General features: G+C 46.3%; 5 protein-coding genes, 2 long non-coding RNA genes and 3 pseudogenes across 14 annotated transcripts; 8 read left to right on the top strand and 2 right to left on the bottom strand.

Annotated features, from left to right (window-relative positions):
• Positions 1–63,616: 63,616 nt before the first annotated feature.
• Positions 63,617–87,903, top strand: LOC141072987 (uncharacterized). The gene is made up of 10 exons (XM_073560254.1): positions 63,617–63,987; positions 64,117–64,290; positions 64,373–64,496; positions 64,580–64,677; positions 74,125–74,274; positions 74,404–74,583; positions 74,658–74,781; positions 74,865–74,959; positions 75,158–75,248; positions 86,037–87,903. Exons 1-10 carry the CDS (start codon positions 63,907–63,909, stop codon positions 87,308–87,310), a joined length of 2,391 nt encoding a protein of 796 aa, XP_073416355.1. The 5' UTR covers positions 63,617–63,906; the 3' UTR covers positions 87,311–87,903.
• Positions 87,904–111,009: 23,106 nt separating this feature from the next.
• Positions 111,010–592,262, top strand: LOC141072991 (uncharacterized). Its single transcript, XM_073560260.1, has 7 exons — positions 111,010–111,071; positions 492,696–492,845; positions 492,975–493,154; positions 493,239–493,362; positions 572,171–572,268; positions 572,467–572,557; positions 590,133–592,262. The coding sequence occupies exons 1-7, from the start codon at positions 111,045–111,047 to the stop codon at positions 591,491–591,493; spliced, it is 2,031 nt and encodes a 676-aa protein (XP_073416361.1). The 5' UTR covers positions 111,010–111,044; the 3' UTR covers positions 591,494–592,262.
• Positions 111,030–158,566, top strand: LOC141073008 (uncharacterized; annotated as a pseudogene).
• LOC141073010 (uncharacterized) lies at positions 139,185–141,389 on the top strand. Its single transcript, XR_012226929.1, has 5 exons — positions 139,185–139,287; positions 139,387–139,457; positions 139,538–139,613; positions 139,708–139,898; positions 140,224–141,389. It is a non-coding gene; the product is annotated as an uncharacterized lncRNA (long non-coding RNA).
• Positions 231,060–256,502, bottom strand: LOC141072999 (uncharacterized). Of its 7 annotated transcripts, none has more exons than XM_073560273.1 (7): positions 256,361–256,502; positions 252,298–252,447; positions 251,737–251,916; positions 251,531–251,654; positions 251,350–251,447; positions 251,061–251,151; positions 231,060–232,305 (listed from the first exon to the last, which is right to left on the bottom strand). In XM_073560273.1, the coding sequence occupies exons 2-7, from the start codon at positions 252,376–252,378 to the stop codon at positions 231,281–231,283; spliced, it is 1,599 nt and encodes a 532-aa protein (XP_073416374.1). In that variant the 5' UTR covers positions 252,379–252,447; positions 256,361–256,502; the 3' UTR covers positions 231,060–231,280. The 7 variants fall into 7 exon arrangements, with proteins under 7 accessions (XP_073416374.1, XP_073416375.1, XP_073416378.1 ...); XM_073560274.1 differs by having other exon boundaries at positions 256,379–256,470; XM_073560277.1 differs by having other exon boundaries at positions 256,259–256,432.
• LOC141072989 (uncharacterized) lies at positions 318,252–422,314 on the bottom strand. Its single transcript, XM_073560256.1, has 9 exons — positions 422,281–422,314; positions 358,564–358,714; positions 358,261–358,434; positions 358,055–358,178; positions 357,874–357,971; positions 339,269–339,418; positions 337,610–337,789; positions 337,404–337,527; positions 318,252–322,169 (listed from the first exon to the last, which is right to left on the bottom strand). The coding sequence occupies exons 2-9, from the start codon at positions 358,642–358,644 to the stop codon at positions 320,962–320,964; spliced, it is 2,139 nt and encodes a 712-aa protein (XP_073416357.1). The 5' UTR covers positions 358,645–358,714; positions 422,281–422,314; the 3' UTR covers positions 318,252–320,961.
• A 51,555-nt stretch (positions 592,263–643,817) lies between the features above and the next one.
• On the top strand, positions 643,818–729,478 carry LOC141072974 (uncharacterized; annotated as a pseudogene).
• A 29,414-nt stretch (positions 729,479–758,892) lies between these two features.
• LOC141072976 (uncharacterized) lies at positions 758,893–843,233 on the top strand (annotated as a pseudogene).
• LOC141073014 (uncharacterized) lies at positions 813,388–831,553 on the top strand. Its single transcript, XR_012226933.1, has 3 exons — positions 813,388–813,487; positions 831,163–831,296; positions 831,426–831,553. It is a non-coding gene; the product is annotated as an uncharacterized lncRNA (long non-coding RNA).
• Positions 843,234–860,290: 17,057 nt separating the features above from the next.
• On the top strand, positions 860,291–898,862 carry LOC141073002 (uncharacterized). 2 transcript variants are annotated; one of them, XM_073560284.1, is made up of 7 exons: positions 860,291–860,410; positions 888,645–888,794; positions 888,924–889,103; positions 889,189–889,312; positions 889,392–889,489; positions 889,688–889,778; positions 897,361–898,862. In XM_073560284.1, the coding sequence occupies exons 2-7, from the start codon at positions 888,717–888,719 to the stop codon at positions 898,215–898,217; spliced, it is 1,428 nt and encodes a 475-aa protein (XP_073416385.1). In that variant the 5' UTR covers positions 860,291–860,410; positions 888,645–888,716; the 3' UTR covers positions 898,218–898,862. The 2 variants fall into 2 exon arrangements, with proteins under 2 accessions (XP_073416385.1, XP_073416386.1); XM_073560285.1 differs by having other exon boundaries at positions 897,364–898,862.
• The last annotated feature ends 15,699 nt before the right edge of the window (positions 898,863–914,561 follow it).

The following is a 914,561-nucleotide window of genomic DNA, read 5'->3' on the forward strand; positions in this document are numbered from 1 at the left end:
GGTTTTACAAAACATTTGCCGGATCCGGCGTTCCGGCACGACGCCAGATCGCGCCTGACGCCGAAAACCTGATGTGTGAAAGTAAATGGGCCTTATACATAAGTTTTGGAGACACGCTCCTGTAAACTGGGATAACATTTTTCAGAGTTTATACTCCACGTCTCTTCAGATGAGACCACTAGAACACGAGGGTGAACGTGTTCCGTGATGCAACAGCCACTATACTTTTTGGCCAAGGTGTTTATGATGGCTGTAAAAAAAATATTGCACAGAAGGTTGATGTGTACTCCCCAGGGGGGAATGTTTGTCAGCCCATACACTTAGTGTATGGGCATTACAAGTATACGAGACCCGCTCCTGTAAACTGGGAAACCCCCCCCCACGACTTTTCAGACACCACTACTAGAACACGAGGGTGAACGTGTTCCGTGATGCAACAGCCACTATACATTTTTCAAGGATGTTTACGATGGACGTGAAAAAAATATCTACATAATAGATTGATGTGTACCCACCAAGGGGAAATGTTTGTTAGCCCATACGCTTAGTGTATGGGCATTACAAGTACTGTATATGAGACCTGCTCCTGTAAGGCTAAGTGCACACGTACCGGAACTCTCGCGGAAATTACCGCAAGAATTCCGGAATTCCAGTCCGCGGGAAAATCGCATTTTAAATTCCTGCGATTTTCTCGCGGAAAAACTAGCATTTTGGAAGCGTAATTAGCTTGCAGAATGCTAGCGATTTCCAAGCGATCTGTAGCATCGCTTGGAGAACTGATTGACAGGTTGGTCACACTCGTCTAACATAGTGTTTGACGAGTGTGACCAACTTTTTACTACTGAGGCTGCTTATGCGGCATCAGTAGTAAAAGATAGAATGTAAAAAAAAAAAAAAAAATGGTATTATGCTTACCTTCTGACGTCCCGCGCAGGCGTTCCCAGTAGTCCTTTGCGAAAATGCCCGTGATGACGTCAGTTCTCGCGGGAACGCGACGTCTCGCGGTAATTCGCGATGACGTCGCGCGAATTACCGCGAGACTTCGCGATCCCGCGAGATCGGACGCCATTGCGGGCATTTTCGCAAAGGACTACTGGGAACGGGAGAGTGGAGAGAGGCGGGAAGACTGCGAGGGACGTCGGAGCGTAAGAATAACAATATTTTTTATTTTAAGTTCTATTTTTTACAGGGATATGGTACCCAAAGCCCAGAGGACAGTCTCCTCTCCTCCGGACCGTGGGTACCATCCGCAATTGTTCTGCTTACTTTCCGCATGGTGTGCACAGCCACATGCGGGAAATAAGCGGAACAATGCATTCCTATGGGTGCGGGATCGCCGCGATTCCGCAAAATAATGAGCATGCTGCAGTTTTTACCGCGAAGCGATTCCGCCGCGGTAAAAACCGCAGCATTAGCACAGCATTGCGGAATCCCATAGGAATGCATGGGATGCTTATTTTTCGCGTTTTCGCGGCAAAATCGCGCGGTTAAAACCGCCGCGGAAACGCGAAAAAAAGCCACGTGTGAACTCAGCCTTAACTAATAAAACATCCTCCACGTTTCTTTCTTGGGGGGATTGGTGTGTTCAAATTTTGGGCAGACCTTGTATTCACTTCATGAGAAAACTTTAGGTGACTTAAAAAAAATCAGAATAATGTAAACTTTGGTTTCATGTTGCCATCCAGTGTTAGGAACGCACTAAATAAATAAATAAATAATAAAGTGCTTTCGCCGCTCGGGGTCCACCATGCAGTAGGTGTTAAAACCGCTGCTAAACAATGCTAAATAATGCGCTCGGGCTCAACGTCACCCGATGAGCAAGGAGCGGACTCTGTTAAACTCACAGGGGCGCTGTAACAAAAACATACAAGTATACACTGAGCCAGTTAGACTTCACCAGACTCAGTGAAATTGCACACACGGTATCAGGTCACAGGACACGGGTCCAAGACAGGAAGCGGTGTCCGTCTAGACCTACCTTGCTCGCGGCGCCGCTGCTGCGGATGCCGGTAAGTGCTGCTACATGCAGCGCGGCGGCAGACACTGCCGCTAAGCGATGGTGCCTTGAGAGACGTGACACCACCGGACGCTAGTGTAGAGGTGCGGTGTGCACAGTGGCCTATGGCTTGCCACTGACTGGCGCGGACTCTAACTATAGTTCCCTATCCTCATGCGTAATATCAGAGGGAGGGGAATCTTAATGAGTCAGTCACCAGAATCATACATCCATCACCATTCACACATCTAGCAAGAATAGCCTATACTAGCGCATGGCCGAACCGCCATGCGGCCCTTTTATAGCCGTGCTCTGTCGGGGCCTTCCAGATCTCTGAGATGGACCAATCAGATCAGGAAAAGGACCTGAGACTCCCGACCTTCAATGGGAGATCGTCTCATGAGCATGCTCAGAGGAGCGGCAGAGGGACTTAGCCTCAGGAGTAACTTGCTGCGAAGCAGTATGTGAGGCTCTGGACTCCTGCTGTGTAGCCGCAGGAATCCGACGCCTAACATCCAGTATGTGTGTTCAAAGGCTTATTGGGGTGCGTGTAACTCTGGTGCAGGGCAGGCCTTGCATTCAATGCATAAGCAAACAGTATGGCAATACCAAATGAATACTTGGAACTTTGGTTGCATGTGGCCATCCAGTATGTGGCTTCAAAGGCTTATTGGGGTGCATGCAACTTTGGTGAGGGGCAGGCCATGCATTCAATGCATAAGCAAACAGTATGGGAGTACCAAATGAATACTGGGAACAATGGTTGCATGAGGTCATCCATGACGTCTGTTCAATGGGTTGTTGGGGTGCGTCAAAATTTTGGGCAGCCATGCCACTCACTGCATGCGCAATAACAGTATAAGAGACCCATTGTTTAATAAAGGGAACAACAAAGGATAGTCGGCTGATGGCTCTCTAAGAATAGTGAGGGCCTACTGCTGGCCCTCAAAAAATAGACTTTGCAACTTTCAGAGTCCCTCCTTCATAAATGAAACAGGATGTGTCACACACCACATGGCCAAAGAAGGTTGTAAACTGTTAAAGTGACATCTCCCAGTGAATGCATTTGTCTTGATGTCTGGATTGAAAGTATTGCTAAAGTTGAAAAGCGCATCAAAAACGCTACATGTGAACATAGCCCAAGTGGTGGAGGAACATTTTTGTTTTGGGTTAATTATTTTGCCTTTTATAAAAGTCATTACCCTGGAAAGGATATACCTTAACATATTTCCCAGGAAAATCCATTTTGGTTTCGTTTTTGTATGTTTTTTGGTGCGCCTATAAAAGTGATTTTAGACTCTGACAACATTGTTCACAGCTGTGACATGGGAGTCATAAATGCTTCCAGGGGCATCCCCTATGATGTTGGCATATCATTTGAGCACTTTTTCCAAGTGTATGGAGCTGAGCCATGTGTGTACGGAGCAGAGCAGAGCCATGCGTGTACGAGGTTTACGGATTGGAGCCATGTGTGTACTGAGTGGAGCCGTGTGTGTGCGAGGTGTACGAAGCGGAGCCGTGTGTGTATGAGGTTTACGGAGTGGAGCCATGTGTATACTGAGTAGAGCCGTGTGTGTGTGCGAGGTTTATGGAGCAGAGCCATGTGTGTACGAGGCACACAAACCGGAACCGTGTGTGTATGAGGTGTACGGAGCCATGAGTGTACAAGGTGTATGGTGGGGAGCATTCATACCTCCCAACCGTCCCGCATCCAGTGGGACAGTCCCAATTTTGAGAGTCTGTCCAGCTGTTCTGGCCGGGAGCTTACTTTTCCAGCGGACACAGAAGTATACGGTGGAGCCCAGCCCCGAGGCACACTTTAAAACTCGCATGTGACGTTCCACCGGAAGTGATGTGCTGGAAGCTGACTGGAAATGAGGTAATTTCGCAAGGAGATTGTGACGGAACCATGGAGGCACTTCAGGGAATGTTTCAGATTCATCACTGTGTCCTCCTGCGACAGCATGGACAGCGGGATCGCCTTGGAATCGGGGATGCAGACATGTGAGTGGATCACGATATGTCCTGCACTGGGAGGCTCAAATGGGCACTACAATGGGAGCTGGGCTTCTATAGTATCTTTATAGAATATTTCTTGCTCTCTCTGTTTCTTTCTCTCTCTGTTCTTTCTTTCCCTCTCTAATCTTTCTTTCTTCCCCTCTCTAATCTTTCATTCTCTCTCTCTGTTCTTTTTTTCTCTCTGTTCTTTCTTTCCCCTCTTTCTTTCTCTCTCTGTTGTCTTTCTTTCTTTCTCTCTCTGTTGTTTCTCTGTCTCTCTGTTCTATCTTTCCCTTCTTTCTTTCTATCTTTCTCTCTCTGTTCTTTCTTTCTTTCCCCTCTTTCTTTCTTTCTCTGTTCTTTTTTCTGTCCCCTCTTTCTTTCTCTCTGTTCTTTCTTTCCCCCTTCTTTCTCTCTATTTTCTTTCTTTCCTTCTCTTTTCTTTCTTTCCACTCTTTCTTTCATGCTCTCTGTTCTTTCTTTATTTCCCCTCTTTCTTTCTCTCTGTCTGTTCTTCCTTTCTCACTGTTCTTTTTCTTTCTCTCTGTTCTTTCTTTCTCTCTGTTCTTTCTTTGTCTGTTCTTTCTTTCCCCTCTTTCTTTCTCTCTTTCTGTTCTTTCTATGCTTCTTTCTTTCTCTCTATTCTTTCTTTCCCCTCTTTCCTTTTCTCGCTCTGTTATTTTTTATCTCTCTGTTATCAACTGTGGGTAAAATCCTGGAGGGTTGTGTAGGTGGGTTAAGACCTGGCTCAGGGATAGGAAACAAAGGGTGGTTATTAATGGAGCACACTCAGACTGGGTCACGATTAGCAGTTGGGTCTGTTGTGAGTTCATTTTCCCCTTCACCGTCGATGTCTGATGAACTCCCTCTTCTGGTGAAGGAAGGTAGTGAGGCTGATTACCAAACAACTGATCTTGTAGATGATGACTGGGTAACAGGAACTTCTGACTGGATATAAGGCAGCCGATGCCCTTCTGAGTCGCTGGTGATTTCTCTGCTGGATTCTTGGAGACCAGTCTGATTCCTGCTTCCCAAAGATAAGTTTTTGCTCTGCTATTGAACTTATTAGTTTTCTTTTGTTTACCTTGTTTTTTGGAGTTCAGCTATCCCCGGTCGGGGGTGTGCTGAGTTCCATTTTTGTCTCTGATCGGTTTGTCCTTTGCTCTGTCTTCAGAATTTACCTGAGTGCTGATATAGTCATTTTGAAGTCCTAGCGACTTCAGGGCCTGTTTTTCCTATCAGACGGTTGGGACATTTTTTGGTAGGGTTTTTTGCGGATTGCAGACAGCAGCTTTTCTATCCTGTCCTTTTTAGTTAGCTTGGGCCCCATCGTTTGCTCAATCTATCTTTCTTTCTGTGTTAGTGTTTTCATCTTGCTTCACCATCATTATATGTTGGGGCTGCCTACTGCTTTGGGGTCTGCTCTGGGGCAGTTTAGATTTCCCCTTTCTTTCTTTAGGCCTATTTAGTTCTCCGGCTGTGATCGAGGTGTCTAGGGCATCGTAGGAACCCACCACGGCTACTGTTAGTTGTTGTGGATAGGATCAGGGGTCTGCAATCCGATAGCTACCAACCTCTCCGGTTTTCTGGACTTAGCTTGTATTTTTGTTTTTTACTCCTTCGGTGACTCATTCATAACAGGGGTCAGTATTGGGCCCGCTTCTTTTTAACATATTTATTAATGACCTTGTAGGGGGCATAGAGAGTAGAATTTCAATATTTGCAGATGACACTAAACTCTGCAGGGTAATCACTACAGAGGAGGACAATTTTATATTACAGGAGGATTTATGTAAATTAGAAGCTTGGGCTGATAAATGGCAAATGAGCTTTAATGGGGATAAATGTAAGGTCATGCACTTGGGTAGAACGAACAAGATGTATAATTATGTGCTTAATTGTAAAACACTGGGCAAAACTTCACTGAAAAAGACCTGGGTGTATGGGTGGACGACAAACTCACATTTAGTGGCCAATGTCAGGCAGCTGCTGCAAAGGCAAATAAAATAATGGGATGCATTAAAAGAGGCATAGATGCTCATGAGGAGAACATAATTTTACCTCTATATAAGTCACTAGTGCGACCACACTTAGAATCCTGTGTACAGTTCTGGTCTCGGGTGTATAAGAAAGACATAGCTGGACTGGAGCGGGTGCAGAGAAGAGCGACCAAGGTTATTAGGGAACTAGGGGGTCTGCAATACCAAGACAGGTTATTACACTTGGGGTTATTTAGTTTGGAGAATCGAAGGCTTAGGGGTGATCCTATTACAATGTATAAATATATGCGGGGACAGTACGAAGACCTTTCTAATGATCTTTTTACTCTTAGACCTGTGACAGGGACAAGGGGGCATCCTCTACGTCTGGAGGAAAGAAGGTTTAAGCATACTCACAGATGCGGATTGTTTACTGTAAGAACAGTGAGACTAGGGAACTCTCTGCCATATGATGTTGTAATGAGTGATTCCCTACTAAAATTTAAGAATGGACTGGATGCCTTTCTTGAAAAGTATAATATTACAGGGTATATACACTAGTTTGTTTAATATTGCGTTGATCCAGGGAGCTAGTCTGATTGCCGTATGTGGAGTCGGGAAGGAATTTTTTTCCCCAATGTGAAGCTTACTGTTTGCCACATGGTTTTTTTTTGCCTTCCTCTGGATCAACATGTTAGGGCAGGTTAGGATAGGATATGGGTTGAACTAGATGGACTTAAAGTCTCCCTTCAACCTTAATAACTATGTTACTATTTCTTTGTTTCTTTCTTTCTGTTCTTTCCTCTCCTTCTTTCTCTGTTCTTTCTTTCTCTCTCTGTTCATACTTTATCTCTGTTCTTTCTTTCTCTCTCTGTTCGTACTTTCTCTCTGTTCTTTCTTTCTCTCTCTGTTCGTACTTTCTCTCTGTTTTCTTTTTATCTCTCTGTTCTTTCTTTCTCTCTACTTTCTTTCTGTTTTCTTTTTCTCTCTCTGTGTTCTTTCTTTTCCTCAGTACCAGTCAGTGTGCCCACAGTACCAGCCACTGTTCCCATAATGCCAGCCACTGTGCCCTCAGTACCAGTCAGTGTGAGCAGCAGTGCTAAATGGGTGCAGTTGGGGCGTGGACATGGGTGTGACTAATTCTGAAATGGGTGTGGTTGGGGGCATGGCCTAAAATTTGCCATGGCGCACGCGCCACAGCCTTTGTCCCTCTTTCCCTTCTTCAAAAGTTGGGAGGTATTCATGCGAGGAATACGGCCCAGTCTCTCATGTTAATACCCGGCACTGCCACCGGCAATCGGAGCAGAGCATTCAGCTGCATATAAATACATGGAGCTGCATGCTCCGCTCCTGAGTGCTGGCGGCAGTGCCGGGTATTAACATGAGAGACTGGGCCGTATTCCTCGCATGTGTGATCCTGGCCTTAGACGAACTCTAAAAGTGGTTAAGTAAACGAGATTTCGGCATTTTAAATCCTGGTAGGAAGTCGACAGCACAAACATATGTCGCCATATAGTAGACGTCCGGTAACTGGTGATAATTCCCTCATGTGTGGGGTCTATTTGCCTCCAAGCAGAGAAATCACACGTTACATTCCACACATAACACTGTGTAGAAAAGGCGGCGCGGGGTAATTGTGCCAGTAGTGAGGGGAAATAATGGCGGGAATGTCACTGACTGAGGAGAAGTCTCCATATCATGTGACCCCTGACTCCTCCCCTCCTGTGACCTCATCACAGGTCCTGTGCGCACAGAGCAGCCATATATGTGGAGTGCGGCTCTGCGGGTGGAGGTAGGTGCTGGAAATTCCCCATTACTGGGCGAGGGGGACATTAACCTCTTCAGCACTGAGGCTCTTTTGGGGTCTTTGTTGCCACTTTATAAGAATCATTGCGTTTCTGTGCTGTTTCCTGTAATAGATACATACGACCCAACTATAGAAGACAGGAAGGGAGGAAACGGAGTGTTCTCATAGTACAGGGCCCCTTTCTTGGCCCCTCACATTGTTAAACCCCCAATATGCCCCTTATGCAGTATATATGCTGCCCCCACACTGTGTAATGCCCCCATTATGCCCCTTATGCAGTATATATGCTGCCCCCACACTGTGTAATGCCCCCATTATGCCCCTGTAAGCAGGTGACCGGATCCAACACACATACAAATACAAGGCAGAAGTAACCAATATAATTATTTATTTCCCTGATAATGGGAATTGTGGTCACTATGGCAACAGTGAGTAATGCAAAACAGGGTGATTATGAGGTGAAATCTACAATATCAGATATACAATGAATTCTCCGGCTCACTCTCACTGTAATAGCAGCCTCTAACCCAATGTTACTTTACCTACTGACAAGGGTGATTTTTCTGACACATATAGTCGACAACACTGTCTCTTCTGTGAACACAGGCCATAGTGGGGTCTCCGCTTTTTCACATTAGTCGGTAAGTCCGCCTAAAAAAGTCTATCAAGGCTCCCTGGGCCGCCTTCACTTCAACCAGCTTTCACCTTGTCTGTTGTACTACCCTGGACCAATACCTGTACTGACGTCAGTGCTGGAAGCAATAGTCCGGCTCACTTGCGCCTCCTGCTCTTCACTGCAGGCGTATACTACTGAGCGGAATCTCCTCACTGATCTTTGGTGCTTGACCAATGGCGGATGTCTCTTGTACCAGAAGTAATAAGAGCTGGGACTCTGATCTTGTCTGACGTAGGCTGGACTCTTGAGTCTTGGCCGGTGCAGGTCTGATTCTCGGGCCTTGGCTGGCATAGTTTGGACTCTGGGACTCGTCTGTTGCCGCCTGGGTTCTGCTGACACAACCAGCTGCCTCGGGCACTTTACCATGGCCTGGTTCCTCAGATTCTTCACTGGCACCCTTTTTTTTTCTTGGCGTCAAAGCTGTTCTGGCTTTGAGGCTATGGCTTTAATAATAACAGTAAACTGTGTCATGAAGGTCACCTGACCTGTGTACCATCTAGACTCTTTCTTCCTGAAACTCTCTCTCTTCCCATTGATTCTGTAGGGTCCCATCTGGACAGCATATGGCAGTCTTTTTGTAGAAATGCCGCACAGCTCTGTGGATTCGTCCTTATGACACATCTTTGTACACTCCTTATGCAGCATATATGATGCTCCTCACACAGTATAAAGTTTCCACAGTACTGGCATCTCTCACTCAAAAGATATCTCCACAGTATCACTAATTCCCCACACATAGTATAATCTCACAATACCAACATCTCAACACACAGTATAATGTTTCCATAGTATCATCAGCCCACCACACACAGTGTAATGTTCCCACAGGACCACCATTCCCCTACATAGTATAATGTTCCTGCAATAGCAGGTTCCCATACACACAGTATAATGTTCCCATAGTACTGCCTTCCCCCCACTTTCTAATGTTCCCACAGTACTGGCCCCTACATCCACAATATGGCACCATCCACCCCACCGACAACCTCACAGATAATTAAGAAACACTCACTTAGCCTCATTCTTGGTACAGATACTAATGACCCCAGGATCTATGAGATATTTACCATACGATAGTTGGATAGGCAGAAGTGTATCATCCATAACGGTAGCCCACTCGGTCGCTATGATGCCCATGACTTGAGAGGGCTCGTGGGGTTTGGTATTGATCACCCTCTCCTTCCCATCATAATAAGATATCTACACTCCCATGACGGTGAAACCATTGAATAGAGTAGTGAATCAGGGAGTCAAAAGCTTCTGATCCACCATTCAGCCTTCCCATGTGAGTCTGAAACTCCGTGCACTGCAGCCACTATATAACACCTGTAGTATGGAGCCTCAGTACTCACACTGCACAGACTAAATTATTCTATCAAAAAAGCTTGGAGAACTTCTTAATAAAATCAACAAATCTTTACTAAACACAATAATTAATGAAACACATAAATTGTAAGTAGTACATGATTAGACAGAGAGGCAGGAGAGGAGGCGTCCTGGCACGCCTTCGGAGGAGAGGGTTCAGAACAGCTCTTCCTTCACTCCACTTGACTAATGTCATAGAATCGTAGAGTTGGAAAGGACCTCCTGGGCCATCTGGTCCAACCCCCTGCTCAAAGCAGGATTCGCTAAATTATCCCAGTCAGATGTCTGTCCAGCCTCTGTTTGAAGACTTCCATTGAAGGAGAACTCACCAATTCTCATGGCAGCTTGTTCCACTCATTGATCACTCTAACTGTCAAAAAGTTTTTTCTAATATCTAATCTGTGTCTCCTCCCATTCAGTTTCATCTCATTGCTTCTAGTCTTTCCTTGTGCAAATGAGAATAAAGTTGATCCTTCTACAATGTGACAGCCCTTTAGATATTTGTAGACAGCTATTAAGTCTCCTCTCAGTCTTCTCTTTTTCAAACTAAACATTCCCAAATCCTGCAACCTTTCCTCATAAGACAGGGTTTGCAGACCGGTCACCATTCTGGTCGCTCTTTTCTGAACTTGCTCCAGTTTGTTGATGTCTTTTTTAAAATGTGGTGCCCAAAACTGGACACAATATTCCAGATGAGGTCTGACCAAAGAGGAGTAGAGGGAAATAATGACTTCACGTGATCTAGACTGTATGCTTCTGTTAATACATCCTAGAATTGCATTTGCCTTTTTTGCTGCTGCATCACACTGTTGACTCATATTCAGTCTGTGATCTATTAGTATACCCAAGTCTTTTTCACATGTGCTGTTGCTTAGCCCTATTCCTCCCATTCTGTATATGCTTTTTTTCATTTTTATTGCCCAGATGTAGTACTTTTGCATTTTTCCCTGTTAAAAACCATTCTGTTAGTTGCTGCCCACTTCTCCAGTTTATTTATATCTTTTTGAATCCTCTCTCTCTCTTCTCTAGTATTAGCTATCCCTCCTAGCTTTGTGTCATCAGCAAATTTAATCAGTTTACCCTCAATTCCTTCATCTAAATCGTTGATAAAGATGTTGAACAATACAGGGCCCAGGACAGAGCCCTGTGGTACCCCACTTGAGACATTCTTCCAACTGGATGTGCAGCCATTTACGACCACTCTTTGGGTGCGATCACTAAGCCAGTTATGAATCCACCTAACAGTTGCCTTGTCCATTCCATACTTAGTCATTTTTTCAATAAGGATTGTGTGAGATACTTTGTCAAATGCTTTGCTGAAGTCAAGATATACTATATCTACAGCATTTGCTTGATCCACCCAATCAGTGATTCCGTCATAGAAGGAAATTAAGTTAGTCTGACATTACTTATTAGTTACAAACCCATGTCCGTTCCTTATCTAACAAAATGGAGGATCTGAGCTTACTTTGTAACATGAGATCTGATATGGCCAATTCAGCTGCTCTTTGTTTTACTGAGACCTGGTTGAATGAGACCATCCCTGATTGCAGACTGGATCTACCTGGTTTTGTTATCTACAGAGCTGACCATGATTGTGTAGCTTCAGGTAAACAAAGGGGGAGAGGGGTATGTCTCTACATCAACACTAGTTGGTGCTGTGATGTTAACATACTGGGAAAAGGTTGCTCTCAAGATCTAGAGTACCTTGCACTCAATTGTAGACCATTTTACTCTCCAAGAGAGTTTTCATCTATGATTCTGGTTGCAGTATATATTCCCCCTCAAGCATCTGTTAAAGCTGCTATTGGTGAATTAGCTTGCAAAATATCAGAATGGGAGAAAGGATCTCCAGAAGCATTTGTGATCGTAATGGGGGACTTTAACAAAGGAAAACTCAACCTGGATCTCCCCAAATTTACTCAACATATAAACTGCTTCACGAGAGAGAACAATACGCTTGATCACTGCTATACAGTCATAAAAGGGGCCTACAGGGCAGTGAGGAGAGCAGCAGTGGGCTTTTCAGATCATTGTCTAATTCATTTAATTCCAGCCTACAGGCAAAGGTTGAAAACATCCAAACCTACAGTTTATACAAAGAAGACATGGTCTGAGGAGGCAAAATTGCAACTACACGCATGCTTTGAATGCACGGACTGGAAGGTATTCCAGGAAACATGCTCGGGTCTGGATGAATGGGTTGATGCAGTGTCCTCATATATCCGTTTTTGTGAAGGCACGTTTATTCCATCCAAATCTGTCCACTTTCGGGGAAACAACAAGCCGTGGTTTACAATTAAAGTCAGGTTGATCCGTAAGAGAAAAGAGGAGGCTTATAAAGCAGGCGATATTACTGCATTCAAGAAACTTAGGAACTCACTATCTAAAGAGATCAAGTTAGCCAAACACAAGTATGCAAAGATTCTGGAGGAAAGGTTCTCATCAAAAGATACTAGATCTGCATGGAGAGGATTAAGAGAGGTCACCAATTATAAAAGCCACCCCACTATAGTGAACCCCAGCAGAAGTCTGGCAGCAGAGTTAAATGAATTCTACTGCAGATTTGAGGCAAGCTCTACACACAGTGGCTATTCATCTCTAAGCTCCTCAGTCTGTTCATATAAAGAACCTTTATTGTGCAACACCCAAGTAGTGATCTCCGAGGCAGAGGTGATACGCATCCTGAAGGGACTTAAGGTCAAAAAGGCACCTGGCCCTGATGGTGTATCTCCAATGTGTCTGAAAGTATGTGCTACCCAGCTTGCCGCTATACTGACAAATATATACAATGTGTCACTGAAAGAGTGCGTTGTACCTCAGTGTTGGAAAAATTCCACAATTATCCCTGTCCCCAAGAAAGTTTGATCCTCTGAGTTGAACGACTATAGACCAGTAGCACTCACATCTGTAGCTATGAAAGTCTTCGAAAGAATTATGATGTCCCACCTGATAAAATTCACGCAGAAGCTATGGGACCCGCTTCAGCTTGCCTATAAGGAGAATCGTTCGGCAAACGACACTGTCAATCTGGCACTGAAGTACATTTTGGATCATACAGATGAACTGCACTCATATGTCCGGATTCTTTTCATGGACTTTAGCTCAGCGTTCAATACCATTGATCCGAATTTACTTCATAAGAAAATGGTAGCTCTTGGAGTCCCTCTCAACTTATGCTTGTGGATTTATAACTTCCTGACAGCCAGGATACAGAGTGTAAAAGTTGGACCATTCACTTCGGACACCTTGGTCACAAACATCGGGGCACCTCAGGGGTGTGTTTTGTCCCCGTTACTGTTTTCTCTCTATACGAATGATTGCATCTCTTCAGCAGACTCAGTAAAAATCTTGAAATTTGCCGATGATATGACACTGATTGGTCTCATCAGGGGAAATGCTGAAGACTTGTATCGGAGTGAGGTGAAAAGAATATGTGACTGGTGTAAAGCCAATAATCTTGTACTCAACACTAAAAAAACTGCTGAGATGGTTGTGGATTTTAGGAAAGATCAACATGAGATACTTCCAATCTACATCCATGACGAAGTGGTTCTTAGGGTCACAGAGACCAAATTCCATGGTGTTATCATCTCTCATGATCTTAAATGGGGTAAAAATGTGGATGCTGTTATAAGAAAAGCACAACAGAGGATGTTCTTCCTGCGTCAGCTGAAAAGATATGGTTTGTCTAAGAATCTGCTGATCTTATTCTTTAATGCTGTCATCAGATCTGTGATTTGTTCCTCTCTGATAGTCTGGTATGGGTGAGCCACTGCGCATGACAAACTCCGCTTACAAAGGACTTTCAGAACAGCAGAGAGAATTATAGGTTCCCCCCTGCCTAAAATCCAGGATCTTTATGATAAGAGTATTCGATCCCACGCATTGAAAATTTCATCCGATCCCTCTCGCCCGGGACACTCCTCATTCCAACTACTCCCTTCAGCACGTCGCTTCAGAGTCCCCAAATGCAGCACCAACTGCCATATGAACAGCTTCTATCCACTCTCTGTTCAACAATTAAATCGTCATGTGTAGACTATATACTGTATCTGTCTTGTTAGATGTTACTTGTTGTATCTGTTGTTATATATTATGTTGCCTCTTTGCCACAAAGAATTCCTTGTATATATGTAATATGTACTTGGCGATAATAAATTTGATTGATTGATTGATTGATACTTTCAAATAAGAAGTGGTACAAATATTAGATAGTTCTTTAAAAATACATGATTATTCTCACAGAAGCACTGTCCTCATTATATTGTACTATGGAACTATATTCACCATAACATTCTCAAGAATTGCAGTCACAGATCTCCACAATTTATTCACACAAAATCAATACAGAAATTTTATATATACAGTCATATGTTAAAGTTTGGGCACCCCTATTAATGTTAACCCTTTTTCTTTATAACAATTTTGGTTTTTGCAACAGCTATTTCAGTTTCATATATCTAATAACTGATGGACTCAGTTATATTTCTGGATTCAAATGAGGTTTATTGCACTAACAGAAAATGTGCAATCTGCATTTAAACAAAATTTGACCGGTGCAAAAGTATGGGCACCTCAACATAAAAGTGACATTAATATTTCGTAGATCCTCCTTTTGCAAAAATAACAGCCTCTAGTTGCTTCCTGTAACTATTAATGAGTTCCTGGATCCTGGATGAAGGTATTTGTGACCATTCCTGTTTACCAAACAATTCCAGTTCAGTTAAGTTTGATGGTCGCCGAGCATGGACAGCCCGCTTTAAATAATCCCACAGATGTTCAATGATATTCAGGTCTGGGGACTGGGATGGCCATTCCAGAACATTGTAATTGTTCCTCTGCATGAATGCCTGAGTAGATTTGGAGCGGTGTTTTGGATCATTGTCTTGCTGAAATATCCATCCCCTGCGTAACTTCAACTTCGCCACTGATTCTTGCACATTATTGTCAAGAATCTGCTGATACTGAGTTGAATCCATGCGACCCTCAACTTTAACAAGATTCCCGGTGCCGGCATTGGCCACACAGCCCCAAAGCATGATGGAACCTCCACCAAATTTTACTGTGGGTAGCAAGTGTTTTTCTTGGAATGCGGTGTTTTTTAGCCTCCATGCATAACGCCTTTTTGTATGACCAAACAACTCAATCTTTGTTTCATCAGTCCACAGAACCTTCTTCCAAAATGTAACTGGCTTGTCCAAATGTGCTTTTGCATACCTCAGGTGACTCTGTTTGTGGTGTGCTTGCAGAAACGGCTTCTTTCACATCACTCTCCCATACAGCTTCTCCTTGTGCAAAGTGCGCTGTATTGTTGACCGATGCACAGTGATACCATCTGCAGCAAGATGATGCTGCAGGTCTTTGGAGGTGGTCTGTGGATTGTCCTTGACTGTTCTCACCATTCTTCTCTGCCTTTCTGATATTTTTCTTGGCCTGCCACTTCTGGGCTTAACAAGAACTGTACCTGTGTTCTTCCATTTCCTTACTATGTTCCTCACAGTGGAAACTGACAGGTTAAATCTCTGAGACAACTTTTTGCATCCTTCCCCTGAAAAGCTATGTTGAATAATATTTGTTTTCAGATCATTTGAGAGTTGTTTTGAGGAGCCCATGATGCCACTCTTCATAGGAGAATCAAATAGGAGAACTACTTGCAAGTGGCCACTTTAAATACCTTTTCTCATGATTTGATACACCTGGCTATGAAGTTCAAAGCTCAATGAGGTTACAAAACCAATTTACTGCTTCAGGAAGTCAGTAAAAAGTAGTTAGGAGTGTTCAAATCAAGAAAATTATAAGGGTGCCCATACTTTTGCACCGTTCAAATTTTGTTCAAATGCAGATTGCACATTTTCTGTTAGTACAATAAACCTCATTTGAATCCAGAAATATAACTGAGTCCATCAGTTATTAGATATATGAAACTGAAATAGCTGTTGCAAAAACCAAAATTGTTATAAAGAAAAAAGGTTAAAATTAATAGGGGTGCCCAAACTTTAACATATGACTGTATAGGATGATTCTATTACACTGCCCTCTAGTGGGATAGAAGTGCAATATAGTTGTATTACATTGGTGCAAAGCAAACCACATAGCAAAAAGATGCATATAACCCTTAGGGTAACATACCACTGAATCAGACTGAAGAACCACATATGGGAACCCCCTAAGGCGTGTTTCACGATCTTGCTTCTTCCACACTCCCATGACGGTGATACCATATATTTATATAATTGCCTTGTAATGTTTTAATTACCTGTTCTGTCCAGATGTTACCGTATACCAGAATTCCAAGCGGAGAAAGTTGACCGACCGCCATATTGGGACACCCAAGTGATGGGTTTCTCAATATGGAAAGTGCTGCTTGAACCAACCTATTGCGCGGTACCACCAGCGGAACACCGTCGCACCACACACACACTTTATATGCCGTACGCGCCTCACACACATACACACACGCACACTCACACACACTCTATACACCGTACGCACCACACACTCACACACACTTACATACTCACACACTCACACTCACAGTCACACTCACAGTCACACTCACAGTCACATACTCACAGTCACTCTCACACTCACTTTCATCCTCACTCTCACACTCACTCACTCAATCACACTCACACACACTCATGCAGCCTCTTGCGCGGTACCACCACTGTCGCATTGCACAGTGAATCATTCTGCTGATCCTGGCGGCAGGTGCACAGCGTGTCTACACGTAGAGGAAGCCGGTCACATTAAAGGGGTTTTCCCACGAACAAAAGTTCATTTTAAAAATTGTCTGTGTCTGACCGTGTACAATGTATACCACATCTCCTGGGCAGGGGTGGAAGCAAAAGACAATACTGACATTACAGCAGGGGATCACAGAGGATTTGTTTTGTGAGGTAAAATATTTCACTGACTGTTTTTAAACAATATTTTACCTCACAAAATGTATCCTCTGCGATCTCCTGCTGTATTGTCAGTATTGTCTTTTGCTTCCTCCCCTGCCCAGGAGCTGTGGTATGTTCTGTACATGGTCAGACACAGGGGTGAGAGAGACAGAGCACAGGGGGAGACAGCTCAAACAGGACAGCACAGGAAGGAGAGAGACAGCAGACAAGGGGATAACACATGGGGTAGACAGGTCAATGAAGAGAGCACAGATAGGAGAAGTCAGCACATGGGGAAAGAGAGAGTGGATAGGTGGGTGAGCACATGGGGGAGATTCTTAACGCTGCAAAGCCTGCCCCCATCGTGACATTATCACCCTCCTGATGTGATCACATTGGGCCTCCATCTAGTTGAATAGAATAGTGAATCAGGGAATCGAAAGCTCCTGATCCACCATTCAGCCTTCACTTGTAAGTCTGTAACTCCGTGCACTGCAGGTACAATGACGTCACTACATCACACTTGTAGTATGGAGCCTCATTACTAACACTGCACAGACTGGAGCATTTCACCTCAGGAACAGGGTTGGGTGAGTAGTGTGTGTGTGTGTGTTTTTAAAATATCAGGAAATGTAACCGGAAAGTTCCTGACTCTGCATAATGCAGGAGAAGCATTCATAAAGTGTTGTGCCTGCTATCTGATGTACAGTGGGTACGGAAAGTAACCAGACCCCTTTAAATTTTTCACTATTTGTTTCATTGCAGCCATTTGGTAAATTCAAAAAAGTTCTTTTTTTTCTCATTAATGTACACTCTGCATCCCATCTTGACTGAAAAAAAACAGAAATGTAGAAATTTTTGCAAAATTATTAAAAAAGAAAAACTGAAATATCACATAGTCAAAAGTATTCAGACCCTTTGCTCAGTATTGAGTAGAAGCACCCTTTTGAGCTAGTACAGCCATGTACTTCTTGGGAATGATGCAAGAAGTTTTACACACCTGGATTTGGGGATCCTTTGCCATTCTTCCTTGAAGATCCTCTCCTGTTCCGTCAGGTTGGATGGTGATCGTTGGTGGACAGCCATTATCGGCTCACTCCAGAGATGCTCAATTGGGTTTAGGTCAGGGCTCTGGCTTTGCAAGTCAAGAATGGTCACAGAGTTGTTCTGAAGCCACTCCTTTGTTATCTTAGCTGTATGCTTAGGGTCATTGTCTTGTTGGAAGGTGAACCTTTTGCCAAGTCTGAGATCCAAAGCACTCTGGAAGAGGTTATCATCCAGGATCAGTCTGTACTTGGCCGCATTCATGTTTGCTTCAATGGCAACCAGTCGTCCTGTCCCTGTTGCTGAAAACACCCCCATAGCATGATGCTGCTGCCACCATGTTTCACTGTTGGGATTGTATTGGGCATTTGATGAGCAGTGCCTGGTTTTCTCCACACATACCGCTTAGAATTATCATCAAAAAGATCTATCTTCGTCTCATCAGGCCAGAGAATCTTATTTCTCATAGTCTGGGAGTCCTTCATGTGTTTTTTAGCAAACTCTAAGTGGGTTTTTATTATGGCTTGCACTGAGGAGAGGCTCCCATCAGGCCACTCTGCCATAAAGGCCCAAATGATGGAGGGCTGCAGTGATAGATGACTTTGTGGAACATTCTCCCATCTCCCTACAGCATCTCTGGAGCTCAGCCACAGTGATCTTGGGGTTCTTCTTTACATTCTTCTTTATCTCTCTCACCAAGGCACTTCTCCCACGATTGCTCAGTTTAGCTGGACGGCCAGGTCTAGGAAGACTTCTGGTGGTCCCAAACTTCTTCCATTTAAGGATTATGGAGGCCACTGTGCTTTTAGGAACCTTGAGTACTGCATAAATGTTTTTTTACTTAGGCCAGATCTGTGCCTTGCCACAATTCTGTCTCTGAGCTCCTTGGCCAGTTCCTTTGACCTCATGATTCTCATTTGGCGTGACATGCACTGTGAGCTGTGAGGTCTTATATAAATAGGTGTGTGCTGTTCCAAATCAAGTCCTATCAGTTTAATTAAACACAGCTGGACTCCAGTGAAGGAGTAGAACCATCTCAAGGAGGATCACAAGGAAATGGACAGCATATGACTTAAATATGAGTGTCTGTGCAAAGGGTCTGAATACTTATGACCATGTGATAAACCTTGGGGATCCTTGTTAATGATAAACTTACCTGGAACAGCCAGTGCCTGGCAGTGGTTGCCAAGGCAAACAGGATCATGGGGTGCATTAAAAGAGGTCTGGATACACATGATGAGAGCATTATACTGCCTCTGTACAAATCCCTGGTTAGACTACACATATTGTACTGTGTACAGTTTTGGGCACCGATGCTCAGGAAGGATATAATGGAACTAGGGTGAGTGCAAAGGAGGGCAACAAAATTAACAAAGGTGATGGAGGAACTATAATACCAAGAGATATTAGCAAAATTTGGATTATTTAGTCTAGAAAAAAGATAACTGAGGGGCGATCTAATAACAATGTATAGGTATATGAGGACAATACAAATATCTCTCTTAGGATCTGTTTATACCAAGGACGGTGACTGTCACAAGAGGGCATTCTCTGCGTCTGGAGGGGAGAAGGATTCTATACTGTTAGGGCAGTGAGAATCTGGAATTCGTTGCCTGAGGAGGTGGTGATGGCGAACTCAGTCGAGGGGTTGAAGAGAGGCTTGGATGTCTTCCAGAAGCGTAACAATATTGTATCTTACAGTTATTAGGTTCTTTAGAAGGACGTAGATCTGGGGATTTATTCTGACGGAATATAGGCTGAACTGGATGGACAAATGTCTTTTTTTCAGCCTTGATAATTACAGGTGCATCTCACAAAATTAGAATATCATCAAAAAATTAATTTATTTCAGTTCTTCAATTCAAAAACTGAAACTCATATATTATGCAGGTCATTACAAACAGAGTGATCTATTTCATTTGTTTATTTCTGTTAATGTTGATGATTATGGCTTACTGCCAATGAAAACCCAAAAGTCATTGTCTCAGTAAATTAGAATACTTTATAACACCAGCTTGAATAAATGATTTTAAAATCTAAAATGCTGGCCTACTGAAATGTATGTTCAGTAAATGCACTCAATACTTGGTTGGGGCTCCTTTTGCATCAATTACTGCATCAATGTGGTGTGTCATGGAGGCGATCAGCCTTTGGGACTGCAGAGATGTTATGGAAGCCCAGGTTTCTTTGATAGCAGCCTTCAGCTCATCCTTATTGTTGTGTCTGGTGTTTCTCATCTTCCTCTTTACAATAATCCAAATATTCCATAGATTCTCTTTGGGGTCAAGGTCAGGTGAGTTTGCTGGCCAATCAAACACAGTGATACTGTTGTTTTTCAACCAGGAATTGGTACTTTTGGCAGTGTGGACAGGTGTCAAGTCCTGCTAGAGAATGAAATTTCCAACTCCAAAAAGCTTGTCGGCAGAGGGAAGCATGAAGCGCTCTAAAATTTCCTGTTAGACGGCCACGCTAACTTTGGTCTTGATAAATCAAAGTGCACCTATACCAGTAGATGACATGGCTCCCCAAACCATCATTGATTGTGGAAACTTCATACTAGACCTTAAGCATCGTGGATCGTCTGTCTCTCCACTCTTTCTTCAGAATGTGGGACCTTGATTTCCAAGGTCTACTATGAAGTCACAGTCAAGGGCTAAGTAAAATAGCTCTTCTTCACTTATAACGGTGTGTTGCTCCTGTTCTTTAGGACTCCTGCATTTAAAGGTTTGGTATTTTCCTGTGGGAGCTTTTTACACCAGGACTCTTTATCTATTTTTTGTGCTGCCCTAATCTACTTTTTGTATGTATGCGTGTATATTTTGTCTGATTTTTCTCTTTATAGGTATATTTTTGTGTAAAATGTAAATTCTTCATTTTATAAACTGCTGACAACATGCTTTGAATTTCCAAGCACTAAATTTTGTATCTATTTTCAAAAAATGAGAAATGGTCAAGATAACAAAAAATGCAGTGCTTGCAGACGTCAAATAATGCTAAGAAAACAAGTTCCTAATCATTTAGAAACAACAATACTAATGTTTTAACTCAGGAAGAGTTCAGAAATCAATATTTCCTATAACTTTCTTTCTAATCTCCTGAGACAACTCTTTCCTTTGCTTCCTCTGGTCCATGTTGAGTGTGATACACACCCTGTCACCAAACAGCACAGTGAGTATCTGTAGCCATATATACAGGCCCACTCACTGATTCCAAGATTGTAGACACCTGTGATTCTAATTAGTGGACACACCTTGATTTAACATGTCCCTTTTGTCATATTAATTTCAGGGGTACCATCATTTCTATCCAGGCCTATTTCATTAGTTTTTTGGGCAGCCCTGCAGTGAGTGGCTAGGCTGCCCAAAATTTGGACACATCCCAATACCCCTTTGAAGAGGCTTACAGGAGGGCCTCCTGAAAACATTGTTCCCATTATTAGGAAGTGGGTCTCCTATAGTGTTTGCCTGTGCAGTGAATGCAAGGATTTGCAGGCACTCCAGTGCCCCTTGGAAGAGATGTGGATGATGGCCTCATAAAAAAATGTTCCCATTAGAAAGGAGCAGGTCTCCTATACTTGTAATGCCCATGCACTAAGTGTGTCAGCTGACAAACATTTAACCCTGGGGGATATACATGAATATACTGTATAACAATTTTTTTTTACGGGCATCATAAACACCCTTTTAAAAAATTGTGGGTGTTGTATCATGGACCACGGTCACCCTGGTGATATGGTGGTGGAGAATGAGGAGAAGGAGGAGGACAACAGCAATTAGCCAAAATCAGAAAGCATATACCCATGTGTGGGTGTGAAGAGATGCATGGGAATAGATTTCACCAAAAAAAGATACTGGATTTGAGTTTGTTACGCTGCTATCATTCGGTGGTTTTGAGAAATCTGGCCCAATCCAGCCCTTGTTCATTTTTATGAGTCTTGTTGTCAGCATTTTCAGTTGACAAGTGGATGCGCTTATCAGTTATAATTCCACCAGCGGTACTAAAAACCCGCTCTGACAACACACTAGCAGCAGGGCGGGCCAGGACCTCCAAAGCTTAGATACCCAATAATTGTAAGGCACAGAGTAATCACAGACGACATTGGTACGGTCAGCAAGGTACTCCCTCAGCATCTTCCCAAACTTTGCACTCCTTGTGAGAGTACCTCTCGCCTCAGGGCCAGTGCGATGGTAGGGTCTGAGAAAACTCTCCCAGAACTTTGCCAGTGTTTCCCTGCCTCTGCTGGATTGGAGTTGTGTCTATCTTGCCTGTACTCCTTGGTTGTCCAACGAAGTGTGACTTTTGTTTTCAGATATTAATTTTTTTAATAATTCTGCAACAAGGGCCTTCTGGTACTGCCCTATTTTAGGAGACCTGTCCGCCCCAGGAATAAGAGATAGAAATTCCTCCTTATAGTGTGGGTCTAGAAGTGTCACCAACCAGCAATGACTGTCACCCAAAATTTTGAGAACGTGAGGGTCATAGGAAAGGCAACGTCACATAAACCCAGCCATGCGTGCCAGACTGCTAACAGGCAAGACTTCCATGTCCTCACCACAAAGTTGAGTGCCGAGTTATCTGATATTATTATTATTCTCACCAAGAAGATGACTGACCATGCTCTCCTCCTCCTCCTCCTCCCTGTCCTCAGGCCATCCACGCTGAACAGACAGTATGACAGTTGTGCAGGTAGTACCATCTATAGTGCATGAAATTAGCTACTGTTCTTCCTTCTCTTCATCTTTGTCACCCAATCCACGTTGGGCTGAGATGAGGCTGTGCTGTGTGTCATCATCCTGTATGGTTCCTTGCTCCATCTCATTGTGCACAAACTGCAATGAATCCTCTTTGATTGTGAGCAGAGAGCATTTCAGAACACAGAGAAGCGGGATGGTGACGCTAATTATGGCATCATCGCCGCTCACCATCTTGGTGGAGTCCTCAAAGTTTTGGAGGATGGTACATATGGCTGACATCTATGTCCACTCCTGAGGTCTTATGTGTGGAGTCTGAATTGAATACAGATGGCCTTGTTGATGCTGGCACTCGACAAGTGAGTACCAATGCGTGGGGACATCACACACCAGTCGGTGAGCCGGAAGCTGCAAACGCCGCTGAAGCACGGCAAGGGCAGGAGAAGCTGTAGCTGTTGGTATGGCTGGATTTGTGTATTCAGTAATAGTATACCCACACAGACTTAAAAACCACCTATACTGTCTCTATTTCTGATATAGACCTGATGATGCTCTGTGGCCAGCCAATCACTGTAATACCACAACCAACATGGCTGCGTGTAACGCTCGTGCCCTGACTGGATGGCGTGAGTGAGGATTGTGGCCCCACTGTGCCACAAACCAGACTTCCCTGGAGGGGCCTGACTAAGCAGCTACCTTGGTGTTCACTGGAGCCTCTAGTGGTGAGGTCAGACTTGTGCGGCAGGTAGCTTCCAGATACGACTCCTGGGCGGTGTCTGGCTGTAGCAGCTGATCCCACTGGGGGACGGAACTCTAATGACTGGTGCGGACAAATACAGACTGGTACAACTGGCAATCTGGCAGGCAGGTGGGTATGGCGGCTGGCACTGTGGAAGACAGGCGTGGACCGCTGGCAGTGTGGTAGACAGACCGGCATGGCTGGCTCTCTGGCATGGCTCAGACTGGAGGAATCGGAACCATAACGGGTAGGGCAGGAACACAGGCAGGTAAGAGTAGGATAAGAGGACAGGTAGGAACCAGTTCATACTGGAGGGACAGGAACCGTTAGGAACCAGTTCAGACTGGAGGAACAGGAACTGTTAGGAACCAGTTCAGACTGGAGGAACAGGAACTGTTAGGAACCAGTTAAGACTAGAAGGAAAAAAGACCTGCAGGACGCAGAACGAGAGCAGAGCAGAACCGCAAGGTGCGGAACGGGAGAAGAGCAGAACTGCAGGGTGCGGAACGGAAGCTGAGCAAAACCGCAAGGAACATAAAGGAAGCAGAGCAGAACCACAGGGTGTGGAGCAAAGAGCAGAGCTGCAGGGTGCGGAGCGAAGAGCAGAGCCGCAGGAGTAGACACAAGGCTACACACAGCTGAGTAGGGAAGGAAACAGACAAGGACAGGAACAGGTACAAGAAACGGACAAGAAAGGCATGCAGCCCCCGGGGAGGCGGAACACAAGACACACAGCGAGCACCGAGCATGCTTGCTCATCACTACTGTTCACTTTTCCATTTATTGATTCTGGCCTCGCGCCCAGTCCACTTGAAGGGGGGCAAGAGGAGATTGCATGTAGCGATGCCCAAATATTTGAGCAGCCACGGTCACACAATGGCGACAGCGGCAAAGTGTCACAAGAGGTGGACGATGATGAGACACAATTGCCAGAAAGTCAGGAGGAGGACCAGGGTGCGGAAGTAGAGGAGGAGGTAGTGGATGATATAGTAACTGATCCAGCAGCACACAGGAGGAGGGAGGCATAGCACCCCAACAGGCAGGAAAAAGCAGTGTGGTGGCCGCAGACAGAAAGAGGGAAACCGTTCCTTGTAACACCAACATAACGGAAGTTGCCAGTCCAACCGTTAGGTCTTCCTGAGTCTGGTTGTTTTTTAAAGACTCTGCCGATAACCCCAAAAAGGCCATTTGCACACACTGCCATGCCAGCATCAGCAGGGGCAGCAAAACTACCAGCCTCACCGCCACCAGCATGATCAGGCACATGGCAGCAAAGCACCCGACTTTGTGGGCTGAACCACAGGGTCCACGAACAGTGTCTGAGGGTGACACCACTGCTTCCGCTGTTGTGCGTGCAAGCCAATTCCCTGTACTTGCTGTATACGAAAATGCCTCCTGCCCTGCACCTGTCTTTGCACAAACTCAACTAGCACCATTATTAAGCACGTCCACATACTTGTCCCAGCACTGCGTTCAGTTGTCCATACCCCAGTCCTTGGAACACAAGCACAAATACGCAGCCAACGCCCCACAGGCCACACTACTAAATTTACACATTTCTCAGCTGCTTGCGCTCAAAATGTTGCCTTTTAGGCCCATGGAGATGGAAGCTTTCTGAAACCTGATAGCGGTGGCCTTTCCTCGGTACTTAGTCCCCAGCCTCCACTATTTCTCCCGATGTGCCATCCCAGCATTACACAAGCATGTATCCCACAGCATTAGACGTGCACTAAACAATGCAGTTACTAGGAAAGTTCACCTAACCACGGACACGTGGACAAGTGCTTGTGGGTAGGGATGGTATACTAGGTTAACATAGTGGAAGTCGGGACCCAGTTGGACCTCAGGATGGAACACATCCTCCCGATGCTGGGGATTGCGGGCCCTGTTGTGAACTGTCTCAATTTGACTTCTGAGTCAGGGCTCCCTCTGGTGGTTACTGTGGGTTGTGGAGCTGGTCGAAGTCTGCCACCTGATGACGATGATTGGAAATTAGGGGTTACTGACTGGAGTATTTAATCCTTTGCATCTGATGTGGTTTTGCCTCTTTCTGCTTTGCTGTGAGGGTTCAGTGTGCTCCCTGCTGGGGCAGTGCTGGACCCCGCTCCATGTGTTACAGCTTGTGTCAGTTTGTTCAGTCCCCTGTTATATTAGTCTCTTTTGGTTTGCTGCCAGTTCATACCAGAATGCCGATATATTGGGGGAGAGGTCGTGAGACCTCAGTGTTTTTTTTGTACATCAGACATGTTGGATTTTTAGGGTTTTTGCGTGATTGCAAACAGTGTCTTTCCATTCCTATCCTATCTAGTCAGTTTGGGCCCCATCATTTGCTCAGTCTATTTTCTGCCTGCGTTTGTGTCTCATCTTGTCTCACCAAAAATATATGTTTGGAGGCTATCTATTCCTTTGGGGTTCTACTCCAGGGCAGTTTAGATTTCACCTTTCTTGCTTTAGGCTTAGTTAGCTCTCCGGCTGTGCCGAGGCATCTAGGGCATCGTAGGTACGCCCCATGGCTACTGCTAGTTGTGTTGTTAGGATTAGGGGTCTACAATCCGCTAAGTTACCAACCTTTTTGGTTTCCTGGTGGCCTAGCCTATTCCTGCCATCCTCCTTGGTGACCAGTTCATAACAGAATCACCAGCCTAAACTGTAGACTCTAGGGTACTCTAAAGAAGGAAAGAATAGTACAAAAAAACAAAGTGTCAGAATTTTTTAATATAATTTTTTCCTCTTTTTCTCTGGGGCCATAGGAGGATTTTTTCTTTAATGGAGACTAAGCAATTGTCCGATCATGTTGAGCAGCTCGCTGCTGAAGTGCAGGAAATTTCTGCCTATCTCGCTCAATCATCTGCTGTAGAACCAAAGATCCCTACTCCTGATGTGTTTCCTGGGGATCGGTCAAAATTTTTGAATTTTAAGAATAATTGTAAATTATTTCTTGCTTTGAAACCTAACAAATCGGGGAGCTCGGTGCAGCAGGTTAAAATTGTCATCTCCCTGCTGCGCGGCGATCCCCAGGACTGGGATTTTTCTCTGACACCTGGAGATCCTATTCTGGCTAATGTGGATGCGTTTTTTCAAGCCCTGGGCTTGTTGTATGATGAACCTAATGCTATTGATCAAGCTGAGAAAACCTTATTGGCATTGAACTAGGGTCAGAATGCTGCAGAGTTATATTGTCAAAAATTCCAAAAGTGGGCGGTCGTTACTAAATGGAATAATGATGCCCTAGCAGCTCTCTTTCGGAAAGGTCTGGCAGAAACCGTAAAAGATGTTATGGTGAGATTTCCTGTCCCCTCTGGTCTTAGCCATTCAAACTGATCGACGTTTACGTGAACGTAAAACTACGCGAGAGGCGGTGGTCTCTTTCGAACAAACTTCTGAACCCATGCAATGTGATAGGGTTTTGTCTAGGGCGCAATGTCAAGAGTTCAGATGGCATAATAAGTTGTGCTTCTTTTGTGAGGACGCCTCTCATACTATTTCTGTCTGCCCTAAACGAGAAAAACGTTTTGCTCACTCATTTGCCATGGGCAGTGTACAGCCTAAGTTCCTTTTGGCGGTTACCTTGATCTGCTCCCTGTCTACATTTTCTGCTAAGGCTTTTGTTGATTCAGGAGCAGCTTTGAATCTGATGGATTTTGACTTTGCCAAACGTTGTGGTTTTCCCATGGTGCCCCTGCGGACCCCTATTCCTTTGAGGGGTATTGATGCTACCCCTTTCGCGGAGATTAAACCCCAGTTTTGGACCCAGGTGATAATGCGGGTCGCCCCGGACCACCAAGAGAATTGTAAATTTTTGGTGTTGCACATTTTACATGATATTATTGTACTGGGTTTTCCTTGGTTGCAACCCATAATCCTGTTTTGAAATGGAAATCTGTGTCTGTGGTGAGTTGGGGTTGTCAGTGTGTTCTTAGTGATACTCCTGTTTTCTCCACCTCTCCTCAGTCTCATGATGTTCCTGACTATTTGGCTGATTTTTCTGATGTATTTAGTGAGAGTAAGTCCGCGTCTTTGCCTCCTCATAGGAGTTATGACTGCGCAGTTGAGTTAATGCTCGGTTGTAAATTTCCCAAGGGTCGGCTTTTCAGCTAATCGGTACCCGAGCATGATGCTATGCGATCTTATATCAAGGAGTCATTGGAGAAGGTTCATATCAGACCATCCTCTTCACCTTTAGGTGCTGTTTTTTTTTTTGAGGCCAAGAAAGATGGCTCATTAAGGCCGTGTATTGACTATCATTCCCTTAACAAAATCACTGTTAAATATCAGTACCCGTTACCCCTGATTTCTGATTTATTTTCCAGAGTTACAAGTGCTTATTGGTTTAGCAAACTTGACCTCAGGGGGGCATATAATCTTATTCGCATCAAGCACGGAAGACGGCGTTTAATACTCCAGAGGACATTTTGAGTACCTGGTGATGCCTTTTGGGCTCACAAATGCCTCTTCCGTTTTCCAATCTTTTATGAACGATATTTTCTGGGACTTTGTGGATAAGTTTTTGATCATTTATCTGTTGTGAGTTCATTTTTCCCTTCACCATTGAGGTCTGATGAACTCCCTCCTCTGGTGAAGGAAGGTAGTGAGGCTGATTACCAAACACATGGGCAGCTAGATGATGACTGGGTGCCTGGAATTGAGGACTGGATATAAGGCTGCCGACGCCCTTCTTCCTGGCTGGTGATTTTCCTGCTGGATTCTTGGAGACCAGTCTGATTCCTGCATCTCAAAGCTAAGTTTTTCTGCTCTGCTTTGTACTCTTCAGTTTTGTTTTTGTTTTGCCTTGTTTTTTGGGAGTTCTGCCATCCCCGGCCGGGGGTGAGCTGAACTCCCTTTTTGTCTCTGATCTGTTGATATTTTGCTCTGTCTTCAGAATATACCTGAGTGCTGATATAGTCTTTTGAAGCCTAGCGACTTCAGGGCCTGTTTTTCCTATCAGTCGGTTGGCTCATTTTGATAGGGTTTTTGCGGATGGCAGACAGCAGCTTTCCTATCCTGTCCTATGTAGTTAGCTTGGGCCCCATCATTTGCTCAACCTATCTTTCTATCTGTGTTAGTGTTTTCATCTTGCTTCACCGTCATTATATGTTGGGGGCTGCCTATTGCTTTGGGGTCTGCTCTGGGGCAGTTTAGTTTTTCCCCTTTCTGTCTTTAGGCTATATAGTTCTCTGGCTGTGATCGAGGGGTCTAGGGCACCGTAGGAACCCCCCACGGCTACTGCTAGTTGTTGTGGATAGGTTCAGGGGTCTGCAATCCGATAGCTGCCAACCTCTCTGGTTTTTCTGGACTTAGCTGGTATTTTGTTTTTTCCTCCTTCGGTAACTCATCATAATAGAATCACCAGCCATACCGCAGATCCTAGGGTACTCAATAGCAGGAGAGAATTGTAAAAAAAAAAGTGTGTCAGAATTTTTTTTTTTTTTGTGTGCATATTTTTTTCCTCTATATCTCTGAGGCCGTAGGAGGAATTTTTCTCTCAATGGAGATGAAGCAATTGTCTGATCGTGTGGAGCAGCTCGCTGCTGAAGTGCGGGGAATTTCCGCCTATCTTGCTCATTCACATGCTACTGAACCAAAGATTCCTACTCCTGATGTATTTTTGGGGGATCGGTCTAAATTCTTGAATTTCAAGAATAATTGTAAATTATTTTTTGCCTTGAAGCCTAACTCGTAGGGGAACTCCGCGCAGCAGGTTAAAATTGTCATCTCTTTGCTGCGCGGCGATCCCCAGGATTGGGCGTTTTCTTTGAAACCTGATGATCCTATTCTGAATAATGTGAACGCATTTTTTCAAGCCTTGGGGTTGTTGTATGATGAACCTAATGCTATTGATCAGGCTGAAAAGACCCTGCTGGCATTAAGCCATGGTCGGGATTCGGCAGAGTTGTACTGTCAAAAATTCCGAAAGTGGGCGGTCCTTACTACCTGGAATGATGGTGCCTTGGCAGCCCTCTTTCGGAAGGGTTTGTCAGAAACTGTAGAAGATACTATGGTGGGATTTCCTGTTCCCTCTGGTCTTGACGATTCTATGTCATTAGCCATTCAGGTGGATCGGCGTTTACGTGAACGCAAAACTACACGAGAGATGTTGCCACCTGTTGAACAAATGTCTGAACCTATGCAATGTGATAGAGTTTTGTCTAGGGCGCAACGTCAGGAGTTCAGAAGGCGTAATAAGCGGTGTTTTTTTTGTGGAGATGCCTCGCATATTATTTCTGTCTGCCCTAAACGAGAGAAACGTTGTGCACACACGTTTTCTGTGGGTAGTGTTCAACCCAAGTTTCTTCTGGCAATTACTCTGATCTGCTCCCTGTCCACATTTTCCACCAAGGCTTTTGTGGATTCAGGAGCAGCTCTTAACCTGATGGACTTGGATTTTGCTAAACGTTGTGGATTTCCTATGACACCTCTGCGGACGCCTATCCCTTTGAGGGGTATTGATGCTACTCCATTGGCGAAGAATAAACCTCAGTTTTGGACCCAGGTGGTAATGCGGGTCGCCCCAGATCATCAAGAAAATTGCAGATTTTTGGTGTTACATAAATTGCATGATACCATTGTTCTGGGGTTTCCCTGGTTGCAAATTCATAATCCAGTTCTGGATTGGAAATCTTTGTCTGTGGTGAGTTGGGGTTGTCGGTGTGCCCTTAGTGATGCTCCTGTTTTCTCCACCTCTCCCCAGTCGCATGATGTTCCTGACTATTTGGCTGACTTTTATGATGTATTTAGTGAGAATGAGTCTGCGTCTTTGCCTCCTCATAGGAGTTATGACTGTGCAATTGAGCAGAACACGGGGTGTAAATTCCCCAAGGGTCGGCTTTTCAATTTATCTGTACCCGAGCACGAGGCTATGCGATCCTTTATTAAGGAGGCATTGGAGAAGGGTCATATTAGACCATCCTCTTCACCCTTAGGTGTTGTTTTTTTTTTCGTGGCTAAAAAGGATGGTTCATTAAGGCCTTGTATTGACTATCGTGCCCTCAACAAAATTACTGTTAAATATCAGTATCCGTTACCCCTGATTTCTGATCTATTCTCCAGAGTTAAAGGTGCTTGCTGGTTTACCAAGCTTGACCTCAGGGGGGCGTATAATCTTATTCGCATTAAGCATGGGGATGAATGGAAGACGGCGTTTAATACTCCGGAGGGACATTTTGAGTACCTGGTGATGCCTTTTGGGCTCACTATTGCCCCTTCTGTCTTCCAGTGCTTCATGAACGATATATTCCGAGACTTTGTGGATAAATTTTTGATTATCTATCTGGATGATATTTTGATCTTCTCCAAGAATTGGGACTCTCATGTGGAACATGTTCGGACTGTGTTCCGGATTTTGAGGGAGAATTCCCTGTATGTCAAGGGATCGAAATGCCTTTTTGGGGTACAGAGGATTTCATTTTTGGGATTTATTTTGTCTCCGTTAACTATTGAAATGGACCCGGCCAAGGTACAGGCCATTTATGATTGGGTTCAGCCCACTTCTTTGAAGGCCCTCCAGAAGTTTTTGGGTTTTGCTAATTTTTATCAGAAATGTATAGCTAATTTTTCTGGTATTGCCAAGCCTTTGACGGATTTGACTAGGAAGGGTGCTGATGTGCTGAATTGGTCTCCGGAGGCTGTTTCTTCCTTTCAGGAGGTGAAGCGAAGATTCACTTCTGCTCCGGTTTTGCGGAAACCTGATGTCTCACTCCCGTTTCAGGTGGAGGTGGACGCTTCTGAGATTGGTGCAGGAGCGGTGTTGTCCCAAAAAGATCCTGTGACATCTAAAATGAATCCTTGTGCTTTCTTTTCCCGAAAGTTCTCCCCATCCGAACGTAACTATGATGTGGGGAATCGGGAACTGTTGGCCATGAAATGGGCATTTGAGGAGTGGAGACATTGGTTGGAGGGAGCAAAACACCAAGTCGTGGTCCTTACTGACCACAAGAATTTGATTTACCTAGAGTCGGCCAAGCGCTTGAATCCTAGACAGGCTAGGTGGGCCTTGTTTTTCACACGTTTTGATTTTGTGGTCTCTTTTCTTCTGGGCACTAAGAATGTCAAGGCAGACGCCCTCTCTAGGAGTTTCCTTGCTGATTCTCCTGTTGTGACTAAGCCTGCTACCATCTTAGGCGAGGGGGTAGTTCTTTCTGCCATCTCGCCCGATTTGAGACGTGCTCTGGAAGAGTTTCAGGAGGACAAACCTGAGCGTTGTCCCAGTGGAAAGTTGTATGTTCCTGACCAGTGGAGGAAGAGAGTGATGTCTGAAGTTCATTGCTCTGCATTGGCTGGTCATCCAGGTATTTTTGGTACTAGAGATCTGGTGAGTCGGTCTTTTTGGTGGCCCGCCTTGTCTCGTGATGTCAGGAATTTTGTGCAGTCCTGTGGGACTTGCTCCCGGTCTAAACCTTGTTCTCGCTCTAGTGGCTTGTTGATGCCTTTGCCGGTGCCCAGGAGGCCATGGACCCATATTTCAATGGATTTTATCTCTGACATGCCTGTCTCTCAGAGAATGACTGTTATTTGGGTGATTTGTGATAGATTCTCTAAGATGGTCCATCTTGTACCACTCCCTAAGTTGCCATCTTCCTCTGAGTTGGTGCCCTTGTTTTTGCAACAGGTGGTTCGCTTGCACGGGATTCCTGAGAACATTGTATCTGACAGAGGAGTTCAGTTTGTGTCTAGATTTTGGAGGACTTTCTGTTCCAAGCTGGGAATTCAGTTGTCCTTCTCCTCTGCGTTTCACCCTCAGACCAATGGGCAGATGGAGAGAACAAACCAGACTTTGGAGTCATATTTGAGATGGTTTATTTCTGCCGATCAGGATGATTGGGTTTCATTTTTGCCCTTTTTTTTGCCGAATTTGCTTTAAATAATAGAGCTAGTTCTGCCACTTTGATGTCACCTTTTTTTTGTAACTTTGGTTTTCACCCTCGATTTTCTTCAGGGCAGGTGGAGCCTTCTGCCTGCCCAGGTGTTGACACTGTGGTGGAGAGAATGCACCAGATCTGGGGCCAAGTAGTGGATAAGTTGTCTCTCTCCCAGGAAAAGGCCCAGCGGTTTTCCAACCGGCGTAGGACCGTTGGCCCCCAGTTTAAGGTGGGTGATATGGTTTGGTTGTCATAAAAAAATATCGCTATGAAGGTGGCTTCTCCTAAGTTTAAGCCTAGATTTATTGGACCTTACAAGATTTTGGAGATTATTAATCCGGTCTCTTTTCGATTGGCTCTTCCTGTCACATTTAAAATTCATAATGTGTTTCATAAGTCCTTGTTGAAGAGGTTTGTTGAACCAGTAGTTCCTGTGGTGGCACCTCCTGACTCTATATTGGTTGAAGGTAAAATGGAATATGAGGTAGAGAAGATACTGATTCCCGTCTGGCTAGACGGAGACTCCAGTATTTGGTTAAGTGGAAGGGTTATGGTCAGGAGGATAATTCCTGGGTCTCTGCCTCTGATATTCATGCCGAAAGATTGGTGCGTGCCTTTCATCGGGCTCACCCGGATTGCCCTGGTGGCATGGATGAGGGTTCGGTGACCCCTCCTCAAGGGGGAGGTACTGTTGTGAGTTCATTTTTCCCTTCACCATTGAGGTCTGATGAACTCCCTCCTCTGGTGAAGGAAGGTAGTGAGGCTGATTACCAAACACATGGGCAGCTAGATGATGACTGGGTGGCTGGAATTGAGGACTGGATATAAGGCTGCCGACGCCCTTCTTCCTGGCTGGTGATTTTCCTGCTGGATTCTTGGAGACCAGTCTGATTCCTGCATCTCAAAGCTAAGTTTTTCTGCTCTGCTTTGTACTCTTCAGTTTTGTTTTTGTTTTGCCTTGTTTTTTGGAAGTTCTGCCATCCCCGGCCGGGGGTGAGCTGAACTCCCTTTTTGTCTCTGATCTGTTGATATTTTGCTCTGTCTTCAGAATATACCTGAGTGCTGATATAGTCTTTTGAAGCCTAGCGACTTCAGGGCCTGTTTTTCCTATCAGTCGGTTGGCTCATTTTGATAGGGTTTTTGCGGATGGCAGACAGCAGCTTTCCTATCCTGTCCTATGTAGTTAGCTTGGGCCCCATCATTTGCTCAACCTATCTTTCTATCTGTGTTAGTGTTTTCATCTTGCTTCACCGTCATTATATGTTGGGGGCTGCCTATTGCTTTGGGGTCTGCTCTGGGGCAGTTTAGTTTTTCCCCTTTCTGTCTTTAGGCTATATAGTTCTCTGGCTGTGATCGAGGGGTCTAGGGCACCGTAGGAACCCCCCACAGCTACTGCTAGTTGTTGTGGATAGGTTCAGGGGTCTGCAATCCGATAGCTGCCAACCTCTCTGGTTTTTCTGGACTTAGCTGGTATTTTGTTTTTTCCTCCTTCGGTAACTCATCATAACAGAATCACCAGCCATACCGCAGATCCTAGGGTACTCAATAGCAGGAGAGAATTGTAAAAAAAAAAAAAAAAAGTGTCAGAATTTTTTTTTTTGTGTGTGCATATTTTTTCCTCTATATCTCTGAGGCCGTAGGAGGAATTTTTCTCTCAATGGAGATGAAGCAATTGTCTGATCGTGTGGAGCAGCTCGCTGCTGAAGTGCGGGGAATTTCCGCCTATCTTGCTCATTCACATGCTGCTGAACCAAAGATTCCTATTCCTGATGTATTTTTGGGGGATCGGTCTAAATACTTGAATTTCAAGAATAATTGTAAATTATTTTTTGCCTTGAAGCCTAACTCGTAGGGGAACTCCGCGCAGCAGGTTAAAATTGTCATCTCTTTGCTGCGCGGCGATCCCCAGGATTGGGCGTTTTCTTTGAAACCTGATGATCCTATTCTGAATAATGTGAATGCATTTTTTCAAGCCTTGGGGTTGTTGTATGATGAACCTAATGCTATTGATCAGGCTGAAAAGACCCTGTTGGCATTAAGCCAGGGTCGGGATTCGGCAGAGTTGTACTGTCAAAAATTCCGAAAGTGGGCGGTCCTTACTACCTGGAATGATGGTGCCTTGGCAGCCCTCTTTCAGAAGGGTTTGTCAGAAACTGTAGAAGATACTATGGTGGGATTTCCTGTTCCCTCTGGTCTTGACGATTCTATGTCATTAGCCATTCAGGTGGATCGGCGTTTACGTGAACGCAAAACTACACGAGAGATGTTGCCACCTGTTGAACAAATGTCTGAACCTATGCAATGTGATAGCGTTTTGTCTAGGGCGCAACGTCAGGAGTTCAGAAGGCGTAATAAGCGGTGTTTTTTTTTGTGGAGATGCCTCGCATATTATTTCTGTCTGCCCTAAACGAGAGAAACGTTGTGCACACACGTTTTCTGTGGGTAGTGTTCAACCCAAGTTTCTTCTGGCAATTACTCTGATCTGCTCCCTGTCCACATTTTCCACCAAGGCTTTTGTGGATTCAGGAGCAGCTCTTAACCTGATGGACTTGGATTTTGCTAAACGTTGTGGATTTCCTATGACACCTCTGCGGACGCCTATCCCTTTGAGGGGTATTGATGCTACTCCATTGGCGAAGAATAAACCTCAGTTTTGGACCCAGGTGGTAATGCGGGTCGCCCCAGACCATCAAGAAAATTGCAGATTTTTGGTGTTGCATAATTTGCATGATACCATTGTTCTGGGCTTTCCCTGGTTGCAAATTCATAATCCAGTTCTGGATTGGAAATCTTTGTCTGTGGTGAGTTGGGGTTGTCGGTGTGCCCTTAGTGATGCTCCTGTTTTCTCCACCTCTCCCCAGTCGCATGATGTTCCTGACTATTTGGCTGACTTTTCTGATGTATTTAGTGAGAATGAGTCTGCGTCTTTGCCTCCTCATAGGAGTTATGACTGTGCAATTGAGCTGAACCCGGGGTGTAAATTCCCCAAGGGTCGGCTTTTCAATTTATCTGTACCCGAGCACGAGGCTATGCGATCCTTTATTAAGGAGGCATTGGAGAAGGGTCATATTAGACCATCCTCTTCACCCTTAGGTGCTGTTTTTTTTTTCGTGGCTAAAAAGGATGGTTCATTAAGGCCTTGTATTGACTATCGTGCCCTCAACAAAATTACTGTTAAATATCAGTATCCGTTACCCCTGATTTCTGATCTATTCTCCAGAGTTAAAGGTGCTTGCTGGTTTACCAAGCTTGACCTCAGGGGGGCGTATAATCTTATTCGCATTAAGCATGGGGATGAATGGAAGACGGCGTTTAATACTCCGGAGGGACATTTTGAGTACCTGGTGATGCCTTTTGGGCTCACTATTGCCCCTTCTGTCTTCCAGTGCTTCATGAACGATATATTCCGAGACTTTGTGGATAAAATTTTGATTATCTATCTGGATGATATTTTGATCTTCTCCAAGAATTGGGACTCTCATGTGGAACATGTTCGGACTGTGTTCCGGATTTTGAGGGAGAATTCCCTGTATGTCAAGGGATCGAAATGCCTTTTTGGGGTACAGAGGATTTCATTTTTGGGATTTATTTTGTCTCCGTTAACTATTGAAATGGACCCGGCCAAGGTACAGGCCATTTATGATTGGGTTCAGCCCACTTCTTTGAAGGCCCTCCAGAAGTTTTTGGGGTTTGCTAATTTTTATCGAAATTTATAGCTAATTTTTCTGGTATTGCCAAGCCTTTGACGGATTTGACTAGGAAGGGTGCTGATGTGCTGAATTGGTCTCCGGAGGCTGTTTCTTCCTTTCAGGAGGTGAAGCGAAGATTCACTTCTGCTCCGGTTTTGCGGAAAACTGATGTCTCACTCCCGTTTCAGGTGGAGGTGGACGCTTCTGAGATTGGTGCAGGAGCGATGTTGTCCCAAAAAGATCCTGTGACATCTAAAATGAATCCTTGTGCTTTCTTTTCCCGAAAGTTCTCCCCATCCGAACGTAACTATGATGTGGGGAATCGGGAACTGTTGGCCATGAAATGGGCATTTGAGGAGTGGAGACATTGGTTGGAGGGAGCAAAACACCAAGTCGTGGTCCTTACTGACCACAAGAATTTGATTTACCTAGAGTCGGCCAAGCGCTTGAATCCTAGACAGGCTAGGTGGGCCTTGTTTTTCACACGTTTTGATTTTGTGGTCTCTTTTCTTCTGGGCACTAAGAATGTCAAGGCAGACGCCCTCTCTAGGAGTTTCCTTGTTGATTCTCCTGTTGTGACTAAGCCTGCTACCATCTTAGGCAAGGGGGTAGTTCTTTCTGCCATCTCGCCCGATTTGAGACGTGCTCTGGAAGAGTTTCAGGAGGACAAACCTGAGCGTTGTCCCAGTGGAAAGTTGTATGTTCCTGACCAGTGGAGGAAGAGAGTGATGTCTGAAGTTCATTGCTCTGCATTGGCTGGTCATCCAGGTATTTTTGGTACTAGAGATCTGGTGAGTCGGTCTTTTTGGTGGCCCGCCTTGTCTCGTGATGTCAGGAATTTTGTACAGTCCTGTGGGACTTGCTCCCGGTCTAAACCTTGTTCTCGCTCTAGTGGCTTGTTGATGCCTTTGCCGGTGCCCAGGAGGCCATGGACCCATATTTCAATGGATTTTATCTCTGACATGCCTGTCTCTCAGAGAATGACTGTTATTTGGGTGATTTGTGATAGATTCTCTAAGATGGTCCATCTTGTACCACTCCCTAAGTTGCCATCTTCCTCTGAGTTGGTGCCCTTGTTTTTGCAACAGGTGGTTCGCTTGCACGGGATTTCTGAGAACATTGTATCTGACAGAGGAGTTCAGTTTGTGTCTAGATTTTGGAGGACTTTCTGTTCCAAGCTGGGAATTCAGTTGTCCTTCTCCTCTGCGTTTCACCCTCAGACCAATGGGCAGATGGAGAGAACAAACCAGACTTTGGAGTCGTATTTGAGATGTTTTATTTCTGCCGATCAGGATGATTGGGTTTCATTTTTGCCCTTTTTTTTTTGCCGAATTTGCTTTAAATAATAGAGCTAGTTCTGCCACTTTGATGTCACCTTTTTTTTGTAACTTTGGTTTTCACCCTCGATTTTCTTCAGGGCAGGTGGAGCCTTCTGCCTGCCCAGGTGTTGACACTGTGGTGGAGAGAATGCACCAGATCTGGGACCAAGTAGTGGATAAGTTGTCTCTCTCCCAGGAAAAGGCCCAGCGGTTTTCCAACCGGCGTAGGACCGTTGGTCCCCAGTTTGAGGTGGGTGATATGGTTTGGTTGTCATCAAAAAATATCGCTATGAAGGTGTCTTCTCCTAAGTTTAAGCCTAGATTTATTGGACCTTACAAGATTTTGGAGATTATTAATCCGGTCTCTTTTCGGTTGGCTCTTCCTGTCACATTTAAAATTCATAATGTGTTTCATAAGTCCTTGTTGAAGAGGTTTGTTGAACCAGTAGTTCCTGTGGTGGCACCTCCTGACTCTATATTGGTTGAAGGTAACATGGAATATGAGGTAGAGAAGATACTGATTCCCGTCTGGCTAGACGGAGACTCCAGTATTTGGTTAAGTGGAAGGGTTATGGTCAGGAGGATAATTCCTGGGTCTCTGCCTCTGATATTCATGCCGAAAGATTGGTGCGTGCCTTTCATCGGGCTCACCCGGATTGCCCTGGTGGCATGGATGAGGGTTCGGTGACCCCTCCTCAAGGGGGAGGTACTGTTGTGAGTTCATTTTTCCCTTCACCATTGAGGTCTGATGAACTCCCTCCTCTGGTGAAGGAAGGTAGTGAGGCTGATTACCAAACACATGGGCAGCTAGATGATGACTGGGTGGCTGGAATTGAGGACTGGATATAAGGCTGCCGACGCCCTTCTTCCTGGCTGGTGATTTTCCTGCTGGATTCTTGGAGACCAGTCTGATTCCTGCATCTCAAAGCTAAGTTTTTCTGCTCTGCTTTGTACTCTTCAGTTTTGTTTTTGTTTTGCCTTGTTTTTTGGAAGTTCTGCCATCCCCGGCCGGGGGTGAGCTGAACTCCCTTTTTGTCTCTGATCTGTTGATATTTTGCTCTGTCTTCAGAATATACCTGAGTGCTGATATAGTCTTTTGAAGCCTAGCGACTTCAGGGCCTGTTTTTCCTATCAGTCGGTTGGCTCATTTTGATAGTGTTTTTGCGGATGGCAGACAGCAGCTTTCCTATCCTGTCCTATGTAGTTAGCTTGGGCCCCATCATTTGCTCAACCTATCTTTCTATCTGTGTTAGTGTTTTCATCTTGCTTCACCGTCATTATATGTTGGGGGCTGCCTATTGCTTTGGGGTCTGCTCTGGGGCAGTTTAGTTTTTCCCCTTTCTGTCTTTAGGCTATATAGTTCTCCGGCTGTGATCGAGGGGTCTAGGGCACCGTAGGAACCCCCCACGGCTACTGCTAGTTGTTGTGGATAGGTTCAGGGGTCTGCAATCCGATAGCTGCCAACCTCTCTGGTTTTTATGGACTTAGCTGGTATTTTGTTTTTTCCTCCTTCGGTGACTCATCATAACATTTATCTGGATGATATTTTGATCTTTTCCAGTGATTGGGATTCTCATGTGGAACATGTCTGGACTATATTCCGGATTTTGAGGGAAAATACTCTGTATGTTAAAGGATCAAAATGTCTCTTTGGTGTACAGAGGATTTCGTTTTTGGGATTCATTTTGTCTCCGTCTGCTATTGAAATGGACCCGGCCAAGGTACAGGCCATTCATGATTGGGTTCAGCCCACTTCGCTAAAGGCTCTCCAGAAGTTTTTGGGTTTTGCTAATTTCTACCGTAAATTTATAAGTAATTTTTCTGGTATTGTTAAACCACTGATGGATTTGACCAAAAACGGCGCTGATGTGGTGAATTGGTCTCCAGAGGCAGTCTCGGCATTTCAGGAGCTTAAGCGGAGATTAACTTCTTCTCCGATTCTACGGCAATCTGATGTTTCACTCATATTTCAGGTGGAGATAGATGCTTCTGAGATTGGTGCAGGAGCCGTTTTGTCTCAAAGAGATCCGGTAACCTCTAAGATGAATCCCTGTGCCTTCTTTTCTCGAAAATTTTCCTCATCTGAACGTAACTATGACATGGGGAATCGAGAATTGTTGGCCATGAAGTGGGCAGTTGAAGAGTGGAGACATTGGTTGGAGGGAGCTAGAGATCAAGTTTTGGTCCTCACCGACCACAAGAATTTGATTTATCTTGAAACATCCAAGCGCTTGAATCCTAGACAGGCTAGGTGGGCCTTGTTTTTCACGTGTTTTAATTTTGTGGTCTCCTTTCTTTCGGGCACTAACAATGTTAAGGCAGATGCCCTTTCTAGGAGTTTCTTTGCGGATTCTCTTGATGTAATCGAGCCTACTACCATTCTACATGAGGGTGTAGTTCTTTCCGCCATATCACCCGATTTGAGACGTGCACTGGAGGAATTTCAGGAAGACAAACCTGAATGATGCCCTATGGGAAAATTGTATGTTCCTGACCAGTGGAGGAGAAGAGAAATGTCTGAAATTCATTGCTCCACGTTAGCTGGTCATCCAGGTATTTTTGGTACCAGAGATTTGGTGAGTCGGTCTTTTTGGTGGCCTGCCTTATCTTGTGGTGTCAGGAATTTTGTGCAGTCCTGTGGGACTTGTTCTCTGTCCAAGCTCTGTTCTCATTCTAGTGATTTGTTGATGCCCCTGCCAGTGCCCAGGAGGCCATGGACCCATATCTCAATGGATTTTATTTCTGATCTCCCTGTCTCTCAGAGAATGACTGTTATCTGGGTGATCTGTGATAGATTTTCTAAGATGGTCCATCTTGTACCACTCCCAAAGTTGCCATCTTCTTCTGAGTTGGTGCCCTTGTTTTTACAACAGGTGGTTCATTTGCACGGGATTCCTGAGAACATTGTGTCGGACAGAGGAGTGCAGTTTGTTTCCAGATTTTGGAGAGCTTTTTGTTCCAAACTGGGAATTCAGTTATCTTTCTCCTGTGGATTTCATCCTCAGACCAATGGGCAGACTGAGAGATCAAACCAGACTTTGGAATCCTATTTGAGATGTTTCATATCTGCTGATCAAGATAGCTGGGTCTCATTTTTGCCCTTGGCCGAATTCGCACTAAACAATAGGGCTAGTTCTGCCACTTTGATGTCTCCTTTTTTCTGTAACTTTGGGTTTCATCCTCGATTTTCTTCGGGGCAGGTGGAAGCTTCGGCCTGCCCAAGTGTAGATTCTGTGGTAGAGAAAATGCAGCAGATTTGGGACCAAGTAGTGGATAAGTTGTCCCACTCTCAGGAAAAGGCCCAACGGTTTTCCAACCGGCATAGGACCATTGGTCCCCGGTTTAAAGTGGGTGATATGGTTTGGTTGTCCTCAAAAAATATTCCTATGAAGGTTGCGTCTCCAAAATTCAAGCCAAGGTTCATTGGACCTTATAAAATTTTTGAAATCCTTAACCCCATTTCTTTCCGTTTGGCTCCAGTTACGTTTAAGATTCATAACGTTTTTCATAAATCTTTGTTGAAAAGGTTTGTGGAGCCAGTAGTTCCCATGGCGGCGCCCCCTGACCCTGTATTGGTTAAGGGTAATTTGGAGTATGAGGTAGAGAAGATATTGGATTCTCGTCTGGTTAGTTGGAGACTCCAGTACTTGGTCAAGTGGAAAGGTTATGGCCAGGAGGATAATTCTTGGGTCTCTGCTTCTGACATTCATGCCGACAGATTGGTTCGTGCTTTTCTCCGGGCCCATCCTGATCGGCCTGGTGGCGTGGATGAGGGTTCGGTGACCCCTCTTCTTTTCTTTTCAATGATCTTTTTATTAATAGATTCAAAGTATGACAACGTCAATCATAAGTGATTAAATTTTCACAATAAAGTATACAGACGGTGTAATACCAGTAACAAAGATATTATTTTCCCTTTTTTTTTTTTGTGATTCAAACACATAAGAAAATAGATGGAGAGAGATAAATAAAAGAGTAGAGTGGAAGCAGTAGAGGTACTAAGAGAAGGTATAAGAGGGGGGATGGGGTCTGACGATATCACAAGATAGGCTTCAAGTGGTTCATGGATAGAAGGATGGTCTGTATCTGATCCATAAGCGCCAATTTTCTTCGAAAGAACGCTGTGTATGGTTCACTGAGGCAACAACTTCGGCCATATGGAACAATTGGTCTACCTTTGACTGCAGCTGTTGAAGAGTAGGGATCTGGCTTGAACCCCAACAAGTGGGGATTAAAAGTTTGGCTGCAGCAATAATATTGAGAACTAAAACGGAGGACCTGTTCTGCTTAGAACCCATAGGTAGGTTTAATAGAGCTGTTTCCGGCGATAGCAACACTGAGGCCCCTGTAACGTCTCTAGCAAGCTTTTCTGTTAGTGCCCAGAAGGGTCAAAGGACAGGACATGTCCACCAAATATGAAAGAAATCTCCCCCACCCCCTCCACAGCGCCAGCAATTGTCCTGCGACCCAGTCCGCCAAACACAAGTCTGTGCTGGTTTAGTGTACCATCGTGATACTATTTTGAAAGCATTCTCTTGTATTTTCACGCAGCTCGTTGGGCCATGTGAATGAGTATATATGTAATCAATTTGTGATTGTGAAAGTTTCTAACCTAGATCCTACTCCCAATGGGCTATGTATGCTCTCCTCGTGGACAGATCTTTACTCAGAAGCATCATGTAAATTGTAGAAAGGACCTTGGTCGGCCTTAACGATTTAGAGCAGAGAATTTCATATGGTGTGAGTTTGCGTGAGGAGTCTGGGCAATAACGCATATATTTCAAAAACTCTCTTAGAGAGTTATATTGGAGAAAATTAAGGCTCGAGGGTGTCAAGAGGTCGTTCAGTTCCGACAGCGGGAGGAGTGCCCCACCAGACATTATCCGATCAATAGAGATTTGGCCCAGTCTCTGCGCCAGTTCCCCTCCCTCCTTTAGTACATCCAACGGAGGTGATAAGGCATCTGAGAGTCTCAGTAGTGGAGACGAGGGAGGTATCAAGAAGGCGTGAAGATTCGACCAGACTTTAAGCAGGGCCCGAGATAGAGGGTTGGAGAAGGAGGAGAATTTCCTTCCCTTAGTATATGTTAGTAAGAGGGATCTGAGAGCACAGGCGAGATAATATTTTCTATATTGACCCAATATTTGTCATTAGTGTTTCTTATCAAGTCTACTGATCGAGATAGCACAGCTGCATAATAGTAGTTTTTAATATCAGGGGCTCCCATTCCCCCTCTGCGTTTTGGCTACGACAATGTGCGTGAGTTTATATGGGGCCTCGCTTCCTTCCAAATGTATTTGAAAAATATGGAATTAACTCTAGAAAGGAAAGAATTTGAGACATGGATGGGTAGAGTTGAAAATAAGTATGTACATTTGGGGAGTATCAGACTCTTTATAAGGTTCTTCCTCCCCATCCATGACAGGAAAGGATCCCTCCATGACTTAATAGTGGACTGGACTCTGTCCAATAGAGGGTAATAATTAAGTTGGAAAAGATCTTTATCCGATCTGGCTTTTTTAATACCCAAGTAGGTAATACTTCTGCTAGGCCAAGTAAACGGGTATAATTATTTTAACCTTTCCAGCGTGTGAACAGGTATATTTAGGTCTAAAGCTTCGGATTTTGACGCGCTTGTTTTAAAGTTGGTAAGGCTGCCATATTCCTCAAGGATTCCCAACAAAACAGGGAAGCCTCGAAGAGGGTTAGTCATCAAGACCAACAGGTCATTGGCAAAGGCCGCGGTCTTGTGGTGAATTTTTCCTATTTTGATGCCGTCAATTTCCGGGCTCTGCTGTATTGCACATAATAGCGGTTCCATAGTTAAGATGAAGAGGATTGGGGAGAGAGGGCAGCCCTGTCTTGTGCCATTTTGGATAGTAAATGCGTTAGTCAAGGAGCCATTGACTCCAATACGTGCTGTGGGGTTTCTATACATTTTCATTGTGGCCGAAATAAGTTGGGGGGAAGCCAAAACAGGCCAATGTCTCACCTAGATAGGTCCAGTCCACCCTGTCGAAAGCTTTTTCTGCATCTGTCCCAAGGAACACTAATGGAAGGTCTCTTTGTTTCACAAAATGCATAAGATGCAGAATTGTTTGTGTATTATCTCTCCCCTCTCTTCCCCCAACAAAGCCCGTTTGGTTTAACGAGATTAATTCTGGCAAAAATGTAGCAATTCTTCGTGCAACCATACTAGCGAACATCTTTAGGTCAACATTCAGCAAGGAGATTGGACGGTAGCTGCTACACACTTCGACGTCCTTGCCTTCTTTGTAGATTAACGATATTCTGGTTTCTAGAGCCTGAGTAGGGAAAGAGCTGTCCCCCATAATAGAATTGCACATGTTTAATAGGCGAGGGAGGAGAATCGAGGGGAAAGTTTTGTAGTAGATGGAGGAGAGACCGTCTGGACCCGCGCCTTACCTGACGGGCAGTTCGATAGGGTGGACCGGAGCTCGTCCAGTCGAAAAGGCTCAGCCAGCCATTGCCGTTGCGAGTCCGAGAGCTTTGGCAGATTTAAGCGGGTCAGGAAAGACTTAATGAGCTGTCTTTTCCTGGTCCTCTCCTGGGAGGATTCAAATGAGTGTAGGTTGTAAAGTTGTTTATAATAGTTTAAGAACTCCGATTTTATCTGATCATAATCAAGAGTGTGGGTGCCTTTTGAACTTTTAATCGAGTGGATATAGGTACGACATTGGCGCTGCCGAATTTTTGAGATCATGAGCTTAGAAGCTTTGTCTCCGTGTACAAACATTCTAGTTCGCCAAGAAGCGTACCATTTTGCAGACTGTAAGTTTAAAATGTCCTTTACCTGTTGTCTTTTTAGAGACAGTTGGGCCAGGGTCCTGGAATCAGTTTGTTTTTTATGTTGAATCTCGAGTGTAGCTATTTCAGCGTATAATGTGTTCACTTGCTGTTGTTTTTGTTTATTCAGATAGGAGGAGATTGAGATCAGTTCTCCTCTAATAACTGATTTATGGGCTTCCCATAAAATTGGGGCGGAAACCACACCATTGTCATTTTGATCAAAATATTGGTTAAGTGTTTTAGTAATTCGGTCACGTGTTGAGGAAGTATTCAGGATTGATTCATTGAGCTGCCAAGTTCTACATGAGGGAAAAGGTTTAGCTAGGGACATTTCTAGCGTTACTATTGAATGATCGGAGAATATATTGGGTAGAATATTGGATCTTTTTGCATTGGGGAGAAATCTTTTGGGAATAAAGATATAGTCAAGCCTGTGGTAAGACCCGTGAGGATGGGAATAGAAAGTGAAGTCTAAAGCCTCCGTTACTCTAAGAGATATCGCTAGCAATATCGCTGTAATGTCACTGGTTTTGTGACGTAGCAGCAATATTGCTAGCGATAACGCTACATCTGATACTTACCTCCGACTGGCTCCCCCGCTGCTCATCGCTGATTGCGCGAGAAGGTCCTGGACCATTTCTCGTCGGGCGCTTCCTGCTGGGCTTCCTGTGGCGCCGATGAGCAGCGCGTGGACGCGGGCGGGAGGACGTCAGGATCGTCGTGTCTGACAGGTAAGTAGCGACCCCCGACCGCTGCTATGTCGCTGGTGAGATCTGCCTGTGTGGCAGCTCACTAGCGTCCACTTAGCAATGCACCAGCGATCCATATCGTTGTCGGGATCGCTGGTGCATCGCTAAGTGTAACGGTACCCTAAGTCATTTGGGTGCAGGTATCTCCAGATATCTATTATTTGTGAGGATTGGATCCGTTGTTTTATTCTGCTCAGATCTCTGAGGGATATCGCACTTTTCTTTTTCGCTGTATCTATTAATGGCTCTAACGCGACATTCAAGTCACCTCCCATGATAAGTATACCTTCTTTAAAGTCTTCAACTTTTTTCAATGTCGCTAATAGCCACTTCAACAGTTTCTTGTTAGGAGCATACAGGCTGCAGATAGTGACCAAGTTCCCGGCTAATAGGCCTTTAATCATTAAATACCTCCCCATAGGGTCAGACAGCATTTTGTGTAACTGAAAGGGCACCCCCCTCGCTATTGCCACCGAGACACCCCTCGAGCCCACCTGCGTGGTGGTTGCATGAAACCATGTGTCGTAGTGTGATCTCTCAAAGTTGGGAATTTTGTCTGGTTTAAAATGAGTTTCTTGTATTAATAGAACATCTGCTCCTTGTTTCTTAAGTAGGGTCAATGTATGTCGCCTAGTGGACGGTGAGTTCATGCCATGGGCATTGAATGTTGCAAAGGTAAATACCTTATCACGAGAATCCATGGGTAATGTGGTAGGAGATGATCGGGCTACGCTTAGTAGATTTCCACTGTTGCCTCAGTTGTGCCGTGAGGTCAGAGCTAGTCAGACGCAAAAGGAAAAGAGGAGATGAGAAAAGAAGAAAGGAAGAGCAAAGAAAAGGAGTAGAAAATGAACATCATTAGCTTCAAATTTGAAACAATTCTTAACGAACTACTGTAAAACATAACTATCGAACTGTTAGACATATTTGTCGGCCAATAGGGGAGAAACTAAAGCTCCAGTGTGTAGAAAACACCCATAGCCTAGATGAACATACACTCTGTGGCAAGATAGAGTGAGGAGGGAGGGGAAGGGGGCATGAGTACCAGGGGGGGGATTATATTAGAACATCAAGTGAGTTAACTCAATAAGAAAATATATGCTAACGCTATAGACACATGAGAGTAATAGGAGATTACTTGGGTCAAAGGAAGGTAGGATGGGGAGAGACGGGATAAAATAATAAAAAGGCAAGTCATGTTAGGACATTAGATGGTATAACTCAGTATTGAAGGTCATTCAAGTTATATAACCATTTAATAATAGTAAGAGAGCACTTAGGTCGAATGAAAAAAAAAAAAAAGAAAGAAAGTCACATGTTCATGTTGCCTCTGTGTCTCCTTTTGATGATGGCGTCTTCATCGCCTTCCTTTTTGGCCTCTGCGCTTTGGGAGAGCTCGCGGTAAGCCATGGAGAAGGGGGTTAAAGAGGGCGAAGACGAGAAGCCGTATGAAAAGCTTCCAAGTCGGGGTAGGTCTCGAGGACGATATCCAACGTTTTGCAAACATCTCTGATGTTGGCGGATGTCTGACCTGGAGTCTTTTTTCATCTGCAGAGATAGATATTCCAAAAGGAAATAGCCAGCGGAAGCGGTAGCCTTTCTGGATCAGAGCCTCTGTAAATGGTTTAACATGCCATCGCTTCTTGAGGGTGGTGGTTGAGAGGTCTTGGAACAGTCTCAAGTTTGCGCCTTCATAGACAATCTCCTCCAATTCCCGAGATCTGCGCATAATCAAATCTTTTCTACGGAAGTCTAGAAAGCGGCACAAAACATCCCTTGGGGGGTCGCCCTGTTTTCGTTTAGGGCGTAAAGACCTATGGACTCGAATAAGCTCAATGTCCTTGGGGTCCCCCTCAATCAATAGCTTTCCAAAGATCTCTTTGGCCGTTTTAGCCAGAGCATCAAATGCGACCGATTCTGGGAGGCCTTTGATTCGGACGTTGTTTCTACGCTCACGGTTCTCGTTGTCTTCCAGCGTGGACTGTATATCATGTAATTGATTTTCGTGAGCTTTTAAGCTGTCTAGAAGGCAGTTAGAATGCTGTGCAAGGGCCGTTTTGGTTTTGTTCCATGTCTTCCAGCCCCTGTTGCGATAGGTCCTGTTTAATTTCAGCAAGCTCTTTTCCAATAGGTTTAAGGGCCTTGGACAGGATCCGCTTAATGAAGGAGCATGTGACCAAATTATCTCTTGAGTCTCCTCCTGTATCGGTGTCGCTTTCAAGATCAGAATCTGATTCTGCTTCTGAATCATGGTCCGCATGTCCTTGGGTTCTGGTGGGGTCTGGTGGGGTAGTTTGTTTTTTCAAAAATTTGTCGATATCTGCTTGTGTAATAGATTTCAAGGATTTGGATGTGGTACGTTGTGTTTTGAGTCCGGTTTTCCTCATAGTTGCACACAGAGAGCTATAGGTTTTATACACAGAAAGGAAAAATATATGTGTTAAGCATGTATTCCCCCTTGGCCGACACTAGATAGCAGTCTAGGTATTCATATCAAGAGCCAGCATGGTCTTGGGGAAGGAAAGGGAGAGCCTGTATTAGGAGAGGGTATTAGGGCTTTTTTCTGTCTTCTGGGTTCAAAAGATACTGTGTGTAGTAAGGCCTCCCTGAAGCAGGACAGGAGCACTAATCGTCTTCACGCGCCAGACCAGCTCCTTCAACGTAGCAGACAGGCCAGGGGTCCCTTTAGTGTGTATAGATGAGATCCAATAGCTGTGGTCTGCCAGCATCAGAACGATAGGGGGGGGAAGGGGGAGGGAGGCGGGTGAAGCAAAAAAAACAGTCCGGATGGGAATCCCGATGAACGGAGGTATTCACCCCGATAATCAAGTGTCTTCCCCTCTGGTATAAATCTCTCCTCCCCACTCACACTGCCCCAGTCACCTGACATGAAGCAGGAATCTCACCCCAGTTCAGCCACTGCACCGTGACCGGTCCACGCTGCCGCAGTTCAAGCTCCTCACTCTCCTCTCAGTCGTGGATCCTCCGGTCAGCTCACTCTGTTCGGGCCCCCACTCTCCTTCACTCTCCTCGCCGCCGGTCGGAGGACACCGGTTTAGGGGCGAATCCCACAGCCGCTGCCCGCAGGCTCCGTGCAGAGAGCGGGTCACGGAGGGGAGGCGGTCTCAGGACGAACACGCGACCAGGAGGTAGGCCCCGTCAGGGGAGGTAGCTTAGGCTGCGGTCCCACAGATCCGTTCAGGAGCGGGTAAAATCGGCAATGCTCTTGCCAGTGCAGGTCCAGTCCCAATGTGAGGCAACAAGTGGGACAAATCGGCAGCACAGCGGGTCGGATGGGGCTGAATAAGCCGGGTCTGGTCCTGGACGGTCAGAGCTCACTCACGCACGTCCTTCTCCACCAGCGGCCATCTTCGATCCTCCTAGAGATATACCTTTTAATTTGCATATAGAAAACCAAATAAAAATGATGAACAAATCAACACTATAAGAGGCAGATCATACAAATGTCTCTCTCTTCAAAATGGACATCCGGGAGAAGTCCGTGTCCGGAGTTCAGCATCAGAAGCTGGGTGTCTGGTACGAACCCCGAACTTTACAGTTTGGGTTTGCTTATCTCTAGCGTTGAGCCCAAAAATTTGGCTGCATTTCTTATTTAAGTAAGTGTTGAAAATATATGCCAGACCCCCTCCTGGTCAAGACCTAAAACTAAGGGTGTAATGATGTTACTCTAGAGTTATAAAAAAGGAGATGAGTAAGGCAAACAAGTCCAAGTCATCATGTCCCAGGTGGTATTTTGGGTGACCCCTCATCAAGGGGGGGTACTGTTGTGAACTATCTCAATTTGACTTCAGAGTCGGGGCTCCCTCTGGTGGTTACTGTGGGTAGTGGAGTTGACCGAAGTTTGCCACCTGATAACGATGATTGGAAATCAGGGTTTACTGACTGGAGTATTTAAGCGAGCAGGCTTCCTTCAGTGGCTGCTGGTGATTAGTTTTCTTCCTGTGCATTCTGAGGTCTGCTGTCTCCTGCCTGATCCTGCATTTTTCAGTTAAGTTGTTCATTTGCTAACCCTTTGTATCTGATCTGGTTTTGTCTCTTTCTGCTTTGCTGTGAGGGTTCAGCGTTCTCCCTGCTGGGGCAGTGCTGGATGCCGCTCCATATGTTACAGCTTGTGTTAGTTTGTTCAGTCCCCTGTTATATTAGTCTCTTTTGCTTTGCTGCCAGTTCTTACCAGAATGCTGATATAGTGGGGGAGAGGTCGTGAGACCTCAGTGTTTTTTTTATACATCAGACGTGTTGGATTTTTAGGGTTTTTGCGTGATTGCAGACAGTGTCTTTCCTTTCCTATCCTATCTAGTCAGTTTGGGCCCCATCATTTGCTCAGTCTATTTTCTGCCTGCGTTTGTGTCTCATCTTGTCTCACCAAAAATATATGTTTGGGGCTATCTATTCCTTTGGGGTTCTACTCCAGGGCAGTTTAGATTTCACCTTTCTTGCTTTAGGCTTAGTTAGCAGCTCCTGCATCTCTTCCTCCTCCTCTTCAGCCTCCGTCTCCAAAATGACCATATCAGTCACAAGCTGAAAGCACTGCCTCAGTAAAGTGGCAAGAGGCTGAGCTGAAGCTAATATACTTAGGTGACAAACCGCACAATACTGAAAAGTTGTGGACAGCTCTGAAAGAACAGGCAGATCTGTGGCTGACACTGCTGAACCTACAGACAGGCATGGTCGTGTGTGACAATGGCCGGAGCCTGGTGACGGCACTGAGGCGAGGCGAGCTCACACACGTACCATGCCTGGCCAAATGTGCTTAACCTCATTCAATGGTTTCTCAAAAGCTACCCGGAGCTGCTGGATCTGCTTGTGAAAGTACGCCGCCTGTGAGCCCATTTTAGAAAGTCAGCTACAGCCGCCCTTGCCATGCTTCAGCAGCATTTGCAGCTTCCGGCTCAGCGAATGTTGTGTGATGTCCCCAGGCATTGGAACTCTACATCGCAGATGTTGGAAAGGATTTTTGAGCAGAAGAGGGCAATTGTTGACTACCTGCATCAACAAGGCCATTGGTATTCAATTCAGACTCCAGAGGAGGAGGAGGAAGAACAGTAGCTAGTTTCATGTGCTATAGACGGTACTACCTGCACAACTGTCATACCGTCTGTTCTGCGTGGATGGCCTGAGGACAGGGTGGAGGAGGAAGAGGAGGAGAGTATGGTCACTTACTGTATGGGCATTACAATTATAGGAGACCCACTCCTTTGTAATGGGAACAGATTTTTAGGAGGCCCTCTTATACTTCGGTTCAAAGGTGTTATTGGGGTGTGTCCAAATTTGGAGCAGGCCTTGCATTCACTTCATGGGCAAACATTATTGGTACTACCAAATGAATAATGGGAACTTTGGTTTCATGTGGCCATCCAGTACGTCTGTTCAAAGGGTTATTGGGGGTGTCCAAATTTTGGAGAAGGCCTTGTAATCACTTCGTGGGCAAACATTATGGGAGTACCAAATGAATAATGGGAACTTTGGTTTCATGTAGCCATCCAGTATGTTGGTTCAAAGGGTTATTGGGGCGCGTCCAAATTTTTGAGCAGGCCTTGCTTTCACTTCTTGGGGAAACATTATGGGAGTACCAAATGAATAATGGGAACTTTGGTTTCATGTGGCCATCCACGACGTCGGTACAAAGGGTTATTGGGGTGCGTGTAACCTTGGGGTAGGGCAGGCCTTGCATTTAATGCATAGGCAAACAGTATGGGAGTACAAAATGAATAATGGAAACTTTGGTTTCATGTGGCCATCCAGTACTTCTGTTCAAAGGGTTATTGGGGTGCGTCCAAATTTGGAGCAGGCCATGCATTCACTTCATGGGCAAACATTATGGGAGTAATAAATGAATAATACGAACTTTGTTTTCATGTGGCCATCCAGTATATTGGTTCAAGGGGTTATGGGGATGCATCTAACTTTGGAGCGGGCCTTGTTTTCACTTCATGGGCAAACATTATGAGAGTAGCAAATGAATAATGGGAACTTTGGTTTCATGTGTCAATCCAGGACGTCGGTGCAAAGGGTTATTGGGGTGTGTGTAATTTTGGGACAGAGCAGGCCTTGCATTCAATGTATAGGCAAACAGAATGGGAGTACCAAATGAATAATAGGAACTTTGTTTTCATGTGGCCATCCAGTACGTCGGTTCAAAGGGTTATTGGGGTGCATCCAAATTTGATTTGGAGCAGGCCTTGCATTCACTTCATGGGCAAACAGTATGGAAGTACCACATGAATAATGGGAACTTTGGTTTGATATGGCCATCCAGTACGTCGGTTCAAAGTGTTATTGGGGTGCGTCCAAATTTTTGAGCAGGTCTTGCATTCACTTTTGGGGAAGCATTATGGGAGTACCAAATGAATAATGGGTACTTTGGCTTCATGTGGCCATCCAGGAAGTAAGTTCAAAGGGTTATTGGGGTGCATCCAAGTTTTGGGGAAGCCCTGCCAATCACTGCATAAGGAATAACAGTATAAGAGACCCCGTTTAATAATGTGAACAACAAAGCGTAGCCGGTTAATGGCTCTCTAAGAATAGTGAGGGCCGACTGCTGGCCCGTTAAAAATAGTAAAGGCCACCTGATGCCCTTATAAAAAATAGGCTTTGTGACTTTCAGAGTCCCTTCTTCATAAATTAAATAGAATGTGTTTGATGATGTGTCACACACCACATGGCCAGCTAAAGTTGTAAAATATTAAAATGATATTTCGCAGTGAATGCTTTTGTCTTGGTTGAAAGCAATGCTAAAGTTGAAAAACGCATCAAAAATGCTACATTTGAACATAGCCCAACTGGTACAGGAACATTTTTGTTTTGGGTTATTTATTTTGCCTTACATACAAATCATTACCCTGGAAAGGATATTCCTTAACATATTTCCCAGGAAAATCCAATTTGGTTTAGTTTCTGTATGTTTTATTGTGCATCTGTAAAAGTGGCTTAAAGGGAAGGTGCCATCCAAAAATTTTTTTTTCAGCAATTGAAAAAATGTGAAGAATTAATGTTTACATTTTCTTAAAAAATATTATCATTTGTTTTTAATTTTGTAAAATATGAAAAATATTGTTAAAAAGTTTGGCATTTCCACTTGTTAACACTAGGGGGAGCAGCTACTGAAATTTGGCACAAAAACCTAGTGTAGAACTAGCTCACATTACTGCCCTGCAGTAATTATGGGCGGAGTCTGCTGACATGATTGTGATGTCACTCCTCTCCTCCCCTTTTTGGTGTTTACTAAGGGAAATGAGAGGATGACATCTAGGAACACAGTGAGCAGCCATTTTGATGGGGCCTGCAAAGTTACAGAACAGGCCATCAATCAGCAGACATGTTTCCTGGATTTCTGTGGAGCAGACGGTCCATCCATGTGTATAAAACAGCGCTCTATGTACAATCCCTGGCACCGAACAGGGCGACCCCATAGACCGGCACACTGCTCTCCTGAAATAGTCTGTGCTGTTGTCACCCTGCTCCTTCCACCATACATCAGGCCTCTGTCGCCTCGCTTTCACACATCGCCAGGACAGGATCTGAGGAGAGGAATGGGGTCTTCAGTCACCGAGGATGGCAGGCATCAAGGATTCTGGGAGCAGGGTGACAGCAGCACAGAGTATTTCAGGAGAGCAGTGTGCTGGTCTATGGGGGGGCACAGAGGGAGATATATGGTGGAGGGAGCAGGGTGACAGCAGCACAGAGTATTTCAGGAGAGCAGTGTACTGGTCTATGGGGGGCACAGAGGGAGATATATGGGGGAGGAGCAGGGTGACAGCAGCACAGAGTATTTCAGGAGAGCAGTATCACACGGGATAGGATTAGATACACGGCTCAGTCAGTATCACACAGGATAGGATTAGATACACGGCTCAGCAGTCAGTATCACACAGGATAGGATTAGATACACGGCTCAGCAGTCAGTATCACACTGAGAGGATTAGATACATGGCTCAGTCAGTATCACACAGGACAGGATTAGATACACGGCTCAGCAGTCAGTATCACACAGGAGAGGATTAGATACACAGCTCAGCAGTCAGTATCACACAGGAGAGGATTAGATACACTGCTCAGCTCACAGTATCACACAGGAGAGGATTAGATACAGGGCTCAGCAGTCAGTATCACACAGGAGAGGATTAGATACACGGCTCAGCAGTCAGTATCACACAGGAGAGGATTAGATATAGGGCTCAGTCAGTATCACACAGGAGAGGATTAGATACACAGCTCAGCAGTCAGTATCACACAGGAGAGGATTAGATACAGGGCTCAGTCAGTATCACACAGGACAGGATTAGATACACGGCTCAGCAGTCAGTACCACACAGGAGAGGATTAGATACACAGCTCAGCAGTCAGTATCACACAGGATAGGATTAGATACATGGCTCAGCAGTCAGTATCACACATGAGAGGATTAGATACACTGCTCAGCTCACAGTATCACACAGGAGAGGATTAGATACAGGGCTCAGCAGTCAGTATCACACAGGAGAGGATTAGATACACGGCTCAGCTCACAGTATCACACAGGAGAGGATTAGATACACGGCTCAGCAGTCAGTATCACACAGGATAGGATTAGATACACGGCTCAGCAGTCAGTATCACACAGGAGAGGATTAGATACACGGCTCAGCAGTTAGTGTCACACAGGAGAGGATTAGATACACGGCTCAGCAGTCAGAATCACACAGGATAGGATTAGATACACGGCTCAGCAGTCAGTATCACACAGGATAGGATTAGATGTCCAGCAGATTGCCAGGTGTTTTGAAACAGCAGGGAGCAGCTCCTCCTATGTTTTGCAGGGGCTGCAGCTGGTCAGGTGTTTTGGAAAGAGCAGCTCGGTCTCCAGGAGCTCCTCCTGGTTCCTCTCCTGCAGCTGGTATGTGCAGAGTGAACATTCAAGCCGTTATGCTGGAACAGTACAGCATCCAGGGCTTGCAATAGAGTGTAAATGAAGCTAAAAGAAAAGCACTGGGCTCTAATAAGATGGCGCCTGGCCACACCTACAGCTGTGAATTGAGCTGCCCACAGAGGCATGGCCAGTTCACTCCTGATGCAGCTGCAATGATAGAGATAGGGTGGGGAGCCGACTATTGTCTCTTATGCCCATGGACTGCCGTAAATGAGCATGGAAAGTGTCATTCAGCAGCCAGAGAGGTAAGATGGCAGCCCCCAGTGGCTGCATTAATACAGTAAAAAAAACAAACAATACACAGCACTGAGTCAAGCTTAGGGGACAATATCTTTTTATACTATTTTCTTTTTTACATTAAATTATGAAAAAACACGGCACCTTCCCTTTAAGACTCTGACAACATTGTTCACAGGTGTGACCGCAGCACAGAGTATTTCAGGAGAGCAGTATCACACGGGATAGGATTAGATACATGGCTCAGTCAGTATCACACAGGATAGGATTAGATACACGGCTCAGCAGTCAGTATCACACTGAGGATTAGATACACGGCTCAGTCAGTATCATACAGGACAGGATTAGATACACGGCTCAGCAGTCAGTATCACACAGGAGAGGATTAGATACAGGGCTCAGTCAGTATCACACAGGACAGGATTAGATACACGGCTCAGCAGTCCGTATCACCCAGGAGATTAGATACACAGCTCAGCAGTCAGTATCACACAGGAGAGGATTAGATACAGGGCTCAGTCAGTATCACACAGGACAGGATTAGATACATGGCTCAGCAGTCAGTATCACACAGGAGAGGATTAGATACACAGCTCAGCAGTCAGTATCACACAGGAGAGGATTAGATACACTGCTCAGCTCACAGTATCACACAGGAGAGGATTAGATACACGGCTCAGCAGTCAGTATCACACAGGAGAGGATTAGATACAGGGCTCAGTCAGTAACACACAGGACAGGATTAGATACACGGCTCAGCAGTCCGTATCACCCAGGAGATTAGATACACAGCTCAGCAGTCAGTATCACACAGGAGAGGATTAGATACAGGGCTCAGTCAGTATCACACAGGACAGGATTAGATACATGGCTCAGCAGTCAGTATCACACAGGAGAGGATTAGATACACAGCTCAGCAGTCAGTATCACACAGGAGAGGATTAGATACACGGCTCAGCAATCAGTATCAGACAGGAGAGGATTAGATACACTGCTCAGCTCACAGTATCACACAGGAGAGGATTAGATACAGGGCTCAGCAGTCAGTATCACACAGGAGAGGATTAGATACACGGCTCAGCTCACAGTATCACACAGGAGAGGATTAGATACACGGCTCAGCAGTCAGTATCACACAGGATAGGATTAGATACACGGCTCAGCAGTCAGTATCACACAGGAGAGGATTAGATACACGGCTCAGCAGTCAGTATCACACAGGAGAGGATTAGATACACAGCTCAGCAGTCAGTATCACACAGGAGAGGATTAGATACAGGACTCAGCAGTCAGTATCACACAGGAGAGGATTAGATGTCCAGCAGATTGCCAAGTGTTTTGAAACAGCAGGGAGCAGCTCCTCCTATGTTTTGCAGGGGCTGCAGCTGGTCAGGTGTTTTGGAAAGAGCAGCTCGGTCTCCAGGAGCTCCTCCTGGTTCCTCTCCTGCAGCTGGTATGTGCAGAGTGAACATCCAAGCCGTTATGCTGGAACAGTACAGCATCCAGGGCTTGCAATAGAGTGTAAATGAAGCTAAAAGAAAAGCACTGGGCTCTAATAAGATGGCGCCTGGCCACACCTACAGCTGTGAATTAAGCTGCCCACAGAGGCGTGGCCAGTTCACTCCTGATGCAGCTGCAATGAAAGAGATAGGGTCGGGAGCCGACCGTTATGTCTTATGCCCAGGGACTGCCGTAAATTAGCATGGAAAGTGTCGTTCAGCAGCCAGAGAGGTAAGATGGCAGCCCCCAGTGGCTGCATTAATACAGTAAAAAAAACAAACCATACACACCACTGAGTCAAGCTTAGGAGACAATATCTTTTTATACTATTTTCTTTTTTACATTAAATTATGAAAAAACACGGCACCTTCCCTTTAAGACTCTGACAACATTGTTCACAGGTGTGACCTGTGAGTCAGAAATGCTTCCAGGGGTCATCCCCATGATGTTCCCATGCCATTTTGAGCACTGTACCATCGATTTCTGATGTATTTGACCCTAAAAAGACCCCTGGGGGGTCATGGAAACAATGCTCGGGTTTCCCATAGACTTACATTTGGCCCGTTGCTCGGGTCGGGCACCCGAGTATTTAAATATGCTCGACCCGAGCAACAAGCACCTGCCCATCACTAGTTAACAGCTGTTTGGAGTGTCCAAGTGTGGAATCAGTTTCCTCTGAGCACAGACTGACGGGAAGCATTATCTACTATCCAACCAATGACCTTTTGACACTGCTCTGTGTTCAATAGTGGTGTACCGCAGTCCCCTAGTAATTGGGACAGGAAGGTTGGGCTAGAAGATGTTGGTGTTTGTTGTGGCACAATTTCAGCTTGCCCAAGACCTCGGCCTCTGCATGCACCATCACCCTCACGTCCAATTTCCCGTCCCTTGCCACGCGCCTTGCCCATTTTTAATGGAGGACAATATTTTCCATGATCGCTACAAATGGCTGAATTTGGAGTGAACTTATATGTGCTCCATGTGATGGAAAACCACAGTTTTAAATAGCTGGCCTGTAGGTAGCTATTTTTAACAGCAAAGTGGTGTCAAAAACTTCACTAACACACTGCAACTAAATTTAAATGGAGGCCAAAAATGGCAAATTTTGAGCACACTTACTTGTGATCCGTGTGACGGACAAACCAGTTTTAAACACCATATTTTTCATATTATAAGACGCTCCGTTGCAGCGGGGATGTCCAACGCTTCTGGGATGTCCGGTGGTGCTGCCCAGTGCTGCTGTGGGTGTCTCCAGTGCTGCGGGTGCCCGGCGGTGCTATGGGGGTGTCTGGAACTGAAGGGGTGTCCGGCAGTGCTGCCCGGTGCTGCTGAGATCTTGGTACCAAGATCTCCATCTGCGCATGTGCTACCCCCGGTACAGGAAACCATGGAACTGCGGGGGCTCTGGCCTTTCACAAAATGTCAGCAGAGCCCCCACAGCACCAGAGACACCCGCAGCAGCAATGCCGGACACCCCGTAGCACAGTCGGGCACCCGCAGCCCCGCCGGACACCCCTTCATCCCAGCCTGCAACCTGCAGCAATGGTACCGGTAAGGTATATACGCATTATAAGACGCACCCCCATTTTTCCCCAAAATTCTGGGGAAAAAAGTGCGTCTTATAATCCAAAAATACGGTAGATGGATTTTTAGCGCTGTAATATGGAAATGATCTGGCTGTATTCTGCAGTGTCAATAAGCAAATGGATCAGAAAAACAGTGTTCTCTGGATTACTTTTTAAGGAAATAATCAGGATTAAGATCCCAAAAAAATATTCCTGGCCCTTTATACCTGGGGCTATGTCTAGAAATATTAGTATACGCAGCAGCAGACAGAACTGAAATGGACCCTCTTGCTATATGCACTGCCACATACACTGCCTGCCTAGCACTTATATCTATGCTGCTGGATTAGTCCTCAGAAGGACTGTTAGTTTAGATCGATATGTGTATAATATATAGTGGTATACCTACACCAAGAAACAAGCAAATCTCTCCATAGCTCAGTAGCAACTCTCCCTACACTGCCTGATTCCGGAGTAGACTGTGATGAGCATGGCGGTGCAAGGTCTGTGTCAGGGGGTCCTTCTCTGGTATCACACAATCAACAGAGCAAGCGAAGAGTGAACAATTCCAAGACCTTTATTCAGGCAAAAATACGAAAAGGTCCATATTCAGTCCACCACACAAAGGATAAGATATTCCAGAATGCAGTCCAGTATCAGGATAAAATGTCCAGGGAAACGAGATTCCAAAACACTCTAGCACCAGAGGATAAAATGGGTCCTTCTCTCTGAAATGCAGCCTTTTCACCATCTTGTCTCTACCTGAACTGACTTGTCCAGCTGCCGTTCTTCCCCCCACCCCCTTCCTTGTCCAGGGGTAGTCAAACAAGTTGCCTCCCAGAGGAGAGGAGAACAAAAGGCCTAAGGGATTAATGCACTACAGGGGGTCATCAAGAGACAGATACAGTGAGGCTGTAGACTTACAATGTAATAAGAAAAACACTATGAAAATAACTGGAATTGTTAAAAATAGGAATATACAAAAAATGACATCCACATAACATATCATAGAATCATAGAATCGTAGAGTTGGAAGGGACCTCCTGGGCCATCTGGTCCAACCCCCTGCTCAAAGCAGGATTCGCTAAATCATCCCAGTCAGATGTCTGTCCAGCCTCTGTTTGAAGACTTCCATTGAAGGAGAACTCACCACTTCTCGTGGCAGCCTGTTCCACTCATTGATCACTCTAACTGTCAAAAAGTTTTTTCTAATATCTAATCTGTGTCTCTTCCCATTCAGTTTCATCCCATTGCTTCTAGTCTTTCCTTGTGCAAATGAGAATAAAGTTGATCCTTCTACAATGTGACAGCCCTTTAGATATTTGTAGACAGCTATTAAGTCTCCTCTCAGTCTTCTCTTTTGCAAACTAAACATTCCCAAATCCTGCAACCTTTCCTCATAAGACAGGGTTTGCAGACCGGTCACCATTCTGGTCGCTCTTTTCTGAACTTGCTCCAGTTTGTTGATGTCTTTTTTAAAATGTGGTGCCCAAAACTGGACACAATATTCCAGATGAGGTCTGACCAAAGAGGAGTAGAGGGAAATAATGACTTCACGTGATCTAGACTGTATGCTTCTGTTAATACATCCTAGAAATGCATTTGCCTTTTTTGCTGCTGCATCACACTGTTGACTCATATTCAGTCTGTGATCTATTAGTATACCCAAGTCTTTTTCACATGTGCTGTCACTTAGCCCTATTCCTCCCATTCTATATATGCTTTTTTCATTTTTATTGCCCAGATGTAGTACTTTGCATTTCTCCCTGTTAAAAACCATTCTGTTAGTTGCTGCCCACTTCTCCAGTTTATTTAAATCTTTTTGAATCCTCTCTCTCTCTTCTCTAGTATTAGCTATCCCTCCTAGCTTTGTGTCATCAGCAAATTTAATCAGTTTACCCTCAATTCCTTCATCTAAATCGTTGATAAAGATGTTGAACAATACAGGGCCCAGGACAGAGCCCTGTGGTACCCCACTTGAGACATTCTTCCAACTGGATGTACAGCCATTTACGACCACTCTTTGGGTCCGATCACTAAGCCAGTTATGAATCCACCTAACAGTTGCCTTGTCCATTCCATACTTAGTCATTTTTTCAATAAGGATTGTATGAGAGACTTTGTCAAATGCTTTGCTGAAGTCAAGATATACTATATCTACAGCATTTCCTTGATCCACCCAATCAGTGATACCGTCATAGAAGGAAATTAAGTTAGTCTGACATGACTTATTAGTTAGAAACCCATGCTGACTCTGTTTAATCACTTCATTCTTATCCAGGTATTGACATACATGTTGTTTAATAATTTGTTCAAAGATCTTTCCTGGTATAGAAGTCAGACTCACCGGTCTATAGTTGCCTGGGTCCACCTTCTTCCCCTTTTTGAAGATAGGAACAACATTTGCTCTTCTCCAGTCTTCTGGCACTTCTCCTGTTCTCCAAGAATTTTCAAAGATTATGGAGAGGGGTTCAAAAATTTCTTCTGCTATCTCCTTCAGTACTCTGGGGTGTAATTCATCTGGACCTGGAGACTTGAATTCATTTAGGTTAGCTAAGTGTTTCCTCACTATCTTTCTGTTTATAGATATCCTGGATTCTTCTATTCCCTTAATAGGACAGTGAATAACAGTTGATGTTGCATTTCCTTTCTGAGAGAAAATAGATGCAAAATAGGAATTTAAAAGTTCAGCCTTCTCAACATCCTGTCTTACCATTTCATCATTTTCATCCTGTAAAAATCCTATAGCATCTTTGACTTTTCTTTTACTTTTGACATATCCCCAAAATCCTTTATTATTGCTTTTGACATCTCTTGCAAGCCTCAGTTCATTTTCAGCTTTAGCTAATCTGATTTGTGCCCTGCAGGTTCTGCAGACAGCATTATATTCTTCTTTAGATATGCCTCCCTCTTTCCATTTTATAAACATTTTTTTCTTCCTTTTTAGCATGTGCTTAAGTTCTGTGTTCATCCATCCTGGTTTCCTTAAATGCTTCCTATTCTTCCCTTTTTTCGGAATTGTTAACAACTGTGCTTTGAGAATTTCATTTTTCAAGATTTCCCATCCTTCCTGGACATTTTTGTCTTTAAGGATATCCAGCCATTGGATCCCTCCAATTCTCTTTCTGAATCCCTTAAAATCTGCCTTTCTGAAATCTAACCTTGACGTCTGAGTCTTCACAGGTCTTCCACCTCTAGTAATCCAAAATTCTAAAATAGCATGGTCGCTACCTCCTAGGGTCCCAGCCACTTTTACCTCCTCAACCATTTCCTCCCTGTTTATAAGGATTAGATCCAAGGTAGCAGTTCCCCTTGTTTTCTCCCTTACCTTTTGGAAGATAAAGTTGTCAGCAAGAGAGGATAAGAATTTCCTTGACCTGTTAGTTTTGCCTGAGAGAGATTCCCAACAAATGTCTGGATAGTTGAAATCTCCCATGACAACTATGTCATATTTTTTGGAGAACTTGGCCATCTGATGCATAAAGAGTTCATCTATATATTCGGCTTGCACAGGCGGCCTGTAGTAAATGCCTACAATGGTGTCCTTTCCATTGTTCTGTCCTTGTATTCTTACCCAAACAGTTTCCACAGAACTCCCAGTCTCTGAAGCTTCAATCTCTGTGCAGATATACGCATTTCGAACATACAATGCGACACCCCCTCCTCGTTTATCAAGTCTGTTTCTTGCAAATAAGTTGTATCCTTCTAGTCTTGTATTCCAATCATGTGTATTGTCCCACCAAGTTTCAGTGATTCCAATTACATCATATTTCTCTTCCTGTGTTAGTAGTTCCAATTCTCCTTGTTTGTTGCCCATGCTTTGTGCATTAGTATAGAAACATTTTAGTTTGTGATTGGTTTCTCTTTCTCCAATATTTTTATTAATTAGATTCTTTCGTCTTTGCTCTTCCTTTCCACTTCTAATAGCAGAGTTCTCAATAGCATTTGTCAGGTGTATGGCTTTTTCTGGTCTTTTGCTTCCCTTCCCATGTTGTTCTAGTTTAAAGCTCTCCTTACAAGTGTAGCAAGGCGACTTCCAAATACATGCTTTCCAGTCTTCGTAAGGTGCACCCCATCTCTAGCAAGTAGTCCATCGTATACGTAGTTCACTCCGTGATCCAGAAATCCAAATCCTTGCTGACGGCACCATCGACGTAGCCAGTTGTTCACCTGCAGAATCTTATTCCACCTCCTTGTTCCATGGCCATCCACTGGGAGGATGGAAGAGAAGACCACCTGCGCTCCCAGTTCTTTCACTTTCTTGCCTAAGTCTTCAAAGTCTCTGCAGATGATTTCCAGGTCGTTTCTTGCGGTGTCATTTGTCCCCACATGTAGTAGCAGGAATGGGTAGTCATCTGTAGGTCTGAAGAGTCCTGATATCCTGTCAGACACATCTTTAATTTTTGCACCTGGAAGACAGCACATTTCTCTTGTAGTTATATCCGGTCTGCAGATAGCGGCCTCTGTTCCTCTCAGCAGGGAATCCCCCATGACCACCACTCTCCGTTTCTTCTTCACAACATTTTTCTTTCTCCATCCAGGAGGACTCTGAAGGCGTACAAGGTTGCTGTTTGTTGGCAAAGTCTTATCCTGATGTATTTCTTCATCGTTTTCCTGCGTGAGAGCCTGGTACTGGTTTCTGAGCAGTATGGGTGCTGACTGCCTCCTGATCCTCCTGCTTCTCTGGGTCACATGTCTCCATTCCTCTGTTTCTTCAGGTGTACTTCGAATTTCTTCTCTTTCTGTAACATGAAGAGATAATTCTGCTCTGTCCAAGAACTCTTCACCTTCCTTAATGATCTTCAACGTAGCTAACCTCTCTTCGAGATTTTGCAACTTTTCCTCCAACAGGGACACAAGCTTGCATTTGTGGCATGTGAAGTTTGGCTTTTCCACTGGTAAATCTGTGAACATGTAGCAAGAAATGCAGCTCACCAAATGGCTCCTGGCCTCTTCCATCTTGAGATTTCTTAAAAACGATGAAAGATGAGCCAAATATCGGCGCGCGGTTTTTCCGATTTCCTCTTTTCAGCTGCAACCGCCAAAACCCAGTGATCGTTGAGCTCGCGGAGACTCTTCACTTATCCCAGAAGGCACTGGGAATATGCAAATGATCTCCTCAAGACTCTTCCCCTGGTTTTCCGATTTCCTCTTTTCAGCTGCAACCGCCAAAACCCAGTGATCGTTGAGCTCGCAGAGACTCTTCACTTATCCCAGAAGGCACTGGGAATATGCAAATGATCTCCTCAAGACTCTTCCCCTGGTTTTTTATCACACCATCACAACCTGATATAGACCTGATGATGCTGTGCGGCCAGCCAATCACTGTAATGCCACAACCAACATGGCTGCGGCATTACAGTATGTGGCAGACAATCCCTTCATGTTTATTGGCTCTCTAAAGAGCGCCATACATGCAAGGAGGGGAGTCGAGCAATCCCGGAAATACTCGGCAAGCTCGGGAAGCATAAAGTGCTCTAAAATTTCCTGGTAGATGGCTGCGCTGACTTTGGTCTTGATAAAACACAGTGGACCTACACCAGCAGATGACATGGCTCCCAAAACCATCATTGATTGCGGATACTTCACACCAGACCTTGGAAGTCAAGGTCCCAGAATCTGGAGGAAGAGTGGAGAGGCCACAATCCAAGCTGCTTAAGGTCTAGTGTGAAGTTTCCACAATCAGTGATGGTTTCGGGAGCCATGTCATCTGCTGGTGTAGGTCCACTGTGTTTTAGGAAGACCAAAGTCAGGACAGCCGTCTACCAGGAAATTTTAGAGCACTTCATGCTTCCCTCTGTCGACAAGCTTATTGCAGATGGAAATTCCATTCTCCAGCAGGACTTGCCACCTGTCCACACTGCCAAAAGTACCAATTCCTGGTTTAAAAACAACAGTATCACTGTGATTGATTGGCGAGCAAACTCACCTGACTTTAACCTGATAGTCTATTGGGTATTGTCAACAAGAAGATGAGACACGAGACCCAACAATGCTGTCGAGCTATCAAAGCAACCTGGGCTTCCATAACACCTCAGCAGTGCCACAGGCTGATCACCACCATGCCATACCGCATTGATGCAGTAATTGATGCTAAAGGAGCGCCAACCAAGTATTGAGTGCATTTACTGAACATACATTTCAGTAGGCCAAAATTTCGGATTTTAAAATCCGTTTTTCAAGCTGGTGTTATAAAATATTCTAATTTACTGAGATACTGACTTTTGGGTTTTCATTGGCTGTAAGAGATAATCATCAACATTAACAAAAACAAACACTTGAAATAGATCACTCTGTGTGTAATGACTCTATATATGAGTTTCACTTTTTGTATTGAAGAACTGAAATAAATAAAGTTTTTGATAATATCTGCTTTTTTTCAGGTGTTTTCCTTGTAATATAGGAAAGCCTAAGGGAAGAAATAAACCCCATAAAACACTGTACATGGAGACTTTGGTATCAGATAACTTCTGTCTGCGGTGTTTGTGGAAGCAAAAAAGCTTTTCTAAAAGCCTCAAACTTCTGTGTGTGAATCAGACCTGAGATCTAACGTGATAGAAGATTACAGTGCGGGAAAGACGGGAAACCTTCATATAGACGGCCGGTGGGGATGGAGTCAGTGACGGACTCTGGCCAAATATGTTTCTAGAGCCGTAGTAGAAGATGAAGATGTCGTCCTCATCATGAAGTAGTTATTCCTCCTGTCCTGTGTAATGAATATCTCCTGCAGTATTGCTAATGCCGATTCCAGTGTCGGGAAATGAGACGAGAATTAGCATTATGGAAGATGAGTCTATGAGAAACGTATTCAGCTGCCGACTCCGAGGGAGAAACTGCTTGTTGTCTGTGGCCTAAATATATAGGTTTTATTAGTAGATGTAATGAAGAAAACTAAATACTGTAAAATAATAAATCTCCTCGTATGTTTCCCTTATTATCTCCAGTAATTGTATAATTACACAGGATTTTTATGATGTTACATTGGCTCATCTTCTCATTCAGGTCTCTACAATATCGGATCCTCTCAGTGAAGATCTTCTATATAAGAGAATTTTCCTGATTTACCCATCAATGATGGATATGGACAGAGACAAGATGGCGGAGAGGATATTACACCTCACCCTAGAGATCCTCTTCCGGCTTACTGGAGAGGTGAGAGATTCTGATGACGTCACATTACATCATTCTTATCTATGGGAATAACAGATGGACAGAACTGGAGAGGTGAGGACTCTGGAAATGTCTGTAGTGAGATTTATTAATGTGTCTCTCCATAACCAGGATTACACAGTAGTGAAGAAGACCTCTAGTGAGCGCAGTCAGGACCCTGTGTCTGAGGGAAGATCTCTGAGTCCAATCACGGGGCCTCCTCCTCACCCCTTAATACATGAGAAGATCAATGACCAGAAGATCCTAGAACTCATCTACAAGATGATTGAGCTGCTGACTGGAGAGGTGACACTGCTGGGAATGCTGGGACATTATACAGTATTGCTATGAAGGGATCGGGGGATGACGGTATCATTGTATGTGTCAGGTTCCTATAAGGTGTCAGGATGTCGCTGTCTATTTCTCCATGGAGGAGTGGGAGTATTTAGAAGAACACAAAGATCTGTACAAGGACGTCATGATGGAGGTTCTCCAGCCCCTCACATCACCAGGTAATAGACAGGACGAAATACACATGGCCTATAATTATCTGTATGTAAAGAATGAATTCAGTCCTTGTATGTGTTTCCTCCAGATCTATCCAGTAAGAGGACAACACCAGACAGATGTCCCCGTCCTCTTCTTCCACAGGACTGTAAACAAGAAGATCCCAATGTTCCTCAGGATCATCAGGTAGATGGAGAGAAGGTGTCATGAGATCTCCCCTATGATGTGTAGACGGCTGTGAAGATCTTGTGCTCAGTCTTGTTTTATCCACCAGTATTATATGTTTTATACTTGTGTAATGAGAACGGTGGAGATGGCAGGATTAGAGCTGATCATAGATGTGACTTCTCCATCTGTCTGCAACTTTTACAATATTTGTTTCAGGGAGAATATCTGACCCATGTTATCTGACCAATATAAATTACCAAAAAACGTAAAAGGCGCGGCGGCCACAAGCACAGAGAATGTTTCTGGCATCACAACACGCCGCAAGAAAAACTTCATGATGGAATAATTTCTAATAATATCTTAAATTTATCAGCAAAAGAGTTTTCCAAAGATCAACTGGAGGTGTTATCACATGGATTAAATTTTGTTCCAGATCAAGAATTTTTTTTACCACAATTCTGGATGCTAACAAATTTATAGCAACTTGACAGTCAGAAAACATTTTTGGACGGAGCAATCTTCAGTTTCTATACAGATTTCTGAGCCTAAGGTGAATGAATTCCACAAACTGGATTATGAGGAACAATTTTTATTAGTGACATTGCATGAATTAAATTCTGAAGATATTTGATCGGGGGATTTAATTAATCAATCAGAAAATCTAAAAGTGAAAAATCCTTTTTTTTTTACCCGATCCACACCAGATCTGTGTGTATGATTAAGTTCCAGGAAATTGTGGAAAGGGAATTGAAAATATTGAAGGACAATGTTAGTAGTGATCCCAAGAGCGGTAATTTTTAAAAAAAAACCAAGATGAGGCATTACAAGAACTTAAAAATATGACAGACAAAACTAAAAAAAAATGTCAGACAAAGGTGGTGTCATGGTAATCATGAACTCTGAAGATTTATAAAAATAAAATTGAGGAAATGCTTTTTGGATGTTTCCATATATAAAAAACTATCCGTCAATCCTACACTAAAGTTTACATTGGAAGTGGAACAAATAAAAGACAGGTTGAATCTTGGAGTACTATCAAAAAAACAAGCGGAATTCATAGAAGTATCACATCCTGTTTTACCTATATTAGGCTGGTTTCACATTCGCGCTTTTTAAGCGCACGCACGGCCGGGGGTAGCTCCGCCCCCGAGCCGGCTCTCTGCCCGGCGTGCCCGCCCCTTCCTTGTAGCGCCGCCTCCTAGCGGACAGCGGCGCCTGCGATCGGCGCACCCTATCTTTAGCATAGGGTGCGCAGATCGTGCGCAGGCCGTGCGCTAGTTGCGCTTTGACCTGCGCTGCGCACTTTTGACGGTGCGCCGTGCGCGCCAAAATCCGAAAAGTTTGATTTTGGCGCGCACGGCGCACCGTCAAAAGTGCGCAGCGCAGGTCAAAGCGCAACTAGCGCACGGCCTGCGCACGATCTGCACACCCTATGCTAAAGATAGGGTGCGCCGATCGCAGGCGCCGCTGTGCGCTAGGAGGCGGCGCTACAAGGAAGGGGCGGGCACGCCGGGCAGAGAGCCGGCTCGGGGGCGGAGCTACCCCCGGCCGTGCGTGCGCTTAAAAAGCGCGAATGTGAAACCAGCCTTACATGGATTACCCAAGATTCATAAACGGGAATGTTTTCCACCTATGAAACCAATAGTGTCTGGGATAGGCTCTGTCAATGAACATTTATGCGAATGGTTGGATTCGCTATTACAGCCAGTAATAAATCAGAAGAAAACCAATTGTATATATAAAAAGTCTCGCACTAAACAAATAATGAATCCTCCTAAAAAAAACAGTGCAACAAAGACTATGGTAATAATAAATAAATTTTATTAATTTGAATAATACATTGATAATAAGTAAAGAAAATAGCTGAAATAGGGGCACATATAGTACGAAACCCAATAAAAAGAAATGTGCAAAATACTCTGCTCATAGATAAAAAAAACAGTCCAGTAGATATCAAATATATAATAAATATCATATGCACATAGAGGACAAATCTAATAAGACAGCCAAATAATAAATGCGATATATTAATAACACATCAAATATCATCCAAAACTTGTGCAAAATTTAGCAAAAAATATGTATTAAAGTGCTGAAAAGACATAAAAAAGTGCTAATGTGCTATAACAATATATGGGCTATTCACATATAGAACTGTGCAAATATACAAAATAAGGTGCGTGGCTCTTTAAGAAAAAGTAGTGCAAAGTGCAGCAATAAAAACCTAACTAACGGTTCTGCTGCCAGATCAGAAGAAGTCAAAATCTATGGTTTATCATAGCAAATGCTAAAAAAATCCCCAGTATATGTTTAACAGAGCAATAATACAAAGCGCTGCAGTGCTTATAAAAGTGCTAGTAGTGCTGAAAGTGCTAGTGCCAGCTCAATTAAGTCACAGTGATGGCTTGTAATGCAGTAAAGCACAAATGCTGCAGCGCTGTGACCAGTGTTAAGAGTTTTTAAAGATAATGCCACAGTACTAAAAACGAGCAGGTAAATAAATATAGCAATCTAGAGGGTTTTTACATACCAAAAACTATATGTGCCCGGGTCCCTACGTGCGTTTCAGCGCTTGCCTTCTTCCGGGGGGCGTGTACACAGATACAGGTGCTTGTCACAAAATTGGAATATCATCAGAAAGTTAATTTATTTCAGTTCTTCAATTCAAAAAGTGAATCTCATATATTATATAGAGTCATTACAGACAGAGTGATCTATTTCAAGTGTTTATTTCTGCTAATGTTGATGATTATGGCTTACCGCCAATAAAAACCAAAAAGTCATTATCTCAGTAAATTAAAATACTTTATAACACCAGCTTGAAAAATGATTTTAAAATCTGAAATGTTGGCCTACTGAAATGTATATTCTGTAAATGCGCTCAATACTTGGTCGGGGCTCCTTTGGCATCAATTACAGCTTCAATGCGGCGTGGCGTGGAGGCGATCAGCCTGTGGCACTGCTGAGCTGTTATGGAAGCCCAGGTTGCTTTTGATAGCAGCCTTCAGCTCATCTGCATTGATTTTCTATGGGGTTAAGGTCAGGTGAGTTTTCTGGCCAATCAAGCACAGTGATACTGTTGTTTTTAAACCAGGAATTGGTACTTTTTGCAGTGTGGACAGGTGACAAGTCCTGCTGGAGAATGACATTTCCATCTCCAAAAATCTTGTCGGCAGAGGGAAGCATGACTCTAATATATGAGTTTCACTTTTTGTATTGAAGAACTGAAATAAACTTTTTGATGATATTCTAATTTTGTGAGATGCACCTGTATACTTAATGCTCTATCTTGCAGAGTTTGGCAGTACCTTGAGTACTGCAGTAATTCTTTTGTAACCTTGGCCACATCTGTGCTTTGCCACAATATTGTGTCTGAGCTCCTTGGCCAGTTCCTTTGACCTCATGATTCTCATTTGGTCTGATATGCATGTGATATTTCAGTTTTGTTTTGTTTTTTTTAATAAATTTGCAAAAATTTCTACATTTCTGTTTTTTTCAGTCAAGATGGTGTACAATGTGTACATTGAGCCCTTTACCCCCAAGGGTCGTTTGCATGTTAAAGACCAGGCCAATTTTTACAATTCTTACCACTGTCCCTTTATAGGGTAATAACTCTGGATTGCTTCCATGGATCCCGGTGATTCTGACACTTTTCTTGTGACATATTGTACTTCATGTTAGTGGTAAAATTTATTTGATATGACTTGCGTTTATTTGTGAAAAAAAAATGGAAATTTGGCTAAAAATTTTGAAAATTTCACCATTTTCCAACTTTGAATTTTCACAGAGATATGTCACAGAAAATACTTAATAAGTAATATTTCCCACATGTTTACTTTACATCAGCACAATTTTGGATCCAAAATTTTTTTTCGTTAGGAATCTTTAATGGTTAAAAGTTGACCAGCGATTTCTCACTTTTACAACATCATTTTTTCTTTAGGGACCACATCACATTTGAAGTCACTTAGAGGGGTCTATATGATAGGAAATACCCAAAAGTGACACAATTTTTTCACAAAAAGTTTATTTAAGATCCAATTTGTTATATTTTCCCAAGGGTAACGGGAGAAATTGGACCCCAAAAGTTGTTGTGCAATTTGTCCTGAGTATGCTGATACCCCATATGTGGGAGTAAACCACTGTTTGGATGCATGGCAGAGCTCAGAAGGGAAGGAGCTCCGTTTGACTTTTCAATGCAAAATTGGCTGGAATTGAGATCAGACGCCATGTCGCGTTTGGAGAGCCCCTGATGTGCCTAAACAGTGGAAACCCCCCAATTCTAACTCCAACCCTAACCCCAACACACCCCTAAGCCTAATCACAACCCTAACCACAAACCTAACCCTAATCACAACCCTAATCCCAATCGTAACCGTAATCCTAACTTTAGCCCCAACCCTAACCCTAACTTTAGCCTCAACCCTAATCCTAACTTTATAACTTTATTCCCTACCCTAACTTTATCCCAAACCCTATCCCTAACTTTAGCCCCTACCCTAACTTTAGCCCTAACCCTAACCCCAACTCTAAGCCTAACCCTAATGGAAAAATGGAAATAATTTTCTTAGTATTATTTTTCCCTAACTAAGGGGATGATGAAGGGGGATTTGTTTTACTATTTATAGCGGGTTTTTATGTTTGGCAGCTGTCACACACTAAAAGACGCCTTTATTGCAAAAATAGTTTTTGCATCATCACATTTTGAGAGCTATAATATTTCATATTTTGGCCCACAGAATCATGTGAGGTCTTGTTTTTTGTGGGACGAGTTGACGTTTTTATTGGTACCATTTTCGGGCACGTGACATTTTTTGATCGCTTTTTATTCCGATTTTTGGGAGGCAGAATGAACAAAAAACAGCAATTTATTAATTTCTTTTTTTTGGGGGGGTGTTTATACCTTTCTGCATGTGGTAAAATTGATAAAGCAGTTTTAATCTTTGGGTCAGTACGATTACAACGATACCTCATTTTTTATCTTGTTTTATGTTTTGGCTCTTTTATACAATAAAAGCTATTTTATATAAAATATAATTAATTTTGCATTAGTTTATTCTGAGAGCTATAACTTTATTTTTCTGGTGGTAGAACTATTTTGTGGCTTGTTTGTGGGAAAAGATGAAGTTTTTAGCGGTATCATGTTTATTTATATCCGTCTTTTTGATCGCGTGTTATTCCACTTTTTGCTCAGCTGTATAATGATAAAGCAAAGTATTTAGACCCCTTTACATTTTTCACACTTTGTTTCTTTGCAGCCATATGGTAAATTCAAAAAAGTTCATTTTTTTCTCATTAATGTACACTCTGCACCCCATCTTGACTGATAAAAAATAGAAATGTAGAAATTTTTGCAAATTTATTAAAAAAGAAAAACTAAAATATCACATGGTCATAAGTATTTAGACCCTTTGCTCAGACACTCATGTTTAAGTCACATGCTGTCCATTTCCTTGTGATCCTCCTTGAGATGGTTCTACTCCTTCACTGAAGCCCAGCTGTGTTTAATTAAATTGATAGGACTTGATTTGTAAATGCACACAGCTGTCTATATAAGACCTCACAGCTCACAGTGAATGTCAGACTAAATGAGAATCATGAGGTCAAAGGAACTGGCCAAGGAGCTGAGAGACAGAATTGTGGCAAGGCACATATCTGGCAAAGGTTACAAAAGAATTTCTGCAGTACTCAAGGATCCTAAGAGCACAGTGGCCTCCATAATCCTTAGATGGAAGAAATTTGGAACCACCAGAAGTCTTCCTAGACCTGGCTGTCCAGCCAAACTGAGCAATCGTGGGAGAAGAGCCTTGGTGAGGATAGGTAAAGAAGAACCGCATGATCACTGTTGCTGAGCTTCACAGATGCAGTAGGGAGATGGGAGAAAGTACCACAAAGTCAACTATCACTGCAGCCCTCCAGCACTCCGACCTTTATGGCAGAGTGGCTCGACGGAAGCCTCTCCTCAGTGCCAGCCATATGAAAACCCGCATAGAGTTTGCTAAAAAACACATGAAGGACTCCCAGACTATGAGAAATAAGATTCTCTGGTCTGATAAGAGAAAGATAGAACTTTTTGGTGATAATTCTAAGTGGTATGTGTGGAGAAAACCAGGCACTGCTCATCACCTGCCCAATACAATCCCAACAGTGAAACATGGTGGTGGCAGCATCATGCTATGGGGGTGTTTTTCAGCTGCAGGGACAGGACGACTGGTTGCAATTGAAGGAAACATGAATGCGACCAAGTACAGAGAGATCCTGGATGAAAACCTCTTCAAGAGTGCTCTGGACTTCAGACTTGGCCGAAGACAAGACAATAACCCTAAGCACACAGCTAAAATAACAAAGGAGTGGCTTCAGTACAACTCTGTGACCATTCTTGACTGGCCCAGCCAGTGCCCTGACCTTAAACCAAATTGAGTATTTTTAGAGAGACCTGAAAATGGCTGTCCACCAACCTTCACTATCCAACCTGATGGAACTGGAGAGGATCTGCAAGGAAGAATGGCAGAGGATCCACATATTCAGGTGTGAAAAACTTGTTGCATCATTCCCAAGAAGACTCATGGCTGTACTAGCTCAAAAGGGTGCTTCTACTCAATACTGAGCAAAGGGTCTGAATACTTATAACCATGTGATATTACAGTTTTTCTTTTTTAATAAATTTGCAAAAATTTCCACATTTCTGGGTTTTTTTCAGCCAAGATGGGGTGCAGAGTGTACATTAATGAGAAAAAAAAAGAACTTTTTTGAATTTACCAAATGGCTGCAATGAAACAAAGCGAAAAATTTAAAAGGGTCTGAATACTTTCTGTACCCACTGTATGTATTGGTGATGTGATATCAGTGGCCCAAAGTCCTTTAACTCCTGTAGAACACTAAAGAAGTTGTCCACTACCTGGACAACTTCTCATACCAATCGCTGAGCTCCAATAAAAAAATATAGCCTATATTCGCCTCCCGTGCCAGCACCGCTCTCGGATTGTCGGCAGTACTTTTCCCGGGACTCTCATGCTGTTTTTGTGACACATCCCCAATCAGTGGTGGCACTGCTGTCTCTGCTTTCGGAGAAATCGAGCAAGAACCGGACTTTTTCTCCATGTTTGATTTGTTTCAAGGAGGAGACAAGTGACGCCACTGCTGACTGGATGCCGGGCATCATGTGTCATAACACCGCATGAGAGACCCGAGGAGAGCGAGTGCAGACACCACGAGAACGGTGCCAGCATGAGAGGAGAGTATAGGCTTTATTATTATAATCGGGGCCAAACTTATTAATCAAGAAGGGGTTGTCCTACTGGACATATTGGACGCTGGCTCTGGCACAGCCTAATAGACCATCGTACATTGCAGGCCCAGACACCATTATTAGGTATCTAAGTATCGTAATAACTAGGCCACCCCATACTATCGAGTACTTGGGGAGGAGGGCATTCAGCTGAACTCTGTCACACCTTCTTAGATGCTATGTTTGCTTTTCACAGCAGGGTTTTTGTTGCAGCCGCCCATGTGCCGTCCCTGCGGTGTACATCTATGTTCTGGGGCCCAAAAGAGGTTTTTTTTCAACAAATGTTAATATTAAAAAATAACAAACTGTGTCTTCTGCTTTTCGGATGTTTCTTTCCTTTTTACAAGGATTGTTGGTGCCAATTTTCTTTTTGAAACCTTTCAGCCCCTTAATCCCCGGGACATTTTCCATTTTTCCATTTCTGTTTTTGCTCACCTTCTTCCCAGAGCCATAACTTTTTTATTTTTCCATCAATATGGTCATGTGAGGGCTCGTTTTTTGTGTGACGAGTTGTACTTTTGAACATCCTGGAAAACAGGAAAAAAAAATCCAAGTGTGGTGACACAGCAAAAAAAGTGCAATTCACAATTGTTTTTTTATGTTGTTCACCAAATGCTAAAATTGACGTGCCATTATGATTCTCCAGATCATTACGGCTTTGTAGATACCAAACATGAAGAGGTTCTTTTTTATTTAAGTGGTGAAAAAAAATTCAACATTTGTAAAAAAAAAAATTTCATTTTCCGAGACCCGTAGCATCTCCATTTTTTCGGGATCTGGGGCTGGGTGATGGCTTATTGTTTGCATGCCGAGCTGATGTTTCTATTGATACAATTTTTATGTAGATACAATGTTTTGATTGATTGTTATTGCATTTTAATGCAATGTTGCGGCGACCAAAAAAAAATTACTTTATTTCTTGTTACGCCGTTTACAGATCAGATGAATTCTTTTTATATATTGATATATTAGGCGATAACGAACGAAGCGATACCAAATATATGTATTTTTTGTTTTTGAATGGAGTGGTGATTTAAACTTTTATATATATTTTTAAAAAACAGTTTTGCATTTTACTTTACACTTGCTTCAATAGTCTCCATGGGAGACTAGAAGCTGCGATCATCTGATTGCTTGTGCTACACAGAACAGAGCCTCAGCCCTGCTCTATGTAGCAGAAATGTTCACTTGCTGTGAGCACTGATGGCTGGTCTGGTGCTCATAGCTATCCGGCAATGACAACCACAGAGGTTTCATGCAGACCCCTGGTTGTCATGCCAACCCATCGATGTCCCGCAATCATGTTAGTGACGCGCTTCCGGCGCTATCGTTTTAAATGCTGCTGTCAGAGATTGACAGCATCATTTAACAGGCTAACAGCCAGGGGTGGATCACGATTCTACTCGCGGCTGTTAGGGGCACAAGTCAGCTGTTGAAATCAGCTGACATGTGCCTGAAAAGATGTGGACTCAGTGCCTGAGCTCACATCAAACTTGGAGACCCGACATGCACCATACATGTACGGCGCATGTCATGAAGGGGATAATATCTGTTTTATTTTCTGGTGTTTTCCTTGTAATATAGGAAAGCCTAAGTGGAGAAATAAACCCCATAAACCACTGTACATGGAGACTTTGGTATCAGATAACTTCTGTCCGTGGTGTATGTGCAAACAAAAAAGCTTTTATACAAGCCTCAAATGTCTGTGTGTGACATGAGATCTAACGTGATAGAAGATTACAGTGCGGGGAAGACGGGAAACCTTCATATAGACGGCCGGTGGGGATGGAGTCAGTGACCGACTCTGGCCAAATATGTTTCTAGAGCCGTAGTAGAAGATGAAGATGTCGTCCTCATCATGAAGTAGTTATTTCTCCTGTCCCGTGTAATGAATATCTCCTGCAGTATTGCTAATGCCGATTCCAGTGTCGGTAAATGAGACGAGAATTAGCGTTATGGAAGATGAGTCTGTGAGAAACGTATTCAGCTGCCGACTCCGAGGAAGAAACTGCTTGTTGTCTGTGGCCTAAATATATAGGTTTTATTAGTAGATGTAAAGAACAGAACTGAATAACATATTAAAACTACTCTTTTATGCTTTCTTTAGTGTCTCCAGTAATTATATTATTATACAGGATTTTTATGATGTTACATCGGCTCATCTTCTTCTCATTCAGATCTCTACAATATCGGATCCTCTCAGTGAAGATCTTCTGTATAAGAGAATTTTTCTGAATAATCCATCAAAGATGGATATGAACAGAGACAAGATGGCGGAGAGGATATTACACCTCACCCTAGAGATCCTCTTCAGGCTTACTGGAGAGGTGAGAGATTTTGATGACATCACATTACATCACTCTTATCTATGGGAATTACAGATGGACAGAACTGGAGAGGTGAGGACTCTGGAAAAGTCTGTAGTGAGATTTATTAATGTGACTCTCCATAACCAGGATTACACAGTAGTGAAGAAGACCTCTAGTGAGCGCTGTCAGGACCCTGTGTCTGAGGGATGGGGAAGAACCCTGAGCCCAATCACGGGACCTCCACCTCACCCCCTGATACATGAGGACATCAATGACCAAAAGATCCTAGAACTCTCCTACAAGATGATTGAGCTGCTGACTGGAGAGGTGACACTGCTGGGACATTATACAGTAACACTTTGAAGTGATCGGGGGGATGACGGTATCATTGTATTTGTCAGGTTTCTATAAGGTGTCAGGATGTCGCCGTCTATTTCTCCATGGAGGAGTGGGAGTATTTAGAAGGACACAAAGATTTATACAAGGACGTCATAATGAAGGTTCCCCAGCCCCTCACATCACCAGGTAATAGACAGGACTAAATACACACGGCCTATAATTATCTGTATGTAAAGAATGAATTCAGTCCCTGTATGTGTTTCCTGCAGATCTATCCAGTAAGAGGACAACACCAGAGAGATGTCCCCGTCCTCTTCCACAAGACTGTAAACAAGAAGATCCCAGTGTTCCTCAGGATCATCAGGTAGATGGAGAGAAGGTGTCATGAGATCTTCCCTATGATGTGTAGATTGCAGTGAAGGTCTTGTGCTCAGTCTTGTTTTATCCACCAGTATTATATGTTTTATACTTGTGTAATGAGAACGGTGGAGATGGCAGGATTAGAGCTGATCATAGATGTGACTTCTCCATCTGTCTGTGACTTTTACAATATTTGTTTCAGGGTGAAGATCTGACCCATATTAATACTACAGAGACATATGTGAGGGATGATGAGCGGTGTAAAGAGGAGATTCCTACATATGACTACCCACGTGAGTAGTAACCACTAAATGCAGAGAAGTCACAGATTCTTCTCAGTCACCGGCTGTGGCTGCTTTATCTGTTGTAGTCCGACTATATTACAATCGTGCTATCACCATTTTGCCTGTAGACCACAACATTCTCATCCTCCCAAAACTGATCTAATCACATTGGGTATTGAAAGCCCTTTTCTATAGAACTTGCAACCTGGAGGATCCACCTACCCCCTTGAGGTTAGAAGACGTTGACCGTTACCTGCCCAGATGGGCTTCTTAGAGAAAGCGGAAGGTAATGATGCTGTTGGCTTCCAAGATCCCTTATATGGGAAAAAGGAAAAAATCAGGGCTTTGAAAAGCGCTGTCAAGTGCTGAGCCATAAAGTTGGGTATCAAAGCAAATGAGCCGAAAAAATTGTTTTCATTTTAACCCCTTAATGATCACCAATACGCCTTTTTACTGACCTGAGATATAAGAGAATAGCATCCCAATATAGGTGACAATCCAGCAGCTGCCGGCTGTTCACTATAGCTGACAACTTGCTACATTAACCATGATCAGTGTTGACACCGTCCATATTTGTTTAACCCCTTAGATGCTGCTGTCAATAGAGACTACATCATATAAATAGGTAGCAGTCTTCCTTTTTATCCCCATCGGCACCCTGAGATCATGATTTTGTGGTCCTAGTGTTTATGACAATTCACGACCGAATAGTGGCCTTAAAGTCTGCCGACTACAGTGACCTGTTCATAAGTTAGCGACGTTTAGTTGGTAAAAATACACTTGTTCATTTCTGTTATGTCACTCTGCACTAATTCCTGAAAATCACCTGAAAGGTTAATAAACAGAAGGTTTCAATATGTCGAGGGGGTGCTGTTTTTAAAATGGTATCACTTTTAGGGGGTTTCCAATATACAAGACCCCAAAGTCACTTCAAACCTGGGCAGGTCCCTAAAAAAATTATTTTGCAAATTTCCTTGGAAAAAGGAAAAATTGCTGCTACATTTTTAAACCTCATAAAATGCTAACAAAATAAAATAGCATTTTACAAATGGTGCTGATGTAAAGCAGACACGTGGGAAATGTTATTTATTAATGTTTTTCTGGGGTATGACTATCTGAATTAAAGGGATAATCATTTAAAGTTTGAAAATTGCTAATTTTTCTACATTTTTGACAAATTTCTGATTTTTTTTTATAAATAAACACAAAACATCTCGACCTAAAGTTACCTTTATCATAAAGTACAAAGTGTCACGAAAAAACAATCTCATAATCAATGGGATATGTTGAAGCGTTCCAGAGTTATTACCACATAAAGTGACACTGGTGAGATTTTAAAAAAATTGGCTCTGTCACTAAGAGGTAAATGCTACACATTTCCAATGTGAACCAGCTCCTTCCTCTGGCATATATTGTACAAATTATACATTGTGGATCTTTCATATCCTCCAAAACAGCGTCACTAATCCAATAGATTAACTTACTAATTACGGTAAATAGAGCTTATGGTGCACAGTTTTTTGTATTGAAACCTTTCTTTTTATACAAAATAATACAAATAGATGTAAAATGCCTATTGGATGCACAATAAAATACATATAAAGAAAAATAAACCTACATGAGAGCAACCAAACTACCTAAGGATTATTAAAAAAAAATACACCTATTATGTTATGTCGTAATTTCAAGGCTGTCATTCAGGCCCTCCGGTTTAAGCATGGATAGTTTAAAAATCCAATAAGATTCTCTATTCACAAGTCTTTGGACCCTATTAGATACGTTCTGATATTTGTTCTAATATAATGAGTCTTAACAGGGGCGGACACAGACTGTAGTGGGCCCCTGTGCAAGAAATTTTTCGGCCCCCCCCCAGTCCTTCATAAGAAAACAAAGTTATGTAAACATATAGATAGGTAATATATATAGGCACCCCCATTTCCCTTTGTTTCATAATGCTCTCCCCCATATGCGGTCTACTTTTGGCATAGTGCTTCTCGCCCTATGTGGCCCCCCAGTTTATGCTGCTTCTCCCCCTATGTGGGCCGCCCGATTCATGTTTCTTCTCCCCCCCATGAGCCGTCCCATTCATGAGCAGCCAAGCATCTCCCCCAGGGGCCCCCCCCATTCATGAGCAGTCATACTTCTCCCCAGGGCCCCCCCCATTCATGAGCAGCCATGCTTCTCCCCAGGGGCTCCCCCATTCATAAGCAGCCAAGGCCATGCTTCCCTTCTCCCCAGACCAGGGGCCCCCCTTCATGAGCAGCCAGGCCATCATGCTTCAGTTCTCCCCCAGGACGGAGCCCCCCCAAAATCATGCCTGCCATTTTCAGTTCTCCCCCACCCCAGGAGCCCCCCAAAATCATGCTTGCGCCTCTGTCCCATTCCCTCAGTCCTGCTCAACTCTGGTAGTACTCTTACCTGGAGCAGGCAGGGCAGGCCAGACCAAGAGGATCCATCCATTCCACACTATCCAGTGTTCGCACTCCGCACATTCCTGAACTGCTGCAGCATATGGGCAGGGGCAGGGCTGCCACTAAGAATTTCGGGGCCCCATACTGGGAAAATTTTCGGGGCCCCCGCAATACTCCGCCCAGGGTCCACCCCAGCCCCGCCTCCACCCTTCAAACTGTCCACAGTCCCACCGCCCTCTCTTGGAAAACTCCACTTCTCACCAATCACACATTAACAGTTCCCATCACCAGATCACACGTAAGGGATGGGGGCAGTGCTCTAGAATCACTGCGTTGAGAAACACGTGATGGTGTCTCCGCAGTGTTCGATGTTGATGTCCATGAGGTCAATCATCATCCTTTTTCACAGTCTTCTACTAGGCATTGCTCCTACTAGCCAGTTTCCTACTCCACACTGATGAGGGGCAAATACCCCGAAACAGCTGTCTGTGGATGGATACCATGTTTTGGCATAGGTGGTTTCCTTCATTGGAGACTGCCCTTCCCGTGGTTGTTCCTTCCCGGTGAAAGACCTGGCTAGTCATTGCTTGCGTTGAGAAACATGTGATGGTGTCTCCGCGGCTTCTGTTTTGCATGTTTTACATATTTCCCATAAGGGATGGGGGCAGTGCTCTAGAATCACTGCGTTGAGAAACACGTGATGGTGTCTCCGCAGTGTTCGATGTTGATCTCCATGAGGTCAATCATCATCCTTTTTCACAGTCTTCTACTAGGCATTGCTCCTACTAGCCAGTTTCCTACTCCACACTGATGAGGGGCAAATACCCCGAAACAGCTGTCTGTGGATGGATACCATGTTTTGGCATAGGTGGTTTCCTTCATTGGAGACTGCCCTTCCCGTGGTTGTTCCTTCCAGGTGAAAGACCTGGCTAGTCATTGCTTGCGTTGAGAAACATGTGATTGTGTCTCCGCGGCTTCTGTTTTGCATGTTTTACATATTTCCCATAAGGGATGGGGGCAGTGCTCTAGAATCACTGCGTTGAGAAACACGTGATGGTGTCTCCGCAGTGTTCGATGTTGATCTCCATGAGGTCAATCATTATCCTTTTTCACAGTCTTCTACAAGGCATTGCTCCTACTAGCCAGTTTCCTACTCCACACTGATGAGGGGCAAATACCCCGAAACAGCTGTCTGTGGATGGATACCATGTTTTGGCATAGGTGGTTTCCTTCATTGGAGACTGCCCTTCCCGTGGTTGTTCCTTCCCTGTGAAAGACCTGGCTAGTCATTGCTTGCGTTGAGAAACATGTGATGGTGTCTCCGCGGCTTCTGTTTTGCATGTTTTACATATTTCCCATAAGGGATGGGGGCAGTGCTCTAGAATCACTGCGTTGAGAAACACGTGATGGTGTCTCCGCAGTGTTCGATGTTGATCTCCATGAGGTCAATCATCATCCTTTTTCACAGTCTTCTACTAGGCATTGCTCCTACTAGCCAGTTTCCTACTCCACACTGATGAGGGGCAAATACCCCGAAACAGCTGTCTGTGGATGGATACCATGTTTTGGCATAGGTGGTTTCCTTCATTGGAGACTGCCCTTCCCGTGGTTGTTCCTTCCCTGTGAAAGACCTGGCTAGTCATTGCTTGCGTTGAGAAACATGTAATGGTGTCTCCGCGGCTTCTGTTTTGCATGTTTTACATATTTCCCATAAGGGATGGGGGCAGTGCTCTAGAATCACTGCGTTGAGAAACACGTGATGGTGTCTCCGCAGTGTTCGATGTTGATCTCCATGAGGTCAATCATCATCCTTTTTCACAGTCTTCTACTAGGCATTGCTCCTACTAGCCAGTTTCCTACTCCACACTGATGAGGGGCAAATACCCCGAAACAGCTGTCTGTGGATGGATACCATGTTTTGGCATAGGTGGTTTCCTTCACTGGAGACTGCCCTTCCCGTGGTTGTTCCTTCCCGGTGAAAGACCTGGCTAGTCATTGCTTGCGTTGAGAAACATGTGATGGTGTCTCCGCGGCTTCTGTTTTGCATGTTTTACATATTTCCCATAAGGGATGGGGCAGTGCTCTAGAATCACTGCGTTGAGAAACACGTGATGGTGTCTCCGCAGTGTTCGATGTTGATCTCCATGAGGTCAATCATCATCCTTTTTCACAGATCACACATATAGCCGGCAGATTTTTTTTTTCCACCAAAACATTTTTTAAGCTGCCATCACAACACTGTAGACACTTTTGGCCGAGCTCTACTCTACTGTAACCTATTAAATATTTGTTAAAATATGCAATACAATATAGGTACATTTGTATTTATTTTTCAATTTTTAAAATGACCATTAATATCACATACAGTGGAAAAATACCACCGCACCATGACCAGACACAATATTAGCACCACATAGTGACCTATAATTAATAACACATACAAGGAACAAATACCGCCACACTAGGACCAGGCTATATATTACTACCACAGTGACCGAATAATATCACATACAAGGAACAAATACCACCGCACCATGTCCAGACCACATATTACCACCACATAGTGACTGAATACTACAATACTGATCAGTAATAAAAAAAACAATACTATCGCCATAAGTGCCATTATACACAGGGGATCTGTACTTACTATCCAGTGTCTGTGTACTGGTAATACAGTGATCAATGACATTATACACAGGAGCTCTGTATATAGTATACAGTGTATAGTGTCAGTGTATAGGTAACACACTAACTCACCAGTGACGTCTCTAGGTAAAGTCCTTCATCTTTGCTTTTCATCTTTCATTCAGCACAGATCGCCATCACGTCTTCCAGCCAGGGCTTGTCTCTGCAGGAAATAACACAGTTATCTAGAGCTCCACTTGCAGAACACATTACTTATTTTTTTCCCAACTTCTACATTACATCACATGATGAAAATAAGGCAACATAGTATCACTCTACACAGTAACAGGACTGCCTCCCCATTTAAAACAGTATACTCAAAAACTAAAATAAATACATCACTACAGTAATAATATCCTTTAATTATAGTAGAAAAAGACAGCAGGATGGCACTCACCGTTCTCTTGAAATGATTCACTTTATTTCATATTAATAAAGCATAGGCAATGGCACAGGAGAAAGGCAAAAAGACGGCCGACAGCCGCTTCATGCACAATGCACTTCAACAGGTCCCACACATGGTCCATGTGTCTCCATCCTGCAGGACAACATAATTAAATTAAAAAAAACCTTTCTTCTTACCTGGCCCACTCCTGCTGGAAGATGCCGCTCCTGTGTGAGCTGAAGGACCTGTGGTGATGTCATCGTCATGTGATCAGGGGGCAGAGCTGATCAATGGTGAAGGCCTGTGATCAGCTCCGCCCCCTGATCACATGATGGTGACATCACCACAGGTCCTCCAATGCTTCAGCACTGCTCTGCTCTCCTCCTGCGCTCCACATTGCTAAATTGAATAATTAGCCATGCGGTGCAGGAGACTGGAGGTGCCCCCTCTCCCCCCCCCCCTCTCCCCCCCCCCCCCCCCCCCCCCCCCGTTCAATGAAGCGGCTGCATGGGCGGTAGGTCCGCCCCTGAGTCTTAAACTGGTGCGATCTCCTTTATGTTCTAAATCGAAATGCCTAAACAGACTGTGGCATATTACACCTTTCCTAATATTATGTCTATAGCTGTTCATCCTACTATGGATCGCTTGGGTCATTTTTAGATCCCTGATATTGGATGAATCTCCCTTCTCTCCCTTCTGTGCTGCTGAATGTGCTCATATGGTCCCAACAAGACCAGGTCCAGTCTTTCTGGCCAAACTTCACTTTTATAATCTACAACATTAAATGTGCAGTGAGGCCAAGTGTGAATTTCTGGACAATAACAACAGAGTTTCCCTTTATCCTGACTTTTCTTTTAAAACTGACTAAAAGGATTGTGATAAACTAAATAAAAACATTACACCTGTGTCATGATATATCTCCAAGCTGTGCATGGTTCACGGCTGTAATATACATTTACTTATACCTGCAGGAGATGTGTTGGCGTGGCTCGAGCCCTGGTGTCATGGATTCACTCCTCATCATAAATTCCATTATGTTTTCAATCCTGAGGAATTCAGATTACTGCACAATCTCTCCTGAAATGGGGGCGCTAATACTTTCTCTATTCCTCTGGTCAGGACTCAAAATAGCTCCAATGATCCACCATAAATGAGTGTGACTCTGGTTTAGTGTTGGAGCTCTCTCCTCGTACATACCTTGTTGTTGGGGACGTAAAGTGTTTGTTTTATTCTGTGTATTTTTTTAACAGGTTCATTCTTTATATAGTTTAATTGTGGTGGGATCGGCCTGCCTCACTTATGTGAGTCTACAACACTCTGGTAGTCTTTAAAGAAAGATCTCCATTACGTCTTCCAAATGCCCAAGGTCTACATTTAAGACACCTCAGCTCTGTAGTATTATAAAAAGTTCTCTTTAATTGTATAATATTTCTTCTAGAACTCATCTGATAAAAATTATTGGCCCTTACAATAGTTTAGATTGCCAAGAGCCACTAAGCAACATACTCCATTTACCCCAGAGAGGTTTCACCACTAGCTACTCATTTTTTACTGATGAAGATTGTTGAGTTTGATCATTTCAATAGATGTATTATTGTTTGTAGTCACAGTTTTTGACTACATTAGTCAGTGCCCAAAATCCTCTGATCTAATCAGTTCCCATTTTTCAAATCTGATGTATCTCTTTATGTGGTGATAACTTTGAAATTCTTCACAAAGGATAATAGGAAACAGACCTTACAAAGTATATTCCACCTTCTCATGAATATGACAATACTCTGTATACGGTTGTACACTCCTGTCTGGGCATGTGGCCGGTAAAGAAAGGAAGGAGCGCTATTTCGCTATTTGAATACAGATCTTGCTGGAATAGTTTGCAGGCACAGTGTATTGTGAGTACTGTTCATGGTCATCTGACAGCTCAAAGATGGCCACCACAAACAAACTTGGCTTTACCTACTTCCATTTTCCAGATCCCAGGGATTGCCTTGCTCATCATCCTGCCCCATGCACATGGATGTGAACTTGCACAGAGACCTCTAGGCTTGGGCCACAGTGTTAAATTATGTTTGGTAGTGTAAGATAGCAAGAAAAATACTCAGGTAGCTGGGTCAGAACTAGGAGGGCAGGGAAAATGCAAAATCAAAAGATGCAGGATCAGACAATAAACAGGCTGTGGTCACAAACGGAAACAAACATACAAGCCGGGAGCTGAGCACAGAGGACTGAACCAGAGGAGAACAAGGCTGTACGTGGCAGCTTCCGGCTATATGCTGCAAGCTTTAGTAGGGTGTGGTGCTTTACAAATGGCTGAAGCAGGGAGCAGATTACTTAAGCTGGACAACACACACTCATACTGCCAGACTGGATGGTACTACTGGTCCCAAGCACCCTAATATTAGTGACTAGGTGGAGCCCCTGTCTCCTCCATTACCAGTGCTGCCTGCAGAATGAATAAAGCCACGTTTCATTGAAAAAGAAAAACCCATAACACATCTCCACTGAGATGTCCCCCTCCCCTCACAAATTAACATGTGAAGAGGGAGAATTACATATAGCTAGGAAGTCATCAGTACTAATTAAGACATAGGAAGAGCTGACAATTTAAACTCCTTTTGTTAGCAAGACCTCACAATGGAACATATGGAAAGTGAGAGAGAACACTTTAACTTCTTTTGAAGCAGAGGACTCCTGTAGTGTACAGGTAATTAAACAGGAAATGTCTTCTCTGGGAAAAGAGATACCAAAAGGAGAGGTGTTTACTTGAGGAGAAGTGTGCTTTCCCAGGCACAGGACTACTATTCACACATCACAGATTGTAGCCAGCACGGCTCCGGGGTTCAGATGGGAATATTGGGGTTGGTATCAATCCAATATGTATGAGATATAGATTATCATAATGACGATAATAACATGATGCATTAATTCACATTGCCGGGGGGCCATTAGAATCCCTCCAATTGAATAACGTTCTGATAGATGTGTGGCCCAGGTCATATTTGGTCTCTATGTACTGTATATGTAAAATCATGATAATGATATGTTGTCGATATCTGGCGCCTGTGATCTTTAGAGGCTAAAATATCTTGTAAGTTGGGGATATCCTAAAATCCTGACGCCGAAAACATTTCACAAACAACCCCACATGAGGTAATCAAGGTGAAGTGTATGGGTGAAACTTAGGAGCTGATAAAAAGCAGATCCTTGGTCTGGGTTATTATCAGAAGACGTAGTTGGCTGTGCCGGTTCTGTCCAATTTCCAATCAGAGTACTTCCGTTCGCTAAGCTCTGAGCCATTTCTGTGACTACATTTAGTAATTTTCTGCTGTTTTCCCTTTTATGTAATTTTATATATTGTATTGTTTTGTTGCCATTTTGTATATTTGCTGTAAACACTGCCTATCTTTCTGGATTAAATAAAACATTTTATAGGTCTGTTGATTTTGCTCTGTAAGGCCTCTTTCACACATCAGTTTTTTGCCGTCAGGCGCGATCCGGCTTTTTTTTGTAAAACCGGATCCGGCAAAATGCAATGCCGGATCCAGTTTTTCCCCATTGACTTGCATTAGCGCCGGATCGCGCCGGATGGCATTGCGTTTCATCCGTTTTTTGCCGGATCCGGCTACTTGTCTCATTCCGGCGTCTGGAAAAAACGGCTACTGTAACGTTTTTTGTCTCCGGCGAAAAAGCCGGAAGCGCCGGATCCGGCGCCTCCAGCTTTTTGCTACAATGAAAGTCTATGGGCGCCGGATCCAGAAAAAGACGGATCCAGCCACCGGATCCATTTTTTTAAGTCTGCGCATGCTCAGATCCAATTGGCCCGCCCCCAGGAAACAGACATAACCTGCTAGATGGATCCAGCAAAAAAACGGATCCGTTTCTACAGTTCTCCAAAATTTATGCCGGATCCGTTTTTTCTAAAAATAGCCGGATCCTGCCTGACGGCAAAAAACTGATGTGTGAAAGTAGCCTAAACCGCTCCCCTAAGGCTGGTTTCACACTTGTGTTTTTTTTGCGCTGCTTTTTAGCGCAAAAAAACGCATGCGTTTTTTCCCCTATACTTTAACATGGGTGCACATATGTGCGCATACATATGCGTACGTACGCGTTTGTATGCGCATGCGTTTTTTTGCAGTGTGCGCTCGGGCGCACAAAATGCATCCTGTTGCATTTTTTGTGCGTCCGACTTGCCCCAAAAAAACGCATGCGCACGCAGTGCGTTTTTTTTACAGCAAAACACCCATTAAAGTCTATGGGTGCGTATACGTGCGCATTGTAATGCGCACGTATGCGCAAAAAAATGCATGCTTTTTTAAAAAAAATGCACCAAAACCCGCAAAAAAATGCACACAAACGCATGATGCGTTTGTTTCATGCGTTTGTGTGCGCAAAAAAAAAACGCAAGTGTGAAAGTAGCCTAAGCCATACTCTATCTGCAGTGGGTGTCCAATCGGCCTGTATAAACGATTGGTGGTGGCAGTGAGTCGTTTCTGTGTTATAGTGAAGTTGGAAGTGACCGTACTGGGTATATACATATAATTCATGCTTTGGAATCGGGAGTGTAGACACCACATGCTGCCTGATAGATACCTAATAATTGGCCTCGTAGTGGAAGCGGCTGCAGTCTCATCCATCAATCATTGGTCAATTTCATATTGTTCTGACGATTGGAGGCAGCGGAGTTGCATTTCCTTAATGAAGTGATAACAGCGGGTGGATCTGCGTGACCCCCCGGCTACGTATCTTTGGCACCGCGTCTAGTGACAGAAGCAGGTGTCTAAAGAGCAGATTCCAGAGAAGATGTTACACACCATTTACAGAAGCTCTAATATGACAAAATAGCAGAAAATCAGAGCAGTAGAAATATCCATAAAGTGACTCCATTTTTGAAAATAAAGCCTTCAGTGAATTAATCTATAGGAGTAGCGACTATTTTGACTCCACAGCCACTTTTCGGAAATTAGCAGTTGAAGAGTGGAAATTGCACATTTGCTATTTATTCCCTACGCATAGTGGGGACTTGTTTTTTGCGGGATGAGTAGAAGTTTTTATTAGTATTATTTTCACCTACATAACATTGGTGGCTTTTTATTCTATATTTGTTAGGTAGAATGAACAAACAGTTGAACACCACGCTCTACTGGTTCATGCTAAAGTATGAGGTTTTTAATTAGACTGTGAACTGTCTTGTGAATTCAGTATGTTCTTTACATAACTTGCCATTTTTACAGATGGTTTAAGTGCAAATGGTCAAAAAAAATAAAATTCAAGGATATTTCATTAAAAAATAATAATTTGTTTTATTCTTGGCAGATGACTGTACCAGGAGATCAGAGGGACAGCTGACATCTTCAGTTTTTAAATCAGATGATTTTGAGATCAAACAGGATTCTATTGAAGTGAATGCCATTACTCCAGATATGCTGTCATCCCTTCACAGCAAAGATCAGTCATCTGATCCTTTGAAACAGGTTCTGTCTTCTGATGCATTACCGACTGCTAAGGAAAATCAAACTCACAAAATAAGAATTAAAAAACTAACTTCTCCTAAAGCAAAAAAGCCATTTTCACATTCAGAACATGGAAATAGTTTTCCCCCCAAAAAGTGTTTTCTTAAACATCAAAATATTCACACAACGGTGAATAGATTTTCTTGTTCCATTTGTAGGAAAAGTTTTAACCGGAAATCTAAACTTGTTAGTCACAAGAGAAGTCACACAGGGGAGAAACCATTTTCATGTTCACAATGTGGAAAATGTTTTACAGAGAAATCAGGTTTTAACAGACATCAGAAAATTCACACAGGGGAGAAGCTTTTCTCATGTTTAGAATGTGGGAAATGTTTTAGCCGGAAAGAGCGTCTCGATAGCCACCAGAGAACCCACACAGGGGAGAAGCCTTTTTCATGTTCAGAATGTGGGAAATGTTTTAGCTGGAAATCAGATGTTATTATACACCAAAGAAACCACACCGGGGAGAAGCCTTTTTCATGTTCAGAATGTGGGAAATGTTTTAACCGGAAAAAGCTTCTTGATCGCCACCAGAGAACCCACACAGGGGAGAAGCCTTTTTCATGTTCAGAATGTGGAAAATGTTTTAACTGGAAATCAGATGTTATTAAACACCAAAGAACCCACACCAGGGAGAAGCCTTTTTCATGTTCAGAATGTGGGAAATGTTTTAACCTGAAAGCATATCTTGATGGCCACCAGAGAACCCACACAGGAGAAAAGCCTTTTTTATGTTCAGAATGTGGGAAATGTTTTAACCGGAAAGCTCATCTTGATAGACACCAGAGAACCCACACAGGGGAGAAGCCATTCTTATGTTCGGAATGTGGGAAATGTTTTAACGAGAAATCAGATTTTGTTAAGCACCAGAGAATTCATACTGGGGAGAAGCCTTTTTCCTGTTCAGAATGTGGAAATTGTTTTACCCGGAAAGCGTATCTTGATAGACACCAGAGAACCCACACAGGGGAGAAGCCATTCTTCTGTTCAGAATGTGGGAACTCTTTTAACCAGAGATCAAGTTTTATTAAGCACCAGAGCAGTCACACAGGGGAAAAGCCTTTTTCAAGTTCTTAATGTTGGAAATGTTTTGCTTGGAAATCAACTCTTATAAGGGAACCTGTCACCAGCAAAAAGGCTGTTAACTTCCAGATAGGGGCATAATCTGCAGGTTGGGTTGATTGCATTATTAACTTGCTTAGTGCCTGCAGATAGCCAAATGCTGCTGGGAGAAAATTAACTTGTATTTTTTTTTTTTTTTATTAAGTACTTTTTATTAAAGCATATATCAAATATGTAATACAGTCTGACACAAACTTCAGACAGATACCAAATTTACAAAGCAGATTGAAACATTTTCATTTAACATGAACTAACCTCTATACCCAGTATCCCTCCTCCCCCAAACCCCATCCCAATATCCTTTATTATCAAACTGGTACATCTCCTCTTGATAAATTTATACACCACTTCATAAAAGCTCAGCCGCACAAGTACAATTGCTTCAGAGGTAATTAACCGACTCCCGACCTACTCTGCAACAACTCAACAGACGCCACACACGGATAATCCATCCATCTGCCCTACACATTTTCAAATTTTGTATGTTGACCTCTCTTAATGTAAATAGTCCTTTCCATGAGGGCAATAAAGTTTATTTTATTCACAAACTCTTTTGACTGGTGGTTTTTCATCTAACCAATGCATCGCAATAAGCTTCCTAGCAGCATATAGCAATCTTGCAATAGCCAGTTTCCCACATTCATCCGTAGCAATATCATCCATACATCCCAGGAGGCAAGTCAGCGGGTTCCGCACAATATTTACCCCCATCACTTCTTCAGTCAGATCGAGCACTTTCACCCAAAAGGGCTGAAGGCAAGGACACGACTACACTACATCATGTGTAGAAGGCCGGCTCCTTCCTCAGAACACCTTGGACATTTTGAGTCTCTTCTCAGACCAGCCTTCATCATCCATAAAGGGGTCCTGTAAACTCTATGAGAAAATGAACTTTAATCTTCTTGGCAGCATTCGGTTTTAGTCAAAGCGACATCGCTGGCGCGGTTTCATTTACCGCTCTGAGGCTGTAACCGTGCCCCCGGCCTGACTGACACTGGCTCTGCATTGGGGCCGGCAGCCAGTCAGTGACACTGCGGGGTTATAGTCACTGCTCTGTGTACTCAGAGCGGTGACTGAACCAGCACTGGCACCGCCCCTCTGACTGAAGCCGAATGCTGCCGGTGAGTAAAGTAATTTTTTTCCCAGAAGTGTTCAGCTTTGTGCAGGCACCGGGCAGGTTAGTAATGAGGCTTGAGAAAGGGAAAGGTCCCCCAAAACGTCGCCGCAGGTGTATTTCCCTCATAATCGGTCAGTATCTCTTCTTCCGTGCTCAAACTATGGAAGTGCAATTCTGCAAATAGATCACCCACACCTAGGATCTGTCTGCAAGTCGGAAGCTTACTTACCTTTTGCAGAAAAGCACTCCTTAAAGTATGATATTTCCGACACCATGCTTAACGCTTGGGACAGTGTTTTGAGGGTTGTACTAATCCTCCTTCTTTCTCCAAACTCAGCAAGTGGAGTTGATGTCAAAAAGTTCTATTTTGGTCTCATCTGACCACATGACCTTCTCCCATACCTCTTCTGGATCATCCAGATGGTCATTGGTGAACTTCCAATGGGCCTGGACATGTGCTGGTGTGAGCAGGTGGACTTAACTGTAATGTTTGAGACTGTGGTCTCACCTTTCTTCAGGTCATTGACAAGGTCCTCCCGTTTATTTCTGGACAGATTACTGATCTTTCTCAGAATTATTCTTACCCCACAAGGTGAGATCTTGCATAGAGCCCCAGACCGAGGAAGATTGACAGTCATCTTGTGCTTCTCCCATTTTCTAATAATTGTGCCAATAGGCCAATAGTTGTTGCCTTCTCACCAAGGTAATGCGTGCAGAGTAGGAGAGCTTCTTAAAGAAAAACTAACAGGTCTGAGGGAGCCAGAATTCTTGCTGGTAGGTATGAAAATCAAATACTTATTTCATGCAATAAAATACAATTTAACTATTTAAAAATCATACAGTGTGATTTTCTGTTTGTTTATTTTTCTTTTTCAGATTGTGTCTCTCACAGTTAAAGTGTAATAAAAATTACAGACCTCTCTATTCTTAGTATGTGGGAAAACTTGCAAAATCAGCAGTGTATCAAATACTTATTTTCCCTACTGTATATATTGGATTTTTGGATAAATTACGTAGAAAAACAACTTGCGTTTTTTTTTGTTTTGTATGGACTATAGCCATTTGGTAGGAGCAACTGCTATGCGGCTATTATAGGTTTGAGATTTTGATATTAAATACCGTATATACTCGTGTATAAGCTGAGATTTTCAGCACATTTTTTTGTGCTGAAAATGCCCCCCTCGGCTCATACACGAGTCATTGTGTAGAAAGCCGGCGGGGGAGGGGGAGCGGCAAGAGCTAGCGGCTGTGACATCATACTCACTCTCCTCGTGCCATCGCTGAACATCCCTGCATCTCTCCATTGTCCCGACAGGGCAGCTCTTCCTGTGTTGCGCGATCACATGGTACCGCTCATTAAGGTAATGAATATGCACACGTATCCACTCCCATAAGCATAGAGCGCATATTCATTACCTTAATGAGCGGTACCAAGTGACCGCTCAGCACAGGAGAGCTGCAGGAAGCTGGGACAACTGAGATGCAGGGACGTGCAGCGACGGGAGTGAGTATGACAGGGGAGGATGGGGGAGCATGGAGGAGGATGGGGGAGCACTGAGGAGGACGGGGAAGAACGAAGGAGGACGGAGAAGGACAGGGGAGAACAGGGGAACACAGAGGAGGATGGGGGAAGCACAGAGGAGGATGGGGGGAGCACGGAGCAGGACAGGGGAGCACGGAGCAGGACGGGGGAGCACGGAGCAGGACAGAGGAGCACAGCCATACATAGAAGGTAGGGACTGGGGGTAGCCGAGCAATGTATAGAAGGATGGGACGGGGGGGAGCTGAGTCATACATGGAATGATGGGACAGGGGAGCCACACAGAGCAGGACAGGGATGAGGGGATAATGTATACCCAGCTTATACTCAAGTCAAAAAGCTTACCCAGTTTTCCGTGGCAAAATTAGGTGCCTCGGCTTATACTCGGATCGGCTTATACTCAAGTATACTGCATATGGTAAGCCACTTTTTCAGTTTTGGATTTTTGGATTAGTAACACTATTGAACTGAAGATTATGCCCATATCTGCTGGTTAATAGCATTATTGCTGGTGAAAAGTTCCCTTTAACCCCTTTCTGACATCAGACGTACTATCCCATCCATGGGACCCGGGCCCCTATGCCCATGGACGGGATAGTACATCTAGTGCGATCAGCGGCGTCCACGTGGTGAACGCCGCTGATCGCGGCCGGGTATCAGCTGATTATCACAGCGGTCACGGACCGCCCCGACACGTTAACCCCTTGCACACTGCGATCAAACACGATCGCGGTGTACCGGGGGTTAAAGGGAAGCATCGGCAGGGAGGGGGCTCCCGCCGTGCTTCCCTGAGCCCCCCACAGCAGCGCAATGTGCATAAAAGCACCAAAACTTAAAAAAATGACAAATGAGGTATCGCTATAACCGTACTGACCCGAAGAATAAAACCGCTTTATCAATTTTACCGCACGCGGAACGGTGTAAACGCACCCCCCCTAAAAGAAATTTATGAAACGCTGGTTTTTGTTCATTCTGCGTCCCAAAAATCGGAATAAAAAGCGATCAAAAAATGTCACGTGCCCGAACATGATAACAATAAAAACGTCAACTCGTCCCGCAAAAAAATTAGACCTCACATGACTCAGTGGGTCAAAATACGGAAAAATTATAGCTCTCAATATGTGGTGATGCAAAAACTACTTTTACAATAAAAAGCGTCTTTTAGCATGTGACAGCTGCCAAAAATAAAAACCGCCATAAATAGTAAATCAACCCCCCCCCCGTTATCACCCCCTTAGTTAGGGAAAAATAATAAAATTTAAAAAATGTATTTATTTCCATTTTCCCATTAGGGTTTGGGTTAGGGCTGAGATTAGGGTTAGGGGTGTGTTGGGGTTAGGGTTGGAGTTAGAATTGTGGGGTTTCCACTGTTTGGGCACATCAGGTGCTCTCCAAACGCAACATGGCGTCTGATCTCAATTCCAGCCAATTCTGCATTGAAAAAGTCAAATGGTTCTCCTTCCCTTCCAAGCGCTGCCATGCGCCCAAACAGTGTTTTACCCCCACATATGGGGTATCAGCCTACTCAGGACAAATTGCAAAACAACTTTTGGGGTCCTATTTCTCCTGTTGCCCTTAGGAAAATAAAAAATTGGGGGCAAAAATGTTTTTGTGGGAAAAAAATATGATTTTTTTATTTTCACGCCGGGCGTTATAAACTTCTGTGAAGCCCTTCGGGGTTCAAAATGCTCACCGCACATCTAGATAAGTTCGGTGGGGGTCTAGTTTCCAAAATGATGTCACTTGTGGGGAGTTTCCACTGTTTAGGTACATTAGGGGCTCTCCAAAGGCAACAGAGCATTCCATCAAAGTCTGCATTCCAAAACGTCACTACTTCCCTTCCGAGCCCCGACGTGTGCCCATACAGTAGTTTTCTCCCACATATGGGGTATCAGGGTACTCAGGACAAATTGGACAACAACTTTTGGGGTCCATTTTCTCCTGGTACCCTTGGGAAAATAAAAAAAGACTAAATTATCATGTTTGTGGAAAAAATACGATTTTTTTTATTTTCACGCCCGGGCGTTAGAAACTTCTGTGAAGCACTGGGGGAGTTCAAAGTGCTCACCACACATCTAGATAAGTTCCTTAGGAGGTCTAGTTTCCAAAATGGGGTCACTTGTGGGGGATTCCACTGTTTAGGTACATCAGGGGCTTTCCAAATGCGACATGGTGTCCGATCTCAATTTCAGCTAAAAAAGTCAAATTGCGCTGTTTCCATTCTGAGCTCTGCCATGCGCCCAAATAGTGGTTTACCCCCACATGTGGGGTATCGGCGTACTCAGGACAAATTGCACAAAGCTTTTAGGGTCCTATTAGCCTTGGGAAAATAAAAATTGGGGGTGAAAAGATCATTTTTGTGGAAAAAATATGATTTTATAATTGTACCGCTGTACGTTATAAACTTCTGTGAAGCCCTTGTGGGTTCAAAGTTCTCACCACATATCTAGATAAGTTCCTTGGGGGGTCTAGCTTCCAAAATGGGGTCACTTGTGGGGGGATTCCACTGTTTAGGTACATCAGGGGCTCTCCAAACGTGACATGGCGTCTGATCAGAATTCCAGCCAATTTTGCATTGAAAAAGTCAAACGGCGCTCCTTCCCTTCTGAGCTCTGCCATGCGCCGAAACAGTGGTTCCCCCCCACATATCAGGTATCAGCGTACTCAGGACAAATTGCACAATAACTTTTGCATCCAAGTTCTCCTTTTACCCTTGGTAAAATAAAAAAAATTGAACCTGGATTTTTTTTTTGTGAAAAAAAGTTAAATGTTCATTTTTAAAAAAAAATTCCTGTGAAGCACCTGAAGGGTTAATAAACTTCTTGAATGTGGTTTCGAGCACCTTGAGGGGTGCAGTTTTTAGAATGGTGTCACTTTTGGGTATTTTCTATCATATAGACCCCTCAAAGTGGCTTCAAATGTGATGTGGTCCGTAAAAATAAAATGGTGTTGTAAAAATGAGAAATCGCTGGTCAACTTTTAAACCTTATAACTTCCTAACAATAAAAAAATTTGGTTCCAAAATTGTGCTGATGTAAAGTAAACATGTGGGAAATGTTACTTATTAAGTTTTTTTGTGTGCCGTATCTCTGTGATTTAAGGGCATAAAAATTCAAAGTTGGAAAATTGCGAAATTTTCAAAATTTTCGCCAAATTTCCGTTTTTTTCACAAATAAACGTAAGTTGTATGAATGAAATTTTACCACTAGCATGAAGTACAATATGTTACGAGAAAACAATGTCACAATCACCGGGATCCATGGAAGCATTTCAGAGTTATTACCTCATAAAGGGACAGTGGTCAGAATGGTAAAAATTGGCCCGGTCATGAACGTGCAGGGGTTAATAAGCATCAGAGAAGCCATACAAGCCTTTTTATGTTCAGAATGTTAGAAATGTTTTAACGTAAAGTTGTATCTTCTTAAAGGGGTTGTTCACTACTAAGACTACCCCTTGTCAATTCCTCATGTTTGGCTTCATTAAAATAAAAACATTCACGCTAAGATCCCGTGTCGGCGTTGTTTCAGTGGTGCCTGGACTTGTATTCTCGGTGCTCACGTGAGGTTGTTACATCACACGAACTCTGTGCCCAATCAGCCCCAGCTTCACTGTCCCCACCTTTGGACATAATGAACATCAACAGGAAGCCAGGGAGGCGGCTGCTCACTGACTTCCTGGTATTGTTCGATTTGTCTGAAGGTGGGGACAGTGACGCGCGCTCAGATTGGGCACACTGTGTGAAAGGGAATTTACTTTAGAACTTACCATATTTTCTGGCCTGTAAGGCACCCTTTTAGCAAGAAAAAATCTTGCTCATAAGTGTCTTGTCGACTGCAGAAACCTAAGACAGAGTCTTTCTTGGTCAGAGAGAAAATATTAAATATTGTGTTAAATATTAATTTTTGGTTATTGATTTATTCTTAGTCTCAGTTCTGTACTGAGAACATTGCCTCGTGGAAGGTTTAGCTGACATTACATGTGTTATTCCTGTATTTAGCTCAGGGTAGATGTTAACGCCATATAGAGAGCACACGTGCTATGTGGGACATGTATATCCACGTGACCCACAGGAAAGGGAGCGCACTTTACAAAGACACCAGATGGACGGGAGGTTGTACAACGCTGGACAGCTGATATCCATGCTATTGACACAGGCAGACCATTCAGGATCCCAGGAAAGATAAAGATGGGGAACAAACTTTGATATGGACAATCGGACAATGTATTCATAACTATTTCACCGATTTTATGTTTTGCTGCAATGAGGCTTTTTAGTGGACAATCCAATAAACTACATCATGACTAGTGATGAGCGACCATGCTCGCCACTATTCAGTGCTCGCCCTAGCATTGGAGTGCTTGCGATGCTCGGAGCTCGCCGAGTATCAACCCCTTCATGACCCAGCCTATTTTGACCTTAATGACCAGGCCATTTTTTAGCAATTCTGACCGGTGTCCCTTTATGAGGTAATAACTCAGGAACGCTTCAACACATCCTAGGGATTCTGAGATTGTTTTTTCGTGACATATTGGGCTTCATGTTAGTGGTAAATTTAGGTCGATAATTTTTGCGAAAATCAGAAGTTTGGCGAAAATTTACGAAATTTTGCAATTTTCAAATTTTGAATTTTTATTCTGTTAAACTAGAGAGCTATGTGACACAAAATAGTTACTAAATAACATTTCCCACATGTCTACTTTACATCAGCACAATTTTGGAAACAAAATTTTTTTTTGTTAGGAAGTAATAAGGGTTAAAAGTTGACCAGTGATTTCTCATTTTTACAACAAAATTTACAAAACCATTTTTTTTAGGGACCACTTCACATTTGAAGTCACTTTCAGGGCACTATATGACAGAAAATACCCAAAAGTGACATCATTCTAAAAACTGCACCTCTCATGCTACTCAAAAATACATTCTAGAAGATTATTAACCCTTTAGGTGTTTCACAGGAACTAAAGCAACGTGGAAAGAAAAAAAGGACATTTTAATTTTTCCAACAAAAATTTTCTTTTAGCATCAATTTTTTTAATTTTCACATGGGCAACAGGATAAAATGGATCCTAAAATTTGTTGAGCAATTTCTTCTGAGTACACCGATATCTCATATGTGGTCATAAACCACTGTTTGGGTGCACGGCAGGGCTCAGAAGGGAAGGAGCGCCATTTGACTTTTTGAATTGAAAATATGCTGGAATATTTAGCGGTTGCCATGTCGCGTTTGGAGAGCCCCTGTGTGCCTAAACATTGGAGCTCCCCCACAAGTGACCCAATTTTGGAAACTAGACCCCCCAAGGAACTTATCTAGATGCATAATGATCACTTTGAACCCCCAGGTGCTTCACAAATTGATCTGTAAAAAAAAGGACTTTTTTTCACAAAAAATTTCTTATAGCCTCAGTTTTTTCATTTTCACATGGGCAACAGGATAAAATGGATTATAAATTTTGTTAGGCAATTTCTCCTGAGTACACCGATACCTCATATGTGGTCATAAACCACTGTTTGGGAGCAAGGCAGGGTCCAGAAGGGAGGAGCGCCATTTGACTTTTTGAATGGAAAATTAGCTCCAATCGTTATCGGACACCATGTCGCGTTTGGAGAGACCCTGTGTGCCTAAACAGTGAAAACCCCCCACAAGTGACACCATTTTGGAAACTAGACACCTTATGTAACTTATCTAGATGTGTAGTGAGCACTTTGAACCCCCATGTGCTTCACAAAAGTTTATAACACAGAGTAGTGAAAATAAAAAAATTTTCTTCCTCAAAAAATGATTTTTTAGCCCGTTATTTTTTATTATCACATGGCTAACAGGAGAAATTGGATCCCAAAAGTTGTTGTCCAGTTTGTCCTGAGTACACTGGTACCCCTTATGTAGGGGGAACCACTGTTTGGGCGCACGGCAGGGCTCAGAAGGGAAGGAGCGCCATTTTACTTTTTGAAATTAAAATTACCTCTAATCGTTAGCGGACACCATGTTATGCTTGGAGAGCCCTTGTGTGCGTAAACATTGGAGCTCCCCCCACAAATGACCCCATTTTGGAAACTAGACCCCCTAAGGAACTTATCTAGATGCATAGTGAGGACTTTGAACCCCCAAGTGTTTCACAAAAGTTTATAACGCAGAGCCGTGAAAATAAAAAAAATTTTGTTCCTCAAAAAATTATTTTTTAGTGCGCAAGGGTACCAGGAGAGATTGGACCCCAAAAGTTGTTCTCCAGTTTGTCCTGAGTACGTTGGAACCCCATATGTGGGGGAACCACTGTTTGGGCACACGTCTGGGCTCGGAAGGGAAGTAGTGACATTTTGAAATGCTGACTTTGATGGAATGGTCTGCGGGCATCATGTTACATTTGCAGAGCCCCTGATGTACCTAAAATGTGGAAAGCCCCCACAAGTGACCCCAATTTTGGAAACTAGACCCACCAAGGAACTTATCTAAATGTGTGGTGAGCACCTTGAACCCCCAAGTGCTTCACAGAAGTTTATAACGCAGAGCCGTGAAAATAAAAAATCATTTTTTTCCTAAAAAAAAATGATTTTTAGCCCATAATTTTTTTTTCACAAGGTAAATTGCTAAGTTGCTAAAGGACACCGGGTGCGATTTTATCGCAAGTCACACATCTAGTCCGTTTTTAGTCCCATTTTTTCTCGCCCCCATAGACTTGCATTGTCGAATCCGATCCGAAAATCGGTGACAATCGCAGCATGCTGCGATTGTCTCGGTCAGAGGATCGGATCCGATCAAAAATCACATGATGGGAGATGCCCCATAGAATAACATTGGGACGAATGAAATGCAATTTCTTATCGCATTGCATTTGTCCGATTTAATCGCTAGTGTGACTCCGGCCTAAGAAGTCGAAACCGGTTGTGTTCTAGTTTGAATTAAAAATAGAAATCATTCTTGAATTTGAATATCAAATTCCATCATCATCCCTCAGGAGCGCGCATGGCTGGGAAAAACAGTCACCAAGTGTTATAGCCTATGAAAGCGCTGTCCAGTGCTCTCACTAGTTCCCAGATCCTTGCAGCAAACTGATTGGAAAGAGGAATGGAGTGATCCAGAGATTGGATCTAAATGCAGTAGACACCAAATAGGTGAGTGCATTCACACTGAGTCTATACCTTTGGAAACTAACTACTACACTTAGAAGCTTGCGCTTCCCATTTTTCTCCCTATAATCTTGTTTCATATATAATGGCCTCGTAATGTTTTCATATCTTGTTCTGTCCAGATGTTACCGTATCCCAGAATTCCAAGTGGAGGAAGTTCACCGACCTCCATATTGGGACACCCAAGTGATGGGTGTCCCAATATGGAAACTGCTGCTGGTACCAACCTACTGCACGGTACCACCAGCGGAACACCGTCACACCACACACAAACACTCCTAGTGTATCCTCACCCATCCCTGTAGACTGTGAGCCCTCGTGGGCAGGGTCCTCTCTCCTGTACTTGTGTGTCCCTTGTCTTGGACATGTTTATTGTACTTGTCTATATTTCCCCTTTTCACATGTAAAGCGCCATGGAATAAATGGCACTATATAAGTGTATAATAATAATAACACACACTCTATACGATGTATGCACGACACACACACACAATCACACGCAGCCTCTTACGCGGTACCACCAATGAAACACTGTTGCACTGTGCCTGCGCAAATTCCGCGCAGGCGCAGTGAATCATTTGGCTGATCCTGGCGGCAGATGCTCAACATGTCTACAGGCAGAGGAAAGCCGGTCACATTAAAGGGGTTTTCCCATGAATGAAAGTTCATTTTAAACATTGTGTCTGACCGTGTACGAAGCATACCACAGCTCCTGGGCAGGGGAGGAAGCAAAAGTCAATACTGACATTACAGCAGGGGATCACAGAGGATTCATTTTGTGAGGTAAAATATTTCACTGACTTTTTTTAAACAATATTTTACCTCACAAAATGAATCCTCTGTGATCCCCTGCTGTGATGTCAGTATTGACTTTTGCTTCCTCCCCTGCCCAGGAGCTGTGGTATGTTCTGTACACAGTCAGACACAGGGGTGAGAGAGACAGAGCACAGGGGGAGACAGCTCAAAAGGGACAGCACAGGAAGGAGAGAGACAGCAGACAAGGGGGATAGCACATGGGGTAGACAGGTCAAAGAAGAGAGCACAGACAGGAGAAGTCAGCACATGGGGAACGAGAGAGTGGATAGGTGGCAGGGCTGTGGAGTCGGTAAGCCACAGTTGCGACTCCGACTCCTGGATTTTATCAGGCTCCGACTCCGACTCCGATTCCTTCATAAATGGCCAATTCATAACAACAAATTTACTGTTGTAAAATATTAAACATCGTGCTTATTCAGTTTCTCACATCATATAAGTAATCAGACCACTTAGAGCAAAAACTACATTTATTAGAATACAATTAGAATATAGCAAATAACTTTTATAAACTTTTCTAAACTGTAAGTAAATATGCAATAAACACTTTTATGCAGTTAATAAGAAGAAATCTATAAATTTGTCCTCAGAAAAAGTATTGCCTCTGTCAGATCCTCCTTCATGGATGCCCTCAAATCTGATCTAATTATTTTGAGAGCAGAGAACAACCTCTCTACACTAACTTGTGTTGGTGGCAAAGCAGTAACCACTCGGGCAACATCTCTGACAATGTCAGGATACAGAGGAATCGCTTGTTGCACTGTTATTTTTGATGAACGGTCAAATTTCTCAATTTCTTTTAGTGCACATGAAAAATTCTGCTGAAATGTACTGGCTGTGTTCCTTGATGGGGATGACTCTTCTATGCGGGAACGCTTTGCACGGTCCTTGTGATCCAAATATTTTTCGAAATTAACTTCTTCATCAGTTGATGAGGAGGGTGAAGATGTGGCAGGACGACCAAATTCTTCTTGTTCCTCCTGACTGTTCTGCAACCCTTTCATCCTTACTCCTATTTCAAACAGAGCTTCTTTTCCTTTACTTAGCTGTTGATCATCTAGAAGAATCCGATGCATTGGGTCTACATAAACAGCTGCCAAAAGAATGTTATTTTGTAATAGTAGCTCCTCTCTCCGTTTCATTGATGTAGCAATGCCACTTGCAATTAACCCTCCTCTTTGGGACAGGCGAAACATCAGGTTCTTCCACTCCTTTAAGAAAATACCTGGAGTTAAGTCCTCTGCTTGTAATTTTTTAGTCACTGTAAATGGGTGCTCTAGCAATTTTTCCAGCTCAGTCACCTGATTCCACTGACTTTCATTTAGCGTCAGTTGAGGGTTAGCCATGTCTACAAGAAAGGTTTTCAGTTCAACCAAGCGCTGAATCATTAAGTAAGTACTGCCCCATCGTGTGGCTTGATCAATAATTGCCCCTTTTCCAGCACGTCTCTTCAAAATTGAGTCAACTTTAGGGGTTCTGGCAACAGTAGCCAATTTTCTCACCTTGCCAATCAGTGCAGCAGCATGTCCTTCTTGCAGACTGTCTCTTATAGCCAGCTGTAGCGTATGCACAACACAGCGCATGTGATGAATGAAAGAACATATTGACACAGTTTCAACAAGATCATCTAAACTATCATGTTGCTGTTCATCTGAAGCAACTTCAGTTTGCTCCTCAGTTACAATACTGTGTTCCTCTATTTCAAACATTTCTGTGTCTGTGGACCCAGAATGTTCTTCTAGCTGCTGGTCACCATCATTACTCTCATTTATTAGCTTAATAGTACTTATCATATTTGAAGCATTGTCAGTTACGACAGAAAGAACTTGCTCTTTTTTAAGTTCATAGTCTTGCAGAACCTTTTCCACCAAGACCTGGAGAAACTCACTGGTGTGATGAGCTTTGGTGTCTTTTACTGCCAATGTCTTGGTAACTATTTCATTTTTGTCACAAACAAATCGGACATTGATGGCAAAATAGTTCACTCTGTGACGTGTGCAGGCATCCATTTTAAGAAACAGAAAGCGTCCCTTGAGAGATTTTTTAAGTTCTCCCTTTTGTTTAAAAGCTTCTTCGATTACTAATTTTCTAATACTCTCTCTCCAGAGAAACACCAAGCTTGCGGGCCATTTCCCCATTCAGACACATAAAAGCTGGTCGTGAAAATAATGAAATAGGCACACTATCCTTTACAACAAGCTCTATGATCTGTTTTTTAAATGTATCTACTGTCATTGTCACAGTAACTTTGTCACTGACAAAATATCTTGCAACTGATGGCTGCAAAGTTCTCTGCTCCTTTGTTTGGCTGGAAGAGCTGGGCACTGGTTCATTGGTTTGGATGCAGCCTTTCTCATCCACTGCTTTCAGTACTTCTGGATGAAAGCGCTGTAAATGTCTCTTTAGATTAGAAGCTCTGGTAGGAGCATTTTTATCTTTGCCTGAATATGCACTCATCTTGGCTTCACAGCATTTGTTTTCATCTGGATCATTTGTCATACACTGACAGACATAATGTTTTCTATCTTGAGTGATGGTGAAATGTTCAAATACAGCTGATTTAATGTGATGCTTCTTTGACATTCTCAGGTTTTTAATTCTGCATTCACAATCCAAATGACAATTGTTTTTCCTAAAAACAATTGTACAAAATTATTGCCAGGTCGTACAACTGATATAGTGGTCAGTAATACTGTTATTATTCCTCATGTACTCACAGTTAACTGATGCAAAGTTTGTTGAAAGGATAATACTTCTTACAGTCTTCCTCTTCTGAGTAGCAGGCACCTGTGAGATGCTTGGAAGACGCACACCTAGTATGATCTAGTCTAGAGGAGGAGCTTTACTACTAAGAATTTGCAACACATTTTCACTTTCAGTTTCATACATTGTAAGTAGGGGGGTTGGGGCAGCATGAGGTTAACCAAGTATAAGATTAGATAAGGGCAGTGGAGAACAGTGACACACAAGAAGTAAGAAATGTCTCTATCTCCAGCAGAACTGCTTATCACTGTTGTTCATAGTTTGATAGAACATATATATTTGAGTAACATTTATAAAATTCATATGAAAGTTCAATTATGAAATATGAATACATTTTTTTTAAAAGCTGGAGTCGGTACATTTCTACCGACTCCGACTCCTACCAAAACTAACTCCGACTCCACCCAAAACTAACTCCGACTCCACAGCCCTGATAGGTGGGTGAACACATGGGGGGTGAGATTCTCAACACTGCAAAGCCTGCCCCCATTGTGACATTACCGCCCTCCTGATGCAATAGGTCCCTGAACTGCAAGTGAACTCACTAAGCTCAACGCTGCACCATGAGACTTTTTCTCACAGTATTAACGGTGATCTCACCAAGGTCCTGGTTATAGAGAGACACATTAATAAATCTCACTACAGACATTCCCAGAGTCCTCACCTCTCCAGTTCTGTCCTTCTGTTATTCCCACAGATAAGAATGATGGAATGTGACGTCATCAGAATCTCTCACCTCTCCAGTCTCGTACACAAGTGGCTCTGCTACATCCTCCCTGTAAACCCCTCCTGACCCCACACATAAACTTCCCCTCATCCAGCACCATGACAACCAGCACAGCAGAGTCCTGCATCCACTGAGGCCCCTGATCATGTGACCCCTGACTCCTCCCCTCCTGTGACCTCATCACAGGTCCTGTGCGCACAGAGCAGCCATATATGTGGAGTGCGGCTCTGCGGGTGGAGGTCGGTGCTGGAGGCTCCATTATTCTCTGTGGAGTGCGGCTCTGCGGGTGGAGGTAGGTGCTGGAGGCTCCATTATTCTCTATGTGGAGTGCGGCTCTGCGGGTGGAGGTCGGTGCCGGAGGCTCCATTATTCTCTATGTGGAGTGCGGCTCTGCGGGTGGAGGTCGGTGCCGGAGGCTCCATTATCCTCTATGTGGAGTGCGGCTCTGCGGGTGGAGGACGGTGCTGAAGGCTCCATTATTCTCTATGTGGAGTGCGGCTCTGCGGGTGGAGGTCGGTGCTGGAGGCTCCATTATTCTCTATGTGGAGTGCGGCTCTGCGGGTGGAGGTCGGTGCTGAAGGCTCCATTATTCTCTATGTGGAGTGCGGCTCTGCGGGTGGAGGTCGGTGCTGGAGGCTCCATTATTCTCTATGTGGAGTGTGGCTCTGCAGGTGGAGGTCGGTGCTGGAGGCTCCATTATTCTCTATGTGGAGTGCGGCTCTGCGGGTGGAGGTCGGTGCCGAAGGCTCCATTATTCTCTATGTGGAGTGCGGCTCTGCGGGAGGAGGTCGGTGCCGGAGGCTCCATTATTCTCTGTGGAGTGCGGCTCTGCGGGTGGAGGTCGGTGCTGGAGGCTCCATTATTCTCTATGTGGAGTGCGGCTCTGCGGGTGGAGGTCGGTGCTGGAGGCCCCATTATTCTCTGTGGAGTGCGGCTCTGCGGGTGGAGGTCGGTGCTGGAGGCTCCATTATTCTCTGTGGAGTGCGGCTCTGCGGAGTGGAGGTCAGTGCCGGAGGCTCCATTATTCTCTATGTGGAGTGCAGCTCTGCGGGTGGAGGACGGTGCTGAAGGCCCCATTATTCTCTGTGGAGTGCGGCTCTGCGGGTGGAGGTCGGTGCTGGAGGCTCCATTATTCTCTATGTGGAGTGCGGCTCTGCGGGTGGAGGTCGGTGCTGGAGGCTCTATTATTCTCTATGTGGAGTGCGGCTCTGCGGGTGGAGGTCGGTGCCGGAGGCTCCATTATTCTCTCTGTGGAGTGCGGGTGGAGGTCGGTGCTGGAGGCTCCATTATTCTCTATGTGGAGTGCGGCTCTGCGGGTGGAGGTCGGTGCCGGAGGCTCCATTATTCTCTATGTGGAGTGCGGCTCTGCGGGTGGAGGTCGGTGCCGGAGGCTCTATTATTCTCTATGTGGAGTGCGGCTCTGCGGGTGGAGGTCGGTGCTGGAGGCTCTATTATTCTCTATGTGGAGTGCGGCTCTGCAGGTGGAGGTCGGTGCTGGAGGCTCCATTATTCTCTATGTGGAGTGCGGCTCTGCGGGTGGAGGTCGGTGCTGGAGGCTCCATTATTCTCTATGTGGAGTGCGGCTCTGCGGGTGGAGGTCGGTGCTGGAGGCTCTATTATTCTCTATGTGGAGTGCGGCTCTGCGGGTGGAGGTCGGTGCTGGAGGCTCTATTATTCTCTATGTGGAGTGCGGCTCTGCGGGTGGAGGTCGGTGCTGGAGGCTCCATTATTCTCTATGTGGAGTGCGGCTCTGCGGGTGGAGGTCGGTGCTGGAGGCTCCATTATTCTCTATGTGGAGTGCGGCTCTGCGGGTGGAGGTCGGTGCTGGAGGCTCCATTATTCTCTATGTGGAGTGCGGCTCTGCGGGTGGAGGTCGGTGCTGGAGGCTCTATTATTCTCTATGTGGAGTGCGGCTCTGCGGGTGGAGGTCGGTGCTGGAGGCTCTATTATTCTCTATGTGGAGTGCGGCTCTGCGGGTGGAGGTCGGTGCTGGAGGCTCCATTATTCTCTGTGGAGTGCGGCTCTGCGGGTGGAGGTCGGTGCTGGAGGCTCTATTATTCTCTATGTGGAGTGCGGCTCTGCGGGTGGAGGTCGGTGCTGGAGGCTCTATTATTCTCTATGTGGAGTGCGGCTCTGCGGGTGGAGGTCGGTGCTGGAGGCTCCATTATTCTCTCTGTGGAGTGCGGCTCTGCGGGTGGAGGTCGGTGCCGGAGGCTCCATTATCCTCTATGTGGAGTGCGGCTCTGCGGGTGGAGGTCGGTGCTGGAGGCTCCATTATTCTCTATGTGGAGTGCGGCTCTGCGGGTGGAGGTCGGTGCTGGAGGCTCCATTATTCTCTATGTGGAGTGCGGCTCTGCGGGTGGAGGTCGGTGCTGGAGGCTCTATTATTCTCTATGTGGAGTGCGGCTCTGCGGGTGGAGGTCGGTGCCGGAGGCTCCATTATTCTCTCTGTGGAGTGCGGGTGGAGGTCGGTGCTGGAGGCTCCATTATTCTCTATGTGGAGTGCGGCTCTGCGGGTGGAGGTCGGTGCCGGAGGCTCCATTATTCTCTGTGGAGTGCGGGTGGAGGTCGGTGCCAGAGGCTCCATTATTCTCTGTGGAGGTCGGTGCTGGAGGCTCCATTATTCTCTATGTGGAGTGCGGGTGGAGGTCGGTGCTGGAGGCTCCATTATTCTCTATGTGGAGTGCGGCCCATTATCCTCTATGTGGAGTGTGGCTCTGCGGGTGGAGGTCGGTGCTGGAGGCTCCATTATTCTCTATGTGGAGTGCGGCTCTGCGGGTGGAGGTCGGTGCTGGAGGCTCTATTATTCTCTATGTGGAGTGCGGCTCTGCGGGTGGAGGTCGGTGCTGGAGGCTCCATTATTCTCTGTGGAGTGCGGGTGGAGGTAGGTTCTGGAGGCTCCATTATTCTCTATGTGGAGGTCGGTTCTGGAGGCTCCATTATTCTCTATGTCGAGTGCGGCTCTGCGGGTGGAGGTCGGTGCTGGAGGCTCCATTATTCTCTATGTGGAGTGCGGCTCTGCGGGTGGAGGTCGGTGCTGGAGGCTCCATTATTCTCTATGTGGAGTGCGGCTCTGCGGGTGGAGGTCGGTGCCGGAGGCTCCATTATTCTCTATGTGGAGTGCGGCTCTGCGGGTGGAGGTCGGTGCTGGAGGCTCCATTATTCTCTATGTGGAGTGCGGCTCTGCGGGTGGAGTGCGGCTCTGCGGGGGAGGGGGAGGTCGGTGCCGAAGGCTCCATTATTCTCTGTGGAGTGCGGCTCTGTGGGTGGAGGTCGGTGCCGGAGGCTCCATTATTCTCTATGTAGAGTGCGGCTCTGTGGATGGAGGTCGGTGCCAGAGGCTCCATTATTCTTTTTGTGGAGTGCGGCTCTGCGGGTGGAGGTAGGTGCTGGAGGCTCCATTATCCTCTATGTGGAGTGCGGCTCTGCGGGTGGAGGTCGGTGCCGGAGGCTCCATTATTCTCTGTGGAGTGCGGCTCTGCGGGTGGAGGTTGGTGCTGGAGGCTCCATTATCCTCTATGTGGAGTGCGGCTCTGCGGGTGGAGGTCGGTGCTGGAGGCTCCATTATTCTCTATGTGGAGTGCGGCTCTGCGGGTGGAGGTCGGTGCTGGAGGCTCCATTATTCTCTGTGGAGTGCGGCTCTGCGGGTGGAGGTCGGTGCCGGAGGCTCCATTATTCTCTATGTGGAGTGCGGCTCTGCTGGTGGAGGTCGGTGCTGGAGGCTCCATTATTCTCTATGTGGAGTGCGGCTCTGCTGGTGGAGGTCGGTGCCGGAGACTCCATTATTCTCTATGTGGAGTGTGGCTCTGCGGGTGGAGTGCGGCTCTGAGGGGGGAGGTCGGTGCCGGAGGCTCCATTATTCTCTATGTGGATTGCGGCTCTGCGGGTGGAGGTCGGTGCCGGAGGCTCCATTATTCTCTATGTGGAGTGCGGCTCTGCGAGTGGAGGTCGGTGCTGGAGGCTCCATTATTCTCTATGTGGAGTGCGGCTCTGCGGGGGGAGGTCGGTACTCGAGGCTCCATTATTCTCTATGTTGAGTGTGGCTCTGCGGGTGGAGGTCGGTGCTGGAGGCTCCATTATTCTCTATGTGGAGTGTGGCTCTGTGGGTTGAGGTCGGTGCTGGAGGCTCCATTATTCTCTGTGGAGTGCGGCTCTGCGGGTGGAGGTCGGTGCTGGAGGCTCCATTATTCTCTATGTGGAGTGCGGCTCTGCGGGTGGAGGTCGGTGCTGGAGGCCCCATTATTCTCTGTGGAGTGCGGCTCTGCGGGTGGAGGTCGGTGCTGGAGGCTCCATTATTCTCTGTGGAGTGCGGCTCTGCGGAGTGGAGGTCAGTGCCGGAGGCTCCATTATTCTCTATGTGGAGTGCAGCTCTGCGGGTGGAGGACGGTGCTGAAGGCCCCATTATTCTCTGTGGAGTGCGGCTCTGCGGGTGGAGGTCGGTGCTGGAGGCTCCATTATTCTCTATGTGGAGTGCGGCTCTGCGGGTGGAGGTCGGTGCTGGAGGCTCTATTATTCTCTATGTGGAGTGCGGCTCTGCGGGTGGAGGTCGGTGCCGGAGGCTCCATTATTCTCTCTGTGGAGTGCGGGTGGAGGTCGGTGCTGGAGGCTCCATTATTCTCTATGTGGAGTGCGGCTCTGCGGGTGGAGGTCGGTGCCGGAGGCTCCATTATTCTCTATGTGGAGTGCGGCTCTGCGGGTGGAGGTCGGTGCCGGAGGCTCTATTATTCTCTATGTGGAGTGCGGCTCTGCGGGTGGAGGTCGGTGCTGGAGGCTCTATTATTCTCTATGTGGAGTGCGGCTCTGCAGGTGGAGGTCGGTGCTGGAGGCTCCATTATTCTCTATGTGGAGTGCGGCTCTGCGGGTGGAGGTCGGTGCTGGAGGCTCCATTATTCTCTATGTGGAGTGCGGCTCTGCGGGTGGAGGTCGGTGCTGGAGGCTCTATTATTCTCTATGTGGAGTGCGGCTCTGCGGGTGGAGGTCGGTGCTGGAGGCTCTATTATTCTCTATGTGGAGTGCGGCTCTGCGGGTGGAGGTCGGTGCTGGAGGCTCCATTATTCTCTATGTGGAGTGCGGCTCTGCGGGTGGAGGTCGGTGCTGGAGGCTCCATTATTCTCTATGTGGAGTGCGGCTCTGCGGGTGGAGGTCGGTGCTGGAGGCTCCATTATTCTCTATGTGGAGTGCGGCTCTGCGGGTGGAGGTCGGTGCTGGAGGCTCTATTATTCTCTATGTGGAGTGCGGCTCTGCGGGTGGAGGTCGGTGCTGGAGGCTCTATTATTCTCTATGTGGAGTGCGGCTCTGCGGGTGGAGGTCGGTGCTGGAGGCTCCATTATTCTCTGTGGAGTGCGGCTCTGCGGGTGGAGGTCGGTGCTGGAGGCTCTATTATTCTCTATGTGGAGTGCGGCTCTGCGGGTGGAGGTCGGTGCTGGAGGCTCTATTATTCTCTATGTGGAGTGCGGCTCTGCGGGTGGAGGTCGGTGCTGGAGGCTCCATTATTCTCTCTGTGGAGTGCGGCTCTGCGGGTGGAGGTCGGTGCCGGAGGCTCCATTATCCTCTATGTGGAGTGCGGCTCTGCGGGTGGAGGTCGGTGCTGGAGGCTCCATTATTCTCTATGTGGAGTGCGGCTCTGCGGGTGGAGGTCGGTGCTGGAGGCTTCCTTATTCTCTATGTGGAGTGCGGCTCTGCGGGTGGAGGTCGGTGCTGGAGGCTCTATTATTCTCTATGTGGAGTGCGGCTCTGCGGGTGGAGGTCGGTGCCGGAGGCTCCATTATTCTCTCTGTGGAGTGCGGGTGGAGGTCGGTGCTGGAGGCTCCATTATTCTCTATGTGGAGTGCGGCTCTGCGGGTGGAGGTCGGTGCCGGAGGCTCCATTATTCTCTGTGGAGTGCGGGTGGAGGTCGGTGCCAGAGGCTCCATTATTCTCTGTGGAGGTCGGTGCTGGAGGCTCCATTATTCTCTATGTGGAGTGCGGGTGGAGGTCGGTGCTGGAGGCTCCATTATTCTCTATGTGGAGTGCGGCCCATTATCCTCTATGTGGAGTGTGGCTCTGCGGGTGGAGGTCGGTGCTGGAGGCTCCATTATTCTCTATGTGGAGTGCGGCTCTGCGGGTGGAGGTCGGTGCTGGAGGCTCTATTATTCTCTATGTGGAGTGCGGCTCTGCGGGTGGAGGTCGGTGCTGGAGGCTCCATTATTCTCTGTGGAGTGCGGGTGGAGGTAGGTTCTGGAGGCTCCATTATTCTCTATGTGGAGGTCGGTTCTGGAGGCTCCATTATTCTCTATGTCGAGTGCGGCTCTGCGGGTGGAGGTCGGTGCTGGAGGCTCCATTATTCTCTATGTGGAGTGCGGCTCTGCGGGTGGAGGTCGGTGCTGGAGGCTCCATTATTCTCTATGTGGAGTGCGGCTCTGCGGGTGGAGGTCGGTGCCGGAGGCTCCATTATTCTCTATGTGGAGTGCGGCTCTGCGGGTGGAGGTCGGTGCTGGAGGCTCCATTATTCTCTATGTGGAGTGCGGCTCTGCGGGTGGAGTGCGGCTCTGCGGGGGAGGGGGAGGTCGGTGCCGAAGGCTCCATTATTCTCTGTGGAGTGCGGCTCTGTGGGTGGAGGTCGGTGCCGGAGGCTCCATTATTCTCTATGTAGAGTGCGGCTCTGTGGATGGAGGTCGGTGCCGGAGGCTCCATTATTCTTTTTGTGGAGTGCGGCTCTGCGGGTGGAGGTAGGTGCTGGAGGCTCCATTATCCTCTATGTGGAGTGCGGCTCTGCGGGTGGAGGTCGGTGCCGGAGGCTCCATTATTCTCTGTGGAGTGCGGCTCTGCGGGTGGAGGTTGGTGCTGGAGGCTCCATTATCCTCTATGTGGAGTGCGGCTCTGCGGGTGGAGGTCGGTGCTGGAGGCTCCATTATTCTCTATGTGGAGTGCGGCTCTGCGGGTGGAGGTCGGTGCTGGAGGCTCCATTATTCTCTGTGGAGTGCGGCTCTGCGGGTGGAGGTCGGTGCCGGAGGCTCCATTATTCTCTATGTGGAGTGCGGCTCTGCTGGTGGAGGTCGGTGCTGGAGGCTCCATTATTCTCTATGTGGAGTGCGGCTCTGCTGGTGGAGGTCGGTGCCGGAGACTCCATTATTCTCTATGTGGAGTGTGGCTCTGCGGGTGGAGTGCGGCTCTGAGGGGGGAGGTCGGTGCCGGAGGCTCCATTATTCTCTATGTGGATTGCGGCTCTGCGGGTGGAGGTCGGTGCCGGAGGCTCCATTATTCTCTATGTGGAGTGCGGCTCTGCGAGTGGAGGTCGGTGCTGGAGGCTCCATTATTCTCTATGTTGAGTGCGGCTCTGCGGGGGGAGGTCGGTACTCGAGGCTCCATTATTCTCTATGTGGAGTGTGGCTCTGCGGGTGGAGGTCGGTGCTGGAGGCTCCATTATTCTCTATGTGGAGTGTGGCTCTGTGGGTTGAGGTCGGTGCTGGAGGCTCCATTATTCTCTATGTGGAGTGCGGCTCTGCGGGTGGAGGTCGGTGCTGGAGGCTCCATTATTCTCTATGTGGAGTGCGGCTCTGCGGGTGGAGGTCGGTGCTGGAGGCTCTATTATTCTCTATGTGGAGTGCGGCTCTGCGGGTGGAGGTCGGTGCCGGAGGCTCCATTATTCTCTCTGTGGAGTGCGGCTCTGCGGGTGGAGGTCGGTGCCGGAGGCTCCATTATCCTCTATGTGAAGTGCGGCTCTGTGGGTGGAGGTCGGTGCTGGAGGCCCCATTATTCTCTATGTGGAGTGCGGCTCTGCAGGTGGAGGTCGTTGCTGGAGGCTCCATTGTTCTCTATGTGGAGTGCGGCTCTGCGGGTGGAGGTCGGTGCTGGAGGCTCCATTATTCTCTATGTGGAGTGCGGCTCTGCGGGTGGAGGTCGGTGCTGGAGGCTCTATTATTCTCTATGTGGAGTGCGGCTCTGCGGGTGGAGGTCGGTGCCGGAGGCTCCATTATTCTCTATGTGGAGTGCGGCTCTGCGGGTGGAGGTCGGTGCCGGAGGCTCCATTATTCTCTGTGGAGTGCGGGTGGAGGTCGGTGCCGGAGGCTCCATTATTCTCTGTGGAGTGCGGGTGGAGGTCGGTGCCGGAGGCTCCATTATTCTCTGTGGAGGTCGGTGCTGGAGGCTCCATTATTCTCTATGTGGAGTGCGGGTGGAGGTCGGTGCTGGAGGCTCCATTATTCTCTATGTGGAGTGCGGCTCTGCGGGTGGAGGTCGGTGCCGGAGGCTCCATTATTCTCTATGTGGAGTGCGGCTCTGCGGGTGGAGGTCGGTGCTGGAGGCTCTATTATTCTCTATGTGGAGTGCGGCTCTGCGGGTGGAGGTCGGTGCCGGATGTTCCATTATTCTCTGTGGAGTGCTGGTGGAGGTAGGTGCTGGAGGCTCCATTATTCTCTATGTGGAGTGCGGCTCTGCGGGTGGAGGTCGGTGCTGGAGGCTCCATTATTCTCTATGTGGAGTGCGGCTCTGCGGGTGGAGGTCGGTGCCGGAGGCTCCATTATTCTCTATGTGGAGTGCGGCTCTGCGGGTGGAGGTCGGTGCTGGAGGCTCCATTATTCTCTATGTGGAGGTCGGTGCTGGAGGCTCCATTATTCTCTATGTGGAGTGCGGCTCTGCGGGTGGAGGTCGGTGCTGGAGGCTCCATTATTCTCTATGTGGAGTGCGGCTCTGCTGGTGGAGGTCGGTGCCGGAGACTCCATTATTCTCTATGTGGAGTGCGGCTCTGCGTGTGGAGTGCGGCTCTGCGGGTGGAGGTCGGTGCCGGAGGCTCCATTATTCTCTATGTAGAGTGCGGCTCTGCGGGTGGAGGTCGGTGCCGGAGGCTCCATTATTCTCTATGTGGAGTGCGGCTCTGCGGGTGGAGGTCGGTGCCGGAGGCTCCATTATTCTCTATGTAGAGTGCGGCTCTGCGGGTGGAGGTCGGTGCCGGAGGCTCCATTATTCTCTATGTGGAGTGCGGCTCTGCGGGTGGAGTGCGGCTCTGCGGGTGGAGGTCGGTGCTGGAGGCTCCATTATTCTCTATGTGGAGTGCGGCTCTGCGGGTGGAGTGCGGCTCTGCGGGGGGGGGGAGGTCGGTGCCGAAGGCTCCATTATTCTCTGTGGAGTGCGGCTCTGTGGATGGAGGTCGGTGCCGGAGGCTCCATTATTCTTTTTGTGGAGTGCGGCTCTGCGGGTGGAGGTAGGTGCTGGAGGCTCCATTATCCTCTATGTGGAGTGCGGCTCTGCGGGTGGAGGTCGGTGCCGGAGGCTCCATTATTCTCTGTGGAGTGCAGCTCTGCGGGTGGAGGTTGGTGCTGGAGGCTCCATTATCCTCTATGTGGAGTGCGGCTCTGCGGGTGGAGGTCGGTGCTGGAGGCTCCATTATTCTCTATGTGGAGTGCGGCTCTGCGGGTGGAGGTCGGTGCTGGAGGCTCCATTATTCTCTGTGGAGTGCGGCTCTGCGGGTGGAGGTCGGTGCCGGAGGCTCCATTATTCTCTATGTGGAGTGTGGCTCTGCGGGTGGAGTGCGGCTCTGAGGGGGGAGGTCGGTGCCGGAGGCTCCATTATTCTCTATGTGGATTGCGGCTCTGCGGGTGGAGGTCGGTGCCGGAGGCTCCATTATTCTCTATGTGGAGTGCGGCTCTGCGGGTGGAGGTCGGTGCTGGAGGCTCCATTATTCTCTGTGGAGTGCGGCTCTGCGGGTGGAGGTCGGTGCCGGAGGCTCCATTATTCTCTATGTGGAGTGTGGCTCTGCGGGTGGAGTGCGGCTCTGAGGGGGGAGGTCGGTGCCGGAGGCTCCATTATTCTCTATGTGGATTGCGGCTCTGCGGGTGGAGGTCGGTGCCGGAGGCTCCATTATTCTCTATGTGGAGTGCGGCTCTGCGGGTGGAGGACGGTGCTGAAGGCACCATTATTCTCTATGTGGAGTGCGGCTCTGCGAGTGGAGGTCGGTGCTGGAGGCTCCATTATTCTCTATGTGGAGTGCGGCTCTGCGGGGGGAGGTCGGTACTCGAGGCTCCATTATTCTCTATGTGGAGTGCGGCTCTGTGGGTGGAGGTCGGTGCCGGAGGCTCCATTATTCTTTATGTGGAGTGCTGCTCTGCGGGTGGAGGCTCCACACCAGCACTGTAGCAGGTAAAGACCCCAATACCCACAGGTGTCACTTCTAATTGGGGGGAAACTATCCCCTCTAATAATCCTCGGACAGTTCTGACAAACACGGGAAAGTGCCCCTTTATGGAGGGGACAGAAAGTCTGTTTAATCACTTTAGCTTCATAGTATTAGCTCTAATACAATGGTGAAAGAGCGATTTACCCCGAAGAGTCACAGATTGGGGGGTTGGTAGAAAATGTTATATTTAGGGTTTTTTGTGTTGCTGCCTTATAAGAATCACAATGGTTTTGTTCCTTTTCCTCTGATAGAAAGAACCGACCCAACTATGAAAGACGGGAACCAAGGAAGCATGTATTACACTCACAGTACAGTACTCCTTTCTTGTCCCCCACACACAATGTTCCCTCAGTACCTCCTTTCCCCCACACATTCTGATAGTACAAGATGCCCCACACAATATGCTTCCACCCAAGCCACTAGGTAATAAATCGTCACTTATCCCCATTCTTGATACCGTACAGTGCCACTTTCTTGGTTCCCACACACAGTGTAATTTTTCCACAGTACCTCTGCCCCAATTTTTGGATTGTGTTTTTCATTTAATATATGGAAGCCTACAAGAAAATGGTATAAAAAAGAACCAAAACAATATAATAGAGAAAATAAAACACTGTACACGGAGACAGTTATCAAATATCTCCTGTCTCGTTGTTCTTACAAAAAAGCTTTTATAAAAGCCTCAAACCTCTGTGTGTAAATCAGACATAAGATCTAACGTGATAGAAGATTACAGTGCGGGGAAGATGGGAAACCTTCATATAGACGGCCGGTGAGGATGGAGTCAGTGACGGACTCTGGACAAATATGTTTCTAGAGCCGCAGTAGAAGATCAAGATGTCGTCCTCATCATGAAGTAGTTATTTCTCTAGTAACCCCCCCACGACAGCACACCTGGAGGATGTTACCCCTTTCCTAATAGGGACAGGATATGACAAAGAGGTTAAGCAACCCCTCCCACACTCTCTCCCCCCTCAGTGTTCTTTCCTGTCCCTACTAGGGATGAAGCGGTCATCCTAGGTATATTGCGGCGGCAGCGATCACCAGGGAAATCTGAAAGCTGGGAAGCAGACTTGCCTCTCTTCCCCGAGCGCTGCTCCCGTCTCCATTAGCACTTGGGACCCCCTCCTCCAGTCCGCACCTTCGGGCAAAGTCTGGGGGGGAATTCTTTGGCTGGCAGCCTCTTGAAGCTCTCCAGCTTCTCTCTCCCTCCTGAGTTGTGGAGCAGAGTTAAGACTTCTGGGTCTGAAGCCGGCGGCCGGATATGACGTCAGACCCCGGACGGCTTCAAGATACAGGAAGGACTTTTTGTGTTCCACGCTGGAACGCATGATCATATTGCATGATCATATTACAGCGTGGATGGTGTTGGTGGGCCTCCCAACCCCACACCTCGACATCGGAGGGAGGAGGTCCTCTAATCGGAGGACAGGTGCGTCAGTCCAGTCGCCTATATAAGAGCCCCGGACAGGAAGATATCCAAGGTAGGACCACTGTGTGGTAAAAACAACATGGAGATGTCGACTTCCACTCGCTCTGCACCTGCAGATCCCAGCACCATCCCTGTCCCAGTAAGTACCCTATCACTGGGTGTCCATTCCTTGGTGCAGGTTAGAATCTTATGATGCCTTCTCCCCTTTATTTTTAGGGGGACAAGGAACCTGCATGAGGAAGCAAGTCCAAGACTTCACGGAGATGTGCAGTCTGTACAAAAAAATTTACCTCTTTGTATAAGAAAACATTATACAAAGCGTGGATGGAGAAAGTCATCAGGGAAGAGCAGTCATCCATGATGGAAGAGATTAAGGGCCTAATTCAACAGTAGATTAAAACCTCCCTGGTGCCCTTTCCCAACCCACACCCTCTCCTAAGGTCCCTCCAGAAATTAAAAGGAGAAAGCTTAATTTAGAGGAAGAAGGGAATGATGACTCTCAGGATGAAGCGTCGATCCCAGGTGAGCCTCTGGAAGAGGGCGAATTATTCCTAGACCCAGAGGCTTCCCAACAGGAGAGATATTACTTCTAGAGGAACTCCTCACGCAGTAAGGAGGACCATGGAGATCGAGGAGGAGAAGACGGCCCAGACGGTACATGAAGGCATATTTGCGGCACTTCATTCTAAGAAGAAGCAGGTGTTTCCCATTCATAAGAATGTCCAGTACCTGGTCCTAGAAGAGTGGGAATCCCCAGAGAAGAAGCTGACCACCCCAGCAGAGATGGACAGGTTCCCTGTAGACGACGAGACGGCTTCCTGCTGGTCGTAAATTCCAAGGGTAGACGTCCAGATTGCTAGGGTAGCTAAGAAGACTACACTACCATTTGAGGATTCCTCCAGTTGAAGGATCCTCTGCAACGCAAAATGGATGGGCTACTAAGAAAATCATGGGAAACTTCGGCATCTTTATTAAACACCAATGCAGTATCTACTTGTGTGGCTCGATCAATGTATGGTTGGCTGGAGCAACTGGAGGAACACCTGTCTACTGGTACCCCCATAGAAGACATCCTAGCTTCCTTACCTCTCCTCCAGAAAGCAACAGTTTTTCTAGTAGATGCCTCTGCAGAATCAGTAAGAGTAGCAGCAAGATCGTCAGGATTATCAAACTCGGTAAGACAAGTACTCTGGCTGAAATCTTGGAATGGGGATATGACCTCAAAAATGAAGTTGTGCTCTATCCCCTTCAAAGGGAAATACATGTTTGGTCCTGCCCTAGACGAGCTGCTAGAAAAGGCTTCAGACAAGAAGACCTTACCAGAACCAATAAATACTAGGAAAAGACCCTTCTGCTCCAAACAGGAATAGACATCTCAGTACAGAGGGAAGGGCAAGTCAGGGAGCTGGAGCTACCCAGAAGTGGGGGAATGACAAAAATCTTTTCTTCCCCACTTCCAGAGGCAAAAGAAACAATGACACCATCATGGTTAGTGTTGAGCATTCCGATACCGCAAGTATCGGGTATCGGCCGATACTTGCTGTATCGGAATTCCGATACCGACTTCCGATATTTTTTCAATATCGGAATTCGGCATCGGAATCGGAAGTTCAGTTGATTGACGGCCTGACGTCATCATGATGCGCGGTGTGTGCGCATCATGATGCGCCGTCATTTCGGGCCTGCCGGGGGTCTCTGCCGGCCTGCCGGGGGGCTGTGCCGGCCTGCCGGGGGGCTGTGTGGACTGCCCGGGGTCTGTACCGGCCTGCCGGGGGGCTGTGCCGGCCTGCCGGTGGTCTGTGCACCCTGTGGAGGTCTGTACCGGCCTGCCGGGGGGCTGTGCCGGCCTGCCGGGGGGCTGTGCTGATGTCCGGGGGTCTGTGCAAGCATCGTCCGATGGGACTACAAGTCCCATCGGGCGATGCCTGCTACCATGACAGTGATTGACACATTAGCCAATGATGGGACAGTAGTAGTCCCATCATCCGGCTAATGTGTTAAATGTTAAAAAAAAAAAAAATAAAAAATAAAAATACTACATACATGCTACATACATACTACATACATACTACATGCATGCTACATACATACTACATGCTACATACATGCTACATACATGCTACATACATGCTACATACATGCTACATACATGCTACATACATGCTACATACATGCTACATACATGCTACATACATGCTACATACATGCTACATACATGCTACATACATGCTACATACATGCTACATACATGCTACATACATGCTACATACATGCTACATACATGCTACATACATGCTACATACATGCTACATACATACTGCATGCTACATACATACTACATACATACTACATGCATGCTACATACATACTACATATATACTACATGCATGCTACATACATACTACATATATACTACATACATACTACATACATGCTACATACATACTGCATGCTACATACATACTACATACATACTACATACATACTACATGCATGCTACATACATACTACATGCATGCTACATACATACTACATGCATGCTACATGCATACTACATGCATGCTACATACATACCACATACATACTACATACATACTACATATATACTACATGCATGCTACATACATACTACATGCTACATACATACTACATACATACTACATACATACTACATGCATACTACATGCTACATACATACTACATGCATGCTACATGCCACATACATACCACATACATACCACATACATACTACATACATACTACATACATACTACATGCTACATACATACTACATATATACTACATGCATGCTACATACATACTACATGCATGCTACATACATACTACATGCATGCTACATACATACTACATGCATGCTACATGCATACTACATGCATGCTACATACATACCACATACATACTACATACATACTACATATATACTACATGCATGCTACATACATACTACATGCTACATACATACTACATACATACTACATACATACTACATGCATACTACATGCTACATACATACTACATGCATGCTACATGCCACATACATACCACATACATACCACATACATACTACATACATACTACATACATACTACATGCTACATACATACTACATATATACTACATGCATGCTACATACATACTACATGCTACATACATACCACATACATACTACATACATGCTACATATATACTACATGCATGCTACATACATACTACATATATACTACATGCATGCTACATACATACTACATGCTACATGCATGCTACATACATACTACATACATACTACATGCTACATACATACCACATATATACTACATACATACAATACATACATAGACATACAGTACATATAACATAGAGTAACATACTTACCAATACTTGTCACATTGTTCCCCGAAGCCATTGTCTTTTCCGGAATAAATATTAACATAACAAACCACAAAAATACTCACCCACGATCCGAAGCAGTCCACGAGTGTGTCCCACGACGATCTTGGGTAGAGAACGGCAGCATCAGATGCTGCTGCCGTTCTCTACGGGCTGCAGGAATCCAATGACGGAAGGTAGGTATCCTTCCGCACTGTATTCCTCCGCCACTTAAAAAAAAAAAGAAGTACCTAGTCTCACTTTATGCCATTGCTGTGTGGGAATTTCCCACACAGCAATGGCATAAAGTGAGACTAGGTACTTCTTTTTTTTTTAAGTGGCGGAGGAATACAGTGCGGAAGGATACCTACCTTCCGTCATTGGATTCCTGCAGCCCGTAGAGAACGGCAGCAACAGCTGATGCTGCAGTTCTCTACCCAAGATCGTCGTGGGACACACTCGTGGACTGCTTCGGATCGTGGGTGAGTATTTTTGTGGTTTGTTATGTTAATATTTATTCCGGAAAAGACAATGGCTTCGGGGAACAATGTGACAAGTATTGGTAAGTATGTTACTCTATGTTATATGTACGGTATGTCTATGTATGTATTGTATGAATGTATTGTATGTATGTAGTATATATGTGGTATGTATGTAGCATGTAGTATGTATGTAGTATGTATGTAGCATGCATGTAGCATGTAGTATGTATGTAGCATGTAGTATGTAGCATGCATGTAGTATATATGTAGTATGTATGTATGTAGCATGCATGTAGTATATATGTAGTATGTATGTAGCATGTAGTATGTATGTAGCATGCATGTAGTATGTATATGGTATGTATGTAGCATGTAGTATGTATGTAGCATGCATGTAGTATGTATATGGTATGTATGTAGCATGTAGTATGTATGTAGCATGCATGTAGTATATATGTGTTATGTATGTGGTATGTATGTAGCATGCATGTAGTATGTATGTAGTATGTATGTAGTATATATGTAGTATGTATGTAGCATGTAGTATGTATGTAGTATGTATGTAGCATGCATGTAGCATGCAGTATGTATGTAGCATGCATGCAGTATATATGTAGTATGTATGTAGCATGTAGTATGTAGCATGCATGTAGTATATATGTAGTATGTAGCATGTAGCATGCATGTAGTATATATGTGTTATGTAGCATGCATGTAGCATGCATGTAGTATGTATGTAGTATATATGTGGTATGTATGTAGCATGCAGTATGTATGTAGCATGCATGTAGTATATATGTAGTATGTATGTTGCATGTAGTATTTATGTAGTATGAATGTAGCATGTATGTAGTATGAATGTAGCATGTATGTAGTATGCATGTTGTATGTATGTAGCATGTAATTTTTTTTTTTTTTTTTTTTTTTACATTTAACACATTAGCCGGATGATGGGACTACTACTGTCCCATCATTGGCTAATGTGTCAATCACTGTCATGGTAGCAGGCATCGCCCGATGGGACTTGTAGTCCCATCGGACGATGCCTGCACAGCCCCCCGGCAGGCCGGCACAGCCCCCCGGCAGGCCGGCACAGCCCCCCGGCAGGGGGCTGTGGGCACAGCCCCCCGGCAGGCCGGCACAGCCCCCCGGAGCCTGCACAGACCACCGGCAGGCCGGCACAGACCACCGGAGCCTGCACAGACCCCCTGGCAGGCCGGCACAGCCCCCCGAAAGGCCCGTACAGACCCCAGAGAGGCTGTACAAGGGCAGGAAAGGGTTTTTCTTATTCCGATACCGGAAGTCCCATAGACTTGAATGGGACTTCCGGTATCGGAATCGGCGATACCGATACTTTTTTTAAAGATCGGCCGATACCATCCGATACGATACTTTGAAGTATCGGACGGTATCGCTCAACTCTAATCATGGTGGGAGGTGGCATCTCAGACTTCTTTCCACAGTGGCAAAAAATCTGCTCAGATCAATGGACTCTAAAATCAGTCGGGGAAGGAATAAAGATGGTTTGTCTCATAACCTCAAAGATAATAACAACACGTCTCTCCTCTCCATAGCTGCAGTCGACCCTGATAGCGGGAGTAGAAGACCTATTAGCCGCAAGGATAGTCTCCATAGTCCCGGAAAGAGAGAGGAACAGGGGACATTACTCCAACCTATTCCTCATAAAAAAAAGAAACGGATCTCATCGGGTTATAATCAACCTGAAACCCCTGAATCGCTATGTAGCATACAGAAGATTCAAAATGGAATCCGTCAGGTCAACAGTACCTCTGATTGGACAGGATTTCATCATGACGACTATAGACCTACAGGATGCGTATTATCACATCCCGATCCATTCAACTTATTAGAGATTCCTGAGGTTCGCAATTGCCAGGGGAGAGCACATAGACCATTACCAGTTCAACGTCTTCCCCTTTGTGCTATCCTCAGCCCCACGGATCTTCACATAGATCATGTCAGAGGTCATGGCTTGCGTCAGAGGTTAGCATATATGTATAGTCCCATACCTCAATGCCCTCTTGTTAGTGGCTCCTTCGGTACCCATGCTACAGGAACATAATACAGATGACAACCCAGATCTTGTCATCCCTAGGCTAGATAGTGAACCACAAGAAATTAGATATGATACTGGCAACAGCAAAAACATTCTTAGGAGTCCAACTAGACTCACACAGCCAAATGTCTTTCTTGCCCAGACAAAAACAAATCTTACTAAGGGTGAAGATTAAGATGCTGCAGAGCAGGGAGATAATATTAAGATGCGCCATGTCAGTTCTCGGATCCATGATATCCTGCATCCAGATGTTAGCATGGGCACAAGCTCACAACAGGACACTACAGACTCACATCCTGACAAATTGGGATGGATCCCCAGAATCAATAGACAAAATCCAAATACCACCTTGTGTAAAACTTCATTAACATGGTGGCTACAAAAAGATAACTTAAGCAAAGAGGTTCCCTGGACGCAAGACCCAGTGGTCACTATAGAGGTAGATGCCATGGGGACAGAATGGGGAGCCATGGTATCCCAACACATACTACAAGGATGCTGGTCAGACGACATAAGCCAACGGTCCTCAAACTTCAGGGAACTGAAAGCGGTGGAGGAGGTCCTCAGGGCAGCAGTAACCCTTGGCCAGGACACCCTCATCAAAATATACTCAGACAACATGACAACAGTTTCCCATCTTCCCCATCAGGGAAGTACAAGGCACGAGGATCTGAAATCAATATCGGTCAGAATATTTTTTTTTGGGGCAGAACAACACCTTTTCTCCCTGTCCGCTCTACATATAAGGGGTGCGGTAAACTTACAGGATGAATTTTTTTTATTTTAACAGAATAAGGATCCATCCAGGGGAATGGGGTCTAGACCGCGAGGTCTTTCAGATACTGAACAGAAGGTGGGGCCATCCAGAGGTGGACCTATTCGCAAGTGGTCAGAACGCAAAGGTGGATCAATATTATTCACTAAATCCAACGATCCCTGCTTAGGTGTAGACTCTTTAGCCCACCCATGGACATTCAGACTGGCTTATGCCTTCCCTCCTTTACCAGTTCTACCGAGAGTTCTGCAAAAGATAAGGAGTGAAAGGGTCAAGGTAAACTTGGTATCTTGATAGCTCCATTCTGGACCAAGAGAAGCTGGTTCGGGACCCTTACCAACCTAAGGGTAGAAGGACCGATGGAACTACTTTTTCTACCGGGGACCATCTGGATCCTGAGAGGTTACACCTGAAGGCCTGGCTTCTGAATTCTCAATCTTGAAGACCAGGGGATTATCAGGAAAAGGTCATTAGGACACTACAAAGAAGCCGAAAGGCAGTGACCAACTCCATTTACCAAAAAACATGGAAAACCTTTATTACATGTAGTGCTTTGTCCCAGGGGGTGAGGACACATTGGTATTACATAGCGCTTCGTTGGCGCAGGACTTTTTTTTGCGCCGTCTGTGACTATACTTCACTTGTATCTGCCACTATGTTAACTACAAATGTTGACACTTTATTATACTACTAGATGAAGAGCCTGGCGCTGCCTGGGCATAGTAACTAACTGTGGTTAGTTATAGCAAATTATAATTATCCTCCATCCCATAGGCCCGTGCCCATATACCCGTCATACATATCCTCCATCCCATAGTCCAGTGCTCATATACCCATCACACATTTTCCATCCCATAGTCAACCATTATGACATCATAATGAGCGGCGGCAGGGCTTGCAACCTATGATGACATCAGCGTCGCCATGGCAACCATTGTGACATCATAATGAGGGGCGGGGCTTGATACGCACACACTTTTTCCCCATTACGTAGATGGGGCAAAATTGTTTGGTGAATTGGAACGCGCGGGGTTAAAATTTTGCCTCACAACATAGCTTAGGACACTCTTGGGGTCCAGACGTGTGACTGTGCCAAATTTTGTGGCTGTAGCTGCGACGGTGCGGATGCCTATCCCATACATACATACATGCATGCATGCATACATACATACATACATACATACATACATACACACTTTGAGCTTTCTATATTAGATGTGCAAACTCTATAGTGGTTACTTATTTATACTGTGTTCTGGGTGTATCATTGTATACTATTTGGTACTGTATCATCATTACCATTATTATTGTATTACCCTTATGATATATCCGCTAGGGTATGTGCACTTATACTTTATCTTGTGGCAGGGTATATTCACGGTGTTCCAAATTATTATGCAAAAAATATTTCCTCATATTTTCTCTAAATTACCTATATGAATTGCAGTCATTGTTATTTTCCAGTCATCTAATATTCTAGTATAATTGCAATGTTTTTGAACAAACTGCCTATGAAAACAGTATATTTTTTAAAATAAAACACTCAAAATGCATGTTCCAAATTATTATGCACAGCAGAGTTTTCAACCTTTTTTATTTTGAACAAAAAAATGGTCAATTGTGAAATTATAAGCATTATCAGCTTATTACAAAATGAAATCAAACAATTTTCAAGTCAAAACTTTCTTCTAGGTGATGTTACATTTGCACATAGGACCCCTTGTTGGAAAGAAGCGTCTGAACTCTCTCGTCCATTGAATTTGTCAGTTTTTGGATGGTTTGTGCTTCAATTGTTTTGCATGTGGACAGAATACCCTCCCAGAGCTGTTGCTTAGATGTGAACTGCCTTCCGCCATCATAGACATTCCTTTTGATGATGCTCCAGAGGTTCTCAATGGGGTTGAGGTCAGGGGAAGATGGTGGCCACACCATAAGTTTGTCCTCCCATAGCAGCCAGAGATGCAGATGTGTTATTTGCAGCATGAGACGGTGCATTATCATGCATGAAAATGATCTTGCTGCGGAAAGCACAGTTCTTCCTCTTGAACCATGGCAGGAAGTGCTGTTTTAGAAACTCCACATAGATTATGGAGTTCATCTTTACCCCTTCAGGGATCCTAAAGGGGCCGACAATCTCTCTGCCCATGATTCCAGCCCAAAACATTACTCCACCTCCTCCTTGTTGGCACCTTAGCCGTGTTTTTATGGGGTGTCCATCAACCAGCCATCCTCCACTCCATCCATCTGGACCATCGAGCGTTGCACGGCACTCATCAGCGAACAAAACAGTTTGGAAGTCAGTCTTCATGTATCGTTTGGCCCACTGGAGCCATTTCTGCTTGTGTGCAGTGGATAGAGGTGGTCGACAGGATGGCTTACGCACAGCTGCAAACCTCTGAAGACCCTGCATCTTGTTGTTCGGGGGACGTTGGAGGCACCAGCAGCTTCAAAAACTTGTCTGCTGCTATGAGAAGGCATTTTTGCAGCTGCTCTTTTAACCTGACGCAATTGCCTGTTGGTAAGAGTCCTCAACTTTTCCTTATCAGCACGCACACGTGTGTGCTGGGAATCAGCTACATACTTCTTGATTGTGCGATGATCACGATGAAGTGTCTTGGCAATGTTGATTGTAGTCATGCCTTGACCTAAATACTCCACAATTTGTTGCTTCTCAGCAGCCGACACATCTTTTTCTTTCCCATTTTGGCAAAAAATGTAGGCTGCTTAATAATGTGGAACAGCCTTCTTAAGTAGTCTTGCCTTTATTTGGACACACCTGCCAAACTAATTTGCACAGGTATCTGCAATTGCTTTCTGTGATATAAAGAGCCCTGACACACATCACCATCAATGAGTTTAAATGACAAACAAAAAAATTCTAACCTTATCACTCTTAAACTCTTTTTGCATAATAATTTGGAACACAGTTTATGCAGATTGTATATAGTAAATTGTATAGGAGCTACATATCATCTTTGTGCTAGCCATCATTTGATATACTTGATATCTGGCTATATATATATATATATATATATATATATATATATATAATCGTCTTATGTCTGTCTGTAACTGAAATACCGCGTCGCTGATTGGTCGCGGCAGCCGGGCTCAACCAATCAGCGACGCAGAATTTCCGTGACCCAGACAGGTACTGTATGATAATGGGTATGGCGCCGGAGATCGCCATCTCCGGCGCCATACTTACCTCACCGGGAGGAGCATTGCTGCGGCGCTTCTTCTCTTACGGTGACCGGGGCAGGAGGCTGGGGGAGGAGTGTGGCACTGACGCCGGAGTAAGCGCTATGCGCATGCGCGATCTGGCGCTATTTTCCAGAAGACACATTTGCAGTGTCTCTTCAGGAAAATGGCGCCGGACAGCACGGTGTGGGCATGCGCGTACTCCGGCGCCAGTGCCACACTCCTCCCCCCTGCCTCCGGCAGAACAGGACAGCGTTGGACCACAGGAAAGATGGGTGAGTATAAATGGTGTTTTTGTTTTTTTTTTTTTGTATGTGTGCAGTTTCCTAGGGGTGAGGGGTACCATGCATACCATGAAAGGGGGGTGAGGGGTACCATGTATACCACGAAAGGAGGGTGAGGGGACCAGGCATACCAGGAAAGGGGAGGTGAGGGGGACCATGCATACCAGGAAAGGGGGGTGATGGGACCATGCATACCAGGAAAGGGGGGGTGAGGGGGACCATGCATACCAGGAAAGGGGGGGGTGAGAGGACCATGCATACCAGGATTGGGGGGTGCATTATTACATTATTATTAAATGTTCATAAAGAAGCTACATACATATTCTAGAATACCCGATGCGTTAGAATCGGGCCACCATCTAGTGTCATATATTTGTCTATGATGAATACTTTCAATATGGCTACATGTATATATTTACCTTGTGAGGCATATTGGACATGTGTCTCTTTTTTAGTGTTTTTATTCTGTTTGCCATTGTGCAGTAATAAAGGCTGAATATTGTTATGGCTTAACTTCATGTGTCGTGTTTGATTTACCGGTAATTCAATTTCTAGTAACCCACCACGACAGCAGGAGTAATCCCTCCCTTTGCTTAATTTATGTTCTTAAGAGAATAAATATGATTTAATGCATTCCTTCTCCTGTGGTCCTTTTATAATAACACTGAAGGGGAGGATGTGAGAGGGGTTATTTAACCTCTTTGTCATTTCCTGTCCCTATTAGGAAAGGGGTAACCTCCTCCACGTGTGCTGTCGTGGTGGGTTACTAGAAACTGAATTATCGGAAAGTCTAATTCTATTTTCTCACGTCATGTGTAATGAATATCTCCTGCAGTATTGCTAATGCCGATTCCAGTGTTGGTAAATGAGACGAGAATTAGCGTTATGGAAGATGAGTCTATGAGGAACGTATTCAGCTGCCGACTCCGAGGAAGAAACTGCTTGTTGTCTGTGGCCTAAATATATAGGTTTTATTAGTAGATGTCAGGGAAAAGCGCAGTAATAAAAATATCATTGTTGCCCAGTCTCTGTATTTCCTAGTCATTCCCAACGAACTTGTGATTCCTACAGCCAATCAGTTGCTGAAACCGTGAGTAACATAGCCAGTGATTGGGAGCATGGAGGAGATGTGTTAGTCAGCATTACAACTTATGTTCCAGTCCATAAAAGACTAGAGAATACAACATGTACACGTTCTATCTCCTCATATATTTCCTTTTAATATCTCCAATAATTGTAAAATTACACAGGATTTTTATGATGTTACATCGGCTCATCTTCTCATTCAGGTCTCTACAATATCGGATCCTCTCAGTGAAGATCTTCTATAGAAGAGAATTTTCGTGATTTACCGATCAAGAATGGATATGGACAGAGACAAGATGGCGGAGAGGATATTACACCTCACCCTAAAGATCCTCTTCCGGCTTACTGGAGAGGTGAGAGATTCTGATGACGTCACATTACATCATTCTTATCTATGGGAATAACAGATGGACAGAACTGGAGAGGTGAGGACTCTGGAAATGTCTGTAGTGAGATTTATTAATGTGTCTCTCCATAACCAGGATTACACAGTAGTGAAGAAGACCTCTAGTGAGCGCTGTCAGGATCCTGTGTCTGACAGATGGGGAAGACCCCTGAGTCCAATCCCAAGGCCTCCATGTAACCCCATGGTATATGAAAACATCAATGACCAGAAGATCCTAGAACTGACCTACAAGATGATTGAGCTGCTGACTGGAGAGGTGACACTGCTGTGAATGTTGGGACATTATACAGTAATGCTATGAAGAGATTGGGGGATGACGGTATCATTGTATGTGTCAGGTTCCTATAAGGTGTCAGAATATTGCCGTCTATTTCTCCATGGAGGAGTGGGAGTATTTAGAAGGACACAAAGATGTATACAAGGACGTCATGATGGAGGTTCCCCAGCCCCTCACATCACCAGGTAGTGGACAGGACTAAATACACACGGCCTATAATTATCTGTATGTAATGAATGAATTCAGTCCCTGTATGTGTTTCCTCCAGATCTATCCAGTAAGAGGACAACACCAGAGAGATGTCCCCGTCCTCTTCTTCCACAGGACTGTAAACAAGAAGATCGCAGTGTTCCTCAGGATCATCAGGTAGATGGAGAGAAGGTGTCATGAGATCTCCCCTATGATGTGTAGATGGCTGTGAAGGTCTTGTGCTCAGTCTTGTTTTATCCACCAGTATTATATGTTTTATACTTGTGTAATGAGAGCGGTGGAGATGGCAGGATTAGAGCTGATCATAGATGTGACTTCTCCATCTGTCTGTGACTTGTACAATATTTGTCTCAGGGTGAAGATCTGACCCATATTAATACTACAGAGACATATGTGAGGGGTGATGAGTGGTGTAAAGAGGAGATTCCTACATATGACTACCCAGGTGAGTAGTAACAACTAAATGCAGAGAAGTCACAGATTCTTCTCAGTCACCGGCTGTGGCTGCTTTATCGATTGTCTAGTCCAGTCGTATCACAATTGTGTGATCACCATTTTGCCTCTAGACCACAACATTCTGCTCCATTTGGAAATGTTGAAATTACTTTGTGAAATTAAACTAATAGCCACACCACAGAACAGGAATATAAATCCTCCAAAAATTCAAAAATACAGCTTAAAAAGGGGCAGCAACACTTACCTGCCCAGGTCTAAGAAGAAATGCACTACAGGATGCAGCCAGCCCATATAGCAAGATGTTGGCATCAGAGGTGCAAAATACTAAATAAACAGCCACTCACAGCCTACCAGTTAATGGAGGGGGTGACTGATTAGTATATGTTTGCACAATAGGGGCCTGTGTAGGGCACTGTTCACATGAAGGTAATGCATAGTGTCTGGTTCACAGCCTATTAGTCACGCCCATACTTCTTGAGTAGGCGGGCTGGCCAGCACTCTCTAAATGCATCCCAATGTGAGCACCCCTGTATACAAGACCAAACGTGCTGCGCTTGGCTGCACCCTGAAAAACAGAGTGCACAAAATACATATAAATAGTGAGGCATTGGTTGATATTTTGGCCAAAATATGCAAGCTCGCAACCCAACGTCAAGGGTCCCCTCGCTTGCAAGTCTTATCACTAAACTAATAGCAATGCGGGGGGTGTGGCCTAGCGCTGATGTGAGCAGACGCTAGGCAGAGGAGCTCTGCCATCAGCTTTATGAAAAATCCTTCAGCAGGCCACTTTAGCACTGATCTGGGCACATCTATCGGCACAGTGAGTGCATAAGAGTCGGGGGAGACGCCGGGAGTACAGAGGAGCGCTGAGATGGGAAGGAGGAGGCAGAAAGACATCGGGGAGGACGGCAGCGTGACTGCACAAGATGGCGCCGGGAAAGTGGAGGAGGCGCGGAGACAGTCTGAAAGCTATGGTAAACGGTCACAGATCCTCCAGAAGCTGCAGCGCTTTGCAAGGGAGGAGGAGGGGGACACCGGAGAAGGTATTGTGCTGGAGGGAGAAGGAGTGAGCGATGCAGCCACAGGAGATGCTGATAACAGGAGGAGAGGGGGAGGGGAAGTCGCTGGCCCTGAGTGTATGTCTGAGGAGGAAGACAGTGGAGCTGATGATGAGACCCCTGAGAGAGAGCCGACCCTGAAAGATGTCTTTATGGTGGTGTCGTTTTGCAAAAGGACACTGACTAGATTGAATAGTCGGGTTGATAAGATTAAAGAAGAAATCACTGGCATTAAGGAGGCACTGAACAAAGCAGATACCAGGATGGGTGCTGTGGAAGAGAGGGTGAGCACCACTGAGGACTCTGTAAACAAAATGCAGAAAACTCAGTCCCAGCATGCTCAAAAGATATCAGAAGTGCACTTAAAACAGGACGACTTAGAAAATAGATCAAGGAGGAACAACCTTAGATTTGTGGGCTTTCCGGAAAAAGCAGAGGGCAGCGACCCCACCGACTTTATTGAGCAATGGATTTTATCCAAGATCGGCAGAGACACGCTCTCCAGGGTGTTCGCAGTGGAGAGAGCGCACCGTGTCCCCCTACGACCCCTCCCACCGGGTAGTGCTCCCCGTACTATGCTGGCTAGGATACTAAATTGCAGGGACAGAGAGACTATCCTCCGGGAAGCCAGGAAGCTGCAGGACCTCACGTTTAATGGAAGCCGTATAGAAATATATCCGGACTATTCAGCAGAGGTCCAGAAAATGCGGATGAAATTCGGCGAGGTCAAGAGAGGAATGAGAGCGCTGGGAGTGAAGTATTCTATGATGTATCCTGCCAAACTGAGAGTTGCAGCGTTGGGGTCTGTTCAGTTCTTCCCGACCCCAGAAGAAGCCGTCAAATGGATGGAGAACAATCGCTCCAAGCTGGGAGCAGAGAGAGACGGAGAAGGATGAAGTAGAGACTCTCGGACATATATCCTTTTCTCTTTTTGATGTGGTGCCCCGAGGTACCTGGTTTTTTCAGAACTATTTTTTAGGGGTATTGATCCCCGGACGTTTTTGATTATTATTGCAATATCCTTGTTTGAAAATGTTATGCGGCCTGATGAGTACTGTTGAGCATTCTTGTTTTTGATGGTGGGAGCGATGGACGCCAAAGGAGCGGAGGAGATTCAGTGGCTTTGTATGGGTTTGCAATAACTGGGTGCTGGCTGTACCCTCTCTCGTTGGAAAGAGAGAATCAGCTAGATTGGGACAGAGGGGAGGGGGGGGAGTGGAGGGAGGCAGGGGGGGCCTTGATATGGGGTAGTTCATATACTGCAATATAATATAGTGACCATAGGAGCTCGGTTACATTTTATATCTTTAGGACATAATGAGTGGTGATGCAAAAATCCTAAGTTGGAACATACGGGGAGTGTCTGATCCAAATAAAAGAGCGGCAGTTATGGCAGAAATTAGGAGGCATAGTCCAGCTATCACATGTTTATTGGAAACCCACTTGATTAAAGGAAAGGAAAACTGGTTGGGGGGGAAAAAATGGATCGCTCGGGCCTATCACTCTATGTACTCGGCTTACGCAAGGGGAGTATCTGTACTGATACACTCTAGTACTCATTATGAAGAAATTGATTCTTGCATAGATAAAGACGGACAGTTTGTCTCTTTGCACTGTCGAATTTCTGGAATATGCATAATTGTGGTGGCCCTCTATATTCCACCCCCATATTCGAAAAAGAAACTGCAGGAGATTTTTGAGTGGATTGGGGGGAGAGGGGATTGTCCAGTGCTAATATTAGGAGACGTTAATAATGTTATGAATGAGTTTTGGGACCGGGCGGGTACTGCGGGAAATTGCTCTAGGAAAGACAAGATGACTCCATTTGGGATATATGTTAGCGAAATGGATATGATAGACTTATGGAGAGTACGTAATGAGGGGAAAAAATGCTTTTCGTGTTATTCGACCTCGTATCACACTTTATCACGAATAGACTTAGCACTGGGCATGGACAGAATGGTTGGGACGGTGGAATACTTACAGAGACTTATCTCCGATCACAGGGCAGTTGTGGTTAGTCTGAGAGTGGGAATAGGGAAAGGGAAGAGAGCAGGGGGGACAATCCACCCGGAATGGCTCAAATGTTTAAACATGGGAACTATTAAAAATGATATTGTTGAGTTTTTTCAGTTAAACGAAGGTACTGCGGATCCACTTATAGTATGGGATACCATAAAAGCTTACTTGCGGGGATTATTCATACGAGATATTTCGAGACAGAAGACACGAAAGAGGCAAGTGAATCAGGAGGCAGCAGATAGGCTCAGCAGAGCAGAGGAGGAAATGATAGTTAGACCTAATACCGACACCCAAAACGCATTAAAAGAAGCACAAGAGGAAGTAAATAAGTTGTACCTACAGGGGATAGATAAGAAAAGGGCATTCCAAAAAGCATTGTTCTATGAAGAGGGGGAAAAGGTGGGACACTTATTATCAGTGATTACTACAGCGCAGAAACAACCCTCACAAATATACAAAATTGTCACTAGAGATGGGGCAGCCCATAAGGATACTACCGAGATTTTGGATTGTTTTAAGGAATACTATGTAGAACTGTATACTTCGGAATTGAGGGCCTCGGATCTGGAGATGGATAGATATTTACAAGAGATAGAATTACCTAAGTTAGATGATATTGATAAACAAAACTTGGAAGAATTATTTACTGTGGAAGAGGTAGAGAAGGCTATCCTATCATTAACAAATGACAGATCACCTGGATCTGACGGGATCCCAGGAGAAGTGTACAAAGAGTTAATAGGAATTGTAGCACCCAAACTTAAGCATGTATTTGAGGTAGCAGTGGAGAAAGGGGTATTGCCAGGATCTATGAGGGAGGCTGTAATCGTGGTGATTCCTAAGGAAGGGAAGGATGCCTCATCCGTAGAATCCTATAGACCAATCTCATTATTGACATCAGATGTTAAAATACTAGCCAAAATGTTGGCGATAAGAATGTCTAGAGTTGTCCCAAAATTGATACATCCAGACCAATCAGGGTTCTTACAAAATAGATCCACCGCCATTAACCTGCGAAGACTTTTTTTAAATATTCAAATCCCAGCAGATAACAGGGGGGAAAGGGTGGTGGTCTCATTGGATGCACGAAAGGCATTTGATAGGGTAGAGTGGAAGTATTTATGGGCAGTACTGAAATGCATGGGATTTGGGCATAGATTTATCTCCTGGGTTAAGTTACTGTATGTAGACCCCAAAGGATTTATTAGGATTAATGGGGAGACTTCGGAGGCATTTGGGTTGTTCAGAGGAACTCGCCAGGGATGTCCATTGTCGCCGTTATTGTTTGCTGTAGCGATGGAACCGTTGGCGGTTAAAATTCGTAATTCCAAGGAAATACAAGGCTTTAGATATGGGGAATTGGAGGAAAAGATCGCCCTATACGCGGACGATATACTCCTGTTCTTGAAAGACGGCGGAAAAGCACTGACTGAGGTCATGGACCTTATAGGGAAATTTGGACACTTTTCCGGATTGAGAATTAATTGGGACAAGTCATGTATCATGGGGGTTGATAGAGAGCTGGGAGTTCGAGATGAGGGGGGGATAGCTGGACACTTGAAAGTAGTTAAGGAATTTAAATACCTCGGAATATGGGTATCTATGCCTGTGTCTAGATTTCTCGAACTAAACTTGGACCCATTACTAGTTAAATTTAAAGTTAAGATGACAGCATGGTGTAAGCTAGTACTATCAATAGTGGGGAGGACAAATTTAATTAAAATGATTATGATGCCTCAGTTGATGTACGTCCTTCATAATGCCCCGGTTTGGATCCCAAAGAAAAAATTTTACAAAATTAACACCATTTTTAGGGAATTGATTTGGGGGAAAAAGCAAGCAAAAATTAAATTGGAATTACTGCAAAGGGGGAAGGAAGAGGGTGGGTTGGCGGCGCCAAATCCATGGATATACTTTGTAGCAACACAGGAGCAGCACTTTAGGGGCTGGAGAGAAGAGGGGAATTTGAGCGTTATGGGGAGAGTTTTGGCCCAAATGACCAACAAGAGAACACTGGTACAGAGTCTAGAAGCAGGAAACTTCGGGAGATTAGGGAAGGACATGCCCACATTTGGACTAATGCACAAAATATGGCAGCATATCAAAATTCTTAGAAGAGTTGAGGAATTGACGACATACACACCTATCTGGGATAATGTGAACCTTTCTGAACTATACAAACTGCGGGACTTTATTGATTGGGAGAGGAGAGGTTTGCAATATGTGTGGCAACTATTGGAAGGGTCTGAGATCAAGTCTTTTACTGTTTTAAAAGAAGAGTTTGGACTCCCATGTAGTGGGGAATTTCGATATTTTGGTCTCAGGCATGCATTTCAAGCGCAGAAACAGATAATGAATATGACGGTACAGAGGGATGTGGTATTGGATTTTGTGTGTGCGTCCGGGGGTACGAGAGGTGTTATTTCTACCATCTATAGAGACTTATTATATTCTTACTTGGCTGGGTCTCCCTTAACAGTAAAATCTAAATGGGAGAGAGAAGTGGGGGAAATAGTAGATGACACATGGGAGTCTATTTTAGAGTATATACCTAAACTCTCTTTGAGTGAGCCAGGTAGGATATCGCAACTATATATTGTACATAGAACATATAAGACTCCAGAACTTATGAGGAAAATGGGCTTGAGGGATAACGCGGAATGTCCAAGATGTGGATTTGAACCTGCGGGAATGCTTCATATGCTTTGGCCTTGTCCACGACTATCATCATACTGGGAGGAGGTTATAGGGCTTGTTGAGAAGATATACCGATGTGTTATAGGAAGGGACCCAGTAACGTGTGTGTTGGGGTATGTGGAGGAGGTGTCGGTGGGGAATGCCTATAAGTCCATCATAGCAAAACTCTTATATATTGCCCGTAAGCTGATAGCTCAAAAATGGATCGATGCTGAACCCCCAACGGTTGGGGAGTTTGTTACTCGTGTGAATAATGTAATTAGATTGGAGGAGAGAATTTATAGAAGGCGACATACGGAAGTTCACTTTGAGAAACTCTGGGCCATGTGGTTACAGTGGAGACAATCACATTGAGAAAGTCTGTATTGCAGCTGGGAAGGGGGGGAGGGAGGAGGGAGGTGGTTGGGTTAGTTTATCTTCTTGACGGGGAGGAAATTGAATGTCGTGTAAATCTCTATATGCAATGGAAATGATTTGTAAGATGTGCTTGAATGTAATTATAACGACATTTGAATATAATAAAAATCTTTGGTTTAAAAAAAAAAAAAACTAATAGCAATGCCACAAAAGAGCACTGTAAATCCTCCAAAAATTAAAAAATACAGCTGAAAAAAAGGCAGCAACACTTACCTGCCCATGTCTCTGAACAAGTGCACTGCAGGATGCATCCAGCCCATATAGCAAGATGTTGGCAACACAAATGCAAAATACTAAATAAATCATTTTTCTGACAGGTTGTTTATCTCCAAATGTCTTTGGTACCCATACGGAGCTCCTACTGCCCCACCCCATTTTGCTTGTGTGGTGTAACACAGAGCTTCACTAGTGTTGTTTCCCCCCCCCCCCCACTCTCTGCTCTGTGAAACACTATCCACTCTCCCCCCTCCCTTCAGCAGTATGGTCACTTTTATTACCCATTGCCCGTTAAATGCAGTACTTCCTGCTTTCAGATTTCCTTTATCCGTTCCAGGCCGAATTTAATAACACACACAATCATGGAGACAGGAAAAATATATTTCCAGAATCTGTAGAATTAGGGCTACGCACGGCAGCGTTTTACAGCCGGTACGGCTATCCTGAGCCAAGGAAACAGTTTCTGCCCTCCAGTAACAAACAGACATGTCATATTTAGTCTCAAAAGAATGGTCACGACACAGGGGAAAATATAATAAATAACCCTACCTTCACCCTGTGAGCTCCCTAGCCAAAAGATATGGAAAGATAGGAGTTTTAATAACTTTTCAAAAATGGGCGTTCTCTATCACAGCCCAACAAGTGAGGTCAGCAAGGGAAGAGTCCCTTGGTTTTGGGGGGAAAAGCATAAATCTGAGACTCTCTCAATTGGAGAGTTCTCAGTCTCAGATGCCAGGAGAGCCAGCTAAGACGCTGTGCTGATGAACCATTTTCCTTGGGAAGGCTCTCCTCCCCTTTATTGACACGTCATACCTGTCACTGAGAGAGAGTAAGTTTCTTATTTTAGTCCCTTTTTATTTGTCTGTACATACCGCATTTTGTCTCCTTTTGCAATATATTTTGTATTTTTCTAAGCGCTGCCTATAGTTTCTGAAGTAAACGTATAAATTTATAAATAATTTAGTGTCGTTGGTGTATGTCGGGTTTTAACTGCTGCGAAACGGGACAATAACCACAGGGTTGTCAAAAAGGGGTTAAAATCTGAATAGATTTGCGCTGATGACACTACTAGTTCTATAGGATAGAGATGCAGAGGGGGTTAGTTACGCCACAAGGTTAATGAGATGAATATACAGACACAATTAGTGTTATCAAATATAGCAGTTAGCCCAGTAATGAAAATATATAAAAAAAATAAAGCTGCAAATTAGTAAAGCTGCGGTAGTTAATACCAATATGCTGTTAGCCCAATAGATGAAGCTGGTTTGACATTAGCGTATCTGTGCGCAGCGTATAATCCGCATGCTTCATGCGTACATATCTTTAACATGTTGCATTTTTTGAGGCATTAATTATGCACAGCCATGCGCATGCAGATGAGTGCGTCAAAACAACACATTACTGTCTATGGAAACGCATTGTTACGCAAGGACATGCATACGTATGCGTTTGATACGCATGCGTACTTCAGACTGAACATGTCCAGGAACTGTTTCCAGCCACTCCTAAAACAAAGGGATATAAAAGGGGGTGAGGACACAGCAAGTTCATTATTCTCAAGACTCTGGATGCAAGCACAAGACTTTGGATGTAAGTATAGAAGCTTTGAAAATGTCTGTCTGTATATGCAGCCTGTATTAACGTTTTTTTTTCCCGTCTCCCATGACGGCACACATGAGAGAGGAGATCCGCCCAGTCAGGACAGGAACCCTACTGAAGATAAAAGGGCGGTACATCTCCCTCTCTTCAGTTGGGTTTCCTGTCCTGACAGGGACCCGTGTACTGAAGGAACACGTACCTGCCCCTCTCTCGTGCCAGCGTGGAAGAACAGGCAGGGTCCTGGGCGCCATGCATCGGGGGAGGGAAGCGCCGTCCGCGGGTCCCCCGGGGGCTCAGCGTCCGAGCGGGCGCAGAAGCAGCACGGCCTGGGGTCCTGGGGTTCTGCCGTGGCTGCCGCGCCGCCCTCTCCCCCTCTGCCGCATCCAGGAGCAGCCAGCGTCAGGGAACGGCCACTTCCGGGTCGCGCTTCCCTGACGTCACACACAGGGCACGCTGGGAGGGGGCGTGACGTCGGGAGGCGGCGCCGGCAACCCAAAATGGCGGCGCCCATAGCAAATAACGCTGGCCGGCGAAAGGAGATCCCGGCGGCATGGCAGGTGGGGGGAGGGGCTGTGGGGTAACCGGAGGAGGCGGAGAGTGCAGTGGATCCCCCTTACAAAAGGGGGATGACCACAGAAGACGCACTCATGCCCAAGGCTTCATGATGGAAGTGGGGCAAGACGAGCAGCGTCAGCAGCAAGACCTCTCGCCAGATGCCAGGCCGAGCCGCCAACATACCAGGAGCAGTCGCTCGAGTGGTGGGAGCGGCAGTCATAAACGCAATCGGCATGACTCTGAGACGTCCAGGAGAAATGTCACTAGTGCATCTGAGGAGCCTCCGAGATCGTTACCTCTGATTGACAGCGGTGGTGAGTGATCTACGTGAATGTCACCCTTATGGTAACGGGGTTCCATTTTCTCTGTTTGATCACTAGGGGTCGAGGAAGGCCAGCAGCAAAACCAAAAATGGAGAATGCGCCCTATGTAAACACCCGCTGGCAGATCAGTGGCAGAAAGACCTCTGCGCTGACTGTATAAATAAAACTATACAGGAGGAGACCCCTGATTTGGTGACTAGCCTTAAATAGTTAATTCAACAGGAGGTTGGAGGAGGAGGAGGGCAGCCCTTAAAAAGAAAAAGAAATCGTAGAAGAAGCTCCGATTCAGAGGCCTCGCCAAGGCAGAAGGGGCGGGATAGATCCTTGTCCCCCTCCACCTCCTCTTCCTCTACTCAGTCCTCAGAATCCTCCTCGGACAGCGATGTAGGTGGCCGTCCATGTTTCCCAACAGAGGATGTGGAAAAACTGGTCAGAGCGATTAGGGCTACAATGGGCCTTAAAGAGGAAAAAACTCCCAAATCATTAGAGGATGTAATGTTTGGAGGACTGGAGGAAAAACGAAAACGTACCTTCCCTGTAAATGATAAAATAAAAGCACTAATTGACAGGGAATGGAAAAAAACGGAGAGGTCAGGGGGCTTACCTTCCACATCAAAGAGGAGGTACCCTTTTGAGCAGAAGGATTCAGAAGCCTGGGAAAAAGTCCCAAAAATTGATGGGGCCGTAGCCAGATCCTCAAAAAAGGTATCCTTACCATTAGAGGACTCTGGCGTGTTGAAAGACCCGCTTGACAAAAAAGCAGACGGTTTCCTAAAGCATATCTGGGAAGCTTCAGCAGGTGGATTGAAACCAGCGATAGCTGGTACCTGTACCGCTCGTTTCCTCATGGTCTGGCTACAACAAATAGAGGGCCAGATCAAGGATAGAGTTCCTAGGGACGAAATTCTGTCTAATTTGACACTGGTGCACGGAGCAGCGGCTTTCCTAGCAGATTCCTCTGCAGACTCCGCAAGATTGACAGCTAGAGCAGCAAGCCTGTCAAACGCGTCAAGACGAGCCTTGTGGCTTAAAGGGTGTCCCGGAGATTTACCATCAAAGCATAGGTTATGTTCCATTCCATGCGATGGCCAATTCCTCTTTGGGAAAAAACTAGAAGAGATTTTGGAACATGCGGGGGATAGGAAGAAAAGCTTTCCCCGATTTCCGGGAGAACCTAAATAGCAGCCCTTTTGGAGGAGGAGATTTAACAGGGGTCGTCCCCCGGGAGATAGAAAAAGCTGGGACTTTAAAGAAAGAAGAGGATCAGGCTATATGTTTAAAGGGCCCTCCACTTCCTCCAAAAAATCTCCCCAATGACATTGGGCCGGAGGCAGGGGGAAGGCTTTCTCTCTTCCTTTCCGCCTGGGCAAATATCTCCCCCAGAACATGGGTCCTAAATATAATCAAGGACGGCTTAAAAATAAAATTCATCTGTCCGCCCAGGCATACCTTCATAATGACACCCAGAAGGAAAGCCCAAGAGCAACAGCTGGCCCTGGAGACGGAAGTCTTGGGACTAGTGAAAAAACAAGTCCTACAGGAAGTCCCAGTGCAAGAAAAAGGAAGGGGGTTCTACTCCCCCCTCTTCTTAATACAAAAACCAGACGGCTCTTGGAGAACCATTGTCAACCTGAGGAGACTCAATCAGTGGGTAGACAGTTGCTCCTTCAAAATGGAGTCAATCAACACGGCCACAAAGATCCTGTTCCAGCATTGCCTCATGGCAGTGATAGACTTAAAAGATGCCTACTATCACATCCCAATTCATCAGGAGTATCAAAAATATTTGAGAGTAGCGCTCTGTCCAGGGGCAGGGGAAACACTACCAGTACGCAGCTCTTCCATTTGGCCTTTCTACAGCCCCCAGAGTATTCACCAAAGTGATGGCCGAAGTAATGTCTTTTCTGCGTTCCAGGGACATAGTGATCATCCCATACCTAGACGACTTTCTGGTAATGGGGAGGTCGGAGTCCCACTGCACACATCAAGTGAAGGAAGTGATAGCAATTCTAGTAGAACTAGGATGGATAGTAAACATCCCCAAGTCAAGGATAACCCCAGTAAAAGAGCAATCCTTCCTGGGGTTGATATTGGACTCCGAGCAACAACGCTGCCTCCTACCAGAGAGCAAAGTGACCAAAATAAGAGGCCTAGCTCGCACAGCAATACAAAGGCAAAATATGACACTGAGGAATGCAATGTCCCTTTTAGGCTCACTGACGACATGCATACCCGCAGTAGCATGGGCGCTGTACCACTTAAGACAACTACAGTGGGAAATTCTGTCAGCACAGAAACAATTAAAAGGGCATTTAGAAGGCAAACTATGTCTCTCAGTGGCTGTAAGAGATTCCCTGCTCTGGTGGACTGTAGAAAAGAATCTAACAGCCGGTGTCCCGTGGCAAAAACCAGTCAAGGACATCATTACAACAGACGCGAGTGCCAACGGATGGGGAGCACACCTGAGATCCCACTCAATACCAGGGGACTTGGTCCTCGCTAGAAAGGGATCACGGTTCAAATGTAAAAGAACTATGGGCAGTGGAGAAAGCCGTGAAACATTTCCTTCCCTTACTTCGGGGCCGCCACACCCGGGTCATGACGGACAATCAGGCAGTAGTAGCCTACATCAATCACCAGGGGGAAACGATATCTCGGGGCCTCATGCAAATATCAGATCTACTCTTCCAGCTAGCAGAACAACATCTGTTATCCATCACAGCACTGCACATAAAGGGGGCAGAAAATATACAGGCAGACTTCCTGAGTCGCAGGCATCTGAGACAAGGGGAATGGTCCCTAAACCCCCAAGTCTTCCAACAAATAGTTCAGGCCTGGGGAAAACCAGAAATAGACCTGTTCGCTACCGCACACAACTGGATGGTCAGGAAGTTCTGCTCACTAAACCCAAGGGAAAACCCCTTCGCAGTAGATGTCCTACAAATACCCTGGAAGTTCATCCTGGCCTATGCATTTCCCCTGATAACAATGATCCCAGTGGTGGTCAGGAAAATCAGTGAGAATAATTCTTATAGCTCCGTTTTGGCCGAGAAGGCCTTGGTTCTCCCTTCTGAGGCTCATGTCAGTGACAGATCCATGGATACTACCGGAGATTCCCGACCTGCTCTCCCAGGGACCAGTGGTCCACTCTCAGGTGAAGGGCTTCCATCTAGCAGCCTGGAATTTGAGGGGGCGCTACGGAGTCGCCAGGGATTCTCTCCAGGGTTAGTCTCCACCCTGTTGAAAAGTAGGAAACCTATAACATCCCAAATCTACGGTAGAATGTGGAAAAAGTTCCTAGACTTCCTGTGTAGTGTAGTGATGTAGTGCCAGTGGGACCTATCCTAGCGTTCTTACAGTCGGGGCTACAACTGGGGTTAGCCACTAACACACTCAAAGTTCAAGTCTCAGCTTTGGGGGGCCCTATATAACTGCAACTTAGCAGCCAATAGGTGGGTGTCCCGATTCATAAAGTCCTGTGGCAGGTCAAGGCCGGTCATTATCCCAAAGATACCACCCTGGGACCTCAACCTAGTCTTAGAGGCCTTAACCAAAGACCCCATTGAACCACTACTAGAACTGTCACCAAAGCTACTTACACTTAAAACTGTCTTACTGGTAGCCTTAACATCAGCCTGAAGAGTCAGCGACCTTCAAGCTCTGTCTACAGTATATGTCCTCCATATACACAGATCTTGGATGACCGAGTGGTTCTAAGACCAGACCCGGCCTATCTCCCCAAGGTAGTCCAAAAGTTTCATAGGACTCAGGAGATCTCCTTGCCATCGTTCTGTAACAATCCTAGAAACCCTGGGGAGCAAAAGTTCCATACATTAGATGTAAGAAGAGCCATAGTACAATATATGTCAGTAACTAGTCAGTGGAGGAAAGATCAGTCCCTTTTTGTAGCCTTTCAGGGTAGTAGAAAAGGGCACGGGGTAGCTAAGAGTACCATTGCCAGATGGATCAGGGAGGCCATTATGTTATCCTACTCCGCAAGTGGCGCTCCGGTTCCAGAAGGCATCAAGGCTCACTCCACCAGAGCCGTGGCTACCTCCTGGGCAGAGAAGGCTGAGGTATCAATTGAACAAATTTGTAAAGCCGCTACTTGGTCCTCACCTTCCACCTTTTTTAAGCACTACCGACTTGATCTGTCTTCCTCTACTGACCTAACCTTTGGTAGAAGGGTGCTGCAAGCGGTGGTCCCTCCCTAAGGTGTCTTATTCTACAAAAGTCTCTCATGTGTGCCGTCATGGGAGACGGGAAAACACCAAGGTTACTTACTGGTAGCCGTTTTTTTCCAGAGCCCATGACGGCTCCTGTATATTCCTCCCCCCCCCCCCCCCCCCCTTTTTCACTCCTTTTGGTGTGCACTATAGTTTGTGTGTTTTTTTTAGTTAGGTATAATGTGGTGATAGTTTTACCATGTGTACTAACCCGGGGGGCGGCCTCTTATGCTCTGTAAACCAACTGAAGCGAGGGAGAGGTACCGCCCTTTTGTCTTCAGTAGGCTTCCTGTCCTGACTCAGCGGATCCCCTCTCTCATGTGTGCCGTCATGGGCTCCGGAAAAACTGGCTACCGGTAAGCAACCTTGGTGTTTTCTGTTCCTTGTAGACTGTTTGCTGCTCCGGTCCTAGTGCTGCCGTTCTGGTGCTGCGCTGCTATCCATTGCGGTGCTGTGCTGCTTTCCCTGATCTCTGCTGCCTGACTGCTGTGCTGTTGGACTACTGCCTGTAATGTAAGTATTGGTGTCCTTCTTTTTTTTTTTTTTTTTTTTTTTCTTCATTGTGTCTGGCTCTTAACAAGTTTAATTTTTCTTCTCTGTTCTTTTCTGTAGTGCTTCACTTGACTGCTGCCTGCTGTTCCAACATGTCCTCCAGTGAAGAGAGTGGACATGACACCGATTATGTAATCACATTTGATATACTAATTGGAATGTATTGACTGGAAATACTATACATGTGGTAAATCATGTATTTTCTTTACAGGTACCTTCCAGTGCAGAAGAGCAGGAGCAGTCGAGTGCAGGGTCGTTGGCCTCAAGTTTCTGAGTAAAGACTGGGTGTAAGTAGTCTTTTCTTTATTAGAGTTGTAATTGCATTTGTTTTCAGATTTACTTACAATTTTTTTTTTTTTTTTTTTTTTACTTCATCTATAGGTTCCACAACGTGTTGTCAGATGTTGACAACGACCATCTAATTCAATCTGTGCAAGAGCGAGCAGCGTTGTGGGACCCCCATGATCGTAATCATTCTGACTCCGCATTGATTCAACGACTCTGGGAAGAAGTGGCAAGATCGCTGCTGGCTGATTGGGCCCGTGCCACACCACATGCCAGAAAGGAATTTCGTAAGTATTGCATCTGGTCTGATGCAGCAGTGGACCTGTTTAATGTAGGTGCATTGTTTTACATTTATTAAAAGGAAAAAAAAAAAAAAAAAAAAAGAATAAAAGTCTGTTGGTGTTCGATGAAGGATTGCTTCAATAAGGACATGAGAGAGGAGAGTCTGGTTCGAAGTGGTGCTGCTCCAACAATCCGAAAACATAAGTACCATCGTCAGCTTTTGTTTCTGAGGCCTGCGGTTGCTTAGCGAACATGAGTATCTTTTGTGTTGTCTTATTATTTAAATTTTTATTTCTTTTTACTAATGTTTTTCACTTATCTTCCACACAGAACCTGGATCGTCTCCTGTTGGAGCGTCCCCTCATCGACCAGCCAACAAACAGGCCCAGTCCCAATCGTTCATCAGCGATGGAGCAACCAGGCAGGCTTCACAGGCTGGGGAACAGGCAGCCGGTCCAACTGGCTTTCCTCTGCCACTACTTTACTTGGGTCTGCTTGCCAGCGGCAGAGGGCCTGGGAGAGGTCAGTCATGCCAGAGTCTGTTCACTTAGGCTCGATCTTCCAGGATGGGATTAAGGTGGTTGTAGAAAGACTGGATAGTGGGTTCACTCAGGTGAACACACTTTTCCTGTAAGTCCACAGACGCGTTGACTGCCTGTAAGCCGACCTTAATAGACTGGCACGACATTATTTTTCCGCCATAGAACGGGGCGTATCAGAAAACCTTAGTCCTGAACTCCAATCTGTATGTGATGAAGGCCTGTCAGGATGCTTACACCGAGGCCATGCAGCGGTCCCATTATAAGCAGCAGGCACAAAGTTCTTTCCCTACAGGTCGACAAGCTCCAGCACAGCATCAGTGGCAGAATCCGCCAGGACTTGGATACCAGTCTGCTCAACAAGTGACCTATCTACTACCACCGCTGGATATTAGGACTGTTCCTATAGTACCCAGCTACACCATGCAGCCGAGTTCAGAAGCCCAGCCTTCAACTTACACCACGCAGCCGAGTTCAGCAGCCCAGCCTACAACTTACACCATGCAGCCCAGGTCAGCACCCTATTACCAGGAAAATAAGCGCAGAGAAACCAGCAAAATGAAGGCCAGGAAAAGAAAAGTAGCAAAGAAACATTACCCACCCCCTCCACCCTCACCTCAGAATGTGTCTGTTTCGAAGTATATCCCCCACCTTCCTTTGGTTCTCTCCCATCCAATGTGTCAATCCCTTGCAACTTGTATTCCACTCCTAATGTGTCTTGTTCCCACAATGTGTCCTCTACCAATATTTTCTGACCCAATCTTCCAGTTGACTGCCACTTCCCCTGTAACAACTTCTCCAACCCCTCCTAGCCTACCATCACAGCCCGACACCCCCAGGTCCACAATGTCACTTCCTCCCACGGACCCCAAAAGTAAATCTCATTATTTATCTTTTCTTTTTTTTTTTAAATTTCAAATTATTTTTGTTATTATAAATTATTTGTTTCACAATACCTGTCCCCCTGTGTTTTCTTTATCTCTTTATTTAAACGTGTGTATTGTTGAGTGAAGTATTAACGGGTGTTACTGTCAAGGTGTTCATTAAAGTTAGTCAGCAAACAGTACAGGTACATAACATTACAGGTACAGTTTACTTAGCGGTTTAAACCATTTCATCTTGGCATGCCACACGTCCAATATCTGAAACAAAGTGGGCAGCAAATTTATCCCTCATTTGGACAACTTGCACTGTAGTCCTCAGAGAGTGATCTTGGTAATCCTACAATGTGGTATTAACAGGTTCCTCAAGTTCTAAGTTGGGTCGCTCTTTTGCCAGGATGTAATTGCATAACAACACATGCTTTCACAACCTCATCAATTGTCTCAATTTTAAGATTGATGGCTGTACCCAAAATGCGCCATTTAGATACCAGCAATCCAAAGGCACGCTCCACAGTTCTTCGTGCCCTTGTCAATCGATAGCTGTAAATCCTTTTGGTGTGATTCATGTCCTGATTTGAGTATGGTTTTATTAAGTTGGCACACATTTGAAAGGCCTCATCCCCAACCACAACAAACAACATTGACTATCCTTCAGTGTTCAGAAGAGGTTGTGGCTGTGGAAAATTGAAATCATTACCATATAAACGTTGGCACATGACTGAGTTTTTAAAGGTCTGGGAGTCATTTCCTCTTCCAAAAAAGCCAATGTCCACGGCGGCAAATCGACAGTCAGCATCTTAAATCGCCATGAGAACAATAGAAAAGTATTTTTTGTAATTGAAATACTCGGATCCGCTTCCAGCTGGTTTCATAATCCGAATGTGTTTGCTGTCTACAGCCCACAAACAGTTTGGAAAATTGCAAATGTCCAGAAATTTTGCAGCATTTTCCTGCCAGAGTTCAGTTGTGGAGTGGGGGAGGAATTCTTCATGCAGAAGGTCACATAAAGCATGGCAGGTGTCTCCAACAATCGCAGAAAGGGTGGGCACTCCAATGCGGAATTGAAAATGTAGAGATGATGAGGTCTCTCTCCGGTAGCCAGGAATCTGTGGAATAAAAAATGTGAAAAAAAAACCATTACATGGCTATTGGAACAATAATATTAATGACAGGTTTTTCTTTTTCATCATTATGTACCTTAGAGTCACAAACAGACGTTCCTCCAGCAGGTATTGCTCGACGTAGTGGGGTGTCCTGCCTGGTGATGGATACTCAGACACGTTGCAGCAAGTCATCGAAGCTCTGTTCCGAAATTCTCGTGTACTCGAAAAATTTCCGGGTTTTCATGCAGCTCAGTGTACAAGGAGTGGTGGGCTCCACGGCTCTCTCGCACTTCAACAATGGGGTGTTGCCAATAGCAACAACGACCTCTTCTCCGTCTTTCTCTTCTTTATTCTTCACAAGCCACAGCAAAGGCAACAGCCAATTTCAATTGCAAATCGAGATTAATACAGAAGCTCTCCATGCTAAGATCCATCTTGCAGCTGGATACAGCAGCAAAAGCTGAGGATTTCATCTGTGCAGTATGTGTGTGTGTGTGTGTGTATATATATATATATATATATATATATATATATATATATATATATATATAAATCCCATGAGACATGCCCATTGGGTGTCTGGTATCAAGGAAACTGTACTGGAAAAGCATTGGCAATATCGAACGCATGTGCAGAAACCATGCAAACGCATGAAAAAGCGCATGCAGAGGCAGCGTGTTTTTGCCGTCATGCGTAAGATGATGCGGATAAAAAAAGCTGCGTAAACACGCATTTGCATGCGTTTTTACATAAGTTTGTGCATACAGATGATATGCTACGCACAAATGCTAATGTGAACCTAGCCTAAGATAGACAAATGAGTCTCAAGTAAACAGAGCTGCAAAAAGTTCAGAGGTTCAATGCCAGTAACAAATGTAGTAAAATTACCATATGGAGGTAAATATGATGTCTTGGCACTTATAGTCCTGGTTACCCTGATATTCTTGACCCGGTGTTTTAAGGGAAGAAATTAAGCCATGGTGTGGCTTTTAGATTAATTGCCCAAGAAAGTGAGGAGAGCTATCCCGGCCAGTGGCAGCTACTTTGGGTAATTCCTACAGCGGCAGGCGAGGATCCAGTCACTTGGTATAGGTTCTGCGTGCCAGGTGCTGGCAGCTGAGGCGGGACCTGTGTGACTGTGTGCATCACCAGTAATCCACAGCACTGCTTGCAACGATCCTTCCAGCGGTCAGCGGAGGGCCTGTCGCTCTAAGCAGGTACTGCATCCCGGCGCTGAGTGTAGGACCTGTGTGACGTGGCGGATCACGTGTTACCACGTGACCAAGAATGGGTATAGATAGTAGAGAGGACCACAAAGCATCCAATGCGTTTCAGAAACACTGTTTCCTTCCTTTGGGATAGGCATCCTCACAATAAGAGTCCTTTTATATGTCCGATATGTCAGCTGGTATTAATAAAAAAACTAACAGTTCTATTTCGCTATTTAGTCCCCTAGGCATCAGAGTATCCAAGGTAAAAATCCATTTACTTTCTGCACGGGACATCAAAGTAATATAATTACCTTTCCTCCATGGTTGGTATACAATTTCAAGACCCATAATTTCCATGGACTGTACCACTGCTCTGTGGTGTTTAATTTGGTTAAGAAATTGCGGTTCCCCGGAGTAGATAAATATGACGTCCTCTATAAAACGCTGCCAGAGGACTAGGTCCGCACGTAATGCACCACCAGGGTAGATGGCATCTTCTTCCTATCAACCCACATACAAAATAGCATAACTTGGTGCGAACCTGGTTCCCATGGCAGTGCCCCATTGGTGGATGTAGTAGTGTGCCTCAAATTTAAAATAGTTGTGCGTTAAAATGAATATCATACATTCAATTAGGAAGTCAATTTGTTCCCTGGGTAGTAGGGAAAATTTATTTAAAAAATAGGATGCAGAATCGCATGTCCTATAACTGTGTAAAGTGAAGTATTTTCTAAGGTGCCAAGAATATAGTGGTCCTGCGACTGTTTTTTCTGCAGAAGTTTAAGTACATGTTAGCTGTAAGGCATTGGATTCCCGATATTATGGGACGTCCCGGTGGATCTGTCAGACTCTTTATGTATCTTGTCACGTTTTTGTAAAAATTTATGACACAGCCACTCACAGCCTACCAATTAATGGAGGGGGTGACTGCTTAGTATATGTTTGCACGATACAGGCCTGTATAGAGTGCTGTTCACATGAAGGGGATGCATAGTGTCTGGTTCTCAGCCTATTAGTCACGCCCATACTTTTTGAGTAGGCGGGTTGGCCAGCACTCTCTCAATGCATCCCAATGTGAACACCCCTGTATACAAGACCAAAGGTGCTGTGCTTGACTGCACCCTGAAAAACATAGTGCACAAAATACATATAAATAATGAGGAATAATAATAATCTTTATATAGCGGCAACATATTCCGCAGCGCTTTACAGTTGAACAGTTTCAAAACACAAGTCATAAGTAACAACTTTAACAATACAATAATTAAAGCAAAATAAGACGACCCTGCTCGTGAGAGCTTACAATCTACAATGTGGTGGGGGAGATACAAAATACAGGTGTGTATTTACAATAATGGTCCAGCCATCTTGAGGGAGTGAGGGATGGAATGAGGTATGGGTCGATATTTTGGCCAAAATATGCAAGCATGCAACACAACGTCAAGGGTCCTCACGCTTGCGAATCTTATCACTAAACTAATTGCAATGCCACAAAAGAGCACTGTAAATCCTTCAAACATACAGCTGAAAAAAGGGCAGCAACGCTTATCTGCCCAGATCTTTGAACAAATGCACTACATGATGCATCTAGCCTATCCTGTGGCTGTAAGGAGATTCCTACATAGGACTACCCAGTTGAGTAGTAACCACTGGTAATTAGCGAGTATAGTAGGTAATGCTCAGTACTCACCCGAGCATCGCTGTACATTTCCGGGATTGTTCGGCGAGAGTTCCGGTCCCTGCCCGGCATGTTTGATGCCAATCAACATGCAGGGATTGTGTGCCACGAACTGTAATGTCGCAGCCATTTTGTGGCATTACAGCGACTGGCTGTCCACAGAGCGTCATCAGGTCTATATCAGACATGGTGCCGCCCTCTCGTCACATTCTGTTCCGGAATCAGCTAGTGTAGGGAGAGTTGCTGCTGTGATAGGGTCAGATTTGGGGGTTTAAAAGATAGTGTAGGTATACCTTAATTGAATACACAAATCCAGCTAAATCATCAGTTCTTCTAAGGACTAATTATGGGGTATATAGATTGCAGTGCTAGGTAGGCAGGGAGTGTATGTGGATATATAGTTATCAGTAACAGGCAGGCATTGTTTGTGGCATACTTCACTGCATACATCAAGAGGGTCCATTCCAATACTGTCTGCTGCTGCTGCTGCCTATTACATATATTGACCAAATATACATAGCCCCAGGTATCATTGGCCAGGAATAATTTTTTTGCATCTTAATCTTGATTATTTAATTCAAAAGCAATCCAGACCCCATGTTTTTTTCTCCATTTGCTTGTTGGACTGCAGAATATAGCCAGATCCTTTTCATAGTACATTGTGAAAATCCAGCTATTTTAAACAGGTTTGCCCGTCCCAGCTATCACATCTGAGTGCTCATAAAATTCTGCCATTTTTGCGGTACTGTTAAAAAAAAAAATTTTGGTGTGTCTTATACAATTTCTTGACACTATTATGCTGCCAAAAAAAATTTAACTGTCCAAAAAATATTTAGCTACAGGGCAGATATTTTGCACTGGGATTTGTCCACCACACGAATCGCATATCATTGCACTCAAAATTGTGCCATTTCAGGCCGCCATAGAATTGTTTTTGTTGTGTCTTAACCTACTTATTGACACAATCTTGCTGGCAAAAAAAAAATATAGGCCAGATATTTGAAAGTGGGCTATCTCTGTCAGACGCCTCATCTGTCTGTGGGCTACAAATTGTGGCAATTGAGGCCTCCATTCAACTGTTTTTGCTGTGTGTAACCCTAGTTCTTGACACTATTTTCCTAAAAAAAAAAAAAAAAAAAATAGGCCACATTTTACAGTGTGGTATCTCCGTTACACACCTCTTCTATCTGTGGGCATTGAGGCCTCCATTCAACTGTTTTTCCTGTGTCTTAGTCTAATTATTGACACCAGTTTGTTGAAAAAAAAAATTGTTACCTACAGGCCAGATATTTTAAACTATAGTTTTCCCGCACACGGATCACATGTAAGTTTGCTCCAAATTACGCCAGTTGTAGTGAATGTGGAAAATATTGTAGTCCATTTAAAATGGGCAAGGCGCGTGGCAAGGGACGGGGAAGTGGACGTGATGGTGATGGTGCATGCCGAGGCCGAGCTGAAATTAGGCCACAACAAGCACCCACATCTTCTCGCTCGACCTTCCTGTCCCAATTACTAGGGGACTGTAGCAGCACCCCACTATTGAACCCAGAGCAGTGGCAAAAGGCTGTTGGTTGGAAAGTCGATAATGCTTCCAGTCACTTTGCCACCACCACCACCCTGTCTTCCACATGGTCAAGTCTGAGTAGCCGTGAGTCTGGACCGTATATTCCTCACCCTGATCCTCCTTCCTCCCACCATGCTGAGTGCCCAGAGACAACTGATCTTACACTTGGACACTCCGAAGAGCTGTTCACTTTTCCATTTATAGACCTGGTCCACTCGAAGCGGGGCAAGATGAGTTCGCATGTAGCGATGCCCAAATATTTGAGCGGCCATGGTCACATGAAGGCGACGGTGGGAACGTGTCACAAGAGGTTCACGATGATGAGACACAATTGCCAGAAAGTCGGGAGGCAGACAAGGGTGCGGAAGTGGAAGACGAGGTGGTGGATGACATAGCAACTGACCCAACCTGGCAGGAGGACATGCAGAGCAAGGCGTAGCATCCCAAAAGGCAGGAAGAAGCAGTGTGTTGGCCGCAGACAAGGCGGGCAACCGTTTCTCCTAACACCACCATGATGGAAGTTGGCAGTAGAACTGTTAGGCCTTCCCGAGTCTGGTTGTTTTTTAAAGAGTCCACTGATAACCCCAGACAGGCCATTTGCACCACCTGCCATGCCCGCATCAGCAGGGGTAGCAAAACTACCAGCCTGACCACCACCAGCATGATCAGGCACATGACAGCAAAGCACCCCACTTTGTGGGCTGAACCCCAGGCTCCAGGCATAGTGTCTGCGGGTGACACCACTGCTTCTTGCACTGTTGTGCATGCAAGCAAATCGCCTGTCCACTGTGCATGCGAAGATGCCTCCTGTCCTGCACCTGTTGTTGCCCAAAATCAACTAGCACCATCATCAAGCACATACACATCCTTGTCCCAGGGCAGCCTTCAGTTGTCCATACCCCAGTCATTGGAACGCAAGAGGAAATACGCAGCCAGCACTGCACAGGCCACAGTACTAAATTCACACATTTCTCTTCTGCGTCCGCTCTAAATCTTGCCTTTAAGGCTTGTGGAGATGGAAGCTTTCTGCAACCTGATGGCGGCGTACGTTCCAAAGTACTCTGTCCCCAGCCACCACTATTTCTCCCGGTGTGCCTTCCAGGCATTACACATGCACGTGTCTCACAACATTACCAGTGCCCTCAACAACGCTGTTACTGGGAAAGTCCATCTAACCACAGATATGTGGACAAGTACTTGTGGGCAGAGACGGTACATCTCGTTGATGGCACACTGGGTTAACATAGTGGAAGCCGGGATCCAGTCTGACCTTGGGATGGAACACGTCCTCCCGACATTGAGGATTGTGGGCCCTACGTCAATCAGGGATGCCCCCACAGTCTACAGCTCCTGCACCATCTCCTCCTCCAGCCTCATCTCCGAAATGACCACATCTGTCGCAATCTGGAAGCACTGCCTCAGCCAAGCGACAACAGGCTGTTCTGAAGCTAATATGCTTACGTGACAAATCGCACAATGCTGAAGAGTTGTGGACAGATCTGAAAGAGCAGGCAGAACTGTGGCTGACACTGCTGAACCTACAGCCAGGCATGGTCGTGCGTGACATTTGCTGGAACCTGGTGGCAGCTCTGAGGCGAGCTCACACACGTACCACGCCTGACCCATGTGCCTAACCTCGTTCAATAGTTTCTCAAAGGCTACCCGGAGCTGCCGGACCTGCTTGTGAAAGTACGCCACTTGTGTGCCCATTTTAGAAAGTAAGCTACAGCTTCTGCCGCCCTTGCTGTGCTTCAGCAGCGTTTGCAGCTTCCGGCTCACAGACTGATGTGTGTTGGAAAGGATTTGTGAGCAGAAGAGGGCAGTTGTTGAATACCAGCATCTACAAGTCAGTTGGTATTCAGTTCAGAATGAAATATTTTTACAGGGAGAAATGTTTATCATCCCATATACTTTGTGTATGGGCATTACAACCATAGGAGAGTCGCTCCTTTAAATTGGGAACTCCTCCACGTCTCTTCCAAGGCGTAGTGGGGTGCTTCCAAATTTGGAGCAGGTGTTGCATTCACTTTATGGGCAAACATTATGGGAGTAGCTAATTAAGTAAAATGTGAACTTTGCTTTCATGTGACCAACCAGTATGTTGGTTCAAAGGGTTATTGGGGTGTGTGTGTAACTTTGGGGCAGGGCAGGCCTTGCATTCAATGCATAGGGTAACAGTATGTCAGTACCAAATAAATAAGAATGTGAACTTTGGTTTCATGTGGCCATCCAACACGTTTGTTCAATGGGTTATTGGGGTGTGTCCATATTTGGGGCAGGCCTTGCATTCAATGCATAGGCAATAACAGTATAGGATACCCACTGTTTAATAATGGGAACAACAAAGTATAGCTGGCTGATGGCTCTCTAAGAATAGTGAGGACAAACTGCTGTCCCTTTAAGAAGATTAAAGTCCGCCTGATGGCCCTCCTCCTTTAACAGTCCCTCCTTCATAAATGAAACAGGATGAGTCTGATGATGTGTCGCACACCACATGGCCAGCTACGGTTGTAAAATGTTAAAATGACATTTCCCAGTGAATGCATTTGGCTTGGTTGAAAGCCATGCTAAAGTTGAAAAACGCATCAAAAACGCTACGTGTGAACATAGCCCAAGTGGTGGAGCAACATTTTTGTTTTAGGTTATTTGGCCTTAAATACAAATCCTTACCCTGGAAAGAATATTCCTTAACATATTTCCCAGGAAAATCAATTTTCGATTAGTTTTTGTCACGCTGTATTACTGAGGGTTACTGCAGAGTAACACAAACTCCACTAGATGACCGCAGAGTGGAAGATGATCTGAATATCCTGCAATGAAGCAGACCAGCAAAAATACAGCGAAGCAGCCACTAGGTGGCAGCATAATAGTCAGAGCCAAGTCGATACCAGAGAATAGCGCAGTACAAAGCGGAAATCCAAGACACAGATACAGAAGAGCGCTGGTCAATAGCTGAGCTAACAGATGGGCGAGACATGATCAGGTCATGGGCTAGCTAAAGTCAAATACCAAACAAACTGGGAGATAAAAAGCAGGTTCGGGTCAACAGACAAGGGTAGGGTCAGATGAACGCAGCAGGACAGATCAGTAATCTCACCAGAGCCAGCTAAACATGCCAAAGGTAAGCAGTATAACTGGCACTGCACACAGATAGCAGCACAGACATAGCAGACCGGACACAGGAACGAGGTAGGGAAAATTAATCCCTGGTCTGGTTATAAACCAGGAAAGGAGAGCCAAGACAAAAACCTGGCCTGGATCATGACCGTTTTTGTATGTTTTATTGTGCGCCTGGAAAAGTGGCGTTAAGCTGGTTTCACACTTGCGGTTTTTTTGCGCTGTTTTTTAGCGCAAAAAAGGCATGCGTTTTTTTCCCTATCTTTTACATGGGTGCACATAGGTGCGTTTGTATGCGCATGCGTTTTTTTGTAGTGTGCGCTCGGGCGCACAAAATGCGTCCTGTTGCATTTTATGTGCGTCCGACTTGCCCCCAAAAAACGCATGCGCACGCAATGCGTTTTTTTATAGCCAAACACCCATTATAGTCTATGGGTGTGCATATGTGCGCATGGTAATGCGCACGTATGTGCAAAAACATGCTTTTTTTTAAAAAAAAATGCACCCAAACCCACAAAAAAAGCACAAACGCATGATGCGTTTATGTGCGTTTACACTGCGCACGGTGCGCAGCGCAAAAAAACGCAAGTGTGAAAGTAGCCGACTCTGACAACATTCTTCACAGCAGTGACCTGGGAGTCAGAAATGCTTCAAGGGGTCTTACCCATGATGTTCCCATTTCATTTGAGCACTGTTCCCATCTATTTCAGACCCTAAAAAGACTTAATAATAATAATAATAATTTTTATTTATATAGCGCCAACATATTCCGCAGCACTTTACAATTAAGCGGGGACATGTACAGACAATAAATTCAATACAAGTTAAGACAATTCAAATAGTGACATTAGGAGTGAGGTCCCTGCTCGCAAGCTTACAATCTACAAGGAAATGGGGGGAATACAATAGACTTACATTGGGCTTGTTGCTCGGGTCGAGCAACTGAGCATTCCAATTTGCTCGACCCAAGCAACGAGCACCCGAGCATTTTAGTTCTCGCCTATCACTAGTAACTACTAAATGCAGAGAAGTCACAGATTCTGCGGCTGCTTTATTGGTGGTGTAGTCCGGCTGTATCAATCGTGTGATCACCATTTCGCCGCTAGACCACAACATTCTGCTCCATTTAGAAATGTTGAAATTACTTTGTGAAATTGTTAAATCCTTTTCTATAGAACTTACAACCTGAAGTATCCACCTACTCCTTGGGATTAGAAGACGCTGCCCGTTACCTGCCGAGATCTGTAAACTAGAAAGCCAAATGACGTAGAATGTGCAGACAAGTTAAAAAATCACTTGAATAAAAATATTATAATGGGCCTGTAAGAGAAAGCGGAGGGTAATGATGCTGTTGTCTTCCTAGATCCCTGATATCTTATTGGATGAATCTACCTTCTCTCCCTTCTGTGCTAATGAATGTTCTCATATGGTCCCTACAAGACCAGGTCCAGTCTTTCTGGCCAAACTTCGCTTTTATGGTTGACCACATTAACCCCTTAGTGACAGAGCCAACTTGGTACTTAATGACCAAGCCAACTTTTACATTTCTGACCACTGTCAGTTTATGAGGTTACAGCTATGGAACGCTTCAACGTATCCCACTGATTCTGAGGCTGTTTTTCGTTACATATCATACTTCATGTTGGTAACATTTATTTGATATGACTTGTGTTTATTTATGAAACAAAGGAAATTTGGCAAAAATTTTGAAAATGTTGAAGTTTTCAAACTTTTAATTTTTGTACTCTTAAATCAGAGAGTGATGTCACACACACGAGTTAATAACATTTCCCACATGTCTACTTTACATCAGCACAATTTTGGAAATATTATTTTTTTTTGTTAGGACGTTACAAGGGTTAAAAGTTGACCAGTGATTTTTTTTCTTTCCAACAAAATTTACAAAACCATTTTTTTAGGGACAACTTCACATTTAAAGTGAGTTTGGGGGGTCAATATAACATAAAATACCCAAAAGTGACACCATTTTAAAAACTGCACCCCTCAAGGTGAGCAAAACCACATTCATGAAGTTTATTAACCCTTCAGGTGCTTCACGATAACTAAAGCAATGTGGAAGGAAAAAATGAACAGTTGAACACATTACTTTTTTCACAAAAAAATTACTTTGAAACCAATTTTGTTCTATTTTCACAAGGGTATCATGAGAAACTGGACCACGAAAGTTGTTGTGCAATTTCTCCTGAGTACGCCGATATCCTATATTTGGGGAAAAGCCACTGGGTGTATGGCAGGGCTCCGAAGGGATTGAGCACCCTTTGACCTTTTGAACACAAATTTGCCTGGAATCAATGGTGGTGCCATGTTGCATTTGGAGACCCCCTGATGTTCCTAAATAGTGGAAACCCCCAATTCTAACTCCATCCATAACCCCAACACACCCTTAACTCTAATCCCAACCTTAACCATAACCCTAACCCCAACACACCCCTAACCGTAATTCCAACCATAACCACAACCCTAACCCTAGCCCAATCCTAACTTTAGCCCCAATCCTAACTTTATTCCTAAACCTAACTTTTGCCCAATTCACTGTAGCTTAACTCTATTCCTAATGGAAAAATGAAAATAAATACTTTTTTTATTTTATTATTTTTACCTAACTAAGGGGATGATAAAGGGGGGTTTGATTTACATTTTTCTTATTTTGATCACTGTGATAGATCCTATCACAGTGATCAAAATTAACCAATAGGAAAATTTGCTATTGGTGCCAGCCGGCAAATCTCGGCGGGCACGCTGCACATGTGCCTGCCATTTTCTCCTGGAAGATGATGTCGGCGGCTAAGGGGACTTCATGGGGGGGGGGGTTGCAGGGACAACGGAGAGATCGGGGGACCCTATTTCTCTCTCCTCTGATGTTCGATCACATCAGAGGAGAGAGAGAAATTAAATGGAAATTCTGATTTTTTTTTTTTTTCTTTTGCGGTCGCCGTTATACTGTTAATGGAGATCGCAACAATGGGGTTGGTAAAACAACCTGAATCATGTTCTCTGGGGTCTCGGCTACCCCTGGTAGCCGAGACCCCAGAGAAATTCCGACTGTGGGGGCGTTATACCCTTATTCCTCAGCGCCGTTAAAAGCGGCGCTGTGGTTTAAGTACCCTTAACTGCCACCGTTAAAAGGCGTATCAGCGGTCGTTAAGGGGATAAATGTGCAGTCGGGGCCAAGTGTGAATTTCTGTACAATAACAGAGTTTCCCTTTATCCTGACTTTTCAGTTTCTTTTAAAACCAACTAACTTCAAGGAGGATTGTTAGAAAAACGACATAAAAAACATTAAACTTGTCCCATGATATATCTCTAAGCTGTGTGTGGCTGATGGCTGTAATATACATTAATCTATGCCTGCAGAAGATGTTGGTATGGGTCAAGCCCTGGATTCATGGAATCACTCCAAGTCATAAATTCCATTATGTTTTAATCCTAAGGAATTCAGATTACTGCACAGTCTCTCCTTAAATGGTGAACACTAATACATTCTCTACCCTTAGTCAAAGATATCTAATATTTCTTCTTGAAACTCATCTGATTGAGAATATTGGTCCTTACGATAGTTTAGATTGCCAAGAAACAACAAGCCCCATACTGTAATTACTCCAGAGAGGTTTCACCACTAGTTACTCATTTATTACTGATGAAGATTGTTGAGTTTGATCATTTCATTAGATATGTTATTGTCTAGTCACAGTTTTTGACTGCAGTAGTTAGTTCCCAAAATACTCTGATAACCAGTTCCTGCAGCCAGTTTTGTGTTCCTAATCGGGGCCCAATTTTCAAATCTGACGTGTCACTTTATGTGGTGATAATTTTAGATTTCTTCACAAAATATAAGTCCCAATTTTTTTCGCTTTGACAAAGGGTAATAGCAAACAGTTGCACCTTACATATTATTTTACAACTTCTCTTGTGTCCAACAACACCCTATATAAGGTTATACATTACTGTCTGGGCACATTTCAGGGTTGAGAGAGGAAGGAGCGCCATTTAGCTATTTGAATCCAGATCTTACTGGAATAGCTTGCAGACACAATGTAATAGGAGCAGTGTTTGTGGCCACCTGGCAGCTCAAAAGATGGCCACCACCAACAGACTTGGCGCTATCTATTCTATTTTCCTGATCCCAGGGATTATCTTGCTCATCACCCTTCAACACCTCTACATGGATCTAGGCTTACATAGAGACCCCCTGGCTTTGGCCACAGTGTTGCCTGCTGTTCGATGGTGTGAAATGGGAACAACAATAGTAGGTAACTGGGTCAGAACCAGTAAGGCAGAGAAAATACAAAATCATAAGACATAAGAGTAGTCAGTAATAAGGCCCGGGATCACAACAGGAAACAAATACACAAGCTGTATGTATTGGTTAATCTCTTGGCAGATAACTGTACCAGGAGATCAGAGAAACTGCTGACATCTTCAATTTTTAAATCTGATGATTTTGAGATCCCCCTGGATACAATTGAAGTTATTGCTATTACTCCAGATATGCCATCATCCCTTCACAGCAAAGATCTCTCATCTGATCCTTTGAAACAGGTCCTGTCTTCTGATTCATTAGCGACAACTAAGGAAAATCAGAGTCACAAAAAAAGCATTAAAAACGGAAACAATCCTAAATCTAAGAAGCCATTTTCATGTTCAGAACATGGAAACAGTTTTCACATCGAAAAGTCTCTTCTTAAACATCCCAAAATTCACACAGTGTTCCAAGTGTGGGAAATGTTTTAATCATAAATCACATCTTGTTAGACACCAAAGAAGTCACACAGGGGAGAAATCGTTTTCATGTTCAGAATGTGGAAAATGTTATACACAGAAATCAGTTTTGGTTATGTACCAGAGAAACCACACATGGGAGAAGCCTTTTTCATGTTTAGAATGTGAGAAATGTTTTACACAGAAATCAGATTTGGTTAAGCACCAGAGAACTCACACAGGAGAGAAGCCATTTTCATGTTCAGAATGTGGGAAGCGTTTAAGCCAGAATCCAATCTTGTTATACACCAAAGAACCCACACATTGAAGATGAAATGTGGATAGGTCTTTCGGCATAATGATCTCAAGCACATCACCAGGGCAATGAAGGAGTGGCTTCGTAAGTAGCATATGAAGGTCCTGGAGTGGCCTTGCCAGTCTCCAGATGTCAATCTCATAGAAAACCTTTGGATGGATTTGAAAGTCTGTTGCCCAGTGACAGGCCCAAAACATCACTACTCTAGAGGAGATCTGCATGGATGAATCGGCCAACATACCAACAGTGTGTGCCAACCTTGTGAAGACTTACAGAACACATTTGACCTCTGTCATTGCCAAGGAAGGATATATAACAAAATATTGAGATGAACTTTAGTTAATGACCAAATACTTATTTTCCACCATAATTTGAAATATGAATTTTGCCAAATCAGACAAGGTGATTTTCTGGATTTGTTTTCTCATTTTGACTCTCATAATGGTGGTCTACCTATCATGTCAATTACAGACCTCTCATCTTTTTAAGTGGGAAAATTTGCACAATTGGTGGCTGACTAAATACTTTTTTCTCCACTGCACACCCATACTGCCAGACTGGATGGTACTACTTGTCCCAGGCACTCTAATCTTAGTGGGTGAATCAAGCCTATGTTGTCCAGAGCTTCTGGTTCTAATGTCTACTCCATTACCGTCCCCACCTGCCATATGATTAAGGACTCGCCTGGTGACGTCATAGGAGCAGAACCAGAAGAGATGTGACACATCATCTGCAGAAGCCCTAATATTAAAGGATTATCTTATGACAAAAAATCAGAGCTGTAGAAATCCCCATAAAATGACTCCATTTTGGAAATTATAACCCTCAGAGAACTAATCTATTAGAATAGTGACTATTTTTGATTCCACAGGCACTTTCCAGAAATTAGCACACAGTGGATGTGGGAGAAAAAAAATTTCAAATATGCCATTTTATTACCCAACACATAGTGCCCTGATTGTGCTCCAGGAGACACACACCGTAAATTAAGTGGGTTTGTCTCACTATAGTAATGCAAAATACATGTGGTTTGGGCACACTGAAATGCTCAGAAGCGAGGGGGAAATTTGACTTTGGGAGTGTGGTTATTGCTGGATTGGTTAATGAAAGCCACTGTTATACCGTGATGATACCGGAGTGGACCCTCTGGGTCGTGGCACCCACCTTACCTGGGCGAGCTGGCCTAGTGAGGACCACCCCCTATACAGGGAGTGTTAGGGGCAAGCCAAAGGGGGTAAGAAACCACGACTGCTGGAAACTGGTGGCTGGCTCACAGGAGACACGAATGAGTGTGTTTGCAGGATACAATGGAGAGTGCAAAGCGTGGTCTCAGGAGTACGCAGGGTATAGGGCCGTACAGAGCATGTACACGGGAGTGCGCTAGATACTGAACCATACAAGGTGGGTGTACGAGAGCACGTGTGGTGCGTACGGGCGAGCACAGCAGGATGCGTGCAAGGAAGCACACCATAGTAAGGGAGAGACAGGGCAAAGAGTAGAGCGTAGGTATGGCGCAGGTGCCAGGAGGCACGGCAGAGCAAAGCACAGAGACGGCAAAAGGCAGAGAACCCGAGTGTAGAGCGCAGCCAAGCAAGGACTGAAGCGACCAAGCCAGGAAGCACAACAATAGTCAGGCACCTCCCACAGTGGGAGGTAGACTGATGTAGCACATGATCACCTTGACTTCCGGGTCAGGTCCTCCAGGACATAGAGAGGACGAGACCAGAGCTGAGAAGAGCGTGTGTGCGCACAGGAGAGCAGCGCAACCATGGGACTAGGTGCAAGAGGTGCGCGTGCGCACCCGACGAGACCCTCGGAGTGGGCGCGGCACTGGAAGTGGTGACGTCGGACCCGAGGCCCCGCCCCAGGTGAGAGCGGCGTGACAGCCTCTTTTCAAGTGCCTTGAAGCCACTAATAATGTGGAAACCTCTGTTTTTCCACTGAGATGATGGACCTGAGTGCGGACTTGTTTTTTGTTAGATGAATAGAAATTTTTATTAGTATTATGTTCATAACATAACATTTTTCTGTGGCTTTTTATTCCATATTTGGGAGGCAGAATGATCAAACAGTTGAAAACCACGCTCCACTGGGTCATCCTATGAGAGTTTCTATTTGACTGTAAACTGTCATTGTCTTGGTGAAGAATTCAATATTTTTACATAAACTATGTAAAAACGGCAAGTTAAGTAGAAATGTTAAATGACATTCAAAGATATTTTATTCAAAAATAATAATTGGTTTATCTCTTGGCAGAAGACTGTACCCTGGTACCCTGGAGATCAGAGGAACTGCTGCCATCTTCAATTTTTAAATCTGATGATTTTGCGATCCCCCTGGATACAACTGAAGTTATTGCCATTACTCCAGATATACCATCATCCCTTCACAGCAAAGATCTCTCATCTGATCCTTTGAAACAGGTCCGGTCTTCTGATTCATTAGCGACAACTAAGAAAAATCAGAGTCACAAAAAATCTAAAAAGCCTAAATCTAAGAAGCCATTTTCATGTTCAGAACATGGAAACAGTTTTCACATCGAAAAGTCTGTTCTTAAACATCCCAAAATTCACACAGTGGAGAAAAGATTTTCTTGTTCCAAGTGTGGGAAATGTTTTAATCATAAATCACATCTTGTTAGACACCAAAGAAGTCACACAGGGGAGAAATCTTTTTCATGTTCAGAATGTGGAAAATGGTATACACAGAAATCAGCTTTGGTTAAGCACCAGAGAAACCACACAGGGGAGAAGCCTTTTTCATGTTCAGAATGTGAGAAATGTTTTACACAGAAATCAGATTTGGTTAAGCACCAGAGAACTCATACAGGAGAGAAGCCATTTTCATGTTCAGAATGTGGGAAATGTTTAAGCCAGAAATCCAATCTTGTTATACACCAAAGAACCCACACAGGGGAGAAATCTTTTTCATGTTCAGAATGTGGAAAATGTTTTAGCGAGAAATCAGTTTTGGTTAAGCACCAGAAAACTCACACAGGGGAAAAGCCTTTTTCATGTTCAGAATGTGGGAAATGTTTTAACCGGAAAGCGAATCTTGATCGCCACCTGAGAACCCACACAGGGGAGAAGCCTTTTCCATGTTCAAAATGTGGGAAATGTTTTACACAGAAATCAGATTTGGTTAAGCACCATAGAACTCACACAGGGGAGAAGCCGTTTTCATGTCCAGAATGTAGGAAATGTTTTAACCAGAAAGCTTATCTTGATCGCCACCTGAGAAGCCTTTTCCATGTTCAGAATGTATGAAATGTTTTAATCAGAAATCAGATTTGAATAGGCACCAGAGAATCCACACAGGGGAGAAACATTTTTCTTGTCCAGAATGTAGGAAGCATTTTAACCAGAAATCAGATATCATTATACACAAGAGAACCCAACCAAGTGTGAAGCCTTTTTCATGTTCAGAATGTTGGAAATGTTTTATCCAAAAAATGTATTTCTTAAAGGGGTTGTCCATTACTAGGACAACCCCTTGTCTTTCCTCATGTTTGGCCTATTTCAAATAAAGATATTCATACTTTCCATGCCAGTGTCGTTCCAGTGGTCTTGGCACTCACGTTCCCGGGGCTCATGTGAGGCTGTTACAATATCAGCGCTGGCTTCACTGTTCCTGCCTTCGGATGTATTGAACATCAACAAGAAGCTAGGACCACCGTTGCTCTCCCTATTTAGTCTTATTGTTTGATATGTCCAAAAGTGGAGACAGTGAACCAAGTTTAAGAACGAATTTGCTTTCCAAACTATGATTCTTAAATATATTTTTCCTACATGTTTCAACCAAGAAAGAAAAAAAGACTTTTTGACATGACTATTAGTGATGGGCGAGTAGCATCGTTGCTCGGGTGTCCTCCAAGTATTTTGGCGTGCTCGGAGATTTAGTTTTCGTCGTGTCAACTGCAGGATTTGTGACTTGTAGACAGGCTAAATACATGTGGGAATTCCCTAACAAACAGGCATTCCACACATATATTCAAGCCGTATAGCAATCTCAAATCATACAGCTGAGGCAACGAAAACTAAATCTCCGAGCACACCAAAATACTCGGAGACCACCAGAGCATGCTCGGGGAAACCTGAGCAGCGAGTATACTCGCTCATCACTAATGAATATAGATTAACTTTGAAATGATAAAGAATTCTTCATTTTAAACATGTCTTGAATTTCTAGAATAGAAGCTAGATCAATCTTTCCTTTTCCAGTGAGAAGGGTTTGCCCATGTAGTGGACATCCCCTTTAAACATCAAAAATCCCACACAGAGAGAAACCATTATCATAACTACAGTTGAGATGTGAAAAATAAATTACTAGAAAATCGTATTTTGTTGACCATCAAAAATAAACCAGACTGTTAACATATGTAGTGTCTATTATTAAACAGCAAAACCACAAAAAGAGGACTTAAAAATTCTCCAAAAAATTGAAAAAACAGCAGAAAAAAGGCAGAGATGTTTACCTACCCAGGACTCCAAACAAATGCACTAACAGGATGCAGTGGACCCATTTAACACATGTGCAAGAATGCCGATGAGACAACCACGCTCAAACTGCCAATCCATGGAGAGGGTGGTTGCTTGGCATATTAATGCACAAAAAAAGGTCTGTATGCGGCGCTGTTCACATTCAGGTGATACAGAACATCTGGCTTACCAATAGGCTGTAAGCCAGATGCTGTGCATCACCTGTATTTGAACAGCGCCACATACAGACCATATCAGATAGTCATACAATTAAATGAGAAAGGATAATTACTAGGGATGAGTGAACGTGCTCGGTGATACTCTGATATCACTTGAGTATCTGGATGCTTGGAAATACTTAGTGAACATTAGCCGTTGTTCGGATTTGAAGTTCAAATCCCCACTCCACATGTTTGTGTCTGTTACACAGCCAATAAACATGCAGGGAGTTGCTTGCCTGTCACTGTAATGCCGTTGCCATCTTGGTAGTGGCATTACGGTGATTGGCTTGCCATATTATATAATCGGGGGTTATAGAAGAACAGGTGCATAGCTCAGGGACAGTTCTTATTGGAGGAAGAGAGTGGTTGTACAAGCCTGTGTGTGCACAGCATAACAAATCAGAGTCCTGTAGTGTTGATACTGGTGCTGAAGCTGAACCATCATATTAACAGTCCTTGTAAGGGCCAATCTTGTGCTTTATTGGTTGTATCAGATATATTCTACGTCCGCTACTAAAATTAAAAAGAAACACAAAAACAAACAAGTTAAAGTAATTAAAATATTCCAGAGACAATTTTTAGATGAACAACACTGAAATGAGCATAGGGCCAAAAATGCAATAAGTGTCATAAGAACGATTAAAACTTAATTTATCACTAAGACCCAAAGGTGTCATAGTATCCAGTCTGATAATCCACCGACATTCGAGCTGCGCCAACCTGCATCTCAGATCACCTACCCTGATTCCAGCTTGCACCCGATCGATGCCTGGTATCTTGAGGAGATCCGGATCGCAGGCATGAAACAACCTGAAATGGTGGGGAATAGTCTTCAGGGACGCCATGTTAACCATTTGGGCTCCTTTAATATCCCTCATTCTGACACGCAGTTCTCTAGATGTTAACCCTACATATGTCAGACCACAGGGACATGTAGCACAATATCTCCTCATACCTCTCCAACCGCACATTCAGCGTCTCCCACTCCCACACTACCTCCTCATCCCACCCTCTCTCTGTTTGAGTCCCCCAAGGCTCTGTTTTAGGACCCCTACTCTTCTCAATCTATACACTTGGCCTGGGGCAACTCATAAAGTCCAACAGATTCCAGTATCACCATTATGCCGATGATACTCAGATTTACCTCTCTGACCCAGATGTCACTTCTCTGCTCTACAGAATCCCAGAGTGTCTATCAGCCATATCCTCCTCCTTCTCCTCCTCCCACTTCCTCAAACTGAATGTGGACAAATCTGAACTGATCATCTTTCCCCCATCTCAAAGATCTTTCATATCTGACCTATCTATAACAATTGACGACATCACACTTTCCCTCTGTCCTTCAAACCACACATCCAAGCTCTCTCCACCTCCTGTCGCCTCCAGCTCAAAAATATTTCCATAATCTGTCCATTCCTCAACACTCACTCTACTAAAATGCTTGTGCATGCCCTCATCATCTCCCGTCTCGACTACTGCAACATCCTTTTCTGTGGCCTCCCTGCTAACACCCTCGCACCTCTCCAGTCCATCCTTAATTCTGCTGCCCGACTAACTTATCTCTCTCCTTGCTACTCCTCCGCTTCTCCCCTCTGCAAATCTCTTCACTGGCTCCCACTCCCTCAGTGTATCCAATTCAAAATACTAATACTGACCTACAAGGCCATCTATAACCTGTCTCCTCCATATATCTCTGAACTAATCTCCCAATATCTTCCCTCACGTAATCTCCAATCCTATCAAGAACTCCATCTCTCCTCCACACTTATTCTCTCCTCACCCAATCGCCTCCAAGACTTCTCCCGAATAGCCCCCATCCTCTGGAATTCCTTGCCCCAACACGTCTGACTATCAAAGACATTTGGATCTTTCAGACGGAACCTGAAAACCCACGTCTTCAGGAAAGCCTACAGCCTCCGATTGTCCCCGCTACCTCCTCACCACTACTGGAGCTACCGCCTCACCATCACTGGAGCTGCTGCAACCCCCCCAACCTACTGTCTCCTTCCCCACCATCCTGTAGAATGTAAGCCGCAAGGGCAGGGTCCTCTCTCCCTCTATATCAGTCTGTGATTGTTAGTTTGTTTACTGGAAGTGATATCTGTAATTTGTATGTAACCCCTTGTCATGCACAGCACCATGGAACCAATGGTGCTTTATAAATAATAATAATTTACGACAAAGTCACTGCTACATGAAATATAGTCTCTAATTGAAAAGACTGTTTTACCATCAGACGAGCAAAAGCTCATAACTCGCTCCACGATGCGACACGCCAGACAAGACCCACATGGAAAACAACCCAGAAGTGGTCTCCCAGTATTAAAGGGAAAAGAAGGTTTTGCCACATAGTGGCTCTTAACCAGAATATCTCTCAAACTACTACTTTTTGCTGTCATCAATGGTCTCTCGGGGAGTAATTCAACCAAAACTGGTTCCGTCTTGAGAATAGGCCAATGTTTATTAAGGATATTGTGAATAATATTATTCCACCTATTATTATAAGTGAAAATGAATCTAATCTGATATGATTCATCCTTAGGCCTCACTCAGCCAGACAAGTGCTGGTCATGGCTAGACACCTTGGCCCTTAAGTAACCATGCTTAACACAGCGTTTACTGTAACCTCGCGTGTAAAATCTATCCCGAAGTTCCAGGGCCTACCTCTCAAAATGCTCATCGGTGGAACAAAGGCAACTGATCCGCAAGAACTGGCCTGTCGGGATAGCTTTCACCATAGAGTGTGGGTGGACGAGGCATGTAGGAGTGCATTCACCGACGTCTCCTTATGAAAGACGTCAGTTTGTACCCTATCGTTACCAACAAGAATCTGGATGACCAAAAAATCAATTTGTTGTTTATGAAATGTATGTATAAGTTTAATGTTATAGTTATTAGTATTGAGATGAAACATAAAATTACAGAGATCATCACTAGAACCTTGCCAAATGATCAAAAGATCATCGGTATAGCAGTACCAAGCTTGTACCGGGGCCGAGAACCTCACTCCCAAAACCCGAGAAAGAGGTTGGAGTATGACGGCGCACATGCCGCACCCATTGCGGTACCGCATTTCTTCAGAAAAAAACGGTCTTTGAAAGTTAAAAAAAATTGTGTGTTAAAATAAAACTCATTAATTCAAGAACCAAAGATTGAAGTAACATCCAGATTACTTGTTCCCAAATAGAATTCGACCGCCCTCAGACCATTTTGATGTGTGATGCAAGTGTACTAGGATTCGACGTCCGCCTTGACCAGCCACAAGTCATGCTCCAAAACCAGACCATCCAATCTCCGAAGGACGTCAGTAGTGTCTTTGACATAGGAGGGGAGCGTCTCAACCAAGGGATGTAAGTAATATTCAACAAATTTACAAATGGGATCGCATAACCCTCCCATGCCAGAGACAATAGGGCGTCCAGGGGGAACCCGTGGATCCTTATGAATTTTCGGTAAGAGATATAGAGTTTGTATCACTGGAGATTGGGTAAACAAGCCTTCAAAATCTTTTTTAGTGATCACTCCCCGAGAGAGTGCCCCATCAAGAATTTGAAATGATTATATCTGAAAAGAAGAAGTAGAATTATAAGAGAGCATTTCATAAGCCTCTTTATTCCTCAACTGAGCAAATGCCTCACGCTCATACATCCTGGTAGGCCACACCAACACGTTCTCCCCCCTTGTCTACAGGTTTAAAGACAACATCAGTATGTAGCCTTAATTCAGACAAAGCCCTTCTCTGGGCTGCTTTCTTAGCAATGTATATAAGATTGCTTTCTTAGTTCGGTATATAAGATTGCTTTCCTAGTCCTGTATATAAGATTGCTTTCCTAGTCCTCTATATAAGATTGCTTTCTTAGTTCTATATATAAGATTGCTTTCTTAGTCCTGTATATAAAGTTGCTTTCTTTGTTTGGTATATAAGCTTGATTTCTTAGTTCTGTATATAAGATTGCTTTCTTAGCACTGTATATAAGATTGCTTTCTTAGCTCTGTATATTAGATTGCTTTCTTAGTTCGGTATATAAGATTGCTTTCCTAGTCCTGTATATAAGATTGCTTTCTTACTTCTATATATAAGATTGCTTTCTTAGTCCTGTACATAAAGTTGCTTTCTTTGTTTGGTATATAAGATTGCTTTCTTAGTTCTGTATATAAGATTGCTTTCTTAGTCCTGTATATAAGATTGCTTTCTTAGTTTTGGATATAAGATTGCTTTCTTAGTTCTGTATAGAAGATTGCTTTCTTAGTTCTGTATATAAGATTGCTTTCTTAGTTCTGTATAGAAGATTGCTTTCTTAGTTCTGTATAGAAGATTGCTTTCTGAGTTCTGTATATAAGATTGCTTTCTTAGTCCTGCATATAAGATTGCTTTCTTAGTACTGTATTTAATATCACTTTCTCAGTTCTGTATATAGGATTGCTTTCTTAGCAGATAGCTTTCTTAGTTCTGTATATAAGATTGCTTTCTTAGTCCTGTATATAAGATTGCTTTCTTAGTTCTGTATATAAGATTGCTTTCTTAGTTCTGTATATCAGATTGCTTTCTTAAGGGGGCTTTACACATAGCGATATCGCTAGCAATATCGCTAAAGCGTCATCGATTTTGTGATGCAGCAGCGATATTACTAGCGATATCGCTACATGTGATACTTACCTCCGACCGGCTCCCCGGCTGGTTATCGCTGATTGCGCGAGAATGTCCTGGGCCGTTTCTCGTTGGCATCTTCCTTCTGGGCTTCCTGATGGCGCCGACGAGCGATGCGTGGATCGCGGGCGGAGGACGTCATCATCACCGCGTCTGACAGGTAACTAACGACCGCTGCTGCGTCGCTGGTGAGATCTGCCTGTTTGGCAGCTCACTAGCGACCATTTAGCGATGCACCAGCGATCCTGACCGGATCATATCGTGGTCGGGATCGCTGGTGCATCGCTAAATGTAACGGGACCCTAAGTTCTGTATATCAGATTGCTTTCTTAGTTCTGTATATAAGATTACTTTCTCAGTTCTGTATATCAGACTGCTTTCTTAGTTCTGTATATCAGATTGCTTTCTTAGTTCTGTATATAATATTGCTTTCTTAGTTCTGTATATCTGATTGCTTTCTTAGTTCTGTATATAAGATTGCTTTCTTAGTTCTGTATATCAGATTGCTTTCTTAGTTCTGTATATAAGATTACTTTCTCAGTTCTGTATATCAGACTGCTTTCTTAGTTCTGTATATCAGATTGCTTTCTTAGTTCTGTATATAATATTGCTTTCTTAGTTCTGTATATGAGATTGCTTTCTTAGTTCTGTATATAAGATTGCTTTCTTAGTTCTGTATATAAGATTGCTTTCTTAGTTCTGTATATCAGATTGCTTTCTTAGTTCTGTATATAAGATTGCTTTCTTAGTTCTGTATATTATTATTATTTATTTATTTATAAAACACCATTGGTTCCATGGTGCTGTACATAAGGTGTTTAATACAAATTACAGATATCACTTACAGTAAACAAACTAACAATCACAGACTGATATAGAGGGGAGAGAGGACCCTGCCCTTTCGGGCTTACATGCAGGATGGTGGGGAAGGAGACAGTAGGTTGGGGGGTTGCAGCAGCTCCAGTGATGGTGAGGTGGTAGCTCCAATACTGGTGAGGAGGTAGCGGGGATCATTGCAGGCTGTAGGCTTTCCTGAAGAGGTGGGTCTTCAGGTTACGTCTGAAGGATCCGAGTGTGGTTGATAGCCAGACGTGTTGGGGCAGGGAATTCCAGAGTTTGGGGGCTATTCGGGAGAAGTCTTGGAGGCGGTTGGGTGAGGAGCGAATAAGTGTGGAGGAGAGGAGGTCTTGGGAGGACCGGAGATTATCTGAGGGAAGGTATCAGGATATTAGTTCAGAGATGTATGGAGGAGACAGGTTGTAGATGGCCTTGTAGGTCAGAATTAGTAATTTCAATTGGGTACGCTGAGGGAATGGGAGCCAGTGAAAAGATTTCCAGAGGGGAGAGATGAATTAGTCGGGCGGCAGAATTGAGGATGGACTGGAGAGGTGCAAGGGTGTTAGCAGGGAGGCCACAGAAAAGGATGTTGCAATAGTCGAGGCGGGAGATGATGAGGGCATGCACAAGTAGTTTATTGAGAGTTGAGGAAGGGACGGATTTTGGAAATATTTTTGAGCTGGAGGCGACAGGAGGTGGAGAGAGCTTGGATGTGTGGTTTGAAGGACAGGGCAGATTCAAGGGTTACTCCGAGGCAGCAGACCTCTGGTACGGGGGAAAAGCATGATGTCATCTATTGTTATAGAAAGGTCGGGTAAAGTAGATCTGTGAGATGGGAGAAAGATGGGAAGCGAGAGGAGAAGAAGGAGGATATGGCTGATAGACACTCCGGGATTCTGGAGAGTAGGGAGGTGACGTCTGGGCCAGAGAGGTAGATCTGAGTATCATCAGCATAAAGGTGGTACTGGAATCCGTGGGACTTTATGAGTTACCCCGGTCCAAGTGTGTAGATTGAGAAGAGTAGGGGTCCTAGAACAGAGCCTTGGGGGACTCCAACTGAGAGAGGGTGGGATGAGGAAGTAGTGTGGGAGATGCTGAATGTGCGGTTGGAAAGGCATGAGGAAATCCAGGATAGGGTGAGGTCTTTGATGCCAAAGGAGGACAGGATCTGTAGTAGGAGGCAGTGGTCAACTGTGTCGAAAGCAGAGGACAGGTCTAGAAGGAGGAGTATAGAGTATTGTCTGTTAGCTTTGGCTGTAAGTAGGTCCTTGGTAATTTTGGTCAGGGCTGTCTCAGTGGAATGATAGGGGCGGAAGCGAGATTGTAGATTGTCAAAGAGCAAGTTAGATGAGAGGTGGGAGGAAAGTTCAGCGTGGATGTGCTGCTCCAGGAGTTTAGAAGCGAATGGGAGCAGCGATATTGGGCGATAGCTGGACATGGCTGTTGGATCCAGGGTTGGCTTTTTAAGGATAGGCGTGATTGTGGCATGTTTCAAAGCAGAAGGGAAGGTACCAGAAGTTAGTGATAGATTGAAGAGGTGGGTTAGGGATGGGATAAGAGTGGTGGTGATGTTGGGGAGGAGGTGGAATGGGATAGGGTCAAGTGCACAAGTGATGAGGTGTGATTTGGAGAGAAGATGAGCAAGTGATGTTAGATAAGGAAATTATGAGGTTTGGGCATTGGTCTGGTATGCAAAGGGGTTGTGGTGATTGAGCAATAAAAACTTGCCGTGTTTGGTCTATCTTGTTTTTGAAGTGTGCGGCAAAGTCCTCGGCAGATATTAGGGAAGTCGGAGGGGGCAGTGGTGGGCGGAGGAGGGAGTTAAAAGTATTGAACAACTGTTTGGGGTTGTGGGATAAGGAACATACAAGGGATGTAAAATAGGCCTGTTTAGCAGAGGTGAGGGCAGATTTGAATGCAAGTGTTGCTTGTTTGAGTGCAGTGAAGTCGTCTTGCGAATGCATTTTCTTCCAGTGCCGTTCTGCAATTCTGGATGCTTGCCAAAGCTTTTAAGTGGTGCTATTGTGCCAAGGTTGTCTATTGATTTGTCACACTCTGTTATGCATGACAGGGGCGACCGAGTCGTTGGCTGATGCAAGAGTGGCATTGTACAAACTAGTGTCAGTGTCGTGGAATGAAGATATGGAGGACAGTGGTAGAATAGAGTTAGAGGAAGGGAGAAGATCCCCTGAGTGGGATGGAAGAAGGAAGTGCTGCAGCCGACCTCAGTGACCTGGGTCCGCTTGCACAGGAAAGGGACATTGATAGAAAGCCTGATTCTCTCCATAAGAAGGAAAGGATTTGTACAGAACGTGAGGTGAAGAAGGGAACTAAGGACTAGGGTTAGAGCAGAACCCTTCCCAAGTTCACAGCGCAAGGCCGGGGTCCGGTCCCTGAGGTTGTATGGATACTAATGGTCCTACAGCAGACACCGGAGGAATAGAAGTTGTCACCACTTTATTCCCACACCAGACTTGGGGGCACAACAGCATCGTGAGTGAGCCGGGACTAGGTAGTAAGGAGTCCCCGAAGCAGGCTACAGCTGTCTGCCGTACAAGTACAGTTCATAGGAACATCTGACAGGAGGAACTCCAGTGTAACTCAGTACTGTGAGTACATCACTTTAGGTGCTAAGAGGGAGACGTTCAGAAAAGGCACATGTTGGCGGAGTGTTGGAAAGGAAGGCTTCATCTTGCCTGGAAGTTGGCTGAGCTCCTGCCCTGGATGACACGGCACCGAGGCGGGCACCTGTATGCACAACAGACTGTGAGAAAAGCTTTGGAACTACATGCCCTGGTGTCCTCCACTTATTCCTGCGTCAACCCACTCGGCACTGCTACGTCCCCCGCGCCTGACACTGCACCATCTACGTGTCACTTCACCTTCACTGCCCTGGGACTACAGCCCTGCCTGTGGAGGGCTATAACATCCTTGCTGCACCACACCATCTGTCCCAGAGGATCTGTCTGCAGCGTCGGCTTAACATCTTCATTGCCGAACACTACAGGTGGCGTCACGAATCATTCATAAACTTTCCCCTTTTACAATGGGTGCCCAGGGCCACGGGCCGGGTCCCAGCTACTTTGACATCTCCCATTGAACCTCATCGGGCCCGGTACCGAGTAACCCCCACCAGCCCTGGGAGGCCGACCCAACTTTGGCATCACGAACAGGATGACGAAGCCCGGTGCCACCGGGTTCTGTGTGCCTAAGATTTATTGGACTTAAAGATTGCTGACAATGTGCAGAATAACCAAATTGATAGACTGTAAAATGGACTCTAAAAATGGCCGCCGACGTGGAGAAGAAGGGCGTGACGACATTGGTGGTCCTAAGAAAAGACCGCGAACTGTCCTGGGCCTCCCCTTCCTGAACTTCTATGCAACTGCAACATGGCCCACCCCCTGAGGGGTTCCTATACTGGCTTGGTATGGAGGAGCAGGAAGAAGACGCTGCCCTCAGAAGGAGGAGTGAGAGCCGGTGGCAGGAAAAGAGTCCAGACAGGAAGAAGAAGGAGAGAACGCCATGATGGAAGAAGGAGGGAGGCCCGAAGAGCGCAAGGAGATTGAGCTGAACCTCCCCGGCGCATTGGCTGAAGGCTCCGATCCGACTTCCAAGATGGACCGCCAGCAGCTGGAGGCCGAGATCACCCAGCTGACACACCGTCTACGGCTGAGGCGCTCTGGATAATGAACTGGCAGCACGCCCGGGAGGGGCCTACCCCATCGGTACCTCCATGCCCGGTGCCCTCGCCATTGGTACCCGCTGTCGCTGCTGCCGCACCAGTACCTTCACCCACGGTACCTGCCGCCGCTGCACAAAACTTCTCCCAGGCAGCACCTGTGGAACCTACGGCCGCTGCTATGACACCGGCAGCACCTGTCTCCACCTGCACGCTACCATCACCGCAGAGCACGGCCTGTCGGGAGATCTCTGAGGACCTGGGAGCCGGAGCGGAGGAAGTTGCGCTCCTGCCCGGACCTGACGTGGCTGCGCCGGTCCCACCGGCGACCCCTGCGGACCCGTAGCCGCCATCTGCTCCACGGCCGCCTCCGACAGCTAACTGGACTATTCCGGTGGATGTTCCTGCCATTGATTGCCGTTCCAAACCTGCACCGGAGCCGGAGCATCGCCAGAGGGCCCCAGGTACGTCTACTGCCCCTGCACCTGGGAAGGCCTCGGGGTGTACAGCTGCTGCAGCGTCCGGACAGGTCGTGTTGGACCTTGTCTGGGACCGGGACTCTGAGCCCTGGAGGGAAACACCTGAAACCCTAGCAGTAGTACCCTTGTCCACGGTGGGTAAAAGCAGATCCCGGGAGGAGGAAGAGGAGACGGAGTCCTTTTGTCAGCAGACCCTCCGCCAGCTGGCAGCCGAGCAGAGAGAGCGGGAACAGCGGAGGCTGGCTGTGCTGGGCCCTGATCTGGACCAGAAGGAAAAGGTCCGTGCCAGTCACTACGGTCCCCGGGACTCAGCAGGATGGGTCAGGTCCTGAATGTTAATCATGAGCAGGGGTTTGGTTTCATCGCCGACCCCAAGCGGATCTCAGACCTATTCTTCAGCAGGAGGGATGTGGAGTCTCACCTCAGGAAGGGATACCCTGCCAGAGACCTACAACCGGGAGAATACGTTACCTTTACCCGCAATGAGGGGTTGCGTGGCTGGTACGCTGTGAATGTGCGCCGCATACCAGAAGATTTTATTGCGGCCTACAAAAAGGAGCACGCCTACGTTCCCCCAGCAGGAATACATCCCACCGTAGTGATCACACCTGCCAAGGTCAGGCAGGCTACATCCACTCCTGTTAACCACCCCATGGTACAAGTAGTTACACCTGCTGTACCTCAGGCAGCAATTCCACCGGCTGCCACCACCATTTCTTCTATGAACCCCCAAGTAGGAAGAGGATGTCCACAAGTTCTTCCCTGGTAGCAGCCCAAGTCATCAGCTTTCAACACCCCAGGAGGGGACCACCAACACTGACAATGCTTAATAACTAACTCTGTTACCCAGGAGTGTATTTGCACCGTTGTGCCTCAAAGTTTTTTTGTTTTTTTTGGTTCATCATGTTTTTTCCAGTTGCCCAGTTTTATTGGCAACATTTTCATAGAACTGTGGAGATCATGGACACTGAATGATCCAGAACTGTAATGTATATAGTTGCACCTCTTTAGGTGCCCTTTCTTGGTTTTACATAGGCCTTTTGGGAATAAGGACTACCTCAATAATTGGCGTTTTTGCTCTTAGAATAAGGACATTTCAAGGCAACTTGGCTGGACCAGTGTCTAACTTAAATAATTGCACTTAAAAATAATGTTTAGTATTTTTGATAGAACAGATTTTATAGTTGGTAGTGAGATTTAGAAATCTGATTAATAGTGAATGTTTTACTTATGCTAATATTTGAATAAAGATTTAAAAATTTGCAGGTGACGAACCAGGCATCAGCGGTTGTCACTTAAGGTTCCAAAGTAATAGTAAAATGTGAAGGAAAAGAAGGAAGTGATGAAGAAATGTGTTAATGATAATACTTGAATTGGTAGTGAGTTTACTGATAATAGCACTTTGAATTATGTACTGTATTAAGACATAGATAGTTAGTTAAAATTGTTTGCAACGATCAAGAGTCAGTGCATCACACATTGGGAAGTTTAGATAAGAATTGTTCGTTAAGCATTACAAAAATTTTTGTACGTTCCTGTATATTTTTTCCATCTTTGTTTCTTTTGCAGCCCGCGGACGTGCTGTCTTTAACGGGGGGTATGTGGCGCCCCTGAGGGTTCAGTCGCCACAGAGGTACTGCACCTCCTCCTGAGGTGTGGTGCCCCACCATCCAGGTAAGGTGGAGACACCTGACCGCACTCCAACACCTGCATCCCACACAACACAGTAGTGTAGCAAAGCACCCTTTGGTGGCTCACAGCTTGGAACACGAAGCGTGCTGGGAGGCGGGTGGAGTTTAGTTTGCACCAAAAGAGCGGGAAGAGTTTAGGATTAGTTCAGTCAAGTCTGGGAGTCTGACAGAGTCAGAGGAAGGGAGAAGATCCCCTGAGTGGGATGGATGAAGGAAGTGCTGCAGCTGACCTCAGTGACCTGGGTCCATTGGCACAGGAAAGGGACATTGATAGAAAGCCTGATTCTCTCCATAAGAAGGAAAGGATTTGTACGGAACGTGAGGAGAAGGGAACTAAGGACTAGGGTTAGAGCAGAACCCTTCCCAAGTTCACAGCGCAAGGCCAGGGTCTGGTCCCCGAGGTTGTATGGATACTAATGGTCCTGCAGCAGACACCGGAGGAATAGAAGTTGTCACCACTTTATTCCCACACCAGACTTGGGGGCACAACAGCATCGTGAGTGAGCCGGGACTAGGTAGTAAGGAGTCCGCGAAGCAGGCTACAGCTGTCTGCCGTACAAGTACAGTTCATAGGAACATCTGACAGGAGGAACTCCAGTGTAACTCAGTACTGTGAGTACTTCACTTTAGGCGCTAAGAGGGAGACGATCAGAAAAGGCACATGTTGGCGGAGTGTTGGAAAGGAAAACTTCATCTTGCCTGGAAGTTGACTGAGCTCCTGACCCAGAGGACACGCACCGAGGCGGGCACCTGTATGCACAACAGACTGTGAGTAAAGCTTTGGAACTACATGCCCTGGTGTCCTCCACATATTCCTGCGTCAACCCACTCGGCACTGCTACGTCCCCCGCGCCTGACACTGCACCATCTACGTGTCACTTCACCTACACTGCCCTGGGACTACAGCCCTGCCTGTGGAGGGCTATAACATCCTTGCTGCACCACACCATCTGTCCCAGAGAATCTGTCTGCAGCGTCGGCTTAACATCTTCATTGCCGAACACCACAGGTGGCGTCACGAATCATTCATAAACTTTCCCCTTTTACAATGGGCGCCCAGGGCCACGGACCGGGTCCCAGCTACCGTGACATCTCCCATTGAACCTCATCGGGCCCGGTACCGAGTAAACCCTGCCAGCCCTGGGAGGGCGACCCAAAGTAAGGGACAGGAGTTTGGAGGCAGCTAACTGGTGAGTGTCAATGGGGATGTTAAAGTCACCCATGATGATGGTGGGAATGTCAGCAGAGAGAAAGTGAAGGAGCCAGGTAGAGAATTGGTCAATGAAGGCAGTGGTCGGGCCTGGAGGACTGCATTACTGCTCATCCACTTCTCTTATTTCTGTTGAGAAAATATATACTACCAATAATTTGAAGAAAAAGAAAAACACTGAACTGCACCAGTGGGGTATTTATCTCACTTTTTTTAAATAAACGGTCCTGACAATTACTGAAATATAACCCCTTTACCCCCAAGGGTGGTTTGCACATTAATGACCGGGCCAATTTTTACAATTCTGACCACTGTCCCTTTATGAGGTAATAACTCTGGAACGCTTCCATGGATCCCGGTGATTCTGACTTTGTTTTCTCGTGACATATTGTACTTAATGTTAGTGGTAATCTTTCTTCGATATGACTTGTGTTTATTTGTGAAAAAAATGGAAATTTGGCAAATTTTGATAATTTTGCAATTTTCCAACTTTGAATTTTTATGCCCTTAAATCACAGAGATATGGCACACAAAAAACTTAATAAGTAACATTTCCCACATGTTTACTTTACATCAGCACAATTTTGGAACCAAAATTTTTTTGTTAGGAAGTTATAAGGGTTAAAAGTTGACCAGCTATTTCTCATTTTTATAACACCATTTTTTTAAGGGACCACATCACTTTGAGGGGGTCTATATGATAGAAAATACCCAAAAGTGACACCATTCTAAAAACTGCACCCCTCAAGGTGCTCAAAACCACATTCAAGAAGTTTATTAACCCTTCAGGTGCTTCACAGGAATTTTTTGAATGTTTAAAAAAATGAATATTTAACTTTTTTTCATTAAAAAATTACTTCAGGTCCAATTTTTTTTATTTTACCAAGCATAACAGGAGAAATTGGACTGCAAAAGTTGTTGTCCAATTTGTCCTGAGTACGCTGATACCTGATATGTGGGAGAAAACTACTGTATGGACACATGTCGGGGCTCGGAACGGAAGTAGTGACGTTTTGGAATGCAGACTTTGATGGAATGGTGTGCTGGTGTCATGTCACTTTTGGAGAGCCCCCGATGTGCCTATACTGTGGAAACGCCCCACATGTGACCCTATTTTGGAAACTAGACCCCCAAGAAACTTATCTAGATGTGTGGTGAGCACTTTGAACCCCAAAGTGCTTTACAGAAGTTTATAACGTAGAGCCAAGTAGTGTGAATATTAAAATGGCTATATTGAGTCCATATTGAAATATACAGAATGCATTCAGACCATTACATGGCTATATTTCTGGACAAACATTTACAGATGTGACAGACAATGCTCACAGTGACACAATCTTGAGAACTGTTTATTCACTTCACAAATAGTTCTAAATTTCTAAATGTTTGTTATTGTAAAATCTTAAGGTTTACTTAAGCTCTGTCTGTGGTGGTTTGATCTAAATCCTTTTGGCTTTTATATTCTAAGGGTTTATGCCCCATTGTCTGATGATACCATGGTATCTCAGTTTCATCCAACCTTGAAAGCTGGCCACTTGAAGGACAGGGTGAAACTAGAGTTACACATAGTGTAAATTACTATATAAGATCAGAGAAACATGACTAAGACAGAAGCAAAAAACTGGGGTACCTGTATATGTACAGTGTGGTGATACCTGCATAATTGGTGATGCCCATGCAGTGTTGTGAGTTTCCCAGGGATTCTTTGTCTTGGTGTTGCTTCTCTGATATTCCAGACGGATGATGTTTTAAAGCCTCTTGGTGATGATGTGAGTATACTGTATGTAGTTAATATTTATATGTACTTAATCATTATATGTATTAAATGATTATTGTCATGGTCACGCGTGTTATGAGTGGCGGAAGGCACTAAAAAAAATAAATAATTAAAGTGCCTTCGCCACTCGGGGTCCACCATGCGGCAGATGGCAAAACCGCTGCTAAGGGAGGCAGTGCACTACAGCGGTAGTGTGCACAGGGTTCTAAATCACCCAAGTGCAAAAGAGGCAGTCTCTGTTATGGGACACAGAGCTGCACAGAAAAATAATAAAGAAAAGGTAACACTGAGCCTGTTAAACGCACAGGGACACAGCGGCACACGTACGATAGCCGAGCACAGGAGTAGTTAAAGTGGCAGTACAACCAAACGGACTTAACGTGAATGAGCGTGTGCACGGCATCGCAACTGCGAACACAACAGAAGTCTGCAACCGCAATAACGCAAGCGCGATGCAGGACGCTTTGCTGCTGAGATGGCTGAAGCTTGAGCGCGCTGGCGCTAGCGCTGCTACTGGCTGACCCAATCACTCACACACTCGTAATAACCGAGGGAAGGAGTTTCATAATAAGTCATACACCAGACCAAGCATCCATCAACAAACATACAGCAGCAAGTATCAGAAAATACTAGCACATGGCATAACGGCCATGCGCACTTTTTATAGTGACCGGGACCTTCCGGAAATCTCCAGAGACCTGAGCTGAACCAATGGAATCAGGAGCAGGACCTGAGCACCTGACTCCTGAACTCCAATGGGAGCTCATTCCAGGAGCATGCTCACAAGCTGGCAGAAAGGACTTAGCCTCTGGAGATGAATGTGAGGATCTGGATCTCTGCATTAGTATGGCAGGACACAGATTCCTAACATTACCCCCCTCCTAAGGCCCCCTCCTCCCCGAGCCCTGGTAGGAGTTACAGTAACCCGAGACACCTGGAAGACATCAGAGGAACCGAGGTCACCAGGTTTCAAGAGGGACACTTGGGAGATAGTAGGAGCGGGAGTGACAGAGGCACGATGCCGCGTGTCGGCAGATGTCGCCACCCTCTGTCTAGGAGGGTTAGGCTGAGCACACAAGGTGCAAGCCTGAATAAATCTTTATGTCCCGAGCTCTATGGGGCCACCAATACGCACCAGCCAAGAGTTTTGAGACCTGCATATAGCCCCGATGGTGGTGCGTGTTAGGCGCATTCGCCCAGACGAGCACCTGAGCCCTAAGATGAGGAGGAACAAAGGTCTCGATAACCGGTTCAGACTCCAACCTTTGCGGGGAGTCGGCTTCCGGAGAAACCGCACAGACATGATGACAACCGCAGATGGACTCCTGGTCGGAGTCTGAATTAAGGTAGGTACGAGATATCTCCATGGGCTCAGGAGGTAGAACCTCTGGCTCCGCCAGCTCAAGGGGTTCAAAAAATTTGGGAGCTGAAACGGATTTGCGCTTAGAGTGCGCCCGCTCCATACCGCGCTCCGAAAAACGGAGGTCAATCCGTGAGGAGACGGAGATTAGCTCCTCTAAGCTGGTGGGGATCTCTAGTAGAGAGAGCATCCTTCGCATGCTCCGCTAGACCTCGCCAAAAAACGGGGATTAGGGCCTTGTCAGACCATTCCAACTCGGACGCCAGTGTCCGAAAACAGACGGCATACTGGCTAACCGAGAGTGACCCCTGAGTAAGGGCGAGTAGCTGCAGGGACGTATCATGCGTGACCCGAGGACCGAGAAAAACTTGCCTGATGGCAGTCAGCAAGTTAGCCGCGGACCGAATCTCGGGGTCACCATGCTCCCACAGAGGCGTAGCCCATTCCAGCGCCTTGCCCGACAGTAGGGAGATGACAAAAGCCACCTTAGCCCGCTCCTTAGGGAATTGCGCAGCCAGCAGCTCTAGGTGTATCGAGCACTGGCTGCTAAAACCCCTACAGGAGGTGCCATCCCCAGCATATTTATCGGGCAACGGGAGGCGAGTAACTGTCGGCGCAAGGGCGGACATGGACATACGCCCTACCGCGTCCGTAAGTGCCTGGACGGCAGCATCTGTAGCCTGGGCAGCTGCGAGAGACCTCTCAAGGGTAGCAAGACGAGCCTCGAGCTCACGCACAAGCTGTAACAGCTGCTGCTGATCCGCCATCTCTAGCCAGACCCTGGCGCTAGTATTGTGTTATGAGTGGCAGAAGGCACTAAAAAAAATAAATAATTAAAGTGCCTTCGCCACTCGGGGTCCACCGTGCGGCAGATGGCAAAACTGCTGCTAAGGGAGGCAGTGCACTACAGCGGTAGTGTGCACAGGGTTCTAAATCACCCAAGTGCAAAAGAGGCAGTCTCTGTTATGGGACACAGAGCTGCACAGAAAAATAATAAAGAAAAGGTAACGCTGAGCCTGTTAAACGCACAGGGACACAGCAGCACACGTACGGTAGCCGAGCACAGGAGTAGTTAAAGTGGCAGTACAACCAAACGGACTTACTGTGAATGAGCATGTGCACGGCATCGCAACTGCGAACGCCACAGAAGTCTGCAACCGCAATAACGCAAGCGCGATGCAGGACGTTTTGCTGCTGAGATGGCTGAAGCTTGAGCGCGCTGGCGCTAGCGCTGCTACTGGCTGACCCAATCACTCACACACTCGTAATAACCGAGGGAAGGGGTTTCATAATAAGTCATACACCAGACCAAGCATCCATCAACAAACATACAGCAGCAAGTATCAGAAAATACTAGCGCATGGCATAACGGCCATGCGCACTTTTTATAGTGACCGGGACCTTCCGGAAATCTCCAGAGACCTGAGCTGAACCAATGGAATCAGGAGCAGGATCTGAGCACCTGACTCCTGAACTCCAATGGGAGCTCATTCCAGGAGCATGCTCACAAGCTGGCAGAAAGGACTTAGCCTCTGGAGATGAATGTGAGGATCTGGATCTCTGCATTAGTATGGCAGGACACAGATTCCTAACCACGTGGCTGGACACAGCGCCTCCAGCAGGGCGGATTTAGATGACACGCGTGACCCTGGGTACACCGCCTCCAGTAGGGCAAATTTAAATAATAAAACGTGCAGCTGGATACGCCGCCTCCAACAGGCGAATTTCAGAAATACACGTATGTCGAAACCCCGCCTCCAGTAAGGCGAATTTAAACAATAAAAGGGAAAACCTGGGTAACAATAGCAATGGTGGCCCTGTGATAGGGACAGGGGACGTGGAGATCTCCTGCACTCCCCTGAGTCAGGGTCTCTACACTCCTAACATTCCCTAGGCCGGTTCCGCACCGGGCGCTGATCAGGAACCTAAAAACCCTGACTCGCCCTGCACCTAAACCCTCACTAGTGAAGTGGACGGTGCGGAAACTAATCCCACCACTGCACTAAAACACATAAGGAAAAGAGACAAAACAGGGAAACACCACTTAGTTTTGCTCTGTTGCTTTCGCTCCCAGCAACAGAGCCCACCACCTGCATGCATCTTTATCTCCGACTGGATCCAACACCATAATGCAGCCTTGGAGCAAACAGAGTCCACCACCTGCATGCAGCTGTCCAGAAACAGAGTCCAGCTTTCCAGCAAAAGAGTCCAGCATCATGAGTGCAGCTCTACACATAGCTGCCACTCCACCAAGCCATGCAAGAACTCCTTGCTGACACCATAGCTGCAACTCCACCAAGCCATGCCAGCCCTCTTCGCAGACAACATAGCTGCCACTCCAGGACTGTCACTGAGCTGCCCGGGACTCTCCTTCAGCTCCATCCTTCACCCAGGCTTGCTTGTAACTGACGACTATCACCAACAGTGATTACCACACCTGACACTCTTTTATAGAGCAGTCACACCTGTTTTATAATTACGTGCACAAAACGAAAGTAACCAAAGTGCAATGACCCTAATGGCCACCGGGGGGAAACTAGAACTGAAACCACCACCATGCAATGACCCTAATGGCCACGGGGACAAAAACCAAACATTAGCACACAGCTAAAAGAAAAAAATGGTGACTTGTGCATTTTCTCTGTCATATCCAACCTGGATCATGACATTTATATGCACTTAACCTTTGTATCTTAAAATATACAAAAGTGTATGCAACCATACTTTTCAATCATACTATTCCTTTAATCATAGAGAAAGATTGCCTGGTCATCGAATGGACAATTGACACACTGAGGTATTACCTGTGAAGTCAGATGTTCAGATTAGTGTCAGATCATGTGACCGTGAGATGGATGAGGGAAAGGAAAGAGAAACAAGCCCTGGTGACTATCTGGTTTCTGGCACCTCAGGGCTTCAGCTTCCACATAAAGCATAGGGCAGGGAAACTATATGGTAACGCAGATGCCCTGTCCAGACTTCCCTGTTTGGGAGTAAAGGTGCCAAAACTCCCAGCTTAGGGAAAAAGGGTGGAATATGTGGCAGCATCACTGGCAGAGAGCTAAAGGGGAAAAATATTTCACTGAGGCTATTAGCTTCAGTGATTTGTAATCAAGAAGTTGGCTCCAGCACACTATGTGTTGAGAGGGGTTAAGCAGCTGAGTCTTTGGACTACCACAGAGCAAGTTGGAGGTGGTCCACCTCATCTCCACCGCAGGGTGTGGTCTGGGGTTTAAATAGTCGGCCTCCTGAGGCACTCAATGTTCAGTGTGTCTGGAGAGGCTACCTCCAGAGAAGTGTTTGTGCTTATGCTAATCTGAACTGTGTGTTTTTGCTAAATCCAAAGCAGGCGTATCTCGCTACCACATGGACTCTTCTCTGTGTTTGCACTTTGATGTGTGTTGCTGTTTTTGTTCAAAAGGGCCTTGTTTATAGTGAGTTCACTATGGTTTATGCTGCATATATAATAAACCAATGAAGATCTTCTAGAGACAGTGTTCCTAGTTTACCTCTGTGTACAGCTGAGTGAGCCAATCTACCACAGAGCGTAGGTGGATTCATCGCTTCAGTCATGCTACCCTTTGGGTATCAATAAATTTCTGTCCTTTACGTCATTTATTGATGAATAATTTGTGCTTGATTTTTCAAGTTAATATAAAATATTGGTTTATTGATTTGAATTGTTTTTTTATGGTCTTTTTAACCAAACTTTTATCTAAATGTTTCTATTCCTGCTCTGTGAGCTATTAGGATCCTTGTATGTATAATATGAACCTGTCCCTGTTTTTGATAAATACAGTGCCTTGTGAAAGTATTCGGCTCCCTGGAACTTTTCAACCTTTTCCCACATATCATGCTTCAAACATAAAGATACCAAATGTAAATTTTTGGTGAAGAATCAACAACAAGTGGGACACAATTGTTGAACGAAATTTACTGGTTATTTTAAATTTTTGTGGAAATACAAAAACTGAAAAGTGGGGTGTGCAATATTATTCGGCCTCTTTAACTTAATACTTGGTTGTGCCACCTTTTTCTGTGATTACAGCTGCAAGTCACTTGGGGTATGTGTCTATCAGTTTTGTACATCGAGAGACTGAAATTCTTGCCCATTTTTCCTTGGCAACCTCTCAAGCTCAGTGAGGTTGGATGGAGATCATTTGTGAACAGCAGTTTTCAGCTCTTTCCACAGATTCTCGATTGGATTTAGGTCTGGACTTTGACTTGGCCATTCTAACACCTGGATACGTTTATTTGTGAACCATTCCATTGTAGATTTTGCTTTATGTTTGGGATCATTGTCTTGTTGGAAGACAAATCTTCGTCCCAGTCTCAGGTCTTTTGCAGACTCCAACAGGTTTTCCTCAAGAATGGCCCTGTATTTGGCTCCATTCATCTTCCATCAATTTTAACAATCTTCTCTACACTGCAGAAGAAAAGCAGGCTCAAACCATGATGCTGCTACCGCCATGTTTGATAGTGAGGATGGTGTGTTCAGGGTGATGAGCTGTGTTGCCTTTACGCCAAACATATCATTTGGCATTGTTGCCAAAAAGTTCGATTTTGGTTTCATCTGACCAGAGCACCACTGACACTTCCCTCTCAGCTGCCACTAAGCTTCTATCTCTCACTTCCTTCTTCGGCCTCACTCAATGGTCTTCTGCAGCCACTCACAAAGATGGCCACTCACTGGACCTCATCTTCACCCGCCTCTGCTCCGTATCTAACCTCTCTAACTCACCTCTTCCTCTTTCTGACCACAACCTACTTACATTCTCCCCCTCCTGCTCAGGTCCACAGTCCCCATTCCACAAACTTGCACACTCGCAGAAATCTTAAACACCTCGATCTACACTCACTGTCTGAATCCCTTCTCTTACAGACATAAGTTCCCTACACAATGCGGATGCCTCTGCCACTCTATGTAACACCACAACAGCTGTAGCTTTCGAATCAGTTGCCCCTCTCACAGATACCAAAGCTCGTAAAAACAACAGACAGCCTGGAACACCAGTCTGACCAAAGAACTGAGACGGGCTTACAGGGCTGCTGAGTGGAGATGGAAAAGATCCCACTCCAATGAGGACTTCATCGCATTCAAACAGTCCCTCACTACTTTCAAGGCCAAACTCACTACAGCTAAGCAAACCTACTTCTCATCTCTCATATGCTCCCTGTCTCACAACCCTAAACAGTTATTCAACACCTTCAATTCTTTCCTCTGTCCCCCAGCACCTCCTCCCTCTCCACTCATCTCAGCTGAAGAATTTGTCTCATTTTACAAGTAGAAGATTGATAACATCAGAGACAGTTTTGGTCGACAACTCCCAGAGCCATTTGTCACGAGGCGACTGGCCCTGCATGACGCGACCCGGCAATCGGTCGGTCAACAACCAAGACAAAACAAGGGGATACAGGGGACTCAATTAAAACGGTGGGCCCTATAATAGGGAATGGGGAAGTGGACACCTCCTGCACTCTCCTAAGGAAGAGCCCTGACTCTCCTATACGTTCCCTATACAGGTTCTTGCAACCTGTTGCCGACCAAGATACCTCAGTCCCTCACTTGCCCTGCACCTATCCCTTACTAGGGAACTGGCAAGTGCGGACTCTGGTCCTCACCGCTGTACTAGTAAAACACCAGGGAAAACAACAGACAGGGAAAAACAAACAACACTTAGCTTGCTCTGCAGTCATGCACAGGACCGCAGAGTAAGGCACCCGGACACAGCTTCCAGCAGAAACACAAAGGCTCCAGATAAGCTGCAACAGCACTGCTCCAGATAGCTCCTCTCTTCAGAAAGGTTGGTTTGTGAATGACCAACATTACCAACAGGGAGCTGCAGCAGCTGATGACTGATGACCTTTCATAGGAAGGAGGGGGTCACCACCTGCTGACTAAGTAAAACTGTAGTAACACCAGTGGCCACCGGAGGGGGGGAAAACCCAGCAGCCGACCAACTACAGTTGTAGTTACACCGGGGGCAAAAAACTCATTAACCCCCGAGGCCTGAAAGGAAAAAAGGTTTATAAAAGAGAATCCAGACTCTGCCACAGATCCAAGAATGGATTGTGACACCCTTCCTAATAAATGTCCAGCCCTCCTCCAAAACCAACTTATCCACCATTACAGAAGATCGACTCTCCACTCTACTCTCAAGATCCCATCTCACCACCTGTGAACTTGACCCAATCCCATCCCACTTCATCCCAAACCTCACCACAGTCTTCATCCCAAACCTAACCCATCTCTTCAACCTATCACTAACAACTGGTGTCTTCCCCTCAAGCTTTAAACATGCCTCAATCACACCTATCCTCAAAAAGCCCTCTCTTGACCTATCCTTTGTATCTAACTATCGCCCCATATCACTTTGCCCCTATGCCTCAAAACTACTGGAACAACAAACATCCATCTTGAACTGTCCTCTCACCTCTCTTCTTGCTCCCTCTTCGACCGCTTACAATCTGGCTTCCGGCTACACCACTTCACTGAAACTGCTCTAACTAAGGTCACCAATGACCTATTAACTGCCAAGGCCAAGCGACACTACTCTGTCCTCCTCCTGGACCTGTCCTCTGCCTTTGACACAGTGAACCATTCCCTATTACTACAGACCCTCTCTCTTGGCATCACGGACTTGGCCCTATCTTGGATCGCGCTATACCTAACAGACTGGACATTCAGCATCTCCCACTCGCATACCACCTCCTCTCCGCGCCCGCTATCTGTCGGAGTCCAGCAAGGTTCAGTCCTAGAGCCCCTGCTCTTCTCCGTTTACACCTAGGCCTGGGACAGCTCAGAATATCATGGCTTTCAGTATCACCTCTATGCAGATGACACACAGATCTACATCTCTGGACCAGATATCACCACCCTACTAATCAGAATCCCTAATGTCTGTCTGCTATTTCATCCTCCGCTAGATTTCTAAAACTTAATTTAATATGGACAAAAAAGAGCTCATCATCTTTCCCCCATCTTACTTGACCCCCATCGGACCTAAACATTAAAGTAAATGGCTACCCACTCTACCCAGTCCAAGCTAGCTGCCTCGAGGTTATCCTTGACACTGATGTCTCTTTCAAACCACATATACAGGCCCATTCAACTACTTGCCAACTTCAATTCAAAAATATTTCCTGGATCCATACATTCCTCAGCCAAGAATCTGCAAAAACCCTAGTCTATGCCCTCATCATCTCCCGCCTTGACTTCTGTAACCTCCTGCTCTGTGGCCTCCCTCTAACACTGTCACACCCCTCCAATCTATTCTAAACACTGCTGCCTGACTAATCCACTTGTCCCCCGGCTATTCCCCGACCTCTCCCCTCTGTCAATCTCTGCACTGGCTCCCCATTACCCAAAGACTCCAGTTCAAAACCCTAACCATGACATACAAAGCCATCCACAATGTCAGTGGAGTTTTAGTCTTCCAATTAGAAATCGTCCAGACCCGAATAAGTAAGATGATTTGTTCTTTATTGATCATGCCGGCATGGAGAGAGAATGACAGCTGCACAAGATGTGAGCAGTCACCTATCTGACCCAATACAGATTCTTAGAGTTTAAGTAGAAGAACAGAAGGGCGTTCAAAATACAAAGTTTGCAAAATAGTACATATGTTGGAATATGCTTATCTGTCAGCAATGCTTATCTACGTTTCCAGAGAAGTAAAAGGGATGACAGCTTATTTTGTACGTAAGACAAGGAAAGCAAACTAAGCATTACACCCATGTCTTCACAATACGCCAACTGAAAAGAGTTTCTAAGTCTAGGCATAGAAATGGCATATATGCAATCGTGTGTGTATTAGTGTTGAGCGATACCGTTCGATACCCAAAAATATCGTATCGGATGGTATCGCCCGATACGAAAAAAATATCAGTTATCGCCGATTCTGATACTTGAAGTCCCATTCAAGTCAATGGGACTTCCGGTATCGGAATTTAGAAAAGCCCTTTATTTCCTTGTTGGCTAATTCTACATAATTGAAAACAAATAAGAATCATGTAGAATGTATTGTGGGAGGTGGAGGAGACATTAAAGGCATAGTGGTTTATTCAAATCACATGGCATAGCATTAATTCCAATTTTTTTTTCAAGACGTTCGGAGTTAAAAAGATATTGACTATGTTAACTAAAAGTATTTTGTCAGATATGTATGTTTCACAACTTCCATGCTCTTCACCTTCTTTTGTACTTCTCCCACACTTTCTCCTTCATGATCCGCAGCAGTAGCATTTTTTTCATCAACTTTTTCTTCACCTTATTCATATTCTTCTTCTTCATCTTCTTCCCATTATTTTTTTTTTCCATTCTTCATATTCTTCTTATTCAGCTATTATTAATTTTAATATGCTATTTCTTCATCTTCTTCCTATTCTTCTTTGTCTTTATTTTCTTATGGTGACAGGCATTCCTGTAGTACTTATCTATAAAAGTTATAAGATTACACCTTACGTTCTGCCTGTCACTAAAGATTTACAACAGGATTTGTCCGCGTTCAGTTTGGCTTGCAGCAGCAGGCATTTTCCAGGGGCACCACGAGGAGGAACGGACTCACCCCCATTTACTGCTTAGTCTTCTTCTGCTTATAATTTTGATTTCTTCTATGCTGATTTTTAGTCTTATGCTTAATGTTCTTCTGCTTTCTGTTCTTCTGCTTTTGCTTCTTCTGCTTCTTGTTCTTCTGTCTTTTGTTCTGTATCTTGGTGGTTGTCTTCATGTTCTTTGTCCTCTTGGTCTTATTATTTAGGGTCATATTTCTGGTCTTCTTTGGTGTGGTCTTCAGGGTCGCCATCATGGAGATCAATAAGGATTACCAAAGACAATTTCAAAAAGCTTGATCTTGGAAATGTAGCAGAAGGTACAAGAAGGCTGAGAAACTGGCGAGAACCAGCAGACAGTGCTGGCACCCGGATGGGTAGCAGAATGAACAAGAGCCAATGGCACTACCGAGGACCAACTGACGGTGCTGGACCACGGTTACTAAGCAGAAGGTACCTGTGCTAAAAAGCACTACCAAGGACCAGCTGATGGTGCTGGACCTCGGATACCGAGATGGAGGCACCTAGGCCAAAGGCTGTGGTGAGAACCAGCAGACAGTGCTGGCACCCGGATGGGTAGCAGAATGAACAAGAGCCAATGGCACTACCGAGGACCAACTGACGGTGCTGGACCACGGTTACTAAGCAGAAGGTACCTGTGCTAAAAAGCACTACCAAGGACCAGCTGACGGTGCTGGACCTCGGATACCGAGATGGAGGCACCTAGGCCAAAGGCTCTGGCGAGAACCAGCAGACAGTGCTGGCACCCGGATGGGTAGCAGAAGGAACAAGAGCCAATGGCACTACCGAGGACCAACTGACGGTGCTGGACCACGGTTACTAAGCAGAAGGTACCTGTGCTAAAAAGCACTACCAAGGACCAGCTGACGGTGCTGGACCTCGGATACCGAGATGGAGGCACCTAGGCCAAAGGCTCTGGCGAGAACCAGCAGACAGTGCTGGCACCTGGATGGGTAGCAGAATGAACAAGAGCCAATGGCACTACCGAGGACCAACTGACGGTGCTGGACCACGGTTACGAAGCAGAAGGTACCTGTGCTAAAAAGCACTACCAAGGACCAGCTGACGGTGCTGGACTTCGGATACCGAGATGGAGGCACCTAGGCCAAAGGCTCTGGCGAGAACCAGCAGACAGTGCTGGAACCCGGATGGGTAGCAGAAGGAACAAGAGCCAATGGCACTACCGAGGACCAACTGATGGTGCAGTACCATGGTTACTAAGCAGAAGGTACCTGTGCTAAAAAGCACTACCAAGGACCAGCTGACGGTGCTGGACTTCGGATACCGAGATGGAGGCACCTAGGCCAAAGGCTCTGGCGAGAACCAGCAGACAGTGCTTGAACCCGGATGGGTAGCAGAAGGAACAAGAGCCAATGGCACTACCGAGGACCACCTGATGGTGCTGGACCACGGTTACTAAGCAGAAGGTACCTGTGCTAAAAAGCACTACCAAGGACCAGCTGACGGTGCTGGACTTCGGATACCGAGATGGAGGCACCTAGGCCAAAGGCTCTGGCGAGAACCAGCAGACAGTGCTGGAACCCGGATGGGTAGCAGAAGGAACAAGAGCCAATGGCACTACCGAGGACCCACTGATGGTGCTGGACCACGGTTACTAAGCAGAAGGTACCTTTGCTAAAAAGCACTACCAAGGACCAGCTGACGGTGCTGGACTTCGGATACCGAGATGGAGGCACCTAGGCCAAAGGCTCTGGCGAGAACCAGCTGACAATGCCGGAACCCGGGTGGGTAGCAGAAGGTACCCATTCAAAGCAAAGTAGCCAGGCCGCAAGCTGGCCGCAGTTACCGAAACCCACAGTCCTACAGGGGGTCCATGTCCCATTGGCACTACGGTTCCAGCCTTCAGTGCCAGTTCCCGCAGCCCACATAGGAGTCACCTAAAGTGCAGGCACCGTAGAGTCGGCTAAGGCCTCTTTCACACTTCAGTTTTTTGCATCAGTTCAAATCCGCCAAAAAGGCAGACAAGCGGATCCGTTGAGAGAGAGAGAGAGAGAGAATTTTTTTTGTCCGGCACCCAGAAAGAATTTCGGGTTAAATGAGTGTCTGGAGGATCCGCCAGAAAAAAAAACATTGCAAGCTCCGTTTTGAAATCTTTGAGGATGGTGACGGACAGCAACTTTTGATCCGCAAAAAAAACGGATGCAACGGACGGCAATCCGTCACAATCCGCCAGTAATGGAAGTCAATGGGGAAAAAAACGGATCCTCAAAAGAAAATTGAGGATCCGTTTTTTTCAAAACCTGGTGGATTGTGACTGTAAAAAACTGAAGTGTGAAAGAGGCCTAACCCGGCCGCAAGACGACAGGACAACGGATTGGTGGCATAGTGACCTTGACACTACCCGGAAACAGCTGGCGTGCTGGAACCAGGCTGGGCAACAGGGAGTACCCGTGCCAAAGACACTGCCGAGCACCAACTAGCGTTGGAGCCCAGGGACAATCATGGTGCAGGCCGAGGCCTACTTGGTGGCAGTTTAGATTGTTTGTAGGCTACAACAGACTGTCAACGTGCTCCAATTAGGCATCTGTCTCCACTCTGTTTCCAGGATTTCACGTGACCACCAACACTGCTAGTTTATGCGTACAGCAGCCGTCTGCCCAATCCACACGTGTTCCTGTGTTACTGGGGTTCTGCAATGTCAGCAGATCCCCTGATGTGTGTCTGCCACTGTCTCCTGCTCTGTCCACTTTCCCACCGCTTGCAGTGGGAAGGTGGACAGCGCAGGAGACAGTGCCGGACACACATTGGGGGATCTGCTCACGTAACAGAACACCAGGAACACGTGTGGAATGCGTGGACGGCAACTGTGAGCAGGAACTGGTGGTGTTGGAGGTCAGGGGAAATACTAGAGACAGAGTGGAGACAGAGGCCAAATCAGAGAATGTTTAAATCTGAAATAGTTACAATTTGGAGGCAGCAGCAGTTTGCCCTCCACACAGCAGGGGATCAGCTGACGTTACTGACCCTTACTTTCAGATGAACGAGTGTTTTTTTCTGTGTGGACAGCACTTCCGAGCACCAACTGGCGTTGTTGGAGCCCAGGGACAATCATGGTGCAGGCCGAGGCCTACTTGGTGGCAGTTTTAGATTGTTTGTAGGCTACAACAGACTGTCAACGTGCTCCAATTAGGCATCTGTCTCCACTCTGTTTCCAGGATTTCACGTGACCACCAACACCGCCAGTTTATGCGTACAGCAGCCGTCTGACCAATCCACACGTATTCCTGTGTTACTGGGGTTCTGTAATGTCGGCAGAGCCCCTGATGTGTGTCTGCCACTGTCTCCTGCTCTGTCCACATTTCCACTGCTTGCAGTGGGAAGGTGGACAGCGCTGGAGACAGTGGCGGACACACATTGGGGGATCTGCTGACGTTACAGAACCCCAGTAACACAGGAACACATGTGGAATGCGTGGACGGCAACTGTGAGCAGGAACTGGCGGTGTTGGAGGTCAGGGGAAATACTAGAGACAGAGTGGAGACAGAGGCCAAATCAGAGAATGTTTAAATCTGAAGTAGTTACAATTTGGAGGCAGCAGCACTTTGCCCTCCACACAGCAGGGGATCAGCTGACGTTACCGAACCCCACTTTCACATGAACGAGTGTGTTTTTCTGTGTGGACAGCACTTCCGAGCACCAACTGGCGTTGTTGGAGCCCAGGGACAATCATGGTGCAGGCCGAGGCCTACTAGGAGCCAGGTGTAAATCGGAGTTATTTTGACTTTGGAGGCAGCAGGAGAGTTTGCCGTACACAGCAGGGGATCAGCCGACGTTACCGAACCCCACTTTCACATGAACGAGTGTGTTTTTCTGTGTGGACAGCACTTCCGAGCACCAACTGGCGTTGTTGGAGCCCAGGGACAATCATGGTGCAGGCCGAGGCCTACTAGGAGCCAGGTGTAAATCGGAGTTATTTTGACTTTGGAGGCAGCAGGAGAGTTTGCCGTACACACAGCAGGGGATCAGCCGACGTTACCGAACCCCTCTTTCACATGAACAAGTGTGTTTTTCTGTGTGGACAGCACTTCCGAGCACCAACTGGCGTTGTTGGAGCCCAGGGACAATCATGGTGCAGGCCGAGGCCTACTAGGAGCCAGGTGTAAATCGGAGTTATTTTGACTTTGGAGGCAGCAGGAGAGTTTGCCGTACACACAGCAGGGGATCAGCCGACGTTACCGAACCCCTCTTTCACATGAACGAGTGTGTTTTTCTGTGTGGACAGCACTTCCGAGCACCAACTGGCGTTGTTGGAGCCCAGGGACAATCATGGTGCAGGCCGAAGCCTACTAGGAGCTAGGTGTAAATCGGAATTATTTTGACTTTGGAGGCAGCAGGAGAGTTTGCCGTACACACAGCAGGGGATCAGCCAACGTTACCGAACCCCACTTTCACATGAACGAGTGTGTTTTTCTGTGTGGACAGCACTTCCGAGCACCAACTAGCGTTGTTGGAGCCCAGGGAGAACCAGGGTGCAGGCCGAGGCCTACTTGGTGGCAGTTTTAGATTGTTTGTAGGCTACAACAGACTGTCAACGTGCTCCAATTAGGCATCTGTCTCCACTCTGTTTCCAGGATTTCACGTGACCACCAACACCGCCAGTTTATGCGTACAGCAGCCGTCTGCCCAATCCACACGTGTTCCTGTGTTACTGGGGTTCTGTAATGTCAGCAGAGCCCCTGATGTGTGTCTGCCACTGTCTCCTGCTCTGTCCACATTCCCACCGCTTGCAGTGGGAAGGTGGACAGCGCAGGAGACAGTGCCGGACACACATTGGGGGATCTGCTCACGTAACAGAACACCAGGAACACAGGAACACGTGTGGAATGCATGGACGGCAACTGTGAGCAGGAACTGGCGGTGTTGGAGGTCAGGGGAAATACTAGAGACAGAATGGAGACAGAGGCCAAATCAGAAAATGTTTAAATCTGAAGTAGTTACAATTTGGAGGCAGCAGCACTTTGCCCTCCACACAGCAGGGGATCAGCTGTCGTTACTGACCCCCACTTTCACATGAACAAGTGTTTTTTTCTGTGTGGACAGCACTTCCGAGCACCAACTAGCGTTGTTGGAGCCCAGGGACAATCAGGGTGCAGGCCGAGGCCTACTAGGAGCCAGGTGTAAAGCTGAGGTATTTTGACTTTAGAGAGAGCAGGATACTGCCCTCCACACAGCAGGGGATCAGCTGACGTTACTGACCCCCACTTTCACATGAACAAGTGTTTTTTTCTGTGTGGACAGCACTTTTGAGCACCAACTAGCGTTGTTGGAGCCCAGGGACAATCAGGGTGCAGGCCGAGGCTTACTAGGAGCCAGGTGTAAAGCTGAGGTATTTTGACTTTGGAGGGAGCAGGACACTTTGCCCTCCACACAGCAGGGGATCAGCTGACGTTACTGACCCCCACTTTCACATGAACAACTGTTTTTTTCTGTGTGGACAGCACTTCCGAGCACCAACTAGCATTGGTGGAGCCCAGGGACAATCAGGGTGCAGGCCGAGGCCTACTAGGAGCCAGGTGTAAAGCTGAGGTATTTTGACTTTGGAGGGAGCAGGACACTTTGCCCTCCACACAGCAGGGGATCAGCTGACGTTACTGACCCCCACTTTCACATGAACAAGTGTTTTTTTCTGTGTGGACAGCACTTCCGAGCACCAACTAGCATTATTGGAGCCCAGGGAGAACCAGGGTGCAGGCCGAGGCCTACTGGGTGGCAGTTTTTGATTGTTTGTAGGCTACAACAGACTGTCAACGTGCTCCAATTAGGCATCTGTCTCCACTCTGTTTCCAGGATTTCACGTGACCACCAACACCGCCAGTTTATGCGTACAGCAGCCGTCTGCCCAATCCACACGTGTTCCTGTGTTACTGGGGTTCTGTAATGTCAGCAGAGCCCCTGATGTGTGTCTGTCACTGTCTCCTGCTCTGTCCACTTTCCCACCGCTTGCAGTGGGAAGGTGGACAGCGCAGGAGACAGTGCCGGACACACATTGGGGGATCTGCTCACGTAACAGAACACCAGGAACACAGGAACACGTGTGGAATGCATGGACGGCAACTGTGAGCAGGAACTGGTGGTGTTGGAGGTCAGGGGAAATACTAGAGACAGAGTGGAGACAGAGGCCAAATCAGAGAATGTTTAAATCTGAAGGAGTTACAATTTGGAGGCAGCAGCACTTTGCCCTCCACACAGAAGGGGATCAGCTGTCATTACTGACCCCCACTTTCACATGAACAAGTGTTTTTTTCTGTGTGGACAGCACTTCCGAGCACCAACTAGCGTTGTTGGAGCCCAGGGACAATCAGGGTGCAGGCCGAGGCCTACTAGGAGCCAGGTGTAAAACTGAGGTATTTTGACTTTGGAGGGAGCAGGACACTTTGCCCTCCACACAGCAGGGGATCAGCTGATGTTACTGACCCCCACTTTCACATGAACAAGTGTTTTTTTCTGTGTGGACAGCACTTCCGAGCACCAACTAGCATTGTTGGAGCCCAGGGAGAACCAGGGTGCAGGCCGAGGCCTACTAGGAGCCAGGTGTAAATCGGAGTTATTTTGACTTTGGAGGCAGCAGGAGAGTTTGCCGTACACACAGCAGGGGATCAGCCGACGTTACCGAACCCCACTTTCACATGAACGAGTGTGTTTTTCTGTGTGGACAGCACTTCCGAGCACCAACTGGCGTTGTTGGAGCCCAGGGACAATCATGGTGCAGGCCGAGGCCTACTAGGAGCCAGGTGTAAATCGGAGTTATTTTGACTTTGGAGGCAGCAGGAGAGTTTGCCGTACACACAGCAGTGGATCAGCCGACGTTACCGAACCCCTCTTTCACATGAACGAGTGTGTTTTTCTGTGTGGACAGTACTTCCGAGCACCAACTGGCGTTGTTGGAGCCCAGGGACAATCAGGGTGCAGGCCGAGGCCAACTAGGAGCCAGGTGTAAATCGGAGTTATTTTGACTTTGGAGGCAGCAGGAGAGTTTGCCGTACACACAGCAGGGGATCAGCCGACGTTACCGAACCCCTCTTTCACATGAACGAGTGTGTTTTTCTGTGTGGACAGCACTTCCGAGCACCAACTGGCGTTGTTGGAGCCCAGGGACAATCAGGGTGCAGGCCGAAGCCTACTAGGAGCTAGGTGTAAATCGGAATTGTTTTGACTTTGGAGGCAGCAGGAGAGTTTGCCGTACACACAGCAGGGGATCAGCCGATGTTACCGAACCCCACTTACACATGAACGAGTGTGTTTTTCTGTGTGGACAGCACTTCCGAGCACCAACTGGCGTTGTTGGAGCCCAGGGACAATCATGGTGCAGGCCGAGGCCTACTAGGAGCCAGGTGTAAATCGGAGTTATTTTGACTTTGGAGGCAGCAGGAGAGTTTGCCGTACACACAGCAGGGGATCAGCCAACGTTACCAAACCCCACTTTCACATGAACGAGTGTGTTTTTCTGTGTGGACAGCACTTCCGAGCACCAACTAGCGTTGTTGGAGCCCAGGGAGAACCAGGGTGCAGGCCGAGGCCTACTTTGTGGCAGTTTTAGATTGTTTGTAGGCTACAACAGACTGTCAACGTGCTCCAATTAGGCATCTGTCTCCACTCTGTTTCCAGGATTTCACGTGACCACCAACACCGCCAGTTTATGCGTACAGCAGCCGTCTGCCCAATCCACATGTGTTCCTGTGTTACTGGGGTTCTGTAATGTCAGCAGAGCCCCTGATGTGTGTCTGCCACTGTCTCCTGCTCTGTCCACTTTCCCACCGCTTGCAGTGGGAAGGTGGACAGCGCAGGAGACAGTGCCGGACACACATTGGGGGATCTGCTCACGTAACAGAACACCAGGAACACGTGTGGAATGCATGGACGGCAACTGTGAGCAGGAACTGGTGGTGTTGGAGGTCAGGGGAAATACTAGAGACAGAGTGGAGACAGAGGCCAAATCAGAGAATGTTTAAATCTGAAGGAGTTACAATTTGGAGGCAGCAGCACTTTGCCCTCCACACAGCAGGGGATCAGCTGTCATTACTGACCCCCACTTTCACATGAACAAGTGTTTTTTTCTGTGTGGACAGCACTTCCGAGCACCAACTAGCGTTGTTGGAGCCCAGGGACAATCAGGGTGCAGGCCGAGGCCTACTAGGAGCCAGGTGTAAAGCTGAGGTATTTTGACTTTGGAGGGAGCAGGACACTTTGCCCTCCACACAGCAGGGGATCAGCTGACGTTACTGACCCCCACTTTCACATGAACAAGTGTTTTTTTCTGTGTGGACAGCACTTCCGAGCACCAACTAGCGTTGTTGGAGCCCAGGGACAATCGGTGCAGGCCGAGGCCTACTAGGAGCCAGGTGTAAAGCTGAGGTATTTTGACTTTGGAGAGAGCAGAAGCAGTTTGCCCTCCACACAGCAGGGGATCAGCTGTCGTTACTGACCCCCACTTTCACATGAACAAGTGTTTTTTTCTGTGTGGACAGCACTTCCGAGCACCAACTAGCGTTGTTGGAGCCCAGGGAGAATCAGGGTGCAGGCCGAGGCCTACTTGGTGGCAGTTTTAGATTGTTTGTAGGCTACAACAGACTGTCAACGTGCTCCAATTAGGCATCAGTCTCCACTCTGTTTCCAGGATTTCACGTGACCACCAACACCGCCAGTTTATGCGTACAGCAGCCGTCTGCCCAATCCACACGTGTTCCTGTGTTACTGGGGTTCTGTAATGTCGGCAGAGCCCCTGATGTGTGTCTGCCACTGTCTCCTGCTCTGTCCACATTTCCATCGCTTGCAGTGGGAAGGTGGACAGCGCAGGAGACAGTGGCGGACACACATTGGGCGATCTGCTGACGTTACAGAACCCCAGTAACACAGGAACACGTGTGGAATGCGCGGACGGCAACTGTGAGCAGGAACTGGCGGTGCTGGAGGTCAGGGGAAATACTAGAGACAGAGTGGAGACAGAGGCCAAATCAAAGAATGTTTAAATCTGAAGTAGTTACAATTTGGAGACAGCAGCACTTTGCCCTCCACACAGCAGGGGATCAGCTGACGTTACCGAACCCCACTTACACATGAGCGAGTGTTTTGTCTGTGCGGACAGCACTTCTGAGCAACAACTGGCGGTGTCGGAGCCCAGGAAAATCGGGTAGTAGGCCGAGGCCTACTTGGAGCCAGGTGTAAATCTGAGGTTGTTTGACTGTGGAGGGAGCAGGACACTTTGCGATACACACAGCAGGGGATCAGCTGACGTTAACGAACCCCACTTACACATGAGCGAGTGTTTTGTCTGTGTGGACAGCACTTCTGAGCAACAACGGGCGTTGCTGTAGCCCAGGAAATAAAGTTCAGGTCATAGAAACATGAACACAACAGGAGACCTGGATCCTGTTGCCAGCCAATTATTTATTCTGGAAGAGGACTGGCAAATTCAGGTGAGATCCAGGCCTTGTTCATTTTCAGAAAAGTAAGCCGGTCAACATTATCGGCCGATAGTCGCGTGCGACGGTCTGTTACCACACCACCTGCAGCACTAAAGACACGTTCCGATAATATACTGGCAGCAGGGTAAGCCAGCAACTCCAATGCACACTGGCTAAGCTCTGGCCATGTATCCAGCTTAGAGACCCAATACTTGAACGGGGAAGAGCCGTCTGGGAGTACACTAACAGGGCAAGACAAGTAGTCTGTCACCATCTGACGGAAACGTTGCCTCCTGCTGACTGGAGCCGTCTGTGATGGTGTAGCCATTTGTGGCGGTCCCACAAAACTTTTCCACATTTGGGCCATACTGGCCTTGCCTTGTCCTGCGGCACTGTCTCTGCTACCTCTTTGTGCAGAGCTTCCTCCACTGCCTCTACCCACATGGCTGCTTTGAAAAGCACTACCAGCAACACTTGCGGGGGGAATGGAGAACATGATGGCCTGCACAAGTGTTTCTTGGTACTCCCGCATTTTTCGCTCCCGGTTCAACTGTGGTATGAGGCTTTGTAAGTTGTCCCGGTAGCGAGGATCTAGGAGGGTGTACACCCAATAATCAGCCGTGTGGAGAATGTTGGCGATGCGGCGGTCATTTAACAAGCACTGCAGCATGAAATCAACCATGTGCTGCAGACTGCCAACTGGACCGGAAACGCTGTCCCCAGCTTGAGGCAGCATCTCTGCTTGCTCAGCATCACCCCACCCTCGCTGTACACACTGACTACTACAGCCTTGTGTACCTCCCTCCTCTGGAGAGATGTGTTCCTCCTCCTCCATTGACTCCTCGTCATCCTCCTCACTAAGTATCCCCTGCCTGGGCCTTTGTGTGGAAGCACGTTGCGCAGACTTGCCAGAAGCAGATGGCATTTCTGACTGCTCATCCTCGACCTCTTCAAAAACCTCACTTAGTGCTTGTAAGGTTTTTTGAAGCAGACAGATGAGGGGGACAGTCATGCTGATTAGTGCATCATCTGCACTGGCCATCCGCCTGGAGTCATCGAAGGCACGCAAAACTTGGCAGATGTCCCTCATAGTGGCCCACTCAGTGGTGGTGAAGTGTGTCCGGCGCACAGTGCGACTTGTTTGCCCCTGATGCAGCTGGTACTCTATTACTGCTGCCTGCTGCTCACACAACCGCTCCAACATATGTAACGTTGAATTCCACCTGGTGGGGAGGTCACATATGATGCGATGTTCTGGCAGGCGGAATCGGCGTTGCAGAGATGCAATGCGCGATCTTGCCATGCTGGAACGCCGCAAGTGAGCACACTCTAGGCGAACCTTGTGCAGCAGTGTATCAAGATCCGGATAGTTCCTCAGAAAGCTCTGCACGACCAAATTGAGCACGTGTGCCAGATATGGTATGTGAGTGAGGTTGCCTAGGCCCAGAGCTGCCACTAGATTTCGGCCATTGTCACTCACTACAAAACCTGGCTGGAGATTCGCTGGCACAAACCACACATCGCTCTCCTGCTTGATGGCATTCCAGAGCTCCTGTGCTGTGTGGCTCCGATTCCCCAAAGAAATTAATTTAAGGATGGCCTGTTGACGTTTGGCCACACCTGTGCTCATATCTGGCCTAACAGGCTCATGCAGTGCTGATTCCGAGGAACTAGAGTAGGAGGAGGACTCAATATGTACTGACTGCATTCCTGCAATCCTTGGAGTTGGCAGAATACGTACAGAGCCACTCTCCAGATCTGTACCCGGCTCCACAACATTGACCCAATGGGCAGTGAGGGAAAGGTATCGTCCCTGTCCATGGCTACTGGTCCACGCATCGGTGGTCAGGTGGACCTTGCTACTGACGGCGTTTAGTAGCGCATTTTTAATTTTTCCCTCCACATGCTTTTGCAGAGCAGGGACGGCTTGCCTGCTGAAATAAAAGCGTCTGGGCACATTGTATTGTGGAACTGCCAATGACATAAAGTTCCGGAAGGTGTCAGTCTCCACCAGCCTGAATGACAGCATCTCAAGGGCCAGTAGTTTGGCAATGCCGGCATTCAGAGCCAGTGCTCGGGGATGGTTTGCCGAGTATGGCCGCTTTTTTTCCCATGCCTGTGCTACCGATTGCTGGTGAGTGGCCTGGGAGTGTGCTGATGACTGCGAACGTGGTTCAGTGGGTGGAATTTCTCTGGGTCTCTGGACAACAGTGGCAGTGGTTCTTCCATGGCGTTCCAGTGAGGAAGCCGAACCAGCTGTGTGTGAGCTGGAGGAAGAGGCCCCAACACGAGATGAAGAGGTGGTAGGTGCTGCTGAAGGTTGGCCTACATCTTCAGTGTGTCTGTGTAACTCCACCTCGTGCTTGGTACGCACATGTTTCCACATATTTGTGGTATTGAGGTTGCTCACATTTTTCCCTCGTTTCACTTTCTGATGACAGCTTGCATTTGACAAAGCAAATGTCATCTGCAACTGTGTCAAAAAAAGACCACGCACTGCAAGTCCTGGGAGCGCCCGTTTTGTGTTTTGGAAGAGGATTGCTCCTCACGGGTGCCAAAGTGGAGGCTACAGGCAACCAAGTCTGCCCCCGCCCTCTCCCTCCTCTTTTGGCCGTTCGGGGAATCTCTTCCTCAGAGCTGCTCCCACCACCTTCCTGTGGCTGACGCCATGATGGGTCAAGGACCTCATCATCTCCACTCCCCTCTTCAAGCACCGGCTGGTCCTGGGTTGTCTCGCCAGCACCATACGCACCAGAAATTGGCAACTGAGTCTCATCATCATCAGATGAGCACTGAGGTGTGCTGACAATAGGCACTGGCCCACCCGCCTCTTCAGATTCAGAGGGACAAAGCAGTTGCGCATCACTGCATACTCCCTCTTCTTCACGCTCTAGAATGCTGCTTGGCTGGCCACCTCTTCCAAGCCAACAGATTCTGAGAACAGAAGTAAAGATTGAGATGGCTCCTGTCCAGGGCTCTCAGACTGCCTGGGCAATTTGGCAGGTGGTGAAGAGACAGATGGTTGCTCTTCAGTGCTCTGGCCTTGGGAGGATGCGGAAGTCATTGAAGTGGATGCGTTAGCTGCCATCCATCCGACAACGGCTTCAGTTTGTTTGTCACGCAGCAGTGGGGTACGGCGAGGTCCTACAAAGCTGCGCATGAAGGACTGTTGCCTGGTAAAAGTGGGGGATGCCGGGTCACTGGTGGCCGCAGCAGACACCGAATCCCCACGTCCTCTCCCTGCTGGATACGTATGGAAGCACACTATAGAGGAGAAAAAAAAGCAGCAATAAAAGAAAAATGTGTATGAGGCAGAGACACACGCTGGGCGGCCTACAAGCAGACGTGCCTGCAGGACACACTACACAGCATGGGTCTGCACTCACACAGCCCTTGCAGACAGCTATTAAAACAGCGCTGCTGGGCTACAAAAATGCTACAGTGGTGGATTATGTAGCCTGGTTAGAGCAATAGATATTTTTGATGATCGCTATTTCTAACTGTCCCTCACAGTCTTCACCAGCAGCCTGTCCCTAACTTAATTCACAGCACAGTGACCAGAAATGGCGGCTGCAGCGGTTTTTATAGTGCATCATGACATCATTTCAGCAGCCAATCACAGCCATGCCAGTAGTTAACATGCCTAACAGGATGTGCCCACACTTCTGAGGATCCCCATTGGCTGAATCAAATCGAGCGGGCTCCTAGCATTATGGGAACTTCCGATTCCGGTATTCGATATGAAAAAAGTATCGGAACTAAGTATCGGAATTCCGATACAGCGAATATCGGCCGATACCCGATACTTGCGGTATCGGAATGCTCAACACTAGTGTGTGTATATATATATATATATATATTTACATATACACATACATACACAAAAGAAAGGACTTTATTACAATTATTATAACATTCCTTCATCTTGTAATAAAATCATTTATCTGTACACATTGGGGATAGATTTCTTTTTGACAGATTTCACAGATCTTCATGTAATCTAGAGGGATAGTAATATGTTCAGTATATTTATCATTACCGGTAAGTCCCCAAATTTTCATTCTTTTGTTGGATTCCAAAGTGTCCATTCCTTGATACATAGTTTTTGCTATGGCAGAGTCAATCAGTCTTTGAACAAGTCCTCTAATGCCTAGAATAGCACAGCATCCACAAACAATCAGCACACTGGCCTCGATGATAGGAGATATCAATGCAGAAGTAAATAATCCGGACCATTTCCCAAACCATTCTTCAGTCCAGGAAGTGAATGTGTCATCATATCCAGAGTTTCCAGCTAATTCATTAGACAGGGCAGTCAGTCCATCAAGAGCTTTGGAGATACTTCCATCAGGATCTGTATTAGGGATAAAGGTGCAACAAAATCCTCCAAACATTTTATATACACCTCCCTTTTCTGCTAAGAACTTGTCTAATGCCATCCTATTCAACCAAGCCATGAGAGAAGTTGGTCCTAATTACATAACTATCCCTTTAACTACATCTCGGGTATAATTAACAAATCTCTGCTGGTTATAGTATAAGTAGTTTATCCAATCTACATTCTTTTTTATAATCACCCACCAAATTACTGATTCCCACCCAGCTGCTACCTGGTTCCTAGCCTTGTACTCATTGGGTACTCCCTTGGGAACTCCAATGTCATCTATGTAGATACAAGAATTGAAGGATTCTTGCAGAGTTTCATGCTTCTGTCTCTTCCCACTACATACCTTTGGCCATATCCCTGTTGAGAACAGGTGGAACGGCATGATTAGCTGGACCACTGCACAATCCCCTCAGGAACCATGTGGTTGTCTGGCTCTTATCCTTTTATCACCGCATAACCACCATATATCTGCTCTCAGGGTAGTCTGGTTTGACCATATGGGAGACAATGATCCATTCTCTACAAGAGTCGCCTTGGAGCCCTCCGAAGTCATGTCCATGCCCTGGAAAACTGAAACAAATATGGTTACCAGGATTAGCAATCACCTGTGGTGGGATATCCGGTTTCTCAAGTGGGGGAAATAAAAATGATAATATTTTACATTTTCCTTCCCTTTCTGAGGAGACATAAGTTTTACTACACTGCTCAAAAAATAAAGGGAACACTAAGATACCACATCGTAGATATTACTGAATGAAATATCGCAGCTGCAACTCTATTCATTACATAGTGGCATGCGTTGAGAACAAGAGAACATAAAAATGATCAATGTAAATCAAAAGTAATATCCCATGGAGGTCTGGATTTGGAAGAATACTCAAAATCAAAGTGGAAAATCAAATTACAGGCTGATCCAACTTCAATGGAAATGCCTCAAGACAAGGAAATTATGCTCAGTAGTGTGTGTGGCCTCCACGTGCCTGTTTGACCTCCCTACAACACCTGGCATGCTCCTGATAAATCGGCAGATGTTGTCATGAGGGATCTTCTCCCAGACGTGGACTAAAGCATCCGCCAACTCCTGGACAGTCTGTGGTGCAACGTGACGTTGGTGGATGGAGTGAGACATGATGTCCCAGATGTGTTCAATCGGATTCAGTTCTCTGGAACGGGCCAGTCCATAGCTTCAATGCTTTCATCTTGCAGGAACTGCTGACACACTCCAGCCACATGAGGTCTGGCTTTGTCCTGCATTGGGAGGAACCCAGGGCCAATTGCATTAGCATATGGTCTCACAAGAGGTGTGAGGATCTCATCTCGGTACCTAACAGCAGTCAGGCTACCTCTGGCGAGTACATGGAGGGCTGTGCGGCACTCCAAAGAAATGCCACCACACACTATTACTGACCCACTGCCAAACCGGTAATGCTGGAGGATGTTTCAGGCAGCAGATCACTCTCCACAGCATCTCCAGACTCTGTCACATCTGTCACATGTGCTCAGTGTGAACCTGCTTTAATCTGTGAAGAGCACAGAGCACCAGTGGTAAATTTGCCAATCCTGGTGTTCTGTGGCAAGTACCAAGCATCCTGCATGGTGTTGGGCTGTGAGCACAACCCCATCTGTGGACGTCGGGTAATCAGACCATCCTCATGGAGTCGGTTTCTAACCATTTGTGCAGATACATGCACATTTGTGGCCTGCTGGAGGTAATTTTGCAGGGCTCTGGCAGTGCTCCTCCTGTTCCTCCTTGCATAAAGGCTAAGGTAGCGGTCCTGCTGCTGGGTTGTTACCCTCCTACGGCCCCTTCCACACCTCCTGGTGTACTGGCCTGTCTCCTGGTAGCGCCTCCAGCCTCTGGACACTATGCTGACAGACACAGCAAGCCTTCTTGCCACAGCTCGCATTGATGTGCCATCCTGGATGAGCTGCACTACCTGAGCCACTTGTGAGGGTTGTAGAGTCCATCTCATGCTACCACGAGTGTGAAAGCACAACCAACATTCAAAAGTGACCAAAACATCAACCAGAAAGCATTGGCACTGAGATGTGGTCTGTGGTCCCCACCTGCAGAACCACTCCTTTATTGAGTGTGTCTTGATAATTGCCAATAATTTCCATCTGTTGTCTATTCCATTTGCACAACAACATGTGACATTGATTGTCAATCAGTGTTGCTTCCTAAGTGGACAGTTTGATTTCACAGAAGTTTGAATTACTTGGAGTTATATTCTGTTGTTTAAGTGTTCCCTCTATTTTTTTTGAGTAGTATATATACAGTGGGGCAAAAAAGTATTTAGTCAGTCAGCAATAGTGCAAGTTCCACCACTTAAAAAGATGAGAGGCGTCTGTAATTTACATCATAGGTAGACCTCAACTATGGGAGACAAACTGAGAAAAAAAAATCAAGAAAATCACATTGTCTGTTTTTTTTTCATTTTATTTGCATATTATGGTGGAAAATAAGTATTTGGTCAGAAACAAAATTTAATCTCAATACTTTGTGATATATCCTTTGTTGGCAATGACAGAGGTCAAACGTTTTCTGTAAGTCTTCACAAGGTTGCCACACACTGTTGTTGGTATGTTGGCCCATTCCTCCATGCAGATCTCCTCTAGAGCAGTGATGTTTTTGGCTTTTCGCTTGGCAACACGGACTTTCAACTCCCTCCAAAGGTTTTCTATAGGGTTGAGATCTGGAGACTGGCTAGGCCACTCCAGGACCTTGAAATGCTTCTTACGAAGCCACTCCTTCGTTGCCCTGGCGGTGTGCTTTGGATCATTGTCATGTTGAAAGACCCAGCCACGTTTCATCTTCAATGCCCTTGCTGATGGAAGGAGGTTTGCACTCAAAATCTCACGATACATGGCCCCATTCATTCTTTCATGTACCCGGATCAGTCGTCCTGGCCCCTTTGCAGAGAAACAGCCCCAAAGCATGATGTTTCCACCACCATGCTTTACAGTAGGTATGGTGTTTGATGGATGCAACTCAGTATTCTTTTTCCTCCAAACACGACAAGTTGTGTTTCTACCAAACAGTTCCAGTTTGGTTTCATCAGACCATAGGACATTCTCCCAAAACTCCTCTGGATCATCCAAATGCTCTCTAGCAAACTTCAGACGGGCCCGGACATGTACAGGCTTAAGCAGTGGGACACGTCTGGCACTGCAGGATCTGAGTCCATGGTGGCGTAGTGTGTTACTTATGGTAGGCCTTGTTACATTGGTCCCAGCTCTCTGCAGTTCATTCACTAGGTCCCCCCGCGTGGTTCTGGGATTTTTGCTCACCGTTCTTGTGATCATTCTGACCCCACGGGGTGGGATTTTGCGTGGAGCACCAGATCGAGGGAGATTATCAGTGGTCTTGTATGTCTTCCATTTTCTAATTATTGCTCCCACAGTTGATTTCTTCACTCCAAGCTGGTTGGCTATTGCAGATTCAGTCTTCCCAGCCTGGTGCAGGGCTACAATTTTGTTTCTGGTGTCCTTTGACAGCTCTTTGGTCTTCACCATAGTGGAGTTTGGAGTCAGACTGTTTGAGGGTGTGCACAGGTGTCTTTTTATACTGATAACAAGTTTAAACAGGTGCCATTACTACAGGTAATGAGTGGAGGAAAGAGGAGACTCTTAAAGAAGAAGTTACAGGTATGTGAGAGCCAGAAATCTTGATTGCTTGTTTCTGACCAAATACTTATTTTCCACCATAATATGCAAATAAAATGAAAAAAAAACAGACAATGTGATTTTCTGGATTTTTTTTTCTCAGTTTGTCTCCCATAGTTGAGGTCTACCTATGATGTAAATTACAGACGCCTCTCATCTTTTTAAGTGGTGGAACTTGCACTATTGCTGACTGACTAAATACTTTTTTGCCCCACTGTAACTTTAATTTTTTAAGCTTTCTGCAGTATATTTCAGACAATCTAACCATTCATTCTTCTCCTCACAGCCTCTCTCTAGAGCTAGTTCATCTTCATAAGTTAGGTTAGACAATCTAACTATGGACTCTATTATGTTTTTATTCTGGCATACCTTCCTTGGGTCTTTTTTTGGTATTATCCTGAACTTCTATGTAGAAATGTCCTATTGGGTCTTTTCCTGATATATCAGCTCCTTTGATCCCTCATCTTAGGGTTTCTTAAAGTTATCAGTAGCTGATTACAATTATCCTTAAAGTATTTGTGTAAGGGGATCTCCTTTTTCCTAATGGAGAGCCTGGCTTTTAAATTTGTGTAGTCATAAGGCTTAAGGCCCCGTCTCACATAACGAGATCATTAGTGAGATCGCTGAAACATCACACATTTTGTAATGCAACAGCGATCTCGCCAGCGATCTCGCTACATGTGACACATAGCGGCAACCGGCCTCCCTGCTGGATATCGCTGATTGTGCTCGAATGTCCTGGGCCATTTTTCATCACTGGCCAGCATGCATCTCTGTGTTTGACGCTGAAGAGCGACCTCGTTGACGCAGAACTCAAGGACGCAGGCGTGAGTCGTCAGAAAAGCTGCTGTGTCACAAGGTCCCAACGACCGCTGAGGTCATTATACCGATCGTCATATCGTTGCTGCGTCATTGAAGAGATCTGCCTGTTTGGCAGCTTACTAGCGACCATGTAGCGACGCACCAGCGATCCTTACTAGGTCGTATCGTTGTCGGGATTGCTGGTGCGTCGCTATGTGAAACAGGACCCTTATACCTATAGTCTCAGGCCGCAGTTGTCCATGCTGCTTTACGCCAGCCTCTGGTATTAGAGCTTATAACACAAACAAACTTATCAGACTCTGCTAGTTTGATAACTTGTTCCCTATCTCTGCATCCTTTATACAACAGACAGAAATCCACTATCATGGCAGCCTCCTGCCCGATTTCAAAAGTAAGATTTAAAGTCTTAAATCTGAAACCATTCTACCACTCTGGACTTTCCTCTCCTACTGGGTCTATTACCCTCCAATCTCCCATCACCGTAGTTTTGAAGACCATACATGTCACTAACCTAACACATCCTAGATCTGACCGTCCTGCCTGGGAGGGGGATGAATGGAGACTTCACCAGTTTGAGACAAGCTTTCCCTTGTGGAAAACCTCCCTTTGTAGCTGGACTTTGACAATCAAGTCAGATCCTACTCTGTCCCTACCTGTCTAACAAGTTTACAGTGTGAGAAATGGATCCAGGAATCTTGACCGCAGTAGGAGTAGTCAACAGGACTTGGTAAGGACCTTCCCACATAGGATAGTGCTGGTGTGTCTTCTTTATCACCGTCACAAGGACCCAGTCTTCAGGTTTCACGATCTGATTTTGTTAATGTTTCTTGGAACAAAACTACGAGTAGAAACTTCTTTGTGAGTTAATATATTAGCCACATATTCTGCTAATGTACAATCGACTTCCTCATCTATCCATCTAAAGGGTTTTAGCTGAGGTAACAGAAAGATCTGATTTCAAAGGCTGTCAGCCCTACAGATATCCGTGTGACATGCATGTTTAGTACAACCAATTTTTCCTTATTTCCTGCATGGTTTTTCTCATCTTATTTTTCAAGATCCCATTGTGTCTCTCTCAACCAGTCTGGCGGACTGAGGATGATAGGCATAGTGGTTTTTAACTCAATTGACAATGTTTTAGGTAATAATGATATTACTTAGTGTACTATATATTTTCTGGAACCTCAAATCTGGGTATGATTTCCTTTAGAAGGGCCTTCGCTACCATGAATGCATAAGGGTGGACAGCTGGAAAAACTTCAATCCACCTTCTAAAAGCATCTATAATAACAAGGCAGTACTTTTTTCCCCTCACACTTGTTCAGTTCAATAAAATGCATACAAATGTGTTGGAATAAGTATTCAGGGTGAAGAAAGTTGTCCTCTGTTTTGGTCTCATATTCCCTTAGGAATTATTTTTTGCACAAGTAATGTAGATTATACAAAAAAATTGTAATAGTTAGTAAAGCCATACATCATAAATACCTTAGATACGATCTCTACCATCTCTCCTGTTGAGACATGGCTTATGTGGTGACTTAATACTGTGACATATCTTAGGAGGTTATTGGGCAGTTTATACATATAGATAACCCCTTTTGTTACTGATTTATTTTATTTTTTTAACTTTTAATGCCAATACCATGTCATCCACATATAAGAGTATCTGGCTACATTCTGGTGACTCACATTGAGCTAGGTTAGCCGGCATTACCTGGAGAAAAAATAGTAGGTGATTCACAGTACCCTTGTGGGAGTCTGGTGAATGTATACCTTTTCCCCTTATATGTGAATACAAACCAAAACTGGCTATCTGAATATACCAGAATGCTGAAGAAGACATTACTGATATCTATCACTGTAAAGACCTTAATTTCTGGCCTCCAGACATTCAGCAGAATATGGGGGTCTGGCACTGTGGGGGCTCTTGGAATCACAGCCTTGTTTACAGCCTGAAGGTCCTGCACCAAGTGCCATCCAACAGATGGGGCACCTTCCTGACTAGAAACAAAGTTGTGTTACAAAGTGAGCTGGACAGAGTATAATCTCCCCTTTTATCAATCCCACATCTGCAGGTCATGTAGACCACAAAGGTTCTGGGTAAGTGGTCAATTCTTCCTCTAATTCTAGGAAAGAATCAGCATTTCTCACTTGTTCCCCTGCCTCACTGCAGGTGGACACTGGGTTTAGAAATGGTGTTCCACTTTAGTACTTGTGAACATGCCTGCAGTCTGGCATTGTAAAATGAGCCATCACCCAAATCCTCCCATTGTTACTTTCCTTACATTCTTCAACAAAATCACCAAGGAATTTCCATGATCTACTTTACATCTGGTGAGGGAAACAAGTGGCACGTACCTCTAAAAAGCAAAAAAAACAATTTAATTTGTTCTGACAGTTTACAACTGACAACACAGTTCCCTTTATGATTCCAGTATAGAGTGTCCAAGAACAATCTAGAGCATAAATATTTTCATATTTTACATCAGGACACCTAAAATACATATAGTACATGGTGCAGTGTTGTTCTTCTGGTGTGTGAAAATCTACATTTGTGTACCTTTACCTCTTGCTTCATTGATTATTAAGGACTCAGTAACTGAGGATGGTCCTGCAGTTATTAGATCTAGACTGTAATAATGTCAGGAACACCGCACTGCACTTGCTCACTGAGCCAGTGCGCGTGTCGTGAGTAAGACAACCTGTGCTCAGAGATACCTGTGGAGCGGGCAGCAGCAGAGAAGATGTGTGCTTCAGACCCACAGGACCTGAAGCATGTGACTGCTGGGGACTTGGCCTAAACTCCCGAGAGTTAGGAGCTGCAGGAAAACTCCTAGAATGGTAACTACGGAACAAAGTTACTAATAGGCATAGACAGGGAAATAAACCAGATCAGGCCGGGGTCAAAGCTCGAGATAGCACGACAATTACCAAAGGGCAAGACACATTGGATAGTCAAGACGTAGCCAAGAAGTCAGAAACCAGAGAAGCAGATATACAGTACAAAATCAACAGGCAAACTCACAACGGGGGACAGAACCGGATCAGAACCATATAAGCAAGCTATAGGACAACGAACAGGCACACAGGGGTCGCAACACTCGGCCAAAGGCAAAAGTATAACTGACAGGGATTGGAGTATCTCAGGGCAATAAAAAGCTCTGCCTGAACCAAAGAGAGGTCACAATAATTAATCCCAGGTGTGCAGGTCAAAGCCTGCACTGAGCTCAAGACAATAACCCCTGACGTGCAGGTCAAAACCTGCACTGGGATCATGACAGTACCCCCCTCTCAACAGGGGGCCTCTGGACCCCCAGGCTTCCCCGGGTACTTGGCATGGAAAGCCGGAACCAGGCGATCTGCATGAACAGAGCGAGCAGGGACCCACGAGCGATCCTCCGGTCCATATCCCTTCCAGTGGACCATGTACTGCAAAGAGCGGCGCACCCGCCGAGAGTCCACAATATGTCCAACCTCATACTCCAAGTGACCCTCCACCAACACTGGAGGAACAACAGACTCGGAGTCCTCCTTGACAGACCCCACGGGTTTCAACAGAGATTTATGGAACACATTGGATATCTTTAAGGAGTCGGGGAGATGCAACCTATATGCCACCGGGTTGACTATCTCCACAATCTTGTACGGACCAATGAACTTTGGTCCCAATTTAGCTGACGGTACTGTTGTGAGTTCATTCTCCCCTTCACCTTTGATGTCTGATGAACTGCCTCTGCTGGTGAAGAGAGGTAGTGAAATTGATTGGGATGGGAAGAACCTGTCATCTGAACAGGCGGAGTGTGATTGGACATCTGGAATTTCTGAGTGGATATAAGGCAGCCGACGCCCTGCAGGGCTGCTGGTGATCCTTTCTGCTCTGAGCTCTTGCATCCAGTTTAGTTCCTGTCTACTAAAAGCTAAGTTTTTGCCCTGCTATTATTCCGTGAGATTTTGTCTGGTTTCCTTAGTGTTTGTATTCAGCCAGTCCTGGTTGGGACTGGCTGAATTCCATTTTTGTCTCTGATCAGTTGATCTCTTTGCTCTGTTTTCAGAATATACCTTGAGTGCTGATATAGTGATTTTCAGGGCCTTTTTCCCTATCAGACGGTTGGGACATTTTTGGTAGGGTTTTTTGCGGATTGCAGCCAGCATCTTTTCTGTCCTGTCCTATCTAGTTAGTTGGGCCCCATCGTTTGCTCAGCCTGTCTTTCTGTCTGTGTTTGTGTTTTCATCTGTTTTTCACTGACAATAGATGTTGGGGGCTGTCTATTGCTTTGGGGTCTGCTCTGGGGCAGTTTAGATTTCCCCTTTCCTTCTTTAGGCTTATGTAGTTCTCCGGCTGTGACGAGGGGTCTAGAGCACCGTAGGAACCCCCCACGGCTACTGTTAGTTGTGGTGTATAGGATCAGGGGTCTGCAATCCGATAGCTACCAACCTCTCTGGTTTTCTGGACTTAGCTTATATTTTTGTTTTCTCCTCCGGTGACTCATTCATAACACGGTACCTTCAAGTTGATGTTACGTGTGGAAACCAAACCTTCTCCCCCACCTGAAACATGTGTCCCGGGGCCCTCTTTTTGTCAGCAAAATATTTGTACTTCCCCTGGGCCTGAGATATTATGCTGGACTTCAGCCCAGAGGTTTTTTAACCGTTGGACGGACCCCTCTGCCCCTGGACAACCGGAATCCACCCGTGAAAACTCCCCAAAATGAGGATTAGACCCATAATTGATTAGGAATGGGGACATGTTGGTGGACTGACTCACCCGGTTGTTAAAAGCGAATTCTGCCAACGGTAACGCATCACACCAATCCTCCTGTCTGGCGGAGGTCAGACACCTGAGAATTTGTTCCAGGGATTGATTGGTGCGTTCCATCTGACCATTACTCTCCGGATGATATGCCGACAAGAAGGAGAGTGAGAAGCCCAATTTCATACAGAATGCCCTCCAAATTTGGCCACAAACTGCACACCTCTGTCAGACACCACATTCAGGGGTACCCCATGCAATCGGACCACATGCTGCACGAACAACCTTGACAATGTTTCTGCTGAGGGTAGTGCTGCCAAGGGAATGAAATGGGCCTGTTTTGAAAACCTATCCACCACCACCCAGATCACAGTATTGCCCCTGGAAGGTGGAAGACCTGTAATAAAATACTGAATAGTGCCTACTTATGACAGCGGTTCTTTAATAATAATATATGGAATTTTCCATTACAGTTCCTCTCAGTTAAAACCAACTGTGAAAAAATTCTGTTTCTGATGAAGGTCAATTGTATGACCGAAAACGTTTAAAGAAGTAAAAAAAGTATATTTAACTGGATGCCTTTTACAATAAAGGAACTGTCAAATCAATTTTTCTTTTGAGTGCCAAGTTTTTGTACTACATAGGGTAACCTTGATGACGTCTCTGCCGGTCACTGACGCTGCGCTCACAGGAGCTAAATCACCAGTGGTCTTTATTTTTGTTTTATTACAGGAGACCATGGGCTTCGGTTGAATGGTCTTTAGGCGAGTATAACTGTTTGTTATTTTTAAAAATAAAAAGGGAAAAGTGTGTTTATTTTTAGGCTGGGGGGGGTCAATATCCATGGCCCCTTACCAGCCTGAGAGTACCAGCTACCAGCTGTGAGCTTTAGCAAGGCTGGTTGTCAAAAATGGGGGGGACCCCACGCTGGTTTTTTTAAACTATTTAAATAATTAACAAAACAGCATGGGAACCACTCTATTATTGATAACCAACCTTGCTGAAGCTGGCAGCTGAGGGTTGCAACCCCCAGCTGTGAGTTTTGCCTGGCTGGTTATAGAAAATACAGGGTAATCCATGCCATTTTATTTATTTATAGTGCAGGCAGCGGCTGATAATACCCCCATCAGCTGCTCCTGTTGTCACTGTTATTAGCAGCAGCAGGGGTAGGCTGATGGGAATAATAGTCCCATCAGCCGCCACCTGCTGTCTCTTATATCACTTAAATATAACTCTCATCATTCTCCCCTGATCAAGCTGATCGCCGGCAGAGCAGGGGAGAATGATGAGAGCCGGGTCAGCACCTGGCACTTTGAAACAGCCCTTACTGTAAAGCTTCTACCTCGGCGCTGATGTGTGTCACATGGATGACATCCATGTGCTATGCGTATGCATGTGTGCGGGATGTTTTGTGTCCCATGCTGACATTAAAAAACGAACATGTTATCGTGTTTTGCCCACAAACACACGGTCTGTGGAAACACACTGACATGTTCATAGACCCAGTCACTTGAATAGGCAAATAGTGCTCCGTTCCTCCCGAGTCTCTCCGTATGGCTAAGTAGTACTGTTCAGCCACATATGGGGTAATGCCACGTTCATTAGAAATTGTGGGACAAATTTTGGTGTCATTTTTACTCACTTCTTGTGTGAAAATGTAAAATCTGACTAAAACAAAATTTTGGTGGTAAAAATGTAGCTATTTTGTCTTCACTGCCCAATGGTTTAAAATTCTGTGACACACCCATGGTGTCAATATGATCACTGCACCCTAGATGAATTCATTGAAAGGTGTAGTTCATAAAATGGCGTCACTTATTGGGGGTTCTGCTGTTCTGGCACCTCACGGGCTCTCCCAGTGGGTCATGGCTCCTGCAAGCCATAACAATAAAATCTGGCGTTCCTTCCCTTCTGAGCTCTGCCATGCGCCCAAACAGTGGTTTACACCCCACATATGGGGTGTCAGTGTACTCAGGACAAATTGGACAACAACTTTTAGTGTCCAATTTCTTCTGTTACCCTTGGGAAAATAAGAAATTGGTGGCAAAAAAATAATTTTTGTGGAAAAGATGATTTTTTAAGCTCTATGTTATAAACTTCTGTGAGAAGCAACAAAAAGAGCGGTCTGTAGGAGCGCTAAAGGAGAGGCAGAAACCAGAAAAAGGGTAAAAAAAACTCAGCTTTTATTCTTCCTCCAATACCCACAATGCGTTTCTACAGTCACAGCCGTCTTCCTCAGGTGGAATGCACCCTGTTGATTCAGTTAGGGAATTTAATTTCAACATAGGTACACTCACTGCGCCTCTCTTTGCATTTTATTTTTCATAAACTTCTGTGAAGCACTTGGGGATTCAAAGTGCACAAAACACATCTAGATAAGTTCCTTCGTGGGTCTAAGTTTCCAAAATGGTGTCACTTGTGGGGGGTTTCCACTGTTTAGGCACATCAGGGGCCCTCCAAATGCGACATGGCGTCCAATCTCAATTTCAGCTAATTTTGAACAGAATATGTAAAACAGTGCTCCTTCCCTTCCGAGCTCTGCCATGCTCCCAAACAGTGGTTTACCCCCACAGATGGGGTATCAGCGTACTCAGGACAAATTGAACAACAGCTTTTGGGTCCAGTTTCTCTTGTTACCCTTGGTAAAATAAAATTTGGATTTGAAGTAAATTTTGTGAAAAAAGTTGTTGGTTTTTTTTTTTAAATATTCCAAAAATTACTGTGAAGCACCTGAAGGGGTAATAAACATCCTGAATGTGGTTTTGAGCACCTTGAGGGGTGCAGTTTTTAGAATGGTTTCACTTTTGGGTATTTTCTATCATATAGACCCCTCAAAATGACTTCAAATGTGATGTGATGCCTAAAAAAATGGTGTTGTAAAAAATGAGAAATTGCTGTTTAATTTTTAACCCTTATAACTTCCTAACAAAAAAAATATTTTAGTTCCAAAATTGTGCTTGTGTAAAGTAGACATGTGGTAAATGTTACTTATTAAGTATTTTGTGTGACATATCTCTGTGATTTAAAGGCATGAAAATTCAAAGTTGGAAAATTGCAAAATCTTCCACATTTTCACCAAATTTCCATTTTTTTCACAAATAACTGCAAGTCATATCAGAGAAATTTTACCACTATCATGAAGTACAATATATGTCAAGAAAATCATCTGAGAATCACCAGGATCCATAGAAGCGTTCCAGAGTTATGACCTCATAAATGGACAGTGGTCAGAATTGTAAAAATTTGCCTAGTCGATAAAGTGCAAACCACCCTCGGGGGTAAAGGGGTCAAAGATATACATTTTAAGGATAGTTTATTCATATGATTTTACCAGGAGATCAGAGGGACAGCTGACATCTTCAATTTTTAAATTCAATGATCTTGGGACCCCACAGGATACAATTGAAGTGACTGCCATTACTCCAGCTATAACATCATCCCTTCACAGCAAAGATGTGTCATCTGATCCTTTGAAACAGGTCCTGTCTACTGATTCATTACCAACTGCTAAGAAAAATCAAAGTCACAAAATAAGCATTAAAAAATGAATTGCTGCTATAGTAAAGAAGCCATTTTTATGTTCAGACTATAGAAATAGGTTTCCCCTCGAAAAGTATTTTCTTAAAGGGAACCTGTCACCAGTTTTGGCCAATATAAGTTACCGCCATCACCTCTCTGCCTCCAACCCAACCTGTAAGAGAAGGAAAATAAGTTTTATTGTACTCACCTGTGGGGCGGTCCAGTACGAGGGGTGTCGCTGGTCCTAGTCTGGCGCTTCACATCTTCATGCGATGCCGTCCTCTTACTTGCTTCGTGTCACGCTCCTGCGCAGGCGTACTTTTCTGCGCTGTTGAAGGCAGAGCAAAGTACAGCAGTGTGCAGGCATCAGGGCTCTTTGACAGTTGGATCGCCCACCAGGGCAGTGTGGATACTCGATACTGGGCCAATATTTAATAGGGATGTGTCACGGCAGCAGTGACCCGGTTCGTGGCCCTGGACGTCCAATTAAAGGGATATTTACAGGGAAATAAAGTTTATAATAAAGTTTATGATAAATGGTTTGTGACGCCACCTGTGGTATTCGGTCAATAGGACCGACGCTGCTATTCAGATCCTCTGGGATGATGACAGGGCAGCAGAGATGGTTTAGCTCTCCACAAGTAGAGCTGTATCCCAGAGCAGCTTGGATGTAGATGTTAAAGGTAAGGATGTTGAATGTGGTGCAGGGCAGGTGACACAGGAATGATTCAGAGGACACAGCTGGGTGCAGTTTCCAAGGCTTTACTCACAGTTCTGATGCATGCAGATGCCCGCTTGATGCCATGTCCTCCAGGTGAGGGATGCAACAAACTCCCAGGTAGATTGGGAAACACCTTTCCTGGCCGTCTCACTGTGCTGGCTTTCCTCCCTTCCTGCCCAACACCTCACAGTCAGTGTCCCAAGCCAGCAGCCGCGGACTTGTTGGGTGATGTCCTCTCTGCGTCCCCTTGCTCCTATATGGCTGCCTTTTTGAAGAAGATAACTGTGGGAGTAGCACCTAAAGGTGCCTCTGCCTCCGGATTGCTAGCTGAGTCAGATTTTTCCACTAGGCTCTGGCCAGTACCCCACTGCAACCTAATCCCTCCAATACTGTATCGGGCCCCACAGATGGAATGTTTACTATCTGTGCCCCTAGGACCCCTTCCCTCTTCTGGGAGCTTCCTTCAATCTTGTTTCCTTTCTGCAGCTCCTTCTGACAGGGAGCTACTCCACAATACATCTCTTCACTTTCCTTCCACTCTCTGAACTGTACTGTCCCACTCTCTAAGCTCCTCCCCTTTTCCTACCTTCCCCACCCACTCTCCCAACACCCTTTACTACCCAATCTGGGATGAGACCATCCTCCCGTAGGGTACGTTCAGGGTGCCCTGCTGCTATAGTGTGTGTTGGGTGCAGGTGTTAGAGTCCAGGGTGGTGCTCCCTCTTTACCGGAGAGTGGGGTACCACACCTCTGGGTGAGATGCAGTACCTCTGTGGCGATTGAACCCTCAGGGGTGCCACACCTTTCTCGGTAAATGCGCACTGCAGTACTTTGCTCTGCTGATTCATTGTAAAAGTATTCTGGGATTGGAAAGTACACAAACTATACTCCTTTATGACACAACTATAACTTACCAGAGCTACAGCAACTAAAAGGAGGATAGGCGTATATGTTTGGTATCACAACTCTTGAGGGATGGATTATTCAAGAGCTTTGAACAAATAAAGGCAGATTTTAACCTTCCTCATAGGGTGTTTTATCAATATCTGCAAATACATCATGTGTATAGTACGCAAGTTAGAATAAACGCCATACTGATTGATGGCATCCCACAATGCTACAGTGGTGGATACAGAAAGTCTAATATCCCGTATTTCTAGGCAGTTTGTAACAAATGGAAACAGAGGCAATGATGGTGAAGTTCACATTAGTTTTTTATTTTTAAAGTGGAACCTCAGGACCACAGTCCGGGGGGGCTCCGAAGGGGGCGTAACTAGTGAATCCCGGGTACCCGTAGTAAAGCCCCTCGGAAAGGACCAGAATGGAATACCTGGAGGACTCAGGTGCTACCTTCAGTTAGACCCCAGACACCTGGCAGCTGTCCCAGCAGAACAAAAAGGGCTAACAGATATAATGGAAGATACTGTAGAAAAGTAGGCACTGGTGAGAAAGTATGCCTTTTCATACGTTGGGAGGCTCTCTTCAAGGCAGTTTTGGTGTCCTTCCAAACCTTCAAGAAATCTTCGGAAAAAGTATCGGCAGCCGGAATGCCAGATGATCCGGAGATGGGAAGAAGTATTCCGGCATGCAGTCCAAAGACAATCTGAAAGGGAGACTTTCCAGAAGATTCACTTGGTTGTTGTAGGAAAATTCTGCCCAGTACAGTAAGTCTACCCAGTCATCATGATGCGCATTGACAAAGTGACGCAGGAATCCAGCCAGAAGTTGATTAGTCCTCTCCACTTATCCATTGGTTTGGGGATGGTATGATGAGGAAAAATCCAGTTCTATCTTTACCAGTTTACAAACTGCTCTCCAGAATTTTGAGGTGAACTGGACTGCTCTGTCGGACACGATGTGGAGAGGGAAACCATGGAGATGGAAGATGTGCCAAATGAATACATCCGCCAGTTCTGAAGCAGTCGGAAGACCGGTTAGCGAATGAAGTGAGCCATCTTAGAGAAGCGGTCCACCACTACCCAAACCACTGAATAGCCAGACGAGATTGGAAGATCCGTGATGAAGTCCATAGTGATGTGCTGCCAGGGCGAGGACGAAATTGGAAGAGGCTGAAGCCTACCAGTGGGTAGGCGTTTAACAGTCTTTTATGGGCACAGGAAGGGCAGGCTGCGACATACTCCTGGATATCCTTAGCCATAGTAGGTCACCAGTAGTAACGGGTGATGAGTTGCAGAGTCTTCCTCTGACCGGCGTGACCAGCCAACTTGGACGAGTGACCCCACCGAAGGACACGATTACGTTCAGAGGCAGACACGAGAGTTTTCCAAGGGGGAAACCGGGTAAGATCAGCAAAAGCAACAGTGACTAACCTTGAGGATTCAATGATGTGCTGAGGTTATTCTTCTTGATCAGGAAGCAAAAAGGCTCTGGAAAGTGCATCTGCCTTGACGTTTTTGTCAGCTGGATGAAAATGAAGAACAAAATTAAATCGAGCAAAAAACAAAGCCCAGCAGTCCTGGCGGGGATTCAGCCTATGTGCGGTTTGGAGGTAAGCAAGGTTTTTGTGATCGGTGAATGACTACCTGGTGAAGAGCTCCCTCAAGAAGATGCTTCCATTCCTGCAGGGCTAATTTGATAGCCAACAATTCCCGATCTCCATCGGGAATAATGCCTTTCTGCGGAAGAAAAAACCTTGGAAAAAAACACATGAGTTCATTCGGCCAGTAGACGATTTCTGGATAAGTACTGCTCCTGCACCTACAGAGGAAGCATCGACCTCAAGAAAAAATTGTTCATTAGAATTTGGACGATGGAGGACAGGTGCAGCAGCAAAGGCTTTTTTGAGAGAAACAAAGGTCTCCTCTGCCTCGGGGGGACAATTCTTGGGATTTGTACCTTTCCAGGTCAAAGCAGAGATGGGTGCCACTCGGGTGGAAAAGTTAGGAATGAATTGCCTGTAGTAGTTGGTGAAGCTTAGGAATCGCTGTATGGCTTTCAGCTCAGGATTTGACACCTAAACTTTCCTTCTTGGGGTCACAAAGATTCTTGCAAATTCTTCTCATTTACATGGGATATAGACCCCCAAATATTTTATTTAAAATTGGAACACGAATGGACGACACATGCCCTAGATGTGGTCACTATGACGCCCACCTGATGCATATGACTTGGGAATGTGTGAATATTGGTGGTTTCTGAGGAAGAACTGCCGAAACGTGCATTAAAGGGACACACTGGAGCTCTCTGGAATCTAAGTAATTTTGCATGAGCACCTGTCAGACAGCAAAGAATACATGACCAGGGCATGGCAGGAGACCTTTATGATACAATCTAAAATAATTTGTCTGATCGTATACATTATACTGTATGTTAATTGTAGTGTTATCTCTGGATCCTCCTGCGGGATATTCATTTTTTGATCGTGGCATCACCCATTATTGATGACTAATCACACATCTCCACAGGAGACACCAGAGAAAAACCCCAGCACCTTCCAGCATCGTATCTTCTGTGTCTGGTCATACAGCCCATGAGCTGTCTGTCTGCACTTTACTCAGTATAGCAACAAAACCCAGTTGCATACTAATGCAAGGGAAAGGAACACCCAGTGATGTGCCTCCCTATAATGAGCTTCACCAACTCCAAAATACATGAGGAACCAGAGAAAAAAGGAGCGAGAGGTGATAAGAAGTTATGAAAATAGTATAAATTTTTATTCAACAAGTTCGCTAAAAAACATCACACACAAAGCACGAATCTTGGTGCTCTCTTTCTGTTGCTTGCCTTGTGTGTGATGTTTTTTAGCAAACTTGTTGAATAAAAATTTATACTATTTTCATAACTTCTTATCACCTCTCGCTCCTTTTTTTTCTCTGCTTCCTCACTTTACTCAGTATGAATTATTAATGACGTTATTTCAGCTCTGTGTATACATTGATTTTCTGACAAAAACTTGATCTGTATTTTTAGTCATTACTCCTCACATTGTTCAATTTCACACACAGTATATATAGAAATGATGTTGGTCCACATTTGCTCAATGTCAGTCTTTTTTCTTTTCTTGTATGGTTTGTCAACATCTCCGCAATTTGAATAGTTTTTTTATTAATTTCTTCAGTGTCGATTAAATTGGATTATTATATTATATGTTGTTGTCTGGTGGACCTTTTTCATTGTAGGTTTTTTTCCTGTATGGCAATAGCTCAAGAATATTATTCTACCCGGAAAGTTGTTGGCTTTACATTGGATAATCAATTCTCCCCCAACGATAACAGAACTAAAATCCAGGATAAATATCACTCTATACTTGGAAAGGGAAGCTTATATTAAAGGAACGCGCTCAAGAAATCCATCCACATGTGGGAACAATGGGTAATTACCCCAGGTCTTGCTTCAGAAAACCTCAGAAATACTATACTGGACCAATCCTCCATTTCTTGTGGTAACACGTTATTGGATAACTGCTACTGCGCAGATGCCGGTGGCGCCATCTTTTTTTCTTCAGTATGGACAGGTATTCATTTTGTAAACTAGGGAAGCAGACCAGTGAGAGAGCAGTGACCTGTCAGCAGTCTGCATTATGAATAGCTAAGCAGAGCACCACATGAAGTCCCCCCACAGGCTTACCCGGGGCATGAGCATATCATTAACTACAAACTGAAAATAGAGATTAAGCAACAAGCACAAGACGGATTTCATCACCAGGTATCACTGTAATCAGTAAAATGGTACCAACCTGACACTGTCTGTAGGTTACTGTGCACAATCCTGCTGACAGGGGCACTTTAAAGTGAACAGTGAGGAGGACATATACTATAGGAGGCTTATATAGGTAAAAAAGAAAAGTAGGGGGGGAAGCTCACCAACATTTCTAATAGAAATATCCACTAAAATGATCCAGCTCGGCGGGTGACGTATTCAGCAATAATATGTAATATATGTATAATTTATTGTATGTGCCTTCACTTATCCCCTATTTGAATTCCAGTGATCTCAATCTGAGATTCACAGTCTCTCCGAGTAACGTCACTCCTTTTCTTGATCTAGATTTCCAAAGTGGTCCTGTGGCTGGTATAGTGCATATGTCATTATACATAAAGGATATTTTGGGGAACACCATTCTCTTGGCATCTATCTGGCACCCTGTTCATACTACTAAGTCGATCCCATATGGTGAGTTAGTGCGTATGCAACAGATTTGCTCCAATGACCAAATCTTTAATATGCAAAAAAGAAATAGTATGCAATAGATTGAGAAACAGAGGACACAAAACGTCTACCATTAACTCAGCACTTAATAAAGTAATAAAAGATACCCATATAGGAATTAGACTCTGGGCGAAAAAAACCTCACATAATATATATAGAAGAAAGAGAGGGCTAGCAAATAACCATAGAGTAGATGCAAAAAAAAAAGATTTTATTTAAAAAAATTAAAATAAATAAATAAGTAAATAGGATAATAACATAGAGGCTGCTGAAGAAACGAGTCAGGAGATGCTGTTGCATACAGGCTGCATGGAGTCATTTGTATTACACAGACAGTCTGGACATCAATCCTGAGGTAATAAAATACTAAGGGTTAAACATCCCCAACAAGTTGAGACCAGAGAGACTTTGGTATGAGAACATGTACTTACATATGTGTAAAGCTGCTTGCTATAGTGTCCCAACCGCCCCAACGCACGTTCCCTTTAGAACTTGATCAGGAGGTGTGTTTTGGGGAGGAGTAGATGCCATCATAGAGTACTAGTCAGCCAATCATATTTTTCAGCAGCTCACAGGGTGTGAAAGACATACATGTGATTTAGAAAGTGGTGAATAATACTAACCGATCAATGGTAATACTTGATTAAGGGGGCGTATGAGTCATGTGGCTGATCACATGATGAACATGTGATCTAATACGTGACGTGCCAGCCCGATCTTTGGCGCATGTGTTGTTATCCACGATCACCATGGTGATGCTCTGACTCGCAGCCTCATGGAACAAGAGTGCCGGGCAATTGTGGTAGAGACAGCGCATGCGCAAGTGTGCATATTGGCCTCTTGTCAGAGTACCTGTGTTGAGAAAAAAATGAGCATGTGCTTAGGGGCAAGAATGGAATCACATAGATGTATGTTAACTCCTGTGCACCAGTGACACCATCTGCAGCAAGATGATGCTGCAGGTCTTTGGAGGTGGTCTGTGGATTGTCCTTGACTGTTCTCACCATTCTTCTTCTCTGCCTTTCTGATATTTTTCTTGGCCTGCCACTTCTGGGCTTAACAAGAACTGTACCAGTGTTCTTCCATTTCCGTACTATGTTCCTCACAGTGGAAACTGACTGGTTAAATCTCTGAGACAACTTTTTGTATCCTTCCCCTGAAAAGCTATGTTGAATAATCTTTGTTTTCAGATCATTTGAGAGTTGTTTTGAGGAGCCCATGATGCCACTCTTCATAGGAGAATCAAATAGGAGAACTACTTGCAAGTGGCCACTTTAAATACCTTTTCTCATGATTTGATACACCTGGCTATGAAGTTCAAAGCTCGATGAGGTTACAAAACCAATTTAGTGCTTCAGGAAGTCAGTAAAAAGTAGTTAGGAGTGTTCAAATCAAGAAAATGATAAGGGTGCCCATACTTTTGCACCGGTCAAATTTTGTTTAAATGCAGATTGCACATTTTCTGTTAGTACAATAAACCTCATTTGAATCCAGAAATATAACTGAGTCCATCAGTTATTAGATATATGAAACTGAAATACCTGTTGCAGAAACCAAAATTGTTATAAAGAAAAAAGGTTAACATTAATAGGGGTGCCCAAACTTTTACATATGACTGTATATATAAAGCTGAGTGTGTGTATATCAAGCCACGTGCACTCCACATAGTCCCACCCACTCTGCATAGCCACATTCACTCCACACACAGGTTACATAACAGCACATCTCCAGGAACTCCCTGCTCAGCGCCAAGCTCAGGACTGTGGGATGGAGGATGTGTGATGGGTATATGGGCACTGGACTATGGGATGGAGGATATGTGTGATGGTTATATGGGCACGGGACTATGGGATGGAGGATATGTATGATGGGTATATGGGCACAACTATGGGATGGAGGATGTGTGATGGGTATATGGGCACAACTATGGGATGGAGGATGTGTGATGGGTATATGGACACGGGACTATGGGATGAAGGATATGTATTTATTTATTTTACTCACTTATATAACGCCATTAATTCAACAGTGCTTTACATACATTATTGTATGATGGGCACTGGACTATGGGATAGAGGATGTATGATGGGTATATGGGCACAGGACTATGGGATGGAGGATATGTATGATAGGTATATGGGCACAGGACTATGGGATGGAGGATATGTATGATGGGTATATGGACATGGGACTATGGGATGGAGGATATGTATGATGGGTGGTCAAGGGACTTTGGGATGAAGGGTGTGTGAAGGGTATATGAGCACTGGACTATGGGATAGAGGATACTGTATGATGGGTATATGGGCACGGGACTATGGCATGGAGGATATGTATGATGGGTTTATGGACACGGGATTATGGGATAGAGGATATGTATGATGGGTATATGTGCACTGGACTATGGGATGGAGGATAATCATTACAATTTGCTATAACTAACCACTGTTAGTTTCTATGCTCGGGTAACACCGGGCTCTTCAGCTAGTAAGATATAATTTCACAGGCATAGTTATATCATGTTGTGTACTATGGTGTATTAAAGAAAATGAACTTGGTACACAAGTATAAAGTAGAGAAAAACTGTAAGGTGCATCATTTAAAGAGCAGCAAAGTGTATCTATGTGTTTTCATTAAACCGGATCTCACACTTTGCACTGACGAGAGGCAGCACAACGAAAAACAATGTGCGACACTAGTCACTTCTCACAGCCAAGCCATGAGTCAGAGTGGTCAAGGAGTCCAAGGTCAGAAGCCAAGAGGGTACGTCATAAACAGAAGGAAGAGACAAAAGCATAGTCAGGTAAGGTTCCGAGGTCAGAGTACTGGGAGGATAACGGATCAGAGCTGAAGGAGTTAAACAGGCAGATAGAACAAAGTCCAAGGTCGGGCACCAGATCAAGTATATATAACTCAAGGCACAGGGAGCACAAAGCACAAACCTCACAAGATGAATGTACGTATGGCAGTGGTCTGGGAGAAGCTGCTCAGTTAACCCCTTAAGGACCGTCGATATGCCTTTTAACGGCGGTAGTTTAGGGTACTTAAACCACAGTGCCGTTAATTCATGGCGCTGTGGAGAAAGTAAATAGCGCCCCCAGCATCGGATTTTCTCCGGGGTTATTAACCCTAAAACGTTGATCGAAAAAAAAAAAGCCGCAATTTTGCAGTTAATTTCTCTCTCCTCTGATGTGATCAAACATCAGAGGAGAGAGAAATAGGGTCCCCGATTACCCCCCGGTACCACCCAATGGTCCTCGTGGTCCCCGGGCCCTCTTGCCTCCTCCGGTGGGCGCCATCTTGGAACCAGAAGAAAATGGCAGGCGCATGCGCAGTGTGCCTGCCGGAATCTGCCGGCCGGCAGATTCCATTCATTCATTTTGATCACTGTGATAAACCATCACAGTGATCAAAATTTAAAAAATAGTAAAAAAAAAAAACCTGTTTATCACCCCCTTAGTTAAGCAAATATAATAAAATACAGAAAATATATTTTCAATTTTCCATTAGGGTTAGGGTTAGAATTAAGATTAGGGTTAGAATTAGGGTTAGAGTTTGAATTAGGGTTAGGGTTGGAATTAGGGTTAGGAATTAGCATTAGGGTTAGGGTTGGGATTGGGGTTAGGGTTTGGATAAGGGTTAGGGTTGGAGCAAGAACTGAGGGGTTTCCACTATTTACCAACTTTGGGGGTCTAATTTCTCGTTACCCTTGGGAAAATAAAAAAATTTGGGGCTAAAAAATCACTTTTGTGGAAAAAAAAATTGAGAGTCCTCAGTGGTTGATACCTTTTAATGGCTAACTGAAAAGATGGTAAGAAAGTGCATGCTTTCGAGACTACTCAGTTCTCTTCATCAGGCAATGACTAATTCAGCATCTGAAGAATCACTGTTATGAATGAGTCACCGGAGGAGAAAACAAAAATACAAGCTAAGTCCAGAAAACCGGAGAGGTTGGTAGCTATCGGATTGCAGACCCCTGATCCTATACACCACAACTAACAGTAGCCGTGGGGGGTTCCTACGGTGCCCTAGACCCCTCGTCACAGCCGGAGAACTACATAAGCCTAAAGAAGGAAAGGGGAAATCTAAACTGCCCCACAGCAGACCCCAAAGCAATAGACAGCCCCCAACATGTATTGTCGGTGAAAAACAGATGAAAACACAAACACAGACAGAAAGACAGGCTGAGCAAATTATGGGGCCCAACTAACTAGATAGGACAGGACAGAAAAGATGCTGGCTGCAATCCGCAAAAAACCCTTCCAAAAATGTCCCAACCGTCTGATAGGGAAAAAGGCCCTGAAGTCGCTAGACTTCAAAATCACTATATCAGCACTCAGGTATATTCTGAAAACAGAGCAAAGAGATCAACTGATCAGAGACAAAAATGGAATTCAGCCAGTCCCAACCAGGACTGGCTGAATACAAACACTAAGGAAACCAGACAAAATCTCATGGAATAATAGCAGGGCAAAATACTTAGCTTTAAGTAGACAGGAACTATACTGGATGCAAGAGTTCAGAGCAGAAAGGATCACCAGCAGCCCTGCAGGGCGTTGGCTGCCTTATATCCACTCAGAAATTCCAGATGTCCAATCACACTCTGCCTGTTCAGATGACAGGTTCTTCCCATCCCAATCAATTTCACTACCTCTCTTCACCAGCAGAGGGAGTTCATCAGACATCAAAGGTGAAGGGGAGAATGAACTCACAACAAATCACATATTTATACACAGCACAGCACAGAAAAAATGCAATAGATAAGACAAGTGACATGAAGCAGAACTATCATTATGGGGGAGTGATAGACAGTTATGGCCATAAACATTGGAACAGTTCATAGATAAGTGAAAGTTTTATTGTCCTCTCATTGGGGTCTGGTAATGTGTTGTGATGCCCCCACAAGGTTTTAGGAGCAAATTCCTTAATTGATGTAAAAAGACATAAATCCATGCAACACAATCATTCCTGCATTGAGTGTGTCAAAGGTCGTCATGAGTTTGTACTCCCAGACTTTTCTGTCTTTCTGAGATGTGAAGTTACCTTTCAGTACCAGTAATTTCATGTGTATGGTGCTGTGATCAGGCAAACAAAAATGTTTTGCCACTGGTAGAACCATTCTTTTTTCTCTTATTGTGTGGTGATGAGAATTCATCCTTGTTCTAAGCTTTTGCCCGGTCTCCCCCCACATACAGACCCCCAGTTGGACATTTAGTACAAATAATTAAGTACACCACATTAGATGTGATACAGCTGAAAGTTCCTGGGATCTTGTATTCCTGATGTGAATTGGGGATCTTTATCTTGTCCGTGGTCATTATAATTGGACAAGTTTTACATTTTTTCTGGTTGCAAGGAATGGTTCCTGCAGCTGTTGGAGAGGACAGGGAGCTTCTGACAATGATGCTTCTTAGATTTGGGGGCCGCCTAAAACACAGTAGTGGGGGTTCTGGAAAAATGGATTGTAATCGGGCATCTTTTTGTAGTAAAGGTTGTAATATCCGTGCAGCTCCCCTTAGCACTTCCAGATTTGGATTGTAGGTGACTACTAGAGGCACCTGGTTATTTTCTTCTTTAGCTTTGTAATGTAGCAGTTGATTCCTGGACATTCTGGTGGCTCTTGTAATTGGTTTTGAATTGTTCTTGGATGGTAGCCCTGATTCAAAAAAGTCTTTTTGAAGCGACCAAGGTGTTCATTTATATCCATGGGGTTGTAACATATACGATTGCATCTGATGGCTTGGCTGCATATAAAGAACTCTTAAGTGTTTTGGTTGGAAACTGTCCCATTTAAAGTATGTTGGACGGACGATTGGCTTCTGATACAGGGATGTCTCTATTTCATTGTTCTTTAGCTTAATGATGGTGTCAAAAAATTTAATTTCAGTGTTGGAGTAGTTGAGTGTTAAGTTGATGGTGAGATGAAATTGATTAAACTGTTCATGGAATGTCTTTAGCTGTGGCTCCGACTGCGTCCAGGTGATTAAAATATCATCAATGTAGCAGTAGTAGGCCAGAGGCCTGATGGAACATGAGGACAAAAAGTTTCTTTCAAGCTTGGCCATGAAAAGATTTGCATATTGTGGAGCCATTTTACTTCCCATAGCTGTGCCAGTCTCCTGTAGATATATCTTGTTGTCAAATTCAAAGTAATTGTGGGTAAGGATGAATTTTATAAGTTTCACCACAGAATCCGCATTAGTCCCTGTGTTCTCCTTATCTATGAACTGTTCCAATGTTTATGGCCATAACTGTCTATCACTCCCCCATAATAATAGTTCTGCTTCATGTCACTTGTCTTATCTATTGCATTTTTTCTGTGCTGTGTTGTGAATAAATATGTGATTCTTCAGATTTTTTATTAGTCTTTGCCTGATGAAGAGACCTGAGTAGTCTCGAAGCTTGCAATTTGTTACCATCTTTTCAGTTAGGCCTCTTTCACACATCAGGTTTTCGCCGTCAGGCGCGATCCGGCACTTTTGACAAAAAACGGATCCGGCGAAATGCAATGCCGGATCCGGTTTCCCCCCCATTGAATTGCATTAGCGCCGGATCGGGGCGGATGGCCATGCGTTTCATCCGGTTTTCGCCGGATCCGGCAATGTGTCGCAATCCGGCGTCTGGAAAAAACGGCTACTGTAACGTTTTTTGTCTCCGGCGAAAAAGCCGGACACGACGGATCCGGCGTATCCGGCTTTTTCACACAATGAAAGCCTATGAGCGCCGCAATGCGCCGGATCCGGCATCCGGTGGCCGGATCCGTTTTTTTGGGTCTGAGCATGCTCAGTAGCTCTGCCCACAAGCCACATATATAAAAGCATGACAGTGGGACCCTCAGCCACACCCAACATGCCACCCAAGACAGCAACCAGGCGCAGGAGAAGGCAGGAGACCACTGCAGCACCATCAGCACCACCACCACCCCAAATGGAGCAGCATGCTGAACAACGGGAGGGGAGTCCAGCAGCAGATGAGAGAAGGTAATTATCAAATCCCCCATTCCTCAAAACTAGGGCTATGGAATATCAAGATATTCATTGGCCCTTTGTTTCTCTTTATTCAACAGCCGCCCAAGAGATTCAGCAGCAGCAGCAGTGGCAGCACTGGCAGCAGCAACAGCACCACCCACAGCCATGGAGTCTGGCCAGCAAGAGGACAGCACATCTTCTTCTGGGAGCCCTCCCTCGCATCGTCAGCGTTTGACGGTAAGTTTTTATTTCCAAAATCCATCATCTCTGGAATATATGTCTATTCATTGCCTTTTATTTCAAAACAGGATTCACAAGCTGAAGAGGAGCTCCCAGAAGAAGAAGGAAGGGGTGGACAGACACCTGTAGTGGGCTCACAATTGGTAAGTTTTTTGCATCAAACGCAGAAACACAACATCACACTACACACAACACATAGAAAACAATGTTCTGCAGACCACACACAGCAAACAAATGCCTACATCCAAACACATAAATTTTTTTCTTTTCTTCTCTAGTCTTCCCAAACTGGTGCTCGGCCAAGAGGTCCTCGCAGTGCCTCCCAGGGTCGTCGGCGACAGCAACGCGGCTGTCACCAGCGTGTAAGTATAATATTTAAGTGAAATTTTGGTACACTTTTTATTTCATGTCTTAAGTGTGGTGACTAATTTTGCTATTTTTCTCTTTTACTTTAACAGCCTTCACCCGACTCAGACGGTGAGGATGGAGGAATAGATGTGGACCACCTCATCGATCTCGTCAGAGAAAGGGAGCCGCTATGGAATATGGCTGACCGCCGCCATGCTGACCTGATCGTTACCCGACGACTCTGGGAGGAAATCTGTTCGCTCCTTGTGGCCCGCTGGGAGGACCTCGATGCTCGGGCCCAGATTAAAGAGCGTAAGTATATACAGTACCGGTTGCTTGATGTAAACCAGTGTTTCCCGAACTCCAGTCCTCGTGGTCCCCACGGATCATGTGTTCAGGATTTCTATTTACTATGGAAATCCTGAAAACATGACCCCTGGGGACCATGAGGACTGGAGTTTGGGATACACTGATGTATACTAACCACTTTGTCCTTTCTCGTTTCAGGGGACAGAATTGTGAAGCGGTGGTGGTCTGTGAGGGATCGCTTCAAGAAGGAGTTCAATAAAGAGATGCGGGCCCCGAGTGGATCTGGAGGACGCAGGAGCAAGTACAAGTACGCACGAGCCCTGTCGTTCCTCTGGGATACAATGGTCACCAGAAGGTAAATATTACACACCACATGTGAAAAAAAAATGTTTAGATGTAACAATTTTTTTTCAGCCAGGGCCATGCCATGTCACTATTTTAATTGGTTTTTTTTTCTCTTTATTCCACAGCACGGTGAGCAGCACTCGGGAGCCTGCACGATTGGACCCTTCTGAGGCGATCCCTGAGGAGACCGGCACCGAGGGACACTTCGACCGCCCCGGTACATCTGCACCTTCCCAGCCTTCCCACACATTCGACCCATCTGTCCCATCCACCAGCACAGGAGCATCGTGGCCGCCTACATTACATGAAGCTGCTGGTGAGGAGATCGCTTTCCCTTTACCCCACCCTTCTGCCCCTGCCACCTCTAGTACACCTGCGGGTACTGGGCGGCAGCGGCAGAGGGGTCAGAAAAAGACTTATGCGCCTGAGTTCTTGCATCTGAATGCATCTTTCCAGAACTGTCTAAAAGTCTTGTCAGAGCAAATCTCCGCAGGCTTTCAGCAGATCAACTCCAGCATTCTGGAGGTGAAGACACTTCTGCAAACCATGCATTCAGAAGCAAGATCATCGCCAAACCACACCTTTTTTAGGTTTGTTGTGGAGCGCATGGCAACGCTCTCTCCTACCCAGCAGATGCATGTAATGCATTCGTGCCACGGTGCTCTACAACACGTTACCTCCCAACCTCCTCCTCCCACCCCAGTAGTTCCGCCACCTGCACCCCCTCCAGCCACTTTCCATCCTCCCCCTCCTATTACATACCAGCCACCTCCCCAGTACCAGCAACCTCCCCAGTACCAGCAACCTCCACAGTACCAGCAACCTCCACAGTACCAGCAACCTGCCCCGTACCAAACTCCTTCCCCATACAACTTTCCATCAACATCATCTGCTCCTACAGTCCCTGCCCAACCCTCCACTCCACCGCCCACCACCTCTTCTGCCTCCCACATGTCCACCCATTCTGTAACTTTTTCCACACCTTCACCTCTAACTGTTCCTTCCCCACCACGATCCCAGTCCTCTCTCCACACACCCAGTGTCGAAGTGTCCCGCAGCCCCTCCAGCAGTATTTCCACCCCACACTACACAGATTTGTAATGTGTGTTTTTTAATAAAAATGCCCATTGGGTTTAAAACCTTTATTAAAAAAGTTTTTTGCACTTTAAAAATATTTTACAAAAAAACATATTTTAAATAAAAGTTAAATTATCGTTTCACAATGGTTGTCTGTCATTTCTTTCTGCGGCGAACTATGTTTAAAAAAAAGGTTAAATACAGGGTATTTCAAAGGTAAAAAGGTATTCAAAACCAGGTATATAACTGTGGGTAAATTTTAGCTTTTTGCCACAGTTGTTTTCCTGGTTGTGTTTGAAGCAAAGTTTTTCACCTAAAAAGTTGTGTTTATTGTTGGTGATTTCCTAACAATGTACACAACTTTTGTTAAAAGGTGAAATACTTTGCATAAAACACAACCAGGTACACACCTGTGGCCTAAAGGTAAAAATAGTAAGACCATGACAAGATAGCCAACTTTGGTTGGCAAAGGTATATACTGTTGGTACAGAAGGTACACAAGTTTGGTTAAGGGCACAAATCTTTCACACTCTGTCATCCTGCCAGTGTACTCTGCCTTGAGGTGACAAAGTATAGTGCAAAATTGTCCCTCATTACTGAAACCGTCACAGAACTTCTAGTGGTAATGTCATGGTAATCTTGCAAGGTGGTTTCTTCAGAGGTGTCCTCAATGGAAATGGGTTCCTTGCAGATAACAAAATTGTGGAGTACCACGCAAGCTTTGATCACCTCGTCCACAGTTTCTGTCTTGAGGTTGATCGCAGTCAATAGGACCCGCCATTTGGCTGTCAGAATACCAAAGGTACATTCAACCATTCTTCTTGCTCTTGTGAGGCGGTAATTAAAAATGCGTTTTGTTCTTGACAATCCTCTGCTACCGTACGGTTTCAAAAGGTGTTCTGACAGCTGGAAGGCTTCATCCCCTACACAGACAAATGGCATAGGTGGGCCAGATGTTTGCGGCAGCGGTCTAGGGGGTGGGAACTGGAAGGTGTTTCCATACAGTTTACGCCCCATGGCAGACAGTTTGAAAACTTGAGAGTCATTGGAGCGGCCATAGGCCCCAATATCAACAGCAATAAATTTGTATTCCGCGTCAGCGATGGCCATGAGGACAATTGAAAAATATTTCTTGTAACTGAAATATTCCGATCCCGATCCGGCTGGCTTTACAATGCGGATATGTTTCCCGTCCACAGCGCCCAAGTAGTTCGGAAACTGACATATCTGTTGAAACTTTTCTGAAATTTCAATCCACCTCTCTGTTGTGGGCTCTGGTAAAAACTTTTCAGCAAAGGAGTCCCACAGTGCACGGCATGTGTACTTCACTATTCCAGATATGGTGGAAATCCCGAGTCTGTACTGGAAATGCAGTGACGAAAGGGATTCTCCAGTTGCAAGAAATCTGTGGGGAATTAAAAAACAATCAATTAGTTTAAAATCACAGCATTACATACCAAAACTCAGCTATAACACTTGGAGCTTCAAACTACCACCAACAAGATTGCAGTGAAAGTGTGCTCTGATGCGAGCATATCCAATAAATGTGGCTTACCTTAAAGTCACCATCAGACGCTCTGCGGGTGAAACAGAGAAGCGGCAATAGGTGTCCGATTTTCTTATGAGGTGTGTAATGCGCTCCACCAAGTAATCAAAATTCTCTATTTTCATCCGAACATATCCAAAAAATTTATCCGGGTTTCGTCTAAGGTCCATGCAGAGTGTAGAATAGACCCCACGCATCATTCTCTTGGCTGTGATGGGGTGGATCCACAAACGTCGTCTACGATGCCTGATGCGCTGCTGTCTCGCTCTCTCCTTCTCCAGAACAATCACCCTCAAACAATTCGCCTCCGCTGTAAAATCTGCAAAATTCTTCAAAATATTTCCAATCACAACATCCATCTTCGCCAGTAACTTGCTCTTCTCTCCAACCTGCACTTTCTCCTCTACAACCTGTCAAAGAAGGGCCGTAGGAACACGCTATATATAGTTTTTCAGTAGCCAATCCCTTTCGGAAGGCCACAAGGGGCGATTTTAAAAACCGGATCCGGCGTAATCCGTCGAAAAACGGATCGAAAACCGGATGAACCGGATGAGACGGATCCGGTTTTGGCTGTCAAGCGCAAGACGGATCCGGCAGAAAACCGGATCCGTCACATCCGGTTTTACTAAACATTTGCCGGATCCGGCGCTCCGGCACGACTAAAAGGTATCAAACACTGAGGACTCTCAAATCTGAATATTTTTCTATGGCTGTAGTGACTATTTTGTAACATCCATGCCAGGCTTTTTTTCTGTAGAATTGCAAGTCTGCCAGTCTAGTACCTATACATTGTAGTGCCCCCCATACATTGTGCCCAGCTTATGCTTCTGGCGATCTGCTTCCATAAATTAACTGCCTTCTTTCCATTAGAATAAGGCCAAACATGTGACCGCTTACTGCAGTTTAGACACAGTGAGGCTAGGAAGGAGTGGGGCATTTGTATTTGGGAGCACAGAATTCACTTGATTTTATTTGAGTGGGCGGGAGCCATGTCTCTTTTCCAAAGTCTTTGTTCAACGAGTAATGTGGGAACCCCCTAAAGTTCCAGTGGCAGATTACAGACCTGAGTGGGGGATAGTTTTGTGCGGGATAAATTAAGGATTTTATTAGTAACATTTTGAGGTACATAATAATTTACGACAACTTACAGTATAAGGATGGATCACATTCTTGTATTCTACACTGAGCACTTATCTTGTGGTTTCCATGTAAATTCTACAAAAATGCGATTCAGACAAAACCCGCAACATAATCACCCACCATGAGGCAGATAGAGACATTTCGTACTCCTTTTGGTGTCTGCTCTGGTGGTATCCATTTATTTAGGAATGCACAGATCTGTAATTGCTCAAACTTCTGTGCTAAAAAGATGCCTAAAATGATGGGATACAACCAGAACACAGACCACTACAAAGTGACACCATCTGCCTCATAAGTGAGTCGTTCAGTCCGGCATTTTATCTGAATCGCGGTTTTGAGAAAACTACATGGAAACACTAACATAAGTGCTCAGCAGTTAGCGCAGGATAAATGTTAACCAAGCCTTATTGATTTTTGGGAGGTAGAATGAACAAATAGACAGCAGTACAAGAATAGTTCTTGCTTTTATTTTTGTGTGGTTCACCGTGCGGTTTAAGTGATAAGGCGGATTTATTCTTGGGGTCAGTGCAAGTACAGCAATATCAGATTTATATCGTTTATATTTAGGTTTTGCTGCTATCTCACAGTAAAAATGCTTTTTTATAAAAAGTTTTTTGTCACCATAATCTGAGAGCTATAACTTTTTTAGTTTTTGGCGAGCAGAGCTGTATGAGGGCTTATTTTTAGTGGGACAAGTTGCAGATTATTTTGGTACCATTTTGGGGGACATAATATTTTTTTATCACTTTTTATTCCGATTTTTCAAATACAGAATTAACAAAAAACAGGAATTACGTTATTGAATTTTTTTGTGCCATTCACCGTGCAGTAAAACTGAGAAGACTGATTTGTTCTGATGGTCGGTATGATTACAACGATACCAGATTTATATAGTTTTTTTTATGTTTTGTTGTTTTATTACAGACTAAAAACAGTATCTTACAAAAAATGAATTTGCTTTTGCATCGTCATTCTGAGAGCTGTAACTTTTTTATTGATTTGCTGAATGAGCTATATTAGGGCTTCTTGTTTAAAATGGCAATGAGGGAATAAACACCCTCATCAACTGCCGTTTTAATGCATATCGTCAGTCGTTAAGGTGTTAAACTGACATTTCCTATTTTTTGCTAAAAAAAAAAAAAATCAATTTTGGTTTACTTAAAATTATAATTTTATTAAATATTTCCAAAAGTTTGCCATATATACAAATGATTATACAGGAAAAAATGTTACCTAACATTTTTTTCCTGTAAAATGCAATTTCTCATGGGTTTGGAATATTTTATGGTCAGTCAATAAAGTGGAGTAAAAGTGTGATACCTCTGTTCTCAGCACCGAAATGGGAGTCATCGATGCTTCCAGGGGTCTTCCCCTTGCTGTTTTCTTTCCATTCAGCATTGTTCTCATTGATTTCAACATTTTCACTGCCCCAGACATCTCTGTGGGGTCTGCTGGAAAAAACTCACATTTCCCATTGACTCCCATTATACTAGTTACTCGAAATGAGCAATTTAGCAATATTAGAAGTTCGGTTCAATAGACGAGCACACAAACATCTAACTGCTCACACATCTCTACTGAACAACTCTCCAACTGCCTACCCCAAACATTGAATTTCTCCTACAACACCTAACCAGGAAGAAAGAACTATCACTGGCAATTCCCAAGTGCCAGTGGCGAGCTTATATACCAGTGGACAGTGGCTAACACAGAACAGCTGAGACAATTCAGAATGGAGAGTTCCAGGAGATCAACTGAACTGATTAATCCTTGCAATGACAGAGCAAGGAAATCCTGCCAGGATGGTGAAGAAGGTCTAATCAGTGTGACCAGTTGTTGCAATCTTCTGGCCACTGTTGTTTTTTCCCATGACAATATGCATATTTACTTACACACAGCTCTGCTACATATGCACATTTGCATACACGTACACTATATATACACATTACCCCATTTTGCAGTTCCTTCCAGGTGATGCGATTGATTGCATGATCGGAAAGGTCCTTGAGATTGTTGACTGGAAGGTTCTTCAGCTGCTCATTCAGGACATGCAGCCGATGTGCAGGTTCTGGTACCATCCTCTCCTGCTCTGCACCAATCAGTTAGACAAATCTGGGGCTGTTAGAGAGAGCAGTTCTCTCAGTGATTAGGAAGGACACTGTCTCAGCATTCTCCCCTGCCACAGGAAGCTGCCTCCAGGCTATAAGATGTACTTAATTATTAGCAAGAGTTTTTCTTACTAATTGTGTTTCTTATAATCTAAAAATACAGTTAGTTTTACAGTAATTTCCCTTTGCCAAATCAGCGCTGGCATCACTATCCCCAACATAGGACAAATCGAACATCAAGAGGAAGTCAAAGAGCAGCCACAGCCCTGGCTTCTTTTTGTTGTTCAATACATCCAAAAGGCAGGGAAAGTGAAGCCTGCGCTGATTGGGCGCAGGGTTCATGTGATGCAAAATGCTCATGAACCCTGAGTCCTTACACCACTGTAGCAGTGTTGACACTGGAGGTGAGCATGAGTGTTTGTATTTTAACGAGATCCAACCCAAGGAGTGTCAAAAGGTTGTCCTAGCATAGGACAACCCTTTTATGAAGATTTGGGGTTAAAACATTTCCAACATTCTGAACAAGAAAAATACTTCTCCACTGTTTGATTTCTCTGATGTTTATTAAGCATCGATTTCAATGTAAAACATTTCACACATTAAGAACATGATAAAGGCTTCTCCCCTGTGTGAAGGTCTTTTGTGACTAAGATATGATTTCTTCACAACAGATTTTCCACATTCTCAGCAGGAAAAAGGCCCCTCTCCTGTGTGGATTCCCTGGTGGCTTTTAAGCTGCGCTTACGATTAAAATATTTCCCAACATTATGAATATGAAAATGGTTTCTGCCCTGTGTGTGTTCTCTGGTGCCTAACCAAATCTGATTTCTGGTTAAAACGTTTCCCACATTCTGAACATGAAAAAGGCTTCTCCCCTGTGTGAGTTCTCTGGTGTCTATCAAGATGAGCCTTCAGATTAAAACATTTCCCACATTCTGAACATGAAAAAGGTTTCTCCCCTGTGTGAGATCTCTGGTGTATAACCAAATCTGATTTCTGGTTAAAACGTTTCCCACATTCTGAACATGAAAAAGGCTTTTCACCTGTGTGAGTTCTTTGGTGTACATCAAGATTCCATTTCTGGTTAAAATATTTCCCACATTCTGAACAGGAAAAAGGCTTTTCCCCAGTGTGGGTTCTCTGGTGTCTATCAAGATGAGCCTTCATATTAAAACATTTCCCACATTCTGAACATGAAAAAGGTTTCTCCCCTATGTGAGTTCTCTGGTGGTTAACCAAATCTGATTTCTGGTTAAAATGTTTCCCACATTCTGAACATGAAAAAGGCTTTTCCCCTGTGTGAGTTCTTTGGTGTACATCAAGATTCCATTTCTGGTTAAAATATTTCCCACATTCTGAACAGGAAAAAGGCTTCTCCCCTGTGTGAATTATCTGGTGCTTAACAAAATTTGATTTCTGTGTAAAATATTTCCCACATTCTGAACAGGAAAAAGGCTTCTCCCCTGTGTGAATTCTCCAATGCACAACAAAATTTGATTTCAGTGTAAAATATTTCCCACATTCTGAACAGGAAAATGACCTCTTTGCTTTAGAAGCAGTTTGTTTTTTAATGCTTATTTTGTGACTTTGATTTTTCTCATTAGTTGGTAATGAATCAGAAGACAGGACCGGTTTCAAAGGATCAGATGATAGATCTTTGCTGTGAAGGGATGATGATATATCTGGAGTTATGGCATTCACTTGAATTGTATTCTGTGGGATCTCAAGATCATCTGATGTAAAAATTGAAGATGTCAGCTGTCCCCCTGAACTCTTGGTACAGACATCTGCTAAGAATAAAACAATTATTTTTTTCGTAATATTATCCTTGAAATTTACATATTTGAACATTTTTACTTAAAACGAACCTGTCAGCAGATTTTACTAATGTTCCCCGTTATACTGATTTAAGGGTAGTTTCACATTTGCGTTTCAGGGCGCAGCGACTGCCTGCGCATGGCCGCCGCTAAGCCCCGCCCCTGCCGCACCTCCTCTGGTAGCTCCGCCTACCGGCGCATGACGCTGCATGCGTCCTGCGTCTCCTATCTTTATCACTGGGGACGCAGGCCGTGCGCAGTATGTGTTTGGCAGTGCATGCGTCCTTTTGACGGTGTGCCGAGCGCAACCAAATTGCAACAGGTTGCGTTTGGCGCTGGTCGGCGCACCGTCAAAAGGACGCATGCGCCGCCAAACGCATACTGCACACGGCCTGCGTCCCCAGTGATAAAGGTAGGGGACACAGGACGCATGCAGCGTCATGCGCCGGTAGGTGAAGCTACCGGAGGAGGCGCGGCAGGGGGCGGGGCTTAGCGGCGGCCATGTGCAGGCCGTCGCTGCGCCCTGAAACGCAAATGTGAAACTAGCCTAAATGATACCTGGAGTGTAGAAATCTATCTTGTGGTTCTTGTGTAATCAGTGTTAGAAATTTTCAGCTGAGATGCTCGTGCGCCGAGGCGAGACCGTAGGCAGTCTTATCTTCCTGCCCTAAGCTAGAGAAAACAAGGAAGACCTGCCCACAGGCTGCCCCAAAGCACAAACAGTCTGTCTCTCTCTGTCTTTATCATGAGGAACATGTTTGTGCTTTGGGGAGGCCTGGGGGCAGATCTTTACTTGGTTTCTTTGGCTTAGAGCAGGAAGATAAGATATATTTCTACACCCCAGGCAGGGATGGTGTTATGGGCAGGCAAACCAGGCAACTGCCTAGGGCCCCCAAGTCTCCAAGAGTTCTCAGCTGGTGGATGCTATGGGGCATGTAAGAGGGGCTCGGCACCGCCGCTCACACCTTGCATTGTGCATTCAACTTACTGGCATCATAGATGCCGATACAGTTGAAAGCAGTGATGGAGGAGAGAGTGCCAGATGACTCGCCCTCTTCCATTACTTCCCTTCTGCCTCTGACTTAGCAGCGTGTGCCAGCAGTGGAGCTGATAAAATGCTCTGCAGAAGCCAAAGCAGCGGGGGAATGAGAGGTAAGGTGTGTGTAATAAGGAGTGTGTGTCTGCACTATACGGTGTATGGGGGGTTGCACTACACTGTGTGTGTGCATACTAAACTGTGTGGGGGCTGCACTATACTGTGTGGGGGCTGCATTATACTGTGTGGGGGTTGCACTATACTGTGATTGGGGGCTGCATTATACGGTGTGTGGGGGGCTGTATTAAACTGTAGAGGCTGCACTATACTGTTTGTGGGGGATGCATTATACTGTGTGTGGGGAGACCATTATACTGTGAGCGGGGGGCTGTATTATACTTTGTGTGTGGGGGGCTGCATTGTATTGTGTGTGTGGGGAGGATGCATTATACTGTGGGTGGAGGCTGCACTATACTTTTTGTGGGGGGCTGCATTATACTGTGTGTGTATGAAAGGGGGGCAACATAATCTGTGTATGTGGAGGCTGCATTATACTGTGTGGGGGCTGCATTATACTGTGTTTGTGGGGGGCTGCATTATACTGTGTGTGGGGGAGTCTGCATTATACTGTGTGGGGGGTTGCACTATACTGTGCTTGTGGGAACTGGATTATACTGTGAGTGGGGGCTGCATCATACTGTGTGTGGGGGGCTGCACTATACTATGTGTGTATTTGTGTGGGGGCTGAATTATACTGTGTGGGGGGCTGCATTCTACTCTGATGGGACTACATTAAACTGCTTGTGTGTGGGGCTGCATTATACTCTATGAGGGGACTACATTATACTCTGTGTGTGTAGGGTTGCATTATACTCTATCAAGGACCATGGGGAGTGCATTAAACTATATGTACTATATGGGACCTGCATTATACTGTATCAAGGACTATATGTACCCATCATTCTTCCTCAGCTGGAGTAAAGAGGCCGAGAAACAAGTGATGAAAGATTTCATTATTGTCGATCACGCTCGTTTAATGGCTTGAACTCAGCGCATGTAAATACAACAGAAATGTTTCTCTGTTATGGTGCACTATGTGAGCATTTGGGGCCCCACTTTAAACTTTTGCCTGAAGCCCCACTTTGTCTAAAACCAGCCCTGACCCCAGGTATCATTTTAATCACTATAACAGTGGCAACATGACAATGTCTAGTTTACTTAGCAAAATCCTGCTGACAAGTTCATTTTAAACTGTCAGTAAAAATGGCAAGTTATGTTAAAAATTTGAATTACTCACCAAGACAATGACAGTTCACAGTCTACTAGAAAACCTCATAGAATGAATCAGTGGAGCATGGTGTCGAATTGTTTGCTTATTCTGTCTCCCAAATATGGAAAAACAGCCACCAATGCCATGTAGGTGAAAAGAATTCCAAAAACTATGGATCAAAACGCAACCAAACAACGTATGTAGGTGAAAATTATACTATTAAAAAGTTTGACTCATCTCACAAAAAACAAGTCCCCACTCAGGTCCATTACCTGTCAATGGAAAGCAGAGGTTTCCACATCATTTGTGGCTCAAAGGCTCTTGAAAAGCTACATGGCTTCAATAAACCAAATCAGTAATATCCGCTCTCCCAAAGTCAAATTTCCCCCTCGTTTCTGAGCCTTGCAGTGAACCCAAACCACATTTAGCATCTATGTATTTGGCATTACTTTAGTGAGAAGAACCCATGTAATTTATGATGCTCGTGTGTGTCTCCTGGAGCACAATCTGGGCGCTATTTGTTGGGTAATAAAATGGTATATTTGCAATTTTCACTCTCCAACATCCACTGTGTGCTAATTTCCATAAAGTGCCTGTGGAGTCAAAATAGTCACTACACCTATAGATTTAGGGTATAGATTTATAGAGGGTAATAGTGTCCAAAATTGAGTCATTTTGTGAGCATTTCTACTGCTCTGATTTTCTGCCATTTTGTCATATTAGGGCTTCTGCAAATCGTATGTCCCATCTCCTCTGGAACCTGCCCCTGCGACATCTGCCTTATTCATTCTGCAGGCGGTATTGGTGATGGAGGAGACATTGGAACCATAAGCTCTGGGTGGCACAGGCTCTGTCCAACCACTAAGATTAGGGTGCCTGGGACCTGTAATACCATCCAGTCTGGCAGTATGGGTTTGTGTGCTGTCCAGCTGGAGTAATCTGCTCCCTACTTCAGCCAATTGGATAGCACCACACACTACTAAAGCTCAAATATTGCCGGAAGCTGCCTTGTTCTCCTCTGGTTCAGTCCTCTGTGCTCAGCTCCCGGCTTGTATATTTGTTTTCTGTTGTGACCCCGGCACGTTTACTGACTACTCTTGTGATTTCTGATTTTGTATTTTCTCTGCCCTCCTGGATCTGAACCAACTATCTGACTAGCCTTCACATCTCACACCACAGAACAGCAGGTAACACTGTGGCCCAAGTCTAGGGGTCTCTGTAAGTCCATATCCATGTAGAAGGGTTAATCGATGGTTAGGGAAAGTGTGATTATTAAAAACAGATTGAAAAATAGAGGGTATAGAAATACTGACAATTCATATAAAAACATAATGGGAAAAAAAATGAATATAACTGTTGGAAAAACTCTAAAAAAAAAGCAATAAGGATAAATTTGTACCCACATTAGTACGCAATATAATTTACAATATAAATAATATTTTTAATTAATTTAAACATATGGAGATATATTATATCAAGGCAACACATTAAATAAAATCTTAAATTATCTTACGGCCATAGTAAATAACACATTGGAGCATCACAGGTTATTGTGGACTCTATGGGATATGCATTGCTCCAAAAAATAAAGGGAACACTAAAATCTCACATCCTAGATATCACTGAATGAAATATTCCAGTTGCAAATCTTTATTCATTAGATAGTGGAATGCGCTAAAACAATAAAACATAAAGATCAACCTTAATCAAAATGAATATTAAATAGAGGTCTGGATTTGGAATGATACTCAAAATCAAAGTGGAAAATCAAATTACAGGCTGATGCAACTTCAATGGAAATGCCTCAAGACAAGGAAATTATGCTCAGTAGTATGTGTGGCCTCTATGTGCCTGTATGATCTCCCTACAATGCCTAAGCATGCTCCTGAAGAGGCGACGAATGTTCTGAGGGATCTCCTCCCAGTCCTGGATTAAAGCACGAGTAAACTCCTTGACAGTCTGTGGTGCAACATGTTGTTGGTGGATGGAGCGAGACAAATGTCCCAAATGTGCTCGACTGAATTCAGATCTGGGGAACAGGCAGGCCAGTCCATAGCATCAATGCCTTCATCATGCAGGAACTGCTGACACACTTCAACCACATGAGGCCTAGCAATGTCATGCATCAGACGGAAACCAGTGCCAAGTGCACCTGCATATGGTCTCACAACGGGTCTGAGGATTTTATCTTGGTACCTAATGGCAGCCAAGGTACCTCTGGCTAGCAAATTGCTGGAGGTCATCTTGCAAGGCTCTGTCACTGCTTCTCCCTGCACAAAGGAGCGGTCCAGCTGCTGAGTTGTTGCCTTCCTATGGCCCCCCCTCCACGTTTCCTGATGTACTAGCCTGTCTCCTGGTATCTGCTCCATGCTCTGGACACTGTACTATCAGACACAGCTACCCTCCTTGCATTGATGTGCCATCCTGGATGAGCTGCACTACCTGAGCAAATGCTGTGGGTTTTACTGTAGACACTACCTCATGCTACTGTACATCTAGAAGGGGTTTTACACATAGCGATATCGCTATAACGTCACCGATTTTGTGACGTTATAGCGATATCGCTATGTGTGATACTTACCTCCGACCGGCTCCCCCGCTGTCCATCGCTGATCGCGCGAGAATTTCCGGCTCCATTTCTCGTCGTCAGCTTCCTGCTGTGGCTTCCTGCTGTGACGACGAGCGACGCGTGGAGGCGGGCGAAAGGACATCAGGATCGCTGTGTGTGAAAGGTGAGCATCATGCGCTGGGTCGCTGCTGCATTGCTGTGAGGTCTGCCTGTGTGACAGCTCACTAGCGACCATTTAGCGATGCACCAGCGATCCTGACCGGGTCGGATCGCTGGTTGGATCGCTAAATGTAAAGGGGCCTTAGGGCTGAGAGCAATGACAAAATGCAAAAGTGACTAAAACAACAGCTAAAAAGGATGAGAACAGAGAAATGGCCTGTGGTTACCCCCTGCAGAACCAATCCATTATAGGGGATTTCTTTGCTTATCATTTCTACCTGTTGTCTGTTTCATTTGAAAAACAGCAGGAGAAATTGATTCACAATCAGTGTTGCTTCATAACTGGACAGGCTGATTTCACAAAAGTGTGATTGACTTGAAGTTACTTTGTGTTGTATAAGTGTTCCCTTTATTTTTTTGAGCAGTGTATATTGAGCCAGAAAGACTCTTAAAGTCCATGGTAGCAGGTGGTGATAATGGCCAGATATCTGGGATAACCGTGGTTCTCCATCTGCCTTTTCCTCCCGATCCCGGAGTTTCTTCCTGTTTAAGCACCATTATAAGAATGGGATGTGATAAATAGATTTCATCTCTTTTTAATTTTAAATTTCCATATTTGATAGGAATGGTCCGTGCTATAATTATCTTGTCGTCATTGGTAGGTTTTTGCTCTTGTATGTAATGTTATATGGAAAAATTTAATAAAAATTCAGTTCTAAAAAAAATAAGATCTTAAAAAAGGATATAGAATTGTAATAAAAAGAGGAAACAAGTTAAAAAAAAAACTACAAGGTTTATCTGAAAAAGGTTTTTGTAACTCCTTAACCCCCGGAGGTATTTTTTTTTTTTGCTCCCCTTCTTCCCTGAGCCAGAACTTTTTTCCTTTTTGGTAAAAATGGCTATGTGAGTGCTTGTTTTTTGTGGAATAAGTTGTACTTTTGAACGACACATTGGATTTAACATATCATGTACTGTAAAAAGGGAAAGAAAATCCAAGTGCGATGAAATTGCAAAAAAGTGCAATCCCACAGTTGTATTTTAGTTTTTTTTTTATTTACTATGTTAGCTAAATGCTAAAATTGACCTGCCATTATGATTCTTTTCTATCTATCTTTTTTTCGGACAATAAGATGCACAGGACCATAAGACGCACCCCAAACTTTCAGAAGGAATATAGGGGGAAAAAATAATGTGTCAAATGGGGGTTCGAGGGCAGCATGGTAGCCTTGCAGCGCTGGAGTCCTGGGTTCGAATCCCACCAAGGACAACATCTGCAAGGAGTTTGTATGTTCTCCCCTTGTTTGCGTGGGTTTCTTCCGGATACCCCGGAAGTATTTTGCTGTGTTCCGGGGCCTAGTTAACCGGCGCATGCGCAGTCAGGCTTCTCGGCTTTGCCCGCAGTTGGGCAAAGCATACTGCGCGTGCGGGAGCCAAGAAAGCTTAGCGCACGTGTGAAAAATGGCGGACACCTACACCTATTAATGAAAAAACTGCGGACGGCGGCCAAGGATGGGGAGGCGGCAAAGATCGCAAACACCGCCCATCGGACCGGACCGACCTCATTTAAATTGCCCACCAAAAATAGGTGACAGATTCCCTTTAAGAGAAATGTATTGGATTCTTACTGTGAACACAACACAAAAAATGGTTTCAATTTTCAAAATTACCTGATGTTACTATATTAATATGGAGAAAATATATGTATATATGTAAGACATGCACGTGGCTATTTGTAATGTGTTTAACGTATTCTGATTGGTGAGGAGGAATTATAAATACGTGTTACTGAATATGGACCGCTTCTCTAAGGGCTCAGGCTCACTTGCGAGAGACTCGCACGATTCTCGCATGAAAACCCTAACACTGCCACCGGCACTCAGACCACAGCGTGCGGCTACATGTATTTCTATGCAGCCGCATGCTCCAATCCGAGTGCCGGCGGCAGTGCCGAGTTTTCATGCGAGAGACTCGTGCGAGTCTCTCGCAAGTGTGTATGAGCCCTAAGGGTGATGTCAGCGCCGAAAACGCAACAGGAAGGTCTAATGGACCAGCAGAACATGTTTTAATGGATTGGAAATAAAGGATTTGTTTTTATAAGTGGACGAACCGTTTATCTCCAAAGCAATAGAGAAAGTGTTAGCGCTCCCCATTTCAGGAGAGATTGCGCGGTAATCGTATATTACAGCCATCAGGCACGCACAGCTTAGAGATATATCATGGCACAGGTGTATTTTTTATGTAGTTTATCACAATTCTCCTTCAAGTTAGTCGGTTTTAAAAGAAATTGAAAAGTCAGGATAAAGGGAAACTCTGTTGTTAGGCTGGAGTCAGACACAATGTATAAAAATACGGACCGTATTTTTCGGTCGTAATACGCAGAAATGTTCCCTGAACAGTGCTCCGTATGTCATCCATTGTCAAGGTGTGGCTTTGTTTTTTGTGCATGTAAACATCCGTATGCCGAGATTTTCTCGCCGGCTTGCAAAATGGACATATAATGGAGCCCAATGACAGGTTGCAACACAAACGAAAGAATATATATATATATATATATATATATATTTCATAGAGTTCTACATAGCAGAATAGCCGCAAAATCAATTGCAGGCTTCTGTAAAATCATTCCAAAACCCGACCTGAAATGACACATGGTTTACATACATTAAACCATTTCATTTCGTTTATTTTTTTATGTCTTTAACTAATAATTAGATTAGGTTATGTGTGTAAAATTTGGGACATGTAGGTGTTAAATAAAGGGGTTAATTCGTTAATGCGGTAAGTTCGCAACCAGAGAGGGAAAGCCGGTGAGTGAGGGCAGATATTAATAGCCTTGAGAGGGACTATTGTTTTTGCCCCCCCCCATTGGCTACAAAAATCTGCCCCGACACCTCAGAAAAGGCGCATCTATAAGATGCGCCTTTTCTGGCACTTAGCCTCTCAGATGCGCCTTTTCTGGAACTTAGCCTCTCTATTCCCATTGCCCTGTAGCGGTGGCTAATGGGTTAATAAGAATGGGTTAATGTCACCTTGCTATTGGATGATGACATTAAGCCAATTAATGATGGAGAGGTGTCAATAAGACACCTATCCATTATTATCCCTAGACTATTAAAGGGTTAAAAAACACACAGGCATTAATTAAAAATTCTTTTAATGAAATAAAGACACCACGTTTTTGACCAAATTTGTTCCTCTGCTAATCCATAATAAACCATGGTTCTGTAACAAAAATAAAACAAAAAAGCAACAATATCCTTACCTCTCCACTGGTCAGACAGTTCCCCGGCCGCAATCAGAAGGGGTTAACAGGTTTACAACGGGACCGGTGCTATTGCAACTAGCCAGCTGTAAACCACTGCCATAATGAATTGGTTTATCTCTGCGCAGCCTCCCCAGCTTACCGGAGATGAACTAATGAGCGTGGGAAACTTTCTGCATTTTTTTCCCATGCTCATAAGTTCACCTCTGGATTAGCAGAGGAATAAATTTGGTCAAAAACTTGGTGTCTTTATTTCATTAAAAGAATTATAATTAATGTCTGTTTTTTAACCCTTTACTAGTCTAGGGTTAATAATGGATAGGTGTCTTATTGACACTTCTCCATTATTAATCGGCATAATGTCACCTTCCAGTAGCAAGGTGACATTAACCCATTCTTATTAACCCATTGGACACCGCTACAGGGCATTGAGAATAGAGAGGCTAAGTGCCAGAAAAGGCGTATCTATAAGATGCGCCTTTTCTGGGGTGTCGGGGCAGATTTTTGTAGCCAAGGGGGGCCAAAAACAATGGTCCCTCTCAAGGCTATTAATATCTGCCTTTACTCACTGGCTTTCCCTCTCTGGTTGCGATTTTGCCGCGGTAGCCCATGCATTTTTTTCCAACGAATTAACCCCTTAATTTAACACCTAGACGTCCCAAATTTTACACACAAACCCTAATTTAATTATTAGTCAGGGACATATAGAAAATACATGAAATGAAATGGTTTACTGTATGTAAACCATGTGTCATTTCATCTCGGGTTTTGTATTGATTTTACAGAAGCCGGCAATTGATTTAGCAGGCTATTCTGCTGTGTAAAACTCTACGAAATATAAATATATACAGTATATATATATATACATATACATGTGTGTCTCAATGACATGTGTGTGTATGTATGTATGTATGTATATATACACTCACTGGCCACTTTATTAGGTACACCTGTCCAACTGTGTGTTAAGACTTAATTTCTAATCAGCCAATCACATGGCGGCAACTCAGTGCATTTAGGCATGTAGACATGGTCAAGACAATCTCCTGCAGTTCAAACCGAGCATCAGTATGGGGAAGAAAGGTGATTTGAGTGCCTTTGAACGTGGCATGATTGTTGGTGCCAGAAGGGCTGGTCTGAGAATTTCAGAAACTGCTGATCTACTGGGATTTTCACGCACAACCATCTCTAGGGTTTACAGAGAATGGTCCGAAAAAGAAAAAAAATCCAGTGAGCGGCAGATCTGTGGCCGGAAATGCCATGTTGATGCCAGAGGTCAGAGGAGAATGGGCAGACTGGTTCGAGCTGATAGAAAGGCAACAGTGACTCAAATTGCCACCCGTTACAACCAAGGTAGGCAGAAGAGCATCTCTGAACGCACAGTGCGTCGAACTTTGAGGCAGATGGGCTACAGCAGCAGAAGACCACACTGGGTACCACTCCTCTCAGCTAAGAACAGGAAACTGAGGCTACAATTTGCACAAGCTCATCGAAATTGGACAGTAGAAGATTGGAAAAACGTTGCCTGGTCTGATGAGTCTCGATTTCTGCTGCGACATTCGGATGGTAGGGTCAGAATTTGGCGTAAACAACATGAAAGCATGGATCCATCCTGCCTTGTATCAACGGTTCAGGCTGGTGGTGGTGGTGTCATGGTGTGGGGAATTTTTTCTGGGCACTCTTTGGGCCCCTTGGTACCAATTGAGCATCGTTGCAACGCCACAGCCTACCTGAGTATTGTTGCTGACCATGTCCATCCCTTTATGACCACAATGTACCCAACATCTGATGGCTACTTTCAGCAGGATAATGCGCCATGTCATAAAGCTCGAATCATCTCAGATTGGTTTCTTGAACATGACAATGAGTTTACTGTACTCAAATGGCCTCCTCAGTCACCAGATCTCAATCCAATAGAGCATCTTTGGGATGTGGTGGAACGGGAGATTCGCATCAGGGATGTGCAGCCGACAAATCTGCGCCAACTGTGTGATGCCATCATGTCAATATGGTCCAAAATCTCTGAGGAATGCTTCCAGCACCTTGTTGAATCTCTGCCACGAAGAATTGAGGCAGTTCTGAAGGCAAAAGGGGGTCCAACCCCTTACTAGCATGGTGTACCTAATAAAGTGGCCAGTGAGTGTATATCCTCATGTTTGACTCCATTAAAATAAAAACACTCATCTCCGCTTCCGTGTCGGCACCATTCCAGTGGTTTCGGGACTCACATTCCCGAGGCTCACGTGTGGTTGTTGCATCACACGAGCCGTGCTCCCAATCAGTGCCAGCTTTACTGGCCCCCTCTTTGGATGTATTGAATATCAACTGGAAGCCAGGGCTGCGGCTGTTCTCCGACTTTGTGATGTTTGATTTGTCCAAAAGTGGGGATGGTGACACCAATGCTGATTGGGGGCAGGTTTCACATGATGTAGCAACCTCACACGAATCCTGGGAATACAAGTGCCAACACGGCTGGAAAATGCCATACAGAGAGAATCCATGATCATACCTAGAGCATGAAAAATGATTTACTGGAAAACCATATATTATACACCATCAAAAATAGCTTAGACGGGGTGAAACAATATATGTTATTGAGGAATAGGGCTAAGCAACAGCACATGTGAAAAAGACTTGGGTACACTAATAGATCACAGACTGAATATGAGTCAACAGTGTGATGCTGCAGCAAAAAATGCAAATGCAATTCTAGAATGTTTTAACAGAAGCATACAGTCTAGATCACGTGAAGTCATTATTGCCCTCTACTCCTCTTTGGTCAGACCTCATCTGGAATACTGTGTCCAGTTTTGGGTGCCACACTTTAAAAAAGACATCAATAAACTGGAGCAAGTTCAGAAAAGAGCGACCAGAATGGTGATCGGTCTGCAAACCCTGTCTTATGAGGAAAGGTAGCAGGATTTGGGAAATGTTTAGCTTGCAGAAGAGAAGACTGAGAGGAGACTTAATAGCTGTCTACAAATATCTCAAGGGCTGTCACATTGTAGAAGGATCATCTCTATTCTCATTTGCACAAGGAAAGACTAGAAGCAATGGGATGAAACTGAATGGGAGGAGACACAGATTAGATATTAGAAAAAACTTTTTGACAGTTAGAGTGATCAATGAGTGGAACAGGCTGCCACGAGAGGTGGTGAGTTCTCCTTCAATAGAAGTCTTCAAACAGAAGCTGGACAGACATCTGTCTGGGATGATTTAGCGAATCCAGCTTTGAGCAGGGGGTTGGACCAGATAGCCCAGGAGGTCCCTTCCAACTCTACGATTCTATGAAATATATATAATGTAGTCTATGTGTCTATAGCTATTCTTTCATTTCTTTATTAAACATGTCAGTGTGATTTTACTGTATTGCGCACTGAGTTGCCAGCTTTTGTTAAAAGGACACCGGTGTGTATATCTCACAAGTCACACGTCTGGTCCATGTGTAATCCGTAGTTTTCTCGCCCCAATAGACTTGCATTGGCGTATTTTGCCCATAATGCGCTGACAATACGGACGAGAAATCTACGGATGATGGGAGTTGCTGTCATGGTTTACTGAGGCTCCAGGTTAAGCGGTGCAGAGGTTAATCTGGGAAGTCTCTCTATGGATCTGGGGAGGGTTCTTATAGCCTCATGGAGGAGCCGTCCCCTGTCGTTTATACTCCTAGCTGAGTGTGCCTGACCCTGTTCTGTCTGTGCATCATGCCTGTCTTCGTATGCTTGCTTAGTGTTTGATTCGGTCCTGTTACAGTTAATGTCTCTTGTATTCTGACCCTGTACCTCTATGCCCGCACTGTGTATGACCCCTGGCTACGTATTGACCTCTCTGTGATATCCCTCCTGTACCTCGCTGCCCGCTCTGTGTATGACCCCGGGCTACGTATTGACCTTTCTGTGATTATCCCTCCTGTACCTCGCTGCCCGCTCTGTGTATGACCTCCTGGCTTCCCTGACCTGAGTTCCCCTCTCCTCTACTTCAGTTTTCCTGTAGTGAGTATACTACATCATCTGCAGCAGTAGGACGCTAAGCTCCGCCCCTTGCGGTCACATGATCGTAGTTCCTGTGCGCACCTAGCTCTTCATCGTTGCTCCACCTCCCACAGGCCCTCAAGCTACTCTGCTCCTACCCACGTTAGACGCCAGGATTCCCGTGGCTACGGGTAAGAGTCCTTCACGTGCACTCTGTGTCCTTGTTACTTGAGGTGGCGGTGCTGCTGAAGCACCCCTGACATTATAAACGACCTGTACAGTTTTTTTTTATGTTGTGCTGCAAGGGAAGGAGATTGTCTGCGGTATTTTCAGATTAGTGTCATGGATCCCAAATGTTCCAAAAAATGAATGTGGAACAGCGCTCTATGGCCCATACCGAGCAGCAGCTAGTAGACACTGTGCAGGGGGTTGTCGCTGCAGGGGCCCGCGGTCCTGAGATTAAAGATGTGTCCCTTATGTCCCCTGAATCTCCTGTCAAACTCCCTGACCCCTTCTCTGGGGATAAAAAAGAATTCAGGGCTTTCAGGGAAGGATGTAAATTGTTTTTTTCCCTGAGACCCCGGTCTTCCGGGGATGAATTTCAGAGGGTGGGAGTCATTATTTCCTTACTTCGGGGTGCCCCACAAGCCTGGGCATTCGCTCTTGCCTCCACGGCCCCGGAATGAATGACTGTGAATGCTTTCTTTGAGGCCCTGGGTCTTATTTACGACGAACCAGACAGGGTTCGAATGGCTGAGGATATGGTGATGAATGCACGTCAGGGTCGGCACTCAGCAGAGTGGTTCTGCTCAGAGTTCCGCCGGTGGGCGGCAGAGGTCTCCTGGGATGATGCCGCTCTTCGGGGGCTATTCCGTAGAGGCCTGTCAAGAACGCCTCCAGGATGCTTTAGCCCTGCATCCACCACCTGACACTCTGGAGGATGCCATGACCCAAGCAGCGCGGATGGATCGCCGATTAAGGACCAGAGAAGTTATGTGCTCGGAAACTTCACTATTTTCTGGCAGTAAGGAAGCCGGTGCCAGCCCTGTGCCCATGGAGATTGGCGTCACCTCATTTAAAGAGAAAGAGAGAAAATGCCGTCGGGAAAAGCAGCTTTGTTTCTACTGTGGTGAATCGGGACATTGGAGAAGGGATTGTCCTTCATCCTCTCAGGCGACGGGAAACTACTAGGTCTGGGTAGTGGTCGAGGATGCTGCCCAGACCTTCAGGTACTTCTTTCCTCATGTACAAAAATCTTGCTTAAGGTTGAACTATTCGTAGACAATTGTCAATTTGTTTCCACAGCATTGGTGGACTGTGGTTCATCCCTCAATTTGGTCAGCTCCTGTATCTCCCAATTCAAGATAGGGACAGTCAGGTTGGAGACCCCCTTGAAAATTGTGGCCATTGACTCTTCCCCCCCTCACTCGTTCGGGGATTCTTTATGTTTCTGAAAGTTTTGTTCTACAAATTGGTCCGTCTCATCGGGAAGAAATAAAATGTTTTGTGATGGACAAACTACCAGCAGGGCTGGTATTGGGCATGCCGTAGCTTCAACGGCAGAATCCAGTAATTGATTGGGAAAAAAGGGAAATTGTCAATTGGGGGTGCAATTGTATTGATTGCTGCCATAAATCTGTTCTTTGTGTGACATCCGCAAAACCTGTCTGCGAGTCTTCTGTCAGTCTGGAAGGTATTCCGGAGTACCTTAAGGACTTTGAGGACGTGTTTTCTTAAAGGGAGGCCGAGGCATTGCCACCGCATAGGCCATTTGATTGCACTATTGATCTGATTCCTGGGGCCAAATTGCCCAAAGCCCTTTTGTTTAATTTGTCAGGCCCTGAGCACCTGGCTATGAAAGAATACATAGCTGAAAGTCTCCGTAAAGGGCATATAAGACCTTCAGTGCCCCCAGTTGCAGCGGGGTTCTTGTTTGTTAAAAAGAAGGATGGTGGCCTGCGTCCCTCCCTCGACTTTCGAGAACTTAACAAAATTACCATCAGGAACACTTACCCATTACCCCTGATTCCAGATTTGTGTAACCAGCTCTCAGGGGCTAAGTGGTTTTCCAAATTCGACCTCAGAGGAGCTTATAACCTGAGAAGAATAAGGGAAGGAGACGAATGGAAGACAGCTTTTCTTACGACAGAGGGATTGTTTGAAAATTTAGTAATGCCGTTTGGGCTTACTAATGCACCAGCTGTCTTCCAGAACCTCATTAATGTGGTGTTTGCGGATCTCATTGGCCGCTTTATTGTTGTCTATTTAGATGATATTATGATATATTCTGCCGACAAGGACTCTCACTTATTGCATGTCAGAACTGTTTTGCAAAGGCTCAGAGAAAACCAGCTGTTCGTCAAGCTTGAAAAATGTACATTTTTTGTCCAGGAACTAACATTTTTAGGGCTCATAATCTCACCACAGGGGTTTTGAATGGATCCCAAGAAGGTGCAGCCCATCATGGAGTGGGTCCGACCTCAGGACCTTAAAGGACTCCAACGCTTCTTGGGATTCGTGAATTATTATCATAGGTTCATCAAAGGCTTCTCGCAGATAGTTAAGCCCCTTACTGATCTCACGTGTAAAGGGGCTGATATTAGGAATTGGTCTTCTGCAGCTAAACAATCTTTTCTTATTCTAAAAAACCATTTCATGTCTGCTCCAGTATTGATTCAACCAGACCCATCTATGCCATTTATTGTGGAGGTTGATGCTTCAGAGGTGGGGGCTGTGTTGTCTCAGGGGCCTGCCACTCTGACTAACCTCAGGCCTTGTGCCTATTTCTCAAAAAAAATTTCTCCAGCAGAGAGAAATTACGATGTGGGGAATAGAGAGCTCCTGGCGATCAAATTGGCGTTTGAAGAATGGAGGCATTTTTTTGGAAGGGGCAGCTCACCCTATCACGGTCATCACTGACCACAAAAATTTGGCGTATATTAAAACTGCTAAAAGACTAACGCCCAGGCAGGCCTTCTGGTCACTTTTTTTCTCCAGATTCCAATTTTCTATTACTTTCCGTCCAGGGTCTAAAAACGTGAAAGCAGATGCATTATCACGTAGTTTTGAGCCGCTGTTCGTCCCTGACCCACCCTCCTCCATTATTCAACTTGGGGTGGTGATTGCAGAACTGTCATCGGAGTTGCAGCGGGAGATTGTGGGGGCTCAATCTTTAGCTCCAAACTCCAAACTTGTACATAAATTGTTTGTTCCACAGCATCTGCGCACCAAACTCCTGTGGGAGTTCCATGACTCGAAATTGGGTGCTCACCCAGGTATTACAGCCACATGCGAAGCAGTAAAGAGAGTTTTTTGATGGCCATTAATGTCTGCAGAGATCAAGAAATATGTCGCAGCATGTGGGGTATGTGCCCGTTCCAAGAGCTCTCATTGCCAGCCGGCCGGGGAATTGGTACCTTCACCAATTCCGAGAAGACCGTGGACTCATTTGTCCATGGACTTCTTTACTAACCTTCCTCCATCCCGGGGTAACACTGTAGTTTGGGTAATTGTAGACAGATTCTCCAAGCTAGCACACTTTGTACCTATGGCTATGCTACCATCAGCAGAAATCCTGTCTAGACACTTCCTGTCCCAGATTGTTCGTCTTCATGGAGTGCCCATGCTAAGTTTTGGCAGGCCTTTTGCAAAAAGCTGGGGATATCTCTGTCTTTTTCCTCAGCTTATCACCCAGAGAGCAATGGACAGACGGAGAGCACCAACCAGTCGCTTGAGCAGATTCTCCGATGTTTGACTTCCACTTTACAGGATGACTGGTGCGATGCCTTACCGTTGGCGGAGTTCGCCTTCAACAATCGAATTAATCAATCTACTGGTAGGTCACCGTTTTTTTTATTAATTACGGATTAAACCCTCATTTCGGGGAATTTTCACGTCTGGATTCCAACTGTCCAGGGGCCGAGGATTGTATCAATCGGATTAGTGATGTGTGGTCTAAGGTTCGTTCAAATATTTCCAGAGCGCAAGGGAAATATAAATATTTCGCAGATAATAAGAGAGACTCTGGTCAGACGTTACAGTGCGGAGATAAGGTGTGGCTTTCCACACGACACATAAGCCTAAGGTTACCCTCCGCCAAACTAGGGCCAAAATTCATTGGCCCGTATGAGATAACCGAAGTGGTTAACCCGGTAGCGTATCGTTTACGTCTTCCTTCATCATTAAAACTCCATGATATCTTCCATAGGTCCCTGCTTAAACCTTTAGGTTCAGTGGTGGAGGATCCAGGTTCCCTTCCAACCACGGTACTGGTGGACGGACATATGGAATTTGAAGTGCAACACATTGTACATTCCTGATGGGTTCGCGGGTCTTTACAATACTTGGTGCACTGGAAGGGGTACGGTCTGGAGGACCGGTCGTGGGAACCAGCCAGATTGGTGCACGCTGATCGCCTGGTTAGGGCATACCATGCTCGATATCCTGAGAGACCTGGGGGTCCAGAGGCCCCCCGTTGAAGGGGGGGGGGGGTACTGTCATGGTTTACTGAGGCTCCAGATTAAGCGGTGCAGAGGTTAATCTGGGAAGCCTCTCTATGGATCTGGGGAGGGTTCTTATAGCCTCATGGAGGAGCAGTCCCCTGTCGTTTATACTCCTAGCTGAGTGTGCCTGACCGTGTTCTGTCTGTGCTTCATGCCTGTCTTCGTATGCTTGCTTGGTGTTTGATTCGGTCCTGTCACGGTTAACGTCTCTTGTATTCTGACTCTGCACCTCTATGCCCGCCCTGTGTATGACCCCTGGCTACGTATTGACCTTTCTGTGATTATCCCTCCTGTACCTCGCTGCCCGCTCTGTGTATGACCCCTGGCTACATATTGACCTTTTGTCATGATCTCAGTGCGGGTTTGACTCGCACACGTGGGGTTAATGTCTGGAACCAGTGCTGATGACTGGCATTTCTGGGGTTAAAGGTTGTGATCCCAGTGCAGGCTTACCTGCACACCTGGGGCTATGATTGTGGCCTCTCCCTGGTTCTGGGAGAGGCTTCTTATAGCCTCAGGAAGCTCACATCCCCCGTCAGTTATACTTTCGCCCTTGGCATTGTGTGGTGACCCCTGAGTGTGTTTGTGCTGTGTTCTGGTTGCTTGATTCTCTGTGTACGACTCGGTCTGTTCTCTGGATTCTGCTTTGGATTCTGCTTGGTACCTTCTATGTCTGTTTGGTTTTGACTTCTGCTTGGCCCTGACTATCCGTTCTGTCTCATCCCTGGTACTTTACTGATATCTCTGTGTATGACCTCCGTTTTGCCTGACTGAGTATTTCTGTATAGTGTCCTGCCATCTCTGAAAGCAGGATGCTAAGCCCCGCCCTCTTGCAGTCACATGACCGTAGGTCCTGTGACTGCTTGCTAAACTTCAGCGTCCACAGTTCCTGTGTATCTGTACTTTCCGGCTGCATCTGACCCAGGGCCCTCCTACAGTGCGGGTGAGTCCCTGCTCAGCGGAGGCTGCACGCCGGCGCTGACAGGATCCTGACACCTTTCTGTGATTATCCCTCCTGTACTTCGCTGCCCGCTCTGTGTATGACCTCCTGGCTTGCCTGACCTGAGTTCCCCTCTCCTCTACTTCAGTATTCCTGTAGCGAGTATACTACATCATCTGCAGCAGTAGGACGCTAAGCTCCGCCCCCTGCGACATGATCGTAGGTCCTGTGCGCACCTAGCTCTTCATCGTTGCTCCACCTCCCACAGGTCCTCAAGCTACTCTGCTCCTACCCACGTTAGACGCCAGGATTCCCGAGTCCTTCACGTGCACTCTGTGTTCTTGTTACTTGAGGTGGCGGTGCTGCTGAAGCACCCCTGACAGCTGCCCCATAGAGAATCATTGGTCCGTGTGCAATGCGTGGTTTTTACGCCTCTCACTCGTCCGTGTTTCTCTCTAGTGTGACCCCGGCCTTATTGTTCAGAAATTCACACTTGGCCTCACTGCAAATTTAATGTTGTCGATTATAAAAGTGAAGTTTGGCCAGAAAGACTGGACCTGGTCTTGTAGGGACCATATGAGCACATTCAGCAGCACAGAAGGGAGAGAAGGAAGATTCATCCAATAAGGTATCAGGGATCTAGGAAGACAACAGCATCATTACCCTCAGGTTTCTCCTACAGGACCATAATTTTTCCTCAAGTTATTTTCTAACCTGTCAGCACATTCTATATACGCTGTCATTAGGGTTTGTAGTTTACAGATCTGGGCAGGTAACGGTCAGCGTCTTCAAATCTCAGGGGAGTAGGTGGATCCTCCAGGTTATAAGTTCTAAAGAAAAGGGCTTTCAATGCCCAAAGTCATTTGAACAGTTTTAGATGGAGGAGAATATTGTGGTCTAGAGGCAAAATGGTGATCACACGATTGTGATACGGCCGGACTACACCACCAATAAAGCAGCCACAGTTGGCGACTGAGAAGAATCCTGTGACTTCTCTGTATTTAGTGGTTACTACTCACCTGGATAGTCATATGTAGGAATCACCTCTTCACACCGCTCATCATCCCTCACATATGTCTCTGTAGTATTAATATGGGTCAGATCTTCACCCTGAAACAAATATTGTAAAAGTCACAGACAGATGGAGAAGTCACATCTATGATCAGCTCTAATCCTGCCATCTCCACCGCTCTCATTACACAAGTATAAAACATATAATACTGGTGGATAAAACAAGACTGAGCACAAGATCTTCACAGCCATCTACACATCATAGGGGAGATCTCATGACACCTTCTCTCCACCTACCTGATGATCCTGAGGAACATTGGGATCTTCTTGTTTACAGTCCTGTGGAAGAAGAGGATGGGAACATCTCTCTGGTGTTGTCCTCTTACTGGATAGATCTGGAGGAAACACATACAGGGACTGAATTCATTCTTTACATACAGATAATTATAGGCCGTGTGTATTTAGTCCTGTCTATTACCTGGTGATGTGAGGGGCTGGGGAACCTCCATCATGACGTCCTTGTACAGATCTTTGTGTCCATCTAAATACTCCCACTCCTCCATGGAGAAATAGACAGCGACATCCTGACACCTTATAGGAACCTGACACATACAATGATACCGTCATCCCCCGATCTCTTCATAGCGTTACTGTATAATGTCCCAGCATTCCCAGCAGTGTCACCTCTCCAGTCAGCAGCTCAATCATCTTGTAGGTGAGTTCTAGGATCTTCTGGTCATTGATCTTCTCATGTATTAAGGGGTGAGGTGGAGGCCCCATGACTGGGCTCAGGGGTCGTCCCCATCCCTCAGACACAGGGTCCTGACAGCGCTCACTAGAGGTCTTCTTCACTACTGTGTAATCCTGGTTATGGAGAGACACATTAATAAATCTCACTACAGACATTTCCAGAGTCCTCACCTCTCCAGTTCTGTCCATCTGTTATTCCCATAAAAATAAATAAATCTTTATTTTTATATAGCTCCAACATATTCCGCAGCGCTTTACAGTTTTGCACATATTTTCATCACTGTCCCTGATGGGGCTCACAATCTAAATTCCCTATCAATATGTCTTTGGAGTGCCCGGAGGAAACCCATGCATACACGGGGAGAACATACAAACTCCTTGCAGATGTTGTCCTTGGTGGGATTCGAACCCAGGACTCAGCTAACCACTGAGCCACCGTGCTGCCCTTTCCCATAGATAAGAATGATGTAATGTGACGTCATCAGAATCTCTCACCTCTCCAGTAAGCCGGAAGAGGATCTCTAGGGTGAGGTGTAATATCCTCTCCGCCATCTTGTCTCTGTCCATATCCATCATTGATGGGTAAATCAGGAAAATTATCTTCTATAGAATATCTTCACTGAGAGGATCCGATATTGTAGAGACCTGAATGAGAAGAAGATGAGCCGATGTAACATCATAAAAATCCTGTGTAATAATACAATTACTGGAGATAATAAGGGAAACATATGAGGAGATTTATTATTTTACAGTATTTAGTTTCCTTCTTTAAATCTATATATATAAAAATGAGTGTATGTATGTGTGTCTATCAGCCATGCCCACTCCACACAGCCACACCTAATCACTGAGCAACTTTAATTTCACCAGAGCTGTTTAAAAGATGAAAGCTGAGCTGTGATAGCAACCAATCACTAAACATCTTTCACACAGGATAGGGTTAGATACACAGCTCAGCAGTCAATCACACAGGAGAGGATTAGATACACAGCTCAGCACAGTATCACACAGGATAGGATTAGATACACAGCTCAGCACAGTATCACACAGGATAGGATTAGATACACGGCTCAGCACACAGAATCACACAGGATAGGATTAGATACACGGCTCAGCAGTCAGTATCACACAGGAGAGGATTAGATACACAGCTCAGCAGTCAGAATCACACAGGATAAGATTAGATACACGGCTCAGCAGTCAGTATCACACAGGATAGTATTACATACACAGCTCAGCAGACGGTATCACACAGGAGAGGATTAGATACACGGCTCAGCAGTCAGTATCACACAGGATAGGATTAGATACACAGCTCAGCAGTCAGTATCACACAGGATAGGATTAGATACACAGCTCAGCAGACAGTATCACACAGGAAAGGATTAGATACACGGCTCAGCAGGCAGTATCACACAGGATAGGATTAGATACACGGCTCAGCAGGCAGTATCACACAGGATAGGATTAGATACACGGCTCAGCAGGCATTATCACACAGGACAGGATTAGATACACGGCTCAGCAGTCAGTATCACACAGGATAGCATTAGATACACAGCTCAGCAGTCAGTATCACACAGGAGAGGATTAGATACACAGCTCAGCAGTCAGTATCACACAGGATAGGATTAGATACACAGCTCAGCAGTCAGTATCACACAGGATAGGATTAGATACACAGCTCAGCAGACAGTATCACACAGGAAAGGATTAGATACACGGCTCAGCAGGCAGTATCACACAGGATAGGATTAGATACACGGCTCAGCAGGCAGTATCACACAGGATAGGATTAGATACACGGCTCAGCAGGCATTATCACACAGGACAGGATTAGATACACGGCTCAGCAGTCAGTATCACACAGGATAGGATTAGATACACAGCTCAGCAGTCAGTATCACACAGGAGAGGATTAGATACACAGCTCAGCAGTCAGTATCACACAGGATAGGATTAGATACACGGCTCAGCAGTCAGTATCACACAGGATAGGATTAGATACACAGCTCAGCAGTCAGTATCACACAGGATAGGATTAGATACACGGCTCAGCAGACAGTATCACACAGGATAGGATTAGATACACGGCTCAGCAGACAGTATCACACAGGATAGGATTAGATACACGGCTCAGCAGTCAGTATCACACAGGATAGGATTAGATACACAGCTCAGCAGTCAGTATCACACAGGATAGGATTAGATACACGGCTCAGCAGACAGTATCACACAGGATAGGATTAGATACATAGCTCAGCAGTCAGTATCACACAGGATATGATTAGATACACAGCTCAGCAGACAGTATCACACAGGATAGGATTAGATACACGGCTCAGCAGGCAGTATCACACAGGATAGGATTAGATACACGGCTCAGCAGTCAGTATCACACAGGATAGGATTAGATACACAGTTCAGCAGAGTATCACACAGGATAGGATTAGGTACACAGCTCAGCAGTCAGTATCACACAGGATAGGATTAGATACACGGCTCAGCAGATGATATCACACAGGATAGGATTAGATACACGGCTCAGCAGGCAGTATCACACAGGATAGGATTAGATACACGGCTCAGCAGTCAGTATCACACAGGATAGGATTAGATACACAGTTCAGCAGAGTATCACACAGGATAGGATTAGGTACACAGCTCAGCAGTCAGTATCACACAGGATAGGATTAGATACACGGCTCAGCAGATGATATCACACAGGATAGGATTAGATACATGGCTCAGCAGTCAGTATCACACAGGATAGGATTTGATACAAGCAGGGCCAGGGTCAGCACCCGGTGCACCTGGGCAAGTGCGGGGGGCCCTGGCGAGGCGGGGGGCCCACTCACGCTGTCTGGGATAACATACGTAGCTCCCAAGGACGCCTACGGCTGTTCTCTTGTGTGCGGCACAGGACCTGTGATGAGGTCACAGGAGGGGAGGAGTCAGGGGTCACATGATCAGGGGCCTCAGTGTATGCAGGACTCTGCTGTGCTGGTTGAGGGGAAGTTTCTGTGTGGGGTCAGGAGGGGTTTACAGGGTGGATGTAGCAGAGCCGCGTGTGTGCGAGGTGTACGGAGCGGAGCCGTGTGTGTACGAGGTGTACGGAGCAGAGCCGTGTGTGTACGAGGTGTACGGAGCGGAGCCGCGTGTGTACGAGGTGTACGGAGCGGAGCCGCGTGTGTACGAGGTGTACGGAGCGGAGTCGCGTGTGTACGAGGTGTACGGAGTGGAGCCGCGTGTGTACGAGGTGCGCGGTGCGGAGCCGCGTGTGTACGAGGTGCGCGGAGCCGCGTGTGTACGAGGTGCGCGGAGCCGCGTGTGTACGAGGTGTACGGAGCGGAGCCGTGTGTGCGAGGTGTACGGAGCGGAGCCGTGTGTGTACGAGGTGTACGGAGCAGAGCCGTGTGTGTACGAGGTGTACGGAGCGGAGTCGCGTGTGTACGAGGTGTACGGAGTGGAGCCGCGTGTGTACGAGGTGCGCGGTGCGGAGCCGCGTGTGTACGAGGTGCGCGGAGCCGCGTGTGTACGAGGTGCGCGGAGCCGCGTGTGTACGAGGTGCGCGGAGCCGCGTGTGTACGAGGTGCGCGGAGCCGCGTGTGTACGAGGTGCGCGGAGCCGTGTGTGTACGAGGTGAACAGAGCGGAGCCATGTGTGTACAAGGTGTACAGAGCGGAGCCATGTGTGTACGAGGTGAACAGAGCGGAGCCATGTGTGTACGAGGTGAACAGAGCGGAGCCATGTGTGTACGAGGTGAACAGAGCGGAGCCATGTGTGTACAAGGTGTATGATGCGGAGCCCAGAGCCACGTATGTACGAGGTGTATGGAGTGGAGCCACATGTATACGAGGTGTACCGGAGCGTAGCCGTGTGTGTACGATGTGTACGGTGTGGAGCCCGGAGCCGTGTGTGTACGAAGTGTGCTGAGCGGAGCCACATGTGTACGATGTGTACGGAGCCGGATGTATACGAGGTGTACTGGACGGAGCCCTGTGTGTACGGAGCTGAGCCGGGTGTGTACGGGGTGTACGGAAAGAAGCCACATGTGTATGGAGCAGAGCCACGTGTGCACAAGGTGTAAGGTGGGGAGCATTCATACCTCCCAACCGTCCCAGATTCAGCGGGACAGTCCCGATTTTGAGAGAGACTGCCCCAGCCGGGAGCTTACTTTCCCAGCGGACACCGGAGTACAAGGTGGAGCCCCAAGGAGCACTTTAAAACTCGCATGTGACGTTCTACCGGAAGTGATGTGCTAGAAGCTGACCAGAAATTAGGTAATTTAGGGAGGAGATTGTGACGGCCCCATGGAGGCACTTCAGGGAATGCTTCAGATCCATCACCGGATCGTCCATCTGGGTAATCGGTACTCGGACGCATCCGCTCTTCGCCAGTCCTTACATTGGCTGCCCATTCATTATAGGATCCAATTCAAAGTACTTGTTCTCACCCACAAAGCTCTCCACAGTGCGGCACCCCCTTACATCTCTTCTCTCATTTCTGTCTATCGGCCTAGCCGATCGCTGCGCTCTGCAAACGACTTTCGACTAACCTCTGCACTAATCCGTACCTCCCACTCCCGACTCCAAGACTTCTCCCGTGCTGCTCCTATCCTCTGGAATGCTCTACCCCAAGAAATCAGGACTATCCACAATTTGCATAGTTTTAGGCGCTCCCTCAAAACACACCTGTTCAGAGCGGCCTATCACATTCAGTAATCAAAGTAATTCTCTGTGTAAGTGTGCGTGTGTAGCCCATTCACTATCTCCATCCATCCTTCACTCCCGCAAGATGGCTGGACCTTCATTGTAAATACACCATTGTAAATACACACCTGTACTCTGTATCTCCCTCACCTCATTGTAGATTGTAAGCTCTCACGAGCAGGGTCGTCTTATTTCGTCTTATTTTGCTTTAATTATTGCATTGTTAGCGTTGTTACTTATGACTTGTGTTTTGAAACTGTTAAACTGTAAAGCGCTGTGGAATATGTTGGCGCTATATAAATAAAGATTATTATTATTATTATCACCGTGTCCTCCTCTGACAGCGAGGACAGCAGGATCGCCTTGAAATCGGGGATGCCGGCCATGTGAGCGGATCATGATATGTCCTGCACCAGGAGGCTCAGGTGGGCATTACAATAGGAGCCGGGCTGCTATGGTATCTTTATAGAACATTTTTCTCTCTCTGTTTCTCTCTAATCTTTTTTTTTTTTTTTCTCTCTCTCTGTTCTTTCTTTCCTCTCTTTCTTTCTCTCTCTGTTCTTTTTTCCTGTTCACTCTTTTTCTCTCTCTGGTCTTTCTTTCTCCCTCTCTGTTCCCCTCTTTCTCTCTCTGTTCTTTCTATCTTTCCCCTCTTTCTCTCTGTTCGTTCTCTTTCTCTCTTTCTTTTACTCTGTTCTTTCTCTCTTTCTCACGTGCACTACTAATCAATAGCCTCCTTCACATGAACGTGTTTTGCCACAGAGCGAGAGTCCATGTGATCCACAAGGAGACAAGTCTGTTTTTGGCCAGCACCACGGATTTCACACGGCATGAATCATGGTACGTGTTAAAGGGGGGGCCACCGAGACTCTTTCGCCCGGGGCCCTCAAAAACCTGGAGCCGGCCTTGGATACACAGTTCAGCAGACAGTATCACACAGGATAGGATTAGATACACGGCTCAGCAGATGATATCACACAGGATAGGATTAGATACACGGCTCAGCAGTCAGTATCACGCAGGATAGGATTAGATACATGGCTCAAAACACAGTATTACACAGGATAGGATTAGATACACAGCTCATCAGTAAGTATCATACAGGATAGGATTAGATACACGGCTCAGCAGACAGTATCACACAGGAGAGGATTAGATACACAGCTCAGCAGACAGCATCACACAGGAGAGGGTTAGATACACAGCTCAGCAGACAGTATTACACAGTATAGGATTAGATACATGGCTCAGCAGTCAGTATTACACAGGATAGGATTAGATACATAGTTCAGCAGAGTATCACACAGGATAGGATTAGATACACAGCTCAGCAGACAGTAAAACACAGGATAGTATTAGATACACATCTCAGCAGACAGTATCACACAGGAGAGGGTTAGATACACAGCTCAGCAGACAGTATCACACAGGATAGGATTAGATACACAGCTCAGTTGACAGTATCACACAAGAGAGGATTAGATACACAGCTCAGCAGTCAGTATCACACAGGACAGGATTATATACACGGCTCAGCAGCCAGTATCACACAGGATAGGATTAGATACAAGGCTCAGCAGTCAGTATCACACAGGATAGGATTAGATACACGGCTCAGCAGACAGTATCACACAGGATAGGATTAGATACATGGCTCAGCAGACAGTTTCACACAGGATAGGGTTAGCTACAAAGCTCAGCAGAGAGTATCACACAGGATAGGATGAGATACAGAGCTCAGCAGTCAGCATCACACAGGATAGGATTAGATACACAGCTCAGCAGTCAGTATTACACAGGACAGGATTAGATACACGGCTCAGCAGACAGTATCACACAGGATTAGATACATGGCTCAGCAGAAACGTATCACACAGGATAGGATTAGATACACGGCTCAGCAGACAGTATCACACAGGATAGGATTAGATACATGGCTCAGCAGACAGTATCACACAGGATAGGGTTAGATAGAAAGCTCAGCAGAGAGTATCACACAGGATAGGATGAGATACAGAGCTCAGCAGTCAGCATCACACAGGATAGGATTAGATACACAGCTCAGCAGTCAGTATTACACAGGACAGGATTAGATACACGGCTCAGCAGACAGTATCACACAGGATTAGATACATGGCTCAGCAGACAGTATCACACAGGATAGGATTAGATACAAAGCTCAGCAGACAGTATCACACAGGATAGGATTAGATACATGGCTCAGCAGACAGTATCACACAGGATAGGATTAGATACACGGCTCAGCACACAGTATCACACAGGATAGGATTAGATACACGGCTCAGCAGTCAGTATCACACAGGATGGGATTAGATACAAAGCTCAGCAGAGAGTATCACACAGGATAGGATTAGATACACAGCTCAGCAATCAGAATCACACAGGATAGGATTAGATACACGGCTCAGCAGTCAGTATCACACAGGAGAGGATTAGATACACAGCTCAGCAGAGAGTATCACACAGGATAGGATGAGATACAGAGCTCAGCAGTCAGTATCACACAGGAGAGGATTAGATACACAGTTCAGCAGTGAGTATTACACGGGATAGGATTAGATACACGGCTCAGCAGTGAGTATTACACAGGATAGGATTAGATACATGGCTCAGCAGTCAGTATCACACAGGATAGGATTAGATACACAGTTCAGCAGAGTATCACATTGATAGGATTAGATACACAACTCAGCAGACAGTAACACACAGGATAATATACATGGCTCAGCAGACAGTATCACACAGGAGAGGATTACTGTAGATACACAGCTCAGCAGTCAGTATCACACAGGATAGGATTAGATACATAGCTCAGCAGACAGTATCACACAGGAAAGGATTAGATACATGGCTCAGCAGACAGTATCACACAGGATAGGATTAGATACACGGCTCAGCAGTCAGTATCACACAGGATAGGATTAGATACACGGCTCAGCAGTCAGTATCACACAGGATAGGATTAGATACACAGCTCAGCAGTCAGTATCACACAGGATAGGATTAGAGACATGGCTCAGCAGACAGTATTACACAGGAGAGGATTAGATACACAGCTCAGCAGACAGTATCACACAGGAGAGGATTAGATACACAGCTCAGCAGACAGTATCACACAGGATAGGATTAGATTCACAGCTCAGCAGGCTGTATCACACAGGATAGGATTAGATGCACAGCTCAGCAGAGAGTATCACACAGGATAGGATTAGATACACAGCTCAGCAGTCAGTATCACACAGGATAGGATTAGATACACGGCTCAGCAGACTGTATCACACAAGAGAGGATCAGATACATGGCTCAGCAGACAGTATCACACAGGATAGGATTAGATACATGGCTCAGCAGAGAGTATCACACAGGATAGGATTAGATACACAGCTCAGCAGTCAGTATCACACAGGATAGGATTAGATACATGGCTCAGCAGAGAGTATCACACAGGATAGGATTAGATGCACAGCTCAGGAGTCAGTATCACACAGGATAGGATTAGATACACGGCTCAGCAGTCAGTATCACACAGGATAGGATTAGATACAAAGCTCAGAAGAGAGTATGACACAGGATAGGATTAGATACAAAGCTCAGCAATCAGTATCACACAGGATAGGATTAGATACACGGTTCAGTAGTCAGTATCACACAGGAGAGGATTAGATACACAGCTCAGCAGACAGTATCACACAGGATAGGATTAGATACACTGCTCAGCAGTCAGTATCACACAGGAGAGGATTAGATACACAGCTCAGTCAGCAGAGTATCACACAGGATAGGATTAGATACACAGCTCAGCAGACAGCATCACACAGGATAGGATTAGATACACGGCTCAGCAGACTGTATCACACAGGATAGGATTAGATACACGGCTCAGCAGTCAGTATTACACAGGATAGGATTAGATACACGGCTCAGCAGCCAGTATCACACAGGAGAGGATTAGATACATGGCTCAGCAGTGAGTATTACACAGGATAGGATTAGATACACGGCTCAGCAATCAGTATCACACAGGATAGGATTAGATACACAGTTTAGCAGAGTATCACACAGAATATGATTAGATACACAGCTCAGCAGACAGTATCACACAGGAGAGGATTAGATACACAGCTCAGCAGACAGTAACACACAGGACAGGATTAGATACATGGCTCAGCAGACTATCACACAGGAGAGGATTAGATACAAAGCTCAGTAGAGAGTATTACACAGGAGAGGATTAGATTCAAAGCTCAGCAGTCAGTATCAAACAGGATAGAATTAGATACACAGCTCAGCAGACAGCATCACACAGGATAGAATTAGATACACAGCTCAGCAGACAGTATCACACAGGACAGGATTAGATACAAAGCTCAGCAGACGGCATCACACAGGATAGGATTAGATACACAGCTCAGCAGTCAGTATCAAAGAGGCTAGGATTAGATACACGGCTCAGCAGTCAGTATCACACAGGATAGGATTAGATACACGGCTCAGCAGACGGTATCACACAGGATCGGATTAGATACACAGCTCAGCAACAGGATGTGTCAAAGGAGAGGACATTTTCATTCCAAAAATTCCACTCATTCCATCTGATTTGCCTTTTGATTTTAAACGCCTCCAGTTTCCAGTTCAACTGCTATTTGCAATGTCCATTAACAATGCTCAGGGACAGTCCTTGAAAGTAGTAGGGATTGATTTGCAATCTCCATTCTTTTCTCATGGTCAACTTTACGTGGCCTGTTCAAGAGTTGGAACTGCCAAAAATCTGTTCATCTTTGCCCCGAAAGGAAAAACCATAAATGTTGTTTATCAAAAGGCTCTTGAATGAGTTGAAAATAAAATACTATCAATACTTGGGTAATCGTTTCGTTCATTTGTGTTGCAAATCTGTCGTGTTGAATATATGATGAGAAATGTTTTTATGTGCAATATAATCATTATAATTTGTTATAACTAACCACAGTTGGTTACTATGCCCAGGCAACGCCGGGCTCTTCAGCTAGTCTATATATATAAAGCAGAAAATTTGGGTGTGGTAGCCTGTTGACTACAAAACCACATTTTTCACCCAGTTTGAGTGAAATTTTGCACGGCCATTTTTAACACGAGACTAAAAATACTGTGAACATTAAAGCTCAAAATATGCCCCCGTCATGAGATTTGTCCCCCCCGAATTTAGGCTCTCTAAAAATAAAAGGAGAAAATGGGTGTCTGTGTGTTGAATGCAAAACCACAGTTGTTGCCCAAAAGTTCCTAAAGATTTAGAGGGACAGCGCCCAAAGAGTCACTCTCAAAGGGGCAGCAACCATATAGTCGCTAAGGTGGGGCAACCTGATAAGTCGCTCCAAAGTCTGTAATTATAGCAACGGCTGTGACAGAAGTAACTGAGGCCTCATTTATGAAAATTGCCTCACAGTAAGATTGTTCTGGTTACCTACAGCAACCAGAGTGCAGCTTTCAGCATTGAAGCTGCTGAGGTAAAGTGAAAGCTGGGCTCTGATTGGTTACTTTGGACAACTAGGACATTCTGATTGTGAGGCAGTCACACATTTTCTGCTTTATATATATATATATATATATATGTATAGATTAACCTATTATGTCTCTGACCAGTGTGATGTGATTACTGAGGGTCATAACGCAAAGAACTGGTTTTTAAAATGCCATCCAAAAAAACAACCATCTATTGGGTAAGCTAATCCAAACGTTTAAGAAAGTAAACCTTCTCAAACAGCCGAGACAAGTGAACAGTGTCCTGGCTTGAAAGGAAACTGATGAGACAGGATCAATCGAGGGAAGCTGAAACATCTGAACAAAAGGATGAAATGTTGTCAAAATGACGTAGTCGGGCTGACCTGAGTTTGGGAGCGTTTCATTACGACCCAATTCAGGACTATAGGTCACATCTGAAAAAGTCATAATAAGCAAAATGGATGTATTATGAGAACACTTTCAAGCAAAAAAGTTTAACTTTAAATCTCCTGTTATGTGGTGGTCAATGGTAAAGTCAGTTTGCCATCTTTAACTCTACCGCCCGAACCACTTTTTCATACATGTCAGTAACAACTCCTGAGTCTAAGCGTTTACTACAAATTATTAGGAGATACAATCCATCTTTCCAGATGACCTCCTCTGGTATGACAGCTGGACTTAAGGAAGCAGAATTTATGGCAAGTTTTAAAGTCCAGGGACAAATATATTACAAAATAGGTCTGATTCTTCTGTAGCAAATCAAGACCCCGAATTTTTAAAAATTTACTGTTTGGGAGATGAACAGATACAAGCTGATCAACATTGTGAAGCTATACCTGAGACAAAAAGACATTGTTTTGCACCATGGGTCTGCTCCAGACGTAGTCGGCTCCATCTACTTCAAAATCCATATTTCAAAGTATATATTTCTAAGTACTCTGAATTAGACTAGAATTCTAGAATGCATTTGGCCACTCATGACCCCTACAGTATTGTCATCATCACCATCTGACCGAGATGTTCTTCTGTTCCCACAGGTATGCATTGCTGAATTCCACCCCTCACTCCCATGCTCCTGAATGCCCCATGTGAACTGCATTGTATTTTTTATATGGTATGCATTGCTTACCCATCTTCTTGTATCCATAATTGTACTTCATTCTTGTTATCTTTGCCACACATCTAAGTGGTCTGTATAGCCCCTTCCCCTTTTATGACCTTTGCTTAACTCTGTGCATTTGGCCTGGGCAGTCAGACCCCAATTTCACTCACAGATGATTGTGTTTACCTGCACATATATTCAGCACCATGGGTCTGCTCCAGACGTAGTCGGCTCCATCTACTTCACAATCCATATTTCAAAGTACATGTTTCTAAGTACTCTGAATTAGACTAGAATTCTAGAATGCATTTGGCCACTCATGACCCCTACAGTATTGTCATCATCACCATCTGACCGAGATGTTTTTCTGTTCCCACAGGTATGCATTGCTGAATTCCACCCCTCTCTCCCATGCTCCTGAATGCCCCATGTGAACTGCATTGTATTTTTTATATGGTATGCATTGCTGAATTCCACCCCTCTCTCCCATGCTCCTGAATGCCCCATGTGAACTGCATTGTATTTTTTATTTGGTATGCATTGCTGAATTCCACCCCTCTCTCCCATGCTCCTGAATGCCCCATGTGAACTGCATTGTATTTTTTATTTGGTATGCATTGCTGAATTCCACCCCTCTCTCCCATGCTCCTGAATGCCCCATGTGAACTGCATTGTATTTTTTATATGGTATGCATTGCTGAATTCCACCCCTCTCTCCCATGCTCCTGAATGCCCCATGTGAACTACATTGTATTTTTTATTTGGTATGCATTGCTGAATTCCACCCCTCTCTCCCATGCTCCTGAATGCCCCATGTGAACTGCATTGTATTTTTTATTTGGTATGCATTGCTGAATTCCACCCCTCTCTCCCATGCTCCTGAATGCCCCATGTGAACTGCATTGTATTTTTTATATGGTATGCATTGCTTACCCATCTTCTTGTATCCATAATTGTACTCCATTCTTGTTATCTTTGCCACACATCTAAGTGGTCTGTATAACCCCTTCCCCCTTTTATGACCTTTGCTTAACTCTGTGCATTTGGCCTGGGCAGTCACACCCCACTTTCACTCACAGTTGATTGTGTTTAGCTGCACATAAATTCAGCACCATGGGTCTGCTTCAGACGTAGTCAGCTCCATCTACTTCAAAATCCATATTTCAAAGTACATATTTCTAAGTACTCTGAATTAGACTAGAATTCTAGAATGCATTTGGCCACTCATGACTCCTACAGTATTGTCATCATCATCATCTGACTGAGATGTGCTTCTGTTCCCACAGGTATGCATTGCTGAATTCCACCCCTCTCTCCCATGCTCCTGAATGCCCCATGTGAACTGCATTGTATTTTTATATGGTATGCATTGCTGAATTCCACCCCTCACTCCCATGCTCCTGAATGTCCCATGTGAACTGCATTGTATTTTTTATATGGTATGCATTGCTGAATTCCACCCCTCTCTCCCATGCTCCTGAATGCCCCATGTGAACTGCATTGTGTTTTTTATATGGTATGCATTGCTGAATTTCGCCCCTCACTCCCATGCTCCTGAATGCCCCATGTGAACTGCATTGTATTTTTTATATGGTATGCATTGCTTACCCATCTTCTTGTATCCATGATTGTTGTCATGATACCAGTGCTGGGTGACCGGCACTTCTGGGGTTAATGTTTTGATCTCAGTGCAGACTCTTACCTGCACACCTGGGACCTATTATGGTGGCCTCTCATTGGTTCTGGGAAAGCTTCTTATAGCCTCAGGAAGCTCCCATCCCCTGTCAGTTATACTTTCGCCCTTGGCATTGTGTGGTGACCCCTGAGTGTGTTTGTGCTGTGTTCTGGTTGCTTCTCTGTGTACGACTCGGTCTGTTCTCTGGATTCTGCTTTGGATTCTGCTTGGTACCTTCTGTCTGTTTGGTTTTGACTTCTGCTTGGCCCTGACTATCCGTTCTGTCTCATCCCTGGTACTTTACTGATATCTCTGTGTATGACCTCCGTTTTGCCTGACTCTGAGTATTTCTGTATAGTGTCCTGCCATCTCTGAAAGCAGGACGCTAAACCCCGCCCCCTTACAGTCACATGACCGTAGGTCCTGTGACTGCTTGCTAAACTTCAGCGTCCACAGGTCCTGTGTATCTGTACTTTCCGACTGTACCTGACCCCGGGCCCCCCTACAGTGCGGGTGAGTCCCTGCTCAGCGGAGGCTGCACGCCGGCGCTGACAGGATCCTGACAATTGTACTCCATTCTTGTTATCTCTGCCAAACATCTAAGTGGTCTGTATAACCCCTATCCCCTTTTATGACCTTTGCTTAACTCTGTGCATTTAGCCTGGACAGTCACACCCCACTTTCACTCACAGATGATTGTGTTTAGCTGCACATATATTCAGCACCATGGGTCTGCTCCAGATGTAGTCAGCTCCATCTACTTCAAAATCCATATTTCACAGTACATATTTCTAAGTACTCTGAATTAGACTAGAATTCTAGAATGCATTTGGCCACTCATGACTCCTACAGTATTGTCATCATCACCATCTGACCGAGATGTTCTTCTGTTCCCACAGGTATGCATTGCTGAATTCCACCCCTCTCTCCCATGCTCCTGAATGCCCCATGTGAACTGCATTGTATTTTTATATGGTATGCATTGCTGAATTCCACCCCTCACTCCCATGCTCCTGAATGCCCCATGTGAACTGCATTGTATTTTTTATATGGTATGCATTGCTAAATTCCACCCCTCTCTCCCATGCTCCTGAATGCCCCATGTGAACTGCATTGTATTTTTTATATGGTATGCATTGCTGAATTCCACCCCTCCCATGCTCCTGAATGCCCCATGTGAACTGCATTGTATTTTTTATATGGTATGCACTGCTGAATTCCACCCCTCCCATGCTCCTGAATGCCCCATGTGAACTACATTGTATTTTTTATATGGTATGCATTGATTACCCATCTTCTTGTATGCATAATTGTACTCCATTCTTGTTATCTCTGCCACACATCTAAGTGATCTGTATAACCCCTTCCCCCTTTTATGACCTTTGCTTAACTCTGTGCATTTGGCCTGGGCAGTCACACCCCACTTTCACTCACAGCTGATTGTGTTTAGCTGCACATATATTCAGCACCATGGGTGTTATGATGAGTCACCGAAGGAGGAAAAAACAAAATACCAGCTAAGTCCAGAAAAACCAGAGAGGTTGGCAGCTATCGGATTGCAGACCCCTGAACCTATCCACAACAACTAGCAGTAGCCGTGGGGGGTTCCTACGGTGCCCTAGACCCCTCGATCACAGCCGGAGAACTATATAGCCTAAAGACAGAAAGGGGAAAAACTAAACTGCCCCAGAGCAGACCCCAAAGCAAAAGGCAGCCCCCAACACATAATGACGGTGATGCAAGATGAAAACACTAACACAGATAGAAAGATAGGCTGAGCAAATGATGGGGCCCAAGCTAACTACATAGGACAGGATAGGAAAGCTGCTGTCTGCCATCCGCAAAAACCCTATCAAAATGAGCCAACCGACTGATAGGAAAAACAGGCCCTGAAGTCGCTAGGCTTCAAAAGACTATATCAGCACTCAGGTATATTCTGAAGACAGAGCAAAATATCAACAGATCAGAGACAAAAAGGGAGTTCAGCTCACCCCCGGCCGGGGATGGCAGAACTCCCAAAAAACAAGGCAAAACAAAAAACAAAACTGAAGAGTACAAAGCAGAGCAGAAAAACTTAGCTTTGAGATGCAGGATTCAGACTGGTCTCCAAGAATCCAGCAGGAAAATCACCAGCCAGGAAGAAGGGCGTCGGCAGCCTTTTATCCAGTCCTCAATTCCAGCCACCCAGTCATCATCTAGCTGCCCAGGTGTTTGGTAATCAGTCTCACTACCTTCCTTCAGTAGAGGAGGGAGTTCATCAGACCTCAATGGTGAAGGGAAAAATGAACTCACAACACATGGGTCTGCGCCAGACGTAGTCGGCTCCATCTACTTCAAAATCCTTATTTGAAAGTACATATTTCTAAGTACTCTGAATTTCACTAGAATTGGACAGGAATTGACTGTAAGGTAACGGCCTATAACACCACAACAATGTTTCACCTTTTTGCTATCACCCCCATACTACTCTATTTCTCCGTAACTCCTGCAATCCCTCCACCCAGTAAGGAACTAGTCATCTCCCCCTCTATCCTTCCCAGCCATCTCACCTCTTTGTCACAACTGTTCCTCCACATCCAATCCTTTTTCCTTTTTCTCCAGACACACACGACAACATCATGTCCTATCCTGCTCCCACCTTCTAATGCTCTGTCTACTACTCCTCATTGCTGGCGATGTATCCCCAAATCCTGGCCCTCCTCAACACACCCCCACTCTCATTTCTAACATCCTGCCACGATCCTCTACACTTTTTTGCAACCATGACAACCTCATACCTATTCATCCAGCCCCCACTCCCCCGGTCCCCCTACCTGGAGCACTATGGAACGCACGCTGTTATGATTGAGTCACCGAGGAGGAAAAAACAAAACACAAGCTCAGCCCAGAAAAACAGAGAGGTTGGAAATTAGCGGATTGCAGACCCCTAATCCTATCACACAACTAGCAGTAGCCGTGGAGTGTTCCTACTGTGATCCTAGACACCTCGTCACAGCCGGAGATCTACATAAGCCTAAAGAGAGAAAATGGAAAAACTGACTGCCCCAGAGCAGACCCCAAAGCAATAGGCAGCCCCCAACATATAATGACGGTGAAGCAAGATGAAAATACTAACACAGATAGAAAGATAGGTTGAGCAAACGAGAACACTGATCAAGAAAAAAGAATCCAGCACACCCGAAATCGAAAAATCGAGGGTGAAAACCAAAGTTACAAAAAAAAGGTGACATCAAAGTGTCAGAACTAGCTCTATTATTTAAAGCAAATTCGGCCAAGGGCAAAAATGAAACCCAATCATCCTGATCGGCAGAAATAAAACATCTCAAATACGACTCCAAAGTCTGGTTTTTTCTCTCCGTCTGCCCATTGGTCTGAGGGTGAAATGCAGAGGAGAAGGCCAACTGAATTCCCAACTTGGAACAAAAGGTCCTCCAGAATCTAGAGACAAACTGAACTCCTCTGTCCGATACAATGTTCTCAGGAATCCCGTGCAAATGAACCACCTGTTGCAAAAGCAAGAGCACCAACTCTGAGGAGGATGGCAACTTAGGGAGTGGTACAAGATGGACCATCTTAGAGAATCTATCACAAATCACCCAGATAACAGTCATCCTCTGAGAGACAGGCAGATCAGAAATAAAATCCATTGAAATATGGGTCCATGGCCTCCTGGGCACCGGCAAAGGCATCAACAACCCACTAGAACGAGAACAAGGCTTAGATTGGGAGCAAGTCCCACAGGACTGCACAAAATTTCTGACATCACGAGACAAGGCAGGCCACCAAAAAGACCGACTCACCAAATCTCTAGTACCAAAAATACCTGGATGACCAGCCAACGCGGAGCAATGAACCTCCGACATCACTTTCCTCCTCCACTGGTCAGGAACATACAACCTACCACTGGGACAACGCTCAGCAGGCTTATCCTCCTGAAACTTCTCCAGAGCACGTCTCAAATCAGGCGAGATGGCAGAAAGAACCACCCCCTCACCTAAGATGGTAGCAGGCTTGGTCACACTAGGAGAATCGGCCAAAAAACTCCTAGAGAGGGCATCAGTCTTAACGTTCTTAGTGCCCGGGAGAAATGAGACCACAAAATCAAAACGTGTGAAAAACAAGGCCCACCTGGCCTGTCTCGGATTCAAGCGTTTAGCCGACTCAAGGTAGATCAAATTCTTGTGGTCAGTGAGGACCACAACTTGATGTCTAGCTCCCTCCAACCAATGTCTCCACTCCTCAAATGCCCACTTGATGGCCGACAGTTCTCGATTCCCCACATCATAGTTGCGTTCCGAAGGAGAGAACTTTCGGGAAAAGAAGGCACAGGGGTTCATTTTAGATGTTACAGGATCTTTTTGGGACAAAACAGCTCCTGCACCAGTCTCTGAAGCATCCACCTCCACCTGAAATGGAAGTGAGACATCGGGTTGTCGCAAAACCGGAGAAGAAGTGAACCTCCGCTTCAGCTCCTGAAAAGAAGAAACAGCCTCTGGAGACCAATTCAGCAAATCAGCGCCCTTCTTAGTCAAATCAGTCAATGGTTTGGCAATAACAGAAAAATTGGCTATAAACTTTCGATAAAAATTAGCAAAACCCAAAAACTTCTGGAGAGCCTTCAAAGAAGTGGGCTGCACCCAATCATAAATGGCCTGTACCTTGGCCGGGTCCAATTCAATAGTTGACGGAGACAAAATAAATCCCAAAAATGAAATCCTCTGTACACCAAAAAGACATTTCGATCCCTTAACATACAGGGAGTTTTCCCCCAAAATCCGGAACACAGTCCGAACATGTTCCACATGAGAATCCCAATCCCTGGAAAAGATCAAAATATCATCCAAATAGATGATCAGAAACTTATCCACAAAGTCCCGGAAAATATCATTCATGAAGCACTGGAAGACAGAAGGGGCATTAGTGAGCCCAAAAGGCATCACCAGGTACTCAAAATATCCCTCCGGAGTATTAAACGCTGTCTTCCATTCATCCCCATGCTTAATGCGAATACGATTATACGCCCCCTGAGGTCAAGCTTGGTAAACCAGCAAGCACCTTCAACTCTAGAAAATAGGTTAGAAATCAGAGGTAACGGATACTGATATTTAACAGTAATTTTGTTAAGGGAGCGATAGTCAATACAGGGCCTTAATGAACCATCCTTCTTGGCCACAAAAAAAAACCCAGCACCCAAGGGTGAAGAGGATGGTCTAATATGACCCTTCTTCAACGACTCCTTAATATAAGAACGCATAGCCTCATGTTCGGGTACAGATAAATTAAAAAGTCGACCCTTGGGAAATTTACACCCCGGACTCAGCTCAATTGCACAGTCTTAACTCCTATGAGGAGGCAAAGATGCAGACTTACTCTCGCTAAACACATCATAAAAATCAGCCAAATAGTCAGGAACCTCATGCGACTGGGGAGAGGTGGAGAAAACAGGAGTGTCACTAAGAGCACACCGACAACCCCAACTCACCACAGACCCAGATTTCCAATCCAAAACTGGATTATAGATTTGCAACCAGGGGAACCCCAGCACGATGGCATCATGCAAATTATGCAACACCAAAAATCTGCAATTTTCTTGATGGTCTGGGGCGACCCGCATTACCACCTGGGTCCAAAACTGAGGTTTATTCTTCGCCAAAGGAGTAGCATCAATACCCTTCAAAGGAATAGGCGTCCGCAGGGGTGTCATAGGGAAACCACAACGTTTAGCAAAATCTAAATCCATTAGGTTCAAGGCTGCTCCTGAATCCACAAAGGCTTTAGCAGAAAATGTGGACAGGGAGCAGATCAGAGTAATTGCCAGAAGAAACTTAGATTGTACACCACCTACAGCAAATGTGTGTGCAAAACATTTCTCTCATTTAGGGCAGACAGAAATAATATGAGAGGCATCTCCACAGAAAAAACACAGCTTATTACGCCTTCTGAACTCCTGACGTTGCGCCCTAGACAAAACTCTATCACATTGCATAGGTTCAGACATTTGTTCAACAGGTGGCAGCATTTCCCGTATAATTTTACGTTCACGTAAACGCCAATCAACCTGAATGGCTAATGACATAGAATCGTCAAGACCAGAGGGAACAGGAAATCCCACCATAGTATCTTTTACGGTTTCTGATAAACCCTTCCGAAAGAGAGCTGCCAAGGCACCATCATTCCAAGTGGTGCGGACCGCCCACTTTCGGAATTTTTGACAGTACAGTTCTGCAAAATCTTGACCCTGGCTCAATGCCAACAGGGTCTTTTCAGCCTGATCAATCGCATTAGGTTCATCATACAACAACCCCAAGGCCTGAAAAAATGCGTCCACATTAGTTAGAATAGGATCATCTGGTACTAAAGAAAACGCCCAATCCTGGGGATCGCCGTGCAGCAAGGAGATGACAATCTTAACCTGCTGCGTAGAGCTCCCCGATGAGTTAGGCTTCAAGGCAAGAAATAATTTACAATTATTCTTAAAATTCAAAAATTTAGACCGATCCCCAAAAAACACATCAGGAGTGGGGATTTTTGGTTCAGCAGCGTGTGAACGAGCAAGATAGGCGGAAATTCCCCGCACTCAGCAGCAAGCTGCTCCACACGATCAGACAATTGCTTAAACTCCATCAGAAAAAAAAATATTCCTCCTACGACCTCAGATAAAAAGAGGAAAAAATATACACACCAAAAAAAATTCTGACACCTTTTTTTTTTTTCTTAAACAATTCCTTCCTGCTTTTGAGTACCCTAGAATCTGCGGAATGGCTGGTGATTCTGTTACGATTGAGTCACCGAGAAGGAAAAAACAAAACACAAGCTCAGCCCAGAAAAACAGAGAGGTTGGAAACTAGTGGATTGCAGACCCATAATCCTATCACACAACTAGCAGTAGCTGTGGAGTGTTCCCACGGTGACCCTAGACACCTCATCACAGCCGGAGATCTACATAAGCCTAAAGAGAGAAAAGGGAAAAACTGACTGCCCCAGAGCAGACCCCAAAGCAATAGGCAGCCCCCAACATATAATGACGGTGAAGCAAGATGAAAACACTAACACAGATAGAAAGATAGGTTGAGCAAACGAGAACACTGATCAAGGAAAAAGAATCCAGCACACCCCCGGCCGGGGATGGCTGAACTCCAAAAAACAAGGTAAACAAAATCAAAACTAATAAGTTCAATAGCAGAGCAAAAACTTATCTTTGGGAAGCAGGAATCAGACTGGTCTCCAAGAATCCAGCAGAGGAATCACCAGCAACTCAGAAGGGCATCGGCTGCCTTATATCCAGTCAGAAGTTCCCGTTACCCAGTCACCCTCCACCTGATCAGGTGTTTGGTAATCAGCCTCACTACCTTCCTTCACCAGAAGAGGGAGATCCTCGGACACAAAAGATGAATGAACAGATGAGCTCACAACAGCACGCTCTGTCTGCAACAAGCTATCATTTATCCATGACCTCTTTATCCCCAACAAACTCTCCTTCCTTGCCATCACTGAAACCTGGCTCACTCCCTTTGACACAGCCTCTCCAGCTGCGCTTTCCTATGGCGGATTCCATCTCTCTCACACCCCTCGCCCCAGCAACAAACGTGGTGGAGCTGTCTTGCTCCTCTCCAATACCTGCTCCTTTACCCCAATTCCTTTGCCACCCTCCGCTACTCTTCCCTCGTTCGAGGTGCACTCCGTCCGCATCTATTCCCCCTCCAACCTCCAGATGGCTGTCATCTACAGCCCCCCAGAACTAGCCATCTCCACCTTTCTTGACCACTTCACCACCAGGCTACTCCATTTCTTTTCTGCTGGCATCCCCACCATCATCATGGGCGACTTCAACATCCCCTTTGAAACTTCCACCCCAGCTGCCTCTAAACTTCTATCGCTCACGGCTTCCCTTGGCCTCACTCAATGGTCCTCTGCGGCCACTCACAAAGATGGTCACACGCTGGACCTTATCTTCACCAGTCTCTGTTCCCTCACTAATCTCAATAACTCACCCCTCCCTCTGTCTGACCACAACCTACTGACATTTTCTTCCCTCTCCTCTCCTACTGCGCAACCCCCGCTCCATAAACTCGCTCACCCTCGCAGGAATCTCAAACACCTCAATTTACAATCACAGAGTCCCTTCTCCCTCTTACAGACATAGCTTCCCTTCGTGACACAGATGCTGCTGCCACTTTTTATAACATCACAATAACAGCAACACTTGATTCGGCTGCCCCCCTCACGCAGAGCAAAACTCGTACAATCAACAGGCAACCCTGGCTGACCAGCCTGACCAAAGAACTGAGACGGTTTTCCAGGGCCACTGAGCGGAGATGGAAGAGAACCCATTCTACTGAGCACTTCAGTGCATACAAGCAGTCCCTTTCCAGCTTTAAGTCCACGCTCTCTGCCGTTAAACAAACTTACTTCGCATCTCTCATATCCTCTCTGTCTCACAACCCTAAACAACTCTCCAACACTTTCAATTCTCTACTCCATCCCACAGCACCTCCTCCCTCTCCTCTCATTTCTGCTGAAGACTTTGCCTCCTTCTCTAAGCAGAAGATCGACAAGATCAGACAAAACTTTGGCCCGCAGCCCCCAATGCCCCTCTTAGCCGCTCAGCCCTGTTCTGCAAAAGCCAGCTTCTCCACCATGACAGAAGATCAGCTCTCCACCCTTCTGTCAAGACCACACCTCACCACTTGTGCCCTCGACCCACTCCTGTCTGACCTCATCCCTAACTTGGCCACAGTCTTCATCCCATCTCTAACACACCTCTTCAACCTTTCACTTACAAATGGTGTCTTTCCCTCATCCTTCAAACATGCCTCAATCACACCCATCCTCAAAAAGCCCTCCCTTGATCCATCCTCTGTGTCTAACTATTGCCCGATATCTCTTCTCCCTTACACCTCAAAACTACTGGAACAACATGTATATCTTGAACTGTCCTCCCACCTCCCTGCCTGATCCTTCTTTAACCAGTTACAATCTGGCTCCCGACCGCATTACTCAACTGAAACTGCCCTAACTAAAGTCACTAACGACTTACTAACCGCCAAGAGCAAGCGACACTACTCTGTCCTCCTCCTGGACCTGTCCTCTGCCTTCGACACCGTAGACCTTTCCCTCCTGCTACAGACTCTCTCATCTCTTGGCATCACAGACTTGGCCATATCCTGGATCTCATCATACCTAACAGACCGAACATTTAGTGTCTCCCTCTCACACACCACCTCCTCACCTCGCCCCGTCTGTTGGTGTTCCTCAAGGATCTGTCCTAGGACCCCTACTATTCTCCATCTACACCTTTGGCTTGGGACAGCTCATAGAATCCTACAGTTTGCAGTATCACCTCTATGCCGATGATACGCAGATCTACCTATCTGGACCGAACCTCGCCTCCTTACTGACTGAAATCCCACAATGTCTGTCTGCTATATCAGCCTTCTTCTCTGCTCACTTTCTCAAACTGAACATGGACAAAACATAATTCATCATCTTTCCCCCATCTCACTCTACCCCTCCACCAGACCTATCCATCAATGACAATGGCTGCTTTCTTTCCCCAGTCCCGCACGCTCGGTGCCTTGGGGTGATCCTCGACTCTGCGCTCTCTTTCAAACCACATATCCAAGCCCTCGCCTCCTCCGCCGCATCAAACTCAAAAATATTTCCCGGATCCGCTCATTCCTCAACCACGAAACCACAAAAACACTAGTGCATGCTCTTATCATCTCCCGCCTCGACTACTGCATCCTCCTACTCTCTGGCCTCCCTCTAGCACTCTGGCTCCGCTCCAGTCCATCCTACACTCTGCTGCCCAACTAATCCACCTGTCTCCCCGCTATTCCCCAGCCTCCCCCCTATGCCAGGCACTTCACTGGCTTCCTATTGCCCAGAGGCTCCAATTCAAAACCCTAACCATGACATACAAAGCCATCCACAACCTGTCTCCTCCATACATCTGTGACATGGTCTATAGGTACCTACCTGCACGCCACCTTCGATCATCTCAAGATCTCCTTCTCTACTCCCCCCTTATCTCTTCTTCCCACAACCGCATACAAGACTTCTCCCATGCTTCCCCCATACTCTGGAATTCTCTGCCGTAACACATCAGACTCTCACCATCAACGGAAACCTTCAAGAAGAACCTGAAGACCCACCTGTTCTGACAAGCCTACAGCCTGCAATGATCCTTGGTCTACTGAACCACCGCACAACCTGCTCTACCCTCTCCTACTGTATCCTCACCCATCCCTGTAGACTGTGAGCCCTCGCTGGCAGGGTCCCCTCTCCTTATGTACTTGTGTGTCCCTTGTCTTTCACATGTTTATTATACTTGTCTATATTTCCCCTTTTCACATGTAAAGCGCCATGGAATAAATGGCGCTATATAATTGCATAATAATAATAATTGTTTTGAATTTGCAAAGACTTTTCCATCTACACAATCAGTTAGTAAACCTTATTAATACAGCCTTAGAAAGAATGCCAAGTGCGGAATATCTGGCTGTAATAAGAGCAGACAAGACACCGGTTGGTGAGCACAAAATGAGATTTAATTCTCCCGGTGTTAATGAAGTAGCTATTGTAATGGTTGGACGGGACTTTCTAAGCTGAGATATAATTATTCAGCGACAAAGGGAAAATCTTTAACGTATTCCAGAAACACATAGATCATATGATGCTCTGCAATATCCTATAATATTGTGGAATGGCAAAGACGGCGATCACTATAATCTAACGCAGACTGATTCCAACACTGCTAGGCCAACCAATAACAAATACCATCTATAGACTTCTACGCATACCAAAAAATGATCAGACAACAATGTAGACAACTTTTTCATAAATGTATAGTAGATATGTATGCCAAGGTGGAAGGTCAGGGTCTTTTGTACATACAACTGAACTAACAAAAACTTACAGGAAGCCATGCCAAAAGCGTGGTCTGATGGAGGGATGGTCCACACTGTGACATGACATTGCAGGAGGCGTCCCTCACTCACTTTCCACCTCAACTCCGAAGCCTGTTTCCTATAAAAACTACAACCTGTGCACCTTCCAATCCCCGGGCTCTTTGGGACAAATACAGAGAATATCTTAGCGAATATATTCATAGAGAGCACAGGAGAGGTAATCCGGACTTAGGCTACGTTCACATTTGTGGTTGAGTCCGCAGTGTATCGCCCGCAACCACTAACGCATGCAAAAACGCTTGCAAATGCATGCAATCGCAGCATTTTATACCTGCATCAGCTTATGCGTGACAAAAAAAAATGCTGCATTTTTACGCGTTTTTGCATTTTTTTTGCGCATGCGTTCCATAGGGAAAAAAAATTCCAAGAAATTTTTCTTGACACAAGCCTCGCCCAATGGGCGTGTCTCATGGGATTTCTGTATATAGACCCTTGTACAGAAGAGAACTTCAGATTTTGCTCCTGTGTCCTGTGTCAAGATGGATCTTCGCATGGAGAGTTTCTATCGGAATCTGGATTTGGATATCAACTTGTTTCTTGCCTTTGCTTGTGAGCAAGAACGGAAAAAACAAAGATGGAGAAGACTTCATCGGCACTTTTGGCAACACCCCATTGTTGAAGTCCGGGAGAGCCGTGGAGCCTACCACTCCTTATTCAGTGAGCTCCGTGAAAACCCGGATAAATATTTTGAGTACATGAGGAGGTCTCAAGAGAGCTTCCGGGATTTTCTGGGTCGTGTACAAGGAGCCATCAGCAGGCAGGACACCCAGCTCCGTGTAGCGATTCCAGCTGAGGAACGTCTGCTGGTGACACTAAGGTGCGTGATATTTAAAAATAAATGCCTGTCATAAATATTATTGTTCCGCAATATACCGTATATACTTGTGTATAAGCCGTCCTGAGTATAAGCCGAGGCACCTAATTTTGCCACAGAAAGCTGGGTAAGCTTATTGACTCGAGTATAAGCCGGGTATACATTGTCCCCTCATCCCTGTCCTGGTATCACAGACTATCATGTAATAATGGTATAATCACCGGTGACACTGAGAAAGCTCCAAGTGTCAGAGCGCCCCCATAAACAGTCAGGGAGTACACATAATATCATAGCGCCCCCATAAACAGTCAAGGAGTACATATAACAATGCCAGAGTGCCCCTTAAGAAGTCAGGGAGTACACACAAACAATGCCAAAGAGTACATAACAGTACCAGAGTGCCCCCATAAACAGTGCCACATTTTCCCCAGTGTCATATTGTCCCCATAGACCAGGGTTTCCCAACTCCAGTCCTCAAGGCCCACCAACAGATCATGTTTTCAGGATTTCCTTAGTATTGCTCAGGTGATAATTGCTTCACCTGTGCAATACAAAGGAAATCCTGAAAACATGATCTGTTGGTGGGCCTTGAGGACTGGAGTTGGGAAACCCTGCCATAGACAGTGTCAGACAGTACACATAAACTACCAGAGTGCCCCATAAGCAGTGCCAAACAGTACACATAACCCCCTCCCCTCCTACTCGCCCTCCTGGCTTCCCTGGATCTCCATCTTCCCTGCATCTCTCTGTTATCCTGGGGCCGGCAGCTCTTCCTGTTCCTTTGCAGAGCAGTCATGTGACCCGGCTCATTAAGTTAATGAATGGGAGTGGCTATGCGTCCATAATCATGATCGTAATGAGCGGGGTCACCTGACCGCTCTGCAAAGGAACAGGAAGAGCTGCCAGCCCCAGGATAACAGAGATGCAGGGAAGATGGAGATCCAGCGGCGGAGGGTGAGTATTGATGTATGACTCATGTATAAGCCGAGAGGGGGGTGTTTTCAGCACAAAAAAATGTGCTGAAAATCTCGGCTTATACACGAGTATATACAGTACTTAATTTAAGTATTATTGTTCTGAATATTTTTTTATTTCACTGTTCGGCAGATTCCTGGCTACCGGACAGAGCCTATCATCGCTCCATTTCCAGTTCCAGATTGGCGTTTCCACCCTTTCTGGGATTGTTGCAGACACCTGCCAGGCTTTGTGGGACGTTCTGCGTGTGGAATTTATCCCCCTACTCACCACGGAAATCTGGCAGGAAACTGCAGAAAAATTCTGTGAAATGTGTAATTTCCCCAACTGTTTGGGAACAGTGGGTGGAAAACATATTCGGATTACCAAACCTGCTCTAAGTGGATCCGAGTACTTTAACTATAAAAAAAACACTTCTCTATAGTGCTCATGGAGATTGCAGCTGCAGACTGTAGATTTCTCGCCGTGGACATTGGTTCTTTTGGCCGTGGTAATGACTCGCAGACCTTTAAAAACTCTGACATGGGCCAACGGTTGTATGGTAATAATTTTAGTTTCCCCCTCCCACGACCTCTTCCCAACACTGAAGCCCCACCAAGGCCATTTGTTGTGGTTGGTGATGAGGCCTCTCAGATGTGTGGAAACCTACTGAAACCATACTCCAGTTGGGACTTGAACCACACAAAAAGGATTTTTAATTACTGACTGACCAGGGCACGAAGAACTGCTGAGTGTGCCTATGGTATGCTTGTCTCGAAATGGAGCATTTTAGGGACAGCCATTAATCTCAAAATTGAGACAGTCGATGAGGTGGTCAAGGCTTGTGTGGTTCTCCACAACTACATAATGGCTAAAGAGCGACCAACCTTCGAAATTCATGAACCTGTTTGTAACCCATTGTCAGATTACCATCATCACCCTCTGAGGACAACAAGGGAAGTTGCTCAAATGAGGGATACATTTGCCGACTACTTTGTTTCTTACAGTTGTGGCGAAAAGTATTGACACCCCTGCAATTTTGTCAGATAATACTAAGTTTCTTCCTGAAAATGATTCAAACACAAATTCTTTGGTATTATTATCTTCATTTAATTTGTCTTAAATGAAAAACACAAAAAGAATTGTCCTAAAGCCAAATTGGATATAATTCCACACCAAACATAAAAAAGAGGATGGACAAAAGTATTGGCACCCCTGCAATTCTGTCAGATAATACTCAGTTTCTTCCTGAAAATGATTGCAAACACAAATTCTTTGGTATTATCTTCATTTAATTTGTCTTAAATGAAAAAACACAAAAAGAATTGTCCTAAAGCTAAATTGGATATAATTCCACACCAAACATAAAAAGAGGATGGACAAAAGTATTGGCACTGTTTGAAAAATCATGTGATGCTTCTCTAATTTGTGTAATTAACAGCACCTGTAACTTACCTGTGGCACCTAACAGGTGTTGGCAATAACTAAATCACACTTGCAGCCAGTTGACATGGATTAAAGTTGACTCACCCTCTGTCCTGTGTCCTTGTGTGTACCACATTGAGCATGGAGAAAAGAAAGAAGACCAAAGAACTCTCTGAGGACTTGAGAAACCAAATTGTGAGGAAGCATGAGCAATCTCAAGGCTACAAGTCCATCTCCAAAGACCTGAATGTTCCTGTGTCTACCATGCGCAGTGTCATGGCACTGTGGCTAACCTCCCTAGATGTGGACGGAAAAGAAAAATTGACAAGAGATTTCAACGCAAGATTGTGCGGATGTTGGATAAAGAACCTCGACTAACATCCAAACAAGTTCAAGCTGCCCTGCAGTCCGAGGGTACAACAGTGTCAACTCGTACTATTCGTCGGCATCTGAATGAAAAGGGACTGTATGTTAGGAGACCCAGGAAGACCCCACTTCTTACCCCGAGACATAAAAAAGCCAGGCTGGAGTTTGCCAAAACTCACCTGAAAAAGCCTAAAACGTTTTGGAAGAAAGTTCTCTGGTCAGATGAGACAAAAGTAGAGCTTTTTGGGCAAAGGCATCAACATAGAGTTTACAGGAGAAAAAAAGAGGCATTCAAAGAAAAGAACACGGTCCCTACAGTCAAACATGGCGGAGGTTCCCTGATGTTTTGGGGTTGCTTTGCTGCCTCTGGCACTGGACTGCTTGACCGTGTGCATGGCATTATGAAGTCTGAAGACTACCAACAAATTTTGCAGCATAATGTAGGGCCCAGTGTGAGAAAGCTGGGTCTCCCTCAGAGGTCATGGGTCTTCCAGCAGGACAATGACCCAAAACACACTTCAAAAAGCACTAGAAAATGGTTTGAGAGAAAGCACTGGAGACTTCTAAGGTGGCCAGCAATAAGTCCAGACCTGAATCCCATAGAACACCTGTGGAGAGATCTAAAAATGGCAGTTTGGAGAAGGCACCCTTCAAATATCAGGGACCTGGAGCAGTTTGCCAAAGAATGGGCTAAAATTCCAGCAGAGCATTGTAAGAAACTCATTGATGGTTACCGGAAGCGGTTGGTCGCAGTTATTTTGGCTAAAGGTTGTGCAACCAAGTATTAGGCTGAGGGTGCCAATACTTTTGCCTGGCCCATTTTTGGCGTTTTGTGTGAAATGATCAATGTTTTGCTTTTTGCTTCATTCTCTTTTTGTTTTTTTCATTTAAGACAAAATAAATGAAGATAATAATACCAAAGAATTTGTGTTTGCAATCATTTTCAGGAAGAAACTGAGTATTATCTGACAAAATTGCACGGGTGTCAATACTTTTGGCCACAACTGTTTGTTGTATGAATGTAGTATATATGTAGTATGTATGTTGCATGAATGTAGTATATACAGTCATATGTTAAAGTTTGGGCACCCCTATTAATGTTAACCTTTTTTCTTTATAACAATTTTGGTTTTTGCAACAGCTATTTCAGTTTCATATATCTAATAACTGATGGACTCAGTTATATTTCTGGATTCAAATGAGGTTTATTGTACTAACAGAAAATGTGCAATCTGCATTTAAACAAAATTTGACCTGTGCAAAAGTATGGGCACCCTTATCATTTTCTTGATTTGAACACTCCTAACTACTTTTTACTGACTTCCTGAAGCACTAAATTGGTTTTGTAACCTCATTGAGCTTTGAATTTCATAGCCAGGTGTATCAAATCATGAGAAAGGGTATTTAAGGTGACCACTTGCAAGTAGTTCTATTTGATTCTCCTATGAAGAGTGGCATCATGGGCTCCTCAAAACAACTCTCAAATGATCTGAAAACAAAGATTATTCAACATAGCTTTTCAGGGGAAGGATACAAAAAGTCGTCTCAGAGATTTAACCTGTCAGTTTCCACTGTGAGGAACATAGTAAGGAAATGGAAGAACACAGGTACAGTTCTTGCTAAGCCCAGAAGTGGCAGGCCAAGAAAAATATCAGAAAGGCAGAGAAGAAGAATGGTGAGAACAGTGAAGGACAATCCACAGACCACCTCCAAAGACCTGCAGCATCATCTTGCTGCAGATGGTGTCACTGTGCATCGGTCAACAATACAGTGCACTTTGCACAAGGAGAAGCTGTATGGGAGAGTGATGCGAAAGAAGCCGTTTCTGCAAGCACGCCACAAACAGAGTCGCCTGAGGTATGCAAAAGCACATTTGGACAAGCCAGATACATTTTGGAAGAAGGTCCTGTGGACTGATAAAACAAAGATTGAGTTGTTTGGTCATAGAAAAAGGCGTTATGCATGGAGGCTAAAAAACACAGCATTCCAAGAAAAACACTTGCTACCCACAGTAAAATTTGGTGGAGGTTCCATCATGCTTTGAGGCTGTGTGGCCAATGCCGGCAGCGGGAATCTTGTTAAAGTTGAGGGTCGCATGGATTCAACTCAGTATCAGTAGATTCTTGACAATAATGTGCAAGAATCAGTGACGAAGTTGAAGTTACGCAGGGGATGGATATTTCAGCAAGACAATGATCCAAAACATCGCTCCAAATCTACTCAGGCATTCATGCAGAGGAACAATTACAATGTTCTAGAATGGCCATCCCAGTCCCCAGACCTGAATATCATTGAACATCTGTGGGATGATTTGAAGCGGGCTGTCCATGCTCGGCGACCATCAAACTTAACTGAACTGGAATTGTTTTGTAAACAGGAATGGTCACAAATACCTTCATCCAGGATCCAGGAACTCATTAATAGCTACAGGAAGCGACTAGAGGCTGTTTTTTTTGCAAAAGGAGGATCTACGAAATATTAATGTCACTTTTATGTTGAGGTGCCCATACTTTTGCACCAGTCAAATTTTGTTTAAATGCAGATTACACATTTTCTGTTAGTACAATAAACCTCATTTGAATCCAGAAATATAACTGAGTCCATCAGTTATTAGATATATGAAACTGAAATAGCTGTTGCAAAAACCAAAATTGTTATAAAGAAAAAAGGTTAACATTAATAGGGGTGCCCAAACTTTAACATATGACTGTATGTAGTATGTATGTAGTATGTATGTATGTTGTATGAATGTAGTATATATGAAGTATGTATGTAGTATGTATGTATGTTTTTTTTTTTTTTACATTCAACACATTAGCCGGCCGGATGATGGGACTACTACTGTCCCATCATTGGCTAATGTGTCAATCACTGTCATTGTAGCAGGCATAGCCCGATGGGACTTGTAGTCCCATTGGACGATGTCTGCACACACACACAACCCCCAGCAGGCCCGCACAGACCCCCGGCAGGCCCGCACAGACCCCGCCCACACACACACGCACAGTCTACACCCACGCACTGCCCACACTCCCCCCCTCCCGAACTGGATGTGCAAGGAAAGAAAGGGTTTATTTTCTTTCCGATATTTGTGCCCCATTGACTTGCATGGGTTTCCGGTATCGGAATCGGCGATACCCGATATTTTTGGGGTATCCGTCCGATCCAATCTGATCTGATATTTCCTGATATCGGAAGGTATCGCTCAACACTAGAGTTGAGCGATACCGTCCGATACTTCAAAGTATCGTATCGGATGGTATCGGCCGATCTTTAAAAAAAGTATCGGTATCGCCGATTCCGATACCGGAAGTCCCATTCAAGTCTATGGGACTTCCGGTATCGGAATAAGAAAAACCCTTTCCTGCCCTTGTACAGCCTCTCTGGGGTCTGTACGGGCCTTTCGGGGGGCTGTGCCGGCCTGCCAGGGGGTCTGTGCAGGCTCCGGTGGTCTGTGCCGGCCTGCCGGTGGTCTGTGCAGGCTCCGGGGGGCTGTGCCGGCCTGCCGGGGGGCTGTGCAGGCTCCGGGGGGCTGTGCCGGCCTGCCGGGGGGCTGTGCCGGCCTGCCGGGGGGCTGTGCAGGCTCCGGGGGTCTGTGCAGGCATCGTCCGATGGGACTACAAGTCCCATCGGGCGATGCCTGCTACCATGACAGTGATTGACACATTAGCCAATGATGGGACAGTAGTAGTCCCATCATCTGGCTAATGTGTTAAATGTAAAAAAAAAAAAAAAAAATTACATGCTACATACATACAACATGCATACTACATACATGCTACATTCATACTACATACTACATACATGCTACATACATACTACATATATACTACATGCAACATACATACTACATATATACTACATGCATGCTACATACATACTACATGCTACATACATACTACATGCTACATACATGCTACATACATACTACATATATACTACATGCAACATACATACTACATATATACTACATGCATGCTACATACATACTACATGCTACATACATACTACATGCTACATACATACCACATACATGCTACATATATACTACATGCATGCTACATACATACTACATATATACTACATGCATGCTACATACATACTGCATGCTACATGCATGCTACATACATACTACATACATACTACATGCTACATACATACCACATATATACTACATACATACAATACATTCATACAATACATACATAGACATACAGTACATATAACATAGAGTAACATACTTACCAATACTTGTCACATTGTTCCCCGAAGCCATTGTCGTCTACGGAATAAATATTAACATAACAAACCACAAAAATACTCACCCACGATCCGAAGCAGTCCACGAGTGTGTCCCACGACGATCTTGGGTAGAGAACGGCAGCATCAGATGATGCTGCCGTTCTCTACGGGCTGCAGGAATCCAATGACGGAAGATAGGTATCCTTCCGCACTGTATTCCTCCGCCACTTAAAAAAAAAAAGTCCCTAGTCTCACTTTATGCCATTGCTGCGTGGGAATTTCCCACACAGCAATGGCATAAAGTGAGACTAGGGACTTTTTTTTTTTAAGTGGCGGAGGAATACAGTGCGGAAGGATACCTACCTTCCGTCATTGGATTCCTGCAGCCCGTAGAGAACGGCAGCATCATCTGATGCTGCCGTTCTCTACCCAAGATCGTCGTGGGACACACTCGTGGACTGCTTCGGATCGTGGGTGAGTATTTTTGTGGTTTGTTATGTTAATATTTATTCCGTAGACGACAATGGCTTCGGGGAACAATGTGACAAGTATTGGTAAGTATGTTACTCTATGTTATATGTACTGTATGTCTATGTATGTATTGTATGAATGTATTGTATGTATGTAGTATATATGTGGTATGTATGTAGCATGCATGTAGTATATATGTAGTATGTATGTAGCATGTATGTAGTATATATGTAGTATGTAGCATGTAGCATGTATGTAGTATGTATGTGGTATGTATGTAGCATGTAGTATGTATGTAGCATGCATGTAGTATATATGTAGTATGTATGTAGTATGTATGTAGTATGTATGTAGCATGCAGTATGTATGTAGTATGTATGTAGTATATATGTAATGTATGTAGCATGCATGTAGTATGTATGTAGTATGTAGTATGTATGTAGCATGCAGTATGTATGTAGTATGTATGTAGTATATATGTAGTATGTATGTAGCATGCATGTAGTATATATGTAGCATGTATGTAGTATGTATGTGGTATGTATGTAGCATGTAGTATGTATGTAGCATGCATGTAGTATATATGTAGTATGTATGTAGTATGTATGTAGTATGTATGTAGTATGTATGTAGCATGCAGTATGTATGTAGTATGTATGTAGTATATATGTAGTATGTATGTAGCATGCATGTAGTATATATGTAGTATGTATGTAGCATGTAGTATGTATGTAGCATGCATGTAGTATATATGTAGTATGTATGTAGTATGTATGTAGTATGTATGTAGTATGTATGTAGCATGTAGTATATATGTAGTATGTATGTAGTATATATGTAGTATGTATGTAGCATGCATGTAGTATATATGTAGTATGTATGTAGCATGTAGTATGTATGTAGCATGCATGTAGTATGTATGTAGTATTTTTTTTTTTTTTTTAACATTTAACACATTAGCCGGATGATGGGACTACTACTGTCCCATCATTGGCTAATGTGTCAATCACTGTCATGGTAGCAGGCATCGCCAGATGGGACTTGTAGTCCCATCGGACGATGCTTGCACAGACCCCCGGACATCAGCACAGCCCCCCGGCAGGCCGGCACAGCCCCCCGGCAGGCCGGTACAGACCCCCACAGGGTGCACAGACCACCGGCAGGCCGGCACAGCCCCCCGGCAGGCCGGTACAGACCCCGGGCAGTCCACACAGCCCCCCGGCAGGCCGGCACAGCCCCCCGGCAGGCCGGCAGAGACCCCCGGAAGGCCCGAAATGACGGCGCATCATGATGCGCACACACCGCGCATCATGATGACGTCAGGCCGTCAATCAACTGAACTTCCGATTCCGATGCCGAATTCCGATATTGAAAAAATATCGGAAGTCGGTATCGGAATTCCGATACAGCAAGTATCGGCCGATACCCGATACTTGCGGTATCGGAATGCTCAACACTACTCAACACTAATTATTATTATTAGCAGGATAGCTGCTAATTCAATTGCCGGCTTCTGTAAAATCATTCTAAAACCCTACATGAAATGACACATAGTTTACATATAGTAAACCATTTCATTTATTTTTTTAGATGCTTTTGACTAATAATTAGATTAGGGTTTTTGTGTAAAATTTGGGACATGTAGGTGTTAAATAAAGGGGTTAATTCGTTGTAAAAAATTGTGTGGGCTCCCTCGGTAAATGCGCAACCAAAGAGGGAAAGCCAGTGAGTGAGGGCAGATATTAATAGCCTTGAGAGGGACCATTGTTTTTGGCCCCCCCTTGCTACAAAAATCTGCCCCCAGACACCCCAGAAAAGGTGCATCTATTGGAAGGTGACATTAAACCGATTAATAATGGAGAGGTGTCAATAAGACACCTCTCCATTATTAACCCTAGTCTATTAAAGGGTTAAAAAAAATACACACAGACATTAATTAAAAATTCTTTTAATTAAATAAAGACACCAGGTTTTGACCATATTTATTCCTCTGCTAATCCACAAATAAACCGTAGACCTCTAAAAAAAAATAAATAAAGCAAAAAAGCAACAATATCCTTGAATTCAGATTGTGAGCCCCCATTGGGGACAGTGATGAAAATGTGTGCAAAACTGTAAAGCGCTGCGGAATATGTTAGCGCTATATAAAAATAAAGATTATTATTATTATTATTATTACCTCTCTGCTGGTCAGTCACGTCCCCTGCTGCAATTTATCAGAAGGGGTTAAGTGGTTTAGAGCGGGACCGGTGCTAATGTGACCGGTCTGCTCTAAACCACTGCCAGAATGACTTAGTTCATCTCTGCGCAGCCTCCCCCGCTGACCGGAGATGAGCTAATGAGCGCGGGAAAGTTTCTGCATTTTTTCCCTTGCTCACCAGTTCACCTCAGGTCAGCCAGGGGACTCCGCTCAGCCTCACTGATGTCCCTGTATTCTATGTGTATACGGTATATCTATTCTTTCTTTTCTATTTTAACCTGTCATTGGGATCCATTATATGTCCATTTTGCAAGCCGGCAAGAAAATCTCACCATACGGATGTCACATGGATGCTTAGATGCGACAAAATCGCATCCCCGCATGACAATTGGATGACATATGGATCACTGTTCATGAAACATTTGTGCGATTCTGGTCCGTCAAAAACAGACCGATTTTTTTTTTTTTTTATATATATATATACGTTGTGTGTGACTCCAGCCTAAGAGTTAAACCTGTTACATTCAATACTACCTCGATAATCATTACTATAACGTCACTAAAACTAGAGTTTATTATGTAACCAGTGCTGCAGCCAGATACTGTTTGATTGCTGGGAATTGTAGTGCTCTGCACAACCAGCAGGAGAAGTTGGTAGCTTTTAGCCATTTTTGTTCCAGGCTGAAATAAACTCATTTTCCTATTTCATCTGCTTTGCTTCCATCCTGTAATCTGCATGTGTGTGGTGCAGAGATCAGAGTTAGGCTGGAGTCACACTTAATGTATAAAAATACGGACCGTATTTTACGGTGGTAATACGCAGAAATGTTCCCTGAAAAGTGATCCGTATGGCATCCGTTGTCAAGGTGTGGCCATGTATTTTGCGCATGTAAGCATCCGTATGTAATCCGTATTTGATCCGTATAGCTTTTTTTTTATCGCAACCTTGCAAAATGGTCATTTAACGGTTTTGAGGCCTGAACATAATTTAAATTATCATCAGCAACCCTATTTATTGCCTCTACAAGAGGTGCCAGCCTCCAATCTGGCCATTTTGGTGCTCTGCTTATGTTGGTGTATTGGTGGTTGGTTGCAAACATGTCACACACTTCAGTTCACCCCAACTGACCGTGTTCTGTACAACTAGGTTTTGTCCCGCCACTTTGGCCAGCCATACCCAGTGATTGTGGATCCGAGGAGGAGGACACGAATGTGGGTGCATCCGCATTTGAGACAACGCCTCAATAAAGGCCATTTTCACAGGCTTTATGCATCTCTTCGGACACATCCCGACAAGTTTTTCCTATATTGTTGTATGAGCATTGTCACCTTTGATATTTTGTTGGAGACAGTGCGCTCAGGGATCACCTTCCAGGACACCAGGATGCACCAATGTATCTCTGCGGAGGAGTGCCTTCTCCTTACGTTACGGTATGTATTCCTCAGCTACATAATGTATGTAGATGATTAGTTTTCAAAAGAATTCTTTAAGTCAGTGACCCCTTTTTTGCTGAGTTACCTTCTTAATATATCCTAAATCTACTGTATTGTCTAAGTAAGAATACTATGATGTTTGAGTACAAATTTCATAGCCATGTGACTTGTGTATATGTAGTGTAAGCCTTGCTTGTTAGTTACACACTGTACGGGTGATCTATATGTAATGTGTGCTACCTTTTGCATGTTGTAATGTATATTTTGTCTACATTTGTTTAATTGTAGGTTCCTCACAACTGGTCTTTCTTATGCCGCACTCCATCTGGAGTTTTTGATTGTGAGATCTACCATATCTGGCATAGTCTGGTATACATGTTCTCAAATCTGGAACAGACTTCATCAAGTGGTCATGCCTGAGCCCAAGATGGGAGACTGGTTGAGGATTGTCAGGGTATTTGAGGCGCACTGCCAATTTCCCAATTGTATTGGAGCCGTAGATGGCAAGCACATCCGTGTGCGTAAGCCGCAGAACTCAGGGTCCCAATTCTATAATTATAAGCAATATTTTTCTGTAGTTTTGTTGGCTCTGCTTGACAGTAACTACAGGTTTACAATTGTAGACATTGGGGCTTATGGAAGAACTGGAGACTCTAGAGTCTTCAATTCTTCCATTATGGGTCGGCGGCTGCGCACTAACCAGTTGGACCTACCACCACCACCACCACCACGTCAGCTTCCAGGCTCCAATCAAGAAGCGGTGCCTTATGTCCTAGTGGGGGATGAGGCCTTTCAACTGTCCAGGCATGTAATGAGGCCATACCCGCACAGAAATCTTGACCACCGGCGCAGGATCTTTAACTTGTGCCTATCACATGCACGACGACTGGTGGAGTGCGCCATCGACATTCTTTGTGCCAAATGGCGGGTCCTCCAGTCAGCCATTCAGCTGAGTGAAGCCAACGTCAATGAGGTCATCAAAGCTTGTGGGTCCTCCATAACTTCACTAGACTGCATGATTGTTCCTCATCTGATGGTGCTGAAGGTGTGATGGACAATGGGTCTAGGCCTAGCCCACATGTGCTCCCTTTACGTTGTCCACTCTAAGGACTCAAAGTCCGTGATGTGTTCACACAATATTTTGTTTCACCTCAGGGTGCTACTGCCTGGCAAGATCAGGCTGTATCTATGTTGTGAGGTTCTTATGTGTGTATATATAAATATTATTTTTGCCTTGAATTCGGTTTGTGTTCTGTTAATTTGGCTTAAAGATGTGTAAATTATTTGAGTTTTTTAAATAATGAAAGAAGTCAAAACTTTGTATTTTCAAATTTTTTATAAATGCAAAAGGTAACTTGGGATACTGGTTACCATATTTTTTCATATGGCATATATTGCCCTTAAAATGTGGGCATTTCTGTATGAAACATTATTTGGACAACCAAATAGATAAACAAAAACAAACATTTGCTAACGCAAACGCATAAAAATCTTCTACTTTTTACAATTGCTGGTATGTTGGTGCAGGTGAGGGCGGGAGTGCATCATCTTTGTTGGTGGGTGGGGTTCCCAGCTTGACCATCACCCTGTTGGTGTGGATAATCTTGTCCCTTTGGTAATTTGTGGCCAGGGTCAGGTTGCTGTGCGCCGAAAAGGCTATAAGGAAAATGGAGGTTATAATCCTGATTGTAGGCCCGTCCGTCATACCCTCAATATGACCATGTCCAGCAAATCCAGGTTGGGGCCAACTTCCAACACCGGGTCTGTACAAGCTGCCATATTGGGCAGTTTGGTTGTAGGCTGCAATTTCGGCCTGTTTTGGTCAAGGTTGGCTTGGGGGGAATGGGTTGAGGTGTAGGTGCATGTGCAGGAGGAACTTCTGATCCTAATTGAGCATGCACATCTGGATGTGGGGTAGGGCAGAGATGGTTATGGGGTGAGAGCTGCTACTGCTCAAGAAATTCAAATACCTCATATGTGGTATTGGGGTGTGTGTATGCATCAATGAGGATCTGAATGGATCCTCGCACACATAGCCTCACCTCATGGGGTAGGCTAGGCTTCGGGAATATGCCTCTTGACCCTCATCCAGGGCAGCCCTGGACAGGTAATTGAGGACACCTGTGTCAACATGCCTCCAGGTATCAGAGGCAGGGTTCTCTCACCTATGTCTCCCACGACAGGATATGGCTGCAGCCTGGGGGGAGCCCTCAAGACGGACAGTAGGGCTGCTTCTGTTGCCGGGATCATCAAGGATGCCGGGTGCTGGTGCAGCTGCTGGTTCTGGACCAGGTAAAGGAACAAATGCTGGTCCTGGTCCCAAGTGGAGCTTGGGAGTTGCAGCTGGAAGGCTCAGAAGATGGGCCAGCCACCTCTTCACCTCCCCCGACTGGGTCTATAATGGACTCAGAATCCAACCCTGTCTCTCTCTCTGTGAGGTTGGACTGAGGTCTGTTTGGAAATGTAAGCAAAATAAAAAAAGGTTGGAGATCTGACCCTAGACACGATGTGTGTAATGTGGTGTGATATCTGTACTTACGATCTGAGATCCATAACAGGAGCCAAAAAGCAAGCCAGTCAAAATAGATGTATTTTCTTTTGGTCGGTGCTGCAGCCCCACTCCTGACACTCTGCTATCATTCCCGCCGGTACTAGTCGCGGATGCTGCGCCAGCGTCTCATCACATCCTCAACTGCAATGTGACAGAACATTACATTGGTGAAATGTGAAAAGTAACTTTCAAAACATTTCACCTAGTCACATGGCCTAGTAGGGTGTGATTTAATGAACAGATTTGCGCTTACAAACAATGATAACTACATACACAGTATATGATTTTAGGTGCTAATTTGAAAAATGCTTAGTTCTGGCATTTAAGATGATTGGTAAAAAAGGTGCAAACTTACTCATTTGTTGCTACTCCTCACGTGGACGTTCCACAAACTGTGGAAACATCTGCCCACAGATGTGCCTCTATGCCGCCTCTTTTCTGGCCCGGTCGGAATAATGTGCACCCGTTGGTCTCAAATTTCGGGCCTTTCCTGGAACAAAGCGATTAGCATCTCCACATTGATGTGTGTAGACATGCTGCAGGACTCTGTGGAGGCATTCTTCCGGGATATCTGGAGCACTTTTTGAGCTAATTAGCATGTCTAAGCTTCCTGATAATGGATTGGCCCATTTCCTGTCACCTGGAGAAGTCTTGTGTATTTCTCGCAAGTTACATGTGTGGTCCGTGGGTAATGCGTATTTTTTGTGCACCCATAGACTTGCATTGGCGCATTGCGACCGTAAAATACGGCCAAGAAATATACAGCTGTTGGGAGCTGCCCCAAAGAGAATCATTGGTCCGTGTGCAATGCGTGGTTTTAGCGCCTCTCATTTGTCCGTATTTCTCTCTAGTGTGACGCCGGCCTTACTCTCGCATATAGAGAGTAATAGAAATAGTAATAGAAATACATGTTGCCGCACGCTCCGGTCCGAGTGCTGGCGGCAGTGCCGGGTTTTCATGCGAGTCTCTCGCAAGTGAGTATTAGCCCTAAGAGCCTGGAACATGTCCCCAAGGATTTACTGATAAGAATCTTCTCCAGCGCCGGTATAATGTCACCGCACTGTCTAATGTAGAAACCACATGGACAAATATCAGATATTGGAGGATAACACAAGTCACAATACAGACAGGAGTGAGGGCCTGATCCCAGGAGCTACAGTCTGAGGAAAGGGCTAAAAAGCCTTCAGTAGACACCTGTACAGCCGTATAATGAGGCCCAGGCTTTATAGTGAAGGGACGGGAGTGAGGGCCTGTTCCCAGGAGCTACAGTCTGAGGAAAGGGCCAAAAAGCCTTCACTAGACACCTGTACAGCCGTATAATGAGGCCCAGGCTTTATAGTGAAGGGACAGGAGTGAGGGCCTTTTCCCAGGAGCTACAGTCTGAGGAAAGGGCCAAAAAGCCTTCACTAGACCCCTGTACAGCTGTATAATGAGGCCCAGGCTTTATAGTGAAGGGACAGGAGTGGGGGCCTGATCCCAGGAGCTACAGTCTGAGGAAAGGGCTAAAAAGCCTTCAGTAGACACCTGTACAGCCGTATAATGAGGCCCAGGCTTTATAGTGAAGGGACGGGAGTGAGGGCCTGTTCCCAGGAGCTACAGTCTGAGGAAAGGGCCAAAAAGCCTTCACTAGACACCTGTACAGCCGTATAATGAGGCCAAGGTTTTATGGTGAAGGGACTGGAGAAATAAGTGGGAAAATTTTTTTGAGCAGTGTATGTATAGGTAGCAGCAGCAATAGAATGGACCCTCTTTTGATGTATGCAATGATATCTATATACCCACAAACAGTGCCTGCATGCCTTGCACTGATATGTATAGAGCCACATACACTCCACTGCCTACCTAGCACTGCAATCTATGTACCCCGTAATTAGACCTTAGAAGAACTGTTGGTTTAGCTGGATTTGTGGATTCTATTATACTAGACATACACTAACTGATAAACCCCAAATCTGACCCTATCTTGGCACAACTCTCCCTACACTATATGAGAGCTGACACCCTGCAGCAAAGCCCACTATCCAGGACCGCTATCAGGTTATTACTGCCCTGACTGGCATATGGGGCCCGGTGGGCAGAGGGGGCCCGCATCGGGTCCCATCTCATCTGCTCACCGGGCCCTACTGGCAGGTTAAACCGGGCCCTAGCAGCAGTTCAACATATGGCTGGAGGCATGAATGCGACACACGGGGGGCCAGATGGGGGATATTATTACCATAAGGGGGCTAAATTAAGGGATATTATTACTGCAGTGATGTATTTATTTTATTTTTTTGAGGATACTGTTTTAAATGGGGGGAGGTCCTGTTACTGTACAGAGCGACACTATGTCACCTTTTTTTCTTCATCTGGTGTAGTGTAGAAGTTGGGAAAAAATTAAGTAATGTGTTCTGCAACTGGAGCTCTAGATATCTGTGTTATTTCCTACAGAGACGAGCCCTGGCTGGAAGACATGATGGTGGTCTGTGATGGATGAAAGATGAAAAGTGAAGCTGAAGGACTTCACCTAGAGACATCACTGGTGAGTCAGTGTGTTACCTGTACACTGACACTATACACTATATACAGAGTTCCTGTGTGCAATGTCACCAGTGATCAATGTATTAGGCTGGTTCACATTTGCATATGGAGGAGCTGCGGACGTCTGCAGACTTCCTCTGTGAAGCTCCGCTCACGGCCGCACCTCCTCCGGTCAGCTCTGCCTACGGCCGCATACTTCTACATGCGGCCTGCATACCCTATCTTTAACATTGGGTACGCAGGTCGTGAGGATGTATGCGGATGCCTCCGCATGTGTCGTTTTGACGATGCGGCACCCGCATAGAATTCCAACATGAGTTCGACGCGGGTCGCCGCATCGTCAAAACGACGCATGCAGAGACATTCGCATACATCCGCATGACCTGTGTACCCAATGTTAAAGATAGGGTATGCAGGTCGCATGCAGAAGTATGCGGCCATAGGCGGAGCTAACCGGAGGAGGTGCGGCCGTGGGCGGAGCTACATGGAGGAAGTCTGCAGACGTCCGCAGCGCCTCCATACGCAAATGTGAAGCCAGCCTTACCTGTACACTGACACTATAGACTATATACAGAGTTCCTGTGTACAAGTGATCACTGTATTACCTGTACACTGACACTGCATACTAAGTACAGATCTCCTGTGTATAATGGCATTTATGGTGATAGTATTATGTTTTTTATTAATGATCAGTATTGTAGTACTCATTCACCATGTGGTGGTAATATGTGGTCTGAGCATGGTGCGGTGGTAATTGTCCCTTGTATGTGCTATTATTCTGTCACTGTGGTGGTAATATGTGGTCTGGTCATGGTGTGGCTGTATTTGCTCCTTGTATGTGATATTATAGGTCACCATGTGGTGGTAATATGTGGTCTGGACATGGTGTGGTGGTATTTGTTCATTGTTTGTGGTATTATTGGTCACCATGTGGTGGTAATATGGTGACTGGTCATGGTGCGGTGATATTTGTCCCTTTTGGATGTGATATTATTGGTCATTTTAAAAATTGAAAATTAAATAAAAAATATACCTAAATTGTATTAGATATTTTAACAAATGTTTAATAGGTTAGAGTAGAGTAGGGCCTGGCCAAGAGTCTACCTTGTCATGGTGGCAGATTTAAAAAAATCTTTTGGCCAAAACAAGAGCTGCTGGCTATATGTGTGATCTGGTGATGGGAACTGTTAATGTGTGATTGGCAGGGTTGCCATTAGGAATTTCGTTGCCCCATACTGGCAAAATTTTGGGGGCCCCCTTGAGACTCCGCCCAGGCTCCACCCCAGCCCCGCCCTCAACCCCTCGAGCTGTCCACAGTCCCACCGCTGTCTCTTGAAAAAACTCCACTTCTCACCAATCGCATTTCGCTTTCAACCCGTACTTCTGTAGCTGACTCAGAACCTGCTCCAGTCTCTGCAGATGTTCATCAAAGGTGGGGCAAAGACAATGATATCGTCAAGGTAAATCAAAGTGGCTTCAAAGTTCAGGTCTCCTAGACAGCTCTCCATGAGGTGTTAAAATGTTCCCAGGGCATTGGCTAGACTGAAGGTCATGAGGTCGAAGTCATATAATCCCATTGGAAGGATGAAAGCTGTCTTGGCTCGATCTTGTTCGGACATTGGCACTTGCCAGTAACCGCTGGCCAGATCTAGCATGGAAAAGTACCAGGCATTTCCTAGCGCTGACAGGGACTCCTCTGTCCTCGGCAATGGATACGAGTCTGGCACCATGCAAACGCTGAGCTGGTGGTAGTCCACACAGAAGCGTAAGGACCCGTCCTTCTTCCGCACCAAGATGACGGGGCAGCCCACAGGCTCTGACTCACTAATCACTCCCTTCTTCATCATCTGTGACAGCATCCCATTTACCTCCTGATACTTCTGTGGGGGTATCTGTTGATACTGTTACCGGATTGGTGCCGCAACGCCAGTGGGTATTTCGTGAGTGATGGCCGTGGTGCATCCAAAGTCGTCTTCCTTTTTGGTAAACACTTCCTGGTATTTTCCTAACAAGGCTTCCACCTGGGGAACCTTCTGAAGGGTCAGTTCTGAGAGCTCTGCCCACATGTGTTCCAGTATCTGTCTCCCTTTCTGCAGCAATTTGGGGTCTAGGGCTGCTTCCACCTTGATAGTCACCGGCCACGGATTTTCTGGCTTTGCAATCAGCTGTACTGTCTCAGATGGAACCAGCTTGTCTGGCATGCCCATAATGTGGGCAACTTCACTCCTGGGGGGCAAAGTTACATTGGTCTCCCCCAAATTCACAGAGTGTATGAGGACAGTGCCAATCCACACAGTAGCCAAGGTCCGTGCGACCAATATTCTCGACTGCAGCTGGTCGGTTTTGCTGGGTTCAACTTGTACCTCCACCCTCTCCAGGGGAATACCAGCTCGGACAGGCAGAGGGAGCTTGGTCTGTCCAGGGGCAACACTTGATTGATGGAGGAGGGAGCGATGATTTTGCATAGTTCCTTCCCATCGCTGTATGTTTCCCCGGCCTGGGCTGTCCATATCAGCTGCTGGAAGACCCTTCTCTGAGGGGTTTGGTCACTCCATTGTTGTAAGCACTGTTCTGGGGACTTGTTGAAAAGAAGGCTCCCGAGATCTTTAAGCACATTCATGCCCAGGGTTACGGTATGGTCCTAAGCTGCTTCTCCATCCACCGGCACTACTCCTCTTTTCCCCACATCTTTACCACAGACCTCTATGTTCATCCATACCATATTTACCGCAGACCTCTATGTTCATCCATACCACCCCTGCGACCGGGATGGGTAAGTGGTTGGCTGTCGTAAGTGTGATCACTGGGCCCCATTCTGGCCATAGTGCCTCCGAAGTGTCGGCGGGAATAAACTTCAGGCATGGTGGTCACTTGTGAGCTGGTGTCTATCAGGCACCTCACTGCTTTTCCATTGATTTCGGCCCAAACCAGGGGGCACGTGGAAACACGATTGGTGGGACTTCTGCTACTCCTCCAATTTTCACGCTCCGGGTGACATCCCTCGGGCTCGGAGCCACCTAGTTTAACGGATGGCATGGGGGATGGTCTGCTCCACCGGGGACACCACCGGGCAATGTGGCCGGGTTCTCGGCAGGTATAACATGTAGGTGAGCTTCTCCTCTGGGTAGCACCAGTCTCATGTCGGGGGGCAACTTCTCTGTCTCGTACCAAAAAGCCGGACTCTACCGCCAGAGTACTTTTTGATGCCGCCATTTCTTCATGGACCTGCCTAATTTCCTTCTTCAGGTCTTCCACCCATTGAGGGACAGTGTCCATGGTGGCAGTTACCTCCCCTCTTCGTACCTTCTCCACTGGCAGTGTCACTCCCTGCTCCTGCTCTCACATGCGCGCCTCACTGCCGACTTCAGAGATAGTCATATCTGGCTTTACCCGCATGCGCTCTCGCAGGGCCTGCTTCATCAACATGTCACGCAACCCGACACCAGCTGATCTCGGAGCACAACATCAATTGACCCTACACCTACGCCGTCCTTCCATATGATTGCGGTATGGAGCTCTTGCAGGGCGTTCATAAATTGCATCACGGTCTCCCCCTCTCTTTGCATCCGGTGAAACAGTCGCATGGGCAGTTCTCCTACGTCAGTGGAATCCCCATGAGTCTCCTCAAGTATACGTAGAACTTTGTCCAGGGTATCTCTCGCCTGGGGTAGCCTAAGCATAACAGAGTCCCGTGCCTCTCCCTCCAGGGCCATCACTGCAATCTCTGCCTCCAGGGCTGGTGTCATGGGATGCATCCGCATGATTCCCCAGATGCTCTCCATCCAACTCCACAACATCACATTGCTCCCAGAAAACTTTGGCAAATTATTTAACATGGCTTCTAGAGAAATGGTAGACCTGGCGCCTCCAACTGCTTGGTCTGCCCCCTTCCACGCTACCGTGTGACATCCTGCCGACTACGCCAAATGTAATAACGTGCAAGTGCTGAGTATGTCAGACAGAGACAGACCAAAAGTTAAAGGGTTATTTACAGGGGTCAGAATCTTCTCGCAGGGAAAAAACAGTGTGGGATAAACTGACCAGGCAATAGTTATTTAACAGTATATGAAAACTAGACAAAGTTATCAAACAGACAAGCAGAATTACAGTAATTAATGGGTATTCTTGCAACTTATCAGTCTGATGAAATCTTGATTGTAGGGTCATCTTCTCCAACATAGGCACCGTCAACAGCGGCACTTGTAGTCTGCAGTCTCTGTAGTAGGTAACCGGGGCTTCAGGGGTTAAAGCAGGAGGCAAAGGGGACACGGGGCAACTGGGTCTCCCCTGCTCTTAGTCTTTGCTTTCAAACTAACAGTCTCTCTGCAGGAACGATGTACCGTCCCTTGTTAAGACTCTCAGCCAGAATCAGGGAATCAGCTGCTCTTACTCGCGCTCTTTTTCATTCCCTGTCTTGTGACAGCTCACCAGCGATCAGCCTAACGATGTCCCAGCGATCCCATCATGTCAGATCGTTGGTGGGATCGCTGGGACATCGTTATGTGTAACGGGGCTTTATTTCTGCAGTGTGTTTTTTCCCTTTTTTGTTTAAACACTCTGTCAGTGTATTATCACACAGCCATTACTCTGCTTTATGCTTTTTTATGCTCATTTTGGTCCACAGAATGATTCTACCTTGAGCGGTTTCTTTTGTACCCAGCACTATATTTATGTGCACAAATATAACCACATTTAATCATACCACAAAAATAGATGCATTCTCTTCATTTCAGCTATGTGGTTGTATAACACTATTTAGTCACTAAATACAGTGAATCGCAGTACAATCCTTTCATTCTTTTTCAGGTAACTTGCTGTCACTGGGTCTTCTATCCTGCTGAGGTTTTTCGACCCCACCTCTGACAAGCCTTTCCCACTTCTGTATCCTCTCCTTTCTCTCTGGTCGGTGCTGTGTAGCGAGCCGCTGCCCCACGGACCCACTTTCCGTGCTAATGAACCTGCGCAGAGTTCATGGGGATCTTATCTGAACAGGTTTTTCCCAGCCCTGAACACTACTTTGCTCACTCTGGAACTTACAGTTTTGAATACACCATTCTGGTCTGTCTGGGAATTGATTCTCTGCTAAAATATAAACATACTTTTTTTTCTTCCTCTCTTTTTTCATATTCTTTTTTTCTTATCTTTATCTTCCCATTGTTTTACTTACTGGTCTTTGCTTTACTTTTCTCCCACCACATATTTTCCATTTTGTTCACCTCTATTTTCTTCCTTTTTCTTTTCTCCTTTTAATAAATCTTTCCGTTGCTAACACTTTTTCTGTCATTCCATTTCATATTTTCTCCAGTGGTTTACACCACTAGTGCCCTAAATACCATACCGTAATGAAAAAGTTCTATTCCTTTTGAATATACAACCCTCCTTTCCCAATTTTTCTTTTTTTAATTCTAACAAATATTTTATTTTTGCCGTTTTTTATAAAACAAGAGGAGATTATAGGGAGATAAATTGTAAGCACAGGCTTCTAGGTGAAGTAGCTGGTTTCCAAGGGTATATACTCAATGTGAATCCACTCTCCTTTTTGGTGTCTTGAGATACTGTGTATAGATCCAATCCCTGGATCACTCCATTCCTCTTTCCGTTCAGTTTGTTGGAAAGATCTGGGAACTAGTGAGAGCACTGGACAGTGCTTTCATAGGCTAATCTGGTGAATATTTTTCCCCACAAAATGCGCTCCTGAAGGATGATGATGGAACTTGACTTTCCGATTCAAGGATCATTTTTATTTCAAACTAGATCACAACCGATTTGGACTTCTTAGGGCTCATACTCACATGCGAGAAACGAGGACGAGTCTCACACATCAATACCCGGCACTGCCGCCGGCACTGGATTGGAGCGTTCAGCTGCATAGAAATACATGCAGCTGAACGCTCCGATCCGAGTGCCGGCGGCAGTGCTGGGTATTGACGTGCGAGACTCGTCCGAGTTTCTCAGATGCGAGTATGAGCCCTAAGAGTCTTCCTCAGGTATGTCATGCATATAAACAGATCTATCTGAAAACATTTTATAGCAGATCTCCCGGCATGTCACTTTGGGTGGGGCCTGAAAGATCTGTTTTTCAGACGCACCCAGATATTCAGATATGCAGGATTTTGCACTCTGAGGAATCTAACAAAACCCATATAGCAAATGAATCTTATACAAACAAAAATTTTCACAAAAAAATTTTTTCACACAAAAAAAGACAATAAAAAATATTTCGAAGAAATTTTTCACACTAAGGTTTTTTTCTTTCTAAAAGCACTATAAATATAATTATACTATATGTAAAATTTCTTTAAAATGTTATTAAACATACTGAAGTGTGATTTCATACAAAAATGTAAAATATAAAATCCTACAAACATATACACTATAAAAAAAATGTAAAACTCTTCCTTGTTTAAAAGAATTACAATATTTCCAAAGACCATATAGAATTTTTCGATATTTCATTTATGTATGTAAAAAACTAGTATGCGATTTTACACGTGTTATTTATTTTATACATCATATACCCTCTACAACATCATTTAATCTATCCCGGTATAATGTACCCAGATGGAAGATCCAATATGATTCTTTCCGGTTTAACTTTTAGACCTTATTACTACAATACTCAGGTATTTGCTCCAGCGGGGTCATGGAAATATTGATTGTTTTATTAAGCTTCAAACATGAGTGCCGAGATAAGCTCTATTATAAAAAGCCATTTTTAGTATTGTGTCTGTGGCCATTCACACAGGATTATAAAGACTGAGTGGTCTGACCCACGTATTGCAGGCCACAGGCACAGGTGACAACATGTATCACAAAATCACTATCACACATTAATTTTTGCGTGATTGCTATGGTTTCACCTGTACTATACGACGTAATGTACCGAGTCATATGGCTGATGATTTTAAAGGTACAACATTTTCGGGAACAACATCGATAGATACCCAGTTTGAAAGCATCCGTTTTATTTATCCTAATTTTTTATTTTTTCTTTGTACATTCCCGTTCCCAATCTTTGGTCATGCTGAAATTACTAGTCGCAATTATACCCTTCACCGTTTGGCCCCTATGAAAGGTAATATTGGGTCTATCTGGTAAAAAAATTTTCAACAATGTATCCTTTTTCAATAGGTACCAATATTTATTTAAAATGTTTCTGATCTCCGTATTACTACGATTAAAAGCGGTAGTAAAATTATACTGCCACCCATCTTTTTTTTTCCCTTATTCTTGTTTTTATCAATTATCTACTCAGGTTTTTCTCATCCTTCTTTAGTTATCCCCTGTTACACTTCCTTGTTTTTATGTTTTTATTGTTCTCGCTAGATAAACACTCCTGCTGAGTTCTTTCAGGATTGGTTCTGTATGCCGCCATGATTAATCGTTTTGGATATTTCTTATCCATAAACCTGTCAATGAGAATTTTTGATTGTTCCACATAATCTTTCTTATTTGTATTGGTTATAAGGAATGTTTTGCTTCCATTTTTTATGGTGTGCGCTCCGATAATCGAGGAAACAATGGCTGTCAGTTTTCTTGAAGTACATTTTAGTGCTAATTTTTTTTATTTCTATGGGATATTTGTAAATCAAGAAAATTTATTTTTTCCGTTATTAACCTCTGCAGAAAAATTAATACCTCAGTCATTCCTGTTTAATGCCACAATCAATTCTTGAGCTTCATCTTCAGTACCTTTCCAAAATACAATTAAATTGTCAATGAAACGATGATAATATAACATGTTGTTGCAGTAAGGGTGCTGACAACAAAGGTGATGAGGACTCGAAGCACCCCTTGAAAAGATTTGCGAAACTTGGGGCTACCCGAGTCCCCATCGTGGTGCCAAGCTGCTGTATATACAATTGCCCCTGGAAAGTGAAAAGATTATGTTCCAATATGAATTTTAGACCCATTATTAAAAATTGTCTGATGTTCTGGCCTATCTACTATCCCTTTCACATAATGTGAAACTGAATTGATTCCCAATATAAAATCAATATTGGAGTAAAGAGCGTGTAGGTATAAAGTTATAAACATGTAATCTTCTTCCCAAACAAAATTTTCACATTCTTTTATTAATTGACTGTAGTCTAGGAGAAAAGTAGGTAATTTTCTAAGTAGATCCTGTAGGTACAGGTCAATGTAATGCGACAGCTGACTAGCTAATCACCCGATATCCGAAATGATTGGTCGTCCGGGAGGTTTCAAAGGATTTTTATGCACCTTGGGCAGGTGATAAAAGAGGGCTGCATTGGCATTTTTGTTAGTCAGGAAATGTTTTTCCCTTTTATTTAGAATGTTTTGGCTAAAGGCAGTGTACACTCACTGGCCACTTTATTAGGTACACCTGTCCAACTGTGTGTTAAGACTTAATTTCTAATCAGCCAATCACATGGCGGCAACTCAGTGCATTTAGGCATGTAGACATGGTCAAGACAATCTCCTGCAGTTCAAACCGAGCATCAGTATGGGGAAGAAAGGTGATTTGAGTGCCTTTGAACGTGGCATGATTGTTGGTGCCAGAAGGGCTGGTCTGAGTATTTCAGAAACTGCTGATCTACTGGGATTTTCACGCACAACCATCTCTAGGGTTTACAGAGAATGGTCCGAAAAAGAAAAAAAATCCAGTGAGCGGCAGTTCTGTGGCCGGAAATGCCTTGTTGATGCCAGAGGTCAGAGGAGAATGGGCATACTGGTTCGAGCTGATAGAAAGGCAACAGTGACTCAAATTGCCACCCGTTACAACCAAGGTAGGCAGAAGAGCATCTCTGAACGCACAGTGCGTCGAACTTTGAGGCAGATGGGCTACAGCAGCAGAAGACCACACTGGGTACCACTCCTCTCAGCTAAGAACAGGAAACTGAGGCTACAATTTGCACAAGCTCATCGAAATTGGACAGTAGAAGATTGGAAAAACGTTGCCTGGTCTGATGAGTCTCGATTTCTGCTGCGACATTCGGATGGTAGGGTCAGAATTTGGCGTAAACAACATGAAAGCATGGATCCATCCTGCCTTGTATCAACGATTCAGGCTGGTGGTGGTGGTGTCATGGTGTGGGGAATTTTTTCTTGGCACTCTTTGGGCCCCTTGGTACCAATTGAGCATCGTTGCAACTCCACAGCCTACCTGAGTATTGTTGCTGACCATGTCCATCCCTTTATGACCACAATGTACCCAACATCTGATGGCTACTTTCAGCAGGATAATGCGCCATGTCATAAAGCTCGAATCATCTCAGATTGGTTTCTTGAACATGACAATGAGTTCACTGTACTCAAATGGCCTCCTCAGTCACCAGATCTCAATCCAATAGAGCATCTTTGGGATGTGGTGGAACGGGAGATTCGCATCAGGGATGTGCAGCTGACAAATCTGCGCCAACTGTGTGATGCCATCATGTCAATATGGTCCAAAATCTCTGAGGAATGCTTCCAGCACCTTGTTGAATCTCTGCCACGAAGAATTGAGGCAGTTCTGAAGGCAAAAGGGGGTCCAACCCCTTACTAGCATGGTGTACCTAATAAAGTGGCCAGTGAGTGTATATCAACCTATGATATTCTTCAATATTTTTTTTTTGGAAGTGTGAAAATCTAATTTTTTGTAGTATTTTGCATCCGATAATATATTTATATGCTTCCTCCAAATAGTCATCTCGATCCTGAATGACAATATTCCCTCCTTTGTCTGCCCCTCTAATCACAATTTTATCATTGTCCTTTAGTTTTTTTAAAGCTTCTTTTTCTTTCTTTGAAATATTCGTTTTTTTGAAAGGGTCTTTTATTCCTTATTAGTCCGTTTCTTATTAAAGAGCTAGTATTTTCTGTTTTCCCTTTTTGCCTAGTTTTTTCTCTAGTCTTATTTATTCCCCCAAAATTCCTCAGATGCTAAAGCATAAAAAGTATCCAAATGGCTACTTCGATGGTGGGTGGGGTTAAAATTAGATTTGGGACAGACATTTTTATGTACTTTTGCTGGGTTGTATGGTATCCGCTTTTTTTTTTACTTCATTTTACTTCATCCTTGTCTTTACACCCTGCTGTTTGAGCCATAATAGCAAAATGTCTAATAAGTGTTAATTTGCGGACATATTTATTTAGGTCTAGAAATAAATCAAAAGGCCTGGCTTTTTGTGTGGGACAGAAGCCCAGACCTTTAGATAGAATTGCTTCTTCAGCCTTAGAAAGTTGATGTTTTGATAAATAATTTTATTGTGCTATTCCCTTTATTCCGTTCAGTATAGTTCTTTTTTATATACCTCCTTCTTTTGGAAAGACCAGAGTTTTTTCTTTTCTTCCTCCTCTAGAACCTCTGGTCCTCCTTTTCTTTTTGAAGATGGCAACGGTGTTGGCGGAAAATAATTTGTAATCAGAATCTTCTTTGGTACCTGTATCGGGGACGCTACCGGTGAGCCGGTCTCCGGACTGGGTAAAATTACCTCCGTGGGTGGTAGTGTTGTTCTTGGCACAATCTCTAAAAAAGATATATTAGAATTTGCTGGAGGAGATGGTGCTTGCACTACTGTATTGTAAAGATTAGGTGATTCAGTGTTGTCATGTATTGTGAAAAAACTAGAGCATAGTTCAGATATATGATTCAGAGGTCGTATTGTTTCCTGGGGCTTTATATTAGACTCTACTGGATTGGAGAAAAAAGGATAAGAGTGAATTATTAGATTCCGCTTCCTCCCTAATTGACATATCCCCCTCAGAATTATGTGAACTAGCCTCCTCACTAGCTACCCCATAGGTTCCTTTTTTATGTATCTGTAGAGGAATTGCACCGGGAGTGGAAGATATGACCCTAGCAATCTGCTTCACTGCTTCCCAATTTTTATTTTTATTCATGTTATTTTTAATATTCTTTTTGGAATAGCCCCTGCTTCCAAAGCAGTAAAGGTCCTTCGGGGTTTAAATGAACCCTCCATAAGGGCAAAATTTCTCTTGGAATTGTTAAAAGTACATAAACCATCTACTAGTTCATTTTGTTTTTTCAAAAACCTATTGTTATCCACCCCTGAGGTGGTTCCTATTGAGTTAACCTGACCAGGGATTTTTGGTTTTGTGGGAACTTCATTGCTTTTAGTCCCTCTCCACCCCGGCTGTGGTCTCTCTGCATGTTTTTTTACCTGTTTTTTTGGATTAAAAAAAAATCTCGGCTGACCTTTTTGGTCTTCATCTCGATTAATTTGTCCTGGCACTTATGTTTGAAACATAATAAAACATTCAATATTTCCATGACCCCGCTGAAGCAAATACCTGAAAATTGTACTAATAGGGTACAAAATATAAAGCGGAAAGAATCATATTGGATCTTCCGTTTGGGTATATTATATAATATGATGTCCCCATGGAACTCATTCAGTTGGTGTATAATAAAAAGAAAAAAAATTCCTCTCTTCTGTCTGGATGGTGCACTGAACTGATGTTAAGCTGTTGGTGAGAGGGACAAGGAATCGATATCAGTGGGGGCACATTGAAATATCAGCTCAAGAATGCAGATTTATTACCTGCTTTGGGAAATGAAGGGAGGTCCAAACTACTTACTTTTGGGCTTATCCAAAATTTGTAGTAAACATTAAAAAAAAGGTGCGTTGAAGGCCTCACATTGTATATATCTGTGTGGAACAACCTTACCCTACCTGAACTCCTACATCTAGATATGTTTGAAAATTGGATTTCATTGGATATTATGAGACTTAGCTGTCCATCGTCCAATAATGCTTTCTATTCATCTCACCAATTAGAGGAGGAATTTAACTTCTCGCATATATGATTTTATCATTATGATCAGTAACCACAGCTTCGATACACAAAACAAGATTAAAAAAACTTGAAGTGCAGTCAGACATTAGGCTGAGTACAAGAGAGAGTTCAGGGAGAACGTTTCATATGACACTGGACAAATAAGGTAAAACTGCGGTCGGACGTTCTTGTTTCTTCCACATAAGTTGATAACATTAAGATGGATTCAGGCAAGTCATACAATAAAATCTGTAAGTCATTACTATAGGACTGTACAATAAAGGGATTTTTTCTACAAGATACACTGGAGCCACAAATGAGAGAATCTGGGCCCTGTGGCTGGATACGCCAGGCCTGGCCTCCAGCGAGTTAGGACCAGACGGAGTATATGTCCCTTGATTCTTGGCATTTTGATTTGGGAAATGTAGGAAAAGGGATTGGGGAAATTTTATTGTAATTATTATAATTTCAATTTTAACCCCTTAACCCCCAAGGGTGGTTTGCACGTTCATGACCGGGCCAATTTTTACAATTCTGACCACTGTCCATTTATGAGGTAATAACTCTGAAACGCTTCCATGGATCCTGGTGATTCTGACACTATTTTCTCATGACATATTTTACTTCATGTTAGTGGTAAAATGTCATTCAAATAACTTGCGTTTATTTGTGAAAAAAAATGGAAATTTGGCAAAAATTTTGAAAATTTCGCAATTTTTCAACTTTGAATTTTTATGCCCTTAAATCACAGAGATATGGCACAAAAAAAACTTAATAAGTGATATTTCCCACATGTTTACTTTACATCAGCACAATTTAGAACCAAAATTTTTTTTTGTTAGGAAGTTATAAGGGTTAAAAGTTGACCAGCGATTTCTCATTTTTGCAACACCATTTTATTTTTAGGGACCACATCACATTTGAAGTCACTTTGAGGGGTCTACATGATAGAAAATACCCAAAAGTGACACCATTCTAAAAACTGCACCCCTTAAGGTGCTCAAAACCACTTTCAAGAAGTTTATTAACCCTTCAGGTGCTTCACAGGAATTGTTTGAATATTTAAAAAAAAAAAATGAACATTTAACTTTTTTTCACAAAAAAATACTTCAGGTTTAATTTTTTTTATTTTACCAAGGGTAACAGGAGAAATTGGACTGCAAAAGTTATTGTGCAATTTGTCCTGATTACGCTGATATGTGGGGGTAACCACTGTTTCGGCGCATGGCAGAGCTCAGAAGGGAAGGAGCCCCGTTTGACTTTTTCAATGCAAAATTGGCTGGAATTCAGATTGGACGCCATGTCACGTTTGGAGAGCCCCTGATGTACCTAAACAGTGGAAACCCCCCACAAGTGACCCCATTTTGGAAACTAGACCCCCCAAGGAACTTATCTAGATATGTGGTGAGAATTTTGAACCCACAAGGGCTTCACAGAAGTTTATAACGTACAGCCGTACAATTAAAAAATCATATTTTTTCCACAAAAATGATCTTTTCACCCTCAATTCTTATTTTTCCAAGGGTAACAGGAGCCTAAAAGTTATTGTGCAATTTGTCCTGAGTATGCTGATACCCCATATGTGGGGGTAAACCACTATTTGGGCGCATGGCAGTACCATTTGACGTTTTTGGCTGGAATTGAGATCGGACACCATGTCGCGTTTGGAAAGCCCCTGATGTACCAAAACAGTGGAAACCCCCCATAAATGACACCATTTTGGAAACTAGACCCCCCAAGGAACTTATCTAGATGTGTGGTGAGCAGTTTGAACCCCCACAGTGCTTCACAGAAGTTTATAATGCCTGGGCGTGAAAATAAAAAAATCATATTTTTTCCTCAAACATGATCATTTAGTCCCCAATTTTTTTATTTTCCCAAGGATACCAGGAGAAATTGGACCCCAAAAGTTGTTGTCCAATTTGTCCTGAGTACGCTGATACCCCATATGTGGGAGAAAACTACTGTATGGGCACACGTCGGGGCTCGGAAGGGAAGTAGTGACGTTTTGGAATGCAGACTTTGATGGAATGGTCTGCAGGTGTCATGTGCGTTTGGAGAGCCCCTGATGTGCCTAAACTATTGAAACTCCCCACAAGTGACCCCATTTTGGAAACTAGACCCCCCACGGAACTTATCTAGATGTGTGGTGAGCACTTTGAACCCCCAAGTGCTTCACAGAAGTTTATAACGCACGGGCGTGAAAATAAAAAAATCATTTTTTTTCCACAAAAATGATATTTTTGCCCCCAATTTTTTATTTTCCTAAGGGTAACAGGAGAAATTGGACCCCATAAGTTGTTTTTCAATTTGTCCTGAGTAGGCAGATACCCCATATGTGGGGGTAAAACACTGTTTGGGCGCATGGCAGAGCTTGGAAGGGAAGGAGCACCATTTGACGTTTTCAACGCAGAATTGGCTGGAATTGAGATCCGACGCCATGTTGCGTTTGGAGAGCACCTGATGTGCCCAAACAGTGGAAACCCCCCAATTATAACTCCAACCCTAACCCCAACACACCCCTAACTCTAATCTCAGCCCTAACTCTAGCCCTAGCCCTAACTCTAGCCCTAACCCTAATGGGAAAATGGAAATAAATAAATTTTTTTAATTTTATTATTTTTTCTTAACTAAGGGGGTGATAACGGGGGGGGTTGATTTACTATTTATGGCAGGTTTTTATTTTTGGCAGCTGTCACACGCTAAAAGATGCTTTTTATTGTAAAAATAGTTTTTGCATCACCACATATTGAGAGCTATAATTTTTCTTTTCCGTATTTTGATCCACCGAGTTGACGTTTTTATTGGTACCATTTTCAGGCATGTGACATTTTTTGATCGCTTTTTATTCCAATTTTTGGGACGCAGAATGAACAAAAACCAGCGTGTCATGGTCCAGTCTGGAGTTTATCTTCTGCTGTCTTCACTACGGACTGGTTATGCGGGGGTTAATCTCTTCAGCATCGTTCTGGAGCTAGCTGGGCTATTTCAATCCCTCACAGCCTGCTGACCAGTGTTAGGCCGGAGTCACACTGGCGAGGAATACGGGAGAGTGAGAGGCGCAAAAAGCACGCATTAGACACGGACAAATGATTTCCTATGGGGTCACTCGCACCAGGCATATATTTCTCCTCAGTATCCTACACTCCGTGCCACTCGCAGCATGCTGCGATTGTCAGCGTACTACGCCCGTAGTACGCCAATGCAAGTCTATGGGTGCGCAAAAAATACGGATTACACACGGAATACACGTGTGACCTGCGAGCAATACGCAGGTATTTTGGCTGGTGAACAGGAAATGGGCCAATCCATCATCAGGAAGCCTAGACATGCAAATGAGCTCAAAAACCGCTCCAGACATCCAGGAAGTCAGCCTCCACGGAGTACAGCAGCAGCATGGCGTCCACATACATTAATGTAGAGCTCCTCATTGTGCTGGTGCAGGAGCGTCCAGAAATATGGGACCCACGCGACGCAAACTATGCGAACCGTACAAGAAAGGAGGCGTCATGGAGGCGCATCTGTCGCCAGATGTACCATGACTTTGGTGACAGACCACGTGATGAGCAGCATAAAATTCGTAAGTGCAACCATAAAAATATAATTAACCTTAGCGCGCGCTATAAAATGTAAATCTAGAATCAGCACCCCCCTTCCTGTGCATGTACTTTTTTTAGCCTCATGAGGCCGTTACATTAGGATGTGACATGTGGCTTCACACAGCCATAATTAGGGGTTAGGCCACAAGCTCCTCATCCTCCTAGCCCCTAAAATTTTTTTCTGTGGAGCTAATGAGACCCTGTGTATCGGCCCAATTACATATGCCACCATGGGTATAACGCACACCCCAGAAGGCTCCATGCCTAGCCTACTGGTAGAAAATGTGACATCTCAAATATGTTATTTTGACAATCTTTCCTGTCACATTGCAGTGGAAGATGTGATGAAACGGTGGAGAAGAATCAGGGACCAGTTCCGCCGGGAACGCCAGCAGCGGTCCAGGAGTGGGGATGCTGGACATGTAAAGTGCAAATATATCTATTATGACCGGCTGAACTTCCTCGCCCCAATTCTGGCTCTGAGACCGTAAGTACATACCTCACACCACATGACACAAAAACATTACACAAATACTTTACAGGGACAAAAATATTGATGTATTTTTGCCTCTGTTCTATTTCATAACAGAACTCAATCCAACCTTACGGATCGAGGAACGGCCTCAGAGGCAGAGCCCATTATAGATCCTGTAGGGGATGAGGTGGCTGGCCCATCTTCTCCCCCTACAAGAAGGATGGCTGAAGAAGAGGCATCACAAGAACACACAATGCCTGCCCTACATACCACACCACCTGGACGGTCTGCTGCTGCCACCTCACCCATCCTGGAAGAGCCGGGCAACTTGAGCAGCAGCCCAACTGCCCAGATCAGGCCCTCCCCACAGGCTGCTCTAGCCTCACGGCGAATAAAAAGAAGGCACCACGTCACCATTCAAGAGAGCAGGACCAATGTGGACACAGGGGTGCTGAATTATTTGTCCCGAGTCACTACAGATGATGGTGAGGAGGCCTATGCACGTAGCCTCACCCTTTATCTCCGTGCCCTTACCCGTGAGGTCAGGCTCCGTATTAGGGGATGTATTCAGATCCTGCTTGATGCAAGCACCCCCCCCAATACCCCATATGAGGTGTTTGAATTTCTGGAGAGGTGGCAGCTGTCACCACGAAATTTAATGCGCATGAGACCATCCACACAGATGCTTGCTCAAGCAGGGTCTGAACAGCCCTTAATACGTGGGCCAACACCTCAAGCCCTTCCTCCCCCTACCCATCCTTCTATTCCGCAGCCCCAAATGTCTTCCTCAAGCCAACCCCACCAATATGGCCACTTGTACCCACCCAGTGTTGGAGGCTGGTCCCAACCTGGTTGAGGACGATCTGGCTATCTTGGTGGGTATAAGCCACGGGCCTACCAGAGCCAACAAGAAGCCCCTCACCATCATCATTACTCTGGCCAGTATCCCCAACAGGCCCAGGAGGCTGGACTACTACAGCATCATGGGCAACAGTATGGCCCCACACAGGGCGATGTTGGCCACAATGTCCAGCAGCAACAACAGGCTGCTCATCCACGTTCCCCTTCCCCTACATATGAGGATTTATGATTCTTATGTTTGTAGATGTCCAGTGACATCTAACTGGTGCTCCTAATCTAGACCAAAAAACAGGTGTTCTCCTTCACCAACATTAAACATAATTTAACACTCACATTTTTAAACAATGTTTTCCAAACATATGAAACAATCCATCATGACAGGCAACGCTACCTCACGCCTTTCACACAGATATTACATGTGTGTAGAAAAGAGAATATTTAAATGCGCTATACTGTTAAATGAAAGGATGAAAATACACTACTCACTTGCTAACGCCTAGGAAAGGCGTGCTCGCCTTAGTTAAGTAGTCACCTTTTTTGTTAGCAATCTCTATTAAAAAATTTTGAGGCGTATTTTGCGCAGGTTAGTGTGACTCCAGCCTTAGTGATAGCTCAAGCTTGCAGTTTGGAGCCGCTGACCCTTGTACCCTGGTGATCCTCCTGCCTTTGACTGATATTCACGTGTATGACCCGGACTGATTTCTGACCCCGTCTCTTGGTATTCGTCTCTGCTGTTACGTTCCCTCTCTGGCATCTGACTCCCTGGCTTGTACCCCGACCACGTATTTCGTCTCACGTTTTGGACCCCGTGCTCATGTTCTGGCTTTCTGACTATCGGCTTTGGTATTTTGACTACGTGTATTGCTGCTCCTTCTGGTACGTCTGCTCCTGCTAGTTTCTGACTCGGTTCGTCTGACTATTCTCTCTCGTTACCTGTGGCACCTGTGCTGTTACTCAGGGTTGCTGCTCTTAGTGTATAACCTCTCTTCCCTCACCAGCTCCCCCTGGTGGAGGTTTCACTACATTATCACTAACCGCACATTCAAACGGGATTTTGCATTTTTTTTTCTTTGGCCATGGATCTGCTGCATAACTTGGCAGATCAAGTGTCCAATTTGACGCAGATGGCGCAGGACTTTTCTGTGAATCATCAGTCCCTTGTCATGTCTCAGACCCACTTACAGAGAGAACTGACTGAGACTATTAAGACCATGCAGGGAAACACCTCTCATATTGTTTGTCCGCCAGGTGACTCTGTAGATGTTATTTTGCACTCTCCTGAACCCTCAGTTAAACTTCCTGACACATTTTCTGGCGAAAAAGATAAATTTCATATATTCAAGGAGAGTTGTAAATTATGGTTTTCACTTAGACCCCGATCTTCTGGGGATGAGACTCAGCGGGTGGGGATTGTTATCTCCTTACTTAGGGAGGGTCCCCAATCCTGGGCTTTTTCGTTGCCCCCTACTGCCCCTGAACGGATGTCGGTAGATAGGTTCTTTGAGGCCCTAGGACTTATCTATGATGAACCGGACCGTGTTAAGGTGGCAGAGGACACTATTTTGGGTCTGGGGCAAGGGAAGCACTCAGCCGAATGGTACAGCTCCGAATTCCGTCGATGGTCCACTGAGGTGTCCTGGGACGACTCTGCACTGAGATGTCTGTTCAGGAAGGGACTGTCGGATTGCTTGAAGGACGCTCTGGCTCTCCATCCACCTCCCAGTTCATTGGAGGAGGCTATGACTCAGGCTATCCATATGGATCGGAGACTGCGGGAAAGAGGCCTTACTCAGCGAGGGTTTCCGTTTTTTCCTGCTAACCCTGATGTTTTGCTTCCATCTGAACCTATGGAGGAGGGAGCCACCAACCCCCAGGAGAAGGAGAGGAGATGACGACGTGATGGAAAATTGTGTTTTTACTGCGGAGATCCCGGACATTGGAAAAAAGACTGCCCCTCCTGTCCTCCAACTAACAAGCGGCTGAGTCTGGGTGATAATCGTGGAGGTCACCCAGACACTCAGGTACCTTTTTCTTCCTTTTCAAGAGTACTGCTAAAGGTGGAACTTGGTGTTGAGAACGGCTTTTTCCATACTTCGGCTCTTGTAGACTGTGGGTCATCCCTGAACCTGATTGACTCTAAGCTGGTGGCTCGCTGTAGATTAGGGACAGTTAGGTTGGGGACTCCCTTAAAAATTGTGGCTATTTATTCTACACCTCTCACTAAGGATGGTCTCCATTTCAGTTCTAAAGAATTTACCCTCAGGGTGGGGGCCCTACACCAGGAGCGCATGTCATGCTTTGTTTTGGATAACCTCCCTGCTGGCCTGGTGTTAGGGTTTCCCTGGTTGCAACGGCATAACCCAGTTATTGACTGGTGGTCCCGGTATATTGTTAAATGGGGACCTGGGTGTTCTGAAAATTGTCTTGCTACTGTGTCTATGTCATCCGTCAACCTGGAGGGTATTCCGGAGTACCGAAAGGGTTTTAAGGATGTGTTCTCCGAAAAGGAGGCTGAGGTTCTACCACCACACCGCCCATTCGATTGTGCCGTGGATCTTATTCCTGGTGCCAAATTGCCCAAAGCCCGGCTGTACAATCTCTCCGGCCCTGAGCGAGCTGCTATGAAGGAGTATATCTCTGAGAGCCTCCGTAAAGGGCATATACGGCCGTCGGTCTCTCCTGTGGCAGCGGGGTTCTTTTTTGTAAAAAAGAAGGATGGTGGTTTACGCCCATGCCTCGATTTTCGAGAACTGAATAAAATAACCATAAGAAACGCTTACCCTCTCCCACTGATACCTGATTTGTAGAATCAATTGTCGGGGGCCAGGTGGTTCTCTAAGTTGGACCTCAGGGGAGCATACAATCTCATCCGTATGCGGGAGGGGGATGAATGGAAAACTGCGTTCTCACCTCTGAGGGTCTGTTTGAAAATTTGGTTATGCCCTTCGGTTTGACTACCGCACCAGCGGTATTCCAGAATTTCATTAACCATGTTTTTTCTGATCTTATTGGACGTTTTGTAGTTGTTTATCTTGACGATATACTTATATATTCTTCTGATAGACAAAGTCATATGGGTCATCTTCATGTGGTTCTCCAGAGGCTCAGGGAGAACTCACTCTTTGCCAAATTGGAGAAGTGTTCATTTTTTACTCAAGAAGTGTCCTTTCTAGGGGTCATCCTGTCCGCTGAGGGGTTTCGTATGGACCCTAGGAAGGTACAGGCCATTGTGGATTGGGTGCAACCCAGAGATCTCAAGGGTCTTCAGCGATTTCTGGGTTTCGCCAATTATTACAGAAAATTCATCAAGGGGTTCTCTCAAGTGGTCAAACCCCTCACTGATCTCACCCAAAAGGGAGCGGATCTTAAAAACTGGTCAGCTCCAGCTGTGGCGGCGTTTTCTTTGTTAAAAGAATGTTTCATGACTGCTTCGGTACTGGTGCAACCTGACTTGTCTAAACCATTCATCGTAGAAGTGGATGCCTCTGAGGTGGGAGTGGGGGCTGTGTTGTCCCAGGGGCCCACCACATTAACAAACTTAAGACCCTGTGCCTTCTTTTCTAAAAAATTTTCCTCTGCTGAAAGGAATTATGATGTGGGTAACCGAGAGTTGTTGGCCATTAAATTGGCTTTTGAAGAATGGAGGCATTTTTTGGAGGGGGCTGTCCATCGTATCACCGTCATTACAGATCACAAGAATCTGTCTTACATCGAATCCGCCAAACGTCTGACTCCGAGACAGGCAAGGTGGTCACGTTTTTTTTCCCGATTTCAGTTTTCCATCACTTTCAGACCAGGTTCCAAGAATGTGAAGGTGGATGCCTTGTCTCGCAGCCTAGATCCGGTATCGCCTCCAGAGCCTCCTTCCTCCATTCTTCAGCGCGGGGTGGTGGTAGCTTTGGTGTCCCAGAGATTGGAGCAGGAGATTCGTGAGGCCCAATCTCTTGCTCCCCCATCCATACCTGAAAATAAGCTCTTTGTGCCTGTCCAGTATCTGTTAAGGGTGCTTCGGGAGTTCCACGACTCAGCGCTGAGTGGGCATCCAGGAATCTTGGCCACTCGTAAAGCCATCACTAGGCTGTTCTGGTGGCCCTCGTTGACTTCTGACGTCACTGGTTTTGTGTCCTCCTGTGAAACTTGTGCCCGCGCTAAAGCCTCCCACAACCGGCCGGCCGGGGAATTGGTGCCACTGCCAATTCCGGATAGACCGTGGACTCACCTGTCCATGGATTTTATCACCGATCTCCCACCCTCTAATGGCAAAACCGTGATCTGGGTAGTTGTAGATAGGTTCAGTAAACAAGCACATTTTGTACCCTTAACGGGCCTTCCTAATGCTGAGACTCTATCTAAGCTATTCATTGAGCATGTGATTCGGTTGCATGGTGTGCCTGTCAGTGTGGTGTCTGATAGAGGGGTGCAATTCGTGTCAAAATTCTGGAGAGCTTTTTGTAAGAGGCTGGGCATCAGTCTGACTTTTTCATCGGCCTACCATCCCGAGACCAATGGTCAGACTGAAAGGACCAATCAGTCTTTAGAGCAGATCCTGCGGTGTCTTGTCACATCCAGACAGGATGATTGGTGCTCTGTGATACCGATGGCGGAATTCGCCTTCAATAATCGTGTCAATCAGTCTACTGGTACTTCTCCTTTCTTCTGCAACTATGGGTTTCACCCTCATTTTGGTGAATTCTCCAGACTAGATTCGGAGTGTCCAGGGGCTGATTAAGCCTTTTTGCGGTTGGAGGAGGTTTGGAGGGAGGTTCAGAGAAACATTGGGGAGGCTCAGGGCAAATAGAAGTTTTTTGCGGATAAACGACGCTCGGTGGGGCCGACTTATCAGGTGGGGGATAAGGTATGGTTATCCACCAAAAACATAAGGCTGAGAATTCCCTCTGCTAAGTTGGGTCCCAAGTTTATTGGTCCGTATGAGATCCTAGAGGTGATTAATCCTGTGGTTTTTCGCCTGCGGTTGCCTCCGTCATTACGGATTCCTAATGTGTTCCATAAAGCGCTTCTGAAACCGTCAGTGCCTTCCTCTGACGAGTCTCCCTCACACCCGCCGCCTGTTATGGTAGATGGGCAGACCGAGTACGAGGTGGAACAGGTGGTGGATTCTCGCATGCTCCGTCGTTCACTTCATTACTTGGTCCATTGGAAAGGATACGGTCCTGAGGATCGGTCATGGGGGCCGGCGCGTTCGGTCCATGCGGATCGGTTGGTCCGGGCCTTTCACGCTCGTCATCCAGGGAAGCCTGGGGGTCCAGTGGCCCCCCATTGAGAGGGGGGTACTGTCATGGTCCAGTCCGGAGTTTATCTTCTGCTGTCTTCACTCCGGACTGGTCATGCGGGGGTTAATCTCCTCAGCCTCGTTCTGGAGCTAGCTGGGCTATTTCAATCCCTCACAGCCTGCTGACCAGTGTTAGTGATAGCTCAAGCTTGCAGTTTGGAGCCGCTGACCCTTGTACCCTGGTGATCCTCCTGCCTTTGACTGATATTCACGTGTATGACCTGGACTGATTTCTGACCCCGTCTCTTGGTATTCGTCTCTGCTGTTACGTTCCCTCTCTGGCATCTGACTCCCTGGCTTGTACCCCGACCACGTATTTCGTCTCACGTTTTGGACCCCGTGCTCATGTTCTGGCTTTCTGACTATCGGCTTTGGTATTTTGACTACGTGTATTGCTGCTCCTTCTGGTACGTCTGCTCCTGCTAGTTTCTGACTCGGTTCGTCTGACTATTCTCTCTCGTTACCTGTGGCACCTGTGCTGTTACTCAGGGTTGCTGCTCTTAGTGTGTAACCTCTCTTCCCTCACCAGCTCCCCCTGGTGGAGGTTTCACTACACAGCGTTTCATGAATTTCTTTTGGGGGGTGCGTTTACACCGTTCCGCGTGCGGTAAAATTGATAAAGCGCTTTTATTCTTCGGGTCAGTACGGTTACAGCGATACCTCATTTATGTCTTTTTTTATGTTTTGGCGCTTTTATGCAATGAAAACAATTTTATATAAAAAATAATTATTTTTGCATCGCTTTATTCTGCGAGCTATAACTTTATTTTTTTTGCTGATGATGCTGTGTGGCGGCTCGTTTTTTGCGGGACAAGATGACGTTTTCAGCGGTACCATGGATATTTTTATGCATCTTTTTGATCGCGCGTTATTGCACTTTTTGCTCAACGGTATGATAATAAATCATTATTTTTTGCTTCGTTTTTTATTTTTATTTTTTAAGGGGTTTGCTAAAGGGGTTAACTAATGGGACAGTTTTATAGGGCGGGTCGTTACGGATGTGGCGATACCAAATATGTGTACGTTTATTGTTTTTTTTTTTTTTTTTATTTCCAAGAAATGAATTTATTAGGGAATATATATATATATATTTTTTTAATTTATTTAGCGACTTTTTTAAAATTATTTTTACACTTTTTTTAACTTTATTACATTGTCCCAGGGGGGGACATCACTATCATGTGACAGATTGCTCTTCTGTCACATCACAGATCACTGTGACAGATCAGCGATCTGTCACAGGCATAGAAGCAGACTTCCTCATGCTTGCGCTTTGCAGGCAGTGAAGAAGCCAGCTCCCTGCAGGCCCCCGAAGGTCCCGTCGCCATCTTGGATCCGGGGACCTGTAGGGAAGGAGCCCCCCGCAGCAGCGCTGCACATTGCGCTGCCGTGGGGGGCTCAGGGAAGCACGGAGGGAGCCCCCTCCCTGCCGATGCCTCCCTTTAACCCCCGGTACACTGCGATCGTGTTTGATCGCGGTGTGCAAGGGGTTAACGAGTCGGGGGCAGTCCGTGACCGCTCCTGACACATAGTGCCTGGGTGTCAGCTGTGATAATCAGCTGACACCCGGCCGCGATCAGCGGCGCTCACTCTGTGAGCGCCGCTGATCGCTGTGACGTACTATCCCGTCCCTGGGAATTAAGTCCCAGGGCACATCGACGAGATAGTACATCACATGGCAGAAAGGGGGTAAAAAAAAAAAACTGCAATAAAAAATAACTAATTAAAAAAGTGGTTCGTTTTCCCACTGTATTATCTCCAAAAGCCTCCAAAAGAGGGAGGATTGGCAACTCTAAATTTTCTAGAGATCCTTATATTGGATAAATAGCTAAATGCTTGGCAGGAACTCCTCCGTCTGCTTCCTCTCACATGCCATCAAGATGGTTGACCTCTTACTTGATCTCCAGGGCAGACACATGAAGCACAGCTGCTTTCTCTGTGAGTGGGATAGTCGTGCAAGAGAATATCATCACAAAAAAAAGACTCTCTGTTATTTACTTCAGCCACGGAGTAAAAATGTCCTGCAACCAGCACTTGTTGACACGCATAAGATTTGGTACCACCAATGCATATCAAGTTGGGCCTAAGGCTACTTTCACAATAGCGTTTTTTAGTGCTTTGTGCGCAATATAAACGCATGCAAAAAAACACATCATACGTTTTGCATGCATTTGCGTTTTTTAGGCGCATGCGTTTTAACCAGTTTCTAGTCATGTTAGCTCTTAAAACGGATGCGATTTGAAACACAGGCGTGTGTATGTTCATGCGCATGCCTGCATTCCAATAGACTGTAATGTGTTATTTTTGCTCATTCCGTGCGCAAGCGTGCGCATGCGATTTTTTTACGCCGATGGACAGACCAAAAAATGCAACAGGCTGCGTCTGGCGCGCCAAGGCGCACACTACAAAAAAACGCATGCACATGAAAACTCATACGAACGCGTGCAAACGCTAGACCATGCGCCCGCCATGTTAAACATAGGAGCACATGGCGCATGCGCATGGACGCGCACGATGCGCTGCGCTAAAGAACGCTAATGTGAAACCAGTCTAATGAATAACTTTGTAAAGGCGATGGATAAAAATGTAAAAGCATTCAAGTATCTCATCGACACATTTTCAAGATTAAGTGAAGCAAAGATAAAGGAAGGAGTATTTAAAGCAAAGATAAAGGAAGGAGTATTTATTGGACTACAGATTCAGGAGTTTCTCCATCTGTTGCAGGGCAAGGAAAAAGCTGCATGAATAGCATACACATTAACTGTAACTAAATTTTGGGGGGAACTCAAGAGAAGTTAACTATAAAGAGTTGGTGGAAAATCTCAAAACATATAAGGATCCTGGCTGTAACATGTCCTTCAAGATTCATTTTTTAGATTCCCATCCAGACATTTTTCCACCAAACTGTGGAGCAGTGAGCAACGAGCACGGTGAGAGATTTCACCAAGATATTGCGGCTGTGGAGAAAAGATATCAAGGAAAATGGAATCCATTACTGCTTGCAGACTACTGTTGGACAATTCTAAGAGATGATCCGATGCAGGAGTACAAGAGACAAGCAAAAAAAAAGAGTTGTCACTGAATAAAAATCAAAATTTGCAGTGCAGTTTCTGCTGTCTGTATAGGCTGAGAACCAGACACTATGCATTACCTGCATGTGAACAGTGCCCTATACAGGCCTTTATTGTGCAAATGTATACTAAGCAGTCACCCCCTCCATGATTGGGTAGGTGGTGAGTGGCTGTTTATTTAGTAATTTGCACCTGTGTTTTGCAACATCTTTGCTATATGGGCTGGCTGCATCCTATAGAGCATTTGTTCAAAGACCTGGGAAGGTAAGCGGTGCTGCCCTTTTTTCTGCTGTATTTTTGGATTTTTAGTCCTCTTTTGTGGCTTTGCTTCAGTTTCTGTCTACAATTCGCTATAGTGTTTAGACATGTTTTAGGTATTTGAATTGTTGCTAAGCTTCCTCTACATAAATATCAGGAAATTTACATGACAAAATATTCTGCATCTTTATATTTGCAACAATAATAATGTTTCCAAGTACTGAAACTTTTATGCATTTATTACATGTAGCAGTAAAAGGAAAACTCTTTGATGTCACAGAAACAAGAGACAACGAAAAATTTTCATTAGAAACAAGAATTTAGATATTGTTACCGGCGCTATTCACACCTATAGGACATATAGAGAAAGGGATACATGTGCAAAGACAGATATATAAAAAAGCTGCACAAGATGAAAAAACACCCCTGGTGGTGCATTACTAATGAGATTAAAATGAAAAAACGTCTCTGCACTGTATAGTGTGAACATGTGCGGTATTTAGCCCTATAAGATGCCATCCACACTAATCCCCATCAATTGGGCAAATGCCTGCTTGATAAATTGAATGGTTAGTCACGCATAGCAAATTGCAATAAAAAAGGATATATTCAAAACAACAAACACACTTAGTTAAACATCATACACCATGCAATAAAATTCATTATCCAATAGCCGTAGTTGATAAAGTTAATACCATGGTTGGCAGGCACAGTTCGTTATTTACTAAGACCAATTGTTAATGGGGTTTTCCATATAATATTTTCGATGATTTTAGTTAAACCCTTTGTAGGACATTTCTTTAATAGTTATTAGCCACAGCTGGCAGACACAGTTCAATAGTCGTGCACAGTTTTGATCTTCGGTTACCTTAGCCACAGGACAACAAAATAAAGTAGTATTTTAATCTTGTGTTAGCTCTATGCAGCATGGACTATAAAGTCATGGTTCAGTGCCTTTACATTGTTGCTTGCAAATAATGAAGCACGGTATTAAACTTGTAACACAAATAGATACCCTTAGGCCGGGATCACACATGCAAGAAACATGAGCGAGTCTCACATGTTAATACCCGGCACTGCCGTCGGCACTTGGGAGCGGAGCGTGCGGCTCCATGTATTGCTATGTGGCCGCACGCTCCAACCCGAATGCCGGCGGCAGTGCCGGGTATTAAGATGCGAGACTTGGCCGTATTTCTTGCATGTGTGATCCCGGCCTTATGGTAAATACCTTACATCAACATTTCCACTGGTATAGGGAAGATCTCGCACAAGTTGGTGGAAATAAGTCTCAAAAGTTAGCTGCAGTACACCTCAACACAGGTAGTCCCAGCCAGTGACTCACCAGATGTGGTTTGTGCCATGTGTAGGAGTTGTCGGCATCACGCGTTGCTCATGTACAGAGTCCCAAAGGGTCCTACTTTCCCTTATGCGTTACTGAAATACTGCTGTCTCCTTCATCAGAGGGTATTGCCCACATTCTGAACATGAAAATGGCTTCTGCTATGTGTGATCTCTGATGTTTGATAAGACCCCTTTATTTGTAAAATATTTCCCACATTCTGAACATGAAAAAGGCTTCTCCCCTGTGTGAGTTCTCTGATGTCTAACAAGAGTTGATTTCTCTGTAAAACAGTTCCCACATTCTGAACATGAAAGTGTATTGCTTCCATGAAGAGGTAAGTTCCGGACTGGACCAAAGGAACGAAGTGGACATGGTGTATATGGATTTTTCAAAAGCTTTTGATACAGTGCCACACAAAAGATTGATACATAAAATGAGAACAATGGAGATAGGGGAAAATATGTGTAAGGGGTTAAGAGCTGGCTAAGGGATAGGAAACAAAGGGTGGTTATTAATGTAGCACACTCGGACTGTGTGGCGGCTAGCAGTGGGGTGCCGCAGGGGTCAGTATTGGGCCCACTTCTTTTTAACATATTTATTAATGACCTTGTAGGGGGCATAGAGAGTAGAATTTCAATATTTCCAGATGACACTAAACTCTGCAGGGTAATCAATACAGAGGAGGGCAATTTACTATTACAGGAAGATTTATGTAAACTAGAAGCTTGGGCTGATAAATGGCAAATGAACTTAAATGGGGATAAATGTAAGGTCATGCACTTGGGTAGAGGAAACAAGATGTATAATTATGTGCTTAATTGTAAAACACTGGGCAAAGCTGTCGCTGAAAAAGACCTGGGTGTATGGGTGGACGACAAACTCACATTTAGTGGCCAATGTCAGGTAGCTGCTGCAAAGGCAAATAAAATAATGTGATGCATTAAAAGAGGAGACGAGCACATAATTTTAACCCTATACAAGTCACTAGTGCGACCACACTTAGAATACTGTGTACAGTTCTGGTCTCTGGTGTATAAGAAAGACATAGCTGAACTGGAGTGGGTACAGAGAAGAGCGACCAAGGTTATTAGAGAACTGGGGGGTCTGCAATACCAAGACAGGTTATTATACTTGGGCTTATTTAGTTTGGAAAAATGAAGGCTTAGGGGTGATCTTCTTACAATGTATAAATATATGAGGGGACAGTACAAAGACCTTTCTAATGATCTTTTAACTCTTAGACCTGAGACAGGAACAGGGGGGAATCCTCTACGTCTGGAGGAAAGAAGGTTTAATCTGTCACAGACAGGGATTCTTCACTGAAAGAGCAGTGAGACTATGGAACACTTTACTCCATGATGTTGTAATGAGTGATCCAATACTAAAATTTAAGAAGGGCCTGGATGCTTTTCTTGAAAAGTATAATGTTATTGGGTGTATATATACTACATTCGTTGATAGGGCGTTGATTTAGGGAACTAGTCTGATTGCCGTATGTAGAGTAAGGAAGGAATTTTTTTCCCCAATGTGGAGCTATTTTTGCCTTCCTCTTTATCAACATGTTAGGCTATGGGTTGAACTAGATGGAGTTAAAGTCTTCCTTCCACCTTAAATACTATGTTACTATTTTCCCCTGTGTGAGTTCTCTCATGTTTAACAAGAGTTGATTTATTTGTAAAACATGTCCCACATTCTGAACATGAAAACGGCTTCTCCCCTGTGTGAGTTCTCACATGATTAACAAGAGTTGATTTAATTGTAAAACATGTCCCACATTCTGGACATGAAAACGGCTTCTCCCCTGTGTGCGTTCTCTGATGTCTAACAAGATTTGATTTCTTTGTAAAACATTTCCCACATTCTGAACAAGAAAATGGCTTTTCCCCTGTGTGAGTTCTCTGATGTCTAACAAGATTTGATTTCTCTATAAAACATTTCCAACATTCTGAACATGAAAATGGCTTCTCCCCTGTGTGAGTTCTCTGATGTTTGATAAGACCCCTTTTATTTGTATAACATGTCCCACATTCTGAACATGAAAATGGCTTCTCCCCTGTGTGAGTTCTCTGATGTTTGCCAAGACCCGTTTTATCTGCAAAACATGTCCCACATTCTGAACATGAAAATGGCTTTTCCCCTGTGTGAGTTCTCTGATGTCTAAGAAGAGCTGATTTCAATGTAAAACATTTCCCACATTCTGAACATGAAAATGGCTTCTCCCCTGTGTGAGTTCTCTGATGTCTAAGAAGAGTTGATTTATCTGTAACACATTTACCACATTCTGAACATGAAAATGGCTTCTCCCCTGTGTGAGTTCTCTGATGTTTAACAAGGACTGATTTATCTGCAAAACATTTCCCACATTTTGAACATGAAAAGGGCTTCTCCCCTGTGTGACTTCTTTGGTGACTAACAAGATATGATTTCTTTTTAAAACATTTCCCACACTTGGAACAAGAAAATCTTTTCTCTGCCATGTGAATTTTTTTATGTTTAAGAAAAGACTTTTCAAAGGGAAAACTGTTTCCATATTCTGAACTCGAAAATGGCTTTTTTGCTTTAGGAGGAGTTTGTTTTTTAATGCTTATTTTGTGACTTTGATTTTCCTGAGTAGTCGGTAAAGAATCAGAAGATAGGACCCGTTTCATAAGATCAGATGATTGATCTTTGCTGTGAAGGGATGATGATATATCTGGAGTAATGGCAATCACTTCAATTGTATCCCGTGGGATATTAAGATCATCTGATTTAAAAACTGAAGATGTCAGCTGTCCCTCTGATCTCCTGGTACAGTCATCTGCCAAGAATAAAACCAATTATTATTTTTTAATAAAATATCCTTGAATTTAATATGTTTCTTCTTAAAATGTCTGTACAAATGGCAAGCTATGTAAAAATATTTAATTATTCACCAGGACAATGACAGTTCACAGTCTAATAAAAAGTAAAAAAAAGGGCTCTAAAAGTGAACCTGGAAATTATAGGCAAGTAAGTTTAACCTCTATTGTTGGCCAAATATTTGAAGGGTTTCTGAGGGATGTTATTCCGGATTATCTCAATGAGAATAACTGTTTAACTCCATATCAGCATGGGTTTATGAGGAATCTCATAAACCACCCACCCACCTGTAGCATGTAAGCCCGAAAGGGCAGGGTCCTCTCTCCCCTCTGTATCAGTCTGTCATTGTTAGTTTGTTTACTGTAAGCGATATCTGTAATTTGTATGTAACCCCTTCTTATGTACAGCACCATGGAATCAATGGTGCTATATAAATAAATAATAATAATAATCTTGCCTATCAAACCAATCTAATCATCGCTCACCAGTATCGCGCTCCTGCTCAGTCGTACTTATCTGACCTGGTGAGGGCAGAGCAAATTCCTGTAGTGCGCAGGCGCTGGGCCTCTCTGACTTTTCCCAGTGCCTGGGCACTGCAGTACTTTGCTCTTCCCTCAACAGGTCAGATAAGTACGTCTGCGCAGAAGTGCGATGCTGGGAAGAGGAAGCAAGCAGGAGGGCAGTGTTACAAGAAGATGGGAGGCGCCGGACACGGACCTGCGACACCCATCGGACTGGACCACATCGGACCCCCCCCCTCCCGGGTGAGTATAATAAAACTTATTTTTCTTATCTTTCAGGTCGGATCAGGAGCTTATCTACAGCATTATAGAATGCTGGAGATAAGCCCTGAAAGGCAGCGGCCGCATCTTATAACGGCCAAAACAGATGACAGGTTCCCTTTAAGCAAATGTCTCTCGCAGAAAGTCAGTGGAAATTTGAACTGGATACATTAAAGATACACAAAGATGTGCAGTTCTGTCAGTGACCGGCTACTTCATCCTAAATGTGAGAGGGAGCGCTATCGAAAGTCCTTCCTTCCTGCTGCAGTTAGGCTGTATAACCAGCACTGTCCAAAACGGAGAACGACCCAAACAGAGAACTGATAGATCCAAAGTTGTGACAGTCCGGTTACATTTTTTTTTTCGTATATGTACCTACCTACTGTCAATGTAATGCCTTTATGCATCTGTATCTGTACTTGTTCCTGCCTTGCTGCTGTAATGCTCTGAATTTCCCCATGGTGGGACGATTAAAAGGATTATTATCTTAAAACCAAAAGGCTTGAATAATAAAGTGGATCTGCTTTATTTGCTGCTAGCCATTCACACCTATGATTGTTCATTCTGAAACCCAAATATGGAGTAAAAAGACATCAAACAATGTTATGTATTTGAAAAAAATACCAATAAAACCTTCTACTCATCCAGCAAAAAAACAAGTCCCCACTCAGGTCCATCATCTGTCAGGGGAAAAACAGAGGCTTCCACATCATTAGTGGCTCAAAGGCTCTTGAAAAACAACATGGATTCCACAAACCAATCCAGGAATAACTGCTCTCTCAAAATCAAATCTCCCCCTCGATTCTGAGCCTTTCACAGTGTGCCCAAACAACATTTAGCACCCATGTATTTGTCATTACTATAGTGAGAAGAACCAAGTAATTTATGATGTGTTTCTGTGTCTCCTGGAGCACAATCTGGGCACTATGTGTTGGGTAATAAAATGGAATATTTGCAATTTTCACTCTCAATCATCCACTGCTTGCAAATATCTGGAAAGTGACTGTGGAATCAAAAACAGTCACTACTCCTATAGATTAACCCCTTCACCCCAAAGCCTGTTTTCACCTTCCTGACCAGGCCAAATTTTACAATTCTGACCACTGTCACTTTATGAGGTCATAACTCTAGAATGCTTCAATGGATCCCTGTGATTCTGAAACTGTTTTCTCATGACATATTGTACTTCACGATAGTGGTAACATTTCTTTAATATGACTTGCATTTATTTGAGAAAAATCAGAAATTTGGCAAAAATTTTGAAAATTTTGCAATTTTCCAACTTTTCATTTTTATGCCCTTAAATCAAAGAGGACAGTCATATCGCACAAAATAGTTAATAAATAACATTTCCCACATGTCCAATTTACATCAGCACAATATTTGAAACTTAATTTTATTTTGTTAGGAAGTTAAAAGGGTTAAAAGTTGATCAGCGAATTCTCATTTTTACAACAAAATTTGCAAAACCATTTTTCTTAGGGACCACCTCATATTTGACGTAACTTTGGGGGGTCTATATGACAGAAAATACCCAAATGTGACACTATTTTAAAAACTACACCCCTCAAGGTGCTCAAAACCTCATTCAAGAAGTTTATTAACCCTTCAGGTGCTTCACAGGAATTTTTGGAATGTGGAAGGAAAAAATAACATTTACTTTTCGTTCACAAAAATTTTCCTTTAGACCTAATTTTTTTTTACTTTTGCAAGGGTAACAAGAGAAAATGGACAATAAAATTTGTTGTGCAATTTATCCTGAGTATGCCGATACCCCATATGTGGGGGAAGTCTACTGTTTGGGCACATGGCAGGTCTTGGAAGGGAAGGCGCGCCATTTCACTTTTTGAAAGTAAAATTTGCTGGCATAATTAGCCGACTCCATTACATATTTGAATAGCCACTGATGCGCCTAAACAATGGAAACCCCCAACAAGTGGCACCATTTTGGGAACTTATCTAGATGTGTACTGAGCCCCTTGAACCCACAGGTGCTTCACAAAAGTTTATAACGTACAGCAGTGAAAATATAAAAAAAAAATCACATTTTTCCCAGCTCCAAATTTTGCATTTTCATAAGGGTAAAAGGAGAAATTTCTCCTGAGTGCGCAGATACCCAATATGTGGAGGAAAACAACTGTTTGGGTGCACAGTATGGCTTGGAAGGGAAGTAGTGCCATTTGACTTTTTGAATATAAAATTTACTGGAATAATTAGCAGATGTCATGTCGCATTTGGAGAGGCCCTGATGTGCCTAAACAGTGGAAATCCCCCACAAGTGACACCTTTTTGGAAACTAGACCCTTTTGGGAACTTATTTAGATCTGCATTGAACACCATGAATTCCCAGGTGCTTCACAGAAGGTTCAGAAAGTATTCAGACCCCTTTAAATTTTTCACTCTTTGTTTCATTGCAGCCATTTGGTAAATTCAAAAAGGTTAATTTTTTTCTCAATAATGTATACTCTGCACCCCATCTTGACTAAAAGAAACAGTAATGAAGAAATTTTTGCAAATTTGTTAATAAAAGAAAAACTGAAATATCACATGGTCATAAGTTATCAGACCCTTTGCTCAGACACTTATATTTAAATCATATGCTGTCCATTTCCTTGTGATCCTCCTTCAGATGGTTCTACTCCTTCATTAGAGTCCAGCTGTATTTAATTAAACTTAGGACTTCATTTCTAAAGGCACACTCCTGTCTATATAAGACCTTACAGCTCACAGTGCATGTCAGACCAAATGAGAATCATGAGGTCAAAGGAAATGGCCAAGGAGCTCAGAGACAGAATTGTGGAAAATCGCAGATCTGGCCAAGGTTACAAAAGAATTTCTGTAGTACTCAAGGTTCCCAAGAGCACAATGGCCTCCATAATCCTTAAATGGAAGAAGTTTGGGACCACCAGAAGTCTTCCTAGACCTGGCCATCCAGCCAAACTGAGCAATCATGGGAGAAGAGCCTTGGTGAGAGAGGTAAAGAAGAACCCCAAGATCACTGTGGCTGAGCTCCACAGATGCAGTAGGAAGATGGGAGAAAGTTCCATAAAGTCAACTATCACTGCAGTCCTCAACCAGTCAGGCCTTTATGGCAGATTGACCAACGGAAGCCTCTCCTCAGTGCAAGACATTTGAAAGCCCGCATAGAGTTTGCTAAAAAACATGGACTCCCAGACTATGAGAAACAAGATTCTTTGGTCTGAGGAGACAAAGATAGAACTTTTTGGTGACTTCTCCCCTTGAACCCACAGGTGCTTCACAGAAGTTTATAACGTACAGCAGTGAAAATATAAAAAAAAAATCACATTTTTCCCAGATAAATCTTTTTTTAGCTCCAAATTTTGCATTTTCATAAGGGTAAAAGGAGAAATTTCTCCTGAGTGCGCAGATACCCAATATGTGGAGGAAAACAACTGTTTGGGTGCACAGTATGGCTTGGAAGGGAAGTAGTGCCATTTGACTTTTTGAATATAAAATTTACTGGAATAATTAGCAGATGTCATGTCGCATTTGGAGAGGCCCTGATGTGCCTAAACAGTGGAAATCCCCCACAAGTGACACCTTTTTGGAAACTAGACCCTTTTGGGAACTTATTTAGATCTGCATTGAACACCATGAATTCCCAGGTGCTTCACAGAAGGTTCAGAAAGTATTCAGACCCCTTTAAATTTTTCACTCTTTGTTTCATTGCAGCCATTTGGTAATTTCAAAAAGGTTAATTTTTTTCTCAATAATGTATACTCTGCACCCCATCTTGACTAAAAGAAACAGTAATGAAGAAATTTTTGCAAATTTGTTAAAAAAAGAAAAACTGAAATATCACATGGTCATAAGTTATCAGACCCTTTGCTCAGACACTTATATTTAAATCATATGCTGTCCATTTCCTTGTGATCCTCCTTCAGATGGTTCCACTCCTTCATTAGAGTCCAGCTGTATTTAATTAAACTTAGGACTTCATTTCTAAAGGCACACTCCTGTCTATATAAGACCTTACAGCTCACAGTGCATGTCAGACCAAATGAGAATCATGAGGTCAAAGGAAATGGCCAAGGAGCTCAGAGACAGAATTGTGGAAAATCGCAGATCTGGCCAAGGTTACAAAAGAATTTCTGTAGTACTCAAGGTTCCCAAGAGCACAGTGGCCTCCATAATCCTTAAATGGAAGAAGTTTGGGACCACCAGAAGTCTTCCTAGACCTGGCCATCCAGCCAAACTGAGCAATCATGGGAGAAGAGCCTTGGTGAGAGAGGTAAAGAAGAACCCCAAGATCACTGTGGCTGAGCTCCACAGATGCAGTAGGAAGATGGGAGAAAGTTCCATAAAGTCAACTATCACTGCAGTCCTCAACCAGTCAGGCCTTTATGGCAGATTGACCCAACGGAAGCCTCTCCTCAGTGCAAGACATATGAAAGCCCGCATAGAGTTTACTAAAAAACACATGGACTCCCAGACTATGAGAAATAAGATTCTTTGGTCTGAGGAGACAAAGATAGAACTTTTTGGTGATAATTCTAAGCGGTATGTGTGGAGAAAATCAGGCACTGCTCATCACCTGCCCAATACAATCCAAAGAGTGAAACATGGTGGTGGCAGCATCATGCTATGGGGGTGTTGTTCAGCTGCAGGGACAGGAAGACTGATTGCTATTGAAGGAAAAATGAATGCAGCCAAGCACAGAGATATCCTGGATGAAAACCTCTTCCAGAGTGCTCTGGAGCTCAGACTTGGCCAAAGGTTCCCCTTCCAACAAGACAATGACCCTAAGCACACAGCTAAAATAACAAAAGGACTGGCTTCAGAACAACTCTGTGACCATTCTTGACTGGTCCAGCCAGAGCCCTAACCTAAACCCAATTGAGCATCTCTGAAGAGACCTGAAAATGGCTGTCTACCAACATTCATCATCCAACCTGATGGAACTGGAGAGGATCTGCAAGGAAGAATGGCTGTGGATCCCCAAATCCAGGTGCGAAAAACTTGTCGCATCATTCCCAAGACGACTCATGACTTTACTAGCTCAAAAGGGTGCTTCTACTCAATACTGAGAAAAGGGTCAGAATACTTATGACCATGTGATATTTCAGTTTTCTTTTTTAATAAATTTGGAAAAATTTCTACATTTCTGTTTTTTTCAGACAAGATGGGGTGCAGAGTGTACATTAATGAGAAAAAATGAACTATTTTGAATTTACCAAATGGCTGCAATGAACCAAAGTGAAAAAATTAAAGGGGTCTGAATATTTTTTGAACCCACTGTACAGGGCCCCTAAGTGCTAAAAAAACAGAATCCCCCATCAAGAGACGCCATTTTGGAAATTATACCCCTTCGGGAATTTATCTACTGGTGTAGTGACGATTTTGACTCCGTGGGTGTTTTCCAGAAACAAGCAGCAGTGGATGTTGCTGAGTGAAAATTGTAAACTGCTGTTGTAGTAACCAGTACATTATGCCCAACTCATGCTCTGGAAACACGCATCTGTAAATTAGGCGGGCTCTCTCATCACTAAAGAAATGCAAAACATGTGGGCGCTAAATGGGGTTTAAGCACACTGGGGCTCAGAAGGGAGGGAAATTTTATTTGGGAGCATAGAATTTGCTGAATTTCTTTTGGGGGTAGAGGAGCCATTTTGCATTTCCAGTGCCTTTATTCTACCAGTAACGTAGACGCCCCTTATATATTCGTTAACAGATGATGGACCTGAGTGGGGACTTGCTTTTTGTGGATTTAATTGAAGCTTTTATTGGGCACATTTTACATAACAGTTATGATCACAGTTAATTGGACTCCGTCCTACCTCTGTTCAGCGGTGTCCTTTTTTCAGAAGTGCACAAAACTGTGGCTGATGGCACTTTTACGCAAGCCTAATAAGACAGACACCACCGGATCACAGGTCAGACAGCGTCCACAGTCCATCTGCCTAATTATAGGGAATCTTCTGCCATAGGTTCTGTCTGAATCACGTATTTCAGAGATTAACACAGAAACCCTGGTGTAAGCGCTCAGTGCAGCGCACAGGATAAATGTGCACCGAGCCTTACTACGATCTTTAAAAGGCAGAATGAAAAATTCAACAGCAGGTGAAGAATTGGTTTTATTTATTTTTTATACTGTTCCTCGTGCGACATAAATGATTAGGCGATTTTATTCTTCAGGTCGGTACGAGTACATAGATACCAGATTCATATCGGGTTTTTATGTTTGGCAGCTGTCACACACTAAAATACGCTTTTTATTGTGAAAACTAGTTTATGCATCACCGTATTTTGAGAGCTATAATTTTTCCACATTTCGGCTGACAGAGTCATATTATGGCTTGTTTTTTTGCGGGATGAGCTGACGTTTTTATTGGTACCATTTTGGGCACATGACGTTTTTTGATCGCTTTCTATTCCGATTTTTGGGATGCAGAAAGAACAAAAACCAGCGACACAAGAATTACTTTTTTTTAATATTGTTCCGCGTGTGGTAAAATTGATAGGGCAGTTTTATTCTTTGGGTCTGTTTGATTACAGCAATACCCAATTTATATTTTTTTTATGCTTTGGTGCTTTTACACAATAAAAGCTATTTTATAGAAAAAATAATTATTTTTGCATCGCTTTATTCTGAGAGCTGTAACTTTTTTATTTTTCTGCTGAAGGAACTGTATGATAGCATTTTTTTTGTGGGACAAGATGACATTTTCAGCGGTACCATTTCTATTTCCATTAGTCTTTTTGATTGCGTTTTATTGCACTTTTTGTTCAACAGTATGATAAAGCATTGTTTTTTTGCCTTGTTTATTGTTTTTTTACTATGTTCACGGAAGGGGTTAACTAGTGGGACAGTTTTATAGAGCGGGTCGTTACGGATGCGGTGATACCAAATATGTGCACTTTTTTATTAACATAAATGTATTAATTGGAAAAAAATTTTGTTTCTTTTTGCCTTTCTTTATTTGGGAATTTTGCCAAAAATATTTTTACCATTTTTAATATTTTTTTCTTTTCTTTTTTAACTTGTCCCATCCTGGGAAATCACTGTATGGTATCAGATCGCTGATCTGATACTCTGCACTGCAGAGTATCACATCAGCATCTGAAAGGCAGGGAAGGAGGCATGTCAGAACCTGCTCTCAGCAGGCGCTCACAAGTCACTTTCCCTGCAGGACCCCGAAGCCATCTAGTGGCCGGGGGTCTCCATGGAGACAATCAGGACAGCGCGATCGCATAGCATTATCCTGATGGAAGCACGCAGGGAGCCCCTTACTCAGTGCTCATCTATGCCCCTGTCACCAATGATAGCGGCATCAGATGGGTTAAATGCCCGCAATCGGAGTGTCAGCTCTAACACAAAGCTGATACCAGCACCCAATCGCCACGGAACTAAGCGTGAGGCCACACGATTGGTGCGATATACCTGCACTGCTGTTTGCGGGAACGCAGCTCCCACAGAGCAGTACATTTACGGTGCATGTCACGAAATATAAAAAAGAAAATCAAGAGAGCAAAGTTACTGTATCTACGGAGAAACAAATTGCCAACGACATTAACACCTTAACGACCGCCGATACACCTTTTAATGGCGGCAGTTAAGGGTACTTAAACCACAGTGCTGTAAATTCACGGAGCTGTGGAAAAAGTGTATACCACCCACAGACTCGGGATTTTTCCGGGGTCTCGGCTGCCGGGAACATGATTTCTGTGTTGCGATCGCTGTTATTAATCGTTGTAAGACAGCACTTACTGTATGTGTTGGGAGACGTTCGTTTGGTAACAGCATTAAAACACACAAGGACGGTTTCTCACATAAACAGTCTTATTTCGGTTTATTTAACCATCATAAACTGCACCACGCATAGTCCATTACTTCCTAGTATACAGCTTAACTCGCAGTCACTAAACACACCGGACCTCTTTGTCCAGTTCCCGTGGGTGACCGTACGCCGAACAGTTCAATGTCCACAGAACACAACAAGCACCAACAGTTTGTTCCAATAGCAGATACTTGTCTGCCGTTCCTTAACTCCCTTGTCTTGAGTTACCTTACAGGAGCTCCTGCTCCACACACTGACTCCTTGTCAGTCCTGGTTCTCAGGGAAGCTGCCTAACTGGGATCACCGTCCTGGACAATGCCTTACTCACCAGGCCACTTGACAGTTCCAGACCCTCAGACGGACGGTAGCTTCCTCAACACAGTGCCGTCACAGACTCTGCCAGTCCATGGTCTCACCCTGTACTTTTCAGGATGTCCGTCCTCTCCTGAGACCTTCCAACACATAGACCACTCAGGACCTTAGAACAACAACCCATGTGACCAAAACCCTGGTCACATTATGTAGCTGTAACCACCCCAATAGGTGGGCGGCGTATGTGTGGTTAGCCAGTCCTGCCCAGCTCTCCGACTAACCTTGTAAGCCTCCCTTATAAGTAAACAAACACTTGTGGAACTACAAGTCCCAGAGCAACAACATTTCAGGCTTACAGCAAAGAGGACCTCGCTAAGTCTCCGCAAGATAAATATATGCATAGGATGTGGTGTTTCTGCATGTGTTCAATGAACACATGCAAAATCACCTCGCGTACACAAGGGGGCAGCGCTTTGGGCAGAGCTGGTATCCGCTAGGTTCAAAGCGCTGACAATTCGGAACATGAAAACATACCCTCACTCACTTGTTGCATTACACTCAATACTCACTGCTGCACATCCATGGTTGGGGTCACTATAGATATCTGGTGAAAGGTGTTATAGCATAGAAATGTAGCCAGGCCTAGTGTCTTCGATCATCTATCCACCCCTGGTGTGCTGGCCAGCTGCTAAATTATCCCAAACCAGTTCAAACAATCCCTCTCACCTAATCCTCTACTCAGTCCTTTAAAATTAGTAGCATTCTAAGGGGTGCACGCATGTGGGGTCTGGCACGCGTTCCCCTGCAGCAAAATACACCTGAAGCTAAGTATACAGAAGCTGCAGTTAATTCAATGGCAGTTAGTCATGGCAGGAGTCAGGACCCCACACTACGTATCTGTCTCTTTTGGGTATGTCTGCCGAGTAAGCACTTCTTATTATTTGGACCTAGCTTTTCTACTAACCCATCGTACTCCTTCACCATGTTTACATATGCCCTTACAGTGTTTGCTCCACTATTCCTCACTCTCCTTCGCTATCCCCAAATTCCAACACCCTCTAACCAAATATTCATCTCCCCTTCCCTCTTACCTCCCCACCTGACCTCCTCTACTGACCTACTCCTCAACCTTAGATATGTCCTAATAAAACAAGTGAGCCATTCTCATTCTTCTACCTGCTCTCCCTCTCTCTGCTTCTCCTCACTGCTGGTGACATATCTCCCAATCCTGGACCCCACAGCTAATACCTCCCATTAATTCCCCCTCCTACCGCTCCCTATCTAATATGAACTACTGCAATCTCTCCAATGTAAAACCCATGCCCTTGACGCCCACCCCCCTGCTCCTTCTTATCTGGAGCACTCTGGAATGCCCGCTCCATCTGCAATAAGCTTCATGTGATTCATGACATCTTTCTCTCTCGCAATCTTGCCTTCCTCAGCCTCACAGAAACATGGCTAACACCCTCTGACACCACCTTCCCTGCTGCGTTGTGTTACGCGCGGCCTCAACTTCACCCACAATACTCGCCCTGGCAACAGACATGGTGGAGGAGTTGGTCTTCTCCATTCTACTAACTGAACCTTTAACCCAATACCCCCTCTACCTTCCCTTATCCTCCCCTCTTTTGAAGTCCACTCTGTCCGCATCTACTCTTCCTCCAACCTCCAAGTGGCCGTCATGTACCGACCTCCAGGGCCCAACCACTGCCTTTATTGGCCAATTCTCTACCTGGCTTCTTCACTTTCTTTCCACTGACATTCCCACTATCATCATGAGTGACTTCAACATCCCTACTGATACCCTTACGTCAATAGCCTCCAAAATTCTGTCTCTTACCTCATCTTTTGGACTTACTCAGTGGTCCTCCTCAGCCACCCACACAGATGGACATACGCTAGCCCTGATCTTCACCTGTCTCTGCTCTCTAACTTCACAACCTCCCCTCTCCCTCTATCTGACCACCATCTACTTACTTTCTCATCCCTGTCATCCTCACCTGTCACCCATGTCCAGCACCATGCGCACATGCTCTCTGACATTATTCTACCACTGGCATCCTTATCCTCACTCCACGACACAGACAGTGCCACTGCTTTCTACAATGCCACTCTTGCATCAGCTATTGACATGGTTTCCCCTCTCGTTCATGGCAGAGTGCGACGTCTCAATAGACAACCCTGGCACAATATCATTAAAAAGCTCCGGCAAGTGTCCAGGGTTGCAGAGCTACGTTGGAAGAAAACAAATTTGCAAGATGATTTCACTGCATTGAAACAGGCAACACTCGCTTTCAAATCTGCCCTCACCTCTGCTAAACAGGCCTACTTCACAACCCTCGTATCTTCCATATCCTACAACCCCAGTTATTCCAAACTTTTAACTCCCTCCTCCGCCCATCACTGCCCCCTCTAACCTCCCTCAACTCTGCTGACGACTTTGCCACATACTTGAAAAATAAGATCGACCAAACAAGGCAAGTCTTTATTATTCAACCACCACAACCCCTTTGTATGCCAGACCAATGCCGTTCTCCCATAACCTTCCTCTCCAACATCACTGAAGGGGAGCTTAATTGTCTCCTCTCCAAATCACACCTCCCCACTTGTGCACTCGACCTCATCTCATCCCACCTCCTCCCCAACCTCACCTCCACACTTATCCCATCTCGAACTCACCTCTTCAATCTATCACTAACTTCTGGTTCCTTCCCTTCTGCTTTTAAAAATGCCACAATCACTCCTACCCTTAAAAAGCCAACCCTCGACCAAGCCGCTATGCCCAGCTATCACCCACTATCGCTGCTCCCATTCCCTTTGAAACTCCTGGAGCAGCACGTCCATGCTGAACTTTCCTCCCACCTCTCATCTAACTTGCCCTTTGACAACCTACAATTTGGTTTCCGGCCTCATCATTCCACTGAGACTGTCCTGACCAAACTTACTAACGACCTACTCACAGCCAAAGCTAACAGTCAATACTCTATACTCCAGCTTCTAGACCTATCCTCTGATTTCGACACAGTTAACCACTGCCTCCTACTGCAGATCCTCTCCTCCTTTGGCATGAAAGACCTCGCCCTATCCTGGATCTCCTCATACCTTTCCAACCGCATATTCAGCGTCTCCTACTCCTATACTACCTCCTCATCCTTCCCCCCTACTCTTCTCTATCTATACACTTGGCCTGGGACAACTCAAAGTCCCATGGATTCCAGTACCGCCTTTATGCAGATGACACTGAGAACTACCTCTCTGGCCCAGACGTCACCTCTCTGCTCTCCAGAATCCCAGAGTGTCTATCAGCCATATCCTACTTCTCCTTTCGCTTCCTCAAAGTCAATGTGGACAAATCTGAACTCATTATCTTTCCTCCTTCTCACAGATCTTTCTTACCTGATTTATCTATCACAATTAGGCTGGTTTCACATTAGTGTTTTTTTTTGGGCACGGTTGCGCACGATGCGCACCTAGGTTTAACATGGCGTGCGCATGGTCTTGCGTTTGCATGCGTTCGGCTGCGTTATCATGCGCATGCGTTTTTTTCAGGTGTGCGTCTAGATGCGCCAGTCGCAACCTGTTGTATTTTTGGGTCTGTCCAACGGCGTTAAAAAAACGCATGCGTTCGCTTGCGTACGGAATGCATCACAAAACGCATTACAGTCTATGGGAATGCAGGCGTGCGCATGGACATACGTACGCAAGCGTTTTTAGAGTAAACATGGCTAGAAACTGGTTAAAACGCATGCGCATAAAAAACGCAAACGCATGCAAAAACGCATGATGCGTTTTTGCATGCGTTTCTATTGCGCACGATGCGCTGTGCAAAAAAATGCTATTGTGAAATTAGTCTTAATGACATCATGCTGTCCCTCATACCGGAAGTCTGCTGCCTCGCAGTAACCCTTGACTCTGCCCTGTCTTTCAAACTGCACATCCATGCTCTTTCCACCTCCTATCACCTCCAGCTCAATAATATTTCCAGAATCCGTCCTTTCCTCAACCCTCAATATACTAAAATGCTTATGCATGCCCTCATTATCTCCCTCCTCGACTACTGCAACATCTTTTTCTGTGACCTCCCTGCTAACACTCTCTCGCACCTCTTCGTCCATCCTTAACTCTGCTGCCTGACTAATTCATCTCTCTCCTCGCCACTCCTCTGCTTCTCCCCTCTGCAAATCTCTTCACTGGCTCCCATTCCCTCAGCGTATCCAGTTCAAATTACTAATACTAAAGGGGGTTTTACACATAGCGATATCGCTAGCGATAACGCTATAACGTCACCGATTTTGTGACGTTATAGCGATATCGCTAGCGATATCGCTATGTGTGATACTTACCTACGATCGGCTCCCCGCTGTCCATCGCTGCTCGCGCGAGAATGTCCGGCTCCATTTCTCGTCGTCAGCTTCCTGCTGGGGCGACGAGCGACGCGTGGAGGCGGGCGGGAGGACGTCTTCATCGCTGTGTGTGAAAGGTGAGTATCGTGCGCTGCGTCGCTGCACCAGGGTCGGATCGCTGGTCGGATCGCTGGTGCATCGCTAAATGTAAAAGGGCCTTAACCTACAAAGCCATTCACAACCTGTCTCCTCTATATATCTCTGAACTAATCTCCCGATATCTTCCCTCACGTAATCTCCTGTCCTCCAAGACCTCCTTCTCTCCTCCACACTTATTCGCTCTTCACCTAATCAACTCCAAGACTTCTCCCGAATATCCCCCATCTTCTGGAATTCTGTGCGCCAACACATCCAACTATCAACCAAATTCAGATCCTTCAGATGGACCCTGAAAACCCACCACTTCAAGAAAGCTTGCAGCCTGCAATGACCCCACTACCTCCTCACCACTACTGGCGCTACCGCCTCATCAACACCGGAGCTGCTGCAACCCCCAACCTACTGTCTCCTTCCCCACAATCCTGTAGAATGTAAGCCCGAAAGGGCAGGGTCCCCTCACCTCTGTATCAGTCTGTTATTGTTAGTTTCTTTACTGTAAGCGATATCTGTAATTTGTATGTAACCTCTTTTCATGTGCAACACCATGGAATCAATGGTGCTAAATAAATAATAATAACAAAAAGTGTCAGTCTTTGCGGACGACACCAAACTACGCAGGATATTAAAATCTGACCTTGACAGTACAATATTGCAAAACGATTTGGATGAAATGTTTGAATGGGCAAACACTTGGCAAATGAGATTTAATGTAGATATATGTAGATTAATGTACCCAGGACAGAGTAATCCTATTGCTGCATATGCATTAAATGGGACCATACTCAGTACTACAGAACAGGAGAAGGATGGGGTATTCTGGTTACAAGTAAACTGAGCAGCAGCACTCAATGTCAAGCAGTAGCCGTAAAGGCAAACAAGATTTTAGAATGTATAAATAGATAAAACCCGGCGATCCGAACGTATTGTTACCCCTTTATAAATCACTGATGAGGCCACATCTAGAATAAGGATCCAGTTTTGGGCTCCACATTTTAAAAAGGATATTCAGAAGTTAGAATCACTTCAAAGATGGCAACTAGAGAATTACAAGGGATGGAAGGCCTCTCATCTGAGGAGAGGTTGGAAAAGTTGAGCTTGTTGAGCTTTGAAAAAAGATGCCTCAGAGATCTCATTTACATAAATTTATAAATATAAATGTGGTCAGAACAAAGGATGGCACATGACTTATTCCTTCCAAACACCACACTGAGGATTAGGGGGCACTCATTATGGGTGGAAGAAAGGCGATTCCGGCAGCTAAACAGGAAAGGGTTCTTTACAGTAAGAGCAGTCAGACTGTGGAATGCCGACCAAAAGAGGCAGTAATGACCGACACTATAACACTTTTTAAAAAGTTCTGGATGGACATTGTGGGTTATAGTTAAGTTAGTGCCGAAATGTCACTATTATTTAACACATTATTTGGTGGAGAAAAGTTGAACTTGATGGACCTAGGTCTTTTTTCAACCTATTTGACTATGTAACTATTTAACTATGTAAGAGCAGAGAAAGTATTAGCGCCCCCCATTTGAGAGATTGTGCAGTAATCTGAATTCCTTAGGATTGAAAAGATAATGGAATTTATGATGTGGAGTGAATCCATGAAACCAGGGCTCCAGCCATGCCAATGCATGAAGGGAGAGAAGAAAGATTCACCCATAATATATCAGGGCTCTAGGAAGCCATCAGCATCATTACTCTCCGCTTTCTCTTACAGGACCATCACAATTTTATTCCAAGTGATTTTCTAACTTATCAGAACATTCTAAGTACGCTGTAATTTTACTTTGTCTATTACCTGATGATATGAGGGGCTGGGGAACCGCCATCATGACATCCTTGTACAGATCTTTGTGTCCTTCTAAATACTCCCACTCCTCCGTGGAGAAATAGACGGCGACATCCTGACACCTTATAGGAACCTGACACATACAATGATACCGTCATCCCCAGATCCCTTCATAGCGTTACTGTATAATGTCCCAGCATTCCCAGCAGTGTCACCTCTCCAGTCAGCAGCTCAATCATCTTGTAGGTGAGTTCTAGGATCTTCTGGTCATTGATGTCCTCATGTATCAGGGGGTGAGGTGGAGGCCCTGTGATTGGGCTCAGGGGTCTTCCCCATCCCTCAGACACAGGGTCCTGACAGCGCTCACTAGAGGTCTTCTTCACTACTGTGTAATCCTGGTTATGGAGAGACACATTAATAAATCTCACTACAGACATTTCCAGAGTCCTCACCTCTCCAGTTCTGTCCATCTTTTATTCCCATAGATAAGAATGATGTAATGCAGACCTGGGCAAAGTGCGGCCGAGACAGCCGTGGGGCTGGAAACCTGAAGTCCGCGGGCCGCACCGTGTGCGTCCGCTGTCTCTTTACATTGTCTCCCTTGGCGCAGTCAGCATTGGTGGTGGAGGGGCCTCTGGCCACTTCCTCCACCAATCAGCGTGTGAAACAGCTGACACAATGACGTCATCTCATCGCATCAGCTGTGTACCGCTGGAGAGTCAGCACACCGGAGGCAGAGAGAAGACCAGAGCGCCAGGGAATGGGACCGAGGTGAGTATGTGGTGGTCTTTTTTTTCATGTGTATGAACATGGGGATTCTATGGGGGTGACAGACAGCACATGGGGAGGCTATGGGGCAACATACAACACATGAGGATTCTATGGGGGTGACGTGCAGCACATGGGGATTCTATGGGGATGACATACAGTACATTGGGATTCTATTGGGGTGACAGGCAGCACATGGGGATTCTATGGGGGTGACAGGCAGTACAGGGGGATTCTAAGGGGATGACAGAGAGTACATGGGGATTCTATGGGGGTGACATGCAGCACTTGGGGATTCTATGGGGATGACATGCTGCACATGGAGATCCTATGGGGATGACAGACAGCACATTTGGATTCTATGGGGGGGGACATGCAGAACATGGGGAGGCTATGGGGGTGACATGTAGCACATGGGGAGGCTATGGGGGCCTCACGCAATATATGGGAAGGCTGTGTGGGACTCATTCAATATATAGGGAGGCTGTGTGTGGGCTCATGCAGTATATGGGGAGACTGTGTGGGGCCTCATTCAGTATGTGGAGAGACTGTTGGGCTCATGCTGTATATGAGGAAGGCTGTGTGAGGCTCATGCTGTATATGGGAAGGCTGTATTGTATATAGGGAGGCTGTGTGGGGTTCACGCAAAATATAGGGAGGCTGTGTGGGGCTCATGCAGTATATGGGGAGACTGTGGGGCTCATGCAGTATATATAGGTAGGCTGTGTGGGGCTCACGCAGTATATATAGGGAGGCTGTGTTGGGTTCATGCTGTATATGGGAAGGCTGTGTGGGGCTCATGCTGTATATAGGGAGGCTGTGCAAGGCTCATGCTGTTTATGGGGAGGCTGTATGAGGCTGTGAGGGGTTCATACAATATACAGAAGGGGCTGTACTTGGGTTCAAAGATATATAAGGGGGAGTGTCAGAATACTCAATTCTGCTCAATATTAAGTGATACAATTAATATTAATAAATTAATATTGAGTAGAATTAATTTCAAGCTATTGGTTCGGCCCTTCACAACAGTCATGGTCTCTCAGTGGCCCCTCGGGAAAATTAATTGCCCACCCCTGATGTAATGTGACATCATCAGAATCTCTCACCTTTCCAGTAAGCCAGAAGAGGATCTCTAGGGTGAGGTGTAATATCATCTCCACCATCTTGTCTCTGTCCATATCCATCTTTGATTTGTAAATAAGGAAAATTCTCTTATGTAGACGATCTTCAATGAGACGATCTGATATTGTAGAGATCTGAATGAAAAGAAGATAAGCCTATGTAATATCGTAAAAATCCTGTGTAATAATACAAAATGAGAAAACAAATCCTGAAAATCACTTTATCTGATTTGGCAAGATTTATCTTGCAAATTATGGTGGAAAATAAGTATTTGGTCACCTAAAAAAATGAAAGATTTCTGTCTCGCACAGACCTGTATTTTCTTCTTTAAGAGGCTCCTCTGTCCTCCACTCATTACCTGTAGTAATGGCACCTGTTTGAACTTGTTATCAGTATAAAATATACCTGTCCACAACCATACACTCCAAACTCCACTATGGTGAAGACCAAAGAGCTGTCGAAGGACACTAGAAACAAAATTGTAGCCCTGCACCAGGCTGGGAAGACTGAATCTGCAATAGGCAAGCAGCTTGGTGTAATGAAATCAACTGTGGGAGCAATAATAAGAAAATGGAAAACATACAAGTCTACTGATAATCTCCCTTGATCTGGGGCTCCACACAAGATCTCACCATGTGGGGTCAAAATGACCACAAGAACGGTTAGGAAAAATCCAAGAATCACATGGGGGACCTAGTGAATGACCTGCATAGAGCTGGGATCACCGTAACAAAGGCTACCATCAGTAACACACTATGCCGCCAGGGACTCAGATCCTGCAGTGCCAGACGAGTCCCCCTGCTTAAGGCAGTACATGTCCGGGTCCATCTGAAGTTTGTTAGCGAGAATTTGGATTATCCAGAAGAGTATTGGGAGAATGTCATATGGTCTGATGAAACCAAAGTAGAACTGTTTGGTAGAAACAAAACTTGTCATTTTTTGAGGCGACATAATGCTGAGTTGCATCCAAACAACATTATACCTACTGTGAAGCATGGGGGTGGCAACATCATGCTTTAAGGCTGTTTCTCTGCAAAGGGACCAGGACGACTGATCTGTGTACATGAAAGAATGAATGGGGCCATGTATCGTGAGATTTTGAGTGAAAACCTCCTTCCATCAGCAAGGGCATTGAAGATGGAACATGGATTTGTCTTTCAGCATGATCCCAAGCACACCACCAGGGCAACAAAGGAGTGGCTTCGTAAGAAGCATATGAAGGTCCTGGAGTGGCCTAGCCAGTATTCAGATCTCAGCCCCATAGAAAACGTTTGAGGGAGTTGAAAGTCCGTGTTGCCCAGCGACAGGTCCAAAACATCACTGCTCTAGAGATCTGCATGGAGAAATGGGTCAACATACCACCAACAGTGTGTGCCAACCTTGTGAAGACTTACAGAAAACGTTTAACCTCTGTCATTGCCAACACAGGATATATAACAAAATATTGAGATGAACTTTTGTTAATGACTAAATACTTATTTTGCTCCATAATTTGCAAAATAAATCTTGCCAAATCAGACAAGGTGATTTTTAGGATTTGTATTCTCATTTTGTCTCTCATAGTGGTGGTCTACCTATGATGTCAATTACAGGCCTCGCTCATCTTTTTAAGTGGGAGAACTTGCACAATTGGTGGCTAACTAATTTTTTTCCCCACTAAGTGTGTAATATATATCTGCCGTGTATATATATATATAAAGCTGAGTGTATGTGTGTGTGTGTATATGTGTGTGTGTGTGTATGTATATGTCTACCAAGCCTCGCATTATGATGTCATAATGGTTTCCATGGCAACGCTGATGTCATAATGGGTTGCAATGGTGGCGTTATGTCATAACAGTTGCCATGGTGATGATGATGTCATAATTGGAATATGGGCACAGAACTATGGGATGGCGAATATGTATGATGGGTATATGGGCACTGGACTGTGGGATGGAGGACATGTATGAAGGGTATATGGGCACGGGACTATGGGATGGAGGATATGTATGATGGGAATATGGGCACAGGACTGTGGGATGGAGGATATGTATGATGGGTATATGGGCACGGGACTATGGGATGAAGGATATGTATGATGGGTATATGGGCACCGGACTATTGGATGGATGATAATCATTATAATTTGTTATAACTAACCACAGTTAGTTACTATGCCCGGGCAACGCTGGGCTCTTCAGCTAGTATATACAGTATATATATATATACACATATACATACACACACACACTGCTCAAAAAAATAAAGGGAACACTTAAACAACAGAATATAACTCCAAGTAAGTCAAACTTCTGTGAAATCAAACTGTCCACTTAGAAAGCAACACTGATTGACAATCAATTTCACATGCTGTTGTGCAAATGGAATAGACAACAGATGGAAATTATTGGCAGTTATCCAGCCACCCTCAATAAAGGAGAGGTTCTTCAGGTGGGGACCACAGACCACATCTCAGTACCAATGCTTTCTGGCTGATGTTTCGGTCACTTTTGAATGTTGGTTGTGCTTTCACACTCGTGGTAGCATGAGACGGACTCTACAACCCACACAAGTGGCTCAGGTAGTGCAGCTCATCCAGGATGGCATATCAATGCAAGCTGTGGCAAGAAGGTTTGCTGTGTCTGTCCTCTCGCCACTCTTCTTGCTCCCTCTTCGACCGCTTACAATCTGGTTTCCGGCCACACCACTCCACTGAAACTGCCTTAACTAAGGTCACCAATGACCTATTAACCACCAAGGCCAAGCGACACTACTCTGTCCTCCTCCTCCTGGACCTGTCCTCTGCCTTTGACTCAGTGGACCATTTCCTATTACTACAGACCCTCTCATCTCTTGGCATCCCTTGGCCCTATCTTGGATCACGTTTTACCTAACAGACCAGACATTCAGCATCTCCCACTTGCACACCACCTCCTCACAGCGTCCCCTATCTGTCGGAGTCCCGCGAGGTTCAGTCTTAGGGTCCCTGCTCTTCTCCATTTACACCTTTGGCCTGGTAAAGCTCATAGAATCTCACGGCTTTCAGTATGACCTCTATGTAGATGACACACAGATCTACATCTCTAGACCAGATATCACCACCCTACTAACCAGAATCCCTCAATGTCTGTCTGCTATTTCATCCTTCTCCGCTAGATTACTAAAACTTAATATGGACAAAACAGAATTACTTATCTTTCCCCCATCTCACTCGACCCCCCAAAGGACCTATCCATTAAAGTAAACGGCTGCCCGCTCTCCCCAGTCCCACAAGCTCACTGCATCAGGGTTATCCTTGACACTGATTTCTCTTTCAAACCGTATATACAGGCCCTTTTTGCTTCCGGACGACTTGAACTCAAAAATATTTCCGTACATTCCACAACCAAGAATCTGCAAAACTCTAGTCCATGCCCTCATCATCTCCCACTTTGACTACTGTAACCTCCTGCTCTGTGGCCTCCCCTCTAAGACTCTCACACTCTTCCAATCTATCCTGCACACAACCTCCGATCCTCACAAAATCTCCTTCTCTACTCCCCTCTTATCTCCTCTTCCCACAATCTCATACAAGATTTCTCTCATGCATCCCCCCTACTCTGGAACTTTCTACCACAACATATCAGACTCTCGCCTACCATCAAAACCTTCAAAGAGAACCTGAAGACCTACCTCTTCCAACAAGCCTACAACCTGCAGTAACCACTGATCAACGAAGCCACTGCACGACCAGCTCTACCCTCACCTATTGTACCCTCACCCATCCCTTGTAGATTGTGAGCCCTCGCGGGCAGGATCCTTGCTCCTCCTTTATCAGTTGTGACTTGTACCGTTTAAGAATAGTGTACTTGTTTTATTATGTATACTCCCTCACATGTAAAGCGCCATAGAATAAATAGCGCTATAATAAATAATAATAAAAATGTTTTTATATATATTTAAAAGAACAATGTAGGCTGAATCACTCCTCCTCTTCCTCTTTTGTCTACCCTCTCTCTCTCACGCTGGAAAAGGGCTATATAAGAAGGGTCAAATTCATTTTCTACAATTACCTGAAGAAGGATGCAATCAGCTGAAATGCATTGTGTATATAGTTTTTATCAGTTTGAATGAAAACATTTTTTACCTACAAGAAACGTGAAATTTCTGCACCTTGATTTTTCTCGGTGGCAAAGTCTGTGCCATTCCCTGGTCCTCCTGTCTGGCACATACAGCCCGACACAGTATTATGGTAAGAACAGCCTACTACACAAAATGAAGGCCCTCACTTAGTATGGAGGACCTTACAGTGCACCACTGCCCCCCCTCAGTATAATGGTCCCCATTAGCCACCCACTCAGTATAAGACCCCCCCCCACAGCCCTCCACTTATTGTGATACCCTCACAATTCTTGATATTTACAAAAAAAAAGCACACACTACTCACCCATCCCTAATTAATCCTAATATACATATAAAAAAATTATTGACACATTAAATAGGGCCAGATATGTCACAAGGTATATATACAGGAAAGGGTATGATAATCATCAGAGAATGATTAAGTAATACTCATTGACGTGTTCGCCCAACAGCTTCATCAGGGGGCTTGACATATAGATGATAATTCATGATGTTCATCATAGTGTGTCTAATAGCCTGGTGTCCATGTTTAAATAGCCCACTTCATCCAAAACCCTCCCCAGACTAGGAAACCCATTCCTAGAGATGAATTGTCATAGGACATATAGAATGGAGTCTGTCTACAATAATGTACTGTGCCTGCTCTACTTCTCATGCCCTACAGGGCCGATAATGCCCGTCCCCTAGTGTGCATGTCCGGAAGTGACGTGCTTTATACTGAAACGTCAGGTAAACTGATCGCCACCATGCCACTCGTACCCAGGACTGCACATGCCCGTAATGTGTTCCACGCCGAAGCGCATATAGGATCATTGTCTGCAATTGTGCATGCTCGGATATGTGCATTCCAAACCGGAGCGCATCATGGTCTCCTATCTGCGACTGCGCATGTCCAGAAGTATGCGTCTCACGCCAGAGCACAAAATGAATTTGGATTGGATTCCACACATATAGAAAAATCCTGAGATCGGAGTCATGGGAGACTAAAAACAAGTAAAATATCCTGAGGTTTTACAGAATAAAACCTCTGGAAAATGTTTCATCAGTGGAGGAACTCAAGAAAGATTTACATGGTCTCATCTAATTACATATACATCATTCTCCACAAAAAAACCCAATTCTTCCATCTAGTCATGTCCCCCTTGGTGCAGGTTTTTATAGAAGCTATGCACTAAATGGTCCCTAATTGATCGACCCTTTCTGAAAGTTACTGTGGGAGTAGATCCCACCGCACCCCTCAGGTCCGGGTCAGCCACAGTGTTCTCTGTGGATATTAAAGATACAATCACTCTGATTATCGTAAATTCCTATTAATCCTGTTATCCCATCTTTTACTTGGTCTCTTGGTTAGGTATGGAGGAGTGTCTGTCTCTCCTGCAAACGTTCACGCAGAATCCAAAATGTACTGTGGGTATCCTTTTTCCCTGAAACTGGTGTTCGTGTCTATTAGAATCTGTGACATTAGAACAGTTCCTTCTCAGTTGTAAAAATAGGCCCTTATGTATTCCTTTTTTTTTTAAAGGAGGATTATACTGTGTGGGGGGGAAGGCGGTACTGTTTGAACATTATACTGTATGGGGGGATGGCGGTACTGTGGGAACATTATACTGTGTGGGGGGATGGCGGTACTGTGGGAAAATTATACTGTGTGAGGGGATGGCGGTACTGTGGGAACATTATACTGTGTGGGGGGATGACGGTACAGTGGGAACATTATACTGTGTGGGGGGATGGCGGTACTGTGGGAACATTATACTGTGTGGGGGGATGGCGGTACTGTGGGAACATTATACTGTGTGAGGGGATGGCGGTACTGTGGGAACATTATACTGTGTGGGGGGATGACGGTACAGTGGGAACATTATACTGTGTGGGGGGATGGCGGTACTGTGGGAACATTATACTGTGTGGGGGGATGGCGGTACTGTGGGAACATTATACAGTGTGGGGGGATGGCGGTACTGTGGGAACATTATACTGTGTGGGGGGATGACGGTACAGTGGGAACATTATACTGTGTGGGGGGATGGCGGTACTGTGGGAACATTATACTGTGTGGGGGGATGGCGGTACTGTGGGAACATTATACTGTGTGGGGGGATGGCGGTACTGTGGGAACATTATACAGTGTGGGGGGATGGCGGTACTGTGGGAACATTATACGGTGTTCGGGGGGATGGCGGTACGTTGGGAGTATTATACTATGTGGGGGATGGCGGTACTGTGGGAACATTATACTGTGTGTGCAGGGGATGGCGGTACTGTGGGAACATTAAACGGTGTTCGGGGGGATGGCGGTACTGTGGGACCATTATACTGTGTGTGCGGGGGATGGCGGTACTGTGGGAGCATTATACTGTGTGTGAGGGATGGTGGTACGTTGGGAGTATTATACTATGTGGGGGATGGCGGTACTGTGGGAACATTATACTGTGTGTGTGCAGGGGATGGCGGTACTGTGGGAACATTATACGGTGTTCGGGGGGATGGCGGTACTGTGGGAACATTATACAGTGTGGGGGGATGCCGGTACTGTGGGAACATTATACGGTGTTCGGGGGGATGGCGGTACTGTGGGAGCATTATACTGTGTGTGAGGGATGGTGGTACGTTGGGAGTATTATACTATGTGGGGGATGGCGGTACTGTGGGAACATTATACTGTGTGTGCAGGGGATGGCGGTACTGTGGGAACATTATACGGTGTTCGGGGGGATGGCGGTACTGTGGGACCATTATACTGTGTGTGCGGGGAATGGCGGTACTGTGGGAGCATTATACTGTGTGTGAGGGATGGTGGGAGTATTATACTGTGTGGGGGATGGCGGTACTGTGTGAACATTATACTGTGTGCTGGGGAAGTTGGTTCTCTGGGAACATAATACTGTGGTGTGGAGGATGGCTGTACTGTGGGAACATTATACTGTGTGGGGGGATGTCGGTACTGTGGCAACATTATACTGTGTGGGGGGATGGCGGTACTGTGGGAACATTATACTGTGTGGGGGGATGGCGGTACTGTGGCAACATTATACTGTGTGGGGGGATGGCGGTACTGTGGCAACATTATACTGTGTGGGGGGATGGCGGTACTGTGGGAAAATTATACTGTGTGGGGGGATGACGGTACTGTGGGAACATTATACGGTGTTCGGGGGGATGGCGGTACTGTGGGAACATCATACTGTGTGGGGGGGATGACGGTACTGTGGGAACATTATACAGTGTTCGGGGGGATGGCGGTACTGTGGGAGCATTATACTGTGTGTGAGGGATGGTGGTACGTTGGGAGTATTATACTGTGTGGGGGATGGCGGTACTGTGGGAGCATTATACTGTGTGTGAAGGATGGTAGTACGTTGGGAGTATTATACTGTGTGGGGGGATGGCGGTACTGTGGCAACATTATACTGTGTGGGGGGATGGCGGTACTGTGGGAGTATTATACTGTGTGGGGGATGGCGGTACTGTGTGAACATTATACTGTGTGCTGGGGAAAAAAGAGGGGGAGAAGCCAGCGCTGCTTGTGGTCAGAACGTAATACATAAAGTGTGAAAACACACATTGGTTTCTATCTGTATTCAAAAATGAGACATTTAGCAAAAAATTGATCAATTGTTTGAGCTACCCCGCCACGTCAAGGCAGTCTCGTATGGGGAGTCCTACTCTACGTTTTTTATGTTCGCTGTGCCATTGCGGCCTCCTAAATGTATAAAAGCAAGACCTCATTACATGCACACTGTACCTCAAGCATTTCAAAATCGTTCCTATGGCACCAGAGGACAAGCGCAGATAAAGGTTAGCCAGGTCCATGCAGACATTTCAGGTCCAACCTCCACACTGCCCGACCAGCACCACAGATAAAGGACGATCCAGGCCCAGATACAGGTGCGTAATCAAATAAAGCCTAGGGCAGGGCAGGGCCGCTGTTAATGTGAACAGCAGCCTAGATCAATCACTAAGAAAACAGAAAGAATAGCGTACATGACCCAGCGCGCACGGCTACAGTGGTGGTCAGCCACAAAACCAATATCAAGAAAAAAGAGGGGGAGAAGCCAGCGCTGCTTGTGGTCAGAACGTAATACATAAAGTGTGAAAACACACATTGGTTTCTATCTGTATTCAAAAATGAGACATTTAGCAAAAAATTGATCAATTGTTTGAGCTACCCCGCCACGTCAAGGCAGTCTCGTATGGGGAGTCCTACTCTACGTTTTTTATGTTCGCTGTGCCATTGCGGCCTCCTAAATGTATAAAAGCTGGGGAAGTTGGTTCTCTGGGAACATAATACTGTGGTGTGGAGGATGGCTGTACTGTGGGAACATTATACTGTGTGGGGGGATGTCGGTACTGTGGCAACATTATACTGTGTGGGGGAATGGCGGTACTGTGGGAACATTATACTGTGTGGGGGGATGGCGGTACTGTGGCAACATTATACTGTGTGGGGGGATGGCGGTACTGTGGCAACATTATACTGTGTGGGGGGATGGCGGTACTGTGGGAAAATTATACTGTGTGGGGGGATGACGGTACTGTGGGAACATTATACGGTGTTCGGGGGGATGGCGGTACTGTGGGAACATCATACTGTGTGGGGGGGATGACGGTACTGTGGGAACATTATACAGTGTTCGGGGGGATGGCGGTACTGTGGGAGCATTATACTGTGTGTGAGGGATGGTGGTACGTTGGGAGTATTATACTGTGTGGGGGATGGCGGTACTGTGGGAGCATTATACTGTGTGTGAAGGATGGTGGTACGTTGGGAGTATTATACTGTGTGGGGGGATGGCGGTACTGTGGGAACATTATACTGTGTGGAGGGATGGCGGTACTGTGGGAACATTATACTGTGTGGAGGATAGCGGTACTGTGGGAACATTATACTGAATGTGGAGGATGGCGGTACTGTGGGAACATTATACTGTGTGGAGGGATGGCAGTACTGTGGGAACATTATACTGTGTGGAGGATAGCGGTACTGTGGGAACATTATACTGTGTGGGGGAATGGCGGTACTGTGGGAACATTATACTGTGTGGGGGGATGGCTGTACTGTGGGAACATTATACTGTGTGGGGGATGACGGTACTGTGGGAACATTATACTGTGTGGGGGGATGGCTATACTGTGGGAACATTATACTGTGTGGGGGGCATCATACATACTCCATAAGGGGCAAACGGGGGCTTAACACTGTGTTGGATGTATCTATTACAGGAAACAGAACAAAAACGTTATGATTCTTAAAAAATCGCAACAAAAACACCAAGAGTCTCAGTGCTGAAGGGGTTAATGTCAGTGCCGCACTCCACATATATGGCTCCTCTGTGCACAGTGCACACAGGACATGGGGAGGAGTCAGGGGGTCACATGATCAGGGGCCTCAGTGTATGCAGGACTCTGCTGTGCTGGTTGTCATGGTGCTGGATGAGGGGAAGTTTATGTGTGGGGTCAGGAGGGGTTTACAGTGTGGATGTAGCAGAGCCGTGTGTGTACGAGGTGTACTGAGCGGAGCCGTGTGTGCGCTAGGTGTACGGAGCGGAGCCGTGTGTGTACGAGGTGTACGGAGCGGAGCCATGTGTGTATGAGGTGTACGGAGCGGAGCCGTGTGTGTACGAGGTGTACGGAGCGGAGCCGTGTGTGTATGAGGTGTACGGCGCGGAGCCGTGTGTGTACGAGGTGTACGGAGCGGAGTCGCGTGTGTACGAGGTGTACGGAGCGGAGCCCTGTGTGTACGAGGTGTACGGAGCGGAGCCGTGTGTGTATGAGGTGTACGGCGCGGAGCCGTGTGTGTACGAGGTGTACGGAGCGGAGTCGTGTGTGTACGAGGTGTACAGAGCGGAGCCGTGTGTGTATGAGGTGTACGGCGCGGAGCCGTGTGTGTACGAGGTGTACGGAGCGGAGTCGCGTGTGTACGAGGTGTACGGAGCGGAGCCCTGTGTGTACGAGGTGTACGGAGCGGAGCCGTGTGTGTATGAGGTGTACGGCGCGGAGCCGTGTGTGTACGAGGTGTACGGAGCGGAGTCGTGTGTGTACGAGGTGTACAGAGCGGAGCCGTGTGTGTACGAGGTGTACGGAGCGGAGCCGTGTGTGTGTGCGTGCGAGGTGTACGGAGCAGAGCCGCGTGTGTACGAGGTGTACGGAGCGGAGCCCTGTGTGTACGAGGGATATGGAGTGGAGCTGTGTGTGTACGAGGTGTACGGAGCAGAGCCGTGTGTGTACGAGGTGTACGGAGCAGAGCCGTGTGTATACGAGGTGTACGGAGCGGAGCCGTATGTGTACGAGGTGTACGGAGCGGAGTCGCGTGTGTACGAGGTGTACGGAGCGGAGCCCTGTGTGTACGAGGGATATGGAGTGGAGCCGTGTGTGTACGAGGTGTACCGAGCAGAGCCGTGTGTGTACGAGGTGTACGGAGCAGAGCCGTGTGTATACGAGGTGTACGGAGCGGAGCCGTATGTGTACGAGGTGTACGGAGCGGAGCCGTGTGTGTACGAGGTGTACGGAGCGGAGTCGCGTGTGTACGAGGTGTACGGAGCGGAGCCCTGTGTGTACGAGGGATATGGAGTGGAGCCATGTGTGTGCGGAGCAGAGGCGTGTGTATGGAATGGAACCTTGTGTGCGTGGAGGAGTATGTGTACAGAGCCGTACATGTATGGCACAGTGTGTGCAGAGCCATATGTGTATGGAGACGTGTGTGCGGAGCAGCTCTGTACCGGAGCACAGAGTGGAGGGGACACAGTGACGCGCATAGCGTGTGCGCTTACACGTCATGTAGTCCGTGACTCAGAGCGGATCCAGCACACGCGTACATCTGTCATGCAGCTGGGGCTGTACACCCAGAGTCTGTGCACATGGGGATTCACATACAGTCCCAGGTGATGGGCTGCTGGAATATTCTTCATTCTTTAAGCTAAAAGCTAATGTTTAAGGGGGAGGGTTTGTACACTTTTGCCCTTGCAGGGGGCTGATCCTGGGAAGGGAGGAAGAAGCCACATGTTTAGTGAGGGAGTGGGGAGAGTGATGCCTAATGGAGAGGATAGAGGATGACGCCATGTATAGCCTGTGGAGTTTGGAGATAGTTTGCGGGCTGGGCTGGACGCATGTTGATGGATCCGTTTTCTGGATTTCAGGAACTTTCTTAACTAGAACTGTTTCTGCTGGGTACACGGGCTTTGGTTACCTGTCATCTGAAGGAACGTGGACTGTGACTACAGACTATACTGGCGGGAGATACGAATCTGTGGCCCAACCAAAATTTGTGAGACAGTGGTTATCGCCTGGTACGGACAGTGGGACTACCGGCCCGAGTGAGGGGATATTGTGGACTGGGTGCAATGTATTTTGGCCATATACGCAGAGTTGTAAAATCATGGACTTAAGGAATAAAAAATAGTTGCATTGTTTACCTGCCTCAGTGATTATCACAACCTCAGATCTTCACACTGCGTATAATCGCAGTATCACCTATGTAATATATATATATGCAGAAGTATCACCTACATAATGTATATACAGCAGTCACAGCATCACCTACATAGTGTTTATAATATATAGCAGTCACAGTATCACATGTATATAGAATGCTGTGTATAACCAGTATCATCTATATAATATGTATACATTAGTCACTGTAGCACCTGTATAATGTATATAGACTGCTGTGTATAACCAGTATCATCTATATAATATGTATACACATTAGTCACTGTAGCACCTGTATAATGTATATTATTGACTGCTGTGTATAGCCTCAAAAATAGTGGGGCACAATAATATTTAAGGTGGTAATAAACACTCTGTCCCCTATTGAGCCAATTTTCTTGCTCCTTTACAAAATATAGGGATCACTTAACAACTTTGGCCATATGCGTTAGGGGATATTAAAGGGTTTGACTTTCTCCCACTAGCCGGACATATCTGAGGATAGTCGGTTTATGGTTGAAGATGAAATAAATTATGTTGGCCTTTCCCTGTGGTATACTTTCTATACTTTACATTATGCCCTAGTTTGTTGGCTTTAGGAAAAACGCTCTTATGTAGTGCTTCCATGGTATGTGGTCGTCTCTTACACTGGTCTAGCACCTTCTTTTTAAGGGTTGTAATTTGTATTGATCATGAATAAAAATTATTTTTTAAATGATAAACGCAGCAGTGGAGAGTTGGCGCTACCCTGTCTCTGCCGGCTCCAGCGGATCCCCGCGGATGTTTCCAATTTTTAACCCCTCACCCTCCAAGTTACATGGGGTTATTTTTATATAGCAAAATGCTGTACTAGACTTTTCTTGACGCACGGGTGGTAAATTTTAGGCACGCTTCAATTGAGCAAAATGGTCAAAACTAATAAAGAGCGTGCAAAACCGCTGGCTGCGGAGGTGTATCGAAGCAAACAAGGTGAAATGGATAAATTTTTGAAAAACAAATCTGCTACGTCTAAGCCTAATGCTAAAAGGCTCCCTGTAGAAGTTGTGGAGGAGGAGCATGCCGAGGACTCAGATTCCAGTGACGATGCTTCTGGCAGCGATGTCACTCAATCAGACTCTGGGAAACTTTCTAGATCGTTTTTTAAAAAATTATTAGCACAGGCTATGAAACCATTGGTTAATGAAATATCTGGTATGAGAGCGGACTTGTTACACATTGGTAATAGAGTGGAGTCTTTGGAGTCCTCTCAGTCCTCTATCATTAGCCACTCCAATGCTATGAGAGAACATCTAGATTATCACAGAATACAGCTTAACAACTCTTTTCTGGCCCTTGAGGATCAGGAAAATCGGAGTCGCAGAAAGAACATACGGATAAAAGGCTTGCCTGAAAGTGTTTCCACAGAGATATTGGAAAAAGCTACTAAGGAGATCTTTGCCCTCTTAATTCCACAAGAAACATGTGACCGAATTGTAATAGAAAGGGTGCATAGATCTCTTAGACCAAAGCCGAAACCAACGGAACCTCCGAGGGATGTGATTTGCGGCCTACTGAGCTATTTGGATACCAATGCTATTTTGTCCGCTTCAAGAGACATTAAAAATCTTTCTTATGAGGGATCTGCTATTCATCTTTATCAGGATGTTGCGTCGTCGACCCTTGCAAAAAGAAGAGTCCTAAGGCCCCTCCTGGAGGTGTTACGCTCGCGTAAAATCTTATATAAATGGCTGTTTCCGTTTGGTATATCTATACAAGGAGATGGTAGACAAATAATGGTTCGGACCCCTGAAGATTTACCCAAAATATGGGACGCTTTTGGCATTGCCCCTATGGACATTCCTTCCTGGCTTCCTCTAGACATGGATCATCGTACGCCTCCCCCTGTTCATGCTTTTACTGGAGGACAGGGGGACTGGGTCTTGGGAAAGAGACGCTCGACTCCCAAAAGAGGGAAATCTGGAACGGAAAAGGAGATACCCCCCTGAGCTTTCTTGTGCTTCTCCCGGTTGTATTTGTTTTTTCCACACTGGAGCCGGACCCCTCGGCCCGTTCGGACATGCTTTATCCTATTTTAGCTTGCTAAGTTTGACATTTATTCAGGTGTTGATATCATTCAATTGCCGTATAAGTTAACATATGCCACTCGTGTGTCAGAAATGTTTTTTCCTGTTCTGTTATGGGAGGTATTTTTGACCCCCTGCCTCTGCCACAGACAGGTAGTTGGTTCTTGTTGTATTTCTCATGTTTTATCTTAATAATTTTTAGGTTTTTTGTTATTTTTCTTATCTCTTTGTTTTTTTCTTTTAATTTCTGTGGTTTGATGACGGAGGAATCCTTTTTATTACCTTCTTTAACAAATTATGGGTGATAAGGTGAACTTAGCCACTATAACTGTGGCCTCGTATAATGTAAAGGGCTTACGCTCTCCGAATAAGAGAAGCCAAGTGATGAATCTTTTGCACTCAAAGAAATCTAGTATAGTTTTCCTGCAGGAGACACATTTTAAAAAAGGGAGAGTCCCAGATATGTCTAGATCTCGCTACCCGACCTGGTATCACAGTACGGGCGGTTCAGCGTCGGGTGGAGTGAGTATTGCTATAAAGAAAAATGTTCCTTTTATTTTGAGCGATTGTTTATCTGATTCAGAAGGCAGGTACATTATAATTAAGGGCTTTTTGGCTAACACTAAGATTACCTTGTGTAACTTATATGCCCCAAATAGGAACCAGATAGGTTGGCTGTGTAAAACATTGAATGTTCTGGAACTTTTTACTGAGGGTCTGTTGTTGGTGGGAGGGGATTTTAATGTATCTTTGAACCCAGCCTTAGATACTTCAACGGGCAGATCGGCTCTTTCTCAGAGGGCGCTGAGACGATTACACCTTTCATTACAAAAATTGCATCTGATAGACCCTTGGAGAACGCTTTTTCCTTCGGGCAGAGATTACACTTTTTATTCCCATCCGAATAATAGCTATCACAGAATTGATTACCTACTGGTACAAACAGCTAATCTCCAATTAGTTAGAAAAGCTAATATAGATATCATTTCTCTCTCAGATCACGCTCCCATTTTTCTTGACATAGAGATAAAAACTCTACCACGGCCGGCTGGGTCGTGGTCACTGAATGAAACTCTTTTGGACTCGGATTCTCACATTGAAAAACTGACAAGTACTCTTGACTTCTTTTTTCAGAATAATTTGCACTCAGGCCCGCCCTTGCCTATGGTGTGGGAATCTCATAAAGCAGTAATGAGAGGGGAATTTATAGCCCTAGGCTCATATTTGAAAAAGGAGCGATCAAAAAAGGTTGTGTCTATTCTACATCAAATCAGTTCCTTCGAGAGGTTACATAAGAGATCTCAGGTAAATAAAATATTGTCAGAACTGACAGATCTGAGAACCTCATTAAAAAACCTTTTAAACATTAAATCAGCAAAAATTTATATGAGAAGTAGACAGAAGTTTTATCTCCATGGCAATAAGAGCAGTAAGCTTATGACATCCCTACTTAAGAAAAAAAAGGAAAAGACGTTTATTAGACAACTTAGAGCTTTAGATGGCTCTTCAATTCTCGGGACTGCAGATATTGCCAGGGAGTTTAAAGACTTTTATGAAAATTTATACAATTTAAATACACCTGATAGCATGCAGGAGCCAGTCACAGCCTTAGCAAAAATGAAAGAATTTTTGACCTCGTTACATCTCCCTAAAATAACTCTTGAAGGTCAGTCCTTATTGACTGCCCCAGTTACCCCTACAGAGATTTTAGACATTCTTTCTACTATTCCGAACGGAAAGGCACCGGGCCCAGATGGTCTTCCCATTATCTATTATAAAAAGTTTATAAAACCACTGTTACCTCACCTAGTGTCTTTGTTTAATTCCTATTTAGCAGGCCAGCTCCCCCCTAGACAATCCTTGGAGGCATACATCACAGTCCTCCCTAAGGAGGGTAAAGATCCCAATCTGTGCACTAGCTACAGACCAATATCACTGCTTAATGCAGATATCAAGATGTGGGCTAAAATATTAGCGGGCAGATTAAGCAATTTCTTACCTAAGCTAATTTATGCAGACCAAGTAGGCTTTGTAAGAGGCAGGGAGGGGAAGGATAATTCTACTAAAGTCATTCAGTCTATAATGTTTGCTAAGACTCGGGGTATGCCCTTGATGCTCTTGTCGACGGATGCTGAGAAGGCTTTCGATAGAGTGAGCTGGAGGTTTATGGAACAAGTAATGATTAAGTTTGGCTTCCCTCCTCAATATATAACAGCAGTCCTCTCGCTTTATTCACAACCGACGGCCAAGGTCAGAGTCAACGGCACCCTGTCAGATAGTTTTGGGATTAGCAACGGGACTAGACAGGGTTGCCCCTTGTCGCCTTCTTTGTTCATTTTAGTTATAGAAACTTTGATACAAAGCATCAGACAAGATCAACGTATAGAGGGGTTGACGGTGGGTCAGAGGTCACTTAAGACTCTAGCTTTCGCAGACGATTTGCTTTTCCTTATCTCCAATCCATCCCAGGCCTTTCCAATTATTCTTCAAGCCTTTCATCATTTTGGTCTCCTTTCTAATTTCAAAATCAATTTGTCAAAATCTGAAGTGTTAAACATTGGTCTCCCTCACTCTCAGACCTCCACCATTCGTACGCAGATTCCATTCTCTTGGGCCACTAATTCTATTAGATATTTGGGAATAATGATAACTAGAGACCCCACTAACCTATTCCATGACAATTACACTCCTTTAATTCAAAAGGTCAAAAACCTGATGCAGAAGTATAGCTTACCCACTTTATCCTGGATGGGTCGTATTAATGTGTTTAAGGCATATATAATGCCCATTATACTATATACCATGAACATGGTTCCGATTCGGATTCCCCTGACATTTTTTGGAACATTAAAATCCCTTATTGGAAAATTTATATGGAAAAATAAAAGGGCTAGGTTACCTTATAAGTTTCTTTCTCGTCCTCTCTCTTTTGGAGGGTTAGGGGTTCCAGACCTTCTTTTATATTATAAGGCTATCCATCTCAGTAGATGGTTAAAGGTGGTGTCCTGTGCTGAAAGGGAGGAGGGGGATAGTGTTGACTGGGCTTTACTGGGCCCGAGAGGTTTGCCGTATCTCTGGACTAGGGCTAAGCCGCCGGCCTCTCTTAGGTTGGATGATGTAACTACAACTACGTTGCGTATTAAAAGATTGGTAATGGGAGAGTTCCCGGAAGATACTTTCCCCTCCACATTGACACCGATTGGCTCAATTCCCTATTTGTTAGAGCAAGACTTTCAGGATCCATACAATTTATGGTCCAACCTCCCTAGAGAAACGTTAAATAGTTTCTATAGTAATAACACTTTGCGGGAGGGATCTTGGCCACAGGGGGCATCGGTCCAACCAACAAATTTTCTCCAGAAACAACACATCAAACGCATACTTTTACAGTTTGGAAGGAGATTCCCGTCTAAATCTAATTGGTCCTGGCTAGATATTATGATTAAACTTCCATCCCCACAGCAGAAAATTATATCCCGCATTTACTCACATCTCATCTCTCCGAATGTACATTCTAAACCCTCATTTATACACTCGTGGGAAATTGAACTTAATATCACGTTTACAGAAGATCAAATATCTAAAATGCTGTCAAATGCTAGGGGTTTTTCTAGATGTGTACTTTTGCAGGAGAATTCTTATAAAATATTAACTAGGTGGCATTTAACTCCAGCTAAGTTGTTCCAGTTAGGCCTCGTGGATAATGATGATTGCTGGCGATGCCTCAATCCTAGAGGACATCATACGCATATATTCTGGGAATGTCCTAGATTGCGAATTTTTTGGGAGGGAGTTGAGTTAGTTCTCAAAAAATTAGGATTAATAAAGGTGGATCTTGGAGCCACGGAAGCTCTCCTTTCATGCCCGTCAAAAGATTTTTTACCAAAAAAACATGGGCTTCTTCCACTGATGTTGAGTGCGGCGAGACAGTTGATAGCTACCCATTGGAAGGATGTAGCTCCTCCCACGTTGGGAGAATGGTATACGAAAATAAATCAGATTTATCGTTTAGAGGAGCTGTCTAGCTGGGAAATTTATAATCATAAAGCTTTCGTGTCGACTTGGGCCCCTTGGAATAGGTACTTAGAAGACAATCCTCTTTAGGAACATTCTGGAGTTTTTTGTTTTGTTAGGCTCTACTGAATTGGGTGGCTTCTGCTTTGGGGCTCCTGGCCTTACTACCCCATATTAGATAGCTCAATTGCAATACATGGAGAAGCGTTATTTTTTGAAGTGCACCCATGCAATGATTGTGCTCATGTTGTCAACCACATGTTGTTATTGTTAATGTTGTTGATATTGTATATGAATATGTTCCCTTTTCCCCTTCCCTTTCTTTTTTCCTTTCCTCCCCTACCTATTTTTTCCTTATTTTCTCCTCCCTTCCCGCCCTAAACCAGACACTATTTAATATGTCGCCAACTGTACCTGAGAATTGGTGTTGTGTTTAATGGTGATGTTCAAAAACTTAAAAAATTCTAAAATAAAGAATTTACAAAAAAAAATTATTTTTTAAATATACCATTGTGTGGCACCTTCTTATAAATAAGAAATTAAGGTTACCACAAAAGGTGATATAGGACAAAAGACATGCGGTTTATCTGCGTATTTTCTGCGGATTAGACCTGCGTTTTCCCCTGCAGTTTGACACCTGTCATGGAGCAGGTGCCAAACCGCTGCGGAATCCGCACAAAGAAGTGACACGCTGTGGATTTAAAACTGCAGCAAATCCGCACAGAAAATTCTGCAACGTGGGCACTGCAGTTTTCATTTTGCATTGCCTTACATGGTACTAGATCCACAGGGCCAAATCCACTGCGGATCCGCAGCAGAATCCGCAGCGTGTGCACACACCCTAATTCTCTCTAGTTGTCATTTTCATTACACAAGTATAAAACATATAATACTGGTGGATAAAACAAGACTGAGCACAAGACCTTCACAGCCGTCTACACATCATAGGGGAGATCTCCTGACACCTTCTCTCCATCTACCTGATGATCCTGAGGAACATTGGGATCTTCTTGTTTACAGTCCTGTGGAAGAAGAGGACGGGGACATCTCTCTGGTGTTGTCCTCTTACTGGATAGATCTGGAGGAAACACATACAGGGACTGAATTCATTCTTTTCATACAGATAATTATAGGCCGTGTGTATTTAGTCCTGTCCATTACCTGGTGATGTGAGGGGCTGGGGAACCTCCATCATGACGTCCTTGTACAGATCTTTGTGTCCTTCTAAATAATCCCACTCCTCCATGGAGAAATAGACGGCGACATCCTGACACCTTATAGGAACCTGACACATACAATGATACCATCATCCCCCGATCCCTTCATAGCATTACTGTATAATGTCCCAGCATTCCCAGCAGTGTCACCTCTCCAGTTAGCAGCTCAATCATCTTATAGATGAGTTCTAGGATCTTCTGGTCATTGATCTTCTCATGTATTAAGGGGTGAGAAGGAGGCCCCGTGATTGGACTCAGAGATCTTCCCTCAGACACAGGGTCCTGACTGCGCTCACTAGAGGTCTTCTTCACTACTGTGTAATCCTGGTTATGGAGAGACACATTAATAAATCTCTCTACAGACATTCCCAGAGTCCTCACCTCTCCAGTTCTGTCCATCTGTTATTCCCATAGATAAGAATGATGTAATGTGACGTCATCAGAATCTCTCACCTCTCCAGTAAGCCGGAAGAGGATCTCTAGGGTGAGGTGTAATATCCTCTCCACCATCTTGTCCTTGTCCATATCCATCATTGATGGGTAAATCAGGAAAATTCTCTTATATAGAAGATTCTTCGCTGAGAGGATCCGATATTGTAGAGACCTGAATGAGAAGAAGATGAGCCGATGTAACATCATAAAAATCCTGTGTAATAATACAATTACTGGAGATAATAGGGGAAACATATGAGGAGATTTATTATTTTTTACTATTTAGTTTCCTTCTTTACATCTACTAATAAAACCTATATATTTAGGCCACAGACAACAAGCAGTTTCTCCCTCGGAGTCGGCAGCTGAATACGTTTCTCATAGTCTCATCTTCCATAACGCTAATTCTCGTCTCATTTCCCGACACTGGAATCGGCATTAGCAATACTGCAGGAGATATTCATTACATGTGACAGGAGAAATAACTACTTCATGATGAGGACGACATCTTCATCTTCTACTACGGCTCTAGAGACATATTTGGCCAGAGTCGGTCACTGACTCCATCCCCACCGGCCGTCTATATGAAGGTTTCCCGTCTTCCCCGCACTGTAATCTTCTATCACGTTAGATCTCATTCACACACAAAAGTTTGAGGCTTTTATAGAAGATTTTTGTTTCCACAAACACAGCGGACAGAAATTATCTGATCCCAAAGTCTCCACATACAGAGTTTTATGAGGTTTTTTTCTGGCCTTAGGGTTTTCTATATTACAAGATAAACATAAACAAAAACATATTAAAATGTTTTAAGAGTAAATTGGCACCAACAAATCTTGTAAAAATAAAAACATGCAAAAAGCATAAGACACATTGTGGAGACACGGGGATTCAGCGGGTGCCCTGGTCCACTAGCCGAAACCGCATGGACAAGGGATCATCCCACCTAATACCCACTCTCCTTTTACCATGGGCGTAATGTTACTCAGACAACACATGGTGAGGGTATAACAGTGCAGCAATACTTTATTGAACCATAAAACATAAAAAATAGATGTACTTCTCACATGGTGGCTGAAAGTAAAATGGATGTTAGGAAGTGAGCTCATACACAAGGCTGCAGGACACTCCCACGTGCTAGGAAAAATGTAAAAGGAGGAGCGAGGGAATGACAAAAAAAGCTTCTGGTCAGTAGTTGGCAGCAGCAGGCAAGCATGAAGAAGCAAGCTATTAACACAATACAATAGTAAATTGAAAGATATGAAGGGAACAGCACACTTTCGTCTGAAATTCACTTTGGGGATTTCACTACTAGAGTCCATAAGCAAACAACCTGTAAAGGAAAAGCATGTTAAAATGCAATAGTAAACCTAACTCAAGTCCATATCAAGAGGAAGACTCAAAGGTTCAAAACCTGTACTGTTCATTCCAGCAGGGATGCTCTTGACAGACAACAACAGAACAAGTTCGTGGATCGGTCTTGAAAAAGTCTTTGCCTCGCCTTTCCTGGGTGACTGTTGCAGTTTTTCTTGCTGTGGCATAGGAGGTATAATTTCCAGGTAATTCATGGCTTTTGTAGCAAAAGCTGATGAAGCAAGTTCTTCATGGAGGAACCTGATTGGATTTTCACGGCCATCAATACACTCAAGTCTTTCTTGTAGCTCGGCAAATGTGTTGCATTTTAAGAGATCGTTATCTGAACTTTGAAGACTGGATAAATTATCTTTGCTCTTTCTCTTGAGAAGTGCAGGGATAATAAGGAATAAACTCTGGAGGACCTTCATTATCTGTCAGATCTTGGTCAGTTAAAACCGCCCCATTTGGACCAACATAGATGACTCTCACAAAACTGCTCACTGCTGGAAGAATAATCTTGATCACTATGCACTCCCAAGAGCAGGAAAATCGGGGTCAAGTACAACTGTCTTGGGTGGAAAGGTCTCATGTGGTGAGTTCTTCTCACTCGGCTTTCCTTGAAAGAGCTTTCTCCTCCAGATGAGCAGGATGCATACTTGGATTTTTTCCTTTTTCATTCGATGAATCCTTGAAGCGAGCTGCACGGTGGCAAGGGATTCTGGATAATTTGACGGACAGTCTGAGTTGTGGGCAATCATCATTGTTCTGCAGTTAATATTTACCAGAGATTCCCTCAGGAGCATAGTTAATTTGCTGTCCCTGTATGGGATATGCTTGGCACCGTTCACAAGAGCTAATGACAATACCCAGAGCATTTGGAGATAGACAGGAGCCTCATCCCGCATCATGACTTTTACTCAGCACTCTTTCACAAATCCCAAGGTCAATAAGGTGCAATTAGCTGAGGCCGCCTGACATTCCTCCTTTTCCACATGATACTGGTATATATGAAGGGTGAAAAGCATATGCGAGTTCTTCCTATCTTCGTCCTCACAATCCACCTTATTGGTACTACTTGCAGCAATGGCAGCATCAAGGAAGTGAGCAGCTTTTTCTGCCATTGAGGCCCTAAGCTCACTCTGGTTTTGAAGCTAAGTTCTACATATTGGATCTTCTCAGAGATACACTACAGGGGACTGTCCATCTTGAAGGCTACCAGTGGCTATCTCTGCTAATAAATCCTTTAGATCTTCTTTGCCATAGATTTCGACGCAGATATCCAGATCGAGAAGCAAGTTCCAGTCTTTTCTCTCCTCACGTTGATTAGTTTGAAAAGCCAGCAGATTGCACAGGGTATAATGCCAAGGCTTTGCGTAGAAGCATCTTTGCCAATCATCATATACGTCTTACAAAGCTTGACATGACCAAAGCAAAATATGGACCCATCTACACCACTCACGACAGACTGGATCACTTCTACAACAGTCCCAATGCAAACTTCAGCATGAGAAAAGTCTTGAGGGAACACCGAATCTAAGGCAAACATCTTTGTAGCAGCAAAGGCTCTTCTGTGGCCAGTAATGGAGGGACTACAAGTAGATAGATCATATAGAATGATCTGTTTTTTCCGTGGATAAACGTTTAAAAAGGACAGACTGCGATTTATCATAAGTTCCTTGAGAAGGAAAGACCCTAAGCATGACTTTCACCTTTTCCATGCCAGGATTGTCCTTGATTTTGGACGTGGCTCTCATTAAACATGGAGGAGCTGGGAGAGGACATAACTGGAGAATACCACTGAAGTTGGTTGAGAAAGTGGAATACTCTCGGGTGTGAGGAAGAGACGGGTGATACTTCTTGCGCTTCGAAGACAGGTTAAGTTTCTGATCCGCTCTGACGAAGAAGGAAGCTGCAGCCGATGTCCATGAAGACTCAACAGTGGCTGGTTTGAATCTCTGTGAATGGCTGGCAAAACTCTGTTCACTGATGTTTTACCCTGAAGAAGTGTCGACGTTTGGGTGCTCCCTTCCCCCGTCTATGGATGAAGAATCAGGCCTGGTAACTCGGAAAGGTAATGGAGAAACTCAGTGGTTGGTTTTATCTTTAGAGAACTCACAGTCCATTATTTTGATGAATTCTTTGTCCTCCACTGACAGGGCTACTTTATCATCCTCTTTAGTTGTTTGAAAGACTGATCTTCCCAAGTTGTCAAGTCATAGAGAAGAAGCGATGCCAGGTGTCTGTGTGGGGTCTGTAGACTTCTCCTTCACCCTGTAATGATGAGGACACGGCTTGATGAAAGTTGTGCATCCATCTCCATGCACGTGAGTCTTGAAGGAGTTAATTTGTGAACGATCCACACATACATTTCCTATGACTACCCATCTCAAGTCCAGTCTCGGGGTGTATGATGCAGAGTCAGGCTCATTACACTGTTGACTAACCTTGTGTACACTTAGATTGTCTCTGCCGAGCAGGAGCAGAATCTTGGCGTTGATGTCCATAGGAGGAATAACACTGGTCAGGTGCCTTAGGTGTGGTTGGTAAAATGCAGCTTCAGGAGTAGGAATCTCGTCTCTGTGACTGGGTATCTGGTCACATTCAAAAAGGGTTGGCAGAGGTATTTCGGTATCTCCATTCATAGCAGAAGCAATGAATCCCTGAGCTCTTCTGCTGCTAGTCTCTAAGAGGCCTGAGCAGGTGTTTAAGGTGGAGGGTTCTGATGGACCTTTAATTCCAAAGGCTTCAAAGAACTTGGGTCCTACTAAGGACCATTGCTTTGGTCATCTATGATGGCATACATCTTCACTGCCTTATCTGGAAGCCCCTCTGGATAGACTTTGATTAGACATAATTGTGCACAACATTTCTCCCTTTGGCCATCACCACACACATCACAGCATGAGATGGCTGTGGCAGTATTAGTCTAATTCTGGTGCTCCCCTCCATGACTTGGAGTGGGAGCGGTGGTGGTGACTACAACCGGTGAATCTCTGGCAAGTGGGGTTAGAAGCATAGCTGAGGCGTGTTTTTCACTATGACACTCCTCACACTTGATGACAGCTTTACAGTCCTTGGCCATGTGCTCCAGTGAAGCGTAGCATCTGAAACATACCCCAAGCTCGGTGAGGACTTTCTTGTGCTCCTGTAGGGTTTTGAATCTAAACCCTCTGCACATGTTCATTGAGTGAGGTTTCTTATGAATGGGACATTCCCGATTGAAGGACTTGTCTCCCGATGGGGTGCTGTACTGTTTACCTGTGGGTACTGCAGATGATGGGAGATTAGTCTTTCTAACACTCACGGTGTTCTTAAAGTCTCTACGTTTCTGCATGATGCCTTCAAACTTTGATGATGTTGTAGTTGAAGTTTCAGCGTTGAAGTCTAGGAAGTCGAGGCTGGGGTCATTCTTCATCTGGAACTGCTCATTGATTGACTTGCAGAAGTGAATAAATGGGGGAAGGTGACATCATGCACTCTTTTATACCTTGTGACTGACATTGCTCTCTTTTGGTGTCTCCAGCTCCATGAGCAAATCACTTAAAAAAATCACTTTTTAAGCTTGTGGACTTCTTTGAGGTTGATCTTTGGGATGTTCTGAAGTCTCTTGAATAGGGCTTTCTCTATTGCTTCTGCGCTGCCAAAGGTTAGTTCTAGTCTTTGCCAAGCAGCAGCTAGACCTATTTCTGCTTGTCCCACGTAGACAGTTTTAAGGTTCTTAAGACAGTTTGCAGAGTTTGGGCCGAACCATTTGATTGTAAGATCAAGCTCCTGCTCTGCGGTTAGGTTGAGATTGGCGATGGCTACCTCGATGGTTGCCTTCCAGGCCCTGTAGCTTTCTGCGTGATCATCAAATTTTGAGAGGCTGATGTTGATAAGCTCTCTGCTCACCGTAAACCTGGCAAACTCTGACATATCGGATTTCTCACTGCTTGCTGCCACGACAACTTGTGATGCCTGTGAAAGGGAGATGTTCCCGGGTAGAATTATATTGCTGCAGGGTTGAGATGTGGTTTAGCTTCTGATTCTGATGACCGCTGCTTGAGCTGTGGAGGTTGGTCAGGAAACACTTGATGGCCAGCTTGCTGTAGTAACTGGGTTTGAGAAGGCACCTCCTGGTGACTTACTAACTTGCTCAGGTGCTGTGAAAGGCACTGGCGTTGCAGGTGGAACTGACTTGGAGGTCTCAGCGTTGTTAGCTTGGACGGTGTGGCAACGCGGGGTTGACTCAGGTAGTTCTTTCAGCACATAGTCTCTGGTGGGATCAACTATTTCTTTTACTTCGGCTAGCGCAATTTCTTCCTCCACTTCTGTTTCAAGAATCTTTGCCCCAGCCTCTTCTTCTGCTTTCTTTACTTCTGCGTCTGCCTCTGCTTTCTTGACTTAATCCTCTGCTTCGGCTTTCTTTTCTGTGAAGAAACATCTAAAGCCCCCGTTACACACTGCGATTTCGCTAGCAATATCGCTGTAAAGTCACCAATTTTGTGACGTTGCAGCGATTTTGCTAGCGATATCGCTGCATGTGATACTTACCTCCGACCGGCTCCCCCGCTGGTTATCGCTGATCGCGCGAGAAGCTCCTGGACCATTCTTCGTCTTCCACTTCCTGCGGCGCTTCCCGTGGCGCCGACGAGCGACTTGTGGACACGGGTGGGAGGACGTCATCATCACCGCGTCTGACAGGTAAGTAGCGATCCCCGTCCCCAGCGATGTCGCTGGTGAGATCTGCCTGAGTGGCAGCTCACTAGCGACCACCTAGCGATTCACCAGCGATCCTGACCGCGTCATATTGCTGGTCGGGATCGCTGGTGAGTCGCTAGGTGTAACGGTACCCTTAGTTTGCATTCCCCTGTGTTTAAACGGGCCTCTAGGATTCTGTCGCTGAGGGCTGAAGTTCTTGAGCAAGATGATTTGTACGACCGAGCAGAGTGTTTGGACGAGACTGACCTGTGCAATCTAGCTCCTTGCAGATGAGCGATACGGAACTCCGCTTTATCTTTGGCGTCTTGCACGGTGGCGTCCCTTTCTCTGTCTGTTTAATCTGCTTTGCTTAACTCTGTTGAGGCTTCATCGATATTAGATTCTTTAAGGAAGGCAGCGTACCTTGTGGACAGTCTCTTGTATCTTCCGTGGGCCATATCTAGCTGTCTTATAGTGTCCCGTAAACTCACTGCATCATCTTTGTGGCATTGGACGCTTAACATGAGGGAAGTGACTCGTTCTCATAGGTCGTCCAGGTTGTGGAATGGTAGTTCTCGAGGACCTTTAATGTTGGCTTGAGGGAATGTGCTGGTCGGGCGCTTAGTCTGTTGGAAGCGTGGGTTCTGCTTTCAGGTCTTCATAATGGACAGTATCAAGTTGTATATGCTCTGTTTCGACAGTGGGGAATTGCGCAAGGTCTTTTTCAGTCATTTTGATTAAAGGTGCGTTGTCTCTTTAAGAAACTGAACTTTTGAAATGGGGCCTGTAAATCGCAGTGCAGCTTCCTTAAGATGCCCTAAGATTCCCAAGGTGTTTTTAGAGAATTGTGGAGTTTTGCAGTCCGACAATCTGCAGCGATGTGGTATAATATACTGCAAGTCTATAGAAGTGGTATGGATGGAGGGAAACCTCGGTTGCATAGACTGTTCCTTTACAATGTAGACAGAGGTTGTGACATCGGCGGTCGTGCCCGCCGATGTCCCATCAGCCTCTCCTCACCTGTGCGTCACCGTCCGTGCGCGCGCCTGTCCTGCCTTCCCCCCTGCTGCACGCACCGGCCCTAGGTTGCGGGCACGCGCCCGTCCGTCCTCGGTGTCTGGCCGTGGGCGGCGCTGAGGGTCCGGGCTTGAGGAGCTCTTCCGGGCGCTCAGGTACTTCAGGCGTCCTCCCTAGGAGGAGGGCGCCTGGTGATTGTGTGGATCTCCCGCACCGTTCTGGCCGCACTCCTATTTCCTTGTGCTACTTCTTGGTGCTCGTCGCAGCACCTATTCTGTGTTGTGTCCGTTCCTCTTCTTAGCCTCGTTTCCCCTGGTCCATCCCGTCCTCCCTGTCTGTCCCTGCCTGATGGTATTCTTCCCCGGCCTGTTTCCTGTCCACCAGCTCTCCCTGTCTACTCCAGCCCGGACACTCTAGCTTAACTCCCCCTAAGGTTCCCCGTCTGTCCGTCTCCCCGCTGTTCCTCGCCCCGTCGCCCCACGGGCTTCTCTGCAGGGTTCCCCCCTCCTCTGATACTCCCACCTAGGTACTCTCGTCTTAGTCCGTAGTTCCTTGTCCTGCCTCGAGCCTGGCTTCTCCCTGAGCCGTCCCTCTTGGTACGGGCTGTCGCGGTTCTGACCCCTGTGGTCTTGCCCCTAACGATCCCTGTATAGGGGTTGGTCATCACCTGGCGTGCTCGGCCCAGGGGCTCCGGATCCGCAACCCAGAGGGTCCACTCTCGGACGTAGTTTGCTCCTGTGCGTCACAGTATCACCAGGCCATGGACCCCGCCGATGCCATGGCCGCTACGCAGAAGGAACTGCTTTTTTTACGTGAGAACCAGACCCGGATAATGTCCTTCATGAAATCGATGGACACCCGGCTCTCCGCCCTACAGACCTCTGATCCAGGGCATGCTCCCCTCTTAGCCAGTCTCCAGCAGGAGCTCGCGCAGCAGCGCGATGCTCAGTCCCACATCCTGGGGTACATGGCGTCCGTTGATGATCGACTGCTTGCTCTGCAGTCCTCTGCGGCCGCTTCAGCCCTTCCCCGGGACGCAGTTTCATCTCCGCCTCCCCGTCTGGGAAAGCCTCCCAGGTATAGCGGGGATCCTAAGCTATGTTGGGGTTTTCTAAATCAGTGCAGATTGCACTTTGAGCTGGTGCCGCAGCAGTATCCCACTGACCGCGCCAAGGTGGCGTTCATAGTGTCCCATCTTGAGGGCGAGGCTCTGGCTTGGGTAAATCCTTTGTGGGAGAGAGATGACCCGGTAGTTTCCAGTATCCAGAATTTTCTGGAAGTATTCCGCAAGGTGTTTGATGAGCCTGGTCGCTTGGCGTCCACTACTGAGGCTCTTTTCAATCTCCGCCAGGGCTCCCTTACTGTAGGACAATACGCCATCCGCTTTCAGACCCTGTCTTCGGAGCTGGGCTGGAATAATGAGGCTCTTGTGGGTGCCTTTTGGAGGGGTCTCTTAAGTAAGATCAAGGACGAGTTGGCCAGGCGAGACACTCCCACAAACCTGGAAGATCTCATTTCCCTGGCCACCCGTATAGATCTGTGGTTTTTGGAACGCGCTCGAGAGTCGGCTAGGGACAAAAGATCCTTCAGGCTGTATCAGGCTCCTATTCTGCGTTCCTCTGCATCCCCTATTAGCACCGCTCCCGAGCCCATGCAGATAGATCGTATCAGGCTGTCAGAGCAGCGACGCAGGGAGAGGATGACTAATGGTCTCTGTCTGTACTGCGGTGGAGCCAACCACTTTGTGCGTACCTGTCCTGAGAAACCGGGAAACGCCTCCACCTAGGTCAGGTAAGAGAGGACTTCCTAGGTGATCATAATTCCTCTCTGCCCCTTACCCTTTCAGCTTTGATTATTGCAGGTCGGGGGCGTAGATCTGTGGAGGCGTATGTGGACTCGGGCGCAGCCGGTAATTTCATTCCTCAAGAAGAGGTTGATGAACTCCAGATCCCGGTGGTCATCCTAAGAGACCCGCGTGCGATTACCTCCGTTAATGGCAAACCTCTACCCGAGCTCGTCACCACTGTCACTGCCGAAGTAGTTCTTCAAATTGGGGCACTCCACCGCGAGAAAATAGCCTTTTACGTCCTGCCTCGATTGTCCCATGCTGTTCTCCTAGGATTGCCCTGGCTCAGACGGCACGAGCCAGTTGTCGACTGGCGTTCAGGAGAGATTTTGCGTTGGGGTTACTCCTGTCAAGAACACTGTCTGCAGGCTCTGGTTCGCCCCAGCTCCCTGTCTAGGCCAGTCGATCTTCCGGGCCTTCCCGCACCCTACCGCGCATACGTAGATGTTTTCAGCAAGAAGGAAGCGGATTCCTTGCCGCCACACCGATCCTACGACTGCCCTATCGACCTGATCCCCGGAGCCTCCCCTCCCAGAGGGAGAACTTATCCTCTGTCCCCAGCAGAGACCACGGCCATGACTGAATACATACAGGAAAACCTGACCAAGGGGTTCATCCGGAAATCCTCATCCCCTGTAGGCGCAGGTTTTTTCTTTGTCCGGAAGAAAGACGGTTCACTACGACCATGTATTGACTACCGGGGTCTGAACAACATCACCGTCAAGAATCGGTATCCGCTCCCGCTAATTCCAGAACTCTTCGACCGGTTGAGAGGGGCTCGGATCTTCACGAAGTTGGATCTGCGGGGAGCCTACAATCTGATCCGGATCCGCGCCGGGGATGAGTGGAAGACAGCCTTCAATAACCGTGATGGACATTATGAGTATCTAGTCATGCCGTTCGGTCTCTGCAATGCTCCGGCAGTATTTCAGGAGTTTGTTAACGAGGTGTTCAGAGATCTACTCTATTCCTGCGTGGTGGTGTACTTAGATGATATTCTTATTTTCTCGCCCGATCTGTCCTCCCATCGGAGAAGCATACGCATGGTCCTACATCGCTTTTGAGAGAATCATCTCTACGCCAAAATTGAAAAGTGTCTCTTTGAGCAAACGTCATTACCCTTCTTGGGTTATATCATCACTGATTCCGGTCTGAAGATGGATCCAGAGAAACTCTCTGCAGTACTCAAGTGGCCTCGGCCTGTGGGCGTGAAGGCCATCCAGTGTTTCCTTGGATTCGCTAACTATTACCGACAAACAGCTGGTCTCCCGAAGCTGAGGACGCCTTCCTTGCTCTGAAACGCTCTTTTGCAACAGCCCCAATCTTACATCGCCCAGTAGCCAGTAGGCCCTTTGTCCTAGAGGTGGATGCCTCCACCACTGGAGCCGGGGCTGTTCTTTCCCAGCAGGCTCCATCTGGACGTCTGGTGTCCTGCGGGTATTTTTCTAAGTCCTTTTCACCTGCGGAGTGCAATTACTCAATTGGAGACCGAGAATTGCTAGCCATTAAGATGGCCCTGGAGGAGTGGCGATACCTGCTTGAAGGGACAGTACATCCCTTTACTATCTTCACGGACCATAAGAATTTGGCCTATCTGCAGTCCGCTCAAAGACTCAATTCCAGACAGGCCAGATGGGCTCTGTATTTTTCTCGTTTTGATTTTAAGCTCCACTTCCGGCCAGGCAATAAGAACATCAAAGCGGATGCACTTTCCAGATCTTTGCAGTCACCGGAGGGAGATGAGGACCCCTCGTATATTATCGAGCCTGCTAAAGTTATCACCGTGGCTCCGGTGAGTTTCTCTTCGCCGCCGCCAGGCAAAACCTTCGTTCCCCAGAACAAGCGTTTGGAGGTGCTACACTGGGGGCATTCCTCCAAGGTCGCAGGGCATGTTGGGACTAAGATGACTCTTTTACTTCTATCTCGTTACTACTGGTGGCCCTCCCTTCGCCAAGACGTGATGGACTATGTAGCCTCTTGCATGACCTGTGCTCAGAACAATGTTGCTAGGACCTTACCTTCCGGCCTACTTAATCCGTTACCTGTTCCGGAAGCTCCTTGGCAGCAAATCGCCATGGATTTCGTGACTGATTTACCCCGCTCAGCTGGATGTACTACCATCTTAGTCGTGGCAGATCGCTTCTCTAAGATGGCTCATTTCATTCCTTTGCCTGGACTGCCGTCTGCCCCGAGGTTGGCCGAGATCTTCATCCACCAGATCTTCAGGCTGCATGGCCTTCCTCAGCGGATTGTGTCTGACCGGGGGGTCCAGTTTACCTCTCGATTCTGGAGGGCTCTCTGTCGGCTTATGGGCACGTCTCTCGACTTCTCCTCGGCGTATCATCCTCAGACCAACGGGCAGGTGGAGCGGATTAATCAAGTTTTGACAATCTTCTTACGTCACTTTTCCAATGCCCATCAGGACAATTGGGTCTCTCTTCTACCTTGGGCAGATTTCGCGCAAAACAATCATTCCAGCGAATCTACCACCAAGTCACCGTTCCTTGTGGTAACAGGACAAAATCCTGGTATTCCGCTGCCCTATTCCACTTCGTCAGGAGTTCCTGCAGCAGATACTCGTGCCAAGGAGTTTTCGCAAATCTGGAGGGAGACCAGGGAGGCGCTCGAGAAGGCCAGTAACCGAATTAAGAAACATGCGGGCAAGAGACGGAAAGATCTTCCCCCATATCATCCTGGTGACAAAGTCTGGCTTTCGACTAAGCATATCCGCCTGAAGGTTCCGTCTTACAAGTTAAGTCCCCGATACATCGGACCTTTTGAAGTGCTTAGACGCATTAATGAGGTGGCTTATAAACTGAGGTTGCCTGCTTCGCTCCGGGTCCCTAACGCCTTCCATGTCTCGCTCCTGAAACCTGTGGTTCTCAATCGGTTCCAACCAGCTTCCATTTCCCCTCCTTCGCCAAGGGGTTCGGATGACGTTTTTGAAGTAAAGGACATTTTAGCCATGAAAAAAGTCAAGGGAAAAACTTTTTTCTTATCGATTGGAGAGGTTTTGGTCCCGAGGAGAGGTCCTGGGAGCCTCGAGGGAATGTCAATGCTCCTCTAGTTCTGAAAAAATTTCTGGCCAAACTCAGAAGGGGAGGGTGTAAGGAGGGGGGTACTGTGACATTGGCGGTCGTGCCCGCCGATGCCACATCAGCGGCGGCAGCCGCCGCAGCCTCTCCTCACCTGCGCGCCACCGTCCGTGCGCACGCCTGTCCTGCCTTGCCCCCTGCTGCACGCACCGGCCCTAGGTTGCGGGCGTGCGCCCATCCGTCCTCGGCGTCCGGCCGTGGGCGGAGCTGAGGGGCCGGGCTTGAGGAGCTCTTCCGGGCGCTCAGGTACTTCAGGCGTCCTCCCTAGGAGGAGGGCGCCTGGTGATTGTGTGGATCTCCCGCACCGTTCTGGCCACACTCCTATTTCCTTGTGCTACTTCTTGGTGCTCGTCGCAGCACCTATTCTGTGTTGTGTCCGTTCCTCTTCTTAGCCTCGTTTCCCCTGGTCCGTCCCATCCTCCCTGTCTGTCCCTGCCTGCTGGTATTCTTCCCCGGCCTGTTTCCTGTCCTCCAGCTCTCCCTGTCTACTCCAGCCCGGACACTCTAGCTTAACTCCCCCTAAGGTTCCCCGTCTGTCCGTCTCCCCGCTGTTCCTCACCCCGTTGCCCCACGGGCTTCTCTGCTGGGTTCCCCCCTCCTCTGATACTCCCACCTAGGTACTCTCGTCTTAGTCCGTAGTTCCTTGTCCTGCCTCGAGCCTGGCTTCTCCCTGAGCCGTCCCTCTTGTCGCGGTTCTGACCCCTGTGGTCTTGCCCCTAATGATCCCTGTATAGGGGTTGGTCATCACCTGGCGTGCTCGGCCCAGGGGCTCCGGATCCGCGACCCAGAGGGTCCACTCTCGGGCGTAGTTTGCTCCTGTGCGTCACAGAGGTGATTCAAACCTGGCAGATAAAAGTGCCTCCCCTTAGACTTATCCAGGCGAGCGCTGTTGCTGGGCAGATTCCAGAGTGAGGTATTGGGTTCTTAGGGATTCTGAAGCCGAATTATTGGGCTTATGGCAGTCTTTTGACTGTTCTGTCCCCACTTAAGGTGATTGACGATGTGTAGTATGGCGATTGTGTGAGAAGTCCTATCTTTGTGTCCTTGAAGCGGGGCAGACAGGACCAGGTGTCGCTCCTGGGTCGATGGATTCAAACAGGGCTACCATCAGGGCATTATTGCCCTGACTGGCGTATGGGGCCCGGTGGTCAAAGGGGGCCCACATCGGGCCCCGTCCCATCTGCTCACCGGGCCCTCGGAGCTGCGGCAGTTGATCGCTATTGACATGCGGGCCTGCGCGTCAATAGTTAACAGCCTCCAGCCAACCGGAGGCTGGCAGCTGACATCAGCCACAGCGCGCACTTCGCCGGCGTCTGACGTCATTGTCAGTCACCGGCGAGTGCGCGCTTCTGCATGGAGGGATGGAGCTTCGCCGCAGGAGCGCGGCCAGGTAAGAAGAACTTGTGTTTTTTGTTTTTTTTTACTAAGAGCGGCGATCCGGGGGGCCCGGGGCAGATGGCAGAATGCTGGACACGATGGGGCAGAATGCTGGACACGATGGGGGCAGAATGCTGGACACAATGGGGGCAGAATGCTGGACACGATGGGGGCAGAATGCTGGACACGATGGGGCAGAATGCTGGACACGATGGGGGCAGAATGCTGGACACGATGGGGGCAGAATGCTGGACACGATGGAGGCAGAATGCTGGACACGATGGGGGCAGAATGCTGGACACGATGGGGGTAGAATGCTGGACATGATAGGGCAGAATGCAAGACATGGGGCAGAATGCAAGACATGGGGGCAAAATGTTGGCACGATGGGACAGAATGCTGGACACGATGGGGGGCAGAATGCTGAACACGATGGGAAGAATGCTGGATACGATGGGGGGCAGAATGCTGGACACGATGGGGGAAGAATGCTGGACACGATGGGGGCAGAATGCTGGACACGATGGGGCAGAATGCAAGACATGGGGGCAGAATGCTGGACACGATGGGGGCAGAATGCTGGACACGATGGGGGCAGAATGCTGGACACGATGGGGGCAGAATGCTGGACACGATGGTGGCAGAATGCTGGACACGATGGGGGCAGAATGCTGGACACGATGGGGGCAGAATGCTGGACACGATGGGGACAGAATGCTGGACACGATGGGGACAGAATGCTGGACACGATGGGGGTAGAATGCTGGACACGATAGGGCAGAATGCAAGACATGGGGCAGAATGCAAGACATGGGGGCAAAATGTTGGCACGATGGGACAGAATGCTGGACACGATGGGGGGCAGAATGCTGAACACGATGGGAAGAATGCTGGACACGATGGGGGCAGAATGCTGGACACGATGGGGGAAGAATGCTGGACACGATGGGTGCAGAATGCTGGACACGATGGGGCAGAATGCAAGACATGGGGGCAGAATGCTGGACACGATGGGGGCAGAATTCTGGACACGATGGGGGCAGAATGCTGGACACGATGGGGGCAAAATGCTGGACACAATGGAGGCAGAATGCTGGACACGATGGGGCAGAATGCTGGACACGATGGGGCAGAATGCTGGACACGATGGGGCAGAATGCTGGACACGATGGGGCAGAATGCTGGACATGATGCGGCAGAATGCTAGACACGATGGGGGCAGAATGCTGGACATGATGGGGGCAGAATGCTGGACATGATGGGGGCAGAATGCTGGACATGATGGGGGCAGAATGTGACAGTGAGACACAGGAGTGGGCTGAATGGACACGGGGGGCAGAATGTGACAGTGAGACACAGAAAGGGGCATAATGAGACATAGGGGCAGAATGCGAGACACGGGGCAGATTGGAGATATGGGGCATGATTGGAGACATGGGGCAGGATGAATGACATGGGGGCATGACTGGAGACACTGGGGGCAAGACTGGAGACACTGGGGGCATGACTGGAGACACAGGGAAGGATTGCAGACATGGGGGCATGATTGGAGACATATGGGGGCAGAATGGAGATACGGGGCAGGATTGGAGACACTGGGGGCAGGATTGGAGACACTGGGGGCAGAATGGAGACACAGGGGGCATGATTGGAGACACTGGGGGCAGGATTGGAGACAGATGGGGCAGGGTTGGAGACAGATTGGGCAGATCATGGGGCAGGATGGATACGATGGAGACAGATGGGGCAGGATGGGGCGATCACATGGGACAGAATGGATACTCATGAGGGTGGGATGGGAGAACGTATGGTGTTATGAATGGGTCACCGAGGAGGAAAAAATAAACAACAAGCTAAGTCTCAGAAAACCAGAGAAGTTGGTAACTATGCAGATTGCAGATCCCTGAACTTAACCGCACAAATAGCAGCAGTCGTGGAGCGTTCCTACGATGGTCCTTGACGCCTCGTCACAACCGGAGAGCTACATAAGTCTAAAGCAGGAAAAGAGGAAAACTAACTGCCCCAGAGCAGACCCCAAAGGAAAGACAGCCCCCCCACATGTATTGACGGTGAAACAAGATGAAATTACAAACAAAGGCAGGAAAATAGGCTGATAAAACGATGGGGCCCGGCTAACTAAAAAGGACAGGAAAGGAAAGACACTGTCTGCAATCTGCCAAAAAAAACCCTACAAAAATATTGTCCAACACTTCTGATAGCAAAATTAACCCTGAAGTCACTAGACTTCTAAACCTATATCAGCACTCTGAAATATTCTGAGACAGAGCAAAAAGGAGGCCAATCTAATAAGGAACAAAAAGCAGATTGGCAAATACTGATTAATAGGAGTGGAAATTCAGCATAGCCCCAGCAGGGGCAAGCTGATTACACAAAAAACTGAATTGACCAACAAGCGCAAGTGTGAACATTAGCAAAAAACAAACTTAACTTGAGAAGACTGGAAGAGAGCTGAAGTCCAGGACCTGAGAAGCAGACTGAATCACCAGCACCCGGATAGGGCGTTGGCTGTCTTATATTCAGTCTGATACTCCAGAGATCCAATCGTTATTTTCCTCATCAGGTGGCAGATCACTACCACTTAAACCAACAGCACTACCTTCTGTCACCACCAGAGGGAGAACGGAAGGGGAATTCTCAACTGGTGGAGCAGAAAATGAGTTCATGACAGTACCCCCCTTGAGGAGGGGTCACCGATCCCTCATCCATGCCACCAGGCCAATCAGGATGGGCCCGGTGAAAAGCACAAACCAATTTATTGGCATGAATATCAGAGGCAGAGACCCAAGAATTATCCTCCTGGCCATAACCCTTCCATTTGACCAAATACTGGAGTCTCCGTCTAACCAAACGAGAATCCAATATTTTCTCTACCTCATATTCCACATTGCCTTTAACCAATACAGGATCAGGAGGTGCCGCCACAGGAACTACTGGCTCAACAAACCTCTTCAACAGTGACTTGTGCAATACGTTATGGATTTTGAACATAACTGGAAGAGCCAATCGAAAAGAAACAGGATTAAGAATCTCCAAAATCTTATAAGGTCCAATAAATTTTGGCTTAAATTTTGGAGATGCAACCTTCATAGGAATATTCTTAGACGACAACCAAACCATATCACCCACTTTAAACCAGGGACCAATGGTCCTACGCCGGTTGGAAAAACGCTGGGCCTTTTCCTGAGAAAGTGACAACTTATCCACCACTTGGTCCCATATCTGCTGCATTCTCACAACCACAGTGTCCACACCTTGGCAGGACGAAGATTCCACTTGCCCTGAAGAGAATCGAGGATGAAACCCAAAATTACAGAAAAAGGGTGACATCAGAGTGGCAGAACTAGCTCTATTGTTCAGCGCAAATTCGGCCAAGGGCAAAAATGAGACCCAATCATCTTGATCAGCAGATATAAAACATTTTAAATAAGACTCCAGGGTCTGGTTTGTTCTCTCAGTCTGCCCATTGGTCTGGGGATGAAACGCGGAGGAGAAGGATAACTGAATTCCCAGATTGGAACAAAAGGCTTTCCAGAATCTGGAAACAAACTGGACCCCTCTATCGGACACAATGTTCTCTGGAATCCCGTGTAACCGAACCACCTGTTGTAAAAACAAGGGCACCAACTCAGCGGAAGATGGCAACTTTGGGAGTGATACAAGATGGACCATCTTCGAAAATCTATCACAAATCACCCAGATAACAGTCATTCTCTGAGAGACAGGAAGATCAGAAATAAAATCAATTGAGATATGGGTCCATGGCCTCTTGGTCACCGGCAGGGGCATCAGCAACCCACTAGAACGAGAACAGGGTTTAGACCAAGAACAAGTCCCACAGGACTGTACAAAATTCCTGACATCACGAGATAAGGCAGGCCACCAAAACGACCGACTCACCAAATCTCTGGTACCAAAAATACCCGGATGACCAGCCAATGCGGAGCAATGGACTTCAGACATCACTCTCTTTCTCCACTGGTCAGGAGCATACAATCTTCCCATAGGGCAACGCTCAGGTTTATCCTCCTGAAATTCCTCCAGGGCGCGTCTCAAATCGGGCGAAATGGCAGAAAGAACTACCCCCTCACCTAGGATAGTAGTAGGCTCGGTCATATTAAAAGAATCAGCAAAGAAACTCCTAGAAAGGGCGTCTGCCTTAACATTCTTAGTGCCCGGAAGAAAAGAGACCACAAAATTAAAACGCGTGAAAAACAAGGCCCATCTAGCCTGTCTAGGATTCAAGCGTTTGGCCGACTCCAGATAAATCAGATTCTTGTGATCGGTGAGGACCACAAATTGATGTCTAGCTCCCTCCAGCCAATGTCTCCACTCCTCAAATGCCCATTTCATGGCCAATAATTCCCGATTCCCCACATCATAGTTGCGTTCAGATGGGGAAAACTTTCGATAAAAGAAGGCACAGGGATTCATCTTAGAAGTCACAGGGTCTTTTTGGGACAACACAGCTCCTGCACCAATCTCAGAAGCGTCCACCTCCACTTGAAATGGAAGTGAGACTTCAGGTTGCCGTAAAACTAGAGCTGAAGTAAATCTCCGCTTCCATGTAGTAAGGACCGCCCACTTTCTGAATTTTTGACAGTACAACTCTGCAGGATCCTGACCCTGGTTTAATGACAACTGGGTTCTCTCAGCTTGATCAACGGCATTAGGTTCATCATACAACAACCCCAAGGCCTGAAAAAATGCATCCACATTAGTCAGAATAGGATTTTCAGGTGTCAGAGAAAAAGCCCAATCCTGGGGATCGCCACGCAGCAAGGAGATGACAATTTTAACCTGCGGCACAGAGCTCCCCGATGAGTTAGGCTTCAAAGCAAGAAATAATTTACAATTATTCTTAAAATTCAGAAATTTAGACCGATCCCCAGAAAACACATCAGGAGTAGGAATCTTGGGTTCAGCATCATGTGACTGAATAAGGTAGGTGGAAATTCCCTGCACTTCAGCAGCAAGCTGCTCCACACGATCAGACAGTTGCTTAATCTCCATTAGGAAAAAAATCCTCCTACGGCCCCAGAGAAAAAGAGGAAAAAATACATAATAAAAAAAAAAAAATCTGACACCTTTTTTTTTTCTTTCTCTAACGATTCTTTCCTGCTTTTGAGTACCCTAGAATCTGCGGTATGGCTGGTGATTCTGTTATGAATGGGTCACCGAGGAGGAAAAAATAAACAACAAGCTAAGTCTCAGAAAACCAGAAGTTGGTAACTATGCAGATTGCAGATCCCTGAACTTAACCGCACAACTAGCAGACTAGCAGCAGTCGTGGAGCGTTCCTACGATGGTCCTAGATGCCTCGTAACAACCGGAGAGCTACATAAGCCTAAAGCAGGAAAAGAGGAAAACTAACTGCCCCAGAGCAGACCCCAAAGGAAAGACAGCCCCCCACATGTATTGACGGTGAAACAAGAAGAAATTACAAACAAAGGCAGGAAAATAGCCTGAGCAAACGATGGGGCCCGGCTAACTAAAAAGGACAGGAAAGGAAAGACACTGTCTGCAATCTGCCAAAAAAAAACCTACAAAAATATTGTCCAACACTTCTGATAGCAAAATTAACCCTGAAGTCACTAGACTTCTCCCACTATATCAGCACTCTGAAATATTCTGAGACAGAGCAAAAAAAGAGGCCAATCTAATAAGGGACAAAAAGCAGATTGGTAAATACTGATTAATAGGAGTGGAAATTCAGCATAGCCCCAGCAGGGGCAAGCTGATTGCACAAAAAACTGAATTGACCAACAAGCGCAAGTGTGAACATTAGCAAAAAACAAACTTAACTTGAGAAGACTGGAAGAGAGCTGAAGTCCAGGACCCGAGAAGCAGACTGAATCACCAGCACCGGCGGCTGTCTTATATCCAATCTGATACTCCAGAGATCCAATCGTTATCTTCCTCATCAGGTGACAGATCACTACCACTTAAACCAACAGCACTACCTCCTGTCACCACCAGAGGGAGAACGGAAGGGGAACTCTCAACTGGTGGAGAAGAAAATGAGTTCATGACAGTATGACTGAAGCCAGGAATGAGACACATGGGGGCTAGGATGGGGGATATTATTACCTCAGGGTCTAATTAAGGGATATTATTACTGCAGTGACGTATTTATTTTATTTTTTGAGTATAATGTTTTAAAAGGGGGGGCAGTCCTGTTACTGTGCAGAGTGATACTATGCTGCCTTTTTTCTTCATGTGGTGTAATGTTGAAGTTGGGAAAAATAAGTAATGTGTTCTGCAAGCAGAGCTCTAGATAACTCTGTTATTTCCTGCAGAGACGAGCCCTGGCTGGAAGAAGTGATGGTGGTCTGTGCTGAATGAAAGATGAAAAACAAAGATGAAGGACTTCACCTAGAGATGTCACTGGTTAGTTACTGTGTTACCTATACACTGACACTATAAACTGTATAGAGGTCCTGTGTATAATGTCATTGATGACTGTTTTACCTGTACACAGACACTGCATAATAAGTACAGATCTCCTGTGTATAATGGCACTTATGGTGATAGTATCATTTTTTTTTATTACTGATCAGTATTGTATTATTCAGTCACTATGTGGTGGTAATATGTGGTCTGGACATGGTGTTGCGGTATTTGTTCCTTGTATGTGATATTATTCTGTCACTATGGTAGTATATGTGGTCTGGTCATGGTGTGGCGGTATGTGTTCCTTGTATGTGGTATTATAGGTCACTATGTGGTGGTAATATGTGGTCTGGACATGGTGTAGCGGTATTTGCTCCTTGTATGTGATATTATTCGTCATTTTAAAAATTGAAAGATAAAAATATACCTAAATTGTATCGCATATTTTAGCAAATATTTAATAGGTTACAGTAGATTAGGGCACGGCCAAAAGAGTCTACCATGTTATGGTGGCGGCTTAAAAAATCTTTGGCCAAAACAAAAGCTGCCGGCTATATGTGTGATCTGGTGATGAGAACTGTTAATGTGTGATTGGTGAGAAGTGGAGTTTTTCCAAGAGAAAGCGGTGGTACTGTGGACAGTTCGAGGGGCGGAGGCGGGGTGGAGGTGGAGCCTGGGCGGAGTCTCAAGGGGGCCCCGAAAATTTTAGCAGTATGGGGCCCCGAAATTCCTAGTGGCAGCCCTGGATTCAAACATGGACGCAGAGAGATGAATCAGCGGTGGTTTATTTGAACTATAACCCAAAGACATGAGGTGGTGCGATGCAGATGGTACAAGTAGCCGTTTCTGTGGTTGTCTTGTGGGTGTTCACTCCTGGAGCCACTACTGAGTGTGGTCAAAAGACTTTGCTTTTTGAAGCCCAAAAGAGATATGTACTTCTCACATGGTGGCTGAAAGTAAAATGGATGCCAGGAAGTGAGCTCATACACAAGGCTGCAGGACACTCCCACGTGCTTGAAAAAATGTAAAAGTAGGAGCGAGGAAGTGACAAAAAGCTTCTGGTCAGTAGTTGGCAGCAGCAGACAAGCATGAAGAAACAAGCTATTAATACAATACAATAGTAAATTGAAAGATATGAAAGGAATATGAAGGGAATAGCAAAACTTCCCCATCCCTATCCCAGGCCCCCTATCCCTGTTCCTGTACCGCTCCCTGTTAAATATTAATATTTGGTGGCTAATTTCTTATTACACTCAGTTCTGTACTGAACACATGGTCTTATGCTGACAACTACATAGGTTATTTTTAAGCTTAGCACATGGTAAAAGTCCACTCCATATATAGAAACCACGTGCTTTGACAGACGTTTACACATCTTCAGACAAATAAATGGTATAAACAAATATAATTTTTACACAATTTATAAATTAATTGTTTTTAATTTTGGTTTTGATAGATGAATTATTTCATGAAACAGTATTTTTTGGTATTAAGGGGGAAAATATGTTTTTGATCCTGACTACATCATCACATTTGATTAATAACTCTTCTTCACACATTTTAATAAAGAAGAAATATTAATAAGGTACAATGGTATAAGTATTGGGTATAATAACATTAAGTATTATAAAGAGTCATTTCCTTACACTAAGAAGAGTATTACATGCAAAGTTGCATGATTTGAATATTTTGGTAATACAAGTTTATGACAATTATGAAATAATCCAGATCATGGAAATATTAAGGGTATATGTTACTGAGGACATAACTACTACTCTGCATTTGGTATCAACATAAAGGCCTTATTTTTTATTCTGATTTTTATTCATATTCTTAATTTTATTTTTCATTTTCAATTTTTATTATTCTATGTTTTATTTCTAATTCTTAAATTTTTATTTTTTCTGTCAATCAAGGAAAAAAACCCATCAATATTTAATAAAGTAATGTCTAGTATGAGAATATTGCTTCATTAAATATAGCGATGATATGGTTCCATTACAAAGGAAAATGTTTCAATTCTGAGTTATGTGCAATAATTCTTTCATTCATCCATTCATTCGCTCACTCATATATTCTTATTTTGGTTCATGGGCTATACATTCTTACATATTATTGGTATAATGAATATATTCTATTAATAAAGTTGAATAATAAAGATGAAAACCCTTGTTACATAAAACACACTGACACCTATGGGTTGAAAACGGTAATTGCATCTATGGCATAAAAAATGTTCTATCACATGAAGAATATGGTTAATAATGTATTATCACTTATTATTGTTTTTGAAATCCATATATGGTACAAATTTTGATAATAATTATATGGATATTACTGATTGCTATGGTACGCTGTGATATTATAGGTTAGGAAAATTACCAGATTTGGTATAGAATAGGGAATGAAGACTTCAAGCAAGATACTGGAATTACGTTAATAAAGACTTTTCATATTTCTAAATTCAATTGATTCTTACCAGTTGCAAGGAGAAGAATGCCGCTATCCAGAAGTCCCATAAGGTAACAAAGCTATTATTTCTGAGTAATAGACTGTGTCAATTACAAATGCAGTATCCACCACTGACAGTCACAAGTGCAGTATCCACCACTGACAGCCACAAGTGCAGTATCCACCACTGACAGTCACAAGTGCAGAATCCACCACTGACAGTCACAAGTGCAGTATCCACCACTGACAGCCACAAGTGCAGAATCCACCACTGACAGCCACAAGTGCAGAATCCACCACTGACAGCCACAAGTGCAGTATCCACCACTGACAGCCACAAGTGCAGAATCCACCACTGACAGCCACAAGTGCAGTATCCACCACTGACAGTCACAATTAAAGTGTCTAACCTGACAACCAGAGGACGATGATCCTATGATGCTGAGATGAACTGTGTTATCATGTTCTTATCAAGTTCCAGTGGTTTCCAATCACCTGTAAAGCTGTTGAACAATGAAGGTAATTGTCAGGAAGCTACAACCCTGACATCTGTCCTGTGCATTAGGACTGAGGACTGGTTATGGTGCTATGTTTAGCAAGGAAGAGTCATTTTAACCCTTGCTTTGCTGACCAAAGATGTGACACCTGTTCAAAGACCAGTGCCGATGGAGGAATCCAGAAATATCCAAGGCGAGCCAATATAAGTCCAGGTTTTTTAAAGGTGACACTGCACAGATATTAAAGCTGCATTTCATCTATAGACTTTGTTTTCTTATCAACATTTGAATTTATGGACTTTGATTTGGTACATGACACGATTCCTACACCATCTATATGCTATTATAATTGGAAAAACCTGTGTTTTAAAAGAACCAAGAAGAAGACAGAAGACATCAAAATGAAGACCAGATGACATCAGATGATGATGACTGAACCTGAGATGCTTCAATTTAGACATAGGGAAGTATAATTATACATATTTTATATGAATATTGTTCACGGCTTACCATAACATGAATTAACATCAATTATGTCATTGAGTATGTATAACAATAATCTGATATTATTATTATTGATATTAAATTATTTTGTCAAAGAAGAAGAAAAGAAGAAAGATCTTATTATATTTTGAGGGTTCCAATTAATGTCTTTCACCCTCAAAAGGGGGAATTGTTAAATATTAATATTTGGTGGTTAATTTCTTATTACACTCAGTTCTGTACTGAACACATGGTCTTATGCTGACAACTACATAGGTTATTTTTAAGCTTAGCTCATGGTAAAAGTCCACTCCATATATAGAAACCACGTGCTTTGACAGATGTTTATTTAAGGTGGGGGCTTACTCTAGGGGTTGCTCGCTCTCTCCTTCACCACCATGAGACACACTTGAGGAGTCATCTCTGCTCGGACATGACATTGAATGGACAGCTGGTATGTAACCTAATCACCATATGTGACTATCATAGAAGCTGCATACTACAAGACAGAGGCCTTTTTCAGAGCTCCGGGAAAGAAGGATCTATGAACAAATGGACAATCTCTCTTTCACCTATTTTTATGTTTTTCTGTAATAATCTTTTCTTTGATGGAAGAATCCAAATAAACCATTACATTTTTTTTATAAGAACAATGTCATCTGGAAACGAGTCCTAAGTGTTTTATAAGAATATGCGTTTTTTTACACTCCCTCCTCTTCCAATTAAATTTTTAGCGCACTTTTGCCCTTTTATTTTGTGTGTGCGTTATCCTGAGCAGAGCATTTGTGCTCTTCCTGTGTCCGCAGGGCTCTGATCAGTATCGCTGCTGATCAGAGACTGCGCCATGGGACTTTTTCTCTTTTTTAGCTAGTTAGCGTAGCCGACGTCGCAGTGTAAGCGATGTCCGATTTTCCTTTAGAAAAAAATAATAGTAGTTAGTACAGCGTAGTTTTAGAGTTAGCAAGGTAGCGTAGCCGGCGTCAGTGTTAGTGATGACCGGTCTTGTTTTAGAGAAAAAAAATTGTACAGAGTAGTTTTATAGGTGGTGTGTTAGTATAGTCGGTGTCAGTATTTCGTGACGTCTGATCTTCTTTTAAAGAAAAAGAAAATCGTATAGCGTAGTTTTAGTGATAGCGATGCAGTGTGTTAGTATAGCCGGCATCAGCGTTTGGTGAAGACCAATCTTGTTTTAGAGAAAAAAAAAAACAGCGTAGTTTTAGAGGTAGCGTCTTTTTTTTTTCATTAAAAAAAACTGCTGTCGCCGGGTCATTTCTAGAGCATTAGCAGAGCATACGTCATATTGTTGATGACATCCGGTGTTCTTTTTTAACCACTTTGAGATGAAGCCTGTTTTCACCTAAATGACCGGGCCAATTTTTACAATTCTGACCACTGTCAATTTATAACGTAATAGCTCTGGAATGAGTCAACGATCTCAGTGATTCTGACATTGTTTTCTCGTGACATATTGTACTTTATGATAGCATTAAAATTTGTTTGATATGACTTGCGTTTATTTGTGAAAAAAACGGAAATGTGGCAAAAATTTAGAAAATTTCTCAATTTTCAAACTTTGAATTTTTATACCCTAACATCAGAGAGTCATATCGCTCAAATTAGTTAATTAGTAACATTTCACACATGTCTACGTTACATCAGCACAATTTTGGAACCAACATTTTTTTGTTAGAAAGTTATAAGGGTTAGAAGTTAAACAGCGATTTCTCATTTTTTCAACAAATTTTACAAAACCATTTGGGCCTATGTGATATAAAATACCCAAAAGTGACACCATTCTAAAAACTGCACCCCTAAAGGTACTCAAAACCACATTCAAGAAGTTTATTAACCCTTCAGATGCTTCACAGGAATTAATGGAATATGGAAGGAAAAAATGAACATTTAACTTTTTCACAAAAATGAAATTTTTATATCTTCACAAGGGTTAAAGTAGAAAATAAACTGCTAAAGTTGTTGTGCAATTTCTCCTGAATACATCGATACCCCATATGTGGAGGAAAACCACTGTTTGGGTGCAACGGCAGGGCTCGGAAGGGAAGGTGTGCCGTTTGACTTTTTCAAGCCAAAATTGGCTGGAATTGAGATCGGATGCCATGTCGCGTTTGGAGAGCCCCTGATGTGCCTAAACGGTGGAAAACCCCCACATGTGACCCCATTTTGGAAACTAGACCCTTCAAGAAACTTATCTAGCTATGTGTTGTGCACTTTGAACCCCCATCTCCAGGTGCTTCACAGAAGTTTAGAACGTAGAGGCGTGAAAATAATAAATAAATAAAAAAATCACATTTTTTCCCCAAAAATGATATTTAGCAACGATTTTTTTATTTTTACAAGTGTAAAAGAGAAAATGGACCACTAAAGTTGTTGTGCAATTTCTCCTGAATACGCCGATAACCCATATGTGGGGGAAAACAACTGTTTGGGTGCACGGCAGGGCTCGGAATGGAACGAGTGATGTTTTGGATTGCAGACTTTCATACTTTGATGGAATGGTCTGCCGGCGTCATGTTGCATTTGCAGAGTCCCTGTTGTGCCTAAACAGTGGAAACCCCCACAAGTGACCCCATTTTGGATACTAGACCCTTCAAGGAACTTATCTAGCTATGTGGTGAGCACAGTGAACTTCCAAGTGTTTCAAAGAAAATTATAACGTTGAATCATGAACAAAAATAAAATACATTTTTCCCATAAAAATGATCTTTTAGCCATGATTTTCTTTATTTTCCCAAGGGTAATAGGAGAAAACAGAAAATGATGTTATGCAATTCCTCCCGAGTATGCTGATACCCCATATGAGGGGAAAAAACACTGTTTGGGTGCACGGAGGGGCTCGGAATGAGATAAATGACATTTTGGATTGCAGACTTTGATGGAATGGTGTGCGGGAGTTATGTTGCATTTGCAGAGCCCCTGATGTGCCTAAACAGTGGAAATCCCCCACAAGTAACCCCATTTTGGAAACTACACCCCTTAAGGAATTTATCTAGAGGCATAGTTTTATAGTATTGATAATAATGCTTTTGGTTTTACTGGTGTATGAATTTATAATGTAGTATTATGTGTAAGATGTGCAGGGTACATCAGACAATAAAAGTGTGTTGTGTCAACAGGGTATAAAATAATTTTATTAATGTGTGGACTTGTCGTGTGCTTTGAAACAATCCTTAATGTAAAGACCAGGTTTCTAAGGGCAGGTTTCACAATGGTAAATTGTGTCCTTTCGCATTCCCATCTTGGAACATACTCTGCACCGTTTTTGTGATCGTCCTGTCCTCGCTGTTTGGGGAATCTGTCCTGGGAAATGTTGATCTGGTACAATACGGACACTATCATATTCAGAAGTATTGGGACCCTCACCTCCCTGAGTGTCAAACATTAGGGCCTTGATGACTTCCTTCTGAAACTGAAGGAAGGTACCCATATTGTCTACAGATCGGAACAGCACAAAAGCATTGTATAATGTGCAAGGCCAATTTTTTGTACCATACTTTGGCTTTTTGCATGGCACTGTATGGATGGAGGACCTGATTTGAAAGATCTACTCACACCATGTACCGATTGTAATCCAGGATACAATCTGGCTTTGGGACTTATGTTGTCGTCCCACGAACAGTGACAAGGGAACTGTTGTCACGGTGTATGGTGGTCAGGATAAGGACATCCCTTTTGTCCTTATACTTGACCACCAGCATGTTGTCACTGCATTGGACTCTGCTTTCACGTTTTCTCAGCATTTACCCAATTAGCAGCTTTAGGGGGCCTCGCTGATTTTTTCATATGGTGCCACATGCAGCTGTACCTCGGGAAGAGAGGGTCTTGAAGAGTGGGATGTTGGTGTAAAAGTTATCAATGTACAGGTGATAACCCTTATCCAGCAGTGGGTACAGCAATTCCCACACAATTTTCCCACTTACCCCCAGGAGGGGGGGGATTCAGAGGGGTTAATCTGGGTGTCCGTTCCCTCGTAGACCCTCTATCTGTGGGTGTACCCTGAGGTACTCTCGCACAGTTTGTACAGCTTTATTCCATACCTGTACCTCTTACTGGGCAGGTATTTGCAGAATTTTAGCCTCCCTTTGAAGCGAACAAGACATTCATAAATAGCGATGTCCCTCTGGAGTGTGTACGCGTCAGCAAATTTTTTGCTGAAGTGTTCAACCCCAGCCAAATTTTATATAGACGATCAAAATTTGGATTGTCTCGGGGAGGACACAGTGCATTATCACTATAATGCAAACATTTTTGGATCCCTTCAAATTGTGTCCTTTTCATGGCCATACGGAATACCGCTGTACTGTAAAGAATATCAGTACTCCAGAATTGCCAAAGCTTTGGATTTTGGATTATGCCCATATGCAACACAATTCCCCAAAATGTCATCATCTCTGCTGCATTTACAGGGGTCCATCTGGTGAATGATGACGTGGGATTTTGGGTGAAATATTGATGAGCATACAGGTTTGTCTGGGCCACCATAAGATTTATTATTTCATCACTGAAAAAGAATTTGAAGAAATCAATGTCAGTGAGGCCAGTGGTGTCAAACTGGATTATTGAGCTGCTGCTGAAATCTGGAAAGACAGGCTGATAATTTTCGGGGGGTGCAATCCATATGGGATCGATTTCTGCAGGAGTTGCCTGGGTCCTAGGGTGCCTTGTTGGGGGTCCTTACTCACTATATGAGGAGAAGGAATAGAGGAATGTGGGATCTTCCTCACTGGCTGAATCCGTGTTGGACGCAATGATTGCGTAAGCCTCCTCTGGTGAATAGCGCCTTCTTGACGAATGGGCCATTTTTTTTTTACTTTTCCAAACCCCGGGGATGTGTATGCAAGTGGTGCTTTTACATGTGTAATGTGTGGGGCTTGTGTATAAGGTACTATTTATTATAACAAAACAAAGAGAAAAAAAAAGTAGAGAGAAAAAATGGAGAAGAAACAAGAAAAAAATGAAAAGAGAAATCAGATGTAAAAAAAATAAGATTGTATAAAAAAAAGTATATATTTACCCTGCGCAACTAATTCTTTTTTTTGCAAAAGAAAAATGAACGCCACTAACAATGTGATGTGCACTCACTAAAACTTAGACGACGCAACTAATAATTTTTTTTGCAAAAGAAAAGTGAACACCACCAAGTGTGACGTACGACCCCCTAATAAACTACAGATTACCCGGTGATAGATTTTTTTATGCAAAAAAAAAACAAAACACGCTATCTCCATACCTACAGTTGTGGCCAAAAGTATTGACACCCCTGCAATTCTGTCAGATAATACTCAGTTTCTTCCTGAAAATGATTGCAAACACAAATTCTTTGGTATTATTATCTTCATTTAATTTGTCTTAAATGAAAAAACACAAAAGAGAATGAAGCAAAAAGCAAAACATTGATCATTTCACGCAAAACTCCAAAAATGGGCCAGACAAAAGTATTGGCACCCTCAGCCTAATACTTGGTTGCACAACCTTTAGCCAAAATAACTGCGACCGGTAACCATCAATGAGTTTCTTACAATGCTCTGCTGGAATTTTAGACCATTCTTCTTTGGCAAACTGCTCCAGGTCCCTGATATTAGAAGGGTGCCTTCTCCAAACTGCCATTTTTAGATCTCTCCACAGGTGTTCTATGGGATTCAAGTCTGGACTCATTGCTGGCCACCTTAGAAGTCTCCAGTGCTTTCTCTCAAACCATTTTCTAGTGCTTTTTGAAGTGTGTTTTGGGTCATTGTCCTGCTGGAAGACCCATGACCTCTGAGGGAGACCCAGCTTTCTCACACTGGGCCCTACATTATGCTGCAAAATTTGTTGGTAGTCTTCAGACTTCATAATGCCATGCACACGGTCAAGCAGTCTAGTGCCAGAGGCAGCAAAGCAACCCCAAAACATGAAGGAACCTCCACCATGTTTGACTGTAGGGACCGTGTTTTTTTCTTTGAATGCCTCTTTTTTTTCCTGTAAACTCTATGTTGATGCCTTTGCCCAAAAAGCTCTACTTTTGTCTCATCTGACCAGAGAACATTCTTCCAAAACGTTTTAGGCTTTTTCAGGTAGGTTTTGGCAAACTCCAGCCTGGCTTTTTTATGTCTCGGGGTAAGAAGTGGGGTCTTCCTGGGTCTCCTACCATACAGTCCCTTTTCATTCAGACGCCGACGGATAGTACGGGTTGACACTGCTGTACCCTCGGACTGCAGGGCAGCTCGAACTTGTTTGGATGTTAGTCGAGGTTCTTTATCCAACATCCGCACAATCTTGCGTTGAAATCTCTTGTCAATTTTTCTTTTCCGTCCACATCTAGGGAGGTTAGCCACAGTGCCATGGGCTTTAAACTTCTTGATGACACTGCGCACGGTAGACACAGGAGCATTCAGGTCTTTGGAGATGGACTTGTAGCCTTGAGATTGCTCACGCTTCCTCACAATTTGGTTTCTCAAGTCCTCACACAGTTCTTTGGTCTTCTTTCTTTTCTCCATGCTCAATGTGGTACACACAAGGACACAGGACAGAGGTTGAGTCAACTTTAATCCATGTCAACTGGCTGCAAGTGTGATTTAGTTATTGCCAACACCTGTTAGGTGCCATGGGTAAGTTACAGGTGCTGTTAATTACACAAATTAGAGAAGCATCACATGATTTTTTCAAACAGTGCCAATACTTTTGGCCACCCTCTTTTTTTATGTTTGGTGTGGAATTATATCCAATTTGGCTTTAAGACAATTCTTTTTGTGTTTTGCAGGGGTGTCAATACTTTTGGCCACAACTGTATAAAACTACTTTGAACAATTTTTTTTTCTATAAGATGATCGGTCGTCACTAACGCTGTGACGCTGACTACACTAACACGCTACCTCACTACCTCTAAACTGCGCTGTACAATTTTTTTTTCTGTAAAAACAAGTCTGGTCGTCACTAATGCTGTGACGCCAGCTAATCTACGTCTAAAACTACACTGTACTAACTACTATTATTTTTTTCTAAAAAAAAAAAAAAAAAAATCGGATGTTGCTTACACTGCGATGTCGGCTATGCTAGCTAGCTATAAAAAGAAAAATTCTAGTGGCACAGTCTCTGATCAGAAGCGATACTGATCAGAGCGCTGAGGACACAAGAAAAGCACAAAAGCTCTGCGCAGGATGCCGCGCACACAAAAGCGCAAAAAAAGTGCGCTAAAAATTTAATTGGCGGTGGTAGGGGAAGGGGGGTACTGGAACAGGGATGGGGGACTGGGAAAGGACACGTCACCAAACACTGACACCTGCTACGCTACCTTTTTACCTCTAAAACTACACTGTACTAACTACCATTATTTTTTCTTAAAAAAAAAAAAAAAAATAATGAAACGTCACTTATACTGCAACGTCTGCTACGCTAACTAGCTAAAAAAAGAAAAAGTCCTGTGGCACAGTCTCTGGTCAGCAGCGATACTGATCATAGCGCTGCGGACACAGGAAGAGCACAAATGCTCTGCTCATGGCCCACAAAAAAGCGTAAAAAAAGTGCACTAAAAATTCAATTGGAGGGGGGGTACTGAAACAGGGATGGGGGAGGTATTGTGGCTACTGTGATCACAGGAGTCTCACAGCACAGAAGCAGGAAGCTGGAGCAAGACACTGAAGGAGGCAGGAGATCGAAAGGGACACTTTCTCTCAGGTGACACAAAGGGGCTGGAGAACCGCTCTGCACACCAAATCTGAGGTGAAGATGGTGTGCAGGGCGGTGATCCCCGTTTTAGATTAACCCCTTTGGTGCTGATTGGCTAGAAACTATTGTTCAGCCAATCAGCGCCATAGGGGTTAATGTGGTGAGGTTACGTGGTTATCACCCCACCCACTGTGACTGTGTAATTGGTGCATGTCACAAGTTTTTTTTATTAACTTTATTGTGAAAGTGCTGTGATTGGCTGGTCAATTCTGACTCAAGGTACACCCACAGATTTAGGGTCTACGAGGGTAAGGACACCCAGATTAACCCCCTGAACGCCCATCCGACCTGGGGTGAGTGGGAAAATTGTGTGGGAATTTCTGCACCCACTGCTGGATAAAGGTCATCATCTCTACATTGATAAGTTTCACACCAGCATCCCCTTCTTCAAGACATTCTCTGTCAGAAGTACAGTTGCCTGCGGCACCATGCGAATAAAATCAGAGAGGCCTGCCTAAGCCTCTAATTGGGCAAACGCTGAGAAAAGGTGAAAGCAGAGACCAATGCAGCGACAACATGCTGGTGGTCAAGTATAAGAATAAAAAGGATGTCCTTATCTTGACCACCATACACCGTGACAACAGCTCCATTGTCACTGTTCGTGGGACCACAACACAAGTGCCAAAGCCAGATTGTGTCATGGATTACAATCGGTTCATGGGGGGTGTAGATCTTTCAGATCAAGTCCTCAAACCACAGTGCCATGCGAAAAGCCAAAGTATGGTACAAAAAAATTGGCAGTGCATATTGTACAGATGGCACTGTACAATGTTTTTGTTTTTCTTCAGTTTCAGGAGGGAGTCATCAAGGCCATAATGTTTGGCACTCAGGAAGGTGAGAGTCCAAGTACTTCTGAAACTGATGGTGCACATATTGTGCCAGGTCAACATTTCCTAGGACATGTTTCCCAAACAGCGAGGACAAGACGATAACAAAAACTTTGCAGAAAGTGCTCCAAGAGGGGAATCAGAAAGGACACAACTTGCCATTGTGAAACATGCCCTGAGAAACCTTGCCTTTGCATTAAGGATTGCTTCAAAGCATACTACATGTCCACAAAATTAATAAAATTAGTTTATACCCGGTTGACACAACACACTTTTATAATCTGATGTACCTTGCACATCTTGCACATAGCACCACATTATAAATTCATACACTTGTAAAACTAAAAGCATTATAATCATTACTGGAAAGCTTTGCCTCTAGATACATTTCTTCAGGGGTGTAGTTTCCAAAATGGGGTCATTTGTGTGGGATTTCCACTGTTTAGGCACATCAGGGGCTCTGTAAATGCAACATTACACCCGTAGACCATTCCATTAAAGTCTGCAATCCAAAATGTCACTCCTTCAATTCCGAGTCATGCCGTCCGCCCGAACAGTAGTTTTCCCTCACATATGGAGTATCAACATACTCAGAAGAAATTGCGCAACAACTTTAGAAGACCATTTTCTCCTGTTACCCTTGTGCAAAATAAAAAAAATTGGGGCTAAAATATAATTTTCATGGAAAAAATGTAATTTTTCATTTTCATGGCTCTATGTTATAAACTTCTATGAAGCACCTGGGGGGTTCAAAGTGCTCACCACACAACTAGGTATGTTGCTTGAAGGGTCTAGTTTCTTAAATGGTGTCAATTGTGGTGGTTTTTCAATGTTTAGGCACATCATGGGCTCTTCAAATGCGACATGTCATCCGCTCTCAATTCCAGCCAATTTTGTGTTCAAGAAGTCAAAAGATTATTCTTCCCTTCTGAGTCTTGCTGTGCACCCAAGCAGTGGTTTTCCACCACATGTCGGGTATCAGCGTTCTCATTAGAAATTACGCAACAACTATAGAAGACCATTTTCTCCTGTTACTCTGGTGAAAATAAAAAATCATTGCTAAAAGATCATTTTTGTGACTAAAAAGTTTAATGGTTTTAGAATGATGTCACTTTTGGGTATTTTCTGTCATATAGACCACTCAAAGTGACTTCAAATGTGAGGTGGTCCCTAAAAAAATGGTTTGGTAAATTTTGTTAAAAAAAGATTTAAAAAAAAAAACAAAAAGAATCGCTGGTCAAATTTTAACCCTTACAACTTCCTAACAAAATAAAATTTTGGTTCCAAAATTGTGCTGATGTAAAGTAGACGTGGGAAATGTTATTTATTAACTATTTTGTGTAAGATATCTCTCTGATTTAAGGGCATAAAAACTATAATTTAAAAATTGCTAAACTTTCCACTTTTTTCCCAAATTTCCAATTTTTTCACAAATAAATGCAAGTCATATAAAAGAAATTTTACCAGTATCTTAAAGTTCATTATGTCGTGAGTAGAGTTGAGCGAAACGGGTTGAAAAAATTCAAAAGTCGCCGACTTTAGCGCCAAAGTCACGTTTCAAAAGATGCTTTAGCGCCCTTTTTCAGCCAATCAGGAAGAACGGACACTGTGGGCAACGTGATGACATAGGCAGCGGTCACCACCATCTTGGAGAAGGGCATGCACGTGATTGGCTTGCTTTGTGTGGCGTCACAGGGGGTATAAAAGGGCGGGGACACCAACTGCCATGTTACTCATGCTGATCTCAGAATAGGGAGAGCTGCTGCAGCTGCTGATTTTGTAGGGAGAGCGTTAGGAAGCCAAAAAGAAAAAAAAACTGCTTCTGCTGCTAGCGCTTTTTACTGTAGTTACTGTGCAGTGAAAGGTGAAGATTTTTGCTTTTGTGCAGCAGCGCTGGTGGTGATTAGCCTGCCTTTTAAGGCTAGCTGCATTGCTATGTGCACACTGGTTTTCAAACTGCTTTTTTAAAACCAATCCAAATTGTATTGTTTTGTCCTGGTGAGCGTTCATTTTTTCACACACCGTACAGCGGTGTACGCTCCTCACACAGTACCATGTAACGGCTGTTATCACGGCCAAATTGAAGCTAAGTGTGTGACTCTGTAAGGAAAAGCCGAGGAGTTTGTCCATTCTCACAGACCTACACCTTATAGTTTTGTCCACTTTTCAAACAGTTTAGTATATTTGCTGTTTGATTACATTCAAAACTAGAGAGAGACAGCGTGTCAGTCCGTATACAAAAACAGAGCTTGACAATTTTACATACACTGTACAGCGGTGTACGTGCACGCTCCTCTCTCAGTACCGTGTAACGGCTGTTATCACGGCCAAATTGAAGCTATCTACGTGTGTGACTCTGTAAGGAACAGTCGAGGAGTTTGTTCATTCTTACAGACCTACACCTTATAGTTTTGTCCGTTTTTCAAACAGTTTAGTACATTTGCTGTTTGATTACATTCAAAACTAGAGAGAGACAGCGTGTGTCAGTCCGTATACAAAAACACGGAGCTTGACAATTTTACATACACCGTACAGTGGTGTACGTGCACGCTCCTCTCTCAGTACCGTGTAACGGCTGTTATCACGGCCAAATTGAAGCTATGTGTGTAACTCTGTAAGGAAAAGTCGAGGAGTTTGTCCGTTCTTACAGACCTACACCTTATAGTTTTGTCCATTTTTCAAATAGTTTAGTATATTTACTGTTTGATTACATTCAAAACTAGAGAGAGACAGCGTGTGTCAGTCCGTATACAAAAACACGGAGCTTGACAATTTTACATACACCGTACAGTGGTGTACGTGCACGCTCCTCTCTCAGTACCGTGTAACGGCTGTTATCATGGCCAAATTGAAGCTAAGTGTGTGACTCTGTAAGGAAAAGCCGAGGAGTTTGTCCGTTCTTACAGACCTACACTCTAGGGAGATTCCAATTCTGCCCAATTCTAAATACACCTTGTAGTTTGTCATACACTAGGCAATTTCTGCCGGTCACATTGTGGTGTTATAGACACAGGGCCTGACAGAATCTAACTGTGTCCTGAAGTGTACAAGAAAGATTCCAATTCTCCACAGTCCTCTATCCACCTTTCTTATAACATCCAGAATCTGCCTGTCACATTGCGGTGTAAAATAAACAGGGCCTGAAAGAATCCAACTGTGTCCTGAAGTCTACAGAGATTCCAATTCTCCACAGTCCTCTATCCACCTTTATTACACCATCCAGAATCTGCCTGTCACATTGCGGTGTAAAATAAACAGGGCCTGACAGAATCCAACTGTGTCCTGAAGTCTACAGAGATTCCAATTCTCCCTACTACTATATACACCTTGTACCTTGTTTTACAGTACCATATAGTTGGTGGTTTTTTGGGTACATTTTCCCCAAAAATGAGGAAGTGTGGTGGAAGAGTCCGTGGAAGTGGGTGGGGGTTGGCAGCTGGTAATGATGGTGCTGGTGTTGGTGGTGGATCTGCTGGTAGTGTCAAAAGCAAAATAGCACCTAATGCAGGAGGTGTTGAGCCTGCGTCATCGTCTGGCTCCACAAGGCCTCGAAGGCTCCCTTTTCTGGGAGTAGGTAAACCGCTTTTAAAGCCGGAGCTTCAAGAATAAGTTTTGGCTTACATGGCTGACTCAGCCTCCAGCTCTATCGCCTCCTCTTCTGAAGTTTTAAAAAACAAAAGCACTGAGTCATCATTGGAGGCTCATGTTCATGAACCACACCTTTCCTTGTGTCCTTCACCCCAACCAAAATTGAAGGATGCGGCAGGCCACACTACAGATTACTCCATGGAGCTGTTTTCACATACCATGCCTGGGTTATCAAGTCAAATCGTGAATTACCCAGGCAAAGATGAATCTGACATGGAGTGTACTGATGCACAGCCACTGATAGATGATTCTGCTGGTACATTCACTCAGAGCACTATATTGTCCTCGCAGTGTACTGAGCCAGAATCTGACCCAGATGAAACTCAGGTGCCCCTTCCCGCATACTATACCACCTTACATGGTGACACAGAGGAAGGTGCACATGACATTGAAGAGGAGGTGATGGATGACCCAGTTGTTGACCCAGATTGGCATCCATTGGGGGAAGAGGGTGCCGCTGTCAATAGCTTAGAAGAGGAGGAGGAGCATCCACAGCGGGCATCGACATTGCAACAGCTGTTATCTGGCAGGCCCAGAGCAGTCCAAAAACGGGTTACAAAAACCAAAAGAGTTGCAGGACAGCTTGGCCAGACGGTCAAAATAGCACAGCGTGCAAGGCCTCAAAATGTCTTCCATAGCAGGAAGAGTGCAGTGTGGCACTTTTTTGAACAAAATCCTAATGATCAGGCAAAGGTTATCTGTAACAAGTGTGCAAAGACCTTTAGCCGAGGGAAAAATCTGAGAAATTTGAATACCAGTTGCATGCTAAGACATTTAACCACCATGCACTTGCAAGCGTGGACGGACTACCAAAACTCACGTACCACATGTGCTACTGCTCCCAAAGAAGGTAGTCAGCAACGCTACATTGTTTCCCCCACTGTAAGTCCACCGGTTAGCACAACACCAGCAGCAAATGTTGAGTTGTCGTCGCAAGGGCAAATCAGTCAGGGAATCACACTGTTATTGCAACGAAAGACTGAATCTAGGCTATCAGAAAGAACACCAACTCCATCACCATCATCAACCCTCTCTCAGTCCGCCATGTACACCGCTAATTCCACCATATGCAGCTCGAAAATCCAGCTCACCCTACCAGAGACTATGAGTAGGACAAGAAAGTACTCATCCTCTCATCCGCGTACACTGGGTTTGAACGCCGACATTGCCAAACTAATCTCGTTAGAGATGATGCCCTATCGGTTGGTTGAAAGCGCAGCTTTCCGCGAACTCATGGCCTACGCAGTACCACGCTATGACCTACCCAGTCGCCACTTCTTTTCTCGCAAAGCCATCCCAGCCCTCCACCTTCATGTGAAAGACCGCATTGTCCATGCATTCAAGTAATCAGTGAGCGGAAAGGAGCACCTCACAACTGATGCATGGTCCAGTAGGCATGGCCAGGGCCGTTACGTGTCCATCACTGCGCACTGGGTTAATGTGGTGGATGCAGGGTCCACAGGGGACAGCTGTGATGGCACAGTGCTGCCTAGCCCACGGTATAGGAAACAGTTGGCTGTAGGCGTTCGACCCTCCTCCTCCTCCAGAAGCGAAAGCTCGTCCACAGAGCGCAGTCGCACGAGCACTGCATCCGCAGCTGACATTGGTGCACACAATGTGTCCCACTATCGATCAGCTAGTGGAAAGCGTCAGCAGGCTGTCTTGCAGATGATGTGTTTGGGTGACAGACACACAGCGGAAGTACTGGCCGACTACTTTCAGCGACAAACTGAGTCATGGCTGGGCAGTCTACATCTTGAGGCAGGCAAGGTAGTTAGTGATAACGGCCAGAATTTTGTGGCAGCCATAGCCCTTTCAAAACTCAGACACATACCTTGCTTGGCTCACACCTTGAACCTGGTGGTGCAGTGCTTCCTCACTAATTATCCGGAGTTAACAGGCCTGCTCCATAAGGTTCGAAGACTGTGCTCGCACATCCGCCGGTACACTCCAGTCGTATGCAGAAGCTGCAGCGATTGCGCCACCTTCCCAAGCACCGCCTAATTATCGACGTTGCAACAAGGTGGAACTCCACCTTGCACATGGTTGAGCGGCTGTGCGAACAGAGGCAGGCCGTAATGCATTTGTGGGAGGATACACGGGCAGGCACTTTTAGGGCAGACATGGAGTTGACAAGTGTGCAGTGGTCGAAGCTGAAAGACCTCTGTAAAGTCCTTCAATGTTTTGAGGAATGCACACGGCTGGTAAGCGCAGACGACGCCATCATAAGCATGAGCATCCCACTTATGCGTCTACTCATGCAAACTTTGACGCACATCAAGGAGCAGGAGTCTGCAGCCGAGGATGAGGAGGAGGGAAGCCTTGATGACAGTCAGCCATTGTCTATTCAGGGAACTGTCGTGGACAAGGTGGAGGAAGAAGAGGAGGAGGAGGATGATGATGGGGATGATTATTTAGGGGAGGAGGATGCTTCTCGTGGGGCAAGAGAAAATGTTGGCGTGGCAAGGTCTGGTACTGGGTTTGTAAGTGACTGGAGGGATGTGGATTTGCCTGAAAGTGCTTCTCCACCCAGCACTCGCAGTGCATCATTGACACTGGGAACATTGGCTCACAGGTCAGATTATGCCTTGCAGATCCTAAAAAGGGACCCCCGCATTGCCAAAATTATGAACGATGATGACTACTGGTTAGCCAGCATCCTGGATCCATGCTATAAAGGCAAATTCCAAAACATCATGCCACAGGAGAACCCTGACCTAATATTGACTAACAAACAAGCAACTCTGGTAAACCGGTTGGTTGAGGCATTCCCAGCACACAGCAGCGGTGATGGTTGTCACACGAGCCTTAGGGGCCGGGGGCAACTTGGAACAGGTGTTGGTGGTGAAGTGGCATTGGAGACAGGGGTTTCATGACCATGTTGTGGACTGATTTTTCAAGTCCCGCTCACACGACTGGTAATACTGCATCAATTGAAAGTGACAGGAGACAGCACTTGTCAACTATGGTTACAAACTACTTTTCCTCCCATATCGATGTTCTCCCTCACAGGTCATTCCCATTTGACTATTGGGCAGCTAAACTGGACACCTGGCCTGAATTGGCACAATATGCCTTACAGGAGCTTGCTTGCCGAGCTGCAAGTGTGCTATCGGAAAGAGTCTTCAGTGCTGCTGGATCAATCCTGACAGAAAAAAGGACCCGTCTGTCGACCCAAAATGTGGATGATCTAACCTTCATTAAAATGAACCATGCATGGGTTTCCAAGGATTTTGTCACACCTTACCCTGATGACACATAGGGTGACAGAAAAATGGCTTTCTTTGGTCCGCCTCTTCCTGGGACTTGACGAATTTCGCCTTTAGCAGCAGGTGAATGTCCCACATCAACATATGCCATTTTGTAAACCTCCCTAACTGGGCTGCCTCCTTCCCCCATTGCCGGGGTCACCACCTAGCGCACGCTACCGTGCGAGTGCCGTTGCCCTGGACAGGTGGGTAGGCCGACTCTTGGGCGCGGGCACTGGCACAGGGTCCCTCATAGTGCAATCAAGTGTCTCTGACGGTGGGGGTGCATACCCGCCGTCACACCGTACTATGAGGGGCCCGGTGCCAGTACTGACGCCCACGAGTGGGCCCCCCTTGCTTGGGCAGGGCCCCAGCATTTGCACTGTTTACCTCTCCCTGCTCCTCCGCTGTGTAGTCTGGGCTGTCAAATCCTTCACTGGGACTGCCACTACAAATTTGGTGAACTGATAGAAGATGATGGTTAAGACGCAGCTATGCCCTGTCCCGCTGGCCGGGATCTAGCTTCAGATGATCAGTGGCTTCCATTTCTTATGGACGTCGAATCACAATGAGATGCAGTGGTGGTATCTCATCAGATTTCACAGTTATCCTACCCACAGATGTGTGACATTCCAGCGCACATTTTTAAATGTGCCCTCTCATGCCAATCCAAATGAATCGCCTACGGCCTGTGGCTTCTGTCTTTTGCACTCCAAAGTTACGTGACAGAGCATGATAGGCAGTGAGCACCATGTTTACATCTCTCCCTGTGATCAAAATTATATGGATAGGAGTAATGGCGATGGGATCAACGGTACTGCGATACAGCAACACTTTCTTCACAAAGAAAGGTTTGCGCTGCCTCCACACACTAATTAATTGAGGGTCTGCATCGCCTCTGAGAATTGTGACGGAAGTTTATCCCGTGAATAGGAATTCCTAGATTTCTGCAATCACTAGAATTTATGTCAGTAATTGCATGCATCTCATTTCCTATTGCGGAGAGTCTGGACTGTCTTACTGATACAGAAATATATATGAAGATTTAAAAATACCACCAAAAGTGTATACTGGTGTACGCTTCAAATAAATTTCCTTTTTTCTACTTTTTAGATTGTTGTCTAATCCATACTGAGAACATGGAGATTTTAAATATTTAAACTATGCTATATATACCTGCTATCCAGTGATAATGTACCTTTCTCAACTTTTACAAGCTGGTCAAATCCATACTGGGCCTGAGACCGTCTGAGCCTGCCTCCTGATCTATAGACATAGGTTTTTAATGTGTAAACTATGCTATACATACCTGTTATCCAGTGATACGGTACCCTTTCTCACCTTTGTCCAATCACGTCTAATCCATACTGGGCCTGAGACTGTCTGAGCCTGCCTCCTGATATATAGACCTACGTTTTTAATGTGTAAACTATGCTATACATACCTGTTATCCAGTGATAATGTACCCTTTCTCACCTTTGTCCAATCACGTCTAATCCATACTGGGCCTGAGACCGTCTGAGCCTGCCTCCTGTTATATAGACCTACGTTTTTAATGTGTAAACTATGCTATACATACCTGTTATCCAGTGATACGGTACCCTTTCTCACCTTTGTCCAATCATGTCTAATCCATACTGGGCCTGAGTCCGTCTGAGTCTGCCTCCTGATATATAGACATAGGTTTTTAATGTGTAAACAATGCTACATATATACGTGTTATCCGGTGAAACTGTACCCTTTATCAACTTTCTAGAATCTTGTCTAATCCATACTGGGCCTGAGAACGGCTGCCGAGCTGTTAAACAAGCTACAGCAACTGGGGTTTGGACACGTAATTTTTTGCATTTTGTCAGGAATGCCGGTTAGGCCTAATTCAGGAATTGCGGTTGACCTGCACTTACTGGGAAATCATCGTTCGCGGGGAATAATTGGAATCACAGATCCCCATCACTAACGGTGTTCTGCTGGTTATCTGCACCTGTAAGCGACAAAAGCTGGTCCTTTCAGTGTAGCGTGCATGCAGTCCCGTACATGTAACGCCATGATAGACCATGATAGTGCTAGAGCTTCGCGTATCCCTCTTGTAAGCTTGACGCGTACCGCGGGGGCATGCTGGAGTCTCATTCGTTAACGGAATAAAGCTGACAAATTGCTAGTACAACTACAAACGGACATACCACACCACACACAGAATCGACAAAGCTTTCAATGTGTGCATCTTTTCTTGAGGTGGCATGGTTGTGTTTTCCCGGGTGGAGTCCAATTAAGCTGCAGGCTCCACTCCTGGTGATGCTCTTTTGGACATTCCTTTAAGGTTCAGCTTTGCAATCATACTGCCCCCGGAAAGCAAACACTTTGCCTTCATGGACGCTGTTTGGAGGTTCGTGGGAATAACGCCGCCCGATCGCCAGTTGGCATAATTTATTGGTGGGAAGTCCGACAGTATATGATCGTGTTCGATTTCAGAATTTTTTTGGGGGGGTTGGTATTTTACATTTTTATTCCAGCCTTTCTTGACTTCATAAGGGAATGACAAGCCTATATCTGTGTCTCCTCCACCTCCTCCTTTTACTCCTCCACCTCTTTTCTAAATGTAGTTGCCCTTTTCCATATGTAATTTTTGTCTTCTGAGTATTTTCTCTGCTTTGGGACACCTTTTAAGGTGTTTTGTAATTGTTTTCTATGTGTTTGTATGTGTTTGTGTTTGCCTGCCATTGTTTTCAATGGGGTTCGACGAACATTCAACGAACTTGCCTCCTGTGTGACGAACCAAAACACTAGCGTGGTGGCTCAACACTACTCCTGATATATAGGCATACATTGTTAATGTTTAAACTATGCTATATATACACCTGCTATCTGATGATACTGTACACTTTGTCTACTTTTTATATTCTTGTCTAATCCATACTGAGCCTGTGTGACTGATGGAATATATATGGAGATTGACAATTATCCTTTGACTGAATAGAGCTGTACATTTCTGATACAGTGCCATATATCTGATGTTATTTTGTGTCTATTTTGTGCAAAATTTTGAAGTTTGGTGGAAGAGGCCGCGGACGTGGGCGAGGGGGGGCCAGCTGGTGCTGATGGTGGTGCATCTGCTGGTAGTGGCAAAAGCACAATAGCAGCTAAGGCAGGAGGTGTTGAGACTGCGTCATGGTCTGGCTCCGGAATGTCTGGAATGATACCTTTTCTGGGAGTAGGTTAACCGCTTTTAAAGGCGGAGTATGAGGAACTGGTTTTGGCTTACATTGCCGAAACAGACTCCATCAAATATGACCGCTTCTTCTGAAGTTTCAAAAAATGCAAGCACTGAGTGGTCAAGTGCTGGCTCCTGGTCAGGAAGAACCCCTTTCCTTGTGTCCTGCACCCCCACACAAACTGAATGAGGCAGCAGGCCACACTTCACATTAGTCCATGTAGCTCTTTTTATCATACCATGCCTGGGTTATCAAGTCAAATCATGAATTCCCCAGTCAAAGATGAATCTGACATGGAGCGTGGGTGGCCAGCCAGGGCAGTGGGGTTAATCGGTACCGGGCCGGTGTCTCACAGGGATGTGTCACGGTGGTGGTGACCCGTTCAGTGGCCCTGGGCGTCCATGCAAAGGGGTGAATTACGTTTATAGGTGAATGATACGTGACGCCACCTCTGGTTTCTGATTAGATTGACCAGCGCTGCAGTGTCGCTTCTGTGGGACAGATGTTGTGGTGCAGCTAAGATGTAGAAGATCTGCACAGGTAGGGTCGTAGTCACAGGACAGATGAAAGAGTTGGGAGATGGTGTGCAGTGCAGGATGTAGCTGAGCCTGAGACTTGCAGTTCCTTTACCTGTACTTGGTAGGTGCTGTCCAGGACCCAGAGTACAGATGGAGAAGGAGTTGGTCAGCTTGGAAGCCAATTTGGATTTCTCTCTCGGCAGATAGGTAGTGTGGCCTCTGTTCTAGCGCTTATCTCAGGTACTCGCAGTGCTGAGTTCAATTAAATTCCCCCTGATGACTCTCTTTTGGAACTTTCTCGTATGGCTGGCAGCCGTAGCCTTTTCCTTCTGGCTCACACACGTCGATGCTGGGGCCTCCGAGCCTCAGTTGGGTAGAGCATTTACAGCTGCTACTTCCTCTGGATTCTGCTGCAGGAACGTCAGTGTCCCTACAAACTCGGAGACTGGAATCCGGACCATGCGCTCCAGCTAGGAGTGAGCCTTAACTCTGCTCATCCTCCAGCTCCCCTTCTCACATCCACACACTTCCCCTTCCCTGCACAGAATGGCCTAACTTACCTCCTCCCGACCACAGAGAACAGCTCCTCAGCAGTCATGTTCAGAGGTCTCCCTGCTGGCGTGGAGTGGGTAATGTGTTGTGTGTTGGTTTAACTGCTAGAGAGATCCTTCGTTGCTCCCAAGCATGACATCACACTCCCTAGGAGGAAGGTAATGCCACTGTGGCGACCGTACTTCTGGGGACGCCACAAGTGCACTGATGCCCAGCCACTGTTAGATGATTTTGCTGGTACATTGACCCAGACCACTACATTCCCCTCACACTCTACACAGCCAGAATCAGACCCAGAGGAAACTCAAGTTCCCCTTCCCGCATACTATACCACCTTACACGGTGACAAAGAGGAAGGTGCAGATGAAAGTGCAGGTTCCTTGAGCTGGTGGGGGTGCATACTCATGGGCGACGGCACTGGCACAGGGCCCCTCATAGTATGCAAAAGTGTCTCTGCCGGTGGGGGGCCCACCCCCACCCGCCGTCAGACACACCGCCACACACCGCTGTACTATTAGAGGGGCCCTGTGCCACTGCCGTCGCCAACGAGTGGGCCCCCCCTGCTTGCTCAGGATCACAGCACTTTGAAAGTTGAAATACTTACCTCTCCCTGCTCCACCGCCATGACGTCTTCCGCATTTCCTGACAGTGATAGTCTGATCAGAGAGCGCAATGACATCACGTCTGTACACCCTCTGCCTAAACAGCCAAGTGCGGTGAGATGGACGATGGGGACGACGAGGAGTCCAGACTAGTACAGGGATTCCATAGCGAGGAGACTTATTTAATTGTTTTCAATGTTGGGACAGCAATTTTTGGGGAGCACTATACTCTGGAGAATGATATATGAGGCCCACCATACACTGGAGCATTCCAAAGGTGGACATCAGACACTGGAGCAGCATTTACAGGGCACATTATACACTAGAGCATTAGAAATGGGGCCCATTATGTATGGAGCATTATTTGGGACCATAAAACAGTGGAGCTTCATCCATGGGGACCAACATATACTGTAGCATTATGTGGAGCTCATCATATACTGTTTCAAACATTATATGGGACCAATGATTCTGTATGGAGAAATATATGGGCCTCATTACTCTGTATAGCGCACTATGAGGTGGCCATAATACTGTATGGAGTAATATACTGTCCGTTTTTGGAGCTATTAAAAATGGATATCAGTCATGAGATGTAAAAAGTGAAGTATTTTTCATTGTACTATGCCGCTATTTCTCTGCGGTATCGGAGCATCATGAGTTGTGGTATGTGTTAAAGGGGCGTTCTTTGGCCCAGGGCACATGAAAACCTGGAGCCAGCCCTACCCCCCCACAAATTTAGCCAAATAACCCCCATTTTTCAGTGCGTAACTAGTATTATGAAGTAAATTAAGGTTGAAAAGCTTCAGTAATCAGAATTGATGTTTTGGCATTCAAAAGGGCACTGTAGGTGTGTTTCCTGTCCTCCACTCCCTGCCGTCTTTGCTTCCCCATTGACTTGCATTGGGTTTCGTGTTTCAGTCGGCCTTCGATTTTTCACGATAATCGGGCGATTTCATTTGACCCGACTTTTGCGAAAGTCGGGTTTCATGAAACCCGACTCGACCAGAAAAAAGGCAAAGTCGCTCATCTCTAGTCGTGAGAAAACAATCTCAGAATCACTGGCATCCATTGAAGCATTCCAGAGATATGACTTCAAAAAGTGACAGTGGTCAGAATTGAAAAAAAATTGCCTGCTCAGGAAGGTGAAAACAGGCTTTAAGGTGAAGAGAATAATCAATTTGTATAAATTTTAATTCTCTCTTTTGCGAGGCAACAAGACAGATGACCCACACAATGGTCATTCAATGTATTAAGTAAACATCCATTGTTCAATGACCCTGCATCACTGTCTTGCAAAGAGAGCAGACAATAAGTTGTAGGAGCTCATATAAGAGGCAAACATAAGCCATTCAAAAATATTAAAAATATCAATATTTAAGACTCATATGACAACAGTGTATGGTTCTTGACCAACCGAAGAACAAACACATAAATTCAAGCAAACATATAGACAACAGTCTATTCCTCCTGACTTACTTTAATTATCCCGGTAACAACCAGGGGTGTTTCAGTTTTTGAATTTCTTCTTTATTTTTCATTCAATACGGCTATGTGAAGGCTTGTTTCTTGTGGGACAAGTTGTACTTTTGAATGACACCATTGGTTTTAACACATCAAGTACTGAAAAACGGTAAAAAAATTCCAAATGTGGTGAAATTTCAAAAAAGTGCAATTCCACAGCTATTTTTTGCTTAGTTTTTTTACCATGTTCACTAAATGCTAAAATTGACCTGCCATAATTCTTCAGGTCATTATGAGTTCACAGAAACCAAACATATATACCGTAGGTTTCTTTTTAAGTGGTGAAAAAACGCCCAAAATTTGTTTAAAAAAAGCTCTATTTAACAAGACCTGCAAGGTCTCCAGTTTTTGTGATTTGGGTCTGGGTGAAGGCTTATTTTTTGTGCGCCGATCTGAAGTTTTTATTGATAAAATTTTGGTGTATACATGATCCTTTGATTGCCCGTTACTGCATTTATTGCAATGTAGCAGCGAACAAAAAACATAATTCTGGCGGTTTAAATTTTTTTCTTGTTGCACTGTTTTGCAGTCGGGTTAATTCTTTGTTTACCCTCTCCCATCTGTACCAGTCTGTCATTGTAAATTTGTTTACTGTAAACAATATCTATATTTTTTTTATCTAACCCCCTCTCTTGTACAGCACCATGGAATTAAAGGTGCTATATAAATAAATAATAATAATAATATTTTGCATGAATCAATAGTCTCCATGGGAGACTAGAAGCTGTAATATTTTGATCATCTCGGCCACACACAGGTGATGATTAGATCGCCTGTGTGTACCAGAAATGCTCACTTGCCATGAGCGCTGGCCAAGGAGCAGCACTCATAGCAATCTGGCAATGACAACCATATACGTCTGCTGCAGATCTCTGGTTGTCATGCCGACCTATCAATAACCCACGATCATGTGATGGGGTCACCGATGGGTGGGATTAGTGACTCATTTCCTGTAAGTGCAGGTTAAATGTCGCTGTCAGAGATTGACAGCAGCATTTAACTAATTAACAGCTGCGGGTGGATCGTGATTCCACCTGTGGCTGTTGCGGGCACATGTCAGCTGGGTTATCATTATGATTTAAAAAGAGAAAAAGTAGTCTGGCAGTAAATGGCTTCACCTAGCCACTAACCATGAGTGGAGAAAATGTTTTGGTGTTTTCATAATCTCTGAAAAAAAGGTTAAGAAATCAAAAATTCTGCAGGGGTATGTAAACTTTTGAGCACAACTGTATATATTATTATTTATTATTATAGCGCCATTTATTCCATGGCACTTTACATGTGAAAAGGGGTATGCATAATAAAAAACAAGTACAATAATCTTAATCAATACAAGTCACAACTGGTATAGGAGGAGAGAGGACCCTGCCCTTGAGGGCTCACAATCTATAAGGGCTGGGTGAGTATATATATATATGTACAGTGGGGAAAAAAGTATTTAGTCAGTCAGCAATAGTGCAAGTTCCACCACTTAAAAAGATGAGAGGCGTAATTTACATCATAGGTAGACCTCAACTATGGGAGACAAACTGAGAAAAAAAAAATCTCACGATACTTTTTTTCCCCACTGTATATAGCATATACTGAACACCACAATCAAGTAGAGGGAATTGTATACAGGAACATCTGAACAGCATATGGGCTAAGTCCCTCCTAAGTCCAGTTGGGAGACCCCAGAAAAAGTGGTGGAGAATGAAAGGGCTAAAATTCTGTGGGACTTCAAGATCCAGACAGATAAGCAGGTGTTAGCTAACCAACCAGACATTGTCATAGTAGACAAGGATCAGAAGACAGCAGTGATAATAGCATAGCTCCCAAGCGTCCCGATTCCCGCGGGACAGTCCCATTTTTGACACCCCCTCCCGCGTCCCGCCCCGGGACGTTATTTTTCCCTCATTGCACTCAGCCACCACGCCCCCCTTGTACCGACCCCATCCTCGCCATCCCAGAGAGATCTACTGCAGCCTGCAATGATGTGGCTGGGGTGTTCTGTGGCTGCGCGCACAGGACCTGTGAGAGGGGAGGAGTCAGGGGGGTCACATGATATCTGGAGTGAAGACGCTCCAGCTGCAGGAGAGGAGCGACTACAGGACCTGTGATGAGGTCACAGGAGGGGAGGAGTCAGGGATCACATGATCAGGGGCCTCAGTGTATGCAGAACTCTGCTGTGCTGGTTGTCATGTGCTGGATGAGGTGAAGTTTCTGTGTGGGGTCAGGAGGGGTTTACAGTGTGGATGTAGCAGAGCCGTGTGTGTATGAGGTGTACAGAGCGGAGCCGCAAGTGTACGAGGGGTACGGAGCGGAGCCGCGTGTGTATGAGGGGTACGGAGCGGAGCCACGTGTGTACGAGTGGTACGGAGAGGAGCCGCGTGTGTATGAGGGGTACGGAGAGGAGCCGCATGTGTACGAGGGGTACGGAGCGGAGCCGCGTGTGTACGAGGCTTACGGAGCGGAGCCGCGTGTGTACGAGGTGTACGGAGCGGAGCCGCGTGTGTACGAGGTGTACGGAGCGGAGCCACGCATGTACGAGGTGGACGGAGCGGAGCCGCAGGTGTATGGAGCGGAGCCGCACGTGTATGAGGTGTACGGAGAGGAGTCATGTGTGTACATGGTGTACGGAGCAGAGCCGCGTGTGTATGGGGAGCCATGTGTGTATGGAGTGGAGCCATATGTGTACTGGATGTACGGAGTGGAGCCAAGTGTGTACGAGGCATACAAAGTGGGCTTTTCCCACGGACACAGGAGTACACGGCAGAGCCCTGAGGAGCACTTTAAAACTCGCACATAACGTTCCACCAGAAGTGATGTGCTGGAAGCTGACCGGAAATGAGCTAATTTCATGAGGAGATTGTGACGGAACTAGGAATGCTTCAGATCCATCACCGTGTCCTCCTCCGACAGCGCGAACAGCAGGATCGCCTTGGAATCAGGGATGCCGGCCATGTGAGCGGATCATGATATGTTCTGCACCGGGAGGCTCAGGTGGGCATTACAATGGAAGCCGGGCTGCTATAGTATCTTTCTCTCTCTGTTTCTTTCTCATTCTCTGTTCTGTCTTTCCCTCTCTTTTTCTCTCTCTCTGTTCTTTCTTTAATCTTTCTTTTTTTTCCCTTTCTCTCTCTCTGTTCTTTCTTTCTCTCTTTGTTCTTTCTTTCTCTCTGTTCTTTCTCTATTTCTCTCTGTTCTTTCTTCCCCTCTTTCTTTCTTTTACTCTGTTCTTTTCTTTCTCTCTCTCTATTCTTTCTTACTTTCCCCTCTTTCTTTCGCTCTCCCTCTGTTCTTTTTTTCTGTCCCCTCTTTCTTTCTCTGTTTTTCTTTCCCCTCTTTCTTTCTCTCTCTCTGCTTTCTTTCTTTCTTTCTTTCCTCTCTTTCTTTCTCTCTCTGTTCTTTTTTTCTGTCCCCTCTTTCTTTCTCTCTGTGTTCGTTTTTTCTTTCTTTCTCTGTTCTTTCTTTATTTCCCCTTTTTATTTTTCTCTGTTCTTTCTTTCCGCTTTCTTTCTTTCTCTCTCCTTTCTCTCTCTGTTCTTTCTTCTCTCTGTTCTCTCTGTTCTTTTTTTCTCTCTCGCTCGCCTTTCTTTTTTCTCTCTCTGTTTTCTTTCTTTCTTTTCCTTAGTACCAGTCAGTGTGCCCACAGTACCAGCCACTGTACCATAATGCCAGCCACTATGCCCCCAGTACGAGTCAGTGTGATCAGCAGTGCTAAATGGGTGCGGTTGGGCGTGGACATGGGGTGACTAGTCATGGAATGGGTGTGGTCGGGGCATGGCCTAACATTTGCGGTGGCGTGCCGCGTGCGCCACAGCCTTTGTCCCTCTTTACCTTCTTCAAAAGTTGGGAGGTATGTAATAGACGTTGCAGTGCCAAGTGACAGCAACATCAGAAAGAATGAATATGAGAAGCTGTAGAAATACAGCTCAAAAAAATAAAGGGAACACTCAAATAACACATCCTAGATCTAAATGAATGAAATATTCTTATTGAATACTTTGTTCTGTACAAAGCTGAATGTGCTGTCAACATAATCATACAAAAATCATCAATGGAAACCAAATTTTTGAACCAATGGAGGCCTGGATTTGGAGAGACCTCCAAAATAAAAGTGCAAACAAGTAAAAATGAAAATCAAAACAAGACAAAATTAAAGTGGAAACAAGTCAAAATGGTGCTCAGTATTGTGTGTGGCCAGGTCATGCCTGTATGACCTCCCTACAATGCATGGCCATGCTCCTGATGAGGTTGCTGATGTTCTCCTGAGGGATCTCCTCCCAGACCTGGACTAAAGCATCCGTCAACTCCTGGACAGTCTGTGGTGCAACGTGACGTTGGTGGATGGAGCAAGACATGCTGTCACAGATGTTCTCAATCGGATTCAGGTCTGGGGAATGGGCAGGCCAGTCCACAGCTTCAATGCCTTCATCTTGCAGGAACTGCTGACACACTCCAGCCACATGAGGTCTGGCATTGTCCTACATTAGGAGGAACCCAGAGCCAACCGCACCAGTATATGGTCTCACAAGGGGTCTGAGGATGTCATCTCGGTACCTAATGGCATTCAGGCTACCACTGGTGAGCACATGGAGGGCTGTGTGGCCCTCCAAAGAAATGCCACCCCACACCATTACTGACCCACTGCCAAACCGGGCATGCTGAAGGATGTTGCAGGCAGCAGGTTCACACTCAGCATGTGACAGACGAGACAGAGTCTGGAGACGCCGTGGAGAGTGATCTGCTGCCTGCAGCATCCTTCAGCATGACCGGTTCATCAATTTTACCACACGCGGAACGGTGTAAACGCACCCCCAAAAGAAATTCATGAAATGCTGGTTTTTGTTCATTCTGCATCCCAAAATTCGGAATAAAAAGCGATAAAAAAAGTCACGTGCCCAAAAATGATACCAATAAAAATGACAACTCGTTCCGCAAAAAATTAGACCTCACATGACTCAGTGGATCAAAATATGGAAAAATTATAGCTCTCAAAATGTGGTGATGCAAAAACTATTTTTACAATAAAAAGCGTCTTTTAGCATATGACAGTTGCGAAACATAAAAACCCACCATAAATAGTAAATCAAACCCCCCTTTATCACCCATCACCCCCTTAGTTAGGGAAAAATAATAAAATAAAAAAAAATGTATTTATTTCCATTTTCCCATTGGAGTTAGGGTTAGGGCTAGGGGTGTGTTGGGGTTAAGGTTGAAGTTATAATTGGGGGGTTTCCACTCTTTAGGCACATCAAATACTCTCCAAGCGCAACATGGCGTCTGATCTCAATTCCAACCAATTCTGTGTTGAAAAAGCCAAACGGTGCTCCTTCCCTTCCAAGCTCTGCCATGCGCCCAAACAATGGTTTACCCCCACATATGGGGCATCAGCCTACTCAGGACAAATTGCACAACAATCTTTGGGGTCCAGTTTTCTCCTGTTACCCTTGGGAAAATAAAAAATTGGGGGCAAAAATATCAGTTTGGGGAAAAAAAATATGATTTTTTTATTTTTATGGCTCTTCGTTATAAACTTCTGTTAAGTACTGTGAAGTACTTGGGGGTTCAAAGTGCTCACCACACATCTAGATAAGTTCCTTGGGGGGTCTAGTTTCCCAAATGGGGTCATTTGTGGGGGGTTTCAACAGTTTAGGCACATCAGGGGCTCTGTGAATGCAACATTACACCCGCAGACCATTCCATCAAGGTCTGCATTCCAAAACATCACTACTTCCCTTCCAAGCCCCGACATATGCCCATACAGTAGTTTTCTCCCACATATGGGGTATCAGCCTACTCAGGACAAATTGAACAACAACTTTTGGGGTCCAATTTCTCCTGGTACCCTTGGGAAAATAAAAAAATTGGGGACTAAAAGATCATGTTTGTGGAAAAAATATGATTTTTTTATTTTCACGCCCGGACGTTATAAAGTTCTGTGAAGCACTTGGGGGTTCAAAGTGCTCACCACACATCTAGATAAGTTCCTTGGGAAGTCTGGTTTCCAAAATGGTGTCAGTTGTGGGGGGTTTCCACTGTTTTGGTACATCAGGGGCTTTCCAAACGCGACATGGCGTCCCATCTCAATTCCAGCCAAAAAAGTCAAATGGCGCTGCTTCCCTTCTGAGCGCTGCCATGCGCCCAAATAGTCTTTTACCCCCACATATGGGGTATCAGCGTACTCAGGACAAATTCTACAATAACTTTTGTGTCCTGTTACCCTTGGGAAAATAAAAATTGGGGGTGAAAAGATCATTTTTGTGGAAAAAATGATTTTTTTTATGGTACGGCTGTACATTATAAACTTCTGTGAAGCCCTTGTTGGTTCAAAGTTCTCACCACACATCTAGATAAGTTCCTTGGGGGGTCTAATTTCCAAAATGGTGTCATGTGTGGGGGGTTTCCACTGTTTTGGCACATCAGGGGCTCTCCAAACGTGACATGGCGTCCGATCTGAATTCCAGTCAATTTTGCAGTGAAAAAGTCAAACGGCGCTCCTGACCTTCTGAGCTCTGCCATGCACCGAAACAATGGATCCCCCCATATCAGGTATCAACGTACTCAGGACAAATTGCACAATAACTTTTGCAGTCCACTTCCTCCTGTTACTCTTGGTAAAATAAAAAAAATTGGACCTGAAGTAATTTTTTTGTGAAAAAAAGTTAAATGTTCATTTTTTTTAAACATTCAAAAAATTCCTGTGAAGCACCTGAAGGGTTAATAAACTTCTTGAATATGGTTTTGAGCACCTTGAGGGGTGCAGTTTTTAGAATGGTGTCACTTTTGGGTATTTTCTATCATATAGACCCCTCAAAGTGACTTCAAATGTGATGTGGTCCCTAAAAATAAAATGGTGTTGTAAAAATGAAAATCGCTGCTCAACTTTTAACCCTTATAACTTCATAACAAAAAAAAGTTTTTTCAAAGTTGGAAAATTGCGAAATCTTCAAAATTTTTGCCAAATTTCCGTTTTTTTTTACAAATAAACGCAAGTTATTTCAATGAAATTTTACCACTACCATGAAGTACAATATGTCACGAGAAAACAATGTCAGACTCACCGGGATCCATGGAAGCATTCCAGAGTTATTACCTCATAAAGGGACAGTGGTCAGAATTATAAAAATTGGCCCGGTCATTAACGTGCAAACCACCCTTGGGGGTTAAGGGGTTAAGAGCTGTTCGGGTCAACACATGTTGGTTTCTATGCCTTTTTTAAATCATGAGTGCATCCAAACTGCCTGACCTTTTTGTTACCTGTTTTTAATATGAAGAAATAAATAGATGAGGCGGTGAGCTGACAATCTCATTTTTTACAAATAGCGACCGAGTGGGCTACCTTTGTGTATGATACACTCCTGCTTATCCAACTATTGTATGGTAAATATCTCATAGATCCTGGGGTCATTAGTATCTGCACCAAGAATGGCGCAAAGTGAGTAATTATTAGTAGTGTTGAGCCAACCCCCTAGTGTTCGAGTTCGGTTCGGTTCGTCGAACAGGAGGCAAATTCGTCGAATGTTCGTCAAACGTTCGACGAACACCGTCGAACCCCATTGAAAACAATGGCAGGCAAACATAAACACATACAAAACACATGCAAAACACCTTCAAAAGGTGTCCCAAAGCAGACAAACTGCTCAGAAGACACAAATAACACATGGAAAAGGGACAACTACATATAGAAAAGAGGTGGAGGAGTAAAAGGAGGAGGAGGAGACACAGATATAGGCATGTCATGCCCTTATAAAATCAAGAAAGGCTGGAATAAAAATCTAAAATAAAAAAAATTCTAAAATCGAAGACGATCATATATCGTTGGACTTCCCACCATAAATTATGCCAACTGCCGATCGGGCGGTGTTATTCCCACGACCCTCCGAACAGTGTCCATGAAGGCACAGTCTTTGGTTTCCGGGGGGAGTATGGTTGCAAAGCTGAACCTTAAAGGAATGTCCGGAATGGCACCACCAGGAGTGGAACCTGTGGCTTAATTGGACTCCAGACGGGAAACCTCACCCTGGCCGGCCACAGAAAGCATTGACAGATTGCAAGCTTGCTCGATCCTGTGGGTGGTGGTGCATGGCCGTTTTTAGTTGTGCTAGCGATTTGTCAGCTTAATTTCGTTAACGAACGAGACTCCGGCATGCCCCCGCGGTCCGCGTCCAGCTTATTAGAGGGACACGCGAGGCTCTGCCACGCGTGATCGAGCAATAACAGGTCTGTCATGCCCTTACATGTCCGAGGCTGCACGCGCGCTACACTGAACGGACCAGCGTGTGTCTACTCTTCGCTGACAGGTGCGGGTAACCCGCTGAACCCCGTTAGTGATGGGGATCTGGGATTCCAATACTTCCCCGCAAACAACGATTTCCCAGTAAGTGCAGGTCAACCGGAATTCCGGAATTAGGCCTAACAGGCATTCCTGAAAGAATGAGAAAATGAATTGTCCAAAGCACAGGTGCTGTAGCTTGCTTAACAGCTGGGCTCCTCTGCTGAGTAGCAGACAGTGCTTACATAAACAGGTGGCATAGCTTGGTTCACGAATGGGCTCCTCTGCTGAGTAGTAGACACAGGTACTAGGCCCAAAGTATTCACTGGGCTAAATGGAGTTTCAAACTAGTTCTTACATAAACAGGCGGCATAGCTTGGTTGATGGGTGGGGTCCTCTGCTGAGTAGCAGACAGAGCTACAAGGCCCAAAATGATTGAATGGGCTAGGTTGCTTGGTTGACGGGTGGGTTCCTCTGCTGAGTAGCAGACACAGGTACTAGGCCCAAAGTATTCACTGGGCTAAATGCAGTTAAAAACTAGTTATTACATTAACAGGCGGCGTTTCTTGGTTCACGGGTGGGCTCCTCTGCTGAGTAGCAGACACAGGTACTAGGCCCACAGTATTCACTGGGCTAAATGGAGTTAAAAACTATTTCTTTCTTATAAAGGCATTGCAGCTTGCTTCACGGGTGGGCTACTCCACTGACTAGCAGACACTGAAGCTTTGGAGCAGACCTCTGAATCACAGGCCATAGTATAACTAAAGAGCCAACCCCAAGCCATAGTCTATGTAGTTTCTTAAGGTTAAAAGGGGGTGTGACCCCACCCACCTTGAATTGCCGATGCCAACGCCATGTAAAACACAGCAAGGGGACTCCAAAAAGAGTCTCCATTTTGTCCATTTTGTTAAGTGGCTTCATTTGTCGTAGAGTTGCTTAAAATGCTTGCTGACTCTGCTGAGGTGATTTTCATAAATCATTACGTTTTTAGTCTCCCCAGGATGACACAGGGGTTGAAAATTCCTTGCGGATCCACGATTTGTTCATCTTTATGAACGTAAGTGTTACGAGTGTAGCAGTGGCGGAAGGCACTAAAAAAAAAAAAATAATTAAAGTGCCTTCACCACTCGGGGTCCACCGTGCGGTGGATGACAAAACAGCTGCTGGGAGAGGCAGAGCACTAATATGCACAGGGTTCTAACTCACCCAGATGCAATAAGGCAAGCCCTGTTAAAGCACACAGAGCTGCAGGGAAAAAATAACACAAAATAGTGTCGCTGAGCCTGTTAACCGCACAGGATCTCAGCGGCATACGTGCGGTAGCCGGAAACCGGAGTAGTTAAGGATAGTCATTACAACCAAGCGGACTTACCGTGTACACGTGTGCTCGGCGTCGCAACTGCGCACGCCTGGAAAGGCTGCAACCGCAAATATCGCAAGCACGATGCAGGACGCTAAGCTGCTGGAAGATGGAGCTTGTGCGCGTTGGCGTTAGCGCAGGTGCTGACAGAATACCACTCACTCACACAGACGTAATAACCGAGGGAAGGGGTTTCATAATGAGTCAGTCACCAGTCCAAGCATCCGTCACCATACATACAGCAGCAGTATAAAAATACTAGCGCATGGCATAGTGGCCATGCGCACTTTTTATAGCGTACGGGACCTGCCAGAAATCTCCAGAGCCCTGAGCTAAGCCAATGGAATCAGGAGCAGGACCTGAGCACCTGACTCCTGAACTCCAATGGGAGCTCGTCCCGTGGGCATGCTCAGAAGTTGGAAAAAAGGACTTACCCTCTGGAGACAAATGTGAGAACCTGGATTCCCGCATAGGCAGCATAGAACCCAGATTCCTAACATTACCCCCCTCCTAGGGCCCCTCCTCCCTGAAACTTCCGATCAGGGGAGATGAGATCGAAAGGTCTCAGGAGGGACACCCGGGAGTCAATAGGAGTGGGAGTTTTAGGAGGAGGCCGCCGTGTAACGGCGGGCGTAGCCAAACTCCGTTCGAAAGGCTATCCCGAGCACACAGGGTGCATGCCCGAATAAGCTTTTTTACGTCCCGAGCCCTGTGCGGCCACCAATACGAACCGGCCAGAGACTTCGTGGTCTGCATATAGCCACGATGGCCGTCAGCATTGGGCGCGTGTGCCCACGCGAGGAATTTAGACTGCTGGCGAGGAGGGACAAAAGCTTCGCCTACCGACTCATCGTCAGACCACTGCGGGGCGCTGACTTCCGGAGAAGCAGCGGGTGGATGAAAACAACCGCATATGGACTCATGAGCCGGACATGTCTCAGAAATGGCGAGAGACACTTCCATGGGCTCGGGTGGCGCAACCTCTGGCTCAGGAGGATCCAGAGATTCAAAAAAATTGGGAGCCGGGGTACCTCTCCGTTTGGAGTGAACTCGCTCCAAACCACGCTCCGAAAATCGGAAGTCAATCCGCGAGGAGATTGATATTAACTCCTCGAGACTGGTAGGAATTTCTCTCGTGGAGAGAGCATCCTTTACATGCTCCGCTAATCCCTTCCAGAAGACAGGAATCAGAGCCTTGTCGGACCACTCCAACTCGGACGCCGGTGTCCGAAAACGGACGGCGTATTGACTGACCGAGAGTGATCCTTGAGACAAGGAGAGCAGTTGGAGAGAGGTATCGTGTGTAACCCGCGGACCAAGAAACACCTGCTTGATAGCAGTTAGCAGATTAGCTGCGGTCCGGATATCCGGGTCACCACGCTCCCATAGTGGCGTAGCCCATTCCAGCGCCTTACCCGACAGTAGGGATATAATAAAGGCCACCTTGGCCCGCTCTGTAGGGAATTGCGCAGCCAGCAGCTCCAGGTGGATCGAGCACTGGCTGATAAAACCTCTACACGAGGCGCCATCCCCAGAATATTTTTCAGGTAACGGGAGGCGGGTAACTGTCGGCGTAAAGGCGGACATGGACATACACCCTACCGCATCCGTGAGTGCTTGGACAGCAGCATCTGTGGCCTGCGAAGCTGCGAGAGCTCGCTCAAGGGTAGCCAAGCGAGTCTCGAGCTGTCGCACGCACTGCAACAGTTGCTGCTGATCTGCCATCTCCAGCCAGACCCTGGCGCTAGTATTGTTAGGAGTGGCGGAAGGCGCTAAAAAAAAAAAAAAAAAATTAAAGTGCCTTCGCCACTCGGGGTCCACCGTGCGGTGGATGACAAAACCGCTGCTGGGAGAGGCAGAGCACTAATATGCACAGGGTTCTAACTCACCCAGATGCAATAAGGCAAGCCCTGTTAAAGCACACAGAGGTGCAGGGAAAAAATAACACAAAATAGTGTCGCTGAGCCTGTTAACCGCACAGGATCTCAGCGGCACACGTGCGGTAGCCGGAAACCGGAGTAGTTAAGGATAGTCACTACAACAGAGCGGACTTACCGTGTACACGTGTGCTCGGCGTCGCAACTGCGCACGTCTGGAAAGGCTGCAACCGCAAATATCGCAAGCGCGATGCAGGACGCTAAGCTGCTGGAAGATGGAGCTTGTGCACGTTGGCGTTAGCGCAGGTGCTGACAGAATACCACTCACTCACACAGACGTAATAACCGAGGGAAGGGGTTTCATAATGAGTCAGTCACCAGTCCAAGCATCCGTCACCATACACACAGCAGCAGTATAAAAATACTAGCGCATGGCATAGCGGCCATGTGCACTTTTTATAGCGTACGGGACCTGCCAGAAATCTCCAGAGCCCTGAACTAAGCCAGTGGAATCAGGAGCAGGACCTGAGCACCTGACTCCTGAACTCCAATGGGAGCACGTCCCGTGGGCATGCTCAGAAGTTGGAAAAAAGGACTTAGCCTCTGGAGACAAATGTGAGAACCTGGATTCCCGCATAGGCAGCATAGAACCCAGATTCCTAACAGTAAGTCTGTCTACATTGTCAGTGGAGAGCCGCGTGCGCTTGTCTGTCAGCACACCACCAGCAGCGCTGAACACACGTTCAGAGAGAACGCTGGCTGCGGGGCACGACAAGATCTCCAAGGCGTGAGTGGCGAGCTCAGGCCATTTTTGCAGATTGGAAGCCCAAAAAGAGCAAGGGTCCAGTTCCACAGTCATGGCATCGATGTTAACTTGGAGATACTCCTTTACCATCCTCTCTAGGCGCCGACTATGTGTCAGACTTTGCGTTTCCTCGGCAAAGTCTGACACATAGTCGGTGCCTAGAGAGGCCTTGTAAAGGATGGCCGAAAAAATTGGTGAAACGACTGCATAAAATTGCTGTTACCACCAGATAAGATGTTAGTGGTACGGTTAGAGCGATGACTCGACAGTCCCACGGTTGCCAAGTTAGAACTCTGAGATTCACTACGTGCACCACTGGTGTTTTGTGGAAATGCAGATATAAAATTCTGTAACAGCCTCTGCTGATACTCCTGCATGCATGAATCCCTGTCTATGGTAGGAATTAGCTCGCCAAATTTACTCTTGTACCTTGGATCTAAGAGTGTGGCAACCCAGTAGTCGGCATTACTTTGGATTCTGACAATCCGAGGGTCATGTTGCAGGTAGTGCAGCAAGAAGGCACTCATATGTCTTGCGCATCCAGGAGAACCAAGTCCTTGTTGTCTTGGTGGCGGTGAGTCAAGAGTCATGCTTCGTTCCTCTGCCCTCTCCCCCCAACCTCGCACAACAGAAATATCATCAAGCTCTTCCTCATCTGATGAGTCCTCCATGCCCATCGCCATTTCATCCTCCAACTCTTCCTCGGCTCCTGCACCTTCTTCAACAGTTTGGCTGCTACCATGCGCCCTCGTTATTCCCTCTCCCAGACCCTCCAATGCCAGCCGCCTTGGTATTGCCGACCGTCTGGACCTTGGAGATATTGTCCCTTCCGCATACGACTCCTCCTGTTCCTCCTCCTCCTCTTGTCCCACCACCTGACTCCGAATACTGTTTAACATGTGCTCTAGCATGTAAATGACGGGAATAGTCATGCTGATAATGGCATCTTCAGCACTAAACATTTTTGTCGCCATTTCAAAACTCTGCAGAAAGGTGAATAGGTCCATGATCTGAGACCACTCCTGCAGCGTGATTTGCCCCACCTCTGGATCCCGGTGGCCCAGGCTATACGTCATAACGTATTGCACCAGGGCTCGTCGGTGCTGCCACAGTCGCTGCAACATGTGCAGAGTTGAATTCCACCGTGTCGGCACGTTGCATTTTAGCCGGTGAACTGGCAGGCCCAACGACTTCTGGAGAGATGTGAGTCGTTGAGCTGCGGGATGCGAACGGCGGAAGTGAGCACACAGCTACCGTGCTCTCTGCAGAAGGCCATCTAGTCTGGGATAGCGGGCTACAAATTGCTGGACAACCAGGTTCAAAACGTGAGCCATACAAGGCACATGTGTGACATTGCCCCGGTGAAGGGCCGCACCAAGGTTTGCAGCATTGTCGCACACGGCCTTCCCTGGCTGCAGGTTCAGTGGAGTCAGCCATCGATGGAACTCGGTCTCCAGAGCTGACATTTTAACGTAAACACCGACTGATGCCGTTGAGCCCTGGTGCCAGCATAGTAAGGAGGTGTGCACGATTCCTTCTGCGCAGTTACAACACGGGTGGCATTACCAGACAGGCTTTGAGTGCAGGACCGAGAGGAGGTTGAGGAGGCAGAAGCAGTGGAGGAACTTCGACCTACAGAGGATTGACGCACAAGTCGTGGGGACGGCAAGACTTGGACAGCAGCCCCTTCTCCTGCTGTCACCATAGTTACCCAGTGCCCAGTCAGAGACATGTAACGCCCCTGTCCATGCCTACTCGTCCACGTGTCTGTGGTGAAATGCACCCGGTCACACACAGAGTTTCTCAAGGAAGCGGTGATGTTGTCTGCAACATGCTGGTGTAGCGCAGGCACAGCTTTCTTTGCGATGTAGTGGCAACTGGGCATCTGGTACTGGGGCACTGCGACCGACATAAGGTCTCGAAAATCCTCTGTGTCCACCAGGCGGAAAGGCACCATTTCTGTAGCCAAGAGCTTGCAGATGGTGAAATTCAACCTCTTAGCTTTGTCATGGGTAGGAGGAAATGGTCTTTTACTTGTCCACATCTGAGGGACAGAGGGCTGGCTGCCACGCGTAGACAGGGTTGAGTAGGGTGTCCCCGGCAAACTGCTGGTCTGTGAGGAAGGTGCAGGCGGAACAATTATGTTGCCTTGATCTGAATGTGGTGCTCTCAAGGTCGCAGAGACACCAGCAGGTGTTTCCACTTCCAAATTAAAGGACGACCTGCCAAGCACACTGGCTGTTGCGGGTAAAGAGGTGGATGTTCTGCATCCAAACACATGTGTGCCTGCTGTCCCCCCAGTCACAGAGGATGAAGAGGCCGTAGATGCACAAGATGGGGCAGACGGTGGTTGGGCAGGACCACTGAGCCGCATTGTAGCACAGTGAGCTTCCCACTGCACCTTATGCCTCATATCCATGTGACGGTTCATGCAGGAAGTACTCAAACTAGTGAGTTTTTGCCCTCTGCTTAGCCTTTGGTGACAAATCTTACAGATCACATGCTTTGGGTCATCCTTTGGTATTTCAAAAAATGCCCAGGCTATGATTCACTGCAGAGGCACGGCGGTGCCTGCGTCCACCACTCCGCCACCAATCATACCTTGTCATAACCACAGGAGCGCTGATCTTTTGTAAGCAGTACCTCTGATCATATCGGATATTCCACTTCTTTTTGAAATATTGCCTAGCAGTGATCATTACTACCCGGTGACTACTGAAACTCTACTTTTAAAAGGGTGACTATGTGATAAAGGCCTTTGTTGGGCCGAAACGTCAGCTGTCGCTTCATCACCGTCAAATTAAATAAAAAGTTCACTTTGAGCATATTCCACGTGTGCAGTGATTTCATATTGAACTCAGGCTATGCAAGGCTTAGAGACCATGCGACCTGAGGAGCCACCATGACTTCTGCTCACAGATACAGTTGTGGTTGAGGATGCAGTTGTTGACGTGCTTCCAGTACTCCGTCTCTGTCCAGGAAGGCGCAACCTAACCTCTTTGGCACTATCATCCTCCTCCACCTCCTCTGCTGACCTCATCGACTGGAGGACTGTGGGTTGATGGTAAGTGGGATCTCCAACCTCGTCATCATCACCCTCTGTGCTCCCACACCCCTCGTCCTCAGAACCGACCTCTTCCTGCCGTGACCAATCAGGTATCTGAGTCTCATCATCATCTTCCTCATTTTCTCCACAAACATGACTTACAGTTTGGGAACGAGGGTCTAGATTATGCTCAGAAGAATTTTGTTCATCTGGGCCTGGATCTGACTCACAAAGCTTCTGGGCATCAGTGCACATAATTTCCTCGCCTGGACTCACATAAGCTTTGGAGCAGACCTCTGATTCCCAGGTGATAGTATGAGTAAACAGCTCCGCAGACTCAACCATCTGTGATACACCATACTCAGATGGGCGGCTGGAGACTTGGGAGCTGTGAGGAAGCAAGTGCGCTGGGGGTGACAACTCTGAGGACTGGAGTATTTGTGAGGTTGTAGTTGAGGTGGAGGAGCCCACTTGAGGGAGCACTTGATATCCGTTCAAGCACCTGCTCTTTTTGTGCCTCATCAGGAATTTGTGATTGGCGTGTCCGCAATAAAGAGATCATATCCGATTGTCCACGAAAAGAAGTAGACATCTTACTTTGGCTGGAAGATGGTCTTTCTTCGGCAGATGTTCCAGTTGCTTTAGCACCTACCCCATGGGCACAACCTTTTTTCCCCTCTGCAACACGCCTCCCTTTCCACCAGCAGCAGGCCTTTTGCCACTCATTTTGGTGGTTAAGTTATTTATTGGCAACTCTTTAGATGTTTGCCCAAATAACAATGGATGGAAACCAAGCAGAGCTCAGTTACCAAATTGTGGTACTAGGCCAAAAATTTTTTTCTGGGTTAGATTTGGTAAAAAATTATTAGAAACACACACGGTGTAGCTCCTTGACAGGTGGACTACACCGCTGAGTAGCACCCACCGCTACTAGGCCAAAAAGGTTTTCTGCACAAGATGCGGTAAAAAATTATTAGAAACACACATGGTGTATCTCCTTGAGAGGTGGACTACACCACTGAGTAACAGACAATGCTAGGATAGGCTGAGCTAGATTTGGACAGATGCTGTGAAAAAGAATAGCACAGCACTGGCACAGACTTGCCTGCCTACACTTGCTATGAACTGCTGTAACGTAGCCCTGAAAAGGGCTGTAATTACAACTAGTCCCTACTCCCTATATCTCTCTCTGTATGTAAGCTTGAATTCGTTGTAAATTCACACTGTTTTACAGTAGAGTGCCCACAGCAGCAGCGATGCCGTCTAACACAAGCTGCAGCAGTGATAAAATGGTGGCGATGGGGGGAAATGGCTGCTTCTTATAGGACAGGGACGTGTGACATACACAGCCAATGCCCTTGCTTGTGTGAAAAAACATGCACTTTGCTTTGTGTGTGTGCACTGCTGATAGGCTGAGAGACTGCACCGCCCCACTGTAAATGCAGGAAAGAAAAAAAAAAAAGGAGATGTGCATTATTTCAGCACAGATCTATCCTCCGCCCCCCACTCCCGGCCACTATGCCATGAAACTGTCTCTTAACATTGAAAACCATTATTACTGTGAAAATAAATTTACGCTTTTGGTGAATGAACCGTTATCGAACGTAACCTCGGACTGCTGAATTTTAAGCAAAGTGTTCGAGTTCAGCAAACGGCTCGAACACCGCCCAAAACAACTCGGATTTGAAATTGGCGAACAGTTCGACTCGAACATCGCTCATCTCTATTTATTAATTATCTGTGAGGTGTTGGTGGGGTGGATGGTACCATATTGTGCATGTAGGGGGCAGTACTGTGCCAAAATTAGAAAGTGGGGGGAAGGCAGTATTGTGGGAACACTATACTGTGTGTGAGGGGGATGCCAATCTTGTGGAAACATTATCCTGTGTGTATGGGAACCTGCTATTGTGGGAACATTATACTATGTAGGGGGATGGTGGTCCTGTGGGAACATTACACTGTGTGTGGTGGTGGCGGGATGTTGGTACTATGGAAACATTATACTGTGTGGAGAGAATGGCAGTACTGTGAGAACATTATACTATGTGTGGGGGTATAATGGTATTGTGAAAATATCTTATGTATAAGAGATGTCAGTACTGTGGAAACTTTATACTGTGTGAGGGGCATCATATATACTGCATAAGGGGTGTGAAAAAGTGTGTGATAAGCAGAACAAATCCCCAGGGCTGTGCGGCATTTCTACAAAAAGAGTGCCATCTGCTGTACAAACGGGACTCTGTGGAATCAATGGGAAGAGAGAGAGTTTCAGGAAGGATGGTACACCAGGTCAGGTGACCTTGATGATGTAGTTTCCTGTTATTATAAAGGCCATAGCCCTAAAGCCAGAACAGATTTGGCACCAAGCAAAAGAATGGGGTGCTAGGGAAGAATCTGAGGTACCAGGCCATGGTAAAGTGCCCGAGGCAGCTGGTTGTGGCGGCAGAACTCAGGTGGCACCAGACGAGTCTAAGAGTCCAGACTATGCCTGTCAAAGCCTGAGAACCTGACCTGCGCTGGTCAAAACCCTCAGTTCAGACCTGTGCCGGTGAAGACCCAGAGTCCAGACTACATCAGACAAAATCAGAGTCCCAGCTCTTATTGCTTCTGGTACAAGAGACATCCACCATTGGTCAAGCACCAAAGATCAGTGTGGAGATTCCGCTCAGTAGTATTTGCATGCATTGAAGGCCAGAAGGCGGGAATGAACTGGGCCATTGCTTCCAGCACTGACCTCAGTACAGGTATTGGTCCAGGGTAGTACAACAGACAAGGTGAAAGCTGGTTGAAATGAAGGCGGCCCAGGGAGCCTTGATAGACTTTTTTAGGAGGACTTACGGCCTAACAGGAAAAGGCGGAGACCCCGCTATAGCCTGTGTTCACAGAGTAGAGTGCTGTCGACTATATGTGTCAGGAAAATCACCCTTGTCAGCAGCTAAAGTAACATTTGGTTAGAGGCTGCTATTACAGTAAGAGTGAGCCGGAGAATTCATTGTATATCTAATATTGTAGATTTCACCTCGTAATCACCCTGCTTTGTTTTATTCACAGTTGCCATAGTGACCACAATTCCTGCTATTATCAGGGAAATAATTAGAGGTTACTTACGGTTTGCCTGTGTGTTGTATCCGGTCACCTGCTTACAGGGGCATTATACTTTGTGAGGGCAAAGAAAGGGGCCCTGTTCTATTAGAACAATACATTTCCTCTCTGTCTTTCTGTCTGAACAAAAACATTATGAATCTTTTAAAGTGGCCATAAAACCCCCAAAAGTCTCATTGCTGAAGGGGTTAATGTCCCCCGGCCCAGTAATGGGGAATCTCCAGCACCTACCTCCACCTGCAGAGCTGCACTGCACATATATGGCTGCTCTGTGCGCACAGGACCTGTGATGAGGTCACAGGAGGGGAGGAGTCAGGGGTCACATGATATCCGGAGTGCTGACGCTACATGGAGACTTCTCCTCAGTCAGTGACATTCCCGCCATTATTTCCCCTCACTACTGGCACAATTACCCCGCGCCGCCTTTTCTATACAGTGTTATGTGTGGAATGTAACGTGTGATTTCTCTGCTTGGAGACAAATAGACCCCACACATGAGGGAATTATTACTAGTGATAGCGAGCACTAAAATGCTTGGGTCAAGCAAATTGGAATACTCGGGTACTCGGACAGAACAACGAGCCCTATGTAAGTCTATGGGAGACCTGAGCACATAACGATGTCCTAGCGATCCCAACCAATGATCCGACATGGATTGGATTGCTGGGACATCGTTAGGCTGATCGCTGGTGAGCTGTCACATAGACAGCCCCTCCAGCGATCAGAACCAGCGAGCAAGCTGGTTTCTAATGTAAACATCGGGTATCCAGGAGCCGTGGCTCTTAGATACCTGCTGTTTACCTTGGAAACCGGCGTACACTAAAATGCACGGGTCGAGCAAATTGGAATACTCAGGTACTCGGACAGAACAACGAGCCCTATGTAAGTCTATGGGAGACCTGAGCACATAACGATGTCCTAGCGATCCCACCAACGATCCGACATGGATGGGATTGCTGGGACATCGTTAGGCTCATCGCTGGTGAGCTGTCACATAGACAGCCCCTCCAGCGATCAGAACCAGCGAGCAAGCTGGTTTCTAATGTAAACATCGGGTATCCAGGAGCCATGGCTCTTAGATACCTGCTGTTTACCTTGGAAACCGGCGTACACGCTGGTTTCCAAGGTAAACATCAGGAATCTAAGAGCCGCGCGGCTCCTGGATACCCGCTGTTTACCTTAGAAACCAGAGTGTACGCCGGTTTCCAAGGTAAACAGTGGGTATCCAAGAGCCGCGGCTCCTGGATACCTGATGTTTACATTAGAAACCAGCGTCGCTGATCGCTGGTCTCTCGCTGCCACATGCAGCGATGCGTGCTGGCCAGCGGGAGACCAGCGATCAAAAAATGGCTCAGGCCGATCAAGCACGATCAGCGATACCCGGTAGGGGGGCCGGTCGCTGATCCCCATCACAGACAGCGATCTCGCTGGCGAGATCGCTGTGGCGTCACAAAATCAGCGATCTCGCTAGCGAGATCGCTGTGTGTGACCGGGCCTTTACTGTATGGACTGACAAACATTTCCCCCTGGGGGGGTACACATCAGCATAGTGTATAAACTTTTTGTTATTCTGGCATCATAAACATCATGGAAAACAGTAACGTGGCTTCCCAGTTGCTGCTGGGAAGGTGCAGGTTTTCATTAAAAATATGCCGGACGAATCATTGGATGAAGTGATCAGGGAAAGGGGCATAATGACGGCAGGAATGGGAAGGTACAGGATTAATACCAGTGGGGGCTAAGGGCGGAATGAGATCCAGGATACAGCCTGCAATGATTAATCATTTAGCCACCAACAATTACCAGAATTTGTTTCATGAAGATCAGTGAAACAGATGCGTGTCTGAAGCTTGGCATAAAAGATGCCTGGAAGAAATAGGTCGCCAAAGACGCACGTGTCCATATGAAAGGCAAACTGCAACATGCTTGTGAGATGCTGAATTAGAGAAAGCAGATCAGTGTTGGATGCTCGTGAAAAACTAAGCTGAAAGAGGAGTTCTGCGGCTGTAACTGTCAACACAGCCATGGCATAAGGTTCTTCATGTTCTTCACCCATACATATAGCTAAGAATATCTAAATGTCACATCCAAATACAATTTGTTCCAGTGTAACGAACACTGTTAAAGGAATGCCAATAAATGTAGTTAATAATGAACCTGGGAAACAACAGTTTTCATCTTTACAAGATAAGGACGATAATGGTATTGTTGACGATTTAGAACTTTACCACAACCCCACCAAGAAGATGAAGATCACAGCTGCAAACAATGTGCAAAAAAGGCCGTCTGGAAATTCATTTTCTCTTGTGCAAACTTTACCTCTTACTAAAGTGGTACAGAATGAAGCATACACAGCTCCCATGTCTACTCAGCAAGACACTTTGCCAATCGACACCTTTATTGCACACAAAGGCTGTAACCTGTAACTTTAGAAGGCTCCAAAATGACCATTAATAATTTGCATCCAAGAGTCACTGAGGAAGATATCGTGGACCTTTCCTGTGTATGCGGTGTCTTGAAGCGCACCTGCTTGTTGAGCTATGGCGTTGCAGAGCTTGTGTTTGTTAGAAAGGAAGATGGAGTTGGTGCCTACAAAAATACCACAACAGCTACCTAGATGGACAACCAATGAAATGCAATCTTCCTTTGAATGGTAGTGTGATAACATCAGAACAACCGATACTTCTAAGATTACGTGACACCCCATCAAAGAAGGAAGGTTAATGTCAAAGAAACATAACCTCCTCCTCCTCCAGTGTTGCTTAAAATCCTCCAGCTGAAGTTGATCCTGATACTATCTTAAAAGCACTCTTTAAATCCTCAGCGTCATAAGCAGTCATCCAACCACCTGCATTTAAGATTAATCTCTGATAACACCAACACAACATGGAGACTGTAATAACAGAGAATCACGATTCACATATGGGCCCAGAGATTCCTTTTATAAAAAAAAAAAAATATTTATTCTTTTTGGTTAATGCTGGTGATGAACACCAGCAGGTAGTTTATGTTTGAAGGAGTCTGGCATCAGAAATTGGACAATTTAGAGGGGGGCGTGTCTGGGAGCCATACTCGATGGAAGCATAGAACTTCTGCTCCTGAGCCTGCCGTCCTTATAGAGAGGATTACATGCCCAACTGACATACAAATTGGCTAAAAAGAGAGGGAGGACATCGGCCAGAGTTCCTCTGAAGATAGGGAGGATTCTGCATCATCTTACCTTCTTGAATCATCACGTGAAGAGGGAAGCACATGTCCCTGTGCTATTGAACAGACTCCAGCGCCATCTTGATAAGCTAGATAAACAGCCTGCACTTCGCGCTCTCTGGCCTCTGCTGTGCAGAGTGTTGAAGGAGGAGATCCAGGACTCTGATATTAGCTCAGGAGAACACCCGACGGAGGAGGTTAGTGAGGAGAGCTGTGTAAGGAGAAAACATTGACAAGCTGGTGCTGCAGCAACAGGGTCCGAATGCCTGCACTCAAGGGCTGCAAACATGTGCTGAGTTTTCTGCAGTACAGCTAAAGCGCAGAAATAAGGTGGATTCAGGGTTTACCAAAGTAAAATTATTTCCACACGCTGCCTGTTTCAACCCTGACAATCTAAATACACTTGCAGGGACTTTGTCTGCTGCGTGCACTATATCACATTTTCCTCTTTCTCCTGCACCTCAGCAAACTCGCTTAATAGACAGCATGCCTCCAAAATCACAAAGGCAGCCATCTGCTAGGGGAAACACAAAGGGTCAGGGGACATGGTCGGACACTCCTGAAGGGGACCTGAGGGGCGCTTTGTCGTTCTCAGTACTGGCCTCACTTAATGACACCGAGGGGGCTTCACAGGACCCTATGTCGGACGCTGATTCCGGAGATGCAGATCTCCAACTAGACAACAAATCTCTGGAGCAATATCTCGGGCACCTTCCAACTAAAGAGGATTTCAAGTCCCTGGTGTCCGAGGTGAGGGATGCATGTAGGGCAGAGATTAAGTCCATGCGTCAGGATGTCAAGCTCCTTGCAGATAGAGTGGATGCTGTGGAAACGGAGCACGATGCTACTAGACAATATGTCTCAAAACTGCAGAGCCACATAGTTTCATACGCTAAAGTGCTGGGCGAGACAAATAAACATTTGGAAGACTTGGACAACAGAGGGCGCTGCAATAACATTAGGGTTAGGGGTATCCCTGAAGCAGCTGGTTCAGAAGATCTGTATACACTACTCAAATCCATTTTCAATTCAATACTGGGTCAAACTTCATCCCATAAAATAAAGCTGGATAGAGCACATAGGGCCCTCCGCCCCAAGGGAGCTCAATCTCATCCCCGAGATGTGATATGCTGCGTCCATGACTTTCAAACAAAAGAGTCCATCATGTCCAAGGCTCGTGCTCTCCATAAGCTTGAATTTAATGGAGCCTCTATCCAACTGTATCCTGACTTGTCGTGGATCACCCTTCAAAGGAGAAGACATCTGAAGCTACTTCTTACCATATTGAAAAATAAAAACCTACAGTATCGCTGGGGGTACCCCTTTGCTCTCACTGTCGTGAGAAATGGACAGTCAACTACCTTACTCTCCTTCAAGGACCTTCCAGCTTTCTGCTCTGATCTGGAGTTACCGCTCCCCGACCTGACGGACTGGGACTTGGTCATGCCTCCCATATCACCTCTGCCAATCTGGCAGAATGTTGAGTCCAAGAAGAGAGGCCCTTCCCGGGAGATCACACAACTGGACCCATCTTGAGGAGTTGTGTTTTTTTTTTTTCTCTTTCCCTGACCTTTTGATTCTTGATGACTCCAATCATATATGCTTCCGTAACCTTTTTTTTTTTTTTTTTCTTTACGGAAGCTGGGCTCTGACTGATCCTCCTTCTATATGTCAGTCTAAAGTTTATGACTACACATCCTCTCTGACATTTTGGTAATTTCTTTTTTAGCTGTTCTTCGGTTTTGGATGGTGGGTAAAGGACAGCATAGAATATTTTGTTCTTTAGTGTTTCGCACTTACGGTGTTTTGGGTGTCTCTTACCACGACTTCCTCACAAAGTGGGGGGCAGTTCTTTTTTTTTACCCAGTTCCTTTCTAGAAAAATGAGTAGGAAAGGTTGGGTATGCCCACCCTACCCACAGAGGGGAGAGATGAGGAGACAGACTAGCTCTTTCCCTCCTCTCTCTCCTCATTTTTTGGTAAAGCCATTGTTGTATTTTTTGGCTTCTATCTGTAGTAAATTATTGTACTGTTTTGTCTTTGTCTCCCCTCTTTCCTTTTGTATCTCCTCCTACAGGTTTGTGGGGCATATGATGGTATTCTCTTGCTCTCTCAAAGAAGTTTCAGAATTTGATGATCCTCAGAGGAGAGAATCGTTCCATAGCATCCTGGGTAAAACGTTGTGTGCATTGTTCTTTTCTCTTTTCTACCAAGATAATGGCTAAAATAATAACACTAAATGTAAAGGGTCTCAACTCTAATACTAAGAGGCGTATGGTCCTCAATGAGTTACGGGTGCATGGTACAGATATAGCTTTCTTGCAGGAAACCCATTTAAATCTTAGTGGAAATTGCAACTTTGCCAAACATTTATATCCCAAAATTTACTTAGCCTCTCAAGTCAAGAAAAAAGCAGGTATGGCCATCCTAATTTCTAGAACATGCCCTATACAAATAACATCAGGGATATTGGATCCCCAGGGAAGATATATTATATTACAAGGCACATACAAGGATATACCAATTACGCTATGTAATATATATGTACCTAACACCTTACAAATTTCCTTCCTTAATCAAATATTTTTGAAATTATCCAGACTACCCCCGTCCGCCTGGGTTATTGGAGGGGATTTTAATGTTATTTTTTCAGACACATTGGATAGGCTCTCCATACATAGAATGCAGCCAAACAGATCTCAACGTAGATTATCTGAGGACTTTAGAAAACTAATACGCACGTTTGGCCTTTTTGATCTTTGGCGTATTAACCATCCCTCACAGCAGACCTACACCTTTTTCTCCCCTCCGCACGGTACTTATACTAGAATAGACTTCTTTTTTGGCAATATACAAACACTCAGACTGACATTAGACACAGATATTGGGATAATATCGTGGTCGGATCATGCACCTGTAATGCTCACCCTCACTCAATCCTCAGCACAGACTAAAGTATGCCACTGGAGACTCAACGAGACCCTGCTTAAGAGACCCCAACATTGAGAGGAGTTGGGGGGGAGATTGCTGAATATTTTGACATTAATAAGGAGTCAGTTTCTGATTTTTCAACTGTGTGGGAAGCACACAAAGTTGTTTTCCGGGGTGACTGTATAGCCCTAGGTTCTCGTATTAAAAAGGATAGAGCTCACCAGACGGGCTTGCTTGTTGCCCAGTTGAGGGATCTTGAGGCTAGGCTTGCCGCTACCCCATCCAAAAGAATCTTAAGGGATATTGTCTCTACGCGCTCCCAATTAAAAGACATTATTAACTACAAAACTGAAAAAGTGTTACTTTATAGTAGACAAAAATACTATGAAAAAGGAAATAAGTCTCACACACTATTGGCGAGACAGCTCAGGGATGACAAAAGTCAGTCTTCAATATATGCTCTCAGAGATGAAAAGGGAGCAATAATATATGACCCTGTTAAAATTGCAAATATGTTCCAGGGATATTTATCTAAACTATATAACTTACCGAGCAATTTGCCACCGGACTCAGATGTGGGGAGGAGAGTTATGCAGTCCTTTCTCCAAAAGTGCAATCTTCCTTCACTTACTATAGAAGCTTTGTCTTCTCTTAGCGGGGATATCTCGCAGGAGGAGGTTTTGGATGTCCTTTCTCTTCTTCCCAATGGTAAATCCCCTGGTCCAGATGGACTAACGTATTTCTACTATAAAACATATAGCACCATACTAACCCCGCACTTAGTCAAGTTATTTAACAAATTCTTGACAGGCTTGCCAATTCCACCCACCATGCTTCACTCTTATATCACCCTTATTCCCAAACCATGAAGGGACCCTTTAGAATGTGCCAATTATAGGCCTATAGCCTTATTTAATGCAGACTTAAAAGTTTTTACCAAATTGCTGGCTCTACGGTTGTCTACCCTGCTTCCCCATTTAATTCATAAAGACCAAGTGGGTTTTGTTACATGCAGACAGTGGGGAGATAACACAAGAAAGGTAATTGACCTTATTGAAGTGATAAATAAAACAGAGAAATCAGCACTTTTACTTAGCTTAGATGCTGAAAAGGCTTTTGATCGTCTTGGGTGGCCATTTATGTTTCAAACACTGGCTCATTTTGGCATTTCGGGACCTTTTTTAACCGCCCTAAAAAGTTTGTACACACACCCATCGGCGGCTGTAAAGTTACCCCATGCATTGTCTCAGCCTTTTCCAATTTTTAATGGCACCCGTCAAGGTTGCCCACTCTCTCCATTACTCTTCGTTATGTGTATAGAACCACTAGCTGCGGCTATATGCCTCGACCCGAACATTGGTGGAGTGATGGTTAGAGATAAAGAATTTAATCTGTCTTTATTTGCTGATGACGTGCTCTTAACTCTGACCCAGCCACATACAACCCTACCCAGTCTGCATTCACTTCTAAAACAGTTTGGCCAGCTCTCGGGTTATAAAATAAATAAAGCAAAAACGGAGGCTCTTCCCCTTAATATTCCAGACAGATCATTAAGCTCCTTAAAAGGTAATTATAACTACAAATGGCAGGATACTGCCCTGAAATATTTGGGAGTGCAACTGACCTCTAGATACAACTTATTATTCAAACATAATTACCCCCAATTGTTTTTGGAATTGAAACAAATACTTAATAAATGGAATAACTTACCACTATCCCTATTTGGGAGAATATCAGCTGTTAAAATGGCTATTCTCCCTAAGCTACTATATTTATTTGAGACTCTCCCCATTGCGGTCCCTCCTGGAGACCTGAAGGGTATTCAGTCTTCTATCATCCACTTTATCTGGGCCCATAAAAGGCACAGGATCAAAAACCAAATTATGTTAGCTAGCAGAGATAGAGGAGGTTTGGGTGTTCCAGATATTACCAAATATTATTGGGCAACTCATTTGAGATGTATCCCAGCCTGGCATGCACCTAGAGCATTCTCTAGGTGGATGGAGATTGAGAAGTTGTGGATGGCTCCAATCCATCCCAACTCTTATCTATGGGCAATTACCTCAAATAAACTCGACTCACACACGTTGGGACCAATAGCTTTCACTAAGAGGATTTGGAATACCTGTATGAAAAAATTCCCACTGATGTCGAAATGCTCTCCACTAACCTCCTTTTTGTTTAATCCCAAACTACCAGACAGCTTTAGGGGGAACTTGATTAAGTTGTGGTTTGATAAGCGACTTTTTTGTTTTACTGATATAGTTGATAGTCACTCTAGAACCTTGTTACCTTTTGATAAGATACAATCGGGCTTCAACTTACCTTCAACTCTTTCTATCGGTATTTACAAATTAGGCATTATACGCAGTCTCTTTACTCTTCCTTAGTAGTCTCCAAACCAACCCGCTTTGAGAGACTCTGCAGGGTAGGAGTATCAACCAAGGGTCTTATATCTGATATCTATAGGATTTTGTTAGACCCGTATCCGGAGGAGTCTCCAAGACACTCCTATATGCTCAGGCGGGAGGGTTTCTTGGGGGAATCTCTTTCTCCGGGTGTGTGGCAGGGGGTCTGGAGGAGGGCAACTGTTATGATTGAGTCACCGTAGGAGGCAAAAACAGAAATGCTAGCTAAGTCCAGAAAACCAGAGAAATTGGCAGCTATCGGATTGCAGACCCCTGAACCTATCAACACAACTAGCAGTAGCCGTGGGGGGTTCCTACGATGCCCTAGACCCCTCGATCACAGCCGGAAAATTAAATAGGCCTAAAGAAAGAAAGGGGAAATCTAAACTGCCCCAGAGCAGACCCCAAAGCAATAGGCAGCCCCCAACATATAATGACGGTGAAGCAAGATGAAAATACTAACACAGACAGAAAGATAGACTGAGCAAAGACGGGGCCCAAGCTAACTAGATAGAAAAGGACAGGAAGGCTGCTGACTGCAATCCGTGAAAAACCCTATGAAAATAAGAGCCAACAGACTGACAGTGAAAAAGGCCCTGAAGACGCTAGGCTTCAAAAAAGCTATGTCAGTACTCAGGAATATTCTGAAGACAGAGCTACAGGCAAAAGGAGATTCAGCTCACCCCAGCAGGGAATGGCAGAATACAGAAAAGCAAGGAAAACAAAAAACAAAACAAAAATGCTAACAGGCAAAACAGAAAACTTAGCTTTAGAGGAGCAGGAATCAGACTGGTGTCCTAGAAGTCCACAGAGAAATCACCCGCAGGGCAGAAGGGCGTCGGCAGCCTTATATCCAGTCCGTGACTCCACTCAGCCAGTCATCCTCATTAGACTGAGGTGCCTGATAATCAGGCTCATTACCTTCCTTTACCAGAATAGGGAGTTCACCAGACCTCAGTGACGAAGGGGAAAATGAACTCACAACAGTACCTCCCCCTTGAGGAGGGGTCACCGAACCCTCAACCACGCCACCAGGGCGATCAGGGTGAGCCCGATGAAATGCAGAGCACCAATCTTTTGGCATGAATATCAGAGGCAGAGACCCAGGAATTATCCTCCTGACCATAACCCTTCCACTTAACCAAATACTGGAGTCTCCGTCTAGCCAGACGGGAATCCAGTATTTTCTCTACCTCATATTCCATGTTACCTTCAACCAATACAGGGTCTGGAGGTGCCACCCCAGGAACAACTGGTTCAACAAACCTCTTCAACAAGGACTTATGGAACACATTATGGATTTTAAATGTGACAGGAAGAGCCAAACGAAAAGAGACCGGATTAATAATCTCCAAAATCTTGTAAGGTCCAATAAATCTAGGCTTAAACTTAGGAGAAGCCACCTTCATAGCAATATTTTTTGATGATAACCACACCATATCACCAATCTTAAACTGGTGACCAATGGTCCTATGTCGATTGGAAAACCGCTGGGCCTTTTCCTGGGAGAGAGATAACTTATCCACCACTTGGTCCCAGATCTGGTGCATTCTCTCCACCACAGTGTCAACACCTGGGCAGGCAGAAGGCTCCACCTGCCCTGAAGAAAATCAAGGATGAAACCCAAAGTTACAAAAAAAAGGTGACATCAAAGTGGCAGAACTAGCTCTATTATTTAAAGCAAATTCGGCCAAGGGTAAAAATGAAACCCAATCATCCTGATCAGCGGAAATAAAACATCTCAAATACGACTCCAAGGTCTGGTTTGTTCTCTCTGTCTGCCCATTGGTCTGAGGGTGAAAAGCAGAGGAGAAGGACAACTGAATTCCCAGCTTGGAACAGAAAGTCCTCCAAAATCTAGACACAAACTGAACTCCTCTGTCAGATACAATGTTCTCAGGAATCCCGTGTAAGCGAACCACCTGTTGCAAAAACAGGGGCACCAACTCAGAGGAAGATGGCAACTTAGGTGTCATGATCTCAGTGCGGGTTTGACTCGCACACGTGGGGTTAATGTCTGGAACCAGTGCTGATGACTGGCATTTCTGGGGTTAAAGGTTGTGATCCCGGTGCAGGCTTACCTGCACACCTGGGGCTATGATTGTGGCCTCTCCCTGGTTCTGGGGGAGGCTTCTTATAGCCTCAGGACTCTCCCATCCCTGTCAGTTATACTTTCGCCCTTGGCATTGTGTGGTGACCCCTGAGTGTGTTAGTGCTGTGTTCTGGTTACTTGATTCTCTGTGTATGACTCGGTCTGTTCCCTGGATATCGCTTTGGATTCTGCCTGGTACCTTATATGTCTGTTTGGTTTTGATCTCTGCTTGGCCCTGATTATCCGCTCTGTCTCCTCCCTGGTACTGTACTGTGATCATGTGTATGACCTTTGGCTTTGTCTGACCTCCCGTCTGTTTATCCCTCCTGTACCTCGCTGGTCTGTACTGTGCATGACTTCTGTTTTGCCATAATCTGAGTTCTCTGGACCCTGACACTATTAGTTGAAGCACGCCTGGTCACCTCTGCTGCCCTGCTCCCCAGGTAACTCTTAGCACTGCTTCTGTACTCAGGACACACGCACTGGCTCTATGAGCAAGTGTAGTGTGTCCTGAGTACAGAAGCAGTGCTAAGAGTTACCTGGGGAGCAGGGCAGCAGAGGTGACCAGGCATGCTTCAACTAGACCCTGACACTATTAGTTGAAGCACGCCTGGTCACCTCTGCTGCCCTGCTCCCCAGGTAACTCTTAGCACTGCTTCTGTACTCAGGACACACGCACTGGCTCTATGAGCAAGTGTAGTGTGTCCTGAGTACAGAAGCAGTGCTAAGAGTTACCTGGGGAGCAGGGCAGCAGAGGTGACCAGGCGTGCTTCAACTAATAGTGTCAGGGTCCAGAGAACTCAGATTATGGCAAAGCAGAAGTCATGCACAGTACAGACCAGCGAGGTACAGGAGGGATAAACAGACGGGAGGTCAGACAAAGCCAAAGGTCATACACAGGATCACAGTACAGTACCAGGGAGGAGACAGAGCGGATAATCAGGGCCAAGCAGAGATCAAAACCAAACAGACATATAAGGTACCAGGCAGAATCCAAAGCGATATCCAGGGAACAGACCGAGTCATACACAGAGAATCAAGTAACCAGAACACAGCACTAACACACTCAGGGGTCACCACACAATGCCAAGGGTGAAAGTATAACTGACAGGGATGGGAGAGTCCTGAGGCTATAAGAAGCCTCCCCCAGAACCAGGGAGAGGCCGCAATCATAGCCCCAGGTGTGCAGGTAAGCCTGCACCGGGATCTCAACCTTTAACCCCAGAAATGCCAGTCATCAGCACTGGTTCCAGACATTAACCCCACGTGTGCGAGTCAAACCCGCACTGAGATCATGACATTAGGGAGTGGTACAAGATGAACCATCTTAGAGAACCTATCACAAATCACCCAAATAACAGTCATTCTTTGAGAGACTGGCATATCAGAGATGAAATCCATTGAAATATGGGTCCATGGCCTCCTGGGGACCGGCAAAGGCATCAACAACCCACTAGAGCGAGAACAAGATTTAGACCGGGAGCAAGTCCCACAGGACTGCACAAAATTCCTGACATCATGAGACAAGGTGGGCCACCAAAAAGAGCGACTCACCAGATCTCTAGTACCAAAAATACCTGGATGACCAGCCAATGCAGAGCAATAAACTTCAGACATCACTCTCTTCTTCCACTGGTCAGGAACATACAACTTTCCACTGGGACAACGCTCAGGTTTGTTCTCCTGGAACTCTTACAGAGCAAGTCTCAAATCGGGCGAGATGGCAGAAAGAACTACCCCTTCGCCTAAGATGGTAGCAGGCTTGGTCACCACAGGAGAATCAGCAAAGAAACTCCTAGAGAGGGCGTCTGCCTTGACATTCTTAGTTCCAGGAAGAAAAGAGACCACAAAATCAAAACGTGTAAAAAACAAGGCCCACCTAGCCTGTCTAGGGTTCAAGCGTTTAGCCGACTCTAGGTAAATCAAATTCTTGTGGTCAGTGAGGACCACAACTTGATGTTTAGCTCCCTCCAACCAATGTCTCCACTCCTCAAATGCCCATTTCATGGCCAACAGTTCCCGATTCCCCACATCATAGTTACGTTCAGATGGAGAGAACTTTCGGGAAAAGAAAGCACAGGGATTCATTTTAGATGTTACAGGATCCTTTTGGGACAAAACAGCTCCTGCACCAATCTCAGAAGCATCCACCTCTACCTGGAATGGGAGTGAGACATCAGGTTGCCGCAAAACCGGGGCGGAGGTAAATCTTCGCTTCAGCTCCTGAAAGGAAGCAACAGCCTCAGGAGACCAAGTCAACACATCAGCACCCTTCTTAGTCACATCAGTCAATGGCTTGGCAATAATAGAAAATTTTGCTATAAATTTCCGATAAAAATTAGCAAAACCCAAAAACTTCTGGAGGGCCTTCAAAGAAGTGGGCTGTCACGGGGGCTTAGTTCAACTAAGGCTGTAATTCCCGGGCCCCTGTGATGTCCCTATACCTAGGGAAAACCCTGTCTGACCCTCAACCCAGGGTTTTTGCTGAAGGTGCAAATGCCTGAGCCTCCGACCTTTCCTTATCTCCTGCTCAGCCCTGCACTTAACCCTCCACCCTCCACCCAGTGAGGAGTCACACCACCAAAGCTCCCACACAAATAATGACAGACAGGGAGAACTTAAACTGCACTGCGCCGCACACACACAGGAATATACAGTAATGTGAACAGGGCACAACTAAACACAAATATGGGAAGGAGAAAGGATAACGACGGATCATACGACACCAGATACGAATCTCTCTCTCTCTGCAACACCTCCACTCCAGACCGGAACCACTTGGTATGAAACACAAGCTATAATCGGCGACGCCCATATGCCAGTATGACTATTTAAAGACCGTGGGCGTGACTAACCTTCCAACCTGGTCTCCAGCAGGATTAACCCCCGAGAGCCTGAAGATCAAGCCGGCGCCACTGAGGCTATAGTGGCTGGAGGTGGAACTACCTCTGCCTGCCGGACGCTGTGGTGTGAACAGCGTCCGACATGACATGGGCTGAACCCAATCATAAATGGCCTGTACCTTGGCCGGGTCCATTTCAATAGTTGACGGAGACAAAATAAATCCCAAAAATGAAATCTTCTGTACTCCAAAAAGGCATTTCGATCCTTTGACATACAGGGAATTCTCCCTCAAGATCCGGAACACAGTCCGAATATGTTCCACATGAGAATCCCAATCCTTGGAGAAGATCAAAATATCATCCAGAGAGATAATCAAAAATTTATCAACAAAGTCTCGGAAAATATCGTTCATGAAGCACTGGAAGACAGAAGGGGCATTAGTGAGCCCAAAAGGCATCACTAGGTACTCAAAATGTCCCTCCGGAGTATTAAACGCTGTCTTCCATTCATCCCCCTGCTTAATGCAGATAAGATTATACGCCCCCCTGAGGTCAAGCTTGGTAAACCAGCAAGCACCTCTAACTCTAGAGAATAGATCCGAAATCAGGGCTAACGGATACTGATATTTAATAGTAATTTTATTGAGGGCACGATAATCAATACAAGGCCTTAAAGAACCATCCTTTTTGGCCACAAAAAAAACCGGCACCTAAGGGTGAAGAGGATGGTCTAATATGACCCTTCTCCAACGCCTCCTTAATATAGGACCGCATAGCCTCGTGCTCGGGTACAGATAAATTGAAGAGCCGACCCTTGGGAAATTTACACCCCGGGCTCAGTTCAATTGCACAGTCATAACTCCTATGAGGAGGCAAGGACGCAGACTCATTCTCACTAAATACATCATAAAAGTCCGCCAAATAGTCAGGAACATCATGCGACTGAGGAGAGGTGGAAAAAATCGGAGCCGCACTAAAGGCACACCGACAACCCCGACTCACCACAGACACAGTTTTCCAATCCAAAACTGGATTATGAATTTGCAACCAGGGAAACCCCAGAACAACGGCATCATGCAGACCATGCAATACCAAAAATCTGCAATTTTCTTGATGGTCTGGGGCGACCCGCATGACCACCTGGGTCCAAAACTGAGGTTTATTTTTAGCCAAAGGAGTAGCATCAATCCCCCTCAAAGGGATAGGCATCTGCAGAGGTGTCATCGGAAATCCACAACGTTTAGCAAAATCCAAGTCCATTAGGTTTAGCGGTGCTCCCGAATCCACAAAAGCCTTGGCGGAAAATGTGGACAGGGAGCAGATCAGAGTAATTGCCAGAAGAAACTTAGGTTGAACACCACCAACAGAAAACGTGTGTGCAAAGCGTTTCTCTCGTTTAGGACAAACAGAAATAATATGCGAGGCATCTCCACAGAAAAAACACAGCTTATTACGCCTTCTGAACTCCTGACGTTGCGCCTTACACAAAACTCTATCACATTGCATAGGTTCAGACGTCTGTTCAACTGGTTGCAACACCTCTCGTGCAATCCTGCGTTCACGTAAACGCCGATCAACCTGAATGGCTAATGACATAGAATTGTCCAGACCAGAGGGAACAGGAAATCCCACCATAGTATCTTTTACGGCTTCTGACAAACCCTTCCGAAAGAGAGCAGCCAAGGCATTATCATTCCAGGTAGTAAGGACCGCCCACTTTCAGAACTTTTGACAGTACAACTCTGCAGAATCTCGACCCTGGTTCAATGCCAACAGGGTCTTTTTAGCCTGATCAATAGCATTAGGTTCGTCATACAACAACCCCAAAGCTTGAAAGAATGTGTTCACATTAGTCAGAATAGGATCATCTGGTTTCAAAGAAAACGCCCAATCCTGGGGATCGCCACGCAGCAAAGAGATGACAATTTTAACCTGCTGTGCGGAGCTCCCTGACCAGTTAGGCTTCAAGGCAAAAAATAATTTACAATTATTTTTGAAACTCAAAAATTTAGATCGATCCCCAAAAAATACATCAGGTGTAGGGATCTTTGGTTCAACAGCATGCGAACGAGCAAGGTAGGCGGAAATTCCCCGCACTTCCGCACGATCAGACAATTGCTTTATCTCCATTGAGAGAGAAAAAAAAATTCCCCCTACGGCCTCAGAGATATAGAGGAAAGAATATACACACACCTTTTTTTTTTTTTTTTTTTTAAACACAATTCTTTCCTGCTATTGAGTACCCTAGGATCTGCGGTATGGTGGGTGATTTTGTTATGATTGAGTCACCGTAGGAGGCAAAAACAGAAATGCTAGCTAAGTCCAGAAAACAAGAGAAGTTGGCAGCTATCGGATTGCAGACCCCTGAACCTATCAACACAACTAGCAGTAGCCGTGGGGGGTTCCTACGATGCCCTAGACCCCTCGATCACAGCCGGAGAATTAAATAGGCCTAAAGAAAGAAAGGGGAAATCTAAACTGCCCCAGAGCAGACCCCAAAGCAATAGGCAGCCCCCAACATATAATGACGGTGAAGCAAGATGAAAATACTAACACAGACAGAAAGATAGACTGAGCAAAGACGGGGCCCAAGCTAACTAGATAGAAAAGGACAGGAAGGCTGCTGACTGCAATCCGTGAAAAACCCTATGAAAATAAGAGCCAACAGACTGACAGTGAAAAAGGCCCTGAAGACGCTAGGCTTCAAAAAAGCTATGTCAGTACTCAGGAATATTCTGAAGACAGAGCTACAGGCAAAAGGAGATTCAGCTCACCCCAGCAGGGAATGGCAGAATACAGAAAAGCAAGGAAAACAAAAAAACAAAACAAAAATGCTAACAGGCAAAACAGAAAACTTAGCTTTAGAGGAGCAGGAATCAAACTCGTGTCCTAGAAGTCCACAGAAAAATCACCCGCAGGGCAGAAGGGCGTCGGCAGCCTTATATCCAGTCCCTGACTCCACTCAGCCAGTCATCCTCATTAGACTCAGGTGCCTGATAATCAGGCTCATTACCTTCCTTTACCAGAATAGGGAGTTCACCAGACCTCAGTGACGAAGGGGAAAATGAACTCACAACAGGCAACTAAGACTTCCAATTGTTATACGTATAAGGAAAACCAGTTTAAATTACTTATGTTTTGGTATCATACTCCTTCGTTATTGCATAAATTTAATCCTAATATATCTGGGCAATGTTGGAGACGCGGTTCTGATGATGGAGACCTAACCCATATTTTTTGGACTTGTTCAATTATACAAGGGTTTTGGAGTAGGGTCAAAACTTTAATCTTCGAAGTTACCGGTCTTCATATTCCATTAGACTCTAAATTCTACTTGCTCAATATCCCCCCATTCCAGATTGGAAGTAGGATTCAGCAGATTATTTTACATCTGACCACAGCCGCAAGATGTTTAATAGCAAGGAAGTGGAGGCTGGCTTATCCTCCGTCACTTAACGAGTTGCATTCCCGCATACAGGACATACGAAGTATGGAACATCTCACTGCTTTAATAAATAATACGTTTGAAAGCTTTGAAGCAACGTGGAATCTGTGGAACGTATACTGGGCTCGGAAGGCTTAGTATCGATATTTACTCAGCAAAATGTGCCATCTTTCCCTGGGATCTTTCCTCCTTCCCTCCCTCGTGTTTCACTGTCTTGTCAATTATATTTGTCTCTATTATGTTTGTTAACGGTTTTGCATTGAATGATTATATGCATTGTATCTTGATGTGTTATCATTCTGTAAATTTCTATTGGAAAATCAATAAATATCCAGTTATATAAAAGAAATTGGACAATTTAACCTGTTCACAGCATTGTAGTACAGTTCACCTTTGTTGTGGTGCAGTTGCGTTATTGCATCAAGAATGTCTGTTTTCCTCTTGCTCTAGTATTGTGATACAGCACAATTATGATTCTACTGTGCTGAAAGGGAGGCTTAATAAATGTTGAATAACTTGTTTAAATGTGTTCAATCTGTTTTAACTTAAAAAATAATATTTGTTGTTTGGTAGCTTTAATATCTGGATTCCTACAAATGGATCTCCTGACCTTCATATTCCAGTAGATGGAAGGGGAAGGGGGAATTACTAAGTGTCCACCTACTGTGTAAGGCTGGTTTCACATTAGTGTACCAGGGCTCTGCGGAGAGCTGCGTACTTCCTCCCTAAAGCTCCTCCCACTTCCTCACTTCTTTCGTTTACGTCCGCCTACTTCTGCATGCGTCCTGCATACCTATCTTTAACATTCGGTACGCAGGACATCTTGACGCGCCCGCCATCTGTGCAAAACGCAACTTGTTGCATTCCCGTGCGGTTGGCTGGCGCGTATGGCAAGATGATATCGCATGTAGTGCTGCCCAAATATTTGAGCAACCACGGTCACATGAAGGTGACAGACAAAACGTGTCACAAGAGGTGGACGATAATGAGACACAATTGCCAGAAAGTGTGGAGGAGGACCAGGGTGTGCAAGTGGAACACGAGGTGGTGGATGATATTATTATTATTATTATTATTATTAGTCATCATTTTTATGGCACCATTTATTCCATGTCGCTTTACATGTGCAAAAAGGGGCATGCAAAGACAAGTACACTAAACATAAGCAATACAAGGCACATGCAAGTACAGAAGGAGAGAGGACCCTTCCTGCAAGGGCTCACAGTCTACAGGGGATGGGTGTGGATACACTAGGAGAGGGTAGAGATGGTTATGTGATTCAGTAGACTGAGGATCACTGCAGGTTGTAGGCTTGTCGGAAGAGGTTGTTCTTCAGGTTCGTTTTAAATGTTTCCGTGGTAGTCAGTAGTCTGATGTGTTTGGGTAGAGAGTTACAGAGTATGGGTGAAGCATGGGAGAAGGAAGAAGAGATAAAAGGGGAGTAGAGAAGAAGATGTATAGAGGGTTGAAGGTTACATGTAGGTAAGTTCAGAGAGACCATGTCACAGATTTATGGAGGAGACAGGTTGTGGATGGCTTTGTATGGCATAGTTTTAGGGTTTAGAGAGGAGAGGCTGGGGAATAATGGGAAGATGGGGATTAGTGAGCAGCAGAGTTTAGGAATATGATAGATTGTAGTGGTGCAAGAGTACTATATGGGAGGTCAGAGAGTAGAAGGTTGCAATAATTGAGGTAGGAGATGATGAGGGTGTGCAAAATGGTTTTTGCAGTTTCTTGGTCAAGGAATGTAAAGATCCTGGAAATGTTTTTGAGTTGGAGTTAGCATGAGAAGGCAAGGGCTTGGATATGTGGTTTGAAAGAGAGGGCAGAGTCGAGGATCACCCGAGGCACCAATCATGCGGGACTGGGGAAAGTGATCAGCCATTAATATTGATGGATAGTTCTGGTGGAGGGGTACAGTGAGATGATTGAAAGCTGATGAATTCTGTTTTGTCCATGTTCACCTTTAGAAAGCGAGCAGAAAAGAAGGATGAAATGGCGGACAGACATTGTGTGATTTTGGTCAGTAAGGAGCTGATGTCAGGTCGAGATAGGTAGATCTGCGTGTCGTCGGCGTAGAGATGATATTGCAAACCATGGGATTCTATAAGCTGTCCCAGGCCGAAGGTGTAGATGGAGAAGAGTAGGTGTCCTAGAAATGAGCCTTTGGGAACCCCGAAACACAGATGGCGAGGTGAGGAGGTGGCGTAGAAGAGGGAGACACTGAATGTCCCCGTAACACCAACATGATGCAAGTTGCCAGTACAACTATTAGGTGTTCCCAAGTCTGCTGCTTTTTTAAAGACTCTACCAATAACCTCAAACAGGCCATTTGCACCATCGGCCATGCCTGTTTCAGCAGGGGTAGCGAAAATACCAGCCTGTTCACCACCAGCATGATCAAGCACATGTCAGCAAAGAACCCGTCTTTGTGGGCCGAACAGCAGGCTCCAGGAACAGTGTCGGCGGGTGATACCACTGCGTCTTCCTCTGTTGTGTGTGCAAGCAAAAATCCCCTGTCCATGGTGCATGCAACGATGTCTTCTGCCCTGCATCTGTCGTTGCACACAAACTCAAATAGCACCATCAACAAACAAGTCTACATCCTTGTCCCAGCGCAGCGGTCAGTTGTCCATACCCCAGTCCTTGGAACGCAAAGGGAAATATTCAGTCAAAGCCCCAAAGAACTTATTAATAAATTCACACATTTCTCTTCTGCTTCTGCTCGAAATGTTGCCTTTTAGCCTCGTGGAGATGAAAGCTTTCTGCTAACTGATTTCTGCGACCGTCTAAAAAAAGGACTCTGTCCCAGATGCCACTATTTCTCCTGGTGTGCCATCATGGCATGACACAAGAATGTGTCCCACTACATTACCCAGGCCCTCAACCATGCTGTTATTGGGAAAGTCCACCTAACCACAGACACGTGGACAAGTGGTAGGGGCAGCACGATGACTCAGTGGATAGCACTGCAGCCTTGCAGCGCTGGAGTCCTGAGTTCGATTCCCACCAAGGACAACATCTGCAAGGAGTTTGTATGTTCTCCCTGTGTTTGTGTGGGTTTTCTCCGAGTACCCCGGTTGCCTCCCACATTCCAAAGACATACTGATAGGGAGTTTAGATTGTGAGGGACAGTGATGATAATGTGTGCAAACTGTAAAGAGCTGTGGAATATGTTATCGCTATATAAAGATTATTATTATTATGTGGATTAACATAGTGGAAGCCGGGTCCCAGATGGACCTTGGAATGGAACACGTCTTCCCGACGCCGAGAATTGCGGGCCCTACGTCAATCAGTGTTGCCACCACAGTCTACAGCTCCTGCACTTCATAATCCTCCTCCTCCTCTTCAGCTTCCCTCTCCGAAATGAGCACATCAGTCACAAGCTGGCAGCACTGCCTTAGCCAAGCGTCAACAGGCTGTACTGAAGCTAATATGCTAAGGCCTGTTTCACACATCCGTTTGTCACCATCAGTCAAAATCTGCCGTTTTGCAAAAAAAACGGATCCACCATTTTTCTTGGCAGATCCGTTTTTTCCCCCATTGACTTGCATTATCGGCGGATTTTGACTGATGGTCATCCGTTGCATCCGTATTTCTGCGGATCCGCCAAATTTTTGGCGTCCGCTGAGATCACCGGACGGACAATGCAACGGTTTTTTGGTGGCCGGATCCGCATTTTTGCCTTTTGCTACATGTTTAACCCTAAATCCAATCTGGCTGCTGGAGAAAATTCTCTCTCTCTCTCCCTCCTCACCGCGGCCACAGATTTCTCCTCCAGTCACATTGCCCGCTCCCGCAAACCGCTACATCGCCAGTATTCCATTTTTTTTTTTCCAGGCGCGGTTCCTTTAACTTTCACATATCGGTGGATCCCGGCGCACCAACGGTCCGGTGGCTCCCGTTGGTGTTTCATCGGCCATAGATCCGTTATCCACCTTTTTGGCGGCTGCCAACGGCCAAGAAAAACATAAGTGTGAAACAGGCCTTAGATGACAAACCGCACAATTCTGAAGAGTTGTGGACAGCTCTGAAAGAGCAGGCAGATTTGTGGCTGACATCGCTGAACCTACAGTCAGGCATGGTCATGTGTGTCAATGGCCGGAACCTGGTGGCGGCTGTGAGGCGAGCTCACACACATACCAAGCCTGGCCCATGTACTTAACCTCGTTGTTCAATGGATTAAGAAAAGCGACCCGGAGCTGCCGGATCTGCTTGTTAAAGTACGCCGCCCTGCATGCCCATTTTAGAAAGTCAACTAGAGCTTCATCCGCCCTTGTCATGCTTCAGCAGCGTTTGCAGCTTCTGGCTCCCAGACTGGTGTCTGATGTCCCCACGCATTGGAACTCTACACTGCACATGTTGCCTACCAGCATCAACAAGGCCATCGGTAGAGTTGAGCGACTTTGCCTTTTTTTGGGTCGAGTCGGGTTTCATGAACGAAATCGGCCGATTTTTGTGAAAAGTCGAAGGCCGACTGAAACACGAAACCCAATGCAAGTCAATGGGGAAGCAAAGTCGGCAGGGAGTGGAGGCCAGGAAACACACCTACAGTGCCCTTTTGAATGCCAAAAACATCAAATCTTATTACTGAAGCTTTTCAACCTTAATTTACTTCATAATACTAGTTACACACTGAAAAATGGGGGTTATTTGGCTACATTTGTGGGGGGGGGTAGGGCTGGCTCCAGGTTTTCATGTGCCCTGGGCCAAAGAGCGCCCCTTTAACACATACCACAACTCATGATGCTCCGATACGGCAGAGAAATAGCGGTATAGTACAATGAAAAATACTTCACTTTTTACATCTCATGACTGATATCCATTTTAAATTCTCCAATAGCTCCAAAAACGGACAGTATCTTACTCCATACAGTATTATGGCCACCACATAGTGCGCTATATAGAGTAATGAGGCCCATATATTTCACCATACAGAATCATTGGTCCCATATAATGTTTGAAACAGTATATGATGAGCTCCACATAATACTACAGTATATGTTGGTCCCCATGGATGAAGCTGCACTGTCTTATGGGCCCAAATAATGCTCTATATATAATGGGCCCCATTTCTAATGCTCTAGTGTATAATGGGCCCTGTAAATGCTGCTCCAGTGTCAGATGTCCACCTTTGGAATGCTCCAGTGTATGTTGGGCCCCATATATCATTCTCCAGAGTATAGTGCTCCCCAAAAATTGCTGTCCCAACATTGAAAAAAATTAAATAAGTCTCCTCAAATAATTCTCCTCGCTAGGGAATCCCTGTACTAGTCTGGGCATACAGACGTGATGTCATTGCGCTCTCTGATCAGAATATCACTGTCATGAAACGCGGAAGACGTCATGGCGGTGGAGCAGGGAGAGGTAAGTATTTCAACTTTGCAAGTGCTGTGATCCAGAGCAAGCAGGGGAGGCCCACTCGTTGGCAACGGCACTGGCACAGGGCCCCTCATAGTACGGCAGTGTGAGGAGGTAAGTTAGAGCAGTCTGTGAAGGGAAGGGGAAGTGTGTGGACGTGAGAAGGGGAGCTGGAGGATGAGCAGAGTTAAGGCTCACTCCTAGCTTGAGCGCATGGTCCAGATTCTGGTCTCCGAGTTTGTAGGGACACTGACGTTCCTGCAGCAGAAACCGGTGGAAGTAGCAGCTGTAAATGCTCTGTACCCAACTAAGGCTCGGAGGCCCCAGCAGCGACGTGTTGGAGCCACAAGGAAAAGGCTACGGCTGCCTGCCATACGAGAAAGTTCCGAGAGAGAGTCAACAGGGGGAACTTCATTGAACTCAGCACTGTGAGTACCTCAGATAAGCGCTAGAACGGAGGCCACACTACCTATCTGCAGAGAGAGGATTCAAAATTGGCTTCCAGGCTGACCAACTCCTCCATCTGTACTCTGGGTCCTGGACGGCACTTACCAAGTACAGGTAAAGGAACTGCACGACTGTGTCTGTCCTCTTTCTCCTGCGCCTGGCACACGGCTCTGCTACATCCTGCACTGCACACCATCTACCAACTCTTTCATGTGCCCTGCGACAATGGCCATACCTGTGCAGGGCTTCTACATTTTAGCTGCACCACAACTTCTGTCCCAGAGAAGCGTCACTGCAGCGCTGGTCAATCTATTTAGAAACCACAGGTGGCGTCACGTATCATTCACCTATAAACGTAATTCACCCCTTTGCATGGACGCCCAGGGCCACGGAACGGGTCACCACCACTGTGACACATCCCAGGGAGACACCGTCCCGGTACCGATTAACACCACTGCCCTGTCTGGCCACCCACACTCCATGTCAGATTCATCTTGGACTGGGGAATTCACGATTTGACTTGATAACCCATGCATGGTATGACAGAAAGAGCTACATGGACTAATGTGAAGTGTGGCCTACTGCATCATTCACTTTGGGTGGGGATGCAAGAGACAAGGAAAGGGGTTCTTCCTGACCAGGAGCCAGCACTTGACGACTCACTCCTTGCATTTTTTGAAACTTCAGAAGAGGAGGGCATATTTGCTGGAGTCTGTTTCGGCAATGTAAGCCCAAACCAGTTCCTCATGCTCCGGCTTTAAAAACGGTTAACCTACTCCCAGAAAAGGTAGCCTTCCAGGCATTCCGTAGACAGACCATGACGCAGGCTCAACTCCTCCTGCCTTAGCTGTTATTGGGCTTTTGCCACTACAAGCAGATGCACCACCACCATCAGCACCAGCTGGCCCGCCCACGTCCACGGCCTCTTCCACCAAACTTCCAAATTTAGCACAAAATAGACACAAAATAACATCACATATATGGTACTGTATCAGAAGCATACAGCTCTATTCAGTCAAAGGATAGTTGTCAATCTCCATATATATTCCATCAGTCACACAGAGCACTCCCAGGCTCCGTATGGATTAGACAAGAATATAAAAAGTAGACAAAGTGTACAGTATCATCAGATAGCAGGTATATATAGCATAGTTTAAACATTAACAATGTACGTCTATATATCATGAGTAGTGTTGAGCCACCCCGCTAGTGTTTTGGTTTGTTGCACAGGAGGCAAGTTCGTCGAATGTTCGTCGAACCACACTAAAAACAATGGCAGGCAAACACAAACACATACTAACACATAGAAAACAATTACAAAACACCTTAAAAGGTGTCCCAAAGCCGACAAAATGCTCAGAAGCCAAAACTAACATATGGAAAAGGGCAACTAACTGGAGAAGTGGGCAGCAACTGGAGAAGTGGGCAGCAACTAACAGAATGGTTTTTAACAGGGAGAAATGCAAAGTACTACATCTGGGCAATAAAAATGAAAAAAGCATATATAGAATGGGAGGAATAGGGCTAAGTGACAGCACATGTGAAAAAGACTTGGGTATACTAATAGATCACAGACTGAATATGAGTCAACAGTGTGATGCAGCAGCAAAAAAGGCAAATGCAATTCTAGGATGTATTAACAGAAGCATACAGTCTAGATCACGTGAAGTAATTATTTCCCTCTACTCCTCTTTGGTCAGACCTCATCTGGAATATTGTGTCCAATTTTGGGCACCACATTTTAAAAAAGACATCAACAAACTGGAGCAAGTTCAGAAAAGAGCGACCAGAATGGTGACCGTTCTGCAAACCCTGTCTTATGAGGAAAGGTTGCAGGATTTGGGAATGTTTAGTTTGCAAAAGAGAAGACTGAGAGGAGACTTAATAGCTGTCTACAAATATCTAAAGGGCTGTCACATTGTAGAAGGATCAACTTTATTCTCATTTGCACAAGGAAAGACTAGAAGCAATGGGATGAAGCTGAATGGGAGGAGACACAGATTAGATATTAGAAAAAACTTTTTGACAGTGTGATCAATGAGTGGAACAGGCTGCCACGAGAAGTGGTGAGTTCTCCTTCAATGGAAGTCTTCAAACAGAGGCTGGACAGACATCTAACTGGGATGATTTAGCGAATCCTGCTTTGAGCAGGGGGTTGGACCAGATGGCCCAGGAGGTCCCTTCCAACTCTACGATTCTATGATTCTATGAACTACATTTACAAAAGAGGTGGAGGAGTAAAAGGAGGAGGTGGAGGAGACACAGATCAAGGCTTGTCATGCCCTTATGAAGTCAAGAAAGTCTGGACTAAAAATGTAAAAACCAAACCCAAAAAAACAAAATCTGAAAACGAACACGATCATATACCGTCGTACTTCCCACCAATAAATTATGGCAACTGGCGATCGGGCGGCTTTATTCCCATGAACCTCCAAACAGCGTCCATGAAGCCAAAGTGTTTGCTTTCCGGGGGCAGTATGATTGCAAAGCTGAACCTTAAAGGAATGTCCAAAAGGGCACCACCAGGAGTGGAGCCTGCGGCTTAATTGGACTCCACCCGGGAAACCACAACCATGCCACCTCAAAAAAAGATGAACACATTGAAAGCTTTGTCGATTGTGTGTGTGTGGTGTGGTATGTCCATTTGTAGTTGTGCTAGCGATTTGTTAGCTTTATTCCGCTAACGAACGAGACTCCGGCATGCCCCTGCGGTATGCGTAAAGCTTACTAGAGGGATACGCGAGGCTCTGGCACGCGCAATCGAGCAATAACAGGGCTATCATGGCCTTCCATGTCCGGGGCTACATGCGCGCTACACTGAAAGGACCATCTTTTGTCGCTTACAGGTGCAGATAACCCGCTGAACACCATTAGTGATGGGGATCTGGGATTCCAATAATTCGCCGTGAACGATGATTTCCCAGTAAGTGCAGGTCAACAGCAATTCCTGATTTCGGCCTAACCGCCATTCCAGAAAAAATGCAAAACATTACGTGTCCAAACCACAGGTGCTGTAGCTTGCTTAACAGCTCTGCAGCCGTTCTCAGGCCCAGTATGGATTCTACAAGATTTGAGAAAGTTGATAAAGGGTACAGTTTCACCGGATAACACGTATATATGTTGCATAGTTTACACATTAAAAACCTATGTGTATCGATCAGGAGGCAGGCTCAGACGGTCTCAGACCCAGTATGGATTAGACAAGATTGTACAAAGTTGAGATAGGGTACATTATCACTGGATAGCAGGTATATAGAGCATAGTTTAAACATTTAAAATCTCCGTGTTCTCTGCATGGATTACACAACAATCTAAAAACTAGAAAAAAGGAAATGTATTTCAAGCGTACACCATGATACACTTTTGGTGGTATTTTTAAATATTCATTTATATTTCTGTCTCAGTAAGACAGCCCAGACTCTCTGCAATAGGAAATTAGATGCATACAATTATTTACCTAAAGTCTAGTGATTGCAGAAATCTACGAATTACTATTCACGGGAACAACATCCGTCACAATTCTCAGAGGCGATGCTGACCCTCAATTAATTAGTTTGTGGACACAGCAAAAACCTTTCTTTGTGAAGAAAGTGTTGCTGTATCGCAGTACCGTTGATCCCATCGCCGTTACTCACATCCATCCAATTTTGATCACAGGGAGAGATGTAAACATGGTGCTCACTGCCTATCATGATCTGTCACGTAACTTTGGAGTGCAAAACACAGAAGCCACAGGCTGTAGGCGATTCAGTTGGATTGGCATGAGAGGGAGGGCACATTTAAAAATGTGCGCTGGAATGTCACACGTCTGTGGGTAGGAAAACTGTTAAAGCTGATGAGAAACCACCACTGCATCTCATTGTGAGTCGACGTCCATAAGAAATGGAAGCCATTGATCATCTGAAGCTGGATCCCGGCCAGCAGGACAGGGCATAGCTACGTCTTAACCATCATCTTCTATCAGTTCACCAAATTTGAAGTGCCAGTCCCAGTGATGGATTTGACAGCCCAGACTACACAGCGGAGGAGCAGGGAGAGATAAACATTGCAAATGCTGGGGCCCTGCCCAAGCAAGGGGGGCCCACTCGTGGGCGTCGGCACTGGCACTGGGCCCCTCATAGTACGGCTTTGTGTCTGACGGTGGGTGTGCACCACCACCGTCAGAGACACTTGATTGCACTATGAGGGACCCTGTGCCAGTGCCCGCGCCCACAAGTTGGCCCACCCACCTGTCCAGGGCAATGGCACTCGCATGGTTGCGTGTGCTCGGTGGTGACCCCGGCCATTGGGGGGAGGAGGCTAACCAGTTAGGGAGGTTTACAAAATGGCATATGTTGATGTGGGACATTCACCTGCTGCTAAAGGCAAAATTGGTCAAGTCCCAGGAACAGGCGGACCAAAGAAAACAATTTTTCTGGCAACCTATGTGTCATCAGGGTAAGCTGGGACAAAATCCTTGGAAACCCATGCATAGTTCATTTTAATGAAGGATAGATCATCCACATTTTGGGTCGACAGACGGGTCCTTTTTTCTGTCAGTATTGATCCAGCATCACTGAAGACTCTTTCCGATAGCACACTTGCAGCTGGGCATGCGAGCTCCTGTAAGGCATATTGTGCCAATTCAGGCCAGGTGTCCAGTTTAGCTGCCCAATAGTCAAATGGGAATGACCTGTGAGAGACAACATCGATATGGGAGGAAAAGTAGTTTGTAACCATACTTGACAAGTGCTGTCTCCTGTCACTTTCAATCGATGCAGTATTACCAGTTGTGTGAGCGGTACTTGAAAAATCAGTCCACAACATGGTCATGAAACCCCTGTCTCCAGCGCCACTTCTGATGTGTCCACCACCAACACCGCTTCCAAGTTGCCCCCGGCCCCTACGGCTCATGTGAGAACCATCACCGCTGCTGTGTGCTGGGAGTGCCTCAACCAACCGGTTTACCAGAGTAGCTTGTTTGTTAGCCAATATTAGGTCAAGGTCCTCCTGTAGCATGATCTTTTAGAATTTGCCTTTATAGCGTGGATCCTTTTTAAGATCTGCCAGGCATAATCTGACATGTGGGCCAATGTTCCCGGTGTCAATGATGCACTGCGAGTGCTGGGTGGAGGAGCACTTTCTGGCAAATCCACATCCCTCCAGTCACGCACAAACCCTGTACCAGACCTTGCAAAGCCAACATTTTCTCTTGCCCCACGAGAAGCATCCTCCTCCCCTAAATAATCATCCCCATCATCATCCTCCTCCTCTTCTTCCTCCATCTCGTCCACGACAGTTCCCTGACCAGACAATGGCTGACTGTCATCAAAGCTTCCCTCCTCCTCTTCCTCCTCATCAACCTCGGCTGCAGACGCCTACTCCTTAATGTGCGTCAAAGTTTGCATGAGCAGACGCATAAATGGGATGCTCATGCTTATGATGGCGTCGTCAGCGCTTACCAGCCGTGTGCATTCCTCAAAACACTGAAGGACTTTACAGAGGTCTTTCAGCTTCGACCACTGCACACCTGTCAACTCCATGTCTGCCCTCAAAGTGCCTGCCCGTGTATCCTCCAACAAATGCATTACGGCCTGCCTTTGTTCGCACAGCCGCTCAACCATGTGCAGGGTGGAGTTCCACCTTGTTGCAACATCGATAATTAGGCGGTGCTTGGGATGGTGGAGCAATCGCTGCAGCTTATGCATACGACTGGAGTGTACCGGTGACTGGCGGATGTGCGAGCACAGTCTTCGAACCTTAAGGAGCAGGCCTGTTAAATCCGGATAATTAGTGAGGAAGCACTGCACCACCAGGTTCAAGGTGTGAGCCAAGCAAGGTATGTGTCTGAGTTTTGAAAGGGCTATGGCTGCCACAAAATTCCGGCCGTTATCACTAACTACCTTGCCTGCCTCAAGATGTAGACTGCCCAGCCATGACTCAGTTTGTCGCTGAAAGTAGTCGGCCAGTACCTCTGCGGTGTGTCTGTCGCCCAAACACATCATCTGCAACACAGCCTGCTGATGCTTTCCACTAGCTGATCGATAGAGGGACACCTCGTTTGCAACACTGTCAACTGCGGATGCAGTGCTCGTGCGACTGCGCTCTGTGGACCAGCTTTCGCTTCTGGAGGAGGAGGGTCGAACGCCTACAGCCAACTGTTTCCTATACCGTGGGCTAGGCAGCACTGTGCCACCACCGCTGTCCCCTGTGGACCCTGCATCCACCACATTAGCCCAGTGCGCAGTGAAGGACACGTAATGGCCCTGGCCATGCCTACTGGACCATGCATCAGTTGTGAGGTGCACCTTTCCACTCACTGACAGCTTGAGTGCATGGACAATGCGGTCTTTCACATGAAGGTGGAGGGCTGGGATGGCTTTGCGAGAAAAGAAGTGGCGACTGGGTAGTTCATAGCGTGGAACTGCGTAGGCCATTAGTTCGCGGAAAGCTGCGCTTTCAACCAACCGATAGGGCATCATCTCTAACGAGATTAGTTTGGCAATGTGGGTGTTCAAAGCCAGTGTACGTGGATGAGAGGATGAGTACTTTTTTGTCCTACTCATAGTCTCTGGTAGGGTGAGCTGGACTTGAGAGCTGGATATGGTGGAAGTAGCGGTGGACATGGCGGACTGAGAGAGGGTTGATGATGGTTATGGAGTTGGTGTTGTTTCTGATGGCCTAGATTCAGTCTTTCGTTGCAATAACAGTGTGATTCCCTGAATGATTTGCCCTTGCGACGACAACTCAACATTTGCTGCTGGTGGTGTGCTAACCTGTGGACTTACAGTGGGGGAAACAATGTTGCGTTGCTGACTTCCTTCTTTGGGAGCAGTAGCACATGTGGTACGTGAGTTTTGGTAGTCCATCCACGCTTGCAAGTGCATGGTGGTTAAATGTCTTAGCATGCAACTGGTATTCAAATTTCTCAGATTTTTCCCTCGGCTAAAGGTCTTTGCGCACTTCTTACAGATTACCTTTGCCTGATCATTAGGATTTTGTTAAAAAAAAGTGCCACACTGCACTCTTCCTACTAGGGAAGACACTTTGAGGCCTTGCACACTGTGCTTTTTTGACCGTCTGGCCAAGCTGTCCTGCAATTTTTTGGGATTTTGTAACCCGTTTTTGGACTGCTCCGGGCCTGCCAGATAACAACTGTTGCGATGTCGATGCCCGCTGCGGATGCTCCTCCTCCTCTTCTGAGCTACTGGCAGCGGCACACTCTACCCCCAATGGATGCCAATCTAGGTCAATAACTGGGTCATCCATCACCTCCTCTTCAATGTCATGTGCACCTTCCTCTGTGTCACCGTGTATGGTGGTATAGTATGCGGGAGTGGGCAACTGAGTTTCATCAGGGTCAGATTCTGGCTCAGTACACTGCGAGGACAATGTAGTGCTCTGAGTGAATGTACCAGCAGATAAATCTAGCAGTGGCTGTGCATCAGTGCACTCCATGTCAGATTCATCTTGGCCTGGGTAATTCACGATTTGACTTGATAACCCAGGCATGGTATGTGAAAACAGCTCCATGGAGTAATCTGTAGTGTGGCCTACCGCATCCTTCAATTTTGGTAGGGGTGAAGGACACAAGGAAAGGTGTGGTTCATGACCATGAGCCTCCAATGACGACTCAGTGCTTTTATTTTTTAAAACTTCAGAAGAGGAGGCGATAGAGCTGGAGGCTGAGTCAGCAATGTAAGCCAAAACTTGATCTTGAAGCTCCGGCTTTAGAAGCAGTTTACTTACTCCCAGAACAGGGAGCCTTCGAGGCCTTGTGGAGCCAGACGATGACGCAGCCTCAACACCTCCAGTATTAGGTTCTATTTTGCTTTTGCCACTTCCAGCAGATCCAACACCAACACCATCATTAATAGCTGCCAACGCCTGCCCACTTCCATGGACTCTTCCACCACACTTCCTCATTTTTTGGAAAAATTTACTCAAATTTACACCAACTCTCTGGTACTGTAAAACAAGGTACAAGGTGTATATAGTACTGGGGAGAATTGGAATGTCTCTACACTTCAGGACACTGTGGGATTCAGTCAGGCCCTGTTTATTTAACACCGCAATATGACAGGCAGATTCTCTATGCTGTTAGAAGGGTGTATAGAGGACTGTGTAGAATTGGAATGTCTCTACACTTCAGGACACTGTGGGATTCAGTCAGGCCCTGTTTATTTAACACCACAATATGACAGGCATGTTCTCTATGCTGTTAGAAGGGTGTATAGAGGACTGTGTAGAATTGGAATGTCTCTACATTTCAGGACACTGTGGGATTCAGTCAGGCCCTGTTTATTTAACACCGCAATATGACAGGCAGATTCTCTATGCTGTTAGAAGGGTGTATAGAGGACTGTGTAGAATTGGAATGTCTCTACACTTCAGGACACTGTGGGATTCAGTCAGGCCCTGTTTATTTAACACCGAAATATGGCAGGCAGATTCTCTATGCTGTTAGAAGGGTGTATAGAGGACTGTGGAGAATTGGAATGTCTCTACACTTCAGGAGACTGTGGGATTCAGTCAGGCACTGTTTATTTAACACCGCAATATGACAGGCAGATTCTCTATGCTGTTATAAGGGTGTATAGAGGACTGTGGAGAATTGGAATGTCTCTACACTTCAGGAGACTGTGGGATTCAGTCAGGCCCTGTTTATTTAACACCGAAATATGACAGGCAGATTCTCTATGCTGTTAGAAGGGTGTATAGAGGACTGTGGAGAATTGTAATGTCTCTACACTTCAGGACACTGTGGGATTCAGTCAGGCCCTGTTTATTTAACACCGCAATATGACAGGCAGATTCTCTATGCTGTTAGAAGGGTGTATAGAGGACTGTGTAGAATTGGAATGTCTCTACACTTCAGGACACTGTGGGATTCAGTCAGGCCCTGTTTATTTAACACTGCAATGTGACCGGCAGAAATTGCCTAATGTATGACAAACTACAAGGTGTATATAGAATTGGGCAGAACTGGAATCTCCCTACAGTGTAGGTTTGTAAGAACGGAACAACTCCTCGACTTATCCTTACAGAGTCACACACAGATAGCTTCACTGTGGCCATGATAACAGCCGTTTCACGGTACTGAGAGAGGAGCGTGCACGTACACCGCTGTCCAGTGTATGTAAAATTGTCAAGCTCCGTGTTTTAGTGTACGGACTGACACACGCTGTCTCTCTATAGTTTTGAATGTAATCAAACAGCAAATATACTAAACTGTTTGAAAACCAGACAAAACTATAAGGTGAAGGTCTGTAAGAACGGAACAACTCCTCGACTTATCCTTACAGAGTCACACACAGATAGCTTCACTGTGGCCGTGATAACAGCTGTTACACGGTACTGAGAGAGGAGCGTGCACGTACACCACTGTCCAGTGTATGTAAAATTGTCAAGCTCCGTGTTTTAGTATACGGACTGACACACGCTGTCTCTCTATAGTTTTGAATGTAATCAAACAGCAAATATACTAAACTGTTTGAAAACCAGACAAAACTATAAGGTGGAGGTCTGTAAGAACGGAAAAATTCCTCGACTTATCCTTACAGAGTCACACACAGATAGCTTCACTGTGGCCGTGATAACAGCCATTACACTGTACTGAGAGAGGAGCGTACACCGCTGTACGGTGTGTGAAAAATGAACGCTCAGTAACTCACAAGGACAAAACAATAAAATCTGGATTGCTTTGCAAAAAGCAGCTTGCTCAGCAGTGGCACACAGCAATGCAGCTACCAGGTAGCCTTAAAAGGCAGCCTAATAACCAACAGAGCTGATGCACCAAAATATAGCCTCCCCTTGCACCGCACAGTGTCTGGTGTGTTGTACAGGCAAAATCGCTAGCAGCAAAATCAGTTTTTGGTATCTTCTTCCCTGCCTAACACTCTCCCTACAGAATCAGCAGCAGCTCTCCCTATTCTGAGATCAGCTTGAGTAACATGGCAGTCGGCGTCCTCGCCCTTTTATACCCCCTGTGACGTCCCACAAAGCAAGCCAATCACTTGCATGCCCTTCTCCAAGATGGTGGTGACCGCTGCCTATGTCATCACATTGCCCACATTGTCCGTTCTTCCTGATTGGCTGCAAAAAGGGCGCTCAAGCATCTTTTGAAACGCAACTTTGGCGCTAAAGTCGCCGACCTCACACTAAGGTTGGGTTTCGTTTCATGAAACCCGACTTTGGCGAAAGTCGGCGACGTTTCAATTTTTTCGACCTGTTTTGCTCAACTCTAGCCATCAGTATTCAGATCAGACTTTACACATAAGATCTCAGGAGCGGACATGGATGTCAGACATATGTACCATCCTCCTAACATTGAGGAATCCACCAAGATGGTGAGAGGCTATGACGCCATAATCTGCATCACCATCCCGCTTCTTTATGTTCTAATAATACTAATAATCGTTATTTATATAGCGCAAACATATTTACAGTTTAACATTTTCAAACACAACAGTCGTACGTAACAATAACAAACTTAACAACAATACAATACTTTAATCAAAAGATAATGATAATGACCCTGCTCGTGAGAACTTACAATCTACAATGAGGTGGGGGAGATACAAAGAACAGGGGTGTATTTACAATGATGTATTTACAATGGTAGAGGTTAGTCGAAAGTTGGGGATGGCCTGTGGACAAGGAGGAGGAGAGCATGGTCAGTTGTCCTCTTGGTGAGGACATGGAAGTCTTAACTGTTAGCTGCCTGGCCCAAATGGCTGACTTTATGTTGCGTAGCCTTTCCCATAACCCTCGCCTTTGTCAAAATTTTTGGTGACACTCATTACTGGTGACACTTCTAGACCCATGTTACAAGGAGAACTTTCAATCTCTTCTTCCAGAGGCAGACAGGTGTATAAAAATGTGGCAGTACCAGAGGGCCCTTCTTGCGGTATTATTAAAAAAAATTTCCTTCTCAAAACGCTGGCGGCAGAGGTCACAGTTTGTTTGACAACCAAGGAGTACAGTTGAGAGAGACACAACTCCAATCCATCAGAGGCAGTGGAACACTGGCAAAGTTATGTGAGAGTTTTCTCAGACCCTTCCATCACCCTGGCCCTGAGGCATGGGGTACTCTCATATGGAGTGCAAATTTTTGGAACATGCTGAAGGAGTACCTTGTTGACCATATTAATGTCCTCCGTCATTCCTCTGTGTCTTATAAATATTGGTTATCCACACTGGGAACATGGCATGAACTGGCTCTCTGTACTGCGCACATGTGCTGAACTCACGGTCACCTACCGCACTGCGCTTCACTCTCTGGTGGTCACTGGCCACATGGCGCCTCGCTCTCTGGCAGTACCGCTTGTAGCGGCGGGAGCCGACGGGATCAGTCCTTCATAGCACCAGTGCTCTATGGACGAAGCACTCTGCTCAGCCTCCTAGGCGCTGCTTGTCCCCATCAAAAAACTCTGCTGTCGTACCCACTTTCTCTTAGGCTGACCCCACTGCCTCTAGGTCACTGGGTCTGTCTGCTGCAGTCCATCGCAGCACTTGCGCTTCAGGTGCATATTGCGCTGCCCCTTTGCTGCTCACACGCTGACAGCGGGGGACTCACTCCTGCTTTGCATGTTTTTTCATAACCTTCCGGCCTGGATCCCTGTCTAAATACGCCCCATCTTCCTGTGTAATGGGGCCTGTCCGTTCCCCTATTCCTAACCCTGGAAAACAGGGGATGCAGCCTTGACAGTTCCGGACCCGGCGCAGCACAGGTGCCCGGAGCCCAGTCTTCCTGAGTCTGCACATATTTGCCCATTCAGTTTTTTAATGCAAGCATCATAGAAGTCATATTCTAATTTTTGGGAACAAATTGTACATTACATCCAGAACAGTTTCACTTTAAAGGACATTGTGACACATCAATCCACAAGATGATACTAGTCTAAAGGTCCCGTCACACACAGCGATCTCGCTAGCGAGATCGCTGATTTTGTGACGCCACAGCGATTTTGCCAGCGAGATCGCTGTGTGTGACAAGGATCAGCGACCGCCCCCCCGCCGGGTATCGCTGATCGTGCTCAATCTGCCTGGGCCATTTTTAGATCGCTGGTCTCCCGCTGGCCAGCACGCATCACGTGTGGCAGCGAGAGACCAGCGATCAGCGACACTGGACGCTGGATTCTAATGTAAGCATCGGGTATCCAGGAGCCACGGCTCTTGGATACCCGCTGTTTACCTTGGAAACCGGCGTACCCGCTGGTTTCCAAGGTAAACATCAGGTATCCAAGAGCCGCGGCTCTTGGATACCCGATGTTTACATTAGAAACCAGCTTGCATGCTGGTCCTGATCGCTGGAGGGGCTGTCTATGTGACAGCTCACCAGTGATCAGCCTAAGGATGTCCCAGCAATCCCATCCATGTCGGATCGTTGGTGGGATCGCTGGGACATCGTTATGTGTAACGGGGCCTTAAGACTTCAAAATTTTGGTGGTAAATCATTGCCACACTGATAGGTTGTATGTTCTGACTTCTGTAACATCATTTGAGTGATAATTATTCATACCTATTTGCTTCAGAATATATTCATCATCTCCAATGCTTCAGAATATAATGTAAAAGTGAAAGCAAGTTGGTGAAGTGTGTGGTAACTATTTGGTGAAAGTAATTGTAATCTTTTATACAGATATGATATAGATATGATATGATATAGTTTTAATTATTAATTAGCCATCTACTGGGAGGGTGGGGGTGAGTGTTCATTCCAAGAGTTAAACAGGTGTTTGACCATACACACATTAATATGACAGCTAGACTGGGTGGGAGGTAACCCTGACGAAGAAGCACGTTTTGCCTTCGAAACACGTAGATTTTTGGCCCCAGCTAGGCTCCGTAGCCTTAGCCTGTGACGTCACACGCTGTCACTGTAGGACAGTGTCGGCCCCCATTCAGCCAAGCATCCAGGACACTACCGGCCGGAGCTATCCTTGCTCTGCCCGGCTCTATTCACTACTTACACTCCAGTCAGCCGAGCTCATTCACTTCATCCTCCCAGCCTGTCACATACCCTTCCAGCAATTCTGTGGATCTCTCACTGTGATCGGCACAGCACCTTCATTCAGCAGAGATAGGGTAGGTCTGCATAAGCTCCGTCACCGCTCATTAGTGAATCTTGCTGGTGTGGTAGATATGAGGTTTATGTGTGAAAGGCAGGATGTTTACTTTCACTTTCACTTTTATCATCACTGAATCGTCCTATGCTATTTGGAGCACGATACCTTCCTCTATTTACTAATTGTAATCTTTACTATTTTTACATTGCATTTGCGGCTAAGCACCTCATTGATCTTATTTAGCTTCTTTGGCAAGACACGAATAGCTCCATCAAAACCACATTCTTTTCCTATTAATTCATCATGCTGCTAAAGTTGAGGTGAGATTAGGGATCTAGATAACATCTGGGGACTGTAGTCAACATGGCACTGTGACAAGACCCACTGGGGTCTAGCTATCTATTTGACATAGTTTGTGCAAAGCTGAATAGAGTTGCGAGTAAAACCAGATTTTGATTCAATAACATATTTGATGGATTGTCTAGTGGAAACACCCATATCATAGAAGTCACAGCTTCGACCACCACGCTCTCCAATTGACACATCTTGAAATCCAGCTGAAATGTCAAAATCTATAGCTTCTGGCCTAGAAACTGCATAGGCTCCTTTTTGAAGTCCTCGTCCAACAAGTTCAGTATTAGTAGGTGATGGATGATCAAAATCCGGCCCAGGAACAACAGGGTACAGTAGTTTTGAGTCCTGTGCTTTTGCTCTGGCTCTTACACTCATGATTTAATCTTGAAGATTTCCCCTTCATAATCCAGAGAGAGACTACAACACCACTCAAGCGTTCTCCCTATGCTTCTCAGACTTTCTATCTGCACAGTAATTGCCTCTAGGCAGAAGATGATGATGGTGGTAGCATTTGGTGCGTTTAACACACAGTCATCAATCAGCCATAACATTTAGCAACAGAAGTATTTTTTTACAGAGATACTAAACTGTTCAATAAGTGGTCTGTATTTTTAAAATGTGTAACCTAAAATAGTGTATAGAAATAGGGTGACAGACAGCAAATACAGTGGAATGTAGCCCTGAAATGGCACAAATTGTAGGCCACAGATACATCTGGCGTTTGATTGAGATACCAGACTGTTCAATATATGCCCTGTATTTTTAAAATTTGTACCCCAAAATAGTCTATAGAAATAGGGTCACAGACAACAAATACAGTGAAATGTATCCCTGAAATGGGACAATTTGTAGGCCACAGATACATCTGGCGTTTGACTGAGATCCCAGACTGTTCAATATGTGCCCTGTATTTTTAAAATTTGTACCCCAAAATAGTGTATAGAAATAGGGTGACAGACAGCAAATACAGTGAAATGTAGCCCTGAAATGGGACAATTTGTAGGCTACAGATACATCTGGTGTTTGACTGAGATACCAGTCTGTTCAATATGTGCCCTGTATTTTTAAAATTTGTACCCCAAAATACTATTGGTTTAGCTGGATATGTGGATTGAACAATGGTAGACCCACACTAATAAAAGCACAAATCTGTCCCTATCTCAGCAGCAGCGCTCCCTACACTGTCTGATTCCAGAGCTGAATGCGCCGAGCAGGGCGGCATCTGGTCTCTTATAGACCTGATGACAACAAAGATGGCTGCGGCATTACAGTGCATGGCAGAAAATCCATGTAAGTTCATTGGTGCTCTAAAGAACGACAAAATTGTAGGGTGGAGACCCGAGCTCCCACCGAATAATACCAGAAATGCTCAGTGCTCGCCGAGTACGCCGAGTACAGTGATACTCGCGCGAGTAACGAGTAGTGGTGAGCACATTCGCTCATCACTAATTATTACCAGTTACTGGACATCTACTGTATGGCGGCATATGATTGTGCTATTAACTTCATACCAGGAGCTTAAATGCCTTTAATCTTGCTTATTTAACCACTTCCAGAGTACGACTAAGGGCTCATACTCACTTGCGAGAAATACGGACATCTCATTTGTGAGTTTTTTCTCACCCGAAATCTGACTGACAAAAAAGTTGCAGCGTGCTGCGTATTGCTGCGTATTTTGGACGAGACTCGTCAATGGGTGCGAGATAAAAATCTAACAGCACTTGCACCATGCGAGTGCTGTCCGATTTTTACTCACCGGCGTCCTTTGAAAAGCCAGCAATTCATATGCGGCTAAAGATAGAATACATGTATACACATAGAATAGGTGTGTGTGTATATATATATACTGACATACAGTGCCTTTTCTGGGGTGGCTGGGGGCAGATGTTTTTAGCCAGAGGGACCAAAAACAATGGTCTTTTTCTAGGCTATTAATATCTACCCTCAGTCACTGGCTTTCCCTCTCTGGCGAAGAAAATTGCACGGGAGACCATGCAATTTTTTTCTGTGATTATATTCTTTCATTCAACACTTACAGATCCAAAATTTTACAGAAATAAACTAATAACATTAGTAGTCACTGACATATATAAGTCTCCCTGATATGCAATGGTTTACTATATGTAAACCATGTCTCTTATCCTGTCGGGTTCTGTAATGATTTTACAGAAGACGACAAATGAATTAATGGCTATTCTGCTATGTATCTAACTCTCTCTCAAAAATATATATATATGTGTGTGTGTATGACATACAGTGGGGCAAAAAAGTCAGCAATAGTGCAAGTTCCACCACTTAAAAAGATGAGAGGCGTCTGTAATTTACATCATAGGTAGACCTCAACTATGGGAGACAAACTGAGAAAAAAAAATCCAGAAAATCACATTGTCTGTTTTTGTTTTATTTTATTTGCATATTATGGTGGAAAATAAGTATTTGGTCAGAAACAAAATTTCATCTCAATACTTTGTGATATATCCTTTGTTGGCAATGACAGAGGTCAAACATTTTCTGTAAGTCTTCACAAGGTTGCCACACACTGTTGTTGGTATGTTGGCCCATTCCTCCATGCAGATCTCCTCTAGAGCAGTGATGTTTTTGGCTTTTCGCTTGGCAACACGGACTTTCAACTCCCTCCAAAGGTTTTCTATAGGGTTGAGATCTGGAGACTGGCTAGGCCACTCCAGGACCTTGAAATGCTTCTTACGAAGCCACTCCTTCGTTGCCCTGGCGGTGTGCTTTGGATCATTGTCATGTTGAAAGACCCAGCCACGTTTCATCTTCAATGCCCTTGCTGATGGAAGGAGGTTTGCACTCAAAATCTCACGATACATGGCCCCATTCATTCTTTCATGTACCCGGATCAGTCGTCCTGGCCCCTTTGCAGAGAAACAGCCCCAAAGCATGATGTTTCCACCACCATGCTTTACAGTAGGTATGGTGTTTGATGGATGCAACTCAGTATTCTTTTTCCTCCAAACACGACAAGTTGTGTTTCTACCAAACAGTTCCAGTTTGGTTTCATCAGACCATAGGACATTCTCCCAAAACTCCTTTGGATCATCCAAATGCTCTCTAGCAAACTTCAGACGGGCCCGGACATGTACAGGCTTAAGCAGTGGGACACGTCTGGCACTGCAGGATCTGAGTCCATGGTGGCGTAGTGTGTTACTTATGGTAGGCCTTGTTACATTGGTCCCAGCTCTCTGCAGTTCATTCACTAGGTCCCCCCACGTGGTTCTGGGATTTTTGCTCACCGTTCTTGTGATCATTCTGACCCCACGGGGTGGGATTTTGCATGGAGCACCAGATCGAGGGAGATTATCAGTGGTCTTGTATGTCTTCCATTTTCTAATTATTGCTCCCACAGTTGATTTCTTCACTCCAAGCTGGTTGGCTATTGCAGATTCAGTCTTCCCAGCCTGATGCAGGGCTACAATTTTGTTTCTGGTGTCCTTTGACAGCTCTTTGGTCTTCACCATAGTGGAGTTTGGAGTCAGACTGTTTGAGAGTATGCACAGGTGTCTTTTTATACTGATAACAAGTTTAAACAGGTGCCATTACTACAGGTAATGAGTGGAGGAAAGAGGAGACTCTTAAAGAAGAAGTTACAGGTCTGTGAGAGCAAGAAATCTTGATTGCTTGTTTCTGACCAAATACTTATTTTCCACCATAATATGCAAATAAAATGAAACAAAAACAGACAATGTGATTTTCTGGATTTTTTTTTCTCAGTTTGTCTCCCATAGTTGAGGTCTACCTATGATATAAATTACAGACGCCTCTCATCTTTTTAAGTGGTGGAACTTGCACTATTGCTGACTGACTAAATACTTTTTTGCCCCACTGTACATATATATATATATATATATATATATAAACACCTATACTATGTGTATATATCTTGTCTATCTCTTCTATTCGAACCTATTCTATTCTTTACTGTACGCGGCATCTGCCGGCTTTTAATATACCTATCTATATACATATACATATATACATATATATATGTTTTGAAGATTATTTTGTTTTAAAACGATGTGTACAGTTTTTTTTACAATGCTATTTTAACATGGGATTTAACATAGAGAGAACTGCTGTATGTAAAAGCTCATGTTAAAATTCGTGTGGCATCCGTGTGTACCATCCGTGTGTTATACGTATGCTGTTCGTGTCAATGTATTGAAACAATTTGTTTCAATGTTAACCCTACGACTTTTAAAGCGCACCTGGATGCCACACGGACGCCATCCGTGTGTGGTACATGTTTACACGGACCTATTGACTTGTATGGGTCCATGTGATCCGTGCTGTTGTTCAAAAACGGACTTGTCAGTGCGTTTTGCACACGAATACGCGGTCCGTGAAAACACGCTGACATGTACATATACCCATTCATTTGAATGAGTCTAAGTTTGTCTTTGTCTCCGGTACGTGAGAAAACTGTCACCACACGTATTGGAGACACTGACGTGTGAAACCGGCCTCAAACATGATCAAACGATATGTAGTATGTTAGGGCCTACAGTAGGAGGGAGAGAGAAAGAGAAGATGCTTACAATATACATTGCCACATTTATATGAGTTGAAGGGATATTGTAGAAATATACTATGGTATACTATGGTCTGCCATTGCAGGATGCCATTATAAGGATAACAATTGAAATATGCCAGACGAATAACACCCTGCTATAGATGCTTCATTGTTGTTGTCACTATGCTCCACTATTGGTATCAATCTGACAATCGATCTGCTTCATCCTCAGGTATGTCCCATGGCTGCAGTAACTTCAGCACTCATCTTTCCTGAACCCCAATCATTCCTGTATCTGTCTGCTATCAATGGTATGTCCCGTGGCTGCAATAACTTCAGCACTCATCTTTCCTGAACCCCAATCATTCCTGTATCTGTCTGCTATCAATGGTATGTCCTGTGGCTGCAATACCTTCAGCACCCATCTTTCCTGAACCCCAATCACTCCTGTATCTGTCTGCTATCAATAGTCTCTGTCCTTTTGGATCTTTTTTTGTTCTCTCTTCCTTCCTGACTTCTAATTAATCCCCTCCTGTGTGTGCAAGCAGTGTCCCTGCTGCTCCTCCCTCCTGATCACACCTGGGCCTGTTTGATGTGCATTTGAGCTGTTATAAATTCTTAGACATTGGTCTGCCTAGACCCTGGTCTGCCATTGCAAGGATGCCATTATAAGGATAACAATTGAAATATGCCAGAAGTGACCAGAAGGTACGCACAAACTCTGTTTAAATATACCAAATTTCTTTCTGTCAGCTCCACACTTACTCTTACCATGCTGAAATATGTTGTAATGGTTTTGCCTTCATTACTCCTGACTCTCCTTCGCTATCCACAGACCCCAGCACCCTCTAACCAAGTAATAATCTCTCCTTCCCTCTTACCCCCATCTGACCTCCTCCGCTGACCTGCTCCTCAACTTCAGAACGCTCCTAATAGCACACAAAACATGTCTCCCACTCTCCTCCCACTTGCTCTGCCTCTCTCTGCTTCTCCTCACTGCTGGCGACAAATCTCCCAATCCTGGACCCCCACAGCTCTTACCTCCCATTACTACCCCCTTCTATCACTCCCAATCCAAAAAAACACCCAAAATCTTTCCAACCTCAAATCTGTGCTTTTGACGCCCACCACCCTGCTCCCTTTCTCTGTATCACTCTGGAATGCCCGCTCCATCTGCAATAAACTCCATGTGATTCACAACCTCTTTACCTCTCACAATTTTTCCCTCCTAGGCCTCACCCTCCGACACAGCCTCCCCTGCTGCGCTATGCTATGGCGGCCTCCACTTCACCCACACGCCTCGCCCTGGCAACAGACATGGTGGAGGAGTCGGCCTTCTCCTTTCTTCCAACTGCACCTTCAACCCAATCCCACCTCTTCCCTCCCTTGTCCTCCCGTCTTTTGAAGTCCACTCTGTCCGCATCTACTCTCCCTACAACCTCCAAGTGGCTGTCATATACCGACCCCCAGGCCCCACCTCTGCCTTTATTGACCAATTCTCCACCTGGCTCCTTCACTTTCTCTCTGCGGACATTCCCACCATCATCATGGGTGACTTCAACATCCCCATCGACACCCACCAGTCAGCAGCTTCCAAACTCCTGTCCCTTACTTCTTCCTTTGGACTTACTCAGTGGTCCTCCTCAGCCACCCACACAGACGGACACACATTAGACCTGGTCTTCACCTGTCTCTGCTCCCTATCTAACTTCACAACCACCCCTCTCCCTCTATGTGACCACCATCTACTCACTTTCTCATCCCTGTCCTCCTGACCTGTCACCCATGTCCAGCAACATGCTGTCACAATCCATGTTTGGATCTGTGGCAGATCTGGATTCACATTAACCTTTTTTTTCTTCAAACCCCTGGCTTAATGTTAGTTTTTGCCCCCGGTGGCCGCCGGTATTATTACAACCTTAGTGGCTGCTAATGGGTTTTGCCCCCGGTTTCCACTGGGGTTATTATAACCTAGTTGCTGCTAATGGGTTTTGCCTCCGGTGGCCGCTGGGGTTACTACACATTAAATTAGCCAGCAGGTGTTAACCCTCCCCTCCTTCCTATAAAAGGGTGTCAGGTGCTCTGGATCACTGTTGGTGATACTGGTCATTTCCTAAAAAACCTTGGAGGAGAGAGGAGCTATTGGGAGCAGTGCTTTGCAGCTCATCCAGAGCTTTGGTGTTTCAGCTGTTCAGTTGGAAGCTGTATCCGGGTGCCGTACTCTGTTGCCTCAGGAGCATTGGCAACAGAGAAAAGTTGTTTGTTTTCCCTGTTCATTATTTTACCTAATGTTATATTAGAACAGCGGTGGGACCAGTGTTTGCACTAGCCAGTTCCCTAGTAAGGGATGGGTGCAGGGCTAGTGAGGGATTCAGGTATCCTGGTCGGCGACAGATGAAGAGCCTGTATAGGGAACATGAGGAGTGTTCAGGGGCACAGCCTCAGAAGAGTGCAGGAGGTGTACACATCCGCATTCCCTATTGTAGGGCCCACCGTTGTAACTGTGTCCCCGGTGTTCCCTTGTTTGTCTTGTCATTCTAGTTACTGACCTGCTGGTTGCGTCACACAGGACAAGTCACTACATGACATTATCACCAACCCTACCTATTATTTCTGGTGAGGTCTCTGTCCAACTGCTCCAGCCCCTCACTGATGAGCTTAGGGTGCTGCGTGGTGAGGTGGTGCAGCAGCTGCAGCAGTTGGTGGGGTTTGGGGCCTTGGTTCAGGTGCAGGCTCAGCCAGAACCCAAGATATCCCTCCCTGACAGGTTTTCTGGCGGGAGAGATAAATTCTTGGTTTTTCAGGAGGCCTGCAAGTTATACTTCAGGCTCTGTCCTCGTTCATCAGGGAGTAAGGAACTACGGTTGGGAATCATTATGTCCCTTCTTAAGGTTGATCCCCAATTCTGGGCCTTCTCCCTGCCGGTCGATTCACCATCATTATGATCAGTGGACGAGTTTTTTTGCGGCATTGGCGCTGGTGTATGGAGATCCTGATAGCGTCTCCCTGGCGGAATCCCAACTCCGTAAGATCAAGCAGGGAGGCCGGCCTGCAGAGTACTGCTCAGAGTTTAGGAGGTGGGCCACTGACATGCAGTGGAAGGACCATGCACTTAGGAGTCATTTTGTGCAGGGTCTGTCTCCAAAGTTGCAGGATACTCTGGTGCAGTGCGCCGTCCCCAGGTCACTGGAGGCCACCATGTCCCTTGCTATCCAGGTGGATAGACACCTCAATGAGAAATACACCATATGTGCCCCCTAGAGTCCTTACTAGGGAGGAGGACACACCAGTGCGGACAGAGGAACCCATGCAGCTCGGAGTAGTTGGTGTTAAAAAGGGGTTGCCTGCGGTTTGCCGTGGTGTGGGGGCATATTTTTCCTGTGGGCAGACTGACCATTTTATAGGAGCCTGCCCAGTGCATGCCAAACCTTCGGACGAACCCATACAAATAGGAGGAGCTAGTTTCCAAACAGTGTCACCTACGGTTCGTGGTGTGGGCATGCTTTAACTGTGGGAAGACTGATCATTTGGTAGGTAGGGGCGCCGACTGGGGGTTGGTCCTCTTTCCACCGCAAACAGACTGAGACGGAGACTGAAATGCGTTCAACAGGTCCTCTTTATTTGCTGTCCTCTCGACAACCCGCAGCATCACACAGCAGCTGCTCCACAAACTCAGCAGCACCCCACAGCAGCTGCTCGACTCCGCACACAGGCCCGAGTACCTCCACTTCCGTCCTTCTCCTAATTGACGTCCCTCGTGGCTCTTTCACTGTGGCTGCCCTAGGCCTACCACCACATCGCTTCACCTGCCCGAGTCCATCCGTCTTGTGGTACCCCAGGCTCTCTCTTTGTCTGTGGCTTCTCCTGTCAGGGCCACCCCCCTGACCATCTCTGTTGTCAGTCCCTTCCGGAGCTTCTTCTCTGTCCACCTCTACCTTTGCTCTTCCCCTCTCCTGAGCTCCTCTCCCTGGACTGACCTTCTGGAACTCTCCTTTCCTTCTTATATATCCCCTCCCTGGGAATTCCCCCTAGAGCTCCTGAAACACTGCCCCCCATAACTTTGCGTTTTCGTAGCCATAAGCTGATGTTAAGCCCTGCTCTCACAGCTCCCTGCTCCCATCTTGTGGCCAAACTGCAGTACTACACCTTCCTTCATTTCTGCTGTCCTTGGTCTTCCTCTAGTGGCAAAACCCAGTCCTTCACCACCCTGCTCCTCTGTCTATCTGTCTCCCACCTTCATTTACAGCAGTCCATGTCCAGCATATTGTACATTAACCCTTCCTGCTGCAGACAGGTCCATAGGTCAGTCCACTTCCCCTACAATTTTCTCAAAGCCTGCCCAACGCTCGCCAAATCATCTGTACCAGCTAAGAAGCCGCTGCCCCTGGTCGTGTGGAGGAAGACAACCAAGGAGTGTATATTTCCTCCATTTTGCCCTCTCAAGGTACTATGTCAGCAGAAGTGGTGTGTTATGAGCGCATTTTCTCCTTCACCTTTGATGTCCGATGAACTCCCTCTGCTGGTGAAAGGAGGTAGTGAAATTGATTTGGATGGGAAAAACCTGTCATCTGAACAGGTGGCGTGTGATTGGACATCCGGAATCTCTTAGTGGATATAAGGCCGACGCCCTGCTGGGTTGCTCGTGATCCTCTCTGCTCTGAGCTCTGGCCTCCAGTTTAGTCCTGTCTACTAAAGCTAACTTTTTGCTCTGCTATTGTTCCATGAGATTTTGTCTGGTTTACTTAGTGTTTGTGTTCAGCCAGCCCTGGTCGGGACTGGCTAAACTCCATTTTTGTCTCTGATCAGTTGATCTCTTTGCTCTGTTTTCAGAATATACCTGAGTGCTGATATAGTGATTTTGAAGTCTAGTGACTTCAGGGCCTTTTCTATCAGACGTGTTTGACATTATTTTTGGCAGGGTTTTTGCGTGATTGCAGACAGTTGCTTTTCTTTCCTGTCCTATCTAGTTAGTGAGGGCCCCATCGTTTGCTCAGCCTGTCTTTCTGTCTGTGTTTGTGTTTTCATCAGTTTTCACCGTCAATACATGTTGGGGGCTGTCTATTGCTTTGGGGTCTGCTCTGGGGCAGTTTAGATTTCCCCTTTCTTTCTTTAGGTTAATTTAGTTCTCCGGCTGTGAACGAGGTGTCTAGGACCACCGTAGGAACACCCCACGGCTACTGTTAGTTGTTGTGAATAGGATCAGGGGACTGCAATTGTATTTTTGTTTTTTCCTCCTCCGGTGACTACTTTATAACAGAATCACCAGCCATACCGCAGATTCTAGGGTACTCAATAGCAGGAAAGAATTGTAAAAAAAAAAAAAAAGTGTCAGAATTTTTTTTATGTATATTTTTCCTCTTTTTCTCTGGGGCCATAGGAGGAATTTTCTTAATGGAGATTAAGCAATTGTCTGATCGTGTGGAGCAGCTGGCTGCTGAAGTGCAGGGAATTTCCACCTATCTTGCTCATTCACATGCTGCTGAACCAAAGATTCCTACTCCTGATGTGTTTTTTGGGGATCGGTCTAAATTTTTGAATTTTAAGAATAATTGTAAATTATTTCTTGCCTTGAAGCCTAACTCATCGGGGAGCTCTGCGCAGCAGGTTAAAATTGTCATCTCTTTGCTGCGCGGTGATCCCCAGGATTGGGCGTTTTCTTTGACACCTGATGATCCTATTCTAACTAATGTGGATGCATTTTTTCAAGCCTTGGGGTTGTTGTATGATGAACCTAATGCTATTGATCAAGCTGAGAAAGCCCTGTTGGCATTGAGCCAGGGTCAGGATTCTGCAGACTTATACTGTCAAAAATTCAGAAAGTGGGCGGTCCTTACTACCTGGAATGATGGTGCCTTGGCAGCTCTCTTTCGGAAGGGTTTGTCAGAAACCGTAAAAGATACTATGGTGGGATTTCCTGTTCCCTCTGGTCTTGACGATTCTATGTCATTAGCCATTCAGGTTGATCGGCGTTTACGTGAACGTAAAAGTACACAAGAAATGTTGCCACCTGTTGAACAAATGTCTGAACCTATGCAATGTGATAGAGTTTTGTCTAGGGCGCAACGTCAGGAGTTCAGAAGGCGTAATAAGCTGTTTTTTTTCTGTGGAGATGCCTCTCATATGATTTCTGTCTGCCCTAAACGAGAGAAATGTTTTGCACGCACATTTGCTGTGGGTGGTGTTCAACCTAAGTTTCTTCTGGCAATTACTCTGTGTCATGATCCAGGATGGGATTTCGCTTTGACCCGTCCTGGTTATACTATGGGTTAATTGTGCTGCCTCTCTCTGGCAGCAGGAGGCTATTTAGTGCTCACTGGACCTGGGTCCGGTGTCAGTTATACTCCTGCCCTCGGCTGAGTTAAGTGACCTCTTGTATACGTGTTCCTTGTGCCTGATATCTTGCTTGCTTGTGTGGGTTTGATTTGGTTCTGTCCCTGTTACAAGTTCTGCCTGACCCTCTTGTACTGCGCTACCTCTCATGTATGACTCTCTGCTTGTGACCCGACTCCTCTCTGCTCGTCCACTTGGTACCACGTCGCCCTCTTGTGTATGACCTTTGGCTCTGTCTGACTACCCATCTGTTTGTCCCTCCTGTACCTCGTTTGCCCGTACTGCTGTGACCTCTGTTTTGCCTGACTCTGAGTTGTTGTATGGTGTCCTGTCCTATCTGAATACAGGACGCTAAGCCCCGCCCCTTGCAGTCACATGACCATAGGTCCCGTGCAAGCTTACTCATTTTCAGTGTCCGCAGGTCCTATACCTCTTTACTTTCCAGCGCTGACTGGACCCTGACACTATTAGCCTGAAGCACGCATGGTCACCTCTGCTGCCCCGCTCCCCAGGTAACTTTCAGCACTGCTTCTGTACTCAGGACACGCGCACTGGCTCTATGAGCAAGTGCAGTGCGGTGTCTCTGACACTCTGATCTGCTCCCTGTCCACATTTTCCGCTAAGGCTTTTGTGGATTCGGGAGCGGCTCTGAACCTGATGGACTTGGATTTTGCTAAGCGTTGTGGGTTTCCTATGACACCTCTGCGGACGCCTATCCCTTTGAAGGGTATTGATGCTACTCCTTTGGCGAAGAATAAACCTCAGTTTTGGACCCAGGTGGTAATGCGGGTCGCCCCAGACCATCAAGAAAATTGCAGCTTTTTGGTGTTGCATAATTTGCATGATACCATTGTTCTGGGATTTCCCTGGTTGCAAATCCATAATCCAGTTTTGGATTGGAAATCTATGTCTGTGGTGAGTTGGGGTTGTCGGTGTGCTCTTGGTGACGCTCCTGTTTTCTCCACCTCTCCCCAGTCGCATGATGTTCCTGACTATTTGGCTGATTTTTATGATGTATTTAGTAAGAATAAGTCTGCGTCTTTACCTCCTCATAGGAGTTATGACTGTGCAATTGAGTTGAGCCCTGGGTGTAAATTTCCCAAGGGTCGACTTTTCAATTTATCTGTACCTGAGCACGAGGCTATGCGATCTTATATTAAGGAGTCATTGGAGAAGGGTCATATTAGACCATCCTCTTCACCCTTGGGTGCTGGGGTTTTTTTCGTGGCCAAGAAAGATGGTTCATTAAGGCCTTGTATTGACTGTCGTTCCTTCAACAAAATTACTGTTAAATATCAGTATCCGTTACCCCTGATTTCTGATCTATTCTCCAGAGTTAAAGGTGCTTGCTGGTTTACCAAGTTTGACCTCAGGGGGGCGTATAATCTTATTCGCATTAAGCATGGGGATGAATTGAAGACAGCGTTTAATACTCCGGAGGGACATGTTGAGTACCTGGTGATGCCTTTTGGGCTCACTAATGCCCCTTCTGTCTTCCAGTGCTACATGAATGATATTTTCCGGGACTTTGTGGATAAATTTTTGATCATCTATCTGGATGATATTTTGATCTTTTCCCGGGATTGGGACTCTCATGTGGAACATGTTCGGACTGTGTTCCGGATTTTGAGGGAGAATTCCCTGTATGTTAAGGTATCGAAATACCTTTTTGGTGTACAGAGGATTTCATTTTTGGGATTTATTTTGTCTCCGTCAACTATTGAAATGGACCCGGGCAAGGTACAGGCCATTTATGATTGGGTTCAGCCCACTTCATTGAAGGCCCTCCAGAAGTTTTTGGGTTTTGCTAATTTTTATCGTAAATTTATAGCTAATTTTTCTGGTATTGCCAAACCATTGACTGATTTGACTAAGAAGGGTGCTGATGTGCTGAATTGGTCTCCAGAGGCTGTTTCTTCCTTTCAGGAGCTGAATCGGAGGTTCACTTCTGCTCCGGTTTTGCAGCAACCTGATGTCTCACTCTCGTTTCAGGTAGAGGTGGACGCTTCTGAGATTGGTGCAGGAGCTGTTTTTTCCCAAAAAGATCCGGTAACATCTAAAATGAATCCCTGTGCTTTCTTTTCCTGAAAGTTCTCCCCATCCGAACGCAACTATGATGTGGGGAATCGGGAACTGTTAGCCATGAAATGGGCATTTGAGGAGTGGAGACATTGGTTGGAGGGAGCTAAACATCAAGTCATGCTCCTTACTGACCACAAGAATTTGATTTACCTTGAGTCGGCCAAACGCTTGAATCCTAGACAGGCTAGGCGGGCCTTGCTTTTCACACGTTTTGATTTTGTGGTCTCTTTTCTTCCGGGCACTAAGAATGTCAAGGCAGACTTGCCCTCTCTAGGAGTTTCTTTGCTGATTCTCCTATTGTGACCAAGCCTGCTACCATCTTAGGTGAGGGGGTAGTTCTTTCTGCCATCTCGCCCGATTTGAGACGTGCTCTGGAAGAGTTTCAGGAGGACAAACCTGAGCGTTGTCCTATTGGAAAATTGTATGTTCCTGACCAGTGGAGGAAGAGAGTAATGTCTGAAGTTCATTGCTCCGCATTGGCTGGTCATCCAGGTATTTTTGATACTAGAGATTTGGTGAGTCGGTCATTTTTGGTGGCCCGCCTTGTCTCGTGATGTCAGGAATATTGTGCAGTCCTGTGGGACTTGCTCCCGGTCTAAACCTTGTTCTTGCTCTAGTGGGTTGTTGATGCCTTTGCCGGTGCCCAGGAGGCCATGGACCCATATTTCAATGGATTTTATTTCTGATATGCCTGTCTCTCAGAGAATGACTGTTATTTGGGTGATTTGTGATAGATTCTCTAAGATGGTCCATCTTGTACCACTCCCTAAGTTGCCATCTTCCTCAGAGTTGGTGCCCTTGTTTTTGCAACAGGTGGTTCGCTTGCATGGGATTCCTGAGAATATTGTGTCTGACAGAGGAGTTCAGTTTGTTTCTAGATTTTGGAGGACTTTTTGTTCCAAGCTGGGAATTCAGTTGTCCTTCTCCTCTGCGTTTCACCCTCAGACCAATGGGCAGACGGAGAAAACAAACCAGACTTTGGAGTCTTATTTGAGATGTTTTATTTCTGCTGATCAGGATGATTGGGTTTCATTTTTGCCCTTGGCCGAATTTGCTTTAAATAATAGAGCTAGTTCTGCCACTTTGATGTCACCTTTTTTTTGTAACTTTGGGTTTCATCCTCGATTCTCTTCAGGGCAGGTGGAGTCTTCTGCCTGCCCAGGTGTTGACACTGTGGTGGAGAGAATGCACCAGCTCTGGGACCAAGTGGTGGATAAGTTGTCTCTCTCCCAGGAAACCGGCATAGGACCATTGGTCCCCGGTTTAAGGTGGGTGATATGGTTTGGTTGTCATCAAAGAATATCTCTATGAAGGTGGCTTCTCCAAAGTTTAAACCTAGATTTATTGGACCTTACAAGATTTTGGAGATTCTTAAACCGGTCTCTTTTCGATTGGCCCTTCCTGTTACATTCAAGATCCATAGCGTGTTTCATAAGTCTCTGTTAAAGAGATTTGTTGAGCCAGTGGTTCCTGTGGTGGCACCTCCTGACCCTGTATTGGTTGAAGGTAATGTGGAATAGGAGGTTGAGAAGATACTGGATTCTCGTCTGGCTAGACGGAGACTCCAGTATTTGGTTAATTGGAAGGGTTATGGCCAGGAGGATAATTCTTGGGTTTCTGCATCCGATATTCATGCTGAAAGATTGGTTCGTGCATTTCATCGGGCCCATCCTGATCTCCCTGGTGGCGTGGATGAGGGTTCGGAGAACCCCTCCTCAAGGGGGAGGTACTGTTATGAGCTCATTTTTTCCTTCACCTTTGATGTCCGATGAACTCCCTCTGCTGGTGAAAGGAGGTAGTGAAATTGATTTGGATGGGAAAAACCTGTCATCTGAACAGGTGGAGTGTGATTGGACATCCGGAATCCCTGAGTGGATATAAGGCCGCTGACGCCCTGCTGGGTTGCTGGTGATCCTCTCTGCTCTGAGCTCTGGCCTCCAGTTTAGTCCTGTCTACTAAAGCTAACTTTTTGCTCTGCTATTGTTCCATGAGATTTTGTCTGGTTTCCTTAGTGTTTGTGTTCAGCCAGCCCTGGTTGGGACTGGCTGAACTCCATTTTTGTCTCTGATCAGTTGATCTCTTTGCTCTGTTTTCAGAATACACCTGAGTGCTGATATAGTGATTTTGAAGTCGAGTGACTTCAGGACCTTTTCTATCAGACGTGTTGGACATTATTTTTGGCAGGGTTTTTGCGTGATTGCAGACAGTTGCTTTTCTTTCCTGTCCTATCTAGTTAGTGAGGGCCCCATCGTTTGCTCAGCCTGTCTTTCTGTCTGTGTTTGTGTTTTCATCAGTTTTCACCGTCAATACATGTTGGGGGCTGTCTATTGCTTTGGGGTCTGCTCTGGGGCAGTCTAGATTTCCCCTTTCTTTCTTTAGGTTTATTTAGTTCTCCGGCTGTGAACGAGGTGTCTAGGACCACCGTAGGAACACCCCACGGCTACTGTTAGTTGTTGTGAATAGGATCAGGAGTCTGCAATCCGCTAGCTACCAACCTCTCCGGTTTTCTGGACTTAGCTTGTATTTTTGTTTTTTCCTCCTCCGGTGACTCATTCATAACAGTGGTGGTTGGCGGGGTACCTGAGGGCATACCGGTGCTTGTGGACAATGGAGCAGGAGTCAATCTGGTGGATGCTCACTTTGTCCAGACTCATGGCCTGAAGTGTAGGATGCTGGCCAATCTTCTAAGTGTCCTGGCCATTGACTCTGTCCCACTGAGCCAGGGGAGGTTGACCCAAGTCGTAGAAAATATACATCTGCGTATAGGAACTCATGTAGAGTCCCTGTCATGCTACATCTTGGGGGGAATGCCATCACCTATCGTTTTAGGCCTCCCTTGGTTGGAAAAACACAACCCGGTCATAGATTGGCGGTCTAGGGCAGTAGTCAGCTGGGATCTGTCGTGTGAGGGCTGCTGCCTGGGGCTACTGTCTCTGCCGTCTCTCTACAACCGTCCCCTTCTTCTCCAGTGGGGGCAGCAGAGGTGCTGTCGGGGAGTAGGGGCAAGTCTCAACCCTCGCCATTAGCCAACCCTGAGAGGCGGAGGCCTCGTAGGAGGAGGGGTCGGAGGAGGGTGGTGGTTCCCTCTGTGAATTGCGGGGGTGTGAGTGTGGTGACACAGGGGGACTCCCCTGTTGTCAGTTCCGTAGAGAGTTCACCGTCTTGTGGCAAACGTATGTGTGGCAATAAACGTTCATGTCTGGACCTGTGTGTGAACGAGTATGTATGGGTGGCCACCAAAAACATCCAGTGGAAGTATGCTGCTGGGGTCTGGAGTTCTCGGGTGATAGGGCCGTATCGGATGTGGGCCATCCTCGGCCCGGGGACTTCCCAGCTGAAGTTACCCCCAAATATGCCCATACACAACTCGTTCCCCAGGTCGGTGCTCTGGAGATTTGTGGTGCCTCCTGAGCATACATTGCCACTTCCAACTGCCCACGTTTGCCATAAACCTGAGGGTCAGGTAGTTGCTGAAGTGAACTCAGGTGGATCTGGGTGTCCTCACTGCAGGTGGTTTTCCGGTGAGGTGCGGTGTTGAGGGTCCCGAGGCCCCTCATTGAGAGGGGGGTACTGTCACAATCCATGTTTGGATCTGTGGCAGATCTGGTCTCACATATAATCTTTTTTTTCTTCAAGCCCCTGGCTTAATGTTAGTTTTTGTCTCCGGTGGCCGCCGGTATTATTACAACCTTAGTGGCTGCTAATGGGTTTTGCCCCCGGTGACCGCCGGTATTATTACAACCTTAGTGGCTGCTAATGGGTTTGGCCCCCGATGGCCGCCCGGTATCATTACAACCTAGTTGCTGCTAATAGGTTTTGCCTCCAGTGGCTGCTGGTGGTTACTACACGTTAAATTAGCCAGCAGGTGTTAACCCTCCCCTCCTTCCTATAAAAGGGTGTCAGGTGCTCTGGATCACTGTTGGTGATACTGGTCATTTCCTAACCAACCTTGGAGGAGAGAGGAGCTATTGGAAGCAGTGCTTTGCAGCTCATCCAGAGCTTTGGTGTTTCAGCTGTTCAGTTGGAAGCTGTATCCGGGTGCCGTACTCTGTTGCCTCAGGAGCATTGGCAACAGAGAAAGATAAGTTGTTTGTTTTCCCTTATTCGTTATTTTCCCTAATATTATATTAGTACAGCAGTGGAACCAGTGTCAGCACTAGCCAGTTCCCTAGTAAGGTATAGGTGCAGGGCTAGTGAGGGATTCAGGTATCCTGGTCGGTGACAGGTGAAGAGCCTGTATAGGGAACGTGAGGAGTATTCAGGGGCACAGCCTCAGGAGAGTGCAGGAGGTGTCCACGTCCCCGTTCCCTATTGTAGGGCCACCGTTGCAACTGTGTCCCCGGTGTTCCCTTGTTTGTCTTGTCGTTCTAGTTACCGACCTGCTGGTTGCGTCACACAGAACAAGTCACTACGTGACACACACGCACCCCCGCAGAAACCTTGCACATCTAGACACTCACACACTCTCTGACTCTATCCTACCACTGTCCTCCATATCCTCACTCCACGACACAGACACTGCCACTGCCACTAGTTTCTACAATGCCACTCTTGAATCAGCCATCGACTCGGTCGCCCCTGTCATGTATAGCAGAGTGCGACGAATCAATAGACAACCCTGGCACAATAACACCACTAAAAAGCTTGGGCAAGCATCCAGAATTGCTGAACAGCGCTGGAAGAAAACGCATTCCCAAGACTACTTCACTGCACTCAAACAAGCAACACTTGCATTCAAATCAGCTCTCACCTCTGCTAAACAGGCCTACTTTTATCCCTTGTATCTTCCTTATCCCACAACCCTAAACAGTTGTTCAATACTTTTAACTCCCTCCTCCACCCACCACTGCCCCCTCCAACTTCCCTAACCTCTGCCGAGGACTTCGCCATGCACTTCAAAAACAAGATAGACCAAACACGGCAAGTCTTTATTATTCAACCACCACAACCCCTTTGTATACCAGACCAATGCCCAATCCCCATAACCTCCTTATCCAACATCACTGAAGGGGAGCTTGCTCATCTTCTCTCCAAATCACACCTCACCACTTGTGCACTTGACCCCATCCCATCCCACCTCCTCCCCAATCTCGTCACCACTCTTATCTCATCTCTAACCCACCTCTTCAACCTATCACTAACTTCCGGTACCTTCCCTTCTGCTTTCAAACATGCTACAATCACGCCAATCCTCAAAAAGCCAACCCTCGACCCAACCGCTATGTCCAGCTTTTGCACAATATCGCTGCTCCCATTCGCTTCCAAACTCCTGGAGCAGCACGTCCACACTGAACTTTACTCCCATCTCTCATCTAACCTGCTCTTTGACAATCTACAATCTGGTTTCCGCCCCCATCACTCCACTGAGACAGCCCTGACCAACATTACTAACGACCTACTTATAGCCAAAGTGAACGGACAATACTCTATACTCCTTCTAGACTTGTCCTCTGCCTTCAACACAATTGACCACTGCCTCCAACTACAGATCCTCTCTTCCTTTGGTATCAAAGACCTTGCCCTATCCTGGATCTCCTCATACCTCTCCAACTGCACATTCAGCATCTCCCACTCCCACACAACCTTCTCATCCCACCCTCTCTCTGTTGGAGTCCCCCAAGGCTCTGTTCTAGGACTCCTACTCTTCTCAATCTATACACTTGGCCTGGGGCAACTGATAAAGTCCCACGGATTCCAGTACCACCATTATGCCGATGATACTCAGATCTACCTCTCTGGCCCAGACGTCACCTCTCTGCTGTCCAAAATCCCTGAGTGTCTATCAGCCATATCCTCCTTCTTCTCCTCCCGCTTCCTCAAACTGAATGTGGACAAATCTGAACTGATCATCTTTCCCCCATTTCACATATCTTCCTTACCTTACCTATCTATAACAATTGACGACATCACGCTCTCCCCTGTACCGGAGGTCCGCTGCCTCGGAGTAACCCTTGACCCTGCCCTGTCCTTCAAACCGCACATCCAAGCTCTCTCCTCTTCCTGCCGCCTCCAGCTCAAAACTATTTCCAGAATCCGTCCCTTCATCAACCCTCACTCTACTAAAATGCTTGTGCATGCCCTCATCATCTCCCATCTTGACTACTGCAACATCCTTTTCTGTGGCCTCCCTGCTAACACCCTCACACCTCTCCAGTCCATCCTTAACTCTGCTGCCCGTCTAATTCATCTCTCTCCTCGCTACTCCTCCGCTTCTCCCCTCTGCAAATCTCTTCACTGCCTCCCACTCCCACAGCGTATCCAATTCAGATTACTAACACTGACCTACAAGGCCATCTATAACCTGTCTCCTCCATATATCTCTGAATTAATCTCCCGATATCTTCCCTCACGTAATCTCTGATCCTCCCAAGACCTCCTTCTCTCCTCCACACTTATTCGCTCCTCACCCAACTGTGTCCAAGACTTCTCCCGAATTGCCCCCATCCTCTGGAATTTTTGCCCCAACACGTCTGGCTGGCTATCAACCACACTCGAATCCTTCAGACGGAACCTGAAAACCCATCTCTTCAGGAAAGCCTACAGCCTGCAATGATCCCCGCTGCCCCCTCACCACTACTGGAGCCACCGCCTCACCATCACTGGAGCTGCTGCAACCCCCAACCTACTGTCTCCTTCCCCACCATCCTGCAGAATGTAAGCCCAAAAGGGCAGGGTCCTCTCTCCCCTCTATATCAGTCTGTGATTGTTAGTTTGTTTATTGTAAGTGATATCTGTAATTTTTATGTAACCCCTTCTCATGTACAGCACCATGGAATCAATGGCGCTATATAAATAAATATTATTATTAATAATAATAATAATAATAATAATAATAGGTACACAGATAAGAAGATCAACAAAATTAATGAAAAATGATGAAAAAATAATGTAGAAACAATGTAAAAGAAAAACAAGGGTAAAACGGAAAAAAGGGGGGAAAAGAAATTGAAAAATGAAAAAGATAAAAAAAAAAAGGAATGAAAAAGAAAAAAATTAAAATGAAAAAAGTGAAAAAATGAAAGAAAGGAAAAAAGAAAAGTTTTAAAAAAAAGTGAAAAAATGGAATGGGAGAGAATGAGGATGAAAAAGGAATGGCAAAATGTGAAACAATATCAAAAGAAAAGAGATTGGAAAGAAACTGGACAATTTTGAAAGGAAATGCAAATACCGTATATACTCGTGTATAAGCCAACCCGTGTATAAGCCGACCCCACTAATTTTGCCACAAAAAGCTTGGAAAACTTATTGACTCACGTATAAGCCTAGGGTGGAAAATGCAGCAGCTACTGGTAAATTTCAAAAATAAAAATAGATACCAATAAAAGTAAAATTAATTGAGACATCAGTAGGTTAAATGTTTTTGAATATCCATATTGAATCAGGAGCCCCATATAATGCTCCATACAGTTCATTATGGGCCCTATAAGATGCTCCATACAAAATACACCCCATATAATGCTGCACAAAAGTTAATAATGCCCCCATAAGGTGCTCCATAGAATAATATGCCCCATATAATGCTCCATAAAGGTTATGGCCCCATAAGATGCTCCATAGATTATGCCCACATAAGATGCTCCATAGATTATGCCCACATAAAATGCTCCCTAGACTATGCCCCCATATGCTGCTCCATAGATTATGCCCCCATATGCTGCCCTAAAGAATATGCTTCCATATGCTGCTCCATAGATTATGTCTCCATAAGATGCTCCATAGATTATGCCCCCTTAAGATGTTCCATAGATTATGCCCCCATAAAATTCACCATAGTATATTCCCCCAATATGCTGGTCCATAGAATGTGCCCCCCATATGCTGCTCCATAGACTATGCCCCCATATGCTGCCCCATAGACTATGCTCCCATATGCTGCCCAATAGAATATGCCCCATATGCTGCTCCATAGAATATGCCCCATATGCTGCTCCATAGACTATGCCCCCATATGCTGCTCCATAGACTATGCCCCATATGCTGCCCCATAGAATATGCCCCCATATGCTGCTCCATAGAATATGCCCCCATATGCTGCCCACATATGCTGCTCCATAGACTATGCCCCCATATGCTGCTCCATAGATTATGCCCCCATATGCTGCTCCACAGACTATGCCCCCATATGCTGCTCTATAGAATATGCCCCCGTATGCTGCCCCCATAAGATGCTCCATATATTATGTCCCCATATGCTGCTGCAAAAAAAAATGCCATACTCACCTCTCCTGCTCAGGACTCGGCACCTGAGATATTCACCTGTCCTGGTCCATAGCTGCTCACCTCTGTCTGCCTGCTTCCTGTGTCAGTGACTGTTCAGCCAGCAGAGGGCGCAGCGCACACTAACCATGTCACTGCGCCCCCTGCTGCGTAAACGTCACAGACAGAGGATGCAGCAGACAGCGGTGAGCAGCGATGGACTCCGGACAGGTGAATATCGCTATACTTACCCCTCCTGGCACGTCACTGCAGCCCCGCTTCTCCACGGTCTCCCTTCCTGCCTTCAGCGGTCACGCGGTACCGCTCATTACATTTATGAATAGAAAGTCCACACAAAATAAAAAGTCGCACTTTTCGGGTTGAGGAAATATGTGGCAGATTTATTGACACATCAAATATATGTCAAGCCGGGAGAGTGACAAACAGAGTGCAGGAAAGGCTGACAACGGCCGTTTCGCGCTGTACAAGAGCTTCAATGGTCCCGTTGAAGCGCTTGAACAGCGCGAAACGGCCGTTGTCAGCCTTCCTGCATTCTGTCACTCCCCCGGCTTGATATGTATTTGATGTGTCAATAAACCTGCCACATATTTCCTCAACCCGAAGAGTGTGACTTTTTCTTCTGTGTGGACTTTCAAGATTGGCTACTTTCAAGTTCGCACCCGGGATTCCCAGTTTTTGGTCTTCTGTACACCGCAAGCTACAGTGAACAACACGGTAACAGCGGTGCCGTCGGCGTTTTTTCTATTTATTATACATTCATGAATAGGTGCATATTCATGAGTTTAATGTGCGGTACCACGTGACTGCTGAAAGCAGGAAGGGAGACCGTGAAGAAGCGGGGGGCTGCAGAGATCGCACCTGGAGGGGGTAAGTATGATCTCTGACACCCCTGCTCCCCCTCCCCTGCCGACCCCCCAGGTATATGACGCGTGTATAAGCCGAGAGGGGGACTTTCAGCCCAAAAAATGTACTGAAAATCTCAGCTTACACCAAGTATATACAGTAGATCAAAAAGGAAAATAAAATGCAGAAATTTAAAAAATAAAAACAAAGTGGAGCAATGTATATGCTAATCATCTTCTAATACAGATATTTCTTGATAAAGGCTGATTGTCAGGCCAAAACATTGATTTTTTATTATCTGAAGTTCACCTGGGTCACTTTTTCTGTTAATAAACCTTTACTGCAACCTGGTGCAGTATGACATTTTGCACAGCCTGACCCAACTCAGTATGGACGTGGTGCAATTCACACTTGTGGACACAACTGAAGGACCTCTGCACTCTTCTGCACGTTTTCAAAATGGTTACTAAAATGGTTAGTGAGTCGCCCTCACCCAGGGCTGTGGGGTGCTCGGTACCGGGCCCGTTGGTCTCAATGGGAGTTGTCAAGGTAGCTGTAACCCGGTCCGTCGCCCTGGGCGGCTATTGTAAAAGGGGTGAAAGTTGAACGTGTGGTTGATGAATAAAGTTTATGAGTGAATGATTTGTGACGCCACCTGTGGTGTTCCGCAAGGGAGGTGTTAAGCCGACACTGCAAGCAGATCCTCTCTGACAGATGGTGTAGTGCAGCAATGATGGTGTGGCCCTCCACAGGTAGGGCTATAGTCCCAGGGCAGAGTAGGTGAAGTGGCGGTGAGGGGAGACGAAGATGGTGTAGTGTCAGGCGCGGAGATGTAGCAGTGCTGAGTAGGTTGATGCGGGAATAAGTGAAGGACTCCTGGGCATGTAGTTCCACGGCTTTACTCACAGTCTGTTGTAGTACAGGTGCCCGCATCCGTGCCATGTCCTCTGGGTCAGGAGCTCAGCCAGCTTCCAGACAAGATGAAGGACTCCTTTCCAACACTCCGCCAACATATGCCTTTTCTGAATGTCTCCCTTCTGGCGCCTATGTGAAGTACTCTCAGTACTGAGTTACACTGGAGTTCCTCATTTCAGATGTTCCTATGAACTCTACTTGTACGGCAGACAGCTGTAGCCTGCTTCGGGGACTCCTTACTACCTAGTCCCGGCTAACTATCAATGCTGTTGTGCCCCCAAGTCTTGTGTCGGAATAAAGTGGTGACAACTTCTTTTCCTCCGGTGTCTGCTGCAGGACCATTAATATCCATACAACCTCGGGGACCGGACCCCGGCCTTGTGCTGTGAACTTGGGAAGGGTTCTCCTCTAACCCTAATCCTTAGTCCTCCTCTCCTCACGTTCCGTACTAATCCTTCTTTTCCTATGGAGAGTCAAGCTTTCTACAAATGTCTCTTTCCCGTGCCAGCGGACCCAGGTCACTGAGGTCGGTTGCAGCACTTCCTTCCATCCATCCACTCCGGGGATCTTCTCTGACTTTCTGCTCAATCCTAAACTCTTCCCGCTCTTTTGGTGCAGACTAAGCTCCACCCGCCTCCCAGCACGCTTCGTGTTCTAAGCAGGGAGCCACCAAAGGGTGCTTTGCTACACTACTGTGTTGTGTGGGATGCAGGTGTTGGAGTGTGGTCAGGTGTCTCCACCTTACCTGGATGGTGGGGTACCACACTTCAGGAGGAGGTGCAGTACCTCTGTGGTGACTGAACCCTCAGGGGCGCCACATTAGTGCTGATGATGCCAGCATCAGCATCACTATTATTGTCATCTACATGCCGAAGCACACTTTGAATAGTCTGCAGGAGGAGGGGTTGGTGGTGGTCCCGGGGAAAGAGGAGGAAGCAGAGGAGGATGCGGAAGGGTTAATATCTCTAAGTTCCAGTCTGTCCTCTCATAGGCGGTTGCCATGAAGAGGAACAAATAGAGAAGGATGAGGACGAAGAGGTGATAAACATGCAACAATTAGGAGATGAAGAGGATAATGATTCCCTCTCTGTTGTCCATGCCTCTCAGGAGGGGATGGAGGAAGCAAGCTTAAGTCTTATCCCACCATCAACACACTATGGACTTGGACCTCATGAAAGAGACCAACCCATGGAAACCTTCTTGCAGCACTATCTACAGCATGATTGTTGCCTATATTCTTAGGGTTCAAAATACTGCTGACTACTGGGTTGGCAGTCTGTTCGGTCAAAAAGAAATTTTGCCAGTTGCTTCTCACCTGGAAAGGGACGCACCCATGCTGCAGTATCAAAATATGCTTGAAGACAATTTTGACAGAGGTTTTCCCCAAAACATCAGTGAGGCACACAGTGTGCATCGCAGAGATAGGCTTCCAACCTCGAGAACATTGAGTTATCAATGAACAAACACGAGCAGCCTTGCAGTGCTAGAGTCCTGTGTTCCAACCCCACCAAGGACAACATCTGCAAAGAGTTTGTATGTTCTCCCCATGTTTGCGAGGGTTTGCTCCCAGTACTTATTTTTCTTCTCACACTCCAAAGACATACTGATAGGAAATTTAGACTGAGACCCAATGGGGACAGTGTCGCTAATGTCTGTAAATGTCTGCAAAGTGCTGTGGAATTATTGGTGCTATATAAGTGAGTAAAAAAAAAAATAGAATTTGATGCCACTTTTTAGTGGTATCTGCAAATAGTTTTTGGAAATTTTTGGTCTCCAGGTTGGATTTCCTTCATTTGTGTTGCATGAATTTGTCAAAGCTCTCAGAGCACCAGGCCTACACCAGGCACTCATCCACCATTTACTGATCAAACTTTAAGCAAGAAATACTGATCCAAGCCCTGTCCAATGCTTAAATGTGGCATGGTTTAAGGACCACGCTATTAGCACTAAGAATGTATATAGTGAAATGTGTACTCCTGGCTGGAGAACAATACCAGCCCAAAATAATTAAAAGATAAAATGTGGCCTGCTTTATGTTGCATGGTAGTAACAGAAAAAAATAGATTTTTTTTACTGTGGATGAGCCTTGGATAAAGAATAAAAAGAATTACAGATATGGCCAACTTTTTAGAGCACAGTAGTAACAGAACAAATTAATATTTTATCATGTGTACCCCTGTATGGAGAACAATATCTACACCACAGAATGAAAAGATGAACTGTAGACTGCTTTAGGACAGTGAGAAAACCAATTTTGATTTTATCATGTGTTCCAGAAAATGGGGAACAATATCAGCACCCAAAAATATCAAACTGACATCTAGCCTGGTGTATGACGTTACTAACAGAAGAAAGTATTTTTTTACTCTGGATGAGGCCTGTATAACATAGACTATATGCGCCAAACAATTTCAAACTGAGATCTCCCCTACTGTAGCATGCTAGTAACAGAAGAAAGTACCGTATTTTTTGGACCATAAGATGCACTTTTTTCCCAAAAAATTTTGGGGGAAAGGGGGGGGCATCTTATGGTCGCAATATACTCACTCCTGTGGCTGGTGCGGGTGGGCGTGGCTCTGTAGTGGGGTTGTGGTGGGAGGCTGTGCTCCAGTGCAGGGGCAGCAGCTCTCAGTGCTCCGTGGGGGGCTCCGCCGGCATTTCCTCAAAGCCCGGAGGCCCCCGCACATCCGTTGCTGTCATGTTGCGGTGGCCTCCGGGAACATGGCCACCGGTCCGGGGACGGCGCATGCTCAGGTTCAGATCTCGTCCCGAGATCTCGGGAAATGAGATTCAAATCTCGGTAACGAGATCTCGTCCCAAGATCTCATCTCCCGAGATCTCGGGAAGAGATCTGAACCTGAGCATGTGCCGTCCCCGGATCGGCGGCCATCTTCCCGGCATCCAAGTTCCCGGAGGCCACCGCAACATGGCAGCAACGGATGTGCAGGGGCCTCCAGGCTTTGAGGAAACGCCAGCGGAGCTGCTGCTCCTGCACCGGAGCCGCCGCCTCTGCATCAGAGCACAGCCCCCCTGCACTGGAGCACAGTGCCCCAGCACAGCCACCCTGCCCCAGCACAGACCACCTGCCCCAGCACAGTGCCCCAGCACAGCCTACCTGCCCCAGCACAGTGCCCCAGCACAGCCCACCTGCCCAAGCGCAGCACAGTGCCCCAGCACAGCCACCCTGCCCCAGCACAGCCCACCTGCCCTAGCACAGCCCACCTGCCCCAGCACAGCACAGTGCCCCAGCACAGCCCACCTGCCACAGCCCTCCTGCCTCAGCCCAGCACAGTGCCCCAGCACAGCCCACCTGCCCCTGCACAGTGCCCCAGCACAGCCCACCTACCCCAGCACAGCCCACCTGCCTAAGCACAGTGCCCCAGCCCACCTGCCCCAGCACAGTGCCACAGCCTACCTGCCCCAGCACAGCCCACCTGTCCCAGCACAGCCCACCTGCCCTAGCACTGCCCCAGCACAGCCCACCTGCCCCAGCACAGAGCCGCCGCTGCCACCGCGCCAGCTTGGGATGGGATTTCCTGTATGCCACCGCACCAGCCTGGACCACCGAACGACCCCTGTGACCACTTCTCCACCTGTGCTGGATCCCTTCCCTGTGTGACGTCCGTCTGCGAGTCTGGGCTGCAGTAAGACAGCACCCCGAGCAACCCCGATACCCTTTACCCCTATACAGGGATCTGGATTTACAGCAGAGCCCAGTAGGTAGCTGTCTGAATAAGAGCAGCGGACCAGGGCAGGACGGTCGCCAGAAAGGGGTTAAAAAACGGGACCAAAAGCGTAGTCAGGAATCCAAGTCTAAACCAGGCGGGCAGCAGAGGTACAAAAACGGCAGACAGTAGCAGAGTCAAATCCAGGCCAAGGTCAGAGTCATAAACCGGGAGGGAGGCAGAGGTACAAAATCGTTAGGCAGTCGCAGCATCAAAAACCAGGCCAAGGTCAGAGTCGTAAACCAGTAGGGCGGCAGAGGTACAAAATCGTCAGGCAGGAGCAGAGTCAGAAATCCAGGCAAAGGTCAGAATCAAAGATGGCAAATAACAAACTAGCACACTGAGGAAACCAAGACTATATCTGGCGGCTTGCAAGACAGGCCCCAAGGTATTTGAAGGATCAGGCTATCCCTCACAGGCTCACAGTCTGATGACGTCATTTGGACTGCCCCCAGGACCAGGCCAGATTGTGATGCATCAACCCCCTCATGACTGACAGAGGAGCGGAGCCTGCGCCCACCAGATGCCTGCGCAGGAGCCCCTTCTTTGTCACCACCACCCACGGGTGAACCACGGTGCCTCCTAGAGGTCGAGGCAGGAACTGCAGTCCTCGAGTCTGACGGCGACGTGACAGTCCGGCGCCTCCCAGTGGCCGAGACCGGAACAGCAGTCCTCAAGTCTGACAGCGACGTGACGTGGTAAGCTGAATTCGGACTGTAAGATGGACCCCCATTTAACACATTGTTATTTTTTCCCTATTTTCCTTCTGAAAATTTGGGGTGCGTCTTATGGTCCGGTGCATCTTATAGTCGAAAAATACGGTATTTTTTTAGAGTGGTTGAGGTCTGTATACCATAGAATATATGATCCATACAATTTCAAACTCAGATCTAGCCTGCTGTATCACGTTTGTCACAGAAAAAAACTAAATTTATTTATTCTGCATGAGCTCTGCTGAAAGAAGAATTTCACCGCCACTAAATGACAAGGTGAGATATGGTGTGCTGAATCACTTTAGCAACTGAAAAAATAGTTTTTTTTATTCTGCAACATCTCTGCACACAGATTAATTTCACCGCCACAAAATGACAAGGTGGGACATGGTGTGCTATATCACGTTTGTAACAGAAAAAAATAGATTTTTTTTTACTCTGCAACAGCTCTGCACACAGATTAAGTTCTGCGGCACTAAATGACAAGGTGACATATGCCTTACTGAATCACGTTTCATACCTGAAAAAAATAGATTTTGAAAGGTCTACTTGTGCATGGAGCACAATAGAAACAGTGCACAACACACTTCTATGAAATGTTCCCTGCTGTCTTTGTCTGTGGATCTCACTAATGGTACAAGAAAAAAAAATGTGCTGGTAGGTCGATTTCACAGCCACGCAGGACAGTAGCTATCTAAACTATCTGACGCAGAAAAAACACCTAGCTAACTAGATAGAATCTATCAGCAAACAGTTCCAGCTTCAGGAGCAGCCTCTCTGCACTGCTGTGTGCACACGTTGCAGATTTAGATGCGGATCCGCAGCATTTCTGTACCCATTGACTTCCATTGAGTCAGGCACATTCGCAGCAAAACCGCAGAAGTAAAAAAAATCTGTGGATTTGCTACGGATGTGGGTGCGAGAAACGCTGCAGATTGGGAGGAGGGAAGTGTGTGGGCGGAGACTGTGTGCATGTCTGTCTGCAAGGATCTGCGTGTATGTGTGTGTGCGGGGGTCTGTGTGTAGTGTGTGCGTGTCTGTGTGTGTCTCTGTGTGTCTCTGTGTGTGTGCGTGTGTCCCTGTGTTTGTGCATGTCTGTGTGCAGCCATTGTTTGATGTGACTACTGCTCCCATCCGGCTATGAATGCTCACAATGATAGCACTGCCGATGAAGGGACAGACAATGCATGTGTTCAGTAGTAAAAAAAAACATACAGTACATACATATACACATACATTACAGACAGTATATACAACATGTAACATAGAGTACATACTCACCAATCACCTAGTCCCCGAAGCCCTCTATCTCCTGTAATAAAAATAAAATAATAAACCAACCTATACATTACCTTTCCGCGAGTCCCACGACGATCTCCTGTGTAGAACACTGACATTGGATGATGTCAGTGCTCTACAGGGGCTCCCGCGATGAATTGACAGGTGGACCTCCACGTTGTATCCCTCCGCTGCCAGGAGAGAGGTCCCCTAACCTTAACCCTAACCCTAATTCTCACACAACATTACCATAAAGTGAGAGGATGAACTCAGGTAACCTCTTCAGTGATGCACTGCATGAGTCATTGTCTCCTGTCAGTGCATCATGGGAGGCCCTGTAGAGCAGTGACATCACCGGATGTCACTGTTCTATAGGGGAGATCGTCATGGGACACTCGTTATTAAATGGATTACGTCATAACAGGGAGTATTTTTTTTTTCCAGGAGGTCGAGGGTGTTGCAAGGATTAGGCATCTAATAAATATGGCAAAACTGTGTGGTGTTTTATTTCATTAAAATACTTTTTTTCTGGCTGTCTTTTTTAACCCTTAACAACTGTAGTATAAGTAATGGATAAATGTCTTATTGATGCCTCTCCATTACTAACTGGGCTTGATGTCACCTTACAATGCAAAGGTGACATTAACCCCTTATTAACCTATATGCCAACGCTAAAGAGCAGTGGGAAGAGAGAGGCTAAGTGCTGAAATTGGCACATCTTACAGATGCGCCATTTCTGGGGCGGCTGGGGGCAGATGTTTGTAGCCGGGGTGGGGAGCAATAACCATGGTCCCTTCCTAGGCTATGAATATCTGCCCCAGTCATCGGCTTTCCGACTCTGGTGCAGAAAATTGCAAGGGAGCCCACGCCACTTTTTTTAACCTTTTTTCAAATTTAAACATATTGTTCATTAATAAACATTGGCCTTGGCATTATATATCTATCTATTTATAGAGATATATATGTATAGATATATCTATCTTTAGATATATCTCTCTATCTATAGATATAGCTATAGATAGATAGCTATATCTATAGATAGATATATCTATCCATATGTCTATCTATATCTATCTATATATCTATCGATAGACCTACCTATCTATCTATGCATCTATCATCTACTGTATTTTCCTGCATTTTTACCAATTTTTCCCGATTTTATGAAAATTTGTTTGTTGTCACGGGACTACTACAACAGAGAGGAGCCCGAAGACTGCAGCGTCTGATTTCTCCTACTCCTGCATTGAAAAGAAGCAATTCACCTTATTTTTAAATTTCTTTTGACCGTACAGGGGTTAATTGGCCATGTTGTAAACTCTGGGAGTCTGAGCTCTCAGCTGAGCATAGTTAGCCTTCCTAGCCTCTATATACTCCGGGTCCTGACTGAAAAACATCATCACACACTAGTTTATGCTGCATGGCTAGGAGGATAGTTGTTTGGAGGTTATATGAGAAAGAGTTTGGTGGATTTATCTGTGACTGTTGCTTGGGTTTGTAAGTGTAGTTCTGTCATGATCCAGTGTTGGATCTGGCGGTATTAAAAGCACAAAGTGAACTTTTTTTACTTTGGAAAGTTCCAAGGTGTCTTGACTGTCCCCGGTGGTGGTGAGTGGTATTGCACTTTAGGGTTTTTTGCACTTAATTATGGATCAGGTGTGACACCCTATAAAGGTGTGCTCAGGGGGTTCACTCACTGCCTGTGATATTGTGAGTTTGTGTTCGCTCTGTTTTTGGAGGGCCTGGATGAGGGATGGAGCTGGTGAGGAGTCCTGCGCAGCTTAGCCAGGGGGGATGTGTTTCAGCTATGGTGTCTGGACGAAGGACTGGCATGGCGTGGTGGAGTCGCAGTGATGGTGTCAGCGGGAAGTGTCTGCATGGGCTGGTGGAGTGGCGACTATGGAGAGTGGCACTCACCATGTGGGACTTGGCCGCTGAGCTGGACTCAAGCATGCTCGACTTCGTGTCAGCAGCTGAACTCATCCTTGGGACTCTGGTTCTAAGCAGCTGCAACTGGTGGTGGACTCTGCTCCAAGGCTGCACTAAGGTGAAGGATCCTGTTATGGTGATGGATCCGGGTGGAGGAGAAGATGCACTCAGGTGGAGGGCTCTGTTGCTGGGAGTGCACGCAACAGAGCAAAGCTAAGTGGTGTTTCCCCTGTATTGTCTCTTTCCTCATGTGTGTTATTAGTGCAGTGGTGGGATTAGTCTCCGCACCGACCCATTCCCTAGTGAGGGTTTAGGGTCAGGGTGAGCAAGGGCGTTAAGGTACGCGTGCGGCGACAGGTGCGGAGCCTGTTTAGGGAATGTAAGGAGTGCAGGGACACTGGCTCAGGGGAGCTTAGGAGGTCTCCATTTCCCCATTCCCTATCGCAGGGCCCACCATTGTTATAGTTTCCCAGGTTCCCCCTTTATTATTTGATTATTGTATGTATAACGTGTAATACCTAAATTCGCCAGGTGGAGGCGGCGTATCCACCTGCACGTTTTATTATTTAAATGCGCCCCACTGGAGGCGGTGTATCCAGGGTCACGTGTGTTATGGGTCCGCCTTGCGGAAACATCTGCGTCCTGACACACGTGATCATGACAAGTTCCCTTTCTTTCTCCTACTTTGGTTTTTCTGCATCCTCCACCTTCTGGTGCATTCCTTTGTTATATGTGAGTGAATATTTGTATGCCTGATATTTTCAGTTACAACAGTTTGTGTTGCTTTGTTCATCTAGTTGGTGTACTGCAGTGCACAACTGCTCCCCTCTTCCCTTTGTGGGGGAAGAGAACAAAAGGAGGGCGGATTCAGGAAATAAGGCAAGGTACATGGCCCTGGCATCTTCACCTTCAAAGGTAAGCCAGTGAACAGGGCGAGCTATGATGCCCTTTAGCATTTGGGACAGGGAAGGAGCCCCTGTCCCGGGTCACCTGACATCCGAGTCGTGACACTCGTGTTTCCGATCATGAATCCGAATGTGCAATATTCGTGCCAAATTTATGTTTGGTGATCATTTTCTGAACATATTTGCTCATCTCTACTACCAACACATAAATTCAGGCTTTAAAAAGAGATATTGACATCTACTCAGAAATTCAGACTTCAGCCTAAGAGAGGTCTTCACACTAGACACATAGGTTCCCAGCAGTTTTGAGACTGCTTTATCATTGGTTGCTGTGAGTACTTGGATACAGTGACTTCAGTGACTAGAGGAGACTTCCCCCCTGACGGTGCAGAGCCAGTGACACATGCAAGCAGCCCCAGGGACCGCAGTGACCAGCCAGAGCCCCTGTGTGTGGTAGAAAAACTTCCCTGTGTGTGCACCATCATTCCTGCGGAGAGAAAGATGAGGTATCCTCCAGAGACTCAGAGTAGGGGAGACTTAGGTTTTCAGCATCTCCCTGCTCCTTGCTTTAACCCCTGAGGACCCAGCTTCATACTGAGTAGAGACTGCAAGCGCCGCTGTTGACGGTGCCAACGTGGGAGAAGTGGACCCTTCAATCAAGCCTTCCCCGGACTGAAAAGTTGCAAGTATTTGTGTTTAACTGTCTGAACTCTGCATTATTGCTTATTGCTTTTCTTCAGTTACATTGTGCTGCTTTACTGTCGTATATCTTCACAATTAACCCCCTATTGCTCCTCCCTGCGTAGAGTGAATATCCCTGTAAATAAACCTTTAACACTTGGTCTGTCTCACGTCCGTGGCGACATCCTCAGTATCTGCAGGTTATTAGACATAAATTGTACAAATTATGTGCTAAGCATCTCAACTTTTTTCAATTTGAAGGGAGTAGTTGTCCCATCAGCCAATGCCAGTGACCGGTGATAAACTTTTTACTTACCGTCACAGCTGTGGACTCACCCTATCATTTTCGTGGCTCTCTGATCAGTGGCTCAAACAGTAGTTTTCCTCAACATATGAGGTATCGGCATGCTCAGGAGAAATTGCACAACAAATTTTGCAGTTCATTTTCTACTGATATCCTTGTGAACATAAAAAATGGTGTCTAATGTAAAATGTTTGTGAAAAAAAGTTAAATGTTCATTTTTTCCTTCCACGTTCTGCTTAAGGGTTAATAAACTTTTTTAATGTGGTTTTGAGTAGCTTGAGGGGTGCAGTTTTTTAGAATAGTGTCACTTTTGGATATTTTCTGCCATATAGGCCCCTCAAAGTCATTTCAAATATGAGGTGGTCCCTAAAAAAAATGGTTTTGTAATTTTTTTTTAGGAAAAATAATAAAAGTTTCTGGTCAACTTTTAACCCTTATAACTTCCTAACAAAAAAAGTTTCAAAAATTGTGCTGATGTAAAGTAAACATGCAGGAAATGTTATTTACTAACTATTTTGTGTGACATAACTCTCTGATTTAAGGGCATGAAAACTAAAAGTTTGATAATTGCGAAACTTTCAAAATTGTCACCAATTTTCTCATTTTTTCACAAATAAACTTAAGTCATATCAAAGAAATTTTACCACTGTAGTGAAGAAGTACAAAAAGTAAAGAGAAATACTCCGCCACATAGTATACGTCCAGTTACCTTTGTGAAAATAAAACAAATTAGGGTCAATAATTCCCTCATGTGTGGGGTCTATTTGTCTCCATGCAGAGAAATCACACGTTACATTCCACACATAACACTGTGCAGAAAAGGCGGCGCGGGGTAATTGTGCCAGCAGTGAGGGGGAATAATGGCGGGAATGTCACTGACTGAGGAGAAGTCTCCATGTAGCGTCTGCACTCCGGATATCATGTGACCCCTGACTCCTCCCCTCCTGTGACCTGATCACAGGTCCTGTGCGCACAGAGCAGCCATATATGTGGAGTGCAGCTCTGCGGGTGGAGGTCGGTGCTGGAGGCTCTATTATTCTCTATGTGGAGTGCGGCTCTGCGGGTGGAGGTCGGTGCTGGAGGCTCCATTATTCTCTATGTGGAGTGCGGCTCTGTGGGTGGAGGTCGGTGCTGGAGGCTCCATTATTCTCTATGTGGAGTGCGGCTCTGCGGGTGGAGGCTCCACACCAGGACTGTAGCAGGTAAAGACCCCAATATCTACAGGTGTCCCTTCTAATTGGGGGAAACTATCCCCTCTAATAATCCTCAGACAGTTCTGACAGACACGGGAAAGTGCCCCTTTATGGAGGGGACAGAAAGTCTGTTTAGTCACTTTAGCTCCATAGTATCAGCTCTAATCCAATGGTGAGAGAGCGATTTACCCCGAAGAGTCACAGATTGTGGGGTTGGTACAGAAATGTTATATTTAGGGGGTTTTGTGTTGTCTCCTTATAAGAATCACAATGGTTTTGTTCCTTTTCCGCTGATAGATACAAACGACCCAACTATGAAAGACGGGAACCAAGGAAACATGGATTACTCTCCTAATATGGGGCCTCCACACAGTATAATGTTCCCACAGTACTGCCATCATCCACACACACACACAGTATTGTCGGGAAACCTTCATATAGACGGCCGGTGGGGATGGAGTCAGTGACGGACTCTGGCCAAATATGTTTCTAGAGCCGTAGTAGAAGATGAAGATGTCGTCCTCACCATGAAGTAGTTATTTCTCCTGTCTCGTGTAATGAATATCTCCTGCAGTATTGCTAATGCCGATTCCAGTGTCGGGAAATGAGACGAGAATTAGCGTTATGGAAGATGAGAAGATGAGTCTATGAGGAACGTATTCAGCTGCCGACTCCGAGGGAGAAACTGCTTGTTGTCTGTGGCCTAAATATATAGGGTTTATTAGTAGATGTAAAGAAGAAAACTAAATACTGTAATAATAATAATAAATCTCCTCATATTTTTCCCTTATTATCTCCAGTAATTGTATAATTACACAGGATTGTTATGATGTTACATCGGCTCATCTTCTCATTCAGGTCTCTACAATATCGGATCCTCTCAGTGAAGATCTTCTATATAAGAGAATTTTCCTGATTTACCCATCAATGATGGATATGGACAGAGACAAGATGGCAGAGAGGATATTGCACCTCACCCTAGAGATCCTCTTCCGGCTTACTGGAGAGGTGAGAGATTCTGATGACGTCACATTACATCATTCTTATCTGTGGGAATAACAGATGGACAGAACTGGAGAGGTGAGGACTCTGGAAATGTCTGTAGTGAGATTTATTAATGTGTCTCTCCATAACCAGGATTACACAGTAGTGAAGAAGACCTCTAGTGAGCGCTGTCAGGACCCTGTGTCTGAGGGATGGGAAAGACCCCTGAACCCAATCACGGGGCCTCCACCTCACCCCCTAATACATGAAGACATCAATGACCAAAAGATCCTAGAACTCACCTACAAGATGATTGAGCTGCTGACTGGAGAGGTGACACTGCTGGGAATGCTGGGACATTATGTAGTAACGCTATGAAGGTATCAGGGGGAATGACGGTATCATTGTATGTGTCAGGTTCCTATAAGGTGTCAGGATGTCGCCGTCTATTTCTCCATGGAGGAGTGGGATTATTTAGAAGGACACAAAGATCTGTACAAGGACGTCATGATGGAGGTTCCCCAGCCCCTCACATCACCAGGTAATAGACAGGACTAAATACACGCGGCCTATAATTATCTGTATGTAAAGAATAAATTCAGTCCCTGTATGTTTCCTCCAGATCTATCCAGTAAGAGGACAACACCAGAGAGATGTCCCCGTCCTCTTCTTCCACAGGACTGTGAACAAGAAGATCCCAGTGTTCCTCAGGATCATCAGGTAGATGGAGAGAAGGTGTCATGAGATCTCCCCTATGATGTGTAGACGGCTGTGAAGGTCTTGTGCTCAGTCTTGTTTTGTCCACCAGTATTATATCTTTTATACTTGTGTAATGAGAACGGTGGAGATGGCAGGATTACAGCTGATCATAGATGTGATTTCTCCATCTGTCTGTGACTTTTACAATATTTGTTTCAGGGTGAAGATCTGACCCATATTAATACTACAGAGACATTTGTGAGGGGTGATGAGCGGTGTAAAGAGGCGATTCCTACATATGACTACCCAGGTGAGTAGTGACCACTAAATGCAGAGAAGTCACAGATTCTTCTCAGTCACCGGCTGTGGCGGCTTTATCAGTGGTGTAGTCCGGCTGTATTACAATGGTGTGATCACCATCTTGCCTCTAGACCACAAAATTCTCCTCCATCCAAAACTGTTCAGATGACTTCAGGTATTGAATGCCCTTTTCTATAGAACATACCACCTGGAGGATTCACCTACCTCCTGGGATTAGAAGATGCTGATCGTTACCTTCCCAGATCTGTAAACAACAAAGCCAAATGACAGCGTACGTAGAATGTGCTGACAAGTTAGAAAATCACTTGAATAAAAATATTATGATGGTTCTGTAAGAGAGCGCGGAGGGTAATGATGCTGTTGGTGTCCTAGATCCCTGATATCTTATTGGATGAATCTCCCTTCTCTCCCTTCTGTGCTGCTGAATGTGCTCATATGGTCCCTACAAGACCAGGTCCAGTCTTTCTGGCCAAACTTCACTTTTATGATCAATAACATTAAATGTGCAGTGAGGCCAAGTGTGAATTTCTGTACAATGACAACAGAGTTTCCCTTTAACCTGACTTTTTATCCTGACTTTTCAATTTCTTTTATAATTGACTGACTTCAAGAAAGATTGTGGTAAACTACATAAAAACATTACACTGTGCCGTGATATATCTCTAAGCTGTGCGTGGCTGATGGCTGTAATATACAGTTATTCACGCCTGCAGGAGATGTGTTGGCATGGCTCCAGCCCTGGTTTCATGGATTCACTCCATATCATAAATTCCATTATGTTTTCAATCATAAAGAGTTCAGATTACTGCACAATCTCTCCTGAAATGGGGGCGCTAATACTTTCTCTATTCCTCTGGTCAAGACTCATAGTAGCTCCAAGGATCCACCATAAATGAGTGCAACTCTGATATAGTGTTGGAGCTGTCCCCAAAATATACGTTGCTGTTGGGAATGTAACATATTTTTTATTTTATGTCTTTCTTTTATTTTCTTTTTTTTTTTTTTTTTTACATGTTCATCTATAGTTTGATTGTGGTGGGATTGGCCTGCCTCACTTATCTGGGTCTGTAACTCTGTGGTAGCCTTTAAAAAAAGTCTCCATTACCTTTTCCAAATGCTCAAGTTCTATATTTATGACACCTCAGCTCTGCACTATTATAAATAGTTCTTTAAAAGTCTAATATTTCTTCTTGAAACCCATGTGATAGAAAATATTGGCCTTTACGATAGTTTCGATTGCCAAGAGCCACCGAGCCCCCTACTCTAAATACCCCAGAGAGGTATCACCATTAGTTACTCATTTTTTTATACTGAAAAAGTTCAGTTCAGTTTGATCATTCCAGTAGATGCGTTATTGTCTATAGTCACAGTTTTGCTCATCACCCTTTAACTTCTTTAACCCTTATTCATGGATCTGGACTTACACACAGACCCCTAGGTTGGGCCACGTTGATACCTGCTTTACTGTACTATGAGAAGGACAGAAGAACAGTCAGGTAGTCTGGTCACAACCGCGAAGGAAGAGGAAATACAAAATCAGAAGATGCAAGAGTAGTCAGTAACCGGGGTCACAACAGGAAACAAATACACAAGACCGGAGCTGAGCACAGAGGACTGAACCAGAGGAGACCAAGGCTGTATCTGGCAGCTTCCGGCAATATGCTTTGAGGTTTAGTAGAGTGTGGTGATTTCCATTTTGCTGAAGCAGGGAGCAGATTACTCCATCTGGACAGCACACAAACCCATACTGCCAGACTGGATGGTACCACAGATTGCAGGCACCTTAATTTTAGTGGCTGGACAGAGTCTAGGCCGCCCCAAAGCTTCTGGTTCCGATCTTTCCTCCATTACCAGCACCGCCTGCAGGATGAATAAGGCGGCGCCTGGTGACAGAAGCCGACGTCATTGGAGCAGATCCCAGAGGAGATGTGACACGTCATTTGTAGATGCACTAATATGACAAAATGGCAGAAAACCAGAGCAGGAGAAATCCACACACAAAGCAATGGGGTTTGGGCACAGTACAAGGCTCAGAAGAGAGGGGGAGATTTGACTTTGGGAGAGTGGATTTTGCTGGATTTTTTTATAGAAGCCATGTCTCTTTTAACCCCTTTCTGACCTTAAATGTAATAATCCGTCCCTGGGCTTACAGTATTTGACCAGGGACAGATTATTACGTGATTGTGATCGCCTGTGCACTCCCCTCACCGCCGGGTGTCAGCTGATTCTGACAGCTGACCCCCGGCATTAAGTGCCAGGAGCTGTCACAGACTGCTACCAGTATTTTAACCTCTGAAATGCTGAGACAGAACGCGATCGCAGCATTACGGGAGCTGGCAGAGGGCTGACAGCCCCTCTGCCTTTGGATTGGAAACCTTACGGCGTGACGCGGGGTCTTGATCATTGCCATGTTGACCTGATGTCATGATGACATTCGGGTCACCAGACCTAGGAAACCTTCTGATCATGCCCAGTGCAAGATGAGCAAGTTTGTCTGTCAGTGCAGAGCTGACAGTTTCTACACCATGCTGTAGAATGCCCCACTCCCTTCTTGCATCCACTTTTGGCATTTCTGTAGTGACAAGAGCCCGCCTAATTTACGGGTGCATGCCTCCAGAACGTACTGGTGACTACAGTGTACTGGTCACTACAATGACAGTTTGCAATTTTCACTCGGCAACATTCATTGCTGATTGTTTTTGGAAAATAGCCATGGAGTCAAAATTGTCACTACACCTGTAGATAAATTTCCCAAGGGCTATAGTTTCGCAAAAGGGGTCACTTGAGGGAGGTTTCTGCAGTTCTGGAGTCCGTAAACTGTTCTACGAAAATCTGCTCTCCGGAAGGCAAATAGTGCTCCGTTCGTCCCACCACATTTGGTAGAAATTGTGGTACAAAATTTGGTGCCATTTTCACCCACTTGCGTGAAAATGTAAAATCTTTGGCGAAAAAAAATCATGGTGGTAAAAATATAGTTTTTTTGTCTTCACTGCCCAATGGTATAAAATTCTGTGACACACCCATAGTGTCAATATGATCACTGCACTCCTAGATGAATTCATTTAGAGGTGTAGTTTGTAAAATGGGGTCACTTATGGGTATTCTGCTGTTCATGGGCCTTCCCAGTGGGTCATGACACCTGCAAACCATAAAAGTAAAATCTGGCTCTCCATGCCTTCTGAGCTTTGCACTGTGCCTGAAAAATATTTCACGATTACATGTAGGGTATTGGCGCACTCAGGAAAAAATGGACCTCAGTTTGTTCTAAAAAAAAATTCCTACTAGTGCTGAGAAAAATTAAAAACTTGGGGATAAAACATTTTAGTGGTAAAAATGTAATGTATTTTTTCTTCACCACTCAGTGGTATATAACTCTGTGAGGCACAAGTGGTGCTAATATGATCACTGCACCCCTAGATGAATTGGGGAGTGTAGTTTGTAAAATGAGGTCACATATAGGGGTTTATGTTGTTTTGGCACCTCAGGGGCTCTGCCAATGTGACATGGCACCCTCAAACCATTCCAGAAAAATCTGAACTCCAATATGGTGCCTCTACCTTTCTGAGCTTTGCACTGTGCCTCAAAAGTAGTATTCCCCCACATATGGGGTATTGGCGGACTCAGGAGAAATTGCACAACAAATTTTATTGTGCAATTTCTCCTGTTACGCTTATGAAAATACAAAACTTCTGTGAAGCACCTGAGAGATCAATCAGTTCCCTGAGGGTTCTAGTTTCTAAAATGGTGTCACTTGTGGGGTTTTTCACTGTTTAGGCACATCAGAGGCTCTCTAAATGCGACATGGCTTCAACATTTGTTCCAGCAAATTTTGCATTAAAAAAGTCAAATGGCGCTCCTTTCCTTCCGAGCTCTGCCATGTGCCCAAACAGTGGTTTTCTCTGTCATATCGGAATTTGGGATACTCAGTAGAAATTACTCAACAAATTTTTGGATTCATTTTCTCCTGTTACCCTTGTCAAAATAAAAAATTTTGGACTTGAAGTAAAATTTTGTTGTGGAAAAAGAAGTTAAATGTTCATTTTTTTCCACATTCCCAAAATTTTTGTGAAGCACCTGAAGGGTTAATAAACTTCTTGAATGTGGTTTTGAGCACCTTGAGGGTGTAGTTTATAGAATGGTGTCACTTTTGGGTATCTTCTATCATATATACCCCTCAAAGTGACTTCAAATATGATGTGGTCCCTAAAAAACAATGGTAAAAAATGTAAAAATTAGAAATCAATGGTCAACTTTTAGCCCTTATAACTTCGTAACAAAAAAAATTTTGGTTCTAAAACTTGCCTGTTGTAAAGTAAACATGTGGGAAATGTTACTTATTAAAGGGGTTGTCCGGGCTTTTCACATAATCTCAGTGCATATCTGGGTTGGAGAATTATGACAATAAGTAAATTACTTTGTCACCAGTTTGCACGTTTTTTTAGATATTCTGAGCAGAACGTTCAAGGGGGGTGTGTTATGGCATTGAAATGAGAACTCGTCGTAACCTCCTACTCTACTAAAAACATGCCGTCTGTAGCAACAACCCCACCCTCCATAGCTACAGGCCCTCCCCGTCCACATAAAGAAGCCCTCCTCACACAGTAGCAAATCCTCCCCACCGCTCCATTCCCCCCCCTTCCCCTCGGCGCCATCACCCCCCTCTCTGCCGCTCCATTCCCCCCCACTACGCCGGTCCTTCTCACCCGGTCTTCACATTGCCGGTGAAAGCTGCAGCCGGGAATGAGCGGGTCATGTGACAGGCGGGCTGAAGTGACGTGCACAGAGCCTGTCACATGACCCGCTCCTTCCCTGTTACAGCTTTCACCGGCAATGTGAAGACCGGGTGAGACGGACCGGCGTGGTGGGGGGGGATGGAGCGGCAGGGAGGGGGGAGAATGGAGCGGCGGGGAGGATTTGTTACTGTGTGAGGAGGGCTTCTTTATGTGGATGATGGGGAGGGCCTGTAACGATGGAGGGTGGGGTTGTTGCTACAGACGGCATGTTTTTAGTAGAGTAGGAGGAAACGACCAGTTCTCATTTCAATGCCATAACACACACCCCCTTGGATGTTCTGTTCAGAATATCTAGAAAACCGTGCAAACTGGTGACATAAAGTAAATTACTTATTGTCATAATTCTGCAGCCCAGAGATGCACTGAGATTATGTGAAAAGCCCGGACAACCCCTTTAAGTATTTTGTGTGTTATATTGTAAGAGGAAGGACAAGAATGGGTATACCTCTCTCGCACCGGTTCCGGAACTACCGGGATTGTCGCGAATGTTGCTTGCCGGGGGGAAGTTTCCCAGGACCGACCTTTGCATGTGGCTGCTGTAGGCGGGTCTGGGTTTAAAAGCGCTGTGCGCGGGAAAAGAGGCAGAGTCGAGGCGGGAAAGCTAAGCAGGCAGTCGGCAGCAGTGTCGGCTGTGAAAGCAGAGCATCGCTTGGGCGCAGACCGACTTGACAGATCCCCTGTGTATCGGACCACCGTAGATGGACAACAGAATGCCAGGTACCCGCCATCCTCCGTGCCGGGAGGTGACTCACAGTTGAAACTAGAAACTATAATGAGCGCGGCGCAGAGAGAAGCAGGTGACTAGGCCAGAGCCTCGTATACAGATACCTGTATATCCCACGCAGCGCAGCCTCATTCTGGCAGTTTCTCTTACCGGACTGAACACAGTGTTTGGCTATCTTGAGTGCCGGAATCCTTCGCACCCTGCAAATATTCATCACCCACTTCGTGGATTGTAACCCGACACCTCCGAGATGTCACGTGCCGCTGTTGTCGGTGCCGCCGTTGGAGAACAGAGATGCTGCAATCAAGAAGACTACAGACTGATAAGTTTTTTGCCTTTTCCTCCTATCAAAGTTTCGTACATCCCTGCCTTTCCCACGTCCTACTTCCAGTTCTGCCCTTCTCTCTAACACAACCCTCATTACCTGCCACTCCCTGCACAAAGTATACTTGTTGTTAATAAATCTCTTAACTCTTGATCTGCCTCCTGTCCGTGATGAAATCCCACGTTGCTGCAATTTCTACATTTGGCAGGACTGGACCGTGACACCCACCGCCCCCCCCCCCCCCCCCGTGAGTATAATCTAACTAGTTTTTCTTACCTTTCAGGTTACATCGAGGGCTTATCTACAGCATTGCAGAATGCTGTAGATAAGCCCCTGATGGTGGTGCCGGCAGCTGATAGGGGTAAAAATTGGTGACAGATTCCCTTTAAGCAAGGGGATCCTTAAATGGTGACTGTGGACACTGCTTTGTCACACGACCCATGACATTTGAAGGAGGGATGCCAAATCCTGGAACAGATGAAAACTGAGTTGACTGAACTCAAGCCGCAGGAGGTACAGCAGGTGGATACTTTGTTGGGAAGATATCAGGATGTGTTCGCAAGACACGAGTATGATTTTGGGTGGACGACAGCAATCACACGAGATTCCAACTGGAAGTGCTGCACCTATAAGAGAGCGTTACCATCAAATTCCTCCCCAATGTGCCAGGAGGTGAAAAGCATGCTCAACCAGATGCTACAGAAGGGGGTGATGTGAGAGAGTCGGAGCACTTGGGCTACCCCCATCGTACTGGTGCAGAAGAAGGATGGGACGCTAAGTTTCTGTGTGGATTACCGCAAACTCAACGCCTGTACGGTACAGGATTCTTATCCGCTCCTGAGGATTGAGGAGTCCCTGTCCACCCTGGGAGATGCTAAATACTTTTCCACGTTGGATCTCGCCAGTGGCTACTGGCAAGTGCCGATGTCCGAGCAAGACCGAGCCAAAACAGCCTTCATACTCCCAATGGCCATTCGGCCTGGCCAACGCCTCAAGTACGTTTCAACGACTCTTGGAGAGGTGTTTGGGATATTGGAACATTGAGGCCACTCTGATCTATCTGGACGACATCATTGTCTTCGCTTCCTTATTTGAAGAACATCTCCGGAGACTGGAACAAGTACTGAGTCATTTACAACAGCATGGTCTAAAAGTGAAGCCTTAAATGTAATTTGTTTCACACTCAAATCGAGTATCTGGCACACGTTGTCTCTGCAGAAGGAGTAAGACCATCTCGTGAAAAGATTGCTGCGGTACAAAATTGGCCTACCCCAAAGACTGTGAAAGACGTGCGGGCCTTCCTAGGACTCACGGGGTATTTGAGACGTGAACCCGCTGCTGGAGTTATTCAAGATGGTACTTTCTAGTGCTAGAAATAGAACTGTACAATTGGGAGAGCGACAAGAAGAAGCATTTCAAGCCCTAAAATTGGCACTGTCAGAGGCACCAGTGCTAGCCTATGCCTACTTTACACAGCCATTCATTCTACAAACGGAAGGAAGTTTGCATGGACTCGAAACAGTGCTGACCCAAATTCAGAAAGGAGAAGAGCGAGTAATCGCTTATGCAAGTCGATCTCTTCATGACTCAGAGAAGAATCCGGATAACTACAGTTCGTTCAAGCTAGAGTTGTTGGCGTTGGTATGGGCCATTACGGAGAAATTTGCTGAATATCTGTCCGGTTCTGAAGTCCATGTGCGCACAGATAACAATCCACTGGCTCATCTGGAAAGAGCAAAGCTTGGGGCACTGGAACAATGCTGGTTGGCTCGGATGGCGAAGTTTCGTTATAAAATCACCTACAAGAGTGGAGCAGAGAATACCCATGCCGATGCTTTGTCTCAAGTGGACTACAGGGAGCAAGGGCCTAACTGTGATGAGGAGTTGGAGGCCGAAGAGGTTCATAGATTCAGAGACTCTGCCAGGATGGTGGCAGCCATGCCGGACAAAGTACAGGCGACGTCTCGTGTGTGTCTACTGGGACAATCCCTTGATGAGTGGGTCCGGATACAACAGGAAGACGAAGAACTGACCCAAGTAAGACTGTGAGTGTCGTCCAAGCAACTACCCAGTCAGCAAGAAAGAGACGCTCTGTCCCTTGGTACTCTGCGGATACTGCAGCAATGGGAGAGACTACATTGGAAAGTTTTGCTGCCATGGCAGCTGGGCGTCGCCTGGCAAATGGTGATCAATGAAACGTTGCTGCCCCAGGTGGCTATAGAGGCCCACAAAAGAGGAGCTCACTTTGAACCGGAAAAAACCTTTCAGTGGCTACAGCGGCTAATATATCATCCTCAATTAAAAACTGTGGTGGAGGAAATCTGTCAGCAATGTCAGAACTGCGAGTTGGCTAAGCCACCTGAGCAAAGGGAACCCACACAGGCCATAGTGACGTCTGCTCCTCTGGAGTTGCTATGACATTTTATCTGACCATTGGCTCGACCCATCAGGGATATGAACACTGCTTAGTAATGACAGATCACTTCATGAAGTTCGCAGTTGTGACTCCAAAGCGAGACCAGACTGCCAAGTCCGTGGCCTACGCCATCTGTAAGAACTTTATCCAGGTGTGCGCACATCCAGAGCGCATACACTCGGATCAAGGCGCCTGTTTCCTTGGAAAGGTGATGGAGGAGTTACATTGGTTGTATCAGATCGGGAAGTCCTAGATGACACCCTGTCACCCCCAGGGAAATGGGGCCTGCGAGCGGTTTAACCGCACTCTTATCCAGATGCTGAGGACCATGGAAGAGGATAGGAAGGCCCGATGGCCTAAGTACGTGGCCGAGTTGGTATGGGTATATAACAACCGGAAACACAGCACCACGCCTTATACTCCTCTGTTTGGTCGACCAGGGAAAGAAATTACTGAACTGGAGCTAGAGCCCGAGGAGGACTACCCATGGACAGGAGTGTCTACTTGGGTTCGAGAACATCAACATCGGTTGCAGACTGCATCGTCTGGTGCGGACCAAGTTTCAAGAATTAGAACATCCCAGGACCGCTCCTCTGCGTGGGGCAGCTCTGCAAGTGGGAGACCAGGTCATGGTACAAGAAAGGCACCCTTCCCGGTGGGAAAAAACTCGTATCGGGTGAAACATAGAGTCGATGATAAGGGTCCCTTCTGAGATACAGCCCGAGGGTATGGAAAGTGCCCCCACTCGCGTAGTCCATTGAAACATGTTACGTCCCTGTTTGTCAAAAGGTCCCGACCAAGAACAGGAGACACCGGATGCCCCAAACATGGCTCCACCAGTCCTTGCTGAATATGAAGAGGAGGAATCCGATGCCGACAGCTCAGTCGGGGAAAATGTATCTTCCATTCCCCGAGAACAACCAGATTCAGTAGCTCCAGTGGAATCTACTGCTCCTTCTATCCTACGGTGCTCCGAACGATCTACAGCAGGTGTACCCCCAATAGATACAATCAAGATGTCATGATACCAATGCTGGGTGAACGGCACTGCTGGGGTTAATGTTCTGACTTCAGTGCAGACTCTCACCTGCACACCTGGGACCTATTATGGTGGCCTCTCATTGGTTCTGGGGAGGCTTCTTATAGCCTCAGGAAGCTCCCATCCCCCGTCAGTTATACTTTCGCCCTTGACCCCTGAGTGTGTTAGTGCTGTGTTCTGGTTGCTTGATAATCTGTGTATGACTCGGTCTGTTCTCTGGATTTTGCTTTGGATTCTGCCTGGTACCTTCTACGTCTGTTTGGTTTTGATCTCTGCTTGGCCCTGACTATCCGTTCTGTCTCATCCCTGGTACTTTACTGATATCTTGTGTATGACCTTTGGCTTGTCTGACCTCCCGTCTGTTTATCCCTCCTGTACCTCGCTTGTCTGTACTGTGCATGACCCCCGCTTTGCCCGACTTTGAGTTTTCTACCTTCTTTGAAAGCAGGACACTAAGCCCTGCCCCCTTGCAGTCACATGACCGTTCACATGGCCGTAGGTCCTGTGCCGGCTTGCCAAACTTCTACATTCAGGTCCTCTGCATCTTTATTTTCCGGCTGTTCTTGTCCCCAGGGGTCCCTACGGTGCGGGTGAGTCCCTGCTTAGCGGAGGCTGTACGCCGGCGCTGTCAGGACCCTGACACAAGACCAGTTCGTTTGGCGGCAAATAGTTCAAGGACTGGAAGAGTGTCAGCATGAGCTAAGAAAACTCTTACCCATGGAATGGTGAGCTAAAAGAGAGGGGTAACGTAAGAGGATGGACAAGAACGGGTATACCTCTCTCGCACCAGTTCCAGAACTACCGGGGCTGTCACCAATGCTGCAGAGGGGAAGTTTCCCAGACAAGGACCGACCCTTGCATGGGGAAGCAGGAGGCGGGTCCGGGTTAAAAAGCGCTGTGCGCGGGAAAAGGGGCAGAGTCAAGGTGGGAAAACAAAGCGGGCAGTCGGGTGCTGTGAAAGCAGAGCATTCTTTGGGCACATGCTAACTTGACAGATCCCCTGTGTATCGGTACACCGTAGGTGGACGACGGAATGCCAGGTACCCGCTATCCTCCGTGTCAGGAGGTGACTCACAGTTGAAACCAGAGACTACAACGGGCGTGCTGCACAGAGAGAAGCAAGTGACTAGGCCAGAGCCTCGTATCCAGACACCTGTATACACTGCGGAGCGAAGCCTCGTTCCGGCAGTCTCTCTTACCAGACTGAACACAGTGTTTGGCGTTCTTGAGTGCGGGAATCGTCCGCACCATGCAAAGATTCATCACCCACTTCGTGGATTGTAACCCCGTCCTTCAGACACCTCCGAGACATCACGTGCCGCTGTTGTCGGTGCCGCCATTGGAGAACCGAGATGCTGCAATCAAGAAGACTACAGACAGATAAGTTTTTTTGCCTTTTCCTCCTATCTAACTTTCATACATCCCTGCCTTTCCCACGACCTACTCCCAGTTCTGCTCTTCTCTCTAAAACAACCCCCATTACCTGCCACTCCCTGCACGGAGTATACTTGTTGTTAATAAACCTGTTAACTCTTGATCTGCCTCCTGTCCGTGACGACATAATAATAATAATGTTTATTTTTATATAGCGCGAACATATTCTGCAGCGCTTTACATACATTATCATCACTGTCCCCAATAGGGTTCACAATCTAAATTCCCTATCAGTATGTCTTTGGAATGTGGGAGGAAACCGGAGTACACGGAGGAAACCCACGCAAACACGGGGAGAGCATACAAACTCCTTGCAGATGTTGCCCTTGGTGGGATTCGAACACAGGACTCCAGCACTGCAAGACCGCAGTGCTATTCACTGAGCCACTGTGCTGCCCGACAACATCCCACGTTCCTGCGATTTCTAGAATAATTCTGTGATTTAAGGGCATAAAAATTCAAAGTTGAAAAATTGTGAAATTTTAAAATTTTTCACCAAATTTCCATTTTTTTCACAAATAAACACAAGTTATATCACAAGAAAACAATGTCAGAATCACCGGGATCCATGGAAGGATTCAGAGTTATGACCTCATAAAGGGACAGTGGTCAGAATTGTAAAAATTGGTCCGGTCCTTAACATGCAAACCACCCTCAGGGTAAAGGGGTTAAAGCAGGGGTCCCCAACCACAGGTCCGCGGCCCAGGACCGGGCCGCTGCAATGCTCTTGCCAGTCCGCGGAGCTGGAGACAAGGGGAGCCGGCGGCTGTAACACATGGATACTCACCCTCAGTTCCTGGTTCCTGCATCTCTGTCGGCGCGGCGGCTTCATCCAGCGCTGAGTGGTCACGTGGTACCACTCATTTAAGGTCATGAATATGGACGCCACTCCTCTCCCATAGGCGTGTCGTCCATATTCATGACCTTAAATGAGCGGTACCATGTGACCGCTTTGCACAGGAAGAAGCTGACGCGCCGCGAGATGCAGGGAAGTTCAGCGACGTGAGGGTAAGTATGATGGGGGAGGACGGGGGAGCTCAGCGAAACCATGCATACAAGGATGGCAGGGAAGCGATGTATACAAGGATGGGACAGGGGAGCCATGCATACAGGATGGGACAGCGGAGCCATGTATACAGGATGGCATGGGAGCCATGTATACAGGATGGCTGGGGAGCCATGTTTACAAGGATTGGACATTGGAACCATGCATACAGGATGGCAGGGGAGCCATGTATACAGGATGGGACAGGGGAGCCATGCATACAGGATGGGACAGCATAGCCATGTATACAGGATGGGAGAGTGGGAGCAGAGCCATGCATACAGGATGGGTGAGTGGGAGCGGAGCCATGCATACAAGGGTGGGAGCCACACAGAGATGGACAGGACGGGGTAACCAGTACTTTGTTGGGCCATCATACTATACATGGGGGGATTATATGTGTGGGACAATCTTGCAATACATACTACAACTCCGTCCATAGCCCCACCCCCTGCCCCACCTCCATCCCCACCCTGCCGGGCTGCGGAAGAATGGTCTTGCTTGAAGCCGGTCCCTGGTGCAAAAAAGGTTGGGGACCACTGGGTTAAAGAGACTTTGAGCCACTAATAATGTGGTAAACTCTATTTTTCCACTGACAGATGATGGAGTGGTGACTTGTTTTTTTTTGTAAGATGAGTAGAAGTTTTTATTGGTAATGTTTTCGCCTACATAACATTGTTTGGTGGCTTTTTATTCCTTATTTGAGAGGCAAAATGAAGAACACCACGCTCCACTGGTTCATGCTAAATTTTTCTATTCTACTGTGAACTGTCATTGTCTTGTTGAATGATTCTATATTTTTACATAACTTGCCATTTTTACTGACAGTTTAAGTAAAAATGTTAAAAAATATAAAATTCAAGGATATTTTATTAAAAACTAATAATTGATTTTGTTCTTAGCAGATGACTATGCTAGGAGATCAGCGGGACAGCTGACATCTTCATTTATTAAATCAGATGATCATGAACTCCGACAGGATACAATTGAAGTGAAAGCCAGTACTCCAGATATACCATCATCCGTTCACAGCAAAGATCTGCTATCTGATCCTTTCAAACAGGTCTTGTCTTCTGACTCATTTCCAACTACTAAGGAAAATCAAAGTCATAAAATAAGCATTAAAAAACAAACTGCTACTAAAGCAAAGAAGACATTTTTATGTTCAGAATATGGAAATAGCTTTCCCTTGGAAAAGTCTTTTCTTAAACATCCAAAAATTCACACAGCAGAGAATAGATTTTCTTGTTCCAAGTGTGGGAAATGTTTTAACCAGAAATCAGATCTTGTTAGTCACCTTAGAACCCACACAGGGGAGAAGCCTCTTTCCTGTTCAGAATGTGGGAAATGTTTTAGCTTTAAAGGGAGTCTTGTTATACACCAAAGAACCCACACAGGGGAGAAGCCTTTTTCTTGTTCAGAATGTGGGAAATTTTTTAAACACAAAGGGAATCTTGTTATACACCAGAGAATTCACACTGGGGAGAAGCCTTTTTCTTGTTCAGAATGTGAGAAATGTTTTTACCATAAATCAGATTTGGTTAGGCACCAGAGAAATCACACAGGGGAGAAACCTTTTTCCTGTTCAGAATGTGGGAAATGTTTTAAACACAAAGGGAACCTTGTTATACACCATAGAACCCACACAGGGGAGAAGCCTTTTTCATGTCCAGAATGTGGGCGATGTTTTACCCGGAAAGCGCATCTTGATCACCACCAGAGAACCCACACAGGGGAGAAGCCTTTTTCTTGTTCTTAATGTGGGAAATGTTTTAAATGGAAACTGTTTTTTCTCAAAGGGGGTTGGCATCATGTTTGGTCACATTAAAATAAAAAAAATCATATTCACCTTCAGTGCCGCTGCTGTTCCAGCGGTATCAGCACTCGCGTTCCTGGGGCTCATATGAAGTTGTTACATCTCATGAGCCCTGTGCCTAATCAGCCCCAGCTTCACTGTCCCCACCCTCAGACGTATTGAACTTCAACAGGAAGCCAGGGCTGCGACTTCTCTTTGACTTCCCCTTATTGCTCAATCTTTCCGAAGGTGAGAACAGCGCTAATTGGGCGCAGGGCTCACATTACAAAACAATCTTATATGAGTCCCTGAAATGCAAGTGCTCACAACACTGGAGCTGCGCAAGTATGGGAGGTTTATGTAAGTGCTTATTTTAACAGGACAAAACATGATGAATGAGAAGTCAATTACTGGCGAATTACTGGAAAATCGTATTTTGTTGACCATCAGAAATAACTCAGATGGGAAAAAGCTATATACGTTATTGGCAAATTGTATAAAAATATATAACAGACAGACGTATAATTAAATGAGAAAGGGAAATTAGTTCAGAATTACCATATTTCTTGGACTAGAAGACACGCTTTTTTAATTAGATCATTCTTATTAAGAAAATTGCACAATAAAGTTTTTACAAAGAGACATCAGTAGAACAAAGATATTTTCAATGTTACATGGTATCATTTTATATTATTGTCATACCTAAAATACAATAAAGTTGTCATCTTCTTCCAAGGATTCAATTTTTTTTTCTTTCAAACAAACTACCATATCTTTCGGATTATAAGACGCACTTTTTTCTCCCCAAATTTTGGTGGGGGGTGCATCTTATAATACAGATATACTTTACGGGCCATGGTGGAGCAGGGTCACTTCTGGAGGAGGCAAGAGTGGAGCGATGCTTCAGGCCGCAGGCTGGGATGAAGGGGTGTTCAGATGTGCGACAATGTGGGTGTTCGGTCATGCGGGGGCTCCGCTGACATTTTGTGAAAGCCCAGAGCCCCTGGGGCTCCATGGTTTACTATGCGATGGACTCTGGGAAAATGGCTGCTGGGGGCGGAGCATGCACAGATGGAGATCTCAGCGCCAAGATCTCCATCTGCGCATGCACCGTCCCTTGCAGCCATTTTCCTGGAGTCCATCGCATAATAAACCATGGCGCCTCAGGGGCTCCGGGCTTTCACAAAATGTCAGCAGAGCCCCCGCACCACAGACCACCCACAGCGTTGCACATCTGAACACCCCTTTCTCCCAGTCTGGGGTCTGAAGCATCTCCCCACTCCTGCCTCCGCCAGCAGCAATCCTGGGACCCCGCTTCACCGCAGACACCACCCCTGGTGAGCAATAAGGTGCATGGATTATATGAAGCACCACCATTTTATTAAAAAAAACATTTTTTTCCTATTTTTTCTCCTCAAAATTTGGGGTGCGTCTTATAAACCGCAAACTACAGTAATACAAAAATAACACTCGAGAGAAATCACCAAATATCCCTTTTATTTAAGTTATTATGTTTTCCAGTAGGAGCCCAATCTCCTGCACTCCCAGAACATGTGTAACAAACGTGCATCACCTGGTATACATCTCGGACATACCCCAATTCTAAAAAGAAAGCTCAATGTTCTATATACTCTGAACAAGGTATATCTGGGAGAGCCTCTGAGATTCACCTGGGGACAGTCTAGGAGTGAGTTCTAACACCTCTTTCCACTGTTCTTCCGTAATCAGCCCCACATCTGCTTCCCATTTTAATGTAGCTGTCAGGGGATGGTCTCCCGTGCGAGACTGTAAGAGTTGCTGATAGATGTTCGAAATTAACCTGTAACGATCTATTTTTGGATCCGTGGCAGAGTATGGATTCGTATAGAAATCTTTTTCCTTTTGCTATAACTGTAGTTGCTTTGGTGCTGGTTTTGCTCCCGGTGGCCGCTGGGGTTACTACAACTGTAGTTGCTTTGGTGCTGTTTTTTTTCCCCCGGTGGCCGCTGGTGTTACTACATGTTAATTAACCAGCAGGTGGCGACCAACCACCTTCTTCCTATAAAAGGAGGTCAGGTGCTTAGCTCCTTGTTGGTAATACTGGTCATTTGGAAGCCAACCGTGCTGAAGAGAGAAGCTATCTTGAGCAGTGGTTATCCTGCTGAAAGCTGAGTTCGGGCACCTTACTCTGCTGCCTCAGACTGCCACAGCCAGGAGCGGGAGCGCCGCTCAGCCTCATATTGGGACTAAGGTCCTGCAGTACACAAAGCACCCAAGAACCAGTGTAGTGCTTTAATAGCACCATCCTAATTTCATTAGCCTCTGGGATCGCTTTTTACCCTCACTGCACCACTGTGCTCTATCTCGTGTATGCACTAAAATTTAAGCGATATATGATTAAGACCCTGGCTGGGTCGAAACGTCACTTACAATTGCATTTGTAAATCTGGCTCCCTGGCCTAATATTTGTATCACAATAAATTAATTCTTTATGCAAGTTATTCCACTTGAGTGTGCGGTGAACATTAATCCTGTTGACACGGGGCCTTTGGTCCGTTACCCCAGCACCTCAGAAATTCACACAGTGTGCACGCTAATCTGTTTATCTGCCTCAGTAGCATTGGCAGCAGAGACAGTGAATTTGTTTATTTTTCCCTGTCTGTTGTTTTCCCTGGTGTTTATTAGTACAGCGGTGAGGACCAGTGTCCGCACTTGCCAGTTCCCTAGTAAGGGATAGGTGCAGGGCAAGTGAGGGACTGAGGTATCCTGGTCGGCGACAGGTTGAAAGAACCTGTATAGGGAACGTGAGGAGAGTCAGGGCCCTTCCTTAGGAGAGTGCACTTCCCCGTTCCCTATCATAGGGCCCACCTTTGTAATTGTGTCCCCGGTGTTCCCTTGTTTGTCTTTGTTGGTCTTGTTACTGACCGATTGGTGGGTCGTCACACAGGGCCTGTCACATCGTGACATTATTACCAACCTACCCATTTTTCTGGTAAGCCATGACCCAAACACAGGCCTTTGCCCAACTGCTTCAACTCCTCATTGATGAGTTTAGGGTGCTGCGTGGTGAGGTGGTGCAGCAGCTGCAGCAGTTGGTGGGGTTTGGGGAGCTTGGTTCAGGTGCAGGCCCAACCAGAACCCAAGATATCTCTCCCTGACAGGTTTGCTGGAGGGAGAGATAAATTCTTGTTTTTTCAGGAGGCCTGCAAGTTATACTTCAGGCTCCGTCCTCGTTCATCAGGGAGTGAGGAACAACGGGTAGGAATCATTATGTCCCTTCTTAAGGGTGATCCCCAATCTTGGGCCTTCTCCCTGCCGGTCGATTCAGCATCTCTATGATCAGTGGACGAGTTTTTTGCGGCATTGGCGCTGGTGTATGGAGATCCTGATGGCGTCTCCCTGGTGGAATCCCGACTCCGTAATGGGTCTCCCCGTCCCAGGACTGTGGGGTACTCGGTACCGGGCCGGTGTCAAGGGGATGTGCTGCGGTGGCGGTGACCTGGTCCGTGGCCCTGGGTGCCCAATATCAATGGTGGATTTGTGATGTAGTTTATATGGATAGTTCGTGACGCCACCTGTGGTGTTTGGCAAGTAAGATATTAAGCCAACGCTGCGTGCAGATCCACTGGGACTGATGGTGTGGTGCAGCAAAGATGGTGTAGCTCCCCACAGGTGGAGCTGTAGTCCCAGGGCAGTGTAGGTGTGGGGATTAGTGGAGAGGCACAGGCAGTGTGGATGCTGATACCCAGATGTAGCGGTGCTGGTGCAGGAATGAATGGAGGACACTAGAGCTTGCAGTTTCAAAGCTTTACTCACAGTTCGTAGTGCACACAGGTGCCTGCTTCAGTACCGTGTCTGCCGGGGCAGAGGCCCAGCCAACCTCCAGGCAAGATAGGGCTCTCCCTGCCAACACTCCGCCAACATGTGCCTTTCTGAACGACTCCGCCAATGCTCCTTTAATTGTGAAGAACTCCAGTACTTAGTTACCCTGGAATGCCTCCTTCTAGATGTTTCTAGAACTCTCACTTGTATGACAGACAGCTGTAGCCTTCTCGGGGATGCTCCTGGATCCCGGCTCTCTATCAGTTTGCTGGATGGGAGTAGTGCATTTACAGCCAACTACTCCACCGATGTCTGCTGCAGAACCATGAGGTGTCCATACAACCTTGGGGACCGGGCCCCGGCCTTGTGCTGAGAACCTATAGGCAGGGTTCCTATCCAACCCACTCCTCCTCTCTGTTCTCTCTCCTCTTCGTTCCGTACTTGTCTTCTCTCTTATGGAAATGCAGGTTACAGTTCTACGTCTCTCTCCTCTCCTCTCTCTCCTTTCCCGTGCCAGCTGGCTCAGGTCACTGAGGTAGCTGCAGCACTCCTTCCTCCATCCCTTCTTCCAGGGATTCTCACTCCTGTCTGAGTGACTTCCTTCCCTCTCACCCTCCAGTGAGACTGACCTCTTGTTCTGACTGAACTAACTCACTTTCTGACTTTCCCCTTCTTTTATACCTAACTCCACCCACCTCCCAGCACATCTCGTGTTACGAAGCAAGGATCCACGAAAGGTGCTCTGCTACCCACTAAGCATTGAGCTGCAATCTGGTCCTCTGCTGAACTATCCTGTGTGTGGGATGCAGGTGTTGGATCGTGGCAAGGAATTCCCACGTTACCTGGATGGTGGGGCACTACACCTTAGAAGAAGGTGCAGTACCTCTGTGGCGACTGAGCCTCAGGGGTGCCACAGTAACATCAAGCAGGGGGGGCCAACCTGCTGAGGAGTACTGCTCAGAGTTTAGGAGGTGGGCCACTGACACAGTGGAATGACCCTGCACTTAGGAGTCATTTTGTGCAGGGTCTGTCTCCAAAGTTGCAGGATACTCAAAGTACGCCGTCCCAAGGTCGTTGGTGGCCGCCATGTCCCTTGCCATCCGGGTGGATAGACACGTCAGGGAGAGGCATACACCAAATGTGCTCCCTGTAGTCCTTGCTAGGGAGGAGGACACACCAGTACTGACGGAGGAACCCATGCAGATCGGAGTAGTTGATTTCAAAAGAGGGTTGCCTGCGACTCGCCGTGGTGTGGGGGCATGTTTTTCTGTGGGCAGACTGACCATTTTTTAAGAGCCTGTCCAGCGCGTGCTGTTATGAATGGGTTACCGAGGAGGAGAGCAGGCCCTGGCTAAGCCACAGAAAACCAGAGAGGTTGGCAACTAAGCGGATTGCAGACCCCTGATCCTGTCCACACAACTAGCAGTAGCCGTGGAGCGTGCCTACGATGATCCTAGACGCCTCGGCACAGCCGGAGAGCTAACTAAGCCTAAAGCAAGAAAGGGGAAATCTAAACTGCCCCAGAGCAGACCCCAAAGGAATAGATAGCCCCCAAACTTATATTGTCGGTGAGACAAGATGAAAACACAAACGCAGGCAGGAAAATAGACTGAGCAAATGATGGGGCCCACACTGACTAGACAGGACAGGAAAGGAAAGACACTGTCTGCAGTCATGCAAAAAACCCTGCAAAAAGTCCAACATGTCAGATGCACAAAAACACTGAAGTCGCACAACTTCACCCCCACTATATCAGCACTCTAGTATATTCTGAAAGCAGAGCAAAAAGAGACCAATCTAACAGCGGACAAAACAAACTGGCACAAGTAGTAACATATGGGCGGTGATTCAGCACAGCCCCAGCCGGAGCTGGCTGACACGCACAAAGCAGAGATAGACAAAGCCAGATCAAATGCAAACAGAATAGCAAATGAACCACTTAGCTGAACATGCAGGGACAGAGCTGGACACATCAGACCTCAGGAGGAACAGGAGAAAAATCACCAGCAGGGATAGAGGGAGTCGGTTGTCTTAAATCTATATATGTCTATACCAGGAAAGATCTTTGAACAAATTATTAAACAACATGTATGTCAGTACCTGGATAAGAATGAAGTGATTAGACAGAGTCAGCATGGGTTTGTAACTAATAAGTCATGTCAGACTAACTTAATTTCCTTCTATGACGGAATCACTGATTGGGTGGATCAAGGAAATGCTGTAGATATAGTATATCTTGACTTCAGCAAAGCATTTGACAAAGTATCTCATACAATCCTTATTGAAAAAATGACTAAGTATGGAATGGACAAGGCAACTGTTAGGTGGATTCATAACTGGCTTAGTGATCGGACCCAAAGAGTGGTCGTAAATGGCTGCACATCCAGTTGGAAGAATGTCTCAAGTGGGGTACCACAGGGCTCTGTCCTGGGCCCTGTATTGTTCAACATCTTTATCAACGATTTAGATGAAGGAATTGAGGGTAAACTGATTAAATTTGCTGATGACACAAAGCTAGGAGGGATAGCTAATACTAGAGAAGAGAGAGAGAGGATTCAAAAAGATATAAATAAACTGGAGAAGTGGGCAGCAACTAACAGAATGGTTTTTAACAAGGAAAAATGCAAAGTACTACATCTGGGCAATAAAAAAGGAAAAAAGCATATACAGAATGGGAGGAATAGGGCTAAGCAACAGCACATGTGAAAAAGACTTGGGTATACTAATAGATCACAGACTGAATATTAGTCAACAGTGTGATGCAGCAGCAAAAAAGGCAAATGCAATTCTAGGATGTATTAACAGAAGCATACAGTCTAGATCACGTGAAGTCATTATTTCCCTCTACTCCTCTTTGGTCAGACCTCATCTGGAATATTGTGTCCAGTTTTGAGCACAACATTTTAAAAAAGACATCAACAAACTGGAGCAAGTTCAGAAAAGAGCGGCCAGAATGGTGACTGGTCTGCAAACCTTGTCTTATGAGGAAAGGTTGCAGGATTTGGGAATGTTTAGTCTGCAAAAGAGAAGACTGAGAGGAGACTTAATAGCTGTCTACAAATATCTAAAGGGCTGTCACATTGTAGAATGATCAACTTTATTCTCATTTGCACAAGGAAAGACTAGAAGCAATGGGATGAAACTGAATGGGAGGAGACACAGATTAGATATTAGAAAAAACTTTTTGACAGAGTGATCAATGAGTGGAACAAGCTGCCACGAGAAGTGGTGAGTTCTCCTTCAAAGGAAGTCTTCAAACAGAGGCTGGACAGACATCTGACTGGGATGATTTAGCGAATCCTGCTTTGAGCAGGGGGTTGGACCAGATGGCCCAGGAGGTCCCTTCCAACTCTACGATTCTATGATTCTATGAAATCCCAATCTAAAACCCCAGATCTCCAATCGTCATCCTCATTATCAGGTGGCAAGCCTCTGTCAATCAGATCAGCTCCATTACCTCCAGTAACCACCAGAGGGAGTCCAGAAGGAGAACTCGCAACCCCTCTGTCAATCTGACCAGCTCCACTACCTTCAGTAATAACCAGAGGGAGGCCAGAAAGCAAATTCACAACAGCGCGCCAAATCTTCGGTTGAACCTAAGAAGCTGCGTTCCCCTTGTCGTATGGAGGGAGACGACCAGGGAGTGTATATTTCCTCCATTTTGCCCTCTCAGTGTACTTTATCAGCTGAAGTAGTGGTTTGCGGGGTACCTGAGGGCATACCGGTGTTTGTGGAGAGTGGAGCGGGAGTCAATTTGGTGGACACTCACTTTGTCCAGACTCATGGCCTGAAGTGTAGGACGCTGGCCAAACCCCTAAGCGTCCAGGCCATTGACTCTGTCCCACTGAGCCAGGTGAGGTTGACCCAAGTCGTGGAAAATATACATCTGCGTATAGGAACTCATGAAGAGTCCCTGTCATGCTACGTCTTGGAGGGAATGTCATTACCTATCGTTTTTGGCCTCCCTTGGTTGGAGAAACACAACCCGGTCATGGATTGGCGGTCTAGGGAAGTAGTCAGATGGGATCAGTCGTGTGAGGACTGCTGCCTGGGGGCTACTGTCTCTGCCGCTTTTCTGCAACCATCCCCTTCTTCTCCAGTGGGGGCAGCAGAGGCACTGCCAGGGAGTAAGGGCAAGTCTCAACCCTCACCATTAGACAACCCGGAGAGGCGGAGTCCTCGTAGGAGGTGGGGTCGGAGGAGGGTGGTGGTTCCCTCTGTGAATTGCGGGGGGTGTGAGTGTGGTGACACAAGGGGACGCCTCTGTTGTCAGTTCCTGGAAGAGTTCACCGTCTTGTGGCAAACGTGTGTGTGGCAATAAACGTTCAGGTCCGGACCTGTGTGTGAATGAGTATGTATGGGTGTCCACCAAAAACATCCAGTGGAAGTGTTCTGCTGGGGTCTGGAGTTTTCGGGTGATCAGGCCGTATTGGGTGTTGGTCATCCTCAGCCTGGGGACTTACCAGCTGGAGTTACCCCCAATAATGCCCATACACAACTCATTCCCCAGGTCGGCGCTCTGGAAGTTTGTGGTGTCTCTGAAGCACACGTTGCCACTTCCATCTGCCCATATTTGCCATAAACCTGAGAGTCAGGTAGTTGCTGAAGTGAACTCTGGTGGATCTGGGCGTCCTCACTGTAGGTGGTTTTCCGGTGAGGTGCGATATTGAGGGTCCAGATGCCCCTCATTGAGGGAGGGGTACTGTCATGATCTATTTTTGGATCCATGGCAGAGTCTGGATTCGTATAGAAACCTTTTTCCTTTTGCCCCCGGTGGCCGCTGGGGTTACTACAACTGTAGTTGCTTTAGTACTGGTTTTGCTCCTGGTGGCCGCTGGGGTTACTACAACTGTAGATGCTTTGATGCTGGTTTTGCCCCTGGTGGCAGCTGGTGTTACTACATGTTAATTAGCCAGCAGGTGGCGACCAACCCCCTCCTTCCTATAAAAGGAGGTCAAGTGCTTAGCTCCTTGTTGGTAATACTGGTCATTAGGAAGCCAACCGTGCTGAAGAGAGAAGCTATCTTGAGCAGTGCTGTTTGCAGCTGATTTGGAGCAGTGGTTATCCTGCTGAAAGCTGAGTTGGGGCACCATACTCTGCTGCCTCAGGAGTATTGGCAGCAGAGAAAGCGAAGTTGTTTATTTTTCCCTGTCTGTTGTTTTCCCTGGTGTTTATTAGTACAGCAGTGAGGACCAGTGTCTGCACTTGCCAGTTCCCTAGTAAGGGATAGGTGCAGGGCAAGTGAGGGACTGAGGTATCCTGGTCGGAGACAGGTTGAAAGAACCTGTATAGGGAACATGAGGAGAGTCAGGGCTCTTCCTTAGGAGAGTGCAGGAGGTGTCCACATCCCCGTTCCCTGTCATAGGGCACACCGTTGTAATTGTGTCCCCGGTGTTCCCTTGTTTGTCATTGTTGGTTTTGTGACTGACCGATCGGCGGGTCATCACGCAGGGTCAGTCACACTGTGACATAACCTGTCGTGTATTTTGCTGCCGCCATTGAGACTAGTAAATATTTTTATTCGTACATCCGGTGCCGCAGCTTTAAATTGAGTCAGATAAGCATGCCTAAGTTGTAGGTATCGAAAGAAGAGGCCGTGAGACAATCCACACTCTTGTAGTAGTTTGTTAAAGCTTTTAAGTGTTCGATTTCCTAATAACTGATCTAAAGTCTGAATTCTCCTTGATTCCCAACATCCGAAACCAGTCAAGTTATCAACTCCACCAGTCGCTGATTTTGCCATAATGGGGTAAAATTAGAGTATTCCCTAATCCCGAACAGTCTCCCCCCCCATCCCACACCTTGTGCATTATTGCTAAGGTCGGCCTCTATCTGTGTGCTTAGTGCCCACCTCCAGTACTATATAGGTAACACACATTTTTTGTCTTGGAGGACAAGACTACCATTCTTGTCCATACTCACAACATTTTCATGGGTGAGAAAATTAGAATCTGCGAAGCTATGAAATAGATCCATGGATCTGGAATCTCCAGACCGCTCTGAGTTTTGTCCCTTTGAAGTGACGCCAGTTTCATCCTTGCGTTTCCCTTGCACCATATCAGTTCTCTGAACAATGACTGCACCTTTTGAACTATGGGAGGAGGCATCCAACATGGGGAATTGTGAAGAAAATACAAAAATTGTAGCATCAACATCATTGTAATGAGATTTCCCCGACCTATTACAGACAGTGGAAATTTTCACTATGCAGTTATTTTTTATGTAAATCTCTCTAGTAAGGGGTTAATGTTTAACGCTATATAGCCTGTAATATTAGAACCGACCACCACACTGAGATATTTAATCTGTTCAACCACTTGTGTCCGAGCTCGTGCAATTGTTTCCATATGTGGGAGAGGGTCAGTGGTAATGTACAGGTGCATTTCACAAAATTAGAATATCATCAAAGAGTTAATTTATTTCAGTTCTTCAATACAAAAAGTGAAACTCATAGATTATATAGAGTCATTACAAACAGAGTGATCAATTTCACATGTTTATTTCTATTAATGTTTATGATTATGGCTCACAGCCAATGAAAACCCCAAAGTCATTATCTCAGTAAATTAGAATACTTTATAACACCAGCTTGAAAAAAAATTATTTTAAAATCCGAAATGTTGGCCTACTGAAATGTATATTCAGTAAATGCACTCAATACTTGGTCGGGGCTCCTTTGGCATCAATTATTGCATCAATGCAACGTGGCATGGAGGCGATCAACCTGTGGCACTGCTGAGCTGTTATGGAAGCCCAGGTTGCTTTGATAGCAGCATTCAGCTTGTCTTCATTGTGGGGTCTGGTGTCTCTCATCTTGTGCTCTACAATACACCATAGATTCTCTATGGGGTTAAGGTCAGGTGAGTTTGCTGGCCAATTGAGCACAGTGATACTGTTGTTTTTAAACCAGGTATTGGTACTTTTGGCAGTGTGGGCAGGTGCCAAGTCCTGCTAGAGAATGAAATTTCCATCTTCAAAAGCTTGTCGGCAGAGGGAAGCATGAAGCGCTCTAAAGTTTCCTGGTAGACGGCTGCACTGACTTTGGTCTTGATAAAACACAGTGGAACTACACCAGCAGATGACATGACTCTCCAAACCATCACTGATTGTGGAAATTTCACACTAGACCTCAAGCAGCTTGGATTGTCTGTCTCTCCACTCTTCTTCCAGACTCTGGGACCTTGATTTCCAAGTTCTAGTGTGAAGTTTCCACAATCAGTGATGGTTTGGGGAGCCATGTCATCTGCTGGTGTAGGTCCACTGTGTTTTATTTATTAAGACCAAAGTCAGCACAGCCGTCTGTCAGTAAATTTTAGAGCACTTTCTGCTTCCCTCTGCCGACAAGCTTTTTGGAGATGGAAATGTCATTCTCCAGCAGGACTTGGCATCTGTCCACACTGCCAAAAGTACCAATTTCTGGTTTAAGTTTTTCAAGCTGAAGTTACTGAAATAATGACTTTTGGGTTTTAATTGGCGGTAAGCCATAATCATCAATATTAACAGAAGTAAACACTTGAAATAGATCACTCTGTTTGTAATGACTCTATATACAGTTGTGGCCAAAAGTATTGACACCCCTGCAGTTCTGTCAGATAATACTCAGTTTCTTCCTGAAAATGATTGCAAACACAAATTCTTTGGTATTATCTTCATTTAATTTGTCTTAAATGAAAAAACTCAAAAAGAATTGTCCTAAAGCCAAACTGGATATAATTCCACACCAAACATAAAAAAGAGGGTGGACAAAAGTATTGGCACTGTTTGAAAAATCATGTGATGCTTCTCTAATTTGTGTAATTAACAGCACCTGTAACTTACCTGTGGCACCTAACAGCTGTTGGCAATGACTAAATCACACTTGCAGCCAGTTGACATGGATTAAAGTTGACTTAACCTCTGTCCTGTGTCCTTCTGTGTACCACATTGAGCATGGAGAAAAGAAAGAAGACCAAAGAACTGTCTGAGGACTTGAGAAACCAAATTGTGAGCAAGCATGAGCAATCTCAAGGATACAAGTCCATCTCCAAAGACCTGAATGTTCCTGTGTCTACCGTGCGTAGTGTCATCAAGAAGTTTAAAACCCATGGCACTGTGGCTAACCTCCCTAGATGTGGATGGAAAAGAAAAATTGACAAGAGATTTCAACGCAAGATTGTGTGGATGTTGGATAAAGAACCTCGACTAACATCCAAACAAGTTCAAGCTGCCCTGCAGTCTGAGGCTACAACAGTGTCAACCTGTACTATCCGTCGGCATCTGAATGAAAAGAGACTGTATGGTAGGAGACCCAGGAAGACCCCACTTCTTACCCCGAGACATAAAGAAGCCAGGCTGGAGTTTGCCAAAACTTACTTGAAAAAGCCTAAAACGTTTTCGAAGAATGTTCTCTGGTCAGATGAGACAAAAGTAGAGCTTTTTGGGCAAAGGCATCAACATAGAGTTTACAGGAGAAAAAAAGAGGCAATCAAAGAAAAGAACACGGTCCCTACAGTCAAACATGGTGGAGGTTCCCTGATGTTTTGGGGTTGCTTTGCTGCCTCTGGCACTGGACTGCTTGACCGTGTGCATGGCATTATGAAGTCTGAAGACTACCAACAAATTTTGCAGCATAATGTAGGGCCCAGTGTAAGAAAGCTGGGTCTCCCTCAGAGGTCATGGGTCTTCCAGCAGGACAATGACCCAAAACACACTTCAAAAAGCACTAGAAAATGGTTTGAGAGAAAGCACTGAAGACTTCTAAGGTGGCCAGCAATGAGTCCAGACCTGAATCCCATAGAACACCTGTGGAGAGATCTAAAAATGGCAGTTTGGAGAAAGCACCCTTCAAATATCAGGGACCTGGAGCAGTTTGCAAAGAAGAATGGTCTAAAATTCCAGCAGAGCATTGTAAGAAACTCATTGATGGTTACCGGAAGCGGTTGGTCGCAGTTATTTTGGCTAAAGGTTGTGCAACCAAGTATTAGGCTGAGGGTACCAATACTTTTGTCTGGCCTATTTTTGGAGTTTTGTGTGAAATGATCAATGTTTTGCTTTTTGCTTCATTCTCTTTTGTGTTTTTTCATTTAAGACAAATTAAATGAAGATAATAATAACAAAGAATTTGTGTTTGCAATCATTTTCAGGAAGAAACTGAGTATTATCTGACAGAATTGCAGGGGTGTCAATACTTTTGGCCACAACTGTAATATATGAGTTTCACTTTTTGCATTGAAGAACTGAAATAAATTAACTTTTTGATGATATTCTAATTTTGTGAGATGCACCTGTAGATGACTCTTCCCAATTGATATTTACCCCTGATCTCCCACCAAACTCCTTTTATATCTTTCATTAGTGGCCCACAGATGACTCTATATTGCCCACATGCAGTAGCATCATCGGCACACACTCACCTTCTCTATGATGTTATTACACGTAAAGCCAATGAAGTCCTTCAAATCTCTCAGTTTAAATGCCAACGGCTCATTGCTAATGGAACTAGGAGAGGTGAGAGTGGGCGCCCCTGTTGTGTACCCCTGCCCAACTCACATGGCCTTCACAATCGACCATTTATTCTCAATCTAGCGAACGGTGACCCGTAGAGAACATTACCCCAATTTATAAACTTATGACCAAATCCCATTTTGCCCAATACTTTCTATAAATAATTCTACTGGACGCTGTCGGAAGCTTTCATAGCGTGACGGACATAATTGCTCTATTTCCAGCCTCGTTATTACTCATCTGTACAGTAAGATATCACCTTGTACGTTGTTGCCGTAGAGCTGTTCGGCATAAATCCTGTTTGTCTTCATGGATCACTTCCGCTATCATTTTATTTCCCTATTGGTGAGGACTTTGGGTAATATTTCATTATCTGCAGGGAGTCGGTATATCAGACGATATGAGTCTGGGGACTCAGGGTTTTCTCCCGGACAATAATTGCTTCAGTCATAGATGTGGGGGATCTTCCTACTGATGCGGCTCCTCAAAAAAAAAACAATAATTCTGGTAACAAGATCACCCCATATTCTTTATAAGATTTGTAGTGTCGTGATGTCGGCGATAAAGAATTCAGAGACGTACGCTGATGTGCTGGTGCTTGGCTGCCAGGCCGTGCTTTTCTTTATTCCTTACTTCCTCCTTCCTCTCTACGTCCCTCCCCCGACTCCTCCTCTCCCCTACATCACTGTTACTAGGCAAAGAATGCAAACAAGGGCAACAGCCCACAAACAACAGGAGATGTGACAACATCACACCTTTTCTTTTCTCACAACAAAAAAAAACTGAAACATTTGAAGAATATTGTCGTTCAAACATTAAGTCTCACTGCAGAACATAGTCTGTAAGGTGGGCAGGTGGTCTTCGATAGGTCCTAGTCGGATAGCGGTGAGACAGCCCATCACCAGATGAGCCCTGAGTATCCCCGGAGACATCCCCCTTACGGCATCTCCAGTCTCTGGCAGGAAGTCGTCGCTCTCCGCTTCCTCAATAGGCGTGGTTTTTGGGACGTGGCCCCGGAGTTTTTTAAAGTGGGACACATTTCGTGTGACCTGACGACTTTGATTCCGGGCAGTAACCATGGTGCCCTTAACGTCTATAACTTGAAAGGGTTCCGGATAGTACGGTGACGCAAACTTGCTAGTCGCTTTTAACCTTTGTGCCAGGACCCAATCGCCCACCTGTATTGCCGGCTGTTTGCCTCGATGGTTGCGCTTATTTGCGTACCGTTTCATCTTTTCCTTTGATATGGAGTCATTAATAGAAATCGGGGTCTGGACGGAGATTGCTGGAATGCTTGGAAGTTTGACCCGTAAGGGCCTGTTGAACAGTGCCGTTGCAGGTGGTATTCCCGTTGTAGAGTGGGGTGTAGCCCTGTACTGTCTGAGGAATGCGTTCAACTCTTGCTGTAAGTCCTTGTGCTCCATGGTAGCAATCCTTAGGGTCTTGTTGAGCGATTGCATGAATCGTTCGACTTCTCCGTTGGCCTGAGGCCAGCAAGGAGTTATTTTCCGGTGTGTGAAACCCAGGTAGGTTGCGAAGGACTGAAAGTCTGTGCTATTAAAAGGCGGTCCATTGTCAGATTTCACGATCTCAGGTATGCCATATGCCGAGAAGATCTTGTCTAATTTTGGTAAAACAGCCTTGGCCGAGGTTGTAGAAACACGTTCGGTGACTGGAAACCTTGAAAAGTCATCCATGATCACCAGCAGATAGGAGCTATCTGTAGACTGCAGAAATCGATGCTAACAGCTATCCATGGGCCGGCTGGCAGGGGTGTCATTTGTAATGGTGCACGTCTATGGGCAACTGTAGTGGCTTGGCACGGTATGCATGTTTCAACGAGTGCCTCTACCTTTTTGTCAAGTCCGGGAAACCACACTTTCTCCCGAAGTAGCTGCTTCGTTTTCACGACCCCTTGATGAGCTTCATGTGCCAGATCCAGTACCCTGCTCTGAAGTTTCTGAGGTATCACCAGGCGATTATCTCTTAAGAGCATATTTGAGTCTGATACTGATAGTGAATGTCTCGCGTTAAAGAAAACCTCCAGGTACCCAGCCTGATCAGGAGGGTGAAGGCGGGCCTCAGCGAGAAAACTGCTCCAGTTCTTGGACCGAACCGTCTCTATCACAAATTGAAGTTGGTGATCGGCATCCAGCGCTTGCTTAATTTCCTGTATGGTCATAGCTTTCGGTACCGAATGGGCGACGACAAAGTTGACATGCTCCTCCGCCAGAATCGTCGCGGGGATGTCGTCTGTGGAGGGCTGTGGTGCTGGGTGTCTCGAGAAGTAGTCTGCGGGATTTCCAGCTCCCGCCTCGTATCTCAACTGGAGATGATAGTTCTGTAAGCGGAGCAACCAGCGTTCAAGACGCGGGGGAGGCTTTGACGAGGGCTTATTGAAAATTGGAACGAGTGGCTTGTGGTCAGTTATCACTGTGAATTGATGTCCAAAAAGGTATAAATGGAAATGAAGGCACCCCCACACAACTGCCAGGGCTTCTCTCTCAGTTTGTGAATATCGCTGCTCTGTATCCGTTAGTGTCTTGCTGGCATATGAGATTGTGGATATGTCGCCTGCGCTAGACACTTGTGTGAGAATTGCCCCTAGGCCTACTGGACTAGCATCCACCAGTAGCTGTGTGGGTTTTGACGGGTCAAAATAGGCCATGACAGTGTCGCTGGTTAGGTTGGTTTTCAATGCGTCAAAAGCTGCTTGCTGCTCAGTACCCCATGTCCACGGAGAGTCTTTCTTTGTGAGCTTTCGCAGAGGTTCAGAAACAGTGGCTAGGTCAGGTATAAATCGCCCACAGTATGTGACCAGTCCTAGGAAGCTGCGAACATCTGACACATTTTGCGGTGGGCTAGCCGATTTTATGGCAGCCACTTTCTGTGGGTCAGCTGAAACTCCTTGTTCAGAAAAGATGTATCCAAAAAAAGTTAATGATTTTTGGTTAAATTCACATTTTGACGGATTGACAGTGAGATTGCAGGCTTGGAGTCTTTGAAACACTTGTTCTAGGCGATTGTCATGTTCCTCTTGGGTTGTGCCATAAATGAGAATATCATCACTGACGTTGAGGACTCCTGCAATGCCAGACAGAACCTGGCTGACGATATTCTGAAAAATTTCTGCGGCCGATGAGATGCCAAAGTTCAATCTCTTAAATCTGCGCAGGCCCACATGCGTGCTAAAAGTTGTAATGTACCTGGAGTCTGGATGCAATTCAAGTTGATGATAGCCCGAGTTTAGGTCAATTTTTGAAAATACCTTCGCACCATTCAGGTCTGCGAGAATGTCATCAATAGTGGGCGTGATGTGCCTTTCTCTTTGGATCGCCCGATTGGCGTGGCGCATATCCACACATAGTCGGATTTTACCTGGCTGCTTCGGTTTAGGTGCAACAACGATCGGTGAAACCCAGGGGGTCGGGCCTTCAACGCGTTCGACGACATCGGACGCCTCCAGGTCTTGCAGTTCTTGCTCCACAAGCTTGCGGACATGGAATGGAATGCGCCTGTGGGGCTGAATAGAGGGCTGTACTGACGGATCTATATGCAATTTTATTTGAACATCCTTTAGCTTACCTAGGCCTTTAAAGAGATTTGGGTACTTCTGCATAATGTGGTGGGCCGAAGGACCTGTAATGCTGTTGACAAGGTTCACAAGGCCCAGAGATATTGCACTGGTACAGCTGAGAAGTGTGTCCGCAGAGCATTCTACCACATAAAAGGTGTCAGTGATGGACTTTCCTTCAGCTGCAACTTCTGACTGAAATTTTCCGCATAGGGGCAGTGCAGCTGCTGAGCCATAAGGAAAAATCTTTATATTAGTACTTTGTAGAGTAGGTTTGTTTAGGAGCTGGTTGTAGACAGTATGACTGATGACGTTGACTGATGCCCCCGTGTCTACCAGGGCTTCTATTGGATTGCCATTCACTAGGATTACTCGTTTTGGATTAGTAACTGCGTGCACAGTAGAGTTGAGCGACTTTTGGTTTTTTAGGGTCGCGTTTCGTTTCGTGAAACCCGACTTTTCCAAAAGTCGGGTCGAGCAAGATCGTCCGATTATAGGGAAAAGTCGGGGTCGTCCCAAAACACGAAACCAAATGTAAGTCAATGGGGAATAAAAGTCGGCAGTGAGAGGAGGACAGGAAACACACCTACAGTGCCCATTTGAATGCCAAAAGCATCAATTCTTCTTACTTAAGCTTGTCAACCTTAATTAACTTCATAATACAAGTTACGCACTGAAAAATGGGGGTTATTTGGCTAAAGTTGTGGGGGGGGGAGGGCTGGCTGCAGGTTTTCATGTGCCCTGGGCGAAAGAGCGCCCCTTTAACACATACCACAACTCATCATGCTCCGATACGGCAGATAAATAGCGGTATAGTACAATGAAAAATACCTCACTTTTTACATCTCATGACGAGGCCCATCTATTTCTCCATACAGAATCATTGGTCCCATATAATGTTTGAAACAGTATATGATGAGCTCCACATAATGCTACAGTATATGTTGGTCCCCATGGATGAAGCTCCACTGTCTTATGGGCCCAAATAATGCTCCAAACATAATGGGCCCCATTTCTAATGCTCTAGTGTATAATGGGCCCTGTAAATGCTGCTCCAGTGTCTGATGTCCACCTTTGGAATGTTCCAGTGTATGGTGGGCCCCATCTATCATTCTCCAGAGTATAGTGCTCCCCAAAAATTGCTGTCCCAACATTGAATACAATCAAATAAGTCTCCTCGCTAGGGAATCCCTGTACTTGTCTGGACAGGTGCTGTAGCTTGCTTAACAGCTCGCCAGCCGTTCTCACGCCCAGTATGGATTGCACGTGATTGCACAAAGGTTAGAAAGGGTACGTATCCCTGGATAACATGTATGGATAGCGTACACATTCAAAATATATGTCTCAGGAGGCAGGCTCAGACGGTGTCAGGCCCAGTATGGATTGCACGTGATTGCACAAAGGTTAGAAAGGGTACCGTATCCCCGGATAACATGTATGGATAGCGTACACCTTCAAAATATATGTCTCAGGAGGCAGGCTCAGACGGTGTCAGGCCCAGTATGGATTGCACGTGATTGCACAAAGGTTAGAAAGGGTACCGTATCCCTGGATAACATGTATGGATAGCGTACACATTCAAAATATATGTCTATACAGCATGAGGCAGGCTCAGACGGTGTTAGGCCCAGTTTGGATTGCACGTGATTGCACAAAGGTTAGAAAGGGTACCGTATCCCCGGATAACATGTATGGATAGCGTACACATTCAAAATATATGTCTATACAGCATGAGGCAGGCTCAGATGGTGTTAGGCCCAGTATGGATTGCACGTGATTGCACAAAGGTTAGAAAGGGTACCGTATCCCTGGATAACATGTATGGATAGCGTACACATTCAAAATATATGTCTATACAGCATGAGGCAGGCTCAGACGGTGTTAGGCCCAGTATGGATTGCACGTGATTGCACAAAGGTTAGAAATGGTACCGTATCCCCGGATAACATGTATGGATAGCGTACACATTCAAAATATATGTCTATACAGCATGAGGCAGGCTCAGACGGTGTTAGGCCCAGTATGGATTGCACGTGATTGCACAAAGGTTAGAAAGGGTACCGTATCCCTGGATAACATGTATGGATAGCGTACACATTCAAAATATATGTCTATACAGCATGAGGCAGGCTCAGACGGTGTTAGGCCCAGTATGGATTGCACGTGATTGCACAAAGGTTAGAAAGGGTACCGTATCCCCGGATAACATGTATGGATAACACATTCAAAATATATGTCTATACAGCATGAGGCAGGCTCAGACGGTGTTAGGCCCAGTATGGATTGCACGTGATTGCACAAAGGTTAGAAAGGGTACCGTATCCCTGGATAACATGTATGGATAGCGTACACATTCAAAATATATGTCTATACAGCATGAGGCAGGCTCAGACGGTGTTAGGCCCAGTATGGATTGCACGTGATTGCACAAAGGTTAGAAAGGGTACCGTATCCCTGGATAACATGTATGGATAGCGTACACATTCAAAATATATGTCTATACAGCATGAGGCAGGCTCAGACGGTGTTAGGCCCAGTATGGATTGCACGTGATTGCACAAAGGTTAGAAAGGGTACCGTATCCCCGGATAACATGTATGGATAGCGTACACATTCAAAATATATGTCTATACAGCATGAGGCAGGCTCAGACGGTGTTAGGCCCAGTATGGATTGCACGTGATTGCACAAAGGTTAGAAAGGGTACCGTATCCCTGGATAACATGTATGGATAGCGTACACATTCAAAATATATGTCTATACAGCATGAGGCAGGCTCAGACGGTGTTAGGCCCAGTATGGATTGCACGTGATTGCACAAAGGTTAGAAAGGGTACCGTATCCCTGGATAACATGTATGGATAGCGTACACATTCAAAATATATGTCTATACAGCATGAGGCAGGCTCAGACGGTGTTAGGCCCAGTATGGATTGCACGTGATTGCACAAAGGTTAGAAAGGGTACCGTATCCCTGGATAACATGTATGGATAGCGTACACATTCAAAATATATGTCTATACAGCATGAGGCAGGCTCAGACGGTGTTAGGCCCAGTATGGATTGCACGTGATTGCACAAAGGTTAGAAAGGGTACCGTATCCCCGGATAACATGTATGGATAGCGTACACATTCAAAATATATGTCTCAGGAGGCAGGCTCAGACGGTGTCAGGCACAGTATGGATTTGACGGCCCAGATTACACAGCGGAGGAGCAGGGAGAGGTAAAGATTGCAAATGCTGGGGCCCTGCCCAAGCAAGGGGGGCCCACTCGTGGGCGTCGGTACTGGCACTGGGCCCCTCATAGTACAGCGGTGTGTCTGACGGCGGGTGTGCACCACCACCGTCAGAGACACTTGATTGCACTATGAGGGACCCTGTGCCAGTGCCCGCGCCCAAGAGTCGGCCTACCCACCTGTCCAGGGCAACGGCACTCGCACGGTGTCGTGCGCTAGGTGGTGACCCCGGCCATGGGGGGGGAGGCAGCACAGTTAGGGAGTTTTAGAAAGTGGCATATGTTGATGTTGGACATTCAGCTGATGCAAAAGGCGAAATAGGTGAAGTACCAGGAAGAGGTGGACCAAAGCAAGCCATTTTTCTGTCACCCTATGTGTCATCAGGGGAAGGTGGGACAAAATCCTTGGAAACCCATGCGTGGTTCATTTTAATGAAGGTTAGATCATCCACATTTTGGGTTGACAGACGGGTCCTTTTTTCTGTCAGGATTGATCCAGCTGCACTGAAGACTCTTTCCGATAGCACACTTGCAGCTGGGCAAGCGAGCTCCTGTAAGGCATATTGGGCCAATTCAGGCCAGGTGTCCAGTTTAGCGGCCCAATAGTCAAAGGGGAATGACCTGTGTGGGAGAACATCGATATGGGAGGAAAAGTAGTTTGTAACCATAGTTGACAACTGCTGTCTCCTGTCACTTTCCATCGATGCAGTATTACCAGTTGTGTGAGCGGTATTTGAAAAATCAGTCCACAACATTGTCATGAAACCCCTGTCTCCAACGCCACTTCTGCTGTGTGCACCACGAACACCTCTGCCAAGCTGCCCCCGGCCCGTACGGCTCGTGTGAGAACCATCACCGCTGCTGTGTGCTGGGAATGCCTCAAGCAACCGATTTACCAGAGTTGCTTGTTTATTAGCCAATATTAGGTCAAGGTTCTCCTGTGGCACGATGTTTTGTAATTTGCCTTTATAGCGTGGATCCAGGATGCTGGCCAACCAGTAGTCGTCATCGTTCATCATTTTGGCAATGCGGGGGTCCCTTTTTAGGATCCGCAAGGCATAATCTGACATGTGGGCCAATGTTCCCGGTGTCAATGATGCACTGCGAGTGCTGGGTGGAGGAGCACTTTCTGGCAAATCCACATCCCTCCAGTCACGCACAAACCCTGTACCAGACCTTGCCACGCCAACATTTTCACTTGCCCCACGAGATGCATCCTCCTCCCCTAAGTAATCATCCCCATCATCCTCTTCCTCCTCCTCTTCCTCCTCCACCTCGTCCAGGAGAGGTCCCTGAGCAGACAATGGCTGAATGTCATCAAGGATTCCCTCCTCCTCTTCCTCCTCATCAACATTGACTGCAGACGCCTGCTCCTTAAGGTGCGTCAAAGTTTGCATGAGCAGACGCATAAGTGGGATGCTCATGCTTAGGATGGCGTCGTCTGCGCTTACCAGCCGTGTGCATTCCTCAAAACACTGAAGGACTTTACAAAGGTCTTTCAGCTTCGACCACTGCACGCCTGTCAACTCCATGTCTGCTCTCAAAGTGCCTGGCCGTGTTTCCTCCCACAAATGCATTATGGCCTGCCTCTGCTCACACAGCCGCTCCACCATGTGCAGGGTGGAGTTCCACCTTGTTGCAATGTCGATAATGAGGCGGTGGTTGGGAAGGTGGAGCAATCGCTGCAGCTTCTGCATACGAACGGAGTGTACAGGCGACCGGCGGATGTGCGCGCACAGTCTTCGCACCTTCTGGAGCAGGGCTGTTAACTCCGGATAATTTTTGAGGAAGCACTGCACCACCAGGTTCAAGGTGTGAGCCAAGCAAGGTATGTGGCTGAGTTTTGAAAGGGCTATGGCTGCCACAAAATTACGGCCGTTATCACTAACTACCTTGCCTGCCTTAAGATGTACACTGCCCAGCCATGACTGTTTGTCGCTTCAAGTACTCGGCCAGCACCTCGGCGGTGTGTCTGTCGCCCAAACACATCATCTGCAACACAGCCTGCTGATGCTTTCCACTAGCTGCTCGATAGGGGGACACATCGTGTGCAACAGTGGCAGCTGCAGATGGAGTGCTCGTACGACTGCGCTCTGTGGACGAGCTTTCGCTTCTGGAGGAGGAGGAGGAGGGTCGAACGCCTACAGCCAACTGTTTCCTAGACCGTGGGCTAGGCAGCACTGTCCCACCACCGCTGTCCCCTGTGGACCCTGCATCCACCACATTAACCCAGTGCGCAGTGATGGACACGTAACGGCCCTGGCCATGCCGACTGGACCATGCATCAGTTGTGAGGTGCACCTTTCCGCTCACTGACTGCTTGAGTGCATGGACAATGCGGTCTTTCACATGATGGTGGAGGGCTGGGATGGCTTTGCGAGAGAAGAAGTGGCGACTGGGTAGGTCATAGCGTGGTACTGCATAGGCCATGAGTTCGCGGAAAGCTGTGCTTTCCACCAACCGAAAGGGCATCATCTCAAACGAGATTAGTTTGGCAATGTGGGCGTTCAAACCCAGTGTACGCGGATGAGAGACTGAGTACTTTCTTGACCTACGCATAGTGTCTGGGAGGGTGAGCTGGACTTGAGAGCTGCATATGGTGGAAGTAGCGGTGGACAGGGCGGACTGAGAGAGGGTTGATGATGGTGATGGAGTTGGTGTTCTTTCTGATGGCCTAGAATCAGTCTTTCGTTGATATAACAGTGGGATTCCCTGACTGCTGTGGTCTTGCAACGACACCTCAACATTTGCTGCTGTGCTAACCGGTGGGCTTACAGTGGGGGAAACAATGTAGCGTTGCTGACTACCTTCGTTGTGATCAGTTGCACATGTGGCACTTGAGGTTTGGTGTTGTGTCCACGCTTGCAAGTGCATGCTGGTTAAATGTCTAAGCATGCAACTGGTATTCAAATTTTTCAGATTTTTCCCTCGGCTAAAGGTCTTTGCGCACTTCTTACAGATAACCTTGGCCTGATCATGAGGATTTTGTTCAAAAAAGTGCCACACTGCACTCTTCCTACTTTGGCAGACATTTTGCGGCCTAGCACGCTGTGATCTTTTGACCCTCTGGACAAGCTGTCCAGCAACTCTTTTGATGTTTGGAACCTGTCTTTGGAGTGCTCCGGGCCTGCCAGATAACAGCTGTTGCGATGTCGATGTCTGCTGTGGATGCTCCTCATCTGAGCTATTGGAAGCAGCACCCTCTTCCCCCAATGGATGCCAATCTGGGTCAACAACTGGGTCATCCATCACCTCCTCTTCTATGTCATGTGCACCGTTCTCTGTGTCACCGTGTATGGTGGTATAGTGTGCGGGAAGGGGCACCTGAGTCTCATCAGGGTCAAAATCTGGCTCTGTACACTGCGAGGACAATGTAGTGCTCTGAGTGAATGTACCAGCAGAATCATCCATCAGCGGCTGTGCATCAGTGCACTCCATGTCAGATTCATCATGGCCTGGGTAATTCACCATTTCACTTGATAATCCAGGCATGGTATGTGAAAACAGCTCCATGGAGTAATCAGTAGTATGGCCTGCGTCATCCTTCAATCTTGGTTGGGGTGAAGGACACAAGGAAAGGTGTGGTTCATGAACATGAGCCTCCAATGACGACTCAGTGCTTTTACTTTTTACAACTGAAGAAGAGGAGGCGATAGAGCTGGAGGCTGAGTCAGCAATGTAAGACAAAACTTTTTACTGATGCTCTGCCTTTAAAAGCGGTTTGCCAACTCCTAGAAAACTAAGCGTTCGAGGCCTTATGTAGCCAGACGATGACGCAGGGTCAGCACCTCCTGCATTCGGTCCTATTTTGCTCTTGCCACTACCGTCAGATCCACCACCAACACCATCATTACCAGCTGCCAACCCCCGCCCAATTCCACGTCCTCTTCCACCAGCCTTCCTCATTTTTGGTAGAAATGTAGACAAAATCCAACAAACTATATAGTAATGTAAAACAAGGTACAAGGTGTCTATAGGACAGGGGAGATTTAGAATTTCTGCACACACTTGTGGACAGTGGACACTTTTGGATTGTGTGAGGCCCACTGATATCTGAGCGCTATGTGACACGCTCGATGGCACAGCTGCCTGTGACCAAAGTGACGAGAGGATAATGGAGATTTTGAATCTCTGCGCACACTTTTGGACACTGGACACTTGTGGATTGTGTGAGGCCCACTGATATCTGAGCGCTATGTGACACGCTCGATGGCACAGCTGCCTGTGACCAAAGTGACGAGAGGATAATGGAGATTTTGAATCTCTGCGCACACTTTTGGACACTGGACACTTGTGGATTGTGTGAGGCCCACTGATATCTGAGCGCTATGTGACACGCTCGATGGCACAGCTGCCTGTGACCAAAGTGACGAGAGGATAATGGAGATTTTGAATCTCTGCGCACACTTTTGGACACTGGACACTTGTGGATTGTGTGAGGCCCACTGATATCTGAGCGCTATGTGACACGCTCGATGGCACAGCTGTGACAAAAGTGACTAGAGGATAAGGGAGATTGGATTGCTTTTAAAAAAGCAGTTTGCGGAGCAGTGGGTAAACAGCAATGCCAGCGTGTCAGGAAGCCTTAAAAGGCAGCCCAACAACCAACACCACTGATACACCACAATATAGCCTCCCCTTGCACTGCACACACAGTGACTTGTGTGTTGTGCAGGCCAAATCGCTAGCAGCCGAAGCAGTTTTTTTGTCTTCTTCCCTGCCTAACGCTCTCCCTACAGAATCAGCAGCAACCTCTCCCTATACTAAGATCGGCAGAAGTAAGATGGCGGTCGGCGTGCACGCCCTTTTATACCCCCTGTGACGCCCACCAAAGCAAGCCAATCACCTGCATGCCCTTCTGAAAGATGGTGGTGACCCGTGCCTAGGTCATCACGTTGCCCACAGTGTCGGTGGATCCTGATTGGCTGAAAAAGAGCGCAAAACAAACTTTTGAAACGCGACTTTGGCGCGTAAGTCGCCGACCTCGTGGCCGACCTCATCCTAGGGTCGGGTTTCGTTTCATGAAACCCGACTTTGCCAAAAGTCGGCGACTTTTGAATTTTTTCGACCCGTTTCGCTCAACTCTAGTGCACAGTATTAGATCCCTCTTCCGTCACGGAGAATAAATAGGTGCTGTGGGACTCGTCATTAATCTGCAGTGTTTGGATCTTTGGTGGCCTAGGTTGTGCGGTGGTATGAGGAGATTGTGGCTTGGATCTACACACCTCTGCAAAATGATTTTGCTTTCCGCAATTATGACAAGTTCCTCCCTTTGCTGGGCAGACATTCTGGTGAGGATACGATCCACCACAGTTGTAACATGTGGCTGCCTGCGTGCGAGGCACATTTGGTTTCTGTGTAAGCTTTGCTATAGAAGATGTCGCGTCTGGCTCATGCTTGATGTTCTCTATCAGTTTAGCTTGTTTGTCTGCAGCATCATTTATACGCGCTGTATCTAGCAACTTCGCTAACGTCATGGTGGGGTCTCTGAGTGCTTGTCTCCTTAACTTGGAGGAAATACATCCTTGTACGATCTGCATTTGGATTTCTTTGTCTACTTCCGCAAATTCACAGTGCGCTGCAAGGTGTCGTAGCCGGACATGATACTCAGCCATGCTTTCTGTTGGCGACTGCTTTGACTGCCTGAACTTAAAAATTTCAAATGCCAGATTTCTGTGAGGGGAGAAGTGCTTGCTTAACGCAGCTTTGCTGAGCTCATAGTCCTTGTCCTCCCCTGTATTCGGCAGAGTAGTGAATATATCGTAAACCTGCTCCCCTGCGTAGTGTAACAGCATGGCTTTTTTCCGGGTATCATCAGAGACATTCGTGGCTTGCAGAAATATCTCGAATCGCTTTAGCCATTTATCCCAAGATACTGCCAGGTTTGCTTGGGACTGATGCACATCAAAAGCAGGAAATGCGGGTAGACAAGCCATAGTGAGTGCTGATAGCCTTGTAGACTGTTCGTGGGACTGAAATACCTGTGGCTGATGAATGAACGCTTCCTCGTCGCCATTTGTAGTGTCGTGATGTCGGCGATAAAGAATTCAGAGACGTACGCTGATGTGCTGGTGCTTGGCTGCCAGCCCGTGCTTTTCTTTATTCCTTACTTCCTCCTTCCTCTCTACGTCCCTCCCCCGACTCCTTCTCTCCCCTACATCACTGTTACTAGGCAAAGAATGCAAACAAGGGCAACAGCCCACAAACAACAGGAGATGTGACAACATCACAGGATTCTCCTGGGAAATCATGGGACCCCGGGGCTTCTTCATTTTGGAGTTTACTCACTGCCTCCTCCAACTCCTTTACTGTTCAAGGCCCATCCAAGAGCAAACTCGGATCTACGGACAGTTCAGGGAGCGAAGAGCAAACTAGGATCTACGGACAGTTCAGGGAGCGAAGAGCAAACTAGGATCTACGGCCAGTTCAGGAAGCGAAGAGCAAACTAGGATATACGGACAGTTCAGGAAGCGAAGAGCAAACTAGGATCTACGGACAGTTCAGGAAGCGAAGAGCAAACTAGGATCTACGGACAGTTCAGGAAGCGAAGAGCAAACTAGGATCTATGGATAGTTCAGGAAGCGAAGAGCAAACTAGGATCTACGGACAGTTCAGGGAGCGAAGAGCAAACTAGGATCTACGGACAGTTCAAGGAGCGAAGAGCAAACTAGGATCTACAGACAGTTCAGGGAGCGAAGAGCAAACTAGGATCTTCGGACAGTTCAGGAAGCGAAGAGCAAACTAGGATCTACAGACAGTTCATGGAGCGAAGAGCAAACTAGGATCTACGGACAGTTCAGGAAGTGAAGAGAAAACTAGGATCGACGGACAGTTCAGGGAGTGAAGAACAAACTAGGACCTACGGACAGTTCAAGAAGCGAAGAGCAAGCCAGGATCTACGGACAGTTCAGGGAGTAAAGAACAAACTAGGATCTACGGACAGTTCAGAGAGCGAAGAGCAAACTAGGATCTACGGACAGTTCAGGAAGCAAAGAGCAAACTAGGATCTACGGACAGTTCAGGAAGCGAAGAGAAAACTAGGATCGACGAACAGTTCAGGGAGTGAAGAACAAACTAGGACCTACGGACAGTTCAAGAAGCGAAGAGCAAACTATGATCTACGGACAGTTCAGGGAGTAAAGAACAAACTAGGATCTACGGACAGTTCAGAGAGCGAAGAGCAAACTAGGATCTACGGACAGTTCAGGGAGCGAAGAGTAAACTAGGATCTACAGAGAGTTCAAGGAGCAAAGAGTAAACTAGGATGTACGGACAGTTCAGGAAGCGAAGAACAAACTAGGATCTACGGACAGTTCAAGGAGCGTTATACTCTGTTTGTACAGGGATATATAATCCTCCTGCGCTGTGGAGTTACACAGGTATATCCTCTATAGTATGTACTTAGTGTGGGCAAGATATCTGAGGGGTCTGTAAACACACACAAATCCTCTCCGTACAAACACACGGATCTGCTTCATATACCTCGTACACATGCGGCTCTGCGCCGTACACACACGGCTCCGCTCTGTACACATCATACATACACGGCTCTGCTCCGTACACCTCGTACACACACGGCTCCGCTCCATACATGTCGTACACACACGGCTTTGCTCCGTTCACCTAGTACACACATGGCTCCGCTCCATACACACAGCTCCGCTCCATACGCTTCATACACACATGGCTTTGCTCCGTACACCTCGTACACCTGCGGCTTCGCTCCATAGACCCACAGTTCCACTCCGTACACCTCGTAAACAGGTGGTTCCCCTCCGTACACACACGACTCTGCTCTGTACACACACAGCTCCGCTCCATACGCTTCATACACACATGGCTTTGCTCCGTACACCTCGTACACCTGCGGCTTCGCTCCATAGACCCACAGTTCCACTCCGTACACCTCGTAAACAGGTGGTTCCCCTCCGTACACACACGACTCTGCTCTGTACATACACATTGTACACACACGGCTCCTCACCGTACACCCAGTACACACATGGCTCCGTTCCCTACGCCTCATACATACTGGGCTCTGCGCCGTACACCTGCAGCTCTGCTCCGTACACCTCGTACACAGGTGGCTCCGCTCCGTACACACACGGCTCTGCTCCGTACACATCCTACACACACAGCTCCGCTCCCTACATGTCGTACACACATGGCTCCACCCCGTAGACCTCGTACATACGCGGCTCTGCTCCGTACATGCGCGGTTCTGCTACGTACACACACTTCTTCTCTCTGTAGATATGCGGCTCCGCTCCGTACACCTCGTACACACGCAGCTCCGCTCCGTACACCTCGTACACACGGCTCCGCTCCGTACACCTCGTACACACACGGCTCCGCTCCGTGCACCTCGTACACACACGGCTCTGCTACATACACCCTGTAAACCCCTCCTGACCCCACACATAAACTTCCCCTCATCCAGCACCATGACAACCAGCACAGCAGAGGCCTGAAACCACTGAGGCTCCTGATCATGTGACCCCTGACTCCTCCCCTCCTGTGACCTCATCACAGGTCCTGTGCGCACAGAGCAGCCATATATGTGGACTGGGAGTGCAGCTCTGCAGGTTAGTGATGGGCATTCTTGCTCTTCTGGCTCCTTTTGCCTCTTCTCTCCCTTCACTATAAAGCCTGGGCCTCATTATACAGCTGTACAGGGGTCTAGTGAAGGCTTTTTAGCCCTTTCCTCAGACTGTAGCTCCTGGGATCAGGCCCTCACTCCTGTCCCTTCACTATAAAGCCTGGGTCTCATTATACAGCTGTACAGGGGTCTATTGAAGGCTTTTTGGCCCTTTCTTCAGACTGTAGCTCCTGGTATCAGGCCCTCACTCCTGTCCCTTCACTATAAAGCCTGGGCCTCATTATACAGCTGTACAGGGGTCTAGTGAAGGCTTTTTAGCCCTTTCCTCAGACTGTAGCTCCTGGGATCAGGCCCTCACTCCTGTCCCTTCACTATAAAGCCTGGGTCTCATTATACAGCTGTACAGGGGTCTATTGAAGGCTTTTTGGCCCTTTCTTCAGACTGTAGCTCCTGGAATCAGGCCCTCACTCCTGTCCCTTCACTATAAAGCCTGGGCCTCATTATACAGCTGTACAGGGGTCTAGTGAAGGCTTTTTAGCCCTTTCCTCAGACTGTAGCTCCTGGGAACAGGCCCTCACTCCTGTCCCTTCACTATAAAGCCTGGGCCTCATTATACAGCTGTACAGGGTCTAGTGAAGGCTTTTTAGCCCTTTCCTCAGACTGTAGCTCCTGGGATCAGGCCCTCACTCCTGTCCCTTCACTATAAAGCCTGGGCCTCATTATACAGCTGTACAGGGTCTAGTGAAGGCTTTTTGGCCCTTTCCTCAGACTGTAGCTCCTGGGATCAGGCCCTCCCTCCAGTCCCTTCACTATAAAGCCTGGGCCTCATTATACAGCTGTACAGGGGTCTAGTGAAGGCTTTTTAGCCCTTTCCTCAGACTGTAGCTCCTGGGATCAGGCCCTCACTTCTGTCCCTTCACTATAAAGCCTGGGCCTCATTATACAGCTGTACAGGGGTCTAGTGAAGGCTTTTTAGCCCTTTCCTCAGACTGTAGCTCCTGGGATCAGGCCCTCACTTCTGTCCCTTCACTATAAAGCCTGGGCCTCATTATACAGCTGTACAGGGGTCTAGTGAAGGCTTTTTAGCCCTTTCCTCAGACTGTAGCTCCTGGGATCAGGCCCTCACTCCTGTCCCTTCACTATAAAGCCTGGGCCTCATTATACAGCTGTACAGGGTCTAGTGAAGGCTTTTTGGCCCTTTCCTCAGACTGTAGCTCCTGGGATCAGGCCCTCACTCTTGTCCCTTCACTATAAAGCCTGGGCCTCATTATACAGCTGTACAGGGGTCTAGTGAAGGCTTTTTAGCCCTTTCCTCAGACTGTAGCTCCTGGGATCAGGCCCTCACTTCTGTCCCTTCACTATAAAGCCTGGGCCTCATTATACAGCTGTACAGGGGTCTAGTGAAGGCTTTCTAGCAGGGTGGATTTGATTTAAATCTAACTGATTTAAATCACGATTTAAATCACTAGTCAGTAAGGCTTGATTTAAATCAGTGATTTAAATCAAAGTTTCTACCTAAACTAGTTCTTGCTACTTTAACATGCAAGTATAATGAAGATTTTTAGAATCACTTTTTATATTACTTTTTTCTCCCCAGCTTAATGGGTTAATCATTCATATTTGGACACCACTGTTCTGTTGTACTTAGGAAGGAGAAAAATAATCCTGACCTTAATAACAATTTAAATAGATTTATTCAACTGAAACAATAACAACATTACAGCATAAGTTATTTGCTTAAACAAACATCCATGTTTGTTAACTAATTTGGCTAAACAAAATATATATATATTTTAAGAAACTTAGACTGTCAGCCCAGCCGACACATGAAAAACTTAAATACTACTGTCCCTGCTGTCCTCTGTAGCTCACTTGTCGTCATCTTCATCATCATCTTCTTCTTTGTTCCTATTCATAATCTGGAAAAGAAAAACAAGCTTTCCTGCTTTATTGGGTCCCAACCGATTTCTCAATTTAGAATGAATGAGTCCAAAGGAAGAGAATATTCTTTCGACGCCTGCAGAAGAAGCTACTGCTGTTAAAAGTGAAATCATTACTTGAACAGTCTCTAAATCCAAGCGCTTAAGTGACTTCCACCAGTTTACTGGTGTGATCTTCCTTAAAATATCTTCAGCAAACATATATTTCTTGAATGGTTCCCCCTTAGCTCTGAAGTTTATTATAGTTGGCATTAAAGATGGATGATTGCTTTATACCCATGTCATAGCTAACTCCTCTTCCTCAGCACTTAGGTTTTGACCCTGATATTGGATATTGACAATATTTGCCAAAAAATGAGCTGGAGTCAGTGCTTGTCCCATTCGTTTGTTTACTGCTTGTAATTTAATTCTGTCCATGTGTAGTTCTGTTTTTAAGTGTTCACTCAGTTCCTTCCAAATTTCAACAGCATCCGCAATAAAACAGCTATTTTTCTGTATTTTGTTTAAAGCTTGAGAGATGGGTTTCAGGAAGCTCAGCATATGTTCAACATTTCTCTTAAGCCCAATGTTGAGGATTTTGGCCGTGACAGTGCCATCTATTTTATCTCTATTTTCTTCACAAAGTGTCATCAGAATAGGCCAGTTTTTGATATACTGCTCAAAACAGTCCACCACAGAGTTCCATCTAACATCTTGTGGGAGCGTTAGCTTGGTTCCACCCATCCTTTTCAGAGCTGCTGCAGCAAAATGATTATTACGGAAGTATTTAGCAATTTCAACAACATTAGCCTTTATTTCTGGAATAATTAAGTCTTTGGCTAAGAGGTGCAGCAAATGAGCACTGCAACCATATGTTATTAGCAGCTTTGTATTCCCTCCCTGCTCTTCTAAATCTCTTCTCATCTTGGATACGTTTGCAGCATTGTCAGTGACCAAACTGCGTACTAGACATTTGAATTTTTGTTCACATGTCGTTATAGCTTTTACTGCCACTTCTTGTAAGTATTCTGCTGTGTGTGCATTTCCTGACGTATCAGTTGTTTGTGCAAGGAAGACTTTACCTTCTTCTGTTGTTATACAAGCACATACAATAGGATCATTGTGGACATTACTCCACCCATCAATACTTAGGTTAACTATTTTACCCTCTAGAGCTGTTGCACATTGCTCCATTTCTCTGTCATACACTTGATCCAGCAGTTTCCCTGCAACATCAGCTCTGCTGGGTGGACTGTATACTGGTCTCAGTGACTGAACCATATTAATGAAATGTGGGTTCTCAGTCAGACGGAAAGAAGAGTTCGTTGCATAAATAAACTGGGCAATTTTTTCATCAATCAACTCTTTTTCTAATCTGCTAGTTCTTATCACAAACCTATCTATGGTGGTTCCAGGAGGTAAAGGTTTTTTCTTCCTTTTGGGTGATGGTGATATGTGGCTGTGGGTGTCTGATGATGATGCTGCTGCTGCTAATGAAGCACTATCCTGGATGGATAACTCTGAAACTGTAGAACAGGATGATGGTGATCTTGGAGGTGGATAGTTTCCAGAATCCATGAATTCCCCTAAACAAAAAAAGTCAATGCTGTTATTTTATTGTTTATACAATTTCTGCTTATTGTACACAACACATCACTGCCCCTGCCCCAAAAGGAATATTTGTTTTTCTTCATAACTGTACCAAATGACAGTAACATGCAGTAATAATAAGAAATATAATTTTTCTCACACATGACAGTTCAGTCTTTAGAAATAGGATTCAATAAAAATGTTTACCAACCTGAAGATCCTGCCTGTTCAGAAGTGTTTCTTTGGTCATCTTCATCACCGCACTTCTCATGATGTTGCCTCATTCGCGCCACCAGGCCTTGCATCTCTTTGTTGCATCGTTTGCATTTTGCACGCATGCCTGCCTTACCGATAGGCGAAGGAGCTTCATTAAAATATTCCCAAACTGGGTCTCTTTTACGGCCTGCTGCCATTATAAGGAAAGAATGTAATAAACCTCAGATCGTACACACAAACAGATCCAGACTTGTCTGTCTGTGGCTATGCTGCAGTATTGTGCTCAAAGTTTCACTTTCATTTTCTTGTCTGCTTGCCCTTCCTCCTCCTCACACTTAGATTCACATTCTTCTTGTGTTGTGCAGATCTATTCCACTCCAAACAATCAGAAACATATTGTCTAACTTCTTGGACTTGGCACTGAAGGGGTTGATTCTGTATTCATAGGTTTGTAGAACAATAGGATTAAGGTCTTTTTCTCAACTCTGTTCATGTTGTAACATTTTTGCCGTGAAGAAGAGGCTGAGACCTCTGCGGAGTCAAATTCAGTTTTGAGAACTGCGTAAGTAAAGCGAGCGTCTGTGATAATATAGGAGAGAAACTGCCCACTAATCCTACAGAAACCTCTGGAAGAGCATGGCATTGTGAATGTTACACATATACAGCCTTTATTCTACTGAGTTAAACAACTCAGCTTTATCTCATGATGGAAGAACCTTTGGATGGTAAAATATTTTCCTCAAAAAGCAGTTTATTGAAAAAAATCCGATTTAAATTAAAAAAATCCGATTTAAATAAAAAAAATCCGATTTTTTTGATTTTTTTTAAAAAAAACATTGATTTTTATCCACCCTGCTTTCTAGCCCTTTATTCAGACTGTAGCTCCTGGGATCAGGCCCTCACTCCTGTCCCTTCACTATAAAGCCTGGGCCTCATTATACAGCTGTACAGGGGTCTAGTGAAGGCTTTCTAGCCCTTTCCTCAGACTGCAGCTCCTGGGAACAGGCCCTCACTCCTGTCCCTTCAATATAAAGCCTGGGCCTCATTATACAGCTGAACAGGGGTCTAGTGAAGGCTTTTTAGCCCTTTCCTCAGACTGTATCTCTTGGGATCAGGCCCTCACTCCTGTCCCTTCACTATAAAGCCTGGGCCTCATTATACAGCTGTACAGGGGTCTAGTGAAGGCTTTTTAGCCCTTTCCTCAGACTGTAGCTCCTGGGAACAGGCCCTCACTCCTGTCCCTTCACTATAAAGCCTGGGCCTCATTATACAGCTGTACAGGGTCTAGTGAAGGATTTTTGGCCCTTTCCTCAGACTGTAGCTCCTGGGATCAGGCCCTCACTCCTGTCCCTTCACTATAAAGCCTGGGCCTCATTATACAGCTGTACAGGGGTCTAGTGAAGGCTTTTTGGCCCTTTCCTCAGTCTGTAGCTCCTGGGATCAGGCCCTCACTCCTGTCCCTTCACTATAAAGCCTGGGCCTCATTATACAGCTGTACAGGGTCTAGTGAAGGCTTTTTGGCCCTTTCCTCAGACTGTAGCTCCTGGGATCAGGCCCTCACTCCTGTCCCTTCACTATAAAGCCTGGGCCTCATTATACAGCTGTACAGGGGTCTAGTGGAGGCTTTTTAGCTCTTTCCTCAGTCTGTAGCTCATGGGATCAGGCCCTCACTCCTGTCCCTTCACTATAAAGCCTGGGCCTCATTCTACAGCTGTACAGGGTCTAGTGAAGGCTTTTTGGCCCTTTCCTCAGACTGTAGCTCCTGAGATCAGGCCCTCACTCTTGTCCCTTCACTATAAAGCCTGGGCCTCATTATACAGCTGTACCGGAGTCTAGTGAAGGCTTTTTAGCCCTTTCCTCAGACTGTATCTCCTGGAAACAGGCTCTCCTGTCCCTTCACTTTAAAGCCTGGGCCTCATTATACAGCTGTACTGGGGTCTAGTGAAGGCTTTCTAGCCCTTTCCTCAGACTGTAGCTCCTGGGAACAGGCCCTCACTCCTGTCCCTTCACTATAAAGCCTGGGCCTCATTATACAGCTGTACAGGGTCTAGTGAAGGCTTTTTAGCCCTTTCCTCAGACTGTAGCTCCTTAGATCAGGCCCTCACTCTTGTCCCTTCACTATAAAGCCTGGGCCTCATTATACAGCTGTACAGGAGTCTAGTGAAGGCTTTTTAGCCCTTTCCTCAGACTGTAGCTCCTGGGATCAGGCCCTCACTTCTGTCCCTTCACTTTAAAGCCTGGGCCTCATTATACAGCTTTACAGGGGTCTAGTGAAGGCTTTTTAGCCCTTTCCTCAGACTGTAGCTCCTGGGAACAGGCCCTCACTTCTGTCCCTTCACTATAAAGCCTGGGCCTCATTATACAGCTGTACAGGGGTCTAGTCAAGGCTTTTTGGCCCTTTCCTCAGACTGTAGCTCCTGGGAACAGGCCCTCACTCCTGTCCCTTCACTATAAAACCTGGGCCTCATTATACAGCTGTACAGGGGTCTAGTGAAGGCTTTTTAGCCCTTTCCTCAGACTGTAGCTTCTGGGAACATTCTCTCTCTCCTGTCCCTTCACTATAAAGCCTGGGCCTCATTATACGGCTGGACTGGGGTCTAGTGAAGGCTTTCTAGCCCTTTCCTCAGACTGTAGCTCCTGGGAACAGGCCCTCACTTCTGTCCCTTCACTATAAAGCCTGGGCCTCATTATACAGCTGTACAGGGGTCTAGTCAAGGCTTTTTGGCCCTTTCCTCAGACAGTAGCTTCTGGGAACATGCCCTCACTCCTGTCCCTTCACTATAAAGCCTGGGCCTCATTCTACAGCTGTACAGGGTCTAGTGAAGGCTTTTTAGCCCTTTCCTCAGACTGTAGCTCCTTAGATCAGGCCCTCACTCTTGTCCCTTCACTATAAAGCCTGGGCCTCATTATACAGCTGGACTGGAGTCTAGTGAAGGCTTTTTAGCCCTTTCCTCAGACTGTAGCTCCTGGGATCAGGCCCTCACTTCTGTCCCTTCACTATAAAGCCTGGGCCTCATTATACAGCTGGACTGGGGTCTAGTGAAGGCTTTCTAGCCCTTTCCTCAGACTGTAGCTCCTGGGAACAGGCCCTCACTTCTGTCCCTTCACTATAAAGCCTGGGCCTCATTATACAGCTGTACAGGGGTCTAGTCAAGTCTTTTTGGCCCTTTCCTCAGACTGTAGCTCCTGGGAACAGGCCCTCACTCCTGTCCCTTCACTATAAAACCTGGGCCTAATTATACAGCTGTACAGGGGTCTAGTGAAGGCTTTTTAGCCCTTTCCTAAGACTGTAGCTCCTGGGATCAGGCCCTCCTGTCCCTTCACTATAAAGCCTTGGCCTCATTATACAGCTGTACAGGGGTCTAGTGAAGGCTTTTTAGCCCTTTCCTCAGACTGTAGCTCCTGGGATCAGGCCCTCACTCCTGTCCCTTGACTATAAAGCCTGGGCCTCATTATACAGCTGTACAGGGTCTAGTGAAGGCTTTTTGGCCCTTTCCTTAGACTGTAGCTCCTGGGATCAGGCCCTCACTCCTGTCCCTTCACTATAAAGCCTGGGCCTCATTATACAGCTGTACAGGGGTCTAGTGGAGGCTTTTTAGCTCTTTCCTCAGTCTGTAGCTCCTGGGATCAGGCCCTCACTCCTGTCCCTTCACTATAAAGCCTGGGCCTCATTATACAGCTGTACAGGTGTCTAGTGAAGGCTTTTTAGGCCTTTCCTCAGACAGTAGCTCCTGGGATCAGGCCCTCAATCTTGTCCCTTCACTATAATGCCTGGGCCTCATTTTACAGCTCTACAGGGGTCTAGTGAAGGCTTTTTAGCTCTTTCCTCAAACTGTAGCTTCTGGGAACATGCCCTCACTCCTGTCCATTCACTATAAAGCCTGGGCCTCATTCTACAGCTGTACAGGGTCTAGTGAAGGCTTTTTAGCCCTTTCCTCAGACTGTAGATTCTGGGAACAGGCTCTCTCTCCTGTCCCTTCACTATAAAGCCTGGGCCTCATTATACAGCTGTACAGGGGTCTAGTCAAGGCTTTTTGGCCCTTTCCTCAGACTGTAGCTCCTGGGAACAGGCCCTCACTCCTGTCCCTTCACTATAAAGCCTGGGCCTCATTATACGGCTGTACAGGGGTCTAGTGAAGGCTTTCTAGCCCTTTCCTCAGACTGTAGCTCCTGGGATCAGGCCCTCACTCCTGTTCCTTCACTATAAAGCCTGGGCCTCATTATACAGCTGTACAGGGGTCTAGTGAAGGCTTTTTAGCCCTTTCCTCAGACTGTAGCTCCTGGGATCAGGCCCTCCTGTCCCTTCACTATAAAGCCTGGGCCTCATTATACAGCTGTACAGGGGTCTAGTGAAGGCTTTTTAGCCCTTTCCTCAGACTGTAGCTCCTGGGAACAGGCCCTCACTCGTGTCCCTTCACTATAAAGCCTGGGCCTCATTATACAGCTGTACAGGGGTCTAGTGAAGGCTTTTTAGCCCTTTCCTCCGACTGTAGCTCCTGGGATCAGGCCCTCACTCCTGTCCCTCCACTATAAAACCTGGGCCTCATTATGCAGCTGTACAGGGGTCTAGTGAAGGCTTTTTAGCCCTTTCCTCAGACTGTAGCTCCTGGGATCAGGCCCTCACTCCTGTCCCTTCACTATAAAGCCTGGGCCTCATTATACAGCTGTACAGGATTCTAGTGAAGGCTTTTTAGCCCTTTCCTCAGCTCAGAGTGTAGCTCCTGGGATCAGGCCCTCACTCCTGTCCCTTCACTATAAAGCCTGGGCCTCATTATACAGCTGTACAGGGGTCTAGTGAAGCTTTTTTGCCCTTTCCTCAGACTGTAGCTCCTGGGAACAGGCCCGCACTCCTGTCCCTTCGCTATAAAGCCTGGGCCTCATTATACAGCTGTACAGGTGTCTAGTGAAGGCTTTTTAGCCCTTTCCTCAGACTGTAGCTCCTTGGAACAGGCCCTCACTCCTGTCCCTTCACTATAAAGCCTGGGCCTCATTATACAGCTGTACAGGGTCTAGTGAAGGCTTTCTAGCCCTTTCCTCAGACTGTAGCTCCTGGGAACAGGCCCTCACTTCTGTCCCTTCGCTATAAAGCCTGGGCCTCATTATACAGCTGTACAGGGGTCTAGTCAAGGCTTTTTGGCCCTTTCCTCAGACTGTAGCTCCTGGGAACAGGCCCTCACTCCTGTCCCTTCACTATAAAGCCTGGGCCTCATTATACGGCTGTACAGGGGTCTAGTGAAGGCTTTCTAGCCCTTTCCTCAGACTGTAGCTCCTGGGATCAGGCCCTCACTCCTGTTCTTCACTATAAAGCCTGGGCCTCATTATACAGCTGTACAGGGGTCTAGTGAAGGCTTTTTAGCCCTTTCCTCAGACTGTAGCTCCTGGGATCAGGCCCTCCTGTCCCTTCACTATAAAGCCTGGGCCTCATTATACAGCTGTACAGGGGTCTAGTGAAGGCTTTTTAGCCCTTTCCTCAGACTGTAGCTCCTGGGAACAGGCTCTCACTCGTGTCCCTTCACTATAAAGCCTGGGCCTCATTATACAGCTGTACAGGGGTCTAGTGAAGGCTTTTTAGCCCTTTCCTTAGACTGTAGCTCCTGGGATCAGGCCCTCACTCCTGTCCCTCCACTATAAAACCTGGGCCTCATTATACAGCTGTACAGGGGTCTAGTGAAGGCTTTTTAGCCCTTTCCTCAGACTGTAGCTCCTGGGATCAGGCCCTCACTCCAGTCCCTTCAGTATAAAACCTGGGCCTCATTATACAGCTGTACAGGGGGTCTAGTGAAGGCTTTTTAGCCCTTTCCTCAGACTGTAGATCCTGGGATCAGGCCCTCACTCCTGTCCCTTCACTATAAAGCCTGGGCCTCATTATACAGCTGTACAGGATTCTAGTGAAGGCTTTTTAGCCCTTTCCTCAGCTCAGAGTGTAGCTCCTGGGATCAGGCCCTCACTCCTGTCCCTTCACTATAAAGCCTGGGCCTCATTATACAGCTGTACAGGGGTCTAGTGAAGGCTTTTTTGCCCTTTCCTCAGACTGTAGCTCCTGGGAACAGGCCCTCACTCCTGTCCCTTCGCTATAAAGCCTGGGCCTCATTATACAGCTGTACAGGTGTCTAGTGAAGGCTTTTTAGCCCTTTCCTCAGACTGTAGCTCCTTGGAACAGGCCCTCACTCCTGTCCCTTCACTATAAAGCCTGGGCCTCATTATACAGCTGTACAGGGGTCTAGTGAAGGCTTTTTAGCCCTTTCCTCAGACTGCAGCTCCTGGGAACAGGCCATCACTCCTGTCCCTTCACTTCATTACTGTCAATGTAATGCCTTTATGCATCTCTATCTGTACTTGTTCCTACCTTGCTGCTGTAATGCTCTGAATTTCCCCATGGTGGGACGATTAAAGGATTATCTTATCTTATAAAGCCTGGGCCTCATTGTACAGCTGTACAGGGGTCTTGTGAAGGCTTTTCAAATCAATCAATCAAATTTATTATCGCCAAGTATATATTACATGTCATGGTCACGTGTGTCAGGACGCAGATGTTTCCGCAAGGCGAACCCATGTGACACACGTGACCCTGGATACACCGCCTCCAGTGGGGCGCATTTAAATAATAATATGTGCAGGTGGATACGCCACCTCCACCTGGCGAATTTAGGTATTACACGTTATAAATATATTTCTGGAAACACCGCCTCCAGTAAGGCGCATTTAAATAATAAAGGGGGGAACCTGGGACACATTAACAATGGTGGGCCCTGCGATAGGGAATGGGGAAAAGGAGACCTCCTGCACTCCCCTGAGCCAGTGTCCCTACACTCCTGACATTCCCTATGCCGGTTTCGCACCGGGCGCCGCACGCGTACCTCAACGCCCTAGCTCGCCCTGAACCTAAACCCTCACTAGGGAATAGGTCGGTGCGGAAACTAATCCCACCACTGCACTAATAAGACACATGAGGAAAGAGACAATACAGGGGAAACACCACTTATCTTTGCTCTGTTGCGTGCGCTCCTAGCAACAGAGCCCACCACCTGTGTGCATCTTCTCCTCCACCCTGATCCATCACATAACTGGATCCGTCACCATCGTGCAGCCTGGGAGCAGAGTCCATCACCACTTGCAGCAGTCCAGTACACAGAGTCCCAAGATGAGTCCAGCCTCTGCCAAGAATCCAAGCATGCTCGAGTCCAGTTCTCAGCAACCAAGTAGAGCATGCTGAGTGCAACTCTCTTCCAAGTCGCCACTCCTCCAAGCCATGCCCGCACTTCCCGCCAACACCACAAACTGCGACTCCACCAAGCCATGCCAGTCCTTCCTGCAGACACCATTAGCTGGCACTCATCCTCTCTGGCTGACTGCGCAGGACTCCTATCCCGCTCCATCCTTCCACCAGGCTCTCCAACAACTCAGAAAGAAATATCACCAGCCGTGAGTGAACCCCCTAAGCACACCTTTATAGGGAGTCACACCTGATCCCTAATTAAGTGAACATTAACCTAAACCTATGGTGCGATACCGCTAACCACCACCGGGGACAGTCAAAACACCTTTGAACTGAACCAAAGTAAAAAAAGTTCACTTTGTGCTTTTAATACCGCCAGATCCAACACTGGATCATGACAGTACCCCCTCCTTAATGAGGGCCTCTGGACCCTCAAGACCACCCCTCATTAGGGAAACACCTACAGCGGGGATGCCCAGACCCTGAGTTCACCCCACCATTCCCTGACACTTCAGGTTTATGACAAACACCGCTGATATTGGCAATATATGTTCCTTTTGGAGGCACCACTCATCTCCACAGCGCCGACCTGGGGAACGAGTTAATGTATGTGTAGGTTTGCTCAGAGCTGATCAGACTCCACAACACATTTCCACAAGATGTTTTTTGGTGGCACACATACATGCTCGTTCACACACAGGTCCGGACCTGAACGTTTATTGCACACATACATTTGTCATTTTTTGGTGAACTCACTCTGGACTTGACCGAGGCGTCCCCCTGTGGCACCACACTCACACCCCCACTATTCACCAAGGGACACCACCCTCCAACCCTTTCACCATGAGGACTGCGCCTCTTAGGGTTGGTTAATGGCGAGGGTAGAGATTTGTCCCTACTCCCCCGCAGCACACCTGCTGCACACACCAGGAGGAGAAGGGGACCGGGAAATGGAGGAAATATACTCTCGCTGGTCGCCTCCACACGACCAGGAGGGCGGCTTCTTCGATGGTATGAAGATTTGGCGTAAAACCCCGTGGACTCTCACACCAGTCAGCTCACCACAGGGGCGTACCCCTTCACCTCGGGGAATACCAGGCAGCTCCGTGGGGCACCATTCCTCCCACCTGCCTGGGTGCGCCCGCCTGCATGAACCAGTCCTGCTCCCCAGCAGCGACTCTAGGGGGTTTTAGTACCATAGCCGCAGGAATATGGAGGAAAATATACATACTCGCTGGTCGCCTCCACACGACCAGGAGGGGCGGCATCAAAGATTTAGCATGAGCCCCGCGGACTATTCACCAATCTGCTCACTACAGGGACGTACCCCTTCACCTCGGGGAATACCAGGCAGCTCCGTGGGGCACCATTCCTCCCACCTGCCTGGGTGCGTCCCCTGTAAGAGCAAGTCCCGCTCCCCAGCAGCGACTCTACACCTAGTCTGCTCACCACAGGGATGTACCCCTTCACCTCGGGGAATACCAGGCAGCTCCGTGGGGCACCATTCCTCCCACCTGCCTGGGTACCTCCCCGTGCGAGAGCAAGTCCCGCTCCCCAGCAGCGACTCTAGGGGCTTTTGCCAGACCGCAGCCGCCATTTTTGTTTCTCTGGTTATCTGAGCAGAGGCCCCAGACCCTGATAACTGCTGCTACAGCGGCTTAAACACACCTTGCCGCTCCCCACTGCACCTCAGTGAGGACCGGCAGCAATTACCAAAGGTCTCCACATGGCCAAAGCTCACCAGAAAAAAAAGTAAGGGCTGGTGATAATGTCATGGTCACTGTGTGTCTGGGCGCAGGTGTTACCGCAAGGCGAACCCATAACACACGTGACCCTGGATACACCGCCTCCAGTGGGGCGCATTTAAATAATAAAAACGTGCAGGTGGATACGCCGCCTCCACCTGGCGAATTTAGGTATTACACGTTATACATACAAATAATCAAATAATAAAGGGGGAACCTGGGAAACTTTAACAATGGTGGGCCCTGCGATAGGGAATGGGGAAAAGGAGACCTCCTGCACTCCCCTGACCCAGTGTCCCTACACTCCTGACATTCCCTATGCCGGTTTCGCACCGGGCGCCGCACGCGTACCTCAACGCCCTAGCTCGCCCTGAACCTAAACCCTCACTAGGGAATAGGTCGGTGCGGAAACTAATCCCACCACTGCACTAATAAGACACATGAGGAAAGAGACAATACAGGGGAAACACCACTTATCTTTGCTCTGTTGCGTGCGCTCCTAGCAACAGAGCCCACCACCTGTGTGCATCTTCTCCTCCACCCTGATCCATCACATAACTGGATCCGTCACCATCGTGCAGCCTGGGAGCAGAGTCCATCACCACTTGCAGCAGTCCAGTACACAGAGTCCCAAGATGAGTCCAGCCTCTGCCAAGAATCCAAGCATGCTCGAGTCCAGTTCTCAGCAACCAAGTAGAGTATGCTGAGTGCAACTCTCTTCCAAGTCGCCACTCCTCCAAGCCATGCCCGCACTTCCCGCCAACACCACAAACTGCGACTCCACCAAGCCATGCCAGTCCTTCCTGCAGACACCATTAGCTGGCACTCATCCTCTCTGGCTGACTGCGCAGGACTCCTATCCCGCTCCATCCTTCCACCAGGCTCTCCAACAACTCAGAAAGAAATATCACCAGCCGTGAGTGAACCCCCTAAGCACACCTTTATAGGGAGTCACACCTGATCCCTAATTAAGTGAACATTAACCTAAACCTATGGTGCGATACCGCTAACCACCACCGGGGACAGTCAAAACACCTTTGAACTGAACCAAAGTAAAAAAAGTTCACTTTGTGCTTTTAATACCGCCAGATCCAACACTGGATCATGACATTACATATATACAAGGAATTCTTTGTGGCAAAGAGGCAACATAATATATAACAACAGATACAACAAGTTACATCTAACAAGACAGATACAGTATATAGTCTACACATGACGATTTAATTGTTGAACAGAGAGTGGATAGAAGCTGTTCATATGGCGGTTGGTGCTGCATTTGGGGACTCTGAAGCGACGTCCTGAAGGGAGTAGTTGAAATGAGGAGTGTCCCGGGTGAGAGGGATCGGATGAAATTTTCAATGCGTGGGATCGAATACTCTTATCATAAAGATCCTGGATTTTAGTCAGGGGGGAACCTATAATTCTCTCTGCTGTTCTGAAAGTCCTTTGTAAGCGGAGTTTGTCATGCGCAGTGGCTCCCCCATACCAGACTATCAGAGAGGAACAAATCACAGATCTGATGACAGCATTAAAGAATAAGATCAGCAGATTCTTAGACAAACCATATCTTTTCAGCTGACGCAGGAAGAGCATCCTCTGTTGTGCTTTTCTTATAACAGCATCCACGTTTTTCCCCCATTTAAGATCATGAGAGATGATAACACCAAGGAATTTGGTCTCTGTGACCCTAAGAACCACTTCGTCATGGATGTAGATTGGAAGTATCTCATGTTTATCTTTCCTAAAATCCACAACCATCTCATCAGTTTTTTTTAGTGTTGAGTACAAGATTATTGGCTTTACACCAGTCACATATTCTTTTCACCTCACTCCGATACAAGTCTTCAGCATTTCCCCTGATGAGACCAATCAGTGTCATATCATCGGCAAATTTCAAGATTTTTACTGAGTCTGCTGAAGAGATGCAATCATTCGTATAGAGAGAAAACAGTAACGGGGACAAAACACACCCCTGAGGTGCCCCGATATTTGTGACCAAGGTGTCCGAAGTGAATGGTCCAACCTTTACACTCTGTATCCTGGCTGTCAGGAAGTTATAAATCCACAAGCATAAGTTGAGAGGGACTCCAAGAGCTACCATTTTCTTATGAAGTAAATTCGGATCAATGGTAATGAACGCTGAGCTAAAGTCCGTGAAAAGAATCTGGACATATGAGTGCAGTTCATCTGTATGATCCAAAATGTACTTCAGTGCCAGATTGACAGTGTCGTTTGCCGAACGATTCTCCTTATAGGCAAACTGAAGTGGGTCCCATAGCTTCTGCGTGAATTTTATCAGGTGGGACATCATAATTCTTTCGAAGACTTTCATAGCTACAGATGTGAGTGCTACTGGTCTATAGTCGTTCAACTCAGAGGATCCCACTTTCTTGGGGACAGGGATAATTGTGGAACTTTTCCAACACTGAGGTACAACGCACTCTTTCAGTGACACATTGTATATATTTGTCAGTATAGGGGCAAGCTGGGTAGCACATACTTTCAGACACATTGGAGATGCACCATCAGGGCCAGGTGCCTTTTTGACCTTAAGTCCCTTCAGGATGCGTGTCACCTCTGCCTCGGAGATCACTACTTGGGTGTTGCACAATGAATGATCTTTATATGAACAGACTGAGTGTCATGGTCACGTGTGTCTGGGCGCAGGTGTTTCCGCAAGGCGAACCCATGTGACACACGTGACCCTGGATACACCGCCTCCAGTGGGGCGCATTTAAATAATAAAACGTGCAGGTGGATACGCCACCTCCACCTGGCGAATTTGGGTATTACACGTTATACATACAATCTGGAAACCCCGCCTCCAGAAAGGCGAATTTAAATAATAAAGGGGGAACCTGGGAAACTTTAACAATGGTGGGCCCTGCGATAGGGAATGGGGGATGTGGAGACCTCCTAAGCTCCCCTGAGCCAGTGTCCCTGCACTCCTTACATTCCCTATACAGGCTCCGCACCTGTCGCCGCACGCGTACCTTAACGCCCTTGCTCACCCTGACCCTAAACCCTCACTAGGGAATGGGTCGGTGCGGAGACTAATCCCGCCACTGCACTAATAACACACATGAGGAAAGAGACAATACAGGGGAAACACCACTTAGCTTTGCTCTGTTGCGTGCGCTCCTAGCAACAGAGCCCACCACCTGCGTGCGTCTTCTCCTCCACCCGGATCCATCACCATAACAGGATCCTTCACCTTAGTGCAGCCTTGGAGCAGAGTCCACCACCAGTTGCAGCTGCTCAGCAACAGAGTCCCAAGGATGAGTTCAGCTTCTGACACGAAGTCGAGCATGCTTGAGTCCAGCTCAGCAGCCAAGTCCCACATGGTGAGTGCCACTCTCCATAGTCGCCACTCCACCAGCCCATGCAGACACTTCCCGCTGACACCATAGCTGCGACCCCACCACGCCATACCAGCCCTTCGTCCAGACACCATCGCTGACACTCTTCCCCCCTGGCTAAGCTGCGCAGGACTCCTCTTCAGCTCCATCCTTCCACCAGGCTCTCCAACTCAGAGTGAACACAATCTCACAATATCACAGGCCGTGATTGCACACCCCTAGCACACCTTTATAGGGTGTCACACCTGATCCATAATTAAGTGCACAAAAACCTAAAGTGCAATACCACTAACCACCACCGGGGACAGTCAAGACACCTTGGAACTTTCCAAAGTAAGAAAGTTCACCCAGTGCAATTTAAAACTGTCAGATCACTTCAGATCATGACAGTACCCCCTCCTTAATGAGGGGCCTCTGGACTCCAAGACCACCCCTCATTAGGGAAACACCTACAGCGGGGACGCCCAGACCCTGAGTTCACCCCACCATTAACTGACACTTCAGGTTTATGACAAACGCACCGCTGGTATAGGCAAAAAGTTCATTTTGGAGGCCCCACTCATCTCCACAGTGCCGGCCTGGGGAACGAGTTTATGTATGTGTATGTTTGTTTGTTATGAGCTGATCAGGCTCCACAACACACTTCCACAGGATGTTTTTTGGTGGCACACATACACGCTCGTTCACACACAGGTCCGGACCTGAACGTTTAATGCACACATTCGTTTGTCATAAATTTGGTGAACTCATTCTGGACTCTAACAAAGGCGTCCCCCTGAGTCACCTCACTCACACCCCCGCTATTCACCACGGGACACCACCCTCCGACCCTCTTTACCATGAGGTCTAAGCCTCCCAGGGTTGGTCAATGGCGAGGGTTGAGACTTGTCCCTACTCCCCCGCAGCGCACCTGCTGCACACACCAGGAGGAGAAGGGGACAGGAAGATGGATGAAATATACACTCGCTGGTCGCCTTCCTCCAAGCGACCAGGAGGGCGGCTTCTTCGGTGTTATAGAAGATTTGGCGTAAACCCCGCGGACTATCACACCAGTCAGCTCACCACAGGGGCGTACCCCTTCACCTCGGGGAATACCAGGCAGCTCTGTGGGGCACCATTCCTCCCACCTGCCTGGGTGCGCCCGCATGCATGAACCAGTCCCGCTCCCCAGCAGCGACTCCAGGGGGCTTTCAGCCAGACCGCAGCCGCCATCTTTTTTTTGATTTTCTGGTTAGCTGAGCAGAGGCCCCAGACCCTGATAACTGCTGCTGCAGCGGCACGAACACACCTTGCCGCTCCCCACACCTCAGTGAGGCCCGGCAGCAAATACCATAGGTCTCCACATGGCCAAGGCTCACCAGAAAAAAAACAAACTGTAAGGCCTGTGATAATGTCATGGTCACGTGTGTCTGGGCGCAGGTGTTTCCGCAAGGCGAACCCATGTGACACACGTGACCCTGGATACACCGCCTCCAGTGGGGCGCATTTAAATAATAAAACGTGCAGGTGGATACGCCGCCTCCACCTGGCGAATTTGGGTATTACACGTTATACATACAATCTGGAAACCCCGCCTCCAGTAAGGCGAATTTAAATAATAAAGGGGGAACCTGGGAAACTTTAACAATGGTGGGCCCTGTGATAGGGAATGGGGGACGTGGAGACCTCCTAAGCTCCCCTGAGCCAGTGTCCCTGCACTCCTTACATTCCCTATACAGGCTCCGCACCTGTCGCCGCACGCGTACCTTAACGCCCTTGCTCACCCTGACCCTAAACCCTCACTAGGGAATGGGTCGGTGCGGAGACTAATCCCACCACTGCACTAATAACACACATGAGGAAAGAGACAATACAGGGGAAACACCACTTAGCTTTGCTCTGTTGCGTGCGCTCCTAGCAACAGAGCCCACCACCTGCGTGTGTCTTCTCCTCCACCCGGATCCATCACCATAACAGGATCCTTCACCTTAGTGCAGCCTTGGAGCAGAGTCCACCACCAGTTGCAGCTGCTCAGCAACAGAGTCCCAAGGATGAGTTCAGCTTCTGACACGAAGTCGAGCATGCTTGAGTCCAGCTCAGCAGCCCACATGGTGAGTGCCACTCTCCATAGTCGCCACTCCACCAGCCCATGCAGACACTTCCCGCTGACACCATAGCTGCGACCCCACCACGCCATGCCAGCCCTTCGTCCAGACACCATCGCTGACACTCTTCCCCCCTGGCTAAGCTGCACAGGACTCCTCTTCAGCTCCATCCTTCCACCAGGCTCTCCAACTCAGAGTGAACACAATCTCACAATATCACAGGCCGTGATTGCACACCCCTAGCACACCTTTATAGGGTGTCACACCTGATCCATAATTAAGTGCACAAAAACCTAAAGTGCAATACCACTAACCACCACCGGGGACAGTCAAGACACCTTGGAACTTTCCAAAGTAAAAAAAGTTCACCCAGTGCAATCTAAAACTGTCAGATCACTTCAGATCATGACACTGAGGAGCTTAGAGATGAATAGCCACTGTGTGTAGAGCTTGCCTCAAATCTGCAGTAGAATTCATTTAACTCTGCTGCCAGACTTCTGCTGGGGTTCACTATAGTGGGGTGGCTTTTATAATTGGTGACCTCTCTTAATCCTCTCCATGCAGATCTAGTATCTTTTGATGTGAACCTTTCCTCCAGAATCTTTGCATACTCGTGTTTGGCTAACTTGATCTCTTTAGAAAGCGAGTTCCTAAGTTTCTTGAATTCAGTAATATCGCCTGCTTTATAAGCCTCCTCTTTTCTCTTATGGATCAACCTGACTTTATTTGTAAACCACGGCTTGTTGTTTCCCTGAAAGTGGACAGATTTGGATGGAATAAACATGTCTTCACAAAAACGGATATATGAGGACACTGCATCAACCCATTCAACCAGACCCGAGCATGTTTCCTGGAATACCTCCCAGTCCGTGCATTCAAAGCATGCTTGTGGTTGCAATTTTGCCTCCTCAGACCATGTCTTCTTTGTATAAACTGTAGGTTTGGATGTTTTCAACCTTTGCCTGTAGGCTGGAATTAAATGAATTAGACAATAATCTGAAAAGCCCACTGCTGCTCTCCTCACTGCCCTGTAGGCCCCTTTTATGACTGTATAGCAGTGATCAAGCGTATTGTTCTCTCTCGTGAAGCAGTTTATATGTTGAGTAAATTTTGGGAGATCCAGGTTGAGTTTTCCTTTGTTAAAGTCCCCCATTACGATCACAAATGCTTCTGGAGATCCTTTCTCCCATTCTGATATTTTGCAAGCTAATTCACCAATAGCAGCTTTAACAGATGCTTGAGGGGGAATATATACTGCAACCACAACCATAGATGAAAACTCTCTTGGAGAGTAAAATGGTCTACAATTGAGTGCAAGGTACTCTAGACCTGGAGAGCAACCTTTTCCCAGTATGTTAACATCACAGCCCCAGCTAGTGTTGATGTAGAGACATACCCCACCCCCCTTTGTTTACCTGAAGCTACACAATCACGGTCAGCTCTGTAGATAACAAAACCAGGTAGATCCAGACTACAATCAGGGATGGTCTCATTCAACCAGGTCTCAGTAAAACAAAGAGCAGCTGAATTGGCCATATCAGATCTCATGTTACAAAGTAAGCTCAGATCCGCCATTTTGTTAGATAAGGAATGGACAATAGCCAAGTGGAGTGAAGGAAGAGCTGTTCTGAACCCTCTCCTCCGAAGGCGTGCCAGGACGCCTCCTCTCCTACCTCTCTTTGTCACGCGGGGCTTAGGACAACTAAGGCAGAAATACCCGGGGCCCCTGTGGTGTCCCTTTCACTAGGGGAAACCCTGTCTGACCCTCAACCCAGGGTTTTTGCTGAAGGTGCAAATGCCTGAGCCTCCACCCTTTCCTTATCTCCTGCTCAGCCCTGCACTTAACCCTCCACCCTCCACCCAGTGAGGAGACACACCACCAAAGCTCCCACACAAATAAGACAGACAGGGAGAACTTAAACTGCACTGCGCCGCACACACACAGGAATATACAGTAATGTGAACAGGGCACAACTAAACACAAATATGGGAAGGAGAAAGGATAACGACGGCTCATACGACACCAGATACGAATCTCTCTCTCTGCAACACCTCCACTCCAGACCGGAACCACTTGGTATGAAAACACAAGCTATAATCGGCGACGCCCATATGCCAGTATGACTATTTAAAGACCGTGGGCGTGACTAACCTTCCAACCTGGTCTCCAGCAGGATTAACCCCCGAGAGCCTGAAGATCAAGCCGGCGCCACTGAGGCTATAGTGGCTGGAGGTGGAACTACCTCTGCCTGCCGGACGCTGTGGTGTGAACAGCGTCCGACATGACAGTACCCCGTCTTCTACGAGGGACCCCAGGGCCCTCAAGACTCATAGGACCCGGCTTGTCCGGATGACGACGGTGAAAAGAACTGACCAGCCGATCCGCATGTATGTCTGAGGCTGGAACACAAGACCTCTCCTCCGGACCATACCCCCGCCAGTGCACCAAATACTGAAGAGTACGGTGTACTACTCGAGAGTCCACTACCTTGGCGACCTCGAACTCTAAATCGCCATCCACCATGAGTGGAGGTGGCATCGGCGTCGTGTCCACCAATCCTACCACCTTTTTCAATAAAGCCCTGTGAAAAACGTTATGTATTTTGTACACCGCAGGAAGTTCCAACCGATAAGCCACTGGGTTAATGATGGCAGAAATCCTAAAAGGCCCAATAAACCTTGGACCCAGTTTTAAAGATGGAATTTTGAGTTTTATGTTCTTCGTAGCTAACCACACCCATTCACCCACACACAGGTCCGGACCTGGCACGCGTCTACTGTCAGCCACCCGTTTGTACCTGGCACTCATGCTCAACAAACGCTGTTTCACCCGCCTCCAGACTGATGACAATTGGGCTCCTAGCTGATCCTCCTCCGGGACACCCCCGGAGTCACCCTGACGTAAGGTACAAAACTGAGGATGTTGACCGTACACACAAAAGAATGGAGACTCTCCTGATGACTCTTGGCGGTGATTATTTAACGCGAATTCGGCCAGAGGAAGGAAAGTAGACCATTCCTCCTGGTTGTCGGACACAAAACATCGTAAATACTGTTCTAGATTTTGGTTCATGCGCTCAGTTTGTCCATTAGACTGTGGATGAAACGCCGATGAATGTGACAACTTGATCCCCAACCTTGAGCAAAAAGCTTTCCAAAACCTCGCCACAAATTGCGTACCCCTATCAGATACTATGTCAGATGGTACTCCGTGGAGTCTGACCACCTCCTTCACAAATACCTGAGCCAACGTCTTAGCATTGGGCAAAGAAGACAACGCCACAAAATGCGCCATCTTTGAAAAACGGTCAACCACCACCAGGATGACCGTGTTCCCTGCCGAGGCTGGCAAGTCAGTGATAAAATCCATGGAGATTTCTGTCCATGGCCTATTGGGTACCCCCAGAGGCTGTAGCGTGCCAGCAGGACGGGTTCGGGGTGACTTAGCCCTAGCGCACGTGATGCAAGCTGCCACGTACGAGACCACGTCCTGCCGGATTTTGGGCCACCAGAAACGACGCGATACCAGCTCTAAGGTGCCCTTCACCCCTGGATGACCAGCCAGTACCGAATCGTGGTGTTCCTTCAACACCTTAAGCCGAAGATGCAGGGGTACAAATGATTTGTTGGCGGGAAGTCCTGGTGGTACCTCCTCTTGGGCCTCGGCAATCTCCGCCTCTACCTCCGTCGTGAGAGCCGAGACCACTACCCCTTTCTGGAGGATGGGTACCGGCTCTTCCCGAGGTTCTCCCCCCGGAAAACACCTAGACAAAGCATCCGCCTTGGTGTTTTTAGCCCCGGGACGGTACGTCACAAGAAAATTGAAACGAGTAAAAAACAATGCCCAGCGAGCCTGCCTAGGAGACAGACGCTTGGCCGACTCCAGATAGAGCAGATTCTTATGGTCGGTGATAACTGTGACCTGGTGAGCCGCCCCCTCCAAGAAGTGTCGCCATTCCTCAAAAGCCAGTTTGATGGCCAACAACTCCCTGTTGCCGATATCATAATTCCGTTCGGCCGGCGACAGCTTCTTGGAGAAGTAGGCGCATGGATGCATCTCGCTCAAGGACGAGCCTTGAGACAGTACTGCCCCCACTCCCACCTCCGACGCATCAACCTCTACCACAAAAGGTTTAGACACGTCTGGTTGCACCAGAATGGGGGCTGAAGCAAAACTATTCTTCAGACGCTCAAATGCACGTATAGCCACCTCAGGCCAGTTCGCCAGATCGGCACCCTTTTTTGTCATGTCCGTGAGCGGTTTGGCGACAGTCGAAAAGTGTTTTATAAATTTCCTATAATAATTCGCAAACCCAAGGAACCGCTGGAGTGCTTTCAGACTCTCCGGCCTCTCCCATTGCAGCACCGCTTGCACCTTAGCGGTGTCCATTTTAAAACCGGCTGCGGACACAATATATCCCAAAAAGGGCAACTCCTGGACAAAAAATAAACATTTTTCCAGCTTAGCATAGAGCTGGTTCTCCCGGAGCAACTGTAACACCTGCCTAACATGCTCCAAATGAGTGTCCCGATCGCTAGAATAAATGAGGATATCATCCAGGAATACAATCACAAATCTCCCCAGGACATGAGCAAATACATCATTAATAAAATGTTGGAAAACGGCAGGCGCGGTGGTCAACCCAAACGGCATAACCAGACTCTCAAAATGACCCTCAGGAGTGTTAAACGCCGTCTTCCACTCATCCCCCTGACGGACCCTTATGAGGTTATACGCCCCCCTGAGGTCCAGCTTGGAAAACCATTTCGCCCCCGCTACCTGGTTGAACAAATCAACGGCATTGGGTAGGGATCACGGATAGTAATCTGGTTTAACTCTCGGAAATCCAGACACGGGCGTAACCCCCCATCTTTCTTCTTAATGAAGAAAAACCCCGCGGCTACAGGCGAGGACGAAGGCCGGATGTGTCCTTTGCTCAGACTCTCCGCGATGTAGTCTTTCAGAGCTTGCCTCTCAGGACCAGAAATATTAAACATCCTGGCCTTAGGTAATTTGGCCCCGGGTTTTAACCTAATCGCACAGTCATAGGCTCTATGTGGAGGCAGTTCTGAGCAACCCTTCTCAGAGAAAACATCCGCGAAATCCTGCAAAGCCTCCGGCAGGCTGGGCGTCACGGCGGACACACATGTGGCCAAGCAATTGTCTTGGCAGAAACCACTCCATTGCACTATGTCCTGAGTTTTCCAATCAATTACTGGGTTGTGCCTGGACAGCCATGGAAAACCCAGGACCATTTGAGCTGGGAGATTACGGAGGACCCTACATGTAACCGACTCAGAATGTAGGACCCCAATGTGGAGTTTCACCTCTGCCACAAACTCAGTAATCTCCCCTTGAGGGAGGGGAACAGCATTAATGGTCACCACCTGTATGGGGTGAGGAAGTTTTTTGATCTTAAACCCGGCGGTGTGTGCAAACTCCTCATCTATGAGATTGGTAGCGGAACCGCTATCCACAAACACTGATATAGGTAGCTCTCTGCCGGCGATAATAACCTTGGCAGGGAGCATACATTGAGATACCATCATGGAGGATATGCATACGCTCAGTTGGGTCTCCTCCATACCCTCTGAGCTTAACAGTTTTCCGCCGATGTGACCCTCTTAGGTAGTACCGGGCAAACGTTAACATAATGACCTCTTTTACCACAGTAGAAACATGCTCCGGGCTTCCGGAATCCCGGAGCGCGAGGCTGAACCTGTGCCACGCCAGCAATCTGCATAGGTTCAGGGGACTCATCTACTTCAACCACACCTGCACCTCTGCTTTCCCCCAGAGGTAGCGTCTCCTGTGCCCCCTGACGAAAACGGCGATCAATACGTATCACCAAACTCATGGCAGACTCCAATGATGCCGGAGTCTCATACATCAGGAGGGCTTGTTTCAACCTCCCTGATACCCCATGAATAAACTGGCTCCGCAGTGCTGGGTCATTCCACTGTGTGTCTACAGCCCAGCGGCGAAATTCCGAACAATAGTCCTCTGCCAAGCGCTCCCCCTGGCGGAGGGCGCGGATTTTAGATTCCGCTAGAGCCAGTCGGTCAGGGTCATCGTAAATGAGCCCGAGGGCAGAAAAAACATTATCGACCGAATGAAATGTAGCAGAATCAGCTGGTAAGGAAAATGCCCATGCTTGGGGGTCACCACTCAGTAATGACAACACCAGCCCTACTCGCTGGGCCTCATTACCTGAGGAGATTGGCCGCATGCGGAAGTATAATTTGCAGGCCTCCCGAAATACGACAAATTTGCTGCGATCGCCTGAAAATCGTTCTGGCAGCGGAAACTTCGGCTCTGCACCGATACCTGCAGATGCCGTTTGCACCTTTGCTACTACCAGGCCCTGCTGCTGAACTGCCCCTTTCAACTCGGAGACCTGTAAGGACAGCGCCGCCAACTGGCGGGTTATGGGATCCATGGACTCCTGAAAAAATGTGGGCCGATTATAATGTCACGCGGGGCTTAGGACAACTAAGGCAGAAATACCTGGGGCCCCTGTGGTGTCCCTTTCACTAGGGGAAACCCTGTCTGACCCTCAACCCAGGGTTTTTGCTGAAGGTGCAAATGCCTGAGCCTCCGACCTTTCCTTATCTCCTGCTCAGCCCTGCACTTAACCCTCCACCCTCCACCCAGTGAGGAGACACACCACCAAAGCTCCCACACAAATAAGATAGACAGGGAGAACTTAAACTGCACTGCGCCGCACACACACAGGAATATACAGTAATGTGAACAGGGCACAACTAAACACAAATATCGGAAGGAGAAAGGATAACGACGGATCATACGACACCAGATACGAATCTCTCTCTCTGCAACACCTCCACTCCAGACCGGAACCACTTGGTATGAAAACACAAGCTATAATCGGCGACGCCCATATGCCAGTATGACTATTTAAAGACCGTGGGCGTGACTAACCTTCCAACCTGGTCTCCAGCAGGATTAACCCCCGAAAGCCTGAAGATCAAGCCGGCGCCACTGAGGCTATAGTGGCTGGAGGTGGAACTACCTCTGCCTGCCGGACGCTGTGGTGTGAACAGCGTCCGACATGACACTCTTGCAGTACACCTCCACAGGTTTCACAGAAGTAATGGATTTTATGTACTCAATTGTTGAATTAGCAATCATGCTCCAAGAAGGGGAGTCCATGAGAAATTGCGGATGATTCCAGAATAATAAATCGTCCCTTGAAATCATAAGAGTAGGTTTACAGAGTGCAGTGGCCATGATTACACTCAGCTTGTAGCTATAAAGACTGAACAGTCACAGCTTTTTATCCCTTTGCTCAGACTGTAGCTCCTGGGATCAGGCCCTCCCTCCTGTGCCTTCACTGTAAAGCCTGGGCCTCATTATACAGCTGTACAGGGGTCTAGTGAAGGCTTTTTAGCCCTTTCCTCAGACTGTAGCTCCTGGGATCAGGCTCTCACTCCAGTCCCTTCACTATAAAGCCTGGGCCTCATTATACAGCTGTACAGGGGTCTAGTGAAGGCTTTTTAGCCCTTTCCTCAGACTGTAGCTCCTGGGATCAGGCCCTCACTCCTGTCCCTTCACTATAAAGCCTGGGCCTCATTATACAGCTGTACAGGGGTCTAGTGAAGGCTTTTTAGCCCTTTCCTCAGACTGTAGCTCCTGGGAACAGGCCCTCACTCCTGTGCCTTCACTGTAAAGCCTGGGCCTCATTATACAGCTGTACAGGGGTCTAGTGAAGGCTTTTTAGCCCTTTCCTCAGACTGTAGCTCCTGGGAACAGTCTCTCACTCCTGTCCCTTCACTTCATTACTGTCAATGTAATGCCTTTATGCATCTCTATCTGTACTTGTTCCTGCCTTGCTGCTGTAATGCTCTGAATTTCCCCATGGTGGGACGATTAACCCCTTCACGACCTTTGACGCCACATAGGCGTCATGAAAAGTCGTGCCAAAACGACCCATGACGCCTATGTGGCGTCATGACTTTAAAGGCGCCCTGCGGGTCGGGTGACCTAGGTCACTGAAAGGTTACCCGACCCGCAGATACAGGGAGCTTTGTTCTTCACCACAGGGGGTGTGGCTGCGCCCCACGTGGCTACGATCGCTCTGATTGGCTGCTAAAAGAGTGAAACAGCCAATCAGAGCGATAGTAATATTTCATCAATGAAAATTGATGAAATATTACAATCCAGCCATGCCCGATGCTGCAGCAGCATCGGACATGGCTGGAGACCGTGATCTGACCCCCCCCCCCCCCGCTCATGGGGCCGATCGGCCCCCGACTGACAGAGGCAATGTGTCGCCGCCGTCATCATCGGCTCCCCTCCCCCTTCTCTGTGCTCCCCCCACCTTCCGACCCCCCCCGTACCTCCAATGTCCCTCTCCGCCTCCCGGTGTCCCGCGGTCCTGCTTCATGGGCGCCGCCATCTTGAAAAACTCTCACAGTGATCAAAATAGAATGAAAAGTAAATAAACCCCCTGTTTATCACCCCCATAGGCAGGATCAACTAATAAAATAAAGAAATTATTTTTATTTTTCCATTAGTGTTAGGGTTAGGGTTGGAAAGAGGGTTAGGGTTAGGGTTGGAAAGAGGGTGAGGGTTAGGCTGGAGTCACACTAGCGAAAAAATCGGACGAATGCAATGCGATAAAAAATCGCATTGCATTCGTCCCAATGTTATTCTGTGGGGCTGCTCCCATCATCCGATTTTTTGTCGGAACATTTCCTCGGACCGAGACAATCGCAGCATGCTGCGATTGTCACCGATTTTCGGATCGGACTCGCCAATGCAAGTCTATGGGTGCGATTAAAAATCGGATTACAAACGGACCACAAGTGTGACTTGTGATAAAATCGCAAGACTTCTCCAGGTCACAGGAAAGAGCATCAGGCATTGGCATTGGAAGTCAATTTGATGCTTAGATGCGAATAAAATCAGTTAATCGACGGAAATTTGGATGACAGATGGATCCCTGAACAAAAAACCTTTGTGCGATTTCGTACTGTAAAAATCGGACCGATTTTTTTAATCGTTGTGTGTCACTCCAGCCTTAGGGTTGGAATTAGGGTTAGGGATGGAATTAGGGTTAGGGTTGGAGTTAGGGTTAGGGTTGGAATTAGGGTTAGGGATAGGGTTAAGGGTGTGTTGGGGTTAGGGTTATGGTCAGGGTTGGGATTAGGGTTAGGGATGTGTAGGGGTTAGGGCTGTGGTTAGGGGTGTGTTGGGGTTAGGGTTGGAGTTAGAATTGAGGGGTTTCCACTGTTTAGGCACATCAGGGGGTCTCCAAACGCGACATGGTGCAACCATTCATACCAGCCAATTTTGCGTTCAAAAAGTCAAACGGTGCTCCCTCCTTTCCAAGCCCTGACGTGTGCCCAAACAGTGGTTTACCCCAACATATGGGGTATCAGCGTACTCAGGAAAAATTGCACAACAACTTTGGTCGTCTAATTTCTCCTGTTACCCTTGGGAAAATAAAAAATTGGGGGCTAAAAAATGATTTTTTTTGGAAAAAAAATGATTTTTTTATTTTCACGTCTCAGCGTTATAAACGTCTGTGAAGCACTTGGGGGGTTCCAAGTGCTCACCAGACATCTAGATAAGTTCCTTGGAAGGTCTAGTTTCCAAAATGGGGTCACTTGTGGGGGGTTTCTACTGTTTAGGCACATCAGGGGCTCTGCAAATGTAGCGACGACCGCAGACCTTTCCATCAAAGTCTGCATTTCAAAATGTCACTACTTCCATTCTCAGCCCTTACGTTCGCCCAAACAATGGTTCCTCCCCACATATGGGGCATCAGCGTACTCAGGACAAACCAGACAACAACTTTTGGGGTCCAATTTCCCCTGTTACCCTTGTGAAAATAAAAATTTGCCAGCTAAAAAATCATTTTTTGAGGAAAAAAAATGATTTTTTATTTTCACAGCTTTGCGTTATAAACTTCTGTGAAGCACTTGGGGGTTCAAAGTGCTCACCACACATCTAGATAAGTTCCTTGGGGGGGTCTAATTTCCAAAATGGGGTCACTTGTGGGGGGTTTCCACAGTTTAGGTACATCAGGGGCTCTGCAAATGTAACATGACGCCCGCAGACCATTCCATCAAAGTCAGCATTTCATAATATCACTACTTCCCTTCCGAGCCCTGACGTGTGCCCAAACAGTGGTCCCCACCCACATATGGGGTACCAGCATACTCAGGACAAACTGGACAACAACTTTGGGGGTCCAATTTATCCTGTTACCCTTGTGGAAAAAAAATTGCTGGCTAAAAATAATTTTTTTTTATAAAAAAAAATGATTTTTTGTTTTCACGGCTCTGCGTTATAAACTTCTGTGAAGCACTTGGGGATTCAAAGTGCTCACCACACATCTAGATAAGTTCCTTGGGGTTCTAGTTTCCAAAATGGGGTCATTTGTGGCGAGTTTCCACAGATTAGGTACATCAGGGGCTCTGCAAATGTAACATGATGCCTGCAGACCATTCCACCAAACTCAGCATTTCAAAATGTCACTACTTCTCTTCCGAGCCTCGACGTGTGCCCAAACAGTGGTCCCCCCCACATATGGGGTACCAGCGTACTCAGGACAAACTGGACAACAACTTTTGGGGTCCAGTTTCTCCTGGTACCCTTGTGGAAAAAAAAAATTGTGCACTAAAAAATAATTTTTTGAGGAAAAAAAATATTTTTTATTTTCACGGCACTGCGTTATAAACTTTTGTGAAGCACTTGGGGGTTCAAAGTGCTCACTATGCATCTAGAAAAGTTCCTTAGGGGGTCTAGTTTCCAAAATGGGGTTATTTGTGGGGGAGCGCCAATGTTTAGGCACACAGGGGCTCTCCAAACACGACATGGTGTCCACTAACGATTAGAGGTCATTTTAATTTCAAAAAGTCAAATGGCGCTCCTTCCCTTCTGAGCCCTGCCGTGTGCCCAAACAGTAGTTCCCCCCCCACATATGGGGTACCAGCGTACTCAGGATAAACTGGGCAACAACTTTTGTGGTCCAATTTCTCCTGTTACCCTTGTGAAAATAAAAAATAGTGTGCTAAAAAATCAATTTGAGGAAAAAAAATGATTTTTTATTTTCACTGCTCTGCGTTATACACTTCTGTGAAGCACCTGGAGATTCAAAGTGCTCACCACACATCTAGATAAGATCCATAAGGGGTCTAGTTTCCAAAATGGGGTCACTTGTGGGGGGTTTTCACTGTTTAGGCACACAGGGTCTCTCCAAACGCGACATGGTGTCCGATAACGATTGGAGCTAGTTTTCCATTCAAAAAGTCAAATAGCGCTCCTTCACTTACGGACCCTCCCGTGCGCCCAAACAGTGGTTTATGACCACATATGAGGTATCGGTGTACTCAGGAGAAATTGCCCAACAAATTTTAGGATCCATTTTATACTGTTGCCCATGTGAAAATGAAAAAACTGAGGCTAAAAGAAAACTTTTGTGAAAAAAAGTACTTTTTTTTTTACCGATCAATTTGTGAAGCACCTGGGAGGTTCAAAGTAATCACTATGCATGTAGATAAGTTCCTTGGGGGGTCTAGTTTCCAAAATGGGGTCACTTGTGGGGGAGCTCCAAAGTTTAGGCACACAGGGGCTCTCCAAACACGACATGGCAACCGCTAAATATTCCTGAATGTCACTTTTGGGTATTTTCTGCCATATAGACCCCTCAAAGTGACTTCAAATGTGAGGTGTTCCCTAATAAATGGTTTTGTATATTTTGTTGTAAAAATGAGAAATCGCTGGTCAACTTTTAACCCTTATAACTTCCTAACAAAAAAAAAAATTGTTTCCAAAATTGTGCTGATGTAAAGTAGACATGTGGGAAATGTTATTTAGTAACCACTTTGTGTCACATAACTCTCTGGTTTAACAGAATAAAAATTCAAAATGTGAAAATTGCGAAATTTTCTAAATTTTTACCAAATTTCTGATTTTTTTCACAAATAAACGCAAAAATTATCGACTTAAATTTACCACTAACATGAAGTACAATATGTCACGAAAAAACTAACTCAGAATCGCTAGGATCCGTTGAAGTGTTCCTGAGTTATTACCTCATAAAGGGACACTGGTCAGAATTGCAAAAAATGGCCAGGTCATTAAGGTCAAAATAGGCTGGGTCATGAAGGGGTTAAGACTCATTTTTGTGCGCCGGCCTTTTAAGAATCACTTAGGCGTGTCGGCTGTTTAAGAGCTAGTTTGGCGCACTGGGCTTCTAAATCCACTTTGGCGCACATTCTCAGGGGCATGTGTCATGTGATGAAGCTAGATTTGCATTTGTGCTGTGGGTTTCGCTTTAAGAGCTGATATTATCTGCCAGAATCTGTGTCCTGGGGGTGTCATGTGAAGTTCGTAGGCGTTGGCGTAGTAACTGGGTCTGCCTGCGCATATCAATGAGCTTATCTGCCATTTCAATCGCCTCAGGCCATGTTTTGTCTTTGGTAAAATTTCCTCATTGAAAAGCATTGAGACCGTGCATTCCAATGACGGGAAAAAAAAATTTCTAACGCTAATTGAGCAAAAACTACAAATCCGATCGACACGAATAATACTTAGCACACCTCTCGTGGACGCTGGCTTCGAAACGACACCTCAACGGAGTCTGTGCATGTAGCGGTTCGGGCCGCATTAATTACGGAAATCAACTGAATAATAAGAATAAGTTAGCAGCGTTCGGATTACAAGATAGTGTTTTTTTCAAAAGCACTATAAAAATTAAACATGGCGGCTTCTAAATGATAGGAGAGGAGACAGACACGTGAGCAATAAGGATACTGGCAACCTAGTGGTAACCCTACCTGGCTGTGATATGGCACCTCCGTGCGATGTCGGCTTGCCCTCACTGACCCTAATAGACTCTGTAAAAATAGAGAGAGCACCACTGTGGAAAAAAAAACATTTATATGTGTCGACAAAGAGCCATAATGATGGAGACACCAAATGGATGTAAATCTTATCTAGTAAGGTACTCAATTCACAAATAGTTTGAATAGTGGGGATCAGGGGTATTGGTTGCTAAGAGCAAGCCATAACTGGGTCTAGTGTGTCAAATAGACATATCACATACAAGGACACCTGGGATACTGACCCTATTTTTTGGCCTGGTAGTATCCCTGCCTTGCCGCGGATGTTGGGGGTTGCTGTGATCAGTACCAGCAGGGGACCATGATGAGAGTAGTGTCTGCTCCCACAGTATCCAACTGTAAAAATAAGAATAAGATTAAAAAAAATCTATGTACTCACCTGTCCTAATCGTCCCCCCCTGTAATGCTCTTGACTGCTCATGTAGAGGAGTTGGGGAGAATGATGCCTGCAGCGAGCGGGCCCTGAACCTCAGTGAGTGACAGGACACCATTTGCTAAGCACAGCAGTGGTACGGGGCCCGCTCGCTACAGGTGTCATTCTCCCCGGATCCTCTGCATGATCGGTCACATGGATTACAGTGGGGGACATTTAGGACAGGTGAGTATAAGGATTTTTTTTTTTAATTTCATCCTTATTTTCACAGGTGGAGACAGTGGGAGCAGACACTACTCTCATCATTATCCCCTGCTGGTGCTGGGAAACAGGCCTGGATTACTAATCTGCCCTGTTGGGCATTTGCCTGGAGGGCCGCGGTGTGCCACCTCTTAGGGGGCCAGCAGGCTGTTTTCCGGCTGCCGGCCAATTTAATTTTTCAGGCACCTGGTGGTGCGGCATCTCGGGTGGCAGGATGCATAGCTTTCACATGTGGCTGCAGCTATGTCCAGCTTCAGCAATGTGCACGCAGTGGTGAGGGGGCAGCTCCAGTACCTGGCACACAACTAAGAAGAGTAGGAGGAGGGTGCGTTACTTATATAATGATCGCACTGCGGGTGGAGGTCGGTGCCGGAGGCTCCATTATTCTCTTATGTGGAGTGCGGCTTTGCGGGTGGAGGTCGGTGCCAGAGGCTCCATTATTCTCTATGTGGAGTGTGGCTCTGCGGGTGGAGGTAGGTGCTGGAGGCTCCATTATTCTCTATGTGGAGTGCGGCTCTGCGGGTGGAGGTCGGTGCTGAAGGCTCCATTATTCTTTATGTGGAGTGTGGCTCTGTGGGTGGAGGTCGGTGCTGGAGGCTCCATTATTCTCTATGTGTAGTGCGGCTCTGCGGGTGGAGGTCGGTGCCGGAGGCTCCATTATTCTCTATGTGGAGTGCGGCTCTGCAGGTGGAGGTTGGTGCTAGAGGCTCCATTATTCTGTTTGTGGAGTGCGGGTGGAGGTCGCTGCTGGAGGCTCCATTATTCTCTATGTGGAGTGCGGCTCTGCAGGTGGAGGTCGGTGCCGGAGGCTCCATTATTCTCTATGTGGAGTGCGGCTCTGTGGGTGGAGGTCGGTGCCGGAGGCTCCATTATTCTCTTATTGTGGAGGTCGGTGGAGGTCGGTGCTGGAGGCTCCATTATTCTCTATGTGGAGTGCGGCTGTAAAATAATGCTAGAGCTTATCCTGTAAAATACTCAGGACTAGTTACCAGATAAAAATGTAGTGCTTTATTTGGATTCTTCTATCAAAGTAAAAGATTATTACAGAAAAACATAAAAATAGATGAAAGAGAAATTGTTCATTAGTTATTGCAAAACAACATCTTTCTCTCCGGGATCTCACATGGCAAATGGCGTCTGTCTCAGTTCGGCTTCTTACGTAGCCATCAAGCTACATACCAGCTGTTATGTCATGTCATGGCCCAGCACAGATGACATCTTCGTGTCTGTCTCTCATGATGGTGAGGGAAGAAGACAGCGACCTCTAGAGTTAGCCATGAATTATATACGTCTCCTAAAGCACGTGGTCTCTACATATATGGAGCTGTCTTTCTACCATGAGCCAAGCTTAAAAATAGCCTATGTCGTGTAAGCTAAAGCAATGTACAGAACTGAGTCTTATAAGAAATTAACGGATTATTAATATTTAACAGCGGCTCTGCGGGTGGAGGTAGGTGTCGGAGGCTCCATTATTCTCTATGTGGAGTGCGGCTCTGCGGGTGGAGGTCGGTGCTGGAGGTTCCATTATTCTCTATGTGGAGTGCGGCTCTGCGGGTGGAGGTCGGTGCTGGAGGCTCCATTATTCTCTATGTGGAGTGCGGCTCTGCAGGTGGAGGCTCCACACCAGGACTGTAGCAGGTAAAGACCCCAATATCCACAGGTGTCCCTTCTAATTGGGGGGAAACTATCCCCTCTAATAATCCTCGGACAGTTCTGACAAACACGGGAAAGTGCCCCTTTATGGAGGGGACAGAAAGTCTGTTTAGTCACTTTAGCTTCATAGTATCAGCTCTAATCCAATGGTGAGAGAGCGATTTACCCCGAAGAGTCACAGATTGTGGGGTTGGTATGAAAATGTTATATTTAGGGTGTTTTGTGTTGTCTTCTTATAAGAATCACAATGGTTTTGTTCCTTTTCTGCTGATAGATACAAACGACCCAACTATGAAAGACGGGAACCAAGGAGACATGTATTACTGTCATAGTACAGGGCCTCCACACAGTATACATTAATGTTCCCACAGTATTGTCGGGAAACATTCACATAGACCAGTGTTACCCAAACTCCAGTCCTCATGGCCCCCACGGGTCATGTTTTCAGGATTTCCATAGTGTTGCACAGGAGATTGAATTCCTGATGCAATGATGATACTTCCACCATCTGTGCAATTCTATGGAAATCCTGAAAACATGACCCGTGGGGGCCGCGAGGACTGGAGTTTGGGATACACTGACATAGACGGCCGGTGGTGATCGAGTCAATGACAGTCTCCGGCCAAATATGTTTTTAGAGCCGTAGTAGAAGATGAAGATGTCGTCCTTGTAGGAGGAGGAGTCCCCGCTGTGTATCCTGGCGGGGATTAAGGGGGCCGTCACCAAGGTTCCTAGGGAGACTGTTTCCGGGGGACACAATTGGGGGACGGACCGCAGAGACTTCTAGAGAGGTTGGGGGAGGAGCTACTATAAAAGGGGCTGAGGATGCCAGCAGGAGTCAGTCGACGCAGCAGGAGAGGAGATGAGAGGAAGCTAGAGGGCTCCACAGAGCAAGAGCTAGAACCAGAGCAAGGAGAGCAGAACAGCGACAGAAGAGACTGAAGGGAGACGGCACCGAGCCGTCCAACGGAGAGACTCCGCCCGGCTCCGCCCCGCGGGTGCGGCACGACCACTCTCGCCTGCGTCAGCCGACGCCCGACTCCACCCCGCGGGTGCTGCCCAACCGCTCATGTCCGCGGCGGCCGATACCCGACTCCACCCCACGGGGTACTGCACAACCGCTCCCGCTCGTGGCAGCCAACGCCCGACTCCAGCCCGGGGGTGCGGCCCGACTGCTCCTGCCCGTGACAGCCGACGCCTAACTCCACCCCGCGGGTGCGGCCCATCCGCTGCCACCCGCTGCCGACGCCGTTCCACTCCAGCCCGCAGTTGCAGGCTGTCTGCTGCCACCTGCGGCCCCCGCAGCTCTGTGCGACTGTGCCCCCACTTTGCCGGGGCGTAGGAACGCCCGAAGTCTCCGCCAAATCCTTGTCGGCTGGGCCCAGCGACTGATACGCCGAAGCATCATCGACCATCGCTCTGCCGGATGTCAGAGAGGATAAGTGACACGTTGTAGTTAACATTCTGGACCCGTTGACGGCCATACCGCGGCCCTTTAGTGACCGGTCTTTGCCAGATTAGTCGTGTTTGTGTTACTAGTGTATTCTTGTGTTGATCCCTGTGAGGATAACTGCTGATAACTTGCTTGGTTGCGCGAGATAGCCCCTATAGGCATATATATATATATATCTTAAGTTACATCTTAAAGTTCCTCCTGTCTCCTGCCTTGTCACTGCATCCCGCGTACCTGCGATTACTACATTCTCACCATGAAGTAGTTATTTCTCCTGTCACGTGTAATGAATATCTCCTGCAGTATTACTAATGCCGATTCCAGTGTCGGTAAATGAGACGAGAATTAGCGTTATGGAAGATGAGTCTATGAGGAACGTATTCAGCTGCCGACTCCGAGGGAGAAACTGCTTGTTGTCTGTGGTCTAAAATATATAGGTTTTATTAGTAGATGTAAAGAAGAAAACTAAATACTGTAAAATAATAAATCTCCTCATATGTTTCCCTTATTATCTCCAGTATTTGTATTATTACACAGGATTTTTATGATGTTACATCGGCTCATCTTCTCATTCAGGTCTCTACAATATCGGATCCTCTCAGTGAAGATCTTCTGTATAAGAGAATTTTCCATCAAAGATAGATATGGATAGAGACAAGATGGCGGAGAGGATATTACACCTCACCCTAGAGATCCTCTTCCGGCTTACTGGAGAGGTGAGAGATTCTGATGACGTCACATTACATCATTCTTATCTATGGGAATAACAGATGGACAGAACTGGAGAGGTGAGGACTCTGGAAATGTCTGTAGAGAGATTTATTAATGTGTCTCTCCATAATCAGGATTACACAGTAGTGAAGAAGACCTCTAGTGAGCGCTGTCAGGACCCTGTGTCTGAGGGATGGGGAAGACCCCTGAGCCCAATCACTTGGCCTCCACCTCACCCCCTGATACATGAGGACATCAATGACCAGAAGATCCTAGAACTCACCTACAAGATGATTGAGCTGCTGACTGGAGAGGTGACACTGCTGGGAATTCTGGGACATTATACAGTAATGCTATGAAGGTATCAGGGGGATGACTTTATCATTGTATGTGTCAGGTTCCTATAAGGAGTCAGGATGTTGCCGTCTATTTCTCCATGGAGGAGTGGGAGTATTTAGAAGGACGCAAAGATTTGTACAATGATTTCATGATGGAGGTTCCCCAGCCCCTCACATCACCAGGTAATAGACAGGACTAAATACACACGGCCTATAATTATCTGTATGTAAGGAATGAATTCAGTCCCTGTATATGTTTTTTTTCAGATCTATCCAGTAAGAGGACAACACCAGAGAGATGTCCCCGTCCTCTTCTTCCACAGGACTGTAAAGAAGAAGATCCCAATGTTCCTCAGGATCATCAGGTAGATGGAGAGAAGGTGTCATGAGATCTCCCCTATGATGTGTAGATGACTGTGAAGGTCTTGTGCTCAGTCTTGTTTTATCCACCAGTATTATATGTTTTATACTTGTGTAATGAGAACGGTGGAGATGGTAGGATTAGAGCTGATCATAGATGTGACTTCTCCATCTGTCTGTGACTTTTGCAATATTTGTTTCAGGGTGAAGATCTGACCCATATTAATACTACAGAGACATATGTGAAGGGTGATGAGCGGTGTAAAGAGACGATTCCTACATATGACTACCCAGGTGAGTAGTAACCACTAAAAGCAGAGAAATCACAGATTCTTCTCAGTCACCGGCTGTGGCGGCTTTATCGGTGGTGTAGTCCAGCCGTATTGCAATCATGTGATCACCATTTTGCCTCCACCACAAAATTCTCCTCCACCCAAAACTGTTCAGATGACCTCAGGTATTGAATGCCCTTTTCTTTAGCACTTACAACCTGGAGGATCCACCTACCCCCTGGGATTAGAAGATGCTGATTGTTACCTTTCCAGATCTGTAAACAACAAAGCCAAATGATGGAATACGTAGAATGTGCTGACAAGTTAGAAAATCACTTGAATAAAAATATTATGATGGGCAAGAGGAAGAGGTAGCCTGATATAGGGCATGAGCGCTGTGACTTCTGGGTCAGGTCCTCCAGGACCATAAAGATGACGTGGCTGCAGTCAGGGCAGAGAGGAGAGCGCATGCGCGCTTAGCAACACAGTGCGGCCATAAGATCAAATGCGGGATCCCTGGAGCGGCCGCGGCACCGGAAGTGGTGACGTCAGGCGCGGAGTCCTGGCCCCCGGTGAGAGCGGCATGTCAGATATCTTATTGGGTGAATCTACCTTCTCTCCCTCTGTGCTGCTGAATGTGCTCATATGGTCCCTACAAGACCAGGTCCAGTCTTTCTGACCAAACTTCACATTTATGATCGACAACATTAAATGAGCAGTGAGGCCAAGTGTGAATTTCTGGACAATAACAGCAAAGTTTCCCTTTATCCTGACTTTTCAATTTCTTTAAAACAAAATAACTTCAAGAAAGGTTGTGGTAAACTGCATAAAAACCATTACACCTGTGCCATGATATACCTTTAAAGCTAGTTTCACACTAGCGTTACCGGGCGCAGCGCAGGGCCACCGCTAAGGTTCACCCCCGGCCGCGCCCCCTCCGGTCATCTCTTCCTATGATCACATGACACTGCATGCGATCAGCGTACCCTATATTTAGCGTTGGGTGCGTTGGTACACTTTTGCCGGCGCATTGTGCGCCAAACGCTCTGTGTTGCATGTTTGTGTGTTCGGCGCAGCGCCAAAAGGACGGATGCGCCGGCAAATGTGTACCAGCGCACGACCAGTGTACCCAACGCTAAATATAGGGTACGCTGATCGCATGCTGCGTCATGCGATCATTGGAAGAGCTGACCGGAAGGGGCGTGGTCGGGGGCGGAGCTTAGCGGCGGCCCTGCGCTGCACCTGGTAACGCTAGTGTAAAAATAGCCCAAGCTATGCGTGGCTGATGGCTGTAATATACAGTTATTCACGCCTGCAGGAGATGCGTTGGCATGGCTCCAGCCCTGGTTTCATGGATTCACTCCACGTCATAAATTCCATTATGTTTTCAATCATAAAGAATTCAGATTACTGCACAATCTCTCCTGAAATGGGGGCGCTAATACTTTCTCTATTCTTCTGGTCAGGAGTCATAGTAGCTTCAAGGGTCCACCATAAATGAGTGCAACTCTGACATAGTGTTGGAGCTGTCCCCAAAACATACGTTGTTGTTGAGAATGTAACATATTTTTTATTTTATGTTTTTCTTTTTCTTTTTAACATGTTCATCTATAGTTTGATTGTGGTGGGATTGGCCTGCCTCACTTATCTGGGTCTGTAACTCTGTGGTAGTCTTTAAAAAAAAGTCTCCCATTACCTCTTCCAAATGCTCAAGATCTATATTTATGACACCTCAGCTCTGCACTATTATAAATAGTTCTTTGAAAGTCTAATATTTATTCTTGAAACCCAAGTGATGGAAAATATTGGCCTTTACGATAGTTTCGATTGCCAAGAGCCACCGAGCCCCCTACTCTAAATACCCCAGAGAGGTATCACCATTAGTTACTCATTTTTTTTTTTATACTTAAAAAGTTCAGTTCAGTTTGATCATTCCAGTAGATGAGATATTGTCTATAGTCACAGTTTTGCCCATCACCCTTTAACTTCTTTAATCCCTATTCATGGATCTGGACTTACACACAGACCCCTAGGTTGGGCCACGTTGATACTTGCCTTACTGTACTATGAGAAGGCCAGAAGAACAGTCAGGTAGTCTGGTCACAACCGGAAAGGAAGAGGAAATACAAAATCAGAAGATGCAAGAGTAGTCAGTAACCGGGGTCACAACAGGAAACAAATACACAAATCTGGAGCTGAGCACAGAGGACTGAATCAGAGGAGACCAAGGCTGTATCTGGCAGCTTCCGGCAATATGCTTTGAGGTTTAGTAGGGTGTGGTGCTGTCCAATTGGCTGAAGCAGGGAGCAGATTACTACAGCTGGACAACACACAAACCCATACTGCCTGACTGGATGGTACCACAGGTTGCAGGCACCTTAATTTTAGTGGCAGGACAGAGTCTGGGCTGCCCCAAAGCTTCTGGTTCCGATGTTTCCTCCATTCCCAGCACCGCCTGCAGGATGAATAAGGCGGCGCCTGGTGACTGAAGCAGACGTCATTGGAGCAGATCCAAGAGGAGATGTGACACGTCATTTGTAGATGCACTAATATGACAAAATGTCAGAAAACCAGAGCAGGAGAAATCCACACACAAAGCGATGGGGTTTGGGCACAGTACAAGGCTCAGAAGCGAGGGGGAGATTTGACTTTGGGAGTGTGGATTTTGCTGAATTAGTTTATGGAAGCCATGTCTCTTTTTTACCCCTTTCTGACACTAAATGTAATAATTCATCCCTGTGGCCTGGGCTTATTTGACCAGGGACAGATTATTACGTGATTGTGATCGCCTATGCACTCCCCACAACCGAGTGTCAGCTGATTCTGACAGCTGACCCCCGGCACTTAGTGCCAGAAGCTGTCTCAGACTGCTACCAGCATTTTAACCTGCGAAATGCTGTGACCGAATGCGATTGCAGCATTCCGAGAGTCGGCAGAGGGCTGGCACCCCTTTCTGCCTTTGGATTGGAGGCCTTATGGCGTGACGCGGGGTCCCGATCGTTGCCATGTTGACCTGATGTCATGATGACATTCGAGTCACCAGACCTAGGAAACCTTCTGATCCTGCCCAGTGCAAGATGAGCAAGTTTGTCTGTCAGTGCAGAGCTGACAGTTTCTACACCATGCTGTAGAATGCCCCACTCCCTTCTTGCATCCACGTTGGGCATTTCTGAAGCGATGAGAGCCCGCCTAATTTATGGGTGCATGCCTCCAGAAGAAAGGGTTGGGCATAACGTACTGGTGACTATAGTGTACTGGTCACTACAACGGCAGTTTGCAATTTTCACTCTGCATCATTCATTGCTGATTGTTTCTGGAAAATAGCCATGGAGTCAAAATCGTCACTACACCTGTAGATAAATTCCCAATGGGTGTAGTTTTCCAAATAGGGTCACTTGAGGGGGGTTTCTGCTCTTCTGGAGTTCTGGAGTCTGCAAACTGTTCTACAAAAATCTGCGCTCTGGAAGGCAAATAGTGCTCCGTTCCTCCCGCCACGTTCAGTAGAAATTGTGGTACAAAGTTTGGTGCCATTTTCACCCACTTCTTGTATGAAAATGTAAAATCTTTGGCTAAAACAAAATTTTGGTGGTAAAAATGTAATTTATTCTTTCTTCACCGCTCAGTGGTATAAAACTCTGTGAGGCACATGTGGTGTTAATATGATCCCTGTACCCCTAGATGAATTCATTGGAGAGTGTGGTTTGTAAAATGAGGTCACATATAGGGGTTTCTGTTGTTCTGGCACCTCAGGGGCTCTGCCAATGTGACTTGGCACCCTCAAACCATTCCAGTAAAATCTGAACTCCAATATGGTGCTTCTTCCCTTCCGAGCTTTGCACTGTGACTCAAAAGTAGTATTCTCCTACATATGGGGTATCGGTGGATTCAGGAGATATTGCACAACAAATTTTATTGTGCAATTTCTCCTGTTACGCTTATGAAAATGCAAAATTTGGGGCTAAAATAACATTTTTTGTGAGGAAAATGTGATTTTATTATTTTCCCGGCTTAACGCTATAAATTTCTGCGAAGTACCTGGGTGTTAAAGGTGCCCACCATGCATCTAAGTACATTCCTTGAGGGGTCTAGTTTCCAAAATGGGGTCACTTGTGAGGGGTTTTCTACTGTTTAAGTACATCAGGGACTCTCCAAATGGGACATGACATCTGCTAATGATTCCAGGAAATTTTACATTCAAAAAGTCAAATGACGCTTATTCCCTTCCGAGCCCTGCCGTGTGCCCAAACAGTAGTTTTCTCCCTCATATTGGGTCTCGGTGTACTCTAGAGAAATTGCACAACAAATTGTATCATGCAATTTCTTCTGTTCCCTTATGAAAATACAATATTTTGGGCTAAAAACATATTAACTGTGAAACGTTTTATTCATTTATTTTTACGGCTCAACGTTATAAACGTCTGTGAAGCACCTGAGAGATCAATCAGTTCCTTGAGGGTTCTAGTTTCCAAAATGGTGTCACTTGTGAGGGATTTTCACTGTTAAGGCACATCATAGGCTCTCTAAACGCGACATGGCGTCCACCAATTGTTCCAGCAAATTTTGCATTAAAAAAGTCAAATGGCGCAACTTTCCTTCCGAGCTCTACCATGTGCCCAAACAGTGGTTTTCTCTCTCGTATCAGAAATTGGGATGCTCAGTAGAAGATACTCAACAAATTTTTGGGTCCATTTTCTCCTGCTACCCTTGTCAAAATAAAAATTTTTTATATCTGAAGTAAATTTTTTTTGTGAAAAAAAAAGTTAAATGTTCATTTTTTTTCCACATTCTAAAAATTTTTGTGAAGCACCTTGAAGGATTGATAAACTTCTTGAATGTGGTTTTGAGCACCTTGAGGGTGCAATTTTTAGAATGGTGTCACTTTTGGGTATCTTCTATCATACCCATCAAAGTGACTTCAAATGTGATGTTGCCCCTTAAAAACAATGGTGTTGAAAAATGAGAAATCGATGGTCAACTTTTAGCCCTTATAACTTCCTAACAAAAAAAAATTTGGCTCCAAAACTGCACTGTTGTAAAGTAGACAAGTGGGAAATGTTACTTATTAATAGTGTTGAGCGATACCGTTCGATACCCCAAAATATCGTATCGGATGGTATCGCCCGATACGAAAAAAATATCGGGTATCGCCGATTCCGATACCGGAAGTCCCATTCAAGTCAATGGGACTTCCGGTATCGGAATTTAAAAAAGCCCTTTATTTCCTTGTTGGCTAATTCTACATAATTGAAAACAAATAAGAATCATGTAGAATGTATTGTGGGAGGTGGAGGAGACATTAAAGGCATAGTGGTTTATTCAAATCACATGGCATAGCATTAATTCCAATTTTTTTTTTCAAGACGTTCGGAGTTAAAAAGATATTGACTATGTTAACCTTTTTTATATTTTGTCAGATATGTATGTTTCACAACTTCCATGCTCTTCACCTTCTTTTGTACTTCTCCCGCACTTTCTCCTTCATGATCCGCAGCAGTAGCATTTTTTTCATCAACTTTTTCTTCACCTTATTCATCTTCTTCTTCATCTTCTTCCCATTATTTTTTTTTTTCCATTCTTCATATTCTTCTTATTCAGCTATTATTAATTTTCATATGCTATTTCTTCATCTTCTTCCTATTCTTTTTCTTCATTTTCTTATGGTGACAGGCATTCCAGTAGTACTTATCTATAAAAGTTATAAGATTACACCTTACATTCTGCCTGTCACTAAAGATTTACAACAGGATTTGTCCGCGTTCAGTTTGGCCTGCAGTAGCAGGCATTTTCCAGGGGCACCACGAGGAGGAGCGGACTCACCCCCATTTACTGCTTAGTCTTCTTCTGCTTATAATTTTGATTTCTTCTATGATGATTTTTAGTCTTATGCTTAATGTTCTTCTGCTTTCTGTTCTTCTGCTTTTGCTTCTTCTGCTTCTTGTTCTTCTGTCTTTTGTTCTGTATCTTGGTGGTTGTCTTCATGTTCTTTGTCCTCTTGGTCATATTATTTAGGGTCATATTTCTGGTCTTCTTTGGTGTGGTCTTCAGGGTCGTCGTCATCAGGGTCGTCGTCATGGAGATCAATAAGGATTACCAAAGACAATTTCAAAAAGCTTGATCTTGGAAATGTAGCAGAAGGTACAAGAAGGCTGAGAAACTGGCGAGAACCAGCTGACAGTACTGGAACCCCTAGTGGCAGCAGAAGGAACAATAGCCAATGGCACTACTGAGGAACAGCTGACGGTGCTGGACCCCGGTTACTATGCAGAAGGTACCTGTGCTAGAAACCACTACCAAGGACCAGCTGACCTTGCTGGACCTCGGATACCGAGATGGAGGGACCTAGGCCAAAGGCTCTGGCGAGAACCAGCTGACAGTGCTGGCACCCGGATGGGTAGCAGAAGGAACTAGAGCCAATGGCACTACCGAGGACCAACTGACGGTGCTGGACCACGGTTACTAAGCAGAAGGTACCTGTGCTAAAAAGCACTACCAAGGACCAGCTGACGGTGCTGGACCTCGGATACCGAGATGGCGGCACCTAGGACAAAGGTTCTGGCGAGAACCAGCTGACAGTGCTGGCACCCGGATGGGTAGCAGAAGGAACAAGAGCCAATGGCACTACCGAGGAACAGCTGACGGTGCTGGACCACGGTTACTAGGCAGGAGGTACCTGTGCTAGAAAGCACTACCAAGGACCAGCTGACGGTGCTGGACCTTCGGATACCGAGATGGAGGCACCTAGGACAAAGGCTCTGGCGAGAACCAGCTGACAGTGCTGGAACCCAGATGGGTAGCAGAAGGAACAAGAGCCAATGGCACTACCGAGGAACAGCTGACGGTGCTGGACCACGGTTACTAAGCAGAAGGTACCTGTGCTAAAAAGCACTACCGAGGACCAACTGACGTTGCTGGACCACGGTTACTAAGCAGAAGGTACCTGTGCTAAAAAGCACTACCAAGGACCAGCTGACGGTGCTGGACCTCGGATACCGAGATGGAGGCACCTAGGCCAAAGGCTCTGGCGAGAACCAGCTGACAGTGCTGGAACCCGGATGGGTAGCAGAAGGAACAAGAGCCAATGGCACTACCAAGGAACAGCTGACGGTGCTGGACCATGGTTACTAGGCAGGAGGTACCTGTGCTAGAAAGCACTACCAAGGACCAGCTGACGGTGCTGGACCTTCGAATACCGAGATGGAGGCACCTAGGCCAAAGGCTCTGGCGAGAACCAGCTGACAGTGCTGGAACCCGGGTGGGTAGCAGAAGGTACCCATCCAAAGCAAAGTAGCCAGGCCGCAAGCTGGCCGCAGTTACCGAAACCCACAGTCCTACAGGGGGTCCATGTCCCATTGGCACTACGGATCCAGCCTTCAGTGCCAGTTCCCGCAGCCCACATAGGAGTCACCTAAACTGCAGGCACCGTAGAGTCGGCTAACCCGGCCGCAAGACGTCAGGACAACGGATTGGTGGCATAGTGACCTTGACACTACCTGGAAACAGCAGGCGTGCTGAAAACAGGCTGGGCAACAGGGAGTACCCGTGCCAAAGACACTGCCGAGAACCAGCTGACGGTGCTGGAACCCAGATGGGTAGCAAAAGCTACAAGAGCCAATGGCACTACCGAGGAACAGCTGACGGTGCTGGATCACGGTTACTAGGCAGGAGGTACCTGTGCTAGAAAGCACTACCAAGGACCAGCTGACGGTGCTGGACCTTCGGATACCGAGATGGAGGCACCTAGGCCAAAAGCTCTGGCGAGAACCAGCTGACAGTGCTGGAACCCGGGTGGGTAGCAGAAGGTACCCATCCAAAGCAAAGTAGCCAGGCCTCAAGCCGGCCGCAGTTACCGAAACTCACAGTCCTACAGGGGGTCCATGTCCAGGCACCGTAGAGTCGGCTAACCCAGCCGCAAGACGACAGGACAACGGATTGTTGGCATAGTGACCTTGACACTACCCGGAAACAGCTGGCGTGCTGGAACCAGGCTGGGCAACAGGGAGTACCCGTGCCAAAGACACTGCCGAGCACCAACTGGCGTTGTTGGAACCCAGGGACAATCATGGTGAAGGCCGAGGCCTACTTGGTGGTAGTTTTAGATTGTTTGTAGGCTACAACAGACTGTCAACGTGCTCCAATTAGGCATCTGTCTCCACTCTGTTTCCAGGATTTCACGTGACCACCAACACCGCCAGTTTATGCGTACAGTAGCTGTCTGCCCAATCCACACGTGTTCCTGTGTTACTGGGGTTCTGTAATGTCAGCAGATCCCCTGATGTGTGTCTGCCAATATCTCCTGCTCTGTCCACATTCCCACCACTTGCAGTGGGAAGGTGGACAGCTCAGGAGACAGTGCCGGACACACATTGGGGGATCTGCTCACGTAACAGAACACCAGGAACACAGGAACAAATGTGGAATGCGTGGACGGCAACTGTGAGCAGGAACTGGCGGTGTTGGAGGTCAGGGGAAATACTAGAGACAGAGTGGAGACAGAGGCCAAATCAGAGAATGTTTAAATCAGAAGTAGTTACAATTTGGAGGCAGCAGCAGTTTGCCCTCCACACAGCAGGGGATCAGCTTACGTTACTGACCCCCACTTTCACATGAACGAGTGTTTTTTTCTGTGTGGACAGCACTTCCGAGCAACAACTGACGATGTTGGAGCCCAGGGACAATCATGGTGCAGGCCGAGGCCTACTAGGAGCCAGGTGTAAATTGGAGGTATTTTGACTTTGGAGGGAGCATGACACTTTGCCCTCCACACAGCAGGGGATCAGCTGACGTTACCGAACCCCACTTTCACATGAACAAGTGTTTTTTTCTGTGTGGACAGCACTTCCGAGCAACAACTGACGATGTTGGAGCCCAGGGACAATCATGGTGCAGGCCGAGGCCTACTAGGAGCCAGGTGTAAATTGGAGGTATTTTGACTTTGGAGGGAGCAGGACACTTTGCCCTCCACACAGCAGGGGATCAGCTGACGTTACCGAACCCCACTTTCACATGAACAAGTGTTTTTTTCTGTGTGGACAGCACTTCCGAGCACCAACTGGCGTTGTTGGAGCCCAGGGACAATCATGGTGCAGGCCGAGGCCTACTTGGTGGCAGTTTTAGATTGTTTGTAGGCTACAACAGACTGTCAACGTGCTCCAATTAGGCATCTGTCTCCACTCTGTTTCCAGGATTTCACGTGACCACCAACACCGCCAGTTTATGCGTACAGCAGCCGTCTGCCCAATCCACACGTGTTCCTGTGTTACTGGGGTTCTGTAATGTCAGCAGATCCCCTGATGTGTGTCTTCCACTGTCTCCTGCTCTGTCCACATTCCCACCACTTGCAGTGGGAAGGTGGACAGCGCAGGAGACAGTGCCGGACACACATTGGGGGATCTGCTCACGTAACAGAACACCAGGAACACAGGAACAAGTGTGGAATGCCTGGACAGCAACTGTGAGCAGGAACTGGCGGTTTTGGAGGTCAGGGGAAATACTAGAGACAGAGTGGAGACAGAGGCCAAATCAGAGAATGTTTAAATCTGAAGTAGTTACAATTTGGAGGCAGCAGCAGTTTGCCCTCCACACAGCTGGGGATCAGCTGACGTTACCGAACCCCACTTACACATGAACGAGTGTTTGTTTCTGTGTGGACAGCACTTCCGAACAACAACTGACGATGTTGGAGCCCAGGGATAGTCATTTTGTAGGCTGAGGCCTACTTGGAGGCAGTTTAAGATAAGACGTTGTTTGAATTTGGAGGCAGCAGGAGAGTTTGCCGTACACACAGCAGGTGATCAGCTGACGTTACCGAACCCCACTTACACATGAGCGAGTGTTTTGTCTGTACGTACAGCACTTCTGAGCACCAACTGGCGTTGTCGGAGCCCAGGGAAAATCAGGTAGTAGGCCGAGGCCAACTTGGAGCCAGGTGTAAATCTGAGGTACTTTGACTTTGGAGGGAGCAGGACACTTTGCCATACACACAGCAGGGGATCAGCTGACATTACTGAACCCCACTTACACATGAGCGAGTGTTTTGTCTGTGCGGACAGCACTTCTGAGCACCAACTGGCGTTGTCAGAGCCCAGGGAAAATCAGGTAGTAGGCTGAGGCCTACTTGGTGGCAGTTTTAGATTGTTTCTACACTACTACTAACTGTCAACGTACTCCAATTAGGCCTCTGTCTTCACTCTGTTTCGAGTATTTCCTCTGGCTTCCAACCACGCCAGTTGCTGCTCTGAAATGTCGTCTGCACAACCCACACTTGTTACTGGGGTTCTGTAACAGCAGCTTCTCCCTAGAGGTGAGTCAGGCAATGTCTCCTGCTCTGTCCACTTTTCCACTACAAGTAGTGGGAATGTAGACAAAGCAGGAGACATTGCCGGACTCACCTCTGGAGATGAGCAGATGTTAGTTACAGGACCCAGGTAACACAGGAACAAGTGTTGATTGTGCAGACGGCACTTGAGAGCAGAAACAGGCGGTGTTGTAGGCCGGAGGAAATACTCAAAACAGAGTGGAGACAGAGGGCAAATCAGAGAACATATTAAATCAGAGGTAGTCAGAAGTTGTAGGCAGCAGGAGAGTTTGCCGTACACACAGCAGGGGATCAGCTGACGTTACCGAACCCCACTTACACATGAGCGAGTGTTTTGTCTGTGCGTACAGCACTTCTGAGCACCAACTGGCGTTGTCGGAGCCCAGGGAAAATCAGGTAGTAGGCTGAGGCCTACTTGGAACCAGGTGTAAATCTAAGGTACTTTGACTTTGGTGGGAGCAGGACACTTTGCCATACACACAGCAGGGGATCAGCTGACGTTACTGAACCCCACTTACACATGAGCAAGTGTTTTGTTTGTGCGGACAGCACTTCTGAGCACCAACTAGCGTTGTCGGAGCCCAGGGAAAATCAGGTAGTAGGCTGAGGCCTACTTGGTGGCAGTTTTAGATTGTTTCTAGACTACTACTAACTGTCAACGTACTCCAATTAGGCCTCTGTCTTCACTCTGTTTTGAGTATTTCCTCTGGCTTCCAACCACGCCAGTTGCTGCTCTGAAATGCCGTCTGCACAACCCACACTTGTTTCTGTGATACTGGGGTTCTGTAACAGCAGCTTCTCCCTAGAGGTGAGTCAGGCAATGTCTCCTGCTCTGTCCACTTTTCCACTACAAGTAGTGGGAATGTAGACAAAGCAGGAGACATTGCCGGACTCACCTCTGGAGATGAGCAGATGTTACAGGACCCAGGTAACACAGGAACAAGTGTTGATTGTGCAGACGGCACTTGAGAGCAGAAACAGGCGGTGTTGTAGGCCGGAGGAAATACTCAAAACAGAGTGGAGACAGAGGGCAAATCGGAGAACATATTAAATCAGAGGTAGTCAGAAGTTGTAGGCAGCAGGAGAGTTTGCCGTACACACAGCAGGGGATCAGCTGACGTTACCGAACCCCACTTACACATGAACGAGTGTTTTGTCTGTGTGGACAGCACTTCTGAGCAACAACGGGCGTTGCTGTAGCCCAGGAAATAAAGTTCAGGTCATAGAAACATGAACACAACAGGAGACCTGGATCCTGTTGCCAGCCAATTATTTATTCTGGAAGAGGACTGGCAAATTCAGGTGAGATCCAGGCCTTGTTCATTTTCAGAAAAGTAAGCCGGTCAACATTATCGGCGGATAGTCGCGTGCGACGGTCTGTTACCACACCACCTGCAGCACTAAAGACACGTTCCGATAATACACTGGCAGCAGGGCAAGCCAGCACCTCCAATGCATACTGGCTAAGCTCCGGCCATGTATCCAGCTTAGAGACCCAATACTTGAACGGGGAAGAGCCGTCTGGGAGTACACTAACAGGGCAAGACAAGTAGTCTGTCACCATCTGACGGAAACGTTGCCTCCTGCTGACTGGAGCCGTCTGTGAAGGTGTAGCCGTTTGTGGCGGTCCCACAAAACTTTTCCACATTTGGGCCCTACTGGCCTTGCCTTGTCCTGCGGCACTGCCTCTGCTACCTCTTTGTGCAGAGCTTCCTCCACTGCCTCTACCCACATGGCTGCTTTGAAAAGCACTACCAGCAACACTTGCGGGGGGGAATGGAGAACATGATGGCCTGTACAAGTGTTTCTTGGTACTCCCGCATTTTATGCTCCCGGTTCAACTGTGGTATGAGGCTTTGTAAGTTGTCCCGGTAGCGAGGATCTAGGAGGGTGTACACCCAATAATCAGCCGTGTGGAGAATGTTGGCGATGGGGCGGTCATTTAACAAGCACTGCAGCATGAAATCAACCATGTGCTGCAGACTGCCAACTGGACCAGAAACGCTGTCCCCAGCTTGAGGCAGCATCTCAGCCTGCTCAGCATCACCCCACCCTCGCTGTACACACTGACTACTAGAGCCTTGTGTACCTCCCTCCTCTGGAGAGATGTGTTCCTTCTCCTCCATTGACTCCTCGTCATCCTCCTCACTAAGTGTCCCCTGCTTGGGCCTTTGTGTGGAAGCACGTTGCGCAGACTTGCCAGAAGCAGATGGCATTTCTGACTCCTCATCCTCTTCAAAAACCTCCTCACTTAGTGCTTGTAAGGTTTTTTGAAGCAGACAGATAAGGGGGACAGTCATGCTGACTAGTGCATCATCTGCACTGGCCATCCGCGTGGAGTCATCGAAGGCACGCAAAACTTGGCAGATGTCCGTCATAGTGGCCCACTCAGTGGTGGTGAAGTGTGTCCGGCGCACGGTGCGACTTGTTTGCGCCTGATGCAGCTGGTACTCCATTACTGCTGCCTGCTGCTCACACAACCGCTCCAACATATGTAACGTTGAATTCCACCTGGTGGGGAGGTCACATATGATGCAATGTTCTGGCAGGCGGAATCGGCGTTGCAGAGATGCAATGCGCGATCTTGCCATGCTGGAACGCCGCAAGTGAGTACACTCTAGGCGAAGTCCCTCAGAAAGCTCTGCACAACCAAATTGAGCACGTGTGCCAGACATGGTATGTGAGTGAGGTTGCCTAAGCCCAGAGCTGCCACTAGATTTCGGCCATTGTCACTCACTACCAAACCTGGCTGGAGATTCGCTGGCACAAACGACACATCGCTCTCCTGCTTGATGGCATTCCAGAGCTCCTGTGCTGTGTGGCTCCGATTCCCCAAAGAAGTTAATTTAAGGACGGCCTGTTGACGTTTGGCCGCACCTGTGCTCATATCTGGCCTAACAGGCTCATGCAGTGCTGATTCCGAGGAACTAGAGTAGGAGGAGGACTCAATATGTACAGACTGCATTCCTGCAATCCTTGGAGAGCCACTCTCCAGATCTGTACCCGGCTCCACAACATTGACCCAATGGGCAGTGAGGGAAAGGTATCGTCCCTGTCCATGGCTACTAGTCCACGCATCGGTGGTCAGGTGGACCTTGCTACTGACGGCGTTTAGTAGCGCATTTTTAATTTTTCCCTCCACATGCTTTTGCAGGGCAGTGACGGCTTGCCTGCTGAAATAAAAGTGGCTGGGCACATTGTATTGTGGAACTGCCAATGACATCAAGTTCCGGAAGGTGTCAGTCTCCACCAGCCTGAATGACAGCATCTCAAGGGCCAGTAGTTTGGCAATGCCGGCATTCAGAGCCAGTGCTCGGAGATGGTTTGCCGAGTATGGCCGCTTTTTCTCCCATGCCTGTGCTACCGATTGCTGGTGAGTGGCCTGGGAGTGTGCTGATGACTGAGAACGTGGTTCAGTGGGTGGAATTTCACTGGGTCTCTGGACAACAGTGGCAGTGGTTTTTCCATGGCGTTCCAGTGAGGAAGCCGAACCAGCTGTGTGTGAGCTGGAGGAAGAGGCCCCAACACGAGCTGAAGAGGTGGTAGGTGCTGCTGAAGGTTGGCCTGCATCTTCAGTGTGTCTGTGTAACTCCACCTCGTGCTTGGTACGCACATGTTTCCACATATTTGTGGTATTGAGGTTGCTCACATTTTTCCCTCGTTTAACTTTCTGATGACACAACTGCATTTGACAAAGCAAATGTCATCTGCAACTGTGTCAAAAAAAGACCACGCACTGCAAGTCCTGGGAGCGCCCGTTTTCTGTTTTGGAAGAGGATTGCTCCTCACGGGTGCCAAAGTGGAGGCTACAGGCAACCAAGTCTGCCCCCGCCCTCTCCCTCCTCTTTTGGCCGTTCGGGGAATCTCTTCCTCAGAGCTGCTCCCACCACCTTCCTGTGGCTGACGCCATGATGGGCCAAGGACCTCATCATCTCCACTCCCCTCTTCAAGCACCGGCTGGTCCTGGGTTGTCTCGCCAGCACCGTACGCACCAGAAATTGGCAACTGAGTCTCATCAGATGAGCACTGAGGTGTGCTGACAATAGGCACTGGCCCACCCGCCTCTTCAGATTCAGAGGGACAAAGCAGTTGCGCATCACTGCATACTCCCTCTTCTTCACGCTCTAGAATGCTGCTTGGCTGGCCACCTCTTTCCAAGCCAACAGATTCTGAGAACAGAAGTAAAGATTGAGATGGCTCCTGTCCAGGGCTCTCAGACTGCCTGGGCAATTTGGCAGGTGGTGAAGAGACAGATGGTTGCTCTTCAGTGTTCTGGCCCTGGGAGGATGCGGAAGTCATTGAAGTGGATGCGTTAGCTGCCATCCATCCGACAACGGCTTCAATTTGTTCGTCACGCAGCAGTGGGGTTCGGCGAGGTCCTACAAAGCTGCGCATGAAGGACTGTTGCCTGGTAAAAGTGGGGGATGCCGGGTCACTGGTGGCCGCAGCAGACACCGAATCCCCACATCCTCTCCCTGCTGAATCCCCACGTCCTCTCCCTGCTGAATCCCCACGTCCTCTCCCTGCTGAAACTCCACGGCCACGACCACGTGCCTTACTCCCTGCCTTCTTCATCTTGGTAGACTGATAAAGATAGGCAGAAAAGTAAAAAAAGGGGTGGCTTAGTGTTCTTATTCCTGAACACCTGCTAACCAGTATAAGAAACACTAATTTGGCTAAGAGTGTGTGTACTACACTTTAATATGATCTAATGTGGCCTACACAACTCTAAAGTGGAGTGTTTGGTGAACTTTAGTTCCTTTTTTTTGGGGGGGGGGAAAGAAAAGGATGTGACCAAAGTTTGAAAGCTATAGTATCACAAACTTTTTGGAGCGATTACAATGCAGGAAGCTAACCTACAATGCAATTGATGAGGCTCCAAAAAATAGGGTGATACGAGTCTGGCTGGCCCTGAAGGGCACAAGCCAGCAAAAAGGCTCCTCTATCTAATCCTATATAGTGTTTGCAACCAACCAATGACAATGGATGCGGATGGAAGCACACTAATATAGGAGCAAAAATCTGGACAAATTAGCTGCAAAAAAGGACTATGTATGAGGCAGTGACGCACGCTGAGCGGACTACAACCAGCGGTGGCTGTAGAACACACTGCAACGTGAGCTGCACTCACACACAGAGAGACCTATCAGACAGCCAAAAACAGTGCAGAGAAATTGGCTATAGCACTGAAAGGCTCCGCTGTCCACTCCTTTAGTGTTTGCAACCAATGTATATGGATACGTATGGAAGCACTATACAGGAGAAAAAAAAAGCAGCATTAAAAGAAAAATGTGTATGAGGCAGAGACACACGCTGGGCGGCCTACAAGCAGACGTGCCTGCAGGACACACTACACAGCGTGGGTCTGCACTCACACAGCCCTTGCAGACAGCTATTAAAACAGCGCTGCTGGGCTACAAAAATGCTACAGTGGTGGATTATGTAGCCTGGGTAGAGCAATAGATATGTTTGATGATCGCTATTTCTAACTGTCCCTCACAGTCTTCAACAGCAGCCTGTCCCTAACTGAATTTACAGCAGAGTGAACCCGAAATGGCGGCTGCTGCGGTTTTTATAGTGCATCATGACATCATTTCAGCAGCCAATCACAGCCATGCCAGTAGTTAACATGCCTACATGCCTAACAGGATGAGCCCACGCTTCTGAGGATCCCCATTGGCTGAATCAAATCGAGCGGGCTCCTAGCATTATGGGAACTTCCGATTCCGGTATTCGATATGAAAAAAGTATCGGAACTAAGTATCGGAATTCCGATACAGCGAATATCGGCCGATACCCGATACTTGCGGTATCGGAATGCTCAACACTACTTATTAAGTATTTTGTGTGTCATATTGTAAGAGGAAAGACAAGAACGGGTATACCTTTCTTGCACCACTATCGGGGCTGTCACCAATGCTGCAGAGGGGAAGTTTCCCAGACAAGGACCGACCCTTGCATGTGGCTGCGGTAGGCGGGTCCGGGTTAAAAAGGGGCAAAGTCGGGGCAGGAAAACTAAGCAGGCATTCGGGTGCAGTTTCGGCTGTGAAAGCAGAGCATCCATTGGACGCAGGCTAACTTGACAGATCCCTTGTGTAGCGATCCACCGTAGGTGGACGACAGAATGCCAGGTACCCGCCATCCTCCGTTTCGGAGGTGACTCACAGTTGAAACTAGAGACTGCAATGGGTGTGCTGCGCAGAGAGAAGCAGATGACTAGGCCAGAGCCTTGTATCCAGATACCTGTATACACCGCGGAGCGAAGCCTCGTTCCGGCCTCCTCTCTTACCAGACTGAACACAGTGTTTGGCGTTCTTGAGTGCGGGAATCCTCCACACCCTGCAAAGACTCATCACCCATTTCGTGGATTGGAACCCCGTCCTTCACAGACACCTCCGAGACGTCACGTGCCGCTGTTGTCGGTGCTGCCATTAGAGAACCGAGATGTTGCAATCAAGAAGACTACAGACTGATAAGGTTTTTTTTTGCCTTTTCCTCCTAATGAACTTTCATACATCCCTGCCTTTCCCACGTCCTACTCCCAGTTCTGCCCTTCTCCCTAACACAACACCCCGTTACCTGCCACTCCCTGCGCGGAGTATACTTGTTGTTAATAAACCTGTTAACTCTTGATCTGCCTCCTGTCTGTGACGACATCCCACGTTCCTGCGATTACTAGAATATCTCTGTGATTTAAGGGCATGAAAATTCAAAGTTGGAAGATTGTGAAATTTAAACATTTTTCTCCAAATTTCCATTTTTTTTCACAAATAAACGCAAGTCATATCACGAGAAAACAATGTCAGAATCACCGGGATCCATGGAAGTGTTCCAGAGTTATGACCTCATAAAGGGACAGTGGTCAGAATTGTAAAAATTGGTCCGGTCATTAACATGCAAACCACCCTCGGGGTAAAGGGGTTAAAGAGACTTTGAGCCACTAATAATGTGGTAAACTCTATTTTTCCACTGACAAATGATGGAGTGGTGACTTGTGTTTTTTGTAAGATGAGTAGAAGTTTTTATTGGTAACATTTTCGCCTACATAACATTGTTTGATGGCTTTTTATTCCATATTTGAGAGGCAAAATGAACAAACAGTTGAACACCACGCTCCACTAGTTCATGCTATAAACGTTTCTATTCAACTGTCATTGTCTTGTTGAATGATTCTATGTTATTACATAACTTGCCATTTTTACTGACAGTTTAAGTAAAAATGTTAAAAAATATAAAATTCGAGGATATTTTATTAAAAACTAATAATTGGTTTTGTTCTTAGCAGATGACTATGCTAGGAGATCAGCGGGACAGCTGACATCTTCATTTATTAAATCAGATGATCATGAACTCCGACAGGATACAATTGAAGTGAAAGCCATTACTCCAGATATACCATCATCCGTTCACAGCAAAGATCTGCCATCTGATCCTTTCAAACAGGTCCTGTCTTCTGACTCATTTCCAACTACTAAGGAAAATCAAAGTCACAAAATAAGCATTAAAAAACAAACTGCTACTGAAGCAAAGAAGACATTTTTATGTTCAGAATATGGAAATAGTTTTCCCTTTGAAAAATCTTTTCTTAAACATCAAAAAATTCACACAGCAGAGAATAGATTTTCTTGTTCCAAGTGTGGGATATGTTTTAACCAGAAATCAAATCTTGTTAGTCACCAGAGAATCCACACAGGGGAGAAGCCTCTTTCCTGTTCAGAATGTGGGAAATGTTTTAACTTTAAAGGGAGTCTTGTTGTACACCAAAGAACACACACAGGGGAGAAGCCTTTTTCTTGTTCAGAATGTGGGAAATTTTTTAAACATAAAGGGAGTCTTGTTATACACCAGAGAACCCACACAGGGGAGAAGCCTCTTTCCTGTTCAGAATGTGGGAAATGTTTTAGCTTTAAAGGGAGTCTTGTTGTACACCAAAGAACACACACAGGGGAGAAGCCTTTTTCTTGTTCAGAATGTGGGAATCTTTTTAAATATAAAGGGAGTCTTGTTAAACACCAGAGAACCCACACAGGGGAGAAACCTTTTTCCTGTTCAGAATGTGGGAAATGTTTTAAACATAAAGGGAGTCTTGTTATACACCAGAGAACCCACACAGGGGAGAAGCCTCTTTCCTGTTCAGAATGTGGGAAATGTTTTAGCTTTAAAGGGAGTCTTGTTGTACACCAAAGAACACACACAGGGGAGAAGCCTTTTTCTTGTTCAGAATGTGGGAAAATTTTTAAACATAAAGGGAACCTTGTTATACACCAGAGAAATCACACAGGGGAGAAGCCTTTTTCCTGTTCAGAATGTGGGAAATGTTTTAAACATAAAGGGAACCTTGTTATGCACCAGAGAACCCACACAGGGGAGAAGCCTTTTTCATGTTCAGAATGTGGGAAATGTTTTAAACATAAGGGGAACCTTGTTATACACCAGAGAACCCACACAGGGGAGAAACCTTTTTCCTGTTCAGAATGTGGGAAATGTTTTAAACATAAAGGGAACCTTGTTATACACCAGAGAACCCACACAGGGGAGAAACCTTTTTCATGTTCAGAATGTGGGAGATGTTTTACCCGGAAAGCGCATCTTGATTACCACCAGAGAACCCACACTTGGGAGAAGCCTTTTTCATGTTCTTAATGTGGGAAATGTTTTAAATGGAAACTGTATTTTCTTAAAGGTGTTGTCATCATGTTTGGCCTCATAGAATAAAAATAAATCATATTCACCTTCATTGCCTGTGCTGTTCCAGCGGTATCGGCACTCGCGTTCCTGGGGCTCCTATGAGGTTGTTACATCTCATGAGCCCTGTGCCTAATCAGCCCCAGCTTCACTGTCCCCACCCTCAGACGTATTGAACATCAACAGGAAACCAGGGCTGCGGCTTCTCTTTGACTTCCCCTTATTGCTTGATTTTTCTGAAGGTGAGAACAGCACTAGTTGGACGCAGGACTCACATTGCATAGCAACCTTATATGAGTCCCTGAAGCGCGAGTGCTCACACCGCTGGAGCTGCGCAAGTATGGGAAGTTTATGTAAGTGTTTATTTTAACAGGACAAAACAAGGAATGAGAAGTCAATTACTGGAGAAATACTGGAAAATCGTATTTTGTAGACCATCAGAAATAACTCAGATGGGAAAAACTATATACGTTATTGACAACTTGTATAAAAACATATAACAGACAGACATATAATTAAATGAGAAAGGGAAATTAGTTCAGAACTTACCATATTTCTTGGACTAGAAGACACACTTTTTTTAATTAGATCATTTTTATTAAGTAAATTACACGATAAAGTTTTTACCACGAGACATCAGTGGAACAAAGATATTTTCAATGTTACATGGTATCATTTTATATTATTGTTATACATAAAATGCAATAAAGTTGTCTTCTTCTTCCAAGGATTCAATTTTTTTTTCCCTTTCAAACAAACTACCATATCTTCCGGATTATAAGACGCACTTTTTCCCCCCAAAATTTGGGGGAAAATGGGGGTATGTCTTATAATGTAGATATACCTTACTGGCTGCGTTGGAGCAGGATCCCAGGGTCACTGCTGGAGGAGGCAAGAGTGGAGCGTTGCTGCAGGCTGCTGGGATGAGGGGGTGTTCGGATGTGCCACACTGTGGGTGTTCGGTCATGCGGGGGCTCCGCTGACATTTTGTGAAAGCTCGGAGCTCCTGGGGCTCCTTGGTTTACTGTTAGGAACCCTGAAGGTGAACCCACTGGACCACGGCAACGAACCTCCCCTGGGCGAGCGGACCAGGTGGACCACCCCCTATACAGGGAGTGTTAGGGACAGGCCCAGGGGAAACTATTACCGCGGCAGCTGGTACCTAGGGCAGAAGCACAGAAGACTGGACCGGGGTAGAACGGCAGGAACACAATAGACTGGACCGGGGTAGAACAGCAGGAACGCAAGAGACTGGACTGGGGTAGAACGGAAGGAACACAGGAGACTGGACCGGGGTAGAGCGGCAGGAACACAGAAGACCGGACCAGGGTAGAGCGGCAGGAACACAGGAGACTGGACCAGGGTAGAGCGGCAGGAACACAGGAGACTGGACCAGGGTAGAGCGGCAGGAACAAGGGAGACTGGACCAGGGTAGAGCGGCGGGAGAACAGGAGACTGTGAGAGAGCAAGCCAGGGGACGAGATGTGGAGGTAGCGGCGGCGAACGCCAGCAAGAGGGGCCAGAATCACAAGGGAAGGCAAGTGACGATCAGGCAGCGTCACTAGGGAGCGACGGCCTGATATGGGAGCATGGGGAGGAGCTCCCAGGTCAGGGACCTCCTGACCATAGAGAGGACCAGGAAGAGTGACCGGCTCAGAGAGGAGGAAGTGCTCGTGCATGGAGAGAGCTGCGGGGAGCTTGCGCCCGGGAGGAAGCAAGCGCTGTCGTCAGAGCAGGGGAACAGATGGGGACGCGCCGGGAAGCTGCAATCTGGTGAGTCTGACGGGGCACAGGGAGCGGTGGCACGGCAGAAGGAAGCGGTGACGTGACAGTACCCCCCTCCTTACGCGCCCCCCTCCCAAGGCTGGAGAGAAATCTTGCCAAAATCCGGGGAGCTTGAATGTTCTCCCGAGGCTCCCAGGATCTCTCCTCAGGGCCAAAACCTTTCCAATTGACCAGAAACAATGTCTTTCCCCTTAGCCTTTTCATGGCGAGAATGTCTTTAACCTCAAAAACATCGGCGGAAACAGGCTGGGGGGTGCGGGTGGTAGTGGCATGGAATTGGTTGAGGACCTCAGGTTTCAGAAGAGAAACATGAAACGAATTGGGGATGCGAGGCGAGGCAGGGAGCTTTAACTTGTAAGAGACGTCTTTGATACGAGACAAGACCTCGAAGGGTCCAACATACCGGGGACCCAATTTGTGCGAAGGAATCCTAAGGCGGATGAACTTGGAGGATAACCACACTCTGTCGCCAGGATGATAGTGTCTCTTCATCTGAACCTGCGCTTGTTCGAGAGCGGTTTTGGTCTCCTCCCAGATCCTGGAGAACTCCCCAGACAGAAGATCAGCGGCCGGCACACCCGAGACAGGAGGAACTGGTAGAGGCACGCCTGGATGTAGCCCGCAGACGATAAAGAAGGGAGACTTGGCAGAAGATTCGTTGGCATGGTTGTTATACACAAATTCGGCCCATGGAAGCAAGTCAGACCAGTCTTTGATTAGTATGCTCTGCTTGACCGTTGGTCTGAGGGTGATAAGCGGAGGAGAAATCCAGCGTGATGTTCATAAACTTGCAGAGCGCTTTCCAAAATCGGGAGGTGAACTGGACTCCTCTATCAGAGACAATACGTTGAGGGAAGCCATGAAGACGAAAAATATGGTGGATAAAAATCTTCGTCAATTCAGGAGCCGAAGGGAGTCCATACAGGGGGATGAAATGGGCCATCTTGGAGAATCTATCCACAACGACCAAAATGACAGTACATCCAGAAGAGCGAGGTAGGTCAGTGATAAAGTCCATAGCAATGTACTGCCAGGGGGCCGAAGGAACTGGAAGCGGGTGCAAGAGTCCAGAAGGTAATTGCCTGGGAACCTTGTTTTTGGCACAGGATGGACACGAGGCTAAAAAGCTACGAACATCTTAGGGAAGAGTAGGCCACCAATAGTAGCGTGAGACCAGACGAAGGGTCTTTTTCAACCCAACATGGTCTGCAATCTTGGAAGGATGACCCCAATGCAGGACTCGTTTCCGGTTGGTCACTGGGACGAAGGTCTTACTCGGTGGTAGGGTGGACAACCAGAGGGGTGCCACTGTGATGATCTTGGAGGGATCCAGGATGTGAGTAGGGTCTTCCTCGGCATCGGTCGCAAGAAAGTATCTGGACAACGCATCAGCCTTGAGGTTCTTACTACCCGGGCAAAAGTGCAATTCAAAATCGAACCGAGCGAAAAACAAAGACCATCTTGCTTGTCGTGGATTTAGTTTCTGTGCCAATCGGATGTAAGCCAAGTTCTTATGGTCCGTGTTGATCTTAAAAGGATGCACAGCTCCTTCCAAAAGGTACCGACACTCCTGCAACACCATCTTGATGGCCAAAAGCTCCATGTCACAAATGGAGTAATTGCGTTCCGGAGAGGAGAACGTCTTCGAGAAGAAGCCGCAGGTTACCAGTCGCCCGGACGGGGATGTCTGGGAGAGTACTGTTCTGTCCCCCCTTAATGGCGATTAAAGGTATGCAGACATGTAAGTGAGAGAAGTTCCTACCTTTGTGTATCCAATAAGCGAGGCAGACATGACCCTTAGCAGCTTCTCAGATAAGCATACACGCGTTGTGATGAAGAACAATGTTGGTTTATTCCGTAGATAACGATTCAAACATTACACTGAGTCTCTTGCATGGAGCTTGTCTCTGGAGTCGCTACTTGCGGGTCAAAAGACTTTGCTTCCTCAGCTCATGAGGGAGAACAGTTCTCTCAGGTAAGATGTCTGCCGATGACTGAGCAAACAGGAAGAGAAGAGGCTGAAGAGAAGCCCCTCCCCATAGGCTGAACAAGGAAAGACCGAGGAACTAAATGGTCTGGCCAGTAGATGGCAGCAGAGACAAGCGAAAAAACATAAATACATTTCTTTAACTAGAAACATGCATGGAACAGCACACTCCCCGTCTGGAATTCACTATGGGGATTCCACTATTGTCCATAATAATAATAAACCTAAAAGAAAGGGCATGTTAAATGCAACAATTAAAGTTCAAAAAATCAGAAAAACGGCCAAACTTCGGGTGCAGAACGCTCATCCCGTAGTGGCGCTCTCGATAGGCAGTAAGAGGACGAGTTCATGGATTGGCCTCGCAAAGATCTTCGTCTCACCCTTCCTAAAGACCCTCAGCTCCACCTTCCGCACGTTGCCGTCCTGGCTAGGCAGTGTCCTGGTAACAAGTCCCAGAGGCCAGTCAGTCCTTTCAGTGGTCTGGTCTTTCATGAGGACCAGATCTCCTTCCTTGATATTCGGCTTGGGATGTCGCCACTTCCTTCTCCCTTGAAGAATGGTAAGGTATTCCTTCCTCCATCGGTTCCAGAAGTAGTCGGCCAAATATTGGACTCGTTTCCAGTGTCTTTGGTAGGTGTTGGCATGAGTGAAATCTCCGCTGGGAATTACCGCGTTGTCGATCTTCTGAGTAAGAAGGATGTTGGGAGTCAACATGGTTGGTACCTCTGGATCCATTGACACCGGCACAAGGGGTCTCGAGTTGATGATGGCTGAGACTTCGGCTAAAAGAGTCACTAGAGTCTCGTGCGTGAGTCTCGAGGAGTTGACGTCCTTTAGCATGGAGTTCAGGATGTTGCGTGAGATTCCGATCATCCTCTCCCAGGAGCCTCCCATGTGAGAACTGTGAGGAGAATTGAAGATCCAGGTGCAACCCTTGTCTGCCAGCTGGTCTTGGATTGGCTTGGTGTCGATGTTCAGCTCTCTACATGCACCGACGAAGTTGCTGCCGCGGTCGGACCTCAGCTGCTTTACTGGTCCTCTGATGGCGAGGAATCTTCTCAAGGCGTTAATCAGGCAGGAGATATCCATGGACTCTAACACCTCGATGTGAACAGCTCGGATGCTCAAGCAGGTGAATAGCACAGCCCACCGCTTACTGTCCGCACGGCTGCTACGAGTTCTGCGTGTGGATACCATCCATGGTCCGAAAACGTCTAGGCCCACATAGGTGAAAGGTGGTTCCATGGAAAGTCTATCTGTAGGTAGGTCGGCCATTTGTTGGCACAGTTGCTTTCCTCTCACTTTGCGACAGTGCACACAATCGTGAAGTATTTGTGCTACACGTCTCTTCATCCCGACAATCCAGAGGCCTGCAGACCGTAGAGTGCCCTCTGTAATTTGCCTGCCTTGGTGTTCAGCCCTTTCATGATGATGACGGATCAGTAAGACTGTAACGTGGTGTTTGTTGGGAATGATGAGAGGATTTTGCTCTGCGACACCGAAACGAGCCTGGCTTAAACGACCGCCAACCCTCAGTAAGCCGAAGCTGTCCATTACTGGGTTTAAATTGGCGAGGGGGCTTCTTAATGGAATCTGCTGTTTGTTATTTAAGCACTTCCATTCGGTGGCGAATTCGCTCTGTTGGAGGTGGCGTATAATGAGGGACTCACTACGGGAGATGTCCTCAGCAGAAAGAGGTCTGTGGCATACATGCCAGCGATGACAGTCCTTGTCTTTAAAGTCTGCACGATAACATCTGGCGATGTGCACTAACCTGGCAACAGTCCTGACGAGTCTTAACCAGCTGGAGAAACGTTCAAAACGTTGGCAGCCGAGGTAGGATGTTTTCTCAGCACTGGTGGTCAGGGTATGGACCTCAGTTCGGACATCTGGATCGTTGTCTGGATCTAGGATGCTGAAGTCTTCCTGGACACCTTCTTCTGACCGTCTCAGCAGGAACTCTGGACCTGTAAGCCAAGAAGAGTTAACGAAAGAAGATATAGACATGGGTCTGGTTGCAAGATCTGCTGGATTCAGCTCCGATGGTACGTAACGCCATTGTTCCGGTTTGGAGGATCTCCTGATCCTTTCGATGCGGTTACTGACATACACGTAGAATCGTCTCGATGTATTGTAGATGTAACCCAAAACGACCTTGCTGTCGGTGTAGAATTGGACCTCATCTATTTCGATACACAGTTCTTGTAGTATGAAGTCAGCAATTTCCACTGCCAAGACGGCTCCACAGAGTTCGAGTCTGGGGTTGGTGTGGTCGGGCTTCGGGGCTAGCTTCGCCTTGCCGAACACCAATCCGACGTAGCTTTGCCCGCTGGCGTCCATCACCTTCAGGTATGCAACCGCCGCTATGGCTTCTGTGGAGGCGTCTGAAAAGACGTGGAGTTCTTTCCTTCCGCTAGAGGCAAGGGAGATTTTGGTGTAGCATCTCGGGATGTGAATATTGTTCAATCCGCACAACGACTGTTTCCAAGTTTCCCATTTTTTCTCTTTGTCGGAGGGGAGCGGGGTATCCCAATCCTTGACAGTTTCAGATAGTTGTCTCAACAAGGATTTGCCTTGTATGGTGATGGGCGCCACGAACCCCAGCGGGTCAAATAAGCTGTTCACTATGGAGAGGACACCACGTTTTGTGAACGGTTTGTCCGAGCAATTCACTTGAAACCCGAAGGAGTCGGCTGCGAGATCCTATCTGATGCCTAGGCTCCTCTGCACGGGTGGGCTGTCTAGCCCCAAGTCAATGTCCTTGAATCCAGGGGCGTGATCACCCGAATCAAAGGCTCTCATTACGGTCGGGCTGTTTGAAGCGATTTTATGAAGCCTGAGCCTTGCCTGGGCCAGCATACCTTGGGTCCTCTTGAGCAAATCAATGGCTGCTTCTTCAGTGGGCAGTGATTTGAGCCCGTCGTCTACATAGAAGTCTCTTTCAACGAAGTCTCTTGCGTCTGTGCCATACTCAGACTCTCCCTCTGATGCGGTCCTTCGGAGACCGTAGGTTGCTACTGCGGGTGAAGGGCTGTTCCCGAAGACATGGACTCTCATTCGGTATTCCACCATCTCTTTGTTGGTGTCGTTGTCCTTGAACCACAGGAATCTGAGGAAGTTCCGGTGGTCCTCCCTGACTAGGAAACAGTGGAACATCTGTTCGATATCGGCAGTGATGGCGACGAGTTCTTTCCTGAACCTCAGCAACACTCCTACTAAGTTGTTCGTCAGGTTGGGACCTGTGAGGAGGACATCGTTGAGTGATACGCCTCCATGTTTGGCGCTGGAGTCAAAGACAACCCTGATTTGGTTCGGTTTCCGTGGGTGGTAGACACCAAATGAAGGCAGATACCAGCACTCTTCGTTCTTCTTCACGGGAGGAGCGGGTTCCGCGTGGTTGTTGCGAAATATTCTGTCCATAAAGGCGACAATGTGCTCCCTCATTTCAGTTTTGTGGTTCATTGAACGTTGAAGAGAGTTGAATCTGTTCTGAGCTTGGTCTCGGTTGTTTGGCAGTCTTACCCTGGTGGATCGGAAGGGTAATGGAGAGACCCAGTGGTCGGTTTTGTCCTTAGAGAACTCACGGTCCATTATGTCGATGAATTCTCTGTCCTCCACTGACAAGGCTACTTTATCGTCGTCCTTGGTGATGTGAAAGACTGATCTTCCCAAGTTGTCGGTACGCAGAGAAGAAGCGATGTCAGGCAGCTGTATTGAGTCTGGGGGCTTCTCTTTCACTTCATAGTGATGAGGACATGGCCTTAGGCAGGTTGTGCGTCCGTCTCCATGGACGTAGGTCCTGAAGGAGTCGATTTCTGATCGATCAACGCACACGTTTCCTATGACTACCCATCCGAGGTCCAGTCTCTGGGCGTATGGTGCGTAGTCAGGTCCGTTGCACTGTTGTCGCACCTTGTGTACCCTCAGGTTGTCTCTGCCGAGCAGGAGTAGAATCTCCGCGTTGTTGTCCATAGGTGGGATGACGCTTGCGAGGTGCTTCAGGTGCGGCTGATGAAGTACAGCTTCTGGGGTAGGAATTTCACTCCTATGGCTGGGTATTTGGTTACATTCAACTAGCGTTGGCAGAGGTATTTCAGTCTTCCCGTTGATAGGAGAAGCGATGAATCCCTGGGCTCTTCTGCCGCTAGTCTCTATGCGGCCTGAGCAGGTGTTCAAGGTGTAGGGCTCTGATGGTCCACTAATTCCGAAGGCTTCAAAGAATTTGGCTCCTGCCAGGGACCGGTTGCTTTGGTCGTCTATGATGGCATACACCTTCATTGCCTTTTCTGGATGTCCTTCGGGGTAAACCTTGATGAGGCATATTCGGGCGCAACATTTCTCCATGCGGCCCTCTCCACATACTTCTGAGCATGAGCAGGAGACAGTTGTGGCGGTGTCGGTCTGATTCTGTGGCTCCCCGCCATGACTTGGAGCGGGAGCAGTGGTGACTGCAGCCGGTGTGTCTCTAGCTATTCGGGTTGAGTGCATGGCTGAAACATGCTTTTCGCTGTGGCACTCCCCACACTTGACTGTGGATTTGCAGTCCTTGGCCATGTGCTCAAGTGATGCGCAGCATTTGAAGCAAACCCCGAGCTCTGTGAGGATCTCCTTGCGCTCCTGTAGGGTTTTGGATCTAAACCCTTTGCACTTGGTCAACGAGTGTGGCTTCTTGTGGATGGGACATTCACGATTAAAGGATTTATCTCGTGTTGAGACGATGTTCTGTTCGTCTGTGGGCGTTGCAGGTGACGGTAGCTCGGTCTTCCTAACGCTCACAGCTCTCTTAGTGTCTCTGCGTTTGTATGTGGTGTTTTCATACCTTGGCGCAGGAGTTGGTGCGGCTGTCGAAGCGTTGGACTCTAGGAAGTCGAGGCTGGGGTCATTCCTCATCTGGGCCTGTTCATCGATGAACCTGCAGAAGTGGATGAATGGAGGGAAGGTAACGTCGTTCACTCCTTTGTATCTTGATACTGACATTGCCCACTTTTCCTGCAGGCTGTATGGCAGCTTCACCACGATCGGGTTTACTCCATGGGCTGAATCCAGATAGCACAGCCCAGACAGACGAGGGTCTCTTTTGGCGAGCTCCAGCTCCATTAGCAGGTCACTTAGGTCTTGCAGCTTGTGGACGTCTTTAAGGTTGATCTTTTGGAAATCCTGCAGTCTCTTGAATAGGGCTTTCTCTATTGCCTCTGCGCTGCCAAAGGTGCGTTCCAGCCTTTTCCATGCGGCAGCGAGACCTGCTTCTGCTTGTCCCACGTGGACCGCTCTGAGGCTCCTGACGCGGGTTGAAGAGCTTGGACCTAACCACTTTATCAGGAGGTCAAGTTCCTGTTCTTCAGTTAGGTTGAGATTGGCGATGGCTGCCTTAAAGGTTGCTTTCCAGGCCCTGTAGCTCTCTGCACGATCATCAAACTTCGTAAGACTGGTGTTGGTTAGCTCTCTGCTCACCATGAACCTGGCGAACTCGGACATATCCGACTTCTCACCACTCGTTGCCACGACGACTCGTGATGCCCCTGGGGCGTATGGGCCGCCTGGTGTGAATGGATGAGCTGTTCCCGGATAGAATGATGTTGCTGCAGGGTTGAGCTGTGGTTTAGCCCTTGAAGAATCTGACGAATACCGCTTGAGCTGTAAAGGTGGGTCAGGAAACACTTGGTTGCCATCTTGTGGGGACTGTGTTTGAGAAGGTATCTCTGGGAGTACGTTGGAGGTTTTGGTGTCGTCGACTTGGACGGTACTGTAGACCGGGGTTGCTACAGGTAGCTGGTTTAGTACATAGTCTTTCGTGCGATTGACTGGATCGTCTGATTCCAGTGGTGGCAAGTTAGCTGCATCAGGACCTTGGATCAACGCCTGCTCAAGTAGTCTCACTTTAGCTAGTGCGACCTCCTCTTCCATCTGTGACCGAAGAATCTTCAGCTGAGCCTCCGCTTCTGCTTCTGCTCTCTTGGCTTCCACTTCTGCCCTTTTTGCTTCCACTTCTGCCCTTTTTGCTTCCACTTCTGCCCTTTTTGCTTCCATGTCTGCTTCTGCCCTTTTTGCCTCTGCCTTAGCTTCTCTCTCAGTGAAAGAACGTCTCACTCTGGATTCCTCTGCCTTTATGCGGGCCTCTAGTATCCTGTCGCTCATGGTTGAACTTCTTGAGGACGATGCCCTGGATGACCGAGAGGAACGTTTAGATGAGGTCGATCGGTGTGACCTGTTTTCTTGCAGGTGAGAGATACGGTGTTCAGCCTTGTTTATGGCATGTTGGACCTTGGCGTCTCTCTCCTTGTCCGTCTCTAGCGCCTCACTGAGGTCTGGAAGAGCTTCATCAGAATTAAAATCTTTTAGAAGAGCGATGTACTTTGCTGATAGTCTCTTGTACCTTTCACGGGCGGTGTTCAGCCGCTCCATGACGGATTGCAAGCTTGCGGCGTTGCCTGATGAGGATTCGAGTCTTGACATATAAGAGGTGACGCATTCCCACTGTTCTTCCAGGTGATCACATAGCTCATCTTTCATATTGTGATAGTTTTCAAGCACCTTTATAGTTGGTTTGGCAGAACGTTTTGGTCGGGTGACTTGGTCTGCTTGAGATGTGGGGTCTGCCTCCTGGGCTTCATCGTGGACGGTATCAGGTTGTATTTGCACTGTTTCATCAGTAGGGACCTGTCCGAGGTCTTTTTCGGCCATTTTGAATAAAGGTGTACTGTCTCTTTAAAAAATTCAACTTTTGAATCGGGGTCCGAAAATCGCTGTGCGGCTCTGCGGGAGGTCCCGGATGAGATTCCCAGAGTGGCTTTGGCGAAACTTGGGGGTTCGCGGATCGCTGATGCGCGGTAATGAGGTATGGAGTACTGCAGGCCTTTAGGAGCGATGTGGCCAGAAGGAAACAGCAGGTGCATAGACAGTCCTCATTAACAGTACGAGCAGAGTTATTGCAAGATGTGGCAGGTGGTGGAGCTACTTCTAGGCTTGTCCAGACGTGCACTGCTGCAGGCAGACTGGTGTGCGAGGCTTGTTGCTGGGCAGATTACACATAGGGAGACGGGGCAGATGGAGATCTGTAGCTGGGGTGCTGGGCTATAAGGAGGTTTTCTAGCTGCTTATGAGCTTTAAAAGTAGTCTTCTGACTTGTATGGGCCGACAAGCTAGTCTTTTGACTTGTATGGGCCGACAAGCTAGTCTTTTGACTGTTCTGTCCCCACTTAATGGCGATTAAAGGTATGCAGACATGTAAGTGAGAGAAGTTCCTACCTTTGTGTATCCAATAAGCGAGGCAGACATGACCCTTAGCAGCTTCTCAGATAAGCATACACGCGTTGTGATGAAGAACAATGTTGGTTTATTCCGTAGATAACGATTCAAACATTACACTGAGTCTCTTGCATGGAGCTTGTCTCTGGAGTCGCTACTTGCGGGTCAAAAGACTTTGCTTCCTCAGCTCATGAGGGAGAACAGTTCTCTCAGGTAAGATGTCTGCCGATGACTGAGCAAACAGGAAGAGAAGAGGCTGAAGAGAAGCCCCTCCCCATAGGCTGAACAAGGAAAGACCGAGGAACTAAATGGTCTGGCCAGTAGATGGCAGCAGAGACAAGCGAAAAAACATAAATACATTTCTTTAACTAGAAACATGCATGGAACAGCACAAGTACGGCTCCGGCCCCGATGGCAGAAGCATCCACCTCCAAAATAAAAGGTTTGTTAGTCTCCGGGCGGTGAAGAACTGGAGCAGAAGCAAAGGCTTGCTTCAGGGCAAGGAAGGATTCTTCAGCCTCTGAGGTCCAAACATGCGGGTTGGCCCCCTTACGAATCAGAGAGGAGATGGGTGCGGTCAAGGATGAAAAATGAGGGATGAATTGCCGGTAGTAATTGGCAAAACCCAGGAATCATTGAATTGCCTTGACTCCATGAGGTTGCGGCCAGTTGAACATGGCTGACACTTTCTCTGGATCCATGCTTAAGCCTGAATCAGAAACAATGTACCCCAGGAACCGAAGCGAGGTTTGTTCAAAGGAGCATTTCTCCAGTTTCGCATACAAGCGATTCTCCCTCAGGCGTGAGAGATCAAGACGAACACTCTTCCTATGGGTAGCCAAATCCGAGGAAAAGACAAGAATGTCGTCCAGATACACTACCACACAAGAGTACAGGAGATCTCGGAAAATGTCATTCACGAATTCCTGGAACACTGCGGGAGCATTGCACAAGCCGAAGGGCATGACCAAATACTCGTAGTGGCCATCCCTGGTGTTGAACGCGGTCTTCCATTCGTCACCAGGGCGAATGCGGATGAGATTGTAGGCCCCACGGAGATCCAGTTTGGTGAAAATTCGTGCCTCCCGCAATCGATCGAACAGCTCAGGAATAAGGGGAAGCGGGTACTTGTTCTTGGTAGTGATATCATTGAGGCCCCGGTAGTCGATGCACGGGCGAAGAGCCCCATCCTTCTTCTTCACGAAAAAGAAGCCCGCACCTGCGGTTGAGGAAGACTTCCGGATAAAGCCTCTAGCCAGATTATCCTGGACGTACTTGGACATGGCTCAAGATTCGAGAGGATTCAAGGGATAAATTCGGCCCCGGGGTGGTGTAGAACCTGGCACGAGATCGATGGGGCAGTCATAAGGACGATGTGGGGGCAGGCACTCTGCCTCCTTTTTGTTGAAAACGTCCGCGAAGGACCAATAGGCTGAAGGCAAACCCACAGGCGCCGCTGGAATCCTAGGTGACTTGATTGGCTGAACGGGAAGAAAACATGAAGAGTGGCACGACTGACCCCAACGAAGAATGTCCCCAGATCGCCAATCAAAGACGGGCTCATGGGTCCTTAACCACGGAAGACCTAAGAGGAGCGTGTGGGATAGCGAGGGTAATACCAAGAAGGCTATCTTCTCCCGATGTAGGGCTCCGACTTGTAATTCCACCTCTTCGGTGACCAGGGTAACGCCCTCCTGCAGGGGAGCGCCGTCAACAGAAGCTGAGGAGACTCCAAGGATCTGACAGGTATCCGCAACTTTTTGACCACCTCGAGCTGGATGAAATTCCCGGCAGCCCCTGAATCAATATAGGCCAGCTCAGAGACGTGGGAGGAACCAAGATTCAATAGGACAGAAAGGGTCTAGGGGGGAGAGGTATCACTAACACCTAGGGAGGCCTCTCTTACCTGTCCTAGGCGGAGGCGTTTCCCGGCCTCACTGGACAGGAGCGCAGAAGATGAGAGGAACTGCCGCAGTACAGACAGAGTCCCTTGTCGAACCTCTCCTGGCGGCGCTGCTCTGCCGGTTTGAGGCGATCTACCTGCATAGGTTCCGACGCCGGGACAGCGGAGGTAGAGCCAAATCGCAGACCGGAGGGGCTGCGGGTTGCTAGGGAAACACGAGGAAGTCTTCTCTCCCTGGCAGACTCGCGGGAGCGCTCCTGGAATCGCAGGTCAATGCGAGTCACCAGGGAAATGAGATCCTCCAGGGACGTGGGAGTATCCCGACCCGCCAGCTCATCCTTGATACGAGCAGACAAGCCCCGCCAAAATGCTCCCACCAAAGCCTCGTTATTCCACCCGAGCTCAGAGGCCAGGGTGCGAAACTTAATGGCATATTGGCCCACCGAGAGAGTACCCTCGCGGAGGTTAAAGAGGGACTCCGTAGTTGAGGCCAAGCATCCCGGTTCGTCAAAGACCTTGCGAAAGGTCTCGAGGAACGTGGAAAGCTGAGAAACCACCGGATCGTCTCGCTCCCAGAGGGGGTTTACCCAGGCCAATGCCTCGCCCTCCAAGTGAGATACCATAAAAGCCACCTTGGCACGATCCGTGGGATATTGCTGAGGTGGTAGCAATTGGCACTGGTTAAGGAACCCCCTGCACAATCGGGGGTCTCCGCCATACCGCGGAGACTTAGCTAAACAGGGCGGTGGGTGTGGAAGCGGCGCCTGAACAGGGGCAGCTGCGGCAGACTGGAGAGAGAGGAGTCGATTGTCGACCGAGGCCATATAATTTAAAATATGGCCCTGAGTATCGCATTGCTGGACCAGTTCCTGCTGGAGACAGGCCAGCTGAGAGGCACTACCGGGATCCGAGGGCTGTAGTGCCGATAACCGGGATTCCATAGACTTTAAGAAAGTCATAATGCGGGCCTGGTTGTCTCGTAGAGTCGCCAGTTCCTTCTGGGTGGCTGCTGAGGCACCAGCGGGATTCATGGCCTTATCGTACTGTTAGGAACCCTGAAGGTAAACCCACTGGACCACGGCAACGAACCTCCCCTGGGCGAGCGGACCAGGTGGACCACCCCCTATACAGGGAGTGTTAGGGACAGGCCCAGGGGAAACTATTACCGCGGCAGCTGGTACCTAGGGCAGAAGCACAGAAGACTGGACCGGGGTAGAACGGCAGGAACACAAGAGACCGGACCGGGGTAGAACGGCAGGAACATAGGAGACTGGACCGGGGTAGAGCGGCAGGAACACAAAAGACTGGACCAGGGTAGAGCGGCAGGAACACAAAAGACTGGACCAGGGTAAAGCGGCAGGAACACAGGAGACTGGACCAGGGTAGAGCGGCAGGAACACATGAGACTGGACCAGGGTAGAGCGGCAGGAACCCAGGAGATTGGACCAGGGTATAGCGGCAGAAACACAGGAGGCTGGACTAGGGTAGAGCGGCAGGAACACAGGAGACTGGACCAGGGTAGAGCGGCAGGAACACAGGAGACTGGACCAGGGAAGAGCGGCGGGAGCCAGGAGACTGGAGCTGTGGGCTGGCAAGGCAGGAACACTGGAACATAGAAGAGAACCGGTAACAAATGTGAGAGAGCAAGCCAGTGGACGAGACGTGGAGGTAGCGGCAGCGAACGCCAGCAAGAGGGGCCAGAGTCACAAGGGAAGGCAAGTGACGATCAGGCAGCGTCACTAGGGAGCGACGGCCTGATATGGGAGCATGGGGAGAAGCTCCCGGGTCAGGGTCCTCCTGACCATAGAGAAGACCAGGAAGAGTGACCGGCTCAGAGAGGAGGAAGTGCTCGTGCATGGAGAGAGCTGCGGGGAGCGCGCGCCCGGGAGGAAAAAAGCGCTGTCGTCAGAGCAGGGAAACAGACGGGGACGCGCCGGGAAGCTGCAATCTGGTGAGTCTGACAGGGCACAGGGAGCGGTGGCACAGCAGAAGGAAGCGGTGATGTGACAGCACCCCCCTCCTTACGCGCCCCCCTCCCAAGGCTGGAGAGAAATCTTGCCAAAATCCGGGGAGCTTGAATGTTCTCCCGAGGCTCCCAGGATCTCTTCTCAGGGCCAAAACCTTTCCAATCGACCAGAAACAATGTCTTTCCCCTTAGCCTGGTGAGTCTAACGGGGCACAGGGAGCGGTGGCACAGCAGAAGGAAGTGGTGACGTGACATTTATTATGCGATGGACTTCGGGAAATTGGCTGCTGGGGGCAGCGCATGCACAGATAGAGATCTCAGCGCCAAGATCTCAGTCTGTGCATGCACTGTCCCTTGTAGCCATTTTCCCGGAGTCCATAGCATAGTAAACCATGGAGCCCCAGGGGCTCCGGGCTTTTACAAAATGTCAGCGGAGCCCCCGAACCACAGACCACCCACAGCGTCACACATCTGAACACCCCTTTCTCCCAGTCTGGGGTCTGAAGCATCTCCCCCCTCCTGCCTCCATCAGCAGCAACCCTGGGACCCCGCTTCACCGCCGTCACCACCCCCAGTGAGCAATAAGATGTATGGATTATAAGAAGCACCACCATTTTATTAAAAAAAAAAAAATTCCTATTTTTTTCTCTTCAAAATTTGGGGTGCGTCTTATAAACCGCAAAATACAGTAATACAAAAATAACACTCCAGAGAAACCACCAAATACCTGTTTTATTAAAGATATTGTGTTTTCCAGTTGGAGCCCAATCTCCTGGACTCCCAGAAGATTTGTTTTCTTTTTTTTGTTTTTTAATTCGTTTATTGAACTTCAGGACATAAAAGATGTACAACATACTAATTGGCTTATGATAACAAGCATTTTTTATCAGAAATTCCTAAACTAAACTACGACTACCACTACATCAACTAGTATCTACTATTTCGCAGCCTGGTATCCTTCAACATATTATCTCGCATGTGATGTCTCAGCCTTGCAAGGTGACATGAGAGGCATTCCCCCTCCCCCAAATCTTTTCAATTTTACCTGGGCATCCCCTATTTTGGTATAGCGTGCGCTCGTATGGAACAATCGAATTTACCAAGTCAATCCAAATTCTAAGGGAGGGGCATGAAGTTCCCATCCACCGTAGTGCCAGTACCTTCCGTGCCATAAATAATGTCTCACACAGGAAGATCCCGATATAGTGACCCCAAATCTCATCCCATACCCCAAAAAAGCATACCAGTGGCTCTAGAGGGACAGGGGCTTGTACTAGGGATGACAGTAATGATGTCACCCCTTTCCAGTAATGTAGGATAGTGGGACACTGCCATACCATATGAATAAAATCTGCGTCTGGAGAGTGGCACCGTAAGCATTCTGATGACTGGAATCGACCCATCCTAAAAAGTCGTGTCGGAGTCAAGTACGATTGATTTATTATATATAATTGTATCATTCTGTTGTTAATAGATGGTGATACGCCAATCGGAGATTCCAGGATCTCCTCTCACTCCTCTTCTTGCGTATTAGGGATGAGTTGTTCCCACTTTCTCTTAATAGAACTTATGGCAGATTCTGCTCCCACTGACAGCATGTACGTGTATATAAAGAGGAGATGAGACCCTGGGGACCCTGCGATTTAAGGATTCCTATCAGGTAGAGATGAAATAGTATGGCACACCCCTACATCTCGTATGCGATTGAAGAGCTGATCTTAGTTGTAAATAGCAGAAAAATTGGGATCTTGGGATATCATGTGTGACCTGTAATTGTTCAAAAGACTTTAAGATCCCTTGGTCATACAAGTCTCCAATCGAAGAGATGTTATGCTGAATTCAAAAATCAGTGGACGGGTGCTTTAGCAATTCTGGAAAATAATCATAATTCCACAGGGGCATTTCAGCTATAAAATCTTTAAACCCAGTCACTTTCTTGATTTGCCTCCATGTTAATCGTGCCATTCGGAGCAAGGGTAGCACACGAGGGGCTAATCTTCTCTAACGCAAGGAAACCCAATGGGCAGTCAGTTTGTGCATCGTGAAGCAGATGATTTTCAGAATTGGCAATGTAATTACCCGGCATCCATTTACTTAAAGCTTTAGCTTGCCCAACCAAATAATACAGGAAAAAGTCTGGTAGCGCCGCCCCACCTCCCTTTTTAGGTCTTTGTAAAGTGGCCAATTTAAGTTTGGGCCTAGTTCTCCCCCATATAAAAGACGTGATCTGGGAATTGAGATTCACAAAGAAGGATTTGGGCACCATCACAGCACTGTGCTGAAGGGAGTAGCTAAGCTTGGGAAGTAATATCATTTTAATCAGGTTAATGCGTCCAGCTACAGACAACGGAAGCTTGCTCCAGGATGCAAATTTAACTTTGACTAGTTCCAGCAGTCGGTGGATATTAAGTTGTGAATCAAGCGCACTATTATGAGATATGTAGATACCCAAATATTTAAAATTAGATACAGTAGACAGCGAGGAGAGAGCTTCTAGCTGGGGCATCGGGGCATGGGAAAGGGGTAGCAGAGCCGACTTCTCCCAATTTATATATAAGCCTGAATATTTGCTGAATCTATCTATAAGGGCTATCACTTGCGGCAAAGTTTCTTCCGCTTCATCCATGAATATCTCCATATCGTCAGCATATAGACCAATGGTATCTACCCGACCTGCTATATTTATACCCTTAATGCCAGAGGAAGACCTTATACGTATTGCCAGTGCAAGGGCGAAGAGGGCGGGGGAAAGGCGGCAAACTTGACGAGTCCCTCTATGTAATGAAAAAGACTCAGATACAGAATTATTTACTATGATATGGGCTTTGGGTTTCATATATAATATTTTGTGTAAATCATGTTTATTGAATTAACAATATTAAAATAAAACATTGCTTTCAACAATATCATGTCTGGTTCTTGAATGAGAAACAAATTGCATATTAATTCCATTGTTGCATACACCAATATTATCTTCTAATTGGAATAACAACTATTAATACCATTCAGTCCAGAAAATTGTCATACACAAAACAACCTCTGTGTTGTGTATTCTCATGAAAATTAAAATAGAGGTTTGATGAACAACATTAAAATAACAGGAAAAAAAAATTAAAAAGAAGTCAGAGGGAAGAAAAGAAAAAGGAAAGAGAGGAAGAGAGGAGGAGAGAAAAAAATAGGGGGAAGTAGAGGTAAGGAGAAAGTTATAAGTAGAGGGTCAAGTAATCCAGATCCCCCCTCGAGCAATTTTGTTTCCTCCGTCCCATACGAAGGGGATAATAAGTTGGTGAAGACCATTTTAAGCCAAAGACAAACAGGTCAAACCAAGTGAACAAGATCTAAAGTGTACAGAATATTTCTGATGCTATCCTATATATGAATCAAGGTCCCGATAGCCAGATATCTAATTCCGGGGTTTCCCTGAATGCTAGCCGGGAGGCCCAAGTGTTATATAGTCTGTCAGGGTTCCCTGTGGCTTGAATCAGCAAATACTCCATTCTAGAAATACCATTGAGTTCTGCAACAAATTCAGAGCGAGAAGGGTATTTCTCTTGCTTCCAAAACCGGGAGATCAGATTCAGAGTTGCCGTGAGAAAGTGCCTGAGGAGATTCTTCTTAAACCTGGAAATCGACATATCACATAAAGATAAAAGTGCAAATTCCATTGTAGGTTGAATTTGACATATTGATAGCCTGTTGTAGAGATCAAAAATCGACAACCACAACTTCTTTATAGGCGGGAAGTCCCACCATATGTGAACATATGTTCCTTTATCCTGTAAGCGTCTCCAACATGTGTCCGGAATCACCGGAAACATAGAATGCACCATAGAGGGACACCGGTACCACCTTGTTAAAATCTTATAGCTCCTCTCCTGTGAAACCGAGTGTAACGACGTTCTAAATGTAAATAGAAGCACCCTGCCCCTCTCCTCTTGAGATAGGGATCTCCTCAAGTCACGCTCCCACTTTGAGAAAAATAATGGGAAGTCATGTGTCGGAGTCTGATTTTTTTGAAAAAGATTGTACAGCAAGGAAACCGTGTGGGTCGGAGGGTCCCCCGTGACACAAAGCTCCTCGAAGGGAGTTAAAGGTCTCCTGATATCATTTTGTTTGGATATAGCAGTTATAAAACTTTTTAGTTGTTCATAAAAGAACCAGGCACCTGTGGGTGGTACTCCGCCCTGAAATATCTCATCTAATGACCTCATATCAGATCGATCCACGAAATCATAAACAATAGGACGTGAACTCCTACACTTATCTAGATAAAATTTCCTATAAAAACCAGCAGGGAAATTAGGGTTATCATAAATAGGAGTCAGTGGCCCAGGAGATGTCTGAAGAGCCCTGTGCCTCTGTTTAGTAAATAAGATATTGTTCCTGGTCATGAACGACAAGGTGGCTCCCCTCTTCCCCCCACCCCCCGTGGACCACAGTATAATGTGAGGAGCACTACCATTAAGATCACTTTCCAAATTGACCCATTTCTTACTATCCCTGCTATGATATAAATCTAGAATACAAGTTCCCAATGATGCACGGCTATAAGTTAGAAAGTCCGGTAGGCCAACTCCACCCATTCTTTTAGGACAACTTAATAGGTGGTATGATATTCGAGCCCATGTATGGGACCACACAAACCAGGAAATCGCTTTTTTAAGGCGGGAAAAAGAGGCAGGTAAATATATGGGGATCGTTTGGAAATAATAAAGAATGCGTGGCAATAAGTCCATTTTAATCACATTGGTTCTACCAAACCATGATAACGGGAGTTTGTGCCATTTTTCTAGGTCCGATTCTGCTTTATGTAAGGCAGGCTTGAAATTGGTGTCATATAGCCTGGACACCCTAGGTGTTATTTTGATTCCCAAATAGGTGATGGAGTCAGAACGCCATTTAAAGGGGAAGGAGGTGCACAACTTTTCCACCACGGAGGGTTGTAATGATATATTCAGAATCTCAGATTTATGTGAGTTAATTTTAAAATTACTTAATAGGCCAAATTCATGTAGCTCTGAAATAATGTTTGGTAAGCTTATTGGGGGGGAGATGACATACAAGAGAACATCATCCGCGAAAAGTGCCAATTTGTGTTCTTCTGACCTCAATTTAACTCCTTTGATTGAGGGGTTATTTCGTATTGCGGTGGCAAGGTACTCTATTGTTAATATATATAGAAGGGGGGAGAGTGGACATCCCTGCCTCGTACCGTTCCTAATGGGGAATGCGTCTGAGAGAGCACCATTCACCTTAACTCGTGCGCTAGGACATGTATACAAAGCTGAGACCTCTGGAGTATTACTCCTTTCAAGCCAATTCCTTATAGAGCTTGAAACATGAAATCCAAGTGTACCCTGTCGAAGGCTTTCTCAGCATCAATCGACAGGATTCACATGGGGTCCCCCTCCCTCTCCACCCTATCTATCGATATAGTCCGGATGGTATTGTCTCTCGCCTCCCGCCCTGGAACAAAGCCCACCTGATCTTGATTTATCATTTTCGGAAGAAGGGGTCCCAATCTTTTTGCGATAATTTTTGCGTAAATTTTAATATCTAGATTTATTAAGGATATTGGCCGGTATTTGTTACAGTAAGAAGGGTCTTTGGCTTAGGTAAGACCGTGATGTGAGCGGTCAAAGCCTGGGAAGGAAAGGATCCTCCCGAGGAAACAGAATTACACATTGCGAGGAGCATTGGGCTCAACGAGTCGGAGAATGACTTATAAAAACCAGCTGTATACCCATCCGGGCCAGGACTCTTTCCCTGTTTTAGTTCTTTAATTGTTTCAGACACCTCCTCCAATGTGAAATCTTTTTCTAAGTCTGTCAGTTTGTCCTCCGATATGGGAGGAATACTATTTTGTTGTACGTACATGTTAATTTTATTGTGAAGTGACTGTACTGGTAGATCCCTATAGTGACCAGCTAGATTATATAAAGTTTTATAATAGTCACTGAAGCCCACAAGAATATCCCCGGTACTGTGTACCTTCCTTCCCCCCCTTGTTTTGATAAAGGGTATATAAGTGTTTAAGTCACGCGGGTGTATAGCTCTGGCCAGTAACTTGCCGCTTTTATTTCCAAGTTGATAGAGACGGTTCCTGAGCCGTTCCCTAAAGCATCGTAATTTCTGGTCCAGTAAAGCCAACATTTTTTGTCTGGCGATAGAGAGATGTGCAAATGTAGCGGGGTCTAGATCACGTTTATGTTTATTTTCTAGTTTGTAAATTTGATCTGATAGACTGGATAACTCCGCGATTCTCTCTTTTTTTCAGTCGAGCACCATGTGAGATAAATAACACAACACTTTTTAAAGCTTCCCACTTGATAGGAGGGGATGTGGGATCTTCACCATGATCAATTATAAAATTGGATATTGATCGTTCCTCCTCTGATTTGCACAAGGCGTCTTGAAGTAAATTCTCATTCAGGCGCCATGAGAACCCCGATTTTGCATTTGAGTGTAATATGATGGAAAAAAATATTGGGGCATGATCTGACCATAGTATCGACCCCACATCCGCCTCCACCGGCAGATCTAGCAAGTTGTGTGATATAAAAAAAATAATCTATTCTACTATAAATGTTGTGAGTTTGTGAGAAGAAACTATAGTCTCTAGTGTCAGGGTGGAGGACCCTCCAAATCTCCACCAATCTCATGCTGCACATCTGTTTCTTAATTTGATTAGCAGAGGATAAGGGGTATGATGTCCTACCTGAGGAAACGTCCACCGCGGGGTTCATGGGGATGTTAAAGTCCCTCCCTAATATCACAGGAGAGGAGCCAGCGAAGTCCTCAAGGCGTCTCTTGCATTCTGCTCCAAATTTCCGCTGTGCTTGATTAAGGAAATATACGTTAGCTATAACCAGTTTGCGGGTTGCGCATGATATTAACCCCTTAAGCCCCAAGGGTGGTTTGCACGTTAATGACGGGCCATTTTTTTCAATTTTGACCACTGTCCCTTTATGAGGTAATAACTCTGAAACGCTTCCATGGATCCTGGTGATTCTGACATTGTTTTCTCGTGACATATTGTACTTCATGCTAGTGGTAAAATTTCATTCATATAACTTGTGTTTATTTATGAAAAAAACGGAAATTTGGCGAAAATTTGAAATTTTCCAACTTTGAATTTTTATGCCCTTAAATCACAGATATACGGCACACAAAAATCTTGATAAGTAACATTTCCCACATATTTACTTTACATCAGCACAATTTTGGAACCAACATTTTTTTTTGTTAGGAAGTTATAAGGGTTAAAAATTGACCAGCGAATTCTCATTTTTGCAACACCATTTTATTTTTACGGACCAAATCACATCTGAAGCCACTTTGAGGGGACTATATGATAGAAAATACTCAAAAGTGACACCATTCTAAAAACTGCACCCCTTAAGGTGCTCAAAACCACATTCAAAAAGTTTATTAACTCTTTAGGTGCGTCACAGGAATTTTTTGAATATTTAAAAAAAATGAACATTTAACTTTTTTTCACAAAAAAATACTTCAGGTTCAATTTTTTTTATTTTACCAAGGGTAACAGGAGAAATTGGACTGCAAAATTTATTGTGCAATTTGTCCTGAGTACGCTTATACCTGATATGTGAGGGGGAACCACTGTTTCGGCGCATGGCTGAGCTCAGAAGGGAAGGAGCGTCGTTTGACTTTTTCAATGCAAAATTGGCTGGAATTCTGATCAGACGCTATGTCACGTTTGGAGAGCCCCTGATGTACCTAAACAGTGGAAACCCCCCACAAGTGACCCCATTTTGGAAACTAGACCCCAAAGGAACTTATCTAGATATGTGGTGAGAACTTTGAACCCACAAGGGCTTCACATAAGTTTATAACGTACAGCGGTACAATTAAAAATTCATTTTTTCCACAAAAATGATCTTTTCACCCCCAATTTTTATTTTCCCAAGGGTAACAGGACCCCAAAAGTTTTTGTGTAATTTGTCCTGAGTTTGCTGATACCTCACATGTGGGGGTAAACTATTATTTGGGCGCATGGCAGAGCTCAGAAGGGAAGCAGCGCCATTTGACGTTTTTGGCTGGAATTGAGATCGGACACCATGTCGCGATTGGAAACCCCCTGATGTACCAAAACAGTGGAAACCCCCACAAATTACACCATTTTGGAAACTAGACCCCCCCAAGGAACTTATCTAGATGTGTGGTGAGAACTTTGAACCCCCAAGGGCTTCACAGAAGTTTATAACATACAGCTGTACAATTAAAAAATCATATTTTTTCCACAAAAATGATCTTTTCACCCTCAATTCTTATTTTTCCAAGGGTAACAGGACCCTAATAGTTATTGTGCAATTTGTCCTGAGTACGCTGATACCCCATATGTGGGGGTAGACCACTATTTGGGCGCATGGCAGAGCCTAGAAGGGAAGCAGCGCCATTTGACGTTTTTGGCTGGAATTGAGATCGGACACCATGTCGCGTTTGGAGAGCCCCTGATGTACCAAAACAGTGGAAACCCCCACAAATGACACCATTTTGGAAACTAGACCCCCAAGGAACTTATCTAGATGTGTGGTGAGCACTTTGACCCCTCCAGTGCTTCACAGACGTTTATAACGCCCGGGCGTGAAAATAAAAAAATCGTATTTTTTCCACAAACATGATATTTTAGTCACCAATTTTTTTCTTTTCCCAAGGGTACAAGGAGAAATTGGACCCCAAAAGTTATTGTCCAATTTGTCCTGAGAACGCTGATACCCCATATGTGGGAGAAAACTACTGTATGGGCACACGGCAGGTCTGCGGGTGTCATGTATGTTTGGAGAGCCCCTGATGTACCTAAACTATTGAAACTCCCCACAAGTGACCCCATTTTGGAAACTAGACCCCCCCACGGAACTTATCTAGATGTGTGGTGAGCACTTTGAACCCCCAAGTGCTTCACAGACGTTTATAACGCCCGGGCGTGAAAATAAAAAGATCATTTTTTTCCACAAAAATGATATTTTTGCCCCCAATTTTTTATTTTCCTAAGGGTAACAGGAGAAATTGGACCCCAAGAGTTGTTTTGCAATTTGTCCTGAGTAGGCTGATACCCTATATGTGGGGGTAAAACACTGTTGGGCGCATGGCAGAGCTTGGAAGGGAAGGACCACCATTTGACTTTTTCAACTCAGAATTGGCTGGAATTGAGATCAGACGCCATGTTGCATTTGGAGAGCACCTGATGTGCCCAAACAGTGGAAACCCCCAATTCTAACTCCAACCCTAACCCCAACACACCCCTAACCCTAATCTCAGCCCTAACCCTAGCCCTAACCCTAGCCCTGGCCCTAACCCTAATGGGAAAATGGAAATAAATACATTTTCTTTTAATTTTATTATTTTTCCCAAACTAATGGGGTGATAACGGGGGGTTTGATTTACTATTTATGGCGGTTTTTATGTTTTTATGTTTGGCGGCTGTCGCACGCTAAAAGATGCTTTTTATTGTAAAAATAGTTTTTGCATCACCACATATTGAGAGCTATAATTTTTCCGTATTTTGACCCACTGAGTCATGTGAGGTCTTATTTTTTGCGGGACGAGTTGACGTTTTTATTGGTACCATTTTCGGGCACGTGACAATTTTTGATTGCTTTTTATTCCGATTTTTGGGACGCAGAATGAACAAAAACCAGTGTTTCATGAATTCCTTTTGGGGGGGTGCGTTTACACCGTTCCGCGTGCGATAAAATTGATAAAGTGGCTTTATTCTTCGGGTCGGTACGGTTACAGTGATACCTCATTTAGGTCGTTTTTTTATGTTTTGTCGGTTTTATGCAATGAAAACTATTTTATATAAAAAATAATTATTTTTGCATCGCTTTATTCTGCGAGCTATAACTTTTTTAATTTTTCGCTGATGATGCTGTATGGTGGCTCGTTTTTTGCGGGACAAGATTACGCTTTCAGCGGTCCCATGGATATTTATATGCGTCTTTTTGATCGCACGTTATTGCACTTTTTGTTCAGCGGTATGATAATAAATCATTATTTTATGCTTCGTTTTTTATTTTTATTTTTTAAGGGGTTCGCTAAAGGGGTTAACTAATGGGACAGTTTTATAGGGCAGGTCGTTATGGACGCGGCAATACCAAATATGTGTACTTTTATTGTTTGGTTTTTTTTATTTCCAAAAAATGAATTTATTGGGGGAATTTTTTTTTTTTTTTCTAATTTATTTGGCGATTTTTTTTTTTTAAATCATGTTAACACTTTTCTTTTTTTTAACTTTATTACATTGTCCCAGGTGAGACATCACTGTCCTGTGACAGATCGCTGATCTGTCACATCACAGATCACTGTGACAGATCAGCGATCTGTGCACAGGCAGTGCAGCAGGCTTCCTCGTGCCTGCACTTTGCAGACACTGAGGAAGCCGGCTCCCTGCAGGCCCCCGAAGGTCCCCGTCGCCATCTTGGATTCGGGGGCCTGCAGGGAAGGAGCCCCCCGCAGCAGCGCTGCACATTACGCTGCCGTGGGGGGGTCAGGGAAGCACGGAGGGAGCCCCCTCCCTGCCGATGCTTCCCTTTAACCCCCGGTTCACCGCGATAGTGTTTGATCGCGGTGTGCAAGGGGTTAACATGTCGGGGGCGGTCCGTGACCGCCCCTGACACATTGTGCCGGGTGTCAGCTGTCATAATCAGCTGACACCCGGCCGCGATCAGCGGCGCTCACCACGTGGGCACCGCTGATCGCTATGACGTACTATCCCGTCCCTGGGAATTAAGTCCCAGGGCACATGGACGGGATAGTACGTCTCATGGCAGAAAGGGGTTAACAAGAAGATATATCTGCCTTCCGGGTCTATTACAGAGTCTAGAACCTCAGGCATGAAAGTTTTATGAAAGGCTATTGAGACTCCTTTGGACTTAGAATATGGGTTAGAACTATGGTACCATTTGGGGTAATGTTTTGAAAAGCATTGTGGTATAGCACCAGTTTTATTTGTGGGTCTCCTGAAGCATTAAAACCGAGATCTTTTGCCTATTATTTGTGGTCAGGACCTGTCTCCTCTTCTCGGGTATGTTCAGCCCCTTAACATTAAAGGTGCAAAACTTAATTTTATCCATAATCTGATGGGAATCGTACGTCTCCAATTATTAGATATCCACTCGAGGGAGGGGCCATGACACCTATATAGAGATTGGGTAAAGTAAGGGGTTGGAAAGTGAACAAGAGGTAAGAAGTGAAGGATTTAGAGTGAAGAGAGTACGGGATAAGAATAGAGGGAAAAGTAAGGAATACCTGAAGAGTCACATGGGCGTAAACACTCCAATTTTTATGCATCACTGATGCTGGTTCTGGTAGAACACTACTCAGATACCCCACCAGGAGAGAGGAAGCCCAGAAAAGACCCGAGACTCCCTCCCCAGCCTAACAAATCTAGAAAAAACTTTCAGTTATCGCCGAACATCTGCATATATCAAAAACATTCAAACAGATATGACAAATCAAAGCAAAACAGAACACTTGTATATATATCCATGAGAGTGTATACATATTCTTATCCAGACGGTGTTTCTATTTGGGGAACACTCCAATTGTATTCAGGCTTGTCGCAACCCAGGACATGACAATACCGGAAGAAGTCCTCAAGTCGGATTAGAGGAATCTCCTCTGCTGCTTCTCTTTTTGGACTGCTGAACCTTTAGCCATCTGGGTGGTGCCCTGGAAGTGTTGGGCCCACAGGCCTCTCCGGGAGATCTATCACGGGGAGTTGAAAGGCACCCAGAAAATTTGTCAGGTCACCAATCCGTCGAAAAGAAGTTGTTTTGCCTCCTTTGAAGGCCGTTAATTGAAAAGGATAGCCCCATCTATATGGAATGTCTCTTTCCTTGAGTTCTGCTAACAACGGCTTCAAGGCTCTCCGCAGTTGCAGTGTGCGCCTTGACAGGTCTGGCAAAATTAGGATTTGTTGATCTTCGTATCTGATGGAACCCTTTTTCCTGGAAGCTGTCATTATGGCCTCCTTGATTCTGTAATAGTGAACTCTACAGATTACGTCTCTAGGACGCGTATCTGAGGTAGATTTAGTTCCGAGTGACCTGTGGATCCTGTCAAACTCAATAGGTCCACCATCTTTGTCATCAAGTATGTCCAGGAAGATCCTCTGAGCTGTGCGATCCAATTCGGCAGGGTCAATAGACTCTGGTAGGCCGCGGATACGTATGTTGTTACGTCTATTGCGGTTTTCTAAGTCCTCCCGACCCGATGAGAGTTCCTCCATCCTGAGAGTGTGGTCAATTATGATATCCCTATGTGCCTGTAATTCTTGGGAAATATCTTCATGTGTTTTATCCACATCCTCGATTCGTGTGGTAAATTCCTTCTGTAAATTGTGGATTTCTTGTTTATAAGCATTTACTAATCTGCACGCGAACCCTTCAAGGTCTTTTTTAGTGGGAAGTGCTTTTATAAACTTGCTTAAATCGGCAATACTCATTTCTTCATTGGCTGCATAATCTCCGTCCTGTTCATCAAACATTGTTACAGGAGAGCTGTGTGAGGTAATTGACTCTCTGGAAGTGGAACTATCTCGAGATGTATATTGTGATAAAGATGATTGTCACGCTCGCGCATTGGCTGAATGGCGCGAGTCGGGGGTTGTGGCCCCACTGTGCCACAGACCAGACTACCCTGGAAGGGGCGTGACTGCGACAGCTACCTTGGTCTTCACTGGAGCATCTGATGGTGAGGTCAGGCTTGTGCGGCAGATAGCTGTCGGGTGCCACTCCAGGGTGGTGTCTGGCTGTGGCTGCTGATCCCACTTGGAGACAAGTCACTTGGACAGATGTGACTGACAGGCAGACTGAGACACAGGGCAAGAAGGTACGACAGATACAGGGCAAGCAGGCGTGGCTTGGAGACACTGGGCAAACAGGCACGGCTTGAAACACAGGACAGGCGGGCACGGCTTGAGACAGAGGACAGGCGGGCACGGCTTGAGACACAGGACAGGCGGGCACGGCTTGAGACACAGGACAGGCGGGCACGGCTTGAGACACAGGACAGGCGGGCACGGCTTGAGACACAGGACAGGTAGGGACCTGTTCACACAGCAGGTGCAGGTATGGATGCAGGCAGGCAGGAGTGGAATATGAAGGAACGGGTTTGGACCTGTTCACACAGGAGGTGCAGGTATGGATGCAGGCAGGCGTGGAATATGAAGGAACAGGTCTGGACCTGTTCACACAGGAGGTGCAGGTATGGACGCAGGCAGGCAAGAGTGAAATAAGAAGGAACAGGTTTGGACCTGTTCACACAGGAGGTGCAGGTGAAGGCAGGAGTGGAGAGAGAAGCTGCAGAAAGAGGTTCCGCAGCAGCAGCAGGAGTGGAGCAAAGCTGAACCTCAAGGTCTGTGGAGAGAAGCTGCAGCAAGAGGTTCTGCAGCGGCAGCAGGACTGGAGCAAAGCAGAACCACAAGGTCTGTGGAGAGAAGCTGCAGCAAGGGGTTCTGCAGCAGCAGGAATGGAGCAAAGCTGAACCACAAGGTCTGTGGAGAGAAGCTGCAGCAAGAGGTTCTGCAGCGGCAGCAGAAGCCGTGCAGACAGAGCGGCTGGAGTGCAGATGCACAGATAAAGCTGCGAGAGTACAGATGCACAGATAAAGCTGCGAGAGTGCAGATGCACAGACAGGGAGGACACAAGGAAAGACACAGCAAGGAAGGGAGCCATGGACAAGGAGAAAGGGAGACTGATAGACAAAGGTAAGACTGAGTTCAGACAGAGAGGCACTGGGAACAAGACTCAAGGACCAGGATATTCTGCCTCCTGGCAGGCGGACAGAGAAATGCTAGGCAAGGTACCGAGACACAGGAATACAGACTAAGAGCCTTCAGAGAAGGCAAGACATAGGACAGGGCCTGGCTAGCTCAGCAGCAAGGAGCTAACTGAGTTTAGACATTGCACAGGCCATGTTTCAGTGGGAGTGGCAAAACTAAATAGTCAAGGGCTCTAGGTGATTGGTCAGGGACTGATTACACAGGTGCACCCTGACTGCATAAGAACCAGAGAGTTCAGGCGCCGCCCCCCTATACACACAGTCTGGAAACATGGAGAGCAGAGGCACAGAGCTGGCAACAGACAGAATTCACAGCATGGCTTGAAGCAGAAAGTAAGTTGGTGTGCGGGGGATGGGAGGCCATGCAGTGATGCCAGCAGGGTTGTTACAATGATCTTGTATTTCTGGCCTGGGGGGTTGGGTTTAGGTAACGCTTCATGTCTTTTAGAGTGGCCCCCTGATTTGAATCTGCGTTGAGTTCAATAGCCCGTCTGGATTTGCCCATAGGTGTCTCTTGTTTGTTTCAGCTGCTGTTATTTTAGAAAGGCATGGGGAGGTGGAGTAGTCACTCCATTAGAATCGGTCCTCCATCAGCAAGCCCCTCTCAAGTAGAGCGTCTATATATTTGAAAATGCGTTAGGGTCGTGCACTCAGCTCCAAAAACTTAACCAAAGGGGAATATGATTAATGAAGAAAAATAGATCAGAGTATTATTCCAAGTTCAAACACTAGGTGGCACTCAAGTCTTTGTATTGACAAGCTAAGCAGAGATTTCTGTGTATAATCATATAATATTCACCCTGAGGTCCCAATGAGATATAAATAAAGGCTGACAATTGTTGGAGATTGATGTCAAGAGATTTAAAGGCAAAAGAAACTTTAATATGCTGGTAAGTGTGCCTTCATAACTTTCAGTTCCCGTTGAGGTAGGTAAATATACCTTTTTATATCCACTGTTCTCCAAAATGGCGGCCGAAGCTCTCGGGGGGGGAAAGTCCTCTGTACTAGGGGGTGATGGCGGGGGCCGTTCTATATCGGCTCCCCCCCCCCCCCCCCCCGTTCCACCACAGCTCTCTTCTCTTAGTGCCCAATTCCACAGCAGCTCCCAACCACCAGTCTGCCAGCACAGGGCTCAGCAGGGAGAGTATGGAGTTAAAAGATATATGCAGTGAAGCGTGACCAGAGTGGCGGGGAGGATATCTTCTTACCTCCACTCCACCGTCCCTGAGCAGTAAGCGATGGTCCCCGGGAGCAGGCTATCTCCAATGCACCCTCCTCCAACCGACTCCAGGGTAAGCTCCCATATATAATATTTTGCTCCATTTTATAAATTTATCACCAAAGCCATATCTTTGCAAGCATGCGGAGAGAAAAGGCCACTCAAGAGAGTCAAAAGCCTTGGCAGCATCTAACGATGCCAGTGCCCATTTGTTGTCTGGCATTAGGGAGCTATATTGGACTATTGACTGGACCCGTCTGATGTTAATGAAAGTGCTCTTACTAGGCATGAAGCCCATTTGATCAGGATGTATGAGGTTCAATATAATTGAATTCAGTCTGGTAGATAGGATCTTGGTAAAAATTTTATAGTCCACATTAACTAATGAAATAGGACGGTAAGGCTGGTTTCACATTTGCGTTTTTTTTCGCGGTAATTTAGCGCTAAATAGCGCATGCGTTTTTTTTTCCTATACTTTGCATGGGATGCGCTTATGTGCGCATACACATGCGTTTGTACGCGTTTTACCGCGCATGCGTTTTTTTGCGGTATGCGCTCGGGCGCACAAAATGCAACTTGTTGCATTTTTTGTGCGTCCGATTTGCCTCAAAAAAACGCATGCGCGCGCAATGCGTTTTTTTACAGCAAGACACCCATTATAAGTCTATGGTGAGCATATGTGCGCATTGGCATGCTTATGTATGCGTATTTTTTGCACATGCGTTTTTTTTTTTACCATTAGTTTATACAATGGAATTTAGGGGTTTGGGTAAAGTTAGGGTTAGTTAAGGGGGTTTAGGGTTAGGGTTAGGGTCAGGGTTAGGGTTAGGGTCAGGGTTAGGGTTAAGTATGGTTTGGTTAAGGGTTAGGGTCAGGGTTAGGGTTAGGGTTAGGGTCAGGGTTAGGGTTAAGTATGGTTTGGTTAAGGGTTAGGGTCAGGGTTAGGGTTAGGGTTAGGGTCAGGGTTAGGGTCAGGGTTAGGGTTAAGTATGGTTTGGTTAAGGGTTAGGGTCAGGGTTAGGGTTAGGGTTAGGGTTAGGGTCAGGGTTAGGGTCAGGGTTAGGGTTAAGTATGGTTTGGTTAAGGGTTAGGGTCAGGGTTAGGGTTAGGGTTAGGGTTAGGGTCAGGGTTAGGGTTAGGGTTAAGGTTAAGTATGGTTTGGTTAAGGGTTAGGGTCAGGGTTAGGGTTAGGGTTAGGGTTAGGGTCAGGGTTAGGGTTAGGGTTAAGGTTAAGTATTGTTTGGTTAAGGGTTAGGGTCAGGGTTAGGGTTAAGTATGGTTTGGTTAAGGGTTAGGGTTAGGGTCAGGGTTAGGGTTAGGGTTAGGGTCAGGGTTAGGGTTAGGGTTAGGGTTAGGGTCAGGGTTAGGGTTAGGGTTAAGTATGGTTAGGGTTAGGGTTAGGGTCAGGGTTAGGGTTAGGGTTAAGGTTAAGTATGGTTTGGTTAAGGGTTAGGGTCAGGGTTAGGGTTAAGTATGGTTTGGTTAAGGGTTAGGGTTAGGGTCAGGGTTAGGGTTAGGGTTAGGGTCAGGGTTAGGGTTAGTAAAGTCATGGTTTGGGTTAGTGTGAGGGGCCACCTAATGTTGGAAAAAAACGCAAACGCGGTAAAAACGCACTAAAAACGCATACAAACGCATAAAAACGCTGCGTTTTTTTCCTGCATGCTCATAAAAATGCTTGAAAAAAACACAGCAGTTGTATGCTTTTGTATGCGTTTTTCAATGCGTTTTTTTGCGGGAAAAACGCGCTGCAAAAAAAAGCAAGTGTGAAACAGGCCTAAGATACACATTCCAGAGGGTCCTTCCCCACCTTCCTAAGCACTATGATATTAGCCTCATAAAAGGATTCAGGCATAGACTTCCCTTCCCAACTTCCCGAAATACCTTCACCAGAAGTGGTATCAGTATATCCCGGTATTTCCTATACAATTTAATGGGGAACCCATCTGGTCCAGGGGCCTTCCCAGAAGCCATGTCCGTTATAGCATTTTCTATCTCCTCCGCGGTGAACATAGCGTCCATAAGGGCTCGCTGATCAGGATCCAATGTAGGGAATGTCACATCTGACAAATAGTCCAAGCACCCCAAGTTATCAAATTCACTTTTAGATTCCTACAACGACCTGTAGTAGTCGTAAAAACAACCAAGTATCTCCTCGGTCGAAGACACCAGTAAACCATCCGCCTTACGAATCTGTAATATTGTATTGGAGGTATTGTGTTGGCGCACCAAATAGGCCAAGAATTTACTTGCCTGGTTTCCCAGTTCAAAATAAGATTGATGGGTGAAGAATAGTTTACGCTTAGACTTAGTGTCTATATGCTGGGCGAATAACCTCTGGGCAGCCAACCACTCAATCCTGTTGCCGCTAGTTTCGTTAGATATAAATGTGTGGTGCCCCTGAGGCTCAGTCGCCACAGAGGTACTGCACCTTCTCCTAAGGTGTGGTGCCCCACCATCCAGGTAAGTTGGAGGCTCCTGACCACGCTCCAACACTCGCACCCCACACAATACAGTATTTCAGCAAAGCTACATTGCGGCTCCTTGCTTAGAGAGAAGCAGAGCACCTTTGGTGGTTCCCTGCTTGGAACACTAGACGTGCTGGGAGGTGGGTGGAGTTTAGAATACAAATAAAAGAGCGGGATGGTTTAGGATTAGAGGTTCAGTCAGACGGGGAGTCTGAGAGAGAGGAAGCCACTCGGAGAGGAGTGGGGATCCCTGGAAGAGGGATGGAGGAAGGAGTGCTGCAGCTGCCTCAGTGATCTGAGCCAGCTGGCATGGGAAAGGAAAGAAGGAGAAAGACATTGAACCGAAGCCTGAGCTTCCATAGAAGGGAAAGACAAGTACGGAACGTAGGAGTGAAAGGGAACACAGAGGACGTGGGTTAGAGGAAGAACCCTGCCTAGAAGTTCTAAGCGCAAGGCCGGGGCCCGGTCCCCGAGGTAGTATGGACACTAATGGTTCTGCAGCAGACACCGGTGGAGTAGTGGGCTGTAAATGCACTACTCCCATCTAAGACTTGGGGGCACAACAGCAACACGGATAGAGAGCCGGAACTCAGGAGTAGAGAGTCCCCAAAGCAGGCTACAGCTGTCTGCCGTACAAGTAGAGTTCTTGGGAACATCTGTCAGGAGGAACTCCAGTGTAACTCAGTACTAGGAGATCTTCACACTTAAAGGCGCTATAGAGGAGACGTTCAGAAAAGGCACATAAGTTGGCGGAGTGTTGGAAGGGAGCATTCCATCTGGCCTGGAGGTTGACTGAGTCCCTGACCCGGATGACACGGCACAGAAGCGGGCAATACAGACTGTGAGTAAAGCTTTGGATCTACATGCCCTGGTGTCCTCTATTCCTTCCTGCGTCCGTCCGCCTGGCACTGCTACATCCCCTGCGCCAAAGAATACACCATCTAAGTGTCTCCACATCTACACTGCCCCGGGACAACAGCCCCGCCTGTGGAGGGCTATAACATCATTGCTGCACCACACCATCTGTCCCGTAGGATCTGTCTGCAGCGTCGGCTTAACACCTCCCTTGCCGAACACCACAGGTGGCGTCACAAACTAATCATCTAACTACATTCCACCATTCACATCTTTCTATTACTTGGGCGCCCAGGGCCACGGTCCGGGTCACCGCTGCTGTGACACATCCCACTGATACCGGCCCGATACCGAGTACCCCACAGCCCTGGGAGGGCGACCCAACTTGGCGTCTCAAACAGGATGACGAGACCCGATGCCATCGGGTTCTGTGCGCCTAGGATTTGTTGGACTTGAAACTTTTGAGAATGTGTAGAAGACCCAATTTAATAGACTGTAAAATGAACATTAAAAATGGCCATTGGCGTGGAGAAGAAGGGCGTGACGAGATGGGAGGTCCTAGGAAAAGACCGCGAACAGTCTTGGGCCTCCCCTGCCTGAATTACTATGTGACAGCAACATGGCCCACCCCCGGAGGGGTTCGTATACTGGCTTGGTATGGAGGCGCTGGAAGAAGACGCCGACCCAAGAAGGAGGGGCAGAAGCCAGTGGCGGGAAAGGGGCCGAGAGAGGAGGGAGAAGAACGCCAGAACGCCATCTTGGAGAGAGATGGGAGGAGGCCTGCGGAGCGCGGGGAAGTGGATCTCCCGGCGCCATGGCTGAAGGCTCCAACCCAGTGTCCGGGATGAATCGCCAGCAGCTGGAGGAGGAAATTGCCCAGCTGACGCGCAGCTTGCACCTGAGGCAGGAGGCCTTGTGGAGGCTGAACTGGCAGCACGCCTGGGAGGGGCCTACACCGGCGGTAACCGCCGCTGCTGCACCGGAGCTTCCCCAGGCAGATTCCGTGGCGCCTGCCGCCTCCATCTCACCACCGGCAGCATCCGAAGCCCCCTTGCTGCTGCCATAGGAAGAAGAGGAGCTGCCGCCTGGACCTGACGCGACTGCGCAGGTCCCACCAGAGGCCCCCGCGGACCCGGAACCACCACTCGCTGCCACTGGTCTGCTTTCACTGGCACCGGAGCAGTGACCACACCGCCAGGAGGCTCCAGGTATGTCCGATGCCCCAACACCTGGGAAGGCCCTGGGGTGTACCACGGTCGCCGCGGCCGGCCAGGTCGTGCTAGATCTGGTCTGGGACCAGGATACCAGTCCCCGTGGGGGAATGCCGGAACCCCTGGAGGTGGTGCCGCGATACCAAACCAGCCTAGAGGAACGGGAGGAACGGGAGAATGAGGAGAACTGGGCTAGTTGTCAAGCTACCATCCGGAAACTGGCAGCTGAACACCGGGAGAGGGAGCAGCACCGGCAAGCGGTAATAAGCCCAGAATTGGACCGGAAGGAGCGGGTCCGTGCCGGTCATTATGGTCCCAGAGATGCGGCAGGTTGGGGCAACGTCCTGAATGTGAACCATGAGAGGGGGGTTCGGCTTTATCCATAACCCTAGCCGGATCTCCGATCTGTTTTTCAACCGGAGAGACTTGGAACCTCACTTGAGAAAAGGGCACCCTGCCAGGAACCTGAGCCCGGGAGATCATGTAACATTTACCAGACACAAAGGTCTGAGAGGCTGGTACGCGATGAATATCAGGCGAGTCCCGGAGGATCTCATCCAGACCTGCAGGCAGAAACCACCTACTCCCCCCATGTGCCGAGGTGTGCCAAAGGTACAGAAAGCCGCAAGCTTCACCCCACTGGAGTAAGAATACCTGAGGACTGCCAATGCGTTTATCACATCTGGTAGCAGTTCCCAGTCATCAGCTTCCAGAACCCCAGAAGGGGACCATCACTAGTAACCTGCAGTAAACTAACTCTCGTTACCCAGCAGGGTATTTGCACAGTTGTGCTCTGTTTTCCCATTATGTTTTAGTTTTGTTTTTCCAGTGTTGCCCTGTTTTGTTGGCAGCCTTTCCATTGAACTAAGGAGATCATGAAAGCTGAATGGTCCAGAACTGCAATTGTAAATAGTTGCACCTCTTTAGGTGTCCTCTCTTGGTTTTACATAGGACACTTTGCGAAGATAATGTCTACCTCATTTGGAGCATGACTCCAATCAAAGGACACTGCAAGAGATCCCGGCTGGGAGCGGTGTCCAGCACTTACAAGAATTATTGAAAAGTTTAATGTGAAGTATTTGATAATGATGTGTCTTATGAGAGTATTGGTAACTAGGAAATGTGTTATGAGTTCATTTTCCCCTTCACCATTGAGGTCTGATGAACTCCCTCTTCTGGTGAAGGAAGGTAGTGAGGCTGATTACCAAGCACCTGAGCTGGGAGAGGATGACTGGGCGACGGGGATCTCTGACTGGATATAAGGCAGCCGACACCCTTCTGCCTCGCTGGTGATTTGTCTGTGGAATTCTAGGAGAATAGTATAAGCGGGGGTCTATTTTACCAATACCGATCAATATTGTGTATAGCAAATTGGTATGGAGATAAATGTATATTTAAATTAAAACTTAGCTTTTAATGTTAAATTAAAATAAAAACCTGTGTGTCAAATTAAGGTGCCAAATAAAATATAGTGATAGTGTCTGTGCAACCGTGCCCATAAAATAAAATTGTATTAAGACGCCTCCTATTGTCCAGATATGAGCGGATTACAATCCTCTTTGTTGTCTATATAGGCCAGGTATTAATAATACCAAACACTAGCCAGAGAGCATCTCAATATAAACAACACAACGCTTTTTAGAGGTTGTCTTAGGTACCTAAAACATCAGTCCTATACTCATTTCCAATATTTAAGGACAATTATCATTAGAGTGCGAATCATATAAATAAGATATCTATTTCCCCAATATCAGATATCCATTACATTGACATATTTTTTAGGGTCAAAAAGGAACAATATATCGCATCTATGGAGTCCAGTATAGTGTAGTGCCTATATTCCACCAAAATACTGCATATTAAATACTCTCATGATGCATTATTAATATGTCCTTATACTCATCTCATGTGTATTAGTCCTATACACTGATGCCTGTATATGCCCTCTTGTGGAAAAGGCCTCCAGTCTTTAAAAGAGCTTCATGTCTGCATTCATCTGGACCGCCTTAATCTAACTCCGTTCTCCCAACGCGTTTCATCTAATCAGGACTCATCAGGGGAGTTTGTGGAGTTCAAATAGACACATGGCGCGCAAATATCGCCCTCCTTTTATATAACTAAGCACCACATTGTATCCTATCCATTTCCGGACGCCGGGTACCTCATTTCCGGTCCCACCATATGCAAAGGCCCATCTCTATCTGCATGCCCCACTTCCTGGGCTCGGCTTACGGCCATTTACATCACTTCCGGTCTCGGAGGTGCAGCGTCATCATAACGCCGTTCACATGACAAATAGTATCCATGGTAACCCGACGCTGCATATGCTCCATCTGATCGCGCTCTCTGCCGCTATCTCCCAATTGTATCAATAGATTTGTTGATCAATCATAATAGAGGCGGCTGCATCCAGATTAATATAAGAAATTATTCAGACTTTTTCAATTTGCTGAATACCCTATTAATGGATACTTTGCATGGATTCCATAACCATCTTTTCATTCACATTTATAATAGATAGGGAAAAAGGACGTATCTACAGTATCCCTCACCAGGAGAAAAATAATATGAGGAAATCAACCACAGGGAGTCATAATTCAATTGGTATATTGTTACAAAAATAGGGGTCAGTTAGTAGTCTGATCTAATGTTGTATGCTGGAAGATGGACACCACGGATCTTCTTGTTATTAGAAGTATAGAGAGGGTGCTCACTAGGGCTCTCCCTGATAAGCCCTCTCTACCTCTTCCCTACCTCACGCGGAGGTTGGCACCCTATTAACCTGCGCAAATGGCGCCCCCACTCAACGGCGGCTCTCCCTAATATATCTCACCCTATTACTCCCTCCCTACAAGAAGGAAGAAAAGGAGAGTATATCGTTTAATCCTTTAGGGTGCATTGTCTGTAGGGTAAAAATCCAGAAAGTCTCTCTTTGGAGGATGTATTTATCCCAATCACCCCCTCTCTGATTTCTGGGTACCTTTTCGATACCTATAAAGCTAGCCATCTTGAGATCTCCCTTATGAGACTGATTAAAATGGTTGGCTACCGGGGTATCCCGTTTATTGATAGTATCCCTATGATGCTCTCCTACCCTTACCCTAAGCTCTCTCTTTGTTTTGCCAACATATTCTACACCACATCTGCACGTCATCTTATATATAACCCCTACAGATCTGCAGTTAATAAATTGATGTATGGGGTATATTTTTCTTGTATTATTACTGCAGAATTCGTTGTTTTTTTCAATTGAGGTGCAGTATTTACAGCAACCACATTTATAGCATCCTTTTGGTTGGGTGCCCAGCCATGTGGCGCTGTCAACACTTTTTGGGGTAAAATGGCTACGGACCAACCTATCCTTTAAGGAACGACCTTTCTTGTATGTAATCTGCGGGTGGTTAGAGATAGCTCTTGTGAGGTCCTGATCCATACATAAAATCGGCCAGTGTCGGTCTATTATTTCTTTGATATCCTTGGCTCCGTTACAATATTTTGTGATGAATCTTATAGTTCCATCCTCCTCGGATTTCTGCCCAGGAGTGAGTAGGTCCTTCCTATCCCTAGCCAGGGATGTCCTATAAGCATTTCTTAGGATCCCATCCGGGTATCCCCGTTCTAAGAAACGAGATCTCAAATCATCAGCTTGCGTCTTATAGGTAACCTGATCCGAACAGTTCCTTCTCATTCGAAGGTACTGCCCCTTAGGGATACCTTTTTTCAAGGGAACTGGATGGTTAGATTCCCATCTCAGAAGTGAATTAGAAGATGTAGGTTTTCTATATGTCTTAGTCATAAGGCGTCCATTTTCACCCCGTTCAATCAGAACATCCAAAAATGGTAAACTACAAGCATTGACCTCACAGGTAAAACTAAGGCCCAGATCATTCTTATTAAGGCCTTTTACAAAGTTACAAAAGCCCTTCTCATCACCCTTCCAGATTATAAAAACATCGTCCATGTAGCGAAGCCACAGGACAATGTTTTCTTCCGCCACTTCTGAGTGCTCTCCAAAGATGGCATTTTCTTCCCACCAGCCCAGGAGCAAATTTGCATAAGATGGTGCACAAGGGCTACCCATCGCGGTGCCCCTGAGCTGGTGGAAGTACTTGCCATCAAATAGAAAAAAGTTCTTTGTTAAACAAAACTTGAGGGCCCTCATAACAAATGAATTGTGTTCCATATATTGTAAGCCTCTCGTTCTTAGATAGTAGTCCGTAGCCATTAAACCCTTCTCATGGGGGATCGAAGAGTACAAAGCCTCCACATCGATTGAACCCAATATCATATTGGTGTCCAACTCGATGTTGTCCAATTTCAATAGAAGATCAGTGGTGTCTCGCGTATATGAGCTCAAAGAGACCACAAAAGGTCTCAATATTTTATCAACATATAGCCCTAAATTTTGGGTTAGACTTCCAATTCCAGAGACTATAGGCCTTCCTTTTAATGGTACCAGGCCCTTGTGAACCTTTGGCAGGGCATAAAAAGTCGCCACTACCGGGTGTGTGGGAATGAGAAAATCTCGTTAATTTTTATCAATCAATTTTGATTGAAAGGCCCCATCAACCAACATTTTTAGTTCTTTTAAATATATTTCTGTGGGGTTACGTTCGAGTATCTCATACCCCATGGATTTCTGCAGTAAAGAGTAACACAGAGATCTATATTGGGTAACATCCATCTCCACTGTGTTACCACCTTTATCCGATGGTTTAATTATCCTGGTGGTATCCCTCTCTAATTCAAGCAGACCATCCATCTCAATTTTGGTAAGATTACGGGGTCTTCGTTTTTGCGATTTTTCTAAATCCATCAAGTCCCTAGAGACCAAATTAGAGAAAACATCTATGGCACTTATATCATTATTAATTGGTGGCATCCGTTTACTTTTGTTCTTAAAGTCCGTAAAAGGACCTTCGCCATATTCATTAGGGTCCACATCCCCCAAATGATACAAAAATCTGACATCACCCAATAGGTCCTCATCAATACCTAATTCAGTGCAGCTTTTTTTATCTGCATTAATGAAGTATTTCTTCCATTTAAGTTTACGTATGAACAAATTAAGGTCTTTGATAACTTCAAAGCATACAAAATCAGAGGTTGGGACAAATGACATACCCTTACTTAACACCGCCATCTGTTCCTTGTTTAGGGGTTTTGATGAGATATTAACAATTTGGTTATTCAAATGGGGTTCCGGGTATTGAATCGGCTTCTCAGTGGGTAATTTGAGTCTAAAAAATGTTCCCTCTGTGGTGACCCCCGACCTGCCCCTCTACCTCCTCGTATACCTCCTCTGCCTCTTATTCTCCCCCTATTGTTTTTAAATCTACCCTTGGAGTCAGAATATTCGGCCTCAGAAGATGAAATATTCGTTTCAGGTTGTCTATTTGGTTTAATATTAGCAACCGTATATGCTTTATTATCTCGAAACTCTTGTAGGTCTCTAATAAAATACTTATGTTTTCTTTCTTTAAGATGGTATTGAAATTTTTCAATAGTATTCTGTAAACTATTTTCTTTTACAGAGAATTCCGTTTCTGCTGAAAATTTTTTTGTAACCTCTATTTGCTCTTTAAGGCGTTCATTAATGGAAATTAACATAGATTTTTCCTCATCTAGGAGTATTCTCATCAATCTTAATGAGCTGTCTGTAGCTTCCTTTTCAAGTTTAGCTGACAACGTTGCGCTTTTGTATCTATAGCCAAAATTAATAGATATTCTAAGGTGTCTAGGTACTATGCCTGCTTTTATGTAGTTTTCCAAACTTTGTACCTCCCACCAAGACGTAATTTGCTCTTTATAAATTTTAGTAAGTTCCTTAAAAGCTGCACTGAATGATGGAATATATTTCTTCTGTGTGAAAGCACCGTCCGAAAACACGTCCTTAGCCTCATTCATCCATTGATTTGTGTCTATCCCTGTGGATAGGAAACCTGCCATATCCAATAGTCAAATAGTATAAGCGGGGGTCTATTTTACCAATACCGATCAATATTGTGTATAGCAAATTGGTATGGAGATATATGTATACTTATATTAAAACTTAGCTTTTAATGTTATATTAATATAAAAAACTGTGTGTCAAATTAAGGTGCCAAATAAAATAGTGATAGTGTCTGTGCAACCGTGCCCATAAAATAAAATTGTATTAAGACGCCTCCTATTGTCCAGATATGAGCGGATTACAATCCTCTTTGTTGTCTATATAGGCCAGGTATTAATAATACCAAACACTAGCCAGAGAGCATCTCAATATAAACAACACAACGCTTTTTAGAGGTTGTCTTAGGTACCTAAAACATCAGTCCTATACTCATTTCCAATATTTAAGGACAATTATCATTAGAGTGCGAATCATATAAATAAGATATCTATTTCCCCAATATCAGATATCCATTACATTGACATATTTTTTAGGGTCAAAAAGGAACAATATATCGCATCTATGGAGTCCAGTATAGTGTAGTGCCTATATTCCACCAAAATACTGCATATTAAATACTCTCATGATGCATTATTAATATGTCTTTATACTCATCTCATGTGTATTAGTCCTATACACTGATGCCTGTATATGCCCTCTTGTGGAAAAGGCCTCCAGTCTTTAAAAGAGCTTCATGTCTGCATTCATCTGGACCGCCTTAATCCAACGCCGTTCTCCCAACGCGTTTCATCTAATCAGGACTCATCAGGGGAGTTTGTGGAGTTCAAATAGACACATGGCGCGCAAATATCGCCCTCCTTTTATATAACTAAGCACCACATTGTATCCTATCCATTTCCGGACGCCGGGTACCTCATTTCCGGTCCCACCATATGCAAAGGCCCATCTCTATCTGCATGCCCCACTTCCTGGGCTCGGCTTACGGCCATTTACATCACTTCCGGTCTCGGAGGTGCAGCGTCATCATAACGCCGTTCACATGACAAATAGTATCCATGGTAACCCGACGCTGCATATCCTCCATCTGATCGCGCTCTCTGCCGCTATCTCCCAATTGTATCAATAGATTTGTTGATCAATCATAATAGAGGCGGCTGCATCCAGATTAATATAAGAAATTATTCAGACTTTTTCAATTTGCTGAATACCCTATTAATGGATACTTTGCATGGATTCCATAACCATCTTTTCATTCACATTTATAATAGATAGGGAAAAAGGACGTATCTACAGTATCCCTCACCAGGAGAAAAATAATATGAGGAAATCAACCACAGGGAGTCATAATTCAATTGGTATATTGTTACAAAAATACCCTACAGACAATGCACCCTAAAGGATTAAACGATATACTCTCCTTTTCTTCCTTCTTGTAGGGAGGGAGTAATAGGGTGAGATATATTAGGGAGAGCCGCCGTTGAGTGGGGGCGCCATTTGCGCAGGTTAATAGGGTGCCAACCTCCGCGTGAGGTAGGGAAGAGGTAGAGAGGGCTTATCAGGGAGAGCCCTAGTGAGCACCCTCTCTATACTTCTAATAACAAGAAGATCCGTGGTGTCCATCTTCCAGCATACAACATTAGATCAGACTACTAACTGACCCCTATTTTTGTAACAATATACCAATTGAATTATGACTCCCTGTGGTTGATTTCCTCATATTATTTTTCTCCTGGTGAGGGATACTGTAGATACGTCCTTTTTCCCTATTATAAATGTGAATGAAAAGATGGTTATGGAATCCATGCAAAGTATCCATTAATAGGGTATTCAGCAAATTGAAAAAGTCTGAATAATTTCTTATATTAATCTGGATGCAGCCGCCTCTATTATGATTGATCAACAAATCTATTGATACAATTGGGAGTAGCGGCAGAGAGCACGATCAGATGGAGGATATGCAGCGTCGGGTTACCATGGATACTATTTGTCATGTGAACGGCGTTATGATGACGCTGCACCTCCGAGACCGGAAGTGATGTAAATGGCCGTAAGCCGAGCCCAGGAAGTGGGGCATGCAGATAGAGATGGGCCTTTGCATATGGTGGGACCGGAAATGAGGTACCCGGCGTCCGGAAATGGATAGGATACAATGTGGTGCTTAGTTATATAAAAGGAGGGCGATATTTGCGCGCCATGTGTCTATTTGAACTCCACAAACTCCCCTGATGAGTCCTGATTAGATGAAACGCGTTGGGAGAACGGCGTTGGATTAAGGCGGTCCAGATGAATGCAGACATGAAGCTCTTTTAAAGACTGGAGGCCTTTTCCACAAGAGGGCATATACAGGCATCAGTGTATAGGACTAATACACATGAGATGAGTATAAGGACATATTAATAATGCATCATGAGAGTATTTAATATGCAGTATTTTGGTGGAATATAGGCACTACACTATACTGGACTCCATAGATGCGATATATTGTTCCTTTTTGACCCTAAAAAATATGTCAATGTAATGGATATCTGATATTGGGGAAATAGATATCTTATTTATATGATTCGCACTCTAATGATAATTGTCCTTAAATATTGGAAATGAGTATAGGACTGATGTTTTAGGTACCTAAGACAACCTCTAAAAAGCGTTGTGTTGTTTATATTGAGATGCTCTCTGGCTAGTGTTTGGTATTATTAATACCTGGCCTATATAGACAACAAAGAGGATTGTAATCCGCTCATATCTGGACAATAGGAGGCGTCTTAATACAATTTTATTTTATGGGCACGGTTGCACAGACACTATCACTATATTTTATTTGGCACCTTAATTTGACACACAGGTTTTTATTTTAATTTAACATTAAAAGCTAAGTTTTAATTTAAATATACATTTATCTCCATACCAATTTGCTATACACAACGGAATTCTAGGAGACCAGTCTGATTCCTGCTCCTCAAAAGCTAAGTTTTCTGCTTTGCCTTTTTGCATTTGTGTTTTGGTTTTAGTTTGCCTTGCTTTTCTGGATTCTGCCATTCCCTGCTGGGGTGAGCTGAATTCCTTTTTTGTCGGTTTGCTCTGTCTTCAGAAAATACCTGAGTACTGACATAGTCTTTTTGAAGCCTAGCGTCTTCAGGGCCTTTTTCCCTGTCAGTCTGTTGGCTCTTATTTTGATAGGGTTTTTCGCGGATTGCAGACAGCAGCTTTCCTATCCTGTCCTACCTAGTTAGCTTGGGCCCCATCATTTGCTCAGTCTATGTTTCTATCTGTGTTAGTGTTTTTTCATCTTGCTTCACCGTCATTATATGTTGGGGGCTGCCTATTGCTTTGGGGTCTGCTCTGGGGCAGTTTAGATTTCCCTTTCTGTCTTTAGGCTAGGCAGTTCTCCGGCTGTGATCGAGGGGTCTAGGGCATCGTAGGAACCCCCCACGGCTACTGCTAGTTGTTGTTGATAGGTTCAGGGATCTGCAATCCGATAGCTGCCAACTTCTCTGGTTTTCTGGACTTAGCTAGCATTTCTGTTTTTGCCTCCTACGGTGACTCATTCATAACAGAAATGGCTTTTATATATAGAATGTTTAAATAAAGAGATAAGAGATTTGGATAGAGAATAATAAAGAATTGAAAATGTAGATGATGAACCAGGCACCACGGATGTCACTCAGAGTTAAGAGAAAAGAAATGTGTTGATGAAGAATACTGAAGAGATAGTGAGTAACAGACGATAGCATTTTGAATTAAGTATTGTATGGAAAATTGCACTTTTGACTTAGGATTTCAGATAGTTAATTAAGAATTGTTTGCAACGTTCAAGAATGAGTGCCTCTCACATTGGGAAGTTTAGTATAAGAAATGTTTATTCAGCATTGCAAAAATTTGTATGTTCCTGTGTTGTCAACTTTGTTTACCTTGCAGCCCACGGACATGCTGTGTTTAACGGGGGGTATGTGGTGCCCCTGAGGCTCAGTCACCACAGAGGTACTGCACCTTCTCCTAAGGTGTGGTGCCCCACCATCCAGGTAAGTTGGAGGCTCCTGACCACACTCCAACACTCGCACCCCACACAATAGAGTAGTTCAGCAAAGCCACATTGCGGCTCCTTGCTTAAAGAGAAGCAGAGCACCTTTGGTGGTTCTCTGCTTGGAACACTAGACGTGCTGGGAGGTGGGTGGAGTTTAGAATACATATAAAAGAGCAGGATGGTTTAGGATTAGAGGTTCAGTCAGACGGGGAGTCTGAGAGAGAGGAAGCCACTCGGAGAGGAGTGGGGATCCCTGGAAGAGGGATGGAGGAAGGAGTGCTGCAGCTGCCTCTGTGATCTGAGCCAGCTGGCATGGGAAAGGAAAGAAGGAGAAAGACATTGAACCGAAGCCTGAGCTTCCATAGAAGGGAAAGACAAGTATGGAACGTAGGAGTGAAAGGGAACACAGAGGACGTGGGTTAGAGGAAGAACCCTGCCTAGAAGTTCTAAGCACAAGGCCGGGGCCCGGTCCCCGAGGTTGTATGGACACTAATGGTTCTGCAGCAGACACCGGTGGAGTAGTGGGCTGTAAATGCACTACTCCCATCTAAGACTTGGGGGCACAAGAGCAACACGGATAGGAGTAGAGAGTCCCAGAAGCAGGCTACAGCTGTCTGCCGTACAAGTAGAGTTCTTGGGAACATCTGTCAGGAGGAACTCCAGTGTTACTCAGTACTAGGAGAGCTTCACATTTAAAGGCGCTATAGAGGAGACGTTCAGAAAAGGCACATAAGTTGGCGGAGTGTTGGAAGGGAGCATTTCATCTGGCCTGGAGGTTGACTGAGTCCCTGACCCGGAGGACACAGCACAGAAGCGGACACTACAGACTGTGAGTAAAGCTTTGGAACTACATGCCCTGGTGTCCTCCATTCCTTCCTGCGTCCGTCCGCCTGGCACTGCTACATCCCCTGCGCCAAACACTACACCATCTAAGTGTCTCCACATCTATACTGCCCCGGGACAACAGCCCCGCCTGTGGAGGGCTATAACATCATTGCTGCACCACACCATCTGTCCCAGAGGATCTGTCTGCAGCGTCATGCGTACCTATGTTTAACATGGCGTGCGCATGGTCTTGCGTTTGCACGCGTTTGTCTGCATTTTCATGCGCATGCGTTTTTTCAAGGTGTGCGCCTAGGCGCGCCAGACACAACCTGTTGCATTTTTGGATCCGCCAAAAGGCGTAAAAAAAAAACGCTTGCTCACGGTATGTGACAAAATAACGCATCACAGTCTATGGGAACGCAGGCATGCGCATGGACATGCGTTTGTCTGCGTTTTCATGCGCATGTGTTTTTGGCGTAAAAATGCGTAGACACTGGTTTTTACCCCTAAAGAACGAATGCGCATACAAAACGCATTTTTTGCATGCACGATGCGCTGCTCAAAAAACGCTAATGTGAAATTAGCCTAAGTTGTAGGTATCGAAAGAAGAGGCCATGAGGCAATCCAAACATTTGGAGTTTGTTAAAGCTTTTAAGTGTTCGATTTCCTACTAACTGATCTAAAGTCTGAATTCCCCTTGATTCCCAACCTCCGAAAACCAGTCAACTTGTCAACCTCCACTAGTCGCTAATTTTGCCATGATGTGGTAAAATTAGAATATTGCAGAATCCCGAACAGTCTCTCCCCACATCCCACAACTTGTACATCATTGCTAAGGTCGGTCTCTATCTGTGTACTTAGTGCCCACCTCCAGTACTATATGGGTAACACACATTTTTTGTCTTGGAGGACAAGACTACCATTCTTGTCCATACTCACAACATTTTCATGGGTGAGAAAAATGAGAATCTGTGAAGCTATGAAATAGATCCATGAATCTGGAATCTCCAGGCCGCACTCTGTTTTGTCCCTTTGAAGTGACGCCAGTTTCATCCTTGCGTTTTGCTTGCACCATATCAGTTCTCTGAACAATGACTGCACCTTTTGGAATATGGGAGGAGGGATCCAACATGGGGAATTGTGAAGAAAATACAAAAATTGTGGCATCAACATCATTGTAATGAGATTCCCCCGACCTATTACAGACAGAGGAAATTCCACGCAGTTATTTTGGATGTAAATCTCTCTAGTAAGGGGTTAATGTTTAACGCTATATAGCCTGTAATATTAGAACCGACCACCACACTGAGATATTTAATCTGTTCAACCACTTGTGTCCGAGCTCGTGCAATTGTTTCCATATGTGGGAGAGGGTCAGTGTGGTAATATACAGGTGCATTTCACAAAATTAGAATATCATCAAAGAGTTAATTTATTTCAGTTCTTCAATGTAAAAAGTGAAACTCATATATTATATAGAGTCATTACAGGCAGAGTGATCAATTTCACTTGTTTATTTCTGTTAATGTTGATGATTATGGCTCACAGCCAATGAAAACCCCAAAGTCATTATCTCAGTAAATTAGAATACTTTATAACACCAGCTTGAAAAAAAAATTATTTTAAAATCTGAAATGTTGGCCTGCTGAAATGTATATTCAGTAAATGCGCTCAATACTTGGTCGGGGCTCCTTTGTCATCAATTACTGCATCAATGCAACGTGGCATGGAGGCGATCACCCTGTGGCACTGCTGAGGTGTTATGGAAGCCCAGGTTGCATTGATAGCAGCATTCAGCTTGTCTGCATTGTGGGGTCTGGTGTCTCTCATCTTGCGCTCTACAATGCCCCATAGATTCTCTATGGGGTTAAGGTCAGGTGACTTTGCTGGCCAATCAAGCACAATGATACTGTTGTTTTTAAACCAGGTATTGGTACTTTTGGCAGTGTGGACAGGGGCCAAGTCCTGCTAGAGAATGAAACTTCCATCTTCAAAAAGCTTGTCAGCAGAGGGAAGCATGAAGTGCTCCAAAATTTCCTGATAGACGGCTGCACTGACTTTGGTCTTGATAAAACACAGTGGACCTACACTAGCAGATGACATTGCTCCCCAAACCATCACTGATTGTGGAATCTTCACACTAGACCTCAAGCAGCTTGGATTGTGTGTCTCTCCACACTTCCTCCAGACTCTGGGACCTTATTTCCAAGGTCTAGTGTGAAGTTTCCACAATCAGTGATGGTTTGGGGAGCCATGTCGTCTGCTGGTGTAGTTCCACTGTGTTTTATCAAGACCAAAGTCAGCGCAGCCGTCTACCAGGGAATCTTAGAGCACTTCCTGCTTCCCTCTGCCGACAGAAATGTCAGTCTCCAGCAGGACTTGGCATCTGTCCACACTACTAAAAGTACCAATTTCTGGTTTAAGTTTTTTCAAGCTGAAGTTATAAAGTATTCTAATTTACTGAGATAATGACTTTTGGGTTTTCATTGGCGGTAATCCATAATCAACAATAACAGAAGTAAACACTTGAAATAGATCACTCGGTTTGTAATGACTCTATATAATGTGATGCAGTAACCTCTGTTACAGCGAGGGGGCGCTGTGTATGCGCTTAAGGATGCGCTTGAAGGCATAATTATGATGGTAAATTAGGGGCTGGCATTATTTTAAATGGCCGGTTTGTGTCGCAGAGGTTCTCTGCGCTGTAAGCCCAAAATGATATGGTTATTGTTGTGAACTCTCTCTCTGGCTTCCCTCTGGTGATTACTGAAGGTAGTGGAGCTGGTCAGATTGACAGAGGGGTTGCGAGTTCTCTTTCTGGACTCCCTCTGGTGGTTACTGGAGGTAGTGGAGCTGATCTGATTGACAGAGGTTTGCCACCTGATAATGAGGAAGACGATTGGAGATCTGGGGTTTCTGATTGGGATTTAAGACAGCTGACTCCCTCTGTCCCTGCTGGTGATTTTCTTCCTGTGCCCTCTGAGGTCTGATGTCTCCTGCTCTTTCCCTGCAGTGTTCAGCTAAGTGGATCATTTGTTATTCTGTTTGCATTTGATCTGGTTTTGTTTATCTCTGCTTTGTGGTGGTCAGCCAGCTCCGGCTGGGGATGTGCTGAATCACCGCCCATATGTTACTGCTTATGCCAGTTTGTTTTGTCCCCTGTTATATTGGTCTCTTTTTGCTTTGCTTTCAGAATGTACCAGAGTGCTGATATAGTGGGGGCGAAGTTGTGCGACTTCAGTGTTTTTTGTGCATCAGACGTGTTGGACTTTTTGCAGGGTTTTTTGCGTGATTGCAGACAGTGTCCTTTCCTGTCCTGTCTAGTCAGTGTGGGCCCCATCGTTTGCTCAGTCTATTTTTCTGCCTGCGTTTGTGTTTTCATCTGTGTTTATGTTTGGGGGCTATCTATTCCTTTGGGGTCTGCTCCGGAGCAGTTTAGATTTCCCCTTTCTTGCTTTAGGCTTAGTTAGCTCTCCGGGTGTGCCGAGGCGTCTAAAATCATCGTAGGCACGCTCCACGGCTACTGCTAGATGTGTGGACCGGATCAGGGGTCTTCATCCGCTTAGTTACCAACCTCTCTGGTTTTCTGTGGCTTAGCTTGGGCCTGCTATCCTCCTCGGTGCCCATTCATAAAAGGTTATGCTGGGACATAGTTCCACAAGTATTTGTTGTGTATTACTTATAAGGGTGGCTTATAGGGTTAGTCAGAGAGCTGGGCAGGAAATGACTAACCACACATGTACGGCCCATCCTTGGGGGTGGTTACAACCATATAATGTCTCTAAGGTCTGTTCACATGGACAGAGTGTGTGTATCTGAATGGTTAAGGGTGCAAGGTCCTGGAAGGTCTGTGTTGGAAGATCCTGGGAGTAGGATCGGATTCCTGGAGCATGTGGTGAGACCTTGGACCTGGTGGCCAGGGTGTTGGACAAATGTCCTGAATAGCACCCGGACAGACCACGTGCGTGCGTAGCCTAGAACGGCCCCACACTAAGAAAGATGCTATCCTGTTGAGGACCTTGGACTGACAAGGAGTCAGCCTGTGGAGCAGGAGCTCCTGAGAGGTATCCCCGGGTATGGGGAAAGAACTTTGTCAATGCACAATGGCCTGTTACTGAACTGTGCAGTCACCCGGTGACTGGAGAGAATCCATCGTGACTAGTGAATCCTTTGTAAAGCTACACGTGATGAAGTAATAGACTTGTGTGTAAGCTGGTGATGTGAAACCTGGCTTACGGTGCGGATTATGTTGTTTAAATAAACCCTATGGACTGATTTGTGTGAAAAAACCTGTGCCTGACTACGTTAATCCGCTGCCAAGCAAGTGTTCCCCAACACACATAGTAGGCGTTATGCCACAATAATATGCTTCACTTTTTGCATTGAAGAACTGAAATAAATTAACTATTTGATGGTATTCTAATTTAGTGAGATGCACCTGTAGATGACTTATCCCAATTGATATTTAGGCCTGATCTTGCACCAAACTCCTTTATATCTATCATTAGTGGCCCACAGATGACATTATATCACCCTTAAAACTAATGAAGTCCTTGGAATCTCTCAGTTTACATGCCAGCGGCTAATTGCTACTGCAAATAGGAGAGGTGAGAGCGTGCGCCCCTGTCGTGTATTCCTGCCCAACTCACATGGCCCTGGCAATCGACCATTTACTCTCAATCTAGCGAATGGTGACCCGTAGAGAACATTACCCCAATTTATAAACTTATGACCAAATCCCATTTAGCCCAATACTTTCCATAAATAATTCCACTGGACGCTGTCGGAAGCTTTCATAGCGTTACGGACATTATTGCTCTATTTCCAGCCTCGTTATTACTCATCTGTACAATAAGATATCACCGTCTGATGTTGGTGCCGTAGAGCTGTTCGGCATAAATCTTGTTTGTCTTCATGGATCACTTCCGCTATCATTTTATTTCCCTATTGGTGAGTACTTTGGCTAATATTTCATTATCTGCAGGGATTCGGTATATCAGACGATACGAGTCTGGGGGCTCAGGGTTTTCTCCCGGACAATAATTGCTTCAGTCATAGATGTGGGCGATCTTCCTACTGATGTGGCTCCTCAAAAAAAACCCAATAATTCTGGTAACAAGATCGCCCCATATTCTTTATAGGATTCTCCTGGGAAATCATGGGACCCCGGGGCTTCTTCACTTTGGAGTTTACTCACTGCCTCCTCCAACTCCTCTACTGTTCATGGCCCATCCAAGAGCAATCTACGATCTACGGACAGTTCAGGGAGCGAAGAGCAAACTAGGATCTACGGACAGTTCAGGAAGCGAAGAGCAAACTAGGATCTACGGACAGTTCAGGGAGTGAAGAACAAACTAGGACCTACGGACAGTTGAATAAGCGAAGAGCAATCTAGGACCTACGGACAGTTTAGGGAGCGAAGATTAAACTAGGATCTACAGACAGTTCAAGGAGCGAAGAGTAAACTAGGACCTACGGACAGTTCAGAGAGCTAAGAGCAAACTAGTATCTACGGACAGTTCAGGAAGCGAAGAGCAAACTAGGATCTACGGACAGTTCAGGGAGCGAAGAGCAAACTAGGACCTAAGGACAGTTCAAGGAATGAAGAGCAAGTGCAAACTAGGACCTACGGACAGTTTAGGGAGCGAAGAGTAAACTAGGATCTATGGACAGTTCATGGAGTGAAGAACAAACTAGGACCTACGGACAGTTCAAGAAGCGAAGAGCAAACTAGGATCTACGGACAGTTAAGGGAGCGAAGAACAAACTAGGACCTAGGGACAGTTCAAGGAACGAAGAGCAAACTAGGATCTACAGACAGTTTAGGGAGCAAAGAGTAAACTAGGATCTACAGACAGTTCAGGGAACGAAGAACAAACTAGGATCTATGGACAGTTCAGGGAGCGAAGAGCAAACTAGGATCTACGGACAGTTCAGGGAGCGAAGAGCAAACTAGGATCTACGGACAGTTCAGGGAGCGAAGAGCAAACTAGGATCTACAGACAGTTCAGGGAACGAAGAACAAACTAGGATCTACGGACAGTTCAGGGAGCGAAGAGCAAACTAGGATCTACGGACAGTTCAGGGAGCGAAGAGCAAACTAGGATCTACGGACAGTTCAGGGAGCGAAGAGCAAACTAGGATCTACAGACAGTTCAGGGAGCGAAGAGCGAACTAGGATCTACAGAGAGTTCAAGGAGCAAAGAGCAAACTAGGATCTACAGACAGTTCAGGGAGCGAAGAGAAAACTAGGATCTACAGACAGTTCAGGGAGCGAAGAGCAAACTAGGATCTACGGACAGTTCAGGAAGCGAAGAGCAAAGTAGAATGTACAGACAGTTCAAGAAGCGAAGAGCAAACTAGGATCTACGGACAGTTCAAGGAGCATTATACTCTGTTTATACAGGGATATATCATCCTTCTGCGCTGTGGAGTTAGACAGGTATATCCTCTATAGTATGTACTTAGTGTGGGCAAGATATCTGAGAGGTCTGTACACACACACAAATCCTCTCCGTACAAACACCCGGCTTTGCTCCGTTCACCTAGTACACACACGGCTCTGCTCCATATGCCTCATACACACACATAGCTTTGGTCCGTACTCCTCGTGCACCTGCGGCTTCGCTCCATAGATCCACAGTTCCGCTCCGTACACCTCGTAAACACGTGGTTCCTCTCCGTACACACATGACTCTGCTCTGTACACATTGTACACACACGGCTCCTCACAGTACACCTCATACATACAGGGCTCTGCGCCGTACACCTCGCACACACGCGGCTCCACTCCGTACATATGTGGCTACGCTCCGTACACCTTGTACAAGCGCGGCACTGCTACATACACACACTTCTTCTCTCTGTAGATATGCGGCTCCACTCCGTACACCTCGTACACACACGACTCCGCTCCGTACACCTCGTACACATGCAGCTCTGCTACATCCCCCCTGTAAACCCCTCCTGACCCCACACATAAACTTCCCCTCATCCAGCACCATGACAACCAGCACAGCAGAGTCCTGCATACACTGAGGCCCCTGATCATGTGACCCCTGACTCCTCCCCTCCTGTGACCTCATCACAAGTCCTGTGCGCACAGAGCAGCCATATATGTGGACTCGGAGTGCAGCTCTGCAGGTTAGTGATGGGCAGTCCGGCTCTTCTTGCTCCTTTTCCCTCTTCTCTCCCTCCTGTCCCTCCACTATAAAGCCTGGGCCTCATTATACAGCTGTGCAGGGGTCTAGTGAAGGCTTTTTAGCCCTTTCCTCAGACTGTAGCTCCTGGGATCAGGCCCTCACTCCTGTCCCTTCACTATAAAGCCTGGGCCTCATTATACAGCTGTACAGGGGTCTAGTGAAGGCTTTTTAGCCCTTTCCTCAGACTGTAGCTCCTGGGATCAGGCCCTCACTCCAGTCCCTTCACTATAAAGCCTGGGCCTCATTATACAGCTGTACAGAGGTCTAGTGAAGGCTTTTTAGCCCTTTCCTCAGACTGTAGCTCCTGGGAACAGGCCCTCACTCCAGTCCCTTCACTATAAAGCCTGGGCCACATTATACAGCTGTACAGGGGTCTAGTGAAGGCTTTTTGGCCCTTTCCTCAGACTGTAGCTCCTGGGATCAGGCCCTCACTCCTGTCCCTTCACTATAAAGCCTGGGCCTCATTATACAGCTGTACAGGGGTCTAGTGAAGGCTTTCTAGCCCTTTCCTCAGACTGTAGCTCCTGGGAACAGGCCGTCACTCCAGTCCCTTCACTATAAAGCCTGGGCCTCATTATACAGCTGTACAGGGGTCTAGTGAAGGCTTTTTGGCCCTTTCCTCAGACTGTAGCTCCTGGGATCAGGCCCTCACTCCAGTCCCTTCACTATAAAGCCTGGGCCTCATTATACAGCTGTACAGGTGTCTAGTGAAGGCTTTTTACTCCTTTCCTCAGACTGTAGCTCCTGGGAACAGGCCCTCACTCCAGTCCCTTCACTATAAAGCCTGGGCCTCATTATACAGCTGTACAGGAGTCTAGTGAAGGCTTTTTAGCCCTTTCCTCAGACTGTAGCTCCTGGGATCAGGCCCTCACTCCTGTCCCTTCACTATAAAGCCTGGGCCTCATTATACAGCTGTACAGGGGTCTAGTGAAGGCTTTCTAGCCCTTTCCTCAGACTGTAGCTCCTGGGAACAGGCCCTCACTCCAGTCCCTTCACTATAAAGCCTGGGCCTCATTATACAGCTGTACAGGGGTCTAGTGAAGGCTTTTTGGTCCTTTCCTCAGACTGTAGCTCCTGGGAACAGGCCCTCACTCCTGTCCCTTTACTATAAAGCCTGGGCCTCATTATACGGCTGTACAGGGGTCTAGTGAAGGCTTTTTAGCCCTTTCCTCAGACTGTAGCTCCTGGGATCAGGCCCTCACTCCTGTCCCTTCGCTATAAAGCCAGGGTCTCATTATACAGCTGTACAGGGATCTAGTGATGGCTTTTTAGCTCTTTCCTCAGACTGTAGCTCCTGGGATCAGGCTCTCACTCCAGTCCCTTCACTATAAAGCCTGGGCCTCATTATACAGCTGTACAGGGGTCTAGTGAAGGCTTTTTAGTCCTTTCCTCAGACTGTAGCTCCTGGGAACAGGCCCTCACTCCAGTCCCTTCACTATAAAGCCTGGGCCTCATTATACAGCTGTACAGGGGTCTAGTGAAGGCTTTTTAGCCCTTTCCTCAGACTGTAGCTCCTGGGAACAGGCCCTCACTCCTGTCCCTTCACTATAAAGCATGGGCCTCTTTATACAGCTGTACAGGGGTCTAGTGAAGGCTTTTTAGCCCTTTCCTCAGACTGTAGCTCCTGGGATCAGGCCCTCACTCCTGTCCCTTCACTATAAAGCCTGGGCCTCATTATACAGCTGTACAGGGGTCTAGTGAAGGCTTTTTGGCCCTTTCCTCAGACTGTAGCTCCTGGGATCAGGCCCTCACTCCTGTCCCTTCACTATAAAGCCTGGGCCTCATAATACAGCTGTACAGGGGTCTAGTGAAGGCTTTTTAGCCCTTTCCTCAGACTGTAGTTCCTGGGATCAGGCCCTCACTCCTGTCCCTTCACTATAAAGCCAGGGTCTCATTATACAGCTGTACAGGGATCTAGTGATGGCTTTTTAGCTCTTTCCTCAGACTGTAGCTCCTGGGATCAGGCTCTCACTCCAGTCCCTTCACTATAAAGCCTGGGCCTCATTATACAGCTGTACAGGGGTCTAGTGAAGGCTTTTTAGTCCTTTCCTCAGACTGTAGCTCCTGGGAACAGGCCCTCACTCCAGTCCCTTCACTATAAAGCCTGGGCCTCATTATACAGCTGTACAGGGGTCTAGTGAAGGCTTTTTAGCCCTTTCCTCAGACTGTAGCTCCTGGGAACAGGCCCTCACTCCTGTCCCTTCACTATAAAGCCTGGGCCTCATTATACAGCTGTACAGGGGTCTAGTGAAGGCTTTTTAGCCCTTTCCTCAGACTGTAGCTCCTGGGATCAGGCCCTCACTCCTGTCCCTTCACTATAAAGCCTGGGCCTCATTATACAGCTGTACAGGGGTCTAGTGAAGGCTTTTTGGCCCTTTCCTCAGACTGTAGCTCCTGGGATCAGGCCCTCACTCCTGTCCCTTCACTATAAAGCCTGGGCCTCATTATACAGCTGTACAGGGGTCTACTGAAGGCTTTTTAGCCCTTTCCTCAGACTGTAGCTCCTGGGAACAGGCCCTCACTCCAGTCCCTTCACTATAAAGCCTGGGCCTCATTATACAGCTGTACAGGGGTCTAGTGAAGGCTTTTTGGCCCTTTCCTCAGACTGTAGCTCCTGGGATCAGGCCCTCCCTCCTGTCCCTTCACTATAAAGCCTGGGCCTCATTATACAGCTGTACAGGGGTCTAGTGAAGGCTTTTTAGCCCTTTCCTCAGACTGTAGCTCCTGGGAACAGGCCCTCACTCCTGTCCCTTCACTATAAAGCCTGGGCCTCATTATACGGCTGTACAGGGGTCTAGTGAAGGCTTTTTAGCCCTTTTCTCAGATTGTAGCTCCTGTGATCAGGCCCTCACTCCTGTCCCTTCACTATAAAGCCAGGGTCTCATTATACAGCTGTACAGGGATCTAGTGATGACTTTTTAGCTCTTTCCTCAGACTGTAGCTCCTGGGATCAGACTCTCTCTCCAGTCCCTTCACTATAAAGCCTGGGCCTCATTATACAGCTGTACAGGGGTCTAGTGAAGGCTTTTTAGCCCTTTCCTCAGACTGTAGCTCCTGGGAACAGGCCCTCACTCCTGTCCCATCACTATAAAGCCTGGGCCTCATTATACAGCTGTACAGGGGTCTAGTGAAGGCTTTTTAGTCCTTTCCTCAGACTGTAGCTCCTGGGAACAGGCCCTCACTCCAGTCCCTTCACTATAAAGCCTGGGCCTCATTATACAGCTGTACAGGGGTCTAGTGAAGGCTTTTTAGCCCTTTCCTCAGACTGTAGCTCCTGGGATCAGGCCCTCACTCCTGTCCCTTCACTATAAAGCCTGGGCCTCATTATACAGCTGTACAGGGGTCTAGTGAAGGCTTTTTAGCCCTTTCCTCAGACTGTAGCTCCTGGGATCAGGCCCTCACTCCTGTCCCTTCACTGTAAAGCCTGGGCCTCATTATACAGCTGTACAGGGGTCTAGTGAAGGCTTTTTAACCCTTTCCTCAGACTGTAGCTCCTGGGATCAGGCCCTCACTCCTGTCCCTTCACTATAAAGCCAGGGCCTCATTATACAGCTGTACAGGGGTCTAGTGAAGGCTTTTTAGTCCTTTCCTCAGACTGTAGCTCCTGGGAACAGGCCCTCACTCCAGTCCCTTCACTATAAAGCCTGGGCCTCATTATACAGCTGTACAGGGGTCTAGTGAAGGCTTTTTAGCCCTTTCCTCAGACTGTAGCTCCTGGGAACAGGCCCTCACTCCTGTCCCTTCACTATAAAGCCTGGGTCTCATTATACAGCTGTACAGGGGTCTAGTGAAGGCTTTTTAGCCCTTTCCTCAGACTGTAGCTCCTGGGATCAGGCCCTCACTCCTGTCCCTTCACTATAAAGCCTGGGCCTCATTATACAGCTGTACAGGGGTCTAGTGAAGGCTTTTTGGCCCTTTCCTCAGACTGTAGCTCCTGGGATCAGGCCCTCACTCCTGTCCCTTCACTATAAAGCCTGGGCCTCATTATACAGCTGTACAGGGGTCTAGTGAAGGCTTTTTGGCTCTTTCCTCAGACTGTAGCTCCTGGGATCAGGCCCTCACTCCTGACCCTTCTCTATAAAGCCTGGGCCTCATTATACAGCTGTACAGGGGTCTAGTGAAGGCTTTCTAGCCCTTTCCTCAGACTGTGGCTCCTGGGAACAGGCCCTCACTCCAGTCCCTTCACTATAAAGCCTGGGCCTCATTATACAGCTGTACAGGGGTCTAGTGAAGGCTTTTTGGCCCTTTCCTCAGACTGTAGCTCCTGGGATCAGGCCCTCACTCCAGTCCCTTCACTATAAAGCCTGGGCCTCATTATACAGCTGTACAGGTGTCTAGTGAAGGCTTTTTAGTCCTTTCCTCAGACTGTAGCTCCTGGGAACAGGCCCTCACTCCAGTCCCTTCACTATAAAGCCTGGGCCTCATTATACAGCTGTACAGGTGTCTAGTGAAGGCTTTTTAGTCCTTTCCTCAGACTGTAGCTCCTGGGAACAGGCCCTCACTCCTGTCCCTTCACTATAAAGCCAGGGCCTCATTATACAGCTGTACAGGGGTCTAGTGAAGGCTTTTTAGCCCTTTCCTCAGACTGTAGCTCCTGGGATCAGGCCCTCACTCCTGTCCCTTCACTATAAAGCCTGGGCCTCATTATACAGCTGTACAGGGGTCTAGTGAAGGCTTTTTAGCCCTTTCCTCAGACTGTAGTTCCTGGGATCAGGCCCTCACTCCTGTCCCTTCACTATAAAGCCTGGGCCTCATTATACAGCTGTACAGGGGTCTAGTGAAGGATTTTTAGCCCTTTCCTCAGACTGTAGCTCCTGGGAACAGGCCCTCACTCCTGTCCCTTCACTATAAAGCCAGGGTCTCATTATACAGCTCTACAGGGGTCTAGTGAAGGCTTTTTAGCCCTTTCCTCAGACTGTAGCTCCTGGGATCAGGCCCTCACTCCTGTCCCTTCACTATAAAGCCTGGGCCTCATTATACAGCTGTACAGGGGTCTAGTGAAGGCTTTTTAGCCCTTTCCTCAGACTGCAGTTCCTAGGATCAGGCCCTCACTCCTGTCCCTTCACTATAAAGCCTGGGCCTCATTATACAGCTGTACAGGGGTCTAGTGAAGGCTTTTTGGCCCTTTCCTCAGACTGTAGCTCCTGGGAACAGGCCCTCACTCCTGTCCCTTAACTATAAAGCCTGGGTCTCATTATAAAGCTGTACAGAGGTCTAGTGAAGGCTTTTTAGCCCTTTCCTCAGACTGTAGTTCCTGGGATCAGGCTCTCCCTCCTGTCCCTCCACTATAAAGCCTGGGCCTCATTATACAGCTGTGCAGGGGTCTAGTGAAGGCTTTTTAGCCCTTTCCTCAGACTGTAGCTCCTGGGATCAGGCCCTCACTCCTGTCCCTTCACTATAAAGCCTGGGACTCATTATACAGCTGTACAGGGGTCTAGTGAAGGCTTTCTAGCCCTTTCCTCAGACTGTAGCTCCTGGGAACAGGCCCTCACTCCTGTCCCTCCACTATAAAGCCTTGGCCTCATTATACAGCTGTACAGGGGTCTAGTGAAGGCTTTTTAGCCCTTTCCTCAGAGTGTAGCTCCTGGGAACAGGCCCTCACTCCAGTCTCTTCACTATAAAGCCTGGGCCTCATTATACAGCTGTACTGGGGTCTAGTGAAGGCTTTTTGGCCCTTTCTCAGACTGTAGCTCCTGGGATCAGGCCCTCACTCCAGTCCCTTCACTATAATGCCTGGGCCTCATTATACAGCTGTACAGGGGTCTACTGAAGGCTTTTTAGCCCTTTCCTCAGACTGTAGCTCCTGGGAACCGGCCCTCACTCCAGTCCCTTCACTATAAAGCCTGGGCCTCATTATACAGCTGTACAGGGGTCTAGTGAAGGCTTTTTAGCCCTTTCCTCAGACTGTAGCTCCTGGGAACAGGCCCTCACTCCTGTCCCTTCACTATAAAGCCTGGGCCTCATTATACGGCTGTACAGGGGTCTAGTGAAGGCTTTTTAGCCCTTTCCTCAGACTGTAGCTCCTGGGATCAGGCCCTCACTCCTGTCCCTTCACTATAAAGCCAAGGTCTCATTATACAGCTGTACAGGGATCTAGTGATGTCTTTTTAGCTCTTTCCTCAGACTGTAGCTCCTGGGATCAGGCTCTCACTCCAGACCCTTCACTATAAAGCCTGGGCCTCATTATACAGCTGTACAGGGGTCTAGTGAAGTCTTTTTAGCCCTTTCCTCAGACTGTAGCTCCTGGGAACAGGCCCTCACTCCAGTCCCTTCACTATAAAGCCTGGGCCTCATTATACAGCTGTGCAGGGGTCTAGTGAAGGCTTTTTAGCCCTTTCCTCAGACTGTAGCTCCTGGGATCAGGCCCTCACTCCTGTCCCTTCACTATAAAGCCTGGGACTCATTATACAGCTGTACAGGGGTCTAGTGAAGGCTTTCTAGCCCTTTCCTCAGACTGTAGCTCCTGGGAACAGGCCCTCACTCCTGTCCCTCCACTATAAAGCCTTGGCCTCATTATACAGCTGTACAGGGGTCTAGTGAAGGCTTTTTAGCCCTTTCCTCAGAGTGTAGCTCCTGGGAACAGGCCCTCACTCCAGTCTCTTCACTATAAAGCCTGGGCCTCATTATACAGCTGTACTGGGGTCTAGTGAAGGCTTTTTGGCCCTTTCTCAGACTGTAGCTCCTGGGATCAGGCCCTCACTCCAGTCCCTTCACTATAATGCCTGGGCCTCATTATACAGGTGTACAGGGGTCTACTGAAGGCTTTTTAGCCCTTTCCTCAGACTGTAGCTCCTGGGAACCGGCCCTCACTCCAGTCCCTTCACTATAAAGCCTGGGCCTCATTATACAGCTGTACAGGGGTCTAGTGAAGGCTTTTTAGCCCTTTCCTCAGACTGTAGCTCCTGGGAACAGGCCCTCACTCCTGTCCCTTCACTATAAAGCCTGGGCCTCATTATACGGCTGTACAGGGGTCTAGTGAAGGCTTTTTAGCCCTTTCCTCAGACTGTAGCTCCTGGGATCAGGCCCTCACTCCTGTCCCTTCACTATAAAGCCAAGGTCTCATTATACAGCTGTACAGGGATCTAGTGATGTCTTTTTAGCTCTTTCCTCAGACTGTAGCTCCTGGGATCAGGCTCTCACTCCAGACCCTTCACTATAAAGCCTGGGCCTCATTATACAGCTGTACAGGGGTCTAGTGAAGTCTTTTTAGCCCTTTCCTCAGACTGTAGCTCCTGGGAACAGGCCCTCACTCCAGTCCCTTCACTATAAAGCCTGGGCCTCATTATACAGCTGTACAGGGGTCTAGTGAAGGCTTTTTAGCCCTTTCCTCAGACTGTAGCTCCTGGGAACAGGCCCTCACTCCTGTCCCTTCACTATAAAGCCTGGGCCTCATTATACAGCTGTACAGGGGTCTAGTGAAGGCTTTTTAGCCCTTTCCTCAGACTGTAGCTCCTGGGAACAGGCCCTCACTCCTGTCCCTTCACTATAAAGCCTGGGCCTCATTATACGGCTGTACAGGGGTCTAGTGAAGGCTTTTTAGCCCTTTTCTCAGACTGTAGCTCCTGGGATCAGGCCCTCACTCCTGTCCCTTCACTATAAAGCCAGGGTCTCATTATACAGCTGTACAGGGATCTAGTGATGACTTTTTAGCTCTTTCCTCAGACTGTAGCTCCTGGGATCAGGCTCTCTCTCCAGTCCCTTCACTATAAAGCCTGGGCCTCATTATACAGCTGTACAGGGGTCTAGTGAAGGCTTTTTAGCCCTTTCCTCAGACTGTAGCTCCTGGGAACAGGCCCTCACTCCTGTCCCATCACTATAAAGCCTGGGCCTCATTATACAGCTGTACAGGGGTCTAGTGAAGGCTTTTTAGTCCTTTCCTCAGACTGTAGCTCCTGGGAACAGGCCCTCACTCCAGTCCCTTCACTATAAAGCCTGTGCCTCATTATACAGCTGTACAGGGGTATAGTGAAGGCTTTTTAGCCCTTTCCTCAGACTGTAGCTCCTGGGATCAGGCCCTCACTCCTGTCCCTTCACTATAAAGCCTGGGCCTCATTATACAGCTGTACAGGGGTCTAGTGAAGGCTTTTTAGCCCTTTCCTCAGACTGTAGCTCCTGGGATCAGGCCCTCACTCCTGTCCCTTCACTATAAAGCCTGGGCCTCAGTATACAGCTGTACAGGGGTCTAGTGAAGGCTTTTTAGCCCTTTCCTCAGACTGTAGCTCCTGGGATCAGGCCCTCACTCCTGTCCCTTCACTATAAAGCCTGGGCCTCATTATACAGCTGTACAGGGGTCTAGTGAAGGCTTTCTAGCCCTTTCCTCAGACTGTAGCTCCTGGGAACAGGCCCTCACTCCAGTCCCTTCACTATAAAGCCTGGGCCTCATTATACAGCTGTACAGGGGTCTAGTGAAGGCTTTTTGGTCCTTTCCTCAGACTGTAGCTCCTGGGAACAGGCCCTCACTCCTGTCCCTTCACTATAAAGCCTGGGCCTCATTATACAGCTGTACAGGGGTCTAGTGAAGGCTTTTTAGCCCTTTCCTCAGACTGTAGCTCCTGGGATCAGGCCCTCACTCCTGTCCCTTCACTATAAAGCCTGGGCCTCATTATACAGCTGTACAGGGGTCTAGTGAAGGCTTTTTGGCCCTTTCCTCAGACTGTAGCTCCTGTGATCAGGCCCTCACTCCTGTCCCTTCACTATAAAGCCTGGGCCTCATTATACAGCTGTACAGGGGTCTACTGAAGGCTTTTTAGCCCTTTCCTCAGACTGTAGCTCCTGGGAACAGGCCCTCACTCCAGTCCCTTCACTATAAAGCCTGGGCCTCATTATACAGCTGTACAGGGGTCTAGTGAAGGCTTTTTGGCCCTTTCCTCAGACTGTAGCTCCTGGGATCAGGCCCTCCCTCCTGTCCCTTCACTATAAAGCCTGGGCCTCATTATACAGCTGTACAGGGGTCTAGTGAAGGCTTTTTAGCCCTTTCCTCAGACTGTAGCTCCTGGGAACAGGCCCTCACTCCTGTCCCTTCACTATAAAGCCTGGGCCTCATTATACGGCTGTACAGGGGTCTAGTGAAGGCTTTTTAGCCCTTTTCTCAGACTGTAGCTCCTGGGATCAGGCCCTCACTCCTGTCCCTTCACTATAAAGCCAGGGTCTCATTATACAGCTGTACAGGGATCTAGTGATGACTTTTTAGCTCTTTCCTCAGACTGTAGCTCCTGGGATCAGGCTCTCTCTCCAGTCCCTTCACTATAAAGCCTGGGCCTCATTATACAGCTGTACAGGGGTCTAGTGAAGGCTTTTTAGCCCTTTCCTCAGACTGTAGCTCCTGGGAACAGGCCCTCACTCCTGTCCCATCACTATAAAGCCTGGGCCTCATTATACAGCTGTACAGGGGTCTAGTGAAGGCTTTTTAGTCCTTTCCTCAGACTGTAGCTCCTGGGAACAGGCCCTCACTCCAGTCCCTTCACTATAAAGCCTGGGCCTCATTATACAGCTGTACAGGGGTCTAGTGAAGGCTTTTTAGCCCTTTCCTCAGACTGTAGCTCCTGGGATCAGGCCCTCACTCCTGTCCCTTCACTATAAAGCCTGGGCCTCATTATACAGCTGTACAGGGGTCTAGTGAAGGCTTTTTAGCCCTTTCCTCAGACTGTAGCTCCTGGGATCAGGCCCTCACTCCTGTCCCTTCACTATAAAGCCTGGGCCTCATTATACAGCTGTACAGGGGTCTAGTGAAGGCTTTTTAGCCCTTTCCTCAGACTGTAGCTCCTGGGATCAGGCCCTCACTCCTGTCCCTTCACTATAAAGCCAGGGCCTCATTATACAGCTGTACAGGGGTCTAGTGAAGGCTTTTTAGTCCTTTCCTCAGACTGTAGCTCCTGGGAACAGGCCCTCACTCCAGTCCCTTCACTATAAAGCCTGGGCCTCATTATACAGCTGTACAGGGGTCTAGTGAAGGCTTTTTAGCCCTTTCCTCAGACTGTAGCTCCTGGGAACAGGCCCTCACTCCTGTCCCTTCACTATAAAGCCTGGGTCTCATTATACAGCTGTACAGGGGTCTAGTGAAGGCTTTTTAGCCCTTTCCTCAGACTGTAGCTCCTGGGATCAGGCCCTCACTCCTGTCCCTTCACTATAAAGCCTGGGCCTCATTATACAGCTGTACAGGGGTCTAGTGAAGGCTTTTTGGCCCTTTCCTCAGACTGTAGCTCCTGGGATCAGGCCCTCACTCCTGTCCCTTCACTATAAAGCCTGGGCCTCATTATACAGCTGTACAGGGGTCTAGTGAAGGCTTTTTGGCTCTTTCCTCAGACTGTAGCTCCTGGGATCAGGCCCTCACTCCTGACCCTTCTCTATAAAGCCTGGGCCTCATTATACAGCTGTACAGGGGTCTAGTGAAGGCTTTCTAGCCCTTTCCTCAGACTGTGGCTCCTGGGAACAGGCCCTCACTCCAGTCCCTTCACTATAAAGCCTGGGCCTCATTATACAGCTGTACAGGGGTCTAGTGAAGGCTTTTTGGCCCTTTCCTCAGACTGTAGCTCCTGGGATCAGGCCCTCACTCCAGTCCCTTCACTATAAAGCCTGGGCCTCATTATACAGCTGTACAGGGGTCTAGTGAAGGCTTTTTAGCCCTTTCCTCAGACTGTAGCTCCTGGGATCAGGCCCTCACTCCTGTCCCTTCACTATAAAGCCTGGGCCTCATTATACAGCTGTACAGGGGTCTAGTGAAGGCTTTTTAGCCCTTTCCTCAGACTGTAGCTCCTGGGATCAGGCCCTCACTCCTGTCCCTTCACTGTAAAGCCTGGGCCTCATTATACAGCTGTACAGGGGTCTAGTGAAGGCTTTTTAGCCCTTTCCTCAGACTGTAGCTCCTGGGATCAGGCCCTCACTCCTGTCCCTTCACTATAAAGCCAGGGCCTCATTATACAGCTGTACAGGGGTCTAGTGAAGGCTTTTTAGTCCTTTCCTCAGACTGTAGCTCCTGGGAACAGGCCCTCACTCCAGTCCCTTCACTATAAAGCCTGGGCCTCATTATACAGCTGTACAGGGGTCTAGTGAAGGCTTTTTAGCCCTTTCCTCAGACTGTAGCTCCTGGGAACAGGCCCTCACTCCTGTCCCTTCACTATAAAGCCTGGGTCTCATTATACAGCTGTACAGGGGTCTAGTGAAGGCTTTTTAGCCCTTTCCTCAGACTGTAGCTCCTGGGATCAGGCCCTCACTCCTGTCCCTTCACTATAAAGCCTGGGCCTCATTATACAGCTGTACAGGGGTCTAGTGAAGGCTTTTTGGCCCTTTCCTCAGACTGTAGCTCCTGGGATCAGGCCCTCACTCCTGTCCCTTCACTATAAAGCCTGGGCCTCATTATACAGCTGTACAGGGGTCTAGTGAAGGCTTTTTGGCTCTTTCCTCAGACTGTAGCTCCTGGGATCAGGCCCTCACTCCTGACCCTTCTCTATAAAGCCTGGGCCTCATTATACAGCTGTACAGGGGTCTAGTGAAGGCTTTCTAGCCCTTTCCTCAGACTGTGGCTCCTGGGAACAGGCCCTCACTCCAGTCCCTTCACTATAAAGCCTGGGCCTCATTATACAGCTGTACAGGGGTCTAGTGAAGGCTTTTTGGCCCTTTCCTCAGACTGTAGCTCCTGGGATCAGGCCCTCACTCCAGTCCCTTCACTATAAAGCCTGGGCCTCATTATACAGCTGTACAGGTGTCTAGTGAAGGCTTTTTAGTCCTTTCCTCAGACTGTAGCTCCTGGGAACAGGCCCTCACTCCAGTCCCTTCACTATAAAGCCTGGGCCTCATTATACAGCTGTACAGGTGTCTAGTGAAGGCTTTTTAGTCCTTTCCTCAGACTGTAGCTCCTGGGAACAGGCCCTCACTCCTGTCCCTTCACTATAAAGCCAGGGCCTCATTATACAGCTGTACAGGGGTCTAGTGAAGGCTTTTTAGCCCTTTCCTCAGACTCTAGCTCCTGGGATCAGGCCCTCACTCCTGTCCCTTCACTATAAAGCCTGGGCCTCATTATACAGCTGTACAGGGGTCTAGTGAAGGCTTTTTAGCCCTTTCCTCAGACTGTAGTTCCTGGGATCAGGCCCTCACTCCTGTCCCTTCACTATAAAGCCTGGGCCTCATTATACAGCTGTACAGGGGTCTAGTGAAGGATTTTTAGCCCTTTCCTCAGACTGTAGCTCCTGGGAACAGGCCCTCACTCCTGTCCCTTCACTATAAAGCCAGGGTCTCATTATACAGCTCTACAGGGGTCTAGTGAAGGCTTTTTAGCCCTTTCCTCAGACTGTAGCTCCTGGGATCAGGCCCTCACTCCTGTCCCTTCACTATAAAGCCTGGGCCTCATTATACAGCTGTACAGGGGTCTAGTGAAGGCTTTTTAGCCCTTTCCTCAGACTGCAGTTCCTAGGATCAGGCCCTCACTCCTGTCCCTTCACTATAAAGCCTGGGCCTCATTATACAGCTGTACAGGGGTCTAGTGAAGGCTTTTTGGCCCTTTCCTCAGACTGTAGCTCCTGGGAACAGGCCCTCACTCCTGTCCCTTAACTATAAAGCCTGGGTCTCATTATAAAGCTGTACAGAGGTCTAGTGAAGGCTTTTTAGCCCTTTCCTCAGACTGTAGTTCCTGGGATCAGGCTCTCCCTCCTGTCCCTCCACTATAAAGCCTGGGCCTCATTATACAGCTGTGCAGGGGTCTAGTGAAGGCTTTTTAGCCCTTTCCTCAGACTGTAGCTCCTGGGATCAGGCCCTCACTCCTGTCCCTTCACTATAAAGCCTGGGACTCATTATACAGCTGTACAGGGGTCTAGTGAAGGCTTTCTAGCCCTTTCCTCAGACTGTAGCTCCTGGGAACAGGCCCTCACTCCTGTCCCTCCACTATAAAGCCTTGGCCTCATTATACAGCTGTACAGGGGTCTAGTGAAGGCTTTTTAGCCCTTTCCTCAGAGTGTAGCTCCTGGGAACAGGCCCTCACTCCAGTCCCTTCACTATAAAGCCTGGGCCTCATTATACAGCTGTACTGGGGTCTAGTGAAGGCTTTTTGGCCCTTTCTCAGACTGTAGCTCCTGGGATCAGGCCCTCACTCCAGTCCCTTCACTATAATGCCTGGGCCTCATTATACAGCTGTACAGGGGTCTACTGAAGGCTTTTTAGCCCTTTCCTCAGACTGTAGCTCCTGGGAACCGGCCCTCACTCCAGTCCCTTCACTATAAAGCCTGGGCCTCATTATACAGCTGTACAGGGGTCTAGTGAAGGCTTTTTAGCCCTTTCCTCAGACTGTAGCTCCTGGGAACAGGCCCTCACTCCTGTCCCTTCACTATAAAGCCTGGGCCTCATTATACGGCTGTACAGGGGTCTAGTGAAGGCTTTTTAGCCCTTTCCTCAGACTGTAGCTCCTGGGATCAGGCCCTCACTCCTGTCCCTTCACTATAAAGCCAAGGTCTCATTATACAGCTGTACAGGGATCTAGTGATGTCTTTTTAGCTCTTTCCTCAGACTGTAGCTCCTGGGATCAGGCTCTCACTCCAGACCCTTCACTATAAAGCCTGGGCCTCATTATACAGCTGTACAGGGGTCTAGTGAAGTCTTTTTAGCCCTTTCCTCAGACTGTAGCTCCTGGGAACAGGCCCTCACTCCAGTCCCTTCACTATAAAGCCTGGGCCTCATTATACAGCTGTACAGGGGTCTAGTGAAGGCTTTTTAGCCCTTTCCTCAGACTGTAGCTCCTGGGAACAGGCCCTCACTCCTGTCCCTTCACTATAAAGCCTGGGCCTCATTATACAGCTGTACAGGGGTCTAGTGAAGGCTTTTTAGCCCTTTCCTCAGACTGTAGCTCCTGGGAACAGGCCCTCACTCCTGTCCCTTCACTATAAAGCCTGGGCCTCATTATACGGCTGTACAGGGGTCTAGTGAAGGCTTTTTAGCCCTTTTCTCAGACTGTAGCTCCTGGGATCAGGCCCTCACTCCTGTCCCTTCACTATAAAGCCAGGGTCTCATTATACAGCTGTACAGGGATCTAGTGATGACTTTTTAGCTCTTTCCTCAGACTGTAGCTCCTGGGATCAGGCTCTCTCTCCAGTCCCTTCACTATAAAGCCTGGGCCTCATTATACAGCTGTACAGGGGTCTAGTGAAGGCTTTTTAGCCCTTTCCTCAGACTGTAGCTCCTGGGAACAGGCCCTCACTCCTGTCCCATCACTATAAAGCCTGGGCCTCATTATACAGCTGTACAGGGGTCTAGTGAAGGCTTTTTAGTCCTTTCCTCAGACTGTAGCTCCTGGGAACAGGCCCTCACTCCAGTCCCTTCACTATAAAGCCTGGGCCTCATTATACAGCTGTACAGGGGTCTAGTGAAGGCTTTTTAGCCCTTTCCTCAGACTGTAGCTCCTGGGATCAGGCCCTCACTCCTGTCCCTTCACTATAAATCCTGGGCCTCATTATACAGCTGTACAGGGGTCTAGTGAAGGCTTTTTAGCCCTTTCCTCAGACTGTAGCTCCTGGGATCAGGCCCTCACTCCTGTCCCTTCACTATAAAGCCTGGGCCTCATTATACAGCTGTACAGGGGTCTAGTGAAGGCTTTTTAGCCCTTTCCTCAGACTGTAGCTCCTGGGATCAGGCCCTCACTCCTGTCCCTTCACTATAAAGCCTGGGCCTCATTATACAGCTGTACAGGGGTCTAGTGAAGGCTTTCTAGCCCTTTCCTCAGACTGTAGCTCCTGGGAACAGGCCCTCACTCCAGTCCCTTCACTATAAAGCCTGGGCCTCATTATACAGCTGTACAGGGGTCTAGTGAAGGCTTTTTGGTCCTTTCCTCAGACTGTAGCTCCTGGGAACAGGCCCTCACTCCTGTCCCTTCACTATAAAGCCTGGGCCTCATTATACAGCTGTACAGGGGTCTAGTGAAGGCTTTTTAGCCCTTTCCTCAGACTGTAGCTCCTGGGATCAGGCCCTCACTCCTGTCCCTTCACTATAAAGCCTGGGCCTCATTATACAGCTGTACAGGGGTCTAGTGAAGGCTTTTTGGCCCTTTCCTCAGACTGTAGCTCCTGGGATCAGGCCCTCACTCCTGTCCCTTCACTATAAAGCCTGGGCCTCATTATACAGCTGTACAGGGGTCTACTGAAGGCTTTTTAGCCCTTTCCTCAGACTGTAGCTCCTGGGAACAGGCCCTCACTCCAGTCCCTTCACTATAAAGCCTGGGCCTCATTATACAGCTGTACAGGGGTCTAGTGAAGGCTTTTTGGCCCTTTCCTCAGACTGTAGCTCCTGGGATCAGGCCCTCCCTCCTGTCCCTTCACTATAAAGCCTGGGCCTCATTATACACCTGTACAGGGGTCTAGTGAAGGCTTTTTAGCCCTTTCCTCAGACTGTAGCTCCTGGCAACAGGCCCTCACTCCTGTCCCTTCACTATAAAGCCTGGGCCTCATTATACGGCTGTACAGGGGTCTAGTGAAGGCTTTTTAGCCCTTTTCTCAGACTGTAGCTCCTGGGATCAGGCCCTCACTCCTGTCCCTTCACTATAAAGCCAGGGTCTCATTATACAGCTGTACAGGGATCTAGTGATGACTTTTTAGCTCTTTCCTCAGACTGTAGCTCCTGGGATCAGGCTCTCTCTCCAGTCCCTTCACTATAAAGCCTGGGCCTCATTATACAGCTGTACAGGGGTCTAGTGAAGGCTTTTTAGCCCTTTCCTCAGACTGTAGCTCCTGGGAACAGGCCCTCACTCCTGTCCCATCACTATAAAGCCTGGGCCTCATTATACAGCTGTACAGGGGTCTAGTGAAGGCTTTTTAGTCCTTTCCTCAGACTGTAGCTCCTGGGAACAGGCCCTCACTCCAGTCCCTTCACTATAAAGCCTGGGCCTCATTATACAGCTGTACAGGGGTCTAGTGAAGGCTTTTTAGCCCTTTCCTCAGACTGTAGCTCCTGGGATCAGGCCCTCACTCCTGTCCCTTCACTATAAAGCCTGGGCCTCATTATACAGCTGTACAGGGGTCTAGTGAAGGCTTTTTAGCCCTTTCCTCAGACTGTAGCTCCTGGGATCAGGCCCTCACTCCTGTCCCTTCACTATAAAGCCAGGGCCTCATTATACAGCTGTACAGGGGTCTAGTGAAGGCTTTTTAGTCCTTTCCTCAGACTGTAGCTCCTGGGAACAGGCCCTCACTCCAGTCCCTTCACTATAAAGCCTGGGCCTCATTATACAGCTGTACAGGGGTCTAGTGAAGGCTTTTTAGCCCTTTCCTCAGACTGTAGCTCCTGGGAACAGGCCCTCACTCCTGTCCCTTCACTATAAAGCCTGGGTCTCATTATACAGCTGTACAGGGGTCTAGTGAAGGCTTTTTAGCCCTTTCCTCAGACTGTAGCTCCTGGGATCAGGCCCTCACTCCTGTCCCTTCACTATAAAGCCTGGGCCTCATTATACAGCTGTACAGGGGTCTAGTGAAGGCTTTTTGGCCCTTTCCTCAGACTGTAGCTCCTGGGATCAGGCCCTCACTCCTGTCCCTTCACTATAAAGCCTGGGCCTCATTATACAGCTGTACAGGGGTCTAGTGAAGGCTTTTTGGCTCTTTCCTCAGACTGTAGCTCCTGGGATCAGGCCCTCACTCCTGACCCTTCTCTATAAAGCCTGGGCCTCATTATACAGCTGTACAGGGGTCTAGTGAAGGCTTTCTAGCCCTTTCCTCAGACTGTGGCTCCTGGGAACAGGCCCTCACTCCAGTCCCTTCACTATAAAGCCTGGGCCTCATTATACAGCTGTACAGGGGTCTAGTGAAGGCTTTTTAGCCCTTTCCTCAGACTGTAGCTCCTGGGAACAGGCCCTCACTCCTGTCCCTTCACTATAAAGCCTGGGCCTCATTATACGGCTGTACAGGGGTCTAGTGAAGGCTTTTTAGCCCTTTTCTCAGACTGTAGCTCCTGGGATCAGGCCCTCACTCCTGTCCCTTCACTATAAAGCCAGGGTCTCATTATACAGCTGTACAGGGATCTAGTGATGACTTTTTAGCTCTTTCCTCAGACTGTAGCTCCTGGGATCAGGCTCTCTCTCCAGTCCCTTCACTATAAAGCCTGGGCCTCATTATACAGCTGTACAGGGGTCTAGTGAAGGCTTTTTAGCCCTTTCCTCAGACTGTAGCTCCTGGGAACAGGCCCTCACTCCTGTCCCATCACTATAAAGCCTGGGCCTCATTATACAGCTGTACAGGGGTCTAGTGAAGGCTTTTTAGTCCTTTCCTCAGATTGTAGCTCCTGGGAACAGGCCCTCACTCCAGTCCCTTCACTATAAAGCCTGGGCCTCATTATACAGCTGTACAGGGGTCTAGTGAAGGCTTTTTAGCCCTTTCCTCAGACTGTAGCTCCTGGGATCAGGCCCTCACTCCTGTCCCTTCACTATAAAGCCTGGGCCTCATTATACAGCTGTACAGGGGTCTAGTGAAGGCTTTTTAGCCCTTTCCTCAGACTGTAGCTCCTGGGATCAGGCCCTCACTCCTGTCCCTTCACTATAAAGCCTGGGCCTCATTATACAGCTGTACAGGGGTCTAGTGAAGGCTTTTTAGCCCTTTCCTCAGACTGTAGCTCCTGGGATCAGGCCCTCACTCCTGTCCCTTCACTATAAAGCCAGGGCCTCATTATACAGCTGTACAGGGGTCTAGTGAAGGCTTTTTAGTCCTTTCCTCAGACTGTAGCTCCTGGGAACAGGCCCTCACTCCAGTCCCTTCACTATAAAGCCTGGGCCTCATTATACAGCTGTACAGGGGTCTAGTGAAGGCTTTTTAGCCCTTTCCTCAGACTGTAGCTCCTGGGAACAGGCCCTCACTCCTGTCCCTTCACTATAAAGCCTGGGTCTCATTATACAGCTGTACAGGGGTCTAGTGAAGGCTTTTTAGCCCTTTCCTCAGACTGTAGCTCCTGGGATCAGGCCCTCACTCCTGTCCCTTCACTATAAAGACTGGGCCTCATTATACAGCTGTACAGGGGTCTAGTGAAGGCTTTTTGGCCCTTTCCTCAGACTGTAGCTCCTGGGATCAGGCCCTCACTCCTGTCCCTTCAATATAAAGCCTGGGCCTCATTATACAGCTGTACAGGGGTCTAGTGAAGGCTTTTTGGCTCTTTCCTCAGACTGTAGCTCCTGGGATCAGGCCCTCACTCCTGACCCTTCTCTATAAAGCCTGGGCCTCATTATACAGCTGTACAGGGGTCTAGTGAAGGCTTTCTAGCCCTTTCCTCAGACTGTGGCTCCTGGGAACAGGCCCTCACTCCAGTCCCTTCACTATAAAGCCTGGGCCTCATTATACAGCTGTACAGGGGTCTAGTGAAGGCTTTTTGGCCCTTTCCTCAGACTGTAGCTCCTGGGATCAGGCCCTCACTCCAGTCCCTTCACTATAAAGCCTGGGCCTCATTATACAGCTGTACAGGGGTCTAGTGAAGGCTTTTTAGCCCTTTCCTCAGACTGTAGCTCCTGGGATCAGGCCCTCACTCCTGTCCCTTCACTATAAAGCCTGGGCCTCATTATACAGCTGTACAGGGGTCTAGTGAAGGCTTTTTAGCCCTTTCCTCAGACTGTAGCTCCTGGGATCAGGCCCTCACTCCTGTCCCTTCACTGTAAAGCCTGGGCCTCATTATACAGCTGTACAGGGGTCTAGTGAAGGCTTTTTAGCCCTTTCCTCAGACTGTAGCTCCTGGGATCAGGCCCTCACTCCTGTCCCTTCACTATAAAGCCAGGGCCTCATTATACAGCTGTACAGGGGTCTAGTGAAGGCTTTTTAGTCCTTTCCTCAGACTGTAGCTCCTGGGAACAGGCCCTCACTCCAGTCCCTTCACTATAAAGCCTGGGCCTCATTATACAGCTGTACAGGGGTCTAGTGAAGGCTTTTTAGCCCTTTCCTCAGACTGTAGCTCCTGGGAACAGGCCCTCACTCCTGTCCCTTCACTATAAAGCCTGGGTCTCATTATACAGCTGTACAGGGGTCTAGTGAAGGCTTTTTAGCCCTTTCCTCAGACTGTAGCTCCTGGGATCAGGCCCTCACTCCTGTCCCTTCACTATAAAGCCTGGGCCTCATTATACAGCTGTACAGGGGTCTAGTGAAGGCTTTTTGGCCCTTTCCTCAGACTGTAGCTCCTGGGATCAGGCCCTCACTCCTGTCCCTTCACTATAAAGCCTGGGCCTCATTATACAGCTGTACAGGGGTCTAGTGAAGGCTTTTTGGCTCTTTCCTCAGACTGTAGCTCCTGGGATCAGGCCCTCACTCCTGACCCTTCTCTATAAAGCCTGGGCCTCATTATACAGCTGTACAGGGGTCTAGTGAAGGCTTTCTAGCCCTTTCCTCAGACTGTGGCTCCTGGGAACAGGCCCTCACTCCAGTCCCTTCACTATAAAGCCTGGGCCTCATTATACAGCTGTACAGGGGTCTAGTGAAGGCTTTTTGGCCCTTTCCTCAGACTGTAGCTCCTGGGATCAGGCCCTCACTCCAGTCCCTTCACTATAAAGCCTGGGCCTCATTATACAGCTGTACAGGTGTCTAGTGAAGGCTTTTTAGTCCTTTCCTCAGACTGTAGCTCCTGGGAACAGGCCCTCACTCCAGTCCCTTCACTATAAAGCCTGGGCCTCATTATACAGCTGTACAGGTGTCTAGTGAAGGCTTTTTAGTCCTTTCCTCAGACTGTAGCTCCTGGGAACAGGCCCTCACTCCTGTCCCTTCACTATAAAGCCAGGGCCTCATTATACAGCTGTACAGGGGTCTAGTGAAGGCTTTTTAGCCCTTTCCTCAGACTCTAGCTCCTGGGATCAGGCCCTCACTCCTGTCCCTTCACTATAAAGCCTGGGCCTCATTATACAGCTGTACAGGGGTCTAGTGAAGGCTTTTTAGCCCTTTCCTCAGACTGTAGTTCCTGGGATCAGGCCCTCACTCCTGTCCCTTCACTATAAAGCCTGGGCCTCATTATACAGCTGTACAGGGGTCTAGTGAAGGATTTTTAGCCCTTTCCTCAGACTGTAGCTCCTGGGAACAGGCCCTCACTCCTGTCCCTTCACTATAAAGCCAGGGTCTCATTATACAGCTCTACAGGGGTCTAGTGAAGGCTTTTTAGCCCTTTCCTCAGACTGTAGCTCCTGGGATCAGGCCCTCACTCCTGTCCCTTCACTATAAAGCCTGGGCCTCATTATACAGCTGTACAGGGGTCTAGTGAAGGCTTTTTAGCCCTTTCCTCAGACTGCAGTTCCTAGGATCAGGCCCTCACTCCTGTCCCTTCACTATAAAGCCTGGGCCTCATTATACAGCTGTACAGGGGTCTAGTGAAGGCTTTTTGGCCCTTTCCTCAGACTGTAGCTCCTGGGAACAGGCCCTCACTCCTGTCCCTTAACTATAAAGCCTGGGTCTCATTATAAAGCTGTACAGAGGTCTAGTGAAGGCTTTTTAGCCCTTTCCTCAGACTGTAGTTCCTGGGATCAGGCTCTCCCTCCTGTCCCTCCACTATAAAGCCTGGGCCTCATTATACAGCTGTGCAGGGGTCTAGTGAAGGCTTTTTAGCCCTTTCCTCAGACTGTAGCTCCTGGGATCAGGCCCTCACTCCTGTCCCTTCACTATAAAGCCTGGGACTCATTATACAGCTGTACAGGGGTCTAGTGAAGGCTTTCTAGCCCTTTCCTCAGACTGTAGCTCCTGGGAACAGGCCCTCACTCCTGTCCCTCCACTATAAAGCCTTGGCCTCATTATACAGCTGTACAGGGGTCTAGTGAAGGCTTTTTAGCCCTTTCCTCAGAGTGTAGCTCCTGGGAACAGGCCCTCACTCCAGTCCCTTCACTATAAAGCCTGGGCCTCATTATACAGCTGTACTGGGGTCTAGTGAAGGCTTTTTGGCCCTTTCTCAGACTGTAGCTCCTGGGATCAGGCCCTCACTCCAGTCCCTTCACTATAATGCCTGGGCCTCATTATACAGCTGTACAGGGGTCTACTGAAGGCTTTTTAGCCCTTTCCTCAGACTGTAGCTCCTGGGAACCGGCCCTCACTCCAGTCCCTTCACTATAAAGCCTGGGCCTCATTATACAGCTGTACAGGGGTCTAGTGAAGGCTTTTTAGCCCTTTCCTCAGACTGTAGCTCCTGGGAACAGGCCCTCACTCCTGTCCCTTCACTATAAAGCCTGGGCCTCATTATACGGCTGTACAGGGGTCTAGTGAAGGCTTTTTAGCCCTTTTCTCAGACTGTAGCTCCTGGGATCAGGCCCTCACTCCTGTCCCTTCACTATAAAGCCAGGGTCTCATTATACAGCTGTACAGGGATCTAGTGATGACTTTTTAGCTCTTTCCTCAGACTGTAGCTCCTGGGATCAGGCTCTCTCTCCAGTCCCTTCACTATAAAGCCTGGGCCTCATTATACAGCTGTACAGGGGTCTAGTGAAGGCTTTTTAGCCCTTTCCTCAGACTGTAGCTCCTGGGAACAGGCCCTCACTCCTGTCCCATCACTATAAAGCCTGGGCCTCATTATACAGCTGTACAGGGGTCTAGTGAAGGCTTTTTAGTCCTTTCCTCAGACTGTAGCTCCTGGGAACAGGCCCTCACTCCAGTCCCTTCACTATAAAGCCTGGGCCTCATTATACAGCTGTACAGGGGTCTAGTGAAGGCTTTTTAGCCCTTTCCTCAGACTGTAGCTCCTGGGATCAGGCCCTCACTCCTGTCCCTTCACTATAAAGCCTGGGCCTCATTATACAGCTGTACAGGGGTCTAGTGAAGGCTTTTTAGCCCTTTCCTCAGACTGTAGCTCCTGGGATCAGGCCCTCACTCCTGTCCCTTCACTATAAAGCCTGGGCCTCATTATACAGCTGTACAGGGGTCTAGTGAAGGCTTTTTAGCCCTTTCCTCAGACTGTAGCTCCTGGGATCAGGCCCTCACTCCTGTCCCTTCACTATAAAGCCAGGGCCCCATTATACAGCTGTACAGGGGTCTAGTGAAGGCTTTTTAGTCCTTTCCTCAGACTGTAGCTCCTGGGAACAGGCCCTCACTCCAGTCCCTTCACTATAAAGCCTGGGCCTCATTATACAGCTGTACAGGGGTCTAGTGAAGGCTTTTTAGCCCTTTCCTCAGACTGTAGCTCCTGGGAACAGGCCCTCACTCCTGTCCCTTCACTATAAAGCCTGGGTCTCATTATACAGCTGTACAGGGGTCTAGTGAAGGCTTTTTGGCCCTTTCCTCAGACTGTAGCTCCTGGGATCAGGCCCTCACTCCTGACCCTTCTCTATAAAGCCTGGGCCTCATTATACAGCTGTACAGGGGTCTAGTGAAGGCTTTCTAGCCCTTTCCTCAGACTGTGGCTCCTGGGAACAGGCCCTCACTCCAGTCCCTTCACTATAAAGCCTGGGCCTCATTATACAGCTGTACAGGGGTCTAGTGAAGGCTTTTTGGCCCTTTCCTCAGACTGTAGCTCCTGGGATCAGGCCCTCACTCCAGTCCCTTCACTATAAAGCCTGGGCCTCATTATACAGCTGTACAGGGGTCTAGTGAAGGCTTTTTAGCCCTTTCCTCAGACTGTAGCTCCTGGGATCAGGCCCTCACTCCTGTCCCTTCACTATAAAGCCTGGGCCTCATTATACAGCTGTACAGGGGTCTAGTGAAGGCTTTTTAGCCCTTTCCTCAGACTGTAGCTCCTGGGATCAGGCCCTCACTCCTGTCCCTTCACTGTAAAGCCTGGGCCTCATTATACAGCTGTACAGGGGTCTAGTGAAGGCTTTTTAGCCCTTTCCTCAGACTGTAGCTCCTGGGATCAGGCCCTCACTCCTGTCCCTTCACTATAAAGCCAGGGCCTCATTATACAGCTGTACAGGGGTCTAGTGAAGGCTTTTTAGTCCTTTCCTCAGACTGTAGCTCCTGGGAACAGGCCCTCACTCCAGTCCCTTCACTATAAAGCCTGGGCCTCATTATACAGCTGTACAGGGGTCTAGTGAAGGCTTTTTAGCCCTTTCCTCAGACTGTAGCTCCTGGGAACAGGCCCTCACTCCTGTCCCTTCACTATAAAGCCTGGGTCTCATTATACAGCTGTACAGGGGTCTAGTGAAGGCTTTTTAGCCCTTTCCTCAGACTGTAGCTCCTGGGATCAGGCCCTCACTCCTGTCCCTTCACTATAAAGCCTGGGCCTCATTATACAGCTGTACAGGGGTCTAGTGAAGGCTTTTTGGCCCTTTCCTCAGACTGTAGCTCCTGGGATCAGGCCCTCACTCCTGTCCCTTCACTATAAAGCCTGGGCCTCATTATACAGCTGTACAGGGGTCTAGTGAAGGCTTTTTGGCTCTTTCCTCAGACTGTAGCTCCTGGGATCAGGCCCTCACTCCTGACCCTTCTCTATAAAGCCTGGGCCTCATTATACAGCTGTACAGGGGTCTAGTGAAGGCTTTCTAGCCCTTTCCTCAGACTGTGGCTCCTGGGAACAGGCCCTCACTCCAGTCCCTTCACTATAAAGCCTGGGCCTCATTATACAGCTGTACAGGGGTCTAGTGAAGGCTTTTTGGCCCTTTCCTCAGACTGTAGCTCCTGGGATCAGGCCCTCACTCCAGTCCCTTCACTATAAAGCCTGGGCCTCATTATACAGCTGTACAGGTGTCTAGTGAAGGCTTTTTAGTCCTTTCCTCAGACTGTAGCTCCTGGGAACAGGCCCTCACTCCAGTCCCTTCACTATAAAGCCTGGGCCTCATTATACAGCTGTACAGGTGTCTAGTGAAGGCTTTTTAGTCCTTTCCTCAGACTGTAGCTCCTGGGAACAGGCCCTCACTCCTGTCCCTTCACTATAAAGCCAGGGCCTCATTATACAGCTGTACAGGGGTCTAGTGAAGGCTTTTTAGCCCTTTCCTCAGACTCTAGCTCCTGGGATCAGGCCCTCACTCCTGTCCCTTCACTATAAAGCCTGGGCCTCATTATACAGCTGTACAGGGGTCTAGTGAAGGCTTTTTAGCCCTTTCCTCAGACTGTAGTTCCTGGGATCAGGCCCTCACTCCTGTCCCTTCACTATAAAGCCTGGGCCTCATTATACAGCTGTACAGGGGTCTAGTGAAGGATTTTTAGCCCTTTCCTCAGACTGTAGCTCCTGGGAACAGGCCCTCACTCCTGTCCCTTCACTATAAAGCCAGGGTCTCATTATACAGCTCTACAGGGGTCTAGTGAAGGCTTTTTAGCCCTTTCCTCAGACTGTAGCTCCTGGGATCAGGCCCTCACTCCTGTCCCTTCACTATAAAGCCTGGGCCTCATTATACAGCTGTACAGGGGTCTAGTGAAGGCTTTTTAGCCCTTTCCTCAGACTGCAGTTCCTAGGATCAGGCCCTCACTCCTGTCCCTTCACTATAAAGCCTGGGCCTCATTATACAGCTGTACAGGGGTCTAGTGAAGGCTTTTTGGCCCTTTCCTCAGACTGTAGCTCCTGGGAACAGGCCCTCACTCCTGTCCCTTAACTATAAAGCCTGGGTCTCATTATAAAGCTGTACAGAGGTCTAGTGAAGGCTTTTTAGCCCTTTCCTCAGACTGTAGTTCCTGGGATCAGGCTCTCCCTCCTGTCCCTCCACTATAAAGCCTGGGCCTCATTATACAGCTGTGCAGGGGTCTAGTGAAGGCTTTTTAGCCCTTTCCTCAGACTGTAGCTCCTGGGATCAGGCCCTCACTCCTGTCCCTTCACTATAAAGCCTGGGACTCATTATACAGCTGTACAGGGGTCTAGTGAAGGCTTTCTAGCCCTTTCCTCAGACTGTAGCTCCTGGGAACAGGCCCTCACTCCTGTCCCTCCACTATAAAGCCTTGGCCTCATTATACAGCTGTACAGGGGTCTAGTGAAGGCTTTTTAGCCCTTTCCTCAGAGAGTAGCTCCTGGGAACAGGCCCTCACTCCAGTCCCTTCACTATAAAGCCTGGGCCTCATTATACAGCTGTACTGGGGTCTAGTGAAGGCTTTTTGGCCCTTTCTCAGACTGTAGCTCCTGGGATCAGGCCCTCACTCCAGTCCCTTCACTATAATGCCTGGGCCTCATTATACAGCTGTACAGGGGTCTACTGAAGGCTTTTTAGCCCTTTCCTCAGACTGTAGCTCCTGGGAACCGGCCCTCACTCCAGTCCCTTCACTATAAAGCCTGGGCCTCATTATACAGCTGTACAGGGGTCTAGTGAAGGCTTTTTAGCCCTTTCCTCAGACTGTAGCTCCTGGGAACAGGCCCTCACTCCTGTCCCTTCACTATAAAGCCTGGGCCTCATTATACGGCTGTACAGGGGTCTAGTGAAGGCTTTTTAGCCCTTTCCTCAGACTGTAGCTCCTGGGATCAGGCCCTCACTCCTGTCCCTTCACTATAAAGCCAAGGTCTCATTATACAGCTGTACAGGGATCTAGTGATGTCTTTTTAGCTCTTTCCTCAGACTGTAGCTCCTGGGATCAGGCTCTCACTCCAGACCCTTCACTATAAAGCCTGGGCCTCATTATACAGCTGTACAGGGGTCTAGTGAAGTCTTTTTAGCCCTTTCCTCAGACTGTAGCTCCTGGGAACAGGCCCTCACTCCAGTCCCTTCACTATAAAGCCTGGGCCTCATTATACAGCTGTACAGGGGTCTAGTGAAGGCTTTTTAGCCCTTTCCTCAGACTGTAGCTCCTGGGAACAGGCCCTCACTCCTGTCCCTTCACTATAAAGCCTGGGCCTCATTATACAGCTGTACAGGGGTCTAGTGAAGGCTTTTTAGCCCTTTCCTCAGACTGTAGCTCCTGGGAACAGGCCCTCACTCCTGTCCCTTCACTATAAAGCCTGGGCCTCATTATACGGCTGTACAGGGGTCTAGTGAAGGCTTTTTAGCCCTTTTCTTAGACTGTAGCTCCTGGGATCAGGCCCTCACTCCTGTCCCTTCACTATAAAGCCAGGGTCTCATTATACAGCTGTACAGGGATCTAGTGATGACTTTTTAGCTCTTTCCTCAGACTGTAGCTCCTGGGATCAGGCTCTCTCTCCAGTCCCTTCACTATAAAGCCTGGGCCTCATTATACAGCTGTACAGAGGTCTAGTGAAGGCTTTTTAGCCCTTTCCTCAGACTGTAGCTCCTGGGAACAGGCCCTCACTCCTGTCCCATCACTATAAAGCCTGGGCCTCATTATACAGCTGTACAGGGGTCTAGTGAAGGCTTTTTAGTCCTTTCCTCAGACTGTAGCTCCTGGGAACAGGCCCTCACTCCAGTCCCTTCACTATAAAGCCAGGGCCTCATTATACAGCTGTACAGGGGTCTAGTGAAGGCTTTTTAGCCCTTTCCTCAGACTGTAGCTCCTGGGATCAGGCCCTCACTCCTGTCCCTTCACTATAAATCCTGTGCCTCATTATACAGCTGTACAGGGGTCTAGTGAAGGCTTTTTAGCCCTTTCCTCAGACTGTAGCTCCTGGGATCAGGCCCTCACTCCTGTCCCTTCACTATAAAGCCTGGGCCTCATTATACAGCTGTACAGGGGTCTAGTGAAGGCTTTTTAGCCCTTTCCTCAGACTGTAGCTCCTGGGATCAGGCCCTCACTCCTGTCCCTTCACTATAAAGCCTGGGCCTCATTATACAGCTGTACAGGGGTCTAGTGAAGGCTTTCTAGCCCTTTCCTCAGACTGTAGCTCCTGGGAACAGGCCCTCACTCCAGTCCCTTCACTATAAAGCCTGGGCCTCATTATACAGCTGTACAGGGGTCTAGTGAAGGCTTTTTGGTCCTTTCCTCAGACTGTAGCTCCTGGGAACAGGCCCTCACTCCTGTCCCTTCACTATAAAGCCTGGGCCTCATTATACAGCTGTACAGGGGTCTAGTGAAGGCTTTTTAGCCCTTTCCTCAGACTGTAGCTCCTGGGATCAGGCCCTCACTCCTGTCCCTTCACTATAAAGCCTGGGCCTCATTATACAGCTGTACAGGGGTCTAGTGAAGGCTTTTTGGCCCTTTCCTCAGACTGTAGCTCCTGGGATCAGGCCCTCACTCCTGTCCCTTCACTATAAAGCCTGGGCCTCATTATACAGCTGTACAGGGGTCTACTGAAGGCTTTTTAGCCCTTTCCTCAGACTGTAGCTCCTGGGAACAGGCCCTCACTCCAGTCCCTTCACTATAAAGCCTGGGCCTCATTATACAGCTGTACAGGGGTCTAGTGAAGGCTTTTTGGCCCTTTCCTCAGACTGTAGCTCCTGGGATCAGGCCCTCCCTCCTGTCCCTTCACTATAAAGCCTGGGCCTCATTATACAGCTGTACAGGGGTCTAGTGAAGGCTTTTTAGCCCTTTCCTCAGACTGTAGCTCCTGGCAACAGGCCCTCACTCCTGTCCCTTCACTATAAAGCCTGGACCTCATTATACGGCTGTACAGGGGTCTAGTGAAGGCTTTTTAGCCCTTTTCTCAGACTGTAGCTCCTGGGATCAGGCCCTCACTCCTTTCCCTTCACTATAAAGCCAGGGTCTCATTATACAGCTGTACAGGGATCTAGTGATGACTTTTTAGCTCTTTCCTCAGACTGTAGCTCCTGGGATCAGGCTCTCTCTCCAGTCCCTTCACTATAAAGCCTGGGCCTCATTATACAGCTGTACAGGGGTCTAGTGAAGGCTTTTTAGCCCTTTCCTCAGACTGTAGCTCCTGGGAACAGGCCCTCACTCCTGTCCCATCACTATAAAGCCTGGGCCTCATTATACAGCTGTACAGGGGTCTAGTGAAGGCTTTTTAGTCCTTTCCTCAGACTGTAGCTCCTGGGAACAGGCCCTCACTCCAGTCCCTTCACTATAAAGCCTGGGCCTCATTATACAGCTGTACAGGGGTCTAGTGAAGGCTTTTTAGCCCTTTCCTCAGACTGTAGCTCCTGGGATCAGGCCCTCACTCCTGTCCCTTCACTATAAAGCCTGGGCCTCATTATACAGCTGTACAGGGGTCTAGTGAAGGCTTTTTAGCCCTTTCCTCAGACTGTAGCTCCTGGGATCAGGCCCTCACTCCTGTCCCTTCACTATAAAGCCAGGGCCTCATTATACAGCTGTACAGGGGTCTAGTGAAGGCTTTTTAGTCCTTTCCTCAGACTGTAGCTCCTGGGAACAGGCCCTCACTCCAGTCCCTTCACTATAAAGCCTGGGCCTCATTATACAGCTGTACAGGGGTCTAGTGAAGGCTTTTTAGCCCTTTCCTCAGACTGTAGCTCCTGGGAACAGGCCCTCACTCCTGTCCCTTCACTATAAAGCCTGGGTCTCATTATACAGCTGTACAGGGGTCTAGTGAAGGCTTTTTAGCCCTTTCCTCAGACTGTAGCTCCTGGGATCAGGCCCTCACTCCTGTCCCTTCACTATAAAGCCTGGGCCTCATTATACAGCTGTACAGGGGTCTAGTGAAGGCTTTTTGGCCCTTTCCTCAGACTGTAGCTCCTGGGATCAGGCCCTCACTCCTGTCCCTTCACTATAAAGCCTGGGCCTCATTATACAGCTGTACAGGGGTCTAGTGAAGGCTTTTTGGCTCTTTCCTCAGACTGTAGCTCCTGGGATCAGGCCCTCACTCCTGACCCTTCTCTATAAAGCCTGGGCCTCATTATACAGCTGTACAGGGGTCTAGTGAAGGCTTTCTAGCCCTTTCCTCAGACTGTGGCTCCTGGGAACAGGCCCTCACTCCAGTCCCTTCACTATAAAGCCTGGGCCTCATTATACAGCTGTACAGGGGTCTAGTGAAGGCTTTTTGGCCCTTTCCTCAGACTGTAGCTCCTGGGATCAGGCCCTCACTCCAGTCCCTTCACTATAAAGCCTGGGCCTCATTATACAGCTGTACAGGTGTCTAGTGAAGGCTTTTTAGTCCTTTCCTCAGACTGTAGCTCCTGGGAACAGGCCCTCACTCCAGTCCCTTCACTATAAAGCCTGGGCCTCATTATACAGCTGTACAGGTGTCTAGTGAAGGCTTTTTAGTCCTTTCCTCAGACTGTAGCTCCTGGGAACAGGCCCTCACTCCTGTCCTTTCACTATAAAGCCAGGGCCTCATTATACAGCTGTACAGGGGTCTAGTGAAGGCTTTTTAGCCCTTTCCTCAGACTGTAGCTCCTGGGATCAGGCCCTCACTCCTGTCCCTTCACTATAAAGCCTGGGCCTCATTATACAGCTGTACAGGGGTCTAGTGAAGGCTTTTTAGCCCTTTCCTCAGACTGTAGTTCCTGGGATCAGGCCCTCACTCCTGTCCCTTCACTATAAAGCCTGGGCCTCATTATACAGCTGTACAGGGGTCTAGTGAAGGATTTTTAGCCCTTTCCTCAGACTGTATCTCCTGGGAACAGGCCCTCACTCCTGTCCCTTCACTATAAAGCCAGGGTCTCATTATACAGCTCTACAGGGGTCTAGTGAAGGCTTTTTAGCCCTTTCCTCAGACTGTAGCTCCTGGGATCAGGCCCTCACTCCTGTCCCTTCACTATAAAGCCTGGGCCTCATTATACAGCTGTACAGGGGTCTAGTGAAGGCTTTTTAGCCCTTTCCTCAGACTGCAGTTCCTAGGATCAGGCCCTCACTCCTGTCCCTTCACTATAAAGCCTGGGCCTCATTATACAGCTGTACAGGGGTCTAGTGAAGGCTTTTTGGCCCTTTCCTCAGACTGTAGCTCCTGGGAACAGGCCCTCACTCCTGTCCCTTAACTATAAAGCCTGGGTCTCATTATAAAGCTGTACAGAGGTCTAGTGAAGGCTTTTTAGCCCTTTCCTCAGACTGTAGTTCCTGGGATCAGGCTCTCCCTCCTGTCCCTCCACTATAAAGCCTGGGCCTCATTATACAGCTGTGCAGGGGTCTAGTGAAGGCTTTTTATCCCTTTCCTCAGACTGTAGCTCCTGGGATCAGGCCCTCACTCCTGTCCCTTCACTATAAAGCCTGGGACTCATTATACAGCTGTACAGGGGTCTAGTGAAGGCTTTCTAGCCCTTTCCTCAGACTGTAGCTCCTGGGAACAGGCCCTCACTCCTGTCCCTCCACTATAAAGCCTTGGCCTCATTATACAGCTGTACAGGGGTCTAGTGAAGGCTTTTTAGCCCTTTCCTCAGAGTGTAGCTCCTGGGAACAGGCCCTCACTCCAGTCCCTTCACTATAAAGCCTGGGCCTCATTATACAGCTGTACTGGGGTCTAGTGAAGGCTTTTTGGCCCTTTCTCAGACTGTAGCTCCTGGGATCAGGCCCTCACTCCAGTCCCTTCACTATAATGCCTGGGCCTCATTATACAGCTGTACAGGGGTCTACTGAAGGCTTTTTAGCCCTTTCCTCAGACTGTAGCTCCTGGGAACCGGCCCTCACTCCAGTCCCTTCACTATAAAGCCTGGGCCTCATTATACAGCTGTACAGGGGTCTAGTGAAGGCTTTTTAGCCCTTTCCTCAGACTGTAGCTCCTGGGAACAGGCTTCACTCCTGTCCCTTCACTATAAAGCCTGGGCCTCATTATACGGCTGTACAGGGGTCTAGTGAAGGCTTTTTAGCCCTTTCCTCAGACTGTAGCTCCTGGGATCAGGCCCTCACTCCTGTCCCTTCACTATAAAGCCAAGGTCTCATTATACAGCTGTACAGGGATCTAGTGATGTCTTTTTAGCTCTTTCCTCAGACTGTAGCTCCTGGGATCAGGCTCTCACTCCAGACCCTTCACTATAAAGCCTGGGCCTCATTATACAGCTGTACAGGGGTCTAGTGAAGTCTTTTTAGCCCTTTCCTCAGACTGTAGCTCCTGGGAACAGGCCCTCACTCCAGTCCCTTCACTATAAAGCCTGGGCCTCATTATACAGCTGTACAGGGGTCTAGTGAAGGCTTTTTAGCCCTTTCCTCAGACTGTAGCTCCTGGGATCAGGCCCTCACTCCTGTCCCTTCACTATAAAACCTGGGCCTCATTATACAGCTGTACAGGGGTCTAGTGAAGGCTTTTTGGCCCTTTCCTCAGACTGTAGTTCCTGGGATCAGGCCCTCACTCCTGTCCCTTCACTATAAAGCCTGGGCCTCATTATACGGCTGTACAGGGGTCTAGTGAAGGCTTTTTAGCCCTTTCCTCAGACTGTAGCTCCTGGGAACAGGCCCTCCTTCCTGTCCCTTCACTATAAAGCCTGTGCCTCATTATACAGCTGTACAGGGGTCTAGTGAAGGCTTTTTAACCCTTTCCTCAGACTGTAGTTCCTGGGATCAGGCCCTCACTCCTGTCCCTTCACTATAAAGCCTGGGCCTCATTATACAGCTGTACAGGGGTCTAGTGAAGGCTTTTTGGCCCTTTCCTCAGACTGTAGCTCCTGGGAACAGGCCCTCACTCCTGTCCCTTCACTATAAAGCCTGGGCCTCATTATACGTCTGTACAGGGGTCTAGTGAAGGCTTTTTAGCCCTTTCCTCAGACTGTAGCTCCTGGGAACAGGCCCTCACTCCTGTCCCTTCACTATAAAGCCTGGGCCTCATACAGCTGTACAGGGGTCTAGTGAAGGCTTTTTAGCTCTTTCCTCAGACTGTAGCTCCTGGGAACAGGCCCTCACTCCAGTCCCTTCACTATAAAGCCTGGGCCTCATTATACAGCTGTACAGGGGTCTAGTGAAGGCTTTTTAGCCCTTTCCTCAGACTGTAGCTCCTGGGAACAGGCCCTCACTCCAGTCCCTTCACTATAAAGCCTGGGCCTCATTATACAGCTGTACAGGGGTCTAGTGAAGGCTTTTTAGCTCTTTCCTCAGACTGTAGCTCCTGGGAACAGGCCCTCACTCCAGTCCCTTCACAATAAAGCCTGGGCCTCATTATACAGCTGTACAGGGGTCTATTGAAGGCTTTTTGGCCCTTTCCTCAGACTGTAGCTCCTGGGATCAGGCCCTCACTCCTGTCCCTTCACTGTAAAGCCTGGGCCTCATTATACGGCTGTACAGGGGTCTAGTGAATTCTTTTTAGCCCTTTCCTCAGACTGTAGCTCCTGGGATCAGGCCCTCACTCCTGTCCCTTCACTATAAAGCCTGGGCCTCATTATACAGCTGTACAGGGCTCTAGTGAAGGCTTTTTAGCCCTTTCCTCAGACTGTAGCTCCTGGGAACAGACCCTCACTCCTGTCCCTTCACTATAAAGCCAGGGCCTCATTATACAGCTGCACAGGGATCTAGTGATGGCTTTTTAGCTCTTTCCTCAGACTGTAGCTTCTGGGATCAGGCTCTCACTCCAGTCCCTTCAATATAAAGCCTGGGCCTCATTATACAGCTGTACAGGGGTCTAGTGAAGGCTTTTTAGCCCTTTCCTCAGACTGTAGCTCCTGGGAACAGGCCCTCACTCCTGTCCCTTCACTATAAAGCCTGGGCCTCATTATACAGCTGTACAGGGGTCTAGTGAAGGCTTTTTAGCCCTTTCCTCAGACTGTAGCTCCTGGGATCAGGCCCTCACTCCTGTCCCTTCACTATAAAGCCTGGGCCTCATTATACAGCTGTACAGGGGTCTAGTGAAGGCTTTTTGGCCCTTTCCTCAGACTGTAGCTCCTGGGATCAGGCCCTCACTCCTGTCCCTTCACTGTAAAGCCTTGGCCTCATTATACGGCTGTACAGGGGTCTAGTGAAGGCTTTTTAGCCCTTTCCTCAGACTGTAGCTCCTGGGATCAGGCCCTCACTCCTGTCCCTTCACTATAAAGCCTGGGCCTCATTATACAGCTGTACAGGGGTCTAGTGAAGGCTTTTTAGCCCTTTCCTCAGACTGTAGCTCCTGGGAACAGATCCTCACTCCTGTCCCTTCACTATAAAGCCTGGGCCTCATTATTCAGATGTACAGGGGTCTAGTGAAGGCTTTTTATCCCTTTCCTCAGACTGTAGCTCCTGGGATCAGGCCCTCACTCCTGTCCCTTCACTATAAAGCCTGGGCCTCATTATACAGCTGTACAGGGGTCTAGTGAAGGCTTTTTAGCCCTTTCCTCAGACTGTAGCTCCTGGGATCAGGCCCTCACTCCTATCCCTTCACTATAAAGCCTGGGCCTCATTATACAGCTGTACAGGGGTCTAGTGAAGGCTTTTTAGCCCTTTCCTCAGACTGTAGTTCCTGGGATCAGGCCCTCACTCCTGTCCCTTCACTATAAAGCCATGGCCTCATTATACAGCTGTACAGGGGTCTAGTGAAGGCTTTTTAGCCCTTTCCTCAGACTGTAGCTCCTGGGATCAGGCCCTCACTCCTGTTGCTTCACGATAAAGCCTGGGCCTCATTATACAGCTGTACAGGGGTCTAGTGAACGCTTTTTAGCCCTTTCCTCAGACTGTAGTTCCTGGGATCAGGCCCTCACTCCTGTCCCTTCACTATAAAGCCTGGGCCTCATTATACAGCTGTACAGGGGTCTAGTGAAGGCTTTTTGGCCCTTTCCTCAGACTGTAGCTCCTGGGAACAGGCCCTCACTCCTGTCCCTTCACTATAAAGCCTGGGCCTCATTATACAGCTGTACAGGGGTCTAGTGAAGGCTTTTTAGCCCTTTCCTCAGACTGTAGTTCCTGGGATCAGGCCCTCACTCCTGTCCCTTCACTATAAAGCCTGGGCCTCATTATACAGATGTACAGGGGTCTAGTGAAGGCTTTTTAGCCCTTTCCTCAGACTGTATCTCCTGGGAACAGGCCCTCGCTCCTGGGAACAGGCCCTCACTCCTGTCCCTTCACTATAAAGCCAGTGCCTCATTATACAGCTGTACAGGGGTCTAGTGAAGGCTTTTTAGCCCTTTCCTCAGACTGTAGCTCCTGGGATCAGGCCCTCACTCCTGTCCCTTCACTATAAAGCCAGGGCCTCATTATACAGCTGTACAGGGATCTAGTGATGGCTTTTTAGCTCTTTCCTCAGACTGTAGCTCCTGGGATCAGGCCCTCACTCCTGTCCCTTCACTATAAAGCCTGGGCCTCATTATACAGCTGTACAGGGGTCTAGTGAAGGCTTTTTGGCCCTTTCCTCAGACTGTAGCTCCTGGGATCAGGCCCTCACTCCCGTCCCTTCACTATAAGGCTTGGGTCTCTTTATACAGCTGTACAGGGGTCTAGTGAAGGCTTTTTAGTCCTTTCCTCAGACTGTAGCTCCTGGGGTCAGGCCCTCCTTCCTGTCCCTTCACTATAAAGCCTGTGCCTCATTATACAGCTGTACAGGGGTCTAGTGAAGGCTTTTTAGCCCTTTCATCAGACTGTATCTCCTGGGATCAGGCCCTCACTTCTGTCCCTTCACTATAAAGCCTGGGCCTTATTATGCAGCTGTACAGGGGTCTAGTGAAGGCTTTTTAGCCCTTTCCTCAGACTGTAGCTCCTGGGAACAGGCCCTCCTTCCTGTCCCTTCACTATAAAGCCTGTGCCTCATTATACAGCTGTACAGGGGTCTAGTGAAGGCTTTTTATCCCTTTCCTCAGACTGTAGCTCCTGGGATCAGGCCCTCACTCCTGTCCCTTCACTATAAAGCCTGGGCCTCATTATACGGCTGAACAGGGGTCTAGTGAAGGCTTTTTATCCCTTTCCTCAGACTGTAGCTCCTGGGATCAGGCCCTCACTCCTGTCCCTTCACTGTAAAGCCTGGGCCTCATTATACAGCTGTACAGGGGTCTAGTGAAGGCTTTTTAACCCTTTCCCCAGACTGTAGCTCCTGGGATCAGACCCTCACTCCTGTCTGTATTGTGACTTGTGTTATCCTCTAATATCTGATATTTGTCCATGTGGTTTCTTCATTAGTTAGTGCGGTGACATCGGCCGGCGCTGTAGAAGATTCTTAGGCTATATGCACACGCATGCAGATAATTTCTGCATAAAAACATGACTCCTTCCCAGAAAACGCACATTTCTTTCCGCGCGTCCCCAGACACATAGAAAATAGCCAGAAATGTGGAATTTATTGCAAAATTAATGAACATGCTGCGTTTATTTACCACAAAGCATTTTTTTTTTTTGCGGTAAAAAAATGCTTCAATATGCACAAAAAGTGCAAAATGCATTAAAATGATTGGGAAGCTTCTTTTGAGCGGATTTTTTGCTAAGTCCACGGGAAAAACGCATAAAAAAACTCTGTGTGTGAACACAGCCTTATTGTTAAGTGTAGGTGCTTACGGTCAGTAATTGGCAGCTCTTTAGAAGCAGCACACGTCCGCTCTGTCCAAAGCGCTGCCGGCTTTTGAACGCAGGTGAATCTGCACGTGTTCATTGAACCAGACAGCATAATCACGTCCAATACATTGTACGGGTGATATTTATCTTACATAGTAATTAAGGTTGAAGGGAGACTTTAAGTCCATCTAGTTCAACCCATATCCTGTCCTAACCTGCCCTAACATGTTGATCCAGAGGAAGCCGAAAAAAAACCCATGTGGCAAACAGTAAGCTTCACATTGGGGAAAAAAATTCCTTCCCGACTCCACATACGGCAATCAGATTAGTTCCCTGGATCAATGCAATATTAAGGAGACTAGTGTATATACCCTGTAATATTATACTTTTCACGAAAGGCATCCAGTCCCCTCTTAAATTTTAGTAGGGAATCACTCATTACAACCTCATATGGCAGAGAGTTCCATAGTCTCACTGCTCTTACAGTAAAGAATCCGCGTCTGTGAGTATGCTTAAACCTTCTTTCCTCCAGACGTAGAGGATGCCCCCTTGTCCCCGTCACTGGTCTAAGAGTAAAAAGATCATTAGAAAGGTCTTTGTACTGTCCCCGCATATATTTATACATTGTAATAAGATCACCCCTAAGCCTTCGATTCTCCAAACTAAATAACCCCAAGTGTAATAACCTGTCTTGGTATTGGAGACCCCCTAGTTCCCTAATAACCTTGGTCGCTCTTCTCTGCACCCGCTCCAGTTCAGCTATGTCTTTCTTATACACCAGAGACCAGAACTGTACACAGTATTCTAAGTGTGGTCGCACTAGTGACTTATATAGAGGTAAAATTATGTTCTCCTCATGAGCATCTATGCCTCTTTTAATGCATCCCATTATTTTATTTGCCTTTGCAGCAGCTGCCTGACACTGGCCACTAACTGTGAGTTTGTCGTCCACCCATACGCCCAGGTCTTTTTCAGTGACAGTTTTGCCCAGTGTTTTACATTTAAGCACATAATGATACATCTTGTTCATTCTACCCAAGTGCATGACCTTACATTTATCCCCATTAAAGCTCATTTGCCATTTATCAGCCCAAGCTTCTAGTTTACATAAATCCTCCTGTAATATAAAATTGTCCTCCTCTGTATTGATTACTCTGCAGAGTTTAGTGTCATCTGCAAATATTGAAATTCTACTCTCTATGCCCCCTACAAGGTCATTAATAAATATATTAAAAAGTCACGTCTACACGAGATAAATAGACATGCTGCAGTCTGGAAAGAAGCGCCGCATGTCCTTGTCCGCAGATGATCCGCGGATGCCGGTGCACGCATAGTGGGTATGGGGTTCTTTTTTAAATCCCAACCACTATGCTGTAACATCTGGACGCTGCGGATGTACGTAGCATCCAATCGGCAGCGTTAACTGACCGTGGGAACATACCCTAAAAGTAAATTCTTGGAGACATGTTCCACGCTGTAAGGGCTCATACCCACATGCGATATACTAACACGAGTCTCTCACATCACGTCACGCCGGCACTCGGAGCGTTCTGCTGCATGTATTTCTATGCAGCTGAACACTCCGATCCGAGTGCCGGCGGCAGTGCTGATTATTGACGTGTGAGACTCGTGTGAGTATATCGCATGTGAGTATGAGCCCTTACAAATTAAGTGACACCACACACATGCAGATTAACCCCTTCATGACCAGAGGTATATTCGGTTTTGCATTTTCATTTTTCGCTCCCCGTCTTCCCAGAGCCATAACTTTTTTATTTTTTGGTCAAAATAGCCATGTTAGGGCTTGTTTTTTTTGCAGAACGAGTTGTACTTTTGAACAACACTATTGCTTTTAACATGTCATGTACTGGAAAAGCGTAAAAAAATTCTAAGTGCGGTGAAATTGCAAAAAAAGTGCAATTCCACAGTTTTTTGTTTTGCTTTTATTTTACTAGGTTCACTAAATGCTAAAACTGACCTACCATTATGATTCTCCAGGTCATTACAAGTTCATGTCTACGTTCTTTTTTATCTAAGTGGTGAAAAAAAATTGTGCCATTTTCTGATACCCGTAGCGTTTCCATTTTCCGTGATCTCGGTTTGGGTGTGGGGTTATTTTTTGTGTGCCGAACTAACGTTTTAAATTATACCATTTTGGTTCAGATGCGATCTTTTGATCGCCCGTTATTGCATTTTAATGTAATGTTGTGGTGACCAAATAAACGTAATTCTGGCATTTTGACTTTTTTTTATCACTACGCCATTTAGCGATCAGGTTAATTCCATTTTTTTTGATCGGGCAATTCTGGACGCGGCGATTCCAAATATGTGTATGTTTGGTTTTATTTTTATTGTTTTGTTTCGAATGGGGCAAAAGGGGGTCATTTGAACGTTTATATTTTTTTTTATTATTTTTAAAAGCATTTTTTTTCACTTTTGGCATGCTTCGATAGTCTTCATGGGAGACTAGAAGCTGTCACAACCTGATCGGCTCTGCTACATAGCGGCGATGAGCAGATCACCTCTATATTACTCACTTACTATGAACACCGACCACCGGGTGGTGCTCACAGCAAGCCGGCGCTGACAACCATAGAGATGTCCTGGAGACCTCTGTTTATGGTGTTAACAAACCGGTGACCTATGATCACGTGAGGCGGTTCATTGGTGGGCGGATTTCCGGCATGATTGCTGGAAACACATGTTAAAAGCCCCTGTCAGCATTTTACAGTGGCATTTAATGGGTTAATGGCCACGGGTGGATCGCTATTCCACCCGCGGCTATTCCAGGCACATGTCAGCTGTTCAAAACAGCTGATATGTGCCTCGAAAGATGTGGGCTCACCGCCGGACCCAGCATCAAAGGGAGGGTGTCCGACATTGGTGTAAATGTACGCCCGATGTCAGAAAGGGGTTACAAAAAAGGGGAATATACAGTGTCTTGCGAAATATTCGGCCCCCTGGAACTTTTCAACCTTTTCCCACATATCATGCTTCAAACATAAAGATACCAAATGTAAATTTTTGGTGAAGAATAAACAAGTGGGACACAATTGTGAAGTTGAACAAAATTTATTGGTTATTTTAAATTTTTGTGGAAAGTCAAAAACTGAAAAGTGGGGCGTGCAATATTATTCTGCCCCTTTAACTTAATACTTTGTTGCGCCACCTTTTGCTGCGATTACAGCTGCAAGTCGCTTGGGGTATGTCTCTATCAGTTTTGTACATCGAGAGACGGAAATTCTTGCCCATTCTTACTTGGCAAACATCTCGAGCTCAGTGAGGTTTGATGGAGATCGTTTGTGAACAGCAGTTTTCAGCTCTTTCCACAGATTCTCTATTGGATTCAGGTCTGGACTTTGACTTGGCCATTCTAACACCTGGATACGTTTATTTGTGAACCATTCCATTGTAGATTTTGTTTAATGTTTGGGATCATTGTCTTGTTGGAAAACAAATCTCCGTCCCAGTCTCAAGTCTTTTGCAGACTCCAACAGGTTTTCTTCAAGAATGGTCCTGTATTTGGCTCCATCCATCTTCCCATCAATTTTAGCCATCTTCTCTGTCCCTGCTGAAGAAAAGCAGGCCCAAACCATGATGCTGCCACCACCATGTTTGACAGTGGGGATGGTGTGTTCAGGGTGATGAGCTCTGTTGCCTTTACGCCAAGCATATCATTTGGCATTGTTGCCAAAAAGTTTGATTTTGGTTTCATCTCACCAGAGCACCTTCTTCCACATGTTTGGGGTGTCTCCCAGGTGGCTTGTTGCAAACTTTAAACAACACTTTTTTATGGATATCTATGAGAAATGGCTTTCTTCTTGCCACTCTTCCATAAAGGCCAGATTTGTGCAGTATACGATTGATTGTTGTACTATGGACAGAGTGTCCCACCTCAGCTGTAGATCTTTGCAGGTAATCCAGAGTGATCATGGGCCTCTTGGCTACATCTCTGATCAGTCTTGTCCTTGCTTGAGATGAAAGTTTAGAGGGACGGCCGGTCTTGGTAGATTTGTAGTGGTATGATACAGGGCTGTGGAGTCGTGGAGTCGGAGTCGGTGCTCATTTTGGTGGAGTCGGAGTCGGAGTTGGAGTCGGTATAAAATGGACCGACTCCGACTCCTAAAATATATAATAAATTGGGTACAGTAATTCAATGCAGGATGTGCTGAATATTTTTTCATAGGAGTTTGGGAAAGTTATGAAATGTCCTATAAATGGCTGTTATATTCCTGATCTAAGGCTACATTCACACACAGCGTTTTTCCTGTGTTTTTTGAGGATACATTTTTCAGCTGCAAAAGCTGATCATCTTTTTAAAAAACTGCATCACCTGAAAGGTTTTTGAGCTCATAGATAATGTTTTCAATAGCAAAAGCAGATTAGAAATCTGCTCTATCTATCCATTTATCCATATCTGTCTATCCATATCGTATCTGTACCAAAAAGAATGAAAACCGGGTAGTACACCAATATATATTCTGTTCTATCTAAATATCTTGATTATTGGATCATAAAAATGATTAAATGTCTGAGGTTCACATTGTACTACAATAAATTTTTCACTTAAATATAAGCAATATATGTGGGAGTCGGAGTCGTGGAGTCGGAGTTGGAGTCGGAGTCGGTGTAAGGGAAATTGAGGAGTCGGAGTCGCAGGTTTGGCTTACCGACTCCACAGCCCTGGTATGATACTCCTTCCATTTCAATATAATCACTTGCACAGTGCTCCTTGGGATGTTTAAAGTTTTAGGAATCATTTTGTAATTTTGTATCCAAATCCGGTTTTAAACTTCTCCACAACAGTATCACGTACCTGCCTATTGTGTTCCTTGGTCTTCATGATGCTCTCTCTGCATTAAACAGAACCATGAGACTATCACAGAGCAGGTGCATTTACACGAAGACTTGATTACACACAGGTGAATTATATTTGTCATCATTAGTCATTTAGGACAACATTGGATCATTTAGAGATCCACGATGAACTTCTGGAGTAAGTTGGCTTAACTGAAAGTAAAGGGGCTGAATAATATTGCACGCCACACTTTTCAGTTTGTGACTTTCCACATAAATTTAAAATAACCAATAAATTTTGTTCAACTTCACAATTGTGTCCCACTTGTTGATTCTTCACCAAAAATTTAGATTTGGTATCTTTATGTTTGAAGCATGATATGTGAGGAAAGGTTGAAAAGTTCCAGGGGGCTGAATACTTTCACAAGGCACTGCAAATGGGTTAAGTGTATTGTCAGGAACAATACACAGAAGCTGAAAGCTAGGTAATTGGTACTGTAAGGTAGCGCTGTTATTCATGTCCTATAAGTCTCTTGCACTGACCTGCTGTCACATCATATCATATCATATCATATCATGCTGTCATATCACATGGCTTTCACAACCATCAGCCCTCCTGGCTCAGCGTTGCCAGCACTGCACCATGTGTGTTATGAGCTCATTTTCTGCTCCAGTAGTTGAGAGTTCTCCTTCCGTTCTCCCTCTGGTGGTGACAGGAGGTAGTGATGTTGGTTTAATTGGTAGTGATCTGCTACCTGATGAGGAGGATAATGATTGGATCTCTGGAGTATCAGACTGGATATAAGACAGCCGACGCCCTATCCTGGTGCTGGTGATTCAGTCTGCTTCTCAGGTCTTGGACTTCAGCTCTGTTCCAGTCTTCTCAAGTTAAGTTTGTTTTTGCTAATGTTCACACTTGCTCTTGTTGGTCAATTCAGTTTTTGTGTGGTCAGCCAGCCCGGCTGGGCTGTGCTGAATTTCCACTCTTATTTATCTGTATTTGCCAATTTGCCTTTTTTTTGTCCATTATTAGATTGGCCTCTTTTTGCTCTGTCTCAGAATATTTCAGAGTGCTGATATAGTGGGAGAAGTCTGGTGACTTCAGGGTTAATTTTGCTGTCAGAGGTGTTGGACATTGTTTTTGGCAGATTGCAGACAGTGTCTTTCCTTTCCTGTCCTTTCTAGTTAGTTGGGCCCCATCGTTTGCTCAGCCTATTTTCCTGCCTTTGTTTGTGTTTTCATCTTGTTTCGCCGTCGGTACATGTGGGGGGCTGTCTTTCCTTTGGGGTCTGCTCTGGGTTAGTTAGTTTTCCTCTTTTCCTACTTTAGGCTTATTTAGCTCTCCGGTTGTGACGAGGCATCTAGAACCATCGTAGGAACACTCCACGACTGCTGCTAGTTGCGTGGTTAGGATCAGGGATCTGCAGTCTGCATAGTTACCAACCTACCAACCTCTCTGGTTTTCCGAGACTTAGCTTGTGTTGTTTTTTTTTTTTCTCCTCGGTGACCCATTCATAACAGAATCACCAGCCAGATTCTAGGGTGCTCAATAGCAGGAAACAATTGTTTTAAAAAAAAAAAAAGTGTCAGACTTTTTTTTTTTTTTTTTATATTTTTTCCTCTTTTTTTTGTTCTGGGGACGTAGGAGGATTTTTTTTTCTCCTAATGGAGATTAAGCAACTGTCTTATCGTGTGGAGCAACTTGCTGCTGAAGTACAGGGAATTTCCACCTACCTCATTCAGTCACGTGCTGCTGAGCCCAAGATCCCTACTCCTGATGTGTTTTCTGGGGATCGGTCTAAATTTCTGAATTTTAAGAATTATTGTAAATTATTTCTTGCCTTGAAGCCTAACTCAACGGGGAGCTCTGTGCAGCAGGTTAAAATTGTCATCTCCTTGCTGCGCGGAGATCCCCAGGATTGGGCGTTTTCTCTGACACCTGAAAATCCTATTCTGACTAATGTGGATGCATTTTTTCAGGCCTTGGGGTTGTTGTATGATGAACCTAATGCCGTTGATCAAGCTGAGAGAACCCTGTTGGCATTAAACCAGGGTCAGGATCCTGCAGAGTTATACTGTCAAAAATTCCAAAAGTGGGCAGTCCTTACTACATGGAATGATAGTGCATTGGCAGCCCTCTTTCGGAAAGGTTTATCAGAGACCGTAAAAGATGTTATGGTGGGATTTCCTGTTCCCTCTGGTCTGGATGGCTCTATGTCATTAGCCATTCAAGTTGATCGGCGTTTACATTAACGTAAAACTACATGGGAGGCGCTGCCACCTTTTGAACAAATGTCTGAACCTATGCATTGTGATGGGGTTTTGTCTAGGGCGCAACGTCAGAAGTTTAGAAGGCGTAATAAGCTGTGTATTTTCTGTGGAGACTCCTCTCATACTATTTCTGTCTGCCCTAAACGAGAGAAACGTTTTGCTCACACATTTGCTGTGGGCAGTGTACAACCTAAGTTCCTTTTGGCAATTACTCTGATCTGCTTCTTGTCCACATTTTCCACTAAGGCTTTTGTGGATTCAGGAGCAGCTCTGAATCTGATGGATTTGGACTTTGCTAAACGTTGTGGTTTGTCCATGAAGCCTCTGCAGACGCCTGTTCCTTCGAGGGGTATTGATGCCACTCCTTTGGCGGAGAATAAACCTCAGTTTTGGACCCAGGTGATAATGCGAGTTGCCCCAGACCACCAAGAAAATTGTAAATTTTTGGTGCTGCATAATTTGCATGATACTATTGTTCTGGCGTTCCCCTGGTTGAAAACTCATAATCCTGTTTTGGATTGGAAATCTGGGTCTGTGGTGAGTTGGGGTTGTCAGTGTGTTCTTAGGGACGCTTGTTGTGAGCTCATCTGTTCATTCATCTTTTGTGTCCGAGGATCTCCCTCTTCTGGTGAAGGAAGGTAGTGAGGCTGATTACCAAACACCTGATCAGATGGAGGGTGACTGGGTAACGGGAACTTCTGACTGGATATAAGGCAGCCGACGCCCTTCTGAGTTGCTGGTGATTTCTCTGCTGGATTCTTGGAGACCAGTCTGATTCCTGCTTCCCAAAGATAAGTTTTTGCTCTGCTATTGAACTTATTAGTTTTGGTTTTGTTTACCTTGTTTTTTGGCGTTCAGCCATCCCCGGATGGGGGTGTGCTGGATTCTTTTTCCTTGATCAGTGTTCTCTTTTGCTCTGCTTCCAGAATATTCTAAGTGCTGATATAGGGGTTGAAGTCTAGTGACTTCAGGGTCCTTTTTGCTTATCAGTTGTGTTGGTAATATTTTTTAGCAGGGTTTTCTCGGATTGCAGACAGCAGCTTTTCTATCCTGTCCTTTTTAGTTAGCTTGGGCCCCATCATTTGCTCAACCTATCTTTCTATATGTGTTAGTGTTTTCATCTTATTTCACCGTCATTATATGTTGGGGGCTGCCTATTGCTTTGGAGTCTGCTCTGGGGCAGTCAGTTTTTCCCTTTTCTCTCTTTAGGCTTATTTAGATCTCCTGCTGTGACGAGGTGTCTAGGATCACCGTAGGAACACTCCACGGCTACTACTAGTTGTGTGATAGGATTAGGGGTCTGCAATCCGCTAGTTTCCAACCTCTCTGATTTTCTGGGCTGAGCTTGTGTTTTGTTTTTTCCTCCTCAGTGACTCAATCATAACAGAATCACCAGCCATACCACAGATTCTAGGGTACTCAAAAGCAGGAAGGAATTGTTTAAAAAAAAAAGGTGTCAGAATTTTTTTTTTTTTTTGTGTATATTTTTTCCTCTTTTTATCTGAGGCTGTAGGAGGAATATATTTTTTTCTGATGGAGTTTAAGCAATTGTCTAATCGTGTGGAGCAGCTTGCTGCTGAGGTGTGGGGAATTTCCGCCTATCTTGCTCTTTCACACGCTGCTGAACCAAAAATCCCCACTCATGATGTGTTTTTTGGGGATCGGTCTAAATTTTTGAATTTTAAGAATAATTGTAAATTATTTCTCGCCTTGAAGACTAACTCATCGGGGAGCTCTGCACAGCAGGTTAAGATTGTCATCTCCTTGCTGCGCGGCGATCCCCAGGATTGGCGTTTTCTTTAGTACCAGATGATCCTATTCTAACTAATGTGGACGCATTTTTTCAGGTCTTGGGGTTGTTGTATGATGAACCTAATGCGATTGATCAAGCTGAAAAGACCCTGTTTGCATTGAGCCAGGGTCAAGATTCTGCAGAACTGTACTGTCAAAAATTCCGAAAGTGGGCGGTCCTCACCACTTGGAATGATGGTGCCTTGGCAGCTCTTTTTCGGAAGGGTTTATCAGAAACCGTAAAAGATACTATGGTGGGATTTCCTGTTCCCTCTGGTCTTGACGATTCTATGTCATTAGCCATTCAGGTTGATCGGCGTTTACGTGAACGTAAAATTATACGGGAAATGCTGCCACCTGTTGAACAAATGTCTGAACCTATGCAATGTGATAGAGTTTTGTCTAGGGCGCAACGTCAGGAGTTCAGAAGGGGTAATAAGCTGTTTTTTTTCTGTGGAGATGCCTCTCATATTATTTCTGTCTGCCCTAAATGAGAGAAACGTTTTGCACACACATTTGCTGTAGGTGGTGTACAACATAAGTTTCTTCTGGCAATTACTCTGATCTGCTCGCTGTCCACATTTTCTGCTAAAGCCTTTGTGGATTTAGGAGCAGCCTTGAACCTAATGGATTTAGATTTTGCTAAGCATTGTGGTTTCCCTATGACACCCCTGCGGACGCCTATTCCTTTGAGGGGTATTGATGCTACTCCTTTGGAGAAGAATAAACCTCAGTTTTGGACCCAGGTGGTAATGCGGGTCGCCCCAGACCATCAAGAAAATTGCAGATTTTTGGTGTTGCATAATTTGCATGATACCATCGTGCTGGGGTTCCCCTGGTTGCAAATCCATAATCCAGTTTTGGATTGGAAATCTGTGTCTGTGGTGAGTTGGGGTTGTCGGTGTGCTCTTAGTGACACTCCTGTTTTCTCCACCTCTCCCCAGTCGCATGAGGTTCCTGACTATTTGGCTGATTTTTATGATGTGTTTAGCGAGAGTAAGTCTGCATCTTTGCCTCCTCATAGGAGTTATGACTGTGCAATTGAGCTGAGTCCGGGGTGTAAATTTCCCAAGGGTCGACTTTTTAATTTATCTGTACCCGAACATGAGGCTATGCGTTCTTATATTAAGGAGTCGTTGGAGAAGGGTCATATTAGACCATCCTCTTCACCCTTGGGTGCTGGGTTTTTTTTTGTGGCCAAGAAGGATAAGGATGGTTCATTAAGGCCCTGTATTGACTATCGATCCCTTAACAAAATTACTGTTAAATATCAGTATCTGTTACCCCTGATTTCTGACCTATTTTCTAGAGTTGAAGGTGCTTGCTGGTTTACCAAGCTTGACCTCAGGGGGGCGTATAATCTTATTCGCATCAAGCACAGGGATGAATGGAAGACGGCGTTTAATACTCCGGAGGGACATTTTGAGTACCTGGTGATGCCTTTTGGGCTCACTAATGCCCCTTCTGTATTCCAGTGCTTCATGAATGATATTTTCTGGGACTTTGTGGATAAGTTTCTGATCATCTATTTGGATGATATTTTGATCTTTTCCAGGGATTGGGATTCTCATGTGGAACATGTTCGGACTGTGTTCCGTATTTTGAGGGAAAACTCCCTGTGTGTTAAGGGATCGAAATGTCTTTTTGGTGTACAGATGATTTCATTTTTGGGATTTATTTTGTCTCCGTCAACTATTGAAATGGACCCGGCCAAGGTACAGGCCATTTATGATTGGGTGCAGCCCACTTCTTTGAAGGCTCTCCAGAAGTTTTTGGGTTTTGCTAATTTTTATCGTAAGTTTATAGCCAATTTTTCTGTTATTGCAAAACCATTGACTGATTTGACTAAGAAGGGCGCTGATTTGCTGAATTGGTCTCCAGAGGCTGTTTCTTCTTTTCAGGAGCTGAAGCAGAGGTTCACTTCTTCTCCGGTTTTGCGACAACCCGATGTCTCACTTCCATTTCAGGTGGAGGTGGATGCTTCAGAGACTGGTGCAGGAGCTGTTTTGTCCCAAAAAGATCCTGTAACATCTAAAATGAACCCCTGTGCCTTCTTTTCCCGAAAGTTCTCTCCTTCGGAACGCAACTATGATGTGGGGAATCGAGAACTGTTGGCCATGAAGTGGGCATTTGAGGAGTGGAGACATTGGTTGGAGGGAGCTAGACATCAAGTTGTGGTCCTCACTGACCACAAGAATTTGATCTACCTTGAGTCTGCTAAACGCTTGAATCCGAGACAGGCCAGGTGGGCCTTGTTTTTCACACATTTTGATTTTGTGGTCTCCTTTCTCCCGGGCACTAAGAACGTTAAGGCTGATGCCCTCTCTAGGAGTTTTTTGGCCGATTCTCCTATTGTGACCAAGCCTGCTACCATCTTAGGTGAGGGGGTGGTTCTTTCTGACATCTCGCCTGATTTGAGACGTGCTCTGGAGAAGTTTCAGGAGGATAAGCCTGAGCGTTGTCCCAGTGGTAGGTTGTATGTTCCTGACCAGTGGAGGAGGAAAGTGATGTCTGAGGTTCATTGCTCCGCGTTGGCTGGTCATCCAGGTATTTTTGGTACTAGAGATTTGGTGAGTCAGTCTTTTTGGTGGCCTGCCTTGTCTCGTGATGTCAGAAATTTTGTGCAGTCCTGTGGGACTTGCTCCCGATCTAAGCCTTGTTCTCGTTCTAGTGGGTTGTTGATGCCTTTGCCGGTGCCAAGGAGGCCATGGACCCATATTTCAATGGATTTTATTTCTGATCTGCCTGTCTCTCAGAGAATGACTGTTATCTGGGTGATTTGTGATAGATTCTCGAAGATGGTCCATCTTGTACCACTCCCTAAGTTGCCATCTTCCTCAGAGTTGGTGCCCTTGTTTTTGCAACAGGTAGTTCGCTTGCACGGGATTCCTGAGAACATTGTATCGGACAGAGGAGTTCAGTTTTACAAAAAAACTTGACCAGCACCTTCCAAGTGTGAACACGTGCAAGCTGCAGTGACTGCAAAACATATATGAAAAAAACACAGCAGCACCTTGTGAATACCAAGACATATGATGTCAATGGAAATAAAAATAAAAACTTCCAAACGCTCTGTCCCTCAGCAACATGTACTTACAAATACGAAGGTTCTTAGCGCATGATTTGGCCAATTCATGTGTGCCCGTCAACCGCGGCAAGGTGACACTTCTCTGACGGGTCCTGTCTGAACCCTACCATATCCTACTATATATGCCACTTTCAGGTTAAAAAAAACTACTATAATGGACAAACAAGTCTCTCCTGGGCTGCAAGCCTACAAGTGAATGGGCAAGTAGAACTGGTTGAAAACACCTGCTGGTTAACGGGAGGAGTGCAAGGGTCAAGCAGAGGGAGTCACACCCCATATATATAGCTACACAAAAAAACATGACCAGCACCTTCCAAGTGTGAACACGTGCAAGCTGCAGTGACTGCAAAACATATATGAAAAAAACACAGCAGCACCTTGTGAATACCAAGACATATGATGTCAATGGAAATAAAAATAAAAACTTCCAAACGCTCTGGACAAACAAGTCTCTCCTGGGCTGCAAGCCTACAAGTGAATGGGCAAGCAGAACTGGTTGAAAACACCTGCTGGTTAACGGGAGGAGTGCAAGGGTCAAGCAGAGGGAGTCACACACCCCTATATATAGCTATACAAAAAAACATGACCAGCACCTTCCAAGTGTGAACACGTGCAAGCTGCAGTGACTGCAAAACATATATGAAAAAAACACAGCAGCACCTTGTGAAAACCAAGACATATGATGTCAATGGAAATAAAAATAAAAACTTCCAAACTCTCTGTCCCTCAGCAACATGTACTTACAAATGCGAAGGTTCTTAGCACATGATTTGGCCAATTCATGTGTGCCCGTCAACCGCGGCAAGGTGACACTTCTCTGACGGGTCCTGTCTGAACCCTACCATATCCTACTATATATGACCAGCCCAGGAGAGACTTGTTTGTCCATTATAGTAGGTTTTTTAACCTGAAAGTGGCATATATAGTAGGATATGGTAGGGTTCAGACAGGACCCATCAGAGAAGTGTCACCTTGCCGCGGTTGACGGGCACACATGAATTGGCCAAATCATGCGCTAAGAACCTTCGCATTGGTAAGTACATGTTGCTGAGGGACAGAGCGTTTGGAAGTTTTTATTTTTATTTCCATTGACATCATATGTCTTGGTATTCACAAGGTGCTGCTGTGTTTTTTTCATAGAGGAGTTCAGTTTGTCTCTAGATTCTGGAGGACCTTTTGTTTCAAGTTGGGAATTCAGTTGTCCTTCTCCTTTGCATTTCACCCTCAGACCAATGGGCAGACGGAGAGAACAAACCTGACTTTGGAGGTTTATTTGAGATGTTTTCTATCTGCTGATCAGGATGATTGGGTCTCATTTTTACCCTTGGCCGAATTTGCTTTAAATAATAGAGCTAGTTCTGCCACTTTGATGTCACCCTTTTTCTGTAACTTTGGGTTTCATCCTCGATTTTCTTCAGGGCAGGTGGAGTCCTCTGCCTGTCCAGGGGTTGACACTGTGGTGGAAAGAATTCAGCAGATTTTGGACCAAGTGGTGGATAAGTTGTCTCTTTCCCAGGAAAAGGCCCAGCGGTTTTCTAACCGGCATAGGACCATTGGTCCCCGGTTTAAGGTGGGTGATATGGTCTGGTTGTCATCAAAGAATATCTCTATGAAGGTGGCTTCTGCAAAGTTTAAACCTAGATTTATTGGACCTTACAAGATTTTGGAGATTATTAATCCGGTCTCTTTTCGGTTGGCTCTTCCTGTCACATTTAAGATTCATAATGTGTTTCATAAGTCCTTGTTGAAGAGGTTTGTTGAACCAGTGGTTCCTATGGCGGCACCTCCTGACCCTGTGTTGGTTGAAGGTAACATGGAATATGAGGTAGAGAAGATACTGGATTTCCGTCTGGCTAGACGGAGACTCCACTATTTGGTTAAGTGGAAGGGTTATGGTCAGGAGGATAATTCCTGGGTCTCTGCCTCGGATATTCATGCCGAAAGATTGGTGCGTGCTTTTCATCGAGCTCATACTGATCGGCCTGGTGGCTTGGATGAGGGTTCGGTGACCCCTCCTCAAGGGGGAGGTACTGTTGTGAGCTCATCTGTTCATTCATCTTTTGTGTCCGAGGATCTCCCTCTTCTGGTGAAGGAAGGTAGTGAGGCTGATTACCAAACACCTGATCAGGTGGAAAGTGACTGGGTAACGGGAACTTCTGACTGGATATAAGGCAGCCAATGCCCTTCTGAGTTGCTGGTGATTTCTCTGCTGGATACTTGGAGACCAGTCTGATTCCTGCTTCCCAAAGATAAGTTTTTGCTCTGCTATTGAACTTATTAGTTTTGGTTTTGTTTACCTTGTTTTTTGGAGTTCAGCCATCCCCGGACGGGGGTGTGCTGGATTCTTTTTCCTTGATCAGTGTTCTCTTTTGCTCTGCTTCCAGAATATTCTGAGTGCTGATATAGAGGTTGAAGTCTAGTGACTTCAGGGTCCTTTTTGCTTATCAGTTGTGTTGGTAATATTTTTTAGCAGGGTTTTCTCGGATTGCAGACAGCAGCTTTTCCTTCCTGTCCTTTTTAGTTAGCTTGGGCCCCATCATTTGCTCAACCTATCTTTCTATCTGTGTTAGTGTTTTCATCTTATTTCACCGTCATTACATGTTGAGGGCTGCCTATTGCTTTGGGGTCTGCTCTGGGGCAGTCAGTTTTTACCTTTTCTCTCTTTAGGCTTATTTAGATCTCCGGCTGTGACGAGGTGTCTAGGATCACCGTAGGAACACTCCACGGCTACTACTAGTTGTGTGATAGGATTAGGGGTCTGCAATCCGCTAGTTTCCAACCTCTCTGATATTCTGGGCTGAGCTTGTGTTTTGTTTTTTCCTCCTCGGTGACTCAATCATAACAGACGCTCCTGTTTTCTCCACCTCTCCTCAGTCTCATGATATTCCTGATTATCTGGCTGATTTCTCTGATGTATTTAGTGAGAGTAAGTCTGCGTCTTTGCCTCCTCATAGGAGTTATGACTGTGCAATTGAGTTGATGCCTGGGTGTAAATTTCCCAAGGGTCGGCTTTTCAACTTATATGTACCCGAACATGATGCTATACGATGCTATATTAAGGAATCGTTGGAGAAGAGTCATATTAGACCATCCTCGTCACTTTTAGGCGCTGTTTTTTTTTTTGTGGCCAAGAAAGATGGTTCATTAAGACAGTGTATTGATTATCGTTCCCTTAACAAGATGACGGTTAAATATCAGTACCCGTTACCTCTGATGTCTGATTTAATCTCAAGAGTTAAGAGTGCCTGCTGGTTTACTAAGCTTGACCTCAGGGGGGCATATAATCTTATTCGCATCAAGCACGGGGATGAATGGAAGACGGCGTTTAATACTCCGGAGGGACATTTGGAGTACCTGGTGATGCCTTTTTGGGCTCTCTAATGCCCCTTCTGTCTTCCAGTCCTTTATGAATGATATTTTCCGGGACTTTGTGGATACGTTTTTGATCATCTATCTAGATGATATTTTGATCTTTTCTAGTGATTGGGATTCCCATGTAGAACATGTCCGGACTGTGTTCCGGATTTTGAGGGAGAATTCCCTGTTTGTTAAGGGATCGAAATGTCTCTTTGGTGTACAGAGGATTTCATTTTTGGGATTTATCTTATCTCCATCGACTATTGAAATGGACCCGGCCAAGGTACAGGCCATATATGATTGGGTTCAGCTACTTCTTTGAAGGCCCTCCAGAAGTTTTTGGGTTTTTCTAATTTCTATCGTAAATTTATAGGTAATTTTTCTAGTATTGTCAAACCACTGACTGATCTGACCAAGAAGGGCGCTGATGTGCTGAATTGGTCTCCTGAGTCTGTCTCAGCATTTCAGGAGCTTAAGCAGAGATTTACTTCAGCTCCAGTTTTACGGCAACCTGATGTCTCACTTCCATTTCAAGTGGAGGTAGACGCTTCTGAGATTGGTGCAGGAGCTGTTTTGTCCCCAAAAGACCCTGTGACTTCTAAGATGAATCCCTGTGCCTTCTTTTCTTGAAAGTTCTCCCCATCTGAACGCAACTATGACGTGGGGAATCGGGAATTGTTGGCCATGAAATGGGCATTTGAGGAGTGGAGACATTGGTTGGAGGGAGCTAGACATCAATTTGTGGTCCTCACCGATCACAAGAATCTGATTTATCTGGAGTCGGCCAAACGCTTGAATCATAGACAGGCTAGATTAGATGGGCTTTGTTTTTATCGCGTTTTAATTTCGTGGTCTCTTTTCTTCCGGGCACTAAGAATGTTAAGACAGACGCCCTTTCTAGGAGTTTCTTTGCTGATTCTCTTAATGTGACCGAGCCTACTACTATCCTAGGTGAGGGGTAGTTCTTTCTGCCATTTTGTACGATTCGAGACGCGTCCTGGAATAATTTCAGGAGGATAAACCTGAGCGTTGCCCTATGGGAAGATTGTATGTTCCTGACCAGTGGAGAAAGAGAGTGATGTCTGAAGTCCATTGCTCCGCATTGACTGGTCATCCAGGTATTTTTGGTACCAGAGATTTGGTGAGTCAGTCGTTTTGGTGGCCTGCCTTATCTCGTGATATCAGGAATTTTGTACAGTCCTGTGGGACTTGTTCTCGGTCTAAACCCTGTTCTCGTTCTAGTGGGTTGCTGTTGCCCCTGCCGGTGCCCAAGAGGCCATGGACCCATATCTCAGTGGATTTTATTTCTGATCTTCCTGTCTCAGAGAATGACTGTTATCTGTGTAATTTGTCATAGATTTTCGAAGATGGTCCATCTTGTACCACTCCCAAAGTTGTCATCTTCCGCTGAGTTGGTACCCTTGTTTTTACAACAGGTGGTTCGGTTACACGGGATTCCTGAGAACATTGTGTCCAATAGAGGGGTTTGTTTCTAGATTTTGGAAAGCCTTTTGTTCCAATCTGGGAATTCAGTTATCCTTCTCCTCCGCGTTTCATCCCCAGACCAATGGGCAGACTGAGAGAACAAACCAGACCCTGGAGTCTTATTTAAGATGTTTTATATCTGCTGATCAAGATGATTGGGTCTCATTTTTGCCCTTGGCCGAATTTGCACTAAACAATAGAGCTAGTTCTGCCTCTTTGATGTCACCTTTTTCTGTTATTTTGGGTTTCATCCTCGATTCTCTTCAGGGCAAGTGGAATCTTTGTCCTGCCCAGGTGTGGACACTGTGGTTGTGAGAATGCAGCAGATATGGGACCAAGTGGTGGATAAATTGTCACTCTCTCAGGAAAAGGCCCAGTGGTTTTCCAACCGGCATAGGACCATTGGTCCCCGGTTTAAAGTGGGTGATATGGTTTGGTTGTCGTCTAAGAATATTTCTATGAAGGTTGCATCTCCAAAATTTAAGCCAAGATTTATTGGACCTTATAGGATTTTGGAGATTCTTAATCCTGTTTCTTTTCGATTGGCTCTTCCAGTTACGTTCAAAATCCATAACATATTTCACAAATCACTGTTGAAGAGGTTTGTTGAGCCAGTAGTTCCTGTGGCGGCACCTCCTGATCCTGTATTGGTTAAAGGGAATGTGGAATATGAGGTAGAGAAAATATTGGATTCTCGTTTGGTTAGACGGAGACTCCAGTATTTGGTCAAATGGAAGGGTTATGGCCAGGAGGATAATTCTTGGGTCTCTGCCTCTGATATTCATGCCAATAAATTGGTTCGTGCTTTTCACCGGGCCCATCCTGATCGGCCTGGTGGCATGGATGAGGGTTTGGTGACCCCTCCTCAAGGGGGGGTACTGTTATGAGCTCATTTTCTGCTCCACCAGTTGAGAGTTCTCCTTCCGTTCTCCCTCCGTTCTCCCTCTGGTGGTGACAGGAGGTAGTGAGGTTGGTTTAATTGGTAGTGATCTGCCACCTGATGAGGAGGATAACGATTGGATCTCTGGAGTATCAGACTGGATATAAGACAGCCGACGCCCTATCCTGTTGCTGGTTATCCAGTCTGCGTCTCCGGTCTTGGACTTCAGCTCTGTTCCAGTCTTCTCAAGTTAAGTTTGTTTTCGCTAATGTTCACACTTGCTCTTGTTGGTCAATTCAGTTTTTGTGTGGTCAGCCAGCCCGGCTGGGCTGTGCTGAATTTACACTCTCATTTATCTGTATTTGCCAATTTGCCTTTTTTTGTCCATTATTAGATTGGCCTCTTTTTGCTCTGTCTCAGAATATTTCAGAGTGCTGATATAGTGGGAGGTCTGGTGAATTCAGGGTTAATTTTGCTGTCAGAGGTGTTGGACATTGTTTTTTGGTGGGGTTTTTGGCAGATTGCAGACAGTGTCTTTCCTTTCCTGTCCTTTCTAGTTAGTTGGGCCCCATCGTTTGCTCAGCCTATTTTCCTGCCTTTGTTTGTGTTTTCATCTTGTTTCGCCGTCTGTACATGTGGGGGGCTTTCTTTCCTTTGGGGTCTGCTCTGGGGCAGTTAGTTTTCCTCTTCCTGCTTTAGGCTTATTTAGCTCTCCGGTTGTGATGAGGCATCTAGGACCATTGTAGGAACGCTCCACGACTGCTGCTAGTTGCGTGGTTAGGATCTGGGATCTGCAGTCTGCATAGTTACCAACCTCTCTGGTTTTCTGAGACTTAGATTGTGTTGTTTTTTTTTTCTCCTCGGTGACCCATTCATAACACATGTGCCTTTGGAAACTGTTGCCCTTAGCAACCGAATTTTGCAGTCCTCTTCCATTGCTTCTAGCCAGAAGGCTACAACACTGCCCATAGCGTTCTCCACCAATTGTAAGGTAGCGCTGTTATTCAAGTAATGATACTCGCTCAGCAGCCACAAAATCAGATCCGGCACAGGTTTTCCATAAAATCATAACAGTCCATGCGGTTTATTCAGCAGCATAAACCCATAACAGCAACATAAAGTTCACTTAACAGCATAGCGTCCATGACAGAGTTCAGCTGTTACCCTGTAGTCATACAGGTTATGCATACACAGGCTTTCTAGCCTCAGCTATCTCACCCACGTCAGGGTAACCTCATGGTTCCTTCATCATGCTGCATACGTCCATTACCTCCTAGGAATCATCAGGCATGTGCAGCCATTCAACACAGCTTTCCTTGCTGTCAGGAAGACAGCCCCATCTCTCCCAGACAGGGCCTTCAAAAACGGACCAACCAGGTCCCTGCATTCACCACATGTGACCTACCCTGGCCACCTTATACGGTCCGTAGCCACTCCCACTGGGTCACATGGCTATGACCTCATCACAAGTCCTTGAACCATTCACACACTTTTATTACAACATTTTCAAACACACCCCATGGGTTGGTTTGTAGGTAACTGGGCACGCCCGTCTCCCCAGTTACCTGGAGACTTCTCCCTGACACATTGAAACAACACCTCAGCAATATCTGTTGTGAATTCACTTTCTGGCCTGCCTCTGTTTGCTAGTGAAGGTAGTGGAGCTGGTTGTATTGACAGATGAGTCGCGAGTTCTCTTTCCGGGCTCCCTCTTGTGGTTACAGGAGGTAATGGAGCTGATCTAATTGACAGAGACCTGCCACCTGATAATGAGGACGACGATTGGACATCTGGAGTCTCTGACTGGATTTAAGACAGCCGACTCCCTCTATCCCTGCTGGTGATTTTTCCTGCCTCCTGAGGTCTTAGTTTCCAGTTCAGTCCCTGCATGATCAAGCTTAGTGTACTTTGCTATTGTTCACATTTGATTTGGTTTTGTCTATTCAGTTTTGTGTGGTCAGCCAGTCCTGGCTGGGGCTGTGCTGAATTTCCATCCTTATGTTACTGTGTGTGTCAGTTTGTTTTTTGCCCCTTATTAGATTGGCCTCTTTTTGCTCTGCGTTCAGAATATGCCAGAGTGCTGATATAGTTGGATGAGTCTAGTGACTTCAGAATTTTTGCTCTCAGAAGTGTTGGACATTTTTGCAGGGTTGTTTGCGTGATTGCAGACAGTGTCTTTCCTTTCCTGTCCTTTCTAGTTAGTGGGGGGCCACCCTATTTTCCTACCTGTATTTGTGTTTTCATCTTGTCTCACCGACAATATATGTTTTGGGCTGTCTATTCCTTTGGGGTCTGCTCTAGGGAAGTTTAGATTTCCCCTTTTCCTGCTTTAGGCTTATTTAATTCTCCGGCTTCGAGGCTTCTAGAATCATCGTAGGCACACTCCACGGCTACTGCCAGTTGTGTGGATAGGATCAGGGGTCTGTAATCCGCTTAGTTACCTGTTATGATTGAGTCACCGAGGAGGAAAAAACAAAACACAAGCTCAGCCCAGAAAATCAGAGAGGTTGGAAACTAGCGGATTGCAGACCCCTAATCCTATTACACAACTATTACACAACTAGCAGTAGCCGTGGAGTGTTCCTACGGTGATCCTAGACACCTCGTCACAGCCGGAGATCTTAATAAGCCTAAAGAGAGAAAAGAGAAAAACTGACTGCCCCAGAGCAGACCCCAAAGCAATAGGCAGCCCCCAACATATAATGACGGTGAAACAAGATGAAACACTAACACAGATAGAAAGATAGGTTGAGCAAACGATGGGGCCCAAGCTAACTAAAAAGGACAGGACAGAAAAGCTGCTGTCTGCAATCCGAGAAAACCCTGCTAAAAATATTACCAACACAACTGATAAGCAAAAAGGACCCTGAAGTCACTAGACTTCAAACCCTATATCAGCACTCAGAATATTCTGAAAGCAGAGCAAAAGAGAACACTGATCAAGGAATAAGAATCCCGCACACCCCCTTGCCGGGGATGGCTGAATTCCAAAAAACAAGGTAAACAAAACCAAAACTAATAAGTTCAATAGCAGAGCAAAAACTTATCTTCGGGAAGCAGGAATCAGACTGGTCTCCAAGAATCCAGCGGAGAAATCACCAGCAACTCAGAAGGGCGTCGGCTGCCTTATATCCAGTCTGAAGTTCCTGTTACCCAGTCACAATCCACCTGATCAGGTGTTTGGTTTCTTTCATCCAAATCAGCCTCACTACCTTCCTTCACCAGAAGAGGGAGATCCTCGGACACAAAAGGTGAATGAACAGATGAGCTCAAAACAGTTACCAACCTCTCTGGTTTTATGTAGCTTAGATTGGTCTTGTTTTCCTCCTCGGTGACCCAATCATAACAAATATCATTGCTGATCAACATACACACATAAGTCTCCATCTCAAGGCCACCCACCTTGAGATACATAACGGTCCTTCAGGATTCTGCCACTAATCCTCTCTCTTGGGACATCCACACAGCACCCCCTAGCGGACACAGTGGTCACTACACCACAGGACCTATTAACTCCTTAATGACCAGAGCTTTTTTCGGTTTTGCGTTTCGTTTTTCGCTCCCCTTTTTTCCAGAGCCATAACTTTAATTTTCCGTCAGTATGGCCATGTGAGGGCTTATTTTTTGCAGGATGAGTTGTACTTTTGAACAACACCATTGGTTTTAGCATGTCGTGTACTTGAAACTGATAAAAAAAAAATCCAAGTGCGGTAAAATTGCAAAAATAAGTGCAATCCCACACTTGTTTTTTGTTTGGCTTTTTTGCTAGGATTAATAAATGCTAAAACTGACCTGCCATTATGATTCTCCAGGTCATTATGACTTCATAGACACCAAACAATTTTCAGAGACCCCTAGCGTCTCCATTTTTTGTGATCTTGGGTTGGCTGAAGGCTTATTTTTTGCACGTCGAGCTGACGTTTTTAGTGATCCCACTTTTGTGCAGATATGATCTCTTGATTGCTCATTACTGCATTTTAATGCAATTTCACGGCTACCAACAAAAAATTATTTCTGGCGTTTCGATTTTTTTTCTCGCTACGCCGTTTAGCGATCAGATTAATCCTTTTTTTATTGATAGATTTTGAATGCAGCGATACCAAATATGTGTAGGTTTGAATTTTTTTATTGTTTTATTTTGAATGGGCAAAAGGGGGTGACTTGAACTTTTATTTTTATTTTTTAATATTTTTTTAAAACATTTTTCTTTAACTTTTGGCATGCTTCAATAGCCTCCATGGGAGGCTAAAAGCTGCCATAGCTCGATCGGCTCTGCTACTTAGGGGCGATGCTTAGATCGAGTCAACCTCTGGTTGTTGTGCCGACGAACTGATGACCCCTGATCACGTGACGGGGGTCAGCAGTTCATGTATTTCCAGCCTGATGGCCAGAAGCACACGTTAAATGCCGCTGTCAGAGATTGACAGCGGCTTTTAACTAGTTAATAGACGCGGGTGGATCGCGATTCCACCCGCGCCCATTGCAGGCACATGTCAGCTGTTCAAAACAGCTGACATGTCCTGGCTTTGATGTGGGCTCACCGCCACAGCCCATATCAAAGCGGGGGGGATACTGCCATCGGACGTACTATACTGTCAGATGGCAGTAAAGGGTTAAGGACTTTCAGCTTTTGTGTATTATTGTTCCTGATATTACAGTTAACCCATTTATCGTCCCCTTTATAAAAGCATTTTGTATATACTAACATATACTTTTCAGTTAATTGCAGAAAAAGTTATTTTTTAGGGTCTTTTTCTTGTTGGTTCTCATTAATATTTGACCCCATTTTGCCTTATCAAAAAAAGTTTTGTCCTACAAGAGTGTAATTACAGCAGGAAAGGCTGTGACTAGTACAGGCTAATTTGCATATTAAACAACACTAAAGAAGACCCACCCACTATAGACACAACAGCTTTAATTCACAAACTAGATGTGTATTTCCTGAAGGAAGTACAGATGGTGCTTTGAAATGGTGCCCGGGCTGCTCCTTTAAGAGAGACTTGCCTGCTGCCCCTGCAAGACTTTCAACTCAGGATCCGTTTTAACTGTGGGTGCCTCTCAAGGGTCACTTTGGCCTGTGGGGCCCCTCAGGGTCTGATTTGGTGAGCGGGGCCACTCTGGGTCCGATTTGTAGGCCAGGGTGGCACAGCCTCCGATTTGGAGGCCGGGGTGGCTCAGCCTCCGATTTGGAGCCTGAGGTCACTCAGCTTTCGATTTGGCGCTCCGGCCCTTTAATACTCATTTCGGTGTGCCGGCCCTTTAAGAGCCAGTTTGGCTCTCTGGGCTTCTAAATCCACTTTGGCGCACATTCTTTCTCAGGGGCATGCGTCATGTGATGAAGCTAGATTTGCATTTGTGCTGTGGGTTTCGCTTTAAGAGCTGATATCTGCCAGAAACTGTGTCCTGGGGGGTCATGTGAAGTTCGTAGACGTTGGCATAGTAACTGGGTCTGACTGCGCATATCAATGAGCTTAACTGCCATTTGAATCGCCTCAGGGCATGTTTTCTCTGTGGCAACATTTTCCCATTGAAATGCATTGAGGAAAATGTTTTTTCAAACGCAAATTGCGCAAAAACTGCAAATCCGATCGACACGAAAATTACATAGCACACCACTCGTGGACGCTGGCTTTGAAACGACACCTCAACGGAGTCTATGTGTGTAGCGGTTCGGGCCGCATTCATTGCAGAAAATCAACTGAATAATAACTAGATGTGTATTTCCTGAAGGAAGTACAGATAGTGCTTTGAAATGGTGCCCGGCCTGCCCCTTTAAGAGAGACTTGCCTGCTGACCCTGCAAGACTTTCAACTTAGGATCTGTTTTAACTGTGGGTGCCTCTCAAGGGTCACTTTGGCTTGTGGTTCCCCCTGGGTCTGATTTGGTGGGTGGGGCCCCTCAGGATCCGATTCGGCGGCCTGGGCTCCTCAGGGCTTGAATTAGTGGGCGGGCCCCTCAAGGTCCGATTTGGTGGGCAGGGCCCCTCAGGGTCCAGTTTTGTGGTTGGGGCCCCTCAGGGTCCAATTTTGTGGGTGGGGCCCCTCAGGGTCTGACTTTGTGGCCGGGGCCCCTCAGGGTCCGATTTTGCGGCCGGGGCCCCTCAGGGTCCGATTTTGTGGGTGGGGCCCCTTAAGGTCTGATTTTGTGGGCAGGGCCACTCTGGGTCCGATTTGGTGGGCGGGGCCCCTCAGGGTCCGATTTGGTTGGCGGGGCCCCTCAGGGTCCGATTTGGTGGGAGGGACCACTCTGAGTCCGATTTAGTGGGCGGAGCCCCTCAGGGTCCGATTTTGTGGGTGTAGCCTCTCAGGGTCCGATTTTGTGGGTGTAGCCCCTCAGGGTCCGATTTTGTGGGTGTAGCCCCTCAGCGTCCGATTTCGTGGGTGGGGCCCCTCGGTCCGATTTTGTGGGTGGGGCCCCTCAGGGTCCGATTTTGCGGCCGGGGCCCCTCAGGGTCCGATTTTGTGAGTGTGGCCCCTCACGGTCCGATTTTGTGGGTGGGGCCCCTCAGCGTCCGATTTCGTGGGTGGGGCCCCTCGGTCCGATTTTGTGGGTGGGGCCCCTCAGGGTCCGATTTTGCGGCCGGGGCCCCTCAGGGTCCGATTTTGTGAGTGTGGCCCCTCACGGTCCGATTTTGTGGGTGGGGCCCCTCAGGGTCCGATTTTGTGGCCGGGGCCCCTCAGGGTCCGATTTTGTGGGTGGGGCCCCTTAAGGTCTGATTTTGTGGGCAGGGCCACTCTGGGTCCGATTTGGTGGGCGGGGCCCCTCAGGGTCCGATTTGGTTGGCGGGGCCCCTCAGGGTCCGATTTGGTGGGAGGGACCACTCTGAGTCCGATTTAGTGGGCGGAGCCCCTCAGGGTCCGATTTTGTGGGTGTAGCCTCTCAGGGTCCGATTTTGTGGGTGTAGCCCCTCAGGGTCCGATTTTGTGGGTGTAGCCCCTCAGCGTCCGATTTCGTGGGTGGGGCCCCTCGGTCCGATTTTGTGGGTGGGGCCCCTCAGGGTCCGATTTTGCGGCCGGGGCCCCTCAGGGTCCGATTTTGTGAGTGTGGCCCCTCACGGTCCGATTTTGTGGGTGGGGCCCCTCAGGGTCCGATTTTGTGGCTGGGGCCCCTCAGGGTCCGATTTTTTGGGTGGGGTCCCTCTGGGTCCGATTTTGTGCGTGGGACCCCTCAGCATCCGATGTGGTGAGTTCATTTTCCCCTTCACCGTCGATGTCTGATGAACTTCCTCTTCTGGTGAAGGAAGGTAGTGAGGCTGATTACTAAACACCTGATCTGGTAGATGATGACTGGGTAACAGGAACTTCTGACTGGATATAAGGCAGCCGACACCCTTCTGAGTCGCTGGTGATTTCTCTGCTGGATTCTTGGAGACCAGTCTGATTCCTGCTTCCCAAAGATAAATTTTTGCTCTGCTATTGAACTTATTAGTTTTGTTTTGTTTACCTTGTTTTTTGGAGTTCAGCCATCCCCGGTTGGGGGTGTGCTGAGTTCCATTTTTGTCTCTGATCAGTTTGTCTTTTTGCTCTGTCTTCAGAATTTACCTGAGTGCTGATATAGTCATTTTGAAGTCCTAGCGACTTCAGGGCCTGTTTTTCCTATCAGACGGTTGGGACATTTTTTGGTAGGGTTTTTTATGGATTGCAGACAGCTGCTTTTCTATCCTGTCCTTTTTAGTTAGCTTGGGCCCCATCGTTTGCTCAACCTATCTTTCTATCTGTGTTAGTGTTTTCAGCTTGCTTCACCGTCATTATATGTTGGGGGCTGCCTATTGCTTTGGGGGCTGCTCTGGAGCAGTTTAGATTTCTCCTTTCTTTCTTTAGGCCTATTTAGTTCTCTGGCTGTGATCGAGGGGTCTAGGGCATCGTAGGAACCCCCCCGGCTACTGCTAGTTGTTGTGGATAGGATCAGGGGTCTGCAATCCGATAGCTACCAACCTCTCAGATTTTCTGGACTTAGCTTGTATTTTTGTTTTTTCCTCCTTCGGTGACTTTCATAACAGTCCGATTTTGTGGGTGGGGCCCCTCAGGGTCTGATTTTGTGGCCGGGGCCCCTCAGGGTCCGATTTTGTGGCCAGAGCCCCTCAGGGTCCGTTTTGGTGGGCAGGGCCCCTCAGGTTTCGATTTGGTGGGCGTGGCCCCACAGGGTCCGATTTGGTGGGCGGGGCCCAATAGGGTCCGATTTGGTGGGCAGGGCCCCACAGGGTCTGATTTGTGGGCGGGGCCCCTCTGGGTCCGATTTGGTGAGCGGGGCCCCTCTGGGTCCGATTTGGTGGGCAGGGCCCCTCTGGGTCCGATTTGGTGGGCGGGGCCCCTCTGGGTCCAATTTGGTGGGCGGGGCCCCTCTGGGTCCGATTTGGTGGGCGGGGCCACTCTGGGTCCGATTTGGTGGGCGGGGCCACTCTGGGTCCGATTTGGTGGGCGGGGCCACTCTGGGTCCAATTTGGTGGGCGGGGCCACTCTGGGTCCGATTTGGTGGGCGGGGCCACTCTGGGTCCGATTTGGTGAGCGGGGCCCCTCTGGGTCCGATTTGGTGGGCGGGGCCACTCTGGGTCCGATTTGGTGGGCGGGGCCACTCTGGGTCCGATTTGGTGAGCGGGGCCCCTCTGGGTCCGATTTGGTGGTCGGGGCCACTCTGGGCCCGATTTGGAGGTCACGGTGGCTCAGCCTCCGATTTGTAGGCCAGGGTCGATCAGCCTCCGATTTGGAGGCCGGGGTGGCTCAGCCTCTGATTTGGAGCCTGGAGTCACTCAGCTTTCGATTTGGCGCGCCGGCCCTTTAAGACTCATTTTGGTGAGCCGGCCCTTTAAGAATCACTTAGGCGCGTCGGCCCTTTAAGAGCCAGTTTGGCTCACTGGGCATCTAAATCCACTTTGGCACACATTCTCTCTCAGGGGCATGCGTCTTGTGATGAAGCTAGATTTGCATTTGTGCTGTGGGTTTCGCTTTAAGAGCTGATATTATGTGGCAGAAGCTCTGTCCTGAAGGTGTCATGTGAAGTTCGTAGGCGTTGGCATAGTAACTGGGTGTGCCTGCGCATATCAATGAGCTTAACTGCCATTTCAATAGTCTCAGGGCATGTTTTGTCTGTGGCAAAATTTCCCCATTGAAAAGCATTGAGACAATGCATTCCAATGACGTGAAAAAAAATTTTCTAACGCAAATTGCGCAAAAACTACCAATCCGATCGACACGAAAAATACTTGGCACACCACTCATGGACGCTGGCTTCGAAACGACACCTCAATGGAGTATGTGCGTGTAGCAGTTCGGGCCGCATTAATTACGGAAATCAACTGAATAATAAGAAGTAGATGTGTATTTCCTGAAGGAAGTACAGATAGTGCTTTGAAATGGTGCCCGGGCTGCCCCTTTAAGAGAGACTTGCCTGCTGCCCCTGTAAGACTTTCAACTCAGGGTCCGTTTTAACTGTGGGTGCCTCTCAGGGGCCACTTTGGCCTTTGGGGCCCCTCAGGGTCTGATTTGGTGGGTGGGGCCCCTCGGGATCCGATTCGGTGGCCTCGGCTCCTCTGGGCTTGAATTGGTGGACGGGATCCCTCAGGGTCCGATTTTGTGGCTGGGGCCCCTCAGGGTCTGATTTTGTGGGCGGGTCCCCTCAGGGTCCGATTTGGTGGGTGGGGAACCTCCGGGTCCGATTTGGTGAGCGGGGTCACTGGGTCTAATTTGGTGGGCGGGGCCCTACAGGGTCTGATTTGGTGGGCGGGGCCCCTCAGGGTCCGATTTGGTGGACGGGGCCCCTCAGGGTCCGATTTGGTGGGCGGGGCCACTCTGGGTCCGATTTGGTGGGCGGGGCCACTCTGGGTCGGATTTTGTGGGTGTAGCCCCTCGGGGTCCGATTTTGTGGGTGTAGCCCCTCAGGGTCCGATTTTGTGGGTGTAGCCCCTCAGGGTTCGATTTTGTAGGTGGGGCCCCTCATGGTCCGATTTTGTGGGTGGGGCTCCTCGGTCCGATTTTGCGGCCGGGGCCCCTCAGGGTCTGATTTTGTGGGTGTGGCCCCTCACGGTCTGATTTTGTGGGTGGGGCCTCTCAGGGTCCTATTTTGTGGCCGGGGCCCCTCAGGGTCCGATTTTGTGGGTGGGGCCCCTCAGGGTCCGATTTTGTGGCCGGGACCCCAAAGGGTCCGATTTTGTGGCCAGGGCCCCTCAGGGTCCGATTTGGTGGGCAGGGCCACTCTGGGTCCGATTTTGTGACCGGGGCCCCTCGGTCTGATTTGGTGGGCGGGGCCCCATAGGGTCCGATTTGGCGGGCGGGGTCACTGGGTTTAATTTGGTGGGCGTGGCCCTACAGGGTCTGATTTTGTGGCCGGGGTCCCTCCGGTAACGATTTTGTGGCCGGGGCCCCTCCGGGAACGATTTTGTGGCCGGGGCCCCTCAGGGTCCGATTTGGTGGGCTGGGCCACTCTGGGTTCGATTTTGCGGTTGGGGCCCCTCAGGGTCCGATTTTGTGGGTGGGGCCCATCAGGGTCCGATTTTGTGTCCGGGGCCACTCAGAATCCGATTTGGTGGGCGGGGCCTTTCAGAATTCGATTTGGTGAGCGGTGCCCCTCGGTCCGAATTGGTGAGCGGGGCCCCTCAGGGTCCGATTTGGTGAGCGGGGCCCCTCAGGGTCTGATTTGGTGGGCGGGATCTCTCAGAGTCCGATTTGGCGGGCGGGGCCCCTCAGGGTCCAATTTGGTGGGCGGGGCCCCTCAGGGTCCGATTTGGTGAGCGGGGCCCCTCAGGGTCCGATTTGGTGAGCGGGGCCCCTCAGGGTCAGATTTGGTGAGCGGGGCCCCTCAGGGTCAGATTTGGTGGGCGGGGCCCCTCAGGGTCAGATTTGGTGGGCGGGGCCCCTCAGGGTCCGATTTGGTGGGCGGGGCCACTCTGGGTCCGATTTGGTGGCCGGGGCCCATCAGGGTTCGATTTGGTGGGCGGGGCCACTCTGGGTCCGATTTGGTGGCCGGGGCCCATCAGGGTCCGATTTGGTGGGCGGGGCCCCTCAGGGTCAGATTTAGTGGGCAGGGCCCCTCAGGGTCCGATTTGGTGGGCGGGGCCACTCTGGGTCCGATTTGGTGGCCGGGGCCCATCAGGGTCCGATTTGGTGAGCGGGGCCCCTCAGGGTATGATTTGGTGGGTGAGGACACTCTGGGTCTAATTGGGTGGACAGGGCCCTTCAGGGTCCGATTTGGTATGCGGGGCCCCTCAGGGTCCGATTTGGTATGCGGGGCCCCTCAGGTCTGATTTGGTGGGCGGCGCCCCTCAGGATCCGATTTGGTGGGCAGGACCCTCCAGGGTCCGATTTGGTGGGCGGGGCTCCTCAGAGTCCGATTTGGTGGGCGGAGCCACTCTGGGTCCGATTTGGTGGGCGGGGCCCCTCAGAGTCCGAATTGGTGGGCGGGGCCCCTCAGAGTCCGATTTGGTGAGCGGGGCCCCTCAGGGTCCGATTTGGTGGGCGGAGCCACTCTGGGTCCGATTTGGTGGGCGGGGACCCTCAGAGTCCGAATTGGTGGGCGGGGCCCCTCAGAGTTCGATTTTGTGAGCGGGGCCCCTCAGGGTCCGATTTGGTGGGCGGAGCCACTCTGGGTCCAATTTGGTGGGTGGGGACCCTCAGGGTCCGTTTTGGTGAGCGGGGCCCCTCAGGGTCCGATTTGGTGGGCGGCGCCACTCTGGGTCCGATTTGGTGGGCAGGCCCCTCAGGTTCCGATTTGGTGGATGGGGTCACTCTGGGTCTAATTTGGCGGGCGGGGCCCTTCAGGGTCTGATTTGATGGGCGGGGCCCCTCAGGGTTCAGTTTGGTGGGCGGGGCCCCTCAGGGTCCAATTTGGTGGGCGTGGGTCACACTAAGTCTGATTTGGTGGGCGGGGCCACACTGGGTCTGATTTGGTGGGCAGGGCCACTCTGAGTCCGATTTGGTGGGCGGGGCCACTCTGGGTCCGATTTGGAGGCCATGGTGGCTCAACCTCCGATTTGTAGGCCATGGTCGATCAGCCTCCGATTTGGAGCCTGGGGTCACTCAGCTTTCAATTTGGCGATTCGGCCCTTTAAGACTCAATTTGTTGCGCCGGCCCTTTAAGAATCACTTTGACGCGTCGGCCGTTTTAGAGACAGGGTGGCTCACTGGGCTTCTAAATCCACTTTAGCGCACATTCTCTCTCAGGGGCATGCGTCATGTGATGAAGCTAGATTTGCATTTGTGCTGTGGGTTTCGCTTTAAGAGCTGATATTATGTGGCAGAAGCTCTGTCCTGGGGGCATCATGCGACGTTCGTAGGCGTTGGCATAGTAACTGGGTGTGCCTGCGCATATCAATGAGCTTTACTGCCATTTCAATCGCCTCAGGGCACGTTTTAAGTTTCCCATTGAAAAGCATTGAGACAGTGCATTCCAATGACGGGAAAAAAAATTTTCAAACACAAATTGCGCAAAAACTACAAATCCGATCGACACGAAAAATACTTAGCACACCTCTCGTGGACGCTAGCTTCGAAACAACACCTCAACGGAGTCTGTGCGTGTAGCGGTTCGGGCCGCATTAATTGCGGAAATCAACTGAATAATAAGAAGAAGAAGAGGAAGAAGAAGTTAGCAGCGTTCGGATTACAAGATAGTGGATTCTTCAAAGCACTATAATAATTAAACATGGCGGCTTCTAAATGATAGGAGAGGAGACAGACACGTGAGCAATAGGGATACTGGCGACCTAGTGGTTACCCTACCTGGCTGTGATATGGCACCCCCACGCGATGTCGGCTTGCCCTCACTGACCCTAATAGACTCTGTAAAAATAGAGAAAACACCACTGTGGAAAAAACACTTATATGTGTCCATAAAGAGCCATAATGATTGAGACACCAAATGGATGTAAATCTTATCTAGTAAGGTACTCAATTCACAAATAGTTTGAATAGTGGGGATCAGGGGTATTGGTTGCTAAGAGCAAGCCATAACTGGGTCTAGTGTGTCAAATAGACATATCACATAAAAGGACACCTGGGATACTGACCCTATTTTTTGGACTGGTAGTATCCCTGCCTTGCCATGGAGGTTGGTGTTTGCTGTGATCAGCACCTGCAGAGGACCATGATGAGAGTAGTGTCTGCTCCCGCAGTATCCAACTGTAAAAGTGAGAATAAAATAAAAAAAAATCCATGTACTCACCTGTCCTAATCGCCCCCCCCTGTAATGCTCTTGACCGCTCATGCAGAGGAGTTGGGGAGAATGATGCCTGCAGCGAGCGGGCCCTGGACCTCAGTGAGTGGCAGGACACCGTTTGCTAAGCACAGCAGTGGTACGGGGCCCGCTCGCTGCAGGCGTCATTCTCCCCGGCTCCTCTGCATGATCGGTCGCATGGATTACAGTGGGGGACATTTAGGACAGGTGAGTATAAGGATTTTTTTTTTTTAATTTCATCCTTATTTTTACAGGTGGAGACAGTGGGAGCAGACACTACTCTCATCATTATCCCCTGCTGGGGCTGGGAAACAGGCCTGGATTACTAATCTGCCCTGCTGGGCAATTGCCTGGAGGGCTGCGGTGTGCCACCTCTTAGGGGGCCACCAGGCTGTTTTCCGGCTGCCGGCCAATTTAATTTTTCAGGCACCTGGTGGTGCGGCATCTCGGGTGGCAGGATGCATAGCTTTCACATGTGGCTGCAACTATGTCCAGCTTCAGCAATGTGCACGCAGTGGTGAGGGGGCAGCTCCAGTACCTGGCACACAACTAAGAAGAGTAGGAGGAGGGTGCGTTACTTATATAATGATCGCACTGCGGGTGGAGGTCAGTGCCGGAGGCTCCATTATTCTCTTATGTGGAGTGCGGCTTTGCGGGTGGAGGTCGGTGCCGGAGGCTCCATTATTCTCTATGTGTAGTGCGGCTCTGCGGGTGGAGGTCGGTGCCGGAGGCTCCATTATTCTCTATGTGGAGTGCGGCTCTGCAGGTGGAGGTTGGTGCTAGAGGCTCCATTATTCTGTTTGTGGAGTGCGGGTGGAGGTCGCTGCTGGAGGCTCCATTATTCTCTATGTGGAGTGCGGCTCTGCAGGTGGAGGCTCCACACCAGGACTGTAGCAGGTAAAGACCCCAATATCCACAGGTGTCTCTTCTAATTGGGGGGAAACTATCACCTCTAATAATCCTCGGACAGTTCTGACAAACACGGAAAAGTGCCCCTTTATGGAGGGGACAGAAAGTCTGTTTAGTCACTTTAGCTTCATAGTATCAGCTCTAATCCAATGGTGAGAGAGCGATTTACCCCGAAGAGTCACAGATTGTGGGGTTGGTGCAGAAATGTTATATTTAGGGGGTTTTGTGTTGTCTCCTTATAAGAATCACAATGGTTTTGTTCCTTTTCTGCTCATAGATACAAACGACCCAACTATGAAAGACGGGAACCAAAGAAACATGTATTACTCTCCTAATATGGGGCCTCCACACAGTATAATGTTCCCACAGTATTGTCGGGAAACATTCACATAGAGCAGTGTTTACCAAACTCCAGTCCTCGCAGCCCCCACGGGTCATGTTTTCAGGATTTCCGTAGTGTTGCACAGGAGAGAGAATTCCTGATGCAATGATGATACTTCCACCATCTGTGCAATTCTATGGAAATCCTGAAAACATGACCCGCGAGGACTGGAGTTTGGGAAACACTGACATAGACGGCCGGTGGTGATGGAGTCAATGATGGTCTCCCGCCAAATATGTTTCTAGAGCCGTAGTAGAAGATGATGTCGTCCCCGCTGTGTATCCGGGCCAGAACCAAGGGGGCCGTCACCAAGGTTCCTAGGGAGACTGTTTCCGGGGGACACAATTGGGGGATGGACCGCAGAGACTTCTAGAAAGGTTGGGGGAGGAGCTACTATAAAAGGGGCTGAGGATGCCAGCAGGAGTCAGTCGACGCAGCAGGAGAGGAGAAGAGAGGAAGCTAGAGGGCGCCAGAGAGCGAGAGCTAGAACCAGAGCAAGGAGAGCAGAACAGCGACGGGAGAGACTGAAGGGAGACAGCACCGAGCCGTCCAACGGAGAGACTCCGACCGGCTCCGCCCCGCGGGTGCGGCTCGACCGCTCTCGCCTGCGGTAGCCGACGCCCGACTCCACCCTGTGGGTGCGGCCCAACCGCTAATGTCCGCAGCGGCCGACACCCGACTCCACCCCGCGAGTGCGGCACGACCGCTCCTGTCCGTGGCAGCCGATGCCCGACTCCACCCCGCGGGTGCGGCCCATCCGCTGCCACCCGCGGCCGACGCCGCTCCACTCCAGCCCGCAGTTGCAGCCTGTCTGCTGCCACCTGCGGCCTCGGCAGCTCAGCTCTGGCCCACGGCTGCAGCCTACACCGTCCGGACCCCGGGCAACGTCGGGAGGTGCGACTGTGCCCCCACTTTGCCGGGGCATAGGAACGCCCGAAGTCTCCGCCAAATCCTCGTCAGCTGGGCCCAGCGGCTGATACGCCGAAGCATCATCGACCATCGCTCTGCCGGATGTCAGAGAGGATAAGTGACACGTTGTAGTTGACATTCTGGACCCGTTGTCGGCCATACCGCGGCCCTTTAGTGACCGGTCTTTGCCGGATTAGTCGTGTTTGTGTTACTAGTGTATTCTTATGTTGATCCCTGTGAGGATAACTGCTGTTAACTTGTTTGGTTGCGCGAGGTAGCCCCTATAGGCATATATATATAAAATATATATCTATGTTACATCTTAAAGTTCCTCCCGTCTCATGCCTCGTCACTGCATCCCGCGTACCTGTGATTACTACATTCTCATCATGAATATTTCAACACTATGTCCAATAATGCAAGAATGGGTCTAATCGTGTATGGTGATGTTCTGAGGGTGTTCCTCTGTGCAAACAAGGATAATATGTGTAATAGATGCTAATTTTTAGCACTAGTGGATTTATTTTACATATGGATATAAGATGTTGTACTATGGACTGATATGGGACGTACCCTCATAACATCATCATATATTTTTACCGAAGCAATATATTTAGTGAAATAATGCTGTAGTCCCTTTCTTGGATATTCTTGTAATTATGGGTATGTGGCCCGTTTAATGTACATGATTTTGTTAATAAAAATAATTTTTTATATAACTTTGTGGATCGCTTCTTTGTGGTGAGCTCAGTTTGTGGCTACCATAGTGTGTTTTCTGATCTATTTTGAAGTGCCATTCTTGCATTATTGGACATAGTGTTGAAATATTGTATCTTTTGCTGTTTTATAACAGATTGTCCGTGTTATGGATTTAAAAGCCAGGGAAAGTGCCTGGCGTTCCAAGGCCACTGACATTTTTTCAAGAAATATCCCGATTGTTTCGCAGGATACCTCTCTTGAGATTAAAGATTTAATGCACAAATATAGGAATGTTATGCAGAAAAAAACAAGATTATGGTGGAATAGGTCCTCACTTGAAAATTATTTGGACAAAAAAATAGTTCCAAGAGGCTTGAGAAAACAACTCTATCCGACATGAATTAGGAGAGCAGGACTTGGTAAAAAAATGGATGTCAGCAGCATCTAGATGTTCGTTTGAATTTATACAAATTTTGATAGATAATAATACTATGTCCTTGTTATCTGTTGATAAAGAATTAGAGAGCTTATCGAAGTCTCTAAATAAAGATATGTCCAGTGAGCAATTTTCTAAATGGTTAAAAGACCTGGAAATGGATATTGCAAAATTACAGGATAAAGTAAGTCAGGAAAAACTTAAAAAATATCAAAGAGATGTTGAAGATTATGATTCAGATAAAATTTATCGTTGGCAATTAAATGGACAGAAGAATAAAAATCGGAATAGAACACAATCAGATGTCTCTCACACATCGGAATTGGAAAGCAATGCTTCTACCAGCGATGTGGACAATTCTCATGACTCCTTTTTTAGGAACAGTGATAAGAAAAGGAAGAAATTTCCTGAGATGTTTCATAAAGCACAGAGAGGCTCTCATTTGAGAGGCCAATATCAGGTAATTAATCTTTCTGATCATGAGTTGACGTTGGCTCAACAAACAATTTTACAACGTGGTTTGACCTTTTCCCCTTCTAATAACTTAGACACGTTCACATCGGCAAAAGATGTTCACCTATTCTCGAGGAAGCTGATTCTTAAAAAACTTCATGCAGTAAGAGGTAATAAAGGGATTTTAACTTCAACACGAGCTGAGGAAGAAGCATTGGAGGCTCTAATTTCGTACGAGGAAGAAAACAACATGACATCAGGGGCAAGTATGGTCCCTAAAGATATGTTTATCAAATGTAAGATCTTTCCATCTCTTGGTCTTTGCCCGGCCATTGATATATTCACTAAACTAGTCTCACGTGATATAGAGGAATTATCTCGTTTACGTGGTGGTTCCTCTAATATCTCAAAAGATGAAAAGATAGCCCTTGAGGAATTGAAATCGTGGAATGACGTAGTTTTTAAATCGGCGGATAAAGGGGGAAACCTTGTAATTTGGCCCATTCATCAATACTAGAGACAAGCAAATAAATTACTAAATGATGACAAATGTTATCGTAAGCTGCAGTTTAACCCTTTGTCATCTTTTCAAACTCTTTTAGTGGACATTTTGGATAAGGCTTTTTTGCAAGGATTGATTTCTAAAAAATTATTGGATCGGATCAAAAATCATCATCCGAAGCTCCCCACGTTTTACCTGATTCCAAAGATTCACAAAAATCCATTGGATCCACCTGGTCGCCCAATCGTCTCAGGTAATGATGGTCCCTGTGAATTAATAGGAGACATAATAGATTATTTTTTAAAACCTTTGGTTAAGGATTTACCTTTGTATATTAGGGACACCACGTCAGCACTCCAGAGATTAGATCAATTGCATTTTGATGAAAATACACTTATTGTGACTGCTGACGTGGAGTCCCTTTATACTTCTATTCAACATCATGACGGTTTGAAAGCGGTCCGACTCTTTTTGGGTTCCAGCACTTTGGATGGTTCCTTAGTTGAGCTGATTTTGACTCTTTTGGAATTTTTATTAACGCATAATGTTTTTACTTTCAACAACAAAATATTTCTCCAGTTACAGGGTACTGCGATGGGGGCCTCTTGTGCCCCCTCGTATGCTAACCTGTTTCTAGGGGCCTGGGAGAGAAGTGTCTTTCATGATGACCTCATCCAGGAAATGGACTATGTCCATAACTGGATGAGGTATATCGATGATATTCTCTTTTTCTGGGATGGATCTATACAAGATCTTCATAATTTGATGAGTCATCTCAATGAGAATAGTTTAAATATAAAACTCACATTTAAATATGGTAGGGAAATGGATTTTCTTGATATCAAAATGGCCATTGCAGGAGATGGTTTTTTGAACAGGATATCTATAAACAGAAAGATAGTGAGGAAACACTTAGCTAACCTAAATGAATTCAAGTCTCCAGGTCCAGATGAATTACACCCCAGAGTACTGAAGGAGATAGCAGAAGAAATTTTTGAACCTCTCTCCATAATCTTTGAAAATTCTTGGAGAACAGGAGAAGTGCTAGAAGACTGGAGAAGAGCAAATGTTGTTCCTATCTTCAAAAAGGGGAAGAAGGTGGACCCAGGCAACTATAGGCCGGTGAGTCTGACTTCTATACCAGGAAAGATCTTTGAACAAATTATTAAACAACATGTATGTCAATACCTGGATAAGAATGAAGTGATTAAACAGAGTCAGCATGGGTTTGTAACTAATAAGTCATGTCAGACTAACTTAATTTCCTTCTATGACGATATCACTGATTGGGTGGATCAAGGAAATGCTGTAGATATAGTATATCTTGACTTCAGCAAAGCATTTGACAAAGTCTCTCATACAATCCTTATTGAAAAAATGACTAAGTATGGAATGAACAAGGCAACTGTTAGGTGGATTCATAACTGGCTTAGTGATCGGACCCAAAGAGTGGTCGTAAATGGCTGCACATCCAGTTGGAAGAATGTCTCAAGTGGGGTACCACAGGGCTCTCTCCTGGGCCCTGTATTGTTCAACATCTTTATCAACGATTTAGATGAAGGAATTGAGGGTAAACTGATTAAATTTGCTGATCACACAAAGCTAGGAGGGATAGCTAATACTAGAGAAGAGAGAGAGAGGATTCAAAAAGATTTAAATAAACTGGAGAAGTGGGCAGCAACTAACAGAATGGTTTTTAACAGGGAGAAATGCAAAGTACTACATCTGGGCAATAAAAATGAAAAAAGCATATATAGAATGGGAGGAATAGGGCTAAGTGACAGCACATGTGAAAAAGACTTGGGTATACTAATAGATCACAGACTGAATATGAGTCAACAGTGTGATGCAGCAGCAAAAAAGGCAAATGCAATTCTAGGATGTATTAACAGAAGCATACAGTCTAGATCACGTGAGGTCATTATTTCCCTCTACTCCTCTTTGGTCAGACCTCATCTGGAATATTGTGTCCAGTTTTGGGCACCACATTTTAAAAAAGACATCAACAAACTGGAGCAAGTTCAGAAAAGAGCGACCAGAATGGTGACTGGTCTGCAAACCCTGTCTTATGAGGAAAGGTTGCAGGATTTGGGAATGTTTAGTTTGCAAAAGAGAAGACTGAGAGGAGACTTAATAGCTGTCTACAAATATCTAAAGGGCTGTCACATTGTAGAAGGATCAACTTTATTCTCATTTGCACAAGGAAAGACTAGAAGCAATGGGATGAAACTGAATGGGAGGAGACACAGATTAGATATTAGAAAAAACTTTTTGACAGTTAGAGTGATCAATAAGTGGAACAGTCTGCCACGAGAAGTGGTGAGTTCTCCTTCAATGGAAGTCTTCAAACAGAGGCTGGACAGACATCTGACTGGGATGATTTAGCGAATCCTGCTTTGAGCAGGGGGTTGGACCAGATGGCCCAGGAGGTCCCTTCCAACTCTACGATTCTATGATTCTAACACTAATGTGTTTCGAAAGGCAACAGCCACGAATGCTTTATTATCAGCTGACTCCTTTCATCCACCCTCCACTATCCGAGGTATTCCTGTTGGGCAGTTCCTACGGGCAAAAAGGATCTGCTCCACTAAGGAAAATTTTGAGGAGCAAGCTGTGGACCTTTCAAGGAGATTTATGGAAAGGGGCTACAGCAAAACGATGATTAAGAGGGGCTATTTTAGAGCATTAAAGGCCCCCCGTGACAAATTGTTGTATGGTCCGCCTTGTCCTAAAAAGTCAAACAATCAGGATCAGGTCCGTTTTATTTCGACTTACAGCAATAAATGGAATGAATTGAAAGCCATTATATGCAAGCATTGGAAAATTCTGTTAGTTGATCCAACTTTGAATCAAGTCTTACCTGGTCAGCCTTCTTTTGTAGCCAGAAGAACATCAAATTTAAAGGATATATTGGTTCATAGCCATTTTGAGCCTACTAAACAGAGGTCTGGCCTTGGAACGCCCGTTTTTTTCCCATGTGGTCTGTAAAGGGTGTTTGAATCACACCAAATCTACAACCTTCTCTAATTTTGATGGATCACGACAATATGAAATACGAAAACATCTTAGCTGCAATTCTCAAGGTGTGATCTACTATGCTAAATGCCCATGTGGAAAAGTATATATTGGTCTGACCACTAGGGAATTAAAGGTAAGAACTCGTGAGCATGTCCGTGATATAGAAAAAGCTAAAAACAATGAGGATCTTACGTCTCTAAAGTCTTTACCTAGACATTTTAAAATGTTTCATGATTCCAGTGCCAGGGGCCTAGTGATTAAAGCCATTGACCAGGTCTCTCTAGGCTTTAGAGGGGGTGATTTGGGTAGAATTTTGGCCCAGGTAGAGAGTAGGTGGATCTTTCGTTGGGGACCTTAAGTCCCAATGGTTTAAATGAAACATTGGGTTTTTCTGCGTTTTTGTAGTAGTGCATATCAAGAGAGGTATTTTTTATGGGTTGGGTTTATGTTTTATTATTGACATTTATGTGTTTTTGTTTTATTCATGCATATTGTTTTTTATTTAGTGTCTACATACAGTCAGTTGTTTGGGTTTTTGTCCCTCATGTCGTCTCATCCTGAATTCGGAGGGTGTAGAATTTTTCCCATTGCCAGATTGGATATATCTATCTTCAATCAAGCTGAAAGAAATCTTGGTAGAATGATTCTATCTGTACACGCTGTTTTTAAGAACAAAAGAGGAAAAAAAAGAGGAAGGAAAAAAAAGAAGAGAAAAAATATTATATATGGATTCTCTGTCACTTTGTAGTATTGGAGTTTACTATATATACATTGTAATAATTATGCACTTGAAGTTTACAGATGTATACTTATATATGTTTCATGGTATTTAACATATGTGATAGAATTATACATCCACTTGCAATTGTTATTTTGGATACATCACATTGTGATTTAGGGTTCTGTAATAAGCACAGAGCACTTTACTGCATAAGTCACTTTATCATTTATATGCGATATATTTCACCAATATTTGTGGATAATGCACTGATATATATTTTAAATTACTATTCAGTTCACTAATATTATTACTCCTTTCACGGCGCATTCTATAAGGTTAGAATCCATAAAGGAATATTTTTTCATTTTGACAGGCAGTGCGCATGCGTGCTCCTGTCAATGCCCCTGGTACTTCCTGCCGCGCCACAAATGGTGACAGCGTATCTATTATGACGCTGTTTACCATGCTGCAGGGAGGGAAGTACTTGTTCATTCAGGAGGTGTATGATGGGCGCATGCGCCGTTAGTGCCCTGCCTTTAATGAAGACGCTGTATTCTTCCTATGTGTAGTGTGTAACTATGGCAATGGTATGCCGGAAGTGTGATGTAAGACACTCCCCTCCGGGTCACATGATGGGGTAGGGGCTTTTTAATTGGGTTTCATTACACATTTAAACCCTAAACTGATGCCCGCAAACCACGCCCCCGGAAGAAGCAGCAGGGCGAAACGCGCGTCGGGGCGCAGGGGACAGCGGCTGGATTTCACTTGGCACATTATAAGGTATCTACATTATGTCTCCATCTCCTTAAAAAGTTTTTATTGATGGTTGCCGTTAATATATGGGTCGCTCTACTCATACACTGTATAGTGGGGTATGGGAGACAATGCTGTAGGTTCATCTAGCATTGATTAATTATATCTCCTCTTTTGCCATCATAGATTTAATTTGATGTTATGAGAGATTATGGGTCTAATCGTGTATGGTGATGTTCTGAGGGTGTTCCACTGTGCAAACAAGGATAATATTATGTGTAATAGATGCTAATATTTAGCACTAGTGGATTTATTTTACATATGGATATAAGATGTTGTACTCTGGACTGATATGGGACGTACCCTCATAACATCATCATATATTTTTACCGAAGCAATATATTTAGTGAAATAATGCTGTAGTCCCTTTCTTGGATATTCTTGTAATTATGGGTATGTGGCCCGTTTAATGTACATGATTTTGTTAATAAAAATAATTTTTTATATAACTTTGTGGATCGCTTCTTTGTGGTGAGCTCAGTTTGTGGCTACCATAGTGTGTTTTCCATTCTCATCATGAAGTAGTTATTTCTCCTGTCCCGTGTAATGAATATCTCCTGCAGTATTGCTAATGCCGATTCCAGTGTCAGTAAATGAGACGAGAATTAGCGTTATGGAAGATGAGTCTATGAGAAACGTATTCAGCTGCCGACTCTGAGGGAGAAAACTGCTTGTTGTCTGTGGCCTAAATATATAGGTTTTATTAGTAGATGTAAAGAAGGAAACTAAATACTGTAAAATAATAAATCTCCTCATATGTTTCCCTTATTATCTCCAGTAATTGTATTATTACACAGGATTTTTATGATATTACATCGGCTCATCTTCTCATTCAGGTCTCTACAATATCGGATCCTCTCAGTGAAGATCTTCTATAGAAGAGAATTTTCCTGATTTACCCATCAAAGATGGATATGGACAGAGACAAGATGGTGGAGAGGATATTACACCTCACCCTAGAGATCCTCTTCTGGCTTACTGGAGAGGTGAGAGATTCTGATGACGTCACATTACACCATTCTTATCTATAGGAATAACAGATGGACAGAACTGGAGAGGTGAGGACTCTGGGAATGTCTGTAGTGAGATTTATTAATGTGTCTCTCCATAACCAGGATTACACAGTAGTGAAGAAGACCTCTAGTGAGCGCTGTCAGGACCCTGTGTCTGAGGGATGGGGAAGACCCCTGAGCCCAATCACAGGGCCTCCACCTCACCCCCTGATACATGAGGACATCAATGACCAGAAGATCCTAGAAATCACCTACAAGATGATTGAGCTGCTGACTGGAGAGGTGACACTGCTGGGAATGCTGGGACATTATACAGTAATGCTATGAAGGTATCAGGGGGGATGACTTTATCATTGTATGTGTCAGGTTCCTATAAGGAGTCAGGATGTTGCCGTCTATTTCTCCATGGAGGAGTGGGATTATTTGGAAGGACACAAAGATTTGTACAATGATGTCATGATGGAGGTTCCCCAGCCCTTCACATCACCAGGTAATAGACAGGGCTTAATACACACGGCCTATAATTATCTGTATGTGAAGAATGAATTCAGTCCCTGTATATGTTTTTTTTCAGATCTATCCAGTAAGAGGACAACACCAGAGAGATGTCCCCGTCCTCTTCTTCCACGGGACTGTAAACAAGAAGATCCCAATGTTCCTCAGGATCATCAGGTAGATGGAGAGAAGGTGTCATGAGATCTCCCCTATGATGTGTAGACGGCTGTGAAGGTCTTGTGCTCAGTCTTGTTTTATCCACCAGTATTATATGGTTTATACTTGTGTAATGAGAGCGGTGGAGATGGCAGGATTAGAGCTGATCGTAGATGTGACTTCTCCATCTGTCTGTGACTTTTACAATATTTGTTTCAGGGTGAAGATCTGACCCATATTAATACTACAGAGACATATGTGAGGGGTGATGAGCAGTGTAAAGAGGAGATTCCTACATATGACTACCCAGGTGAGTAGTAACCACTAAATACAGAGAAATCACAGATTCTTCTCAGTCACCGGCTGTGGCGGCATTATCGGCGGTGTAGTCCAGCTGTATTTCAATCGTGTGATCACCATTTTGCCTCCACCACAAAATTCTCCTCCACCCAAAACTGTTCATATAACCTTTTCTATAGAACATACAACCTGGAGGATCCACCTACCCCCTGGGATTAGAAGATGCTGATCGTTACCTTCCCAGATCTGTAAACAACAAAGCCAAATGATGGCATACGTAGAATGTGCTGACAAGTTAGAAAATCACTTGAATAAAAATATTATGATGGGCAAGAGGAAGAGGTAGCCTGATATAGGGCATGAGCGCTGTAACTTCTGGGTCAGGTCCTCCAGGACCATAGAGATGACGTGGCTGCAGTCAGGGCAGAGAGGAGAGCGCATGCGTGCTTAGCAACACAGTGCGGCCATAGGATCAAGTGCGGGATCCCCGGAGCGGCCGCGGCACCGGAAGTGGTGACGTCGGGCGCGGAGTCCTGGCCCCTGGTGAGAGCGGCATGACAGATATCTTATTGGATGAATCTCCCTTCTGTGCTGCTGAATGTGCTCATATGGTCCCTACAAGACCAGGTCCAGTCTTTCTGACCAAACTTCACTTTTATGATCGACAACATTAAATGTGCAGTGAGGCCAAGTGTGAATTTCTGTACAATAATAACAGAGTTTCCCTTTATCCCGACTTTTCAATTTCTTTAAAACAAAATAACTTCAAGAAAGGTTGTGGTAAACAACATAAAAACCATTACACCTGTGCCATGATATACCTTTAAGGCTAGTTTCACACTAGCGTTACCGGGCGCAGCGCAGAGCCACCACTAAGCTCCGCCCCAGCCACGCCCCCTCCGGTCAGGTCTTCCTATGATCACATGACGCTGCATGCGATCAGCGTACCCTATATTTAGCGTTGGGTGCGTTGGTACACTTTTGCCGGCGCATCGTGCGCCAGACGCTCTGTATTGCATGTTTGTGTGTTCGGCGCAGCGCCAAAAGGACGGATTCGCCGGCAAATATGTACCAGCGCATGACCAGCGTACCCAACGCTAAATATAGGGTATGCTGATCGCATGCAGCATCATGCGATCATAGGAGGAGCTGACCAGAAGGGGCGTGGCCGGGGGCGGAGCTTAGCGTCGGCCCTGCGCTACACCCGGTAACACTAGTGTGAAACTAGCCCAAGCTGTGCGTGGCTGATGGCTGTAATATACAGTTATTCACGCCTGCAGGAGATGTGTTGGCATGGCTCGAGCCCTGGTTTCATGGAGTCACTCCACGTCATAAATTCCATTATGTTTTCAATCATAAAGAGTTCAGATTACTGCAAAATCTCTCCTGAAATGGGGGCGCTAATACTTTCTCTATTCCTCTGGTCAGGTTTCATAGTAGCTTCAAGGGTCCACCATAAATGAGTTCAACTCTGATTTAGTGTTGGAGCTGTCCCCAAAACATACGTAGTTGTTGAGAATGTAACTTTTTTTTTTTATTTTATGTCTTTCTTTTTTTTTTTTTTTTTAACATGTTCATCTATAGTTTGATTGTGGTGGGATTGGCCTGCCTCACTTATCTGGGTCTGTAACTCTAATAATAATAATAATAATAATAATAAATTTTATTTTTATAGCGCCGACATATTCCGCAGCACTTTACATTTCAGAGGGGATTTGTACAGACAATAGACATTACAGCATAACAATAATCACATACAGTAGATTATAACAAATACCAAGAGGAAAGAGGGCCCTGCTCGCAAGCTTACAGTCTATGAGGAAAGAGGGAGACACGAAAGGTGGGTGGTAACAGTTAACATTATGACTGGTCCATACAATCAGGGTAAGTGTGTAACAGTACAGACACAGAGGGCTAATGGAGGCATAAAGCATGTGGGAACATGATGCGGGGAACCTGGTTATGGTAAAACTTTTGGCTCTGCCACACAGGGATAGATTAGGTTAATGTGTTGGGGTGGTAGGCCAGTCTGAATAAATGCGTTTTCAGGACACGCTTAAAATTGTGGGGATTGGGGACTAATCGTATTGACCTGGGAAGTGCATTCCAAAGAATTGGCGCGGCACGTGTAAAGTCTTGGAGACGGGAGTGGGAGGTTCTGACTATTGAGGATGCTAATCTCAGGTCATCAGCAGAACGGAGGGCGCGGGTAGGGTGGTAAACTGAAACAAGGGAGGAGATGTAGGGTGGTGCTGAGCCATGGAGGGCTTTGTGAGTGAGGGTAATAAGTTTATACTGAATTCTGGAGTGGATGAGTAGCCAGTGTAATGACTGGCACAAGGTAGAGGCATCGGTGTAACGGTTGGTGAGGAATATGATCCTGGCTGCAGCATTCAAGACAGATTGGAGGGGGGAGAGTTTGGTAAGAGGGAGACCGATTAGAAGAGAGTTACAATAGTAACTCTGTGGTAGTCTTTAAAAAAAAGTCTCCATTACCTCTTCCAAATGCTCAAGATCTATATTTATGACACCTCAGCTCTGCGCTATTAGAAATAGTTCTTTGAAAGTCTAATATTTCTTCTTGAAACCCAAGTGATGGAAAATATTGTCCTTTACGATAGTTTAGATTGCCAAGAGTCACGAGCCCCCTACTCTAAATACCCCAGAGAGGTTTCACCATTAGTTACTCATTTTTTTATACTGAAAAAGTTCAGTTCAGTTTGATCATTCCAGTAGATGCGTTATTGTCTATAGTCACAGTTTTGCCCATCACCCTTTAACCCATCACCCCTATTCATGGATCTGGACTTACACACAGATTCCTAGGTTGGGCCACGTTGATTCTTGCCTTACTGTACTATGAGAAGGCCAGAAGAACAGTCAGGTAGTCTGGTCATAACCGGGAAGGAAGAGGAAATACAAAATCAGAAGATGCAAGAGTAGTCAGTAACCGGGGTCACAACAGGAAACAAATACACAAGACCGGAGCTGAGCACAGAGGACTGAACCAGAGGAGACGAAGGCTGTATCTGGCAGCTTCCGGCAATGTGCTTTGAGGTTTAGTAGGGTGTGGTGCTCTCCAATTGGCTGAAGCAGGGAGCAGATTACCTCAGCTGGACAACACACAAACCCATAATGCCAGACTGGATGGTACCACAGGTTGCAGGCACCTTAATTTTAGTGGCTGGACAGAGTCTAGGCCGCCCCAAAGCTTCTAGTTCCGATGTTTCCTCCATTACCAGCACCGCCTGCAGGATGAATAAGGCGGCGCGTGGTGACAGAAGCAGACGTCATTGGAGCAGATCCCAGAGGAGATGTGACACGTCATTTGTAGATGCACTAATATGACAAAATGGCAGAAAACCAGAGCAGGAGAAATCCACACACAAAGCGATGGGGTTTGGGCACAGTATGCGAGGGGGAGATTTGACATTGGGAGAGTGGATTTTGCTGAATTGGTTTATGGAAGCCATGTCTCTTTTAACCCCTTTCTGACATTAAATGTAATAATCCGTCCCTGTGCCCCAGGCTTATTTGACCAGGGACAGATTATTATGTGATTGTGATCACCTATGCATCCCCCCACAATCGAGTGTCAGCTGATTCTGACAGCTGACCCCCGACATTTAGTGCCAGGAGCTGTCTCAGACTGCTATCGGCATTTTATCCTGCGAAATGCTGCGACCGATCGTGATTGCAGCATTCTGGGAGCCGGCAGAGGGCTGGCAGCCCTTCTGCCTTTGGATTGGAGGCCTTACGGCATGACGCGGGGTCCCAATCGTTGCCATGTTGACCTTATGTCATGATGACATTCGGGTCACCACACCTAGGAAATCTTCTGATCCTGCCCAGTGCAAGATGAGCAAGTTTGTCTGTCAGTGCAGAGCTGACAGTTTCTACACCATGCTGTAGAATGCCCCACTCCCTTCTTGCATCCACGTTTGGCATTTCTGAAGCGATGAGAGCCCGCCTAATTTACGGGTGCATGCCTCCAGAAGAAAGGGTTGGGCATAACGTACTGGTGACTATAGTGTACTGGTCACTACAACGGCAGTTTGCAATTTTCACTCTGCATCATTCATTGCTGATTGTTTCTGGAAAATAGCCATGGATTCAAAATCGTCACTACACCTGTAGATAAATTTCCAATGGGTATAGTTTTCCAAATAGGGTCACTTGAGGGGGGTTTCTGCTCTTCTGGAGTTCTGGAGTTCGCAAACTGTTCTACAAAAATCTGCGCTCTGGAAGGCAAATAGTGCTCCGTTCCTCCCGCCACATTCAGCAGAAATTGTGGTACAAAGTTTGGTGCCATTTTCACCCACTTCTTGTGTGAAAATGTAAAATCTTTGGCTAAAACAAAATTTTGGTGGTAAAAATGTAATTTATTCTTTCTTCACCGCTCAGTGGTATAAAACTCTGTGAGGCACATGTGGTGTTAATATGATCCCTGCACCCCTAGATGAATTCATTGGAGAGTGTGGTTTGTAAAATGAGGTCACATATAGGGGTTTCTGTTGTTCTGGCACCTCAGGGGCTCTGCCAATGTGACATGGCACCCTCAAACCATTCCAGTAAAATCTGAACTCCAATATGGTGCCTCTTCCCTTCTGGGCTTTGCAGTGTGACTCAAAAGTAGTATTCTCCTACATATGGCGTATCGGTGGATTCAGGAGATATTGCACAACAAATTTTATTGTCCAATTTCTCCTGTTACACTTATGAAAATGCAAAATTTGGGGCTAAAATAACATTTTTGTGAGGAAAATGTGATTTTATTATTTTCCCGGCTTAACGCTATAAATTTCTGCTAAGTACCTGGGTGCTGAAGGTGCCCTCCATGCATATAAATACTGTACATTCCTTGAGGGGTCTAGTTTCCAAAATGGGGTCACTTGTGGGGGGGTTCTACTGTTTAAGTACATCAGGGACTCTCCAAATGGGACATGACATCTGCTAATGATTCCAGGAAATTTTACATTCAAAAAGTCAAATGACGCTTATTCCCTTCCAAGCCCTGCCGTGTGCCCAAACAGTAGTTTTCTCCCTCATATTGGGTCTCGGCGTACTCTAGAGAAATTGCACAACAAATTGTATCATGCAATTTCTTCTGTTCCCTTATGAAAATACAATATTTTGGGCTAAAAACATATTTGCGGGGAAAATTTTTATTCATTTATTTTTACGGCTCAACGTTATAAACTTCTGTGAAGCACCTGAGAGATCAATCAGTTCCCTGAGGGTTCTAGTTTCCAAAATGGTGTCACTTGTGAGGGATTTTCACTGTTTAGGCACATCATAGGCTCTCTAAACGCGACATGGCGTCCACCAATTGTTCCAGCAAATTTTGCATTAAAAAAGTCAAATGGCGCAACTTTCCTTCCAAGCCCTACCATGTGCCCAAACAGTGGTTTTCTCTCTCATATCAGAAATTGGGATGCTCAGTAGAAGATACTCAACAAATTTTTGGGTCCATTTTCTCCTGCTACCCTTGTCAAAATAAAAAAATTTTATATCTGAAGTAAATTTTTTTTGTGAAAAAAAGTTAAATGTTCATTTTTTTTCCACATTCTAAATATTTTTGTGAAGCACCTTGAAGGGTTGATAAACTTCTTGAATGTGGTTTTGAGCACCTTGAGGGTGCAATTTTTAGAATGGTGCCACTTTTGGGTATCTTCTATCATACCCATCAAAGTGACTTCAAATGTGATGTTGCCCCTTAAAAACAATGGTGTTGAAAAATGAGAAATCGATGGTCAACTTTTAGCCCTTATAACTTCCTAACAAAAAAAAATTTGGCTCCAAAACTGCATTGTTGTAAAGTAGACAAGTGGGAAATGTTACTTAAGTATTTTGTGTGTCATATTGTAAGAGGAAAGACAAGAACGGGTATACCTTTCTCGCACCACTATCGGGGCTGTCACCAATGCTGCAGAGGGGAAGTTTCCCAGACAAGGACCGACCCTTGCATGTGGCTGCGGTAGGCGGGTCCGGGTTAAAAAGGGGCAGGAAAACTAAGCAGGCAGTCGGGTTCAATTTCAGCTGTGAAAGCAGAGCATCCATTGGGTGCAGACTAACTTTACAGATCCCTTGTGTATCAGTCCACCGTAGGTGGACAACAGAATGCCAGGTACCCGCCATCCTCCGTATCGGGAGGTGACTCACAGTTGAAACTAGAGACTGCAACGGGTGTGCTGCGCAGAGAGAAGCAGGTGACTAGGCCAGAGCCTTGTATCCAGATACCTGTATACACCGCGGAGCGAAGCCTCGTTCCGGCCGTCTCTCTTAAGAGACTGAACACAGTGTTTGGCGTTCTTGAGTGCGGGAATTCTCCACACCCTGCAAAGACTCATCACCCATTTCGTGGATTGGAACCCCGTCCTTCACAGACACCTCCGAGACGTCACATGCCGCTGTTGTCGGTGCTGCCTTTGGAGAACCGAGATGTTGCAATCAAGAAGACTACAGACTGATAAGGTTTTTTTTGCCTTTTCCTCCTAATGAACTTTCATACATCCCTGCCTTTCCCACGTCCTACTCCCAGTTCTGCCCTTCTCCCTAACACAACCCCCGTTACCTGCCACTCCCTGCGTGGAGTATACTTGTTGTTAATAAACCTGTTAACTCTTGATCTGCCTCCTGTCTGTGACGACATCCCACATTCCTGCGATTACTAGAATATCTCTGTGATTTAAGGGCATGAAAATTCAAAGTTGGAAGATTGAGAAATTTAAACATTTTTCTCCAAATTTCCATTTTTTTCACAAATAAATGCAAGTCTCATCACGAGAAAACAATGTCAGAATCACCGGGATCCATGGAAGTGTTCCAGAGTTATGACCTCATAAAGGGACATTGGTCAGAATTGTAAAAATTGGTCCAGTCATTAACATGCAAACCACCCTCGGGGTAAAGGGGTTAAAGAGACTTTGAGCCACTAATAATGTGGAAAACTGTATTTTTCCACTGACAAATGGAGTGGTGACTTGTTTTTTTTGTAAGATGAGTAGAAGTTTTTATTGGTAACATTTTCGCCTACATAACATTGTTTGATGGCTTTTTATTCCATGTTTGAGAGGCAAAATGAACAAACAGTTGAACACCACGCTCCACTAGTTCATGCTATAAACTTTTCTATTCTGTCAACTGTCATTGTCTTGTTGAATGATTCTATATTATTACATAACTTGCCATTTTTACTGACAGTTTAAGTAAGAAATGTTAAAAAGTATAAAATTCGAGGATATTTTATTAAAAACTAATAATTGGTTTTGTTCTTAGCAGATGACTATGCTAGGAGATCAGTGGGACAGCTGACATCTTCATTTATTAAATCAGATGATCATGAACTCCGACAGGATACAATTGAAGTGAAAGCCATTACTCCAGATATACCATCATCCGTTCACAGCAAAGATCTGCCATCTGATCATTTCAAACAGGTCCTGTCTTCTGACTCATTTCCAACTACTAAGGAAAATCAAAGTCACAAAATAAGCATTAAAAAACAAACTGCTACTGAAGCAAAGAAGACATTTTTATGTTCAGAATATGGAAATAGTTTTCCCTTTGAAAAATCTTTTCTTAAACATCAAAAAGTTCACACAGCAGAGAATAGATTTTCTTGTTCCAAGTGTGGGATATGTTTTAACCAGAAATCAAATCTTGTTAGTCACCAGAGAACCCACACAGGGGAGAAGCCTCTTTCCTGTTCAGAATGTGGGAAATGTTTTAACTTTAAAGGGAGTCTTGTTGTACATCAAAGAACACACACAGGGGAGAAGCCTTTTTCTTGTTCAGAATGTGGGAAATTTTTTAAACATAAAGGGAGTCTTGTTATACACCAGAGAACCCACACAGGGGAGAAGCCTCTTTCCTGTTCAGAATGTGGGAAATGTTTTAACTTTAAAGGGAGTCTTGTTGTACATCAAAGAACACACACAGGGGAGAAGCCTTTTTCTTGTTCAGAATGTGGGAATTTTTTTAAATATAAAGGGAGTCTTGTTAAACACCAGAGAACCCACACAGGGGAGAAACCTTTTTCCTGTACAGAATGTGGGAAATGTTTTAAACATAAAGGGAGTCTTGTTATACACCAGAGAACCCACACAGGGGAGAAGCCTTTTTCCTGTTCAGAATGTGGGAAATGTTTTAACATTAAAGGGAGTCTTGTTGTACACCAAAGAACACACACAGGGGAGAAGCCTTTTTCTTGTTCAGAATGTGGGAAATTTTTTAAATATAAAGGGAGTCTTGATAAACACCAGAGAACCCACACAGGGGAGAAGCCTTTTTCCTGTTTAGAATGTGGGAAATGTTTTAAACATAAAGGGAACCTTGTTATGCACCAGAGAACCCACACAGGGGAGAAACCTTTTTCATGTTCAGAATGTGGGAAATGTTTTAAACATAAAGGGAACCTTGTTATACACCAGAGAACCCACACAGGGGAGAAACCTTTTTCCTGTTCAGAATGTGGGAAATGTTTTAAACATAAAGGGAACCTTGTTATACACCAGAGAACCCACACAGGGGAGAAACCTTTTTCATGTTCAGTATGTGGGAGATGTTTTACACTGAAATCACTTCTTGATTACCACCAGAGAACCCACATAGGGGAGAAGCCTTTTTCATGTTCAGTATGTGGGAGATGTTTTACACTGAGATCACATCTTAATTACCACGAGATAACCCACACAGGGGAGACACCTTTTTCATGTTCTTAATGTGGGAAATGTTTTAAATGGAAACTGTATTTTCTTAAAGGGGTTGTCATCATGTTTGGCCTCATTAGAATAAAAAGAAATCATATTCACCTTCAGTGCCTGTGCTGTTCCAGCGGTATCGGCACTCGCGTTCCCGGGGCTCATATGAGGTTGTTACATCTCATGAGCCCTGTGCCTAATCAGCCCCAGCTTCACTGTCCCCACCCTCAGACGTATTGAGCATCAACAGGAAGCCAGGGCTGCAGCTTCTCTTTGACTTCCCCTTATTGCTTGATTTTTCCGAAGGTGAGAACAGCGCTAGTTGGACGCAGGGCTCACATTACATAGCAATCTTATGAGTCCCTGAAGCGCGAGTGCTCACACCGCTGGAGCTGTGCAAGTATGGGAGGTTTATGTAAGTGTTTATTTTAACAGGACAAAACATGAGGAATGAGAAGTCAATTACTGGCGAATTACTGGAAAATCGTATTTTGTTGACCATCAGAAATAACTCAGATGGGAAAAAACTATATACGTTATTGACAAACTGTACAAAAACATATAACAGACAGACGTATAATTAAATGAGAAAGGGAAATTAGTTCAGAACTTACTATATTTCTTGAACTAGAAGACACTTTTTAATTAGATCATATTTATTAAGAAAACTACACAATAAAGTTTTTACAAAGAGACATCAGTGGAACAAAAATATTTTCAATGTTACCTGGTATCATTTTATATTTTTGTTATACATAAAATACAATAAAGTTGTCATCTTCCAAGGATTCAATTTTTTTTTCCTTTCAAACAAACTACCATATCTTTTGGATTATAAGACGCACTTCCCCCCCCCCCCAATTTTGGGGGTAAATGGGGGTATGTCTTATAATGCAGATATACCTTACTGGCTGCGTTGGAGCAGGATCCCAGGGTCACTGCTGGAGGAGGCAAGAGTGGAGCGTTGCTGCAGGCCACAGGCTGGGATGAGGGGGTGTTCGGATGTGCGACACTGTGGGTGTTCGGTCATGCGGGGGCTCCGCTGACATTTTGTGAAAGCTCGGAGCTCCTGGGGCTCCATGGTTTACTGTGCGATGGACTCCGGGAAAATGGCTGCTGGGGGCAGCGCATGCACAGATGGAGATCTCAGCGCCAAGATCTCAGTCTGTGCATGCATTGTCCCTTGCAGCTATTTTCCTGGAGTCCATAGCATAGTAAACCATGGAGCCCCAGGGGCTCCGGGCTTTCACAAAATGTCAGCGGAGCCCCCGCACCACAGAACACCCGCAGCGTCGCACATCTGAACACCCTTTTCTCCAAGACTGGGGTCTGAAGCATCTCCACCCTCCTGCCTCCACCAGCAGCCACCCTGGGGACCCCGCTTCACCACAGCCACCACCCCTGGTGAGCAATAAAATGTATGGATTATAAGAAGCACCACCAGTTTATTAAAAAAAAAATTTTTTCATATTTTTTTTCTCTTCAAAATTTGGGGTGCGTCTTATAAACCGCAAATTACAGTAATACAAAAATAACACTCCAGAGAAATCACCAAATACCTGTTTTATTAAAGGATGGTTAAAATCAAAAGACTTTATTCCAAAAAAATAATTAAAAACAGAATAGATGCATAAAAAACATATGGTTCACCATTGTGACAGACGCGTACGCGTTTCGGACTAGAGGGTCCTTACTCATAGCTTAACATCTTACAAATAAACATATACTTATATACACTTACTAGCTGAAGTAAAGTAGGAGGGAAATAAAATGGGCGGAGGTCCACAATAGCAGCAAGGGAGGATTTTCTCCACCATACCATAAAGCATTGAATCTGAACATGGAGGAAATCACCACATCATCTTAATCATATATATATATATAAAAGATCAGATTTTAAATTCATGCCTGCAGGATATCGTGTTAAAAATCCACATTGCTTCTTTACGCTGCAATTCCTTTTTTCTATCACCTTCCCTTCTTGGGGTTTGGGACAGTTTCTATTATATTAACCCTACAAGTACTGACATCTCCATGTACAGAAATAAAATGCTGAGAGGCTCCCGAGGGACTCCTTGTAGTTTTATTACATGAATCATAAAGATGTTCAGAAATCCTTTCCACCACTATTTGAAATTCCTCCATCACTGTGCTACGTGACTGCACTGGGTAATAGGTAGGATTGGGAACCCTGTTTCCAAACAGACGGTCATTTATGTCCAAAAAATTTTTTTCTTCTTCTGACATTTCGTACAAATTTTTTAAAATAATCTGGTCTGAAAAAGATTTTTCTGAATATTCATTCACAGGTGGAATCTCATCTTGGACAGTATGAATAGAGTTTTGTTCATCAAAAAAATGTTTCTTTATTGTTAAACCTCGGATAAATTTATTTATGTCCAGAATTGTGTCAAAAATAATAGGGGTAAAATTGTAGCAGAAAGAAAAACAAGAGATGATTATTTGGAAATAAAATCAAAAATTAGTAATTTTCAGGAGAAACCAGTTTTTATTACTAAATATAGTGATCAATTTAATCAAATAACGGAAATTATTACATCAAATCTACCTATTTTACGGGTGGATCCAACTTTGAGAATTATATTGGATAAAGGCTGCAATTTTATTCCTAAAAACGGAACTACAATTGCGAATATTTTGTCCCCCAGTGATCACACTTTGCGTTTTTCATCAGAAAATAATTCAAGCTGGTTATCTGTCTCTGGTAGCTATCGTTGTGGAATAAGATCATGCGGTTTATGTAAATACATGTATAATACGTCTACATTTAAATCCACAGTTACAAAAAATGAATGTTATAAATATGTTTGCTAACTGTAGTTCCACATATGTTATTTAATAACATGTGAAACATGCTGTATTCAATATGTGGGCAACACCACACGTTCTCTTCGCAAAAGGATTTCTGAACATCTTTATGATTCATGTAATAAAACTACAAGGAGTCCCTCGGGAGCCTCTCAGCATTTTATTTCTGTACATGGAGGAGATGTCAGTACTTGTAGGGTTAATATAATAGAAACTGTCCCAAACCCCAAGAGGGGAGGTGATAGAAAAAAGGAATTGCAGCGTAAAGAAGCAATGTGGATTTTTAAGTTAAAAACACGATATCCCGCAGGCATGAATTTAAAATCTGATCTTTTTTATATATATGATTAAGATGATGTGGTGATTTCCTCCCTGTTCAGATTCAATGCTTTATGGTATGGTGGAGAAAATCCTCCCTTCCTGCTATTGTGGACCTCCGCCCATTTTATTTCCCTCCCACTTTACTTCAGCCAGCAAGTGTATATAGGTATATGCTTATTTGTAAGATGTTAAGCTATGAGTAAGGACTCTCTAGTCCGAAACGCGTACGCGTCTGTCACAATGGTGAACCATATGTTTTTTATGCATCTATTCTGTTTTAATTATTTTTTTGGAATAAAGTCTTTTGATTTTAACCATCCTTTGGTCGAAGTTGCTGGAACACCTCCTGAGTATTGTGCCTACAAGATTTTCCAGAATCCAAGTTCCCTGCACCGCCCAGGATTGATTGCATTCCTCCAGACTTCGCATTTGCTACGGTTTGGTGAGCTGACAAAAAATTTTTCTTCTGTTTTATTAAAGATATTGTGTTTTCCAGTAGGAGCCCAATCTCCTGCACTCCCAGAACATTTGTTTGTTTTTTTTTGTTTTTTTAATTCGTTTATTGAACTTCAGGACATAAAAGATGTACAACATACAAATTGGCTTATGAGAACAAGCATTTTTTACAGAGCATACATGTTTCCATCCATTATAAAATATTGAACAGAGAAATTGCACACTTTTTAAAATACATGGCAATGTGTACATAACCTTCCAAGAATACGCAAAGCACAGTTGGCTATACATTATAAAGCATGTATATCGATCAAATCTCACAAGCCTTTAACATATTATTCGGATAATAAAATCTAATCGGAAATTCCTAAACTAAACTACGACTACCACTACATCAACTAGTATCTACTATTTCGCAGCCTGGTATCCTTCAACATATTATCTCGCATGTGATGTCTCAGCCTTGCAAGGTGAGATGAGAGGCATTCCACCTCCCCCAAATCTTTTCAAATTTACCTGGACATCCCCTATTTTGGTATAGCGTGCGCTCGTATGGAACAATCGAATTTACCAAGTCAATCCAAATTCTAAGGGAGGGGCATGAAGTTCCCATCCACCGTAATGCCAGTACCTTCCGTGCCATAAATAATGTCTCACACAGCAAGATCCCGATATAGTGACCCCAAATCTCCTCATCCCACACCCCAAACAAGCAGACCAGTGGCTCTAGAGGGACAGGGGCTTGTACTAGGGATGACAGTAATGATGTCACCCCTTTCCAGTAATGCAGGACAGTGGGACACTGCCATACCATATGAATAAAATCTGCGTCTGGAGAGTGGCACCATAAGCATTCTGATGATTGGAATTGAACCATCCTAAAAAGTCGTGTCGGAGTCAAGTACGATTGATTTATTATATATAATTGTATCTTTCTGTAATAGATGGTGATACTCCAATCAGGGATTCCAGGATCTCCTCCCACTCCTCGTCCTGCGTATTAGTCGTTCCCACTTTCCCTTAATAGAACTTATGGCAGATTCTGCTCCCACTGACAGCATGTACGTGTATATAAAGAGGAGATGAGACCCTGGGGACCCTGCGATCTAAGGATTCTTATTAGAGGTAGAGATGAAATAGTATGGCACACCCCTACATCTCGTATGCGATTGAAGAGCCAATCTTAGTTGTAAATAGCGGAAAAATTGGGATCTTGGGATATCATGTGTGACCTGTAATTGTTCAAAAGACTTTAAGATCCCTTTGGTCATACAAGTCTCCCATCGAAGAGATGTTATGCTGAATCCAAAAATCAGGTGATTTAGCAATTCCGGAAAATAATCATTATTCCACAGGGGCATTTCAGCTATAAAATCTTTAAACCCAGTCACTTTCTTCATTTGCCTCCATGTTAATCGTGCCAGTCGGAGCAAGGGTAGCAGACGAGGGACATTAGTCTTCTCTAACTCAAGGAAACCCAATGGGCAGTCAGTTTGTGCAGCGTGAAGCAGATGAACTTCAGAATTGGGAATGTAATTACCCGGTATCCATTTACTTAAAGCTTTAGCTTGCCCAACCAAATAATACAGGAAAAAGTCTGGTAGCGCCGCCCCACTTCCCTTTTTAGGTCTTTGTAAAGTGGCCAATTTAAGTTTGGGCCTAGTTCTCCCCCATATAAAAGACGTGATTTGGGAATTGAGATTCACAAAGAAGGATTTGGGCACCATCACAGCACTGTGCTGAAGGGAGTAGCTAAGCTTGGGAAGTAATATCATTTTAATCAGGTTAATGCGTCCGGCTACAGACAACGGAAGCTTGCTCCAGGATGCAAATTTAACTTTGACTAGTTCCAGCAGTCGGTGGATATTAAGTTGTGAATCAAGCGCACTATTATGAGATATGTAGATACCCAAATATTTAAAATTAGATACAGTAGACAGCGAGGAGAGAGCCTCTAGCTGGGGCATCGGGGCATGGGAAAGGGGTAGCAGAGCCGACTTCTCTCAATTTATATATAAGCCTGAATATTTGCTGAATCTATCTATAAGGGCTATCACTTGCGGCAAAGTTTCTTCCGCTTCATCCATGAATATCACCATATCGTCAGCATATAGACCTATAGTGTCCACCCGACCTGTTATATTTATACCCTTAATGCCAGGGGAAGACCTTATATGTATTGTCAGTGCCTCAATCGCAAGGGCGAAGAGGGCGGGGGAAAGGGGGCAACCATGACGAGTCGCCCTATGTAATGAAAAAGACTCAGATACAGAATTATTTACTATGATACGGGCTTTGGGTTTCATATATAATATTTTGATCCATTTTATAAATTTATCACCAAAACCATATCTTTGCAAGCATGCGGAAAGGAAAGGCCACTCAGGAGAGTCAAAAGCCTTGGCGGGGGGGCGTGGCCTGCATGCAGACCAGAGAGGCCACATAACTCACAGGCTCCTGCTTCTCCGGACTTAAACCGGCTAATAACATCACTCTATATTACCTCTCCTCCTCCCTGCGCACAGCAACGGCTCCAGGAAGGTCCTGGACACATGATGACCCGAGGGAGAGCGCAGAAGCGCAGTTCCCCGCCGAAGCTCCTGGACTTCTTCCCCCGAGGACAAACTGCACATGCTGCAGATAAAATGGCTGCGGCTTCCCCCTCAGCTTCCTCCCACTCATCGGGTGGCTCTGGGGGGAGGGGGGCTTCTGAGACTCACAGCAACCTGTCTCCTATTACTAAAGGAGACATGAGAGACTTTCTGGCCTCCATTCGTGCTTCCCTAAAGGAAGATATGCAGTCCATGCTGCAAGAGATTAGAGGGGAAGTCTCGTCCCTGGGGGAGAGAACTGCTCATGTCGAGAGCAAGATGGCTGAATATGCCAAGACTATAAATGCACTAGTGGATGAGAACGAAGCTTTGAGACAGGATATGGCTTTGGTCCAGGATAAGATGTATGATCTGGAAGATAGATCACGGAGGAATAATGTGCGTGTCAGGGGCATACCGGAGGACATTCCAGATAAGGATCTGGCTGACTTTTTGCTTAAATTTATGCAAACTGTACTCCCAACCTTGCTCCCCAGGGATTTCCTGATTGACAGGATACATAGACTCCCCAAACCCCGGCATGTGGACCCAGCCTTGCCCAGAGACACTTTGGCGCGCGTCCACTTCTATATTACCAAAGACTCCTTCATGCAGGGGATGAGGAAACCCCCTGAGCTCCCTGCTGAATACCAAGGCTTACAGGTGTTCCCAGATTTATCAGCGTCCACGCTGGCAAGGAGGCGAGAATTTGCTCATGTTTGTAAAGCACTACATGATGTTCATATCCGATACAAATGGGGATTCAATCCTGTCAGACTGATAATATCTTATGAAGGTCGTGGTGTGGTCTGCCAATCTCCCAAACAGGCTGAGAACAAGCTAACCGATTGGAAGATTTCCTTTGCTCCCCGCCAGAACCCGATGGGAAAGAAAATTGTTCAGGACTGGATTCAAACTTGAAGAGGAGGATGAGATGCTGTCCGGATACAGGACTCTGCTGTGAGGGTGCTACGGATTTTGTCACCGTTTTTTTTTTCTTTTTGCTCCAGCACCCCGTCCAAGATAACTCTCGGTTATTTTCCATCTTTTTGAGAGTGAACCTTGGAACTGCCCTCAGCTGACATTTACCTGCGGTCTAAGACTGACCACTCAGGCGTTTCACTGCCTGACTAGCCTGGCCTTTGGCCTAGTGGCTGCATGACTTTGTGTTTTGAATTTCTTTTACTTTTCTCTGTGTTTTGTTTCCCCTGTCTCCTGTTTTTTAGGTGCACCTCCGAGATGGGTCTTTTTAATGTGGTTACTGTGGTTCTCTATGTTGCCAACACACGAGCCCAGATGCGGATGATGTGGGTTCATGAAGATGTATGTGTGATAGCAAGTTTTATAATGTATAATTATGAGTGTTACCATTATGTCTTTAAATGTTAGGGGGTTGAATTCCCCCTGTAAGAGGTCCATCCTATGGAAAGAGGTGAAAAAATCTGGTGCAGAGATTATCTGCCTGCAGGAGACGCATCTGATAGAAGCTGATAATTTTAGGCTGCGTCACCCACAGTTCACTAATATTTACTTTGCTAATAATAACACTAAAAAGGCTGGGGTGTGCATCATCTTTAAAAATACATTAGCCATCAATTGTATTCAGAAGGTAGCGGATCCTGCGGGTAGATTTCTGTCCCTCATATACACATTGAATGGCGAGTTGCACACTATCTGTTGGAATAATGCATTTTGATCTGTATGTATTGCAACAACTACTACTGTACTGTTTTATATATTGTGCATATTGTGAGATTGTTAACAAAGTTCAGTGACAAAAAAAAAAACACAGGATGCCCCCTCCTTCTCTTCTGTTGTAATGCTCCCATGCTGCAAGCCACAGCAGATACCAGACTGATCACATTTCATGCTGTAAGCTGTTCAACCTGGATATGAATAAATCTACATTCTGTGTTCCTGACTCTGTATGTTACGCTGATTAATCCGCTGCTAACACTATCACAGTCATCTACGCCCCCAAATCATTCGCAACAGACATTTATCCGCAAAGTACTACATAGAGTGGATGGTCTGGCGCAGGGTGAAAAGATATACTGTGGAGACTTTAATCTTCCCATGGACAGGAATCTAGACTGCTCACGAGGTGGCATTCGGCCTAGGGGGAGTTGAAAGGCATAGCCAAAGAATATCATCTACACGATTTCTGGAGGTACTCCCACGCGAGTGAAAAAGATTATACCTTTTATTCCTTCTGACACCATACACATACTCGGATAGACCATATTCTGGTGGATACTTTGGCTCTTCCTAGGTGCGTCTCCTCCAGCATAGGACTAATTACCTGGTCTGACCATGCTCCCATTGTGTTTACAGTTAGCGTTAAAACATCATCAACCTTGCTTTTCGGTGGCGACTGAACCCGTCTCTTTTACTAAATGAGAAGGTGACGTGTGGTATCTCTACTGAGTTGAGTCACTACTTCCATGTTAACGATAATGGGGAAGTTTCAGATGAAACGCTATGGGCTGCACATAAAGTGGTTATACGGGGATATCTCATACAAGCCTCCATACTGAAGCATAATAGAGGGATACGGGATGACCTCTTAGCTAGACTTGACCAGTTGGAATCACTGAATAAAACCTCACCCTCGCAGGCGGTGTCGGATGAGATATACGGGGTTCGCTTTCAGTTACGGGAGGTTTTGCTTTCTGCCTATGCCCGTAATTTACGTAGGCTTAAAACTCACTTTTACGCCACTGGAGATAGGGCGGGAGCAATACTGGCACGTAGGGTACGTAAACGAGTGGCTAAATCCAGAATAGATGGTTTACAAGATCAGAATGGGTGTCTGGTTAGGAATCCGATTGACATCGCGGAGACATTTGTAAAGTACTACTCCCATTTATATAACTTACATTCTGACCCGCAGACCCGTCAACCTACTCAGGTAGCAATCGATTCATATCTGCAATCAGTTAATTTACCGCGTATATCCCAAGAACAATTATTATTGTTAAACGCCCCATTTACAGAAGAGGAGATCAAAAAAACTATTAAAAGCAGTAATCTACACACCGCTCCTGGTCCGGATGGACTTTCAAATGAATATTATCGCACTTTTCAGGAACTTCTGGCCCCATATCTATTGAGGTTGATTTCAAGTTGGCGGGATTTAGGCAAAGTTGCTGCCCCTAATTTGGAAGCTACTATTACCACTCTCCCTAAGCCAGGTAAGACCCCTGATAGTCCTGGGAATTTTAGACCCATTGCTTTATTGAATTGTGATTTAAAGATTTATACCAAATTGCTAGCCTCGCGCCTTCATTTGATAATCCCTTCTCTTGTCTCTCCTGGCCAGGTCGGTTTTGTGGCTGGCCGGGAAACCAAGGATGGTACCCGCCGAATGTTGAATCTCATTAGGGTGGCGGAACTGTCGGGCCTTCCCGATGCATTCCTGTCCTTGGATGCTGAGAAGGCCATTGATGGGGTGCACTGGGGATATTTGGGAAGTGTTCTTAGGAAGTTTGGTTTGGAGGGCCCCATCCTTTTGGCGATTTTAGCCATATATTCCACCCCATCAGCCAGAATCCTAGCCTCTGGGTTTGTATCTACCCCCTTTTTGATCACTAACGGGATGTGACAGGGATGCCCACTGTCCCCCATTATATTTGCATTATGCATGGAGCCACTGGCGGAGAAAATACGTCTTAACTCTGATATCTCAGGTCTGATGGTGGGCCCGGCTGCTCACAAGATCGGTCTTTAAGCGGACGACGTTATCATAGCCTGTGTGGACCTGGAGCGGTCCTTTTCGGCCATCATGGTTGAACTAGAGGAGTTTGCGTCAGTAGTATCCTATTACAAATTGAATGCATCCAAATCACTGGTATTCCCTGTCGCGGTCCCTTTGGTCACCAAAGCTGAATTAGAGAATAAGTTTCCCTTTCGTTGGACTAATCAGGGTATCCCTTACCTTGGTATAAAGCTTACACACTCTCAACATATCATAGAGGCGAACTATACTGCTTTATTCAGACAGATAAAGACCGAGCTGGACACCTTACATCTGTTTATGACCTCCTGGGTGGCTAGAATTAATATTTTCAAGATGAAAAAATTCTCCCCAAGATATTATATTATTTCAGATGTCTCCCTTTGAGGGTCCCAAGCAAAATTATAGCAAACCTTCAGCGCTTAACAAACAAATACATATGGGCCCACAAAACTCCTCGAGTGGCCGAGTCCCTTTTGTATTACCCTTATGATCTGGGGGGAATGGGATTGCCAAATTTGATGGCGTATTATAAGGCCTCAGTGGTAGCGGGGCTGCGGGATTGCTGGCAGCTAGATAAGGATCATAGATGGTTGCAAATAGAAAATTTCTATGCGACTAGAGGCTCCACCCGATTTATGTTAGAGGTTGAAGCCTTTGGGCCACGGCCTTGTAATCTCCCTCTACCAACCATGTCTACTGCACTGCATTTTTTGAGACAGACGGTCCCGACTCTTATTAAAATCCCGTTTACTGAAGTGTCATTGAAGGCGCTAGAATTACATATCCTGTATATAGATTTACAGCCATGGGTACTGGCTGGGGTAAAATCACTTCATCAGCTGTGTGACTGCACAACGATTAAGCCGTTTGACCGCCTAGTTGCAAAACACCCAGATATTCGACATAGATTTTATCAGTTTTTGCAACTAAGACATCTTATACACACTACACAACCGTCGTACTTCTTTAATTCTAACCTAGACTGTACAGTAAATGGCCTCTTCCTGATGCCCGGACCTAGTACTCACAATGTATCTATCTTGTATAGAGCCCTGAATGATCCTGACCCAGAGGTTAAACTGCAATTCATGAGACAATGGGAGGATGACTTGCAGGTCACCCTATCGCCTGATGGGTGGCGGGAGGCGGTGTTAGAGGTTCGGAGAGTTTCCTCATGTTTAAACCATCTGGAACAATTGAAAAAAGTCCACTTACGCTGGTACTATTACCCAGTTAAAGTTGCTCATTTTGGCCCTCAGTGCTCCCCATTGTGTTGAAGAGGCTGCAGTATGTTGGGGACACTTAGCCACATGTGGTGTTCGTGCCCAAAATTACTACATTTTTGGGCTAGCCTAGAGGACATGATAGCTGAGGTAACTGGGATCCGGATGGCCTTACAACCCAGTATGGTTTTATTGCATATCGGTTTGGATGAGATCCCGCATGTGTTGAGAGGAGTGTTCTCACATTTGTTTATAGCCGCTAGACTGGCAGAGGCATCCAAATGGAGAGTGGCCAGCGCTCCGACCATACAATTTGTGATTGACAGGATGAACCTTCATTGCCAATACGAAAGGGCTCTGGTATTATCTGCGTCATCTAAAAAGAAAAAGTCACAGATTTGGGAACCATGGCTTGGTAGCCGTCTCGCCTTAAATCCACCGTGATGATGCTTGTGCTACTTCGATTCAGGGTCTGATATTCCCTGCCCGCGAGGAACCCTGCTATGTGTCTAGCTTATATGCCACTTTGATATTCAGGAACCTGCAATTTAGCAGGTCAGTTTCTGTTAAGACCTTCGAGCTAAGTAATTTACAGTCGCATACTTAGGTGTACCTACCCCCTTTTCCCCCCTTATTCCTTGCCTCCTACGTTTGTATGTCTGTTTTCTTGATGTATTATTAATCTACTCTGCACTGTTTGCGGAATTGATGTGTTTTCCTGTTTTAACTATGTAAAATTTCAATAAATATGATTTTGGAAAAAAAAAAAAGCCTTGGCGGCATCTAACGATGCCAGTGCCCATTTGTTGTCTGGCATTAGGGAGCTATATTGGACTATTGACTGGACCCGTCTGATGTTAATGAAAGTGCTCTTACCAGGCATGAAACCCGTTTGATCAGGATGTTGTCACGTGGGGCTTAGTCCCACTAAGGCTGTAATACCCGGGGGCCCTGTGATGTCCCTATAACTAGGGGAAACCCTGTCTGACCCTCAACCCAGGGTTGTTGCTGATGGTGCAAATGCCTGAGCCTCCAACCTTTCCTTGTCTCCTGCTCAGCCCTGCACTTAACCCTCCACCCTCCACCCAGTGAGGAGACACACCACCAAAGCCCCCACACAAATAAAGACAGACAGGGAGAACTTAAACTGCACTGCGCCGCACACACACAGGAATATACAGTAATGTGAACAGGGCACAACTAAACACAAATATGGGAAGGAGAAAGGATAACAACGGATCATACGACACCAGATATGAATCTCTCTCTCTGCAACACCTCCACTCCAGACCGGAACCACTTGGTATGAAACACAAGCTATAATCGGCGACGCCCATAGGCCAGCATGACTATTTAAAGACCGTGGGCGTGACTAACCATCCAACCTGGTCTCCAGCAGGATTAACCCCCGAGAGCCTGAAGATCAGGCCGGCGCCACTGAGGCTATAGTGGCTGGAGGTGGAACTACCTCTGCCTGCCGGACGCTGTGGTGTGAACAGCGTCCGACATGACATTACCCCGTCTTCTACGAGGGACCTCCGGACCCTCAAGACTCATAGGACCCGGCTTGTCCGGATGACGACGGTGAAAAGAACTGACCAGCCGATCCGCATGTATGTCTGAGGCTGGAACCCAAGACCTCTCCTCCGGACCATACCCCCGCCAGTGCACCAAATACTGAAGAGTACGGCGTACTACTTGAGAGTCCACTACCTTGGCGACCTCAAATTCTAAATCGCCATCCACCATGACTGGAGGTGGCATCGGCGTCACGTCCACAGAGCCTACCACCTTTTTCAATAAAGCTCTGTGAAACACGTTGTGTATCTTGTACACCGCAGGAAGTTCCAACCGATACGCCACTGGGTTAATGATGGCAGAACTCCTAAAAGGCCCAATAAACCTTGGACCCAGTTTTAAAGATGGAATTTTGAGTCTTATGTTCTTCGTAGCTAACCACACCCATTCACCCACACACAGGTCCGGACCTGGCACACGTCTACTGTCAGCCACCCGTTTGTACCTGGCACTCATGCTCAACAAACGCTGTTTCACCCGCCTCCAGACTGATGACAATTGGGCTCCTAGCTGATCCTCCTCCGGGACACCCCCCGAGTCACCCTGACGTAAGGTACAAAACTGAGGATGTTGACCGTACACACAAAAGAATGGAGACTCTCCCGATGACTCTTGGCGGTGATTATTTAACGCGAATTCGGCCAGAGGAAGGAAAGTAGACCACTCCTCCTGGTTGTCGGACACAAAGCATCGTAAATATTGTTCTAGATTTTGGTTCATGCGCTCAGTTTGTCCATTAGACTGTGGATGAAACGCCGATGAATGTGACAACTTGATCCCCAAACGTGAGCAAAAAGCTTTCCAAAACCTCGCCACAAATTGCGTACCCCTATCAGATGCTATGTCCGACGGTACTCCGTGGAGTCTGACCACCTCCTTCACAAATACCTGAGCCAACGACTTAGCATTGGGCAAAGAAGACAACGCCACAAAATGCGCCATCTTTGAAAAACGGTCAACCACCACCAGGATGACCGTGTTCCCCGCCGAGGCTGGCAAGTCAGTGATGAAATCCATGGAGATTTCTGTCCATGGCCTATTGGGTACCCCCAGAGGCTGTAGCGTGCCAGCAGGACGGGTACGGGGTGACTTAGCCCTAGCGCACGTGATGCAAGCTGCCACGTATGAGACCACGTCCTGCCGGATTTTGGGCCACCAGAAACGACGCAATACCAGCTCTAAGGTGCCGCTCACCCCTGGATGACCAGCCAGTACCGAGTCGTGGTGTTCCTTCAACACCTTAAGCCGAAGATGCAGGGGTACAAATGATTTGTTGGCGGGAAGTCCTGGTGGTACCTCCTCTTGGGCCTCGGCAATCTCCGCCTCTACCTCCGTCGTGAGAGCCGAGACCACTACCCCTTTCTGGAGGATGGGTACCGGCTCTTCCCAAGGTTCTCCCCCCAGAAAACACCTAGACAAAGCATCCGCCTTGGTGTTTTTAGCCCCGGGATGGTAAGTCACCAGAAAATTGAAACGAGTAAAAAACAATGCCCAGCGAGCCTGCCTAGGAGACAGACGCTTGGCCGACTCCAGATAGAGCAGATTCTTATGGTCGGTGATGACTGTGACCTGGTGAGCCGCCCCCTCCAAGAAGTGTCGCCATTCCTCAAAAGCCAGTTTGATGGCCAACAACTCCCTGTTGCCGATATCATAATTCCATTCGGCCGGCGACAGCTTCTTGGAGAAGTAGGCGCATGGATGCATCTCGCTCAAGGACGAGCCTTGAGACAGTACTGCCCCCACTCCCACCTCCGACGCATCAACCTCCACCACAAAAGGTTTAGACACGTCTGGTTGCACCAGAATGGGGGCTGAAGCAAAACTATTCTTCAGACGCTCAAAGGCACGTATAGCCACCTCAGGCCAGTTCGCCAGATCAGCACCCTTTTTTGTCATGTCCGTGAGCGGTTTGGCGATAGTCGAAAAGTGTTTTATAAACTTCCTATAATAATTCGCAAACCCAAGGAACCGCTGGAGTGCTTTCAGACTCTCCGGCCTCTCCCACTGCAGCACCGCTTGCACCTTAGCGGTGTCCATTTTAAACCCGGCTGCGGACACAATATATCCCAAAAAGGGCAACTCCTGGACAAAAAATAAACATTTTTCCAGCTTAGCATAGAGCTGGTTCTCCCGGAGCAACTGTAACACCTGCCTGACATGCTCCAAATGAGTGTCCCGATCGCTAGAATAAATGAGGATATCATCCAGGTATACAATCACAAATCTCCCCAGGACATGAGCAAATACATCATTAATAAAATGTTGGAAAACGGCAGGCGCAGTGGTCAACCCAAACGGCATAACCAGACTCTCAAAATGACCCTCAGGAGTGTTAAACGCCGTCTTCCACTCATCCCCCTGATGGACCCTTATGAGGTTATACGCCCCCCTGAGGTCCAGCTTGGAAAACCATTTCGCCCCCGCTACCTGGTTGAACAAATCCGGGATTAACGGCATAGGGTAAGGATCACGGATAGTAATCTGGTTTAACTCTCGGAAATCCAGACACGGGCGTAACCCCCCATCTTTCTTCTTAATGAAGAAAAACCCCGCGGCTACAGGTGAGGACGAAGGCCGGATGTGTCCTTTGCTCAGACTCTCCGCGATGTAGTCTTTCAGAGCTTGTCTCTCAGGACCAGAAATATTAAGCATCCTGGCCTTAGGTAATTTGGCCCTGGGTTTTAACCTGATCGCACAGTCATAGGCTCTATGTGGAGGCAGATCTGAGCAACCCTTCTCAGAGAAAACATCTGCGAAATCCTGCAAAGCCTCCGGCAGGCTGGGCGTCACGGCGGACACACATGTGGCCAAGCAATTGTCTTGGCAAAAACCACTCCATTGTACTATGTCCTGAGTTTTCCAATCAATTACCGGGTTGTGTCTGGACAACCATGGAAAACCCAGGACCATTTGTGCTAGGAGATTACGGAGGACCCTACATGTAACCGACTCAGAATGTAGGACCCCAATGTGGAGTTTCACCTCTGCCACAAACTCCGTAATCTCCCCTTGAGGGAGGGGAACAGCATTAATGGTCACCACCTGTATGGGGTGAGGAAGTTTTTCAATCTTAAACCCGGCGGTGTGTGCAAACTCCTCATCTATGAGATTGGTGGCGGAACCGCTATCCACAAACACTGATATTGGTAGCTCTCTGCCCGCGATAATAACCTTGGCAGGGAGCATACATTGAGATACCATCATGGAGGATATGCATACGCTCAGTTGGGTCTCCTCCATACCCTCTGAGCTTAACAGTTTTCCGCCGATGTGACCCTCTTAGGTAGTGCCGGGCAAACGTTAATATAATGACCTCTTTTACCACAGTAGAAACATGCTCCGGGCTTCCGGAATCCCGGAGCGCGACGCTTAACCTGTGCCACGCCAGCAATCTGCATAGGTTCAGGGGACTCATCTACTTCAACCACACTTGCACCTCTGCTTTCCCCCAGAGGTAGCGTCTCCTGTGCCCCCTGACGAAAACAGCGATCAATACGTATCACCAAACTCATGGCAGACTCCAACGATGCCGGAGACTCATACATCAGGAGGGCTTGTTTAACCCTCCCTGACACCCCATGCATAAACTGGCTCCGCAGCGCTGGGTCATTCCACTGTGTGTCTACGGCCCAGTGGCGAAATTCTGAACAATAGTCCTCTGCCAAGCGCTCCCCCTGGCGGAGGGTGCGGATTTTAGATTCCGCTAGAGCCAGTCGGTCAGGATCATCGTAAATGAGTCCGAGGGCAGAAAAAACATTATCAACAGAAAGAAATGTAGCAGAGTCAGCTGGTAAGGAAAATGCCCATGCTTGGGGGTCACCACTCAGTAATGACAACACCAGCCCTACCCGCTGGGCCTCATTACCTGAGGAGATTGGCCGCATGCGGAAGTATAACTTGCAGGCCTCCCGAAATACGACAAATTTGCTGCGATCCCCTGAAAAACGTTCTGGCAGCGGAAACTTCGGCTCTGCACCGATACCTGCAGATGCCGTTTGCACCTTCGCTACTACCAGGCCCTGCTGCTGAACTGCCCCTTTCAACTCGGAGACCTGTAAGGACAGCGCCGCCAACTGGCGGGTTATGGAATCTAATGGATCCATGGACTCCTGAAAAAATGTGGGCCGATTATAATGTCACGTGGGGCTTAGTCCCACTAAGGCTGTAATACCCGGGGGCCCTGTGATGTCCCTATAACTAGGGGAAACCCTGTCTGACCCTCAACCCAGGGTTTTTGCTGATGGTGCAAATGCCTGAGCCTCCAACCTTTCCTTGTCTCCTGCTCAGCCCTGCACTTAACCCTCCACCCTCCACCCAGTGAGGAGACACACCACCAAAGCCCCCACACAAATAAAGACAGACAGGGAGAACTTAAACGGCACTGCGCCGCACACACACACAGGAATATACAGTAATGTGAACAGGGCACAACTAAACACAAATATGGGAAGGAGAAAGGATAACAACGGATCATACGACACCAGATACGAATCTCTCTCTCTGCAACACCTCCACTCCAGACCGGAACCACTTGGTATGAAACACAAGCTATAATCGGTGACGCCCATAGGCCAGCATGACTATTTAAAGACCGTGGGCGTGACTAACCATCCAATCTGGTCTCCAGCAGGATTAACCCCCGAGAGCCTGAAGATCAGGCCGGCGCCACTGAGGCTATAGTGGCTGGAGGTGGAACTACCTCTGCCTGCCGGACGCTGAATCTTGACGATTCTATGTCATTAGCCATTCAGGTTGATCGGCGTTTGCGTGAACGCAAAACTGCACGAGAGGTGTTGCCACCTGTTGAACAAATGTCTGAACCTATGGGCTGAACTCCATTTTTGTCTCTGATCAGTTGATCTCTTTGCTCTGTCTTCAGAATATACCTAAGTGCTGATATAGTGATTTTGAAGTCTAGTGACTTCAGGGCCTTTTCTATCAGACGTGTTGGACATTATTTTTTGGCAGGGTTTTTTGCGTGATTGCAGCCAGCATCTTTTCTGTCCTTTCCTATCTAGTTAGTTGGGCCCCATCATTTGCTCAGCCTGTCTTTCTGTCTGTGTTTGTGTTTTCATCTGTTTTTCACCGACAATACATGTTGGGGGCTGTCTTTTGCTTTGGGGTCTGCTCTGGGGCAGTTTAGATTTCCCCTTTCTTTCTTTAGGCTTATTTAGCTCTCCGGCTGTGACGAGGGGTCTAGGGCACCGTAGGAACCCCCCACGTCTACTGTTAGTTGTGGTGAATAGGATTAGGGGTCTGCAATCCGCTAGCTACCAACCTCTCCAGTTTTCTGGACTTAGCTTGTGTTTTTGTTTTTTCCTTCTCCGGTGACTCATTCATAACAGTATAACCTCTGGGCAGCCAACCACTCAATCCTGTTGCCGCTAGTTTGGTTAGATATATATGTAGCCTCTGAGTCTTTCAGTCGTCACTCCATTTCCTCATCCTCCCTTGAGGTTACCGCTTGATATAAGAGATCGTGGAGGACAAACAGCCCCTCAAATATGCCTTAAGGGCATCCCAAAATAAATTAATATCTTGAGGTTCCAGATGAGACGCGATGAAACAATGCAACTGATTGATCGTTCTATCGGGGGACATTATCAACTTTAACCAGAAAGGATTCAACTTCCAATCTATCCTATTGTTTAATTGTCCATATTTACATTTAAGAATGACCGGGCTATGGTCTGAGATCCCCCTACTGCCATGCTCTATGTTATCCACCCACATTGCCAGACTGCTGGAACCAAATATACAGTGGGGAAAAAAGTATTTAGTCAGTCAGCAATAGTGCAAGTTCCACCACTTAAAAAGATGAGAGGCGTCTGTAATTTACATCATAGGTAGCCCTCAACTATGGGAGACAAACTGAGAAAAAAAAATCCAGAAAATCACATTGTCTGTTTTTTTTTTCATTTTATTTGCATATTATGGTGGAAAATAAGTATTTGGTCAGAAACAAAATTTCATCTCAATACTTTGTGATATATCCTTTGTTGGCAATGACAGAGGTCAAACGTTTTCTGTAAGTCTTCACAAGGTTGCCACACACTGTTGTTGGTATGTTTGCCCATTCCTCCATGCAGATCTCCTCTAGAGCAGTGATGTTTTTGGCTTTTCGCTTGGCAACACGGACTTTCAACTCCCTCCAAAGGTTTTCTATAGGGTTGAGATCTGGAGACTGGCTAGGCCACTCCAGGACCTTGAAATGCTTCTTACGAAGCCACTCCTTCGTTGCCCTGGCGGTGTGCTTTGGATCATTGTCATGTTGAAAGACCCAGTCACGTTTCATCTTCAATGCCCTTGCTGATGGAAGGAGGTTTGCACTCAAAATCTCACGATACATGGCCCCATTCATTCTTTCATGTACCCGGATCAGTCGTCCTGGCCCCTTTGCAGAGAAACAGCCCCAAAGCATGATGTTTCCACCACCATGCTTTACAGTAGGTATGGTGTTTGATGGATGCAACTCAGTATTCTTTTTCCTCCAAACACGACAAGTTGTGTTTCTACCAAACAGTTCCAGTTTGGTTTCATCAGACCATAGGACATTCTCCCAAAACTCCTCTGGATCATCCAAATGCTCTCTAGCAAACTTCAGACGGGCCCGGACATGTACAGGCTTAAGCAGTGGGACACGTCTGGCACTGCAGGATCTGAGTCCATAGTGGCGTAGTGTGTTACTTATGGTAGGCCTTGTTACATTGGTCCCAGCTCTCTGCAGTTCATTCACTAGGTCCCCCCGCGTGGTTCTGGGATTCTTGCTCACCGTTCTTGTGATCATTCTGACCCCACGGGGTGGGATTTTGCGTGGAGCACCAGATCGAGGGAGATTATCAGTGGTCTTGTATGTCTTCCATTTTCTAATTATTGCTCCCACAGTTGATTTCTTCACTCCAAGCTGGTTGGCTATTGCAGATTCAGTCTTCCCAGCCTGGTGCAGGGCTACAATTTTGTTTCTGGTGTCCTTTGACAGCTCTTTGGTCTTCACCATAGTGGAGTTTGGAGTCAGACTGTTTGAGGGTGTGCACAGGTGTCTTTTTATACTGATAACAAGTTTAAACAGGTGCCATTACTACAGGTAATGAGTGGAGGAAAGAGGAGACTCTTAAAGAAGAAGTTACAGGTCTGTGAGAGCCAGAAATCTTGATTGCTTGTTTCTGACCAAATACTTATTTTCCACCATAATATGCAAATAAAATGAAAAAAAAACAGACAATGTGATTTTCTGGATTTTTTTTTCTCAGTTTGTCTCCCATAGTTGAGGTCTACCTATGATGTAAATTACAGACGCCTCTCATCTTTTTAAGTGGTGGAACTTGCACTATTGCTGACTGACTAAATACTTTTTTTCCCCACTGTATAATCTATGCGCGATAGAGAGTGTTTAGTGGATGAGTGACAGGTATATTCTGTTAACTCAGGGTGATGCACCCTCCACAAATCCAGCCACCCGCCCTCCCCTATAAATAGTGACAGCGGAGTTGTAGTCAGTGAAGAGGACCCCCCAGTCATACCATCATCCAATCTCAATTTATTAAGGCAGTTGTTCATGACCATATTGAAGTCTCCCATATAAATAACATCCGCATCTGGATAATCCAGGGCAAAACTCATTGCCTTCTGAAAAATGGACATACTAGCTGGAGGGGGGTTATAGATACATAGAATTACATATTCCCTGGTATTAATCAGTGCATGCACAAAAACAAAGCGACCTTCAGGATCCCTCCGTGTCTCCCTGGCTTCCCATCTAACATCTCTATGTACCAACAATGAAACCCCTCTCGAATAACTAGTATGAAATGCATGGACAGACCATTGTAACCAAGGCTTCTGCACGCATCGAGTTGTGTCCCTGGTCAGGTGCGTCTCTACCAAGGCCACAATGTGAGGGTGATAATATCTGATCTGCGAGAAGACCTTGGTCTTATTCCGAGGGGTTTTTATACCCCTCACATTCCATGTCATACATATCAACTCAGACCCCATGTTTTACTCCACTGAATATGGAGCATATCATTACCCAGGCAAAATTTAGAGACATCACTTAAAGATTGAAATTGTTGTTGGCTGCGAATCTTACCTAAAAAATATATAAAACCACTATAGAGAAAAAACAAAGTAAATAAATAACAAATAATATGGGAGAAAAGTCTTATACTCCCGTCATGAAGCAAACAAGGAGATACCATGATACCATCACTGAGCACAGTGTCCGGTATTGATGGTAATTGGACGCTTGCAGATAAAGCGCCAATCAGACCATTAATGGAAAAGTACTGACAAGCAATAGATGCATTAGGATTCCTTTGCAGCAGACCCTTTGTGGGACCGTAGCCACTCAGTCGCCTCCACTGGATCCGTAAAAAACAAGGTGTAACCCTCGTGGACCACCCGAAGCCGGGCCGGATAGATGATCCAGTACATAACATTCCTCTCCCGGAGACTCTTTGACTTCCATGAACTGTGCCCGTTGTTTCTGAAGTTCCATAGAGAAGTCTGGGAAAATCGAGATTGTGGCGTTGTTGAACTTGATGGGACTTTTTTGCTGAGCCAAACGCAGAGCCACATCCCTGTCCCTGCAATTAAGGAGAGGCTCCAGGAGGAAGAGGCCTAGTGGGGACCCTGTGAGCCCTTTCCACCACAAATGTTGGGGAGAATTCGTCTCCCAGAGTAGTTTTGAGCCAATCTTCTAGGAATTGCTCCGGGTGTTGACCCTCCAAACGTCTCGGGAGCCCAATAACTCGGATATTATTCCAACGCATTCTGTTCTCCAGGTCATCTGCTTTTTGCCTCCATGCATTCATAGAGCCTGCCACTTTCGTTAGTTTGGCTTCCATAGGTGTGATGGTATCTTCTACCTGGGATATCCTTGTCTCCACCACCTCTGTAATGCGGCCTCTCATGGCTTGCATATCTTGTCAGAGACGCCCCACCTCGGTATACACGTCCTCTATCTTCCTAGTCAGAGATGTCCTAGTTAAGGAGATGGCCTGCATCAGTTATTCAGACGCCTGTTTAAGGGTTAATTCCTCTTGCTCACTCTCCTCACCTCCAGAATAGCGGCTTTTATGCTGAGCCTGTGAGGGATTATTTTTAAGGGGTCTTGAAACATCAGAATGATCTATTCTAGCATACTCTTTCAGTCTTTCAGCTGCTCCCGATCCCTTAGAGCGACTCATTTCAATAGCAATATGGCACAGCCGGATGTTAAGAACAGTACACTCTGGAGTCTTCTGTTATAGGCGTAGCAGGGCTATCATATAATGGTAGCAGAGCCCCAAAAGTAGCATAGCACAGATCTGAAGGGCCACGTAGGGAGACAATGTCCGGCTCTGAGCAGCAAAAAAGGGACCTTATGACCTGGGGTGGGGGGAAGACCACAGCACCCCACAGGGACAGCAGCCAGGAAGGGGCCCAAGCCCTTAAAGTAATAGCGCTGGCAGGCCAGGTGACTAAAGGTACTGTCACACTTAGCGATGTACCAGCGATCCCGACTAGCGATATGACGTGGTCAGGATCGCTGGTACATCGCTAAGTGGTCGCTAGTGAGCTGCCACACAGGCAGATCTCACCAGCGACATCGCTGGGGACGGGGGTCGCTACTTACCTGTCACACCAGGCGATCCTGCGTCCTCCCGCCCGGCTCCACGCGTCGCTCGTCGTCACAGCAGGAAGCGCCGCAGGAAGCTGATGACGAGAAACAGTCCAGCCTGTTCTCGCACGATCAGCGATAACCAGCGGGGGGAGCGGTCGTAGGTAAGTATCAGACACAGCAATATCGCTAGCAATATCGCTATAACGTCACTAGTTATAGCGATATTGCTAGCGATATCTCTTAGTTTGACATGCCCTTTAGTAAAGAGGAGGAACGCGGGGCCCAATCTTTCAGGACACTCACCGCTTGTCCCCCACGGTTCTTCAGGATATGTACTCACCGTTAGTCAGCGCTGCAGCGATGGGGACAAGCGCCACATCTCTCACAGGCAGAGCGCGTGCTTCCAAAGATGGCCGCCGCCTCGTGCAGGCCCTGCCGGCCGCCCCGGCCTTTACAGCTGCCAGCACACAAGAGTCCAGCAGCGCTCTCCCGCGGGGGTCCAGGAGTGCCCCAGAGTATAGGGAGGTCCGAAGACGGGCAAATATATCATGGTGGTAAGGGTCCGCTGGTCGGATATCTTCAGGATGCCAGGAGCTCTCTCTTAGTGCGTCCGTTCGCCGCCGCTACATAGCCACGCCCCCCTCCCAGAGCATTTGTAACAAATGTGCATCTCCTGTTCCACATCTCGGACATACCCCAATTCTAGCAAAAGAAAGCTCAATGTTCTATATACTCTGAACAAGGTATATCTGGGAGAGCCTCTGAGATTCACCTGGGGACAGTCTAGGAGTGAGTTCTAACACCTCTTTTCACTGTTCTTCCGTAATCGGCCCCACATCTGCTTCCCATTTTAATGTAGCTGTCAGGGGATGGTCTCCCATGTGAGACTGTAAGAGTTGCTGATAGATGTTCAAAATTAACCTGTTGTGTATTTTGCTGACGCTATTGAGACTGGTAAATATTTTTTTCCGTATATCCGGTGCCGCAGCTTTAAATTGAGTCAGATATGCATGCCTAAGGCTGGTTTCACATTAGCGTTTTTGTGCGCAGCGCATCATGCGCATCCTTTTGCTTGCGTCGTGCGTACCTATGTTTAACATGGTGTGCGCATGGTCTTGCGTTTGCACGTGTTTGTCTGCATTTTTATGCGCATGCGTTTTTTCAAGGTGTGCGCCTAGGGGCGCCAGACACAACCTGTTGCATTTTTGGATCCGCCAAAAGGCGTAAAAAGAAACGCTTGCTCACGGTATGCGACAAAATAACGCATCACAGTCTATGGGAACGCAGGCATGCGCATGGACATGCGTTTGTCTGCATTTTCGTGCGCATGTGTTTTTGGCGTAAAAATGTGTAGACACTGGTTTTTACCCCTAAAGAACGAATGCGCATACAAAACGCATTTTTTGCATGCGTTTCGATTATGCACGATGCGCTGCTCAAAAAACGCTAATGTGAAATTAGCCTAAGTTGTAGGTATCAAAAGAAGAGGCCATGAGGCAATCCAAACATTTAGAGTTTGTTAAAGCTTTTAAGTGTTCGATTTCCTACTAACTGATCTAAAGTCTGAATTCTCCTTGATTCCCAACCTCCGAAAACCAGTCAACTTGTCAACCTCCACCAGTCGCTGATTTTGCCATGATGTGGTAAAACTAGAGTATTCCCTAATCCCGAACAGTCTCTCCCCCCATCCCATACCTTGTACATCATTGCTAAGGTCGGCCTCTATCGGTGTGCTTAGTGCCCACCTCCAGTACTATATGGGTAACACACATTTTTTGTCTTGGAGGACATGACTACCATTCTTGTCCATAGAACATTTTCATGGGTGAGAAGAATGAGAATCTGCGAAGCTATGAAATAGATCCATGAATCCGGAATCTCCAGACCACTCTCAGTTTTGTCCCTTTGAAGTGACGCCAGTTTCATCCTTGCGTTTTGCTTGCACCATATCAGTTCTCTGAACAATGACTGCACCTTTTGGAATATGGGAGGAGGGATCCAACATGGGGAATTGTGAAGAAAATACAAAAATTGTGGCATCAACATCATTGTACTGAGATTCCCCCGACATTACAGACAGAGGAAATTTACACCATGCAGTTATTTTGGATGTAAATCTCTAGTAAGGGGTTAATGTTTAACGCTATATAGCCTGTAATATTAGAATCGACCACCACACTGAGATATTTAATCTGTTCAACCACTTGTGTCCGAGCTCGTGCAATTGTTTCCATATGTGGGAGAGGGTCAGTGTGGTAATATACAGGTGCATTTCACAAAATTAGAATATCATCAAAGAGTTAATTTATTTCAGTTCTTCAATGTAAAAAGTGAAAATCATATATTACATAGTCATTACAGAGTGATCTATTTCACTTGTTTATTTATGTTAATGTTGATGATTATGGCTCACAGCCAATGAAAACCCCAAAGTCATTATCTCAGTAAATTAGAATACTTTATAACACCAGCTTGAAAAAGAAATTATTTTAAAATCTGAAATGTTGGCCTACTGAAATGTATATTGAGTAAATACTCAATACTTGTTCGGGGCTCCTTTGGCATCAATTACTGCATCAATGCAACGTGGCATGGAGGCGATCACCCTGTGGCACTGCTGAGATGTTATGGAAGCCCAGGTTGCATTGATAGCAGCATTCAGCTTGTCTGCATTGTTGGGGTCTGGTGTCACTCATCTTGTGCTCTACAATGCCCCATAACTCTATGGGGTTAAGGTCAGGCGACTTTGCTGGCCAATCAAGCACAATGATACTGTTGTTTTTAAACCAGGTATTGGTACTTTTGGCAGGGAGGGCAGGTGCCAAGTCCTGCTAGAGAATGAAATTTCCATCTTCAAAAAGCTTGTCGGCAGAGGGAAGCATGAAGTGCTCTAAAATTTCCTGATAGACGGCTGCACTGACTTTGGTCTTGATAAAACACAGTGGACCTACACTAGCAGATGACATGGCTCCCCAAACCATCACTGATTGTGGACTCTTCACACTAGACCTCAAGCAGGTTGGATTGTCTGTCTCTCCACTCTTCCTCCAGACTCTGGGACCTTATTTCCAAGGTCTAGTGTGAAGTTTTCACAATCAGTGATGGTTTCGGGAGCCATGCCATCTGCTGGTGTAGTTCCACTGTGTTTTATCAAGACCAAAGTCAGCACAGTCATCTACCAGGGAATCTTAGAGCAATTCCTGCTTCCCTCTGCCGACAGAAATGTCAGTCTCCAGCAGGACTTAGCATCTGTCCACACTACTAAAATTACCAATTTCTGGTTTACGTTTTTTCAAGCTGAAGTTATAAAGTATTCTAATTTACTGAGATCATGACTTTTGGGTTTTCATTGGCGGTAAGCCATAATCAACAATAACAGAAGTAAACGCTTGAAATAGATCACTCGGTTTGTAATGACTCTATATAATGTGATGCAGTAACCTCTTTTACAGCTAGGGAGCGCTGTGTATGCGCTTAAGGATGCGCTTGAAGGCATAATTATGATGGTAACTTAGGGACTGGCATTATTGTAAATGGCCGGTATGTGTTGCAGTGGTTCTCTGCGCTGTAAGCCCAAAATGATATGGGTATTGTTGTGAATTCTCTCTCTGGCTTCCCTCTGGTGATTACTGAAAGTAGTGGAGCTGGTCAGATTGAAAGAGGGGTTGTGAGTTCTCTTTCTGGACTCCCTCTGGTGGTTACTGGAGGTAGTGGAGCTGATCTGATTGACAGAGGTTTGCCACCTGATAATGAGGAAGACGATTGGAGATCTGGGGTTTCTGATTGGGATTTAAGACAGCTGACTCCCTCTGTCCCTGCTGGTGATTTTCTTCCTGTGCCCTCTGAGGTCTGATGTCTCCTGCTCTTTCCCTGCATGTTCAGCTAAGTGGATCATTTGTTATTCTGTTTGCATTTGATCTGGTTTTGTTTATCTCTGCTTTGTGCGGGTCAGCCAGCTCCGGCTGGGGCTGTGCTGAATCACCGCCCATATGTTACTGCATGTGCCAGTTTGTTTTGTCCCCTGTTAAATTGGTCTCTTTTTGCTTTGCTTTCAGAATATACCAGAGTGCTGATATAGTGGGGGCGAAGTCGTGCGACTTCAGTGTTTTTTGTGCATCAGACGTGTTGGACTTTTTGCAGGGTTTTTTGCGTGATTGCAGACAGTGTCCTTTCCTGTCCTGTCTAGTCAGTGTGGGCCCCATCGTTTGCTCAGTCTATTTTTCTGCCTGCGTTTGTGCTTTCATCTGTGTTTATGTTTGGGGGCTATCTAGTCCTTTGGGGTCTGCTCCGGGGCAGTTTAGATTTCCCCTTTCTTGCTTTAGGCTTATTTAGCTCTCCGGCTGTGCCGAGGCATCTAGGATCATCGTAGGCACGCTCCACAGCTACTGCTAGTTGTGTGGACAGGATCAGGGGTCTTTATCCGCTTAGTTACCAACCTCTCTGGTTTTCTGTGGCTTAGCTTGGGCCTGCAATCCTCCTCGGTGCCCATTCATAACAGGTTATGCTGGGACATAGTTCCACAAGTATTTGTTGTGTATTAATTATAAGGGTGGCTTATAGGGTTAGTCAGAGAGCTGGGCGTGAAATGACTAACCACACATGTACCGCCCATCCATGGGGGTGGTTACAACCATATAATGTGACTAAGGTCTGTTCACATGGACAGAGTGTGTGTATCTGAATGGTTAAGGGTGCAAGGTCCTGGAAGGTCTGTGTTGGAAGATCCTGGGAGTAGGATCGGATTCCTGGAGCATGTGGTGAGACCTTGGACCAGGTGGCCAGGGTGTTGGACAAATGTCCTGAATAGCACCCGGACAGACCACGTGTGTGCGTAGCCTGGCACGGCCCCACACTAAGAAAGATGCTATCCTGTTGAGGACCTTGGACTGATGAGGAGTCAGCCTGTGGAGTAGGAGCTCCTGAGAGGTAACCCCGGATATGGGGAAAGAACTTTGTCAATGCACGCACAATGGCCTGTTACTGAACTGTGCAGTCACCCGGTGACTGGAGAGAATCCAGCGTGACTAGTGAATGCTTTGTAAAGCCACACGTGATGAAGTAATAGACTGTATGTAAGCTGGTGATGTGAAACCTGGCTTACGGTGCGGATTATGTTTAAATAAACCCTATGGACTGATTTGTGTGAAAAAACTTGTGCCTGACTACGTTAATTCGCTGCCAAGCAAGTGTTCCCCAACACACATAGTAGGCGTTACGCCACAATAATATGCTTCACTTTTTGTATTGAAGAACTGAAATAAATTAACTTTTTGATGGTATTCTAATTTTGTGAGATGCACCGGTAGATGACTTATCCCAATTGATATTTAGGCCTGATCTCACACCAAACTCCTTTATATTTCTCATTAGTGGCCCACAGATGACATTATATCGCCCTTAAAACTAATGAAGTCCTTGGAATCTCTCAGTTTACATGTCAGCGGCTAATTGCTACTGCAAATAGGAGAGGTGAGAGCGTGCGCCCATGTCGTGTATTCCTGCCCAACTCACATGGCCCTGACAATCGACAATTTACTCTCAATCTAGCGAACGGTGACCCGTAGAAAACATTACCCCAATTTATAAACTTATGACCAAATCCCATTTTGCCCAATACTTCCATAAATAATTCCACTGGACGCTGTCGGAAGCTTTCATATCGTCACGGACATAATTGCTCTATTTCCAGCCTCGTTATTACTCATCTGTACGGTAAGATATCACCGTCTGATGTTGGTGCCGTAGAGCTGTTCGGCATAAATCTTGTTTGTCTTCATGGATCACTTCCGCTATCATTTTATTTCCCTATTGGTGAGTACTTTAGCTAATATTTCATTATCTGCAGGGAGTCGGTATATCAGACGATACGAGTCTGGGGGCTCAGGGTTTTCTCCCGGACAATAATTGCTTCAGTCATAGATGTGGGCGAGCTTCCTACTGATGTGGCTCCTCCAAAAAAAATCCAATAATTCTGGTAACAAGATCGCCACATATTCTTTATAGGATTCTCCTGCCTCCTCCAACTCCTCTACTGTTCATGGCCCATCCAAGAGCAATCTACGATCTACGGACAGTTCAGGGAGCGAAGAGCAAACTAGGATCTACAGACAGTTCAGGGAGCGAAGAACAAACTAGGACCTAGGGACAGTTCAAGGAGCGAAGAGCAAACTAGGATCTACGGACAGTTCAAGGAGCGAAGAACAAACTAGGATCTACGGACAGTTCAAGGAGCGAAGAACAAACTAGGATCTACAGAGAGTTCAGAAAGCAAAGAGCAAACTAGGATCTACGGACAGTTCAGGGAGCGAAGAACAAACTAGGACCTAGGGACAGTTCAAGGAGCGAAGAGCAAACTAGGATCTACGGACAGTTCAAGGAGCGAAGAGCAAACTAGGATCTACGGACAGTTCAAGGAGCGTTATACAGGGATATATTATCCTCCTGCGCTGTGGAGTTACACAGGTATATCCTCTATAGTATGTACTTAGTGTGGGCAAGATATCTGAGAGGTCTGTACACACACACAACTCCTCTCCGTACAAACACACGGCTCTGCTTCATATACCTCGTACACACGCGGCTCTGCGCCGTACACACATGGCTCCACTCTGTACACATCATACATACACGGCTCTGCTCCGTTCACCTAGTACACACATGGCTCCGCTCCATACACACAGCTTCGCTCCATACGTCTCATACACACATAGCTTTGGTCTGTACACCTCGTACACCTGCGGCTTCGCTCCACAGACCCACAGTTCCGCTCCGTACACCTTGTAAACACGTAGTTCCCCTCCATACACACACGACTCTCCTCTGGACACGTTGTACACACACGGCTCCTCACCGTACACCCAGTACACACATGGCTCCGTTCCATACGCCTCATACATACAGGGCTCTGCGCCGTACACCTGCAGCTCTGCTCCGTACACCTTGTACACAGGTGGTTCCGCTCCATACACACGCGGCTCTGCTCCGTACACATCCTACACACACAGCTCCGCTCCGTACACGTCGTACACACACGGCTCCACTCTGTACATATGTGGCTCCACTCCGTACACCTCGTACATGCGCGGCTCTGCTACGTACACCTCGTACACGCGCGGCTCTGCTACGTACACCTCGTACATGCGCGGCTCTGCTACGTACACCTCGTACACACGCGGCTCCGCTCCATACACCTCGTACACTCGCGGCTCCGCTCTGTGCACCTCGTACACACACGGCTCTGCTACATCCACACTGTAAACCCCTCCTGACCTCACACATAAACTTCCCCTCATCCAGCACCATGACAACCAGCACAGCAGAGTCCTGCATACACTGAGGCCCCTGATCATGTGACCCCTGACTCCTCCCCTCCTGTGACCTCATCACAAGTCCTGTGCGCACAGAGCAGCCTTATATGTGGACTCGGAGTGCAGCTCTGCAGGTTAGTGATGGGCAGTCCGGCTCTTCTTGCTCCTTTTCCCTCTTCTCTCCCTCCAGTCCCTTCACTATAAAGCCTGGGCATCATTATACAGCTGTACTGGGGTCTAGTGAAGGCTTTTTGGCCCTTTCCTCAGACTGTAGCTCCTGGGATCAGGCCCTCACTCCTGTCCCTTCACTATAAAGCCTGGGCCTCATTATATGGCTGTACAGGGGTCTAGTGAAGGCTTTTTAGCCCTTTCTTCAGACTGTAGCTCCTGGGATCAGGCCCTCACTCCTGTCCCTTCCCTATAAAGCCTGGGCCTCATTATACAGCTGTACAGGGGTCTAGTGGAGGCTTTTTGGCCCTTTCCTCAGACTGTAGCTCCTGGGATCAGGCCCTCACTCCTGTCCCTTCCCTATAAAGCCTGGGCCTCATTATACAGCTGTACAGGGGTCTAGTGAAGGCTTTTTAGCCCTTTCCTCAGACTGTAGCTCCTGGGATCAGGCCCTCACTCCTGTTCCTTCACTATAAAGCCTGGGCCTCATTATACAGCTGTACAGGGGCCTAGTGAAGGCTTTTTGGCCCTTTCCTCAGACTGTAGCTCCTGGGATCAGGCCCTCACTCCTGTCCCTTCCCTATAAAGCCTGGGCCTCATTATACAGCTGTACAGGGGTCTAGTGAAGGCTTTTTAGCCCTTTCCTCAGACTGTAGCTCCTGGGATCAGGCCCTCACTCCTGTTCCTTCACTATAAAGCCTGGGCCTCATTATACAGCTGTACAGGGGTCTAGTGAAGGCTTTTTGGCCCTTTCCTCAGACTGTAGCTCCTGGGATCAGGCCCTCACTCCTGTCCCTTCCCTATAAAGCCTGGGCCTCATTATACAGCTGTACAGGGGTCTAGTGAAGGCTTTTTGGCCCTTTCCTCAGACTGTAGCTCCTGGGATCAGGCCCTCACTCCTGTCCCTTCCCTATAAAGCCTGGGCCTCATTATACAGCTGTACAGGGGTCTAGTGAAGGCTTTTTGGCCCTTTCCTCAAACTGTAGCTCCTGGGATCAGGCCCTCACTCCTGTCCCTTCCCTATAAAGCCTGGGCCTCATTATACAGCTGTACAGGGGTCTAGTGAAGGCTTTTTAGCCCTTTCCTCAGACTGTAGCTCCTGGGATCAGGCCCTCACTCCTGTCCCTTCCCTATAAAGCCTGGGCCTCATTATACAGCTGTACAGGGGTCTAGTGAAGGCTTTTTGGCCCTTTCCTCAGACTGTAGCTCCTGGGATCAGGCCCTCACTCCTGTCCCTTCACTATAAAGCCTGGGTCTCATTATACAGCTGTACAGGGGTCTAGTGAAGGCTTTTTGGCCCTTTCCTCAGACTGTAGCTCCTGGGATCAGGCCCTCACTCCTGTCCCTTCACTATAAAGCCTGGGCCTCATTATACAGCTGTACAGGGGTCTAGTGAAGGCTTTTTATCCCTTTCCTCAGACTGTAGCTCCTGGGAACAGGCCCTCACTCCTGTCCCTTCACTATAAAGCCTGGGCCTCATTATACAGCTGTACAGGGGTCTAGTGAAGGCTTTTTAACCCTTTCCTCAGACTGTAGCTCCTGGGAACAGGCCCTCACTCCTGTCCCTTCACTATAAAGCCTGGGCCTCATTATACAGCTGTACAGGGGTCTAGTGAAGGCTTTTTAACCCTTTCCTCAGACTGTAGCTCCTGGGATCAGGCCCTCACTCCTGTCTGTATTGTGACTTGTGTTATCCTCTAATATCTGATATTTTTCCATGTGGTTTCTACATTAGTTAGTGCGGTGACATCGGCCGGCGCTGTAGAAGATTCTTAGGCTATGTGCACACGCATGCAGAAAATTTCTGCATAAAAACAGGACTCCTTCCCAGAAAACACGTTTTTTTCTGCGCCTCCCCAGACACACAGAAAATAGCCTGAAATGCGGAATTTATCGCGAATTTAATGAGCATGCTGCATTTTCTTTTTACCGCAAAGCATTTTTTTTGCGGTAAAAAACGCATCAATATGCAGAAAAAGTGCAAAATGCATTAAAATGAATGGGAGGCTTCTTTTAAGTGTTTTTTTGAGCAGATTTTTTGGTAAATCCGCTGGAAACCGTGTAAAAAAAAAACGCTGTGTGTGAACACAGCCTTATTGTTAAGGGTAGGTGCACACGGTCAGTAATCGGCAGCTCTTTAGAAGCAGCACACGTCCGCTCTGTCCAAAGCGCTGCCGGCTTTTGAACGCAGGTAAATCCACATGTGTTCATTGAACCAGACAGAATAATCACGTCCAATACATTGTACGGGTGATGTATGTCTTACATAGTAACATAGTAATTAAGGTTGAAGGAGACTTTAAGGCTGAGTGCAGACGGAGTTTTTAGCCCTGCGGATTTTTCCGCGCATAATGGAAGAAATCCGCAGGTAAAATGACCTGCATTTTTCCTGCGGATTTCTTCCATTTTTCATGCGGTTTTCTTGCGGTTTTCGTGCGGTTTTTCATCGCGGTTTTCCCCCTGCGGATTTGGTGACAGGGGAGATGGAAAACCGCACAAAAGAAGTAACATGCTGCGGATTTTGTACCGTGGAAAAATCCGCAGCGTCTGCACAGCGGTTTTTTTTTTACATTGATTTAAAGGCTACTGTACATCACAATGCGGATATGCAACGTTTCTGCGTGGTAAAATCCGCTGCAGATCCGCTGCAAATCTGCATCATGTGCACACAGCCTTAGTCCATCTAGTTCACCCCATATCTTATCCTATCCTAACCTGCCGTAACGTGTTGATCCAGAGGAAGGCAAAAAAAACCCATGTGGCAAACAGTAAGCTTCACATTGGGGAAAAACATTCCTTCCCGACTCCACATACGACAATCAGATTAGTTCCCTGGATCAACGCAATATTAAGGAAACTAGTGTATATACCCTGTAATATTATACTTTTCACGAAAGGCATCCAGTCCCTTCTTACATTTTAGTAGGGAACCACTCATTACAACATCATATGGCAGAGAGTTCCATAGTGTCACTGCTGTTACAGTGAAGAATCCGCATCTGTGAGTATGCTTAAACCTTCTTTCCTCCAGACGTAGAGGATGCCCCCTTGTCCCCGTCACAGGTCTAAGAGTAAAAAGATCATAACAGCTAAATCAAATGGTCACTACTCCATGCTTATTCTCTTGGATCTCTCTGCAGCATTCGACACTGTGGATCATCAGCTTCTCCTCACTATGCTCCGTTCCATTGGCCTCAAGGACACCGTTCTCTCCTGGTTCTTCTCCTATCTCTCTGACCGCTCCTTTACTGTATCTTTTGCCGGTTCCTCCTCCTCTCACCTTCCCCTTACTGTTGGGGTCCCCCAAGGATCGGTTCTAGGCCCCCTCCTCTTCTCCTTGTACACTGCCCCTATTGGTCAAACAATCAGTAGATTTGGTTTCCAGTACCATCTCTATGCTGATGACACCCAATTATACGCTTCTTCTCCTGACATCACGCCAGCCTTTCTAGAAAACACCGGCGATTGTCTAAACGCTGTGTCTAACATCATGTCCTCACTATATCTGAAACTGAACCTGTCAAAAACTGAACTCCTGGTGTTTCCTCCCTCTACTAATGTACCTATACCCGACATTGCTATTTCTGTGGGTGGCTCCACTATTACTCCCCAGCAACAGGCCCGCTGTCTTGGGGTCATACTTGATTCTGAGCTTTCCTTTGCCCCCCACATTCGATCACTGGCTCGCTCTTGTCATCTGCACCTCAAAAACATTTCTAGAATTCGACCTTTTCTTACTTTGGACTCTGCAAAAACTCTTACTGTATCTCTTATTCATTCTCGTCTCGACTATTGTAACTCTCTTCTAATCGGTCTCCCTCTTACCAAACTCTCCCCTCTCCAATCTGTCTTGAATGCTGCAGCCAGGATCATATTCCTCACCAATCGTTACACCGATGCCTCTACCTTGTGCCAGTCATTACACTGGCTACCCATCCACTCCAGAATTCAGTATAAACTTATTACCCTCACCCACAAAGCCCTCCATAGCTCAGCACCACCCTACATCTCCTACCTTGTTTCAGTATACCACCCTACCCGCGCCCTCCGTTCTGCTGATGACCTGAGGTTAGTATCCTCAATAGTCAGAACCTCCCACTCCCGTCTCCAAGACTTTACACGTGCCGCGCCAATTCTTTGGAATGCACTTCCCAGGTCAATACGATTAGTCCCCAATCCCCACAATTTTAAGCGTGCCCTGAAAACGCATTTATTCAGACTGGCCTATCGCCTCAACACATTAACCTAATCTATCCCTGTGTGGCACAGCCAAAAGTTTTACCACAACCAGATTTCCCGCATCATGTTCCCACATGCTTTATGCATCCATTAGCCCTCTGTCTGTACTGTCACACACCTAACATTATGGCTGGTCCATACAATCAGGGCAACTGTTACCACCCACCTTTCGTGTCTACCTCTTTCCTCATAGACTGTAAGCTTGCGAGCAGGGCCCTCATTCCTCTTGGTATTTGTTATAATCTACTGTATGTGATTATTGTTATGCAGTAATGTCTATTGTCTGTACAAATCCCCTCTGAAATGTAAAGTGCTGCGGAATATGTCGGCGCTATAGAAATAAAATTTATTATTATTATTATTATTATTAGAAAGGTCTTTGTACTGTCCCCGCATATATTTATACATTGTAATAAGATCACCCCATAGCCTTCGATTCTCCAAACTAAATAACCCCAAGTGTAATAACCTGTCTTGGTATTGCAGACCCCCTAGTTCCCTAATAACCTTGGTCGCTCTTCTCTGCACCCGCTCCAGTTCAGCTATGTCTTTCTTATACACCGGAGACCAGAACTGTACACAGTATTCTAAGTGTGGTCGCACTAGTGACTTATATAGAGGTAAAATTATGTTCTCCTCATGAGCATCTATGCCTCGTTTAATGCATCCCATTATTTTATTTGCCTTTGCAGCAGCTGCCTGACACTGGCCACTAAATGTGAGTTTGTCGTCCACCCATACACCCAGGTCTTTTTCAGTGACCGTTTTGCCCAGTGTTTTACAATTAAGCACATAATTATACATCTTGTTCGTTCTACCCAAGTGCATGACCTTACATTTATCCCCATTAAAGCTCATTTGCCATTTATCAGCCCAAGCTTCTAGTTTACATAAATCCTCCTGTAATATAAAATTGTCCTCCTCTGTATTGATTACCCTGCAGAGTTTAGTGTCATCTGCAAATATTGAAATTCTACTCTCTATGCCCCCTACAAGGTCATTAATAAATATATTAAAAAGTCACGTCTCCAGTTCTCCACAAAATTAATAGACATGCTGCAGTCTGGAAAGAAGCGCCGCATGTCCGTCTCCGCAGATGATCCGCGGATGCCGGTGCACGCATAGTGGGTATGGTTTTTTTTAAATCCTAACCACTATGCTGTAACATCTGGACGCTGCGGATGTACGTAGCATCCAATCGGCAGCGTTTACTGACCGTGGGAACATACCCTAAAAGTAAATTCTTGGAGACATTTTCCACGCTGTAAGGGCTCATACTCACATGCGATATACTCGCACAAGTCTCGCACGTCAATACCCAGCACTGCCGCCGGCACTCGGAGCGTTCTGCTGCATGTATTTCTATGCAGCTGAACACTCCAATCCGAATGCCGGTGGCAGTGCCAGGTATTGACGTGTGAGACTCGTGTGAGTATATCGCATGTGAGTATGAGCCCTTGCAAACTAAGTGACACCACACACATGCAGATTAACCCCTTCATGACCAGAGGTATTTTCGGTTTTGCATTTTCATTTTTCGCTCCCCTTCTTCCCAGAGCCATAACGTTTTTATTTTTTGGTCAAAATAGCCATGTTAGGGCTTGTTTTTTTTGCAGAACGAGTTGTACTTTTGAACAACACTATTGCTTTTAACATATCTTGTACTGGAAAAGCGTAAAAAAATTCTAAGTGTGGTGAAATTGCAAAAAAAGTGCAATTCCACAGTTAAAACTGACCTACCATTATGATTCTCCAGGTCATTACAAGTTCATGTCTACGTTCTTTTTTCTCTAAGTGGTGAAAAAAAAAAATGCGCCATTTTCCGATACCCGTAGCGTCTCCATTTTCCGTGATCTCGGTTTGGGTGCGGGCTTCTTTTTTGCGTGCCAAGCTAACGTTTTGAATGACACCATTTTAGTGCAGATACGATCTTTTGATCGCCCGTTATTGCATTTTAATGTAATGTCATGGTGACCAAATAAACGTAATTCTGGCGTTTTGACTTTTTTTTTATCACTACGCCATTTAGCGATCAGGTTAATTCCTTTTTTTTTGGATCGGGCAATTCCAAATATGTGTATGTTTGTTTGGTTTTATTTTTATTGTTTTGTTTCGAATGGGGCGAAAGGGGGTCATTTGAACTTTTATATTTGTTTTTAGTTTTTTTAATATTTTTTAAAACATTTTTTTTTCACTTTTGGTATGCTTCGATAGTCTCCATGGGAGACTAGAAGCTGTCACAACCTGATCGGCTCTGCTACATAGCGGCGATGAGCAGATCACCTCTATATTACTCACTTACTATGAACACCGACCACCGGGTGGCGCTCACAGCAAGCCAGCACTGACAACCATAGAAGTCTCCTGGAGACCTCTAGTTATCGTGTCAACAAACCTGTGACCTACGATCACGTGAGGCAGTTCATCGGTGGGCGAATTTGCGGCATGATTGCTGGAAACACATGTTAAAAGCCCCTGTCAGCATTTTACAGCGGCATTTAATGGGTTAATGGCCACGGGTGGATCGCTATTCCACCCGCGGCTATTCCAGGCACATGTCAGCTGTTCAAAACAGCTGATATGTGCCTGGAAAGATGTGGGCTCACCGCCGGACCCAGCATCAAAGGGAGGGTGTCCGACATCGGCGTAAATGTACGCCCAATGTCAGAATGGGGTTACAAAAAAGGGGAATATACAGTGCCTTGCGAAATATTTGGCACCCTGGAACTTTTCAACCTTTTCCCACATATCATGCTTCAAACATAAAGATACCAAATGTACATTTTTTGTTTTGGTGAAGAATCAACAACAAGTGGGGCACAATTGTGAAGTTGAACGAAAATTATTGATTATTTTAAATTTTTGTGGAAATTCAAAAACTGAAAAGTGGGGCGTGCAATATTATTCGGCCCCTTTAGCTTAATACTTTGTTGCGCCACCTTTTGCTGCGATTACAGCTGCAAGTCGCTTGGGGTATGTCTCTATCAGTTTTGTACATCAAGAGACTGAAATTCTTGCCCATTCCTCCTTGGCAAAAATCTTGAGCTCAGTGAGGTTTGATGGAGATCGTTTGTGAACAGCAGTTTTCAGCTCTTTCCACAGATTCTCGATTGGAATCAGGTCTGGACTTTGACTTGGCCATTCTAACACCTCGATACGTTTACTTGTGAACCATTCCATTGTAGATTTTGCTTTATGTTTGGGATCATTGTCTTGTTGGAAGACAAATCTCCGTCCCAGTCTCAGGTCTTTTGCAGACTCCAACAGGTTTTCTTCAAGAATGGTCCTGTATTTAGCTCCATCCATCTTCCCATCAATTTTAGCCATCTTCTCTGTCCCTGCTGAAGAAAAGCAGGCCCAAACCATGATGCTGCCACCACCATGTTTGACAGTGGGGATGGTGTGTTCACGGTGATGAGCTGTGTTGCCTTTACGCCAAGCATATCAATTGACATTGTTGCCAAAAAGTTCGATTTTGGTTTCATCTGACCAGAGCACCTTCTTCCACATGTTTGGTGTGTCTCCCAGGTGGCTTGTTGCAAACTTTAAATGACACTTTTTATGGATATCTATGAGAAATGGCTTTCTTCTTGCCACTCTTCCATAAAGGCCAGATATGTGCAGTGTACAATTGATTGTTGTCCTATGGACAGAGTGTCCCACCTCAGCTGTAGATCTTTGCAGTTCATCCAGAGTGATCATGGGCCTCTTGGCTGCATCTCTGATCAGTCTTGTCCTTGCTTGAGATGAAAGTTTAGAGGGACGGCCGGGTCTTGGTAGATTTGCAGTGGTATGATACTCCTTCCATTTCAATATAATCGCTTGCACAGTGCTCCTTGGGATGTTTAAAGTTTTAGGAATCATTTTGTATCCAAATCCGGTTTTAAACTTCTCCACAGCAGTATCACGGACCTGCCTATTGTGTTCCTTGGTCTTCATGATGCTCTCTGTGCATTAAACAGAACCCTGAGACTATCACAGAGCAGGTGCATTTATATGGAGACTTGATTACACACAGGTGGATTATATTTATCATCATTAGTCCTTTAGGACAACATTGGATCATTCAGAGATCCACAATGAACTTCTGGAGTGAGTTTGCTGCACTGAAAGTAAAGGGGCCGAATAATATTGCACGCCCCACTTTTCAGTTTTTGACTTTCCACATAAATTTAAAATAACCAATAAATTTTGTTCAACTTCACAATTATGTCCCACTTGCTGATTCTTCACCAAAAATTTACATTTGGTATCTTTATGTTCGAAGCATGATATGTGGGAAAAGGTTGAAAAGTTCCAGGGGGCTGAATACTTTCACAAGGCACTGTAAATGGGTTAATTGTATTGTCAGGAACAATACACAGAAGCAGAAAGCTAGGTAATCGGGACCTATTAACCCCTTAATGACCAGAGCTTTTTTCGGTTTTGCGTTTTCGTTTTTCGCTCACCTTTTTTCCAGAGCCATAACTTTAATTTTCCGTCAATATTGCCATGTGAGGGCTTATTTTTTGCAGGATGAGTTGTACTTTTGAACAACACCATTGGTTTTGGCATGTCGTGTACTCGAAAATGATAAAAAAATTCCAAGTGCGGTGAAATTGCTAAAAAAAGTGCAATCCCAAACTTGTTTTTTTGTTTGGCTTTTTTGCTAGGTTCACTAAATGCTAAAACTGACTTGCCATTATGATTCTCCAGGTCATTATGAGTTCATAGACACCAAACAATTTTCCGAGACCCATAGCGTCTCCATTTTTTTGTGATCTTGTGTTGGGTGCGGGCTTATTTTTTGCTTGTGGAGTTGACGTTTTTAATGATCCCACTTTTGAGCAGATACGATCTTTTGATCGCCCGTTAGTGCATTTTAATGCAATGTCGCGGCTACCAAAAAAAAGTAATTCTGGCATTTCAATTTTTTTTCTCGCTACGCCATTTAGCGATCGGGTTAATCTTTTTTTTTATTGATAGATTGGGCCATTTTGAACGCGGCGATACCAAATATGTGTAGGTTTGATTTTTTTGATTGTGTTATTTTGAATGAGGCAAAAAGGGGGTGATTTGAACTTTTATGTTTTTTTTTTATTTTTTAATATTTTTAAAAACATTTTTCTTTAACTTTTGGCATGCTTCAATAGCCTCCATGGGAGGCTGAAAGCTGCCATAGCTCGATCGGCTCTGCTACTTAGGGGCGATGCTTAGATCGAGTCTTTGAATCAGAATTACTGCATTGCTATGAGCGCTGACCTCTGGTTGTTATGCCGACGAACTAATGACCCCTGATCATGTGACGGGGGTCAGCAGTTCATATATTTCCAGCCTGATGGCCAGAAGCACACGTTTGTTATGAGCTCATTTTCTCCTTCACCTTTGATGTCCGATGAACTCCCTCTGCTGGTGAAAGGAGGTAGTGAAACTGATTTGGATGGGAGAAACCTGTCATCTGAACAGGTGGAGTGTGATTGGACATCCGGAATCTCTGAGTGGATATAAGGCAGCCGACGCCCTGTAGGGTTGCTGGTGATCCTCTCTGCTCTGAGCTCTGGCCTCCTGTCTAGTTCCTGTCTACTAAAGCTAAGTTTTTGCTCTGCTGTTTTTCCATGAGATTTTGTCTGGTTTACTTAGTGTTTGTGTTCAGCCAGCCCTGGCTGGGACTGGCTAAATTCCATTTTTGTCTCTGATCAGTTGATCTCTTTGCTCTGTTTTCAGAATGTACCTGAGTGCTAATATAGTGATTTTGAAGCCTAGTGACTTCAGGGCTTTTTCTATCAGACGTGTTGGACATTATTTTTGGCAGGGTTTTTGCGTGATTGCAGACACTTGCTTTTCTTTCCTGTCCTATCTAGTTAGTGAGGGCCCCATCGTTTGCTCAGCCTGTCTTTCTGTCTGTGTTTGTGTTTTCATCTGTTTTCATCGCCAATACATGTTGGGGGCTGTCTATTGCTTTGGGGTCTGCTCTGGGGCAGTTTAGATTTCCCCTTTCTTTAGGCTTATGTAGTTCTCCGGCTGTGATGAGGTGTCTAGGACCACCATAGGAACACCCCACGGCTACTGTTAGTTGTTGTGAATAGGATCAGGGGTCTGCAATCCGCTAGCTACCAACCTCTCCGGTTTTCTGGACTTAGCTTGTATTTTTGTTTGTTCCTCCTCCGGTGACTCATTCATAACACACGTTAAATGCAGCTGTCAGAGATTGACAGCGGCTTTTAACTAGTTAATAGGCGCGGGTGGATCGCGATTCCACCCGCGCCCATTGCAGGCACATGTCAGCTGTTCAAAACAGCTGACATGTCCTGGCTTTGATGCGGGCTCACCGCCACAGCCCATATCAAAGCGGGGAGATACTACCATCGGACGTACTATACTATCTGATGGCAGTAAGGGGTTAAGGACCTTCAGCTTTTGTGTATTATTTTGTTAACCCATTTATCGTCCCCTTTTTAAAGCATTTTGTATATACTAACATACTTTTGAGTTAATTGCAGAAAGTTATTTTTTAGGGTCTTTTTCTACTTGGTTCTCATTAATATTTGACCCCATTTTGCCTTATCAAAAAGAGTTTTGTCCTACAAGAGTGTAGTTACAGCAAGAAAGGCTGGGGCTAGTACAGGCTAATTTGCATATTAAACAACACTAAAGAAGACCCACCCACTATATTAAATGATAGAGCGGAGAGGAGACAGACACGTGAGCAATAGGGATACTGGCGACCTAGTGGTTACCCTACCTGGCTGTGATATGGCACCTCCATGCGATGTCGGCTTGCCCTCACTGACCCTTATAGACTCTGTAAAAATAGAGAAAGCACCACTGTGGGAAAAAAAACACTTATATTTGTCCATAAAGAGCCATAGTGATGGAGACACCAAATGGATGTGAATCTTATCTAGTAAGGTACTAAATTCACACATAGTTTGAATAGTGGGGATCAGGGGTATTGGTTGATAAGAGCAAGCCGTAATTGGGTCTAGTTTGTCAAATAGACATATCACATACAAGGACACCTGGGATACTGACCCTGTTTTTGGGCCTGGTAGTATCCCTGCCTTGCCATGGAGGTTGGGGGTTGCTGTGATCAGCACCAGCAGGGGACCATGATGAGAGTAGTGTCTGCTCCCGCAGTGTCCAACTGTAAAAATAAAAATAAACTAAAAAAATCCATGTACTCACCTGTCCTAATCGCCCCCCAGTAATGCTCTTGACCGCTCATGCAGAGGAGTCGGGGAGAATGATGTCTGCAGTGAGCGGGCCCTGGACCTCAGTGAGTGACAGGACACCATTTGCTAAGCACAGCAGTGGTACGGGGTCCGCTCCCTGCAGGTGTCATTCTCCCCGGCTCCTCTGCATGAGCGGTCACATGGATTACAGTGGGGGACATTTAGGACAGGTAAGTATAAGGATTTTTTTTTATTGTATCCTTATTTTTACAGGTGGAGACAGTGGGAGCAGACACTACTCTCACCATTATCCCCTGCTGGTGCTGGGAAACAGGCCTGGATTGCTAATCTGCCCTGCTGGGCATTTGCCTGGAGGGCTGCGGTGTGCCACCTCTTAGGGGGCCACCAGGTTGTTTTCCGGCTGCCGGCCCCTTTAATTTTTCAGGCACCTGGTGGTGCAGCATCTCGGGTGGCAGGGTGCATAGCGTGCACATGTGGCTGCAGCCATGTCCAGCTTCCGCAATGAGCACGCAGTGGTGAGGGGGCAGCTCCAGTACCTGGCACACAACTAAGAAGAGGAGGAGGGTGCGTTACTTATATAATGATAATTATGCAAATTGTCTCTTCAGAGAGGAAGATTACTAGAACTCTAGTGCCACCTATTGGAGGTAGCAATCCTAAATATCCGTCAGACACCTTATATAATGATCGCACGCAGCATCCTCCTCTTCTGTGTGCAGATCTGTCTCTGATGTCCGATCAGCCAGGACCAGGAGGGGCGTCAGCGTGCGGAGCAGCAGCACAGGACAGCAAGACTTGGTGAGATAACTGCCCTGTGTGCACACTGCCCTGCACACTCCAGGTAACATCTCCAGCTGCCTGTCTCAGCTTTTGCTGTGCTGAGATATACGTTGCCATGGTTGCGATATTTGACAAATGATAAATTATTAAACATGGTAGGTTAGAGTATGTGTGTTTTCCTATGTGTATGAGCGTGCATGTGTGTTTCCTATGTGTGTATGAGCGTGCATGTGTGCGTATCTGCAAATATTGATATTTTACTGTGTAAACCTTCTACCAGATCGTTAATAAATATGTTGAAGAGAATAGGTCCCAACACCGACCCCTGCGGTCCCCACTGGTCACAGCGACCCAGTTAGAGAATATACCATTTCTAACCACCCTCTGCTTTCTATCACTAAGCCAGTTACTTACCCATTTACACACAAAAACCAGGGGAAGAGTCTTGAGGAGATCATTTGCATATTCCCAGTGTCTTCTGGGATAAGTGAAGAGTCTCCGCGAGCTCAACGATCATCTTTCATCGTTTTTAAGAAATCTCAAGATGGAAGAGGCCAGGAGCCATTTGGTGAGCTGCATTTCTTGCTACATGTTCACAGATTTACCAGTGGAAAAGCCAAACTTCACATGCCACAAATGCAAGCTTGTGTCCCTGTTGGAGGAAAAGTTGCAAAATCTCGAAGAAAGGTTAGCTACGTTGAAGATCATTAAGGAAGGTGAAGAGTTCTTGGACAGAGCAGAATTATCTCTTCATGTTACAGAAAGAGAAGAAATTTGAAGTGCACCTGAAGAAACAGAGGAATGGAGACATGTGACCCAGAGAAGCAGGAGGATCAGGAGGCAGTCAGCACCCATACTGCTCAGAAACCAGTACCAGGCTCTCACGCAGGAAAACGATGAAGAAATACATCAGGATAAGACTTTGCCAACAAACAGCAACCTTGTACGCCCTCAGAGTCCTCCTGGATGGAGAAAGAAAAATGTTGTGAAGAAGAAACGGAGAGTGGTGGTCATGGGGGATTCCCTGTTGAGAGGAACAGAGGCCGCTATCTGCAGACCGGATATAACTTCAAGAGAAATGTGCTGTCTTCCAGGTGCAAAAATTAAAGATGTGTCTGACGGGATATCAGGACTCTTCAGACCTACAGATGACTACCCATTCCTTCTACTACATGTGGGGACAAATGACACCGCAAGAAACGACCTGGAAACCATCTGCAGAGACTTTGAAGACTTAGGCAAGAAAGTGAAAGAACTGGGAGCGCAGGTGGTCTTCTCTTCCATCCTCCCAGTGGATGGCCATGGAACAAGGAGGTGGAATAAGATTCTGCAGGTGAACAACTGGCTACGTCAATGGTGCCGTCAGCAACGATTTGGATTTCTGGATCACGGAGTGAACTACTTATACGATGGACTACTTGCTAGAGATGGGGTGCACCTTACGAAGACTGGAAAGCATGTATTTGGAAGTCCCCTTGCTACACTTGTAAGGAGAGCTTTAAACTAGAACAACATGGGAAGGGAAGCAAAAGACCAGAAAAAGCCATACACCTGACAAATGCTATTGAGAACTCTGCTATTAGAAGTGGAAAGGAAGAACAAAGACAAAAGAATCTAATTAATACAAATATTGGAGAAAGAGAAACCAATCACAAACTAAAATGTTTCTATACTAATGCACAAAGCATGGGCAACAAACAAGGAGAATTGGAACTACTAACACAGGAAAAGAAATATGATGTCATTGGAATCACTGAAACTTGGTGGGACAATACACATGATTGGAATACAAGACTAGAAGGATACAACTTATTTGCAAGAAACAGACTTGATAAACGAGGAGGGGGTGTTGCATTGTATGTTAGAAACGCGTATATCTGCACAGAGATTGAAGCTTCAGAGACTGGGAGTTCTGTGGAAACTGTTTGGGTAAGAATACAAGGACAGAACAATGGAAAGGACACCATTGTAGGCATTTACTACAGGCCGCCTGTGCAAGCTGAAGATATGGATGAACTCTTTATGCATCAAATGGCCAAGTTCTCCAAAAAATATGACATAGTTGTCATGGGAGATTTCAACTATCCAGACATTTGTTGGGAATCTCTCTCAGGCAAAACTAACAGGTCAAGGAAATTCTTATCCTCTCTTGCTGACAACTTTATCTTCCAAAAGGTAGGGGAGAAAACAAGGGGAACTGCTACCTTGGATCTAATCCTTATAAACAGGGAGGAAATGGTTGAGGAGGTAAAAGTGGCTGGAACCCTAGGAGGTAGCGACCATGCTATTTTAGAATTTTGGATAACTAGAGGCGGAAGACCTGTGAAGACTCAGACGTCAAGGTTAGATTTCAGAAATGCAGATTTTAAGGGATTCAGAAAGATAATTGGAGGGATCCAATGGCTGGATATCCTTAAAGACAAAAATGTCCAGGAAGGATGGGAAATCTTGAAAAATGAAATTCTCAAAGCACAGTTGTTAACAATTCCGAAAAGAGGGAAGAATAGGAAGCATTTAAGGAAACCAGGATGGGTGAACACAGAACTTAAGCACATGCTAAAAAGGAAGAAAAAAATGTTTATAAAATGGAAAGAGGGAGGCATATCTAAAGAAGAATATAATGCTGTCTGCAGAACCTGCAGGGCACAAATCAGATTAGCTAAAGCTGAAAATGAATTGAGGCTTGCAAGAGATGTCAAAAGCAATAATAAAGGATTTTGGGGATATGTCAAAAGTAAAAGAAAAGTCAAAGATGCTATAGGATTTTTACAGGATGAAAATGATGAAATGGTAAGACAGGATGTTGAGAAGGCTGAACTTTTAAATTCCTATTTTGCATCTGTTTTCTCTCAGAAAGGAAATGTAACACCAACTGTTATTCACTGTCCTATTAAGGGAATAGAAGAATCCAGGACATCTATAAACAGAAAGATAGTGAGGAAACACTTAGCTAACTTAAATAAATTCAAGTCTCCAGGTCCAGATGAATTACACCCCAGAGTACTGAAGGAGATAGCAGAAGAAATTTTTGAACCCCTCTCCATAATCTTTGAAAATTCTTGGAGAACAGGAGAAGTGCCAGAAGACTGGAGAAGAGCAAATGTTGTTCCTATCTTCAAAAAGGGGAAGAAGGTGGACCCAGGCAACTATAGGCCGGTGAGTCTGACTTCTATACCAGGAAAGATCTTTGAACAAATTATTAAACAACATGTATGTCAATACCTGGATAAGAATGAAGTGATCAAACAGAGTCAGCATGGGTTTGTAACTAATAAGTCATGTCAGACTAACTTAATTTCCTTCTATGATGGTATCACTGATTGGGTGGATCAAGGAAATGCTGTAGATATAGTATATCTTGACTTCAGCAAAGCATTTGACAAAGTCTCTCATACAATCCTTATTGAAAAAATGACTAAGTATGGAATGGACAAGGCAACTGTTAGGTGGATTCATAACTGGCTTAGTGATCGGACCCAAAGAGTGGTCGTAAATGGCTGCACATCCAGTTGGAAGAATGTCTCAAGTGGGGTACCACAGGGCTCTGTCCTGGGCCCTGTATTGTTCAACATCTTTATCAACGATTTAGATGAAGGAATTGAGGGTAAACTGATTAAATTTGCTGATGACACAAAGCTAGGAGGGATAGCTAATACTAGAGAAGAGAGAGAGAGGATTCAAAAAGATTTAAATAAACTGGAGAAGTGGGCAGCAACTTAGAGAATGGTTTTTAACAGGGAGAAATGCAAAGTACTACATCTGGGCAATAAAAATGAAAAAAGCATATATAGAATGGGAGGAATAGGGCTAAGTGACAGCACATGTGAAAAAGACTTGGGTATACTAATAGATCACAGACTGAATATGAGTCAACAGTGTGATGCAGCAGCAAGAAAGGCAAATGCAATTCTAGGATGTATTAACAGAAGCATACAGTCTAGATCACGTGAAGTCATTATTTCCCTCTACTCCTCTTTGGTCAGACCTCATCTGGAATATTGTGTCCAGTTTTGGGCACCACATTTTAAAAAAGACATCAACAAACTGGAGCAAGTTCAGAAAAGAGCGACCAGAATGGTGACCGGTCTGCAAACCCTGTCTTATGAGGAAAGGTTGCAGGATTTGGGAATGTTTAGTTTGCAAAAGAGAAGACTGAGAGGAGACTTAATAGCTGTCTACAAATATCTAAAGGGCTGTCACATTGTAGAAGGATCAACTTTATTCTCATTTGCACAAGGAAAGACTAGAAGCAATGGGATGAAACTGAATGGGAGGAGACACAGATTAGATATTAGAAAAAACTTTTTGACAGTTAGAGTGATCAATGAGTGGAACAGGCTGCCACGAGAAGTTGTGAGTTCTCCTTCAATGGAAGTCTTCAAACAGAGGCTGGACAGACATCTGACTGGGATGATTTAGCGAATCCTGCTTTGAGCAGGGGGTTGGACCAGATGGCCCAGGAGGTCCCTTTCAACTCTACGATTCTATGATTCTATGATTCTATATGTAAATACGTAATTAAAGTGCCCCTGTCAGCAGGATTGTGCACAGTAACCTACAGACAGTGTCAGGTTGGCGCCGTTATACTGATTACAATCATACCTGGTGATGAAATCCGTCTTGTGGTTATTGTGTAATCTCAATGTTTTTCACCCCAATAAAATAAAATAAAAAAAAAACACTCAAGCCCACCAACATTTTTTATTTTCTCACTGACAAAGTCAAAGTTACAACTCTTAGAAGAAGGGGAGGGAAAAATGAAAGAGCAGAAATAATAAAAAAAAAAAAATTTCATTAGATAGGGACTGCTTCATTACGGGTTACCTTGACCCGGTGAAGCAGCTTGGTATACATTTTTTTCCAAAAAAAGTATCGACTAAATACCCTGTATTTGTTTTCAAACATTTTTATTGGATTTTAGTAAATAACAAGGGTTGGGAAAAGGGGAGGGAAAGAAAGGGAAAAGGGTGGGAAAGAGGATTAAGGGAATAAAAAGTAGAGAACTCAAGTCTTTTTAACAATGCCATACAAGTACATGAATATACATAAGTAATGTATCAAAACCCATACAATGCACATATATATGAAGCCAAGTTAGCGAATTCAAACCGCACCAAGTATAATTAAGTGTTACAGAATTTAGTGTTCCAAACCTTCCATTTGTTGAAATATCTGATTAATCCATCATTAACGGTTGCAAATCTCTTTTCTATGGAACTATGCTGATAAAGTCTGTCCAAAATTTCACAAAATAATGGTGGGTCAGATTTTTTCCACCAGTAAGCAATTGTATTCTTTACTACTAGAAAGATATGTATGATAACAAATTTAACTGACGGGTCAACAAGTTCCAAGTCTAGAGACACCAAAGCTCTTTGGGGAGTGATTTTGAAATTTTGGAAAAAGGAATTGATATGCAGTGACACTCTGTTCCAAAGATCTTTAATCTTCGGGCAGCCCCAGAACAGGTGAAAAAGGTTTCCTTGTTGACCACAGTTCCTCCAACAAAGAGGAGAATGCTCCTGGTTTATATGCGATAATCTAATAGGGGTGAAATACCACCTGGTTAGAATAATACCCTGTATTTGTTATCCAGCACTTGCTGATTACTGTCATATATTTTACTGCAGAGCATTTTTGCAAATCTGTTTTCTTGTTGTGTCTCAGTTAGTGGGTGGTGTGAACGTTGTCTTACCGACTTGTTCACATTGTGCATGTCACATGTGTTTTTAATTAAAAAAAAAAAGGTAGCATTCCATGATTGCACATGTAAGGAGTTATAGAGGCCGTGTGTGTGAGTCAGTGTTGCTGACTTCTTATACTATTTTTTTACACATACCGGGATTTGCGGGTGGAGGTTGGTGCTGGAGGCTCCATTATTCTCTATGTGGAGTGCGGCTCTGCGGTTGGAGGTCGGTGTTGGAGGCTCCATTATTCTCTATGTGGAGTGCGGCTCTGCGGGTGGAGGTCGGTGCTGGAGGCTCCATTATTCTCTATGTGGAGTGCGGCTCTACAGGTGGAGGTCGGTGCTGGAGGCTCCATTATTCTCTATGTGGAGTGCGGCTCTGCGGGTGGAGGTCGGTGCTGGAGGCTCCATTATTCTCTATGTGGAGTGCGGCTCTGCGGGTGGAGGTCGGTGCTGGAGGCCCCATTATTCTCTACGTGGAGTGCGGCTCTGCGGGTGGAGGTCGGTGCTGAAAGGCTCCATTATTCTCTATGTGGAGTGCGGCTCTGCGGGTGGAGGTCGGTGCTGGAGGCTCCATTATTCTCTATGTGGAGTGCGGGTGGAGGTCGGTGCTGGAGGCTCCATTATTCTCTGTGGAGTGCGGCTCTGCGGGTGGAGGTCGGTGCTGGAGGCTCCATTATTCTCTATGTGGAGTGCGGCTCTGCGGGTGAAGGTTGGTGCCGGAGGCTCCATTATTCTCTATGTGGAGTGCGCCTCTGCGGGTGGAGGTCGGTGCTGGAGGCTCCATTATTCTCTATGTGAAGTGTGGCTCTGCGGGTGGAGATCGGTGCTGGAGGCTCCATTATTCTCTATGTGGAGTGCGGCTCTGCGGGTGGAGGTCGGTGCTGGAGGCTCCATTATTCTCTATGTGGAGTGCGGCTCTGCAGGTGGAGGTCGGTGCTGGAGGCTCCATTATTCTCTGTGTGGAGTGCGGCTCTGCGGGTGGAGGTCGGTGCTGGAGGCTCCATTATTCTCTATGTGGAGTGCGGCTCTGGGGGTGGAGGTCAGTGCTGGAGGCTCCATTATTCTCTATGTGGAGTGCGGCTCTGTGGGTGGAGGTCGGTGCTGGAGGCTCCATTATTCTCTGTGTGGAGTGCGGCTCTGCGGGTGGAGGTCGGTGCTGGAGGCTCCATTATTCTCTGTGTGGAGTGCGGCTCTGCGGGCGGAGGTCGGTGCTGGAGGCTCCATTATTCTCTATGTGGAGTGCGGCTCTGCGGGTGGAGGTCGGTGCCGGAGGCTCCATTATTCTCTATGTGGAGTGCGGCTCTGCGGGCGAAGGTCGGTGCTGGAGGCTCCATTATTCTCTGTGTGGAGTGCGGCTCTGCGGGTGGAGGTCGGTGCTGGAGGCTCCATTATTCTCTATGTGGAGTGCGGCTCTGCGGGTGGAGGTCGGTGCTGGAGGCTCCATTATTCTCTATGTGGAGTGCGGCTCTGCAGGTGGAGGTCGGTGCTGGAGGCTCCATTATTCTCTGTGTGGAGTGCGGCTCTGCGGGTGGAGGTCGGTGCTGGAGGCTCCATTATTCTCTATGTGGAGTGCGGCTCTGTGGGTGGAGGTCGGTGCCGGAGGCTCCATTATTCTCTATGTGGAGTGCGGCTCTGCGGGTGGAGGTCGGTGCTGGAGGCTCCATTATTCTCTATGTGGAGTGCGGCTCTGCAGGTGGAGGTCGGTGCTGGAGGCTCCATTATTCTCTGTGTGGAGTGCGGCTCTGCGGGTGGAGGTCGGTGCTGGAGGCTCCATTATTCTCTATGTGGAGTGCGGCTCTGTGGGTGGAGGTCGGTGCTGGAGGCTCCATTATTCTCTATGTGGAGTGCGGCTCTGTGGGTGGAGGTCGGTGCTGGAGGCTCCATTATTCTCTGTGTGGAGTGCGGCTCTGCGGGTGGAGGTCAGTGCTGGAGGCTCCATTATTCTCTATGTGGAGTGCGGCTCTGTGGGTGGAGGTCGGTGCCGGAGGCTCCATTATTCTCTATGTGGAGTGCGGCTCTGCTGGTGGAGGCTCCACACCAGGACTGTAGCAGGTAAAGACCCCAATACCCACAGGTGTCCCTTCTAATTGGGGGGGAAACTATCACCTCTAATAATCCTCGGACGGTTCTGACAAACACGGAAAAGTGCCCCTTTATGGAGGGGACAGAAAGTCTGTTTAGTCACTTTAGCTTCATAGTAATAATAATAATAATAAATTTTATTTTTAATAATAATAATAAATTTTATTTTTATAGCGCCGACATATTCCGCAGCACTTTACATTTCAGAGGGGATTTGTACAGACAATAGATATTACAGTATAACAATAATCACATACAGTAGATTATAACAAATACCAAGAGGAAAGAGGGCCCTGCTCGCAAGCTTACAGTCTATGAGGAAAGAGGGAGACACGAAAGGTGGGTGGTAACAGTTACCCTGATTGTATGGACCAGTCATAATGTTAAGTGTGTAACAGTACAGACACAGAGGGCTAATGGAGGCATAAAGCATGTGGGAACATGATGCGGGGAACCTGGTTATGGTAAAACTTTTGGCTCTGCCACACAGGGATAGATTAGGTTAATGTGTTGAGGCGGTAGGCCAGTCTGAATAAATGCGTTTTCAGGACACGCTTAAAATTGTGGGGATTGGGGACTAATCGTATTGACCTGGGAAGTGCATTCCAAAGAATTGGCGCGGCACGTGTAAAGTCTTGGAGACGGGAGTGGGAGGTTCTGACTATTGAGGATGCTAATCTCAGGTCATCAGCAGAACGGAGGGCGCGGGTAGGGTGGTATACTGAAACAAGGGAGGAGATGTAGGGTGGTGCTGAGCCATGGAGGGCTTTGTGAGTGAGGGTAATAAGTTTATACTGAATTCTGGAGTGGATGGGTAGCCAGTGTAATGACTGGCGCAAGGTAGAGGCATCGGTGTAACGATTGGTGAGGAATATGATCCTGGCTGCAGCATTCAAGACAGATTGGAGAGGGGGAGAGTTTGGTAAGAGGGAGACCGATTAGAAGAGAGTTACAATAGTCGAGACGAGAATGAATAAGAGAAACAGTAAGAGTTTTTGCAGAGTCAAAGGTAAGAAAAGGTCGAATTCTAGAAATGTTTTTGAGGTGCAGATGACAAGAGCGAGCCAGTGATCGAATGTGGGGGGCAAAGGAAAGCTCGGAATCAAGTATGACCCCAAGACAGCGGGCCTGTTGCTGGGGAGTAATAGTGGAACCACACACAGAAATGGCAATGTCGGGTATAGGTACATTAGTAGAGGGAGGAAACACCAGGAGTTCAGTCTTTGACAGGTTCAGTTTCAGATATAGTGAGGACATGATATTAGACACAGCGTTTAGACAATCGCCGGTGTTTTCTAGAAAGGCTGGCGTGATGTCAGGAGAAGAAGCGTATAATTGGGTGTCATCAGCATAGAGATGGTACTGGAAACCAAATCTACTGATTGTTTGACCAATAGGGGCAGTGTACAAGGAGAAGAGGAGGGGACCTAGAACCGATCCTTGGGGGACCCCAACAGTAAGGGGAAGATGAGAGGAGGAGGAACTGGCAAAAGATACAGTAAAGGAGCAGTCGGAGAGATAGGAGGAGAACCAGGAGAGAACGGTATCCTTGAGGCCAATGGAACGGAGCATAGTGAGGAGGAGCTGATGATCCACAGTGTCGAATGCTGCAGAGAGATCCAAGAGAATTAGCATGGAGTAGTGACCATTTGATTTAGCTGTTAGTAGATCATTAGAGACTTTAGTGAGGGCAGTTTCAGTGGAGTGTAAAGAGCGGAAACCGGATTGGAGAGGGTCGAGAAGAGAGTTTTCTGAGAGATAGCGGATAAGACGGGAGTGGACCAGGCGTTCCAGGAGTTTAGAGATGAAGGGAAGATTAGAGACAAGTCTATAGTTAGCGGCAAAGTTTTGGTCGAGGGATGGTTTTTTAAGTAGTGGATGTATGATGGCATGCTTAAATGAGAAGGGAAAAATACCAGAAGAGAGAGAGAGGTTAAATATTTTAGTTAGGTGAGGGGTGACAGCAGGGGAAAGGGACTGAAGGAGCTGTGACGGAAATGGGTCACTGGTGCAAGTAGTTGGGCGAGAAGATGCAAGGAGCCTGCTTACTTCTTCTTCTGTGACTGGTTCAAAATCAGAGAGTGAGTTCGATGCAGTGGGGGAGGGAGGACAGTGCATGGTATGAGGTGATTGGGAGATAATTTCCTGTCGGATCTTGTCAATTTTTTCTTTGAAGTAATTGGCCAGATCGTCAGCTCGGAGCTCCGTGGTTGGGGCCTGTACTCTTGGATTGAGTAGAGAATGAAAAGTGTCAAAGAGACGTTTCGGGTTATTGGACAGTGAGGTGATGAGGGTGTTGAAATAGGTTTGTTTGGAGAGGTGAAGGGCAGTGTTGTATGTTCTAAGCATAAACTTAAAATGGATGAAATCTTCGGGTAGATTGGATTTTCTCCACAGACGTTCGGCGCACCTTGTTTCGTACACAGATCGAATACCTGGGGCATACCGTCTCCGCCGAAGGTGTTAGACCATCCATGGAAAAGATCGCCGCGATCCAAGGGTGGCCTACTCCCGAGACGGTAAAAGATGTACGAACCTTCCTGGGGCTGTCCAGATACTACCATCGCTTCGTAAAGAACTTTGCACGACACGCTCGAGCCCTGCAAGACCTGCTGAAAGGGGCCCCTGCCGGAGCGAATGGATGGAAGATTCAGTGGCGCGAACCACAAGAAGAGGCCTTCCGAGATCTCAAAGCCGCCCTCTCGAACGCTCCGGTGTTAGCGTATGCGGATTTCTCGCAGCCGTTCATACTGCACACTGCCGGGAGCCTATACGGGCTAGGAGCTGTATTATCCCAAGTCCAAGACGGCCGGGAAAGAGTGATCGCTTACGGCAGTCGTTCACTCCACGACTCCGAACATAATCCCGACAATTACAGCTCTTTTAAGCTCGAATTCCTCGCAGTAGTGTGGGCTATGATTGAGCGGTTTGCAGAGTACCTGGCGGGCTCCGCGGTGGTGGTACGAACTGACAATAACCCACTGGCCCACCTCGAAAATGCCAAATTAGGGGCTCTGGAGCAACGATGGGTGGCCCGGATGGCCAAATTCAAGTTCAAAATCATCTATAAAAGGGGAGCGGAGAATGTGCATGCCGACGCCCTCTCCAGGATCCGGCGTACAACCCCAGGGCAAAGTCGAGATGACGAACTGGAAGGAGAGGAAACGCCGTTCGCTCTGGTCCCTGCCAGACTTACGGCCACCACACGAGAACAATCCCATATGGAGCCCCCAAGAGGCATGCTAGAACAACCCCGTGATAAGTGGATCCAGCAACAGCAGGAAGATGGAGAAATTCGACACCTACGTCAATGGGTGGCCACCGGCAAAATACCTAACAACTCCCAGAGGCAGACATTGACTCAGGACACGGTGTTAATGCTGCGCCAATGGGAGAAATTAGTGATCAGAAAGGGACTATTGTACCGCAAGGCAGTATCGCGTATGACATCAGCAACAGCTTGGCAGGTAGTCGTGCTGGGAGCCCAACTTGGTGAACTAGTTCGAGAGGCCCATGAAAAAGGGGATCATTTCGGGGCTCAAAAGACTTTTCAGTGGTTACAGCAAATGGCGTACCATCCTCGCTTACAAACTGCAGTGGAAGAGGCTTGCCGGGCGTGCCGCCTATGCAAGCTAGCTAAACCACCCGCACAGAGGGCCCCAGTACAAACAATAGTAACATCAGCACCCCTCGAACTCTTGATGATTGACTATTTGACCATTGGCCCCTCGCACCAGGGGTATGAACACTGTCTCGTCATGGTGGACCATTTCACCAAATTCGCCGTGGTAACCCCTACCCGAGATCAAACTGCACTCTCGGCCGCCTGCGCAGTTTGCAAAAACTTTATCCAAGTATACGGCTACCCCCAACGAATACATTCAGATCAGGGGTGTGTTTCCTGGGAAAGGTCATGGAAGAGCTACACTGTATATATGGTATCGATAAGTCCTGGACCACTCCGTACCACCCGCAGGGGAATGGGACCTGCGAACGATTTAATCGAATGCTAATTCAAATGTTACGCACTCTGGAGAGCGACCGGAAGGCCCGCTGGCCTGAGTACATCCCTGAACTGGTGTGGGTATATAACAGCCAGGTACACCGAGTCACGGGTTACACCCCTTACTCGCTGCTATTTGGTCGGGAAGGCAAGGGGATCACGGAGGTGGAATTAAATCCAGAAGAGCAACAACCGTGGACAGGGGTCTCGTCGTGGGTCCGGAACCACAGGTATCGGCTACAAACCCAGCACCAAATCGTCCACACAAAACTCCAGGACCTGGAACATCCAGGGGGGACTCTGCCTCAACCCATCGACCTCCGTGCCAGGGATTGGGTACTCGTACGAGATCAGCTTCCTCAGAACAAGCTGGAACCCCGCTGGGAAGTGAGTCCATATCGAGTGCTGCGCTGAGTAAGCCCCGACGGGCCAGTGTACGAAATACAACCTGAGAAAGACGGGGATCTCCCTACCCGTACCGTGCACTGTAATATGTTACGGCCCTGTACTTTCACTGACCCCACACAACCCGAGACCACGCCTCAGGTCTCAGAACCTCTGCCAGCAGTATGGGATGAGGACGACGAGGAAGACCTCCCAGCAGTACAAACGGACACTTCAAGAAATAATATCCAAGTGGACCCAGTCGACCCACCAGGCCTGACTGACCCGCCACCTTCCACCACCACAGAAGACTCCATCAGAGTTGAACCAAGACGCTCCAAGCGGTCAACAGCTGGCAAATCCCCCGAACGCTACGAACAGGATCAATTCGTATGGCAAAGGAAACTTTCATCTCAAGACACCGACCCAGGCCTCCCCAAGCCCTCGCCCGAGGACTGGCGAGCATACAGGATGGGGGAGTGTAGGAGGAGGAGTCCCCGCTGTGTATCTGGGCCGGAACCGAGGGGGCCGTCACCAAGGTTCCTAGGGAGACTGTTTCCAGGGGACACAATTGGGGGACGTACCGCAGAGACTTCTAGAAAGGTTGGAGGAGGAGCTACTATAAAAGGGGGTGAGGACGCCAGCAGGAGTGAGTCGACGCAGCAGGAGAGGAGAAGAGAGGAAGCTAGAGGGCGCCAGAGAGCCAGAGCGAGAGCCAGAACCAGAGCAAGGAGAGCAGAACAGCGACGGGAGAGACTGAAGGGAGACTCACCACTAACAGAAGGGAGATGGCACCGAGCCATCCAACGGAGAGACACCGCCAGGCTACACCCCGCGGGTGCGTCCCGACCACTCCTGCCCTCGGCAGCCGACGCCCGACTCCACCCCGCTGGTGCGGCCCATCCGCTGCCGTCCGTGGCCGACACCGCTCCACTACAGCCCGCATTTGCGGCCTGTCTGCTGCCACCTGCAGCCCCCGCAGCTCGGCTCCGGCCTGCGGCTGCGGCTAACGCCGTCCGGACCCCGGGCAACGCCATCCCACCTCCGCCGGGAGGTGCAACGCAGAGGAACTCTTCAGGGGCCTGCTGTGCCACCACTTCGCCGGGGCGTAGGAACGCCCGAAGTCTCCGCCAAATCCTCATCAGCTGGGCCCAGCGGCTGATACGCCGAAGCATCATCAACCATCGCTCTGCCGGACGTCAGAGAGGATAAGTGACACGTTGTAGTTGACATTCTGGCCCCGTAGTCGGCCATACCGCGACCCTATAGTGACCGGTCTTTGCCGGGTTAGTCGTGTTTGTGTTACTAGTGTATTCTTGTGTTGATCCCTGTGAGGATAACTGCTGTTAACTTGTTTGGTTGCGCGAGATAGCCCCTATAGGTGTGTATATATATATATATATATATATATATATATATATATATATCTAAAGTTACATCTTAAAGTTCCTCCCGTCTCCTGCCTCGTCACTGCATCCCGCGTACCTGCGATTACTACATTCTCATCATGAAGTAGTTATTTCTCCTGTCCCGTGTAATGAATATCTCCTGCAGTATTGCTAATGCCGATTCCAGTGTCGGTAAATGAGATGAGAATTAGCGTTATGGAAGATGAGTCTATGAGAAACGTATTCAGCTGCCGACTCCGAGGGAGAAACTGCTTGTTGTCTGTGGCCTAAATATATAGGTTTTATTAGTAGATGTAAAGAAGAAAACTAAATACTGTCAAATAATAAATCTCCTTATATGTTTCCCCTTATTATCTCCAGTAATTGTATTATTACACAGGATTTTATGATGTTACATCGGCTCATCTTCTCATTCAGGTCTCTACAATATTGGATCCTCTCAGTGAAGATCTTCTGTATAAGAGAATTTTCCTGATTTATCAAGAATGGATATGGACAGAGACAAGATGGCGGAGAGGATATTACACCTCACCCTAGAGATCCTCTTCCGGCTTACTGGAGAGGTGAGAGATTCTGATGACGTCACATTACTTCACTCTTATCTATGGGAATAACAGATGGACAGAACTGGAGAGGTGAGGGCTCTGGAAATATCTGTGGTGAGATTTATTAATGTGTCTCTCCATAACCAGGATTACACAGTACTGAAGAAGACCTCTAGTGAGCGCTGTCAGGATCCTGTGTCTGAGGGATGGGGAAGACCCCTGAGCGCAATCACAGGGCCTCCGCCTCACCCCCTGATACATGAGGACATCGATGACCAGAAGATCCTAGAACTCACCTACAAGATGATTGAGCTGCTGACTGGAGAGGTGACACCACTGGGAATGCTGGGACATTATACAGTAACGCTATGAAGGTATCAGGGGGGATGACTTTATCATTGTATGTGTCAGGTTCCTATAAGGAGTCAGGATGTTGCCGTCTATTTCTCCATGGAGGAGTGGGAGTATTTAAAAGGACACAAAGATCTGTACAATGATGTCATGATGGAGGTTCCCCAGCCCCTCACATCACCAGGTAATAGACAGGACTAAATACACACGGCCTATAATTATCTGTATGAAGAGAATGAATTAAGTCCCTGTATATGTTTTTTTTTCAGATCTATCCAGTAAGATGAGACCAGAGAGATGTCCCCGTCCTCTTCTTCCACAGGACTGTAAACAAGAAGATCCCAGTGTTCCTCAGGATCATCAGGTAGATGGAGAGGAGTAATGAGATTTCCCCTATGATGTGTAGACTGCTGTGAAGGCCTTGTGCTCAGTCTTGTTTTATCCACCAGTATTATATGTTTTATACTTTGTGTAATGAGATCAGTGGAGATAGATTAGAGCTGATCATAGATGTGACTTCTCCATCTGTCTGTGACTTTTACAATATTTGTTTCAGGGTGAAGATCTGACCCATATTAATACTACAGAGACATATGTGAGGGATGATGAGCGGTGTAAGGAGGAGATTCCTACATATGACTACCCAGGTGAGTAGTAACCACTAAATGTAGAGAAATCACAGATTCTTCTCAGTCACCGGCTGTGGCGGCATTATCGGTGGTGTAGTCCAGTCGTATTGCAATCGTGTGATCACCATTTTGCCTCCACCACAAAATTCTCCTCCACCCAAAACTGTTCAGATGACCTCAGGTATTGAATGCCCTTTTCTATACAACATACAGCCTGGAGGATCCACCTACCCCCTGGGATTAGAAGATGCTGATCTTTACCTTCCCAGATCTGCAAACAACAAAGCCAAATGATGGAATACGTAGAATGTGCTGACAAGTTAGAAAATCACTTGAATAAAAATATTATGATGGGCAAGAGGAAGAGGTAGCCTGATATAGGGCATGAGCGCTGTAACTTCTGGGTCAGGTCCTCCAGGACCATAGAGATGGCATGGCTGCAGTCAGGGCAGAGAGGAGAGCACATGCGTGCTTAGCAACACAGTGCGGCTATAGGATCAAATGCGGGATCCCCGGAGCGGCCGCGGCACCGGAAGTGGTGACGTCGGGCGCGGAGTCCCGGCCCTCGGTGAGAGCGGCATGTCAGATATCTTATTGGATGAATCTACCTTCTCTCCTTCTGTGCTGCTGAATGTGCTCATATGGTCCCTACAAGACCAGGTCCAGTCTTTCTGGCCAAACGTCGCTTTTATGATCGACAACATTAAATGTGCAGTGAGGCCAAGTGTGAATTTCTGGACAATAGCAGCAAAGTTTCCCTTTATCCTGACTTTTCAATTTCTTTAAAACAAAATAACTTCAAGAAAGGTTGTGGTAAACTACATAAAACCATTACATCTGTGCCATGATATACCTCTAAGGCTAGTTTCACACTAGCGTTACCGGGCGCAGCGCAGGACCGCCGCTAAGCTCCGCCCCCGGCCGCAACCCCTCCGGTCAGCTCCTATGATCACATGACGCTGCATGCGATCGGCGTACCCTATATTTAGCGTTGGGTGCGTTGGCACACTTTTGCCGGTGCATCCTTCTTTTTGGCGCTGCGCCGACGTGCGCCAAACGCACTGTGTTGCGTTTTTGTGCGTTTGGCGCAGCGCCAAAAGGGCGGATGCGCCGGCAAAAGTGTACCAGCGCATGACCAGCATACCCAACGCTAAATATAGGGTACGCTGATCACGCTGCGTCATGCGATCATAGGAGGAACTGACCTGAAGGGGCGCGGCCGTGGACGGTGCGTAGCGGCGGCCCTGCACTGCGCTCGGTAACGCTAGTGTGAAACTAGCCCAAGCTGTGCGTGGCTGATGGCTGTAATATACAATTATTCATACCTGCAGAAGATGTGTTGGCATGGCTCCAGCCCTGGTTTCATGGAGTCACTCCACATGATCAATTCCATTATGTTTTCAATCATAAAGAATTCAGATTACTGCACAATCTCTCCTGAAATGGGGGCGCTAATACTTTCTCTATTCCTCTAGTCAGGACTCATAGCAGCTCCAAGGGTCCACCATAAATGAGTGCAACTCTGATATAGTGTTGGAGCTGTCCCCAAAACATACGTTGTTGTTGGGAATGTAACATATTTTTTATTTTATGTCTTTTTCTTTTTTTTTTTTTTTAATGTTCATCTATAGTTTGATTGTGGTGGGATTGGCCTGCCTCACTTATCTGGGTCTGTAACTCTGTGGTAGTCTTTAAAAAAAGTCTCCATTACCTCTTCCAAATGCTCAAGATCTATATTTATGACACCTCAGCTCTGCACTGTTATAAATAGTTCTTTAACCCCTTCACACCCGAGCCTGTTTTTGCCTTCGTGACCGGGCCAATTTTTTCAATTCTGACCAGTGTCACTTTATGAGGTCATAACTCTAGAACGCTTCTACGGATCCTACTGATTCTGACATTGTTTTCTCATGACATATTGTACTTCATGTTGGTGGTAAAATTTTTTAGATATTAGCTGCGCTTATTTGTTAAAAAAAATCAAAATTTGGCGAAAATTTAGAAAATTTTGCAATTTTCAAACTTTTAATTTTTATGCCCTTAAATCAGAGAGTGATATCGCACAAAATAGTTAATAAATAACATTTCCCACATGTCTACTCTACATCTGCACAATTTTGGAAACATAATTGTTTTTTTTTAGGAATTTATAAGGGTTAAAAGTTGACCAGCGATTTCTCATTTTTACAACAAAATTTGCAACACCATTTTTTTTAGGGACCACCTCACATTTGAAGTGAGTTTGGGGGGTCAATATGACAGAAAATACCCAAAAGTGACACCATTCTAAAAACTGCACCTCTCAATGTACTCAAAACCACATTCAAGAAGTTTATTAACCCTTCAGGTGCTTCACATGAATGAATGGAATATGGAAGGAAAAAATAAACATTTAACTTTTTTCACAAACATTTTACTTCAAAACCATTTTTTTTTATTTTCACAAGTGTAAAAAGAGAAAATGAACCACAACATTTTTTGTGCAATTTCTCCCGAATACGCAGATACCCCGTATGTGGGGCTAAACCACTGTTTGAGCACACGGCAGAGCTCAGAACGGAAGGAGCGCCGTTTGACTTTTTCAATGCAGAATTGGCAGGAATTGAGATCGGATGCCATGTCGCATTTGGAGAGCCCCTGATGTACCTAATCAGTGGAAACCCCCAACAAGTGACCCCATTTTGGAAACTAGACCCCTTAAAGAACTTATCTAGATGTGTTGTGAACACTTTGAACCCCCAAGTGCTTCACAGAAGTTTATAACGTAGAGCCATGAAAATAAAAAATCATTTTTTTTTCCACAAAATGACCTTTTAGCCCCCAATTTTTATTTTCACAAGGGTAACAGGAGAAATTGGACCCCAAAAGTTGTTGTCCAATTTGTCCTGAGTACGCTGATACCCCATATGTGGAAGAAAACTACTGTTTGGGCACACGGTGGGGCTCGGAAGGGAAGTAGTGACGTTCTGGAATGCAGACTTTGATGGAATGGTCTGCGGGTGTCATGTGCGTTTGCAGAGCCCCTGATGTACCTAAACAGTGGAGATCCCCCACAAGTGACCCCATTTTGGAAACTAGACCCCCCCAAGGAACTTATCTAGATGTGTGGTGAGCACTTTGAACCCCCAAGTGTTTCAGTAAAGTTTATAATGTAGAGGCGTGAAAATAAAAAAATCATTTTTTTTCCGCAAAAATGATCTTTTAGCCCCCAATTTTTATTTTCACAAGGGTAACAGGAGAAATTGGACCCTAAGAGTTGTTGTCCAATTTGTCCTGAGTACGCTGGTACCCCATATGTGGGAGAAAACTACTGTTTGGGCACACGGTGGGGCTCGGAAGGGAAGTAGTGACGTTCTGAAATGCAGACTTTGATGGAATGGTCTGCGGGCGTCATATTGCATTTACAGAGCCCCTGATGTACCTAAAAAGTGGAAACCCCCAATTCTAATTCCAACCCTAACCCCAACACACCCATAACCTTAATCCCAGCCCTAGCCCTAGCCCTAACCCTAGCCCTAACCCTAGCCCTAGCCCTAACCTGTGTACCTGCTTTTTTCTTTACTTTTTTTTATTTTTGTGACAAGATCGCTGCGCTGCGATCTGACTCATAGTAACGCCACTTCTCCTCTGATCTCACACTGACAGATGATCAGAGGAGAAGCAGCGTTACTATGTGACAAGATCGCTGCCTGGCACACAGTAACGTGACTTCTCCTCTGATCTAACACTGACAGATGATCAGAGGTGATGCAGCGTTACTGTGTGACAAGATCGCTGCCTGGCACAGCTGTGCCAGGCAGCGATCAGCTGTGCCAGGCAGCGATCTAGTCACACAGTAACGCTGCTTCACCTCTGATCATCTGTCAGTGTTAGATCAGAGGAGAAGCCGCGTTACAATGAGTGAGATCGCCGGGAAACAAGCAGCTTTCCCAGTGATCGCTCCCATTGGCTGCTGTGACGCTGACGTCATCAGGACCTGAACCAATCAGGTCTCGATGACGTCGGGGTTCCCAGCATGCATAGTGCACCGGGATCCCCGCGTTGTAAGGTATGTGGGGGTCCCGGGGGGCACAAAACCGCCGACAGTAGATAAACGTCGGCGCTGCACAAAGCCCAGCATGCGCCAACGTTTATCTACAGTGGGCGGTCGTGATGAGGTTAAAAGTCTAATATTTCTTCTTGAAACCCATGTGTTAGAAAATATTGGCCTTTACGATAGTTTAGATTGCCAAGAGCCACAAGCCCCCTACTCTAAATACCCCAGAGAGGTATCACCATTAGTTACTCATTTTTTTAAAAAGTTCAGTTCAGTTTGATCATTCCAGTAGATGCGTTATTGTCTATAGTGACAGTTTTTCCCATCACCCTTTAACTTCTTTAACCCCTATTCATGGATCTGGACTTACACACAGACCCCTAGGTTGGGCCACGTTGATACTTGCCTTACTGTACTATTAGAAGGCCAGAAGAACAGTCAGGTAGTCTGGTCACAACCGGGAAGGAAGATGAAATACAAAATCAGAAGACACAAAAGTTGTCAGTAACCGGGGTCACAACAGGAAACAAATACACAAGCCAAGAGCTGAGCAAAGATGACTGAACCAGAGGAGACCAAGGCTGTATCTGGCAGCTTCCGGCAATATGCTTTGAGGTTTATTAGGGTGTGGTGCTCTCCAATTGGCTAAAGCAGGGAGCAGATTACTAAAGCTGGACAACACACAAACCCATACTGCCAGACTGGATGGTACCACAGGTTGCAGGTGTGGCGCCCCTGAGGCTCAGTCGCCACAGAGGTACTGCATCTTCTCCTAAGGTGTAGTGCCCCACCGCCTAGGTAAGTTGGGAACTCCTTTCCACACTCCAACATCTGCATCCCACACACAGGATAGTTCAGTAGGTCCGCCTAGCAGCTTCAGGCTGGGGGTAGAAAAGCACCCTTCGTGGAACCCTGCTTCATAACACGAGATGTGCTGGGAGGTGGGTGGCGTTAGTATAAAAGAGAGGGAAAGTTGAGAATTGCAGGTCAGTCTGGGGTGAGTCCCAGAGAAGGAGAGCAGGCTGACAGAATGTCAGCCTGACGGGAGGTAAGGCGGTGGAAGACAGTCAGTCAGGAGAGGCGGAGGACTGGTCTTAGTGGAAAGATCTCCCGTGGATCGGAATAGCAGAAAGAGTGCTGCAGCTGCCTCAGTGATCTGAGCCAGCTGGTACGGGAAAGAGAAGAGAAGGAGAAAGACGTAGACCTGCAACCTAAGCTTCCATAAGAGAGAGAAGGAACAGCGTGGAACGAAGGAGTAGGAGAACAGAGAGGAGTTGTGGGTTGGAAGAGGAACCCTGCATATAAGTTCTCAGCGCAAGGCCGGGGCCCGGTCCCCGAGGTTGTATGGACACTTATGGTTCTGCAGCAGACACCGGTGGAGTAGTTGGCTGTAAATGCACTACTCCCATCAAAGACTTGGGACACAACAGCAACTGGATAGAGAGCCAGGACTTCTGAGAAGGGAGTCCCCGACAGAGGCTACAGCTGTCTGTCATACAAGTAAGGTTCTAGGAACATCTGACAGGAGGAATTCCAGAGAACTACGGTACTGGAGTTCTTCACACTAAAAGGCGCAATAGAGGAGTCGTTCAGGAAAGGCACATGTTGGCGGAGTGTTGGAGAGGAGAACCCTGACTTGCCCGGGAGGTTGAATGAGTCTCTACCCCGGAGGACACGGCACGGAGGCAGGCACCCGTGGGTACCACGAACTGTAAGTAAAGCTTTGAAACTACAAGCCCTGGTGTCCTCCTTTCATTCGCCGTTAACACCTTCAGCACCGCTACATCTGGGTACCAGCATCTATGCCATTCTGCACCTCTCCTCATCCATTGCACCTACACTGCCCTGCGACTACAGCTCCACCTGTGAGGAGCTATACCATCTTTGCTGCACCACACCATAAGTCCCAGCGGATCTGCATGCAGCGTTGGCTTACCATCTCCCTTGCCAAACACCACGGGTGGTGTCACGAACTATTCAAATAAACTTTAACACCATTAACATCACCGCCATTGATATTGGGCGCCCAGGGCCACGGACCGGGTCACTGCTGCTGTGACACATTCCCCCCTGACACCGGCCCGGTACTGGGTACCCCGCTGCCCTGGGTGTGAGGACGACCCACAGGCACCTTAATTTTAATGGCTGGACAGAGTCTAGGCCGCCCCAAAGCTTCTGGTTCCGATGTTTCCTCCATTACCAGCACCGCCTGCAGGATGAATAAGGCGGTGCCTGGTGACAGAAGCAGACGTCATTGGAGCAGATCCCAGAGGAGATGTGACACGTCATTTGTAGATGCACTAATATGACAAAATGGCAGAAAACCAGAGCAGGAGAAATCCACACACAAAGCGATGGGGTTTGGGCACAGTACAAGGCTCAGAAGCGAGGGGGAGATTTGACATTGGGAGAGTGGATTTTGCTGAATTGGTTTATGGAAGCCATGTCTCTTTTAACCCCTTTCGGTCATTAAATGTAATAATCCGTCCCTGTGCCCCGGGCTTATTTGACCAGGAACAGATTATTACGTGATTGTGATCGCCTATGCACCCCCCCACAACCGAGTGTCAGCTGATTCTGACAGCTGACCCCCGACATTTAGTGCCAGGAAATGCTGCGACCGATCGCGATTGCAGCATTCTGGGAACTGGCAGAGGGCCGACAGCCCCTTCTGCCTTTGGATCGGAGACCTTACGGCATGACGCGGGGTCCCAATCGTTGCCATGTTGACCAGATGTCATGATGACATTCGGGTCACCAGACCTAGGAAATCTTGTGATCCTGCCCATTGCAAGATGAGCAAGTTTGTCTGTCAGTGCAGAGCTGACAGTTTCTACAACATGCTGTAGAATGCCCCACTCCCTTCTTGCATCCACGTTTGGCATTTCTGAAGCGATGAGAGCCAGCCTAATTTACGGGTGCATGCCTCCAGAATAAAGGTTTGGGCATAACGTACTGGTGACTATAGTGTACTGGTCACTACAATGGCAGTTTGCAATTTTCACCCTGCATCATTCATTGCTGATTGTTTCTGGAAAATAGCCATGGAGTCAAAATTGTCACTACACCTGTAGATAAATTCCCAAGTGGTATAGTTTTCCAAATAGGGTCACTTGAGGGGGGTTTCTGCTCTTCTGGAGTCCGTAAACTGTTCTACAAAAATGTGCGCTCCAGAAGGCAAATAGTGCTCCGTTCCTCCCGCCACGTTCAGTAGAAATTGAGGTACAAAGTTTGATGCCATTTTCACCCACTTCTTGTGTGAAAATGTAAAATCTTTGACTAAAGCAAAATTTTGGTGGTAAAAATGTAGTTATTTTGTTTTCACTACCCAATTGTATAAAATTCTGTGACACACCCATTGTGTCAATATGATCCCTGCACCCCTAAATGAATTCATTGGGGAGTGTAGTTTCTTAAATGAGGTCACATATGGGGGTTCCTGTTCTGGCACCTCAGGGGCTCTGCCACTGTGACATGGCACCCTCAAACCATTCCAGTAAAATCTGAACTCCAATATGGTACCTCTTCCCTTCTGAGCTTTGCACTGTCCCTCAAAAGTAGTATTCCCCTACATATGGGGTATCGGTGGACTCAGGAGATATTGCACAACAAATTCTATTATGCAATTTCTCCTGTTACACTTATGAAAATGCAAAATTTGGGGCTAAAATAACATTTTTGTGAGGAAAATGTGATTTTTATTATTTTCCCGGCTTAACGTTATAAATTTCTGCGAAGTACCTAGGTGCTCAAGGTGCCCACTATGCATGTATATATATTCCTTGAGGGGTCTCGTTTCCAAAATGGGGTCACTTGTGGGGGGGGGGGTTTACTGTACATCAGGGACTCTCCAAATGGGACATGACATTTGCTAATGATTCCAGGAAATTTTACATTCAAAAAGTCAAATGACGCTTATTCCCTTCCGAACCTTGCCATGTGCCCAAACATTAGTTTTCTCCCTCATATTGGGTCTCGGCGTACTCTGGAGAAATTGCACAACAAATTGTATCATGCAATTTCTTCTGTTCCCTTATGTAAATACAATATTTTGGGCTAAAAACATATTTGCCGGGAAAATGTTAATTTTTTTATTTTTACGGCTCAACGTTATAAACTTCTGTGAAGCACCTGAGAGATCAATGTGTTCACCACATATCTAGATCAGTTCCCTGAGGGGTCTAGTTTCCAAAATGGTGTCACTTGTGGGGGATTTTCACTGTTTAGGCACATCATAGGCTCTCCAAACGCGACATGGCGTCCACCAATTGTTCCAGCAAATTTTGCATTAAAAAAGTCAAATGGCGCTCCTTTCCTTCCGAGCTCTACCATGTGCCCAAACAGTGGTTTTGTCTCTCATATCGGAAATTGGGATGCTCAGTAGAAATTAGTCAACAAATTTTTGGGTCCATTTTCTCCTGCTACCCTAGTCTAAATAAAAACTTTTAGATCTGAATTTAAAAAAAATATTTTGTGAAGCACCTGAAGGGTTAATAAAGTTCTTGAATGTGGTTTTGAGCACCTTGAGGGTGCAGTTTTTAGAATGGTGCCACTTTTGGGTATCTTCTATCATATATACCCATCAAAGTGACTTCAAATGTGATGTTGCCCCTAAAAAAAACAATGGTGTTGTAAAAATGAGAAATCGATGGTTAGCCCTTATAACTTCCGAACAAAAAAATTTTTGCTCCAAAACCGCACTGTTGTAAAGTAAACATGTGGGAAATTTTACTTATTAAGTATTTTGTGTGTCATATTGTAAGAGGAAAGACAAGAACGGATATACCTTTCTCGCACCGGTTCCGGAACTACCGGGACTGTCACCAATGCTGCAGAGGGGAAGTTTCCCAGACAAGGACCGACCCTTGCATGTTGCTGCGGTTGGCGGGTAAGGGTTAAAAAGGGGCAGAGTTGAGGTGGGAAAACTAAGTGGGCATTCGGGTGCAGTGCTGGCTGTGAAAGCAGAGTATCCATTGGGAGCTGGCTAACTTGACAGATCCCTTGTGTATCGGTCCACCGTAGGTGGACGACAGAATGCCAGGTTCCCGTCATCCTCCGTATCGGGAGGTGATTCACAGTTGAAACCAGAGATTGCAACAGGTGTGCTGCGCAGAGAGAAGCAGGTGACTAGGTCAGAGCCTCGTATCCCGATACCGGTATACACCGTGGAGCGAAGCCTCTTTCCGGCGGTCTCTCTTACCAGACTGAACACAGTGTTTGGCGTTCTTGAGTGCAGGAATCCTCCACACCCTGCAAAGACTCGTCACCCATTTCGTGGATTGGAACCCCGTCCTTCACAGACACCTCCCAGACGTAACGTGCTGCTGTTGTCGGTGCTGCCATTGGAGAACCGAGATGTTGCAATCAAGAAGACTACAGACTAATAAGGTTTTTTGCCTTTTCCTCCTAATGAACTTTCATACATCCCTGCCTTTCCCACGTCCTACTCCCAGTTCTGCCCTTCTCCCTAACACAACCCCCGTTACCTGCCTCTCCCAGCGCGGAGTATACTTGTTGTTAATAAACTCTTGATCTGCCTCATGTCCGTGACGACATCCCACGTTCCTGCAATTTCTAGAATATCTCTGTGATTTAAGGGAATGAAAATTCAAAGTTGGATAATTGTGAAATGTAAAAATTTTTCACCAAATTTCCATTTTTTTTCACAAATAAACGCAAGTCATATCACGAGAAAGCAATGTCAGAATCAGCGGGATCCATGGAAGGGTTCCAGAGTTATGACCTCATAAAGGGACAGTGGTCAGAATTGTAAAAATTGGTCCGGTCTTGCAAACCACCCTCAGGGTAAAGGGGTTAAAGAGACTTTGAGCCACTAATATGTGGAAAACTGTATTTTTCCACCGACAGATGATGGATTGGTGACTTGTTTTTTTTTGTAAGATGAGTAGAAGTTTTTATTGGTAACGTTTTCGCCTACATAACATTGTTTGATGGCTTTTTATTCCATATTTGAGAGGCAAAATGAACAAACAGTTGAACACCACGCTACACTAGTTCATGCTATAAACTTTTCTATTCTACTGTCAACTGTCATTGTCTTGTTGAATGATTCTATATTATTACATAACTTGCCATTTTTACTGACAGTTTAAGTAAAAATGTTAAATATAAAATTCGAGGATATTTTATTAAAAGCTAATAATTGGTTTTGTTCTTAGCAGATGACTATACTAGGAGATCAGCGGGACAGCTGACATCTTCATTTATTAAATCAGATGATCATGAGCACCGACAGGATACAATTGAAGTGAAAGCCAGTACTCCAGATATACCATCATCCGTTCACAGCAAAGATCTGCCATCTGATCCTTTCAAACAGGTCCTGTCTTCTGACTCATTTCCAACTACTAAGGAAAATCAAAGTCACAAAATAAGCATTAAAAAACAAACTGCTACTGAAGCAAAGAAGACATTTTTATGTTCAGAATATGGAAATAGTTTTCCCTTTGAAAAGTCTTTTCTTAAGCATCAAAATATTCACACAGCAGAGAATAGATTTAACCTGAAATCAGATCTTTTTAGGCACCAAAGAACCCACACAGGGGAGAAGCCTTTTTCCTGTTCAGAATGTGAGAAATGTTTTAGAAATAAAGGGAGTCTTTTTATACACCAGAAAATCCACACAGCGGAGAAGCCTTTTTCCTGTTCAGAATGTGGGAAATGTTTTAAATACAAAGGGAATCTTGTTATACACCAGAGAATTCACACAGGGGAGAAACCTTTTTCATGTTCAGAATGTGGGAGATGTTTTACCCGGAAAGCGCATCTTGATTACCACCAGTTAACCCACACAGGGGAGAAGCCTTTTTCATGTTCAGTATGTGGGAGATGTTTTACACTGAGATCACATCTTGATTACCACGAGATAACCCACACAGGGGAGAAGCCTTTTTCATGTTCTTAATGTGGGAAATGTTTTAAATGGAAACTGTATTTTCTTAAAGGGGTTGTCATCATGTTTGGCTTCATTAAAATAAAAAAAAAATCATATTCACCTTCAGTGCCGATGCTGTTCCAGCGGTGTTGGCACTTGCGTTCCTGGGGCTCGATTTTTCCGAAGGTGAGAACAGCGCTAATTGGGCGCAGGGCTCACATTACATAACAATCTTATATGAGTCCCTGAAACGCGAGTGCTCACACCGCTGGAGCTGCGCAAGTATGGGAGGTTTATGTAAGTGTTTTTATTTTAACAGGACAAAACATGAGGAATGAGAAGTCAATTACTGGCGAATTACTGGAAAATCTTATTTTGTTGACCATCAGAAATAACTCAGATGGGAAAAACTATATACGTTATTGACAAATTGTATAAAAACATATAACAGACACGTATAATTAAATGAGAAAAGGAAATTAGTTCAAAACTTACCATATTTCTTGGACTAGAAAACACACTTTTTTTAATTAGATCATTTTTATTAAGAAACTTACACAAAGTTTTTACAAAGAGACATCAGTGGAACAAAGATATTTTCAATGTTACATGGTATCATTATAAATTATTGTTATACATAAAATACAATAAAGTTGTCATCTTCCAAGGATTCAATTTTTTTTTTTCCTTTCAAACAAACTACCATATCTTTTGGATTATAAGACGCACTTTTTTCTCCCCAAATTTGGGGGGAAAATGGGGGTATGTCTTATAATGCAGATATACCTTACTGGCTGCGGTGGAGCAGGATCCCAGGGTCACTGCTGGAGGAGGCAAGAGTGGAGCGTTGCTGCAGGCCGCAGGCTGCTGGGATGAGGGGGTGTTCGGATGTGCGACACTGGGTGTTCGGTTATGCGGGGGCTCCGCTGACATTTTGTGAAAGCCCGGAGCTCCATGGTTTACTATGCGATGGACTCTGGGAAAATAGCTGCTGGGGGCAGCGCATGCACAGATGGAGATCTCAGCGCCAAGATCTCAGTCTGTGCATGCACTGTCCCTTTTAGCCATTTTCCCGGAGTCCATCGCATAGTAATCCATGGAGCCCCAGGGGCTCCGGGCTTTCACAAAATGTCAGCGGAGCCCCTGCACCACAGACCACCCACAGCGTCGCACATCTGAACACGCCTTTCTCCTAGTCTGGGGTCTGAAGCATCTTTCCACTCCTGCCTCCGCCAGCAGCAACCCTGGGACCCCGCTTCACCGCAGTCACCACCCCCAGTGAGCAATAAGCTGTATGGATTATAAGAAGCACCACCATTTTATTAAAAAATTTTTTTTTCCTATTTTTCTCTTCAGAATTTGGGGTGCGTCTTATAAACTGCAAATTACAGTAATACAAAAATAACACTCCAGAGAAATCACCAAATACCTGTTTTATTAAAGATATTGTGTTTTCCAGTTGGAGCCCAATCTCCTGCACTCCCAGAACATTTGTAACAAACACGCATCTCCTGTTCCACATCTCGGACAATCTACATTGGACATACCCCAAATCTAGAAAAAGAAAGCTCGGTGTTCTATATACTCTGAACAAGGTATATCTGGGAGAGCCTCTGAGATTCACCTGGGGACAGTCTAGGAGTGAGTTCTAACACCTCTTTCCACTGTTCTTCCGTAATCCACCCCACATCTGCTTCCCATTTTAATGTAGCTGTCATGGGATGGTCTCCCATGCGAGACTGTAAGAGTTGCTGATAGATGTTCGAAATTAACCTGTTGTGTATTTTGCTTCCGCTATTGAGACTGGTAAATATTTTTTTCCGTACATCCGGTGCTGCAGCTTTAAATTGAGTCAGATAAGCATGCCTAAGTTGTAGGTATCGAAAGAAGAGGCCATGAGACAATCCACACTCTAGTAGTAGTTTGTTAAAGCTTTTAAGTGTTCGATTTCCTAATAACTGATCTAAAGTCTGAATTCCCCTTGATTCCCAACCTCCGAAATCAGTCAACTTGTCAACCTCCACCAGTCACTGATTTTGCCATAATGGGGTAAAATTAGAGTATTCCCTAATCCCGAACAGTCCCTCCCCCCATCCCACACCTTGTACATCATTGCTAAGGTCGGCCTCTATCTGTGTACTTAGTGCCCACCTCCAGTACTATATGGGTAACACACATTTTTTTGTCTTGGAGGACAAGAAGCTAAAAAATGATAGTGTTGGTCCCCTTAAAAATAGTCTGGGTGAAATGGTGGATGAGGATGAGGAAAAAGCCAATATGCTAAATGACTTTTTTTCAACAGTATTTACACAAGAAAATCCCATGATGGATAACATGATCAGGGATAAAAATTCTCCATTAAATGTCACCTGCTTAACCCAGCAGGAAGTACGGCGGCGTCTACAAATCACTAAAATTGACAAATCCCCGGGCCCGGATGGGATACACCCCCGAGTACTGCAGGAATTAAGCACAGTCATTGATAGACCACTATTTTTAATCTTTAAAGATTCCATAATAACAGGGTCTGTACCACAGGACTGGCGTATAGCAAATGTGGTGCCAATATTCAAAAAGGGGGCAAAAACTGAACTGGGAAATTATAGGCCTGTAAGTTTAACCTCAACTGTGGGTAAAATCCTGGAGGGTTTTCTAAGAGATACTATACTGGAGTATCTGGAGAAGAATAACCTTATGACCCAATATCAACATGGGTTTACAAGAGACCGTTCCTGTCAGACTAATCTGATAAGCTTTTATGAAGAGGTAAGTTCCGGACTGGACCAAGGGAATGCAGTGGACGTGGTGTACATGGACTTTTCAAAAGCTTTTGATACGGTGCCACACAAAAGGTTGATACATAAAATGAGAACAATGGGGATAGGGGAAAATATGTGTAGGTGGGTTAAGAGCTGGCTCAGGGATAGGAAACAAAGGGTGGTTATTAATGGAGCACACTCGGACTGGGTCACGGTTAGCAGTGGGGTACCACAGGGGTCAGTTTTGGGCCCGCTTCTTTTTAACATATTTATTAATGACCTTGTAGGGGGCATAGAGAGTAGAATTTCAATATTTGCAGATGACACTAAACTCTGCAGGGTAATTAATACAGAGGAGGACAATTTTATATTACAGGAGGATTTATGTAAACTAGAAGCTTGGGCTGATAAATGGCAAATGAGCTTTAATGGGGATAAATGTAAGGTCATGCACTTGGGTAGAACGAACAAGTTGTATAATTATGTGCTTAATTGTAAAACACTGGGCAAAACAGTCACTGAAAAAGACCTGGGTGTATGGGTGGACGACAAACTCACATTTAGTGGCCAGAGTCAAGCAGCTGCTGCAAAGGCAAATAAAATAATGGGATGCATTAAAAGAGGCATAGATGCTCATGAGGAGAACATAATTTTACCTCTATATAAGTCACTAGTGCGACCACACTTAGAATACTGTGTACAGTTCTGGTCTCCGGTGTATAAGAAAGACATAGCTGAACTGGAGCGGGTGCAGAGAAGAGCGACCAAGGTTAGTAGGGAACTAGGGGGTCTGCAATACCAAGACAGGTTATTACACTTGGGGTTATTTAGTTTGGAGAATCGAAGGCTTAGGGGTGATCTTATTACAATGTATAAATATATGTGGGGACAATACAAAGACCTTTCTAATGATCTTTTTACTCTTAGACCTGTGACGGGGACAAGGGGGCATCCTCTACGTCTGGAGGAAAGAAGGTTTAAGCATACTCACAGACGCGGATTCTTTACTGTAAGAGCAGTGAGACTATGGAACTCTCTGCCATATGATGTTGTAATGAGTGATTCACTACTAAAATTTAAGAAGGGACTGGACGCCTTTCTTGAAAAGTATAATATTACAGGGTATATACACTAGTCTCCTTAATATTGCGTTGATCCAGGGAGCTAGTCTGATTGCCGTATGTGGAGTCGGGAAGGAATTTTTTTCCCCAATGTGAAGCTTATTGTTGCCACATGGGTTTTTTTTGCCTTCCTCTGGATCAACATGTTAGGGCAAGTTAGGATAGGATATGGGTTGAACTAGATGGACTTAAAGTCTCCCTTCAACCTTAATTACTATGTTACTATGTAAGACTACCATTCTTGTCCATACTCACAACATTTTCATGGGTGAGAAAAATGAGAATCTGCGAAGCTATGAAGTAGATCCATGAATCTGGAATCTCCAGACCGCTCTTAGTTTTGTCCCTTTGAAGTGACGCCAGTTTCATCCTTGCGTTTCGCTTGCACCATATCAGTTCTCTGAACAATGACTGCACCTTTTGGAATATGGGAGGAGGGATCCAACATGGGGAATTGTGAAGAAAATACAAAAATTGTGGCATCAACAACATTGTAATGAGATTCCCCCGACCTATTACAGACAGAGGAAATTTACTCCACACAGTTATTTTGGATGTAAATCCCTCTAACAAGAGGTTAATGTTTAACGCTATATAGCCTGTAATATTAGAACCGACCACCACACTGAGATATTTAATCTGTTCAACCACTTGTGTCCGAGCTGGTGCAATTGTTTCCATATGTGGGAGAGGGTCAGTGTGGTAATATACAGGTGAATCTCACAAAATTAGAATATCATCAAAGAGTTGATTTATTTCAGTTCTTCAATACAAAAAGTGAAACTCATATATTATATAGAGTCATTACAGACAGAGTGATCTATTTCACGTGTTTATTTGTGTTAATGTTGATGATTATGGCTTACAGCCAATGAAAACCCAAAAGTCATTATCTCAGTAAATTAGAATACTTAATAACACCAGCTTGAAAAAATGATTTTAAAATCTGAAATGTTGGCCTACTGAAATATATGTTCAATAAATGCACTCAATACTTGGTCGGGGCTCCTTTGGCATCAATTACTACATCAATGTGGCGTGGCGTGGAGGCGATCAGCCTGTGGCACTGCTGAGGTGTTATAGAAGCCCAGTTTGCTTTGGTAGCAACATTCAGCTTGTCTGCATTGTGGGGTCTGGTGTCTCTCATCTTGCGCTCTACAATGCCCCATAGATTCTCTGTGGGGTTAAGGTCATGTGACTTTGCTGGCCAATCAAGCACAATGATACTGTTGTTTTTAAACCATGTATTGGTACTTTTGGCAGTGTGGACAGGGGCCAAGTCCTGCTAGAGAATGAAATTTCCATCTTCAAAAAGCTTGTCGGCAGAGGGAAGCATGAAGTGCTCTAAAATTTCCTTATAGACGGCTGCATTGACTTTGGTCTTGATAAAACACAGTGGACCTACACCAGCAGATGACATTGCTCCCCAAACCATCACTGATTATGGACACTTCACACTAGACCTCAAGCAGCTTGGATTGTGTGACTCTCCACTCTTCCTCCAGACTCTGGGACCTTATTTCCAAGGTCTAGTGTGAAGTTTCCACAATCAGTGATGGTTTTGGGAGCCATGTCGTCTGCTGGTGTAGTTCCAATGGGTTTTTATCAAGACCAAAGTCAGCGCAGCCGTCTCCCGGGAAATGTTAGAGCACTTCCTGCTTCCCTCTGCCGACAAGCTTATTGGAGATGGAAATGTCAGTCTCAAGCAAGACTTGGCATCTGTCCACACTGCTAAAAGTACCAATTCCTGGTTTAAGTTTTTTAAGCTGAAGTTATAAAGTATTCTAATTTACTGAGATAATGACTTCTGGGTTTTCATTGGCGGTAATCCATAATCAACAATAACAGAATTAAACACTTGAAATAGATCACTCTTTTTGTAATGACTCTATATAATGTGATGCAGTAACCTCTGTTACAGCTAGGGGGCGCTGTGTATGCGGTAACATCTGTTATAGCTAGGGGGCGCTGTGTATGCGCTTCAGGATGCGCTTGGAGGCATAATTATGATGGTAACTTAGGGACTGGCATTATTGTAAATGGCCAGTATGTGTCGCAGAGATTCTCTGCGCTGTAAGCCCAAAATTATATGGTTATGCTGGGACATAGTTCCACAAGAATTTGTTGTGTATTACTTATAGGGGGGCTTATAGGGTTAGTCAGAGAGCTGGGAGGGAATTGACTAACCACACATGTACCGCCCATCCATGGGGGGTGGTTACAACCATATAATGTGACTAAGCTCTGGTCACATGGACAGAGTGTGTGTACCTGAATGGTTCAGGGTGCAAGGTCCTGGAAGGTCAGTGTTGGAAGATCCTGGGAGTAGGATTGGACTCCTGGAGCACCTGGTGAGACCTTGGACCTGGTGGCCTGGGTGTTGGACAAATGTCCTGAATAGCACCCAGACAGGCCACATGTGTGTGCGGAGCCTGTGACGGCCCCACACTAAGAAAGATGCTATCCTGTTGAGGACCTTGGACTGACGAGGAGTCAGCCTGTGGAGCAGGAGCTCCTGAGAGGTAACCCCGGGTATGGAGAAAGAACATTGTGCATTGACAATGGTCTGTTACTGAACTGTGCAGTCACTGGAGAGAGTCTGGCGTGACTAGTGAATGCTTTGTAAAGCCACACGTGACGAAGTAATGGACTCTGTAAGCTGGTGATGGGAAACCTGGCTTACGGTGCGCTTTATGACGTTTAAATAAACCATATGGACTGATTTCTCTGAAGAAACCTGTGCCTGACTACATTAATCCGCTGCCAAGCGAGTATTCCCCAACACACATAGTAGGCGCTACGCCACATTTGGTGCAAGACTGCGGGCAATGGTTCAGAAAGCACGTGTGAGGTGTTTGCTGTGGCTCGGCGGGATCACAAAGTTTATTCTTCTCAAGTCAGCTTGCTGTGACTCGGCGGGGTCATGAAGGTGACAAGTGTCTGGCTGTAACTCGGCAAGGTTACGAAGGTTGCTGTGGATCGGTGGGTCCACGAAGACGACGCAGCGGAAGTGTGCAGGGCCTTGTGGTAGCAGGAGCTACAGTTACAGTTGCAGCAAGAGGTTCTGCAACAGCTGCAGTGACACCAGCAGCCGCTTGTGATCGGCAGCCGGGGGTGCCGGCGGGTTTGTGGCTACAGCAGGAGCTGTGGCAGTGCCAGCAGGAGCTGGTGGGGTGTCCGTAAAAGGGCATCAGAGGTCCAGTGCGGACAACCTCTTAAAGGGCTGGTACAAGCCCAGAGAGACGTGTTCTGTGTGAAGTGGACCTGAGAGTACCATGCGGAGTCCATGGGTTGTACACCAGGGAGGGGGTGGTGTCTCTAAACGGGGTGGTGTCCCAAAAGGGGGCGGTATCCCAAATTGGGGTGGTGAAAAGAAAAAAGGCGGCGGCAAATGCGCCGTTGGTTTGTCGAAGTTCCTGCCGTGCATATCCATGCTGTGCTATGTGTGGCCCGGTCAGGGAACTCTCTACAGTGCTCCTTCCGGTTGAATGGGTGTTGGGGCTGGTAGAGCCGAGGAGTGGAGTGTCTGCGTGGAGTAACCTTCCTGAACTTTCTGTGTCACCCGGGACGGGGCCGAGAATGAATGGCTCCGGGCAGGTCGTTAAAGCACCTTTGACAGCCTACCTCTATATTAACGCAGCTGAGGAGTCCACATATCATGAAGTGGTGGTTGTTCCAGACTTACGGTATTTTATGGTGGTAGGTCAGGATTTGGAAGCCCTGTGGGACTGGTGGAAAACTGTAAAGTGTCTGTAGCGGTAATATGTATAGGTTGTAAAAATGGGGAGAATGCGATCCCTGAAATTGACGTGTCAGACTCTGGGGTAACCGGAGGAAAGGATGCGTCTGCCCAATTTACTGACCTGATGTCACCTGAAGGCTACCACAGTGTGACTGATAATGATGTGGTAGATAAAAAGAGCAGAGCTGACACCCAGATAGAGAGCAACTTGAGGGTTCACCATACTGTGGGGTGTGACACAGACTCCGGGGGTTACCATGATGTGTTATTGCCAGTAGCAACCACTAGGGCTGAGTACAATGTTATGCAGACAGAAGGTCAGACAGTGCTCCACAAAGTGAAGTCAGGATGACGGTAGTAGCTTTACCAGAACGTATGACCGGACAGGAGTGTGGGCAGAGGTGAACAAAGGTGTGTTAGAAATAGGGTCCGCAGGTTCCAGGACCTTGTTAAAGTGTGGTCTCATGAGAAGCAAAAGGTGGCAGGTTTACAGGCTGAATTAAAAACAATAAAAGAGCATATCGAACAAGAAAAGGCTCTGAGTCAAGCTGCTGAGCACCGAGTGGATGAGCTGGAAAAGGAAGTCTCTGAGTTCAGAGGTCATCTGTCAATGTGGCAAAGTGTAAATGAGAACTTAAGGGAAGATGTGGAAGTGCTCAGGGAAGCAGGAAGAGGTTTTCTGCAAGAAGAGAGGTTGGTGGTAGAAGAATTACAGCGCCCGATTCCGAGGGATAACAAGGCGGAGCTACAAATGCCTATCTTAGCGAAGGGGCCTGAAGAGTATAACACTAAGGAAGAGTGTGCACTGAGAACGGAACAAGGCAATCACCCTGTCATATTAGAGGTCTTGATGGAAAAGTCTGTGGCAAAGCGAGAGTCTTTCATCCATGAAGAGAGTGAGCACTCGATCTTCAAGTGCGTGATAGAGGTACCCGAAGACGTGCAAGAAGCCTGTACCAGTGAGGGTGTGCATGAGGCTTTTAAAAAGGCGGTCGAAGTGTGTAGGTTGCACTGGGCACCTGAGACTCAGCAGTACTGTCAACCTGGGAAGACACAGTGAAGCGGGTGGCTGTCCTGAGGGATATGCATCTACAATGTCTCCGCACGAAACAGATGATCATGTTGAGTAATATGAAAGCCGCTCAACATCTGGAGCTTGTGAGGGAAGCTAAAAATCAGCTGGGCTTTGTGGAAGAAGTAATTCCGGTACCCAGACATCAGGTGGGGAAAGTCATTGGAAGGCTTGGAAAAGTGATGCAAGAGCTTGTGAAAAGATCTGGTGGCGAGGCTGAGGATCCCACCTGATGGTGAAATCCAGGTAGCTGGTGAAGATGGCATGGTTCCATGCATTGTTGTTGGCTCTGTGGAAAGCCTTAGGAACATCCGAATGCTCCTGGAATATTGGGTAACGTACCTGAGGGAGATAGAGCAGCTAAGACTGGACCGACTGCAGATTAATAAAGAGTTGCGGAACATGAGATAGCGGCCGCCTTCCACCCGAGGTATAAGGACCAGAAGGTACCCTCCAAATAATGAAATGGCAGGTAGCCGAAGACTTTCAGGAAGACAAGAACGTCAAGAATCTTCAAGTGGCACTTCTACTCTCAATATGAGACAGAGAGACCTAGACAGTAGCTCCTGTGATGTACTAGATGGGTCAGACTCAGACCAGACAGTGGGCTCGACTGTAAGTGGGACTTATGACCGCAGCAACCGGGGTAGGCGGCCGTGGAGAGAAAAGTCGGATGACGGTGCTGTGCTGGCAAAGTGTGGAGACTAAAAAGGGTCTGGTGACACAGGCGGACTGTGACGTGAGGGCCAAAGCCCAAGGCCGATAGGCCTCCCCCGCCCCCAGCGGTCAGTATAACAAAGAAATTATGCTGAATGACGCCCAAAACAGACTGACTTGTGGGGCAAGGTGACAATGGGTACCTGGTCTGGAGGCACATACTGTGTGACAAATGGTCAACCACACAAGCTTGAATAGGGGGCAGGGTATGTTATGCAGTAACCTCTATTACAACTAGGGGTGCTGTGTATGCGGTAACCTGTTACAGCTAGGGGGAGCTGTGTATGCACTTCAGGATGCGCTTGGAGGCATAATTATGATGGTAAATTAGGGACTGGCATTATTGTAAATGGCCGGTATGTGTCGCAGAGGTTCTCTGCGCTGTGAGCCCAAAATGATATGGTTATGCTGGGACATAGTTCCACAAGTATCTGTTGTGTATTACTTATAAGGGTGGCTTATAGGGTTAGTCAGAGAGCTTGGTGGGAATTGACTAACCACACATGTTCGCCCATCCATGGGGGGTGGTTACAACCATATAATATGACTGAGGTCTGGTCACATGGACAGAGTGTGTGTACCTGAATGGTTCAGGGTGCAAGGTCCTGGAAGGTCGGTGTTGAAAGATCCTGGGAGTAGGAACGGATCGCTGGAGCATGTGATGAGACCTTGGACCTGGTGGCCTGGGTATTGGACAAGTGTCCTGAATAGCACCTGGACAGGCCACATGTGTGTATGCGGAGCCTGGGACGGCCTCACACTGAGAAAGACGCTGTACTGTTGAGGACCTTGGACTGACGAGGAGTCAGCCTGTGGAGCAGGAGCTCCTAAGAGGTAACCCCGGGTATGGGGAAAGAACTTTGTCAATGCACAATGGCCTGTTACTGAACTGTGCAGTTACCCGGTGACTGGAGAGAATCCATCGTGACTAGTGAATCCTTTGTAAAGCCACACGTGATGAAGTAATGGACTGTGTAAGCTGATGATGTGAAACCTGGCTTACGGTGCGGTTTATGTTGTTTAAATAAACCCTATGGACTGATTTGTGTGAAAAAACCTGTGCCTGACTAAGTTAATCCACTGCCAAACAAGTGTTCCTCAACACACATAGTAGGCGCTACGCCACAATAATATGTTTCACTTTTTGCATTGAAGAACTGAAATAAATTAACATTTTGATGATATTCTACCTTTGTGAGATGCACCTGTAGATGACTTATCCCAATTGATATTTAGGCCTGATCTCGCACCAAACTCCTTTATATCTCTCATTAGTGGCCCACAGATGACTCTATATCGCCCACATACAGTAGCGTCATCAACACACAATGAAGTCCTTGGAATCTCTGTTTACATGACAGCGGCTAATTGCTAATGCAAATAGGAGAGGTGAGAGCGTGCGCCCCTGTCGTGTATTCCTTCCCAACTCACATGGCCCTGACAATCGACCATTTACTCTCAATCTAGCGAATGGTGACCCGTAGCGAACATTACCCCAATTTATAAACTTATGACAAAATCCCATTTTGCCCAATACTTTCCATAAATAATTCCACTGGACGCTGTCGGAAGCTTTCATATCGTCACGGACATTATTGCTCTATTTCCAGCCTCGTTATTACTCATCTGTACAATAAGATATCACCGTCTGATGTTGGTGCCGTAGAGCTGTTCGGCATAAATCTTGTTTGTCTTCATGGATCACTTCCGCTATCATTTTATTTCCCTATTGGTGAGGACTTTGGGTAATATTTTATTATCTGCAGGGAGTCGGTATATCAGACGATACGAGTCTGGGGGCTCAGGGTTTTCTCCCGGACAATAATTGCTTCAGTCATAGATGTGGGCGATCTTCCTACTGATGTGGCTCCTCAAAAAAACCCCAATAATTCTGGTAACAAGATCGCCCCATATTCTTTATAGGATTCTCCTGGGAAATTATCGGATCCCGGGGCTTCTTCATTTTGGAGTTTACTCAATGCCTCCTCCAACTCCTCTACTGTTCATGGCCCATCCAAGAGCAATCTACGATCTATGGACAGATCAGGGAGCGAAGAGAAAACCAGGATCTACGGACAGTTCAGGAAGCGAAGAGCAAACTAGGATCTACGGACAGTTCAGGAAGCGAAGAGCAAACTAGGATCTACCGACAGTTCAGGGAGTGAAGAACAAACTAGGATCTACAGACAGTTCAAGGAGCGAAGAGCAAACTAGGATCTACGGACAGCTCAGGGAGCGAAGAGCAAACTAGGACCTAGGGACAGTTCAGGGAGCGAAGAGCAAACTAGGATCTACGGACAGTTCAGGGAGCGTAGAGCAAACTAGGATCTACGGACAGTTCAAAAAGTGAAGAGCAAACTAGGATCTACGGACAGTTCAGGGAGCGAAGAGCAAACTAGGATCTACGGACAGTTCAAGGAGCGAAGAGCAAACTAGGATCTAAGGACAGTTCAAGGAGCGAAGAGCAAACTAGGATTTACGGACAGTTCAGGGAGCGAAGAGCAAACTAGGATCTACGGACAGTTCAAGGAGCAAAGAGCAAACTAGGATCTACGGACAGTTCAGGGAGCGAAGAGCAAACTAGGATCTACGGACAGTTCAGGGAGCGAAGAGCAAACTAGGATATACGGACAGTTCAGGGAGCGAAGAGCAAACTAGGATCTACGGACAGTTCAGGGAGCGAAGAGCAAACTAGGATCTACGGACAGTTCAGGGAGCGAAGAGCAAACTAGGATCTACGGACAGTTCAGGGAGCGAAGAGTAAACTAGGATCTACGGACAGTTCAAGGAGGGAAGAGCAAACTAGGATCTACGGACAGTTCAAGGAGCGAAGAGCAAACTAGGATCTACGGACAGTTCAAGGAGCGAAGAGCAAACTAGGATCTACGGACAGTTCAGGGAGCGAAGAGCAAACTAGGATCTAAGGACAGTTCAGGGAACAAAGAGGAAACTAGGATCTACGGACAGTTCAGGGAGTGAAGAGCAAACTAGGATCTACGGACAGTTCAGGGAGCGAAGAGCAAACTAGGATCTACGGACAGTTCAGGGAGCGAAGAGCAAACTAGGATCTACGGACAGTTCAGGGAGCGAAGAGCAAACTAGGATCTACGGACAGTTCAAGGAGCGAAGAGCAAACTAGGATCTACGGACAGTTCAAGGAGCGAAGAGCAAACTAGGATCTACGGACAGTTCAAGGAGCGAAGAGCAAACTAGGATCTACGGACAGTTCAAGGAGCGAAGAGCAAACTAGGATCTACGGACAGTTCAGGGAGCGAAGAGCAAACTAGGATCTAAGGACAGTTCAGGGAACGAAGAGGAAACTAGGATCTACGGACAGTTCAGGGAGCGAAGAGTAAACTAGGATCTACGGACAGTTCAGGGAGCGAAGAGCAAACTAGGATCTACAGAGAGTTCAAGGAGCGAAGAGCAAACTAGGATCTACAGAGAGTTTAAGGAGCGAAGAGCAAACTAGGATCTACGGACAGTTCAGGGAGCGAAGAGCAAACTAGGATCTACGGACAGTTCAAGGAGCGAAGAGCAAACTAGGATCTACGGACAGTTCAAGGAGCGAAGAGCAAACTAGGATCTACGGACAGTTCAAGGAGCGAAGAGCAAACTAGGATCTACGGACAGTTCAAGGAGCGAAGAGCAAACTAGGATCTAAGGACAGTTCAGGGAACGAAGAGGAAACTAGGATCTACGGACAGTTCAGGGAGCGAAGAGTAAACTAGGATCTACGGACAGTTCAAGGAGCGAAGAGCAAACTAGGATCTACAGAGAGTTTAAGGAGCGAAGAGCAAACTAGGATCTACGGACAGTTCAGGGAGCGAAGAGCAAACTAGGATCTACGGACAGTTCAAGGAGCGAAGAGCAAACTAGGATCTACGGACAGTTCAAGGAGCGAAGAGCAAACTAGGATCTACGGACAGTTCAAGGAGCGAAGAGCAAACTAGGATCTACGGACAGTTCAAGGAGCGAAGAGCAAACTAGGATCTAAGGACAGTTCAGGGAACGAAGAGGAAACTAGGATCTACGGACAGTTCAGGGAGCGAAGAGTAAACTAGGATCTACGGACAGTTCAGGAAGCGAAGAGCAAACTAGGATCTACAGAGAGTTCAAGGAGCGAAGAGCAAACTAGGATCTACAGAGAGTTTAAGGAGCGAAGAGCAAACTAGGATCTACGGACAGTTCAAGGAGCAAATATATCTGAGGGGTCTGTACACCCAACTCCTCGCCGTATAAACACACGGTTCTGCTCCATATACATACGGCTGTGCTCCGTACACATCGTACATACACCGCTCTGCTCCGTCGTACATAACACGGCTCTGCTGTGTACACCTAGTACACACAGCTCCGCTCCATACGCCTCATACACACACAGCTTTGTTCCGTACACCTGCGGCTTCGCTCCTTAGACCCACAGTTCCGCTCCGTACACCTCGTACACAGGTAGTTCTGCTCCATACACCCACAGCTCCACTCCGTACACCTCGTACACACGCAGCTCTGCTACATCCACCCTGTAAACCCCTCCTGACCCCACACAGAAACTTCCCCTCATCCAGCACCATGACAACCAGCACAGCAAAGTCCTGCATACACTGAGGCCCCTGATCATGTGACCCCTGACTCCTCCCCTTCTGTGACCTCATCACAGGTCCTATGCGCACAGAGCAGCCATATATGTGGAGTGCGGCTCTGCAGGTTAGTGATGGGCATTCTTGGTCTTCTGCCTCCTTTTCCCTCGTGTCCCTTCACTATAAAGCCTGGGCCTCATTATACAGCTGTACAGAGGTCTAGTGAAGGCTTTTTAGCCCTTTCCTCAGACTGTAGCTCCTGGGATCAGGCCCTCACTCCTGTCCCTTCACTATAAAGCCTGGACCTCATTATACAGCTGTACAGGGGTCTAGTGAAGGCTTTTTAGCCCTTTCCTCAGACTGTAGCTCCTGGGATCAGGCCCTCACTCCTGTCCCTTCACTATAAAGCCTGGGCCTCATTATACAGCTGTACAGGGGTCTAGTGAAGGCTTTTTAGCCCTTTCCTCAGACTGTAGCTCCTGGGATCAGGCCCTCACTCCTGTCCCTTCACTATAAAGCCTGGGCCTCATTATACAGCTGTACAGGGGTCTAGTGAAGGCTTTTTGGCCCTTTCCTCAGACTGTAGCTCCTGGGAACAGGCCCTCACTCCTGTCCCTTCACTATAAAGCCTGGGCCTCATTATACAGCTGTACAGGGGTCTAGTGAAGGCTTTTTGGCCCTTTCCTCAGACTGTAGCTCATGGGAACAGGCCCTCACTCCTGTCCCTTCACTATAAAGCCTGGGCCTCATTATACAGCTGTACAGGGGTCTAGTGAAGGCTTTTTGGCCCTTTCCTCAGACTGTAGCTCATGGGATCAGGCCCTCACTCCTGTCCCTTCACTATAAAGCCTGGGCCTCATTATACTGCTGTACAGGGGTCTAGTGAAGGCTTTTTAGCCCTTTCCTCAGACTCTAGCTCCTGGGATCAGGCCCTCACTCCTGTCCCTTCACTATAAAGCCTGGGCCTCATTATACAGCTGTACAGGGGTCTAGTGAAGGCTCTTTAGCCCTTTCCTCAGACTGTAGCTCCTGGGATCAGGCCCTCCCTCCAGTCCCTTCACTATAAAGCCTGGGCCTCATTATACAGCTGTACAGGGGTCTAGTGAAGGCTTTTTAGCCCTTTCCTCAGACTGTAGCTCCTGGGAGCAGGCCCTCACTCCTGTCCCTTCACTATAAAGCCTGGGCCTCATTATACTGCTGTACAGGGGTCTAGTGAAGGCTTTTTAGCCCTTTCCTCAGACTGTAACTCCTGGGAACAGGCCCTCACTCCTGTCCCTTCACTATAAAGCCTGGGCCTCATTATACTGCTGTACAGGGGTCTAGTGAAGGCTTTTTAGCCCTTTCCTCAGACTGTAGCTCCTGGGATCAGGCCCTCACTCCTGTCCCTTCACTATAAAGCCTGGGCCTCATTATACAGCTGTACAGGGGTCTAGTGAAGGCTCTTTAGCCCTTTCCTCAGACTGTAGCTCCTGGGATCAGGCCCTCCCTCCAGTCCCTTCACTATAAAGCCTTGGCCTCATTATACAGCTGTACAGGGGTCTAGTGAAGGCTTTTTAGTCCTTTCCTCAGACTGTAGCTCCTGGGATCAGGCCCTCACTCCTGTCCCTTCACTATAAAGCCTGGGCCTCATTATACGGCTGTACAGAGGTCTAGTGAAGGCTTTTTATCCCTTTCCTCAGACTGTAGCTCCTGGGATCAGGCCCTCCCTCCAGTCCCTTCACTATAAAGCCTGGGCCTCATTATACAGCTGTACAGGGGTCTAGTGAAGGCTTTTTAGCCCTTTCCTCAGACTGTAGCTCCTGGGATCAGGCCCTCACTCCTGTCCCTTCACTATAAAGCCTGGGCCTCATTATACAGCTGTACAGGGGTCTAGTGAAGGCTTTTTATCCCTTTCCTCAGACTGTAGCTCCTGGGATCAGGCCCTCCCTCCAGTCCCTTCACTATAAAGCCTGGGCCTCATTATACAGCTGTACAGGGGTCTAGTGAAGGCTTTTTAGCCCTTTCCTCAGACTGTAGCTCCTGGGATCAGGCCCTCACTCCTGTCTGTATTGTGACTTGTGTTATCCTCTAATATCTGATATTTGTCCATGTGGTTTCTACATTTGTCAGTGCGGTGACCTCAGAAGATTCTTATTCTTAAGGGTAGGTACACACGGTCAGTAATCGGCAGCTCTTTAGAAGCAGCACACGTCCGCTCTGTCCAAAGCGCTGCCGGCTTTTGAACGCAGGTGAATCCGCATGTGTTCATTGAACCAGACAGAATAATCACGTCCAATACATTGTACGGGTGATATTTATCTTACATAGTGACATAGTAATTAAGGTTGAAGGGAGACTTTAAGTCAATCTAGTTCACCCCATATCCTATCCTAACATTCCCTAACATGTTGATTGAGAGGAAGGCAAAAAAACCCATGTGGCAAACAGTAAGCTTCACATTGGGGAAAAAAATTCCTTCCCGACTCCACATACGGCAATCAGACTAGCTCCCTGGATCAACGCAATATTAAGGAAACTAGTGTATATACCCTGTAATATTATGCTTTAAAAGAAAGGCATCCAGTCCCTTCTTAAATTTTAGTAGGGAATCACTCATTACAACATCATACGGCAGAGAGTTCCATAATCTCACTGCTCTTACAGTAAAGAATCCGCATCTGTGAGTATGCTTAAACCTTCTTTCCTCCAGACGTAGAGGATACCTCCTTGTCCCCGTCACAGGTCTAAGAGTAAAAAGATCATTAGAAAGGTCTTTGTACTGTCCCCGCATATATTTATACATTGCAATAAGATCACCCCTAAGCCTTCGATTCTCCAAACTAAATAACCCCAAGTGTAATAACCTGTCTTGGTATTGCAGACCCCCTAGTTCCTTAATAACCTTGGTCGCTCTTCTCTGCTCCGCTCCAGTTCAGCTATGTCTTTCTTATACACCGGAGACAGAACTGTACACAGTATTCTAAGTGTGGTCACACTAGTGACTTATATAGAGGTAAAATTATGTTCTCCTCATGAGCATCTATGCCTCTTTTAATGCATCCCATTATTTTATTTGCCTTTGCAACAGCTGCCTGACACTGGCCACTAAGTGTGTGTTTGTAGTCCACCCATACACCCAGGTCTTTTTCAGTGATAGTTTTGCCCATTATTTTACAATTAAGCACATAATTATACATCTTGTTCGTTCTACCCAAGTGCATGACCTTACATTAAAGCTCATTTGCCATTTATCAGCCCAAGCTTCTAGTTTACATAAATCTTCCTGTAATAGTAAATTGTCCTCCTCTGTATTGATTACCCTGCAGAGTTTAGTGTCATCTGCAAATATTGCAATTCTACTCTCTATGCCCCCTACAAGGTCATTAATAAATATGTTAAAAAGTCACGTCTACACGAGATAAACAGACATGCTGCAGTCTGTAAAGAAGTGCCGCATGTCCGTCTCCGCAGATGATCCACGGATGCCGATGCACGCATAGTGGGTATGGGGTTTTTTTTAAATCCCAACATCCCAACCACTATGCTGTCACATCTGGACGCTGCGGATGTATGTAGCATCCGATCGGCAGCGTTTACTGACCGTGGGAACATACCCTAAAAGTAAATTCTTGGAGACATTTTCCACGCTCTAAGGGCTCATACTCACATGTGAGAAACTTGCATGAGTCTCGCACGTCAATACCCAGCACTGCCGCCGGCACTTCTGCAGCTGAACACTCTGATCCGAGTGCCGGCGGCAGTGCTGAGTATTGACGTGCGAGACTCGTGTGAGTATATCGCATGTGAGTATGAGCCCTTGCAAACTAAGTGACACCACACACATGCAGATTAACCCCTTCATGACCAGAGGTATTTTCGGTTTTGCATTTTCATTTTTCGCTCCCCTTCTTCCCAGAGCCATAACTTTTTTATTTTTTGGTCAAAATGGCCATGTTTTAACATATCGTGTACTGGAAAAAGCTAAAAAACAATCCAAGTGCGGTGAAATTGCAAAAAAAAGTGCAATCCCACAGTTTTTTGTTTTGTTTTTTTTTTTTTTTCTAGGTTCACTAAATGCTAAAACTGACCTGCCATTATGATTCTCCAGGTCATTACAAGTTCATGTCTACGTTCTTTTTTATCTAAGTGGTGAAAAAAAAAAAATGCGCCATTTTCTGATACCTGTAGCGTCTCCATTTTCCGTGATCTCGGTTTGGGTGGGGGGTTATTTTTTGTGTGCCGAACTAACGTTTTAAATGATACCATTTTGGTGCAGAGACGATCTTTTGATCGCCCGTTATTGCATTTTAATGTAATGTTGTGGTGACCAAATAAATGTAATTCTGGCGTTTTGACTTTTTTTTATCACTACGCCATTTAGCGATCAGGTTAATTCCTTTTTTTTGATCAGGCAATTCTGAACGCGGCAATTCCAAATATGTGTTTGTTTGATTTTATTTTTATTGTTTTGTTTCAAATGGGGCGACAGGGAGTCATTTGAACTTTTATATTTTTTTTTAGTGTTTTAAATATTTTTAAAACATTTTTTTTTCACTTTTGACCTGCTTCGATAGTCTCCATGGGAGACTAGAAGCTGTCACAACCTGATTGGCTCTGCTACATAGAGGCGATGAGCAGCTCACCTCTATATTACTCACTTACTATGAACACCGATCACCGGGTGGCGCTCACAGCAAGCCGGCACTGACAACCATAGAGGTCTCCTGGGGACCTCTGGTTATCGTGTCAACAAACCGGTGACCTACGATCACGTGAGGATGTTCATCGGTGGGCGGATTTCCGGCATGATTGCAGGAAACACATGTTAAAAGCCCCTGTCAGCATTTTACAGCGGCATTTAATGGGTTAATGGCCATGGGTGGATCGCTAATCCACCAGCGGCTATTCCAGGCACATGTCAGCTGTTCAAAACAGCTGATATGTGCCTGGAAAGATGTGGGCTCACCGCCGGACCCAGCATCAAAGGGAGGGAGTCTGACATTGGTGTAAATGTATGCCCGATGTCAGAAAGGGGTTACAAAAAAGGGGAATATACAGTGCCTTGCAAAATATTCGGCCCCCTGCGACTTTTTAACCTTTTTCCACATATCATGCTTCAAACATAAAGATACCAAATGTAAATTTTTGGTGAAGAATAAACAAGTGGGACACAATTGTGAAGTTGAACAAAATTTATTGGTTATTTTAAATTTTTGTGGAAAGGCAAAAACTGAAAAGTGGGGTGTGCAATATTATTCTGTCCCTTTAACTTAATACTTTGTTGCGCCACCTTTTGCTGCGATTACAGCTGCAAGTCGCTTGGGGTATGTCTCTGTCAGTTTTGTACATCGAGAGACTGAAATTCTTGCCCATTCTTCCTTGGCAAACAGCTCGAGCTCAGTGAGGTTTGATGGAGCTCGTTTGTGAACAGCAGTTTTCAGCTCTTTCCACAGACAGATTCTCGATTGGAATCAGGTCTGGACTTTGACTTGGCCATTCTAACACCACGATACGTTTATTTGTGAACCATTCCATTGTAGATTTTGCTTTATGTTTGGGATCATTGTCTTGTTGGAAGGCAAATCGCCGTCCCAGTCTCAGGTCTTTTGCAGACTCCAACAGGTTTTCTTCAAGAATGGTCCTGTATTTGACTTCATCCATCTTCCCATCAATTTTATCCATCTTCTCTGTCCCTGCTGAAGAAAAGCAGGCCCAAACCATGCTGCCACCACCATGTTTGACAGTGGGGATGGTGTGTTCAGGGTGATGAGCAGTGTTGCCTTTACGCCAAGCATATCATTTGGCATTGTTACCAAAAAGTTCGATTTTGGTTTCATCTGACCAGATCACCTTCTTCCACATGTTTGGTGTGTCTCCCAGGTGGCTTGTTGCAAACTTTAAATGACACTTTTTATGGATATCTATGAGAAATGGTTTTCTTCTTGCCACTCTTCCATAAAGGCCAGATTTGTGCAGTGTACGATTGATTGTTGTCCTATGGACAGAGTGTCCCACCTCAGCTGTAGATCTTTGCAGTTCATCCAGAGTGATCATGGGCCTCTTGGCTGCATCTCTGATCAGTCTTCTCCTTGCTTGAGATGAAAGTTTAGAGGGACGGCCAGGTCTTGGTAGATTTGCAGTGGTATGATACTCCTTCCATTTCAATATGATCGCTTGCACAGTGCTCCTTGGGATGTTTAAAGTTTTAGGAATCATTTTGTATCCAAATCCGGTTTTAAACTTCTCCACAACAGTATAACGGACCTGCCTGTTGCGTTCCTTGGTCTTCATGATGCTCTCTGTGCTTCAAACAGAACCCTGAGACTATCACAGAGCAGGTGCATTTATACGGAGAACTGATTACACACAGGTGGATTATATTTATCATCATTAGTCATTTAGGACAACATTGGATCATTCAGAGATCCACAATGAAATTCTGGAGTGAGTTTGCTGCACTGAAAGTAAAGGGGCCGAATAATATTGCACGCCCCACTTTTCAGTTTTTGACTTTCCAAATAAATTTAAAATAACCAATAAATTTCGTTCAACTTCACAATTGTGTCCCACTTGTTGTTGATTCTTCACCAAAAATTTACATTTGGTATCTTTATGTTTGAAGCATGATATGTGGGAAAAGGCTGAAAAGTTCCAGTGGGCTGAATACTTTCACAAGGCACTGTAAATGGGTTAATTGTATTGTCAGGAACAATACACAGAAGCTGAAAGCTAGGTAATCGGGACCTATTAACCCCTTAATGACTGGAGCTTTTTTCGGTTTTGCGTTTTTGCTTTTCGCTCCCCTTTTTTCCAGAGCCATACCTTTAATTTTCCGTCAATATGGCCATGTGAGGGCTTATTTTTTGCAGGATGAGTTGTACTTTTGAACAACATCATTGGTTGTAGGATGTCGTGTACTCGAAAATGATAAAAAAAAATTCCATGTGTGGTGAAGTTGCAAAAAAAAAGTGCAATCCCACAACTGTTTTTTGTTTGGCTTTTTTTGCTAGCTTCACTAAATGCTAAAACTGACCTGCCATTATGATTCTCCAGGTCATTATGACTTCATAGACACCAAACAATTTTTGGTAGACCCCTAGCGTCTCCATTTTTTGTGATCTTGGGTTGGTTGAGGGCTTATTTTTTGCACGTCGAGCTGACGTTTTTAATGATACCAATTTTGTGCAGATACGATCTCTTGATCGCCCGTTAGTGCATTTTAATGCAGTGTCACGGCTACCAACAAAAAAGCAATTCTGGCGTTTCGATTTTTTTCCTCGCTACACCGTTTAGCGATCGGGTTAATCCTTTTTTTATTGATAGATTGGGCGATTTTGAGCGCAGCGATGCCAAATATGTGTAGATTTGATTTTTTTTTATTGTTTTATTTTGAATGGGGCAAAAGGGGGGGTGACTTGACCTTTTTTGTTTTTTAATATTTTTAAAAACATTTTTCTTTAACTTTTGGCATGCTTCAATAGCCTCCATGGGAGGCTAAAAGCTGCCATAGCTCGATCGGCTCTGCTACTTAGGGTCGATGCTTAGATCGAGTCTTTGTATCAGAATTACTGCATTGCTATGAGCGCTGACCTCTGGTTGTTATGCTGACGAACTGATGGCCCCTGATCACATGACGGGGGTCAGCAGTTCATGTATTTTAAGCCTGATGGCCAGAAGCACACGTTAAATGCAGCTGTCAGAGATTGACAGTGGCTTTTAACTAGTTAATAGGCGCGGGTGGATCGCGATTCTACCCGCGCCCATTGCAGGCACATGTCAGCTGTTCAAAACAGCTGACATGTCCTGGCTTTGATGCGGGCTCACCGCCACAGCCCATATCAAAGCGGGGGGGATACTGCCATCGGACGTACTATACTGTCTGATGGCAGTAAGGGGTTAAGGACTTTCAGCTTTTGTGTATTATTCCTGATATTACAGTTAACCCATTTATCGTCCCCTTTTTAAAGCATTTTGTATATACTAACATACTTTTGAGTTAATTGCAGAAAAAGTTATTTTTTAGGGTCTTTTTCTAGTTGGTTCTCATTAATATTTGACCCCATTTTGCCTTATCAAAAAAAGTTTTGTCTTACAAGAGTGTAAGCAGGAGAGGCTGGGACTAGTACAGTCTAATTTGCATATTAAACAACACTAAAGACGACCCACTCACTATATTAAATGACAGAGCAGAGAGGAGACAGACACGTGAGCAATAGGGATACTGGCGACCTAGTGGTTACCCTACCTGGCTGTGATATGGCACCTCCATGCGATGTCGGCTTGCACTCGCTGACCTTAATAGACTCTGCAAAAATGAAGAAAGCACCACTGTGAAAAAAAACACTTATATGTGTCCGTAAAGAGCCATAATGATGGAAACACTAAATGGATGTAAATCTTATCTAGTAAGGTACTCAATTCACAAATATTTTGAATAGTGGGGATCAGGGGTATTGGTTGATAAGAGCAAGCCGTAATTGGGTCTAGTTTGTCACATAGACATATCACATACAAGGACACCTGGGATACTGACCCTGTTTTTTGGCCTGGTAGTATCCCTGCCTTGCCGCGGAGGTTGGGGGTTGCTGTGATCAGCACCAGCAGGGGACCATGATGAGAGTAGTGTCTGCTCCCGCAGTGTCCAACTGTAAAAATAAAATAAAAAAAAATCCATGTACTCACCTGTCCTAATCATCCTCCCTGTAATGGTCTTGACCGCTCATGCAGAGGAGTTGGGGAGAATGATGCCTGCAGCGAGCGGGCCCTGAACCTCAGTGAGTGGCAGGACACCGTTTGCTAAGCACAGCAGTGGTACGGGGCCCGCTCGCTGCAGGCGTCATTCTCCCCGGCTCCTCTGCATGATCGGTCGCATGGATTACAGTGGGGGACATTTAGGACAGGTGAGTATAAGGATTTTTTTTTTATTGTATCCTTATTTTTACAGGTGGAGACAGTGGGAGCAGACACTACTCTCATCATTATCCCCTGCTGGGGCTGGGAAACAGGCCTGGATTGCTAATCTGCCCTGCTGGGCATTTGCCTGGAGGGCTGCGGTGTGCCACCTCTTAGGGGGCCACCAGGCTGTTTTCCGGCTCCCGGCCCCTTTAATTTTTCAGGCACCTGGTGGTGCGGCATCACGGAGGGGGGCGGGATGCATAGCTTGCACATGTGGCTGCAGCAATGTCCAGGTTCCGCAATGAGCACGCAGTGGTGAGGGGGCAGCTCCAGTACCTGGCACACAACTAAGAAGAGGAGGAGGGTGCGTTACTTATATAATGATAATTATGCAAATTGTCTCTTCAGAGAGGAAGATTACTAGAACTCTAGTGCCACCTATTGGAGGTAGCAATCCTAAATATCCGTCAGACACCTTATATAATGATCGCACGCAGCATCCTCCTCTTCTGTGTGCAGATCTGTCTCTGATGTCCGATCAGCCAGGACCAGGAGGGGCGTCAGCGTGCGGAGCAGCAGCACAGGACAGCAAGACTTGGTGAGATAACTGCCCTGTGTGCACACTGCCCTGCACACTCCAGGTAACATCTCCAGCTGCCTGTCTCAGCTTTTGCTGTGCTGAAATAAGTAGCGAGGGTTGCGATATGTGACAAATTAAACATGGTAGGTTAGAGTATGTGTGTTTTCCTGTGCGTGTGAGCGTGCATGAGTGTTTTTCTATGTGTGTGAGCGTACATGTGTGTTTTCCCATGTGTGTGAGCGTACATGTGTGTTTTCCCATGCGTGTGAGTGTGCATGTGTTTTGCTATGTGTTTGAGCGTGCATGTGTGTTTCCTATTTGTGTATGAGCGTGCATGTGTGTGAATTTTCCAATGTGTGCATGTGTTTTGCTATGTGTATGAGCGTGCATGTGTATTTCCGTGTGTGTGTGTGAGCGTGCATGTGTGCGTATCTGCAAATATCGATATTTTACTGTGTAAACCTTCTACCAGATCGTTAATAAATATGTTGAAGAGAATAGGTCCCAACACCGACCCCTGCGGTCCCCACTGGTCACAGCGACCCAGTTAGAGAATATACCATTTATAACCACCCTCTGATTTCTATCACTAAGCCAGTTACTTACCCATTTACACACATGTAAATACATAATTAAAGTGCCCCTGTCAGCAGGATTGTGCACAGTAACTACAGACATTGTCAGGTCGGCGCCGTTATACTGATTACAATCATACCTGGTGATGAAATCCGTCTTGTGGTTATTGTGTAATCTCAATTTTTTTCACCCCAATAAAATAAAATAAAAACACACAAGCCCACCAACATTTTTTATTTTCCCACTGCCAAAGTCAAAGTTACAACTCTTAGAAGAAGGGGAGGGAAAAATGAAAGAGCAGAAATAATAAAAAAGGTAGCATTCCATGATTGCACATGTAAGGGGTTATAGAGGCCGTGTGTGTGAGTCAGTGCTGCTGACTTCTTATACTATTATTTTACACATACCGGGATCTGTGGGTGGAGGTTGGTGCTGGAGGCTCCATTATTCTCTATGTGGAGTGCGGCTCTGCGGGTGGAGGTCGGTGCTGGAGGCTCCGTTATTCTCTATGTGGAGTGCGGCTCTGCGGGTGGAGGTCGGTGCCGGAGCCTCCGTTATTCTCTATGTGGAGTGTGGCTCTGCGGGTGGAGGTCGGTGCCGGAGGCTCCGTTATTCTCTATGTGGAGTGTGGCTCTGCGGGTGGAGGTCAGTGCTGGAGGCTCCATTCTCTATGTGGAGTGCGGCTCTGCGGGTGGAGGTCGGTGCCGGAGGCTCCGTTATTCTCTATGTGGAGTGTGGCTCTGCGGGTGGAGGTCGGTGCTGGAGGCTCAATTATTCTCTATGTGGAGTGCGGCTCTGCGGGTGGAGGTCGGTGCTGGAGACCCCATTATTCTCTATGTGGAGTGCGGCTCTGCGGGTGGAGGTCAGTGCTGGAGGCTCCATTATTCTCTATGTGGAGTGCGGCTCTGCGGGTGGAGGTCGGTGCCGGAGGCTCCGTTATTCTCTATGTGGAGTGTGGCTCTGCGGGTGGAGGTCGGTGCTGGAGGCTCCATTATTCTCTATGTGAAGTGCGGCTCTGCGGGTGGAGGTCGGTGCCGGAGGCTCCATTATTCTCTATGTGGAGTGTGGCTCTGCGGGTGGAGGTCGGTGCTGGAGGCTCCATTATTCTCTATGTGGAGTGTGGCTCTGCGGGTGGAGGTCGGTGCTGGAGGCTCCATTATTCTCTATGTGGAGTGCGGCTCTGCGGGTGGAGGTAGGTGCTGGAGGCTCCATTATTCTCTATGTGGAGTGCGGCTCTGAGGGTGGAGGTCGGTGCTGGAGACTCCATTCTCTATGTGGAGTGCGGCTCTGCGGGTGGAGGTCGGTGCCGGAGGCTCCATTATTCTCTATGTGGAGTGCGGCTCTGCGGGTGGAGGTAGGTGCTGGAGGCTCCATTATTCTCTATGTGGAGTGCGGCTCTGCGGGTGGAGGTCAGTGCCGGAGGCTCCATTATTCTCTATGTGGAGTGTGACTCTGCGGGTGGAGGTCGGTGCTGGAGGCTCCATTATTCTCTATGTGGAGTGTGGCTCTGTGGGTGGAGGTAGGTGCTGGAGGCTCCATTATTCTCTATGTGCAGTGTGACTCTGCGGGTGGAGGTCGATGCTGGAGGCTCCATTATTCTCTATGTGGAGTGCGGCTCTGCGGGTGGAGGTCGGTGCTGGAGGCTCTATTATTCTCTATGTGGAGTGCGGCTCTGCGGGTGGAGGTCGGTGCTGGAGGCTCCATTATTCTCTATGTGGAGTGCGACTCTGCGGGTGGAGGTCGGTGCCGGAGGCTCCATTATTCTCTATGTGGAGTGCGGCTCTGCGGGTGGAGGTAGGTGCCGGAGGCTCCATTATTCTCTATGTGGAGTGCGGCTCTGCGGGTGGAGGTCGGTGCCGGAGGCTCCATTATTCTCTATGTGGAGTGCGGCTCTGCGGGTGGAGGTCGGTGCCGGAGGCTCCATTATTCTCTATGTGGAGTGCGGCTCTGCGGGTGGAGGTCGGTGCTGGAGGCTCCATTATTCTCTATGTGGAGTGCGGGTGGAGGTAGGTGCTGGAGGCTCCGTTATTCTCTCTGTGTAGTGCGGCTCTACGGGTGGAGGTAGGTGCTGGAGGCTCCATTATTCTCTATGTGGAGTGCGGGTGGAGGTTGGTGCTGGAGGCTCCATTATTCTCTATGTGGTGTGCGGCTCTGCGGGTGGAGGTCGGTGCTGGAGGCTCCATTATTCTCTATGTGGAGTGCGGCTCTGCGGGTGGAGGTAGGTGCCGGAGGCTCCATTATTCTCAATGTGGAGTGCGGCTCTGCGGGTGGAGGTCGGTGCCGGAGGCTCCTTTATTCTCTATGTGCAATACGGCTCTGTGGGTGGAGATCGGTGCCGGAGGCTCCATTATTCTCTATGTGGAGTGCGGGTGGAGGTAGGTGCTGGAGGCGCCGTTATTCTCTCTGTGTAGTGCGGCTCTGAGGGTGGAGGTCGGTGCTGGAGGCTCCATTATTCTCTATGTGGAGTGCGGCTCTGCGGGTGGAGGTCGGTGCCGGAGGCTCCTTTATTCTCTTTGTGCAATACGGCTCTGTGGGTGGAGATCGGTGCCGGAGGCTCCATTATTCTCTATGTGGAGTGCGGGTGGAGGTAGGTGCTGGAGGCGCCGTTATTCTCTCTGTGTAGTGCGGCTCTGAGGGTGGAGGTCGGTGCTGGAGGCTCCATTATTCTCTATGTGGAGTGCGGCTCTGCGGGTGGAGGTCGGTGCTGGAGGCTCCATTATTCTCTATGTGGAGTGCGGCTCTGCGGGTGGAGGTCGGTGCTGGAGGCTCCATTATTCTCTATGTGGCGTGCGGTTCTGCAGGTGGAGGCTCCACACCAGGACTGTAGCAGGTAAAGACCCCAATATCCACAGGTGTCCCTTCTAATTGGGGGGGAAACTATCACCTCTAATAATCCTCGGACAGTTCTGACAAACTCAGAAAAGTGCCCCTTTATGTAGGTGACAGAAAGTCTGTTTAGTCACTTTAGCTTCATAGTATCAGCTCTAATCCAATGGTGAGAGAGCGATTTACCCTGAAGAGTCAGCGATTGTGGGGTTGGTATGGAAATGTTATATTTAGGGGGTTTTGTGTTGTCTCCTTTTAAGAATCACAATGGTTTTGTTCCTTTTCTGCTGATAGATACAAACGACTCAACTATGAAAGACGGGAACCAAGGAAACATGTATTACTCTCCTAATATGGGGCCTCCACACAGTATAGTGTTCCCACAGTATTGTCGGGAAACATTCACATAGACCAGTGTTTCCCAAACTCCAGTCCTCGCGGCCCCCACGGGTCATGTTTTCAGGATTTCCATAGTGTTGCACAGGAGAGAGAATTCCTGATGCAATGATGATACTTCCACCATCTGTGCAATTCTATGGAAATCCTGAAAACATGACCCGTGGGGGCCGCGAGGACTGGAGTTTGGGAAACACTGACATAGATGGCCGGTGGTGGAGTCAGTGACGGTCTCCGGCCAAATATGTTTCTAGAGCCGTAGTAGAAGATAAAGATGTCGTCCTTGTAGGAGGAGGAGTCCCTGCTGTGTATCCGGGCCGGAACCAAGGGGGCCGTCACCAAGGTTTCTAGGGAGACTGTTTCCAGGGGGACACAATTGGGTGGCGGACCGCAGAGACTTCTAGAAAGGTTGGGGGAGGAGCTACTATAAAAGGGGCTGAGGACGCCAGCAGGAGTCAGTCGACGCAGCAGGAGAGGAGAAGAGAGGAAGCTAGAGGGCGCCAGAGCGAGAACCAGAGCAAGGAGAGCAGAACAGCGACGGGAGAGACTGAAGGGAGACTCACCACTAACAGAAGGGAGACGGCACCGAGCCGTCCAACAGAGAGACACCACCCGGCTCCGCCCCGCGGCTCGACCGCACCTGTCCGCGGCAGCCGACGCCTGACTCCACCCCGCGGGTGCGGCCCAACCGCTCCTATCCGCAGCAGCCGACGCTCGATTCCACCCCGTGGGTGCGGCCCGACCACTCCCGCCCATGTCAGCCGACGCCCGACTCCATCTGCGGGTGCGGCACGTCCGCTTCTGCCCGCGGTGGCCGCCGCCCGACTCCAGCCCGCGGGTGCGTCCCGACCACTCCCGCCTGCGGCAGCCGATGCCCAACTCCACCCCGCGGGTGCGGCCCATCCGCTGCCGCCCGCGACTGACTCCGCTCCACTCCAGCCCGCAGTTGCGGCCTGTCTGCTGCCACCTGAGGCCCCAACAGCTCGGCTCTGGCCCGCGGCTGCGGCCTACGCCGTCCGGACCCCGGGCAACGCTGTTAACTTGTTTGGTTGCGCGAGATAGCCCCTATAGGTATATATATATGTTACATCTTAAAGTTCCTCCGGTCTCCCGCCTCGTCACTGCATCCCACGTACCCGCGATTACTACATTCTCATCATGAAGTAGTTATTTCTCCTGTCACGTGTAATGAATATCTCCTGCAGGATTGCTAATGCCGATTCCAGTGTCGGTAAATGAGACAAGAATTAGCGTTATGGAAGATGAGTCTATGAGAAACGTATTCAGCTGCCGACTCTGAGGAAGAAACTGCTTGTTGTCTGTGGCCTAAAATATATAGGTTTTATTAGTAGATGTAAATGTGGCGCCCCTGAGGCTCAGTCACCACAGAGGTACTGCACCTCCTCCTGAGGTGTGGTGCCCCACCATCCAGGTAAGGTGGAGGCTCCTGACCACACTCCAACACCTGCACCCCACACCACAAACTAGTGTAGCAAAGCACCTTTGGCGGCTCCCTGCTTGGAGTATAGCATAGCACCCCTTGGAGGCTCCCTGCTTGGAACACGAAACGTGCTGGGAGGTGGGTGGAGTTTAGTTCACATAAAAGAGCGGGAAGAGTTGAGTCAGTCAGTCATTTCACAGAGAGGAGAGTTGTTGTTCAGTTGGAGAGAGAAGAAGATCCCCAGAGAGAAGGATAGATGGATGGAAGTGCTGCAGCAGATCCCAGTGACGTGGGTCTGCTGGCACGGGAAAGGAAGAGAGAGAGAGCGACATGGACTGAAAGCCTGATTTTCCATAGAAAGAAAGATTAGTACGGAACGTGAGGAGTAAAAGAGAACAGAGGACGTGGGTTAGAAAAGAACCCTTCCTAGAAGTTCTAAGCGCAAGGCCGGGGCCCGGTCCCCGATGTTGTATGGATACTAATGGTCCTGCAGCAGACATTGGAGGAATAGAAGTAGTGACCACTTTATTCCCACACAAGACTTGGGGGCACAACAGCAACTGGATAGTGAGCCGGGACTTAGTAGCAAGGAGTCCCCGAAGCAGGCCACAGCTGTCTGCCGTACAAGTAGAGTTCATGAGAACATCGGACAGGAGGAACTCCAGTGTAACTCAGTACTAGGATTACTTCATTTCAAGGCGCTATAAGAGGAGACGTTTAGAAAGGCACATGTTGGCGGAGTGTTGGAAAGGAGTATTCCATCTGGCCTGGAGGTTGACTGAGTCCCTAACCCAGAGGACATGGCACGGAAGCAGGCACCTGTTTGTACAACAGACTGTGAGTAAAGCTTTGGAACTCCATGCCCTGGTGTCCTCCACTCATTCCTGCGCCACACACCTGGCACCACTACATCCCTGTGCCTACACTGCACCATTCCTGCAATGCTTCTCTACACTGCCCTGAGACTACAGCTTCACCTGTGGGGAGCTATAACATCTTTGCTGCGCCATACTATCAGTCCCAGAGGATCTGCATGCAGCGTCGGCTTAACACCTCCCTTGCCGAACACCACAGGTGGCGTCACGAATCACTTATAAACTTTATTTCCAACTCACCCCCCTTTTACATGGGCGCCCAGGGCCACGGACCGGGTCACCGCTGCTGTGACAATCCCATCTGAGAGACCGGCCCGGTACCGAGTACCCCACAGTCCTGGGAGGGCGACCCATACTTGGCGTCACGAACAGGATGACGAGACCCGATGCCATCGGGTTCTGTGTGCCTAGGACTCAAATCTTTTGAAAATGTGCAGAAGACCCAATTTAATAGACTATAAAATGAACGCTAAAAATGGCTGCTGGCGCGGTGAAGACTGGCGTGACAACATGGGTGGTCCTAAGAAAAGACCGCGAACTGTCCTGGGCTTCCCCTGTCTGAACTTTTATGCGACAGCAACATGGCCCACCCCTCAAGGGGTTCGTATACTGGCCTGGTATGGAGGAGTAGGAAGAAGACCCCGCCCCCAGAAGGAGGCGCGGAAGCCACTGACGGGAAAAGAGCCGAGGCGGGAAGAACGCCAAAACGCCATATTGGAAGGAGAAGGGAGGAGGCCTGCGGAGCGCGAGGAGGTTGAGCTGAACCTCCCCGGCGCAATGGCTGAAGTCTCCGACCCGGCTTCCAGGATGAACTGTCAACAGCTGGAGGAGGAGATTGCCCGGTTGACTCACGAACTGCGGCTGAAGCAGGAGGCGCTCTGGAGGAAGAAGTGGCAGTCCTCCCTGGAGGGGCCTACACCCGCGGTACCCCAGTTACTGGTACCCGCCATCGCTGCACCGGATCTTCCCTAGGCAAACGCTGTAGAGCCTGCGACCGCTGCAATACCACCGGCAGCATCCCCTGCGATCTCTCGTTACCACCGCCGCTGTGTGAAGCATTGGGAGCTGAAGCGGAGGAAGAGGAGCTCCCGCCTGGACCTAGCGCGGCCGCGCAGGTCCCACCGGAGACCCTCGCAGACCCGGAGCCGCCATCTGCTCCACCACCGCCGGCATCTGGACCCGCTACCCCTGTGGATACCCCTACAGCGGCCCACCGTCTCAGGCCTGCACCGGAACCGCAACACCGCCGGGAAGCACCAGGTATGCCCGTCAGCCTTAAGTTAGGGAAGCCACTGGGTGCCCGCCGGCTACAGCGGCCGGACAGGTGGTGCTGGACTTGGTTTGGGACCGGGATATCAGTCCCCGGGGGGAAACACCTGAACCCCTGACAGTAGTGCCGCGGTCCACAGTGGGCAGGGGCCGATCCTGGGAAGAGAAGGAGGAAACGAGGGCCCGATTACAGGAGACCCTCCGCCAGCTGGCAGCCGAGCAGCGGGAGAGAGAACAGCGGAGGTTGGCTGTGCTGGGCCCTGATCTGGACCGCAAGGAGAAAGCCTGTGCTGGTCACTATGGGTCCTGGGACTCGGCAGGATGGGGCCAGGTCCTTAATGTGAACCACGGGCGGGGATTCGGTTTCATCGCAGACCCTACATGGATCTCCGACCTGTTCTTTAGCCGGAGAGATGTGGAGTCTCATCTCCGGAAAGGACACCCTGCTCGAGACCTACAACCGGGGGAATATGTGACCTTCACACTGCATGAAGGGCTCCGTGGCTGGTACACTTTAAACGTCCGCCGGATACCAGAGGATTTCCTCGCCACCTTTAAGAAGGAAAGGGCCTGCACTTCCCCGGTACCTCCCACCGTGATCACCAAAACTGTGTTGGTACCCACGCCCGTAAACCAAGCTACGTCTGTACCAATCCAGCGTCCCTTGGTACAAATCACTACCCCAGCTGTACCTCAGGCAGCAGCTGTTTCCAGAATTTCTACTGAAGATCAGCGATTCCTCAACCCATCTGGACACCAGAGCATCTCCCCTGGAAGCAGCCCAAGCAACCAGCTTCCGGAACCCCAGGAGGGGATAACTAGCCCTAATGTTGATTTAAACTAACTTTTGTTACCCAGGAGGGTATTTTCACCTTTGCTCTTGTTTTCTATTTTTAGTTATCATGTTGTTTTCTTGTTTTCTTCCCAGTTGATGCCCAGTTTGGTTGGCAGTCTTTACACTTGAACTGTGGAGATCATGGACGCTGAGTGTTCCAGAACTGCTAATGTACATAGTTTGCACCTCATTAGGTGCTTACTCTTGGTTTTACATAGGAACCTGCCCTTGGAACAAGGACTACCTCGTTTATAGGGACATTTCCAGACAAGATGGCCGGTCCAATGTCTACTCTTTGCACTTATTGATAATGCTTAGTATTTTTGAACAAGAATCTAGAAAGTGATAGTGTGAAGTGAAAGTATTAATGACAGATTTCATAGTGTTTAATTGAGAAAGAAATACAGTGAATGTTTTTCAATGTTTGAATAAAGATGTGAGAATTGAATGAAAATATGCAGATGATGAATCAGGCAATAACGGTTGTCACTCCTAAGACAAAAGGAAAAGAAGAGAGTAGAAAATTTGAAAGATAACAGAAAAGAAATGTGTTACTAAAGCTGATAGTGAATTTGCTTCCATAGCACTTTAAATTAGGTAGCATAACTTTAAATACAGATAGACAGTTAAATTGTTTGTAACGTTCAAGAAACAGTGCCTCCCACATTGGGAAGTTTAGTATAAGACATGTTCATTATGCAATATAGAAAAATTTGTATGTTCCTGTATTGTCATCTTTGTTTCCTTGCAGCCCGTGGACGTGCTGTGTTTAACGGGGGGGTATGTGGCGCCCCTGAGGCTCAGTCGCCACAGAGGTACTGCACCTCCTCCTGAGGTGTGGTGCCCCACCATCCAGGTAAGGTGGAGGCTCCTGACCACACTCCAACACCTGCACCCCACACCACAAAGTAGTGTAGCAAAGTACCTTCGGCGGCTCCCTGCTTGGAGCATAGCACCCCTTGGTGGCTCCCTGCTTGGAACACGAAATGTGCTGGGAGGTGGGTGGAGTTTAGTTCACATAAAAGAGCGGGAAGAGTTGAGTTAGTCAGTCAGTCATTTCACAGAGAGGAGAGTTGTTGTTCAGTTGGAGAGAGAAGAAGATCCCCAGAGAGAGGGATAGATGGATGGAAGTGCTGCAGCAGATCCCAGTCACCTGGGTCTGCTGGCACAGGAAAGGAAGAGAGAGAGAGCGACATGGACTGAAAGCCTGATTTTCTATAGAAAGAAAGATTAGTATGGAACGTGAGGAGTAAAAGAGAACAGAGGACGTGGGTTAGAAGAGAGCCCTTCCTAGAAGTTCTAAGCGCAAGGCCGGGGCCCGGTCCCCGAGGTTGTATGGATACTAATGGTCCTGCAGCAGACACCGGAGGAATAGAAGTAGTGACCACTTTATTCCCACACAAGACTTGGGGGCACAACAGCAACTGCTTAGTGAGCCGGGACTTAGTAGCAAGGAGTCCCCGAAGCAGGCTACAGCTGTCTGTCGTACAAGTAGAGTTCATAAAAACATCGGACAGGAGGAACTCCAGTGTAACTCAGTACTAGGAGTACTTCATTTCAAGGCGCTATAAGAGGAGACGTTTAGAAAGGCACATGTTGGCGGAGTGTTGGAAAGGAGTATTCCATCTGGCCTGGAGGTTGACTGAGTCCCTAACCCGGAGGACACGGCACGGAAGCAGGCACCTGTTTGTACAACAGACTGTGAGTAAAGCTTTGGAACTCCATGCCCTGGTGTCCTCCACTCATTCCTGCGCCACACACCTGGCACCACTACATCCCTGTGCCTACACTGCACCATTACTGCACCGCTTCTCTACACTGCCCTGAGACTACAGCTTCACCTGTGGGGAGCTATAACATCTTTGCAGCGCCATACCATCAGTCCCAGAGGATCTGCATGCAACGTCGGCTGAACACATCCCTTGCCGAACACCACAGGTGGCATCACGAATCACTTATAAACTTTATTCCCAACTCACCCCCCTTTTACATGGGAACCCAGGGCCACAGACCGGGTCACCGCTGCTGTGACAATCCCCTCTGAGAGACCGGCCCGGTACCGAGTACCCCACAGCCCTGGGAGGGCGACCCATAAACAAGAAAACTAAATACTGTAAAATAATAAATCTCCTCATATGTTTCCCTTATTATCTCCAGTAATTGTATTATTACACAGGAGTTTTATGATGTTACATCGGCTCATCTTCTCATTCAGGTCTCTACAATATCAGATCCTCTCAGTGAAGATCTTCTATATAAGAGAATTTTCCTGATTTACCGATTAAGAATGGATATGGACAGAGACAAGATGGCAGAGAGGATATTACACCTCACCCTAGAGATCCTCTTCCGGCTTACTGGAGAGGTGAGAGATTCTGATGACGTCACATTACATCATTCTTATCTATGGGAATAACAGATAGACAGAACTGGAGAGGTGAGGACTCTGGAAATGTCTGTGGTGAGATTTATTAATGTGTATCTCCATAACCAGGATTACACAGTAATGAAGAAGACCTCTAGTGAGCGCTGTCAAGACCCTCTGTCTGAGGGATGGGGAAGACCCCTGAGCCCAATCACAAGGCCTACACCTCACCCCATGATACATGAGGACATTGATCACCAGAAGATCCTAGAAATCACCTTCAAGATGATTGAGCTGTTGACTGGAGAGGTGACACTGCTGGGAATGCTGGGACATTATACAGTAATGCTATTAAGGTATCAGGGGGGATGACTTTATCATTATATGTGTCAGGTTCCTATAAGGAGTCAGGATGTTGCCGTCTATTTCTCCATGGAGGAGTGGGATTATTTAGAAGGACACAAAGATGTGTACAAGCATGTCATGATGGAGGTTCCCCAGCGGATCATACGCCACCAGCTACGAATTTCTCTCTCCAACACCTCCTCTCCAGACCGGAACCACTTGGCACAAAACACAAGCTATAATCGGCGACGCCCACTGGCCAGCACGACTACTTAAAGACCGTGGGCGTGACCAAACATCCCACCTGATTTCCAGCTAGATTAACCCCAGATAACCTGAGTAAAATCAAGCCGGCGCCACTGAGGCTATAGTGGACGGAGATGGAACTACCGCTGCCTGCCAGACGCTGTGGTGTGAATAGCGTCCGACATGACAGTACCCCTTCTTCTACGAGGGACCCCAGGGCCCTCAAGACTCATAGGACCCGGCTTGTCCGGATGACGGTGGTGAAAGGAACTGACCAGCCGATCCGCATGTATGTCCGAGGCTGGTACCCAAGACCTCTCCTCCGGACCATACCCCCGCCAGTGTGCCAAATACTGAAGAGAACGGCGTAGTACTCGAGAGTCCACCACCTTGGAGACTTCAAACTCTAAATCGCCATCCACCATGACTGGAGGTGGCATCGGCGTCGTGTCCACAGAGCCTACCACCTTTTTCAATAAGGACCTGTGAAACACGTTGTGTATCCTGTATACCGCAGGAAGTTCCAACCGATAAGCAACTGGGTTAATGATGGCAGCAATCTTAAAAGGGCCAATAAACCTTGGACCCAACTTCAATGATGGAATTTTGAGTTTTATGTTTTTAGTAGCCAACCATACCCAATCACCCACACCCAGGTCCGGACCTGGCACGCGTCTAGTGTCAGCCACACGTTTGTACCTTGCACTCATTCTCAGAAATCGCTGTTTCACACTCCTCCAGACCGATGATAGTTGAATTCCTAACTGGTCCTCCTCTGGGACGCCCCCAGAGCCCCCCTGACGCAAGGTACAAAATTGAGGATGGTGCCCATAAACACAAAAGAACGGAGACTCTCCCGATGATTCTTGGCGGTGATTATTTAATGCGAACTCGGCCAAGGGAAGGAACGTTGACCACTCCTCTTGGTTGTCAGACACAAAGCATCGCAAATACTGCTCCAGATTTTGGTTCATGCGCTCAATTTGACCATTTGACTGCGGATGAAACGCCGACGAATGAGACAACTTGATCCCCAATCGTGAGCAAAAAGCTTTCCAAAACTTCGCCACAAACTGGGTACCCCTATCAGACACTATGTCCGACGGAACTCCGTGCAGTCTGACCACCTCCTGCACAAAGACCTGAGGCAACGTCTTTGCGTTGGGCAAGGAAGGCAACGACACAAAATGCGCCATCTTTGAAAACCGATCCACCACCACCAGGATGACCGTGTTCCCCGCCGAGGCAGGCAAGTCCGTGATAAAGTCCATGGAGATTTCTGTCCATGGCCTACTAGGTATCCCCAGAGGCTGTAGAGTACCAGCAGGACGGGTTCTGGGCGATTTGGCCCGGGCGCACATGATGCAAGCTGTCACATACGAAACCACGTCCTGCCGGATTTTTGGCCACCAGAAGCGGCGCGATACCAATTCCAAGGTGCCCTTAACCCCTGGATGACCGGCCAGGACCGAGTCGTGGTGTTCCCCCATCACTTTAAGACGAAGATGAAGGGGTACGAACGACTTATTAGCGGGAAGTCCTGGTGGTACCTCCTTCTGGGCCTCGGCAATCACCGCCTCTACCTCAGTCGTGAGAGCCGAAACCACTACACCTTCCTGGAGAATGGGTACCGGGTCTTCCCGAGGTTCTCCCCCTGGAAAACACCTGGACAAGGCATCCGCCTTGGTGTTTTTAGCCCCAGGACGGTAAGTCACCAGAAAATTAAAACGTGTAAAAAACAACGCCCAGCGAGCCTGCCTGGGAGACAGACGCTTGGCCAACTCCAGATAGAGCAGGTTTTTATGGTCGGTGATGACTGTGACCTGGTGGACCGCCCCCTCCAAGAAGTGTCGCCATTCCTCAAAAGCCAATTTGATGGCCAATAACTCCCGGTTGCCGATGTCGTAATTCCGTTCGGCAGGCGACAGCTTCTTGGAGAAGTAGGCGCATGGACGCATATTGCTCAAGGACGAGCCCTGTGACAGTACTGCCCCCACTCCCACCTCCGACGCATCGACCTCCACCGTAAAAGGTTTAGATACGTCCGGTTGCACCAGAATGGGGGCTGAAGCAAAACGGTACTTCAGAAACTCAAATGCACGCACCGCATCCTCAGACCAGATAGCAAAATTGGTACCCTTTTTCGTCATATCCGTGAGCGGTTTGGCTATAGTAGAGAAATTCTTGATAAACTTCCTATAATAGTTGGCAAACCCAAGGAACCGCTGGAGCGCTTTTAGATTATCAGGCCGTTCCCATCGCAGCACCGCTTGCACCTTCGCAGCGTCCATTTTAAACCCTGCGGCGGACACAATATATCCCAAAAAAGGCAACTCCTGCACAAAAAATACGCATTTTTCCAGCTTAGCATAGAGCTTATTCTCACGGAGCAACTGTAACACCTGCCTGACATGCTTTAAATGAGTGTCCTGGTCGCTTGAATAAATGAGGATATCATCCAGGTACACAATCACAAATTTCCCCAGCACATGAGCGAATACATCATTTATGAAATGTTGGAACACAGCAGGCGCGGTTGTCAACCCAAATGGCATAACTAGGCTTTCAAAATGACCCTCAGGGGTATTAAATGCCGTCTTCCACTCATCCCCTTGACGGACCCTTATGAGGTTATATGCCCCCCTGAGGTCCAGTTTAGAAAACCACTTCGCCCCAGCCACCTGGTTGAACAGATCAGGGATCAGAGGCATCGGGTAGGGATCACGGACCGTAATCTGGTTTAACTCCCGGAAATCCAGACACGGGCGTAACCCCCCATCTTTTTTCTTAATGAAGAAAAACCCTGCTGCTACAGGTGAGGATAAAGGCCGAATGTGCCCTTTACTTAAACTCTCCGCGATGTAGTCTTTAAGAGCTTGTCTCTCCGGACCAGAAATACTGAACATCCTCGCCTTTGGCAATTTAGCCTCGGGTTTTAATCTAATCTGACAGTCATAGGCTCGATGTGGAGGTAGTTCTGTGCAACCCCTCTCAGAGAATACGTCCGCAAAATCCAGCAATGCCTCCGGAAGGCTGGACTTCACGGCGGACACACATGTGGCCAAGCAATTTTCCTGGTAGAAACTGCTCCACTGGACTATGTCCTGGGTTCTCCAGTCAATCACCGGGTTGTGCTTGGACAACCATGGAAAACCCAGGACCATTTGTGCTGGGAGATTATTGAGTACCCTACATGTAACCCACTCAGAATGTAGGACCCCAATGTGGAGTTTAACCTCCGCTACAAACTCAGTAATCTCCCCCTGTGGGAGGGGCGCGGCATTAATGGTAACCACACGAATAGGATGAGGGAGTCATGGAAGTCATGGAATCCATGGACAAAATGTGAGGCCGATTATAATGTTATGCGAGGCTTATGTCACTGTAGGCTGACATACCCGGGGCCCCTGCGGAGTCCCTCAAACTAGGGAAAACCCTGTCTGGCCCTCAACCCAGGGTTTTTGCTAATGGTGCAAATGCCTGAGCCTCCAGCCTTTCCTTATCTCCTGCTCAGCCCTAAGCTGAACCCTCCACCCTCCACCCAGTGAGTTGTCACACCACCAAAGCCCACACAGTAATGACAGACAGGGAGAACTGAAACCCGACCACGCCACAAACACACAGGACAATACTGTAATGTGAACAGGGCAAAACAAAGCACAAATATAGGAAGGCGAAAAGGTAACAACGGATCATACGACACCAGATATGAATTTCTCTCTCCAACACCTCCTCTCCAGACCAGAACCACGTGGCACAAAACACAAGCTATAATCGGCGACGCCCACCGGCCAGCACGACTACTTAAAGACCGTGGGCGTGACCAAACATCCCACCTGATTTCCAGCTAGATTAACCCCAGATAACCTGAGTAAAATCAAGCCGGCGCCACTGAGGCTATAGTGGACGGAGATGGAACTACCGCTGCCTGCCGGACGCTGTGGTGTGAATAGCGTCCGACATGACACACCCTTTGACTTCTTTAACCCCTATTCATGGATCTGGACTTACACACAGACCCCTAGGTTGGGCCACGTTGATACTTGCCTTACTGTACTATGAGAAGGCCAGAAGAACAGTCAGGTAGTCTGGTCACAACCGGGAAGGAAGAGGAAATACAAAATCAGAAGATGCAAGAGTAGTCAGTAACTGGGGTCACAACAGGAAACAAATACACAAGACCGGAGCTGAGCAAAGATGGCTAAACCAGAGGAGAACAAGGCTGTATCTGGCAACTTCCGGCAATATGCTTTGAGGTTTAGTAGGGTGTGGTGCTCTCCAATTGGCTAAAGCAGGGAGCAGATTACTTCAGCTGGACAACACACAAACCCATAGTGCCATACTGGATGGTACCACAGGTTGCAGGCACCTTAATTTTAGTGGCTGGACAGAGTCTGTGCTGCCCCAAAGCTTCTGGTTCCGATGTTTCCTCCATTACCAGTGTAGGGAAGGTGACCTGATGGATGGACTTGTCGGTAGGAAGAAGGGACGGTTTGTGCACTGTAGTCGGATGTTTGTAATGACAGAAGGGAAACAGCTAGGGAAAATGGAATAGGAGTGCAGTACCTAAATTTGACCACAAGATGGCAGGGGGAAGTGTAGTTCGGGACTTGACAGCAGCTTATGGCTCTAGAAACCGCTTAGTCATGGGGGGGCGGGGAGATAGGAACCCAGGAGGGAAATTCCCGTGGAGGGGGATAAATAGGACAGGACTGGGTTCCAGAGAGTTCTAGTCCCGGGAGGAGCTCAGGAGGAGAAGAACCAGTACGGAGAACTGACAACGGTGGAGAGCTCGACCAGGGGACTGATAGGAAGAGACAGTCAGGGGAGTGGCCCTCACACAAAGAACCGCAGGACAGACGAGGCCCCGGGGGTACCAATTGGACGACGACCTCGGACTGGTGAAGCGCTGGCGGTAGATAGGCCTAGGGCCACCCCAGCGAAAGAGCCGCGAGGAACGTCACTACGACAGAAGAAAGGTGCAGGTACCTGGGCCTGAATACGGAGAGCTGTGAAAGTGCTTCGGTGTATGGCTACGGTCGTCAGGTGGACAGCCAATAAACTCGGACCTGTTGTACCCGAAAATCTGCCTCCGTCTCGTCTCTGTGTCGTCTGTGCGCGGTAAGCAGTGGACCACCCCCCAATCTGGGCCCCTACCACACCAGCACCGCCTGCAGAATGAATAAGGCGGCGCCTGGAGACAGAAGCAGACGTCATTGGAGCAGATCCCAGAGGAGATGTGACACGTCATTTGTAGATGCACTAATATGACAAAATGGCAAAAAACCAGAGCAGTAGAAATCCACACACAAAGCGATGGGGTTTGGGCACAGTACAAGGCTCAGAAGTGAGGGGGAGATTTGACTTTGGGAGAGTGAATTTTGCTGAATTGGTTTATTGAAGCCATGTCTCTTTTAACCCCTTTCTGACATTAAATGTAATAATCTGTCCCTGTGCCTCGGGCTTATTTGACCAGGGACAGATTATTACGTGATTGTGATTGCCTATTCACCCCCCCCACAACAGAGTGTCAGCTGATTCTGACAGCTGACCCCCGACACTTAGTACCAGGAGATGTCTCAGACTGCTACCAGAATTTTAACCTGCGAAATGCTGCGACCGAACGCGATTGCAGCATTCCGAGAGCCGGCAGAGGGATGACAGCCCCTCTGCCTTTGGATTGGAGACCTTACGGCGTGATGCGAGGGTCCCGATCGTTGCCATATTGACCTGATGTCATGATGACATTCGGGTCACCAGACCTAGGAAACCTTCTGATCATGCCAAGTGCAGGATGAGCAAGTTTGTCAGTGCAGAGCTGACAGTTTCTACACCATGCTGTAGAATGCCCCACTCCCTTCTTGCATCCACGTTTGGCATTTCTGAAGTGATGAGAGCCCGCCTAATTTACGGGTGCATGCCTCCAGAAGAAAGCGTTGAGCATAACCTACTGGTGACTACAGCGTACTGGTCACTACAACGGCAGTTTGCAATTTTCACTCTGCATCATTCATTGCTGATTGTATCTGGAAAATAGCCATGGAGTCAAAATCATCACTACACCTGTAGATAAATTCCCAATGGGTGTATTTTTCCAAATAGGGTCACTTGAGGGGGGTTTCTGCTCTTCTGGAGTCTGGAGTCTGCAAACTGTTCTACGAAAATCTGCGCTCTGGGAGGCAAATAGTGCTCCGTTCCTCCTGCCACGTTCAGTAGAAATTGTGGTACAAAGTTTGGTGCCATTTTCACCCACTTCTTGAGTGAAAATGTAAAATTTTGGTGGCAAAAATGTAGTTATTTTGTCTTCACTGCTCAATGGTATAAAATTCTGTGCCACACCCATTGTGTCAATATGATCACTGCACCCCTAGGTGAATTAATTCAGAGGTGTAGTTTGTAAAATGGGGTCACTTATGGGGGTTCTGGTGTTCATGGGCCTTGACACCTTGCAAACCATAACAGTAAAATCTGGTGCTCCGAGCCTTCTGAGCTTTGCACTGTGCCTGAAAAATATTTCCCGATTACATGTAGGGTATTGGTGCACTCAGGAAAAAATGGACCTCAGTTTATTCTAAAAAAAAATTCCTATTAGTGCTGAGAAAAATGAAAACCTTTGGGGATAAAACATTTTAGTGGTAAAAATGTAATTTATTCTTTCTTCACCGCTCAGTGGTATAAAACTCTGTGAGGCACATGTGGTGTTAATATGATCCCTGCACCCCTAGATGAATTCATTGGGGAGTGTACTTTGTTAAATGAGGTCACATATAGGGGTTTATATTGTTCTGGCACCTCAGGGGCTCTGCCAATGTGACATGGCACCCTCAAACCATTCCAGTAAAATCTGAACTCCAATATGGTGCCTCTTCCCTTCTGAGCTTTGCACTGTGCCTCAAAAGTAGTATTCCCCCACATATGGGGTATCGGTGGATTCAGGAGATATTGCACAACAAATTTTATTGTGCAATTTCACCTGTTACGTTTATGAAAATGCAAAATTTGGGGCTAAAATAACATTTTTGTGAGGAAAATGTGATTTTATTATTTTCCCGGCTTAACGCTATAAATTTCTGCAAAGTACCTGGGTGCTGAAGGTGCCCTCCAAGCATCTAAATACATTCCTTGAGGGGTCAAGTTTCCAAAATGGGGTCACTTGTGGGGGGGTTCTACTGTTTAAGTACATCAGGGACTCTCCAAATGGGACATGACATCTGCTAATGATTCCATCAAATTTTACATTCAAAAAGTCAAATGACACTTATTCCCTTCCGAGCCCGGCCGTGTGCCCAAACAGCATTTTCTCCCTCATATTGGGTCTCGGCGTACTCTAGAGAAATTGCACAACAAATTGTATGATGCAATTTCTTCTGTTCCCTTATGAAAATGCAATATTTTGGGCTAAAAACATTTGCGGGGAAAATGTTTATTTTTTTATTTTTATACCTCAACGTTATGAACTTCTGTGAAGCACCTGAGAGATCAATGTGTTCACCACGTATCTAGATCAGTTCCCTGAGGGTTCTAGTTTCCAAAATGGTGTCACTTGTGGGGGATTTTCACTGTTTAGACACATCATAGGCTCTCCAAACGCGACATGGCGTCCACAAATTGTTCAAGCAAATTTTGCATTAAAAAAGTCAAATGGCGCTCCTTTCCTTCCGAGATCTACCATGTGCCCAAACAGTGGTTTTCTCTCTCATATCGGAAATTAGGATGCTCAGTAGAAATTACTCAACAAATTTTTGGGTCCATTTTCTGCTGCTACCCTTGTCAAAATAAAAACTTTTAGATCTGAAGTAAAAAAAAATTTTGTGAAAAAAAAGTTAAATGTTCATTTTTTTTTTCCACATTCCAAAATTTTTGTGAAGCACCTGAAGGGTTAATAAACTTCTTGAATGTGGTTTTGAGCACCTTGTGGGTGCAGTTTTTAGAATGGTGTCACTTTTGGTTATCTTCTATCATATATACCCATCAAAGTGACTTCAAATGTGATGTTGCCCCTAAAAAAAAACAATGGTGTTGTAAAAATGAGAAATCGATGGTCAACTTTTAGCCCTTAAAACTTCCTAAAAAAAAAATTTTGGCTCCAAAACTGCACTGTTGTAGACATGTGGGAAATATTACTTATTAAGTATTTTGTGTGTCATTTTGTAAGAGGAAAGACAAGAACGGATATACCTTTCTCGCACCGGTACCGGAACTACCGGGGCTGTCACCAATGCTGCAGAGGGGAAGTTTCCCAGACAAGGACTGACCCTTGCATGTTGCTGCGGTTGGCGGGTCCAGGTTAAAAAGGGGCAGAGTCGAGGCGGGAAAACTAAGCGGGCATTCGGGTGCAGTGTTGGCTGTGAAAGCAGAGCATCCATTGGGCGCTGGCTAACTTGACAGAGCCCTTGTGTATCACTCCACCGTAGGTGGACGACAGAATGCCCGCCATCCTCCGTATCGGGAGGTGATTCACAGTTGAAACCAGAGATTGCAACGGGTGTGCTGCGCAGAGAGAAGCAGTTGACTAGGCCAGAGCCTCGTATCCAGATACCTGTATACACCGTGGAGCGAAGCCTCGTTCCGGCGGTCTCTCTTACCAGACTGAACACAGTGTTTGGCGTTCTTGAGTGCAGGAATCCTCCACACCCTGCAAAGACTCGTCATCCATTTCATGGATTGGAACCCCGTCCTTCACAGACACATCCGAGACGTCACGTGCCGCTGTTGTCGGTGCTGCCATTGGAGAACCGAGATGTTGCTATCAAGAAGTCTACAGACTGATAAGGTTTTTTTTGCCTTTTTCTCCTAATGAACTTTCATACATCCCTGCCTTTCCCACGTCCTACTCCCAGTTCTGCCCTTCTCCCTAACACAACCCCAATTACCTGCCACTCCCAGCGCGGAGTATACTTGTTGTTAACAGGTTTATTAACTCTTGGTCTGCCTGCTGTCCGTGACGACATCCCACGTTCCTGCGATTTCTAGAATATCTCTGTGATTTAAGGGCATGAAAATTCAAAGTTGAAAAATTGTGAAATTTAAAAATTTTTCACCAAATTTCCATATTTTTCACAAATAAACGCAAGTCATATCATGAGAAAACAATGTCAGAATCACCGGGATCCATGGAAGTGTTCCAGAGTTATGACCTCATAAAGGGACAGTGGTCAGAATTGTAAAAATTGGTCCGGTCTTTAACATGCAAACCACCCTCAGGGTAAAGGGGTTAAAGAGACTTTGAGACACTAATAATGTGGAAAACTGTATTTTTCCACTGACAAATGATGGATTGGTGACTTGTTTTTATTGGTAACGTTTTCTCGTACATAACATTGTTTGGTGGCTTTTCATACCATATTTGAGAGGCAAAATGAACAAACAGTTGAACACCACGCTCCACTAGTTCATGCTATAAACTTATCTATTCTACTGTCAACTGTCATTGTCTTGTTGAATGATTCTATATTTTTACATAACCTGTCAGTAAAAATGGAAAGTTAAGTAAAAATGTTAATAAAATATCCTCGAATTTTATATTTAAAAACTAATAATTGGTTTTGTTCTTAGCAGATGACTATACTAGGCGATCAACGGGACAGCTGACATCTTCATTTATTAAATCAGATGATCATGAGCTCCGACAGGATACAATTGAAGTGAAAGCCAGTACTCCAGATATACCATCATCCGTTGAGCGCAAAGATCTGCCATCTGATCCTTTCAAACAGGTCCTGTCTTCTGACTCATTTCCAACTACTAAGGAAAATCAAAGTCACAAAATAAGCATTAAAAATCAAACTGCTACTGAAGCAAAGAAGACATTTTTATGTTCTGAATATGGAAATAGTTTTCCCTTTGAAAAATCTTTTCTTAAACATCAAAAAATTCACACAGCAGAGAATAGATTTTCTTGTTCCAAGTGTGGGAAATGTTTTAAACTGAAATCAGATCTTGTGAGGCACCAAAGAACCCACACAGGGGAGAAGCCTTTTTCTTGTTCAGAATATGGGAAATTTTTTAAACTAAAAGGGAATCTTGTTAGACACCAGATAATTCACACAGGGGAGAAGCCTTTTTCTTGTTCAGAATGTGAGAAATGTTTTTACCAAAAATCAGATTTGGTTAGGCACCAGAGAAATCACACAGGGGGAGAAGCCTTTTTATTGTTCAGAATGTGGTAAATGTTTTAAACACAAAGGGACCCTTGTTATACACCAGAGAACCCACACAGGGGAGAAGCGTTTTTCATGTTCAGAATGTGGGAGATGTTTTACCCGGAAAGCACATCTTGATCACCACCAGAGAACCCACACATGGGAGAAGGCTTTTTCTTGTTCAGAATGGGAGAAATGTTTTTCCCATAAATCAGATTTGGTTACGCACCAGAGAATTCACACAGGGGAGAAGCCTTTTTCTTGTTCAGAATGTGAGAAATGTTTTTCCCATAAATCAGATTTGGTTAGGCACCAGAGAATTCACACAGGGGAGAACCCTTTTTCCTGTTCAGAATGTGGGAAATGTTTTAAACACAAAGGGAACCTTGTTATACACCAGAGAACCCACACAGGGGAGAAGCCTTTTTCATGTTCAGAATGTGGAAGATGTTTTACCCGGAAAGCGTATCTTGATCACCACCAGAGAACCCACACAGGGGAGAAGCCTTTTTCTTGTTCTTAATGTGGGAAATGTTTAAATGGAAACTGTATTTTCTTAAAGGGGTTGTCATCATGTTTGGCTTCATTAAAATAATAAAAAAAATCATATTCACCTTCAGTGCCGCTGCTGTTCCAGCGGTATTGGCACTCGCGTTCCTGGGGCTCATATGAGGTTGTTACATCTCATGAGCCCTGTGCCTAATCAGCCCCAGCTTCACTGTCCCCACCCTCAGACGTATTGAACATCAACAGGAAACCAGGGCTGCGGCTTCTCTTTGGCTTCCCCTTATTGCTCAATTTTTCCGAAGGTGAGAACAGCGCTAATTGGACGCAGGGCTCACATTACATAACAATCTTATATGAGTCCCTGAAATGCAAGTGCTCACACCGCTGCAGCTGCGCAAGTATGGGAGGTTTATGTAAGTGTTTTTATTTTAACAGGACAAAACATGAGGAATGAGAAGTCAATTACTGTGGAATTGCTGGAAAATCGTATTTTGTTGACCATCAGAAATAACTCAGATGGGTAAAAACTATATACGTTATTGACAAATTGTTCAAAAACATATAACAGACATATAATTAAATGAGAAAGGGAAATTAGTTCAGAACTTACCATATTTCTTGGACTAGAAGACACACTTTTTTTAATTAGATCATTTTTGTTAAGAAAATTACACAATAAAGTTTTTACAAAGAGACATCAGTGGAACAAAGATATTTTCAATGTTACCTGGTATCATTATAAATTATTGTTATACATAAAATACAATAAAGTTGTCATCTTCCTAGGATTCAATTTTTTTTTCCTTTCAAACAAACTACCATATCTTTCGGATTATAAGACGCACTTTTTTCTCCCCAAATTTGGGGGGAAAATGGGGGTATGTCTTATAATGCAGATATACCTTACTGGCTGCGGTGGAGCAGGATCCCAGGGTCACTGCTGGAGGAGGCAAGAGTGGAGCATTGCTGCAGGCTGGGATGAGGGGGTGTTCGGATGTGCGACACTGTGGGTGTTCGGTCATGCGGGGGCTCCGCTGACATTTTGTGAAAGCTCGGAGCTCCTGGCGCTCCATGGTTTATTATGCGATGGACTCCGGGATAATGGCTGATGAGGGCGGCGAATGCACAGATGGAGATCTCAGCGCCAAGATCTCCGTCTGTGCATGCACTGTTCCTTGCAGCCATTTTCTCAGAGTCCATCGCATAGTAAATCATGGAGCCCCAGGGGCTCCAGGCTTTCACAAAATGTCGCGGAGCCCCCGCACCACAGACCACCCACAGCGTCGCACATCTGAACACCCCTTTCTCCCAGCCTGGGGTCTGAAGCATCTTTCCACTCCTGCCTCTGCCAGCAGCAACCCTGGGACCCCGCTTCACCGCAGCCACCATCCCTGGTGAGCAATAAGGTGCATGGATTATATGAAGCACCACCATTTTATTAAAAAAAACTTTTTTTTTCTTATTTTTTCTCTTCAAAATTTGGGGTGCATCTTATAAACTGCAAATTACAGTAATACAAAAATAACACTCCAGAGAAATCACCAAATACCCGTTTTATTAAAGATATTGTGTTTTCCAGTTGGAGCCCAATCTCCTGCACTCCCAGAACATTTGTAACAAACACGCATCTCCTGTTCCACATCTCGGACAATCTACATTGGACATACCCCAATTCTAGAAAAAGAAAGCTCGGTGTTCTATATACTCTGAACAAGGTATATCTGGGAGAGCCTCTGAGATTCACCTGGGGACAGTCTAGGAGTGAGTTCTAACACCTCTTTCCACTGTTCTTCCGTAATCCACCCCACATCTGCTTCCCATTTTAATGTAGCTGTTGGGATGGTCTACCATACGAGACTGTAAGAGTTGCTGATAGATGTTCGAAATTAACCTGTTGTGTATTTTGCTTCCGCTATTGATACTGGTAAATATTTTTTTCCGTATATTCGGTGCCGCAGCTTTAAATTGAGTCAGATAAGCATGCCTAAGTTGTAGGTATCGAAAAAAGAGGTCGTGAGGCAATCCAAACTCTTGTAGTAGATTGTTAAAGCTTTTAAGTGTTCGATTTCCTAATAACTGATCTAAAGTCTGAATTCCTCCTTGATTCCCAACCTCCGAAATCAGTCAACTTGTCAACTCCACCAGTCACTGATTTTGCCATAATGGGGTAAAATTAGAGTATTCCCTAATCCCGAACAGTCTCCCCCCCCCCCCCCCCATCCCACACCTTGTACATCATTGCTAAGGTCGGCCTCTAGCTGTGTACTTAGTGCACACCTCCAGTACTATATGGGTAACACACATTTTTTGTCTTGGAGGACAAGACTACCATTCTTGTCCATACTCACAACATTTTCATGGGTGAGAAAAATGAGAATCTGCGAAGCTATGAAGTAGATCCATGGATCTGGAATCTCCAGACCGCTCTCAGTTTTGTCCCGTTGAAGTGACGCCAGTTTCATCCTTGCGTTTCGCTTGCACCATATCAGTTCTCTGAACAATGACTGCACCTTTTGGAATATGGGAGGAGGGATCCAACATGGGGAATTGTGAAGAAAATACAAAAATTGTGGCATCAACAACATTGTAATGAGATTCCCCCGACCTATTACAGACAGAGGAAATTTACTCCATGCAGTTATTTTGGATTTAAATCTCTCTAACAAGAGGTTAATGTTTAACGCTATATTGCCTGTAATATTAGAACCGACCACCACACTGAGATATTTAATCTGCTCAACCACTTGTGTCCGAGCTGGTGCAATTGTTTCTATATGTGGGAGAGGGTCAGTGTGGTAATATACAGGTGAATCTCACAAAATTAGAATAACATCAAAGAGTTGATTTATTTCAGTTCTTCAATACAAAAAGTGAAACTCATATATTACATAGTCATTACAGACAGAGTGATCTATTTCACGTGTTTTTCTGTTAATGTTGATGATTATGGCTTACAGCCAATGAAAACCCAAAAGTCATTATCTCAGTAAATTAGAATACTTAATAACACCAGCTTGAAAAAATGATTTTAAAATCTGAAATGTTGGCCTACTGAAATGTATATTCAATAAATGCGCTCAATACTTTGTCGGGGCTCCTTTGGCATCAATTACTACATCAATGTGGCATTGAGGCGATCAGCCTGTGGCACTGCTGAAGTATTATGGAAGCCCAGGTTGCTTTGGTAGCAACATTCAGCTTGTCTGCATTGTGGGGTCTGGTGTCTCTCATCTTGCGCTCTACAATGCCCCATAGATTCTCTATGGGGTTAAGGTCAGGTGACTTTGCTGGCCAATCAAGCACAATGATACTGTTGTTTTTAAACCAGGTATTGGTACTTTTGGCAGTGTGAACAGGGGCCAAGTCCTGCTAGAGAATGAAATTTCCATCTTCAAAAAGCTTGTCGGCAGAGGGAAGCATGAAGCACTCTAAAATTTCCTTATAGACGGCTGCACTGACTTTGGTCTTGATAAAACACAGTGGACCTACACCAGCAGATGACATTGCTCCCCAAACCATCACTGATTATGGACACTTCACACTAGACCTCAAGCAGCTTGGATTGTGTGACTCTCCACTCTTCCTCCAGACTCTGAGACCTTATTTCCAAGGTCTAGTGTGAAGTTTCCACAATCAGTGATGGTTTGGGAGTCATGTCGTCTGCTGGTGTAGTTCCAATGGGTTTTTATCAAGACCAAAGTCAGCGCAGCCGTCTCCCGGGAAATTTTAGAGCACTTCCTGCTTCCCTCTGCCGACAAGCTTATTGGAGATGGAAATGTCAGTCTCCAGCAGGACTTGGCATCTGTCCACACTGCTAAAAGTACCAATTCCTGGTTTACGTTTTTTAAGCTGAAGTTATAAAGTATTCTAATTTACTGAGATAATGACTTCTGGGTTTTCATTGGCGGTAAGCCATAATCAACAATAACAGAATTAAACACTTGAAATAGATCACTCTTTTTGTAATGACTCTATATAATGTGATGCAGTAACCTCTGTTACAGCTAGGGGATGCTGTGTATGCGGTAACATCTTTTACAGCTAGAGGGCGCTGTGTATGCACTTCAGGATGCCCTTGGAGGCATAATTATGATGGTAACTTAGGGACTGGCATTATTGTAAATGGCCGGTATGTGTCGCAGAGATTCTCTGCGCTGTAAGCCCAAAATTATATGGTTATGCTTGGACATACACAACAAATACTTGTGGAACTATTACTTATAGGGGGGCTTATAGGGTTAGTCAGAGAGCTGGGAGGGAATTGACTAACCATACATGGGGGGAGGTTACAACCATATAATGTCACTAAGCTCTGGTCAAATGGACAGAGTGTGTGTACCTGAATGGTTCAGGGTGCAAGGTCCTGGAAGGTCAGTGTTGGAAGATCCTGGGAGTAGGATCGGACTCCTGGAGCACCTGGTGAGACCTTGGGGGGTGGTTACAACCATATAATGTCACTAAGCTCTGGTCAAATGGACAGAGTGTGTGTACCTGAATGGTTCAGGGTGCAAGGTCCTGGAAGGTCAGTGTTGGAAGATCCTGGGAGTAGGATCGGACTCCTGGAGCACCTGGTGAGACCTTGGATCTGGTGGCCTGGGTGTTGGACAAATGTCCTGAATAGCACCCAGACAGGCCACATGTGTGTGCGGAGCCTGTGACGGCCCCACACTAAGAAAGATCCTATCCTGTTGAGGACCTTGGACTGACGAGGAGTCAGCCTGTGGAGCAGGAGCTCCTGAGAGGTAACCCCGGGTATGGAGAAAGAACATTGTGCATTGACAATGGTCTGTTACTGAACTGTGCAGTCACTGGAGAGAGTCCAGCGTGACTAGTGAATGCTTTGTAAAGCCACACGTGACGAAGTAATGGACTCTGTGTAAGCTGGTGATTCGAAACCTGGCTTACGGTGCGCTTTTTGACATTTAAATAAACCATATGGACTGATTTGTCTGAAAAAACCTGTGCCTGACTACATTAATTCGCTGCCAAGCGAGTATTCCCCAACACACATAGTAGGCGCTACGCCACATTTGGTGCGAGACTGCGGGCAATGGTTCAGAAAGCACGTGTGAGGTGTTTGCTGTGGCTCGGCGGGATCACAAAGTTTATTTTTCTCAAGTCAGCTTGCTGTGACTCGGCGGGGTCATGAAGGTGACAAGTGTCTGGCTGTAACTCGGCAGGGTTACGAAGGTTGCTGTGGATCAGCGGGTCCTCGAAGATGGCGCAGCGGAAGTGTGCAGGGCCTTGTGGTAGCAGGAGCTGCAGTTACAGTTGCAGCAAGAGGTTCTGCAGCAGCTGCAGTGACACCAGCAGCCGCTTGTGATCGGCAGCGGGGGGTGCCGGCGGGTTTGTGGCTACAGCAGGAGCTGTGGCAGTGCCAGCAGGAGCTGGTGGGGTGTCTGTAAAAGGGCATCAGAAGTCCAGTGCGGACAACCTCTTAAAGGGCTGGTACAAGCCCAGAGAGACATGTGTTCTGTGTGAAGTGGACCTGAGAGTACCATGCGGAGTCCATGGGTTGTACACCAGGGAGGGGGTGGTGTCTCTAAACGGGGTGGTGTCCCAAAAGGGGGCGGTATCCCAAATTGGGGTGGTGAAAAGAAAAAAGGCGGCGGCAAATGCGCCGTTGGTTTGTCGAACTTCCTGCCATGCATATCCATGCTGTGTGGCCCGGTCAGGGAACTCTCTACAGTGCTCCTTCCGGTTGAATGGGTGTTGGGGCTGGTAGACCCGGGGAGTGGAGTGTCTGCGTGGAGGAACCTTCCTGAACGTTCTGTGTCACCCGGGACGGGGCCGAGAGTGAATGGCTCCGGGCAGGTCGTTAAAGCACCTTTGACAGCCTACCTCTATATTAACGCAGCTGAGGAGTCCACATATCATGAAGTGGTGGTGGTTCCAGACTTACGGTATTTTATGGTGGTAGGTCAGGATTTGGAAGCCCTGTGGGATTGGTGGAAAACTGTAAAGTGTCTGTAGCGGTAATATGTATAGGTGGTAAAAATGGGGAGAATGCGATCCCTGAAATTGACGTGTCAGACTCTGGGTAACCGGAGGAAAGGATGCGTCTGCCCAATTTACTGACCTGATGTCACCTGAAGGCTACCACAGTGTGACTGATAATGATGTGGTAGATAAAAAGAGCAGAGCTGACACCCAGATAGAGAGCAACTTGAGGGTTCACCATACTGTGGGGTGTGACACAGACTCCGGGGGTGACCATGATGTGTTATTGCCAGTAGCAACCACTAGGGCTGAGTACAATGTTATGCAGACAGAAGGTCAGACAGTGCTCCACAAAGTGAAGTCAGGATGACGGTAGTAGCTTTACCAGAACGTATGACCGGACAGGAGTGTGGGTCTGACCAACTATGGGACTTGGCAGAGGTGAACAAAGGTGTGTTAGAAATAGGGTCCGCGGGTTCCAGGACCTTGTTAAAGTGTGGTCTCATGAGAAGCAAAAGGTGGCAGGTTTACAGGCTGAATTAAAAACAATAAAAGAGCATATCGAACAAGAAAAGGCTCTGAGTCAAGCTGCTGAGCACCGAGTGGATGAGCTGGAAAAGGAAGTCTCTGAGTTCAGAGGTCATATGTCAATGTGGCAAAGTGTAAATGAGGCCTTAAGGGAAGATGTGGAAGTGCTCAGGGAAGCAGGAAGAGGTTTTTTGCAAGAAGAGAGGTTGGTGGTAGAAGAATTACAGCGCCCGATTCCGAGGGATAACAAGGCGGAGCTACAAATGCCTATCTTAGCGAAGGAGCCTGAAGAGTGTAACACTAAGGAAGAGTGTGCGCTGAGAACGGAACAAGGCAATCACCCGGTCATATTAGAGGTCTTGATGGAAAAGTCTGTGGCAAAGCGAGAGTCTTTCATCCATGAAGAGAGTGAGCACTCGATCTTCAAGTGCGTGATAGAGGTACTCGAAGACGTGCAAGAAGCCTGTACCAGTGAGGTTGTGCATGAGGCTTTTTAAAAGACGGTCGAAGTGTGTAGGTTGCACTGGGCACCTGAGACTCAGCAGTACTGTCAACCTGGGAAGACACAGTGAAGCGGGTGGCTGTCCTGAGGGATATGCATCTACAATGTCTCCGCACGAAACATGATCATGTTGAGTAATATGAAAGCCGCTCAACATCTGGAGATTGCGAGGGAAGCTAAAAATCGGCTGGGCTTTGTGGAAGAACTTATTCCGGTACCCAGACATCGGGTGGGGAAAGTCATTGGAAGGCTTGGAAAAGTGATGCAAGAGCTTGTGAAAAGATCTGGTGGCGAGGCTGAGGATCCCACCTGATGGTGAAATCCAGGTAGCTGGTGAAGATGGCATGGTTCCATGCATTGTTGTTGGCTCTGTGGAAAGCCTTAGGAACATCCGAATGCTCCTGGAATATTGGGTAACGTACCTGAGGGAGATAGAGCAGCTAAGACTGGACCGACTGCAGATTAATAAAGAGTTGCGGAACATGAGATAGCGGCCGCCTTCCACCGGAGGTATAAGGACCAGAAGGTACCCTCCAAATAATGAAATGGCAGGTAGCCGAAGACTTTCAGGAAGACAAGAACGTCAAGAATCTTCAAGTGGCAGTTCTACTCTCAATGAGACAGAGAGACGTAGACAGTAGCTCCTGTGATGTACTAGATGGGTCAGACTCAGACCAGACAGTGGGCTCGACTGTAAGTGGGACATATGACCGCAGCAACCGGGGTAGGCGGCCGTGGAGAGAAAAGTCGGATGACGGTGCTGTGCTGGCAAAGTGTGGAGACTAAAAAGGGTCTGGTGACACAGGCGGACTGTGACGTGAGGGCCAAAGCCCAAGGCCGATATACTGACCGCTGGGGGCGGGGGAGGCCTAACAAAGAAATTATGCTGAATGACGCCCAAAACAGACTGACTTGTGGGGCAAGGTGACAATGGGTACCCGGTCTGGAGGCACATAGTGTGTGACAAATGTTCAACCACACAAGTTTGAATAGGGGGCAGGGTATGTTATGCAGTAACCTCTATTACAACTAGGGGCGCTGTGTATGCGGTAACCTCTGTTACAGCTAGGGGGCGCTGTGTATGCACTTCAGGATGCGCTTGGAGGCATAATTATGATGGTAAATTAGGGACTGGCATTATTGTAAATGGCCGGTATGTGTCGCAGAGGTTCTCTGCGCTGTGAGCCCAAAATGATATGGTTATGCTGGGACATAGTTCCACAAGTATTTGTTGTGTATTACTTATAAGAGTGGCTTATAGGGTTAGTCAGAGAGCTTGGCGGGAATTGACTAACCACACATGTTCCGCCCATCCTTTGGGGTGGTCACAACCATATAATATGACTGAGGTCTGGTCACAAGGACAGAGTGTGTGTACCTGAATGGTTCAGGGTGCAAAGTCCTGGAAGGTCGGTGTTGAAAGATCCTGGGAGTAGGAACGGATTCCTGGAGCATGTGATGAGACCTTGGACCTGGTGGCCTGGGTATTGGAGAAGTGTCCTGAATAGCACCTGGACAGGCCACATGTGTGTATGCGGAGCCTGGGACGGCCTCACACTGAGAAAGACGCTGTACTGTTGAGGACCTTGGACTGACGAGGAGTCAGCCTGTGGAGCAGGAGCTCCTAAGAGGTAACCCCGGGTATGGGGAAAGAACTTTGTCAATGCACAATGGCCTGTTACTGAACTGTGCAGTCACCCGGTGACTGGAGAGAATCCATCGTGACTAGTGAATCCTTTGTAAAGCCACACGTGATGAAGTAATGGCCTGTGTGTAAGCTGGTGATGTGAAACCTGGCTTACTGTGTGGTTTATGTTGTTTAAATAAACCCTATGGACTGATTTGTGTGAAAAAACCAGTGCCTGACTACGTTAATCCACTGCCAAGCAAGTGTTCCCCAACACACATAGTAGGCGCTACGCCACAATAATATGTTTCACTTTTTGCATTGAAGAACTGAAATAAATTAACATTTTGATGATATTCTACCTTTGTGAGATGCACCTGTAGATGACTTATCCCAATTGATATTTAGGCCTGATCTCGCACCAAACTCCTTTATATCTCTCATTAGTGGCCCACAGATGACTCTATATCGCCCACATACAGTAGCGTCATCGACACACAATAAAGTCCTTGGAATCTCTCAGTTTACAAGTCAGCGGCTAATTGCTAATGCAAATAGGAGAGGTGAGAGCGTGCGCCCCTGTCGTGTATTCCTTCCCAACTCACATGGCACTGACAATCGACCATTTACTCTCAATTTAGTGAACGGTGACCCGTAGAGAACATTACCCCAATTTATAAACTTATGACCAAATCCCATTTTGCCCAATACTTCCATAAATAATTCCACTGGACGCTGGTGGAAGCTTTCATAGCGTCACGGACATTATTGCTCTATTTCCAGCCTCGTTATTACTCATCTGTACGGTAAGATATCACCGTCTGATGTTGGTGCCATAGAGCTGTTCGGCATAAATCTTGTTTGTCTTCATTGATCACTTCCGCTATCATTTTATTTCCCTATTGGTGAGGACTTTGGGTAATATTTCATTATCTGCAGGGAGTCGGTATATCAGACGATACGAGTCTGGGGGCTCAGGGTTTTCTCCCGGACAATAATTGCTTCAGTCATAGATGTGGGCGATCTTTCTACTGATGTGGCTCCTCAAAAAAACCCCAATAATTCTGGTAACAAGATCGCCCCATATTCTTTATAGGATTCTCCTGGGAAATTATCGGATCCCGGGGCTTCTTCATTTAGGAGTTTACTCAATGCCTCCTCCAACTCCTCTACTGTTCATGGCCCATCCAAGAGCAATCTACGATCTACGGACAGATCAGGGAGCGAAGAGCAAACTAGGATCTACGGAGAGTTCAGGGAGCGAAGAGCAAACTAGGATCTACGGACAGTTCAAGGAGCGAAGAGAAAACTAGGATCTACGGACAGTTCAAGGAGCGAAGAGCAAACTAGGATCTAAGGACAGTTCAAGGAGCGAAGAGCAAACTAGGATCTAAGGACAGTTCAAGGAGCGAAGAGCAAACTAGGATCTACGGACAGTTCAAGGAGCGAAGAGCAAACTAGGATCTACAGACAGTTCAGGGAGCGAAGCGCAAACTAGGATCTACGGACAGTTCAGGGAGCGAAGAGCAAACTAGGATCTACGGATAGTTCAGGGAGCGAAGAGCAAACTAGGATCTACGGACAGTTCAGGGAGCGAAGAGGAAACTAGGATCTACGGACAGTTCAGGGAGCGAAGAGCAAACTAGGATCTATGGACAGTTCAGGGAGCGAAGAGCAAACTAGGATCTACGGACAGTTCAGGGAGCGAAGAGCAAACTAGGATCTACGGACAGTTCAAGGAGCGAAGAGAAAACTAGGATCTACGGACAGTTCAAGGAGCGAAGAGCAAACTAGGATCTAAGGACAGTTCAAGGAGCGAAGAGCAAACTAGGATCTAAGGACAGTTCAAGGAGCGAAGAGCAAACTAGGATCTACGGACAGTTCAAGGAGCGAAGAGCAAACTAGGATCTACGGACAGTTCAAGGAGCGAAGAGCAAACTAGGATCTACAGACAGTTCAGGGAGCGAAGCGCAAACTTGGATCTACGGACAGTTCAGGGAGCGAAGAGCAAACTAGGATCTACGGATAGTTCAGGGAGCGAAGAGCAAACTAGGATCTACGGACAGTTCAGGGAGCGAAGAGGAAACTAGGATCTACGGACAGTTCAGGGAGCGAAGAGCAAACTAGGATCTACGGACAGTTCAAGGAGCGAAGAGCAAACTAGGATCTACGGACAGTTCAAGGAGCGAAGAGCAAACTAGGATCTACAGACAGTTCAGGGAGCGAAGCGCAAACTAGGATCTACGGACAGTTCAGGGAGCGAAGAGCAAACTAGGATCTACGGATAGTTCAGGGAGCGAAGAGCAAACTAGGATCTACGGACAGTTCAGGGAGCGAAGAGGAAACTAGGATCTACGGACAGTTCAGGGAGCGAAGAGCAAACTAGGATCTACGGACAGTTCAGGGAGCGAAGACCAAACTAGGATCTACGGAGAGTTCAGGGAGCGAAGAGCAAACTAGGATCTACGGACAGTTCAAGGAGCGAAGAGCAAACTAGGATCTACGGAAAGTTCAAGGAGCGAAGAGCAAACTAGGATCTACAGACAGTTCAGGGAGCGAAGAGCAAACTAGGATCTACGGATAGTTCAGGGAGCGAAGAGCAAACTAGGATCTACGGACAGTTCAGGGAGCGAAGAGGAAACTAGGATCTACGGACAGTTCAGGGAGCGAAGAGCAAACTAGGATCTACGGACAGTTCAGGGAGCGAAGAGCAAACTAGGATCTACGGACAGTTCAGGGAGCGAAGAGCAAACTAGGATCTACGGACAGTTCAGGGAGCTAAGAGCAAACTAGGATCTACGGACAGTTCAGGGAGCGAAGACCAAACTAGGATCTACGGACACTTCAAGGAGCGAAGAGCAAACTAGGATCTACGGACAGCTCAAGGAGCGAAGAGCAAACTAGGATCTACGGACAGTTCAAGGAGCGAAGAGCAAACTAGGATCTAAGGACAGTTCAGAGAGCGAAGAGCAAACTAGGATCTACGGACAGTTCAGGGAGCGAAGAGCAAACTAGGATCTACGGACAGTTCAGGGAGCGAAGACCAAACTAGGATCTACGGACAGTTCAAGGAGCGAAGAGCAAACTAGGATCTACGGACAGCTCAAGGAGCGAAGAGCAAACTAGGATCTACGGACAGTTCAAGGAGCGAAGAGCAAACTAGGATCTAAGGACAGTTCAGAGAGCGAAGAGCAAACTAGAATCTACGGACAGTTCAAGGAGCGAAGAGCAAACTAGGATCTACGGACAGTTCAAGGAGCGAAGAGCAAATAGGATCTACGAACAGTTCAAGGAGCGAAGAGCAAACTAGGATCTAAGGACAGTTCAGAGAGCGAAGAGCAAACTAGGATCTACGGACAGTTCAGGGAGCGAAGAGCAAACTAGGATCTATGGACAGTTAAGGGAGCAAAGAGCAAACTAGGATCTACGGACATTTCATGGAGCGAAGAGCAAACTAAGATCTACAGACAGTTCAGGGAGCGAAGAGCAAACTAGGATCTACGGACAGTTCAAGGAGCGAAGAGCAAACTAGGATCTACGGACAGTTCAGGGAGCGAAGAGCAAACTAGGATCTACGGACAGTTCAGGGAGCGAAGAGCAAACTAGGATCTACGGACAGTTCAGGGAGCGAAGAGCAAACTAGGATCTACGGACAGTTCAGGGAGCGAAGAGCAAACTAGGATCTACGGACAGCTCAAGGAGCGAAGAGCAAACTAGGATCTACGGACAGTTCAAGGAGCGAAGAGCAAACTAGGATCTACGGACAGCTCAAGGAGCGAAGAGCAAACTAGGATCTACGGACAGTTCAAGGAGCAAAGAGCAAACTAGGATCTACGGACAGTTCAAGGAGCGAAGAGCAAACTAGGATCTACAGACAGTTCAGGGAGCGAAGCGCAAACTAGGATCTACGGACAGTTCAGGGAGCGAAGCGCAAACTAGGATCTACGGACAGTTCAGGGAGCGAAGAGCAAACTAGGATCTACGGATAGTTCAGGGAGCGAAGAGCAAACTAGGATCTACGGACAGTTCAGGGAGCGAAGAGGAAACTAGGATCTACGGACAGTTCAGGGAGCGAAGAGCAAACTAGGATCTACGGACAGTTCAGGGAGCGAAGAGCAAACTAGGATCTACGGACAGTTCAGGGAGCGAAGAGCAAACTAGGATCTACGGACAGTTCAGGGAGCTAAGAGCAAACTAGGATCTACGGACAGTTCAGGGAGCTAAGAGCAAACTAGGATCTACGGACAGTTCAAGGAGCGAAGAGCAAACTAGGATCTAAGGACAGTTCAAGGAGCGAAGAGCAAACTAGGATCTAAGGACAGTTCAAGAAGCGAAGAGCAAACTAGGATCTACGGACAGTTCAAGGAGCGAAGAGCAAACTAGGATCTACGGACAGTTCAAGGAGCGAATAACAAACTAGGATCTACAGACAGTTCAGGGAGCGAAGCGCAAACTAGGATCTACGGACAGTTCAGGGAGCGAAGAGCAAACTAGGATCTACGGATAGTTCAGGGAGCGAAGAGCAAACTAGGATCTACGGACAGTTCAGGGAGCGAAGAGGAAACTAGGATCTACGGACAGTTCAGGGAGCGAAGAGCAAACTAGGATCTACGGACAGTTCAGGGAGCGAAGAGCAAACTAGGATCTACGGACAGTTCAGGGAGCGAAGAGCAAACTAGGATCTACGGACAGTTCAGGGAGCTAAGAGCAAACTAGGATCTACGGACAGTTCAGGGAGCGAAGACCAAACTACGATCTACGGACACTTCAAGGAGTGAAGAGCAAACTAGGATCTACGGACAGCTCAAGGAGCGAAGAGCAAACTAGGATCTACGGACAGTTCAAGGAGCGAAGAGCAAACTAGGATCTAAGGACAGTTCAGAGAGCGAAGAGCAAACTAGAATCTACGGACAGTTCAGGGAGCGAAGAGCAAACTAGGATCTACGGACAGTTCAGGGAGCGAAGACCAAACTAGGATCTACGGACAGTTCAAGGAGCGAAGAGCAAACTAGGATCTACGGACAGCTCAAGGAGCGAAGAGCAAACTAGGATCTACGGACAGTTCAAGGAGCGAAGAGCAAACTAGGATCTAAGGACAGTTCAGAGAGCGAAGAGCAAACTAGAATCTACGGACAGTTCAAGGAGCGAAGAGCAAACTAGGATCTACGGACAGTTCAAGGAGCGAAGAGCAAATAGGATCTACGAACAGTTCAAGGAGCGAAGAGCAAACTAGGATCTAAGGACAGTTCAGAGAGCGAAGAGCAAACTAGGATCTACGGACAGTTCAGGGAGCGAAGAGCAAACTAGGATCTATGGACAGTTAAGGGAGCAAAGAGCAAACTAGGATCTACGGACATTTCATGGAGCGAAGAGCAAACTAAGATCTACAGACAGTTCAGGGAGCGAAGAGCAAACTAGGATCTACGGACAGTTCAAGGAGCGAAGAGCAAACTAGGATCTACGGACAGTTCAGGGAGCGAAGAGCAAACTAGGATCTACGGACAGTTCAGGGAGCGAAGAGCAAACTAGGATCTACGGACAGTTCAGGGAGCGAAGAGCAAACTAGGATCTACGGACAGTTCAGGGAGCGAAGAGCAAACTAGGATCTACGGACAGCTCAAGGAGCGAAGAGCAAACTAGGATCTACGGACAGTTCAAGGAGCGAAGAGCAAACTAGGATCTACGGACAGCTCAAGGAGCGAAGAGCAAACTAGGATCTACGGACAGTTCAAGGAGCAAAGAGCAAACTAGGATCTACGGACAGTTCAAGGAGCGAAGAGCAAACTAGGATCTACGGACAGTTCAAGGAGCGAAGAGCAAACTAGGATCTACGGACAGTTCAGGGAGCGAAGAGCAAACTAGGATCTACGGACAGTTCAAGGAGCAAATATATCTGAGGGGTCTGTACACCCAACTCCTCTCCGTATAAACACACGGCTCTGCTCCGTACACATCGTACACACACGGCTCTGCTGTGTACACCTAGTACACACAGCTCCGCTCCATACACCTCATACACACACGGCTTTGTTCCGTACACCTGCGGCTTCGCTCCTTAGACCCACAGTTCCGCTCCGTACACCTCGTACACACACGACTCTGCTCCGTACACATCCTACACACACAGCTCCGTTCCGTACATGTCGTACACACACGGCTCTGCTACATCCACACAGTAAACCCCTCCTGACCTCACACATAAACTTCCCCTCATCCAGCACCATGACAACCAGCACAGCAGAGTCCTGCATACACTGAGGCCTCTGATCATGTGACCCCTGACTCCTCCCCTCCTGTGACCTCATCACAGGTCCTGTGCGCACAGAGCAGCCATATATGTGGAGTGCGGCTCTGCAGGTTAGTGATGGGCAGTCCGGCTCTTCTTGCTCCTTTCCCCTCTTTTCTCCCTCCTGTCCCTTCACTATAAAGCCTGGGCCTCATTATACAGCTGTACAGGGGTCTAGTGAAGGCTTTTTAGCCCTTTCCTCAGACTGTAGCTCCTGGGATCAGGCCCTCACTCCTGTCCCTTCACTATAAAGCCTGGGCCTCATTATACGGCTGTACAGGGGTCTAGTGAAGGCTTTTTAGCCCTTTCCTCAGACTGTAGCTCCTGGGATCAGGCCCTCACTCCTGTCCCTTCATTATAAAGCCTGGGCCTCATTATACAGCTGTACAGGGGTCTAGTGAAGGCTTTTTAGCCCCTTTCCTCAGACTGTAGCTCCTGGGATCAGGCCCTCACTCCTGTCCCTTCACTATAAAGCCTGGGCCTCATTATACAGCTGTACAGGGGTCTAGTGAAGGCTTTTTGTCCCTTTCCTCAGACTGTAGCTCCTGGGATCAGGCCCTCACTCCTGTCCCTTCACTATAAAGCCTGGGCCTCATTATACAGCTGTACAGGGGTCTAGTGAAGGCTTTTTGTCCCTTTCCTCAGACTGTAGCTCCTGGGAACAGGTCCTCACTCCTGTCCCTTCACTATAAAGCCTGGGCCTCATTATACAGCTGTACAGGGGTCTAGTGAAGGCTTTCTAGCCCTTTCCTCAGACTGTAGCTCCTGGGATCAGGCCCTCACTCCTGTCCCTTCACTATAAAGCCTGGGCCTCATTATACAGCTGTACAGGGATCTAGTGAAGGCTTTTTAGCCCTTTCCTCAGACTGTAGCTCCTGGGATCAGGCCCTCACTCGTGTCCCTTCACTATAAAGCCTGGGCCTCATTATACAGCTGTACAGGGGTCTAGTGAAGGCTTTTTAGCCCTTTCCTCAGACTGTAGCTCCTGGGATCAGGCCCTCACTCGTGTCCCTTCACTATAAAGCCTGGGCCTCATTATACAGCTGTACAGGGGTCTAGTGAAGGCTTTTTAGCCCTTTCCTCAGACTGTAGCTCCTGGGAGCAGGCCCTCACTCCTGTCCCTTCATTATAAAGCCTGGGCCTCATTATACAGCTGTACAGGGGTCTAGTGAAGGCTTTTTACCCCCTTTCCTCAGACTGTAGCTCCTGGGATCAGGCCCTCACTCCTGTCCCTTCACTATAAAGCCTGGGCCTCATTATACAGCTGTACAGTGGTCTAGTGAAGGCTTTTTGTCCCTTTCCTCAGACTGTAGCTCCTGGGAACAGGCCCTCACTCCTGTCCCTTCACTATAAAGCCTGGGCCTCATTATACAGCTGTACAGTGGTCTAGTGAAGGCTTTTTGTCCCTTTCCTCAGACTGTAGCTCCTGGGATCAGGCCCTCACTCCTGTCCCTTCACTATAAAGCCTGGGCCTCATTATACAGCTGTACAGTGGTCTAGTGAAGGCTTTTTGTCCCTTTCCTCAGACTGTAGCTCCTGGGATCAGGCCATCACTCCTGTCCTTTCACTATAAAGCCTGGGCCTCATTATACAGCTGTACAGGGGTCTAGTGAAGGCTTTCTAGCCCTTTCCTCAGACTGTAGCTCCTGGGATCAGGCCCTCACTCCTGTCCCTTCACTATAAAGCCTGGGCCTCATTATACAGCTGTACAGGGGTCTAGTGAAGGCTTTTTAGCCCTTTCCTCAGACTGTAGCTCCTGGGATCAGGCCCTCACTCGTGTCCCTTCACTATAAAGCCTGGGCCTCATTATACAGCTGTACAGGGGTCTAGTGAAGGCTTTTTAGCCCTTTCCTCAGACTGTAGCTCCTGGGATCAGGCCCTCACTCGTGTCCCTTCACTATAAAGCCTGGGCCTCATTATACAGCTGTACAGGGGTCTAGTGAAGGCTTTTTAGCCCTTTCCTCAGACTGTAGCTCCTGGGAACAGGCCCTCACTCCTGTCCCTTCACTATAAAGCCTGGGCCTCATTATACAGCTGTACAGGGGTCTAGTGAAGGCTTTTTGTCCCTTTCCTCAGAGTGTAGCTCCTGGGATCAGGCCCTCCCTCCTGTCCCTTCACTATAAAGCCTGGGCCTCATTATACAGCTGTGCAGGGCTCTAGTGAAGGCTTTTTAGCCCTTTCCTCAGACTGTAGCTCCTGTGAACAGGCCCTCACTCCAGTCCCTTCACTATAAAGCCTGGGTCTCATTATACAGCTGTACAGGGGTCTAGTGAAGGCTTTGTAGCCCTTTCCTCAGACTGTAGCTCCTGGGATCAGGCCCTCACTCCTGTCCCTTCACTATGAAGCCTGGGCCTCATTATACAGCTGTACAGGGGTCTAGTGAAGGCTTTTTAGCCCTTTCCTCAGACTGTAGCTCCTGGGAACAGGCCCCCACTCCTGTCCCTTCACTATAAAGCCTGGACCTCATTATACAGCTGTACAGGGGTCTAGTGAAGTCTTTTTAGCCCTTTCCTCAGAGTGTAGCTCCTGGGATCAGGCCCTCACTCCTGTCCCTTCACTATAAAGCCTGGGCCTCATTATACAGCTGTACAGGGGTCTAGTGAAGGCTTTTTAGCCCTTTCCTCAGACTGTAGCTCCTGGGAACAGACCCCCACTCCTGTCCCTTCATTATAAAGCCTGGGCCTCATTATACAGCTGTACAGGGGTCTAGTGAAGGCTTTTTGGCCCTTTTATCAGACTGTAGCTCCTGGGAACAGGCCCTCACTCCTGTCCCTTCACTATGAAGCCTGGGCCTCATTATACAGCTGTACAGGGGTCTAGTGAAGGCTTTTTAACCCTTTCCTCAGACTGTAGCTCCTGGGATCAGGACCTCACTCCTGTCTGTATTGTGACTTGTGTTATCCTCTAATATCTGATATTTGTCCATGTGGTTTCTACAGTAGTTAGTGCGGTGACATCGGCCGGCGCTGTCGAAGATTCTTATTCTTAAGGGTAGGTGCACACGGTCAGTAATCGGCAGCTCTTTAGAAGCAGCACACGTCCGCTCTGTCCAAAGCGCTGCCGTCTTTTGAACGCAGGTGAATCTGCATGTGTTCATTGAACCAGACAGAATAATCACGTCCAATACGTTGTACGGGAGATATTTATCTTACATAGTGACATAGTAATTAAGGTTGAAGGGAGACTTTAAGTCCATCTAGTTCACCCCATATCCTGTCCTAACCTGCCCTAACGTGTTGATCCTGAGGAAGGCAAAAAAAACCCATGTGGCAACAGTAAGCTTCACATTGGGGAAAAAAATTCCTTCCCGACTCCACATACGGCAATCAGACTAGCTCCCTGGATCAACGCAATATTAAGGAAACTAGTGTATATACCCTGTAATATTATACTTTTCAAGAAAGGCATCCAGTCCCTTCTTAACCCTACGATGCATGACATTCGGAATCTACACTCTTACATATCTATTCACCGACATCGTTGCTTTATAGTAAGGATCAGAATGTTGGTCCAGAAATAATTCTCTGATAGGTACATCATATGCTTTTTGACACCCTGCCTGAAGTGTTTGTCCAATATAAGCATAAAGCTCATCTTGTGAGATATCTTTCCAAGTTTGTTTCTTTCCAGAAGCAATACGTCTTCAAAATTCTAAAGTACAGCAAGTAATCTTGCAGAAAATAGCAAAAAAAGACAAATAAACTGATGAGTATATGATAAACCTAATACGGGCTTAAAAGGCCCGGGATATGTAAAGCTGTAGTTTTCCAAAAAAAAAAATTATATAAAAAAACCCCATCACATAAAAATATATAAACAACTAGAAATTACACACAACTACAGACCTGAGGAGTACCTAGAGTTTGAAAATTCTAAGTTTAAAAACCTTTCAGAATTTTGCAAAATAAAAGTTCCCGGGCCTAAAAGGCCCGGGATATGCATCGTAGGGTTAAATGTTAGTAGGGAATCACTCATTACAACATCATATGGCAGAGAGTTCCACAGTCTCACTGCTCTTGCAGTAAAGAATCCACGTCTGTGATTATGCTTAACCCCTTAGCGACCGCCGATACGCCTTTTTAACGGCGGTATTTATCTGTACTAAAACCACAGCGCCGCTAATTCACGGCGCTGTGGAGAAAGTGAATAGCGCCCCCCAGTGTCGGATTTTCTCCGGGGTCTCGGCTGTCGGGGGTAGCCGAGACCCCAGAGAACATGAATCGGTCGGTTTTTACTGACCCAGCTTTTGCGATCGCCGTTATTAACCCTATAACGGCGACCGCAAAAAAAAAAGAAGCCGCGATTTTACTTTTAATTTCTCTTTCCTCTGATGTGATCGCACATTAGAGGAGAGAGAAAGAGGGTCCCCGATCCCCCCCGGTACCTCTCCGTGGTCCTTTGTCCCCTCCCGGTGGTCCTGGGTCCCGCCTACGTCCTCCGGTGGGCGTCGCCATCTTGGATCCGGGGAAAATGGCGGGCGCATGTGCAGTGCGCCCGCCGGGAATCTGCCGGCTCCGGCTGGCAGATTCCATTCATTCATTTTGATCACGATGATAAACTATCATCGTGATCAAAATAAACAAAATAGTACATAACCCCCGTTTATCACCCCCCTTAGTTAGGCCAACATAACGAAATAAAGAAAAATTTTTTTTTTCAGTTTTCCATTAGGGTTAGGGTTAGGGTTGGGCTAGGGTTAGAATTAGGGTTAGGGCGAACTAGGATTAGGGTTAGAATTAGGATTAGGGATTAGGGTTGGGATTAAGGTTAGGGTTAGGGGTGTGTTAGGGTTAGAGTTGGAGCAAGAATTGAGGGGTTTCCACTATTTACCAACTTTGGGGGTCTAAAATATGGGTCTAAAAAAATCACTTTTGTGGAAATAAAAAAGACTTTATTTTCACGGCTCTGCGTTTATAAACTTCTTTTGAAGCGCTTGGGGGTTCAAAGTGCTCACGACACATCTAGGTAAGTTCCTTAGGGGGTCTAATTTCCAAAATGGGGTCACTTGTGGGGGGTTTCCACTGTTTAGGCCCATCAGGGGCTCTGCAAACGCAACATGATGCCCGCAGACCATTCCATCAAAGTCTGCATTCCAAAATGGCACTCCTTCCCTTTCGAGCTCTCCCATGCGCCCAAACAGTGGTTCCCCCCCACATAAGGGGTATCGGCGTACTCAGGACAAATCGCACAACAACTGTGGGGGTATGATTTCTCCTGTTACCCTTTTAAAAATAAAAATTTGGGGGCGAAAAGATCATTTTTGTGGAAAAAAAAATGATTTTTCATTTTCACGACTCTACGTTATAAACTTCTGTGAAGCCCTTGGGGGTTCAAAGTGCTCACCACACATCTAGATAAGTTCCTTGGGGGGTCTAGTCTCCAAAATGGGGTCACTTGTTTGAGGTTTCCACTGTTTAGGCACATTAATGGCTCTCCGAACGCAACATGGCATCCGATCTCAATTCCAGCCAATTCTGCTTTGAAAAATTCAAACGGCACTCCATCCCTTGCGAGCTCTGCCATGTGCTGAAAAAGTGGTTTACATATGGGGTATCGGTGTATTCAGGAGAAATTGTACAACAAATTTTGTGGTTGATTTTCTCTTTTAACACTTGTGAAAATAAAAAAAAATTGGTTCTGAATTAAATTTTTTGCAAAAAAAGTTAAATGTTAATTTTTTCCTTCCACATTGCTTTAGTTCCTGTGAAGCACTTAAAGCGTTAATAAACTTCTTGAATGTGGTTTTGAGCACCTTGAGGGGTCTAGTTTTTAGAATGGTGCCACTTTTGGGTATTTTCTGTCATGTACACCCCTCTAAATGACTTTCAATATGATGTGGTCCCTAAAAAAAATGGTTTTGTAAATTTTATTGTAAAAATGAGAAATCTCTGGTCAACTTTTAACCCTTATAACTTCCTAACAAAAAAATTTTGCTTCCAAAATTGAGGTGATGTAAAGTAGACATGTGGGAAATGTTATTTATTAAGAAGTTTTTGTGACACATCTCTCTGATTTAAGGGCATGAAAATGTAAAGTTTTAAAATTGCAAAATTTTCAAAATTTTCACCATATTTCCATTTTTTTCATAAATAAACACAAGACTTATCGAAGAAATTTTACCACTAACATGAAGTACAATATGTCACGAAAAACCAATTTCAGAATCAGCGGGATCCATTAAAGCGTTCCAGAGTTATAACCTCATAAAGGGACAGTGGTCAAAATTGTAAAAATTGGCCTGGTCATTAAGCTGCAAACTGGCTCTGTCACTAAGGGGTTAAACCTTCTTTCCTCCAGACGTAGAGGATGCCCCCTTGTCCCCGTCACTGGTCTAAGAGTAAAAAGATCATTAGAAATGTCTTTGTACTGTCCCCGCATATATTTATACATTGTAATAAGATCACCCCTAAGCCTTCGATTTTCCAAACTAAATAACCCCAAGTGTAATAACCTGTCTTGGTATTGCAGACCCCCCAGTTCCCTAATAACCTTGGTCGCTCTTCTCTGCACCCGCTCCAGTTCAGCTATGTCTGTCTTATACACCGGAGACCAGAACTGTACACAGTATTCTAAGTGTGGTCGCACTAGTGACTTATATAGAGGTAAAATTATGTTCTCCTCATGAGCATCTATGCCTCTTTTAATGCATCCCATTATTTTATTTGCCTTTGCAGCAGCTGCCTGACACTGGCCACTAAATGTGAGTTTGTCGTCCACCCATACACCCAGATCTTTTTCAGTGACAGTTTTTCCCAGTGTTTTACAATTAAGCACATAATTATACATCTTGTTCGTTCTACCCAAGTGCATGACCTTACATTTATCCCCATTAAAGCTCATTTGCCATTTATCAGCCCAAGCTTCTAGTTTACATAAATCCTCCTGTAATATAAAATTGTCCTCCTCTGTATTGATTACCCTGCAGAGTTTAGTGTCATCTGCAAATATTGAAATTCTACTCTCTATGCCCCCTACAAGGTCATTAATAAATATATTAAAAAGTCACGTCTACACGAGATAAATAGACATGCTGCAGTCTGGAAAGAAGCGCCTCAAGTTCGTCTCCGCAGATGATCCGCGGATGCCGGTGCACGCATAGTGAGTATGGGTTTTTTTTTAAATCTCAACCACTATGCTGTAACATCTGGACGCTGCGGATGTACGTAGCATCCAATCGGCAGCGTTTACTGACCGTGGGAACATACCCTAAAAGTAAATTCTTGGAGACATTTTCCACGCTGTAAGGGCTCATACTCACATGCGATATACTCACACGAGTCTCACACGTCAATACCCAGCACTGCCGCCGGCACTCGGAGCGTTCTGCAGCTGAACACTCCGATCCGAGTGCCGGCGGCAGTGCTGGGTATTGACGTGCGAGACTCGTGTGAGTATATCGCATGTGAGTATGAGCCCTTACAAATTAAGTGACACCACACACATGCAGATTAACCCCTTCATGACCAGAGGTATTTTCAGTTTTGCATTTTCATTTTTCGCTCTCCTTCTTCCCAGAGCTATAACTTTTTTATTTTTTGGTCAAAATGGCCATGTTTTAACATATCGTGTACTGGAAAAAGGTAAAAAAAATTCCAAGTGCGGTGAAATTGCGGAAAAAAGTGCAATCCCACAGTTTTTTTGTTTTCCTTTTTTTTAACTAGGTTCACTAAATGCTAAAACTGACCTGCCATTATGATTCTCCAGGTCATTACAAGTTCATGTCTACGTTCTTTTTTATCTAAGTGGTGAAATAAAAAATGTGCCATTTTCTGACACCCTTAGCGTCTCCATTTTCCGTGATCTCGGTTTGGGTGCGGGGTTATTTTTTGTGTGCCAAGCTAACGTTTTTAATGATACCATTTTGGTGCAGATACGATCTTTTGATCGCCCGTTATTGCATTTTAATGTAATGTTGTGGTGACCAAATAAACGTAATTCTGGCGTTTTGACTTTTTTTCATCACTACGCCATTTAGCGATCAGGTTAATTCCTTTTTTTTTGATTGGGCAATTCTGAACACGGCGATTCCAAATATGTGTATGTTTGGTTTTATTTTTATTGTTTTGTTTCGAATGGGGCGAAAGGGGGGTCATTTGAACTTTCAAATTTTTTTTCGTTTTTTTTTATATTTTTAAAAACATTTTTTTTTCACTTTTGGCATGGTTCGATAGTCTCCATGGGACACTAGAAGCTGTCACAACCTGATCGGCTCTGCTACATAGAGGCGACGAGCAGATCACCTCTATATTACTCACTTTCTATAAACACCGACCACCGGGTGGCGCTCACAGCAAGCCGGCGCTGACAACCATAGAGGTCTCCTGGAGACCTCTGGTTATCGTGTCAACAAACCGGTGACCTACGATCACGTGAGGCGGTTCATCGGTGGGCGGATTTCCGGCATGATTGCTGGACACACATGTTAAAAGCCCCTGTCAGCATTTTACGGGTTAATGGCCACGGGTGGATCGCTATTCCACCCGCGGCTATTCCAGGCACACGTCAGCTGTTCAAAACAGCTGATATGTGCCTGGAAAGATGTGGGCTCACCGCCGGACCCAGCATCAAAGGGAGGGTGTCCGACATCGGCGTAAATGTACGCCCAATGTCAGAAAGGGGTTACAAAAAAGGGGAATATACAGTGCCTTGCGAAATATTCGGCTCCCTGGAACTTTTCAACTTTTTTCCACATATCATGCTTCAAACATAAAGATACTAAATGTAAATTTTTGGTGAAGAATAAACAAGTGGGACACAATTGTGAAGTTGAACAAAATGTATTGGTTATTTTAAATTTTTGTGGAACGTCAAAAACTGAAAAGTGGGGCGTGCAATATTATTCGTCCCCTTTAACTTAATACTTTTTTGCGCCACCTTTTGCTGCGATTACAGCTGCAAGTCGCTTGGGGTATGTCTCTATCAGTTTTCTACATCGAGAGACTGAAATTCTTGCCCATTCTTCCTTGGCAAACAGCTCGGGCTCAGTGAGGTTGGATGGAGATCGTTTGTGAACAGCAGTTTTCAGCCCTTTCCACAGATTCTCGATTGGAATCAGGTCTGGACTTTGACTTGGCCATTCTAACACCTCGATACGTTTATTTGTGAACCATTCCATTGTAGATTTTGCTTTATGTTTTGGATCATTGTCTTGTTGGAAGACAAAGCTCCGTCCCAGTCTCAGGTCTTTTGCAGACTCCAACAGGTTTTCTTCAAGAATGGTCCTGTATTTGGCTCCATCCTTCATCCCATCAATTTTAGCCATCTTCTCTGTCCATGCTGAAAAAAAGCAGGCCCAAACCATGCTGCCGCCACCACCTTGTTTGACAGTGGGGATGGTGTGTTCAGGGTGATGAGCTGTGTTGCCTTTACGCCCAGCATATCATTTGACATTGTTGCCAAAAAGTTCGATTTTGGTTTCATCTGACCAGAGCACCTTCTTTCACATGTTTGGTGTGTCTCCCAGGTGGCTTGTTGCAAACTTTAAACAACACTTTTTATGGATATCTATGAGAAATGGCTTTCTTCTTGCCACTCTTCCATAAAGGCCAGATTTGTGCAGTGTATGATTGATTGTTGTCCTATGGACAGAGCGTCCCACCTCAGCTGTAGATCTTTGCAGTTCATCCAGAGTGATCATGGGCCTCTTGGCTGCATCTCTGATCAGTCTTGTCCTTGCTTGAGATGAAAGTTTAGAGGGACGGCCGGGTCTTGGTAGATTTGCAGTGGTATGATACTCCTTCCATTTCAATATAATCGCTTGAACAGTGCTCCTTGGGATGTTTAAAGTTTTAGGAATCATTTTGTATCCAAATCTGGTTTTAAACTTCTCCACAACAGTATCACGGACCTGCCTGTTGTGTTCCTTGGTCTTCATGATGCTCTCTGTGCATTAAACAGAACCCTGAGACTATCACAGAGCAGGTGCATTTATACGGAGACTTGATTACACACAGGTGAATTATATTTATCATCATTAGTCATTTAGGACAACATTGGATCATTCAGAGATCCACAATGAACTTCTGGAGTGAGTTTGCTGCACTGAAAGCAAAGGGGCCAATTAATATTGCACGCCCCACTTTTCAGTTTTTGACTTTCCACATAAATTTAAAATAACCAATAAATTTTGTTCAACTTCACAATTGTGTCCCACTTGCTGATTCTTCACCAAAAATTTACATTTGGTTTCTTTATGTTTGAAGCATGATATGTGGGAAAAGGTTGAAAAGTTCCAGGGGGCTGAATACTTTCACAAGGTACTGTAAATGGGTTAATTGTGTTGTCAGGAACAATACACAGAAGCTGAAAGCTAGGTAATCGGGACCTGTTAACCCCTTAATGACCAGAGCTTTTTTCGGTTTTGCGTTTTCGCTTTTCGCTCCCCTTTTTTCCAGAGCCATAACTTTAATTTTCTGTCAATATGGCCATGTGAGGGCTTATTTTTTGCAGGATGAGTTGTACTTTTGAACAACACCATTGGTTTTAGCATGTCGTGTACTCGAAAATGATAAAAAAAATTCCAACTGGGGTGAAATTGCAAAAAAAATTGCAATCCCACACTTGTTTTTTGTTTGGCTTTTTTGCTAGGTTCACTAAATGCTAAAACTGACCTGCCATTATGATTCTCCAGGGTCAGCAGTTCATGTATTTCCAGCCTGATGGCCAGAAGCACACGTTAAATGCAGCTGTCAGAGATTGACAGCGGCTTTTAACTGGTTAATAGGCGCGGGTGGATCGCGATTCTACCCGCGCCCATTGCAGGCACATGTCAGCTGTTCAAAACATCTAGTAAGGTACTCGATTCACAAATAGTTTGAATAGTGGGGATCAGGGGTATTGGTTGCTAAGACCAAGCCGTAATTGGGTCTAGTTTGTCAAATAGACATATCACATACAAGGACACCTGGGATACCGACCCTATTTTTTGGCCTGGTAGTATCTCTGCCTTACCATGGAGGTTGGGGGTTGCTGTGATCAGCACCTGCAGGGGACCATGATGAGAGTAGTGTCTGCTCCCGCTGTGTCCAACTGTAAAAATAAGAATAATCTAAAAAAATCCATGTACTCACCTGTCCTAATCGTCCCCCCCTGTAATGTTCTTGACCGCTCATGTAGAGGAGTTGGGGAGAATGATGCCTGCAGTGAGCGGGCCTGGACCTCATTAACAGTGTAGGAGGACCCCCCATAGGTGTCATGATCTGAGTTTGATCTGACAGATTTAATGTATATAGTGAACTTTTTTCCTTTGGCTTGTTGCCAAAGGGGGTTGATTGCCCCCGGTGGCCATTAGTGTCATTACACTTGGTGTCGTTTGGTCTAAGTTACCCCGGTGGTGGTTAGTGGTATTACACTTTAGTTAAAGTGCACATTTATCATGCAGGTGTGATTGCTGGCTCTGCTATAAAAGAGTCACAGGTGTTGCAATCAGAGTTGGTGATAGTTGTTCATTTGCAACCAACCTTGGTGGAGGAAGGAGCTGGAGAGAGCTCCTTGCAGCACGGTCTGAGCCCTGTTGTGGAAGTAGTCAGAGGGGATTTCCTTGCAGCTCTGACAGAGCTTGGTAGCAGCATTTCAAGACGAGAGCTGCATTCTGGTGGTGGACTCTGTGCTGGAGCATTAGCACAGAGAGAGCTAAGTGTTTCTTTATCCCTGTTTGTGACTTTCCTTATGTGTGTTCTAGTACAGTGGTGGGATTAGTTTCCGCACCGACCAATTCCCTAGTGAGGTACTAGGTGCAGGGTGAGTCAGGGTTTCTAGGTTTCCGATCAGCGCCCGGTGCGGAACCGGCATAGGGACTGTTGAGGAGTGCAGGGTCACTGGCTTAGGGGAGTGCAGGAGGTCTCCACGTCCCCATTCCCTAGTGCAAGGCCCAACACTGTAATTGTTCCCTGTGTTTACCCTTATTATTTAAATTCGCCATCTGGAGGTGGGGTATCCAATTTTACGTGTACTTCTTAAATTCGCCAGCTGGAGGCGGTGTATCCGGCTGCACGTTCCATTATTATTTAAATTCACCTAGCTGGAGGCGGTGTATCCAGGGTCACGTGTGCCATAAATTCGCCCTGCTGGAGGCGCTGTGTCCAGTCACACGTTGATCGTTACAATAGGTTGTCTGGGCGGGAACCAAGGGAACCGCCATCTGGGTTCCTAGGGAAACAGTACCTGGGGAACAAAGGAGGAGAGCAGATGACCGAGCGTGACTGGGCAGCAAGGGTAGGGGCGAGTATAAAAGGAGCAGGGGGTGCGCAGGGGAGACAGTTGGTGGCACGCCAGACACTGAACAAGAGGCTGTGGGACTGTGAGAGAGCTAGAGCGGCCGACGGTGACCAGAGGGGAGAACGGCAGCAGAGAGGAGATTCTCAGTGCCCGTCAGAGAGGAGGTACCGAACTTACCGACCAGAGACTGTCACTCCCCCGCCAAGTCGGGGACATGACCTGCCCATGGTCGTCCGCAGCTGGTACCGCTGTGCTCCAGCCCGTTGCGGCCTGTCCGCTGTCTCCTGCGGCCGCCGCCGCTTCAATCCTGCCCGCAGTGGCGGCCTGCTCGCTGCCGCCCCACTACAGTCCGCAGTTGCGGCCTGTGCATCACCGCCCAGGGCTGCCATTACCTCGCTACAGTTGGCAGTTGGGGTCTGCTCCTTGCCTACGGAGAGACTCGTTGCCCAAGCCCAATCTGTGCCCGTGGCCTACCAACCGCCACTCTTCCAGACTACGTCACTTCCCTGCTTGGGGAGACTGGAGTCCCCGTGGACTCGCTAACGAACGGGACCCTGCTGTGGCTACAGGGGGTTACCACAACGAAAGACTCCCTTAGGGCCTGTTGTGCCCCAACTTCTCATGGGTGCTGGACACCTGAAGACTATGACAGTTCCTCAACAGCTGGGCCCAGCGGCTGCGACGTCAAAGCAGCCACATCAGCGACATCAAAGCAGCCACACCAGCAACACTGAGGGACGTCAGGAAGGATAAGTTGACTTTAGGAAATAAGGACCCGTAGTTGGCCATTTCGTGGCCCCATTATAGCTGTCCTTGCTGGGCCAGTCACATTCTCGTTAAAGAAAAGCATTGTTATTGTTGTTGAGTCCCTGCGAGGACAATTAGTGTTACCCCTTTTTTGTTGTTCAGTATAGCCCTAGCGGCTCCAGTTCATAAACGTTATTTTCCAAAACAATACTCAGTCTCGTGTCTCGTCACTGCTTCCTGCGAACCTGCTGTTACCTACATTTGGCGTAGTCGGCAGGATGCAGTCTCCGAGCGAGGACAATGGTTCCCCAGACCAGGGCAGGGCTGTGATCTCTACAGAAGATAATGAGGGCCTCCGTTCCAGCATTTTGTTGGGGGCTATGCTGAACAACCTGCCTAGGTTTTCCGGCTCCAATACTATGCTATGGAGCTGGACAGAGCGGATGCGGGGGCTTTTTCGGATGCACCCAATGACTCCTGACCTGTAAGCCGAAGTAGCTCTCATGGCATTAGACGGGGTGGTTCGGAGGTCAGTGATGTTGAGGCCCCCGGGACACCGCAACACCTTTGATAAAGTTTTGCAGATAGTAGAACAGACCCATGGGGACCCAACTAATGTGGGAGAATTAAGGACCCAGTTGTTCAGTCGAATGCAGGGAGAGGGGGAGACTATCACCTAGTATATGAATGTCCTCCAAGAATTGCATACGGCTATTATTGAAAGAAAGGACGAAGTAGGGGTAGGACCTATTGACATTACCCTATGCGACGTACTGGTGACTGGACTGCGAGACCCGTTAATAAAACAGGCATTACGGGAGCAGATCAGAATCAATCCCCATATAGACTTTTCAGAGGTGGGAAGTCAAGCACGGGCTCGAGAGCAAGCGGCTCCCGTGGGGAAGGTCCGGAGTGTGGAGGCTTCCGTGAACGCAGTCGAGGAGCCTCAATGGGTGGAAGAGATGAAACAAGAGTTGAAGAACATTAAGGGTGAGTTAGCCGAAGTGAAGAGAAGGACCGAGTCCAGGACTGGACGGCCTAGTTTTAATCCCGGCCCCTGGGGGTCCTGCTCCCCGCGGGGTGGTCGGTCTGCGCAGGCCCGGTGTTATGAGTGCAGAGAACCAGGCCACTTCGCCCGAGAGTGTCCGCGAAGTGGGAAATACCCACCCTGGCGGTCATTAAACTAGAGGGCTTCGGGCTGGGGGGACGCCGCTCGGAGCCAAAAACCATAACTGGTGGTGGAAGTCCCAGAAGCTTTGGTCGCAAAATGTCCGGTGGTTTGGGCAGAAGTGGAGGGCCGGGCCATCCGGTGCCTGGTGGACACGGGGTCACAAGTGACAACTATGCCTGCAACTTATTTCCGGCAAAATTTCCCCAAGGCAGCGAGGCCCCAGTTGGGACCCATGATCAGACTAGTAGCCGCCAATCAACTACCGGTCCCTGTTGCCGGGGTGGTCTGGGTGCAGGTAACGTTGTGCGGTAAATCCCTTGGTCGCAGAGGAGTGGTACTGATGCAAGGAGAAACCGATAAGCAGCACCCAGTTATTCTGGGCATGAACATACTACGAGAGTTCGTCAATCTGCTCCTCAATGATCCCACGCATAAGGTCCTGAAGCAGTGGGGTTCCCACACAGCCCAGGGACAGGTATTCCAGCAGTTGGTACGGGAGGTGCGAGTACATCAGGACTGCCGGGAAGGTGAGGTTCTGGGCAAAGTCATCGCCTCAGCGGCTCCCCTGCTTGTACTGCCTCCTGGGCAGACGGTGATGGCCCTGCCAATTCGAGCCTCGATGCCCTTGAAGGGCGTAGAGATGCAGGTGGAGCCATGCTACTCGAAGCACTTACCTCCTGGCATACTGGTGGCCCTTTCCCAAACTACACTGCAAAAAGGGACCGTCCTGGTGCCCTGCATCAAACTCGAAGACCGAGACATCGTCCTGAAAGCTCGGACCGAATTGGCCAAACTAGTAAGGCCTTTAGAGAAAGTGCTGCCAGCTCCTGGGGTTCAATTGAGAGTGCAATCCGAGGATCCTTGGGAAGTAACGATTCAGACTCTGCAGGCCACCGAAATCTCGGCTCAGGAGAAGGGTCGAAACATCCTTGAACAGATGCGGGCTGAGCTCTCTGGACTAACTCCAGCCCAGCTCTCCCAGATAAAAACACTGCTCGGACAGTACCATGAAGTATTTGCTAGTCACAAGGAAGATTTTGGATGTACCACCGCCATCACTCATGAAATTCCCATGGCAGGGGCGGCTCCCAGCCGAGAACGATATCGACAGATTTCTCCACAACTCTAACAATAGGTGAAATCTCTGTTGGCCCAAATGTTGCGAAAGGGGGTGATACGGGAAAACCAAATCCCCTGGGCGGCCCCCATTGTGCTGGTCCGTAAAAAGGATGGTACCTTACGATTCTGTGTGGATTATCGAAAGCTGAATGCTTGTACTATTAAAGACTCATACCCACTGCCCCGCATAGAAGAGTCCTTGTCCGCTCTGGGGAAGGCGACGTACTTTTCTACTTTGGACCTGGCCAGTGGGTACTGGTAGGTGCCCATGTCAGAAGAAGATATGGCCAAGATGGCGTTCATACTGCCTATGAGACTATTTGAGTTCAATCGAATGCCGTTCGGACTGGCCAACGCCCCGGGGACCTTTCAGCGTTTGATGGAGCGGTGTCTGGGAGATCTCAATTTTGAGGCCACGTTGATATGCTTGTACGATATCATCGTCTATGCTGCCACATTCGCGGACCACCTAAAGCGGTTGGGTTAGGTGCTCGGCCGGTTGCAAAAGTACGGGTTGAAGGTAAAACCCCAAAAATGCCACCTATTTCGCTCCCAGATTGAGTATCTGGGCCATGTCGTCTCGGCAGAGGGCGTGAGGCAGTCTCGGGAAAAGGTTGCTGTTATTCAGGGGTGGCCTACCCCCGAGACGATAAAAGACGTGCGGGCCTTCCTGGGGTTGGCCAGATACTACCGTCGTTTCGTAAAAAATTTTGCATCTCGAGCCCTGCACGACCTGCTGACGGGGGCTCCCACTGGGGCAAAAGGATGGAAAATCCAGTGGCAACAACCTCAAGAAGAGGCCTTCCAAGACCTTAAGGCTGCGCTCTCGGATGCCCCGGTGTTGGCGTATGCGGACTTCTTGCTACTGTTCATCCTACACACTGACGGGAGTCTTCACATGCTGGGGGCTGTGTTGTGACAGGTTCAAGACAGCCGGGAGAGAGTGATCACGTATGGAAGCCGCTCACTCCATGATTCCGAGCGCAACCCTGACAATTACAGCTCCTTTAAGCTCGAGCTCCTCGCAGTGGTGTGGGCCATGACGGAGCGGTTCGCAGAGTACCTGGCGGGCTCCGAAGTAGTGGTGCGGACCAACAACCCGCTGGCTCATTTGGAAAATGCCAAACTGGGAGCTCTGGAACAAAGATGGGTGGCCCGGATGGCGAAATTCAACTATAAAATCATCTATAAAAGAGGGGCCGAGAATGTACATGCTGACGCCCTCTTGTGGTGCTAATAAAAATATAGATATCTTATAGCCTACATATTGTAATATATTGTTTATATGCTTTGATATAGTATGGTCATTAGACCAAGGGTGGAATGTATTGCAAATATGAAATATGGTTGTTTGAATCCAAACACTATATATTGCATATACTACGGTGTAATATCTTTAATGAATATTTATGCTGCTTGAACAAGGAAATCTTGTGTTCAATAATAGTATGATGCTCGAAGACAAGGGAGACCAAAATGTTTGGATGGTCTCATGTAGCAATGGTCATGCATGACATCAATAATCAAGGAGCGACTGTAATACACATGAGACAAGTATGCGTGTGTGCCTGGGTTACGATAGGTATCCAGTTTTCAGAATAGGTGATTATGGAAGTCATGCTGCCCATATGCTACCATCTTAGAGCGTTATGCTATGAGCATGAAGAGTTAACTTTGTAACAAGCAACATATGTTGGACCTGGACAGGCAACATTGATTGTCAGAGGCAAACAGACCTTGGGTTATAATCAGTAGCAAAACAACCCTGATGCATTGTGCTATTGTTGAGACATGCTAATGGCAAACGAATCTCTGGTTGGTGCACACAAACTAAGATTGTAGTAGTCTATAACAAACAGACCTTGAAGTCTTGTGCTGTTATCAAGACAACAACGTACTGTGCAATTTCAAGATTCTGATGATGATACAGCCTAAAGATACTGCACAGATGTAATAGGGAAGGATCTGGGAGTTTTGTGTATAAAAAGGTGGACCTTGTGTCAGTGAGGTAGGGACATTTTCCAGAAGGTTTCGTGGGTGCACGGTTTCTGTGATGACAAGACCAGAGTATTTCCTTCTCGCTGACACTGTGGTCCCTCCAGTGGAGAAGTGATGCTACAATACTTGCTAATGTATAGTAATGATGCTTCTTTCTCTATGTACTATAATTCATTTTAAATTGTATGATTCACATGTAATTAATTAACAAAACAGGGTAATATTATATCTGCCATTCCATTAATTTGGTGTTTTATCATTTAAATTAATCACTGTATAATAAAATTGTGTCATATCCAAGTGGTGCCTTTAAAGCCGTATCCGAACCTTATTGCTAAACAGTTGGCAATACACCTCTCCAGAATTCGACATACAACCCCAGAGAAGAGTCGAGATGATAAACTAGAAGGGGAAGAGATACCGTTCGCCCTCACCGCTGCCGTCCTCACAGCTGCCACCCAGAAAGTATCTCTCTCGGAGACCCAAAGAGGCATGTTGGAACAATCCCGGGACGAGTGGATCCAGCAGCAGCAAGAAGACGATGAAATTAGACTTTTCCGGACGTGGGTCACCACTGGCAAATTGCCCACTGACCCCCAGAGACGAACTTTGACTCAGGACATGTCGCTAATGTTACGACAATGGGAGAGGCTGTTAATCTGAAAGGGACTATTGTATCGTAAAAAGACATCACGAACAACCTATATGACAATCTGGCAGGTAGTTACGCCCGGAACCCTACTCCACAAACTGGATCGACAAGCCCACGAAAAAGGGGCTCATTTTGGGGCTCAAAAGACTTTGCAATGGTTACAACAGAAAATTTACCATCCACGCTTACAGGCTGTTGTGGACGAGACTTGCCGGACCTGTCGCCCATGTGAATTAGCTAAACCGCCCGCACAGCGAGCCTAAGTACAAACAATTGTGACCTCAGCGCCCCTTGAGCTTCTGACGGTGGATTACCTGACCATTGGTCCCGCATTCCAGGGGTACGAACACTGCCTCGTCATGGTGGAGCATTTCACTACGTTCGCTGTGTTCACCCCCACTCGAGATCAGACCGCGGAGTCGGCCGCCTCCGCAATTTGCAGAAACTTCAGACAAGTTTACGGGTGTCCTCAACGGATACATTCAGATCAAGGAGCATGCTTTTTGGGAAAAGTTATGGAGGAACTACACCGTCTCTATGGTATTGACAAATCCCGGACCATGCCGTATCACCCACAGGGAAACGAGGCCTGCGAACGATTTAATCAGACATTAATCCAAATGTTGCGTACTCTGGAGAGTGACAAGAAGGCCCGTTGGCCCGAATATGTCCCTGAATTAGTATGGGTCTATAACAACTGAGTGCATCGAGTTACTGGCTACACCCCCTACTCTCTGTTGTTCGGACGAGAGGGCAAAGGGATCACGGAGGTAGAGTTGGACCCGGAGGAGCCCCAGCCCTGGACCGGAGTATCTTCATGGGTCTGAAATCATCGACACCGGCTGCAAACTCTTCATCGAATCGTACATACCAAACTCCAAGACTTAGAACATCCAGGAAAGAATACAACTTCACCTCTCAACCTCCAAAGCAGAGACCGAGTACTCGTACTAGATCAACGCCCCCAGAACAAATTAGAGCCACTCAGGGAAGAGAGCCCCTATCGGGTCCTACGCCGTATAAATCCTGAGGGACCTGTGTATGAAATACAACCCAAGAAAGATGGAACGCTGTCCACTCGCATTGTGCACCGTAATATGGTACGTCCATGTATCTCGATCGACCCGGAAGAACCTGAACTTGCCCCTCTGGTCTCTGAACAGTTGCCTGTGTTCTGGGACCCGGACGACGAAGAAGACTTTTCCCCAATAACCAGGGGCTCTCTACTCAATGACGAACCAACTGACACAATTAACCTGCCTGAACTAGTTATCTCGCCACCGTCCACCACCCCAGAAGACTCTACCCCAGTCGAATTAAGACGCTCCGAGCGGTCAACAGTCGGCAAACCCACAGAACGATACGAACAAGACCAGTTCATATGGCAACAAAAACTGGCACCTCCGTAGATCAACTCAAGTACACTGAAGCCCTCACCCGAGGACTGGTGAGCTTACAGGGTGGGGGAGTGTAGGGAGGAGGACCCCCATAGGTTGTCTGTGCCGGAACCAAGGGAACCGCCATCTGGGTTCCTAGGGAAACAGTACCCGGGGAACAAAGGAGGAGAGCAGATGACTGAGTGTGACTGGGCAGCAAGGGGAGGGGCGAGCATAAAAGGAGCAGGGGGCGCGCAGGGGAGACAGTTGGTGGCACGCCAGACACTGAACAAGAGGCTGTGGGACTGTGAGAGAGCTAGAGCGGCCAACGGTGACCAGAGGGGCGAACGGCAGCAGAGAGGAGATTCTCAGTGCCCGTCAGAGAGGAGGTACTGAACTTACCGACCAGAGACTGTCACCCCCCCACCAAGTCGGGGACACGACCTGCCCTCGGTCGTCCGCAGCCGGTACTGCTGTGCTCCAGCCCGTTGCGGCCTGTCCTCTGTCTCTCGCGGCCACCGCCGCTTCAATCCTGCCCGCAGTGGCGTCCTGCTCGCTGCCGCCCCACTACAGTCCGCAGTTGCGGCCTGTGCATCACCGCCCAGGGCTGCCATTACCCTGCAGCAATTGGCAGTTGGGGCCTGCTCCTCGCCTACGGAGAGACTCGTTGCACAGACCCAGTCCGTGCGCGTGGCCTATCAACCGCCACTTTTCCAGACTACGTCACTACCCTGCTTGGGGGGACTGGAGTCCCCGTGGACTCGCTAACGAACGGGACCCTGCTGTGGCTACAGGGGGTTACCGCAACGATAGACTCCCTTAGGGCCTGTTGTGCCTCAACTTCTCTCCTGGGTGCTGGACACCTGAAGACTACGACAGTTCCTCAACAGCTGGGCCCAGCGGCTACGTCATCAAAGCAGCCACTTCAGCGACACCAAAGCAGCCACACTAGCGATACCGAGGGACATCAGGAAGGATAAGTTGACTTTAGGAAATAAGGACCCATAGTTGGCCGTTTCGTGGCCCATAATAGCTGGCCTTGCTGGGCCAGTCAAATTCTCGTTAAAGAAAAGCGTTGCTATTGTTGTTGAGTCCCTGCGAGGACAATTAGAGTTACCCCTTTTTGGTTGCTCAGTATAGCCCTAGCGGCTCCAGTTCATAAACATTATTTTCCAAAACAACACTCAGTCTCGTCACTGCATCCCGCGAACCTGCTGTTACCTACAACAGGACACCGCTTACTAAGCACAGCAGTAGTACGGGGCCCGCTCGCTGCAGGCGTCATTCTCCCCGGCTCCTCTGCATGATCGGTCGCATGGATTACAGTGGGGGACATTTAGGACAGGTGAGTATAAGGATTTTTTTTTTTTTTTTATTGTATCCTTATTTTCACAGGTGGAGACAGTGGGAGCAGACACTACTCTCATCATTATCCCTTTCTGGTGCTGCGAAACAGGCCTGGATTGCTAATCTGCCCTACTGGGCATTTGCCTGGAGGGCTGTGGTGTGCCACCTCTTAGGGGGCCGCCAGCCTGTTTTCTAGCTGCTGGCCCCTTTAATTTTTCAGGCACCTAGTGGTGCGGCATCTCGGGTGGCAGGACGCATAGCGTGCACATGTGGCTGCAGCCATGTCCAGCTTCAGCAATGTGCACGCACTTAGCTCCACTACCTGGCACACAACTAAGAAGAGGAGGAGGAGGGTGCGTTACTTAAATAATGATCGCACGCAGCATCCTCCTCTTCTGTGTGCAGATCTGTCTCGGATGTCCGATCAGCCAGGACCAGGAGGGGCGTCAGCGTGCGCAAAAGCAGCACAGGACAGCAAGACATGGTGAGATAACTGCCCTGTGTGCACACTGCCCTGCACACTCCAGGTAACATCTCCAGCTGCCTGTCTCAGCTTTTGCTGTGCTGAGATAAGTAGCGAGGGTTGCGATATTTGACAAATGATAAATTAAACATGGCAGGTTAGAGTATGTGTGTTTTCCTATGTGTATGAGCATGCATGTGTGTTTTCCTATGCGTGTGAGCGCACATGTGTGGTTTCCCATGCGTGTGAGTGTGCATGTGTGTTTTCCAATGTGTGCATTTGTTTTTCTATGTGTTTATGGGTGCATGTGTTTCCGTGTGTGTGCGTGCATGTGTGAATTTTCCAATGTGTGCATGTGTTTTGCTATGTGTTTGAGTGTGCATGTGTGTTTCCGTGTGTGTGTGAGCGTGCATGTGTGCATATCTGCAAATATCGATATTTTACTGTGTAAACCTTCTACCAGATCATTAATAAATATGTTGAAGGGAATAGGTCCCAACACCGCCCCTGCGGTCCCCACTGGTCACAGCGACCCAGTTAGAGAATATACCATTTATAACCACCCTCTGCTTTCTATCACTAAGCCAGTTACTTACCCATTTACACACATGTAAATACGTAATTAAAGTGCCCCTGTCAGCAGGATTGTGCACAGTAACTACAGACATTGTCAGGTCGGCGCCGTTATACTGATTACAATCATACCTGGTGATGAAATCCGTCTTGTGGTTATTGTGTAATCTCAATTTTTTTCACCCCAATAAAATAAAATAAAAAAAACACACAAGCCCACCAACATTTTTTATCTTCCCACTGACAAAGTCAAAGTTACAATTCTTAGAAGAAGGGGAGGGAAAAATGAAAGAGCAGAAATAATAAAAAAAGGTAGCATTCCATGATTGCACATGTAAGGGGTTATAGAGGCCGTGTGTGTGAGTCAGTGCTGCTGACTTCTTATACTATTATTTTACACATACCGGGATCTGTGGCTGGAGGTCGGTGCCGGAGGCTCCATTATTCTCTATGTGGAGTGCGGCTCTGCGGGTGGAGGTCGGTGCTGGAGGCTCCATTATTCTCTATGTGGAGTGCGGCTCTGCGGGTGGAGGTCGGTGCTGGAGGCTCCATTATTCTCTATGTGGAGTGTGGCTCTGCGGGTGGAGGTCGGTGCCGGAGGCTCCATTATTCTCTATGTGGAGTGCGGCTCTGCGGGTGAAGGTCGGTGCCGGAGGCTCCATTATTCTCTATGTGGAGTGCGGCTCTGCGGGTGGAGGTCGGTGCTGGAGGCTCCATTATTCTCTATGTGGCGTGCGGCTCTGCGGGTGGAGGTCGGTGCCGGAGGCTCCATTATTCTCTATGTGGAGTGCGGCTCTGCGGGTGGAGGTCGGTGCTGGAGGCTCCATTATTCTCTGTGGAGTGCGGCTCTGCGGGTGGAGGTCGGTGCTGGAGGCTCCATTATTCTCTATGTGGAGTGCGGCTCTGCGGGTGGAGGTCGGTGCCGGAGGCTCCATTATTCTCTATGTGGAGTGCGGCTCTGCGGGTGGAGGTCGGTGCAGGAGGCTCCATTCTCTATGTGGAGTGCGGCTCTGCGGGTGGAGGTCGGTGCTGGAGGCTCCATTATTCTCTATGTGGAGTGCGGCTCTGCGGGTGGAGGTCGGTGCCGGAGGCTCCATTATTCTCTATGTGGAGTGCGGCTCTGCGGGTGGAGGTCGGTGCAGGAGGCTCCATTCTCTATGTGGAGTGCGGCTCTGCGGGTGGAGGTCGGTGCTGGAGGCTCCATTATTCTCTATGTGGAGTGCGGCTCTGCGGGTGGAGGTCGGTGCCGGAGGCTCCATTATTCTCTATGTGGGGTGTGGCTCTGCGGGTGGAGGTCGGTGCTGGAGGCTCCATTATTCTCTATGTGGAGTGTGGCTCTGCGGGTGGAGGTCGGTGCTGGAGGCTCCATTATTCTCTATGTGGAGTGCAGCTCTGCGGGTGGAGGTCGGTGCCGGAGGCTCCATTATTCTCTATATGGAGTGCGGCTCTGCGGGTGGAGGTCGGTGCTGGAGGCTCCATTATTCTCTATGTGGAGTGCGGCTCTGCGGGTGGAGGTCGGTGCTGGAGGCTCCATTATTCTCTATGTGGAGTGCGGCTCTGCAGGTGGAGGCTCCACACCAGCACTGTAGCAGGTAAAGACCCCAATATCCACAGGTGTCCCTTCTTATTGGGGGAAACTATCACCTCTAATAATCCTCGGACAGTTCTGACAAACACGGAAAAGTGCCCCTTTATGGAGGGGACAGAAAGTCTGTTTAGTCACTTAAGCTTCATAGTATCAGCTCTAATCCAATGGTGAGATAGCGATTTAACCTGAAGAGTCACAAATTGTGGGGTTGTTATGTAATGTTATATTTAGGGTTTTTTTTGTGTTGTCTCCTTATAAGAATCTCAATGGTTTTGTTCCTTTTCTGCTGATAGATACAAACGACCCAACTATGAAAGACGGGAACCAAGGAAACATGTATTACTCTCCTAATATGGGGCCTCCACACAGTATAGTGTTCCCACAGTATTGTCGGGAAACATTCACATAGACCAGTGTTTCCCAAACTCCAGTCCTCGCAGCCCCCACGGGTCATGTTTTCAGGATTTCCATAGTGTGCACAGGAGAGAGAATTCCTGATGCAATGATGATACTTCCACCATCTGTGCAATTCTGTGGAAATCCTGAAAACATGACCTGTGGGGACCGTGAGGACTGGAGTTTGGGAAACACTGACAGAGACGGCCGGTGGTGATGGAGTCAGTGACAGTCTCCGGCCAAATATGTTTCTAGAGCCGTAGTAGAAGATGAAGATGTCGTCCTTGTAGGAGGAGTCCCCGCTGTGTATCCGGGCCGGAACCAAGGGGGCCGTCACCAAGGTTCCTATGGAGACTGTTTCCGGGGGACACAATTGGGGGATGGACCGCAGAGACTTCTAGAAAGGTTGGGGAGGAGCTACTATAAAAGGGGCTGAGGACGCCAGCAGGAGTCAGTCGACGCAGCAGGAGAGGAGAAGAGAGGAAGTGAGAGGGCGCCAGAGAGCGAGAGCTAGAACCAGAGCAAGGAGAGCAGAACAGCGACGGGAGAGACTGAAGGGAGACGGCACCGAGCTGTCCAACGGAAAGACTCCACCCGCTTCCGCCCCGCGGGTGCGGCCCAACCGCTCTCGTCCGCGGCCGCCGACGCCCAACTCCACCCCGCGGGTGCAGCCCAACCACTCCTGTCCGCGGCGGCCGACGCCCGACTCCACCCCGCGGGTGCAGCACAACCGCTCCCGCTCGTGGCAGCCGACGCCTGACTCCAGCCCGCGGGTTCGGCCCGACCGCTCCCGCCCGTGGCACCCGACTCCACCCCGCGGGTGCGGCCTATCCACTGACACCCGCAGCTGATGCCGCTCCACTCCTGCCCGCAGTTGCGGCCTGTCTGCTGCCACCTGCGGCCTCCGGCCCGTTGCTGCGGCCTACGCCATCCGGACCCTGGGCAACGCCAGGAGGTGCGACTGCCCCACTTCGCCGGGGAATAGAAATGCCCGAAGTCTCCACCAAATTCTCGTCACCTGGGCCCAGCGGGTGATACGCCGAAGCATCTTCGACCATCGCTCTGCCGGTCGTCAGAGAGGATAAGTGACACGTTGTAGTTAACATTCTGGACCCGTAGTCGGCCATACCGCGGCCCCATAGTGACCGGTATTTGCCGTGTTAGCCGTGTTTGTGTTACTAGTGTATTCTTGTGTTGATCCCTATGAGGATAACTGCTGTTAACTTGTTTGGTTGCGCGAGATAGCCCCTATAGGCATATATATATATATATATATATATATATGTTACATCTTAAAGTTCCTCCTGTCTCCCGCCTCGTCACTGCATCCCGCGTACCTGCGATTACTACATTTGGCGTAGTCGGCAGGATGCAGACTCCGAGCGGAGATGGTGTAGGCCAGATGGGCAACGGTGGGCCCCGGCCCAGCCTATCCTTGGGGGCTATGCTGAGCAATCTATCCAGGTTCTCCGGCAGCAATACTGTGCTCTGGAACTGGACGGAGAGAATGCGTGGGCTATTTAGGATGCATCCGCTGACCCCTGACCTAGAGGCAGAAGTGGCCCTAATGGCGTTGGACGGGGAGGCCCGGGATTCCGTAATGTTGAGGCCCCCGGGGCAGCGAAACACCTTCAACAGGGTGTTACAGATCTTAGAGGAGACCCATGGGACCCGACTGATGTGGGAGAACTGAGAATGTTTAGTCGCATGCAGAAAGAGTGGTAAACAGTGGCGCAATATATGAATGTTTTGCAGGAATTGTTTGTAGCCATTGAAAGGAAGGATGGGGTCGGCGTGGGGACCATGGACGTAACATTACGTAACCTTTTAGTGACCGGGCTAAGAGACACCCTGATGAAACAGGCTCTGCGAGAGCGGGTGCGAGTGGACCTGCATCTGACCTTTTCAGAGATAGGAAAGGAGGCACGTGTTCGGGAACAGGAGCAAGGGGTGACGGTCCCTGTGGGGATCGCTCGGAGTATCAAAGCATCCGTAAGCGCCCTTGGTGAACCCCACTGGGTATAAGAGATGAAGCAAGAGATACAAAGTATTAAAGGCGAATTGGCCAAAGCGAAAAAAAGAGGCCACAAGAAGTCAGCTAGGGCCTGGCAGAGAAGGCATGAACCATCGCGGCCCTCACCAGAGTCGGTTCCCATGAGCACTCGCCTGTTACGATTGTGGAGGATTGAGACACTCCGCCCGAGAGTGCCCACGTTGCAGGAGGAACCTGCTCCGCTGGCCAATAAAATCAGAGGACCCTAAGCTGAGGGGATGCCGCTTGGGGCCAGAGCCCACCACATGGGGTGGTGGAAGTCACGAAAGACCTGGTCGCGCAGTGTCCAGTGGTATGGGCAGAGGTCGAAGGCCGTGCCGTATGATGTCTAGTAGATACGGGGTCGCAAGTAACCACCATGCCAGAGACTTATTTTCGGCAGCATTTTCCCAAAGCAGTAAGAGCTCAGTGGGGGTCCGGCCGCCGGCAGTGGTCCTGACCCAGGGAGACGCAAACAACAAACATCCGGTTACCCTGGGTATGAACAAACTGCAGGAGTTCGGCAACCTCCTCATTGAGCCCACACAAGAGACTCTGAGCCAGTGGGGCTCCCGCTCGCCCCAAGGGCGGGTCTTCAAGCAGTTGATGCGGGGATGCGAGTCCTCCAGAACTGCCAGGAGGGCGAGGTACTGGGGAAGGTGATCACCCCGGCGGCTCCTCCACTCGTGCTGCCACCTGGGAAGATATTAGTGGCCTTGCCTATCCGGGCCCCTGTGCCCCTGGAGGGAGTAGAGATGCAGGTGGAGCTGTGCTTCTCGGAACGCCTACCCTCTGGAGTCCTAGTGGTCCTCACCCTAGCCACTGTGCGGAAAGGGACCATCCTGGTGCGCTGCATCAATCTAGAAGACCAAGACATCGTCCTGAAGCCACAAGCCAAAATGGCGAAGCTGGTGAGACCTTTGGAAGAGGTGCTTCCGACCCCTGCGTCCCAACTAAAAGTGCAGGCTGGGGATCCTTGGGCGGTGTCTATCCGGTCTCTTCAGACCACCGGGACCTCGCCCAAATAAAAGGGCCGAGCCATACTGGAGAGAATGCGAGCAGAACTCTCTGGCCTTACCCCAGCCCAAATTCTTCAGGTAGAAACGCTTTTTGGGTCAGTACCAGGAGGTATTCGCCAACCTTAAGGACGATTTTGGATGTACCACAGCCATTACGCACGGCATTCCCACAGCAGGAACGGCTCCCATCAGAGAGCGGTATTGGCAGATTCCCCCGAAACTATATCAGGAGGTGAAAACTTTGCTGGGCCAAATGCTGCGGAAATGAGTTATTTGAGAAAGCCAGAGTCCCTGGGTGGCCCCCATCGTGTTAGTCCGCAAGAAGGATGGCACCTTGCTGTTCTGTGTGGACTATCGGAATTTGAATGCTTGTACCATCAAAGACTCATACCCGCTGCCTCGGATAGAGGAGTCCCTATCCGCCCTGGAGAAGGTGACATACTTCTCGACTTTAGATCTGGCCAGTGGGTACTGGCAGGTGCCAATGTCAGAGGAAGACCGTGCCAAGACCGCGTTCATTCTCCCCATGGGACTGTTTGAATTTAATTGTATGCCGTTCGGGCTGGCCAACGCCCCCGGGACCTTCCAACGGCTGATGGAGCGGTGTCTGGGAGATCTCAACTTCGAGGCCACATTGATATACCTGGACGACATCATCATCTATGCCGCCACATTTGAGGACCACCTACGGCGGTTGGGGCAGGTGCTCGGGCGGCTGCAGAAGTACGGGTTGAAGGTAAAGTCCCAGAAATTTTACTTGTTTTGTACACAGATCGAATACCTGGGGCATAACGTCTCCACCAAAGGCGTTAGACCATCCATGGAAAAGGTCGCCACGATCCAAGGGTGGCCTACTCCCGAGATGGTAAAAGATGTACGAGCCTTCCTGGGGCTGGCCAGATATTACCGTCGCTTCGTAAAGAACTTTGCATGACGCGCTCGAGCCCTGCAAGACCTGCTGAAAGGGGCCCCTGCCGGAGCGAATGAATTGGAAGATTCAGTGGCGCGAACCGCATGAAGAGGCCTTCCGAGATCTCAAAGCCGCCCTCTCAGACGCCCCGGTGTTAGCGTATGCGGATTTCTCGCAGCCGTTCAAACTGCACACTGACGGGAGCCTACACAGGCTAGGAGCTGTATTGTCCCAAGTCCAAGATGGCCGGGAAAGAGTGATCGCTTACGGCAGTCGATCACTCCATGACTCCGAACATAATCCTGACAATTGCAGCTCCTTTAAGCTTGAACACCTCGCAGTAGTGTGGGCTATGACGGAGCGGTTCGCAGAGTACCTGGCGGGCTCCGAGGTGGTGGTACGAACTGACAATAACCCGCTGGCCCACCTCGAAAATGCCAAATTAGGGGCTCTGGAACAATGATGGGTGGCCGGATGGCCAAATTCAAGTACAAAATCATCTATAAAAGGGGAGCGGAGAATGTGCATGCCGACGCCCTCTCCAGGATCCGGCGTACAACCCCAGGGCAAAGTCGAGATGACGAACTGGAAGGAGAGGAAACGCCGTTCGCTCTGGCCCCCGCCAGACTCACGGCCACCACACGAGAACAATCCCATATGGAGCCCCCAAGAGGCATGCTAGAACAACCCCGTGATAAGTGGATCCCGCAACAGCAGGAAGATGGAGAAATTGGACCCCTACATCAATGGGTGGCCACCGGCAAAATACCTAATGACTCCCAGAGGCAGACCTTGACTCAGGACACGTTGTTAATGCTGCGCCAATGGGAGAAATTAGTGATCAGAAAGGGACTATTGTACCGCAAGGCAGTATCGCGGATGACATCAGCAACAGCTTGGCAGGTAGTCGTGCTGGGAGCCCAACTTGGTGAACTAGTTCGAGAGGCCCATGATAAAGGGGCTCATTTCGGGGCTCCAATGACTTTTCAGTGGTTACAGCAAATGGCGTATCATCCTCGCTTACAAACTGAAGTGGAAGAGGCTTGCCGGGCGTGCCGCCTATGCGAGCTAGCTAAACCACCCGCACAGCGGGCCCCAGTACAAACAATAGTAACATCAGCACCCCTCGAACTCTTGATGATTGACTATTTGACCATTGGCCACGCGCACCAGGGGTATGAACATTATCTCGTCATGGTGGACCAAATTTGCCGTGGTAACCCCTAACCGAGATCAAACTGCAGAGTCGGCCGCCTATGCGATTTGCAAAAACTTTATCCAAATATACGGCTGCCCCCAACGAATACACTCAGATCAGAGGGCGTTTCCTGGCAAAGGTCATGGAAGAGCTACACCGTCTATATGGTAGCGATAAGTCCCGGACCACTTTGTACCACCCGCAGGGGAATGGGACCTGCAAACGATTTATTCGAACGCTAATTCAAATGTTACGCACTCTGGAGAGCGACCAGAAGGCCCGCTGGCCTGAGTACATTCCTGAACTGGAGTGGGTATATAACAACCGGGTACACCGAGTCACCGGTTACACCCCTTACTCGCTGCTATTTGGCCGGGAAGGCAAGGGGATCACGGAGGTGGAATTAAATCCGGAAGCGCAACAACCGTGGACAGAGGTCTCGTCGTGGGTCCGGAACCACCGGCATCGGCTACAAACCCTGCACCGAATCGTCCACACAAAACTCCAGGACCTGCATCCAGGGGGGACTCTGCCTCAACCCATCAACCTCCAGGCCGGGGTTCGGGTACTCGTACAAGATCAGCGCCCTCAGAACAAGATGGAACCCCGCTGGGAAGAGAGTCCATATCGAGTGTTGCGCCGAGTAAGCCCCGACAGGTCAGTGTGCGAAATACAACCTGAGAAAGACTGGTATCTCCCTACCCATACCGTGCACCGTAATATGTTATGGCCCTGTTCTTCCACCGACCCCACACAACCCGAGACCACGCCTCAGGTCTCAGAACCTCTGCCAGCAGTATGGGATGAGGATGACGAGGAAGACCTCCCAGCAGTACAAACGGACACTTCAAGGAATAATATCCAAGCGGACCCAGTCGACCCACTAGGCCCGACTGACCCGCCGCCTTCCACCACCCCAGAAGTCTCCACCACAGTCGAAATAAGACGCTCCAAGCGGTCAAAAGCTGGCAAACCCCCCGAACGCTATGAACAGGATCAGTTTGTATGGCAAAGGAAACTATCATCTCAAGACACCGACCCAGGCCTCCCCAAGCCCTCGCCCGAGGACTGGCGAGCATACAGGATGGGGGAGTGTAGGAGGAGGAGTCCCCGCTGTGTATCCGGGCCGGAACCAAGGGGGCCGTCACCAAGGTTCCTATGGAGACTGTTTACGGGGGACACAATTGGGGGACAGACCGCAGAGACTTCTAGAAAGGTTTGGGGAGGAGCTATTATAAAAGGGGCTGAGGACACCAGCAGTAGTCAGTCAACGCAGCAGGAGAGGAGAAGAGAGGAAGCTAGAGGGCGCCAGAGAGCCAGAGTGAGAGCCAGAACCAGAGCAAGGAGAGCAGAACAGCGACTGGAGAGACTGAAGGGAGACTCACCGCTAACAGAAGGGAGACGGCACCGAGCCGTCCAACAGAGAGACACTGCCCAGCTCCGCCCCATGGGTGCGGCCCGACCGCTCCCGCCTGTGGCAGCCGACGCCCGACCACCCCGCGGGTGCGGCCCAACCGCTGCCACCCGTGGCCGACGCCGCTCCACTCCAGCCCGCAGTTGCGGCCTGTCTGCTGCCACCTGCAGCCCCCGCAGCTCGGCTCCGGGCCACGGCTGCGGCCTACGCCGTCCGGACCCCGGGCAACACCGTCCCACCTCCGCTGGGAGGTGCGACGCAGAGGAACTCTTCAGGGGCCGGCTGTGCCCCTACTTCGCCGGGGCGTACGAACGCCCGAAGTCTGCCAAATCCTCGTCGGCTGAGCCCAGCGGCTGATACGCCGAAGCATCATCGACCATTGGTCTGCTGGATGTCAGAGAGGATAATTGACACGTTGTAGTAAACATTCTGGACCCGTAGTCGGCCATACCACGGCCCTATAGTGACCGGTCTTTGCCGGGTTAGTCGTGTTTGTGTTACTAGTGTATTCTTGTGTTTATTCCTGTGAGGATAGCTGCTGTTAACTTGTTTGGTTGCGCGAGATAGCCCCTATAGGCATATATATATATATATATATATATATAAAAGTTACATCTTAAAGTTCCTCCCGTCTCCCGCCTCGTCACTGCATCCCGCATCCCTGTGATTACTACATTCTCATCATGAAGTACATATTTCTCCTGTCACGTGTAATGAATATCTCCTGCAGTATTGCTAATGCCGATTCCAGTGTCGGTAAATGAGACGAGAATTAGCGTTATGGGAGATGAGTCTATGAGAAACGTATTCAGCGGCCGACTCCGAGGAAGAAACTGCTTGTTGTCTGTGGCCTAAAATATATAGGTTTTATTAGTAGATGAAAAGAAGGAAACTAAATACTGTAAAATAATAAATCTCCTTATATGTTTCCCTTATTATCTCCAGTAATTGTATTATTACACAGGATCTTTATGATGTTACATCGGCTCATCTTCTTCTCATTCAGGTCTCTACAATATCGGATCCTCTCAGTGAAGATCTTCTATATAACAGAATTTTCCTGATTTACCGATCAAGAATGGATATGGACAAGGACAAGATGGCGGAGAGGATATTACACCTCACCCTAGAGATCCTCTTCCGGCTTACTGGAGAGGTGAGAGATTCTGATGACATCACATTACATCATTCTTATCTATGGGAATAACAGATGGACAGAACTGGAGAGGTGAGGACTCTGGAAATGTCTGTAGTGAGATTTATTAATGTGTCTCTCTATAACCAGGATTACACAGTAGTGAAGAAGACCTCTAGTGAGCGCTGTCAGGACCCTGTGTCTGAGGGATGGGGAAGACCCCTGAGCCCAATCACGGGGCCTCCGCCTCACCCCCTGATACATAAGGACATCAATGACCAGAAGATCCTAGAAATCACCTACAAGATGATTGAGCTGCTGACGGGAGAGGTGACACCACTGGGAATGCTGGGACATTATGTAGTAATGCTATGAAGGTATCAGGGGGTGATGACTTTATCATTGTATGTGTCAGATTCCTATAAGAAGTCAGGATGTTGCCATCTATTTCTCCATGGAGGAGTGGGAGTATTTAGTAGGACACAATGATTTGTACAATGATGTCATGATGGAGGTTCCCCAGCCCCTCACATCACCAGGTAATAGGACTAAATACACACGGCCTATAATTATCTGTATGAAAAGAATGAATTAAGTCCCTGTATATGTTTCCTCCAGATCTATCCAGTAAGAGGACAACACCAGAGAGATGTCCCCGTCCTCTTCTTCCACGGGACTGTAAACAAGAAGATCCCAGTGTTCCTCAGGATCATCAGGTAGATGGAGAGAAGGTGTCAGGAGATCTCCCCTATGACGTGTAGACGGCTGTGAAGGTCTTGTGCTCAGTCTTGTTTTATCCACCAGTATTATATGTTTTATACTTGTGTAATGAGAATGGTGGAGATGGCAGGATTAGAGCTGATCATAGATGTGACTTTTCCATCTGTCTGTGACTTTTACAATATTTGTCTCAGGGTGAAGATCTGACCCATATTAATACTACAGAGACATATGTGAGGGGTGATGAGCGGTGTAAGGAGGAGATTCCTACATATGACTACACAGGTGAGTAGTAACCACTAAATGTAGAGAAATCACATATTCTTCTCAGTCACCTGGCTGTGGCGACTTTATCGGTGGTGTAGTCCAGCTGTATTGCAATCGTGTGATCACCATTTTGCCTCCACCATAAAATTCTCCTCCACCCAAAACTGTTCATATAACCTCAGGTATTAAATGCCCTTTTCTATAGAACATACAACCTGGAGGATCCACCTACCCCCTGGGATTAGAAGATGCTGATCGTTACCTTCCCAGATCTGTAAACAACAAAGCCAAATGATGGAATACGTAGAATGTGCTGACAAGTTAGAAAATCACTTGAATAAAAATATTATGATGGGCAAGAGGAAGAGGTAGCCTGATATAGGGCATGAGCACTGTGACTTCTGGGTCAGGTCCTCCAGGACCATAGAGATGGCGTGGCTGCAGTCAGGGCAGAGAGGAGAGCGCATGCGCGCTTAGCAACACAGTGCGGCCATAGGATCAAGTGCGGGATCCCCGGAGCGGCCGCAGCACCCGAAGTGGTGACGTCAGGCGCGGAGTCCCGACCCCCGGTGAGAGCGGCATGACAGATATCTTATTGGATGAATCTACCTTCTCTCCCTCTGTGCTGCTGAATGTTCTCATATGGTCCCTACAAGACCAGGTCCAGTCTTTCTGGCCAAACGCCGCTTTTATGATCGACAACATTAAATGTGCAGTGAGGCCAAGTGTGAATTTCTGTACAATAACAGCAAAGTTTCCATTTATCCTGACTTTTCAATTTCTTTAAAACAAAATAACTTCAAGAAAGGTTGTGGTAAACAACATAAAAACCATTACACCTGTGCCATGATATACCTCTAAGGCTAGTTTCACACTAGCGTTACCGTGCGCAGCGCAGGGCCGCCGCTAAGCTCTGCCCCCGGCCGCGACCCCTCCGGTCAGCTCCTCCTATGATCACATGACGCTGCATGCAATCGGCGTACCCTATACTTAGCGTTGGGTGCGTTGGTACACTTTTGCCGGCGCATCCTCCCTTTTGGCGCTGCGCCGACGTGCGCCAAACGCACTGTGTTGCATTTTTGTGCGTTCGGCGCAGCGCCAAAAGTGTACCAGCGCACGACCAGCATACCCAACGCTAAATATAGGGTACGCTGATCAAGCTGCATCATGCGATCATAGGAGGAGCTGACCTGAAGGGGCGCGGCCGTGGGCGGCGCTTAGCGGCCGCCCTGCGCTGCGCCCGGTAACGCTAGTGTGAAACTAGCCCAAGCTGTGCGTGGCTGATGGCTGTAATATACAGTTATTCACGCCTGCAGTGTTAAGGGAAGAATATATGGCACATGAATATATACAAGAATCAAAACTGTATCACTATATGGACGCTTTGCTGGATATTGGGATCATGTTGCTTTAAGATACTTCTGATTTTCTTATATTTTCTTATATTTTCTTAGAGTTGTTTCTGTATGGTATCACTCACCTAAGCTTCATCAAATATTGAATAAACTGGGTGGACCAGGGTGAGCCAAGCTAGAAGACAATACTTGTGTATATAAGTATTGTTCAGCAATGTGGGAGCAGTAAACGGTAGCCTAGAAGTGTACATAATGATTGTGTAGCGACCTGAGAAAAGCAAATAGTAACTGGAAATATGTCCATGATGTAACTGATGATGTAGCTCAAATTCTGTTATAAAAGCTGTACACGTTTGATTAAAGACAGAGAAGAATCATACTGACACGATACCCTCTTGTCTTGTGTATTCTTTTCTCGAGTATACGTATACCTTGTGCCAAAGCTACAATTCGGCCACAGACAATTAAGACGGGTCGCACCTTAGTGTGACAGAATCATCAGCAGGAGATGTGTTGGCATGGCTCGAGCCCTGGTTTCATGGAGTCACTCCACGTCATAAATTCCATTATGTTTTCAATCATAAAGAATTCAGATTACTGCACAATCTCTCCTGAAATGGGGAGCACTAATACTTTCTCTATTCCTCTAGTCAGGACTCATATTAGCTCCAAGGGTCCACTGTTATGAAAGAGTCACCGTAGGAGGCAGACACAAAAATAGAAGCTACGTCCAGAAAACCAGAGAAGTTGGCAACTATCAGATTGCAGACCCCTGAACCTATCAACACAACTAGCAGTAGCCGTGGGGGGTTCCTACGGTGCCCTAGACCCCTCGATCACAGCCGGAGAGCTAAATAGCCTAAAGACAGAAAAGGAAATCTAAACTGCCCCAGAGCAGACCCCAAAGTAAAAGGCAGCCCCCAACATATAATGACGGTGAAGCAAGATGAAAAAACACTCACACAGATAGAAAGATAGGCTGAGCAAACGATGGGGCCCAAGCTAACTAAACAGGACAGGAAAGGAAGGTTGCTGTCTGCAATCTGCCAAAAACCCTATCAAAGACATAAGCCAACAGGCTGATATGGAAAAAGGCCCTGAAGTAGCTAGGCTTCAAAAACGATATCAGCACTCAGGTATTTTCTGAAGACAGCGCTAAAGGAATTCAGCTCACCCCAGCAGGGAATGGCAGAAATCCAGAAAAACAAAGCAAAACAAAGTCAAAGCACAAATGCAAAAAGCAGAGCAGAAAACTTAGCTTTAGAAGAGCAGGAATTCAGACTGGTCTCCAAGGATCCCACAGAGAAATCACCCGCAGGGCAGAAGGGCGTCGGCGGCCTTATATCCAGTCAGTAACTCCACTCAGCCAGTCATCATCATTAGTCTCAGGTGCTTGATAATCAGGCTCACTACCTTTCTTTACCAGAAGAGGGAGTTCATCGGGCCTCAGTGGTGAAGGGGAAAATGAACTCACAACAGTCCACCATAAATGAGTGCAACTCTGATTTAGTGTTGGAGCTGTCCCCAAAACATACGTTGTTGTTGGGAATGTAACATATTTTTTTATTTTATGTCTTTCTTTTTATTTTTAACATGTTCATCTATAGTTTGATTGTGGTGGGATTGGTCTGCCTCACTTATCTGGGTCTGTAACTCTGTGGTAGTCTTTAAAAAAAAAAGTCTCCATTACCTCTTCCAAATGCTCAAGATCTATATTTATGACACCTCAGCTCTGCACTGTTATAAATAGTTCTTTAAAAGTCTAATATTTCTTCTTGAAATCCATGTGTTAGAAAATATTGGCCTTTACGATAGTTTAGATTGCCAAGAGCCACGAGCCCCCTACTCTAAATACCCCAGAGAGGTATCACCATTAGTTACTCATTTTTTTTTTTATACTTAAAAAGTTCAGTTCAGTTTGATCATTCCAGTAGATGCGTTATTGTCTATAGTCACAGTTTTTTTCCCCATCACCCTTTAACTTCTTTAACCCCTATTCATGGATCTGGACTTACACACAGACCCCTAGGTTGGGCCACGTTGATACTTGCTTTACTGTACTATGAGAAGGCCAGAAGAACAGTCAGGTAGTCTGGTCACAACCGGAAAGGAAGAGGAAATACAAAATCAGAAGACACAAAAGTTGTCAGTAACCGGGGTCACAACAGGAAACAAATACACAAGACCGGAGCTGAGCACAGAGGACTGAACCAGAGGAGACCAAGGCTGTATTTGGCAGCTTCCGGCAATATGCTTTGAGGTTTAGTAGGGTGTGGTGCTCTCCAATTGGCTGAAGCAAGGATCAGATTACCTCAGCTGGACAACACACAAACCCATAGTGCCAGACTGGATGGTACCACGGGTTGCAGGCACCTTAATTTTATTGGCTGGACAGAGTCTGGGCCGCCCCAAAGCTTCTGGTTCCGATGTTTCCTCCATTACCAGCACCGCCTGCAGGATGAATAAGGTGGCGCCTGGTGACAGAAGCAGACGTGATTGGAGCAGATCCCAGAGGAGATGTGACACATCATTTGTAGATGCACTAATATGACAAAATGGCAGAAAACCAGAGCAGGAGAAATCCATACACAAAGCAATGGGGTTTGGGCACAGTATGCGAGGGGGAGATTTGACATTGGGAGAGTGGATTTTGCTGAATTGGTTTATGGAAGCCATGTCTCTTTTAACCCCTTTCTGACATTAAATGTAATAATTCATCCCTGTGCCCCGGGCTTATTTGACCAGGGACAGATTATTATGTGATTGTGATCGCCTATGCATCCCCCCACAATCGAGTTTCAGCTGATTCTGACAGCTGACCCCCGACATTTAGTGCCGGGAGCTGTCTCAGACTGCTACCAGCATTTTAACCTGCGAAATGCTGCGACCGATCGCGATTGCAGCATTCTGGGAGCCGGCAGAGGGCTGACAGCCCCTTCTGCCTTTGGACCGGAGACCTTACGGCATGACGCGGGGTCCCAATCGTTGCCATGTTGACCTGATGTCATGATGACATTCGGGTCACCAGACCTAGGAAATCTTCTGATCCTGCCCAGTGCAAGATGAGCAAGTTTGTCTGTCAGTGCAGAGCTGACAGTTTCTACAGCATGCTGTAGAATTTAGAATGCCCCACTCCCTTCTTGCATCCACGTTTGGCATTTCTGAAGCGATGAGAGCCCGACTAATTTACGGGTGCATGCCTCCAGAATAAAGGGTTGGGCATAACGTACTGGTGACTATAGTGTACTGGTCACTACAATGGCAGTTTGCAATTTTCACTCTGCATCACTCTGTTTCTGGAAAATAGCCATGGAGTCAAAATTGTCACTACGTCTGTAGATAAATTCCCAAGGGGTATAGTTTTTCAAATAGGGTCACTTAAGGGGGGTTTCTGCTCTTCTGGAGTCCGTAAACTGTTCTACAAAAATGTGCGCTCCAGAAGGCAAATAGTGCTCCGTTCCTCCTGCCACGTTCAGTAGAAATTGTGGTACAAAGTTTGATGCCATTTTCACCCACTTCTTGTGTGAAAATGTAAAATCTTTGGCTAAAACAAAATTTTGGTGGTAAAAATGTAGTTACACACCCATTTTGTCAATATGATCCCTGCACCCCTAAATGAATTAATTGGGGAGTCTAGTTTCTTAAATGAAGTCACATATAGGGGTTTATGTTGTTCTGGCACCTCAGGGGCTCTGCCAGTGAGACATGGCTCCCTCAAACCATTCCAGTAAAATCTGAAACTCCAATATGGTGCCTCTTCCCTTCTGAGCTTTGCACTGTGACTCAAAAGTAGTATTCTCCTACATATGGCGTATCGGTGGACTCAGGAGATATTGCACAACAAATTTTATTATGCAATTTCCCCTGTTACGCTTATTTCCAGGAAATTTTACATTCAAAAAGTCAAATGACACTTATTCCCTTCCGAGCCCGGCCTTGTGCCCAAACAGCATTTTCTCCCTCATACTGGGTCTCGGCGTACTCTAGAGAAATTGCACAACAAATTGTATGATGCAATTTCTTCTGTTCCCTTATGAAAATGCAATATTTTGGGCTAAACACATATTTGCAGGGAAAATGTTAATGTTTTTATTTTTATGGCTCAACGTTATAAACTTCTGTGAAGCACCTGAGAGATCAATGTGTTCACCACATATCTAGATCAGTTGCCTGAGGGGTCTAGTTTCCAAAATGGTGTCACTTGTGGGGGATTTTCACTGTTTAGGCACATCATAGGCTCTCCAAACGCGACATGGCGTCCACCAATTGTTCCAGCAAATTTTGCATTAAAAAAGTCAAATGGCGCTCCTTTCCTTCCGAGCTCTACCATGTGCCCAAACAGTGGTTTTCTCTCTCATATCGGAAATTGGGATGCTCAGTAGAAATTACTCAACAAATTTTTGGGTCCATTTTCTCCTGCTACCCTAGTCTAAATAAAAACTTTTAGATCTGAAGTAAAAAAAAATTTTGTGAAAAAAAGTTAAATGTTCATTTTTTTTTCCACATTCCAAAATTTTTTGTGAAGCACCTGAAGGGTTAATAAACTTCTTGTATGTGGTTTTGAGCACCTTGAGGGTGCAGTTTTTAGAATGGTGCCACTTTTGGGTATCTTCTATCATATATACCCATCAAAGTGACTTCAAGTGTGATGTTGCCCCTAAAAAAACAATGGTGTTGTAAAAATGAGAAATCGATGGTCAACTTTTAGCCCTTGTAACATCCGAACAAAAAAAATGTTTGCTCCAAAACTGCACTGTTGTAAAGTAAACATGTGGGAAATGTTACTTATTAAGTATTTTGTGTTTCATATTGTAAGAGGAAAGACAAAAACGGATATACCTTCCTCTCACCGGTTCCGGAACTACTGGGGCTGTCACCAATGCTGCAGAGGGGAAGTTTCCCAGACAAGGACCGACCCTTGCATGTTGCTGCGGTTGGCGGGTAAGGGTTAAAAAGGGACAGAGTGGAGTTGGGAAAACTAAGTGGGCATTCGGGTGCAGTGCTGGCTGTGAAAGCAGAGCATCCATTGGGCGCTGGCTAACTTGCCAGATCCCTTGTGTGTCGGTCCACCGTAGGTGGACAACAGAATGCCAGGTACCCGCCATCCTCCATATCGGGAGGTGATTCACAGTTGAAACCAGAGATTGCAACGGGTGTGCTGCGCAGAGAGAAGCAGGTGACTAGGCCAGAGCCTCGTATCCCGATACCTGTATACACCGTGGAGCGAATCCTCTTTCCGGCGGTCTCTCTTACCAGACTGAACACAGTGTTTGGCGTTCTTGAGTGCAGGAATCCTCCACACCCTGCAAAGACACGTCACCCATTTCGTGGATTGGAACCCCGTCCTTCACAGACACCTCCCAGACGTAACGTGCTGCTGTTGTTGGTGCTGCCATTGGAGAACCGAGATGTTGCAATCAAGAAGACTACAGACTGATAAGGTTTTTTTTGCCTTTTCCTCCTAATGATCTTTCATACATCCCTGCCTTTCCCACATCCTACTCCCAGTTCTGCCCTTCTCCCTAACACAACCCCTGTTACCTGCCTCTCCCTGCGCGAAGTATACTTCTTGTTAATAAACCTGTAAACTCTTGATCTGCCTCCTGTCCGTGACGACATCCCACGTTCCTGCGATTTCTAGAATATCTCTGTGATTTAAGGGCATGAAAATTCAAAGTTGGATAATTGTGAAATTTAAAAATTTTTCACCAAATTTCCATTTTTTTCACAATTAAACGCAACATATCACGAGAAAACAATGTCAGAATCAGCGGGATCCATGGAAGTGTTCCAGAGTTATAACCTCATAAAGGGACAGTGGTCAGAATTGTAAAAATTGGTCCGGTCATTAACATGCAAAGCACCCTCGGGGTAAAGGGGTTAAAGAGACTTTGAGCCACTAATAATGTGGAAAACTGTATTTTTCCACAGACAGATGATGGAGTGGTGACTTGTTTTTTTTGTAAGATGAGTAGATGTTTTTATTGGTAACATTTTCGCCTACATAACATTGTTTGGTGGCTTTTTATTCCATGTTTGAGAGGCAAAATGAACAAACAGTTGAACACCACGCTCTACTAGTTCATGCTATAAACTTTTCTATTCTACTGTCAACTGTCATTGTCTTGTTGAATGATTCTATATTATTACATAACTTGACATTTTTACTGACAGTTTAAGTAAAAATGTTAAATATAAAATTCGAGGATATTTTATTAAAAGCTAATAATTGGTTTTGTTCTTAGCAGATGACTATGCTAGGAGATCAGCAGGACAGCTGACATCTTCATTTATTAAATCAGATGATCATGAGCTCCGACAGGATACAATTGAAGTGAAAGCCAGTACTCCAGATATACCATCATCCGTTCACAGCAAAGATCTGCCATCTGATCCTTTCAAACAGGTCCTGTCTTCTGACTCATTTCCAACTACTAAGGAAAATCAAAGTCACAAAATAAGCCTTAAAAAACAAACTGCTACTGAAGCAAAGAAGACATTTTTATGTTCAGAATATGGAAATAGTTTTCTCTTTGAAAAGTCTTTTCTTAAGCATCAAAATATTCACACAGCAGAGAATAGATTTTCTTGTTCCAAGTGTGGGAAATGTTTTAGCAAGAAATCAGATCTTTTTAGGCACCAAAGAACCCGCACAGGGGAGAAGCCTTTTTCCTGTTCAGAATGTGAGAAATGTTTTAAACATAAAGGGAGTCTTGTTAGTCACCAGAGAAATCACACAGGGGAGAAACCTTTTTCATGTTCAGAATGTGGGAGATGTTTTACCCAGAAAGCGCATCTTGATTACCACCAGTTAACCCACACAGGGGAGAAGCCTTTTTCCTGTTCAGAATGTGAGAAATGTTTTAAACATAAAGGGAGTCTTGTTAGTCACCAGAGAATTCACACAGGGGAGAAGCCTTTTTCATGTTCAGAATGTGGGAGATGTTTTACCCGGAAAGCGCATCTTGATTACCACCAGTTAACCCACACAGGGGAGAAGCCTTTTGCATGTTCAGTATGTGGGAGATGTTTTACACTGAGATCACATCTTGATTACCACGAGATAACCCACACAGGGGAGAAGCCTTTTTCATGTTCTTAATGTGGGAAATGTTTTAAATGGAAACTGTATTTTCTTAAAGGGGTTGTCATCATGTTTGGCTTCATTAAAATAAAAAAAAAATCATATACACCTTCAGTGCCGGTGCTGTTCCAGCGGTGTTGGCACTTGCGTTCCTGGGGCTCATTTTTCCGAAGGTGAGAACAGCGCTAATTGGACGCAGGGCTCACATTACATAACAATCTTATATGAGTCCCTGAAACGCGAGTGCTCACACCGCTGGAGCTGCGCAAGTATGGGAGGTGTATGTAAGTGTTTATTTTAACAGGGCAAAACGAGGAATGAGAAGTCAATTACTGGGGAATTACTGGAAAATCGTATTTTGTTGACCATCAGAAATAACTCAGATGGGAAAAAACTATATACGTTATTGACAAATTGTATAAAAACATATAACAGACTGACGTATAATTAAATTATAACGGGAAATTAGTTCAGAACTTACCATATTTCTTGGACTAGAAGACACATTTTTTTTAATTAGATCATTTTTGTTAAGAAAATTACACAATAAAGTTTTTCTCAAATAGACATCAGTGGATCAAAGATATTTTCAATGTTTCATGGTATCATTATAAATTATTGTTATACATAAAATACAATAAAGTTGTCATCTTCTTCCAAGGATTCAATTTTTTTTTTTCCTTTCAAACAAACTACCATATCTTTTGGATTATAAGACGCACTTTTTTCTTCCCAAATTTGGGAGGAAAATGGGGTTATGTCTTATAATGCAGATATACCTTACTGACTGCGGTGGAGCAGGATCCCAGGGTCACTGCTGGAGGAGGCAAGAGTGGAGCGTTGCTGCGGGCCGCAGGCTGGGATGAGGGGGTGTTCGGATGTGCGACACTGTGGGTGTTCGGTCATGCGGGGGCTCCGCTGACATTTTGTGAAAGCCCGGAGCTCCATGGTTTACTATGCGATGGACTCTGGGAAAATGGCTGCTGGGGGCAGCGCATGCACAGATGGAGATTTCAGCGCCAAGATCTCCGTCTGCGCATGCACTGTCCCTTGCAGCCATTTTCCCGGAGTCCATCGCATAGTAAACCATGGAGCCCCAGGGGCTCCGGGCTTTCACAAAATGTCAGCGGAGCCCCCGCACCACAGACCACCCACAGCGTCGCACATCTGAACACCCCTTTCTCCTAGTCTGGGGTCTGAAGCATCTTTCCACTCCTGCCTCCGCCAGCAGCAACCCTGGGACCCCGCTTCACCGGAACCACCACCCCCAGTGAGCAATAAGATGCATGGATTATAAGAAGCACCACCATTTTATTAAAAAAAAAATGTTTCCTATTTTTTCCTCTTCGCCACGACAGCACCCACTGAGAGAGGGGATCCGCCCCCGGAACAGGAAACCTACAGAGAGATAAATGGGGCGGTCCCCCTCGCTCCCTCAGTTTGGTTTCCTGTTCCTGGAAAGGAACCCGCAGAAGAGGATTCCTGGTCTGGTAGCCGCCTGCGTGCAGAATATGAGCAGCAGGGGCCCCAGGACTGGAGGAAGCGTCGGGCGGAGAGGTGTATTCCCCCCCCCAGAGCTGGTGTAATGCAGGTGAGGCCGGAGGCGACAGTGGTGCCAAGGCTCACTGGGGACATAGCGATACCCCCCCCCTGAGGGGGCAGGCGCATTACTAACACCATTTGGGCATACTGGGCCGCGCCCCCCCCCCGGATGGCAGAAGGGCTCGAGCATGTGGGCTGAGCAGCGCCACCGGGAGTCATACCTGCGGCAGGGGGTTAAGGTGAGGAGGACCCCGGGCGTTGATGGCGGGGCGCAGATGCGCGGTGGGCATCGCCAACCGCATCACTAATCGCTGTGACCGAGCGTTCCCCAGGAGAGGCAACCCGGAAGTGGTAGGAGGACTTCCGGGATCAGGACAGAAGGCAGAGACCGAGGGACAACGCCCGCGCATGCGCAGTAGGAAAGAGGAAAAAAAAAAATGGTGGACAAAAAAAAAAAAAAAGAGGAGCAGCTATAGCAAAGGCTTTAAAAGGAAGCCACAGACACAGCGCTCGTGCGCAGTCATGTCGTCCTTAGATGACCCAGCTTCGCTCCCATTAGGTCAGCTAGTGGAATCCCCACATGGCAGTAGACAGAGTAGTGCTACAAGGAGAAGCAGTAGCACCAGAAAAAGTGGCAGCTCCAGGAAGGAATCTAGTGGACCTTCCAGGCAAGATGAGCCTTTAGAGAAAAGACGCAAAGAAAAGAAGTCGTCCCATGCCTCGCCTCAGCCTGGGTCGCGGACACCGCAGCCGGTAGTTGCTGACGAAACTCACGGGTGAGTGTTTTTTGGTCAGGATAAATAATTGATGGCCTTCTCTTTCTGGTCCATACCCCCTTTAGGCTAAAAGAACAGAGAAGGCGAAACATAGAGAGTGTGCCTTATGTTCGCAGCCCCTCCCGGACGGCCACCCTAAGAGATTATGCCAATCGTGTATTGAGGAGGCCTTACAGGAGGAATCCTCACGAAAGAAGGAGGATATCCGGGCAATGATAAGAGAGGAGCTACGGGCCTTAGGCGGTTCCAGTAGTCTGGGGGGTCACTCCTCCGTGAGAGAAATATGTTCGCCTAGAGGAGGAGTCTCGCTGGCGTCAAAGTCGCCGTCAAGGACCGGGGAACTAGATTCCAATAAGTCCCAGGAATACCTTTCCTCAGAGGACGAGGACCAGACGTGTTTCCCCACGGACAGAGCCAGTAATTTAGTGAAGTCTGTCCGAAATACCATGGGGTTGCCAGAGAGTAAGGACCCCAAGACCCCTCAGGACATAATGTTTGCGGGTATTTCCCGTAGAAAGGTCCGGGCATTCCCAGTGGTCCCAGCTGTAAAAGAGCTAGTTAAAAGGGAGTGGGAGTGACAAGGTCAGAGAACCTTCCTCCCCTTAACGTCAAAGCGTAAGTACCCCTTTGACGATGAGGAGTTAACAGCCTGGTCGAGAGCCCCCAAGGTGGATGCGGCAGTGGCCTCTACCTCTCGTAGATCCTCCTTGCCGGTAGAGGATTCGGGAACTTTGGCTGATTCTTTGGATCGTAAAACCGATACATTCCTTAAAAGATCTTGGGAAGCATGTACGGCAGCCTTTAAGCCCGCAATAGCAGCCATGTGCACGGCAAGATCAATGTTAGTGTGGCTGAATGACTTAGAGGACAATATTAAGAATGGAGTAGCTAGGAATAGACTCCTTTCCTCTATGCCCCTCATTAAGGGAGCAGCGGCCTTCCTCTCCGACTCCTCCGCGGACTCTCTCCGGTTATCGGCTAGAGCGGCAGGACTGACCAATGCAGGCAGGCGAGCCTTATGGTTGAAGGGGTGGAAAGGAGACACACAAACAAAGACTAGACTGTGTGCTATACCCTGCCAGGTTAAGTACCTGTTTGGCACGGAACTGGATGAGATTTTGACAAAAGCGGGGGAGAGGAAGAAGGGGTTTCCTAACCCGTATGTTCCGTTTAACAGGAGGGCCTACAGGAAGCCGCCGTTCGGTAAAAAGAAGGACTTTAGACCCCAGGACCGCTGGGGAAATAAGGACCCCAAGCAAAGGGGCAACCTATTCGGGAAACGTCCCTTCAGGGGAGACAGATCCCGATTAAACCATTACACCGGTAGGTGGCAGGCTATTAAAATTCAGCCGCCAATGGGAGAAGGTGACATCAAACCCATGGGCCATAAATATTGTGTCATCAGGCCTAAAATTAGAATTTGTTCGGCATCCACCGATCTCCTTCCTATTGACTTCTATGAAGTCCAGAACACAGCAGGAAGCACTGGAGATGGAGATTGCAGTACTGCTAACTAAACAGGTCCTAGTAGAGGTCCCAGGGGACGAAATAGGAATGGGCTTTTATTCTCCTCTATTTTTAGTCCCAAAACCGGATGGCTCTTTTAGGACCATAATAAATTTAAGGAAGCTTAATACCTTCTTAAAGCTGAGGTCGTTTAAAATGGAGTCGATAAAGTCTGCAATAAAGCTTTTGTTCCCCAGGTGTTATATATGGCAGTCTTGGACCTAAAGGACGCCTATTACCATCTCCCCATATATCGTGGGCACCAGAGGTTCCTGCGGGTAGCAGTCTGGTTCAAAGGTCGGATTCAGCATTTCCAGTTTGCGGCAATGCCATTCGGACTATCCATGACTCCTCGGGTATTTACAAAATTGATGCTGGAGGTGATGTCGTATGTAAGGCTGAATGACACCCTAGTTATCCCTTACTTAGATTACCTACTCATAGTAGGAAACTCTGTTTCACAGTGCGAAGCCAGAATAGCTAAGATTATCTCATCCCTAAGAACACTAGGCTGGCTAATTAACTGGGAGAAGTCCAGGCTAGAACCAGTAACCTGTCAGAGGTTTCTAGGCCTGCAACTAGACTCTGTAACTGAGGAGTGTTTTCTGCCACACGCCAAAGTGATAGCCATAATCAATAAGATACGGAATACTGCAGGAAGACCTGTAATATCATTGAGACAGGGTATGTCCTTGCTGGGGTCGCTAATATCGTGCATTCCAGCGGTGCAATGGGCCCAGTTCCACTCCAGAGAACTACAGTGGGCTATTCTGCAGGAAACAGATAGACTGCAGGGGCGGTTGGAGGGGAGGATGTCCCTATCGCCCGAGGTGCTCAAATCCCTAAAATGGTGGTTAAATCCTTCCAATTTATCGAAGGGAGTGCAATGGTGGGTGACTCCCTCCAAAATACTCACCACGGATGCCAGCCCCTTAGGTTGGGGGGCCCATCTAGAGGAGCACATGGTACAAGGCTGGTGGCGTAGTGATGAAATAGAGACCTCCTCTAATGTAAAGGAGCTAACAGCGATTTTTTATGCGATATCTCATTTTCTCCCACAGTTAAGGGGCGCTCACGTAAAAATCCAGACAGACAATACCACCGCAGTGGCCTATATAAACCGGCAAGGAGGCACGCGGTCAGTGCCACTGATGTCTATCGCGGGAAAGATCCTGGAAATGGCTGAGGTCCATCTTCTCTCCTTGTCAGCTCTCCATATAAGAGGAGTAGACAACTCCCGAGCAGACTATCTCAGTCGCCAAGCCCTATATCAGGGCGAGTGGGTCCTCAGCAGGCACGTCTTCGAAATGATAGCGTCAGAATGGGGCAGACCAGAGATAGACCTATTCGCGACCAGAGCCAACAGGCGCGTAAAAAGGTTTGCTTCACTCTACAGGTCGGACAACCCAGACATTCTAGATGCCCTCCAAGCACCCTGGACATTCCAGCTAGCCTATGCCTTCCCTCCAATGGTTCTACTACCAACAGTAGTCAGGAAGATAAGACAGGAGAGGGCGAGTGTCATCTTGATAGCCCCTTTTTGGCCAAAAAGACCGTGGTTTTCATGGCTGAGAGCCATGTCAGTAACCGACCCGTGGATCCTGCCGCTGCACCAGAATCTTCTCTCGCAGGGACCCTGCTACCATCCACAGGCCAAAGCCCTGCACCTAGCGGCCTGGAATTTGAAAGGGAGCTACTGAGGCAGAAAGGTTTCTCAAAGAACCTAATCAATACCCTGCTGCAAAGTAGGAAGGAGTCCACAACAAAAATATATGCTAAAGTGTGGAAAAAGTTCCTGGCCTTTCACCCAGCAAAACTAGCCGGTGAAGTACCCATTACGGCCATTCTAGAATTTCTGCAAAGAGGCCGAGAATTAAGGCTCTCGGTAAGCACTCTAAAGGTCCACGTGTCAGCTCTAGGAGCCCTATTTAACTATAACGTGGTGTAATGATGTATAGTAGGTTTCTATGAAGACAGTGGCTAGATGATAGAGTCACAGACACAGGTATACGTGAAAGTAGTTTGTATTAAACAAGCAGCACAGAACAGCACAGGTGCTGGCGGAGCCAGAAAATGACAGCAGTGGTAACAGCAGCAGAACTCAGTCCAGTAGATAGCAAGTTGTACACCAGCACTATGTAGATGTAAGCAGACACAGTCTTAAGAATGCAGGCAAGGACAGTCACTTAGCCCTCTCCCTTGCAGGAGGGGAATCTTCGGGCACAGTGCTGTGGCAGAGAAAGTCACTAGGTAATTGATACTGGATGTATAAAGGTAGCAGGGATAAGTCTCTCAGGTGAAACGCACACAGCAGTCAAGATCTTCAGCGCATACCGTGAGTGCTGTAGTAGCGGTGAGCGGTGGAGGCAGAGCTGGAAGGAGCCTTCAGGCAGACACCGTCAGAAGGTCCAGGCGGCGGCAGTTAGGCAGCAGGTAATCCAGGTGGATTCAGCAGGAAGGAAGGAGGTAGCACAGCGTGCAACTCCCAGCTAGCAGATCAGGTACAGGACGAGATATACAAGCAAGGTAGTCACGTCCAGGAAAGCTATTTAAACCCGGCGGGCGGGACCAACAGGCGGTGATGTCACAGGAACCAGTATGGCCGAATGAAGCCAGGCTTAAGGGCAACAGTAAGGGCAAAGTCCGGAACACAGCAGAATAGGAACGATGCTTACACGTGGCAGCAAATAGATGGGTGACCCGTTTCATCTCAGCTTGTCAACGCTCAGAACCGGTGCACATTCCTCAGCTACCAGCATGGAACCTTACTCTAGTTTTGGATGCTTTCACTCAGGCACCATTTGAGCCTATAAGCCCAGCATCAGTGAAGTGCCTCTCTTTAAAAACTGCTACGCTAGTAGCCTTAGTATCGGCTAGAAGAGTGAGTGATCTTCACGCTCTATCAGTAGACCCTCCGTTCCTGTCAATAACACGAGACAGTCTGATTTTAAAGACAGACCCGTCCTACCTTCCAAAACGGGCAACTAAATTTCATAGATCTCAGGAGATATACCTACCTTCCTTCCATGAGAACCCGTCAACACAAGACGAGGTAAAATATCACACTTTAGATGTGAAAAGAGCAGTGCTAGCCTACCTAGATAGGACCAGTCCCTGGAGGCAGAGTAGGTCTCTTTTTGTCTCCTTCCAGTGTAGCAGGAAGGGGTCTGCAGTTACATCAGGCACGATATCCAGATGGATTAGAGATGCTATCACAATGGCATATTTGGCAAAAGGAGAAGACCCTCCACTGGGGATTAAGGCGCACTCTACTAGAGCCATATCATCCTCCTGGGCCGAGAGAGCGAACGTCCCAATTGAACAAATATGTAAGGCTGCAACCTGGTCTTCTCTGTCTACCTTTTATAGTCACTATAGACTAGATTTGTCCTCTACCGAGGATCTAACTTTTGGTAGATCAGTCCTTAACACGGTGTGCCCTCCCAAGTGATTATCTCTGGAAATCTCTCAGTGGGTGCTGTCGTGGCGAAGAGGAAAAACCGGATTACTTACCGGTAATACTCTTTTGTAGAGTCCACGACAGCACCTGCTCACTTCCCTCCCGTAAAGATTTTTTCACACATGGGTCTCCTTGGTGGTGGAGATTATGAGTTAAGTTAGATATGTGATTAAACTTAGTAAGCATAAAACTACATAGAGGTAAGATAGATGAATCGCCCAAACAAATGGACTAAAACATGTATGGAGGTTCCTCCGTTGTTCTCGGTAACACAAACTGAGGGAGCGAGGGGGACCGCCCCATTTATCTCTCTGTAGGTTTCCTGTTCCGGGGGCGGATCCCCTCTCTCAGTGGGTGCTGTCGTGGACTCTACAAAAGAGTATTACCAGTAAGTAATCCGGTTTTTCTCTTCAGAATTTGGGGTGCGTCTTATAAACTGCAAATTACAGTAATACAAAAATAACACTCCAGAGAAATCACCAAATACCTGTTTTATTAAAGATATTGTGTTTTCCAGTTGGAGCCCAATCTCCTGCACTCCCAGAACATTTGTAACAAACGTGCATCTCCTGTTCCACATCTCGGACAATCTACATTTGGACATACCCCAATTCTAGAAAAAGAAAGCTCGGTGTTCTATATTATCTATGTACAAGGTATATCTGGGAGAGCCTCTGAGATTCACGTGGGGACAGTCTAGGAGTGAGTTCTAACACCTCTTTCCACTGTTCTTCCGTAATCGGCCCCACATCTGCTTCCCATTTTAATGTAGCTGTCAGGGGATGGTCTCCAATGCCAGACTGTAAGAGTTGCTGATAGATGTTCGAAATTAACCTGTTGTGTAATTTGCTTCCGCTATTGATACTGGTAAATATTTTTTTCCGTATATCCGGTGCCGCAGCTTTAAATTGAGTCAGATAAGCAAGCCTAAGTTGTAGGTATCGAAAGAAGAGGCCATGAGACAATCCACACTCTTGTAGTAGTTTGTTAAAGCTTTTAAGTGTTCGATTTCCTAATAACTGATCTAAAGTCTGAATTCCCCTTGATTCCCAACCTCCGAAATTAGTCAACTTGTCAACCTCCACTCGTCGCTGATTTTGCCATAATGGGGTAAAATTAGAATATTCCCTAATCCCGAACAGTCTCCCCCCCCCCCATCCCACACCTTGTGCATTATTGCTAAGGTCGGCCTCTATCTGTGTACTTAGTGCACACCTCCAGTACTATATGGGTAACACACATTTTTTGTCTTGGAGGACAAGACTACCATTCTTGTCCATACTCACAACATTTTCATGGGTGAGAAAAATGAGAATCTGCGAAGCTATGAAATAGATCCATGAATCTGGAATCTCCAGACCGCTCTCTGTTTTGTCCCTTTGAAGTGACGCCAGTTTCATCCTTGCGTTTCGCTTGCACCATATCAGTTCTCTGAACAATGACTGCACCTTTTGGAATATGGGAGGAGGGATCCAACATGGGGAATTGTGAAGAAAATACAAAAATTGTGGCATCAACAACATTGTAATGAGATTCCCCCGACCTATTACAGACAGAGGAAATTTACTCCACACAGTTATTTTGGATGTAAATCCCTCTAACAAGAGGTTAATGTTTAACGCTATATAGCCTGTAATATTAGAACCGACCACCACACTGAGATATTTAATCTGCTCAACCACTTGTGTCCGAGCTGGTGCAATTGTTTCTATATGTGGGAGAGGGTCAGTGTGGTAATATACAGGTGAATCTCACAAAATTAGAATATCATCAAAGAGTTAATTTATTTCAGTTCTTCAATACAAAAAGTGAAACTTATATATTATATAGAGTCATTACAGACAGAGTGATCTATTTCACGCGTTTATTTCTGTTAATGTTGATGATTATGGCTTACAGCCAATGAAAACCCAAAAGTCATTATCTCAGTAAATTAGAATACTTAATAACACCAGCTTGAAAAAATGATTTTAAAATCTGAAATGTTGGCCTACTGAAATATATGTTCAATAAATGCGCTCAATACTTGGTCGGGGCTCCTTTGGCATCAATTACTACATCAATGTGGCGTGGCGTGGAGGCGATCAGCCTGTGGCACTGCTGAGGTGTTATGAAAGCCCAGGTTGCTTTGGTAGCAACATTCAGCTTGTCTGCATTGTGGGGTCTGGTGTCTCTCATCTTGCGCTCTACAATGCCCCATAGATTCTCTATGGGGTTAAGGTCATGTGACTTTGCTGGCCAATCAAGCACAATGATACTGTTGTTTTTAAACCATGTATTGGTACTTTTGGCAGTGTGGACAGGGGCCAAGTCCTGCTAGAGAATGAAATTTCCATCTTCAAAAAGCTTGTCGGCAGAGGGAAGCATGAAGCACTCTAAAATTTCCTTATAGACGGCTGCATTGACTTTGGTCTTGATAAAACACAGTGGACCTACACCAGCAGATGACATTGCTCCCCAAACCATCACTGATTGTGGACACTTCACACTAGACCTCAAGCAGCTTGGATTGTGTGTCTCTCCACTCTTCCTCCAGACTCTGGGACCTTATTTCCAAGGTCTAGTGTGAAGTTTCCACAATCAGTGATGGTTTTGGGAGCCATGTCGTCTGCTGGTGTAGTTCCAATGGGTTTTTATCAAGACCAAAGTCAGCGCAGCCGTCTCCCGGGAAATGTTAGAGCACTTCCTGCTTCCCTCTGCCGACAAGCTTATTGGAGATGGAAATGTCAGTCTCAAGCAGGACTTGGCATCTGTCCACACTGCTAAAAGTACCAATACCTGGTCTAAGTTTTTTAAGCTGAAGTTATAAAGTATTCTAATTTACTGAGATAATGACTTCTGGGTTTTCATTGGCGGTAAGCCATAATCAACAATAACAGAATTAAACACTTGAAATAGATCACTCTTTTTGTAATGACTCTATATAATGTGATGCAGTAACCTCTGTTACAGCTAGGGGGCGCTGTGTATGCGGTAACATCTGTTATAGCTAGGGGGCGCTGTGTATGCGCTTCAGGATGCGCTTGGAGGCATAATTATGATGGTAACTTAGGGACTGGCATTATTGTAAATGGCCAGTATGTGTCGCAGAGATTCTCTGCGCTGTAAGCCCAAAATTATATGGTTATGCTGGGACATAGTTCCACAAGTATTTGTTGTGTATTACTTATAGGGGGGCTTATAGGGTTAGTCAGAGAGCTGGGAGGGAATCGACTAACCACACATGTACCGCCCATCCATGGGGGGTGGTTACAACCATATAATGTGACTAAGCTCTGGTCACATGGACAGAGTGTGTGTACCTGAATGGTTCAGGGTGCAAGGTCCTGGAAGGTCAGTGTTGGAAGATCCTATCCTGTTGAGGACCTTGAACTGACGAGGAGTCAGCCTGTGGAGCAGGAGCTCCTGAGTGGTAACCCCGGGTATGGAGAAAGAACATTGTGCATTGACAATGGTCTGTTACTGAACTGTGCAGTCACTGGAGAGAGTCTGGCGTGACTAGTGAATGCTTTGTAAAGCCACACGTGACGAAGTAATGGACTCTGTGTAAGCTGGTGATGGGAAACCTGGCTTACGGTGCGCTTTATGACGTTTAAATAAATCATATGGACTGATTTCTCTGAAGAAACCTGTGCCTGACTACATTAATCCGCTGCCAAGCGAGTATTCCCCAACACACATAGTAGGCGGTACGCCACATTTGGTGCACGACTGCGGGCAATGGTTCAGAAAGCACGTGTGAGGTGTTTGCTGTGGCTCGGCGGGATCACAAAGTTTATTCTTCTCAAGTCAGCTTGCTGTGACTCGGCGGGGTCATGAAGGTGACAAGTGTCTGGCTGTAACTCGGCAAGGTTACGAAGGTTGCTGTGGATCGGTGGGTCCACGAAGACGACGCAGCGGAAGTGTGCAGAGCCTTGTGGTAGCAGGAGCTACAGTTACAGTTGCAGCAAGAGGTTCTGCAGCAGCTGCAGTGACACCAGCAGCCGCTTGTGATCGGCAGCCGGGGGTGCCGGCGGGTTTGTGGCTACAGCAGGAGCTGTGGCAGTGCCAGCAGGAGCTGGTGGGGTGTCCGTAAAAGGGCATCAGAGGTCCAGTGCGGACAACCTCTTAAAGGGCTGGTACAAGCCCAGAGAGATGTGTTCTGTGTGAAGTGGACCTGAGAGTACCATGCGGAGTCCATGGGTTGTACACCAGGGAGGGGGTGGTGTCTCTAAACGGGGTGGTGTCCCAAAAGGGGGCGGAATCCCAAATTGGGGTGGTGAAAAGAAAAAAGGTGGCGGCAAATGCGCCGTTGGTTTGTCGAAGTTCCTGCCGTGCATATCCATGCTGTGCTATGTGTGGCCCGGTCAGGGAACTCTCTACAGTGCTCCTTCCGGTTGAATGGGTGTTGGGGCTGGTAGACCCGGGGAGTGGAGTGTCTGCGTGGAGGAACCTTCCTGAACTTTCTGTGTCACCCGGGACGGGGACGAGAGTGAATGGCTCCGGGCAGGTCGTTAAAGCACCTTTGACAGCCTACCTCTATATTAACGCAGCTGAGGAGTCCACAGATCATGAAGTGGTGGTGGATCCAGACTTACGGTATTTTATGGTGGTAGGTCAGGATTTGGAAGCCCTGTGGGACTGGTGGAAAACTGTAAAGTGTCTGTAGCGGTAATATGTATAGGTGGTAAAAATGGGGAGAATGCGATCCCTGAAATTGACGTGTCAGACTCTGGGGTAACTGGAGGAAAGGATGCGTCTGCCCAATTTACTGACCTGATGTCACCTGAAGGCTACCACAGTGTGACTGATAATGATGTGGTAGATAAAAAGAGCAGAGCTGACACCCAGATAGAGAGCAACTTGAGGGTTCACCATACTGTGGGGTGTGACACAGACTCCGGGGGTTACCATGATGTGTTATTGCCAGTAGAAACCACTAGGGCTGAGTACAATGTTATGCAGACAGAAGGTCAGACAGTGCTCCACAAAGTGAAGTCAGGATGACGGTAGTAGCTTTACCAGAACGTATGACCGGACAGGAGTGTGGGCAGAGGTGAACAAAGGTGTGTTAGAAATAGGGTCCGCAGGTTCCAGGACCTTGTTAAAGTGTGGTCTCATGAGAAGCAAAAGGTGGCAGGTTTACAGGCTGAATTAAAAACAATAAAAGAGCATATCGAACAAGAAAAGGCTCTGAATCAAGCTGCTGAGCACGAGTGGATGAGCTGGAAAAGGAAGTCTCTGAGTTCAGAGGTCATCTGTCAATGTGGCAAAGTGTAAATGAGGCCTTAAGGGAAGATGTGGAAGTGCTCAGGGAAGCAGGAAGAGGTTTTCTGTAAGAAGAGAGGTTGGTGGTAGAAGAATTACAGCGCCCGATTCCGATGGATAACAAGGCGGAGCTACAAATGCCTATCTTAGCGAAGGGGCCTGAAGAGTGTAACACTAAGGAAGAGTGTGCGCTGAGAACGGAACAAGGCAATGACCCAGTCATATTAGAGGTCTTGATGGAAAAGTCTGTGGCAAAGCGAGAGTCTTTCATCCATGAAGAGAGTGAGTACTCGATCTTCAAGTGCGTGATAGAGGTACCCGAAGACGTGCAAGAAGCCTGTACCAGTGAGGGTGTGCATGAGGCTTTTAAAAAGGTGGTCGAAGTGTGTAGGTTGCACTGGGCACCTGAGACTCAGCAGTACTGTCAACCTGGGAAGACACAGTGAAGCGGGTGGCTGTCCTGAGGGATATGCATCTACAATGTCTCCGCACGAAACAGATGATCATGTTGAGTAATATGAAAGCCGCTCAACATCTGGAGCTTGTGAGGGAAGCTAAAAATCAGCTGGGCTTTGTGGAAGAAGTAATTCCGGTACCCAGACATCGGGTGGGGAAAGTCATTGGAAGGCTTGGAAAAGTGATGCAAGAGCTTGTGAAAAGATCTGGTGGCGAGGCTGAGGATCCCACCTGATGGTGAAATCCAGGTAGCTGGTGAAGATGGCATGGTTCCATGCATTGTTGTTGGCTCTGTGGAAAGCCTTAGGAACATCCGAATGCTCCTGGAATATTGGGTAACGTACCTGAGGGAGATAGAGCAGCTAAGACTGGACCGACTGCAGATTAATAAAGAGTTGCGGAACATGAGATAGCAGCCGCCTTCCACCCGAGGTATAAGGACCAGAAGGTACCCTCCAAATAATGAAATGGCAGGTAGCCGAAGACTTTCAGGAAGACAAGAACGTCAAGAATCTTCAAGTGGCAGTTCTACTCTCAATATGAGACAGAGAGACCTAGACAGTAGCTCCTGTGATGTACTAGATGGGTCAGACTCAGACCAGACAGTGGGCTCGACTGTAAGTGGGACTTATGACCGCAGCAACCGGGGTAGGCAGCCGTGGAGAGAAAAGTCGGATGACGGTGCTGTGCTGGCAAAGTGTGGAGACTAAAAAGGGTCTGGTGACACAGGCGGACTGTGACGTGAGGGCCAAAGCCCAAGGCCGATATACTGACCGCTGGGGGCGGGGGAGGCCTAACAAAGAAATTATGCTGAATGACGCCCAAAACAGACTGACTTGTGGGGCAAGGTGACAATGGGTACCTGGTCTGAAGGCACATAGTGTGTGACAAATGTTCAACCACACAAGCTTGAATAGGGGGCAGGGTATGTTATGCAGTAACCTCTATTACAACTAGGGGTGCTGTGTATGCGGTAACCTGTTACAGCTAGGGGGAGCTGTGTATGCACTTCAGGATGCGCTTGGAGGCGTAATTATGATGGTAAATTAGGGACTGGCATTATTGTAAATGGCCGGTATGTGTCGCAGAGGTTCTCTGCGCTGTGAGCCCAAAATGATATGGTTATGCTGGGACATAGTTCCACAAGTATTTGTTGTGTATTACTTATAAGGGTGGCTTATAGGGTTAGTCAGAGAGCTTGGTGGGAATTGACTAACCACACATGTTCGCCCATCCATGGGGGATGGTTACAACCATATAATATGACTGAGGTCTGGTCACATGGACAGAGTGTGTGTACCTGAATGGTTCAGGGTGCAAGGTCCTGGAAGGTCGGTGTTGAAAGATCCTGGGAGTAGGAACGGATCGCTGGAGCATGTGATGAGACCTTGGACCTGGTGGCCTGGGTATTGGACAAGTGTCCTGAATAGCACCTGGACAGGCCACATGTGTGTATGCGGAGCCTGGGACGGCCTCACACTGAGAAAGACGCTGTACTGTTGAGGACCTTGGACTGACGAGGAGTCAGCCTGTGGAGCAGGAGCTCCTGAGAGGTAACCCCGGGTATGGGGAAAGAACTTTGTCAATGCACAATGGCCTGTTACTGAACTGTGCAGTCACCCGGTGACTGGAGAGAATCCATCGTGACTAGTGAATCCTTTGTAAAGCCACACGTGATGAAGTAATGGACTGTGTGTAAGCTGATGATGTGAAACCTGGCTTACGGTGCGGTTTATGTTGTTTAAATAAACCCTATGGACTGATTTGTGTGAAAAAAACTGTGCCTGACTACGTTAATCCACTGCCAAACAAGTGTTCCTCAACACACATAGTAGGCGCTACGCCACAATAATATGTTTCACTTTTTGCATTGAAGAACTGAAATAAATTAACATTTTGATGATATTCTACCTTTGTGAGATGCACCTGTAGATGACTTATCCCAATTGATATTTAGGCCTGATCTCGCACCAAACTCCTTTATATCTCTCATTAGTGGCCCACAGATGACTCTATATCGCCCACATACAGTAGCGTCATTGGCACACAATGAAGGCCTTGGAATCTCTGTTTACATGTCAGCGGCTAATTGCTACTGCAAATAGGAGAGGTGAGAGCGTGCGCCCCTGTCGTGTATTCCTTCCCAACTCACATGGCCCTGACAATCGACCATTTACTCTCAATCTAGCGAATGGTGACCCGTAGCGAACATTACCCCAATTTATAAACTTATGACAAAATCCCATTTTGCCCAATACTTTCATAAATAATTCCACTGGACGCTGTCGGAAGCTTTCATATCGTCACGGACATTATTGCTAAATTTCCAGCCTCGTTATTACTCATCTGTACAGTAAGATATCACCATCTGATGTTGGTGCCGTAGAGCTGTTCGGCATAAATCCTGTTTGTCTTCATGGATCACTTCCGCTATCATTTTATTTCCCTATTGGTGAGGACTTTGGGTAATATTTCATTATCTGCAGGGAGTCGGTATATCAGACGATACGAGTCTGGGGGCTCAGGGTTTTCTCCCGGACAATAATTGCTTCAGTCATAGATGTGGGCGATCTTCCTACTGATGTGGCTCCTCAAAAAAAACCCAATAATTCTGGTAACAAGATCGCCCCATATTCTTTATAGGATTCTCCTGGGAAATCATGGGACCCCGGGGCTTCTTCACTTTGGAGTTTACTCACTGCCTCCTCCAACTCCTCTACTGTTCATGGCCCATCCAAGAGCAATCTACGATCTATGGACAGATCAGGGAGCGAAGAGAAAACTAGGATCTACGGACAGTTCAGGAAGCGAAGAGCAAACTAGGATCTACGGACAGTTCAGGAAGCGAAGAGCAAACTAGGATCTACCGACAGTTCAGGGAGTGAAGAACAAACTAGGATCTACAGACAGTTCAAAGAGCGAAGAGCAAACTAGGATCTATGGACAGCTCAGGGAGCGAAGAGCAAACTAGGACCTAGGGACAGTTCAGGGAGCGAAGAGCAAACTAGGATCTACGGACAGTTCAGGGAGCGTAGAGCAAACTAGGATCTACGGACAGTTCAAAAAGTGAAGAGCAAACTAGGATCTACGGACAGTTCAGGGAGCAAAGAGCAAACTAGGATCTACGGACAGTTCAGGGAGCGAAGAGCAAACTAGGATCTACGGACAATACAAGGAGCGAAGAGCAAACTAGGATCTACGGACAGTTCAGGGAGCGAAGAGCAAACTAGGATCTACGGACAGTTCAAGGAGCGAAGAGCAATCTAGGATCTACGGACAGTTCAGGGAGCGAAGAGCAAACTAGGATCTACGGACAGTTCAGGGAGCGAAGAGCAAACTAGGATCTAAGGACAGTTCAGGGAACGAAGAGGAAAC

The sequence above is a fragment of the Dendrobates tinctorius genome, unplaced genomic scaffold, assembly GCF_039654945.1.
Source record: "Dendrobates tinctorius isolate UK_male_01 unplaced genomic scaffold, ASM3965494v1 ptg000294l, whole genome shotgun sequence".
NCBI classification, from domain to species: Eukaryota; Metazoa; Chordata; class Amphibia; order Anura; family Dendrobatidae; genus Dendrobates; species Dendrobates tinctorius.

Bases quoted from the DNA above. Each gene is read 5' to 3' on its own strand.
- LOC141072999 (XM_073560273.1), bottom strand. From the start codon at position 252,378: ATGATGGATATGGACAGAGACAAGATGGCGGAGAGGATATTACACCTC. The intron at 251,152-251,349 runs GTAGGTGGAGAG...TATTTGTTTCAG, and splicing joins ATGTTCCTCAGGATCATCAG to GGTGAAGATCTGACCCATAT. The intron at 232,306-251,060 runs GTGAGTAGTAAC...TTTTATTCTTAG, and splicing joins TCCTACATATGACTATCCAG to CAGATGTCTGTACCAAGAGT.
- LOC141073002 (XM_073560284.1), top strand. From the start codon at position 888,717: ATGGATATGGACAAGGACAAGATGGCGGAGAGGATATTACACCTCACC. The intron at 888,795-888,923 runs GTGAGAGATTCT...CTCTATAACCAG, and splicing joins TCTTCCGGCTTACTGGAGAG to GATTACACAGTAGTGAAGAA. The intron at 889,779-897,360 runs GTGAGTAGTAAC...TTTTGTTCTTAG, and splicing joins TCCTACATATGACTACACAG to CAGATGACTATGCTAGGAGA.
- LOC141072991 (XM_073560260.1), top strand. From the start codon at position 111,045: ATGTGGAGTGCGGCTCTGCGGGTGGAG. The intron at 111,072-492,695 runs GTCGGTGCTGGA...CTTCTCATTCAG, and splicing joins GTGCGGCTCTGCGGGTGGAG to GTCTCTACAATATCGGATCC. The intron at 492,846-492,974 runs GTGAGAGATTCT...CTCCATAACCAG, and splicing joins TCTTCCGGCTTACTGGAGAG to GATTACACAGTAGTGAAGAA.
- LOC141072987 (XM_073560254.1), top strand. From the start codon at position 63,907: ATGATGGATATGGACAGAGACAAGATGGCGGAGAGGATATTACACCTC. The intron at 64,497-64,579 runs GTAATAGACAGG...TGTTTCCTCCAG, and splicing joins CCAGCCCCTCACATCACCAG to ATCTATCCAGTAAGAGGACA. The intron at 75,249-86,036 runs GTGAGTAGTAAC...TATTCTTGGCAG, and splicing joins TCCTACATATGACTACCCAC to ATGACTGTACCAGGAGATCA.
- LOC141072989 (XM_073560256.1), bottom strand. From the start codon at position 358,644: ATGATGGATATGGACAAGGACAAGATGGTGGAGAGGATATTACACCTC. The intron at 337,528-337,609 runs GTGACACTGCTG...TGTATGTGTCAG, and splicing joins TTGAGCTGCTGACTGGAGAG to GTTCCTATAAGGTGTCAGGA. The intron at 322,170-337,403 runs GTAATAGACAAA...TATTCTTGGCAG, and splicing joins CCAGCCCCTCATATCATCAG to ATGACTGTACCAGGAGATCA.